Source organism: Bos grunniens, chromosome 4, assembly GCF_055505025.1.
Source record: "Bos grunniens cultivar Pamir isolate PY7600 chromosome 4, Bosgru_T2T1.0, whole genome shotgun sequence".
Classification (NCBI taxonomy): domain Eukaryota; kingdom Metazoa; phylum Chordata; class Mammalia; order Artiodactyla; family Bovidae; genus Bos; species Bos grunniens.
This window is the reverse complement of record NC_141168.1, coordinates 79456122-80609554: the sequence shown is the minus strand read 5'-3', so window position 1 is coordinate 80609554 and position 1153433 is coordinate 79456122. Positions and strand designations below refer to the sequence as shown.

The 1153433-nt window shown below is 37.5% G+C and overlaps 4 protein-coding genes, 3 long non-coding RNA genes and 2 pseudogenes across 79 annotated transcripts; 6 read left to right on the top strand and 3 right to left on the bottom strand.

Annotated features, from left to right (window-relative positions):
- Positions 1 to 71667: 71667 nt before the first annotated feature.
- Positions 71668 to 72735, top strand: LOC147374438 (syncytin-1-like; annotated as a pseudogene).
- Positions 72736 to 230182: 157447 nt separating this feature from the next.
- Positions 230183 to 437815, top strand: SEMA3C (semaphorin 3C). 2 transcript variants are annotated; one of them, XM_086397157.1, is made up of 18 exons: positions 230183 to 230402; positions 232432 to 232544; positions 339466 to 339626; positions 342288 to 342350; positions 351076 to 351195; positions 359875 to 359965; positions 364204 to 364323; positions 365714 to 365856; positions 367600 to 367714; positions 370248 to 370317; positions 372377 to 372521; positions 385252 to 385474; positions 412486 to 412574; positions 416068 to 416109; positions 419312 to 419469; positions 428342 to 428409; positions 431123 to 431253; positions 434988 to 437815. In XM_086397157.1, exons 2-18 carry the CDS (start codon positions 232442 to 232444, stop codon positions 435399 to 435401), a joined length of 2256 nt encoding a protein of 751 aa, XP_086253283.1. In that variant the 5' UTR covers positions 230183 to 230402; positions 232432 to 232441; the 3' UTR covers positions 435402 to 437815. The 2 variants fall into 2 exon arrangements, with proteins under 2 accessions (XP_086253283.1, XP_086253284.1); XM_086397158.1 differs by having other exon boundaries at positions 232404 to 232544.
- LOC147374437 (uncharacterized) lies at positions 338770 to 351133 on the bottom strand. Its single transcript, XR_015162768.1, has 2 exons — positions 351052 to 351133; positions 338770 to 341464 (listed from the first exon to the last, which is right to left on the bottom strand). It is a non-coding gene; the product is annotated as an uncharacterized LOC147374437 (long non-coding RNA).
- A 10532-nt stretch (positions 437816 to 448347) lies between the features above and the next one.
- Positions 448348 to 736475, top strand: LOC147374434 (uncharacterized). Of its 13 annotated transcripts, XR_015163240.1 has the most exons (8): positions 448348 to 448456; positions 448564 to 448636; positions 455321 to 455390; positions 456544 to 456668; positions 519044 to 519117; positions 543995 to 544114; positions 609656 to 609727; positions 609890 to 610594. It is a non-coding gene; the product is annotated as an uncharacterized LOC147374434 (long non-coding RNA). The 13 variants fall into 13 exon arrangements; XR_015163242.1 differs by lacking the exon at positions 519044 to 519117; XR_015163239.1 differs by lacking the exon at positions 543995 to 544114.
- On the bottom strand, positions 609083 to 649936 carry LOC147374435 (platelet glycoprotein 4-like). Of its 4 annotated transcripts, XM_086398555.1 has the most exons (15): positions 649815 to 649878; positions 641672 to 641794; positions 639942 to 640099; positions 632861 to 633021; positions 629762 to 629909; positions 629172 to 629351; positions 625154 to 625245; positions 622641 to 622687; positions 617901 to 617970; positions 615986 to 616173; positions 614872 to 614990; positions 613618 to 613691; positions 612968 to 613022; positions 611889 to 612053; positions 609083 to 609709 (listed from the first exon to the last, which is right to left on the bottom strand). In XM_086398555.1, exons 3-14 carry the CDS (start codon positions 640059 to 640061, stop codon positions 611889 to 611891), a joined length of 1419 nt encoding a protein of 472 aa, XP_086254681.1. In that variant the 5' UTR covers positions 640062 to 640099; positions 641672 to 641794; positions 649815 to 649878; the 3' UTR covers positions 609083 to 609709. The 4 variants fall into 4 exon arrangements, with proteins under 4 accessions (XP_086254681.1, XP_086254679.1, XP_086254680.1 ...); XM_086398553.1 differs by lacking the exon at positions 641672 to 641794 and having other exon boundaries at positions 649815 to 649936; XM_086398554.1 differs by lacking the exons at positions 641672 to 641794; positions 649815 to 649878 and adding an exon at positions 646755 to 646897.
- On the bottom strand, positions 670523 to 1052312 carry LOC147374431 (platelet glycoprotein 4). 50 transcript variants are annotated; one of them, XM_086398539.1, is made up of 18 exons: positions 730980 to 731071; positions 730228 to 730331; positions 729428 to 729721; positions 706331 to 706435; positions 705103 to 705188; positions 703489 to 703696; positions 692938 to 693098; positions 688160 to 688307; positions 687145 to 687324; positions 685803 to 685894; positions 683794 to 683840; positions 679983 to 680052; positions 678747 to 678934; positions 677603 to 677721; positions 676636 to 676709; positions 675667 to 675721; positions 674661 to 674825; positions 670523 to 673070 (listed from the first exon to the last, which is right to left on the bottom strand). In XM_086398539.1, the coding sequence occupies exons 6-17, from the start codon at positions 703606 to 703608 to the stop codon at positions 674661 to 674663; spliced, it is 1419 nt and encodes a 472-aa protein (XP_086254665.1). In that variant the 5' UTR covers positions 703609 to 703696; positions 705103 to 705188; positions 706331 to 706435; positions 729428 to 729721; positions 730228 to 730331; positions 730980 to 731071; the 3' UTR covers positions 670523 to 673070. The 50 variants fall into 50 exon arrangements, with proteins under 50 accessions (XP_086254665.1, XP_086254632.1, XP_086254671.1 ...); XM_086398506.1 differs by having other exon boundaries at positions 670523 to 671440; XM_086398545.1 differs by having other exon boundaries at positions 706335 to 706435.
- On the top strand, positions 739772 to 760913 carry LOC147374433 (uncharacterized). 4 transcript variants are annotated; one of them, XR_015163253.1, is made up of 5 exons: positions 739772 to 746543; positions 753170 to 753274; positions 753352 to 753462; positions 758130 to 758259; positions 758937 to 760913. It is a non-coding gene; the product is annotated as an uncharacterized LOC147374433 (long non-coding RNA). The 4 variants fall into 4 exon arrangements; XR_015163252.1 differs by lacking the exon at positions 753170 to 753274 and having other exon boundaries at positions 739778 to 746543; XR_015163251.1 differs by lacking the exon at positions 739772 to 746543 and having other exon boundaries at positions 747409 to 753489.
- Positions 862103 to 919414, top strand: GNAT3 (G protein subunit alpha transducin 3). Of its 2 annotated transcripts, XM_086398558.1 has the most exons (8): positions 862103 to 862363; positions 884668 to 884710; positions 888427 to 888568; positions 893964 to 894121; positions 900518 to 900646; positions 914102 to 914231; positions 914419 to 914572; positions 917079 to 919414. In XM_086398558.1, exons 1-8 carry the CDS (start codon positions 862246 to 862248, stop codon positions 917267 to 917269), a joined length of 1065 nt encoding a protein of 354 aa, XP_086254684.1. In that variant the 5' UTR covers positions 862103 to 862245; the 3' UTR covers positions 917270 to 919414. The 2 variants fall into 2 exon arrangements, with proteins under 2 accessions (XP_086254684.1, XP_086254685.1); XM_086398559.1 differs by lacking the exon at positions 884668 to 884710 and having other exon boundaries at positions 862282 to 862363.
- A 43066-nt stretch (positions 1052313 to 1095378) lies between the features above and the next one.
- On the top strand, positions 1095379 to 1152080 carry LOC147374430 (cullin-1 pseudogene; annotated as a pseudogene). Of its 3 annotated transcripts, none has more exons than XR_015162765.1 (3): positions 1095379 to 1095533; positions 1108381 to 1108482; positions 1149180 to 1152080. The product of XR_015162765.1 is annotated as a cullin-1 pseudogene, transcript variant X1 (transcript). The 3 variants fall into 3 exon arrangements; XR_015162766.1 differs by lacking the exon at positions 1095379 to 1095533 and adding an exon at positions 1095556 to 1095575; XR_015162767.1 differs by lacking the exon at positions 1108381 to 1108482 and having other exon boundaries at positions 1095439 to 1095533.
- Positions 1152081 to 1153433: the final 1353 nt, after the last annotated feature.

The following is a 1153433-nucleotide window of genomic DNA, read 5'->3' as shown; positions in this document are numbered from 1 at the left end:
CCCCTCAAATATGCTGGTTTCAGACAGTTAATACTAGTCTGGCTACAATACATCTATAATGAGAAAAGTTAAAAAAAAAAAAAAAAGCACAGTACAGAATGAGGCAAAATACACACTGCAATGAAAAGTTCACACTTTTTCAAATAAGATGTGTAGAATGTCAAGATCAATCTGAAGCTGAAAGAATAAAAATGAGGCAGTTCTTTAAATTGTGTAGCCTTTATCATAATAGTAGTAATTAATGTAATTACTCCCAAATTAATGCAGTTTTTAAAATTCACTTTAAAATGGACGAGGCTTTTATTATTATTTTATATTTGGGTGAAAAACTGCATGTTTTAGCTTCTGAAGAAAAGAGTGACAAAATTCTCACACCTTTGAATGATTTTGGCCAATCGTTTTTCTAACTTTCAAGTTGGTTTGACTGGAAGATAAAAAGTTTTTACTTATTTCACAAGAATTTACTGTGATTGTAAACACTGTTCTTCCTACTTGTTTCGTATTAGGAAATGTTTGTATTCAAACTATTTATTTATTTACATGTGTATGTATATATACATGTGTGGATGCTACTAGACTTAATCTAGTATTATAGGTAAGCTCTTTTTTTGAAATAAGAAGTTAATCATGGTGGTAGACTAAGATGATATAAACTTTGAACTTCTTTCCTCCTCATCTCACTCTTCTTTTTTACCTCTGTTTTCGCTTTGCTTTATTTATTTTTAAAGGCTAAAACAAATTTGACTTGTCATGGAAGAAATCAGAGCCAATGCCCAAATTAGAAATATTTGCCACGGGCTTTTGAGAAATCTCCTTTCATAAGACAGGCAGGTTTTCCTTAACAGAATGACTGTTTAAGACAAAATAAATAAATCAATTGTTAGCAAATAAATTATATGGAAAATGTTTTAGAGTAAGATGAAAGAATACTACTAAATCCATGAGGCATTAAGGTGTCAGGTTATTGTTCATATAGTGCTTACTTCTAATATTATCTTGGGCAGTGATGAAAGGAAAAAATAAGAGGAAGTTAAAGTATGCTTTTGACTCTCCTACAGTGTTTATCTTAGCCTCAAGTACATTTGCTCCTACATTTGGTAATAAGAAGATTTCATTCTACTTAACCTGTTACTTTATGTGAGAGCATGACCTGTTGCAACTTGCAGTACTTTTTTCCTTAACATTTCATATAAAGAAAATATCAAGAAACTAGATTCCAAAGTAAAAACAAAATTATTTTCCTAATTTTGGGTGACACTAGCAAATTAAAATCACAAAGAATGCAAGTGACTTCATAGATTGTTAGATCATTCAAGATAAAAAAAAAAGCTCACATATTAATAAGGAAATCTAATTTCTCAGTTCATGGGCTTGGTCTCTATTCTGTCTGCCCTTAGACTTCTACACAGAGGGATTTAAATGAAAATTCTGTTGAGAATGGGAATTGTAAAATGAAATTTTAATATATATTTTTCATAAGTATATTCTGGCTTATAAAAACTATAGTACAGAGTTTAGTGTAATGTCTAAGCAAGGAAATAGATCAAACAAGCAACCAAAATTTAAAGAGTGGTTTAGCAGTCTTCTCAGTTTTCAAAGTAACTAAAATAGCAATAGCTTTTTAAAAAGAAGAAAACCAAATCATATCTGTAAATATAAACATGACAGTCACTTCTTAGCAAGCTTCATGATTCATCCTGTTTAAGTATGTAAATTAACTTGAGAGTCTACATAGTCAAAAATTAGTGATTTAGCAGATTAAAGTTAAAGATCAATTTAAGAAAACAAAAAGCAAATTCTAATTGAAATTATTTTCAGAACCTGACTTATACATTCAATAAATATTTGCTGTAGTTTGATGAATGAATTAAAGGATAAATAGATAAAGCAAGTCAAACAATAAAAATTGAGAATTCTTTGCTTATCTCAGAGAAACTTACAAAGATCAACCACATCTGTATAAGATGATTGTCATTTTTTTGCATGCTGTATGATAATTAAAAACTAAATAATGATTAAATATGGCAAGGTAGCCAGGAATTGAAAATATACACAGTAAATTCTAAAAATTAAGTGATGTCAAGTCACACATATGGGTTACATATAAAAATAAGTGGAAGCAACTGGTCTGCTCTTGGAATTATTCTGTATTCTGATTTTAAAAATACCCTAGGGGTCTTAACTGAAAGGGGTAGGGGGAAGGTCGCCAACAAACGGCTGAGCTCACAATCCGTCCTGGGACCAGGCCGGGACATCCCCCTCCCCCAGAAAAAAAAAAAAAATACCCTAAAAAGTACTTAGAAATGCAAAGATTTTATTATAATATGTATATTTCTTTTACCTTTGTTCCTATCAAATATATCATTCCATATATCTTCAATCTTTTATCATGTTGATAGAGACCATTAACACTTGTCTGCAGATATTTCTTTCCAAGTTTGTCCACACCTACTAATGGAACCAAATTGTAAAAAACAATAGAAAAGTTATTCCATGTCTGTTACTAATTTTTGATAAAGGCAATTGTGTGATTTTGAATAGAATTATATTAATCAGTTAAAACATCATTCCTGTAAAAAAAATCATGACGTAACATTTGCTACATATACTCAACAAATGTGGAGTAGGTCACACTTATGACATATATTTAGTTTTTTTTCAACATCAACTTTGCCCAAAAGGTTACTATAATTTAAATAAAAACGCTTATTTTTACAACTTTAATATTATTTAGGAGTAAAAAGAGACTATACTCATACTAAGAAAATAACCGTGAAGAGAGTAAAATTAAATCAATAATGTATTTACTTCTAAATATTTAAGGATCTGAAATAATGAAGTCTAAAATGATTAATTTTAGCATTCTATCATAAATCTTGATATATTGCTGCTGGCTTCCTGCCATTTTACAAAATGCTTCTGAAAAGCATATCCATAAAGTGTCAAAAATGATGTTGAGATTATATTGTTATAGTCTGAAAATTATTCTAAATGTACTTTTTCAGACATAAACTGTACTTATACCTGTAAAGCATAAGCACACACATGTATGTACACACATATACATGTATGTCATAAAAATCAAAAAATGACTTAAATGGCAGAAGGAAAGAAACAGATATTAAGGATATGAATAACACAGGAAAACTAATTTAAATCATACACAATTTATTATGGAAAATAAGTAGCTGCCTGATCTGATACTTGTTTATCAATTAGAAAAATAAGGAAAACTACATTACCTAACATTTAAAAAAACAGCATTTAATACTTTCTAAAATTTCTTCATATACATTTGATACTCAAAACATATTAATAGTTTAGAAGTAAATGTCTTTAATTTTTGTTACCTTACATGCAGAAAATTTTTGTTTCAAATTTTAAGTGAAAAGAATACCCATTAACTCTTTAAAGTATTTGGGTCTATCAAATAGCATATCATTCAAAAATCTCATAAAAGAGGTTGTTTTTCATTGTGTTAAAATATGCATTAATACTGATTGATAAGGTAAGACAACATGGTACATTCATCCTTTATTTTGAAAGTTTAGGATTATTATGAATAATTAAGAGTATGAAGAAATATTTTATTAAAAATTTACCACTCTACTTCCCATTTAAAAACTCTACTTCCCATTTAAAATATAACTGTTTCTCAGTTATATTTTAGCGTCCTTCACTTTCCACATTGAACAAAAACTCTTCCAAACAACTTTGTTTTTACCCATGTGATTTCGGGTATATTCTCTGCTGATAGCACCAAAATTTTGCAATTTTCCTTTTCATTGCTATTTCTGGAAGCAAACTCTTTTGGTTTTTGATTAAGCAAACTCTTAATCCAGAAGGTTGGAAGAGTTAAAAATAGAAATATCATTGAAAAAAAGATGATACCAACATATGGAACAAACACCAGTAGTTTGATTTTAAAACAAGTTTAATGTATATTTTTGTATCCCTTTTTATTTATTATATTACTACTCTTTCCTCTAATAAAAATATGAATATTTGATATGCTTATACTGTTGGGTTGGTTACCCCCCTCCTTTATATATAAGCATATGTATCTATATAACCTTTCTATCTCAAACTAATAGGTTCATATAGAAATACCTTTCTTTCTTTCCTTTCTCCCTACTTTCCTTCCTTTCTCCTTCCTTCCCCCTTATTTCTATTTCTTTCTTTTGTTCAGACTCCATCCTTGTTGATTAATGTATTAATTTCATAAGCCCATTCACTGAAACATGTATTCTTGAAAGGCAGCATGGTATAAATGGCTTTTTATTAACTGTTAAGATCAGACAGTTTACTCTCTCACTAGTCAGGCACTTCCCTTTCAATTTATACTGTCTGAGTCTCAGTTTTCTTATCTTTAAATAATAGTATCTATGTTATTATATTATCTTTATATTCTCTAATATTTTCTTATCTTTAAGCAATAAAAAATATCTATGTTGTGGCCTTCCCATCTGCCTGCCAATACAGGAGACTTAAGAGACCTAGGTTTGATCCCTGGGTTGGGAAGATCCCCTGGAGTAGGAAATGGCAACCCACTCGAGTAATCTTGCCTGGGAAATCCTATGGACAGAGGTGCCTGGAGGTCTACAGTCCATGTGATTGCAAAAAGTTGGACCTTTAATAAGTGACACATATCTATGTTATAACTTCACTGGGAAATGAAAACTATTCTATGTAAAGTATTTATATATAAGTATATATAGAGATAGGTAGCTGTTAAAATTAGTTAAAATTATTATAAAGGATAAAAAGTAATTAGAAAACACTTTCCTTTGTATGGGAAATACGGCTGATTAAGGAGGAGGAGATGGTTGGATGACATCCCTGATTCAATGGACATGAGTTTCAGCAAACTCCAGGATATAGTGAAGGATAGGGAAGCCTGGTATGCTGCAGTCCATGGGGTTGCAAAGAGTCAGAAATGATTTAGTAACTGAATAACAAGGATAAAATATAAAGCTATAATATAAAATATACACCTTGAGGAAAACCAATAAAAATATTGTACTCAATATATCTCTTTGCTGTCTTATTTTATCAATATAACATTTTTGTTACTCTTCTTCTATCATAGCCCTTGGTTATGGAGTTTTTAAGCATATCAAATTCTATATCTCTAAGACCAAGCTTATTTCAAGGTATAGCTATGCTTGCTTTTTGTACCTAACCTGAAGGAATTAGATCTGTCTTCAAGTTATACATGATTAAGAAAAAATTATTCAAACTTATTTTAAAAACCGCAGGAAATTCTTGAATTCTTGAAATATATGAACCAATGGTTTGTGATATTGATTATTTTAGTAAAAGTAAAGGAGAATAAACATTTTTTAGTTAGCATAATACAACAAAGTTGAATTCAGTAAAATAATTCACCCTCTAGGTATTTCCATCCTGAAAGAATTATTGAAGGTTTTGATGTCAAACATTCATGTCCAACTCTGGATCAAATTTTAACCTTCATCAGTCTTTCCTAGTCAACAGTTATTTTTTCTTTCCTTTCATTCTTATTATTCCCTTTTAATCCTGAAGGATATTTATAGCCCTTGCCCAGGGCAGGTGAGAAACCATTAGGTAGTTTAAGTGAGCATTTAGAAATCTGTTAAAGCTTTACTTTTATCTTAAAGAGCAATGCAACAAAAAAGTATATGCTTCTTTGTATGTTGCTGCTGCTAAGTCACTTCAGTCATGTCTGACTCTGTGCGACTCCATAGACGGCAGCCCATCAGGCTTCCCGTCCCTGAGATTCTCCAGGCCAAGAATACTGGAGTGGGTTGCCATTTCCTTCTCCAATTCATGAAAGTGAAAAGTGAAAGTGAAGTCGCTCAGTCGTGCCTGACTCTTAGCGACCCCATGGACTGCAGCCTACTAGGCTCCTCCGTCCATGGGATTTTCCAGGCAAGAGAACTGGAGTGGGTTGCCATTGCCTTCTCCGTCTTTGTATGTTACTAGGATATATATGGGGCTTCCCAGGTGGCTCAGTGGGAAAGAATCCACCCGCCAATGCAGGAGACGTAGAAGACCTGTGTTCAATACTTGGGAAGATCACATGGAAAAGTAAGTGGAAACCTACTCCAGTATTCTTGCCTGGAAAATTTTATGGACAGAGAAGCCTGGCAAACTACAGTCCCTGAGGTTGCAAAGAGCTGGACACAGCCAAGCATGTGTGTGTACACATACACACACACAACATATATGATATATTTTTTTTCAAATCAGATTAGGCTATTATCCCCCTATAGATACTGGGGGGAGGGCTTGGCAGAAGAGAGACAAGTGACATATCTAGATTCCACTCCCATCAGCTTTTATTTTTATCTCTTATTTACTTTACTTTAGACTGTATATGTGGCAGCAGTAGGTGGCTGGGGGAGAAGATCGAAATTTTTGGCAACCAAAATCTCTCTCACATCATAAAACCCCTAGACTTTAACTTCTACCACAGTGAACCTTCTTTAGAAAAGAAATTCTGCATGTTTAGCATGTTGTATCATAAAAAGACATTCTTCACCATGTCAGAATTAAAATGTCTTTTTTTCTTATAACTAATTTGGTGGAGCTGAATCATTTACAGTTTGTCAAGATTATTTCTCAGCCACTTTCTCATTTTTACAGACACAAATGTGGAGCACTCCTTATCTGCTGTCCTTTCCTCTTTAGCTGAAATATTTGTTGAAAAGATGAGAAAGGAAGGCATAATTTAGACAATAACTTAAGAATGTTCAATGTCCCCTTTTCTGCAATTGTATCTAAAAAAATAATTTCTATATGAAAAAGAATACATTCCTATTAGTTTCAAATAGAAAGCACATATGCATGTGTGCTAAGTCACTTCAGTCACTATTTCCACTTTTTCCCCATCTATTTGCCATGAGGTGATGGGACTGGATTCCATGATCTTAGTTTTTTGGATGTTGTGTTTTAAGGCAGCTTTTTCAGTCTCCTTTTTCACCCTGTCAAGAGGCTCTTTAGTTCCTCTTTGCTTTCTGCCATTAGAGTGGTATCATCTGCGTATATGAGGTTGCTGATATTTCTCCCGGCAATCTTGATTCCAGCTTGTGACTTATCCAGCCTGGCATTTCACATGATATACTCTGCATATAAGTTAAATAAGCAGGGTGATAATATACAGCCTTGACATACTCCTTTCCCAGTATTGAACCAGTCTGTTGTTCCATGTCCAGTTCTAACTCTTGCTTCTTGACCTGCATACAGGTTTCTTAGGAGGCAGGTAAAGTTGTCTGGTAGTCCCATCTCTTTAAGAATTTCCCACTTTATTGTGATCCACAGAGTCAAAGGCTTCCTCATAGTCAATAAAGCAGAAGTAGATTTTTTTTTTAATTGACTTGCTTTTCTATGATCCAGTGGATGCTGGCAATTTGATCTCCAGTTCCTCTATTTTTTCTAAATCCAGCTTGTATGTATGGGTAACCAAAACCATCCCAAAGAAAAATAAATGCAAAAAAGGCAAAATGGTTGATTGAAGAGGACTTACAAATAGCTGGGAAAAGAAGAGAAGTGAAAGGCAAAGGAGAAAGGGAAAGACATACCCAAGTGAATGCAGAGTTCCAGAGAATAACAAGGAGAGATAGGAAAGCCTTCTTAAGTGAATAACACAAAGAAATAGAGGAAAACAATAGAACAGGAAAGACTAGAGATCTCTTCAAGAAAATTGGAGATACCAAGGGAACATTTCATTTAAAGACGGGCACAAGAAAGGACAGAAATGGCAAGGATCTAACAGAAGCAGAAGACTCTAAGAAAAGGTGGCAAGATTAGACAGAAGAACTGTGCTGTAAAGGTCTAACCACTATGGTGTGATCACTCACGTAGAGCCAGACATCCTGGGTGTGAAATCAAGTGGGCCTTAGAAAGCATTAGTGTGAACAAAACTAGTGGAGGTAAGGGACTTTAAAATCCTGAAAGATCTTCCTGTGAAAGTGCCATAGTCAATATACCAGCAAATTCGGATGTCAGCAGTGGTCACAAGGCTGGGAAAGCTCAGTTTTCATTCCGATCTCAAGTAAAAGCAATGCCAGAGAATGTTCAGACTATCATACACTTGTGCTCATTTCACATGCTAGCAAGGTAATGCTCAAAATCCTTCAAGCTAGACTTCAGCAGTACATGAACCAGGATTTCATTATCTCACTAGTGGAATTTATTTAATACTTTGGGAACTGTTAGGCTGGATGTACACTGAAGGTCCTTTTCAGTCCTGTGGTTGAAAGATGATGACCTTCATCACATCATTTATTTTTATGTTCAGAAATAATGCAGTGTCAAGCAGCCCTATTTATAAATGTGAGGAAGATGCTAGTTTAATTGAGTTTGAGCAGATTGGGCTCACCAATTCTGAAAGGTACCCTTATGTGTGTATCTGAATGTTCTGTTCACTCCCAGTCTTCCTAGGAACTACAGGCCCTTCAGAGCCATAGCTGGGGCTTGGAGATCTGTCTCAGAGAATCACTTCAGTTCAGTTCAGTTCAGTCGCTCGGTCGTGTCCGACTCTTTGCAACCCAATGAACTGCAGCACGCCACGCCTCCCTGTCCATCACCAACTCCTGGACTTCACTCAGACTCATGTCCATCGAGTCGGTGATGCCATCCAGCCATCTCATCCACTGTCATCCCCTTATCCTCCTGCCCCCAATCCCTCCCAGCATCAGAGTCTTTTTCCAATGAGTCAACTCTTCACATGAGGTGGCCAAAGTATTGCAGTTTCAGCTTTAGCATCAGTCCTTCCAACGAACACCCAGGGCTGATCTCCTTCAGAATGGAGTGGTTGGATCTCCTTGCAGTCCAAGGGACTCTCAAGAGTCTTCTCCAACACCACAGTTCAAAAGCATCAATTCTTCGGTGTTCAGCTTTCTTTATAGTCCAACTCTCACATCCATACATGACCACTGGAAAAACCATAGCCTTGACTAGACGGACCTTTGTTGGCAAAGTAATGTCTCTGCTTTTCAATATGCTATCTAGGTTGGTCGTAACTTTCCTTCCAAGGAGTAAGCGTCTTTTAATTTCATGGCTGCAGTCACCATCTGCAGTGATTTTGAAGCCCCCAAAAATCAAGTCTGACACTGTTTCCACTGTTTCCCCATCTGTTTCCCATGAAGTAATGGGGCCAGATGCCATAATCTTCGTTTTCTGAATGTTGAGCTTTAAGCCAACTTTTTCAGTCTCCTCTTTCACTTTCATCAAGAGGCTTTCTGCCATAAGGGTGGTGTTATCTGCATATCTGAGGTTATTGATATTTCTCCCAGCAATCTTGATTCCAGCTTGTGTTTCTTCCAGTCCAGCATTTCTCATGATGTACTCTACATATAAGTTAAATAAGCAGGGTGACAATATACAGCCTTGACATGCTCCTTTTCCTTTTTGGAACCAGTCTGTTGTTCCATGTCCAGTTCTAACTGTTGCTTCCTGACCTGCATATAGGTTTCTCAAGAGGCAGGTCAGGTGCTCTGGTATTCCCATCTCTTTCAGAATTGTCCATAGTTTATTGTGATTCACACAGTCAAAGCCTTTGGCATAGTCAATAAAGCAGAAATAGATGTTTTTCTGGAACTCTCTTGCTTTTTCCATGATCCAGCGGATGTTGGCAATTTGATCTCTGGTTCCTCTGCCTTTTCTAAAACCAGCTTGAACGTCTGGAAGTTCACAGTTCACGTATTACTGAAGCCTGGCTTGGAGAATTTTGAGCATGACTTTACTAGTGTGTGAGATGAGTGCAATTGTGTGGTAGTTGAGCATTCTTTGGCGTTGCGTTCACTGGTGCATCTTAAAATCCTTCTTTTTTAATGCATTTCTTTTCAGTTTCAGTGTTGAGATACAATGTGCAAAACTTTTTTTTTGGAATATTACATTTTCCTTTATAAAAATTATGACAGCTCAGCTAAAAAGGTGCTGAACAACTATAGTTTTCCTACCCTAGAGTATGTGGTCACAGAGCCATGGAAATAGGGAACTTTGCTTTTTCAGATATTTGTTTTATTTCTCAAACCTATAATTCAGAAGACATTAAAGTTCATAACAGATTATCATTCAGGAAACTCTTTTCCTAAATTAAGAGAATAATTATATTTTCATGTTCTGTGCCACCAAATAAAATAAACAGACTACACTCACAAAATTCTACAATTTCAGTTCATTGCTAATACCAAAACCTTTCTTTTGGGGAATTCATCTGTACTTTGTTTCACAGGTTAACCTCTAAAATTTTGTTCTTTAAATTTAAATGTTATTTTTACACTGAAAGTTTTTGTAAATTAAAGATTGAATAAATGTTTCTTCCACATATTTTTGTCGTAAGTATTAAATATAATATAGTCACCATTTGTTTAAATGACTTAATACCAGTTAAATGACTGTAATGAACTTAACCTCTCATAATTTGTGACATGACAAAAGTTTAAATTGAAATTTCAGTGGCACATTGATTCTTTGCTTTGAATTCTGGCTTTACTGTGGTAATTCATACTGTTATTAAACTCCAGAAGTTTGCCTTCATGGGTCCATATTTTTTAAGGGCAAAATTCATGTATGCTCTCAACTTGTACACTATATACCTTTTCTCCTGAGAATGGAAAGTACATTACCAAAACTTAGTGTGTGTGTCCTAGGTCACTTTAGTCATGTCCGACTCTGCGACCCCATGGACTGTAGCCCACCAGGCTCCTCTGTCCATGAGATTCTTCAGTCAAGAATACTGGAGTAGGTTACCATGCCCTCCTCCAAGGGATATTCCCAAGCCAGGCATCAAACCTGCATCTCTTATGTCTCCTGAGTTGGCAGGTGGATTCTGTACCACTAGCACCACCTGCGAAGCCCCAAATTTAGTAGTATAAATAATAAATCACATTGATAAAAATCTTAATTGCCTGGAAATAAAACTATATATTCCTAATGGCCTAATTTAAGTGAAGAATCTCAACTTTGAAGAGACTGAAACCCAACTTTTAGATACTCTTCAATAATTTGTTAATATTTATATACTCCTATCACGTCCATGAAATAGAAGTAAGCTTTTAGGAAATGAAGCAAAAAATATGTCTTGCTCTCTAGGTGCTTACAGTTTAGCAAAAGCCAGATGATAGAAGAAACCAAAATGAATAAATTGTGCTTCATGGTTTATAAAAATTCTGATCCATAAAAAATAGTATTGGAAAAAAATTAGAAAACACTTTTCATGACTATCCCAAATATCCTAGAGTTTTTAAAAAGTCTCTGTAATATTTCAGCTCAGTTCAGTTCAGTTCAGTCGCTCAGTCGTGTCCAACTGTTTGCGACCCCATGAATTGTAGCACGCCAGGCCTCCCTGTCCATCACCAACTCCCGGAGTTCACTCACACTCACGTCCATCAAGTCGGTGATGCCATCCAGCCATCTCATCCTCTGTCGTCCCCTTCTCCTCCTGCCCCCAATCCCTCCCAGCATCAGGGTCTTTTCCAATGAGTTCTTCGCATGAGGTGGCCATAGTACTGGAGTTTCAGCTTTAGCATCATTCCTTCCAAAGAAATCCCAGGGCTGATCTCCTTCAGAATGGAGTGGTTGGATCTCCTTGCAGTCCAAGGGACTCTCAAGAGTCTTCTCCAACACCACAGCTCAAAAGCATCAGTTCTTTGGCACTCAGCTTTCTTCACAGTCCAACTGTCACATCCATACCTGACCACTGGAAAAACCATAGCCTTGACTAGACGGACCTTTGTTGGCAAAGTAATGTCTCTGTTTTTCAATATGCTATCTAGGTTGCAATATTTGGGATGTTATTTATTTTCTGTCTATGTGCTAAAAATAATAATGTTTCTGTTTTCTTCAAAATGTCATGGCAAAGACAATTCCTGCTTAAATGAAATTTCATATTATAATGCACACAGGAAGAACAAGATGGCACAGGAGTAGGTGGACATGGAGTACATCTCTCTCCATGGTTACATCAGGAGTACACCTTCAGACACAGAAGTACATGCAAAACACCAGCTGAGAGTGGACAGAAGGACCTGACCAGTGCTAAGTATATACAGAACCACACAAAACTCAGTAGGACAAAGAAACAAGGGGAAAAACAGGAGTGTTACTAGGATTGGACCTGCCCTTGGCAGGTGGGGGAACTGAAGCAGGGGTCTGATCCCTACATCGGGGCAATTGTCTGAGTCAGAGGAGAAACGTTTAAGGCTGAGAGTGAAACTGCTGATCTGTGGAAGCCTAAATGGAAAGAGAATCAGACAGTCCTTGCCTCAGCCATACATACCCCGGACAGGAACACAGGTCCCCTGGAAGGAGCAGCAGCTGAGAGCGGAAGTTTAGGCATTGTGGAGCAATCCCAGGGCGAGGGCTGCTGTTGACTGCGGAGAGACTGATCGAGGGGATGTGAGGGAGGAGATCGTGGTGGGAAATGCCTGTGAAGGAAAGCCTGCAGCCATGGAAGCAAGGCAATACTGCTGAGTCAGACATAAGGGGTGGAGCCATCACCATAGCCTCCCTCTCCCCACATGCCTGCATCGGCAGCTGAACAATACAGAGGCTGGCCCATCAAACGCACAACAGCCGACTACAGAGCAGGACCCCAATCCAGGGTGCCCCTTTAAGTGCCTGAATGGGCGAAGCTACGAGAAGGACTGGCCAAAGAGCCCTTCTGATCGCCAGCTACAAGAGACTCGAAAAAAGACTCTAGTATCTGATAGGTCCAAAACTCCTGAGGCAGAGTCAGTCCATGTCCCTGCACACTTGGTGCCACCAGGGTACCCACAAGCCAAGCAACCATGCCACCTTCATGATTAACTCTCACTGAGGCAGAGATGCCGCAGGCAGAAAAAAGTCTTGTGTCTATGCGAACAGTGTCACTTCAGTAGTGTCTGACTCTTTGTGACCCTGTAGACTGTGGCCTGCCAGGCCTGTCTGTCGGGGAGGGGGATTCTCCAGGCAAGAATACTGGAGCATATTGGCCAATACTGGTTGCCATTCCCTTCTAGAGCACTATATTTCCGGCTGCCCTAGCCACCAACTCTCCTGAGTACCAGGTGCTGTCAGAACCCCTACCACCCAAGCAGCTGTACCACTTCCACACCTGGTCCTCACAGGGGCAAACCCAAGCCCTCCAGGGCAGCCTCAGGAGCAAGCCCCAGTGGATGACCCACATGCAAGGTGGGAATAAAACCACAGTTAAAACACAGGGGCAGTGTGGCTAAGGAAGAAGACCCAAAAACCTTCCACCAGCTATACAAGTTGCAGGTTAAGTCCACAAGATCAAATAGGCAGACTCTGTCTCTGTGGAATATATAAATGGTGATTGAGAGCGCCCACTAAAGAAAATGCACTAGTTCTGATAGCTGTGAACATTGGAGGTAAGAACACACAGAAGTAGGACCAGATTAGAATCTGAGCTATCCCCACAGCAGGTCCAGAGATCAATGCAGTGTTGTAGGGCATCCTAGAGAGGTGAGGAGGACTGTGACTCCCACCAAGGGAAAGGACTCTGACAGCAGTGACACAGATTAACATTTATACTTACGTTTTGACTTCTTCTGTAGATTCTTTTGGAATATTTTTCTTTTTCTCTCCTATTATTCCCCCTTCCATTGTTGTCATTGATTTTATTGGCACTATGAAATCTAATTAAGATTTTGAACTTTTTTTTTCCTCAGTCACATTTTTTATTGTTATTATAAACCCCTGCCTCACCGTTGACATCTTGCAGTTCTGAGGCATTTTCCTCTTTTTTTATTTTAATTTTTAATTTTTTATACCTATTGCTACTTTTTCTACATTTATTCCTTTGTTTGCTTTTCTTACTGTTCTTTTCCCCTTGCAGTTAATCTTTAATGTATACAAATCTTCTTTATCTACTTCTATTTAACTTTGCATATCTATTCTTTCTTTCTTTGATTTCCTCTCAAGATATTTGTTAGTTTTATTTTCATCACTTTATTCCCCAGTTGACACCTTTCTTTAGTTTTCTTTTCCAGCTTGTGCTCTAGTTAGTTTTGTTCTGATAGATATAATATTTGGTTTCCTTTGTTCACCTGGTCAATCTATTGTACTTTGTTTTTGTTGGACTGTTTTGATTTTGCTTAAGGGTGTATATGTATATGTGTATATGCAGTCACACTTTTTATTGTTGTTATATACCTCTGCCTCTACATTGTGCTTTTGCGGCCCTGTGCAGTTTTCCTTGTTTTTCCCTATTTTCTTTTTTCTTCCTTTTTTTTTTTTTTTCTTTTCTCTTTTTTCACTAGACCATTCAGGTATGACCTAAATGAGATCCATTGTGATTATACAGTGGAAGTGAGAAATATATTTAAGGGACTAGGTCTAATAGACAGAGTGCCTGATGAACTATGGACACAGGTTCATGACATTGTACAGGAGACAGGGATCAAGACCAGCCCCAAGAAAAATGAAAACAGCAAAATGGCTGTCTGAGGAGGCCTTACAGATAGCTGTGAAAAGAGAAGTGAAAAGAAAAGGAGAAAATGAAAGATATATCCATCTGAATGCACAATTCCAAAGAATAGCAAGGAGAGATAAGAAAGCCTTCCTCAGTGATCAGTGCAAAGAAATAGAGGAAAATAATAGAATGGGAAAGACTAGAGGTCTCTTCAAGAAAATTAGAGATACTAAGGGAATATTTCATGCAACGATGAGCTCAATAAAGGACAGAAAAGGTATGGACCTAACAAAAGCAGAAAATATTAAGAAGAGGCAGCAAGAATATACAGAAGAACTGTACAAAAAAGACCTTCATGACCCAGATAATCAGGATGGTGTGATCACTCACCTGGAGCCAGACATCCTGGAATGTGAAGTCAAGTGAGCCTTAGGAAGCATCACTACAAACAGAGCTACCAGTCCATCCTAAAGGAAATCAGTCCTCAGTGTTCATTGGAAGGACTAATGTTGAAGCTGACACTCCAATACTTTGACCACCTGATATGAAGAGCTGACTCATTTGAAAAGACTCTGATGCTGAGAAAGATTGAAGGCAGGAGAAGAAGGGGACAACAGAGGATGGGGTGGTTGGATGTTATCACTGACTCAATGGACATGAGTTTGGGTAAACTCCAGGAGTTGGTGATGGACAGGGAGGCCTGGCGTTCTGCAGTCCACAGGGTCACAGTCAGACGTGACTGAGTGACTGAACTGAACTGAACTTTCTCTTTTATAATTTTAAATTTTAATTTGTTAAATCTATTATGTTTTTTCCACATTTATTTCTTTGTTTGCCTTTCCTACTGTTCTTTTCCCCTTGAAGTTAATCATTAATGTATGTAAATCTTCTCCATCTACCTGTATTTAACTTTGCATATCTACTCTTTCTTTCTTTCTTTCCTTTCCTCTCAACATGTTTGTTAGTCTTGTTTTCATAGCTTTATTCCCCACTTGGCACTTTGCTTTAGTTTTGTTTTCCAGTTTCTGCTTTAGTTAGTTTTGTTCTTAACTGATAAATATAATTTTTGATTTCCTTTGTTCACTTGGTCAATCTACTGTACTTTATTTTTTGTTGAGCTATTTTGATTTTGCTTGTGGGTATATCTGTATATGTGTATATTCCATTATTTTAATTATTATTTGCCTTATTTTGTAACTGCCATTTGTATAGGGTTCTTCTTTCTTTTCTCCTTTTTGGATATTTGTTTTAATCTCGGTTAATGTCATAAAAAATCACTTGTGCAATCTGCATTACTTATAAGAGATCAAGCCCTGAGCCTTTGGAGTGGGAGCACTGACTCCAATACCCTAGACTACCAGAGAACTAACCCTAAAGAATATCAAATAGTGAGAACTCACACAGAGGAAATCACTTAAATTTGAGACCCAGAATCACCCAACCACCAGTAGGACACCTCATCTAAACAACAAACAAAACAAAAATACAAACTCATTCATCAGCAGACAGGATTACCACCTCACTCACCCTTTCCCATCGGAGAAAAAACAAACAAATAAACAAAAAATTCAGCATAAATCTTACCCTATACCACGCTTCCAGAAACCAGTGGACCAACCTTAGAAGGGCAGAAACAAAAAGGAAGAAAGTATTCAACCTTGAAGCCTTGGAGAAGGAGACTTCAAACACAGTAAGTTAAAAAAAAATAATGAAAAGGCAGAGAAATACTACACAAATGAAGAAACACACTAGAAACACAGAAGTCCAAACAAATGAAAAGGAAATAGGCAAACAACTTGGAAAAGAATTCAGAATAATGATAGTAAAGATGATCAAAAACCTTGAAAACAAAATGGAGAAAACGCAAGACTCAATTAACAAAGACCCTGATGTTGGGAAAGATTGAAGGTGGAAGGAGAAGGGGACAATGAGGATGAGATGGTTGGATGGCATCACCAACTCAATAGACATGAGTTTGAGTAACCCCCCGGGAGTTGGTGATGGACAGGGAGGCCCGGTGTGCTGCCGTCCATGGGGTAGTAGAGTCAGATACGACTGAGCGACTGAACTGAACTGAACTGAGAAGAATTAAAACAATAAACTTAAAAACATCAGAATTACTGAAATTAAAAACTACTGTTGAAAGAATCAGTAGCAGAATACCTGAAGCAGAAGCATGAATCAGTGAGCTGGAAGATAAAATGGTGGAAATAACTTCTGAAAAACAGAAAATGTAAAAAAATGAAAGAACAGAGGATAGTCTCTGAGATCTCTGGGACAATATCAGACGCACCAACTTTCAAAATATAAGGTTCGCAGAAGAAGAGGAAATGGTATGAGAAAATTTTTGAAGAGATTACTGTTGAAAATTTCACCAGCATGGAAAAGGAATTAGTCAATCAAATGCCAAGAGTCACGAAGAGTCCCATACAGGATAAACCCAAGGAGAAACACACCAAGACACATACTAATCAAATTAACAAAGACCAAACACGAAGAAGGAATATTAAAAGCAGCAAGGGAGAAGCAACAAGTAACATACAAGGGAAACCCCATTTGCTTAACAGCTGATCTCTCAGCAGAAACTCTGCAGGCTAGAAGGCAATGGCAGGATATATTTAAAGTAATGAAAGGGAAAAATCTAAAACCGAAGATTATTGTTCCCAGCATAGATCTCATTCAAAACTGATGGAGAAATAAAAAGCTTTTCAGACAAGCAAAAGTTAAGAGAATTCAGTACCACCAAATCAGCTTTACAACAAGTGCTACACAGACTTATATAGTCAAGAAATATGAGAGAAGAAAAAAGAACTACAAAATCAACCCCAAACAATTAAGAAAATGGCAATAGGAACATGTGTATCAATAGTTACTTTAAGTGTAAATGGATTAAATGCTCCAACCAAAAGACACAGACTGGCTGAAAGGATACAAAAACAAGACCTATGTATATGCTGTCTATAAGAAATCCACTTCAGACCTAAAGACACATATAGACTGAAAGTGAGATGATGGAAAAGTATTTCCATGAAAATGGGAAGCAAAAGAAAGCTGGAGTAGCAATCCTCATATCAGACAAAATAGACCTTAAAATAAAGAAGATTACAAAAGATGAGGAAGGACACTACATAATGATCAAATGATCAATCCAAGAGGAAACTGTAGCAAATAAATACCTATGCACCCCACATAGGAGCACCTCAATACAGAAGACAAACACTAACAGACATAAAAGGAGAAATTGACAGTAATACAATAAGAGTAGGAGGCTTTAACACCCTACTCACACCAATGGACAGATCATCAAAACAGAAAATTAAAAAGGAAACTCAGGTCCTAAATGGTAACTTAGATGGATCTCATAGATATCTTTAGGACATTCCATCCAAATGCAGAAGAGTACACTTTCTTCTCAAGTGCACAAGGAACATTCTCCCAGATAGACCACATCTTGGGTCACAAATCAAACCTCAGTATAATTAAGAAAATTGAAATCATATCAAGCATCTTCTCCAACCACAACGCTATGAGACTAGATATCAATTACAAGAAAAAAAAACTGTAAAAATACAAACACATGGAGATTAAACACATTTTTAAATAACCAACAGCTTACTGAAGAAATCAAAAAGGAAAACAAAAAATTCATGGAAGCAAATGACAATGAAAATATAACCACTCAAATGCATGCAGCAAAAGCAGTTCTAGGAAGGAAGTCTATAGCAATACCTCAAGAAATAAGAAAAACAGCAAACAGACAACCTAACTTTACAACTAAAACAACTGGAAAAAGAAGAACAACAACAACAATTAAAAAAAAATAGTAGAAAGAAAGAAATCATAAAGACCTGAGCAGAAATAAATGAAAAATAAATGAAAGAATAGCAAAGATTAATAAAATTAGACGCTAGTTCTTTGAGAAGATAAACAAAATTCACAAACCTTTACCCATACTCATCAAGAACAAAGAGAGAAGAATCAAATCAACAAAATTACAAATGAAAAAGGAGAGATTACAACAGACAATGCAGGAGTACAAAGGATTATAAGAGAGTATTATGAGTAACTATGGCAATAAAAATGCATAACCTGCAAGAAATGGACAGATTGTTAGAAAAGTTCTATCTTCCAAGCCTGAACCAGGAAGAAATAGAATTTATGGACAACCCAATTACAAGCACTGAAATTGAAACTGTGATCAAAAGTCTCCCCCAAAAAACAAAAGCTCAGGACGAGATGGCTTCACAGGAGAATTCTACCAAACATTTAGAGAAGAGCTAATGCCTATCTTTCTAAAACTCTTTCAATAAATCACAGATGAAAAAACACTTCCAAACTCATTCTCTGAAGCCACCATCACCCTGATACCAAAACCAAAGACAGTACAAAAAAAAAAAAAAAAAAGAAAACTATAGGCCTATCACTGATGAACATAGATGCAAAAACCCTCAACAGAATTTTAGCCAACAGAATTCAGCAACACATCAAATGCTCAAACACCATGATCAAGTTGTGTTTATTCCAGGGATGCAAGGATTCTTCAATATACACAAATCAGTCAATGTGATACACCATATTAACAAATTGAAAGATAAAATCCATATGTTCATCTCATTATAGAGAAAAAACCTTTGAAAATTTTAAGCATCCATTTATGATTAAAACTCTTCAAAAAATGGGCAAAGAAGGAACCTACCTCAACATACTAAAGGTGATAGATATATGATAATGTTATTCTCAATGGTGAAAAACTGAAAGCATTCCCCCTAAAATCAGGAACAAGACAACGGTGTTCACTATCACCACTGTTACTCAACATAGTTCTGGAAGTCCTAGCTACAGCAATCAGAGAAGAAAAAGAAAGGAAAGCATTTTGGAAAGGAAGAAGTAAAGGTCTCACTGTTTGCAGATGACATGATACTCTACCTAGAAAACCCTAAAGATAGTGTCAGAAAATTACTAGAATTAATCAGTGAATTTAGCAAAATTGCAGGATACAAAATCAATATGCAGAAATTACCTGCATTTCTACATACTAACAATGAAAAATCTGAAAGAGGAATTAAGGAATCAAACTCATTCACCAATGCAACAAAAAATAATTAAATATCTGGAAATAAACTTACCTATTCCAATCCCAAAGAAAGGCAATGCCAAAGAATGCTCAAACTACCACAAAATTGCACTCATCTCACACGCTAGTAAAGTAATGCTCAAAATTCTCCAAGCCAGGCTTCAGCAATACGTGAACCGTGAACTTCCAGATGTTCAAGCTGGTTTTAGAAAAGGCAGAGGAACCAGAGATCAAAATGCCAACATCTGCTGGATGATGGAAAAAGCAAGAGAGTTCCAGAAAAACATCTATTTCTGCTTTATTGACTATGCCAAAGCCTTTGACTGTTGTGGATCACAATAAACTGTGGAAAATTCTGAAAGAGATGGGAATACCAGACCATCTGATCTGCCTCTTGAGAAACCTATATGCAGGTCAGGAAGCAACAGTTAGAACTGGACATGGAATAACAGACTGGTTCCAAATAGGAAAAGGAGTACGTCAAGTCTGTATATTGTCACCCTGCTTATTTAGCTTAAATGCAGAGTACATCATGAGAAACGCTGGGCTGGAAGAAGCACAAGCTGGAATCAAGATTGCCGGGAGAAATATCAATAAGCTCAGATATGCAGATGACACCACCCTTATGGCAGAAAGAGAAGAGGAACTAAAAAGCCTCCTGATGAAAGTGAAAGTGGAGAGTGAAAAAGTTGGCTTAAAGCTCAGCATTTAGAAAACGAAGATCATGGCATCTGGTCCCACCACTTCATGGGAAATAGATGGGTAAACAGTGGAAACAGTGTCAGACTTTATTTTGGGGGGCTCCAAAATCACTGCAGATGGTGACTTCAACCATGAAATTAAAAGACGCTTACTCCTTGGAAAAAAGTTATGACCAACCTAGATAGCATATTGAAAAGCAGAGACATTACTTTGCCAACAAAGGTCCATCTAGTCAAGGCTATGGTTTTTCCAGTGGTCATGTATGGGTGTGAGAGTTGGACTGTGAAGAAGGCTGAGCGCCGAAGAATTGATGCTTTTGAACTGTGGTGTTGGAGAAGACTCTTGAAAGTCCCTTGGACTGCAAGTACATCCAACCAGTCCATTGTGAAGGAGATCAGCCCTGGGATTTCTTTGGAAGGAATGATGCTAAAGCTGAAACTCCAATACTTTGGCCACCTCATGTGAAGAGTTGACTCATTGGAAAAGACTCTGATGCTGGGAGGGATTGGAGGCAGGAGGAGAAGGGGATGACAGAGGATGAGATGGCTGGATGGCATCACTGACTTGATGGACGTGAGTCTGGGTGAACTCCAGGAGTTGGTGATGGACAGGGAGGCCTGGCGTGCTGAGATTCATGGGTTCGCAAAGAGTTGGACATGACTGAGTGACTGAACTGAACTGAAGGAGACAAAAGAACTACACAGAAAAGTATAAGACACTAATGAAAGAAATCAAAGATGACATTAACAGATGGAGAGAAATTCCATGTTCCTTGGTAGGAAGAATCAATATTGTGAAAATGACTACACTACCAAATGCAGTCTACAGATTCAATGTGATCTCCATCAAAATACCAATTGCATTTTTCATAGAACTAGAACAAAAAATTTCACAATTCATATGGAAACACAAAATACCTTGAGTAGCCAAAGCAGTCTTGAGAAAGAATAATGGAGCTGAAGGAATCAACCTTCATGAATTCAGATTATACTACAAAGCTACAGTCCTCAAGACAGTATGGTACTGGCACAAAAACAGAAATATAGACCAATGGAAAAAGATAGAAAGCCCAGAAATAAACCCATGCACCTTCGGGTACCCCTTTTGTGACAAAGGAGGCAAGAATATACAATGGGATATTGAAGACAGCCTCTTCAATAAATGGTGCTGGGAAAACTGGACACCTACATGTGAAATAATTAATTTAGAACAATTCCTAACACCATACGCAAAGATAAACTCAAAATGGATTAAAGACCTAAATGTAAGACCAGAAACCATAAAACTCTTAGAGGAAAACATAGGCAGAACACTCGCTGACATAAATCAAAGCAAGATCCTCTGTGACCCACCTTCTAGAGTAATGGAAATAAAAACAAAAGTAAACAAGTGAGACCTGGTTAAACTTAAAAGCTTTTGCACAGCAAAAGAAACTAGAAGCAAGGTAGAAACACAGCCCTAAGAATGGGAGAAAATAATAGCAAATGAAACAACTGATGAAGGATTAATTTCCAAAATATACAAGCAGCTCATACAACTCAATACCAGAAAACAAACCACGCATTCAAAAAGTGGGTAAAAGACCTAAACAGACATTTCTCCGAAGAAGACATACAAGTGGCTAACAAACACATGAAGAGATGCTCAACATTGCTCATTATTAGAGAAATGCAAATCAAAACTACAATGAGATATCACCTCACACCAGTCAGAATGGCCATCATCAAAAAGTCTACAAACAATAAATGCTGGAAAGGATGTGGAGAAAAGGGAATGCTCTTGCACTGTTGGTGGGAATGTAAATGGATACAGCCACTATGGAAGATGGTATGGAGATTCCTTAAAAAACTAGGAATAAAGCTACCATATGACCCAGCAATCCACTCCTAGTCATATACTCTGAGCAAACCAAAATTGAAAGAGACACATGTATCCCATTGTCCAGTGCAGCACAGTTTACAATCACTAGAACATGGCAGCAACCTAGATGTCCATTGAGAATGAATGGATAAAGAAATTTCACATATACACAGTGGAACATGACTCAGCCATAAAAACGAACACATTGAGTCAGTTCTGAGGTGCATTAACCTAGAACCTATTAAACAGAGTGAAGCGAGTCAGAAAGAGAATGATAAATATCATATTTTAATGCATATATACAGAGTCTATAAAAATATTACTGAAGAATTTATTTACAGGGCAGTAATGGAGAAACTGACCTAGAGAATCGACTTAGGGACATGGGGAGAGGGGAGGAGAGGATGAGATGTATGGAAAGAGTAACATGAAACTTATATTACCATATGTAAAATAGATAGCCAACAGGAATTTTCTATATGGCTCAGGGAACTAAAACAGGGGCTCTGCATCAATCTAGAGGGGATGGGATGGGGAGGGAGATGGGAAGGAGTTTCAAAGGGAGGGGATATATGTATTCTTATTGCTGATTCCAGAGAAGGCAATGGCACCCCACTCCAGTACCTTGCCTGGAAAATCCCATGGACGGAGGAGCCTGGTGGGCTGCAGTCCATGGGGTCGCGAAGAGTCGGACACGAGTGAGCGACTTCACTTTCACTTTTCACTTTCATGCATTGAAGAAGGAAATGGCAACCCACTCCAGTGTTCTTGCCTGGAGAATCCCAGGGACGGGGTAGCCTAGTGGGCTGCCGTCTATGGGGTCACACAGAGTCGGACATGACTGAAGTGACTTAGCATTAGCATTGCTGATTCATGTTGAGGTTTGGCATAAAACAACAAAATTCTGTAAAGGAATTATCCTTCAATAAAAAAGTAAATTAAATGAAAAAGATGCACACAGACTTTGTAAATAGTCCAATAGATAGGTTCCTGTGTAAAATTTGGTTACCTCAGCAGATATTGTTAGAGACCTTTACTTTCAAGTAACCCTTCTCAGTGTGATTTAAAACACAGGACTAGTACTTGTATGGACACATTTATGAAATGAGGTGGTAAGAAGAGTGATTCCACAAATAGTAGCAAAATCTTTCAGATGTTAGGATATGTTAAATTGGAAGGTAAGGGGTAGAGATAACATATGTGATAATACATACCAGGTAGCTTAGGTATATAAGCTTGAGATCACTACAAACAAATAATAAATAATATAGCTATATAACTATACAATTTTATTGTATTTTTTTCAAGGAGAAGGATACAATTTTCACTGGGAAATTCACCCAAAGATTGCTTCTTTCTTTGTTCTGATTTTACGTTTCAATATTCATAGTGTTTATTTGTGTTTGTTTATTTATTATTTTTTTTCCTCTCTTGCTGGATTGTAAAATTATTGAGTATGAGGATTAAGTTGTACTTGTATTTCCATCCTTTCAGTAAGTCAAGTTTAAAATTTTCAGTTTTATCCTCATTTCTCAAACTGAAGAAGAGTCAAATTAGGCCAACTGCTGACTACAGCTTAACAAAAGCCTTTCTTAGAAATAAGTTTAAAATGAAAACAAACTTTTAAAATGAGAAATGTCTTCATCCCATTTATTGAATTTTATTGTCTACAGCCTGGCAAGTGTGTATTGGATATGGAAACTCAAGTTACTAAGCAAAGATTGTTTGAGTAAACAAATCTTATTTACTTAAACTTCATTTCACCTAAAGAACATATTATATGTCTTCAGGGGACCTAAAATACAGAACATAAGAATCTAGAATATTACTACTGATGTGCTATTGGAAATCTCTTAATCTTGAATCTCAAAGCAAAAGAAAAAATTACTTTACCAGTTCCTCTGACATGTTCTTTACCTTGAAACTATTCCATAAATCATTAATTATCAGAGTCAAGAATCAATTAATAGTATTTCAACAATAAATGTTTTATTCCTGTATCTAACACATCTAGTAAAAATGCTAACTGTGAAGTGTCAGGGTTAAATTAGAATGATATTAATGTTTTCATTCATATTACAGTCTTCAGTACACAAACTGATTTAATATATATCTTTCTTTTAGTGTTTACTTTTAGTCTTCTGGAGACTCTGTGCTAGTCTTCTGGAGTATAGAAAAATAAGATGTTTTCTTCCTTAAAGAGCTTCGATCTTTAGAGGTTCACAGACTTATGAAAAGTGAAAACTGACTAAATCTAATAGGCTGTAAAATAAAAGTGCTAACAGCATGCCTCAGGAGCTCAGAAGACAGCAAAACAGTATTGGCTTAAAATTGCTCTCATCAGCATCAGAGCTTAAATAAACAAAGTAACAAATGAATATCATTCTTTGTATTTTCTTTGTAAGTCCTCTTTGGACTGCCTTATAACATAAAATGAATGCATGTGTTTATATTATCCCAATTAGTCTTAACTCCGTAAAAGTTTTCCTGGAGATGTTATTATTCTGTTTGTAATATTTAAGAGGCATATTTTCAATGTTAGATCATTTAATTTGGAGTTTTTTGTAAAGAAGTTAAAGTCTTTAAAAATCTTTTTAAAAGATTCCTTTATCATTTATTGTTTGTAGCCAATTGGACACTTTAACTGCCCATCTGGTACTAGAATTTTTAAATCTGAAACTTGCTTTTAGCTTTTTTGTTATCACCCTGCCCTGCAATGTTAGACATCAGATTTTATTCTCTAGCAAATAAAAGACTATACAGAGCAATGCTTCTTGCTTTCTCTTGTTTATCTCATGTATAAATTGTCTTATCTAAAGTCTGTTGTTTTTAGGCTAGTGAGTCTAAATGGTGTACAAAATAATACTGCCACTAAAGTTATACTACTCTGACTTGTGTTTACTTTGTTGTTACTAAGTGCACAGATGTTATCTTATTATCTGTGAATTTGTCATGACTTTAAAATCCATTGGGGGTATATAAAAATAAAATATTTTTGGCAACAAATATATAATGTGCTCTTTTAAAAGTTAAAAGAGTTTGGGGGAATGGAGCAGAAACAGAGAGGGAGAAAGAGAAAGAAAGAAATGTAGATACCTAACTGTGGGCTGGTCCTTTTTCCTTCAATATTCTTTAATCTCACTTTATACCTTCTTCCAACATGTGTCCTTATTGCCCTTCAACTAAGTGTCTCGTTCTCATTCTTAAGAAAAATAGACTGTGAGTGGAATACTTTAACCCAGTTTCAAGATCGAAATACCCAGGAAAAATCCCAGACTTATCTCTCTTTCTCTCTCTCACTTTGTATACCCAGTCACCAGGTCAGGGAAATTCTGCCTTCTAAACAGCTCTTCTGTCTTCTACTCTACTCCATACACAGGACCTGTCCTGTCCAGGGCAGTAACATCTCTTACTTGAGGCCATCAGAAAATTAACTGTACCACCTGCTCCAAGGTGTTACAGTTGTTGTTCCCCACTCCAAGTTACATCAATTACAAAATACAAATCTGATTTTATCATTCCTTTTAATGGATGTCATTGCTCTTAGTAAAAGTAGGTAAAATGGCTTTCAAAACTTTCTCCCATTCTCTCTCCATCCTTCTACCATCCTCTAAAACCAACACCATCCCTTGCACTGGATTGTGTTAATTCTAGGACCTATATAAATTTTTGTTCCATCTCTCTACTAGCACTTTCCTGGCACCCTTTCATGAGTTTAACTTTTATTTCATTATAAAGACACATTTTTGTTATGAGAAGTGTGTTTTTATTTTTCTAGAATGCAGATGCTAAAGAAAATTCCTCATCAATACTCCAGGATTGCAGAGGAAATTTTAGTATGGCTATCTTGTGGATGAATCTTCATTATCTGTATACATACTGCCTAGAACAGTACTTCTCAATGGGGGGAAGTTCAGACTTCAGAGAACGTTTTGGAAATTTATGGGGGTATCTTTTGCTTTCATAGTGATTAAGCAGCACCCCTGCCAGGGGTAATAGACATCCTGCAGAATGTGAACAAAACTACCAAAAATTGTCCCATTTTATTTGCAATTTGTAATAGTCATATAGTAGTTTGTGTACATTGAAAGCCTATTTATAATTAGTCAAGTGAAAGCATCAGTGGCTTAGTCATGTCCAATTCTTTGCGACCCCATGGACTGTAGCCTGCCAGGCTCCTCTGTCCATGGAATTCTCTAAAGCAAAAATACTGGAGTGGGTTGCCATTTCCTTCTCCAGAGGATCTTCCCAAACCAGGGATCGAACCCAAGTCTCCTGCATTGCTGGCAGATTCTTTACCATCTGAGCCACCAGAGAAACTTATGGTTCTTTGAAACAAGAAATCAAAAGCAGGTTAATAAGGAGGATATAATAATGTAGATGCATGGATCTAAGACATTGTCTGCAAACAAAATAGTTGAGAAAGTTACAATATGATGAGGTTCAATTAGGTCACAGAAGAGGAAGGTGACGTGGTATGGGGAGAAATAATGAATTAGTGGTCCCAGTGAATTAATATGTAATGTTATCGGTCACTGAACCTTGGAAATTTGGGGAAGAGCTGACTTGATGTGTGGGGAGATGTTTATTGGGCACTCCAAAACATAAGTATGGAGCTCTAGAAAGAATGAATCAAGAATAAGAATTTATTATTGGGAAAATTATCATTTAATTTTTTAATTTGGTAATTGATATTTGATGAAATTATCTAGAAAGAGAGTAGCTATAGAAATATGCTCATTCAGAGAAAGCAATATCAGCATTTTCTGTGAGCCATCTTCAAATTATTGTATTTATTAATTCACAAGATCCAGAGTAAAATGAAATGTATTAAAAGTTGTACTGTGGTGATAAAGATCATTAAATTAACTGTGAGGACCTTCTAAGCATAGGGTTCTATATAATTATATAGGTCTTATGCCCATGAAACCAGCTCTGTGCACATGTGTTCATGTACTCAAAAATTTTTATATACTATAAGACAATGGTTTTCAAACCTATGAAACTCAATATACTTTCTATGTGACAAGTATATTCTCTTTACTACTCATAAATGAAATTATAGATAAAAATGATTTTATACTGTATGTACACAGTTTAGAAATAATTACCATCAAATGTCAACTAAAATAAAATGAAAAATGAAAAAAGTAACTTATAATTTGTGTATTATTTAAATACATAAATGCATGTTTACATATATTAGAATATATAATAAATTAATCATATGCTCATACTCCTTTTAAGTAAGTTTAAAGAGCAGAAAGAGAAAGCCATTCCATAGCAAAGATATTGATGGTCAAGAAAGCTGTGTAATAGGTGGAGGAACACTAGAGTAAAAACAAATGATAAGTTAAAATGAGACTTATTTATACATAGAAGATAAATATTATCTTAGTTGAAACAGATATCACATGAATAAATTGCTAGCTATTAAAATGAGACAATAAAGTATCATCACAATCAAAATCTAGCTTAGAAATGTAGTGTCAAAATAATCGCCTATCTTACAACATTTGATAGAATGGACTATCCTATATTAAGTATATATTCCTATATGTGCCCCATGCCAAAATATATATTTTATCGCTAGTGCCCAGAACTCAATTGAATAGCTTATATTTCACATATAAGTTGGTATAGGGAATGGACTGGAGAAAGAAATAGTAATATAGGGTATTTTGAATCTCTGTTGCTTAATGCACATACATTTAAATTTTTATGTCTGCATAGTGAATAGGAACTTTTGAGGCATGGTACAGTGAGGCCTCCGGCACATGCATGCCCATGATGTTAAAGTTACATATGTTAAAGTGCTGCAGTCAATATGCCAGCAAATTTGGAAGACTCAGCAGTGGCCATAGGACTGGAAAAGGTCAGTTTTCATTCCAATCCCAAAGAAAGGCAATGCCAAAGAATCTTCAGACTACCATAGCACAATTGCACTCATCTCACACGCTAGCAAACTAATGCTCAAAATTCTCCAAGCCAAGCTTCAACAGTACATAAACTGTAAACTTCCAATGTTGAAGCTGGATTTAGAAAAGGCAGAGGAGCCAGAAATCAGATTGCCAACATCTGTTGGATCATTGAAAAAGCAAGAGAGTTCCAGAAAAAACATCTGCTTTATTGACTACACCAAAGCCTTTGACTGTGTGGATCACAATAAACTATGGAAAATTCTTAAAGAGATGGGGACACCAGACCACCTGACCTGCTTCCTGAGAAATCTGTATGCAGGTCAAGAGGCAACAGTTAGAACTGGACATGGAAGAACTGACTGGTTCCAAATAGGAAAAGGAGTACATCAAGGCTGCATATTGTCACCCTGCTTATTTAACTTATATGCAGAGTACATCATGAGAAATGCCGGGCTGAATGAAGCACAAGCTGGAATCAAGATTGCCAGAAGAAATATCAATAACCTATAGGTTATTGGTTATATCCAATAACATATAGGAATATATACTTAATATGCAGATATGCAGATGACACCACCCTTATGGCAGAAAATGAAGAAGAACTAAAGAGCCTCTTGATGAAAGTGAAAGAGGAGAGTGAAAAAGCAGGCTTAAAACTCAACATTCAGAAAACTAAGATCATGACATCCAGTCTCATCACTTCATGGCAAATAGATGGGGAAACGATGGAAACAGTGACAGACTTTATTTTGGGGGGCTCCAAAATCACTGCAGATGGTGACTGCAGCCATGAAATTAAAAGATACCTACTCCTTGGAAGAAAAGCTATGACCAACCTAGACAGCACATTAAAAAGCAGGGACATTACTTTGCCAACAAAGGTCCATCTAGTGAAAGCTATGGATTTTCCAGTAGTCATATATGGATGTGAGAGTTGGACTATAAGGAAAGCTGAGCACTGAAGAATTGATGGTTTTGAACTGTGGTGTTGGGTAAGTCACTTGAGAGTCCCTTGGACTGCAAGGACATACAACCAGTCAATCCTAAAGGAAATCAGTCCTGAGTGTTCATTGGAAGGACTGCTGCTGAAGCATAAACTTCAATACTTTGGCCACCTGATGCAAAGAACTGACTCACGGGAAAAGACCCTGATGCTGTGAAAGATTGAGGGCAGGAGGAGAAGGGGATGACAGAGGATGAGATGGTTGGATGGCATTCCCGACTGGATGGACATGAGTTTGAGCAAGCTTCAGGAGTTGGTGATGGACAGGGAGGCCTGGCATGCAGCAGTCCATGGGGTCAAAAAGAGTCGGACACAACTTAGCGACTGGACTAAACTGAACTGAACTGAATTTAGGATATGTATGGTATACCTCTAGGACTAGTTTCACATATCAGAATGCTGAAAAAGTACAAATAATCCAATTATAAATTTATTTTTAATATAAATATTTTTCAACATAGCTATAATCATTGTTACATATTTTATGCAATACTACAAAATAGTTTTCAGTTCAGTTCAGTCACTCAGTTCAGTCCTGAATATTCATTGGAAGGTCTGATACTGAAGCTGAAACTCCAGTATGCTCTCTTTACAAAATATTTTTAAATGATACTTATTGGCAAAAGTAGATGAGATCACTGAATTTAATGTTCTATTTGGTTTAATAATAATATTTTCCCTAAGTCTGATGAAAGTTGCTTCAGGTCTCCCCTGTTATACATTTGCTGTAGATTATTCTGAGTTTACAGTTACTGTCCTACTGCATTGGATATCCTTTTTTTCCCACTGGAAGATTTTAAGCATCCCTGGCTCCAACTTTAGCAGCTATGGTTGTCCTTCCTATTCTCAACCTTTGTTCAGGCATTTTGCTTCCAAGAATTTCCAGGATGCCTCTTAAAGAGTCTATTCTAAAAGTTCCATAGTTTTATGATTCATTATTAGAGATGTGAGGTTTTTTCCTATCACTCAGATATTTAACACCAACAAATAAGTTAAAAAATCAGTCTGTGGAATGCCAAAGGGGCCAAACAGAGACCTGTGTGCTTAGTCACTCAGTCGTATCCAGCTTTTGTGACCCCATGGACTGTAGCTCGCCAAGCTCCTCTGTCCACAGATATGCTCCAGGCAAGAATACTGGAGTGGGTTGCCATGTTCTCCTCCAAGGAATCTTCCCAACCCAGGGATCGAACCCAGGACTACCTTGTCAGGGGGATTCTTTACCATCTGAGCCACCAGGGAAGCCCAAGAGTACTGGAGTGGGTAGTCTATCCCTTCTCCAGGGGATCTTCCTGACCTTGGCATCAAACCGGAATCTTCTGCATTGCAGGTGGATTCTTTACCAGCTGAGCTATCAGGGAAGCCCAACCAGTCATGAATATTGAAGAAGCAAATAAACAAGCTGGAATTAAAGTAAGCTGGAACAGTCAGAGTTAGGGAATAGGTATTAGAATAGTGTTTTACCATTTAGTGATTTTTCTGTTTTTATCAAAAACTGAAAAGTCATAATAGAAGGAATGAATTAATTAATAGCCATTTCCATACACTGGAAGAGGATAGAAAAAAATCATTTTGAGACCCAGAGTTTCTTATCAATATTGGATGACTTCCAACTTATGACTGTGATTAATGATTTAATACTTTGAAATAGACTTTTTCAAGAGATGGATACACATAGAGGAACATAGATCTTGAATTTTTTATTTAAAATGTTAACCCTACAATGATGGGCATTAAACAAAAAGAATATTGAGATAAATTGTAGATTACACATCATAAACAATCATCTAAATGTGCTCTCATTATAAAAATATGTTGGTATCAAAGACAATATTTAAAATTCATCACTCTAGGATATTTTAAATCTGTAAACAGTGAATCAATATCCATCATAATTAAATTTAATACGCTAAATAGTTTCTTTTCAATCCTCTAAAATATGGACATCCAATAAATTTATTTCTATTACAAAGATTTTTTTTTGACTTTTGTTTCTTCAGTTATGATTAATAATCTTCAGAGATAAAGAATGGAACAAACTGGACTAACTAACTTAAGATCAAAGTTAGAATCTTCATAATTATTTTAAGGGCTATAAGTTTACATAGACTAAATTCTTAAACAGGACAAGGAAAAAATGATCATCTCCAAATGCAACCATTTCTGTCTTTATGAATGTTAACATTTCTGTCTCTATAGTTATGATCAAATGAAAGGGAAGGAAGCAATTTTCAGGAAAAAAAAAAAAAGTTTGTGAGGAAGGAGTAGTTGAAAATAGGGCCAATAACTAATAGGCCCACAATGAGGTCTATTAGTATAAAAATATAAAGAGTATAAGATAAGTAATTGTCTGCCAACTCTATATTTCAAAAACAATAGAAGAATGGACCAATATCAGATTGGGACAATCTGGAAAAAGACCAAAAAAAAAAAATCTTATTTTCAGAGAGCAAGTTAGGGACAGTAGCTTATAAGTATGGAGAAGGAAATGACAACCCACTCCAGTGTTCTTGCCTGGAGAATCAAACCCATGGACGGAGAAGCCTGGTAGGCTGCAGTCCATGGGGTCGCACAGAGTCAGACACGACTGAAGCAACTTAGTAGCTTATAAGTTAACTGGCAGAACTGAGAATCAAAAACATATCAAATAACATAGCAATACAGACTAACTTAGTTAAATGTAATACAGTTTACCCTTGAACAGCATGTTGGAACTGTACAGGTCTGTGTGTATGTGAATTTCTCTCAGTAAATACATACTACAGTACCGCATGACTGCAGTTGGTTGAATTTGAAACTATGGAAACAGAGGGCCCACAGTAAAGTTACACAGATTTTCGAGTGCTAGGAGGATTGGCAACCCTAACCCCTACATTGTTTAAAGTTTAACTGTGTATATAAATGTACATCCTGAAATCAAGATTAGAAGTGTAGACAAATGAGTATAGTATTATAAGTCAGCACCGAAAGGTGAAAAAAATTCTGAGCTGGCTTCTCAAGCTTGCAAGGAAAAGGACTGTAATTAATGGCCAGTGTCTTTTATAGGGGCTATGTTTTCATCCTTTCTGATTTTAAAAGTAAAGGATGTGCAAAAATTAACTTAATAGTTTAAAAACAAAACAAAACTGAAAGCCAAACATACAAGCAAGAACAACTACAACAATAGAAATTATTTTAACCACAAGAATAGTGAATCTTAATAGTCTGCTGAGACTCACTAAATAAAATCTTGACTTTCATTAATAGAAACATAACCCCACAGTGTATTTCAGTGGTTTCATTTGCACTTAGGCTGTTGCATTGTGTGTGTTATATTTGAAGAAAATAAAAATCTGAATGTAATGAATATCCTTTGTGAAATAGTTTTTGCCCTGGGGAAAATTATTTGTTGATGTGTCTATGCTGAAAAAGTAGACTTGGAAGCTCAAAACAGCTACATTCAAGTATTACAGAGTAGGGGATGGGACTGATTTTATGTAGTTACAGAAGGAGAACTAGGATTAATTGATGAAAGTTAAGAATTATGTGGCTTTTACACTATGGAGAACAGTGTGGAGATTCCTTAAAAAACTGGAAATAGAACTGCCATATGACCCATAAATCCCACTATTTGGCATACACACCGAGGAAAGCAGAATTGAAAGAGACACGTGTACCCCAATGTTCATTGCAGCACTGTTTATAATAGCCAGGACATGGAAGCAACCTAGATGTCCATCAGCAGATGAATGGATAAGAAAGCTGTGGTACATATACACAATGGAATATTCCATATACACAATGGAATATTACTCAGCCATTGAAAAGAATACATTTGAATCATTTCTAATGAGGTGGATGAAACTGGAGCCTATTATACAGAGTGAAGTAAGCCAGAAAGAAAAACACCAATACAGTATACTAACACATATATATGGAATTTAGAAAGAAAGTAAAGATAACCCTATATGCAAGACAGCAAAAGAGACACAGATGTATAGAACAGTCTTTTGGACTCTGTGGGAGGGGGCAAGGGTGGCATGCTTTGGGGGAATGGCATTGAAACATGTATATTATCATATGTGAAACGAATCGCCAGTCCAGGTTCGATGCATGATACAGGGTGCTTGGAGCTGGTGCCCTGGGATGACCAAGAGGGATGGGATGGGGAGGGAGGTGGAAGGGGGGTTCAGGATGGGGAACACATGTACACCTGTGGCAGATTCATGTCCATGTATGGCAAAACCACTACAATATTGTAAAGTAATTAGCCTCCAATTAAGATAAATAAATTTATATTAAAAAAAGAATTATGTGGCTTTCAATTTGTAAATTCATTATACATTTGCTGGGAAACAACTATATGCGAGGACAGAATATTTAATGAATATAGCAAGTCAGTTGTTCAACAATGAATGAAATTGCTTAAAGAAGTTAAGTCCCTGTCCCATTCAAAAAACATCATAAGACCTCTTTCAGAGAATCTCTTTACTAAATAGAAGTTGACTTTAAAGATCATGTTCAAACCTAAAGTTCATTTAAATATAAATTTATTAAGTATAAACATATTACATAATATAATATGTAGGTATGAATATATAGGTATATATCATGATACATAGGAGAAGGTAATGGCACCCCACTCCAGTACTCTTGCCTGGAAAATCCCATGGATGGAGGAGCCTGGAGGGCTTCAGTCCATGGGGTCACTGAGGGTCGGACACGATTGAGCGACTTCATTTTCACTTTTCACTTTCCGGCATTGGAGAAGGAAATGGCAACCCACTCCAGTGTTCTTGCCTGGAGAATCCCAGGGATGGCAAAGCCTGTTGGGCTGCTGTCTATGGGGTCGCACAGAGTCGGACAAGACTGAAATGACTTAGCAGCAGCAGCAGCATGATACATATGTGTTAAGATACTGTGACATTTTATGTGTTGTAAAATAATATAGGAAATGACTTTTAATTTTACTATTAATCATTTACAAAATCTTAACAGTGTTGCAGATCTGACATCCCTAAATTCTTATGTTTGTATTAAATATTCAACTTTATATGGATTCATATATCATAGTCACAGCAGATATATTCTCTTGGCTCTATTTCTAAAACACAGTGAGGAATAAGATTGATCTAATATTTAAAAAGATATTTTAAAAATAAAACTATAGTTTCTGGGAAAAAACCTAGTTTCTAGGATTTTACTATCAAGGACAGGGAAAATAAAATTTTTTAAATTTCTACATAATTAAGTATCTGGATAGTCTACAAAAAAGTGATTTTGGATTTATTTGTGAGTTTTCAGCCTGAAATACCATCTCATTTCAATACTCTTTCTCATTTAGACTATCAGGATAGAATTTGAGGTTTATTTTCATGATGTTAAACCACTTTTTAGATTAGCAATGTAAACTTCAGTGAATATATCCTAAACTAATTTTTTGGCTGAAATTAACACATATTGGAATAAAACAGTTCAATTTTTCAATACAGTTCAATTCTATTTGAATTATTATATTAAGGATCAGTTTTGCTAATAAAGTGGGATCAAATCATCTTTAAAGTTGTACCTTTAAAGTCATTTATAATATTTCACCAGTTTTTAAATTCATATTAAGCATCTTAAACCAAAATAATCTGGAAGATTAATTTTTTGTGGAGGAGGTCTTTGAAAGGACATTATAACTGGTTGACATATGAATTAGACCTCCAGGGCAATCAGAGGCCCATCACCCCCTTGCTTGTCCTTGAGATATGCACTCTGGTTGCCTTCCCTGTGCTATAAGCTGCCCAGAACATAGCTGTCAGAGAGTAATGTGGTGTTGAATCCATCTGAACAGTATACACAACTGAGCCTGGTTAAGGCCTCTAATAAATTTTTAACATTCTATTGGTGGACACTTAGGTTGCTCCCATACCTTAGCTATTGTAAATAATGGTAGTATGAACATTGGCTGCACATAGCTTTTCATTTAATGTTTTCATCTTTTTTGGATGTATACCCAGGAGTGGAATAGGTGAGTCATATCATAGTTGATTTTAGTTTTGTTGAGGAACCTCCATATTGTTTTCCATAGTTCAGTTCAGTTCCATTCAGTCACTCAGTCATGTCCGACTCTTTGCGACCCCATGGACTGCAGCATGCCAGGCCTTCCTGTCCATCACCAACTCCCAGGGTTTACCCAGACTCATGTCCATTGAGTCAGTGATGGCATCCAAACATCTCATCCTCTGTAATTCTGTAATCCCCTTCTCCTCTCACCTTCAATCTCTCCCAGCACCAGGTCTGTTCCAATGAGTCAGTTCTTTGTATAAGGTGGCCAAAGTGTTGGAGTTTCAGCATCAGTCCTTCCAATGATCACTCAGGACTGATCTCCTTTAGGATAGACTGGTTGAATCTCCTTTCACTACAAGGGACTCTCAAGAGTCTTCTCCAACACCACAGTTCAAAAGCATCAATTCTTCAGCGCTCAGCTTTCCTTATAGTCCAACTCTCACATGCATGACTAGTGGAAAAACAATAGTCTTGACTAGATGGACTTTTGTTGGCAAAGTAATGTCTCTGATTTTTAATATGCTGTTTAGGTTGGTTAGAACTTTTCTTCAAAGGAGTAAGCATCTTTTAATTTCATGGCTGCAGTCACCATCTGCAGTGATTCTGGGGCCCCCAAAAATAAAGTCTGCCACTGTTGCCCCATCTATTTGCCATGAAGTGTAGGGACCAGATGCCATGATCTTAGTTTTCTGAATGTTGAGCTATTGCCTTTCTTTGGGATTGGAATGAAAACTGACCTTTTCCAGTCCTGTGGCCACTGCTGGGTTTTCCATATTTGCTAGCATATTGAGTGCAACACTTTCACAGCATCATCTTTCAGGATTTGAAATAGCTCAACTGGAATTCCATCATCTCTATTAGCTTTGTTCATAGTGAAGCTTCCCAAGGCCCACTTGACTTCACATTCCAGGATGTCTGGCTGTAGGTGAGTGATCACACCATCATGATTATCTGGGTCATGAAGATCTTTTTTGTACAGTTCTGTGTATTCTTGCCACCTCTTCTTAATATCTTCTGCTTCTGTTAGGTCCATAAAATTTCTGTCCTTTATTGAGTCCATCTTTGCATGAAATGTTCTCTGGTATCTCTAATTTTCTTGAAGAGATCTCTAGTTATTCCCATTCTATTGTTTTCCTCTATTTCTTTGCACTGATCACTGAGGAAGGCTTTCTTATCTCTCGTTGCTATTCTTTGGAACTCTGCATTCAAATGGGCATATCTTTCCTTTTCTCCTTTGCTTTTCGCTTCTCTTCTTTTCACAGCTACTTATAAGGCCTCCTCATACAGCCATTTTGCTTTTTAGCATTTCTTTTTCTTGGGGATGGTCTTGACCCCTGTCTCCTGTACAGTGTCACCAACCTCCATCCGTAGTTCATCAGGCACTCTGTCTATCAGATCTAGTCCCTTAAATCTATTTCTCACTTCCACTGTATAATTGTAAGGGATTCGATTTTGGTCACACCTGAATGATCTAGTGGTTTTCCCTACTTTCTTCAATTTTAGTCTGAATTTGGCAATAAGGAGTTCATGATCTGAGCCACAGTCAGCTGCTGGTCTTGTTCGATTCCAGCTTGTGTTTCTTCCAGTCCAGCGTTTCTCATGATATACTCTGCATAGAAGTTAATTAAGCAGGGTGACAATATACAGCCTTGACATACTCCTTTTCCTATTTGGAACCAGTCTGTTGTTCCATGTCCAGTTCTAACTGTTGCCTCTTGACCTGCATGCAGATTTCTCAGAAGGTTGGTAAGTTGTTCTAGTGTTCTCATCTGTTTAAGAATTTTCCACAGTTTGTTGTGATACACTCAGTCGAAGGCTTTGGCATAGTCAGTAAAGCAGAAGTAGATATTTTTCTGGAACTCTCTTGTTTTTTTGATGATCCAGCAGATGTTGGCAATTTGATCTCTGGTTCCTCTCCCTTTTCTAAAACCAGCTTGAACATCTGGAATTTTACAGTTCATGTACTGTTGAAGCCTGGCTTGGAGAATTTGGGGCATTACTTTGCTAGCCTGTGAGAAGAGGGCAATCGTGCAGTAGTTTGAAGATTCTTTGGCTTTGCCTTTCTTTGGGATTGGAATGAAAACTGACCTTTTCCAGTCCTGTGGCCACTGCTGAGTGTTTCAAATTTGCTGGCATATTGAGTGCAGCACTTTCACAGCATCATCTTTTGGGATTTGATATAGTTCTACTAGAATTCCATCACCTCCACTAGCTTTGTTCATAGTGATGCTTCCTAAGTCCTACTTGACTTCTCATTCCATGATGTCTGGCTCTAGGTGAGTGATCACACCATTGTGGTTATCTGGGTCATTAAGGTCTTTTTTGTATAGTTCTTCTGTATATTGTTTCCACCTCTTAATATCTTCTGCTTCCGTTAGGTCCATACCATTTCTGCAAGTAATGTTGGTAGCCACCAAAACTTGAAAGAAGCCAGGAACGTATTCTCCCCTAGAGCCTCTGGAGGGAGTTCCACCTGGCCAATGTCTTGATTTCAACGCAGTGACTCTGACTTTGGGCCTTTGGTCTCCAGAATTTTGAGAAATAGTTTTCTGTTACTTTTAGCCACCCAGTTGTGGTAATTTGTTACAGCAACCATATTAAGTTAATACATAAACCATATTTTTCTGCCTCATTGATTTTGGATGTTGTCATACAATTTTCTTTGGCTGGTGTTGTACAAATCAGATGTTTATAGGTATCATGCTGAAGCAGAAATTTTAAACTCACTCTTTAAGCAGTTCATATCATTCATATCATCCTTCATAACATATTCTCAAAACTCCTTCAGCCTATGTTCCAAAAAAAGACATAAATAGAGTCAATCCCAACAAAGCATAGTGAAGCACAGGGCCCAATCAAGTCAAGTCAAGCTTAGCCACACCCAGCAGAACTGCAGCCAACCTGTAGTTCTTATACAATGTGAACAAAAATAAATGGTGTGAAAAACTATTGATATTTTGGGGTTGGTTGATATTTTGGGGTTACTTGTTGTTAAGCCAAAAGTGAATGATAACGCACATAGGGAATTGATGAGTATTTTATCTACTCGTGCTTTTTTCTTTAGATTTTTTAATTACTATTGTTTATTTTATTGCCTTTAAACTACAGAGAGGTTATTTCTTATAATTAAATATTGTTTTTCTGTTCTCTAGGAAGATGATTATTCAGGATTCTTGGGTTAGTATGCACTTAGATGCCTGAAGATTAATAAAAATTTATTAGTCTTCCCCTCTTTATCACAAGTAATTTCAACTTTTTAAACATTTCCTAATTCCAACAGTGTTCTATTTTTCTGATATTCTGGGAAGGTAATATTCTTTTGGAGATGCACAGACTAATTTTTTGCATTTATGAACATAATCAGACAGCTTAGTTCATATTCATTTTTGGTACAATTTTTACTGTTTTTCTTCAGCTCCCCACATTCAAATCTTGCCTCTTCCTATTTTAAGTTGATTTTTGAGTATAGTTGCTTTACAGTTTTATGTTAGTTTCTCCTCTCCTGCAAAGTGAATCAGCTATGTTAAAATGTTAATCACTTAGTCACGTCCAAATCTTTGTGACTCCAAGAACTGTTGCCCGCCAGGCTCCTCTGTCCACAGAATTCTCCAGGCAAGAATAGTGGGTAGCAGGAGATCTTCCCAACTCAGGGATCATACTCAGGTCTCTTGCAGTACAGGTGGATTCAATACCATCTGAGCCACCAGGGAAGCTATCTGCATCCATATACCCTCTCTTTTTTGGATTTCTTTCCAATTTAGGTCACCACAGAGCCTTGAGTAGATTTCTCTGTGCTATATGATACATTCTTGTTAGTTATCTATTTTATACATGATAGTACTAGTGGTGAGAAACCTGCCTGTCAGTGCTGGAGATGTAAGAGATGTGAGTTCAATCCCTGGGTCAGGAAGATCCCCTGGAGGAGGGCACAGCAACCCACTCCAGTATTCTTACCCAGAGAATCTTCATGGACAGGATCCTGGCAGGCTACAGTCCATAGGGTCACAAAGAGTCAGACACAACTGAAGTGACATAGCACACACACTGTATATATATCACCCCCAAACTCTCAATTCATCCGACCCCCACTTACCCCATTGGTATACATACCTTTGTTCTGTATGTCTGTGTCTCTGTTTCTGCTTTGCAAATAAGTTCATCTCTATAAGATTCCACATATAAATGATACTGTACAATATTTGTTTTTAACTTTCTGACTTACTTAACTCTGTGTGACAATCTCTAGGCCCATCAATGTCTCTATAAATGGCACAATTTTGTTCCTTTTTATGGCTGAGTGATATTTCATTGTGTATATATACCACATCTTTTCCATTCCACTGTTGATGGACGTTTAGGTTACTTCTATAACCTTGATATTGTAAATAGAGCTGTAGTGAACATTAGGGTGCATAGATCTTTTTTTTTTTTAGTTTAAATTTATTTATTTTAATTGGAGGCTAATTACTTTACAATATTGTATTGGTTTTGAATTATGGCTTTATTCAAGTATATGCCCAAGAATGAGATTCCTGAGTCATATGGTGGATCTATCTTTGTTTCTTTAGGAATCTCCATACTGTTATCCATAGTAGCTTTATCAGTTTATAGTCCTGCCAACAATGTAAGAGGGTCCTCTTTTCTCTCTATTCTCTCCAACATTTATTATTTGTAGTTTTTTTTTTTTTTTTAATGATTGCCTTTTTTACTGGTGTGATGTAATACCTCATTACAGTTTTGACTTGTTTTCTTTAATAATTAGTGACATTGAACATCTTTTCATGTGCCTCTTGGCTCTCTGTATGTCTTCTTTGGTGAAATGTCCATTTAGGTTTCCATCTATTTTTTGATTGGGTTGTTTTTTGTTGCAGTTTTTTTTTTTTTTCTTTTATAGTGAGCTTTATGAGCTGTTTGTATATTTTGAAACTTAATTGAGTTGTTAGTTGTTTCATTTGTAAACATTTTTTCCAATTCTAAGGTTGTTGTTTTTTTTTTATCTAGTTATGGTTTCCTTTCTCTTGCAAAAGCTTTTAAGTTTTATAAAACCACATGTGTTTATTTTTTATTTTATTTTCATTACTCTAGGAGGTGGGTCAAAAAGAAAGATATTGCTTCAATTTATGTCAGAGTGTTCTGCCTATGTTTTCCTCTAAGAGTTTTATAGTATCCAGGCTTAGACTTAATTCTTCAATTCATTTTGAGTTTATTTTTGTGTATGGTGTTTGAGAGTGTTCTAATTTCATTCTTTTACATGTAGCTCTCCAGTTTTCCCAGTACCAGTTATTGAAGAGACTCTCTTTTTTCCATACTGGAGTATTCTTGCCTCCTTTCTCCCAGGTGATTATAGGTCCATGGGTTTATCTCTGGGCTTTCTGCCCTATTCCATTGATCTGTATTTTTGTTTTTGTGCCAGTACCATCCTGTCTTGATTACTGAATGTTCCGTAATAGTGGTGAAAGTGGATATCCCTGTCTTGTTTTTGATCTTAGAGGAAATGCCTTCAGTTTTCATGATTGAAATGATGTTTGCTGTGGTTTTGTCATATATGGCCTATATTATGTTGAAGCAGTTCCTTATATTCTCACTTTTTAGAGAGGTTTTTTTTTTTTTAAGTCATAAATAGATGTTAAATTTTGTCAAAAGTTTTTCCTTCATCTATTGAGTTGATCATATGGTTTTTATTCTTGAATTTCTTAATATTGTGTATCACAATGATTGGTTTGCATATATGGAAAAATTGTTACATCCCTGGGATAAATCCCACTTGATCATGATATATAATCCTTTTAATGTGTTGTTGAATTCTGTTTGCTAGTATTTTGTTTAGGTTTTTTGTGTCTATCTTCATCAGTGATATTGGCATGTAACTGTCTCTTTTGTGACATTTTTGGTTTTGCTATCAGTGTGATATTGGCCTTGTAGACTGAACTTGGGAGTGTGCCTCCCTCTTCAGTTTTTTGGAAGAGTTTGAGAAGGATGTGTGTTAGCTCTTCTCTAAATGATAGAATTCACCTGTGAAGCCATCTGGTACTGGACTTTTCTCTGTGGGAGTCTTTAAATTACTGACTCAATTTCAGTACTGGTAATTGATCATATTGTCTATTTCTTCCTGGTTCAGTCATGAAAGGTTGCCCCTTTCTAAGAATTTGCACACTTCTTGTTTGTTGTTCAGTTTATTTGGCATATACTTATTTGCATGTAGTAGTTTCTAATGATCCTTTGTGTTTCTGCAGTGTCAGTTGTAACTTCTCCTTTTTCATTTCTAATTTTGTTGATTTGAGCCCTCTCCCTTTCTTCCTTGTGCTTTATCAACATTGTTGATAGATCTCAAAGAAATGCTTTTAGTTTCATTGATCTTTGCTATTGTTTTATTTCTATTTTTTTTTCTGTTCTGATTTTTATGAATTATTTCCTTCTACAAATTTTGAGTTTTGTTTGTTCTTCTTTCTCTAGGTGTTTTAGGTATAAGATTAGGTTGTTTACTTGGGATTTTTCTTGTTTCTTGATGTAGGGTTATACTGTTATAAACTTCCCCCTTAGAAATGCTTTTGTTGCATCCTTAGGTTTTGAGTCATTGAGTTTCATCCTTAATTTTTTCTAGGTATTTTTAAATTTTCTCAATGATCCATTAGTTAGATTTGGTAGCATATTGTTTAGCCTCCCTGTGTTTGTATTTTTACAGTTTTTTTCCCCTGCAATTGATTTCTAACTTCATAGCTTTGTGGTTAGAAAAAAAATGCTTGATATATTCTTAGTTTTCTTAAATTTACCAAGGCTTGATTTGTATCCAAGATGTGATCTATCCTGGAGAATGTTCCATTTGCACTTGAGAATAAAGTGTATTCTGCTGCTTTCATATGAAATGCCACATAAATTAATTATATTGGCTCTAATGTGTCACTTAAGGTTTGTATTTCCTTATTAATTTTCTGTTTGGATGATCTATTCATTTGTATATGTGGAGTGTTAAAGTTCCCCACTATTATTGTGTTCTTCTTCATTTACCCCTTAATGGATGTTAGCATTTGCTTTATGTATTGAGTTGCTCCTATATTGGGTGCATAATTTGTTCTTTAATCACTAAGTCATGTTAGACTCTTTTGTGACCCCATGGACTATAGCCTGTGAGGCTCCTTCTGTCCATGGGATTTCCCAGGCAAGAATGGAGTAGGTTGCCATTTCCTTCTCCAGGGGATCTTCTCGACCCAGAGATCAAACCCTCATCTCCTGCATTGGCAGTTAGATTCTTTACCAATGAGCCACCAGGGAAGCCCCCATATAAATATTTACAATTGGTATATCTTCTTCTTGAATTGTTCCCTTGGTCATTATGTATTGTCCTTTCTTGTCTCTTATAATAGTCTTTAAAGTCAATTTTTTTCTGATATGTGTATCACTACTACAGCTTTCTTTTGATTTCCATTTTCATGGAATATTATTTTGCATCCCTTCACTTTCAATATGTATGTGTCCCTACAAATGAAGTAGGTCTCTTGCAGACAGTGAACATATGAGTCTTGCTTTTGGGTATGTTGGGAGAGTGCATAATTTCCTCAGTTCTGTCTTGCCACAACAAAGATTTGAAATGGAGGACCAGTGTTACACTTCAGTTACAGCTCTGAGTTTTATTCAGTAAACAAAGGATGTGAAGGTGGGCTGACCCCAAAGGAGAGGCCTCAACCAGTCTTGGCTCCCTCTTTTCATACTTTTTGTCTCCTCCCTCCCACAATACCCCCCCACCCCCCCGCCAAGCCTGCACAGTGCAAATTAGGGCTAGAACCTGTCACCAATCAGGAAGGGGGCATTTCTGTTTCATCTGAGGTTCCCACTCTGGTCTGCAAATTTTTCCTTTGTTGCCTTTTTTTCAGGCTTTTTCCCTCTTTTTGTCTTCTTTTAGCCACCTCCATTTTGGACTCCTTTTTGTATTCTAAGTAACTGACATAACTATTCAGCCGTTCTGTGTCTTTTAGTTGGAACATTTAATCCATTTATACTTAAGGTAAGTATTAATATGTATGTATCTATTACCATTTTCTTTTTTTTAATTTAAATGTATTTATTTTAATTGGAGGTTAATTACTTTACAATATTGTATTGGTTCTGCCACACATCAACATGAAGTTGTTTTGGATTTGTCTTTGTAGATCTTTTTCTTCTCTTTTGTTTCCCAACTTAAGAAGTTCTTTTAGCATTTGTTGTAAATCTGGTTTGGTGGTGCTAAATTCTTTTAACTTTTGCATGTCTGTAAAGCTTTTTATTCTCCTTAAAATCTGAATTAAGTCTCTGCTGTGTAGAGTGATCTTGGTTGTAGGCTTCTCTGTTTTATCACTTTAAATGTATCCTGCCAGTCTCCTCTAGTTTGCAGTTTTGTTGAAAATTGCACAATAACTTTATGGGAACCCCCTTTTATGTTATTTGTTGCCTTTCTCTTGCTGCTTTTAGTATTTTTTATTTTTATTTATTTATTTTAGTTTGAGTAATATGTGTCTATGCACGTTTCTTCTTGGGTTTATCCTAAATGGGGCTCTCTGCACCTCCTGGATTTGAGTGGCTATTTCCTTTCCCATGTTAGGGAAATTTTCAACTATAATCTCTTCAAATATTTTCTCTGACCCTTTCTCTTCCACTTATTCTTCTGGGACCCCTGTAATTTGAGTGTTGTTGCATTTAATGTTGTCCCAGAGGTCCCTGAGACTGTCCTCTTTCCCTTACATCCTTTTATTTTTCTTTATTCTGTTCTGTGGCATTTATTTCTGCCATTCTGTTTCCCAGCACAGTTTTCCATTCTTCTGCCTCAGTTATTCTGCTATTGATTCCTTCTAGAGTTGTTTTTTTATTTTATTTCAATTATTATGTTGTTCATCACTGTTTGTCCTTTAGTTCTTCTAGTTCCTTGTGAAGCATTTCTTGTCTTTTCTTGACTCATGTCTCCATTCTGTTTCCAAGATCTTGGCATCATCTTTACTATCATTACTCCAAATTCTTTTTCAGGTAGATTGTCTGTTTGATTTTCATTTATTTTGTCTTGTAGGTTTTTACCTTGTTACTTTTATCTGCAAAATATTTCTGTGTCATCTCATTTTGTCTAATTTTCTATGTTTGTGGTCTCCTTTCTGCAGGCTGCAGGATTATAGTTCTTCTTTCTGGTGTCTGCCCCCAGGTGGGTGAGGTTGGTCCAGGGGCTTGTGTTGGCTTGCTGCTGGGAGGGACTGGTGCCTGAACTCTGGTGGGTTTAGCTGAATCTTGTTCCTCTGATGGGCAGGGTCACGTCAGGTGGTGTGTTTTGGGTGTAAATGAACTTGGTCTGACTTCAGACAGCTGGTCTGCTGTGTTCCTCTCTTGTTGGCTGTTTGGCATGAGGCATCCAGCACTGAAGTTCAGCTATGTGAAGATTGTCTTGCCTTGTTGGAAGCCTAAGGTCTTCTGCAAGTGTTCAGTGGATATTCTGTGAGAGTTGTTCCACATATAGATGTATTTTTGATGTATCTGTCACTTAGAGACATATTTAAATTTTCTGAAACCCTTTCACAAGAAGGTGCTGTCACAGCTCAGGGTTCCAAACCCCAAAACTAAGTGGATAGCACCCAGGATCCATCCTCCTGGCATTGTTGCCAAATCCTTTGTCATCCTCCACAGTACCACCATCCTGTCTTCCTACTGTCTGCGTTCTTTTCTATAAAAATTTGTTTTTCTACTCCTAAGGTTAATTGCAAGAACACAATTCTATTTTTATTCTTAAATTTTCACAGTAAAACCATTCGTAATGTGTTGATGAATATGCCTTGTGAAATATATGTAAGTGACTCTTAGTGCATTGAACTAATTTTCCACTGCTCATATATGTATTTTGATACTTTAAAAGAGGAATTATAGGTAAGTGAGAACTTTTTTTAAAATTATTGAAAAGGTTTATTGATTTCTATCCAAGAATCACTAGTTTCAGAAAGCTGAACAAGGAATTAGGGCTACCAAACAGGGTTGTGCAGTTTATGTCCTGAATATAAGAGTATCCAGCCAGAAGGGGAAACTGGTAGCTGAAATTCAGCTTGCCTGCTGCTTACCAACCCCCTAAAACTTTACCATTAGGTTACAGCCACATAGTAAGAGAAAGGGTATAATTTTCTATTTTGCACAGAGGTTCCATGCCATCACCAAGATGTGTGTCTGTGGATTGTATCCACCTTGAAAGAGATGCCATAGAGGACAGTTAAGCAAGACTTTGTAAGCTGGGTCAGACAGACTTTCCTCTGAATTCATCATGTGGAATGTAGAAAACCAACAGTGCTGAATTGCTTGGTCGACTTAGAATAGCTGATATCCGACTTGTGCTTTATATTTCCTGCCTGGTGCAGGTATTCTGCACTCACACGTGCTCATTACAGAGTGACTTCATAGAAACCCATTACTGAGTTTTGCTTCAGATGGAGGCAGAAACAGTAATTCTCGAATAATCTCTCAAGTCTTTCTAAAGTACATGGGGGTGAAGACATAAATGGGTCAGGGACATGGATCCATGAAACAAATGAAATCATAAGTCAAGTTATATCAGTGAGTATCTTTTATGGTTAGGGAAAACTTGTGAACTTACCTTCCAGCCCCAATAGCAGCTCATGTGTACAGCCTTCTTACCCATTCTTTGTCACACACAAGAATCTTATGGTTTTGGCTCAAGCTAAAGAAAGTGGGGGAGAAAATGTCTGATTTCGGTTCCTGCTGCTCACTGTCACCACAATTGCTCCTCATGTTTATTTAGTCAAGCATTGTTCTCTGGTCAGAGATTAGCTTACAGTGTCCCTCTTTACTGACTGCCTCAAGGACCTCAAGGCTAGAGCTCTCAGAGACGAACCTGTCAACTCCCTTTCCAGCATTCTCAGGAACCTGTAGGGGTGGCTTAGTTAATGCATGACCATCTCAATAGCCACCAAGGATCAGGTAAGTCTCTTCCCTCCCTGAAGTTCAAACAAGGATTATCCAGTAGTTCAACTTCAAAAGCTTGTTCAGTCATGTTCAACTTAGTCATGTTCAACTTGTTCTGACCCCCTGGACTATAGCACACCAGGCTTCCCTGTCCCTCACCATCTCCCAGAGTTTGCTCAAACTCATGTCTATTGAATCAGTGATGCCTTCCAACCATCTCATCCTCTTTCATCCCTTTCTCCTCCTGCCCTCAATCTTTCCCAGCATCAGTGTCCTTTCTAGTGAGTCAGCTCTTTGCATCAGGTGACCAAACTACTGGAACTTCAGCTTCAGCATCAGTCCTTCCAATGAATATTCAGAGTTGATTTCCTTTAGGACGGACTGGTTTGATCTCCTTGCAGCCCAAGGGATTCTCAAGAGTGTTCTCCAACACCACAGTTCAAAAACATCAATTCTTCAGCATGCAGCCTTTTTTATTGTCAAACTCTCACATCCATATGTGACTATAGGAAAAACCATAGCTTTGACGTTTTTAGGCAAAGTAATGTCTCTGCTTATTAATACACTGTCTAGGTTTGTTTTTCTAGGTTATGTTTTTCATAGCTTTTCTTCCAAGGAGCAAATGTCTTTTAATTTCATGGCTTCAGTCACTGTCCACAGTGATTTTGAAGGCTAAGAAAATAAAATGTATCACTGTTTCCATTGTTTCCCCATCTAATTGCCATGAAGTGATGGGACTGGATGCAAAAGCTTACTTAGATATTCCAAGTTAGAGACCAGAAAAGGATGCCTTCAAGAAGCTCTTCCATGATTTAGCCACAAAAACAAACAATTTCTACCTAAGAGAAGAAAGTCCAGAACTCAAGTACATGGAGTCTGGTGTAACAAGTACATTTTAATTTTCTTTGCTGATAAGAAAACATTCAATCATAATTTCTATGTAATAGTAATAATACTATGTGATACTGTAATTATGTAATAATAATAAATAGTATTAAATAACAAAACGACTAAAGAATGGGTGAACAGAATACCACTTGAAGTAGGTTTTGCTAATGAAGTATGTATGTGTATGTTTGAGTTTGGAAAACATTGTGTCTATAATTGGGATTTTGAATTTTCTGAGTCTGTCAAACAAGTCCAGTTCTATGACACAACTCAGCATAAACTCCAAATTACATTTGAAAGCAACCACATGAGAATATACTAGGCATATTAATAAAATTAGCTTATTTTTATTCCTTTACTATGCTAAGTCATGACAATTTATCTCACAGTTTCCACTTTGACATTGTGGAAGCTTAAAGTGAGTTCATAAGTTATCTAGAAAAAGGAGGATATCTGAAGTGAAGAAATTTCAAACAAAGCACTCATACTGAATTTCACTGGAATATGTGTTGAATTTATCACTGTTTTTTGCTAAATTCAAAAATTTGTTCACCCAGTAAACCAGTGATGGAACCTTGAGTCAGGGAGCTAGCCAGACTGGGAGTGGCCAGGTTCTGGATATTAATAGATCACTTGGGAGCTGATGTTGGATACAGGTGGTCAGGACAGGTTTCACTGGCAGCAAGTACAAGGAAATTCAACAAGAAAAGCCTGTTCTGTCAAAGAGATCCACACATTGGTGACAGGCAGGATCTTCGAGAGTGAGGACAAAGATAATAGAAGTGTCAGATGATAGAAGGCTTTAGCAAAGAGTTTTAGAAACCCAGATAAAATGCTTTCATGACTGTCAGAATAATAACAATTTATCATATATGCAAGGTAGTCTGAAATTATTGAGAAACAGTGAAGTTGATATGATGATTACCATTTTATAGATGAGGAAACTGAGACTCAGGCAAGTCAAGCAGCTTGCTTAATGCACTGAGGTAGTCAGTAAATGACCTTATGCTTCTAACTTAATCGGATCCTTTGGAAGATGGTGAGTTGAAGAGTCAAATGGCCTGAGATAGGAGACATGAATTCAACTAATAGATTTTGTATAAGATTATGGATGTGGTTATCACATATACCCAGTATGGGGGAAATTTCATAAACCCCCAGACCCTTTATACTAAACATTTTTAAAATTTTCCATCTAAATAGCCTCATTGGTCCTTTACTCCCTGGTCACAGGTTTCAGAATCTCCATTATATATAAAGTTGACATCTTTGCTCATTAGTGCAGTCACTCAAATTACAAATATGAACAAGACTGACTCAACTTCTGCCTTTAAGTAGGTGATTTTCTGACAGGGTACCCCACACTAATTGCAGTGAGAGATTTTCCTCAGCTCTTCCCTCCTCTCCCCTTTCTTCCAACAGAGTATTTTACTTTTAGACAAGCGTATAGCCCCCTTCCATTTTAGACTTTTACTGTTACAGAAACAGATGGAGTAGCAATCCTGGCCAAGTTAAACATACTGTGGAGTTCTTAAATTCTGTATATTTTCTGAGTGTGTTTTTATAAGGTGCATGTGAGCATCTTACATACTGTTCTTATGGCAGCCTCTCCTCACTTCCTGGTCTGAGAGCAAATCAACATGTAATTGAAGAGTCAGGTTCACGCATAGCACATTGACATCACTGAGAATGTCCAGCCCAGGGTTAGCAGGGAATAACCCTTCACATGGCCTCTATGCCCATCGACCCTACACACATTTCCTCACCCCAGTGGAAGGGACCAACAGAAACATGAATCTGTCCTTATTTGTTTTTATAGCATAGAATGACCTGAGGTAGGAATAAACCTTCAGGTAGAATTCAGGCACCCTTCTAATGTGAAGGCTGAAGGGCTGGTGGAACAGGGGGCTAGATTGGTCATTGTATTTCTGATCTCAGAGTTTTCCAGTGTAAAGTCTGAGTTAGTAAGGATTTCCTCCCAAATTAATACATGAAGTTTAAAAAATGCTATCAGTTCTAATGAGGTGGATGAAACTGGAGCCTATTATACAGAGTGAAGTAAGCCAGAAAGAAAAACACCAATACAGTATACTAACGCATATATATGGAATTTAGAAAGATGGTAACAATAACCCTGTGTATGAGACAGCAAAAGAGGCACTGATGTATAGAACAGTCTTATGGACTCTGTGGGAGAGGGAGAGGGTGGGAAGATTTGGGAGAATGGCATTGAAACATGTAAAATATCATGTATGAAACGAGTTGCCAGTCCAGGTTCCATGCACGATACTGGATGCTTGGGGCTAGTGCACTGGGATGACCCAGAGGGATGGTATGGGGAGGGAGGAGGGAGGGGGGTTCAGGATGGGGAACACATGTGTACCTATGGCGGATTCATTTCGATATTTGGCAAAACTAATACAATTATGTAAAGTTTAAAAATAAAATTAAAAAAAAATCTAATAAAAAAATAAAATAAAATAAAAAAGAAACAAGCAAACCTCACACAATTGGGCTTAGTTGTGCAGAAATATAGGCTGAAGTATTCAGTAGTACTGAAGCACTATATTGTTTTATTACTTACAAGGAAGTATATGAAAGGGGAACGTGTTTCGTGAACCTAACTTTAAACAAATAATGTATACATAAATGTGTACTTTGGGAATCTTCTGGCTGTCCAGTGGTTAGGACTCTGTGCTTTCACTGCTGAGGGCCCAGGTTCAATCCTTGGTCAAGGAACTCAGATCCCAGAAGTTATGTGGCTCACTGAAAAAAAGAAGTGTATTCTTACAGCCTTTGTGGGAGGCTATAATTGCTCCAGAGCTGTTTGAAACGCCTCTTTAAATGCCTCAGAACTAGTTTGAGCTGCTGAATAAAATCAGTGACTATTTGTACCTGGAAAAAATAAATAAATAAATAAATGCTATTTGCTGATAGTCATTTATATTTTTAAATAAAATTTTTTAGAAAGCACATTTAAGGAAAGTTTTAAGGTGATACTTTTCTTTAGGCCTAAGTAAAAGCATGAGTCTAATGACAGTACAAATTTATCCTCTTAAGCTTTTCAAAGAAAGAGTTACCTTTATTCCTGTCTATTGATGTAACTTTTCAGGTGTTGTCCCCATTTCAGTGCAGTTCAGTTCAGTTCAGTTGCTCAGTCATGTCTGACTCTTTGCGATCCCATGAACTGCAGCACACCAGGCTTCCTTGTCCATCACTAACTCCCGGAGTTCACGCAAACTCACATCCATCAAGTCGGTGATGCCATCTAGCCATCTCATCCTCTGTCGTCCCCTTCTCCTCCTGCCCTAAATCTTTCCCAGAATCAGGGTATTTTCAAATGAGTCAGCTCTTTGCATCAGGTGGCCAAACTATTGGAGTTTCAGCTTCAACATCAACACCCAGGACTGATCTCCTTTAGGATGCACTGGTTGGATCTCCTTGCAGTCCAAGAGACTCTCAGGAGTCTTCTTCAACACCACAGTTCAAAAGCATCAATTCTTCAGTGCTCAGCTTTCTTTATAGTCCAACTCTCACATCCATACATGACTACTGGAAAAACCATAGCCTTGACTAGACAGACCTTTGTTGGCAAAGTAATGTCTCTGCTTTTTAATATGTTGTCTAGTTTAGTCATAACTTTCCTTCCAGTGAGTAAATGTCTTTTAATTTCATTTGAACACTTTTTTTAATATAAATTTATTTATTTTAATTGGAGGTTAATTACTTTACTATATTGTATTGGTTTTGCCATGCATCAACATGAATCCACCACAGGTATACACGTGTTCCCCATCCTGAACCCCCCTCCCTCCACCCTCCCCATACCATCGCTCTGGGTCATCCCAGTGCACCAACTCCAAGCATCCAGTATCATGCATCGAACCTGGACTGGTGATTCATTTCGTATATGATATTATACATGTTTCGATGCCATTCTTCCAAATCATCCCCCCGTTCTCCCACAGAGTCCAAAAGACTGTTCTATACATCTGTGTCTCTTTTGCTGTCTTGCATACAGGGTTATCGTTACCATCTTTCTAAATTCCATATATATGCGTTAGTATACTGTATTGGTGTTTTTCTTTCTGGCTTACTTCACTCTGTAAAATAGGCTCCAGTTTCATCCATCTCATTAGAAATGATTCAAATGTATTCTTTTTAATGACTGAGTAATACTCCATTGTGTATATGTACCATAGCTTTCTTATCCATTCATCTGCTGATGGACATCTAGGTTGCTTCCATGTCCTGGCTATTATAAACAGTGCTGCGATGAACATTGGGGTACACGTGTCTCTTTCAATTCTGGTTTCCTCAGTGTGTATGCCCAGCAGTGGGATTGCTGGGTCATAAGGCAATTCTATTTCCAGTTTTTTAAGGAGTCTCCACACTGTTCTCCATAGTGGCTGTACTAGTTTGCATTCCCAGCAACAGTGTAAGAGGGTTCCCTTTTCTCCACACCCTCTCCAGCATTTATTGCTTGCAGACTTTTGGATCACAGCCATTCTGACTGGCGTGAAATTGTACCTCATAGTGGTTTTGATTTGCATTTCTCTGATAATGAGTGATGTTGAGCCTCTTTTCATGTGTTTGTTAGCCATCTGTATGTCTTCTTTGGAGAAATGTCTATTTAGTTCTTTGGCCCATTTTTTGATTGGGTCATTTATTTTTCTGATATTGAGCTGCAGGAGTTGCTTGTATATTTTTGAGATTAGTTGTTTGTCAGTTGCTTCATTTGCTATTATTTTCTCCCATTCCAAAGGCTGTCTTTTCACCTTGCTTATAGTTTCCTTTGTTGTGCAGAAGCTTTTAAGTTTAATTAGGTCCCATTTGTTTATTTTTGCTTTTATTTCCAATATTCTGGGAGGTGGGTCATAGAGGATCCTGCTGTGATTTATGTCGCAGAGTGTTTTGCCTATGTTCTCCTCTAGGAGTTTTATAGTTTCTGGTCTTATATTTAGATCTTTAATCCATTTTGAGTTTATTTTTGTGTATGGTGTTAATTTCATTTGAACACTGTTATTTCTCATATTGTTCATATTGTTGTAGACCATAAGGTTATTTTTCTTTACATTTTTGTAGTACTTAGTTATTTTGAAACTTTTCAGAATAAGCATTTTTAAACTCAGGTTGATGAAGTGGGTGAATGTTATTAACAACTTAAGAAAATAAATTTTGCAAAATCTTGTATTTTTATAGCATTGTAGACTTCAAACTCCCAAAACATTGTTTTTTGGTTAGGGCTTATAGTTCATTTTCTTCTGAGTAAAGTAACAAAGAAGATTGACATTTGTGTATATTTATTTGTGCTACATCATTTGTAACATTTGTGGATTAAAATTAGAATTTTTAGAAAATGCTGGCATCGTATAGTAAACCAGTATCCAAAAGTGAGTGGACTTGTTTTCATGAAATACTTTAACTTATTCACACATAAATAGTTTAAGCCTCACAACCACTGAGCTTTATCCTGGTTAAAAGATTTATAACATGGACTGATATCACAACTGGAGTTCAAAGGCAGATTTTTCTGAGTTTGTGCCTGTTTATTTCAACATAAGCATTTTTAAAGCTACCTACTTACAAGGCCCCAGAAACAAAATAATGTGAACATGATTGTGCTTGAGTGCAATAGAAGGGAGTGAGAAGAAAACAATCATCCCATGGATTGATGTGCCAATCATAGAATTTCCTGATGATGCAAAAGCTCTCGTGACACATTATGCTTTGAAGGCATTAGAAGCCTATACTTTCTGCTTCTCTCACTGGGATAAGTTCTACTCCTTGAGTATTCCACTAAGTTCCAGAGGACAAGAAGTGCTATAGGATAGAAGTTAGTGAAGGGCATAAGTAAACATTTTATCAAGAAAGATATGTTGTCCTTTAGTCGATCAGTCATGTCTGACTCTTTGTGACCCCATGAACTACAACACACCAGGCTTCCCTGTCCTTCACTCTCCCCTGGGGTTGGTCAAACTCATGTCCATTGAGTTGGTGATGCCATCCAACCATCTTATCCTCTGTTGCCCCCTTCTGCTCCTGTCCTCAGTCTCTCCCAACATCAGGGTCTTTTCCAATAAGTCAACTCTTTGCATCAGGGAACCAAAGTAGTGAAGCTTCAGTATCAGTCCTTCCAATGTATATTCCGGGCTGATTTCCTTTAAGATTGACTGTTTTGACCTTCTTGCTGTCCAAGAGACTGTCAAGAGTCTTCTCCAGCACCACTGTTGGAAAACATTAATTATTCAGTGCTCAGCCTTCTTTATGGTCCAACTCACATCCATACATGACTACTGGAAAAGCCATACCTTTGACTATATGGACCTTTGTCAGCAAAGTGATGTTGCTGCTTTTTAATACTTTATCTAAGTTTGTAAGTGTCTTTTAATTTCATGGCTGCAGTCTCTGTCCACAGTAATTATGGAGCCCATGAAAATTAAGTCTGTCTCTGTTTCCATATTTTTTCCCATCTATTTGCTGTGGAGTAATGGAACCAGATACTATGATGATTTTTAAATATCTCAAATGTTACTCAATCACACCCATATTTAAGAAAACACGTAGTAATAATGAAGTGTCATTGTTTGCTTATCAGATTGGGAATGCTAAAATTTTTCCAATGCAGTATTGATTATAATATAATGAAACCATATACAGTTTATACAACATCTTTGAAAAGAAAAAAAACTGGCTATATATATCAGAAGATTAAGAGCACTATCTGAATTCTGCTTCTGGGAAGTTATCCCATAATATATGAGCACAAGCACAATGATCTAAATAGAAAGATGGTAAGGGAGGGAGGTGGGAGGAAGATTCAGAATGGGGAACACGTGTACACCCATGGCGGATTCATGTTGATGTATGGCAAAACCAATACAATATTGTAAAGTAAAAAAAAATAAAAGATCTAAATAGAAAAATATGCATAATGATAAAAGATTAAATATATTTATATTAATACAGGACTAGTTAAATAATTTGTGGTTCATATATGCAATGAAATATTACATGTATATATATACATATGTATGTGGTAGATGTATATGTGCTGCTATTGATATATTTTGGAGATTATTAGGTGAAAAAAAGCAATGTGAAAATTAGTTCTAAATGCATAGAACATTCTACAAGCATATATAAGAATATTTAAAATATGATTTCCCACACGAAGAGAAGGAGACCAGAAGTCATTGATGATACCTAGACTTATAGACATGTGATTTTAATAAAACACAACAACCAGTGCAGAAACAAAGAAATTCAAAACAAGCAAATACATATCGCTGTGGTAGCCAGGATTCTAAAATGGGTTCCTAGTAATTTTATTAGTAGTGACATTTTATGTTAACTGATTGTTTTATAAATTTTTCAGTTGAGTATATTGGATTTGGTCAAGGTACAATTATACAAGCAAAAAATAAAATAAAATAAATAAAATAAAATGGGCTCCAAGATTTCTGTCCCCTGATGTACATACTTGCATAATTCCCAACCCATGCAAGTGTAGGCAGGGCTTATTAGTATGATGCATTTCACTTCTGTAATTACGTTACATTATATGATAAAGATAAAAGGCTTTTGTAAATAGAAAGTCCCTAAACAACTGACTTTTAGTTAATGAAAAGTGAGATTTCCTGGGGGAGTCTGACCTAATCAAGTGTGCCCTTTAAAAAAGAGTTTAGTGATCATAAGAATATTCCTCTGGCCTTGAAGAAGTAAGCTGTATGTTGTGGGGGATGGGGGAGGCCTATGTGGCAGGACCTTGAAGGCAACTTTTATTTTCTGAGGGTGCTTCTGGGATGACATGTTGATTGCAACCTTCTGAGGCTCTATGCAGAGGACCAAGTTAAGCTATTCTGGAGTCTAGGATCACAAATAAGAAGAAAATACATTTGTATTGTTTTGAGTTGCTAAATCTTTGGTAATTTTATATGTACTTATAAAAAATTAAATGCAGTTGAATACTGTCTATGCCCCAACAAATAGGTTTAAGCACAACATGGTAAAGAAATTTTTTCTTATTACCAAATAAGGAGAATTGAATCCCATAAATTAAATTCTCACAATACAGCCCCCATGTGTGGGAATATAGTGACCACCACAGCATTTGCCAAAATAAAAAATGGACAGTGGGAGAGCAACTTTGTCCTGCATATTTCAATACAGACTGATGAATTTAACCTCTCAGAGAACGTCTGTATTTATATTTTCTGCTTATCTATTACTGCAGAGAATATATCCCTTCTAAAAGAGTCTGTCTTGATGGAGACAGACTTTAAGGGACTGGTGTTAGTCTTACTTTAACAAAAGTCATGACCTGGGAAAATAAGGATTACAATTAATCAATTACAATTGATTAAATTACAATTAATTATAAAATAAGGATTATAGGTGATAGCTACTATAAACAAGTAAAACAGTGTAAGAATGAAACCACAGAATCGTGGTTCTGAAAATTATGTCTCCATCACCTGATACACTCGCAGAAGCATTGTTTTTTCAGCTTCAAAAAGCCCAGTCAGTATAATTAAGAAGGTCTTGGATGAGACACCAGGACTAGCAATTTTAACAAGAATGTCAGATGACTCTGATGCAGGGGTATAGGACCAAAATTTTATCAGCACTGTGTAAGAACTATTGGTCTAATCCATTGGTAGCAATCTGTCAATAATGTACCCAGATAGAATGAGATAGAACTGACCTGAAGAAAGGATGTAAGCCTAAGGGTGCTTTGGAAAAGGAAGTGTTGCCTAGTTTGAGCTCATACTGCTTACCACACAACAGGCCAAAAATCAAGAGACAAGTTATCGGGGCAAGAAAAAAAGAGACTTTACTGGCAACGTCAGCAGAGAATGGTGGATTAGTGGCCCAAATAACCATCTTGCCTGGGTTTGAATGCTAGTTTCTTTTATAGAAGTGAGGGGTGGGGGATGGAGGGGTAAGGTAAAAAAAGGTGATGAGTTACTGCAGATATTTCCTTGTCTGAGTGTTAGTCGCTCAGTCATGTCCAACACTCTCTGAGCACATGGAGTGTAGCCTGCCAAGCTCCTCTGTCCATGGAATTCTCCAGGCAAGAATACTGGAGTGAATTGCTGTTTCCTTTTCCAGGGTCCTTGTCTAAGGGAATGTGCTAATTTATTCTTTCCTGCAACCATTCATAGGTTGACCTGGTTAGGATGTTTCCCGCAAGCCAAACAAAGGTACTGGCATGAGAGCCAGGGATTCCAGAGATGGACAATTATGTATACTTTAAACTATAGGCAACATGCATTTAGTGATTAACCTGTAGAAAAAGTATTGAAATGCAAAGTTTAAAGGATTAACTTACCCAAAGGATTGAACTACCTAGAGCCTCTGTAATAGAAAAGAAACAAAATCCAATATGGAGTCAGATTTATTCTTTCCTATTACAGAGGCTCTAGGTGGTTCAATCCTTTGGGTAAGTTAATTAACCTCTCTATAACTAAGGGGCTTTTACCTGGAAGATGTATGTAAAATTATACTCTCCCCTACATTTAAAGGTACTGTAAAGAACAAAATGCAACTATATATATGAAGAGCTTTGAAGGGCAAAGGTTTTTTTAACCAATATAAGATGTTATAACAAAATCATTTACTAATATCAAAACTCTTAAAAATATGATTTATTTTTCCCCTGTGGCTTTGGTGTTTTATGGTTAAATAACACTTATTTACATATAGAACTGTCATTTATCTTCATCAACAAAAATAATTTGCTTATTATGTATATGAAGGTCAGACCTGAAACTCTATGTGCCTAAAGAAATTGATTAATTGCAGTAGTTACTAATTTTTTTATGTGTTGTTCACATACACATGGCAAGAACAAAATAGGTGCCAAGCACACAAAGAAGCAGGTTTCCTTGTTGGCTCAAACTGATCCGCCTGCGATGCAAGAGGCACAAGTTCAATCCCTGGGTCAGGAAGATCCCCTGGAGGAGGGACTAGCAACCCATTCCAGTATTCTTGCCTGGAGAATTCTATGGACCAAGGAGCCTGTTGCAGTCCATGGGACCACAAAGAGTCGGACACAGCTGAACAACTAGCACTTTCACACAAAGAAGTGTCTTGGGTTTCTCAGCAAAAGATTGCTACCTTAATGGCAAAAAGGGAAGGTGAATCTAAGAGGTGGGAATTAAAGGAAGACTTCACAGAGGACATGGATATAAGCTAAGGTACGGTATGTATTACCAAAGATATGTGTCTTGGGAGCTATGGGAATTTGTATCAGGATGCTTTTGATGGCAAAGAACAGAAGACTTATCTAAAAGTGGCTTAAATAATGTGAAAATTTTCATCTCTTATAACAAGATTGAAAGTTTAGTCCAGGGTTAATCTAGTGGCTTAAGGACATAATTAAGGAACTAAGTTTCTTTTCCTTTTCTTCTCTGCCATTCTCAGAGTCAGTTTTTTCCCTGAATTTTTCCCCCAGAAGTATTTAGAGTTACCATATCCTCCCCAAACTCTAACTGGTAGAAACATAGTAAATTTCCTATCTTGTCCCTGCTTTCAGAGTGAGGGGAACTTCACTGGGAGCCTCCAGAACACAGTCCCTCTGGCTCAGAGACTCACATGTTTATGCTGAAAGTGGCCACTGGCAAGAGAAGGGAGAAGAGAGAAATACTATGATGGATGTAGGCTAATCATGATTCATTCCTGGGAGCTGTGGAGGGGCCTATTGGCCCCTGCTCAGTTTCTAGTATGTAAATACTGTATACAGGAAACCAACAATTCAGTTGCTGTTTGTGTTTTGTTTTACAAGGGAAAGGGGATGAGGATGTCTATTGAAGACAAAAAGAAATTTCAGACAGTGTGTAAATGAGTGGAACCATTAGTAGGCATGTGTATTTAGGAAACTGCAATTCACATAATAGGGTCATAGCGAACAAGAAAAACGGGAAAGAATATGGATCATAGAATCTCATGTTTTCCCTCCAGTGAAACTGTGTTCTAGAAAGATCATTTTAGAAAGACTACTGTGATTTTAGAAGCAAACTGACCAACAAGAGAACATTAAGTTCAGGTGAACGATTTTGCCCTAATGTCTGTTTCCAGAGGTATATAAGATATAAAATTAATTGGATTACTTACCAATTATGTGATGGGAAGGGTAATTAACACCAATTTTAAGTAAAATTAATTTTTAAATGTACAATAAAAGGTAAAAACAACATTCTGCCATGTAGAACTGACAGCATACTGATTTAATTAAGGGAAATAGTTTCAAAGATGGAAATGGATAAATGCATTTAAAGTTTGTCACATAAATAAGTCCCACATTTCTAAAATTTACCACAGATGAATATAATTTTAAAACACTTCTAAAAAATAAATAAATAAATAAAACACTCTTCTAAAATGATTGATTCTTTGTTAAGCATCCCAACTTTAATGTCTTAGACCAGAAATAGGTTACTTATTTTTACCCCCCAAAAGTCGTCAACTTTTTAAAAACACAACTTTAAAAAAACATGTGAAAGTCGCTCAGACATGTCTAGCTCTTTCCAACCCCATGAACTACATAGCCTGTCAGACTCCTCTGTCCATGGGGATTCTCCAGGTAGGAATACAGGAGTGGGTTGCTATGCCCTCCTCCAGGGGATCTTCCCAACTCAGGAATCGAACCCAGGTGTCCTGCATCACAGTCAGATTCCTTACCCTCAGAGCCACAAAGGAAGCCAAAGAATACTGGAGTGGGTAACCTATCCCTTCTCCAGGGAATCTTCCCGACCCAGGAATAGAACTGGTGTCTCCTGAATTGCAGGTGGATTCTTTACCAGCCAAACTGCCAGGGAAACTCTTAAAAATACATATAGTAGTTAAAATTTTGGAGATTATTTTTTCAATGTTGATTTGCATTAATATTGTTTTTTCATATATCAAAATAAAAGGTCATATCCTATTGTCCTTATGGATGGCTGTTTTTACATTTTGGCAGATTTTTTTTTTTTTTAATATGGAAGAGCATCCATGTGTTGTTCCCTGGGGTACCCATAAGCCTGGTCCCTCTTATGGGAATAGCCTCACACTTGGAACTCAGCTGGCACTGGCAAGAATAAACCTGTAATCTGTGTCTTTGTTACAAAGCTTTCTCTCTGTGAGACAAAGTGATCTGTTCAAGTATCAAATTCATGACCTTTGGCTCACTGGCAGCAAACTCCAACCAACTAGCAGCTGAGAGTAGAGTGGAAGAATTCACTCATAAATGTCGGCTTTAGCTCAATCCAACAGAAAATAGACTATAGCCTCCAGAGCTAGAGCACACTCCTTGTGAGAGATCAATTAAATCACAAGAACTGTTTTTGTGAAAATCTGCCTTTCTGAATTTTAAGAAATAAAAATCCTTTCCACAGTTAAGCGAGCCAGCCAAGCAAGACCTACACGTCGAAATCCAGTCATTTATCATAACAGTTATCTAAAGTGGTTTTATTTAAAGGTTCTTCAGCTTAAACCATTGCTGCTGCAGCCCCTTTTTTTCTCTTCTTGAAATGTTAGAGACAACTCACTTTTCATTCTTTGAGTTGTTGCAGATATTTTTAAAGCTACCTACTTAACAAGGCCCTGGATTCAAAATGGGATACAAAATGACCTGTACATGATTGTGCTTGGGTGAAATATGCTGAATTTTATAAAAGGTTTAGTTCCTGTGTAAACATCATGGCGGACTATTTAGATTACTCAAAACATAGTTCTGTATCAGATTCATTGACTCAGTGCTCTCTGAGATTACTGAAAGTGAGTATTTTGCAGGGAAGACGGGCTTCATTAACAATTCTATGTTTTTTTCCCAGACTTCTCTCCACCCCCCATATAACATGGCACATTTATGCAATAGTTTTGTCTAATTGTTCCTTGAGACCTCAGTATATCTAAAAGAAGCTAAAGAGAAAAAGCCTTAGACAACAGCTAAAAGTTTAGAAAGAGACAAAAAGATATTTGTATTAAATACCCAAGCGTAACAGCTTCTATATTTTTATCTCAAGAGTTTGCTAAAGTGACTCCTGGAGACCAAGACAATAGCTCAGCTGTTATCTCACATGTTTATAGTTACCGTGTACAACATTGTGTGTCATATAGCTCTTAACTTTGCTGAGAAGCTGACATGACAAAAGAGAACCTGTTATGCCTCTAACTTTAAATAATATTTCTAAAGGATTTCCCCCTCCCCCGAAATAGAGACCTAAATTGTGTCAGCTTATTAGCAACATCTAATTCTGTATATTCTACATTAATCAGTTTTACTTTCCCAACACAGATTGACCCATTTCCCCACATTTGAATTCGAATATATCTAATTGTCATGCTGACAGTAATAATACCTATATGTGTTATTCTTAAATTTGACCCTCTAATATGCAATGCAAAACCATTCAGTGGATAAAAACAAAGTCCTTATTTTATGGCTTTGCTATTTCTTTGTGCTGTAAGAGGAACCCTTGCTTTAAATAATAAAAAAAACTTGGAAGTTTACATTAGTACATAGCTTTATAGAATACAATTTCACATTTTATAACAATATAGCTCCTAAGTTATAAAAATATATGAATATCATTTGAGATCTACAAAATTTTAAACTTTCTATTTTGATGTGTTTTGTTTACACTGTTTTTAAGATCATTTCCATTTTGCCAGCATTACCCTTTAGCTTTTATAATTAGATAAATTCTCTCTTCTCTAAAAGGTCTGATTTGAAGTTTAGAGGATAAGGTTTTGTATATAAGCTGAGATATAAAGATGCACAGAACTTATAATATTGCTTTAAAATTATTTTCACACTCAAGGAAACACAAAGAAGGATAGATGTTTGCAATCATAGTTTGGTGTCAGATGCAGTTCAAAGCCAGGCTGTAATTGACTTAATTGGTGAAGATTATTTAAGATCCCTGAGCATTGTTTCTCCATCAGTAAATGAAAAAAAATGTCTTACCTCACAACCTCATAGATGTGCAAAATGGCAAAGAGAGTTTGTTTTGTTTTTACAAAATAACGATTATGTAAATAGTATCAGATGACTTAGCACCTATTAAGATGTGGTAACTCTATTTGCATGCACTATTGTACACAGTAAAAGTTTTAAACCTCAATGCTATCCAGATCTAACGTTTAGACAGTTGGATGTTCTCAAGGACAATTATGTGATTGTTTATTCGGATCGCAATAAACTGTGGAAAATTCTGAAAGAGATGGGAATACCAGACCACCTGACCTGCCTCTTGAGAAACCTATATGCAGGTCAGGAAGCAACAGTTAGAACTGGACATGGAACAACAGACTGGTTCCAAATAGGAAAAGGAGTACGTCAAGGCTATATATTGTCACCCTGCTTATTTAACTTATATGCAGAGCACATCATGAGAAACACTGGGCTGGAAGAAGCACAAGCTGGAATCAAGATTGCTGGGAGAAATATCAATAACCTCAGATGCGCAGATGACACCACCCTTATAGCAGAAAGTGAAGAGGAACTAAAAAGCCTCTTGATGAGAGTGAAAGAGGAAAGTGAAAAAGTTGACTTAAAGCTCAACATTCAGAAAATGAAGATCATGGTATCTGGTCCCATCACTTCATGGCAAATAGATGGGGAAACAGTGGAAACAGTGTCAGATTTTATTTCTCTGGGCTCCAAAATCACTGCAGATGGTGATTGCAGCCATGAAATTAAAAGATGCTTACTCCTTGGGAGGAAAATTTCTTCTGCCACATCTTTAAGTAGCTGGCTTTTGTTTGAAGATTCCTCTGAAATGCCTGCCTTTTATGCTTCTATAGGAAAAGTGATCTTCCTGTAATTGATTTTTATACCTATTTCAAAATTGTCTTATTCTGTCTTACATGATTTTCTGTTGCATATATAAATGTATATATACGTGTGTGTGTGTGTGTGTGTACTATATTTTAGGTTAAAAAATATTATTTTCTAAAAAAAAAAAAAAAAATTTTAAAAACCTAAGATCAGCAAGCACATTTCCCAACACTGCACAATAGAGTCAAGCTGTGCCCAATCCAAAAAAAAAAAAATATTATTTTACAGTGCTTCCCAGCAATTTTAATGTATTTTAATTTCTACAAGAATTTTAAAAAACTTTCCAAGCTTCATTTATTTTTCATTAAAATTACACCCTCTTTGATCTTTACTTCTTAACTGATTTTATTAATTGCCATTTGTTCTATAAGAAATTCCTGCCATCAGATGCTTTGCTACAAGAGAAATTCACATAATAAAAATGTTAATTGTTAATTTTTAATTTTATAAACACTAAAATGAAATATGATTACCATAAAGTATGGAAGACATTTTAATGGTAATTGAAAACATCAGATTTAATATTACTTAGAAAAAAATATAATAATTTGTCATCCCTAAACTTCAAACACTTTAATGGCTCTTAGAATGAATCTTAAACGTCTGCATGAGTCACAAATCTCGTATCTTCAGAACATTGCTCATCTCTAGTGTCATACCTTCTTATTCTTGGTTGAATCCTGTGACTATTGAATTGTTATTTGTGCTTCCTGGAAGGGTTTGCTCTCAGGGCTTAGCATAGCTGACTTCTTATCTCAGCTTAAGTATCACCTCTTCAGAAAGACAGTCCTTGACCAGCTAGTCTGAAGCAGTACCTACACTATCCTCTGTTCCTATGACTTCTTTTCTAATACATATATCAAACATTTCTCTGGTTTCATGTATAGTGGTTTCAGATTAGTAATAGAAATTAAGAGTTAAATTGATTTAACTGTGGTCACTGATGTAACCGAACATCAAGGTAGAAATCAACATCATTCAACTAGAGACTGATTGCTCGGTTTCTCTAAGATTCCATCTTGGACTCATTAGGGATATGGCAGTGGCAGCACCAGCTATAGGAATCCCAACCATAGAAAGAAAGAAGCCTTTTTTTTTTTTTTTCATTTCTCTTCATTTCTCTTAAGAGTAAAGCAACTTTTTCCCTAGAAGTTAAGCACAATATTCCCCTCATGTTTCATCAGCTATGATTGTGTTATATTACTATTCCTGAAATGACATAAAGTCGGGTGAATGCAAAAACTGCTTTAATTAGGTTTGGGTTGCTTAACCAACCCCTTGCAAAGAAATGAAATTACTTTTAGAATTACTGTGTTCATACCTTTTACTGAGTGAGATGTCAGCTTTCCCAGAAGTTTATGAGCTGTATGATAAAAGAGTAAACACCCCCGCTCCCCCACACACACACACACAAAAATCAGAGCAAATAGATGCTGAGGAAGCAAACAATTTGCATTACTACCCAATTTTCATTCTTCATATCACTCTGCTGCTGCTGCTAAGTCGCTTCAGTCGTGTCCGACTCTGTGCTACCCCATAGACGGCAGCCCACTAGGCTCCTCTGTCCCTGGGATTCTTCAGGCAAGAATACTGGAGTGGGTTGCCATTTCCTTCTCCAATCAATGCATGAGACTGAAAAGTGAAAGTGAAGTTGCTCAGTTGTGCCCGACTCTTAGCGACCCCATGGACTGCAGCCTACCAGGCTCCTCCGTCCATGGAATTTTCCAGGCAAGAGTACTGGAGTGGAGTGCCATTGCCTTCTCCGTCATATCACTCTAGCCATCTCAAATAATTTACTTATATGTTTTTAAGTTGATTTTCTTTGTCTCCTCAAAAATAATGCAAATCCATGAGAATAAGGATGTGGTATGTTTGGCTTACTGCTGTGTCCTCAGAGGCTAAGTTTGACACATGGCATATAAAAGAATACCTGTTGTAAAAAAAAAAAAAAAAAGCTATTCCACCACTCCACTTGTTCTTTTCTCTAGTGAAATTCTACTCATTCTCTTTGTTTTAATTTTGATACATCACTTTCTCTATTAAAATTCTACTGACCTACCAAACTCAGTATCATAAACATCACAGAATAGTTGTGTATTTAATCATCTGTGTCTGGCCATGAGAATATAAACTCCAAGAAGCTGGTCTTTCTTTCTGATTTTGTCAGTGTTGAGCATTATTTCTACAACTCAACATATATTCTCTATATATTTGCTAAATAAAGGAATAAATGAAGGAAACACTATATATAGGTTGTTTGAAAATGTCCTTTCTTTCAACTAATGTTACACTTGGGGCAGAAAAAGTATAGGAAGCATCAGTTTAGATATAGATATGGCAGCCCTGCTGTTATAGTCTAAGGTGGTAAAAGCCTATAATCACAGTAAATAATACATATAAGTTAAAAAATGTGTAACAAACAAGCAAACGGATGTCAATACTGGTGTTCATAGTGTAAGGAGGTCCCTGGTTCAATCCCGGGTATCGGCACCTCCCACAAGTGCTCAGCCTGGTCGTTAGACTGACTGTCGCTCCTCCTTGCCTGAATAAAGGTAACCTGTCTCCCTTGAGGTTGTTTTCCTTTCATCATTGTCTCCTCTCGATCTATACCTTACATTTTTGGTGCCGAAACCTGGGAGAGGGCAAGCCACTTGCCTCTCTCTCCCTCCTCTCTCTCTCCCTCTCTCCCTCTCTCATTGTTTTCCCTTATCCCAGAATCTGGGAGCGTGGCCACCTGCCAAGCTTACTTTCTGCCAGGGCTTATAAGCTCCCTTTGGGGACACCCTGTGCCTTGTAAGCAGTGCAAATCTTGTCCTAAGGTTTTATTGGTGACTCATGTACCCCAGGCCTCCGGCTCTATCCCCCTCTTCTCTCTCTCTCTGATGACCTCTGCAACAGGGAACCCTTGCCATTTGATCACTCTGCATCCAACATTCCACTCACTCCGGCCCCTAGATTAAGGTAAGATCTGTATAGTGTTCTAGAGGTACCCTAGAATACTGTCCTCTCCGGGTCCTGGGGACCCCCGGCATGAGGTCACTCTGTAAGCAACAGTGGGGGATGCTCCACCTCGATACAGAGCTCTCTTCTCATAACTCCTATTGTGACTATGGGTGACAACCCAAACTCAAAATAGGAGCCTCTGCTTGCCTCCCAATCATGGGGTCCGGCCTATCTATCCCAAAAGATTCCCTTCTGGCCTGCATCCTCAAAAATCTCAAACCACTCTTACTCAAAGCTAGCTGCTTGAAACGGCTCTGCATACAGATCTGGCCTCAGTACCAATTCGACAATCAAAACCACTGGCCTGAATTTGGTACATTTGACTTCTACATCCTTCAAAATCTTACCAACTTCCTCAAATGGAATGGCAAGGGTCGGATATCCCATATGCCCAGGCCTTTTGGGCCCTTCGGAACAGGCCCTCCCTATGCAAGGCCTGCTCCACCTATAAGGTCCTTTTATACACCTTGCCTCCCAAACAAAAGGGCTCTTCTTCTTCAACTAACAGCCAACCATGACCTTCTGCACCCCCAGAGTTCAACCCTGTGATTGAGCCCCTCCCTACTAGTCACATCATCAAACCCCGCCTTTCCCCTCACCGAACTCACATACTGACTCTGAAACGTCTCCTGAGTCTCCCCCAACCCCACTACCACATTCCTCCAATTCCCCCTCCCCGCTTCCCTCCCCCCTACCACGCAATCACATACCCAGCACTTGTTTCCCCTGAGAGAGGTGACAGGACCAGAGGGCCCCACCCGAGTCCATGTGCCACTTTCATTGTCAGACACGAGCCAGATTGAAGAAAAGTTAGGATCATTTTCTGAAAACCCTACCAAATACAGAAAAGAATTCCTGAGGCTCACCCAGGCCTATAACCTCACATGGAGTAACATATATTATATTCTAAATGCCACTCTCACTCCAGATGAAAAAAGAACATATCTGGCAAGTGGCAAAAGCCCATGCTGATCACTTACATAACCAAGACCATGCTAACCCAGTTGCTGATGAGATGGTGCCTCAATTAGGACCTCACTGGACATACCAGCCCGGTGACCCAGGCATTAGGAAACTCAATCACATGATCATCTGCCTCCAGAAGTGAAGTGAAGTCACTCAGTCATGTCCGACTCTTTGCGACCCCATGGACTGTAGCCCACCAGGCTCCTTGGTCCATGGAATTTTCCAGGCATGAATGGAGTGGGTTGCCATTTCCTTCTCCAGGGGATCTTCCCAACCCAGGGGTCGAACCCAGGTCTCCCGCATTGTAAGCAGACACTTTACTGTCTGAGCTATCATGGAAGCAAATGCTCATATCCATGTCAATTATGAAGTCAGGGAAGTCACCCAAGGGGTGGATGAAAATCCAGCCTTATTCTTGGCACGCCTCACCGAGGTTGTCCAGAAGTATACCAACCTAGATATCACCACCCCTGCTGGGTTACTGTACCTTCATGTTCAGTTCATCAGCCAGTCTGTCCCTGACATTAGACACAAGCTTCAACAACTAGAGAAGGGCCCCGAGACCCCCCCACCCCCAAAGGAACTCCTAGAAGTAGCCTTCAAAGTGTTCAATAATAGAGAAGAGGAGGCTAAAAGAGAGAAAGACCGTGAGAGAAAAGCTAAATATGCCTTTTTGGCAGCAGCAACTAAGGGATGAGATTCAGCCCAGCACAAGTCATCACAGACCTGAGCTTAAGATTCCGCCCCCTGACCTTGCTTCTGATGCAACCAGCTGGGACATTAGGCAAAGGCATGCCCAAACCCACAGCCCCCCTCAAAAGCATGCCCGACCTGTGGCCAATGGGGACACTGGAAGATGGATTGTCCCCAGGGATACCCTGGTGCCCCTGGGGAGGTCCCTAACTCCCAGACTTGGAGGGTGGAATGTCCACAGGGACACTCTGGTGCCCCTGGGGAGGTTCCCACATCTCCCAGACTCCCAGCCCAACCCTATGAGAGTTGTTCCAATGATGGGACCTGGGTTCCAGCCCCCTGGCCCGTGTCGCAGACATGAGTTCGGAATTCAGGATTGATGGGATAGTGGCTGGGAGAAAGATCTCCTTCATAGTAGACACAGGAGCTGCCTTCTCTCTCTTAACCTCCTACTCTGGCCCAACCCAAAACTCAGAGATCACAATCATGGGGGTCTCTGGAGTCCCCCTGAGTCCAAGAATCAGCCTTCCATTACTCTGTCAACTTGGAAACTTGACCCTCGTATACTCATTCTTCATAATGCCTCAGTGCCCAGTGGTGCTCCTAGGGGGAGATTTGTTATCCAAATTAGTGGTTTCTATTACAATTTCCCCTCTTGATGCAGTCTCTGTGTTCTGCATGCAGATGGCACCTGGACCATCCCTGTCCCCTATCCCTGATCTCCCCTTAGACCTACCCGCCATAGACCGCCAAGTCTGGGATACTGATCACCCATCCATAGCCAAACATCATCCCCCCAGTCCACATCACCCTAAAAGACCCCTTGACTATAATCATCCAACAACAGTACTCTCTCATCCCAGAGGCCCACAAGAGGCTTAAGCCTATCATTGGCTATCTTCTTCAAGCCTCCGTCTTAATTCCTACCCATTCACCACACAACACCCCCATCCTGGCAGTATGGAAGGGACCAAACTCCGGGAGACTGGTCCAAGACCTATGAAAAAATCAATGAGGCCATCATACCAACATTCCCAGTAGTCCCTAATCCTTATACCCTTCTGTCCACCATTCACCTGACTACAACCTTCTTCATGGTATTAGACCTCAAAGATGCTTTCATCATCCCCCTTCACCCCCTCTCCCAACCCCTCTTCACCTTTACCTGGCAGGACCCCAAGACACATGTCTCCCAACAACTAACATGGACAGTTCTCCCCTAAGGGTTCAGAGACAGCCCCCACTTTTTTGGACAGGCTTTACAAAAGGACCTACAGACACTCGACCTGGCCCCTAGTTACCTCCTCCAATACCTAGATGACCTCCTCCTTCGTAGCCCCACCTTACAACTCTGCCTCCAACACACTGCCAAACTCCTTGGGGCCCTGGGGTTATTGGGTATCCTGATCCAAGGCCCAAATAGCCCAGGCAAAAGTCACCTACCTGGGACTTTCCCTATCCCACCAACAAAGAACCATTCCTCCAGAAAGAATCCAGGCCTTAATTGACTGTCCTCCAAAAACAAAACAGGAATTCCTGTCTCTCCTCGGCCTCCTAAACATTTTCTGTATCTGGATCCCTAATGTCTCCCTCATTTTAAAGCTGCTCTATGAGGCAACTAAAGGATCCCTAGATGAACCCCTCCTTAACCCCTCCTCGCTAGCCTGTCCTATTCACCAGCTCACTCAGAGCTTCCTCCAAGTGCCAACTCTCCACCTGCCAGATTACACCAGGCCATTTCAAAAGCCTCTTGATGAAAGTGAAAGTGGAGAGTGAAAAAGTTGGCTTAAAGCTCAACATTCAGAAAACGAAGATCATGGCATCTGGTCCCACCACTTCATGGGAAATAGATGGGGAAACAGTGGAAACAGTGTCAGACTTTATTTTTCTGGGCTCCAAAATCGCTACAGATGGTGACTGCAGCCATGAAATTAAAAGACGCTTACTCCTTGGAAGGAAAGTTATGACCAACCTAGATAGAATATTGAAAAGCAAAGACATTACTTTGCCAACAAAGGTTCGTCTAGTCAAGGCTATGGTTTTTCCTGTGGTCACGTATGGATGTGAGAGTTGGACTGTGAAGAAGGCTCAGCGCCAAAGAATTGATGCTTTTGAACTGTGGTGTTGGAGAAGACTCTTGAGAGTCCCTTGGACTGCAAGGAGATCCAACCAGTCCATTTTGAAGGAGATCAGCCCTGGGATTTCTTTGGAAGGAATGATGCTAAAGCTGAAACTCCAGTACTTTGGCCACCTCATGCGAAGAGTTGACTCATTGGAAAAGACTCTGATGCGGGGAGGGATTGAAGGCAGGAGGAGAAGGGGACGACAGAGGATGAGATGGCTGGATGGCATCACTGACTCGATGGACGTGAGTCTGAGTGGACTCTGGGAGTTTATGATGGACAGGGAGGCCTGGAGTGCTGCGATTCATGGGGTCGCAAAGAGTCGGACACAACTGAGTGACTGATCTGATCTAATTTTTCTCTTTGGCCATTCCAACCAAGGACAGGCCCTGGGACTTCTATGCCAGAGACACCTGGGCTCCCATAGCTTATTTATCAAAACAACTTGACATGGTGACCAAGGGGTGGCCTCCCTGTATATAAGCCATGGCTTCCATCGCAGCCCTGGTACCTGAAGCAAACAAATTCCCTAGGCATGGCCCCTTAACAGTCTGTTCTCCACACACCCTCTAAGACCTACTATCACACCTGGCTTTTCTCTCCCTTCCCACTTTCAGGATACAGATTCTACATGCCTTTTTCCACAATCCCCAACTCACGTTCTCTCCCTTTGCCCTGCTTAACCCTGCCAGTGTATTACCCACACCTTCTACAGCAGGCCTTCCCCTGCATAACTGTAGTCTAACAGTGGATCTTACCCAAAGTCCCTTCCAACACTTGACAGATCAGCCCATCTTAGACCCTAACACCCCATACTGGTTCATTGATGGCGGCTCTTAAAATCCCCACCCTTTGCAGCACAATATGCCATCATCCAGGGAGACCTTCATCACAACCATGGGACACAGATAATTGAAGCCTCACCTCTGCCACCTCATCGCCACCTCCCAACAGGCAGAACTAATAGTCCTCACCTCTCAGGTGAGCTTTGACCCTGGCTAAAAATCTCAGAGTTAACATCTACACAGACTCCGAATATGCCTGTACCATCCTTCACTCAAACATCCTAATACAGAGGGAAACAGTTCCTCACATAAAAGGGATCCCCCATTATTAATTCTGATATGACCCCAAACTTCTAGAGGTTGCACTCTTGCCAGACAGAGCTGCCATCCTCCACTGTAGGGGACATCAAAGGGGAGTCTCATAGCATCCTGCAACAATACAACAGACCAAAAAGCAAAGGAGGTAGCCCTGTCCCATCCCACCCTCCAGTCCCCATCATCTTAGCCCTGATCCCATCTGATCCTCCCACCACCAGAGAAATTCTCTCCTATCTATACTCACTCTTCCATCCTTTGTCCAAGGTACTCCAACAGTTCATCCACAACCACTTCCCCACATTGACAGCTGGCCAAAAATATTTGGATGACCTTACCTGTTCCTGTCAGACATGCCAACAAACTAATCCCAATTCCAACCTTAAACCTACATCCTTTCCAACCCATCAAATGCAAGGCAGTCTCCCAGCACAAGATTGGCAGATAGACTTTACTTATATGCCCCAGTTCAGAGAGCCATATCTCCTGGTCCTTGTAGACACATTTTCGGGATGGGTAGAAGCATTTCCCACCACAAACAAAAGAGCCCAAATTGTGGCCCAGGTTCTCCTCACAGAAATCAACCCCTTGGGCTAAGCCCCTTTGAAGTTACATTTGGAAGACCCATAATCCCTCTCAGACTTCCCCCTAAACCTCCTCCCATACCAAACTCCCTATACTCCCCTCTGCTAGCAGAATCCCACAGTGTCCTCTGGGAATACGTCAATCACAACTTGCCTGCTCTTGACCCCCATCCCCTTCACCCCTTCTACAAATTGGAGACATGGTCTATCTGTTTAAAAATCCCCAGGGTGACCTAACCCTAAAGTGGCAGGGACTATTCAAAATCATCCTCCTTACCCCAACTGCAGCTAAGCTCGAAAAAGTTGCTTCCTGGGTACACCCTCTCTCACCTAAAAAGGGTTACCTCCAATTCTGTGCTGCTCCCCTTAACGGACACGTATCAGGTCTCCCTCACAGAGCCCACCTCCTTAAAAATCACCCAGTGACAACCTCTGTCGACCATCTAAGAAGATACTGAATGACCTGGACACTCTTCAAACTACAGTTGTGCCTGACCCAACTACTTGGTGTCATGTGCATATCTGAGGTCATTGGTATTTCTCCCAGCAATCTTGATTCCAGCTTGTGTTTCTTCCAGCCCAGCATTTCTCATGATGTACTCTGCATAGAAGTTAAATAAGCAGGGTAACAGTATACAGCCTTGACATACTCCTTTTCCTATTTGGAACCAGTCTGTTGTTCCATGTCCAGTTCTAGCTGTTGTTTCCTGACTTGCATATAGGTTTCTCAAGAGGCAGGTCAGGTGCTCTGGTATTCCTATCACTTTCAGAATGTTCCACAGTTTATTGTGATCCACACAGTCAAAGGCTTTGGCATAGTCAATAAAGCAGAAATAGATGTTTTTCTGGAACTCTCTTGCTTTTTCGATGATCCAGCAGATGTTGGCAATTTGATCTCTGGTTCCTCTACCTTTTCTAAACCAGCTTGAACATCTGGAAGTTCACAGTTCACATATTGCTGAAGCCTGGCTTGGGGAATTTTGAGCATTACTTTACTAGCGTGTGAGATGAATGCAATTGTGCGGTAGTTTGAGCATTCTTTGGCACTGCCTTTCTTTGGGATTGGAATGAAAACTGACCTTTTCCAGTCCTGTGGCCACTGCTGAGTTTTCCAAATTTGCTGGCATATTGAGTGCAGCACTTCCACAGCATCATCTTTCAGGATTTGAAAGAGCTCAACTGGAATTCCATCACCTCCACTAGCTTTGTTCATAGTGATGCTTTCTAAGGCCCACTTGACTTCACCTTCCAGGATGTCTCGCTCTAGGTGAGTGATCACACCATCGTAATTATCTTGGTTATGAAGAACTTTTCTGTACAGTTCTTCTGTGTATTCTTGCCACCTCTTCTTAATATCATCTACTTCTGTTAGTTTGATACCATTTCTGTCCTTTATCGAGCCCATCTTTGCATGAAATGTTCCCTTGGTATCTCTAATTTTCTTGAAGAGATCTCTAGTCTTTCCCAACTATGGCCTCTCCTAAATCCTCCCTCTGACAACTGACACCTGACCCACCTTCTTAACTCCTCCTTCCAATTCTTCCAACACACACAACACACATCCCAATTCTGGATATGCATATCACTGTCTCCATCACCACACAAACCAATCCCTTTACCCTCCACGTGGTTGTCACAGGGCAACTATACCTCCCCTCCCTAACAAAACACCACACAACTCATTGGGCCAGTTTCTGACAAAATCCTTCTTTCAGCCCCTTCAAACCTAAAACCTGTATCAACTACTCTAGCTCCAAGTACACTGGTCTTACAAACTCCGCTCTGTCCTTCTGTTCCACTTGGGTGCTCTGGAACAGCACAAATAATTGCACCAACCCAGGAATCTTCAATCTCTGCAGGACTTACTCATATTCATGTCTTCCCCCTGACCCCCCCACCCCACCCCCAGACCTTGCATCTTGGTCTTCCTGACCCTGGGTCTAACAATCCTCAAAGAATAAGGGATACAACAGATAGTTGACCCCCAAGTGGAACATTCCCACAGGAAAAAACGAGCTATCGTGGCCCCCCTCCTGATTGGGACCAGCATTGCGGCAGCCCTGGGCACAGGGATTGGGGGCATCTCGACCTCAGCCCATTTCTACTACAAGCTATCCCAAGAACTTAATGAGGATATGGAACAGGTGGTGGAATCCTGTGTTCCAGCCCAAAGACAAATTAACTCATTAGCTTCTGTGGCCCTACAAAACAGACAAGCCCTGGACCTTCTCACCATGGAAAAGAGAGGAACCTGCCTTTTCCTAGGAGAGGACAGCTGCTATTTTGTTAAGGAAACAGGCCTAGTCCAGGAAAGGGTCAGAGAACTTAGGGACAGAATCAAACGCCACAAAAAAGAGTTATAAAATCTTTCCACTCCCCAAAGTCTGTTCCAACTGGCCCTCCCTTGGGTTGCTCCCTTTCTTGGGACCATTAGTACTTATTATCTTACTTATTTGGTCCGTGTTTCTTCAATCTCTTCTGAAGGTTTCTCTAAGATCAGATTTGGGCCATCTCTCGAGATCAAGTCAAGACCATTCTCCTTCTTGAGAGCCTCACCTCAACACCAGAAAAAGGGGACCCTGGGCCCTAGGACAGTCCTTCATTCCAGATCCAGAGCTGTCACCCCGACCCAGCAGGAAGTAGCCAGAGAGATACAGCGCCCTTTTTCCCCATCTTTTTTAAGATTTCACGGTCTGGAATGAAGGAGTCCTCGGGCCTAGAAAAGAAGATAAAGACCTCAAAGGCCTTGGGCCTGGAAAAAGAAGATAATGACCTCAAGGGCCCTTGCTGAACCACCTGATTTCAGGGATGACAAAACTGAACTTTAGGTCCCACTCCGATACTCCAGGCAGATTGCATCAGCCCGGGACCCTACACCGTGGCCCGGGAACACCCACCCTGGTTCATCCGCAAACTGCCATCTCAGCAAAAGATTACCCAGAATGCCCTGCCTGACTAAATCTTCCCGTATTGCTTCCCCAAAACCTTCCCATAAATATGAAGCCCTCCTGATCCCGCAAACGCTCAGCCTGGTTGTTAGACCAACTGTCGCCCCTCCTTGCCTGAATAAAGGTAACCTGTCTCCATTGAGGTCATCTTCCTTTCTTCATTGCCTGGTCTAGAACTGTACCTTACACATAGGAAGACTGCTGAAGTCTGACTGGGCCTAACTACATAAAACTGATTATACACTCTGGCCCTGCGCCTTAAAACAAACAAACAACAACAACAACAAAAACAGCTTTCAGTGCTCAGAAATAAAGAGGCCTTCAGATAACTGACACAAGGGTAAGTTTTTTAATTTATGATGAGAGAGCTGTGACGTGAATCATAGTAATTGAAGTCCAAATTGTCACAGCATTCATTTCTTGGGTTATACTATATGAAAAGTCAAACATCCAAAGTATGCTTTTGTAAGTGTAAAAAAAAAGACAAAAACCCATCTACCTATGAATGTGTGTATGCATGTGTCTATATCTATCATCTATACTGTGTAGTTAAGACATATTAAAATTCTTTCCCATGATATAAATAACTGCCAATTATAAGAAGATGAAAGTCAGTTGATCAAAACAATTTTAGCCAAAATAATTTGAGAAAACTTCTCACAGAGTTTGGCCAATTCAACCAAAATATTTAAATACTTAACTAAAATATTATAAAATTCTGCTTTAATATCCTCTTGCTTTGTTTTATTTTTTCTTATGATCCTAAGCTTATATTTCACTTTATGCTCTTACATATGAATACCACTTTTCTATTACAGATTTAACTACCAATTAGATTGTTTCTACAACAGTTTCCACAACCTGTTTCTACAACACCTTCCTTCTTATAAAATTTGCCTCACATTCACACTTTTTGTTTTTCTTAGTCATTTGGAGCAAGCTGGGTTTTCATTAAGTGTGAATTTTGTGGTTGAAACTTCTGTGTAAACTTTAAAATATACTTCATTTGAGTTCGAAAGAAGGAACAATGTGATATACTATTTCATTTTTTGTTCTACACTTTCTTGTCAAGAAATTTACTCAAGCTTGGAATTTCATAAAACGTTTGATGTCAACTCATGTTACCAACCACTTTTTCTATTGCTTTTTTCAGCTGGACTCCTTATTGACTAGGGCTTCTGACAACTGTGAAAACACTTTTTTGGTTTTTTTGAGTCATTTTAAAAGAGGTTGGTTAATTTTGCTTTGTAGTTCTTGGTATATTATAAGGCATCCTCAATATGTCATTGCTCTGGAAATGCATATATTTTCATAGAGTAAGTGCGTGTTGTTTTCTTTTTTAAAAAAATTTATTTTTGATGGTCATCTTGATGTAATGAGAGAGGGTAAGTTCATTTCTAAATAAACCAATGTTGTATAACCAAAATAATACTGACTGCACATAGGAGAGAGTTATGGATGTGTTTGTCATTGAACATTTTTCATAGAAACTTAAGATGTTCATATTTTACTTGAGGGTAGAACATTTCTATTTTAAATAAGATAATATCTTCTCAATTATACCTAAAAAATCTTAGTAAACGTTTTTAAATGAGTTAAAAAAAAAAAAAAAACATTGGCAGGAGATGGCATGACTAGATTATGTAACAGTTGGTACTAGCATATGGAAAACAGGGAATTTCCTTCATTCCTTTCTTAGGCTTGCCAGGAGCAAATTAGGATGGTCTTCAAAACTATAGCAGGATTAATCAGAGCAATTTTCTTATCCATGCTAGCCAGTGGTAATTACCTGAGTAAGGAAGACTTATAGATTGATATCAGAACCTAGTACACACGCACACACACACGCACACACACACCCAGGTGGACCAGGTCCTATGTGATTATTTCTATAAACATATAATGCTCCTTGTAAGAGAACTGAGTCATTAGCACTACTTAAGGAACTCAGTGTTAAAATATACTTATTTTTATCTGCATTTGCTGCATTGACACATCACTGAGGAATGAATGAGCCATTGTTTCTCTTGCTGCTGCCACATGGACCCTGCTGCCACTAAGAGTGCCACTTCTTTCCCCTGTGTTTCATCAGTTTTAGACTTCTTGACACCACTGTCATCTCCAAAATGTTGAATGAAGGATAATCTTAAAATGTCACACTACTCTCCAGTCATCAAGGACAGGAAGAGCATATCAGGAGGAAGGTTAAAAGGGAGAAAGTAAATTTAAAAAGTTAAATATAACCTGATAATCCAGCCAAACAAAACTGTGGGTACAAATTGTGGTCACAGTAACATTATTTCTAAACCTTGCCAGTTTGTCCTTTTAGCTGGATGACCTCATCACCCCCCTCCCAATTCTCCTCACTGTATGTCATCTTCTTTCATCTGTAGTCCTTAGTTCTAAAACGTGAAGAGACCCCACCATTGCCATTGTATCAGTACCTCCTAGAAGGTCTTTATTCTGCTGGTGCCTCAAAAACTGCAAATCACTCATGGTGACAGTGACCATATGTTATATTTTTAATTTTCTGAGTTGACAAAACAGTCTAAATTCCTCAGATTGACTGCTAGAGATAGCTATAAACATGATACTGAGGAAAGTATATTTAACTCCCACCCCTTTCCTTTTGCCTTAGAATTTGACAGATATCTGCCAGGTCTAGCTATGCTCAGAGCAAGCAATTTAATTTACTTAGCATTCTTCTATCTCTGAAACATTTGTGTACTTGTCTCAATTGGAGCCTTCTCCTTAATGATGAAGAATACATCCTCTGTCCTTCTAGAGGCTCAGTGATGTGAAGGGCCACAGGACTCTGTAGCCAGTTACTGTCTCATGACAGATATTCATTTTTGCTTCAGTGCTTGCTTTACTGAGTGAAGTGAAGTGAATTGGCTCAGTCGTGTCCGACTCTTTGCGACCCCATGGACTGCAGCCTACCAGGCTCCTCTGTCCATGAGATTTTCCAGGGAATAGTACTGGAGTGGACTGCCATTTCCTTCTCCAGGGGATCTTCCCAACCCAGGGATTGAACCCAGGTCTCCTGCATTGTAGACAGACGCTTTACTGTCTGAGCCACCGGGGAAGTCTTTACTGAGTATAACCCAGCAATTAACAACCACTGCCACTAAGAGTCGGACACGACTGAGGGACTTCACTTTAACTTTTCACTTTCATGCACTGGAGGAGGAAATGGCAGCCCACTCCAGTGTTCTTATCTGGAGAATCCCAGGGACGTCGGGGCCTGGTGGGCTGCCATCTATGGGGTCGCACAGAGTCGGACACGACTGAAGCAACTTAGCAGCAGCAGCAGCAGCAGCAGCAGCAGCCACCCCCCAGACCATGTATTTGGCAAAAGACATAATCAACAAACAGTTACCTACCACATCTGCCTCTCTATACCACATCTGCCACATCTCTCAGTTTCCCTTTGAACCACCACATACTTAGCAACCAGGTCAGTACCTGAGACTTCTTAATATCTGCCACCTTCTATGAACAGCAGTTAAAGGTGGGAGAAGGTTTCCTCTGCGTATATCCAGCCCCATCGTTTTTTCTCTGGCTTCTTTATGGCTTAGTTCAATATGGGAGGGAAGAAGTAGGAAGTCCCATTTGCCTCCACATTCAAGTCACAGTCTCCATATCAGTTTTACTGTTAATATGTTGATTTTATCTCATCCCTGTATCAATTTCTCAATTAGTTTACAATCTAAATAGTAGAAATAAACATTCCTCCAAACTACAATACATTCTTTTTTGTGAAACTGCTGCTCTCTCTATCCCATCCTGTCTCTTCTCTACTATGAGGCTATATCCCATTTTAATTCATTTTCTAAGCAGAATAGTTTAAAACTTTTCTTTTTTCTTATCAGAGGCTTTCACTCTAAATGTTTTAACAGTGTATTTTGCTAAACAAAAAAAGCTCCCATCTAAAGAAATTTTTATTTCAACCATGACTATTTTATCTTTTCATTGTTAATGGATCTTAGTCTTGCCTTGTCCATTTGCTTGATGCATAACTTTTAAGTGTTGACGCGTCCTTCCTTGTCACTTATGAAGCAGTAAATAATCATTCTATATAATTAGCAAAATGTTGCTTGAACTTGTAGTACTTCAGCTTTTTATTCTCTGAGAGTTTTGTGTGTACATTCTGAGTGGAAGACTAATGAACAAGAAAATTTTAAAAATCAAAACAACACAGAAGAGCTCTCCCACTTTTTCTCATTTCTGCCTCAGCTCATTAGTTGGGAAAGTTTTAGTTGTGTATAGGTGTCTACCTTTGATCCACTTATCATTAATTCTTCCACATAGAAGGAGAAGGGACATTTTTAGAGTGGGAAACTGGGAAGAGTTTCAGCGTAGATATATCTGAGGCTACCTTAGACACTCTCTTGAACGAGCTTACCCACAGGCTACACTTGTTCTTCTCCATGCTACTTCTATGCTGTGATCTCACCCAGGCAGCTCTGCCCTTGTTGTGGGATATGGCCATTGTCCGGAAACTCAACCTGTGAATGCGTGGTTTGGTTCCATTCAGGAAGAAAAAAGCAGAAATCCAGTTGAACTTTAAATTCAGTCCTGAAATCTAGCTTTACATACCATGATTTTGTTAATAGTCTCCTTATCTAGCTCCTGTATCTATTTCCAAATTGTTACAGAATCTAAACGCAAGAACTGATGAGAAATAAGGATATTTCAAGCTATTATGCGTTATTTATGTAGGGTTTGATACTCTTTCCTTGTGGGATTATGAAAGGTATTTATTTAACTGGATTCTTGTTTGGTTAAACAAATAATTGAAAATTGACATTTAAGTATTTCTATGTGTGGAAACAATGGTAATTCTTGCTTAGCAGTAGTTATCATAAGAGACCAAGAATAGCTTGAAATTGATAAAGTTTAGTGCTAGAGACTGTACTCTATTCTGCGCAAAATTCATATGTTGATGTTCTAACCCTCAATATATTGGTATTTAGAGATAGTGCCCTTGAGAGATAGGTTTAGATAAGATCAGGAGGGTAGGGCCCTCATAAGGGATCAGTGCCCTTAAAAGAAGAGATATTCAGTTCAGTTCAGTCACTCAGTCGTGTCCGACTCTTTGCGATCCCATGAATTGCAGTACACCAGGCCTCCCTGTCCATCACCAACTCCCAGAGTTCACTCGATTGGAGAACTTTACTTTTATTTTCTGCCATGTGAGGAAGGTGGTTTTATAAGCCAGGAAGAGAGCTCTCACCAGAACTCGGTCATGTTGACATCCTGGTCTGACTTCTAGCCTCTGGAACTGTGGAAAAAGAAACCTCAGTCATCTAAGCCATCCAGTGTGTAGTATTTTGTTATGGCAGCTGATGCTTAGTTACTACATTAGCAAAATTAGCAAAACTTTCTAGTGGCGTGGTAGGGAACAAGGAGCGTGAAGCTTTCATTCACGCTCCTTGTGCTTACATTCTCTGAGATTTTATGGAACAAATGGTTTATTTTATGCCTAATGAAGAAATCTTGGTTTTTACCTACATATCACAGAAAGCCTGTAGATGTTTTCCAGAAGTAAAGGAATATGTTTGGATATGGTTTCAGTTCAGTTCAGTTGCTCAGTCATGTCCAACTCTTTGTGACCCCGTGAATTGCAGAACGCCAGGCCTCCCTGTCCATCACCAACTCCCAGAGTTCACTCAGACTCATGTCCATCAAGTCGGTGATGCCATCCAGCCATCTCATCCTCTGTCGTCCCCTTCTCCTCCTGCCCCCAATCCCTCCCAGCATCAGGGTCTTTTCCAATGAGTCAACTCTTCGCATGAGGTGGCCAAAGTACTGGAGTTTCAGCTTTAGCATCAGTCCTTCCAATGAACACCCAGAACTGATCTCCTTTAGAATGGACTGGTTGGATCTCCTTGCAGTCCAAGGGACTCTCAAGAGTCTTTGCCAACACCACAGTTCAAAAGCATCAATTCTTTGGTGCTCAGCTTTCTTCACAGTCCAACTCTCACATCTATAAATGACTACTGGAAAAACCATAGCCTTGACTAGATGGACCTTTGTTGGCAAAGTAATGTCTCTGCTTTTCAATATGCTATCTAGGTTGGTCATAACTTTCCTTCCAAGGAGAAAACATCTTTTAATTTCATGGCTGCAAGAGGAATGTAACTGATGGTGATAGTATTTGGTGATGTGAAGAACAAAAAGGAAGACAGAGGTGTAAAAGATATAGTCAAATAAGTGACTGCTTCATTGAGCAGTAGTCACCTGGGGGTGAAGTATATCAACATAAGTGGGGATAGAGAAAAAGTCAGATCCTAAAATAATTTCTGAGAAAGTATCAATAGAATTTCTTTAATAATGTAATACATCAATCTGAATTAAAAGTAATTCACCCTTTTTATTTCTATGCCTCTACATTGATGAATACAATCAAGTTCAATTATTAAGGCCAATGATCTTCTCAAGAAAACAGGTAAACAGGACCATGGATGACTTCTGTCCTTTCTTAAGTACCCTTTGTCCAGAGAGCACTGAAAGTGTCTGGAGTAGGATTCCTTTTCTTATAATTTTGATTACTCCTATTTGGAAGGAATGATGCTAAAGCTGAAACTCCAGTACTTTGGCCACCTCATGTGAAGAGTTGACTCATTGGAAAAGACTCTGATGCTGGGAGGGATTGGGGGCAGGAGGAGAAGGGGACAACAGAGGATGAGATGGCTGGATGGCATCACCAACTCAATGGACATGAGTCTGGGTGAACTCCGGGAGTTGGTGATGGACAGGGAGGCCTGGCGTTCTGAAATTCATGTGGTCACAAAGAGTCAGACACGACTGAGTGACTGAACTGAACTAAACTGATGATACATATGTTATCCTAATATAGCATGTTTTGTATATCTATATTGTAAAGTTGAGAAAAGCTCACCTTACTGCTCTTTTTTTTTCTCTCTACTTTCTAATATAGAGATGTTCATATCTAATAGTAAGAACCTGTAAGTCATAGTGTAGCTTTAAGAAGATGTGTTACTAGAGATAAAAAACACTAGTTGGAATCAAGACACCTCACTTAAATTCCCTTTTTCAGTCACTCGCTATGTAATTGAAGAATAGTCATAATATGAATATGTCTTATTAGACTGAGAGTGAAATCCTTAAGGAATCCTCATATGCCATTCAAATCCAGTTTTTTTTCCTCTTCTAGCAAAATTAGGAGCTACAGTATTAAATGTAAAATGTTAAAATATTGTTTGATGAATGAGTATTCATGCCAAGTCTGTGTTCCATTCATTACATACAATATCACTGTTTAATCCTTATATGATTATATCTAATTTGCCTATTTATTCCCAAGACTTACCCTGGGGCTAAAGATATGACAGATGTTCAACAAATGTTTCTTTAACTGAAAATTCAAACCTTCCTGGTTTCAGATTCTTCATTTGTAAAATGAGAGTGCTGGAACACTTGATTTCTAAGATCCCTTTGAACTTTGAACGTTCTATAACTGAGCACAGGGTGGAGTTGATTAGTCTTAATCTCATCTCAGAGGATAATATTAAACTCATAACCAATATAAAAAAGATGGCTGGAAAATAAGAGATTTAATATGAGTACATGTTGAACATATGAAATGCCTCATTAATTCATCTCTACAGATTTCCTCAACAATATAGTACAGATAGGACTTCCCAGGTGGTACTAGTGTTAAAGAAGCTGCCTGCTAATGAAGGAGATATGAGACTCGGGTTCCATCCTGGGGTTGGGAAGACCCCCTGAAGAAGGTCACTGGCAACCCACTCCAGTATTTTCGCCTGGAGAATTCCATGGATAGAGGAGCCTGGCAGGTTACACTTCATAGGTTCGCACAGAGTTGAACACAACTGAGGTGACTTAGCATGCATACAGAGTACAGATATCACCAAGGGAATAGGAGAGACCTTAACAACTTTCTTTGTTAACAAAATGGCACAGACATACTTTATTCATACATATGCCTAGGTCATATATGCCAGGCAAAGATAATGTGTTTATACTGATTATAAATCAAAAATTCTCAACAGCAATTCTATACGACCTTGTACGTTCTGAAAGAAACTTGTCCCTGCTCTTAAGAGATGCTGTCTGGTTAGAAAGATGAAGCATAAGTACATTAAAAGTTTCAAAACATTCAGTAAATTATAATATTTCAATATATGCTGAGGTATACGACAAGTCTTTGCTAGGTCTAGGAGATCAGCCCAAGAACTGTGCCAAACCAAAGGTGGAGGGGCCCACCTGTAGGCATCCCTAAACCCATTTTGAATAGGCCAGGTTGCCAGGGCACAAATTGGTTGGTTCTTTGGAATAAAAACCTTCTCTAAATGTCCAAATATTGTAAAATAAATTTATTTAATCATTGAAAATTGGTATTGTAGACTGGAATATTTCCCAGAGCTTTTCCTCTTCAATGACTGTAGTTCCTGATGTATATCTAAAAAGGCCAGGATTTAGAAGAAGGAAAAAAGCCTATTTTATGGGACAAATTTCCTTTGGTTTGATGGCTGTGGGGTCAGAGTCTGTAAATACTTGACCATTTTTGTTCTAATCAAAGTGAAACCATGCATATAGTATTAAACATATAATATATGCATGTATAGAATCATCCATCAGATCAGATCAGTCGCTCAGTCGTGTCTGACTATTTGCGACCCCATGAATCGCAGCATGTCAGGCCTCCTTGTCCATCACCAACTCCCGGAGTTCACTCAAACTCACGTCCATAGAGTCGGTGATGCCATCCAGCCATCTCATCCTCTGTCATCCCCTTCTCCTCTTGCCCCCAGTCCCTCCCAGCATCAGAGTCTTTTCCAATGAGTCAACTCTTTGCATGAGGTGGCCAAAGTACTGGAGTTTCTTCTGTAATTAATAGTTTTTTTTTCATTTAATAAATTCATTGTGAGCTTTTCCTCTAAATTGTTAGTTTAAATGACTGCATATTTAATTACATGGTGTTCCCAAATTTGTTTATCCCTTCCTATGAAGCTAAGTTTTTAATTTCAATTTTTGACTGACCAACAGGCCCATCTTTACTAATGTCCCTATCTTTGTCATCCTTTGTTCTTAGAAATGGGACTCTGAATGAAAAGATAGTATTTTTAATTTTCATATATGCAGTTTTCCCTGCAAAAATGTAACCAGTTTTCAATTTCTAATAATGTAGGAGAGGATTATTTTCCCTATAATATTAGGTATCAATGATAAATCTATTTTTATATTTTCTTGCATCTATTTACTTATTTATCAAACTGATAGGATTAAGCATGATCTCTCATTTTAATTTACATTCATTTGACTATTAGCTGTTACCTTCACTATTAAATGTTAAAAATATGATTCCTATAAAAGCCTCAGTTACTTGCTATGTAATCCTAGTTCTTGTCTTTCTGAAATATTTCCTAGAAATTCTATTAATATTATATGATTCTACCCCTCACTACTCTGTGTTTTTATGTTAATAGGTTAGTTGAATTTCATGTTGTTCATCATTTAAAAAAAAAACAAATTATTAAATCCAGTTAAATGTGATGTTGTTCTGAGAGATCACAAACACAACTGAATTTAAGCTTAAAATCCCATGAAAGATTTTTCTGCCAAAGTAAGATGTGGAGGAGTGTTCTGCATTCCTCAGCTTGTTATGGTGAAAGCACTAGCATGACAAGTTCAAGCACAAGTGGAAACTTTGCACAGATAAAGCTGGTTATAGAAAATACCAAACAGTTACAATTAAAGCTTATTCCTAAGAACAGCCCCCATGCTACAGCATAACATTTGCACCATAATGATTACACTGAATTATTGAGAAATGTACTTATGCAAAAGACATGAAGGCCAGAATTTGTGTGGCAGTGCAATACTCATTTTAAAACATAAATATCATTGAATAGCAAAAACATTGAATATTTTTGTTTGTTTGTTTGACTTTGTAACGCATGATTTTCAAATCTTAGTCTTTTACCATTTCCCTTTTGATTTTTAAAATGTTCCCTGAACTTTCTCATCTGGTTGTTATCCTTTTGCCCCAATTCATCACACCTGAAAACAAGTCCACAATTCTTGCCCTCCACCTCTGAGCTACACCTCCTACCACACTTGCCAGTTCCTATTTAGCATTGTTGTCCCTTTTCTGGCTCAAAGGCTCTCATTTCTCCCACATTGTTTGTTTTCTATGTTCTTGTGATATATTGTTGTTTGCTAGTATCTGTCCCTCTATCCTTTCTTATCCATCCCAATGATAATAACCCTATCTTAATTATCACTATCCTACTTCTTTAACCAAAAAAGAAAGAGAAAGATAAAAGAAAGAAAAAGAATAAGTTCTTGAAACTGGTTTCCCTGCCCCAGTACATAACCTGCAAATTCTTTTCCCGTGGCTGCTTTGCTTGTTTCTTAAAAACAAAGTTGTTTTCATATCATCTTTTAAAAAGATCAGGGAAAGGAAAATTATTAGTCTCCCTCCTGCCAATGATTGTACTTACCAAACAAAGTACAAATCTACAGAGCATGACATAATCTGTTACCATATTCTGTTACTGCAGCCTCCCAGGCTCCTCCGTCCATGGGATTTTCCAGGCAAGAGTACTGGAGTGGGTTGCCACTGCCCTCTCCAGGGGATCTTCCCAACTCAGGGATTGAACCCGGGTCTCCCGCGTTGCAGACGGATGCTTTACTCTCTAAGCCACCAGAGAAGCCTTGTTACCATATTAGCTTTTTATATATTAATAGATGGAAAGAGAAGCCTGGCATGTGTGCTGCAGTCCATGGGGTCGCAAAGAGTCAGACACAATTGAGCGACTGAACTGACTGATTGATATATTAATAGCTACGCACTAGGTATCTTCATCTACATTAAGCTAACCTGAAGTGAAGTCGCTCAGTTGTGTTAGACTCTTTGCGACCCCATGGACTTAGCCTACCAGGTTCCACCATCCATGGGGGTTTCCAGGCAAGGATACTGGAGTGGGTTGCCATTTCCTTCTCCAGGAGATCTTCCTGATCCAGGGATTGAACCCAGGCCTCCCACATGGTAGGCGTTGTAGGCAGACGCTTTACCATCTGAGCCACCTGGGAAGATCAAGCTAACCTGAAATACTATCCAAATATTTAATGTTACAAAGTTCTTCACCTTTAAGCATACAATTCTTCCTGCCTATACTAGCCTCCCCATAACCATTCTTTTTGTATTTTTGTTTGTTTGTTTGTTTTTAAAGCTAAATTCAAAAGCAGTGTCACCTAAAATAATGGATACCCTCACTGGGCAAGATAGGATTATTATAGTGACCTCTCCAGTAACCATGTTTCTCTCTATTTGGCCACATACTGACATTCTACCCTGCCTTAAGATTCAGGTATATCATACACCTTTTTAAGAAAGTGGTATTCATATCCCCATGATATCACAGTAAGCATTATTCATCCAATCTTAGGACCGCAGGCCCATATTTCTAAGACTGGAATTCCTACCTGAGGCTATTTCCACAAAGGCTGGCAACTGAAAGCACATTAAAGCAGGTTGTCTTTGAATACATCTCCCATTTAAGAAAGTCAAAGAAGCAAATGTTTAACTTAAATGCCTCCTACTCTTTTATGTTACATACAGATTTTAAAAAAGGATTGATTTTTGAAAAATATTTGTTGGTAAATAGTAGCTACTTATCAGATAACCAGGAGGGTTGGTGTTGCAGAAATTCTGGAAGCAAGAAATATGTCCTAAGGTTTCAGAGTTACTTAAGTATCTACAATATATAAATTATTATCAAAATGACTTTTTTAAGAAGAAAAATGTACTTTCAACAAAGATGTTTATTTTTAATCCTAGGGAATAACATGATATTTAACTTTTGTCCAGACTTATGTATCAATTCCAAAGAGAATGTCCAAAGTAGTACATAGTCAAGTAAAAATTAACTTAGCTACAGCTCAGTTCAGTTCAGTTGCTCAGTCTTGTCCAACTCTTTGCAACCCCATGGACTATACCATGCCAGGCTTCCCTGTCCATCACAGGCTCCCAGAGCTTGCTCAAACTCATGTCCATCGAGTCAGTGATGCCATCCAACTATCTCATCCTGTATCCTTTATAGTTTAATCATTACAGCTAATAGACTATAAAACATTCAATATTTCACACAAAATGTTAGATAAGACTGATAAAATGAATGAAAACAGAAACATTTGCATTCAAGATTGTTAGACCAATTAATCAGTTTACTAAAACATTTCTAGGCAAAATATCATTATAGAATAGTATTAATTATGTGAATGAAACTCAAGCTACAATAAACATAATAGTAAATTTAACTAAGTGTTAATTAAATAACTTGTTATTATTCCTTTGTAATATGCCTTTGGAGCCTGAATTTATTTACATTAGTAAACATCTCATGAACTTGAAGTGGCAGGGTTTCACATGAAAAATAATATAGGATTACAGTTTTGAGGAGTCTTTCTGTTTGGCAATAGAATAAAAAGACTAATTTTATGATGCAGAAATTTTCTGAGAGAACATAAGGCAGCCAGATACTAAGTATTTAGTTTATTCTCAGGAAGAATCAAATAAATCTTGCATTTGTTATACCAAGAGGAATTAAAATATATTAACAACAACACATGTAAAAGTGATACAGTTTATTTGACATATAATTTATTAGTCTTAGAATGATACTTCACAATTCTGTGGGTTCATCTGCAAAATTATGGTTAACCAAGATGTCAATATCCTGTCTTGAAATGAGATATCAGAGAGTTCTGATGTTTTTGGTTTAAAAGAAAAAGTCCTATGGAAAAGTCTGAACCAAATCATACTGGAACATAGAACAGATACGTGCTGTGTCTTCTCCAAACTCTTCCCCAATTTTCTTCAATAATAAATACAACTTGCCTGACCCAGGCTACTCAATGCCTTGCTGTAGGCAAGGTCTACCTCTTGAATCATTGTGATCTGGACACTGATTAAAAAGGTTCTTTCCCTATAAAATGCAGCCTTCTCTCTTTTTTGATAATGATATTGGAAGTATATGACTTATCATACAATGTTTTCTTCTGTATAAATGTTCAGTTCAGTCATTCAGTCATGTCTGATTCTTTGCAACCCCATGGACTGCAGCTTGCCAGGCTTCCCTGTTCATCACCAACTCCCAGAGTTTATTCAACTTCATGTCCATCAAGTCAGTGATGCCATTCACTATCTCATTCCTGTCCTCCCCTTCTCATACCTTCAATTTTTCCCAGAATTAGGGTCTTTTCCAGTGTTCTTCAAATGAGATGGCCAAAGTATTGGAGCTTCAGCTTCAGCATTAGTCCTTCCAATGAATATTCAGGACTGATTTCCTTTAGGATTAATTGGTTGGATTTCCTTGCAATCCAAGGGACTCTCCAGAGTCTTCTTCAACACCACAGTTCAAAGCATCAGTTCTTTGGTGCTCAGCTTTTTTATGGTCCAACTCTCACATTCATACATGATTACTGAAAAAACCATAGCTTTGACTAAATGGACCTTTGTTGTCAAAGTAATGTCTCTGCTTTTCAATATGCTGTATGTGTTGGTTATAGCTTTTTTCCCAAGGAGCAAGCATCTTTTAATTTCAATTTTAATTTTAATTTTAGGGTCTACAGTCACCATCTGCAATGATTTTGGAGCCCAAGAAAATAAAGTCTGCCACTGTTTCCATTGTTTCCCCATCTATTTGCCATCAAGTGATGGGACCAGATGCCATGATCTTAGTGTTTTGAATGTTGAGTTTTAAGCCAATTTCTTCACTCTCCATTTCCACTGTCATTCAGAGACTCTTCAGTTCCTCTTCACTTTCTGCCATAAGGGTGGTCACATTTGCATATCTGAGGTTATTGATATTTCTTCTGGCAATCTTGATTCCAGCTTGTGCTTCATCCAACCCCCACATTTTGCATGATGTACTCTGCATAAAAGTTAAATAAGCAAGGTGTTGTACAGCCTTGATGTACTCCTTTCTCAGTTTGGAACCAGTCCATTGTTAAATGCTAACATCACATATATAAATATTTTCATTAATTATGGACTTAGTGTTGATTTAGCATAACTTTTGGATAATTTAAAGAAACTGTCATCAGGTTAAATTGAGAAAAAAAAAAGTAAATAAAAAGAAAAAGTTTCTAGAGTTCTTGCCAAACCCTTCTTTCTACCCTCTGTCTTAGATGCACACATCTTGACCCCTAAAAGAGGTTAGCTATTTCTAAACCCCCTACCTCCCAAAAAAGAGGAAAATTAAAGGTTTGTAGAAAATAAGGAAAAATAGAAGAGAAACTTGGGGAACAACTACAAGCCCAAGTGTCAGCAAAGACAAGGAAGAAAATAGAAGTTGGGAGGACAGTAATAAAAAAATTTTTTTTTGTGTGTGTGTATAAAATTTTTCTAAAAAAAATAAAAAAAATAAAAAAAAATTTTTTAAATAGCATCATAAAGCCAGAAATGAAAGGGCTGATTCCAAAAGCTATCAAAAATTTGAAAATAAGCCATACAGAAAATGGACTGCAAAGAAAACCATTGGAAGACCATAGATGACTTTCAAGTAAATTTCAGAAAAATGGTATAATAGAATAAGGAGTGTTAAGTTTAACGATGTATTTGTTGATCAGTAAATGAAAATTTTATAGTTATGAATCTTACTAAGAAATTGAAAAGTAACAGCAAGGCAGGAGATAGGACAGTAAATAGGGAGAGATTGTTTGTTTGTTTTTTTGTTTTTGTTTCTCAGTGTACTTCTTTATATGCATAGGGAAACAAATCCATGGAAAGTGTAAGCCTGGTGATGCAAGTGGGATAGAACGTAATTGGTAGTGGAGATGGTAGTAAGTGCCTGGAGGGGGACATTACTCACATTTCTGGCTCAGAACAAAAGTGGATAAAATGGTTTTTAAATTAATGAGCACAGTGGGAGAGGCTAGACCAAAACTAGACGCTTTCAAACCATGGAAAATGATAACATCATGGGCAAACTTGTAAAAACAATCTGGAGGTTAAGAGAGATTGAGGGTATAAAGGAATTTCAGAGTATAGAAATTCTCAACCAAGTAGGAAACAGGTGGTTTTGGGAGAGTGAGTAATGGGGATAATTGTGGGACAGTGATTAGAGTAGAAACTTTTGACATAAACCTTGTGGAAAACTAAACAGTTCTAGAAAAGCCAGTTCTAAGATGCACTGGCTGTTCCAAATGAAATATAAAACTTCAGTTAATATAACTCAGGGTAAACTACTTATGGTCTTGACAAATCTTTATAATTACATCATTTTCTTCTCAAAATCACTTTGGGCTTAATCATTAATATTTGATTTGGTTTATATTCTTTTGGAGAAATATTTCTATCACTTAAGACTTATTTAACATAGCTGCTAAAAATTTTCTGGAATTTGGAAATATAATACCCAATTGCTGTTACTCTTGTAGTAAATAGCTTTGTGTTCCTAGAAAGTGAAGATTATTAATAAATAATATTCCATTAATATACAGTCTTATTCTGCTAGTCTTTTTAAGTTACACTGTAATTTAAATAAAATGAAAGAAGATAATTCTATTTCCATATCTAATTTTGGATCAACTTTTAGTTGAGTGGTAACAAGAATAGTTTTCCTATTTCCAGCACTAGGTTGGACCTAACAGCAATAGATCAAAGCTATTAGTCTGTCCAGAAGATCAGTTAATGTAGGAAGCCTATCATCATAATCCTTGCAACAGCTGTCTTTAAATTCCTGCTGCCACATGAAAGGTCAGAACAGCTGGAAATGGAGAAAAGCAGTTGGGAAAACAGCTGTTTTTGTTTGTTTGTTTGTTTTCTTCTTTCCATCAGAAATGTTGCCTTACTTGTGTCTACTGTCCTGTGATAAGGAGTATTGCTGTGCACACACTGTGTCTAGACTACTAATCATTGACACTCTTCTCAACTGTATTCTTTGAAATTAAATGAATATGCTCTAAAGAAAGGTGATGGCACTGATCTGAATTTGAGAACAACTTCTAGCTGTGTGGTTAAAAATCTGTCTTAGCTCTTCTCTACCTGAACTCCTGAACAGCCTATTTATAATTGGCAATAATTTGAGATAGCATGATGGGGTTGATATAGGATGGATTCTGGATGAAAACAGAATTTTTTTCCCCAGACTTGGCTACTATCTTAAGTGTATGAGTTGAAGAAAGGTATTTAATCTGATGTCATAATTCATCAGTCCTTCAAATTCAGGTAACACTAGGTACATCATAGGGTTGATGAGAGAAGGAAATACAAGCAAATATTCTGACTTGGTATCTGACACACTATAGGCACTTAATAGTTGTATGTTTCAAGAATTTCATCTTACATTCATATTTAGAGAGGATATCATATTAAATTTGTTAAATATAGGTTTTTCTGATTTCCTTGATGTATTTATTGCCCAGCATATAAAGACTGTTTTAAAATGTTCCACTTTCAGTTTTTTAAGGAACCTCCATACTATTCTCCATGGTGGCTGTATCAATTTACATCCCTACCAACAGTGCAAGAGGGTTCCCTTTTCTCTACACCCTCTCCAAAATTTACTGTTTGTGGATATTTTAATGATGGTCATTCTCACTGATGTGAGATCATACCTCATTTTAGTTTTGATTCGCATTTCTCTAATAATTAATGATGTTGAGCATCTTCTCATGTGTTTTTTGGCCATCTGCATGTCTTCTTTAGATAGATGCCTATTTAGATCTTCTGCCCATTTTTTGCTTGGGTTGTTTGTTTTTTGATTTTGGGCTTCATGAGCTGTTTGTATATTTTGAAATTAATCCTTTGTCAGTTGCTTCATTTGCAAATATTTTCTCCAGGATTGCTTTTTTGACTTGATTATGGTCTCCTTTGCTGTGCAAAAGCTTTTAAGTTTTATTATGTTCCATTTATTTATTTTTGTTCTTATTTTCATTACTCTAAGAGGTGGGTCAAAAATATCTTGCTGTAATTTATGTCAAAGAATGTTCTATGTTTATCTCTTAGAGTTTTATAGTGTCTGGTCTTACATTCAGGTCATCATCCATTTTGAGTTTATTTTTGTGTATGGTATTGGGGAATGTTCTAATTTCATTCTTTTACATGAAACTGTCAAATTTTACCAACACCACTTATTAAAGAGGCTGTCTTTTCTGCATTGCATTGATATATTCTTGCCTCCTTTTTCATAGATTAGGTGACCATAAGTGCATTGGACCATATCGCTAGGCTTGCTATCCTGATCCATTGATCTAAATTTCTGGTTTTGTGCCAGTATCATACTGTATTGATTACTGTAGCTTTGTAGTATAGTTTGAAGTCAGGGAGCCTGATTCCTCCAGCTGTTTTTTTTTTCCTCAAGAATGATTTGACTATTCAGGATTGGGAGAACAAGATGATGGAGGAGTAGGTGGATATGGAGTACATCTCTCTCCACGGATACAACAGGAATATACCTTCAGACACAGTAGTGCATGCAGAACATCAGATGAGAGAGGACAGGAGGAGCTAACCAGTGGAAAAGAATATATAGAACCATGCAAAACTTAGTATGATGAAGGAACTAGGGGGAAAACAGGAGTATTAGTAGGACTGGACTTGCCCTCCGCAGGTGGGGGAACTGAAGCAGAGGTCCAATCCCCACAGTTGGGCAATTGTCTGACTCACAGGAGAAACATTTAAGGCTGAGAGCGAAACAGCTGATCTGTGGCAGCCTAAATGGAATAAAAATCAGACAGTCCTTGCCACAGCCATACATGTGGAGGGCAGGGACATGAGTCTCCTGCACAGGGCAGCTGTGAGGAGCTGGAATTTAGGAATTATGGAACAATCCCAGTGCAAGGGCTGCTGTTGACTGTGGAGAGACAGATCGAGGGGATATGAGAGAGGAGATTGTGGTGGGAAATGCCTCTGGAGGAAAGCCGGGCAGCCATGGAAGCAGACGATACTGCTGAATCACACGTATGGCGCCATGCATAGCCTCCCTCTCCCCACATACCAGCGTCGGCAGCTGAACAATAGAGAAGCTGGCCCATCAAACACATGATGCACTGAACCACAGAGCAGGACCCCACCTAGGGTGCTCCTTTAAGTGACTGATGGGCCGATCTACAGAGTAGGACCCCAGTCAGGAGGGCCCCTCTATGTGCCTGACGTGCGGAACAACAGAGAGGGACCCCAGGCAAGGGATCCCTCTCAGTGCCTGAACTGACGGAGCTACAAGAAAGACTGGCCAAAGAGGCCTTCTGATTACCAGCTGCAACAGGCTTGAAAAAAGACTCCGATAGGGCCATAACTCCTGCCATGAAGGTGGTTTGTGGTTCTGAACAATTGGCACTACCAGAGTCCCTGCAAGCCAAGCAGCTGCACCACCTTCATACTCAACTCTCACTGGGACAGAGCTGCCACAGGCAAAAGAAAAAAAAAGTCTTGTGTTTATGAATGCAGGGTCACTTCGGTCCTGACTGACTCTTTGTGACCCTGTAGACTGTGGCCTGCCAGGCTTCTCTGTCAGGGAGGGAGTTTCTCCAGGCAAGAATACTGGAGTGTATTGGCCAATACTGGTTGCCATACCCTTCTAGAACACTATGTTCCTTGCTGCCCTAGTCGCAACCCCCCTGAGTACCTACTGCTGCCAGAACCCCTGCGAACCAAGCAGCTGCACCACTTCCACACCTGGCCCTCACAGAGGCAAACCCAAGCCCTCCAAGGCAGTCTCAGGAGCCAAACCGTAGTGGACGATGCACATGTAGAGGTGGAAATAAAACCACAATTGAAACACAGGGGCAGTGTGGCTAAGGAAGAAGACCCAAAACCTTCCCCCCAGCTGTACAAGTTGCAGATTGAATCCACATGATCAACTAGGCAGACTCTGTGTTTATGAAATGTATAAAAGGCCATTGAGAGCTCCCACAAAAGAAAACGCACTAGCTTTGATGGCTGTGGATATTGGAGGCAAGAACACACAGGAGTAGGACCAGATTAGAATCTGAGCAGCCCCACAGCAGGTTCAGAGATCAGTACAGTGTTGGAGGGCATCCTAGGGAGGTAAGGTGGACTGTGATTACAAACCCGAGAAAGGACTCTGACAGCAATTATTCTTATTTTTTAACTTGTTCTGTAGATTCTTTTGGAATTTTTTCTCCGCCCCCCCCGCCCTGCCGTTGTAGTTGTCGATTTTACTGGCACTAACAAATCCAATTAAGCTTTTGAGCTTTAATTTTTTTTCCCTCAATCACATTTTTTATTGTTGTCATAATAAAACAACAAAATTGTTGTCTCTGCCTCTACATTGGGCTTTTGCAGTTCTGTGGAGTTTTCCTCTTTTTTTTTTTTTTATCTTTTTATATTTAAAATTTTTAAGCCAATTATTATTTTTCCTACATTTATTCCTTTGTTTTCTTTTCCTACTGTTCTTTCCCCCTTGCAGTTAATCTTTAATGCATATAAATCTTCTTTATCTACTTCTATTTAACTTTGCATATCTATCATTTCTTTCTTTTCTTTCTCTCCTTTCCTCTCAACATATTTGTTAGTTTTATTTTTATTGCTTTATTCCCCAATTGGCACATTGCTTTAGCTTTGTTTTCCAGTTTGTGCTTTAATTAGTTTCGTTTCAGTAGATATAATTATTGGCTTCCTTTGTTCACCAGGTTAATCTGTTGTGCTTAATTTTTGTTGGACTGTTTTGATTTTGCTTATGGTTGTATATGTATAAGTGTGTATTCAGTCACACTTTCTATTGTTGTTATAAACCTCGGCATCTACATTGGGCTTTTGCAGTTCTGTGGAGTTTTCCTTTTTTTTTTCTCCCCTTTTTTCTTTCTTCTTTTTTTTTTTTTCTCTTTTCTCTCTTTTATAATTTTAATTTTTATTTTTTAAACCTATCATATTTTTTCTACATTAATACCTTCGTTTGCCTTTCCTACTGTTCTTTTCCCCTTGCAGTTAATCTTTAATGTATATAAGTCTTCTTCGTCTATCCCCATTTAACTTTGCATATCTATTCTTTCTTTTTTTTCTGTCTTTCATTTCCTCTCAACATATTTGCTGGTTTTGTTTTCATTGATTTATTCCCCCACTTGGAACTTTACTTTGGTTTTGTTTTCCAGTTTATGATTAAGTTAGTTTTGTTCTTAACTTGTAAATATAATTTTTTATTTCCTTTCTCTACCGGCTCAATCTACTGTACTTTATTTTTGTTGGACTGTCTTCGCTTTGCTCATGGGTGTATATGTATATATTCCATTATTTTAATTATGATATGCCTGATTTTGTAACTGCCATTTGTCTGGGGTTCATCTTTGGTTTCTCTTTTGGGGATATTTTTTTACTCTGCCTTAATGCCATAAGATTGAAAAGCAGAGACATTACTTTGCTAACAAAGGTCTGTCTAGTCAAGGCTGTGGTTTTTCCAGTGGTCATGTATGGATGTGAGAGTTGGACTGTGAAGAAGGCTGAGCGCTGAAGAATTGATGCTTTTGAACTGTGGTATTGGAGAAGACTCTTGAGAGTCCCTTGGACTGCAAGGAGATCCAACCAGTCCATTCTGAAGGAGATCAGGCCTGGGATTTCTTTGGAAGGAATGATGCAAAAGCTGAAACTCCAGTACTTTGGCCACCTCATGCGAAGAGTTGACTCATTGGAAAAGACTCTGATGCTGGGAGGGATTGGGGGCAGGAGGAGAAGGGGACAACAGAGGATGAGATGGCTGGATGGCATCACTGACTCGATGGACATGAGTCTGAGTGAACTCCGGGAGTTGGTGATGGACAGGGAGGCCTGGCGTGCTGCGATTCATGGGGTCGCAAAGAGTCGGACACGACTGAGAGACTGAACTGAACTAAACTGAATGCCATAAGAAACCACTTGTGGAATCTTCGTTCCTGACCAGAGATCAAACCTTGACCCTTTGGAGTGGGAGCACTGACTCCCAAGACCCTAGACTACCAGAGAACTAACCCTAGGGAGTATTAAATAGTGAGAACTCACACAAAGGAAACCACTTGAATACAAGACCCAGCATCACCCAACCACCAGTAGTACCCTGTGAGGGACGCGTCATGTAGACAACAAACAAAACGAAAATACAAACCCAGTCATCAGCAGACAGAAGTACCACCTCACTCAGCCTTGCCCATCAGAGGAAAAACAAACAAACAAACAAAAACTCAGCACAAATCTCACCCTATATGAAGCTCACACAAGACACTGGACCGACCTTAGGAGGGCAGAAACCAAAAGGAAGAAAGAATTCAACCTTCCTCAAGGAAAGAATTCAACTATCCTTGAAGCCTGGGAAAAAGGACCTCAAACACAATAACTAAAATATATTATATATATATATATATATATATATATGCAGAGAAATACTGCACAAATGAAGGAACAAACTAGAAACACAGAAGTCCAAATAAATGAAGAGGAAAGAGGAAAATTACCTGAAAATAATTTAGAATAATAATAGTAAAGATGACCAAAAACCTTGAAAACAAAATGGAGAAAATGCAAGAATCAATTAACAAAGACCTAGAAGAATTAAAGAATAAGCATACAGAGACAAACAACACAATTACTGAAACTAAAAATACTCTAGAAAAAATCAATAGCAGAATATCTGAAGCAGAAGAATCCATCAATGAGCTGGAAGATCAAATGGAAATAATTTCAGCTGGAAGATAAAATGGAAATAATTTCTGAAGAGCAGAATAAGTTAAAAAAAATGAAAAGAGCTGAAGACCGTCTCAGAGACATCTGAGACCATATCAAATGCACCAAGATTTGAATTATAGGTGTCCCAGATGAAGAACGGAAAAGGCAATAGCACCCCATTCTAGTACTGTTGCCTGGAAAATCCCATGGATGGAGGAGCCTGGAAGGCTGCAGTCCATGGTGTCGCTGAGGATTGGACATGAGTGACTTCACTTTCACTTTTCACTTTCATGCATTGGAGAAGGAAATGGCAACCCACTCCAGTGTTTTTGCCTGGAGAATCCCAGGGATGGGGGATCCTGGTGAGCTGCCGTCTATGGGGTCGCACAGAGTCAGACACGACTGAAGTGACTCAGCAGCAGCAGATGAAGAAGAGAGAAAGAAAGGTTGAGAAAATTTTTGAAGAGATTACTGTTGAAAATTTCCCCAACATGGAAAAGGAAATAGTCAATCAAGTGCAAGAGGCACAAAGAGTCTCATACAGGATAAACCCAAGGAGAAACATGTCAAGACACATACTAATCAAACTAACAAAGACCAAACACAAAGAAGGAATATTAAAAGCTGCAAGGGAGAAGCAACAAGTAACATACAAGGGAAACCCCATTTGCTTAACAGCTGATCTTTGAGCAGAAACTCTGAAGGCCAGAAGGGAATGGCAGGATGTATTTAAAGTAATGAAAGGAAAAAATCTAAAACCAAGCTTACTGTACACAACATAGATCTCATTCAAAACTGATGGAGAAATAAAAAGGTTTTCAGACAAGCAAAGGGTAAGAGAATTCAGTACCACCAAACCAGCTTTACAACAAATGCTACATGGACTTATATAGTCAAGAAATATAAGAGAATAAAAAAGATCTACAAAATTGACCCCAAACAATTAAGAAAAGGTAATAGAAACACATATATCAATAATTACTTAATGTAAATGGATTAAATACTCCAACCAAAAGACACAGACTGGCTGAATGGATACAAAACAAGACCCAAATATTTACTGTCTGCTAGAAACCCACTTCAGGCCTAAAGACATATAGACTGAAAGTGAGATGATGGAAAAACATGCTCCATACAAATGGGAAGCAAAAGAAAGTTGAAGTAGCAATCTGCATTTCAGATAAAACAGACCTTAAAATAAAGAAGATTACAAGAGATAAGGAAGGACACTACATAATGATCAAAGGATCAATTCAAGAGGAAGACATAACAATTGTAAATATCTATGCACCCCACAGAGGAGCACCTCAATACATAAGACAAACACGAACAAAAATAAAAGGAGAAATTGACAGTAGGAGTCTTTAACACCCCACTCACAACAATGGACAGATCATCAAAACAGAAAATTCATAAGAAACACAAGTCTAAAGTGATACATTAGATGAAACGGATCCCACTGATATCTTCAGGACATTCCATCCAAATGCAGAAGAATACACCTTCTTCTCAAGTGCACATGGAACATTCTCCAGGATAGAGCACATCTTGGCTCACAAACCAAACCTCAGTAAATTGAATAAAATTGAAATCATATCAAGCATCTTCTCTGACCACAATGCTATGAGACTAGATATCAATTGCAAGATAAAAACTGTAATAAACACAAGCACATGGAGATTAAACAACACGTTTCTAAATAACAAACAGGTTACTGAAATAATCAAAAGGGAAATAAAAAAATTTCTAGAAAAAAATGACAATGAAAACACTACAACTCAAAACCTATGGGATGCAGCAAAAGCAGTCCTAAGAGGGAAGTTTATAGCAATATATCCAAACATCAAGAAAAACATCAAATAGACAAACTAACTTTACACCTAAAGCAGCTGGAAAAAGAAGAAGGAAAAAAAAAAAAAACAATTAGTAGAAGGAAATAAATCATAAAGATCTGAGCAGACATAAATGAAAAAGACATGAAAGAAACAATAGTAAAGATTACTAAAACTAAAAGCTGGTTCTTTGAGAAGATGAACAAAATTGAAAAACCCTTAGCTAGATTCATGAAGAAAAAAAGATAGAAGAATCAATTCGACAAAATTAGTAATGAAAAAGGAGAGGTTATTTCAGACAATGCAGAAATACAAAGGATTATAAGAGACTATTATGAACAGCTATATGGCAATAAAATAGATAACCAGAAAGAAATGGACAGAATTCAATCTTCCAAGACTGAGGCAGGAAGAAATAGAATTTATGAACAACCCAATTACAAGCACTGAAATTGAAGCTGTGATCAAAATTCTCCCAAAAAATGAAAGCTGAAGACCAGGTGGCTTCATAGGAGAATTCTACCAAACATTCAGAGAAGATTTAATGCCTATGCTTCTAAAACTCTTTCAAAAAATTGCAGAGGAAGAAACACTTCCAAACTCATTCTACGAGGCCACCATCACTCTGATACCAAAACCAGATAAAGACAACACACAAAAAAGAAAACTACAGGCCAATTTCACTGATGAACATAGGTGCAAAAATCCTCAACAAAATTTTAAAAAACAGAATTCAGCAACACATCAAAAAGCTAATACACCATGATGAAATTGGGTTTATTCCAGGGATGCAAGGATTCTTCAGTATATGCAAAGCAATCAGTGTGATACACCATATTAACAAATTGAAAGGTAAAAACCATATGATCATCTCAATAGATGCCAAAAAAGCCTTTGACAAAATTCAGCACCTATTTATGTTTAAACTCTTCAATAAATGGGCATATAAAGAATCTACTTCAAAAAAGTAAAGGCGATATATGATAAGCCTACAGCAAACATTATTCTCAATGGTAAAAAACTGAAAGCATTCCCCCTAAGATCAGGAATAGGACAAGGGTATCTACTATCATCACTGTTTTTCAAGATAGTTCTGAAAGTTCTAGCTACAGCCATCAAAAAAGAAAAAGAAATAAAAGGAATACAGATCAGAAAAGAAGAAGTAAAGCTCTCCCTGTTTGCAGATGACATGATAGTGTACATAGAAAACCCTAGAGATATTATCAGAAAATTACTAGAGCTCATTGGTGAATTTAGCAAAGTTGCAGGATACAAAATCAATACACAGAAATCACTTGCATTTCTATATACTAACAATGAAAAATCATTAAGAGCAATTAAGGAATCAATCCCACTCACTGTTGCAACAAAAAGAATTAAATATCTAGGAATAAAGTTACCTAAGGAGACAAAAGAACTGTATACAGAAAATTATAAGATGATGATGAAAGAAATCAAAGATGACTTAAACATATGGAGAGATATTCCATGTTCCTAGGTAGGAAGAATCAATATTGTGAAAATGAATATACTATCAAATGCAATCTACAGATTCAATGTGATCCCTATCAAATTTCCAATGGCATTTTCATAGAACCAGAACAAAAAAAATCACAATTCATATGGAAACACAAAAGACCCCAAATAACCAAAGCAGTCTTCAGAAAGAAGAATGGAGCTGGAGGAATCAAGCTTCCTGACTTCAGGTTATACTACAAAGTTACAGTCATCAAGACAGTATGGTACTGGCACAAAAACAGAAATAGAGACCAATGGAACAAGATAGAAACCCCAGAAATAAACCCAAGCACCTAGGGCTACCTCTTTTTTGACAAAGGAGGCAAGAATATACAATGGAGCAAAGACAGCCTCTTCAATAAATGGTGTTGGGAAAACTGGACAGCTACGTGTAAAAGAATAAAATTAGAACACTTCCTAACCCATACACAAAGATAAACTCGATGTGGATTAAAGACCCAAATGTAAGATCATAAACTATAAAACTTTTAGAGGAAAACATAGGCAGAAGACTGGATAACATAAATGAAAGCAAGATCCTCTATGACCCACCTCCTAGAGTAATGGAAATGAAAACAGAAGTAAACAAGTTGGAACTGATTAAACTTAAAAGCTTTTGCACAGCAAAGGAAACTCTAAGCACAGTGAAAAGACAACCCTCAGAATGGGAGAAAATAATAGCAAATGAAACAACTGACAAAGGATTAATTTCCAAAATATACAAGCAGCTCACACAACACAATACCAGAAAAACAAAGAACCCAATCAACAAGTGGGAAAAAGAGCTAAACAGACATTTCTCCAAAGAAGACATACAAGTGGCTAACAAACACATGAAGAGATGCTCAACATCGCTAATTATTTAGTTCAGTTCAGTTCAGTTGCTCAGTCGTGTCCGACTCTTTGCAACCCATGAATCGCAGCAGGCCAGGCCTCCCTGTCCATTACCAACTCCCGGAGTTTACCCAAACTCATGTCCATCGAATCCATGATGCCATCCAGCCATCTCATGCTCTGTCGTCCCCTTCTCCTCCTGCCCCCTATCCTTTCCAGCATCAGAGTCTTTTCCAGTGAGTCAACTCTTCACATGAGGTGGCCAAAGTATTGAAATGCAAGTCAAAACCACAGTGAGATATCACCTCACACCATTCAGAATGGCCATCATCAAGAAGTCTACAAACAATAAATGCTGGAAAGGGTGTGGAGAAAAGGGAATGCTCTTGCACTATTGGTGGGAATGTAAATGGATACAGCCACTATGGAAGACACTATGGAGATTCCTTTAAAAACTATGAATCAAACCATCATATGACCCAGCAATCCCACTCCTAGTCATATGCCTTGAGGAAACCAAATTTGAAAGAGACACATGTATCCCATTGTTCACTGCACTATTTACAATCATTAAAACATGGAAGCAACCCTGATGTCCATTGACAGATGAACGGATAAAGAAGTTGTGGTATATACTCACAACAGAATATTACTCAGCCATGAAAATGAATGCATTTGAGTCAGTTCTAATGAGATGGATGAACCTAGAACCTATTATACAGAATGAAGTGAGTCAGAAAGGGAAAGATAAATACCATATTCTAACACATATATCGAAGAAGGCAATGGCACCCCACTCCAGTACTCTTGCTTGGAAAATCCCATGGATGGAGGAACCTGGTGGGCTACAGTCCATGGGGTCGCTAGGAGTCAGACACAACTGAGCGACTTCACTTTCATTTTTCACTCTCATGCATTGGAGAAGGAAATGGCAACCCACTCCAGTGTTCTTGCCTTGAGAATCCCAGGGACGGGGGAGCCTGGTGGGCTGCCGTCTATGGGGTCACACAGAGTCGGACACGACTGAAGTGACTTAGCAGCAGCAGCAGCAGCAGCAACACATATATATGCAATCTAGAAAATTGGTAATGAAGAACTTACAGTGCAACAGTGGAGAAACAGACCTAGGGAATAGACTTATGATCATGAGGAGAGGGGAGAAGAGAGTGAGATGTACGGAAAGAGTAACATGGAAACTTACATTACCATGTATAACATAGATAGCCATCGGGAATTTTCTGTATGGCTCAGGAAACTCAAAGAGGTGCTCTGTATCAACCTAGAGGGATGGGATGGAGAGGAAGATGGGAATGAGCTTGAAAACGGAAGAGATATATTTATACCTATGGCTGATTCATGTTGAAGTTTGACAGAAAACAGCAAAATTCTGTAAAGCAATTATCCTTCAATAAAAAATAAATTAATTTAAAAAAACCTCAACATTCAGAAAACTAAAAAAAAAATTTAATTAAAAAAAGAATGATTTGGCTATTGTGTTTTCATACAAATTGTAAAATTCATTATGCTAATTCTGAGAAAAATGCCATTGGCAATTTATACTTTATCTGTACATTGCTTTGGGTAGTATAGTCATTTTCACAATACTGATCCTTACAATTCAAGAACATTCTATATTTCTCCATTTACCATATGATGCAACGATCTGACTCCTGGGCATATACCCAGAGCAAACCCTAATTTAAAAATATACATGTACCCCAATGTTCATTGCAGCACTATTTACAATAACCAGGACATGGAAGCAACTTAAATGTTCATCAGCAGAGGAATGGAAAAAGAAGAGATACATATATACTATGGACTATTACTCAGCCATAAATAGGAATGAAACTGTGTCATTTGTAGATATGTAGATGGACCTAGAGTCTGTCATACTGGGTTAAGTAAGTAAGAAAAACAAGTATCATATATTTATATATATATATATATATATATATAAATGTGAAATCTAGAAAAATAGAATAAATTATCTTATTTGCAAAGCAGAAATATAGATGGATACATAAAGAACAAACATATGTATACCAAGGAGGAGAAGAAGGAGTGGGATGAATTGGGAGATTGGGATTGACATATATACGCTATTAATATACTATGTATAAAATATATAACTAATGAGAGCCTACTGTGTAGCTGAGAGAATTCTACTCAGTGCTCTGTGCTGACCTAAATGGGAAGGAATCCACAAACAAGAAATATGTGTATACATACAGCTGATCCACTTTGCTCTACAGTGGACACTAATACAACATTGTAAAACAACTATACTCTAACAAAAGTTACTTTTTAAAAAAGGAAAGTGTTGTTAGTTTTCTTTGAAGAATGACAGAAATGATCATCAAATCTCTTTTTGCACAATAATTCACTTCCAAATTCTTTCAGTTAGCTTAATAGAAATCCATTTATTTAAATCCCTCATCTTCTTTGGGTAAGATATTTTCTTTTGATGCCATGTTTTGTTCTTCACAAAACTGAATAGTGTACATCCTGTTGTCCTTATCTGAAAGTATTCAGAGAATTAAAAAAGCTAGTTTATGAAAAAGCTCACAAATTTTGTCTTATGAAAGGATTGTTTTCTTCAGAGTAAGTTTTCCTATTTCATTCAGTAAAGAAAGACAGTTAGCACTAAATAATATTAATTACCTTAAAGGCTAATATGCATGAGAGTTTGGCTCTTTTGTAATTTCACAAGCAAGTTCCACTAGGAAATATTGTACTGAGTTTTAAAAATATCCCAATGGATACCAAGTGTCTTCAATTAGGTTTCAGTGAGTAGAGCATACTGTTTCTTAATAGATAGTTTGAAAAGAATTACAAACACATTCTGCAAATGTTTTCTCTTAAGGTCAGAAAGGTTTTGGGGAAATATAGTCTTAAGTTTTAAATCATTGGTAGAGGATGACTGCAGCCATGAAATTAAAAGACACTTACTCCTTGGAAGAAAAGTTATGACCAATCTAGATCAGATCAGATCAGTCGCTCAGGCGTGTCCGACTCTTTGGGACCCCATGAATCACAGCACGCCAGGCCTCCCTGTCCCTCACCAACTCCCGGAGTTCGCTCAGACTCACGTCCATTGAGTCATTGATGCCATCCAGCCATCTCATCCTCTGTCGTCCCCTTCTCCTCCCTCCCCCAATCCCTCCCAGCATCAGAGTCTTTTCCATGAGTCAACTCTTCACATGAGGTGGCCAAAGTACTGGAGTTTCAGCTTTAGCATCATTCCTTCCAAAGAACATCCAGGACTGATCTCCTTTAGTGTGGGCTGGTTGGATCTCCTTGCAGTCCAAGGGACTCTCAAGAGTCTTCTCCAATACCACAGTTCAAAAGCATCAATTCTTTGGCGCTCAGCCTTCTTCACAGTCCAACTCTCATATTTATACATGACCACAGTAAAAACCATAGCCTTGACTAGACGGACCTTTGTCGGCAAAGTAACGTCTCTGCTTTTGAATATGCTATCTAGGTTGGTCATAACTTTCCTTCCAAGGAGTAAGCGTCTTTTAATTTCATGGCTGCAGTCACCATCTGTAGTGATTTTGGAACCCAGAAAAATAAAGTCTGACACTGTTTGCACTGTTTTCCCATCTATTTCCTATGAAGTGGTGGGACCGGATGCCATGATCTTCGTTTTTTGAATGTTGAGCTTTAAGCCAACTTTTTCACTCTCCACTTTCACTTTCATCAAGAGGCTTTTGAGTTCCTCTTCACTTTCTGCCATAAGGGTGGTGTCATCTGCATATCTGAGGTTATTGATCTTTCTCCCGGCAATCTTGATTCCAGCTTGTGTTTCTTCCAGTCCAGCATTTCTCACGATGTACTCTGCATATAAGTTAAATAAACAGGGTGACAATATACATCCTTGACGAACTCCTTTTCCTATTTGGAACCAGTCTGTTGTTCCATGTCCAGTTCTAACTGTTGCTTCCTGACCTGCATACAAATTTCTCAAGAGGCAGATCAGGTGGTCCAGTATTCCCATCTCTTGAAGAATTTTCCACAGTTTATTGTGATCCACACAGTCAAAGGCCAACCTAGATAGCATATTCAAAAGCAGAGACATTACTTTGCCAACAAAGGTTTGTCTAGTCAAGGCTATGGTTTTTCCTGTGGTCATGTATGAATGTGAGAGTTGGACTGTGAGGAAGGCTGAGCGATGAAGAATTGATGCTTTTGAACTGTGGTGTTGGAGAAGACTCTTGAGAGTCCCTTGGACTGCAAGGAGATCCAACCAGTCCATTCTGAAGAAGATCAGCCCTGGGATTTCTTTGGAAGGAATGATGCTAAAACTGAAACTCCAGTACTTTGTCCACCTCATGTGAAGAGTTGACTCATTGGAAAAGACTCTGATGCTGGGAGGGATTGGGGGCAGGAGGAAAAGGGGACGACAGAGGATGAGATGGCTGGATGGCATCACTGACTCAATGGACGTGAGTCTGAGTGAACTCCGGGAGTTGGTGATGGACAGGGAGGCCTGGCGTGCTGCAATTCATGGGGTCCCAAAGAGTCGGACACTACTGAGCGATTGAACTGAACTGAACTGAAACTCATTTTTAAAACCGAATTAGTTTACTTCTGGAAAAATAAAAAAAAATCAGTTAAGTATTTAAAAATCATCATAAATGGAAATTATTGTCACAATTTATCAAGAAAGATTTCAGTTTATTTTAGCACTAATCTTAAAGGTTAATCATGTTCATTTTTTTCAACCATATCAGCTTTTCATAATAATGAACACATTACAATTTTCATAAGTTTTTATTTCTTTTAATTATTATCTTTCCAGTTCTAAAATGTTTTCTTTGGTAGCTTCTATTTCTGTGTTCAGTTCAGTTCAGTTCAGTCTCTCAGTCATGTCTGACTCTTTGGGACCCCATGAATCGCAGCACGCCTGGCCTCCCTGTCCATCACCAACTCCCGGAGTTCACTCAGACTCACGTCCATTGAGTCATTGATGCCATCCAGCCATCTCATCCTCTATCGTCCCCTTCTCCTCCCTCCCCCAATCCCTCCCAGCATCAGAGTCTTTTCCAATGAGTCAACTCTTCACATGAGGTGGCCAAAGTACTGGAGTTTCAGCTTCAGCATCATTCCTTCCAAAGAACACCCAGGACTGATCTCCTTTAGTGTGGGCGGGTTGGATCTCCTTGCAGTCCAAGGGACTCTCAAGAGTCTTCTCCAACACCACAGTTCAAAAGCATCAATTCTTCGGCGCTCAGCCTTCTTCACAGTCCAACACTCACAACCATACATGACCACAGGAAAAACCATAGCCTTGACTAGATTAACCTTTGTTGGCAAAGTAATGTCTCTGCTTTTGAATATGCTATCTAGGTTGGTCATAACTTTCCTTCCAAGGAGTAAGTGTCTTTTAATTTCATGGCTGCAGTCACCATCTGTAGTGATTTTGGAGCCCAGAAAAATAAAGTCTGACACTGTTTCCCCATCTATTGTAATTTCTTGTTGAAGCATTTTTGTGATGAGTGCTTTAAAATCTTTGTCAGGTAATCCTAACATGATTGTCATCTTGATTTAACATCTGTTGAATGATAGGATATTCATTTGGAGAGGAGGAGAAAGTAATCTACCTCAACCACCTTTTTGTTACTAGTTTGAGAGTCAAGAAATGCTGGCCATAGGATATGATTTTCTGTTAGGTGTGGGGCTCGTAAACAACTCCTGCCACCATATTGTTCTTGCAGCCTTGGGGTCTTTAATTAACACTGTCTTCCTCATTAAATTTTAAAAAGTTTTATTTTGCTTTTTTCAGAATTCTCCTTTGATGCTTCTTGTGTTATTTCCAAGGTTTTTTATTGTCATACTCAGCATAGAAAAATGAATTTATATGTCTTTTTTGGCTGGAATTCCTGAACTTACTGTTTAAAGGATTGAATATCTGTCCTAATTTCAAAACACTTTGAAAAATAAGTATACAATACCAAATCACTTTAAAAAAATTTTATAATCTAGATTGTATTCAATGGATATCATAAAATGAGACTGTCTATAATAATATTTGCTTAAAGTAATGTTTTTAAATAATTAAAGATGACAATGTAAAGACTGTTTGCCTACAACAGTTTTAAAAAGCTTAAAACCTAAAATACTAGTGCTAATAGGAAAAATTATCTAAAAATGGAAGCAAAACAAAAGCATAGACAATTAAAATGAAATGCAGAATCTTCATCTCATTTTTATTTACAGTTGTTATACATGTTTCAGTTTTCCTCCGTTTCTGTTTTCTTGTTCGTGGACTTCAGATCATGGCATCAGAAAACTAATTTTAAAGTGGGAAATTAGGAAGTGGCCTTCAATATGGCTGGATTACTGAAGAGTTTTAGGAATGAAATAAAGTGATTGTGAAAGTGAAGTAATGAATTTGTTCATTTTATCAGGGTATTTGGAGGTTTAGAGCAAAGACTTGGCTTATTTACAAGGATAAAAAATTTAAATATCTTTCTCACTTCCTCCACTTTCTAATCTCTGAAATCACTCTATGTTATGTGGAAACAAAAAGATTATGTTTTATAAAGTTGACTTTTGGTATACTGACATATTGCAATATATTTATTTACAACTTTTAAATTAATGTATATCAGAGTTCCCAAGTAACTCTTGTTAAGTAACAGATTGTTTTTACCTTTGAGAAAATCTTCAGGATGTCATGCTCTTCTTTTCAAAACAGACCTAATCACACATCATTTCCATAACGTGCTTAAACTTGAACTTCTAATGAATGCTGGAACTGAATGTGTTTTGCTCAAACTTTGAGACTATGACTAACAAGAGAAAATAGCCAGAATAGATTTTTTTGTTTTAAATCTTAATACTCCCTTATGGGGTAAGTTGGCTAAATTTTAATATTTGCTCTTATTATAAATTGAATATCCCATTTATTATGATATTACTTGTGAGGTGCCCTAAAGTATAATGAACTTGTGAGGTTCATTATATCAGAAATAAAATAAGGAGTAAAACAGTGAGTCATTTCAGTTTAACTTTTGGCAAAGCTTTTTGGGGAAATGATTTTGCTTAATAAAATTCCTATTAAACTCGACGTTTGCCCATGAGGAAATATCAATATATAATCAGAGGACTACAGCTTTTATCAAAAAATATTTTAAGAGACACATTGTATTTAGATTGCTGAAGAGTTGTAATGAACCCCTACTTTCAACTTAGGGGAAAAGGAAGTCCATCATTAAGCAATCTGTTGGGCAATGCCATGTTTAACTATTCTCATTGTTCGATTTTAATTACAGGTTTGTATCAGGAAACTGATTCACATCCTCTGAATCTAAAATTACATCTAAAATTACAACCTAAAATCTAAGTGTATTTGTTGTCAAACACTAAGTACCATTTAGGAAAAAAAGGAAAGGTGCCTACCCACCAATATCTTTGTCATTGCTTTAAATAACCCTTTTACTTTTCTTGTGAGGAATTTCAAATGTCACCAGCTCTAGCCGCAGTCAAAAAGTTTACTTGTCATGTTGACCTCTGAATATTTCTGAAATTTCTATTTCAGAAGCTGACATTAATCTATCAGGAAAGATATTAGATTCTGAGAAAACCGAATATCTGAAACATTTCTCATTTTGCTTTGGGGGACATGCCTAATGTTTATCTTTAAACTAGTGTTTCTATAGATTAAAACTTCAATAGATCTGCTCTTAATTTATTGAATAAGTTATACTTCTTAAAAAATGTGTAGTTACTTTGATTCTTGTCATTCTAGCCAATGAAGAGAGGATAACATCAGATGTCCAGAGAGAGTTTCCCTTTTAATTTAGGAAGGCAGAAGTTGTACATGTCACTTCTGCTTATACTTCAGTGCCAAGAGCTTAGTCATATATCTGCAACTACTACAGGGTCTTAGGGACATGTGCTTCCTGGGTGGGCACCCATGATCCAAATCAAATTCTATTACCATGGAGGTAGAGAAAAATGATATTAATGGACATCTGGTGGCCTTCAACTATCAGAGAATACCTATTCCCAAGTTTCTGTATGATTTCAAAGTCTATGCTCTTTACATTTCATATCCAGATGTACTGGCAAGAAATTTATTTCACTGTGTCATCTTTATAAATATACTCTCTTCCCAATAGCCCTTCACTAATTCAGGATTTAAAGAAAAAAATTACCTGTTTTTAGTATACACCATTTATTACTTTTGGAATACTGATTTCCCTTCCACTAAGTTATTGTAGACACAAATTTTAGGTAGCAATCATATAATAATTTCTTTGTTGGATATAGCCTGATTTAAATGTACTTTTTTAATTAAACAAAAGTCTTCTTCCAATTAATGTTTACTCAATAGCTTTAGTTTATGCCTTCTAGAGCTTCACTCTTCTATATGACTGCCACTAGACTTCTGTGACTATATAAATGTTAATTAAAATAAGCTAAAATTAAATAAAATTGAGAATTCTACAGCCACAGTTACTGGCATATTTAAAGTCTCAATAGCCCTATGTGGCTAATGGTGACAATACTAGATAATGTAGAGAACATCCCTAATACTGGACACTGTAGAGGACATAAAAGTTCTATTGGACAGTACTGTATCCAGAGCGGAAGAAACTAAATCTATTACAGTATTAAATGGCCTCCCAACATTAAAGTGTTATGTATTTTTTTTCTTTATTTGAAAGATCAGCTTACAAATCACTTGAGTTCAACTAAAAATTTCAACATCTTATTTGTTTCATGCTCTATTTTGAGACTCCAGGATAGAGTAGTAAACAAAACAAGGATTCTTGTCCCCAGTGAATTTTCATTTTAACAGAGAAAGGTAACCAAAAAGAGTTCAGTGGCTCAGTCCTGTCCGACTCTTTGCGACTCCACGAATCACAGCATGCCAGGCCTCCCTATCCATCACCAACTCCCGGAGTTCACTCAGACTCACGTCCATCGAGTTGGTGATGCCATCCAGCCATCTCTTCCTCTGTCGTCCCCTTCTCCTCCTGCCCCCAATCCCTCCCAGCATCAGAGTCTTTTCCAATGAGTCAACTCTTCGCATGAGGTGGCCAAAGTACTGGAGTTTCAGCTTTAGCATCAGTCCTTCCAATGAACACCCAGGACTGATCTCCTTTAGGATGGACTGGTTGGACCTCCTTGCAGTCCAAGGGACTCTCAAGAGTCTTCTCCAACACCACAGTTCAAAAGCACTAATTCTTCGGTGCTCAGCTTTCTTCACAGTCCAACTCTCACATCCATACATGACCACTGGAAAAACCATAGCCTTGACTACACAGACCTTTGTTGGCAAAGTAATGTTTCTGCTTTTTAATATGCCATCTAGTTTGGACATAACTTTCCTTCCAAGGAGTAAGCGTCTTTTAATTTCATGTTGCAATCACCATCTGCAGTGATTTTGGAGCCCAAAAAAATAGTCTGACACTGTTTCCACTGTTTGCCATCTATTTCCCATGAAGTGATGGGACCAGATGCCATGATCTGCATTTTCTGAATGTTGAGCTTTAAGCCAACTTTTTCAGTCTCCTCTTTCACTTTCATCAAGAGGGTTTTTAGTTCCTCTTCACTTTCTGCCATAAGCATGGTATCATCTGCATATCTGAGGTTATTGATATTTCTCCCAGCAATCTTGATTCCAGCTTGTGCTTCTTCCAGCCCAGCGTTTCTCATGATCTATTCTGCATATAAGTTAAACAAGCAGGGTGACAATATACAGCCTTGACATACTCCTTTTCCTATTTGGAACCAGTCTGTTGTCCCACATCCAGTTCTAACTGTTGCTTCCTGACCTGCATATAGGTTTCTCAAGAGGCAGGTCAGGTGCTCTGGTATTCCTATCACTTTCAGAATGTTCCACAGTTTATTGTGATCCACACAGTCAAAGGCTTTGGCATAGTCAATAAAGCAGAAGTAAATGTTTTTCTGGAACTCTCTTGCTTTTTCGATGATCCAGCAGATGTTGGCAATTTGATCTCTGGTTCCTCTGCCTTTTCTAAAACCAGCTTGAACATCTGGAAGTTCACAGTTCACGTATTGCTGAAGCCTGGCTTGGAGAATTTTGAGCATTACTTTACTAGTGTGTGAGATGAATGCAATTGTGCAATAGTTTGAGCATTCTTTTGCAATGCCTTTCTTTGGGATTGGAATGAAAACTGACCTTTTCCAGTCCTGTGGTCACTGCTGAGTTTTCCAAAATCACTGGCATATTGAGTGCAGCACTTCCACAGCATCATCTTTCTGGATTTGAAATAGCTCAATTGGAATTCCATCACCTCCACTAACTTTGTTCGTAGTGATGCTTTCTAAGGCCCACTTGACTTCACATTCCAGGATGTCTGGCTCTAGGTCAGTGATCACATCATTGTGATTATCTGGGTTGCGAAGTTCTTTTTTTTTTTTTTTTTTACGATTTTTCTGTGTATTCTTGCCACCTCTTCTTACTATCATCTGCTCTGCAGGTCCATACCATTTCTGTCCTTTGTCAAGCCCATCTTTGCATGAAATGTTTTTGGTATCTCTAATTTTCTTGAAGAGATCTCTAGTCTTTCCCATTCTGTTGTTTTCCTCTATTTCTTTGCATTGATCACTGAGGAAGGCTTTCTAATCTCTCCTTCCTATTCTTTGGAACTCTGCATTCAGATGCTTATATCTTTACTTTTCTCCTTTGCATTGGCTTCTCTTCTTTTCACATCAATTTGTAAGGCTTCCTCAGACAGCCATTTTGCTTTTTTGCATTTATTTTCTATGGGGATGATCTTGATTCCTGTCTCCTGTACAATGTCAGGAACCTCAGTCCATAGTTCATCAGGCACTCTATCTATCAGATCTAGGCCCTTAAATCTATTTCTCACTTCCACTGTATAATCATAAGGGATTTGATTTAGGTCATATCTGAATCGTCTAGTAGTTTTCCTCACTTCCTTCAATTTAATTCTGAATTAAATTCTGAATTTGGCAATAAGGAGTTCATGATCTGAATCACAGTCAGCTCCCGGTCTTGTTTTTGCTGACTGTATAGAGCTTCTCCATCTTTGGCTGCAAAGAATACAATCAATCTGATTTCAGTGTTGACCATCTGGTGATGTCCATGTGTACAGTCTTCTTGTTGGAAGAGGGTGTTTGATATGACCAATGTGTTCTCTTGGCAAAACTCTATTAACCTTTGCCCTGCTTCATTCTGTACTCCAAGGCCAAATTTGTGTGTTTCTCCAGGTGTTTCTTGACTTTCTACTTTTGCATTCCAGTCCCCTATAATGAAAAGGACATCTTTTTTGGGTGTTAGTTCCAAAAGGTCTTGTAGGTCTTCATAAAACTGTTCAACTTCAGCTTCTTCAGCGTTACTGGTTGGGGCATAGGCTTGGATTAACGTGATTTTTAATGGTTTGCCTTGGAAATGAACAGAGATCATTCTGTCGATATTGCATCCAAATACTGCATTTCGGACTCCTTTGTTGACCATGATGGCTACTCCCTTTCTTCTAAGGGATTCCTGCCCGCAGTAGTAGATATAATGGTCATCTGAGTTCAATTCACCCATTCCAGTCCATTTGAGTTCGCTGATTCCTAGAATGTCAACGTTCACTCTTGCCATCTCCTGTTTGACCACTTCCAATTTGCCTTGATTCATGGACCTGACATTCCAGGTTCCTATGCAATATTGCTCTTTACAGCATTGAACCTTTCTTCTATCACCAGTCACATCCACAACTGGGTATTGTTTTTGCTTTGGCTCCATCCCTTCATTCTTTCTGGAGTTATTTCTCCACTGATCTCCAGTAGCATATTGGGCACCTACTGACCTGGGGAGTTCTTCTTTCAGTATCCTATCATTTTGCCTTTTCATACTTTTCATGGGGTTTCAAGGCAAGAATACTGAAGTGGTTTGCCATTCCCTTCTCCAGTGGACCACATTCTGTCAGACCTCTCCACCATGACCCGCCCGTCTTGGGTGGCCCCACATGACATGGCTTAGTTTCATTGAGTTAGACAAGGCTGGGGTCCGTGTGATCAGATTGGCTAGTTTTCTGTGATTATGGTTTCAGTTGTCTGCCCTCTGATGCCCTCTCACAACACCTACCATCTTACTTGGGTTTCTCTTACCGTTGACATGGAGTATCTCTTCACAGCTGCTCCAGCAAAGTGCAGCCGCTGCTCCTTATCTTGGACGAGGTTACCCCTCCTGAGCTTGAATGTGGAGTTGCTCCTCTGGCCCTCTTGTTCCTTTGCAGCCGCCGCTCTTTGGACTTGGGGTTGCTCCTCTCCACCGTCACCCCTGACCTCAGATGTGGGGTAGCTCCTCTCAGCCGCTGCCCCTGACCTCGGATGAGGGATAGCTCCTCTCGGCTGCTCCTGCACCATCACAGCCTGGTGCTCTTGGTCGCAGCCCCTGACCTTGGGCGTGGGGTAGCTCCTCTCGGCCACGGGCACCTGCCAAAAACTGACAAATCAAATAAACAAAACACCAGCCATAATAAATGAGTAAAATATGTAGTTTGTAAGCACTGATAGTGCTATGGAAATAAGAAATGTGGGGGAAGTGGAGGGAGGCACTGAAATAGATGTAATTTTCAATCTTAAATAGTTATCAGAGCAGCCTTCACCTAAGTGGTATTGAGCAAGGATTTGAAAGAGGTAAGAAAATTACCTCTGTGACAGTTTGGGAGAACAGTGTTCCAGGTAGAAAGAAGAACCAAGGCAAAGAGCACAGCAAAGCAGCCAGTGTGACTGGAGCAGGGTGGACAAACAGGAGCATAGTAGCAGATAGGGACATCAGAGTGGTGTATGAGAGAGGACTGTACACAGCTTTGTAGACCCTTATAAGCACTTAGTGGAGGCACTATAGATTTTTGAGAAGTGGAATCTTTTGACAATTTTTTGTTTAAGGCTAAATTCTGCAATGATGTTGGGAATAAGCCTACAGCAGGGGATGGGTAAATAAAAAATCATAAAGTGTATGTTTTATGCATATGCTTATGGGTAAATAAAAAAGCATGTGCTTTATGCCTATGCATATGGGTAAATAAAAAGCAAAAAGTTATGTTTATTACTTTGCAAGGTTTGTAAAATTATTTCCCAACCCCTTATCATCATAATTGCCATTGTATTCTTTAGTTGGCATGATTTAGTTTACTAGAGTATTTCTTCAAATGTGACTCCAAGAATAGAAAACAATTCCCTAAATAATATGCCAGGACAATATAATATAATTATATTTAGTGAAGTTAAGTTGAAGTGTTAATCACTCAGTCATGTCCGACTCTTTGCAATCCCATGGACAGTAGCCCACCAGATGAACTATTCTAATTCTACATTTAAAGATTTTTTTAGATGTCTTAAATTAGTCATATCTCTTGAAGACTTTGATTAAATTAAATCCTTGATGATATTTTTGGATTTATTAACAGAAGTTTCCTAAACTATGCAGTTTATTATTTTGACACTAAATGCAAATATCATGTTTATGCATATAAAGTTTGTCTGTCTGTATTTTCCCTTACCCAGTGTATCCTAATCCTTTTAGTAGTGTTTCATATTAGCCTTTGTATAGCTTTATTTTAACTTTAAATATAATATAAGTACTAGTTCTGTGCTTTCACTCAAATTTGTTATTGTTTTAAGTTGATCAGTCCTGTCCAATTCTTTGTGACCCCATGGACTGCAGCTCACAAGATTTTCCTGTCTATGCCGGAGATTGCTATCTAATCATCTCATCCTCTGCTACCCCCTTCTCCTTTTGCCTTCAATCTTCCCCAGCATTAGAGTCTTTTCCAATGAGTTGGTTCTTTGTACCCATTGGCCCAAGTATTGGAGCTTCAGCTTCAGCATCAGTCCTTCCAATGCATATTCAGGGTTGATTTTCTTTAGGATTGACTGACTTGGTCTCCTTCCTGCCCAAGGGACTCTCAAGAGTCTTCTCCAGCACTACAATCTAAAAAACATCAATTCTTCGGCAATCAGCTCTTTATGGTCCAACTCTCACGTGTATACATGACTACTGGGAAAAGCATAGCTTTGACTGTATGGAACTTTGTTGACAAAGTGGTGTCTCTGCTTTAATATGCTGCCTTGTTTTGTCACAGCTTTCCTCCCAAGGAACAAATGTTTTCTAATTTATGGTTGCAGTCACTATCCACAGTGATTTTGGAGCCCAGAAAATAAAACCTGTCACTGCTTCCACTTTTTCCCGTTCTATTTGCTGTGAAATAATGAGGCTGGATGCCAAGGTCTTAGTGTTTTGAATGTTGAGTTGTAAGTCAGCTCTTTCACTCTCCTCTTCTTCCTTCATCAAGAGGCTCTTTAGTTTCTCTTTGCTTTCTACCATTAGACTGATATAATCTACATATCTGAGGTTGTTGATATTCCCCCCAGCAATCTTGATTCCAGCTTGTGATTCATCCAGCCTAGCATTTCTCATGATGTACTCTGCATATAAGTTAAATAAGCAGGGTGACAATATACAACATTTCTGAATTTTGTTCAAAAATGAAACCAAAAACAATTCCTTTCTGAATTTTGAACCAGTCCAGTGTTCCATGTCCAATTGTAACTGTTGCTTCTTGACCTGCAGGTTTCTCAGGAGACAGGGAAGGTGGTCTGGTATTCCCATCTCTTTCAGAATTTTCCACAGTTTGTTGTTACTCACACAGTCAAAGGCTTTAGTGTAGTCAATGATGTAGAAGTAGATGTTTTTCTGGAATCCCCTTACTTACTGTATGATCCAATGAATGTTGGCAATTTGATCTCTGGTTCCACTGCCTTTTTAAACTAGCTTGTACATCTGGAAGTTTTTAGTTCATGTACTGCTGAAGCCTAACTTGAAGGATTTTGAGCATAACTCTGCTAACATGTGAAATTAACTCAATCGTATGGTAGTTTGAACATTCTTTGACTTTGTCTTTCTTTGGGATTGGAATAAAAACTGACCTTTTCCAGTCCTGTGGCCACTGCTGAGGTTTCCAAATCTGCTGACATATTGAGTGCAGCACTTCTATAGCATCATCATTTTAGGATTTGAAATAGCTCAGCTAGTATTTCATCACTTCCACTTGCTTGTTCATAGTAATGCTTCCTAGGGCCCTCTTGACTTCATACTCCAGAATGCTTGGTGTATGAGGTCAAGGGATCCTTAGCATTTGAGAATGAAAAGGTCAATTGGTAAGTCAAAATATTTCAGTAAATTGAAGCCACACAAGCTTTTTAGGTACACGCACAGTTTTGGTCTTCGGAGAATTACAGCTACTTCCAATAAAAATATATCAGTCCCATTCATAAATTCCAAATTTGGTTAAAAAAATGATTTGGACAAAAATAGATGATTTGGTACAAGTTAATCCTTCCTCTTTTGAACTTCAGACACTGGGAACTAAAAGCCATTGTTTAATGGTTTCTGTACTTATTTTATTAGTGAAAAAGTTTCTGCTCTAAATCTGTTTTTACTGATGTTGAGTGGATATCTCCTATATCCACTTATCACCTATTGTTAATCCAGAAGTACATAAATATGTCCAAAATTTAGGAAGCCTTAACTAAAGTTAAAATGCTGGCATAGGGATTACTTATTTTATACATAGTTGTTTATGCATCTTAATCCCATAGCTCTATCTCGGTGTCCCCACTTTTCCTCTCCTCATTGGCAACTGCTAGTTTGTGGCTATTTCTGCTTTTTATATATATTCATTTTAGTTCTTAGATTTCACATATAAGTGATAACACAGACTTTATCTTTCTCTGACTTATTTCACTAAGCATAATACCCTCTAGATTCATCCATGTTTTTGCAGATAGCAGAATTTCATAATTTTATTCTTTTTAGGACTGAACGATATTCTGTTGCATATGTATACTATTTCTTGCTTATCCATTTATCTGTTGATGGGCACTTAGTTTAGTTCAATATCTTGGCTCTTGTAAATAGCACTACTTGGTATATTAAGGTGCCTGTATCTTTCTGAATCAGTGTTTTCATTTTCTTCACGTATATACTGGGAGTAGAATTGCTAGATTATATGGTATTTTTTTATGCAGTATTATATTCTAACGTATTTTATATGGTATTCTATTTATTTATTTGAGGGATCTCCATGCTATTTTCCATCGTGGCTGCACTAATTTACATCCCATCTACACTACACTAGGTTTCCCTTTCTGCACCTTCTCATCAATAGTTATTTGCAGACATTTTGATGATAGCCATTTTGACAAAGGTGAGGTAGTACCTCATAGTGGTTTTGATTTATATTTCTCTGAGGATTAGCAATGCCGAGCATTTTTTCATGTGCCTGTTGGACATTTGAACATCTTCTTTGTAAAAATATAGATTCAGGACTTCTGCCCATTTTTTTAAATTTCTTTATTGGCTTTTTTGATATTGAGTTGTGTGAACTGTTTATATATCTTGGATATTGACCACTTATTGGTCATATAATTTGCAAATATTTTCTTCAAGAGGTTGCCTTTTCATTTTGTTGCTGGTTTCCTTCATTATGCATAATCTTTTAATTTTTGTTAGGTCACATTTGTTAATTTGGGTTTGTTTCCTTATCCTTAAGTGCAGGTGCAAAGAAAATATCGTGCTGATTTATGTCAAAGTGTGTTCTAGAAATCTATGAGTTCTGGTTTTACATTAAAGGTTTTAACCCATTTTTTTTGGTTTTTCCTATTGTATACGGTATGAGAATATGTTCAGATTTCATTCTTTACTTGTAGCTGTTCCAGGTTTCCCAGCACCATTTATTGAAGATTCTATCTTTCCTGCATTGTATATGTTTGCCTCTTTTGTCAGACATTGATCTAGGTGTATGGGTTTATTTCTGATCCCTTTATTCTGTTCCATTGATCTATGTGTCTGTTTTTGTGCTCATCCCATACTATTTTGCTTACTATAGCTTAGTAGTATAATCTGGTGTAAGAGAGTATGTTACTTCCAACTCTGTTCTTTTTCAGTAGATTGCTTTGACACTTTGGAGTCTTTGGTGGTTCCATATAAGGATTATTTCTTCTAGTTCTGTGAAAAGTATCATGAGTATTTTGATAGGGATTACATTAAATCTGTAGATTGATTTGAGTACTGCTGCTGCTGCTAAGTCGCTTCAGTCATGTCCAACTCTGTGCGACCCCAGAGACGGCAGCCCACCAGGCTCCCCTGTCCCTGGGATTCTCCAGGCAAGAACACTAGAGTGGGTTGCCATTTCCTTCTCCAATGCATGAAAGTGAAAAGTGAAAGTGAAGTCGCTCAGTCGTGTCCGACTCCTAGCGACCCCATGGACTGCAGCCTACCAGGCTCCTCTGTCCATGGGATTTTCCAGGCAAGGGTACTGGAGAGGGGTGCCATTGCCTTCTCCAATTTGAGTACTACTATCACTTTAACTATATTAATTCACCCAATCCACAAACATGAAATACATTTCTGTTTATTTGCATCATCTTCAGTTTCCATCACACAGAGTTGGACATGACTGAAGCGACTTAGCAGCAGAAGCAGCAGTTTCCTTCATGAGTGTCTTATAATTGTCAGAGTGTAGGTCTTTCATATCTTTGGTTATCAGTTCAGTTCAGTTCAGTCGCTCAGTCGTGTCAGACTCTTTGCGACCCCATGAATCGAAGCACGCCAGGCCTCCCTGTCCATCACCAACTCCCAGAGTTCACTCAAACTCATGTCCATCGAGTCAGTGATGCCGTCTAGCCTTCTCATCCTCTGTCGTCCCCTTCTCCTCCTACCCCCAATCCCTCCCAGCATCAGGGTCTTTTCCAATGAGTCAACTCTTTGCATAGGTGGCCAAAGTATTGGAATTTCAGCTTTAGCATCAGTCCTTCCAAAGAACACCCAGGACTGACCTCCTTTAGAATGGACTGGTTGGGTCTCCTTGCAGTCCAAGGGACTCTCAAGAGTCTTCTCCAATACCACACTTCAAAAGCATCAATTCTTCAGTGCTCAGCTTTCTTCATAGTCCAACACTCACATCCATACATGACAACTGGAAAAACCATAACCTTGACTAGATGGAGCTCTGTTGGCAAAGTAATATCTCTGCTTTTGAATATGCTATCTAGGTTGGTCATAACTTTCCTTCCAAGGAACAAGCATATTTTAATTTCACAGCTGCAGTCACCCTCTGTAGTGATTTTTTGCTAAGTCACTTCAGTCCTGTCTGGCTCTGTGAGATCCCATAGATGGCAGCCCACCAGGCTTCCCCATCCCTGGGATTCTCCAGGCAAGAACACCAGAGTGGGTTGCCATTTCCTTCTCCAATGCAGGAAAGTGAAAAGTGAAAGTGAAGTCGCTCAGTCGTGTCCGACTCTCAGCGACCCTATGGACTGCAGCCTTTCAGGCTTCTCTATCCATGGGATTTTCCAGGCAAAAGTACTGGAGAGGGGTGCCATTGCCTTCTCCGCTCTAGTGATTTTGGAGCCCCCCAAAATTAAGTCTGACACTGTTTCCACTGTTTCCCCATCTATTTCCCATAAACTGATGGGACCAGAGGCCATGATCTTAGTTTTCTGAATGTTGAGCTTTAAGCCAACTTTTTCACTCTCCTCTTTCACTTTCATCAAGAGGCTCTTTAGTTCCTCTTCACTTTCTGCTATAAGGGTGGTGTCATCTGCATATCTGAGGTTATTGATATTTCTCCTGGCAATCTTGATTCCAGCTAGTGCTTCTTCCAGCCCAGCATTTCTCATTATGTACTCTGCATATAAGTTAAATAAGCAGGGTGACAATATACAGCCTTGGCATACTCCTTTTCCTATTTGGAACCAGTCTGTTGTTCCATGTCCAGTTCTAACTGTTGCTTCTTGACCTGCCTATAGGTTTCTCAGGAGGCAGGTCAGGTGGTCTGGTATTCCCATCTCTTTCAGAATTTTCCACAGTTTATTGTGATCCACACAGTCAAAGGCTTTGACATAGTCAATAAAACAGAAATAGATGTTTTTCTGGAACTCTCTTGCTTTTTTGATGATCCAGCGGATGGTTATATATACTCCTAAATATTTAGTTGCTGATTTTAAGAGTAGGGAATTGGTGTCAGGTTACTTCCAGTTGTGTACAGTGAGCTTCTTTACCCCTTCCTCTTAATTTTACTTTTTTTGTTTTTCTTTCACATATTCTTTCTCTACACTATTAATTCAGTATACAGTTTTGATGTGCTTTGTACAATTACCATTAATAATTCTTTTTGATGTTCAGATTACCCGGTATTTGGAAAATATGAGCTCTTTTATATTGAACTCCATGTTGTTCTCACAAAATAACAATTGATAAATACTTCATGACTCGCTGAAATTCTCAAGGTTCATTGTGCGTTTTCTGTTTCATGGCTGAAATCAGTATTTTTTGCAAAATCCATGGTTGTGTTTAATGGGGAGTAATATTTGAGGGCCAAATCATGTATGAATAATGTTTAGTCCTTTTGGGATGCCATTGCTTGTAGACATTTTTCAGTGACCAGATTTTGGAAATAATAGCAATAATAGTAGTTATTAATTATCTATTATATCATAATTATTATTATCCTAGTGCTAATTTTAAAAATTTAAATGTTGCTTTTATTGAAATAATATTCATATATAATTAAATAACATTAAATAAATACACATGTGAAAACACTGCTTCACTTAATATGGATATCCAAGGGCACAGGTGACCCACTGTAAAAATTGTATAAAAATGTTAAATTCTCCCAAGAACCAGCAAGAAATTAAGAATTCAGGCCAAAATTAAAAGGACACTAAATTTGCCTTTTCCTGGGGAATTTTTTATTAATTCATTGAATTTGGGCATCCGCTTTTGCAAACTTGTGGAACTTAGATGCTACAAAAACTCAACTTCAGAACCTGAGGTGATGGATAGAGTTGAAGACTGCTTTAAAGCCCACCCACCAAAAATCTTTACTTGTTTTGTAAGGATGGACTAGAAATCCCCTTCCCCAAACTGAGTGCTACTAGGAAGCACACTGTCCTAAAACTTGGCACAAAAGATTTTTTAAAAATCACTTGATTTCTAACCATAAGTCAGATATTGTACAGGTTGACAGCCTGAGTTCATCAGTTCAGTTCAGTTCAGTCTCTCAGTCATATCCTACTCTGTGCAACCCCATGAACCACACCACGCCAGGCCTCTTTGTCCATCACCAACTCTCGGAGTCCACCCAAACCCATGTCCATTGAGTTGGTGATGCCATCCAACCATCTCATCCTCAGTCGTCCCCTTCTCCTCCTGCCCTCAATCTTTCCCAGCATCAGGGTCTTTTCCAATGAGTTCATAACATAGTCCAATAAGGTGATCTGAAAACCCCTTAAGCCAAGAATTTACTTTAAAATCCCCTAGACTCAGTGCCTCCAGATAACTGATGGTAACACGGAAACTTAACTACCATATGTAAAACAGATATCCAGTGGATTTGCTATATGTCTCAGGGAACTCAGACAGGGGTTCTGTATCAACCTAGAGGGGTGGAGAGGGGAGGGAGATGGGAGAGAGGTTCACAAGGGAGGGTACATATGTACACTTATGGCTGATTCATGTTGATGTTTGACAGAAAACAACAAAATTCTATAAAGCAATTATCCTTCAATTTAAAAAAATAAATTTTTAAAAAGTCAATATAAATTCTCTCTGAAAGAACCCATCTTCATCCTAGGCTTCAAGTGTTTTCATAGACAAGATTCTGTCTATTCAAAAGTAACAATACATACAAAGATCATCATGAGCAACAATCAGAAAAATATATGAACCTGAATTATACTAATGTGTTTGTGTGTATGTATATATATACATATATATATATAATATATATAATTTAAAATAGGTAAACAAATATCAAGGACCTAGAATTAGACTTAACAAAATATGGGCACAATATGTGTGCATATTGTGTAAAGCTATTAATATAATAAAATAATGAGAGACTTATCTAATGGAGAAATATACCTTGTTCATGAGTTGGAAGATTTAATATTTTAACAATCTCATTTTCCCCACTTCAATCTATGAGTCAGTGTAATCCTGATCAAGACCAAAAAAGTATTTTTGGTAGAACTTATTTGTAAATTCTAAAATATATATGGAAGTTCAAAGGGTTGAGAAAAGACAATACTGTAACAGGAGAAAACTATGGCTGAATTTGCTTTGCCAGATATCAAGACTTAATTTGAAACTGTAATAATTAAGAAAATGAATAATGTGAACAATATAATAGAATATTGTACCCTGAAACAGATGGATACAAATATAAACTAAATTTTCGGCAAAGCTGAAGTTACAAATCAATGCAGAAAGACTTCTGAATAAATGATGCTTGGGCAATTGGTCATCCATATGTTAGTAAAATCTTTGACAGTATGTTTTCTTTAAAAATGTTTTTTTTTTCTTTTATTGCATAATCAGCTCACCTGAAATACACATGGGAGACAAAGTCAATCACAATGTCCAAAGCTATAAAATAACTAATCAGATATCCTGAGAGTCTGGAGTCTAATAGTTTTAGATATAAAGAAAAGTTCAGTGAAATAAATGTTTAACTCTATCCAGTTGAGAATAATGTAAGTTATAATGTACTGCTACTGCTGCTAAGTCACTTCAGTCGTGTCCGACTCTTTGCGACCCCATAGACGGCAGCCCACCAGGCTCCCCTGTCCCTGAGATTCTCCAGGCAAGAACACTGGAGTGGGTTGCCATTTCCTTCTCCAATGCATGAAAGTGAAAAGTGAAAGGGAAGTCGCTCAGTCGTGTCTGACCCTCAGCGACCCCATGGACTGCAGCCTTCCAGGCTCCTCCATCCATGGGATTTTCCAGGCAAGAGTACTGGAGTGGGGTGCCATTGCCTTCTCCAAGTTATAATGTAAGGTTAGTCTAAATGAAAGGGGAAAAGATGGAGTCAAATCATATAATTTGAATTAGAACTCAGAGACCATATATAAAAAATTACTTCATTCTAAAAACAACTCAAAAACTACAAGGTGTCTTACCTAACCCAAATCAGTCAGTAGTTGGACAACAAGGATTAGATTTTGCGTTTTCTAATTCTCATATAAATTCTTCACACCACAACACAACATTCATAGGAAGTTAAATCATAAAAGAACAGAGAGAAATGAGTTTGGCACATTAGAAAGTGTCTAATTAGATACAGGAAACAAATATACAGAGTTTATAAAAGTACAGATTTACATTCATGAAAAATGAAGAAGTGTTTATAAATTATGTAAAATAATGAATTAAATAATACCAAATTATAAACAAGGGTGAGTAAGAAATGGAATAACTGAGTCGTAATTTTACTCTGTCATGAGTATGTAAGTCACCAATGAGTCAGCAGCCTCTACATTTACAAATCATGATAGTAAAGGGGTTTCATGTCTGGAAATAAAATCATTTCTCTCATTGGCTTTCCCAATTGTTGCTGTTTGTATATGTAATGCTTTTATTTATGTTTATAAATTTCTACAATGTCTCTAAAATATATAGGAATTTATGGTTAACATCCAATTATTAGAGCATGAATAGATGCATTCTTCGTAATAAAAATATTGTAGCAATATGACTTTCTATATATAGATTTTTTTCAGACTTAAAATATATATTTCACAACTTTAAAATAGTGTTTCTCCAAATTTTTAAAAATTTGAACACTATTTTTAGGAAAATACAACTCTATTGCATAAAATAGAAGCATAGATATTTTCTCCTCCCCTCTAAAACATTTGAATATTGTCCTAACTCTGAAAAGGAATGAGTGGTTTGATTTACATTTAATTTGGTATTAGATCTAGTCCTGAAAGAATTAATATAGCAAATAGAGAATACAGGATTTTTGAATTTGCATCCTAAATATAATTTCAGCCAAAAGTGATTTACAAGATTTTAAAGTTATTTTAATAAGTTTGTTTTCATTGTCCTAATCTTGTTGGCAATAGCCAGCTCTTTAATAATGCCCCTTTGGCAGAATAAAATTGAAGTAGTCTGTCCAACAGTAACAGTTCCTGAACCTCATGATAAGCAACATCTCAACGTCTGTAAAATTGTTACTTCTTGTCATTGAAGCTTTCACTCACTATACATTTCATTACAGCACAATCCTATTTCTTGGCTCTGTTCTAGTCAGAAAACTAAGGAGTAGTAGTATTTCAGGACTTCCACTGATTGCAAAAGAAGTTCCTCTATGCTGCAATCAGTATATCCTTTCCATTTTAAATCCAAGCAACTATATATTGATAAGGTGGGGGATTTTTACCATTTTATATCATATGTGATCTATTCTCAGACTCTGAAAAACTTGATTTTTTTTTATTCTGTTTCAATTATGTTTCAGAAATGAGAACCATTCCATTGGTGTAGTGCTTTTGGGTTGCCTATTTAAGGATTTCACACATATAGCAATTTTTTTCTTGTTTTTTGTGGATTTTATTAAAACTTATGCAATACTTGTTAAATCACTCCGTTCTGACACTCAAAACAATGTGTAACTCTTGAATGATCAAAACCAGTTTGCCAGGAATTTCCCAATAGCTTTGGCTGACTAACATTCCTAGAGAGAAGGGCTAGAACAGACAGCTAAAACTACAAAGGCAGGAAGGGATTTGTTTGAAGTCACTGGAGAGTTGCTAAAGCTATTAGGACTTAAGGGGCCAGAATCTCAGAGAAGTGGACCGCAATGTGATGAGCTGACTTTCTGGGAGAAGCTTTCATTCTCTGAGCAGTGTCTCTGTCAGGTGGTGACTGTAGCCATGAAATTAAGACACTCATTCCTTGGAAGAAAAGCTATGACAAATCTAAGCAGCATATTAAAAAGCAGAGACATCACTTTGCTGAAAAAGGTCCATGTAGTCAAAGCTATGGTTATCCTGTAGTCAAGTACAGATGTGAGAGCGGGACCACAAAGAAGGCTGAACTCTGGTACTTTCAAATTGCAGACTCCTGAGAATCCTTTGACAGCAAGAGATCAAACCAGTTAATTCTAAAGGAAATGAACCCTGAATATACACTGGAAGGACAGATGCTGAAGCTGAAGCTCCAGTACTTTGGCCACCTGATGTGAACAGCCAACTCATTGGAAAAGACCCTGATACTGGGAAAGATTTCAGGCAGGAGGAGAAGGGGGCAACAGAAAATGAGATGGTTGGATGGCATCACTGCCTCAATGGACATGAATTTGAGCAAACCACAGGGTGTAATGAAGGACAGAGAAGCCTGGTGTGCTGCAGTCCATGGAGTCACAAAGAGTTGGACATGACTTAGTGACAGAACAACAACATTAAAAAAATAATTCTGTTTATCAGGAGATAACATTATGACAATGAAAAAGTAAGTCTTAGAGTTGAAGATATTTGCAATGTATCAACAGGACAAAGAATCTTTATTTAGTGTGTATATTAAAAACAAACAAAAACATACAAGCAAAATACCTACAATCATGAAAGGAAAGGCAGAGTCCTAGTTACAAAAATAAAAGATTAAAAATTATATGTGGAGGGTGATCAAGATCGTAGAGTAAGAAAATATGGAGCTCACTACCTCCCACAAATACATCAAAAATACATATACATGTATAACATTTCTTACAGAAAACCAACTGGGAACTGGCAGAAGATCTCCTAGACAACTAAGTTCAGTTCAGTTCAGCTCAGTCACTGAAAAAAACCATAGCTTTGACTAGACAGACTTTTATCGGCAAAGTAATCTCTCTGCTTTTTAACATGCTGTTTAGTTTTGTCACAGCTTTTCTTCCAAGGAACAAGTGTCTTTTAATTTCATGGCTGTAGTCACCATCTGCAGTGATTTTGGAGCCCAAGAGAAGAAAAACTGACTGTTTCCATTATTTCACAATCTATTTCCATGAAGTGATGGGACTGGATATTATTATCTTTGTTTTCGAATGATGAGTTTTAAGCCAACTTTTTAACTCTCCTCTTTCACTTTCATCAAGAGTTCTTCTTTGCTTTCTGCCATAAGGGTGGTGTCATCTGCATATCTGAGGTTGTTGATATTTCTCCCTCCCATCTTGATTCCAGCTTGTGTTTCATCCAATCTGGCATTTCGCATGATATACACTGCATATAAGTTAAATAAGCAGGGTGACAATATACAGCCTTGATCCACTCCTTTCCAGGTTTGGAACCAGCAGTTGTTCCATGTCCTGATCTAACTGTTGCTTCTTGACCTGAATACAGATTTATCAGGAGGCAGGTCAGGTGGTCTGGTATTCCCACCTCCTGAAGAATTTTCCAAAATTTGTTGTCATCCACACAGTCAAAGGATTTGGCTTAGTCAATAAAGCAGAGGTAGATGTTTTTCTAGAATTATTTTGCTTTTTCTGTGATCAAACGGATGTTGGCAATTTGATGTCTAGTTCCTCTGCCTTTTCTAAACCCAGCTTGAAGATCTGAAAGTTCTTGGTTCGCGTACTGTTGAAACCTCACTTGGAGAATTTTGAGCATTACTTTGCTAGCATGTGAGATAAGTGCAATTGTGCAGTAGTTAGAACATTCTTTGGCATTACCTTTCTTTGAGATTGGAATGAAAACTGACCTTTTCCAGTCCTATGGCCACTGCTGACTTTTCCACATTTGCTGGTATATTAAGTGCAGCACTTTCACAGCATCATCTTTTAGGATTTGAAATATCTCACCTGGATTCCCATCACCTCCACTAGCTTTGTTCGTAGTGATGCTTCCTGAGTCCCACTTGACTTTGCATCCAGGATGTCTGGCTCTAGGTGAGTGATCACACCATCGTGATTATCTGCATCATGAAGATCTTTTTTGTATAGTTTTTCTGTGTATTGTTGCCATGTCTTCTTAATTTCTTCTGCTTCTGTCCTTTATTGTGCCCATCTTTGCATGAAATGTTCCCTTGGTTTTTCTAATTTTCTTGAAGAGATCCCTAGTCTTTCCCATTCTTTTGTTTTCATCTATTTCTTTGCATTGATCACTGAGGAAGGTATTCTTATCTCTCCTTGCTGTTCTTTGGAACTGTGCATTCAGATGGAAATATCTTTCCTTTTCTCCTTTGCCTTTTACTTCTCTTCTTTTCTCAGATATTTGTAAGGCCTCCTCAGACAACCATTTTGCCTTTTTGCATTTCTTCTTCTTGGGAATGGTTTTTATCACTGCCTCTGGTACAATTTCACAAACCTCCATCCATAGTTCTTCAGGTGCTCTGTCTATCAGATCCACTCCCTTCAATCTATTTGTCACTTCCACTGTATAATTGTAAGGGATTTGATTTAGGTCATACCTGAATGGTCCACTGGTTTTCCCTACTTTCTTCTATTTAAACCTGAATCTGGCAATAAGGAGTTTATCATCTGAGCCACAGTCAGTTCCCAGTCTTGTTTTGCTGACTGTATAGAGCTTCTCCATCTTTGACCGCAAAAAATATAATCAATCTGATATTGGTATTGACCATCTGGTGATGTACATGGTAAGTCATCTCTTGTGTTATTGGAAGAGCGTGTTAACTATGACCAGGGGGCTCTCTTGGCAAAACTCTCTAATCCTTTGCCCTGCTTCATTTTGTGTTCTGAGGCCAAATTTCCTGTTGCTCCAGGTATCTCTTGACTGTCTACTTTTGCATTCCAAACCCCTCTGATGAAAAGGACATATTTTTTGGTGTTAGTTTTAGAAGGTCTTGTAGGTCTTCATAGAACCATTCAACTTCAGCTTCTTCAGCATCAGTGGTTGGGGCATAGACTTGGATTACTGTGATGTTGAATGGTTTTCCTTGGAAACGAACAGAGATCATTCTGTCATTTTTGAGATTGCACCCAAGTTTGCCTTTCAGACACTTTTGTTGACTACAAGGGCTACTTTATTTTTCTAAGGGATTCTTGCCCACAGTAGTAGATATAATGATCATCTGAATTAAATTTACCCATTTCAGTCCATTTTAATTCACTGATTCCTAAAAGGTCAATGTTCACTCTTACCATTTCTTGTTTGACCACTTCCAGTTTAAGTTGATAAATGGACCTAACATTCCAAATTCCTATGCAATATTGTTCTTTACAGCATTGGACTTTACTTCCATCCCCAGTCACATCCTCAACTGGGCGTTGTTTTTGCTTTGGCTCTATCTCTTCATTCTTTCTGGAGTTATTTCTCCATTCTTCTCCAGCAGCATTTTGTGCACCCACTGACCTTGGGAGTTTGTCTTTCAGTGCCCTATATTTTGCCTGATTTTTCTGCAGCATTCTTGCATATCACAAGGAAGTGGCATGACATATCAAAGTTTGAAAAGGAAAAACCTGCAAATCAGGATGCTCTAGTCAGTAGGAATATCATTTAGAATAAGAGAGATAAAGAATTTCTCAGAAAAGCAAAAACTAAAAAGACTCATCAATACTAAACCTAATGTAAAAGAAATATTGGGCTTCCCTGGGGAATAAGACTAAAGAATCCGCCTGCAATGAGGGAGACCTGGGTTCGATTCCTGGGTTGGAAAGAGCCCCTGGAGAATGGCATGGCTACCCAATCCAGTGTTCTTGTCTGGAATGTCCCCATGGACAGAGGAGCCTGCCAGGCTACAGTCCATGGGATCGCAAAGAGTTGAACATGACTCAGTGCCTAAGAACAGCACATAGCCTAAAAGAAATATGAAAAGGTCTCTAAATAGAAAAGAAGCAAGAATCTATAGCAAAGGAAAAAAACAAATCTGAAAGGCAAATATATAAAAGGATTGAATAGCATTTAAATAAGCCAATACATAGATTTTTAAACAATTTAAAATTTTTGTAATAGTTATTATAACTACTGATAGCAGCAGAAGGTTAAGCATGAAGATGTAAAACAGAACATCAAAAATCACAAAATGGGGAACACAATATAAAAATATAGATCTTTTAGGATGCTTGAACTTATATGACTATCAGTTTAAATCAAGTGGATATAGGTATGGGTCAACGTACTTGAACTCCAGAGTAGCTACAAGTTAAAAAACATACAAAAGATTCAAAAAAAAAACAAAACAAAAGGAATTCAAGCATGCTATTGATACAAAAAACCCCATCAAGCCACAAAAGGGCCAACAAAAGAAAGAAATGAATAAAGAACTACAAAAGCAAATAGGAAAAGGAAAATTAACATCTAAAATATACAAGCAGCTATTACAACTCAATATAAAAAATACAAAGAACCCAATCAAAAATGAAGAGAAGACCTAAGTAGAAATTTCACGAAAGAAGACATACAGATGGCCAATGGCCACATGAGAAGATGCTCAACATTACTAATTATTAGATAAATGCAAATCAAAACCACAGTGTGATATCACCCCACATCTTTCAGAATGTCTGTCATTAAGTCTATAAATTAAATATGCTGGATAGAGTGTGCAAAAAATAGAACCCTCCTACACTATTGGTGGGAATATAAACTAGTGCAGTCCCTATGCAAAACAGTTTGCAGTTACCTCACAAAAAATAAAAAGTAGAGATACCATGTGATCCAGCAGTCCCTCTCCTGGGTGTATATCTAAAAAAGATGAAAACTCTAACTCAAAAAGAAATGCATGCCAGTGTTCCTAGCAACACTATCTACAATAGCCAAGACATGGAAACAACCCAAGTGCCTATCAACAAACAAATGACTTAAGAAGATGTTTTGTAAATACAATGGAATATTACTCAGTCATAGAAAATAATGAAATATTGCCATTTGCAGCAACATGGATGGACCTAGAGAATACTATAGTTATTGAAGTAAGTCAGACAAAGACAAATTTTACATATCATTTATATGTGAAATCAAAAATAATACAAATGAATCTATGTACAAAACATAAACAGACTCACAGACATAGAAAATACACTTGTGGTTACCAAAGAAGAAAGGGGTTGGAGGGCTAAATTAGGAATATTCACAATCTGTTATACATAAAATAAATAAGCTAATGCTTGAACATTTACTATATTGCACAGAAAACGATATTCAGTATCTTTTAATAACCAGTAGTGGAAAATAGGGCTTCCCAGGTGGCTCAGTGGGTAAAGAATCTGCTTGCAACGAAGGAGACACCAGAGATCTGGGTTTGATTCCTGAATTGGAAAGATTCCCCTGGAGGAGGGCATGACAACGCATTCCACTATTCTTGCCTGGACAATCCCATAGACAGAAGAGACTGGCGGGCTACAGTCCATAGGTCAAAGAGTTGGACACCACCGAAGCAAGTGAGTACAGCACAGCATGGTGGAAAATAATTACATATGCATATGCATATATGTGTATAGTAAAGAATCTGCCTGCCAAGCAGGAAAGGCAAGAGATGCAGGTTTGATCCCTAGATTGAGAAGATGCCCCTGATATTGCAACCCACTCCAGTTTTCTTGCCTGGGAAATCCCATGGACAGTGGAGCCAAGCAGGCTACAGTCCATGGAGTCACACAGTCGGACATGACTTAGCAACTAAACCACCACATATGTATGTATCTCTCTCTCTCTCTCTCTCTCTCTATATATATATATATATATACACATGACTGAGTCACTGCTGTATACTCATAAGTAACACCATATGAGTACTTCAGGAAGGATACTAAATTCACATTTTAAAATATTTAGTATTTTTTAACATCTTTGCCAATGAGATAAACAATTAAAATTTAAAGTGCATTTCACCCATAAACACCTGTAAGAATAGGTACAGTTAAAAGACCATACAAAGTGTTGGTGCAAATTCAATAGTGTAGGACTTTTTATACACTGCCAATGGGCAAATAAAGGAAAACAATTACTCTGTCAATTGTTTGGCAATCTTTTGTAATATTAGACTTATACATAGCTAACGATTCCATTCCTAGATGTATACCTGACAGAACTGCATTCAGATGTGCACCACAAGACGAGTTCAAGGATGTTAATAGAATCATTATTCCCAAGAGTCCCAGACTGGGGAGGGAAATGTTCATTGATACTGAAATTGACAAATTGTGGTAAGTGCTTAAAATGGAATACTATAAAATAAACTTTAAAAAAGACAAAGCTCCTCAGGAGGTGGGGTATAGAGATAGAGATAGATAGATATAGATATTATAGATAGATAGAATTATGACTGATTTGTATTGTTGTACAGCAGAAACCAACACAAAGTTGTAAAGCAATTTTCCTTCAATTAAAAACTGAATTTAAAAAAGGCAAAACTCATGTTCCATAGAAGAACAGGGCAAAATCTAATATATTATTGAGTGAAATAAGCCTGGATCACTTTAATAATATTCTCACTTGCCTCCCAGTTTCCTGGACTCGTGATACCATTTACGTATCTACTTTTAATTGTCAATTATACCAATATTTTATATTAAATATTAATATGTCTAATATGGTTAACAAAATATTGATGCCATCCATATGTTCTTTGTGATTCATCTGACCAAATGAATTTGTAGTCTAATATCTGTGCATCTGTCACCAGAGCAAAGAAGCACTGGCTCTTTATCTATGACTGCTACTGCTACTGCTACTGCTGCTAAGTAGCTTCAGTTGTGTCCGACTCTGTGCGACCCCGTAGACAGTAGCCCACCAGGCTTCCCCGTCCCTGGGATTCTCCAGGCAACAACACTGGAGTGGGTTGCCATTTCCTTCTCCAATGCATGAAAGTGAAAAGTGAAAGTGAAGTCGCTCAGTCGTGTCCGACTCTTCGCAACCCCATGGACTGCAGCCTACCAGGCTCCTCTGTCCATGGGATTTTCCAGGCAAGAGTACAGCTACTGTCTTACAAATTGAAGGCTAGAACAGATTTCAAGAGTACTGTAGATAGCTGCCACTTGTCCCTGCAAAGAAGTGAAACAAAAAGATTTGCCACTCTGGAAAAAGCTAACATTCCCCAGTCTGAAAATACCTAAACAAATTAATTTCAATTCTGAAAGCTTGAATCTATCATTTACTTAAGGGAGGCCTAAATACTGAATGTTACTCTAGAAAGTTGACAATCTTGCTTTCTTAAAAGGAGGTAGCTAACAAACCATTAAACTGGCAGCATTTGGCATTCTTGACATTTTAACTATAAGAGAGAGAAAACCACCAAATATTTTCTTTCTTAGCAAAAGTAAGAGCTCCTGCATATATCTATGACTAGCATGTACTTTCTCTTGGATAAGAGAGGAGAATCCTGAAATCATCTGATTCTTTTGCAGATACTGAGCCTCTACTATGACACTGCCTCTGAACCCTTGAATTGCTGTATAAATTGTCAGCCTGTCTAAACTTACATACTGGTTTCACTATTTTAAATTATAGATCAATTCAGTAGTTCAATTCAGTAACTGTATACTGAACATCCATTATGTAAAAGACATTCCAGTCTAAAGAAATAGACAGCAAAACTCTGTGGTGCCCAATACTGCCACCTCCAAAAGAGAGTCTGGCTTTTCAACAAATTGAGTTGAATTTGTGCCATAGGAAAAGAAGTTTATCTATGCACATACTAATTAAAATATTACAAAAGAAAAATACTTAAAGCAAATGCTATTTGACTGATTAAATTAGTCAAAACTACTAAAACAATCTGAACTTGGAGAAATCACCTCAATTATTTTTAATGTCTTGGAAGAAGCAGAGTGACACTTGTAGTCACTCATCTATACTGAAATGCTGATGTTTTCAAACTAAATTCCACATCCTTAGATTTGATTAGAAACATCAGGCTATTGTAGGTTAGACGGGTGAACACATTCTTATGGTGGAAAATAAGGGAGTGGCTCCAGTCTTGGTTAGGTCAGCCAAGAGCTAAAGGGAGGAAAGAGAAGGGAGCAAGAATCAAAAGTTATTAAACCATATTGTATGCATTTAAAAAGCATATTTTATAGTATTTTTTCCAGGTAGAAAGAAGAAAAATCTGGTAACAATTTACACTGATATTTAGATCCATTCATGAGAGTGTTAGTTAATTTGAAGTAATAATAAGTGTACCAAGTTTGTAGTTATTTTATAAAATTTTATGAGTATATAATTTTAAGTTTTGAACTGTAACATGAGCCTCAGTTTTTTAACCCCTGTGGAACATGGACTGAGGCCTTACTCTCCAACCTCTGCAAACATTCAGTAATAATACACAAATCTCCATGCTCACAGAATCACCTTGCCTACCTGCAAGAACATTGCTGCCTGTGAGTCACTCTAAATTGTAATTTGCCCCAGGAGCAGCAGAGCTGAATTTGAGTTGCCAAGTCTGCCAGAGATCCACAGATACAGTACTAATATTTCTATGAGGTCATTCCCAAGAGGACACTGGATGTTGGTAAATCTCAGGCATCATCTTATACCTTTATTCTGCTCTTCCAAAATAAAAAGGAGCACTTTTCCCCATGTTATGCCCATTTAGGACATCCAACAAAAGCTTGCTTAAGACAAAGTACATTACAGAAATTATCAAAACTGTTCTGCCAATGCTTCTTAGAAAGCGAGTCAGAAGAGTGCAGCTGGTCCAGTTTTCCAAACCACAGTGCTTATGGTTTCCAGTTCACCTTCTGAGGACATCACTGTTAGCTAGGACCTGGTGAAATCAGAAGTGTGCCACTCTGGAATAGATTTGGAAAACTACCTTTGGACCCTGTAGCAGATGTACAACATGTCTACTCTGATAAAGTAAGGAAACACTCATATGCAACATTAAACTTGGTAAATTGGCAGCATACTAAACCAAATTTGCCTCTATTTTAAAAGATTATACCTTGAGCAGATTCTTCAAATTATGCAAAGAGCCTCCATCTTCTAGCACTGAAATACAATGCCAAGGCACCTGGGTTAGAATTAATATAACTCATGAACCTACGCTTGAACTTCCTTTGCTCTACCAGCTGTCTCTGTGTCTGCATCTGGCTCACTATCATAATTCCTTCCTTTGGTTGACTTTTCTCTAGGAAACCCTTTTCTTGCTCCACGCAATCAACTTCACATATGTAAACCAGTTCTTGAAATCATTTTAGTATGTTTGTATCATAGTAGTTACGTTAACTCACATTATTTATTCATTAGTTCCAATACAAATTAGTGGATATAGATAGTTACAGTCAGGGACGGTATATCACCTGTGTGTGTGCTTAGTAGCTCAGCCATGTCCAACTCTTTGTGGCCCCATGGGCTGTAGCCCACCAGGTTCCTCTGTCCATTGGGATTCTTCAGGCAAGAATACTGGTGTGGGTTGTCATTTCCTTCTCCAGGGGATCTTTCCAACCCAGAGATCAAACCCAGGTCTCCATCATTGCAGGTGGATTCTTTACCATCTGAGCCACCATTATATCACCTAGTTCCATTCATTAGAGAATATTGATATGAATGTGGTGGTCAGGAAAATTGAAGAGGTGTAGTTACAGTGCCAGGAGTAGATAATAAGAAATCACAGAAGCTGAAGGTGATACATTCAAATGTGTGGCAGCCAAGAAAAAGATGTCTTGGTACAGAAACAAATGAAAAAACAACATATTGTGAAATTTTATTATGTCATGTACAAAATATAGAATATTGCTATTATATAATGTATAAATATAGGAACTATTTTTTAACTGCAATATAATTGCTTTACAGTGTTGTGTTGGTTTCTGCCCTTCAACACGAATCAGTCATAATTGTATATATACATACATATATCTGCCTGCATGATCAGTTACTTCAGTTGTGACCGATTCTTGACAACTCTATGGACCATATCCCAGCACACTCTTCTGTCCATTGGATTCTCAAGGCAAGAACACTGGAGTAGGTTGCCATTTCCTTCTCCAATATATAACACATCCATATAGGTGTATATATATATATATATATATATACATATATATATCTCCTATATCTATCTATCTATCTATATATACCCGTCCCTACTGAGCCTCCCTTCCCCTCCCATTCCACCCCTCTAGGTCATCACAGAGTACTCTAGGTCATCGCAGAGTACTGGGCTGGGCTCCCTGTGTTATACAGCAGCTTCTCATTAGTTATCTGTTTTACACATGATAATGTATATATGCCAATACTACTTTCTCAGTTTGTCCTACCCTCTCCTTCCCCGCTGTGTCCACAGGTCCATTCTCCATGTGTATGTCTCCATTCTTTCCCTGCAAATAGAGTCATTGGTACTATTTTTCTGGATTCCATATATATGTGTTAATAAATAATATTTGTTTTTCTTTTTTCTAACTTCACTCTGTATGACAGTCTCTAGGTCCATCCACATATCTACCAATGGCCCAGTTTCATTCCTTTTTATGGATGAGTAATAGTTCATTGTCTATATGTGTCACATCTTCTTTTTCCGTTCCTCCGTTGATGGACATTTAGGTTGCTTTCGTGTCTTCACTACTGTAAACAGTGGTGCAGTAAACATTGGAGTGCATGTGTCTTTTTGAATTATGGTTTTTCTCTGAGTATGCCCAGGAGTCGGATTGCTGGATCATATGGTAGTTTTATACCTAGTTTTTAAAGGAATTGCCTTACTGTTCTCCATAGTGCCTGTATCAATTTACATTCCCACCAGCAGGACAGTAAGATTCCCTTTTCTCCACATCCTCTCCAGCATTTGTTGTTTGTAGCTTTTTTGATGATGGCCATTCTGATTGGTGTGACTCACTGTAGTTTTGATTTGCATTTCTCTAATAATGACTGACATTGAGCATATTATCATGTGTTTATTGGCCATCTGCATGTCTTCTTAGGAGAAATGTCTGTTTAGCTCTTCTGCCCATTTTTTTAATTGGGCTGTTTGTTTTTTCTGATACTGAGCTGTATGAGCTGCTTATGTATTTTGGAGATTAATCCTTTGTCAGTTGCTTTGTTTGTAGTTATTTTTTACCATTCTGATGATTCTCTTTTCCTCTTTTTTATAATTTCCTTTGCTGTGCAAAAGCTTTTAAGTTTAATTAGGTCCCATTTGTTTATTTTTGTTTTTATTTCCATTACCCTAGAAGGTGGGCCAAAGAGGATTTTGTTGTGATTTATGTCACGGAGTCTTCTGCCTATGTTTTCCTCTAAGAGTTTCATAGTTTCTGTCCTTACCTTTAAGTCTTTGGTCCATTTTGAGTTTATTTTTGTATATGGTATTAAGAAGTGTTCTAATGTCATTCTTTTACACATAGCTGTCCAGTTTTCCCAGCACCACTTATTGAAGAAGCTGCCTTTTCTCCACTGTATAGTCTTGTCTCCTTTGTCAAAGATAAGGTGCTTATAGGTGAGTGGGAGGAAGTGTTTTGATACAACTTACCAAGAAGTCTATTGACAGTTTAACAGAAATGTTTGGCTTCTTTGACTTGTGATTAATTTTCAGAAGATGCCTCTTCATTTATTTTTGTGTATTTATGTTCTACTTCTTTTCAGCAAAGGTTATTATATTATTTGATAGAAACATCAGCCTCCTCAGAGTAAAATGAAATCAAGTGGAATATTGAGGAGAAAGAAAATACATCTTCAGAGTATTTAGATTCATTTGAAATTTTTCCTGGCATTCTTTTTTTTCTTTTAGAATGTTTCCATGTCAGATAATTCCAGTTTTTACTATTTTTTATTTATTTACTTATAAATCAACACAAGTACTCTTAGAGTCCAAAAATTTTAAAGTCTAGACAAGGTTAGTCTCTTCTAGAGCCTCTAGGGGAAATCTGCTTCCTGACTTTTACGTTAGAGCCACCTGTATTCCTTGCCTCTTGCCCTCTATCTCTGTCTTCAAAGCCAGCAACAATAGCATCTTCCAGTCTCTTTGTTTTGTTTTGTTTTTCCTCTCCCTTTCTAGGTCACTTTTCATTCATTTATACTTTGATGTCACATTAACTAAAATGCTCTTGCCTTTAATTAGTTAATGAAAAATCAAGAAAATTGCATCTTTTCACGGTATTATACTAATAATAATTAGAATTTGCTCAGTCCTTTCTATGTTAAGTATGTGTACTAAGTTGAATCACATGAAATTGCCTTTGCATAGATCAAATGAGTGGAAGATTTGGGATTAAAACTCAAATATTTTTAACCACATGGTATTTTCAGCATCCTTTTCAATAGGCTAATCAATCCTTAATACTAGAACATGGCAAAGTACACATGTATAACTAGAATGCTCAGAACGAAAGACTATGTATTATTTTTATAGAAATTTAACAAATATAACCTGGGAATTGTTAATTACAAAATCATATGTTAGGATAGAGGCAATTATTCAAAAATTCTTCAGGTCAAAATATGCATAATGTTAATAAGAAAAAGAATACCATGGTTTGAATTTTTTAAGTCTTTAATATAGTGGGTAACTATTTACATTTAAAACATTATGTAGGTATAAAAATGCTCTCTCCATATTCATCTTCCCATTACAAAAAAAAAAAGAATTCATTAGATTAATCATGGAATTTTGAATCAAACTCTCTTCTACTTGAATGCATACGTTGTGTTTCTTTGCTTAGTTAATTTCCCTAGGCTGGTTAGTTAATTTCTCCATTTCCCTCTGACATGGAGAGGATAATACGTATGTAATTTATAATAGTAGTGGTAACTTATATAACCCTCATGATATGTTGGCAAAGTTCAAGAGATTCTGTATATACTAACACATGAAAACACAAGAGCACTATGAAACAGATTATTTAACCAAAACCCCACTGGTAATAAGTAATAGCTAGGACTGAACAAAGGTAATTGAACTTCAAGTCTGTACTCATAAATAATGTACTCACCTGCCTCATTGTGTGTTTTCCCAGTAAAATGAAATAATGTAGGTAAAATGCTGACATGCTGCAAGTAGTAAAAGCTCAGTAAATGTTATTCAGTGTTAAATTTGAAGATTAAGGCATTTATCTAATTTTTTGACCTATTGAAAACCAAGCACTGTGGCAGCTTTTGGCCTTGCATGCTTGCTAAGGCACTTCAGTCGTGTCCGACTTTGTATGACTCAATGGACAGCAGCCCACCAGGCTCCTCTGTCTACGGGATTCTCTAGGTAAGAACACTGGAGTGGGTTGCCATTTCCTTCTCCATGTTTTCTAATAAGCATCACTAAAACTATAAACCCAGACAGAGTTCAATTCTCTGTGTTAAAATGATCTTGTCTTATAAGCATGTTCGATTGCAAGAATAACCACAATATCTACATTTCCTTTCACTGGAATTCTGGATGCCCACATGCTCTGATTCTGGGCTTAGCCATGTGACTTATTTGTGCCAATAAGGCAATAGCAGACATGAGAAGAGCAGAGAATTAGAAAATATTTATGCATTGAGCCTTGTCCTTTTCTTGCTGCTCATGAAACTCTGCAATCACCAAGTAAGTGAGCCCAGGCTAGCCTACTGAATGAAGAGAAATCCAAGACCCAGCCGCCTCTGTTGTTCCAGCCACCCACCAGCCATCTACCAATGTATTGATTGAGGTCATTCCAGATCAACCAGTGCCCATCAATCTCTAGGTGAGTCCTTCATGAATGAAATTAGCTGAGACCTGTGGGAAAGCTGCCCACCAAATTCAGCCCATTTTTTCAACCTAACAAATTGTGAGCTAACTCAATAGCTCTTATTTTAAACCACCAAGTTTCAAGGGTGACATATTCAGTTCAGTTCAGTTCAGTTGCTCAGTCATGTCTGACTCTTTGCGACCCCATGGACTGCAGTACGCCAGGCCTCCCTGTCCATCACCAATTCCCAGAGTTTACTCAAACTCAAGTCCATTGAGTCGGTGATGCCATCCTACCGTCTCATTCTCTGTCATCCCCTTCTCCTCCTGCCTTCAATCTTTCCCAGGATCAGGGTCTTTTCCAATAAGTCAGTTCTTCACATCAGGTGGGCAAAGTATTAGAGTTTCAGCTTCAGCATCAGTCTGCTGAAAAAATTATTATAATTATATAAATAATTAGTCCTCTGAAATAACAATAGAAAATGAAATCTCAATGATTCATTCTTGATACTAGGCTATGACTCGGATAGAAGGGAAATTATGTAGAAATGAGGCAATTATTAGATTACTATGATGACATGGATAGACAAATTGAGGAACTCATTTCTGAGTTCTGCTCTTCATTATGTATCTTGGCTCCAAATAGGAGCATGTCATATGCAAATTATTAATGCTCAGGTGATTGCTCATTTCTGGTTATTTAAGGTCATCTGGCTTTGTATTCAGTCTCATTTTTGAGGCTGGCATAGCTAACCTTTAATGTAAATTAGCAACTGAAAACCATTAGCTTCCAAGTTGCAGCAAGATTGTATCTGGCCAAACTTCTCAGTTCTGTTCTCAGAGTGAATGAGAAAAAATGCCATAGGAAATCCTGCTGATCTGGAGGAGTGGGTGCTTTTCATTATGACCAGTATCAATTGTGGGCATAGGATGTGTCACCTTTCTTTGTATATATCTCCATTTTCAGAGGAATTGTTAGAGACTAACATGTGACTTCCATGTAATACAAAAGTTGAAATACAGAGAGATTTTTGGATTGAACTAACCACCACTGTCAGCATTTCTAGTCTGTTGTTACATATTTGAAGACCTCCTAATGATCATACTTTTCTAAGTGAACAGGTAATCCTTTTCCTTTTAGCAAATTAGAATAAAGAATTATATAAGTGTAACATAGCAGTATCAACACAAAACACAGTAACTTTCATTTCAACTGATATAATTTATACAAATCTGGAGAAACTCTAGACCAAATAATTTTTTCTAAAACATCAGTTGCACACAGAAAAGCTTGAAATAAAAATTTCTCTTTAGACAGTTTTAGTCATTTCCCTAATTCCAGTACCCATAAAAGCATGTAACTTGGCAAAACATTTTTGAATGATTTTCCATTTTAGTTTCCATTGTGGGAAAACATTTTTTCAAAAGACTGAAGACTTGGTACTCTACAATACTTAAAATACATTCCAGAATAGTGTAGCACAGTATGAATGATCAAATAGATTTTTCAATACCTTAACTTTTTAAACAATTATTTATATTTTCATTATATGAAACATACATAGTATGATACATAATAACTCAAAACATTTGTGTTTTAAAGATAATTACAGGTATCTGTTGACCCAGGTGTAGAATGAAGACTCCTTGACCTGGGAACTGCACGGTATAGGAAGTGTGTGACCATGGGAATTGCAGTTGTCAGTTGGCAAGGATATATTTGCCGTCTGTCATCTACCATGTTTCTGTTTGGTGCTGCCCGCTGGAACATTCAGAGTGGCTTTTCACATTAAAATCCTCCCCCAGTTGTGATCTCCCCAACTCATTGTTTTTCAGCTATTACAGTGCCTATCTGTTAAATAAATCATTCCTACTACCATAGGTTTGATTGATGGGAAAGTGTGCTGTGTTAGTCACTCAGTCATGTCTGACTCTGTGACCCTATTGCCAGGTTCCTCTGTCCATGGAATTCTCCAAACAAGAATACTGGAGTGGGTAACCACTGTCTTCTCCAAGGGATCTTCCCGACCCAGGGATCGAACCTGGGAAAGCACTTCGAGTGATTTCTACAAAGCAGAAGACGTGCAAACAGCAAATAGAGTCATTATTGCTGGTACATTTTTTAAGAAATGGTAGATTTCTTTTTCAATATTTGGAGGAAGAGAGCAGTTTGATACCAGTTTTCCATCCACTGAACTATGAACTGTTGAGTGTATCATAATAATAGAAGCCAGTGTATTTTTTCCAATAATCTTTATATGCTCACTTCTCTTTATTTACAGAGATTAGTTTCTTACCAAATTATATTAAATAGCCATATATCTGTATCATGCTCTAGCTTGTAGCTCTACTGAATTTTCTTCATAAGACATTGTCTAAATATTAATATTTTGTTGATGTTCAGTCTCTAAGTCATGTCAAACTCTTTGTGATCCCATGGACTATAGCACACCAGGCTCCTCTTCCTCCACTATCTTCCAGAGTTTGCTCAAATTCATGTCCACTGAGTTGGTGATATATCCAGCCATTTCATCCTCTGTCACCTCCTTCTCTTCTTGCCCTCAGTCTTTCCCAGTTCAGTGTCTTTTCCAATGAATCAGCTCTTCACATCACATAGCCGGAGTATCAGAGCTTCAGCTTCAGCAACAGTCCTTCCAGTGAATAATCAGGGTTGATTTCCTTTAGGATTGACTGGTTTGATCTTGCCATCCAAGGGACTCTCAATAGTCTTCTCCAGCATCACAATTTGAAAGCGTCAATTCTTCAGTGCTCAGCCTTCCTCTATAGTCTGATTCTCACATCTGTACATGACTATCAGAAAAACCATGGCTTTGACTATATGGAATTTTATCAACAAGGTGATGTCTCTGCTTTTCAATGTGCTGTCTATATTTGTCATAGCTTCCCTTCCAAGGAGCTAGCATCTCTTAATTTCCTAACTGAAGTCAACATCCACAGTGATTTTGAAGCCCAAATAAAATCTATAGCTGTTTCCACTTTTCCTCCATTAATTTGTCATGAGGTGCGGGAACTAGATGCCATGATCTCAGTTTTGTTTTTTAATGTATGGAAGGGAAGTCCTACCTAAGTATAATTTAGAATTCAGAATGTAAGTGTCTACTCAACCAAAGGGCCTCATCACCCAGGAATGTCTGCACTATTTGGTATTTGTGGAAGTTTGTTTTATGTGTGATATTAAATAAAGCTGTAGCTGAAAGATAGAAATGCATAAGAGGATTTACTCATTGAAAATTACTGATTAATCTCTACCATGTTTTATTAATGCTGGAAATCAGGACCTTTGCTACCCAATTTCAGAGAATCCAATGTGAATAGCGTTCACTGGACTCGTACAGTGGTAGCCCTGGTAAGGAACACTATGCTATATAAACATACAAAGATTCTGCCCTTATAAATAAAGAGTTTAGAGGGGGAAGACAGACAAGAAGCTAGGGAAAATGAAATTACTAACTACCATGATAGAAGTATAGAGAATTATGAGCTCATAAATATTCTCATGTTCTAGCACATTCTACAAGTCAGGAAATGCTTCCCTGGGAAAGCAATGTTTATCCTCATTCCTGAATGTTTCTTATTGATAAACCAAAACTAGAGGGAGCTGCATCCAGGTGGGGCTCCAGGCACTAACTGTGCTATGTCAGAGCACAAACAACAGGACACAACAGAGGAAAGAGACATCATTCCCATAGGTAACTCTGGAGCCTAAATCTTTCCTTTTAAAAAGCTCTGGGAAAATGCCAGTGACCAGGTGCCTCCCCTTAAGATATTGCCTGACAGTATTCATTAACAAGAGGCTAGAGGAAAGGGAACAGAACTGAGACAGAGGGCTCCAAGAAGTAACCAGCCAACATTTTCAGATATTTCACACTAGGAGGGAAAGTGGTATCTTGCCATTGAGAGACAGCTCATGGGATTTGGGCATTAATATTAATGAATCCTTGTCTGAACCCACAGGCTTGTGAGGTCAGCATACATTCTGGGTAGATTGCTATAACAAAGAGGGTGTATTCCTAAGGCACTTTAACTTAGGAAATCCTTTCATATAAAATAGAATAAACACACCTTAATTTGGGGGTGCTTTTAACATATAGATTTCTTTGTGGCTGCTCAATTCTAGTCTTTCAGGGAATTGCTAATCTCCAGATCACCTGGAAACTGCAACGCTATAACCTCTTCTTTGCTTAAGAGAGGCACAGAGATCCCTCTAAATCATTTTCAGTTCAGGAGCCCAGGTAACACTTTCACAACTTTGAAGTTACATGGATTATGAAACCCAGGAATATAAATCCCCTTCATGCATTTATTCTGTGTTGTGTCCTTTTCTTCCTTGTCCACCACATGCCCAGGCCAATCAAAGAGAAAACCTGAAATTCTCCTAGTCTCTACTACACAAAGATTGATTTTGCTAAAGTAGTATAACTTTATTTGCAAATGAAATGCCAATCAAGATATCACTAGAATATGGTTTTAATAAGATGTTTTTAAAGTAGATTTTTTTTTTTAAATCGTGTGTGACTTTGAGTGTCACCTCTTAGTAGCCCATTCAGTCTTTATAAAGACATACCAAAGCTATGCTAACATGAGGATAATACATAAAACAAAGAGTGGTTGTCATAATTGGCAGCATGGACAGCACTCTTCAATGGATTCAGTTCATTTAATTAATATTTATCAAGAGCCCAGACGGAGCCTGGCAGTCTATGAAGTGCCAGCCATTCCCACCCTCACTGCCTTTTTGCCATCTGCTACACATGGAAATGGCAGGCAACCAGTCACCTCAGAATGAGAAAATGTTTTCTGGGTTGTTTCTCTTCTGCTTCTAATTCCTTGGCAGTCTCTAATTTCTCACATGGTTTGAGCTTACATATACATTATACTCAAAGGTAGAAGATTTGAATTTCTAAATATATTTGTCTATAGAATAGTTTTAGGGTTTTCTTTTTTCCTTTGGAGTCTAGTGAATCCTAGATTTACTATTAATGGGTTTGCATGTCTCTAATGATTTCTGAAAATGAGCTATGAAATGGTTTCCTCACAGCATCATGGTAGTCAAGAAATACATTATATACAGTTTAATGGTAGAGAGTAAAGTTCTTCACCTGACATTTCACTAAGACATCAAAACCAAAACCTTCACAACTTTTCAAGTTGTATGAGCAGTCACAAAATTTATTCTAAATCAGAGCTCATGTTTGATTCCCCTGCCATCCTTCTTTTGTTACTCTATAGATTTCTCCAACACAGAAACAGAACATGCACAGTCTTTAGTATCCCAAGCATTGAATAGTTCATCCTTCAAGTGAGCATCATAGGACTGCATATAGCCCGGCATTGTCATTGCCCAAATAATGGCCTTCCATATCCTTGTTTTCTCTCACTTGTAATTCATCTGCTGAATACTACTTTGAAGCCTAGTCTGTTCTAACTCTAAAACCCTGAATTAGATGCTCTGTTTGCTTACAGTGATGGCTTTTTCCATCATTCCTAATGATGTTTCCCCACAGTTCTGCAGCACCCCTGGGTACTGTCATCTGCTGAAGGACTGAGATTCTGCTTTTGCATTATTACACCCCTCCTCCTCATTGGCAGATTCATTTTGTTCTCTAGTTTTATGATGGTGCTCTTCAAGGCTGTCTCACTTTGGCCATACAGCTCCTGTGCCATGCTTTTTCCAAGAGTTTTACTTACTTTTCTGATGAATTGTGCTTAATGGGAATACAGCTTTCACTTGTTCCTGATGTTCTCAGAGAAGAGGGTCTGAATTAATTAAAATAACACAATCATCATGGGATATATCTGACTCTCTATGTTTCAGAGAGAGGGGGATTTCCAAGGTCAAGTGAATCAAAGATTGAGTGTAACACAGATTCCCTTTCCCACCCTTAGTTTTACCATCAACTACTGGACAGAGGAGCCTGACAGGCCACAGTCCATGGGGTCGCAGGAGTCAGACACAACTTCACCACCACCACAACTAAACCACCCCCACCACGATTCTCAGGACTGCAGTTAAATTAATCATTACATTTGAGGGAGTGAGGAACACTGTCTTAAATTTTTCATAGGAAAGGAATACACAGAATATTCTATCTGTATTTTATTCTGCCACTAGTGACAGATTGTCTTTTAGCTTATTCTGACCCTTTGAATCACTCAATTTTCTGTGCAAATTCTCTCACCAAATCAGTCTTATTCTGGCTTCTAAGAACTTATGTAATGGTTTGTATAATCTGCTATCTTCCCTGGCCTCTTGCTCTTGAGTCACAATTTCTGGGCACTTGAAAAACAAGTTTTCACAAAATCTTAATTTTCATTTTTATACTCATTACTTAAATGGTGAGTAACATTTATTTCACTACTGTGGCCAATGTAGTATCAGTTCAGTTGCTCAGTCGTGTCCAACTCTTTGCAACCCCATGGAGTGTAGCACGCCAGACTTCCCTGTCCATCACCAACTCCCAGAGCTTACACAAATTCATGTCCATCTAGTGGGTGATGCCATCCAACCATCTCCTCTGCCATCCCCTTCTCCTCCCAATTTCAATCATTCCCAGCATCAGGGACTTTTGGAATGAGTCAGTTCTTTGCATCAGGTGGCCAAAGTATTGGCGTTTCAGCTTCAACAGGAGTCTTTCCAATGAACATTCAAGTCTGATTTCCTTTAGGATGAACTGTTTGGATCTCCTTGCAGTCCAAGGGACTCTCAGGAGTCTTCCCCAACACCACAGTTCAAAAGCATCAATTCTTCAACACTCAGCTTTCTTTGTAGTCCAACTCTCACATCCATACATGATCACTGGAAAAACCACAGCCTTCACTAGACAGACCTTTGTTGGCAAAATAATATGTCTCTGTTTTTTAATATGCTGTCTAGGTTGGTCCTAGCTTTTCCTCCAAGGAGTAAGTGTCTTTTAATTTCATGGCTGAGGTAACCATCTACAGTGGTTTTGGAGCCCCCCAAATAAAATCTGTCACTGTTTCCATTCTTGCCCCATCTATTTGCCATGATGGCATCATCAGATGCCATGATCTTAGTTTTCTGAATGTTGAGCTTTAAGCCAACTTTTTCACTCTCCTCTTTCACTTTCATCAAGAAGCTTTTTAGTTCTTCTTTGCTTTCTGCCATAAGGGTGGTGTCATCTGCATATCTGAGGTTACTGATATTTCTCCTGGCAATCTTGACTCCATAAGCTGGATGAAGCTTATGCTTCATCCAGCCCGGCATTTTGCATGATGTATTCTGCATATAAGTTAAATAAGCAGAGTGACAATGTATAGCCTTGGCATACTCCTTTCCTGATTTGCAACCAGTCTGTTGTTCCATGTCCAGTTCTAACTCTGCTTGTTAACCTGCATACAGATTTCTCAGACACAGGTCAGGTGCTCTGGTATTGCCATATCTTGAAGAATTTTCCACAGTTTGTTGTGATCCACACAGTCAAAGGATTTGGTATAGTCAATAAAGCAGAAATAGATGTTTTTCTGGAACTCTCTTGCTTTTTCGGTAATACAATGGATGTTGGCAAATTGATCTCTGGTTCCTCTGCCTTTTCTAAATTCAGCTTGAGCATCTGGAATTTCACGATTCACATACTATTGAAGCCTAGCTTGGAGAATTAACCTGTGAGATGAGTGCAATTGTGTGGTAGTTTGAGCATTCTTTGACATTGCCTTTCTTTGGGATTAGAATGAAAATTGACCTTTTCCAAGCCAGTGGACACTGCTGAGTTTTCCAAATTTGCTGGCATATTGAGTGCAGCACTTTCACAGCATCATCTTTTAGGATTTGAAATAGCTCAACTGGAATTCCATCACCTCCACTAGTTTTGTTCATAGTGATGCTTTCTAAGGCCCACTTGACTTCACCTTCCAGGATGTCTGGCTCTAGGTGAGTGATCACACCATCGTGGTTATCTGGGTCATGCGATCTTTTTTGTACAGTTCTTCTGTGTATTTTTGCCACTTCTTCTTAATATCTTCTGCTTCTGTTAGGTCCATACCATTTCTGTCCTTTATTGTGCTCATCTTTGCACTAAATGCAGTATCAGTCCCTGTGAATAATTCCTCCAAGTGTATCAATGTGGGAGAAAAGAGGTTGATTGCTTATTCATCAACACTTAAAGTAGAAAAAGTATTTACAGCTAAAGTGAAAGTTGTCATTAAACTTTTGTAAATATTTTGAAAGAAAAGCCTACTTAAGAGAATTAGTATGATGATTATCATACAATCACTTTGATGACTAAATACCTGAAAGATTACAATATGCTTATGTAGATCTTATTCAACCCCAAAGTGCAGAATTAACATGACATATTTAAATTGGAATAAAATGACTATATCTCTAAAATTTTCTGAAAACTGATGCAGATATGCAAGCTATTAAAATATATACTGAAAATAATAAGATTTTGTTCTTCATTTTTTCAATCTAATTTTTCTCATAAAATGATATTTTTACACATAAAAGAAAAATGATTCTTAACCATCAGTGTGAATAGAAAGTAGTTTTAAGAATCATATGACTTATTGGAATGGATGAGTGTTTCTCAACCTGGGCAGTTTTGCCCACTGTGGAATATTTGCAAAACTTGAACTCATATTTGGTTGTCACACTGGAGAGAAACTCTTGGCTTCTAGAATCTGGAGGTCAAGAACACTGTTAAGCATACTAAAATGTACAGGACAAGGTGGAAAAGCTCTGTAATAGGTAAACTTTAATATCATGTTAAAACTGAGGTAAATAAATATGTATATGAATGATCAGTTTCAGTGTCAAAAAATTAGTTTAATCAGTTACTAAATAAGTATTATCTGTGTTGTACCAGTTCATTTGAATTGATGATAAAACTCATGGATTAAAAAAAAATAACAACTCATGGTCTTTAAACTGATACTTTGAAATTTCCCAAAATATTAATATTAATGGTTATCTTGAGAAAAGTGCTAAGCATAAGATATAACAGAATTTTCTCTTGGTGCTGAGAGAAATCATATTAACTAGATATATTGAGGTTTTTCATACTTTATTTATTTGGACCATTTTATTTTCTTGTTGAGAAAAAAAAGTTAAATAGTAAAATAGTAATGAAAGAATCTGAAAATATTTGGTCCAAAAGAGGCAAAAACAATGTACATTAAAAGCAAGAAAAATACAAATTTTATTTTTCTTGTACTTTTAAAGTTTATTTTTATCCCAGTTTTACTGTGATATAACTAATCCAGTTCAGTTCGGTTCAGTTGCTTAGTTGTATCTAACTCTTTGCAACCCCATGCACTGCAGCACACCAGGCTTCCCTGTCCATCAACAACTCCCAGAGCTTACTCAAACTCACGTCCATCTGGGTGATGCCACCCAACCATCTTATCCTCTGTCTCCCCTTGTCTTCCTGCCTTCAATCTTTCCCAGCATCAGGGTCTTTTTGAATGAGTCAGTTCTTCATATTTCACCAAAGTATTGGAGTTTCAGCTTCAGCATCAGTCCTCTAATGAATATTCAGGACTGATTTCCCTTAGGACGAACTGGTTGGATCTCCTTGCAGTCCAAGGGACTCTCAAGAATCTTCTCCAACACCACACTTCAAAAGCATCAATTCTTCGGCACTCAGCTTCCTTTATGGTCCAACCCTCACATCCACACATGACTAGTGGTAAAACCATAGCCTTCACTAGATGGACCTTTGTTGGCAAAGTAATGTCTCTGCTTTTTAATATGCTATCTACGTATGTCATAGCTTTTCTTCCAAGGAGCAAGCATCTTTTAATTTCATGGCTGCAGTCACCATCTGCAGTGATTTTGGATTTTGGATACCCAAAATAGTATCTCTCACTGCTTCCATTGTTCCCCATCTATTTGCCATGAAGTGATGGGACTAGATGCCACGATCTTACTTTTTTGAATGTTGAGTTTTAAACCAGCTTTTTCATTCTCCTCTTTCACCTTCATCAAGAGGCTCTTTAGTTTCTCTTCTCTTTCTGCCATAAGGGTGGTGTCATCTGCATATCTGAGATTATTGATATTTCTCCCAGCAATCTTGATTCTAGCTTGTGCTTCATCCAGCCTGGCATTTCTCATGATGTACACTCCATATAAGTTCAATAAGCAGGGTGATAATATACAGCCTTGACGTACTCCTTTTCCAATTTGTAACCAGTCTGTTGTTTCGTGTCCAGTTCTTTCCGTTGCTTCTTAAGCTGCATAATGACTCTCAGGTGACAATGAAAGTGGTCTGGTATTCCTATCTCTTGAATTTTCCAGTTTATTTTGACCCACACAGTCAAAGGCTTTGTCATGGTCAATAAAGCAGAAGTAGATATTTTTCTGGGACTCTCTTCCTTTTTTGATGATCCAACGGATGTTTGCAATTTGATCTCTGGTTCCTCTGCCTTTTCTAAATACAGCATTGCTTAAATTTAAGGTTTATCCCATAATTTTTTAATGTAAATATATTATGAAATGATTACCATAATAAGCATAGTGAGTATTCATAAACTCAAATAGATACAATGAAATATAATTTTTCTTTCTCATGAGAGCTCTTAGTATTTACATACACTCTTAATATCTTTCATAATGATATACATGTCTTACTTTTAATAATCATGTTGTGTAGTACATCCCTAGTACTTATTTATGTTGTAACTGGAACTTTGTACCTTTTGAGCACCTTTGTCCCCAAAGATATTACATTATTATAGATTCTGTTCCCAATGCTTTATATTTCACCCCCATTTCTCATTTATTTTATAACTGCAAGTTTATATCTCTTAATTTCCCTCAACTAGTTCACTCATCCCTCTACCCTTCTCTCCTCTGACAACAGTTTGTCCTCTGTATCTATGATTCTGTTTCTCTTTTGTTATATTGGTCATTTTTTTTCATTTTTAGATTTTATATATATATGAAATCGTATGGTATGGGTCTTTACCTGTCTGACTTACTTTACTTAGCATAAAACCCTCTGTCCCCATCCATGTTGTCCTAGACGGCAAGATTTTATTCCGTTTTATGGCAGAGTAATGTTGCATTCCATATATTCCAATATATATTATATTATATTCATCTGTGCATGGGCACTTAGGTTGCTTCCATATCTTGGCTATTGTGGATAATGCTGCAGTGAACCTAGTGGGGACATATATCTGTTTGAATTAGTGTTTTTGTTTCCTTGGAAAACTACCCAGAAGTGGGCTTCCTGGTGGTTTTCTATTCTTCATTTTTTGAGGAATTCCATACTGTTTTCCATAGCATTTCCATCAATTTGCATTCTTATCAGCAGTGCACAGGGATTCTCCTTGCTCCACATCCTCACCAGCCCTTATTATTTGTTGTCTTTTTGATAATAGCCATTCTGATAGGTCTGAGGTGATATCTCACAGTGATTTTGATTTTGATTCCCCAAAGTATTTTTAATAATTATTCTTCATGCATTTCTCAAGAATTTGGATGATATATATTCAGAAAACAACCCAAGTACACAGATATATTATACAAGAATATTTGATCAGCGCACACACACAGAACCATTTAGGTTTTTCTGAGTTTTTCCTTTATTTTGAACTGGACTTAATATAGATTTCATTATTTGAATTGTAAAATTAAAAATATTTATTAGCAGAATGGTTATGTTTATTTGTTTTGCTTAGTCCACATTTAACTATGATTCTTAAAAATCTAAACAAACAAACAAAAGCTAAATTAAAAATGTATACATAAGTTAGATATGCAAAAGAAACTAAGGGTAAGAAATAGAGAAATACTGCCTAACTGTCTTTTAGTTTGGCATTAAATTAAACCCATAAATCAAAAATACATCTTTCTTTTTACTGTGTGTGTGTGTGTGTGTGTGTGTGTGTGTGTGTGCGTGTGCTCAGGCACTCAGTCGTGTCCAACTCTTTGCAACCACATGGACTGTAGCCCACTAGGCTCTTCTTGTCCATGGAATTTTCTAAGCAAGAATACTGGAGTGGGTTGTCATTTCTTTTTACTACTTCTATGAGTAATCCCAAATTGGTTTGACCCTAAATTCTCATTCTCAGATGAACCCTTTTGTCAGGGGAGTGTGTAATTTCCTTGGTTCTGTCTCATCACAACAAAAATTTGAAGCAACAGACCAGTGTTACAGCCCTCTGACATGTCACAGCTCTCGGACAGATCAGTGTTACAGCTCCGTGTTACAGCTCAGTTTTATTTAGAAAATAAAGGAAAATATATCCTCAAGGCGTGAGGGCATGCCAACCCAAAAGATATGAACAGGGGAGAAAGAAAGGGAGAGGGAGAGGGGGCAAGAAAATGGGAGAGAGGGAGAGAGGCCCCCGGCCCTTGGGCTCCTCTTTTTATACGCTTTTTTCCTCCCCCTGGGCCTGCCCTACATAAATTGGGCTAGCTGTGTGTACTGTTTGTTCTACCTGAGGTCCTCATTCTGGGCCTCAGACCTTCCTTTGTTCTATTTTCGCGGGCTTTTCCCTTCCTTGTTTTTTAGCCACCGCTATTCTGGACTCCTTTTTCTATTCTAACTACCTAACATCTTCCCTGTTGTTTGCTCAACAGAGATAATTAAAGAAGTGGGTTGAGAGCCAAAGCTTCGAAGTCTAAAAATGTAAAACACTTAAGTTGCCTTAAATATGCTAAAATATATGTTTAATGGAAATACTTGAGTTATATTAGGTATCTGAGACTTACAGAGTAATGAGCTTTTTTGTTGTTTAATCAGTCATGTCTGAATCTTTGCAACTCCATGCACTTCACCACACTGTCTTCCTGTCCTTCACTACCTCCTGAAGTTTACTCGAACTCATGTTCATGTTCATTGAGTCGATGATGCCATCCACCCATCTTATCCTCTGTTGCCCCCTTCTCCTCCTGTCCTCAGTCTTTCCCAGCATCAGGGTCTTTTCCAATGAGTTGGCTCTTCACATCAGGTGGCCAGATTCCTGGAGCTTTACCTTCAGCATCCGTCCCTCCAATGAATATTCAGGATTGATTTCCTTTAGGATTGACTGATTTGATCTCCTTGCAGTCCAAGGGACTCTCAAGAGTCTTCTCCAGCACCACAGTTTGAAAGCATAGAATTTGTAACTACTTAAAGTCATAACTTCATGGGAAATAGATGGGAAACAGTGGAAACAGTGTCAGACTTTATTTTTCTGGGCTCCAAAATCACTGCAGATGGTGACTGCAGCCACTAAATTAAAAGACGCTTACTCCTTGGAAGGAAAGTTATGACCAACCTAGATAGCATATTCAAAAGCAGAGACATTACTTTGCCAACAAAGGTTCATCTAGTCAAGGCTATGGTTTTTCCTGTGGTCATGTATGGATGTGAGAGTTGGACTGTGAAGAAGGCTGAGCGCTGAAGAATTGATGCTTTTGAACTGTGGTACTGGAGAAGACTCTTGAGAGTCCCTTGGACTGCAAGGAGATCCAACCAGTCCATTCTGAAGGAGATCAGCCCTGGGATTTCTTTGGAAGGAATGATGCTAAAGCTGACACTCCAGTACTTTGGCCACCTCATGCGAAGAGTTGACTCATTGGAAAAGACTCTGATACTGGGAGGGATTGGGGGCAAGAGGAGAAGGGGACGACAGAGGATGAGATGGCTGGATGGCATCACTGACTTGATGGACCTGAGTCTGAGTGAACTTCAGGAGTTGGTGATAGACAGGGAGGCCTGGCGTGCTGTGATTCATGGGGTCGCAAAGAGTTGGACACGACTGAGTGACCGATCTGATCTGATCTGAAAGTCATAAAAATTATGATATATTAATTATTGGAACTGGGCTTGCCTGATGGCTCAGCAGAAAAGAATCTGCCTGCAATGCAGGAGACTACCTCAATGCAAGAGACGTGGGTTCGATACTGGGTTGGAACAATCTGCTGGAGAAGAAAATGGCAACCCACTCCACTATACTTGCTTGGAAAATCCCATGGACAGAAGAACCTGCCAGGCTACATACAGTCCATGGGGTCACAAGGGTCAGACAAAACTTAGTGACTAAATGCCACCAATTATTGAAACATAACAAAAATGAATTAGTTAATGAATAATATCAGTTTCAGCTCTATAAATGTTATTCTGAAGGCAATTTATCTGCATGTGCAAATTGTATATACAATTGTCCCTTAGTATCCAAGATGATTCAGCACCATAGTTGGCCTTCCCAATAGGGATTTCCTATTGGGGTCTTTGCCCTCATGAACTCAGCCAACCACAGGTAGAAATTTTTATCTGTGTCTCAGATGCAAATAAGTAGACCCTTGCAGTTCAAGGGCCAAATATAACATAGATTAGAATTTTAGTTTAATATTTTAGGAAAAAGCAAAAGTGATATTTATTCATGAGAAAAGATAATAACTGATAAGAATAGATAGTAATTGGCAAGACCAGTGTATTTTTTAGCAGTTAATTTATCCCAAGAGGATATACATTCATGTATTTTATGAAATTTCAATATCTCATACATTTCAAAATATTGCATTTTCAAAGAATCATCAACAATAACAACACATATATGTAGAGAATATTTAAATAAGTGTATCTAGTGAAATCATTTTCACTCATTTCCTAAGAACCTAAAAAATTAGATTCTTATGAGATAAAATAAATATAGGATATTTCTCTTACTATTTTTACATACTGGTGGTTCTACAACCATTAATAGTAGTTCAAAACAGATGCTTTTATGTATTGTATTGATCATTTGGCAACGTTTATTCTCCCTCTCACTGCACAATTGTATTTCTTGGGTTTTACATTTGTATCATTGCAGAAACCCCTAAAGAATCTGTCTACGAAGACATATCTACTCTATGTACCCCACCCAGTGAAGGAATTTTTAATATCATGGCTTTAATGCTTCTCACTGACTGTCTTCACTTCATATTGCTGATATATAAAATTTGGTATGTTTTTCTTTTGAAGAGCTATAAGAAATCATCCAGAATAGTGGGTAAGCATCAGTTCTCAGCATCCTCTGGAAAATATGGCTGTTGTCACAATTACTTTTTTCCCCTCTCATCTTTAAAAACATGATGGTGCAAACCTTATCAATTCTTGGACCATCCAGTGTGGTAACTTGTAATGAGTTGTTTTGATGATACTTGATATATAGTGAAAAGAAAATAGCATTTAAATAACTCTATTTATGTGATAAAACCCCTAATTACCTTGGCCTTCTTGCTGCTGCTGCTAAGTCGCTTCAGTCGTGTCTGACTCTGTGCGACCCCATAGACAGCAGCCCACCAGGCTCCCCCGTCCCTGGGATTCTCCAGGTGAGAACACTGGAGTGGGTTGCCATTTCCTTCTCCATTGGCCTCCTTATTCATAGGCAATTGGAAAAATTAGACTCATAAAGGAGTGAAAGGAAGATACCTCAGGAAATATTGCAAAGATTACATCTCCAAATTAGGTCAGCATAAAACAAATGGATTCATTGTTTTCTACTACTTCCCAGGGATAAGAAGAAAGATTGTAATGGATAATAATCATTCCCAAATTTAACTAGTGAGAAGGGAATCATCCATTTGTTTGTTTCTTTTCCTTTTCCTTTGCCTCTAAATAGTCTGGTTGCTTACATTGAACTCTAAACTTCAGTGTTTCTTAAAAAAAGAGAGGGAGCTTATGGAGAATGTGGCTTAATTACTGAGACACCACATTCTAATTGCTTTTATGGATTTTTATGGCAGGGCCCAAAATAATCATTTGGAAGAGAAATTCCAGATTGAAAAAAAAAGTCAACATGAGTCTAAGAAAAGCTTTCCAATCCCATAGTTAGGGATTTCAGTGAAGAGATGGCAAGAACATGAGATTTGTTATATGCTGCTGCTAAGTCGCTTCAGTCATGTCCGACTCTGTGCAACCCCAGGGATGACAGCCCACCAGGCTCCCCCGTCCCTGGGATTCTCCAGGCAAGAACACTGGAGTGGGTTGCCATTTCCTTCTCCAATGCATGGAAGTGAAAAGTGAAAGTGAAGTCTGGGTAGCAAATAAGGCCTACTCAGAAACAAAGAAACACTTGGTAGTAAGTGAAAAAGACACTATTGCTTCTCTGTCTTAAATTGGAATTTACTAATGTGCAGATCAAATCCATGTATAGTAGCATGACTTTTCATTTTTTGGTAAACATCAATACCTTCCATTGCGCTTCAGCTGATTGTGTCTAATGGCATTGAGGGAATTGTTACAGACATACAACATACATGCTTTTAAAGTCCTTTCAAAAAAACTCGTAGAATATTTAGTAGTAAATGGCAATGGAGTTGTAACTGTGTATCATGTTTCTGTGAATCTGCATACATTTTATTTTAGGCACTTTTTTTTTGTATAAATTTAAGCACATTTGGGGGACGGCAATGGCAACCCACTCCAGTACTCTTGCCTGGAAAATCCCATGGGCGGAGGAGCCTGGTGGGCTGCAGTCCATGGGGTCGCTAAGAGTCGGACACTGAGCGACTTCACTTTCACTTTTCACTTTCATGCATTGGAGAAGGAAATGGCAACCCACTCCAGTACTCTTCCCTGGAGAATCCCAGGGACAGGGGAGCCTGGTGGGCTGCCGTCTTATCAGGTCTCACAGAGTCAGACATGACTGAAGCGACTTAGCAGCAGCAGCAGCAAGCATATTTAATGATATGTGCACCTGTGTGTGCATGCTAAGTCGCCTAAGTTATTTGGGACTCTTTATGACCCGATGGACTGTAGCCTGCCAGCTCTTCTGTCCATGGAATTCTCCAGGCAAGAATACTAGAGTGGAGAAACTACTATTTCCTTTGCAGTATGTGTGCCTACTTGCCGTCATGTCTTAGAAATGATCCAAGTATTTTGTTAAAGTCTAAAAAGATATATTGATATCCTTACATAACAGTAAGAAAACTACTTAAAAGGTGCATAATATTTTTAAATATTATTATTAAAACATGTATTATTAGTTTAAATAGAGGAAAACAATAGAATGAGTAAGACTAGAGATCTCTTCAAGAACATTGGAGATATCAAGGGAATATTTCATGCAAGGATGGACACAATAAAGGACAGAAATGGTAAGGACTTAGAAACAGAAGAGACTGAGAGTGGCAAGAATACACAGAAATAAACAAAAAAGGTCTTAATGATCCGAATAGCCATGAAAATATGGTCATTCACCTAGAACCAGACATCCTGAAGTGTGAAGCCAAATGGGCCTTAGGAAGTATTACTATGAACAAAGCTAGGGGAGGTGATGGGAATCCAGCTGAGATATTTCAAATCCTAAAAGATGATGCTGTTGACGTGCTGCACTAAATATGCCAGCAAATTTGGAAAACTCAGCAGTGGCCACAGGACTGGAAAACATCAGTTTTCATTCCAATCCCAAAGAAAGGCAATGTTGAAGAATGTTCAAACTGTCAAATAATTAGGCTCATTTTACATGCTAGCAAGGTTATGCACAAAATCCTTCAAGCTAGGCTTCAACAGTGTGTGAACCTAGAACTTCCAGATGTACAAGGTAGCTTTAGAAAAGGTAGAGGAACCAGAGATCAAATTGCCAAGATTTGTTGGATCATAGAAAAAGCAAGGAAATTCCAGGAAAACACCTGGACTAGGCTAAAGCCTTTGACTGGATCACAACAAGCTGTGGCAAATTCTTAAAAAGATAGGAGTACAAGACCACCTTACCTGTCTCCTAAGAAACCTGTATGCAGCTCAAGAAGCAACAGTTAGAACTGGACATGGAACAACAAACAGGTTCCAAATTGGGAAAAGAGTACAACAAGGCTGTATATGGTCACCCTGTTTATATAACTTATATGCTTATATGCAGAGTACATCATGCAAAATGTCAGGCTGGATGCATCACAAACTGGAATCAAGATTTCCTGGAGAAATACCAATAACCTCAGATATGCAGATGATACCACTCTAATGGTAGAAAGTGAAGAGAGACTAAGCATCTCTTGATCAAGGTGAAAGCAGAGAATGAAAAAGCTGGGTTTAACTCAACATTCAAAAAACTAAAATCATGGCATATGGTCCCATTACTTCATAGCAAACAGAAGGGCAAAGAGTGGAAGAAGTTACAGCTTTTATATTAGGCTCCAAAATCACTGTGGATGGTGACTGCAATCATGAAATTAGATGATGTTTGCTTCCTTGGAAGGAAAGCTGTGATAAACCTAGACAGTGTTTTAGAAAGCCAGAGACATCACTTTTCTAACAAAGGTCTGTATAGTAATGCTATGGTTTTTCCAGTATTCATTCCTGGATGGGAGAGTTGGACCATAAAGAAGGCTGAGCACTGAAGAACTGATGCTTTCAAATTGTGGTGCTGGAAAGAGAGTCCCCTGGACAGTAAGGAAATCAAATCAGTGAATCCTAAAGGAGATCAACCCTGAATATATTTTGGAAGGATTGATGCTGAAGTTTAATCTCCAATACTTTGGCCACCTGTTGCAAAGAGCCAAGTTATTGGAAAAGACCCTGATTTGGGGAAAGATTGAAGGCACAAGGTGAAGGGGGTGGCAGAGAATGAGATGGTTAGATAGCATCACTGACTCAATGGTCATGAATTTGAGCAAACTCCAGAAGATGGTGAAGGACAGGGAACCCTCACATGCTGCAGTCCGTGGGATCACGAAGAATCAGACAAGACTTAACAACTGAGCAACAACAATTATTATTATTACTACTAGATACTTGCATCATCACTTGTATGTTGTTATTACAAACACTAGTGCAATAAACATTTTCTACCATACACTTCTCTCCTTATTTTAAAGGTTTCTTTCATAGATACATTTCTGAAAAGAAGCATATTGTTATCAAATGGCATGTACAGTTTGATGCTATGGATATCATAATGATCAAATTTCTTTTCACAAGGCTCTTTCAGTTTTAAGTTTTATCTTCAGTTTTATTTCATATATCAAAATGCCCATTTCAGTTCATCCTCATTGGGAAGAGTATATTGGACAGTAAAGTAATTGGCTTAAATTTACTGAAAACACAATTCAGAATGCAAGATTCGTATTACATTCTTTTGAAAGAGTATGTGGCTTTCCACATAATTAGTTTTTGTAAATGATAGTGAGAGTTGACAATTTTTTTTTATTTTGTTTTTTAACTTTACAATATTGTATTGGTTTTGCCATATATCAACATGCATCTGCCACAGGTATACCCGTGTTCCCCATCCTGAACCCTCCTCCCTCCTCCCTCCCCATACCATCCCTCTGGGACAGTTGACAATTTTTAAATGTAAGACTTTTCAGTTTTTATCTGGTGGCAAATATCAGTCTTGAGATATATATATATATATATATATATATATATATACACATATATATATGGAACCTGGACCTGAATTCTAAAGCTTAGCTCTGTGATTCCTAAAAGACTAACTCTAAGTTGATAAGTAAGTGGGCATTTTTATAGTCATACACATAGATGTGAAATAGTTCTTGACCAGAATTTTAATGTTAAAATTACAGAAGCACCTCTACTCCTCCAGGGCCAACTCCTCTATTTCCATCCCAACTCATCTGTCATCACACTCTAGGAAATTGTCCTACAGTTACAGCATTTTGTCCTAGTTCATAGATTTCTGTATCAAGATTGGATCTTTTCTGATACTTAGATATTCCTTTAAATTATCCTTTTAAAAATAAAGCATTGTCTTGGACAAAATTACCCTACAACATCTCCAAAGGGTTGCCTAGTCTTACTCTAGTGCCTTCAGTGCCTTCACTTTATAACCCCCTCTTTTCCTGACTCTCTCTGGTCATGCTTTTGTTTCAACACCTAACAATAATATTTCATGTAAAAACCATTGAAGACTTACATAATGGGAAAACTTGAAAATTCTATTTCTCATCTTTTCAAACTCTCAGTGGAATTGACAAGTTAAATACACACACATGTACACTATGCTGATAATCTGTCTCCCACTATCAAGCTGTTCTCCATGTCTCTTTAACCACACAGCAGACAGTGATTGTTTAAATTCACAAATGAGAACATATTGTTTATTTGCTTAAAACAATCCTGTTGGCTTAATTTTGAAATTAGAAAAATATCCGAAATCTCTGAAGAACTCTAGGTACTGGTCTACAACATTATCTCCTAATTTCCCCAGCTGACTCAGCCTCCCCTCCAAGTTAGTCTGGATTCCTCCTGATCTTCATCCTACCATCTTGTAGCAGAGGCCACTGTAACTACACTGCCTGGTGTTCACCCAGCCTTTCACACAAGGTCTCTGGTACCTCCAGCAGGTGCCTACATAGGCCAGGGAAGGTAAGACGGTAATCCCCATGTGGCAGAACCTGATAAATGAAAGACAAAATGTGGAAGGAAATAGATTTGTCATCTTCCATCTACCCTAAAGGACTGTCGTGGTGTTCTGTATGGGCCCTTCAGAGATGCCTTTCATAACTGAGCAACAATTTGTGGTTAGCTTGGTAAAGCCCTACTTGTATTTGCTTTTACTCCTTTCCTGCCTTATTTTCCTTTCCCAGTCACATTTGTTACCCCAAGATTATCCTCTTCCCAATACAGTGTTATCATATAAGTGTACCTCAGGGTCTGTTTTCTAAGGAAACCTGTCTGTGACAATGTGCAAGGCCAGTGTGATTGATCAAAATCTACCTGTCCTTTCTTATGTCACCGGTCAACCTGATCCTTTGTATTCTAGCTACACTGGCTTCTTTCTTTTCTGAAATTTGTCTTCCTCCTCTACTACTCTTCTCCACTTCTTCATTGGTTTCCTACTGCTCCTCACTTATGCCTTAGCTCAAATATGATCTCAAAGAGGTTTTGTCTGTCCACACCGCCTGAAGAAAAACCCTGCTCCCATTCCAGCACTTTTCATATCTCATTTTATTTTTTAATCACTTGATTAATTTTAAGAAAGTGTTAGTCACTCAGTCGTGTCTAACGCTTTGTGACCCTATGGACTGTAGCCTACTAGGCGCCTATCTCCATGGAATTGTTTAGGCAAGAATACTGGAGTGGGTAGCCATATCCTTCTCAACGGAATCTTACCAACCCAGGGGTCAAACCCGGGTCTCCTTCATTGCCTGCAGATTCTTTACCATCTGAGCCACCAGGAAGCAATTTTGAGAGAGGGTATCAAATTTTCCTCTACCAATAGTGAAACATACTACTCTCAATCCTCCCAAATGGTTCTTATATTTCTTCTAGTCATAGTCTTTGCCTGAAATAGACTTAGCAGCCCTTCCTTTGCTTTATTCTACATGAACTCAATCATGGGATATTCTCCTTACAAATCTCAAATTATATTTGCACAGGAGCATTTTTTATAAAAAAATTCTTACTGAAAAGTCAGGAGTAAAGGTTGAAGTATGTGGAGCAGTGGAGCATTACTTTCAAGGGCACAGAACATAGTATAGCATAACTATTAGGTTGGTACAAAAGTAATTGTGATTTTTGCACTGTTGAAATCTGCTATTTGATATTGGAATACATTCTTAAATAAATGTGGTTACGTTATACATCATTTTAATGCATATTTATCACTTTATTTATTTATTTATATTTTTGCTAATGACATTACTTGTTGCTTATTTTATATTTATTTTAGACTATGGAAATTGTTAGACAAAAAGCAAGTTAAAACAGTTTTCTTATTTGAGTTCAAAATAAGTCATAAAGCGGTAGAGACAACTCACAACATTAACAATGCATTTGGCCCAGGACCTGCGAATGAACTTACAGTGCAGTGGTGGTTCAAGAGGTGTTACAAAGGAGACAAGAGCCTTGGCGATGAGGAGCATAGTGACTGGCCATCAGAAATTGACAACTACCAATTGAGAGCAATCATTGAAGCTGATCCTCTTACAACTACATGAAAAATTCCCAAATAATTCAGAGTTGACCATTCTACAATCATAGCACATTTGAAGCAAATTATAAAGGTGAAAAAGCTCGGTAAGTGGGTGCCTAATGAGCTGACCACAAATCAAGAAAATTATCATTTTGAAGTGTCATCTTCTCTTATTTTATGCAACAGCAACAAATCATTTCTTGATCAGATTGTGACATGTGATGAAAGGTGGGTTTTATATGAAATTAGTGATGATCAGCCCAGTGGTTAGACCAAGAAGAAGCTCCAAAGCACTTCCCAAAGCCAGACTTTCACCAAGGAAAGGTCATAGTTACTGTTGCGTGTCTGCTGCCAGTCTGTTCCACTGCTGCTGCTGCTGCTGCTGCTTAGTCGCTTCATTCGTGTTTGACTCTGTGCGCCCCCATAGATGGCAGCCCACCAGGTTCCCCCGTCCCTAGGATTCTCCAGGCAAGAACACTGGAGTGGGTTGCCATTTCCTTCTCCAATGCATGAAAGTAAAAAATGAAAGTGAAGTCGCTCAGTCGTGTCCGACTCTTAGCGACCCCATGGACTGCAGCCTACCAGGCTCCTCCGTCCATGGGATTTTCCAGGCAAGAGTACTGCCACTACAGTTTTCTAAATCCCCATGAAACCATTGCATCTTGGAAGTATGCTCAGCAAATTGATGACGTGCACCAAAAACTGCAATGCCTGCAGCGGACATTGATCAACAGAAAGGGACCTATTCTTCTCCATGACAATCCTCGACCACGTGTTGCCCAACCAGTGCTTCAAAAGTTGAACAAATTGGGTTACAAAGTTTTGTCTCATCCACCATGTTCACCTGACCTCTCGACTACCACTTCTTCAAGCTTCCCAACAGCTTTTTGCAGGGAAAACACTTCCACAATCAGCAGAATGTAGAAAATGCTTTCCAAGAGTACATCAAATCCCAAAGCATGGATTTTTATGTTACAGGAATAAGCAAATGCATGTCTCATTGGCAAAGATGTATTGATTGTAATGGTTCTTATTTTGATTAATAAAGATGTGTTTGAGCCTAGTTATAATGAATTAAAATTCATGGTCTGAAACCTCAATTAGGCTTGCACCAACCTAATACCTACCATTCTTACATTCAAAATTTGGCATGCATGTCCAGAATATTTGTACCATACTCAAAGCTGAAAGTATCTCATAGTTGACTCTTTCATGGCTCCATATTTCTATAGTCTTGTTGGCCTTTTCCTTACCTGCTCTCTTCATCAACTCCAGCTGCTTCAGAATCCCAGGCAATATACTTCTCTTTATGAGCAGCTTTGGAAAGCTGTAGGTTATTCTAAATTTATTATGTAGAGAAACTTAGTTTTACTATAACAATCTGCAACACACCTCATTCTTGTAAGAGGGCCGAGGTCTATCTTTGCCTAACTAAACATGGCTTATAGAAGTATGCTCAGGAAAAGACAAATCCCTGCCTGAGTAATTCCGTCACTAGTCCTTAAACTGACAGTTTGTTTTTCACAGCTACCACTACAAGCATTCTTTTTTTGTCATTGATGTTTACGAGATAAAAATTGGTTCAAATAAAAGATGAAGCAAGAATTGCCTTGTATAATAAACACTATGTTCCAAAAGAAAGTACTATTTGTTTACGGAATTTAGAGTCAATTTGTTTTCCCAGGCCACATCAGCACAAAAGCATAAGTTATACAAAAGAAGTCATGCTTACAGCTGATCCAAAGACAAATTTACTTCATCTTCTACTCCTGTCTCCTTTCCCTAGATGGTGATTAGACATAGAAGAATCTTTCAGTGCTTTGGGGATTGAATTTGTGCTGGCAGTTTTTCTTCCTTGCCTTTGTTCAAAATTTAGCTCACTTGCCTGTATGTGTAACAAGTTCCAGACCTGGGATCTGGCAGAAGTTTCTAAAACACATTCAGGAATGATATTACTATGAGACAGTCTCAGATTTACAGTCTATAGAACGTGTGGTTTTTCTTTTAATCTAGGTGTGTGCTCTGAGTAATTCTGCACCATTATGAATCCTTTAGGGGAAGCAATTACAGAATTTAAAGTTGGAAAAATATATGTGTTTAAGTATGCATTGATATAAGGTTAAATGAATATATATTCATTGCTTTTCATGATATAGCACTGTACAAATATAGTTCTTGTTTTAATGCTCAGTTCAGTTCACTCAGTCGTGTTCACCTCTTTGCAACACCACGGACTGCAGCACGCCAGGCTTCCCTGTCCATCACCAACTCCCAGAGCTTGCTCAAATTCATGTCCATGAGTTGGCGATGCCATCCAACCATCTCATCCTCTGTTTCAATGCTGAATAAGCACGATAAGAACAAAATGAAGAGGGATAAGATACTGTTCCTTGAAAGGATAATTCCAAGGGAAATTGGTAAATGTTCCTCAACATTTGATCTCTCAATTTTGTAATTTCCTGTTAGTGTGTTGCTTTAATTATTTAATATTTTTGATAGTTAAATTCACCACCAGCCAACTACACTGAAAATTCTCCTTCAGCCTCATTTAGACAATTGTGATATATTTTCCATTAACAAAAAATTTGTAGTCAGCATAGGCGTATATTTAATTTTTGTAAAATAGTGTATTTAAGCAAAATCAAGTTGAGTTACTTACTTTGCAAAACAACTTGATGAAAAAAAGTTTCAAAAATATGCTTCCCAGCATTCCTTAAAAGATAAGTTTTTTTCTAATGATGGTAAATTTTTTTTCATATTTTTCTTCCTCAGCTAAAATGCAAAATTCACTTCCTCTCACCCAAGCAAGTGTTATTAAATTGACATTCAAATTTAATTACAACACACTGTTTATTTGTATATTAACTGAAAATTTTAAACCCCATTTATTTAGAAATGAACTTTATATTTTTCATTTAGATAGAGACTCTTTCCTGATTTAAAAAAAAAAAAAAAGGTATTGGAGTAGTCTGTCTCAAAACAAGAACATTATACTGCCTGGTCAAATATTTAGAAAGAAACAATAGTTAAGTAATTAGATATATGTGTCACTGTTTAAATTTAAATAGCAAAATTTTCTATATAATGTTTACTGTCATCTTATATAACTATGCTTATGTTGATTATATAATAAATTATTTATTGGCCTTATTCATAGTGACTTTATCATAATTGTTTCTTTTGTTGTATGATTAGGAGATTCAAAAGAGTTATCCCTATTATTAGAAATCTGGAATAGGAAGACTCTAACAATTTAGGTCAAGAAATGTGATGGCCTAAAACTTACATATAAAATATACACCTTAGTAAAATGTGAAATAAAAGTTCTGTTGTTTTTTTTTATTTTCTACCTGGAAGTGATACTCATTTCAGTATCTGTAGACATATGAATAATAAGTATTAGGCATACAAAAATGGAATATATTATATTACTAAAAATTTTGCTATAAACTTTATCATCAGTTATTAACTGAAATTAAAATTCAAAGTCTATTACAGCACATGTCATGATTTTATTTAAAATTTGTTGAATAAATGATGGGCCTAGTGATTTTTCCAATTTACTCTCAGCAGATTTTATTTTCTAAACAAAATCTTACAAGGAACAACAATGATGAATAAAATGAAACATAAATTAGTGATCATCTGTTTCTCAAGTAGCAATAGAAAGATGAGGCTCTCTATGCACCTAACTTTTCCTTCACCATCTGTAGCTATTCATGAACAATATCAGGGACCCAGTAGGTCTTCAAGGAATACAATTCCAAAAATCACTTGCCAGTTTTACTGATGTTATAGTGGCTTTATAAAACTAATATTCCTAAAAACAACAAATATGGACAAAGTACATTTTTTTTAAGTAAATGAAGGCACTAGAAAATGGCACAAAGCACACAGAAATTTGATGGAATTTGGTGCTTCAGAAAATGAACCTCTCTGGGTGAGGTCTACAGTTACATTTTTTTTTTCCTGGGCATTACTCAGTCCAGCTTGTTCAGGGGAAACATTAAAGATCAAGTTAAAACTGTGGTATAATTGATTGGCGGTCTAGTGCCAGAGGACAGAGTTTGGGGTTGCCAGATGGCTACAAATTGAGGAGATGAACTCAGAAAATTAGGAAGCCCAAATGTAGAAGCCTGTAAATTTGCATTTAAGTCCCCTCATATCCTTGGCTGACCTTTTGACTAGCAAGAAAGACTACAAGAAATCCAGCAGGTACAAAAAGTAGTACAAAAAGTAGAAAGCATATGTTGAATGAGATTTCAGTTCCCAGTCACTGCAGGGAACTGGTATATACATAGTTTGAAATTTGAAATGTGCTAGGTTAGATGGGTTTCCTTTGAAACCAAGAGAGCACACACTCTCACACAGTTTTTAAAGAATTTTCCTAAAGACTAAGGCCAAAATTCAAACACTTTAACAAAGTATTAAGCCCAGCTTTTACAAGTTAATGGCATCAGTTGATAATTCAACTAAATGCCAAAAGATAAATGACTACTTCTCAGATCAATATAACAGAATCCAATATCTGTATAATATATCATTCACAGTGGTTAGTGTATACAGTTTAAAAGGATATTAAATGTACAAAGAATAGGAAAAAATGGATCTATAATTAAGATAAGAGGTGTTCAGTATACCCATAACATGAGACTACCTAGATAACAGAATTATCAGACTTGGAGTTTAAAACAGCTAGTACATATATTCAATGACTGGCTTAAAGGAAATTATTATTATAGTAAGTGAATCAGAGATCATTCTGTCATTTTTGAGACTGCACACAATTACTGCATTTCAGACTTTTGTTGACTATAAAGGCTACTCCATTTCTTCTAAGGGTTTCATGCTCACGGTAGTAGATATGATGGTCATCTGAATTAAATTTGCCCATTCTAGTCCATTTAGTTCACTGATTCCTAAAATGTCTATGTTTACTCTTGTCATCTCCTGTTTGACCACTTCCAATTTACCTTGATTCATGGACCTAACATTCCAGGTTCCTATGCAGTATTGTTCTTTACAGCATGGGGCTTTATTTACATCACCAGTCATATCCACAACTGGGCATTGTTTTCACTTTGGTTCTGTCTCTTCATTCTTTCTGAAGTTATTTCTCCACTCTTCTCCAATAGCATATTGGGCACCTACTGACCAAGGGGGTTCATCTTTCAGTGTCCTATCTTTTTGCCTTTTCACACTGTTCATGGGGTTTTCAAGGCAAGAATTCTGAAGTGGTTTGCCATTGCCTTCTCCAGTGCACCACCTTTTGTCAGAACTCTCCACTATGACCACGTTGGGTGGCCCTACATGGCATGGCTCATAGTTTCATTGAGTTAGACATGATGTAGTCCATGTGATCAGTTTGATTAGTTTTCTGTGATTGTGGTTTTCATTCTGTCTGCCTTCTGGAAAAGGATAAGAGGCTTATGGAAGGTTCTTGATGCGAGAGACTGACTGTGGGGGAAACTGGGTCTTGTTCTGATGGGCAGGGCCATGCTCAGTAAATCTCCAATTCAATTTTCTGTTGATGGGCAGGGCTGGGTTCCTTCCCTGTTGTTTGACCTGAGACCAAACTATGGTGGAGGTAATGAAGATAATGGCGACCTCCTTCAAAATGTCCTGTGCATGCACTGCCACACTCAGTGCCCCAGCCCTGCAGCAGGCCACTGCCAACCCATGCCTCAGCCGGAGACTCCTGGACACTCACAAACTCCACAACCCCTCACTGTTGGCTCACCTTTCCCCTCGCCCTGTTTGCATGCCTCAGCAACAGCACCCTGTTGAATCATGTCCTTGGATGGAGCTGCCTGAAGTGGCAACCCTGCAAGGCAGGTTGAGCTATTTCAAATCCTAAAAGATGATACTATTAAAGTACTTCACTCAATATGCTACCAAATTTGGAAAGCTCAGCAGTGGCCACAGGACTGGAAAAGGTCAGTTTTCATTCCAATCCCAAAGAAGGCCAATGCCAAAGAATGTTCAAATGACCACACGATTGCACTCATCTCACACACCAGCAAAGGAATGCTCAAAATTCTCCAAGCCAGGCTTCAACAGTACGTGAACCGTGAACTTCCAGATGTTAAAGCTGCATTTAGAAAAGGCAGAAGAACCAGAGATCAAATTGCCAACATCCGTTGCATCATCGAAAAAGCAAGAAAATTCCAGAAAAACATCTACTTCTGCTTTATTGACTATGCCAAAGCCTTTGACAGTGTAGATCACAATAAACTGGAAAATTCTTCAAGAGATGGGAATACCAATCCACCTTACCAGCCTCCTGGGAAATCTGGATGCAAGTCAAAATGGAACAGTTAGAACTGGACATGAAATAACAGACTGATTCCAAATTTGGAAAAGAGTATATCAAGGCTGTATACTCTCACCCTGATTATTGAACTTATATGCAGAGTACATTATGCAAAATGCCAGGCTGGATGAAGCACAAGCTGGAATCAAGACTGCCGGGAGAAATATCAATAACCTCATATACACAGATGACACCACCCTTATGGCAGAAAGTAAAAAGGAAACTAAAGAGCGTCTTGATGAAAGTGAAAGAGGAGAGTGAAAAAGTTGGCTTAAAACTCAACTTTCAGAAAACTAAAGTCATGGCATACAGTCTCATCACTTCATGACAAATAGATGGGGAAACAATGGAAACAGTGACACACTTTCTTTTCTTGGGCTCAAAAATCACTGCCTATGGTGACTGCAGCCATGAAATTAAAAGATTCTTGCTCCTTGGAAGCAAAGCTATGACCAACCTAGACAGCATATTAAAAAGCAGACATTGCTTTGCTGACAAATGTCCATCTAGTCAAAGCTATGGTTTTTCGTACATCCATGTACAGATGTGAGAGTTGAACTATAAAGAAAGCTGAGTGCCGAAGAAATGATGCTTTTGAACTGTGTTGTTGGAGAAGATTCTTGAGAGTCCCTTGGACTGTAAGGAGATCCAACGAGTCAATCCTGACTGAATATTCGCAGAAGGTATGATGCTGAAGCTGAAATTCCAATACTTTGGCCACCTGATGTGAAGAACTTACTCATTGGAAAAGACCCTGATGCTGGGAAAGATTGAAGGCAGGAGGAGAAGAGGATGACAGAGGATGACATGGTTGAATGGCATCACTGACATGATGAATATGAGTTTGAGCAAGTTCCAGGAGTTTGATGGACAGGGAAGCGTGGTGAGCTATAGTCATGGGTCACAAAGCGGCGGACACGACTGAGCGACTAAACTAAAGTGAATCAGAGAGGAATTTCAGAGAAAGAATGGAAATTATTTTTAAAAGAATCAAATGGAATTTCTATAACTAAAAATTATACTATCTGAAATTTAAGTCTATCACATGATCTTAATATTATATTGGAGATAGTAGAAGGTAATATTAATAAACTCGAGGAAGAATCAGTAGCTGCTATTTAATATGAAGAACAGAAAGGGGGAAAACATTTGAAAATTAAATAAACTGATGTGACAACACAAGATAATATCAATTCACCCAGTATATTTATACTTGAAGTAAAAACAAGAGCATGAAGAGACTCAGACAAATATTTGAAAAATAATTGAAACTCTCTTAAATGTGGTGCAAAACACTAACAAGAAGCTCATCTAAATTAAATACAAATAGATATAAAGAAAATTACACATAGCACACCACAATCAAATTTCTAAAAATAAAAAAAAAAAAAGATATTTCAGTCAGTCAGAGGTAGAGGAAGGCAAAGGACATGTAGAGAAGCAATTATAAGAGTGCTGGAAATGGCAGAGGCCAGAAGGTAAAAGAAGAGCATTACTAAAATGTTGAGGAAAAAAGCCTACCCTCAGTTCTACAGCCAATGAAAACGTCCTTCAAAAATGAAGGCTAGAGTACTGAGTGTAATAGAAGCCCCGGCTCACAACTGGCTCTGGCTTTAGTTATCCCATCTCTGTCCTACCTTCCATCAAGGTGACAGCCACCAACAAGACCTAGGGGAAGGCATGATCCATGCCCACCTCAGATCCAGCTCTCTCATCAAAGCCGCTGGGCACATTCAGACTGCAAAGGGACACTCCCACACAAGGACACCCCTTTGAGGCTGGATAGGTAACTGTTTCACCTAATTACATAAAGTCAGAGACATTTAAAAAAAATAAGAAGACAAAGGAATTTGTTTCAAATGAAATAACAAGAAAAAAAAAAAAAAACTGTGAAAGAAACCAATAAAACAGATAATAATGTACCAAACAAAGAGTTTAAAACGTTTGTAATAAGAATGCTAACTGAACTTAGAAAAAGCAATAGATGAACACAGTAAGAATTTAGCAAGGAGCTAGAAAATATTAAAACAGAATAGTGAGAGCTGAAGAATAAAATAACTGAAAGGAAAAGCACACTAGAGGGAACAAATGGCAGACTAGGTGATTTAGAAGACATAAGTGATCTGAAGGATAGAATAATGAAAATCACCCAGTCAAAACAGCAAAATATAAAGCAAACAGGCAAAAATGAGGAAAGTTTAAGAGACCATAGCATTATAGGGGTCCCAAGGAGAAGAGACAAAGGGATGGAAATGTATTTATGAAATTGTGACTGAAAACCTCCTAAGTCCAAATGAAGGAAATAGATGCCCGGGTACAGGAAACAGAGTCCCAAACAAGATGATCCCAAAGAGACCCACACCAAGAAATATCACAATTAATGTGACAAAGATTAAGAAAAACAGAGAGTGCTAAAGGCAGCAGAGAAAAACAAAGAGGGAATGCAAGGGACCCCCCATAAGGCTATGAGCTGATATTTCTGCAAATCTTTGCAGACCAGGGGTAAGTGGCATGATATATTTCAAGTGCTGAAAGGAGCGGGTGTGGGGGGGAGGGGGGGCGGGAATTACACCTAGTATGCTCTACCAGCCACAGTTATTCAGAATTGAAGAAAAGATAATAAACTTCTCAGACAAGCAAATCACCAATAGTAAATCATCCTTAAAAAGATGTTACAGGTTCTTCACTAAGTGGAAAAGTATAGGCTACAATAAGTAAGAATTTGTAGGAAAGGAAAAATCCCACCAGTAAAGGCAAATATACAGTAAAGACTATGCATTAAACACTTAAATAAGCTATTTAAAACTTGAGAGGGGGAAGGAGAGACCATTACTTTTACTGGATGCTTAGAGACGGGGATGGGGGCAGAGGGGTTGGGGGGACGGGGTCAGATCTTGTTTCCAGACGAGCCTGAGGCTTGGTTCAGGCAGTGACCACAGAGGAACAGTGGTGCCATCATGTAAGGGCAGAGGAGGAGTAGTCAGAGTGTCCACCTGAATTAACAGCAAGTCATTCTCCTTTCTATTAAAATCAGACGAAACTGGTTTTTTTGCCTTACTTTCCTATTAGACCATGATCTGACATTTTCTTTGAACAGATCTATTCTGACACAACAACATAAAAGACTACATAAGGTATTTCATCCCGTTTTATTTCCATTTACAAAATAATTGATTGTAAAATTGTGATATAAGGATCCATTTCTCAGGTCATTTTGCTGTAAAGGACATTGTGGCCATGCAGTGTTAAAAAATACTATATTTTCTTTTCCACACATTTATAACTGAAAGTCACCCAATGTTTGCCCTCTAGGCATTTCACTCGTCAAACAGATAACGAGATTGATTCATTTGCTCTACATGCTGTGGAAGATACATTTTGGTAGAATCATACTGATAACACCTAAATCAAAATAAGAATTATATAGAGTTTTTATATTATGGCAAGGTTATAAAACCGTATGAATTTTTCTATTAATAGTCTTCCTTCTGTTAATAGAGATTTTTAGAAGGATAATACTGTAAGACCCATGATTTAAACAAGAAAAAGGACTCAGCTATATTCTGTGTATAAAACATGTACTTAAAAATAAAGATAGATTGAATTGTAAGATAATGAGTTCATTCTTTACAAAGATAAAAGCTAAATTTGACAGAAAAAGGTGGAAAATAACAAATCCAGAATTGTATTTGGATATTTCAGCACTCATCTCTGTGTAAATGATTGATCAAATTAATTAATTTAACATTACTATCAACCATTTTGACCCTACCCCTAAATTGTAGGAGAAATATTCTTCTAAGTGTACATGAAATATTTCTTAAAATAGACAATATATTCAATATAAAGGGTTTCATTAAAAAGGATGCTAATCTCATAAAGTATCTTCTTCTACCACAATAAAATTAAATAACTTACAATAGGATAAATATAAAACCACACAGAGCTTTCTAAACTAATCTTTCAATACAAATATGAAATAAGAGTTTTGAATATATTTGAGGAATGGGATTAACAATTTTAAAAATCAGGACGTGTATTATATGAGGAAATTTAAAATATGTAATTTTTTTCAGTGATCTTTTGACATCTGCTTTTTAATAATTTGAGTAGAATGGCCTCTTTAGGTAAATTGGTTATTTGAAAATTCAAACTATAATAAATAGTTTTGAGTTTCTCTTCAGCCACATGATTGCATGGATTAGGTTGCTGAACAGAGTTGTGCTTGCAGTTAATTTTACTGCTTAATATTGTAAGATCTTATTAGGGCAGGGACAATTCCCCTCTGATATTTAGCAGTTAGTTTTGTGGCTTGAAGGTGTTTCAGTAACTATTTGTAGAATGAATACTGTTATCATTAGTGCAGAAAATGAAACAATAAACACATAAAGAAATTTAGAACTAAATTCAGATGAGCGAGAACTACAGTAGCCAGAATAAAGGCAGCTTTTGACATACCTCTTATCAAGCAAAATCATAGGCTTTAGTCAAGTTCTTTATCCTGTTTGAAATTCCAGTCTGCAGCATTTTGGATGGTATTAGAAAAATGTTTATGATAAAATAGGAATATTTACTTTATTTATGTTTTACAGTTCACATTTATAGTCAGGTTTTGGACAGTATCCATGAAATTACATTTTTAGTGTTCACATTTGTTGGGGTTTTTTTTGTACCATTAGACTCATAGAATAATGTTTTATTTTCCCTGAATTGGATGAAAATCAATGACCTTTACTACCAATGCTGCTGCTGCTGCTACTGCTAAGTTACTTCAGTCGTGTCCGACTCTGTGCGACCCCATAGATGGCAACCCACTAGGCTCCTCTGTTCCTGGGATTCTCCAGGCAAGAATAGTAGAGTGGGTTGCCATTTCCTTCTCCAATGCATGAAAGTGAAAAGTGAAAGTGAAGTCACTCAGTCGTGCCGGACTCTTGGCGACCCCGTGGACTGTAGCCTACCAGGCTCCTCCATCCATGGGATTTTCCAGGCAAGAGTACTGGAGTGGGTTGCCGTTGCCTTACTACTAATGGCTACAGCAAAACAGGAAAAAGAGGTTTATACCATAAGCCTTTAGGGGAGAGAAAATATCCTACATGTTCTATTAATCCCCACTCTCCTTTTACCTCTCTTCTCCACTAAATCTCTCACTCAAACATGCTCAACCACTATTTAGCCTGTTTCTCTCAAATTATGCAGCAGAAAAAATCTATTTAAGATTTTTATCTCATACTACTTTGTCTTTCCAACAACCACTCTCCTGAACTTTTATTTATCTGCACCCCACTGTGATTAGATGGCGAACAAAGGCAGAGTTATTAGTGCTGAAACAGAAGCACAAAGAACAAAGCAATTGTCAAGAGCATGTTCATTATCAACAACAAAGCAAATAGCCCAGATATGCACTTTCTCAATTTCTGGACTCTCTTGGTCTTCTGCTGAAAATTGAAAATTACATTAGAAACAAAAGTAGTCTTTTGGGCATATCAAATAAACTGCTTAATCTAATAAAGAATATAGCATATATTTACTATGAATGTCTTAATTTTTGCCTAGTAATTTGTTTAGGCTCAAGTAAAGAAAGTTCATTTAAAATGAATTACATAACATGATTTTTAATTAACTCAAAGTTATTCTGTCTCTGGTACTAATATTTTGTTGTTTAGCATTAAACAGAAATACATAAATCTAGATTATTGCCTACTGAAATACTGTTCAACCTTGGGAAAGTGATTTCAGTTTCCTTAGACACAGTTTGTTTATCTTTAAAATGAAACTGTAAGACTGCTGAAGGTGAAGTCGTTCAGTCATGTCCAACTCATTGCGACCCCGTGGACTGTAGCCCACCAGGCCTCTCCGTCCATGGGATTCTCCAGGCAAGAATACTGAAGTGGGTTACCATTTCCTTCTCCAGGGGATCTTCCCGACCCAGGGATCAAACCCCGGTCTCCCGCATTGGAGGCAGACACTTTAACCTCTGAGCCAAGCCACCAGGGAAGCCCAAGCAAGTAAGACTGCTATTGGGTATAAAATTCTGAGTTCGTTACTCTCTAGGTGGCAGCTAAGTTATTTGAATTGGAGATATATGCTTATGTTGTCACTCTGGACCTAAGGAGAAAAAGTAAAAGAATAATATAGTATGTTTGGTATGTAGATGAATAAGCAGAACCAAGTTTCCTTTTGTTCTTATTTCTATTGTTGTTGTTTGATGTGTTATTGTGACAAATCTGCACCTAAAACAAAATAAACTCTTATTTTTCTGGATCCTTCTGAATGAGAAGCCCATGTTATTATGAGCAGGGAAAGATGGTATAGATACATAACTGCAGATAATGTCTGCTAATCAGAGGGAATCTTTTTGAAATTCTTAGGTTGCTGATTATTGGTCCTTCTCTAGTTAGAAACATATTTATCCTCTATTAATCATATAGATTTTCCATGAGAGCAAAGTGATTTGGAAAAAGAAGTAGATGCCTATAGAAATATAGAACAATCATAACTCTTAACCCAAAGACCAAGGACCGAAAGTGGATTTGTGCCAATTACCAATTATTCTAATTATATATTCAGGGTTCTGGCTAATAACTGTTCTATCGTTTCCATTGACACCAGTGACTCTAGTTCTATAATAACTTATCTTTCAGTCATCCCTGGCTTAGAGAGCCATCACCAAAGCCTTCTACTGGTAAAGGTTTATCTTCCAGCCCCTCCAACAGTGGATCTTCTTTCAACACAACCACTTCTCTGAGTTCAGTATGTTTCTCAACCTTAGCAATATTGGCATTTTGGCCAAATAATTGTGTGAGTGTGTGTGTGTGTGTGTGTATTATTGTGTGTTTTGTAGGATGTTTAACAGCATCCTGAACTCTACCCAATAGATACCCAGTAGCACCTCTGAACTCTACCCAGTAGATATCACTAGCACTTCTCTAGCTATAACAACCTTAAATGTCTCCTGACAGTGACAGTCCTGGAGAAAGCATGGGGATAAAATTGTCCCTGGTTAGAAACTACTATGCTATGGGAATTCTAGACCTGCAAACTGCATTAGCATGAGCCATAACTCTATTTTACTTCCACAAATATCCTACTCTCAAGTTTGCACTGTGCTAGTAACAAATGCTGGAGGAATGTGGGTAGAAATTAATTTTGAGGGAGCTAGAATAAATATGGAAGATTCTAACTGTAAGTTGGACCAGAATTTATTGATGTGGGGGGTCCTTAGCAGAAATACAATTCAGTGTGCTAATATGTAGAATTTGGAGTTATTTAAATTATTCATTTACCAGTTCTCAGCCTTTTGGCCAAGGTCAAGTGTAAATTATTTACTTACTTAGTTGAGTTAAAGAAGAACCCACTGGGAGCCCACTCTAAATAAAACTGAAATCCTAAAATCATGAGACTCAGAGCAAGAGACAATTCTCCAGGTGAACCAGTCTGAAGTTTGAGTAGTTTTATTCCCAACTGCTTATGATCTAGTAAATTCAAATGAATTTAAATCATCTAAAGCAGGTTAGGGTCCTCCCAAAGGACAGTACTCTGAGAAGTTCACCCTGTCTTCCACTTTGTAAGAAACAAGGAGTGACTATGGATTAGAATATGCTTGAAATCAACAGCAGGGACAAAGGCTTGCCTGGCTGATCAGGGTCTTAGAAGGACAAAGAAGTTCTGGAATAGAGACATGTGAATGTGCATATAGAAGTAGGAATGAAGTATGAACTCTGTCACACATTCATATGCATCAGAGAGCATCTACCAGAGAAGAGGCACTAAACACCTCAACAGACAAAATTATTCGTCTAGTTGTAGTTAGTCAAGCCTTTCTCATTAATCACTCTGGTGCTGGCACTATGGGCACCTGAGTAAAGCAGCCGTGGAAGTAGAGATAGAGTTTATGCATGGGCCTCAGAAATCAATCTTCTAGAAACAGAGACTAATGTTGAATTGTTTATATAAGACAAGGGTCAAACTGACTACATTGGACCTCTTCTAACATGGAAGGGACAACCAGAAATTCATGCTGATAAGAACAAACAGATATCCTGGTACATTTTTGTCTTTCCTGTAGAATTCACTTTTGTGAGACCCCACATGAATATGACATCAGAACAAGGGTCACAGTTTAGACCAAAGGAAATTTCAGAGTTGGACCACAGGCAATTATCATTTCATACACCTCAAAATCTAAAATCTATTGGCCTAACAGATCAGTAGAATAGCATGTTAAAGTTCCGTTAAAAAGGTATATGAAGATGACACATTATAATAATGTATGATAATGGGGTACTATCTTCTAGAATGCAGTAGAAGAGTATAAACTCTTCATAAATATTTTTACATAGCACTTTACTCCTCATAGAAATAATAATCCAGGAACAAAATGATAGCAGCAAAAATAGTTCCACTTATCATCGTTACCAGTGATCCACTTGGGAGTCTGTGCTATCTGTCCTTGCAATTCTATGCTTTATTAAAGTTTCAGAAATCCTGGTTCTCAAAGTGGGAGAAATTTTCACCTGAGGATAGAACAAGAATTCCATTGCATTGTATAATAAATCATAGTGTTAATGATAATAATAACAACATGAATTAAAAATAGATTTCTCAAACACCATTATATGCAAGAACCTGCCTGTTTTTACCCTACTTGGGCAACTATATCCAAGACAGATCAATGTAGGGATATAAAGGACCAGCTGTCTCAACTGAAATTTGGACAGACCCAAAGGACCACTCTAACTCCATTTTGATTCACTGAATGAGGTTTTCTTTTTTTTTTTTTTTGTATATTTATATATTTTTTAAATTTTATTTAATTTTTAAACTTTACATAATTGTATTAGTTTTGCCAAATATCAAAATGAATCCACCACAGGTATACATGGGTTCCCCATCCTGAACCCTCCTCCCTCCTCCCTCCCCATACCATCCCTCTGGGTCATCCCAGTGCACTAGCCCCAAGCATCCAGTTACTCAGCCATTAAAAAGAATACATTTGATTCAGTTCTAATGAGGTGGATGAAACTGGAGCCTATTACACAGAGTGAAGTAAGCCAGAAGGAAAAACACCAATACAGTATACTAACGCATATATATGGAATTTAGAAAGATGGTAACAATAACCCTGTGTACGAGACCGCAAAAGAGACACTAATGTATAGATCAGTCTTATGGACTCTGTGGGAGAGGGAGAGGGTGGGAAGATTGGAGAGAATGGCATTGAAACATGTAAAATATCATGTATGAAACGAGATGCCAGTCCAGGTTCAATGAATGAGGTTTTAAAACTGTGTGTCCCAGCACTGTTTATAATAGCCAGGACATGGAAGCAACCTAGATGTCCATCAGCAGATGAATGGATAAGAAAGCTGTGCTACATATACACAACGGAATATTACTCAGCCACTGAAAAGAACACATTTGAATCAGTTCTAATGAGGTGGATGTAACTGGAGCCTATTACACAGAGTGAAGTAAGCCAGAAGGAAAAACACCAATACAGTATAATAATGCATATATATGGAATTTAGGAAGATGGTAATGATAACCCTATATACGAGACAGCAAAAGAGACACAGATGTATAGAACAGTTTTTTGGACTCTGTAGGAGAAAGCGAGGGTGGGATGATTTTAGAGAATAGCATTGATACATGTATATTATCATGTGTGAACCAAATCACCAGTCCAGGTTTAATGCATGAGACAGAGTGCTCAGGGATGGTGCTCTGGGATGACCCAGAGGGATGGGATGGGAAGGGAGGTGGGAGGGGGATTCAGGATGGGGAACACATGTACACCCATGGCTGATTCATGTCAATGTATGGCAAAACCACTACAATATTTATTGTAAAGTAATTAGCTTCCAATTAAAATAAATAAATTTTTTTAAAAAGTCTGTTACATTAACTTAAATAGAAACATCCAAATATCAGAGTCAACAATTGAACATAGATGTATATTGCTTTTAGATCCAAATCCAAATTTCATTACCTACTCTGCAAAAACATAGATGGCCCCTTTAGAATTTACTGTTATCCTCTGGCCCGATGTTAAGCTTTGTGGAGGGAGCTGAAAAGATACTGGGGGTGGGAGTTTTCTAGTGTGCTCTCCTGGAAGATTTAGACAGTGACAGCTTCTCCAGTGCTTGGTTCCAACGATAAAGGCAGCTTCTCCACCATCTAATTCTAACAGTGCATGAAGCATTCCTAGTGCCCAGATTCTACACTGGGGGTTTGTGTATTAACCATGCCTTTTATTTTCTATACTGAAGATTTTACATACTGGAACCTTGCTGACCCTGAAAAGACTGCTTCTCCCAGGGTTAGCTGATTTCCAAAGTCAGCAAACAATTCACCTTCAATAACTTATTTCATATATATATATATATATATATATATATATATATATATATATATATACATACTAACCAGTCCAGAGCCCATATCCCCAAATATCTTCTTCATCAGTCTCACACTCTGGGCCACTCTCCCCCTGCTCTAATATTCCCAGGATCAAGTACCAGACAACTCAGGATAGATCCTGTGTCCAGAGCCTGATCAAATTATTCAAACTAACCAATCATGAGTTTGCTTACACTGCCTTACCTTTTCCTTCCCATGGAGTCTCTTTCCCCTATTTTCTCCTAATTTTTTGCCTCTTCACTGATACTGGTACCTCGGCATGCTCTCTCCTCTTGGGATGTGTGAGTAAAATAAACTATCTTTTCAAAGGCAGTAGTCTCCTGATTTGTTGGTATTACCAATCCTGAGTAACAAAACCTATATTTTGAAACTGGTGGCTTCCCCTGCACTAAGCTTCCGCAAACAGTTATCAGCAGCGCTCGGGGACCAGCAGCTTCCCCTGGCACACCCCATGGGTGATTTCATAGTGGAGTGCCTCTGGTATGAAATCTCCCCATTAGAAACTTTCTCCAGATACCAAGATACTGGCAAGTAACTTTCCCCAGATACCAGAACTGGCAAGTTCTGAAGGACAGATTCCTACAAGATCCACCGTAATAACTCCTCTGTCTTCCAGTGAGCTGAGATCTCAGGCCTGGGTTGGGGAAAAGGAGACTCTTCTTTGGATACCTTACCTCAGCCCTAGGCTACTAACTATACCCATATGTTTCATTTCCAAATTCATTAGAGTTCTCTTTCTTACTAGCCAATACCTTGTTTTTTCAATCCCCTGTTACAGTTAACAAGTGTTTACAGTAAACTTTTCTTGCTCAGATAACTGCGTGGTTTTATCTCCTAATTGGATTTGGATTTATACAATATTTTATTTGATTCACCTTATAGTAGTTATTTAACCAGTTTTCACAAGAGTAATAACAATTGTTGTTGCTTAGTCACTAAGTCATGTTCAACTATTTTGCAACCACATGAACTGCAGCCCACCCACCAGGCTCCTTTGTCCATGGAATTTCCCAGGCAAGAATACTGGGGTGAGTTTCCATTTCCTTCTCCAATAATAACAATACTTTGTGAATAAATAATCACATTTTTATTCCTCCTTCATTAGATATAACTATTATTTTTAATTTTACTAAAAATTATTCTGAACCAAGGAATTTTTCAATCTATGTGTGTGTATAGAAAATCAAACATGGAGGAAAAGTAACATGAAATCTTCATGAACTATGTGAGGGTGGGATAGCATTAAGGTGGGCCGCATTAAGACACGATGCTCCCAGTAATGCAAGCCAAGCAATACATGTTACTAAAGATTTTCTATCACAAAGAACAACCTAATTCTTTAAACTATTTTTGACATACTTTCTAGTTAACTTAAGATTTAGACAACCTACTGTTTCTATTGATTAACTCAAAGTCTGCCCTCCAAACATTTCATTTTTAAAACAGATCAAGAGGTCAATTCATTCACCAGGTACTCTGTGGAGGATAAATTTTGGTAGAGTCATACTGGTAACATCTAAATCAAAATAGGAATTATACAGACTTTCTACATCATGGCATGGTAGTAAAGTCATCTGACTTTTTCTATTAATTTTCTCCCAACAAGTGAACACTAGAGAATCCTAAAGATCTGTGAACAATTTCTACAGGGAAAGTATTGGTTCTTAAATGTCTTCTTTCTCCTTTTTATGGACAGTTCACAATATCTGTTTAGAATTATTATTAGACTCTATAAAGAAGTTAAAAGATAAAGATCAGGGATCGAGCTCATGAGTTTTGTAAATTTTCCACAGTACTTCTGCCTTTGACATTGTTTCCCCATAGCCAATTAGCAGTAAAAATCCTTTACACAAAAAGGAAAATAAAGGAGTTTATGGAAGCCAGATATATCAAAATCTGGAAAAATCAGGTGTTAGATGAACTTAAGATTGTTTTTCCATGTGCGAAACAGCAAACTGTTAAATACTTTGCCCATCAACACAGGTTTCCCCCTCCTTATTTCTACACCCATTACTTCAAGATTTCTTTGTTGTAGCTCAGAATCATTTCACTGGCTTTCATGTATGATAGAAAACCTACCATAAAAGAAAAATCTTAACCAAAGATAAAAGGGAAATAAGAAGTCTTTGGAAGATAAGATCCCTGAATCTAATTCTAGATTTGCTTCTTACTACACTACTGAAGTTCAGTTCCCTACATTGTAAAATAAGAATTCTTATGATGTCATATTATAAGAACATGAGAATACCTTTAAAAGTTATTTTCTCATAATGTAGAAAAGACCTGTTGTTGTTGTTGTTGTTCAGTCACCCAGTCGTGTTCAACTCTGTGACACCATGGACTGCAACACAGCAGGCCTCCCTGTCCCTCACCATCTCCTGGGGTTTGCCCACGTTCATGTCCATTGCATCGGTAATACATCCAGTCATCTCATCCTCTGACACCCTCTTCTCTGTCTGCCCTCCGTCTTTCCCAGCATCAAGGACTTTTCCAATGAGTTGGCTGTTTGCATCAGGTAACCAATATACTGAAGCTTCAGCTTCAGCATCAGTCCTCTCAATGAGTATTCAGGGTTGATTTCCTTTAAGATTGACTGGTTTGATCTCCTTGCTGTCCAAGGGACTCTCAGGAGTCTTCTCCAACACCACAGTTCGAAGGCATCAGTTCTTGGGTACTCTGCGTTCTTTATGGTTCAGCTCTCACAACCGTATGTAACCACTGGGAAGACCGCAGCCTTGGCTTATACCGACTTTTGTTGGCAGAGTGATGTCTCTGCTTTTCAACATACATCTATGTTTGTCATAGCTTTCCTGTCAAGAAGTAAACGTCTCCTGATTACATGGCTGCAGTCACCATCCACAGTGATTTTATAACCCAAGAAGAGGAAATTTGTCACTGCTTCCACCTTTTCCCCTTCTATTTGCCATAAAGTGATTAAACCTACTCTTAATGAATAGAAATGCTTTTTTTCTGGTAATTTCAAATACATCTTGTCTTAGTCCGTTTGGAGGGGATTCTCAGGCTCAGTGGTAAAGAATCTTCCTTCCAATGCAGGAGACATAGGAGATGAAGGTTTGAATCCTGCATTGGGAAGATACCCTAGAGAAAGAAATGGCAACCCATTACAGTATTCTTGCCTGGAGAATTCCATGGACAGAGGAGCCTGGTGGGCTACAGTCCATGGGATCACAAAGTGTCAGACATGACTGAGCACACACACACACACACACACACACACACATCCATTTGGGCTGCTATAACAAAATATCATAGAGTGAGTGGCTTATAAACAACACGTTTATTTCTAATAGTTCTAGAGTCTGGGCTGTCCAACATCAGTACACATTGGTGCATGTGATGTCCTTTTCCTGACTCACAGACAACTGTCTTCTTCCTGTATCTTCACATGGTGAATGGGAAAGAGAAGGGAGGTCTTCAGGATCTCTTTTTACAAGTGTGCTAATCCCATTCATGAGTGCTCTGATCTCATGACCTAATAACCACCTAAAGCCCCTACTTCCAAATGCTGCCATCAGACTGGGAGTTAGAATTTAACATATGAATTATGGGGAAAGACACAAAGAGTCAGTCTGCAGCACATCTGATAACCTCTTTCAACAGTACCTACCCACTAACACATTGTAAAGTGTGCTTATTGAAAATGAACATGTTACGGTCATATGCATTTTACTCAGCCTCAAAAATAAAGCAAACAGAATATTCCTGATCACAGATTCCCATTTTGCTTTCCAACCTTTAATGTATTTTATATTTGTTTAGAATTCATAATGATTTTCTTTCTTGGCCAATATTTGATTGTCATGTCATAGTTACTGTGTTATGGATAGTTCACAGTTACTACAGTTCCTCCCTTCTGATAAATTGTATTTCCATATACAAGGACCACCCACTGAGGTAATTAGGCAGTTCATTTCTCCAGTTCATTTCTTCTTCATGACTTAAGTGAGCCTCCCTGTTTACTGTCTGAATCCTGGGAATACAGAGAAAAAGCAGGAATTCTCTAATATGTTTACTAAGGAAGCAAAGACATGGATAACTAGAGGTAAGGAGAGCAGACTAGAGGCTTTATGAAAGAAGCAAAGAATTCATAAAATTTAATACATTTAAATCAGACTAGGCAAAATATTTAAGGATAAAGGCTGGAAAGCAGGGTTGTTGTTGTCCCAAGGGATGAGGAAAAATAATCCAAGTGCTGTCTTCCACTTCTTATTGATGTGATTAAACAACTTGATCCCGGCCTTTTTAGTGACTCTGTTGAAGAAGAAACCAATTGGTGGCAGCTAGAAGGTTGGCTTTACTACATGGACATCTGCTCTAGGAGCTAAGCCTAGAATTGATTAATTTCAAATATGTCAGCAGCTGTCAAGAGGTAACAATTTCAAGTCATTTCTAACCTAAGCCAGAAGCAAACCAGTAACATAGAAGTAAAATTGCTTACGAATCCATGGATACATCAAAATCTTATTACATAAACATTTTAGTCACTTCTTTAGTTCCAGCATTTTAATTTAAAAACATTGAGCCAGCCCTAGACTTTAATTAATGGATTATTTATAAAAGACTCTGGTTTGCCATTTTATTGGATATATCATACAGTCTCCAAATGTCAGCACAAACAATGTGCTTTTGTATTGTAACTTAAGTGTTTAATATAAACAAAATAGCATAGCATTTAATGTGCTTTTTAACAGTTCCCAAGTGTTTACTCTTACTGTGAATGCTTAAACCCTACAAATCCTATATTCTTATTCACTAGTTAGTAATGAGTCTTTTTTCTGCATATATCATTTGCCCTGTTTAAAGCCCCTCTTTGGCTTCCCTATGCTTTTAGGATGATAAGAAATCTGATTATAAGATATTATCACCAAACTGGGTCTGGCCTGCATCTCTTTCCCCAGCCTCAAATTCCAGCACTTTGCCTCCTCACTTTCCCTTTTTAAACCTTTCTGCTCTTCTTTCAGGTCCAGAACCAGTCCTGTTCCCTTCTACTGCAAGGTCTCTAACAATGCTGTATCCTCTGCTGGAATACTTCTCCCTGCCTTCTTTAACAAATTAATGTCTGTCTGTTTCTGCTCTGAGTTCAGTGCAAGCATTCCCTCAGGGAAAGTGCCCTGGGATCCCTCCTTAGGTCAAAGCCCTACTGTAAGCTCTTACAGTGCCTCTTTATCCCCAGTCATATCCACTTGAACTATCTTGGATTATTGCCTTTCTTCCAGGCTAGAATCTAAACTCTAAAGAGGTAGGGAGCTGTCTCTTCTTTGTCCACCTTTATATCATTAGCACCTTGAACAGTACACAACGCATCTTTGTTGAACAAATGAATTACAGGGAAGTAATTGAACATCACTAAAAAATCATATAGCACGTGTGAGTAAATTGCAATTGGGTCTAGTATTTACAAGGCTAATCACTGTAGGAGAGTTTAAACCAACATTACCAACATCAATTTCTCTCACATCGTTTGGCTAATGTCCTATTATTGTTGTGTATGGCAAGTGTATTTCCTATATTGTGAAATAAAAGTGCACAAGTTTGCCAAAAAAAAAAAAAAATCCCACAGGGAAGTAAAATCAATGAAGCAAGAGCTACATCTCAGGTGAAATTACCATATCCTCAAAAGAAGAAATAAAATCAGAATAAATAGAATATAAAATTATATTAATACAGTGAAATGAAAATCCTTCATTACTGTTAAGAATATGAAAATTCTATTGAAATGAGGAAGAATACATCTTTTTAAACCTTAAGATAAACTTGGAATTTTTAAATAAGAGAAAAAGGTGAAACACTAAGGAGACTGGAATATATGCAGCACTGTGTTTAAGAATGTTCGTAGATTAGACTGGAAAACTGTGTATGTGTGTAAATGTTATGAATGTCACACTGAGTGAGTTGTTTGGAAATAATCATAGGAGGAATGTGGGATTTCTCTATTATTTTTGTTAAAGAAATTGACAATAAAATCATTTTCATATTGATTAACCTAGAGAACTAGAGAAAAGAGGCAGAATTTTGGGAGGCACAGAGACCATATTTTTTGTTGGAATACAGACAGGTAGCCAGGCCTACAATGAGAATGAGATAGGAAGCAGATATATAAGATATTCTGAAGGCATAATTGGTAGGTTAATCACTTATACATAGTTAGAGGAAAATAAAAAGATCAAAATAATACCTGGTCAAAGACCTGTTGAAAGATTTTCTTTATAAACACATCCAAAAACAAGATTCTTTTAGTCTTGGCCTTTCTACTTATTTTCAAACCTTCTCAATGCTTTTAGTTTTGAACTGTGCAAACCTCCACTGATATTCTTTGTACCCACATATATACAAGAAGACAAACAATTTTTAGAAATGAAAAAAAAAGGTATTTTTGCATTGGTGTAAGCACTTTGGACTCAGAATGAGTTTGGATCACCATAGAAATTGGTTATGTAACCAATTTTTTCCATATTATTTCAAATTTTACTACATAAAAATTCAACAATATAGCATGAGAGGAACAAAGCTTAAATATGGAACTTATTTTTCTACATGTTTCCTTTACAAAGAAAAGTCTTACAGAAAATAAGCAAAACACATCTGTCAAGGGGATTCTCAGGCAGCGCTAGTGGTCAAGAACACACCTGCCAGTGCAGGAGATGTAAGATACACGGGTTCAGTCCCTGGGTTGGGAAGATCCCTGGAGGAGGGCATGGCCACCCACTCCAGTATTCTTGCCTGGAGAATGCCATGGACAGAGGAGCCTGGTGGGCTATGGTACCTAGGGTCGCAAGGAGCTGGTCATGACTGCAGTGACTTCTGTCAAAATATCTGCCATAATAAAGCAATCCAGCAACAAATTTATTAACCAATAATATATATTTTTAATTTTTTAGAATTCCGTAATTGTAAATCACATAAATGCTGGACAATGTTGTTTAGTTGAATGGCTTTAAAAATACAAAAAGTTCTGTTGTGGCATTTGGGAGGGCTCTACAATTAATTAATTAGAATTTAAATTTTGAAAAGTGTATTTTAACTCTTTGAAACTTGGAATGGGAGACAACATCCACAGTGAATGTATTTTATGTTAAATGGCCACCCTGTAGTACCATTAACACATTAACTTTCTCTTCAGAGTTAACTCATCTTGTGCAGATCTCACCGTGTCTCCAGTAATCTTCGTGCGTGTACTTGAACTTTTTATAAATGTTGTTATCAATTAAGAAAGTGAAGTTCAGCACTATGTTTCTTGATTTTTTTAATACAAAATTCAGTCCTGAGCATATTCATTAATGCAAATTAGTACAAGTGATTCTGTTACTCAGGGATATGTATCTGAATCAAGCCCTATTAATAAGACTCAGGTGCATTGGCTCAGCAGTGAAATTAACCTTTTACTGCATATAAACAACAACATCCAAAAAATGGAAAACCACTGATCTAGTATAATCGCTAGTCTGCAGAAAAAATAAAAGAGGCTCACAAAAATATAATGGTTTACCTGAGGTCACACAAATTGTGAGGGAAAGCACACACACACACATACGCACACACACACACACACACAATCTGATCCCCAGATCTTTGTTTTTGCCAATATATGATGTCAGCTTTGAAAATACTAGATTCATCTTTTAATGTGATTATAAAGTTGAAGAGTTCTAGAGGACTATTTGGAGAAGGCGATGGCACCCCACTCCAGTACTCTTGCCTGGAAAATCCCATGGACGGAGGAGCCTGGTGGGCTGCAGTCCATGGGGTCGCTGAGAGTCGGACACGACTGAGCGTCTTCACTTTCACTTTTCACTTTCCTGCATTGGAGAAGGAAATGGCAACCCACTCCAGTGTTCTTGCCTGGAGAATCCCAGGGACGGGGGAGCCTGGTGGGCTGCCGTCTCTGAGGTCGCACAGATTCGGACACGACTGAAGTGCCTAAGCAGCAGCAGCAGCAGCAGCAGCAGAGGACTATTTGTGAGAGTGACAAGCATTTGGAAGTCCTAAGAATTTACGTTTTTCATTGATGTGAACCTTTAAAAATATATATTTGTCATATCTTCATTTTTTTAGTCTTTGATGTACTTGGGAAACCGTGTTATGGAGGTAAAATGAAAATCAGTTGCTTTCCTTGTCTTTTTCTGTAGAACAAGATATCTGGGTGACAATGGATTTGGCAACTATTAATTATCGTTTCAGGGAATACTGTTTTAGAGCAATTACTTTATGAATACTCTATTCCATCCAAAGGATATTTCCAAGGCTTTACCAAAGGCCTGTAAAATTTGTCCTATTATTTGAAATGTCATGTCAACAGCTGTTTCTTTTGAATATGTGAAACTTGTAACTAGATTATGAAGATCCCACTTCAAATTGGTCATTGAACTTTTTAATCTATCAGTTCCACTTGTACATTATTTTTCTCTCACAGGGGCAGTTAACACTGCAGAATTTCATTAAATAGTTCAGACACATGTTGGCTTACTACATTTTAAAGACAGGAGATGTTTATCTTTTGGTTTCATATTGGAAACCAGTGAGTATTCCAAAAACTGTCAACCATGTGATTTCAAGCCATACATTGCATTTTGCTACTAATACCCATTGGAAAAAAAAAAAAACTCAGTGCTTTATATTTTCTACTTTGGATATGTAGTAAACAACTTTTTCCCTCTTAGACTTGCATAGAATTTTAGTTTTTTTTTTAATTGTTTTCTTTTGAATTTTAAGTTATGACTCAAATCACATTCTGACCCATTATTCTTGGAAGTCATTGGCACATAAGTTTGAAGCATAACAATAGGCCTTACAAACATTTCTTTTACACCCAACTTGTTATCCCATCTATAACCTTTTTTTAAAAATCTCTGATTTATCATTAATAATTCAGCTTGAAGTACATATGTGAATTATTGGAGCAGAATGTCTTCTTGTCATAGGCTTAAATTTTAATGCATTTTCAAAATGCCAGATATTTTTTGACTTAACACTTTATCTCATAGATATGTTATATATGTATATACATTTACTCATATACACAACATTTTAAGGCATTAAATTTTCTATTGTACTTTTCAAAAATGATATTTAATAGTTATAGAAATATGAAATATGGAAAAGATGTATAGGTGAAAGTTAAAAACAAAACAGATTATTGGCAACAATTCCACAGTAAGCAAACACTGTGTGCTCAGTTGCTCGTTTGTGTCTGACTCTGTACCAGCATGAACTGCAGCCCACCAGGCTCCTTTGACCATGATATTCTCCCTGCAAGAATACTGGAGTGGGTTACCATATCCTTCTCTAGAAACAAACACTATTTTAAGTAAAAAATGATCTTTGTTCCTACTCCAGGGGTCTTCCTGACCCAGAGATCAAGCCTGTGTTTCTTGTGTCTCCTGCAAGAGGAGGCAGATTCTTTACCACTGCACCACCTGGAAAGTCCCTAAAAAATTATTTACTGGGTGCATGATATACACAGATATATTACTGAAAAAATAAACTACTCTACCTTGAAGTGTGCAAAATCTAATAGAATAGATCTATTATCTGATATTTTAAAGTAAGTAGACTGCAGAAGGGCTTCCCAGGTGGCTCAGTGGGTAGAGAATCCACCTCCAATGCAGGAGACACAGACAGATGCCAGTTGGATCCCCAGGTCAGGAAGCTTCCCTGGAAGAAGGCATGGCGACCCATTCCAATATTCTTGCCTGGAGAATTCCATGGACAGAGGAGCCTGGTGGGCTACAGTCCATAGGATCACAAAGAGTCAGACATAACTGAAGTGATTGAGCAAGCACACAGATGACAAAAATTCAATATATTATCACTTTAATTAAAACCAGATACAAATAAATAATAAGCAAAATGTAAGAAAGTAATCGACTGGGATTAGTTTGGATAGTCAAAACACACATGGATGGCTTCTCAGAGGGCAAGTGGGAAGGAAGAAACAAAGTCATGTTTTTAGAATAAAAAATGATGAATGAAGAATTGCAAACATTATTACACAAACAAGATCATTCAAGGGATGGTACAGTACAGCCAGGAGTGCAGAATTCTGGCAATTTCCCCAGTACACCATGCACTTTTTCTGCATTCTGTTCATTCATATTTATATCAATCCCGTACTCATTTTCCCCAGGAGTCCTTAGCAAACTTGTCTTCCAAATATTAAGTCAAGAATAACCTTTTCTGTAAAACCCTGTCTAACCCTTCTGGAAGACTGGGGGATTGATTTCTCTAAATTTTGACTGGTTCCAATTATAATCACTATTCTAAATCACTGGTTCTTTATCTTGGTTACGTACTGGAATCATCTAGGGTGTTTTAAATGTGTTGAAGCCTTGATCCCACCCTCAGAGATGCATATTCAAATGGTTTAGGAGTACTGTGGGCATTGGGATTTTTTTTTTAAAAAGGAAAAAAAAAATAAACCCAAAGTGATTCTGCTGCTGCTGCTGCTGCTAAGTCGCTTCAGTCATGTCCAACTCTGTGCGACCCCATGGACTGCAGCTTACCAGGCTTTTCCATCCATGGGATTTTCCAGGCAAGAGTACTGGAGTGGGGTGCCATTGCCTTCTCCCAGTGATTCTACAGTTCAGCAAAGTTTGAGCACTGCTGGCATGTGTGTTAGCAGTTGTGATATTTGAGTTGTCTGTATAAGGCTTCTCCTATGCCATGTCTGAATCTGTAATTTTATACAGAAGATACCCCTGTCCTTTGGTGCTGGTTGGGAACATGAACTGTATGCTGCTAAAGAGCAGAGGTTTTACCATGAGACCAAAAGAGTTGGAATTGCAATTCCCTCGCTTACTAAGAATGTGCCTTTGGGCAAGTAATTTAATCTCTACAAGTTTCAACTTTCTTGTGAATTTATTGGGATGACTAAATGAAATGTAGTATATGTATATATATATACATGTATAAACATTATATATATAATAAGTGTGGTATATATATGTAGTATTTGTATATATGTATGTAGTATATACATATACTATATAAATATATATATAAACATTAACAATAAAATACAACACAAAGGTGACCTATTTCAAACAACTACTGTTGTTATCTACTTACAAATAATTGAGCGTGTTTTATGTGCCAGAAAGTGTTCTAAGAGATAATATATTTCATTAACTTTTAGAAAACACTCTAAAATTTTAAGTAAATTATAAATATTATTAACATTATTTTACATATGATGGAATTGTGGTACAGAGAGATCAGACAATTTGCACTAGAAACCTGCTGAAGGTCACACATATAGTTAAGAAACAGAGCTTAGAATTGAAACCAGTTAGTCTAATTTCTCACCCTGTGACTGATATCACTATACTTTGCTAAAAAGGAATGAAAAGAAAAATATTCATAAAAGTAAATTGTATTTAATTGTATGCGGTAAGTCTGTGTGAGTGTTGGAAACAAAATATTGTAGAAGTTTCCAAGGGAAGAATTATTTATATATAAGTGGGAAAGAGAAGCTTCATGGAGGAAGTGAAATTTGAGCTATATTCCATGGTTGTCACCAACGTTGTACATGGTAGCTCATAAATACACACACACATAGCAACTCACTTTAATTAAAATGTGATAATAGTTACACGTGAGTTGAAGTGTTTTAAGTGAGATACAGCATTTCTTGGAAATGTATAAAAAGCAACAGTTGAATAAGAATGAATGTAACTATCTTCAGTTCAGTTCAGTTCAGTCACTCAGTCGTGTCCAGCTCTTTGCCACCCCATGAATTGCAGCACCCCAGGCCTCCCTGTCCATCACCAACTCCCCGAGTTCACTCAGACTCACATCCATCGAGTCGGTGATGCCATCCAGCCATCTCATCCTCTGTCATCCCCTTCTCCTCCTGCCCCCAATCCCTCCCAGCATCAGAGTCTTTTCCAATGAGTCAACTCTTCGCATGAGGTGGCCAAAGTACTGGAGTTTCAGCTTTAGCATCATTCCTTCCAAAGAAATCCCAGGGCTGATCTCCTTCAGAATAGACTGGTTGGATCTCCTTGCAGTCCAAGGGACTCTCAAGAGTCTTCTCCAACACCACAGTTCAAAAGCATCAATTCTTCGGTGCTCAGCTTTCTTCATAGTCCAACTCTCACATCCATACATGACCACTGGAAAAACCATAGCCTTGACTAGATGGACCTTTGTTGGCAAAGTAATGTCTCTGCTTTTCAATATGATATCTAGGTTGGTCATATCTTAGGAGTTGTTAAATACATTGGAATCATATAAAAGATAACAGGATGGGAGGGCTCACTGGCAAAGAATCCTACTGCCCATACAGAAGACATACGTTTGATCCCTAATCCAGAAAGATCCCACATACTACGGGCCAACTAAGCTCATGTGCCACAAATGATGAGCCCAGGAGCTGCAACTACTGAACCCATGTACCACAGGTACTGAAGCCTGCTTGCCCTAGAGCCTGTGATCTGCAACAAGGAAGCCACTGCAGTGAGAAGCCCAACTAGAGAGTAGCCCCTGCTCTCCCAACCTAGAGAAAAGCCCAGGCAGAAATGAAGACCCAGCACAGCCATAAACAAGTAAATAAAATTATTAAAACAAAACAAAAAACTAAAGATTACAGGGTGGGAATCTACATTATTGTTCAGTTGGTCAGTCATGTAGATTCTGCGACCTCATGGACTGCGGCACACCAGGCTTCCCTCTCCTTCACCATCTCCCAGAGCTTGCTCAAATTCTTGTCCATTGAGTTGGTGATGCCATCCAACCATTTCATACTCTGTCATCCCCTTCATCTCCTGCCCCTATCTTTCCCAGCATCAGGGTCTTTTCTAATGAGTCAGCTCTTCACATTAGGTGGCCAAAGTATTGGAGTTTCAGCTTCAGCATCAGTCCTTACAATGAACATTCGGGTCTGATTTCCTTTAGGATGGACTGGTTGGATCTCCTTGAAGTCCAAGGGACTCTCAAGAGTCTTCCCCAATTCAATTCTTTGGCACTCAGCCTTCTTTATGGTCCAGTTCTCACATCCATACATGACTACTGGAAAAACCATAGCTTTGACTAGATGGACCTTTTTGGCAAATCAGTGTCTCTGCTTTTTAATATACTGCCTATGTTTGTCATAGCTTTCCTTCCAAGGAGCAAGTGTCTTTTAATTCCATGGCTGCAGTCACCGTCTGCAGTGATTTTGGAGCCAAAGAAAATAAAATCTGTCATTGTTTCCATTGTTTCCCCATCTTCTTGCCAAGAAATGATGGGACTAGATGCCACAATCTTAGTTTTTTGAATGTTGAGTTTTAAACTGACCTTTTCACTCTCCTCTTTCACCTTCATCAAGAGGCTCTTCAGTTCCTCTTCACTTTCTGCCATGAGGGCGGTGTCATCTGCATATCTGAGGTTATTGATATTTCTCCTAGCAATCTTGATTCCAGCTTGTGCTTCGTCCAGCCCAGCATTTCACATGATGTACTCTGCATAGAAGTTAAATAAGCAGGGTAACAATATGCAGCCTTAATATAATCCTTTCCCAATTTTGAACCAGTCCAGTGTTCCATGACTGATTCTAACTGTTACTTGTTGTCTTGACCTGCATACAAGTTTTACAAGATAAGAATGAGAATCTATAGTGGAATGAATATTTTAATATTGAGAATAGACACAGATTGTTAGACGATCCTAAAGAAAAATGTGCCCTCTCCCGGGAATATCATTTTCCTTAAGCACAAGTAGATTATTCACCATTATTCAAATATTCACTAGTGGCAGAAAGCAAAGAGGAACTAAAAAGCCTCTTTTTAGAGGCAAAAGAGGAAAGTGAAAAAGCTGGCTTAAAACTCAGCATTCAAAAATCAAAGATCGTGGCATCCGGTCCCCCATCACTTCATGGCAAATAGATGAGGAAACAATGGAAACAGAGACAGACTTTATCTTCTTGGGCTCCAAAATCACTGTGGACAGTGACTGCAGCCATGAAATTAAAAGACGCTATTTCCTTGGAAGAAAAGCTATGACAGATCTAGACAATGCATTAAAAAGCAGAGACATTACTTTGCTGACAAAGTCCATGTAATCAAAGCTATGTTTTTCCCAGTAATCATGCATGGATGTGAGAGGTGGACCATAAATAAAGGTGAGCACCCATGAACTGATGCTTTCAAACTGTGGTGTTGGAGAAGACTCCCATTGGACTGCAAGGAGATCAAACCAATCAATCCCAAAGAAAATCAATCCTGAATATTCATGGAAGAACTGATGCCGAACCTGAAGCTCCAATACTTTGGCCACCTGATGTGAAGAGCTGACTCATTAGAAAAGACCAGGATGCTGGGAAGGCAGGAGAAGGGTATGACAGGATGAGATGGCTGGATGGCATCACCGACTCAATGGACAAGAGTTTGAGCAAGCTCCTGGAGATGGTGAAGGACAGGGAAGCATGGCGTGCTAAAGTCCATGGGGTCGCAAAGAGTTGAACACGATTAACTGACTGAACAACAATAACAGCAATTCATACAGTTATTATTTCCTTTATAATCAGAATAAAGGCAAATATGTCCACTGTCACTAGCACTATTAATATTACACTGGGATTTCTAGAAAATATAGTAAGATAAAAATTAAAGCAAACAGATTTAGATATATATATAATTTGCATTTGAATTATTTGTATATTATATAAAAAATAATTAACTTTATATCTTTTAGAATGAACTTGTTAGAGTGATCATCAAGAAAAACTGCATTTGTGATAGCATCTAAAATCTACAAAGTTAGAAATAACTTGAACAATAAATACACAGACTATGTAAGAAATACAAGTATACGTGTATGAGTGTGTGTGTCTGTGTGTGTGTATGTGAAAGCTAGGTCACTGAATGAAGTCTGATTTTGTAGAGTAATTAGTTTTCTTGATGACTTTATAGATAAAAGATCTCCAAATCACTATCTCAGTGGAGTGTTTTTGGTAACTAGATAGAACAGTTTTAAGGTATACATTAAAAAAAAGAAAATATAAAAAAAGAATTAGATCAGCTGTGCAAGTTCAGTATGAAACTCTAAGACTTAAAATATCAAAGAGGTTGTTCTAAAGAGCAGCATACAGATTAAAAGATAATTATGAAGAGCCCTAAAATAAACCTTATAACATATGGGAACATAGTACATAACAAATGATGCCTTGCAAATTGATGATGAGGACATTTATTATTCTACAAATAATATAGGATAAAACCAGTATTTGCCTTATACTATATACCAAATTAAACCATATGTATTTCAGTCATTAAATTTCACATTAAGCCACAAAACAATGAGAAGAAAATACAGATAAATATTTAACTGAAGATAGTTAAGTTAGTCCATTTTTCTGACATTTTTGACAATCCTATTATTTTAAGCTCAGACTTATTTGAAAATTAAGTGACTAGCTATGAAGCCTCTCTTTGTTGGGGGGGAGGGAAACATATATGCATACATAAACATCTTGCTTATAATTATATTTAATATGTAAATATTGGAGAGGGGATAAATGAGTAGAGGATAAAGAAAAGTATTAACAGTAAATAATGTAGACTACTCTCATTCCTTCCCCAGAAATCAGTTTCTTTTAGGTTATCCCAATGGATTCCTGAATTAAACTGAATCCTGCTTAAATTTCAGAATAATAGAAAATGAGAAGGTTATGGGTATGAGGCAGCGTGGGGTGGAGGGTAGGGGAGTTTATAAGTTTAAGTGTATTCTCAGTATACACTCAGTCATATATATTTTCAGTATACACTCAGTTTAAATGTAGTCTCTTCACTTCTCTTTATAAATGAATCCCCTCAACAGCCATATTCTCCAGAATATTCAAAAAGTGGTGCTATAAACTGAATGTTTATGTTCACCCATAATTTATATGATTAATCCTAACTCTCAGTATGATCGCTTTAGAAGTTGGGATTTGGGGAAGTTGATTACATCATGAACATATAGCCCTTATGAATGGTGTTAGTGCCCTTATAAAAGAAGACTCCAGAGAGTTCCTTTTCTTCTTCCCCCATGTAAGGATATGCCTGCCCCATGTAAGAAGACTGCCTGTCTATGAACCAGGAAGCAGGCCCTCACCACACACACCCAGCCCTGCATCTTGGTCTTGAACTTCTCAGCCTCTAGAATGGTGAAAACTAAATGTTTGTTGATCATAAACCATGTGGTATTTTGTTATAGTAGCTTAAACAGACTAAGACAAGTGATAAGAGGACAATAGTATAAAATATGAGTGAGAAAGAGGGATGCTTGTAAACCACTAATGCTGACCCCTTTCTTTGGTTAATTAACACCTTTGATTCCTTCCAACATGAAACATCATTTCCTCCGCAAAGCATCCCCTAACTCCTTCAAAGTATGTTGAGTCCTGTGTTATGGAGTACCACCTTACCTTATGCTTCTTGTAACACTTACTATGCACTTCTAATTATTCTCTAGTGCCTGTCTTCTCCACAACACTCCATAGTACCTGAGAACAAGAAATATGTCTCTCTTTTTAAAAAATCACTGCTCTCTAGAGTCTATTCAATATCCAGCACACTCTAAGTACATGAATGATAGATATTGAATAAATAAGATGGCACAAAATTTAATCATTAATTTTCATGATTTTGCATAGTTTTTACTTTATCACTCAAAATCATTTCAACGACTAAGCTAAGCTCTGGCTCTTGGTCCTTAAAATAGAATATAATCTCAAAAATGGGGAAAATTCTAAAATCATGTGAAATATATACAATATATAAATCATATCCAGTTTGTCATTGAAATAAATTTAGTGAGTCTTCTAGGTGATAAAATATAGCTTTGCTCTCTTTTATAATTCTTCATGCCATGTCATACAAACTGAATGCCAAACTATGGGGCCCCCTGGTTCTATCCTGGGAACATCATCTGGGCAGGCATTGGATTAGTAGATATACAAAATCAAAGACGGTTCCGTGATGTGAGAGACCCTCTGGAATCTGAGGATAAAGTTTCAAAAGCCTTAGGAATGTTCTGGCAATGATGCACCGTACTCAAAATAGGAAAGACAAAACCGGTTATACTAGAGATTTTAAAAGATAAACTACTAGAGTCCTGATGACCTTCTGTATTATCAAACTGTTTCTCCTCTTAAAGATATTCTAAGAGGGATTCTCCAAAAGTCTAAAAATATACCTACAGATATTTTTTTTGGTAAATGGTATTTTTTATTAGCTAGTTTATGATCAGATAAGTTAAAGCTAATTGGACTTGGTATTTCTAAGATAACTTATTTTAACATTTTCAGTGTTATAAATGAAGTAGTAATTAAAGAAAGATAAGTTAGTTTTCATCTCTCAGCTGGTAATGAGTGAATATTTAGATCTCTAAAAATTAGAAATTCATTAGTTAATCACCCAAGCCAAACACAACCAAGAAAAAACTTATAGCAACCAATTTATGAATACTTGCTTTCAAAATTATTTTCTAGAATTTGACCCTCAGAATATATATTGGAATGTAAGTAGTTCTATTTCAAATTCTGTAAAACGTAGATTTCATAGTAGTGTCTAGAAAACTGAATACAAAGCATTTTACTTTGTCTTTTTATTCCTCTTAAGAAAGTTACCTACTGACTGAAACCATTAACAAGACAAAATAAATTCCAATATGTTTTCAGGTGCCTAGTAGGAGACAGAATTCAAATGAAATAAATGATAGAGGAATGCAGAGAATAACATTGAAACAACAGAAAAAAAAAAATATATATATATATAATTGTATTATATACATGTGTTGTGGCAATAAATGATTTTACTGTTTTTTATAGGTTCAGTTTTTAAATTGTTTTGATTGAATATAGCTGATTAACAGTGTTGTGTTAGTTCCAGGTGTAAAGCAAAATGATTCAATTAATCATATTATTTTTCAAATTCTTTTCCCTTATAGGTTATTGCAAAATATTAAGTATAATTCCCTGTGCTTTACACCAGGACCTTGCTGTTTATTTTATGTATAGCAGTGCGTATATGTTAATTCCAAACTCCTAGTTTATCCCTCTAGAAAGAGCCCTTGTGCATGATGATTGCTTACCAATAGTTGCATTAAACTCTAATGTGCCCAACTCTATGCTAACTCAAGTAGTGTCCTGGTAAATGCTTAAGAAACAACTTGGGAAAGAAGACACTATTCTGTAGTGTATACTTCCATTCTGGCTCATTTAAGACTACCAAAGTGCTGTCAGTGAGCAGTGTTGAAGAGTGGTGATGTGCAATAGCATACCACTAAATAACATTTCACCATACAAATACAATTGATGTAAATAGCCACACCAGAATAAATAATATTATGTAGTAAAAATAATTAGGAAGTGGTGGGTTTAGGGGCTTATTACCTTGCTTACAATATAATTTAATTGTAAATTCATGTAATTTAATTTTCAGTAATGACTGTGTTTGACAACTGGCTTTACAAAACTGAGAATTTAACAATCAGTTCTGCAAGGCCAGTACCAGTCTACATAGCATGCCGTATTTACCAACCACCCATCTTCCCACCAATTATATGACAACAATGAAAACATTTGGACTCACACACCAAACTAAGAGACCTCTACACAGAAGCCAAAGGGTCACAGCATGAATCTACGAAAACTTGTACTCAAGGTCACTATCAGAATATCTCATGACAATTTTCTATCCCTTTCTATAAACAATAGCAACAAGACTGTGATCATCTGTCATTTTAGGCCCAGAGATGTCATCAAGTTTAAAACCAGAAGCAGTGATATTGGATATAGGAATAAGGATGCAAGCCAAGACCAGACACAACAGATACATTCTGCTCTCTCTTCTCTCTCCATTTCCTGAAAACACCTGCTGACAAATTCTAGTCTTGTGAACAGAGCCCAAGATTCAGATTACTGAATGTTCTAATGATTGGCAGCTAATTGGTAGCAGATTGCTATTTCCTGAGTTAAGATTTTGCTTTGCTTCAGGCACTATGATAGGTTCATAAAGTAGATGGTCTCGTTTAATCTCACTGCCTTTTTAATTTAAGCCTTATATTTCCATTTTTAATAAGAAGAAACCAAAGCTTAAAAAAATTATGTAACTAGTCATTACCCACAGGCCATAACTAGCAAAGTAAGATTTGAGCTCAGGCTTCAAAAACTGTGCTCCTAATGATTTCACTATTCTGCCTAGCATAATTCATGATGATATTTATTGACAATAATAACTGACATTTGTTGAATGATAGTTATATACTTAGTACTATTCAGTGCCTTACATGTACTAACTCATTTAATTCTCATGACAACTAGACATTAATTAGCACATTTCCTCAATTCTAAGATATTATTGGTTGTAGGGAGTATTGATTTGATAACAGCATTCAAAGAAAAATAGGAGCATGATGTGTATCATTTTAAATGTGATATCGATAATACATTTGACCACCCCCCCCCAATATGGGGGTTAGGGACTTCCACTCTCCTTGAAGTGTAAAATTTGAGTATTGACTTTACAGTTCGCCATTCCTATCTGCAGTTCCACATCTTTGAATTTAATCAACCTGGGTGCCTATAACACTGTGGTATGCATTTAGTGAAAAAAATCCATGTAAAAATGGACCATTTCAGTTCAAAACCATGTTGTTCAAGGGTCCATGGTACTATGCATCCCAAACTAATAAATATTTTAAGATATAAAGCTTAAGTCAGAGGACCAAGAAAATATGGTACCTAACCCTGTATTAACAAGGACACCAAAGGAAGAAAATGTGCTCAAGGACACACAAAATATAAGGGAGAATGGGATAGTGAAATTTTAAATTACCTGAAGACCTTACAGTTTCTCAAGGCTCCCAAATAAACTGGTATTTATTATTCTGACTTCTTTTGTGTATCAAAAAGCAGAGACATTATACTTTGCTGACAAAGGGCCATATAGTCAAAGCTATGGTTTTTCCAGCAATCATGTACGGATGTGAGAGCTGGGTCATAAGAAAAGCTGAATGCCAAAAAATTGATGCTTTCAAACTGTTATGCTGGAAAAGACTTTTTAGAGTTCCTTGGACTTCAAGGAGATCAAACCAGTCAATCCTAGAGCAAATGAGTCCTGAATATTCATTGGAAGGACTAATTCTGAAGCTGAAACTCCAATACTTTGGCCACCTGATACAAAGAACTGACTCATTTGAAAAGACCCTGATGCTGGAAGATAGAAGGCAGGAGGAGAAGGGAATGACAGAGAACAAGATGGTTGGATGGCATCACTGACTCAATAGACAGGAGTTTGAGCAAGCTTCAGGAGATGGTGAAGGACAAAGAAGCCTGGTGTGCTGCAGTCCATGGGATCACAAAGAGTCGGACATGGCTGTGTGACTGAACAACTTCTTCCTTCCTTTTCCCCCTTTAAAGACTTGGTGATTACACTTAGCTCTACTGGATACTTCAGGATAATCTCCCTTTTTTATTTTTATTTTTTAAGCTAATTTATTTTAATTGGAGGCTAATTACTTTGCAATATTATAGTAGTTTTTGCCATCCATTGACATGAATCAGCCATGGATGTACATGTGTCCCCCATCCTGAATGCGCCTCCTTCTCCCTCCCCATCCCATCAGCATATTAGTAACCTTTACTCCATCTGCAACCTTAATTTCCCTTTGCAATATAACTGAACATACCTATAGGCTCCATGAATTAGAACACAGATATCTTGGAGGGTTACTATTCTTCAAACTGTAGAAAAGACAAACATGTAGCTTCACTTTGTTTCAACTAAAAAATAAAATCCTAGAGAAGAATTCCAGTCAACCTGGCAAGAGCCACCTCTCTATTCTAGCGATATCAATGGGATTGGGAGACAGGCAATATATCATAATTGACAACCCCAAGTAGAATCATGTATTTTTGAATTAGATGAGGAGCAGATGATTGAGAGAGGAGACAACTTTTCTCAGAATAAGGGAGACCAAATAATGTCTGTCTAGTGTCCTTCCATTTCACCCTAACCTCTTGGTACCTTTTAGGCACCCAGTGCTCTGCTGGGTCGTGTCCGACTCTGTGCGACCCCATAGACGGCAGCCCACCAGGCTCCCCCATCCCTGGGATTCTCCAGGCAAGAACACTGGAGTGGGTTGCCATTTCCTTCTCCAATGCATGAAAGTGAAAAGTGAAAGTGAAGTCGCTCGGTCGTGTCTGATTCCGCGACCTGCATAATACCATCTGGTTCCTCCAACATCTTTTCACTTTCGCATACCCTTCATATCTTCTCTCAGATAGTACAGCCTTCTTGTCATTCTCTGCCATAGAAACCCTCATTCTTCTAAATATAACTCACAAGTTACTTCTTCTAGAAGAGAAGTAGATTTCTGGAACTGTCTAGTTCTCAAATATTCAAACCACTTACTACTAAATGAAAGTTTTAACAATCATGTTGTCATGATTCCAAGAGCAAATATTGTTCTTTCTCATTGCTTGAATAGTTCAGAAACCCTCTTGACTTGGAAGATTTGTTTGTATTTGTCTATCCTATTTCTGAATTGTCTCCCATTTCAAGAGTTACTTCAAGTGCTTTCCAAAAATCCAGGATATTTGGTTTTGCTTTAGAGAAATTTGTGAATGCAACGTTTACTTTCTAGTTTAAGTCTATCTATGGCACTAATAGACAATAGTGACATTGTCTCTGGGTCATTTTACTTGCTTTTTTGCAAAGGAAAATTTAATCCTCAGAAGATTTTTTTATTATAAAGGCAGTCAGTGGATCAAATATTAGATTTTATTAAGAATTACTTTCTAAACTACATGATTAAATTCCAACATAAAAATCTACAAACGGTATTCTGACATATGCTTAATCATGTTATTATTTTTTTTAACAAAATGAAATTTTGTACACAAATTTTCTACACATATCAACATTAGTTCACCGTTCCAGCATGGACTTCTTTGAAGTCCAGCAGAGACATTTAAGGACATTACTATGGTCTCAGAAAAGATGCCATCTCATCATAGACTGCTGCTGCTGCTGCTAAGTCGCTTCAGTCGTGTCCGACTCTGTGCAACCCCATAGATGGTAGCCCACCAGGCTCCCCCGTCCCTGGGATTCTCCAGGCAAGAACACTGGAGTGGGTTGCCATTTCCTTCTCCAATGCATGAAAGTAAAAAATGAAAGTGAAGTCGCTCAGTTGTGTCCGACTCTTTGTGATATCTTGGACTGTAGCCTACCAGGCTCCTCCGTCCATGGGATTTTCCAGGCAAGAGTACTGGAGTGGGGTGCCATTGCCTTCTCCTCATCATAGGCAGGTAGATTTAAAACCAACTCACTGTTCCATCAGGAACTTCTAAGAACATTACCATGTTCTCAGAAAAAGATGCCATCTCATCATAGGGAGGTAAATTTAAAAAAACAACTTCATGTTTAAATAAATGCAATGATCTATGAAGTCAATATTTGGTAAAGACAAAATTAATTAAACAATTGAGAATGTCAAAATGGTGACATATAACATAAAACTTTGATTTTTAGCTTACAGATTTTTATCTGTGGGATGAAATACTTCATTTCTTCCCAAGACTAACATTTTAAACTTTTTTTTTTAATTGTAATAGTTATAGGCACTTATAGGGCTTCCCTAGTATCTCAGCTGGTAAAGAATTCTCCTGCAATGCAAGAGACCCCAGTTCGATTCCTGGGTTGGGAAGTTCCCCTGGAGAAGGGATAGGCTACCCACTCCAGTATTCATGGGCTTCCCTGGTGGCTCAGACAGTAAAGAATCCATCTGCAATGTGGAATACCTGAGTTCTATCCCTGGGTTGGGAAGATCCCCTGGAGGAGGGCATGGCAACCCACTCCAGTATTCTTTCCTGGAGAATCCCCATGGACAGAGGAGCCTGGCAGGCTACAGGCCATGGTGTTGCAAAGAGTTGCACACGACTGAGCGACTAAACACAGCACACAGGCATTTATAATGCTTTTCTAATAACATACTGTTGGGAGTCATATAACTAATTTGCTAGAAAAGTAATTTCTCTTTTCTTCAGAAAAAAAATCATAATAAAACACCATTAAGTCTTTTGTATGCTCTTTGTAAAAGTGCTCTGTCCTCTTAAATTGGTATCTGGCTAATAGTTGGTAAAATACTTCCTATATACTTTCAGTCTGATAACTGACACCTCTTTCTTTATTAAACTTTTAAAAGCTGAAGTTCCTCAGGGCTCTTTCTTTGGCCTTCTTCCTTTATCACTCCACACTTTTCCCAGGGCTTCGTTATCTTCACCAATGAGTTTATTTTTCCACTGTAGGTAGAAGAGTCTAAAATAGAAATCTGAATCCTATAATGTCATCTGACTTCACTCTACCATTAACCATTTGCCTACTGGTAGCCCCATCCAGCAGAGAAGGCAATGGCACCCCACTCCAGTTCTCTTGCCTGGAAACTCCCATGGACGGAGGAGCCTGGTGGGCTGCAGTCCATGGGGTCACTAAGGGTCAGACACGACTGAGCGATTTCACTTTCACTTTCACTTTCCTGCATTGGAGAAGGAAATGGCAACCCACTCCAGTGTTCTTGCCTAGAGAATCCCAGGGACTGGGGAGCTTGGTAGGCTGCCATCTATGGGGTCTCACAGAGTCGGACACGACTGAAGCAACTTAGCAGCAGCAGCAGCAGCCCCATCCAGATGTACTATAGCTACCTCATGTCCAGTGTATCCAGAATTAAACATACAATCTACTCATAGCCAGCAGGCTCCCTCCTATTGTTCCATTGGCAAAAAGTAACTTGGACTTCCACCTAATTGCTTAAGCCAGGAAGCAAATAATCATCTTTGATACTTCTCTCTCCTTTAAACTTTATGTCCAGTCTAACATCATGTCCTATAAATTCTATATCAAATGCACTTCAAGTGTTTTCACTTCTTACATGCTACCTAGACTCCTCATGTCAACATTATCTAAGTCTGAGCTATAATTCTTTAGCCAGAAAATCTGATGAGATCAGTGTTCTATTCAAATCACTTCCTCTTAGAGGTAAGAGAAAATGCCTACTCTTTGCTTTTATAGTGAAATTCAAACTTCTGAATATGATCCTCCGAAATTTGATTACTCTCTACACCCAAGCTTAACGCATGTTCTCCCTAGGTTTTTTCCAACTGTATCTGCCTTCATATCCTTTAAATGCATTCTATACTATTAAACTGTGAGCATTTGCATAGATGATTCCCTCAGCCTGGAATGTTCTGTCATTCCCTCTTCATCTAACAAAGTCCCACCATTCCTCACATCATGGCTTAGATATCAGGTCTTCATAGAAAAGTTGTCTGACTACAAGGTTAGATTGCATTATTCTGTTCTATTCTTTCTTTACCTATGTCTCAAAATTACAATGATTTGTCTCCCATGTAGGTTATTATAGAATAGAGAGTAGAGTTCCCCTGTGTGGTATAGTAGTAGGTCCTTGTTGATTATATATAGTAGTATGTACGGGTGTATATATATATATATATATATATATATATATATGAATCACTTTGCTGTACACGTGAAACTAACACTAATTTGTAAACCAACTATGAAAGAAAAAAGTGAAAGTGTTATTCGCTCAGTCGTGTTTGACTCTTTGTGACTGCATAGACTGTAGCCTGCCAGGCTCCTCTGTCCATGGAATTCTCCAGGCAAGAATACTGGAATGGGTATCCATTTCCTTCTCCAGAGGATCTTCCCGATACAGGGGTTGAACCTGGATCTCCTGGATGGTGGATAGATTCTTTACCACCTGAGCTATATTGATTATACTCCAATATAAAATAGAAATTAAATGAAAAAATAAACAAAAATAAAATTACAATGAAATAGTTAACTGATTATTTATAGTAGTGCACATTAGTTCTTTATTGTCTTTGCCCTCAGAATATAAACTCCATAGGAGATTATATCTATCTGCTATATGAACTCTAACACTTTCTTTTACACAGAGGAAGAGCATCAATATAAATTTTTTGAAAAGATAATAAATGCATATAAAGATACTCTTTAATGTGTTACCTCTTCAAAGGAAATTTTCTTTATTAAGGGAGTAAATATAATGCCTTGGCTTTCTTCTAAAATGATAACCATAATCCACTTTCTTTAACTGCCTACTGTTCTCAGTCCTATTCTAATTCTGTTTGAAAGATAATTAATAGCAAGCTTATTCTCAGGTAGATCTGCAGTTGTTGCTCCACTTAAATAATTTTAAAACCTGATGCTTTTTTGGAAAGTTGGAAATGTTTATCTTTAATTAATGCATTGGCCTATACTCAACTAGTAATGGGAAGATCCTGTAATGCTCTTTCTTACATGTGCATTCTGCCTCTCAAAACCAATGTGCTATGCCTCCAGTGATTTCTGCCTAAGACGTCACATTCAGTGTTGACAAACAGTTCTTTAAAGAGCTCAGAGGTTAGGGAGGACTATCAAAAAAAAAAAAAGTAAAAACAGAGCAAAAACAAAAGTTATAATTGGACTGCCTTCACAGATCCAAGTACTTTATGATCTTTCAAAGGACAGCAATCATGTCTTATGCTTAGTACAACAACCTAAGACAGTTTAGACACTCAGTGTTTTTGTTGGCTTCTGAAGAACAGAGTAGGTAAATAATTATCTCTTTCTGGGAGATTCAGGCAAGATTTCACATTTGTGATAGCATTCAAGCCAAATCCTAAAACTGACAAAAAGTGGTATTGTGAGAGAGGAAGTTATTTCAGCTAAAGGGAAGAGCAAATGCAAAGACATAGAGACTTGAAAGGGAACCACATGTTATAACAATGAGTGATTTAGAGCACTCTGAGCTTGGAACCCACTATATGGCAAGCAAAGAAAAGGCTGGTTAAGGTCACCCTGGAAAGCTCTTTTACCATGCCAGAGTGTATATTTTATATTCTGGGAAATGGTATGCCATTTAAGGTTTAAACAGAGAAGTGGAAGGCTCAGGGCTTCCCAGGTGGCGCTAGTGGTAAAGAACCCAACTGCCAATGTAGGACATAAAACACTTGGGTTCCATCCCTGGGTTGGGAAGATCCCATGGAGGAGGGCATGGCAACCTACTCCAGTGTTCTTACCTGGAGAATCTCAGGGATAGAGCAGCCTGGTGGGCTACAGTCCATAGGGTTAAATAATCATACATGACTAAAGCAACTTAGCACACACGTATGCACGTGGAATACTCATATATATTAAAAAACAAAAAACTTGGTGGCATTTCGAAGCATGGACTAAAAGGATAAATGGCTACAATTACTCAAGCAAGTAGATTTTATCTGTAAATTAAGGGTGAAGTTCAGGAGGGAGCAGTTCTAGCAGCTCTAGAACATTTGAGGGGAGGCGGAAGTGGGGGGCACCAAATGAAGTGCTCAAATTAGAGATAGTTTAGAAATTAACATCGTCTGGCATGTTGAAAAAGATAATTAGGGAACAGTGATATGAAGCAGTTATGAGTCTGAAAGAAAATTTGTTCATTTCTATCTTTTGGTTTTCATGCAGATATGACTATTAGGAAAATAGGGGAGAAAAGAAGAGTTATTGGTGCATTCTCTCTACAATTCACTGTCTCCAACATCTTTTTATTACATTTTATACTTTCTATTCTCAGATGACTATCTTTCCAGATTGGCAGTATCAATTTTCTTTTGGAGGCTTTTGTGGGATAAAGGTAGAATATTGGTTCCAGGGAAAGAATATAGTATTTTCAGAACTTAACTAATACACTTTATACATGAATCATAATGTTATTTCTTAAATCAGAAAATGTTCATTCAGTAACTATTTTGAATCAATTTGTTTAATAATCAAAATCAGCAAACATTTATTTACTGATTATATTATCTGAGTAAATACTCAATGCCCCAAGAGGGAAAAAGGAAAAGAAATAGCATAATTCCTCCCCTAGAAAAGGGTGTTTTCCATATTTTCAAAGTAAAATTAACTACCTAGAGTTATTCTACTCCCCAGCTTTCCAAGCCAATCTAATAACCACTACTTGCTCATAGGAAGGAAGTGGTTCCATTTAGGGCTAGCAGCCAAGAATTTGCATTCCATTCTATTCACTGCTTCAGTAACTGATTTATTGAGTAATATTCAGTAGCTATTCTGCAAACTTTCCTTTTATCCTCTGGAGTGGGCATTTCACTGGAAATGCCACCATTGTGGACATGGCCTAGGGCATGACAGAGAAATGGGTGGAGACTAGAAATACATCTCTGACACATTTCAGGAATGTCCCTAGAGATGGCTCATTACTGAGTAGTTGAGCAGAGACATGACTCAGCCAGAGTTTCTGCAACTGGCTGTCTGAAGCAGCTATGAGAGTCCTGGCAAGAGTCATGGATCAGGCAGTGTTTCTTGGATGTAGAAGAGAAAACTGAGCCTTTTATTCAGAATCAGAGTTCTTTAATAACAATCTGATTATAGAAACTTACTTTTTGTCAGCACTACAGTATTAAGAAGTCTTCTGCTTACAATAACTTAGTCAAATATCATCAATTTATTTGAAACACATTGAAAACAATTATTTAATCAGTGGACTTTAGAATTTCTCTTTAGAATGAATTCATTAGGAAAATACCTTAATTTTTGCAGTTGAAAAGTGAGATATCTCTGGTGGCAAAGAGGTAACTAAAGGATATATAAACTTGTTTCCTAAACAATAAACACTAACTTGGACAGGGAGGGAAAGGGAGAGGAAAGAGAAGAGAGAAAAGGAAAGTGACGAAACAGCACAGCAGAGAGAATGAAATAAGTATGTCATAAATGACACTTGTCTATCAATTGTCATTGTATTGTCATATCAACTGTATCAATTGTCATTGTATCAAATGACATTGTATCACTTGTCAAGGATATCAATTGTATAAGTTTTTCTTGTAAGTGATACAGTATGCCAGAGAATATGTATTTTGCATTGGGGTTTTGATGGTTTGATATTTATTTCAGGATTGTGTTCACAGTCTTGCATGTGAAGAAGTTAAAAAATGTGTCTCTCAGTTGTGTATCATGGTATTATTCAGTGCCTGTTTCTTATTACAGAAACTGGACAGTTAAGGCCAAATACAGTCATTCTGTTTTATTGGGCAATAGTTGCATGATCTTCAGTAGGTAGGAATTTGTATGTCAAGGCTCGTGTGACAAGTTCTTTATGGCTCTGAAATAAAACAGTAATTGGCTTTGCTGTGGCCTTTCTGCCTATTCCTGGTACACTCCTTATAACAATGAATTCCTATTTATGAATCAAAAGATGATCAGTTTCTAGCTGTAAAATTAAATTTAGTTCCCCATGAAAGTTCCAGCTGTCCCTAAGTAAAGGAATTATCATTTTCCTCAAGCTAAAAATTCCAGTTCTGCCTAAGACAAAGCCTTGAGATGGGAGTTCCCACGAGGCTGCTTTTGGTCCAGGGACCTCTTATTAGAGTGCCAGTGAATTTCCACACACGTAAATAAACTCAGTTTTTTGTGTGTGTATGTGATAAAGATATAGTTCTATGTATTGAATCTTCATATCAAAAGATTCTCAGAGGAGACAATCCTAGAACTCCTGGTTCCAGAACAATTGCTCACAGCTAGCTTAAGTGTTCCTGGTTTATTAACCAGGACCTAGTAGAGTGGTAGGGGACTTCCCTGGTAGCTCAGATGGTTAAGAATCCACCTGCAATGCAGGAGACCATGGATTGATTTCTGGGTCAGGAAGACCCACTGGAGAATAGATAGGCTCCCCATTCTAATATTCTTGGGCATCCCTGGTGGCTCAGATGGTAAAGAATCTGCCTGCAGTGCAGGAGCCCTGGGTTTGATCCCTGGGTTGGGAAGATCCCCTGGAGGAGGGCATGGCAACCCACTCCAGTATTTTGCCTGGAGAACCCCATGGACAGAAGAGCCTGGCAGGCTACAGTCCATGAAGTCACAAAGAGTCAGACACGACTGAGCAATGAAGCACAGCACAGCACAGCAGAGTAGTAACAGCAACAGAGGACACTAAGCAGATGGTAAATTTTAGCACAGAGTTGACTCAATACCTGAGAAGTATGTAGTCATCAGTGTGGGGGCTCTTCACACATTCATTTGGATCCTTTTTACTTTTTCTGTGTGGAAGTGGTGGTGTGTTAATTACTTTTGTGTATTCAACAGCCTATCTTCTACCTCCTTCACAATGACAGAAGACTGACAGATGCTGTGAAAACCAGCTTTCTTGCCTTCAGTCGGGGTACCTCTAAGGCATAATGTATATAACTCCAGACTCCCTGCATGATCAGGCTGACATTAACTTCTGCAGGACTTATGCCTTAGACTGAGTCTGCACTGTTGCTTGGCTTCCTTCCCTTCTCTCTCCTGCTTCTTCCAACTCTTTAACTAGTATCCCTCATGGTCATTTCCTTAATAAATCAGTTACACATATGTCCTTGGCTCATGGTCTGCTTCTTTGGAACTTGACCAAAACAGAGAGAGAGGTGAGTGAAAAGGAAGAGACAGAGAGAATAGGAATCTCCCGAGTACAAAATAGCAAAATATATTACTAGAAGGAGGATGGGAGAGAACAGGATAATCTGACAAAAAAGAGTAGAAGTAGGGTGAAGGAAAGGATCAAAATGTAAGATACTGTAGTCTGGGACCAGACTTTATGGGACCTTCATTTAGGGATCCTGAAACATGGTGGTTAAACACAAAGTCCTGAACTCATGCTGATTGGGGATAAAGTTCCAACTTTGCCACTTCATAAGTGTTACCATTGGCAAGATATTTTACTCTCTAAGCCTCTACATTTCCACCTACAAAACATATCGACCTGTTAACCCTTAAAAATACTTTTACATATGGAAAAAAGTTTTATGCCTAAAGGTATTTGTTGCAGCCTAATTTAGAGATATGTTTCCCATCTAGAGGCGATTTGGCCATATCTGTATACACTATTGTATGCACAGCTTGGAGATGGAGAAGCTACTAGTTACTACTGAGTAAAGATCAAAGTAAAAATTCTACAATGCAAGAGATAGTATCCTACCTTTATACCCAACAAAAAATTATTTGGGCCAAAATGTCAATAATTGCCAAGGTTGAGAAACTTTAATCTACACACACACCCACAAAAAGGACATGAAATTAAATAATTTTTTAAAAATAAGAATAAGTAAATTATGATGCATATCTTAGGTGAAATAGTGTATATTAAAATACATTATTTTAAAATATATATCATTAACTCCTTCGATGAAATTATAACAACAAAAAATGCTGAGAGTCTGTAAATATAGGTTCATTGATTCATTCAAGTCATAAACTTTGAGAGCTACCCCATGCCAGGCATTGGACTAAGTAATTGTTGTAAAGGAGACAAATGTATTACTTTCATGAATTTACAGTCTACTGAAATGTCTAAAAAGGGCTATAGAAAGAAAGAAATAGAAAACGAGAGAGAGGGAAGGAATGAAGGGAGAAAAGAAGTAAAAAAGGAAGATACATAAAAAGTTATGGAAAATTTAATCATAACAAGTAAGATTATAAAGTAAAATGTCTGAGTCATTTTAAAAACGAATAACTAAAATATGATAAATAAATGAACAAGAAACAAATCTCTGAAAAACTGACATTTCAACTGAGATCTGAGTGACTGAAAGTTGGGAACTATGCAAGGATAAAGCAGAAAGCATCCCATCAGAGGGACCCATTACACTGAAGACCCTAAAGTGAGAGCAACGTCAGCAGTTTTGCAGAATTAAGTCAGTTCAATTCAGTTCAGTCGCTCAGTCATGTCGGACTCTTTGCGACGCCAAGAATTGCAGCATGCCAGGGCTCACTGTCCATCATCAACTCCTGGAGTTCACTCAAACTCACATCCATCGAGTCGGTGATGCCATCCAGCCATCTCATCCTCTGTCATCCCCTTCTCCTCCTGCCCCCAATCCCTCCCAGTATCAGAGTCTTTTCCAATGAGTCAACTCTTCTCATGAGGTGGACAAAGTATTGGAGTTTCAGCTTTAGCATCAGTCCTTCCAAAGAACACCAGGACTGATCTCCTTTAGAATGGACTGGTTGGATCTCCTTGCAGTCCAAGGGACTCTCAAGAGTCTTCTCCAACACCACAGTTCAAAAGCATCAATTCTTCAGTGCTCAGCTTTCTTCACAGTCCAACTCTCACATCCATACATGACTACTGGAAAAATCATAGCCCTGACTAGACAGACCTTTGTTGGCAAAGTAATGTCTCTGCTTTTGAATATGCTATCTAGGTTGGTCATAACTTTCCCTCCAAGGAGTCAGTGTCTTTTAATTTCATGGGTGCAATCACCATCTGTAGTGATTTCGGAGCCCAAAAAATCAAAGTCTGACACTGTTTAAACTGTTTCCCCATCTATTTCCCAGGAAGTGATGGGACCAGATGCCATGATCTTACTTTTCTGAATGTTGAGCTTTAAGCCAACTTCTTTCAGTCTTCTCTTTCACTTTCATCAAGAGGCTTTTTAGTTGCTCTTCACTTTCTGCCATAAGGGTGGTGTCATCTGCATATTTGAGGTTATTGATAGTTCTCCCGGCAATCTTGATTCCAGCTTGTGCTTCTTCCAGCCCAGCATTTCTCATGATGTACTTTGCATATAAGTTAAATGAGCAGGGTGACAATATACAGCCTTGACGTACTCCTTTTCCTATTTGGAACTAGTCTGTTATTCCATGTCCAGTTCTAACTGTTGCTTCCTGACCTGCATATAGGTTTCTCAAGAGGAAGGTCAGGTGGTCTGGTATTCCCGTCTCTTTCAGAATTTTCCACAGTTTATTGTGATCCACACAGTCAAAGGCTTTGGCATAGTCAATAAAGCAGAAATAGATATTTTTCTGGAACTCTCTTGCTTTTTTGATGATCCAGCAGATGTTGGCAATTTGATCTCTGGTTCTTCTGCCTTTTCTAAAGCCAGCTTGAACATCTGGAAGTTCAAGGTTCATGTATTGCTGAAGCCTGACTTGGAGAATTTTGAGCATTACTTTACTAGCGTGTGAGATGAGTGCAATTGTGTGGTAGTTTGAGCATTCTTTGGCATTGCCTTTCTTTGGGATTGGAAAGAAAACTGACCTTTTTCAGTCCTGTGGCCACTGCTGAGTTTTCCAAATTTGCTGACATATTGAGTGCAGCACTTTCATAGCATCACCTTTCAGGATTTGAAAGAGCTCAACTGGAATTCCATCACCTCCACTAGCTTTGTTCACAGTGATGCTTTCTAAGGCCCACTTGACTTCACATTCCAGGATGTCTGGCTCTAGGTCAGTAATCACACCATCGTGATTATCTGGGTCATGAAGATCTTTTTTGTACAGTTGTTCTGTGTATTCTTGCTACCTCTTCTTAATATCTTCTGCTTCTGTTAGGTCCATACCATTTCTGTCGTTTATCAAGCCCATCTTTGCATGAAATGTCCCCTTGGTATCTCTAATTTTCTTGAAGAGATCTCTAGTCTTTACCATTCTGTTGTTTTCCTCTATTTCTTTGTATTGATTGCTGAGGAAGGCTTTCTTATCTCTCCTTGCTGTTCTTTGGAACTCTACATTCAATGGGTATATCTTTCCTTTTCTCCTTTGCTTTTCACTTCTCTTCTTTTCACAGCTATTTATAAGGCCTCTCCAGACAGCCACTTTGCTTTTTTGCATTTCTTTTCCATGGGGATGGTTGATGCCTGTCTCCTGTATAATGTCACGAACCTCAGTCCATAGTTCATCAGGCATCTATCTATCAGGTCTAGTCCCTTAAATCTATTTCTCACTTCCACTGTACAATCATAAGGGATTTGATTTAGGTCATACCTGAATGGTCTAGTGGTTTTCCCTACTTTCTTCAATTTAAGTCTGAATTTGGCAATAAGGAGTTCATGGTCTGAGCCACAGTCAGCTCCCGGTCTTGTTTTTGATGACTGTATAGAGCTTCTCCATCTTTGGCTGCAAAGAATATAATCAATCTGATTTCAGTGTTGGCCATCTGCTGATGTCCATGTGTAGAGTCTTCTCTTGTGTTGTTGGAAGAGGGTGTTTGCTATGACCAGTGCATTCTCTTGGCAAGTCTATTAACGTTTGCCCTGCTTCATTCCATACTCCAAAGTCAAATTTGCCTGTTACTCCAGGTGTTTCTTGACTTCCTACTTTTGCATTCCAGTCCCCTATAATGAAAAAGACATCTTTTTTGGGTGTTAGTTCTAAAAGGTCTTGTAGGTCTTCATAGAGCCGTTCAACTTCAGCTTCTTCAGCATTACTGGTTGGGGCATAGACTTGGATTACTCTGATATTGAATGGTTTGCCTTGGAAACGAACAGAGATCATTCTGTCGTTTTTGAGATTGCATCCAAGTACTGCATTTCAGACTCTTTTGTTGACCATGATGGCCACTCCATTTCTTCTAAGGGATTCCTGCCTGCAGTAGTAGATATAATGATCATCTGAGTTAAATTCACCCATTCCAGTCCATTTGAGTTCACTGATTCCTAGAATGTCGACGTTCACTCTTGCCATCTCCTGTTTGACCACTTCCAATGTGCCTTGATTCATGGACCTAACATTCCAGGTTCCTATGCAATATTGCTCTTTAGAGCATCGGACCTTGCTTCTATCACCAGTCACATCCACACTGGGTATTGTTTTTGCTTTGGCTCCAGCTCTTCATTCTTTCTGGAGTTATTTCTCCACTGATCTCCAGTAGCATATTGGGCACCTACTGACCTGGGGAATTCCTCTTTCAGTATCCTATCTTTTTGCCTTTTCATACTGTTCATGGGGCTCTCAAGGCAAGAATACTGAAGTGGTTTGCCGTTCCCTTCTCTAGTGGACCACATTCTGTCAGACCTCTCCACCATGACCCGCTCGTCTTGGGTGGCCCCACGGGCATGGCTTAGTTTCATTGATTTAGATGAGGCTGTTGTCTATATGATTAGATTGACTAGTTTTCTGTGATTATGGTTTCAGTGTGTCTGCCCTCTGATGCCCTCTCGCAGCACCTACCATCTTACTTGGGTTTCTCTTACCTTGGACGTGGGGTATCTCTTCATGGCTGCTCCAGCAAAGTGCAGCCGCTCCTCCTTACCTTGGACAAGGGGTATCTCCTCACCACCACCCGTCCTGACCTTGAACCTTATATGTGTTACTGTGGTCTGCGCCAGAGCAACTTCAGCAGTTTGGGCAGTGGCACAAAGGCTGCCAACCACCCGGGTTCTGTGGATTGAAAATTTGACTTTGCCTCGTATTGGTTTTTGTGTTTTGTTTTGACTTTTTTGGAATTTTCCCATGGCTGCTCGGCAGCTGAGCCACGTGTGCATGTATTCCCAGTCCACCCTGGGGCTTGGCCAGTGACCCTGCACCCCGGTGGCCTCGCAGGAAAATTCTGACGAATCTTGTGCTGGTGGGGCAGAACTAAGTATGAGGCACCAAAGAACAGTGTGGCTAATGATACAGACCATGAAGAAAGATAGACTTGACTTTGATTTCCTGCTCTGTGAGATATGAAGTGGGATGTTCAGTCTCTCAAAGACAGTTCCTTCAGCATTGCTCCCCTTTCTGTAATTGGTAATAAGACAATTTTTCAGGGTGATTGTGAAAATTAAATTAGATGATATGTAAAGTGCTAAGCATTGTATCGCTTACATAGAACTCAGTGTGTGTGTGTGTTCAGTCACATCCATGTCTAAATCTTTGAAACGCCATGAATTGTAGCCTGCCAGGCTCCTCTGTCCATGGGATTTTCTTGGCAGGAATACTGGAGTGGGTTGCCATTTCCTGCTCCAGGGGATGCAGTTTTAATTGAATAACAAAATCAAGATTTAAATGTATACATAGGATACAAAATTAATACAAAAATAATATATCAATATTAAGCCTATACAATATGATATATAACACACACTCCTAGGGTACAGAAGGTATAATGTAATCTAACATGATATAGCATGACCTCTAAGATCTTTCTTATCCTGTGATACCAGGACTCTATGAATTCTGGTACAATGATAAATGACAAATAGCCTTTGACATATTAATGCATTTATTTCAGTTCTCTGGGCCAATGGAGAGCGTATACCTTTTTTACTGGGATGTGGGAGTATGGTGGAAGCAAAACATCTGTTGATAATTTAACTTTACATACAAAAATAAAGATGACCAGGGTTTTACAATAAGTAGTTCAGAGACTGGGCAGCCCATAAAGGAACTTTTAAATACCCCTAGTGGAGAAAGACAAGGTGGTGTAGCCCTTACTAAAATGTCCATACATTAGATAGAGGCTATTCCTGACACTGGAAATATCATCAAATGGAATTTCAGCTCAAATGTACTGATCCAAAATTGGCTCACCAATATTCTTTTTATGCCATAATTTAAAATAACTATCTAATTTTATCAGTAATTCACCATTTGTATAAAAGCCATTTACAAATATTATTTCATCACATTGACAAAATAAATGAATCACAAGTGATGAATGTACCAGCTTTGCTTAACACAATTTAATTGAATAAAGGATGTAGGCCTAATGGTTTACAGAAAGTCACACGCAAATAAGATAAGTTCAGGGTCAAGATCCACTTATAATCCATTAAAATGCCATTGAAATCATAGCCCTGCTCTACATGAGAAGGTAATTGTACTATCTAGTGATTTAAAAAGTCATTATAAGAAGATGTAGAGAACTACGTAGTCTTCAAGATTAGAGAATGCATGATAAATCTTATATGAATGTATTTAGTACTTATATTCTTACCTTATTAATTTAACAAGTTAGAAAGCATAGTGTATAATAAAGCTGTATTTAAGTTCACATGTGGAATTAAATAGGAAGACTTACGTGGACAATTCCAAGATATGTTTTCCTTTCATATTTCAAAACTGCTTCTGTGAGCTCCTTAAAACTGTTGAAAAATATTGTTTGATTATACTATTGAGATGTTATTTAAAATTATGAGAACAATCTCTAATGGAGAGTTTATGTATGAAATTAAAATAAAATCAATTTAGAAGAGAACTCAGAGATTTTTTTTTTTTTTTTAATTCAGTAGGTGAGGATCTGGGGCCCAGAGTTGAATGAGAGAAGATAGTCTTCTTTATACCACATATACTGTATTTCAAAATGGACGGGTTCAAAATTGAGAAAGGAGTACATCAAGGCTGTATATTGTCACTCTGCTTCTTTAACTTATATACTGAGTACAACATGCAGATGCTGGGCTGGATGAAGCACAGGCTGGAATCAAGATTGCCAGGAGAAATACCAATAATCTCAGATACACAGATGACACCACCCTGATGGCAGAAAGTGAAGAAGAATGAAAGAGCCTCTTGGTGAAAGTGAAAGAGGCGAGTGAAAAAGCTTATTTAACACTTAACATTCAAAAACTAAGATCGTGGCATCTAGTCCCATCACTTCATGGCAAATAGATGAGGAAAAAATGGAAACAGTGACAGACTTTATTTTCTTGGGTTTCAAAATCACTGAAGATGGTGACTGCAGTCATACACTTAAAAGACACTTGCCCCTTGGAAGAAAAGCTATGATGAACATAGACAGTGTGTTTAAAAGCAGAGCCATCAGTTTGCTGACAAAGGTCCATCTAGTCAAAGCTATTGTTTTTCCAATAGTCATGTATCATCTATGGATGTGAGAGTTGGACCGTAGAGAAGGCGGAATGCCGAAGAATTTATGCTTTCAAACTGTGGTGCTGGAGAATACTCTTGAGAGTCCAGTGGGCAGCAAGAAGATCCAACCGGTCAATCCTAATGGAAATCAACCCTGAATATTCACTGGAAGGAATGATGCTGAAGATGAAGATGAAGATGATACTTGGCCGCCTGGTGGGAAGAGCTGACTCACTGGAAAGATCCTGAGGCTGGGAAAGTTTGAAGGCAGGAGGAGAAGGGGATGACAGATGATGAGATGATTGGATGGCATCATCAACTCAATGGACATGAGTTTGGGCAAACTCCAGGAGATAGTGAAAGACAGAGACCTGGCATGCTGCAATCCATGGGATCACAAAGAGTAGTCATGACTGAGTGACTGAACAATGAGTATCTTATATATTAAGCCCTTAAAACAACCAGCATCTAATAAGCAAGGCCTACAGAAAGCAATTTTATGAGCATTCCATTTTTCTTAATAAATTTTGCCAGTGTGAAACAATTTTTACCAGTATTGAGGTGAGATGGAAGAACAGTAATTCCAAACAGAAAGCAAGTTGGGAGTAGGGAAGCTTTGTTTACAATGGTAGATGGACTATTTTTATTTATATTATTCCCCACTGAACTTTACCTTAAAATTGATATATAACAACAAAACAATCAGAATGGGGCTACCCATAAGCTTTTGACAAATTTCTAGAAGACAGAAAGCAGATGGTAAAGTGGTACTATTGAAGAAGGATAGAAAAATCTGTGGCCTAAATAATATGAGGAAAAAGTAACAGTAATTAGGAAAGAGTCAATATATGCTACAAACCTACAGGATGTTTTGGAACTGGATTTTCCAGTTACCATAAAAGGTGATGAGTAATTTATGGCAGATGGAATAGTTAATCTACTCTAGTTCTCACAATTGAATACAGAACACTTGACAGCTATCTTTTTAACTATGAGATCAAAAATTAACCTTTTAAAGTTCTTACATGTGTGGAAGTAGCCACCCTATAATAAGACCATCTATATTCTGATTTAAGGATCCAAATATGTAACAATTCAGCTTTCTGACCTTATCCTAAGCAAGCTGACAATGAGCAAATACCTCACACATCAGAAAAACTCATAGTCATGAGTCCACATAAATGGATAACCAAAGTTGACAAGAAAGTTTAGAAAAGTATGAACTATAAGAAAGCCAAGTGAACAGATGAATAAATGACCCTAAGGAAATGGATAATTAACAAAAGAGAATAAAATATCCAAGAATTTAATAGGGTCATTAGATTTTTATAAACAATATACTGCTTTCATAATATAAGATTCTATAACAAAGAAGTAGTCAGAGAACAGAAGATAGTACTTAGCAGTTAATAATTTATTGCACCTAAAATAATTAAGAAGCTTAATAGATAAAGTCAAAGAAATTTCCCAAGAAGATAAAGGAGATAAAAGACAGAGAAGATCAATCCTTGGGACTGAACATCAAGCTAGTAAAAATCTCTAGAAAGCATAAAGAGAGAATATACAAGGAAAGGGATTAAAAAGAAATTAACAGATACTTCTGAAAGCTGTAGGTGTAAGTCTACAGATTAAGAGGACTAATTAATTGTTTAGCAGAGTATGTGAAAAAGATACACATTTAGAAAAGTGTTATAGAAGCTCAGTATAGCAAGGACAAAAAGGAGTTCTTAAAAGGTCAAACTGCTTAAACTACAAAGAAATAATATTCAAACTACCATCAGACTTCTTAACAGCAAAATTGAAATCTGGAATAAAGTGATATATGCCTTCAAATTTGGTCAGTTTTCATCCTGGACCACATGGAGAGAATGGTGAACAGAATAAAGTCACTGCCACACAATTAAGCTATCAGGAGGTTACTTCCCATATAGCCCTTTTTTAGGTGGTTCCTTAAGTGTGTGTTCCAGAAAAAAAAGAGAAATAAATGAATAAACTAATATCAAAAAAATGAAAACAAACATATGGAATATAGAAATAAAGAGTTCAATCATCGAGTCATATAGATATGGACCAAAATGTTTTATAGATAAATCAGCCCATATTGGAGAAGAAGAACAAGTTAGAGAAGGAAATTACTTCATGAGGTAAAAAAAGAAGATTTCATAGGTTTGATATTTTGAGAATTTTAAAGAACAGAAAATGTAAAAGTTACAAAAAAGAAAGTCACCTAAACTACAGGAAAAATATAAATGATGGTATGAAAGAATGAATGAAACTAGGTAGAAAAGAAAATGTTCTCACAGTATGACATAGTTCCATGGTAAACACTATTTAGATGAAAATGAATTCAAAAAAAATACCTCATATTGCCTTTCGATTTTAAAACTAAGCTATAGGTGGAGACCAGAAGGGTCACTTATTGCTATGGAACAGAATATATTATAACCAACCTTGACAATAAATAAGAAAATGCTCAAGTGACTGAAGAGAGGAAGTTGGAGAAGAGCTGGAGGAGAGGCTGTGGGTGGTAATAACATACAAACTTTAAACAATGATTCAGGAGATACTGGCTATTGTTGATGGAATAAGGAGTGAAAGTATAAGAATATAGTTTATAATAAAAATGTTACTAAAAGAGTAACAAAAAGTGATAGCAGTTTCTCTTTTAAGGGATAGAAGATTGAAAGTAAATTAAATATTGTCTGAGATCTCTGCTTCCACCAATCAGTCATTCCATGAACACAAAAGATAATCTCTAAAATTAAGAAATATTAACATAGGCCTTTATACGTGTTTAAAATGGGACTAAACAAAGAGAGTACTTGGGCAGAGAATTGTAAGTCCATCTCTACTATTTTCTTTTAAAATTGTTACTACTTTTAAAAAAATACTTCCCTGGTGGCTCAGACAGTAAAGCATCTGCCTACAATGCAGGAGACCTGGGTTCAATCCCTGGGTCAGGAAGATCTCCTGGAGAAGGAAATGGCACCCCACTCCAGTATTCTTGCCTGGAAAATCCCATCGACAGAGGAGCCTGGTAGGCTACAGTCCATGGGGTCCCAAAGAGTCGGACACGACTGAGTGACTTCACTTTCACTTTTAAAAAATAAACTTTCTATTTTGTAATAACTTTAGATTTACAGAAAAGGGGCAAAAAGTAGACAGAGTTCATATACACTTGACCAGTTTCCCCCATTAATAATTTACATTACTATGATACATTTATCAAAACTAAAAAACTGACATCAGTGCATTGCTGTTAACTGAACTCTAGACTTTATTTGGATTTCACCAAGATTTTCATAAACATCATCTTTATATTTCAGATTCAAGGTAGCACATTGCATTTAGTTGTCAGGCCTCCCCAGTCTTCTTTGGTTTGTGGCAGTTTCCCTGTCTTTGTTTTTATAACTTTGACGGTCTTTAAGAGCACTGGTCAGGTATTCTGCATAATGTCTTCTCATCTTGGTTTATCTGTTGTTTAATGACAATTCGACTGAGGCTAAAGGTTTTAGAAAGATACAACAGAGATGAAGAGTCCCTGTCTTCACACCATATCAGAAGTACATGCTATCTAGATTACATCATTCATGGCATTATTCTTTTAGGGTTAAGGTAGTGTTTTCTATGTTTCTCCACTGTACACTCTATTTCTCCTTTTGATGTTCTGTTCTTTGAAAGTAAACTATTAGGTCTCAGTTCAGTTCAGTCGTTCAGTCATGTCCAACCTTTTGCAACTTCATGAATCGCAGCACGCCAGGCCTCCCTGTCCATCACCAACTCCCAGAGTTCACTCAAACTCACGTCCATCGAGTCGGTGATGCCATCCAGCCATCTCATCCTCTGTTGTCCCCTTTTCCTCCTGCCCCCAATCCCTCCCAACATCAGAGTCTTTTCCAATGAATCAACTCTTCACATGAGGTGGCCAAAGTACTGGAGTTTCAGCTTTAGCATCATTCCTTCCAAAGAACACCCAGGACTGATCTCCTTTAGGGTAGACTGGTTGGATCTCCTTGCAATCCAAAGGACTCTCAAGAGTCTTCTCCAACACCACAGTTTAAAAGCATCAACTTCGGCACTCAGCTTTCTTCGCAGTCCAACTTTCACATCCATACATGACTACTGGAAAAACCATAGCCTTGACTAGATGGACCATTGTCAGCAAAGTAATGTCTCTGCTTTTGAATATGCTATCTAGGTTAGTCATAACTTTCCGTCCAAGGAGTATGCGTCTTTTAGTTTCATGGCTGCAATCACCATCTGCAGTGATTTTGGAGCACAAAAAAATAAAGTCTGACACTGTTTCCACTGTTTCCCCTTCTATTTCCCATGAATTGATGGAACCAGATGCCATGATCTTCATTTTCTGAATGTTGGTTGGGCTTTAAGCCAACTTTTTCACTCTTCTCTTTCACTTTCATCAAGAGGCTTTTTAGTTCCTCTTCACTTTCTGCCATAAGGGTGGTGTCATCTGCGTATCTGAGGTTATTGATATTTCTCCAGCAATCTTGATTCCAGCTTGTACTTCTTCCAGCCCAGCATTTCTCATGATTGACTCTGCATATAAGTTAAATAAGCAGGGTGACAATATACAGCCTTGATGTGCTCCTTTTCTTATTTAGTCCAGCCTTAACTTAGGATAGGGACAGGAATTAGTTTACCTCTTGTAGCATGGAGTATCTACACATATTATTTGGAATTCTTCTGGGAAGAAACATTTATTTATTTATTCAGTCATTTATTTATATCAGCATGAACTCATGTATACTTATTTTATAGTTTAGTTTATAACCCAGCTATTTGGACTTCCCAGGTGGCGCTAGTGGTAAAGAATCTATCTGCCTATGCAGGAGATGTGGGTTCGATTCCTGGATCAGGAACATCCTCGAGTAGGAAATAGCACGTCACTCCAGTATTCTTGCCTGGAAAATTCCATGGGCAGAGGAGCCTGGCAGGCTATCGTCCATGAGGCCGCAAAGAGTGGGACATGACTGAATGACTGAGTACACACACACCATGTTATTAATTTTATTGCTCAAATTATTCTAGTTTAAGCCATTGGGAACTCTTTTAAGTTAGTCATGTCTCTTTGAAGTATCTCCATCCTTTCATTTTTGAACATTTCCTTTTCTTTGGAACTATAAGATGATTTGGGTTTATTTATTTTTTTAACCCTGATCCTAGAATCAGCTATTTCTCCAAGGATCCATGGTACCATTTTATTGGAAAATAATGTTTTGAAGCCAAGATCTAGGTCTTGGATGTGCTTGCAGTTACTGTGTGTTATTGCTTATCAATGTATATAGCTAGGTGATACACACACACGCACACACACACACACACATATATATATATACCAACTATAACCCTTGAGGATATATACATTAGGGATCTCCAGAAAAATAGAACTAGTAGCGTGTGTGTATCATAGAAAGAGATTTACTTTAAAGAATTGGCTCATGCAGTTAATGTGGACTGACAAATACAAAATCTGCAAGATGGCCCAGCAGGCAGAAGACTCAGAGAAGAACCAGTGTTGCAGTTTACTAGCAGTGGTCATCTGCTGCAGAGTTCTTTCTTGCTCAAAGGATGACAGTCTTTGTTCTATTCAGGCTTTCAACTGATTGGATGAGTCCCACCCATTTTATGGAGAGCAATCAGCTTTACTCACAGTCCACTGATTTAAATATTAATTTCATCCAAAAACATTCTCAGAGAAACATCCAGAATAATATCTGGCCAAATATCTAAGCACAGTTGTCCAGTCACGTTGACCTATAAAGTTAGTCATCTTGCATATGTATCTATAACTGCTTCTGTTTCCATACATATTTTTATGTATTTATATGACTGGTGCGTTACCATCCATGGGGTTACAAAGAGTCAGACAAGACTTAGCTACTCAACAACAACAACAAATATAAGTTTGTTGTGATAGTTCTGACTCTTAGCCAGTCTCAATGATATTTTTGTAAATATGTCTTAATTTTTTAGCTAAATATTTAAGACATGAAACATCTTGACTTTCATTAATAAATGTGAAATTGAGAATTTTATGTTATATGTAATTAGAAAATGTTTGAAATTAGTGAAGCAGAGAAATAATCAATGACTCCTAATACATGTTAGATATTTAATATTTTTTTATTTTGCTTAAACTATACAATTATGGGAGGGAAACATCATTGATAGAATTGTTAAAGTCAGAAATCTTCAGCTCAGGGAGAAGAGAACTTGTCTAAATCCTCACAGAATGTTAATTTATAACAAACAGTATAATTCAGAGGAAAGAAGATGGAACGGTGCAAGGAGCAGGAACCAAAAATTAGTTAACATTAAATTTCTGCTATAACAAAGTGCCTCAAACTGGACCATTTAAAAATGACAGAAATTATTCTGTCACAGTTGTGAGGTTATGAGTCCAAAATCAAGGTGTTGAGAGTTCCACGTTTCCTCTGGACTCTCTATACGAAAATCCTTCCTTGTTCCTTTCAGTTTCTGGTAGCTCCAGGTGCTCCTTGGTTTGTGGTAATGTAACTCCAATCTGTCACCATAATTCATATGACCTTCTTTTTTTAAAGACACTAGTCATATTGGATTAAGGACCCACTCCAATGACCTCCTTCCAACTTATCTTTGCAAGGACCCTATTTCCAAATAAGATCACATTCACAAGTATGAGGGTTAATACCAGCATATCATTTTGAGGGGTACAGTTCAATCCACAGTTCCTCCCAAGTAATGCTGACATAATTTAAAAAAGCACTGAAACTATAGTCAGGACAATGTGATCATGACTTACATAGAGAAAAGATGTCCAACAGGATGTAGCAGGGCCAGACAGTGATGACCTAAGGGAGGTGGAAAGGAATGTAGATTCCTGAGTACTACATAGTGTTACTCCTGTTTTCATTCAGATTTATTCCCTTGCTTAGCTTTCCTTGTTTTTAAATCTTAGGTAAAGATTATAAAGTAAGATATGCTGAAGTAACACGCTGTAAATGCTAACAGAGCTATTCCTTGCAAAATGCAAACTTACTTCATACAGCTTTCTGTTAGAAAGTATCACCATTTACCTGGACTTCCAACCTTCTTTGGCATTGTGCACAGCAACACTTTGTTTCCTTAGAGACATCCATATATAATAGCAGACAGGGAGGTTTTGACTCAAAAGTAGAAGAGAAAAGAGACAAGGTACCTGACTGTAAGAGCGTTAAACATTTCAAGAAATGCTTTTATACTAGTGGAGGACCTTCTTTGGGTTAAACTATTATATAAATTGACAAGTTGAGTAAAATATGGATCATCTACGTGACTCGATTAATTACCAGGTTGAAATCTGAGAAAAGTAGATTTATACTTAAATCTATGCCAATCTGTGATTTTGTATCATAACTTAAAAATAGTGAAACTGAGCAGTGAACGGGTTATTTTTTCTAAGTCTAAATATGAGGAAAATGCTAAACTTTAAAAGTAAAGCACATTTGTTTGCCCTTCAAAATCTGAAAAGATAAAATCATAACACATGCAAAAACTTCGCTGAATATTAGCCAGTGAATTGTTGAAGCAGTCAGTGTTTAAAATATTGCTAAAGGCTACTTTCTCTCCTATAAGTAAATTATTGTGTTTCAATTTGCAGATACTCTCATCATGTTTTGGTTTCACTCAAATAATAATCCTAAAATAATTTAAAAAATCTGATAAGGGAGGAAATGCAAAAAAAAAAAAAAATAATGGAACATTTTGGAGTTAAGAGTGCCTTAAATGAAAATGAAAGACTATAAGAATCAAACATTCATATTTCGTATAAAAGTGATATACAACCAAATCATACCCCAGGGTATCAGGGTATGTATGTGCATATCATGTTAAAGTATATACAGAACATAAAGTCCATGGAGAAATAATATATTGTGACCAAGAGCTTATGCACACTCAAGAGACTTAGAGTGAAAGTGAAAGTCTCTCAGTCATGTCTGACTCTTTGTAACCCCATGCGTAGTCCATGGAATTCTCCAGACCAGAATACTGGAGTAGGTAGTTGTTCCCTTCTCCAGGGGATGTTTCTGACCCAGGAATCGAACCAGGGTCTCCTGTATTACAGGTGGGTTCTTTACCAGCTGTGTTACCAGGGGAGCTCCCAAGAGAGACTTAAATGGAAGTCAAATAATGAAATATTTCCTAATATCAAAAATTGTTGCCTTTTAGAAACCTTAACAGTTGGTCTATATATTAAATAATGAAATATTTCTTATGTTAAAAATTGTTGCCTTTTAGAAACCTTTATATTTGGTCTAGTCGGACATGACTGAAGCGACTTAGCAGCAGCAGCAGCAGCATACATACATCCATAGACAAAAGACAGCATCAATAATTGGATGAAAGTTCTAATTTGTATTTTCAAAACTGAGGTGATACCTTCAGTATACCTATGTACTAATAGAATTATATTATCTTTTAGTGTTTATTCTTAAACTGTAGATCCAGAGTCAGAATATTCCTAGAAACTTTTAATATTTCTTCAAAATATATGGGTATGTATGGGGATAGGGGAGGTGGTATTTTTAACTCCAGGAAAATAAATAGTTCATTCTGAAAAGAAAAGTTCTCCATATAAAAATCTTACAATGTAATGAATTTTCTGGGGTTACAGGTGCATATTTATACTTTCTAAGGGATCGATAGAAAAATATCCAACACTAGCACTTAATTCTATGGCTGGAGTTCAATGTCTCTCAATAAGATTTTATAAAAAGAAACTTTTGTACATTTTATAACATTTTATAAAAGTTTTATAAAATCTTTGAAGTTTATAAAATTTATCTTTTATAAAAATTTCATATTTTCTATTATGAAAAATACAGGAAGTACAAATGCTTTTTTTTTCCTAGCTGATATGAATTTGCTGTAGATAAATAAAAATAATATACCATGTGTTCCTGAAATAATATGCTTATAATTATAAATGTTTTACATTAGTTTACTCATCATAGAATTTTATTTTTAATTAATTAATTATGGGTGTGCTGGGTCTTTGTTGCTGCATGCAGGCTTTCTTTAATTGTGGTGCATGCACTTCTCATTATGGTGACTTCAGCAATTTGTGGCTCACAGATTATAGAGGGAGGGCTTAGCAGTTGTGCTGCGAAGGCTTAGTTGCCTTGCAGCATGTGGAATCTTCCCAGAGCAGGAATCAAACCTGTGTCCCTACGTTGGCAAGTGGATTCTTAAGCACTACACTATCAGGAAGACCCTTCACAGAATTTTAAAACTGAATTGGTATTATTGGTGTTATTTTTTATAGCTCTTAATTTAAACCATAGATATTTTCTGAAAATATATATGCTTTTAACATGAATGCCAACTAAATAAAATTTTTGAATAGATTGAAGAACCCTTTGATAAAGTAAGTTTTTAAAACTCATGCTACTATTACAGCATTAGATAATCCAAGATATTTAATATATATTTTGTTAAATGATATATATTTAAAAGTAATGAAATTGGGATGAAATCTACAGAATATGAAAATAAAATTTGTAGGAAGTTTAAATCTTAAAATATTGTATTCTTGTTGCTTCAAATTAAGACCTTGGTAGAAGAAAGCTTAAATGAAACAACTCTAGAGTAAAACATGAGAAAAAACAAAATTATATTCAGTTATTGGAAATAGATATTTTTTTCCCTTTCTATGTCAAGAATTGCTGCTACTAAGTTCTTTTTAATCACGTATGCTGTTATTTTTATGTTTAATGTGATAGGAGTTTCCCAGAACCTTGTTTTAAATTTTAAACAGAGAACTCAAAACATGTTTTCTGAATTTTAATTTTAAACCTCAAAGTTTAAAATTTGAATTAATTCATAGCACATGTTCTTATAGCAGTTGATTATCAAGAATGAAGCCAACTCAAATGTTCTCACAGATTTTACAAACTCAAATTAAAATTCAAATACAGCCTGAAGAGGAAAATACAAACATAATTACCTTTGGGAGTAAAGTTATGAACCTTGGAAAGTAGTTACTTAAAAAGTCAGTAAGAAACTCTATGTATTGAAATGAAACACTATTAGTAACAATAAAATATATTGTTTAGGCTTCTTCAGGTCCACAAAACATTACTGAAAGAAAAGTTTGATGGATGGTATGGGGAGGGAGGAGGGAGGTGGGTTCAGGATGGGGAACACATGTATACCTGTGGCGGATTCATTTTGATATTTGGCAAAACTAATACAATTATGTAAAGTTTAAAAATAAAATAAAATTAAAAAAAAAAGAAAAGTTTGATGTAGTTAATTGAGCAACCATTTATCAAGCAGTCACTGTGTGCCGACTTGGCTTTGCTCCCGGCTACAAAAGGTCTAGAGGTCTATGTCCTGTCCTGTGGCAGTGGAGTTAGTGGAGAAAATTTTCACGTGATGGTAACATAAAATATACAGCAGAGACTTCCCTGGTCGCCCAATAGTTAAGAATCTGCCTGCCAGTGCCAGGGACACGGGTTCGATATCTGGTCTGGGACGATCCCACATGCTGCAGAGCAACTCAGCCCCTGCGCCACAACTACCGAAGCCCACGCCCATAGAGCCTACGCCCATAGAGCCCGTGCTTCACAGAAAGAGAAGCCACTGCAGTGAGAAGCTTCCACACCGCAAGGAAGAGCAGCCCGCTCTCACCCCAACTAGAAGAAAGGCAGCACCGCAACAGAGACTCAGCACAGTCCAAAAAACAAATACATATTTTTTTAAAGTATACAGCAGAGGGATAAACAAATTTATGGTAATAATGAGAGAGAAGGTGTTATCATACATTATAATATCTAATTAACCATCAAGCTAACAGTAGTTGGTATAATTCTCATTTTAAAAATAATAAAAATAAAACTGGAAATCACACAATACTCAAAATAGTAAGTTAATGTATCAATAATATAAATAAAAATCTCTTTGACATCAAAATTGATATTGTTATCATTTTATGTATAATATCCAAGGCTTCACTAATGTTTGCCTAGGATTGTAGGAGTGTTCTATGGAGAGGATTTGAGGTAAGTCTCAATGAATGAGAAAGAATTTGCCAAGTGGGTGAGATGGAGGAGAACAGAGGAAATGGCATGTGAAAACCAGAAAAGGTGACGAGGTACAGTATGGCCAAATAATTGTAAGGCGAGGCATTTGATACATAGAAGTTTAAGGAGCAAGGGGAAGGAATAGGTGAGAGGGGAATGCAGGATTATCTTGGACCAGTCAGTGAAAGGGAATGTCTGAGCCATGAAAATAAGCTGGAACATTATCCCCAGTGAATGAACAAAAGACTATTCAGAAACCCTGGTGACAACTGGCGTAACAGGTAACCTGTAACTTGCTTGCCATTTAAAAATCAGGTTTGACCTTCCTTATATCACTGAACCTCATGTTACTTAGGCTTGAATTCACTGTGCAGATTTGTTTCTGGATTGGCTTTTACTGTATTTACACAAGTAACAAACTAGACTTAAAGGAAGAGAACTAATTTGTTAATATATAACTATAAATGTGTTTGGAGAGATGATAAATTATTCAGGAATTTTGTTTCATAATTGTGTGGTCCTTTACCTAGTCAATTTATTATTAATTCCTTCTTCTACCTATATTTCCTGAAATACTTCTCCATTTATATTTCAAGGCTGTTCATTAATCATCACAGTTCTAGCTATTCTATAAATGCACAGGAGAAATACATAGTGATTTTGCTTGGAAACTTCCTATAATTTCATGGTGATAATAAAACATCTGAATTTATAATTCAGATGTGTGAGATAAAGTGTTTAGTATCCAAGAAAAACAAAAAACTTCTTCAGGACCTAAATAGCCTAGGAGGAAAGGTAAAGTTTTCCACTTCTTACTGCTTACTGGACTGAACCAATATACTAACAGTAGTGAGAAGTGGACTCTGAAACAGGAAGATCTGAATTCACTGCATAGAGACAGGCCCCAAGTAAGAGCAGCTGACTCAGTTTTTTGCACTGGCTTTCTGTTTGCGTAATGTAAGCACTTATATTTTCTTTTTACGACCATTAAGGAGTTTAAAAGAACTAGTCTTTGTAAAATATCTATTAAATAACATGTGCGTATGTGCTAAGTTGCTTCAGTCGTGTCTGATTCTTTGTGACCCCCGGGACTGTAGTCTGCTAAGCTTCTCTGTCCACTGAATTCTCCAGGCAAGTATACTGGAGTGGGTTACTATGCCCTCCTCCAGGGAGTCTTCCCAAACCAGGGATTGAACCCACATCTCTTATATCTCCTGCATTAGCAGGCCGGTTCTTTGCCACTAGGACCACCCGGGAAGCTCATTAAATAACATATTCTCTTCTAAATCATACTCCTTTTTCTGGTCTAAAATTCAACAAGCCCATTGCAATGGATACAATCCATCAAAGAAAAGCTATTTTGCTGAAATGTACCCCAAAGTTGCATATCTTATGTCACATTTTTTTTTAAAAAATGAAAATTCTTTATCTGCTTTAAAGTTTTTAAATGCCACTTGAAATGTCAAAGCACTAAGTACCATGACTAAAATTAATAAGTAGTTGATGCTTTTTAAATTTATTGCACAGCCTTCTCTATCTCCCAGAGATCAGTGGTAGAGAAGATGACTTTGTCATGTAATTTTCATTATGAAACTGCCTTTGTTAGGATGTAAAAGTTGTTTATACAATTTAATATTCTACTTTCTAATCAACCACTTAAGGTTCATGAAGAATAGAAAAGTAGTAAAATTAGAAGATAACGTGGAAAAGGCCTTTGACTAGGTTAAAAAACTGTAGATGGGAATCAGCTATAACTAACAATCCTGAACTCATTGCTCCAGTTGGTAATTATTTTTGAGCCTTGTTACACACATCCGACAATCAGAGGTACTCACATAGGCCTCTTGTAGCTCTCCTGTGAGAACATGTGGGAAAGAGTTTTATACTGCCAGATAGAGAAACAGAGCTCAGGATACAATAGATCTAGCAAAGCGGTTTGCCTTTCTTAAGCAAAGTCTGATGGTGTGTGTGTGTGTGTGCATATATTCAATTAGCAAACTATTTATTAAGGAACTATCATTTACTTTGCAACTGCAGTTGTTGTTGTTGCTCAGTCGCTAAGTCCTGTCTGACTCTTTGCAACCCCATGAACTGCATCTTGTCAGGCTTCCTGGTCCATCACCAACTCCCAGAGCTTGCTCAAACTCATGTCCATTGAGTCAGTGATGCCATCCAACCATCTCATCCTCTGTCGTCCCCTTGTCCTCCTGCCCGCAATCTTTCCCAGCATCAGGGTCTTTTTCAGGGAGTCAGCTCTTTGCATCAGGTGGCCAAAATTTTGGAGCTTCATCTTCACCATCAGTCCTTCCAATAAATATTCAGTATTGATTTCCTTCAGGATTGACTGGTTTGATCTCCTTGCTGTCCAAGGGACTCTCAACAGTCTTCTCCAGCACCACAGTTTGAAAGCATCAGTTCTTTGGCACTCAGCCTTCTTTACAGTCCAACTCACATCCATACATGACTACTGGAAAAAGCATAGCTTTGACTAGACAGAACTTTGTTAGCAAAGTGATATCTCTGCTTTTTAATACACTATCTAGGTTTTTCATAACTTCTTCCAAGGAGCAACCGTCTTTTAATTTCGTGGCTGCAATCACCATCTACAGTGATTTTGGAGTCCAAGAAAATGAAATCTGTCACTGTTTCCACTTTTTTCCCATCTATTGTCATGAAGTGATGGGACCAGATGTCATGATCTTAGTTTTTTGAATGTTGAATTTTAAGCCAGCTTTTTAACTTTCCTCTTTCACCTTCCTCAAGAGACTCTTTAGTTTCTCTTCACTTTCTGCCATGAACAGAATGAAAACGCAACTGCAGTTGTTTATAGTTGATCCTGAAGACAGATACTACTCCCCTCATGAAGTTTCCCATGAAATATTCCTATAAGGACAAAACAAATGCAGAATTCACATTTTACCCCTGTGATGATAATATGAGTGACCACAGTACTCTTTTACAAGCTTGTCATGTGCACATAAAAAATAAAATCACTAACAGACTCTTACTACTGAAATTCCTTACCATTCTACTTCTGTTTGAAATACAGTAATATATAGACAGGGACATTCCCTGGTGGCTTAGAGGGTAAAGCATCTGCCTGCAATGCAGGAGACCTGGGTTTGATCCCTGGATCGGGAAGATCCCCTGGAGAAGGAAATGGCAACCCACTCCAGTATTCTTGCTTGGAAAATCCCACGGACAGAGGAGCCTGGTAGGCTACAGTCCAAGACATTAGAGAGAACATACTTTATTTTGGCTGAGTTGGGAAATATAGAACTTTATTGTGTATGAACAATTTAAAAGTATTTAAAGTAATGCTGAACTAGATTTCACATTTTACAAAATCTTATACATCCACCTGCTATAAAATTACACAGGCAAAAAGGTGCAAAAAAGCAGCAATTTCTTTCTGGCAGTTTCTCTCTCCAGAGCAAACCACTATCACCAGTTTATTTTATTTAATGCCAGGAACTTTACAAGTTGAGAAGCCTAGGGTTTAGAACACATCAAAAGAGAAAGAGATCAAGGGTCAGGGATATAGATTAGCAATGGGTTAAGAATGAAAGTAGAGATACACTCATTGTATTGAAAAATAAGGAATGATTTTAATGGAGGAAATACTAAAGCCTATTAACCATGCAGATAGCAATTCCGCACACCTATTTCTAGACCAAACCTGTTTGACTGGCTTGGTCTCAGAACAACTAAGGCAACCAAAAGAGAATGCTGATGTGAACAAAGTCAATAACCGTTTGCAGTACAAACGTTCTAAAGATATGGTTCGGGAGATTTAAAATGCTATCATCTAGAATTTGAGCAAATGAGGAAGTTAGGAGGCAGGAAAGTCAAAGAGGAGAAGAGAATTAGAGAAGGGAGGAAACATACAATAATAACTCACATTGAAAAAAATTAGACAAGTCATTCATGCCAGAGTTTCTCTTTCTAGTCCAGTGTTTACTATCCATGAGACTTTGGGCTAACCTTCTCTGTTCTCATGTGTAAAATAGTAATTTCATTCAGGAATGCTGTTCATATAGTATGCAAAATTACTAGAATATACATGATCCATCTTCTCCTGTGACAAATATTAAATATAATTAATAAGAGGAGAACTTTCAATCTCTTAAGGATTGAGATTCCTGAAGTAAAGTTTATTCATATAGTTCATCTGTATGGTGGGGAAAACCTGAAAATAATCTTTCTTTAAATTTAAAATAATGGATTTCATAGCTATACAGCTAATAAAGAAAATATGGGTACATTACTCAAAATCAGTCCAAGAATTTAAATTTAGGACCACCAAAAATATAAAAAATAAACAAAGGTCACTATACTTTATTAGGAAAACTTCAGTGTACAGGTGTCTATAACATCATTCCTTTAACATCTCAATGAGAGCAATTTTAGTATTTTAACTTGGATTTTTTTTTCCCAAAAACATTTTGATGAGGGTAAACTTTGTAATTAGTAGCCTAGGAATTTAATAGTGTCATTACTCCTGTAAATCCTTGTAGTGTTCACCTTTCTGAAACTAGCTTAATTGATTGTGTTAAAGTATTTGTCACTGAGTCACGTCCGACTCTTTGTGATCCCATGAACTGTAGCCTACCAGGTCCCTCTCTCCATGGAATTCTCCAGGCAAGAATACTGGAGTCAGTAGCCATTCCTTTCTTCCGGGGTCTTCCCCTCCCAAGGACAAAACTAGGGTCTCCTGCATTGCAGGCAGATACTTTACCATCTGAGACATGAGGGAAGGCCCTCAATTAGCTCAAGTTATTTCCCACCTATGAGGACAGGGTCAAAAACTGCATCCAAGAAAAGTGGCACTGGCCAGCAGTGTTTCTTATATAAGTCCTGTCAAGGTTTTTTAGGCTTCTAAGTAGTTTGGGAAAAGAGGGGCAGAGATAAATCTTATTATGGTCACCTATTGACCCTCTTAAAATTTCACTATATGGCCCAAGTTTCAGTCAAACATGAGAAGTAATTGTGTCCTTGTGCTTGAATCTGACTTGACTAATGCCTATCAATATTTTCATGACTCATTTTGAGGTGTGGTCAATGGTAAATGTCTGAGTCCTGCGCAAATACTATTAATGTCTCAGTACTGGGCAAATACTGTTCAGTTAAATACACTGAAAGAAGTTTATTCAGCAAAGAAAGAGAGAATCATAGAACAAGTTTCATAGACTGGTTAAATATAAGCTATTTGTCATACCCTCTTAAAGCCTTTTGAAAAATTGAGATGATTCTTGCAGCTTTGGTAAAGTGAGTTTGGTAGTAAATTTGGCATGCATTCCACCTTGCATTTCTTTATCTTGGTTCCCTGTGTAAATATATTCTACTTTGCATAGGTTTACAGATTGCTACTGCTAAGTCGCTTCAGTCGTGTCTGACTCTGTGCAACCCCATAGACGGCAGCCCACCAGGCTTCCCCGTCCCTGGGTTTACAGATTAATCAGTGTCTAATGGGGCTTCTCTGGTGGCTCAGCGGTAAAGAATCTGCCTGTAATATAGGAGATCTGGGTTTGATCCCTGGAGGAGGGCGTGGCAACCCACTGCAGTATTCTTGTCTGGAGAATCCCGAGGACAGAGGAGCCTGGTGAGCTGTAGTCCATAGCGTCACACATAGTCCGACACGACTAAAGCGACTAAGCAACTGCAGCAGCAAGTGTCTAATGACTCCACATTTTGAAATTAAGGATTATACAGTTTGTTAATGCTCACTGCATTCTTCTTGCTAATGATTTATTCTTTCCCTCCCTGATTTACAAATGCTGAAGGATATATACAAATGCATCAGTAGGAAAGTAATAGTGATCACTATAACTCGGATCTTAATCAGTTTCAGAAGTATTTCAGAGAAAACCACGCATAGTGTTTACTCATGTTTACATCTGGTTTCTAATACTGTCAGATGTTTTGTCAGTTAAATTCATTATTACAGACATGTCAAGGAGCTGCTCACATTTTTATTTCACTAATTATCGCAAAAATTATTTAATTGTATTAGATTTTTTTAAAAGAACAGATCTACTTAATTTGAAATTTATTTCATAAACATAGTTTGTGTCTGAAGATAATATTGGCCATGGTATATAATTTTTGAATACAAGTTTGCATTCTTTTTTTTTATTTTTTTTTATTTATTTATTTTTTTGCCATGAAGATTTGTACCTATATTTTCTTTTTTTTTTATTTTTTTATTCTTCCAATTTTATTTTATTTTTAAACTTTACATAATTGTATTAGTTTTGCCAAATATCAAAATGAATCCGCCACAGGTATACATGTGTTCCCCATCCCGAACCCTCCTCCCTCCTCCCTCCCCATACCATCCCTCTGGGCCGTCCCAGTGCACCAGCCCCAAGCATCCAGCATCATGCATTGAACCTGGACTGGCAACTCGTTTCCTACATGATATTTTACATGTTTCATTGCCATTCTCCCAAATCTTCCCACCCTCTCCCTCTCCCACAGAGTCCATAAGACTGTTCTATACATCAGTGTCTCTTTGGCATAATCCCTTCGTATCTCACTGCACAGAAAAAGTTAGCGCCATAACATGTCTACATAAGAAGCGGTGCTTAGATACATGAAAGATGTGTCTTAATCGCTTCTTCTCTTCCTCCTAGTGAGATTTAGCTCAGCTGTCCCACTCCATCAAAGATTTTTCACTCTCAGAAGTATTTTCTATGATAGTTTATAAGAATTTAGTGATCTAACTTACTTCATAAAGAAAATTATGAGAAACACGGGTGGAGAAATTACACTCCATGTTCTCTCTGTATAGTGACATCTACTGGGCTGTAGCTCACAGTGATTTTTAAGCAAGTACCTGCTCATTTTATGGAGGTGGAAGCTCATTTCTCCCCAAGTACAAATATCTAATTAATTGTGATCCAGAGAAATAATTCTCACTTAAACATCAACGTTAGTTCCAGAATTTAACAAGGTTACCTGAAGGTAGTGCTGGAAATATATACCCTTGATGTCTAGATTCATAAACCTCTGTTGGCATAATTCAAAACAGGCTTCCTCTACACAACTGTGAAATAATTTCTTATAACTATGTTTTGGGAGTATCCCGGAAAGTAGGGTATTGTATATGAGTGACCGTGGAGAGGTCGACAAAGTTACTACTTTGGGGACATTAAGGAAGCACAGTAGGAAACAATACCCATTAAAAGGATAAACTTCTGCGATGAGACTGTTTTATGTAGACCGGTTTTAGAAAACGTTCCACAGGGAAAGGACGAGACTCATGCCTTTTAAAAACCCATCTATTTGCCTTAAAAGGATGCTGTGATCCTTTTCTAGCAAAAACTGCTTTGCACTTTGATAGTTAAGGCCAAGCTTAATCCTGAATGCCTTCCCAGAGCAGCCGGTAACAAACAAAAACCTTGGAACACACCCTGTAAGTTGCTCACTCCACCGCGGAGTGAGAAAGGAGCAGAGTTGTTTAGTTGGCCCCCTAGCCTGCTGCAGCACATTCCTGTATCTCGAGGGCAGCCTGTCCTGGGGTCGGCCCCGCCCTGGCGGCTCCCTGCCACCCTCTCGCGGGCGCGCTCTGGGTGGGGCCTCGCGGCCGGTGGAGATGCGGCGGAGTTTGTTGGGCGGGTGATGTGAGCTGGCTGGGCGGCGCGCCGGGGCAGCCGGAGCCGTGCGCCGCGTAGCTGTAATCGGACACCCGAGCGCTCGCCCCTTGCGCCGGCCACTTTCCATTCACTCCCGAGTGCTTGATTGAGCGACGCGGAGCAGGGCTCCGGGTGCCGCGCCGCTGCAACGCTGAGGATTCCTTTACAAAGGAACTCAGAAGGCAGGAAAGAAAGAATTTCATCGCTGGGACGCCCTAGAAATTACGGTCTTTGGGGGAAAGGGCTAGAAACGAGGATCCAAACCTGTAGCACATTGACGACTTTTCCGCGCTGATCTCTTTCCACCTCGGTAAGCTGGATTCGTTGTTTTCAGCATTACAAATTTAGCAAAATACAACTTTGGATCTGTGTATAGACTTTTCACACATCCGTGTTCTCAAATATGGATATTTTCTTAAGAGCGCATGTAGTTTGTCATGGAAGTGTTTCCCTTGCAGAGAGCCTGGCTGGAATTGCTTTTTTAGGTTATGACACCTGCGGAGAGTTTAAAGTTGAGTATCCCTGCCTTCTAAGGCAAAATTACTGGAGAGAATTTTATAAGAGGACTTTTATTACATGTTATTAGTGTTCAATCACAAGTGAAAACAGTAAGCATCGTGTCTTAAGTGTTTGAGTTAAAGGGAAGAAGTCATAAAATATGAGGGGCGGGGGCATGTATAAGATACTTGACTTTCCCTCACTTCTCATCTCTGGATGGCTTGAAATCACGTTGCTCTTTATACTCACTACACTTGACCTGTCATTTCATCTCCAATGTTATTTTTTGCAATTTGTGGCATATGTTGCTTTCATGGGGACATATCAAATAAGATATTGATAATAGCAGTATGTAAAAATGTGTAATTATTATCCTGCTTAATACAGAGGCAAAGTTTAGGCATATTTATATATTTGAGGGGGGGTGGTGGTGGTGGAATTTAACTATAAAGTCAACAAAACCAGGGAGCAAATTACGAAGGGAAAGTCACCCTATAAAATCGGTTTTCTTTCAAGTTAATTTAGGGATGACAAGGTGAAGAGGTTGTGGAAGCAGAAAGAAAGTGTTTCTTTTGAAAATTACGAACAGAAACATCTCTAGGGTTTCCTCCATCTGTGTGGTAAAAGAAGCATAGAATCTTTTTTTTTCCTACCTCTTATTTGTACCATCTAAGAAATCAATATAAGTTTTGTTTACATTTTGTTTACAGTGGCATGTTCAGTTTAATTGTTCCTTTGCTTCTGTATTACTGAAGTTTCTCTATTGCTTCTGTACTGTATTGTCAAATTTTAGTGGCATTTCTTTATAGCCACATACTATTGAAGATCAGTATTGTTGTAACCTGTAAAAATAAATTTATAGATTAAACTCTGTTGTGTCATCTCATTGTATAATTGTGTTAGACTCAAAATGATTTTTTTTTAATGGTCCTGAGTTTATTTTGCATATTGTGGCTACTGGAGCTCCTATAGATTTGATATTACACATTATGTGATCTCTGGTGTTCAGACATTAGTTAATAGCATGTATCAATTATATAGATATGGTTTTAAACAGTAGTACCTGTCTCTCTGATTTATCGTTTGAAATTTTGACAGCCCACTTTCTAGTTGATTTATTTTAAAAAACATTGAGGGATACATGGTTCACTGGATTGCTCACCACTAAGTCATTGGTTTGTATTTGGCACAAATTCATGATTACTTCATCTACATCATTTAACAGCTGTATGGTCATCTGTATAAACTGGCAGATAACTAATTCCAGTGATATAAGTGATCAGGAATTGAGCCCTGGTAGATTTTTGTGTAGAAATATCATTTCAGAGATGGTTACTCCAAAGAGCTAATGAGTGTGTGGAAGTGAAATTTTATGTGAGATTTTTCTACTGCTACTATTTTATGGTAGAAAGAGAAGTTTCCATCTGTTAATACCTATTGGCACCATTCTCAAGTCTTTTCAGTGTAATGTGTTTTTGTTGTTGTTGTTTAAAGAGAATAACAAGTTTAAATATTGGTTTTTCCTTTGGAAATTGACAACATTTTCCTGGCTGCTTTGTTTAATAGTCACATTATTTTGCTGGATGATGAAATAATTTCACTTTTAACAAAGACTTCCAGACACAAATGAAATCAAATCCAAATTTTCACATGTAAGACAGAAAGTCACAGCACCTCCTACTGTTTGCATGACTCTAAAAGTTCAGATAAGTGAATAAGGTGCTGTCTAGATCGCAGGTTTTGCGTGTTTGGTGGGTGTGTGCTCCTAAAATGTGAAGTAAAATATAACAAACTTATGATCTTTATTGTAAAGGTATTTTCCCTTGGATATTAACTTGCAGATCTGAAGAAATGGCATTCCAGGCAGTTTGCATCTTGGTTGGAGTATTTGTTTGTTCTACCTATGTGAAAGGATCGCCTCAGCCCCAAGCAAGAGTTTACTTAACATTTGATGGTAAGAAAGTTGATAAACAATCTGAGAAAAATGTTGAAGTCTTTTTTTTTTCTTAATGCAGATAAAAAAATTAGTAAAGAGAGTAAAATAATAATTGAGTATTGATTAGCATTAAAAAATGTCTACTGGATTGCTTTTTGGATGATGTGGCTGTTTTAAATTATTGATCAATAGACAAAACCCTCTATTTCATTTGTTTATGAAAACGTTTGAAATGGATTCTGCCCTTTTTGAAGTTTCTTCTGTGTTTACATGTACATGCATGAGGAGATGGTGAAGAATCCAAAGCCTAAGATCTTTAAGCTTAGTAGTCATTTAACTTTGATGAGGAACTGTGCAGGTTTAGTTATTGAAATTTTTTCTAATACATTTTGAGCCTTAAATTCAAGACTGGGTCTCTCCATATATTGTTCTAATGGTGTTCTTCTATTTCCATGAGGAGATCCTGAGGTTGGCAAACTCTCCTAATTAATTGAAAAGGACCTAAAATAATATGCTTTTGATTGCTGTTGTTTGCAAATTCTCTCTTCCAAATCTTAGGAAAATGAGTGTGATTTCAAATATTCACGAACATGAAAGGCTTATTAAGGTCCTCCAAGGGAATGGTTTGCCAAATGTGTGCATGAGCTTTAATGTATATAATTCAGAAGACTTGGAGATGGATGATTTTGGTTGTCACGTAACCCAAAATAATTGGACAGATGGAATAAGAGATGGATCAGGAAGAACATCTTGCCAGTCAGAGTCATTTATACTTTTATTGCTCCTTTCAGCTTTATCTCTGCATAAACGTTAGTGTCACTGGGCATATTTTCATTCATTTGAGAAATGGTATACTCTCAGGCCTTATATACCTGTGTGCCTTTGAAACTCTGTTATCTTGAATTTCAAACAGCAGTATGACTGACACTTATGAGTCAAATTTCCATCTATTTTCTTGTTTCTTAAATCACCAGTACTTTCCCCAGGGTCATCACAAGCACTGAAGGAGCCTTATATGGAACTTAGAGTGTATGAGCTTCTAATTGTTTCCTTAGCTTCTGAATTAGCCATTCCCCTCAAGAACCCATGGCTATCAAGTTTAGTTGGGAAGAAAAAAGACCTTTTGAAGTGTCTTGCTGGCTGCTTTCACCTCTTCTTCCAGGATGAAAACTGTGAATTGTTGTTTACTCACTAAGTTGTTTCTGACTTTTTGCAACCCCGTGGACTATAGCCCACAGGCTCCTCTGTCTGTGAGATTTCCCAGGCAAGAAGGCTGAAGTGGGTTGCCATTTCCTTCTTCAGGGAATCTTCCAGACCCAGGGATCGAACCTGCATCTCCTGCATTGCAGGTGGATTCTTTACCACTGAGCCACCAGGGAAGCCCTAGAGCTATGAATTATCCAATCAAGTAAAAAAATAAAGGCATTAAGGAGCAGTGCAATTCCCTCCCTGTTTTCTGTATTTCTCTCAGTGTGTAGGAAGATGACATGGCAACCCACTCCAGTATTCTTGCCTAGAGAATTCCGTGGACAGAAGAGCCTGGTGGGCTGCTGTCCACTGGGCCGCACAGAGTCGGACACAACTGAAGCGACTTAGCATGCATGCATGCATAGGAAGATGAAGTGATCACATAGATTAGGTATCTAAACCTGCTTTCTGTTACACTGAAACCAATTAAAAAATTTTAAACTGAAACTTAAGCTTGAACATATAACTGTTAAAAACAAGTGTGTCACTAGAGATAGTTCATCAAGTCTGTTTTTGAAAAGACAGTTGCATTTTATCTTTTAAAGAGGAAATTAAGTAATACAGTCTTTTAAAACCAGACTTCAGTATCTTATAGGATAATGACTACTGTTTACAACATGACTGGAAATTATGATGAACTTTTTAAAATAATGCGTATCTAAAATTTTAAGTGCTCTGAAATTTAAAAAAATCTTACAGAATAATACTTAATTTATAATATATGCAGAATACAGCATGATTAGATAAGCTAACTATCTGAAAATCTTATAATTCCTATTTTATTCTTCCCAAGAGTCTTAACTTGGAAATAACTAGATAGAATTCACTTAATTTGGATACTGTTTTAAAAAGATATATCAACAAGGATAATGAAATCCTGCAATTTCTAAATTAATAACAAAAAAAAAACCCTCCAAAAATTAACTATGTAATAGGAAAAGTATCTTGAGCAAAACCAGTTGTTTAAAATGTATAAATTTTAATCATTAGGTCATAGTAATTTTCTTAACTGATTTGACTATACCTGTTTGAAATCCTGTTCCAAATTTCTTATTACTTAAAGTGTCTCAGTGATCTTATTATGATTTGTCTGAGTATCACACTGAATAGGTTACTAAAGATATAGAATTTTTGTACAGGGTTGACATATATACTTTCTTTCATTTATTAATATTTTAAAATTTCTGAGTGACCCATTAGAAGAATCCTTTCAGTTTTGTCTTACTGTCCAGTTAAGAATCACAGGCAGTTTAAAGGTGTGTGAAATAAGAGATCTCTTCTCCCATACACATTCTATCCCTTCTTGTGGTGGTGGAGTGATGGAGTGATAGCATTTGGGAAACAGTGACCTTCAAATTTGCCTTCCCTGTTATCTAGCACAAGGTCACCTAGATGGTTATCACTCCTAGGGGAGAATATACTTCAGGTGTTATTAAGTAATTATGTGTGCTGGATACATCTTGAATGTTAAAAGAACTGTTATTCCTATTAGATACTGTGTTTCATAAAATTTTATGCCAAATAGCTTTTCAAATGAATAAAAAGTTCATGCAAATTATTTCTGTTTGAATTGAATTTTTCTTGAAAAAAACCAGTAGTTTATGGATTCATATTTCATAACATTATTGTCATATTCTTTCCAGAAAATCTTTAGGACCAATAAGGTTCATAAGGAAAAGCAAGGCTATGTATATAAATAGACAGAACTTGTTTTGATTGCTAATATTACGTTGAAGTTGTTAATGTTCAACCAGTCAGTCATGTCTGACTCTTTGCAACCCCATGGACTGCAGCTCGCAAGGTTCCCTGTCCTTCACTATGTCCCAGAGCTTGCTCAAACTCATGTCCATTGAGTCAATGATGCCGTCCAACCATCTTGTCCTCTGTTGTCCCCTTCTCTTCCTGCCTTCAATTGTTCCCAGCATCAGGGTCTTTTCCAATGAGTCAGCTCTTCACATCAGGTGGACAAAGTAGTAGAGTTTCATGTCTAGCATCAGGACTCTCAAGAGCCTTCTCCAACACCACAGTTCGAAACCATCAATTCTTTGGCACGCAGCTTTCTTTATGGTCCAACTCTCACATCCACACATGACTACTGGAAAAACAATAGCTTTGACTCTACGGACCTTTGTTTACAAGGTAACGTCTCTGCTTTTTAATATGCTATCTAGGTTTGTCATAGCTTTTCTTCCAAGGAGCAAGCATATTGAAGGATGTTCCCTCTATTCCCACATTTAATATTTCTTGTAAATGAATGTTGAATTTTGTCAAATACTTTTTGTGCGTCTATTTGAGACAATCAGTTTTTCTGGTTCTTCCCCTTCATTTTGATACTGTGGTATATCATGATGATTGTTTTGCAGGTATTGAACCATTCTTACATCCCTAGAATAACTCCCAATTGATTATGGCGTATGCTTCTGTTAATGAATTGTTGAATTCTGTCTGCTGATATTTTATTGAGGATTTTTGCACCTATGTTCATCTGGGATATTGGCCTATAATTTATGTGTGTGTTTGGTGTCCTTTATGATAGATTTTCATGGCAACCCACTCCAGTATTTTTGTCTGGAGAATCCCTTGGACAGAGGAGCCTGGTGGGCTACAGTCCATGGGGTTACAAAGAGTCAGACACGACTGAAGAGACTTAGTATAGCATAGCATAGCATGATAGATTTTGTATTTCCATTTGTTGTATTTCCATTTTCATGTGTCCCAAGATATTTTCTTAATTTTTCTTTTGATTTCTTCATTGACCAATTGGTTGTTTAGTTGTTGTTGTTTAACTGCTAAGTTGTATTCAAGTTGTTCAGTAACATGTTTAATCTCCACCTATTTGCAGAGTTTTGGTTTTGTTTTCCGATTTTCCTTGTAATTGATTTCCAATCTTATACCATTGTGATCAGAAAGATACTTGATTTGATTTCAGTCTTCTTAAATGCATATGACCTAAAATACTATCTATCCTGAAAAAATATTCCGTGTGCCCTTGAGAAGAATGATTATGATGCTTTTAGATCGAATGTTCTATATGCATCTGTTAAGTCTTTGTGGTTTAATGTTTTGTTCAAGACTGGTTTCTGTTGATTTTCTGTTGGGATGATCTATTCATTGATTTAAGGGATATATTAAAATTCTCTCCTATTATATTGCTGTCATTTTCTCCCTTTAGGACTGTTAATATTTGCTTTATATATTTAAGTACTCCTATTTTGGATGAATAAATATTACAAATATTATATCTTCTTGTTGGTTTAACAACTTTATCATATAATGACTATCTTTGTTTTATTTTTTACATTCTTGGTTTAAAGTCTATTTGTCTGATGTGAATATATCTACTCCAACTTTCTTTTGGTTTCTGTTTGCATAGAACATCTTTTTTTTCATCCCTTAATATTTAGTGTATGTATGCCTTGCATCTGAAGTCAACCTTTTGTAAGAAACATGTAGTTGGGTCTTGTTTTTAATCCATTCAGCCATTCTGTGTGTTTTGATTGTAGAATTTATTCCATTTATGTTTAAAGTAATATTAAGTAAGTATGTATGATTTTTCTGTTAACTGTTTTCTTGCTATTCTCTCTTTTCTTCTCTCATTTTCTTCCCTTGTGCATTTGTTGTTGTTGTTGTTGTTTTCTTTCTTTTTTTATTGCTTGATAGCTCTTTTTTCCAATTTTTATTGGAATATAGCTGATTTACAGGGCTTCCCAGGTGACTCAGTGTTGGAAAATCCATCTGTCAATGCAGGAGACACAGGATATGCAGGTTTGATACCTGGGTCAGAAATATTCCCTGGAGGAGGGAATGGCAACCCACTCCAGTATTCTTGCCTGAAGAATCACATGGACAGAGGAGCCTGGCAGGCTACAGTCCATGGGGAAACAAAGAGTTGAAATGACTGAGCCATTCAGCACACACATGACAGTTGATTTACAGTATTGTGTTAGTTTCTGTTGTATAGTGCATTAAATCAGGGATATGTATACATATATCTACTCCTTTTTTTCCCCTTAGATTCTTTTCCCATATAGGCCATTACAGAGTATCTTCCTTTGTGTTTTGATGACTTTCTTTACAGTTATGCTCAGATTTTTTTCTTATCTTTTATGTACCAGTGAGATTTTTATTTTCATATGTTTTCTTGTTACCTGTTGGTTCCCTTTCTTTTCAGCTTAATGAAGTCCCATTAACTTTTCTTATAAGGCCAGTTTATTGGTTGTGAATTTTGTTTTTTTCATGACTGGAAAACTTTTATCTTTCCTTTGGTTCAGGATGATAACCTTGTGGGGTATAGTATTTTTGGTTGGACGTTTTTTTTTTTTCCTTTCAGCACCTTGAATATACCATGCTACTCTCTTTTGTGCTTGAAAGTTTTTGCTGAAAATTCTGCTGATAAGTCCTTTAGGGATCCCATTATATGTAACAAGTTGCTCTTTTTTTTTTTTTTTTTTTTCCTTTCTTGCTGTTTTTAAGATTCTTTTGTGATCTTTAAATTTGACCTTATAATTACAGTGTGTCATTGTGTGGATATCTTGGGTTCTTTTTATTTGAAACTTGCAGGGATTCTTGGATCTGGATGTCTGTTTCCAAAATTAGGGAAGTTTTCAACCATTATTTCTTTGAATAAATTTCCTGCCTTTTCTCTCCTTCTTGTACTTGTGGGACCCTGGTTAAGCAAATGTTACTCCTTTTCATGTTGTCATACAGGTACTGTAAGCTATCGTAACTTTTTAGAATTCTTTTCTTTTTTTTTTTTTTTTTATTTTGTTTTGTTTTGTTTCCCTGTTTGGGTGAATTCCACTGCCCTGTCACCAGGTTACTGATTCTTTCTTCTGTTTCATCTTGTCTGCTGTTGAACCCTTCTACTGTATTTTTCAGTTCAGTTTTTATATTCTTTAATTCTGAGACTTCTCTTTTGTACTTTCTTATCTTTTCTGTATTGTTCAGGGTTCTCATTGTCTTCATCAGTCTTCTTCTAAATTCAATGAGCATCTTTATGACTTGTGCTTTCATCAGATAAATTTCTTGTCTCCATGTAATTCAGATTTTTTTTTCTGAGGTTTTATTTTGTTCTTTGTTTGGAGCATATTCTTGTTTCCTCATTTTGCTTGACTCTTTGTTTCTGTGTATTATATGAAATAGCTACCTCCCTCAGTATTGAAGGAATGGTCTTTTGTAGATGAACCTTAATTGTTCAACGTTGAACTAACATTTGCTTGTCTTTCAAACCTTTGTGATTGTCTGAAAGTGTGAAAGTGTTTAGCTCAGTCGTGTCTGACTCTGTGACCCAATGGACTCTAACCTCTGTCCATGAAACTCTCCAGGCCAGAATACTGGAGTGGGTTGCCATTCCCTTCTCCAGAGGATCTTCCCAAAGCAGGGATCAAACCCCACTCTCCCACATCGCAGGCAGATTCTGCAAGCCTTTTGATCATCTAAGGAAGCTTTGTGATTGTCTAGGCAGTCTGATTCATTCTTGACGGGTCACAGATGATGTAACAATGACTGTGAGAGTTTCATAGCAAGAGATTTCAGGAAGAACCTAGTTTCAGGCTGATTGGAAGACTTTCCTCATATAGCAGCTTTTGAAATATGCAAATATATACAGCTCTGTGGGACAACAATTTTAAGCCCTGCTGTCCTCTAGACCAGGTGATATGAAGGTGTCCCCTGAAACTCAGGGCTACAAACAAGTGTATGAACTATTTTCTGGTAGGTACTAGTGAGCTGCATTGAGGCCAGAGGAGAGTACAACCATGGCATTCTCTGGCCTACATTCCCTGAGAGCACTTCCCATAGCCTCTAGTGTGTGGCAAATGTTAAGTCTCCCCCTAAGACTGAAGCTCAACAAAATAGGTATCTCTCTCTTTTTTTTCCCACAGAAAGTCGGGTTGTGTTTCATTATGCTGTGTCTGTTCAATGTCCTGGGTGTGGTAGCCTCCCAAGAACTGACTCTGTTCTAGTCCAAAAAGTTCACCAGGCCACCAAGCCAGATAATCAGGGTGCACCTTCTGTGTGGACTGGGCATACCTGCTGGCTTTAGTGATCCAGCAGGAGAGCTCAGGGTCATGATGAATCTGCAGACTTTAACAGTAGTGATGAAGCAGAAGAGTGCAGTAATGCAACTTCCAGCTTTAGTAAAGCAGCAGGAGAGCACAGGGCAAGTCACGAATGCCAGAGATATTGCAGAGCAACAGGAGACTGCTGTGACTGTTTGTGCCTACTGGCACTAGCCAGGTAGTGGGGAGAACACAAAAAATGTCACTCACCAACACCTCAATCCCCAGAGAGAGTCCCAGCATCCACTACTCCTCCCCCACACTGCCCCTTCGCCCCACCCCCGACCCCAGCAGATGCTTTAAGACTGGCAAATGAATTACCTTCATGTATAGACTAGGAACTTTTTAGGCTGCTACTTTTCTGCTGAGTCCCAAGGTGAGTTGTCTGTAAGTCTTTAAATAGCAAAATCTAGGCTCCAACAGCCTTTTGGAACCTGAACATAAGCCCCTGGAAATAAGTCCCTTGATTTCAAAGGCAGACATTATGGGAGCTCATGTCTCCTGTGCAAGTCCCAAGGGTTGGGGTACTTGATATGGGGCACAAACCACTCACTCCTCAAGGAGATGTTCCATATTTGTGAGCTGATTGTGGGTTGCTGTACAAGAGATGGATTTTCTGGCAAGAAAACATCTCTACCTGTCCTGCCCCTTTTATCCTTTGAGCTGTTTAGTTTCCAGCTCATTTTTTTTTTTTAGAGGGAATCATTCCTTTTGTAGTAGAAGATTTGGTTGTGTTCATGTGAGATGGTGAGTTCAGGATCTTCCTATGTTTCTTAGCTTGAACTGAACAAATTCAATTCAGGTCAGTTGCTCAGTCATGTTGAACTCTTTGTGACTCCATGGACTGCAGTACGCCAGGCTTTCCTGTCCATCACCAACTCCTGGAGCTTGCTCAACTCATGTCCATTGAATTGGTGATCCCATCCAATCATCTCATCCTCTGTTGTCCCCTTCTCCTCCTGCCTTCAATCTTTGCCAGCATCAGGGATTTTTCTAATGAGTCAGTTCTTCAAATCAGGTGGCCAAAGTCTTGGAGCTTCAGCTTCAGCATCAGTCCTTCCAATGAATATGCAGGACTGATTTTATTAGGATTGAATGGTTTGATCTTCTTGAAGTCCAAAGGACTCTCAAGAGTCTTCTTCAACACCACAGTTCAAAAGCATCAGTTCTTCGGAGCTCAGCTTTCTTTATGGTCCAACCTTCATATCCAAATATGAGCAGGAAAAACGTAGCATTGACTAGACAGACCTTTGTCAGTAAAGTAGTGTCTCTGCTTTTTAATATGCTATCTAGGTTTGTCACAGATTTTCTTGCAAGGAGAAAGCATCTTTTAATTTCATGGCTGAAGTCACCATCTGCAGTGATTTTATAGTCATGTTTTTAATTTCTGTTATTAAGTACTGACTTATTTAGGAGCGTTACGCTTCTTGATAAATTTACCTCTTTTCCATTATGAAACATCTCTGATTATTCCTGGTAGTAATTTTTGTTCTGAAATGTATTTTGTCTGAATGTAACAATTTCATTTTTCTGGTAGAATGAAAAATATTAACAAAAAATTAATTATAATTTAGTGGGGGAAATATTGGTTATGATTTCAGTGTCCTTGAGGAAATTTTTAATAAAATATTGTGAAATGTATTTAAACAAATATTTTTATGTACATAAATGTATGAATATTAGATTGACATTGTGGTATAATGAGAATAGTGTTTACATGGAAATAAATATTTCAGGGGTTTCAATCCTTACTTCTTCTGTAATTAACTCTGAAACTGTCAGGACCTCGATTTCCTCAATCAGGTACAAAAAAATTTGGACTAAATTGTTTCTAAGACCCCTTGCTATATCCGTTGGTAAAATTATATGATATTTGAGCTTAGTATTATTTTATAAATATGACCTCCTTTGAGTAAATCTTTCACAATAATACCCTTAGTATTTTTAAGAACATTTTGTGTGAAGAACCTAGGCAAGTGGAAGAAAAGAAACCTAAACAATTTTTTAAAAATTCATAGGTTTTATTACTGGTTTTAAATCATAGTTGTTTGCTTCTTCCTGGGTAGTCTATAACATGATGATACTGCTTCATAAAATCAGTTTGAAAATTAAATGAGTTAAGTTTGTAAAGTGTTTTATGTTGTATGTAGTGTTCATTCTATTATAATACATGAAGGCTTTCATGAGTTATTATTTGTAAATATGATCTTCATTTGGCCTCCTCTGGTGGCTCAAATGTTAAAGAATCTGCTCCAATGCAGGAGACCTGGGTTCGATCCCTGGGTCAGGAAGATCTCTGGAGAAGGAATGCTAACCACTCCAGTATTCTTGCCTGGAGACTTCCATGAACAGAGAAGCTTGGCAGGCTACACTCCATGGGGTCGCAAAGAGTCAGACACAACTAACTAACACAACAGCATGATCTTCATTTGTACTGTATTTAATTCCACTCCACTTAGCATAGAGACTGCTATTTGTTATTGCTCAATAAATGATGAGTTAACATAAGTTGATACCCATTTACCACTACACCTCCACAGCCAATAAAGCTTTGATACAGTACAATCACTCTTCAGTGAATTTTATTTTTTTTTTAAATTGATGGATACCAGGTAAAATGCAATAGATACTCATTTCTTCATCATAGCACTAGAATAGGAACAGCATGAGAGAGGAATTTTTGTTACTTTTTACACTAATGAATTTAGATCCATCCCCTGCTATGCAGGTGATGGTCAGGTGTTTTCTGGTGGTGGTTTAGTCGCTAAGTTGTGTCTGACTCTTGTGACCCTGTGGACTGTAACCTGGTGGGCTCCTCTCTCCATGGAATTCTCCAGGCAAGAATACTGGAGTGGGTTGCCATTTCCTTCTCCAGGGGATCTTCCTGACCCAGGAATCAAACCCAGGTCTCCTGCATTGCAGGCAGATTCTTTACCAACTGAGCTACGAGGGAAGCCTCTATTTATTTCCAAACTCTCCACATTATATGCTAAAGATTCAGTGTGGTCTGGGAATTCACCTTTGTATGTTAACCCTTTTCAGTTAATTCTCAAACTTCCTTCTAATTATTCTGTGTCCTTCCCCATCGACATCTAACCTCTGTAAACTTCAGACATTTTCTACCAGAGAACCTTCTGTGCATTTTGATTAGAAGCCTGGTTTCCAGTGTTAAATGAAAGATACTGCATATAGGTCCTTGATAGGTAACCTGCCAATAGTATTGTCTTACTCCTCAGTGTCGTTGGCATTTATGTATGCTAGCATGTTTGGCATATCTAGATATGTCTACAACTTGGAAGTATTGACCCAAATGAATAATTTTTTTTAAGATTCTGTTTTTCTAAAGTTCAATTTTTCATGATGAGCTTAAATTTAATAAGAATATAATCTACTTTTTGACTGTCATGGCACATAGTATGTGGCTTGAAATTGTAGACAACAATTTGTCACTCTTGGTGCATTTAAGAGTATTATAAAACTTCAGAAAGGAGAGCATGTGGGATGATTCCTGATCCATTTCTGCACTATGATATAAAATTTATGTGTATAAAAATATCCATAAAAAGATGCTAATAAAATCAATATCACAAATATAAATATACCCATGTAAATAACAAATATGGGCATACACTCAAAGCAATGGCTGTTAGTTTATTTGTTTTTTTTCATATTTTTGATGTACTTGAAATTGATTCAGGAATATTTGCATTGTATATGAACATTTAATATACCTTAAGTCTGATATTTTAATTGAGAATTACTGGATTTGCTAATTTTATATGAACCAATGAAGATATATATTATTAAATTGCTGAAAGAGTACAGTATCTTGGATTGTGTGTGTGTGTGTGTGTGTTTTAAGATTGGATTGTTGTTGTTGTTTAGTCACTAAGTAGTGTCTGACTCTTTTGTGACCCCATGGACTATAGCCCACCGGGCTCCCTGTCCATGGCATTTCCCAGGCAAGAATACTGGAATGGGTTGTCCGTTTCCTTCTCCAGGGGATCTTCCCGACCCAGGGATTGAACCCACATCTTGTATACTGCAGTCAGATTCTTTACCACTGAGCCACCAGGAAGGCCCCTAAGATCAGGTTTCAGCTGCAATTCAGAAGTTAACTTATCATAAATCACACAGTAGCTTTCACCTCAGTTACCAAAGAAGTAATAATTCAATCATGTGGATTCTTTTTTAGTACAATCCTCTAAGTTATCAGACTTGATTTTTTAAGTAATCCTAAAAAATACTGGATTATCATTTTTATTAAATGTTTTTAAATCTAGAAAGATAATATTCTGAAATAAAGAAGTAGGATAAAACTAAAGTGTGCTCAATTAATACACAGGGTTCAAAAAGTCTAAATATCATTTTACTAAACAGGCAGCTGTCTGGCTCTACTTCAGGTTTTCTTTTGGCTAAAAACTCTTATGAGTTATCATGGTACCTATGGAAATATTTTAAAATGCTTTATAAAACTGTCAATGCTCACAAATAAATTCACTGATAGTAAAATGCATGACAGAAAAGTCAATTATTTGTGATTGCTAGTAATTTTTTGCTTATGTTCACCAAAATAGTTATGACTTCCCACTGCTAAAGTGTTCTACTCCCACTTAAGCCTGTGACTAATTTTCTAAAGCTCAAAAGAAAAATGACAATTAAAAGATTAAAACTCAATAAAGATTTTTACTATTTGGATGCATAGCTATTATTGGCTAGTTTTCCAGTCCAAAGTTGAGTTTTACAGTTAGATTTACATATGTATGAGAGCAGTTTAAAAACATAAAATGTCAGTGTGAGTTGTATTGGGAAACAAGTGTATTAACTGTAGAGACTAGGGTTGCATAAGAGTATAAGCTCTTTCAGTTATTTACCTTGTGATTCTTTCTGCCTTCTATCAGTGCTATATTTTAATCAATAAGTTGTTAAAATCTCCAGGTCATTGGTAATATATAAATGAAAGATAATGGAAGTTTACAGAACCTCTTTTCTCTTTTAATATCTGTCTTATTTGACAAGAAGCTTAGTTAATTAGACAATAAACGAAAGGACCCCTGTGAACTCATAGGCTAAATCTAAAAGCTGATGAATTGTTCCTGAACAATAAACTCAAAATGATAAATCACCTCTTTATGAACTCTGGTAGCATTAACATTGCAAGGCACATTTGTTGAAAACTGTTTGTCTAATGGCTGCCCAAGATATAAAAATAAAGTCAATTGTTCTTGGTTTCTCCATTAATCTTAGAGAATGCTCACTCTGATTGTATGGAATCTTCTGAAATATTTAGTTCTTGGGAAAACTTATGCTTCTTCAGTTTCCTTTAATTTCCCTTCCAGTCATCTCAGTTAAATATCAGTTAAACATGTTAAATAACACCTGCGTGTTTTAATAAACTTAACTCAACAAGGGGTGCTGTGTGAATAAGAAGCTATTAGCATTCTTCTCCTCTGAGAGAATCAATGAACTCAGGAAGGGGCTGATGAATACAAGTGTGAGTTGGACATTACCTAAAGCATAAAGATTTTTAAGTAGAGTAACAGTAAGTTTGTTATGTAAAGAGCAAGTTAAAATAGTTGTAAAATACTATAGAGATAGAAAATGAGAAGAAATTGTCAAAAAATTTAAATGTGTATTTTGCTGTAAGGAATATATTGACACGAGACTCTAGTAGTCAAATAAGACCAAATATGTTTCATAGCCTTGAATTGTGACAAGTTTTAATTATTGCAAAGGATGTCTCTTGGGAAATATTATAAATTATTACAGAATTGTATTGATTAATTAATTGTATTAATTAGTACAGAAATGTATTACAGTGATATGCTGTGGATCTCTTTCTAAATGATTTTTAGAAAAAAGTTGGAAACCTGTAAATTGCTGTCAATTCTTGTACTAGGTAAGCTTTCTCAGAATCTAATAAGCTTAATTATGTTGCTAAAGGATGATGCTGTGATGTTAAGCCATTCCTAGAGGTACAAGGTTTCTGCAGTTGGAAACAAAGAGGGTTGCTTCAGTGAAATGAAATCAGAAGAGTGAGCTTATGTTATCTGGTTAGTCAACCATCTATAGCAATTCCATGGAAAAAAGATGTTATATTCCATGATTATCCATAGGTACATGTGAATATTAGTGGTTGAACTATCAAATGAAGACAGCTCAAGTGATGCTAGATAATTTTAATACGTTTGCATGTTGATCAGGACTTCCCTGGTGTCTCAGATAGTAAAGAATCTGCCTTCAGTGAGGGAGACCCAGGTTTTATCCCTGGGTCAGGAAGATCCCCTGGAGAAGGGAATGGCTACCCACTCCAGTATTCTTTCCTGGAGAATTCCATGGACAGAGGAACATGGTGGATTACATCCCATGAGGTCACAAAGAGTTGGACACGACTAAGTGGCTAACATTTTCACTTTTTTTATATTGATCAAATATGTGAATATGTTCTTCACAAGAGTGAATAATGGTGTATGTTACATAGACTTTCTCTACAGTTTTGATTTAGATAATTATACCTAGAACTAAATATATGCATTTTTCCATCCTTCATAGATGTGTGCTACCATTTTGCCTTCTATGTTTCTAAAATATTTTGATAATTTATTCATCACTTCATGGGAAATAGATGGGGAAACAGTGGAAACAGTGTCAGACTTTATTTTTCTGGGCTCCAAAATCACTGCAGATGGTGATTGCAGCCATGAAATTAAAAGACACTTACTCCTTGGAAGGAGAGTTATGACCAACTAGATAGCATATTCAAAAGCAGAGACATTACTTTGCCAACAAAGGTCCGTCTAGTCAAGGCTATGGTTTTTCCAGTGGTCATGTATGGATGTGAGAGTTGGCCTGTGAAGAAAGCTGAGCGCTGAAGAATTGATGTTTTTGAACTGTGGTGTTGAAGAAGACTCTTGAGAGTCCCTTGGACTGCAAGGAGATCCAACCAGTCCATCCTAAAGGAGATCAGTCCTGGGTGTTCATTGGAAGGACTGATGCTAAAGCTGAAACTCCAGTACTTTGGCCACCTCATGCGAAGAGTTGACTCACTGGAAAAGACTCTGATGCTGGGAGGGATTGGGGACAGGAGGAGAAGGGGACGACAGAGGATGAGATGGCTGGATGGCATCACTGACTTGATGGACATGAGTTTGAGTGAGCTCCGGGAGCTGGTGATGGACAGGGAGGCCTGGCGTGCTGCGATTCATGGGGTCGCAAAGAGTCGGACACAACTGAGCTACTGAACTGTACTGAACTGATTCATTATAATAGTAATCACTAACATTAATATTGCTTTTGTGCCAGGCACTATTTATACACTTCATGTTATTTAATTCTCTAACAACACTGTGAATAGGCACTATTTTTATCCTCATAAAATAAGTACAGAGAAAGTAACTTGTCTAAGGTCACAGGAATGGAAAGGAACATGATAAAGCACGAGCAATCAGAGTGTGGAACCATTTCTGGAAATACTGCTAGAATTAGTTTTAAGCTCCACAAAAAAATCACAATGAAAAGAAAAAAACATTTTCTGAGGAAGTCACATATAACTCCCTTTATCACATTAAAGGTGTCAGTATATTTTTGCTTTCCTGTTGAAACAGCAAACCTTCATGAACATAATGGATATAAAACTCATTCTCTACACCATTCCTAATTCCCTCTTCAATTTCAGAGTCATCAAGGTGACGATGAGGGAATTACCCCTCTGGACCAAGTTTATTTTTTTGCTATAGCTGAGGTCTCCTTTTGTGGCTCTGAAAGTTAAGAGCGAACTCAGAAATGATAGGAAAGCTAATTATTCACTCTCCTCACCTCACTATGCAGGTTTATCAGGGTGTGTCTACATAAGTTCAATATAGCCTTCAATATTTTCTTTTAAAGAAAAAGAAAATCATGTGTTCTTTTTTATGAATACCATTACAGTGTCAAGTGACTGTAGCAGTGAGAGACAGTGTTTTCATTTCCCAAATATCTTTTATATAATGAGGTAGAAAAAAATCCAATCATCTTGATTTAGTTCCATTACTGTCAAAAATAAAAGTATTGAGAAAGAGAGCTGCAAATTTTGGGCAAATTCCCGTACTCTCTTTTGCCTTCTATTTTTTCATTTGTGTGTTACTTAGAACCTCTGTTGTTAATGAAAACAAAGTTAAAAGCGAGGAACAGAAAGGTTAGACGTTTTCTAAGGCAGAGTATGAGTTGGCAAGAAGGGCACATAAAAGGCAGAGCTCAGTGCTGAGCCATGTGCTATTTTAGGGCAGCGCTAACTATGAAACAATGTGCTGAGCTGTAAAAGATGGCAAGTACATACTGCGTTTCCAAGGTACATGCTCAGAAACAATCATTTCAACCTTCCCTCCTTGTTTACGAAGAATGAACTGCCTTTGGGCCCTCAGTAGTAATATGTTACTTCTACAAGGTGCTTTTTAACTTTTCAGAGAATTTCCACGTTATCTCATTTATTACAGAATTCCTAGGAAACGGGTGGGCATGGAGTCCTTGAGGGACTACAGGTCTTGGCTAAGGACCTACGAATCAGAGGCATTCTGCAAATGCATATTACAAAATCTGAAGAAATGCCAGGCCATTAATTTGAATATTAGCAAATTTGTCTCCTGCTGTTTGCTTTCCCAAATTATACACAACACTGTAGCTTTAACTTACCTTAAATTGTTAATTACTGATTTGTAGCAATAATTTGAAGTTTCCCAGGTGTTTCAGTGGTAAACAATCTGCCTGCCAGTGCAAGAGATGCAAGAGACCTGGGTTCAATAATGCCTGGGTCAGAAAGGTCCCCTTTAGAAGGAAATGGCAACCCACTACAGGATTCTTGCCGGGGTTGTCCCACAGACAAAAGAGCCTGGTAGGCTACAGTAATAATTTATGGATTATTATATGTCAGGTTGCAAATATATTGAATAGTATATCAGAAATGTCTCTAAATTTTCTTTGAAAAGATTGAGGCAATACATAAATACTAAAACTTCATATTTTTATTTCTAATTTATGTAAGTTAATGAACATACTTTCTTTGTCTTGCCTTCTCTGAGTTACTGCTCTTGTAGTCAGGAGTTTCACTTGCTGTACTGTGTACATCAGGATTATATTTTCTCCTTTGTCAATCCCTAGAAGAGAGTATTCTATGTATTATCTTAGAAGGAAGCAATCATTTAAATAATCTTAAGATCTGACTTGAAGTGACGCCAATGAGAGTGCCAAATATTCTTGCCTTTCTCAACTTTAATGTTTTCTAGCACTTAAGGTTCTTGATAATAAAAATGTAAAATATTCTATGTAATTAATTCCTAAATTACTACTTTGCTGAAACTGTTTTCTTATAAAAAATTACCAGGTACCAGACTTTGAATGTGATTGCTTATATTGAATCGTATATATAATGTAATAACTAATGTCAAGTCTCTAGCCAATATGGAATTGCTAGACCAAAGGAGTCAAAGCAATATAGTTTTGCAAAAGGTAATTGATATTTCTTCTAAGAAGAGGATCAGACTGCTGATCATGCAAAATGAAAATCATAAGTCTCTTTAGGAATAATAATGTTAAAGAAACGAATGTTAAATTCTTTCTTGAAAAACTTCCTATTCCCTTGTTATAGCCTTACACTTTCTTTTTCCTTTTGTAAAAATTTTAAATTAATTAATTTTTTTGGCGGCATTGTGTCTTTGTTGCTGCACACAGGCTTTCTTTAGTTGTGGAGAGGTGGGGCTCCTCTTCCCAGTGATGCACAGACTTCTTGTGGTAGTAACGTGGAGAAGTCTCCTGGAGGGGCATGGGCTCTAGGGCACGGGCTCAGTAGTTGTGGACTGGAACTCAATTGCCCTGACGGCACGTGGGATCTTCCCTTCCAGCATCGAACCCATGTCCCCTGCATTGGCAGGCAGATTCTTAACCACTGGACTACCAGGGAAGTCCAGCTTTTTACTTTCTAAAGATAAATTATTTATGGAGAGGTGAAATATATCTGAGTTAAGATAAATGCACAGTCTTTACATACACATAGGTGTATACACGTAGGCTTCCCCGGTGGCTAAGCAGTAAAGAATCAGCCTACAATGCAGAAGACACAGGAGCGTGGTTCGATCCCTGGGTCAGGAAGATCCCCTGGAGAAGGAAATGGCAACCCGCTCCAGTATTCTTACCTGGAAAATGCCATGGACAGAGAAGCCTGGCAGACTACAGTTCTTGGGGTCTCAGAGTCAGACACGACTGACTGACTGAGCACATACATATACATACTCTGTGGGTAAAGATCTAGTTAGGGGCTTTCCTGGTACCTCAGCTGGTAAAGAATTGCCTGCAATGCAGGAGACCCCTGTTTGATTACTGGGTCGGGAAGATTCCCTAGAGAAGGGATAGACTATCCACTCCAGTATTCTTGGGCTTCCCTGGTGGCTCAGCTGGTAAAGAATCTGCCTGCAGTGTCTGAGACCCGGGTTCGATCCTGGGTTGGGAAAATCCTCTGGAGAAGGGAAAGTCTACCCAGTCCAGTATTCTGGCCTAAAGAATCCCATGGGCTGTACAGTCCATGGAGTTGCAGAGAGTGGCACACAACTGAACGACTTTCACTTTCACAGGTCAGTTATATTTCAGTATCATTTCAGACTTTCCTTAGTGTGCATTCTAAGTGCATATAACAAAACCTGAGAAGTAATAACAACAACAGAAAGAGTTGTATTCCTGATACCATTTTTATTATGAATTACTTATATGTTTTCTTATTTTAAAGTTGCGATTACCACAAATTTGTCATTTAATAATCAGATAATCAGCTTGGCAAACACTTTAGTACTCTAAATATTAATGTAATAGTTATACAGTAATAGCTAGTACAGTTGGGCTGAAGAACAGGACAAGAAATTGGTGGCTTATATATTTGAGCATTTCCTCCCTCACATTATTGATGGCTAGTAATGGTGGGAACAAAATGACCTGCTACCAGAACAAAGTAATCCATCCTTAGCATAGATAACAGGAACTTAAAGGGAGTGAATGGAACAAAAATAATATGTAAAGCAACTATAAAGTAAATACCTAAATTTGTTTACAACCTTTGCTTCTTTTATAGCAATTTAAGTCTTCCAACCTAAGTTGCTAGTGTTACCTATGGTTAGCATCAATTACCAAGGACTTAGCAGAGTCCCAATTATAGCATATGAAACATAATCTTTCATTATGAGCTTCTCTTTCTAAAATCTTTGCAAAATTCGTATTAGAAAATCTTTTTTTTTTCTTTTCTAAATAAACATAACTTTATACAAACAGATGTGAAGCACACCAAGCTTGGGCTTCATTCATTACTGAAATTTTATGATGGATACAAGGATCTGAAGCTTTTCTCTAATTACTAACATAATTAGAAGCTAAGCATAAGGGGAATAGAACAGAACATCCTAATACTCTTTTCTTTGCTTATTTGGGTCAGATAGAAGTTGTGTATGTGGCCGCACCTTGTTTTAAGTGGTAGAGACTATTACAGTTCTACACAACTGTAATTCTTAACACAAGACCTCTTTTTTTAATGAAGTGATTATAAATTTGGCTTGTATAAAAAAGCATTCCATTGAATTTCATAATGGAATTAAGAGTTATATCTATATGTATCAAATCATTCAGTGGACTGAATTTTAAATATTTTGTATTTATTTATATAAAATTTATATTTATTTATATAAAATACACTGAAGATGATGACAAGGCATGCAGAAGCTTTGATAATATGATGTGGTGAATATTTCAAAGCACTTTTTATAAGTTTACCAGCCTCTTAAATACACAGTCCACGGAATTCTCCAGACCCAGAATACTGGAATGGGTAGCCATTCCCTTCTCCAGGGGATATTCCCAATCCAGGGATCGAACCCAGGTCTCCTTCAATGCAGGTGGATTCTTTACCAGCTAAGCCACCAGGGAAGCCCTAAATACACACCAGTTGTCAATAATTCAAGCGAAAACAAGACCTCATGCCTTAAATTGTCTCTTGATTTGAAAGATTCTCTGGATAATTAATTGTGTCAGTTGTCAATAAGAACCTTAAGCTTTCTCTAAAAATTATCAAACTGGTTCTGTATTCATATCTAAATGTTATTGTGTAATAATGATGTAGACAATGGGAAAAGATTGGAATCTCATTGCTGTTATTTACAAGTCTTAAAGGTTTAAATAGAGCCATAGCTTTTAGAGGCCGTTTTTCTGGCATCAAAAGTTTCCAACTTTTGTTGGTTCATCCAGCCAGACTGTCACTCCATAAATTCACATTCATGGATTTTTTTTTTCTTTCCCCTGAATGGTAATACTCAGAACATTCCAGGAGACCAGAACATTAAGCTGGAATAAAACAATGAAGGTATTATCATCACCAAAAGAGCATTTTGAATTTTATTAGAAGAAACCAATTAGGATGTTATTTTCAAGCAAAGGGCTTGGCAAGGCTTCAGAAAGTTACTTTCCGGAGGCGGGTAGGGGTTTAGCTGGCACAGAGAGCAGATCTTTAGCTTAGCGTCTTGACAGCTTTAATGCACATGCAATTGGGATTTTTTTTTTTTTCCTTTAAGCTGATTCTCCTAAAAGCCATGCTTCCTGCCACTGTTCAAAATAATTGCATCAATTCCATTTTCCATTAGTACTCAAAACCTGCTGATATGACTGGATTTTTAAAACCTTTGTGTGAAAATCTAATTATACATATTTTTCCAGGGGAATTTGATAATGCATATGTTCCAGAAACTTATATTTTTTATTATGATATCTAGCATAGATCTTGATGCTAGTCATATACCTTGGTTATTCATTTAATTATATTCACTAGAGTGGTATAAGCAATTTTCTATTATGGGAGGAAAAGAACATTCAATAGGTTCTATTTTGTTGAAGGACAAAGAATCACATATCGGTTTGCTACAGATAATAAAATATTCTGACTTCAGGTGGAAGGAAATGACTATCTCTCTTTTTATCATGTCTGTAATATCTATGTCCTTTTTATAATGTGCTTATTTTCAGCAGTTTGTCTTTATAGATATTTTATAATGATCTTCACTGATTTACTTCATCTTATATATTTCTACTTTTTTGATACTTATTTGAAACTTTTCTATACTTATAGTTATGTATAGACATTTCAGATATTACATTAGAAATTTTCTAATTTTTTCCTCACATTCCTTCTTTGTTTTTTTTCCTTTTTTAATTGAATTAAGAAAAAGATCATGAAGCTTAGCCTGGACTTACTCACAGAATGATGAAAGCCTCAGAGCCAGTGTTCTGATGGAACATGTAGCAGGAATTGAGTTAAAGATGGCCTGGAGTTAAGATGCATCATTCATATGTGCTTTGGAAATGAAATGTAGCGCCATAGACACTTAGATGAAATTATTTTTAAAGCAATACCATCTTTGGTTTCTAAATTTTACAATAAATATTTGATGCTAAAGCAGAATTTTAACGTCTTTTCTAAAATTGCTTCTGGGTTAAGAGAAAGAAAACTAGAATTTCAATAACTGAAGATAAGTTTGCTGAGGTCCATTAATAATAAAGCATGGATATTTTTCAAGATATATAAGTATCTGTATTAAGTTCCAATAGCATACATTATATTTACCTTAAACTAGAAGCTTGAAAATCTGGTTAGAATTGATTGTTGGCAAATTATGAGTCCATCTAAGAAAATAGCTTTCAGGCTTTTATAAAGAATGTTATATCCACCTGTCTCTTACCTCTTTACTCCCCACTCATCCACCCTACTTTGGAGAGATTCCACTAAAAATACATTGCTCAGTTTTTTAAAGAGACCCGAAGAATTTCATTGAATTCCATGAATATTTTAGAGAACCTACCTTGTACAATGTGATTGCTACATATAGAGGTACAAAGAGAAGTATGGCACAAATCCGGTCCTCACTGACCACCTGTTTCAGTCAACAAGATAAGCCAACTATATAAATATTACACCAGGCACTACCTAATGTGTGCCACGAAAGAGACACAAACAACTGAGAGAAGATGCCAGTTTTGAAATAAAAACATTACGTTTAAGTTGGTTTTGAAAATTGGCTTTAAACCCATTGTGGTTATTAATCATTCTGCAAGCAGGGTTACAGTTTTATCATGGTTATAAACCGGATTGAGGGGGAGTTCAGTTGGAATGCAAAGGGAGAGGTTATTACACTTCACCAAGGTTCTCTAAGCCTCTGGTACAACACACTTTTGCAAGGCTTTGTTTTGTCTTGTTATTCACCTCCAAATCTCCAGCAGTGCCTGTGCAATGAAGAATTGTTACAAGTGATATACTGACAAATAGATTAGCACCATTTGCCAAACTGTCCTCAAAGGCCCAGGGCATTTAAAAATCCCCTAGACTCTCTATAGAGGTGGTAGGGGTCGGGGACTATGTTCAGTCTTCTCCATTTCTCGGTTTCCAGGTCTCTCTCATTCTCTTATTTGATCTCTCTCTCTCTCTCCCCCTCCTTCTCTCCCTCTCTCCCTCTCTCACACACATACACACAATGTTGGCCATATTTGAAGGATGGAATAAAGACATAAAGCAGCCTGTCTTAAACATCTAACTAAATAGATTCAAACTAAATAGCTCTCCACAAATATCTTCTGTTATGCACAAAAATGAATTCCATATTAGAGGTCAGAAGTTCTTTTCTCTGAGCTTTCATGCCATCAGCAGTTTGCCATCTCATCATAAGAACTACAAGACAGAAGAAATTAGACCAGGGGAAAAAAAATCTATAAGTCTACACGTTTGAAAACACTGACTAAGTTAAACCCGAGAATTTGTGACAGTGATTCTCCATGTTGGCTACACATTTGAGTCACCTGGGAGCTTTAAAATTCTGATTTCAAGGCCACACCCAGACCAATTAAGTCAGTATCTCTAGGGATGGGGTGTAGCCACTATTGTCTTTAAACTACTCCAGGTGGCTCCGATCTGCAGTCATGTTTAGAGACCACTGCCTCCAAATCCCCCCAAATTCAGTGTCTGTTAGAGAATGTGTAATCTCCAAGGAGCTTTTAACGATAAAAGATAATTCTATTCAGTCTGTTGCTCTAATGGTTTCCAAAATAAAGTCTTTGCTAAACATTGAAATATAGTCACTTTACTCAACAATGGAGATTTTCATTGCCAGAGAAATCATCATTAGTGTAGCCACAGTGCTGCTTGAGTGTTCACCACCTGTTGAGTCAGCAGATGCCCTTCGCTTACTTCTGTGTAAGATGTGAAAGTCATGTCAAAGTCATGACTTAGAAAATTATGTTCTGTTTTCTATTTCCTTTATACTTTGAAATGTAGTAACATCTCAGTGAGATTCTTGAAAGTCTAAGCTAGTCTTGACTTAGGTTATGGTCTAACCTAGAGCCTGATGCCAAGAGAATTCAGTAAAGATCTGTACTGTTTCACAGACAATTTCATTTGTACACATTTGTGTCTAAATGTGGGATAGCAGATTCTCTAAGGCAAAGAGGCCATCTATAATGGCAGTTGTAGGCAGAGTGGGAGTGGGAGATAGGGAGGGTTTCTTCTCAGAATAAAAATCACCTATGGCAGAAGTCCTGATCTTTTTCTGTATAGCATTCTTTTTCCAGTCTCTTTAATGATGTCTAGTAGATGCTTAATTAATTCTTAAAAGTAAAAGAATGAATGAATGTCTGCATTAGCAGTTTTAGAGAACTGGAAAGGAGCAAAAGTAGGTCAGGAAACAAAAATAGTGAATAAAACCCTTTCCAACTTTATGTTTCAGGATTATAAATAGCCAATAATTCAAAGAGAAATTTCTTAATATGCTTTAACCTTCAATACCAAGTTATTATGGTAGAAATAAACTAAGCAATATTATGGGCCAGTCAAGAGTAAACAGAACACAAGCTGAGAACTTTAGATCTTTGAAAATGTCAGTATTGGGTATGAAGGACATGCCAGGTTTACCTGTTCTTATTAAAATGACATGGGTTTAAAAATTTACTTGGCCATTGTCAGGAGCATTGTAGTATATGTTTACTTACCAATATGATGTCTTTCATTAAAGGTGAGATCAAGAAATACTCTTTTTATGGACACTGTAAGTTCAACACTTTAAAATGTATAGCGTACCTCAAATGGGCAAGTTCAGAAAATATGTTTTGCTCTTGGATGCAGTTTAGGAAAGAAAAAAAAAAGGGGGGGCAGCCATCTTATTAAATGAAACAACAAATTACATTCTAGGACAGTGTGGGATTTTAGAATTCTAGTCATATCAACCTAAGATGTCATTCTTTCCATGCTTCCACCTATAACTTTATTGATTGATGTTTAATGGAAAGGTATGCATCTTGCCTTTGAAAGAATTAGATTTAGTGTGCTCCTATTATTTAGGACTTTGTGGCAGGTCTTGCAAAGTACGTAGGCAAAGCAAAGTAAGTGGAAACTGACATGTAAGAAATAAATGCTTCAAATATTTCCAGGAATAAATATCAACATCTGTAAGAATACAACTCCATGTGCATCAAAATGTAGGTTTCCCAACTGTATTTCTCTGAAAGTTATGAAAAATCACTTTGCTAAGTGGAAATTACTTCTGTTAAATACTAAAATAGCCATATTGCTAAATCGTGGGGTCATGTACTCAAAGGTAGGTTTTAATTTTTCCTGGAGTATTTTGGTTTTTTTTTTTGTTAGCTTTGGAATATTGCTGTTAAATTATCATTTAATTCTAATGATAGTTGAAAAAATTGCTTCACTATCTTATAACATCAGGTTATTAATTCATTTCTGGAGTTCATCCACCAAAGTGAAGTGTGGTAATTCTTTGTACCACCCTCTTCAGCAGGCAAACCTATGACTCATTTCTACCACCCAATTATGCCAGAAGTGTTTAGTGCACTGTTATGAAATGAAATGTAATAATTCAGTATTTCACAATTTATTTTTGAGCCATTTGAACAATGTCTGTGCAACATTTTTTGCTTTTTCATACTGTTCATGGGGTTCTCAAGGCAAAAATACTGAAGTGATTTGCCATTCCCTTCTCCAGCGGACCACTTTTGGTCAGACCTCTCCACCATGACCTGTCCATCTTGGGTGGCCCTAAATGGCATGGTTCATAGTTTCAGTGAGTTAGATAAGGCTGTGATCTATGTGATCAGTTTGGTTAGTTTTCTGTGATTATGGTTTTTATTCTGTCTACCCTCTGATGGATAAGGATAAGAGACCTGTAGAAGCTCCCTGATGGGAGAGACTGACTCTGGAATCTGGGTCTTGTTCTGATGGGTGGGGCCATGCTCAGTAAATTTTCAATCCAATTTTCTGTTGATGGGTGGAGCTGTGTTCCCTCTCTGTTGTTTGGCCTGAGGCCAAACTATGATCAGGGGTAATGAAGATAAAGAAAACCTCCTTCAGAAGGAATTATGACCACACTGTTGTGTTCAGTGCCCCTGACCCTGCAGCAGGCCTCTACCGACCCATGCTTCTGCTGGAGACTCCTGGACACTCACAGGCAAGTCTGGCTCAGTCTCTTGTGAGAACACTGCTCTTTTTTCCTGGATCCTGGTGAGCACAAGCTTTTGTTTGTGCCCTCCTAGTCTGTTTCCCCAGTCCTGTGGAAGTTCTATAATCAAATCCCACTGGCCTCAAAAGTCAAATTCCCTGGGGGTTCTCAGTCCCTTCACCAGATCCCCAGGGTGGGAAATCTGTTGTGAATCCTAGGACTTAACAGTGCAAGAACTTCTTTGGTATAATTGTTCTGCAGTTTGTGGGTCGTCTGCTCAGGGACTGTATGGTGGGGCTAATGGTGACCTCCTCCAAGAGGGCTTATGCCACAGGCTGCTTGTCCCAGGTCTGCTGCAGCCAGAGGCAATGTCCCTGTGGCAGGCCACTGTTGACCCATGCCTCTGCAGGAGACACTCAAACACTCAAAGGCAGGTCTGGCTCAGTCTCTGTGTGGTCTCTGGGTCCTGGTGGACACAAGGTTTTGTCTGAGTGTCTTCTGAGCATCTCTGGCAGGTATGGGGTTTGATTATAAATGCAGTTTTGTCCTTACTACAATTTTGTTGGGTCTTCTCCTTTGTTCTTGGATGTCACATATCTTTTTTTGGTGAGATTCAACATATTCCTGTCAATGGGTGTTCAGCAGTGAGTAGCAATTTTGGAGTCCTCGCAGGAAAACATTAGTGCACATCCTTTTACTCTGCCATCATGTACATACTTTTCATATTGTTTAAGGAAAACAATAGAATGGGAAAGACTAGGGATGTTTCAAGAAAATTAGAGATACCATGGGAACATTTCATGCAAAGATGGGCACAAGAAAGGACAGAAATGGTATGGACCTGACAGAAGCAAAGAATATTAAGAACAGGTGTGAAGAATACACAGAACTATACCAAAAAGAAGAACTATACAAAAAAGATCTTAATGACCCAGATAAGCACAATGGTGTGATCACCATGTCTGGAGCCAGACATCCTGGAATGTGAAGTCAAGTGGGCCTCAAGAAGCATCACTATGATCAAAACTAGTGGAAGTGATGGAATTCCAGTTGAGCTATTTCAAATCCTGAAAGATGATGCTGTGAAAGTGCAGCACTCAATATGCCAGATATTTGGAAAATTCAGCAGTGGCCACAAGACTTGAAATGGTCAGTTTTCATTTCAATCCCAAAGGAAGGCAATGCCAAAGAATGCTCATACTATCACACAATTGCACTCATCTCACAGGCTAGCAAAGTAATGTTCAAAATTCTCCAAGCCAGACTTCAACAGTACGTGAACTGAGAAGTTCCAGATGCTCAAGCTGGATTTAGAAAATGCAACAGAAGCAGAGATCGAATTGCGAACATGTTTTGGATCATGGAAAAAGCAAGGGAATTTCAGAAAAGCATCTACTTCTGCTTTATTGACTAGGCAAAGCCTTTGACTGTGTGGATCACAAGAAGCTGTGAAAAATCCTTAAACAGATGGGAATACCAGACCACCTTACCAGCCTCCTGAGAAATCTGTATGCAGGTCAAGAAGGAACATTTAGGACTGGACATGGAACAATAGATTCGTTCCAGATGGGAAAAGGAGTTTCCAAGGCTATATATACAAGGCTGTATATTGTCACCCTGCTTATTTAACTTATATGCAGAGTACATCCTGTGAAATTCCAGGCTGGATGACGCACAAACTGAAATCAAGATTACTAGGAGAAATATCAGTAACCTCAGATATGCAGATGACACCACCCTAATGGTAGAAAGCAAAGAGGAACTAAAGAGCCTCCTGATGAAAGTGAAAGAGGACAGTGAAAAAGTTGGCTTAAAACTCAACATTCAGAAAACAAAGATCATGGCATCCGGTCCCATCACTTTGTGGCAAATAGATGGGGAAACAATGGAAACAGTAAGAGACTTTATTTTTGCGGGCTCCAGAAGTACTGCAGATGGTGACTGCAGCCATGAAATTAAAAGACATTGGTTCCTTGGAAGAAAAGCTGTGACAAACCTAGACAGCATATTAAAAAGCAGAGATGTTACTTTACAAAGAGACAAAGGTCCATCTAGTCAAAGCTATGGTTTTTAAGAGTCCCTTGGACTTCAAGGAGATCAAACCAGTCAATCCTAAAGGAAATCAGGAATATTCAGGACTGAATATTCATTGGAAGAACTAATGCTGAAGCTGAAACTCCAATACTTTGGCCGCCTGATGCAAAAAACTGACTCATTAGAAAAGACTCTGATGCTGGGAAAGATTGAAGGCAAGAAGAGAAGGGGACTACAGAGGATGAGATGGCTTGATGGCATCACTGACTCAATAAACATGACTTTGAGCAGGCTCCAGGTGTTGGTGATGGACACCTGAAGCCTAGCATACTGTTGTCCATGTTGTCGCAAAGGGTTAGACACAACTGAGTGATGAACTGAACAGTGAGCTGCAAGAGTGATATGATTTTGGGTCACAAAAAACTGTACAAAATTCTTAGAGATGGAGATATCAGCCCACCTTACCTGCCTCCTGAGAAACCTGTATGCAGGTCAAGAAGCAACAGTTAAAACTGGACATGGAACAATGGACTGGTTCAAAATTGAGAAAGGAGTACATCAAGGCTGTATATTGTCACTCTGCTTATTTAACTTATATGCAGAGTACATCATGTGAAACGCCAAGCTGGATGAAGCACAAGCTGTAATCAAGATTACCAGGAGAAATATCAATAACCTCAGATACACAGATGACACAACCCTTATGGCAGAAAGCAAAGAGGAACTTAAGAGCCTCTTGATGAAGGTGAAAGAGGAGAGTGAAAAAATTGGCTTAAAACTCAACATTCAAAAGTTAAGATCATGGCATCTGGTCCCATCACTTCATGGCAAATAATGGGGAAACAATGGAAACAGTGAGAGACTTTATTTTCTTGGGCTCGAAAATCACTGCAGATGGTGACTACAGCCCTGAAATTAAAAGACGCTTGTTCCTTGGAAGAAAAACTATGACAAATCTAAACAGTGTATTAAAAGGCAGAGACATCACTTTGTCAACAAAGGAAGCTGTGGTTTTTCTAGTAATCATGTACGGATATGAGATTTAGACTATAAAGAAGGCTGCATGCCGAAGAATTGATGCTTTTGAATTGTGGAGTTGGAGAAGACTTGAGAGTCCCTTTGACAGCAAGGAGATCAAACCAGTCAATCCTAAAGGAAATCAACTCTGAATATTCATTGGAAGGACTGATGCTGAAGCAGAAACTTCAATATTTTGGCCACCTGATGCAAAGAGTTGACTCACTGGGAAAGACCCTAATGCTGGGTAAGATTGCAGGCAGAAGGAGAAGGGGGTGACAGAGAATGAGATGGCTGGAATGCATCATGAACTCAATGGACATGAGTTTGAGCAAACTCCAGGAGATAGTGAAGGACAGGGAAGCCTTTGGTGCTGCGGTCCATGGGATCGCAAAGAGTCAGACACAACTGAATGACTCAACAACAGTTATTTTGCTAAATATTACCAGACAAAATAACACTTCCTGGAGCGTATGTATCTTAATGTGTACATAAATTTTTGTTTTATTATTATTAAGTATTATGACATCTTTATCTTTGTTTCTATTCATATACGTGGAGCTCAGTGTTACTCGTCTTTAACAAAAATTATTTCACGTTTAGCATTTGGGTTTATATATTTTTCCTTTTTTAATCTTGGAGATTATCTAGAAAAAGTAAATCTTTTGGAAATGGTCAACATAAACTGTATCTAAATGCTCCCTTGTTATTCTTTATGACAGTTGGCAGGAGTTTTAGCAAGGTATGTTAAGCTGTACAAAGAAAAATAATACAATTTCTGAGTTCATGAAGAGTTTAGAAACTTTCATTATGTATTCATTCAAACGTAATTTATGTACTGTCTGACTGTACTATCAATAAGTAAAGGTACTGCATAGCAAACTAAAAAAATCTTAATTTAAAAAGTCATAGTCAAAGTTTCACATAAGTTTAATCTTTAAACTGTAAATGCAGCCGTCTTGTTCTCTCAGCCTGAATTTCTATTCAACTCTTTGTTTTCCTTAGTATCAAATCTTACAACCAATTAATTAGCTTCACACTATTTTCCAGCATTTTTCCTTAGCTAGTTATCTTTCTTCTCTTTGAGTTTCCTGATTCTCATTCGTCCCTTCTTTACCTCTGAACACCCTTTTCCATCTGTGCGCTCTGTCATGTGCTCACCCGCTCATTTTCACGTACCTTCAGTTTTCTTCTCTGGTGTTCTTGCAGGGAGACTGAAATTGACCTAGACATGCAGCTAAGTCTGAAGACTGTGGTTTAAAACTTACCTAAGCAACCATTTTACCACTAAATCTTCTACAGCCCCCAATCCCCCCCCTCCCAAGGAGAAACTTCCTTCCCTCTGGGTATCTCCTTATTCCTCAAAGAACAAAAGAAAAAAATGTTGACTTTTAATGAACTTTTTGTCTTTTATGTTTTGGTGAAAATTCATAAGTTTAATATTGCCATTCAGTGCCCTATATCCCCATACACTGTTGGACAAGCCAGGAATCAAAAGTGAATAATTCGTCTACCTCTAATTCATTTTAGATCTTTATTTTTTTAAGGGAAATTTCCCTTCTAGTAGGTATTAAAAAATAAAGATCTAAAATGAATTGTGCAAGAGTGAATAAGTTGGCTTAAAATTCAACATTCAGAAAACTAAGATCATGGCATCTGGTCCCATCACTTTATGACAAATAGATGGGCAAACAATGGAAACACTAAGAGACTTTATTTTTTTGGGCTCCAAAATCACTGCGGATGGTGACTGCAGCCATGAAATTAAAAGATGCTTGCTCCTTGGTAGAAAAGCTATGATCAACCTAGAGAGCATATTAGAAAGCAGAGACATTACTTTGCTGATAAAGGCCCATCTAATCAAAGTTATGGTTTTTGAAGTAGTCATGTATGGATATGAGAGTTGGATTATAAAGAAAGCTGAGCACTGAAGAATTGATGCTTTTGAACTGTGATGGAGAAGACTCTTGAGAGACCCTTGGACTTCAAGGAGATCCAACCAGTCCATCTTAAAGGAGATCAGTCCTGAATATTCATTGGAAGTGCTAATGCTGAAGCTGAAACTCCTATACTTTGGCCACCTAATGTGAAGAATTGACTCCGTTGAAAAGACCCTGATGCTGGGAAATATTGAAGGCAAGAGGAGAAGGGGACAACAGAGGATGAGATGGTTAGGTGGCATCACAAACTCAATGGACATGAGTTTGAGCAAGCTTCAGGAGTTGGTGATGGACAGGGAAGCCTGGCGTGCTGCAGTCCATGAGGTTGCAAAGAGTTGGACAAGACTGAGCAACTGAACTGAAAAGGGAAATTAGAAGGCGAAGGGAAGAGAATTACCTATTTTCAGAGCATATAGGCCAGTGGATTAGTTGGGCCATGCAAGCTGTTGGATGGTTGCATAGCCCCATGCTGCCATATGGGGTCTGTGTGACTCTGTGTCTTTCTCACCCCCATCTCTCCCCAAAGGCCATGTTCTTCTCAAGCCTTGCTGCCTTACCACAGAGTCTTATCACGTCTCCATTTTTGAGAGGTTAATTCAGGAAGAAGCGTAATAGAAAATAAAAGTTCGCATAAAAGGAAAAGAAGCCAAGATGCAGGCTAGCTGTGTTGCAAGATGACAATACTAGAGTAGACAACACAGAAGTAATGGCACTTCTAAAGGAACAGCTAACGACTAGGGTTGAAAGAGGACATCCATTCAGCTGTTAGAGCTACTAGTGTACTCCAGTTGAGGTCCAGTTCACTATTGGGCTGATCCAGGTGGCTGTAAGATGACTTTTTATTTTTCCCTTTCTAGCTTTCCTATATATTTTTCTATTTAGATCCTTGTACAAAAGGTAAACTGAGATATACCTGTTTTTGACATTAGGTATGTGACTATGTGCTTAGCCACTCAGTTGTGTCTGACTCTTTGCAACTCCGTGGACAGTAGCCTGCCAGACGACTCTACCCTCTGAGCCACCAGGACTTAGCAACTGAACAACACAGCAGACTTTGTTTATATAATAGTATCATATGCCTAAAGATCAGTTAATTTAAGAGTGAATTGTATAAGAAAACTTTTTAAATGACAGTAATTGAAATAATTGATTTCTGTAGGATAAACTTTGCTTTAGATAGCCCTAGATTGAATCATCCTTCCTTTTTCCAGTTTACAGAAATATTTTAGAAAATGAGGTAACTGTTTGGATATTTAATAGGAAACTTTTTTAGGCATTCTGCTCTGTGCTTTTTAGTGTTCCTCATTTTTCTAGATCTAGGTAATTAAAAGATTGCATGTATTACTAGACCCCTTTTTGTTTAAACTTAATCTCTACAATTTTCTAATCATTCTTTGCTAATGTATAGCTTTATGAGCATGTTAGAAATTTGGATTTGTTTTATTTATCAGTGATTAGAATTTCTGTATATTTTTATTTAACACCTTTATAAAAGTTTGCCACTTTATGAGCAAAGAGATACATTTTTAAAATTAAAAGATTGCTGTATCTGAACACTGGATGCAGGGAACACTGCCCTGCTTTGTCAGTTTACATAGGGAAAACTAATGAGGCTATAAAGAAATACTATCTGTTTTATTAGAACTTTTTTACTAGTGAAACAGCTGGAAAAACAGAGTTAGTCGGCTGGCTTCCATTTTCCATTGCTTTCTGCCCTTTAAATTCAGGTTTCCTCTTGTTCATGACCACATGCTCACCACACACAGACTCCTTAGTTTGTTACTTTAAGCCAATGGAGATTAAGCACCATTAGTAAAGACTAGTTTAGGAAAGGTTTTAACTAAAATAAATGGCACTTTCAAAGAGAATCTTGATTTATGGAGTTTGTGTGTGTGTGTGTGTCTGGGTAAATCAGTAAGGAAAAAATCAGATCATAGTGGTTGGGTTGAGTGCCATTAGTCATTGAGACATGTTTTCTGTTGCAGTCTTATTTGTAGTAAAAATGTACAGTTTAATTGTAGTAAAAATGCAGCTTTGCACAGCGGCAGTATTGTAGCCAATGACATTTATCTAAGGCAAGACTATTGCTAATTGAAACTAACTATAGTGAAAATGCTTAGTAGCAGCCTAGTGACCAGAAAGAATATGTATCACTTTACTATATTTAGAATTAGAATTTTATTGCTGAAAGAGAAATTAGATATAACTTAATCTGGCCTTTTATATTATAACTGAGACTAATAAAAGAGATTAGAAGTCTTGGTTAGTAGGCAGAATAAGTAGAGTTTGGGTATACTTGTTAATTGCAGATAGCATTCCCACATCATCATCACTCTCTTTTCTACCTATCCTCTAAAGGGGTATATGGAGAAATTGGAAATTCAGTGTGAAGGAAGATGAGAGAAGATAAGAGTGGAGCCTCTCAGGCTTTAAAAATACATAATTGTGAAAGGTAAACTGACATCAATTAACTAGGAACTTTTGGAGTAAAAACAAATGAAAATTATTTGATTTAAAAAAAAATACCTATTATTTGCAATTAGATCTCAAGAAAGATGAAATTAAAGCATTTGTAGTCATCTGCCTCCAAAAATCCATTAAGTGCTAATTAGCTGGTATCTGAGAAGGTCCAAATCTCTCTACATTGGAAACTTTCTCTTTAGTGAAACATATGACTTAAAAAAACACACACACAAAACATCTGTTGGTAGAAACATACATCCATGATCTCTACCTTTCTGGAAAATTCACATATTTATTGTAGGGGAAAAGAATCAGAAAAAAACAAGTCGTGTAAGTTTAATTCTAACAAACATACTACTACAATAATAATGTGAAATAACTATAAAGCATATGAAATAAAGTTTATATTCTACTTTCTTTGGGAGACACAAAGAATTTATCTTTATTTTACATATATGTAAATTTAATTCACTATGCTTTTTAAAATATTCTTTACCAATAGATGTCAACACATTAAATTAGAAAAATCAATATATTCTAATGCACTCTGTTATACAGCTGCCACAAGAAAATTGTAATTCACAACATTCAGAAACCAGTCTGAAGTATTTGTACTGTCTACCAAGGGAAAAATTATCTCATTGTTGTACTATAAATTGCATATTTATTTCATAACAGTGACAAAAATGGGTTATCTTTGAGAGGTAGGATTAGTTTTCTCAGCATTCATGTGTGACAAAGGCTAAAACTCAAATGAATCATAGCAGTAGTATTCAAAGAACAGAAATGTCTTCAGTTACCTTTCAGTCATGGTACAGCATTAAAAGTCTTCTAACTTTTAAGGATTTGTTTACATTAAAAGTGCTTGGCTGTTTCATAATGACTAACTGGCAGTTTAAGTTAATTTTTTGATAGAGTGGTCTTTCTTTAGTTTTTAGGAATTAGCAGATATATTCTGGAAATTATGTTAATATAATTACCTAAATTATTCATGATATCTCAGAACAAGAGACTACATCAATACAGGATGAAAACTAACACAGTTCATAATGGTACATATGAATCTGACATGTCCCTTAGCCTTTCAATATATTTTCTAATTTAAAATATTCTGATTGAGAACCTACCACATTTAAGGCATTATCTCCACTGTTGTGTAGAATATCAGTAAATGACTGATTCCTTGCTTTCCAGGAATTCACAATCCCATTAAGAAGTTGAAGAGAATAATAACTATAGGGCAGATGACATTGTTTATGATTAGTATTGGAGGCTAAAGAGATAAGGAAAAAAACAAAGTGGGGATATAAAATCTGAGCTTTACCTGAAGCCTGAAGAAACAATACAGTTTAAGACTATATAGCCAAGAAAGATGGTAGAGAGTGCATCTGATAGACAGTGGTATAGAAATCAATTTCTCAACTCAATCTGTTTGAGTCTAGGACATCATGTGATGAATTTGAACAATGTTGACTATAGGCATTAGGATGAAATGGGACCAGAGAAACTAACCTGGCTAATATGTGGTCCTAATGATGAGGCTGGTTGCCATAGCAAGGCAGTTGTGTGGAATTCAAGGTACAACAAAAGGAGAATGAAGGACTAGGCAAGAAATCAATGTAAATTGAACTAGTGAAAGGGATCATTATGGTTTTTAAAAAGTAGAATCTCTGGATATCACATTTTCTGCCTCTTCCTCATGAATTATCTAATGAAAGAGTTTAGGTACAAAAGATTTCATAAGGTTTGGTACAACTTCAGACTGTCCAATGCAGCACCATTCCTAGCTTCCAGCCTTTTCTGGAGAATGGTAGAATAATCCATAGTCAATGTCAAAATACTCCTTCAGAATAAAATTACAAGAAATATAATATTTTTCTTGTTAGAAAAATAAAAAGTGGAGAAGAAGATGATAGATAATATAGCCACACATTCCAAACTTTAACAGTGGAGGTAGTTATTCAGAGTAGGAGTTTTGTTGGGAACCTGAGCAGATAAAGAGCAAAGTACTTAATGCCTGAATCATTAGAAATGCCTGTTTTTAAAAATGCATGTTAGCTAGCATGTTTTTCAGTAGTCTATATTTATGAAAAATGATTTAGTGGCTAGTACACCTCAACTCAAAAAAGATCACTGTCCCTATAGAATCTATTAGGTGTGGGATATTATCTTGCTCTTTTTTCCCTTCTGTTTCACAGTGTTTTAGTGTATCATTTTCCTATCATGTCTAGGACCTACTTCTATCTCCCTTTTAGACAGTGTACACACTGAACTTAATCACAGTTAGGTCTATAATAAGCACAGAATTGTATGGAAAGAAGAAAACATCATGACTGTCTGAAATATTGTGCATATACCCCCAAGGAAAGAATCCATGTAAGTGAAGGATATAAATTATTTCGGTATTATAATGATTAAAAAAGACCCACATTAACTGGTAAAATTAAAACTGATTTATAAATACAGTTCAATAATCTGTCCTGTCTCCTATAAAAACACTGATATGTAATTAACTTTAACTATGAAATATCACAGAGAACTGCAAGATAAATTAAATGTCAAAGTGGTCTTAGTGAATTTGTACAGTGATAGTTTATTGTCTCCTGTAAATATATTACCTACACAAGCCAGTTATTTTATATGTGAGTCTAAAGTAGTACCATTATACTGAGTGTTTATATGTTTAAATGAAACAGCCTACTTTGGGTTCCCTGCTGGCTCAAATGGTAAAGAATCTGTCCGCAATGCATGAAACCCAGTTCAATCCCAGGGTCAGGAAGATCCCTGGAGAAGGAAATGGCTACCCACTCCAGTATTCTTGCCTGGAGAATTCCATGGACAGAGGAGCCTGGTGGGCTGCAGTCCGTAGGCTCACAAAGAGATAGAAACAACTGAGTAACTAACACTTTTCACTTTGATTACCAATAGAAAAATAAATGGAGGAATATATGTACTTTAAAAATATGAACTGTTTCAGACTTTTGATAATGTTATTATCCTAACCATATATTACTTTTAGAAAGACCAGAGAAAAAATAAGTTTTCATAGTTGATCACTGTTGCTTGAATTCCACAACTACAATTTCTAATGCTTTTTACATTCAAGAGTAAATGTAATAGTAATACCATTTACTAGTTAACATGGGGGAAATATTCTTCATATAGGGAAAGTGTAATAGTTCAATTATCTGGAGAATGTTTTTTATATAAGAAGGCAAAATTACTAGTCTTTGTCACTTTGTAATTTCTAGTTTGATTTTGAGTATTATATTTAGCAGAAAAGTTAGGACATTTTTTTCCCAGAACTTAAGAAAATAGTTTGCATAATTTTGTTTGTTCTTTAAGGAAATTTGGCACTTCCTTCTTTGAATATAGTTTTATCAATTTATCTTACTCATGAACTTTATTTAAAACAAGGGGAAAAGCATGAAAAGGAAGCATATTTATGCCTTCTTGTTTTCTTTGCTTTTTTTGTTCTCTTTTCCTCATTCCCATTCCGTTCTTTGTATCCCAAATTATTTGAAGATTTCATGTGTGTAATGTGATGGATGAAGTCCATGAAGATAAGCTGGTCCTATAGGCTATTACTATTGCAGAAGTAGTTGAGATATAATAAGGAGGAGGGAAAGTGGGGAGATTCATTTTGCAACAGGTTGTGCATGGTGAAGAGGGACAGTTATCAGGAGTTTGGACTCAAAAGGGATACAGAGAAAATATGGCCGAGGGTTTCAATGATTGATGAGACCCCTCCTATATCACTCATAGACTATTTGTAAATTTGCTAAGCATCACAGGTGCTGAATGTGTCCAGAATTTCAGTGGAAGCCAACAAAAAGTTGAAATTCCCAAGCCTTAATTTACATAGTGTAGATGCATGCTGATTGTTCTGAACCAACAGGTGAAAGAGAAAAAACACAAGAGAATTTGTTGTAGAATTCCTAGGAGATTTATAACTGTATCAACCCCGGAAACATGGGGTCTGAAGTAAGATTCACCACATGTTGTAAGTGCAGAGAAGCCTCAGGTAATATATAGATTGCATGTTTATATACCTCCCAAAGAAACATTGACATCCAGTACTACAATGATCATAAAATAATAGCATTGCACCTAAATAATGCATACATTTGCTGCATTAGGCATTTGACTGTAGCTTTGGAGTTTGGAGAAAGTAATAATATGCTAGTAATATCATATGGCCTTTGATAGTATTTGTCTAAAGCCTTGTCAGAATCTATACTTTCTCTATGGAGACATTTCTCTGATACTGAGCTTTTGGTTCTTCTTTGATGTTTTTGGAACTCCATGAATTTTGTAGTGTGCCAGACTAGCTGGTGAAGGTTCACTTACTACTGAACATGTATATTTCAGCCTTCAAACCAACAGATTAAAAAAGTAGAAAGTACATATAATAAAATAACTCAGCCAAACCTCAAATGAAGAGCAACTTTGGTCATTTTTGAGTCTTTAGATTTAGTTGTTTAAAAGTGGTTTCCAAAGTTTATTTTACCAAGTGCCATTTCAAGATTTTAAGTTTTCTGAACTTACTTTCATTTCTTTATATACTCTTAAACTTAACATTCATTTTTATTGAGCTTTATGGTTTATATAGAAAAGGGTGCTACCAGTAAAGGGAAAGATACTTTGTAACTTTGGAAGACCCTTCCTTAAGAAAGCATTTGCCCCTATCAACCAGGGAGGAGATAAAAATTCTAAAAAAAGCTTTCTTTTTTTCTTTGCCTTGCTTGAGACATTGTAAAATTTTATCCAAAAGTGATAGCAACAGATATTAAAAATGTATCTATTGAAAATGGGATAGATTAAATTGAACAAGTGCCCAGATTGTCAAAGACAACAGACATGTTAACCACAATGTAAATGCCTTCAATATGCCAAACTTCTAAAAACAAATGGTTTCCCCTAACACACATCTAATCTGATTCATTTCTGCACATTTTAATTACTTTTCCCAATTATGAGGACAATAGAAAAATGTCCTTTTTTAAAAATGAAGAATATGCCTTCTAATTTTACATAAAGTTGCCAAAGTTATGATATGAATGATTGTTCACCCACTCTCAACTCCACACGGTTGTCTTCACTTAATTAGTTATTTGTGATTGTGCTATTTAAAATTGTCATAAATGAAAAAATATTTGTATCATTGGGCATTATTTAGGAGGGTGCTGCAAATAAATCATTTTTTCTTTTTACAATATATTAATAGAATGTGTCCTCATTTTTGTCATCATATTTACGCTTAAGATAAATATAGCTCAGCCTTTAAAACACTGTGCTCTATTTGGAAATGTATATAATTATTTTGATTTGATTATTTTATTTAATCTAAAATAATACGGAAAAAGTGGCAGACTTTATTTTTTTGGCCTCCAAAATCAATGCAGATGGTGACTGCAGCCATGAAATAAAAACACGCTTACTCCTTAGAAGAAAAGTTATGGCCAACTTAGACAGCATATTCAAAAGCAGAGACATTACTTTGCCAACAAAGGTCCATCTAGTCAAGGCTATGGTTTTTCCAGTGGTCATGTGTGAATGTGAGAGTTGGACCATAAAGACTGAGCACTGAAGAATTGATGCTTTTGAACTGTGGTGTTGGAGAAGACCCTTGAGAGTCCTTAGGACTGCAAGGAGATCCAACCAGTCCATCCTAAAGGAGATCAGTCCTGGGTGTTCACTGGAAGGACTGATGTTAAAGCTGAAACTCCAATACTTTGGCCACCTGATGTGAAGAACTGACTCATTGGAAAAGACTCTGATGCTGGGAAAGATTGAAGGCAGGAGGAGAAGGGGATGACAGAGGATAAGATGATTGGGTGGCATCAACGACTCAATGGACATGAGTTTGGGTAGACTCCAGGAGTTGGTGATGGACAGGGAGGCCTGGTGTATAGCAGTCCATGGGATCGCAAAGAGTCGGACATGACTGAGTTACTGAACTGAACTGAATATTTATTATAACTAATAATGCATAATATATTTGTAACCATGATTCCTTAATAAGGATACATTTTGCAGGTTAGACTAAATTATCAGTTCAAGCCAATATAACAGATGCCTGATCTGTAACAGGAATGTGAGGTAATATAAGAAAGAGGAAATTCATATGTTCTGTACTAAAAGATGGCAAATAGATGGGGAAAGCTTGTCAGACTTTATTTTTCTGGGCTCCAAAATCACTGCAGATGGTGATTGCATCCATGAAATTAAAACACGCTTACTCCTTGGAAGGAAAGTTATGACCAACCTACATAGCATATGAAAAATCAGAGACATTACTTTGCCAAGAAAGGTCCGTCTAGTCAAGGCTATGGTTTTTCCAGTGGTCATGTATGGATGTGAGAGTTGGACTTTGAAGAAAGCTGAGTGCCTGAAGAATTGATGCTTTTGAACTGTGGTGTTGGAGAAGACTCTTGAGACTCCTTGGACTGCAAGGAGATCCAACCAGTCCATTCTAAAGGAGATCAGTCCTGGGTGTTCTTTGGAAGGACTGATGCTAAAGCTGAAACTCCAGTACTTTGGCCACCTCATGCAGAGTTGACTCATTGGAAAAGACCCTGATGCTGGGAGGGATTGGGGGCAGGAGGAGAAGGGGACGATAGAGGATGAGATGGCTGGATGGCATCACCGACTAGATGGACATGAGTTTGAGTGAATTCGGGGAGTTGGTGATGGACAGGGAGGCCTGGCGTGCTGCGATTCATGGGGTCACAAAGAGTCGGACATGATTGAGCAACTCAACTAGAACTGGTACTAAAAGAAAATCATGAATAATAATTATTTCCAAATTTATTTATAACACATAAGGTGATTGATTATATGTAACACAGGATATAAAGAATTAAGATATTGAGACCTAATTCTACTTTTAATTTTACTGTGTCTTACTCCTTTAAACTTCACAAACTTTCCTTTTCTCATATTGAGATTAAAATAATTATAACTACCCTTTTTCAAGCAGGGCTACTGGGAGATTAAATGGGACATAAAATTCAAAACATAAGTGTAATTCTGTTCAGTCACTCAGTCGTGTCCAACTATTTGCAACCCCATGGACTACAGTATGTCAGGCTTCCCTGTCCATCACCAACTCCCAGAGCTTATTCAAACTCATGTCCATTGAGTCAGTGATTCCATCCTACCATCTCATCCTCTGTCATCCTCTTCATCTCCTGCCTTCAATTGTTCCCAGCATCAGGGTCTTTTCCAATGAGTCAGTTCTTCACATCAGGCGGCCAATGTATTGGAGTTTCAACTTCCACATCAGTCCTTCCAATGAATATTAAGGCTTGATTTCATTTAGGATGGTTGATTGGATCTCCTTGAAGTCCAAGGGACTCTCAAAAGTCTTCTCCAACACCACAGTTCAAAAGCATCTATTCTTCAGCGCTCAGCTTTCTTTATAGTCCAACTCTAACACCCCACTCCAGTACTATTGCCTGGAAAATCCCACGGGCAGAGGAGCCTGGTAGGCTGCAGTCCATGGGGTCGCTAAGAGTCGGACATGACTGAGCGACTTCACTTTCACTTTTCACTTTCATACATTGGAGAAGGAAATGGCAACCCACTCCAGTGTTCTTGCCTGGAGAATCCCAGGGACGGGGGAGCCTGGTGGGCTGCTGTCTATGGGGTCGCACAGAGTCAGACACGACTGAAGTGACTTAGCAGTAGCAGTAACATCCTTCCATGACTGCTGGAAAAACAAAAGCTTTGACTAGACGGACCTTTCGTGACTAAGTAATGTCTCTGCTTTTGAATATGCTGGCTAGGTTGGTCATAACTTTTGTTCCAAGGAACAAGTGTCGTTTAATTTCATGGCTGTAGTCACCATCTGCAGTAATTTTGGAGCCCCAAACAATAAAGTCTCTCACTGTTTCCATTTTTTCCCATCTATTTCCCATGAAGTGATGGGACCAGATGCCATGATCTTAGTTTTCTAAATGTTGAGTTCTGGGGCAACTTTTTAACTCTCCTCTTTCACTTTCATCAAGAGGCTCTTTAGTTCTTCTTCACTTTCTTCCATCAGGGTGGTGTCATCTGCATATCTGAGGTAATGGCTGTTTTTCCTGGCAGTCTTGATTCCAGCTTCTGCTTCATCCACTCTAGCATTTCTCGTGTTATACTCTGCATATAAGTTAAATAAGCAGGGTTATAATATACAGTCTTGACGTACTCCTTTCCAAATTTGCAACCATTCTGTTGTTCCATGTCCAGTTCTAACTGTTGCTTCCTGATCTGCATACAGGTTTCTCAGGAGGCAGGTTAAGATAGTCTGGTATTCCCATCTTTTTAAGAATTTTGCACAGTTTGTTGTGATCCTCACAGTCTAAGGCTTTGGCATAGTCAATAAAGCAGAAGTAGATGTTTTCCTGGAACTCTCACACTTTTTTGATGATCCATGGGTGTTGGCAATTTGATCTCTGGTTCCTCTGCCTTTTCTAAATCCAGCTTGAACATCTGGAAGTTCACGGTTCACATACTGTTGAAGCCTGGCTTGGAGTTTTGAGCATTACTTTCCTAGCGTGTGAGATGAGTGCAATTGTGCGGTAGTTTGAGCATTCTTTGGCTTTGCCTTTCTTTGGGACTGGAATGAAAACTGACCTTTTCCATTCCTGTGGCCGCTGTTGAGTTTTCCATATTTGCTGGCATACTGAGTGCAGCACTTTCACAGCATCATCTTTTAGGATTTGATATAGCTCAGTTGGAGGAGGAAATGGCAACCCACTCCAGTGTTCTTGCCTGGAGAATCCCAAGGACGGCAGGGCGTGGTGGGCTGCCGTCTATAGGGTCGCACAGAGTTGGACACGACTGAAGCGACTTAGCAGTAGCAGCAGCATAGCTCAATTGGAATTCCATCACCTCCACTAACTTTGTTTATAGTGATGCTTCCTAAGGCCCACTTGACTTCACATTCCAGGATGTCTGGCTCTAGGTGAGTGGTCACACCATCGTGATTATCTGGGTCATGAAGATCTTTTTTGTACAGTTCTGTGTATTCTTGCCACCTCTTCTTAATATCTTCTGCTTCTGTTAGGTCCATACCATTTCTGTCCTTTATTGTGCCCATCTTTGCATGAAATGTTCCCTTGGTATCTCTCATTTTCTTGAAGAGATCTCTCATCTTTCCCATTCTATTGTTTTCTTCTATTTCTTTGCATTTGTATTTCAAGTATAAGGTCTAATCAAAATATGTTTTCACCCTAAACTATGAGACAAAATACAGCATACTGTATTTCATTAATTAAATGTAATAAATTTATTTAATATAAATAATTGTCATTATAAATACTTAAAATGTGGTTTCCATCTAAGGATAATCAAAATCAATTTAAGGGTCATTATACTTTTGAGACATGGAACAGAATTAGTGATGTAGCCAAAAAATCAAACACCTAAGAATGGTATCAGACCTTCCTCATTCTTTGTTAATAACAGGGTAAATAAATATTTAGTGTATACCTCCTTCCTTTCAGATATCTCTTCACTACTTTATCTATAGTGTGTGTAATGTGTGTAAGGAGTGCGTGCTCAGTTGTGTCCCACTCTATGCAACCCCATGGACTATAGCCCACTTGGCTTCTCAGTTCATGGAATTTTCCAGGCAAGAATACTGAAGTAGGTTGCCATTTCCTATTCCAGGGGATCTCCCTGACCCAGGGATTGAACCAACAGCCCTTGTGTGTCCTGCATTTGCAGGTGGCTTCTTTCCCATAGGCACCACCTGGAGGCTACATTAGTGTTACCAACTTACTCTTTATGTCAATATCTCATCAGACTCCTCAGAGTTCTTTCATTTTATGTTTCCTAGAGGCCACCTACGCAATCATCCATTAAGTGGTTTAAGGGGGAGAATTGCCAGTAAACATCTTTCTAAAATGTTTCGTTCATGTTATAATATATAAATTCATTTATCTTTAAAACCTATAGAGACTTCTTTAGACAAATAGTGTTAGTCTACATTGTTGTCCTCCAAACTACATTCTGTATATAGACTATTTACTATTGATGAACTAAAATTCAAATTATAGGCTTTGGAATGTCTAAGATGACATAAAAATCAATATTCATGAAGCTTCTCTACTGGATTATGTTAAATGTTTGAATATTTCTGTAGAGAGGTGAATATCTTTGGAGTCTTAAGATTATTTTCCACGATAGATATGTAATAGCATGAAATACAATCTCAGTTACTCTTTATATTTCGGATAGGCAGCGCTTTCAAATCTGTGTTATAATTAACTCAGAAGTGTGAAACCTGTAACCAGCATCTCATAACTGGTTTGAAAGATTGAAGATAATAATCTAACCTTTGCCTCAAGGCTACTGTAGTTTTCATTACTGTAATTTGTTAGACATACTACCAGTGCTTTGATTTGGTGATTTGACTCATCCATTTAATCTTGGTTTAGGGAGTTGAACCATTGTTTTAATCCTTCTGCTTATTATAAATTCAGTATATTTCCTGAAGATAGAACTTTAGTGAGAGGCACTCAAAAACTCAGTTATAAAATGTCAGAGGGTCACTCTTTTTTATTTATTAACATTAGTTCTTCAACCTGTCTGTTTCTGTTATACGAAATTGAAATAATTGTTTGGGCACCAACTAAAAATTGCTAGGTTCAGTCTGTTTAGATATTCAATACCTCTGTCCATTTAAAACTGTGGTTACTTTAAATAAATATTTTAAATAGTTAAATAAATTTAAATAAATATTTCAGGTGAAAATGTAAATTTACTTGATATGCTTTAAATTGTATCTGCTCTATAAAATTACATAGCTCCATTAAAATATAAACCTTTTCATGGGACATTTTAACTTAACTATCCAATAACTGTGAGTATAAACTAAACACTGAGTGAATGACAATGCATATGCCATAGTTTTATTAACATAACCTATTATTGATTTTACACATAGATGTACACATTTAAAAAACCCTAGTGGTCAATGTTGGAATGAGAGAAAAATCCATCAATGTTTGTTACCTAGAAATATTCTAATAACTTTCGTACTGGTCTTGTTATAAGAACATATTGACTTAGTGAAATTTTTAAATACTTATATAAATTCAACTATATTTTCAGCATTAAAAGCAAGGCTGAATTCTGGTGACTTTTTAGCACAAAGCTGGCTCAATAAATTTTAACATATTACATTTAACTAACTCCTAGAATTCTGAATCTTTGCTCACTGAGCAATTTCTAAAAGTTGTTTGCAATGGGAAAGCCTGAGAATGCAAGTAATCCTTTAAGAAGTTTAATTTCTGACGGTAAGTATTAACACACTCAGCTGAGCCTTATACGTGAACATATCAATACATATTGCATAGACAGTATAAGTTTATTGCAAAAATGCCAACTTAGAAACACTTTACCAGCTGTTAGAAATAAATTCACAAAAGTAAAAATAGACAATATGTGCAATGCTATAATTAATTAATTTGCTGCTTGGCATTTACCTTTAGATGGCATCTTCAACAGGACATGCATTCAGTAGTGATTAACTGTCCCTCAATTTGAATTAGTTTGAATGGGTAATGTGAGTATGCTCTGGACTGAGTGGGCTCTTAAAAAAGCACAGCTGGTCTATAATCCTGAAGGGGAACAACTGAAACTTAAAAAAAAAAATCAATATGTCACCAGCAGGTTTGCTGTAATAGATGCTTAGCACAGCAGGTTTGTATAAGCTAATGGCTTATTAGGCATGACAAGACAGTTATATTAAATGACTGCATAGGCAGAATCACTGGGGCAGCAAGACGTGCAACTGTATAAATGCAGTATTTTTTTGGCAGAAAGCGGGCCGGGCAGAAGTGTGGGTCAGAGTTCATAGGTACCTGTGTTGGAAAATAGTACTAAAAACATTTTAAACATAACAAATTTACATGGATGTAACACTCACTTTGAATTTACTCATGCATTTAAAACTCATTATCAAAGAGCTGTTAATTTTTATTTTAAACGATTATAATTTTATATGAATTTACCAATGTACCATTTTCTTTTAAAGGCAAAAGATATTCTTTACACAATTAATCTAAGGATCAAATAGGGGGAAAAGCTATGTTCCGAATGTCTGAAAAAATAAAAAGGAAGTCTATGTATACTTAAGATATCAGGTAATAGTCTGCTTCAGAAACAATATAGAGGGGAAAATCCCAAGTTGTAAAACATTTAACAAGTTAAATTCAATCATAATAATTATCTTCTTTGTCTCATTCTAAAGTGAAATATTATCACCATATTGTAATCTTATGAAAGCTTGCAAATGAAATGATTTCATAAAAAGAATGACTTCAACTCAACAGTAAATTATTTTACATATACTTCCTCATGGGAACCAGAGATTTCCTTAGAAGACTTTTATACAGTCACTAAAGCTATGTTTTTTAATTCATACACTGGCCTTAATGTTTATTATTCTCTAGTTCATTTCACAGTTTTTCTCTACAGTCAACATATTATTACAACCTGAATTGTGATGTTTCAACACAGTCTTGTGACCTTTCAGCAGAAATTTATGGTATACATCGAAGCAGTAATATACACATAAAGAAATTCTTCTACAAAGAAACAGTTACTCCAGTATTTCTGCTGAACATGTGGCTAGAGTTTACATCTTGGCTACCTTGCACAAGCCTCCATGAAAAACAGTTCCATTATCTGTAAGGATAGACTGCTGATGTTCTCCCATCAACACTTTCCTCAGAGGTTGAAGTTTCTGCTAGGGCTTTCTGTTTAGATTGCTGGGAGACACTTGCTGCTCCTCTTCACTGTAGAATTGTCCATGCAAAAGGCTGTAAAAACACAGGTTTTTATTCATTTCTTTGCCATATTATAGCATAGTTGTATTTTTTAAAATCAGATATTCTTACAATGCCTCTCATGTTTGAAAAGTTAATTTACCTTGATTCTTTCTGTAACAGCCTTTTGATCTTGGACTAGTCTCAAATTTCCCACCTGTAAAGTGTTTCTTACTTGTAAAATTCAAATGGATCCTTATATCTAAAATATTTCAAAGGTTTTAAGGGAAACAAGTTTATGAAATATATGAAATTTTACTTATATATGTCAGAATATAAAATTAGGGGTACATTTCTTTTTCTTACAACTTTTTTATGACTATAAAAGGAAAATAAGTCTACCATGAATTAAAATTTAAATTTGAAGCTAATAAAATTCAAATGAAGAGCATTAACATAGTAGATGTTTTTTACTGAAATGCCAGTTTTGCTCACAAAGTAACCATGACACTGACTGACCCTAGAGATTAGGGTATAATTCCTTGCATTTATCATAGTGCCTCACACTTAATGTGGACTAGAAACATTTCTTATAGGAAATAATGACTACCAAGTGAAAATGAAAGATGAGTGATGATTCTTGCAAATTATGGGTTATGGTGGTATGAGGTAATTTTGTTGACATCTTGGGTCTTTTCCTCATGATTTAAAGATATGCTTTGATACTGTGAAGGGCTACAGAGCAGTGAATCACTGCAAAGCTGCTTGTGAAGTATGTCTTAGGAAAAATTGTGAGCTTTTATTTGTGTCCGGGGTGGAAGGAGCAGCAAGAAGCATGCATGAGTCATAGGACAAAAACACAAAATGCCATTCCAAAGAGAGTGGTGACCTTATGTCTGAGGATGCAGAAACCAAAATGGGAAATAAGCTGTCTTGTCTCTAAAGTTCATGTAATGAGGATAAAATCAATTTTTTTTTCCCTTAGAAGGTTATACCATTGAATTATAGAATTACTTTTATTTGATATTCCAAGTGAGTTACCTCTGCTTCAGTTTGAAACTACCCCAGATCAGGCAGAGTCCAAACATAGACCTTTCTTAGCCTAGTACTGCTGTTTGTAATTTGGAACAAGGGATGCTGTTAAAGGTGTATGCTTCTGCCCCCTGAGAGTTGGAACAATTTCTAAATTCCGTGTTTCCTGTGATGTACTTAGGTAGGATCTACTTTTCTAGGACCCTTTTAATTTTAGAAAGAGGCTAAATGTTCGGATTAGCAATTTGTACATTTTTTTTTTTACTGATTGCTAAATATAAAAAGAGGTACATACAGAAGATTGTGGCATATTAGCAAATACTCAGGAAAAAAAATGTATTATAATAGTAAAATATGAGAGAAGTCGTTACTTGGTGGAAGAGAACTTCTTGTTTTCTGAATGCCCAGTGTCATGGAATGTGAGGCCATGGAATCCTCATTCTTTTATTTCAAGTGTGCTTACTATCATTCCTCCTTTTTCAAAAATGAGTTTAAATGCATTTCACTTATTGATATGACCCTTCCATTCAGGATCTTTTTCTTTTTAAAATTTTCATAAGTGTAGATCCATTTTTATGTGGAAACTGTCCAACTTAAACATTTGTGTATAAAAGTTTTCCAGAGAACTCTCAAAGAAGTCTATTGGATGTCTTTACTGTATTATAGGACTTATACCAAGAAAAGGGAACAAAGACCATATCCAATTAAAACAAGGAAAGAACTCTTGAACCCAGCCATGCATACAAGAAAAATAAATTGTTTGAAGTGAGACATGAGGTAATCGTGACTCCTCAGGGGAGAAGCCAGTACTAATCTGGCTTCTAATGTGCTGGTTGGAGATGAAATGTTTCATTGACATTAGCGCTTAACAAATCACCAAATGTTCAATGAATACTTACTATTTCAGGAGCTCTGTTAAATGCTTTTTCTTCATATGCTCGCACTTCAGCAAATATGTAAATTATATGAGACACAGTTGACAATGTCAAATACCAGGAAAAAAAATGCATTTCCTAAAAATTCCAGAATGTATTTTGAGATTTTACTCAGTGCTATACAGTGATTCAAAGTTCTTGCTGCAGTCTAGGCTGTGAGAAAATAAAAATACTAGAAGGCATATTGCAGTTTAGGCCGTGAAAATACTTCCCAGTAAATGAGGACTGTGTTCATAGACATGACTAACACATCTCATTTCATATATTGAGATTATTTGAGATAGGATAGGAACATTTTAGCGCTCTAAGCCTTACAGTATTGAATCATAGTGTTTGGGCAACTAGATGTAGTAATGTATACAATCACTTATAATGACTAATGTCAACTGTGAATGTGGTTCTTTTTCACATGATCACAGCAAATTTAAAAAATGATCAGGACATTTAAAAGAATACAGTCATTTCCTAGGTACCCAAAGTTTCTGTATGCTATGATTTTTCCCTCTTACAGTTATATTTAGGTTTTACTTAAATATAATGTATTCCAAAATATTTATTATTATATTAAATCAACAGAATCACTGAGTAGTTTATTTCATTATTTTCAGCCGGTAACAATATTTGTATTCATTTATGGCCAAACTTTTTCAGCCTTTTATGATTTTCAGCACTCTTTCTTTGTCACTGCAAATTTTATGTGGCTTGACATTTTCTCCTCACACTGTCTTTATGATAGTGCACTGGCTCAGTTCAAGTTCGGTTCAGTCACTCCGTCATGTCCAACTCTTAGCAACTCCATGAACTTGCAGCACACCAGGGGGTTTCACTGTCCATAACCAACTCCAGGAGCTTGCTCAAACTCAGGTCCGTCGATCGGTGATGCCATCCAACCATCACATCCTCTGTCGTCCCCTTGGTTCCTGCCTTCAATCTTTCCCAGCATCAGAGATTTTTCCAATGAATCAGTTCTTCAATTCAGGTGGCCAAAGTATTGGAATTACAGCTTCAGGATCAGTCCTTCCACTGAATATTCAGAACTGATCTCCTTTAGGATTGACTGGTTTGATCTCCTTGAAGTCCAAGGGACCCTCAAGAGTCTTCTCCAACAAAACAGTTCAGAAGAATCAATACTTCGGCTCTCAGCTTTATTTATATTCCAACTCTCACATCCATACATGACTATTGGAAAAACCATAGCTTTGACTAGATGGACATTTGTCAGTAAAGTAATGTCTCTGCTTTTTTAATATGCTGTCTAAGTTGGTCATAGCTTTTCTTCCAAGGAGCAAGTGTCTTTTAATTTCATGACTTCAGTGATTTTGGAGCCCCTCAAAATAAAGTCTCTCACTGTTTCCATTGTTTCCCTGTTTGCATGAGGCGATGGGACCAGATGCCATGATCTTAGTTTTTTGAATGTTGAGCTTTAAGCCAACTTTTTCACTCTCCTCTTTTACTTTCATCAAGAAGCTTTTTAGTTCTTCTTCACTTTCTGCCATAAGGTAGTGTCATCTGCATATCTGAAGTTATTGATATTTCTCCTGGCAACCTTGATTTCAGCTTGTGCTTCATCCAGCCTGGCATTTCGCTTGATATACTCTGCATATAAGTTAAATAAGCAGGGTGACAATATACAGCCTTGACAAACTCCTTTCCCAATTTGCAACCAGTCTGTTGTTCCATGTCCAGTTCTAACTGTTGCTTCCTGATCTGCATACAGATTTGTCAGGAGACAGGTTAAGATAGTCTGGTATTCCCATCTCTTGAAGAATTTTCCACAGTTTGTTGTGATCCACATAGTCAAAGGCTTTGGCATAGTCAATAAAGCAGAAGTAGATGTTTTTCTGGAACTCTCCTGCTTTTTCAGTGATCCATTGAATGTTGGCAATTTGATTTCTGGTTCCTCTGCCTTTTCTAAATCCAACTTGAACTTCTGGAAGCACACGGTTCATGTACTGTTGAAGCCTGGCTTGGAGAATTTTGAGCATTACTTTCCTAGCATGGAAGATGAGTGCAATTGTATGGTAGTTTGAGCATTGTTTGGCATTGCCTTTCTTTGGGATTGGAATGAAAACTGATCTTTTCCAGTTGTGTGGTCACTGCTGAGTCTTCCAAATTTGCTGACATATTGAGTGCAACACTTTAGCAGCATCATGTTTTAGGATTTGAAATAGCTCAATTAGAATTCCATCACCTCCATTAGCTTTGTTTGTATTGATGCTTCCTAAGGCCCACTTGACTTCGCATTCCAGGAAGTCTGGCTCAGGTGAGTGATCACACCTCCGTGGTTATCTGGATCATGAATATTTTTTTTGTGTAGATCTTCTGTGTATTCTTGCCACCTCTTCTTAATATCTTCTGCTTCTGTTAGGTCCATACCATTTCTGTCCTTTATTGTGCCCATCTTTACATGAAATGTACCCTTGATATCTCTAATTTTCTTGAAGATATGTCTAGTCTTTCCCATTCTATTGTTTTCCTCTATTTAGTTACATTTATTACTGAGGAAGGCTTTCTTATCTCTCCTTGCTATTCTTTGGAACTCTGCGTTCAAATGGGTATGTCTTTCCTTTTCTGCTTTGCCTTTTGCTTCTCTTCTTTTCTCAGCTATTTTTAAGGCCTCCTCAGACAACCATTTTGCCTTTTTGCATTTCTTTTTCTGGGGGATGGTCTTGATCACTGCCTCCTATACAGTTTCATAAACCTCCATCCATAGTTCTTCCGGCACTCTGTCATATCTGATCTCTTGAATCTGTTTGTCACTTCTACTGTATAATCATAAGGGATTTGATTTAGGTCATACCTGAAAGGTCAAGTGGTTTACCCCACTTTCTTCAGTTTTAGTCTGAATTTTTCAATAATGAGTTCATGATCTGAGCCACAGTCAGCTTCCAGTCTTGTTTTTGCTGACTGTATAGAGCTTCTCCATCTTTGGCTGCAAAGAATGTAATCAATCTGATTTTTGATATTGAGCATCTGGTGATGTCCATGTGTACAGTCTTCTCTTGTGTTGTTGGAAGAGGGTATTTGCTATGACTGGTGCATTCTCTTGGCAAAACTCTGTTAGCTTTTACCCTGCTTCATTTTGTACTCCAAGGCCAAACTTGCCTGTTACTCCATGTATCTCTTGACTTCCTACTTTTGCATTCTAGTCCCCTGTGATGAAAAGGACATCTTTTTGGGGGGTGTTAATTCTAGAAGGTCTTGTAGGTCTTCATAGAACCATTCAGCTTCAGCTTCTTCAGCATTAGTGGTTGGGGCATAGACTTGGATTACTGTGATATTGAATGGTTTGCCTTGGAAATGAACAGAGATCATTCTATTGTTTTTGAGATCACACCCAAGTACTGCATTTTGAACTCTTTTGTTGACTATGAGGGCTACTCCATTTCTTCCATGAGATTCTTGCCCACAATAGTAGATATAATGGTCATATGAGTTAAATTCATCCATTCCAATCCATTTTAGTCCACTGATTTCTAAAATGTTGATGTTCAGTCTTTCCATCTCCTATTTGACCACTTTCAATTTACTTTGATTCATGGACCTGACATTCCAGGTTCCTAATATTGTTTTTTATAGCATTAAACTTACTTCCATCATAAGTCACATCCACAACTGGGTGTTGTTTTCATGTTGGCTCCATTTCTTCATTGTTTCTGGAGTTATTTCTCCACTTTTCTCTAGTAGCATATTGGGGGAGTTCATCTTTTGGTGTCATATATTTTGCCTTTTCCTACTGTTCATGGGGTTCTCAAGGCAAGAATACTGAAGTGGTTTGCCATTCCCTCCTCTGGGGGACCATGTTTTGTCAGAACTCTCCACTATGACCCATCCATCTTGGGTGGCCCTACACAGCATGGCTCATGTTTTCATTGAGTTAGACAAGGCTGTGGTCCATGTGATCAGTTTGATTAGTTTTCTGTGATTGTGGTTTTCATTGTCTGCGCTCTGAAGGATAACAATAAGAGGCTTATGGAAGCTTCCTGATGGGAGAGACTGACTGTGGAGGATACTGGGTCTTGTTTTGATGGGCGAGGCCATGCCCAGCAAAACCTTAGGAGGGGCAATATTGCCTCTAGAATCAAACCCCATACCCATCAGAGATGCTTGAAGGGCTCAAAGAAAACCTTGTATGCACCAGGACCCAGAGACCCCGTATAGACTGTGTCAGATCTGCCTTTGAGTGTTTGAGTGTCTCCAAAGGTACAGGTCATCACTGGCCTACCGCAGGGGTAGGGCCTCTGGGTGCAGGGGTCACACAGTGTGTGGCATAAGCCCTCTTGGAGGAAGTCGCCATTAACCCCACCAGAGAGCCTTGAAGCAGTAGACCTACAAACTGCAGAAGAATTAAACCAAATAAATTATCTCACTGTTAAGAACATTCTAGGACCCACAACAGATATCCCAACCTGGGGATCTGGCAAAGGGACTGAACCCCCAGGGAATTTGACTTTGGAGGCTGTTGGGATTTAAATTCTGTAAATTACAGAATTTACACATGACTGGGGAAACAGACTCTTGGAGGATGCAAAAAAAACCTTGGGCACACCAGGACCCAGGAAAAAGGAGCTTGTGACCCCACAAGAGACTGACCCAAACTCGCCTGTGAGTGTCCAGGAGTCTCCAGCTACAGGGTCGGGGGCACTGAGTGCAGCAGTGCACGGCACCCTTTGAAGGAGGTCACTGTTATCTTCATTACCTCCACCATAGTTTGGTCTCAGGTCAAAAAACAGGGCAGGAACATAGCCCCGCCCATCCACAGAAAATTGGATTAAAGATTTACTGAGCAAGGCCCTGCCCTTTAGTCCTATTCATTGGTTATCTCCACAGGGAACAATACCAGTCCAGTTCTCTAACTTTATTTCAACTCACTGCTGCTGCTCCTGCTGCTGTTATGAAACCAATTATAGATGCAAATAATTCTTTCCATGATTACTAAGATAAATACCACATGTAAGAGAGGATTGATTTTTTTCATACTACAAAAGATCAACTCTGGGGGATGTAACAGCGATTGTAGCATTCTGTTTCCTAATCAATTACACATGCAGAACTCTTCCAATGGTGCTATAACTCGTCCATTATTTCTTGTAAGCAATGTGTAAAACTTAGAGTGTACTCAGAGAAAGTTTTTAATCTGTTTTCTTAGAAGCTAGTGCTGCTACGTTAATGTTAAAAATCGACATCATAAACCACATCTTACCAGTTGTTTTTTAATATGACACAAGATTGGCTAAGAACTATAGATAGAAGGAGATGGCAACCCACTCCAGTACTCTTGCCTAGAAAATCCCATGGATGGAGGAGCCTGGTAGGCTATAGTCCATGGGGTCGCAAGGAGTCGGACACAACTGAGTGACTTCACTTCACTATAGATAGAATAATATTTGAGTTTCTGTTGGAAGAATAATAGTGTCGGTCTTGATGAGTTCTTGGGTAAAATGATTGATAAACATGAGACTCTTGTGTGTCTCTGTGTCCCCAGGCAATAAAAAATAACAGGCTTAAAACTTTTTGGTAGAAGATCATTCTTTAAAGGAGCACCACTGTACATCCCAGCAATCAAAAAGTTACAATTGCATAAGAATGATTATTATTGAATATTTACAATGCAAGGGACATGCTGATTTATTTCTTACTGTAGTATGGTCTACATTTGGGTAAGGTTATTGTTTTAAATGGAGATAAGAGTAAACATTTCAAAACCCTAAAAGGCACAGATCTTTTGAAAGATTTCAATCAATTATATAGCATGTATTTCTAAGATAAGCAACCACTGTGATTTTTAAACATAGTGAATCTCCAGGGCATCATTCAAATGCATTCATTTAATTAACAAGTGTGTATTATTTAGCACTATTATCCACTTAGAACACATCAGTGAACACAACAGATCCCCCTTCTGTTATGGACCTTATGTTCTTGGGGAAGGGGACAGATTAAAAAAAAAGGACAAATAAGTAAATTTGTATCTTAGACAGTAGTAAGTACTATGGAAAAGAAAAAAGGAAAGGTTAATGGTGTTTTGCAGGGATGGGGGAGGTCAGGTGGTAGTTTTAAAATGGTAGTCAGGGTAGGCCTCTTTAAGACTGTGAGATTTACTGAGACTTGAAGAAGATGTGGAGTAACCAAGGGAATATCTGTGGGAAGAGCATTCCAGACAGAGGAAGAGAGCCAGAGTAAAGGTCCAGTGGTGTGAGTGAGCACACTCCTGCAATATGCTAAGAAGAAGGCCAGTGTGACTGAAGCAGAGTGAGAGATAAGCGATGTTCATGCGTGCATGTGTGCTCAGTCATGTCCAACCCCTGGAGACCCAGTGGACTGTAGCCGCCAGGCTTCACTGTCTATGGAATTTTCCAGGCAATACATCCTGGAGGGGGTTGCCATTTCTTTCTCGAGGGGATCTTCCCAATCCATGGATCAAACCAGTATCTCTTGCATCTCCTGCATGGGCAGGCAGATTCTTTACTAGCTGAGCCACCTCAAAGTAAAAATGCCTTGAAGGGACAGGTTGCTGCAGATACTTTTAAGACAGTACCGTGATGACTGCCTTTCAGAGAAGAGCACTGGATTTTCTGAAAACTGGATAGAGAAACTTTTTAAATCTCTTGGCTCAAGATTATCTGGAATTAGGTTTGGTACGGTGTCCAAATTCATTTTAAACACCAACTTATCTTTTCATGATTTATCTTCTTTTATTCTTATATTCGGAGAAGGCAATGGCAACCCATTCCAGTACTCTTGCCTGGAAAAATCCCATGGACAGAGGAGCCTGGTAGGCTGCAGTCCATGGGGTTGCAGAGTCGGACACGACTGAGCAACTTCACTTTCACTTTTCACTTTCCTGCATTGGAGAAGGAAATGGCAACCCACTCCAGTGTTCTTGCCTGGAAAATCCCAGGGACGGGGGAGCCTGGTGGGCTGCCATCTGTGGGGTCGCACAGAGTCGGACACAACTGAAGCGACTTAGTAGTAGTAGTATTCTTATATTTGTACTCCATGCTGGTGTGGCTTTAGCGAATGCACACATGTGCATACGCATTTGTTGTTGTTCAGTCATTCAGTCATGTCTGACTCTTTTTGACTCCATGGACTGCAGCACGCCAGGCTTCCCTGTCCTTCACCATCTCACAGAGCTTGCTCAAACTCAGGTCCATTGAGTCCGTGATGCCATCCAACCATCTCGTCCTCTGTCATCCCCTTGTCTTCCTGCCTTCAGTCTTTCCCAGCATCAGGGTCATTTCCAATGAGTCGGCTCTCTCTGCATCAGGTGGCCAAAGTATTGGAGCTTCACCTTCAGCACCAGTCTTTCCAATGGATATTCAGGATTGATTTCATTTAGGATGGACTGATTGGATCTACTTGCAGTCCAAGGGATTCTCAAGAGTCTTCTCCAACACCTGTTTGAAAGCATCAATTCTTTGGTGCTCAGCCTTCTTTATGGTCCAACTCTCACATCTATACATGACTACTGGAAAAACCATAGCTTTGACTAGATGGACCTTTTTCGGCAAAGTAATGTCTCTGCTTTTTAATATGCTGTCTAGGTTTATCATAGCTTTCCTTTCAAGGAGCAAGAGTCTTTTAAAAATTTCGTAGCTGCAGTCACCATCTGCAGTGATTTTGGAGCCCAAGAAAAGAAAGTCGGTTACTGTTTCCATTGTTTCCCCATCTATTTGCCATGAAGTGATGGGGTCAGATGCCATGATCTTAGTTTTTTGAATAGTGAGTTTTAAGCCAGCTTTTCATTCTCCTCTTTCACCTTCATCAAGAGGCTCTTTCTTTCCTCTTTGCTTTGCGTCATGCAAGTGGTGTCATCTTCATATCTGAGGTCGTTGATATTTCTCCCAGCAACCTTGATTCCAGCTTGTGCTTCATCCAGTCTGGCGTTTCACATGATGTACTCTGCATGTAAGTTAAATAAGCAAGGTGACAATATACAGCGTTGACGTCCTCCTTTCCCAGTCTGCAACCAGTCCTTTGTTCCATGTCGGGTTCTAACTATCCTTGACCTGCATACAGGTTTCTCAGGAGACAGGTCAGGTAGTGTGGTATTCCCATCTCTTGAATTTTCCACAGTTTATTGTCATCCACATTGTCAAAGGCTTTAACATAGTCAGTGAAGCAGCAGTAGATGTTTTTCTGGAATTCTCTTGCTTTTTCTATGATCCAACGGATGTTAGCAATTTGATCTCTGGTCCCTTTGTCTTTTCTAAATCCAGCTTGAACATATGAAGTTCTTACTTCACGTATTGTTGAAGCCTAGCTTGGAAAATTTTGAGCATTAGTTTACTAGCCTGTGAAGTGGGTACAATTGTGCAGTAGTTTGAACATTCTTTGGCATTGCCTTTCTTTGGGATTGGAATAAAAACTGACCTCAGGCCAAACTACAGGGAGGGAACACATCCCCACTCATCAGCAGAAAATTGGATTAAAGATTTACAGAGCATTGTCTGGCCCATCAGAGCAAGACCTAGTTTACCCCATAGCCAGTCTCTCCCATCAGGAAGCTTCCACAAGCCTGTTTTCTTCATCCATCAGAGGGCAGACAGAATGAAAACCACAATCACAGAAAACTAAGTAACTGGTCACATGGATCACAACCTTGTCTAAGTGAATGAAACTACGAGCCATGCAGTGTAGGGCCATCCAAGATGAGTGGGTCGTGGTGGAGAGTTCTGACAAAATGTGGTCCACTGGAGAAGGGAATGGCAAACCAGTTCAACATTCTTACCTTGAGAACTCCGTGAATAGTATGAAAAGACTAAAAGGTAAGACACTGAATGATGAACTCCCCAGGTCAGAAGGTGCCCAATACGGTACTGGAGAAGAGCGGAGGTATAGCTCCAGAAAGCATGAAGAGGCTGAGCCAAAGTGGAAGCAATGCCCAGGTGTGGATGTGTCTGGTGGTGAAAGTAAAGTGCATACACATACATGCACACAAAACTAGATGGATGGGTGGATGACTAGAAAAAAAACTTTTCTAGGACCAATTATATTCATGTATATAAATAAATATTCATGAATAAATGCATATATTTATGGTTCATAACATTTCGTGAATAATTTAATACATGTCCTGAAAGAGTGTTATATGTGTTTGGAATCTGTGCACCTTGGCCCCCCCTTCCTTCTGCAGCATCTTGTGAGTATTATCAGGTGGCTGCAGTCTTGCTGCCTTTATATCTCTGTCTCTTGCCCCCTGACTGAAAAGAATCAAGTGCTACTCTTTCTAGTACTATTAGATTCCCTGTTCTTTGAAATTCTACAGCCTTTGTCTGTGAAGGGATTTTGTTCTGTCACTTTTTGTCCCTTGTATCCAACATATTCTCTGTTTTTATATAGATTTTTTTATATGGACCTTTTTTTTAAAAAAATCTTTATTGAATTTCTTGCAGTATTGTTTCTGTTTTACATTTTTACTTTTATCTGCAATTCCCATGGGATTTTAGTTTCCTGACTAGGGATCAAACCTGCACCCCCCAGCATTGGAGGGTGAAATCTTAACCACTGGACCTCCTGGGAAGTCCCCCAACAAATCCTGCTTAAATGACATGCTCAGATGTCTCCAGTCATTAAGCTATTGCTTTGTAGGTCCAGTTTTCTAGCAGTGTCTAACTGTTTTCTCCTGTTCAATACCATGCTCTTTATGTGCATTTCTGTGTGTGCTGTTTGCACATCAAATCCTTCCCTTTCATCTTCAGGCCTCTGCAGTTGGGATTCTTCCCCTGTTATCTCACCGATGAGTCTCCTACCTCTTTACTGCTATGTTAGTGTTCTTTTCATTCCTTATCTGATTTGATCTCTTTATAACATTCGAGGCAATGGACCCCATTTCTCCTTGAAAATATTCTTTTCTTTGGCTTCAATGACAATATTATTTCAAGTTATTTTCTACCTTTAAGGTAACGCAACTTATTTCCAATCTTTTCAAATCCCTCCTTTGTACCAACTTCATAAATACCAGTGTCTGTAGGGCCACCTTCCACACTCTGGACAGTCTCAACTCCTGGCAAACCTTCCATCAGTACCTTCATGATACTGATGATGAAGTATCATGAAGATACTTCATGATACATCCTTCCCAGATGTATCTCCAGTTGAGTTCTCTCCACAGTTATGTAGAACTGTGTCCTAGATACCAGTGTGAAAATCCATATCCCATAGGCACCCTCAAATTCAAGATGTCAAACTCTAAACATCTTCCAAACATCTTTCTCTCCTTTGCCCTATATTTAGTGAATGGCAGCCCTAAATACCCCAATGTTCAAGTTAAGAACCTGAGCACCATTTTTAAGAGCAATTTTAAATTCATAGGAGAATTGAGAGTCAGGTACAGAGATTTCCTATATACTCTTCAGCATGCACAGCCTTCCTCATTATTAATACCCCCACCAGGGAGGTATATTTATTACAATGAGTGAACCTACTATGACACAATATTATCACCCAAAGTCCATATTTACATTATTCTGTGGGTTTGGATAAGTATATAATGAGATATCCATACTATAGTATCATACAGAATATATTCTCTTTGAGCACTATTCTTAATTCTTTTTTCACTGCCCCTATATGATCAATTACTTTGATTTTTATAGTTTATAACACAAAACTTCCTAAATTGCCTGTGTCCCAATGTAAACTTTTGTGAAATTATGTTTATTTTTATTCTATAAAACTTGAAATAGATACAATAAATTCCATCATGAAAATAAAATTCACATTAATGGAAGAGGCTCTAATCATCAAAAGTTATTAAATTTGAACAAATAATGTATAAATGTTAACCTTGTCATTGCAAAAGCAAAAGTGTGATTTAGGTTGAAAGAAATAATTCCACTTCTGGTGATAATTCATTACATAAGATCTATTGAGAAAAACTTTGCTTTTTTGAGTCATATTGCTTCCAGTTGCACTACATCCAACCTCACATGTCATAAACTATATTTTACATTTCAATGTCCATGAGTTAATTTGGAGAAACAATTTTAAATACAAAATACTTTGTTAAATCTGTTTTCTTAATGCAGAACAAAAGACTAGGATGGGGAAATATTTAAAGTACATAATTCTAAAACTGTAAAAATGAAATTTAATTTTAAGAAAAGAGCGAAAAATCAATGTGAATATATAGATATGTGTGTATGTGTATATATATATATATATATATATATATATATATATTTTGTTTTTAGTTCCATCTGTCAACTAATAAGTGTATTTAAAGAAAAATGTAGTAAAAATACTGTTTGAAACATCAGTGGCCATTATCACCAATGGCCAAAGATAACATTGAGATAAGATTAGATGGTGGAGTATATGGTAATTAAAATTACACTTTAGATCACTCTTTAAATGAATTTTAAAAATAATAATCATTTAGTATAAAGGAAAGTGTTTCTGCCAAAGTTAAAGAATCTCAGGATACAAAGAACTTAACAGTTGTAGGAGAATGAGGCAAACATTCCAAATTTGAAAAAAAATTCAGTAGGACATGACTAACAAATATTATAACTGGGAATGCATAGTAAGCTAGAACGGTTGTTAGAAATATATGGTAGCCTCTGCAGAGAAAGTTTATCATTAAGAATGATTTACACATTTCCTGTGATATTGTGCTCAGATTTTGTATATGATCAACATATATTCATAATCTTATCATTATCTTTTTCCAGGATAACTATAATTGCTTTGGACTTTACAGGGTTGGCTCAGAAGCAAACTGTTGTATATCAGAAATGTAATCTCCACAACTTACAGCTAGCTAGTGGCCCTCTAACATGACAGATGGCGCCCTGCCTGTCTTAAGCAGCTTGTGGGACAAAGCTGAATGTCAACACCACTGGGATGTAATTATTGCAATCTCTTGGGTCCAGTTTGGCGTGACTGAAAGCAGTTCCCCAGAAACTGCTGGAAGCAATGCAGTGATAGAAAGAGCAAAGAAATGGGAGCTTTTTGAGACCAGTAGCATTTTCATTTTACTGACAAGTGTTTTCACGCAGCCTGAGAATAAGTATTTTTCATGTGACAAATCAAACTGACAAGAAAATTGAAAAAAAAGTCAATTTCCTGTGTAACCTAATTTAAATATTATCAGAGTGTCTTTTATTTATATTGCAGAAAGAGCTGAATAGCTCAAAACAGTTTTGAAAAAAAAATGCTTTTAATGATTAAAAAGCAATATCAATTATATTTAAATTGTTTGCTAAATAACTTGATAATGCTTTATTATATTTTAAGACATACACTGTAAATTACTCATTTAATTTAATCTTTAGAACAACCCTATAAGTTAGATATTATCATTAGCTCCAATTTATAGGTGGTGAATGAGGCACAGAAAAGTCATTTATGACACAAAACCAGCGGTAGATCAAGGGCCCTAGCCAAGACACCTAGTTTCGGAGTCTTTGTTCTTAATCATTTTACTTCTCCGTATGCTGTCTTGTATGTTTCTTTAAAATGCTCAACCCACCTGTGTAGCATAGTATTACCTATGAAGATTATGGGGCTTGATACTGAAAACATAATGGAAGATAATCTAAAATTCCAAAGATACTAAAAAATAGATCATTAGAGAAAGTATTAATATATGAATTGATTACTCATAAATTTCTCTCCAGAAAAGTGCCTTTAAGTTATATATATAGAACTTAAAGGCACTTTAAGTGCCCATATATATATATATATATATATAAATATGCATGCTGAGTCATTTCAGTTGTGTCTGACTCTTGGCAACTCTGTGGACCGTAGCCCGAGAGGCTCCTCTATCCATGGAGCCTCAAGAAAGAATCCTGGAGTGGGTTGCCAGGAGATCTTCCTGACACAGGGATTGAACCCAAGACTCTTATATCTTCTGCATTGTGTGTGTGTGTGTATATATAAATGTATATATACTAAGGATGCTGAAAATGCTTTTTATTAGTAAAAAATTAACATCCCCAAACAGATATGCTTCCATATGCCTTTTAGTGGGGTGGGGGGACTTTATATAAATGTCACAACTCCTTTTCTGATTTATAAATGGCACAGACATTTCTCTTATACATGAAAACAGGCATCTAAAAGTCATACTGCTGATCGTAGTTAACAAAATCTGGGCACTGTGTATGTATTATCTCATTTAATCTTCACAATAGCCCATGAGAAAAGTGTTGTTTATTATAAATTCATTTTAGAGATGAAGAAGCTAGAGAGAGAAGTAACTTGCCCACAGCATTTTAAATAATGCATAGAACAAGGTGATACATCTGTGGTAAAAGCAATTGCATACTGTGTAGATATAATTCATTTGCCTATTGTATCAACCAGCCACTAAGCAAGAGATGGTGAGAGCCTAAACAGTGTGAGGAAAATACCTGAGGAACTGTAACTGCTATTTGAGGAACTGTAACTGCTATTGTGACTTTTTCTTGTAGGCGTTGGTTGGAACAGTCTATTCTAACTAGTAGAAGCAGTAGACAGGCCCTTAAGGAATTTGCAGTCTAACTGTTGAAATTACTCATACTGTGAAAAATTGTAAGATGATGGATTATAAATTCTTAGTGTAAATAAGGAGTAGCATAAGAGTCTCAGAGGGGCAGTCGTGGTTTAAGAATACCTCCCACAACATCTCCACTCTGAGAAAGGGGCTCTGAGGTGGATCTTGGAGGAAGAAAAGGTAAAGTAAGGTGTAGGTGGGAGGAAGGGCTTTATCATTGGGAAAGGCAAAAGCAAAGACCAAATTCATGATGCACTTGTGCACTTAAGAGCTGAAAGGGGTGGAGCCTGGTGAACATTGCTTTGAAACTTCTGCTCTTGCCCCTTATGATCTACTTTCCACAAAACAACTGGTTGTCGTTTTAAAACAAATGAGAAAGTGTTTCTCCCTGTATACTACAATTCAATAATTTTATACTTCACAGAGAATCAAGAACCAAATCCTGCAAAATGAGTCCCTGCTGAGAAGTCTCACCCACACAGTGTGTGTGGGAAGAGAAAGGTGACTTTAACCAGTGAATCAGGCCAGAACAGATAGCACTGGGGAGGGCATCAGTCTTGAAGAAGCCATGAGAATTGGTGGAGCCTGTGGCTTCCTCAAATGCTATATTAAGTTCTACTCCACTTCAGCTGCCCCATGTAGAAATAGCTTTTCTTTTGCTTGGTATTCTGGTCCATTTAAGAGCATCCAGAAATCCAGATTTTTATGTGAAATCCCTTTTTGAAAATATTTGGCTCAATAAGAATAGTGGAAGAAAAAGAAAGAAAGAAAGAAAAAAAAAAGCACTGTGCAGACAAAATACATCTGTAAGACAGATGTCTAGACCAGAACCCCAGGCCACTAGTGTCTGACCTCTGCTCTGCTCAGTCTGGCTCTGTCTTGCTCCTCAACCTCCGTTCCTACTACACTTTCTCCTGCTCACAGCATTCTCACCGCAGTGGCTTCCTTTCACATTATAAAAATTTTTTATCTCTTCCATACTCTGGGTCCTTCATGCTTCTTCTTTTCTCTGTCTTCAGTTGTTTGGGGTCCTTCTCATTCTTCAGACCTCAGCAAGACTTTCACTCCCTTAGAATAGTAGTTCCTGACTCCTGTCTAACACTGTTACCTGACCCCTTGCCCTTTGTTTCCCTCCTTTCTTCCACTGGTTCTCAAAAGTGTGGTCTGGGGATCCCTGGAGACCCCCATGATCCTTTTAAGAGGGCCCACAAAGTAAAAACTAGTTCCATTGTAGTAGTAAGATGTGTTGTTTTTGCTTTCTATTTTCTATTACATTCTATTTCTATTTCTGTTTTCACTTACATTCTTTCATGATTGAATAGTGGAATTTTCTAGAAGCCATATGACAAGTGATACTGTAACACACTGAATGCAGAAGCAGATATGAAAATTCTACTCTCTATTCAGACAGAGAGATCTGAAAAATATGTAAAATACCACTACTCTTCTCATTAAACTTTTGCTTTGAAAATATAGTTATTTTCATAAAATCACATTACTAACATTAATATGCAATGGGCTTTATGGTTGTTCTTAATACATTAATACATATTATAACTTTTTCAATTTTAATTTCTGTTACAGTAAATATCACTTAACATAGACCCAAAACAAGTTCTTTGACGTACATAATAATTTTTAAGGATGAAAGGGGTCTTGAGACCAAAATTTTGAGAATTGTTGCTTTATAGATATTGTATATATCAAACACAAAAATTGCCTTTTATTTACTTGTTTCTTCCACTAAAATACAGGTGCAGTGTGGGTAGGTACTTTGTTGTATTCACCACTTCAACCATCTTCAGCATCTAGAACAGTGCCTGAAGCATAACTCAGCAAACATGGGGAATAAGTGAATTAGTAAATGAACGTAAGATGTCCAAATGGGAATTCTGTTTAGAAGGATAAGTTTGAGCAAGCTCTGTAAAAAGTCTAGCATACGAGGAAGGGCTGTGAAACTGATCATGCACTTAATGCAGAAAATTAAAGGTCTGCAAATGAGGAAGTAACAGTTGTAAGTGGTATATTTAAGAAATTATTTTATAGTAGAAGTTAAATGAAGTCAAATCATCCTTAATTTTTTTTTCTTTTTCCCACACATCTTTATCAACTCTTCAACCCACTCTTCCTTTGGCTTTTTGAGGAGGAAGTTTTTGAAACCCATGTACATTTCTTACAGCTGTAAATACATTATGTCCTAATGAATGAGGTCATATCAATTTAAATGGAACACTGACAGAAAACACAATTTAGTTCATTAGTAAGGCATGACAAATTTATAGTCAGAAACTCATGTTGACTTTTATAGAGGAACATAAATTAAATGTGGACAGTATTAAAGTCTGAACTCACTGGAGCAAAAATACACATATTCCTCCAAGGCAAGCTGCTAATATAAAGCAAGGAGATGTATCTGTGGTGTAATTTGAAGGGCTCCAGGGGAGGTCTTTCTCCCTCCACCCAGGGGGCACAAGTGTTTAAACTCTACCATTAGAGAGACCTTCTTTGAAGTGACTCTTTCTGCTGTGCTCTTTTAAAATACAAATCCCATAGAGAACGTTAAGAATTTGGTACCAAGCTGCTGTATTTAATTCTGCCTCTATGTTATATTAGCTGCATGATCTTGGGCAACTAATTAAACATTTCTATGCTTCAGTTTATGCATTGTAAAATAGAGACACCAATAGAGTTGTTGTGAGAACTGAATAACACGTGTAAAGATAATTGGTACGGTCCCTACATGTGGTGTGTCCTCTGGCAGTGTTCGTGTTTATCGTTATGGCATTGTGGGTAGCAGAGGAGACTGGGTGTTAAGGAGAACTACCTTTGGAACTAAATGACCAAGAAATTGTGATTAAGTAATTTAGCATATCTAATTTAGATTAATAAAAATAAGAGACAGCTGACTTTAGTTCAAAGGAAGAAAATGTTTCTAACAAATGGATGTGCTGAGTGAAAGGAATAAATAATAACTTTCTTAAAAAAATTAATGATGGGGAAAGAACTAATATAATATACCCTCTGTAGAGCACTTTAATGGAGGCATCTACAAGATGCTGTGGAATCATGGAAAAGGAAGACAGCAGTTTTGATTACTGTCATCAGACAAAACATGAAAGAGAAAGGAGTTTTTCAGATGGACTTTGGACATATTAGAAAGGTTTTATGCAATTCAAGTGGGATAGGGTAATTGCAGGTAGGAAAGGTTCTGATTGAACCTCTTTCTATAAGGAGGAGTGCACAGTACTTAGCACACAATAGGAGGTGACTTAGTGGAAACTTCATATAGGGGGAAAAAGAGTTCAGAAATACCGTGGAGAACATGGAAGCTTATGAGTTATAGACTGGGCTTGCACTCTTCAAGAAAAAGAGAGACTTTGAAAATGTATGGACATGAGAGGTTTTGACCATCTGTGATCATCTGTTCTATAAAAAAATAAACTATGCTAACAAGGCAAGGGAAGAAATGGTGAGAAGTGAGAGTAAAGTCTAAAAAAGTAACCGGAAGAAAGAGGGACCTGAAATCAGAGTTACAGATGAGGAGATTCTTGACATGAAACCGTTGGACATGAGGCTCTTTTTTGATTTGAGAAATGAAGGAATGAGGGTCAAGGATGATACTGGGGTCTGCATCCCAGAAACTGGAAAGATGCGTTTAAGTAAATAGTGTTTAAAAGAAAGGACAAGCTGGTTTGGGGGAAGAAAATAATACTTCTAGCAATAGATTCTCTGATTCTAAATACCAGGAGAAGGAAAACATATTAGTCAAAAGCATATGTGAGATGCTCACGGCTCCTCTGATTCCCTGCCCTCATGCCACAGTGCCTGGCATGGAGAGTATCATAAACATGAATCCAGCTCTGGTGCAAGGGCTCTGGTGTGGGGTCTGGAAAGGCAAAGGCAAAGAATGTAGAACGAGGGATGAAGCTCTGTAGAAAAACATCATATATTGCACATTTTTACTTCTTCTCTGAGAGTTTTTATGAGACTATAAATGTTAAAAGTAACACAGAAAATTTGTGCTCTTAACATTTAAGAATTGATCTATGAACAAGTAGGTTTATATATCAAGTGGTTTCTGCTTCTCTTGTAATGAGATGCTGATTTTCTTTGCTGCTAAAAACCACACTTACATTAGCATCTTGGTAGCTAATTACAGTTAATTATAACATTAAATTCATATGTGATTACTTACAAGCTTGCCAAATCTGTGTGTGTATGGGGGCATTCTAGTTCATTCATCTAAATTACTAAAAATTTTACTGAGTTATAATAATACCAGGATTTTATATAAAAATACCCTTTTGAAAAATCTCCTGTATCCTCATTGTAGTTAAAATTTTAGTTACTCATAATTTATCCATTTGACATATACCAGGCATTTTATGCTCTTAAATATACATTTAACATAGGTTTTATGAATAGTAAATAGTCTATCATAATTTTAAATGTATATTTTAGTGTTATAGCTTCTGCTTTGACAAAACAAGCTTGTAATGCATTTAATATGGGTAATTCCCAATTTACTAATAAATTATTTTCCATGATGTTGTTAGTTGTTTGTTCTAGTTCCCTTTATGACACCTGGAATAGCCACAATAGCAACTATAGAATCACATAGACATCAGCTATGGAGTCCTGCAGTCTGCTACTTGTGGAGTTTCTCCAGCCTACTACAATAAACTCTCCTCCTCCTACTCCAAACAACACATTTTGACATCATCATATAAATTTCATAAATAATCTTTGCTTCCTGTGAAAGGAAAGCATATGGTCATCAGCTGGTTACAAATATATGACTAATGAATATCTATATTAGTAATCAGTATCCCATTTTAAATTATTAGGAGAGATCTAGAGAGAAAGGAAGTGATTGCCATTTCTGATGCTGCATCAGTCTGTCATTTGTTTTGTTTGTTTTAACTGGAAGACAGAAGTTCAGCATCCTCTCTTCTAGAAGTTACAATTTGCTACCTGCAGGTCAGTTTGACCCACAGATCTACACAGCATTAAAAAAAATCTGCAAAATTAAACAAAAATGATACAGATAAACTTATTTACAAGACAGAAACAGACTCACAAACTTAGAGAAGAATTTATGGTTACTAGGGGGCAAATGGCAGGGAGGAACGGATAGATTGGGAGTTTGGAATTGACGTGTACACACTGCTATATTTAAACTAGATTACCAAATAACTAACAAGGATGTACTACATAGCACAAGGAACACTGCTCAATATTCTGTAATAACCTAAATGGGAAAAGAATTTGAAAAAGTTTCTATTTATCATCAGTTTATAGTATCTCCTGGCCTTTTTGACTCATTTGCATTACATATATGGTCTCTAAAGATATAGAATGCTTCCCTCTCATGATATTCTCTTCAGGGAGAAGGTTAACTAGTGTGTGTGTGGGGTGTGTGTGTATGTGTATACATGTGAATATATAAAGAATTGATAAATATGCACTCAGCACTATAATGCCACTTTATACCCTCATTTTCTTCCCTGGTTTCAAATTTATCACATTCACAAAGCACCTGGGACAAGAAAGGGAAACACAGGGAGGTCAATGGACTCAACGCTGTATACAAAAGACAGTAGAATTAATTTCACAATATTTTTATGTATTAGTGATTTCTAAACTGTAATACTTTCAAATACTGCCATTTTCATTAGGATATTTTCCCAATATGAAAATAGTTGCCTTATGTATATACCGTCATAAATATATTTCTCTTTGCTTGAAAGGACATATTTTGATTATTTCAATATATTCTCCTGCAACCATTAACATAAAATATTACTAATTCTCACAGTAGCATGTTAAATTGGTAATTTATTGTTTATCTCATATATTAACAAATACTTCCCAAATAAGTATTCCTCAAACAGGCATTCCAGGAGGACCCGTTCCCTGGAATTCTCTCAGTTTGTTTTGCTTATCAGAAACCTACTCATTTTTGTTGGTTCACAAGCATCATTGTTTCCACATCTTCAGTGTCACATTACTCTCTGTGTTCTCTCTAAGCACATCTAGTTAAGCAAATATGTCTTATTTAATTTTTATACCATAGAAATATTATGTTAAAATGCAGTGTCTCTAAATGCATATAATGTTCTATATATTTTAAATTTTTTATATGTTGAGTGATTATTTTAGATTGTTTTAGAGTTACAAAAAATTATAAGAATGAGCCCCCTTCAACATTAAGTTACTGTTTCTTCAGAATGCCTAGTTTTCAGTCAAAACAAACACCTTATCTGGCTGCCCTAGCACCTTGCAGGAGTGCTGATTATAATTATGCATAGCCATCAACATGGAATTTACTGATAAAGTAGACTTTAACCAGGTGGCATGACTGCTTCTTAAAGAACTATGAAAAGAAGTAGAAGTAAAAATAATTGTGTTGTAAAGATATTATTAAAGTGAGGTTTTAACTGTTCAAATACATTTCTTTTCATTTGAATTTTGACCATAATATTATGGAAAAAAACACTGAACTCCTCAGAAAAGAGTCTTTCTTTTAACCTCAGGCATCAGTTTCACCATTGCTAGTTTCTATAATCACCAGTTATATAATCTTGACAAAAAACTTAACCTAAGAATCAACTTCCTTATACATAAATTAAATCTGTAGGTTTTATGCACATTAATTGAGGAAATATCAGAAAGCAGTTTTGGAATCATTACCTATAATTTCCAACTATTAGATAACTATTGATAAATGTCATGAAACAGATATTTATTCAACATTATATGCAAAATACTGAATTAGACACTCAGGGATAGAAAAGCAAAATATAGTGCTTCCTCTTAATATATTTATAGTTAGGTACTATAATGTCAAGCAGAGTAAAAGCACTATAAATTAAGTGCTATGGACAATGGAAATAGAGAGACCAGGAAAATCTAGATCTTTGGTTTGCATCTTTAAAGATATAAAAATGAATTTCGAGAAAGAACATTCCAGATAAAAGAGACAACAAAATTCAAGACATGGAGATCTAGTGATTGGGATGTGTTTGTGGCATGTTAATAGGAGGCTTCCCAGGTGGTTCAGTTGGTAAAGAATCCACCTTGTAATATAGGAGATGCAAGACACACGGGTTTGATCCCTGAGTCGGGAAGATCCCCTCAAGAAGGAAATGGCAACCTACTCCAGAATTTTTGTCTGGGAAATCCCATGGACAGAGGATCTTGGCAGGCTACAGGACCAGAGGAGCCTGGTTGACTACAGCCCATGGGATCACAAAGAGTTAGACATGACTGAGCACACACACACGTACTATGTTAAATAGACCAGTAGGCCAGAGTGACGGAGAAGGCAATGGCCCCCCACTCCAGTACCCTTGCCTGGAAAATCCATAGATGGAGGAGCCTGGTAGGCTGCAGTCCATGCGGTCGCTAAGAGTTGGACACAACTGAGCGACTTCCCTTTCACTTTTCACTTTCATGCATTGGAGAAGGAAATGGCAACCCACTCCAGTGTTCTTGCCTAGAGAATCCCAGGGACAGGGGAGCCTGGTGGGCTGCCGTCTATGGGGTCGCACAGAGTCGGACACAACTGAAGTGACTTAGCAGCAGCAGGCCAGAGTGAAAGATAAGTTTAGAGGTTATCATGAATGATATGGCTAAGGAGGTTAATTAAGTATTATTGTCTGAGTATATACACAGCTAACCCTTGACCTACACAGGGGTTAGGGGTGCTGACCCTCCACACAGAGGAAAAACTACATATAACTTAAAGTCAGCCTTCTGTATATGCAATTCCTTCATGTCCACAGATTAAACCAGTGGTGGATTGTATAGTACTGTAGAATTTACTATTGAAAGAAAATTCAAGTGTAATATAAGTGGACCCTCATTTCAAACCCATGTTGCTCAAAGGTCAACTGTATTTTGGAGGCTTTAAGGTGTTAGTGGGAGTTTTGTTTGTTTTGCTTTATTATTTTTTAAATCTCCTATATTATATCCAATCTTTCTCAATATTTTCTCTAATCAGTGGATAATTGAAGATTTCTTTAGTAACTGCATAATAATTCTTACAGAAATAAATTAAACATTAAATAAAAACTCTATGAGGAGAGAAATATGGTGTTTAATTCAACATTGTATTGTCAGAGCCTAGTAGTTGGCAGATAATATGCACTCAAGAATATTCTTTGAAATAATTAACGTTGCATGGTAGTAATAACTACATTTTTTAAACTTTAAGACTATCTTTCTAAAGGCTTTAACCATTTAATTTCACTTGATATATTTTCCAAATAATTCTTATAAAATGTGATATAGCCATAAAATGGCATAATTTATAAAATCGGGGTATTTTATTGTATAGTTAAAGCAGACCCATAATATTGAAAACCATTGCAAATAAATAGGTGACTGTGACATCATGCTACTCAGTGAATTCAACTGCATATTACATTGTTACAAATGGCTGAATTATTTCTAATATATTTATAAAAAATTTTCAAAACTAACTCATCTGGAAACAGTGCTCACTGAAAACACTTTATGATATATATCTTTTTTCTTGTAAGTATAGGCATTTTTATGGCCTAGGGGTAATGGATGTATGAACAAATTAAAAATCAAAGTTTTCCTGAATATAGGAGAAACTAACTCTTTTTCATATGTCCTATACTTAAAATCTGTTCTAAAGTGCTGTTGTCAGGAAATAAATGACAGAGAATGCTCATATTACTATGATCTCATTTTCTCATGTTTGTTCAACTGGATAAAGGTCTTTGTTAATTAAGTGAAAATCCATATTATTTCATCTTGTTTGCCTTTGATTTAAAGTCACACAATAAAGCTATGTCAACACTACTGACATTAAATAAACAAACATCAATTAAAGAAGAAATGCAAAACTGTGCTTTGGAGGTACCTACAGAAGCAAACGCACACACCAAGAAGTAGTTCTCCCCAAACAGAATTTTTCAAGCCCTACAGCATCTGTCTTCATGTTATTCTGTGGAAAGATGCAAGCAAGCAAGCAAAGGCTTGTGTGGGTGGCCTTCTACTCACTGTCCATCCCCTTGATTAAATGTGCTCCTGGTTCTGTCTCTGCCACTGCTGGAAGAATATTGACAGTGGGCCCTTGACCTCTGCAAGGTTTGGATCTCAAACCTACACTTGTGTTTCTACCAGTTAAACCTACATCTTGTTCCCTGACTCAGATTATTTTGTTATTATCAAATAGAAACAGGTTAATGTCTCTGTAACACTCAGGCTTTTGATCAGAGCTCAAGCTACGTACAGGTTTTACCAAGTTAGATCAATTTTCTCTGTCGTGTTGTAGCAGTGTTTCAGGGAACACATTTGGAACATCGTAGGTCCAGAGCCTCATATTAGCAGAAATATGACAGTGTTCCACTCTGAAAAGTGGCTGTAATAGAGATGGTGAAATATCTTGGCGAAGCAATAACAGTATTCATGCATTTCTAAAATCTTAATGAAGAAGCCAGAAAATAGTTGGCAATCATAGACGATTCATAACCTTTTTTAAAAGGTTAGTTTTATGATTATAAACTTAAGCTGTTAGACTTTAGTTACAGTTTACTGTATTCAGTAAAAGAAAGACACTAGTTCATATCTCCTAAAAAATAGTAGTATTGCTGAAACATGAGTGTGATAAAAAACATTAGCCTATAGTCATTTACTGGCCATACATTTAACCACAAGGACTATTTCAATGGAATTAAGACTTATTTTAATAAAAGTTAAGTGGATTTTGTATAAATAGCCTTTTATATTTTTTTACGTCTTCATTAAAATAGTTTTCCCAAGTTTAAATATAAGTTTATAGCCCAATAGATGAGACGTTCTTGAAAACTGATTGTTTAAAAAATAAGTTGTATCTGGCAGATTTACAAAGGGACTCCCTAAGCCAAAACATATGCAAAAGGTGTTAGAGATTTCTAAATTTCAGTTCAGTTCAGAAACATTTTCTGTGCCAGCCGCTGAGCTGGGAGCTGAGCTATCAGCACCAAATAAGGCCTCATGCCTTGTCTCAGAGAGGAGCTTACCATGCAGTGAACAGAAGTGTGCTGATACTCAAAATGTATGCTCCTGAACAAATTAACATAGAAAATACACATGACAAAGATCATGTCTTCGTTTTCAACATAAGGAATTCACTTCATGCAGGAGTGTAGCCAGGAATGAGATGACTAGTTGTTCCCCTGACTTAGAGAGGCCCTTGCAAACATTTGTGAACTCATTAGACCCACCTGAGGCTTGACATAAATCTTTAGGATGAATTTGGAAATGACAGAGTAGAAGATCAGTTATCCTTTCTGGAGAGGGTACTTTCCTGAAACAACCAAAACTCTAAGACAAACATACCTAAACTTAGCAGTACACTTGTTATAAAAACCAAAGGAAGTGACTTCTAGACCCATAAACATTAAGGGGCAAAAAAGTTATCTAAATATGCATGTCTAAGCATGTAATTAGGCCAAATTATGACAGTGCCTCATCTACATAGATAATATAAATGTACTTATTTTCACATACAAGAAAAATGGGGAATTAAGAGTTTTCAGCTCTATTTTATCTTGTAATTTTTGGTCTAAGAATTAAAGTGTGATGGAGGTCTGTTTCAGGAGGGAATTTTAGGCAGAATTTTCAAATGATAAAAGTTTCAAAAGATGAAAGAGAGGGAAAATGCCTAAAAAAATCACAAGGTCCTATAAAGTCTGAGTGTTGCAGGGAAGGAGACAAAATATACAGCTCTTAAGTCAGGAGCCCAAACGTCATCCTCTTTAGATACCATTAAGTTCTATATGTCTTGGGGTCAGTTATATTCAAACTGAAGTTGTATTGGAAAAATTTGTTTTCTCCCTAAACTGCTGCTGCTGCTGCTGCTGCTAAGTCACTTCAGTCATGTCCAACTCCGCGTGACCCCATAGACGGCAGCCCACCAAGCTCCCTCATCCCTGGAATTCTCCAGGCAAGAACACTGGAGTGGGTTGCCATTTTCTTCTCCAATGCATGAAAGTGAAAGTGCAGTCACTCAGTCATCTCTGACTCTTAGCTAAGCCTCCTAAAATAAGAGAGGAATGAAGAGTTACCTCTAATTCATACTTGTTCTACATAAAACTGGACCCAGTCTCAGGTAAAATGCATCTGGTTTAATTAAACTTTGCAGGGCAGTTTGAGAGGATTTAAAAAGGGTGGGCTCTGATCTACACCTAGCAAATTCATGAATTGGATGGCTCAACTTGATGTATCTCAAGCTTCTTACTTAATTTTGTGGAAGTGAAAGTCACTCAGTCACGTCCAACTCTTTGTGACCCCATGGACTATACAGTCCATGGAATTCTCCAGGCCAGAATACTGGAGTGGATAGCCTTTCCCTTCTCCAGGGTATCTTGCCAACCCAGGGATCAAACCCAGGTCTGCACACTGCAGGCAGATACTTTACCAGCTGAGCCACAAGGGAAGCCCAAGAATACTGAAATGGGTAGCCTAGCCCTTCTCCAGGGGATTTTTCCTGACCCAGAATCGAACCGGGGTCTCCTGCATTGCAGGCAGATTCTTTACCAACTGAACTATCATGCATTAATTTATTTTTATTCATTTTATATAGTTCATTTGAGCATGTTTGATTTGTAAACACCAATACTTAATGTAGGGTTTACTTTATTTGATGGTTTCATTGTTTGTAAAAATAGGGACTGAAATTTTTCCTCCAAAAAGCTTTTTTGTTTTTATGACTACAGCATAAAACTCTAATCTCAAAGTCTCTTGAGAGTAGTACCTTAGTTTGCTGTAGAGTATTCCCAGAGGTTTTTCACTTTGGAAAATATCTGGGTATCTGCATAACTAAAACTTTTCCTCTGGGACTTAGTGTCAAGTCATCAGTTAAACCAGATGGAAGCCCTGCAGGCAAATATCTTCATTCTTTCATAATATAGATTGTGTGTGTGCTCAGTTATGTCCAACTCTTTGGGACCCCAGGAACCGCAGCCTGCCAGGCTCCTCTGTCCATGGGATTTCTCCTGCAAGAATGCTGGAGTGGGTTGCCATCTCCTCCTCCGTGGAGTCTTTCTGACCCAGGGACTAAACCCGCATCTTCTTCATCCCCTGCATTTCAGGCGGATTCTTTACCGCCAAGCCACTTGGGAAGCCCATAATATAGATTGGTGAGTCTCAAACCTGCTTGAACTTCAGTATTCTCAGGAAGACTTATTTATAGCATACATTTTGTCCAACTCTTTGCGACCCTATGGATGATAGCCCACCAGGCTCCTCTGACCATGGAATTCTCCAGGGAAGAATACTGGAATGGGTTGCCATTTCCTTCCCTTAGGGAATCTTCCCAACCCAGGGATCGAACCCATTGATTTGATCCTGCATTGAAGGCAAATTCTTGACCATCTGAGGCACCGAGAGGCTGGCACATTTTTGAGCCCCACCTAAAGGAATTGTCATCCAGTGGTTTACAGTAGAGTCCAGGATACATATTCTTATATGACTCTCCTTAAAGCCTTCCTTATATATAGATATAGGAGCCTGCAGAATCTAGGATCACAGCTGCCTAAGGGTATTTTCAGTTTGTCAATGCTGTAAGTGTGGTTGAGTCCTTTAGATGCTTAACAAAATAAAGTGAAATTAAGGCAATACCTTAGATAACACAACAGAACTCCCCATATCAAGGTCTAATATGGAAACATTGTAGAAGTTTTAAGGGGAGAAGAAAACCTTATCAGGCTATTTGATTCACTTTCCAACTTTGTGAACATAGACTATCCTTAGTCATATTTAGAAATATCACGATTGATAACAAGATATTAACAGGCATGTCATATGGTAAATGTTTAGCTGGTAAAAATGTTTGAGCTGGTAGAAATTTTTAGTGTGTTTAGTTAGCAAAGAATCTTTAGTTCCTATAAAATATTCATCATGCTAACTCTAAGCTAGTTGGTCTAATCAAAATATTCCCTTAATATTGTTGTCAAGTGGCCAGAACTATGGAGAAAGGGAAGTACTGGCCATCCTCATTAGAAAATGTTTTTAATAGATTTAAATACTCACAAATATATCATTTTAATTTTTTATGATGTATTGTTGGATGGAGAAAAAAGTTGATATCAGTAATAATTGTTATGGGCTTCCCTGGTGGCTCAGATGGTAAAGAATCTGCATAATTTTTTAAACTGAATATACCCTAATCAAATATTTTATCTAGTGATAAGTAATTCTAATTTAGCAATTAGTCATGAAATTAAGACATTGTTTTGTTTTTCATTTTTGGTCTTTTCTTGCCTTGTCCTTTCCTTTCTTTGAACTGCTGGACATCTATGAAAGTATTGTTTTGTTGATTTAAGAATATATGGCACATGAGCACATCCTTAAAAATTCAAATTCCCTTTGGTAAAGGACCCCTACATCACTGTCACCAAAGATTACATCATTTGAAGTATTTATATCCTCTTCTTGGAAGTTAGGAATTTGACTTGAATTTAAGGAATACATATACAGTACATATATAAGCAAAAAAGAAAATGGATTAAATTCAAGAATCAATTTAATGAAAGGCTTATTAGGTGAAGGTGAAGAGAGACTTTCTTTTTCTTTAAAAGACATTGATGATGAAATTTGTGAGCTCAGTGACTGCTCATCCTGATACCATTATCCAGTGGCATGTGATTGTTAGAATGAAATACGAGGGAGGAAGAGGGGAGGAAGGGGAGGATGGAGCTAATGTTGATTTTTACTTCAGGCTCAACCCCAGACCCCAGAGGCTTTAATTTTCATCCCAAAGCACAGGGGAGGCAAATGGAGTGACCTTTTAAGTTGATTAACACTTTGAATTTCCTCCATATGAGGCATGTGTTGCGGTAGGGTGTGTTTCATTGGTGGGGGCCATAGGACCCAGTAAAGAATCAGATCTATTTCTTTTCAGTTTTAGCTCCTTCAGCATTAGAGACATGTTGTTGTCTAGTTGCCAAGTCATGTCCAACTCCTTGTGACCCCAGGGACTGCAGCATGCAAGGCCTCCCTTTCCTTCCCTGTCTCCTGGAGTTTGCTCAAATTCATGACCATTGAGTCAGTGATGCTATTTAACCGTCTCATCCTCTGCCATGCCTTTCTCCTTTTACCTTCAATCTTTTCTCTGTGAGTTTTACTCAGCCAGAAAAGTATAAGATAATAAGATAATATTTTTTCCAGAAAATAATTTATATCCACATTGTTCCTTTGTTTATGAATCCTTAAATTCTAAGATTAAAGCACAGTTTATGTTGGCATAAATTCTTCTTCTAACCTACTTTACCCAACCATTGTAGGATTGTGTGTCCTTTGAAAATCTCTGGTCAGGGTGGCACCGTTATTTTGAATGCAGTGCAGTACCAATAGTGCCAGCCTCCCCTTGCTTATGCTAATTCTTATTTCTTCCAGATTATCATTTTGTTAGTTCATGGTGAATTCAAATTCTTGTTCTTTTTTTGTTTGACATGCTTTACCTGTAATACATAGGAAAAATGGGCCAAAAAAACAAAAAAATGCAGCCTCGAAGGGGTCACTTTTTAAGTTTAGATCATCTATCAAATTCATTGTTATCCTGACATGCTTATGAAATTGGAAGAACAGTATATTTTATCTGCATATTTATGGATAGTCTTTTAAGAAGTAATTATAATTTTAAAACTAAAAATTCGTAACAATAATTAGAAATTCATTTTCTAATTTACGAAAAACTATTTTAAACTATGTTAACTGAATATATTTAATCCAGATATCCCCCCACACACAAACCATTTTTAAAGAAGCAAGAAATAAATTCATAAAGGCTTATCTTTTATGTAAATACATTTAAATAAGACTGCTAAAAACGTACCAAATCTAGTTAAAACAATATGGGCGCAGGAGCCTGGTGGGCCGCAGTCCATAGGGTCGCTAAGAGTCGGACATGACTGAGCGACTTCCTTTCACTTTTCACTTTCATGCACTGGAGAAGGAAATGGCTTCCCACTCCAGTGTTCTTGCCTGGAGAATCCCAGGGACAGGGGAGCCTGGTGGGCTGCCGTCTATGTGGTCGCACAGAGTCGGACATGACTGAATCGACTTAGTAGTAGTAGTAGTAAGTGACAGAAAAGAAAGCTCTTTTTTAAAAAGAGCTTCATGATGAAGTGAAATCTAAACACAAATAAAAAAAGTTTTCTCCTCATCAAACTGGTGTTACAACTGACTATTTCAAAGGGAAATTGTTAACGTTATAATCTTTTATCTCTATCAGTTCCTTAGAGCTTACCTTGTGTTGATGCTACTACAGTCCTCCAGGATTTCAATTAAGATCAAGGACCCTGGAGGCAGGCTACCCAAGGAGCCAGGCCTGATTCTGCCACTTAGTAAATACTATAAACGTGGGCATATTATTGAAATATCTGTTTCAATACTGAAAAACTGAAATGCCAGTTTCTTCCACTGTGTAAGGATAAAAATAATTCTCATATATATGGTAGCATCCATATTAGTTTGCCAGGGACAGTTGCCATTTATGCCAGTTGTCCTGAAATAATTATTACTAACTCTCCATTTCACGCTCAAAAATGTCCTATTTTAATTGATAAATTATAGAGTTTCTTTTCTTAAATTGCTATAGTAAATATTCAGAACAATTATGTAAATGGCTTAGAGAAATGTTACCTGTAAATGTAAGATCATTGTATTTCTTGTAAGATTATTATAATTTTTGTCTATTATAATTTCAATGTATTTCCAGTATTAAAAAAATCAGAATTGACAAGGGAAATCCAGGCCTTGTACATGCCCTGGGCAATAACATGAAGAGTGGAGTAGCATGGGTGTCCAAAATACTCTTATTTTCAAAGAATCTGGTTGTGTCTTGTCTTATATAGAAGTATAGAAACAAAGTGGTTGTATTGGTAGGTCTACATTGTGAAATTTCATTGTGATTAATAAAATGCAAATATGAAAAATAATGTTACTGGTAGAAAACATGTATGGAAGTTGTCTTGGTCTTTCAAGCAGATGTTATTTTAGGCAAACAATATATTATACATTAACCATAATACAGCTGGGCTTAATTTTTGGATAAACATCCTCTCCATAAAGATGTAAAAGAGCACAGATGGCCACTCAGTACAATGGATACAAGTCTGAAGTTCACCTGATAAGTATCAGTATACCTACGCTGGTATTAAAATATCAAAAAACCCTAAGTGTCCCTTTCTCAGTTTGGTTGCCTAAGCCCTGCCCAAGAACCTTTGTCTCACCCAGGATCCAAGAACAAAGAGGATTATTTCTGCCCAGCTGTGGATCGCCATAACTTGGCTGTAGCATAAGGCTGCTGCTGCTCCTGCTAAGTCACTTCAGTCGTGTCCGACTCTGTGCGACCCCATAGACGGCAGCCCACCAGGCTCCCGCGTCCCTGGGATTCTCCAGGCAAGAACACTGGAGTGGGTTGCCATTTCCTTCTAACCTTTCTAATGGGAGGTATCTGCACTATACCTTTAATAGCCCCACCGGAAAAGAATGGCATAAGAAAACTGTTCCAAAGCATAATCAGGTAAAGGAGAATGTGTCTGCCCTTTCCATGTAAATTCATAAGCTTGTGTAGGTTCATATGGAGTCTGCTCTGTAGATCTACTCAAGCAAAGGACAGATGGAAGCCCTTGGAAAGGCTTTTAGTCATTGTCTTTGACAGCATTAGGGGTAGGGGTGCAGAATTAAAAGAATATATTTCAATAACCTCACTTAAAATTATGTAACCTATTTTTAAAGATCATTTTAATGCCTAATTTATAACTGAACTATATTAGAGTAAAATAAATTTTAATTGTGTAGTAACTGTAGTTTTCAATTATGGCAAAAAAATTATTATTTTTTTCTTTGTAAGGATGTCACAAAAGAAAATCTCCTTTTGTTTTGAAGAAATTTGTGGATAGTATAGTGACACCAACTACTGTCCTGAAGGAACAGACCTGCATTTCAAACCAATGACATCAGTAAAGGCCAGGGATTAAACTGCAATTCTAACAATAACGTGAGGAGCAGACGTATGAGAGTGTCTTGATTTTCCAGAGGGATTGCTTTCAGAGACCCAACTAGGGATTGTAGTGAGAGGGTTCTTCTGCTTTCAAACTGTGTCTGAGTCGTGTTGCAGTGCCAGGGTGATGATGAAATACTTCATCTGTAGCAACACTCTCTCATTTTGTTTGCGTTAGCAACCTAAGTAACTCTGCTTAACTGTAATGAGCACAGGCCTGTAAAAAAGGCAAAGGTTTCAGAAGTGTAGAAAACAAACCAAAATGAAAATTGTTGATGATATTCACATTTAATCATATTTTATCATATTAAAAGTACTTTTGTCACATTAAAATGTGCTCATATTAAATTTTTCACTGGTATAAATTCTGATATGAAAACATAGCTAAAATTAATATTCTCTCAGTTCATGAAAATATACCATGTTTTAGGCACGTGTTTTTATTTTTTTTACTAATAATGGACTACATTAAACTTTGTTTTTCTTTATCACTTGGCATCCTTTGTGGCCATTTTTTTGAACTGTGATGGCCTGTTTTTCTCTACATGTTCCAATACCATTATTCATGAAAGTGTAGTTTCCCTGCTTCTGTTTTATGAGGTATTTCAGCTTATTCTAGTATTTGGTTATTTTCCCCCCTCTGAACTCATAGTGATTAGTGTCAATAGCACTAGGTATGGTAGGCTGAGTAGTGGGTCGCTGAAAGATAACTACATCTGAATCCTTGAAACCCAAGAATGTCACCTTATATATTAATAGCAAAATCGACTTCACAGATGTGAATAAATTTAAGTAAGCTCTTGAGACCTGGAGACTATCTTGGATTATCAAGTGAGCCCTAAATACTGTCACATGTTTGCTTTTAAGAGAGATTTGACACAGAAGAAAAGGAGAAGGCAATGTGATTACAGAGGAAGAAAGCAGAATGAGGTGGTTTCTAGTCAAGAGAAACTAGAAGAGGTGAAGAACAGATTCTCCCCTCAAGTATCCGGAGGGAATGTGGTCCTTCCAACACCTCCATGTTAGCCCAGTAATACTGATTTTGGACTTCTGGTGTCCAAAGCTGTGAGCGAATACATTTGTTTCCTTACGCCAGAAAGCTCATCATAATTTGCTATAGCAATGAGGAAACTAACACACTTTGATTCAGAAACTATCATGAGTAAATTTAAATACATTTTCTTTTCAAAAATATAATTTTCCACAAATCATAGATACAGAAAAATTATAAAAACCTTCTTTAAAAGTCAGTTATCACATGAGTTAGAACATACTTGTTTAATTACCACCCAGCTTGAAAAATATATGTAATTCCTTTTTGTCCATCTAAATAAATATATTTTCCCTTCCCCTTGGATGTATCTGCTGTCCCAGTTTCTGACACCATAGATGAATTTAGCCTGATTTTGAACTTTATATAAATGAAATTGTATAGTACATTTTCCCTTTTGTCAGACTTATTTCGCTTCATATTTTGTTTGAGAGATTCATTGGCACTGTTAAGACTGAAAGTAGTTGGCTCATTTTTATTCCAGAGTATCAGCCATTGTAGGAAATGCCACAGTGTGTTTATCTGCTCTCTTGTTTGTAGACATTTGTGTCACTTCCCATTCGAGGCGATGGTGGATAAAGCCGCTCTGAACTCTTGTACGTACCTGGGAATTGAATTGCTGCGTCATATAGGACACATATGTTGAAACTGAACAGATAAACCCAATTTATTTTTCTAAGTAGTTATACAAAATTATATTTCTTCTAACAGTGTATGAAGTTGTTCCACATCCTTGCAACACGTGAAAATGACCATACTTTATTCTCTGTATACTGAGGTATATTTGACGTACATTATATTAGTTTCAGGTGTATGACATGATGATTTAATATTTGCATGTATAATTGAAGAGTGGTCACCACAATAAGCCTAGTTGGTATCTATCATCACACAGTTACACAATTTTTTTCTTGTTCTTAAAAAGAACTTTTAAGATTTATTCTCTTAACTTTCAAATATGCAATACAGTATTATTAACTATAGTTGCCATGCTGTATATTACATCCCCATGGTTTATTTATTTTATACCTGGAAGTATGTACCTTTTGACCTATTTTTCCCACCCACCTCAACCCTCTACCTCTGGCAAGCAACCATCAATGTGTTCTGTCTGTCTTTGATTTTGGGTTGGTTTGCTTGCTTTTATATACTATATATAAATGTGATCATGAGTATTTGTCTTTCTTTGTCTGACTTATTTCACTTAGCATAATGCCCTCAAGGTTCACCTTTGTTGTTGTCAATGGCAGGATTTCACTCTTTCTGAATGAAATAATGAGTGAATAATATTCCACTGGGTGTGTGTGTATAGATATAGATATAGATATAGATATGTATCTTCCCCAGTGGCACTAGAAGTGAAGAACCCACCTGCCAATGCAGGAGACATAAGAGAAGATTTGATCCTGGGTTGAGAAGATCCCCTAAAGGAGGACATGACAACCCACTCCAGTATTTTTGCCTGGATAATCCCATGGGCAGAGAAGTCTGGCAGGCTTCAGTCCATAGGGTCGCAGAGTTGGACATGACCGAAGCAACTTAGCATGCACATATTTATCATATATATATATATATATATATATATATATATATATCTCACATTTTATTTATCCATTTATCTACCAGTGGATACTTAGGTTGTTTCAGTATCTTGGCTATTGTAAATAATGTTGCAATGAACTTAGAGGTGCATATATCTTTGTGAGTTACTGTTTTCATTTTCTTCAGAAATAGAATTGCTGAATCATGATAGTTCTGTTTTTAACTTTTCATGGAACTTCCATAATGTTTTCTATAATGACTGGACCAATGTCTATTCTTATGAACAGTACACAAGAGTTCTCTTTTCTTCATATTTTCACCAATACTTGTTGTCTTTTGTCTTTTGGATAATAGTCACTCTAACAGATGTGAAGTTATCTCTCTTTTTGGCTCTAATTTGCATTTATTTCCCTGATAATTGATGTTGACCATCTTTTCAGGTACCCAGGTGCCTGTTGGCCTGTATGTCTTTTTTGGAAAATATCTATTCCTCTGCTCATTTTTTAATTGGATTGTTTGCCCCTCCTTTTTTTTTCACTGTTCAGTTGTATGAGCTCTTTGTATATTTTGGATATTAGTTTCTTATCAGATATATAATTTGCAAATATTTTATCTTATTCAATTTATTGACTTTTCATTTTGTTAATGGTTTCCTTTGCTGTGCAGAAGCTTTTTAGTTTGATGTAGCCCTACTTGTTTATTTATTTTTATTTTTGTTGTCATTTATTTTGGGTGGAAAAAATGGAAATGGTCATCTTTATTTTTTATTTTTATTAAAACAAAAATTTTAATGAATCTGATAGCAATATAGTAGTATCTCACTGTAGTTTTAATTGATATTCTCTGGATTACTAATGCATTTGAACACTTTTTACAAATGTTTATTGGTAATGTAGATATCTTGCAGGGTAAAAGACATTGCCTATTTTGTTTAGTTTATATTTTTCTTCTTTGTTTTTAGGAGTTCTTTTACATTTTGGATATCAGCCTTTTATAGTTTATATGTGTGAGTTTACGAATCTATTATTTGGCTTGCTTTTCACACACTTGATGCTTTTGTATAAATGAAAATACCAAATTTAGTTTATTACAATTCATCATTCTTTTCTTTAAGACTTACATGGTTTTTGCTCTATTTAAGAAATTTTTATCTATCCCAGACTTCTCTGGTGGTCCAATGGTTAAGACTGCGCTTCCAATTCAGGGGGCGTGGGTTCAACCCCTGATCAGTGAACTAAGATCCCACATGCTGACAAAAGAAAAGAAAAAGAAAGAAAGAAATTTGACCTATCCCAAGGCCATAATAATAGTATTTTATTTTGTTCTCTAGGGGATTTGTTCACCAACTGAGATTAAGAGTACCCTCCCCTATAGTGTTTATTTTCTTTTTTCTTTGAAAAATTATTATGAAAAGGTACATTATTATCTAATACATTCAGTAGCACTTCCCCCTTTAAAAATGTATTTTTAAAAAAAATATTATTTTTGTTTGCACTGAGTATTCGTTGCTGCACACGGGCTTTCTCTAGTTGTGGCAACTAGGGGTTACTCTGTTGTGGTGCTTGGGCTTCTCTTTGCAATGGCTTCTTTTGTCGTGGAGAACAAGAGAAGCTCTAGGCACCTGGGTTTCGTTAGCTGCAGCACATGGGCTCGGTAGCTGTGGCTCGTGGGCCCTAGAGCTTGGGCTTAGTATTTGTGGCTCATGGGCTTTAGTTGTTCCAAGGCATGTGGAATCTTCCAGGATCAGGGATCGAACCCCTGTCCCTTGGATTGGCAGATGGGTTATTCTTAAATACTGTACCACCAAGGGAGTCCATAAAATATACTTTTATGCCTATGGATCTTCTTATTATGCATGGAATAGAGACCATGGTAAAAATAGCATATGGTTTATCAGTGTAAAAGGTATATTAAGGCTTTAAAATCAGGAAAAGATTTTATATCAGCAATGGTAATTTTTCCTTTTACATATCTACTCTACAAAAGCATCAACATTCTTTAATTGTTACTATTACTATGACTTAAGTCTTGCTACTTCCCCTCTGGTTTGAAACTCTAGGTGGAAAAACTGTTTATAAGTGATACAAATGAAGGCTAAATAAATATTCTTGTGTGATCTTTAATGCAGAACAGTAACTGTAGAAAATGAAGCAATTATCTACTCTTGGTGGAATTAGACACACTTAAAGCTAACTTTAGAAACTTAGGTACAGAATGATGTTCTATATAACATTAAAAAGCTGGATGAAAAAGATCATGAAGTCTCTTGCATTCAGAAACGCGTTCCTGTGAAACATGATAAGAAGAAGGGTGCAAAGTGAATTTAAGAGCAATCTTCTTATCATCTCCCCAAGTAAGAGACTATGGTCAATTGCAAGAGAGGGATTCTAGAGTTAGAAAAAGGCAGAATTCTATAACAAAAATTGTCACAAATAGACCCATCATAGATTGAAAAATGAAAAGAGAATATCAGTTAATAACAAGGAACTCTTCTCGATGTTATGTGGCATCCTAGATGGGAGGGGAGTTTGGGGGAGAATCAGTATTCAGTTAAGTTCAGTTGCTCAGTCATGTCTGATTCTTTATGACACCATGGACTGCAGCACGCCAGGCTTCCCTGTCCATCACCACCTCCCAGAGTTTACTCAAATTCATGTCCATTAAGTCGGTGATGCCATCCAACCATCTCATCCTCTGTCATCCCTTTTTTCTCCCGCCTTCTATCTTTCCCAGCATCAGGGTCTCTTCAAATGAGTCAGTTCTTCGCATGAGGTGGCCAAAATATTGGCATTTTAGCTTCAGCATCAGTCCTTCCAGTGAATATTCACTGATTTCCTTTAGGATGAACTGGTTGGATCGCCTTTGTATGGCTGAGTTCCTTCGTTCCTTCATTGTTCACCTGAAACTGTCACAGCGTTGTTAACTGGCTATTCCCCAATACAAAACAAAAAGGTTTCTTAAAAAATTTTTAAGAGAAAATATGGATGAAAATGACAATGTTCTATAAAATACAAAGGCTGAGTAAATTATATGTAAGAAAGAAAGAACGTCATTAAAATAGGATAAATGAAGGTTGATGAAAAAGAATGCTCAGTTTGAAGAAATTTTTGAACTCAGAATATTTTGCCTATGTTTTCTAAATATACTTAACAGAGGAATAGACAGAGTATAAATCCTTTGAGAAATAAAAACATCAAAAACTATAAAAAGGATGAGACTAAGATGTTGTTTTAGACTTCTCTAAAGAAGACTACCTCTTTTCCCCCAGATGTAGTAAGGGAAGAAATATTTACCCATGCTCCATGACCTGACCTTGGCCATATTCTATGTTCAGGATATGGAGGTATGAAAGTGGCAAAGTTGTCATCCAAAATATAATAATGTTTAGATTGCCCGGTTTATACGTAGTGTATGCTTACTGTTTAGTAGTTACACTCACAAACTTTCATGCTTGCTGCCACAGTCAACTTCAGACACTATTTAGTTTTGGAAGACTTGTTGACTGCATTGCTGACTCATCTGAAATGCTTCATAAGCAAAATGAGAATGCCAAGCAAATTTGCTTTTAATTTTGGAAAAAGAAAAAACTACTCTGTACTAGTACTGTTCAGATTCAGTCTTCCAGAAATGGCAGAGAAGGCTCACAGTTGTTATGCCCACAAAGAGGTAAATACAGAAATTAAGAGTACAACCTCTTGACAGAGTACTATAATGTCAACTGAACCTAATGTTAAGAAATTTGGGATTGAATTTTGTATTATTGAGTTGTTGTTTAATTTTCATTTACCTAGACATTCACTTTTCCTGTATGTTACAAACATAAACAAAACACTTGTCCATTAATCATTTGAAAAGGATTAGCCTGTAGAACTCTAGCTTCAAATTCCCTCCCTAGTGAATGGCAAATAGTTGAAGTTAGGCAACACCACCTGATTGGATGGAGAGGGAAATGGCAACCTGCTCCAGTATTCTTGTCTGGGCAATCCCATGGACGGGGGAGTCTGGTGGACTATAGTCCATGGGGTTGCAAAGAGTTGGAAGTGACCGAGTGAGCACTCAGTCTTACCCGGGCTTCCTGGGTAGTTCAGTGGTAAAGAATCCACCTGCCAGTGCTGGAGATGTGGGTTTGATCCCTGGGTTGGGAAGATCCCCTGGAGGAGGATGTGGCAGCCCACTCCAGTATTCTTGCCTGGGAAATCCCATGGGCTACAGTCCATGGGGTTGCGAAGAATCGGACTCGACTGAGCACATGCACACACACCTGCTTGGACAAATAATTCTTTCTCTTCTCTTTCTCCTCCCTCTCCCAGAAACTGGGTTGAAAATTGAAGGCCAGTTTAAGCAATTTTTATTGAACAAGCACGGTCTTCCTATCTCGCTAAAGCTTCTTAAGATTTCTAAAAAATAATAACATTTTTTAAAAGTATCCCTAGTTACGAGACAGATGCATCCAGTATGGTCTAATATGTGTAAGAATGGATGTATATTCACTATGTTACAATGGAAAAAACTTTAAAATCCGGCTTTCCTGGATTCTAATCAAGACTCTACCACTCCCCAGCTATAATCCATCATCACATTTAACTCCTCTAAGCATTATTTCTTTATGTATAGAACATGAAGTACAAAATGTACACTTCATAGTGCAAAGATTAAATGTATACAATTAAAGCACATATCTCAGTGCCAGTAAAATAGTATGTTATTAAAAAGGTAAGTCATTATTTAAATTTTATCACAAGAGAAAATGGGAATTGGCTAAGACTTTATATAAAGTGTAGTATTGGCTAAACCTTAAAGAATAAGGAAAATTTATCAAGGCAAAGAGACTAATATGAACATAGCTGAGAAGCATGAGTTAAGAGGATCATTCTTAAGACATTACAGGCAGATCTACTGGCAGGAACATAAAGATCAAGGAGGAAAAGCCAAGTGTGCTGAGGAAGTAAGCAAGGGTCAGGTCACGGAGTGTCTTGCTTAGTATATTTGGAGGTTACAAAGTTTCTCTTTAGGTGGGACTTCGATAATCTGAGCGTACCCCTCCCTCTTATGTACGCTTCCTCCATGGAATATGGAGGGATACTTGAAGGAATTGCAGCATATAACTGACACCCTGAAGTTTTGCACATTTTATGATTTATGAAACTTTTGAGAAAAAAGTACCCCATGGCTTCTAACAAACTAGCTCATGACTAGTGTTTTAGAAAATAGGAAGTCACTGACAATAAAGTGGGACAGGAGCACTGTGTGTAAAAGACACTATCACATTTAGATTTTGGACGGCACTTACTTCAGATAGAAACATGAAGCTGGTATGAAAACCCCACTTGACTTATAGCCTGGTGTCTGAGTCTTTTATCCCTAGCTCTCAGCACACAGACTGCCCCATGGTGCCCATCATTTCTCCAACATTCAATAAATATTTAAACAAGGATAAAACTAAAGGCAGGAAGAGCAGTTAGAAGGTTCATGCAATTGTCTAGTCAGGGACGACATGATAAGTGTCTAGAATTAAAGAGTGATAATTGGGATGGGACAAGAAATGTCAGATCTGTGTACATTTTAGAGGTAAATCAGTACAACTCAGCAACTGACTGACTGGCTGTGAGGGAAGAATTACGAATGACTTCCTGGTTTATAGGTTGAATAAATGATGCTGGTATCTGTGCCTCTCTTTAAAGGCAGTTATCTTTTACTACCTTATATTACTTTGAACATACCACATCTTTTCTAGAAGATTATAAGTGTCTAGAATTTTTTTTTTAATTTTTATGGTAATTAGCAGTTGGTTTAGCAATGTGCAGCTAAGAAGTACTCAAGAAATGTATGTTTAAAAAAAAGATACCATAGAGGGTATAGTTCAGTTTCTAGTGCCCACAAGAGCGATTACTTTTGTATCCTATTTTCAGACTTTTTGTCATTTTTTGCCTCACAAAACTGTTTTGACTTTGTGTGAGGGAACAGAAACTTCTTATGGAATGGAAGTGAAAAGCTGAGCAGTATGACTGTGCTTTGTAAATAGTGAAGTAGGAGAGGTCAGATGGAGAAGGCAATGGCAACCCACTCCAGTATTCTTGCCTAGAGAATCCCCTGGACAGAGGAGTCTGGTAGGCTGCTGTCCATGGGGTCACACAGAGTCGAATATGACTGAAGCAACTTAGCATGCATGCATGAATTGGAGAAGGAAATGGCAATCCACTCCAGTATTCTTGCCTGGAGAATCCCAGGGACGGAGGAGCCTGGTGGGCTGCCGTCTATGGGGTCACACAGTGTCGGACACGACTGAAGCGACTTAGCAGCAGCAGCAGCAGCAGGAGAGGTTGGATAGGTAGGCTTTAGGAGTTCCTACTAGAGACTCAAGAAGAGTTATTTCTTGCTGATCTATTTTATATTTTGACTTTCTGATTTCATTTGGCATGTTCTGCTCCTCAAGCAGGTAGGGAATGAAACTTTTGGACAAAGAGATAGGTTTTCTCAGAACAGATGCAGAGAATTTAAAGGGATATATTCAATACGGCTGTGTTATATATCTTGAAAATGATTGCAATGATGTACTAAATTAGCATATTTCATGAATTTCCTCAAAAGACACAGTTCATTGATGATTGGGTAGAGTTCAAAGGTTAGTGCTGTAATAGTATAGAAATGTCACCCCATTCCAGTCTTCTTGCCTGGAAAATCCCATGGACGGAGGAGCCTGGTGGGCTGCAGTCCATGGGGTCGCTAAGAGTCGGGCACGACTGAACGACTTCACTTTCATGCATTGGAGAGGGAAATGGCAACCCACTCCAGTGTTCTTGCCTGGAGAATCCCAGGGACAGGGGAGCCTACTGGGCTGCCGTCTGTGGGGTCTCACAGAGTCGGACACGACTGAAGCGACTTAGCAGCAGCAGTATAGAAATATGGTATGATGAATTGGAAAGGACAGTGTTTCTAGTGCCAGGAAGACCTAATTTCAGTTTCCTTCCATTGGCTGTTTTCGATTGTGTGATCTTGAAAAAGGTATCTGATCTTTCTGAGAAATATTAACCGTTAGTTCCTGAAAATAGGAGTAACAATAACAGTTACTATATTATGAGCAATATAATGTGATAGTAACTATTCTTACTGCTTTATTAACTTAATTTACCCTAATAACAAATCCGGGCTTCCCTGGTGGCTCAGAGGTTAAAGCATCTGCCTGCAATGCGGGAGACCCAGGTTTGAACCCTGGGTTGGGAAGATCCCCTGGAGAAGGAAATGGCAACCCACTCCAGTATTCTGGCCTGGAGAATCATATGGACAGAGGAGCCTGGTGGGCTACAGTCCATGGGGTTGCAAAGAGTCAGACACAACTGAGTGACTTCACTCACTCAATAACAAATCCATGAGATGGATGATATCATTATCCCCATTTTACAGATACTAAACAGAGGCTTCAAGGCATTAAGTAACTTTGCTAGATAACACAAGAAGTGTCAAGGAGATCATTTACTCTGGCACTCTGCACTTAGGGCCTCACTGTGTACCACTATAAACCTTGTAGGACTGTAATGAAGAGAAGTAATTTATGAAAAATCTTAGACAAACTTTTGATTCAGTATTTTTGTTAGTAATACTACTACAACAATTAGGTTTTCAGGAAAAACTATGGACCTCAGTACAACTTATAACATTGGGTTTTTCAAAGGAAGATTTAGTTTTGGATCTCAAATGATTGGCTTGCTCATTCACTTTTGGATCATATTTGTATAAAAGATTGGGATTTGTGGTACCAAGAGTTGCGGGAAAAGCTTTTCTGCACAGGCTTTCCGTAGTTGCACACAAGACTTCAATCCCTTTTGCCGGTTTCCTTCTCACATAATTTTCAGATTCTTTCCAAATTCTTTGAGAATTGGGCAATCTGATCTTTACAAAGTCTTCTGAAGAAAAGTGAGCTCATCTTTTAAAGGATCTTGAATTCTTTGTTCAGTTCAGAATTCTTTGTTAGATGGCTTCAAATAAATTGTCAAAAATTAGCACATAAATGCATAGACTCAAAAGCCAGTCTAGTCACACATTGTTATTAATTCTACAATCATCCATATAATATTTAAAACAAATCTGAATCTTAAGGCCAGAAATAATTTTAAGGTCTTGAAGATAATAAAAACAGAACAAATCCCTAAATAACAAAATGGAAGCAGGTTCCTTAGATAAAGTGAAAAGGGTTATCCCTCCAGATTTGGTGTCATTTCAGATTGGAATCAGAAGAAGGATGCAATCTTTGGAAGATCAGATTAGTCTGCTTAACAAGAGCCCTGGACTGTGTTCAACAGATGAATCTGTGAAGACCTTCTGAATAAATGATTCTGGAAGGAAATAATTTTATTCCTGTAATTTTTTACTTTTAGTAAGCATTTCATATATCTCTCATGTATGTTGAAATTTGAAAACCACCACTGTACTCAGGGAAAAGTGAAAAAGACCAGGTTCTTCAGCTGGGTATTCTTATCCTTCTTGAATTTGAGAACATGGACTTTGGGTCCTACAGACTTAAATTGAAAACTTGGGAAAGTTACCCAAAATTCATCAACCATTTTTTCTGTATGTCTAATGCAGAAAACAATAGGGCAAGTTAATAGGATTGTTGTGAAGATTAGGTGAAATGGTATAAACTTTTCTTAGTAAATTAGGTACTTTGTATGTTCTCAATAGATAGTAGGTAGTGTTGAGTGATAATTTAATAGAGGCAGACTGGATAAAGATTAAGGAAAATTGTATTCTACAAAAATCATTTACTTTTGTGCTGGAATTTGAGAATCAATTTTGCTAGAATTTTTACACATTGTAACATTTTTATTGGTACACAGATTGCACTTCAATGTGAATTAAATGTTAAGTTAACAAACTTTATTTAGTAGGATTGGTTCAGAATACAACTGAAGAATAATGCTCTGAAGTTATGACAGTGTACAAATACCCTGTTTAAACCTGAAACTCTTGTCTTGGCATGGAAACTAACAGCTGAGTGATAGCGCCTATGCTCCAGGTGCTTCACACTTATTTTCTCTTTCAATTAGTGCAATTGTCCCCTGAGATAGATACTATTATTTCCATCATTTAGGTGGGGACACTTAGTGACTAATAATTTAAGTTAGTTGCCTCAGGCCACATAATTAGTTAGATGCAGTGCCCAAAAGACCAATTTTTACTCCAGAAAACTGCATTTAAAAAAGAAGTGAATTACCTGTATATAGTGGGTTGGGCTTCACTGGTGGCTCAGTGGTAAAGAATCTGCCTGCCAATGCAAGAGATGTGGACTCAGTCCCTGGGTTGGAAATATCCACTGTAAAAGGAAACGGTAACCCGTGCCAAGCAGCCTGCTGCAGTGTTCTTGCCTGGAAATCCCATGAACAGAGCAGTGTGGCGGGCTGCAGTCCATCGGGTTGCAAAAGACGCAACTGAGCGACTAAACAACATACAGTGGGATAAAACACTTTTGGGGTGTGAATTGTACTGGCTTAATTTTCCACTTGGATGTTAAAAGACAATCTTGGTTGCTTTCATGTTTATTATGAGTAATCATGCTTGTAGAGTTTTCCAATTAGGGAAGTACAACTTGTATATATTTGGTGAATATAAGCCAAAGGTAAATGCCTACCTAAAACCTGTTTATCCACTCTTCTGGTTTTAGGACATTAAGTGGCTTGTTTGACTTAGTTTTGCTAAGTCACTTGAATGTGTAAGGTGAAATCCCTCAAATAACACTATTCCAACTATCTACACCTGTCATTTTGCCTAATAAAAGTATGTTGTGCTTTCTGAGATTCAGGGATAAAAATGGTTATCAATCAGGTGAATCAGACTTCCGTCCACATTAAAAAGGCGACAGTGAGCTGTTAATATTCAGGTCAAACTTTTGCCTTTAATAGCTTGTTACTTCCTCTTTTAAGTGTGCCTTATTTCCTCCAAAAGATTTTACTTGTACCCTGAAAAATAAAGAGACAGCCTTGGCTAATGCTTACCTCATGGAAGCAACAGCATTTTGTAAAATAAATAAGCTTTGAGTCTATAATCTGCTCTTATCCTTGAAGTGCGTGCAGGAATGATAAATATTTTGTCCCAGAGCAAAAGCAGAAAAGTGCAACACTGATCTTTTATTTTGAAAGATTGAGTAAGGCTGCATCCACTGCATCTCAAAATCGGATCATGTGAGATTTGGAAACAAAAGGTTTCCCAATATAGGATGAAGTAAAGAGAAACCTCTTATATATACATTGAAAAGCCATTGTATATATGATGAGTCTTGGGCTTTTCAAAGTTGCAGGAAACTTGGTCAGATCCTTTGTGCTTCTCCTGAAAAGAATCACCGGGTAGCTCTTTTACTATGTAGGGGCACACTCCCAAGGACTGTTTAACTCTCCTCTCCAGCAGCTGAGTGCTGCAGTCGCTGACCTTGTATTTTAGACAGTGTCAGGAGATAGAGATACAAGAGAAAAAGAGAAAAGGGGGCTTCTGCTTTGAATGACTGATGAATGTGTTTAAAGTGAAATGAACATGTCTCCTCTGTCCTCTACATTTTTCCAAAGTTGTTTCTTTGTTTTTAAGCCAAATGTAGTAACTTGGCTAAACAATGAGTCATGTTGAATTAAATAGTGTTTAGATAAAATAGCTGTCTCTTTAGGAAAACATCTCAGTATTCTTTGTTCATAAAGTCTGGTTCTTTAGATTTGAGACTTTGTGGTATACAGTTTATTATATTTTTTTCCTGTGTGCAAAGGAAAATGGGTTTAAAGATGCATCAAGTGAAAATAGAGTTCAAGAATTTTGATAAGTTGGAGGAAGTGGGTGGTTAATTTCCAGATTGTCTGCTGAAATTTGTGGGTGGTCTTCCATCATGCTCTAAGAATCTAGAGATTGAAAAATTTTGGCAATATATAGCTGTTTTCCAGTTAGTGATAACTGGTATTTCTTTGCTTGTCTAGTTCAGCGTTTTGTTATATGCAGTGCAACCAGAGTCCATTATGAGAATGTATTTAAATTACAAATGTCTGTAGAGAAAGTTTGTGCTGCTTGGTTCTTGATTAAGGAGTAATTACAGTTCTTTAAACTGACAGAATGTTGAATTGATCCATCAGTATTATCAGTCTCTTATTTCTAACTCAACATATCATGAAGAAGAATGTTAATAAGTTGAATTTTTTCCAAGACTTCTGTCCATGCATATTTATTTCTATGCAGGCATCTTATAGTTTAGTTATACAAAAGGTTTTATTCTACTTTATTTACTTAATATTGCATTATAAAATAATCTCACTCCTGACAATTCTTTACTAGTAGAATGATCTTTATATATCTTGTAAGTTATCATGTAATGAGCTTTCTTAGATTTTTTTCATTGGTTTCTCAAGCAACTCTGAAAAAATTCAATCACTTTAGTTTGACATAGGAGGAATTTGTATCTTTAAATGTTACTTGCGTGACATTCAAGAATTTTGCAGTTTTGCTTCCTGGTTGTTTCCTTGCTTGTGCCCACCCAAATCCTCTGTTTTATCAACTCTATAAAATTCTAAATATATTTGAAGTTCCCACCTCAGTGTTTCAACATAAGCTTTTTCTTCTCCCTGGAAAATACTCATCTCTTTATTAACATGTTTATCGTTCAGATCACTGCTTATGTTACTCTCACAGAAGCTTTTTCTGATCCCTGATGTAAAGCAACTGCCCTTGCCTTAAATATTTATCCTGTCTTTTACCATACTGTGTGGCTTCCCTGATGGCTCAGTGGTAAAGAATCTGCCTGCAAGGCAGGAGCTGCAGGAGACGTGGGTTCCATCACTGGGGTCAGAAGATCCCTTGGAGGAGAGCATGGCAACCCACTCCAGTATTCTTGCCTGGAGAATCCTATGGACAGAGGAGCCTGGCAGGCTGCAGTCCATAGGGACACACAGCGTTGGAAACGACCGAGCAATTTAGCATGCACACACATGCATTTATTACTATGGTTATTAATTTAATAGAGTAGCTCAACTAATATTTGTTGAATGAAGAAATAAGGTCAGGCATGTCCTTCTGTTTAAGATTTGCTTGTTATTTCCAGAAAGCTCTAATCTTCCTTCCTCAATGCTCCCTTAACTTCATGAGTCATCTTGCACTACAGTTATTTGTGTACCTCCATCACCAAGAATTTTCATCTTTTACTGACCCCTTTCTCACATACTGTCTCTTGAATGATTGAATAAATATGTACCTCAAAAATGTTTGAATTTTGTGAACAACCTGTTATGTGTGAGTGTGTATATATATATTTTTTAAAGTAAGCTTTACATCATCTTTTTAATGTAGGCTTCCCTGGTGGCTCAGAGGTTAAAGCATCTGCCTGCAATGTGGGAGACCTGGGTTTGATCCCTGGGTCGGGAAGATCCCCTGGAGAAGGAAATGGCAACCCACTCCAGTATCCTTGCCTGGAGAATCCCATGGACAGAGGAGCCTGGTGGGCCACAGTCCATGGGGTTGCAACTTCACTTTCTTCCACTTTCACTTTACTTCATAGGGAACTGTAGCATGAAGGGTCAAAGAACTTTATGGGGGTGAGACAGGAAAAGAGACTTCATTAACACATAGAATCGCCTGCTGTTCTTGCTCTAATCAAGTATGCTAACTAGAAATTCCCACTGGAGGGCTTCAAGGTATCCAAAGAATGTTTTATTGAGAGTGATTAAATGTTGTGGTAGACAAGTATTAAATGTCTATCAAGTATTAAGTGCTACTGTAAAAACCTTTCCATGTGATGCTTTGCGTAGGCAGTGGTTCACTTGGGGGTTAGAGTTGAGGAACGCAGGGTCTGTTGTATTCTCTCTGCCCTGGAATTTTGCTGGCTTGATTTAAAGTGTGAGTTCTTCACCCCTTCCCACTGCAAACATCTGAATCTGAGCTGTTGTCTCCCTACCTACTGTTCTCACCTTGGACCAACTGTTTTGTTTTGTTTTAATAACTTTCCCCAAAGAAGCTTTTCCAAAAGTGTCAAGAGCTCTAGAAAGAAGGTGTCAGATGAAGTGTTTCCTCCTCCACATGTTTATCTCCCTTGTTTACATCTTAAGTGGGCACTCTAAAGCCTTCCTGATAGTTGAAATGTCAAAGATAAAGACATTTCAGCTCATCAGTGCTGTCCTCTACAGCTTAGCAGTAGATTTGGTTCTACTTTCCAGACTAGTTTAAAGACTCTCAAGACATCTCAGCCATTCCCAAATTGTATATTTTCCTTATTCTGAGATAGACTCCAGCCACCACTTGCCATACATTGGGCCAAAGATTGGCATCTAACGTGTTTGAAGTCAGCTTCCATGTCTCCCAAGTAAGCTTAGAGGAAGAGAAGTCAGAATTTATACGTTTCTGGCTGACTGAATCACACAACACAAGTGGAATATGCTTTAGGTGGGGGTGGGGGAAGCCTCGGTTTTTGGTTTAGCTTATTTTTCTAGAAAGGACACAGTATTACTGTGTATAAATATGTTTCTAAGATAGATATTTAAAGAGGCTCTTTCTTTTTATCAGATTTATAGTAATGAGAAGGATTACATTGGCTTTATAGATATTTTGCAATAGTAGATAATACTTGTAACCACATAAAAAGGAATTAGTTTCATGGACATTTTTATTGCCACAGGGAACACTGGAGATCATTCTGGTTAATAAATACTCTCATTCTTCCTTCTATTTTGTGGATGCATAATGTAAGGCGGGGAAGTAGAAAGAGGGGTAATTGGGTGAAGGGGGGCAAACCAAGCCCTGTGTCAACAAATGGTGAAGCTAGAAATTCAGCTCCACTTGGTTCATTTAAACATTGTGCCTTTTCTCCTACCCCCACACTATAAATTTTCATAGTAATAAAGTATTATCATGAAAACATTAATTTTTAAAAATTCAATAACAGTTTTTCTCATTTTATTGGTTCATGCTCCTAATTTAGCAAGATTCAGTTCAGTTCAGTTCAGTTCAGTTGCTCAATCGTATCCGACTCCTTGCAGCCCCATGAACTGAAGCACGCCAGGCCTCCCTGTCTATCACCAGCTCCCGAAGTTCACCCAAACTCGTGTCCATCGAGTTGGTGATGCCATCCAGCCATCTCCTCCTCTGTCGTCCCCTTCTCCTCCTGCCCCCAATCCCTCCCGGCATCAGAGTCTTTTCTAATGAGTCAACTCTTCTCATGAGGTGACCAAAGTATTGGAGTTTCAGCTTCAGCATCAGTCCTTCCAGTGAACACTCAGGGCTGATCTCCTTCAGAATGGACTGGTTGGATCTCCTTGCAGTCCAAGGGACTCTCAAGAGTCTTCTCCAACACCACAGTTCCAAAGCATCAATTCTTCGGTGCTCAACTTTCTTCACAGTCCAACTTTCACATCCACCCATGACCACTGGAAAAACCATAGCCTTGACTAGATGGACCTTTGTTGGCAAAGTAATGTCTCTGCTTTTGAATATGCTATCTATGTTGGTCATAACTTTCCTTCCAAGAAGTAAGCGTCTTTTAATTTCATGGCTGCAGTCACCATCTGCAGTGATTTTGGAGCCCAAACAAATAAAGTCTGACACTGTTTCCACTGTTTCCCCATCTATTTCCCATGAAGTGATGGGACCAGATGCCATGATCTTTGTTTTCTGAATGTTGGTTGAGCTCTAAGCCAACTTTTTCACTCTCCACTTTCACTTTCATCAAGAGGCTTTTTAGTTCCTCTTCACTTTCTGCCATAAGGGTGGTGTCATCTGCATATCTGAGGCTATTGATATTTCTCCCGGTAATCTTGATTCCACCTTGTGCTTCTTTCAGCCCAGCGTTTCTCATGATGTACTCTGCATATAAGTTAAATAAACAGGGTGACAATATACAGCCTTGATGTACTCCTTTTCCTATTTGGAACCAGTCTGGTGTTCCATGTCCAGTTCTAACTGTTGCTTCCTGACCTGCATACAAATTTCTCAAGAGGCAGGTCAGGTGGTCTGGTATTCCCATCTCTTTCAGAATTTTCCACAGTTTATTGTGATCCACACAGTCAAGGCTTTGGCATAGTCAATAAAGCAGAAACATATGTTTTTCTGGAACTCTCTTGCTTTTTCCATGATCCAGCAGATGTTGGCAATTTGATCTCTGGTTCCTCTGCATTTTCTAAAACCAGCTTGAACATCTGTAAGTTCACATTTCATGTATTTCTGAAGCCTGGCTTGGAGAATTTTGAGCATTACTTTACTAGCATGTGAGATTAAAAGGTCATAAAACTCAACATAACAGTAAAAGAAGGTAGAATGTGAATAAATGAAGAATTCTGTCTGTTAGTTAGAGGCAGTTTCATCTGCAAAACTACACAGAAGACAGAGTGGGTCTTAGCAAGTCATACAGTGTAGTCCTCCAACCCCTAATCCATGACATCTAAACTATTTCAAATGATCTTCCAGGCAGCCTTTAAGAGAAGAGAAAATTCTAAGGGAAATAAAGCAACTATCAGCAGATCTGAGACCTGACATCATCTAGAGGGTCAGGAAAACCTTTATGAAGCAGTCCAATTTAAATTACATAGAAATTACTGCTTTAGTTATGAGTAGGAGCTAGTAAAAGGCAGGCAAAATCCTGTCAGCAGGATGAATAGCATGTATTAATACAAAGGCCCTGAGGCAGAAAGGAGGAAGGCAAGTTTGAAGATGTGAAAAGATCAGAAGGAGAACAAAAGGAAGTGAACAAATAGTGATGACTGAGATTTTCTGGTGAGATAGTCTTGAACCAGATTACATCAGGCCTCAAAAGCCATGTTAAAAATTATTGATTTTGTTCTAAAAGTAATAGAAAGCCATTCAAGACAGGAAAAGAGAACATACAATTAAAATGATCATTTAAACATGAATTTCTTGAGAGTCTAAAGAGGGCACTATTGATCATTATACTGATAAACAGCCCCAAACTAGGCTGTTTGGGGCAAGTTAGATGAGATTCATCCTTATATTGATTAATTTTCCCTCTGATGCAATGCCTGGGAGATACATTCTGTGTTTACCTTTGCCCTTCCTTGGCCAGACTCACAGAATAGACGTCTATCACTTACTCTTTCTCTCATCCCTTTTGCAATTTGCTTCCACTTGGCCAATCATGCCCATCCATCAAAAACAGAAAAGTGGAACCTTTTACCTCTTACAGAAATCTATGTCTGACTGCTCTCACTTTTATTCCTCTCAGACTTGCTATAATGATTTAATGAGAATAGCATCACTGAGAATTTGACTGTTCTCAATTGTTTGGAGAATGTGCTCCTCCCCTCATCCCATGTAGCCCCCTCACTCATCAAACTGGCAAATAATGAAAATTTGAGAGACTAAGACATTTGTTATACTATATTTGACACTGAACATGTTGCAGGAAAGATCCAATTCTGACTCCATGATGGATCTCTTTCTTTGACTTTAACCTTTGTTTTCAGTTGCTTTTGTTATTATGTTGATATTGTTCAGTAGCTAAGTCATGTCCCACCCTTTGCAACCCCATGGACTGCAGAATACCAGACTCCTTTGTCCTACACTCTCTCAGAATTTGCTCAAATTCATGTCCACTGAGTTGGTCATGATATCTAACCATCTCATCCTCTGCTACCCTCTTCTCTTGCCTTCAAACTTCCCTAGCATTAGGGTCGTCTTCAGTGAGTCGGCTCTTCCCATAAGGTGACCAAAGTATTGGAGCTCTGGCATCAGTCCTTCCAGTGAATATTCAGGATTGATTTCCTTTAGCATTGAATCGTTTGATCTCCTTGCTGTCCAAGGTATTCTGAAGAGTCTTCTCCAGCAGTACAACTCGAAGACATCACTTCTTCAGCACTCTGCTTTCTTTATGGTCCAACTCTCAAACTGGTACATAACTACTGGAAAAACCATAGCTTTGACTATATGGACCTTTAGTGGTAAAGTGGTCTTTGCTTTTATAATACGCTAAGTTCGTCATATCTTGTCTTCCAAGGAGCAAGCATCTTGTAATTCCATGGCTGCGGTCACTGTCTGCAGTGATTTTGGAACCCAGGAAAATAAAATTTGTTACTGTTTTCCACTTTTTCCCCATCTATTTACCATGAAGCGTTGAGACCAGATGCCATGATTTTAGTTTTATGAATACTGAGATTTAAGCTGACTTTTTCACTCTCCTCATTCATCCTCGTCAAGAGGCTTTTTAGTTCCTCTTCACTTTCTGCCATTAGAGTGGTATCATCTGCATATCTGGGGCTTCCCTGGTGGCTCAGATGGCAAAGAATCTGCATGCAATGCAGGAGACCTGGGTTCAATCCCTGGGTTGCAAAGATCCCCTGCAGAAAAAATGACTACCCACTCCAGTATTCTGGCCTGGAGAATCCATGGACAGAGGATCCTGGCAGGCTGCAGTCCATGAAGTCGCAGAGAGTTGGACACGACTGAACGACTTTCACTTCATTTCATCTGTTTATCTGAGGCTGTTGATATTTCTCCCAGCAATCTTGATTCCAGCTTGTGATTCATTCCAGCTTGGCATTTCTCATAATATAGTCTGCATAGAAGTTAAATAAGCAGGGTTATAATATACAGCCTTGACCTACTCCTTACCCAGTATTCAACCAGTCTGTTGTTTTATGTCTGGTTCTAACTGTTGCTTCTTGACCTGCATACAGGTTTCTTACAAGGCAGGTAAAGTGGTCTGGCATTCCCATCTCATTAAGGATTTTCACAGTTTGTTGTGATCCACAAAGTCAAATGCTTTAGCATAGTCAATGAGGCAGAAGTAGATGTTTTTCTGGAATTCCCTTACTTTCTCAATGATCCAACAGATGTTGACAATTTGATTCCTGGTTCCTCTGCCTTTTCTAAATCCAGCTTGAACATCTGGAAATTCTCAGTTCATATACTGTTGAATCCTAGCTTGAAGGATTTTAATTATTACCTTGCTGACATGTGAAATGAATGCAGTTGTGCAGTAGTTTGAACATTCTTTGGCATTTCCTTTCTTTTGGATTGGAATGAAAACTGACCTTTTCCAGTCCTGTGGCCACTGCTGAGTTTTCCAAATTTGCTGGCATATTGAGTGCAGCACTTTCACAGCATCATCATTTAGAATTTTTAAGTAGCTCAGTTGTAATTCTATCACCTTCACTAGCTTTGTTTGTAGTTATGCTTCCTGTGGCCCACTTGACTTCACACTCCAGGATGTCTGGCTCTAGGTGAATGATCATACCATTGTGGTTATCTGGGTCATTAGGTCTTTTTTGTACAGTTCTGTGTATTCTTGCTACCTCTTCTTAATATCTTCTGCTTCTGTTAGCTCCTTGTCATTTCTGTCCTTTCTTATGCCCATCTTTGCATGAAATGTTCCTTTGGTATCTCCAGTATTCTTGAAGAGATCTGTAGTCTTTCCCATTCTATTGTTTTCCTCTATTTCTTTGCATCATTCACCTAAGAATTCTTTCTTGTCTCTGCCTGCTATTCTCTGGAACTCTGCAATTCAATTGAGTATATCTTTCCCCTGTGAGATGATTATTTTGCGACGTTAGTCTGCCATCTTCTTGTTCACCCAACTTTCTGAATAAAGTCATATTCCTTGCCTCAACACTTCATCTCTCATTAGTTGGCCTGTCATGGTGCAAGCAGACCAAGCTTGGACTAGGTAACACACAGACTCATGTGAGGGTCAAAAGTTATGATTGGATAAAAACCCAATAAATAAGTGTTTAAGTTGTCAGTCTCATTTGAAAAGCAAAGGGGTGTCTGACTGACTTCACAGATGAAGGAACCCACAAGCTTTGATTCCTGGCTCTGGCCTCTTCTATCAGTATTCATTACTATATGGCCTTGGTTAGATTGCTCAAATTAACTGAAGTTGAAAGTGAAAGTGAAGTGTCCAACTCTTTGCAACCCCATGGACCGTGGCCAACCAGGCTCCTCCATCCTTGGGATTCTCCAGGCAAGAGTACTGGAGTGGGTTGCCATTTCTTTCTCCAGGAGATCTCCCCAACCCAGGGATCAAACCCAGGTCTCCCGCATTGCAGGCAGATGCTTTACCATCTGAGCCACCAGGGAAGCTCTCTAAAGTTTCCTTAAATATGGAGTAGGAATAGTATTAAAGCCTAACACAAAGGTTTTAAATGGGAATAAGCTTTTTAAGTACCCAGAATAGTTAATTACTCCTACTGTTAATCCCACAAATGGTAGCTATTTGGGACTATTATTTTTGAATAAATGCACTTTTACTACATTCCTTCTGGTCTCTCTTTGTCTTAGAAATTGCGAACTATAGTGTCAGCCTGCTGAAGTTTCAGTGCTCTTATCTTTATCTGCCTGTTTGTCCTAAAGGGGTAGGTGAAGTTCAATTTCTATCCTAGTTTCAAGATAGTAAGCCTCCAGGAGAGAATGGGTCACTTAAGAGCACGCTACTTAAAATTCTTCTGAGATAAGACAATTAGGAGAGGAAATTGTTTCCTGGGTAGCAATGTCCAAAGTAAAAGATATGCTAAGGATTTTCTTTAAAATCTGTTGGTGTGCATTCTGCAGATAGGTGAGGTGAGGTTTATGGTAAGGAAACTGTCATGATGGACTTAACCAAACAAAATTAACAGAGAAGAGTGAAAAAGCTGGCTTAAAACTCAACATTAAAAAAAAAAAAAAAAACCTGAGATCGTGGCATCCAGTCCCATCACTTCAAGGTAAACAGAAGGGGGAAAAGTGGAAGAGGTGACATAATGTATGTCCTGGTTTTCCAGAATCACTGTGGATGGTGACTGCAGCCATGAAATTAAAAGATGCTTGCTCTTTGGGAGGAAGGAAGGAAAGCTGTGACAAACTTAGATAGTATATTAAAAAGCAGAGACATCACTTTGCCAAAAAAAGGTCCATGTAGTCAAAGCTATGGTTTTTCCAATAGTCATGTGTGGATGTGAGAGTTGTACTATAAGGACAGCTGAGTGGGCTGAAGAATTTATGCTTTCAAACTGTGGTGTTGAAGAAGACTCTTGAGAATCCCTTGGACTGCAAGGAGATCAAGCCAGTCAGTGCTAAATTTCCTTTATTTAACCCTAAATATTCATTGGAAGGACTAATCCTGAAGCTGAAGCTCCAATACTTTGGCCACCTGATGGAAAGAGCTGACTCATTGGGAAAGACCCTGATGCTGGGAAAAATTGAATGTCAAAGAAGACATGGGTGACAGAGGATGAGATGGTTGGAGAACATGACTGACTCAATGGACATTAATTTGAGCAAACTCAGGGAGATAGTGAAGGACAGGGGAGCCTGGCATACTGCAATTCATGGAGCTGCAAAGAGTCATAACCCATTTAGTGACTGAAAAACAAGAACAAAGCAAGATTTATAATTGTCATAGAGGCTTGATATTTTCATATTAGTGTCCTCTTTTGTGAGCAGATATGTAGTTGCCATGATAGTTCAGTTCAGTTCAGTCGCTCAGTCGTGTCCGACTCTTTGCGACACCGTGGACTGCAGCACTCCAGGCCTCCCTGTCCATCACCAACTCCCAGAGTTTACCCAGACTCGTGTCCATCAAGTCGGTGATGCCATCCAGCCATCTCATCCTCTATCGTCCCCTTCTCCTCCTGTCCCCAATCCCTCCCAGCATCAGAGTCTTTTCCAATGAGTCAACTCTTTGCATGAGGTGGCCAAAGTACTGGAGTTTCAGCTTTAGCATCATTCCTTCCAAAGAAATCCCAGGGCTGATCTCCTTCAGAATGGACTGGTTGGATCTCCTTGCAGTCCAAGGGACTCTCAAGAGGCTTCTCCAACACCACAGTTCAAAAGCATCAATTCTTTGGTGCTCAGCTTTCTTCACAGTTCAACTCTCACATCCATACATGACCACTGGAAAAACCATAGCCTTGACTAGACAGACCTTTGTTGGCAAAGTAATGTCTCTGCTTTTGAATATGCTATCTAGGTTGGTCATAACTTTCCTTCCAAGGAGTAAGCATGTGCCGTGATAAGGGCTCAATAAATATGCATTGAATATATAAATTAATAACACATCATGAGATATTAAACTTAATATAATTTTAAACGACAGTTGCATATGCTTTTCATAAAGAGACTCCTAGGAGTTGATTTTTCAATCAAGCACTCTTTTGTTTGTTTTGAAATTTATAATAGCCTGAAAGATAAGATAGTATTCTGAGGGAACAAGTTCCTCTACTTAGTAGTTTAACAGATATATATTATTCATAGAAGAGAATCCGAGACTTTCCCATCTTTCCTCCACCAAGATCACATTCTGCATCACAGGAATACGTTCTTATTGACTTAGTCACCTTGGAATTGTTAAGATCACTAACAGTACAAAGTGAAAGTCACTCTGTCATGTCCGACTCTTTGCGACCCCATGTACTGTATAGTCCATGGAATTCTCCAGGTCAGAATACTGGAGTGGGTAGCCTTTCCCTTCTCCAGGGTATCTTCCCAACCCAAGGATCAAACAGAGGTCTCCCGCATTGCCTGCGGATTGCTTACCAGCTGAGCCACAAGAGAAGCCCAAGTATACAAAGGTTAATTCTTAATATCGTTAGGGAAAGAGTGTTGTTAACAGAGAGAATACATTCTGTATATTAAACTATGTTTTAATTGCTGTATTAAGATGTTGACAATATTCAAGTGGTTCTAGAAATTTATATTGCTAGAGTTTATATTTTGGGGAAACGTCTTGTTCTCCCAGCCTTGGTTAAATTCTTAAGGCTCACAGTGGTTTCCATATCAAAACAGGAATTCCAGGTAAGCATATAATGCTACAAATTTTCCCTCGCTGGCATGGAAGACATTACAATAATTTTCTACCCTTGAACTCTACAATAATGTGGATTTCAAACTAGAAACGTGCAGGTTTTGTTGTGGTTGTTTGTTTGTTTTAATACTGTTTCCCAGGAATTCTTCCCAGGCACTTAGAGACCTATACTGCCCTTTGTGGGGCCACTGCATTTTCTAATACCACTTACTCTCAAAGTTCCTTCTCAATCAGTTGAATGTGTCCTGAGAAACAGTTCAACTGAATATACTTTCAATGCTGTAAAAAGGATGACATAATTATTAAGATATAAAGAGACAGATGCAGGACAGTGCTATTCTTTGACTTGTTTAGATGAGAGACTAGTAATTGTGATTTCCTTCTCTCACTGTTGCCAAATCATTGTATCAGTTATTTTCTGTAATTGTGGTCAAATTATTGAATCATTCGTTGACTTAAGTTGGATCTGTGTTAAGTCAAAATGATGAATTCTTTGTTCTTTTTATAGATAAAAATTCTGGATGCTTTGAACTCCTCTCTTTATTCTTTAAGGGGAAAAAAAAAATGTTTGTTTATATTTTTTTTAGTTTTTCCCAGGCACCAAAGTTCAATATTGGCTAACTAACAGCAATTTAAATAGAGTTTAAAAAAATAACCTCAGCTTTTAGGCTTCTAACAGAGGTACTTTTAAAGTAAATCTTCCTTGGTTAACAGCTGTCAACTGTCAATGAGCTACAGGTAATTAAATTTGAAGATAGCTTTATGGCCCACAAAAAGAGATAAAATCCTTGGACCAGAAAGGTCTTAAGTTAATGCAGTTATTTCTCCCTCTGGTATTTGAATTTAATGCAAGAAATTGATTATTTTCTAATGAAATAGGTAAAGAGAACTGCCATTGTTTGTTACTTGCAAATAAAATTTGGTTGAGGCTGTTTTCCCAGCTCAGTTTTATAAACAGTCTTGGTTTTATTTCAATATAGATTAGGAAAATAAGGCAAAAAGAAAGAAAAAATTAAGAATATTTTGAGAAGAAAAAAAAAATGCCCAAACTCAACAAACCATGGTAGGAAGAGTGAGAAGGTGTTAGGGGCTGTGAACACTGGAAACCCAAGGTGCCTTAAAAAATTCAAGGATTTTTTTTTTCTTTAATCATATGTAACAGAAGTAGTCCTTAGACTTCCCTGGTCCAGTGGTTGAGACTCAGAGCCTCCACTGCATGGGGGATGGTTTCTATCCCTGATTGGGGAATAAAATCCTTCATGCCATGCAGTATGGCCAAAAAAAGAGAGAAGTAGTCCTGAAATAGAGCAGTTCCAGGGGTAGTTAGGGCATTAAATGATTTCTTAGAGAACTCAAGTTTTTTTTTTTTTTTTTTTTTTAATTTCTGCATTCTCAGAAAACAGTCTTTTTGGTAGCAGCAACTGCTGAAAAATCTTGCTAACATGCCAATGTCCAGAGACAGAAAAAGAAGTCTCCTCTTTTTTTGTGTCAGTTTTAAGACCCAAGACCCTCTTCCAGTAACCTTGCAGAAGACTTTCTCTATGTCTGTTGGGTCAGAACTAGTCATGTGGCCACATTTTAGACACTAGCTTTCTAGGGGATCCACTGTAGTTGGCACAGACCAGTTCTGCCAACAGGAAAGAAAAAGAAAATGTCTGGTAGACAGAGGGTCACTGATCTTTCCTGCTGAAACCAGCACACTGATCTCCTACCGTGTGCTAGTGCAACATCCTTTGAGCTGTGTACTGACATAACCAGTATGTAGATGAGAACATCGAAACCTGGAAGAAAAGAGGTAATTTGTTTTTTGATTTTTTTTTTAACAGATTAGTAAGTGATGCAACTGGGATTTCACCTCAGAACTGTTTGACTCCAGTTCTGTACTTTCTCCACAATATCACATTGCTTTAGGACTTCAAGACACACTTTGAATTTTGATTACAAAGCTACTCTTTTTGGATCCAACAATCAATGTGTCTCTGTTCTTTGCTTTTCGCTTATAGTTGCTCTTCTTCAGAGCTTCTACCCAGAACTTCTTCAGATCTGCATACTCTCAGAATTTCATATCATCCATGAGAGGAACTGGAGGTCTCTCCCTGAAGATTTTATATTTCTGATGGGAAACTAGTTATCTAAATTTTACATGCTTGTGGAATATTTCTGCTTTGGTTTGAATTGAATCTATGAACACTCAATCTCTTTACCAAAGAAATTTCCATTTCAAATCCCTCAAAAGCAGTAAAGGCCATGTTCAATTCATCCTGTTCTTAGTTTACAACTTTGGAAGATGATTGCCTCTTCCTTATACCTAAAGGCCAGCTTCATATAAAATCATTCCAAATCCTTCAGGTATCCCTCACATCTATTTCTGGCATGTCAGATCTTTATTAACATCATAGCTTGAACAGCATCTCCTAGTTTTCCAGTCTCACGTGCCCCCAAATTATCCTATATGCTCAAATTATTATTCTTAAAGATAGTTTATTATTTTACAGTCCTGCTCAAATAAGTTGAGTAGATTCTACATGTGAAAAGCATAAATCTTTTATATATATATTAATAAATATAAATCAGACAGTGTGGTCCCTCCATATTTGCTCCCTGTGTAACAAATTGTCCTTCTTACTTGTCTGGCTGAAGCTTGATGTCTTGTCCCAAGTCATAATAATACGTAACCCATGTAACCCACGTCACCATAAGACAGGTACTCTTTTAAGCACTTGATGCATATTAACAATTTAAACCTCACAATACCCCTGTGATGTAGGAACTATTATTATCTTGACTTAACAGGTGAAAACACTGGAGTTTAGAGGGATAAAGGCACTTGCCAAGTACATCCATACATGAAATGGCAGGGCCAACATTCAGATTCTGGTGGTTAGATCCCAGATGTGATGAACTCAGTTGCGTTTTACTTAGTCCATGTATTTCACTGGAGAGTTACTTATTCATGAGGTGTTTGTTGAAAATCTATCCTGCTGCTGCTGCTAAGTCGCTTCAGTCGTGTCCGACTCTGTGCGACCCCATAGACGGCAGCCCACCAGGCTCCTCCGTCAATGGGATTCTCCAGGCAAGAGTACTGGAGTGGGATGCCATTGCCTTCTCCGATCCTGCACCCAACTGGAACCCTACAAATCATGTTTTAACAGGGAAATTGCGAAATCATGAATCTCTTCCATAGGGTGAAAAGCAAGCTTTATTAAACACTCTGGATTTTAGGCAAATTTAAGCAGAATGTGTCTTCTCCAACCTTTGAGTGACATTTGTTGCATTTTATATTCTCCCATGTTCTGAAGTCTTGGATATTTTCTTTTCCCTATTTCAACAATAACCTCTCATCTACCAAGGACTGACTTTTTTCCTGAATGACATCTCTCCACTCTTTTTTAGTCTGCTCATGAAAGAAGGTGTTTCAGTTTCCATGCCTGTTACACCAGGACTACCAGCTGCATCACTTGGCTGCCTGTGATATCTAGTGAGGCTCAGTAACTAGGTTAGCATGCTGCACCCTCATGTCTGTTATTTCCAAAGGTCTGTCATCTGAGTCTCTTATTTAAATGGTCTTTCAATACCTTTTGTTCTTGTCTTCTCTCATGATTTACTTCTTAAAATTCTTCTGAAATACTTTACTAAGTTGTTAATGGTTCTTTCCACATAAAAAAATCTTGCACTTTACTGTCACTGAGTGGACAGAATGTCAGAGACAATGATTTAAGAGAATGTGTTAGTAATTTTAGGAATCTAGCTTTTTAAATTAAAAAAGAAAGAAAAAGAAAAAAATAGGAAAATTTGCATCTTTTTTTTCTAATTTCATGCTTTCCTATAACTAGTAATTCAGATTATTCAGACCAACAGTAAAGATTATTATAATTGAATAGCTTGTCACTCATTTCAGATATATATTTACATGTATCAATTCTATTGATTTTCATATAGACTCTCAGTAGAGCATACCATTATTGTTGTTTTTTCCCCATGAAGAAATTAAGGCACAGTGAGGTACAGTAAATTGCTCAATGTCACAGGAAGTTTGGTGCCACAGTCTGGCTTCATAATCACTATTCTGCTCCCATAGTATTTTTAGATCATTGGCTAGATATAAAACCACTTGAAAGACATTATGACAGACATTCTGAACTGGTGTGCCCAATAAACAGGTTAAATTTGTTGTTCTCTGTCTTCACACATGAGCTTGGATGTTCACAGAATGAAGTTCATGGCTGCCTATAAGAATTCGTAGAATTTTTAATTTGGTTTTAAATGAAATCACAGCCCTGTGAGAATTTCTCGAAATGTATTTGCTGTTCAGTGACTAAAATTTAGAAATAGTTCAACATTGAAAGAGTAATGCCTGAAAGCAGACTGTTTTGTAGAGTTAACTTTCTTAAGATCATAATCAAAAGAACAAACAACTCTTGAACCATTTGAGAGGAAAAGTCTTTAATTGTGCAAAGGAGCTTTTTGACTGGAAAGAAAATTGAACCTACTACAATGATTATTGATTTTTTTAACTGTCACGCACATTCAGTGTATTGAAAGTTAAGCTATACAGACACATATTTAATGTACAAGAATTTAAATGAACATATGTCACTGACCATTGAGATACTGAAAACCTAAAAATTCAGAACATTTGAAAATTCATATTTTTCTCTTGATACATATGTATATGATAAATATTTAAAGTTGGAAATAGCAGTCCTAAAAAGATGAACATATTGAATCCAACAATAAAACATTAAGAGAAGCTAGGAAGACATTTACACTGTCGTTGCTTTTGTTTCTGTTCAGTCTACTCAATTGTTTTTGGTTGATTTACCTGAACTAGTTTTGAGCTGATGAGAAACTAAAAACCATCTTATGAAATGTGTATAATTTTATAATCAAGTAATACTACTATAAACTTTAACATTGCATTTATTGATTTATGTTTTAATTCAGCATAAAGGCAATAAATAAAAACATCCAATAAGATAACTGTTTTAAAATTAATTTGTTGTAAGAGGAAAATATATCTTGACTTTTTTTGGTAAGTATTTCAGTAAGATAATTTTCATTAAAATAATAAGATCAAGATTCTCAATTTTCACTTGTGGTATTCACCATTTCAGAGCTTCGAGAAACCAAGACATCTGAATACTTCAGCCTGTCCCAATACCCTTTAGACTACAGGATATTATTAATGGATGAAGATCAGGACCGGATGTACGTGGGCAGCAAAGATCACATTCTCTCCTTGAATATTAACAACATAAGTCAAGAACCTTTGAGTGTAAGTTTATCATCTTCATGAGGGCAGTGCTGAATTCCTAGATGCCTTGTTCTTTAAAACTTTCAAATATGACAAAAAAATTATGGATTTCATTAGAATAGGCCACATGTCAATAAATAGTTGAAAGTTAGTACTTATTTCAAGGACTGAAAATATAATAAATTCAGTTCACCACGTCTACTTTCATAGTTTTAACCATCTAAAACTGGAAACTAAGTGAGAAAATACTTCCCATGTATACATACGTCAAATGCAAAAAAGAGAAGCGTGGAGTATAGCATGAAAAATGGTTAGTTTAAAGGATAACCTACCTTGTCATCTGTATGTAGTCCAAGACAGCCTTGAAAGGAACACAATTATTAAATTCACTGTTCTGTGAACAAGTGTGGCCTGTACAGCAGGGATTAGAACTGCATGGGTCCAATTACATGCAGATTGTTGAGGGCTATAAATACTATATATTACATGGTTGACTGAATCTTTAGATGTGGAATTGGAATATAACGTCAGTGTCCCTAACCAGCAAGTTGTTCAAGGGTTAACTATTTCATTGTACTAGGTTGGCGCAAATGTAATTATGTTTTCAGACTATGAATTTTAAATCATTAAAACTAGGTTCCAACACATCTTTATTAATCAAAATAGGAACCATTACAATCAACACATTTTTGCCAACAAGAAGTAAATTTGTTTATTTTTGTAGCATAAAAACCTCTGCTTCAGGATTTAACAAACTCTTTGAAAACATTTTCTGCCTTCTGCTGGGTGTGGAAGCATTTTCCATACAAAAAGTTGTCTAGATGCTTGAAGAAGTTGTAGTCAGTTGATGAGAGATCAGGTAACGGCAGATGAAGCAAAACTTTGCAGCCCAATTCATTCAACTTTTGAAGCATTGGTTGTGTGACGTGGTCAGGCATTGTCGTGGAGAAGAATCGGGCCTTTTCTTTGACCAATGTCGGCTGCAGGAGTTGCGGTTTTCAGTGCATCTCATCGATTTGCTGAGCATATTTCTCACATTTATTGGTTTTGCCAGGATTCAGAAAGCTGTAGTGGTTCAGACCAGCAGCAGACTACCAAACAGTGACCATGACCTTTTTTTTTTTTTTTTTTTTTTGGTGCAAGTTTGGCTTTGGGAAGTGCTTTGGAGCTTCTTCTTGGTCTGACTGCTGAGCTAGTCATCAGTGGTTGTCATATAAAACCCACTTTTCATCACATGTTGCAATCTAATCAAGAAATGATTTGTTGTTGCACTGAAAAGAGAAGACGACACTTCAAGACAATGATTTTTTGATTTGTGGTGAGTTCATGAGGCACCCTGAAGCTTTTTCACCTTTCCAGTTTGCTTCAAATGCCAGACAACCTTAGAACAATCGACACTGAGTTCTTCAGCAATTTCTTATGTAGTTGTAAGAAGATCACCTTCAATGATGGATCTCAATTGGTCACTGTCAGTTTGCAGTGATGACTGTCAATTGGTAGTTGTCAACTTGCGATGGCCAGGCACCATGCTCATCTTCAAGCCTCTCGTCTCCTTTGCAGAAATTCTTGAGCCACCACTGCACTGTATGACCATTAGTAGTTCCTGGGCCAAATGCATTGTTGATGTTGCAAGTTGTTTCTGCTGCTTTACAACTGATTTTGAAATTTAATAAGAAAATCACTCAAATTTGCTTTGTGTCTAATATTATTTCCGTAGTCTGTTGCTGCTGCTAAGTCACTTCAGTCATGTCCAACTCTGTGCAACCCCATAGGCAGCAGCCCACCAGGCTCCTCTGTCCCTGGGATTCTCCAGACAAGAATACTGGAGTAGGTTGCCATTTCCTTCTCCATTCCATAGTCTAAAATACGTATAAAATTAAAAGTAAGTAATAAGTCATTAGAAGAAGAACATAAAACAAAAAATTTGCATTAAATTGTACAATATATCCATATTTATTTATGAATATATTCTGATGTTAAACAGCAAATTTCAATAGTGCAAAACTGCAATTACTTCTGCACCAACCTAAATACTTCACAGCAAGGAAATAAAATGAGGTTCATTGGAGTAAAGAAATAAAAGTAGATTAATTATAAATTTGTTACAACAAGGAGACTTCTGAATTTATTATTTTAACATGACAATTAAAAAAATAATCATCCCCACAAGCCCTAGTCCAAGGCTAAAACAACTTAGAATGCTGTCACAGGATGTCAGAGAGAGTCCTTATTCGAGTCATTTTAGCTGTTGAAGTACCTAATTTCAGGTAAATCTACTGGCCTAGCTCTGTAGTTTACTGAAAAAAATGAGAGGGCAATATGAACATGAATTCACTGTGGTATGACCCGTTGTGAAAAGTGTACTGTAAATCAGAAGGAGGGAAATACACATTATACTGTGCGTATTGATAATTTCCTTATTTGAAAAATTGTACTATTAGTAAATGGGCACTTACCATAGAAAGACTTGTTAAAGGAAAAATTCTGGAAGAAACAAAAACATAATTGCCAGAATAAAGTAATAAAACCTTCATTAACTTGAATTCATAAATGAAAGAAGAATTCTGAAATATAAATATAGAAATAACTTTTAAATATCTGTTAGCATAAAGCAAATGAAGAACATTGGGCTGTCATATGTATAAATGAGATTATGCAACCTTTGTTTTCCTCTCTGAGCAGGTTTTCTGGCCAGCATCTGCAATCAAAGTCGAAGAGTGCAAAATGGCTGGCAAAGATCCCACAGTGAGTGCTTAAAAAAAATCCAAAACTTAAATATTTGGTCTTTGAATTCATGTACTTTGAGTGCAGCCAAAAGTGAGACAAAGGGTGTTGGTGTTCTGAATCCTCTGCAGGACATATGGTAAAAAATGTAAATGCAAAATGATCGGAACTCTTAAACACTGTAATTTAGGAATTCCTGACTGGGTAAAAATTTCCTGCTTTGCTTTTATTATTGCACCCTGACACTTTTCATGATGGATTTTAGTAATAACCCCTGTTCAAAGTGGATCCAACCTTCAGAATTCTCAGCATGCTGCTAAAATAATGATAATTCAAGTGTCTGGAGTAGCTCCCAGATACGATGTGGGCTTTTCCAAAGAAAGATTCTCGGCAAAGGGTTATGGTTAGCCAGCACATTCCAGAGGTATAAATCACCAGTAATGACTGGTATCTTTGTAATTAAAAATAACCACAGAAAGAAAAATCAAGAGGGATATAAGAATAAGTAAGTGTTCAGTGTGCAACACTTTTACAAAATGTATTCCTTTAGGTGAGATTTCATATAGAGAGTCAAGGAATAAATCTATATTTATTTCTACAAATAGCTTGCTGAAATGGACACATTAAATTATTCTTGAATATTATTTTCAAAATGGAGCAACTCTTTACGTGCACAAGTCATTTAATGGTTTTTGTTGGTTTTTTTTTGTTTATTTTTGCCATGCTTGCAGCATGTAAGATCTATTTGCCACATTTAACGTTTATAATGAAGCTTATATTCATTTCACCTCTTGTCTTAGACTTCTTCCTTATGGAAGAAGTGTGGAACTTAAACTTTTATATTTATTGATTCAGTTTGGGTATCAATACAAGGTTCTGAAAAAGCCTGCCATAAGGCAGGGCCACAGAAGATCTTCAGGTATCACTAGATGATGTTTTGGCAAGAGTACTTATCAGGAGTGACTCAGCTCAGGGTTTTATTGTTTCAGTTTCATAATTCACCTCTAAGAGAAAATTCAAAATGGACAGGAGCTCACTGGAGCATATTTGCTACCCACAAGATTTGTGGACCAAAATCGAAAAGGAAAAAATCCAGAAAAATGTGAAAGAAACATTCAAAAGAGTATATTGCAGTTGCCTTCTAGGAAACCAATAATAGAATGAAGCTTAATGTTGTGAAAAAAGAACTTTTTTTTTGGTTCCCTGAAGCTATTGTTCCAATAATTTTGCATGAAGTAAACTATTTTCTTTTAATTCTCTAATGTAGAGATTTTTCCCATGGATGCATATATGAACATGTCTCACCTTTTGTCACAATAATATCCCGTGGCTACAGTTACTATATTTAATTGTTCTTTGTTCAATTTTTTTTCCCATTCATACAAACTTCCACAAGCAGAATATATAGAATTTATATTCCTTTGCACATTCTCTTTCCAAAAAATGTTGTTGATTTTCATAAGGATATTAGCCAAGTCATTTGATTCCTTTCTCCCTTTGGCAAGGAAGAAATGCTTTGCTATTTGCTTTCTTATAATTAAAGGTCTTTAGATGAAGCCATTAATACATGCTTATGTTTTTACATAGTTTTATCATGGTGTGATATCATCCATGAGTATCTTTATATTTTGCCAAACAGCCAATTAATATATATAGCAGAGGTAACTGTAGAGAGTTATAGTAGAGCCAACATTGTTGGGTCCTAGGAAATAAAAATCAAGCTAAATTTCAAATGTATGTTCTGTTTTTTGCAAGAGAGGAGAATGTTGACAAATTCGTCTCACTTAATACATGTGAGGTTCTTATAAACAATTTTTTTTAGTCAAGATACTAGTGGTAGAAGAATGATAGTTAAATGGAAGTTCTGAAGAACAAACAACGTGTTTTAATTATACTTCTCATGAGACCAAATATTTAAGAGTCTTTTGGATCTCTTGAAATAAATATCACCTAATTACTTAATATTTCATTTTTTTAAAAGCAGGAATTGTTTATTTTACTTTGTACAAATCAGTTAGATATTGTGAAGAAACCAGAGATGATTAAAGTGGAATTCCTACCTTTAAGAGTAGATATATATACTAAAGATGATGAGACATATATACAGTAATTATCAACTAATATTAGCCAATACCTGATAGAATGGGCCGGGTGCTATTCTAAGTTTTTTATTTTAATCCTTGTGACGGTGCTACAAGATGGACCTTGTCATCATCCTTATTTTTAAGATAGATAAACTGAGTCACTGAGAGAGTGAGGAATTTACCCCAAGCTGCACTACTAACAGGTGAGAGGCCTCTGTCTGGCTCAAGCACATATGGCTCTAGATCTTTTGCTCTCAGTTGATGAAACATGCCACCTCTCTAGGGAGATTATGATAAATGCTAAGCATACACACAAAAGACAAAGACAAATTTATTGCAGGTGGGGTATTTATGAAAAATTTGATAGATTTGGCGGCAGCTATGTTAGGTCTTATGTTAACTTTTCCCCCTTTTATTTCAGTGATACTGAGATTCAAACAAGTTGTACCCTTTCCCTCTTTCAGCCCTTGGTACAGGCTTCAGGTGATTCCCTTCTTGTTTGATTTGTTGTTGTTCAGTCACTGAGTCATGTACAGTGCTTTGTGACCCCATGGACTGCATCACGCCAGGCTTCCCTGTCCTTCACCATCTCCAGAACTTGCCCAGACTCATGTCCTTTGAGTCAGTGATGCCATCCAACCATCTCATCCTCTGTCATCCCCTTCTGCCTTCAGTCTTTCCCAGCATCAGGGTTCTTTCTGACGAGTCAGCTCTTCACATCAGGTGGCCTAAGGATTGGAACTTGAGCTTCAGTATCAGTCCTACCCTCAGGATTGATTTCCTTTAGGATTGACTGTTTTGATCTCCTTGCAGTCCAAGGGTCTCTCAATTGTCTTATTCAGCACCAAAGTTCAAAAGCATCAATTCTTCAGCTCTTAGCCTTCTTTATAGTCCAACTCACATTCAAACATGACTACTGCAAAAACCATAGCTTTGACTATACGGACCTTTGTCAGCAAAGTAATATCTCTGCTTTTTAATATTCTGTCTAGGTTTGTCATAGCTTTTCTTCCAAGGAGAAATTACCTTCCCATCTTTTTAGCCTTGGAATTATCTGCACACCCTTTCAAATGACAGTTCAGATGTCACTTCTCTGGAGAATCTTCTGTTGCCACTGAGAACTAGGCTAGCTGCCCCTCCCTGTATGTGCACTTGAAACCCTCTAGAGCTTATTTCACTGCATTTTTAGTGGTTGGAAATGCCAGGTAGTAAATGTCATTATCTCTAGTGCCCAGATCTGTATCTAGGCACTTCATAAAATGTAAACAAGATCTGGAAAAAACAGAAATGGAAGCAGTAAGCATGGGAATCTATTCCAAGTCATTGTCTCATGTTGGGAGTAGGACATAGTGGATAATGAGTTATTAATGCCTTTAGCTTACTAAATTTATAAATTCATTATGTATAATTTTAAAGATATATGGTGGTTAAATTAATGTTTTACTTTAAAATATTATATTAGTTGTCTACTAATAAAAGCATAACCTAGTAACAGATTTCCTACTTCTATAGCAATCAAAAAGTATACAAACATCCTTTACTTCTTTATATTTTTACTTGTATCTAATTTTAATTAAAGTTATAAAAATAATGCTCATTCATTAGAAAAGAATTCAGTATAATTTGAAATTTAACCCAAGGTAATATCACAATAATACTATATAATAAACTAATGTCTATAAATAAAATAAAATATCATGGTAGCAATATAGCTTATTTTCTACCTCAGCTAAAGAGAGTATAACTTACCTCCCAATTTCCCTTTCTGCCCCTATTTATTTACATTCCTACATGCTCCATTTATTTCCAAATGTTGATATTTTATTAATACTATAAATAAATTGAGCCCTAAACAATAGCACATGCTGTCAAACATATCCAATGAGATAGGATATAATGAATGTGCTAAGTAAATACTGTAAGAGATCATTAAAAAAAATTAAGCAGGGTTACATATATTTAGACCTATATACATTACATATGCACAATGTCAAACTTGATTTATTAATTGTAGAATATCAATTTCCATGTTTCTGTGACCACAGGACCCTAAACTACTTGAAAATGTATTTTCTTTAGGAATACATATATCAAAATACCTTGATACAGTCCCCAGACCAAGAAGAAAAAATGTAGTATGGACCATGAAGAGTCATATTTTTAAAGCCCTATTAATCTGAGCTCCAAGACGTATTTTTTTTAAAACATCTATTTTAAAGTTATACAACTAATACCTGTTCAACACAGAAATCTTTGAAGGCCCAGAAGAGCTCATGCTGCTGCTGCTGCTAAGTCGCTTCAGTCGTGTCCGACTCTGTGCGACCCCATAGACGGCAGCCCACCAGGCTCCCCCGTCCCTGGGATTCTCCAGGCAAGAACACTCGAGTGGGTTGCCATTTCCTTCTCCAGTGCATGAAAGTGAAAAGTGAAAGTGAAGTCGCTCAGTCGTGCCTGACTCTTAGCGACCCCATGGACTGCAGCCCACCAGGCTCCTCCGTCCATGGGATTTTCCAGGCAAGAGTACTGGAGTGGGGTGCCATTGCCTTCTCCAAGAAGAGTTCTAAGCTCTCTGCAAATGTTAATTCACTAATTCCCTTAGTAACTCAATAAGCTAGGTTGATGGATACACACATAAAACCTAGCTTATTGAGTTACTAAAGGAATTAATGAATTAACATTTGCAGAGAGCTTAGAACAGTACATAGCACATAGTTAGCACACACTGTTAAATAAAATAAATTATACTACCCAAACTTAGTAACTTAAAAATTTGAGATATAGTCTTCCAGCATTTTAGTATAGGTCATGTGTGTATGTATACATATATATATACATACACACATGTATATGTGCGTGTGTGTGTGTGTATGTGTGTATATATATATATATATATATAATGGAATTATATTCTCCATAATGTTAGAAGCTTCATTTTTCATTTAGCTTTATACCTTGAAATAGTTTTGAAAGAGAATTAAGCAATAAAAAGAAAGCATCCACAGTATTGAATTTTCCTAATGTCTCATGCCACTAACCTTTTATGGATGTCTATTGTGGTCAGGACCTGTACTAAACTTTATGCAGGACAATTTCTGTCCACTACACAGGGTTTGTACTGACAGTTGGAACTGAAAGTATATATGAAAACATCTGATACCTAACGTTGGGTATATTTATTATGCGCCACACACTGTTCCAAGGGCTTTAGTGGTAAATGCTTTCAACAAATATTATCATCACCATTTACAGAGCAGAAGATTGAAGCACAGAGGAGCAAGTACATATCTCAAGCTCAAACAGCTAGTAAAAGATAAAATCAGAGTTTGCACCTAAGTCATCTGGCTCTGAGAATTCACACTCTGCTGCCCATCATCCTGCAGCATGACGATAGTCCAGTTCTAATTGCCTCTCTAGTTTCATCACGTAGTAATCCTCTATACCCTCTAGGCACTATTCTCTAACTAAAGCCTGCACTCTCATGCCTTCAGTTTTTTTTGTTCATGCTGTTTTCTGTTGGAATGTCCCTTTCTTCTGCTTTTGCCTGTGAAAATCTGTAGCTTATTCTGCAAATTACAGCTCAGATGACATTCACTCTCAAACCTTTATACCCAGTTCAGTATTACTCATTTTCTCTTCTTTCCTTGTATAGCACATTTTGAAAAAAAATAACCTTATTATAACATCTGCTACAGCTTGATGTATATGCTCTCCTTGCCCTGAAAATGGGAATTGAATCTGTTTATTTCAGTGTTGCTAGCACCATATACAATGCTTGCACAGAATGAGTTCAGTAAACATTTTCTGGATGAAATTGACACGACTGCAGTGGTCTAGTTCAGAAATAATGTGGATAGAAACTAAGTACAATGGAAACGGAAAGGACCTAGAAAATGATTTTCAATAATTAAAGCGACTGATTTATTTTTCCTTTTATGTTTTTCCCTTTGAAGAGGGTTTGGAAGAGCACAGTAAAACATCATCAGATAGTATACAAATTTGCCTTCATGGTTGAAGTTTAGTCGCTCAATCATGTCCGGACCCCATAGACTGTAGCCCACCAGGCTCCTCTGTCCATGGAATTCTCCAAGCAAGGATAATGGAGTGGGTAGCCATTTCCTTCTCCAGGGTATCTTTCTGACGTAGGGATCATACCTGGGTCTTCTGCACTGCAGGAAGATTCTTTACCATATGAGCCACCAGAGAAGCCACCAGAGAAGCCACAACCATATTTAAGACATATTTAAATTCATACCTGAGTTACTTATTAAACCTAGAGCACTTCATTTAACCTTTTGATGGACTCAATTTCCTCATCACTAAAATGGGACTAAATATTTTAATAGGAACATTGCTGGGAAGATTAAAAACATCAAAAGATTAAGAGCTTTGTAAATATTAGTAACTGTTATAAAAACTTCCATCTAACAACTGTGGAGTTCTTACCAAATGGCAAATTATAAAGTGGTTAAAAGGACAAGATTCTATATTAAACACATCTGTGCTTGAAAATCTGCTTTACCTATTTCTAGCTATATGACCTTACTGCTAAGTCGCTTCAGTCGTGTCTGACTCTGTGTTACCCCATAGACAGCAGCCTACCAGGCTGCCCCGTCCCTGGGATTCTCAAGGCAAGAACATTGGAGTGGGTTGCCATTTCCTTCTCCAACTCATTAAAGTGAAGTCGCTCAGTTGTGTCCGACTCTTAGCGACCCCATGGACTGCAGCCTACCAGGCACCTGCGTCCATGGGATTTTCCAGGCAAGAGTACTGGAGTGGGGTGCCATTGCCTTCTCCGATATGACCTTAGGCAAGTTAACTAAACAAGATCTAAACTTTGTGCTTCTAAAACCCGAGTTGAAAACCTGAGTGAATATACATAGTTTGCTCAATAAATGTGATCTCTAAAGGTTAAGAAATCAATCTTCTGGAGGTTAAGTATATAAAATGATTGTTCTTGTGTCTAATGCATAATAAATTTTCAAAAATAGTAGCCATAATAAAGACATATATATAATATATATGTATACATGAACATATACATGAAACAAGTATAATCTGTATTTGAGGTGTAAAAGAGATATTAGTGACTTCTTCCTTTATCCCAATACCAATAATTCATAATGGAAAAATCTGCAAACCTCAAGATGAAACAGACATAACCTCTTATTAATAGAATTGAATCAAATTCATGTTTTGCAGGAAAATATTATGTACAGAATCCCAGAATGACTGAACTTGGATATGAAAAAAAATAAACACAAGTCTCATTGCTCACATATACCTTTAAACATAGACATACTGTATATACACCATACTTCATCTATGATTTTTCTACAGAGAAACACATTTCAGCTGCAGTATGTAGTCAGTTTCTAGGCACCTCTATAAACAGGTGTCAAGATACAGTGACACTATATATGACAAAAACTCTTAATGTCTTAAAATAAAAATAAAGAATATAGTCTGCTCTGTAAGGTTAAATTTATATAACAGCAGAGTTGGTGATTGATTATTTAATAATAAAAATGCATAACAGAAACATATATATGTATACAGTTACTACATATGAAAATAAGCATATATTTGCTGGCAAGTAATAATGAGTATAAAAGGAGAAAATGATGAGAAAATATAAAATAATATTGACTTTAAATTTTGGCAATTTTTTTAAACTTTTTAATAATATAATAAACGTGCATTATAAAATATTAATAAAGTATGTGGTACCTAGAAGAGAAAAAAATACACTGTATGAACACCCATCTGAAAACCACTGAGTCTGACATATTTTTTTATAAAAATGTTTGTCTCTAATGTGTAATATTATTAAACATTGCTAGAACAATGACTTTGTGAAGGGAACAATATTCAGCCTCAGGCTTGATTAATGTGTACTCAGCAAGGTAGTGACCCTGTAAGTATAGAACATGCAATGGTTAATTCAGTCACTGAGCTCTGCATTTGGTGCCGACCATATTTGTGTATTTCTTCAAGGTCATAATCAGCTTATAATCACCATAATCATTTTTCATTTCATTGAGTGAATAAATGTCAGCCTTTCCAATGGTTGGACTGGGAGCAGGTGAGAAAGGAGTCTGGGGAAAGAGGAAAGTATTTTAGGGGACCAAGAGCAGAGAGATCATGATTCCGTTATTTTTCATAGAAAGCGACAATGCTGGCATTTGTGTAACATTTGTATTATTCGCCCCATTATGAAGGCTAATAGTGTTTGCCACTGTAACTAATGATAACATATGGACCTTCTATGAGCACAATTAATTCACAACATGTTTTATATAACACGGATGAGTGTGTGTGTGTGTGTGTAATGTTTTGAGGAAAAATTGAGAAACAGTTTGGTATACTTTTCAATTTCTAAGCATTCTCAGATAAAGAGTAAGTTCATAAAATTTCAGAACATAAAAACATACCCATTATAAAAAATACTGAAATATGAGAGAGACATATCATTTTGCTCATTATCTGTTAGACAACCTTCCTCCTAAAATACACCATGGAATAAACCATGTTCTCTTGTTATCTCCTAACTAATTAAAAAGTTAGGGCATAAAGAAAAATGCATAGCAAAGTGTCACAGTAATACTTAGAAACAGCAATAAAAGTCATGGGTTACTAACCGCTCAGTTTTCCTTTTCTTTTAGCATGGCTGCGGGAACTTTGTCCGTGTGATTCAGGCTTTCAACCGCACGCATTTGTACGTCTGTGGGAGTGGCGCTTTCAGCCCAGTCTGTGCTTATTTGAACAGAGGGAGGAGATCAGAGGTAAGTGTAACAATAATTCATTCTTATTTTGATGTCAGTGTCAAAGATTTCTTAAAACAGTAAAAACGTGGAAATATAATTAGTGGACATAAAAAATTTCAAGCCCTTTAAACACAAAATATGCTTGGTTCCTATTTGCAAGTTTAAAGTGTAGCCTTTTTTCCTTCAACTAAATGTACAAGCTGCAGAAAATAAAGAAAGGAGATGGTGTGATTTCACAATTACTTAAAGTGTAAGGTATTGATAATATTTGATCCCAAAGTGGGATGTTTACAAGTGGTTCAAGATGATATGAAATATTAAAATTCTTAAAGAAAAGTGAAGCTATGCTTCTTAGAAGAGTACAGTTGTCTGCATTGAGCTTGTCATTAGAACCACAGGTCTGTGATCAACTGATTAAATAAACTACTTCCCCAGACATCTGCAGTCTGTCAGAAACTCCACTGAGAAGGGTGTGCAGTCATGGCATAGGCCAGTGATAGCATAGCACTTTTCAGAGCACGGATTTTTAAGTAAAATCATTTTCCCATGTACAAATTGCCCAACATACACTTCAAGCCTTAATAGGAAAGTCGGTCCAAAAAGTAATCTCCTTTGGAAAACCAGCATGAAACAAATTTTAATCACTTTACTAAATAAGAACTACTTCAGTCTCACTTCAAAAGATATGTTTCAAAGGGAAAGCATTTCCATTAATTAATCTCTTTAAATATCTTAAGAGCATATTTAAGTGTGAAAAGGGTTATAAAATTTTAAGCTTTATATGTTTTACTTAATAGTCAACTTAAGTCAGTGTTTTTCCACATCATATTTACATATCTATAATATGTAATTAATAATACAAATACAAAATGCACAGTTTTATCAAACACCTAATGTATTTATTTTATTTAGTTTAAAATAAAAGGCCACGATGCAGAACATTGTATTTTGAGAGAGTTCTATTTATTCATCACTAACATTGTATTTTGTAGTGATCAGAGGCAGTACTTACTGCTAACATCCTGTTTGTACTAAGATACGGCATGTTTCTTGTACTTGAAGCCACTTTGAAAATGAAGATTAGGGTGGCACATTCATTAAATATTACATTTTATTTCTGAGACACTGTCCACCACCTTTTTACCTGTCTGTCTAATAGCAATTCGTTGGTTCTCAAAGGATATTATATAACCCTGCTTGATGTTTGGAACATCACATACTTTTATTAGACTCTATGGCCCTTCCATTATATTGTGACTGAGTCAGTGCTTTCCTAGAGCCTTCAGTGATGCTTCTCAAAGAGTCTACAGTTCTTGCTGCATAGATTCCTAACATGGTTCTTCTCTTTTATCCCCTGTCTTCTGGTCCTGGAAAAAAAATAAAGTGACACAAGTAAATGATGACTTTAAATAATGAATAAAACATTAATAAGAAACAATTATTGGTTAATTTTGCCGTGCAGTCTTAGAATGTTACATCTCATCTCTGATTGGTTTTATCAGATGCATCTATAACATCAGTTCCCATAAGTGAATAAATACGTTTAAGCTCCTGATGCTGCAACTCATTAATCAGATAACTTTGACTAATCAAGAATATCACAGGCATTCAATTTATTCCTTGTGCTTTTTAAAGCAAATTAATCACCAAACTTTTCTTTTTCTTCATTTTATTGTAGTTTTTCTCATGTCAGAAGAAAAGCTGTGCATTTTTCTTACTAATAAAGTTATTTAATCTTTAGCCTTCATCACTGTTTTACATCTTCTTTCCTTTCCCCTGCATTTACTCTTTTTTTCTTCTCTAACGGTAGGTTTCCCTTCCTGTGACTTTTTTCCAACCCTCTCCTTTCACTCTCTTTTACTTTATCACAAAACTTCTCAGACTAATAAACTATTTTTTAGCTTTTATATTCCTATTTTCCCTATCTTGCATTAAACCTTCCTAATCTGAATTTAATTTTCACCTACTAATTAAAACTCTTTCCTAACAACCAGGACTCTCAGTGATCATACTGACTCCCCTAATCAGCATGTTTTCTCCTAGACCAAGCTACAACATGTAATGCCCTCTATTTTTCAGCACCTTTATGGACATCTTTGGCCATGGGATATTTTGCTATGCCTTTTTTCCTCATCTTTCACCATGTACTGTCTTTCTGGTCCTATTTTTTCCTCCTGTCGATTCAGTCTACAAAGATATATTCATTTAATGGCAGAAAAAAATCATGTCAGAACTTGTAAGCTACCTTTTGGATACTGATCTCTGTCTTGTGTCAAAGGAGAAGCAACTCAAGCAATCTCAAGCAGGAAGTGTCATGAACAGATTTGTGCTGTCACTTTTATTTTGTGTTACATTGACTCTTCTGTTGTTCATTTTGTTTGTTAGCCTGGATATGATTCTTCTGAGTCTGAGATACTATTGAAAGATACAAGTAGAAATATCAAGTAGGCAGCTGAGTATAAAGTTGGCTATATAAATATTTGAGTAATTATCTTACAGGAATAACTGAAGCCCAAACAAAGTGTAAGTTATTCATGTAGGAAGAATACAGCGTGAAAAGAGAGGAGTGACTATGATTGAGACTTGAGGATCTTCTAAATTTAAATAGCCATATGGAGGAAAAGGAATCTCCAAAAAAAGACTAAGAAACTAGAGAAGGAGAGAAAAAAAAAAAAAAAAACAAGCATGTGTTGGTGCTGTGAATAAAGACAAGTCATTATAAAAAGATACAAGTGAGCAACAATCCCAAATACCATTGAGATCCAAGAAAGAAGTCTAAAAATATAAGTGCTGAATTGTATACATGATAGGCATCAGGGATCTTGTCAAAATAACTTTCAATAGAGCAACTGAGGTTCGATGCCCAACTGAAACGAATTGAGAAGAAAGTAAGAAGTCAGAAATGATGACAAATGTATGTTAATGTTAGTCTCTAAGAAATGTAATTCTCAAGGAGAGTAATGTTTAAGAACTGAAGGAGTTGTTGATATTGTAAAGGATCCAGTTAATAAAATTAAAGAAAGAGTAAGGATAATGGAAAGTATACCTACGTATGTCTAAGAAGACTGAATAAGAGGATCTAAAACATTGGTGAAAGGATTGGCCTTACAGTAAGAGAAATATTTCCTCTCGTGTATTAGTGGATACATTAATTTGTAGTTTCTAGTAGTGTATGTATTTGGTAGTGATGAACTCAAGACGTCTCATTTAAGGACTTCACTTTCTCAGCAACATGTCAGTCATATGAGCTGGGAATAAAGTAGGAGATTTGACAATGGTGGCATTGGTTTGAAGTTATTAATGGAAGAACCGGTTGGCATAGTACCTTTGGAAGATACAAGAAGTGTAGAGGATTCATTTTAAGTTGATGATCACAAATCTATACTATGTTGAATGTACCTTGTTTGATCACCTTTGGCAAAATGCTTAGAAGTTTGGAGGCAAGTATGAAGAAAGTAGATAGACATGTGTTTACAGGTTGTGGTTGCAATGAAAAATCACAGAATGAAGGAAATTAACACTTTTGCCAAAAAAAAAAATTAAGATTAAAAAACATGAACCATAAACTGGTTATGAGAAAGCAAGAAGGGAGAAGAAAGATGAATTGTAAAAAAAAAGAGTTCTTAGGAGATGAGTTTGAAGAATTGTTGCAATATGCTTGAATTAGTGACTATTTGGGTCTACCACATACTTTCCTGGTGATGACAAGATTTAAACTCTACTGTATGAGCCCAAGGAGGCTGTGCAATGGAGAAAGTAGTCAGTGGAGAACAAGTGATAACTACGGAATCTCCTCAATTCCTGCAGTGACAACTATCACTATTACTGTCAAATCGGTATATGACTCTGGCTACACATACAGGTTTACTAAATTTTATTTTTTCCAGCAAGTTTATCATTATTTGTTTAAAGAGTAATCCAAGTCTATGCCCCAACCACTAATGATGAAGAAGTTGAAGCTGAACAGTTTTATGAAGATGTACAAAACCTTCTAAAACTAGCACCAAAAAAAGATGTCCTTTTCCTCATAGGGGATTAGAATTCAAAAGTAGGACGTCAAAGATACCTGGAGTAATAGGCAAGTTTGGCCTTGGAGTACAAAATGAAGCAGGGCAAAGGTTAACAGAGTTTTGCCAAGAGAACACACCGGTCATAGCAAACAACCTCTTTCAGCAACACAAGAGATTACTGTATATGTGGATGTCACCAGATGGTCAACAGTGAAATCAGATTGATTATATTCTTTGCAGCCAAAGATGGAGAAGCTCTATACAGTCAACAAAAATTAGACCAGAGGCTGACTGGCTCTGATCATGAATACCTTATTGGAAAATTCAGCCTTAAGTAGAAGAAAGTAGGAAAAACCACTAGACCATTCAGGTATGACCTGAATCAAATCCCTTATGATTATACAGTGGAAGGAACAAACAGATTCAAGGGTTTAGATCAGATAGAGTGCCTGAAGAACTGTGGACAGAGGTTTGTAATATTGTATAGTAGATGATGACTAAAACCATTCCCAAGAAAGAGAAATGCAAGAAGGAAAATTGGTTGTCTGAGTAGGCCTTATAAATAGCTGAGAAAAGAAGAGAAGCTAAAGGCAAAAGAGGAAAGCAAAGATATACCCAACTGAGTGCAGGGCTCCAGAGAACAGCAGGGAGAGATAAGAAAGCCTTCTTAAGTGAGCAATGCAGAGAAATAGAGGAAAACAATAGAATGGTAAAGACTAGAGATCTCTTCAAGAAAATTAGAGATACTAAGGGAACATTTCATGCAAAGATGGGCACAATAAAGGAGATAAATGTTATGAAGATGCAGAAGATATTAAGAAGAGGTGGCAAGAATACACAGAAGAACTATACAAAAAAGATCATATTGACCCATATAACCACAGTGGTGTGATCACTCACCTAGAGCCAGACCTCCTGGAGTGCAAAGTCAAATAGGCCTTAGGAAGCATCACTATGACCCAAGCTAGTGGAGGTGATGGAATTCCAGCTAAGCTACTTAAAATTCTAAAAGGTGAGGTTGTAAAAGTACTGCATTCAATATGCCAGCAAATTTGGAAAACTCAGCAGTGGCCACAGGACTGGAAAAGGTTGGTTTTCATTCCAATCCCAAAGAAAGTCAATGCCAAAGATTGTTCAGACTACTATATAGTTGTGCTCATTTCACATGCTAGCAAAATAATGCTCAAAATCCTTCAAGCTAGGCTTCAACATTATGTGAACTGAGAAGCTCCAGATACACAAACTGGATTTAGAAAAGGCAGAAGAACCTGAGAGCAAATGGTCAACATCTGCTGAATCATAAAAAAAGCAAGGGCATTCCAAAAAGACATCTATTTCTCCTTCATTGACTGCACTAAATCCTCTGACTGTCAGATCAGATCAGGTCAGTCGATCAGTCATGTCTAACTCTTTGCCACCCCTGGACTGCAGAACACCAGGCTTCCCTGTCCATCACCAACTCCTGGAGCTCACTCAAACTCATCTCCATCGTGTCGATGATGCCATCCAACGATCTCACCCTCTGTCGTCCCCGAGACTCCCGCCTTCAATCTTTCCCAGCATCAGGGTCTTTTCCAGTGAGTCAGTTCTTTGCATCAGGTGGCCAAAGTATTGGAGTTTCAGCTTCAACATCAATCCTTCCAATGAATATTCAGGACTGATCTCCTTTAGGATTGACTGGTTGGATCTCCTTGCAGTCCAAGGGTTTCTCAAGAGTCTTCTCCAACACCACAGTTCAAAAGCATCAGTTCTTTGGCACTCAGCTTTCTTTATAATCCAATTCTCACGTTCATACATAAGTGTGGATCACAACAAACTGGAAAATTTTTAAAGAGATGGGAATCCCCAACCACCTTACCTGCCTCCTAAAAAATCTGTGTGTAGGTCAAGAAGCAACAATTAGAACCTGACATGGAACAAGAAACTGATTCAAAATTGGGAAAGGAGTACATCTAACCTGTATATTGTCACTCTGCTTATTTAGCTTCTTTGCAGAGTGAATCATGAAAAATGCTGGGCTGGATGACTTACAAACTGGAATCCACTTTGCTGGCAGAAACTTCAACAACTTCAGGTATGCAGACGATACCACTCTAATGACAGAGAGTGAAGAGAAACTAAAGAGCCTGTTGATGGGGGTGAAAGAAGAGAGTGAAAAAGCTGGCTTAAAACCTAACATTCAAAATAACGAATATCAAGACATCTGGTCCCATCACTTCATGGTGAAATAGTGACAGACTTTATTTTCTTGAGCTCCAAAATCACTGCAGACTGTGACTACAGCCACGAACTTAAGACACTTGCTCATTGGAAGAAAAGCTTTGACAAACCTAGACAGCTTGTTAAAAGGCAGAGACATCACTTTGCTGACAAAGTTCCTTATAGTCAAAGCTATGGTTTTCCCAGTAGTCATGTGCAGATGTGAGAGCTGGACCATAAAGAAGACTGAGCACCAGAGAATTGATGCTTTCTAATTGTCAGGCTGGAGAAGATTCTTGAGAGTTGCTTGTACAGCACAGAGATCAAACAAGTCAATTCTAAAGGAAATCAACCCTGACTATTCATTGGAAGGACTGATGCTGAAGCTGAAGCTCTAATGTTTTGGCCATCTGATACAAAGAGCCAATTCATTGGAAAAGACCCTGATGCTGGAAAAGATTGAGGGCAAAAGGAGAAGGGGGTGCAGAGAATGAGATGGTTGGATGGCATCACCAACTCAGTGGACATGAGTTTGAGCAAACTCAGTGAGATAGTGAAGGACAGGGAAGCCTTTTGTGCTGGAGTTCATGGGGTTGCAAAGAGTCAGATGTGACTTAGCAACTGAAAAACAACATTATACAAACGACACCCTCTTGGAAAGCAGACATGACTGAATTTTGCTTTTGTCACTATTTATCTGTGTGTGATCTTGGAAAAGCCATGTTTTCCTCATCTTTGGAGTCAATCCATAAAGAGCATTGAGTTGTAGGACCTTTCTAGGCTAGAGCACTGTGATTCTTTTGAAGCAGTATGATTTCCCATTACCTCAAGAGATTTCTTGCAATACATTAAGCTCAGTATAACAAAAATGAAATAGTTTTTCTTTAAAGAGTCAAAACTTCAGAATCAACTTTATTTTCTTCATCTTCTTGAACTATATTCAATTAGTTATTGATTGTCAAGCTCTATCTATTTTCACTTTACAGATCTTCTTGTATCTTTACCACTCTTACCCTAACCAAGAGATCCTAGCATGTCAGATTATTATTCCCTAATTCCTGGACTACTGAGTTGAAAACAAATTTATTTTCTTGAATTCAGTGTCTGTTTTTATAACCACCATTCTCAGTCTTCTTAAAGAATAAGATAAGGTCCAATCTTCTTAAAGCAATGTTTTGATCCTTTTATTCCATACTCAAAAATGTTGAGCTTGCATTTTCTTTGGGCTAATTTTAGAAAACACCTTAATAATTAAGGTCTTCCATCATCCAATACAATCAACAATGTGATCATTTTTTCTTTGAATTTTAGTAGTAGCTTTTACTAACTTTATTTAAATAAAAAGATAAATATACCAACAAAATGCTCCCTCTCAGTGAAGCTACACTGACCATTATATTTCTAATTGAACCCACTGCCCCCATTCCCTGCTTAAATTTTCTCCAAAGCACTGAGTACCATCTAACATATTCAATATTTTGCATGTTTATTCTTTTTATATTCTCTATTTCCATTCTCTATCTTTGGTTTATAAATTACCTACAGGTAAGAATTTTTGACTGTTTTGTTACTCTGTCCCCAATGTTTTTTCAGTGTTGGGCACATAGTAGATGCTTGTCAAATTTTTGTTAAGTAAATGAATGAGTAAATGAAGCATTTTTAACTAAATTATGAATTATTTTGTTAAATCTAGTACAATGCTTTCTATAACAAAGTGGTAACATAAAATTTTATATTTAAAAAAGATCTTGATTATTTTGAAAGTAATCATAATCCTTATACACATTGTTTCTCTGAACAGTTTTCTTCTTTTGGCCAATGTTCAACATATCTAGTTCAGGTTTATGATGATCCTTGATTTCCAAGTGTTGATTTTTTTTTTTTTTTTTTGAGTATAGTTGCTTCACAGTGTTAGCTTCTGCTGTACAATAAGTGAATCGGCTATAAGTAGACATACATCCCCTCCCTGTTGCGTCTCCCTCCCACTCCACCCCCATCTCACCCCCTAGGTCATCACCGAGCACCAAGCTGAGCTTCTAGAGCAGGTTCTCACTAGCTTTCTCTTTTACACGTGGTAATTTATATATGTCAATCCTAAGCTCCCAATTTGTCTCACCCTCCCCTTCCCCCTGTGTCTGCATGTCCATTCTCCACATCTGCGTCTATGTTCTTACTCTGGAATAGGTTTATCTGTACCATTTTTCTAAGCCAAGTGTTTTTATTGATGTTGATTTGAGAACTTGTTAGATTAACTTTATGGGGAGTGTAATAGGATGAGAACTTGACCTGCTAAGGTTAGTTTATAACTTACAGATGTATTCTTCATATAGGCCAAGAAAACTTTAACATAGTAAAATTGGGAAGGCATAAGCAACTGAGTAGAAGGCGTGTTATTCATGATGATGCTTTGTTTTACTAAAGAACAATTGGTTAACTAAGATAAAGTAATTTCTTTTTTTTTACATTTTCAATTTTATATATAATAAAGGACCAAGTTTTCATGATTGACTCCAAGTGTGAATCTGGAAAAGGACGCTGCTCTTTCAACCCCAATGTGAACACAGTGTCTGTTATGATCAGTAAGTGGAAAATAAAAGGGGAAGTTTAAAAAAGGAAATTAAAGAAAAAAAATACATTATACCATATGTCCATTTTGAATAGTTGTGTGGATGATAGTACATGAGTAAAATAATAGAAAGCAAGTTGTGGGAAATTCTAATTTCTTATTTCCAAGAATATTCATGAGTAAATGATAGCCGTGTGTTTTTTCATCTAATATGACTACTGTCATTCATAGAGTAAGTCAACCATTTGAAAAGTGTATGTATGTATACATATGTTAATAAATATTGTATGCATACATATATCAATATATATTAGGAAGTAAATTTCAGTGTAGTTGTTATTTTGTGTATTCTGTTTTTCTGATGTTTTAGTTATCTTTTACAAACAATTAAAACTGGTATTTCTTCCATGTGAAGAAATAGCAAAGTGCATATGTTAGCCAAGTACATTCTCTATGAAATGTCTAAAAGTTCTCATACAAAAAAACAGGTGCTAGTAAAGTCACTTTTTTATTTCCTCATATTTTGTAAATTATATCAGTTAAGAATCAGGCCCAATTGCTCCCTGCCACACACATAAACAAATCGATGTACTTGAGTCGCAGTCATCAGTGCCTATCTATAGCTCACTTGAAAGACATTCTAGAATATGTCTTAAGACATTATAAGATGTAATTAGGACACTTCTGGAATACGTCTGACATAACATTAGTTAACTATAAGACAAATCTTAAATTTCAGTATGCCAATTATATAGTAAAAACTTTTTCCTTTTTGTTTCTCTATGTTTTGCCAGTGGTAAAATCTCATCATTTAACAAAAGAACAGGTGGGAAAATAATTATTGTGTTCAACAGACTTTGCTTTGATTCATTTTAAAAGGCAATTCATCTTTCTTTCTCAGATCTGGAAACTAAATTAAGATAAGTACTCCAGCATTGACTAAAATGTGAACTTGGAAATTATCCAGTAAATTATTTCCATGTAGTCATTCAGAATGGTCAGGGAGGAAATGAAAGTGTATCATTAGAACAAAAAATTAGAAAGCTTTGAAACTACAGGATATATAATTAAGTCCGATGCAGAGTATTTTCAAATAAGTTTCTAAATATTATTTAATAGAAGCAATGTCTCAGAAAGTATTTGCCTTTAGAAACTATGATTTGTATAGTTCTAGATAAATATAAAACGGAGAAGGCAATGGCACCCCACTCCAGTACTCTTGCCTGGAAAATCCCATGGATGGAGGAGCCTGGTAGGCTGCAGTCCATGGGCTCTATAGGAGTCGGACGCGACTGAGCGACTTCACTTTCACTTTTCACTTTCATGCATTGGAGAAGGAAATGGCAACCCACTCCAGTGTTCTTGCCTGGAGAATCCCAGGGACGGCAGAGCCTGGTGGGTTGCCCTCTCTGGGGTCGCACAGAGTTGGACACGACTGAAGTGACTTACCAGCAGCAGCAGCAGATAAATATAAGAAGTTTTCACTTATTTCAAGTTAAATGCTATGAATTTCTAAACTTAGAAATTCAACATTATTGTTAACACTGATACTAGAATTTTATCTTCTCAAGTATTATTTAGGACAAAAAAGAGTTAAAACAAGACATTATAAATTTTTCTGTTAAACTATGATAAGTCATGTAATAGTTTTGCCCTTAAAGAGTTGGATTCATTTACAAAATGAAGATAATAATTAGTCTTCATTTTTCAAAGACCTGAGGCTTTGATTCCTAGGCTCATGTTCTTGTACTATACTTTTTAATATTTTGATTAACAAGATTTTTACTATCAAAGAAAATCATTAAACAATTTGCTTAACTTAGCTGAAACTAAAAAGAGCATGAAATTTTATAACCTTGTATTTATCATTTTATTTATTCCATTGATTATCTCTGTAATATTGTCTCCAATATTGTGCATTTCATTTGTGTAGCCATCTCACTTTGCCATTTGATGTTTTACCATTTCTGTTCAATTGCAATCCACTATATAACTTGGTTAAAATATTAAAGTGCCAAGAAATGTTGAGAATTAGAAGAATTTCAAATTTCACAATATAGCACGGCATCTGGCCCAACGCGCTAGTGTTCTTTTGCTATTTTTAGTAATTGTTGTAGCACATCGAAGTCAGATGACATCTCTTATTAAGGAACCTATCCAAAACCTCTTGAGATATTTTTTAGTCAGTGGAAGTACAACTGGAAATCAAAGTATTTTTGGATTAAAGTTTAAAAGGAGCAAGTAAAAAAATTTTCCACTCTTAAAATTATTTCCAAAGTGACGTTAATTAACTATTAATTAACTATTTAATAAAGCAGAAACTTTATTATTTTAACTTGCTGTTAAACTTACTGAGAATTTATGACAGGAAATGAAGCCAATTAACCATCTAACTCTTTTTAAATAATCTTATTTTCATTTCTTTATTTTTAATTGGAGGAAAATTGCTTTACAATGTTGTTTTGGTTTCCGCCATACAACACAGATCAGCCATCTAATTCTTTTGTAATGTTTATTGTTTAGTCACTTAGTCATGTCCGACTCTTTTGTGACCCCATTGATTGTAATCCTTGAGGCTCCTCTGTCAATGGGATTTCCCACACAAGAATGCTGCTGTAGGTTGCCACTTCCTTTTCCAGGAAATCTTCCCAACCCAGGGATCAAACCCAATTCTCCTGTATTGGCAGGTAGATTCTTTACCTCTGAGCCACCAAGGAAGCCCTTTGTTTAAGACAAAGCTAAAAGAGTGGTATGCAGTAGGATTAGAAGCAGTCCTCTCCACAATAAACCATCCTCTGAGTGTCCTTTTTTTTTTCTTCCTGTAAACAGATAGGAGATTATAATTCAGAGCTGTGCTAATAAATCTATTGAATATCAGAAATGTATAATCTACTTTTTGGGGGCATAATTGGATATAACAAAGCTGTGAAATAATTAATTACAAAGTTATCTCAATTTAACAATCATTGTATCTACAGAATACTTGCATAGATGCTACACAAATGTTCACAAAATTATAAAGAAACCTAATTGCTCAAAATCCTTTCATACACCTTTTTTCGTTGTCTCCCTATAATCTGTTCCCATGGACTTCAGCTCTCTACTAGGAAGCAAAAAGGCAGCACAATGCCTGACGTACCCACTTGCTAACTGGTAGGGGTCCAGTCTGTGACCTGGTGAGCACATACTGAAAACATTCCATTCTTCATTCTATCCTAATCCAACTGGTATTGCTTATTACTAAACAGTGAGCTTAGAATGCTTTAAAATGTTTCAGTTCTGTCAAAATGACCACAATCTGAAGTGGCCAGGGGAGTAATTCTAGAACATCAGATGCTTGGTAGGTCAGTGGGCCAGACCTGATAAACTTTATTATTTTTTCAACTTAACTATTGTTTTGTACAAAAAAGTCACACATACCAATTTGCTATTTACTCTCCTTACTAGACTAAAAATTAATGTCAGTCAGTTAACAAAGAAACAAAATGTCGAATGTTATGCACATACAAGTTAGGGTATCTTATTTTTGTCAATAAAAATGATAAATTAATTCAATCTTAAAATATCTCTTTTCTTGTCTTTAAATTTTATTTTATATGAGTTAATGTGTTAAGCTGTAGATGGCTTATTAAAATTGTATTATATTATTAACATAATGTTAATATGTTATGTGTCACAATTGATAAAGTAGCACTTTGTTTACCTTATAGAAACCTTCTAGCATCAAAGAACAAAACATATACTTTTAATCATGAAATTGTGTAATCATAGAGTTTTTAATATACAGCAAGAATTATCTGATCATAATCCAGTTCCCATAGAAGATTGAGATTCAGGGTGCTAAATGATTTATCCCCGATTTCCAGTTTGTTAATTCCTGCCAGAATTGGAAATCAAGTTTTCTGATTCTTAGAGTATGTTTTTACTTATTAAACAAGTAATCAGTAAGTCATTTCTTTTTTTATTTATGTATTATTTCTGCCATTACTGATACACACTATATGAACATAGGTATTTAGTGTAGCTAAGTCAGGCAGAGGAATTCATCTCTATATAGGAAACATTGTTTTGGTCATTATATATGAGACCAGATTAAACTTTATCCAGTTTTTTTTATTTGGTGGACAATGGAAAGCAATTAGTAACTTAAACACTCTGTAATATATGTCATGATCTAATAAGTAGATTTTTAAAATACCATTTAAAACATTTGATTTGCTTTTAATTTTGTTAACATTTGCTTTTTCATAGATGAAGAGCTTTTCTCTGGAATGTATATAGATTTCATGGGGACAGATGCAGCTATTTTTCGAAGTTTAACCAAGAGGAATGCAGTCAGAACTGATCAACACAATTCCAAATGGCTAAGTGGTAAAATAACACTTTATTCATTTTTTGAGAATCAGACTTTAAACTACTTTGTTTAATTTCATAATGAAAATTACATTAAAATTGTTAAAAAATTATGAGTGACAACAGTTTTGTACTCTGTGGTTTTAAATATTTAGGCTAAATATATGAATGAAATGATCCAGCTTTCACATTGTAACTTTTTATTAACAATTATAGAATTATCATAGGATATATTAATAATAAAATGACAGTGATGCTCATCATATGTACCTATAGATAAGAATCTTCTCCAGTTGTTTAATTGTAACATATTACAATGAAGTGTCATTTATTCATTTGGTCTGCTTTTATATTTTAATGCCAAATCTAAATTTTTTCCTAAATTTATGACAGATATAATGAGTAGGGCTTATTTAGAAGCTCTTCCTAATTGTTTTATGCTTAGATTCTAAAGCTATAAAAGTAGTATATACTATTTTTCTCACAAATTAACCAATAATTTGTGGAAACCATAAGTATGATAATTTTATTATATTCAGTATTCAGATGTTTCTAATTTGAGGGTCACATGGAATTCACATGATGAAAAGTGCTCATTTGACTTTAATGAACAATTCCAAAAAGTTGCTATTGTTTAGAAGAGGAAGAAACTGCTAAGATCTTTGTCGTTTCACCCTGGGGATAGTTTAAACTGACCTTAAATTTGGCAATTCACTCAACCTTGCACAGTTAAGCATGAATCACTATAGTTGAGCATCCTATTCCACTCATAGACCAGCATAAGAAGGCATTGATTGTCCATTTACTTCTTCAAATTTTTCCTCCAGTACATCTGGAAATAGAGTATTCTAAAGGTCGTTTTGTTCTTGAAATAAGGAATCCTTCTATGCTTTCAAATGACTGCATTTTTTGTCTTGAAAAGTTTCTCCTTCATTTCATATGCTGTATTTTAAGAAAAATGTGTTTTTCAGATCTTGGACTCTGAACTCTTCATTCTGCTCTGTGAATTTGAATTTATATGCACTAGATTGAAAGCCACACATTTAAAAACAAACTTTTTTTTCTGTGAAATGGCTATCAGATCCCATGGGAAATGGCTGGTAGAAAACTTCAATTTTTTAAAACTCATCAAGGCACGAATTTTGCAATTACTGTACTTTCAGAATGTATTGCAAACAGAGGAAAATAGTTTAAGCTATAATATTATAGCTGTACTTTGTGGCACTTGACATTCCAAATGCAGTATGTTTAGGGAATATAATTAATTGCTTTTAGATTTTTCGCCTGTGAATGTTGAATTGTTCCTTTATACCAAAGATGGAGAAAGCACGTGTCTGTGGTCTACATGGATGGAGAGTAGAAGGGTTTTCATCATGACTATATATATCATCTTTGTATTTTTTTCTAGAACCTATGTTTGTGGATGCACATGTCATACCAGATGGGACTGATCCAAATGATGCTAAGGTGTATTTCTTCTTCAAAGAGAAACTGACTGACAATAGCAGAAGTACAAAACAGATTCATTCCATGATTGCTAGAATATGTCCTGTAAGTATTAAAGTTGTTCTAATTTGAAGAGTAAGAAATTAATATTTCATAAACACATTTTCTTTTTCCAAAAGTTTATCTTCCTATTTTTATTATCTACTATTACCAATTAATAAAATCTTAAAAGGATACATTTAGACTTAATGTTTTTTCACATTAGTCATATGAGATAAGCATACTATTTCAATAAAAAATCAATACAAGGAAATAGCTTGGCCATGATTTTATAAAAATTATTAGTTTTTATTAATTTTGCTTTTGCATTTAATGTATTAATATTTTAAAAAATTGCTAAATTGTATACTATAGAAAGAAATAGAGCAGTTCTTCTGAATACAGCAAAACAACAGTAAAAGACAAATATTGAGGAATTGTCTACAATAGTGAACTTAAGAAATGCTTAATTAAATGCTTAATTAAAATACAGTTCTAATTACAAACTGTGATCAAAATGTTCTTGTTAATCAACAGTAAGTATACATGTTGTTGTTGTTGTTTAGTTGCTAAGTCATGTCCAACTCTTTTGCGACCCAATGGACTATAGCTAGACTCCTCTGTAACTGGAATTTCCCAGGCAAGAATATGGGAGTGGATAGCCATTCCCTTCTCCAGGGGATCTAACCCCACCCAGGGATCAAACCCTCGTCTCCTGCATTGGAGGACAGGTTCTTTACCACTGAGACATCTGGGGAGCCCGCAACTCAAAAAAAACTCATGATGTCTTCTCACATAGGAGTATTAAAGGCTTGTCCTGATGTATTTATGATTAGCATCTTTTGTACACAAGCATTTCTTAAAGCATTTAATGTTTAAAGTAGTATAATTTAAAGTGCTGCAATATTCCACTGATTGTGGAGCTCATCTCCTTTTCAGTCATCTGGAACAAGGCGGTAAGACCACCTGCTGACGTAAAAGGTTTTAGGGTGTACAGAAAAAAATATTATAGATAGAGACTATTTGTGAATGATCCAAATACCGTTTTCTCTGCCCTAAGCAGAGAAATATGCATATAAATCATCTGATTTGAAATACTAAGAATTAAATAATAATGCAAAGAAATGAAGGCAGGAAAATAGAAGTAATGGGAACTACTTGGCATAAGTATAAACCCACTCTCCTGACCACTGTAGAATCAGCCAGATTCCCTGTATACATTAATTTATGTTTGTGTTGAAGACAGTGAGATATTTAGAAAGCTTTGAGATATATGTGTTTATTCAATTCATTTTGATACATTTTCAGTTGAACTGAAAATAGAAGAATAACAGTATAACTATTTTTTAAGACTTACTATATATCAACTTGGAGAAGGCAATGGCACCCCACTCCAGTACTCTTGCCTGGAAAATCCCATGGATGGAGGAGCCTGGTAGGCTGCAGTCCATGAGGTCGCTGAGGGTCGGACATGACTGAGCGACTTCACTTTCACTTTTCACTTTCATGCATTGGAGAAGGAAATGGCAACCCACTCCAGTGTTCTTGCCTGGAGAATCCAGAGAAGGGGGAGCCTGGTGGGCTGCTGTCTATGGGGTCGCACAGAGTTGGACACGACTGAAGCGACTTCGCAGCAGCAGCAGCAGCAGCATATAACAACTATTCCTCTTTATTGACATGCAGATTTGGTTAACATTTTCATCCTTCAGATGATAACAAATCCCCAAATAATAAGAATCTAAATTAAATTTTAAATACATTTCAGTGTCTATTTAAGCGGTCTGAAATATGTTTTCAAAATGATTTCAGAATGACACGGGTGGACTGCGCAGCCTTGTCAACAAGTGGACGACTTTCTTAAAAGCGAGGCTGGTGTGCTCGGTAACTGATGAAGATGGCCCAGAGACACACTTTGATGAATTAGGTACATAAATGTGAGATTTAAAATGATTTTGAAAGAGAGTTTGTACAGTCTACAATTCTGAATTAATGATCTGGGTACTACTCATGAATCTCCTGAAGTAGTTTTTAAATCTTTCTTACCCCTAAGTGCACTGCTGAAACATATAGTTCATTGAATCCACCATGATATATAGATCAGTGTGTTCTGGATGTGTGTTTGTATATGTTTCATAGAGACCGACAGAGAGAAGAACTTGTATAATTTATATATAAGTAATAATATGCTTGTGGTTTTTTAAAATGGTTGTGTATTTCATACATGTTTGAATTCTGATATTCTAGTTTAAAATCAATTTTCATGAAAATATAGCTATACGTTTTTACTACAGTTAATGAATAGAATTAAAGGTTAGAGAAGTGTCAGAGTGGAAATTAGACTTATTCTCCAGTTTTAGTTCTTCTTAGTGACACTGGGACTAAATATTCTTAGTGTGTGCGACATGAGAAGGGTTATATATTCCAAGTCAAATAAGGACAATCTGATTCCTTTCTACCAAGGAACAGTTCTCTTTTTAACCAGAATAACTTGGTACATATCATAGTATCATGTTGACCAAGTTATGTTTAGAAATGATTTTTATTTTGCTTTAATTCATTAATGTATAAAATGGTCGATGAGGTAAGTAATAAAAAGGTGTTACAATATGATTCTGTTGTTGTTTAGTCACTAAATCAAGTCCAACTCTTTGCTCCTTCATGGACTGCAGCACACCAGGCTTCTCTGCCCTCCACTATCTCCCTGAGTTTGCTCAAATTCATGTGCAAATATGGTTCTAGCAGTTACAACAACTGAAATAGACATTTGGTCTCCTGAAAAGCCATTATGTGGATCATAGAAACACAAATTTCTACTTCAGTTTTTCTAGAAAAAAGGCTTTAAGTACGATTTTGTGTTATAACCTAGTCACTATTTCCTCCAGAATTCTTTACCAGTATTGTATGTTTATGTTTCACTGACTTGGAATGTTTCAGTTTCTCCTTATTTTAGGGGGAGCTACAGTGCCAACCTTTGTTCACATATAGAGAGACTAGTGGTTATCACTTTATTACTTAAGATGTCCTAACTTTATTGTGAATAAAAATACATCTTTCTTTGTATTGGTCAGCAAGAATGTTATTTGCAAAAAGGTCCCTAAATCCAGATATTTCTTGTATTTATAACAATTGGTTATTATTGAGATTTGCTATCAGAAATCTACTCCCAGATTCTGTCATTTGTTGCACTTGCACCTCACCATCTGTAATTTTCCTTTTGCCTCCATATAGTTTAAAATAATTATAGCAATTTTGACTGAAAGACAAAAGATCTTACTTTATAAAGTCATTGTGAAAAACTTTTCTTCCATGTTCAAATTCTAACCCTAGGTTAAAAAGAAATTGAGATTTGTAATACTTTTTGAATTAAAAAAGTAGTATTTTATCATTAAAGGATATTTAGAAATTTCAGGAAAAAAAGAAGAAAGATAAAAATTTCTGTAGGTTTGTCAACCAGAAATACTCACTGGTCATCTTCTTGTATTTTGATGTATAGTTTAAAGGTTTACATGGTTCTAGCTCATATTAAATACTGTTATGTCTCTTCTACTTAATATTATTTTATTAACATGTTTCCATAAGGTAATAGTCCTCAAAAATTCTTTTTGTATTTATTCAAAAAACTAAAATCATGGCATTCAGTCCCATCCCTTCGTGGCAAATAGATGGGGAAACAATGGAAACGGTGACAGACTTTATTTTCTTGGGCTCCAAAATCACTGCAGATGGTGACTGCAGCCATGAAATTAGAAGATGCTTGCTCCTTGGAAGAAAAGCTATGACCAACCTAGACAGCATATTAAAAAGCAGAAACATTACTTTGCCCACAAAGGTCCATCTAGTCAAACCTGTGGTTTTTCCAGTAGTCATATATGGATGTGAGAGTTGGACTATGAAGAAAGCTGAGCACTGAAGAATTAATGCTTTTGAACTGTGGTGTTGGGGAAGACTCTTGAGAGTCCCTTGGACAGCAAGAACATCAACCAGTCAATCCTGAAGGAAATCAATCCTGAATATTCACTGGAAGGATGGATGCTGAAGCTGAAACTCCAATACTTCAGCCACCTGATGTGACGGACTGACTCCTTGGAAAAGACCCTGATGCTGGGAAAGATTGAAGGCAGGAGGAGAAGGGGACAACAGAGGATGAGATGGATGAGATTGTTGGATGGCATCACTGACTCAATGAACATGAATTTGAGTAAGCTCTGGGAGTTGGTGATGGACAGGGAAGCCTGGCGTGCTGCAGTCCATGAGATTGCAAAAGTCGGACACGACTGAGTGACTGAACTGAATATTTTATTTATTTTACCAAGTGCTTATCTTTTAGTTCCTGTCAAATTATAATAATGCTGCAGGAATATCTTTCTGAATAATACTTTTCATAGTTGAAATTGTTCTCTTAGGGTAAATTTTTTAAATATTTGGAAACTTTAAAAAATTATTTTTCCCTCTTACAGAGGATGTGTTTCTGCTGGAAATGGATAACCCAAGGACAACGCTAGTGTATGGCATTTTTACAACATCAAGGTAATTATTAAACAAATAAATTTTATGAGTTAAACAATAACCTTTATTGAGTAATAGTAATTATAAAAACATTCTTTCAACTCTTTAATTTTATGTAGAACTTAGGAGGCAACCCTCTCATTTTATTAATTTTGTTTAATTACTAAATGTATTTAAGTGGAACTCACACTTTCGAAATAGTTTTATATGGAGTATTTGTAGTAATTATATAATTTTTTCCTCAAAGAAAGGAAGATATGAGCTACAATGCAGAGATAATGTATATAAGTTACATTGTTTTAAGGAAATAACTTGAAGACTCATGATCCAAATAGAACTTGGCATTTCAATTTTAATTTTTATTTCAGGAGTAATCTAAAGTGTGGACTATCAACACACTGAAACAGTTTTCATCTTCCATGTGACAGTATTTCATATTTTTGAAAATAGCTTGTTTTCTAATATATCAGAAATACCAATCTCAGTTATCACAGACTTCAAGACTGTCCAGCATATGCTCATCCTTTCCTGTATGTTTTCCTGTGTACTATTTTATGCCAGAAATATTAACCAGCATTCAGTACCATACTCCATTTGTCTTATGACCAATTTAGAATGTACTTTTCCTTAGACAATCAACCACAAAATGAAAATCTAAACATTTTACTGTTCTTCTCTAGTGGAGGAAACATGGTATAATTTTCAACTTTGATGAACCATTCAAAGTAAAATTGATTATAAATCATATTTACTTTGCCCTATAAGATATCTAAAAACATGTCCTTTGGGGTGGTGAGTTTAAAAGGGAAAAAAATTAACAGGAAAAAAAATTCTTGATTTAAATCCCTAAGAATTAACAAAGCAAAATAACTAAATTCTTAAGAAAAAAAAATTTGAATCAAAAAAGTTATTTCCCAACACCAATAACTAACAGGGGAAAATTTTAATTGTCATTTCTATTGATGCTAACGATTAATAATATATCTTGGTTCTTTCAATGGGCACATAAGTTTCCCATGAGGCATCTAATTTAAGAAAAACATGTGAGTCAGAAAAATGTTGGTTTCAGTCCATCTGCCCAATGACAATGGAAATAGTTTTCAGTAAGGATACAAATAAATTTTCTGAGTTTTTCTGACTTAGGGTAATTTAATGAAACTTTTTTGACCCCTGTTGTTTTCTTCTGTGACTAATAGGGAACATTTACAACAATTTCTCTAACTACCACTTAGGACATTATAAGAGCACTTTTACATTAAAATAATCTTAAGACAAGGAGATAGAGTGTTCCCTTATCAGTAAGATTTATTTTGTGAGTTAAATTATGATAGGCTGTATCAATAGTGACAGAATTCAAATCATATTTTTTAATAAATCATCAATTCTTTTTTTGGTGCCAAGACAAACCACTTAGAAATTATTTTGATTTGTTCTATATTTTGGGCCAGATTCATTGAGTACTTTTTTATAACTTAATGTCTACTGTATTCATGGATGACTATAAATAAATGTCTTAATGCTTTTTATATCAATGGCTATTTCAAAAGTTTTTTTGCTTAACTTGTGTAGCATAACATTCAACTTTTTATCATTGATTTTGCCATTTATTTTTAAGTTGTATTTACATTTATTTATTTATTAATTAATTTATTTATTTTTTTACTATTAAAGATTTTTTTTTAATTTTATTTTATTTTTAAAATTTTACATAATTGTATTAGTTAACTATTTATTTTACATTGCAATTGGGCTTTCCCGGTGGCTCAGTGGTAAAGAATCTACCTGCAAAATGGGAGACTAAGGAGACATGGGCTCAATTCCTGGGTTGGAAGATCCCCTGGAGGGAAGAAATGGCAACCCACTCCAATATTCTTGCTTGGAGAACCCTATGGACAGAAGAGCCTGGTGGGCTATGGTCCATGGGGTCACAAGGAAGCAGACGCTACTGAAGCCGCTGAGCACGCATAGTTGGTTGACAATGTTGTGATGATTTCAGGCGCACAACATTATGACCAATACAATCACTTTTAAATTTAGGAAATAGTAAAATTAATATTTTTCTGTTTTCTTTTTTTTTCAGCTCAGTTTTTAAAGGATCAGCAGTATGTGTGTATCATTTCTCTGATATACAGACTGTGTTTAATGGGCCTTTTGCACACAAAGAAGGGCCCAATCATCAGCTGATTTCCTACCAGGGGAGAATTCCGTATCCTCGCCCTGGAACTGTAAGTATCCAGCAAATTTTTTTTGTTACTTTACTTTTTAAAAAGATATAGCTTATTGAGAAATGAATATCATGTTGATGTTAATTAAATACAAACATAGACCTACTGGTATAATGTTTCACTGGATGAGTTCTTATACTTGGGATTTTACAAATATGCATGTTATAGAATTCTATACAATTTTTTCCTAAATGCTCTTGATATTAATAATAAAATCTCATTTATATTTTAAGACAGCTGGATATGTTAGATAGGGAAGAGATATTTTCCTAATTTTAATGGCATAGAAACCATAGCTTGGAAAATGGTAACATTTTGGAGGCGGTCTACTAATTTGAATTCAAGTTGCTTTTCTCAATTTTTCTTATATTAAGAAATCTCATCTATTTTAATAAAATTATCCTCATGTGAGAATTAATTTAGTAATCAATCTGCAAAGCTATTTCAATTTTAGGAATATATTTAGTTAAAAATTATGTATTGTATATTTCTCAAGGAAATAAAATGGTATTTGTGAGCAAATAATGACAATGAAAGTGAGGTTATAATTCAAATAAAAAGTTTTGAGTTATTCAAATATAACCATGTCTTGAAGCATTGTTCTATTAAGGGGTAGATTGAAAACTACCTTTTCCAGCTCAAGGTACAGGCAGATTGGAACTGAGTTTTTCCAGGACATTGGTCATAGTCTTACTGTGTGTGTGTGTGTGTGTGTGTCTGTGTACACGCACATGCATGTGGTAAGTCATGTCTGACTCTGTGATCCCACGGACTGCAGTCCACCGGACTCCTCTGGCCATGGAATTCTTCAGGCAAGAATACTGATGTGGGTTGCCGTTTCCTTCTCCAGAGGATCCACCTGGGAAGACCATGGTGGCTCAGACAGTAAAGAATCTGCCTGCAATGCAGGAGATGTAGGTTCAATCCCTGGGTCCGGAAGATCCCCTGGAGAAGGGAATGGCTACCCTCTCCAGCATTCTTGCCTGGAGAATTCCATGGACAGAGGAGCCTCATGGACTACAGTCCATGGGGTTTCAAAGAGGCAGACATGACTGAGGAACTAACACAGTCTTACTAATTTTTTTTAATTTGAATTATAATACTGCTGTGTTGCAGACTAGAATATTGACTGGTTTCTGTCTCTGTAAAATGTTGTACATCACTCTCACTGAGAGGAGATGTTACACAATTGACCGTCAAGGGAATATAATTCTCTTATATTCTTGTATTTCATAAAATAAGTTTATATTTATAAAATGGGTTGGATACAAGTAAAGAATGATTTTATTTTAAAAAATCAAAGGAAAGTTATTAAAATAATATTTACTTGAACAAAATACTTTTCATTCTTATTTAAATATGAAATTCCCTTTGTTAGTATGCTTTCAGACATTTGTCACTTATAAGTTTTACTTACTACTGATTCACTTTATTTTTGTATTATTATTAGATTTTATTTGCAATATAATATTTATTTCTTTGTTTTCTAATCATGTTCAATTATACTGCTGTCAATTTTTTGACAAGAAAAATAATGTGCTAATAAGCCTTTAAAGAAGATGTTTATTCAAAATTAAAAGAGCTCAGGTTTGGTTCCCTGGCTAGGAAGCTCAAATGTGTATTACTAACTTCTAATTAACTTTGGAAAGACTCAAAATTGCTACTTATCCATGAAAGTACTTTGTTTTAAAAAGCTAGTTAACCATAACTGGCAAAAAAATCTTACCATAGAATGTATAGTCCCCTTTTAAATGATCTCTCTTTGATGCTTATAGCTCAACAGAAGATGGAAGAAACATTTAACTATTTGGTATCACACAAGGAAAAGAAATCAAGAGCCATATCCATCTTAGGTATTAGAGTATATTAGATAAGAAACAGGTGGTTGGTGGTTTATAAACGTCTCTAAGTCATGTCCGACTCTTGCGACCCTATGGACTGTAGCCTGCCAGGCTCCTCTGTCCATGGGATTCTCCAGGCCAGAATACTGGAGTGGGTTGCCATTTCCTTCTCCAGGGGATCTTCCCAACCCAGGAATTGAACCCAGTCTCCCGCACTGCAGGCAGATTCTTTACCAACTGAGCGAATTATATAAAAGAAGGGGAAGCTGAATAACTTTCAAAATCCATCATGACTCAAGGCTCGCATTATTTCATTGACTGTAGTTCATGTATTTTTAAATTATTCACTGATAATGTGTCCAAAGATATGTCATATTTTTGAGAATGACTTGCTATTTGAATTGGATCAAGTCACTGTTTCATCTTAAGTCAGAAAATTCAGAGATGGCTGTGATTGGATTTGTTTTCATCAGTTATTCTATTGAACAAAATACATGTGGGATTAATACAGGAGCAATTGATTTGTAAACTGAATAAAATCCCATTTTCTCCCATAAATCCTTAAGATAAACACCTCAGATACACATAAAGGAGAGCCATGCCAAGTAAATAATGGTTTGAGTCAGCTTGTACCTGACTGACAAGAAGAGATTGCATTCACCTCATCTCAGTCAAAGGGATCACAGTGGCAATTTGAAATCAGTCATGGATGGAGTCCTACATCATGAAAACTGATGATGTTACTAATTAGGATTTTTTTTTTCCCCTGAAGAAAACCACCCACCTTGGTCCCACAGTGCCTCATAAGACTCTTCACCCAATGGCAGCTCAAAAAGACTCTGAGAATGACAGTGAGGAAAACATTCATGTCAAACTTTTATTGTACATAAAATGTGAGAGTAGATAATTCCTTTTAGTAAAGCAAGTAAACCACTGCCAAATTAGAAAATTCTGCTAACAGTCCCACTTTGCATTATTTCTGAGCTCCTAAGCATAAGCATTTTTCCTTTTCCAAAGCAGTGTGAAATAAGCCAGGGCTTAGTGACACATCTGGAGCAGACTCCGTGAAAAAAGGGAGTGAGTTGTCAGTGCTTGAGACATATTTCTATAATGTGGTTGCTTACATCTGGTGTTGAGATCACAGAAGCTCCTTTAAAAAAAAAAAATGTTGTCAGATGAGTGATCCTTAGAGAATAAAAAAGGCTGGGTGGAGGAATAACCTCTGGAACTCCTCCTGGAAAAGCATACCTTCCTGAAGATTCAGTCCCTCCACCCTTTACTGAGCAAAACACCATGAAGTCAGCTCTCTGACTCAGAGCAGTCTGCATATGTCTCTTTCCTAGGTTTTTAAGGTTTAATATCCATTCATGTAGCCAGAAGACTCACAGCCAAGTGACCCAAAACATTCCTTTTTCTCTAGGGTTAAGAATGTTGCCTCTGAAGTCCTCCCAATGTAAGATCAACTACGATCTTCATACTTTAATTCCCTATGTAGTCCAGTTGCTGGGTCAACCTCATAACTGTATGACTGGATTCTTAAGGAAATGACACTAGCAGAAATCTGATACCCTCATTCTAATGTTCCCTGTAGGTGTTTCTTGTAAAGCAGGGTTGATAGCTGTGTTAGCAAACTGTCCCAACCAGCAAGCCCAAGTCAGTAGGAAGAAGCCTGCCAATTGTGTCATAATGTTTTTCCATAAGTAATACAAGTTTGTGGAAGAAACAGGACACCTTTGGTATGTTTCAAAGGGCAGCCAAAGACTGCAGATTCTCTCTGTGGCTGAGCTAACATATAACATTATTCTGATGCAGCGTGTATAAGCTTCTGTAGAAGACTGTGACTGTGTTTGCTTACCCCGTACTGTTAAAGCAGAACCTCATGAAAATGATCAGTTTTATCCATTCATCTGCTGATGGACATCTAGGTTGCTTCCATGTCCTGGCTATTATAAACAGTGCTGCGATGAACATTGGGGTACACGTGTCTCTTCCCTTTCTGGTTTCCTCAGTGTGTATGCCCAGCAGTGCAATTGCTGGATCATAAGGCAGTTCTATTTCCAGTTTTTTAAGGAATCTCCACACTGTTCTCCATAGTGGCTGTACTAGTTTGCATTCCCACCAACAGTGTAAGAGGGTTCCCTTTTCTCCACACCCTCTCCAGCATTTATTGCTTGTAGACTTTTGCATCGCAGCCATTCTGACTGGTGTGAAATGGTACCTCATAGTGGTTTTGATTTGCATTTCTCTGATAATGAGTGATGTTGAGCATCTTTTCATGTGTTTGTTAGCCATCTGTATGTCTTCTTTGGAGAAATGTCTATTTAGTTCTTTGGCCCATTTTTTGATTGGGTCATTTATTTTTCTGGAGTTGAGCTGTAGGAGTTGCTTATGTATTTTTGAGATTAGTTGTTTGTCAGTTGCTTCATTTGCTATTATTTTCTCCCATTCTGAAGGCTGCCTTTTCACCTTGCTAATAGTTTCCTTTGTTGTGCAGAAGCTTTTAAGTTTAATTAGGTCCCATTTGTTTATTTTTGCTTTTATTTCCAATATTCTTGGAGGTGGGTCATAGAGGATCCTGCTCTGATGTATGTCAGGGAGTGTTTTGCCTATGTTCTCCTCTAGGAGTTTTATAGTTTCTGGTCTTACATCTTTAATCCATTTTGAGTTTATTTTTGTGTATGGTGTTAGAAAGTGTTCTAGTTTCATTCTTTTACAAGTGGTTGACCAGTTTTCCCAGCACCACTTATTAAAGAGATTGTCTTTAATCCATTGTATGTTCTGGCCTCCTTTGTCAAAGATAAGGTGTCCATATGTGCGTGGATTTATCTCTGGGCTTTCTATTTTGTTCCATTGATCTATATTTCTGTCTTTGTGCCAGTACCATACTGTCTTGATGACTGTGGCTTTGTAGTAGAGCCTGAAGTCAGGTAGGTTGATTCCTCCAGTTCCATTCTTCTTTCTCAACATAGCTTTGGCTATTCGAGGTTTTTTGTATTTACATACAAATCGTGAAATTATTTGTTCTAGCTCTGTGAAGAATACCTTTGGTAGCTTGATAGGGATTGCATTGAATCTATAAATTGCTTTGGGTAGTATACTCATTTTCACTATATTGATTCTTCCAATCCATGAACATGGTATACTTCTCCATCTATTAGTGTCCTCTTTGATTTCCTTCACCAGTGTTTTATAGTTTTCTATATATAGGTCTTTAGTTTCTTTAGGTAGATATATTCCTAAATATTTTATTCTTTCCGTTGCAATGGTGAATGGAATTGTTTCCTTAATTTCTCTTTCTGTTTTCTCATTATTAGTGTATAGGAATGCAAGGGATTTCTGTGTATTGATTTTGTATCCTGCAACTTTACTATAGTCATTGATTAGTTCTAGTAATTTTCTGGTGGAGTCTTTAGGGTTTTCTATGTAGAGGATCATGTCATCTGCAAATAGTGAGAGTTTTACTTCTTCTTTTCCAATTTGGATTCCTTTTATTTCTTTTTCTGCTCTGATTGCTGTGGCCAGAACTTCCAAAACTATGTTGAATAGTAATGGTGAAAGTGGGCACCCTTGTCTTGTTCCTGACTTTGGGGGAAATGCTTTCAATTTTTCACCATTGAGGATAATGTTTGCTGTGGGTTTGTCATATATAGCTTTTATTATGTTGAGGTATGTTCCTTCTATTCCTGCTTTCTGGAGAGTTTTTGTCATAAATGGATGTTGAATTTTGTCAAAGGCTTTCTCTGCATCTATTGAGATAATCATATGGCTTTTATTTTTCAATTTGTTAATGTGGTATATTACATTGATTGATTTGCGGATATTGAAGAATCCTTGCATCCCTGGGATAAAGCCCACTTGGTCATGGTGTATGATCTTTTTAATGTGTTGTTGGATTCTGATTGCTAGAATTTTGTTAAGGATTTTTGCATCTATGTTCATCAGTGATATTGGCCTGTAGTTTTCTTTTTTTGTGAGATCTTTGTCAGGTTTTGGTATTAGGGTGATGGTGGCCTCATAGAATGAGTTTGGAAGTTTACCTTCCTCTGCAATTTTCTGGAAGAGTTTGAGTAGGATAGGTGTTAGCTCTTCTCTAAATTTTTGGTAGAATTCAGCTATACACAATGGAGTATTACTCAGCCATTAAAAAGAATACATTTGAATCAGTTCTAATGAGGTGGATGAAACTGGAGCCTATTATACAGAGTGAAGTAAGCCAGAAAGAAAAACACCAATACAGTATACTAACGCATATATATGGAATTTGGAAAGATGGTAACAATAACCCTGTGTACGAGACAGCAAAAGAGACACTGATGTATAGAACAGTCTTATGGACTCTGTGGGAGAGGGAGAGGGTGGGAAGATTTGGGAGAATGGCATTGAAACATGTATAATATCATGTATGAAACGAGTCGCCAGTCCACGTTTGATGCACGATACTGGATGCTTAGGGCTGGTGCACTGGGACGACCCAGAGGGAGGGTTTGGGGAGGGAGGAGGGAGGAGGGTTCAGGATGGGGAACACATGTATACCTGTGGCAAATTCATTTCAATATTTGGCAAAACTAATACAATATTGTAAAGTTTAAAAAAAAAAAAAAAAAGATCAGTTTTAACATCTGTTTATAAGTGGACCAGAACCATCTGCTTCATTCACTGTGCTTTGACTAGGTATACAACCTGGTGCAGCAAAAGAACACAGAAAATGTATGATCTACATAGTTAATAGAAGAAAAAGAGAAACTTTTTTGCTGATACTTTTGTCAATTGTGTGCATCTTCTGGTTGTTTTTACAGTAGAAGCATTTCAGTTCCTCATAGACATTTTAAAACATTGTTAGCATAGTTTACAATCAAATTCAACACATAAGGCATATAGACATGAAAAGTTAATTACATATTGTTTCACATAAGTATTCAAGGCATGTGAATAAAGCAGATGATAAATATTATTGAAATCTAGAGAAAAAAGAGATTGTCATGGGACAGTCTAGTTTGGAAAGGCATGTAAAAATATGTGAGATTGACCCGGCCCTGAAGGGTAGTTGATGTGGATAATTTGAGTAAGTAAGGAAGGATGTTTCAGGCAAAGGTTACTGTGTACATTACAAGGCAAAGATAGAAATTAATCAGTGAGTCCTAGAAGCTCTGCATGGGCTAGTAGGACTGGAACAAAGGGCTCTTTTAAGTCATGGAGGATAAATACCAGAAAAATGAGGGCCAGCTGGTGCATAAATTCAAGTCTTCAGCTATTTAATTCTTTGGACTTTAAGTAAAGGGCCCAGATTACCAAGGGTTTAAACATAAGATCAATTTCTTTCAGAACACAAGTTTCAAAGACTAATCTAGAAACTAGCCCAGATTCTAGAATATCATTTATTTATGTCCATTTATTTATCCATATGCCATATGTCCTTCAAGTGTTAGGTCAAGCTCCTTTTGAATGTGCTGGTTACTCCTTCTGTAATTCGTTTTACCCTTGTTTTCTGTTGCTTGTCTTTAGTGTCAACTCCTACTTCTTCCCTTCATTTTGTGATTCATGATTTAGGATTGCTCCAGGCATTATAGTTGCCAGAATATTCCAAACTATTTTTGAAATCTCTAAACCTCTTCACTAACTCTGGCAGCCTTAAGTTTCTCTAATAAATTCATTTTAAAAATATTGGTTCTTATTGATTGTGAGTGAAACTCTGTTTTTATTTTATATTTATCTTAAATTATATGTCACAATTGTTATGTTACTTTGAATATGTCCATCTTTCTTAGTAGAACACTTGTGTCTAGAAGACAGTGGTTGCTTCCTATCCTTAATTCCCCTGCTGAGCGCTTCAAAATGCATTTTGAATAAAAGCTATCCAAAAAATTGACATATGAATTGATATGTGAACACATTAATGCTGAAAACCAGTATAATAGAAATACCTGAGAATAGGAAGGAAATTAGAGATACTTCCTGATAAGATACATGGTATCCTCATTATTCCTAGCATTTCACTTTAGCACTTTAGTAATCCAAACACTTAAAATGTCTTTACACAAAGAAAGGAATGCTTATCATCACTTAATAAACAGAAAGCTAAAACTAGAGGAAAACAAATACCTGAAGGGGAAGTTTAACCAAAATTACTTAATGACTATTTGTAGAGCAAAATTATCCTTCCTATGAATGAGACAGCCGCCCAGTTAATGGACAAAGGCTTCCACCAGGCTCCCCCGTCCCTGGGATTCTCCAGGCAAGAACACTGGAGTGGGTTGCCATTTCCTTCTCTATTACTTTATAGTAGCATGTGGGTATTAACATTTTCTTGAGGTTTCAATACACATGCTTTCATATATCACAAGGTGAGGGATATGTTAATTGCATCTTATTTATACTTGACAGTTTTATACTGAGCAAACTCACAAGTCCAGATAGTCTACAAAGGGTAATCAATTTCGTTCTTGTCACATAACTGTCATTCATTCTTTGTCTTATCTGCAAGATTTAGGCCATGAATCAATGGAAAAAATCAATTATTGACTAAAGGAATTCTTCTGTAATTTTGAAAATAAACTTTTACTAGGAGACATTGTTTCCAAGTAAAAAGTTTGTTTATTGTGAATATAACATAAAAGTCCCACATGGAGAACATTTGAATGAATATAAAATAATTGATTTCAGTTGATTTATTTGGGTTACCTATTTAATAACTGGCCTTCCTGGATGGTTCAGTGGTAAAGAATTTGTCTGACAATGCTGGAGACCCAGGATACCGAGATGCAGGTTCAATCCCTGGGTCGAGATGTTCCCCTCGAGGAGGAAATACCCACTCCAGTATTCTTGCCTGGAAAAATCCCATGGACAGAGGAACCTGGAGGGCTACAATCCATAGAGATCACCAAGAGTCAGACACAACTGAGCAACTGAGCACACACAACATTTAGTAACTATAGTTGTGAGTAACTGAAACATAATTTTTAGCTTAATTTCAATTATCATTAAGTAAAACCAGGAAACTAGACACGTGTAATTTAATAAAAGCTTATGAAAGTGATTGCTAGCTGGAGATTATAGAAATTGCCTAGTAATCTACGCTACTTTTGGATAATCCTTGAATTTATGAAAACAATACTTGCAAATATTTAAGGAGACAGCTCAGGAAACCATCCTTTAAGTGGTGCTTTTTGAAGGGCTGGAGCTATGTAAATTGCCCGTGCACTTGTACTTTCCATGTTTACATTCAGTGAAAATTCATGATCCTCATGCATCTTCTGGTTGTTGTGTTTCCCTTTCTCCACTTTGTGTGACAAATGACAGTAGGAAATACCCGTAGCACTACGTTTTTCAGAAGTATGGAACACATTCATCAGTTTAGAATATACTCACATGGAATTGTTTGTCCTTGTTTGGTCTTTTATTGTAGTTAATTTATAAATATGCATATTTAAATACAATACTTTTACCTAAAAGACAAGCATATGAACCCTAGATGAAAGTCTCGTTAATGGGATAATGAATGAGAAGCTTAGTTTTATTACTTGTCTCATTATCTCTCTTTAGTGAAGTCATTTAATTGCTCCTTATGCCTTTCTACAAAAAGAGAACTATATTTACTGGTCCTATAAAATATTCTAGTAATGTTAACTGGTTAAAGCTAGTCTAAAAATTGCATTAGGGTGATACAATTCAAATGAGGGAGAGCACATTCAGTTTGTGGAGACTTAATTTGCAAATGTAGGACTGCCTGGGCAGTAATGGCCCAGAAGCACTGACATTGTAGGATAGCCATTGCATGAATTTAACCCAGAGGTTGCCATGTTTTGTTTGGTCCCTAAAGTTGTTTTTCTTTTTGCACTGGGATAACATTAAAATTTTGGCAGTTGTTCAGTCACTCAGTCTTGTCCAACTCTTTGTGACCCCATGGATTGCAGGACGCCAGCCTTCCCTGTCCTTCACTATCTCCCGGAGTTTGCTCAAATTCATGTCCATTGAGTCAGCAATGCCATCCAACCATCTCATCCTCTGTTGTCCCCTTCTCTTCTTGCCTTCTGTCTTTCCCAGCATCAGAGTCTTTCCCAGTGAGTTGGCTCTTTACATCAGATGGCCAGAGTTTTGGAGTTTCAGCATCCATCCTTCCAATGAAAATTCAGGATTGATTTCCTTTAGGATTGACTGGTTTGATCTCCTTTCAGTCCAAACGACTCTTAAGAATCTTCTCCAACACCACAGTTCAAAAGCATCAGTTCTTCAGTGCTCAGCCTTCTTTAGGGTCCAACACTCACATCCTTTCATGACCACTGGAAAAACTATATCTTTGACTAGATGGGCCTTTGTTGGCGAAGTAATGTGTCTGCTTTTTAACATGCTGTCTATTTTGATCATAGCTTTTCTTCCAAGGAGCAAGCGTCTTTTAACTTTGTGGCTGCAGTCGTGGTCCACAGTGATCTTGGAGGCCAAGAAAATAAAATCTGTCACTATTTCCATTTTTTCCAGTTTTTTGAAAAGTTGGGTTTAGGCCAGCTTTTTCACTCTCCTCGTTCACCTTCATCAAGAGGCTCTTTAGCTCCTCTTTGCGTTCTGCCATTAGGGTGATGTTATCTGCATATCTGAGGTAATTGCTATTTCTCTTGGCAATCTTGATTCCAGCTTGTGCTGCATCCACTCCGGCATTTCACATGATGTACTCTGCATAGAAGTTACATAAGCAGGGTGACAGTATACAGCCTTGACATACTCCTTTCGAATATGGAACCAGTCTGTTGTTCCATATCTGATTCTAACTGTTGCTTCTTGACCTGCATACAGGTTTCTCAGGAGGCAGGTAAGGTAGTCTGGTATTCCCATTATATAAAATTCCACATTTCTGTTTTCTGTTGAAATTTGACCACACTGTTTATATTCCTGCATAGGAGCAGTCACCTAGAAATAAGTCTTCACTGCCACATTTGAATAAACTGTAGTTTTCATTTCTTACTGACTGTATCACATCTTGCTATTTACCACAGATGCTATACCCATTTCTGTTGATCAGGAAGCTTGATTTGTTGCTTTCCTTTCAATGTGTACCTCTCTAAAGAGGATAATTGAAAACTAGAGCAGTAGTGCTTTTGTTTAAAAAAATATATAACCAAGTATTTTTGTTTCTGAAAGTAGAGATATTGACAGTGTTTGATAGGGTTAGACAAATAATGTTTTATGTGTTAAAAGAGATTATACGTTGTTCATATAACTTGATACTCAGCTCCTATTAGTGCATGTGTTCAAGTTTCAAGCTTCAGCACCTCCCAGTCTGCCCTTGAGTTTGTCCTCAGGTGACTTGTAAATGGAATCCTCTTCTTGGAAATCCTTGTCATGCTAGAACTGCTGAAACTGTCCTGCAGTCATTTTTAGGTCTCATTATTGCTTTCTCTCTATCTCTTTATACCTGATGCTCTGAATCTTTCCCTTCCTCACCAGAATTAATGCCCCTGTTCCATATAACCCCTACACCAAAATTGGATGACAGATATAATAAAGTATTTCACTCATCCAACTACTCTGTCAAATATCTAATATTTGTCAGCTTTATTATAGGTCTGAGGGTAAAATAATGAACAAAACATACCCAGTTGAGAATAATTCACAGCTTACCTTCTAGAGGAAGAAACAGACAATAAAGATACAAACAACAAATATATTACACACAGGTATATAGAGCTGTAGTCCATGGGGTCGCTAAGAGTCAGACACGACTAGGCGACTTCACTTTCACTTTTCACTTTCATGCATTGGAGAAGGAAATGGCAACCCACTCCAGTGTTCTTGCCTGGAGAATCCCAGGGACGGGGGAGCCTGGTAAGCTACTGTCTATGGGGTCACACAGAGTCAGACACGACTGAAGTGACTTAGCATAGCATAGCATAGCATAGTATATAGAGCTGTGAAAAAAATAAAGCAAGCTAAGGAAATAAGAGGGTAGAATTGGTGATGGGGAGCTATTTTTATATATCATCACCTTAAAGGAAGTTACTTTTGAGCTGAGAACTGATTGAGGCAATGGAGAAAACCATGGAGTTGTCTGGAGAAGAGTAATCCAGGTAGGGAACAGCAAGTGCTAAGATCCTGGATGGGGAGCTGACTTGAAGCTCAGGAAGAGCAAGAACCATGGCCGTGGTAGACTCGATGCAGCCCAAACATTTAGGAGCTTATAGTCATGCTTAGTTGTTGGGATTTTATTCTGAGAGTAGTGGAAGTTACTGGAGTTTTCCAGAGGGAAATTACCAGGTGTATTGACCATATCCAATCCAAGCTCCAACTTCAGAGAGTCCTCTTTGGTAGGGAGGGGATCAGATGGAATGAAATTCTTGCCTTAGAATTCTGATTGAATTTGATAATGATAATCTAATTTATTCTAGCCAGTAGTAGCATTCATTGGTGGAGAAGGAAATGTGACTTACTTCAGTATTCTTGCCTGGAGAATTCTATGGACAGAGGAGCCTGGTGGGCTACAGTCCATGGGGTGGCAAAGAGTCAGACACAACTGAGCAACTAACACATAGCAGCATTAGATTGTATCCGCAAGAGCCTTTTTTTCCTAGCAACACTGAATCTGGCCCAGGATAAATATAAAAGTGATGGATGAGAAAGGTGATAAGTTTTATCATGAACCGAATGACATCAGCTTCACTCTGAAAACAAACAGGACAGGCTATGTGGACTTGGCCTATTTAAATGATCAAGTTACATATATTGTATGTTTATTTTCTACAGATCGTGCTATGTATAATCATGCTGTTTTTTTCTCAATAGGTAGCAGATACACTTAAAACAACTTGAGCTTCTAAGTATTTTGAAAAATAGAGGTCTTTTGATTATTATTAACATAAAGTTACAATTGCATTAACTTAGTCCTTTTAAAAATATTTTTTTAGTGCCCAGGAGGAGCATTTACACCCAATATGCGAACCACGAAGGAGTTCCCAGATGACGTTGTCACTTTTATTCGGAACCACCCCCTCATGTACAATTCCATCTACCCAGTACATAGAAGGCCTTTGATTGTTCGTATAGGCACTGACTATAAGTACACAAAAATAGCTGTGGATCGAGTGAATGCTGCTGATGGTACATACAATGTCCTGTTTCTTGGAACAGGTAAGTATTTTAGCTAAAACTACTCTTAATATGTAGTAAAAGAACATGGTTGTTGAGGGCATGATATTGAAATCAGAAAAACTCCAGTGTTTGCTTCTGTCTGACTCTTAGGTGTTAAATGTCCCTGTGTTTCAGTTTCTGCATCTGCAAAATGGAGTTAAAATAAATTACTTTATGGGATTGTTGGGAGGATCCAATGGCTTAATATTACCATATGTAAAGCACCTTAAACAATTCCTGGCACCTAATACAGTGAAATAAGATAATGAAATAAATGAAGGGATGGGAATTTTTAAGCATGAGTATCCTCTCAGCTAAAACAAATTCTGTGACCTCTTCATAAACACATGAAGATATCTATGCTTTCCTGCCATCTCTATGACTTTTATCAATTAAAATTTTTTGTTTTACTTTTTTAAAATGTGTTTATTTTTTAATTGAAGGATAATTGCTTTATGGAATTTTGTTGTTTTCTGTCAGACATCAACATGAATCAGCCATAGATATGCATTTGTAATATCAATATAATATCAATTACATTATTACAAACTTTATTCTTCCATTTCATCCTCCCCTGAAACCTTGGCTTAGCAAACTTATGCCAGCATATGAAATCAGGCCTGTACTTCTGCTGTACTGCTGATTTTGCCAAGGTCTTCAGTTTTCTCGTGATAAGAAAGTCCAATATCCTTTAACCATTAAAATGCCTCCGTGCCCTTGTATCATTTGATATTGTAGAATCACTCTTTACTTGTTACTTCAGCCATAAGTCACATAATTTTCCTTTATCTTCAACAGTTCCTTCTCAGTCCCTTCATTAGTCTGGCTTCCATCTCCCCATGAGTGTACGTGTTTACTGAGGTTCTGTCCATAGTCTTCTTTTTACATATTCCTTGGCCATCTCATTCACTCATTTGGTTTTAATTAGTCTGTGCAAACAAATCCCAAATGTGTATCTCTAGTCGTTGCAATTTCATGAGTTCAGTGTTAGTATTTACAATTTATTATTAGGTAACAGAAGTTGTATGACCCATTAACATTTCAAACAGCATGCTTCAAACTCAGTTTATTCACTTATAAGACTGCTTAATCAATGCTTAATCTAGTTCCCCGTGTTTGTATTCATTGCTACACATTCCTCTCAAGGTTCTATTTCTCCTTGATATGTCATTCTTTCTAGATATATTACAGTTCTTGGTAAACTCAGTAAATATTTGTCAAGATGAATTGAAAATCATAACTATATCCATTGCTTCTCATACAATGAAATGAATTCATAACTGATTGCAGAAACTAATTTTTGTTTGCTTAAAAACTGTTTTCAAAAGATGTTGTCTTCATATAAATAACTACAGTCTTTTAGCCTTGATTCAGATCATCTACTGTGGAGTTTGCATTTTTTAAAAAAACTTTTTTTCCTGAATTGGTCGTTTAGAGTTACACCTGTCCTTAATGTTTCATAATACTTAGGAAAAAATGACTGTTTTCTTATTTTCCTTTTGAAGCCAGTCTTAAAGGTGGACCCTTTTCCCAGTTTTATTGAGATATAATTGACATACATCACTGTATAAATTTAAGGTGCACAACATAATGGCTTGACTTATATATATATATTGTGAAATGATAATTGCAGTAATTTTAAGTATCCATCATATCATATAGATACAGTAAAAAGAAAGAAAAAATACATTTTTCCTTCTGATGAGAACTCTTAGGATTTACTCTCTTAACAACTTTCATATGTATCATACAGCAGTATAACTATAGTGCATCCCCTAACTGCTCACGTGTACCTTATATCCCAAGTACTTATGTATCTTATAACTGGAAGTTTGTACCTTTTGATTGCCTTCATTTAATTCTTCCTCTCCCCACCTCTGGTAATGAATGTGGTTTTTCATTTTGTTTTTGCTTTTTTGTTCCATATATAAGTGAGAGCTTAGCATAATGCCCTCAACTTCCATCCATGTTGTCACAAACAGCAAGATTTAATTCTTTTTATGGCAAAATAATATTCTGTTGTGTTTTAAACCACACTTATTTTTCCTTTTTTAAAAATGAATTTTGAATGAAGTTAAGTTGCTTTACTTTATAGTGTTGTTAATTTCTACTGTATAGCAAAATAACTCAGCCATACATACACATGTATCTCCTCGCTTTTGGATTTCTTTCCCATTCAGGTCACCACAGTTAGTACGTTAAGTAGAGTTCCCCAAGAAGAATGGGAAATTGAGATTACGGCGTATACCCTATTGATACTATTCTGTAGAAACCATGTAGCTGTAGACGGACACTTAGGCTGTTTCCATGTCTTGTCTCTTGTGGATACTGCTGCAGGGAACATGCGGGTGCAGATATATTCTACTGTTAGTGTTTTTGTTTCTTAAAGTTGGACTCTGATGCCACATTCAGGTTGTTTTTTCATAAAAGTCTACATAAGATATACAGGTTTCATGGGTGGAATTTTCTAGTCTTTAAAAATTGTCCAACAATGTTCATTTAGATAGAAAGCAGTAAGAAACATGCCTTTGCACAAGTTCTTTGACTTTTTTTACTACATAAAAAGTGTCTGGCATCTTTACTCGGACATTTTTATATTGGTATTTAAACACTTGTGTCATTTTCAAAAACAGTATTTAGGCATATGTTTTTAATTGTAGTGGGAAGCTCCACTAATCACTGCTTACAAAGCCACATAAGTCTCTTGAAGATTGTATTCTAATAGGAAAATTCATGCTGTGAAATGCCTCTGCCAAGAGCGTCTTTCTGGATAGATGGTAACTCACTTAACCATTGAACCTAATCCTCATGGTTATATCAGATCACATTGTAATTGATTTCAACTTACTTGAAACTCTAACAAACACTATATTGTTATGAAATATATTTTCTACCTGAGTAGATCTTGAATTTCTGGTGAAATTTCTTCAAAAGAAAGTTCTCTATGTTTGTTTGCTACTGAAAGCGAATAAAATAGCCTTTTCTGAAATAGAAGTTGGGAGAATCATGGTTCACTATTCCCAGAATTTCTTAACTTTCTGTATCTAAATGTCTTAGGAAGGATTATAGTATGTCTTTTGTGTTGTCAAATCCCCAGGTACCAAATAGCCCTTTAGTTGTTATTAATAAGTAATGATGCTTCAATTATTGCCACAATTAAGCAAGCTTCTCTCATGGCTTCCCTTTTCTCCGGATCTTCATGAAGAATTAAAGGGAATTTGATGAAGATATTGGTTGTCAAAAAAGTTGCCATAGGAAAAACTTATGGGACACGTCATTGGAATGCAAACAGGATATCTTATAACTGTATCCACTTTGAATAATAGGAATGATTTGTAGTTCACAGAACTTTTATGGTAGTTGTGCAGGCTGAATGCTCAGTAACTTGCTGCTGCAGCTGCTGCTGCTAAGTCGCTTCAGTCATTCCCGACTCTGTGTGACCCCATAGACGGCAGCCCACCAGGCTCCCCCCTCCCTGGGATTCTCCAGGCAAGAACACTACTGGAGTGGGTTGCCATTTCCTTCTCCAATGCATGAAAGTGAAAAGTGAAAGTGAAGTCGCTCAGTCGTGTCCAACTCCTAGCGACCCCATGGGCTGCAGCCTACCAGGCCCCTCCGTCCATGGGATTTTCCAGGCAAGAGTACTGGAGTGGGGCGCCATTGCCTTCTCTGTCGATAACTGTTACACTTAGTCTACTATAGTTTACTATTCTGGCTGAGGTTGAGAGGCTGGTATTCTGGCCTTCTACTTTTCTGGGACTGCCTGATTATTTTTTGTGTACTGTGAGCTGCCACAATAAACAAACACATACATACATAGGTACATGTACAAGTCAATAAATGCAATGAAGGGAAGAGGAAGGGAGGGAGAAATAAAAGTAAATTTTGTCCTGTCGTCTTTTATTTCTTAGTTTGCATTATCAACGTCTAGTCTGTGGGTGAGATAGCCCACAGCCTGCTACAAATATGGTCTATAAGCTAAGAATGATTTGCATTTTTTAATGACTGAAAGAAAAATGGCAAGAAGAATATTACATTAGCAGTGAAAATTGTAAGATTTTTCGATTTCAGCGCCCACAAATAAAGTTTTATTAGAACACAGCCACATTCATTCATTTACATTTATCTGCGGCTAAGTTTGTGCCACAAAAGAGTTAAATACTTGCCAAAGAGACCACTCAGCCCATAAAGCCTAAATTTATTGTTATTTGACCTTTAACAGACAAGGTTTGATGACTTTTGTTTAATAACTGTATAATTGTAGAAAAATTAAGACTTCTGAAAGAAGCTATTGTCTAGGATGTAGCTATAATACAATAATCTATAATGATGCTTCGTATAAAAACATCTTCTTTAATCTTGAGTAAAAAATGTCTTGTTATATCTATTAAAATTTAAACTAGAAACCATGTTACTTGATTATTTTGCAATTCATTACTGCTACTATGCTCCTAACAAGGAACACAGGTTGAAACAATGTATTTTAAAATCAGTGCTTTTTAAAATCTGGTAGTATTATTTGATATTTTGTAGAATTTGGGGTTTGGGATTTTTTTTGTTTTTGAGATTAATTTTTACTGTTAAGTTGATGGGTATTTTTATGCTCCTTAGTCTCTTTTTTCAGTCTTTAGGAAAGACTATAAAATAGCAGGCAAGTATTCTCATAGGATTAACATTTCTGTTTTAATTTTGCCACCTACTGCTTATATCCAGGCTATTTGTTCAAAGTTGATGATAAAGTACAGTGAAGAGATTTGCCTGTTTTCTTTTTGCCTCTGGAGTTATGAAAATAGTTAAGTGTCTGGGCCAAGTTTAGACACATTTTGTCAAATTTACATTTTGAGCACTAAATGTGAATCAGAATGACATGTGGTTTCTGATGAAAGAGAGAGTATTCTTGTGAATGGATGTTAGAGGTTTAGGATGATTTAATGCCATTATGATTTTTTAATGTATAGTCGATACATGTAGTGCTTTGCCAAAATTCTTGTATAGTATGTACTGTTTCATGCTTCGTACTAGCTTCCGTTTAACTGGATGATTACTAAGTTTGACTGTTGGCTCCAGTAGGTCCTTTGAAAATGTGGAGATTTGAAGTGTGTGCCACATATGTGACTAAAGCCTTAATATGTTTGCCTTGCAGCATTACAGGATCGCTGCCTTTATGGTAACTAATCTGTTCTGACAGTCACATCTTTTGAAATGTATACCTAATGAACTGCAGAACTAGGCATTTTGATTTTTACAGAACTACCTAAACTAAAAACACCCAAGATGTAAAATGTGATAGCTGGAGCCATGCATTTGACTTCAGAAAAGACGACTATCAGTTGTAAACTGTGCGTGTCAGTCACTCTGAGGATAATGTCTAGACTTCCCCTTTGCTTAGAAGTAAGGAACAAACCCCTTTGTAAGTCACTGGTTTTTAATAACATTGTGGTTCACTGCTTTCCAAATCAGAATCTAGAAACATCTGAGAGTTTACCAAGGATTCTACAGGGATTGTCACAGCAGGAAATAGTAACAGAACAGAGTGGAATGATGACTGAATTGAAAGGGGAAAGATGATAAATTATGGTGTGATGATTGCTTGATCATGTAGAAGAGTAGCAAAGGCAATATGTGAAGAGAAAAATATGCAAGAGAGCCCAGACAGTGGTTGTTAATCTAGAGACAAATGTTCTTATTTAAAGTTTATTTTAAAAAGACAGTTTACTAAGAATAAATATATGATAATTGCTGAAAATATTTTTCAAAAAGCATAAGTCTTTTCCTTTAAGCTACTCTTCAGACATACATTTTATTAAAGATTGTGTGAAATCTCACATAATCATTATATAAATTTTGGTGTTGCTAGTTTGCCCAAATTACTCATTTATCTCTTTAATATGCTACTTCTTATGCAAATAAGTACACTTTTTCAAGTTTTTGAACTATTTTATTACTAGTTTAGTGATGCTAATTAAGGTTATTTACAATGCTTATCTTTTGCCAGGGATGTTATTGAATCTCATCCAAAACTTGTAGTCACCCTGTGAGGAACTGTGAGAATGTAGACCCCATTGAGAGCAAGGATATTTGTCTGATTTATTCATTGGTACATCCTCAGAATAGCACATCACTCGAAGCTGTCGTGTTCTTGCCTGAAGAATCCCAGGGACGGGGTTGCCTGATGGGTTGCCGTCTATGGGGTCGCACAGAGTCAGACGCGACTGAAGCAACTTAGCAGCAGCAGCAGCAAAGTTGTCACTCAGTAGATATTCTTTGAATGAATGAGTGGATGAGTTGCACTTATCCTCCACCAGGTTTAAACTAAAGCTCAGATAACTGAAGATCACATTGATATTGAGTGTATGATACAACCAGAATATAACCTTTTGATATCTGATTTCACATCATGAGCATTTATCCTCTTCAAGTTAATTACCTCATCTACCATCACCACTTTATTTACCTTTTATGAAGTTAAGGTAATTTCATTTTGTTGTTGTTTGGTCACTAGGTCGTGTCCAACTCTTTTGCAACACCAGTGGACTGTAGCCCGCCAGGCGCCTCTGTCCATGCGATTTCCCAGGCAAGAATCCTGGAGTGGGTAGCCATTCCCTTCTCCAGGGATCTTCCCAACCCAGGGATCAAACTCGCATCTCCTGCATTTCAGGCAGATTCTCTTACTGCTGAGCCACCAGGGAAGCCCCCATGGTCTCACTTTACTGTGAATTAAATGTTTCCTTCACATATGTCAGGAGATATGGCTGATGTGTTGACATTCAGCATTAGCTCAGCACTGCTTTGTTAGAATAACATCACTCACTTTTGCCCATCCACACATTGTCACCAAGTCGTACGTGTGAAAGAGATACATCTTACAATGTGACAGAGAAAACCTGGAACAGACTGGATTTGTATGTGAATTAACCAGTTAACCTGTGAATCTCGTATCTTTTTATGTCAGCCGCCACGTATGTAGGGTTGAAGGAGGTAATACTTTGTGGGGAGAGGGGAGTACTAAAACGGAAGAGTAATTCATCTCACTTTTCGACGTATTACTAACTCTTTGTGCATTTTAAAACTTGTGCCTTTCAGCAGGTGCAATGGCCGTGATATGCTCTTTATTATGGTGCTTTTACTATGTATTCACTGATATAAAACATGTGCTGCTGCTGCTAAGTCGCTTCAGTCGTGCCCGACTCTGTGTGACCCCATAGACGGCAGCCCACCAGGCTTCCCTGTCCCTGGGATTCTCCAGGCAAGAACACTGGAGTGGGTTGCCATTTCCTTGTCCATGTGCAAGCAAACCTAAATCCTGTATGTTGCCTTCATTTTAACCCTCACTTTTTCATGAATGTAAGAAAAATTTCTAACCCAAAGACATTAACTTATAAAGTCTTTTGTCTGTGTTTTAATAAGAAATAATCACACTATGTTCTTGTTCTTGATGCACTGCTGAGTTTCCCTGAAGCAGACTTAGCAGCCTTTGTCCCTTGGAGAAAGTCTCATAGCCCATTACTCAGCCTGGCCAGCCCTCTCTATGTGACTACCTGAGGAGGTACATATCCAAGTGTCAGTTGTGGGGGTGGTCTTTGTTGAAAGCCAGTTTTGTTTTATCTTGTTTTTAAGTTTTATGGAACGGAGAAAAGTTTTCAAATTGTTGAAAATGAAAAGAGAGATTTAATTTAGAATATGAAGTGTAGTGTGAATTGAACAAAAAAGGCTTGAAAGTGGATTTTCTGAGGTGAGTCTGTTATTAGTGTCATAAATGTTTTCCTTAGTTGTGTGCGTATTTTCTCTTTCACTAATGTAGTGAGCACAATAATAGGCCCCCAAAGGTTATTTCCTAATCCGTGGGAACTGCTCTGTCTGCTCAGGGTCCCACAAAGCCACAAAGTGTAAACCAGACTGCATTCCTTTCTGGAGTTCAAAATCTTTTCCAAACTCACACAGTATTTGGAAAAATTAAGTTCCTTCCTGAAGCAGGGATGAGGTACTGCCTTTCCCTGCCATTGTCCATTCAAAAAACACCTGTTTGCTCCTTCTGTCTACTAAAACAGAGTCTCATACAATGTAGCATAATTGTGGGATTGACATACTACCGATTTAGCATTATTCTGTGGTTTTAGAAGCAAGTCACACATCTACTCTTATTCAAGGGGAGAAGTTATACAAAGGAGTGACTTAGTAAGGCTCTTCTTGGAGTAGGTCAGTCACTTCCCAGATACATTTATGTAGCTAGCTCCCTTTGGCATTGATAGGGAGGATACATTACAGACAGAGAAAAAAGGCCGGTTAGGAGACTTGGTTTTTTTATAGGCAAGAAATGATGAGAGCCTAAATTAAAACAGGTGCTAGAAGTCAGAGATTGAGAGGGATTATCAAGAGATATTCAGGAATAGGAAAGGACCTGATAATAACTAACTTGATTTGGGAAGAGCAGGCAGATGAAAAAAAAGTGCCTAGGGTGTTTTGTAAATATATGGTCTGTCACAAGGATGAAAAGAAGTACCATTCATTGAACAAGGGAACATAGAATCAGCAATCAGATTTGGAAAGTAGTGGATTCCTTTTGAAGGGCACACCTGTCCTTTCCTATGACCTGTTATGATTAGAAGTTGAATTTACCACCTAAAATACATTATCTCATCAAAATCTCATAGCAACCGAATGAGAGAGAATCATTATCCCCATTTTAGAACCGTGTAAACTGAGGCTTTGGTAATTAAATGGCTAGCTTATGGTTGTGAAGCTATTAGAAACAGTAACTAAATTCCAACCCAGGTCTGTCTCCCACTGAGTTAGAGATTCTGTGGACCGCTCAGATGGATAAGTCAAAGAGGGTGTTGTTGTGGATACACTTCAGCAGAGAGGGCTGTGCTAGAGATGCAGATACAGAAGTCATTAGCAATATAGGTGTCAGCGGAATCCTTGACAGTTCTTGAGGTCACTCTAGGAACTATGCAGATAAGGATTTAACTCTGGGGAGCTCATTTAAAAGGTAGGAAAAGTAAAGATCATCTACTAAGAAAATGGAGAAAAAGTGATCATAAAGTAACAGGAAAATAACAATTAGTATCATTGTGACCTCGAGAAAAGAGAATAGCAGGCAGGAAAAAAAGCCGTGGCCAGGATCATCAGATGTGACAGTTCTGTCCGAGGGCCCTTGTAAGATGTTCCTTTCCTCGTTAGCCTGTCTTCTTGAGGACCAGTGAAGCTTGAGAGGAGAATAACCATTTCAGTGGAAAGAATGGGTTGTGAACAGGAGGAAGTAAGAATGGGTTAGCATGAGCAAGTGTATTGAGAGATGACTAAATGAAGAGGGAAACCTCCTCTTTTTACATGAGCACCCAAAAACGTAGGCAAATGTTCCAGGCCACCTTCTCTATGTGCTTTAGTCTTTGCAAACTATTGTAGAAACACCCATCTTATGGTAAAACTGGTGCAGAAAATAAACTAATTAATAGTGACCATAAAATCCATTAATCTCAGATGAGTAATTCTTTCCGCAAATTTTAAAGGATTAAATAGAAAGAGTTAGCTCCTTGCATCATTGGAAATTTAGTTGTTTCATCCTGTGTCAGTTCTATAAAACCTGGCATATGACATACACTTCTCCATTGTCAGAGAAGGCAATGGCACCCCACTCCAGTACTCTTGCCTGGAAAATCCCATGGATGGAGGAGCCTGGTGGGCTGCAGTCCATGGGGTTGCTAAGAGTCACACACGACTGAGCAACTTCACTTTCACCTTTCACTTTCATGCATTGGAGAAGGAAATGGCACCCCACTCCAGTGTTCTTGCCTGGAGAATCCCAGGGACGGGGGAGCCTGGTGGGCTGCCGTCTATGGGGTCACACAGAGTCGGACACGACTGAAATGACTTAGCAGCAGCAGCAGCAGCATGACATACACCTGCATGGAAGTCCATTTATTTAAAATTGATATTGTAAATAAAACATCCATAATACAGTACAACAAAGGACACTGAAATGTAATTTGTACATTTTGGTAATTTACACAATCCTAAAACATTAATGTTAGTGATTCCTGAGACTCTATTTGAGTATTCTTTTTAGCTGTGTCTCCAGGAAATAATTATAATAAGCCATATTTTAATGGAATATCACTTGGTCTAATATTAGATTTTTTTTCTAAATCATTATAGGGAAAATTAGCTTCTAGAACCAGAACATATTATACTGTAACTTATTAAACACATTTTGTTACATCAGATATATCATTAACAGATATTTTGCATGAGGACAGAAACTTTAGTTGAAAAAATAATCAAATCAAAAATTTTGAACACGTGTACACCTGTGGCAGATGCATGTTGATATATTGCAAAACCAATACAATATCGTAAAGTAAAAAAAGTAATAATAATAAAATTAATAAAAAACTAAAAAAAATTAAATGGCACATTTTCCTGTATTCTATTTCTTGGTAAGTCTCAACTAAATCAAAGCTTATAATTTAGTCACTCCTTATAAAATTGTCAGTTCAGTAAAATCATTGGTCTTAAAAGTTTGCCCTAGAAATCTACTTCTCCATTAACTTATCTAAATATGTACCTCCCAAAGCTTTCCACAGCAGTAATGGATGCAAAGCATGTGTAAAATCCTAGCTCCTACACATCCTAGCTCCTACACATGGTCGTGTGAAATGGGAAATTAAAATTCCCAAAGATATTCCTACAATAACCAATTCCAATTATGTTTGGGATTTCTCCTAAACTTTGTTGAAAACAGAATAACTTTTTAGACTAGGCTAAGGATTAGGCAACATTCTTTAACTTCAAAAGACCTATGTTTCAATCCTGCTATGTACCATCTGCCAGTTTTATGCCTGGGAGCAAATTATATAACATCTCTAAGCCTGCTTTTCTTAATTGCACTACTTTATGGATGTATTTTAAAGATTAAATGATGATGTGTACAAAACTTGGAGTGTACTGCCTAACAATTGGTAAGCATTTGACAGGTACATATATGTATGTATCTATACAGTATATATATATATATATATATATAAATTGACATCAATCATACTATCTATGAATATAAATATACATATATATATATTTGTGAATACACAAGTATTTTTTAATTCTGTTGCAAATTCTGATGCCATTAACTAAAATAAGCAGTGAACAAAATACACAAATGTCTCTTTAAAGTTTGTATTCTTGTGGAAGGAAACAGGCTATGAATAATATGTGCATAATTATTTTACAGCATTACTTAAATTTGAGTACACTGTATTAGGAAAAGTAGAAAGGAAGCAAAACCTTTAATGACAGATCATAGATGAATCTGCCTGGTATAAAAGAACAGTAGGTAATTTATGTAACAGAAAAAGACTCACAATAAGGAAGGACAATTTCAGGACACTAAGAATAAAAGTGTACTCTTTGTAAAGTTCATAAGGAAGGTTTGTATAGGATTTTGCCTTTGATCTTGAACAGCCTTGTCAGATTTGTAAAGCAAATACTGTATCCACATTTTATAGAAAAACACAAAGGATTACCGGAGGTGGGTTTGTTCAAGTTTACACCATTTTCAAGTTTAAGACCAGAATAAGAATAGTGGACACTATTGCAGGTTTGGGGAAACAGGTATATGTTCTTTTCAGTAGTAGTGTGGAGATTGCCATTAACTGGGCTGTTAATGGGCGATGTTTATCTACTCCTGAAAGCTAACTGCAAAAAGAGAACCATCATAGAGCACAGTTACACTTGTACTAAGCATTCAGCATATGGTAAAACGGTACTAATTTATTGTATTCCTTCTAATGTAAATGGCGTTAGGCAGACTCAACAGCAGTGTCTTGAATTATATAGTAGCTTTAGTAGGTCTAATTTTAAATACTTACATTCTACTTTATCTTTTTTAGTAATAACCAGAACATGATTTCAATCTATAGCTTGACTTAATTACATCTCAAATTATTTTTTTATTGCTTGAGCTAAATGTTAATTTTTTAATCAAGAAAATAATAGGTGAACAAAAAGAAAAAGGAAGAAAAAGCAAGCCTAGTTTATATTCCCTAATATGAAACTAAATGTATTTCAGTGTTCAGAAGTATGTGAATAGGAAAAGGTAATATACACATATATTAATATATTAGGTAAAATGGCTTGCACAACCTTGGATCACAGTGAAGTCCGTAGTACTGTTGCTATAGTGAAACATAGAAATCCTCAAACCAAGTATAACAAATACAGGTTATAAGTAGCCTTAGGTAAGTGCAGGTCAGATTTTGTGACTAAAGTAGTTCAAGTTAGGACAGATTTTACCATCAAAGCAATTAAAAAAAAAAAAAAACTTGAAATTTAGAGCTGCAGAAAAAAGATTATAAGCCCACATTAAAAATACAGTGTAACCCCCTACTTATATAGAGGGATTATAATATAAATATTTTATTTTTTTTACTCTGTAAGATATCACAAATATCTTTGCTTGACATATTTGGGGGAGAAGGGAGGAGTATTTTATTTTAGTATCACGATTCTCAGAAATATTGTTATTTACATTTTCTTAAAGATTTATTGGATCACAAAATTGGAAAACACAATTGTAGATTGATTTTACATGTGGTTTGACCAGGGCCCCAGCTTCTTTTTTTTGGAGTTTTTGGCTCTGTCCTCCTTAGCTGGGGGCAGAGTTAAGCTTTGTTCTTAGGTCAACTTTCTCATTTTTTCAAATGGCTGCAGAAATTCCAAAACATATCTACAGACCAATCAACCCTGATGGATAGAGGTCATATTGGATTCTCTTTAATCTTCCTATGAACCTGTGTTTCTATTTTTTATTATTTCCATTCAGACTAAAAGACATCCTTTAGCGTTTCTTCAAATGTAGGGAGTCTGCAGGCAAAAAAACTTGCAAGCTTTCATTTATCTAAAAATGATTGATTTAATCTTATATTTTTAAAGAATATTTTCACTGGATATAAAATTATGGGTTAACTTTTTTTCTTTCAGAAATTAAAAAATGATTATTTCTTTATCTTCTGGTTCCATTGTTTGTGATAAAAACACAATGCCTTTTTTCTCTGGCTGCATTCAGAGATTTATTTCTGTAAATTTTATTTTCAGCAATTTAAATATGATGTGACTTTTATATCTGTTTAGCTAAGATCTCATGGAATTCCTAATCTACAACATATTATTCTTCATTAAATTTGGGAGATTTTCAGCCATTCTTTTTTCATATAGTTTTTTCTTCCCCAGTCTTCCCTTATTCTCCTGTCAGAACTCTAATTACATGTACATAAGACCATTTGATGATGTCAGCCATGCCCAAAAGACTGTTTTAATTTTTTTCTCTATGTTCTTGCAACTGGACAATTTATATTGATCTGGCTTCAAGTTCACTGACTTTCTACCCCAAACTGCTATTGAGTCTATAAAACTGATATTTTATTTTAGCTATCATAATTAAGTTCTAAAATATCCATTTGACTTTTTATAGTTTTTATTTCATTGCTGAGTTTTTCATATCTTTTCATTTATTAAGACCATGTCTTCTTTTCATTATTGTTTTGCTTTTAATTTTTTAAACATAGTTATGATAATCTATAATAGCTGCTTTAAAGTTGTTGCTTACTAAGTTCAGCATCTTGGATAATTTTACTTCTTTTTCTTCCTGAAGACCATCCCCTGTTTCATCCATTTTTTTCTCTTCCTCTCTCTCTCTCTCTCTCTCTCTCTCTCTCTCTTCATGTACAATACTTTTTGTTGTTCTTTATCCTGGACATTGTAGACAATACCTTGGCTTTAGGTTCAAGCATTCAGTTATCAGCTGATCACCTTGAATTTGTTAAGACTTGATTTACTCTGTTAAAATTCTAGTGCTCAAGTAAGTCACTCTAATTTAGCAGGACACAAACTCCAAATTCTCTCCCTTGTATGTGTTTTCAGATCTTGGTTACAAGTAGTGTCAGGACAGACTTAAAGTACATCTTAACTCTAGAACATGGCACTTATTCTTATAGCATCATCTTTTTTGTGTATCAGCTGGATACCAGAAGTTCTAACAAGGTGTCAGTGTGATCTGTATACTCTGATAGAGCCAGAACTACAGTTTAATGCAGCATTGCCTTTCTCCAGAGCTGCTGCACCCATAATTTGTCTGTTCCATACTCCTAATAGAAGCTGCAATCCATTAAGCCTTGGGAGTGTCATCCTGCAAATATATAGCCCAGGAATCAACTATAGACCCAAAGGAGATTTCCACGTGGCCTTCTAGAAGCACTTTTCTGGACAGCTTCCTCTCTTGATACTGTGTGCCCTAAATTCTCGTACCTGCCTTCTCATCTCAGTGAGATGGCTCTGCTCTACTTGGATGCCTGCTCTCTGCACCTCTGTTGAAAAATTGTTCCCAGGTAGAAGGTGGAGTAATCATGAAGACTACCTTGTGAATTTTTTTCTTCTTTTAGTCTTTTGCTGTCAGTTATTCATTACCTAGAAAGTATTAGCTCTATAATTCATCCAGTTTTATAGTTATTTCTTGCAAGAAGGATATTCTAGTCATTGCATCATGACCAACCACCATATTGCCCCCCAGAAAGATTTTTCAAAATGCATTTCTACCAAAAGTGTATGAAAATACCTGTTTATATCCATACCAGCTCTAGGTTTAATATTATTTTAATGTGTGGAGATTAAGTAATTTTTTAAAATATCATGTATATAGATCTATGTACTTTTAGACATATGTACTTTTTCATATATGTATACTTTATATACTATATATATACTTTGATTTCCAAAATACCTGAAACTTTTTATTATAATTTTGCCTGGGGACTCTCCCAGAATATTTAAGTATATTCCAAATTAGTCATTAGTTTTACATATTCATAGAAAATGTTATTTTAGCTGAAATTAGGTAGAAAAAAAAAATCCATAGATATTTGAAAATTAATTTAGCAGCATTTTTGGCAATTACAGACAGCTACCAAAAAATAAAATATGTTAGAAAGAATTACATTGTCCATCTTCTGTGATTTTCAAATGTTTGAGCAGATATATATTTATTTTTAAAGCTTATTTAAATTAGCACTAAATTTAGATTATTTAAAATTAGCTTATTTAAAATTTAGCACTAAAATTCGCTTATTTAAAATTAGCACATTTTATCTAAAAATGATAAATCTGTGATCTGACATGTAAATAAACATCTAAATTTTTTTGAAACTAATTTTTTGAGTGAGGTGGACTGAATACCAACCACACTTTGAGAAACTATTTGTAAAATAGGACCTGATTTCTAAAAGAACATGAGTGGTAGGTGCTTGGGAGACAAATGAAGTTATAGTATAAACAAATAAACTTGAAAGTCACTGAATACTATATTTTCTTCACAATGAAGAAAGGTATTTGAACAATTCTGAAAGGTCCTGGTGTAAAGAGCAAAGAAGCCTATTTAACTTAGATTAATCTAGTACTAAGGATTTCCCAGATGGTGCAGTGGTAAAGAATCCACCTGTCAGTGCAGGAGACACAAGAGACACTGGTTCCATCCCTGGGTCAGGAAGATCCCCTGGAGTAGGAAATGGCAACCCACTCCAGTATTCTTACCTGGAAAATTCCATGGACAGTGGAACCCCGTGGGCTACAGTCTATGGGGTCACAGAGTCCGACACCACTGAGCACACTGCACACAATTACTGTCCAAGTTTATTTACTCTACAAACTTTTTAACATTATCACACTCTGGGAGATGCAAAATAGAGAACATTTGTTGATACAGTCTCTCCAAGGACTTCCCATCAAATAAAGATATTTGAGATGACTTTGATGATTAAGTAGGGCTCTAACTACCCAAGAGCTGAAGCTACATGTGTCACCATCACAGCATTTAAATTGCCTATTGAGTGAGAAAAGCTCTGCTAAATGTGAGAAAATGTGCTAGATGACCTAGTTTAAGAATATATACATATATGCTGCTGCTAAGTCATTTCAGTCATGTCCGACTCTATGCGACCCCATAGACAGCAGCCCACTAGACTCCTCTCTCCCTGGGATTCTCCAGGCAAGAATACTGGGGTGGGTTGCCATTTCCTTCTCCAATGCATGAAAGTGAAAAGTGAAAGGGAAGTCCCCCAGTCATGCCCGAGTCTTAGTGACCCCATGGACTGCAGCCCACCAGGCTCCTCCGTCCATGGGACTTTCCAGGCAAGAGTACTGGAGTGGGGTGCCATTGCCTTCTCCGATCTCCCGATTTACTACATATAAAGGTAGTAAATTGGGGGCATACATGAATAGAATCACCACATCTTAAAGATGTATTCACTAAACTCCTAATAGAAATTTTATAAACTTATGGTTCAACTTTATTCTCAAGTTTTAAAAATATATTAATACTATAAATACTAAAAATACTATTTTAAAAATACTATTAAAAGCATATAGCAGCAGGTTGATAACCTAATTGGAAAAAGAAATCTTTTATGAGTTTATACTGTAACTAATATGAACTAAAGGAGCCAATCTGTAAGATCTAATTTAGAGATTAACAATGCAAGATTTCTCATCATCATATTATCTATAGAGGGTTCATTTACTAAACCGAGCTTTTGAAGTTCTTTTTTGGGGGGAGCTTTAAAATATATTTCTTAAATTCAGTATACAAATTGATGCAGAAAACTATAAATAAATAAAATAAAAAGTATTTATCAAATATAGCAATTTTTATCTTTAATAATACTAATTTTAATTAATAAATATTAGAATTGATTTCCCGGCAGTAATTTACCTCTGAAGTCATGCAGAGGGCTACTTGACATTTAGGGACACTATGGTGAAGATTGAGAAAAAGCAGGAAAGAATTAAGTATTTGACTTTGGAATTTATATGTTTGTCTTTACTAAATTGAGTGAGGTCCGTCCTTACCTGGTACAAACTGCTAGTAATTCTGAACACCTAGAATCAGATTGGCTATGTAATTTGCAGGGTATGGTACAACATGAAAATCCAGGGCTCCTTATTTAAAATTATTAAGAATTTCAAGGAGGTGACAACAGAGCATTAAACTGAGTATGAATCCTTCTGACCACAGAAATATGTGTGACTGAACAAGTCTAACAACCATGAAACCAAACCTGATTGGAATATTTTTACAGAATAACAACCAGGTATACGAAACTGACTAAATCTGATTAAGGAGGCAGAGTTCTCCTAAATCCCCAGGCAACCAGAAGCCCGGTGGCAAGCACGCAGTTTGGCAGAACAATTTCTAGGGAAACCTCTAAGGACCAGTTTAGATGAGACTCAGTAGATAGATACACACAGGACTGTTCATAACCTGCTGGTAATGAGTTTTTTTATACTATGCTATAAATACAAGCTGTTCTCTTATCTGGAGACTGTGGTAATTTTAAAGATAATATTGCCATCATCTCTTGCACTATAAAGAAAAAAAAAGCTGTAGATGGTATGCAATATATAATACAGGAAATAAGTTTATAATACAGGAAAAAAAATTGGGAAATTTTCTTAAAAGATTTAATGAAATAAAAGAAAATTAAGAGCACTAATATGGGTTGATGGATCTACTGTGGTATCTTTGTATATAAGTTTATATTATGCAGCTCTCCTATGTGTCTTGCTTGATTCATGTCACAGTGCTTTATTGTTTTGAAGGCATGCCTATTATGTATATCTCATAGATAAGACAGTTGGTCTTCAGAAAAAGTTGTGACTCCAATAATGTAAAAAGTTTAGTTAGTGGTCGAGCTAAAAATATCTTGCCCTTATTGAGGGTATACTATGTACTAGACATCTGATATAAACATCTGAATGCAGAGTTCCAAAGAACAGCAAGGAGAGATAAGAAAGCCTTCTTCAGCGATCAATGCAAAGAAATAGAGGAAAACAACAGAATGGGAAAGACTAGAGATCTCTTCAAGAAAATCAGAGATACCAAAGGAACATTTCATGCAAAGATGGGCTTGATAAAGGACAGAAATGGTATGGACCTAACAGAAGCAGAAGATATTAAGAAGACATGGCAAGAATACACAGAAGAACTGTACAAAAAAGATCTTCATGACCCAGATAATCACGATGGTGTGATCACTCACCTAGAGCCAGACATCCTGGAATGTGAAGTCAAGTGGGCCTTAGAAAGCATCACTAAGAACAAAGCTAGTGTAAGTGATAGAATTCCAGTTGAGCTATTCCAAATCCTGAAAGATGATGCTGTGAAAGTGCTGCACTCAATATGCCAGCAAATTTGGAAAACTCAGCAGTGGCCACAGGACTGGAAAAGGTCAGTTTTCATTCCAATCCCAAAGAAAGGCAATGCCAAAGAATGTTCAAACTACCGCACAATTGCACTCATCTCACACGCTAGTAAAGTAATGCTCAAAATTCTCCAAGCCAGGCTTCAGCAGTATGTGAACTGTGAACTTCCTGATGTTCAAGCTGGTTTTAGGAAAGGCAGAGGAACCAGAGATCAAATTTCCAACATCTGCTGGATCATGGAAAAATCAAGAGAGTTCCAGAAAAACATCTATTTCTGCTTTATTGACTATGCCAAAGCCTTTGACTGTGTGGATCACAATAAACTGTGGAAAATTCTGAAAGAGATGGGAATACCAGACCACCTGATCTGCCTCTTGAGAAATTTGTATGCAGGTCGGGAAGCAACAGTTAGAACTGGACATGGAACAACAGACTGGTTCCAAATAGGAAAAGGAGTACATCAAAGCTGTATATTGTCACCCTGTTTATTTAACTTCTATGCAGAGTACATCATGAGAAACGCTGGGCTGGAAGAAACACAAGCTGGAATCAAGATTGCCGGGAGAAATATCAATAACCTCAGATATGCAGATGACACCACCCTTATGGCAGAAAGTGAAGAGGAATTAAAAAGTCTCTTGATGAAAGTGAAAGAGGAGAGTGAAAAAGTTGGCTTAAAGCTCAACATTCAGAAAATGAAGATCATGGCATCCGGTCCCATCACTTCATGGGAAATAGATGGGGAAACAGTGTCAGACTTTATTTTTCTGGGCTCCAAAATCACTGCATATAGTGACTGCAGCCATGAAATTAAAAGACGCTCACTCCTTGGAAGGAAAGTTATGACCAACCTAGGTAGCATATTCAAAAGCAGAGACGTTACTTTGCCAACAAAGGTTCATCTAGTCAAGGCTATGGTTTTTCCTATGGTCATGTATGGATGTGAGAGTTGGACTGTGAAGAAGGCTGAACGCCGAAGAATTGATGCTTTTGAACTGTGGTATTGGAGAAGACTCTTGAGAGTCCCTTGGAATGCAAGGAGATCCAACCAGTCCATTCTGAAGGAGATCAGCCCTGAGATTTCTTTGGAAGGAATGATGCTAAAGCTGAAACTCCAGTACTTTGGCCACCTCATGCGAAGAGTTGACTCATTGGAAAAGACACTGATGCTGGGAGGGATTGGGGGTAAGAGGAGAAGGGGACAACAGAGGATGAGATGGCTGGATGGCATCACTGACTCAATGGACGTGAGTCTGAGTGAACTCCGGGAGTTGGTGATGGACAGGGAGGCCTGGCGTGCTGTGGTTCATGGGGTTGCAAAAAGTCAGACATGACTGAGCGACTGATCTGATCTAATCTGATGTACTAGACATCATACTAAGCAGTTTCCATGTGTTATTCATTTAGATTTGTTAGAACTTTTTCAACAGAGAGTGACTTTGTTTACACTTTACTTGAACTAGCTAAAAATAGTAAATTTTTGTGTGCTCCACTGGGAAATGTAGGAGGCAGCCTCAGATATAGCTGAGTTTGTGCTGAAGTGATGTCTTCAGGAATTTATCTCACCATCTTTCAGCTCTGCCTTCCTCCTTATTGTTTGTTCTCAGATGGAGTCTGTGCCTGTGGTGGCAGGAATGACCTCCAGATTTACAAGCCTTTACTAGTCCTGATCTCAGATGGAAAGAGGCTCCCACCTATCTAATTCTCAAGAAGGGCTAAGCCTTGACTTGTTTCTATGCCCACTCCTGCATGAATCATAGGGGCAAAGACATGTTCTAATTGCACAGACCTAAGTCGTGCATCTCCCTGGGGCTGAGAGATACTCCACTCCTTAACTGTGCAGATGGAGAATGAGAGAGGTGTTGTTTCCAAAAGTTGTCTCAGGGTGCTATTTCCAAGAAAGGGAAAGTGATTCTGGATAGACCATAGTAACAGATACCCATTACAAAATTTATCATTGTAATTTATATTTACACACAAGCAAACTGAGGCTTAAGGAGAAAAGAAAGATACTCTGCTTCACTGTAACTACATTGCAGGCATGATGCTTTTCACGAGGAAATATAAGGTATTGTATATCCCAGTCCTTCAGAACAATAAAAAAATTTATGTTGTATATGTTCAAGGAATGACTACCTCCAGATGGAAGACATTTGTTAATTGTATTATCATCTTCAAGCTAATAGATTCAGAGATGACTTTATGTAGACATAAGTAATTGGGAATTTTATAGATATTCTGGAATGCATATTTTCTAAATGACTAACATTTAGTGGGAACCCACTATTAAAGAATCATTATTTTAAAAAGCAAATTTTAGACTTTGAGCTCTTGAGACATCAGTAATATTTTTCATAAGCCGATGAGTAAAAATTGGTGGAAGACAACCTAAATCCATTTATTTACTTAGTAGTGAATGATTTAGCCCAAGGATACCTCAAAAGTATCTTCTGTATATGGAACTGAGGTTTTGTGAATAAGTTTGGAAAAGAAACTAGAACTGTCTACCATACATTTTGAGAGAAATTATCCAGTTAACCTGGGCCAGCTTAGAGAGTAGCCGTGAGGAATTTCATGTATATTGGCTTGGTTCCACAACTGATTGAAATGACATATGAGCACTCGACCGCTGATATGTCCACCAAGCAATGGTTTATGGTGTGCCTTCATCATGACTACGTTGAACCAAATTAAATCTGTCTCTTGAAAATCTGAACTGGAGACTATAGGAGTCAGGTAGTTTGTAAGAGGAGCAGAAATACAAACACATCTAGAGTGGAGCCTTGTCAATGTGTACACCCTGGAGCTGAGATCTCTGTTTCTGAGATTACAAGTGCTAGAGATCCTGACCAGTCACCTACGTTTGTTGGTCAACTAGGAAAACTACTGCTGTGTCTTTTAAATAGTCCCATCTCAGCAAGGTCTGCATAGTGGTGAAACAACTGAATAGTCACATATAATTCTAAGCATCACAGTTTAAATAGGATAATCCAAAACTGCAGGGTGTTCAGAGAATGGCAGGTAAGAAGATCTGATTTTTGAGTTTGAAAAAGACCTACTTGAACGTAGTGTTCATGCTTAGACCAGAGTGTGGAGGGTATAAAGATATACTCAGAGAGATCTGAGAAAATGATTGAGTACTGTATATTCTTGGCAGCTGTAGAAGAAAGGCAAGCAGACTCTTTACCATCTAAGCCCTGCAGAAAAAAGGCCAATGAATAAAACAGACAGGCGGTAGAGCTATTTACACTCAACTTTGATGGACGTGAGTCTGAGTGAACTCCGGGAGTTGGTGATGGACAGGGAGGCCTGGAGTGCTGCAATTCATGGGGTTGCAGAGTCGGACACGACTGAGTGACTGAACTGAACTGAATGAAGACATTTTCCAACCTTTTGCTGACATGTGAAAACTGATCTTGGATGATAAAATTGTAGTGGTAAGAGATTGTAGGCAAGGTTTCATTGGATAATTAGATATTCTTCAATTTAAAGAAACTATTATTGTCCAGTTTTATAAAAACTTTCTTTTTTAGAAAACTAGACTAATTGTCAGAGCTGAACTTACCATAAACTTTAGAGTTCCTCATTTGTAACTGGCTTCCCTGGTGGCTGAGAAGGTAAAGAATCTGCCTCCAATTCAGGAGACATGGGTTCTATCCCTGCGTCGGGAAGATCCCCTAGAGAAGGGAATGGCAACCCACTCCAGTATTCTTGCCTGGAAAGTCCCGTGAACAGAGGAGCCTGGCAGGCTACAGTTCATGGGGTCGCAAATAGTCAGAGAGGACTGAGTGACTTAACACTTTCACTTTCACGTTTTAAGTGTTTGGGAAAAATCCAAACAGCCCTCTTTTTGTATTTATGTATTATCTTACTTAAAATAGGGCTTCCCTGGTGGCTTAGAGGGTAAAGCGTCCGCCTGCAATGCGGGAGACCCGGGTTCAATCCCTGAGTTGGGAAGATCCCCTGGAGAAGGAAATGGCAACCCACTCCAGTACTCTTACCTGGAAAATCCCATGGATGGAGGAGCCTGAGAGGCTGCAGTCCATGGGGTTGCAAAGAGTCAGACAGGACTGAGCGACTTCACTTTCACTTTCTTAAAATAGTCCCCCTATTATAAAAGTTCAAAGTCTCATAAAATCTGAATTGTTAATAGTGATGATTCTCACAGGATTTAAAACTATTCCATTCATATTTGAATCCACAATTTGAATGACTATTCTAATTTATGTATATGAAAGCTTTATTATGTAGAATGAGAACAAATGTGTTCATTTGTGACACACTAATGAAAAAGGAACCAGTATAATGAACTCTGGAGCTATGCTACCTCATAAAGTGTCAATTCAAGTATAAATATGCAATAGTACAGGAATTAAAATGCATATTTATTTCCTGGAACAATGTATTTTTATCATAGATCCAGGCACACAGTAGGCATCCATTAAATATTTGTTTCTCTATAGGGATCTTGCATTTCTATGATTTTTTTTAAACTTAATTTTGCAATAGAAACTGATATTTATATTACTGATATTTAATATTTAAATTAACTGATTTTTTGGTAAGAATTTCAGATAAGTTGATGCTTTACTAGGTAGAAAATGTATTTTTATCTTTTAATAGTCTCTCAAGGGAAATCTACTCACATTAACAGTAAAACAAAAAAGAACTAAAATAGGAAAGCAAACAATAAATAAAAGTAATGTTCTACCTTTCATCACAAATGAGTCAAAAGTAAGTTTTTGCTTCTCATTAGCCCATTTTTATAGCTGTTCATTGTGCTATATTTTGTAAATGGCTGGAATAAAATATGTTTGTTATAGGTTGTTTTTTTTTTTTTTTCAGAAGAAATGATTGTTTCTGTAAAATAATGTTCTCATACCCTGAAGAAGGGGATGGCTACCCACTCCAGTATTCTTGCCTGGAGAATTCCATGGTCAGAGGAGCCTGGCAGGTTACAGTTCAAGGGGTCAAAATGAGTCGGACACGACTGAGCAAATAACACACTTACACAGTTACTTAAAACATTAGATAAAAAAAGTAGTCAGTTCTCTCATTTGAGAATACTTAATAAAATTATTTTCAAAGCTGATAGCTTTGGCTTTAATCAAGATTCCCTTTCATGCAGCTTTATTTGGGATTGTGCTCAGTTTCCACTCATAGCTTCTGCTCAGTCTCCACTCAAGAAGTGGTCATTGCTGTCATGTGATGGACAGGGAGGCCTGGCATGCTGCGATTCATGGGGTCACAAAGAGTCGGACACAACTGAGCAACTCAACTGAACTGAATTGAGGATGACACTGGTCCTTGCAAGCTTCAGCCGGAAACCATAAAACTCTGTTGTGACTTAAAAAAATAAAAGTATGATCTTTATGATAACATGACCTAAAACAAAGATAGTTTTACACCCTAATTTTTCACCTACCCAGTCACACAGACACCACACACACACACACAATATCACACAAATCCTTCCCTAGGTGTTATAATTTCAAGGCTTTAATTTTAGGGTTTTTGGTATATACTATTCCCATAGAAGTTTGCACTGTTCTTTGTGCCGAATTGTTAACAGAAACTAGGGAATACCTCAAAGCGCCTTCATCTATTTTCAGTTGTGGTGTGTCTCTGAACCATATGCCTAAATGTTGTTCCACTTCCAGTTTATACCTGCAGTAATTATCTTCCAAGAAACTAGTACAAATTGGTACAGAACTAATTCTAAAGAAGTTAATCGATGAAACAGAGAAAAGTCCAGGTTTCTTAATTATATCTAGAGCCTACAAATCTTTAGGATTTTTATGTATTTTTAAGTATGGCTTAAGAAGTGAATTTTGTATTGTAGAGTGTAGTTTGAAACTTTAACAGGTGCTTAAACTTTGTATACTTGTAAAGGTCCAAGGATTGTTTGGACAAAATCTCTTAAGCCTTATTTTTCTGTATAAACATCATTATTTTTATTTAGTAGGTTTTAATTTTTTTAGTTGGTAAAATCTTAGAGTTTACTTTTTATTAAGAATTATTTTATTGTACAGTTAGATTCATAAAGTAGAAATTATAAATAATAAATGGAATTTTTATGTCAGAGTAATGCTTAGATGTGAGGTTTGGGACCTGTAGTATTGGTTTCAAGTTTTTTCTTTTAAGTGAAAGTCACTCAGTCATCTGACTCTGCGACCCCATGGACTATACAGTCCATGGAATTCTCCAGGCAAGAATACAGGAGTGGGTAGCCTTTCCCTTCTCCAGGGGATCTTCCCGACCCAAGGATCGAACCCAGGCCTCCCGCATTGCAGGTGGATTCTTTACCAGCTAAGCCACAACGGAAGTTCATCACTAATAGATTCCTAATTGTTAAGTCCTGTACGACTCTGTTCAAGTATCTCTTCTTAGTGACATTTCTCAACAGAATTAAAAGATGCTTTAGTGTCTGTTGATGATAATGCACCTGTCAAAATTACAAATTCACAGTGACATGCTCATACTTTAAGAGAGTCATGACTTGATATTCACAAAGCAACTCATTAGTTATTTTAACAGGAACATATTTTGGTAAGGAAATATATTTTTACTTTCTCAAAGGACTCACAAATTTACTTTAACCTCACATTACCAAGTTGCAACTAGTTTTTTTTAAACCTAAAATTTAAGTGATTGGTAGAATAACATAATTATATGTTTAGAAAATGCTTACGTTACAGATGAAATTTTCTTAACTAAATTTTTTGACATAAGTAACATTTCTGTATATATTATATTTACTTAGACATCTTCGTTTTGGCAGTCTCTAATTGAGAAATTAGAGACCTGGGTCTCCTGCATTGTAGACAGACGCTTTACAGTCTGAGCCACCAGGGAAGTCCCAATTGAGAAATTCAGGTACTTTCTTAAGATTTAGTAACATTTATTTTTGGCTGCCCTGGGTCTTAACTGATGCACTGGTACTTTCTGAAGTAGTGGCAAGCCGGGGTTGCCTTTTGTTGCAGTGCTCAGGCTTCTCATTGCTCTGGCTTCTCTCGCTGCGGAGCATGACCTCTAGGGTGTGCGGCTGTCAGCAGTTGCCTCAGTAGCTGTGGCCTGAGGGCTTAGTTGCTCCATGGCATGTGGGATCTTCCTGGACCAGGGATCAAACCTGTGTTATCTATAGTTGCAAGCAGATTCTTAACTTCTAGACCACCAAGGAAGACCCGAATACAAGTACCTTTTTATTTACTTAAGTTTATTTGACCCATCTAATTTGAAACTTTCACTATAGTTTAAATATTCTAAAGAAACATGCCCAACTGAAAACAATAATTGTGAAAATCATAGAATTGTTCTATGAATCAGTTCACTCACTCAGTCGTGTCCGACTCTTTGTGACCGGACTTCCCTATCCATCACCAACTCCCGGAGCTTGCTCAAGTTCATGTCCATCAAGTCGGTGATGCCACCCAACCATCTCATCCTCTGTCGTTCTCTTCTCCTCCCGCCTTCAATCTTTCCCAGCATCAGGGTCTTTTCCAATGAGTCAGTTCTTCAGTTCAGGTGGCCACAGTTTTGGAGCTTCAGTTTTAGCACCAGTCCTTCCAGTTAATATTCAGGACTTACTTCCTTTGGGATTGACTGGTTGGATCTCCTTGCAGTCCAAGGGACTCTCAAAAGAGTCTTCAACACAACAGTTCGAAAACATCAATTCTTTGGTGCTCAGCTTTCTTTATGGTCCAACTCTCACATCCATACATGACTACTGGAAAAACCATAGCTTTGACTAGACAGACCTTTTTCGGCAAAGTAATGTCTCTTCTTTTTAATATGCTGTCTAGGTTTCTCATAGCTTTTGATCCCCACATCTAAAATAAAGCCACAGCTATGTTTCTGCTTTTAAAATTATTTTGAATTGTGAGTGAAACATTTTACTTTGTCTAAACTCTCTGCAGCTACAGATCAAATGCCAATTTCTAGTACTAGTGATTTACAAGACAATTATTATAAAAATGCATTCATAATATTTTTTCTATAATAATATTTTTTAAATAATAATTTTTTCTCATAATCAAATCATTATATGTCAATGTTAACAGAAATATGAGACTGTCACTTTATATTGTTGTTTAGGAGGAGTAATATTCTTAAGGGCTAAACTTAAAGTTAAGACTATTTCACATACTTGGTTTAGAAACAGAACTTTTGACTTCATAAAACATTTGGACATTCTTTTCTTCTCTCATAGTTAAATGGCTTTACTGCATACGTGCAAAATGTAATAAAATGTTCCTATTAATTCCTTTTGAACTGATCTCAATTTAAACATATGAGACTTACAGTGAAACAAGAATATCACAAATGGTAATAGCTCAATGTATACAATCTCATTTTTGATGGCTAAGTAATTATATAGCTTCCCTTGTGGCCCAGCTGGTAAAGGCAATGGCATCCCACTCCAGTACTCTTGCCTGGAAAATCCCATGGATGGAGGAACCTGGTAGGCTGCAGTCCATGGGGTCGCTCAGAGTGGGACACGACTGAGCGACTTCACTTTCACTTCTCACTTTCATGCATTGGAGAAGGAAATGGCAACCCACTCCAGTGTTCTTGCCTGGAGAATCCCAGGGACGGGGGAGCCTGGTGGGCTGCCATCTATGGGGTCGCACAGAGTCGGACACGACTGAAGCGACTTAGCAGCAGCAGCAGCAGCAAGTAATTATATAAATAATATTGTAAATTGTTAAGCCAGTAGTCTTATGTCTAAATGCCTTTGTTTCCTACATCTCATTGTTTCTTTCTCTTAGATCGGGGTACTGTGCAGAAGGTGGTTGTTCTTCCTACTAACAGCTCTGCTCGCAGTGAGCTCATTCTGGAGGAGTTGGAAGTCTTTAAGGTTTGAACGTCTATTCTGTTATCCTCAGCACATGCATGATAAATGGAATTCTGTAAGCTTATGACAGCTTGGGAGGAAAAAAAATGGATAAAAGATCAAATAAATGAATGTTATAAATTTTTGAGAGTAGAAAATACCAGACAAAATGAGAACTATAGAACAAATATTTTTCTGAAGTCATTTTTTACATTTCAAGTTATCTCAAAATAAAAAAAAATAGTATTTTAGCTATCATCACAACTTGAAGAATTTTGATGTTATCATTATTTTTTTTAAATATGGTCAAGGTCTAGACTATCTGCCCTAAAAGGGCTTTTATCATTTGCCTCACAAGCCACTGAGACCCACATAATTCCACATTATTGTTTGTTAGAAAAACTTTCTCATATTTTTTTTGCCAGGAACTTCAAGAAAAACTGCTTTGTTTTCTCTTGTTTTATTGCTTTCAATTCAAATGTCACTCTAGTTAAGTAAAATAAACATTGTTGTCTCTTTAAACTTAGAACTTCATGTTCTGTCTTGAAATTGCATTGTTTATTCTCTTTGTCCTTGAATTTGGGATAAAAAGAAATGAAAACACAACAAAAAAAGGCACGTAGAGGAAAATTCAGGCCAGGTGACGCTAGTGGTAAAGAACCCTTTGCCAATGCAGGAGACATGGAGACGAAGGTTTGATCCCTGGGTCGAGAAGATCCCCTGAGGAGGTCACGGCCACCCATTCCAGTATTCTTGCCTGGAGAATCCCGTGGGAGCCTGGTGGGCTACATAAGGTCACAAAGAGTCAGACATGGCTAAGCAACTTAGCACACAGGCACACATGCGTGAGCCTGGAAAATGGTACATGGTGTCCTGAAAGCCCTTCTCTCCGTATTGATAGTTCAAACCATCCCTCTTACCTGCATTTGGAAAAATGAGTAAAGCACAGCCAGAGTTTGAAGAAACTTTGGTATGGAATTAATTCTACTGCAAACTTCTATTTCTGACTAAACTCACTAAGAAACAATGGTCATGGACACTAAAAGACCAGAGTGAGCTTGTACTGGAGTAAAAACAGCATTTCAAAACCCCTCAGTGCAAACTATTGCTAATCCAGAAAGTTGCCTTGCTCAGTTGACTGAACTCAGAATGTATTAATATATGTTCCCACAGTCACCAAAGATACTGGATTTTAAGCACATAAGTAACTAGGATACAATGATGTTAGATTATGCTAATACATTTTAAATATGAAGAAATATTTTTTAAAAAGCAAATACAGAATCTGAGTAATTCTGGCAATTTCCCATTATGTTATTAAAGTTAAAATTTTTAATGTTAGACTAACTTTGGCATCAGGTTCCTTGTGACTAATGGATTAATATTGTGCTCACAAAATATTAACCATGTGCATTCAAGTGCCATTTCTATGCCTTGCTTTGTAAAAAATGTCACTGGATTAACCAAAATCACATTTTACCGAACAATGCATTTCTCATTCAATTCAATAGGGGCAACATGAATGGCCAAAATAATATGAAGTGTCTTATTCAGTAGTTTTCTTGAAGATAGCACAAAGATTGTATTTTAGCACTTCATTTTTAATTCTGAAATATTTTTTTTTGATAATCAGAAAATGTTAATTGAGTTTAACACAAACCCAAACATACAGTCTATGGAAAGGTCTTAAAAATGTGAGGTATTCTGATCATGTGCTAACTACTTATGATCTGTTATATGAGTTATGCTGGTGTTATCATCATAAAGAATAAACTCTCAGTGGAAAAACAGAGTCAGTCAAAATGCATGTCGGGGGAAATCAACCCAAGAGAGACTAAGGATGCTTGAGCTTTCTTCCGGATGTGTGTGGCAGTGATTGATATGGCTAAACTGAGAGAGACAGTTACCAAATAAAGTTACTGTCTTCAGCATGGTGTTTGTGTCACATTTTTTGAGGTGAGGTAAAAATAATTGAGTGTGTATGATACACTGTGATGGGTACTTGAGGAAATAATACATTTAAATTGGAAAAAAATCCTTAGCTAAGTGTCACACTGATATACTGCAGAAAACTCAGTGTAACTTTTAAAAACCAGGCACTTTGTTTTTAAAGAGCACAGAACCATAATATCTTCTTTAATCCTCTTTTCAGAACTTTTTCTGAAAATATGTCCAACTTCCCTAAACTTAACTTGAATTCGAAGTACAACTATTAATATTTCCCTAGGTGGATATAAATGCAAATCTTGCCCTGTATGTGTGTGCATTTCTAATGAATGTCATGATTTGTTGCAATTGAGTATTTAGAGATATCACTATATTCTCTTTTAAATGTTTGTATGAACACATAACTCCAGAAAGTGAAATAATTATGGGTAAAGTTGATTTTGGCAGCATGTGCACGCTTGAGTTACTCAGATGAAGCGTCATAAAACTTTATCACATTAGCACAAATCTAATCCTTAATCTTTAAAAGGAACTAAAGATATGTAAGAAGTAAAGTTAAGAACAGAGGAATTTTACAAAAGGATAACTATTTCAGATAACTTTTAGGTTCTTTTACTAATTCACACTTATCAAAAGAAAACCTTATCTAACAATATTCTTTTGTTTTCAGCTAAGAGGATTAATAAGTGTACAGTTCAGTCACTCAGTTGTGTCAAACTCTTAGCAACCCCATGGACTGCAGCATGCTAGGCCTTCCTGTCATTCACCAACTCCCAGGAGTTTACCCAAACTCATGTCCATTGAATCAGTGATGCCATCCAACCATCTCATCCTCTGTCATCCCCTTCTCCTGCCCTCAATCTTTCCCAGCATCAAAGTCTTTTCAAATGAGTCAGCTCTTCGTATCAGGTGGCCAAATATTGGAGTTTCAGCGTCAACATCAGTCCTTCCAATGAACACTCAGGACTTATCTCCTTTAGGGTTGGATCTCCTTTCAAGTCCAAGGGACTCTCAAGAGTCTTATCCAACACCAGAGTTCAAAAGCATCAGTTCTTCAGCACTCAGCTTTCTTTATAGTCCAACTCTCACACCCATACATGTCTAGTTCAGGCAAATACTTCTTTTCATAGCAGCATTTGACAGGTGAACTATAGTGTCTTATGCAAAATGCTTTTGTTGTGGAGGAATAAAATGGGGTACCATTCCACTGCCCCCCACCCAAGCACCCAGATCCAATCATGAATCATTCATTGCCTTCAATATTTCATGTACAATTTTTTCAATTATCTCAAGTTTTGCTAATTTTCATTTATTTCTAATGACTATCTTGATAGATGTGTTATAATTTCTACTTATTTTTTTAGTTTAGGCATATATTTGTGTAACTAATCTGTCCTTATTTTTAACAGAAAAAATGAAGTTTATAGATAATTATTGCTAAACTTTGAAAATATATGTGCAAATAGAGGGAAATGATGATGTCTTGAATTTTAGCATAAAAAGTATTTTCATATAAAATCCTTTTTAAGGATTATTTGAGCAACTAACAATTTTTTTTTTTATTTTTTAGAATCATGCTCCTATAACAACAATGAAGATTTCATCCAAAAAGGTAAAAACAAGACCATGTTTATTTTCTTTGTATGTAAAAATTTTACTATTGTAGAAGAATGTATTTTATAATTTTGAAAATTTAATTTTAGTATTAGCAAAATAATTATACTGTTCATAATATACCACACATTTAATTTCGATATGGAATTTACTAGCTTTAGTGGAAGACAAAATAGGTTTATTTTTGTACAGAAATTAATTAGAGTAGAATATATATGTGTGTGTGTGTGTGTGTGTATGCAGCAAGATATTCCAATTTTTTTATATCCTCTATTCTTAAATATTATGGTGTGTGAAGCCAACCAAAATAAAAATAATCTTTCTGAAGGAAGAATTTAGCACAATATTTGGGCTACTATAACATCACAAGCATTCTCAGGGACTTGAAATGCGTAATCAATCCTCTTTTCCTCTTCTGAGTTCCTGCTACTGTCAAATGTTTGAAATGTGCAGTGCATTCTTTTATGCTTATTTCTAAGAAAGTACTATTTTATAAGGTTTACATGTCACTTAAAAATCTGAATGTCTCAAATCTAAGCCATATCAGGCTTCAAGGTTTGGGGAATAAATGTTTTACTTTGATTTTATCAGAAATGTTTGATCTAATTTGCACCTGCAGATACACAATGATCATGGAAAGAAAAAGCCCAATTCCAGGCTCTGCATTTGCAAAACATGCACCTCTCCAGACCCCAAAGGCACTATCTCCTAAAGCAAAAGTTCTAAGGGGCAGAGCAGTTTAGTCAAAAATGGGATAGGCTTCAGAATGATACTGATGTGCATTTGAATACCAACTTGACCCTAAATTATAAATAAATTATTAACTTCACTGACCTACATCTGCCTCTGCAAGGTAATGCTTTTCTCACAAATGAATTAACTTATATAAATTGCCTAAGATAAAGTAACTCTTGTTGTAAGAGCCTAAGACTTATTTTTCTTGGAATATGGAATAAAGTTTTTATGTGTTAGCATAACTAATGATATAACTTTGGTGTTCTTCACCATATTTGGTCTGTTATAGATAAAGAAGTTTTCCAATCAGTCTTGTACTATTTTCACTTGATGAAATTTTATGAAGAAAAATAAATAGGGTACAAGGAAGCTAAAGATCTCATCTGTCAAAATGTTTGCATGGTGCATAACAAACATTTTCCCAAGTAGCAAGAAGCCATTTGTCATTTTCCCCAATTTCCTAGGGAGCTGATCTCAAGTCAGAAAATCTTTGAAGTCAGCAGGGAATCCTTTTGTTGAAAGTAGTTTAATGGAAAGAGAAAGTATCAGAGCAAAATTCAAAATGGACACAAAGCCATTTGTATGACACAGTAGCCCAGTATACAATTATAGATTCCAGCTCCTAATTCAACTGGTAAACTTGTAATACACAGTCCCCTCCATTAAATTACAATGTACAACACACACATACACAGGAGAAACTGAGTATTAACTATGTCTCAGCTTCTTATATTACAGATAATTAAAAATCTTCCGTTAAATCAGTTATATTCAAGGCAAGGTAACTGATTTGGGGGAAATTCGTTTTAACAACTACATATTGCACTCTTTTTTAAGTGTGAAAGAACTGCAAATTGCCAGTGGTATTTTTATATATACTTAAATTCCATGAATTTAGTACCTTCTCTAATGCTCAAACTAAAAAATTTACTGTTCATTTTATACTCTTCTATTTTCTAATTTATCCTTGCATTCCGTGACAGAAAATAGATTAATAAAAAAGGTTATTTACAGAATGAAATTACCTGGATCCTTTCCTCAAATAAATACATTTCCTTGGAATATGTTAATGAAGCTGATGAACTATTTGTTAATGTATTCACTAAGCATTTATTTAAAATATTTCTAGGGAAATGGTTATTATTGAAACATACAATTGTTTTCTTATAGCTTGAACGTCTCAAATGGAGATCAGTAATTTTCAGCCTATTTTCTGAAAAATTTATTGATCTGAATAAAATATTTTATATTAGGCACAGTAAACTAAGATGTGATTCAAATGATTAATTAGGATTGAAAATGTATAAATTGCTGGCTTGTTCACTGGTAGTTTACTCTATTACAACTACTATTACTTAATATTCATTAAACACTTAGGTGCCAGAAACAATTTTAAGCAATTTATATGGAATTATTCCTTATATTGTTCTTACAAAACATCTATGGAGTAAGTGCTGCATAGTCCCAATCTTACCAAAGAGGAAGCTGAGATTTAGAAAAGTTACCCAGCAAAATTTTGGAAGCTGGGATCTGAATCTCAGAGACATGCCTCCAGAATCTGTTAGACCAATGATGCCCTCACTGATTTAATTGTGAATCTATATATACTTTGCAAATGTGTGTGTGCATATACACACATATGTTTGTGTACATGTGCATATATTCAAGTTCCAACTTAGAAATTCTGTGTTAACTTGAGTTACACATCATTAGTCCTTTGTAAAATAAGGACTCTAGTTAGAAACCTATCCCTTCAACTCCTGAGAACCACTTTATGCATAGTCAAGAGAACTGGGGCAGTATCATGATAAGCTCTTGACACCACACAAATGAAGGAAGATGGAATCTTTATAACTTAGGTTCTTGAAGATCTGTGGATCATACAGAATATTTAAAACATGTCTAAATATAAACACAGTCTTCTGAATAGTTTTAAAATTGCTCTAATGAGTAATAATTCACTTTCAAAAGCAGGTGAAAATTGTTTTAAAAGTTTTATCTAATGCTTACTATTTTTTCTCAACTTAAAAATGTCCTAGACTTGACTTTTTCAAATTTGCAAGGTGATGAGTTGCCAAACTTGAAGAATAAGAACACTCCCTTGTGCTTTGCCAAGAGACAGCATTCAAAGAACAAACCAAGCATCACAATTTAAATCTGTAATACATCTGCTCAAACCTGAGAGAACAACGAATCTCGTCTAAAACACATTACATGGTGCTCAGAGTACATGGTGCTCTGAGTTTTTCGTGGTTTTTTTTTCAAACAAGTCAAGTAATGGTATAGGCGTATTAACATAGGGAAATTCTATTTATTTTGGCATTATACCCTTCTGTACTTGGCTTCTTGTTTTCAGTCTGTTTCAAAATGCATCCAAGGGTCTGTGGGCATATATTATGGGTTCCTGCTGAAAGTTCTCTTTTAACTTCCACATCTGAAATAAATCACCGTCATTCTTCTGATAGCAACAGCTGTATGTGAGCTCCAATGAAGGACTTGCCCAAGTGTCTCTGCATCGCTGCCACATCTACGGGTCAGCCTGTGCTGACTGCTGCCTGGCAAGGGATCCTTACTGTGCCTGGGATGGCCATTCTTGCTCTAGGTTCTATCCAACAGGAAAGCGGTGAGTACTCAATATTCAACTGAAAATCAAAATCAGTATCATCAGACGGTTAAGCAATGCTCCACATTATTGGAATCAGTTCTATTGCAGTATCCTGGAAAAATGACACTAAAAGTAGTAGCTATGTTCAGCGCCATATGTAGTCTTCAAATAAAGAAAACGGCCACTCATAAAAAACAAACTTGTGGCTACCAAAGGATACAGAGGGCTGGGGGTCAGGGGAGGGGATACATTTTAACTTGCGGTTCTCACAGGAATATTAGAGTGCAGTAGTTTGGAAAAATTCCTTTTTCATTTTAAAGTTCCTCTGCAACACAATCCTCCACCTGCAACCCCTAAAATATGTCAAGCAGCATTTTAACTTTCACATTTATCCAATGTTTATCTTTTTTGTTTTATATGCTTCAGATATCCTTAACTCTAACTTTCCTAGGGTTTCCTTGTGCCATTTAATTCCTCTGTAATCAAGTGCTTGTCCCAGTTCAGGCAAAAGGAGCTCGCTCCAGAATGGATACCCTGAATACTTCCAAAACCTAGATAACCATGCTTTACCCCCTACAATGGTGTGTGTATGATTATTGGTTAGATTAAGAGGTTCAGGTAGTCTGAGGCACAGTGCCTTTTAGCCAAGAGAAGACTTAGGAAGGAAACTCTGAACCAACTTTCACCAAGTTGGAAGGAAACACCAGTAATGAAATTATAAAGCAAAGAGTATGCAGAATTTGGGATCAAAGTCACAGCTATTTTCACTCAAAGTTTATTATGGGTCATCATGAGTGACAAGGGGTCATCAGGAGACAGCAAATAGACTAGCCTTGAGCACCAGTGATCTTTCAAGTAAAGTCACTGGAGTGATGATGTTTTATAACTCCTTTTTCTCTGTTATAGATATAGGTATTTAAGGACTTGACAGATTAAAACAACCTAGCACTTCTGCATATCAAGATTATTCTGATCCTTTTATGCATTACTTCAAAATATTTGTATTATGGGGAAACTATTTGCCAGGTAGTATTCTGGAGCTAGGCATATAACATAAAAAAAGAAAAAAAAAACTTACAAAAAGACAAAAATCCCTTCCTTTAGGGAGAATAAGTTTTAGAGGGGGAATACAGACAATTATCAAGGAAACCCTAGGTATATCAAATAATAACTTTTTGAAGGGCAGGGAAGAGAGAGAGGGGCTGTGAAGTGGGGGACTGCAGTATTAAATGGGTGGTCAAAGGAGGCTTACTCAAGGTATATTTGAACAAAAGCTTGAATGTGAGGATGTGTGATGAGGATGAATGTGTTATGCCATTATTTGGGAGAACAGCATTTTAGAGAGAGGCACCAGAATCCTTAGAGCTGGAGCGTGCCAAGATTGTCCAAAAAACACCAAGACCAATGAGGCTATCTGTACTGGAATGAGCAGGGGGAAACGTAGGAAGAAATGGGATCAAAATGCCAGATGACACAGGATTTAGTAAATCAGCAAAGGATTTTCATTTAGAGTTAAGTGGAAAACTGCTGAAGGGTTTTTGACCACAGGAGTAGTAGTGTTTGAATTTTGTTTTAAAAAGTTCATCTGGTGGGTTTGGCTGGGATCAAAGCCCTGGGATAGAAAGAAAATGTGAGGAGAGGAAATAGAAGGTGCAAGACAGTTAGACTACTAACTGATGATCAAAGTGAGAGAAAATGGTGACTTGGTAGAGCTGGAGGTGGTCAAAAGTCTTCTGATTCTGGATAGGGCTCACAGAATCTGCTAACATATTACATGCTGGGATGTTATAGAAATGGAGGACTCAGAAATAAGCCAGTTTTTCAGAACTGAGCGTTGGAAATATGTGCATGTCATTTCCTGGGAAAGAGAAGACTGTGAAAGGCACAGGTTTGTGGGGAAAATGAGATGTTAAGTTAATGATGACTATAAGGTATTCAAGTGGAGATGTCATATAGGCAGACATCTGAATCTGGAGTAGGGAAAAGTGGCCCAGATAATTTCAAAGTCTTCTGTATTAAAGGCATAAGGTATGATGAAAAGTCCCACTCTTTACCCAGAAGATTTTAGTATCTGTTTTCAAAGACCCATATTCCACCATCTTTATTTTAAGATTTAATCAGGAGGCCTATGGCCTCTTTTCATTTCCACATAGAATTTCTGGACCTCGTTATCCTGAGATGTGTCTATACTGTGCTGAAGTTCTGCACCCGGACACAAAGTATGAGGAAAGCAAATTCTAAATAATCTCAGATAAAAAATGATTTTTGTGCTCACTTGTGGTATTTTTGACTATATATTCACTCACAATTATGATAGCAGCAATATTTTTAAACTATTTTCATAACTACTACTAAGGCAATAATTAATTTTTCTTGGTAAGAAGTTCTAAAAATTGGCATATCTAACACCCAGAAGGCTTCCCAGGTGGTAAAGAATACATCTGCCAATGCAAGAAAAGTGGGTTTGATCCCTGTTTTGGGAAGATCCCCTGGAGAAGGAAATGGCAACTCATTCCAGTAGTCTGCTTTAGGAAATCCCATGGACAGAGGAGCCTGGCAGGCTACAGTCTTTGGGGGTCACAAAAGAATCAGATACAACTTAGGGACTAAAGAACAACAAAACACTTGAAAAACAATCTTCAATCTGTTATTAAACAAATTTAGTGCTCAAGGGAACTGAAGCACTACACTTTCTAAGAAAGAAAGTGATATAGGGACCACACAGTGAATCGTACCATAGTCCTATACACAAATCAGCCTTCTCTATGACGTGAAGAAATTGAAAATGAGTACTCCTTCCCTGCAAAATTTTCAGACATTGACTTTAGCACTTTTATTTAACAAACAAGAACTATTTAACAATTAAAATTCCATACTTTATTTAAAAACTATCATTGAATATTTGAGATATTTTTTACATTATAGAAGTTTCTGCTGAGATATGAGTTAACTCATTTGTTCTAATATTCTCCCACTAATCTTTTCTAAAATGTGTACTTAAGCATAGATTCCACATTGTCATCCTAATGCAACAAATTGTTATTTTAATCATATGCTCTTAATAAGCAAAGAACTGAAATATTCTTGAAATTATTAATGTTGTAATATAATGTGCATTATTAAACCTTGTATCATGGGTTTTCTGCTAGAACTAATAAAATAATTTAGTAAAGTTACAGGAAACAAAAATCTATTGTGTTTCTGTACACTAAATTGCCAACATTCACTGGATCATCGAAAAAGCAAGAGAGTTCCAGAAAAACATCTATTTCTGCTTTCTTGACTATGCCAAAGCCTTTGACTGTGTGGATCACAATAAACTGTGGAAAATTCTGAAAAAGATGGAATACCAGACCACCTGACCCGCCTCTTCAGACACCTGTATACAAGTCAGGAAGCAACAGTTAGAACTGGACATGGAACATCAGACTGGTTCCAAATAGAAAAAGGAGTACGTCAAAGCTGTATATTGTCACCCTGCTTATTTAACTTATATGCAGAGTACATCATGAGAAACACTGGGCTGGAAGAAGCACAAGCTGGAATCAAGATTACCAGGAGAAATATCAATAACCTCAGATATGCAGATGACACCACCCTTATGGCAGAGTGAAGAAGAACTAAACAGCCTCTTGATGAAAGTGAAAGAGGAGAGTGAAAAAGTGGGCTTAATGCTCAACATTCAGAAAACTAAGATCATGGCATCCGGTCCCATCACTTCATGGCAAATAGATGGGGAAACAGTGGAAAGAGTGGCTGACTTTGTATTTTTGGGCTCCAAAATCACTGCAGATGGTGATTGCAGCTATGAAATGAAAAGATGCTTGCTCCTTGGAAGAAAAGTTATGACCATCCTAGACAGCATATTAAAAAGCAGAAATATTACTTTGTCAACAAAGGTCCATCTAGTCAAGGCTATGTTTTTTCCAGTAGTCATGTATGGATGTGAGAGTTGTACTATAAAGAAAGCTGAGTGCCAAAGAATTGATGCTTTTGAACTGTGGTGTTGGAGAAGACTCTTGAGAGTCCCTTGGACTGCAAGGAGATCCAACCAGTCCATCCTAAAGGAGATCAGTCCTGGGTGTTCATTGGAAGGACTGATGCTAAAGCTGAAACTCCAATACTTTGGCCACCTGGTACCAAGCACTGACTCACTTCAAAAGACCCTGGTGTTGGGAAAGATTGAAGGCAGGAGGAGAAGGGGATGACAGAGGATGAGATGGTTAAATGGCATCACCGACTCAAAGGACATGAATTTGGGTGAACTCCGGGAGCTGGTGATGGACAGGGAGGCCTGCTGTGCTGCAGTTCATGGGGTCGCAAAGAGTCGGACACGACTGAGAACTGAACTGAACTGAACTGAGTAACAAACCAGCAGAATGAAAAATTAAGGGAGAATAATCCCATTTATAGCTGCATCAAAAAGAATTGAATATTTAGGAATAAATTTAATGAAGGAGATAAAAGATTGAAACTGTAAGTCATTGATGGAAAAAAATTTGAAGAAGACACAAATAAATGGAAAGTTTTTCTATACTCTTGGGTTAGAATATTTAATACTGCTAAAGTGTTCAGTGCTTGAGGACCAAAGTTTCTTTTTTCTAGATTTGGTAAAGGAATTATGAACAACAACATTAATTCTCCTGTAATAAATTGAAAGGAATTGGACCCTAATAGTACTCTTGCCTGGAAAATCCCATGGACAGAGGAGCCTCGTAGGTTGCAGTCCATGGGGTCGCTACGAGTCGGACACAACTGAGTGACTTCACTTTAACTTTTCACTTTCATGCATTGGAGAAGGAAATGGCAACCCACTCCAGTGTTCTTGCCTGGAGAATCCCAGGGATGGGGGAGCCTGGTGGGCTGCTGTCTATGGGGTCACACAGAGTCAGACACGACTGAAGCGACTTAGCAGTAGCAGCAAAGTGTTTATACTACCCAAAACAATAAACAGATTAAAGATGATCCCTATCAAAATTCCAATGACATTTTTCACAGAAATAGAAAAAAGAATCCTAAAATTTGTATGGAACCACAAAAGTCCCTGGCTATCTGAAGCAATCTTAGAAAGAAGAAATATGCTGGTTGAATCATGCTCCCTGACTTCAGATTGTACTACAAAGCTATAGTAATCAGGAGAGCATGGGATTGGCATAAAAACAGGTACATAGATCAATAGAAGAAACTTGAGAGCCAGAAATAAACCTAGGCATTTATGGTCAATTAATTTGCAACAAAGGAGCCAAAAAAATACACAGTGGAAATCAGTCGCTTCAGTAGATGGGATTGAGAAAACTTGACCTTCACATGCAAAAAAGAATGAAACTAGACTACTGCCATACGCCACATCCAAGTATTTACTGAAAATGAATTGAAGAGTTGAACATAAGACATGAAACTACAAAACTCCTGAAAGAAAATGTAGACAGTAAGAGAACGCCCACTCTTTAGACCATTCTAATAGGTATGAAGTGATATCTCATTATGGTTTTGACCTGTGTGTGTGTGTGTGTGTGTGTGTATACACACATATATAAGGTATTACTTGGTCTACCCTGACCTGTCTTTGGCTAGCATACTGGAATTTTCATTAAAACTATCTATACTATTTAAATTATCCATATTATTCCCAAGTTTTTAAAAGCATACAGTTTTAGTGAATGCAAAACATGTTTGCTGTATGAATTATTTCCTAAATTCCCATATATACTAGTCATTTTCTTTGGAGATTAAATAGTAATAATGTAAAGGATCATTTGGAGTATTTTTATCTTATCTTATAGTGTTAACTAACTTTAGTTTTATTTTCGATTGCACTCTAACTGGAAGACAAAGATCATGCAGAGGAATTCATAGGCATAAAAATCAAAAGCATGTCCCTTTATATGGAAACAAAGAAGTACAGCTATACTTGGAAATCAATGGAGGGTGTACTTTGACATAATAAGGTTATTAATGTCATTGGCTCATTAGTTTCTCTTTTTAAAAACACATGGTTTTCATAGTAACATTTTACTGTTTTTCATAGTAAACAACGTTAAGCATTTTTCCTCTTTATCCTCAAGCACATTAAATATTTGTGCATTTGTATCAGTTCAGTTTAGTCACTCAGTTGTGTCCGCCTCTTTGTGACCCCATGGACTGCAGCACACCAGGCTTCCCTGTCTATCACCAATTCCCAGAGCCTATTCAAACTTTATGTTCATCACATCAGTGATGCCATCCAACCACCTTATCCTCTGTTGTCCCCTTCTCCTCCCACCTTCAATCTTTCCCAGCATCAGGGTCTTTTCCGATGAGTCAGTTCTTTGCATCAGGTGGCCAAAGTATTGGAGTTTCAGCTTCAGCATCAGTCCTTCCAATGAATATTCAGGACTGATTTCCCTTAGGATTGACTGGTTGGATTTCCTTGCAGTCCAAGGGACTCTCAAGAGTCTTCTCAAACACCCCAGTTCAAAAGCATCAATTCTTTGGCACGCAGCTTTCTTTATAGTCCAACTCTCGCATCCATACATAATTACATACAATTTAATCTCAAATGTTATTTATTCTGGATATAGACATGTAGTTGGAAATGTTAAAATGAGAATCAATTTACCCTTCAAGTAAATATCTGCTTTTTACACAGTAAGAAAATAATTTCATTGTTTATCTAAAAGAATAGACTATAATGAAGGAAACTTTGACATCTTGAGCCAAATCCCCAGTCCCGCATGCAGTGTAATATGACTGTCTACCATCATGCTTTCACGATGTTCTACAAATACCTTAAAGGGAATCTACACATATAGAAGGGGCTTCCCTCGTGGCTCAGACTTTAAAGAATCTGCCTGCAGTACAGGAGACCCAGGTTTGATCCCTGGGTGACAGATATAGAGGACTCAGATGGCTGCCTTATTGTTCTCATCATTAAAGCAAAGCCATAACAATGTTTTTCTATATTTGAAAGTCTGGAAGGTATGTGATACTGCAAATTCAGATTGCTAAGCATAAAGGTCCATGTACTTGAGTAAACCATAACATAGTGCTGATCATACGACAATACATTAAACTATTGTGAACAATATTGCTTACTTGCTGCTACTGCAGCTAAGTCGCTTCAGTCGTGTCCAACTCTGTGCGACCCCATAGACGGCAGCCCACCAGGCTCCCCCGTCCCTGGGATTCTCCAGGCAAGAACACTGCAGTGAGTTGCCATTTCCTTCTTAGATGGCTGAAAATGACCAGTTCAACTATAAGAACTTTCACATGGTCCTCATACAATATATACTCACAAGTTGGCTGTTAGTAAATAATTGTGTGACTTCATAATATACCACATACAATGCAGTAAAAACCTGACTGAGGACCTATTCTAAAGTACAGTGTTAATCATAATTCCTGAGACAAGAGTGACTTCCACTAGTTTGTGTTTGTAATTGTAGAGAAGTATACAACTGAATAAGGATCATGTGGCTTTGGGGGGAAGAGAATCCTTAAATGACACAAAGTTTATATTTCATAAATAGATTTATATAATCCTTTGATTATATAAACTGTTATCTGTTTGCCATAACTTTTTTTTTCATTATTATTGACCTTGAGGTTAATTATGATTTGCAAATTTTATAAGCCCAGTGTAATATTTTCCTTCTCTTACTGAATATTTTAATTTATCATTAAGGATAAAAATATTAAGAGAAACTTAGCCAGTTAAATGATATGCTCATCCATATATACTTTGCAGAATTGATAACAGACAATCAGTTTACCCCTGTTAATCACAATAAAGAACACTCTGTTCCTTCTCCTGTATAACAAGGTTCATGTCCATAATTCACTGCTAAGGTCTTTCAATCACTCTGTTTTGATTTGTTGTATTATGTAATACAATTGACACTAATGGATAAGTGAATCTAAGACAAGAAATTCAAGAGTTTGCAAATAATTTTAAACTTCTATTTAAATAGTGGACAATTTTAAAAGGATGAACTAAAATTTTGAAATGCTTAAGTTGATGATATGCAATGAGTGAACCTTGTTTGGATCCTGAATAAACTTTTAAAAATGCATAAGGAATATTTTGAGTATCACAACTAGTGAAATTTCAATATAGAATGTACTTTATATGATCTCATTAAATAAGCATTGATATGGTTAGTATAATTGTTATGTAGAGAAATTAGTCATTCTTAGATGGTACATACATTTAAGGGTATAAAATTATCATGTCTGCAACTTATTTTCTGAAGACTGTCATATATGTGCATATGTAGTATATATATCACATCTACTTGGATATGAGAGAACAAAAATATGGCACAACACAACAATTTATGAGTGTAGGTTACCACCATTCATTGTATTTGTATATCCACTTTTCTATAGTCTTGAAAATTTTCACAATAAAAACATGAAGGAAAATGCTTAGTTTAGTAAATGAAATGTTTTGCTTAACTTTATATAAATACCCATTTTCTTTGTCTCTCTGGTTCTGGACACTTTTTAATGTTTCTGGAGATGGTTTGAAAGTAAGAAAAAATTATAAAGTGGAAGATGCTAGTAAGTTTATACTTTGGAGGTTATTGTATTAGAAAATTTTCTAGGACTGTCTCTAAAATAAAAATTTACCCTACTAATTTGGAATCTAGCATCTATGCAGGAAGTACATATAATAGGAGGTTCATCTATCATGAGTGATAGATGGGGAAACTGAATTCATTCAAATTGAGAACAAAGTGCCCACATGATATTTGAAGCACTGAACAAAAAATATGGATAATCAGATCCTTTTTCTTTATGAAACCTTAGCCAATCATAAGATTGAATAATTTAAAATGAAATCTTTTAAATACATCATAATTGGCAATGTTAATTCTAAGTCGCTCATGTATATTTCTGCACTTCATAGGAGGAGCCGAAGACAAGATGTGAGACATGGAAACCCACTGACTCAATGCAGAGGATTTAACCTAAAAGGTAATTAAAAGTGGTCAAACTTGGTAAAGAGTAGCAGTGCTCCATATCATATTTTAGTAAGGGAAATCTGTGATAAATCAAAATGTGTCATTTTAAATAAAGATTCACTATACAAATTAGAGGCATTCATGTATAATCATTAAAAATTAAATATTATTTGTACGTATACTAAGATTTATGTAAAGAAGTCCAGGAACACAGATATCCTTGGATATGTTATTTGGTAAGTCTTTCACAAAGATAGTTATTATAGATTTTTCTAGCCATTATTTTTTTTCTGAAGAAAAAATGTACTTTATTTTTGTTTACCACTGAAGAAAAAACATCTTGTTTGTTTTTTCCTGTGATAAATGGCATACGGAATTTACTATTTTAACCACTTTAGAGTGTAAAGTTCTGTGGCATAAAGTATATTGATGATGATGTAAAACGAGCACGACCATCCATCACTGAAATTTTTTCATCATCCCAAAGTTAAGCTCCATACCCATTAAACACTAACTTCTTATTCTCCCTTCTCCAGCTTGTGGCAACTACTGTTCTAATTTCTGTCTCTATGAATCTAAATATTCTAAATATCTCATATAAGTGGAATCATACAATATTTGTCCTTTTATAACTGGCTTATTGGAGAAGGCAATGGCACCCCACTCCAGTACTCTTGCTTGGAGAATCCCGTGGATGGAGGAGCCTGGTGGGCTGCAGTCCATGGGATCACTGTGAGTCAGACACAACTGAGAGACTTCTCTTTCGCTTTTCACTTTCATGCATTGCAGAAGGAAATGGCAACCCACTCCAGTGTTCTTGCCTGGAGAATCCCAGGGGCAGGGTAGCCTGGTGGGCTGTCGTCTATGGGGTCACACAGAGTCAGACACGACTGAAGCGACTTAGCAGCAGCAGCAGTATTAGCCTAATGTCTTCTTCGAGACTTCTTGGGTGGTTCAGTAGTAAAGAATCTGCCTGAAATTTAGGAGACACAGGTTCAGTCCCTGGATTGGGAAGATCCCTGGGAGAAGGAGATGGCAACCCACCTAGAATTCTTGTGTGGGAAATCCCACGGACAGAAGGAGCCCAGCAGGCTACAGTACCTGGGGTCCCAAAAGAGCCAGACACAACTTAGTGGACTAGACAACAGCAGTGTCTTATTTAGGGTTCATTCACGTTGTAACGTGTGTCAGAATATTTTTCCTGCTTAAGGCAAAAATGTAACCCATTGTGTGTGTGTGTGTGTGTGTGTGTGTGTGTGTGTATCCATCAAGGAACACTTGCACTGCTTCCAATTTTTAGCTATTATGAATTATCCTGCTCTGAATTTTACAGTTTACAACCATACCATATACTTTCAGCAGTCTGGCCATGTGTCTTAAGATTAATCTAATTCCTTTCTTCCCATCCTGACATGGAGACACTATGTTATAATTTTTCCACTGAACCCCTCCCTCCACCTCCTCCCCACCAGCAGAGAGACCTTCCTCGAGGCTTACCAAGGTGCTATAGAGGTTCTGTAGTTCACTGTTAGCACAGACTCCTGTCGCTAACCTTTGTGAGCATGGGCCTTTTTGTTTTTATTTAAATAATGAAATTCTTGTCACTAACTACACAAACCACAAGAAGAAAATTAAGACACATTTTGCCTAATTGTTTCATACATCTAACTGAGGGAATAAATCCAGATTACTATTTCTCTGATTGCTGAATATTTTATAAATCTGTACGTCAGTTCCCACTTATAGTAGCAGTAGTCATAGTGGTAAGAGTATTGGCAACAGAGGAACAAATATGATGAACAAATATCAGTGTTGATTTTTGTGTCAAAACCTGAGCTAAGTGCTTTTATAAATAGATTATGTCACTTACTGCTCAAGAAATTATTCTGAAGTAGGATCTATTCCTATTCACACTTTGCGAATGAGATTTCTGCCCATGTCTAAGCTACCACATAACTATACTGAATACTCTTCCTAATTTAAGAATTTCAGTATAAGAATGTCTGAAAATATCTGCTTTGGAACCAAGTAAAACTGAAGCACAGAGATGTTAAATCACTTCTCTAAGGTTATACAGCCAGTAGTGATGAAGTCAAGCTTTTACCTCAGGTATCTCTGAGGTCAAAGATTATTTTCTCAACCATTACATCCCACTGTGACTGCACCTTGCTTTCTGCCTTTTCCCAGTGTTTCTGATTTTCATCTAAACCACACTGAATGTGGAGTTTAGAGGTGGGATGAACCTGGCCTTGGTATTGCCTGGCACTTACTAACTCTTTGCCTAGAACATGTTTTTTAATAACTCACAGCCTATGAAAGCTGAGAAAATGTAATTCAGAAAGATATTGTAATAATTAAATGTTCAAGGTGATATTAAGTGCATTCCTTGTTGTAAAGTAATTCTTGAATAAATGTTGATGCGCTGGTATCTTTCTCTCCTTCCTTTTAGGTTAAACACACCAAACAATGTATCAACTTATTAAGTAATTAAGACTGCTTTTGGGCTTTTGCTTCCAGTTCAGTTCAGTCGCTGAGTTGGACTGTCTGACTCTTTGCGACCCCATGAATCGCAGCACTCCAGGCCTCCCTGTCCATCACCAACTCCCGGAGTTCACTCAAATTAGTTGCTCACAATTTTATAGAGAAATAAACTCTCATATAAGGGAATATGATCCAAATTCCACTGCTTCTCTCTCATTCTCTCTCATTTTATTTTTGCTCTTCAGCATACAGAAATGCAGCTGAAATTGTTCAGTATGGAGTAAAAAATAACACCACTTTTCTTGAGTGTGCCCCCAAGTCTCCACAGGCATCTATCAAGTGGCTGTTACAGAAAGACAAAGACAGGAGGAAAGAGGTGAGTAATGCAGGAGAGCAGCAATCAATCAGGGCTTTGAAAGAGCATTAAATCACCATCCCTCAGTGAGGCACAGATCAAAAAAAAGGAAGGACATATGAACATCCTTTAATGTCTTTGGGATGACAAGTGCCACCTTCTTTAAAATCCTTTGTCTGTGGAGTTGATGGATTAATTAGAAATCCTATCTGCCTGCTTACCTCTACAACACAGTGATTAAAGCAAGAGCTTGCACACTCAGACTGGGGTACTGATGTGAGGAAGCATTTGTAAAAGAAACAAGATGTGCACAAATCCAGAAGCCAAGTTCTCACACAACAGCACCTTTGTGTGATTCACAAGATAAAAGGGGCTTTGGAAAAAGCTCAATTTTCCTCAACAAGAAATTCCACTTAACTATAACCTTTATGGTAAAGAGCATTTTTCTGCTGTGTGGTAATCTGCTTCCATTGCTTTATTATTCATAACTCTTGGGGTTTTGTTATAGGTAATGTGTGGAATCATTATTTATGGGACCATTGCCTTTATTAAGTGATAGGTTAAAAAAAAAAAAAAACCTCAACTTTCAAATGAAAGGACACTTGTATTAACCTTTCACTGATATAAAGAGCTGTTTTAAAAGGAAAACATTGTAAAACAGCATAGAGTGAAATATAAATAATGAATTCCGTAATATTGATGTCACATTGTCCTTACTAATGAGGGGATAATAAGAAAAATAAATATGTATATATAAAGCCTTAAAGTAGCCTAAACTGCAGTGGTATTAACAGTACATCACAAAGTGTGATGGAGTGAAAGGAAAAATAGAGCCTTCGGCACTTGGGTGTTTTCTGTTGCGCAGTTTCCATACTACATATTAGGTTAATGAGAGCTACATAGAATGGGTACAGTCCTGAGCAAAGTATTGCATCAGAATTACTAACGTAGATGTTGGCTCTTTTTGAGGAAATTCTTTCCAACTCTCAGGCCTGCCTATCCAAAGATGTTATGAGCTGTTTAGGAAATTTTGTGTTCCCTGTCACAGGAATATTAAACCATAAGCTGATGACCACTTGCATAAGATGAGACTTAAATATCTGGGGAGAAGATGGGCTCAGTGGACTTCAGGGCCCCTTCTTGCTGTAGAATTTCATAAAATTTTTAAAATTTTTTCATTAACAAAAAATATTGAGTCTTGTTTTGTTGCTATCAAGTCTGTCATCAAATTAGTCCTGAAATATCTGCAGTCTGATTAATTTTAAATTGTTTTGAATGGGTGTGGAGCATAAGAATGATTGCCTTACAAACTACTCTGGGGCAGAAGTCATAATGTATGATGATGATGATTATCATACAGAAATGGAATTCTTAGGCTTGAACATGTCGTGTGGACATGAACCATCCTTCCAAAGAAAATCTGTATATGTGTATGTGAGTTGGAAAGCCACAACACAAACAGGGGCTTACCTAACATAGATAAAATGCTGTTCTTTTATTCAGTAGAAAGTTCAATGGAAAAATATATAATGGATGAATGTAATTTCTATTGTGTAAAATTAAAATACATGAATATATACAGGCTTGAATACATGTCACAGAAATTAACAAATGAAATTTAAAAAGGAATGTATCTTGTATTTTATCTCTTTCATGATATTTATAATGTTTTACTTCAGAAGTTTCAAAAATGTGGAGACACATAAGGCTATCTTGATTTTTATCCCAATCTCAAAAACAGAAGAATACTATAATTTAAGATAATGAAAAACCTTAACCCTAATTATGAAAATCTGGTCTGTCCAGAATTTAAGCAGAGCACATTTCCACTCACTATCACTTTATTTGAATAAGCTATTAATATTTAATTAAATTTATCCTAATTCTTCCTCAGTAGTTTAGGCAAACATACACATATTTCTCACATTTACGATGTGTAAATACTGAATTTTTTTTTTTAGTAAGACAAGTGGTCAAAACTTTCAGAGAAAACTGCAGATAGTTCATATTGAATAGCGTAAAGACTAAAAGCCCTCCTCTCCTCCACTTCAGTACTCATTCCCACTTCTAAGTATAGACTGCTAAGAATTATATAGTCCTCCAACTAGTCTCCATAATTTTCTTATTTTCCTCTCTTTCCTTCTTTGTATCTCTCTGTGACACACACACACACACACATTTCAGTATTAGTACCTATGGAGCTACCTTATTTTTCTTGGCTGCATAGTATTCCACTATAGGACCATACTTCGCCTTTACTAAAGCTATCTACTGATTACATTATTTCTTGTTTTTCCTCTTGTCAAAAGTATCAGGTAGGGACTTCCCTGGCAATCCTGTGGTTAAGACTCCATGCTTCCACTGTAGGGGGCATGGATTCAATTGGAGAACAAAGATCCTGCATGCTGTATGGTGTGGCCAAAAAATAATTTAAAATTTTTAAAAATTCATGTGGTGAATATCTGCATGTTAGTTAGACCACATATTCTATATAAATTCCTATAAATAAAATATCTGCACTGAATCTTATATATAAATATTAATGAATATTATCAAATTAGCCTCCAAAATTTTTCTCAATATCATGCAAATAGAAAAAACTTTCTTTTTTATTTATGAATGCATTTATACATTATTTAAACTATTTCTAAGGCATTTTAAAGCTTTAAAAATTGAATGAACATAAAAGATTTGCTTTATAAGTTTCAGTCCTTTTTCTTAATCTCTCTTTTCTACTTCTGTTCTGTTCATATTTCAGCACTATATTTTTCCTTTTTTGTGCTTTTGTATGTGAGTTACTTTTTATCTAAAACAACCTATTTTTGGTTTGTATTTCATTAATGATAAACTATGTATTTATATAGAAATTTATCATTTAGAAAAACATTTCACATTCATTCTTATTTTTCTTTGGGTCAAATTTCTTTCCCTCAATGAAAGAGCATTCCTGAGTATATATATGAAGGAACTACTTACCACTCAGGTTTTTGTGTGTTCACTGATAATACTATAGCTGGCCCTGTAAGGAAATGGATTTCTGAATTTAGCTTACATCCAGAAAATAATAGTTTTTCCAGCATATGCCTGTAAAATAATTAAACATTCACCTCCTAGATTCTTATTACTTTTCCTTGGAAAGTAAAATCACTTGGAGTACTTATAATAAGTTCCAGCTTATTTTTAGTCATTCTTTATGTTACATAATTGGGAAAAAAACCCTTGATAATGTTCAGAACTCTGCCTCAGCTTATACAATTATTAGTTAGGAGAATATTCATTCATTCATTGAAAAAAAGGTAAAATTCAATGATTTAATTATGGCTTCATGTTCTTACTCAATGAGTGAGTATTTTTGTTACAATAAAAGGCAACAACTACAGGATAAAATAGTTTAAACGGTGAATTTCATGTATATATGTTGTCTGTAATTTACATTCTAGAGACATTCAAAACTCTCACTTAGATGTGAATAAACTGTTTCTACCCAAAGGGAACGCACTTTACGCTATTTGGGCCAATACGGGTGATACCTTTACTTTCTCTTTAATACACTCAGTGCCCCTGAAACCAGATCTCTTGTGCAAAAATAAATAAGTAATAAAGAGGCAATGGAATTTGCCAAAAATGTGTCTCCACTAAGATGGAAGTTAATTAGTACTCAGTACTTTTGTAAAACTTATGAAATCCTTTTTACAAGTCATACCTTTTTAGCATGTATAGAGCTGGATTTCAGAACTTTGATATCTCTGTTTTAGGTCAAACTGAATGAACGAATCATAGCCACTTCACAAGGACTCCTTATCCGCTCTGTTCAGGATTCTGACCAAGGATTGTATCACTGCATTGCAACAGAAAACAGCTTCAAGCAGACCATAGCCAAAATCAACTTTAAAGTTTTAGATTCCGAAATGGTGGCAGTTGTTACAGACAAATGGTCTCCATGGACCTGGGCCAGCTCTGTAAGGGCTTTACCCTTCCATCCGAAGGACATCATGGGGGCTTTCAGCCACTCAGAAATGCAGATGATTAATCAGTACTGCAAAGACACTCGGCAGCAGCATCAACAGGGAGAAGAATCTCAGAAGATGAGAGGGGACTATGGCAAGTTAAAGGCGCTCATCAATAGCCGAAAAAGTAGAAATAGGAGGAATCAGCTGCCAGAGTCTTAATGTTGTCTTAAATGGGGCTTATGCTTCCATTAATAAAGGTCTGTCTTCAATGATCAAATTTTTAGCAAAGAATCTTGTGCTTTACCCGTGGGCAATTCCTGAAGAAGGTGGTTACTCACTGAGAAAGGTGAATGTTACATGAACTGAAATGAGTATGCATTTTCTTGTATGATATTGACAACCCTAGACATGTCATGGTCCTCATGGTGCATAGAAAGATTTAACTTAACCTAGATTTTATTTATATCTTTATGTACCTTTTCTTCAAAATCAATATGGCGGCTATGAAACTAGAATTCTTAAATCCCTAATTGAATGAGGGCTATAACCTGAGATCTTCCATCCTTGCTTTAAGGATTTAGATTTCTAATTGACAGTCATCTGTATACAAAAACAAATGCCAAGTTCACAATTTTTACATAGTAAAAGTGAAGTAAATGCTTGTAACAGAGTCAAAAGAAACGTAGAATAAAAAATAAAGACAAGGAAGAGGGAATCTAAAAGTTGAATAAAACACTGGCAGTTCATTAAAAGATAATATGGAGTTTATATGCTTCCAGTGAAATATGGTATTAGTTATTGTTATGATGGCAAAAATTGTCAGTTGCTGATATCCATCACTGATCTCTGTTCCCTTGTTTCAGGAAGATAAAAGAAACCCTCACCATTAATATCTGACTGGAGTTATGTCAGTGAAGCTTTTAAGTTTATATTGTTACATAGTCATCTTCCAAACAAAAGCACTTTCCTTTTTGGAAGATATTTAAGTTATTTTAGACTCAGAGAATATAATCTTACACAGTTTAATCGATTAATATGTTAATTCTAATTTTGTAGTTTGCATGGCAAGTTAAAAAATATAAGAAGAAAAATTTTTTGAAATGCCAAACTTGTGTATGAGGTCTCTAACCATCAAAATGGGAGAAAAAAGAAAGACAAGGTAAAAAAATCAATTTTGTTGACAGAAGTTTATTAAAAATACTACTAATTTTTAACTTCAGGAATTAATTTCATTGATTAGCTTACTTTTGTTTACCAACCTCAGATACCATTATGGAATTTTAAGTCACCAATTCTTTTTTTTTTAATGCTCTTTTGTATATGCTGGAGAGACAGTCATCTTATGAAGTGAAAAAATTTCTAATTTGAACAAAAATAGACATACTTTATTTTAAAAGAATGTTGGTACATCATATTCACTGGTATATAAATACAAATGTGGTAAGTCTGTGATGAATGAAATAACTATCTTCTTATTATATACTTGGATCCTGTGTTTAGAGTAATTTAATATTCATTTTTTGTATTCCAAATACCAATTAGATGAGAGAAGTATAAAATTTTCTTCATATCCTCATATTTCTTTTAAAAATACAACTTTTGCTGTTTCATTTTACATTTAACAATTTCCATGTTTCCAGGTGCAAAGAGAAATTATATAATATACCTAATCAAAATCTAATACAAAAGTTTTATTTGTAGTTACCAATCCATAAATAAAGTAATCAAGATAAATATATTACTTTTCTAAGCACTATAGTATAAAGTGTCAAGAACTAAAATCATTGTCAAAATGAATCTAATCGCTTATCAGAATCTAAGAATATAAGTTACTTATTTAAATGGTAAATTATGATATTACAAGGGGAAGCCTCAATGGAGCAAAAGTAGCAGTAACAAACACAACATAAATAATGTTTCTTCAAAAATAAAGGTATTAATAAAAGCTATTGTTCCAAATGTGTATATGATTCTAAAGTAGCGTCTAAAGAAGTTTGTTATACAAATAGTTCTCTATTTCCACTCTACACGCACAAATAGAAATGTGTATAAAGCTGAAACCATCTTCGGTGTTCATGGTCAATCTATTCTATGTACAGAGTTAAAAATAAAATTGTTTTAGACTCAGAGGCTAGATAAAGTAAACTATACTGGTCCCCTTGCTTCATGTAAACGCAAACTGATAGACAATAAGGGTGTTTAGTTTTGTAACATTATTTGTGCTATTTAATGCCTTCTGCTTTAAACATTATTACGTTGTATATACTTTTATCACTTTACTTTTAAAATTATAGAGACCCTTCTTGAACAAAACTGCCAAATGTAAAGAAAATTTTATTTCTCAAAAATACTGTTAACACATACTAAATGTTGGTGGTTGATTGGTTGATTTTACTTTGTGTAGTTTGACAATTCAATGACTTGATATGTTTTTCATTTGTATTGTACATAAAATTTCCTAGAAATGCACTTTTTTTCAAAGTGTAGGTTTGTGAATAGATTTTAGCATGATGAAACTGTCATTACAGTGAATGTTCACTCTGTGTAAGGAAATGTAGTTAGCACAGTAATATTTAATTGGATATTGAAGAAATCATGTGCCTGGCGAAATAAAACATATTGAATTCCCCAAAGATGTCTTTAATTTTCCTTTTTAATGTTGAGTTTATAATTTCTTGTTGATATGATAGAATCTGCTGACTCTTACAATTGTTCTTATTTTCCCATTTATTTATTTGTGTGTGTGTGAAAGTAATGCATCTGAATCTTTCAAAATCTCCAGTAGGATATACTTGAAAACTTTCCTTGTACCTCTGTCTCTCGTTTAGGTAAGTCCTGCCCCAGAAACACCCAGCATTGTCAGTTTCTGTGTATATTTCCATGATACGTTATACACAGCAAGCAAATTCATATTTGTTTTCTCTTTAAGAGAGATTTTATATCCACTCACATCTGTGGACAGTTATTCAGACTTGTGTCTACAGTTGGGGGAAAAAAAAGTATAGTTTATAAATGCTTGGGTTTGAAGCCAGACTGCTAGAATTTGAAGTCTTATCACGGGAGAATTGCCGAATCTCTTTCGTCCTCTGCCCAAATTAATACCCGTAAAGTGTTAGGGCAGAACTTATAAGTGTTCAATAAATATCTTAATATTTTATTTATTTTGAAAGTACCCTATTGCTGCAACAGGAAGGAATATTTCAGTTGTGTCCTTTGACAAGTTAGATGCCAGTGGTCTAGGCCCGGGAGCCTGCGGTCGTAGATCAGACGACACCTTACCAGGGTAAGACTTTGAGCCTTTATAAAAGTGAGGGGAAGGAAGCCACAGGGAAAAGAACAACTGTAAATAAAAGTAATCTCCACAAATCTTTCAACCCAATGATTTTGAACTGCTCCCTAATTGCTTCATTTCTCAGTATCTTGCTTATATTTGAATTTAAAATTGATTTTTTAAATCAATGCATTTCTTATAAATTTAGTATTTTTCTGATGCTTTATATTTCATACCCAAGTTTTAAGAAAATAAGAGAATCACCATTTCCTGTATTTACTCTTCTGGCTAAAAAGAGAGACTTGTCACAGCTTTGTTTTGCAGCACAGTCAAGTCCATTGAAAGCTTTAATCTAGACAAGTAAATAAACAGACTAAGTAAGATGGTTACTTACCAAGTGGCATTGAGAACTTCTTTGAATTTTATGCATGGTATCAAAACTCTGGAAGACTGTTGTGAAAAATAACTTCCTTATAGGTGTTTATCCCCCTGTCATTTTATCCAGTCACCTTTTGCATGGGAATACAAGCCCCTCTGCAAAGTTGAAACCAGTTGCAACAAATTTGGTGTACGTGCCATTGAGTGAACTTTGTCATTGAATTGTTTTTCCTAGCGGGCCTCTGGTATATGTTTCAATTTTTATAATTCCATAACTTTACTTTCTTGGTGCACTGATACTGAGAATTGGAAGAACTAGCTCCCAAATAAGAAAATGCCATCTTCACTCTACTGACTAATGCATTTGTCCATTTACCTCATAATACTTTCCTCCCAGGTTGAATTGTGTATTTCTCAGGGCTATTATGTTGCCATGCCTGAGTGTTACTTAGATAAAGTGCTATTGAAGAATGAGATTATAACAAACACATTAAAACTCTTCATTCTTTATAAGGTTACCTCTCAAACGTCAAGTGCACAAGTGGGGTGAATTATATTCCTTAAGTGATTTTTTCCTCTGAATTATTTATATAAAAATGTCATCCAAACATTTTATGAAATCAAAAGCATAATGACTTCTGCATGGCCAAATGGATATGTGATGGAATTATTATAAAAAAGCCATTTCTCTGAATATTTTTCAATATACATACAGTCTTTGGCTCATAAGGGGGTACAGTAAGATGAAAGTAATTTCCTACTTTCTTAGATCTTTTCAAAATGTCATTTTTACAATTCTATGTAGGAAAAGATATTATAACCTCTTGTTTTATTATTTCCCCCTTTACTCATGTTTGTGGCTTGAGGGGTGGAGAGGGTATGATTTATAATCAACTTCCCATCTCTGCTGTACCATAGCTCATCAAACAAAGAACTTAGGACCTTCATAGTACCTTTGAGTTGAGAATTCACAGTTGTAAGCTGTGGTTTGATGTTGAGAGTCAGCTTGACCCATGAATAGGAAAAGCAACCATTGGAAACAAAATAACTGAGGAGGTACTATCCAAGCCACATCTGCCTGAGACACTCACTGAATTCCCAGTGATATTTGTACAGATGCAGATGTATGTGTGTTGTATCCGCAGATTACGCACGTCGAGATCCACGAACCAGCTATAATAGTTTTTTATTATTTCAAAAGGAATCTCAATTTCTGCTTCAAGTTACCATTCCAACTCCTCCACTAAAAATGATATAGCCTGGGAAGTTTATGTCTTTCTTGATGAATTGCTGCTTTCTCTAAAATTGGTATTATAGTAATACCTTTCACATCCTGTACTTGTGATAATTAAATGAGTTAATACATGAGGAATTCTTACGGTCTGACACACAGTAAAAGCTCAAGAAGTGTATGCTATTATTTTTTTCCATCAGGAGAGCAAAACTATTTTAAGTATTTGAACTTTTGTCCCTCTTTTACCTCAGATTATATCTAAATGGTTCAACTGATATTTGATGCCGTTTATCTGTAGTAGCGTCTGTGGTGGCATCATTTTTCTTTTCTTTTTTAAATCTTTATGGGAGTATAGTTGTTGTTTTATAATGTTGTGTTAGTTCCTGCTGTACAGCAAGGTGAATCAGCTCTACGTATACACATATCCCCTCTTTTTTAGATATCCTTCCCCTTTAGGTCACCATGGAGCACTGAGCAGAGTTCCCTGTGCTATACAGCAAGTTCTCTTTAGTTACCTATTTTACACAGAGTAGGGTGTATATGTCAACTGCAGTCTCCCAATTCATCCCATCCTCTTCTTCCCACCTTAAGTTTGTATCCATAAGTATCCATAAAGTTGTTCTCTACATCTGTCTCTATTTCTGCTTTGCAAATAAGTTCATATGCATCATTTTTGTAGATTTCAATATTATACATTTAAGCAATATTTTTAATATAATATTGTAATATAAATAATATTATAGATTTGTGTTTCTCTTTCTGACTTATTTCACTCTTTATGAAAGTCTCTAGGTCTATCCGGGCTTCCCTGGTGGCTCAGCTGGCAAAGAATCCACCTGCAATGCGGGAGACCTGGGTTCAATCCCTGTGTTGAGAATATCCCCCCTGGAAAAGGGAAAGGCTACCCACTCCAGTATTCTGGCCTGGAGAATTCCATGGACTGTATAGTCCATGTGGTTGCAAAGAGTTGGAGATGACCGAGCAACTTTCATTTTCTAAGTCTATATCCACATCTCTGCAAATGGTACCATTTTGTTCCTTTTAAAAAAATGTGGAACACTTCATAAATTTGCATGTCATTTTCTACTTAACTTTTGCCAACAGTTCATAGCTGTCCTCTGCTTTGTCTCTTGCTGCTGACACAGTCTTTCAGAGCAGGTGAGCTTTCCACCACATCCAAACACACAGAGAAATAGGAATTTTTCAGCTCTTCTTGCACTATTCTGGGAGCTGAGCCAAAGTCCACTTACACTAAAATCACTAGGAACTGTGTGTGTGTGCGTGTTACCTTCCCTTACAGGATATTGTTCCTTCTCAGGACACAAACCTAGGTGCAAGGTAGAAATGCAGAACTCATAGCTCTGTTTGCTCACCATCTCTTCCCCTCAGCTCACCCTTCACTGCCGTGGCCACTGGCAACAAAGATGAATCATTAAATATCTTGACGATATTTAATGAGCTTGACGAGGAGATTTCACCCTTTGATACCCAAGTACCCTCATAGAAGCTTGAAAAGCTATGTAGCCCAGAGTACATTTCTACATTAACATCTCAATTGTTATTTTAAGTAGCTGAAAGGATATGATTTCCAGTAAGATATGAATTTTGACATTTTAAAATAAAATTTATATTACTTTTATTATTGTCTAAAATGACAAAAATAAAATCAAAACATAGAATTTGGTACCCACCATTTTATTTTTAAGTCATAAAGAACAAGCTCTTTTTTAACAGTAAGAAATTTTAAATGATTCCTATTTTCCATATTCATATTTCTATTCTATTTGCTTCACACAATTTTATGCTACTATAACAAGTTTTGTATTTTCAAAACTATTAATTACTGTTATCTAAAATCTTATTTCAAGTATCACATGACCCTAAAACTCTTAAGTAATAATATTCTTCTTTTAGATTAAGTTAAAATTATAAACTGTCAAATTTGATCAAAGAACACAAACCTACTCCAAATTTTGAAAATCACTAAACATACAAATAACTAAAAAAATCTTGAATGAAGATATATATGAGGTGAATGTAGCAGCTTTTTCTTTCTGAATCATGTCTGAATTCATATTGGCAAAGAAGGCAAACTATGTGTTAGGCAACTCCCAGCATCAGCACCATGAAACTATCACAAGTATATCCTCTTAAAGATAACTATTTACTGAGCATTTTTCTGGGAGAATTCCTATGAGCCGAAATGTGCACACTATACATAATTATCTGCTTTATTCATAGGATCTGCTGAAGGTATTAGTCTGTTTTATAAATAGGCAAAACTGAGAATCTAGTGCATTTAGTTACTTGCCTTGAGTTAAATAATTTTCTAAAGAACACAAAGTATGAAATATAAAGCGTTTAGATCCAAACTTAAAGTATCTTCCACGTCTCATTACCTAGAATCTCACAAAGAAGTCTTTCCACTACAAAAACAATCATATACAACAGCCTTCATAGTATAACATAGGACACTAGGTAACACAGCCCAGGCCATGGTGTCAGAATGCCTAGATTAGATATTCTAACTTACTACTACCTAATTTTACAGGTCTGAGATCATTATGATAATGCCAATCTCATAAGAAAATCAAGATCAAGATACTTTAAGTAAAGTGCTCAAAACTGACTTGATGTAACGTGAATACAGGTAGTATTAACCATTTTACTACTGTGTTTTGATACTGGGAATATCATTTATTAATTCTTTCACCAAATATTTATTGAGCACTTACTATATGTCTGGCAGTATTTTAGGCTTTGAAGGTATCAGTCAGTCGGTTCAGAAGCTCAGTCGTGTCCGACTCTGCGACACCATGGACTGCAGCATGCCAGGCTTCCCAGTCCATTGCCAATTCCCTGAGCTTGCTCAAACTCATGTCCATCAAGTCACTGATGCCATCCAACCATCCCATACTCTGTCGTCCGCTTCTCCTCCTGTCTTCAGTCTTTCACAGCATCAGGTCTTTTCCAATGAGTCAGTTCTTCACATCAGGTGGCCAAAGTATTGGAGCTTCAGCTTCAGCATCAGTCCTTCCAGTGAATATTCAGGACTGATTTCCTTAGGATGGACTGGTTGCATCTCCTTGCTGTCCAAGGGACTGTCAAAAGAGTTTTCTCCAATACTTTCAGAAGCATCAATTCTTCAGCACTCAGCTTTCTTTATAGATCAACTCTCACATCCATATGTGACTACTGGAATAACCATAGCTTTAACTGGACGGACCTTTGTTGGCAAAGTAACGTCTCTGCTTTTTAATATGTTGTCTAGGTTGGTCATAACTTTTCTTCCAAGGAGCAAGTGTATTTTAATTTCATGGCTGCAATCACCATCTGCAGTGATTTTGGAGCCCAAGAAAGTAGTCTTTTATTGTTTCCGTTGTTTCTGCATCTGTTTGCCATGAAGTGATGGAACTGGATGCTATGATATTAGTTTTTTGAAGGTTGAGTTTTAAGCCAGCTTTTTCACTCTCCTCTTTCACTTTCATCAAGAGGCTCTTTAGTTCTTCTTTGCTTTCTGCCATAAGTGTGGCGTCATCTGAGGTTATTGATATTTCTCCCAACAATCTTGATTCTAGCTTGTGCTTCATCCAGCCTGGCATTTCACATGATATACTCTGCATGTAAGTTAAATAAGCAGGGTGACAATATGCAGCCTTGACGTACTCCTTTCCCAATTTGGAACCAGTCTGTTGACAAAGCAACATCCTTGTTGTTGTGAAATTGACTTCCTGGAATGAAAAGACACAACAGACACAAAAATAATTATGTAAAACTTAGGCTGAGATAAGTTCTATGAAGGAAATTAACTGTGAAAAATTCACACAAAGATCAGGGGAAAGGAATATGTCAGGCTGAGCAAGAAGCCAGTAGGGCAAAAACAATTCTGGCAGATTTGAGGAAGAAAATAAAACCTGAATAGCTCGATCCAAGTGAAAGAAGAGGAGTCAAATATTAGACTGTATCCCAAAGGCAGAGAAACCCAGTCACATGGGGCCTGATGACCATAGGGAGAAGTTTAGGTTTATCATAAATACAAAAGTCATGAAGGCAAGATGTTACATGAGGGATTTACATTCAATACAAAACATCTCTGGCTGTATTTCAGAGGACTTTTCAGAGCAAGGAATGCAAACAAAGAAAACAGAAAGACCAATAGGAGCCAAAGACATAAAAGAGCACATAACTGGTAGATTTAAATATTGACTTTCACTCAAAGAGATGTATAAACAACTGGTAATAATTCCTCCTGGAGTGTACTTTTGAAAAAGAAGGCGAGGGTGATATGAGAGTATTCATGCTCTGAGGTTGAGGAAGAATTGCTGGGATGGTATGTCTCCAAATGGAAAACGGAACACTGAAAAAAGTCAAAGGTGGCTTGTAGAGAGCCCTACATTTGGTCCTGGAGGTAGAAAATGCAGAAACTGACAGAAAGAGGGGTTTATTACTCAGTAATATCCAGAAGAGGAAGTGGCTTAGATCTCAATACTTAGAATTAAAACAGTCATGGATAAAAATCCAAGAGCCATTAATGACAATGCTGTGTGAATGTTTTAAGATCAGCTGGGGTCACATGGTCAGTGGCTGTAAAGAGCAGAAGATGCAAACAACCTTTATGGATGAGAGTCCATAAATAAATAACCTTCCTGAAGATACAGTGCAACATGACTGAGAGACCAACAGTCTGTAAAGACCAGCTGCCTTAATAACCCAGTTACTTAATACTGATTTTATTTACCTGGCAAGTGATACAGTTTCATCCCGCATTTAGAAACAAGCTGTCTAAGTGAGAGAGGACCATTTCAAGAAAGGAGTGTGTGGTAAAATATCCTTTTTTAGAAGGGTGAAATTACAATGCAATGTATGTAGATACTCAAATCTTTAATTAAGGCACCAGGGTCAGCATTGAAGCAATGATTCTGGAAATGTTACACCTCCTCATAATCGACCCTTCCCCACCTCAGATGACTGCTTTCCTCTGCCATGTTAGAAAGGGAAATTAAGTGTTGTTAGAAAGATGGGTTCTGGACTGACTCCTTTGAACGGCTTCTTTGGAAGCTGGCATTGAGGCTTTGAAAATGGACAGGATTCAGGTATGTTCTCAGGAACAGAAAAATTATGGACATTTGAGGATAAAAATATCTATGGAAGATGAATTTGAGGAAAGAAAGAAGTAATAAGAGACATTTGTTTCTGAATAAAGAGCATTACCCTGCACCAGTGGGGCACCATCCCTTACTGCCACCACTCAAACTACTAGCTGGGTCACAAAAAAAATATTTATAGCCAGAGAACAGTAGAGGAAGTACTTAGCATTTTCTGAGATTACCAGAATTTGTTTTACTTTTTTTTTAATTATCAAGAGAAGTCATAAAACCTTTTCTGGAGACTTTCTTATAACACTTTTATTCAGGAAAAAAAAAAATTGCAATTCTGTGAGGCTTTCTTCCACTTTCCAAGGTTGACTTATCCCTCTGTGCTGTTCCCCGTGACTTATCCATCTGTATTACAGCATTTACCACATTTATTAACCTCTAATGTCTTATTTTTATCTCTTTCCAGCTAATTGTGGGCTTTTATTTAATCATTTCTTGTTCTTAGTATCTAGGACATTGTTAACTACATAGTAGGTGCTTATTAAACACAAAAGGTCATCCTTTTTGGATAGTACATAGTAAATCATTTTGAAGTCTAATATATAATGAAGAGAGGATCAATTCTATATGCTGTAATACAGGTTTCAGAATATGAAATTACTGGTTTGAAAATCCACTATGGTAACTAAACACGTAAACTTATGATCAATAATTTGGAATATACCATCTACCTCCATGTGAGAAATAAATAACCCCATCTCAATCCTAGAAGAGAAAGCTAAGACAAATTTTAAATATGTAGTAATAAAAGATGACACACAACAGTCAAATAATTTATATCACAGGGGCAACAAGAGGACATGATTAAAATAATCTACTTTGTTTTTGTTCAATTAGTGTTCCATTGGCCATGAGTCCAATGTTTTCAGTAGTTCATCTAATTTCCACAGCAGTAATGATTTGGTAGGCATTGTTATATGAATTTTATGGATGAAAAAGCAAGCCCAGAGGTTCCACAGCTGGCAAGCATCTAGACTGGGGTTGAAAATGACCTTTACTTTTTGTCCCATACCACCCAAGGAAAAGCACTGGAGAGAACAGAGACTTCACTATATTAACCAGGGGCGGCTCCAGGCTGCAGATAGATCTTCAAATGGACTGTGGTGAATAGAATTCACATGGATTAATGTGGAGGAAGAAGGACATTTCTGGAGGTTCAGAAGTGGGAAACCAAATAGATATGCAAAAAAGAATCCATTGATTGATTTTGAGAGTCAAAGGTATGGAAGAACAAAGAGAAAGTTAGACATGTACACAAGTGGGGTAAATGATGAAATAAACATGGTTTGCTCTTTGTTTTTGAGGATATATTTAAGAAGGAAGAAATGAGGGGCAGACATTTACTTTGCTTGATGGATGGATGCCCTGGCTGCTTCTCAAGGCAATTTGAAGTGAGAGGATACCATTAGAGATGGATAAGCTTAACCTTCTAGAAGAATAATTAGTATTTATCATTTCTCAATAACTCAGTGGGCAAACTTAGGTTTATATTGCATAAGTGTGTCAAAATTAAGAAAGCCCTTGATATTAATATTTAGATGTGGATTAATTGAATAACTGCTGAATGAATTAGCATATTTCCTACCTTGTGCTTTATTTAGTTTTTTTTATATAAGAGAAATATTCTGCTGCTGCTACTACCACTGCTATTTATAATGACAATATAGCTAATGTCAATGGGATGCTCACTAACTTCCAGGTAGTATTGCTTGTATACATTATTTTCTTTAATTCTCATCATCAAACCCAGGAATTATATACTATTATTTATCTTCTAACAGATGATGAAACCAAGGCATAAAAATATTTAGAAATTTAACATTAATAAGAGACTAAATAGGGTATTCTAAACTATGAGACCCTGTTATAATGTCATTCATGGGTACTCTGTCACACTCAAAGTGATCTTTAATGTTGGTAACAAATTCTAATAGGAATTATTAGACCAATATCTATTAATGAGGACTTCCAGCTTTATCTTCCTGTTTTTAGATATTTGTCTCTTTAGATAATATGGCTTCAGCATACCAGAATTTCTAGTAACTACCAATTGCACCAACAACAATTGTAGTGTCTCAGAACATCACTTTATCACAAGAAAACTCAGTGATTAAAATTATGTTAAAATAACACTCATATGTAGAATTATTTACAATATTTCTGCACATTTTAGTTGATAAAATCTTTCTGTCAAATTTGACAAATGTATGGCTCAAGAATTCAAAAAATCTAGGGCAAGGGGAACACACTATCAGGACACACTGAAACAGAGCTACAGAATGGATGTTCTTAGTGAATGGCTCTTTCAGCGGAGAATACTCTGGGGGGAAATGCGTGAGGACAAGTGGAAAGGCCAAGGTGGGCCCAAGAGTTGTCACATACAACCATTTTACAGATGGTAAAACTGAGATCTATAAAGAGGTCACATACATTGTTACTAAGGCAGGTCTTTTATTTCTCAGTGTAGGGTTTTCTCCCTATTTATATGTGACCTAGTGATGTGGCTGTATAGTGCAGAAAAGTGGACATGAGACCAAAAAATTATTATTTTTGGCTGTCCGCATCAAATAAGTAAAAACTTGAGTTTCTGGAATTCCAAATGATTGTCTGGATGCTGTTCAGTTGTGCTAACTAGACCAGATTTTTTGGGGTCAGTCTCATTTGGCTTTGTTCAGCTACACATGGCTTCAGTATAAAACAGGGCCAAAATGAAAGAATACGCTTTTCCTTAGTCCACATTTTTTACTTGGTGAAAAAATGAAGAGCTTCACCCTCAGGGTTACAATGACAACTTTCTCCACTTTTCTCAGAAGTAGTTGAAAAGTATCTTGTCAGCATCATTGCCTGCTTTAACAGGTGCTGGGAGGGGGACAAGCAACCACAGGTGTAGGGCATAGAAAAGTCATCTGAAAAAATGTCCTTAAAAAGTCCAAGTTTCTCGTCTGTTGTGTCTGTCCTTTGTAGACAAATCAGTGTGCTATGAACTGACAACCCAACTGATATGCCTCTGGCCTAAACCAACATCACCAGCCCAAGCTCCTTTCTCTTACAACCTCTCATACACTTCCATCCCCTTGATTCCAGTGCTTCTCAAGCATTAATGAGTGTATGAATCACCTGAACCTTGTTAAGAGGTAGATTTTTCATTCAATAGGATTGTGCTGGAGGGCCGCATTTCTTACCCATTGGTAGGAGAAGCCAGTGGCTACCGGTCTGCAGATCACACTTTTGAGTGGTAAGGCTCTATTTCTTTTATAATTGATAGTTGAGAGGATGAAGGTAGATTTTGGAGGAAGAGAAGAGACAATTGATTTCTTTCTCCTTTTCCCACACGCTTCACAGTGAAACAATTGCTTCATTTCTTTGCCAACCACAAGAAACAATTTTCAACTGGGACACTGAAGCAGACTCGAAGGTATACAATTTATCTTTGCATACAGTTACCTGTCTCTTTTGTATAATATAGGGAGAACTTTTCTCCAAGAAACTTTATTTTTCATAGCAATAACTCATGAAATTAATGTGATTTTGTATGTTTATTTTAAAAACAAATGGGGGCAAAGTTATTTTCACCAAGGCTTAATCTGAATTAGGATAGAATTAAAATTAGTGATGTTCTAGTCAAAGTTTTAACTAGCTCTCCAGAAGGAAAAAAAAAAAGAAAACAAAGCCCTTGTGCTGTGCTTAGTCGCTCAGTCATGTCCGACTCTTTGCGACTCCATGGACTGTAGCCCTCCAGGCTCCTCTGTCCATGGGATTCTCCAGGCAAGAATACTGGAGTGGGTTGCCATGTCCTCCTCCAAGGGATCTTCCCAACCCAGGAATCCAAGCCAGGCCTCCCACATTGCAAGTGGATTCTTTACTGTCTGAGCCATCAGGGAAACCCAACAAAGCCCCTGCTGCTGCTGCTGCTAAGTCACTTCAGTCATATCCGACTCTGTGTGACCCCATAGATGGCAGCCCACCAGGCTCCCCTGTCCTGGGATTCTCCAGGCAAGAACACTGGAGAGGGTTGCCATTTCCTTCTCCAATGCATGAAAATGAAAAGTGAAAGTGAAGACGCTCAGTCGTGTCTGACTTTTAGGGACCCCATGAACTGCAGCCTACCAGGCTCCTCAGTCCACGGGATTGTCCAGGCAAGAGTATTGGAGTGGGGTGCCATTGCCTTCTCTGAACAAAGCCCCTAATGTGTAGCATTTACCCATTTCTGTGGTATAAATACCACCACCATGGTTACCAATATGAGGTCATCAGATACAAGACCAGGAGGACATTCATACAAAAGCCTTCAGAACTGGCACAGGAGTCACTAAGAGGCTCTCTAGAAGCAGAGAGTTGAAGCTACAAGGAAGGATGGCATAACTCAAGGAAAATTACAAAGGATAAAGAATGCTGATGATCATCTTCTGTAGAATTTTGTATCTATATTAAGTCTTATGTTGAATTTATCTTTGTCTCATAGCTAATTTTGTATTTGTTCCCCAGATATTCGATCATAAGTCATGTTCTAAATGTCTTTGGTCCTTTATAGTAAATGGTTTGTAAAAATAGATGTTGAACTACAAAAGAAAGGGAGCATAAAAATTGACTCCATTAAACTTTTTTTGAAGAAAGAAAAAGACCAAGTTTACAGATATAATTTTTACTGAAAAAAAAGAAAATAAGAGGATTGATAGAGTAAATCTCTAAGGTGATCATCTGTGACTTTCAGGGAGAATAGACAGTATTTCCTAGGTTGTGGCTATTGTAAGGAAATTTCTGAAACTAAATATAATTTGATCTAAAGTCGTGAAGCAACCTTCCAGATTTAAGTTGGAAGAAAGGCGAATGACAGAATCCTGAGAGAGGCACGAGGTGGTTAAGTGTTTGCTTATGAGAAGAGAGATTAAATTTAGTTGAGGAAGCAGAATACAGGCAATGGAGCCCACGCTGGAAGCTAAGAAATAGAATTATACAAGGATCTCTCTTCACATAATTTAAACTCTTAGACAATTAAAACAAAGAATCAAGAAAGTGTGAAGAATTATTAAACAAAGTGGTATGTAAGTAGAACTCAGAGACATGCATACCTAAAAATATGGAAATAAATAGAAAGCTTCTGGATAGAATAGTTTTAAAATGAAAGAACAAAATTATATATTACACTTTTTAAAGCTGAATGTCTTATTGAACTGTAGACTTGTCATTGATCTACCTATATATGTTTCCTAACTTCTCTCTCTCACACACACACACACACACACACACACACAGACACTCTAATGCCTTATAATTTTAAGTGACTTCTTGAGAATGTTGAGGCTTGGCTGATTTATTACAAAAGATAACTGGAAATGTTATCTAATGTTAAGGTCAAGGCTATGATTAAAGAGCCTATTTGGTAATAAGCCTGGTTGTTTTATCACAATATCCAAGCAGACGCAGATGTCATTATTTTAGAATGTAAATTATAGCTTTGAATAATCTATTTTCTCTCATATTCAGAAACTCACTGATCAGCACAGGATACAAATGGAAAAATAAGTATGTGACATTTTTTAGAAGTAAAAGTATTTGCACTGTTATTATCATTGTACTACACTTACAATTATATAGTTTAAAGTATCTAACATCTGCTTCTCTAATAATAGTTATGCAGAGGTACAGGTTTAGATCTGTCTTAAGAAAAGTGACTAAAATATTTTCTTAGCTAATGAATGGATAACGATACTCTCGATTTTATCGCTTGTGCAAATTTATCTTTGGACACTGTATTCAGATTACCCTCAAAAGTGCATTTAAGTATCAGATACCACCTAAATGTCACAGGGAGAAAAACTAGACGACTCTTGGCAGTCTGGAAGAGCAGTGTTGTCAAAGGTCATCAACAAGTCTGACAAAACAGCCCTCATTAACAGTGTCTGTCAGCACCTCCATTTGGAAGTAATTTGGATATTTGCAGTGACCCCATCAGTTCTGATTGGCTGGGCAGTGACCTCGGCCAGGGTAAAACCTGCTCAGTGTGGCTCAGATAATGCGCTGTAGGTGGAATCGGGATGACAGATGGCAGCAGGGTCGGTGAGGAGGAACTTGTACGTCACTGCCATTGAAGACGAAGCCACTCAGCAGAGTAGTTCAACGGACACAGGAGCTGTGGTTTGCATGTGCCACAAGAGAATTGCCCAATTCCTTTATTTTTAAAGAAATGCTATCGTCTCATGATCTTGAGTACATGAGTCTGATGAATAAGTAGGCAAGAAAGCCTAGCTGTTGGAGTTTAGCAATACACCAGACATTTCAAAACTTGGTCTTTGACTCAGTAACCAAGGTCTGAAAAGTCTTGCTGGCTGTATCTCTATTGTGAATAACTTTCTGACCAAAAACTAGTTCCTATGATATTTTTTTTCATTCTTAGTAACAAACTTGGTTAGTGAAGAGTAGTAACCTTATCCTTCTAGTGGACCCATCCCTTCCTTTTACCTCCCTTACATGCCACAGAATCAATATGAAATATAACTTTGATAATAGAATATATTAAGCATTCCAAGTGTTAGACTAATGAGGCTATAAAAGCAATTATATCCTGGCAATAATTAACCTTTGAAAAAACAATTTGGATCTCTTTTTGTAGTTTCAGTGGCATTTTTTGAAAAACTAGGAATGGATATGCTATTGAGTGACATGTAGCACAACATTTTGATTCTGGGCTCTGACTATCACTCAAAAAATGCAAGACCCAAGATTGATAGGCAAAGGCCCTAATAGAAGCACATGAACATCCAGGCAGTATGACATGATGAATCGGTAAGAAAACGCACCCAACTTTCAACCATTCATGGACATTTAACAATCTTGAAGAAAATCTTTTAAAGCCCTTTTCTATACACTGACTGCTGACTTTGGGCGTTTTTACTAAATCTTCATCATTGGCTTCTTCCTTGTAATGTTTTTGGACCAAACAGCTAACCAGTCAGCTCCAACCAAAAATGAATAAAAAACAAAAAGTAAATTTATTTCAAATTATAATAAAGTATTAAAACTCTAATAAAACTGATAGATACTATAGTTAAATTTATTTCCTGCCTTGTGGGTTACTCAACGTCCATATCTAGTATGTAGACGTGCTTCCCTGAATCCTGCTTGATAATTAGACATCATGTCCCCTGTTTATCCTAGTTTAAAAAGGAGCTTGCTGTCAGGCAAAATACTATCCTGCCCACCCAGACCCTAATATATAGACATTTATGCTGTTGTTATCAATTTAATTTTTTCATTTGGTCATTTCATATATAACAGATAAAATCATCCACATGGCTTTTAAGATAATGCATTATTTTCACTGAAATACTTTGCCTAACTGAATTTGAGATCCTCCCATTTGGGTAGAACAGCTTTTATAAAAATTGCCTCCACCAGGCTCATTGCAGCTGAATTTATGCCACCTGTTTTAATGTGCTATTGTCATGACTGATAGAGACTGCATTAAGTAATTAAGAAGCAGGCCACATAGTGTCATTTGCTGTAACCAAATCTGCAAATTCAATCAATAACCACCTGGCAGTGCCTAGGACTACAGGATTAGGCAAAACCTGCTGAGGCAAGTCTTGGGTGGACCAAATGGGCGGTGAATTAATTTGAGACACCATTATGCAGTTTTCAGTCTCATTTTAATTAGTCATAAAACATAGTATAACCCACATTGTTAAAAAAACCATCCAAGACAGATTCTGCTTTGCCTTAGAAAAGATTCAAAGCAGAGCTCAAGATAGAATCAAATAGCCAGTTGAGCCAAAGAAGAAAAGACGTTAATCTTATTTGCTTTTCTAAGGCGTGGTTTATCTCCTGAAGAAGAGCTGAACCTTGTGATTGCTGCAAGCTTTCTTATTTTCTGCAGACTAAAGAAGAAAAGAAATAAAAAATAGCCATTATTTAATAAGTGTAAACACAATTTATTTTATTTGTGTTTTTATAGGTCTACTAGTGAAAGGGCCGGGCAGCTGTTGTTTGCTAAATTGTCATTTGTTGGGTTAAAAGTTCGTCCTACTTGTCCAGAGTATGGTCACTGCTCAGGAATCAGATAACACACCAGAGCTACATGTTATATGGATCATAGAATTTGTTTTGGATAAGTTTCCTTCCAGATGCTAAAATCTGGTGTATTTGTTAAGAATTGGCTTAAGCCTTGCTTCACTTGAGTTCAGCTAAAATAGACTAATTGAATGGGCCCCATCCCAACACACATGTCTCCTCCAAACTGAAGTGAGTTAGAGTTTTGATGGCAGTTGATGACCACTGGGTGGGTTTGTATTCATTCTAGGCAGTTAGCAAGCAACCGTGTTTCCACCCTACAAGGAAACTTGAGGTGAATATTTCCCAGATGGCTTTTTCAGACAGAGGTCTGTTACAAAAGAAGAAACACTTTGACAAAGTCCAAAGGGCAGCTCATATTTAAGAATTTTTGATGGACAAATTCAGGGGCCTTTTCAAACTCTACAGGGTGCTTTTGGAACATGTTTAGAATGTAAACACATACTTGAATTGCCCAGCTGCCACCTGGCTTAGAGTGTGACCTCTCATAGACTTTTAGTATTTTCAAGTAAAAAGGAGTCTTGGTGGTCATTGGGGTCAGAGTCTTCCTTTATAGAAAGGAAGAAAATGGGGACTAAGGTAAATTAAGTCATTAGCTCACGTGAACTTGTTTTCCATCCAAGCCTCCACATTCTGTCCTATTCCCGAGGGCATCCCGGGACCTGTGGCTTAGATGCACCTCAGCAGAAAGGCTCTTACTCATGACATTCTCTCTCTTCCTTGTATATTCACTTCTGTCCCTTTCACTTCCCCTTCTTTTTCTTGCTTTCCCCTACATTACTCCTGTTCTCCACTCCTTATTTTGCCATTTCTCTTTTTAAAACATCTCTGAATTCTAAACCTCAGTTTAAATTACAGTACAATAAGAATAACCTTTTGAAATAAAACAGTAAAAGACCTACAGAATAACTGCTCATGTGATTTCTAATTTCTCACAAGTTTCAACTGAATACTGTCTATAGCATGTGTCTGAAAAAAGGTACTATTTTTGACATTTGGCTTGCTTGTTATATATTTAATTTAACTTTTCATGTATGTATACAAAGCAAAGGCTTCAGATTATTTTGAATTCTTCCCAGGACCTAGTACAGAGCAGACAATCTGATTATTCAAAGAGGTTGGTTTTCTGTCTGGATCTTTTAGGTCAGTGCTTTTGATGTATGAAATGTGTCTAATCAATCAAATGGTTGCTTACAACTAGTTTTTTTCAGGGAGAACTTCCAAAATGCAGATTTATCTGTGTACCTTGAATAGGACTGGAATTTGAATGCCCCATTTCATAGTGGGATAATCCTGGTATTTAATTTAGGCATTATAGAGTTTGAAGTATTTAACTTCCTTTCATAAATGAGAAGTTGTTTCAAAATTTTCATTAATTCTTTGTTTCCACTACACACACAGCCCAAAACCACTATAGCTGGAGGACTAATGTACAAAAGAAATGAGTTCATTTTAATCATAAAAGTTTATTAACCTAATCTTTAGTGCTATACATTTGGAATTTCTGCAATAGCCACAACAAAGTGAGCGTTAGAAATACTATGTTAGAAGTATAAAAATATGTCGTAATTCTGATCATTAACCATAACAGAGTCTATAAGGAAATAGAGTAACCAAGACAAAAAAAATTCCTTGTGAAAGAGCAACAGAAAATTTTACAGAAGACGCAAACAGGGAAATGTGGCACAAGAAATCCAAAGTTGACTCTCAGAAGGAATGGTGGCCCGGAAAGACAGGAGGCTAGAGTGAAGCCGAGGCCCCGTGGAAGGCGGAACAGGGTGTACTGCACAAGGCGTGGCGGCTTAGGAAGATGCAGTGACTGAGCGACAAGACAAAGGAGGGAGCGGGCAGGGTCAAACAGTCATCTCGGATAGCTAATGCGGGTCACAGGGACATGAGGCCAATGAGTGGCATATCCGATGATACACTTCTTACCATAGAACTACATGAGTACGGGAAATGAACTATTAAAAGTGTGTGTGTATTCAACTATGGCAAGATAGATTAAGGAGATACTTTATTTTGTTCTCAGGGTGCTGTTCCACTCTTAGAAGCAGAAGAGTATGAAGGCCCTCATACTCCAAAGCAAGTAACCAGGCATGGTACTCTCTTTCCCCTACAGAGATTTGTGTGACTTGTTTGGAAATCAAAATTGCCTTGGAAATTTTAGCTCTTTATGATTCATTACATGCTCTAGTGGGCTTCCCAGTGACTCAAAGGTAAAGAGTCTGCCTATAACACAGGAGTCGCAGGAGACACAGGTTTGATCCCTGGATGGGGAAGATCCCCCTGGAGGAGAGCATTGCAATACACTCCAGTATTCCTGCCTTGGAGAATCCCATGGCTAGCAGAGCCTGGCAGGCTATTGTCCATACAGTCATACAAAGTCAGACTTGACTGAAGCAACTTAGTACACTCGCACATGCTCTAATATTATGTTAATTACCTATATAAATTGGAGTAGGAAATGGCAACCCACCCCAGTATTCTTGGCTGGAAATTTTCATGGAGAGAGGAGCCTAGCAGGCTGCAGTCCATGGGGTCACAAAGAGTTGGACATGACTGAGCATACACACACAATTATATAAATTAACTTTCTTTCCTAAATAATTACATTTAAAAGTATGTTTAAGGTTTGTATTTCTGTTAATTTACTTTTTTCCAGTTTTATTGAGACTTAATTGATCTACGTGTGTGTGTTAGTCACTCAGTCATGTCCAACTCTTTGCAACCCCATGGAGTATAGCCCTCCAGGCTCTTCTGTCCATGGAATTCTCTAGGCAAGAATACAGGAGTGGGTTCCCTTTCCCTTTTCCAGAGAATCTTCCCTAGCCAGGGACTGAACCCGGGTCTCCTGCATTGCAGGCAGATTCTTTATAGTCTGAGCCACCAGGGAAGCCCTTAATTGATCTATACTATTGTATAATTGCTTATATGCTATATGCTGTAAGGTGTACAACATAATTATTTGACTTGTGTATATTGTGAAACGATTACCAAAATAAGTTTAACATCCATCATCTCATATATTTTTAAAATGTGTTTTTTTACCCTTATGATGGGAACTTTTAATATTTACTTCAACTTTTATATAGAATACAGCAATATATATATATTTTTGTAGTCATGTTGCACATTATGTCTCCAGTACTTATCTATCTTATAACTAGAAATTTGTACCTTTGACCACCATCAGCCAATTTCCGCTCCTCAACACCTGCTTCTAGTAAACACAGATCTGATCTTTCTTCACAGGTATTTTGTTTTTCTATTTTTCTTTTTGGATGGAAAGTAGGCAAAGGAAGGAGTTACCATTGTCATTGAACGTGGTCTTGAATACCTTAAAGAGGGGCTGCTGCAACACAGTGTGGGAAGATGGGGTATGTATATATTGATGCGGTTCCTTGGATCATCTTCTGGTATTTTCTTGAGAGCTGAGGAGTCTTATTGCAGTAAACCCACTGGCAATATTAAAGCATATGAGAGTTCCAAACCTTAAGAAGCAAGTGACCTAGAGTGAAGTCCTAGCTAACGGTGAGAAAGTATAGGAATGGTGACAGAAGAAGAGGAAAATAACTATTGCCTCTACATTTTAAACTAGGAAATTGTCTCAATAACTTTGCATATTAAGTCATTTTATGTATCCTAGAAAAAAAATTTTTAATAAATATATTATGGAGTGGTCAGCCAATATGAACATTCATACATAAAGTTATAGTGAGTGGGAGTGAGAGTTATTAAAGAGTAAAACATTGTTAAAATTAATTAGGTAATGTGCTGTGCTGTGCTTAGTCACTCAGTCATGTCCAACTCTTTGCAATCCTATGGATTGCAGCCCTCCAGGCTCTTCTATATATGGGATTCTCCAGGTAAGAATACTGGAGTGGGTTACCATGCCCTCCTCCAGCCGATCTATCCAAACTTAGAGATTAATGAACAGAAGAGAAATCACAGAAATAGATTTTGAAGAAATGAAGTCACTTAGTCATGTCCGACTCTTTGAGACCCCATGGACTGTAGCCTACCAGGCTACTCAGTCCATGGAATTTTCCAGGCAAGAGTACTGGAGTGGGTTGCCATTTCCTCCTCCAGGGGATCTTCCCAACCCAGGGATCGAACCCGGGTCTCCCGCACTACAGGCAGACGCTTTACCATCTGAGCCACAAATTATGTCAATTTACCATTGACAGAGGATGACATTGAAGGGGATGCCAGAGGATGAGATGCTTGATGGCATCACCAACTCAATGGACATGAGTTTGAGTAAGCTCTGGGAGTTGGTGATGGCAGGGAAGCCTGGCATCCTGAAGTCCATGGGGTTGCAAAGAGTCACACATGACTGAGTGACTGAACTGAACTGAATTTATCATAGGATAAAGGCATGGAAAAAGCAAGAGAGTTCCAGAAAAACATCTATTGCTGCTTTATTGACTATGCCAAAGCCTTTGACTGTGTGGATCACAATAAACTGTGGAAAATTCTTCAAGAGATGGGAATACCAGACCACTTGATCTGCCTCTTGAGAAATCTGTATGCAGGTCAGGAAGCAATAGTTAGAACTGGACATGGAACAACAGACTGGTTCCAAATAGGAAAAGGAGCACATCAAGGCTGTATATTGTCACCCTGCTTATTTAACTTATATGCAGAGTACATCATGAGAAACACTGGGCTGTAAGAAGCACAAGCTGGAATCAAGATTACCAGGAGAAATATCAATAACCTCAGATATGCAGATGACACCACCCTTATGGCAGAAAGTAAAGAGGAACTCAAAAGCCTCTTGATGAAAGTGAAAGTGGAGAGTGAAAAAGGTGGCTTGAAACTCAACATTCAGAAAATGAAGATCATGGCATCCGGTCCCATTACTTTATGGGAAATAGATGGGAAAACAGTGGAAACAGGGTCAGACTTTATTTTTCTGGGCTCCAAAATCACTTCAGATGATGACTGCAGCCATGAAATTAAGACGCTTACTTCTTGGAAGGAACATTATGACCAACCTAGATAGCATATTCAAGGCCAGAGACATTACTTTGCCAACAAAGGTTCGTCTAGTCAAGGCTATGGTTTTTCCAGTGGTCATGTATGGATGTGAGAGTTGGACTGTGAAGAAGGCTGAGCACTGAAGAACTGATGCTTTTGAACTGTGGTGTTGGAGAAGACTCCTGAGAATCCCTTGGACTGCAAGGAGATGCAACCAGTCCATTCTGAAGGAGATCAGCCCTGGGTGTTCTTTGAAAGGAATGATGCTAAAGCTGAAACATCGATACTTTGGCCACCTCATGTGAAGAGTTGACTCATTGGAAAAGACTCTGATGCTGGGAGGGATTGGGGGCAGGAGGAGAAGGGGACGACAGAGGATGAGATGGCTGGATGGCATTACTGACTTGATGGACGTGAGTCTGGGTGAACTCCGGGAGTTGGTGATGGACAGGGAGGCCTGGCATGCTGCTATTCATGGGGTCCCAAAGAATCGGACACGACTGAGCGACTGAACTGAACTGAAAGGCACTTTATATAATTGAGGAAGAGATAGATTTTTCAGTAAGTGATGGTTTAACAACTAAAAAGTATCCATCCAATCTGCTTTTATATTTTTAAAATGCTGCTTCTAAGTCGCTTCAGTCGTGTCCGACTCTGTGTGACCCCATAGACAGCAGCCCACCAGGCTCTGCCATCCCTGGGACTCTCCAGGCAAGAACACTGGAGTGGGTTGCCATTTCTTTCTCCACTGCGTGAAAGTGAAAAGCGAAAGTGAAGTCGCTCAGTCACGACCGACTCCTAGCGACCCCATAGACTGCAGCCCACCAGGCTCCTCCATCCATGGGATTTTCTAGGCAAGATTACTGGAGTGGCTTGGCATTGCCTTCTCCATTTAAAATGCTAAAGAGATGTAAATGTAGGATATGAAATGATAAAATACTAAAGTAAAATATGAGTTTATGTGAGTCTAGCAAAAAGGGCACAGACATCATAAATAAAAACATAAAAGGTAAATTTATACAACAAAAATTATAACACAAATTATAAAATAAAGTAAAAGAGCCACTAAACAGAGAAAAAATCTATAAACCAATTAAAATAAGCAAATGATATTAACCAATCATCCACCAAAGATGGAAATATGTCTTTCACATATGAAGAGATGCTTACTCTCACTCAAAAATTGAAATGCCATAATATTTAAATCTTAATTCATCTGTCAAAACTTAAATTGTGTCATATCTATTACAATGCTGTTTTCATAACAAAAGATTGAAACAACCTAAATGTCCACCAATAAATTATAGTGATCTATATATACAATGACCGCTCTCACTCTATATACAATGATAGCTCTATATAATCAATGAAATCACTTCTCTAAGCTATGATAAATTTTTAAAACTAAGGTTATGAACAAAGTATTTAAAAATCTGTAGATAAAATGGTCACGTGTGTATAGTATATGTGTATGTGCGTGTATATGCATAGATTTTCTAGAGATATATGTGCTATCTACAATCATGTTTATCTTTCAGGGGGAAGTAAAATGGAGACTGAGGGGAGATGATTACTTTTCACTATAATCCCTTTCATATTGTGGGAAATTTTCAGGGCTGGCCACCTGATGGGCAGAGCCCTTATTGGTGGGCCTGATCAGTCAATTTGTGTGGAAAGATGTGGCCTGAGATGGGTGCCTCTTGAGCGTTGCACCCCACATGCCTCTCTTGCTTCACACTATCCTGGCCTTGCCCACAATCAAGGGATCTGCAGGGCCTATCACTTTATTGAACAACTCAGAACCAAGCAGCCTGATGGAGATGGATTGGCCTCTTAAAAGCATAAGCCGAGGTGCCAGCTTGCGGGTAAGGGGGCACCCAGAGAGGATGTAACCACCTTCCAGGGTATCATCTACACCTTCCAGGGTGTCATCTACAACCTTAATCAACTAGTATTCCATGGAGCTGTGTCCACAGTAGGGAGAATTCTGGAGCCTGGGAACCAAAGGGTTAAAGTACGAGTGGCTCTGATTACAACAACTCAAAATGATCCACTTTGAAGGAATCTGTGTTTTCCACCCATATAGTTGTAGATTCCACAGATCTAGAGGCTCTCATTCCCGGTAACAGTAGCAGGGACTCCTGCTGCCACCTAAGATCCTCTAGCAGCGAAAGAAAGGAGCCACCCTCCCAGCAGTGGGGATGGATCCCATCTTCAGGGGGAGGCAGGACAGCTGTTACCCAGTGCGGGAGGAATGAACATGTTTAGCCCTCAGTTGATCCACTGGGATGCCTGTGGCACCGCCACGCCTGGTGTCAATGGCGTGTGGAGAAGCAGCCATCGCCTGGAGATGGCATAGTAACCAGGAGCTTCAGCCTCCAGGAATGATGGTGTAGCTCACATCCAGCCAGGCAAACTGCCTGGACCAGCAGAGGTGTTGGCTAAGGGAAGAGGGAGTCTAGAATGGGGGTAGAGAGAGAGATGGTGAGTATCAGTTTTAGTTCTGAGATCAGACTCAGCTGATCTGAGGGGCTGTAGTTCATCTTACCAGCCCTTCTCTCATAATTTTCCCTCTAGGAAATCAGGCCAATCAGACCACTGGCAAACTTTTTCCCTGATAGGGAGAAATTACCTAGAGAGCTAGTGGTTGTGAGTCCCTGGAGCAATGATGGAGCAGATACTGTGGTTCACCCAGGTCCCTGCTGTAGGACCAGTCACTCCATTCTCAGCCAAGAGTCTCCATCTGCATTGGCAGCTGTCCTCAGTTGCAGGGCACCACCACACGTAAGGCAGCCCAGCCCAGCAACTGTCTGATGTGGGGGCTTAAAGGCCTAGCACCCTTGCTTCACTTGGAGGGATTCCAAGTGAGGGATCCCCCACAGGATCAACTGGGGCCTCAGCAGGAACTATTAATACACTGTAGGTTGCTTTCTCCCTCTGCTCAATCCTGCCCCTTCAATTCTTTACTAGTGCGTCTCCTGAGACAACGTCCTCAAACCCCTTTAGTCCAGAATCTGTTTCCAGAGACCAGTGGGAGTCCTGGGGTCTGAAGGCAGGCTGCTGCAGGAGGGGGAGCCAGAGGGGAAGAAGCACAGACAGTAACAGTGGCAACTCTTTCCATCAAGGAAACCAATATGGTGGTAGCTCCAAGAAGCAGGTGGGGTGGAGAGCTTTTCTTCTGTTGTTACTAGCTGTTTAAGATGGGAAAGACAAGTATGCTTCATTCTTGACAGAACAGAAAGGGAGAGGAGGAACCTATAGTAAAGATGAGGAAAATCAACAATGAATTTGCGGAAGTGAAAAGAAGGACGGGAATTAAAGGATTCAGTAGTAAGTGAAGAGTTAACCTTATAGTGTACGATATGACTTATAAATCTGACAGTTTTGTAAATGCTTAGAAAGGCAATGCCAAAGAATGCTCAAACTGCTGCACAACTGCACTCATCTCACACGCTAGTAAAGTAATGCTCAAAATCCTCCAAGCCAGGCTTCAGCAATACATAAACTGTGAACTTCCAGATGTTCAAGCTGGTTTTAGAAAAGGCAGAGGAACCAGAGATCAAATTGCCAACATCTGCTGGATCACCAAAAAAGCAAGAGAGTTCCAGAAAAAACATCTATTTCTGCTTTATTGACTATGCCAAAACCTTTGACTGTGTGGATCACAATAAACTGTGGAAAATTCTGAAAGAGATAGGAATACCAGACCACCTGACCTGCCTCTTGAGAAACCTATATGCAGATCAGGAAGCAACAGTTAGAACTGGACATGAAACAACAGACTGGTTCCAAATAAGAAAAGGAGTACATCAAGGCTGTATATTGTCACCCTGCTTACTTAACTTATATGCAGAGTACATCATGAAAAACACTGGGCTGGAAGAAGCACAAGCTGGAATCAAGATTACCGGGAGAAATATCAATAACCTCAGATATGCAGATGACACCACCCTGATGGCAGAAAGTGAAGAGGAACTAAAAAGCCTCTTGATGAAAGTGAAAGTGGAGAGTGAAAAAGGTGGCTTAAAGCTCAACATTCAGAAAATGAAGATCATGGCATCTGGTCCCATCACTTCATGGGAAATAGATGGGTAAACAGTGGAAACAGTGTCAGACTTTATTTTGGGGGGCTCCAAAATCACTGCAGATGGTGATTGCAGCCATGAAACTAAAAGACGCTTACTCCTTGGAAGGAAAGTTATGACCAACCTAGATAGTATATTCAAAAGCAGAGACATTACTTTGCCAACAAAGGTCCATCTAGTCAAGGCTATGGTTTTTCCAGTGGTCATGTATGGATGTGAGAGTTGGACTGTCAAGAAAGCTGAGCGCGGAAGAATTGATGCTTTTGAACTGTGGTGTTGGAGAAGACCCTTGAGAGTCCCTTGGACTGCAAGGAGATCAACCAGTCCATCCTAAAGGAGACCAGTCCTGGGTGTTCATTGGAAAGACTGATGCTGAGGCTGAAACTCCAATACTTTGGCCACCTCATGTGAAGAGTTGACTCATTGGAAAAGACCCTGATGCTGGGAGGGATCGTGGGCAGGAGGAGAAGGGGACGACAGAGGATGAGCTGGCTGCATGGCATCACCACCTCAATGGACATGAGTTTGGGTGAACTCCGGGAGTTGGTGACGGACAGGGAGGCCTGGCATTGTGATTCATGGGGTTGCAAAGAGTTGGACACGACTGAGCGACTGAACTGAACTGAACTGAACTGAGTCACTCATTTCCAATGCTGTTGTTAGACTAGTTCATTCTTTCCCCACTTGTAAATGTTGCAACTTTTATCACAAATTAAATCCTCATACATTCATGAGCACGTTTTAGACTCTTGTTTGATAATTGTATCTATTCCTCATCCAATATTGATAAAATTACTGTATTTTGATAACTGGTAGGACAAAACATTCCTCCTCATTGGAATAAATTTCAAAATTTATTTCATGTACATCATGTGCTTTATATTACTTTTCAGAATTATATCTAGGCTGATAAATCATTTTGTTGTTACCCAGAATTTTGCCATTACATTTTCAGTTTCTCTTTGTTGAGACGGGAAGAGCCTTAGATTTTATTGTATTGCTCTTTTAGATTTTAATAGATTTTTGTTCCTTTTTTTATTTTAATAAAAATAGATTTTATTCCTTTATTGATCCTCTCATGGAATTTTTATGAGTTTTCGCATTTATTCATTTTTTTTAGTTTTTTTCCCCAGGTAGAAATTTTTTCTTAATAATTTGTATCTAATTTCATTTGTGCTTTTCTTATTAATAGAACATGCTATGTGATCATCTAAATGGAGATTTGAGTGCAGGAATATTTGGGGGTCATTCTCTTAAAGGGTGAATGAAGAGAAGGTAATGCAATTAAGCAGACAGGACTTCCCTGATGATCCAGTGATTAAAAATTTTCCTGTCAATGCAGGGGACATGTGTTTTAGCCGTGGTCTGGGAAGATCCTACTTGCCACAGGGCAAGTAAGCACGGTTACCACAACTACTGAGTCTGTGCTCTAGAGCCCACGAGTTGCAGCCTCTGAGCCTGCTTGCCTAGAGCCTGAGCTCTGCAACAAGAGAAGCCAATGCAATGAGAAGCCTGAGCATGCCAACTGGAGAGCAACCCCTACCGGCCACAACTAGAAAAAGCCTGTGCATAGCAAGGAATACCCAGAGCAGCCAAAAATAAGTAAATAAATAAGATTGGGAAGATAGAGAAGGTAGGTTTTATGCAATCACAATAAAGCCCTTGGCAACCTACATAGACCGCTAAAGTTTACAAGATCATTCAGTTTTGGCAAGGACCCCAGATGTCCAGTCACTGGATACTGGCTATTCCTGAAGTGGAGCAGGGTCTGAGGACAGTGACTCACATCAAATGTGTAATTCCTGAAGAGAGCTGAGGGCTGCTGACTGGGCATCACTCCCAGCAACCCCCTGCTGCTGCTACTGCTAAGTCACTTCAGTCGTGTCCAACCCTAGGAGGGAGGAAGTAAGTGTGCTGTCCTGAGGGGTAACTGGGTAGCATGTAGTAACATTCACTACACAAGTTCAATGAAAAACGAGGTAATTTGTGTGTGTGTGTTGACCCACACTTTGTGTTATTATTATTTAAAAAAAATATATTTATTTATTTGACTAAGCGTGGTCTTAGCCGCCACTGGCCGGATCTTCTATCTTCCTTGCTGCATTCCGGATCTTCATTTGCAGCTGTGAGCTCTAGTTGCCACATGTGAGATCTAGTTCCCTGACCAGGGGTTGAATAGGGCATGCCAATTGTATGCCAACTCCCCTGCATTGGGACCCGGGAGTCTTAGTCACTGGACCATCGGGGAAGTCCCCGTGTTGTTTCCAATATGATCACTGAGTTAACTAATTTGGGGACAAACTACTAATAAAACCTACCCGCCTATTTGTGTTACCTTTCATTTTGGCGGTTAGCAGGATTTCCCCTCTCCTGTTTCCCACCCCTAGCCCCTCTCCACTCTGGCCGTGCTCCCCCATCTCGCCCCAGAGGCCTGGGAACTCCATGGGACAGAATCTAGCCCAGGAGGTTAGCGTTCAGGTTTCAGGAACTGGAAACACCTGTTCCAGGCTTGGAAAAAGGCTGCGGCCGCCATTTTCATGTTCTTCAGGCAGCAGGAGCAGAGGCCCTGGTTTCAGCAGAGAAACTGCAGCGGCTTCTGGGCATTTTCCTGTGAATCTTCTGCCTCAGTTTGCAGAGCACAGTTCAGCCCAGAGTTTCGCAAGGTATCAACATCACCTGGGAGCCTGAAACAGTGCAGATTCTCAGAATTACTGCAGACCGACCCATCCAGAAGCTCTGGCTGCTGCTGCTGCTAAGTCGGTTCAGTCGTGTCCGACTCTGTGCGACCCCATAGACGGTAGCCCACCAGGCTCCCCCGTCCCTGGGATTCTCCAGGCAAGAACACTGGAGTGGGTTGCCATTTCCTTCTCCAATGCATGAAAGTGAAAAGTGAAAGTGAAGTCGCTCAGTCATGTCCGACTCTTCGTGACCCCATGGACTGCAGCCCACCAGGCTTCTCCGTCCATGGGATTTTCCAGGCAAGAGTACTGGAATGGGGTGCCATTGCCTTCTCCGAGAAGCTCTGGAGGTAAGCGTTTTCCTGAGTCCTCTGGTTGATTCTATAACCAGAGTTTAGAACTGCTGGAGCCTGTTTTAACACAACAGATCATGGTGTATTTTTCAACCTGGGTTGGTTTTCAGAATTACCAGGGAAGACTCTGAAAACTACAGATTCCTGGGTCCCATCACATATCTCCCTGTAAATAACACTCTACAGGAAAAGGCCCAGTGAATCTGTAGTCTCACGAGGATCCCAGGTAGTTCTCATGTGTAGAAACTGTGGTCTCCCAGTTTCTTGATTAAACAAGCATTCCCTTTTCCTTAGAGTTGCAAAGGTAAGGAAAAGCCATTATAGTTTAATGAAAAAGCTGTGACTTGTTTGGAAAAGTGTGCTCACTCAACATAAAATCCCTTTTAAAAACGTGCCAGTCTGCAGTTGTGTATTTCTCAGCACTAACCTGGGTTGACTTCATCACAGTCACTTGAAATTGCATCTACCTGCACTCAATTCAGACTTATTGGACTTGATGTCTGGGCGTGGGTCCTGTCCAACAAACACACCAGCACATGAAGGTTTCAGAGGCACCAGGCAAGTTTTCCCTAGTTTATTCTAGACCACATGAAAAAGTATCAACTAGATGTGCTATTTATACTACACGCAAATATGAGAAAGGGATACCTACCAAGAGGGCTGCTCTTAGCTCTGAGTTTTAATTTCTTCATGGGGAGATGAGATTGTGGAAATAGATTATCTCTAGTTCCTCTTTCTTGTTCTAAAGTGTTTTGATACAATTGTGTATTTATCAACCTGTACACCTAGGCACTTCCAGGAACCATAAATCATGTTACATAGTTTTCCTTGAGCTTCCTGCTTGACCACATTATTTACTGTATTGAATAGAGTCAAGTATTTCAAATCTGTCACTGTTCTTGGTGCAAAACAAAGGGGAAAGAAACAGGAGTGCTATATATATTTAATTCGTACTTTGATCCATTTCTTACATATTTATTGTTTCTTTTTTCTCAAGATATTCAAAATGATCATATTCTTGTACAGTCTTACAAAATAACTGAATTAGATTTTACTTCCAAATGAAAATATTAAAACATCAAAAAGTCAATAATATGCCAAGCTTTCTATTTTATCTCAGTATCTGATTTTAGTCAAATACTCCTTATTATAAAAATACAATTTATACTAATGTTCTTTTAATGGTTAATGGAACTATATGTTTAACCATGCAGACATTTTATGATTGTTTTTTACCTAAATGTGACTCCTTAGCTTATGAATAAATAATGATAAGCAATCTTTACCCTTAAAGAGAAACTACACTTTTATTGAGAAGTGTTAATACCATGTCTTGCATTGGTGTTAGTAAATGTTTCTTAAATGGTTATAAGTTACTCCACAAATTATTTCTGACAAAACAATGATTTTTCAAAATGCCTTTGCACTATGTGAACTATAAACAGTAAATCCAACTATGGGCTTACAGATGCTTCATCTTCAGGTCTTTTTGTCTACAGTTTTAATGTATCTTAAAATAATTTCCCGTTGCCATGAAATGCTGGAATTGTTCTGGATAAATTAAGAGTTCTAAAGAGCGTGAAAGTAACAACTGTGAGATTGCAGTAGAAACCACAGTTTCTTTTGTAGTGGAGTTTTGGTGTGTGCAGAGGCCATCTTACTGAATGCAGGTGTATAAGGTACAGTCAAGCAGGCATCCAAAATTGATTAAGAGTTCTCATGTTCTGTGGTTTAATCTGGAATAAGTTAATAAAAAGTGTGGTTTGTTGGCTTTTCCTGCCAGTTTTTAAGATTCTCCCCAAAGCTAATTTAACAGCCACTTACTTCTAGAATATTCCAGCCTGGTAAAGTGTTCTGAGTTAATGACAAGAAAAGTCCAGAGCTATGGGTCACGGGCCAATAAAGCCGAGTCTGTCTGCCTTCAGTGCTCAGTTCAGAATCTGTTTGTTGAGCCAGATTTTTTTTATCCTAATTGGGAAAAAACCAGGCCGTTCCTTCATTTCAAAACAGCATCATTTCATTTTGATGGTTTTATTTTTATATTCATAGTTTTGGTGATGTTTGATACTGGTACATTTTTAGAAATAAAAGTCTGTGGTGGTATGTTTTGGCTTTTGAGTATATTTCATTTTGTTATTGTTGAAAATAATACTGTTGTATAGTTTGTACAAAACATGCCAAGCATTTTAAAACATGTGATTTTTTAAAAATTATTCAATATGAAAATTCCTTGCTATCCATAAGACTTGATTCACCAGTTGACATAAGAAAGGTTAATGTGCTAAGCAGAAAAAGTATTAAGAATAAGAATTTTGACATTGTGGAAGTCATTTTTTTTAAATACTGAAAGTTATTTTATATGAAGAGCCATTAAATTCCTGACCTAAGTTATATTTGATTATACAGTTAAAGTAAAGGTAGAGTTTAACTTTTAATAAGAGCTTTGAAATGATTTGTGTACATTCGAGAAACACATCAGACTTGACTAAAATCAAAATTTCTTCGGTAATATTTTTCCAGAGAAAAACAATCTTTTTTAAACTAACAAAGGTTCCTAAAGAATTGAAAAAACAATAGTATCACAAAAATAATAATGAATCAACATGATTAGAGTTTGACTGAGTTATGAGATAGCTGACCAACCCCAGATGCTGGGTTTGTCATAAGTTGCAGACTCATTTTAGACAGAAACATTGGTCAGTCATGATTACGGTGGGCAAGCTTTTTCTAAATCATGAACAATAGTGAACCATCATATTATTATATATTCTCTCATTCTAAATTATTTTTAAAAACCATAAGAGTCAGTATAGATTGTATTTTGAGGAAATCCTTCAAGGCTCTATTTACGTCTCACATCTGTGATAAAATCCTACCATAGTTTCTTCATTTTTGTTTCCATTTTGATGTTTTTACAGTATACAAGGTGTGAAACTAAAAAGATTCTACGTATCTAAAGTAATGAAAGAATAAGAAAAGTCAGTTCCTCCAGTAAAAAAAAAAATCATTTTTAAAGTTCTCATTTCCAAATTGATTACCTTAGGCTAGTGGTTCTCGAAGTCTGGTTTTTGGACCAGCAGCAGCGCCTTAGTACCTGTTATACATGTAAGTTTTCAGGTCCCACACAGGCCTCCTGAATCAGCAGCTCTGAGAATTGGGGCCATCAGAGCCTTGACAAACTCTCCATGGACTTCTGAAGCCTACTAAAATTTGAGATCATCTGCCTTTGGCTGTGAAGCGTAAATTAACAAGCTGAAATAGATAGGCCTGAAGTTTGGGGTAGACTCATTGGTTCTTGTTGGATCTCAGCCCTCCCTGCTGATCCCTCATGGGGATGTTTCCAGGATCCCAACTCAGATAAGTTAAATCAGTATCTCTGTCTTAGCATCAGCATTTTGAAAGTTCTCTGGTGGTTCTGATGAGCTTCAGGATGGAGAGATGCTGTTGTAGGTCAGCCACTTACTGCAGATTCAGACAGACTAACCTGTGGTTGTTCCTGTTGCCTTTTCTGTTGACCCCGCTTTTCTGTGTTACCCCACTGACTGAAATACACAGAGCCAAAGATGGTGTGATTTAGCTGCCAGAATAGCTTAGATATGACTTACTCTGATTTGGAAAATTTTACATTCAGTTTAAAAATCAACCCACTATCCCTTGGATCATCTACTACTGACATTTTTTCCTCTTCACCTTATCCCTTTCTAATTCATTTCCACATTGTGTAGTCAATGTTATCTTCTTTTAAAAAAATTTAGTGAAGTATAGTTGATTTAGTGTGTTAATTTCTGCTGTATAGCAAAGTGATTCATTTATATATGTGCCTTTTCATATTCTTTTCCATTATGATTCATCACAGAATATTGATTATAGTTCTCTGTGCTATGCAATGAAGGGAACTGTAACACATGTAACTATAATCAATATTCTGTGATGAATCAATAGGCCTTGTTTTATTCTATTCTCTGTATAATAGTTTGCACCTGCTAATCCCAAACACCCAGTCCTTCCTTCCCCTGCCTCTGTTCCCTTATGGCAACTGCAAGTCTGTTCTCTGTCTGTGAGTCTGCTTCTGTTTGATAGATATGTTAATTTGTGTATTGAGATTCTATCTGTAAGAAATATCATATGGTATTTGCCTTTCTCTTTCTTACTGACTTGCCTTAATATGGTAATCTCTAGATCCATCCATGCTGCAAGTGGTGTTATTTCATTAGCTCCCATTCCCATGGCTAAGTAATATGCCATGAGTGTGTGTGTGTGTGTGTGTATACACATATGTATACACCATGTATTCTTTATCCATTCCTCTGTTGATGAAGATTTACACTGTTTTTAAAATCTTGTCGATTGTAAATAGTGTGGCTATGAATATAGGGATGCAGTTTTTGAATTGCAGTTATGTCTGGGTATATGCCCAGGAGTGGGATTGCTGGATCCTGTGGCAACTTTATTTTTATCTTAAAAAAAGAAAAAAATTATAATGCCGTATTTAAACTCATAACCACTTAACCTCAATAACATTCCTAAACTTTACACTTTCACTCCCTTCCCCCTTTACAATTTAGGTTACTGATGTTACAGTTTACATAATTTTAATATCCAACCAATGACAGATTATTGTAGCTATGGTTATTTTTGCTGTCTTTGTTTTTTAATTTTAAAAAAAGTTGTAACTGATTTATACACCATCAGGACCATATTTAAGAATTTAAATGTGACTATATATTTAGTATTGCTAATACGTTTTCTGCTGTCTTCTATGTTTTATGATGTCAGTAAGCCTTCTTTTGTTTCCACTCAGAGAATCTTTAGCATTTCTTGTAATGGTCTCTTTCAGCTTTTGTTTGTTAAGTAAAGTCATTGTCTTTCTTTGTTTCTGAAGAACAACTTTTCTGGGAATGGAATTCTTGGTTGGCAGGGTTTTGTGTGCTTTTTTCCACATTTTAAATATGTCATCCCCTTTTCTCCTGACTTGAAAAGTTCCTGTTGAGAAATCTGCTGACTGTCTTACATTGGTTCCCTTGTACATTCTCTCTAATCTCTTGTTGCTTTGAAAATCCTTTCTTTGTTTGTACTTTGGATAATTCAGTTATAATGTTTCTCAGCACACCCTTGTCTAGGTTCAAACTCTTTGGGAATCTTACAGGACTTTTTTATTTGGATGTCCATTTCTCTTTCCAAGTGTAGGAAGTTTTCAGTCATTAATAGTTTAAATAATACTTTCCCCCCTCACCTCCTTCTGAAATTCCCACAGTACAGCTAGTTAGTTTTGTTCTGTTCTGTTTTTTCCTGTTCCTTAAGTCCTTTAGGCTTTCTTCATTCTTTTCTCATCCTTTTTTCCTTTTGCTTTTCTGACTCTGTAATATCAAATGTCTTGTCCTTGAGATTACTAATTCTTTTTCCTGCATGGTTGGGTCTGCTTGTGAAGCTCTTTATTGAGGTCTTCAATTTAGTCATTGTAATTTTCAGCTTTAGGATTTCTGATTTTTTTAATGGTTTCTGTTTGCTGAACTTCATGTTTTGGTCATACACTGTTTTTCTAATTTTGCTCACTGGCTGTGTATTGTTTTAGTTCACTAGACTCCTTTAAGAGGATTATTCCGTGTTGTTCATCTAATAGTTTCTAGATGTCCGTGGCTTTAGGGTCAGTTATTGGAGCTTTATTAGTTTCCTTTGATAACGTCACATTTACCTGATTTATTATAATTTTTCACATTTATTTCTGCTGTGAGAGTCTCGTTGCTTTCTCTAGGTGCCGAGTGTCGGGGCTCTACCTTGCAGTGCGCCTGCTTCTCACTGTGGTGGTTTCTCTTGTGGAGCACGGGCTTGGGGTGTGTGGGCTGCGTGGTTGTGACAGTTGAGACACATGGGCTTAGTTGCTCCACAGCACGTGGGGTCTTGCCAGACCAAGGATCGAACTGGTGTCCCAAGCATTTCAAGGCAGATTCTCAACCGTGGGACCACCAGGGAAGCCCTTATTATAATTCTTGATTCCTTACTTTGGTATCTGTTCATGTGAGTCATCCATCTTCTTTTGCAGATTTTATGATTTGGTTTTCCGGACATGTCTGATGATAATGCCCTTGGACAGATGGGGCTAACTATTGAGGTTTACTTTTGAGCAAGGCTGTTGCCTAAGCCCTAAGCTCATGGGCTGAGGTGGGGGATGCTGTTTGTTGAGAATAGTTGGATAGGTCTGCTGACTTGGTTTCCAGTCCAGGTAATGCTATAGAATGGTCATCATGGTTGCTTGCTTCTCTAGATAATTAGATTTTTTTCTAGGTTGTCTAGGCTTACTAGATATTCAGACTTGGTACTGTCCTAAACCATAGGTAGGCCTATAAATTATAAGTTCTGCCCAGGGCATGGTGGGGGTTACTCAACATAATGAACCCCGGAGTGTGTTTATGTGGCTCACTGTTTGGGGCACTCAAGTCAAGCAAGATTATGAACTGAGTTCCCTGGCCAGACAGGTCAAGGATTTTGTCCTGTAAACAGGGAAAGTGATGGGCTGTACTCTGTTCAGGTGCCTCTGTGAGCAGGGCTATTGGATGGTCTATGCAATTTCCCATGTGCTCATCAGAGGAGTTGAAAACTGTGTTTAGTGATAGCTGTGGCTATGCATTAGTTTCCCTGACTGGTCAGAATGGAGAAGCCAGCTTCAAGCTCAACAAGACTCCTTGTGGTCTTGACTCAAGCCAAACCACTCCCCAAGTTCCTTGGCTGATGGGTGCACTGACTTTGCTTCAAGAACAATCAGCTCTGCCTACAGACTCTGCCACTCAAGTCTTGCAGGGTAGGTGGTTTCCATGTGTCCCCAGTCATGCTTTCTGGTCAACAGGGGCTGGGAGCTAAACTCAGCAGTTGGTTGGACTAAGATTCAGCTCCCCTGCCTGGGAAGGGGCAGGTCAGGATTGGCAAAGTTCTTTATTTGAGGACCTGAGTCAGGCAGACCTTCACCCTGCTGAGTTCCCTGGTCAGACTGTACCGTTGTCTTGGCTCCACAGATGAATACAGCTTCTGGTTGGGACTACACCAAGGGCCCTGGCGGTAGGAACTTGATCTGCCACCATCCAAGTGCTAGTTACTGCAAGCCTGTCATGGCTTCTCCATAACAACCAAATTTCTAGTGGTCAAGTTCTGGCAATTCCCCCACAATTCTTAAGGGGCAAGACAGGAGTGAAAGCTCCAAGGAAGCAACTTATAATTCTGGGGGAGCTGATGTCCACCCTAGGCTCTCATTTCCAACTGGAGGAGCCGTAGGTTTAGGGTAGCTCTCTTCTCAACGTGCCGTTCCAGCCTGGGGGAGGGGCAGTGTGGTCAGTGGGTAGCCGTTCCTCTTTCTCTTCTGATGTGGTCTGTGTGTGTGATGGTTACCTCAGCCTCATGTTCTAGGATTCTCTCAGTGGTGTCTTGTAAGTGATTAGTTATTAGTTCTTTTTATGAGGGGAAATAAAGTCAGGAAGAATTTATGTCATACTCATGGTGACATATGGCATATTTTATCATATTTTAAAAAATTTTTCTCATAAATATAGTGCATATAATAATTTATTATATATTAAATTGTGTATTATATGTAATACTTATATTGTGTAAATTGTGTATGTTATATAGTGAATAAATTATATGGATATATTTATATTATATGAGTTATATAAAGGATCTGTCAAATAGATTAATTTTAGTATATTATTATAGCTAATAATATTCACATCCTTGCTTCCATCAATTGTCTGGATAAGAAAACCACCCTCCATGATGGCTGAGTCTGAGAGCTTTCATTTCTTATCTCTTTGATATTATATCCTTTAAGTTTGAAATGAGAAAATTAGACCCTTTGCTTGCTGGGTTCTAAGAAACTATTGATGCTTTTGTCAGTCTGTAGCAGGAGATGCTGTTTTGAGGCACATTGTTAAATAACCCCAGTGCTCAGAGTGTAACAGCTCATTAGTATATGGATACCATCATGATGAGTACATCATGAGAAACGCTGGGCTGGATGAAGCACAAGCTGGAATCAAGATTGCCGGGAAAAATATCAGTAACCTCAGATATGCAGATGACACCACCCTGATGGCAGAAAGTGAAGAGGAACTAAAAAGCCTCTTGATGAGAGTGAAAGAGGAGACTGAAAAAGTTGGCTTAAAGCTCAACATTCAGAAAACTAAGCTCATGGCATCTGGTCCCATCACTTCATGGGAAATAGAGGGGGAAACAGTGGAAACAGTGTCAGACTTTATTTTTTTGGGCTCCAGATGGTGACTGCAGCCATGAAATTAAAAGACGCTTACTCCTTGGAAGGAAAGCTATGACCAACCTAGATAGCATATTCAAAAGCAGAGACATTACTTTGCCAACAAAGGTCCGTCTAATCAAGGCTATGGTTTTTCCTGTGGTCATGTATGGATGTGAGAGTTGGACTGTGAAGAAAGCTGAGCACCGAAGAATTAATGCTTTTGAACTGTGGTATTAGAGAAGACTCCTGAGAGTTCCTTGGACTGCAAGGAGATCCAACCAGTCCATTCTAAAGGAGATCAGCCCTGGGTGTTCTTTGAAAGGAATGATGTTAAAGCTGAAGCTCCAGTACTTTGGCCACCTCATGTGAAGAGTTGATTCACTGGAAAAGACTCTGATGCTGGGAGGGATTGGGGGCAGGAGGAGAAGGGGACGACAGAGGATGAGATGGCTGGATGGCATCACTGACATGATGGACATGAGTCTGAGTGAACTCCGGGAGATGGTGATGAACAGGGAGGCCTGGCGTGCTGCGATTCATGGGGTCACAAAGAATTGGACACGACTGAGCAACTGAACTGAGTGACTGACCATGTCCTCAAGTAGGGCAAACTGTTAAGTCCCAAGAGAACAATGTTCCTCAAATATGAGATGAGTAGAACACTCTCAAAATTATTTTTGAAAATTTTTGGCTAATAAGATACCCTTCTTTCTAAGAATTCAAAACCTCTCCACACATAGAAGAACCTGATATTCTGTTTCAGGACACAGCACACCACTGGGAGACAGGAAGGGCAGATTCTTCCTCAGCTTCTATCCTGCCACCGCTCAGCCCCTTACCATAAGAATGGCAGTAGAATCTATTCAACTTTTGTGGCTCTCTAAGATGAGTCATACTCAACTATGTTACCAAAAGAATATAGTTTACCATGATCTCATACTGTGCTTTCAGCATACCTATTGTTTCTTGAAATACATACAGAAAATCTGGTCACTAGGTAGGGAATATCAATTTTTTGCTTTTATTTGTTAAAGGATATTATACCTCATTGAACATAACTTCTTTGTCAAATTCCCTGTTTATGTGGACTCATGATGGGCAATAAGTTGCTAAAGTGTGAGGTAGGGCCAAGGAGATGATAAACTTTGCTCTACTTTCAATTTGGATAGAAACTGCAAGTGGAAATTGATATGTGTATGATTAGGTGATGATGCCTTTGGTACCCACGATGTAATGCAGTCAGTAAACTACAGTTAACCCTTGAACAATGCAGCACTTAGGGCTACCAATTCCCTGCACAGTGAAAAGTCTGTGACTTTACAGTCAGCCCTCCACATCTGCAATTCCACATCAGTGTATTCAACCAACCAAGCTTGGATCATGTAGTACTGTTGTATGTATTTTTTAAAATGTGTGTATAAATGAATGTGCCCAGTTCGAACCTGTGTTCAAGGGTCAAGTGTACTTAGTTTGTCCATTCTACAAGAAAAAACAAGAGCGCCAGAGAGCAGTTCAGGTGACAGTCCTCACCGGTGTTGGAGCTAAAGCAAATTCAAAGCTGTGGATGAATTGGTAGCCCATGTGTGTGTATGGCCTGTGTGAGCCTGTCAGTATTGATGCCCTTATAGGAGCATCTCTTCTTAGTTGTGCTCTGTGGAACGCGAATCCTCCCCCTGCAAGCAGCTCCAGTGGGCACCGCTGCACATTGTATTCCTGTCTTCTTAGGTGTTCACACTGCACTAATATTTACTAATAGCTGAAGGGTTCTGCAATAAAGCAACCTGATTAATTTTGTGCGCTCCAACAGCTTTGCTCCGAGTTACTCTCGCAGTCTGTTACTCGTTTTTATTTTTATTTTTCCCTTTGAGTACATAGCATTAACATTTTTAGGGAACAATATTCCAGGGTCATGTTTTGGAGGACACTGCTCTTGACCATTTAAAAGTGAGTCATGTCCAAAGAAAAATAGGCCTTGCGAAAGTAGAAAGCTTCTATATTGCTTTCCAATGATTTTACCTTGGCTTTTAATCCTCTAATAAGACAAAATTCTGTAAGTTATATTAAACATTTTTAACTTCGTTGTGCAGTGGAATAAAGAAGAAAATGGGAGTGTCCTAGTGCAATCAAATGAGGATAAAAATTAAGAAATCTAAATCTTGGCTGTGTACCGAAGAAGGTTTAACCTTTGCCTGGGGATTAAGACTTGGTCAGCTGTCGTGCTGGACATGCTTAGTTCACTGCACTCCCCAGTTCATAGAAGCTGAAAGCATGGTTAGGCTAACCCAGATGTTAATCCCAGTTGGCAGTAGGAGATATCCAGGAATTCTGGGCCTGCCTCCCAATTCTCCAAGTCCCTGGGCCAGATGCAAGACCACAGGGGAGTAGTGACTCACAAGATGAGGAAGAAGTTGGCAGTATCACATGTAAGTCAGGAGGAGAAAGGGTTCCGGGTGGGTGTGCCTGACAGTGAAATGTGCAGTGTGCTATGTGTGAAGGACTTCGTGTGAGCAGAGAGCCAAAGGGTACCCCCGGGACTCTGAGAGGCCAAACTGAGTCAATTACATATACAAGAAGAGGACAGCTGGGTAACAGGGAGTTTTCAATTGTAGACTGGAGTTGCTAGGGAATAATAAATACAAATTTATAACAGACATGACAGCAGTATTTATCACACTTCCAGCATTTGGAAATGCCTGCGAAAATGCATAAAAATTACAGCTCTGACCAGAAATAACCATTATTTTCATGTGGTGCAGTTATTATGGAGAAGGCAATGGCAACCTACTCCAGTACTTTTTGCCTGGAAAATCCCATGGACGGAGGAGCCTGGAAGGCTGCAGTCCATGGGGTTGTGAAGAGTCGGACACAACTGAGCGACTTCACTTTCACTTTTCACTTTCATGCATTGGAGAAGGAAATGGCAACCCACTCCAGTGTTCTTGCCTGGAGAATCCCAGGGACGGGGGAGCCTGGTGGGCTGCCATCTATGGGGTCACACAGAGTCGGACACAACTGAAGTGACTTAGCAGCAGCAGCAGCAGTTATTGAAGTTGTAGCATCATGTAAAACTTCCCATTTTATTGTCATCTTCTTGGCATGCAGTTAGAAAACTTCCACATTCTAATTCTCCAGAATTATCTAGGCACCGAAGCTAAGTGATCACTTGTAAATACCACCTTACCCCAGTCAATGCAGGGTCTAACCTCTGACTGAGCATGGGTGGAAGAGAAAGAAGAAGGGTTTAGTAACAGCAGCCTCAGTTGGGTGAACATGAGAGAGACACATACAGAAGCGTGTACCTCTGTATTAGGGCTGAGTTGGACTTGATAAGTTTTGTAAAACTCATCAAGACAGTCTGCTTGCAGAGAAGAGAACATGCTCACTGGGTAATAGAGGGACAATTATGCATTTTATACATGTCACACATACTCCAGTATTCTTGCCTGGAGAATGCTCATGGACAGACGAGCCTGGCGGGCTACAGTCCATGGGTTGCAAAGAGTCAGCCACGACTGAGTGACAAAATACACACATACATGTCACGACATTCTTGCTACCTTTTTTAAGTTTTTTGATTACTGTACATTCTGAGGTTAAGTTGCTGACCTCTTTTTCTCATCTAGAAGTCTTGAAAGAGTTACATACAGCTTTGTTCTACTTCTAACACTTCATTCACTCTTGGGTAGTCTGGTTTCCAGCACCACCCTCTGCCCCTGCTACCATCCAGGGTTCAGCTTAAGCATGGATGCTGCTAATCACTGATGCTTCCTTCCCTTCCTAAAGCAGAGTCTTATCCTGGCTTCCATGGTGGTTCTCCTTCAGTGGTTCCTGGCGTCCCTGTTAGTGTCTTTGGAAAGGCCTTCTCTCCTAGCCAATCCTTTAAAATTAGTGTTTCTTGGGACTTAATTTAAGCTTTTCTATTTACTTTATGCACTTCTGTTCAATGAATTCATTCACTTCCATGGCTTTAATTAGAGCTCTGACTCCATCTCTTGAGTTCCACTTACACATTCCATATGCAGCTGTGAAAATCTCAGCACATCTACGGCTAAGCACATCACTTCACCCCACCAGCTTTTGTGTTGCCTGTGTCAGAGACTGGCGTATCATGTTACCCAACCACTTAAGGTAAGTCATCTTATAGCCCACAGTTTAATCATCAGATCCTGCCAATTCCATCCCCTTAGTATGTCTTGACTACCTTCCACATTCATTTCAAACTTGAACTAGCTTTGTTCAGATCACTAATATCTTTCACTGAGTTTGTTATAACATCCTTCAATTTATTCTCTCCTCAGTAGCTAGAATGATCTTCCTAAAATACTGTCTGGTCAAGTCAATTTCTTACCTAAAACCTTCGGTATCTCTAATTTGCCCTCAGAATGTCCAGTACTCCTTAGCCTGCTTCACAGATTCTTAACTGTTCATCTCTCAGCCCTAGTCTTGCCAGTCCCTAACTTGCACTTTAAAAAAGCAGAGACATTAATTTACCAACAAAGGTCTGTCTAGTCAAAGCTATGGATTTTTTTTAAATTTATTTTTAAACTTTGCAATATTGTATTGGTTTTGCCAAACTCGAAATGAATCTGCCACAGGTAGTCGTGAATGGATGTGAGAGTTAGACTATAAGGAAAGCTGAGTGCCAAAGAATTGATACTTTTGAACTGCGTTGTTGGAGAAGGCTCTTGAGGGTCCCTTGGACTGCAAGGAGATCCAACTAGTCCATCCTAAAGGAGATCAGTCCTGGGGGTTCATTGGAAGGATTGATGCTGAAGCTGAAACTCCAATACTTCAGCCACCTCATGCAAAGAACTGATTCATTGGATTCATTGGAATCCCTCATGCTGGGGAAGATTGAAGGCGGGAGGAGAAGGGGACGACAGAGGATGAGATGGATGGATGGCATCACCGATATGATGGACATGAGTCTGAGTGAGCTCCAGTAGTTGGTGATGGACAGGGAACCCTGGCGTGTTGCATCCGTGGTGTCACAAAGAGTTGGACACGACTGAGCAACTGAACTGTATTGAACTTGCACTTGAAACTGTGGGCACATGAAACTTGTTTTTGCTTCTCCCTTCTCTCTAAATGTTTTCTTATAATATTAATCCTGCTTAGAATTCTCCCTGTTTTGATTTCGTTAACAATTTGTTTTCTGATCCTTCCTGTTTTGTTTTGTTTTTTTCCATTTCTCTCAGTCTGATTGACCATACATAGCCTACTGTCTTAACCTGATTATAACAATAAACATTGTATTACAGTTTCCTATTTACCTATTTCATGGACTGTAGCCTACCAGGCTCCAGGCTCCAGTCCATGGGATCGCAAAGAGTTGGACATGACTGAGTGACTTCACATCACATCACATTTACCTATTCGTATCCCCACTTAATTGAAAGCTACTTACGTTGACCTTTACAGTGGGATAAATGATGGACTCATTCACTACTATGGAGAATAAAAGGAAGGGATGGGATGGAAAAGGGTAATTTAACATATTTCTATTTGCTTTCTCTAATCTCTTCATTTTGCATCTAGTGTATTTTTTTCTGATTTTGCATTTATGTTAACTTCTCATTATATATAAAACTAAAAACTGCAATTTTTGTTGAAAAAATTATGAAATTGAGCCTCAAAGCCTACAAAAATAAGTAATAAGTGTTTGGAATTGGATTTAAGAATTTCAAGGAGAAAGACAACAAGAACTTTTCTGTATTGTGTGATGGCCTGAATTAAATTTGGTTTAGCATTTTTCCGTAAGTCACAAGAAAAATTTTAAAATTATCTAGGCCTCATAACAGCAGGGAAAAATCTGTAAATATCCTTTAGAAACAAATTTAAAAGAGAAAAATCAGTCAGTGAGTGTATTGATTGTTAGATCCCAAAGGATACCACTTCTGTTTTTCTTAATTAGGAAATTAAATAGAGTTCTTAATTTTTATAATTGTGCTATTAGTAAAATGTATAAGTCATTCCTCTTATTTTTCAGCTCAGTGTAACTCATATTCTTAAATCTTAAATGTCATAGCCTTGAAAAATATTTTTGAACAAAGCATTGGTCACTTATTTACATGAGTAATTTCCTGCTGGATTGCATTGGATCTTAATACGCTCAACTAAGCCATTTATCTCCTCAGACATTAAATTTCTTTTGTGTTTACATCTTATCTCACTAATTAGATAATTACTTCCTTGAAGGCTTCCTTATAATTCTCTCATTTTTCTCATAGCAAATAAGAACATAGCAGATGTTCAATAAATATGCTTTAATTGAGTACATTTGGATCTTTTTCTGTTCAATGTTTGCAATGTTAATCACCATCTGTGGCTGCATGTAATCATTTGTATATAATTATATCAAAAACAAGCATGCTACCTCTGATGATGCTCTCCTCTAGGACGGTGCCTCTTTAAAATTCACCCAGATTCGTAGATCACCTTGGGTAAGAATGACACCCTTATGTCTGTACGCGTGCACACACACACACACACACACACGTTCTTGGGCGGGGATGAAGTTGGTGGGAATACTGATGATGTTTTCTTTAGGAGCAATAGATTGCTCCTTCCCCATCTGGTGGTGTCCTTAATTCCTCTCTTCCTACAAGCTTGTTTTCAAGGTTACCTTACACGCATGGGTTTAAATGTTTATCCTTTCAACAAACTTTTTTAAAATCTAAATTTTATATTGTCTACCCTCAGAGACTCTCATAGGGGACACAGACAGTTACACTCATTTGCGATAAATGGCATATTTAAATGAAATATAAGAGTCTGGAAAGCACATAGAAATAGCCACCTTAAACCTGAGTGGGAGAAATGGGCTAGGAAACTACTGAAAATTCTTTTCTGCAGAAATAACTGGCAGAAGCCTGTAAGATGAATAAGAATCACCAGTGTTCTGGTTTTCTATTACTGAATGTCAAATTATACCTAATTTAGTGGCATAAAACAGCACTAATGAGTTGTTATTATCATGGTTCTGGTGTGAGCCAGCCTGAGGCATTAGAATAGGATTTCTGTTGCCGACTGATTCTTGTGTCCCCTGAAAATTCATATATTGGAGCCTTACCTGACAATGTGGTAAGATTTGGATATGGGGCCTTTGGGAGGTAATTAGGGCCAGATAAGGCCATGAGGAGAGAGCTCTCGTTGTGAGGTGAGTGCCCTTATACCAAAGAGACACCAGACAGCTTGCTCTGTCTCTCCCCGCACCAGCAGGAAGGTAGCTGTCTACTAACAAGAAATGGTTCTCTCACCAAAACCCAGTGATGCCGATAGCCCAGTCTCAGACGTCCATCCTCCAGATTGCAAACAAATAAATTTCTTCCTTTAAGTCACCTAGTCTGTGGTATTTAGTTTCAGTGGCCTGAGCTAATTGATCCAGGTCTGTTTTATTGTTATTATCAAATGGTGTTTGAAGCCCGGCTCATCCCCAAAGACTCCTCTCTCCTGTGTTGGAGGGGGCTGAGGAGAGTCACACAGCTCAAGACTGGAAGCACTGGGGCTTCACAGACATTTCTCTGTCCCTCTTTTCTCATTCTGATCTCTCCAGTATTGTGGTTTCAGAGTAGCCAGCCTTAGTGTTACTACATCGTGGGCTAGTGCTCCAAAGGGATGTGCTGGAATAGACAAAGCTAGGAAGAAGCTGCATCAATGTGTAGGACTTGATCCTCCACAGCCATGCAGCATTGCTTCTGCCACATTCTACTGGTTAGAAGTGAGTCCCTGAAGCCCAAACCACTCACTGGGAAGAGAATTTGATTCTGCCTCTTGATATCCAAGAATTTGTGGGTAAGTTAAAGTCACCATGCCCAGTGAAGAAGTATTTGTGTGCTTTGTGTGAATGCTGGGTAGATTCGTATGTATGTGTGCTGATTAGAAGAGAAGAGGGAAGAGGAGGCTTGTTTGGTGAGGAAAAGCATAATGCAAGAGTGATCTTGGAGTATGTGTAGAGTTTTATCAAATTTATTCTCAGAGTTCTTCATGCCACCATATCCAACGGAATACATTGTCGTCTTTATCTTCTTTGATAATCCTGACTGTTTCCCACTCTCCAGGAAGAGTTCATCCTTTGCCTCTCGTTATGTCCTCACTTCCCTGGCTTTTTTGTTTGCCCCTTCTCCTATGATGGCTCTTTCTCCACTCACAGGCCATATCCAGTTACTCACCGATCCTGGCATTTCTGTCTCCTGTGTGTTGCTCAAATCTATCTACTCTTCTCCATGCTAACTACCAACTCTCTTAGTCCATACCAGTATGGTAGTTTCTTTTGTTCAACATGTATTTCCTGAGCAAAAATGAAGGAACCGAGAGTGGCGTGCAAAATGAAATGTGTGATTAGGGGAGACCTCTTGGAAAGGTGATTTGAAAGCAACAAGGTTTAATGGGTGAGGGGTTGAGTCATTGAGTCTAGACTCACTACTTCTAGAACTGAGCGATGCAGGGAGAGAAAGAACAGAAGGTAAGGTCGAGAGTTAAAGGTGAATGGTAGAGTGATCACCTGGGATCTGGAAGGATAGGTCTTGAATTTCAGTTTATGCTCTATAAGAGGGTTTTAGGCAGAGGAAGGACATGAATCAACATTTTAACAGGAACACTCTGACTCCTTGGTTGAAAATACACCAGGTGGGGAGTGGGGAAAATGGCAGGGAGGGAAATGTCCTTCAGTTGGGAAAGCCAATGATTGCTTTGACCAGCTAAAATACTGCAGTAGCAAAGGGATTTTTGTTGGTTTATTTCAGTTTAATGATAGGAAGTATTTTAGCATGCTTATATGCTCAGGTGGAAGAATTAGCCTTAGATAGGAAAAGAGAATGCTTCCTGCACTAACACGGAAATGAAAAAAGATTTATGGCAATACCTGAAAATGATCATTTTGCTGGGTAAAAAGTTTAGTGATACAGTAGACTGTTTGCTGTGTGAGTTAGGGGTGAAATGATGGGCAGTTTAAGCAAGACATGGTAAGACGACAGCTGGTCCTAAATTTCCATCTAATACCTTTAAGGGGTTTAAATAGAGAGTATGTCAAGGTTGGCAACTTATCAAAAATTATTCTACATTTCTTTAGACTCTGCTACAGGTACTAATATGCTAACATTTTCTTGATAATAGCATAATAATAAATAAGGTTATTAATAGAATATGTATTTATCACCATTCCTCCATTGTGTTGCTCAGTCTGTGTAAATAATTCTGCCACACATTCTGGAGTTCCTTAAGAGAAAAGCATATATTAGCACCTGATTTTGGATGATCTGTTCTTGCCACTCTCAGCTTAGGGGGCTTCAGGTAAAAGCACTGTGTTTTCTCTATATAAGATATCCTAATTTTTCTGATGCTCCTTGGCCCACTGGAAGTCACAAGGGCCTTCATTTCTAAAACCCAGTGCACTTTGCTCTGGAGGCTGCCTGCTTGTGTCTTTGAAAAGTGCTCCTTGGGCAATTCAAGGTCATTTTACATCAGTCAGTTCAGTTCAGTCACGCAGTCCTGTCTGACTCTTTGCAACCCCATGGACTGTGGCACACCAGGCCTCCCTGTCCATCATCAACTCCCACAGTTTACCAAAACTCATGTCGATTGAGGTGGTGATACCATCCAACCATCTCATCCTCTGTCATCCCCTTCTCCTCCTGCCTTCAATCTTTCACAGCATCAGGGTCTTTTCAAATGAGTCAGTTCTTCACATCAGGTAGCCAAAGTATTGGAGTTTCAGCTTCAACATCAGTCCTTCCAGTGAACACTCAGGACTGATCTCCGTTAAGATGGACTGGTTGGATCTCCTTGCATTCCAAGGGACTCTCAAGAGTCTTCTCCAACACCACAGTTCAAAAGCATCGGTTCTTTGGCACTCAGCTTTATTTATAGTCCAACTCTCACATCCATGCATGACTACTGGAAAAACCATAGCCCTGACTAGACAGACCTTTGTTGGCAAAGTAATGTCTCTGCTTTTTAATATGCTATCTAGGTTGGTCATAAATTTTCTTCCAAGGAGTAAACACCTATTTATTTCATGGGGGCAGTCGCCATCTGCCGTGAATTTGGAGCCCAAAGAAAATACAGTCTGCCACTGATTCCACTGTTTCCCCGTCTATTTGCCATGAAGTGATGGGACAGGATGCCATGATCTTAGTTTTCTGAATGCTGAGCTTTAAGCCACCTTTTCCCACTTCTTCTTTCACTTTCATCAAGAGGCTCTTTAGTTCTTCTTTACTTTCTGCCATAAGGGTGGTGTCATCTGCATATCTGAGGTTATTGATATTTCTCCCGGCAATCTCGATTCCAGCTTGTGCTTCATCCAGCCCAGCCTTTCTCACGATGTACTCTGCATAGAAGTTAAATAAGCAGGATGACAATATACAGCCTTTATGTACTCCTTTCCCAAATTGGAACCAGTCTGTTGTTCCATGTCCAGTTCTAACTGTTGCTTCCTGACCTGCATACAGGTTTCTAAGGAGGCAGGTCAGGTGGTCTGGTATTCCCATCTCTTTCAGAATTTTCCACAGTTTGTTGTGATCCACACAGTCAAAGGCTTTGGCATAGTCAATAAAGTAGAAATAGATGTTCTTCTGTCTCTTGCTTTTTTGATGATCCAGTGGATGTTGGCAATTTGATCTGTGGTTCCTCTGACTTCTCTAAAACCAGCTTAAACATCTGGAAGTTCACAGTTCACGTATTGCTGAGGACTGGTTTGGAGAATTTTGAGCATTACTTTACTACCATGTGAAATGAGTACAATTGTACAGTAGTTTGAGCATTCTTTGGCTTTGCCTTTTTGGGATTGGAATGAAAACTGAAATTTTCCAGTCCTGTGGCCACTGCTGAGTTTTCCAAATTTGGTGGCATATTGAGTGTAGCACTTTCACAGCATTATCTTTTAGGATTTGAAATAGCTCAACTGGAATTCTATCACCTCCACTAGCTTTGTTCGTAGTGATGTTTCCTAAGGCCCACTTGACTTCACATTCCAGGATGTCTGGCCCTAGGTGAGTGAGCACACCATCATGATTATCTGAGTTGTGAAGATCTTTTTATATGGTTTTCTGTGTATTCTTGCCACTTCTTCTTAATATCTTCTGCTACTGTTAGGTCCATACCATTTCTGTCCTTCATTGAGCCCATCTTTGCATGAAATAGTCCCTTGGTATCTCTAATTTTCTTGAAGAGATCTCTAGTGTTTCCCATTCTATTGTTTTTCTCTATTTCTTTGCACTTATCACTGAGGAAGGCTTTCTTATCTCTCCTTGCTATTCTTTAGAACTCTACATTCAAATGGGTATATCTTTCCTTTTCTCCTTTGCTTTTTGCTTCACTTCTTTTCACAGCTATTTGTAAGGCCTCCTCAGACAGCCATTTTGCTTCTTTGAATTTCTTTTCCTTGGGGATGGTCTTGATCCCTGTCTCCTGTACAATGTCACGAACCTCAGACCATAGTTCATTAGGCACTCTATTTATCAGATCTAGTCACTTAAAACTATTTCTCACTTCCACTGTATAATCATAAGGGATTTGATATAGGTCATACCTGAATGGTCTAGTGGTTTTCCGTATTTTATTCAATTTAAGTCTGAATTTGGCAATAAAGAGTTCATGATCTGAGTCACAGTCAGCTCCCAGTCTTGTTTTTGCTGACTGTATAGAGCTTCTCCATCTTTGGCTGCAAAGGATATAATCAATCTGATTTCAGTGTTGACCCTCTGGTGATGTTCATGTGTAGAGTCTTCTCTTGTGTTGTTGGAAGAGGCTGTTTGCTATGAACAGTGCGTTCTCTTGGCAGAACTCTATTAGCCTTTGCCCTGCTTCATTCTGTACTCCAAGGCCAAATTTGCCTGTTACTCCAGGTGTTTCTTGACTTCCTACTTTTGCATTCCAGTCCCCTATAATGAAAAGGACATCTTTTTTGGGTGTTAGTTCAAGAAGGCCTTGTAGGTCTTCATAGAACCATTCAACTTCAGCTTCTTCAGCATTACTGGTTGGGGCATAGACTTGGATTACTCTGATATTGAATAGTTTACCTTGAAAACGAACAGAGATCATTATGTTGTTTTTGAGATTGCATCCAATTACTGCATTTTGGACTCTTTTGTTGACTATGATGGCTACTCCATTTCTTTTGAGGGATTCCTGCCTGCAGTAGTAGATATAATGGTCATCTGAGTTAAATTCACCCATTCCAGTCCATTTTAATTCACTGATTCCTAGATGTCAATGTTCACTCTTGCCATCTCCAGTTTGACCACTTCCAATTTGCCTTGGTTCATGGATCTAACATTCTAGGTTCCTATGCAATATTGCTCTTTACAGCATCAGACCTTGCTTCTATCACCAGTCACATCCACAACTGGGTGTTGTTTTTGCTTTGGCTCCATCCCTTCATTCTTTCTGGAGTTTATTCTCCACTGATCTCCAATAGCATATTGGGCACCTACCCACCTGGGGAGTTCCTCTTTCAGTATCCTATCTTTTTGCCTTTTCATACTGTTCATGGGGTTCTCAAGGCAAGAATGCTGAAGTGGTTTGCCATTCCCTTCTCCAGTGGACCACATTCCATCAGGCCTCTCCACCATGACTCACCCGTCTTGGGTGGCCCCACAGGGCATGGGTTAATTTCATTGAGTTAGACAAGGCTGTGATCCGTGTGATCAGATTGGCTAGTTTTCTGTGATTGTGGTTTGAGTGTGTCTGCCCCCTGATGTCCTCTCGCAACACCTACCATCTTACTTGGGTTTCTCTTACCTTGGACGAGGGGTATCTCCTCTTGGCCACCCCTTCCTGACCTTGGACGTGGAGTATCTCCTCTCGGCTGCTCCCCACTCCAGCGCCACACAGCCGCCCCTTTCCGCCCCATATGTTGACTGATAGAAATGAACCATCTAAAAAATGAGTATAATATTTTATTAAGCAGACATATTGAGGAAAAACAGCCTCTCTGATGCTCTGAGGGACTGTTCTGAAGAGGTAAGGAAGGAGCTGGTATGCATAGGAGTTTTTGCAACAAAAACCAGGTGGTTGAATATCAAAAGATTATTGTTAATTAAAGAAAAAAGAGACGTCTGAGGTTAACGAATTTAGCACTTCTCTACGTGTGGAAGATGTAAGAGTCTGAGCTCATTGAAATCTATGCTCTGATGTGCACCTTAACTATTTAAGGCTAATACCCTGAATCCCCTCAGGGTGCACTGTCCGCGGGCAGCTGTAGTAGCTGATGATTTGATGGTGACAACATTCTTTGTTGACTGATATGGCAGGTGACATTCTTTGTCAGCAGTGTATCCTCTTGGTTGTAAAATCAACTAACATTTGAGAGTCATTCCATGACCAGTTTTGGCCTATAGCATGTAGAGGGCTAATTCCTAGATGATGCAGAGATTCTTTTGATAGGCCACTCAATGTGTTAATTTTTGCATTAGGCCCTGTTGATAATCTAAAATCCCTGTTTCACCTGTTTGATTATTCTGTGATAATCCAGGAGATGCTTCCCCTTATTGCTTCTTCCCATAATTAGAATTGGAATATTACAATTATTCTAAATGGAGTGATTTTTTATATATGTGCAAGTATATAGAATATGCATATATATGTATATAAATATATAAGTGAATATATATAAATTTACATATATGTAAATATATCAAATGCCTCAAGAATTTTGGTCTTCATTCATTTTGTTGGAGACCTATTTACACACTGGATAATGCAAGAGACAATCTTACAAAATAGACAATATAAGTCATACAGCTAGTAACATTAGTAAGATCGTACTGTACTGGAGAAAGACAGAAAGCATAAACAATTTCATAACAAAGAGAACAAATCAAAACAATGATTAGTATAACTGGTTGAATCCACACGGGAGCCAGCTGGAGAAGCCAAATTTTGGAAGGATCATGGAGAGAGAAAAAGGCTAGATACAGCCTTTGTTTACAAAGTATACTTTATCAACTTTTTGATACATAACTTGTTGATAAAAAATTATGTATCAACCTGTACATACTCATGTGCATTCATGTAGCCTTTTTCAACTCAAATCATCCAAGCATAATCTTCCAATTTGTTGCTACTCTGTCTAGTCATTTTGTCTCAATTTCATAGCAAAAAGGCAGAAAGATAATGCATTTGTGTAGACCAGTAAAAGATGCTAGGATAGCTCAGTCTAATGTTTTGTTTTGTTTTGCTTTAGGGACCTTAGAAATCATTTAAAATCTCAACCATTCTTCCTGATTCATCGTGTTGTAATTCCTTTAAGAAGTGAAAAGCTTTGGAAGGAATGTTTAATATAATCTAAATTTACCAGGCATTTACCATTCAGTGTAAATGCAGATCTGAAAGGTTGAATTTGACAGGTATGAAAAGAAAAAGCTTGAGTTTAGGGACATTACTAGAAATTGAGAGAGGCATGTGATCAGAGAGCAATCACAATGGATCCACTCCACCTCCTTCACAAGGGAGGACAAGAGCTTATCCTGATGACATTAACAGCTGAGAAGTTAAAGCCTTATTGTGAAAAACTATGAACAGAAAGGACAGAGAAAAGTTTTCATGATAGAACACACATTTCAAAGAGCCTGTAAATTCCAGATAAATATTTCATTATTTGAAACTTAGAGTTTATTACTCAGACTGTACAGGGAAACCCACTCTTCTTACATAGAATAGAGAGGTCACTTCCCAGTTCATGCACTTGGGTCACACTTCACTGGACTTAGCCACAATATTTGTTGGAGGGTATTCTGGAACATTGTGCTAACTTGCTACAGATCTGATAAGCATTCACGCTCACATATGGGATATCACCGTTGTCTTCATGTATTGCCTGCTGCGGTGAGACATTTGTTTCATGGTCCATGTAACCTCATACTGTGGTAATTGAGTCACATCTGAACTCAGCTTTATTGTAAGGATGTGTGGTTTGCTTACCAGAAGTGTGGGAAGGTTTCCCCTTCCCTAGGCCTTTGGCAATATTTATTGTTGCTGAGGATTATAGTATATATAGTAGGAATATAGTAGGTAATTCAGTTTATGTGTCAAATTAATGATTGTTTTATTTGGAATATGGTCCATTCGCAATGTTGTGTTTGTAGGTGTACTCAGACATGATTCAGCTGTGCCTGCGTGCTCAGTCATGTCTGACTCTTGAGACTCCATGAACTGTAACCCACCAGGCTTCTCTGTCCATGGGAGTTTTCAAAGAATACTGGTGTGGGTTTGCTATTTCCTCCTCCAGGGGACCTTCCCGACCCAGGGATTGAACCTGCGTCTCCTGCATTGCCAGGCGGATTCTTTAGCACCGAGCAACCTGGGAATACCTTGATTCAGGTATACGTAGACCTATATCTAGTGTTTTTCACTATATTTTATTTCAGAGTGCTGAATAGGGTTCCCTGTTGTATACAGTAGGTTCTTGTGGGTGATCTCATTTTCAGTACCTGAGAGTGCATATGTTAATCCCAACGTACTGGTTTATTCCTCCCCCCAGTTTTTCTTCTTTGCTATAACTAAGTTGGTTTTATGTGTCTGGGAGTCTGTTGCTATTTTGTAAATGTGTACATTTGTATCCGTTTTTAGATTCTACCTGTACCTTATACTAAATGGTATTTGTCTTCCTCTATCTGACTTCCTTTACTTAGAAGGACCTAGTGATCATCATACTATGTTGTAGCAGATGGCATTATTCCAATCTTTTTTTTTTTTTTTTGTGGCCGAGTAACATTCCCTTGTCTGTATATAAATGTACCACAACTTCTTTATCCATTCATCTATAAATAGACATGATAGTTTTTTCCTATCTTGGCTGCTCTAAACAGTGCTGCAAGGAATTCTGGAATCATTTACAGGCCATCAGGCCTTATAAGTAAGTGCAGCCTTGAGTCCCAAGACTGCTCATTCTTCAGAATAGTGACCTTAGCCTAGGTCACGCTGGGCTGAATATAGTAGGCATTTTATTTTATTTGTCAAGTTAATCATTATTTATGTTGGAGTGTAGTTCATTTTTGGTGTTGGAGAAGATTCTTGAGAGTCCCTTGGACTGCAAGGAGATCCAACCAGCCCATACTAAAGGAGATCAGTCCTGGGTGTTCTTTGGTAGGAATGATGCTGAAGCTGAAACTCCAGTACTTTGGCCACCTCATGCGACGAGTTGACTTATTGGAAAAGACTCTGATGCTGGGAGGGATTGGGGGCAGGAGGAGAAGGGGACAACAGAGGATGAGATGGCTGGATGGCATCACTGACTCGATGGACGTGAGTCTGAGTGAACTCTGGGAGTTGGTGATGGACAGGGAGGCCTGGCGTGCTGCAATTCATGGGGTTGCAGAGTCGGACACGACTGAGCGACTGAACTGAACTGATAGTTCATTTTTAATGTGTTTGTTGAACTTGTGTAGCAACGAGGTTCAGGCATCCATACACCTATGTCTAGCCGTTTTCATAGGCTTTACCCTCATAGGTTTTCGGATGGTTGAGTAGGGTTCCCTGTTGTACACGGTGAGCCTTGTGGATGATCTGTTTTTGTATAATACGTGTGTGTATGTTAACCCCAACCTTCTTACTCGTTCCTCACCCACCAGTGTTTCTCTATCAGTATGGCTAAGTTGGTTTTCAAAGTGGTAAGTTTCGAACTTATCACTAAGTTGTTTTTCTCTTTCAGCTTTGTAAATAGTTCATTTGTATCAATTTTTAGATTGTACCTATAAGTGACACCATATAATTTCTATCTTCCTTTTCTGACTTCCTTCGGTTAGAAGGATCTAGTGATCATCCTACTGTGTTGCTGCAAATGGCATTTTCAATCTTTTTTTTTTTTTGGTCTGAACAACGTTCTCTTTTTTCTGAATATAAATGTACCACAGCGTGTTTATCTATTCATCTGTGGATGGGCATTATGGTTGCTACTATCAATAGTGATGGGTTGAACATTGGGGTGCGTGGGACTTCTCTGAATTAGTTTTCTCTGGGTAGGAGCCCAAGAGTGAGACTGCCAGATCATATGGTATCTCTGTCTTTAGGTTTTTTAAGGAATCCACTGTGATGTTCTTTATAGTGGCTGTTACTAATTTGCATTCCACCAGTAGCCTGGAATGGTTTCCTTTTCTGCAGACCCTCTTTAGCATTTATTGTTGTAAATTTTGATGATGGCCATTCTGACCAGTGGGAGGTAATACTTTGATGGGTTTTTGATTTCCATCTCTCTGATATTGAGGGGTACTGAGAATTTCTATACGTGTGTTTTCTGTAAGCCATTGATAAAAAAATTTGCCGGTTGAAAAGAGCTTCTTGAAAGCTTTGCCCTGTTTCCAGTTCTTATGCAAATACCTACCCCAGACCGTTTCTTGAGTACAGGAGTCTTTTTCAGGCCCTCAGGCCTTGTGAGTGCCCATCAGCACCAGTTGTAAAGGTGTTGTTACAGGAAATGGCCACGGGGTGGCAGAATTTCTTCATTCCTCACTCTGGTTATTGGAGCGCCAGAGGCTTAGTGAAAATGTGTCTGGTGTGTAAGTGAGAGTGGAATATGCCAGAACACACACCCTGGGGCTTGTGTCTCATTATTACTACCCTACTAGTCTCCCCCAGATGGGATCAGTCCCACCGTCTTCAAATCTACCCTGCTGAGAATGAAGCAGCCTGAAAGTGGGGTGACACTAAGGAAGAAGGCTGGAGGTGGGAACCCCAGTACCTAGAGACAAAGAGAGATCAATTTTCAAAGTTCTTTTAGCCTGGAGGGTTGAGCATTTTTTGAGTGCATTAGTCTTTGGTGAGGGCTAGTGAGGGGCTACCTGGTCTGGAGATTGTGGTTTCATCCAGAGGAAACAAGTAAGACAAGTCTGTCTGGGGCTCGCTTGCTGCTACATCCTTTTTAGCTCCAGCAGCCCAGGGCAGTGCAGCCATGCGACCCAAGGCTACTCAGTCCTCAGAGAAGTCACCTTCACCCAGGCCACCTTCACTGAGGGGAGGACAGTAGGCATTTCATTTTACTTGTCACATTAACCATTAATCACATTGGAGAGCAGTACATATCTAATGGTGGGTTTGTTGATGGTGTACAGCCATAAAGTTCAGGTATACATAGACCGATGTCTAGGCTTTCTTGGAGGCATTAACCCTACAGCTTATTTCAAAGTGTTGAGTAGGTTTCCCCATTCTAAACAGTAGACCCTGGTGGATCGTCTTTTTCTATAATGAGTGTGTATGTGTTAATCCCAATCTACTCATTTATTCTTCACATTCTGTCTTTCCCCATCAGTTTTCCAAGTCTGTGAGTCTCTTTCAATTTTGTGAAGTGAGTTCATTTGTATCAATTTTTAGATTCTCCCTGTAAGTGATTCCATGCGATATTTGTCTTTTTCTGACTTCCTTCACTTAGAAGGACCTAGTGATCTTCCTACTATGTTGTTGCAAATGACATTATTTCAAACTTTTTTTTATGGCTAAGTAACCTTACCTTGTCTGTATATGAATGTATCAAAATTGTGTATCCATTCATCTGTGGATGCACATCGTGGTTGCTTTTGTGTCTGCATCCTGTGAACAGTGCTGCATTGAACATTGGGGTCCATGTGTCTTTTTCAAGTTATAGTTCTTTCTGAGTAGAGAACCACGAATGGAAGTACCAGATCATATGGTATCTCTGTCTTTAGGTTTTTAAGGAACATCCATGCTGTTCTCCACAGGGGCTGTTAGTAACCTAGATCCTCAGCAGTGTCAGGAGGTTTACATTTCTTCAGTCCCTGTCCAGCACTTACTGTTTGTAGATTTCTGGTGATGGGCGTTCTGACCACTGGGAGGTGATACCTGTCTGTATTTTTTATTTTCATGCCTTTAATATTGAGTGATATTGACAGTTTTTACACATGTGTTTGTGTGTTTTAAAGCTATTTCAGTAAAAGTTACATGTTGAAATTGGCTTTTTACATCATGCCCTGTCTTGAATTCTTATGCAGTTACCTACCACAGCCATTTTTTGAGAGCAGGAATTATTTACAGGCACACAACCTTATGAATAATATCTAGCCTAGGACATTAAGGGCAGGAGTCATTTATACAGGCCCACAGGCCTTGTGAGTACTAAGTGCCCATCAGAGCTAGTTCTGGTGGAGTTGTTAAAAGAAACGGCCACAAGGTGGCGGGATTTCTTCATTCCCCTCTCGGGTTACTGGAGCACCAGGCTTCCCCGGTAGCTCAGCTGGTAAAGAATCCGCCTGCAATGTGGGACACCTGGGTTCGATCCCTGGGTTGGGAAGATCCCCTGGAGAAGGGAAATGCTACAATGCTACCCACTCCAGTATTCTGGCCTGGAGAATTCCTTGAACTGTGTAGTCCATGGAGTCGCAGAGTCGGACGTGACTGAGCGACTTCCACAAAAGAGCACAAAGAGAGCCTTAGTGGTGGTTTGTCCTGCTGCTGGTTTGTAAATGAGAGTGGAATGTGCCAGAACACATTGAAGGGCCGTGTCTCACTACTTCTATTCCGTTAGTCTCCCCCAGACTGCCAGGATCAGGCCCACCCACTTCTACCTGCTGAGGAGGATGATGTCTGGAAGTGAGTCACACTAAGAAAGGAGGCTGGAGTTGGGAATGCCAACACCAGGAGATAAAGAGTGGAGATTGTTTTTCAAAGCTCTTTTAGGCCAAAGGAAGTACCATTCTTTGGGTGCATTAATCTTGGTTTAACTGGTGAGGGCCAGACCTGTTCTGGAGATTGTGGTTTTGTCAAGAGGAAATAGGACAGGGCCATCTGGGGCTCATTTGCTGGGACATTTCCTTCTCAGCTTCATGAGCCTGGGTTAGTGCAGCCTTGGCTCTCAAGGCTGCTCAGTCCTCAAAGAAGTGACCTTAGCCCAGGTCACGGAGGGCTTAGAAGAATAAAACAGGCATTTCATTTTACTTGTAAAATTAATCAGTAATTCTACTGGACTACAGTTCATTTCCAGTGTTCTGTTTGTGGAAGGTTTATAGCAGTGAGGTTCAGGTATACATAGACCAATGTCTAGGCTTTTTCAGACTGTTTACTCTATAGCTTATTTCAGAGAGCTCAGTAGATTTCCCCATTTTATACAGTAGGCCCTTGTGGATGATTGATTTTCTATATTAAGTGTGCATGTGTTAATCCCATCTTACTGATTTATTCCTCACCTCCAGAGATTCCCCATCAGTGTTGCTGTGTTGGTTTTCTAAGTCTGTGATTCTCGTTCAGTTTTGTAAATGAGTTCATTTATATTAATATCAATGTATAGATTCTGCCTATGCGTTCGTGATAAATCGATTCAGTCGTGTCCGACTTTGCAATCCCGTCGACTGTAGCCTGTCAGGCTTCTCTGTCCATGGGATTCTCCAGGCAAGAATACTGGAGTGGGGTGTCATGCCCTCCTGCAGGGGATCTTCCTGACCCAGGGATGATTGAATGCAAATCTTTTATATCTCCTGCTTTGGCAGGTGGGTTCTTTACCACTAATGCCACCAATGTCTTCCCAGACCCTATTCTACCCATAAATAATAATATAGGATATTTGTCTTTTTCTGTCTGCCTTCCTTCACTTAGAAGGACCTAGTGATCATCCTACTGTGTTACAGCAAATGACATTATTTCAGGTTTTTTAAAATGGCTGAGTAACATTTCCTTGCCTGTGTACCAGGCAAGAATGTACCAGAATTTCTTATCAGTTTGTGGTTGGACATTACTGTTGCTTCTGTGACTGGCATCCTGTGAGCAGTGCTATGCTGAACAATGGGGTGCCTGTGTCTTTTCCAAATTACAGTTCGTTCCAAGTAGAGGCCCAGGAGTGGAAGTGCCAGATCATATGGTCTCTGTCTAGGTTTTGAAGGAACCTCCGTGCTGTTCTGCACAAGGGCTATTACTCATTTACATTCTCACCAGTGTCTTTCGAGGGCTCCCTTTTCTCCAGGCGCTACTCAGCACTGACTGTTTGTAGACTTCTGATGATGGGCATTCTGACCAGTTGGAGGTGATCCTTCCCTCTATTTTTGATTTGCATTCCTTTATTATTGAGTGATATTTAGAATTTTTACATGGGTGTGTTTTTTTCAATGGTTTGAGTAAAACTTTCCCATTGAAATTGGCTTTTTAAAATCCTGCCCTGTTTCTAATTCTTATGCAGTTTTCTGCCCTAGACCATTTCTTGATGGCTGGGCTCATTTATAGGTCCACAGGTCATGTGAGCAGTAAGTGCCCATCAACATCAGCGCTAAAGCTGTTGTTACAAGGCGGCAGGATGTCTTCCTTCCCACTCTGGTTATTGGAGCACCAGAGGCTGAGCATAAGTTTCTGGGTTGTAAGTGAGAGTGGAAAATGCTACAACACGCTCAAGGGCTTATGTGTCATTACTTCTTCACCATTAGTCTCCTGCCAGCTCCCAAGACAAATCTCAACATCTTTAACGATGCTGTGGTCTGAAAACAGGCCAGCACTGAGTAACAAGGGGTAAGTGGGTATCCCACTACCCAATGACGAGGAGACAAGATCAGTTTTAAAGTTCTTTTAGGACCAAGGTCTACTTTCTTTGGGTGCATTAGACTTTGTTAAGCTATAGGGGACCAACCTGGATCTGAAGGTTGTGGTTTCATTCTGAGTGGGTAAAAATCACAGGTCCATCTGGAGCTCATTTGATGGCACATCCTTCTCAGCTCCATTAACCCAGGACCGTGCATCCTTGGTCCCAAGGCTGCTCAGTCCTCAGAGAAGTGGTGTTAGCCCAGGTCACCCAGGACTGGAAGGGAATAAAGTAGTCATTTCATTTTACTTGTGCAAGTAATCCTTAATTGTATTGGAGTATAGTTCATTTCCAAACTTATGCTTGTGCAAAGTGTACAGCAAGGTTCGGGTATACGTAGACCAATGTCTAGGCTTGTTCCAAGGCCTTGACACTAGGGCTTATTTTGGGGAGTTGAGTAAGCTTCCCAACTTTATACAGTAGTCCCTTGTGGATGATCTGTTTTTCTAGAATGAGTGTGTATGTGTTAACCTTCTAATTTACTACTGAACTCTGTGTTTCACTGCCCAGTGTCATTAACTTGGTCTTTGAAGTCTATGAATCTCTTTCAGTTTTGTAAATGAGTTCATTTGTATCAGGTTTTTGACTCTGTGTATAAGTGATACCAGGTGATATTTGCCTCTATCTGAATTCTTTCACTGAAAGTACCTGGTGATCATCCTACTATGTGCAGCAAATGCCATTACTTCAGACCTTGTAATGGTCCCTCAGTTGTGTCTGACTCTTTGTGACCCCATGAAATTCATACATTCCATGAAATTTTCTAGGCCTGAATACTGGAGTGGGTAGCCTTTCCCCTCTCCAGGGGATCTTCTCAACCCAGGTCTCCTGCATTGCAGGCGGATTCTTTACCAACTGAGCTATCAGGGAAGCCCATCATTTCCTTGTCTTTATGTAAATTTTCCAAAATTTCTTACATTGTGGTTGGACATTATCATTACTTCTGTGTCTTTTGTCCTATAACAGTGCTGTGTTGAACACTGGGATGCACGTGTCTTTATCACCTTATAGTTCTTTCTGGGTAGAGGCCCAAGAGAGAAAGGACTAGATCATATGGTATCTCTGTCTTAGGTTTTTAGGAACCTCCATGCTGTTCTCCACACTGGATGTTACTGATTTAAATTCTCACCAGTGTCTTTGTGGGTTCGCTTTTTTCAAGTCCCTGTCCAACACTTACTGTTTGTAGACTTTTGATGATGGCAAAAGTCTACAAACTTTTCTAATCACTTGAGGTGATATTTCTGTGTATTTCTGGTTTTCCTTTAACACAGTGATATTGAGAATTTTTATGTGTATATGTGTGTTTTAAATCACTTTGTGAAAAATTGACCCATTGAAATTGACTATTTAAATCCTTTCCTGTTTCAAATTCTTATGCAGTTACCTCCCCCACGACAATTCTTGAGGGCAGGAATCATTTACAGGCCCTCAGGCCTTGCAAGGTAGTAAGTGCCCATCAGTATCAGTTCTTAGCTGTTGTTTCCAGAATTGGCCACAGGCGGGGAGGGTGTCTTTATTGCCTCTCTGGGCATTGGAACACCAGAAGTGGAGGGAAAGTCATGTTTCTGGCTTGTAATGGAGAGTAGAAAATGTCAGAACATGCAGTCAGGGGTCGTGTGTCATTATTTCTTCACCATTAGTCTCCCACAGACCTCAGGACAAACCCCTTCACATCTACCTTGCTAGTGATGCAATGGTTTGCAAGCGGGCCAACACTAAGTACAGTAAAACTCAGTGTCTATACGGTAAGATCAGTTTAGAAGCTCTTTTAGTCTCAACATAAAGACATCTTTGGGTGCATTAGTCTTTGTTTTAGCTATGGAGGACCAACCCTAGTCTGCAGATTATAGTTTCATTCAGTATGGACAAATACATTGGGGACATCTGGGGTGCATTTGCTGGAACATCCCTCTCCCGACAGTGCATCCTTGGATCCCAAAGATGCTCAGTCCTCAGAGATGTGACCTTTGCCCAGGTTACCCAGGACTGAAGGGAATATACTAGACATTTCATTTTACTTCTGCAGTCGTTTGTTAATTGCACTGAGAGACTGGGAGTGTTCATTAGTTTCACACTCGCGTCTGATTCTTTACAGCTCCATGGATCGCAGCACTGGATGGAACATGGTACGTGACCTCAGTGAACAGATATGTTAACAGGGAAGAGTGGAGACAATTATATTCAAATAAATTAAACCATACATTTGGCCAGATAGTCTTTTTCTATGTGACTTCCTTCACTTAGAAAGAGCTAGTGATCTCCCTACTGTGTTGTAGCAAACAGCATTTTCTCAGACATTTTTTTATGGGTTAGTAAGATTTCCTTCTCTGTATATGCTGCTAAGTCACTTCAGTCGTGTCCAACTCTGTGCAACCCCAGAGACGGCAGCCCACCAGGCTCCCCGTCCCTGGGATTCTCCAGGCAAGAACACTGGAGTGGGTTGCCATTTCCTTCTCCAATGCAGGAAAGTGAAAAGTGAAAGTGAAGTTGCTCAGTCGTGTCCAACTGTTAGCGACCCCATGGACTGCAGCCCACCAGGCTCCTCCGTCCATGGGATTTTCCAGGCAAGAGTACTGGAGTAGGGTGCCATTGCCTTCTCCTCTCTATATATAAATGTACCAAAATGTATTATCGATTTCTACATGGATGGACATTATGTCAGTTCTGTATCTGTGAACTGTAAATAGTGCTGCATAAACGTTGGGGTGCATGCATCTTTTCCAAGTTGTACTTCTTTCCAGATAGAGGCCCAAGAGTGTAAGTGCCAGATCGTATGGTATCTCTGTCTTTAGGTTTCTACAGAACCTCCATGCTGTTCTTCACAGTGGCTGTTACTAATTTCCATTCTCACCAGTGTGTTAGGAGGTTTCCTTTTTCTCTAGTCCCTCTCCAGCACTTCCTGTTTGTAGACTTTTGATATGGCCATTCTGACCAGTTAAAGTTGATACTTCTATGAATTTTTGATTTGCATTCCTTTAATATTGAGTATATTGAGAAATTTTACATGTAGATTTTTTTTAAGCGTTTGAGTAAAATTTACTTTTTAAATTTGCTTTAAATTAATTTAAATTTTCTTTTAATTAAAAAGCAAATTAAAATTTGCTTTTTATAATCCTACCCTATTTTGAATTCCTACCCGCTTACCTACCCCAGGCCATTACTTGAGGACAGAGTCATTTCCAGGCTCGCAGGGCTTGGGAGTAATAAGTGCCCATCAGTTATCAGCAGTAAAACTGTTATTATAAGAATGGCCACAAGGTGGCAGGATATATTCATTCCCCACTGGTTATTATCGCCCCATCGTCTAAGCGTTTGTTGCGTTTCTGGATTGTAAGAGAGTGGAAAATGACAGAACCCCAAGGGCTTCTATCTCACTACTTCTTCGCCATTAGTCTCCTGCCGACCCCCAGGTCATATCCCAACCCCTTTAAATCTACATTGCTAATGATTAGTTGGTCTGAAGATGGGCTGACACTTAAGGAAGCAAGGTGTAAGGAGGTAACCCACTCGCCGTGGTTAGGAGATGAGATCAATTTTAAAAGCTCCTTTAGCCCCAAGATGTAGCATTTTTGGGTGCTTTAGTCTTTGTTTAGCTATGGAGGACTGACCCTGGTCTGGAGATTGTGGTTTCATTCAGAGTGGACAAACACCACACGTCCATCTGGGCTCATTTGCTGGCACATCCTTCTCAGCTCTGTCGGCCAAGGACAGTGTATCCTTATGTCCCAAGAGTCCTCATTTCTCAGATAATTGATCTTAGTCCAGCTCACCCAGGGTTGAGGGGAATATAGTACAGATTTTAGTTGTAAATTACTTGTTAATTCCACGGGAGTATAGTTCATTTCCAATGTTGTGTTTGTTGAAGGTACACAGCGAGTTTCAGGTGTACATAGACTAACATCAGGCTTTTTCTGAGGCCTTGATCCTAGAGCTTATTTAATTGTGTTGAGTATGTTTCCCCGTTTAATGCAGGTGGCCCTTGTGGATGATTTTTTGTATAATGAGTGTATATGTGTTAATCTCAAGCTGTTGATTTATTCCTCACCTCCAGTGTTCCCCAGCAGTGCCACTAAGATACACTAAGAAGTCTATGAATCTTTTGATGTTGTAATTGAGTTCATTTTTATCAATCTTTAAATTCTCCCTATAAGTGATGATACCATATGGTATATATGCTTTTTCTACCTGACATCCTTCACTTAGAAAGACCTAGTGATCATCCTATTGTTGTAGCCACGCGTTCCGGGAAACAAACTCACTCAGAAGGACAATGCAGACAGTGGAGTGCAGTTTATTACACCGGCGGGCCCAAGGCAGAGTCTCCTCTCAGCCAAGGACCCCGACCAGCATTTGTGAAAATCTTTTATACACCATGTGTACGTGTCTGAAGCCACCACTCCAAATTCCTTGAGACTTACAAAAACCAAGGAAAATACAGTCCCAATAACCCCATCATTCCCATGCTATGTGCTCATGTGCTCAAACAAACGGTTAGCCAATAATCAATAAACCCGAGGTTACACTCCGATAGATACAGAAAAATTTATGGCCTGTCTGGAGGAAGGGGTGGTTAGTGTATGTTTTCTCTTAGGCAATAAGTAACCTAGAGACGATCTTCAAGGTTCCCCGGTCTGGAGGGGGTCTTATCCTTCCTTCTGTAGTTGTTTTCATAGGCACTAAACACAGAGTTCAGAGTCCATTGGAAAGGTGGCCGAGCACGATCAGCATGAACAGGCCTAAGATGGAGTCCAGGCCCTATGAATTCCTTCTTCACTATGGTGTTTCATCAAATGGCTTTATTTCGAACATGTTTTATGGCTGAGTAAGATTTCCTTGTCTGTATATAAATGTAGCAAAATGTCTCATCCATTTATTGTGGTTAGACATTATGTTTGCTTCTGTGTCTTGCAGACTGTAAATAGGGCACTGTTGAACATTGGGGTGTATGTGTCTTACCCAAATTATAGTTCTTTTCAGGTAGAGGCCTGAGAGTTGGAATGCCAGGTCATATATTGTTTTTGTCTTTAGGTTTTTAAGGAAACTCCCTGCTGTTCTCCACAGTGGCTGTTACTAATTTACATTCTCACTAGTGTCTTATGAGGTTCCCTTTGCTCAGGATCTCTCCAGCATTTATTTGTAGACTTTTGACGATTGCCGTTTTGACCAGTTGGAGGTGATGCTTCTGTGTATTTTTGATTTGTATTCCTTTAATATTGTGTGATAGTGAGAATTTTTACATGGGTGTTTTTTTTTTTTTAACTATTGAGTAAAACTTTCCCATTGAAGTTGGCTTTTTAAAATCCTGCCTGGTTTTGAAATCGTACTCCGTTACCTGCCCCAAGCCATTTCTTCAGGGCTGGACTCATTTACAAGCCCACAAGTCGTGTGAGTAGTAAGGGCCCAACAGCATCAGCATAAAGTTGTTGTTACCAGAAATGGCCACAAGGTGACAGGATAGCTTCCTTCTCACGCTGGTTATTGGAGCACCTGAGGCTGAGTGTAAGTAGTTTCTGGCTTGTATTAGCGAGTGCAAAATGCCAGAACACATAACCAAGGGCTTTTCATTACTTCTTCTCCATTATCTCCCAGTGACCCCCAGGATAAATCCAAACCTCTTCAAATCAACCTTAATGCTGCTGTGGTCTGAAATTGGGCCAACACTGAGGAACAGGGTTAAGTGGATACCCCACTACTTGGGGATGATGGAGTGAAGTATATTTTTAAAGCTCTTTTAGCCATGAGGTCTAGCATACTTTGAGTGCATTGGTCTTTGTTTAGTTTGGAGAATCGACCTTGGTCTGGAGATTGTAGTTTCATTCAGAGTGGACAAAATACCACACGTCCATCTGGGCTCATTTGCTGGCACATCCTTCTCAGCTCTGTCAGCCCAGGACAGTACAGCCTCGGGTTCCAACATTGTTCAGGCCTCAGAGTGACCTTAGCTCAGGTCACCCAAGGCTGAGGGGAATATAGTGGACATTTCACTTGAGCAATTAATCATTAATTATATTGGCGTATAGTTCATTTCCAAGTTGTGTATGTTTTTTGATACAAGCAACAAATTTCGAGTACGTGTAGACCAGTATCAAGGCTTTTTTGTACACCCTGACTCTCTAGCTTATTTCAGAGTGTTGAGTAGTTTTCCCCATTTTATACAGTAGGCCCTTGTGGATGTTCTGTTTTTCTGTATGAGTGTGTTATATGTTAATTGGAGGAGAAAATGGCTACCCACCCCATGGAGAATCCCATGGACAGAGGAGCTGGCAGGCTGCAGTCTATGGGGTTGCAGAGTTGAACACGACTAAGTGAGCTCTCATGCACTTATACCTGTTAAGACCAACTTTCTGATTTATTCCTCACTTCTAGTGTTATCCCATCAGTGTCACTAAGTTGGGTTTTGAAGTCTGTGAGTCTCTTTCAGTTTTGTATCAATTTAACATTTTCTGCATAGGTGATACCATAAGATACTTGTCTTTTTCTCTCTGACTTCCTTCAGTTAGAATGACCTAGTGGTCTTCCTAATATGTTGTAACAAGTGGCATTATTTCAAATCTTTTTTATGACTGAGTAGCATTTCCTTGGTGTGGTTTGGAACTGTGGTGTTGGAGAAGACTCTTGAGAGTCCCTTGAACTGCAAGGAGATCCAACCAGTCTACCCTAAAGGAAATCAGTCCTGAATATTCATTGGAAGGACTGATGCTAAAGCTGAAACTCCAATACTTTGGCCACCTGAAGCGAAGAACTGACTCATTGGAAAAGACCCTGATGCTGGGCAAGATTGAAGACAGGAGGAGAAGGGGATGACAGAGGATGAGATGGTTAGGTGGCGTCACCATCCTGATGAACATGAGTTTGAGCAAGCTCCAGGAATTGGTGATGGACAGGGAAGCCTGGCATGCTGCGGTCCATGGTGTCGCAAAGACTCAGACACGGCTGAGTGATTAAACTGACTAAGTGTTTCCTTGTCTTATATAAATGTATAAAATTTCTTATCCATGCATCTGTGGATGTACAGTATGTTTTTTCTGTATCTGTGTACTGTAAATAGTGCTGTGTAAACATTTCCAAATTACAGTTCTTTCCAGGTAAAGGCCCACAGTGCAGGTACTGGACCTTACGGTATCTCTGTCCTTGGGTTTTTAAGGAATCTCCGTGCTGTTCTCCACAGTGGCTGTTACTAATTTACAGTCTCACCAGTGTCTTAGGAATGTTCTTTTTTCTCCAGTTCCTCTCCAGCATTTATTGTTCGTAAAGTTTTGAAATTGACCATTATGACTGGTGGGAGGTTATACCTCCATGTATTTTTGATTTTCATTTCTTTAGTAATGATTGATACTGAGAGTTTCTACTTTTTTTTTTTTAACATGTTTGAGTAAAATTTTCCCACTTAAACTGGCTTTTTAAAGTCCTGCCTTGTTTGGAATTCTTACGGGATTACCTACTACAGGCCATTAATGAGGGCAGGTGTTGTTTACACACCCACAGTCCTTGTGAGTAATGAGTGCCATTCAGCATCAATTCTAAAGCTGTTGTTACATGAAATGGCGAGAAGGCAGCAGCGTGTCTTCATTCCACACTCTGGTTATATGAGGCTTAGTAACAGTCATGTTTCTGACTTGTAGAGAGTGATAAGAGCCAAATCACACACCCAAGGGCTTGTTTCTCATTCCTTCCCCACTATTAGTCTCCCACTGACCCCCAGGACAAATCCCAACCCCTTCAAATTCACCCTGCTGATGGGGCGATCTGAAAGTTGGATGACAGAGGAAGGATGGTGCCAGCGGCTACCTGGAGAGGAGGCGACCACATCAATTTTCAAAGCTCTTGTAGCCCAAGGTCAGGCATTCTTTGGGTTCGTTTGTTTATTCTTCCCTGATGGCTCAGTGGTAAAAGATTCCATGGGCAGTGCAGGAGACGCAGGATGCACAGGTTTGATCCCTGAGTCTGGAGGATCCCCTGGAGAAGGAAATGGCAACCCACTCCAGTATTCTCCCTGGAGAATCCCATGGATAGAGGAGCCTGGCGGACTACAGTCCATGGGGTCTCAAAGAGTCGGACATGACTGAGTGACTACTCGGGCAAATCCTTGTTTACCCGTGGAGGCTAACTCTGATCTCTAGACTGTGATTTCATTCAGAGTGGACAAATACCACATGTCCATTTGGGGTCATTTACTGCCACCTCCTCCTCAGCTCTGTCTGGAGAGGCACAGTGCTGTCTTGGATCCCTCAAGGGATGCCTCAAAGAGCTGACCTTAACCCAGAACACCCAGGCCTGAGGGAAGTACAGTAGCCATTTCGCATGTGAAATTAATCATTATTTCTATTGGAATATACATCATTTCCAATGTTGTATTTTTTGAAGGTGCTCAGTAACGAGCTTCAGGTATACATTGGCCAATTTCTAGCCTTTTTCTGAGTCCTTGACTCTGTTGGCTCTATCAGGGATTTGAGTGGGATTCCCCTTTGTGTAGTGTAGCCCATTGTAAATGATGCGCTTTTGTGTAGGTGAATGCGTATGTGTTAATCCCTACATCCTGATTTGTTCCTTGTCCCCAATATTCCCCTCAATTTTCCAAGTATGTGAATCTCTTTCGTCTGTGTATATGATTTCATTTTTATAAATTTTTAGATTCTCCATATAATTGGTGCCGTATGATACCTTTCTTCCTCTGAGGTTTTTCGTTCTCCCATTAGAGGGATCTAGTGGTCATCCTACTATGTTGCCACAAATGGCATTATTTCAGTCTCCTTTTGTGGTTTAGTAACAGTCCCTCATCTGTATAAAAATACCACAATTTCTTCATCCATTTATCTATGGATGGACATTGTGGTTGCTTCTGTGTCTTTTGTACTGTAAATAGTGCTTTGTTGAACATTGGGTTGCATGTGATTTTTTGAAATTGCAGTTCTCTCTTGTAGAGTCCCCGAAGTGTAAATGCTGGACCATATTCTATCTCTATTTGAACCCTGAGAGGGTTTCCTTGTCTTCAGGATCTCCCCAGCTTTTACTGTTTGTAGACTTAAATGATGGTAATTCTCATCCATGAGCGGTGATAGTGTAAGTGAAAGTCACTCAGTTGCGTCCAACTCTTTGTGACCCCATGATACAGTCCATGAAATTCTCCAGGCCAGAATACTGGAATGGTAGCCTTTCCCTTCTTCAGGGGATCTTCCCAACCCAGGTATCGAAACCCAAGTCTCCTGCATTGCAGGCAGATTCTTTACCAGCTGAGCCACAAGGGAAGCCCAAGAATACTGAAGTATAGTAGCCTATCCCTTTTCTAGCAGATCTTCCTGACCCAGGAATCGAACCATGGTCTCCTGCATTGCAGCAGATTCTTTAGCAAGCTGTTAGGGAAGCGGTGATACCTTCTTGTATTTTTGATTTGTATTTCTCTAATAGTAGGCTTCCCAGATGGCACTAATGGTAAAGAATTTCCTAACCAGTACAGGAGATGTAAGAGATAAAGGTTTGATCCTTGAGTCAGGAAGATCCCCTGGAGGAGGCAATGGCAACTCACTCTTTTATTCTTGCCTGGAGAATCAATCCATGGACAGAGGAACCTGGAGAGCTGTGGGCCATAGGATCACAGAGTCGGGAAACATCTGAGGCAACTTAGCCCACCTGCATGCAATATTGAGTGATACTGAGGATCTTTACATGTGTGATTTTTAAAAAAAATCCGTTGGAATAAAACTTACCCAGTGAAATTGCCTTCTTGAAAGCCTGCCCTGTTTCAAATTTTATGGTATTACCTACCCCAAACCTTTTCTTGATGGCAGCAGTCATTTCTAGGCCCTCAGGCCTTCTGAGGGATAAGCTCCCATCAGCACAGGTTGTAAAGGTGTTGTTAGAGAAATGACCACAAGGTGGCAGGATTTTTCCATTCCTCAGCTCTGGTTATTAGAGCACCAGAGCCTTAGTGAATGTCCTGTTTCTGGTTTGTCAATGAGAGTGCCATGTGGCAGAACACATATACAAGCATTTGTATCTCATTATTTCCTCTGCATTAGCCCTCCCACCCCCGATGCCCAGGACAAATCCCAGCCCCTTCAAACCTTTGTTGTTCAGCTGCATCTGACTCTTTGCAACCCAGAGTTGACTGTGGCACGCTGGGCCTCCCTGTCCTTCACCATCTCCTGGAGCTTGCTCAAACTCATGTCCATTGAGTCGGTGATGCCATCCAACCATCTCATCCTCTGTCATCCCTTGTCCCTCCTGCCTCCAATCTCTCACAGCATCAGGGTTTTTCTAATGAGTTGGCTCTTGGCATCTGGTGGCCAAGGTGTTGGAGCTTCAGCTTCAGTCCTTCCAATGAATATTTCAGTGAATATTGTGGGTTGATTTCCTTTAGGATTGAAACCTTCAAACCTACTGTGCTGCTGATGTGGTGGTCTCTGATTCAGTTCAGTTCATCGCTCAGTCCTGTCCAACTCTTTGTGACCCCATGAACCGCAGCACGCCCTGATTGGGGCGACTCTAAAGAGACTAGAGGTGGGAAGCCAACCACTGCGAGTTGTGGAGTGTAGATAAATTTTCAAAGCTCAAAATTTTAGCCCAACGGTCCCAACATCCTTTGGGTGCATTATTCTTGTCTTGTGTGTTCAGGGCTGACCCTGGAGTGGAGATTGTCTGTTCGTACAGAGGGACAAACATGAAGGTCCATGAGGGGCTCATGTGCTGTCACGTCCTTCTCAGCTCCCTCAGCCCAAGGACAGGCCCCAGGGATGTGGACCCCAGATCAGGTCCCCAAGGACTGAGGGTGACGTAGTTGGAATTTCATTTTATTTACCAGATTAGTAAATAATTTGTATTGGAGTATAGTTCATTTCCAATGTTGGTTTTGTAGGTGTACAGCAGTGAGCTGCAGATATTCATAGACCGGATATGTCTTTAGACCTAACATGTAGTCTTTTTCGGAGGCTTTGCCCCTATAGGTGATTTCATAGTGTTTAATAGGTTCCCCATTATATACGGTCAGCCTTTGTGGATGATCTGTTTCTGTACATGGATGTATATGTGTTAATCCGAATCTCCTGATTTTCTTTTCACCCCGACATTTCCACTTCAGTGCCTCTAAACTGGGTTTTCTAAGTCTGTGAGTCTGCTTCAGTTTTGTAAATGAGTTCATTTGTGTCAAATTTGAGATTTTAAGTGATAACATATGACATTTATCTTTTTCTCTCTTACCTGCATCACTTAGAAGGACTTAGCAATCATAATACGATGTGGCTGAGAGTCATTATTCCGTTCTTTTTCTCCGGTTGAGTAACATTCCCTTGTCTGTATATAAACCTACCACAACTTCTTTATCCATTCATCTCTGTGTGGACATTACGGTTACTTCCTGGTGTTGGCTCTGGTGGACAGTGCTGCGGTGCACCTTGGCCTGCACGTGTTTCGTTTCGTTTCCAGATTACAGTTATTTTCAGGGCAGAGTTCTGAGAATCGGTGTGCTGCATCATACGGTATCTCTGTCTTTAGGTTTTTATGGAACTTCAATGCTGTTCCCCACAGCACTATTACCAATGTACATTCCCCCAGTGGCCTAGAGGCTTCCCTTTTCCCAGGCTCTCTCCAGAATTTGTTTGTAGTCTTCTGATAACAGCCATCTTGTCCATTGGGAGGTGATATCTCTTTGTAGTGTTGATACGCATTTCCCTAATTATGTGTGATGCTGATCATGTTTTCATTTGGTGTTTGGAAGTGCAGAGCCTTAATCATTAGCCTGATGGGGAAGCCCTTGCCAATGTATGTTAGCTGACTATATCACAGGCATGCCTTTCCTCCCTGTGTTGTTTAGTCTTTTTTAAAAATAAATCTCTAGTTCTGTAAGATCCTTTCTTATAGGTTCTGATCTTCTCACTGATGGTTTTTCTACAAACATTTGTGATTTTGGTTTTTTCTAGGGGCTATGAGCTCAGGGACCTTCTACTTTCTTAGCTTTTCTCTACTGAATAATTTCAGTCAAATTATTTTCAAATATTATCAGTGTGATTCTTGTTTACCAACTTTTTTAGTATATTTATGTAACAGTGTACGGTAAGTTATATACTCTTGTTTTTTAAAGAATTAGTGTTTTCAAGATAAATAGCACTTAGTTTAGCTCCGTTGCTTCAGTTTATAGAGGAAGCAAATGAAATCCACTCAGAGAGTCGTTGCCAGGACTGTTTCTGGGCTGGTCTATTGTTCTTCAGCCAGTTGCTCCTTCCCATTTACAATATGGGTCACAATTTGTCTGGATGACCATTTCCTAGAACTGCGTTCTACACAGTAGATTGTTCTTCAAAAATATTTTTTTAGAAATGCTGCATAACATAGCTTGTTCTTGGTAATTCTTGGGAAATCCTTATTTAAAAAGTGAGACAACCTATGTTGAGAAATCTAACTTCTCACCTCTGGACATGAAGCTGCACAAACTCGAGGAGATAGTGAAGGAAATGGGGAGGCTGGTATGCTGTGGTTCATGGGGTCCAGTGTTTCTTAATGTAACCAAAGGATACATTAAAATATTCCATTAAAATACTGAGGGTAACAGCACAGAAGTCTAATGTGGGAAAGCTCACATAAAGAAATGTCCAGTACTTCTATTCAATAGGGCTGCTAAGTTACAGAGGGATTATGCATATTTCAGAGCTCCAGACAAATGTGTACAATCTAAAGGAATAAAGAAGAAACATGTTGACTCAAGAAAGAAGCCGCTTTACTCCTAAGTAACTGAAGGGAAGTAAATGAGGATGACACTCAAGCTCCAGTGAATAGATTATGTAAGTAGGTGCCTAAAGCCCCTGAACCTTAACCTCTCAGTCATGAGAAAAATTTCCTGTTATATATAAAACTTTGAAGCAGATAAGCTAAGAGAAGTACAAGTGCACACACACAGAAATACATGTGTGTGTATGTGTGTCTGTTTACATATGTCTGTGTACATATGTGAGAACAGAAGAATTGTCTTGTTCACAGAATGGTTTCTCAAACAAGGATATATCCTGAATTTTATAAACAAAGAGTTTAGAAAACCTAGTGGCTTAAAATTTGGCCAGAAAATATTTACAGAACACCTACAAAGTACCAAATATTATTCATCAGATTCTAGTTCTCATTTCTTATTAAGCTTACATTACACTATGTGATAAAACACTTTTTGAAAAAAGTATGCATAATGAATTAAGGTGATGTGATAAAGTGGCTGAGTACTTCCTTTATATGGTGTAATCAGGGAAGACCTCTATGAGGACAGCATTTGCAATAAGCAGTGCGGCCCTCCAAAACTGCCTATGCCCTAGTCCTGATAATCTGGGAATATCCTTCTCATACCACATGCTTCAGACTTGACAGCTGATAGGGCTGTGTTCCACAAGGTCACCCAGGAAGTCAGGTGATGGGAGCCACCATCTCTCTGCATGTTGTCAGGTATAGCAGCAGGTGAGTGCTCTGTAGCCTCTGAGGAAGTCTTGCATAGCACTTCCATCCAGTCTGCTAGAATTTATTGTATAACCACTCCTAATTATAGGTGTCTGAGAGATTCAGGGGAGAGGACAGAATATTTGGAGCCACCACTATCTGTGCCACAGGTAATAACACCCTTTTTAAAGCAAAATATCCATGGCATTAACAGATAGATTCATCTATCGTACAATTCAGGGGACACAAGCTATAGTTGGATGGTGAATAGAATTTGCACAGAATGTGAGTATATTGAATATAAAGAAGTATTCAATTAATAATAAGGTATCTCACATGTAAGAGTAAGCAAAGAATTTTAGAAAGTTACAGCAGGGAGTTAGGAATGTTAGCACTTATGTAAGTAGCTCTGTAGTCCAGGAATGTGTCATGTGGTACAAAAACTTAAAACAGTGTAGTTACTACCATAATCAGATGATTAAGGTTAGCATGTCAGTGAAAGCCACAGAATAGGGAAAACAACCATTTCAAATACTGAGCACTTTATACATGTCTCTTTTTGCACTGAGTACTTTATATTCATGTGTGTGCTGTGCTGTGCATAGTCACTCAGTTGTGTCTGACCCTTTGTACCCCCATGGACTGTTGCCCGCCAGGCTCCTCTGGGAGCCACATCCCAGGCAAGAATATTGGAGTGGGTTGCCATGCCCTCCTTCAGGGGATCTTCCCAACCCAGGTATTGAACCCAGGTCTCCAGCATTGCAGTCAGATTCGTTACCCTCTGAGCCACTAAGGAAGCCCAAGGGATAGGCTACTGGAGCAGGTAGCCTATCCCTTCTCCAGGGGATCTTCCCAGCCCAGGAACCAAACCAGGGTTTCCTATATTGCAGGCATATTCTTCACCAGCTGAGCTACCAGGGAAGCCCATATTCATGCATAGATTAAGTATAGTACAGTGTTTTTTAAAGACAAAGAAATGAATTATGAGAGGCAAGCAAAATAGTAATAGCCAACAGTACTTTTTAAAAAATGTACTCGGCATTTGTTATTCATAAGTAGAATGAATTCATGGTCATTAAATTTAAAGGAAACACTGAATAGTAATTTTTCCTATTGTATATTTTCTGTCACATTAACAGCTCTGAGAAGCCTTCCAGAAGAAACCAGGTAGTGTCTTTTACCCAAGTTTACCAAGCTTTTTATCATATAGGTAAAAAGAATAGAGAAAAATTAACCTGCCATACCCTGCTCAGCCTGGCATACAACCGAAAAAAAACAAAAGAGGCTTTTCTGCCAGTTGGCTTTCAAAGTGGTCGATTCCTGAAATTCAGCCTTCCTCAGCTGTGATGTAAACCTATCATGTGCATAGTCTGTTTGAATTTGTTGCATTTCCACTGTGAGGTTTGAGATCAGGGGAAACTGACAGCAGATAGGCTGATACGCATGCTCTTTACTGAGCGCTAACAAAGTCTTTTGTCTCTGTCCCAGGAGTTTTATGTGTCTCCTGCCAACATATTAGCTTGTAAGTAACGTAAAGTCTGAAATATAATAGTGCAGCATCAGATCAGATCAGTCGCTCAGTCGTGTCCGACTCTTTGCAACCCCATGAATCGCAGCACGCCAGGCCTCCCTGTCCATCACCAACTCCTGGAGTTCACCCAGACTCATGTCCATCGAGTCAGTGATGCCATCCAGCCATCTCATCCTCTGTCGTCCCCTTCTCCTCCTGCCCCCAATCCCTCCCAGCATCAGAGTCTTTTCCAATGAGTCAACTCTTCGCATGAGGTGGCCAAAGTACTGGAGTTTCAGCTTTAGCATCATTCCTTCCAAAGAAATCCCAGGGCTGATCTCCTTCAGAATGGACTGGTTGGATCTCCTTGCAGTCCAAAGGACTCTCAAGAGTCTTCTCCAACACCACAGTTCAAAAGCATCTATTCTTCAGCCCTCAGCCTTCTTCACAGTCCAACTCTCACATCCATACATGACCACAGGAAAAACCATAGCCTTGACTAGACGAACCTTTGTTGGCAAAGTAATGTCTCTGCTTTTGAATATGCTATCTAGGTTGGTCATAACTTTCCTTCCAAGGAGTAAGCGTCTTTTAATTTCATGGCTGTAGTCACCATCTGTAGTGATTTTGGAGCCCAGAAAAATAAAGTTTGACACTGTTTCCACTGTTTCCCCATCTATTTCCCATGAAGTGATGGGACCGGATGCCATGATCTTCGTTTTCTGAATGTTGAGCTTTAAGCCAACTTTTTCACTCTCCACTTTCACTTCCATCAAGAGGCTTTTGAGTTCCTCTTCACTTTCTGCCATAAGGGTGGTGTCATCTGCATATCTGAGGTTATTGATCTTTCTTCTTGCAATCTTGATTCCAGCTTGTGTTTCTTCCAGTTCAGAGTTTCTCATGATGTACTCTGCATATAAATTAAATAAACAGGGTGATAATATACAGCCTTGACATACTCCTTTTCCTATTTGGAACCAGTCTGTTGTTCCATGTCCAGTTCTAACTGTTGCTTCCTGACCTGCATACAAATTTCTCAAGAGGCAGATCAGGTGGTCTGGTATTCCCATCTCTCTCAGAACCCTCCAGAGTTTATTGTGATCCACACAGTCAAAGGCTTTGGCATAGTCAATAAAGCAGAAATAGATGTTTTTCTGGAACTCTCTTGCTTTTTCCATGATCCAGCGGATGTTGGCAATTTGATCTCTGGTTCCTCTGCCATTTCTAAAACCAGCTTGAACATCAGGAGGTTCACGGTTCACATATTGCTGAAGCCTGGCTTGGAGAATTTTGAGCATTACTTTACTAGCATGTGAGATTAGTGCAATTGTGCGGTAGTTTGAGCATTCTTTGGCATTGCCTTTCTTTGGGATTGGAATGAAAACTGACCTTTTCCAGTCCTGTGGCCACTGCTGAGTTTTCCAAATTTTCTGGCATATTGAGTGCAACACTTTCACAGCATCATCTTTCAGGATTTGGAATAGCTCAACTAGAATTCCATCACCTCCACTAGCTTTGTTCGTAGTGATGCTTTCTAAGGCCCACTTGACTTCACATTCCAGGATGTCTGGCTCTAGGTCAGTGATCACACCATCATGATTATCTGGGTCGTGAAGATCTTTTTTGTACAGTTCTTCTGTGTATTCTTGCCACCTCTTCTTAATATCTTCTGCTTCTGTTAGGTCCATACCATTTCTGTCCTTTATCGAGCCCATCTTTGCGTGAAATGTTCCTTTGGTATCTCTGATTTTCTTGAAGATATCCCTAGTCTTTCCCATTGTGTTGTTTTCCTCTATTTCTTTGCATTGATCGCTGAAGAAGGCTTTCTTATCTCTTCTTGCTATTCTTTGGAACTCTGCATTCAGATGTTTATATGTTTATATCTTTCCTTTTCTCCTTTGCTTTTCGCTTGTCTTCTTTTCACAGCTATTTATAAGGCCTCCCCAGACAGCCATTTTTCTTTTTTGCATTTCTTTTCCATGGGGATGGTCTTGATCCCTGTCTCTTGTACAATATCACGAACCTCATTCCATAGTTCATCAGGCACTCTATCTATCAGATCTAGGCCCTTAAATCTATTTCTCACTTCCACTGTATAATCATAAGGGATTTGATTTAGGTCATACCTGAATGGTCTAGTGGTTTTCCCTACTTTCTTCAATTTCAGTCTGAATTTGGCAATAAGGAGTTCATGGTCTGAGCCACAGTCAGCTCCTGGTCTTGTTTTTGCTGACTGTATAGAGCTTTTCCATCTTTGGCTGCAAAGAATATAATCAGTCTGATTTCGGTGTTGACCATCTGGTGATGTCCATGTATAGAGTCTTCTCTTGTGTTGTTGGAAGAGGGTGTTTGTTATGACCAGTGTGTTTTCTTGGTAAAACTCTATTAGTCTTTGCCCTGCTTCATTCCGTATTCCAAGGCCAAATTTGCCTGTTACTCCAGGTGTTTCTTGACTTCCTACTTTTGCATTCCAGTCCCCTATAATGAAAAGGACATCTTTTTTGGGTGTTAGTTCTAAAAGGTCTTGTAGGTCTTCATAGAACCGTTCAACTTCAGCTTCTTCAGCGTTACTGGTTGGGGCATAGACTTGGATTACTGTGATATTGAACGGTTTGCCTTGGAAATGAACAGAGATCATCTGTCGTTTTTGAGATTGCATCCAAGTACTGCATTTCGGACTCTCTTGTTGACCATGATGGCCACTCCATTTCTTTTGAGGGATTCCTGCCCGCAGTAGTAGATATAATGGTCATCTGAGTTAAATTCACCCATTCCAGTCCATTTCAGTTCGCTGATTCCTAGAATGTCGACATTCACTCTTGCCATCTCTTGTTTGACCACTTCCAATTTGCCTTGATTCATGGACCTGACATTCCAGGTTCCTATGCAATATTGCTCTTTACAGCATCGGACCTTGCTTCTATCACCAGTCACATCCACAGCTGGGTATTCTTTTTGCTTTGGCTCCATCCCTTCATTCTTTCTGGAGTTATTTCTCCACTGATCTCCAGTAGCATATTGGGCACCTACTGACCTGGGGAGTTCCCCTTTCAGTATCCTATCATTTTGCCTTTTCATACTGTTCATGGGGTTCTCAAGGCAAGAATACTGAAGTGGTTTGCCATTCCCTTCTCCAGTGGACCACATTCTGTCAGATCTCTCCACCATGACCCGCCCATCTTGGGTTGCCCCAGGGGCATGGCTTAGTTTCATTGAGTTAGACAAGGCTGTGGTCCTAGTGTGATTAGATTGACTAGTTTTCTGTGAGTATGGTTTCAGTGTGTTTGCCCTCTGATGCCCTCTTGCAACACCTACCGTCTTACTTGGGTTTCTCTTACCTTGGGCGTGGGGTATCTCTTCACGGCTGCTCCAGCAAAGCGCAGCCATTGCTCCTTACCTTGGACAAGGGTTATCTCCTCACTGCCGCCCTTCCTGACCTTCAACGTGGGATAGCTCCTCTAGGCCCTCCTGCGCCCATGCAGCCACATCTCCCTGGACACGGGGTTGGTCCTCCCGGCCACCACCCTTGGCCTCGGGCGTGGGGGCATGGGGGCGTGGGGTAGCTCCTCCCGCCAGCCACCCCTGGCCTCGGGCTTAGGGGCATGGCGTAGCTCCTCCCGCCCACGGCCCCTGGCCTTGGGCTTGGGGCATGGGGTATCTCCTCCCTTTGCTATTTCCATGTTAAGGTAATTTTTCCTGGGCTACTAGTTTTGACAGAGGAGAAATAAGAGTTACTGGGCAGTCAATTCACAGATGCTATGATCTACCAAAGTGGCAAGGTCTTTTTTTGTGTGTGTGTCAGTATTACAATTTATTTTTAGCTTTTTATTTTTAATTGGAGTGTAGGTGATTAGCAACATGTTAGTTTCAAGTGTACAGCATAATGATTCAGTTATAAATATAGATACATTTATTACTCAGCCATTAAAAAGAATACATTTGAATCAGTTCTAATGAGGTGGATGAAACTGGAGCCTCTTATACAGAGTGAAGTAAGCCAGAAAGAAAAACACCAATACAGTATACTAACGCATATATATGAAATTTAGAAAGATGGAAACAATAACCCTGTATGCGAGACAGCAAAAGAGACAGAGATGTATAGAACAGTCTTTTGGACTCTGTGGGAGAGGGAGAGGGTGGGATGATTTGAGAGAATGGCATTGAAACATGTATAATATCATAAGAAATGAATAACCAGTCCAGGTTTGATGAAGGATACAGGATGCTCGGGGCTGGTGCACTGGGATGATCCAGAGGGATGGTATGGGGAGGGAGGTGGGAGGGGGGTTCAGGATGGGGAACACATGTACACTCATGGCAGATTCATGTCAATGTATGCCAAAACCAATACAATGTTGTAAAGTAATTAGCCTGCAATTTAAATAAATTTATATTAAAAATAAAAAGATTCTTTTCCTAAATGAACGGTTACAGAATGAGTAGAGTTCCCTGCACTGAACTGTAAGTCTCTGTTAGTTATTTATATACAGTAGTATGTATATGTTAATCCCAAACTCCTAATTTATCCTTCCCCCATCTTTCCCTTTGGTAACCATAAATGTGTTTTTGCAATCTGTGAGTCTATTTCTATTTTGCAAAGAAGTTCATTTGTATCATTTTTTTTAAGATTCCGTCTATGTGATACCATATGACACCTTTCTGTGACTTACTTCACTAGTATAGAAATCTCTAGGTCCGTCCATGTTGCTGCAAATGCCATTATTTCATGCTTTTTTCATTGCTTTGTGTATATGTACCACATCTTGTCTGTGCAGTCCTCCATCACTGGATTGTTTAGGTTGTTTCCATGTCTTAGCTAAACAGTGCTGCAGTGAACAGTCGGGTGTGTGTATCTTTTCAGATTGTGCTTTTCTCTGGGTACATGCTCAGGAATGGGATTGCTGGGATCATATGGTAGCTCTGTTTCTAGTGTTTAATTAACCTTCATACTGTTGTCCAGAATGGCTGTATCAATATACATTCTCATCAACCGTGTGGGAGGGTTCCCTTTTCTCAGCACTAACTCCAGCATTTCCTGTTTATAGATTTTTTGATGATGGCCATTTTGACGATGTGAGGTGATACCTCAGTGTAGTTTTGATTTGCATTTCTCCAGTAATTAGAGATGTTGCGCATCATATCGTGTGCTTTGTTGGCCATCTGTATGTCTTCTTCAGAGAAGTATCTGTTTAGATGTTCTGCCCATATTTGATTGGATTGTTTGTTTTTTGATGTTGAGCTGCTGCTGCTGGTAAGTCACTTCAGTATATGCTGTTTGTACATTTTGGATATTAATTCCTTGATAATTGCTTCATTTGCAAATATTTTCTCTCATTTTGTGAGTTGTCTTTTTATTTATGGTTTTCTTTGCTGTGAAAAGTCTTCAAATTTAATTAGGTCCCTCTTTTTTTTCATTATTCTAGGAGGTGAATCCAAGAACATAATGCTGTGATTTATGTCAAAGAGTGTTCTGCCTGTGTTTTCCTCTAAGAGTTTTATAGTATTTGGTCTTACATTTAGGTCTTTTAGCCATTTTGAATATCTTTTTGTGTGTAGTGTTAGAGAATGATATAATTTCATTCTTTTACATGTAGCTGTCCAGTTTTCCCAGCACCACTTATTGAAGAGACTGTCTTTTCTCCATTGCATATTCTTTCTTCCTTTGTCATAGATTAATTGACCATAGGTTCATGGGTTTATTTCTGGGCATTCTGACCTCTTTCATTGATCGATATTTTTTGTTTTGTGCCAGTACCACACTGATGTGTTACTGTAGCTTAGGAAAATATCTTTTAAACCCTCCCAGTTAAAAGACATTTTGTCAGTATGTTTTGAGTAACTTTGGATTTTTCAAAGATCCTTCAGAAACGGTGATATCTCAGTTTGTGGTTTTCAGTGTTTACTGTGGCACCTAATGTGAGGACACTGAATTGCTTTTGGATTTTAGTAGGCAAACAAAGCAATTAAAGTTTGTTAATCAGCCAGTTGTGTCCGATTCTTTGTGAGTCCCAGGGCTTCCCTGTCCTCCACCATCTCCTGGAGTTTGCTCAAACTCATGTCCATCAATTTGGTGGACTTGATGCCGTCCAACCATCTCATCCTTTGTTGTCCCCTTCTCCTCCTGCCCTCAATCTTTCTCAGCTCAGAGGCTTTTCCAATGGGTCAGCTCTTCGCATCAGGTGGCCAAAGTATCGGAGCTTCAGCATCAGTCCTTCCAATGATCATTCAGGGCCGATTTCCTTTAGGATTGACTGGTTTGATCTCCTGGCAGTCCAAGGGACCCTCAAGAGTCTTCTGCAACACCATAATTTGAAAGCATCAATTCTTTGACGCTCAACCTTCTTTATGGTCCAACTCTCTCATCTGTACAAGACTATTGAAAAAAAAAAAACACACACACACACACAAAAACGTAGCTTTGACTGTACAGACTTTGTTGGTAAAGTAATGTCTCTGCTTTTTAATACACTGTCTAGGTTTGTCATAGCTTCTCTGCAAAGGATCAAGCATCTTCTCATTTCATGGCTACAGTCACCATCTGCAGTGATTTTGGAGTCCAAGAAAATAAAGTCAGTCACTGTTTCCACTGTTTCCCGGTGTATTTGCTATGGAGTGTTGGGACCCACTGCCATGATCTTCATTTTTTGAATGTAGAGTTTTAAACCAGCTTTTTCACTCTCTGCTTTAACCTTCATCAAGAGGCTCTTTAGTTCCTCTTTGCTTTCCGCCATAAAGGTGGTGGCATCTGCATATCTGAGGTTATTGACATTTCTCCCACTAGTGTTGATTCTAGCTTGTGCTTCATCCATCCCAGCATTTTGCATGATATACTCAGCATATTAGTTAAGTAAGTGGTGACAATATGCAGCCTTGACGTACTCCTTTCCCAATTTGGAACCAGTCCATTGTTCATGTCTGGTTCTAACTGTTGCTTCTTGACCTGCATACAGGTTTCTCAGGAGGCAGGCAGGGTGCTCTGGTATCCCCATCTGTTGAAGAATTTTCCACAATTTGTGTGATTCACTCAAAGGCTTTAAGCATTGTCAATGAAACAGAAGTAAATGTTTTTCTGAAATTCTCTTTTTCTTTGATCCAAAGGATGTTGGCAATTTGATCTCTGGCTCCTCTGCCTTTTCTAAATCTAGCTTGTACATCTGGAAGTTCTCAGTTCACATGCTGTTGAAGCCTAGCTTGAAGTATTTTGAACATTACCTTGCTGCTGCTGCTGCTAAGTCGCTTTAGTCGTGTCCGACTCTGTGCGACCCCATGGACGGCAGCCCACCAGGCTCCTCTGTCCCTGGGATTCTCCAGGCAAGAACACTGGAGTGGGTTGCCATTTCCTTCTCCAATGCATGAAAGTGAAAAGTGAAAGTGAAGTCGCTCAGTCGTGTCGGACTCCCAGCGACCCCATGGACTGCAGTCCACCAGGCTCCTCCATCCACGGGATTTTCCAGGCAAGAGTACTGGAGTGGGGTGCCATTGCCTTCTCCAATTACCTTGCTAGCATGTGAAATGAATGCAACTGTGCAGTAGTTTGAACATTTTTTGGCATTGCCTTTCTTTGGGGTAGGAATAAAAACTGACCTTTTCCAGTCCTGTGGCCACTGCTGAGTTATCCAAATTTGCTGGCATATTGAATGCAGCAGTTTAAGAAATGCATTTTAAAAAGGAAAAGAAAATGAAAAACCTTATAAAAAATTTAGGAAAATGTGGTCAAGATTGAATTTAAAAAGAATGTTTCAGAAAGAAAGACAGATGCATAAAGAAATAAAAATTCAAGTAGACTACTTCACACAGAACATTAGACTGAATGTTTTGTGATACAACAGGAACTAGGCAAAGCACAGGGATACAAAAGGGCATCTTTTAATGAATGAAACCAGTCTTTCTGCAGTGACTGTGAAAGCAAGAAATATTACAGGAAGTAACCATTAATGCCCATTCTACTCATTGTACCCTTTCACCCAAAACTTTTTATTTTCATTTACATCTCTTAACACTAGCACAGAACTCTTTTTATTTTTATTTATTTATTTTCTGGCTGTGCTGGGTCTTCATTGCTATGTGCAGGCTTTCTCTAGTCGTGGTAAGCAGGGGCTACTTGTTGTGATACATGGGCTTCTTGTGGCTTCTCTTGTTGCAGAGCGTGGTCTTTAGGTGCATGGGCGTCAGTAATTGTAGCACTTGGGCTTAGCTGTCTTGCTGTATGTGGAATCTTCCTGGACCAGAGTTCAAACCTGGGTCTCCTGCATTGGCTGGTAGATTCTTAACCATTGGACCACCAGAGAATTCCTAGCATAGCATTCTGAAATTGCCAAGCATAAGTTGTATGCAGCTGAGTGAAAAGATCAAAATGTATTCAGTTTTCCAGAAGAGCTGATGAACATGGAAAATGACAAAATCCTTTTACATACCCATTTATATAATCATTGACAAAAATATAAGCATATATTGTTAAAGAGAGCATGATTAAAAATAATTCCATAAAGAAGGAAACTGAAGTAATGGATAATAAATTGTTCAGAGGCCAAGCGTTTGGTTACCATTCTTAAATGCCTTTCAAAATAGTTGATCCTCGTGAAATGCAATGTACCAACAGTCTTGGGGTTTGTGTTGTTTCAGGGACATTGATAAGAGTAATGATATTTCCTCTTTGGGGAAGACAAGTGTTCAAGATCCAGGATTTGTGTAGGTTGTCCAGTTCTCTGCCATATTTACCACCAGGGAACCAATTAGTAAATCAATATCCAATAAAAATACTTGTATCATGAATAAGTGAGATCTGTAGAAACTTAATTCAAGTTGTTGTGTGTATGTTAAATTTTAAAAGGTACCTATTTTTGTTCCAAGTGTGGATGGCATCTTAGTAATTCTTTAGAAATGTGCTTATGCTCAGTGCAAAACAAAAACAAAAAAATGCCGCTAGTTCTTCAACTCTAAGATAAGGTGTGCTTGCAAAGATAAAGCACATCAAATCTTCATTTTGTAGGTCGATATTAAGAATGGTCCTGACGTAGCCGATGCATGAATGTGAAGACTCATTTGCTCCCTGGAAAGCAGAAAGTAAGTACTTAGTGCTTATCAAAAAGTTGTGGAAAAAATAGGTAATTCTGACATTCTTTAGATTGAAGATGTCACATTTTCTAGTAATTAGCCCAGCTTCTCAAGCTGGAGAGAAAGATTCTCTGATGCACTTCATGGATGAGACAATTATTTTCCCATTCCAGGGAGCATGAAGCCTCCTTCCCAGCTCTCAAGAGCTGCACGCAGTCAGATGAGGAGGGTCACTCATTAAATCTGCTCTGAATGAGCATTTCCACTCCTTGCTGTCCCTTCAGACCATCCTCCATTTAGTGGTGTATGTACTGCTACTTTCAGAAAGACTACTGGTTTATTCTCTCTGTGAATAAAACCACACCTTAGCTCTACCATCTTTGCTTTATTCCCTCCTGTACATCCATCTTCTTATTTTTCAATTGTTTATAAATCTGCCCACAGGCATAATTATTAAATATTCAACATGAGGCCTGTTTAAGGAAATCTATATCTGTGATTCTTCTAAATCTAGTAAATCAAGTAATCTATAGAGAACAGTGTTCTCTGTTTGTAAAGGAAAAAAAAAGAACATTGTGTAAAGAGCAGTAGCTTTCCACTGCAACAATCAGATGTTTAAGAAAAATCAATATACTTGTTGACAGTGACACGTTAGAGAGTTCTCCATCTTTTACCTTAATTTAGCCACATAGAGCCCCAAGATACTGGGTATTCAGGGTTCATTTAGCATTGATGAAATATATCACATAACAGTTACAAGGAAGAATACAGAAAAATTTACAATTATTACACTTCATTTTGAAAAGCATATTTTCCCACCAGAACAAGTTTTTGTTGTAATATGGCTTTTAAGTGGATAATCTTTTCTGTTGTATAAATGGTCATGTGCATTACTTTGTTTAATCATAACTTATTTGTTACTTGACTAATGATAGGTCTTAAAGGTGATACAATATTTCCTTCATTACAATGTGAATATATTAGATTAGCATTTTGAATATTCTGTTCAGATGGATTGTAGGCAGAAGTATTCAGTCTTTTTAGTGAATAAATATAGGCAGAAAGCATCAGAACAAAAGATTGAGTGGTCTTCCTAAGCCCAAGTTCTCATTCTTACATACAGAAAATACTGTTGTATGTCCTGTTTTACTTTTTTTTAATAATTCAGTTTGACTGATGTCACACTTAGAAAATGAACAGATTTGCACTGTTAAAATTTTCTGTAATGTCTCAAACAGATAGATAGAATGAATGCTGGTGAATCCCTGGCTACTGGAAGTATAAAATTTTCATAGAGATTAGTTGTGATAATTCATGTAAAATGGTTATCATAATTTTGGTGCACAATAGAAGGTCAGTCATTATCAGTGGCAGCTCCAGAATTTCTGTATAAGACATCATGCAGTCAACAATCTGATTGAAAGTAGAGTAAGAAGACTTATTTTGAAGTTGTAATTTTTCATAGCAAGTATATTTGCTTTTATTTTGATTGTATATATTTTTTGATTTTCCTGGGAAGAAGGGTGGATGGAACCTAATGTAAGTGGAAAATCCTCCCCACACCCTACCAGGCCACACCAATGCCACAAATGATTATTAAAGGCTTCATTTAGGGAAGATTGAGTCAGATGTTCCTCTATTTACAAGGGGGCATAGGCACTAATAACTAAAACACAGAGACCTGAGCCACGTCTTCAATTTTGCTTAAACTCCTACTGTCCACATTTACCTGATTTTTCCTGTAAACTCTGAGTAATTTGGTTTTACTGTATTGACTTGTTTTTCTTCTATTCTTTATACTATTGTATTCAATTTTAGTTCATGAATTGTAATAATTCATCAAGACTTCAACATTAAACAGGTAGGGTACACACTGATTTTGTACTGTGATTGTAGCATATTTTTATGCTACAATCCTTTATATTAATATGTTATCTTCATCTTAAAATAGCATATTTATCCTGTTTTCTTACCATCATTTATTGAGTTTCTATTTCTCCTTAATTTCTAGCTTATTTAATAAACCTTTCTATTTTCTTTTCTCTTGTAAATTTCAGTCTCCCCAAATATCTACCGTTTTCATTTATATATAAACTTTCCTAGTCTGTGATTTTATTAATTTGTGATTTTAAAATAATTAGCTAGAAATAATCAAGAAATGAAAAGTTAGAACACATTTAGCTTTTGTGCAACATTTTAACTTTTCAAAAGTGATGACTTCATATTTTAGTGCATTCCTCTCAGAAGAAAGATGTAATGTAGTGATCTGCTTGGTATTACTAGGGCTTATTATTCATTCAGCCTTCATTTATGTTTTAATTTACATTCAGTTCAGTTCAGTTCTCAGTCATGTCCGACTCTTTTCGACCGCATGAATCGCAGCCAGCACGCCAGGCCTCTCTATCCATCACCAACTCCCGGAGTTCACCCAAACTCACGTGCATCGAATCGGTGATGCCATCCAGCCATCTCATCCTCTGTCGTCCCCTTCTCCTCCTGCCCCCAATCCCTCCCAGCATCAGAGTCTTTTCCAATGAGTCAACTCTTTGCATGAGGTGGCCAAAGTATTGGAGTTTCAGCTTCAGCATCAGTCCTTCCAATGAACACCCAGAACTGGTCTGCTTTAGGATGGACTGGTTGTATCTCCTTGCAGTCCAAGGGACTCTCAAGAGTCTTCTCCAACACCACAGTTCAAAAGCATCAATTCTTTGGCACTCAGCTTTCTTCACAGTCCAACTCTCACATCCATACATGAGCACTGGAAAAACATCTCAAAACTTCAAAGATACATTAAAAACAATTGTTGACTAGACAGATCCAGAAATATTTGTAGCCTAATTTATAACCTCTTTTTGATAAAATGAAAACAAGCAATATATAATGTTATAGCAGCTGTATATAATTTTTATTATATACTTACTTATTTAACACTCCACTCGGCATGCACAGTATGAAATCATAAAAGCAACAAACATCACTGTACCAATACTCCATAAGATTATTTGTACCAGGCGAAGGAGGTTTATTTTTCCAGTTACTTGATCTATGAACATTGCTGCCTTCTCATCACCAATGGTGGCAGTCTGTAATAAAGTTAATAGTGTTTTTGGGGTAGTTTAGTGAAGCAAAATACTCAAAACCTTCAATTTATGTATCAGTTTTTTTTTTTTCAAAACACTGCATAAATTTTAGTTATTTTTTTCTGTAAAACAAGCTAATGGAAGTCTCTTTGCATGTCAGAGAAGGTAATAAATGCCAAGGTGGAATATTTAGAGAAATACAATCATTTCCCTTTAAACATGTTATATAGCATTCTTCAGTACACTGACTTCTTTGTTCAATACACTGGTCTTACAGAAATATTTTCCAGTTTCCCAAAGAATGTTTCTTAGTGACAGAGGGAAATATCAAGGGTCAGCAGTTTTCTTCCTCTAAAGGCTTATACAATGCATTTCCTAATTCTGTGGCTAATCCATTCCATGATTTTTACACTAAAAATGTCTCATCAGGAGATAAACTGCCTACATTTACTATAAACTCATCTTTATAAACTTGGTTGGCTTTTATTAACACTACAATATTCACACTGAGTTATTTGGAATGTCATGTTTGCATGACTTTTCCCCATGCCAAGCACTATGACAAGAGATAGTGTTTAATATACGCATTATGGAAATAATCTTAAATGATAGGAAGTACTTTGTCTTTCTAAAATAAAAACACTGAAATCTAACATAATCCTGATATTTCTGCATGGCTTGGTTCTCTCAAAATAATTAATTCTATAATTAATAATGTATAAACTTGCCCACATGAGTAATGGAAACTCATACAACTTCAAATACTATGCACACTTACTCAATTTTCAATCATCCAAGATTTATTCTATATACAAAGATGTTTGCTATTTCAGTGACTAATAGATAAAAATACTAACCTCATTAAGCCAAAGAATAGGCACCAAATAGTTCTGCTCCAAATGCTTTAATGCTCTGTAATATACATTGAAAATAATTATAAAATATTAAATAATTATGGAAATAAATATATATTATACACGCATAAGAGAAGTGTTAGTAATTATCTCTATACATGAATGTTCAGAAACTAGTTGCTGTTGTGTCTTGGTTAAATTCCTTGATTTTTGTTCCACGTGATGAATCATTTAAATTTTAAGGTCTGTTTCTGAGTTTTATAATCACTTTATGAATCTTTCTAATATATATTTCTAATTAGATTCACTTTTTCTAATCATTTATTTTCCCTTTCAACAAGTGATGCCCAGGAAACTGAGAGAGTAAATTCCTAGGCAGGTTGATAAGAAGTCTGGGATCCCCAAGGACAGAGGGGTCTGGAACTCTTGAGGAGGAGAGGACAAACTTTTTTATCCTCTATATTCCTTAGGATTATATAGCAAAAATGTAACCTGCTTGAGGACAGTTTCTGGAAAAAAAAACCTTCTGGCTAATCCTGTTATCATAAAATGTAAATTATGGGAGTGGGTCTAGTAAGGTCTTTACAACCTCCAGACATTGTTTTGATTCGCTTATTATTAATTTGACTAATAATAAAATTCAATAAAAATTTGATAATTATTATAAAATAATAATTATCAAATTATAATAATATTTTGAGAATTATAATTTGATTATTATAATATTTGGTAATTATAATTATCAAATATTATTATCATCATCATCAAATAGCTAACACTAGCAATGGGGTACTCTTTCTGCCCCCTTCTGATGTCTATGTCAGAAGCTTTCTCTACCTCTTTTATACTTTAATAAAACTTTATTACACAAAAGCTCTGAGCGATTAAGCTGCGTCTCTGGCCATGGATTGAATTCTTCTCCTCCGGCGGCCAAGAATCCCAGTCTTTTTTGGTTTGGCAACAACCTTTCAAAACTAAACTTTGAATTCTGGAAACTACTGTCATAGAAATATTTGGACAGCTAGTGTGGAATGAGCAATACCACTATACACTCATTCCAAAATGTGTGTAAATACCACACATTCAATACAAACTAGATATAATTCTAAATTGCAAATGAAAGTTATTAGCATTTTATGATTTAATGAATTAAGCCAAAAAAGTTGAAATTTTATTTTATATATGTTTTTTCATCATATTGGATTATTACTGCATGAGTTTATTCAAGAAAACTAAGAAGAAGTGGCAAGAATACACAGAAGAACTATACAAAAAAGATCTTCACAACCCAGATAATCACGATGGTTTGATCACTCACCTAGAGCCAGACATCCTGGAATGTGAAATCAAGTGGGCCTTAGGAAGCATCACTATGAACAAAGCTGGTGGAGGTGACGGAATTCCAGTTGAGCTATTTCAAATCCTAAAAGATATGCTGTGAAAGTGCTGCCCTCAATATACCAGCAAATTGGAAAACTCAGCAGTGACCACAGGACTGGAAAAGGTCAGTTTTCATTCCAATCCCAAAGAAAGGCAATGCCAAAGAATACTCACACTACCACACAATTGTACTCATCTCACATGCTAGTAAAGTAATGTCCAAAATTCTCCAAGCCAGGCTTCAGCAATACGTGAACCGTGAACTTCCAGATGTTCAAGCTGGTTTTAAAGATCAAATTGCCAACATCCTTTGGATCATCAAAAAAGCAAGAAAATTCCAGAAAAATTTCTGCATTATTAACTAAACCAAAGCCTTTGACTGTGTTGATTACAACAAACTGTGGAGTATTCCTCAAGAGATGGGAATACCAGACCACCTGACCTGCCTCCTGAGAAACCTGTATGCAGGTCAAGAAGCAACAGTTAGAACTGGACATGGACCAACAAACTGGCTCCAAACTGGAAAAGGAGTACGTCAAGGCTGTATATTGTCACCCTGCTTATTTAACTTCTATGCAGAGTACATCATGAGAAACGCTGGGCTAGAGGAAGCACAAGCTAGAATCAAGAGTGCTAGGAGAAATATTAATAACCTCAGATATCCAGATGACTCTCTTATGGCAGAAAGCAAAGAACTAAAGAGACTCTTGATGAAAGTGAAGGAGGAAAGTGAAAAAGTTGGCTTAAAGCTCAACATTCAGAAAACTAAGATTATGGCATCTGGTCCTATCACTTCATAGCAAATTGATGGGTGAACTGTGGAAATAGTGACAGACTTTATTTTTTTAGGTTTCAAAATCACTGCAGATGGTGATTGCAGCCATGAGATTAAAAGACACTTGCTCCTTGGAAGAAAAGTTATGACCAACCTAGATAGCATATTAAAAAGCAGAGACATTATTTTGCCAACAAAAGTCCATCTAATCAAAGCTATGGTTTTTCCAGTAGTCATGTATAGATGTGAGAGTAGGACTATAAAGAAAGCTGAGCGCCAAAGAATTTATACTTTTGAACTGTGGTGTTGGAGAAGACTGTGGTGTTGAGAGTCCCTTGGACTGTAAGGAGATCCAACCAGTCCATCCTCAAGGAAACCAGTCTTGAATATTCATTGGAAGGACTGATTCTGAAGCTGAAACTCCAATACTTTGGCAACCTGATGTGAAGAACTGACTCATTTGAAAAAACCCTGATGCTGAGAAAGATTGAAGGTGGGAGAAGGGGAAGACAGAGGATGAGTAGGCTGGATGGCATCACCGACTCGATGGACGTGAGTTTGAGTGAACGAACTCTGGGAGTTGGTGATGGACAGGGAGGCCTGGCATGCTGCAGTCCATGGGGTTGCAAAGAGTTGGACACAACTGAGCAACTGAACTGAACTGAACTGATGGTGACAAAGAATACTTTAATCCACAGCTTACAGTTTCTTCAGTCAGAAATTCTTGGACATAGGTTTTCAAATCATTTAATGGTCATGCTTTTCTTTAGTAGCCTGTTTTGACATTCCTAAAGGGGCAGATATTCTAAATTTATGTAGAAATTAGAAAAAAATCTTATCTCTAAATCTTTTAAGAGTATCAGTAATAAAGCTGGTAGAAAGAATTGAGCTGCAAATCTCTTACAGTGCTAACATGGAAGGATATAACCATGCTTATACAATTTTTCATATCTCCTTTTGCATTTTTTTCTGTGCATATATATTTTCCTCATACAAATTTGTTTATGCAGTCCATTCACTGTCTGTCTTCCTAGTCCAGCTACCTAAATTTCCGTAGACTTTCTTTTATTTCTATTTACCAACATTTTGTTTTATAGAGGTACAGGTAGATTTTTACTTTCATGACTCATTATTATCTGTGGTCAGTGCCTTGGGCTAAATAACTCTGATCATCTACATTACTTTAAAAAACAGATTTTTTTTTTTTACATTGGAGTATAATTGCTTTGCAGTGTTGTGTTTCTTCTGTACAACAGCGTGAATCAGTTAAAAGTATGCATAAATCCCCTTCATCTTCAGCCTCCCTGCCACCCCTCTACATCATCACAAAGCTCTGAGCTGAGCTCCCTGTGCTATACAGCAGCTCCCCACTACCTGTTTAACACATGGTCATGTGTTTATGTCAGGGCTGCTCTCTCAATTCATTCTACCCTCTCCTTCCCTCGCTGTGTCCACGCATCCTTTCTTACATCCTCATCTCTATTCCAGCCCTGCCAATAGGTTCATCAGTGTCCCTTTTCTAGATTGCATATATATGTGTTAATATATGATATTTTTCTGACTTAGAGAAGTTGAATTTTATATTCTTTCCCCTTCTTTTCATAGATATACTCTCATTCTTACAAGAAAATACTAAAAATCATAATGAAACTTGTTCAAGAGACTCACTCAATTTTTCTTGCTGGTTTAACCAGTATATTGATCTGCAGTTGTTTTGCAAACTGTAGAGTGAATCCAGTTATCTAAAGACAGAACAAACTAAATTAATTATCAACTTCCTTAAAAAAAAAGATTTTATAAATCCAAAATTTATTTTTACTGTTACATAAAACCTAAAGTGAAACTCTACTACTTGAAATTTATTAAATAACTAATTGGACATATTGCTTCATGCACACATAATTCTCCATAATTAAATTTTGTGTGTGCATGAATAGGTGTATACAGATGTATATACCCATGCATATATATGCACACAAAATTCCTTTGCCCATCCTAATGCCTAGGCTTTATTTAAATTTAAGATATTTATTTGAACTGGTTTTGAGGGATCCACAACAATAGTACTGAAACCCAATACTATTTATACTGTCTATAAATCCTGAACTTTGCATGATTAAGTATATATCAGTCAGAACCCATGTATCATCCATATAATTATAATACTACTTATTATTCCTTAAACTGACATGTGACTCCTAAAATGCTGGCATAGCATTTAAACTTTGAATAGGAGAATATTAAAATAAATGAAAAGTTGAAAACTGTTACTCTATAGGAAATTTAATAGATGTTTCCCTGCACTGAGTATAATCAATCTTACCTCAAATGCATATATATCTGTAAAATCTTTCAATTGCTTGTAATCTACAATGTCCCTTCATGTGAGCAGTACTTGCAGTTGTTATAAAATGAGCATAAAATTGTACTTTATACCAAATTGTTTTAAGTAGAATCATGTCTATCATTGCTTTCCCTGACCTATGAAGAATTAAAAAGATCTATAAAATTTCACATGCTATAAACTAAAACAGAATTATTTCATCTCATAAGCAACAATGGGAAAAAAGAGTTATTTTCATTGATATAAAAGTAAGTAATTTATCAAGATTGTGATGCAATAAATATAATCAATAAATGTGAGAAAATGGAGAGAATTTAATTTTTCTTTCATTAAAAAATAATGTTAAACCAAACAGGTCAATAATGTAGTTGCTTACAGGTTCAACATCTAAGTACGTGCTATGTTCTTCTTCATTTGGACTTACGCCTTCAATAGGTTCTGCAATTTCTGGACTTGCATATAGAAAATGAGGAAGTGAAATGTACACAGGTTTTCTTGCAAGCAAGTTTTAAAAGACAAATGATATAAATACTTTTTCTTATTATACATCCCTTTCAGAAAAGATTTCCTTGAAGATAAAGCTTTTTAAGTTAAAAATGAAATGCAAAGTTTGCTTTGACTACTAACTGGATGGTGAGGGTTAGAGACAATTATAGCATCTAATCACTTTTGAACAATAACAAAAAAGAAATGTAACCAGTTATCCCTTAGGTGTTTATTTCCTATAAGTAAGCCTTAACTGGCCTTCCCTGGTAGCTCAGTGGTAAAGAATCAGCCTGCCAATACAGGAGATAAGGTTTGATCGCTGGGTCAGGAAGATCCCCTGGAGGAGGAAATGGCAACCACTCCATTTTCTTGACTGGGAAATTCCATGAAAAGAGGAGTCTGGTGGGCTATATAGTCTATGAGGTCAAAAAGAGTCAGATACGACTTAGCAACTAAGCAACAACAGCAAAGCTTAGCTGCTGAACACAAAGTTACAACCATATACCTTCATGTTTCAGGTAGTAATGTGCCTATGGACTGATAATTTTTTAAAGAGATTCTTTCTTTCTTCACACCTACACCAATATGAAATAGGTGAGCAAAATATGATAAACTCCATATTTTGAGTCAATTCTTGTTTTGGAGACTTCCTGAAATACACTTATTTTTATTTACCATTTTCTAGGGTAGAAAAGTTAGAAAAATGCTAGATAAGTTGGGATGTTTAAAGTATTCTGATAACTATTTTAATTTTATCCTAAATCTAAAAAGAGCACAGAGATTCTGCACAGCAGAGGACACCATCAAAAATGAAAAGGCTACCTATGGGATGGGAAAAAATATTTTCAGAACTTATATCCCATAAGTAAGTAATATCCAAAATATACAAGGTATTCACACAACTCAAAAAAATAATCCGTTAAAAAATGAGCAAAGAACCTTAAGATTTATTTTCCAAAGTAGCACAGAAAAATATCAGGGTGGTTTTACCTAATAACAACTAACTTTTGAAACAGTGAAAATCAGAACAAAAACAGCCTACCACTTTCTGCCATTGTTGCCTTCTCACTTTAAATTTCTTGTGGAAAGAAACCCTGGGTGAAGTTTATATTTTAAAGAATAATGCAAATTATGCCATGGATTGTAACATTGAGAACCTGTAAACTTAACCTTCTTTGCATTTGCCAATGTCTAGCACACCATATAAGGTACAGTTTTTTGAGAAGTTTTTCTGTGCAGAAACAGTGGTTGTCTGGATTTTGAAGTGGAGATGCAAAAGCCAAGGATGGAAGAATGAGTCTGTACACAGGGATTCCTTTCAGATTCGTTTCAGCTGTGAACACAACATAGCTAGGCCTGAACACAGATACGAAAAAGCTTCATCCTGGGAAACTGAACTTCCTTCTGGAGATCCATTTTCTCCTATTTTAAAATTTATATTATTGCTTTAACTTAGGAAAATTATGTAATCTTGCTAGAATTCCTGCTTAATTCTTAGGAAAAAAATCTTGAGAGATTTTAAGCTATAACAGAACTCAGTACTTGGATATTCTTACCTTTGTTTTCAAAAGCTTCTGAGATTAATTGTTGTTTGTGAACTGCAATAGAGTATTTATCCCTTGAGATGGGAATGGCAGCCACTCTAGTTTTGTCGCCTGGAGAATCGCACAGATAATGGAGCCTGGTGGGCTACAGGGCTACAGTCCACAGAGTTGGACATGACTGAGCGACTAACCACATAGAGTATTTATACAGCAGACATTTCTCATAGTTCATTTCTTCTGTGTATTAATTATTGATGACTCTCTCAAATCCTTAATTTGTGCCCAATTTAAGTGAGATAAAAATAAAGTTTCAATCTTCCAAAACTTAATCATGGAGAGAAGTTCAGCTTGAGTGTGTGCATGCTGGTGTTTAATATTTGCCTTCTACATGCCCATCATTTACAGCTATTCACCATAACCAGGCTTCCCTGGTGGCTCAGAGGATAAAGCGTCTGCCTATAATGCCGGAGACCTGGGTTCGATCCCTGGATCAGGAAGATCCCCTGAAGAAGGAAATGGCAACCCAGTCCAGTACTCTTGCCTAGAAAATCCCATAGACTGAGAAGCCTGGTAGGCTACAGCCATGTGGTCGCAAAGAGTCAGACACGACTGAGTGACTTCACTTCACTTCACTTTACCATAACCGCGACAATGTACTGGATCCCACTATATACTTTTTTTTTTTTTTTTTGATACCCAGATGACCTTATTTGAAGAAATTCTGCTCTCTTCAATTTTACAGATAAGAAAAGTTTCAGAGATCTTCAAAGCTTTCTCACACCACAAAGAATTTAGAAACTAAAGGATTCAAGCATACCCAATGCCCAGTGTGGGTGCTGATGCTTGTGTGATAGCTACTGCACCCTGCCAATTTGAATGGATGTCGTAATGCCAGTAGAGCACATTAACATAGATCTGTGCCTGGAATCTCATCATTTTAGACAATTTAAGGAAGATCGGGCATGTCTTTCTTGACTGTTATTAAGCATACTACCACTTCAGTAAAAGAGAGGAACAAATAGCTCTTGCTTAGAAATGACAAAGAAGAAAATGATTTGTGTTATGCAGAGTGCCCTTCTACATCTTTTAGTTTACAGAAATAAACACATTATGAATTCTATATTGTATTTATTAATATATCAAAAAACTTCCTTAAATTTGTTTTATTTTTCTAATGTACTATTATTGAGTGTGGTCTTCTTGATTTATCTCTTGTCACTTGGGGAAATAATTCTGACTTAGAGAAATACATCAATGTCTTTGTCTTACCTGAAAATGTCCAAGGAGAAGAATTGTAATACCTGGGTCTTCTCAATAAAAGGTGGAAATGAAGCTGCATCTGTTTAAAAGTTGAGCCAGTGGCAAGGGATTAGATGCAGTTTGTGTCTTAAATCAAGAAATCTTGATTCCAACATGCTTGATAGAAATATGAACTGTAGCAATTCTACATGTAATTTTTTAAACAGAAATTTATTTTTCTCATTCCTTTCTCTTTTATTAAATTTTCTGTTGGATCAGTTGATTAACCATGTTTTGTTAGTTTCAGGAGTATAGCAAAATGATTCAGTTATACATACACATGTATCTATTCTTTTTCTTTTCCCATCTAGGTGAAAAAAAGAATATTGAGTAACGCTCTTTGTGCTATACAGTAAGCCCTTGTGGGTTATCTGTTTTAAACATTAATAGTGTATGTATGTCAATCCCAAACTCCAAATCCATCTCCTCCTCCAACTTCTTCCCTCAGTCACTATACTTCATTGTCTGAAGTCTGTGAGTCTGTGTGGTAAGTTCATTTGTATCACTTTTTTAAGAGTCTGCAAAAAAGCAATATCACATGATCCATGTCTTTCTCTGATTTACTTCACTTAGTATGATAATCTCCAGGTCCATTCATATTGCTGCAAATGGCATTATTTCATCCTTTTTAATAGCTGAGTAATATTCTGTTTCACATATGCACCACATTTTCTTTATCTGTTGATGGACATTTAGGTTGCTTCCATCTCTTGGCTATGGTAAGCAGTACCGCAATGAATCCTGGTCTGCATATAACCTTTTGAACTACATTTTTATCCAGATACATGCCCAGGAGTGGGATTGCTATATCATATGGTAGCTTTATTTTTAGTTTCTTAAGAAACCTCCATACTGTTATCCATTGTGACTGTTACCAGTTTAAATTCCTACCAACAGTATAGGAAAATTTCCTTTTCTGCACATCCTCTCCAGCCTTTATTGTTAGTGAATTTTGGGGTGATGGAGTCTGACCATTGCGAAGTGATACCTCATTGTAGTTTTGATTTTCATTTTTCTAGTAAATAGTGATTTTGAACACATTTTAATGTACTTCTTGGCCATCTGTATGTCTTCTTTGGAGAAATGTCAACTTAGGTCTTTTGCCCATTTTTTGATTTTTTTTTATATGTAATATAGAGAATATGAGCTGTTGAAAACTTTGGAAATTAATCCCTCATTGGTTGCATTGTTTGAAAATATTTTCTCCCATTGTGAGTTGTCTTTTAATTTTGTTTATGGTTTACTTTGCTGTACAAAAGGCTTTGAGTTCAATTATGTCCTATTTGTTTATATTTCTTCTTATTTCTATTTCTCTAAGAGGTGGCTCAGAAAAGATACTGCAGTGATTTATGTCAGAGAGTGTTCTGCCTATGTATTCCTCTAAGAGTTTCATAGCATTCAGTCTTTAGTTACTTAATCCATGTTGAGTTTATTTGTGTATGGTGTTAATGTTCAATTTCATTTTTTTACATGTACTTGTCCCATTTTCTCAGCACCATTTATTATACAGTCTTACCTACTTTGCTGTACATTAATTGGCCATATATGTGTGCGCTGTTTCTGGGCTTTCTACCCTGTCCCAGGGATCTACATTTCTGTTTTGGTGACACTGCCATACTGTTTTGGTGACTGTAACTTTGTAGTACAGTCTGAAGTCAGGGAGCCGTGATTCCTCCAACTTTGTTTTCCTTCTCGAGATGGCTTTGACTATTCAAGGTCTTTTATGTCTCCATACACATTTAAAAATTTTTGTTCTAATTCTGTGAAAAATGCCATTGGTAATTTGATAGGGATTTCATTGAGTCTTTAGATTGCACTGGGTAATATAGTCATTTTAACAGTGTTGATCTTTGAATACCAGAATGTGATACATCTTTCCATCTGTTTGTGTCATCTTTGATTTCTTTCATCATCATATAGTTTCAGAGTATAGGTTTTTTGTTTCCTTAGGCAATTTTATTTCTAGGTGTTTTATTCTTTTTGATACAATGGCAAATGGGATTGTTTCTTTATCTTTCTGATCTTCATTGTTAGTGTACAGAAATGGATTACATTTCTGTGTAATAATTTTGTAATAATAATAATTACACACTTAGTTATCCTGCAACTTTACTGTGCTCAGACACTCAGTTGTGTCTGATTCTTTGTGACCCCATGGACTGTAGACCACCAGGCTTCTCTGTCCATGGGATTCTCCTGGCAAGAATACTGGAGTGGGTTGCCATTTCCTTCTCCAGAAACTATATTACAGCTCTTCAAAAATGAATTCAAGGGTTTTCTGATAGCATCTTTAGGATTCTTTGTGTAGAGTATCATGTCATCCACAAGCAATGACAGTTTTACTTCTTTTCCAATGTGGATTCCTTTTATTTCTTTTTCTTCTCTGATTTCCATGACTAGTACTTCCAAAACTATGTTAAATGATAGTGATGAGAGTCAATATCCTTTCTTGTTCCTGGTCTTAGAGGAAATGCTTTTATCTTTTAAATGTTTAATATGATGCTAACTATATTTTTGTCATATATGGCCTTTATTATGTTCAGATAGGTCTCCTCTGTACCCACTTTCTAGAGATTTTTTTTAAATCTCAATGGATATTGAGTTTTGTTAAAAGCTCTTTCTACCATCTATTGAGATGGTCATGTAATTTTATTCTTTAATATTCTTTGATATCATATATCACACAGATTGATGTCCAGATATTGCAAAATGCTTGTATCCATGGTATAAATCCCACCTTATCATGTTGTGTGATCCTTTAATGTATTATTTGATTTGGTTTGCTAGTAGTTTGTTGAAATTTTTCACATCTGTATTCATCAGTGATACTGACCCATGGTTTCCTTCTTTGCAGTATCTATGTCTGGTTTTGGTATCAGGGTGATGGTATCCTCATAGGATGAGTTTGAGAATATTCCTTCTTCTGCAAATTTTTCAGTAGTCTCAGAAGGATAGGTTTAACCCTTCTGTAAGGTTTTAGTAGAATACACCTGTGAAGCCATCTGGTCCTGGACATTTTTTGTTAGACGTTTTTAAAGCGCAGTTTCAATTCCATTACTTGTGATTGGTATGTTCATATTTTCTATTTCTTCTTAGTTCATTCATGGGAGCGTATACCTTTCTAAGAATTTGTACATTTCTTCCAGGTTTTCCATTGCATTGACATACAGTTGCTTGCAGTTGTCTCTTATGATCCTTTGTATTTCTGTGGTGTTTGTTTTAAATTATGTTCTTTTTCATTCTAATTTTATTGATTTGAACTCTCTCCCTTTTTCTTTCCTTGATGAGTTTGGCTAAAGGTTTATCCATTTTGATTCTTTTTAAAGAACAAGCTTTTAGTTTTATTGATCTTTTCTATTTTTTTTTCCTTTTTGATTATGATTTGTTTTCTTCTACTAACTTTGGTGTTGTTTGTTCTTCTTTTTCTATTGCTTTAGGTGTAAGGTTAGGTTGTTTATTTGAAAATTTTCTTGCTTCCTGAGATAAGATTGTATTGCTATAAACTTCGTTCTTACAACTGCTTTTGCTTCTTCCCATAAGTTTTGGATCATCATGCTTTTATTTTCATTTATCTCTACGTGTTTTCTTTTATTATTATGCTTTGATTTATTCAGTGATCTATTGGTTTCTTGATAACATGTTGTTTACCTTCAACCCATTTGTGTTTTTTCAGTGTTTTTCTTGAAGTTGAATTCTAATCTCATAGCATTGTGGTCAGAAAAGATGCTTGATATGATTTCAGTTTTCCTAAACTTATCAAGGCTCACTTTGTGGCCCAGCCTGTGATCAGTCCTGGAGAATGTTCCATGTGAACTTGAAAGGAATGTATATTCTGCTTCTTTTGGATGCGGTGCACTATAAATTAAGTCCATCTGGTCTTTCTTTTAAGGCTTGTGTTTCCTTTGGTCTTCTGTCTGGATGATCTGTCCATTGCTGAAAGTGGGATGTTAAAGTCCCCCAGTATTATTGTGTTACTGTTGATTTCTCTTTTTATGGCTGTTAGTATTTGATTTATATATTAGGATGCTCCTATTTTAGGTGCAAGTACATTTGTAGCTATTACATCTTCCTTTTGGATTGATCCCTTGATCATTATGTAGTGTCCTTCTCTGTCTATTGTGAAAGTCTTTATTTAAAGTCTATTTTGTCTGATGAATGTTGCTACTGCGGCTTTCTTCTGACTTCCGTTTGCATGGAATACCTTTTTCCATCCTCTGACTTTCATTGTGTATGTGTACTTAGATATGATGTGGATCTCCTGTAGACAGTATACATACAAGTCTGGCTTTTGTATCTATTTAGCTAGTCTATGTCTTTGGTTGGAGCATTTAATCCATTTACATTTAAGCTAGTTAGCAATGTCTCTTCCTAGTTCTATATTCTTTATTGTTTTGGATTTGTTTCTGTAGGTCTTTTTTCTTCCCTTTCTCTTTTGTTCTGTTTTCTTGTGATTTGATGACTAGCTTCAGTGTTGAATTTGTTTTTCTTTTTTGTGTGTGTATCTACTGTAGATTTTCAGTTTGCTGTTACCATGAGGATTTGATATAGCAGTCCATACATAAACAAGGTTAAGTTGCTGATGTTTTAATTTCAAGTGCATTTCCAATATCTTGTATTTGTGCTCCCTTATTCTCACAGTTACTGGTTTTGATAGCATATTTTGCATATTTTTGTGCAGATGATTTCCTTTCTTACTTTTTTTGCCTTTACTGGTAAGCTTTTCCATTCTTAATTTCTTTGTTTCTAGTAGTGAATTTCAGTTAGGATTTGTTGCAGATCTGGTCTGGTGGTAATGAGTTCTCTGTAAAGCTTTTGATTTATCTGTTGCAACTGAATGATAGTCTTCTTGGACAGGGTATTCTTGGTTGTAGGTCCTTCCCTTTCATCACTTTGGATACATCATGCCACTCCCTTCTGGCCTGCTGAATTTCTGCTGAGAAATCAGGTGATAATCTTATGGGAGTTGTGTATGTTATCTGTTGTTTTCCCCTAGTTGCTTTTAATGTTTTTCTTTGTCTTAAATATTTGTCCATTTAATTCCTGTGTGTCTTGGTATATTCCTCCTTGGGTTTATCTTGCCTGAGACTCTTTGCACTTCCTGTACTGTACTCACTGTCTTCTTTCCCATGTTAGGGAAATTTGGGGCAATTTATATTCATTTTCTCTCTCTTTTCCTTCAGAAACTCATATAAATGTCAATATTGGTGCATTTAACTTTGTCCCAGACTTTTAGACTCTCTTCATTTCTTTTTATTATTTTTTTTCTTTATTCTGTTCTGCAGCAGTGGTTTCCACTGTTCTTCTAGTTCACTTAGCCATTCTTCTGCCTCAGTTACTCTGCTGTTGCTTGCTTCTAGTGGATTTTTCATTTCAGTTACTGAATTGTTCCTCTCTTTTTGTTCTTTTGTTTTTCTAGGTCTCTTAAACATTTCTTACATCATCTTGATCTTTTTATGACATCTTGTATCATCTTCACTTTCATTACTCTGAATTCCTTTTTGGGTAGATCACCTATCTCATTTCAATAAGATGTTCTTCTAAGTTTTATCTTGTTCCATCATCTGGGACATATTCTTCTGCAACCTCATTTTGTCTAATTTTCTGTGATTGTAATTTCTTTTCTGTAGGCTTTAGGATTGTAGTTCTCTTTGCCTCTGCTGTCTGTCCCCTGGGATAAGACTATCTGAGTCTGAGAGGTTTGCACAGGCTTCCTGGTGGGAGGATTTTTTTCCTGCCCACTGGCAGGTAGAGCTGGGTCTAGTCCTTTTGGTGGGCAGAGCTGTACTCAGAAAGTCTGTGTGCTGATGGATGGGGCTGTGTTCCTGCCTTGGTGGTTGTTTTGGATGAGGTATCCCAGCACTGGAGCCTACAGGATGTTGTGTGGGGCTAGATCTTGGGGAGGAAATGGTATTCACCAGAACTTCCACTACGAGTTTTTTTTTTTTTTTTTTTTTTTCCAGTTTGTGGAAAATAATTATACAACCTGGCAAGTACGGAATTTGGTTTCATTGTGATCGTGACTTTGCCCCTCCTTCTGTCTTGTTGTGGTTTTTTCTTTGTCTTTGGATGTAGAATATTTTTTTTTAGATGATTCTAGCATTTTGCTGATGTTGTGGATGGTTGTTGAGCAATTAGTTGTGATTTGGATGTTTTTGAAAGAAGGGGTGAACTCACACTTTTCTGCCTTGCCATCTTACTGCCAGTTGATTCAGAAATTTGAATACACGTAATTTTTAAATCCTCCAATAGCCACCTTTTAAAATGATAAAAGTATCAGTTATATTTAACCCAGTATATCCAAAATCACATAATTTTACACATAATCAATATAAAATTAACAAAATACCATGTGTACTTAGGCACATTTTGGTTTGTACTAACCCTATTTCAAGTACTTAATATGGACAGGTGACTAGCTGCTACCTTATTCAACAAGTCTGTATACTGTCCACATTCATTGGTATTCAATTTTGTATCAGATTTTCCCACTGTTTAAACATAAATGAGTTTTTTTTTTTTAATGGCCAAATCACCTGTTGTTAAAACTATGATTGTTTTCCTACCCTATCAGTAGAGTGGCAGTTTCCTTACTTTGAGGTTCCTTTACATGTCCTTTTGGTGAATGTTGTTCTTACTTTTGATTGTGATTCATTCACCTACACTTACGGCTGATTAACATTTTTAAAATCATTTTTTGAAGTTCTTTCTCTAAGCAGGATTTCATGCAAATAGTTTGAAATTGTATACATCAAAACAAAAAAAGCATTTGTTGAGTTTATTGAATCCCTACAATGGTTATTATCCATGGCACACATTGAATATAAGAAGAAATAACTAGATAATTTCCTCCATTTACTCCACAAATGAGTATCAGCAAAATGAGCCACTGCTGAATGTGTTTGTTCAAACAGTAAGACCTAGCCTTCAATTATGAATACCACATTCTTTTTCTAGTAACAGCACCAACTTTGGAATCTTCTTACATTTCACTTATAACAGAAAATCAGTAAACTTGATCCTGCCTTTAAGATAATGGGCTATTGAAGATTAGCTTAAATGCCCAGATGGATCTCTGAATGGGCATTGCCTACAACTGCCTTCCCAACACCTTAAACATTAAAGGAAAAGAATACATTGAAAAGCTTTAAATATCATCAAAGATTCTGTCATAATGATACCAGCAATTACCATGTGTCATAACCCTAGGATTGTGCATACTAGCAGGACCCTTTTTTTTAAAATACATTCAAGTGTAAATCAGTATTTTAATTTTATACCTCTTTAAGCTTATTGGTGAAGGTATAGTAAGTACTTCTTTCATGCTAACAACATTGGAATCCTTTCCGTTTCTTTACACTCTTTTCCTAGTGTGTAACCAACAATCTGTCTCAAAGAGATTCCATCAGAATCCTTGGTCTGCCCAATATACCTCTATTCCTAGTATTTTTACTTCTGTTTTTCTCTTAGATACTTTTAACTTCATGATTTCTTCCCAACTTTAGTTTAGAATGTTCATTTTTGCATGTTTTTTCATGGTTGGTAACAATATCCAGTACAGGTATGTATTGGTTAACACATATATAACCCTATTTTTGTTGCTACTGTTGTTCTTTTCTCCATAATTATGATCATCGTATTCAAAATAGATGGCTCCCCTTGCAAGGTTACTGATTCTTCTTCATATTGAAACCTCCACTCGGAAAAATGTTTTACCTTTTATAATTATGTTGATTGTTAAATTCTTTCAGTTTTAAGTTATTATCTACACAGTATGTACAATAGATGTGAACAGTAACTACTAACCTCTTTACTTCTGTGACCAGTAAGTCAGTTAATTAGTCTTTACAAAGCAGTAGTAAAGATGCTTTGTAAAGCATTATTACAAAGCATTAGTCTTTACAAAACATTTCCCTAGGAATGCAGTAATGGTTTATCCTTAGTGATTAATCTTGAGACATTTCATCAAATTAGATAGTTACTATTACTTTGCCAACAAAGGTCCATCTAGTCAAGGCTATGGTGTTTCCAGTGGTCATGTATGGATGTGAGAGTTGGACTGTGAAGAAGGCTGAGTGCCGAAGAATTGACGCTTTTGAACTGTGGTGTTGGAGAAGACTCTTGAGAGTCCCTTGGAATGCAAGGAGATCCTACCAGTCCATTCTGAAGGAGATCAGCCCTGGGATTTCTTTGGAAGGAATGATGTTAAAGCTGAAACTCCAGTACTTTGGCCACCTCATGCGAAGAGTTGACTCATTGGAAAAGACTCTGATGCTGGGAGGGATTGGGGGCAGGAGGAGAAGGGGACAACAGAGGATGAGATGGCTGGATGGCATCACCGACTTGATGGACATGAGTTTGAGTGAACTCCAGGAGTTGGTGGTGGACAGGGAGGCCTTGCGTGCTGCGATTCATGGGGTTGCAAAGAGTCGGACACGACTGAGCAACTGAACTGAACTGAACTGAACTGAAGCCTGTTTTGGAATTGAGACTCTGAATTATGTTGTAGGGATACAAAGATAGGTAAAAGCATCCCTATCAAGAACATCGTCGGCATGATGGTAGATTTGTGGGAAAAAGGAGGGGGTTTCATTGTGGTATTATTACAAAACAAATACCCTTACCTGTACCATTAATCATGTCACAATAACTTGCCTGATAGGAGAGATGCCTTAGGGGGAAAAAAAAAAAGGAAAGGAAATGAACATTTGCATTCCAAGAGCACATCTCACATTAATTTTTCTTTTATGGTTCAAGTGGTGGGGGTGGTGGTTTAGTTGCTAAGTTGTGTCTGACTCTTACAGGAGTCTGTAGCTCACCAGGCTCTTTTGTCCATGGGATTTTCCAGGCAGGAATACTTGAGTGAGTTGCCATTTCCTTCTCCTGGCAATCTTCCTGACCCAGGGCTTGAACTTGGGTCTCCTGCGTTGCAGAGAGTTTCCTACATTACAGGTGGATTCTTTACCGACTGAGCCACCAGGAAAGCCCTACTTCTGCTAACGTAATAAACATTGATTAGACTAGTTGTGACAAATGCTAAATTTAAGAAATACTCTAAATCATTTGGTCTATGTTTTGTTAGAAGTTTTCATCTTGCTGAGGTGAATGAAGTGCCTGATACCATTAAGTGGCCAGATTATAAAATAAAAACTGATAAATTTTGTTAGGAACAACTTGGAACAGACCGAGTTTTTAAACATTTTTTGACAAATATTTATCAGAAATTTAGATCTCTGTTTAGGATTAAATTTCTGTGTTCTGGTGGGAGAAGTGGATTATTACATAGTATATTGAGTGTTCAACTGAATAGGAGAAAAATACTAAGTAGGTAACTGATGTAAACTCAGTATGAGGGAAAAGAGGGGAGTGTGGAGGAGCAAAGAAGCAGATGTTTGATCAGAAGTGACTGGAAATGTAGATAATCAATTTATACTTTTCCCCTCTTTTAACTTTGCATGAACTGACATTAAAATAGAATGGAGTTTATTAATTTATACTCTGGTATTTTCATGAAATATACATATACATATAACTGGAAACAGTACAAACAATGATGGTGATTGTTTCTCTGCAGTCTCAGCCACTTTTTGGTGATAGAAAATGGGTTTTTCACCCTCCAAATATATCATACCGTAAGATGTCGAGGCAAGCTGTTGCTTCTATTTGAAACACAATAAGCCGTCAATAATGCTCAGTCTTGCCGTGGTCAGTTAAATTAACCTTATCTTAACCTTAACGGAGAAGGCAATGGCACCCCACTCCAGTACTCTTGCTTGGAAAATCCCATGGATGGAGGAACCTGGTAGGCCGCAGTCCATGGGGTCGCTAAGAGTCAGACACGACTGAGCGACTTCACTTTCACTTTTCACTTTCCTGCATTGGAGAAGGAAATGGCAACCCACTCCAGTGTTCTTGCCTGGAGAATCCCAGGGACGGCGGAGCCTGGCAGGCTGCTGTCTATGGGGTTGCGCAGAGTTGGACACGACTGAAGCGACTTAGCAGCAGCAGCAGTAGTAACCTTAAACTCATGTGAAATTCTTATTCCAATTAGGAGCACTCAGTAACTCCTCAGAACCTCTCTGTAATACTGAAATTAAAGAAATGCTCACTGTACTCAATATATGAACACTGATATGATATCCCATAAAATGAGCATTTAGATGTGTTTTATCCCTCCATTAGATTTTCCTGTAAAAAAAAATGTGAGTATGAACTCTGTAGATGAAAAAGGAATATGAGTAACTATTTAACTGTTTTATGCAAATTTTAGATAGGAACTCAGTGTGAGGTAATGCTTGCTTAATTAATAAAAATGTTCCATCTCTTGATTTTGATTATTCTTTGTCATAAAATCACTGATCTAAAACTCATTTTAACTTTGAGGAGAAAAGTCTTTTTCTCCTTGGTATTTATTGGGGTTCTTCCTATTTTAGACATATGACAGATTAGATGTACTCCAGATAAGCAGGCAGAAGTTAGAGAAAAGTAGGAAATTGTGGCTAGTGAACATATCTCATTCTACTACTGCTTCACAGAATATGTGCTTTTTATTTTCAAGTTCAGTATGTCAGTTTTAAACAGGAAATAATAATTCCATTTTTATAATGATAGGCTTTTTAAAAAAGCTGAGTTATTTTAAGAACATTTGGAAGGGGAAAGTCATAAAAGTTGTAGCATGGATTCATTAAGCTTCCATCGTTATAGACATGTTTAGTCATGTCACTGGAATGAACAATAATTTTATTTCATGCTCAGTAAAAAAAAAAAAAAACAGTATATTTTCCTAGCTCCTGGATGATGAGTTGACATATTGATATTCTTCCTTTTAATTTGCTATTATGTAATTGAAGTGTGCATGAAAACTCTGGTTATGCAACACAGATTAAAGTGGCCCCTTTAGATTTCTGTATATAAGAGACCTGTTCATAAAGGTGAACCCTCCAGTGGGGCTGATACTCAGCAGCTATGTACCAGTGTGACCAGTCATCACAACTAAAAGGTTAATGCCTGATAGACCAGGAGTTTCTAAGGGCCGAGATACAGGCAACTCTGTGCCATAGGTTGGTGCCTGTGCCTTACCAGTTGGTAAGTAAGTTTCTTGCCTGCCTTAAAGCATCCTAGTGACACATACACACACACACACACACACACACACACATACAACTTTGCCTGTATACTTACTTTTTGCCTTTATATGTGTCTATTCTGGCAACTTTGCTTATGTCATCTTTCCCATTGAAAACTTTATAAACTCCATCTGCAGTGTTGTTGTACTGAAGAAATACATGCAAGAAAAAATTACTTCTAAAACAAGCCATGCTTTCCAAATTATAAAGTATGTAATTAACTCACTTTTGCATTTCTCAGACACTGGCTGTTCACAATTATTTTATATGATTTGAAATGTATAAGTGATGAATTTTTAAAATTACTTATTTTTAATATTTTATAAAAACAAGATATAAAAAGTGCCTAGAAATAAGTGCTAGATGCTGAGATAAAGGAAGAAAACAACTATCAGAAGCTGACATGATCCAACTCCAGTACTCTTGTAATTAAGCCAGAAAGGCCATTTTGATCACTAGTCCTGTTATATTGAGGTGAAGGAATAGTTAACAAAACCTATGAGAAATATGACAGCTTTCCTGAAGTTTTCTCAATATTATGATCTCTAATATGTGGTTACTAAAATTTAGGTACACAAAATTAAAAACAGAATTAGCGAAGGAAAGAATTGAGTATTTTAGGTAAATAATAATAACTGAATTTATTATCCTTTAAGGCTTCTATACTTAAATTTAATTGATATATAACCTTGCAATCCTAAAAATCATCTCAAGTAAGATAATTAAAGAATACAACAGATATATAATAAAGTGCCAAATGAATTCATATTCAATTTTTAAATGCAGTAATCAACTGGTTCTTTTCATGGTTCAAAACATTAAACTATAACTAAGTACATCACCAAGTTCACATCTTCTTAAATTTCCTATATGTCACTTCATGACATTTGTAGATGTTTTTATCAACTAACTATGAAAATATGACATTGCTGATTTATCCTTCTTGTTGTGTAGAATTTAAGGTAACTTTTAAATTTACATTAAAACAAACTTGTAGGTCTAGAGAAGGAAGAATGGTATGATGAATACATTTCGTATAAAAACTGGGCATTCAATTTGATTGTGCATAGATAGAAAACCAAAGTCGAAAGTGTTCAAAGTTTTTCCACCCTACAACTTAATTTTAGACAACTTATATGTTTGTCAAAGAATGGAAACTTGATTAAATGTTAGTTTAATTTTGATTAGTAAATTCAGACAAGTAAATTTCCCCAGCTAGGACAGATAAAACTATGTGACATAGACTTTGAAATAGTGAGAATATTTATTAGGGTTAATACACTAATAGGGTTAAGAAATAGGGTTGCTGCTGCTGCTGCTGCTAAGTCACTTCAGTTGTGTCCGACTCTGTGCGACCCCAGAGACAGCAGCCCACCAGGCTCCCCCATCCCTGGGATTCTCCAGGCAAGAACGCTGGAGTGGGTTGCCATTTCCTTCTCCAATGCATGAAAGTGAAAAGTGAAAGGGAAGTCGCTCAGTCGTGTCTGACTCCTAGCGACCCCATGGACTACAGTCTACCAGGCTCCTCCGTCCATGGGATTTCCCAGGCAAGAATACTGGGGTGGGGTGCCATTGCCTTCTCCGAAGAAATAGGGTTAACACACTAAATAATAAAACTGTGAATTGCCAATGCCATTATATTTATCTGGTGAAAGTCCAATAATATTGACATTTGTATTGTTACTCACAGGATAAAATGAACCAACTGTAGTAGTAGGGTATGGAACCAAATGCAAGAATGGATCCTTACAGGCCCACTAGTATATATAGTTTTTTTAAAGTTCTCTTTTGAAACATGAGAATTTGACTTTTTGATAAGTGAGTTGAGTATTCAATTCACTTTTTAAACTTTTAAAAGTGACTTTTAAGAACTTAGAGTATGTACTCTGAGATCAGAAATACGGTTGACACACTAAATGATAAACTTATGAATTGTCAATGTGATTATATTTATCCAGTTAAAAGTCTAACAGTATCAAGATTTATAATTGTTACTTACAGGATAAAACACATCAACTTCGGTAGGAATAGAGTATGGAATCAAGTTCAAGAATGGATCTGTATATCCCCACAATAGTTCTTTCAAAGTTCTCTTTTGAAACAGAAGAATTTGACTTTTTGGTAAGTGAACTAAGTATTCCTTAAATGTATCTGGATAGAGACGTGATACAGCCTGAAAAAAAAAAAAAATCATGGTTTAAGACACCAACTGCAGTATCACTTTCTTAACAAATACATATAAATACAAGAATTAAACTGAATAAAACAATTTCTAGCTATCTTTAAAATGACTGCCAAATCTAGCCAGGACTAAAAGTATATTATTTCTTCATCTCTTAATGATTACATTTCTCTGTGGTTGTGTGGGCCACAGGAAGAAGAGTTTCAAAGTTAAGTCCTACTTTTTGACAAATTTTACTTATTTATTTCATTAGTGATTTATTTTGGCTGTGCTGAGTCTTCATTGCTGTGCACGCTTCTCTCTAGTTGCCTTGAGCAGGGCCAGTCTCTAGTTGTGGTGCACGGGCTTCTCATTGTGGTGGCTTCTCTTGGTGCAGAGCATGGGCTCTCGGGTGTGCAGACTTCAGTAGCTGAGGCATGTGTGCTCAGTGGTTGTGGCTCCCCAGCTCTAGAACACATGCTCAACAGTTGCAGTGCACAGGCTTAGCAGCTTTGAGGCATGTGGGATCTTCCTGGACCAGGGATTGAACTCATGTCTCCTGCATTATCAGGTGGATTCTTTATCACTGAGCCACCAGGGAAGCCCCATAAATCCTTTTTAAAATGATACACTCTAAGTGGTCTTCTAATCAGTCTTCAGTTGTTTATTCTATCATCTTGTCATCTTTCCAAATGATCATAATTCAAAATAATAGCACAAGAAAGCATTTTTATAAAAATGAAAACAAAAGATATCTAATTGTAGTTTTAATCATGGGTTCTAGAGGATTTCAAAATCAGTAATTTTGCTGTTGTCTACTAACTGCTACTTCACTGGAATGTGAAGTCAAGTGGGCCTTAGAAAGCATCACTACGAACAAAGCTAGTGGAGGTGATGGAATGAATTCCAGTTGAGCTATTTCAAATCCTGAAAGATGATGCTGTGAAAGTGCTGCACTCAATATGCCAGAAAACTTGGAAAACTCAGCAGTGGCCACAGGACTGGAAAAGGTCAGTTTTCATTCCAATCCCAAAGAAAGGCAATGCCAAAGAATGCTCAAACTCCCACGCAATTGCACTCATCTCACATGCTAGTAAGGTAATGCTCAAAATTCTCCAAGACAGGCTTCAGCAATACGTGAACTGTGAACTTCCTGATGTGCAAGCTGGTTTTAGAAAAGGCAGAGGAACCAGAGATCAAATTTCTAACAGCCGCTGGATCATGGAAAAAGCAAGAGAGTTCCAGAAAAACATCTATTTCTGTTTTATTGACTACGCCAAAGCCTTTGACTGTGTGGATCATAATAAACTGTGGAAAATTCTGAAAGAGATGGGAATACCAGACCACCTGACCTGCCTCTTGAGAAATCTGTATGCAGGTCATGAAGCAACAGTTAGAAGTGGACATGGAACAACAGACTGGTTCCAAATAGGAAAAGGAGTACATCAAGGCTGTATATTGTCACCCTGCTTATTTAACTTATATGCAGAGTACATCATGAGAAACGCTGGGCTGGAAGAAGCACAAGCTGGAATCAAGATTGACAGGAGAAATATCAATAACCTCAGATATGCAGATGACACCACCCTTATGGCAGAAAGTGAAGAGGAACTAAAAATCCTCCTAATGAAAGTGAAAGTCCTAGTGAAAAAGTTGGCTTAAAGCTCAACATTCAGAAAACTAAGATCATGGCATCCAGTCCCATCACTTCATGGGAAATAGATGGGGAAACAGTGGAAACAGTGTCAGACTCTATTTTCTTGGGCTCCAAAATCACTGCAGATGGTGACTGCAGCCATGAAATTAAAAGACACTCCTTGGAACGAAAGTTATGACCAACCTAGATAGCATATTCAAAAGCAGAGACGTTACTTTGCCAACAAAGGTCCGTCTAGTCAAGGCTATGGTTTTTCCTGTGGTCATGTATGGATGTGAGAGTTGGACTGTGAAGAAGGCTGAGCGTCAAAGAATTGATGCTTTTGAACTGTGGTGTTGGAGAAGACTCTTGAGAGTCCCTTGGACTGCAAGGAGATCCAACCAGTCCATTCTGAAGGAGATCAGCCCTGCGATTTCTTTGGAAGGAATGATGCTGAAGCTGAAATTCCAGTACTTTGGCCACCTCATGCGAAGAGTTGACTCATTGGAAAAGACTCTGATGCTGGGAGGGATTGGGAGCAGGAGGAGAAGGGGATGACAGAGGATGAGATGGCTGGATGGCATCACTGACTCGATGGACGTGAGTCTCAGTGAACTCCGGGAGTTGGTGATGGACAGGGAAGCCTGGTGTGCTGCGATTCATGGGGTTGCAAAGAGTCAGACACAACTGAGTGACTGAACTGAGCTCACTGCTACAGCCAGGTTGAGAATGGTGAACGTGTCATCCTCAGTTCCAACTGATAGCGAGGGTTCAAAGATGGCGCCATTGGGCTGCAGGAAAGAGACCATGTGGCTCTCAGAGTCCTGGTTTATATTTTCCTTGGTGAGATAATGAACTCTGAAAAACAGGAGGAACTAAAACTCAAAACTGTTGTTTCAAATGAATGTCATTCATTTTAACAGAAGTTAAAATTCACAATAGTTATTCAAATGAAAATTAATTCTCAAATGCCATTCATTTAAGCAGCGATTATTGAGTACATAAATTATGTCAGAAATTAGGGTAAACAAGCAGATTAAAATGATAAATAAGCCAATGCTGAGCCTCCAGCAAATTAGAGAAGAGGAATCTTAGGTGTGCATAGCAGAGGAGAAGGAATATGTGTCTTTATAGGAGTTTACACAGGTTCTGTGAGAAAACATGGAACAGGTACAAACTTGGGCTATGGATTATGGTGGGGATAATGGACAGGATACAATTCCATATTAAGTGTTCTGAGTGAGAAAAATAAGCTTAGGTAAGATGAGATAGAAAATATCATGTGTTAGGTAAATGTGTTATTTTAGTAATTCAGATGTTTCAATATGGTTGGTTTAAGGAGTAAGGAGAGTGGTGGAAATAAAGTGATTAAAATAGGTAAGATCTGGACCATAAAAGGGTTGCATCCCATAATGAAATGTTTAGCTTTTATCCTGAGGGTGAGGAGAAGAAAGAGAGTTTTAAACAAGGGAATAGTAAGAGCATGTTTTCATATAAGAGAAAGACTGTTCAAAGTGCACAGACTTTCCTGTATTGGCTTTTCCATATTTTCCAATGTTTTAATGAGAATTAAAGATGCTAAGTGAAATATACTTTCTACTTTACAGATCGTTTCCCCTCAATCCCTGCCCCATATGTTGTTAAACTTATTACATCTAAGCTTCTCGCTCTAACACCTCTAGGCAAAGTACCATCTACCCTTAGGAAAGAGATCAAGGGTGGTTTTAGGGGGAAAACTCTTTTGCAAGTACAAGATATTTAGAGAGATGAAATAAGGTATACATTATTCATTGCTCTATCATAGAATATCTATTATGTGAGGTTATAGTAGATCTCTGTTGTTATCTGACTAAGGTAAACACTGAAAAAACAGGAAACTGAAGTGTGGAAACAAAAATAAACCAGAGAAAACCTGACGTAATTTCAATCAGGTATATTATGTGTGTTTTATATGCCCAAGCAGTATCTGGTAAATGGTAATTTCTTGGTAAATATTTAAGAATGAATAAATAACGGTTCATATTCTTTAAAAAGTGAATTAACAAAAATATAGAAATATATCTTATTTCTAATATAATTTAATTAAAGCTTTATTGTTCACTATTCTTGGAGTACTGCAGACACAGAATACAAAAATCTAAAACAGCAGCCAGGATAGTCTATTACTACTCAATTATTATTTCCTCTTAGAAAATTATATTTTAAACTTAGATTACGTATTATTAACATTTTACTGTTAAAATACTTTAATTTTCAGGAAGATTTATATATGTATAATATTTGAAATAATAGCAAAATAGTTTTGACCCAAATTGTTTTCTTAGTTGTAGTTATAACACTATACCAGTAGATGGCAATCACTAAGAGAAAAATCCTTTAAACTGAGGTCTGTGTTTAAAATGTACTTTTTTTTAATATAAATTTATTCATTTTAATTGGAGGCTAATTACTTTACAATATTGTATTGGTTTTGCCATACATCAACATGAATCTGCCACGGGTGTACACGTGTTCCCCATCCTGACCCCCTCTCCCACCTCCCTCCCCATACTCTGGGTCGTCCCAGTGCACCAGCCCCAAGCATCCTGTATCATGCATCGAACCTGGACTGGCGATTCATTTCTTATATGATTTTATACATGTTTCAATGCCATTCTCCCAAATCATCCCACTCTCTCCCTCTCCCACAGAGTCCAAAAGGCTGTTCTATACATCTGTGTCTCTTTTGCTGTCTCACATACAGGGTTATCGTTACCATCTTTCTAAATTCCATATATATGCATTAGTATACTGTATTGGTGTTTTTCTTTCTGGCTTACTTCACTCTGTATAAGAGGCTCCAGTTTCATCCACCTCATTAGAACTGATTCAAATGTATTCTTTTTAATGGCTGAGTAATACTCCATTGTGTAAGAGAACATGATCACTCAATTTTGGTGTAAAAATTAGACTACATACAGGTTCTAGAAAGTGTTGGTTAATGAGATCAAAGGGAGGAGTTCCTCTCTACTTTAGCCCAAGATTGGTTTCTGTGTACTCCTACTAAAGCAGAGGAACTTAAAAAAAAAAAAAAATTATATTGGATCTGAGAATATTCTGAAGGAATTAACCAGGTCTTCAAAGAATTGGTGTAGATCGGAATAGACATAAGTAAGATCTCAAAGTAGATAATTTTATTCTTTGACCCATGTCACATCCTGCCAGAGTTTCATCAACTTCACATTAGCAGCCAAAGCTAAATAAGCCTGTGCTTCTGTTTGAGGAGGGAGATCCTTCTCCACTGGAAAAGGTTGGTTTCCATTCCAATCCCAAAGAAGGGCAATGCCAGAGAATGTTCAAACTACTGCACAATTGCACTCATTTCACATGCTAGCAAGATAATTCTCAAAATCCTTTAATCTAGGCTTCAACAGTGCATAAACCAAGAACTTACAGGTGTACAAACTGGATTTAGGAAAGGCAGAGGAATGAGACGTCAAATTGCCAACATCCGTTGGATCATACAAAAAGCAAGGGAATTCCAGGAAAACATCTACTTTTGCTTCGTTGACTACACTAAAGCCTTTGGCTGTGGATCACAACTAATTGTGGAAAATTCTTAAAAAGATGGGAATACCAAACCACCTTACTTGCCTCCTGAGAAATCTGTAAGCAGGTCAAGAAGCAACATAAAAACTCAGCATGGAAAAACTGACTGGTTTAAAATTGGGAAAGGAGTACATCAAGGCTGTATATCATCACCCTGCTTATTTAACTTACATCACAGCACATCATGCAAAATTCTAGGCTGGATGAATCACAAGCTAGAATCAAGATTGCTGGGAGAAATATCAATAACCTCAGATATACAGATGACACCACCCTAATGGCAGAAAGCAAAGCGAAACTAAAGAGCCTCTTTATGAAGGTGAAAGAGGAGAGTGAAAAAAAGCTGGCTTAAAATTCAACATTCAGAAAAACTAAGATCATGGCATCTGGTCCCATCACTTCATGGTGAAATAGATAGGGAAAAAATGGAAACAGTGACAGACTATTTTCTTGGGCTCCAAAATCACTGCAGAAGTTGACTGCACCATGACAGTGACACTTGCTCCTTGGAAGAAAAGCTATGACAAACCTAGACAGCATATTAAAAAGCAGACATATTACTTTGCCACCGAAGGTCCTCCTATGGTTTTACCAGTAGTCATGTTCAGATGTGAGAGCTGGACCCATAAAGAAGGCCAAGTGCTGAAGAATTGATGCTTTTGAACAGTGGTGCTGGAAGACTCCTGAGAGTCCCTTGGACAGCAAGGAGATCAAACCAGTCAATCCTAAAGTAAATCAACCCTGAATACCCATTGAAAGGCCTGATGCTAAAGCTCCAATACTTTGGCCACCTGATGTGAACAGCTGACTCATTGGAAAAGACCCTGATGCTGGGAAAGATTGAGGGCAGGAGGAGAAGGGGGCGACAGAGAATGTGATGGTGGGATGGCATCATTGACTCAATGGACTTGAGTTTGAGCAAACTCTGGGAGATAGTGAAGGACAGGGAAGCCTGGCTTGCTGCAGTTCATGGGGTCGCAAAGAGTTGGACATAACTGAGTGACTAAACAACACTTTTCCTCCACTTCCAGTTTCAACTGTATTCAGGATTTAATTGATGGGAAAAGCTATTAGCTTTTCCTGAAATGTAACCAGTCATTTTCCTATTATTTAAGGCATATAAACAGACACTATGGAGAAGGCAGTGGCACCCCAATCCAATACTCTTGCCTGGAAAATCCCATGGATGGAGGGGCCTGGTAGGCTGCGGTCCATGGGGTCGATAAGAGTCAGACACGATGGAGTGACTTCACTTTCATTTTTCACTTTCATGCATTGGAGAAAGAAATGACAACCCACTCCAGTGTTCTTGCCTGGAGAATCCCAGGGATGGGGGAGCCTGGTGGGCTGACGTCTAAGGGGTCACACAGAGTCGGACACAACTGAAGCGACTTAGCAGCAAACAGACACTGAGAACTGTTTTATTGACCTATTGAGACAAAATGACTCATAGTTAATCATAAATTCCTTTAATATTGTTCAGTTCAGTCACTCAGTCATGTCCGACTCTTTGCGACCCCATGAGTCACAGCACGCCAGGCCTCCCTGTCCATCACCAACTCCCAGAGTTCACTCAACTCACGTCCATCGAGTCGGTGATGCCATCCAGCCATCTCATCCTCTGTCGTCCCCTTCTTCTCCTGCCCCCAATCCCTCCCAGCATCAGAGTCTTTTCCAATGAGTCAACTCTTCACATGAGGTGGCCAAAGTACTGGAGTTTCAGCTTTAGCATCATTCCTTCCAAAGGAACACCCAGGACTGATCTCCTTTAGAATGGACTGGTTGGATCTGCTGGCAGTCCAAGGGACTCTCAAGAGTCTTCCCTAACACCACAATTCAAAAACATCAATTCTTTGGCACTTAGCTTTCTTCACAGTCCAACTCTCACATCTATACATGACCACTGGAAAAACCATAGCCTTGACTAGATGGACCTTTGTTGGCAAAGTAACGTCTCTGCTTTTGAATATGCTATCTAGGTTGGTCATAACTTTCCTTCAAAGGAGTAAGCATCTTAATTTCATGGCTGCAGTCACCATCTGCAATGATTTTGGAGTCCAAAAAAATAAAGTCTGACACTGTTTCCCCATCTATTTCCCATGAAGTGATGGGACCGGATGCCATGATCTTAGTTTTTTGAATGTTGAGCTTTAAGCCAACTTTTTTACTCTCCTCTTTCACTTTCATCAAGAGGCCTTTTAGTTCCTCTTCACTTTCTGCCATAAGGGTGGTGTCATCTGCATATCTGAGGTTATTGATATTTCTCCTGTCAATCTTGATTCCAGCTTGTGTTTCTTCCGGTCCAGCGTTTCTCATGATGTACTCTGCATATAAGTTAAATAAGAAAGGTAACAATATATAGCCTTGACGAACTCCTTTTCCTATTTGGAACCAGTTTGTTTTTCCATGTCCAGTTCTAACTGTTGCTTCCTGACCTGCATATAGGTCTCTCAAGAGGCAGGTCAGGTGGTCTGCTATGCCCATCTCTCAGAATTTTCCATCGTTTATTGTGATCCACACAGTCAAAGGCTTTGGCATAGTCAATAAAGCAGAAATAGATGTTTTTCTGGAACTCTCTTGCTTTTTCGATGATCCAGCAGATGTTGGCAATTTAATCTTTGGTTCCTCTGCCTTTTCTAAAACCAGGTTGAACATCTGGAAGTTCATGGTTCACATATTGCTGAAGCCTAGCTTGGAGAATTTTGAGCATTACTTTAGTAGCGTGTGAGATGAGTGCAATTGTGCAGTAGTTTGAGCATTCTTTGGCATTGCCTTTCTTTGGGATTGGAATGAAAACTGACCTTTTCCAGTCCTGTGGCCACTGCTGAGTTTTCCAAATTTGCTGGCATATTGAGTGCAGCACTTTCACAGCATCATCTTTCAGGATTTGAAATAGCTCAACTGGAAGTCTATCACCTACACTAGCTTTGTTCATAGTGATGTTTCCTAAGGCCCACTTGACTTCACATTCCAGGATGTCTGGCTCTAGGTGAGTGATCATACCATCGTGATTATCTTGGTCATGAGGATATATTTTGTACAGTTCTTCTGTGTATTCTTGCCACCTCTTCTTAATATCTTCTGCTTCTGTTAGGTCCTTACCATTTCTGTCTTTTATCGAGCCCATCTTTGCATGAAATGTCCCCTTGGTATCTCTAATTTTCTTGAAGAGATCTCTAGTCTTTCCCATTCTGTTGTTTTCCTCTTTCTTTGCATTGATTGCTGAGGAAGGCATTCTCATGTCTTCTTGCTATTCTTTGGAACTCTGCATTCAGATGCTTATATCTTTCCTTGTCTCCTTTGCTTTTCACTTCTCTTCTTTTCACAGCTATTTGTAAGGCCTCCCCAGACAGCCATTTTGCTTTTTTGCATTTCTTTTCCATGTTATATATATACAAATTTATTTGTGTACTTTAGTTGCAAACTAACACAAAACACAAAAATTGTTTGTGTACTTTAGTTGCAAACTAACTTCTCTTTCCAACCCTCACCTCTTTGCTTCTCCAAGTAAATCAATTACATCTTACTCTTTTCACTTTTATCCCTTAAAGAGAGAAGTGCACAGCTCTAAGAATAAAATATATATTAACTGTCACCTATCAGAGCAGGACTAGGAGAGGGGTCAGTATTGTGTTTGTTTTTCTATACCACAATTAGTATCCTTTAAAGTCAAAGCATAACCTCTCCAGACAAACAAAAAATTAAACAAAAATCATGGTAGGTTCTCAAATTCTAACAACTATTATCTTTTATTACATGCCATCAGTTCACTCAGTTCTGATTTTTAAAGTTATGCTTAGATGCTTATTAAGTTATATGTGAATTCTAGATTTTCAAATGCACATATCATAGCTACATCATTTTTTTTTGAAACAAGATATTTACATAGGCTTTTGATAATGACATAAGAACTGTAAGACTCTGAAAAAAAATTTTTTTTTGAAGGTAATATTTTTTTCTGTAACAAAGAAAACCAGGTAATCTGTGAGAGAGTTGTGAATAGTCATGGGCATATGCCTGGAGCTAGGACACATGGGGATAATTGCTGGACAGAGTGACACTCCGGCACTCCACAGCTTACATTATGTGTTGTAGCAGCAGGCATCCCCTCCCAGCTGCTCTTACTTCATTATATTTGAGTGTGAGTTTTTGATATAGTTGTTGATATAGAAATATATTAATGCACAGAAAGGAAAGAAATTATGTAATTACAGACTACCTAAAACAAGTAAGTAAAACTATAAATTAGAGGAAACTATTGAAAATATGATATTTTGTACCTAACCATGGCATATAACTAGTTGAAATTATTCTTGAGGAACAATAAAAATTTTTATAACAAATGATACAGCAGGACTTAACTCTGTCCCCATATGGGCACCATAAATAGATTCCTAATATCACAATAAAATTAGTGTTTTGGGCACCTCTGGCCCCCCTTTTCTTTGATAGTTAGAAAAAACAGTCTAGATAGGAGAAATTTACTCAATAGTATTAGAGTTACTAATTCTCAAGTTTATATAAATCGCAACATATCCCCTGGTTTCAGTTTATTTAATTTAAAATTGAAATGTTCTGGCTAATTATTTTCCCCTAGTTCTAATAGTCTAATGTTTGGTTCAGAAGTATGTTGAATTATTAAGGCATATAAAATATTTAGTCTCAATAGTGGGTAAATTATAAGAATGAAACTATTAAATAAGTAAAAACACCCTTAAGAGCTGGAAAATAGTTTGAATAGAAATCCTTAGCAGGTTTTGTGGTTATGTAAAAACTGTAGTGTTGGAGAAGACTCTTGAGAGTCCCTTGGTCTGCAAAGAGATCCAGCCAGTCCATCCTAAAGGAGATCAGTCCTGGGTGTTCATTGGAAGGACTGATGTTGAAGCTGAAACTCCAATACTTTGGCCACCTGATGCGAAGTGTTGACTCATTGGAAAAGACCCTGATGCTGGGAGAGATTGGGGGCGGGAGGAGAAGGGGACGACAGAGGATGAGATGGCTGGATGGCATCACCGACTCGATGGACATGAGTTTGAGTGAACTCCGGGAGTTGGTGATGGACAGGGAGGCCTGACGTGCTGTGATTCATGGGGTCACAAAGAGTCGGAAACGATTGAGCGACTGTACTGAACTGAAAATCAGTTTAATGTTGAGGTTCTCAAAATTGAGTATGTGTTGAAATCCTCCAGGATATTTTTTGAATTCATTACTGGTGCCAAAACTTGGAGTATCTGATATGTTTGGTAAGGTGGGACCTGAGAATTTGCATTTCTCCATAGTTCCCAGGAGATGCTGATGTTACTGGTCCAGCAGTCACACTTTGAGAACACTCTTATAACCCACACTTTCAATTTTAGGATTTAAAAATACTCTGGTTTTACATTTTTTGGATAGATTTTTTTTCCTATTTAACATGCAGATTTTAGAATTATTTAGAATATACGTCACAAGTAAAACTCCTATAGCTTTTTAAATGTATGGCAGTTAATTGATGCTGGTAAACTCATAATAAAATATGTATTTCTTATCATCATTGTATCTTTAGGGTTTTAAATAGGCAGAAACAAATATTTCAATGTATATTAATGGCAAGAAAATGACGAGTATGTTTCAATAAAACAGCATTTGTCAAATGAAAGCTTTTTCAGAAATACATATGATCAAGTGCCACTTTTTGTGGGGACTCACTCACCTGTATGTGTAAGGACTCCTTTGCTTGACTTTAATTTTGCTGCTATGAACTGCCACTTCCTTTGGATTCTATACATCGAATATCCAGAATTGTCTATAAACATCTGTGTCTGTTTTAAACCAATTTTTAAAAGCAATTGTACCTTCTTCAAGGACAGCTTCCTGTGAAACAGAAAACAACTTTGGGTTATTTCTTTGTGGTCAGTATGGGCATTTGTGGGCGTTGCAAACCTTTAATTATCCAGTGAAAAGACTAAACTCAAGTATCTTTTCATGAGAACCTTGGCAACCTGCCACATGCTTGCAACAGAAATGTTTTCAGCACTTGAGATAGCAGTCTCTTTTAGTCAACATTTTAAAAAGAGAATCATGTGATATTGTAGACATGTCTGGTGATTGTAAGGCCAACCATTGGCAAGCTTTAAAGTGACCTTATGACAGTATTGTGAAAGCTTATAATACAATTATTAAGAAAATTTCATCAAAACTTTTCCAGAAAGTTCTTATCTGGTCAAACATTAACTTTTTTGCCCTCTGTGAGTTGCATTGAGGAAGGAAAGGGAAAAAATCTGATGGTATTGAAGCTTTTTCACTTTTCTTCAGAAGCTTCAAAATCCTGCTCAGTGTGGCTTCCCTAATTCTCAGTATGTTTATAGAAACATGTTAGTACATATTTCCAGAAACTTCAACAGTCTAATTCATTACATTTAGGCTACTACATTTTAGATAAAAGGGGGAATGAAGGTTTCTTATTATTCTTTGTGAAATCCATTAAGAATGTTAAGAATCATGGATGTTCCTTGTAGTAACGATATACAAATAGAGAAAATATCAGTGACAGAATCAGAAAACCCTGCTTTAGAAATCTCTCCTGTGCTACAGGAGTTGAAACTATAAAGAGTCACCAAACTCTCATGGGTCAATTTCATTATGTGTCAATGGAGGGAATTATCATAGATGCTCTCCCAGGTTCCTTCCAAGGCTTTGACTCTCTGAGAAGGAAGCCCAGGAAGCTCTAGAAGCTAATGCATACGAAGGTGACTTTGTAGCAGACAGTGTTTCCAATTAAGTACCTTGGGAGGAATATGTACCCAGATGTAATGCTTCAGTTTATCTTAGTGCTGGAGGAAGAGGGAGAACAATGTTTCACAGAAAATTGAGCCTAAAATCCTCATGAACACAGGACAATCTGACCTTTCATTCACCAGGAAGCATCAGTTCATAGAAGGAGGGATCAGGAAAGGACATTGAACATTGGCCCATTTTCTGGGAGAGCATGCCGAGGCTCTGAGAAGCCTGGTGTCTGGCCAAGGGTCACCGGGTCAAATACGTAGAGGTAGAATCATGACAAGGCTCCTAGGCTCTGGCCCTTTGTTAACTCCACTTTTACTCTGTGCTTTTACTAGTTTTTTTTGTTTCTGTCATCTCTGCACTTGGTTGATAGTAGTCAAATTAAGTTTCATATCTTCAGGATACTTTACTTATTGCTTAATGGAGAGAATAAGGGAATTTCTTAGAGATGAACAGAGTATCAGCTAAAATGCCAGTACAAACGCCTGTGATGTCATAATCCTTTTACACAGGGTGCATTGCAGCTGCTAAAGCTTTGTGAGACTGTCTTACTTTTTACAAGCAATTATCCTTGAAGAAATTTTTCTTTGCTCCTAAAAAGTCTTTATTTCCATAGCAAACCCAAAATTGAGACAAAATTACTGCTATTCTAAATGTAAAGATGTTTACCCTAAATGATCAGGATGTTATAGCTGGAACCTATATGGAAACTGAAAGCTATGTTAGTTTACCCATTTTGAGAGACTTTATAAAGAAAAAAACATACACCAACATACACACATACATATGATTACTTTCACATTATAGAATCTTCAGATCAGATCAGATCAGTCGCTCAGTCGTTTCCGACTCTTTGCGACCCCATGAATCGCAGCACGCCAGGCCTCCCTGTCCATCACCAACTCCCGGAGTTCACTGAGACTCACGTCCATCGAGTCAGTGATGCCATCCAGCCAGCTCATCCTCTGTCGTCCCCTTCTCCCCCTGCTCCCAATCCCTCCCAGCATCACAGTCTTTTCCAGTGAGTCAACTCTTCACATGAAGTGGCCAAAGTACTGGAGTTTCAGCTTTAGCATCATTCCTTCCAAAGGAACACCCAGGACTGATCTCCTTCAGAATGGACTGGTTGGATCTCCTTGCAGTCCAAGGGACTCTCAAGAGTCTTCTCCAACACCACAGTTCAAAAGCATCAATTCTTCGGCGGTCAGCCTTCTTCACAGTCCAACTCTCAGATCCATATATGACCACAGGAAAAACCATAGCCTTGACTAGACGAACCTTTGTTGGCAAAGTTCTCTGCTTTTGAATATGCTATCGAGGTTGGTCATAACTTTCCTTCCAAGGAGTAAGCGTCTTTTAATTTCATGGCTGCGGTCACCATCTGCAGTGATTTTGGAGCCCAAAAAGATAAAGTCTGACACTGTTTCCACTGTTTCCCCATCTATTTCCCATGAAGTGATGGGACCGGATGCCATGATCTTAGTTTTTTGAATGTTGAGCTTTAAGCCAACTTTTTCACTCTCCACTTTCACTTTCATCAAGAGGCTTTTTAGTTCCTCTTCACTTTCTGCCATAAGGGTGGTGTCATCTGCATATCTGAGGTGATTGATATTTCTCCCGGCAATCTTGATTCCAGCTTGTGTTTCTTCCAGTCCAGCATTTCTCATGATGTACTCTGCATAGAAGTTAAATAAACAGGGTGACAATATACAGCCTTGACGAACTCCTTTTCCTATTTGGAACCAGTCTGTTGTTCCATGCCCAGTTCTAACTGTTGCTTCCTGACCTGCATACAAATTTCTCAAGAGGTAGATCAGGTGGTCTGGTATTCCCATCTCTAGAAGAATTTTCCACAGTTTATTGTAATCCACACAGTCAAAGGCTTTGGCATGGTTAATAAAGCAGAAATAGATGTTTTTCTGGAACTCTCTTGCTTTTTCGATGATCCAGCGGATGTTGGCAATTTGATCTCTGGTTCCTCTGCCTTTTCTAAGACCAGTTTGAACATCAGGAAGTTCACGGTTCACATATTGCTGAAGCCTGGCTTGGAGAATTTTGAGCATTACTTTACTAGCGTGTGAGATGAGTGCAATTGTGTGATAGTTTAAGCATTCTTTGGCATTGCCTTTCTTTGGGATTGGAATGAAAACTGACCTTTTCCAGTCCTGTGGCCACTGCTGAGTTTTCCAAATTTGCTGGCATATTGAGTGCAGCACTTTCACAGCATCATCTTTCAGGATTTGGAATAGTTCAACTGGAATTCTGTCACCTCCACCAGCTTTGTTCGTAGTGATGCTTTCTAAGGCCCACTTGACTTCACAATCCAGGATGTCTGGCTCTAGGTGAGTGATCACACCATTGTGATTATCTGGGTCGTGAAGATCTTTTTTGTACAGTTCTTCTGTGTATTCTTGCCATCTCTTCTTAATATCTTATGCTTCTTTTAGGTCCATACCATTTCTGTCCTTTATCGAGCTCATCTTTGCATGAAATGTTCCTTTGGTATTCTGATTTTCTTGAAGAGATCCCTAGTCTTTCCCATTCTGTTGTTTTCCTCTATTTCTTTGCATTGATCGCTGAAGAAGGCTTTCTTATCTCTTCTTGCTATTCTTTGGAACTCTGCATTCAGATGCTTATATCTTTCCTTTTCTCCTTTGCTTTTCACTTCTCTTCTTTTCACAGCTATTTGTAAGGCCTCCCCAGACAGCCATTTTGCTTTTTTGCATTTCTTTTCTATGGGAATGGTCTTGATCCGTCTCCTGTACAATGTCACGAACCTCATTCCATAATTCATCAGGTACTCTATCTATCAGATCTAGGCCCTTAAATCTATTTCTCACTTCCACTGTATAATCATAAGGGATTTGATTTAGGTCATACCTGAATGGTCTAGTGGTTTTCCCTACTTTCTTCAATTTCAGTCTGAATTTGGCAATAAGGAGTTCATGGTCTGAGCCACAGTCAGCTCCTGGTCTTGTTTTTGCTGACTGTATAGAATCTTAATGACTAATAAATTTAGTATTTATCATGTAGCTCTCAAGACATATATTTATTTCAGTTCTTAATGAGAGGAAACCAGTATATATTTATGGAACTCAATATATATTCATGGAACTGAAAAGGCACTGTGATAGAATGTACTTGGCAGGACAGAAAAATCCCTCACTATCATGTTTGTGCTTTTCATATCGAAACACATTGTAAGTGTATCATGCTTTTATTCTAAACTCCATGAATCATCTTGTCTTATTTGTTCATCTGGAGATACTTAATTTTTCTTTAATGAGAAAGTTGAAACACAAAGAGTTGAAATGAATGCATTGAATTATCAGCTGTGAGAGTTAGGGTTATCTAACCCCATCCATGTTTTTTAGAGGTAGAAGTGAGTCCTAGAGAAACAGATGTCTTCTTCAATATTGTATGACAATTTATTGGTGGATAATGGAATCAGGTATTTTAGTCCAGTCTTATGTAATTTCTAAACCACCACAGTTTCTTCAGAGAGCAAAAGAAAAAATTTTGAAGCAGTCAGAATAGGAATGCCTTCTGATCCTAACACTACCACATGTACTAGAAAATTGTATTGGCTTACTTGAGTACTAAGACTGATTTTATCATAAGTTCCTTTAATTTTAAATCAGCAAAAGTTTGTACATCTTTTGTGAATTTAAGAGATTTTGTTTTTATTTTATTTTTTAAATTGTTAATTGGAGAGTAATTGATAGACCTGGAATATCTGGTCTATTTTGCAAATGTTTCATTAAATTTAAAGTACAAAGGTGGTAATTATATGTACAGCAAAAGTAATATAAGATCCTCTCCCTTGGCCAATACGTACATCAGTATCTTTCCCTTAATTTAAGTATTGAGATTATCCCAGCCTGGTAAGGAGATCAAACCTGTCAGTCCTTAAGAAAATCAATCCTGAATATTCACTGGAAGGACTGATGCTGAAGCTGAACTTCCAGTACTTTGGCCAACCTGATTTGAAGAGCCAGCTCATTGGCAAAGACTCTGATACTGGGAAAGATTGAACACAGGAGAAGGGGACAACAGAGGATAAGATGGTTGGATGGTATCACCAACTCAATAGTCATGAGTTTGATCAAACTCCAGGAGCTACTGAAGGACAGGGAAGCTTGGTGTGCTGCAGTCCATGGTGTTTCAAAGAGTTGGACATGACTGAGCCACTGAACAGCACCAACAAAACCCTAGTAATGGGTAGATTCCAGCCAGATGACTCTTACATGGCATGGTCTCCAGCTAAGTTGAAAGCCATTTACCTTGAAACTTCTTTTTGCTCCATTAGATTGAAAGCTGATTTATGAGAGAATAGTATCTTCTATCTAGTCACATGGTCACTTGATTATTGCTTTTATGGGAAAATGGTACTCATCCACATGATAGGCAACTTTAGTTTAACTGTTAAAATGTCTTTGATATCTTCCTATGCGTTAAGTATATAGAATACTTACATAAAATATGTATAGTCCCTTTTTTCAAGGATATTACACAGTAATGAGGGATAGAATCATATACAGCAGATTTTAATCCATGAGTAGATATCCTTAGCCTACTCTCAGCCTGACCAAGTACATTGACTTTATTACTCAAGCCTTGATTAAAGTGGTTAATAAAGAAATAGATGCTATGAGTTTGATCCCTGATTTGGTCACATTCTAAGCATTTAACTTAGGCAGGTTACTTAATTTCTTTGTACCTCAGTTTCCTTATCTGTAAAATGGCTGTAATAATATTAATATAATAAATTACTAATAATTATCAATTAATATAAATAATATAATAATAATATAATATTAATATTAGGTTGAACTAATACAACTAGCATTTTCAAAAGTCAAAATCAGTGCAATATGGTGAAATTAAATATTTATCCTCATATGTTGTTATAAGAATTAATAAATGTTAGCACTTAGTATAGTCTTAGCATATAGCAAACATTCAATAAACCTTGGCTGCTATTATTATAGAAATCCTATCCACCTTTAGAGGGAGCATTCTCATCTCATTTACTTCCCAGATTGCTCTAACTACTTTGTTCTTAGCATTACTGTATAAACCACTCATGTGGCAATAACTCATATAAAATCCTATGACATTTCTTTCTTTTCTTAAAAAAATTATTTTTGGCTGCACTGAGTCTATGTTGCTGCATGTGGGCTTTCTCTAGTTGCAGTGTATGGGCTACTCATTGTGGTGGCTTTTCTTGTTGCAGAGGGCTCAAGGGCTCTCAGGCTTAGTCGTGGCTCATGGATTTAGTTGCCCCAGGGCATGTAGGTCTTTCCAGACAAGGTACTGAACACCTGTCCTCTGCACTGGCAGGCAGATTCTTAACTACTGGACCACCAGGAAAGCCCCTGTGAAACTTCTTTTTCTGCTATTTAATCTGCTGCTTTTTTCTGCTGTCATTTTATTTTATTTTATTTTTAATTTTATTTTATTTTTAAACTTTACATAATTGTATTAGTTTTGCCAAATATCAAAATGAATCTGCCACAGGTATACATGTGTTCCCCATCCTGAACCCTCCTCCCTCCTCCCTCCCCATACCATCCCTCTGGGTCATCCCAGTGCTCTAGCCCCAAGCATCCAGTATTGTGCATCAAACCTGGACTGGCATCTCGTTTCATACATGATATTTTACATGTTTCAATGCCATTCTCCCAAATCTTCCCACCCTCTCCCTCTCCCACAGAGTCCATAAGATTGTTCTATACATCAGTGTCTCTTTTGCTGTCTGCTGTCATTTTAATATTGACTCGCCATCCAGTGAAATCAAAGCTTCCTTGAAAAGTAGAATCATACAGAAAACAATTTTCATTATCTCTGCTCACTACTAAAATTTGTTTTGTTAGGACTAGTTACAAGCAGTTTTTACATGTTCAAAAATGTTTCTCATATGTGTGGGCATTATGTACATGTGTGACTGTGCATTGCTGAAAAAGAGAAGTATTTAATTCCCTTCTTGGTGTTCAACAGTATCAAATTTATTTTAAATTGCCTATTTTATACAGTATTCACTAAATATTAATCAAGTGACATTAACAAAATCAAGGTGATGAATTATTCTTTGAAAATATTGATAAAACTTTGTCCTCTTTCTTAAGTCTTTTGGTGGTTTTTACTTTCCACACTCATGGCAGCTCATGTCCTTGACTTTATCTAGCAAAATTGCATAAACCTGCTGGACCTACACAAACATAATAGGAAACATAGTCTAAAATACTGGTAAATAAATTTTCAGATACAATGCATAAAAAGCATGAAGTCCCTAAAAATTTACATTGGAAATAAAGAGTAAATAAATACATATATATGAAATAAAATGTATTGATTATTTTAGGCTATTTCAAATGCTCATGTCAGGGTGATTTCTTATGGTGAACGATGTTGGATTTGTGATTTCTGAAGAAGATTTAGCTTAGGAACAAGGGACCAGGCTTCAGACACTCAGAATTTTGTGTGGCAGAAGTTTATTACAATGAAAAAGGACAGAGGAAGCTTCTGACATAGACATCAGAAGGGGGCCGGAGACTGCCCCTCTTGCTAGTCTTGTCAAGGCCTTATATACTTTTTCAGTTGGTTACTAACAATAGAATGATCTTACCAGACCCACTCCCACCATATCCATCTTAAGATAATAGGACTAACAATAGTACTGGAGTAGGGTGCCATTGCCTTCTCCGAGAAAGGTCTTACCAGACCCCAAAGAAGATGTCCTTTTCATCATAGGGGACTAGAATGCAAAAGTAGGAAGTCAAGAGATAACTGGACTAACAGGCAAGTTTGGCCTTGGAATACAACATGAAGCAGGGCAAAGACTAATAGAGTTTTCCCAAGAGAACACACTGGTCATAGCAAACACCCTCTTGGAACGACACAAGAGAAGACTACACATGGACATCACCAGATGGTCATACCAAAATCAGATTGATTATATTCTTTGCAACGGAGATGGAGAAGCTCTATACAATCAGCAAAAACAAGATTGGGAGCTGACTGTGGCTCAGATCATGAACTCCTTATTGCCAAATTCAGACTTAAATTGAAGAAAGTAGCAAAACCACTAGGCCATTCACGAATGACCTAAATCAAATCCATTACAATTATACAGTGGAAGTAACAAATAGATTCAAGGGATAAGATCTGATAGAGTACCTGAGGAACTATGGACAGAGGTTCGTGCCATTGTACAGGAGGCAGTGATCAAGACCATCTCCAAGAAAAAGAAATGCAAAAAAGCAAAATAGTTGTCTAAGGAGGCCTTACAAATAGCTGAGAAAAGAGGAGAAGCTAAAGGCAAAGGTGAAAAGACATACCCATTTAAATGCAAAGTTCCAAATAATAGCAAGGAGAGATAAGAAACCTTTCCTCATTGATCAATGCAAAGAAATAGAGGAAAACAATAGAATTGGAAAGACTAGAGATCTCTTCAAGAAAATTAGAGATACCAAGAGAACATTTCATGCAAAGATGGGCCTGATAAAGGACAGAAAAGTACGAACCTAACAGAAGCAGAAGATATTAAGAAGAGGTGGCAAGAATACATTGATGAACTATACAACAGATATTTTCATGATCCAGATAACCATGATGTTGTGATCACTCACCTATAGCCAGACATCCTGGAATGCGAAGTCAAGTGGGCCTTAGGAAGCATTACTATGAACAAAGGTAGTGGAGGTGATGGAATTCAATTGAATTGTTTCAAAGCATAAAAGATGATGCTGTTAAAGTACTGCATTCAGTATGCCAGCAATTTTGGAAAACTCAACAGTGGCCACAGCACTGGACAAGATCAGTTTTCATTCCAGTCCCAAAGAAAGGTAATGCCAAAGACTACCACACAATTTCACTCATCTCACACACTAGCAAAGTAATGCTCAAAATTCTCCAAGCCAGGCTTCAACAGTACGTGAACTGTGAGTTTCCAGATATTCAAGCTGGATTTGGAAAAGGCAGAAGAACCAGAGATCAAATTGCCAACATCCTCTGGATCATTGAAAAATCAAGAGAGTTCCAGAAAAACATCTACTTCTGCTTTATTGACTACACAAAGGCCTTTGACTGTGTGGATCACATCAGTGTGGAAAATTCTTCAAGGGATTGGAATACCAGACCACCTTACCTGCCTTCTGAGAAATCTGTATGCAGGTCAAGAAGCAACAGTTAGAACTGGTCATGGAACAATAGACTGGTTCCAAATTGGAAAAGGAATATGTCAAGGTTGTATATTGACACCGTGCTTATTTAACTTGTATACAGAGTACATTATGAGAAATGCTGAGCTGGATGAAGCACAAGCTGGAATCAAGATTGCTGGGAGAAATATCAATAACATCAGATACACAGATGATACCACCCTTATGGCAGAAAGTGAGGAGGAACTAAAGAGCCTCTTGATTAAAGTGAAAGAGGAGAGCAAAAATGCTGGCTTAAAACTAAAACCAATACAATATTGTAAATTAAAAAAAAAAAAAAAAAGACTTTGAACTTAAAAAAAAAAACCTCAACACCCAAAAAACAATGATCACGGCATCCGGTCCCATCACTTCATGGTAAATAGATGGGGAAACAATGGAAACAGTGACAGACTTTATTTTTTTGGACTCCAAAATCACTGCAGATGGTGACTGCAGCCATGAAATTAAAAGATGCTTGTTCCTTGGAAAAAAAGCTATGATCAACCTAGACAGCATATTAAAAAGCAGAGACATTAATTTGCTGACAAAAGTCCATATAATCAAAGCTATGATTTTTCCAGTAATCAATATGGATGTGAGAATTGGACTGTAAAGAAAGCTGAGCACAGAAGAATTGATGCTTTTGAACTGTGGTGTTGGAGAAGACTCTTGAGAGTCCCTTGGAGAGCAAGATCAAATCAGTCAATCCTAAAGGAAATCTGTCCTGAATATTCACTGGAAGGACTAATGCTGAAGGTGAAGCTCCAGTACTTTGGCCACCCGATGCAAAGAACTGACTCATTGGAAAAGACCCTAATGGGAAAGATTAAAGGCAGGAGGAGAAGGGGAAGACACAGGATGAGATGATTGGATGGCATCATCAACTTGATGGACATGAGCTTGAACAAGCTCCAGAAGTGGACAGGGAAGGTACAGGGAAACCGGACTTGCTGCAGTCCATCGGTTGCAAAGAGTCCACAGGACTACGCTCCTGAACTGAACTGAACCAGACCCACTCCCACATAAGGTAACAGGATTAGTTCTTGTTAAGAAGGAGAAACACATCCTTGAGCAAGATACATTGTTGTTATATAATCATTTTTACAGAGCTTAAGGAAAAATATACCCTTGAGCAAGATGAGTTGTTTTGTTGTATAATCATTATCTCTGGGCTTAAAGAAAATAAAGTCTTATGTGACTAAGAAAAAGAAATATAGAAAAAAGTCTGTCTTTTTCTCCTCCTTGAGAGCCCTGGACCCCTTTCTCCTCCTTGAGGGCCCCAGACTCATTATCAACCTCTGTAAGAATTAACTCCTCAAGGGTACCATCTTTTAGAATCAAAAGATAACATAGAATCTCAACTCTGTACTTTAAAAATTAGATAACAACATGAGATTATTTTCTAATCTTTTATAATTAAGCACTTTAATTCTTTTTTAAAAATGGCTGTTATATACAGGTAATAACTTTCAATTTGGTATTTCTTAAATGAAGCAAGTAATCTGCAGTGGCTTCAATAGTAAATAAAAGTTGACAAGTTCTAAACTGTATGTATTTTTAAAATAACAGAATTAATCTAAGTGCTCCTAAGGCAGGGGTAAGGCACTTTGTGCTCTGGGATTATACAGAATTCACAGGTGCAACCCCTACTGTTGACCAATTTGCCTGTTCTTTTGTCTCTGCATTCAGATTCTCTGTAAAGCAAATTTACTGTTTAATCTGTAATCTCTATTGTAAAGATTAAATCTCTCTGAGCTCTGACCTTTGGAAGTATTTGTCCTGTGCTTGTCACCCAGTTGTATCTGACTCTTTGCGACCCCATGGACTGTAGTCTACCAGGCTCCTTTGTCCATGGGATTCTCCAGGCAAGAATACTGGAGTGCCTAATTCAAATCGCTTATAAAACCTTGGAACTTTTTTCTCCTAAGGTATACATTTCTATCAGTAACACAATTGGCCATCTTGCAGTCTGCTATTTTTACTCTTCTCTCTCTCTCCCCTTTTAGTCCCTTTATCCTATTGCATCTCATCAACCATTAGTTCTAAAATATCCACCACTCTAGACAGAGTGCATTTTGTTATGTACACACTGTGCAAAGATCTTTATAAAAGGGAATCTTAAATTCTCCTTGAAAGTGATCATGTCCTACCTAACTTTTGTTGGTTTTCTTGTTTTTAATCTCCTCAATTTCCAACACTTTATATTTCAGAATTATACAGTTCGAGACTATGGAAAGTATCTAGTCTCTCCAGATTGCCTACGTTTGGAAATTGGCTCATCCTCTTTTTGGCTAGGTGAGAGTGCAAGTCAGTTTAAGCTCTTGTGACTGTAAAATGGGAAAAATAATAATATGTTCTCATAGGTATTTGTGAAGACTAGATGAATATTTGTGCATATTGCTTGCTTGCTAAATCTCTTCAGTCATGTCCGACTCTTTGTGACCCCATGGCCAGTAGCCCACCAGTCTGCGCTGTCAATGGAATTCTCCAGGCAAGAATACTGGAGTGAGTAGCCATTCTGTTCTCTGGATGAAGCTGTTAGTAGTAGAAATAGCATGTCTGTGAGGGACGTGGCATGCTGCAGTCCATGAAGTCACAAAGAGTTGAACATGACTTAGCGACTGAAAAACAAAATATACTAAATGCAAAGTAATTTAGGGTTATTTAATGAAGCTCTTTTGTTGTTGTTCAACTCTTTGCTACCCCATGGACTGCAGCATGCCAGGCTTCCCTATCCTTCAAGGTCTCCTAGAATTTTCTTAAACTCATGTCCGTTGAGTTGTTAATGTTATCCAACCATCTCATCCTGTGTCACTCCCTTCTCCTTCTGCCTTTCTGCCATTAGTTCCTCTTTGCTTTCTGCCATTAGAGTGGTATCATCTGCTTGTCTCAGGTTGTTGATATTTCTCCCGGCAATCTTGAGTCCAACTTCTGATTCATCCAGCCCAGCATTTTGCAGGATATACACTGCATAGAAGTTAAATGAGCAGGGTGATGATATACAGCCTTGTCGTACTCCTTTCCCAATTTTGAACCAGTCTGTTGTTTCATGTCCTGTTCTAACTATTGCTTCTTGACCTGTGTATGAGTTTCTCAGGAGGAAGGTAAGGTGGTCTGGTATTTCCATCTCTTGAAAAAATTTCCAGTTTGTTGTAAACCACAGTCAAAAGGTTTAACATAGTCAGAGAAGGCAGAGGTAGAAGGTTTTTTTTCTGAAATTCTCTTGCTTTTTCTGTGATTCAATGGATGCTGGCAATTTGATCTCTGGTTCCTCTGCCTTTTCTAAACTCAGCTTGTACATTAGGAAGTTCTTAGTTCATGTAGTGTTGAGGCTTAGCTTGAGGGATTTTGAGCATTATCTTGCTAGCATGTGAAAGGAGCATAATTGTATGGTAGTTTGAAGTTTTTTGGCATTGCCCTTCTTTGGAATTGGAATGAAAACTGACCTTTCCCAATCCTGTGGCCACTGTTGAGTTTTCCAAATTTGCTGGCATATTAAGTGCAGCACATTAACAGCATCATCTTTTAGCATTTGAAATAGCTTAGCTAGAATTCTGTCACCTCCATTAGATTTGTTTGTAGTAATAGTTCCTTAAGGTCCACTTGACTTCACACTCTAAGATGTCTGGTTTTAGATGAGTGATCACACTTCTGTGGTTATCTGGGTCATAAGGTATTTTTTGTGTAGTTCTGTGTATTCTTGCCACCAGTTCTTAATCTCGTCTACTTCTGTTGAGTCCTAGCCATTTCTGTCCTTTATTGTGCCCATTTTTGCATGAAATGTTCCCTTGGTATCTCTGATTTTCTTGAAGAGATCTCTAGTCTTTCTAGTTCTATTGTTTTCCTCTACTTTGCATTGTTCACTTTAGGATGGCTTTCCTGTTCTCCTTTCTGTTCTCTGTAGCTCTGCATTCAGACGGATATATCTTTCTCTTTCCCCTTTGCCTTTTGCTTCTCTTTTCTTCTCAGCTATTTTAAGGCTTCCTCTTGCAATCATTTGCCTTGTTACATTTCTTTTTCTTGGGGATGGTTTTGGTAATCACCTCCGGTATAATGTTATGGGCCTCCATCCATAGTTCCTCAGACACTCTTGTCTACCAAATCTAATCTCTTGAATCTATTTGTCACACTCCACTGTGTAATCATAAGGCATGTGATTTAGGTCATACATGAATGGCCTAGTGGTTTTCCCTAGTTTCTCCCATTTAAGCCTGAATTTTGCAATAAGGAGCTAATTATCTGAGCCATAGTCAGATCCAGGTCTTGTTTTTGCTGACTACATAGAGCTTCTCTCTTTTTGGCTGCAAAGAATATAATCGTTCTAATTTTGGTATTGACCATTTTGAGATGTCCGTGTGTAGCGTCATCTCTTGTATTGTTGGTAAAGTGTGTTTGCTATGGCCAGTGTGTTCTCTTGAGGTAACTATGCCTGCTGCTAAGTTGCTTCAGTCGTGTCCGACTCTGTGCGACCCCATAGATGGCAGCCCACCAGGCTCCCCCGTCCCTTGATATCAATCTCTAAATGCAGATTTTTATATCCAATATATAATGGAAAATAAACACCAACTACTATTGTCTGTCCCATCATTAATTAAATATTCTGATACTCAGTTCAGTTCAGTCTCTCAGTCATGTCCAACTTTTTGCAAACCCATGGACTGCAGGACACCAGGCTTCCCTGTCCATCACCAACTCCAGGAGCCTACCCACACTCATGTCCGCCGCATCAGTGATGCCTTCCAATCATCTCATCCTCTGTCATCCCCTTCTCCTGCCTTCAATCTTTCTCAGCATCAGGGAGTTTTCCAGTGAGTCGATTCTTTGCGTCAGGTTGCCAAAATATTGGGGTTTCAGTTTCACCTATTCTGATATTCAGAGCATCCTAAATCTTACCCTCATTGTTCTCTTTTTAATCTTCTCTCTTCTTAAGCCTATATTTTTGGCACATTTTCTACACTTGTCCTTCCCTTCTCACAACGTTTAGTTACATTTGCACTACTTTATCCATTATATTAGCCTGTTCTTTGACCCCTTTATTTGCAGCCCTCTTTGGATGTTCAAAGTTTTATACTTCAAAATTAAACTCAAGTCTCACATTTTTACTGAAGTTATTTATTGCTCTGAGAAAGTTCTCTTTCTAAATTACATTTATATAGCCTCCAATTAAAATAAATTTATATTAAGCAAATAAATTACATTTATGTTTCCATATTATATACTTTAGAATTCAATGGTAAAATTTCACAGGTCTCCTTTTTTTTTTTTAACTAATACACTTTTCCCCCAATTGAAAGATATTTCTTGAAGTAAATATTTATTTTATTCTGTCTTAGTCTCTATGCAAAAGCAAATTTCTAATGTCTGAAAACTCCTATTTCCTCAGGATTAGCATTGTGAATTTAGAGGGAAAATATTAAATAAACACTAAAGAAATCAGAGGGCTTCCCTGGTGACTCAGCAGGTAAAGAATCTGCCTGCAGTGTGGAGGACCTGGGTTTGATCCCTGGGTTGAGAAGATCCCCTGAAGGAGGAAAAGGCAACCCACTGTAGTATTCTGGCCTGGAGAATTCCATGGACTTTATAGTCCATGGGGTTGCAAAGAGTCAGACATGACTGAGCGGCTAACTTAGAACTAGAAAATTGATAGTACACCTTTCTTGTCATCTAATGAGAATCTATGTCTATACTATCTTGAATAATAAAAGAATAGATTACCACTGTTGAAATATTGATCATCAATTATATATTGGAAAAGTAATCTTAATATAAAATATGATGCACTGGAAGATTATTGTGACTTTTCTACTCTGAAGACTTTCCATAATATGAGTTATAGACTCTGTGTTAGAACTGACTCTGTTTTCTCTAAAGAAAATGTTGTTGTACAAAGTCTGTATATCAAGTCACTGTATTTTTAGTTAAAACTATAGCCTTTTTGTTAAGTATATGATGGGATATGTCCTACATTTCATTTCTGAAAGTATTTTCTGGGAGTCAAGTTTAAAGCTTCATCAAAAGGAAATAAGACAGTCATATATTACACGTATTTTAAAAAGCAGTATGGTAAGTACAAGGTTTTTACCAGTTTTTCCAGATATTCATGTGTTAATATTAACTATAATTATGCTTAAGTTATATATAAGAAATGTGATTTTACTTTTTTCAGTATTAACCAGAGTACAGCTACTTTTCTAAATGTACTGTCACAAAATACAGTTACTTGTTTCTTATTCAAAAACATATCAGTATATTCTGTGGACATAATTAAAAGCAATTAATAATCAGTTAAGAGATACAGAAAATAAGTAGATCTAAAATATATCAAAAAGTCATTGTGAGAGGAGGAGAATACAAATGCAGGATTTTGAAAATGCATTTGAAAATGAGATCAACAACCTAAGACAATAGTGCATATGTAAATAGACTACTATACAATTACCACATGGTAATCACAAACCAAAGATCTAAAACACATATACATATGAAAAAGAAAAAGGAGGAAATCATAACAATAAAAAGTCAGAAAGTCAGAAAGTGAAGTCACTCAGTCGTGTCCGACTCCTTGTGACCCCATGGACTGTAGCCCACCAGGCTCCTCCATCCATGGGATTTTCCAGGAAGAATACTGGAGTGGGTTGTCATGCCCTTCTCCAGGGGATCTTCCCAACCCAGGGAACGAACCCAGTTCTTCTGCACTGTAGGCATACGCTTTACCATCTGAGCCACCAGGGAAGTCCCATAACAGTAAAGATAGGCATCAAATCATAAGAGAAGAGAGCAAAAGAAGAAAGAGAAAAATATAGTCCTACAAAAACATATCCATAATATTAACAAATGGCAACAAGAACTTAGATATCAATAATTACATTAAATATATATGGACTTAATGTTTCAAACAAAAAATAGAATGTCTAAATGGATACTAAAACAGACCCATATACATGTTGTGATATGAGATTCACTTCAGATCTAAAGATACACAGACTAAAACGAGGGATGGAAAAGGGTATTCCATGCAAATGAAATGCAAAAGAAAGCCAGAATAGCAATACTTATATCAGACAAAATGGATTTAAAAATATAGACTGTTATAAGACACAGAGAAAGATACTCCATAATGATCTAGGGAACAATCCAAGAAGATATAATATTTGTAAATATATATTTGCCCAACATCAGTTTCAGTTCAGTCGCTCAGTTGTGTCCGACTCTTTGCGACCCCATGAATCGCAGCACGCCAGGCCTCCCTGTCCATCACCAACTCCCGGAGTTCACTCAGACTCACGTCCTTCAAGTCTGTGATGCCATCTAGCCATCTCATCCTCTGTCGTCCCCTTCTCCTCCTGCCCCCAATCCCTCATAGGAGCACACAAACATATAAGGCACATATAAATGGACATAAAAGGAGAAATCAACAATAACACAACAATAATAGAGGACTTTAACGACCCTCTTACATCATACACATCATCCATATAGAAAATCAATCCTAAAACATTGGCCTTAAATGATACATTAGACCAAATGGGCTTACTTGATATATTATGTGTGTATCAGATCAGATCAGATCAGATCAAATCAGTCGCTTAGCCGTGTCTGACTCTTTGTGACCCCATGAATCTCAGCAGGCAAGGCCTCCCTGTCCATCACCAACTCCCGGAGTTCACTCAGACTCACGTCCATCAAGTCAGTGATGCCATCCATCCATCTCATCCTCTGTCGTCCCCTTCTCCTCTTGCCCCCAATCCCTCCCAGCATCAGAGTCTTTTCCAACGAGTCAACTCTTCACATGAGGTGGCCAAAGTACTGGAGTTTCAGCTTTAGCATCATTCCTTCCAAAGAAATCCTAGGGCTGATCTCCTTCAGAATGGACTGGTTGGATCTCCTTGCAGTCCAAGGGACTCTCAAGAGTCTTTTCCAACACCACAGTTCAAAAGCATCAATTCTTCAGCGCTCAGCCTTCTTCACAGTCCAACTCTCACATCCATACATGACCACAGGAAAAACCATAGCATTGACTAGACGTACATATATGTATATACATATATGAACATTCCACTCAAAAACAGAATATATTTTCATTTCAGTTGCATGTGGAACACTGTCCAGGAAAAATTCCATACTAGGTTACAAAAGAAACCTTGATAAATGTAAGAAAATTTAAATACTTTTAAGCACCTTTCCCAACAATGTGATGAGACTTGAAATAAACTGAAAGAAGAAAAAAAAACTGCAGAAATTTTCTTAAAAAATCACAGAGAAGCTAAACAGTATGATACTAAACAACCAATGGATTACTGAAGAAATCAAAGAGGAAATAAAAAATTACCTAGAGACAAATGAAAATGAAAACATGATCCAAAATCAGTGGTTTGCAGCAAAGGCAGTTTTAAGAGGAAAGTTTACAAATTTACCTCAGGAAACAAGAAAAAAATCTCAAACAACCTAAACTTACACCTAAAGAAACTAAAGAAATAAGAACAAAAAGTAGAAGGGAAGGAATCATAAACATCAGAAATAGAAACTTAAAAAATACAGAAGATCAATGGAACTAAAAGCTGACTCTTTGAAAAGATAAAGTTGATAATCCTTTAGCCAGACTCATCAAGGAAAAAACAGGAATGATCTAAATCAGTAAAATTAGAAATGTAAAAGTGGAAGTTATCACTGACACCATAGAAGTACAAAAGATCATAAGAGGCTACTGTGAACAACTGTGCCAATAAAATGGACAGCCTAATCTAAGAAAAGACAAATTCTAGATACAGTATCTCAAGACTAAACCAAGAAGAAATAAAAAATATGAAAAGACCAATTACCAGTAATGAATTGAATCAGCAAATTAAAAACTCCCAACAAATAAAAGTATAGGATCTGATGGCCTTGCAGTTGAACTCTGCTAAACACTTACAGCCATGGTAACTACCTCTCCTTCTGAGACTAGTCCCAAAAATTTCAGAGGAAGGAATACTTCTGAACTCATTCTATGAGGCCAGCATCACCCTGATACCAAAACCAGAGAAACCAAGTAAAAGAAAAAAAAAGGGAACCAAAAGTCAATAACACTGATGAACATAAATGTAAACACCCTTAATAATATAGTAATGGAATGTAACAATACATTAAAAGGATCATCCGTATGATCAGGTGGCATTTATTCTGGTGATGGAAGGATTTTCACTATCTTCAAATCAACCAATGTGATATACCATATTAACTAATGAAGAATGACAACTGTATGATAATCTCAATAGTTGCAGGAAACTTTTTAGATAAAATTTGACATCCATTTATGATAAAAATTTTCCAGGAGGTAGGCACAGAGGTAACCTCCTCAACATAATAAAGGCGTGATCCATCATAGCTAACATCATACTCAATGAAGAGAAGCTGAAAGTATTTCCTCTAAGATGAGGAACAAGACAAAGATGAACACTATTTCCACTTCTGTTCAATGTAGTTTTGGAAGTCCTAGCTGTACCAATCAGAGAAGAAAGGAAAGAAAAGGAAATTGGAAAGGAAGAAGTAAAACTGTTACTTTTACAGATGACATATATTATGCATAGAAAATCTTAAACATGCCATCTAGAAAACTACTAGAGTTCCTCAGTGAATTCAGTAAACATTCAGGATAGAAAATTAATATACAGAAATCTGTTGCATTTCTATACACTTAACAGTGAACTATCAGAAAGGGAAATTAAGGAAACAGTCCTATTTACCATTGCATCAAAAAAAGATATAATACCTAGAAATAAATCTACCTCAGGAGATAACAGACCTATACTTGGAAAGCTGAGAGACAGATAAAGAACATACAAGCAGATACAAAGATACTGTGTTCTTGGATTGGATGAAATAACATTATTAAAATGACCATACTACCCAAGGCAGACTAGAGATTCAGTGTAATCCTTACTAAGTAGCAATGGCATTTTTCAGAGTAGTACAACAAATAATTTGAAAATCTGTATAGAAACAAGAAGTTCCCAAATAGCCAAAACAGTATTGAGAAAAAAAAAATGGAGCTGGAATTATCAAGCTTCCTGAGTTCAGAGAATTATACAAAGCTGCAATAATGAAAATAGTATTGTACTGTCACAAAAAACAGACATATAGATGAAAGGAGCAGAATAGAGAACCCAGAAATAAATCCACACATGTATGATCAATCAGTCTTCAACAGAGGAGGCAAGAACTTACAATGAAAGTGAAAGTGTTAGTCACTCAGTCATGTCCAACTCTTTGTGATCCCATGGACTGTAATCCTCTAAGATCCTCTGTCCATGGGATTTCCCAGACAAGAATACTGGAGTGGGTAGCCATTCCTTTCTCCAGGGGATCTTCCTAACCCAGGGACCAATGCGGGGTTGCTTGTTTTGCGGGCAATTTCTTTAGCATCTGATCACCAGGAAAAGAAGACCGTTTCTTCACCAATTGGTGCTGGGAAAGCTGAATAGTCTCATTATAAATTAATGAAATTAGAATACTCCTTCATATCATATACAAAAATAAGCTCAAAATGGATTAAAGACCTAAACTTAAAGCTGTATACCCATGAAACTTTTAGAAGGAAAGGTAGATAGGACACTGTGACATAAATCCCTTTCTTTCTGTCTCCAAAAGCAAAGGGAATAAAAATGAATATTAAAAAAATGAGACCCAGTTTTCTTAAAAGCTTTGGTACAGCAGAGGAAAGATTGCTGAAGTGAAGACAGCTTACTGAAGGGGAGAAACTGTTTAAAAATGATAAGACCATGGGTAAGAGGTTAATGTCAAAAATATATAGATATCTCATGCAACTCAATATAAAAAAAGAAAAAACAGAACAATCCATTTTAAAAATAGGCAAAAGAACTTAGTATATTTTTTAATTTTTATTTATTTTTACTGAAGTATAATTGATTTATAATGTTCTTAATTTCTATATAGAGCATGTGTGTGTTAGTCACTCATTTGTGTCTGATTCTCCGCAATATCATGGACTACAGCCCTCCAGGTTCCTCTGTCCATGGGATTCTCCAGGCAAGAATACGAAGTGGATTGCCATTTCCTTCTCCATATAGAGCATAGTGATTCAGTTATACCTAAATATACATTCTTTTTAAATAGTCTTTTCCATCTATCATGGGATATATTTTAAAATTGGAGGACACTCGCCTTAGAATGTTGCATTAGTTTCTGCTGTACAGTGCTAATCAGCTATATACATCTGTCCTCTCCCTCCCGCTGCCTCCCGCATCCCACCCCTCTAGATCATCACTGAGCACCATACTGAGTTCCCTGTGTTACACAGCAGCTTCCTACTAGCTATCTGTTTTATACATGATTTTATATATATATATAAATATAAATATATATCTTTATACATATATATATATAAATGCTACTCTCTCAATTTGTCCTGCCTTCTTCCTCCACTATATCCACAAGTCTCCCCTACATCTGCATCTTTATTCCTGCCGTGAAAATAGATTCATCAGTACCATTTGTCTAGATTCCATATATATATGTGTGTATGTGTGTTCATATTAGTTTTCTCTTTCTGACTTACTTCACTCTGAATGACAGACTCTAGATTCATCCACATCACTGCAAATGACCCAGTTTCACTTCTTTATGCTAATGCTATGCTATGCTAAGTCACTTCAGTCGTGTCCAACTCTGTGCGACCCCATAGACGGCAGCCCACCAGGCTCCCCCATCCCTGGGATTCTCCAGGCAAGAACACTGGAGTGGGTTGCCATTTCCTTCTCCAATGCATGAAAGTGAAAAGTGAAAGTGAAGTCGCTCAGTCGTGTCCAACTCTTAGCGACCCCATGGACTGCAGCCTACCAGGCTCCTCCATCCATGGGATTTTCCAAGCAAGAGTACTGGAGTGGGGTGCCATTGCCTTCTCTGCACTTCTTTATATGGCTATATAATATTCCATAGTATATGTGTACCTTAATTTCTTTATCCATTAATCTCTCAATGGATATCTAGGTTGTTTCCATGTCCTGGCTATTGTAAATAGTGCTGCAGTGAACATTGGTGCCAGACATCCTAGAATGTGAAGTCAAGTGGGTCTTAGGAAACATCACTACAAACAAAGCTAGTGGAGGTGATGGAATTCCAGTTGAGCTATTTCAAATCCTGAAAGTTGATGCTGTGAAAGTGCTGCACTCAATATGCCAGCCAATTTGGAAAACTCAGCAATGGCCACAGGACTGGAAAAGGTCAGTTTTCATTCCAATCCCAAAGAAAGGCAATGCCAAAGAATGTTAAAACTACTGCACAATTGCACTCATCTCACATGGTAGCAAGGTAATGCTCAAAATTCTCCAAGCCAGGCTTCAGCAATACGTGAACCATGAACTTCCAGGTGTTCAAGCTGGTTTTAGGAAAGGCAGAGGAATCAGAGATCAAATTGCCAACATCTGCTGGATCATCAAAAAAGCAAGAGAGTTCCAGAAAAACATCTATTTCTGCCTTATTAACTATGCCAAAGCCTTTGACTATGTGATTCACAATAAATGGTGGAATATTCTGAAAGAGATGGGAATACCAGAGTACCTGATCTGCCTCTTGAGAAATTTGTATGCAGGCCAGGAAGCAACAGTTAGAACTGGACATGGTAAAACCGACTGGTTCCAAATAGGAAAAGGAGTATGTCAGGCTGTATATTGTCACCCTGCTTATTTAACTTATATGCAGAGTACATCATGAGAAGTGCTGGGCTGGAAGAAGCACAGGCTGGAATTAAGATTCCCAGGAGAAATATCAATAACCTCAGATATGCAGATGACACCACCCTTATGGCAGAAAGTGAAGAAGAGCTAAAGAGCCTCTTGATGAAAGTGAAAGAGGAGAGTGAAAAAGTTGACTTAAAGCTCAACATTCAGAAAACTTAGATCATGGCATCTGGTCCCATCACTTCATGGCAAATAAATGGGGAAACAGTGGAAACAGTGGCTGACTTTTTATTTTTCTGGGCTCCAAAATCACTGCAGATGGTGATTGCAGCCATGAAATTAAAAGATGCTTACTCCTTGGAAGGAAGATTATGACCAACCTAGATAGCATATTCAAAAGCAGAGACATTACTTTGCCAACAAAGGTCCGTCTAGTCAAGGCTGTGGTTTTTCCAGTAGTCATGTATGGATGTGAGAGTTGGAGTATAGAGAAAGCTGAGTGCTGAAGAATTGATGCTTTTGAACTGTGGTGTTGGAGAAGACTCTTGAGAGTCCCTTGGACTGCAAGGAGATCCAACCAGTCAATGCTAAAGGAAATCAATCCTGAATATTCATTGGAAGGATTGATGCTGAAGCTGAAGTTGCAATATCTTGGCCACCTCATGTGAAGAGCTGACTCATTTGAAAAGAGCCTGATTCTGGGAAAGATTGTTGGATGGCATCACGACTCAATGGACATGAGTTTGGGTAAACTCCTGGAGTTGGTGATTGATAGGGAGGCGTGGCATGCTGCGGTTCATGGGGTTGCAAAGAATCGAACACGACTGAGTGACTGAACTGAATGTTGGTGTACTTGTGTCTTTTTTTTTAATTTATTTTTAATTGGAGAATAACTGCTTTACAGTGTTGGGTTGGTTTCTGCCATATATCAACATGAATCAGCTACAGGTATACATGTTTCCTCCCTCTTCAACCTCCCTCCCACCTTTTACCCATCTATTTATCACAGAGCAGCAGGTGGAGCTCCCTGCATTATACCACGACTTCACATTAACTATCTGTTTTGCATATGGTAATATATATATTTCAGTACTCTTCTCTGTTTGTCCCATATTCTCCTTCCACCTCTGTGTCCATAAGTCTAGTCTCTATGTCTGAGTTTCTGTTCCTGCCTTGCAAATAGGTTGATCAGTACCATTTTTCTAGATTCTATATATATGCATTAATATACAATATTTGGTTTTCTCTTTCTGACTTACTTCACTCTGTGTAGCAGGCTCTAGATTCATCCACCTCACTAGAACTGACTCAAATCTGTTGCTTTTTATGGCTGAGTAATATTTCATTGTATATATGTATCACAACTTCTTTATCTATTCATCTTGTCAACGAGCATCTAGGTTGTTTCCATGTCCTGGCTATTGTAAATAGTGCTTCAGTGAACACTGGGGTACATGTGTCTATTTCATTTATGGTTTTCTCAGGACATATGCCCAGTAGTGGGATTGCTGGATCGTGTGGTAGTTTTATTCCTAGTTTTTTAAAGAAATGTCTGTACTGTTTGCCATAGTAGCTGAATCAATTTACATTCTCACCAGCAGTGCTAGAGGGTTCCCTTTTCTCCACATTCTCTCCAGCGTTTATTGTTTGGAGAGGAAATACAGATGGCCAACATCATGTAACATGCTCAACCTTATTAATAGTCAGATCAGATCAGATCACATCAGTCACTCAGTCGTGTCTGACTCTTTGAGACCCCATGAATCGCAGCACGCCAGGCCTCCCTGTCTATCACCAACTCCCGGAGTTCACTCAGACTCACATCCATCGAGTCAGTGATGCCATCCAGCCATCTCATCCTCTGTCGTCCCCTTCTCCTCCTGCCCCTAATCCCTCCCAGCATCAGAGTCTTTTCCAATGAGTCAACTCTTCACGTGAGGTGGCCAAAGTACTGGAGTTTCAGCTTTAGCATCATTCCTTCCAAAGAAATCCCAGGGCTGATCTCCTTCAGAATGGACTGGTTGGATCTCCTTGCAGTCCAAGGGACTCTCAAGAGTCTTCTCCAACACCACAGTTCAAAAGCATCTATTCTTCGGTGCTCAGCCTTCTTCATAGTCCAACTCTCACATCCATACATGACCACAGGAAAAAACATAGCCTTGACTAGACAAACCTTTGTTGGCAAAGTAATGTCTCTGCTTTTGAATATGCTATCTAGGTTGGTCATAACTTTCCTTCCAAGGAGTAAGCATCTTTTAATTTCATGGCTGCAGTCACCATCTGTAGTGATTTTGGAGCCCAGAAAAATAAAGTCTGACACTGTTTCCACTGTTTCCCCATCTATTTCCCATGAAGTGGTGGGACTGGATGCCATGATCTTCATTTTCTGAATGTTGAGCTTTAAGCCAACTTTTTCACTCTCCACTTTCACTTTCGTCAAGAGGCTTTTTAGTTCCTCTTAATAGTCAGGAAAATATAAATCAAAACCACAATGATATATCACCTCACACCTGTCAAAATGGCTATCAGTAAAAAAGCACAAATAACATAATGTTGGTGAGAAAAGGTAACCCTAATTCATTATCACTGATAATGTAAATTTGTTCAGCCACTGTAGAAAACAGTGTGGAGATTTCTTACAAAACTGAAAATAGAACTGTCATATGACTCAGAAATTACACTTCTGGATACATAGATGAAAAACCCGCTAATCTGAGAGCATACATGTACCCTAATATTCAAAATTGCATTATTTTCAGCTGCCAAGACGTGGAAGCATGTTCAGTTCCATCAACAGATAAATGGATGAAGAAAATGTGGTATATATGCACAAAGGAATAGTTCTCAATTATAAAAAAAGCAGTTTAACCATGTTCAATGCAGATGGACTTGGAGGGCCTTAACCTAACTGAAATAAGACAGAAAAAGACAAATATTGTATGATGTCACTTATATGTGGAGTGTAAAAAAATACAGCAAACTGGTGGGGGGGGGTGGGGAACAGGAAAAAAAAAAAAAAGGGGAGAAGACTCACAGACACAGAAAACAAATTAGTGGTTACCAGTGAGGAGAAGGAAGGAGAGGAACAATACAGAAATAGGGGGAAAATGGTTATTATGAGATTATATGAAATCATGTATGTGAAACTTGAAAATTTCAAAGCACAATAGAGTTTAAGAATCTTTCAATAAAAATGGTATATGTGTATACAAAAAAAGCATATAACATATTCTTTGGACATACTTAAAAGCAATGACATGTTCTAGATACTACTTGTACCTTTTTAACTGTCTTCTGAATAAGCATGTCTCCAACTGGCACTAGAATACCACCAAACACAGCCAGGACTGCACCGATGGCAGCACCAGTGATGAGCCCACAGTTTCGATCACAGCCCATTTCTTGTTTAGGGGAAAAGCTAAGATTCAGCACCTGTTTCTTTCAAACTCTCGGGTCTGATGAAGGTGGTTTCCAAGTGGTCTGGTTCTATCATTGGAAGGAGATCATAAAACAGAAGCATAAATATCAGTACAATTATCAAAGTACAAGAAAAACATACAACTGAAACAGATCATTTTGCCAGTTATAAATACATAATTTTTTTAAAGAAAACTTTCTAGGTCTTACCCTTTTCTTGATTTGAGCTACCTACCAGTGATAGAAATAATAAATATTGTCACATAGAGCATTTCTTTAAATTCTACTTTTTAAAATGTTCTTCTTTGAATGATTCACATACTGAAATCTTACCTAAGGAAATCGTGCTTACTGTACTCTCACCTTTTGCCTTCTTTTGTCAGCCTGAGACACTTATAGGTAACCTCACCCTTTATCCGGAGAAGGCAATGGCACCCCACTCCAGTACTCTTGCCTGGAAAATCCCATGGGTGGAGGAGCCTGGTAGGCGGCAGTCCATGGGGTCGCTAAGAGTCGGACACGACTGAGCGACTTCACTTTCCCTTTTCCCTCTCATGCATTGGAGAAGGAAATGGCAACCCACTCCAGTGATCTTGCCTGGAGAATCCCAGGGACGGGGGAGGCTGGTGGGCTGCCGTCTCTGGGGTCGCACAGAGTCGGACACGACTGAAGCGACTTAGCAGCAGCACCCTTTGTCTTGCTTCCACACCCTACCTGGAGTTCTCCTGCAAACTGAATGCGAGTGTACAGATGTGTTTTCCTTCTAAATGCTAAGCGAGTGTGGTGACAGGTGTTTTCTTTTACTATACATTCTTCACAGGTAGAAAGATACAGATTTTACAGGCAATGATATGATGAGTCTCAGAAGGAATCAATTCTTCTAATAATTGTAAGCTATCAGTTAAAACAAAAATGCATCTGTGAACTGGGAAAATACATTGTCCATAAAATTAATACTAGATTGCTCTCTACTGTCCTCAAAATTGTAAACATTATTTAAAGAAAATTTCATTTTCACGAGTACTTAGTTCATGCTTAAATTCTTTCTTACATTTGAAAATATTGCAGTTTTAAGAAGACTATTTTCAATTTCATTTTTAATAATGCCTTTTAGATAATGGTGAAAAGAATTTCAAGAAATATTTAAGGTAGTTGTTGACTAGCTTCTGTGACAGGCCTTGTTTTCTTACAAATCTCGTGTGTAGTGTGTGTGTATACACATATATATAAAAAACACATTGAGTGGAATACAGTTCTTTTTGCCATGGGCAACTGATTTGTGCCAATTCTGTTAAAATCAACTACATGGTGTGAGTATGTGTTTTATCTAGTCAGTCTCATCTTTGGTATATTTATATGAGACATGCATATTTCATAAAAATTGCAAGAAAATACTTAGTGGAATGAATAGGTCCTATTGTAACACATAATTTATTATTCTAACATTTGAAAACATACTCATTTGAGCTATTTTGGTTACAGAAGAATTTTTTTTAAATCGAGTTGACCTGACATTGATAAACAAGGTGTGCTTTGTAACTTTTAATCAAATATTCCCTACTTCAGAATGCCCCAGCCAAGAAAAACAAAAATGCCAACAGAATGAAGGCTATAGACAAAAAAGACATACATATAGTATTTTTGTCAAGCTTATAAGTATAATATTAATTATATTTTTGTTGTGGTCTTACATTTTCCCTTCCACAGCTTTGTTGTGGTAGTATCATTCTTATGAATTTATTAGTATTCTTTCCACTTTAGTAATCATTTTTTTTCATAATTATTACATATGTGGCTAAGAAAATAAGGGAAATTAGACTTTCCACAAAATTTGGACAGAAAAAATGTTAGAAAATTTTTCATGGTAATGTGTTAATTTTTTGCTTTTATCTGTTAAGATCTTCCTGTACCTGTCTTAGGATCAGTTCAGTTCAGTCACTCAGTCGTGTCCAACTCTGCGACCCCATGAATCACAGCACACCAGGCCTCCCTGCCCATCACCAACACCCAGAGTTCACTCAAACTCATGTCCATTAAGTTGGTGATGCCATCCAGCCATCTCATGCTCTGTCGTCCCCTTCTCCTCCTGCCCCCAATCCCTCCCAGCATCAGGGTCTTTTCCAATGAGTCAGCTCTTCGCATAAGGTGGCCAAAGTATTGGAGTTTCAGCTTCAGCATCAGTCCTTCCAATGAACACCCAGGACTAATCTCCTTTAGGATGGACTGGTTGGATCTGCTGGCAGTCCAAGGGACTCTCAAGAGTCTTCTCCAACACCACAGTTCAAAAGCATCAGTTCTTCGGTGCTCAGCTTTCTTCACAGTCCAACTCTCACATCCATACATGACCACTGGAAAAACCATAGCCTTGATTAAACGGACCTTTGTTGGCAAAGTAATGTCTCTGCTTTTGAATATGCTATCTAGGTTGGTCATAACTTTCCTTCCAAGGAGTAAGTGTCTTTTAACTTCATGGCTACAATCACCATTTGCAGTGATTTTGGAGCCCCCCAAAATAAAATCTGATACTGTTTCCACTGTTTCCCCATCTATCTGCCATGAAGTGATGGGACTGGATGCCATGATCTTAGTTTTCTGAATGTTGAGCTTGAAGCCAACTTTTTCACTCTGCTCTTTCACTTTCATCAAGAGGCTTTTTAGTTCCTCTTTACTTTCTGCCATAAGGGTGGTGTCATCTGCATATCTGAGGTTATTGATCTTTCTCCCGGCAATCTTGATTCCAGCTTGTGCTTCTTGTCTTAGGATACTTCCACTGTAAATCAGGATGAACAGACTGATTCACACTGATGTCCTGGTGGCTAAGAAGCTTAAATGGTCATTAGTGTCTTTTTTTTTTTTCCCAAGTGTAAATGAAAAACTCACAAGCCTAAACAAGTGACTTATTTTATCCTGCGGAAATTATGTGTCACTGAGCAAGTAGGGTGGGCTTTTTACTAACTTTAGGGGTGAAAGATGAAGAGCAACATGCTACCTCCTGTGACTTTGGCCAGGGTTATCATAATGCAATGGAATGAGTTAGGTAAACCTGATAATAATGACTATATATTCTCAGGTAGAATCTTCTTTGTGAAGTCTAATTTTACAGCCACTTAAAGTGTTCATGGAACATAATCTCGTAAACAGTCATTGTCATTGCTAAGTAGAGAAAGTCATCCAGATATTCTGTGCAGATACAAATGGGATCATATTCAGGGGGGTTATTAAATAATATTTTATTGAATACCCATTTCATAGACTATTCCCCATTTCTCAAATACATGTTATACCTTAAGTAGTCATCAAAATACAAGGATTTTATATTTTGTGTGATTGAGACTGGTGGCCTGACAATGAAACCAGAGGCTGATTTGCCACCACTTAATCTCTCTATGCCTCTTAATTCCTTATGTGTAACATAAGATGCTAACATAATATCTGGAGTTTTTAATATAAACAGCTTAACTGGTTCTTCACTCAAATTCTTACACGGAAGACCAGGCAAAGTGATTTTGATTACAGCAGTGGTGGGAACCCAAGACCTCCATGTTCTTTGCAGGTCTGACAGATGGAATACAAGTGATTTAAAAATTTTAATTATGTCACTGCTAAAAATGGATGTATGTGTGTATATTTGCCCCTTTTCAGATTTTATGCCATCACCTAGTTGAGAATCTATTTTTCCTAGAATCATTCTCCTTTATTCACGCAGCCCATGGACTACAGGGAAGGGTCCCAAGGGGAAAAAAGATCCCAAGAAAGTCCACTGGATGACACAGGGGGCACATGTTCTTCATTGCCCCCCTCTCTAAACCTAAAAACTCATTACTAGATATCCAAGGACCCTGAGTCCAGAGATGTCAAGTCATGGGCAGACCTGGGTACTGCTTAGCCTCTGTCTGCTTTGAACTTAAAATTGAAGTGAGATAGTGCACACAGCCCACTACTGTTGAGTCAAGTTCATCAGAAAAGAGAAGTGTCAATAATTTATTATTTCGAATTGCATAGTTAGTTACTAGTCTAATACTGGTCTGGATGATATATAAGCTAAGATATAATATTAATATAATTAGATATAATCTAATATTCCTGCATAGTCTTCATCACTCAGTCGTGTCCAACTCGAGACCCCATGGACTGTAGTCCACCAGGCTCCTGTGTCCATGGGATTTTCCAGGCAAGAATGCTGGAGTGGGTTGCCACTCCCTTCTGCAGGGGATCTTCCTGACCCAGAAGTTGAACCCGGGTCTCCTGCATTGCAGGCAGATTCTTTACTGTGTGAGCCACCAGGGAAGCCCAATATTCCTGAATACATGTGCTGGTATTTTTGACAGAAATTGAGTTTATGTACTTTTTCAGATTTTGAGTTGCCTGACTCACTCTTGTCACCTTGATGTAAGTTTTCCATTTTTTTTCTCCCTCTAAGAAAATGCAGGGTATTTCACATAAGTGTGTTCCTCCTTTATCACATCAGCAGCTTTGCTTTCTGTTGTTTCAGGTACCCACACTTAAATAAGGTCAACTGAGGGTAACTGAAACTGTGCAAAGCAAAATCTTGAATAATGGGGGACTACTTAGGGTTTGGTGCTATCCGTGGTTTCAGGCACAAGCTGAAGGTGATGGAATGTATCCCCCACACCCGTCGGTAAAGGAGGGATTACTGTACTTGGGTTCATTTATTGTGCTTCAGTGCCTTGTCACCATGAGTAAATATTCCTGTCATTGTCATACTTGTGTTCATACTATAAATTCCAAATAGAGTTGATTGACCCTTGAATATCACAGAGGGGTTACAGGCACGGATCCTGTGCACAGTAGAAAATCTAGGTTGTAACTATACAATCAGTCCTACTTATCTGTGTCCTGTATGCATGGATTCAACCAATCAGCCATTGTGGTTTGGGCAGTAATTTAGCTTTTATTGAAAAAAATCTGCATAAAATTGGAACCATGAAGTTTAAATCTTCCCCCCCTCCCAAAGGTCAATTGTAGTTTTACTCATTCAAGCAGTGCAGGAACGAGGCATTATGTCAGACATGCACTGGATACATAAGAGAAAAGTTCAGGTTACTCAGCACATTCTATCCAACAGCTCTTTCACTTATGTTCATCTTCAAAAAAATGTGGTTTGACCCCACTCTTCTCTCAAATGTAGCTATTTGTAGCAGGTAAAAAGTTTTTCTTGCTTACCTGATTTTCTTAATAATGCAGTTTCTTTTTAGAAACCATATGTATCATTTCACATACAAATTTTACTATAATTCCTCTGTGGAAAGTTTATAATCATTTCATAGATACATGTCTTAGAGTATTTACAAGATAGTTACCAGTAATGAGGTTACAATAGATGAAAATATCTGGTGTTTTGTGAAGATGGCTTATTAAAAGAAGAAAGAATAATAGTTGCTAAATAGAATGATATTCAACATAGGAGCCAAAATGTATATTCTATTCTGTTAATGTTTTATTTTGTGTGTTAGTCGCTTAGTCCTGTCCAACTCTTTGTGACCCTATGGACTGTAGCCCGCCAGGCTGTTCTGCCCATGGAATTCTCCAGGGAAATTACTGGAGTGGGTAGCCATTCTCTTCTCCAGAGAATCTTCCCAACCCAGGGATCAAACCCAGGTCTCCCAAATTGCAGGCAGATTCTTTACCATCTGAGTTTCCAGGGAAGCCCTATTATTTTATTTTACATATTATTAAAATGAAAAAGAAGAGAGAAATACATATATACTTGAAGATGGTTTGGAGATAAACAAATGAGGAAAATGAGGTCCTGAGAGGGATAATAGTTGTGCAGTGTATTACACAACTATTCTAGAACAACAAAAAAATATTTTTTTGTTTTTTTCTATCTTGTTTATGAGATAGAAATTATTTATACATACAAACATATCAACAGTGTTAATAACAGAATATTGCAGCTTCTTACATGTTAAAATTTTATTTGCTAATTTTAGATTAAACTTCATTCTTTATTGTTTCATCTTAAGAAATAGACAAAACATCCATGTCTCTAGTAATTTATTGCTTGCTTAAAGTACTGACGTTTAGAGAACAAAAGGGCAGGAAAGAAGACTAATTATTGGGACTTAACATCAAGAACAGAAAATAAAAAATGTGTTTTAAGATATCACTAATCACATACTTCTCTTGAATCTGTAGGGAGATCAGCTGTATCCTGTCAGTTCATAGATCATAAATTCTATTCCTTTTGTAGAAATCAGAATGTATCTATACGTGGGCTTTCTTTGAAAAAAAGAAGAATATAATTTTTCTGTTTCTTCCTTGCTGTCGTATCTACAGAGTGTTTCTAGAATGAATGTATAAGCACTATGCCTTTGCACAGTGTTGGCAACATGGTGGTAGGAACTAAGGCTGAGCTACATGAAGTGTCTCCAATAAGTAGTTCAGAAAATCAGAGAAAGTTCCCAAAGAATCTGTAATTATTCCCATGTGTGAATAGAGCTACAGTCCCTGGGAGACTCCACCTAGAAAAGGCATGGCCCAGAGGTAAAATCTCCTGGGATGTGAGCTATGAAACTTTAAAACAGTTTCAGATTGCAGGAGTGCATGCTTGTCCCACAATGAATTTATCTTATAGTTTATCCCATGTGTCACTGGATCTCTACACAAAAGATTTTTAAAAATGTATTTGTTGGTTAACTTAAGGATGAGTATTTAAAACAAATGTTTCTTTTACTAGTTTATATAATAAACAATTGAAAAAAGTACATGCAAAGATTTTAATAACATCTTTCAGTATGTTACTTGACAATTCCAGAAATTGTTTGAAATTTTCTCTAGAGAATTTATTGTTTACAATATGTATGAATATACTTACTATAAGTAAATTAAAACTTTTTCTACAGAATGATTTGTCTTTATTTAAACTTGGTATCATCATTCAAGAAAGTAATTTGTTTTTGTCTGTAATTAGCTTCCTAAATATCCAAAAATATAAAATTTGGTTTATTTTTATTCTACCAAATTGTGTATAATTTATATAATTTATTTAAATCAGAATCATTATTTTGAATTAATAAATTCACTATCTCCAGTAGAAATTCAAGTGCCCTTGTTCATTAAGAAATGCTTAATAAGAGAATATCCAAAATAGACATTGCATTACTGTGTGGACAAAGTCAAGTTCACCAAAATCTGTGCAATTAAGATAGAAGATTAAACAAACTAATAGACTCTCTAAAATAATAATTAGTTAATGATTACATATTGCAAAGCATATTGGTATAAGTATGGCAAGTTGTTTAATAGGAACTAATTCTACTATAATGATTTTTGTTTTCATTATGGTTGTTTTCATTCATAATTTAAATTAAATATCATGTTCAAATAGCCTAATAGACAATGAAAATTCCCCAGTAGTAAAAATGGATACTAGATCATATTAAATGTTAACAAATGTTTACAGATAAACGTAGGACTTTAAACATCAAGCAAAATGACATTAACTGTTGGACAAAGTTTCAATATTTTTAAACATAAAAGGTAAGATTGAGAACTTGGAAAACACAAAACCTAATTTTTTAAAAAAGCCTAATAACTTCAAGACAACATGTCCTGCTTGCTGCTGCTGTTCTATAACTCATTAAGAGTATTTATATAGTAGTGTCATCTCCTATTATTTGGGAAGCAGAAATCTTTTTATTTAAAAACAATCATTATGACTTACTTTTAAAAAGGCTAAGAAGGATTTTTCAAACAAATGCTCCAGTATTTAAATAGACAGTTATTCTTAGGACCAAATGTTATTTTGTAGAAAAACTCTACACTGAAGTCCTTATTACAAAAAAAAAAAAAAAAAGTGAGTTTAAATACGCTTAAAAAAATATGTCGGGCCTCAGTGAGTGATCTGTTGCAAGAGAAATTTAAAAGGAGAGGAAGAAAGAAACTTGCATCCTTTTACTGACATTCTTCTTCAAAGTCTGTTTTTCTGTTCTGGTGATGACCCATTACCTCCATCTGAGATCCTTCTGCAGCACTTTTATTTTTTAAACCATTTTCCCAAATAAGTCAGAGGCCAGAGAGACATAAGGAAATAACTTGCCGAGTGGGCTCTAATATGCTCTGTTTTACTGCACAGTCATTATTCCAGATGATAAACTGGGTCCGTGATGATGGGAAAGATTGAAGGCAGAGGAGAAGATGGTTGGATGGCGTCACTGACTTAATGGACATGAGTTTGAGCACGCTTCAGGAGATGGTGAAGGACAGGGAAGCTTGGCATACTGCAGTCCATGGGGTCGCAAAGAGTTGGACACAACTAAGCAACTGAACAAAAACAACACAATTAGGTCCAAGGGATCAGAAGTACAGATTAGGGAGACTTAGCACAGTCTCACTTCCCTGTATGATTTAGCTTCCAGAACTCATTTCATGAAGTTTAAATAAAATGCACTTTTCCATACAGCATTAATCTAAAATGTTGTGCGTAACACTTGTGAAAATAATTGGAGACTGTCAGTCATAAAGGAAATAACCTATTTTTCTAACTGGATTTTTTCCACCATTTGTCACTTCCTATTAGTTTTACAGAAGTTTCATGACCACAGCAAAATTCTTCTATGAAAACCAAAAATACTATTTCTCTCAGATTTTTAGATAAAAAAACAACTATTAAATAACATTTAAATAGAATTACTGTTTAGGATGATATTTTAATATAAAAAGTATTTTCTTAAGTTAACTTGAAAAGGCATTGCACTTGGGGAGAAATAAAAGACCCTCCATATGAAAAACACATTTTTTACAAAGAAATTCTCAATCATACAAGCAAAATAAAAATCTTCAGAGGTTAAGCTTTCATCTGATAGACAGACCAGCTGAATAAATGCTTCTCAATCAGCCTTGAAAGACAACCTGACAATAGTAGGCAGAAATGCATTTAGTTCTTTAGATCATATTTAAACCGTGTGTAGGCTCCTTGCATTTGCTAGCTGTGCAACACAGCTGGGAAGGAACCCAAAGCACTTTTTTTCTGGAGAATTGCTTTCTTTTTCCAGGGTATTTTGACTGACAGCTTTATGTAAAAGTAAGTTATAAGAAAAATTATGTTTATTGGGATTGTTTTTTCCAATGTCAGACCACTTAAACTAGAAGTGGGCTGTGTAAGCTCATTATACTTTTCATTTAAGAATAACTTACAGAAAGTTTACATATTTTAAAAAGATAATTTCCTTACAACTGAGACCTTGTATCTTTGTTGTATTAGTAAGATGGTAGTATAAAGGCTAATTTAACAATTATTTTGATTAAGAATATCTATTTTATTGTATTTAAGCTGCTTTGATACATTTCCTTCTCAGCCTTAATTCTCACAGATACACCATACACACCAATACACACCATACACACACAATATTAGCCCACTAACACAAAATTTCAGCTGCTATTTTAAAATGGCATATCTTAGGTATATTGAAAGGTTAGTTAAACTATAATGAAAATATGAACACTAATAGAGGAAGATAATTCAGAAAAATACACATAAATAGATGCTTGAATTGACACTGAAGTTCCTTGAATCACTATTTAATCAGTAGCCTGTGCATGCTAAGTCTCTTCAGTCGTGTTGTGTCCCACTCTATGACCCCATGGTTCCTTTGTCCAAGGGATTCTCCAGGCAAGAATACTGGGGCTGCCATGCCCTTCTCCAGGGGATCTTCCAGACCCAGGGACTGAACTGGTATCTCTTAGGTCTCTTGCATTGGCAGGCTGGTTCTTTTCTGCAAGCGCCACCTGGGAAGCCCAATCAGTAGCCTAATACCATCCAAATTCTCTGTCTCTGGAAAGAAAAATGTCACATGCTTCTGTGAGTAACCCAAAGAGTTATATTTCCATTTCCAGAGACAGCTGTTAAGTGTTCAGTCCCATAAACAATGTTCTTGAATAGCTTAGCGTACAAGACCTGGAAAATGCAGAGCTATGTAAAATCTGCAACCGTATATTTATATTTTAAGCAAAATACTCATCTGAAACAGTAAGTCATAAAATTGCCATATCATTTCTGAGTAATTTATGTTGAGGTTTCCATTTTAAAAAGATTATGTACGTACAATATTTTGAAGGGTATGTGTCAGCAGATAATAGGGAGAGTCTAAGAGGACCCATCCTCACAGGCCTCGATTCTTGATGAAGACACAAAAAAGAATCTGAGGTCTTACCCATAGCAGAAATAAGTTTATTGAAGAAAACAGAAAGAACACCTCAAAGGAGAAGTGGGCAAACCAATAAAGGCGCTGCCCTGAAATGATGAGGAATAGGGTTTTTCAAGTCAGGGCTTTTGTGTATTCATCTAGGTAGGCGGGGATTGACGTTTTTGATTGACAGTTGCGAGTTACATAACAGGCTCTATTGTGCATGTCTTCCCCATACTTGAGGACACAGCTGTGCATTAAGGAAGCATGTGGTGGGGTAGGAAAAGTCCCTGTGGTTAGTTTGTGTCCACTGTGCCCTGGGGCACATAGGCTGGGTGGAGTTGGAAAAGTTTCTGTGGGTATTTTGTAGAGTATCTGTGAACTCTTCCTCAGCCTTACCAGGCCTGTCAGGTGGGGTTTAGAGTTTAGCTTGAAACTTTTACAGCTATGCCACCCCTCTTTTGCTCATGCCTAACTTTCTACCTAACAGTACGTTTTATATGAGGATAAACCTTAACCTTATGTAAATCCACTGCTGCTGCTGCAGCTAAATCGCTTCAGTCATGTCCGACTCTGTGCGACCCCATAGACAGCAGCCCACCAAGCTCCCCTGTCCCTGGGATTCACCAGGAAAGAACACTGGAGTGGGTTGCCATTTCCTTCTCCAATGCATGAAAGTGAAAAGTGAAAGTGAAGTCGCTCAGTCGTGTCTGACTCTTAGCGACCCCATGGACTGCAGCCTACCAGGCTCCTCTGTCCATGGGATTCTCCAGGCAAGAGTACTGGAGTGGGGTGCCATTGCCTTCTCCGAAATCCACTGCAGGGGTCCCCAACCCTTAGGCCACCTACAGGTGCGGCACCTGTTAGGAATGGGGTGTGCAGCAGGAGGTAAGTGGCAGGGGACGAAAAGGTTGGGGACCACTGCAGAGCGCTAGACAAATTTAGTAGAATGAAAAACTAAAATTGTCTATATGCCAAAGACAGCTTAGGAACAATGCTTTGGGAATGCTTTTTTATATTTTTTTGGAGGACCACTCAGAATTTGGAATCAGAAAGACATAACTGACTCCTGGTATTACCACCACTAGCTTTATTCACTGGGGGTTTGCAGGTAAATAACTTTTTTTCTTAATCAAAAAAATGGAGGAAACTCAATTCAAGAATCATAATAAGAACTAATTGAGTAAAGTTGTGTGTAGCACTTGACAGGTGCCTGATTACAAGCCAGCAAAATGCTTCCCTTTCCATTTTTGCCCCTGGCCATTTTCTCCTCTTCTCTGTTTCCTGGAGATTACATATCTCCATCAGATTTACATTTGATTGTTTTTTTTTTTTTTCTTTTTTGCATCTCTAACTGCATCTGTTAGAATGTTAGCTCTATTGTGAGGGGAAGGGGGAACTTGTCTGTTTAGTGCGCTGCTAAAGTGTGGTCATGTATGGATGTGAGAGTTGGACTGTGAAGAAGGCTGAGTGCCGAAGAATTGATGCTTTTGAACTGTGGTGTTGGAAAAGACTCTTGAGAGTCCCTTGGACTGCAAGGAGATCCAACCAGTCCATTCTGAAGGAGATCAGCCCTGAGATTTCTTTGGAAGGAATGATGCTAAAGCTGAAACTCCAGTACTTTGGCCACCTCATGCGAAGAGTTGACTCATTGGAAAAGACTCTGATGTGGGGAGGGATTGGGGGCAGGAGAAGAAGGGGACGACAGAGGATGACATGGCTAGATGGCATCACTGACTCGATGGACTTGAGTCTGGGTGAACTCCGGGAGTTGGTGATGGACAGGGAGGCCTGACGTGCTGCAATTCATGTGGTTGCAAAGAGTCGGACACGACTGAGTGACTGAACTGAACTGAACTGAGGGTAACTTCAAATCCAGGATGTACTATATATAAGGCAGTAATAATAAACTTTCAACTCTTTGCATAAGTCAGTTAATTTGAGTAGCTTTTCCAGGGCTACCAATTTTGACAAAAGAGAAATATGAGTTACCTGACAATCAACTCACATTTACTACCTACCAAGGTTACAGCTTTCCAGGGTGTGCAGTGATAAAGAATCTGCCTGCCAATGCATGAGATGTAAGAGACACAGTTTTAATCTTTGGGTTGGAAAGATCCCCTGGAGTAGGAAATGGCAACCCATTCCAGTATTCTTGCCTGGTAAATTCTGTGGACAGAGGAGCCTGGCAGGGTACAGTCCATGGGGTCAGAAAGAGTCAACACGACTGAACAAGTGGGCACCAAAGTTACAGGGTCTTATTTAACATTTACCTACTCTGTTTCATTCACTGTGGAAAACACTTGACATACATTATTTATTAAATTAATCAAAGATACTCCATGGTTTAGGTATCAGAATTTTCATTTTACATGTAAGGGAATTAACACACTGGGCTTAATTAATTTTTGTAAGGTCATGAAAGTGGTAGGCCTTACCTACCAAAGTAGGGGGTAGGTCTTTAATTCAAATCCCAGGCACCAAAACCAAATTTCTATCCATCACATTTAGAGAAAGAAGGTTATAGGAATTTTAAATTTATTCACAATAGAAAAAAATGTTTTCATAAAAATCAGATCAGATCAGATCGGTCGCTCAGTCGTGTCCGACTCTTTGCGACCCCATGAATCACAGTACGCCAGGCCTCCCTGTCCATCACCAACTCCTGGAGTTCACCCAGACTCACGTCCATCAAGTCAGTGATGCCATCCAGCCATCTCATCCCCTGTCATCCCCTTCTCCTCCTGCCCCCAATCCCTCCCAGCATCAGAGTCTTTTCCAATGAGTCAACTCTTCGCATGAGGTGGCCAAAGTACTGGAGTTTCAGCTTTAGCATCATTCCTTCCAAAGAAATCTCAGGGCTGATCTCCTTCAGAATGGACTGGTTGGATCTCCTTGCAGTCCAAGGGACTGTCAAGAGTCTTCTCCAACACCACAGTTCAAAAGCATCAATTCTTTGGCGCTCAGCCTTCTTCACAGTCCAACTCTCACATCCATACATGACCACAGGAAAAACCATAGCCTTGACTAGACGAAACTTCGTTGGCAAAGTAATGTCTCTGCTTTTGAATATGCTATCTAGGTTGGTCATCACTTTCCTTCCAAGGAGTAAGTGTCTTTTAATTTCATGGCTGCAGTCACCATCTGTAGTGATTTTGGAGCCCAGAAAAATAAAGTCTGACACTGTTTCCACTGTTTCCCCATCTATTCACAAAAATAGTAGAAACTAAATTGAAGATTTTTTTTAAATATTAAAAGCCCAAGTTTTCAAATTTTTACCATAAAAAGAAAAGCAAAATAAAATGTTATTGTCCAATAAATATAAATAATATATGAGAAGAGAGCAAAGGAGTTTTGAAGTCACTTTAGTCATGTCTGACTCTTTACAACCCTATGGACTATATGGGATTCTCCAGGCAAGAATACTGGAGTGAATTTCCATTTCCTCCTCCAGAGGATCTTCCCAACCTAAGGATCAAACCCTCGCCTCTTACACCTCGTGCATTGACAGGCGGGTTCATTACCACTAGCACCACCTGGGGAGTCCTCACAAGCACTCTCCTGATATCTAATGAGTCATTCTAACTTCCACACTTGGTTTCATATGTCCCTGTTATTTATTCTCTATTAGCTGAGGTAAATACACCTAAGAATATTGTATAGTTGACACATAGCCGTGTCTTCATATCCTTGGGTTCCCTAACCGCAGGTTTTACCAAACTTGGAATTCAGTTTGTGCTTGAATCTGGAGATGTGAAGAGCAGATGCTTCGTTGAATCTGAAGATGTGAATGGCAGATATGGAGGACCAATTGCACTATGCCGTTTTATGTAAGAAACTTGAGCCTCCTTGGATTTTGGTATTCATGGAGGTCCTGGACCAATTCTGTGCAGATACCTAGGGCTGACAGTATAACATTACCTTCGTTTCAGGTGCACAGCAAAGATTTGGTTTATAGGCACTGTGAAATAATCACTAAAGTAAGTCTAGTTAAGAACTATCACTGTAAATAGTTACAGTTCTTTATTCTTGTGATCAACACGTTTACTCTCTTAGCAGCTGTCTAATGTGCAATACAAGATTACTTACTGAGTTGTCATATTGTACAATATATCCCAAGGACTTAATTACTAGAAGTTTGTATCATTTTGACACATTTTGCTGACTCATCTACCCCCACTCCTTGTTTCTGGCAACCACCAATTTGTTTTGTGTATATCTGAGCTTGACTTTTTTTTCTTTTTTCTTTTGGATTCCACATATAAATGAAATCATACTGCGTTTGTCTTTTTCTGTTTGACTTATTTTACTTACGGTCCTCAAGGACCATCCATGGTGTCACGAAGGTCAAGATTTTACTTTATGGCTGCATGATAGTCTGTTCTAGATTTTACTTTTTATGGCTGCATGATAGTCTGTTGTAGATAGATAAATCAATCGATTAATTAATTGATCGATTGATCTTGGTTATTGTTAGTTCAAGATTTTACTTTTTATGCTGCATGATAGTCTGTTCAAGATTTTACTTTTTATGGCTGCATGATAGTCTGTTGTAGATAGATAAATCAATCAATTAATTGATCAATTGATCTTAGTTATTGTTAGTTCAAGATTTTACTTTTTATGGCTGCATGATAGTCTGTTCTAGATAGACAGATAAATCAATCAATCAATCAATTGATCGATTGATCTTGGTTATTGATAGTAATGCTGAAGCAATATCGGGAATGAAGAAATCTTTCAAAATCAATATTCTTGTTTTCTTCTAATAAATACCCAGAAGTGGAATTGCTTGATCTTATTGCATTTTTCCCCATCTATTTCCCATGAAGTGATGGGACCGGATGCCATGATCTTCATTTTCTAATTGTTCAGCTTTAAGCCAACTTTTTCACTCTCCATTTTCACTTTCATCAAGAGGCTTTTTAGTTCCTCTTCACTTTCTGCCATCAGGGTGGTGTCATCTGCATATCTGAGGTTATTGATATTTCTCCCGGCAATCCTGATTCCAGCTTGTGTTTCTTCCAGTCCAGCATTTCTCATGATGTACTCTGCATATAAGTTAAATAAGCAGGGTGACAATATACAGCCTTGACGTTCTCCTTTTCCTATTTGGAACCAGTCTGTTGTTCCATGTCCACTTCTAACTGTTGCTTCCTGACCTGCATACAGGTTTCTAAGCAGGCAGGTCAGGTGGTCTGGTATTCCCATCTCTTTCAGAATTCTCCACAGTTTATTGTGATCCATACAGTCAAAGGCTTTGGCATAGTCAATAAAACAGAAATAGATGTTTTTCTGGAACTCTCTTGCTTTTTTGATGATCCAGCGGATGTTGGCAATTTGATCTCTGGTTCCTCTGCCTTTTTTAAAACCAGCTTGCACATCAGGAAGTTCACAGTTCATGTATTGCTGAAGCCTGGCTTGGAGAATTTTGAGCATGACTTTACTAGTGTGTGAGATGAGTGCAACTGTGCGGTAGTTTGAGCATTCTTTGGCATTGCCTTTCTTTGGGATTGGAATGAAAACTGACCTTTTCCAGTCCTGTGGCCATTGCTGAGTTTTCCAAATTTGCTGGCATATTGAGTGCAGCACTTTTACAGCATCATCTTTCAGGATTTGAAATAGCTCAACTGGAATTCCATCACCTCCACTAGCTTTGTTCATAGTGATGCTTTCTAAGGCCCACTTGACTTCACATTCCAGGATGTCTGGCTCTAGGTCATGCTCCGATTCATGGGGTCGTAAAGAGTCAGACACGACTGAGCGACTGAACTGAACTGATTGCATTTTTAATTTTTTGAGAAACCTCCACATGTTTTCCATCATGGCTGTTGTTCAGTGGCTCAGTCATTTCCAACTCTTTGTGACCGCATAGACTGCAGCATGTCAGGCTTCCCTGTCTTTCACTATCTCCTGGAGTTTGGTCAAACTTCATGTCCATTGAGTTGTGATACCATTCAGTCATTTCATCCTCTGTTGCCCCCTTCTCCTCCTGCCATCAGTCTTTCCCAGCATCAGGTTCTTTTCCAGTGAGTCAGCTCTTCACATCAGGTGGCCAAAGAATTGGAACTTCAGCTTCAGCATCAGTCCTTCCAATGAATATTCACAGTTAATTTCCTTTAGGATCAACTAGTTTGATCTCTTTGCTGTCCAAGGGACTCTCAAGAGTCTTCTCTAGCACCACAGTTCAAAAGTATCAATTCTTGGGTGCTCAGCCATCCTTATGGTCCAACTCTCACATTCATACACAACTACTGGAAAAGCCATAGCTTTGACTATACAGACCTTTATTGACAAAGTGAGTTCTCTGCTGTCTAGGTTTGTCCTACCTTTTCGTCCAGAAGCAAGCGCCTTTTAAATTCATGGCTGCAGTCACTGTCCACAGTGATTTTGGAGCCCAAGAAAATAAAATCTGTCACTGCTTGCATTTTCTCCACCTCTGTTTGCCATGAAGTGATGGGACCATATGTCATGATCTTAATTTTTTGACTGTTGAGTTTTAAGCTAGCTTTTTCACTCCTCTTTTCACCGCCATCAAGAGGCTCTTTAGTTCCTCTTTGCTTTTTCTGCCATTTAGGGTGGTATCATCTGCATATCTGAGGTTATTGATATTTCTCTGGGCAGTCTTGATTCCAGGTTGAGCTTCATCTAGCCCGGCGTTTCACATGGTGTACTCTGCATGTAACTTAAATAAGCAGGGTGAAAATAGACAGCCTTGACATACTCCTTTCCCAATTTTGATCCAGTCCGTTATTCCATGTTGTTCCATGGTAGGTATGCCAACGTATATTCTCAACAACAGTACACAAAAGTTTCCTTTTCTCCATATCTTTGCCAGAAGTTGTTACTACTTTACTTTTGATGACAGTCATTCTAACAAAGTGTGCAGCAGTGAGATATCATTGTGGTTTTGATTTACTTTCACCAGATGATTAGTGATATTAAATATCTTTGCACGTTCCTGGTAGGCCATTCATATGTCTTCTTTGAAAATGTTTTTTGTTCATATCTGCCAAAATTTTAATCAGATTTTTTAAGCTATTCAGTTTGAGTTCTATATTCTTTATATGTTTTTCATATGAATCCCTTGTCATATATATGATTTGCATGTATTTTCTTCTACTTCACATTTTGCCTTTTTATTGTTTTCCTTTGCTCTGCAGAAGCTTTCAAATTTGATGTAGTTCTATATATTTGTTTTTGCTTTTGTTGTAAAACTTAAAAAATTATCATCAAGGTTAATATCAAGAAACTTACTGAATATGTTTTATTCCAAAAGTTATATGTTTTGAGGCCTAATGTTCAAGGCTTTAATGCCTTTTGAGTTAATTTTTGTGTATGATGTAAGATTGTGGTCTAGTTTCATTCATTTGCATGTGACTCTCCAGTTTTTGCAGCAACATTTATTGAAGAGACTGTTGTTTTGCTGTTATATAGTCTCCACTACTTTGTTGTAAATTAATTGATCACATAGGTTTATTGCTCCTCTCTCTATTCTTTTCCATTAATATGTGTCTTTTTATGCTAATAACATCCTGTTTTGTTCACGGTATGATACAGTTTGGAATCAGTAAGTATGAGGCCTCCAGTATTGTTCTTCCTCCTCAAAATTCCTTTAGCTATTTCAGAGTCTTTTATAGTTTGGTAGGGGTTTTAGGATGATTTGCTCTATTTATGTGAAAAATGCCATTGGAATTTTGATAGAGATTGGAATGAACCTGTAGTTTGCTGAGTAGTATGAACATTTTAACAATATTAATTCTTTCAATTCATGATCATGGAAGATCTTTGTGACTTATTTATTTCATCAATGTTTCATATTTTTTAGTGTGCAGAATTTAGGAGAAAGAATTTACCTTTCACCACCTCAGTTAAGTTATTCCTGTGTACATGGTTCATCTTGAACCAGTTGCAAATGGGATTGTTTTCTTAGTTTTTGTGTCTGGGAGTTTATGATTAGTGTATAGAAAGGCAGCATTTTTGTACTTTGGTTTTGTATCATGCCACTTGATGGAATTTGTTTACTAGTTCTAACTGTGTTTTTTTTTTTTTTTTTCTTTTTTGGTAGAATCTTTAGGACTTTTTCCATATAATATCAAGTCATCTGCAGAGACAGTTTTACCTCTTCCTTTCCAATTTAGATATCTTTCATTTATTTTTCTTATCTGATGGATGCAGCTCAGACTTCCAGTACTATGTGGAATAAAAATTGTGAGTGGTCACTCTTGTCTTGTTACTGATCTTAGAAGAAAGTTTTTCAGCTTTTCACCATGGAATATGATGTTAGCTGTGGGTTTGTCATAAATGGCCTTTATTATGTTGAGCTACATTTCCTGTAATTCTGTTGGGAGTTTTTATGATAAATAAGTGTTGAATTTTGTCAGATGCTTTTTGTGTATCTATTGAGATAACCATGATTTTTATTTTTCATTTTGTTAATGTGGTGTATAACATGGAATGATTTGCACATGTTGAACCATCCTTGTGTCCTTGGAATAAGTTCCACATGATCACAGTGTATAATCATTTTAACGTGTTGTTGAATTTGCCTTGTTAATATTTTGTAGAGAATTTTGCAAATGTGTCTACCACGGATATTGATCTGTAATTTTCTTATGCCTTTCTTATGTGGTGTTGGTACAATGGTTTTGCTGGGCTTGTAATATGAGTTTGGCATGTTTCCTCTTCTGTTTTTGGGAAGAGTTGAGAAGAATTTATATCAATTCTTGTTTAAATGTTTTGTAGAAATCACCGATGACGTTGTCAGATCCTGAACTTTTGTTTGGTGAAAGGTTTTAGATTTCTTAATTCAAGCTGTTTAATAGTAATTGGTGTATTCAGTGTTTCTGTTTCTTTATGATTTAGTCTTGGTAGGTTGTTTCTAGAAATTTATCTCATTTCTTTTAGGTGATCAACTATATTGACATATAATTGTCAATATTAGTATCTAATTAACCTTAGTTTTTCTCTGATATCAGTTGTAATATTTCCTCTTTCACTTGTGATTTTATCTGAATTCTTTCATTTATTTGAATTTGTTTTGGTGCATGTAGCCAAGGTTTTTTTTGTTTTGTTTGTATTTTCATAGAATCAGCTTTCAGTTTTGCTGATCTTATCTACTGTCTTTTAGTCCCCATTTATTTCTGCTCTGTTTTTATTTCTTTCCTTCTGCTAACTTTGAACCTCATTTTTTTCCTTTTCTAGTTCCTCTTGGATGGGAGAAACATTGGCTTTCAGATCTAGTTGTATTGTGTGCTCATCTCTCAAGGGCAGTTACTAAATGTTAGTATGCCTGATGTGGGGTTTAGACTTTTTCCTTCTTAGGCGGATGCTCCAGGTTAGATTTAACCTTGACTGTTTCTTGACAATGGCAGGATTGTTTTGCAGCCTCTTCTACCTGCCCTGATGTGGAATTTTTCTCACTCATTCTAGGTGTTGGAAAACTTGCTCAGCTAGTTTTTAGTTTTTTCAGAGAAAATTGTTCTTTATGTTGCTGTAGGTTTGAAGTGTCTGTGGGAGAAGGTGAGTTCAGGAATTTCCTGTGTTGCCAGCTTCAGCTGGAACCAGAGTTAAATATTCTGATAACATAAATAATGAAACAAAATAACAGATTTCGGCAGGAAATTATTTGTAGAAAAATTTCTGAATCCTTGTCACTCAGCTGTCCATCCAGTTGATTACTCCATTGATTCCCCTCCTTGTACTTGTACTTCTCTAAACATGCTGCTCACGTGCTGGTGGCAGGGCTAGGGTGGGAGGGGATTGGGGATAAGCAAAAGGAAGTTAACTGCTAATACAGATAAGTTTCACAATCTTATGGGGCCTTTAATTTAAAAGGGTCATTAAGATATCTGTGGAAAATATACAACATAACAGATGTTAATATTTCAAAAAAGTTTCCGAAATAAAGAAAAGTTTTAGAATCCTGCTCCCTGATCTCTATCAGAAAGTGAAAATATTTAATAATTTATCACAATCCAAATTTCCATTTTAAGAAGTCTTCTTAGAAGAAGATTCCTATGAAGGTTCCTATGAAGTCTCAAGCTGTTAAATTCTCCTCTTTAATACTTAGGAAGTGGAGTTATACTAACTACTTATTTCCAATCGTTCACATAGGCCTGTCTTTCCATAATAAAACATAGTCCTCAACTGTGTAGAATGAATGTAGTATTAGCAGTAGAACAGTAGCTGTAACCATGGCTCTATGAGCCTAGGTAGGTCCAAGCTCAGTTCTCTCCTTTGCACTGGCCTTATTTATGCTTCTATTACTGTATAGATGCTCATTCTTCCCTAGAAATAAGCCTTTGTCTTTGTATTCTCCTCTCTTGCCCCTGATGCTTCTCCCTCTCTAGACATCTTCTATGCAGGCAATCCAGCCTATTGTTTTTCCCAGAGTAAAGTTCTGTTCAGTTCAGTTCAGTCACTCAGTAGTGTCTGATTCTTTGCGACCCCATGGGCTGCAGCACGACACGGCACCCTGTTCATCGCCAACTCCCGGAGTTTACTCAGACTCATTTCCATTGAGTCAGTGATGCCATCCAACCATCTCATCCTCTGTCGTCCCCTTCTCCTCCAGCCTTCAATCTTCCCAAGCATCAGGGTCTTTTCCAATGAGTCAGTTCTTTGCATCAGGTGGCCTAAATACTGGAGTTTCAGCTTCAGCATCAGTCCTTGCAATGAATATTCAGGACTGATTTCCTTTAGCATTCACTGGTTGGATCTCCTTGCTGTCCAAGGGACTCTCAAGAGTCTTCTCCAACACCACAGTTCAAAAGCATCAATTCTTTGGCACTCAGCTTACTTTATAGTCCAAAACTCACATCCATACATGACTACTGGAAAAACCATAGCTTTGACTAGATGGACCTTTGTTGGCAAAGTAATGTCTCTGCTTTTTAATATGCTGTCTAGGTTGGTCATAACTTTCCTTCAAAGGGGCAAGCATCTTTTAATTTCATGGCTGCAGTCACCATCTGCAGTGATTATGGAGCCCAAAAAAATAAAGTCTGTCACTGTCTCCACTGTTTCCTCATCTATTTGCCATGAAGTGGTGGGACCAGATGCCATGGTCTTCATTTTCTGAATGTTGAGCTTTAAGCCAACTTTTTCACTCTCCTCTTTCACTTTCATCAAGAGGCTCTTTAGTTCTTCTTCACTTTCTGCCATAAGGGTGGTGTCATCTGCATATCTGAGGTTATTTATATTTCTCCTGGAAATCTTGATTCCAGCTTGTGCTTCTTCCAGCCCAGCATTTCTCATGATGTACTATACATATAAGTTAAATAAGCAGGGTGACAATATACAGCCTTGACATAATGCACTCGTTTCCCTATTTGGAACCAGTCTGCTGTTCCGTATCCAGTTCTAACTGTTGCTTCCTGACCTCCAACAGATTTCTCAAGGGGCAGGTCAATGGTCTGGTATTCTCATCTCTTGAAGAATTTTCCACAGTTTGTTGTGATCCACACAGTCAAAGGCTTTGGTGTAGTCAATAAAGTAGATGTTTTTCTGGAATTGTCTTACTTTTTCAATTATCCAACAGATGTTGGCAATTTGATCTCTAATTCCTCTACCTTTTCTAAATCCAGCTTGAACATCTGGAAGTTCATAGTTTACGTATTGCTGAAGCCTGGCTTGGAGAATTTTGAGCATTACTTTACTAGTGTGTGAGATGAGTGCAATTGTGCAGTAGTTTGAACATTCTTTGGCATTGCCTTTTTTTGGGACTGGAATGAAAACTGACCTTTTCCAGTCCTGTGGCCACTGCTGAGTTTTCCAAATTTGCTGTATATTGAGTGCAGCACTTTGACAACATCATCTTTTAGGATTTGAAATAGCTCAACTGGACTTCCATCACCTGTGATAGCTTTGTTTGCAGTGATGCTTCCTAAGGCCCACTTGACTTCGCATTCCAGGATGTCTGGCTCTAGGTGAGTGATCATACAGTCGTGAAGATCTTTTTTTGTATAGTTCTACTGTGTATTCTCTCCACCTCTTCTTAATATCTTTTGCTTCTGTCAGGTCCATACCATTTCTGTCCTGTATTGTGCCCATCTTTGCATGAAATATTCCCTTGGTATCTAGAGACTAGAAGACTAGAGAAGAGATCTCTAGTCTTTCCCATCCTATTGTTTTCCTCTATTTCTTTGCATTGAATGCTGAGGAAGGCTTTCTTATCTCTCCTTGCTATTATTTGGAACTCTACATTCAAATGGATATATCTTTTTTTTTCTCCTTTGCCTTTCACTTCTTTTCTTTTCACAGCTATTTGTAAGGCCTCCTCAGACAGTGGTTTTGCCTTTTTGCATTTCTTTTCCTTGGGGATGGTCTTTATCCCTGCCTCCTTTGCAGTGTCACAAACCTCCATCCATAGTTCTTCAAGCACTCTGTCTATCAGATCTAATCCATTGAATCTATTTCTCACTTCCACTGTATAATTGTAAGGGATTCAGTTTAGGTCATACCTGAATGTTCTAGTGGTTTTCCCTACTTTCTTCAATTTAAGTCTGAATTTGGCAATAAGGAGTTCATGATCTGAGCCACAGTCAGCTCCCAGTCTTGTTTTTGCTGACTGTATAGAACTTCTCCATCTTTGGCTGCAAAGAATGTAATCACTCTGATTTCAGTATTGACTATCTGGTGATGTCCATGTGTAGAGTCATCTCTTGTGTTGTTGGAAGAGGATGTTTGTTATGACCAGTGCATTCACTTGGCAAAATTCTATTAGCTTTTGCCCTGCTTCATTCTGTACTCCAAAGCAAAATTTGCCGCTTACTCAAGGTATTTCTTGACTTCATACTTTTGCATTCCAGTCCTCTATAATGAAAAGGGCATCTTTTTTGGGTGTTAATTCTAGAAGGTCTTGTAGGTCTTCATAGAGCCGTTCAACTTCAGCTTCTTCAGCATTACTGGTCGGGGCACAGACTTGGCTTACCGTGATATTGAATGGTTTGCCTTGGAAATGAACAGATATCATTCTGTCATTTTTGAGATTGCATCCAAGTACTGCATTTTAGACTATGTTGTTGACTTTGTTGACTATGATGGCTACTCCATTTCTTCTAAAGGATTCTTGCCTACAATAGTAGAAATAATGATCATATGAGTTAAATTCACCCATTCCAGTCCATTTTATTTCACTGATTCCTAAAATGTTGACGTTCACTCTTGCCATCTCTTGTTTGACCACTTCCAATTTGCCTTGATTCATGGACCCAACATTCCAGGTTCCTATGCAATATTTCTCTTTACAGCATTGGACTTTACTTCCATCACCAGTCATATCCACAACTGGCTGTTGTTTTTGCTTTGGTTCCATCACTTCATTCTTTCTGCAGTTATTTGTCTACTCTTCTCTAGTAGCATGTTGGGCACCTACCGACCTGGGGAGTTCATCTTTCAGTGTCCTGTCTTTTTGCCTTTTCCTACTGTTCATGGGTTCTCAAGGCAAGCATACTGAAGTGGTTTGCCATTCCCTTCTCCAGTGGACCACATTTTGTCATAACTCTCCACTATGACCCCTCCATCCTGGGTGGCCCTACACAGCATGGCTCATAGTTTCATTGAGTTAGACAAGGTTGTGGTCCACGTGATCAGATTGGTTAGTTTTCTGTGATTGTGGTTTTCATTCTGTCTGCCCTCCAATGGAGAAGGATAAGAGGCTTATGGAAGCTTCCTAATGGGAGAGACTGACTGAGGGGGAAACTGGGTCTTGTTCCTATGGGCAGGACCATGCTCAGTAAATCTTTAATCCAATTTTCCTTTGATGGGTGGGGCTGTTTTCCCTCCCTGTTATTTACCTGGAGCCTAACTATGGTGGAGGTAATGAAGATAATGGGGATCTCGTTCAAAAGGTCCCATGCAGGCACTGCTACACTCAGTGCCCCCAACTGTGCAGCAGGCCACTGCCAACCCACACCTCCACAGGAGATTCCTGGACACTCACGGGCAAGTCTAGGTCAGGCTCTTGTGGGGTCACTGCTCCTTTCTCCTGGGTCCTGGTGTATGCAAGGTTCTGTTTGAGCCCTCCAAGAGTCTATTTCCCAGGTCTGTGTAAGTTCTGGCAGCTGTTAATATATTCCTTAGAGTTTATGTGATATATAAAACTCCAGGGTCCTGAAGACTGCCTTTATCCCAATGCATAATTTCCATCTCAGATAAACTCTGGTGAGTATCTCCAGAGTTTAGTATATCTTCCCTACCCGTAACCTATCTCCTACTTTACATACAGAAAACATGAATATTTGCCATGTATATTGTAAAGCAAAGCAAATAACACATTTCAGAAATCTTGAGAGTACAAAGTTACTGCCACCTCACCCTCTACTCTGCCGTATAGAACCTACAGATGCCTGTTACCATCTGAATATGCTCAAAGAATGCTCAAACTACTGCACAATTGTACTGATCTCACATGCTAGTAAAGTAACGCTCAAAATTCTCCAAGCCAGCCTTCAGCAATACAGGAACCATGAACTTCCAGATGTTCAAACTGGTTTTAGAAAAGGCAGAGGAACCGGAGATCAAACTGCCAGTATTTGCAGGATCATCGAAAAAGCAAGAGAGTTCCAGAAAAACATCTATTTCTGCTTTATTAACCATGCCAAAGCCTTTGACTATTTGGATCACAATAAACTGGAAAATTCTGAAAGAGATGGGAATACCAGACCACCTGACCTGTCTCTTGACAAATCTGTATGCAGGTCCGGAAGTAACAGAGCTGAACATAATAGCTGAAAACAGCTGACAGGAAGTAACAGCTGACAACAGACTGGTTCCAAATACAAAAAGGAGTACGTCAAGGCTGTATATTGTCACCCTACTTATTTAACTTATATGCAGACTACATCATGAGAAACACTGGGCTTGATGAAGTGCAAGCCGGAATCAAGAGTGCCAGGAGAAATATCAATAACCTCAGATATGCAGATGACACCACCCTTATGGCAGAAAGTGAAGAAGAACTAAAGAGCCTCTTGATAAAAGTGAAAGAGGAGAGTGAAAAAGTTGGCTTAACGCTCAACATTCAGAAAACTAAGATCATGGCATCTTATCCCATCACTTCATGGCAAGTAGATGAGGAAACAGAGGAGACAGTGACAGACTTTATTTTTTGGGGCTCCAAAATCACTGCAGATGGTGATTGCACCCATGAAATTAAAAGGTGTTTACTCCTTGGAAGTAAAGTTATGACCAACCTAGCCAGCATATTAAAAAGCAGAGACGTTACTTTGCCAACAAAGGTCCGTCTCGTCAAGGCTATGGTTCTTCCAGTAGCCATGTATGGATGTGAGAGTTGGACTATAAAGAAAGCTGAGTGCCAAAGAATTGATGCTTTTGAACTGTGGTGTTGGAGAAGACTCTTGAGAGTCCCTTGGACTGCAAGGAGATCCAACCAGTCCATCCTAAAGGAGATTAGTCCTGAGTGTTCATTGGAAGGACTGATGTTGAAGCTGAAACTCCAATATATTGGCCACCTGATGCGAAAAGCTGACTCATTTGAAAAGACCCTGTTGCTGGAAAGACTGAAGGAAGGAGGAGAAGGGGATGACAGAGGATGTGATGGTTGGACAGCATCATCAACTCAATGACCTGAGTTTGGGTAAACTCCAGGAGTTGGCAATGAACAGGGTGGTGTGTCATGTTGCAGTCCATGGGGTCACAAAGAGTCAGACATGACTGAACGACCGAACTGAACTGAATTGAACCATCTGGAAACAGCATTTACAAGCTCAACATGCAATGGGCAAAACTTAGTGAAATATTTATAGCCAATTTTAAAGTCTGCTGGATTTCCCCTCATCTCATTACACTTCTGTAGTTTTGCTCTCTTTATCTTTTTAGTCAGTCTGGTGATAAATCAAACTATTACCAGGAACAGGTCAAATAAAGCTGTTACAGGTAATTCAATTTCAATCCTTCTTAAATCAGGACTCTTTCAATTTCTTATATATATAAAGCTCGTTGGGATCCTTTGAAACTATAGGTTCTGATTCAGTAGGTCTGAGTTGGCAACTGAGATTCTGCATTTTTAGCAAGTTTATAGGTAATGCTAACACACCTGACTTAGATTTCACACAGTTAAAAAACAAGACTTTAAAACATTTATGTCTGTCCTAACTATGTCACAGTTCTCTTCTTGAGAGTGTAGAATGGAGCATTTCTGAAATATGTGCATATAAGCTTAATAGCATCTGAGAACAGTTGGGAAAAGAAATAGGAGTTAATATGTCAAAACTGATATATAGACAGAACAGCAAATATACGATTATAGTAGCATATCAAACAGTATTGAAGTAAAGCACATTTAAAATTATAAATGGAAATCAAATCTTTTTCTAATAAAGGGAGTTTTTATTTTCACAAATATTTAAAACTGTAGCTGCCTTTGAGACAGGAAAGGAAAAAGCAGTGTATGCCTGTATATATTTGATACCAGTATTCAACACTAACTCCTTATTAGTTCATTAGCTAAGCTTGCTGCAAATAATTCAGAAAAGCAATCATAGGTAATCCCATTTGTATATGCAGAAATATGTAATGGACAGTGATTATTTAAGTGGAGTGGTTATTTAGAGTTGTAGATGGGCCTGAAGAGGCAGACAAAGAGATAGCAGTCGCAGTGTATCTGATACATTGGACTTCAACCTGAAACACTGAACTGACAGTTGAAACACACCTGCAAGAAACTCCAGCTTTAAATATGGTCAGTGTGTAGTTCAGGCATTGACAGTGGGTTAAGATACATTATTGAATGTGTAAAATTCCAAATGCAAATATCCAGCATTTTCACAAGAACAAATTTTCATGGATAACCAGTTTTCCTTATTACTACACCTTTTTTTCCCTGAAATTATACTTCTTTTCCTGAAAACTGAAAGTTGTATAGGTTGTTCTCTTTCTTCACATTCTTTTCAGCACACACCCATTTTAAGATGCTATAGATTCCTAACTTAGGTTAACTCCTTTGCACATGCTATTCATTTTCAGACTTCATTTTGAACAACTATAGTTTAATAGAGATGGAGAGTCGGACACGACTGAGCGACTTCACTTTCACTTTTCACTTTCATGCATTGGAGGAGGAAATGGCAACCCACTCCAGTGTTCTTGCCTGGAAAATCCCAGGGACGGGGGAGCCTGGTGGGCTGCCGTCTATGGGGTCGCACAGAGTCGGACACGACTGAAGCAATTTAGCAGCAGCAGCAGCAGCAAGCATACTTTAGAATGAAAATGTGCCACTTTACAAAATAGTATGGATTTTCTATGGAATAAAGAATGAAGATTCATCCATGTGTACAGTTACACTTTGCCTTGGTCAAACAAGTCACATGTTTAATGCATTTTCAAAAATGCCACTCCCAACTCAGCACACGCACATTCACACAGAAACATACACACATCCAAATCCATTTTTCATGTAGAAAATCTATGTCTCACATATTAAAGGAAGTATATTTTCTATTGGGTATTTTTAATGTATTTTACTAATGTTTGAGTATGAGTTATTGTTCCTTTTATAAATAATATATAGAATTTAGAGAAAACATGGTGAGGAATGATAGAGTTTAGAATATGCATGTATTTACCTATAGACATATAAGTGAAAATCATTTTCCCGATACCGACACACGATGAGATGCATTTCTGTATGAAAATTTAAAAGTGAATCGTTGATTGGTTATGCAGTTCTGCCATGAGGTAGATATGTAATTTTCATCCACTTCTATTGAAGAGTTTCTGCTTTACAGCATCCAGTCCTACTTAGTTTAAGAAGTAAAGTTTCCTTTGTATTTCTCTTAGACTAGAATGTCCACAGATATCCTAATGCAAAGAGAGTAGACTTTTAAGTATCTGAAGAGAATATCTCAGATGGTACATTTCCATACATTGGGAGGTTACTTTTTCCCTCCCAATTAAATGCAAGGACATTACATCAATATGTTTTGAGTATCTTCAGATTTTCAAAATATCATTCTGAATTGGTGGTATCTCAGTGTGAGGTTTTCAGGGTTTAGCCTGGCAGCTAACATGAGGAAATTATTCTGGATTTTATTATCCAAGCAAACTAGCTACCAACAGTTTATGCTATAAACCTGTGTTTAAAACACAGAGGAGAATGTGGTCTATCTTCCTTTCTATGGGGACTTGTAGTCCTCCTAAAGTCCTCCACAAGTCCTCCACAACCAGTAGTGAACCCCTGCTGAGGAAAGCAGGGTTTCCTACCAACATGTCGTCTAATGAAAAGGAAAGATCCTTCATAATCTAGATTTTTAAGTCCTGCAATTCTAAAGCATGGCCAAGTATCTTTTTATTTCCTTTTCCCCCAACTGGTTCAAAAATTAGCTAAGGAAAAATCTTGTTAAGGTTGAATTTAGAAATAATATTTCAGAAGGAAATAGAGATTCATAAAGAAATAAAAATTCGGATAGAATAATCAGATAGAAACCTAACGTAAATGTTCTGTGACACAACAGGAATTGCACAAAGCACAGGATTTTGAGGAACAGCATCTTTTAATGTTTGAAACCAGTCTTTCTGAGGTGACTAAGAAAGCAAGAAATATTACAACAAATAACTATGAATGCATATTATATACTTGATGATCTTCCACACATTAATATCTGCATTATCATTTACACTTCTTAGTACTAGCACAGCATTCTGAAGTTGCCAAGCATAAGCTGTATGCACCTGAGCAGAAAGATGAAAATTAGCTCAGATTTCCAGAAGAGCTGGGCTTTCCTGGTGGCTCAGCTGGTAAAGAATCCACCTGCAATGCAGGAGACCTGGGTTTGATCCCTGGGTTGGGAAGATCCCATGGAGAAATAAAAATACTAGATCGTACCCAAGCCACATCTGTAGAAACTGAAATCCATTCCATTGTGAACATGTTGAATTTTAAAAGATGCTTTTGTTGTTGTTCAAAGTATGGATTTTAATGACATTTTAATAATACTTTGAAATGTGCTACTTCTCAGTGCAAAAAAAAAAAAAGTGAGTGACACAAGTTCTTCAACTATAGGGTATATTTTGCAAAAATAAAGCATATTAAATCTTCATTTTGTAGGTCGATATTAATAATGGTCCTGATGTAACTGGTGCATAACGACTCATTTGCTTCCTGGAAAGGAAAAGAAGGGTAAGTACTTACCAGAAAGCCATGGAAAAAATGAAACAGGTAATGTTTAAATTCTGTATACTGAAGGTATCATATTTTCTAGTAATTAGCCCAATTTCTCAAGCTGGAGAGAAAAGTTCTGTGATGCACTTCATGGATAAAGCAATTATTTTCCCATTCCAGGGAACATGGAAGGCTCCTTCCCAGCTCACAAGAGCTGCACGCAGTCAGATAAGGAGGATCACTCATTAAATCTGCTCTGCATGAGCATTTCCTCTCCTTGCTGTCCCTTCAGACCATCCTCCATTTAGTTGTGTGTGTACTACTACTTAAGAAAAGACTGTTGGCTTATTCTCTTTGTGATCCATTGAGTAAAACCACACCTTCACTCTACCATCTTTGCTTTATTCCCTCTAGTACATCCATCTCCTTATTTTTCAATTATCTATAAATCTTCCGAAAGGCATAATTATTGTGATATTCAAAACTGAGATTTGTTTAAGAAAATCTGTTATCTGGGATTCTTCTAAATCTAGTAAATAAATTAATCTACATAGAAAAATTTTCTTCTCTATCTGTAAAGAAAAAAAAAAGATATGTCGTTGTGTAAAGAGCATTAATTTTCCTTGTAACAATCAGATGTTAAGGCAAACCAGTATGTTAATACATGGTGAGAAAGGAACTCTGGGAAGTTTTCAGTCTTTCCTCTTCATATAGCCAGGTACAGAACCATGATAACTGATGTTCAGGGCTCATTAAGCACTGATGAAATTGTTCATGTAATTTCAATAGAGAACAATATAGAAAAAAATTTACCACTACTGCACTTCATTTTGAAAAGCATGTTTTTCCACTTGAACAAACTTTTATTATATTTTAATTTTTCAGGGGACGATCTTTTTGTTTATTATATAAATTGGATTACTTTGTTTAATCATAACTCATTTGTTATTAGACTGATGACAGGTCTTAAAGGTGATGCAATATATCCTTTTTGTGTTACGATGTGAGTGTGTTAGTTTAGCATTTTGAATACATTCTTATCAAATGGATTGTAGGCAGAATTGTTCCATCTTCTTTTTAGTAAGTAGTGCCAGAAATCAGAAAGAAAGATTGAGGTGCCTTCCTAGGCTCAAACTCAAAATCTCATAATCCAAAAAAAAAAATATTGGTCCAAATTTTCCACTTCATTTTTCTTGACATTCACTTTGACTGATATCACAGTTTGAAAATGGACATACTAAAAGCTCAGTAATTATCAATAGCAGCTCCAGAATTTCTGCGTAAGACAACTTAAAATCCACAGTTGGATTGGAAGTATATAGCAAGAAGACTTGTTTTAAGTTATGGTTTTTCATAGCAAATATATTTCTTTTACTTTGATTGTATATATTTTTGATGTTCCTGGAAAGATGGCAGATAGAAACTATGGGTCACACCTATGCCATGTATGATTATTAAAGAAATGCTTTTGGAAGATACACTCAGGCATTCATTCCTCTATGTACAAGAGGGCATGTACAGTAGTATCTGAAACACAGAGGCTTAAAACACCTCTGTAGTTTTTGCCAAAACTCAAATCTGTCTGTATTTATCTGATTTTTCCTGTAAACTCTGAGTAACTTAATTTTACTGTGTCGAACATTGTTTGTCTTCTGTTTTCTTGTACTGTTATATTCAATTTAAGCTCATGTATTGTAATCATTCATTAGGGCTTCCACATTACACATTTGTGGTGCACATTGTGATTTTGGATAGCATGTATATATGCAAAAATCCTGTTTATATTAATATGCTATTTTCATTTTAAAGTGGCATATTTTATCTTATTGTATCTCTATCATTTATTGTTTTCATTTCTCATTAATTTTTAGCTTATTTACTTTTCCTTTTTATTTTCTTTACCCTTGTAAATTCCAGTCTCCCCAAATATCCACCATTTTCAATTTTACATAAATTTCCTTAGTGATCTGTTAATTAGCTGTAATTTTAATATAATTAACTAGCTAGAAATAGAAAAAGTAAGCTTCAAAACTTCAAGGATGTATCAGAAATGAAAGCTGGCCAGACATGTGCAGAAATATTTACAGCCTAACTTGTAACCCCTTTTTGATGAAATAGCAAGTAATATATAAGTGAATGTTACTAAAGCCATATATATATTGTAATATATTTTACTTACTTATTTTGCATTCTTCAATCTACATGCACAGTATGATATTGTAAAAGCAATAAACATCACTGCACCAACACTCATTAAGATCATTTCTATCAGGCCAAGGAGGTTTATTTTTCCAGTCACTTGATTTCTGAATATTTCTGCCTTCTCATCACCAATAGTGGCAGTCTGCAATCAAGATAACTATTAGCATTGTTTCATTTCATTAGCTTAACAAGTTACTCAAAACTCTCCACTTTTGTATCAATCCTTTATGAAAACACTGTGTTAGTTATCTTTATAAGACAAGCCAATGAAAGTCCTTTTGGATATCAAAGATGGTATGGGGAGGGAGGAAGGAGGAGGGTTCAGGATGGGGAACACGTGTATACCTGTGGCAGATTCATGTTGATATATGGCAAAACCAATACAATATTGTAAAGTTAAAAAATAAAATAAAATAAAAAGAGAAATACAATTTTCCTCCCTTGAACATGTTATATGCACTGACTTTATTGATCTATACAACAGTCTCATGGAAATATCTTTACGTTTTCCAAAAGATGTTTCTTAAATGGCAAAGGTCAACAGTTTCTTTCCTCTAAAGATTTCTGCAATGCTTTTCCTAATTCTGTGGTCAATGGACTCAATGATTTGTATTAAAAATATCTTGTCAGGTACTTGGGTAGACTGCTGACACCTATTCTTACTTGCTCATTATAAGCTGGACTTGCTTTTATTAGCACTATAATATTCACAGTGAGTTCTTGGAGTTATATATATCCATGCCTCTTTCCTAGCACAAGCAGTATGACAAGAAAAATGTTTTCTAGTCGTATTATGAAAATAATCTAAAATTTTGGGAAGTACTTCATCTTCCAGAAATAAAAGCACTGGAAACTAATGTAAATCTTGATATTTCTGTGTAGCTTGGGTCTCTGAAAATATTTATATATTTAATAATATATAAACTCGCTCGTATAAGTAATGGAAACATATACAACTTCAAATTCTATACATGTATATTCTATTTTCTAACATTGAAATCTTTTTATATGTAGGAAGTTTATCATTTTTAGTGACTAATAGATAAAAATACTAACCTCATTAAGCCAAAGAATAGGCACCAAATAGTTGTGCTTCAGATCCTTTAATGCTCTGTAATAAACATTGAAAATAATTATGAAAATATATACTAATATAATACAAATATTTAATACAAATGTTAGTAACTGCTAGTGTAAATAAGTGTTCAGAAATTTCTGAACATTTTTAAAAACTCTAAAAAATTACATTCTAAAAAATAACAAATTACTGTTTCTTGATTTTTTTGTTCCCTGTAATGAATCATTTAAATTTTAATATGTCTGTTTCTCAGACATCTTTCATTTTTATAAATCTTTCTAAAACAGATTTCTAACTAGATTGACTTATAAGTATATATATTCCCTTTTGATAATTTATACCCAGTAAACTTGAATTTTAAAAACAATTGTTAATGGAAACATTTTGACAACTAGCAAAATGAGCAGTGTCACCAAATACTAATTACAGAATATGTATAAATACCATTTCAATATGTACTAGATATAATTCTAAATTATAGATAAAAGTTATAAGCATTTAGTAATTATTTCATGATATTAAGCCAAAGAAGTTTTAATTTTGTACTATTTCCACTTAATTTCATACGTATACTCAGTTTCTGACAAGAAAATACTAAAAATTTAATGAACCTGTTTAAGAGACTCACACAATATTTTTTGCTGGCTTAACTAGTATATTGATCTGCATCCGTTGTGCAAATTGTAAAGTGAATCCAGTTATCTAAAAAGAAAGAAACTAAAATAATCACCAACTTCTTTTAAATAATTCATTTATAATATCCAAAAGGTTATTGTTATAGAAACTAAGGTGAAACTGTAGTACTTAAAAGTTATGAAATTTATTTATTAATTGAGCATTTTAAATATTATGTACATAAAACTTCATAATTACATTTTATGTGTATATGCACGAGTGTATACACACATGTGTATATATGCACACACACACACAATTTCTTTGCCCAAACTACTATCAAGGTTTTAGTTAGATTTGTGATAGTTATCTGAATTGGTTTTGGGAAATCAACAATAGTAGTGAAACCTAGAACTCATATAGTCAGTTTAAATCCTCAACTATATATGGTCAAAAATATATTCAGTCGGAACCTATGTATCATCAGTATAATTATAGCATTACTTCTAGTATTATTTAAAATGAAATGTGGCTACTAAAATTCTGGCATGCCATTTAACTTTTGAAAAGAATATTTGAAATAAATTAAAAGTTGAAACTGTTACAGTACAGGAAACTTAATAGATTTTTCTTGATACTAAGTATATCTTGCTTTAAATGTACATATACCCATAAAATCTTTTAGTTCCTTGTAATCTACAATGTCCCTTCATATAAGCAATATTCACAGATAAGTATAAAATGAGCATAAAATTGTAATTTATACTAAATTGTTTTAATTCAATTAGAATCATATCCATAATTTCTATTCATGAATTATGAACAATTAAAAATGCTTATAAAACTTTATATGTTGAAAAAGTAAAATAGAATTACTTTGGTATTTCATAAGCAACAATAGGAAGACAACCAACATTATTTTCCCTGAAGTAAAAGTAAGTAAATATACACACATCACTCTATGCAGACTAGATAACCAACAAGAATCTACCATATACCACAGGGAACTACACTCAGTATTTTTTAATAAGAGAAAAGCATCTGAAATATATATGTATATATACATATATATAAAAATATGACTAAACCACTTTGCTATACACCTGCAATTATATAGCATTGTAAATCAACTATAATTCACTACAAAATTAATTTATCTAGATTGTGATGTAATAAATATGATCATAAATGTGATTAACAGAAAGAAGAGAATTTTTCTTTCAGTAAAAAGTACTAAACCAATCAGATCAATAATATATTTGCTTACAGGTTCAACATCTAAGTATGTGCTATGTTCCTCTTCATTTGGACTTAAGCCTTCAATAAGTTCTGCAATTTCAGGACTTGCATGTAGAAAATGAGGAAGTGAAATGTACACAGGTTTTCCTGAAAACAGTGTTTAAGAAACATTTGGGATAAATTGTTTTCCTCATTTCACATAGCACTCAGAAAAGATTTCCTTGAAAATAAAGCATTTTAACTTAAAAAAAAGAAAAAGAAACAGAGTTGCTTTGAATAGAAATTGAGGGATAAGGGTGAGGGAAAAGTATCACATCTGATCACTTTTGATCAGAAATAAAACATAAACTTCTATTGTGCATCCCTTAAGTGTTTATTTTCAGTATATAAAGCTTAGCTACTGAACACATAGTTATTAATACAACCATATACCTTCATGTTTCAGGTAGTAATATGTCTTTGAGAATTTATTTAAGAGGCTTTTCTTTGTTTATTATCACCTACTAGGCTTTTCTTTCTTTATTCTCACCTACTCCAACATGAAGAAGATGAGCAAAATGAGACTCCCAATTTATTGATTGAATCAACTTTTGTTTCAGAGACATCTTGAAATATGCTTACTTTTATTTACCATTTCCTAGGGTAAAAAAGTTAGAAAAATGTCAGATAGATAAGTTGGGATGCTCAGAGTATTCTGGGAATTATTTTCATTTTGCTCTATATCTAAAAGGAGCAGAGATTCTGCACAGAAAAGGAAACCGTCAAAAATGAAAGGCTGCCTATGGAGTGGGAGAAAATATTCACAAAACACATGATTAACATCCAAAATATACAAGGAATTCACACAACTGAAAAAATCACGCAATTAAAAAATGAGCAGAGGACCTAAAGAGACATTTTCCAAAGTAGCTCAGGGAAGTATCAGTGTGGTTTTATCTAAATGAAATTTTGCAACACAGAAACAACTGGGGCCTTGAAAGTGGGACAAAAATGAAAACAAAATCCTACTATTATCCTTACTTTCTGCCCTTACTGCTTTCTCACTTTAGATTTCTTGTAGAAAAGGAATCCTGAGTGAAGTTTACATTTTAAAGAGTATTGCAGATTAGGCCATGAATTGTGACATGAGAACTTTTGCATACCTTCTTTGCATTTGCTAATATCTAGCACACCATATAAGGTGCAACCCTTGGAGATAATTTTTTCTGTGCAGAAACAATGGTTGTCTGGATTTTGAAGTGGAGATGCAAAAATCCTGGATGGAAGAACAAATCTATACACAGGGATTCCTTTTAGATTAATTTCGGCTCCAAACACAGCGTAAAATGACCTAAACACAGATAAGAAAGAGCTTCATTTGGGGAACCTCAACTTCATTCTGGAGATTCTTTTTTGTTTTCTTATTTTAAAATTTATAGTATTGCTTTAAATTAGAAAATATGGATATAATCTTGTTAGAATTCTTGCTTAATTCCCTAGAAAACAGTTCTTGTGATCCTCTGTCCATGGAATTCTTTCAGGCCAAAATACTGTAGTGGGTAGCTATTCCTTTCTCCAGGGCATCTTCCCAACCCAGGGATCGAACCCAAGTCTCCTGCATTGCAGGCAGATGCTTTACTGTCTGAGCCACCAGGGAAGCCCATTTTATAACACACTGGGGCTCAATACCTGGGTATGAAATATTTTTACTTTTGTTTTCAAACTCTTCTGAAAATAATTTTTGTTTCAAAATTACTATGGAGCAGTTATATTGAAGTCATTTTCAGAGCTACTTTCTTCTATAGATTAAATATTTATGTGATTGGGCTTCCCTTGTGGCTCAGGTGGTAAAAAAATCTAAGAAAATGTTGCTGCTATTTATGTCAGAGAATATTTTGCCTAGGTCCTTTTCTAGGAGTTTTATGGTGTTGTTCCTTGTATTAGATTTTTAAGGCCATTTTGCATCTATTTTTGTGTATATGGTGTGAGTGTGTTCTAGATAAGTTACTTTGTTTCAGATTTTTCTTATTTTTGAGGAAGACCTGTATTGCTATAAACATCCCTCTTATGACTGCAGTTGCTGCATCTCATAGATTTTGTTTGGTTATATTTTCATTGTCATTAGTCTCAAGGTATTTTTAATTTCCTCTTTGATTTCATCATAGATTTTTTTTTTTTTAGTAGCATGTTGTTTAGTCTCCATGTAATCATTTTTTCTCATTTCTCTTTTTTGTGGTTGATTTCTAGTTTCATGCCTTTGTCGTCATAAAAGATGCTTAATTTCTAAGCATTTTAGAAATTGTTACATTTGTTTGGGCTTATTATATGTCTTAGTTTGTGGTCTACCCTTGAGAATGTTCCATGTGCGCTTGAAACGAATTCACAGTAGTCTGGTTGTCTTAGGATGTAATGGTCTAAAAATATCAATTAAGTCTAATTGCTCTGTTGTGTCATTTAGTATCTCTGTTGCCTTACTAATTTTCTGTAAGAACAATCTGTTCCTTGATGTCTGTGAGGATGCTGTGAACACACTGAGAATGAGGCTGCTATGGTGGGGCCATGCCCTACCATCTTACTAGTTTAGCAAAAGAAACAGAATGTCTTGCTTAGAAATGAAAAAGAAGAAAATGATTTGCATTATGCAAAATATTCTTCTACAACTTTCAATTTTTTAAAAAGCTTAATAACATTATGAATTCTATATTTATTGTTTTTTATACTTTACAATACTGTATTGGTTTTGCCATACATCAACATGAATCCGCCACGGGTGTACACGTGTTCCCAATCCTGAACCCCACTCCCACCTCCCTCTCCATACCATCCCTCTGGGTCATCCCAGTGCACCAGCCCCAAGCATCCTGTATCCTGCATTGAACCTGGACTGGCGATTCGTTTCTTATATGATATTATACATGTTTCAATGTATTTATTTCTAATACATCAAGAAAAACTTCCTACAGAATGTATTTTATTTTTATCAAATACTATGATTATTAAGTATGAACTTCTGGGTCTGTCTTTTGTCACTTGGTGAAAGAATTCTGACTTACAGCACTATATCAGTGACTGTCTTACCTGCAAATGTCAGCAGAAAAGAATTGGAGTACCCGATTCTTCTCAATGAAAGGTGGAAATGTGGCTCCGTCTGTTTAGAAATCAAGCCAATGGCAAGGGATTAGGTGGAGTATGTGTCCTAGAAAAATCTAGAAATCTTGATTTCAGCTTGGTTAAGAGAAATATAATGCAAACTGTACATATAACATTGATATTCTCAAGTAGCCACATTTTAAAAATAAAGCAAGTATCAGGTATATTTTATCTCACCCACCATATCCAAAATATAATTTTAACTTGTAATCAACATAATAATTAACAAAACTCCAGATCTAATATTTACTTACAGCCTATCTCCATTTGTTCTGGCTGCTTAAGTGTGAATATGGCTAGTAGCTACCATGTTCAACAAGTCTATATACTATACATATTCACTGGTATCCATTCATATTAACTTTCCCTGCGCCTTAAAAATAAAGTTTAAAATGTGTACAATGGCAAAACCACTAGTTGTTAAAACTGTGATTGTGTTTATATTTTGAAATCCCTACCATATATGTAGAGTAACATTGTTCTTACCTTGAGGTTCATTTGGAACTCCTGTTTGGTAAATGTTCTTACTTTAAATAGTGATTCATTCATCTGCCCTAATAGCAGATTAATATTTTAAAGTCATTTATTGAATTCTCTCACTAAATAGAATTTCCTGAATATGGTTGGGAAAAGCACATATGAAACTAAAAAGGACATTTGTTGAGTTTATTGAATCTCTGCTATGGTTATGAGGGCTTCCCAGGTGGCTCAGTGGTAAAGAATCTGTCTGCCAACCAAGATATGTGGGTCTGATCCCTAGGTCAGGAAGACCCCGTGGAGGAAAGAAATGGTAACCCACTACAGTATTCTTGCCTGGGAAATCCCATGGACAGAGGAGCCTGGCAGGCTACAGTTCATAGGATTGCAAAGAGTTGGACACAACTTAACAAGTGAACACTATAGTTATAATCCATGGCATACAGTGGATATAAGAAGAAATAGCTAGATAATTCCTCCATTTACTCCACAAATGAATATCACCAAAATGAGCCACCACTGAATGTGTTTGTTCAAAACAGTAAAACCTATCCTTCAATTATGAATACATGCTTTTTTTTGGTAAATGCACTAACCTTGTAATCTTTATTGCATTACCCTTATACTCTTGTGATAAGTGAAATACAACAGATGATCACAGTGAATTAGATCATGATATTGAGAGCATGGAATATTGAAAAGTAGCTTAAATTCCCAAGATTGTTCCTGAATGGGCATTGTCTATGACTGCCTTCCCAACACCTTAGTCATAAAAGAAAAGAATGCATTGAAAATCTTTAAAAAAAATCATATGAAATATCATTGAAGATTATGTCATAGAGACCAGCAATACAGTGGGTCATGGTCATAAGATAACTGATGTTAGCCAGGCTCTCTTTCTGTAATACAATAAAATGTAAATCAACATTATCAGTTTATATCTCTTTAAGTTTGTTGAAGAAGGTAGAGGAAGTACTTCAAAATCATGATTAAAACTCCTTAGAGCCTTTTCATTTCATTAGTCTCTTTTCCTAGTGCCGTAACCAAGAATCTCTTTCACAGGGTTTCATTAGAGACCCTGGCCTGTCTAATCAACCTTTGCTCCTAGTTTATTTTACTGCTATTTTCTTCTTTTAACTTTGTGCCTGATGCTCATGTATTTATGTTATTATCATTTATAAGTGGAGAAGGCAGTGGCACCCCACTCCAGTACTCTTGCCTGGAAAATAGCATGGGCAGAGGAGCCTGGTAGGCTGCAGTCCATGGGGTCACTAAGAGTCAGACACGACTGAGCGACTTCACTTTCACTTTTCACTTTCATGCATTGGAGAAGGAAATGGCAACCCACTCCAATGTTCTTGCCTGGAGAATCCCAGGGACAGAGGAGCCTGGTGGGCTGCCGTCTCTGGGGTCACACAGAGTCGGACACGACTGAAGTGATGCAGCAGCAGCAGCATTTATAAATCCTCTACCTGCTTTTAAAAAAAAATGTCTTTGTTTCTTAGTTTTGGACAAAAAATGTTTAATATTTTTCTCTTTTTTAATGTTTATTTTTTAATTTATTTAAAAATTTTTTTATTATTATTATTTTTTTACTTTACAATATTGTATTGGATTTGCCATACATCAACATTCATCCACCACAGGTGTACATGTGTTCCCCATCTTGAACCCCCATCCCACCTCCCTCCCCATACCATCCCTCTGGGTCATCCCAGTGCACCAGCCCCAAGATTCCTGTATCCTGCATCGAACCTGGACTGGCGATTCATTTCTTATATGATATTATACATGTTTCAATGCCATTCTCCCATAAGGACCCTTTTACTATTTAGGAGAAGCACAGTATATTTCAACTTCCCAGGTGGCTCAGTGGTAAAGAATCTGCCTGCTATCCAGGAGACACAGGTTTGATCCCGGGGTCAGGAAGATCCCCTGGAGAAGGAAATGGCAACCCACTCCAGTATTCTAGCCTGGGAAATCCCATAAACAGAGGAACCTGGTAGGCTACAGTCCATGGGGTCACAAGAGAGTCAGATAGAACTTAGTGACTAAACAACAGTATATTTCTGTGTCTGAGGGTACAATATGAAGTTTATGCTTATGAAATTACTAAAGTTAGTGGTACTGGTACACTTGACAATTTATTGGCAGAAAGAACTACTTAGAAAGGAATTTCTTCATACACTTCATGACTCAAAGCGCAGTACAAAGCAAAGTTAACAACGGTTTTGCTGTTTTTCTCTACGGGTATTAAAAATTAAGTAAAGTAGAAAATTAAGTAAACATGCAAAACTCATCAGCACATTTGGAAAAGTAAACATTCCGCACGTTTGCCTTTTATTCCCTACCTTTTATCTAACTGTGTATTTAACTTTTTTCATCTTTATTATATTACTTTCCTATAAAGTATTGCCTAACTGACTTTATAAACATTATACTGTTCTTTGGGGCTTCCCTAATAGCTCAGTTGGTAAAGAATCCGCCTGCAATGCAGGAGACCCTGGTCCGATTCTTGGGTTGGGAAGATCCCTCAGAGAAGGGATAGACTACCCACTGCAGTAGTCTTGGGCTTCCCTGGTGACTCAGCTGGCAAAGAATGTGCCTGCAATATGGGAGACCTGGGTTCAATCCCTGGGTTGGGAAGATCTGCTGGAGAAGGGAACAGCTACCCATTTCAGTATTCTGGCCTGGAGAATTCCATAGACTGTATAGTCTATGGGGTCACAAAGAGTCAGATGTGACTGAGTGACTATTACTTTCTGCTTCTTAGCAACTGAAAGCTCACTTCATGGCATTTGATTCACATAGCTTTTTATAATTGTACTTCTTCAACTAGTAGGCATATATTTGCTTTACTTTAAGGAGAGTAATAAACTGGATCTAACCATACTCTTGGAGAAGGCAATGGCACCCCACTCCAGTACTCTTGCCTGGAAAATCCCATGGACAGAGGAGCCTGGTAGGCTGCAGTCCATGGGGTCGCTGAGGGTCAGACACAACTGAGCGACTTCACTTTCACTTTTCACTTTCATGCATTGGAGAAGGAAATGGCAACCCACTCCAGTGTTCTTGCCTGGAGAATCCCAGGGGCGGGGGAGCCTGGTGGGCTGCCTGCCGTCTATGGCGTCGCACAGAGTCAGACACGACTGAAGCGACTTAGCAGCAGCAGCAGCAACCATACTCTAAATCTAAGTACATAGTACTTTTTCCTAACTCTAATTCAGAATGTTCATTTTTGCATACATTTCTCATGGTTAGGGTACAGGTTGATGGGCGTGAGTCTGAGTGAACTCCAGGAGTTGGTGATGGACAGGGAGGCCTGGCGTGCTGTGATTCATGGGGTCGCAAAGAGTCAGACACGACTGAGTGACTGAACTGAACTGAAGTGACTGAACCTTATTTCTGTTGCTGCTGTTCTTTTCTCTCTCTTTCTGACCACCTTATTCAAAATAGAGTTCTGCTTGAAAGTTCACTGATTCTACTTCAGCTTGAAGTCTTTGGAGGCATAACTTTCCTTTTATAATTATGTTAATATTTTAATTCTTTCAATTTTAAATGATTATCTATACAGTATTTACAGGTATAAATCACTATATTACAGATATAATGTAAATACTACACAGTATAGTAGTATACACCTATAAAGGTGTAATCGCTACTCTAAACTTCTCTAATGTTTTACCTCTGTGGTCAGGAAGGAGTTCATTACATGTATACAAAGAAAACATTTCCCCAGAATACAGTAAAGGCTCATCCTTGATGGCTAATTTTGAGAAATTTCATCCCATTACACGTACATTTACTAAGCCTACATAAAAATACAGAGACTCTGAATTACGTTGTAGGGATACAGAGATATGTAAATACATACCATCAACTCCCAGAACATTGTAGATATGGAAGTGGATTTTTGGGGGAAAGCGGTTGGTTTCACTGTGATTATTACCACAAACCGTATGCTCTTTGGGGCTACCCTGGTGGCTCATACTGTAAATAATCTACCTGCGATGTAGGCGACCTGGATTCAATCCCTGGGTCAGGGATATCACCTGTAGAAGGCAATGGTTACCCATTCCAGTATTCTTGCCTGGAGAATTCTTTGGACAGAGGTTGCAGTCCATGGGGTTGCAAAGAGTTGGACTGGACTGAGTGACTAATACTTTCTTTTTCACTTGCATATCCTCTTACCTGTACCATTAATCATGCCACAATAACTTGGCCAATAGGAGAGATGCCTTAGGAATAAAAAGAAAAAATGAAAAGGATCATTTGAAGAGCACGTTTCTCACATTACTTTTTCTATTACGATTCAGTAAGTCTGCTAAAATAATAACTATTGATTAGCCTAGATGTGACAAATGCTAAAGTTTAAGAAATGTTTTAAGCCATTTGGCCTGTGTTTTGCTTGAAGTCTGCATCTTGTTGAGATAAAGGAAAATACAATTACGTAAAGTTTAAAAATAAAATAAAATTTAAAAAAAAAAAGGAAGTGCCTGAAACCATTAAGTGACCAGATTATAAACAAAAACTGCCAAATGTTATTAATTAGAAACCACATGGACAGAAACAGTTCTGCAAAAAGAAAATTGAGAAATATTTGTCCAAAATTTTGACCTTTTAGGAGAAAGTTCCCCACCTAGGGAGAAATGGATTATTTGATAGTATGTTTTATTCACACTGAATAGGATGAAGATATTAAATGGTTAACTGATATAAACTCAGTATGAAGGATAAGAAGGGAGTGTGGAGGAGGAAAGAAAGAGAAGCAGATGTTGGATCAATAAAGATTAGAAACACAGATAAGCAATTTATACTTTCCACTTCTTTTAACTCTTATGTGAACTGGCATTTAAATAGGGCAAAGTTTATTAATTCATACTATGGTACCTACATAAATTATATATATTTATATATAATTATATATAAAATTATATATATTATATATATAAATATATATATATATTTATCGGAGAAGGCAATGGCACCCCACTCCAGTACTCTTGCCTGGAAAATCCCATGGACGGAGGAGCCTGGTAGGCTGCAGTCCATGGGGTCGCTGAGGGTCAGACACGACTGAGTGACTTCACTTTCACTTTTCACTTTCCTGCATTGGAGAAGGCAATGGCAACCCACTCCAGTGTTCTTGCCTGGAGAATCCCAGGGGCGGGGGCGCCTGGTGGGCTGTTGTCTCTGGGGTCGCACAGAGTCGGACACGACTGAGCGCCTTAGCAGCAGCAGCAGATATATTTATATATGGAAACAATGAGAACAATAGTGGTGATAGCTTCTCTGCATACTCAGACACTTTTTGGTGATAGAAAATGAGTTGTTCACACTCCTAACATGTCATCCAGTAAGATGTCAAGGCAAGTTGTTGCTTCTTTTTTTAAACAGAATAAGCTGCACAGTCTGCCATGTTTAGTCTTGCCATGGTCAGTTAAATTAACCTTGCCCTAATCTCAAGCTCTTGTGAAATTCTTACTCCAATTAGGAGCACTTAGTAATTCTCCTCAAAACCTCTCTAAAATATTGAAATGGAAGCAATGCTCACTTTCCTCCGTATACAGACACTGATGTGATTCCCCTAAAATGAGCATTTAGAAGTGTTTTTTTTTTTTCCCTCCATTAGACTTTTCTATTAAAAAAAAATATGTGATTATGGTCTCTGTAGAAGAAAAAGGATTACATGAGTATTTAACTGTTTTAGATAAGAACTTAGTGTCACATAATGATTAATCTATAAAAATATTTCATCTGTTTTGATTTTGATTACTTTATTCTTTGTCAGGAAATCACTGATCTAAAACTCATTTTAACTTTGAAGAGAAAATTATGTCTCCCTTGATATTTATTGAGGTTCTTCCTATTTTAGACATATGATGAATTAGGTGTACTACAGATAAATAGGCAGGAGTTAGGGAAAAGTAGGAAATCATGGCCGTATGAACATATCTCATTCTACTACTGCTTCACAGGAGTGTGTGCTTTTAATTTTTCAAGTTTAATATGTCAGTTTTAGAACAGGAAATAATAATTCCATTTTGTGTTGATAAATATTTTAAAAAGCTGAGTTATCAATAAAATCATTTCAAGAAAATTTTGAAAGGGAAAATCATGAAAGCATTGGCATGGATTCATTAAGCTGCCATATTTACAGACATACTTTGTCATATCCTGGGAATGAGCAGTTTTTATATTTCATGCTCAGTAAAAAAAATAAAACATCAGTAAGATATACTGGATGCTAAAATAATGAGTTGACATATTGATTTTCTTCCTTTTCATTTGCAGTTATGTAATTTTAGGGTGTATGATAATACCAGTTATGCAGCAGAGATGGAAGTAGTCCCTTTAGATTTCTTTATGTAAGGAAACTTGTTTATCAAGATCAATCCTCCAGTGGGGCTGATGCTCAGCAGCTATGTACTAGTGTGATCAGCTGTCACAACTAAAGGGTTAATGCCTGATAGACCAGGAGTTTCTAGGGCTGAGATACAGGCAGCTCTGTTCCATAGGTTGGTGCCTGTGCCTTACCAGTTGGTAAATAAGTTTCTTGTCTGCCTTAGAGTATCCTAGTCTCTCTCGCGAGCACGCTCTCTCCCTCCCTCCCTCCCTCCCTCCCTCCCTCCCTCCCTCCCTCCCTCTCTCTCTCTCTCTCTCTCTCTCTCACACACACACACACACTTTGCTTGAATACTTACTTTTTGCCTTTATATGTGTCAATTCTGGCAACTTTGCTTATGTCATCTTTTCCATTGAAAACTTTATAAACTCCATCTGCAGTGTTGTTGTACTGAAGAGATCCATACAAGAAAAAATTATTTCTAAAACAAGCCATGCTTTCCAAATTATAAAATATGTAATTAACTCACTTTTGCATTTCTCAGACACTGGTTGTTCACAACTATTTTATGTGATTTGAAATATATAAGCAAATAAATTTTTACAATTACTGATTTTTAGTATTTTTATAAAAACAAGATATAAAAGGTGCCTAGAAACAAGTACTAGATGCTGAGACAAAGGAAGAAAAAATATCGGAAGCTGACATGATCCAACTCCACTATTCTTTCTTGTGATTAAGCCAGAAAGGCCATTTTGATCACTAGTCCTGTTATACTGAGGTGAGGGGATAGGGAACAAATCCTATGAGACCATGCCGTATTTCTAGAAATTTTCTCTATGTTATGATCATTAAAAGTGGTTACTAAAGATTAGATGGGCTTCCCAGGTAGCACTAGTGGTAAAGAACCTGCCTGCCAATGCAGGAGATGTAAAGAGAGGTGGGTTTGATCCCTGGGTCAGGAAGATCCCCTGGAGAAAGGAATGGCAACCCACTCCAGTATTCTTGTCTGGAGAATCCCATGGACAGAGGAGCCTGGTGGGCTACAGTCCATGGGATCACAAAGTCAAACATGACAGAAGTGACTTAGCATGCATGCAAGCACACAAAGATAAAATTGTTGTTGTTGTTCAGCCACCCAATTGTGTCCAACCCTTTGTGCACATGGACTGCAGCACGCCAAGCCTCCTTGTCCCTCACTCATCTCCAGAAGTTTGCCCAAGTTCATGTCCATTGCATTGGTGATGCCATCCAGCCATCTCATCCTCTGGTGCCCTCTTCTCCTTCTGCCCTCAACTGTTCCCAGAATCAGGGACTTTTCCAATGAGTCAGCTGTTTGCATCAGATGACCAAAATATTGGAGTTCCAGCTTCAGCGTCCATCCTTCCAAAGAGTATTCAGGGTTGATTTCCCTTAAAATTCACTGGTTTGATCTCTTTGCTGTTCAGTGGACTTTCAGGAGTCTTCTCCAGCACCACAGTTCAAAGGCATCAATTCTTTGGTGTTCTGCCTTCTTTACAATCCATCTCTCACAACTGTACATGACTACTGGGAAGATCATAGCCTTGACTCTATGGACCTTTGTCACCAGAGTAATGAATGTCTCTGCTTTTCACACACTGTCTGTCTTTGTCATAGCGTTCCTGCCAAGAAGCAGTCACCTTCTGGTTTCATGGCTGCAGTCACTGTCTGCATTGATTTTAGAGTCCAAGAAGAGGAAATCTGTCACCACTTCCACTTTTCCCCCTTCTGTTGCCAGGGAGGAATGGGGCTGGATGTCATGATCTTAGTTTTTTTTTTTTTAATATTTAGTTTTAAGCCGGCTCTTTCACTCTTTCACCCTCATCAAAAGGATCTTAGTTCCTATTCGCTTTCTGCCATTTAGAGTGGTATCATCCATATATCTGAGGTTGTTGATGTTTCTCCGTCTTATCTTGATTCCAGCTTGTGGAATCCAGCCTGGCATTTCTCATGATGTGCTCAGTGTATAGGTTAAACAAACAGGGTAACAGCAGACAGCCCCATCATATTCCTTTTTCAATCTTGAACCAATCAGTTGTTCTATACAGAGTTTTAACTGTTGCTTCTTGACCCCTATTCAGGTTTCTCAGGACAGGTAAGATTGTCTAGTATTGCCATCTGTTTAAGAATTTTCCACAGTTTATTGTGATCCACACAGTCAAAGGCTATAGCACAGTCAGTGAAGCAGAAGAAGAAGTTTTTCTGGAATTCCCTAGCTTTCTCTAGGTTCTAGTGAATGTTGGCAATTTGATCTCTGGTTCCCTTCCTTTTCTAAACCTATCTTGGACATCTGGAAGTTCTTGGTTCACATAATGCTGAAGCCTAGCATGCAAGATTTTAAGCATGGGAGATGAGTGCAATAGTCTGATAGTTAGCATGTTCTTTAGTTAGCTCCTTTTTGGGAATTGGGATGAGGATTGACCTTTTCCAACCCTTTGGCCACTGCTAGGCCTTCCAGATTTGCTGACATATTGAATGCAACAATGTCAGACTTTATTTTTTGGGGCTCCAAAATCACTACAGATGGTGACTGCAGCCATGAAATTAAAAGACACTTACTCCTTGGAATGAAAGTGATGACCAACCTAGATAGCATATTCAAAAGCAGAGACATTACTTTGCCAACAAAGGTCTGTCTAGTCAAGGCTATGGTTTTTCCTGTGGTCCTGTGTGGATGTGAGAGTTGGACTGTGAAGAAAGCTGAGCACCGAAGAATTGATGCTTTTGAACTGTGGTGTTGGAGAAGACTCTTGAGAGTCCCTTGGACTGCAAGGAGATCCAACCAGTCCATTCTGAAGGAGATCAGCCCTGGGATTTATTTGGAGGAAATGATGCTGAAGCTGAAACTCCAGTACTTTGGCCACCTCATGTGAAGCGTTGACTCATTGGAAAAGACTCTGATGCTGGGAGAGATTAGGGGCAGGAGGAGAAGGGGATGACAGAGGATGAGATGGCTGGATGGCATCACTGACTCGATGGACGTGAGCCTGAGTGAACTCTGGGAGTTGGTGATGGACAGGGAAGCCTGGCGTGCTGCAATTCATGGGGTTGCGAAGAGTGGGACATGACTGAGTGACTGAACTGAACTGAATTGAACTGAATGCAACACCTTGATGGCATAATCTTTTAGGGTTTTGAATAGTTCTGCTAGCATCCATCACATCCACTAGCTTTATTAACAGCAGTGCTTCCTAAGGCCCACTTGACTTAAAGATTGGATACACAGGATTAAAAACAGGATTAGCCAAGGAAAGAATTAAAAATATTTGAGTTAAATATTAGTAACTGAATTTATTATCTCTTAATGCCTTCTTAATTGATATATAACCTTGCATTTCTAAAAACTGTAGTAAAATAGCAACAATGAACTGGAGACTATAACTATTTTGTATAGTGACAAGCGCCATCATAGTCAAAATTTCAATTCAGTAGTCAGATTAGCCTATTTATAACTCAAAACATTAAGGAACAACTAAGTTCATCACCAAATTCACATTTTTTCTTAATTTCCATACTGTCATTTCATCACTTTAGTAGATTACTAATCAGCTATTAATAATTCTATGAAAATATGACGTTGCTGATATATCAGGCTCACTGTGCTCGATTTTGGCTAAGTTTTAAATATTCATTTAAACAAATTTATAAGAAGTCTAGAGGAGGAAGAATGACATGATGAATATATTCAACAGAAATAAATAAAAATGTGGCATTACACTTGATTTTTTTAAGATGGAAAGTCAAAACTGAAAGATTGCTCAAAGCCTTAGCAGCTTGCAATCTAATTTTAGACAGCTGCATATTTAATGGAGTAGAAACTTGATTAGATGTAGGTTTCTTAATTTTAAATTTAGTTGTTAAAAATTAATTTGTTTCATGCAGATAAGTTAATTTTCCCAACTGCTGCTGCTGCTGCTAAGTTGCTTCAGTCTTGTCTGACTCTGTGCGACCCCACAGACGGCAGCCCACCAGGCTCCCCTGTCCCTGGAATTCTCCAGGCAAGAACACTGGAGTGGGTTGCCATTTCTTTCTCCGATGCAGGAAAGTGAAAAGTGAAAGGGAAGTCCTCAGTCGTGTCCAACTCTTCGCGACCCCATGGACTGCAGACCACCAGGCTCCTCCGTCCATGGGATTTTCCAGGCAAGAGTGCTGGAGTGGGGTGCCATTGCCTTCTCCGAATTTTCCCAACTAGGAAAGCTAAATCCATGTGAATAGAGATTTTAAAAACTTACAGTTATGTATTCCCAGATCATAAATAGGGTTAACATACTAAGTTATAAAATTATGAATTGCCAATGCCATTATATTTATACAGTTAGAGTCTAGCAATATTGATGTTCATATTTGTTACTCACAGGATAAAACACACCAACTGTGGTAGGAATAGAGTATGGAACCGAACTCAAGAATGGATCCTTATAGCCCCACAATAGTTCTTTCAGAGTTCTCTTTTGAAACATAAAAGAGTTTGAGTTTTTGATAAATACATTGAGTATTATCTGAACAAATGTGCTTGGATAGAGGTGAGGTGTAGCCTATAAGAAAAAAAAAGCACTGTGTAAGACACCAGTTGCAGTATAGATTTTTTACAAGAAATGGATAAATAGTACATCTAAGTTTAATAAAACTTTTAATTGTATCTCTAAAATTACTGCCAAATCCTTGCAAGATTAAAAGTGTAATGTTTCTTCTATTACCTTTCTGTCTTGGTGTGAGCCACAGGAAGAAGACTTTCAAATCCTACTTTTTTAAATGATACACTTTAAATGATCTTCTCAATTCAGTTGATTATTCTATGATCTTGTCATATTTCCAAATGATTGTAATTCAGAATGTCATGAGAATACATTTTCATCAAAATTACAAATGATATCTGATAGTTCTAATCATGAAATTAAAGAGGATTCTAAAGTATTACACAGTCCATAATTTTGTGTTTACTCACTGCTACAGCCAGGTTGAGAACAGTGAATGTGTCATTCTCTGTTCCAACTGATAGCGAGGGTTCAAAGATGGCGCCTTTGGGCCGTTGGAAAGAGACTGTGTGGGTCTTAGAGTCTTGGCTTATTATATCCTTAGCTAGATAACGGACTCTGAAAAACAGAAGTGAAAAGAAAATTCAGAAAAAAACATTGTCACAAATGCATTCACTCATGCAGTAAATAATTTTTTTGAGTATATAGATGGTCAGAAATTAGGCTAAACAAGTAAGTTAAAAAGATATACATGCCAAATGCTGAGTCTTGCAAATCAGTCAAGGTCGGGGAGAGGTGTCTTAGTTGTGCATAGCAGGGAAGAAAGAATGTGTGTCATTATAGGAGTTTACATAGATTCTTGGGAAAACACAGAACAGGTACAGACCCAGGCTAGGCATGGTTATGCTGGGGAGAATGGCCAGGATACAATTCCACATAAGTAGGCTGAGGGACAAATAGAAGTGTAGTTAAGCAAAATAGTGTTGAAAATAGCATGTATAAGAAGAACATGGTGTAATTTTGCATATGCAGAGGTTTCAATATATTTGGTTTACAGAGTCAGAGTAAGGAGAGTGGTGGAAATAAAATTACTAAAGTAAACAAGATCTCAAACATAAAAGGTGGTACCCCATACTCAAATGTTTAGTTTTTTATCCTGAGGTTCAGGAGGAGACAGTAGAGAAGTTGAAGGAAGGGACAGTAAGAGCACGTTTCCTTATTAGATAGTCTGTTCATAGTGAACAGACTTTCCTGCGCTGACTTTTTCATAATTTCCAGCATTTTAATGAAAACTAAAGATACCTAATGGAATATAATTTCCACTTTACAGGTCAATTTCCTTCCATCCCTTCCTCATATATTGTATACTTATTAGTTCTGAGCTCCTGGCTCTAACATCTCTAGGCAAAGTACCAACCACTTTTTTAGGAATGTGGTGAAGGGTTGTTATTATAGAAACAAAATCTTTTGCAATTACAAGATATTTACTGAGATGAAATAAGGTATACATTGCACTATCCTATATTTGATTGTCTATTATTTGAGGTTAAAATAGGTATCTATTATTATCTAAGATAAAGACTGAAAAAAAATCATGGGACTGAAATGTTTAAAATATAACAAATTAAAAAATCACACATTTCAATCAGGTATAATAAAAATGTGAAATTCATGTAGGGTAGGTATTATGAGTGTTTTTTATCCCCAACCACAGTGCCTGATACTTGGTAAGTTTTCAACAAAAACTTTTTGAACAAATAATTAATGTTTCACATTATCTCAAAAAAGAATTCAGAAAAGATAGAAATATATTTTACTGTTAATATACTTTCTTCAAGGTTTTATTATTTACTTTTCTCTGAGTCCTATAGACATGCAAAGAATATAAAAATCTGAAACAGCATCCAGGACAATCTATTATCAGTCAATTACTGTTTTCTCTTAGATAGGTGTATTTTAAATTTAGATTATCTATTATTAACATTTAAAATTAAAATGCTCTAATTTTCAGGAATATTTATGTTTATAATAATTGAGATGATAGTAAAACAACTGTGAGCAAATTCTAGTTTTACTTAGTTGTACTTACAGCACTGCACTAGGATATGGCACTCACCAAGAGAAAAATCCTTTAAACTGAGGCCTGTGTTTACAATGTACTTTTAGAAAGAGAACATAATCACTCAATTTTTGGTTTAAAAGTTAGAATACAGGGAATTCCCTGAAAGTCCTTTGGTTAGCACTTAGCAGTTCTACTTCAGGGAAGCACAGGTTTGATCCCTAGTCAGGGAACTAAAGTCCTAATTCTTGGCTAAGTTTAGTCTCCTTTCTTACTTTCATAGTTAGAAAAGTCAGTCTTGTAATTTATATAGGAGAAAATGTACACAAAAATCTTAGAGTTACCAGTTCCTAAGTCTGTGTGAGCATGGTAAATCATTTCACAGCTCCTGGAAGGAGTTTTTTAAGTTTACAAGATGAAACTTTCTGGCAAATTATTTCCCATTAGTTCTGATGCCTAAGGTTCTTTTTAAAAGTGTGTTAAACTGTTAAGGCAGGCAAAAAAAAAAAAAAAGGTACAGCTTATTCAGTCTCAGTACTGGACAAAACAAAACTACTAACAGAATAAAAGTACCCTTAAGACCTGGAAAATAGTTTGAATAGAAATCTTTAGCAAGTATTGTAGTTATGTAAAATCAGTTTAATGCTGTGATTCTCAAATTTGAGTATGTATTGAAATCCCCAGAATATTTATCAAACTCATTACTAGGTTCAAAACCAAGTATATCTGATACATTTGATCTAAGGTGAGGCCTGAGAATTTGCATGTCTACCTAGTTCCCAGATGATGTTGATGTTGCTGGTCCAGAAACCACATTTTGAGAACCACTCATATAACCTACGTTTTAAGTTTTAGGATTATAGAATACTCTAGTTTTTAAATTTTTGATAGATTTTTAAAATTTAGCTTGCATATTTTAGAGCTGTTTTTAAAATTTTATATTTTACTTTATTTTTTAATTTTTATTTTATATAGGAGTATAATTGATTAACAATGTTGTACTAGTTTCAGTTTTACAGCAGTGATTCAGTTATATATGTACACACACACACATATAATATATACACGTCTATACATATTATTCTCTTTTCAAATTCCTTCCCCATGTAGGTTATTACATAATATTGAGCCGAGTTACCTGTGCTATATGGTAGGTCCTTGTTTGTTATCTATTTTAGATATAGCAGTGTGGATAGTTTGGGAGCTTGGAATTGACATGCAGACGCTGCTAGAGTTGAGAACAAATGTCACAAGGGTAAAACACTGTAACTTCTTAAATATAGATCTGTAAATTGATGCTGGTAAATTCATAATAAAATCTGTATTTATTATACTCATTAAATCCTTAGATTAGGGTTTTATTAATACATAGGCAGAAATAAATATTTCAGTGTATGTTAATGGCAAGAAAGTAATAAATACAGTTCAGTACAGTGACATTTATCAAGTGGAAGCTTTTTCAGAAATACATGTATTCAAGGAAAGAGTGCCACGTATTTGGGGGACTCACCTGTACGTGTAAGGACCTCTTTGCTTAACTTTAATTTTGCTGCTATTGACTGCCACTTCCTCTGGATTCTGCACATCAAATATCCAAAATTGTCTGTAAACGTTAGCACCTGCTTTAACCCAATTTTTAAAAGCAATTGTACCTTCTTCAAGGACTGATTCCTGTGAAAAAGAAAACAAGTTTGGGTTACTTCTTTGTAGTCAATAAGGGCACTAGTGGGAGTTGCAAACCTTCATTAGTCAATGAAAGGACTAGGCTCAAGTACTTGCGTATGAGAACTTCTGCAACCTACCACATGAAACAGAAATGTTTTCAACACATGATGGTTGGCAGTCTCTTTTAGTTGATCTTTTACAAAGAGAATCCGTGTGTAATATTGTACATATGTCTGGTGATTGTAAGGCCAACCACTGGCAAGGTTTAGAGTGATCTTATTTTAATACGGCAATAGTTTATAACAATTTATTAAGCGAATTTTATTAAACCTTTTCCAAAAGGTTATTACCAGGTTGAACATTAGCTTTTCTACCCTCAGCAAGTTGAACTGAGGAGGCAAAACAGAACTGAGAGAAAAATCTAGTAAAAACTGGAAGTATTTTCATTTTTCATGCTGGAGCTCCTACAGCGAGTGAGACTCTCTTATGTTTTACAACCAGTTTTCCTTGAAAAATGCTCAATTGTATCTTGATGTCTCATTTCTATAGTAAGCCCAAAATAAAGACAAAATTATGTATAGAAAAAGTATTATGGCTTGTTTAAATGTAAAGGTGTTGTGAGGATGTTGAAGCTGAAATTAGTCCTAAAGAAGAATTAGATGTTAATTCCCATTTCAAGGAAGCACACAGACATATACATTATTATTTTCACATTGTAAGAATCTTAAAGACTAATAACAATTGTTTATCATGTACCCCCAAGGCACATATCTTATTAAATGTTCTTAATTAAAGGAACTTCTAAGTATTTACAGAATTGAAAAGGAATTGTGGTAGAATATACCTGGTGGGACAGAAAATATATTCATTCTAATGCTTATACATTGAATATCAAAACACAGTATAAGCATATCATGTTTTTCTTCTAAATGCTATGAATCATTTTTCCTTAATAGTTCATTTGTAGATTTTTTTTCAATTGGAAAGTGGAAATAAAAAACTGAAATGAATGCATTGAATTATCAGATGTTAGAGTTAGGGTCACCTAATCCCATCCATTTTTTTAGGGTTCTATAGAAAACAGATGTCTGATTCAATGCTGTATGACAATTTACTAGTAGATAATGGAGAATGTAAAGAATGGAGGGAAACAATAGAATGGAAAATGCTAGAGATCTCTTCAAGAAAATGAGAGATACCAAGGGAACATTTCATGCAATGATGGCCACAATAAAGGACAGAAATGGTATGGATCTAACAGACAGAAAATATTAACAAGAAGTGGCAAGAATACACAGAAAAATTATACAATAAAGATCTTAATGACCCAGATAACCACAACGGTTATCTAGAGCCAGACATCCTGGAGTGCTAAGTCAAGTGGGCCTTAGGAAGCATCACTATGAATAAAAGCCCGTGGAGGTACTCAATATGCCAGCAAATTTGAAAAGCTTAGCAGTGGCCACAGAACAGAAAAAGGTACATTTTCATTCCAATCCCAAAGAAAGGCAATGCCAAAAAATGTTCAAACTATGCACAGTTGCACACATCTCACATGCTAGCAAAATAATGCTCTAAATTCTCCAAGCTAGGCTTCAACAGTACATGAACCGAGAATTTCCAGATGTTCAAGCTGGATTTAGGAAAGGCATATGCACCAGAGATCAAATTGCCAACATCTGTTGGATCATAGACAAAGCAGAGAGTTCCAGAAAAACATCTACTTTATTGACTATGCCAAAGCCTTTGACTGTGTGGATCACAACAAACTGTGGAAAATCCCTAAAGAGATGAGAATACAAGACCACCTTCTGTGCCTCCTGAGAAATCTGTGTGCATGTTAAGAAGCAACAGTTAGAACTGGACATGGAACAACAGAATGGTTCCAAATTGAGAAAGGAAAGGAGTACATCAAGACTGTATAGTGTCATCCTGCTTATATAACTTCTATGCAGAGTACATCATGTGAAGTGCTAGGCTGGATGAAGCACAAGCTGGAATTAAGATTCCCAGGAGAAATATCAATAATCTCAGATATGCAGGAGACACTGACCCTTATCGCGGAAAGTAAAGAGGAATTAAAGAGCCTCTTGATGAAAGTAAAAGAGGAGAGTAAAAGAGCTGGCTTAAAATTCAACATTCAAAAAAAAAAAAAAATTCAGCATTCAAGAAACTAAGATCAGGGCATCTGGTCCCATCACTTCATGGCAAATCGATGGGAAACAGTGAGAGACTTTATTTTCTTGGGCTCCAAAATCACTTCAAATGTTGACTGCAGCCATGAAATTAAACAATGCTTGCTCCTTGGAAGAAAAGCTATGACAAACATAGACAGCATATTAAGAAGCAAAGACATTACTTTGGCAACAAAAGTCCGTCTAGTCAAAGCTATGGTTTTTCCAATAGTCATATATGGATGTGAGAGTTGGACCATAAAGAAGTTTGAATGCTTTTATAAAGAATTGATGCTTTTGAACTGTGGTGTTGGAGAAGATTCTTGAGAGTCACTTGGACCTCAGGGACATCAAATCAGTCAATCCTAAAGGAAATCAACCCTGAATATTCATTGGAAGGACTGATGCTGAAGCTCCAATACTTTCACCATTGATGCGAAGAACTGACTCCTTGGAAAAGACCCTGACGCTGGGAAAGATTGAAGGCATGAGGAGAAGGGGACGACAGAGGACGAGATGGTTGGAGGGCATAACTGCCTCAATGGACATGAGTCTGAGCAAGCTCCGGGAGTTGGTGATGAACAGGGAAGCCTGGAGTGCTGCAGTCGATGAGGTCCCAAAGAGTCAGACACGACTGAGCGACTGAACTAGATGGAGAATCAGATCTTTCACTCCAGTGTCGTGTTGTTTACACCAGTAAACTTTGACTACTATTATTATACAAATTCTGTCCACCCTTTAGAGGGGAGACCTCTAGTCTTATTTACTGTCTTAGATTGCTTTAACTACTTTGTTCTTAGCATTCCTGTACAAACCAATTATGTGGCAATAACTCGTAAAATTATAACAATTCTTTTCTTGCTGTTTTATCATTTTTATGTTTATTCTTGAGGGAAATTAAAGCTTCTTAAAAAGCAGAAATATACTGAAAATACTTTTCATCTCCTCTCCTCAGTACCAAAATCAACTGTTTGCAATCAGTTGCAAGCAGTCTCTGTGTTCATAAAATTTTCTTATATGTGTATGTATTATGAACATGTATGTGTGTGCATGCTGAGAGAAAGAAATCTTTAATTCCTTTCTTTGTGTTCTATAGTTAATATCATAGGGAAATTTAAAAAATTATGTAAAATTACTTTTGTTATACAATAATCTCTAAACATTTATCAAACGATGTGAACAATGTCAAGGTAATGAATTATCCTTCATAAAAACTGGCAAAACTTTGTCCTTTTTCTAAAGTCCTTTGGCAGTTTCTGCTTTCCACATTCATGGCAACTCATACCATTGACTTTTAGTTTATCTAGCAAGATTGTATAAGCCTGCTGTCTCCACATAAATTTGCTAGGAATCATAGTCTAAAATATTGTTAGAAAAAAGTTTCTACCATGCAGTCCTTAAAAAGTTGCTTAGAAATAAAGTAATATATATATATATTTATATATAAATTAGTCTATTGTTTTAGGCCATTTCAAATGCTAGAGTCAGGCTGTTGTCTTTTAGAATTAAAAGGTATCATAGTCCCAGATCTATACTTTAAAAGTTAGGTAACATCATGAGATGATATTCTGATCTGTTAAAATTAGGCACTTTAATTCTACTTCCTTTGTTTTTAAATGGTGTTTGTATGCAGATTATAACTTTCCCAAATTGGTATTAGTCCATTAAATGAAGCTAGTAATGGTAATGATTTCAATGGTAAACAAAAACTGACCAGTACTAAAACTTGTATATATTTGTAAAATAAACAGCATTAAACTAAGTACTCTTGAGGTAGAGGTAAGGCACTTGGCTCACTGTGGTGGTGATGGTTTAGTTGCTAAGTCATGTCCAACTCTTGTGACCCCATGGGCTCTAGTCTGCCAGACTCCTCTGTCCATGGGATTTCCCGGACAAGAATACTGGAGAAAGTAGCCATTTCCTTCTTCAGGGATCTTCCTGACCCAGGGATCAAACCCGTGTCTCCAGAATTACAAGTGGAATCTTTACTGCTGGGTTTACATATAATTCAGAAATGCAACTCCTACTGTTGGCCAGTTTTTCTGACCTTTTGTTTCTACATTCAAACTCTCTAGAAAGCAAACCTGCTGTTCAGTTTTATATGTAATCTCTATAGTAATGATAAAACCTGTCTGAGCACCGACCTTTGAAATACATACTGATGTTCATATCAAATTACTTGTAAAACCTCTGTCTTGTATTCTTCCAGGGAATACGTTTCCTTCAGTAACTCAACTGGATATCTTACCGTTTGCAACTTTTACTCCTCTCTTTCCCTATTTAATCCTTTTATCCCAGTGCATCCCATCACCCATCAGTTCTGTGTATTCTACCACACTAGGCCAGAGTGCCTTTTGTTAGTACAGACTGAGCAGTAATCTTTCTAAAAGGGAGTCTTAAATGGCATGAAAAAGAGCCACAAAAACAAGCCATGTGGAGGCTAAATAATATGCTTCTTAACGACTAATGGATCTCTGAGGAAATATAAAGTCACCTGAAGACAAATGAAAATGAAAACATGACAATTCAAAACTTAAGGGATGCAGCAAAGCAGTTCTAACAGAAATTTATAGCTATACAGGTTTATATCAGGAAACAAACAAAAAAATCTCAGTTAAACAACCTAACCAGACACCTAAAGGAATTAGAAAGAGAGGAATAAACAAAACCCAAAGATAGTAGAAGGAAAGAAATCATAAAGATAAGAGCAGAAATAAATGAAATAGATAGTAAAAAAACCCCAATGAAACTAAAAACTAGCTCTTGAAAACGATAAGTAAAAATGATAAGCCTAAAGCCTAAAGGCTAGACTCATCAGAAAAAAAGAGAAATGGCCCAAATTAATAAAATCAGAAATGAAAAAGGAGTTACAACCAACACCACAGAAATACCCAAAATCATAAGAGATTACTATGAACAACTGTATACCAATAAAATGGATAATCTAGACTAAAAAATGGAAAAATTCTTAGAAAGATACATTCTCCCAAGACTGAGCCAGGAAGAAATAGGAAGTATGAACAGACCAATTACCAATAATGAAATTAAATCAGTAATTTAAAAACTTACAACAAAATTTGAGGATCAGATGGCTTTACAGGTGAACTCTACTAAACATTTAGAAAATAATTGAAACCTATCCTTCTCATACTATTCCACAAAATTGCAGAGGAAGAAGTACTTCCAAACTCATTCTGTGGCCAGCATCACCCTGATACCAGAACCAGACAAATATATTGCAAAAAAAGAAAACTGAAGGCCAGTATCTCTGATGAACACAAATAATAAATGTTGGTGAGGATGTAGAGAAAAGGGAACCCTCATACATTGTTGGTGAGAATGTAAATTGATTCAGCAAGGGTGGAGGTGTCCACAAAATCTAAATAAAGAACTCTGTATGACCCAGCATTTCCATCCCTGGGTATGTATTCAACAAAAACAGTAATTTGAAAAGATGCATGCTCCCCAGTGCTCATAGTTGCATTATTTACAGTTGCCAAAGTATGGAAGCAACCTACGTGGCCACCAATAGATGAATGGATAAAGAAGATTTGGTATCTATATGCAGTGGAATATTACTCAGACATAGAGAAAGAATGAAATTTTGCCAATTGAAGCAACATAGATGAATGTGGTTGCCATTATGCTAAGTGAAATTAATCAGACAGAGGAAAACAAATACTATATGATATTAGGAAAAGTAAAAGCGTTAGTCATGAGTCATGTCTGACTCTTTGCAGCTCCATGGACTGTCACCCACAGGGCTCCTCTATCCATAGAATTCTCCAGGCAAGAATACTGGAATGGGTTGCCATTCCCGTCTGCAGGGTGTCTTCCCAACCCAGGGATCAAACCCGGGTCTCCTGCATTGCAGGCAAATTCTTTACCATCTGAACCACCAGGGAAGCTCGTGATATTACTTATAGTGGAATCGAAAAAAATACAGCAAACTAATGAGTAAAACAAAAAAGAAACAGATTCGTGAATATAGAGAACAAGTGGTTACCAGTGAGGAGATAAGTTGGGGCAACATAAAAATAAAGGAAAATGTTTATTATGGAATTATATAAAGTCATGGGTGTTCTTTGGAAGGACTGATGCTAAAGCTGAAACTCCAATACTTTGGCCACCTCATGCAAAGAGTAGACTCATTGGAAAAGACTCTGATGCTGGGAGGAATTGGGGGCAGGAGGAGAAGGGGACAACAGAGGATGAGATGGCTGGATGGCATCACCAACTCGATGGACATGAGTTGGAGTGAACTCTGGGAGTTGGTGGTGGACAGGGAGGCCTGGTGTGCTGCAGTCCATGGGGTCGCAAAGAGTCGGATACGACTGAGCGACTGAACTGAACTGAACTGATGAAATCATGTATGTGAAACTTTAGAAAATTTTAAAGTACTGTAGAATTTAAAGAATATTTCTTTCAATAAAAATGGTATATATGTGTACAAAAAAGCATATCAACATAATCTTTGAACATAATTAAAAGCCGCTACTTCTACTTACCTGCATACCTGTAATAGTTTTTTAATCAAAAATTGGATATTTAGATTTAATATGACAGTGCATTAGTATAGAATATGAATCATACTATGACCATTTCTCTATAATATAGAGTTTCAGTGGTTTATTATGTTGGAGACCAAAAATTGCCAGTTAAAGTGAAATACAAAAGAGGCACCCTAAGCAAAATGGGGATTAAAATGGAACGAATCAAAATGACAAGAAGTATTCTTGATAGTACTTGTACCTTTTTAATTGTCTTCTCGATAAGCATGTCTCCAACTGGCATTAGAATCCCTCCGAACACAGCCAGGACTGCACCAATGACAGCACCAGTGACGAGCCCACAGTTTCGATCGCAGCCCATGTTTCTTGCAAGGAAATTCTAAGTAGAATGAGTAGATCCTATTGTAACAAAGAATAGATTATTCTAATATTTGAAAACATGTTCATCTGAGATATTTTGGTTGCAACAGCATTTTTCAAAATGAGGTTGACCTAATATTGAGAAATGGAATGCGTTTTGTAGCTTACAAACAAAATTTCCCTACTTCAGAATGCCCTGACAAAGGAAAATAAAAATGCCAACAGAATGGATGCTACAGACAAAAAAGAAAAAAAAAACATTTTTTTCAATCTTGTGAAGATAATAAAAATTATAATTTGTTATGATCTCAGGTTTTCCCTCCCTAGCTTTGTTGTGGTAGAAATACCACTATGATGATTTTATTACTATTTCTGTCCACTTGAAGAGCCATTTAGTTTTTTTAAAGAATTAATTGCATAGGTAAGGAAATAAGAAAAATTAGATTTTCCCCAAAATGTAGAAAGACTGAATTATAGGCACTTTTTCCTGGCAATTTATTTATTTTTTATCCGTTATGATTTCCCTCGCCTGTGCCTAATACCAAAGATTCTTCCACTGTGTATTGGGATGGACAAATGGACTCACACGATGAATGTGATGAAATGTATATCATCATTAGTGTCACATGATTTTTCCAATGTAAACAAACACCGTACAAGGTGAAACAAATGATTCATTTTTCCTGTGGAATTTTATGTGTTCCTAAGCAAGTAGAGTGGGGTTTTTTATTAATTTCTTGGGGATGGAGGGTTACCTTTTATGGCTTTGGCCAGGGTGGTCATAATGCGATGAAACATTATGCGAGGAAATGTTATGTAAACCTGATAGTAATGACTAGATAATTCTCAGGTAGAATCCCCTTTGCTAAATATAATTGTACACCCCCTTACAGTTTTCATGGAACCATAAAATTAATCAATATTAATGTCCTTTGCGATTCTGACAGATGGAATATGAATTGTTCTAAACATTACTGAACTACTGTTTCTAAAATGGCATATATGTGAATATATGCCTGTTTTTGGACTATATGCTGTCATAGTCGAGAATATACCAGACCTATCCCTGAATCATTTCCCTTTATTCAAGCAGCCCCATGGCCTACAGGGAAGGGTCCCAAGAACGTCCACTGGATGATCCAGGGAATAACAGGCTCTTCAGTGTCTTCCTCTCAAAACCTTAAAACTCATTATTTATGACTTTCAAGGACCCTGAGCCCAGAGATATCAAATAATGGGCAGACTGGGTACTGCCTAGGTTCTGTCTGCTTTGTCCTAAAATTGAAGTGAAATAGTTCACACAGCACACTGCTAATAAGTCAAGTGCAAGAAAACAGTCAGTAATTTATTCTGTTGAATTGCATGGTTAGACAGTTACTACTCTAACACTGGTCTGAATCATATAAACAAAGAAAGAAGTTTTGCTGTAGCATTCCTGCGTACATGTACTGAAAGGTGAGATTGAATTTGTCTACTTTTTCAAATTTTGAACTCCCTGACTCACTTTTGTTACCTTGATATAACTTTACATTTTTTTAAGAATAGACAAGGTATTTCACGTGAGTTTTGTCCTGCTCTATCGGCAGCTTTGCTCTCTATGGTTTCACTTACCCATGGTCAAATAAGGTCAACTGAGTGTAACTGAAACCATAGAATAAGGGGGAGTTCTACTTATGGCTTGGTGCTATCTGTGATTTCAGCCACACGCAGGTTTTAGAAGGTATCTGCCCACACCTGTGGAAAAAAGAGGGACTGCTGTACTTGTGTTCATTTATTATGCTTCAGTATCTTGTCACCATGAGTGAATGTTGCCATTCTAATCGTACTTTAACCTTATACTTCATACTACAAAATTCCAAATAGAGTTGACCCTTGAACAACACAGAAGGGTGACAGACATGGACCCTGTACACAGTGGACAATCCCTGTATAACAAACAGTGTAGCCCTTCTTATCTGTGGCTCTGCATCCATGGATCCAGCCAGCTACATATTGTGGGTCAGGCAGTACCGTGATATTTACTGAAAAAATTCTGTGTAAAGTACACCCACAAAGTTTAAACCTATTATGTTCAAGGGTTACCTGTAGTTTTATTCACCTGCAGCAAAAGAGGGACAAACACATTATGCAAGACATACACTGAGTACATAAGAGAAAAGTTCAAGTTACTCAGCACATTCTACTCAGCTGCTTTCCCATTAATGTTTATATTCAAAAAGCAGTGTTGTTTGTATCCGCTCTTCTCTCAAATGCAGCTATGTAGAGCATATAATATTTCTGCCTTATATGTTTGGTTGTCTTAATAATGTAGCTTCTTACATATTGAAATTTATTTTACCTGCTAACTTTAAATTAAGTTTTGTTTGTTATTTCTTTGTCATAAGAAACAGTAAGATATAGATATCTGTAGCAATTTATTTGGAGAAGGCAATGGCAAGCCACTCCAGTACTCTTGCCTAGAAAATCCCATGGATGGAGGAGCCTGGTGGGCTGCAGTCCACGGGGTCGCGAAGAGTCGGACACGACTGAGTGACTTCACTTTCACTTCTCACTTTCATGCATTGGAGAAGGAAATGGCAACCCACTCCAGTGTTCTTGCCTGGAGAATCCCAGGGACGGGGGAGCCTGGTGGGCTACCGTCTGTGGGGTCGCACAGAGTCGGACATGAAGCGACTTAGCAGCAGCAGCAGCAGCAATTTATTGCTTGCTTAAAGTGCTTAAATTTAGGAAAAGAAGAATAATCACAGGTTTAGGAAAGAAAACTAATTATTTGGACTTAGGTCAGGAAGGAAATGGCAACACACTCCAGTATTCTCCCTTGGAGAATCCATGGACAATGGAGCCTGGCGGGCTACAGCCCGTGGGTTTGCAAAAGTCGGACACGACTTAGCAACTAAACCACCACCACCAGGTCAAGAAGAGAAAATAAAAAGGCAGATTTGATTTATAAGGTAGAACTATCTTATACCTTTCTTGAGTCTGTAGGGAGATTAGCTCTACCATTTCAGAGATTATACATTTTATTCCTTTTGTAGAATTCACGAATATATCTACATGTGAGCTATCTTTGAAAGAACTAAGAGTTTCTCTGGTTTTTCTTTTCTGTCAAATCAATGGAGTGTTTCTGGAATGAACTTACGAGCATTATGCCTTTCCACTAGGTTAGAAATCTGGTGGCAGAAACTGAGACTGAGCTATAAGAAGCCTCTCCAATGAATAGGTCAGAATATTAGAGAAAGTTGCCTGAAAATCTGTAATAACTCAGATATGTGGATAATGCTATGTTCCCTGGGAAATGCCACCAAGGAAAAGCTTGAAGTGAGTGTTAATCGCTCAGTCATGTCCAACTCTTTGTGTGACCCCATGGTCTGTTCATGGGCTTCTCCAGGCAAGGATACTGGAAGATCCCCTTCTCCAGGGGATCTTTCCAACCCAGGGATCAAACCCAGGTCTCCTACATTGCAGGCAGATTCTTTAGCATCCAAACTACCAGGGAAGCCCAAGGAAAGTCTTGGCCAGAGGTAAAATTTCCTGGGTTGTAAACTACAATACTTTAAAACAATTTCGGGTTACAGAAGTACATACTTGTGCCATCAATGAATGCCAGGACCTAGATGACCCAGTTTTAGAATTTTGGTTATGATTACTGCAACAAGCAGGTGGAATATGAATGATGAAAGTTCCTTTTTACACTCTTACATGATTTCTAGGTGTGTTTACAAAGCTATGATTCCCCAGCCATGAATAAGATGTAGATTCATATCCAGCTAGTTAAATCAGTCATTTAAATCTTGTGTTTCATCATAAGGAAACACAAGGTCATTAGACTAATACTAATTTTACACACAATCCCACTGTATAAAGATAGTTAAAAGAAAAGCTATTCTGGTCAAAGTATGGACTCTTGAGTCATCCCCAAAGAACCCAAGGGCTCTGTGGAAAATGTTTAAATAATTAGGTCAGGGGATCTCCAACACCTTTTCTCATTGAAATTACCACAAACCTTCCAATTTACTTGTGCATTTCCATCCTATCAGAATATATGGACCTAAAATATATAATAGAAAAAAAAAATAGACATAAAATAATATACTTCACTAAATGATACCTCTCACATGTTAGAACTTATAACTGTTTTGGTGACAGTTTTAAAAAATTAAAACAATAAATGCATTGGACTTCATGTAGTATACTAAAGATTCTTTTAGAAACAAACTTATCTTTTAGAGTACTTTTGGAATACTTGATTACTGGGGCTGCTATAAGGTTGAGGTGATTCCCTTAAAGTCATATTGGTTTAAATAGAACTATCTGAAGCCATTTTTGATATATCCAAGATGGAAATACTATTATCTTTTTTTTTTTTCTACCTCAAGTTTTTTTACCTCAAGTTGTAAGATACTATACAGTCTACAGGAATTATACTGATTCTGGGCTTTGAAGTCAAGTAATTTAGGTCACTTCTGGGTCTTAATATTATATCATTTCTCTGTGGATCAATTTTCTCTAACTGGATATGATATATATCATGTAAGCTTTCAAATGTCAGTTCAGCTCAGTCATGTCCAACTCTTTGTGACCCCATGGACTGCGGCACACCAGGCTTCCCTGTCTATCACCAACTCCCAGAGCTTACTCAAACTCATGTCCATTGAGTCGGTGATGCCATCCAACCATCTCATCTTCTGTCATCCCCTTTTCCTCCCACCTTCAATCTTTCCCAGCATCAGGGTCTCTACAAATTTCAAATGTCAAATCAGGTTAAATGAGATAAAAATTCCTATCATACCATGTTGTTTTTATTTCAAATGTTATTGTGACATGTTATTTTAAGCGATCATAACGGTAAAATATTATTGCATATTGACCAAGTATTATTTTTTTAAATCTAATAAACATATTTTACACAAGTAGGAATGATTATTTGCAAAACACTTGAGACTACCATAAAATCTGATGAGATGATTTGTCCTTTATAGAGAAACTAAGACTATCATAGAAATAAAATTGCAGCTTCTAGCTTAGAACAGTGCTCTTTGGAACTTTCAGGTATGACTTGGGGCAGTGAACCAAAAAAAGAAAAAGAAAAACACCTTGTGATTAAATCAGAAAACAGAGAACCAATTCTTCAGGACCAAAGAATCCATAACTCAAATATATTTGAATAAACTTTGCCAAATATTTTCATGAAATACATAGGTAGCAACTATAACTTCCAAGGTAAATTACAAATTTTTCAGTACACTCTGTCCTAATACCTCTCTGGTTATAATTTTGAGATCCTTCCAGGCTACTCTGCTCTCTGGTGATTATGTTTTGGATTTATCTTTCTGGTCTTATAATGATTCTGGTAAATGAAAAAAAAAATTATGTATTTTTCTTCTCAAAGTCCAGTTAACCACTGGACCTTCCAGATGACGAAATTTTTTGATCATTTTTTGAACCGATATTAAAAGCAATGTTTCTTTTACTATTTTAATACCACATAGTGAAGAAAAGACTGAAAAGTACTTGCAAAGATTTTTGAAAATACCTTTCAATATATAACTTGATAATTCTAGAAACTGAGATACAGAAAATTTATGCCATTACAGTTATGTATGAATTCCATTACTAATTAAATTATAACTTTAAATTTCTTCAAAATGATTTATCTTATTTAAATTTGGTATCATCACTCAGGAAAATAATGCACTGGTATTTGTCATAGCTTCCTAAAAAGCTAAAATCATTCATTCTGATTTGTTTTTATCATGTTACCAAGTTTTATATAATTTATACAAAATTATTAAATTTAGAATCATTATTTGAAATTAATATAATTTACCATTCCCAGTACAATTATAATAGCTTTGTTCACTTAAAAATAACATATCCAAGAACACATTGCATTTCGCCATGTAGACAAATGTCAGATTCACCAAAAATTGGGTAATTCAGATAGAAAGTTAAACCAATAACTCTAAAATAATAAATAGTTAATAATTGCATAGAAGAAAGCATGTTGCTATAAGAGTAACAAATCATTTATAGGAAATAATTCTATATTTATTTTTATTAATGCTGATTTTCATTCATAATTTAAATGAAAAATCATGTATAAATAGCTTAAGTAGACTATGAAAGTTCTGCAGTTAATCACATTGGATAGTACATTATTTTAAATATTCACAAATATGTACAGATAAACATAAGATTTTAAACAAGAAGCAAAATGCCATAGACTAGTGGACAAGGTTTTAATATTTTTTTTTACAAATAAAAGTTAAGAAGATTGATAAGTTATTAAACAATACAAACCTAATTTTTTTAAAAAAGCCTGATGACCTCAAGAAAATTCCTGCTTGCTATTGTTGTTCTGTAACTTCTTAAGGGTTTTTATATAGTAGTGTCATTTCCTACCATTTGGAAGATAGAAATCTTTTATTAAAAAATGAAAAAAAAATTGACTCACCTTTAAAAAAGGTTAAAAAGAATTTTTCAGTCAAATGCTCCAACATTTGAACAGTTAATTCTTAGTAGGATCAAATGATATTCCCTAGAAAACCCTACACTGAAATCCTGATTTCAGTTTATGATTACATAAAGTTTGAAAGTTTATGCTTTAAGGAAAAAAAAGAGAGAGAAAGATAATGCCACATCTCAGTGAGTGTTTTGTTGCAAGAGAAATTTAAAGAAAAAGAAAGAAACCTACATTCATCTCAATACTGATATGGATCCTTAGAGTCTGTTTTTGTATTCTGGTGAAGATCCATCGCCCACATCTGAGATCCTCTGCAGCTCTTTGTGTGCGTGCATCACACACCGTTTTCCATCCAAGCATATCAGATGCCCGAGAGACTAAAGGAACTAAACTTGCTGAGTGACCTTTAATACACTCAGTTTTATACACAATCATTATTTCAGATGATAAACTAAGACCTGGGGATGGATAGGAAGTGCAGATGAAAGAATTTTCAGTCTGACTTTCCTGTATGATATAACTTGAAAAACTCATTTCTTGAAGTTTAAATAAAGTACACTTTCCCATACAGCATTAATCTAAAGGGTGTTGAGGCTAATAACTGCAAAACAAAACTGGAGACTGTCAGTCGACAAGGATGACAAACAAACTTTAAAAAAGGAAATAGCCTATTGTTCTAACTGGAAGTTCTTCACTATCATTTCTGTTAGTTTTACAGAAGTTTCGTGACCACAGAAAAATTCTTCTATGCAAACTAAAAATCATTAAATTTATCTTTAATCTCTTCAGATAAAAAGACAATCATCACATAACACTTAAATAATTCTATTTAGGATGAACTTTTAATGTAAAAAAAAAAGTGTATACATAAGTTACTTTAAAATAAAGTCATTATTTTAAAATCTAACCAAATAAAAGGCCTTGCACTTTGAGAGAAAGACCCTCCCAGGCGGTGCTAGTGGTAAAGAACCTGCCTGCAAATACAGGAAACGTAAGAGATGATGGTTCGATCCCCTGGAGGAGAAAATGGCAACCCACTCCAGTATTCTTGCCTGGAGAATCCTATGGATGGAGGAACCTGGCAAGCTACAGTCCGTGGGGTTGCAAAGATTTTGCCCACAAATTTATATCCATATGTATATGGACTAGTGCATGCAGTGAATCATAACGTCTGCTACTTGCCTCTTTTAATATTCAGGTACCTTGGAGATATTCTCATATTATGAATAGTGTTAACTGTTTTTTTTTTTCAATTATTGAAAAATAGTTTGTAATAAAAGTGTATTGTGTTTTAAATAACCCATATCATATTTAATGGAACTTTAAAAACAATGCTAAAAATTCATATGTGTGGTTTTATTTATGTACTTAGGCCTACTAAACAGCAAAAGTGAAATTTCTGGATCAATAATACATACTTTCTTTTGGTAGAAAGAGTATTAGCAAATTCCTTTTTATACATGTACCCAGCAGTGTTTGCGAATGCCTGTCTCAATATATCACACACACTGGTTCATACTGAACTTTATTTTTAACAAGTGCTTATTTTATTGGTAAATAATTTAGTGAAGTTTAACCTATTAATTATATGGGCATTTGTATTTTAAAGTAATTCTGCTAATATACTTGTTCATCTTTTTTTTTTTCCTTGGGGTTTGTTTGTCCTTATTAATTAACAATGAAATAGCTACTCTTTTAACATTTGACCCTTTAAAAAAGATTTTTTAAATATTTTAAACTTTATTTTTAAGATTATTTAAAATTTCAATTTTATGAAATTTAATAAATAAACTTTCTTTTATAAACGTTAATAAACTTTCTTCTAGCTTTTGCATGGTTTCAGAAAATCCTTTAGGACGGTTTTTCTCAGTCAGCTGAATCATGGACTTTATCCCTTGTGAAGTGAAAGAGGAAGAGTAAAGTCCATTGTGTAATTGTAAATATTACAACATATTTAGGAAGCAGATGACAGGTGCATAAAAAAGAGTTCTAGATGGGGGATCACAGAGTCCAATTTCTGACCACAGCTCTATTAATAATAATAGGTTTGTGAACTGAGCTTCATACAGTCATCATATTCCTGATTTTCTTTCTTGTTAAAGAAACTAACTCTAAGCCTACCTACAGTCTCAAGCTGAAGATTAAATCATATGGTAGATTTAAATTTAGGATGTAAAGATGAATGCAGATTTTATATAGTAGATAAAAATGTTTAAGTGATTCATTCTTTTTTTGTAGTCTAACAAATGAAAAGAATTTTATTATATGCTTTGCAATTCTAGATTGTATGGGCAGTCAAAGACCTATACATTTTAATGATGATATGGTCCCAGAGTTAACATGTATTGGGAGCTTACTATCTGTCAGTTATTGAAAAAAGTGTTTCACAAATGTTATCTCATTGACCTTGTATGTTCTTTAGACAACTAGTTGAGGTCACACAACTAATTTATGCCAAAACAAGGATTAAAACCCCAGTCATCTGACTGAAGAGCCCATATACTTTTCTGAAAGAAAAAATATATATACATATATAAATGAGTTCTTGGTCAATACCTAACTTTACATATTCTTTTTAAGACATTTGTACAAACTGAATAGCGGTTTTAAATAACCTGATGTTAGAAAGTTATAGCTAAATTCAACAGACAAGAAATGAAAATGAGTATATTCTGTATGTGGCAAGTAATAAAATTATTTTGAGGTTAAATAAAACAAATTTTATCCTAAAGACCTGTAAAGTACACAGTACACATACACTGTAAAGTATTTCACAGTATTAGTTACCAGTATAAAACAATAAGGTAAAATTTGTGTCATCACTTTTATCCTTGGGATAACTAATCATGGATATTTACACACACATATTTGTGCATATGTGTGTATAGCACACATAATTATGTGTGTATCTATATATACATGAACACCTATATTTTCAATCACTGCCTTGTTCATTTACAGAAGTATTAAGCCAGCAGTAGGCTCTACCTGATTTATATGGTGAGTAGGGGCTTCACATGCAGGAATAAAAATAAATATATATGTATACAGTTTAAAAAGAGAATATTAAATACACAAAGCATATTAAGTACACAGTAATGCCAGTGAAAGCTTGAGAGATTAAAATTGAGGTTTCTATACAACTTTTAAAAGAAAATTTCAAGGACACTGCTAAAGATAAAATGCATAATATCAAGGTCTTTAAAGTTTAGACTTAAGCCACGTAGTCTAATGAATAAAAACACAGGATGAAAGTAAACCTACTTCATCAAAGATATAAAATAAACTTACCCGTATATTTCATAGGAGCTGTGGTGGGAGCTGTGTGTAAAAGACAGATTAAAGCGAGAGAGCCTCAGTATATGTGGATAGCTCTCATGTGGACAGAGTTAGATCAATATGTAATTTCAAAGGCTACCTAAAAATCTTGGCAGACATCATCTTTACTTGTTTGCACAGCTGACTCAACTCTCTAAGGAGAGGGAAAAAGTCATTTTTATGTTCTTATCTATATATACATACATATGTGTGTGCACACATATATCCACACATGTGCACACACAGGCAAGCTTATGTGTGTATATACCTTGTACTTCCCTTTGTTTATCTGCCTCAAATTGTATATGTAACAGGAAAATTATTTTGTCTTTTAAACTTTTTATTTTGTATTGGGGTGTAGACCATTAAGAAACAATGTTAATTGTTTGATAGTTTCAGGTGAACAGGGAAGGAACTCAGCCATACAGGTACATGTATCTATTCTCCCCCAAACTCCCCTCCCATCCAGGCTGTCACATAACACTGAGTGGAGTTTCATGTGCTTTACAGTAGGTCCTTGTTGGTTATCTATTTTAAATATAGCAGTGTGTACATGTGTACATGTCCATCCCAAACTCCCTAACTATCCCTTCCCCCCATCCTTCCCCCAGTTTCTCTGTTGGTCTCTTTCTGTTTTGTAAGTACACTCATTTGTATAATTTATTTTTATGTTCTACATACAAGGAATGTCATATGATATTTCTCCTTCTCTGTCTGACTTCACCTATTATGACAATCTTCAGGTCCATCCATGTTGCTGGAAATGACATTATCTCACTCTTTTTAATGGCTGAGTAATATTCCACTGCATATATGTACCATTTCTTCTTTATCCATTCCTCTGTTGATGGACATCTAGGTTATTTCCATATCTTGGCTATTACAAACAGTGCTGCAATGAACATTGTATCCTTTCAGATCGTATTTTTCTCTGGATATATGCCCAGGAGTGGCATTGCAGGGTTCTATGGTAGATCTATTATTTTTGGTTTTTAAGGAACCTCCATACTCTTCTCCATAGTGCCTATACCAATTTACATTCCCACCAAAGTATAGGAGGGCTCCCTTGTCTCCACATCCTCTCTGCATTTATGTAACAGAAAATTTTTGTCAGGACTGAGAAGTTAAGGTTCAAATGCTTTAGGCACTCACTCAAATAAATGATTCCAGTTTGGAGCTCGAATGCTGCCAGCTGAAGCTGAGGGTTGTCCTTGTTTGTGTTCATCCAAGCACTTCATTAGGAGTAAAGAGGCTTCTTTTTTGAGCCAACATATAACCTCTTTATCTTCCTTATATTGTGCCCATTTATCTGAAGCTCTTGAAGTATATGAAATACACATAATCCCTCTATCACTTAGCAGCCCTATTGAAAAGAAGTACTAAACTTTTCCCAATGTTAGCTTTCCAAAGTTAGAATTCTGTAAGTTGCTACCCTAAGATATTGAATGGAAAAACTGTGTTCCATGCTTATGTTTAGAAAACTGGATTAAAGGAATATTGGTGGAACATATGTCATGCTTATATGTTTGGTGACTCCTCAGAAGAGCTATTTATTTTGCAACATTTCCCAAATATTTACCCAGGGGACCAAATTTTCCCATATAGTATCTGTTATCATACCCCAGAACTAGTGTTCTAAGTTATACCATTTAGTAAATGTTACTACAGGATATTTTAGTCCTTAAATATAAGGTTCTTCAAGGTTTCCAGATTATTACACAGGTAATATGTACGCTGTTGATGACTTCAAAGAGAACTCTAAAAACTTTGCCTTTGGGAGGGCCTTTTATTATTTAAAGGTTTTTTTTTTTTTTTTTTTTTAATGATAATACAACTTAGCAAACTCTCCATGGCTTAACATGACAGTAATTTCTTTCTTTCTCATAATACTTGCTGGTGAGGCTGTGCTCCACACCATCACCCAGGAAGTCATGCTGATGGGAATCTCTGCATATTGTCAGGTGTAGCAGCAGATGATAAGAACCTGAGGGCTCTGCAGTGCTTCCTAGAGAGCATTGTGTGGCACTTCCTAGGAAGCATTGCATGGAACTTCCATCCATAGACTCTCAGCCAGAATTTATTGCGTAACTGCTCTAATTGTAGGGATCTGAGAGATGCAGGAGAGTGGACAAAATATTTGGGGCCACCTCTGCCTCTGCCACAGCTGACAATAATCCTTATCTCCTTTTTTATGAATAAAATTGCCATGGCATTAACAGATTGATATCTTCTGAATTTCATAATAATCTAGATATTGTACAATGGTGAATAGAGTTTCCCACAGAATGAGGATGTATTCAATGTAAAGGAAGATTAAATCATTAGTAAGATATTTCACATTTAAGGGAAGTTTCAGAAGGTTACATAAGGAAATTGAAGTCATGTTTAGAATTCACTTAAACGGCAGCTATGTAGTTAACAGGAAAGTGTCATGTGGTACAAAAAGTTAATAAAATAGTGCTGTTACTACTACAATCAGATGATAAAAGTTAGCATGTCAGTGCAAGACAAAGAACATAGAAAACAACTATTTCAAATATTGAGAACATTTTGTGTACCTTATTCTGCTCTTGTGTTATTCAGTCACTCAGATCAGATCAGTCGCTCAGTCATGTCCAACTCTTTGCAACCGCATGAATCGCAGCACGCCAGGCCTCCCTGTCCATCACCAAGTCCCAGGTTCACTGACACTCACGTCCATCGAGTCAGTGATGCCATCCAGCCATCTCATCCTCTGTCGTCCCCTTCTCCTCCTGCCCCCAATCCCTCCCAGCATCAGAGTCTTTTCCAATGAGTCAACTCTTCGCATGAGGTGGCCAAAGTATTGGAGTTTCAGCTTTAGCATCATTCCTTCCAAAAAAATCCCAGGGCTGATCTCCTTCAGAATGGACTAATTGGATCTCCTTGCAGTCCAAGGGACTCTCAAGAGTCTTCTCCAACACCACAGTTCAAAAGCATCAATTCTTAAGCGCTCAGCCTTCTTCACAGTCCAACTCTCACATCCATATGTGACCACAGGAAAAACCATAGCCTTGACTAGACAGACCTTTGTTGGCAAAGTAATGTCTCTGCTTTTGAATATGCTATCTAGGTTGGTCATCACTTTCCTTCCAAGGAGTAAGCATCTTTTAATTTCATGGCTGCAGTCACCATCTGCAGTGATTTTGGAGCCCAGAAAAACAAAGTCTGACACTGTTTCCACTGTTTCCCCATCTATTTCCCAAAAAGTGATGGGACCTGATGCCATGATCTTCGTTTTCTGAATGTTGAGCTTTAAGCCAACTTTTTCACTCTCCACTTTCACTTTCATCAAGAGGCTTTTTATTTCCTCTTCCTTTCTGCCATAAGGGTGGTGTCATCTCCATATCTGAGGTTATTGATATTTCTCCCAGCAATCTTGATTCCAGCTTGTGCTTCTTCCAGCCCAGCGTTTCTCGTGATATACTCTGCATATAAGTTGAATAAGCAGGATGACAATATACAGCCTTGACGTACTCCTTTTCCTATTTGGAACCAGTCTGTTGTTCCATATCCAGTTCTAACTGTTGCTTCCTGACCTGTATATAGGTTTCTCAAGAGGCAAGTCAGGTGGTCTGGTATTTCCATCTCTTTCAGAACCCTCCAGAGTTTATTGTGATCCACACAGTCAAAGGCTTTGGCATAGTCAATAAAGCAGAAATAGATGTTTTTCTGGAACTCTCTTGCTTTTTCCATGATCCAGCAGATGTTGGCAATTTGATGTCTGGTTCCTCTGCCTTTTCTAAAACCAGCTTGAACATCAGGAAGTTCACGGTTCACATATTGCTGAAGCCTGGCTTGGAGAATTTTGAGCATTACTTTACTAGTGTGTGAGATGAGTGCAATTGTGCAGTAGTTTGAGCATTCTTTGGCATTGACTTTTTTGGCATTGGAATGAAAACTGACCTTTTCAGTCCTGTGGCCACTGCTGAGTTTTCCAAATTTGCTGGCATATTGAGTGCAGCACTTTCACAGCATCATCTTTCAGGATTTAAAATAGCTCAACTAGAATTTCATCACCTCCACTAGCTTTGTTCGTAGTGATACTTTCTAAGGCCCACATGACTTCACGTTCCAGGATGTCTGGCTCTAGGTCAGTGATTACACCATCATGATTATTTGGTCGTGAAGATCTTTTTTGTACAGTTCTTCTGTGTACTCTTGCCACCTCTTCTTAATATCTTATATTTCTGTTAGGTCCATACCATTTCTATCCTTTGTTGAGCCCATGTTTGCATGAAATGTTCCCTTGGTATCTCTAATTTTCTTCAAGAGATCTCTAGTCTTTCCCATTCTGTTTTCCTCTATTTCTTTGCATTCATCGCCGAGGAAGGCTTTCTTATCTCTTCTTGCTATTCTTTGGAACTCTGCATTCAGATGCTTATATATTTCCTTTTCTCCTTTGCTTTTTGCTTCTCTTCTTTTCACAGCTATTTGTAAGTCCTCCTTAGACAGCCATTTTGTTTTTTTGCATTTCTTTTCCATGGGGATGGTCTTGATCCCTGTCTCCTGTACAATGTCACAAACCTCATTCCATAGTTCATCAGGCAGTCTATCTATCAGATCTAGGCCCTTAAATCTATTTCTCACTTCCACTGTATAATCATAAGGAATTTGATTTAGGTCATACCTGAATGGTCTAGTGATTTTCCCTACTTTCTTCAATTTAAGTCTGAATTTGGCAATAAGGAGTTCATGGTCTGAGCCACAGTCAGCTCCTGGTCTTGTTTTTGCTGACTGTATAGAGCTTCTCCATCTTTGGCTGCAAAGAATATAATCAATCTGATTTCGGTGTTGACCATCTGGTGATGTCCATGTGTAGAGTCTTCTCTTGTGTTGTTAGAAGAGGGTTTTTGCTATGACCAGTGTGTTTTCTTGGCAAAACTCTATTAGTCTTTGCCCTGCTTCATTCTGTATTTGAAGGCCAAATTTGCCTGTTACTCCAGGTGTTTCTTGACTTCCTACTTTTGCATTCCAGTCCCCTATAATGAAAAGGACATCTTTTTTGGGTGTTAGTTCTAAAAGGTCTTGTAGGTCTTCATAGAACCGTTCAACTTCAGCTTCTTCAGTGTTACTGGTTGGGGCATAGACTTGGATTACTGTGATATTAAATGGTTTGCTTGGAAACGAACAGAGATCATTCTCTTGTTTTTGAGATTGCATCCAATTACTGCATTTTGGACTCTTTTGTTGACCATGATGGCTACTCCATTTCTTCTAAGGGATTCCTGCCCGCAGTAGTAGATATAATGGTCATCTGAATTAAATTCACCTATTCCAGTCCATTTTAGTTCGCTGATTCCTAGAATGTTGATGCTCACTCTTGCCATCTCCTGTATGACCACTTCCAATCTGCCTTGATTCATGGACCTGACATTCCGGGTTCCTATGCAATATTGTTCTTTATAGCACCGGACCTTGCTTCTATCACCAGTCACATCCACAGCTGGGTATTGTTTTTGCTTTGGCTCCATCCCTTCATTCTTTCTGGAGTTATTTCTCCACTGGTCTCCAGTAGCATACTGGGCACCTACCGACCTGGGGAGTTCCTCTTTCAGTAGCCTATCATTTTGCCTTTTCATACTGTTCACTGTTGATTGTCTTAGCAGATTTCAAATGTGCAATACAGTATTATTAACTAGAGTCATCATGTCATACATGTTCAAGGCTTATTTTATAACTGAAGGTTTGTACTTTTTGACTTCCTTTCCTGACTTCACCTATGCCCACCCCTTGCCTCTGGCAACCACCAATGTATTTTCTGTATTTATGAGCTTGATTTTTTTTTTTTTTTTTGGATTCTGTATATGAATGAGATCGTACCATGTTTGTCTTTCTCTCTTTGACTTATTTCACTTAGCACAATGCTCTCAGGATTTGTTCATGTCATCACAAATGGTAATATGTCACTTTTTATGGCTGAATAATATTCCATTGTGTTTGTCTATCTATCATAATTTCTCTGTCCTTCCATTCCTCAGTGAACACTTGAGTTGTTTCCAGATCTTGGCTTTCATCTGTAATGCTGCAACAATATGGGGAATGCATATATCTTTCAAAATTAGTGTTTATGTTTTCTTCAAAAAATGCCCAGAAGTAGAATTCCTGAATCTTATGATATTTTTAATTTTTTGAAGAACTTCTGCTGTTTTTCCATGTTGTGTGCTCCAATTTACATTCCCAACAACAGTGCACAAGGGTTTCCTTTTCTCCATATCTTTTCCAACACTTGCTATTTCTTGTCTTTTTAATGACAGCCATTCTAGTAAGTGTACAGTGGTATCTCATTGTGGTTGTGATTTGCAGTTCAACTACCTGTTAGGCCATTTGTATATATTTATTTCAAAAATATCTATCCAGATCTTCTTTCAATTGTTTAACCAGATTGTTTTTTTTTTTCTATTCGTTAAGAATTTTTTATTCTTTATGTATTTCACACATTAGCCTCTTATCAAATACATGATTTATAAATATTTTCTCCTATTCTATAGTTAGTCTTTTTATTTCATTGGTTTCCTTTACTCTGCTGAAACTTCTGAATTTGATGTAGACCTATTTGTTTTCCTGTTGTTGCAAAATTTGAAAAAAAAAATCAAGATTGTTGTCAAAGAGCTTACTGCATATGTTTTCTTCCAAGAGTTGTATGGTTTCAGGCCTAACATTCAAGTCTTCAGTGCATTTTGTGTTAATTTTTGTGTATGGTATAAGATGGTGGTCTAGTGTCAATTATTTACATGTGGCTGTCCAGTTTTTGCACCAACATTTATTGAAGAGATTATTCTTTCCCTGTTATATATTCTGAACTACTTTGTTGTAAATTATCGACCATATATGCATAGGTTTATTGCTGCAGTCTCTAGTCTGTTCCATTAATATGTGTCTGTTTTTATGCTAATAAAATCCTGTTTTGCTTTGTAATATAGTTTGGAATATGATGTATGATGCCTCCAGCTTTGTTCTTCTTTCTCAAAATTGTTCAAAATTCAGAATTTTTATGGTTCAACAGAAGTTACAATATTAAAGCAAAAGATTCAAACACACATACATTATATTTCAGATTCATTGCCATTGTAGGTTATTATAAGATATTGAATATAGTTCCCTGTGCTATAGAGTAGGTACTTTTTGTTAATTTTATGTATAGCATCATGTATCTATTAATCCCAGATTCCCAGTTTATTCCTCCCCTCTTTCTCCTTTGGTAACCATAAGTTGTTTTTTTCTCTGTGAGTCTATATTACAATTCTCTTTCTCTGACTTACTTCTCTTAGTATGATAATCTCTAGGTCCATCCATGTGGCTGCAAATGGAATTATTTCACTCTTTTTGTATGCCTGATTATATATTCTGGTATAAATTGTGCACATTTATATTATCTAGTGTGATCATAGTTTTATGCCCTTTTGGCCTGCAAAGCCAAGTGTTCTAGACGTGTGCCTTGGGTGGCACTGGCAAAAATCAGGGCTCCAGAAAAGGAAAATAGTTCTTTCCTGAAGGATACTGGTGAGGTATAATAAGGCAGAATGAGAGATGGTATTTGCTATGTTCCACAGGCCTCTAGATAAATGCTAATCCTGAAGTCTGACCCTGAGATCAAAGCTCCAGATCAGGCAAAGAGGTCTCTTCAATAGAAAGAATGGGAGTGTTTCAATTTGTTGAATGTGCAGTGTCCTTGGCATGGCAGTCTGCCAGGAGCTGTCAGTTCAAATGTTATAGTCACATGAGAGAAACAGAAGCCACTGGCCTCTAGAGCCAGGCAATCAAGAGCTATCCACTGGGAAGCACTCTCCAAATCCAGAGCACCAGATGTAAAAATCAAATCACCAAATCTATGTAAAAGCTCACTCTGAGAGACTTTGCCAACAAAAGTCCATCTAGTCAAAGCTATGGTTTTTCCCAGTGGTTATGTATGGATGTGAGAGTTGGACTATAAAGAAAGCTGAGCGCCAAAGAATTGATGGTTTTGAACTGTGGTGTTGGAGAAGACTCTTGAGAGTCCCTTGGACTGCCGGGGATCCAACCAATCCATCCTAAAGGAAATCAGTCCTGAATATTCATTGGAAGGACTGATGCTGAAGCTGAAACTCCAATACTATGGCCACCTGATGCAAAGAACTGACTTATTGGAAAAGATTCTGATGCTGTGAGATTGAAAGCGGGAGGAGAAGGGGATGACAGATATTGGATGGCATCACCAACTCAATGGACATGAGTTTGAGTAAGCTCCGGGAGTTGGTGATAGACAGGGAAGCCTGGTGTGCTGCAGTCCATGGGGTCGCAAAGAGTTGGACACGACTGAGTGACTGAACTGAACTAAGAGATACTGGTTCTCCATAGCACTGCAGAGGGAGAATGTGAAATTGGCACCCACTGGCTGGAGTGAGGCAGAGGGGGAGCAAAGCATGGTGTCCAAGGTGGGGCAGGGGAGATGGCTGCTGCCTGCTAGAACAAAGCAGAACAAGAGTGTGAAGATGGTGTTGCAACCCTCTCTCCTCAGCAGGTCTCTGTGTGTGTGAAATGAGATGCCTGCCACACAGTCTGACATTTTAAGGTTAGCAATTGAGCCTCTTACATATGCATTCTGGGCGCGTCTTGTTCTGCTGCTTTTGTACCTGGCCCTGGGGCAGGTTAATCTACATATGTGAGCCCTTTAAAAGTCATGTCTCAGTTTGTTATACCTTTGTGGGTCTTGTGGATGCAAGAAAGCTGTATGTTCAGGGGGTTCATCGCTGAGCTGTAGATCTTAAAACTCAGGGTGCCCAATTGTAGAGTCATACTCTTTGCTCCTTAGGAAAGCTGTGAATTTTACATTTCTTCCTGAATGTTGATAGCTGTGCTAGGTGTTGGGTTTATGGCAAAATTATGTCTCAGCCTTTGCTACCTGCTTATTGTTGGATTTTTCTCATTTGCTCTATGCATCAGTTCAGTTCAGTCGCTCAGTCATTTCTGACTCGTTGTGAACCCATGGACTGCAGCACGCCAGGCTTCCATGCCCATCATCAATTCCCAGAGCTTACTCAAACTCATGTCCATTGACTGGATGATACCATCCACCCATCTCATTCTCTGTCATCCCTTTCTCCTCCTGCCTTCAATCTTTCCCAGCATCACAGTCTTTTCCAAGGAATCAGTTCTTCATATTAGGTGGCCAAACTACTGGAGCTTCAGCATCAATCTTACCAATGAATATTCAGGATGGATTTCTTTAGAATTGACTGGTTTGATATCCTTGCAGTCCAAAGGACTCTCAAGAGGCTTCTCCAACACCACAGTTCAAAAGCATCAATTCTTTGGCACTCACTTTCTTTATGGTCCAACTCTCACATTCATATATAACTCCTGGAAAAACCATAGCTTTGACTAGATGGACCTTTTCTCTGCCTTTTGTCTAGGTTGATCATAGCTTTTCTTCCAAGGAGCAAACATCTTTTAAATTTCATGGCTGTAGTCACCATCTGAAGTGACTTTGGAGCCCCCCAAAAATAAAGTCTCCCACTATTTCCATTGTTTCCCCATCTATTTGCCATGAAGTAATGGGACCAGATGCCATGATCTTCATGTTTTGAATGTTGAGTTTTAAGCCAGCTTTTTCACTCTCTTCTTTCACTTTCATCAAGAGGCTCTTTATTTCGTCTTCTTTTTCTGTCATGAGGGTGGTGTCATCTGCATACCTGAGATTATTGATATTTCTCCCAGCAAACTTGATTCCAGCTTGTGCTTCATCCAGCTTGGCATTTCACATGATGTACTCTGCATATAAGTTAAATAAGCAGGGTGACAATATACACCCTTGACGTACTCCTTTCCCATTTTGGAACCAGTCTGTTGTTCCATGTCTGATTCTAACTGTTGCTTCTTGACTTGCATACAGATTTCACAGGAGGCAGGTAAGGTGATCTGGTATTCCCATCAACTGACGACTTTTCCACAGCTTGTTGTGACCCTCACAGTCAAAACTTTGGTGTAGTCAACAAATCAGAAGTAGATGTTTTTCTGGTTTTCTCTTGCTTTTTCGATGATCCAGTGGATGTTGGCAATTCGATCTCTGGTTCCTCTGCCTTTTCTAAATCCAACTTGAACATCTGGAAATTCACGGTTCATGTACTGTTGAAGCCTGGCTTCGTGTGAGATGAGTGCAACTGTGCAGTAGTTTGAGCATTCTTTGGCATTGCCTTTCTTTGGGATTGGAATGAAAACTGACCTTTTCCAGTCCTGTGGCCACTGCTGAGTTTTCCAAATTTGTGGACATATTGAGTGCAACACTTTCACAGTGTCATCTTTAAGGTTTGAAATAGCTCAACTGGAAATTCCATCACCTCCACTAACTTTGTTTGTAGTGATGCTTCCTAAGGCCCACTTGACTTCACATTCCAGGATGTCTGTGTCTAGTGCATGATCACACCATCGTGGTTATCTGGGTCATTAAGGTCTTTTTTGTTTAGTTCTTCTGTGTATTCTTGCCACCTCTTCTTTATCTGTTCTACTTCTGTTAGGTCCATACCATTTCTGCTCTTTGTTGAGCCCATCTTTGCATGAAAATTTCCCTTGGTATTTCTAATTTTCTCTAAGAGATCTCTGATCTTTCCCATTCTATTGTTTTCCTCTGTTTCTTTGCACTGATCCCTTAGGACAGCTGCCTTATCGCTCTTGCTGTTGTTTGGAATTCTGCAATCAAATGGGTATATCTATCCTTTTCTTCTTTGTCTTTAGCTTCTCTTCTTTTCTCAGCTATTTTTAAGGCCTCCTTAGACAACCATTTTGCCTTTTTGCATTTCTTTTTCTTGGGTATGGTTTTGATCCCTGCCTCCTGTACAATGTCACGAACTCCATCCATAGTTCTTCAGTGACTCTATCAGATCCCATCCCTTGAATCTATTTGTCACTTCCACTGTATAATTGTAAGGGAATTGATTTAGGTCATACCTGAATGGTCTAGTGGTTTCCCCTTCTTTATTCTATAAGTCTAAATTTTGCAATAAGGAGTTTATGATCTGATCCACAGTCAGCTCCCTGTCTTGTTTTTACTGACTGTATAGAGCTTCTCCATCTCTGGCTGCAAAGAACATAATCAAACTGATTTAAGTATTGACCATCTGGTGATGTCCATGTGTAGAGTCTTCTCTTGTGTTGTTAGAAGAGTGTGTTTGCTATGACCAGTGCATTCTCTTGGCATAACTGTTAGCCTTTGCCCTGCTTCATTTTGTACTCCAAGGCCTAACTTGTCTGTTACTCCAGGTATCTCTTGACTTCCTGTTTGCATTCCAGTCCCCTATGATGAAAAGGACATCTTTTTTGGGTGTTAGTTCTAGGAGGTCTTGTAGGTCTTCATAGAACTGTTGAACTTCAATTTCTTCAGCATCACTAGTTGGGATATAGACTTGCATTACTGAGATATTGAATAGCTTGCCTTGGTAATGAACAGAGATCATTCTGTCTTTTTTGAGACTGCACCCAATTACTGCATATCAGACTGTTTTGTTGACTATGAGGGCTACTCCATTTCTTTAAGAGATTCTTGCCCACAGTAGTAGATTTAATGGTTATCTGAATTAAATTTGCCCATTCCAGTCCATTTTAATTCACTGATTCCTAAAATCTTGCTGTTTACTGGTGTCATCTCTTGTTTGACCTCTTCCAGTTTGCCTTGATTCATGAACTTAACATTCCAGGTTCCTATGCAATATTGCTCTTTACAGCATCGGACTTTACCTCCGTCACCAGTCACATCCACAACTGGGATTTGTTTTTGTTTTGTTCCATCTCTTCATTCTTTATGAAGTTATTTCTCCATTCTTATCCAGTAGGATATTGGGCACCTACCAACCTGGGGAGTTCATCTTTCTGTGTCCTATCTTTTTGCCTTTTCATACTGTTAATGGAATTCTCAAGGCATGAATACTGAGGCGGTTTGCCATTCCCTTTTCCAGTTGATCACATTTTGTCAGAACTCTCCACCATGACCTATCTGTCTTGGGTGGCCCTACACGTCATGGCTCATATTTTCATTGAGTTAGACAAGGCTGTGGTCCATGTGATCAGTTTGATTAGTTTCCTGTGAAAAAGTCAGTCACTGTTTCCATTGCTCTATGTACAGGAACTCCATAGATAGTTTTTAGGTGTTTTGTTTTAAGACGAAATTGCTCCATATGTAGCTGTAGATATGGCTTGTTGGGAAAAAGTGATTTCAGAATCTTCCTATGTTGCATCTTCACCTAGAACCAGAGATAAATATTATTAACAGAGCAAATACAAATAATATAGCAAAATAACACATTTCAGCAAGAAATTATTTGTAGGAGATATTTATGAATCATAGTGACTCAGCTGTCCATCAGTTGGTTACTCCACTCATACCCCCTCATATAAGCATACTACCTGTGTGATGGTTTCAGGGCTGCAGTGGGAAGACAATGAGGGAGGGACTATGCCAAAGCCTTTGACTATGTGGATCACAATAGACTGTGGAAAATTCTGAAAGAGATGGGAATACCAGACCACCTGACCTGCCTCTTGAGAAACCTATATGCAGGTTAGGAAGCAACAGTTAGAACTGGACATGGAACAACAGACTGGTTCCAAATAGGAAAAGGAGTACGTCAAGGCTATATATTGTCACCCCGCTTATTTAACTTATATGCAGAGTACATCATGAGAAATGCTGGGCTGGAAGAAGCACAAGCTGGAATCAAGATTTCTGGGCAAAATATCAATAACCTCAGATCTGCAGATGACACCACCCTTATGGCAGAAAGTGAAGAGGAACTCAAAAGCCTCTTGATGAAAGTGAAAGTGGAGAGTGAAAAAGTTGGCTTAAAGCTCAACATTCAGAAAACCGATATCATGGCATCTGGTCCCATGACTTCATGTGAAATAGATGGGAAACAGTGGAAACAGTGTCAGACTTTATTTTTTTGAGCTCCAAAATCACGGTAGATGGTGATTGCAGCCATGAAATTAACAGATGCTTACTCCTTGGAAGGAAAGTTATGACCAACCTAGATAGCGTATTGAAAAGCAGAGACATTACTTTGCCAACAAAGGTTCATCTAGTCAAGGCTATGGTTTTTCCAGTGGTCATGTATGGATGTGAGAGTTGGACTGTGAAGAAAGCTGAGCACCGAAGAATTGATGCTTTTGAACTGTGGTGTTGGAGAAGACTCTTGAGAGTCCCTTGGACTGCAAGGAGATCCAACCAGTCCATTCTAAAGATCAGTCCTGGGTGTTCATTGGAAGGAATGATGCTAAAGCTGAAACTCCAATACTTTGGCCACCTCACGCGAAGAGTTGACTCATTGGAAAATATTCTGATGCTGGGAGGGATTGGGGGCAGGAGGAGAAGGGGACGACAGAGGATGAGATGGCTGGATGGCATCGCTGACTCGATGGACGTGAGTCTGAGTGAACTCCGGGAGTTGGTGATGGACAGGGAGGCCTGGCGTGCTGCAATTCATGGGGTTGCAAAGAGTCGGACACGACTGAGCGACTGAGCTGAACTGAACTGAAAGGAAAAGTTGCTACTTAATAGTCAATACATATATCTCTCACACTCTTATCAGACCTTTAATTTTAAATGATTATTCAGATATCTTAGTGGAAATATGCAACATTAATATGTGTTGATATTTCAAACAAGTTCCAGAAAAGAGAAAATTTTTAGAATCTTGCTCTGTAGTCTATATCAAAAGCTTCAGATACTTAACACTTTCTCATTAACCATACTTATTTTAAGATGCTTCCTTCAGTTCATTTCAGGCATACAGTGGTGTCCGACTCTTTACAACCCCATGGAATGCAGCACGCCGGGTTTCCCTGTCAATCACCAACACCCAGAGCTTGCACAAAGTCATATCCATTGAATTGGTGATGCCATCCAACCAGCTCCTCCTCTGCCATCCCCTTCTCCTCCTGGCTTCAATCTTTCCCAGTTTCAGGGTCTTTTCCTAGGAGTCAGTTCTTCACATCAGGTGGCCAATCTATGGGAGCTTCAGCATTAGTCTTTCCAGTGAATATTCAGGACTGATTTCCTTTAGGATTGACTGATTTGATCTCCATGCAATCTAAGAGACTCTCAAGGGTCTTCTCCAACACCACAGTTCAAAAGCATTAATTCTTCAGCTCTCAGCTTTCTTTATGATCCAACTCTCACCATACATGACTACTGAAAAAACCATAGCTTTGACTAGATGGAACTTTGTGGGCAAAGTAATGACTCTGATTTTTTAATATGCTATCTAGGTTGGTCATAACTTTTCAACCAAGGAGCAAGTGTCTTTTAATTTCATGGCTGCAGTGATTTTGAAACCTAAGGAAATAAAGTCTGTCACTGTCCCCATTTATTTGCAATGAAGTGATGGGACTGGATGCCATGATCTTAGTATTATGGATGTTGAATTTCAAGCCTACTTTTTCACTCTCCTCTTTCACTTTCATCAAAAGGCTCTTTAATTCATCTTCAGTTTCTTCCATAGGAAGGTGTCATCTGCATATCTGAGATTATTGATATTTCTCCCTGCAATCTAGACTCCAGCTTGTGCTTCATTCAGTCCAGCATTTCAAATGATGTACTCTGCATATAAGTTAAATAAGCAGGGTGACAATATATAGCCTTGACATACTTCTTTCCGAATTTGGAATCAGTCGATTATTCATGTCCAGTTCTCACTGTTCCTTCTTGACCTACATACACATTTCTCAGGAGGCTAGTAAGATGGTCTGGTATTCCCATCTATTTATTATTCACAGCTTGTTGTGATCCATAGAGTCAAAGGCTTTGGTGTAGTCAACAAAGCAGAAGTAGATGTTTTTCTGGAATTGGCTTGCTTCTTCTGTGATCCAAAGGATGGTGGCAATTTGATCTCTGGTGCCTCTGCCTCTTATAAATCTAATTTGAACATCTGGAAGTTCTCAGTTCACGTGGTGTTGATGTCTAGTTTGAAGAATTTGAGCATTACCTTGCTAGAGTGTGAGATGACTGCAATTGTGTGATAATTTGAACATTCTTTCGCATTGTCCTTCTTCGGGATTGGAACGGAAACTGACCTTTTCCAGTCCTGTGGCCACTGTTGAGTTTTCCAAATTTGTGGGCATATTGAGTGCAGCACTTTCACAGTATCATCTTTTAGGATTTGAAATACCTCAGCTGGAAATCTATCTCTTCATATAGTTTTGTTCATAGTCATGCTTCCTAAGGCCCACTTGACTTCACATTCCATGATATCTGACTCTAGATGAGTTACCACAGCATCATGGTTATCTGGGTCCTCAAGAACTTTTTTGTATAGTTCTTCTGTATATTCTTTCCACCTCTTCTTAATATCTTCTGCTTCTGTTAGGTCCATACAGTTTCTGTCCTTTATTGTACACATAGCAGAGACATTACTTTGCCAACAAAGGTTTGTCTAGTCAAGGCTATGGTTTTTCCTCTGGTCATGTATGGATATGAGAGTTGGACTATGAAGAAGGCTGAGCGCCTAAGAATTGATGCTTTTGAACTGTGGTGTTGGATAAGACTCTTGAGAGTCCCTTGGACTGCAAGGAGATCCAACCAGTCCATTCTGAAGATCAGCCCTGGGATTTCTTTGGAAGGAATGATGCTAAAGCTGAAACTCCAGTACTTTGGCCACTCCTGCGAAGAGTTGACTCATTGGAAAAGACTCTGATGCTGGGAGGGATTGGGGGCAGGAGGAGAAGGATGAGAGGATGAGATGGCTGGATGGCATCACTGACTCGATGGACGTGAGTCTCAGTGAACTCCGGGAGTTGGTGATGGACAGGGAGGCCTGGCGTGCTGCGATTCATGGGGTCACAAAGAGTCGGACACGACTAAGCAACTGAACTGAACTTGCATGAAATGTTCCCTTGGTTTCTCTAATTTTCTTGAAGAGATCTCTAGTCTTTCATACTCTTGTTTTCCTCTATTTCTTTGCATTGATCACTGAAGAAGGCTTTCTTATCTCTCATTGCTATTCTTTGGAGCTCTGCATTCAGATGGCTGTATCATTCCTTTTCTTCTTTGCCTTTCACTTCTTTTCTTTTCTCAGCTATCTGTAAGGCCTCCTCAGACAATCATTTTGGCTTTTTGCATTTCTTTTTTGGTGAATGATTTTGATTACCACCTCCTGTACAATGTCATGAACCTCCATCCATAGTTCTTCAGGCACTCTGTCTATCAGGTCTAAACCTTTGAATCTGTTTGTCCCTTCTACTGTATAATCATAAGGAATTTGATTTAGGTCATACCTGAATGTTCTAGTGGTTTCCCCTAGTTTCTTCAATTAAAGACTGAATTACGTAATAAAGAGTTTATGATCAGAGCCACAGTCAGCTCCCAGTCTTGTCTTGCTGACAATATAGAGCTTCTCCATCTTTGGCTGCAAATAATATAATCAATCTGATTATGGTATTGACCATCTGATGATGTTCATATGTGGAGTCATGTCTTGTGCTGTTGGAGGAGTGTGTTTGCCGTGACTAGTGTGTATTCTTGGCAAAACCATCTAAAGGTGTTTCCTTAGATGTCTCCAATAACTAAATTATCTTCTTTAATGCTTAGAAAATGGGGTTTGTAAAACTATATTCCACTAATTACCTATCCTGTCATATATAGTACCATCTTTCCATAATGACCATAGTCCTCACCTGTGTAGACTGAATGTAGTGTTAGGGCAGAACAGTAGCTGTAGCCTTGACTTCTGGACCCGAGATCAGTCCAAGTTCAGTTCTCTCCTCCACACTGGCCTTATTTATGCTTATATTACTGTTTAGACACTCATTCTTTTCCAGAAATAAGCCCTTGTCTTTGTATTCTCCTCCCTTGCTCATGCTTATCCCTCTCAAGACATCCTCCAGGGAAGAAATCTTTACATGCAGTAAATATGAATATTTGTCATGAATACTGTCAAACAGATCAAAGAACTCCTTCCATAAGATTTAGAGAGTCAAGTTACTATTGCTTCACCCTCTACCCTGCCAAGCTGATTAGCTCTATAACCATCTGAAAATAGCATTTTCAGATTTCACAGAGCAAACGACAAAGCTAAGTGAAATGCTGTTGCCGCTTCTAAGTTGCTTCAGTCAAGTCTGACTCTGTGTGAACCCATAGATGGCAGCCCAGCAGGCTTCTCCATCCCTGGGATTCTCCAGGCAAGAATACTGGAGTGGGTTGCCATGTCCTTCTCCAATGCGTGCATGCATACTAAGTTGCTTTAGTCGTGTCCAACTCTGTGTGATGCTACAGACAGCAGCCCACCAGGCTTCTCTGTCCACAGGATTTTCTAGGCAAGAATACTGGAGTGGGTTGTCATTTCCTTCTGCTAAGTGAAATATTTATAGTAGCAAATTGTCAAGCACGATGAACTTTCCTCTCATAGCAGTATGCTTTTATAGCTTTACCCTTTTAAGTCATTCTGTAATAAATCTACCTAATACCAAGAACAAGACAAATAAAACTGTTACACAGGTAGTCTAATTTCACTGTGATTTAATGTGGGCATGTTTACTTCCTCGTGACTAGAAAACACTTTGGTATCCTACCAAACTACAGATTCTGATTCAGTAGGTCTAGGATAGAACCTGAGATTCTGCATTTTTAAGAAGTTCACAGGTGATGCTGAGGCACCTGAGTCAGATTTAACACAATGAAGTAAACAAGAGTTTAAACCGTTTGTCCTTAGCTATGTCACTCATGAAGCACTAGTTCCTTCATGAGTGTATAGACTGGAGCATTTCAGAAATATGTACATATAAGCTTACTAGCATCTGAGAACAGTTGGGAAAAGAGAATAGGAGTTAATATGTAAAAATGTTAGATAAGGTCAACAATAGCTAATATATAGTTATAGTAGTAATATCAAATATCATTCAAATCATACACATTCAAAACTAAATAAATGAAAAGCAAATCATTTTTCTACTAAAGGAAGTTTTTATTTTCACAAATATTTAATAATGCAGCTACCTTTGAGCCAAGAAAAGAAAAAGCAGAGTATGCCTGTATTTTTTTGATGCCAGTATTTGGCACTAATTCATCTTTAGTTCATCAACTCAACTAGCTGTAAATAACTCAGAAAAACAAATATAGGCAATTCTGTTAGTATATGCAGAAAATCATAATGAATAGTGATTAATTAAGTGGAGTGGTTATTTATAGTTGTAGGTGACCATGAAGAGGCAGATAGAGAGAAAACAGCCACAGTGTCTCTAATACATTGAACTTCAACCAGAACACTGAACTGACAGAACACACCTGCAGCAAACTCCAGCTAGAAAGATCCTCTGTAATTCAGACCAGACATTGATAATGGGTTAATAAGATCAACAGCTTATCAAACATGTAAAAATCTAACATACAGCTATGTTTCCCCTAAGATGACACCCCCTTTAACCTCTTTTTCTGAGTACTGAAAGATCTACACATTTTCTTTTCTTCATGTGCTCGTCAGCAACAGTAAGCCTCAACCCACTTTAGGATGCCACAGATTCTCCAGTTTATGTTAACCCCTTTGCAGATGATACAGATTTTCAAACTTTAAGTTTTAAACACCTGGGTTTTTGGGGGTGATTTAACAATGTTGAATAAAAATGTGCCTCTTTAAAATATGGGGCAATTTTTCAATGAAAAAAAGCAGACTAATCCATCCATGTGTACAATTATACTTGCTCTGGGGCAATTAAGTCAACATGAAGCATACTCCCCAAAGTGCCGAACTCCCGCCTCAGCACACGCATGTGGAAGCACACACACACACACACACACATCCAAACTCATTGTCATATAAAAATAACTGTCTCCCGCTTTTAAAACAGGGTATTATACTTTCTACTAGGTATTTTTAATGTATTTCATTTGTCTTTATGTATGGATTGTTTTTCCTTTTGTATATTTAAAGAATTTAAAGAAAATATGGTAAGTAATGATAAAAATTAGAATATAGTGAGTACTATGAGCTCATAAGTCAGAACCTTTCTCCCCGCCTACCAATGCAGAAGACATAAGAGGGGCAAGTTCCATCCCTGGGTCAGGAAGACCCTCTGGAGAAGGGCATGGCAACCCACTGCAAGTATTCTTGCCTGGAGAATCCCATGGACAGAGGAGCCTGGCGAGCTACAGTCCATAGGGTTGCAGAGTCAGAAATGACTGAAGCGACTTAGCACACAAATAATATGAGGTGCATTTCTTATTTTTTTTAATTTTTAAAAATTTCATATTTTTAAATATGAAGATTTAAAATCTGTGTCATTGATTGTTTATACAGTTCTATCTACCCTTAGGTGGGTATGTAATTTTTTACTCAATTCTTCTGAACTATTTCTGCTTTACATCATTCAACCCTATTTAGTTTAAGACTTAAAGAAGTATCCTTTGTATTCTTCCTAAATCAACATGTCCACAGGTATCCTAATGTAGTGAAAGTAGACTCAGTATATGAAGACAGATGGCTAGGATCTCACATGTTGTTTTGCCAAAAGTTTTACTTTCCTTTACGTTTGATGAATTCGTTAACAAAAGAAACCACTCCTTACTCACAAATAAACAATTTCAATTTTTTTGAGTTAATTTCAATATACAGTCATTTTAAAAAAAGAAATACAAGCGATGAAGAAGTCACAGTTTATACATCACCAGATTGGGCCTATCTATATCCAGACTTGAGCAGCACTGAGAAGTCCCTCCTTAATCTGGAGCCCCAACAGGGAAAGGGTCCTGGGAAGTACATCCACCCCATGGGTGAGACTTCAGATTGAAGTTTTGGGATCTCCCATTTAGAATCCCAGGCCAGCCACATGCAAACTGATAGCAAAATTGCAGTTTTGGTTTTTAACTTTTACAGTGCTGTTTGTTTCACCTCATGACTCATCAACATTTCTTAGAACCCCTTGGGGGCTCGTAAGCCCTTCAGGGGTTTAGTAGATTCCAAGATCTACTCTCTTTCCCATATAAAATACTGTCTGACTGGTGGGGCTCACAGGTAGACACAGAATTCAGGCAGTGTCCAGGCAGGTCAGAAACCTGCTCTCCTGCTCCTGAAGCCTGAACTACACTTTGTTCATTTTAATTTCTGTAACACATCCCCATATTTTAGGAGGATACTTTTTCTATTCCCAGGAAATGAAAGGATATTACATCAGTATGTTTTGAATATCTTCAAGATTTTTCCAAAGATCCTTCCAAACTGGTGTTATCTCGGTTTGCAGTTTTGGGTATTTATTTACCCTGGCAACTGACATGACAAGATTATTCTTGATTTTAGTATCTAAACAAAGCAGTTACCAATAATTTATCCTATAAAACACAAGGCAGAATGTGGTCCATCGTCCCCTTCTGTGGGGAGCCTTTTTAGGAGGACTCGTGGTCTCTGCCGTAAGTGAACTTCTGCTTAAGAAAGCAGGACTACCTAGCAATACATCTTCTGGTAAAAAGGAAAGGTCTTTCATAATCTAGAATTTAAGTTCTGCACCTTTAAAGCATGACCAACTATCTTTTTATTTCCTTATCCCCCAACTGGCTCAAAAATTAGTTAAGGAAAAAGTTGTAAAGATTGAATTTAGAAATAATATTTCAAAAGGAAATATTAGATTCATACAGAAACAAAAATTCAGATAGAACAATTAGAAAACTAGAGTAAATATTTTGTGACCCAACAGGAACTAGACAAAGTACAAGATTTTAAGGAACATCTTTTAATGTTCAAAACCAGTCTTTCTGAGGTGACAATGAAAGCAAGAAATTTTACAACAAATGACTATGAATACACATTCTACAGCTAGTAATCTTCCACATAATTTCTGTATTATCATTTACATCTCTTAGTACTAGCACAGCATTCTGAAGGTGCCAAGTGTAAGTTGTATGCAACTGAGTAGAAAGATGAAAATTTGCTCAGATTTCCAGAAGAGCTGTAGAACGTGGAAGATAGCAAAGTTCTCAAACATGTCCAAATGCATAACCATTGACAAAAATATAAGCACATATTGTTATAAATACCATGGTTATAATGCCTTGCTGATTCCGTAGAGGAAAAAAACCTTGAGAAATGTATAATAAATGGTTCATAGGCTAGTCATTTAGTTTACATTTTCAAATATCTTTCAAAATATTTGCTCTTCAGAGGCAATGTACTGACAGTACTGGGTCTGTGTTTTGCAGGGACACTGATGAGGGTAGTGATGTTTTCCTTTTGATGAGGAAGGCTAGTGTTCAGGGTCCAGGATTTGTGTAGAATGACCATCTCTCTGCTGAATTTAGCATTGGGAATAAATCAGTGAATCAGTACCAAGTAAAAATAAGTGGATCACGCTCAAGCCACATCTGTAGAAACTGAAGTCCATTCCATTGTGAACATGTTGAATTTTTAAAAGTGCTGGTTTTTTGTTCGAAGTGTGGAATTTAATGATGTCTTAATAATCCTTTTGAAATGTTCTGCTGCTTATGGGGGCAGGTGGGAGGGAGTGTCACCAGTTCTTGAACTATAAGATAAGGTGTGTTTTGCAAAAATAAAGCATGAAAATCTTGACTTTTGTAAGGTGATATTAAGAAAGGTCCTGACATAGCTGGTGCATAAATGTAGAGACTCTTTTACTCCCTGGAAAGAAGAAAGATAAGGTACATATCAGAAATTCATGGGAAAATAGTTAAGACTCAAATTCTATATATTAAAAATGTTGTATTTTCTAGAAATTAGCCCAATTTCTCCAGCTGTAGAGAAAATTTCTCTGATGTGCTTCATGGATAAGGCAGTTATTTTCTCATTCCAGGGTTCATGGAAGACGCCTTCCCAGCTCTCAAGAGCTGCACGCAGTCAGATAAGGAGGGTCACTCATTAAATCTGCTCTGCATGAGCATTTCCACTCCTTGCTGTCCCTTCAGACCATCCTCTGTTTAGTGGTGTATGTACTGCTTCTTTTGAAAAGACTATTGGCTTATTCTCTTCGTGATCCATTGAATAAGTCCACACCTTCACTCTCCCATCTTTACTTTATTCCCTCTGCACAGCGTCTCCTTATTTTTCAGTTGTTATAAATCTTCCCAAAGGCATAATTAATTACAATATTCAACATGAGGCCTGTTTAAGGAAATCTATATCTGTGATTCTTCTAAATCTAGTAAATCAAGTAATCAACCTAGAAAATTTTTCTTCTCTATTTGTAAAGAAAAAAAGACATACTGTTGTATAAAGAGCAGTTACTTTCCTTGTAACAGTCAGAAGTTTAAGCCAAACCAATATACTTGTTGATAAAGACACTCTGGAAAGTTTTCAGTCTTTTACTTTCAGCTGCATAGCTCTGCTGAATCGCTCAGTTGTGTCCAACTCATTGTGACCACATAGACTCTAGCCCTCCAGGCTCCTCTATCCATGGGGATTCTCCAGGCAAGAATACTGAAGTAGATTGCCATGTCCTCCTCCAGGGGATCTTCCCAACCCAGGAATCAAACCAGGGTCTCCTGCATTGCAGGTGGATTCTTTACCTGCTGAGCTACCAGGGAAGCCCAAGCTACATAGAGACCCAAGATGTTGGACATTCAGGGCTCATTAAGCACTGATGAAATAGGGTATGTAATTTCAATAGAGAATAATACCAAAAAATTTACAACTACTATAGTTCATTTTGAAAAGCTTATCTTCCCACTAGAACAAGTTTTGTTTTAACTTGGCTTTCAGTAGATGATATTTTGGTCTATTATATAAATGGTCATATGAATTACTGTGTTTAAACATAACTTGTTACTGGATTGATGACAGGTTTTAAAGGTGATGCCATATTTCCTTTATTATAACATGAATGTATTAGCATTTTGAATACATTCTGTTCAAATAGCCCATAGGCAGAATTGTTCAGTCTCCTCTTAAGGAAATATATATAGGCAGAAAGCATCAGAACAAAAGATCGAGTTGCCTTCCTCAGTCTAAGCTTTCAATCTCACGAACACACACAAAAAAATTGGTCCAAAAAGGCCAGTTTGTTTTTTAAATCTTCAATTTAACTGATTCACACTTTGAAAATAGTTTTATACTGTTAAAATGTACTTTTCTGTAATGTCTCCAAAAAACAGAAGGGATGCTGATAGATCCATGGCTACTGGAAAATCATAAATTTTTATTAGGGATTAGCTGTGAAATTCATGTAAAATAGCATGATTTGAGCACATGAAGGTCAATAATTGTCAGTGGCAGCTCCAGAAATTTCTATACAGGGCAGCTTACTGTCAGCAATCTGAAAGTGGAATGAGAAGACTTGTTTTAAAATTGTGATTGGTTTTCTTCAGAGCAATTTGCTGCTGCTGTTGTTCACTTGATAAATTATGTCCAACTCTTTGCAACCCCATGAACTGGAGCATGCCAGGCTACCCTGTGCTTCACTATCTCCCTGAGTTTGCTCAAACTCATGTCCATTGAATCAGTGATGCCATCTAGCTATCTCATCCTCTGTCACCCTCTTTTCTTCATTCCCTCAGTCTTTTCCAGTGAGTCGGCTCTTCACATCAGGTGGCCAAAGTACTGGAGCTTCGGCATCAGTCCTTGCTTTAATTTAGATTCTCTCTCTCTCTCTCTCTCTCTCTCTCTATATATATATATATATATATATATTTATTTTCTTGTTCTTCTTCTGGGCTTCCCTCGTGGCTTAGACGGTAAAGAATCTGCCTGCAATGCAGGAGACCCGGGTTCAATCCCTGGGTCAGGAAGGTCCTTTGGAGAAGGGAATGGCAACTCATTCCAGAATTCTGGCCTGGAGAATTCCATAGACACAGAAGCCTGGCGAGCTATAGTTCATGAGGTGGAAAGCAGTAGGATACTACTAAGTGACTTTCACTTCGCTTCATTTTTTTTCTTTGATATCCCAGGGAAGGAACGGTGGATAGAACCTATGGGTTAGTAGAGAATCCACTCCCCTCAGGCCATATCAATGCCATGTATGATTATTAAAGAAAGGCTTCCATTTAGAGAAAATAGGGTCTGGTATACACTCCTCTGTGTACAAGGGGACACGGGTACTAATATTTAAAATACAGAGGCCTGAACTCCCTCTTTAGTTTTGCTAAAACTCATCCATCCATATTTATCTGATTTTTCCTTTAAACTCTAATTATTTGGTTTTAGTGAGTTCAACTTTATTCTCTTTTCTTGTACTCATTTAATTCTAGTTCCTAAATTATAATCATTCATCAGGGCTTCCACATGGAACATCTAGGGTGCATGTCATGATTTTGGACAGCATGTCTATATGCAGCAGCTCTGTTTTTATATTAATATGCTATTTGCATTTAAAAATAGCATATTTTTATCTGATTTTATCTCTACCATTTAGTGACTCTTTAATTCTCATTATTTTATAGCTTATCTAATTTTACTTTTTATTTTCTTTTCCCTTATAAATTTCAGTCTTCCCAAATAGCTGCCATTTTCAGTTTCACATAACGTTTCCTAGTCAGATATATTAAATTATTTGTGATTTTTAAAATAACTATCTAGAAATAATTAAGAAATAAAAATTGAGTACATGTATAGCTTTGGTGCAGCATTCTAACTTTTCAAAGGTAACACCTTCACAGTTTAGCCCATTTCCTCCCAAAATAAAGATGAAATATAGTGATCTGTTTAATATTGATAAGCCTAAGTACTCATTCAGTCTTCATTTTAACTTGCATTAAGTGTCTCAAAGTTTCAAGAATATATTAAAAATGATAGTTGACTAGACATGTTCATTAATATTTGCAGCCTAGTTTATAACTGTTTTGATAAAATGAAAACAAGTAATATTTAATGTTACTGAAGTAATATATGGTTTCTGTTATATACTTACTTAATTTACTCTCTTTGATCTGCATGCACAATATGAAATCATGAAAGCAATAAACATCACCACACCAACACTGAGCAAGACGATTTCTACCAGGCCCAGGAGGTTTATTTTCCCAGTCACTTGATTTCTGAACATTTCCGCCTTCTCATCACCAATGGTACCAGTCTGTAATCAAGTTAATAAATGATGTTATTTGAGTAGGTTTGAGAGCAGAATACTCAAAACTCTCCACTTATGTGTATCACTTTTATCGAAACAGCACACGAATGTCAGTCATCTTTATCTGCAAGACAAGCCTGTTGGAATTCTCTTTGTATGTCAAAGAACACAGTAAATGCCCAGGTAGAATATTTAGAGAGAGAGAGAGAGAGAATATTCCTTCCTTTAAACATGTTATCTAGTGTTATTGAATATACTGATTTCATTGATCGGTATAGCAGTCTTACTGAAATATTCTCCAGTTTCCCAGAGGTTGCTTCTTAGTGACAGAAGGAAATGGCAAAACTCAACTGTTTCTATCCTCTAAAGGCTTATGCAATGCATTTCCTAATTCTGTGGTTTATCGGTTCCATGATTTATATTTAAAATATCTTGTCAGGCACTAGATAGACAGCCTACATCTACTCTTAATTTGCCCATTATAAGCTTGGGTGGTTTTATTAGCACTACAAGGCTCATATTGAGTTATTTGGAGTTTAATATTTTCATGACTCTTTCCTAACACATGTACTATGACAAGAAAAATTATCTAATAAATGTATTATGAAGTATTTTTATTTTCATAAAAGTTAGACTTAAGTCTAACATAATCCTGATACTTCTGTATGACTTGTTTTAAAAAATAATTAATTATATAATTAATAATATATAAACTCACCCATAGATACAATGGAAAAACAAGTTCAAATACTGTGTGTGTGTGTGTGTATTTAATTTTCAAACATCAAAAACTTTTTCTGTGTATTAAGCTTACTGTTTTTAGTGACTAATAGATAAAAATACTAACCTCATTAAGCCAAAGAATAGGGACAATATAGTTGTGCTTCAGATTCTTTAATGCTCTGTAATAAACATTGAAAATAAGTATGAAAATATATACTAATATGCTATACACATATGACAGATATTAGTAATTACTAGTGAAAATAAATGTTCAGAAATTAGTTGCTTTTACAACCTGGTTAAGTTACGTGCTTTGTTTCCCCTGTAATGAAATGCATTTAAATTTTAATATTGCTGTTTCTCAGACATCTTTCCTACATACACATCTTTTTAATACAGATTTTTAAAAATATTTATTTATTTGTGGCTGCACTGGGTCTTCGTTGCCATACGTGGGCCTTTTCTAGCTGCGGCCAGCAGGGGCTACTCTGTAGTTGCTGTGCACGGGCTTATCATTGGAGTGGTTTCTCTTGTTGTGGAGCACAGGCTCCAGGAGCGCAGGCTTCAGTAGCTGCTGCATATGGGCTCAGTGGTTACGACTCAACAGCTCCAGAGCACAGGCTCAGTTGTTGTGGCGCAGGGGTTAGTTTCCCAGAGGCCTGTGGGATCTTCCCGTATCAGGTATCAAACCAGCGTCCCTTGCAGTGCAAGGTGGACTCTTAAGCACTGAACCATAGGAAAGCCATCTAATTTTAATTAGAGTGACTTTTTCTAAGTATGTATTTTTCCTTTAAACAAATTCTACCCAGGAAACTAAAATATGAATGCTGAAACTATTGTCATAAAAATATTTGGACAGTTAGCAAAGAGAGAAATACCAGAAATACTCATTCCAAAATATGGGTAAGTACCATTTCACTACACATTAGATGTAATTCTAAATTACAAATGACAGTTATAAGCATTTGATAATTATTTAATGACATTAAGCCAAACAGAAGTTGAAATTTTATTTCCATCTCCTTTGATAGATATATCCGCATCTTACAAGAAAATTTGAAAAATCGAAATAAAACTTGTTTAAGAAACTCACTCAATTTTTTTTGCTGGCTTGACCAGCATGTTGACCTGCAGCCGTTTTGCAAACCGTAAAGTAAATCCAGTTATCTAAAAAGAGAACAAACTAATTACCAACTTATTTTAAAAACATTCTTTTATAATATCCAGACCTTATTTTTGTTATGTAGAGCCTAAGGTGAAAGTGTACTACTTGAACCTGTGAAATTTGTTATTTATTAATTGGACTTAATCAGACATATTGAATATTACTATGAGTATATGCCTATGTGTATACAGATATATCCTTGCCCAACCTAATGTCAAGGTTTAGTTAGATTTGTGATGTTTACTTGAATTGCTTTTTGGGAATTAGTAATGACATCAATAGTAGTGAAATCTAAAACTCATTTGACAAAATATATCCTGGAATTTAAATACATACTCAGTCAGAATCCATGTATCATCAGTATAATTTTAATGTTACTTCTGTCATCATTTAAACTAAAATATGACTACTAAAGTCCTGACATTTCATTTAGCTGTTGAAAAGGGGAATATTAATATAAATGAAAAATTGAAACTATTAAACTATAGGGACTTAATAGATTTTTCTTGACAGTAAGAAATATATTTGATCTTGCCTCAAGTGCATGTATACCCATAAAAAATTTTTAATCCCTCATGATCTACAGGGTCCCTTCATATAAGCAATATTTGCAGTTAAGAATAAAGTACATTTGAAAGAGTAACATATAAAATCATTTTAATCCAAATAGAATGATTTTCATTATTCCTGACCTTTACTGAAAAACTAAAATTATCTTGACATTTCATAAGCAACAACAGGAAGAAATCACTGTAATTTTCCTTGAAGTAAAAATAAGTAATTTATTAAGAATGGAGTACAATAAATGTGACTAAATGTGACTGATAGAAAGGAGATAATTTAATTTTTTCTTCATTTTTATAAAATAAATCCGATCAATAAAGTATTTGCTTACAGGTTCAACATCTAAGTACGTGCTATGTTCTTCTTCATTTGGACTTAAGCTTTCAATAGGTTCTGCAAGTTCAGGACTTCCATGTAGAAAATGAGGAAGTGAAATGTACACAGGTTTTCCTGAAAGCAAGTTTTAAGAGACAGTTGGGATAAATCATTTTCCTCATTTCATATACCACCTAGGAAAGATTTCCTTGAAAACAAAGCTTTATAATTTAAAAAAAGAAATGCAAATTTGGCTTTGAAATCTAATCAGGGGATGAGAGTGAGGGAAAATTATAGTATCTGATCACTTTTGAACAAAAATAAAATGTAAACTTCTACATCATCCTACTGACTATTTAGTTAATGTCTGTTGTTCATCCCTTAAGGTGTTTATTTTCACCTTAGGTGTTTTCAATATGTAAAGCTTAGCTACTGAACACAAAGTTACAACCATATACCCTCATGTTTCAGGCTGTAAAATGTCTTTGGACTGAGAATTTATTTAAAGAGGCTTTTCTTTCTTTATTCTCACCCACTCTAACATGAAGAAGGTAAGCAAAATAAGATAGACTCCAGATGCCATGTTTGAATCAATTTTTGTTTCAGAGACATCCTAAAATATACTTATTTTATTTACAGATTCTAGATTAGAATAAGAAAAATGTCAGATGGACAAGTTGGGATGCTCAAAGTATTCTGCAAACTATTTTCATTTTACCCTACATCTAAAAGGAGCACAGCCATTCTGCACAGCAAAAGAAATGGTCAGAAATGAAACGGGTAGGAGAAAATACTTCCAAAACACGTATCCCATAAGTGATTAACATCCAAAATATACAAGAATTCACGCAACTCAAAAAACATAAATAAACCATTTAAAAATGAGCAAAAGACCTAAAGAGACATTTTCCAAGTAGCACGGGAAGTATCGATAAGCATGATTATACCTAATAAAAACTAACTTTTGGAACACGAAAATAACTGAGACCCTGAAGCAAGACAAACATCAAAACAAAAATATCCTACCATCACTCTTACTTTCTGCCCTTATTGCTTTCTCACTTTATATTTCTGGTGGAAAGGAATCCTGGGTGAAGTTTACATTTTAAAGGATAATGCAAATTATGCCATGGATTGTGACACTGAGAACTTGTACTCACCTTCTTTGCATTTGCCAATGTCTAGCACACCATATAAGGTACAATTTTTTGAGACGATTTTTTCTGTGCAGAAACAGTGGTTGTCTGGATTTTGAAATGGAGATGCAAAAGCAAAGGATGGAAGAATAAATCTATACACAGGGATTCCTTTCAGATTTATTTCAGCTCCAAACACAGCATAGATGGACCTGAATACAGATAAGAAAGAGCTTCATTCTGGGAATCTACACTTCGTTGTGGAAATTTGTTTTATCTTATATTTAAATTAATACTATTGCTGCCTTAAATTAGAAAAATTAGATATAATCTTATTAGAATCCTTACCTTTTAGGAAAAAAAAAACTTGCAAAATTTTAAGACACACTAGAACTTAATACTTGAGTATGAGCTATTCTTATCTTTGTTTTCAAACGCTTCTGAGAAATATTTTTGCTTGTGAATTACCGTGGAGTATTTACAATTAAGGCATTCCTCACAGTTAGTTTCATTTATGGATTAAATATTTTCTAATCTCCAGTTGACTATTTGAAGAAATGCTGTTCTCTTCAATTTTACAGATAAGGAAAAAGATTCAGAGATATTATGCTTGCTTTACGAAACAGTGTTAAGAAACCAGGTGAGCATTCAAGGATAGACGCCAGCGCTTGCGTGATGGCTACTGGGCCCCCATCAATTTGAAAATATGCTGTATGGTCAGTGGGGCACATGGACATGGTTCTGTGTTTGTGGTATCCTCTTCTTTACAAAGACTGGGCATGCCTTTCTAGATTTGACTGTTATCACTCTTACTGCTAATTTAGAAAAAGAATGAAAAAAGTAGTTCTTAAAAATAATAAAAAGAAACTGATTTGCATTATACACAACGTCCTTCTACATCAAATTTTAAAGACTCATAAATACATTGTGTGTGTGTGTGTGTGTGTGTGTATGTATGTATTGGTGGCTCAGTTGTGTCCAACTCTTTGCAACCCCATGGGCTGTAGCCCACCATGGTCCTCTGTCCATGGGATTCTCTAGGCAAGAATACTGGAGTGGTTTGCCGTTACCTTCTGCAGGGCATAAATACATCATGAATTTCACATTGTATTTATTCTTAATAGATCAGGAAAAAAGTCCCTAAAAGTATTTTCTTTTTCTCAAATAACATGATTAATAAGCATGAGTTTCTTGGTCTGTGTTTTATCACTTAGAGAAAGAATTCTGACTTGGAAAAATACATCATTGTCTTTCTCTTACCTGCAAATATCAGAGGAGAAAAATTGCAATACCCTTGTCTTCTCAACAAAAGGTGGAAATGAGGCTGCATCTGTTTAAAAACCAAACCAGTGGCAAGGGATTAGATGGAAAGAGTGCATCTTAGACAAATCTAGAAATCTTGATTCCAGCATGGTTAAGAGAGATATAATGCAAACTGTATATATAAAATTAAAATTCTCCAGTAACTGCATTTTAAAGATGAAAAAAGAAATGTATCAAGTATATGTTGTTTAACCCCATATATCAAAAATACCATCATTTTAACATAGAAAAATTAACAAATTTCTGAAAATCCAGTGTTTATACTTACCGTATTTCAGTTTGTACTAGCTGTGTTTCAAGTGCTGCTGAATTGTGACCTGTAGCTGCTGCTGCTGCTGCTGCTAAGTTGCTTCAGTCGTGTCCGACTCTGTGCGACCCCATAGACGGCAGCCCACCAGGCTCCCCCGTCCCTGGGATTCTCCAGGCAAGAATACTGGAGTGGGTTGCCATTTCCTTCTCCAATGCATGAAAGTGAAAAGTGAAAGTGAAGTCGCTCAGTTGTTTCCGACTCTTAGCAACCCCATGGACTGCAGCCAGCAGGCTCCTCCATCCATGGGATTTTCCAGGCAAGAGTACTGGAGTGGGGTGCCATTGCCTTCTCCGATGTAGCTAGCAGCTACCATATCTAATAAGACTGTATACTATACGTAGTCATTGGTATTCTGTTTCATATTAAATTTTCCCATTCCATAAGTACAGATGAAAGTTTTTAAAAATGTCAAAATTACGTTGTTAAAACTGCAATTTTATGTTTTTAAATCTTCCATCTATCAGTAGAATAGCAATTTTTTAATCTTGAGATTCCTTTAAAACTCATTTTTGTAAATGTTGTTTGTACTTTTAATAGCGATCCATTCACCTACCCTTATGGCTGATCAATATTTTTTAAATCACTAAACAATTTCACACAAATGGTTGGAAAATGTACACATCAAACTAAAAAGGGCATTTTTTGAGCTTAGTAAATCTTTACTACGGTTGTGCTCCATAGTACACACTGGATGTAAGAAAAAATAGCTAGATAATTCCTCCGTTTGCTCCACAAATGAATATCACCAATCATGAGCCACCACTGAATGTGTTTGTTCAAAACAGTAAGACCTACCCTTCAGTTATGAATACCATACTCTTTTTCTGGTAACGGCTCTGACCTTGTGATTTTATTACATTTCACTTACATTTTTGTGATAGGTGAAATATAACAGAGGATCTCAGTGAACCTGATAGAGACATTGAGAGAATGGGATACTGAAGGTTAAATTCCCCAAATAGGTCCCTGAATGGGCCTTGCCTACAACTGCTGTCCCAACACCTTAGCCATTAATGGAAAAGAGTACATTGAAAATCTTTAAAAACCATCGGAAATATCATCAAAGATTATGTTGTAATGACACCAGTAACTACCAAGAGCCATGACCATAACATAGCTGATACTAGCAGGGCTCTCTTTTTTTAAAATACATTCAAATATAAATAAATATTTTCATTTTATGTCTTTAAACTTAATGAAGAAGATAGAGGAAGTACTTCTAAATCATGATTTAAAAATCAACTTGGATCCATTTACATTTCATTAGTCTTTTTCTCAGAGAAGGCAATGGCACCCCACTCCAGTACTCTTGCCTGGAAAAATCCCATGGACGGAGAAACCTGGTGGGCTGCAGTCCATGGGGTCGCTAAGAGCCGGACACGCCTGAGCAACTTCACTTTCACTTTTCACTTTCATGCATTGGAGAAGGAAATGGCAACCCACTCCAGTGTTCTTGCCTGGAGAATCCCAGGGACGGGGGTGCCTGGTGGGCTGCTGTCTATGGGGTCGTACAGAGTCAGACACAACTGAAGTGACTTAGCAGCAGCAGCAGCAGTCTCTTTTTCTAGTACTGTGACCAAGAATCTCCCATCAGAGTCCCTGGTCTACCCAGTCAATCTTTGCTCCTAGTTTGTTTTACTGTTATTTTCTTCTCAGATACTTTTAATTTCATGCTTGATTCTATGTATATGTTACTGTCATTAATGGATCCTCTTATTACTGTTTTAAAACTGCTCTATTTTTTTGTTTTAGACTAAGATTTAAGCCCATAAGCAATAGTTTACTATTTAGGAGAAGCACACTATATTTTTCTCTTAAGGACTGAAGTGTATGCTTATGAAATTAAAGTTAGTGGTATTGGGACAGTTGACTATTTACAGAAATGAGCTACTTGGAAAGGATTTCTTCACCCATCAGCATGACTCTAAAGTGTTGCGAAGCAAATTCAGCGGTGGTTTTACTGGTGTTTTTTTTGTTTGTTTGTTGTTTTAGCAGAGTGTAAACAAAATTAAATAAACCTGTGAAACTCAGCAATACCTTTGTGAAAATGAATGTTCTCTATGTTTCCTTCTTATTTTCTTTTATGTACTTTATGTATAATATTTTTTTCTTCATTGTGTTACATTCTTCTAAAGTGTTACCTTATCAACTTTACATGCACAATATTCTGCTTCTGCTTCTTAGTAGCTGGAAGATCACCTTTGATTTTAAATACCTAATGGTATTTTATTCCTATTACTTTTTAAAATTTTAATGCTTAAACTAATAGGCATATGTGTACTTTGCTTTTCCTTAAGGAGAATAATAAACTGGATCTATCACACTCTGAATCTAAAGTCCTAGTACCTTCTTTCTTCCCAGCTCTAATTCACAGTTATTTTTGCATACATTTCTCATGGTTAGTACAGATGCAGCTGTGTTTTATTGTTGTTGTTTTCTTTCTCATTTTAATCATCTCATTCAAAATCTGTGTTCAGCCTTGAACGTCTCTGATTCTGCCTCATATCGAAACCTGCACTTGGACACAAGTTTTACTTTTGTATTTATCTTGATTTTTTAATTCTTTAAGTTTTAAACTATTCAGTTCAGTTTTGTCCGACTCTTTGTGATCCCATGGACTGCAGCATGCCAGACTTCCCTGTCTATCACCAACTCCCAGAGCTTGCTCAAACTTGTGTCCATCAAGTTGGTGATGCCGTCCAACCATCTCATCCTCAGCCGTCCGCTTCTCCTCCTGCCTTCAAACTTTCCCATCATCAGAATCTTTTCTAAGGAGTCAGTTCTTTGCATCAGGTGGTCAAAGTATTGGAGTTTCATCTTCAGCATCAGTCCTTCCAATGAATATTCAGGACTGATTTCCTTTAGGATTGACTGGTTTGATCTCCTTGCAGTCCTTGGGACTCTCAAAAAGAGTCTACTCCGACACCACAGTTCAAAAGTATCAATTCTGCACTCAGCTTTCTTTATGGTCCAACTCTCACACTCATACATGACTAATGGAAAAACCATAGGTTTGACTAGACGGACCTTTGTCGGCAAAGTCATGTCTCTGCTTTTGAATATGCTGTCTTGGTTTGTCATAGCTTATATAGTATTTCCAAAACGTGCAAACAGTAACTACTACTCTAAAATATTCTACCCCCTTACTTCTGTGGCCAGGAAGGAAGTTCACTTAAGTAAAGCTTTTACGAAGCAAACATTTCCCAAGGAATGCAGTAAAGGCTTATCTTCAATGGTTAATATTCAGAAATCCCATCACATTAGACTGATATTTAATAAGCCTATATATAAGTATAGAGACTCTGAATTATGTTGTAGGGATACAAAGATAAGTAAATGCATATCCTCAACCCCCAGAACATTGTAGATATGATGGAAGATTTGTGGGAGAAAGAAGGTGGTTTCATTGTGATATTACCACAAAACAGATGTCCTTACCTGTACCATTAATCAGGTCACAATAACTTGACCAATAGGAGAGATTCCTTAGGAATTAAAAAAAGAAAAAGAAAATGATCAGTCTCATTTCAGGAGCACCTTCTCATATTACATTGTCTATTATGAGTCAGTATTTCTGCAGAAATAATAACAATTAATTAGACTAGATGTGACAGGTGCTAAGTTTAAGAAATGTTCTAAGTCATTTGGTCTATGTATTGTTTGAAGCCGGCATCTTGTTGAGATAAAGGAAGAGCTTGATAACACTAAGTAGCTAGATTATAAAATAAAAGCTGCCAAAATTTGGTAGTTAGGAACAACTTGGAAAAGATAAAGTTCTGCAAAAAGAAAATTTAAAAACACATATCAGACATTTAGATGTCTACTTCAAGAAAGTTTTTTGTTGGTGCTCCAGTGGGAGAAATGGAGTATTTCATATTATGTTGAAGTGTCCAGCTGAGGAGGAAGATACTAAATGGTTAACTGATATAAACTCATTATGAGAGAAAAGAGTAGAATGTGGAAAAGGAAAGAGATGTTTGATTAATAGAGATTTAGAAACATGTAGAAAATCAATATATACTTTTCCTCTCAACTCTTGCATGAGCTGGCATTAAAGCAGGATGAAGTTTATTAATTTATATTCTGGTATCTACATAAAATATACATGTGTGTGTATATTTATATATGGAAATAATGAAAACAACAGTAGTTATAGTTTCTCTGTATGCTCAACCACTTTTTGGTGATGGAAAAATGGTTTTGTGACTCTAACATACCATCCAGTAAGATGTCAAGGCAAGCTATTGCTTCTTTTTTAAACAGAATAAGCTGTCAGTCATGTTCAGTTGGTTAAGTTAACCTTATCATAATCTTAAATGAAATTCTTACTCCAATTTGGAGCATTTAGTAACTCTCCTTAAAAACTGGTAATATTGAAATGCAAGAAATTCTCACTTTCCTCAATATACAGAGATGTGATTTCCCTAAAATGAACATTTAGAAGTGTTTGTTTTCCTCCATTAGAATTTTCAAAATGATAAAAGACTGTGAACTCTGTAGATGAAAAGTCTACATGAGTGCGTATTTAACTGTTTTAGGCAATTTTTAGGGACACACTCAGTGTGAAGTAATGGTTACTTAATCATAAAAATATTTCATCTCTTTTGATTTTGATCACTTTATTCTTTGTCAGGAATTACTGATCTTAAAACTGTAATTTCAACTTTGAGGAGAAAAGCTTTTCCCCATTGATGTTTATTGGGCTTCTTTGTATTTTAGCTAGATGACAGATTAGGTGTACTGCACATAAACAGGCAGGAACTTGGGAGAAGTAGGAAATCATGGGTATGTGAACATATCTCATTCTACTACTAGTTCATAGGAAGTGTACACTTTATTTTCAGGTTTAATATGTCAGTTTTGGAACAGGAAATAATAATTCCATTTTTTGCATTACAATGGTTTAAAAAGCTGAATTATCAATATAGAAAATTATTTCAGGAAAATTTTTAAGGGACAAGTCATGAAAATGTTCACATGGATTCATTGAACATTCATCTTTATAGGTACATTTAATCATCTCCCTGGAATGAATGATGTTTTTTGACATGCTCAGTTAAAAAAGAAACAGTAAGATGTCTGTATTCTGACTTGCTAGATGATGAGTTGATATATTGATTTTCCTCATTTTCATTTATGTCATTGTTGCGTGTAAGATAATACCGGTTATGCAGCAGAGATGGAAGTAGTCCCTTTAGATTTCTTTATGTAAGAGAACTTGTTCATAAAGGTGAACCCTCCAGTGGGGCTGATACTCAGCAAAAATGCACTAGTGTGACCAGTCATTACAACTAAAGGATTAATGCCTGGTAGACCTAGGGAGTTTCTAGGGCTGAGATACAAACAGCTCTGTCCCACAGGTTGTGCCTGTGCTTTACCAGCTGGTAAATAAATTTCTTGCCTGCCTTAGAGTATCCTAGTGACACACACTTTGCCTGGATACTTACTTTCTGCCTTTGTATGTGTCAATTATAGCAACTTTGCTTATGTCGTCCTTTCCATTGAAAACTTTGTAAATTCCATCCGCAGTATTATTGTACTGAAGAGATACAAGAAACAATTACTTCTACAACAAACCATACTTTCCAAGTTATTAAATATGTAATTAACTCACATTTCTCAGTGGTTGTTCATAATTATTTCATACGATTTTAAATATACATGCAATAGTTTCAAAATTATTGGTCTTTAATATTTTAAAAAGACAGAATACAAAAGGTGACTAAAAATAAGTGCTAGATGCCGAGACAAAGTAAGATAACAAATGCCAAAGCTGTCGTGATCAAATTCTAGCGCTCTCTGTTTTATTTAATCCAGAAAGGCCATTTTGATCACTACTCCTGATATATTGAGGTGAGGCGAGAGTGAACAAAACCTATGAGAAAAATGACCAATGTCTGGACATTGTCCAATGTTATGATCTCTAAGTAGTTACTAAGACGAAGTGCACAAAATTAACAACAGAATTAGCTGAGGAAAGAAATAAGAATATGTGAGTGAAATAATAGTAACTGAATTTATCTCCCTTAAGGCTTTCTGTATTCATATTTGATTGATATATGAACTTGCAACGCTAAAAACCATCTAAAGTAAAATAACAATGAACTGCAAAATATAATTAATATCTCATATAGTGCCAAAAGGAATCACAGTAAAATTTTCCATGCAATAGTCACCTTGTCCTATTTGTAATTCAGAACATTCTGCCATAACTAAGTACATCACCAAATTCACTTTTTATCTCCAAACTGCCATTTCATGAGTTTGTAGATAGAAGTTCTTATCAGCTCTGAGCACTGCACTCACTCACAGAAGTTCTTACCAACTAAATCCGAGAGAATACAACATGCTGATGTATCAATCTTGTGTACAATTTAAGGTGACTTTTAAATTTACACTGAAACAATTTTTAAAGAATGATATGATGAATATAATTAACAAAAATAAAATACAGCTTAAACTTTTTTTTTTTTAGACAGGAAACCAAAACCAAAAACAGTATTCAAACTCTTAGCACCTTATAACAATTAAGTTTAAGATTAAGAAGTGGCCATTTAATCAAGTTTCCACTTCTTAATCTTAAACTTAATTGTCAAATTCAGATAAGTAAATTTTCCCAACTAGGAAAGCTAAATCCATGTGAGGTAGAGATTTTTTAAAACTTATGGTATGTATTCTGAGATCTGAAATAGGGTTTAACACACTGAATGATAAACTTATGAATTGCCAATGTGATTATATTTATCCAGTTAAAGTCAAACAGTATCAACATTTATAATTGTTACTCACAGGATAAAACACACCAATTGTAGTAGTAATAGGATATGGAACCAAATTCAAGAATGGATCCGTATAGCCCCACAATAGTTCTTTCAAAGTTCTGTTTTGAAACATAGAAGATTTGGACTTTTTGATAAATGAATTGAGTATTCCTTGCATAAATGTATTTGGATACAGCTGTGGTGCAGCCTGCAAAAAAAAAAAAAAAAAAAATCATGGTTTAAGACACCAACTGCAATATCACTTTCTTAACAAATAAATATAAATACAAGAATTAAACTGAATAAAACAATTTCCAGCTATCTTTAAAATGACTGCCAAATCTAGCCAGGACTAAAGTATATTATTTCTTCATCTCTTAATGATTACATTTTTCTGTGGTTGTGTGGGCCACAGGAAGAGGAGTTTCAAAGTTAAGTCCTACTTTTTGACAAATTTTACTTATTTATTTCATTAGTGATTTATTTTGGCTGTGCTGAGTCTTCATTGCTGTGCACGCTTCTCTCTAGTTGCCTTGAGCAGGGCCAGTCTCTAGTTGTGGTGCACGGGCTTCTCATTGTGGTGGCTTCTCTTGGTGCAGAGCATGGGCTCTCGGGTGTGCAGACTTTAGTAGCTGAGGCATGTGGGCTCAGTGGTTGCGGCTCCCCAGCTCTAGAACACGTGCTCAACAGTTGCGGTGCGCAGGCTTAGCAGCTCTGAGGCATGTGGGATCTTCCTGGACCAGGGATTGAACTCATGTCTCCTGCATTATCAAGTGGATTCTTTATCACTGAGCCACCAGGGAAGCCCCATAAATCCTTTTTAAAATGATACACTCTAAGTGGTCTTCTAATCAGTCTTCAGTTGTTTATTCTATCATCTTGTCATCTTTCCAAATGATCGTAATTCAAAATAATAACATAAGAAAGCATTTTTATAAAAATGAAAAAAAAAAAGATATCTAATTGCAGTTTTAATCATGAGATTATTTACAGTTGGGTTCTAGAGGATTTCAAAATCAGTAATTTTGCTGTTGTCTACTCACTGCTACAGCCAGGTTGAGAATGGTGAATGTGTCATCCTCAGTTCCAACTGATAGCGAGGGTTCAAAGATGGCGCCATTGGGCTGCAGGAAAGAGACCGTGTGGGTCTCAGGGTCCTGGGTTATATTTTCCTTGGCTAGATAACGAACTCTGAAAAACAGGAGGAACTAAAACTCAAAAGCATTGTTTCAAATGAATGTCATTCATTCTTGCAACAAATAATTTTAAGTACATAGACTAGACTGTGTCAGAAATTATGCTAAACAAGTAGACAAAAAGGATAAGCAAGCTGATGGTGAGACTCTAGCAAATTAGAGAAGGAAGGTCTTAGATGTACATACCAGGGGAGAAGGAATACATGTTATTATAGGAGGTTACACAGATTCTGTGAGAAGACAGAATAGGTACAAACCCAGGCTTGGGATGGTTATGGTGGGATAATGGACAGGATACAATTCCATATAAGTGGTTTGAGTGAAAGATAGAACTTTAACTTGGTAAAATATGGTAGAACATATAGGATAAGTAAGAACATGGTAAATAACATGTTTCAACATGGTTGGTTTACAGTGTCTGAGGAAGGGGGTGGTAGAAAACACAGCCACTGAAATGAGCAATATTTCAAAGACTAAAGGATTGCATTCTACATTCAGATGTTCACCTTTTATCTTGAGGGTGAGGGGAAAATACAGAAGTTGAAGCAGGGGAATATTATGAGCCCATTTTCTTATATTAGAAGGACTGTTCAAAGTAAATAGCCTTTCTATCACTGGCTTGGCTATAATTTTCATTATTTTAATGAAAGTTAAAGATGGCAATGGCACCCCACTCCAGCACTCTTGCCTGGAAAATCCCATGGACGGAGGAGCCTGGTGGGCCGCAGTCCATGGGGTCACTAAGAGTCAGACAAGACTCAGCGACTTCACTTTCACTTTTCACTTTCCTGCATTGGAGAAGGAAATGGCAACCCACTCCAGTGTTCTTGCCTGGAGAATCCCAGGGATGGGGGAGCCTGGTGGGCTGCCGTCTATGGCGTCACACAGAGTCGGACACGACTGAAGCGACTTAGCAGTATCAGCAGCAAAGATAACTAACAATATATTTCCACATCACAGATCAATTCCTCTCCAACCCTACCCCATGTATGGAATAGTTACTAGTTCTGAGCTCCTGGCTGTAATCTCTAGGCAGAGTACCAACTACTTTCTAGGAATGTGGTGAAGGGTAATATCATGGGAAAAAAATATTTTGTACATACAAGATATTTACTGAGATGAAATAAGGTGTACATTATTCACTGCTCTATCATATATCCGAATGTCTCTATCATGTGATCTAATAGTTATTTGTTGTTATCTAAGATAAAAATTGACAAAATATGGGACTGAAATAGAAAAAACAAAACCAACCAGAAAAGCCTGACCTGATTTCAATCAAGTATAATAAAAATGTAGGTTCCTATGCCATAGGTATTATGAGTATTTTGTATCCCCAAGCAGTGTCTGGTACATGGATAAGTTCTTGGTAAATAGTTTTGAATGAAGAAATTATTTTTTACATTCTTTAAAAAGAGAATTCACAAAAATATGGAAATATATATTATTTCTAATACAATTTCATCAAGCTCTTTATTGTTTATTCTCCTTGGAGTAGTGTAGACATACAAAGAATATAAATATGTGAGACATCATCCTGGAGAATCTATTACTAATCAGTTACTCTTTTATATTAGATAGTTATATGTTAAAATGATATTACATATTCATATTTAAAATTAAAATAATTTTCAGGAACATTTATATTTATATAATTGAAATAATAGCAATATAAGTAAGTGTAAGTAACTGAAAGTCACTCATTGGTGTCTGACTCTTTGCGACCCGATGGACTATACAGTCCATGGAATTCTCCAGGCCAGAATATTGGAGTGGGTAGCCTTTCCCTTCTCCAGGGTATCTTCCCAGCCCAGGGATCGAACCCAGGTCTCCCGCATTGCAGGTGGCTTCTTTACCACCTGAGCCATAATTGTGACCCAAATTGTAGTTTACTTAGTTGTACTTACATTATACCAGCAGATGGCACTCACTAACAGAAAAAAAATCCTTCTAACTGAGGTCTGTGTTTACAATGTACTTGAAAAAGAGATTATAAGTACTCAAGTTTTTGTTTAAAAATTAGAATGTACACAGGTTTTACAGAGTGTTGGTTAATAAGGTTAAAGGGAGGAAATTGCTTCATATTTTGTTTTCCATGTACTCCTGGCAAAGCAAAGTAATTAAAAAATTAATGTTCTATCTGAGAATATTCTGAAGGAGTTACCAGGTCTTCATAGAGATGATATACATAACTAACATCTCAATCCAGGAAGTTTCATGCTTTGACTCATGTCACACCCTGTCAAAGTTTCATCAAGCTCACTTCAGCAGCTAAAAGGCAAATAAGCCTGTGTGGTTCTGTTGAGGAGGGACATCCTCTTCCACTTCCAATTTCAACTGAATTCAGGGTGTAATTGATAGGAAGTAAATTCACCTCAGCACATGGAAGACTCTCAAACTATTAACTTTTTCTGAAAGGTAACCATTGTTTTTCCCATTATTTAGGGCATCTAGGTAGACAGTAAGGATTCCTTTGGCAACATCATAAAACATCATGAGATTCCTTTAGAATTGTTATATAAATTTGAGTTTGTTTACATACTTTAGCTGAAAATCCAACTTCTCCAACCCTCACCTCATTGCTTCTCCAAGTAAATGAATTATATCTAATCCACTCTATTTTTATCATGAAGGTTTTAGCCTCCAAGAATAAGATATGTATCTTATCACCTATCCAGAGCAGGACTGGGACAGGATTCTACATTATGATTGTTTTTTACATTCCACAATGAATACCCTTAAAAGTAAAAACATACCCCCCGACACACAAACAAGCAAAAAAATTAAGCAAAACCTGTGATGAGACAGATCTCAAATACCACCTATTTTCTCTTATCACATGTATTCAATTCTCTCAGGGTATGATTTTTAATCAGTTATGGTTTGGCGGTTTAGTCGCTAAGTCATGTCTGGCTCTTGAGACCTCATGGACTGTAGTCCGCCAGGCTCCTCTGTCCATGGGGTTTCCTGGGCAAGAATACTAGAGTGGGTTGCCATTTCCTTCTCCAGGGGATCTTCCCAACTCAGGAATTGAACCCAGGTCTCCTGCACTGCAGGCGGATTCTTTAACAACTGAGCTATAACGAAGTTTAGTCAGTTATACTTAGATTGTATTAGGTCATACGTGAGTTCTAGATTTTCAGAGTACATGTTTTTTTGGAATAAGATATTCAGATATCTTATTATATCAGGTTTTTGATAGTTATCTAAGAAGTATAAGACTGAAAAAAAATTTTTTTAATATTTCTGAAAGTAAGATTATTTTCTGTAACAATGAAAACCAAGACTTCTTTGACCGAGTTGTGAATAGTCATAGACATATGTCTGAAGACAGGAGATGGGGATAATTATTAGGATGGAATAGTACCATGGCACTCTACAGCTTATATATTATGTTACAGCAGCAGGCATCACCCTCCCAACTACTGTTACTTCATTATATTTGAGCAAGAGTTGCTGATATAGAAATAAATTAATGCATGGAGAGGAAAGAAATTATATAATTATAGACTACCTAAAACAAGTAAGAAAGTAAAACTATGAATTATAAATCTTTACAAATATGAACTTTTGTGATAATACTTGATTATTGTCTATAACTAGTTGTAATTATCCTTGAAAAATCATATTTATATAGCAAATGATACAATAGGACTTAATTCTGTTCCCATATGGGGTCTATAAATGTCCTAATACCTGGCTAAGGTTAGTGTTTTTAGCACTTCAATCTATAATTTTGATAGGGGGAAAATGTATGCAAATATCTAGGAGTTACCAGTTTCCAGGATTTTGTCATTGTGGACAAACCATTTAACTTACCTGGTGTCAGTCTGATTTTTAAATTTACAAAATGAAAAGTTCTGGCTAATTATTTCCCCCTACATCTGATGGATCTTAGATTCTATTCAAAATGTGTTAAACGGTTAAGGCATGTAGATAAAGGTATTTTTTATTCAGTCTTTGTACTGGAGAAAATATAAGAATGAAACTACTGCATAAATACACTCTTAAGACCTGAAAAATAGTTTGAATAGAAATCCTAAGCAGGTATTTTACTTACATAGAAGTTTAATGCTGTGGTTAGCAAGACTGACTATGTACTACAATCACCCAGAGTATTTGTAAAACTCATTACCAGTCTCAAACCAAGGGTCTCTGATTCACTTGGTCTAAGGTAGGGCCTGAGAATTTGCATTTCTGCCTAGTTCCCAGGTGATGCTGATACTGCTGGTCCAGGAGCCATACTTTTAAAACTACTCATGTACCTACACTTTTCAATTTTAAGATTTTAAAATACTCATTTTTTAAATTTTTGATAGATTTTTTTCTATTTAGATGCATATTTCAGAGTTTTTAAAACATATATGCCACAAGTATAAAACACATGTGACTTGTTACATGTAGGGTAGTTAACTGATGCTGGTAAATTCATAATAAAACCTGTTTTTTAATTACCATTAAATCCTTAGATTAGGATTTTATGTAGGCAGAAACAAAATATTTCCATATATATTAATGGTAAGAAAATAATAAGTACATTTCAGTACAATGACATTTGTCAAGTGGAAGCTTTTTCAGAAATACCTGTGTTCAAGGAAAGAGTGCCACGTATTTTGGCGACTCACCTGTATGTGTAAGGACCTCTTTGCTTAACTTTAATTTTGCTGCTGTTAACTGTCACTTCATCTGGATTCTGCACATCAAATATCCAAAACTGTCTGTAAACATCTGTGCCTGTTTTAACCCAATTTTTAAAAGCAATTGTGCCTTCTTCAAGGACAACTTCCTATGAAAAAGAAAATGTTTGGGTTATTTTTTTGTAGCCAATATGGGCACCTGTTGGGAGTTTAAAATTTTTCGTTAGTCAGTGAAAGACCAAGCTGAAGTATCCTGCTCATGAAAACCTTTGCAACCTGCCACATGCTTGCAACAGAAATGTTTTCAACACATTATGGTAACAATCTCTTTCAGTTAGGCTTTTACAAGGAAAATCAGTGTGTAATATTGCAAACATGTCTGGTGATTGTAAGCCAACCATTGGCAAGCTTTAGAGTGACCCTATTTCAATATTGCAATAATTTGTAACTATTTATTAAGCAAGATTAAAGCATTTCAAAAAAGTACTTATCAGGTTGAATATAAATTTCTAATGTACCATCAATGATTCAGACTGAAGAGGCAAAATGGAAAAACAGAAAAATCTAGTGGAATTAGAAGTTTTCTCATTTTCTTCAGAATTTGGATACTTCAGGGGAAAGTCAGTTAACATTTGTTAAGAAAAACACAGCTTTGATTTCTCCCTTTCAAAACCCTGATCAATGAGGCTTTCCTCTCAGTACATTTGCATAAACCTATTAGTACATGTTTCCAAGATTACAGTAGTCTAATTCATTATTATTAGGTTAATACTTTAAAAATAAAAGATGAAATACAGAAGTTTTCTTTTCTTTTTTTGTGAAATCAGAAAATCCAACATTAGAAGTATCTACTAGTTTAGGTATCTTTTAGTATGGATATATAAGTATCTATTAATAGTTTAGGAGCTGAGACAGAATAGAGAGTCACCAAACCCTTTAAGGTCAATTTTATTATCTGTAAAGTGAGGGAGTTACCATAGATGCTCTCCCAGGTTCCTTCCAAGGCTTTTACTCTCTGAGCAAGAAGCCTATGGCGCTCTAGCAGCTAATGGAGACAAAGGTGACTTTGTGGCAGGCAATGTTTCCAATTAACTACCTTGGAAGGAACACATACTCAGGTGTAAAGCTCCAGCTTACCCTTTTACTGCTAGAGGAAGAGGAAGGAAAGCATTTCACAGAAAATAAGCCTTAAAAAACCCACAAGAACAATGTCACCTGTTTGTTTAGTTCACCAGGAAGCATCAATTCATAGAATGATGGATCAGAAAAGGACAGTGAACATTAGCACATTTCTAGGAGAGCATGCTGACACTCTGAGAAACCAGGTATCTGGCCCGAGGGTCACTGAGGCAAATGCCTAGTGGCAGAATCACCATGAAGATCCTAATCTTGACCCTTAGGCTAGTCCTCTTTTACACCGAGTTGCTATTTTTTGTTCCTGTCACCTCTGCACTTAGTTGGTAGAAGTCAAAGTGAATTAGCAATCTTCAGGATACTTGACTTATTGCTTAATGGAGAGAAAGAGAGAATTCCTTAGAGAAGAACAGGGCATCAACTAAAATGTCATTACAAAATCCTGTGCTGTCACAATCCTTTTACACTGGGTACATTGCGACTGTTAAAGCAGTGTGAGACCTTAGTACTTTTAACAAGCAATTGTCCTTGAAGATTGCCTTATTACTCCTAAAAAGTCTTAATTCCATAGCAAACCCAAATCAAGACAAAATTATGTATAGATAAGTATTATGGCTATTCTAAATGTAAAGGTGTTTACTGTAAATGAGCAGGGTTTTGAAGCTGAAATCTACATGGAAGCTGCAAGCTATTTTCATTTACCCGTTTCAGGAGACATTATGAGAGGAGAACACACATGAACGTATACACATGCACATTATTGCTTTCGCACTGTAGAATCTTAAAGACTAGTATAATATCAATTGTTTATCATTACTTCTCAATACACATATTTTATTTCAATAATGTACTTGCTGCTGCTGCTGCTGCTAAGTCACTTCAGTCGTGTCTGACTCTGTGCGACCCCAGAGACGGCAGCCCACCAGGCTCCCCCGTCCCTGGGATTCTCCAGGCAAGAACACTGGAATGGGTTGCCATTTCCTTCTCCAATGCATGAAAGTGAAAAGTGAAAGTGACGTCGCTCAGTCGTGTCCGACGCTTAGCGACCCCATGGACTGCAGCCCACCAGGCTCCTCCATCCATGGGATTTTCCAGGCAAGAGTACTGGAGTGGGATGCCATTACGTTCTCCAAATAATGTACTTGGTGGGACAGAAATCTCCCTAAGGCTTGTGCATTTTATATAAAGAAACATTGTAACTGTATCATGTCTTTCTTCTAAGGGCCATGAGTTACTTTGTCTTATTTGTCAATCTGGAGATAACTTTTTTAAATGGGGAAGTTGAAACACAAAGAGTTGAAATGACTGCATTGAATTTCTAGCTTTAGAGTTAGGGTCATCAGTGTCAGACTTTATTTTTCTGGGCTCCAAAATCACTGCAGATGGTGACTGCAGCCATGAAATTAAAAGACGCTTACTCCTTGGAAGGAAAATAATGACCAACCTAGATAGAATATTCAAAAGCAGAGACATTACTTTGCCAACAAAGGTTCGTCTAGTCAAGGCTATGGTTTTTCCTGTGGTCACGTATGGATGTGAGAGTTGGACTGTGAAGAAGGCAGAGCGCCGAAGAGTTGATGCTTTTGAACTGTGGTGTTGGAGAAGACTCTTGAGAGTCCCCTGGACTGCAAGGAGATCCAACCAATCCATTCTGAAGGAGATCAGCCCTGGGATTTCTTTGGAAGGAATGATGCTGAAGCTGAAACTCCAGTACTTTGCCCACCTCATGCAAAGAGTTGATTCATTGGAAAAGACTCTGATGCTGGGAGGGATTGGGGGCAAGAGGAGAAGGGGACGACAGAGGATGAGATGGCTGGATGGCATCACTGACTCGATGGACGTGAGTCTGAGTGAACTCCGGGAGTTGGTGATGGACAGGGAGGCCTGGCGTGCTGCAGTTCATGGGGTCGCAAAGAGTCAGACACGACTGAGCGACTGATCTGATCTGATCTGAACACCATCCATTTTTTTTTAGTAGTGGAAGTGGGTCCTAGAAAAACAGATATCTAATTCAATGTTGCACAATAATTTGGTAGTAGGTAATGGTGAATCCGGCATTTCACGCCAATCTTGTTTGGTTTTTATAAACCACAATTTGTACAGAGACAGAGAAAAATATTGAATCAGTCATAATAGGAATGAATTTCTTCTGATCCTAAGACTACGTAGGTACTAGAAATTTGTATAGACCTCTTTGACTATCAAGACTAAATATATCATAAGGTCCTCTTAAAAAGGAGCTTAAGTTCTTTGTGACTTTAAAAGGCCTTGATTTTAAATTGACTTTGGACTGTCTGGCCTATTTTGTGGATCTTTCAGTAAATTTGAAATACAAAGGTGAAATTATATGTACAAAAAAAAGTAATATAATTGAAGATCCTCTCCCTTGGCTGATACATACATCAGTATCTATCCCTGACTTTAAGTGTTCAGAGTATTTAGCCCTGGATTTAAGCTTAATGACTCTAGTCTGGCATGGTCTTCAGCTGAGTTGAAAGCCATTTACTTTGAAAGTTCTGTTTTGCTACATTAATTTGAAGGCAGATGTCTGGGACTGTAATACCCTCTATCTAGTCCTGTGGTCACTTGGGAAAGCAGTACTCATCCACATGATGGGCAACTTTAGTCTAACTATGTTCCTTTGAATGAACTATATAGAATACATATGCAGAAAATAATATTGTCCCACTTCTCAAGGTTCTTATATAGTACTGAAAGATGGAATCATATAAAGCAGATTTTAATCTATGAATAGATTTCCTTACTCTACTACCAACCTGACTAAGTATATTGGCTTCTTTACTCAAAGCCTAGAGTGAAAAGTGAAAGTGTTAATCGCTCAGTTGTGTCCGACTCTTTGTGACTGGATGGATTGTAGCCCATCAGGATCTTTTGTTCATGGAATTCTCCAGGGAAGAATGTAAGAGTGGGTTGCCGTTCCCTTCTCCAGGGGATTTTCCTGATCCAGGGGTCGAACCTGGGTCTCATGCATTGCAGGCAGATTCTTTACTGTTTGAGCCTCCTGGGAAGCCCAGAGTGAAGTGGTTAACAATAAAATAGATGCTATGAGTTTGATTCCCAGTTTGATCATATGCTAACCATTTAAACTTGGGCAGGTTATTTGATTTCTTTTACCTCAGCTTCCTTATTTATAAAATAGGGATAATAATAATATTGGAAATAATATGAGGTTGAATTATATGAAATTAATATTTCTGAAAGTCAATATAGGTGGAATATGGTATAATTGTATTATTTATTTCATTCATAGCATTCCTGCCTGAACCAGTCATGTGGCAATAACTCATGTAAAATCCTGTGACACTTCTGCTATTTAATCATTTCTATATTTATTCTCCATCCAGTGAAATCAAAACTTCCCTAAAAAGCAGAAACATACTGAAAAGAGTCTTTATCTTCTTCACTCACTACCACAATTTGTTCCGTTTAGAACCAGTTACAAGCAGTCTTCCTATGATCAAAACATTTTCTCCTATGTGTATACATGCTGAGAGAAAGAGAAAGCAAGGATTAGAATATTAAAGCCAGTTGTGCTAACAGTCAAAAAATGGTTTTGGTCTCAGGTTATTATCAAGTCATCACTTAAGCCTCAGACTAACAACTGGTGGAATTGATTACATATAATGTGTTTCTGAAACTCAGGAAATCAGCCTCCAAGTGTTTATGTAAGAACCTAAAATGGGAGAGTTTTTATTTGGCATGAAAAGTATACTATGTTGATATTAAATTGGGCTGGAGGAAGAAAAGTACACATGCTGACTTGCTGTTTCTTAAAACATTTTTAAGTGATTTTATTATTGGAGTTAATATGCAAATACATGTTTAATCCATGTTTTACTATTTAAATTTAGAATTTATTTTATATTATTTCATGTTCTCATATATTAATATTAAATTTAGAGCAAATTCTATCTTTAACAACCTATATATGTCTGGTACTTTTTTGAGCTTTTAGATACTATAATAAGGTAAAAATTATTTTATCATATCTAGAAATAGTCTAAGCATACATCATGAAATTAATATATATGTGTATAAAGTTTACTGTCAAATATTGACTATTGCTTTGAAATTATAGTCATTTTAATAAGTCAAAATAATAATCATTTATGTTTATTTTATCTGGAAGCATGTTTTGGCTATGAGAAGATCATTTGTTTCAAGAATAGGGAAAGGAAATGGTGTAATTAAATGATGGTATGATTGAACATTAGTCTTTTAATTGAAAAAGATATCTTGATTTTCTATCTTGATGTTCCACGGTTAATATAATAGGTGAATTCAAACTATTTAAAATTGCCTGTTATATAATATTCAGCAATATTAATCAAGTGGTATTTTATGGTGTCAGGTGATAAATTATCCTTTGTGAGTGGTGCCAGAACTTTGACCTTTTTCTGAAGTCCTTTGATAATTTCTGCTTTCCACATTTGTGGCAGCTCATGCCATTGACTTTTAGTCTATCTAGCAAGATTGCATAAATCTGCTGGTCCCACTCAATTCCACTAGGAATCATGATCTGAAACACTGGTATAAAAGCATTCAGCTATAATGCATAAAACCCTACATAATGTGTAATTATCTATAATGCATAAAAACCCTACAAAATTTCCTTTGGAAATAGTGAATAAAGAAATATAATGGTAAAATGTATCGACTGTTTTATGCCATTTCAGATATTGGTATCAGGTGTCATCTTTGAGAACCACAAAGTATCAGAGTCCCAACTCTAGAGAACAAAATGAGATGGTTTTCTTATCTTTTTAAATTAAGCACTTTAATTTTTTATGGTGCTTATATATAGGTAATAACTTTGCCAATTTGCTGTTAGTCCATTAAATAATGCAAGTTACATGCAATGAGTTTTAATTGTAGAGAAAAACTGGTAATATAACATATATATATATATATATACACACACATATATATATATACACATATACATACGTATATATATACTGCCACTACTGCTGCTGCTGCTAAGTTGCTTCAGTCATGTCCGACTCTGTGCGACCCCATAGACAGCAGCTCACCAGGCTCCCCCGTCCCTGGAATTCTCCAGGCAAGAACACTGGAGTGGGTTGCCATTTCCTTCTCCAATGCATGAAAGTGAAAAGAGAAAGTGAAGTCGCTCAGTTGTGTCCAACTCTTAGCGACCCCGTGGACTGCAGCCTACCAGGCTCCTCCATCCATGGGATTTTCCAGGCAAGAGTACTGGAGTGGGGTGCCATTGCCTTCTCCGATATATATATATATGTGTATTTGTAAAATAGCAGCATTAACCTAAGTGCTCTTGAGGCAGGGGCAAGACACTTGGCTCTTTGTGCTTACACATAATTCAAAGATCTGACCTCTACATGTATGCCAAACAGATACATATGCTAATCTCATATTTAAAATAATTTTGTAAACTAAATTTAAAAGAAACAGTTTTATTTAAATGAAAAAGTCCCAACATCTTTACATAATTAAAATAAGCAAGGTCAACACCGCTATATGATAATCTGAGAGCAAAAGCAGGCTGTCTTAACTATACTACACAGCTCCTGACCATTGAAGGGCTTCTGATGATGTCTTGAAGAGTGAAAGTGAAGTCGTTTAGTCGTGTCCAACTCTTTGCGACCCATGGACTGTAACCTATCAAGTTCTTCTGACCGTGGGATTTTCCAGGCAAGAGTACTGGAATGGGTTGCCATTTCCTTCTCCAGGGGATCTTCCTGACCCAGGGATTGAACCCACCTCTCCTGCATTGCAGGCAGATGCTTTACCATCTGAGCCACTTAATCTTAACCAAAAGGCCAAGAGGTGATGTCTTAGAGATGATGTCTTAGTCTGTGAATATTGAGCTGGGTTACAGTGTGACCCAAAGATTGCAGGTAAGCCTCATTTCAAAAATAAGAAGGGAAAGCACTCTATTTCTTTATTTTATCCCACTTTATTACTCAGCACTACTGAAAATATAATTTTAAAGTTATTAGTGGCTGTGTTTTAACTACTATTTCCTTAATTTTCATCTATCTGAAATAATTTTACTTTTTCCTTAAAAATTGGCTTCAAAATAACTTCTAAAAAAATTAGTCTATTATTTTCATTGCTTCATATAAAATAATTTTTCTGTTTTCTGTTGTCTTCCTACTTACCTCTGAATGCACAAATAGTGTAATAATTTCTCTGCTCTTTTGTCTCTATATTCAAACTCTCCTTAAACATATCTATTGTTTAGTTTTATCTGTATTCTCTATAATAATGCACAAATCTCTGAACCTTCCCTTTGAAATATACACTGATGTTCTTTTCAAATCATTTATAAAACCTCTGTGCTTTATTCTTCTAAGGTATGCATGCTTCTGTCAAGAACACAACTGGACATCTTGTAGTTTGAAATTTTTACTCCTCTTTTCCCTATTTGTTTGGTTCCTCTATCCATTGCATTCCATCACACATCAGTTCTACATACTCCATCACACTAGACCAGAGAGCCTTTTGTTTTGTGCAAACTGTGCAAAGATCTGTTTAAAAGTGAGTGTTAAATTCTCCTTGAAAGTGGTCATGTCCTACATAACATTTCCTGTTTTTGGTCTCCTCACTTTCCAACACTTTCTGTTGTAGAATTAGAGAGTGCAAAATGTATAAATCATCTCATCTCTGCCTTCAGATTGCCTAGGTTTAGAAACTAACTCATATTCCTTTTGGCTGGGTGAGTTGTCAGGTTGATTTAAGGTCTTGTGATGGTAGTATGTTCTCATTGATATTTGTGAAGATTAAATGAATTAGTATATATGAAGCTCTTAGTAGGACTAAAAAATGCTTTATTTAGTATATAGTATAATATATTAGTATGTGTCGCATATAACTTACTAGTATATTGTATTGCCGTTTCCTTCTTCAGTATATTTGATACCCGTCTCTAAATGCAGATTTTGTTATATCTAACAACTACAGGTAAATATACAGTACTATTGCCTGTCATGTCATTAATTAGTCTTCTGCCTGATGCTCAAAAGTTTCCTAAATTTTACCCCATGTTAGTATCTTTCCAATCATCTTTGCTGTTATCTCTTTGGTTTGACACATTAAAAAAAATTTTTTTCCTTCTATCGTCACAATATTTAGTTGCATGTCCACAACTTTTCCCCATGGCATCAAGCAGTCCCTTGACACTTTTATTGGAACTCTCTTTGGACTTTCAAAATTTTATACTTCAAAATCCAATCCAAGTCTCACCTTCTTCCTGAAGTTACTGAATACTCTGTGAAAGTTCTCTTTCTAAATAGTGTATGCTTTAGAATTCAAGTACAGAGTTTCACAAGTCTCTGTAGTTTTTTTTACAATATGCTTTTTCCCAGTTAAAATTTATATTTCTTGAGATAAATATTTATTCTCTCTTAGCCTCTATACAAATTTTTGATGTCTCAAAACTCTTATTTCCTGAAGATTAGGCATATGAACTTAGAGATAAATATTAAACAATTAAAATAGATGTTAGTGCCTCTCATGACGTCTAACAGAGACTCTGTATGTATAATATTGTTGAATAATAAGAAGAAACAATAGATGATCACTGTTCGCTACTGATTATCAAGTATGAATAAAACAAATCTTAGTCTAAGATGATGTAACTGGAAGATTATTGTGGCTTTTCTCTTCTGAAGATTAAATAAAAAATTATAGTCTGTGTGTCAAAATTTATCCTGTTCTCACTCCACAGATACAGAAGGGAAACGAGTTTATAGAGTAGAAAGGATATAGGACAGTAGCAGTTCTCTCTAACACGTTAGACACTCCACACCTCACCATCTCCTGTCTGTCTCTATTCAGCTATATTAATATCAAGAAAACTGGGAATTCCAAGGAAGCAGATGGTATTTAATGTATAATATTTCCAGTTAAATCCATGAGGTTACAATTTTGCTGTCAGTTAGCAAGAGAAAAGATAGAAATGCCTGTGTGGTTATTAAGCAAATATAGCATACAAGTATAGAAACTGTACCAACAATGTCCTATTTCTTAATCTGTTGTACTAAGACAATAGCTATAATAATACAGTCAGAAAAGTTTTTTAATTTATAGACTAAGCATTTAGCTGAACAAAAACAAACCAAAAAAGCTTTGGAAAATAGTAACTTCTTGTCCTGGATAACTAGATTTGAAATTAAATCTTCATATTGAGTCAGGCAGTGCTTTAGTGAAAAATAATTGTAATTATTTAAACTCCTAGTAAGAGTAGGATGTCAAACATGGGTGAATGGATGAGACAGATAAAGGTCTTGACAAGAACAGAAACTCCAGTATGTTGTTGATCTCCTCTGTACATCGTGCTTACTGACATCTAGACCACTGGCATCTGAACCAGGATGACAGCTGAGGCTAGCACTCAGATAAGTTTATTTGGCCAGCATTATATTTTAAAAATAAACATACATGCCTCTGAGCAGGGCACACACTTGTAACTTCACAGTAGTCATTGTCTTGTTTTTATATTGTCCTTGGTAGCTTTTTTAAAGGCTTGTCACCAAACCCTGAAGTTATTTGAATTTGCTATCCCTGGTTTAGGACTCCAGCAGATCTACATCTCCTTATGTCTAGTCTTCCTTTACTTTATCAGTTAAAGTTGGTGAGTATAAAGCTGAATTAGAAGGAACTAGGATGAGAGACAGATTCTCGTTTGTTGTGCAAAGCCTATGTATTGTCACTTTATTTTTAGTTAAATCTGTAGTGAACTTGTTTGTATACGTACATATATATATATATGCACACACACATATATATACACACATATACGTACATATATATACTGGGATATGTTCTGCATAACATTTCTGAAAATATTTTCTAAAAGTCCCTTATCAACCTTCATCAGTAGGAAATGTTTATAAGAATCATATTAATATTATACACATATATAACAGTTTACCAAACAAAAATAAAATTTACCAGTTTTACCAAATATTCCTAAGTCAATATTAAACACAGTTTTAAGTTATATACAATTTTTCTTTAATCAACTGTAACCAAAGGGCAACTACTTTTATAAATGTACCCTCACAAAATAACACTCATTTCTCATTCAAAAGCATATGAAAAGCATATCAGCATACTCTTTGGACATAATTTAATGGAATAACTTCTACTTATCTGCATACCTATAATAGTTTTTATCAGAAATTAAATATTTAGACTTAAGATGACAGTGCATTCATACAGAGTATACATCATACTTTGATTACTTCTCTATCATGTAGAGTTTCAGTTGTTCAAAATCACCTTTGTGTTAGACACAAAATTGCTGGTTATAATGAAATATAAAACAGGAACCCTAAGCCAAACACAAATCAAGGTAGACTGAATCAGGATGAAAAGAAATATTCTTGATACCACTTGTACCTTTTTAATTGTCTTCTCAATAAGCATGTCTCCAACTGGCATTAGAATCCCTCCGAACAGAGCCAGGACTGCACCAATGACAGCACCAGCAACGAGCCCACAGTTTCGATCGCAGCCCATGTTTCTTGTTCAAGGAAAAACTGAGGTTCAGCACCTGCTTCTTTCCAATTCCCGGGTCTGATGAAAGTGGTTGCCAAGAGGTCTGGTTCTGTCATTAAAAGGAGATCATAAAACAGAAGCATAAATATCAGTACAAAAAGATCAAAGTACAAGGAAAACGCAACTGAAACAAATCATTTTGCCAGGTATAAACAGATTTTTTTTTTTTTTAGAAAAATTTCTAGATCTTTTTTTTTTTTTTTAAACTAAACCTACCTACCGGTGGTAGAAACAATAAATATCATCACATAGAGCATTTCCTCAAAATTCTCCTCTTTAATTTTTTTTCTGTGGATGATTAACATACTGAAATCTTATCTATGTAGAATATGCTTATGTACTCTTGCCCTATGCCTACTTTCTGTCAGCCTGGGACACTCATGGATATTTTTGCCCTCTATCTGGCTTTTCCACCTAAACACAGCCATTTGCACAGCACTACATAGGGAACAACAGACTGGTTCCAAATAGGAAAAGGAGTACATCAAGGCTGTATATTGTCAGCCTGCTTATTTAACTTATATGCAGAGTACATCATGAGAAATGCTGGAAGAAGCACAAGCTGGAATCAAGATTGCCAGGAGAAATATCAATAACCTCAGATATGTAGATGACACCAGCCTTATGGCAGAAAGTGAAGAAGAACAAAAAGCCTCTTGATGAAAGTGAAAGAGGAGAGTGAAAAAGTTGACTTAAAGCTCAACATTCAGAAAACGAAGATCATGGCATCTGGTCCTATCACTTCATGGCAAATAGATGGGAAAACAGTGACTGACTTTATTTTGGGGGGCTCCAAAATCACTGCAGATGGTGATTGCAGCCATGAAATTAAAAGACACTCCTTGGAAGGAAAGTTACGACCAACCTAGCCAGCATATTAAAAAGCAGAGACATATTACTTTGTCAACAAAGCTTCGTCTAGTCAAGGCTATGGTTTTTCCAGTGGTCATGTATGGATGTGAGAGTTGGACTATAAAGAAAGCTGAGTGCCGAAGAATTGATGCTTTTGAACTGTGTGTGGTGTTGGAGAAGACTCTTGAGAGTCCCTTGGACTGCAAGGAGATCCAACCAGTCCATCCTAAAGGAGATCAGTCCTGGGTGTTTAGTGGAAGGACTGATTCTGAAGCTGAAACTCCAATACTTTGGCCACCTGATGCAGAGAGCTGACTCATTTGAAAAGACCCTGATGCTGGGAAAGATTGAGAACAGGAGAAGAGGATGACAGAGGATGAGATGGTTGGATGGCATCACCAATTCAATGGACATGAGTTTGGGTAGACTCCGGGAGTTGGTGATGGACAGGGAGACCTGGCTTGCTGTGGTCCATGGGGTCACAAAAAGTTGGATGAAATTGAACTGAACTGAACCTGGTATTCTCCTGCAAATTGAATGTGGGTTGACTGGAGTCTATTCCATCTAAATGCCAAACAAGAACGGTAAAAATTTTTTCTTTACCTTTTTCACAATTAGAAAGATACAGTTTTTACAGTAAACGATCTGATGAGTCTTAGAAGGAGTCAGTTCTTCTAATCAGTGGTAACCTATCAGTTAAAACAAAAAAACACGAGTAAATTAGGGAAATACATTGTCAGAAAATTAATACTACACTACTTTCTAATATCACCAAAATTATAATCACTGTTAAAAGAAAATTCCATTCTCATGGATATTGATTTCATGCTTGAATTCTTTCTTATCAACTGTGTTGAAAACGTTGAAATATTTTACATAATATTTTCACTTATTTTTAATAACTGATTTTTATATCTTCTAAAGGTGAACAGAACTTGAAGAAAATATGTACTGTAGAGTATATCTAGATTCTGTAATAGGTATTGCTTTCTTACTACCCTGAAATACATATATTTTAACATATTCAAGAGCAATAGTGTTCCTTTTGTTGTAGGGAGCTGATTCATAGGGCTTCCCTGGTGACTCAGTGGTAAAGAATCTGGCTGCCAATACAGGAGATGTGGGTTGAGTCCCTGGGTTGGGACAATCCCCTGGAGAAGCAAATGGCAATCCACTCCAGTATTTTTGCCTGGGAAATCCCATGGACAGAGGAGCCTGGTGGGCTACAGTTAATGAGGGTGCCAAAGAATCAGACATGCTTAGAGACTAAACAGCAACAACAATAAACTGATTCATAACAATTCTGTTAAAATCAACTAGATTGTGTCAGTATGTATTTCACTTAGTCTTATCTTTGGAAAACAATTCTTAGCGTAATAAGTAGATCCTGTGGTAACAAGACTTTATCATTCAAATACCTAAAACATACTCTTTGAGCAGTTTGATTGCAGTAGGAAATCTATACTAGGGTTGACCTGACATTGATAAACAGAATGTGCTTTGTAGCTTGGAAACAAATACTCCCTACTTCAGAATGCCCTTGCCCAAGGAAGACAAAAATTGCAACAGATTGGAGGGACACACAATATTTTTGTCAGTCTTGTAAGGATAATAGTAAAAATCATACTTTGTTATGGTTTCAGATTTTTCCCTCCATGGCTTGGTTGTGGTTACAGTACCATTCTGATGGTTTTAATAGTATTTCTTTCCACTTGAGTAAGCATTTAATTTTTTAAAAGTACTAATTGCATAGCTAAGAAAATGTTAAGAATAATGTTAAGAAAATAAAGGAATAAGACTTTCCCTAAAAATGGAAAAAGGCAAATCTTACAAACTTTTTTCACTCTTCAGGATTTCCACTCGCTTATACCAAATACCTAGGATGATCCACTGTAAATCAGGATGAACGAACCGATTCACACTGAGGTCCTGGTGGCTAAGAAGTTTGAATAGTCATTAATGTCACATGTTTTTTCCCAATGTAAACAAAACACACAAGCCTAAACAAGTGATTTACTTTTCCTGTGGAATTTTATGTCTCTGAGCAAGTTGAGTTGTTGTTGTTTAGTTGCGAAATCATTAGCAACTCTTAGCAACTCATGGGCTGCAGCACACCAGGCTCCACTGTCCTCCGCTATCTCCTGGAGTTTGCTCAAATTCATATCCATTGAGTCCATGATGCTATCCAACTATCTCATCCTCTGCTACCCCTTTCTCCTATTGCCTTCAGTCTTTCCCAGCATCAGGGTCTTTTCTAATTAGTCAGCTCTTCACATCAGGTGGCCAAAGTATTGGAACTTCAACCCATCCTTCCAATGAATATTCAGGGTTGATTTCCTTTGGGATTGACTGGTTTGATCTCCTTGTAGCCCAAGGGACTCTCAAGAGTCTTCTCCAGCCCCCTAATTTGAAAGCATCAATTTGTTGGCATTTGGCCTTCTTTATGGTTCGACTGTCTCATCTGTACATGACTACTGTAAAAACCATAGCTTTGGCTATATGGACCTTTGTAGGAAAAGTGATATCTTTGCTTTTCAGTACACTAAGTTTGGCATAGCTTTCCTTTCTTTATTAATTGCTTGGGGGTAGAACCTGCCTGCCAGTGCAGGAGATGTAAGAGACACAGGTTAGTTTCCTGGAAGTCAGGAAGATCCCCTAGAAAAGGGAATGGCCACCCACTCCAGTATTCTAGACTAGAGAATTCCATGGACAGAGGAGCCTGGCGGGCTACATTCCATAGGGTCACATTGGTCATGACTGAAATGATTCAACACAAAGAATGAAGAATAACATGCTCCCTCCTATGGCTTTGGGTAGGATTGTCATAATACAGTGGAATAAATTATTTAAACTTGATAATAATGACTAGATATTCTCAAGTAGAATCTCTTTTCTACTTGTGAATATCATTCAAGTGTGCTCTACTGTATGTAAGAGACCATATTCAGGGGAGCTTATCAAGCACTATTTTACTGAATGCCCATCTTATAGACCATTCCCCAGCTCTCATCTGTAAGTTATATTTGAGGTAGACATCAAAATACAGGGTTCCAAACTGCTGTAATTAAGGGTGGGAGACTCAAGATGAAACCAAAGTGTGATTGGCCATTTTCTTGCCAGATGACCATGGGCAAGCTATTTAATTGCTCTGTTCCTCAATTTCTTCATGTGTAAAGTAAGATTATAAGATGAGACTCCCATTTTTTCATTTAAGCAGCTGAACTGGTTCTTCACTCAAATCCCTACATGGAAGACCAAGCCAAGTGACTTAGATTACAGCCTTTGTGGGACCACCAAGACCCTGATTCCTAACTAGGTTTCCTGCATCCCACCTAGCACTATTTTGTCCCATGTTTAGGATGCTTGAGGAGCATCTCTGTAGAAACCTGTGGATTGCAATTCATTAAAAAATTGGACAGGAAATCCTGAGGGTCAAATTCTAGTTTCATTTATATAACATCAGGAATACAACTCAATCATCTCTTTTGGAAAGGTATTTTCTACATAAATGCCACAAAATTATTCAATATTAATGTCCTTTGCAGTTTTATGTCAGATGGAATATAAAATGATTTTAAAATTACAGATCTTTTATTTCTGAAATGGATATAGGTGTGTGTTATTTGTCTGTTCCCAGATTCTGTGCCATCACCTAGTTGAGAATCTATCTGACCTTTCCCAGAATCATTACCCTTTCTTTAAGCAGTCCCATGGACTATAGGGAAGAGTCCCGAGGGGCAAAAAGTCCCCCAAAATCTGCTGGATGACCCAATGTGTTCTTTAGCGCCTTCCTCTCTAAACATGCTACTACTACTAAGTCACTTCAGTCATGTCCGACTCTGTGCGACCCCACGGATGGCAGCCCACCAGGCTCCCCCATCCCTGGGATTCTCCAGGCAAGAATACTGGAGTGGGTTGCCATCTCCTTCTCCAATACATGAAAGTGAAAGTGAAGTCGCTCATGAAAGCTCATTATTATGCCATCCAAGGACCCTGTGCCCAGAGATGTCAAGTTATCGGTAGACCTGGGTACTGCCTAGACTCTGTCTGCTTTGAACTCAAAACTGAAGTGAGATAGTGCACACAGCCCAGTGCTGTTGAATCAAGTTCATCAGAAAACAGAAGTGTCAATGATTTATTCTGCTAAATTGCATGCTTAGACAGTTACTAGTCTAACACTGGTCTGGATGATATCTAAGCAAAGATAGTAGTGTGACTCACATTCCTGCATACATGTACTGATATTTTTGACAGAAAGAGATTGACTTTATGAACTTTTTGACCAGCTTATTTCGTTATCTTGATGCAAGTTTTTTTTTTCCCCCTCTAAAAATAGGCAAGATATTTTATATAAATGTAATCCTTCTTTGGAGAAGGCAATGGCACCCCACTCCAGTACTCTTGCCTGGAAAATCCAATGGACTGAGGAGCCTGGTAGGCTGCAGTCCATTGGGTTGCTAAGAGTCGGACACAACTGAGCGACTTCACTTTCACTTTTCACTTTCATGCATTGGAGAAGGAAATGGCAACCCACTCCAGTGTTCTTGCCTGGAGAATCCCATGGACAGAGGAGCCTGGTGGGCTGCCGTCTATGGGGTTGCACAGAGTTGGACACGACTGAAGTGACTTAGCAGCAATCCTTCTTTATCAATGGCTTTGCTTTCCATGGTTTCACTTATCCACAGTCAAAAGCGGTCAACTGAAGCTAACTGAATCCTAGAAAGTAAAATCTTAGATTTTACTACTTAGGGTTTGGTGCTATCTCTAGGTTCAGGCACCCACTGAGGGTCTTGGGTTTATCACGCTTCAGTGCCTTGTCACCATGAGTAAGTATTGTTATTGTAATCATACTTCAAGCTTATGCTTCATACTGCTGCTGCTGCTGCTATGTCGCTTCAGTCGTGTTCAACTCTGTGCGACCCCATAGACGGCAGCCCACCAGGCTTCACCGACCCTGGGATTCTCCAGGCAATAACACTGGAGTGGGTTGCCATTTCCTTCTCCAATGCATGAAAGTGAAAAGTGAAAGTGAAGTTACTCAGTCGTGTCTGACTCTTAGCGACCCCATGGACTGCAGCCTACCAGGCTCCCGCATCCCTGGGATTTTCCAGGCAAGAGTACTGGAGTGGGGTGCCATTGCCTTCTCACCGCAAAATTACAAATACAAGTTGACCCTTGAACAACGTAGAGAGGTTATGGACAATGCAGGCGTGGAAAATCCACATATAACTATACCATCAGCTTACCTGTGGTATCCAACCAACTGCATATATTGGATCAGGTTGTACTGTAGTATTTATTCAAAAGATACTCCATAAAAGTGGACTGACAAAGTTCAAACCTATTGTGTCCAAGGGTCAGCTGTAATTTGTGCTTTCCCAGGAGGCTCAGTAGTAGAGAATCTGCCTGCCAATGCAGGAGGTGTGGATTTAATCCCAGGGTCATGAAAATCCCATGGAGAAGGAAATGGCAACCTACTCCAATATTCTTGCCTGAAAAATCCCATTGGACAGAGGAGCCTAGCGGGCTACAGTACATGGGGTTGTTGCAAAGAGTCAGACAGGACTTAGCGACCGAGCATACGTGCCACTGTAGTTTTATTCACCTGAAGCAAAGGAGGAACCAACAAATTAAATAGGATGTGCACTGAATACATGAGAAAAGTTCAGGTTACTCAGCATGCTGTACTCAATAACAGCTTTATAAAGTGTAGTCTGTCTCCACTGTTCTCTCAGATGTAGCTATTTAGAGCAGATAAAATTTGCATTTTGCACACTTGGTTTTCTTAGTTATATAGATTCTTTCATAATAAAATGTATTTTATTTGCTAATTTTAGGTTAAATTTTATTCTTACCCTTATTTCTTCATTAGAAATAATAATTTACTGCTTGCTTCAGTCCAGTTCAGTTCAGTTGCTCAGTCATGTCCGACTCTTTGCGACCCCATGAATCGCAGCACGCCAGGCCTCCCTGTCCATCACCAACTCCCAGAGTTCACCCAAACCCATGTCCATCGAGTCAGTGATGCCATCCAGCCATCTCATCCTCTGTCGTCCCCTTCTCCTCCTGCCTCCAATCCCTCCCAGCATCAGAGTCTTTTCCAATGAGTCAACTCTTTGCATGAGGCAACCAAAGTATTGGAGTTTCAGCTTTAGCATCAGTCCTTCCAATGAACACTGAGGACTGATCTTCTTTAGAATGGACTGGTTGGATCTCCTTGCAGTCCAAGGGACTCTGAAGAGTCTTCTCTGACACCACAGTTCAAAAGCATCAATTCTTCGGCACTCAGCTTTCTTCACAGTCCAACTCTCGCATCCATACATGACCACTGGAAAAACCATAGCCTTGACTAGACGGACCTTTGTTGGCAAAGTAATGTCTCTGCTTTTGAATATGCTATCTAGGTTGGTCATAACTTTCCTTCCAAGGAGTAAGCTGCTTGCTTAAAGTACTTCAATTTAGAAAACAAAAAATTCACATATACAGGAAAGAAAACTTATTTTTGAGACTTACAAGAAGAAAGATGAGAAAATAAAGACATTGTAAGATCCCACTAATCCCATACCTTTCTTGTCTGTGTCCTGTCAGTTCACAGACCATAAATCCTACTCTTTTTGTAGAGTTTGTGAACGTAACTACATGTGGGCTGTTTATTTTCTTGCTGTCAAGTCAACAGTGTGTTTCTAGATGAACTTATGAGTGTTATGCCTTTCCATTATGTTGGAAACCTGGTGGTCGGAACTGAGACTAAGCTTTAAGTGTCCACATAAGTAGGTCAGAATAGCCGAGAAACTTCCCAGAGAATTTGTGACTATTTTCATCTGTGTATAGAGCTGTGTTTACTTGGAAACTCCACCCAGAAAAAGGCATGGCCAAGAGGTATGGTTTCCTAGGATGAGAACTGTGAAACTTTAAAACAGATTCATATTACATACTTGTGCTATGAATGAATGCCAGGACTTGGATGACATTTTCTGACTCATGAGTGAATATCTCAAATTTCCTATTCTATCCATAAGCCTTCCTTCTGCTTTTCATCAGAATAGGAAACCAGATCACATCTCTGTTTTCTACTGGACACACAAGTAATTCTTTTAATACACAACCTTTTCCTCACCAAATACAGTATTTGCCAAAAAAACCCAGGTTTGGAGTTTGGGGGCGATTAATTCAACAACAGGTTGAATGTGAAAATTAGCTTTCCAAATTAAGTTCCTTTTCACACTCTTAATTTACACGATATCTAGGTGTGTTTTCAAAGCCACGATTCCCTAGACATGAGCAAGATGCAGATTCATATCAAGCTGGTTAAATCAGTTATTTAGATCTGGTTGTGTTTCATCAAGTGAATACAGAAGGTCACTAGATTAGTACTTACTTTACCTGCAATCGCAGCATATGAAGGTAGTTAAAAGAAGAACTATTCTGATCAAAGTGGGCAGGAACTGTGGCCCTTTCCCTTTCTAGTCACATCTCAGTTGGGCTCTGAGTCATCCCCACAGAACCCTAGGGCTCTGTGGAAAATGTTTAAATAACTACATTCGGAAATCGTCATCATCTTCTCTTATTGAAGTTACCATAATCTTTTTAATGTATATGGGCATTTCCATCCTATCAGAATATATGGAGGTAAATATATATAATAGAAAATGTATAGATATCATAATATAATACACTTCACTAAATTATGCCTTTCAAATATAACAACTTTTATTTTTGTGGTAATCTTAAAATACTTAAAACAGTGATTACATTGACTTCAGTATCACATTAAATGTTCTTCTAGAAACACACCAGTCTTTTGGAGTAAGTTTTAGAGTACTTGATTATAGAGATTACTGTAGATTTGAAATGATTCTTTTAGAGTCTTATCAGTTTAAATAGAATCATCTAGAACCATTCTTGATTTTTGAATCCTGATAGAAACACTATTGTTTCTTTTTCCCCAACCCAACTCTTACTATGAACAGAAAGATAGTATAAGATTTTCAATAGTTATTATTCTGGGCTTTGAATTCAAGTAATTTAGGTTTTATTCTCAGGCTAACATTATAGTTTCTCTGTGGCTCAGTTTTCTCTAAAATGGATATATATACAGCATATATGGTTATAAATGTCAAGTAAAATTCAGTGAGAATGAATAAAATTTCCTATCATAGCACCTGTTATGTTATTTGAAATATAGGAAATATATTGAACTATAACATAACAGTAAAATATTATTGTGAATTGGCCAAGTATTTTTAAAAATTCTACTAAATGTGTCTTTTTCATAAATAATAAATGATCATTTCCAAAACTCTTAGAATACAATAAAATCTGCTGAGATGGCTTATTCTTAAGTATACAGGGGTTTAGAATATTATGTAAATGAAAAATCAACTCCTAGGTTAGAATAATTCCTCAAAACTTTCAGCCATGACTTGGGCCACTGAATTAAAAAATACCTTGTGATTAAAATCAGAAAATAGTTACAGAATCAGTTCTTTAAGGAAGAAAGAATCCACAAGATTTTTGCCTATAGTGTTGCAACTATAACTCCCAAGATAAATTCCAAAATTTTCAGTGCATTCTGTCTAGTACCTCTCTAGTTATATTTTATTCCTCTCAGTTTACTTCTATCTGATATTTGTGTATTTAATTTATTGTTCTGGTCTTGTAATGATTCTGGTAAATGAAACAAATTTCTGTGTATTTTTTTTCTCTCATGAAATCCAGTGGACCACTGGACTCTCTATGTAACAAAAGTTTTGAAAAAAATTATTTTGGTTATTTTTTGATTGAATATTAAGAGCACTGTTTTTTCTTAACTAATTTAAAACTACACACTAAAGAACTGAAAAGTGCATGCAAAGATTTTAAAAACATTTTTCAATATGTTACTTGATGATTCTAGAAACTGTTTGAAATTTACTTTAGAGAATTTATGCCATTTACAGTTATGTATGAGTTCACTTACTATAATTAATTTATAACTTTTAATTTCTCCAGAATGATTTGTAATTTATTATTATCATTCAAGAAAATAATTTGTTGGTATTTGTAATAAGTTTCCTAAAAACACAAAAACTTCAATTAAAAAAATTATATTACCAAATTTTATATAATTTATACAGTTATATAAATAAAAATCATTTGGAATTAATATAATTTACCATTCCCAGCAGCAAGTAAAATTCAGTGAGAATGAATTTTTTAAAAATGCTGAAGAGGAATATACCCAAAATATACACTGCTGTTAACCATGTAGACAAAGTCAGGTTCACCAAAATATTGTGACATTAAAAACTAGAAGATTGAATAAATCAAAGGCTCTCTAAAATAGTAAGTACTGAAGAATTGCATATTAGAAAGCATGTTGGCATAAGAGTGTCAAGTGAATTTTAAGAACTAATCTTACTAAACTGATTGTTATTTATGTTGATTTTCATTCATAATTTAAATTAAAAACCATGCATAAATACCCTGAGTAGACAATAAAAGTTCTAAAGTAACAAAATTGGATAGTACATCATTTTAACAAAAGCTGTTTATGCATAAACATAAGGTTTTAAACATCAAGAAGCAACATGATACTGATTATTGGACAAAGTTTTAGTATTTCTTAAACATAAAAGGTAAGGTTGATAACTTTGGAAACAGCACAAACCTAGCTTTTAGGAAAAGCCTAATGATTTCAAAAAACAGTTCCTGCTTACTGCTGCTGTTCTATAACTTTAAGGGTGTGTATATAGTAGTGTCATCTCCTGTCATTTAGGAGACAGAAATTTAAAAAAAATCAGTATGACTTACCTTTAAAAAGACTAAGAAGTATTTTCCGATCAAATGTTCCAACATTTGAACAGTCAGTTCTTAGTAGGACCAAATGGTGTCCTGCAGAAAACCCTACACCGAAATCCTCATTAGAAAAAGTGTGTGAGTTTAAATATGCTTTAAGAAAAAAAAAAAGAGAGAAAGGCAACGTCAGTCAGATCCCAGTGAGTGGTTTGTTCCAAAAGGAGTTTAAAAAAAAAAAAGGAAACTGCACACTTCCCACTTAGATTGTGTGCGAGGGGTGTGATAGATCTTAAGGGTCTGTTTTTATATTATCGTGTGGACCTAGTACCTATATCTGAGATCCTCTGCTGTCTTTTTTTTTTTTTTTTTTCTTTTGGCCATTTTCCCATCCAAGTAAGTCAGAGGCCAGAGACAAAAGGAGCTAACTTGCTGAGCAGCCTTTCATATACTCTTTTATTATATTAATACAGTCATTATTCCAGATGATAAAATGGGCTCGGGGATGGAAAATGTAAATTGGGAAGAATTACCGGACTCACTTTCCTGCTTGAAACACCTATTTCAGGAAGTTTAAATAAAATGTACTTTCTATGCATCATTTATCCAAAGTGTGTCAAGCCTAATGATTTTGAAAACAGTTGGACTTTGTCAATTAACAGGGATGACAAACAGACTTTAAAAAAGGAAATAGCCTACTGTTCTAACTGGAGGGTCTTCACTATTTATTATTTTCTGTTAGTCTTACAGAAATTTCATGAGCAGAGCAAAAATCCTTCTATGAAAACCAAGAAGTTGTATTTCTCTTAGATCTCTTTAGATAAAAAGACAATTTTAAATAATATTTAAATAAAATTTCATATTAAAAGCCATCCTAAATAGTAAAAGTATATAATGAAGTTACTTTTAAAAGAAGGCATTATTTTAAAATTTCGTCAAAAAAGAAGGCCTTAAACTTCTGGGGAGAAAAGACCCGCATGTTAAAATCCCATTCTTAGAAAGAAATTCTCAGAATCCTATAGGGAAAATAAAAATCTTCAGGTTAAACTGTTATCTGTCAGACAGACCAGATGAATAAATGCCTCTAACTCAGCGTTGAAAGACAGCAGCATAACAATAACAGGCAGAAATACATTTACTTCATTAGATCATGTTTAAGCCAGTGCTCGCTGGGCTGTTTGTGGTGTTGTGTCTAGGCATGTGTTGTATTCTTTCATTTGCTAGCTGTACAATACAACTGGAAAGGAACCCAAAGCAATGTTTTACCTTGAGCATTGCTTTCTTTTTCCAGGATATTTTTATAGACAAATTTATTTAAAAATTAATGTTATAGAGGTCTTTCGTTATATTGGGATTTTGTTTTTCCAAGTATCACTTAATTAGGATAAAGTAGAAATGGCCTTGTGTAATCTCATTATGATTTATGCTTTTCATTTAAAAAGAATAAAGATTTTAGATAATTTAAAAAGATGATTCCCTTATCGCTGTGACATTTTATCTTTGTTATACTATGAAAAAGGTAATATAAAGGCTAGTTTAATAATTATTTTGATTATGAATATCTATTTTATTGTATTTAAGCTGCTTTGATAACATTTCCTTCTCAGCCTTAATTCTCACAAATATACACAAGTACACATGTACACAAATACCCTCCAATGTGACAATTCAGAAATAGCCCACCAACACAGAAGTTCAGATGCTATTTTAAACAGCCTATCTTAAATGCACTGAAAGGATAATTAAATTATATAAAAAATGAACATTGTTAGAGTTAGATATTTCAGAAAAAATACCTGTAAAATTGATACCTAAGCTGACACTGAATTTACTTGAATTACTATTTAATCAGTAGTCTAATGACATCTAAATTCTTTGTCTTTGGAGAGGAAAATGTCACACTTTCCCATGAGCAGCCCAAAGGATCAAATTTGCATTCCCAGAGGCAGCTGTTAACTGTTTTAATACTGTGCACAACTGTTCCTGATACAGGAAGACACAGGAAACCCAGAGCCAAGTAAAATCTGTAATCATATGTCTGTATTTTGAGCAAAATGTTCACCTTGAACAACAAGGCAGAAAACTGCTACACCCATTTCTCAGTAATGCATGCTGGGGTTTTCATTTTTACAAGATTATGTATATGCAATAATTTTAAGGGGTATTTTTATACGAGCGTATACCTTACCTTCTCTAAGTCCACTAGAACACTAGACAGATGTAGCAGAATGAAAGCTCAAACTGTCGGTATGCCAAGTCAGCTTAGACACAGTGCTTTGCAAACTTTTTACCTGGAAGATCACTTAGAATTTGGAATCAGACAGACTACAGTGACTTGCGATGTACTACCACTAGCTATATTGACTGGGGATTAGGAGTTAACTAACAATTTATTCTTACTTTCTTAATCAAAAAATGGAGAAAACTAAGAGATCATAATACGGACTAACTGAGATGGACTGTGTGCAGCACTTGACAGCCGCCTGACTGTGAGGCAACGAAGTGCTTCCCTTCTCCTCAAGTCATCGTCCCTTTCTCCCTTCTGCTCTGATTACTGGAGATCACACAGCACCATCAGACAAGCATTTGACTTTTTTTTTTTTTGGTCCTTTCTCTGCATTTGCTAGAATGTTGACTCCATGGAATGAGAGACCCTCGTCTGTTTATTGCACTGCTGAAGCCCCAGGAGCACAGAGCAGGCTCATAGCTGGTAATCGGTTGAATGACTAGACACACATGATTGTCATAACCACAATAATATTTTTGAAAGAAATGAGAATGGCCAGAAATAAGAGGTTATTATATATTTGTTCATACCACAGATATACAGTGCTTTGAGATGAAGGGCATGTGCTATGGAAGTAAATGGACCTAACTCAGAATTTGGAATTCATCCCTTCCTACAGTGTGTGACTTGTTACTACTACTTTACCTAAGTCATAGTGGAAATAGCTCCCTCTCAGAATTGTTGCAAAGGTGAGAGTAGTAATGTGACGAACTCAGTGCAGTTCTTGACATATATAGTATTTGTTTGATAAATAATTGGTATGGTGATCATTTTCTATTAAGCAAATTTTTATTTTAGGGAATTCATTAAGGTAATATGGACAAGTAAAAAATATTGAATATTATAAAAAGGTATAAAATGAGAAGTCTCATTCAAGCATCAATTTTATTCCTCAGAAGTGACCAATGTTAGGTATGTCACTACCACCTAGGAATTTTATAAATTTTAAACTTATATATATATATATATATATAAACTTATATGTATACACTTCTGTATGTTATAAACTTATAAGTATAAACACACAGCATACAGTCATCATTTTACTGATTTCCTAAGTATAAACTTAAAAGTTTATAACACACACATACACACACACACACATATGGACTAAACCATATATACTGAATCACACTTTCTACAACTTGTCTCTTTAATAGGGACTTGGAGATCTTTTCATATCATTGATAGTGTTAACTCTCTTTTTTCTTTCTCAATTATTGAAAAAATAGTCCTAAAAATGTACCATTGTCTTTTAAATGACCAATATCATATGTAATAGAACTTTCGATTTTTCTTTTTCCATTCTGTTACACCTTTCTTCCCTGGTGGCTCAGAGTAAAGAATCTGCCTGCCAATGTAGGAGACATAGGAGACACGGATTCAATCCCTGTGTCAGGAAGGTCCCCTGGAGGGGGAAATAGCAACCCAATCCAGTGTTCTTGCATGGAGAATCCCATGGACAGAAGCGCCTGGCAGGCTACAGTCCATGGGGTCTCAAAGAGTTGGACATGACTGAACATACACATGTGATGGAAGAACCTAAACAAACTTTTGGCTAACCAAATTGTTCTTTGATCTTACAAAAGCAATGCTAAAAATGTATGTACATATATAATTTTGTTTACTGTGCTAGGACACTAATAAAGGGCAGAAAGTGAAATTTCTGGGTGAGAAGTATGTACTTGTTTTGGCAAGGGGAGTTTTACCAAATTTCTGTTCATACATGTATACAACAATATGTGAAAAGGCCCATCTTCATACATCGGTCACACTGCTGCTACTGCTAAGTCACTTCAGTCGTGTCTGACTCTGTGCGACCCCATAGACGGCAGCCCACCAGGCTCCCCCATCCCTGGGATTCTCCAGGCAAGAACACTGGAGTGGGTTGCCATTTCCCTCTCAAATGCATGAAAGTGAAAAGTGAAAGTGAAGTCGCTCAGTCGTGCCTGACTCTTAGCGACCCCATGGACTGCAGCCCACCAGGCTCCTCCGTCTATGGGATTTTCCAGGCAAGAGTACTGGAGTGGGGTGCCATTGCCTTCTCCGTCGGTCACACTGGCTCATAGTAAACTTTCTTTATAATAAGTACTTATTTTATTGCTAAATATTTGAGTGAAGTTTCACCAATTGTCTAAAGCATACTAGCATTTATATTTTTAAACATTTGTGATAGCTTTTCCTTATTAGCTAGTAAGGAAATAACCAGTCTTCTGACATTTGACAATTTTTTTTTTAAGTTTTTTGACTAAACTTTATTGAATTTTTAAATTACTGAAAATTTCCATTTTTATGCCGTTAACTTTCACAGTAATTCCCTTTTAAGTATTATGTCATGCTTTGAAATGCTTTCTCCAAAAATAGGAAAAATAATGGACTTTATTCTAGCATTTCTATGGTTTCAAAAATCCTTTAGAACATATTTCTAGATTAGCTGATTCATGGCATGTAACACTTGTGAAGTAAAAGAGGAAGAGTGAAGTACATTGAGTAACTATAAATATTGCAACATATCTGAGAGGCATACAATGGATGCATAGCAGAAGAGGAATTGCATGGCATGGCCCAAGTTCTGACCACAGCTCTGTTAATAACAACAATAATAGGTTTTGTGAATGAGCAGCCCACAGTCATATTTCTCATTTCCTTTCTTGTCAAAGAGAGTAACTCCAGAACCTACCTACAGCCTCAAGCTGACAAGTCATACGGCAGATTTGTAAAGCTTTATACAGGTTCTATGTAGTAGATAAAAACTTTTAACTGACCCTCTTTTTTTTTTAACAGTTCAGCAAATGAAAAGAATTTTAGTATCATGTGTGTTACAATTCTAGATTATATGGTTAAGCAAAGACTTATAAATTATGATGATATGCAATAACAGAGTTAACATGTATTGAGGGCTTATCTGCCAGTTGTTGAAATAAGTGTCTCATATAAGTTATCTTATTGACCTATGATACAACCTTGCTATGTTTTTAGACAACTAGTTGAGGTCACACAGCTACTATATGCCATAATAATTAAAACCCATATAGACTGACTAAAGCGCCTATAGTCTTTTCTGAAAGAAAAATGTGTGTGTGTGTGTGTGTATATATGAGTTCTTGATCAATACCTAATTTGCATATTCTTTTCAGCACATTTGTTCAAGCTGAATAACAATTTTAAATAGCTAATATAAAAAAATGATATCTAAGTACAATAAATAAGGAGTGAACAGTGAAAGTATTCTGTAATTAACAGTTAACAGAATTATTTTGAAATTAACTCAAAAAATAAAATTCATTCTGAAGACCTATAACACATAATACTGCACAGATACACTGTAAAGTATCTTAAAACTTTAGTTACCAGTGTAAAACCATAAGGCAAAATTTGATTTATCACTTTAATCCTTGGGATAGCTAACCATGGAGATTTACACACACACATATTTATGTACATGTATAGCACCACATGGTTATGTGTGCTACACAAATAGATATCTATTTTGCCAATTGCTGCCCTGGTCATTATGGAAGTATTAAACCAATGACAGGTTCTATCTGTTTTATACGATGAGGTGGGGCTTCACATACAGGAATGAAATACGTATGTTCATAATTTAAAGAGACTATTACATGCATAAGACATAGACATGATAATGCCAGTGAAAGCTTAAGAGATTAAAATGGAAGTTTTTAATATCACATTTAAAGGAAAATTTCAAAGGACAACATTAAGGATAATGTGGAATATCTGGGTCATTAAAGTTTAGACTTAAGCTACATCATCTGATGAATCAAAGCACACGATCAAAGTATTGACAAACCTACTGCATTCATGATGTAAATTTTCCCCTATGTTTCCTAGAAGCCATGGTAGGAGCCGTGTATAAAGAGAGAACACCTCTCTATATCTGGATAGTTCTCATATGGGCAGGGCCATATAAATATGTAAATTCCACAGGCCTAAAAATGTTGGCAGATCTAATCTTTATTTGAACTGTTTGCAAAGCTGACTTAACTCTCTGAGGAAGTGGAGAAATGTCAACATTTAAACAATACTAAGAAACTTAAAGTGTTAAGATTTGCATAGTTGTCAGTACAATTTGTGTTCACACAGTGGAAGGGAAATAATTAGGAGGGAACAGCAGAAATCTTCAAGTAAGAGGATAGCTTGGCCTCAAAACTTGGTGTTATGAAATAGTAGGGGGAAAAAATCAATAATCAATAACAAAATATAGTATTTAGTTAAACAGTGTCAGATTGAAAAAATTATATGAGCAATTAATTTGTAATTTCAAGTGGCAGAAATACTAAATTCTTTGAATTAAGGGTACAACAAAGTTTTCTTTTGAGAAATGTCTTCTACATTATAAATAGTCCCTGTAGGATCTTAAAAAGAAAATAAAATAATTTTAAGAAGAGTTAGAGAATCAATTTACATATTCACAGTGGCTGATGGCTTGATCAAAATGATATGCTTTAAAATGCTAAAGGGTTTTTTTCACTCTTTTTAACTACCAGCAGAAAAAAAAAAGTTGAAGAGCCATGATGAATGTTTAAAACCAGGAAAGAAATTAGATGGATAATGAGAACAGTAATTTTGTTCCATTTACTAAAAACGAGACAACCATACTCTAGTCCGTCTTTTTAACAATTTTGTTAATGTCTGTGCCAACTGATAATCTGTTAAATTTGGAGATATACAACACTTGGGTGTCAGACTCCTGAAAGAGTTAAACTCATACATGAATACACTTATGCGCACACACGCACACACACATTTTCCAGGGACAGGGAAGCATAATCAAATTCCTTCTTAAAGCTGAGAAAATACTTTCTAAGAAGCATGTCATATAATAATAATTTTAGAAATCACCACATAGAAAATAGTACATTCCTAATGCCTTTGTTTTTCTGTTCGCTTGAAATGGAAAAGTTTGACCCTTCTGCCCTGACACTTCGAAAAAACATTTAGTACAAACCTTGCATTCAAGTGGCACAGCAGTATTAAACAGTCTATCAAACCCTAAAGTGAAAGTGTTAGTCACTCAGTCATGTCTAACTCTTTGTGACCCCTAGACTGTAGCCTGCCAGACTCCTCCACCATGGGATACTCCAGGCAAGAATACTGAAGTGGGTGGCCATTCCCTTCTCCAGGGGATTTTCCCAACCCAGGTCTCCAGAATAGCAGGCAGATTCTTTACCATTTGAGCCACCAGGGGAGCCCATCACAGTCAAATCAAATCATCATTTTCCCAGATTTGTTCTCAGAGACTTAAGGAGAAGATCTGCTTGTGGTAAAGCCTGAGTTTTCTGTCTTTCAAGAGACCAAAGAGTTTGGATTAGAGTGCTACTTCTCAAATAAACTTCTTCGGAGAACTTGAAATGTATTAAGATTTTGAAGAATCCATAAGTATTCAAAGTTGGAACATCTTACTCTAATAGTATTATTCATTTTGAACAAAGCTTCGTATAATAGTTTGTAAAAACAAACCAATTCCTGTAACATACATGCACACCCAAATATAGAGTGTATATCTATCTAATATATGTAATAAAACTTCTGGAAGCAAATATTTTCCTGGAAATGTTATAAATCATTTAAAATTATTTCTATATATTTTATTTTCATGACTGTATTCTGTAAATTATAAACATGAAAACCTAAACATAATAAAAATGGAAGACTAGTACTGTTTAATGCATAAGGTAAATTTCATAAAAATCCAGAATTCTAAATTAGCAGAACCCTGCAATTGTCCTGCATGTTTCTCTGTGACACATTTGATTAGCTGCTTAAATGAAGCAAATGACAACTAGTCAGGGATACAGTAACACTTTCCCCTTAGTATCTGCACAAAATTTAATAAATTTTAAGTAAAAGAGAAGTTCAACTTACCTATTAAACTTCATTTTAGCACTCACGTGTGAGTAACCACATTAAAGTTTGCTTCACATTAAGGGGCATTGACGATGGCTTGGATAAAGGAATTTACCTTAGGTTAAGTAGAAACAAATCTTCCAGTTCTTAAGTAGGTTTAGGTAACATCAGCCTTGTCTTTATGAAAGTGTCTGTCATCCTCAGTGTTCTCCAAAAGGCAACCAAGGACTCAAATCGTGCATCCTCTTAACAGATTCCCGAACGTCACTTTGTTAGGAGGTTGTGATTTAAGTAAACAGCAAGTTACGGAATCTGAATTGCTGTGGAATGTCACCCTCAAATGACTCTACTGGCCCTGCTAGTTCTGCACTGCTTGGTACATGTAGCCTCAGAGATTGTTCTAACAACTCTTTTCCTGGCTTTCAGGGCATTCAGTCGTGGTATTTAGTAAGCAAACTCTGCTACTCCACAATGCCTCCTGTTCATGGATAAAGATAAAAATGTGAATCGAGATCCTATCCCAGTGTGTTTCATTGTATTCTGTAATATTCCTTTTGTTAATGGCACACAAAAAAATTCCTGTTCAGAGTGAATACACTGGGATTATCATTGTTTTCCAATCTGTGTTACAAGGTTTGGAGCACCGTCCTTCAAGTAGTCTAAGGACTAAAAACACCTTCTGGACAGGTTCCAAGACTGCTGCAGGCCTGTTTTTCCTCTCATTTTCTGCAACCCCTCAGGGAAAACTGGATAATCACAGTAGGTTGTAGAAAAGAGGACTACATTAAAAGTAATATTTGGAGGTGAAATAAGCCCATGGAAACCATACCATTTCATGCAACTCAAAATTAAAAACCACTAAATATTTCCCATGTTATAAAGAAACCTGTCCCCAAATACTATTTTTATAAGTTTCAGGATAGACTTCTCTCTTCCCAGTTTTCATTGTTTCCCTTTTTTTCTTCCTTGGTTACCTTGCGTTTACCTATCCTAGTTGATTTTTATTTGACATCTCATTTTTTATCTAATAGTTTTGCAAAATTCAGTGGGGTTTTATGTATATAAATTTGGAATTGCATGCAAATTAACTTACTGCAATTATAAAATCACAGCTATTCCTAAATTACCAGAAACCATAAATTCATTTGGCCCTTCACACCTTTTATTGATATGTTCACGTTACCCACTTAACTGGTAGTTTTGTTGTGAAAAACATCCACCCTCCAGTGGTAGTTCAGTACACAATCACAGATTTCCATCTATTACCAAAAACATTTTGGTTATAACTGAACCATATTCTGCCATTTATTTTTTAAATCTCATACTCCCATCTTGTTGGAGTAGGAAATGGCAACCCACTCCAGTTTTCCTGCCTGGGAAATTCCATGGACAGAGGAGCCTGGCGGGCTACAGTCCATGGGGTTGCAAAGACACAATTGTGCACACACACCTTACCATCCTGTATAGTAGAAAACATTTAAATTCTTTATGCTAGGAAACTAAAACCAAATAAAGATTGAACTAAATTTGTGCTATTTACTGAAATTTCTCTGGCTCATTTACCATGTCACGTAGGTTAGGGGAAAAAAATACTGTAGTGATTTTCTTTTTAAGTCTTTTGGTGCAAACTAATTACAGGGAAACCTTTTCTTTTTATGATAAACTATTCCACCATTGAAAATGTCATCCTTTCAGACAATCTTCATCCAATATTAGGTGACTAAAATTAAAATTGAAAATAGACAACATAGTTTTTTTAAATTCCAATGCATATGTGTTGAGATATGTTTCAGGGAACTGGCTTCAGTTTTTAAAGATGAAACATAATGAATAAATATAACTAAATTCAGCCTTTTTGATTAAATCATAACCTTTAAGGGACATTTCCACATGTTTAAGAATTTCCCAGAGGAAAGGAAGATCATAATGTTTCTTCAAGAACTTATCCTAGCCTAACAGATCATTAGTATATCCTATGTAGTTAGAAGTAACTTGTGTTGCAGAAACCATGAGCAACTGACTTCGCTTTCAGAGATGACTCACAACACTGAGTACAGAAGAAAAGATTCAAAAGTTTATTACCGTGGTACTAACATGATATTTCCATGGAGTCGCAAAGAGTTGGACATGACTGAGTGACTGAACTGAACATGATATTGCCTCTAAAAATGTCAATGTTCTATTTAATATTTTTTTTATTAAATCCCTATTTAATTGTTGTAAGTTAAAATGTTATAAGAACTTCAGTGTTATAAAAACATACATCTCCTCAGGACTCACAAAAGCTTTGCTCTTTTGTTCAGTGTGGGTGGGAATGATCTTTTCACTATTATCTCTCCCCATCTTCATATTTATTTGTAATAAGTAAACATGTACGAATGCTGCCAGGAACCATCTTAGAACTTCAAGGAAACTAGGGTGAAAGCCAACGCCCAAATAACAGGCAAGAGCAGATAAGTTCAGAAGAACAAACAGTTTGATCTAACTGTGCCTACAGAGTGCTAACTCTGAAGTTTTTCAGTTAAGTGAGTGAGTGAAGTTGCTCAGTCATGTCCGACTCTTTGCGACCCTGTGGACTCTAGCCCACCAGGCTCCTCCATCCATGGAATTCTCCAGGCAACAGTACTGGAGTGGGTTGCCATTTCCTTCTCCAGGGGATCTTCCCAACCAAGGGATCGAACCCAGGTCTCCCACACTGCAGGCAGAAACTTTAACCTCTGAGCCACCAGGGAAGCCCAGATTATAGGCCCCAAATCCCTAAATTGATACAATGGTTTGAGTTGAAAACACTCAAACTCATATCCTGAGATTCTATGTAAAATGTGAACTGTAGATCACACACATTTTAAATAACTAAACATCTAACCAAATTTCTCGCTCGTTAACTATCATCAAGAAATGTGATTTAATCAATAGGTCCCTTAAAAAAAAGGAAATAAACAGTCCCTACAACATGGTTTTGTATACCATGTGCAACAAGCAGAGGTCTTAATATTAAGCACATACAAAAAGCCACGTGACTCTATTTATTCATCTTTATATCTCCAGAATGCTCTAGTGTCGTACTCATACAAAGTATAACAAAAAAGCTCAGTTCATTATATACTCATTTATGACTTCCAAGGGAGAAGGTCACAGTGGAACTCTCCATAATATATTCACTGAGAACTGTGTTGGGAATATCTACTTTCATATGCCAGATTTTAAAATAGTTCCTGACACATAATAGGCATTCAGATATTCATCAAATAAAGGCCGAAAAACCTATACTACAAGTATCACAACATACATTAAAGAGACATGGGTATGTTAAATACTTTGGCAGAAGAATATATTTACTTTTCCAAGCTATCCAACATAGAATTTAAAAGGACTGGTTATTTGAATTATTAAACAGTCTGGTTCCTCCACACTGAAAAATATTTATTCTCAAGGAGGGCTTCTATTGTTCCACAGATATGTATTGAGTAGCTACAGTACGAGGACAAATGACTTACCACTACACGATAAGCTTTTCTCAAATATTATAAATGGTCAGGTGGACCAATTATGTTTATATTTTCATTTCCAGGAATAGACATATTGATTAAAGATTTCAAAAATTTATGAAAATAATTCAATCATAGGCCAAAAATAATGGTTAAATATAGATCATTCCTTGTATTGGGTTTTTTGCCCATCAAAAATTCTAAGTCTCCTGAATATTATACTCTACCATCTAATTGTACATGCCAATCTACTATCTCTTTATAAGCTAACGTGTGATCCCTTGCTAATAGTTTGATCCCTTTGGGTTATTTAGTGCATTTGTACTGGACTGCTCACTTATTTTGTTAAAAAATAGGCCTTTATCCAGTTGCACAAATGCACCTCTGTTGAAGGTGCCATGGTAGCCCAGTCATTGGACCCTTAAACAAGGGCCCCTGAGAATTGGCTTTTCTGTTCTGATGGCAGTTAATTTAATGCAAATAGCCCACTTTTTGTCTTCCTACTTGTTTCCATCTGTGAGATGAGATATATCATCATATCATTACCATGGGCACTACCCAGGTAAACTGACATACTAGAGGGGTCAAAAATTTTATCAGTTGCACAATTCTGTAGAAATGATGTGTAAAGAAAAGTTGAAAGTAGCAAATGCATCCTTATCGCATAAAAACCTAAGTCACACTGACTCTTTCATTCTCAAGAGAATTTTTAATATGACAAACTCTTATTAAATATCAAAACAAAATGCATAAATGCCAAAACCCAGGAGAAAAGGACAGTAACTAAAACCTTATAGGACTCTAGGCTCAGGAAAGGCTGCTGGGTCCACCTGTGCTGTTGGCTGTGATAAACATGAGAGTCGAAATCAGTAAGGAGATAAGATAAATACAATTCCCACATATGAAGAGGTACCGAGGAGATTGCTGTTCTTGAACAACAATGTAAAAAACTGATAAACTGAAAGATACTATTAAAATCTCAAACCATGCCTTGAATCAAAGGAGGCAAAGAGTTGAAAATATACTACAAAGAGCAAATACTTAGACTGACGATGAGATTACATTCCCCAGTCTTTTCCGTTATTGGAAAAATGTGCTTTTCAAGTAAATTAATTTTCTAATATATTTGTGTATACAAATTACAAATATAAGATTTTAAAGAGAAATAATGTGGTAAATAATTTTAAAGAAATATATGTTAAAAGGGGGTTTATAATGTAAAATATCATTGAAATACACTACATATACATGTATGGATAAATTTATGGATTTATAAATATTAATAGAAGTCATTTGTAGAGCCTTTTTATTATCACATAGATGATACACCATACTAGCCCAACTTTCCCATGCTTCTAATTTAGTGCAAATCTTAATGTATGTATAATCAAATTTAGGCAATGGGATAATAACCAGGTGACATAACACATTTCAAGTAACTAAAATTACATAGTGAGCTTAAGCTTAATTTTCTTGTATTTGCTAACTATTATAAGTTATTCTTTTCAAAATTTGGTAAACTGTAGTATTATTTAGCTTGATTGTGTGACTAATAAACAGTCATGTGATGGAAAGGCTGATCGGAATATTCATACTAGAAAAATATGCAGATTTGGCAAAATGCCAGGTAAGTTAGTTTTGCGTTCACTGATAAGTTGGGTTGCTATAGCAAGCCCATAGTCACCAGGTTTCTAAGCAACCTAAGACTCCACAGACTTGAGATACTTAGGAGTCCACTGATCTTTCATCATCCTTAAGGGAAAAATCTGAGAAACTGTGGTACCAATCTCAGTGGAAGTTTCCCCAGTTATCCAGTAGAGCAGTGACCCTTATACAACATCCCCTGTAGTGATAGATTTAATTTATTAAATAATGATGTTCATACTAGAGAATTAATTGATTACCCAAAGTGTAAAGTGGATGAAATTAGGAATGGGAAATGATCAATACCTAGTTTGTTGTGGGCAAACAAATGTGTGTTGAATGAATAAACAAGATTCAACACATAATCCAACTCTCCAAAGTGATTTACATAATGCTGGCATTCATAAAGTCCTTAACTTTATATATATATATATATATATAATCTGTTTAGTAGCATTACTATAAGGCATGCCTCTCAGTTTTTTTGTTTTATAATCATTTACATTTAGGTAACACACATAATTGTAAGTCTGCAATTATTTGTGAGTTTAATTCAAAATATGGATTGTCTGGAATACTTATGTAACAATATTAACTACCAAAATGTCAGTTAGAATTGTATGTGTCTAAGATGCAAGCAAAGTTGTGAATTAGCCCTTGAATAAGCTTTTATTAACATTTCTGCTGTCTTGACACAGTACTCACTGAGGCAAACCACTGCATCTAATTTTAATTTACAGTTTTCAGCTCTTTAAGATAATCACAATGAAATAAAATTAAGGTAAGCCTTACAAAACACTGTATAATAATATAGGCTGAAATAAATGTCATTAATAGAAATGATTATATGTGACCAATAAAATGATTAAGTGTGGAATCTGTAAAATTTTACATAATTCTTATACCTGGTTTTCTCTGCCTCCCATTGTCATTTTATGTAGCTTGTTCTTGCCATGAAAAACCTCGTGACAATGATTTGCAAAGAGAAAATTGGCTTTAATTTAATGGCAAATTTTATAATGTTACTGCTTGTATCCTGCTAGCTATTGCATTAAAGATTCAGTAGCCCAAGTCAGGTGTACAGTATGATGACTGAGTTTCCCTACCTTGAGGATAAAATAAAATTCCAAAGTCACCTGTCTAGCAAGTCACAGTAACCCCTAATGGACTAGATCCATTCCAGGAATGTCTCGGTACAAAGTGCCTGTGACCTCTACTGGTTCTCTTTGCTAACCCATGGACTGCAGCACACCAGGCTTCCCTGTCCATGGACGATGATAGATTCTTCTTGCTCCAAGACTGGAAAGAACAACTGCTCTGCCTTACAATCTTAATATGAGAGTCCCAAACATATACAATAACACTCATTATAATTGCCTCTTCAGGTAAAAGTGGCCGTCTGTAATTTAAGTCTTCCTGGGCATGTATTTTCTTTAGAATAAAAGATAGTTTTTGATCTTTTAATATATTGCTCTACTAAGATATTCCTCTATTGTAGCATGTATACAAGCACAGGTGTGCTGGAAGGTTTAGACAATTTCAAATATTTTTGAATGTCCTCTTATCATCTAATATTTAGTTATTACTGACAACATCATAGCAAAATTACAAAACCTGACCAACTCCTTCTGTTTCCTTTTAGACACAATTTCTTATCTAAAAGCTTGGGACAGGCTTTCTTAATGTCTATACTATCTCATATACTCTATTCATTAGGAGAAGAGAAAAAATGCACGTACAACTTAAACTGGACAAGAACAATGCAAAAATCAGATCAAAGTAAGAGACTTTAGTATTACAGGCACTGGTTTTGAGTCCTACTTTGTTAGGTTAGATAACTTCACAGTGATAATATAGGTGTAATTACCAGTTGGAAGTCCGATGAAAAAGTGCAAGGCCACCAGTGTCAACGCACTTTCAGAATGCTGGTTGGAGGACAACGAAATTAACACTGATGACTCTTGTTGTGTCTGCCTCAAGTGCTGGGTCAAATCACCGCTGTACATCCGTCAGCCCCACCTCCAAGTATCCAAGAATGGCTGTGGAATTTTGATTGACACTCCAGTGAGGCAGTGGGATTCCTAAACCAAAGTAAACCCTGCAGCTTGTGTTTGCCAAGCTCTCTAGCTTGAAAATGAGCTTCTCTTCTCCTGGTTCTTTCCTTAAAAAAGAAACAATTACTCTGTGATGCTTAAAGGAACACAGAAGCAACTCCCTCTCCAGAGATATCCCTACTTATTTTCTTATAGCAATTCCCTTGACTGTTTTCATCCTTTGTCTTTGTGTAGGACTTTATAGTCTTCCTAGGAACCACATAACAACATTGCACACTGGCCTTCAGGATAAGAAACAAGGCATCAGTGAATGCGGAAAGCTGGAGATGATAGCAGCATTGGGCAGGGTTTTGCAAAATGGACAAGCTCAAGTTTATGCTAGTTACGACATTCTTTTGCCATGTAAGATTAGCAATGTTTGCTGACTATGCTATTATATATGCAACTCATAAGAAGAAACTAAGATAAATATATTCTAAAAGCAAATCAAGCCATTACAGTATATGCTAAATTAGACAAAAATATGTGATTTTCCTGATAGTACTTAAGGCATTAATTCTCTAAGGATTAATGTTGATGACATGTAGCCTCATACACACACCCACACACATACTTAATGAAAATCTGTTATGTGTCCACTGTGTTCTTAGAATCCTGTCATCAAGAAGAAGAAAGCCTGATCCTTCCAGTGAGATTTTCTGGAATGTACTTCAAAACCTTGAAAATAAAATGCAATGATGGAGTATTGAATACTTTTAGTCTAAGTGGACAGCTAACCTAGTTGAGAATATTCATTCTAGAACTGTTTACTTAGCATGTAATCAAAATATGTATTTTAGTTGCCTTTTCTCCTAAACTCTGGAAATTTTCACAATAAATATAACAGAGAGGTTTTCACTGGTGAAATTAATGGTTTCAAAGATTTATGAACTGACCAGAAAAATTACTGGCTAACTCTCTATCCTTATATCACAGGCTATAAGAACCCACCAAGTTTATTGCCTAGCTCTTGATTTCAGGGCATTCCTGGCTGCCTGAGTGGGATTGGACAGTTAGCTGAATTCTATAGTTAGCATGCTGTGTGTGCCCCCGATGAAACTTCCAGGCAAGAACTATTGGGACACTTAGAAGGACAGAGAGTGGGTACTTCACAAATCCCATGGAGCAGGCTGGGGAAACTTGCTATTTAACTGCTTCTTTACTGCTTCTGTTAGAAGCCAGTACTGAGAGGGCTTTCTTTGTACCTGTTTTGAGAAAGATCTGTAGCTCTCCCCACTGTTATTTATTGAAAGCTACCAACATGTACCAAGATAACCCAGTAACAATGTGTGCCCAAATTGGCTTGGATAGGTTAGCAACACTTACCTTAAGGAGCTCATCTTCTAGAGATGTAGCTTAGACACAGAGGACAGTTACACATGAAGATTCTAGAGTAGACAACCACAAGGCTCTGGGCTCACGGGACATCCACATTTACTCATTTATAAATAGCTGTGACTCTTAGTTCAAAGACCTTTCACCCACTTCCATGTATGACACACTTTTTCTCTCTTGCTCGTGACTTTTTATTACAAAATGTGAAGAAATTTTAAGAGTCATCTAATCTTGGTCATTTAACAGATAAAGTTTCAGGGATCTGAGGAAATGCTCGTCTTACATTGCCCTAAGAGCAGTTAAAAAAACAAAGCCCCTCAGCTAAAATATTGCTCTCTTTTTCTCCTGATGTTTCTTTTTGTTTATTTTTATTTTGTATATTTCACCTCTTTTCACATATCTTCTCCCAGGATCTGGCCTGATATTTGCTAGTGTATTACTTTAATATTTTTTGTATGTCATTATACTTTCAGAAGTGCTAGTCAATTTAATATTAATTTCCTGGGTAATTGGAATAGTTTACACCTCTTTGATTCCCAAATACTGTACCCTGTTACTAGAGTGAGGTTAGTTTTTTTTCTAAATTATTCTGGTTCCAGTGCTCTTGCCTTTTTAAATTTTATTTTATTTTAAATATGCTTTTTAAATTATCTAAATTAAATTATTAAATATAAAAACAGAATACTATTTATTCCTCCTTATAAGGACAACTTGAAAAATTCTACGAAAGGATAAGGGGGAGGACAAGTATTTGTTGATATATTATTATGGATCAGTTGTCAGGCTAAATACTTCCATGTTATTATTTAAATCTATAGAAAATTCTGTAATTAGGTATGGTTAGCCTACATTCCTACAGAGGAGACAACTGACAGAGAAAATTTTAAAAATTAGATAAATGCTAAGATTTCCAGCATTTTCATGAAATGCATCACCTTAGGTTTATGCATCCAGGTGGCAAGTAATATCAAAGATTAGTCAGAAGACATAAGGATGCATGATCATGAAAGGCAGTTTTTGCCCGTATCTAAATCCTTACCTTGTGTCAGTATAAATCTCTCAGCAGATGCATTGTGCTATGCTACTTTGATGTTTCCAAATTATTTATTATTTTCATATACAAATTATAGTTAAAAACTCATTGGTTCACAGAATTACTTAATTTAAGAAACTATTCCTCCTTGGCACCAGATATTCCTGGGTCCAAAAATTATAAAACTCTAGCTTCATGGAATGGCAGACACATAGAAAAATTATTATGAAATCATACAATAGATGGTCTAATAGAAGGTCTATGGTACTGTGAGAAACCTACAGAGGGGGTAGCTTTCAGAAGGGGAAGCTTCATAGAGAACCTAACATCGTAGCTTCTTCCTCAAGCATGAGTCAGAGACCAGTTACCAAGTACTGACTAACACAAAGAACACGTTGTCTAACATAAAGGCAGAGAGTATTTCTCCATCCTTCGTAAGATATGGCAGTTTCTGCCAGAAGATAGTGACTTCAAGGAAGAAAATATGAAAAGCTGCTGTGGCAACAAACATATAAGATTAAAGAAATTAATTTCAAATTAATTGAGTGTCCACTTTTTCTAGGCACTGTTAGGGAACAATATGTATGTTCACCTTAGAATTTAAAATAAATTTTTATTTAAACTGCCAAAAGTTACAACTTCTATTGCACAAGAACTAAAAATTCTGCTTCAAAACATAAAAATTTTTACTTAATATTGAGAAAAGAAAACCATACTGGATGCCTTTTACAAGTAGTTTGTTATGTTACTATTTGGTACCTGTATAGCTTTTAGAAAGCTAATTTAAATTTATTTAAGTTTGTAAGATATATATATATATATATATATATCTTTGGAAGGATTTCAGTGATTTTTTAAATGAATATTAGACTAAGTATCAAGGGGCAAGTGTTTAAGATACAGATTTCTTGCTGCATAAGGAATATAAATTTTAAAAAATATATTGGTATATTTCTGTGTCTCTTACCAGATCCAAGGGAACATTTCATGAACAGATGGGCACAATAAGCGATAGAAACAGCAAGGATCTAACAGAAGCAGAAGAGATTAAGAAGAGGTGGCAAGAATACACAGAAGAACTGTACAAAAACGTTTCTAATGACCTGGATAATCACAATGGTGTGGTCACTCACCTAGAGCCAGACATCCTAGAGTGTGAAGTTGAGTGGGCCTTAAAAAGAATCACTACAAACAAAGCTAGAGAAGGTGATAGCATTCCAGCTGAACTATTTCAAATCCTAAGGGATGATGCTATTAAAGTGCTGCACTCAATATGCCAGCAAATCTGCAGAACTCAGCAGTGGCCACAGGACTGGAAAAGTTCAGTTTTTATTCCAGTTCCAAAGAAAGGCAATGCCAAAGAATGTTCAAATTACCGTATAATTGCACTCATTTCACATGCTAGCAAGATTATGCTCAAAATCCTTCAAGCTAGGCTTCAGCAGTACATCAATCAAGAACTTCCAGATGTACAAGCTGGGTTTAGAAGAGGCAGAGGAACCAGAAATCAAATTGCCAACATCTGCTGAATCACAGAAAAAGGGAATTCCAAAAAAAAAAATCTGCTTCATTGTGACTAAAGTCTTTGACTGGGTGGACAACAACAAAGTGTGGAAAATTCTTAAAGGGATGGGAATACCTGACCACCTTACCTGCCTCCTGAGAAACCTGTATGCAGGACAAGAAACAACAGTTAGTACTGGACATGGGACAATGAACTGGTTCAAAATTGGGAAAGGAGTACATAAAGGCTGTATATTGTCACCCTGCTTAGTTAACATATATGCACAGTACATCATGAGAAATGCTGGGCTGGATAAATCACAAGCTGGAATCAAGACTGCCAGGAGAATATCAACAACCTCAGATATGCAGATGATACCACTCTAATGGCAGAAAGTGAATAGGAACTAAAGAGCCTCTTGATGAAGGTGAAAAAGGTGAGTGAAAAAGCTGGCTTAAAACTCAACTTTTTAAAAACTAAGATCGTGGCATTTGGTCACATCACATCAAATCGATGAAGAAAAAGTGGAAACAGTGATAGATTTTATTTTCTTGGACTCCAAAATCACTCCAGACGGTGACTGCAGCCATGAAATTAAAAGATGCTTGCTCCTTGGATTAAAAACCTGTGACAAACCTAGACAGTGTATTAAAACACAGGAATATCGCTTTACCAACATAGATCTGTGTAGTCAAAGCTATGGTTTTTTCAATAGTTAGGTATGGATGTGAGAGTTGGACCATAAAGAAGGCTGAGTGCCAACAAATTGATGCTTTCAAACTGTGGTGTTAGAGAAGACTCTTGAGAGTCCCTTGGACTGCAAAGAGATCAACCTGCTGCTGCTGCTAAGTCACTTCAGTTGTGTCCGACTCTGTGCGACCCCATAGATGGCAGCCCACCAGGCTTCCCTGTCCCTGGGATTCTCCAAGCAAGAACACTGGAGTGGGTTGCCATTTCCTTCTCCAATGCATGAAAGTGAAAAGTGAAAGGGAAGTCGCTCAGTCGTGTCCGACTCTTAGCGACCCCATGGACTGCAGCCTACTAGGCTCCTGAGGAGATCAACCTAGTCAATCCTAAAGGGTATCAACCCTGAATATAAATTGGAAGGACTGATGCTAAAGCTGAAGCTCCAGTACTTTGGCCACCTGATACGAAGAGCCAATTCACTGGAAAAACCCCTGATTCTGGGAAGGATTAAGGGCAGGAGGAGAAGGGGATGACAGAGGATAAGATGGTTGGATGGCATCACTGATTCAATGGACATGAGTTTGGGCAAACTCAGGTAGATAGTGAAGGACAAGAAAGCCTGGCATGCTGCAATTCATGGGGTCGCAGAGTCAGACACAACTTAGCAACTGAACAACAACAAATATCTCTTACTACAGGTAAAGCATATCATCTTACTGGGAATGTTAAGGGTTAGAGAAAGCAAACATTTATATTTAAGGCTAAGGAAATAAGAAACCTGAGGTTGTATAAATGCTAACTCATAATAAGAAACAATAATGCAATTGTATTTTTAAAAGGTAATAAACATGGGGAGAATTTATTTCCATTTGAAAGCACAGAGGAAAAATATTTTGAATTAAAACTTTGTTGGCTCAATAATTTTTACCATAAAACATTCTTACAATATGAATAGTCTATATTGTAGCACTATGTCATAGAAGTTGACTTTTTAGAAATATGGATTTTCCTCTAATCTCTTTTGTTCCTCTCACTTTAAAAGTTTTTTCATACTCCAATACAAACAAAACAAAACTGAGCCCAGTATATAAGAGGACCCAGAATATTTAAATTCAAAGTCATATTCAACAGTTTCCTTACTTCATGATTTCTCAGTCTTACTATTCTCATAACACAGCTCCAAGAGAAGGTCCTGGTATGCCTTATTTCCCAAACTTATTTGACCATGTGTCACCCTAGGATATCTTTATTAACATCTACTGGAACAGTGTTTCATAAAGACAGTTAGGGAAGTGCTGAATTAAATTAGAAGGACAATTAACATTTTCTAAGAAAAGGCAAAAGGGAGTATATAGGTGGTATATCTGACTTGAAAGGTTAAGTCTACAAATTATCTTACAATATTTGGTAGGGCTTCCCAAGTGGCACTGGGGGTAAAGAACCTGCCTGCCAATGCAGGAGACATAAGAGACAGGGGTTCAATTCCTGGGTCGGAAAGATTCCCTGAGCAGGAAATGGCAACCCACTCCAGTATTCTTGCCTGAAGAACCCCACGGACAGAGGAGCCTGGCGGGCTACAGTTCATGGGGCCGCCCAGAGTCAGACACTAGTGAAGCGACTTAGCACACGCACATAACCTTTTGTGACCAGTATTTTTTATCTTTGTAAACAGGAAGAATGAAGAAGAGAGGACAGGAAAGACAGAGAGACAGAGAGACTTGAGATAGGGAAAGGGGCAGTCCTTTGGGCTGCAGGAAAAAAGGGAATTCAGACTGCTCTGGGTCTGGCAAGCAAATAAGTTGGTAACTATCGACTTCTTGTGAAGCCCAAATATAGCTATTGTCCACAAAGGGGTTTTATCTTGTAAAAGCTTGCCTGGCTTGATGTCTATTGATCAATTGCCTCTGGCCACACAGGACAGGATCCGTGATGGTTGGTTGGATCTTTTCTTTTTTCATGTGCTCTGGGACACACATTGATAGCCTGGGTTCTGCAGAGGAACTTTGGGACAGAGAGTGAGTGGGTAAGATTGCAGATTGTGGAGACAAGTTGCTGGGTTGATAATATCCCAAATGGTCTTGGACCTATTGCTTGACTTCTCTGTGTTTAAGTTTCCTCCTCTAAAAGATGAGGATGATAACAATATTTATTTCATAATACCATGGAGATCAAGTAAGATGAAATATATGCATTTATTAAAACAACTAGTTGTAATTACTGGTATCATTGATAATGGTAATAAAGATGCTATCTCTGTGAAAAAAGTTTTTCTTCTTCACAATCTCAGGTCATTCATTTTAAAATCTACTTTACTGGTGCCAGCCAGTTATAATGCTTTCTGATCATATTCAATTCTAAGCTGTACTAACCTTTCCAGACCCAGAGGCAGTACGAGGGCAGCACGTTCTTTCTCTGTGTAACCCTCCCTCTGGCCTCTGTCCGGCGGTGTGTCCTGGACTCCTTCCCTCTTCTCTGTTGCTCAACTGAATTTAGGTAATAAGAAGCAGAGTCTTCACAAACTTAGAAAATGAGCTCGTGGTTGCTGGGGGGAAGGGATAGTTAAGGACTTTGGGAAAGTCATGTACACACTGCTGTATTTAAAATGGATAACCAACAAAACCTATTGCATACGCATGAAACTTGTGCTCAATGTTAATTGCCAGCCTGGATGGGAGTGGGGTTAGGGGGAGAATGGATGTGCTCAGCCACTCAGTCATATCTGACTCTTTGTGACCCCCATGGACTGTAGCATGCCAGGCTCCTCTATCCATGGGATTCTCCAGGCAAAAACACTGGAGTGGGTTGCCATTTCCTTCTCCAGGGAGAATGGACACGTGTATATGTATGGCCGAATCCCTTCACTGCTCACCTGAAATTTCACAACATTGTTAATTGGCTATACCCCATTACAAAATGTTTTTGGTGTTGAAAAAAAAAAAAAAAAGCAGAGTCTTGCTCTCCTCTATCCAATAGGTAACTCCCAAAGTCCTTGGAGACAGGGACTGGACTCTTATTACCCTGAAATTTACAGAGCTTCAATGTTTAAAACCACGAATAAACATTCAGGTATATGGGAAACCTTGTAGAATGAGATTACAGGCCAAATAATTATTTAGGTCTAATTGAAAATACCACCTAAATGGTGTCTAATGTCCTGTCGTCCTTTGACTATATACAACCAAAGCTATTTCTGATGAGTACTTTTATATTTTTTAAATATTGAGCTTATTTGAGCAAAAATCATTTTGAATCTGGCAGCATCCAATCCAGCAGATAGAAAGGAGCTCCAAATATTATGTATAAAATAGTAAGTAATGAGACCCTGGGTGTTCATTGGAAGGACTGATGCTGAAGCTGAAACTCCAATACTTTGGCCACCTCATGTGAAGAATTGACTCGTTGGAAAAGACTTTAATTCTTGGAGGGATTGGGGGCAGGAGGAGAAGAGGACGACAGAGGATGAGATGGCTGGATGGCATCACCGACTCAATGGACATGAGACTGAGTGAACTCTGGGAGTTGGTGATGGACAGGGAGGCCTGGCATGCTGTGATTCATGGGGTCACAAAGAGTCAGACACGACTGAGTGACTGAACTGAACTATGCAGCACAGGGAACTCTATACTCAGTTTTCTGTGGTGACCTAAATGGGAAGGGTATCAAAAAAAAGAGGGCATATATGTATACATATGGAGAGTGCTTTTAAAAGTCATTGAACTTATCTCTGGAATCTTATTGGAGGGCAGCAGACAAATTCTTATTGGGTGTTGACTGACTTTTAAAATAATCACATCACCATTTTTTATTCCTTGGAAAACCACTTGGTGTTTAATGTGTGAAATGATAAAACTTATCAGAAGCACAATTTTTAAAAGCCCAAAGTGTGTCATGTAAGACAAATGGCTCACATCAAGGGCACTTACTGCAGGCAAACACCTTTCAAAGGACTCTATATGGATTATCTAAATTAATCTTCATAACCATAATTTGAAGTAAGAATTGTTGGTTTCCTTAATTTACAAATAGTAGAAGTACCATGCAGTCCATGCGGTCTCAAAGAGTCGGACACAACTGAGTGACTGAACTGAACTGAAAAGTACCAAAGTACTGAGAGGCAAAAGGACTGAGAGGTCAAGTAAACTGCTCAAGGTCAAAGAATGCCAAGCTATGGTTGTATCACCTAGGACACTTGTCTGCAAGTAAGAGAATGCTCCAATAAAAGTAGATCAGAATATGGGGGGAACTTTACTTGTCAAATAATAAATATTAGGAAAACTATCAGCTTCCAAAATTCTAACTCTTCTCTAAAGCAGCCATTTTTAAATATTGGGCTGTCATACCATCTTGATAATACAATTATTTGCTTAAATTGCATATACACGTGTATGTATATACAATCAACTCAAAATCAAGACCATCTCCTGTCCCCTGCTGCTGCTGCTAAGTCACTTCAGTCGTGTCCGACTCTGTGCGACCCCGTAGACGGCAGCCCACCAGGCTCCCCCATCCCTGGGATTCTCCAGGCAAGAATACTGGAGTGGGTTAAGGAGAAAATATTACATGTTAAGTTTTCAAAATCAAAGTTCAAAATAAAAATTAAGTCCAAGTTTCTATCGCTCTGGGAAACAAAACTGTTTAACCTGACAAAGGGAACATGAAACATAAAATTAATCTAAAACAAAGAAAAGTAATCATGGTTACCTGGAAAAGGTTTTCTTTTTTGTTTGTTTTTTGTGAGAAAGAAACTTTGGGAATGGCTGCATACTGTATATTACTGAAATGGAAATGAGTTTTACAATCACAGACTCGGGTGTGCAAAAACAAAATTTTGTTGCACTAAATTTCATTTTATCTCAAACCTCCATTCTGTCTGATACAGCATATTTAGTCACTTTTAAGAAATTTCATTTTTGCTGTTCCTCAGTCATTTCAAGTTTAAAACTCTTGTTACATCTTTCTCAGTACAGGCTATTTTCAGAGAAGGAGATGAGAACACAGAGCATGCCCTCTCAAAATTTGCAGCTATGACTTTCCCTGGTTCTGGCCTTGAGCACTTTGCAGGTGGTGCCTTTCTTTTTCTCAGCTAACTTGCATAACCTTCAGGGGCCTTGAGCTCAGTGTTAGGGTCCAAGGGGCTCCATGAATCTGCTTCTAAACAGCGGCCTACGTACCACACACAGCCCTGGATACTTCACTGCCATAGTCTCTGGGGCAGTGTTTTCTGACATTTGTTCTCTCTGATAACACTTGTGTTCTGAGGTCCTCCCACTTGAGAGTTGAAAGGGAGAAGAGAACTTGCCTTTAGGAGTGAGTAGGCTGCGGAACGGATCACAACAGCTCTTTGGGATTCGTTCATGTCTAAAGTCTGTGTTTCCACTTTTATCCATGCTTCAGTTCTGTTCAGTTCAGTCACTCAGTCGTGTCCGACTCTTTGTGACCCCATGAATCGCAGCACGCCAGGCCTCCCTGTCCATCACCAACTCCCGGAGTTCACTCAAACTCATGTCCATCTAGTCGGTGATGCCATCCAGCTATCTCATCCTCTGTCGTCCCCTTCTCCTCCTGCCCCCAACCCCTCCCAGCATCAGAGTCTTTTCCAATGAGTCAACTCTTCGCATCAGGTGGCCAAAGTATTAGAGTTTCAGCTTCAGCATCAGTCCTTCCAATGAACACCCAGGACTGATCTCCTTTAGGATGGACTGGTTGGATCTCCTTTCAGTCCAAGGGACTCTCAAGAGTCTTCTCCAACACCACAGTTCAAAAGCATCAATTCTTTGGCACTCAGCTTACTTTATAGTCCAAAACTCACATCCATACATGACCACTGGAAAAACCATAGTCTTGACTAGACGGACCTTTGTTGGCAAAGTAATGTCTCTGCTTTTTAATATGCTATCTAGGTTGGTCATAACTTTCCTTCTAAGAATTAAGCGTCTTTTAATTTCATGGCTGCAGTCACCATCTGCAGTGATTTTGGAGCCCAAAAAAATAAAGTCTGACACTGTTTCCACTGTTTCCCCATCTATTTGCCATGAAGTGATGGGATCAGATGCCATGATCTTCGTTTTCTGAACGTTGAGCTTTAAGCCAACTTTTTCACTCTCCTCTTTCACTTTCATTGATCAAGAGGCTTTTTAGTTTCTCTTCACTTTCTGCCATAAGGGTGGTGTCATCTGCATATCTGAGGTTATTGATATTTCTCCCTGCAATCTTGATTGCATCTTGTGCTTCTTCCAGCCCAGCCTTTCTCATGATGTACTCTGCATGTAAGTTAAATAAGCAGGGTGACAATATACAGCCTTGAAGTACTCCTTTTCCTATTTGGAACCAGTCTGCTGTTCCATATCCAGTTCTAACTATTGCTTCCTGACCTGCATACAGGTTTCTCAAGAGGCAGATCAGGTGGTCTTGTATGCCCATCTCTTTCAGAATTCTCCACAGTTTATTGTGATCCACACAGTCAAAGGCTTTGGCATAGTCAATAAAGCAGAAATCGATGTTTTTCTGGAACTCTCTTGCTTTTTCGATGATCCAGCGGATGTTGGCAATTTGATCTCTGGTTCCTCTGCCTTTTCTAAAACCAGCTTGAACACCTGGAAGTTCATGGTTCACATACTGCTGAAGCCTGGCTTGGAGAATTTTGAGCATTACTTTACTAGCGTGTGAGATGAATTCATACTTAGGGCACAACTATTTTCCTAGTCTTTAATAAGACTGAATAGTAACCGAATGTCAGTTCCTTAGGTCCACTAAAAGTTCTCCCTCAATATGCAGCTTCATATCTTGCAGTTAGAAAAGAGAATGAAGTGGGCAGAATAAAACCATGTGGATTAATACCTCACAGTATAATTTATCACAGTATAAAAAACTATAAATTGTGGGAAACACACACATGATAGAAGTTTAGCTAAGAAAGAGATCAATGGGGACTGAATTCCTAAGAATATGTTCATAGAATTCTTACATCCTTAATCTTCCCTAGAAGATGAGTTAAATGTAAAAAAGTAGGAGGAAGTGGGATTCATGGGAAATAAAATTAGATAAATCACGTAAATCATTTGGAAATGTAATTGGTATGGTTGGAAAAAGGCATGTGCACAAGCTAAGCCTGGCTTGCCATAAAGGTTCCTATCTACAGAGAGATGGACATATTAGAGCAGTTTATAGGAGACTTAAGTACCTGAACATAATCTGACAGAAAAGATAGAAGGGAAGAACAAGATATTAAGATTTAAAATTATGACCTCTGGTTAAATGTGGCAGGTAGAATACATTTTCACTTGCATCTGAAATCTCATTAAAATGAAAGTTGTAGGTAGAATTTATAAAAATAGGAACACACATGTTCAGCTCAAAGATTTAGATTAGTGAAGACAAGAAATCGGTCAACATACAGAAAGCATAATGGACTAATGGTAATTGCTCAAACATCCTACAACCCAATTCTAAACATGTAGAATCTAGTCTGTCAGCAAAAAGAATCTACTCTATAAGTCCACATAGGACCATGGGGTGCATGGAAAGCAGAGTCTGAACTTGACTGAATATCTCAGGAAGTCCTAAACCTAAAGCTTCTCTCCATATGTTTTACACAGCCTGCTCTCCTTCCTCCTCATCTGTCAGAAGATGGGGTGTTTCCTCTTTTGAAACATGGAGTAAGAGATTTCTGGACCTAAGACAAGGAAGCCCAGCTAGGGATATGAGGGAGATCCATGTCGAAATAAGTTTAAGCCCTCACACTAATTTCTCTTCCACTGCCAATTCCAGAATTCTATCAAGCAAAACATTACAGAATTCCTTTCTAAGGAAACTGGCACAAGATAAAACACTTGACACTATTAGCTGAAGTGGAGAGGAGGTCAGGGAGCACAGTGAAATGGTCAGGACCTTCTGCTCAATCCAGAGTAGTACTGTCTGGGGCAAGTATGATACAAGCCTCATGCTAAATATTCCTTTAAAATATCCAGTAGCCACATTGAAAATGTAGGTAACTAGGTAATATTACTTTTAATATTATATATTGCTTACTACAACATCATAAATACTATCATTTAAATAAACATAAATTATTAATGAGATTTTTTTGCAGGGGCACAAAGTGTTAAAAGTCTGGTTTTTACTTTACTCTTAGAACACATTTCAATCTGGGTTAACTATGTTTCAAGTTCTCAATAGTCTCTAAGTTGCTTCAGTCATGTCCGACTCTGTGCGACCCGAGATAGCAGCCCACCAGGCTCTCCCGTCCCTGGGATTCTCCAGGCAAGAACACTGGAGTGGGTTGCCATTTCCTTCTCCAGTGCATGAAAGTGAAAAGTGAAAATGAAGTCGCTCAGTTGTGTCTGACCCTCAGCGACCCCATGGACTGCAGCCTTCCAGGGATTCCAGCCATTCGTCCATGGGATTTTCCAGGCAAGAGTACTGGTATGGGGTGCCATGGCTACCATATTGGACAGTGCAACTCTAGAATGAAATCTGTATTCATTTTGCCACAGTCTTAAATATAAATGGACAACCACCAGACATTTGAGGAATACTTCTGACTTGCATGAAAAAAGTCAAATACAAATAAACAATAAGGTTGAATACAAGAAAAGGGAATAAAAAACAAAATATTTTTGTGATTACTATCATCAGACAACTAAGAGACAGTTTTGTATCACGAAACTAGTAAAAAACCATGGGGCTTTCCTGGTGGCTCAGTGATAAAGAATCCACCAGCCAACGCAGTCCCTGGTCCAGGAAGATAACTACATGCCGTGGAGCAACTAAGCCTGTGCATCACAACTACCGAACCTGTGCTGTAGAGCCTAGGAGCCCTAACCACTGGACCCCATGCACCTAGAGCCTATGTACCGCAACAAAAGAAGCCACCGCAAAAAGAGAGCAGTCCCCACTCACCACAACTAGAGAAAAGCCTGTGCAGAAATGAAGACCCAGCACAGCCAAAACTTTAAAAATTAATATAAAAATTCTAATCATAATTTTAAAAAATAAATAGGAAAGAATCACTTTAAAAAGAAAACCATGAAATCCTAAAATCCACATAAATAAAAGGCAGCAATCTGGAAAAAGAAAACCATGATAGTAGAAGTAACACAGTGGAGCAAGCATTTGGAATATCTGAGTACAGAGGAGCCACGGAGCAGCATTAGAGTAGCTAGCTATAGAACAGACCCAACATCCACATAATGGGGTTTCCAGAGGAAACAAAACCAGACAAAGTGGAAATAGGATAGAATGCATAAATATTTTTCAGAATCAAAGGACATTAAATCCCCAGAGTGCAGAAAGTCGCCCGTCTACAGCAGAGCGGATATAAAGGACCACAGGCTATGACCTAGCTGCATGTTTTCACATCACAGGTACCAAAAATAAAGAGAAATTCTTAAAAACCTCTGGTGGGCTTGAGAGTAATGTCACATACAAATCGAAGAGACAACAGACAGCAGCACTGGGGATTTACAAGTCAAATAGCAATCTCTTCAAAAATGTCCAAAAATTATCTCCAGCTGTTAATCTCTGTGCAAATATATTTTCAAGAAAGAGGATATAGACATTTTAATATACACACGGTCCTAAATTTTACTTCTCTTTTACTGTTTTATAAGGAGCCCAAGAAATCTCAGAATATAAATTTTACTGAAACAAGGAAGTAAAAGTAGACGGGGAATTAAGGAAATAACTCATACAACAAATGAGAGGCATAGGGAATTTCCAGGAACAGCAGAAGGGAAGTTTCACAGTAAGAATTATGTCACAGGTCAAGGGGAAAAAAACAAAAACCAATTAATATTGGACCAAGAGGACAGAGGATATAAGGATGCAATTATTACCAGGAAAACATAAATTGCACCAGAAAGAAAGCACTCATTGTTTATTTCTTGGCTCTGCTGCTCAGAAAATTTCTAATGATTTACACAGTCAATACTATTAGAAAAATACCTACACTATTAGATGGAAGGTGAGAAGTATGTATATAGATGTGATGGATGGAGTGGTATTGTATTTAATACACAAAAGTTAGATCCTTCTCTTCTACAGGAGGAAATTGTATTAAAAAAAAAAAAAACCAGCTTTTTTTTTTTTTTTTTTAAACATCAAGAACACTTTAAGTATGTCATCTAAAAATAGTTCAGTATTCTAAAATTTAACATGGGGAGTGAGACAGGGTGGAGCAAATAAGGCAATTGTCTATTTTTCTTTAAGTTTAAAAATATCATTTGTCCTTTTAAAAAACTAACAAACATTCATTTGATATCTATATACATTTTAAAAACAAGATTGTAAGTGAATTGAGCTGTGCTAAGCAGTCCTTTACTTTTTTCCTATCTTGTGACTCTTGCCTTCACTCTCTTGGTTTTGTTGTGGCATCTTCATTTTCCTAAGTATTTCCCTGGAAACCTATCTTCTCAGGATAAAGTTTTATTTCCTGCTTTAAAAAGTTTGAGGCCATCCATTATGTATCTCTTAAAATCTCTTCAAAATACAGTACCTCCTTGACCCAGGTACTGTCATCCCTTACTTGGAATCCTGAGTTTCTGTGAAGGTATTTTTGGGCATGGAGAGTTAAGTTCATGTTTCTGTTAAGAGATTTGTGTAGAAATTTCAGTAACCATTCTACCTGCGTCATTTCTGTTTAGCTGGAAAATTTTATTGAAATCTTTACAAACATTTGCTATATAATTCTACAATCAGAAAATCAACACAAAAAGTGTAATTCTTTGTTTAGAATTTGACCAATTGCTCTATGAATATGAGTGAACTCCGGGAGTTGGTGATAGACAGGGAGGCCTGACGTGCTGCGATTCATGGGGTTGCAAAGAGTCGGACATGACTGAGCGACCGAACTGATGTGGAATCTAGAAAAATGGTACAGATAAACCTGTCTTCAGGGCAAGAATAGACATAAAGAATGGGCATGTGGACACAGGAGAGGAAGAAGAGAGTGGGAAGAATTGAGAGAGTAGTATTGACATATAATATGACCATGTGTAAAGTGGATGACTGGTGGGAAGCTGCTGTATTGCACAAATTCAAGATAGGAGTGAGTGATATATTTGTAAAATAACAAAAATTGATTTTTAAAGGAAGAGAAAAAGTGAGAAGAAGGGGTGAAGGCCAGATGTTGAAGCTCCTTGTATAATATTTCAAGGAGATTGAACGTTATTCTGGAAGCAGAATAGAACTGTTAAGTAATTGTAAATAGGGAAAGGGACGGGTAAGTGTTTTCATTTTTAAAGGGCCAAGTCAAAAGCAGTACATTGGGATGAGAATCTACATAGAAAACTAAGCAAATACTGGGAAGATAGATAGCTCTGCACTAAGACTTGTGTTCAGTCTAATGAGGAGAAGGTGGACTCATTCCTGACAGCGTTTGGATTAGTGGGAGAATGGTGCAGTTCATGGCAGCAGCTGTGGCAAAGGGTTGTAAAACGAAAGCATGCCCTTACAGCCATCATCATGAGTGGGAGAGAGATTCTGGTTAAGCTTTTATTTTATTTTTTTGATGGTGCTCTGGAGCATAACAGCAAGGGTAGAAAGAAAATTAATGAAAACTGGGTAAGAACTGAGTAACAGTCCTGGTAAAAGCAGAGACAATACACTAAAGGTCAAAGGAAATGAGGGACTTGACACTTCTTTTATATTGGCTCAGGCTGAAGTGACATAGTATTTGCTCTACAAATAGCAGAGCAGATAATATGAGCCTGCACAGACTTCAGTTGATATTAACATTAGGAAGTATTTAATCCCCTAATTTCTCACTTTCCCAATTCACATTCCAGGCTGAGGTTGGTGGACTTAGGGCCATGCTCAGCCTCATGGGAGCTGGGGAAGAGATGTGGGGATGAGGGTGAGGAACAAAGATCAACTGCAAACAGCCATGGAAGAGTAAGCAGGAGACATCGATCCTTTGATTTACTTAGTCTAGAGTCAATAATGACCTTGTCGGAAAGAAACAATGGAAAAAATTATTATATGAGCCTGCTTTTTGTTGAACATGTAATCTTTCTTGTTTGGCCAGTAGATGTGTAAAATGTAGATGCATTATGACAGTTCAAAAAGGATAGGATGGAAGAGAGGAGAATCTAAGCCTAATGACAGTGGGGGAAAAGGAGACTCTGGAAGAAATCATCTGGATAGTTTTTGCAGTTGAAAACCATTGCCACTGTTTGCTGCCAAGCCTGATATGCTCCGAGAAGAAAGGAATATATGTAAACAAGAATAAGAAAGCTACCTTTTTATTCTGGCATCAGTCACAACAACGGTTTTGAGGATACCTGTGATGTGTTAAAGAGTTTTCAGAAGCACATCATGTGCAGGAATATTTCAGGTAAGAAAACGGATTGGCTTGAATCCTTTTCATTTCAGATTGTACCTGCTGCTTAAATGGGTACTCAAAATACTTCTTTTGACAAAAAGCAGTAATGTAACTCCATCTGTAGTAAACTTCTAGACAATAATATTAAAGAACACACATATCCAAAAGCACATTATACTAATTTGACCCCGCATAAAACAGACTCCAAGAATAGACTACGTTCCCAAGTAGCCAATGGATATTTATTGTATTATTTCCCTTTTTTTACTGTTAACAAAGAATTAAATCAGTTATCAGGAGTCTTCTGTAATGTAATTATTGAACCATTCAGATTTAAGGATCCAAAGTGCTGCCTTCGATTGTACTAAAGAGTGAATAAACCCACCTCTAGGCCCATGACAAGTATCTATAGTCTTTAAAATGACTTAAGCCTTATTGTCTAATTAAAAGTTAAATATTTAACTTGAATTTTAACTTTTTAACTTCCATTTCCTGTTGTAAATTATTATTTCTGGTTCACATAAAAAAAAGCTACACATCTTACTTGAAAACAGGAAAGATGAAATAGAATCATACAGAAGAGTAAACCGTAAAGAGACAATGAAAAATGAGCATCTTTCTTGGTTTAGATCGTATCTTCAAGGGTAACTAAAGGCCAAATTTCATGAAGCTCAATCAAAACATCCTATCCTCACTAATAAGATAATATGATAAATAAAGCAGAGTTGGAAAATAAATAACTATTTCTTCTTTATTGCTTTTATTCTATTCTAAAACCAATCAAGAAACTCAAAGATGAAGAAACTTAATCTTACATATGAAACTGGTAATCTTGAGCCTATTAAATAGCTCATGTTTAAAGATCATATATGTATAAGTCAAAGAAAGTGTTATATTTAGCAATATTACAAATACATTAAATATTACATTGTGAGATATTTTTTCATGTGTGACTTATAGAATAAGCCTGATTTATATAAACTTATCTCCTTCTCTCTTCAGAGCCTTCCACCTGCAACACTTTCTGTACATATCTGTAACAAGTTACAAAGCAAATTATTAGCATGGGACATTTGTCAGTTTCTACTCATTTAAAATCCATACATTGCTTAAAGATTATTCAATCATGAACTTAAATCACTTAATTAGATGTTCTTTTCTTTAAGCAAAACTGATGATAATGACAGTCCATTATGTAAAAGAAAAAGATTATCTCACTTTTTTTAGTAGGCATCTAGAATGTCTAAGTAGTAAGTTTTTAAACCACATTTATGTGTTTAGCCTAGATATATATTTCCAGAGATATTTTGATTCATCATCATTCCCAACTCCAAAATTCCAGTCTCTGATTATTAAATTCTTTTCTATATAGTAAGTGGAAAGACCCTTTAAAATCTTCACAAGTAACTTTCACTAAATAAAATTAAAATTTTATTCCATTTATTTCCTATATGCCAATGGTTTATATTTACATAAAAGATTAGTGTTTATGGTATAAGTACAAAAAATAATCAGTTCCCTAACAATCTGTGCCCTTTGTAGTTATTATACATAGATCAATCTACTTTTGTGGTCCTTATTGATCATCATCATATTGCTAGCTTAAGAGGAATCAAATTTTGTATTAAAATACGCAATGGGTTGAGCATACCATAGGGCTTAGGGAGGAAATTACAAAGAACTGTTAGAATCTTATCACCAAGTACAGGAAAGTGGATTTCATGGAAGTAAGTTTAATTACTGAAGTAGCAAAGAATTTTATCATGAGAGAGAAAACAGCCCCTGACATCCAGGACCTGGCCCGGTGCTATCACTTAGGTCTTGTTGTCTCTGGACACTGCCCTGGCTCTCACACCTGGCTGTGGTATCCTCGTGTTGAACAGAACCAATTTCACAGAACATCAACTTTAGGCAAGGACACTCTGTGACCATGAAGAGTCAAGACAAAAACAAAACGCTCTGTAATTATGTCTGAATACAGACCTCTTATGAACACTGTCTAAGCCACAGGCATCATGTGTCCCCCTTTCCCAGCTAATCTGGGTCACTGCTGCTGCATTACCAAGATAGGCTTATCTTCCCTCTTCCTAGATAAGACTTTTTAAGGCACCAAATTGTAAAATTACCCTGCTTCCTGACAACGTTCAATTCAGAGTAATGCTCTACTTCCTTAAACCCTCTCCCCAGATCACTCAACCGAAGTTCAGCTTTTATCAGAGGTTCTTTTCAACGGCTTCTGACCCCATGGTACACTTTTTCCTCTTGGCAATAAGTAGTGAACTCAACTTTTTCAACTACAGGTGTCTTCTTGGTAGTCTCTGGCTTAAGGCAAGGACAGTAATAAGTCAGCTAAAAAGTTTGACCCCTCATGCCTGTGTTATCAGGTAGTTCTGATGCATTTGGTTATATAATTTCCCAGAATTTTGGAGAAGAGTAAATAGAACATCAGGCTTCCCTGGTGGCTCAGCAGTAAAAAATCCACCTGCCAGTGCAGAAGATGTGGGTTCAGTCTCTGAGCAGGGAAGATCCCCTGGAAAAGGAAATGGCAACCCACTCCAGTACTCTTGCCTGGGAAATACAATGGACAGAGGAACCTGGCAGGCATACAGTCCATGGGATCTCAAAGAGTTGGACACAACTTAGCAACTAAAACAACAACAACAAATAGAACTTCACAGAAGGAACATTAGTAGATGACACAGTGATGAGGAACAGGAGAGATTATTAAGGGGTATGCAAAACGACACTAGACAAAGATTCTGAGGCTAAAGCTACTGTTTCAAGTATGGAGTGAAATATCCCACTGAGATGAAGAACATGATTCAGGGCACAAGGAGAGGCAGATCATGAGCCAAAGAACCATGAAACACCAAAGAGGCTTATAACCCTGTTTCACAACTAGAAACAGGGTTATAAGAAGAAAATTTTAAGTCTGAATACCAAGTCTTAGCCACTATGTTGAAAATATTATACTATTCTTATATGTATATTATATTGTATCTATAAGAAGCATGGCTTCCCTGGTAACTCAGCTGTAAAGAATCTGCCTGCCAAGCAGGAGATGTGAGTTTGATTCCTGGGCTGGGAAGACCCCCTGGAGAAGGAAATGGTGACCCTACTCCAATATTCTTGCCTGGGAAATCCCATGGAAAGAGGAGCACAAAAGAAAAGCTAAATATCACTAGGAAACTAATAACCCTCCCAGTAAAGGGTTATCAAGATAATTGTAGGTTAATTTTAATAATTTAGAAGAGATTAAGATAAAGTGTGTATTTAGAAGGGATTAAAATGTTAGGTAATCAGCAAGATGGGAAGATCAGGGTACGAATGTAAAAAATAAGAGTAACGATGACAATGATGATGATGACAGTTATAAAATTATAACAACAATATGACACATAACATGAGTTGCTTAGAAGCAGGCATTATGGCTACACTTGGGCTGCACACTCTGTGCTTGCCCAGCCATAAGACTGAATAAAGAGCTCAAAGTCAGTGGCAGACACATCAGTGGTGTAATGAATGGGGGATCTTACATGTCAGAAGCAAGTTCCTGAATTGACACTCTACCATGTGTGGCAGACAATGGGCAAGACATGGCAGCAGTCTGCTGGCAGAGGGCCAGAGGATGTGGAGAGGGAAGTTAGCAGTTGATATCAGGTTGAGTCATCAGTTACCAGAGAAACCAATAGAGGGGTGCATCCCTCATTCCCCTTTGATAAGCTATCTTGGTGGAGATGTTTTGATCAGGAGATTAGGACAGCAGTGCCCACTAGCTATTTTACTCAGCTCCTGGACTGTGATGAACTAGATGGGTGGGATGGGGGTGGGGCAGAGGACAGTCCAAGAGGGAGGGGATATGTGTATACATATAACTGATTCAGTTCCTTGTACAGCAGAAACTAACACAATGTGGTAAAGCCAAAAAAAAAAAAAAAAAAAGCAAAGGAAAGGAAGAGAAAGATTGGAAGAATCACTAGCTGGGGCCAGGGACAAGTTTGTAGGCATTTATTGATTAGATTCAGTGATTAACAAGGAAGGTCAGTAGGATGTGAGTAGGGTGTAGGTGGGCAGGGAATGGTTGAGCAAGGGATGTACAGAGAGCAAGAGAATAGCCTAAGCATGGCCTAAGCATTCTTAGTTACTCTCATGCATGCCAATATTTTGAGATCTAATGTGTTAAAGCTAGTCTGATTTAAACAACTATTAAAATTGAGCCTAGTGCTATGAGATAATACTTCATACTCTGTAGTTTCCAGCACTCACCTAGTAGTCCTTATTTTCCAAAAGAAGGAAGAATTTAAAACTATGTAAGACTCTGAACCGGAGAAGGCAATGGCACCCCACTCCAGTACTCTTGCCTGGAAAATCCCTTGGACAGAGGAGCCTGGTAGGCTGCAGTCCATGGGGTCGCAAACAGTCCGACACGACTGAGCGACTTCACTTTCACTTTTCACTTTCATGCATTAGAGAAGGAAATGGCAACCCACTCCAGTGTTCTTGCCTGGAGAATCCCAGGGACGGCGGAGCCTGGTGGGCTGCCATCTCTGGGGTCGCACAGAGTCGGACACGACTGAAGCGACTTAGCCGCAGCAGCAAGACTCTGAACTTGGCTTACCCATGATGGTACATGTCCTCACCTAATCTTATCTTGCCCTCGAACTCTTGCCTACATGGCAAGCACTTGCCAGGCAGTCACGCCTGCAACCTGAACCAACTTCTTCTGATCTGGTCCTTCACCACTGGATCACAACCCAGAAGATACACAAATTCTGGCTCCATTCTTTTTGCAATGATTTTTACTGGTTCTCATATTGGATCATTTCCCCTATCAAGCTTTTTGCATTTTTTTAAACTATTAGATTACTTTTGAAGCTACTTTCCTATAATAGTTTGCATCATTCACTTTGTTTCTCATTTATTTATGCTTTTATTCTTCCATTGACACTGGTAAATGTTTCATTGACCTGTAGCCACTGAAACAGTAAAATAAAATAAATTCCTTAAGCATTCTTAGCCTGGGCTTCTAATTGGGATGAAATGAGGGAATCAACAGAACAAAAACCTGGTATTTTCATGCAAGGAGCTCACAGCATCCCTAGGAAGACAGCTTTGTAAACAGACAATTATAATATTAATTTACTGTGACACTTACACCCAGGTGGGAAGAAAAATGGTGGTTCATGTAAGAAAGTGAAAGGACTGCTGGTGGAAGAAGTGATAGCTTACTGCATATAGTATACAGGGTCCAGGTAAGGAATGGGGAGACAGCAAAGGGATTAGGGGCATGCCCCTAAAATGCAGATGCATAAGAAATTGTACAACTGGGGAAATACAGTTTGGTAAGGCTTTGGTACATGGTACGAGTTTTGGAAAAGAAAGGACACTGAAGAGGTGGGCACAAATGACATCATGAAGCCCTAATGTAATGCATAATATACCAGGCTGAGGGTTTGGCCTGAATACCTAGGAATTCATTCTCTCAGAAATTTCTCTTGAATGCAATACAGAGTCACTTGGGGATTTTAGAAGGTAGCGTGAACAGGCAAGATTGGTTAGTAATGAGCTAGGTAGAGGGCTTAAAAAACAAAATGAATTCTAGGTTTTAGGCTCAGAGCAACAAGATAAAAAGAATGGAGAGGAAATAAGAGATCTGGGGTGGGACAGGATAGCTCTATCTAGCGTTCTCACTAACTGCAGGACCCGAAGCCAGTATCTTAATCTCTGTGAGCATGTTTACTCACACTGCCTATTTAAAACTATTTGAGAATTAAATAATGACAGTTAACCCTTCTTCAGAACTTATGTGCAAGGCACTTACATATTTTACATAGTCACTTGCTTATTTTGAGCAACTGGTCCATAAAGGCAGTACTTTGATTAATCTTATTTAACAGACAAGGAAGCAGAGATACAAAGAGGTTTAATATGTTCCCCAAGGTCACAGAGCTGGAAAGTGGCAGATTCCAGGTTTCAAATCTTTTCAATCCAGCTACAGAGAGTATTTCAACCAGTGATTCCCAGTGCCTCTCATTAGATACTAGGCATTTTTCATAATTATTATGAATGCCCTGAACATACCAGTAGGTTATAATTGGCTATTATAATTTAATCCAGCCTGTTAGTTTAAAAGTATTTGCAGAGTACATATATATGCATGTTTTACTGAACTTTAGAAGATACTCAGCAGAGTAGGAAACAAAACTCTATCGGGTTTGTTTGCAATTTTGAGCATAAATGCACCTCATAAATCAAAGCACAGTAACAAGATAATGTGTTGAAAGAGGTTAGACACTTTCAACTCACGAGTAATGCATCCATGTCTAGAACTTGAGCAGCAGGCACGTAAATGGGTGAGTCTAATGATCAGGGAAGAGATTGGGGTGGTGAAAAGATTTGGGTCTCTTCAACAGCTAGGTTATAGTTGAAACCATAAGAAAATAGATGTTGGTGTTGATGGGAAGGGGGAGCCTAGAAAAACTGCAGAAAGGGCAATCCAAAGGCTAAGCCCAGACAGGAAAGCTCACTTCACTTCTTTGGGCCTCAGAGTCCTCACTTGTTTAAAAAAAAAAAAAAAAATTTAGTGAATCATGGTTTAAGAGTGTGCCAGGAACTATTCTCACTTGCAATGTTTGCAGCTTTTGTTGTGAACAAATGTGAACGTTGGAAGACCTGCTGAAAGGTGACTTCTAGCCTTAAACCGGAGGGAAGAAGTTCAACTTCATAGCTGCTGCTCTGCCATGGTAAATTATTATTAAACAAGTTTTCTTCTCACAAAAGCCCATTCAAATGGTTTCAATCGCTTTTATTTATTCTACAGGATTTCAGCTCCACAAATGCTCCTGCTGTTACTATGTACAGAGTTCTGCATGGGAGATGTGAGGAAGAAAACAAAATGGCATCTTTCATACGCAGGAGGAATATTAATGAGGTAGAGAAGAGGGAAGGGATCATTATGGTAAACTTCCTTTCTGTTTGCCCCCTAAGATTAGAATTTACTTTTTCCTTGCCTAATCCTGGTTTTCCTGACTTCATCCGGTAAAACATAGAATTTTGCTGAACTGCTATAACTGAACGATATAGTATGCGAAACAAAGTTTGGATAACAGGAGACAAACTCTTAATGAGGTCAGGACGCAACTCTGACCAATGAATTGAGAAAGAAAATAGAGAATGATGTCTGTATCTCTCCATTTGCTGTGGCCATTACATCCGCCTCAAGGGAGGGCTTTGGAGGTATGTGTGGTTAGGCTAACAAAGAACATCTACTATGCTATGGTTTCCCATGAAGTAGGAAGTGGAGAAATCAAAACCTGTACTTTCCCTGTTCAGTTCAGTTCAGTTCAGCACTCAGTCGTGTCCGACTCTTTGTGATCCCATGAATTGCAGCACGCCAGGCCTCCCTGTCCATCACCAACTCCCAGAGTTTACCCAAACTCTTGGCCATCGAGTCGGTGATGCCATCCAGCCATCTCTTAGCAAATCTTAAAAATGACCATTGGACCCAGAGTGGAACTGGCTTTATCTAAAAACTTTGGTAAATGTACTGTAGACACCTAAGAAACTGAACACAGAAGCAAACATATCTAAGCTCTGCACATAGAATGGGAAATAGGATAAGATTTTCATGGCACTGGGTGAGATGAATGAGCTTCATGGATTTGGTTCATTGAGGAATTATCAGTGTCTGTGAATTTGCATACTTAGCATAGCATGAAACATAGAATATTTCTGTTAAATTTTATAATTTTAATAGATGATCTACCCTACACAGAGAGAGAGAGAGTAAAAAACAAAACAAAAGAGACATGCTGAGAAAGGTGAGGGTGGTACTGGTGATGGTAATATTCCGTGAAACTGCTTACCTGAGAATTTCTCACTCACAAAACTGCACACATCTATGTATTACTTTATGGTAGAGATTTATGTCAAGTTGGATATTTTTTAAAAAGTGCTAAGCATAAGAAATGGAGATAAAAGATTTTAAATTGTTTTACATGACTAAAAATTCTTAAGATCTAGTTTAGACCTCATTGGAAGGTGAACCTTTTGGGTTATAAAAGATTTACACCTATTTTTGAATAAATATGTACTATCTGTTTATTAAGTGCTTACTATGTATCCAGCACTAGATATTGCTGATACTAAGTCACAAATGAAACCCAGCCTTCATGGAGTTCACAGCCCAGCAAGAAGTGCAGACTCCACATAATAGCAAAGGTCTGTAAACAGAAGCCTTATATCAAAGAACAGAGCTGGTATCTCTGAGCACTGGCCTTATCACAGCTCATGGCAATGCATTGGAATTCCCTGTCTACGTGTCTGCTTGGATGTAACTTTTGACCAAGCAGCTCTTAAAGACTGGGCTCATAAAAACTAGATATTTCCATGCAAACTAGAGTCTTTCTGCCAAGAGACCCAACTACAATTTAGATTATATTTGTCCCTCACTGCAGACAAAAACACTTCAATCAGAAATAAATTTAGGAAGCTAAGCTAAAATGGATGGGAATGGGCAAATTTAATTCAGGTAACCATTGTATCTACTACTGTGGGCAAGAATTCCTTAGAAGAAATGGAGTAGACCTCAGAGTCAACAAAAGAGTCTGAAATGCAGTAATTAGGTGTAGACTCAAAAGTGACAAAATGATCCTGGTTTGTTTCCAAGGCAAACCACTCAACATCACAGTAATCTAAGTCTACGCCCCAACCACTGATGCCAAAGAAGCTGAAGTTGAACAATTATACGAAGACCTACAAGGCCTTCTAGAACTAACACTAACAAAAGATGTCCTTTCATGATGGGGGACTGGAATGCAAAAGTAGAAAGTCAAGAGATACCTGGAGCAACAGGCAAGTTTGGCCTTGGAGTACAAAGAAGAAGCAGGACAAAGGCTAACAGAGTTTTGCCAAGACAATGTACTGATCATGCAAAGACCTCTTCCAGCAACACAAGAGATGAATCTACATGTGGACATCACCAGATGGTCAATACCAAAATCAGATTGATTATATCATTTGTAGCTGAAGATGGAAAAGTTCTATATAGTTAGTGAAAACAAGACCTGGAGCTGACTGTGACTCAGAACATCAGTTTCTCATCACAAAATTCAGGCTTAAATTGAGTAAAGTAACAAAAAACACTAGGCCATTTGGGTATGACCTAAATCAAATCCCTTATGATTTTGCAGTGGAGATGACAGATAGATTCAAGGGATTAGATCTGATAGACAGAGTGCCTAAAGAACTATGGACAGAGGTTCATAACCCTATACAGAGATGTTGACCAAAACTATCCCCCCAGAAAAAGAAATGCAAGAAGGCAAAAGGTTGTCTGAGATAAGACAGCTGAGATAAATAGCCGAGAAAAGAAGAGGAGTGAGAGGTAAAGGAGAAAGGGAAAAATATACCCAGTTGATGGAGAATTCCAAAGAATAGCTTTGGAATTCCAAATATTTCAAAGATTATCTCTCCAAAGGGGACATAAGAAAGCCTTCTTAAGTGAACAATGAAAAGAAATAGAGAAAAACAATAGACTAGGAAAGACTAGGGATCTCTAGATTAGAGATGTCAAGGGAATTAGAGATGTCAAGGGAACATTTCATGCAAAGATGGGCATAATAAAGGACAGAAACAGGAAGGGCCCACAGAAGCAAAAGGGATTAAGAATAAGTGGCAAGAATACACAAAAGAACTATACAAAAAAAGATCTTAATGACCCAGATAACCATGATGGTGTGGTCATTCACCTAGAGCCAGATATCCTGCAGTGTGAAGTCAAGTGGGCCTTAGGAAGCATTACTATGAATAAAACTAGTAGAGGTGATGGAATTCCAGTTGAACTATTTAAAATCCTAAAAGATGATACTGTTAAAGTGCTGCACTCAATATGCCAGCAAATTTGGAAAACTAAGCAGTGGCCACAGAACTGGAAAATGTCACTTTTCATTCCAATACCAAAGAAAGGCAATGCCAAAGAATGTTCAAACTACCACATAATTGCACTCATTTCACATGCTAGCGAGGTAATACTCAAAATCCTTCAAGTTAGACTTCAACAGTATGTGAACTGAGAACTTCCAAAGATACAAGTTGTATTTAGACAATGCAGAGGAACAAGAGATCAAATTGCCAACATCTGTTAAATCATAGAAAAAGCAAAAGAATTCCAGAAAACCATTTACTTTTGCTTCATTGATTATGCTAAATCCTTTGACTGTGTGGATCACAACAAACTGTGGAAAATTCTGAAAGAGATGGGAATACTAGAGCACCTTACTTGCCTCCTGAGAAACCCTTATGCCAGTCAAGAAGCAACAGTTAGAACCAGACATGGAACATGGACTGGTTCCAAATTGGGAAATGAGTACATCAAGACTGTATATCGTCACCCTACTTATTTAACTTATATGCAGAGTACCTCATGAGAAATGTTGGGCTGGATGAAGCACAAGCTGGATCAAGATTGTCAGGAGAAATATCAGTAACCTCAGATATGCAGAGGACACCACCCTAATGGCAGGAAGTGAGGAGAAATTAAAGTGCCTCTTGATGAAGGTAAAATAGGAGAGAGAAAACGCTGGCTTAAAACTCAACATTCAAAAAGCTAAGATCATAGCATCAAGTCCATCACTTCATGGCAAATAGATGGGGAAAAATGGAAACAGTGACAGACTTTATTTTCTTGGGCTCCAAAAACACTGCAGACTGCAACCATGAAATTAAAAGGTGCTTACTTCTTGGAAGAAAAGCTATGACAAATCTAGCCAGTGTACTAAAAAGCAGAGACATCATTTTTCTGACCAAGGTCTATCTAGTTAAAACTACGGTTTTTCCAGTAGTCATGTATGGATGTGAGAGTTGGACCATAAAGAAGGCTGAGCACCAAAGTATTGATGCTTTTCAACTGTAGTGCTGGAGAAGATTCTTGAGAGTTCCTTGGATAGCAAGGAGATCAAACCAGTCAATCCTAAAAGTTACCAACCCCGAATACTCACTGGAAGGACTGATGCTGATGCTGAAGCTCCAATACTTGGGCCACCTGATACAAAGAGCCGACTCATTGCAAAATACCCTGATGCTTGGAAAGATTGAGGACAGGAGGATAAGGGGGCGACAAAGGATGACATGGTTGAATGGTATCATCCTCTCAGAGGATATGAGTTTGAGCAAATTCAGGGAGATAGTGAAGGACAGGGAAGCCTGGCATGCTACAGTTCGTGGGGTCGCAAAGAGTCAGACACAACTGAGCAACTGAGCAATAACAACAACAAGCCTTAGAGCACACAGTACTCTATATATAATACACAGTTATTATATTTTGGAGGTATTTCCATGGGTTATATATGTTAGTTACTAGAATTTTAAGAGTCAATTATGCATTTATAATGGCAACAGCAAGATGCTGACTCTGGTATCTTCCTTCTATTCCTCCAGTAACTATAGTATTATTTTTAAGTCACTTGTTTGGCCTATTTTCTCTTGATAGGTCCTTAAGGGGTCTGTTTGTGTGCAGTGGTGGCAAAGTATCCACAGAATTCAACTTGTGTCTTCATCATTTACTAACTTAAGTTTTTCTTTTTTCACTTTCATCAATAGGTTTCATTCCATAGAAACAAAATTTAGAGCCACCACCTGAAAATAAAAAGATCCTGGATCCTTGTCAGTGTTCAGCACAATAAGATGTCTAATAATGTTTTCTGTAGCTTACAACAATGTCTGACACACAGTAAGTGCTCAAATATTTTTCAACAAATGCATCGAGAAATAAGTTTATCTGAAAGAGGATGACTATTATGTATTCAACCAAAACAGGTTTCTGCTGTTTTACAGTCCCATCAAAGTAAGAATTGGAGAAGGCGATGGCACCCCACTCCAGTACTCTTGCCTGGAAAATTCCAGGGACGGAGGAGCCTGGTGGGCTGCAGTCCATGGGGTCGCTAAGAGTCGGACACGACTGAGTGACTTCACTTTCTCTTTTCACTTTCATGCACTGGAGAAGGAAATGGCAACCCACTCCAGTGTTCTTGCCTGGAGAATCCCAGGGACGGGGGAGCCTGGTGGGCTGCCATCTATGGGGTCGCACAGAGTTGGACACGACTGAAATGACTTAGCAGCAAAGTAAGAATACTTGTAGGAAAGATGCCACTTACTAAAGTGTATACCTACTCTGAGAAGACACTGTATTTAGGGTCCATGAGATGGGACCACTGTACTGAATAACCTTTTATTTCTTTATTTCCAAAGCTTCCTAGAGTGAGATACAAGAAAGACCCCTTATAACAGCACCTGTTACATTTCAAATAGAGTAATAATGAAGTTCTACATAGAATGAAGTGAGCCTCCAAATGAATTTCAATTAGACTGTGTTCTCATGAGTACTAATATCCCTCCCTTTTGATTTAGGCGAAATGGAAGAAATTTGGGGAAATTAAGATGGGAGGAATGTAAGATTGAAGTTTGGAAGATTTAATAAGAGAAACAACACTGAGATCAAACTCATCACTTTTAAAACTGTCCTCACTCGACTTTTAAAGTTCACAAGCACTGAAGGATGCATGGTGCTCTTCTATTTGCGCTCACTGTGGAGTCGTTGGTGAAGGCAGCCAAGCTGTCTGCTATGTCGCCTCCAGAACGTTTGCCAATTTTCTCTCATTTCCTCCTTGAGATGACAGTGTGTGACAAAGGTCTCTGGGTATATTTCAAAACATCTTAAACTATTTAACAATGTAATATCAAGCCCTAATTTTAAAGTGTTATTTATTCTCCAGAAGACTAAATTTGTCAGAAGACACAAAGCTCAATTCACCTTGCCCTGATCCATAAAGAAATGACTAGAAAGTGCACTGTGGAACCAATGGCATACTTATTACTTGCCAGATGTAATGGAGAGAAAGTTTCCAGTGGCTTAGTCAATATGTATACTTCAACATGCAACACACGAAACAGTAAAACTATTTACTAAACTATATTTCTTTTTATATCCCCAGCACACTTACCTAGTTTAGACTGTTTCCTTTTCCTGGCAAACAATTCATTGTTTGTGATTTGAGAGAATCATTTTGGATTAGGCATGATTTCAGATTCCAGGAACCTGGTGTAGACACAGCATCACTCCTCCAGCAGCACCTCCCTCCTCCCCACTCCAGATCTCTGCTTTTAGGTTATAGTAAAGTGGAGAAGGAAATGGCAACCCACTCCAGTGTTCTTGCCTGGAGAATCCCAGGGACGGGGGAGCCTGGCGGGCTTCCGTCTATGGGGTCTCACAGAGTCGGACACGACTGAAGCGACTCAGCAGTAGCAGCAGTAAAGTGATGGCACGCTTTTCAATTTTCATCCAAAGAGCAATCAACAATGTATAAACAACTGACCAATTAAAAGTACTTCTCATCTAAAAGCCCTTCTTTTTCATTTTAAAATTTTGTGAATTTTTCCTTAAAAAATTCAACTGTGAAGTTTAGTTTGTAAATACTAAGAATATTAAATTCCTTAGCTAGTGATCTCAACCAACAATCTATGCTAAAAGCAAAATTAGCCCTAATCACTTCAAGGGCAGTACATTATTATGTATTTCTTCATTCCAAGAAAAAAAATATTCTTTCATTTGATTGGTCCACTCTGCAGTCTTATATGGTCTTTGCCACTGATTTGTTAGCATTTTAAAGCCTTTTTTCCTTTTTTGTTTTTCCTCTTTTGCCTAACAATGATTCTTCTGGGTTTGGGAGCTTACCATTTTTCCCCAGGTGAAAATCTTTTTATTATTCTCAGGTGTTTGCTTTCTTTCTGTAACTCTCAGAATAATTCATTGCAAAGTCGTCATTGTCCTTTACAAAAGGATCAAATTCCAAATAATTACAGTTTGTATTGTACATCCTTTGAAAATATTTCTCCTTTCCCCTTGCCAGGATTGCAGGAGTCTCATATATTGTCCCACAAACCCTACTGCTTTTTCTTAGTCAGGTATACCTGAGAACAGGACAGGTTGCTTGTTTCTCTCCATCTGATCCAGATCCTACCTGAGTTCTTGCATAGGAAGTGAACAGAAGTTAATACTTTTAAAAGTATCAGTCCAGAGTGCTTTCCCCTGTATTCAACACGGCTCCAAGAGACCATTCTCCAAAGAATTATGGAAGGTGACTCTTTTAAAAGGTAAAGAAGCCTGTTTATTTCATTCTCAAGACTTTGTAACAAAGCATAGAGTCAGATGGAACTGCTTTTTTGGTATCAGCAGTTGTCTCTAAAGAAGTATATCATTATATACTTATTTGTCTCTAAGCATATCCTTAAGTTTCCTGTCTGAATAAGTCTTATATAGCCATAGTATGAAATACACCATATAACAAAAATTCTGCCATGAAACAAAATTCCCTCCCCTCAAATATCTGGTGCCAATAGTCAGTATAATTTCTATGATCACTAGTGATCAGTAATTTTATTTATGGAAATATTTTTTTCTTCTAAGACTTTGTTAAGAGGATTGAGTCTTTTAGATTATTTCTTAAATATACTTGTCAGTCTTGACAAAACACCAAAAAACATTTTTAGGTCCCATGAACAAAGGTCATTCAAATTCTAATCTCATTAAAACATGTTTTTTCAACTTGTAAGCAGAAAATTGAATTTGAGAGCATCCTTTTCAAAAGAGTAACATTTTTAAAACAAGGCACACAAAAGTTTAAATAAAATAAGAAATCAGTTTAGAACAGGACATGACAGATCAACTTAAGAATCTTAAGGAAGAAAAAGTTCCACCAAAATTGTACTTTTAAAAATACTTAAAGTTTTCTGATACTTTGAAAATAAAAGATATGAGAATGTATAAATGGAAATTTCATAGGATCAGTTGAGAGACTAGTGGAAATGAAAATTTTGTCTTAAAAGTCTATCCATTTAGTTAAAAGCTTATAACTCTGTTGAAACAATATCATAAACTAAATTATTACACCAGTTAGTATTTAGCTTCTTAAGGAGTTTGAAATAACAAGTATTAATGTTTACTTGATCATAGTCCATCAACTACAAAGACATTTATAGCCACACCCCTACACAAAAATAATTGTGCTCACCAACTTTTAGAGAAGCTTGCTTGCCCAGATGTAGGATCTTAAAACTGGCTTCAGAGTGACTGTTGTAGGAGGAGATGCAGAAAATAAACACATGATTTCCACAGCTGAGAACTCAGAAATGAGGCTCAGGGTGTTGACCATTCGTCTGTCGTTAAGGTTTTCCTGACATGTGAAGCCATTGACATCCTGAGACTTCCAGCACTTCAGATGCCTAAACCAAGATAAATATAGATCCCTGACACCTGAGCCAGATGAAGTGAACTGTTAACTTGAAAAATCTTGCTCATTTCAGCCCTCCATTGAGGAAAATAAAACCTTTAATCCTTTTCCTGTTAAAACCTGTTACGCCTTAACAGATAATTCCTTTGCTTATGAAGCACAGGAATTCAGATCAATCATACACAATCAATCTGCTTCTGTCTATTTGTTGTCATAGTATAGATACAGGTTTGAATTTCTCTTGCTTGATTAAGTTGAAAGAAAACAGTAATGATTATTAAATATTTATTTACAAACTTTTGTCAGGAAGTTTTCCAAGTGAGTCACTGAAATGTAAATATGTATTTGGTAAACTTTCTAGTATGTTTTTCTCGTACATGGTTTAAGTAGTAATGTGGTCCTTTTTGGTTTGCCTCATTTAATGATGTGGAAAGTGTCACGCACTGCCAAGGTACTCTGGCTTAAATTAATCTTTTGGTATAGTTGTATCACATGATAGATTTAAATCGAATTGTGCTTAGTACTGTTGTTAAGCATAAGAATAAGGATCTACCCTCAGTCTGATGAAAGATGTTACTCTGAAGCTATAATTGCAAAATTTCTAACAATAAGTCCCTTCCTGGGATTCATATTATTTATTAAGAATCTATAATACTATATCAAAACAAAGTGGATAAAGAAATTAGAAAAGTCATGCTGCTTTCCTGAGATTTTGAGGTATTAATTATTTTCAGTTAATACAGTCTTTACAGAATGGCACTCGAGAAAAACGATGGCTTTTGGAGTTACCACTTTCTAAATGAAGCTGAACTATAACCAGTATTACCTATCATTCCAGGCAGGAGAGTGACTTTTTTCAAATGGCCAAAACTAGTATTTTAATATCTAGTATTTTATTTAGTAGATGCTGTGCACTGAGCACTGTCTACCTTCTTGGCACTTTGCTAAGTACATATCATATACTCTCATTCTCTTTTCTTAACCCTGAAACATCCTTTCAAATCTAGTTAATATTTTTAGGTCCAAATATTTACAGGAAAGAAAGCAGACTCAAGAGGATAAATACTGACAATGGACATGTGGCTAATAAGTGGTTCATATGAGAGTCTAACACCCAATTTTGACTGAAAGCGTGTTTCTTTCCCACCCTAAAATATAGTTAGAGGTTAAAAATGTTTCATCCACACATTATCTGTGTCAAAGTAATCAACCTATAAGTAATTCCAAAACTGTTTTAATTTATTGCAAACAATGTTAGGGAAAGTACAGAAGTGGTCCCTGTGGAGTATTGCTATGACACTAGAAAGTCTCCCCAGAAGCATTGTCCTTAACACAAGGAAAAGATAGACAATCTGTAAGTACAACACAATCCTAGCCAGAGATAGCTCTCATCTCTTGCATTTACTTTTTTTTGAATTGTCCTATCAGTTTGTGTAAGCAAAGTTTGACCTACCAGAGCCTGGAGGGCCAGTCCAATGGCCGCTTCTCAGCCATTAATATCATGTTTGGCAGTCTGAGGTGGATACCTAGCACAAAGAAGTGACATCCAGGTGACACAGAGTCACCTGGCAAGGTCAGGTGGTCAATACCAGAGAGATTTGGCAGGGGAAGGTCAGATTCTTATCTATCGTAGAAGGTGACACATTTCTTTATAGAAAAAAAGGTTCTATGTGTATAAAATGCTTTTCTTTTACTTAAACTAAGAATCTGTTAAACAAAATGTTTTATCAAAGAAGTCAGAAGACAAACTACAAATTGAGTGAACTCAGGATCACATATGTCTTCTATGAATCACAATAAGTATCAGAGAATGCCCACACCCTAAGCACCCGTTATCTTTGAATATGGATTCAGTTCAGTTCAGTTCAGTCGCTCAGTCGTGTCCGACTCTTTGCGACCCCATGAATCGCAGCACACCAGGCCTCCTTGTCCATCACCAACTCCCAGAGTTCACTCAGACTCACGTCCATCGAGTCAAGTGATGCCATCCAGCCATCTCATCCTCTGTCGTCCCCTTCTCCTCCTGCCCCCAATCCCTCCCAGCATCAGAGTCTTTTCCAATGAGTCAACTCTTTGCATGAGGTGGCCAAAGTGCTGGAGTTTCAGCTTTAGCATCAGTCCTTCCAAAGAAATCCCAGGGCTGATCTCCTAGGCCTTTTAAATAAGAATAGGGAATGTGGAATATCCTTTCTATGAATTATATATTCATTATCACTGAATTTTTCACTCCCTGGTGACACTGACTTCTGAAGGGTGAATGTTGAGGGAGAGGGAAGATAGTGATGGACTGAGGTACAAGTTATTAGGCTCTGAGGTAACTCAGACAAGACCTCTGACCCTCTTCAACCAGAGCATTTTCATTCTTAAGCAGTTATCTTCAGAATTAAATATTTCATCACAGGATATTACTTAAACCTAGGACTTTTTCACCCCAAACTGTTGCCTTTTAAGTATTAAACTAGGCAAAATCAAAACCTCTCCTGGATTTTGTTGCACAAGTGCCATAAACTGTAAGGAATTAAAGTTGAACCAACAACCCAGCCACTAACAGCAGCTGTTGCCAGCTGTTAATAGCATGTTCTTCACAAGACATTATTGTGAAATGTCCAATTTCTGTGTGAAAATGTTTTTCTCAGAACAGCAGTCAAATTAATCTGCCCATATGCATCACCGTCACGGATACAGTGGCAGAAGTAGTCACACTCGTATTTCTGTCCTTCCCAGTTTCTATCCCACCCCTCAAATCCTATTTTCCTGATGCCCTCAGAGGGTCATCTTTTCAGATCCCTCTTCTCTACCTGACCAGCACCATCTAAGGTGCTCCATCAAGTATTATTAGCAGCACTGACTAGAAGTCACCCTTCTTAGCACTTCACCCTTAAGTACTATGTCCTGCTGAATAGGTTTAGGCCTTTTCAATTAATAATATGATGCGTTTTTAAAAATCCCCTTCAGAAAAATTCGAATTTTAAATCAAAGATTCGCCCCTTTGTTTATATTCCTATTCACTGTATAAGTGTTAACAGTAATCTGTGCTTGAATCCTTGACTCTGTAACATAACAGGGAAGGAACAGTTTGTGGCCTTATCAGGAAATGTTGGCTTAAACCTCTGTACGCACTTGAAAACAATGAGAATATTCACCAAGATACTTAAACATGTGAACCTTACTAAATTTGGGGGAAAGCACATTTGAAAAACATCCTTGAATTATTATCAGCTTGCTTAACGTGTATATTCAGTATTTGAAAGACATTTTGGGGACTAATTTGTCATCGATTCCAGTAACACACCCTTCTTTCCAGGCTTTTTTATTTGTCTGTTTTCCCGTGTTAGTGTGGAATAAATAATTTCACTCAGACATTCTTCATAAGGAGCATTTTCCTACAGGAAAGCTGGGGACAAGTCAATAATAATCTTCTCTGCTTAACTTGCTCTCCTCAAATCTATAAATGTGTGAAATGCCTTTATTCCAAACATCAGCTTGAGGTAAAGATTTTACCACCATTTCCTCACAAAGTTGACTTCAGAGGTGAGTGCTGGCTGTGTTTGTTATTCAAAAGTAATGAGGATTGATGGAAATCTCTACTACTAAAAATAATCTAACGGAGCAGTGCTCTTAAGTCTTGGAAGCCTAAAATTATTGCTCACCTGTGTATTTATTTTGCTTTCTGCCTTCCAGAGTCATCCTCATTAGTTGTAAAAGCCTTATCGATAATTTGCAACCAAATATTATAGCTCCAAAGCAATATTCTTTCCTTTTAAGGTTGATGGGTTTTCGTTTAATCTCTTATCCATCCAATAGCAGGACCCACTGAAATGTGTTTTGGTATTGTGTATGGTATTCTGCTACTCCTGTGGGGAAAATGGTGAATAAAAGGTCAAAGCTGTGCTCTCAATGTCTTCTTATTTTGTGAAGGGAGACAAGCACTATTTAATAAATCATATTATAATGAAGTAGGATAAATAATGAAGGAAAGTTTTATTGTGATAAGCTAGGCTGAAAGGTCAGAGACGTTTCCCTAATATACATATGCATTTAAATCTATAGATAGTGTGCATATATATATGTATACACACACACATTGTATGTATTTATATTAACATATTTATGTATATATATAAATGCATATGGGTATACATCTATATAATGTATGCATTTGTTTATATGCATATGTAGGTATAAATGGATATATGCAGATTTTGTTTATGTATATGTGTGTTGGTCGCTCAGTCATATCTGACTCTTAGCAACCCCAAGGGCTGAGCCCTCTGTCCATGGAATTCAGTCCATGCAAGGCCCGTTTGTCCTTGAAATTCTCCAGGCAAGAATACTGGAGTGGATAGTCACTGCCTTTTCCTAGGGATCTGCCCAACCCAGGAATTGAAACTGGGTCTCCTGCATTGCAGGCAGATTCTTTACCATCTGAGCCAACACGAAAGCCTTGATCACAAACTGTGATCAATGAGGATAAATTTTAAAGGTATTTACACTATGATAAGGTAAGAGGTCCCATCACTTCATGGGAAATAGATGGGGAAACAGTGGAAACAGTGTCAGACTTTATTTTTTTGGGCTCCAAAATCACTGCAGATGGTGACTGCAGCCATGAAATTAAAAGACGTTTAATTCTTAGAAGGAAAGTTATGACCAACCTAGATAGCATATTGAAAAGCAGAGACATTACTTTGCCAACAAAGGTCAGTCTAGTCAAGGCTATGGTTTTCCCAGTGGTCATGTATGGATGTGAAAGTTGGACTGTGAAGAAAGCTGAGCACCAAAGAATTGATGCTTTTGAACTGTGGTGTTGGAGAAGACTCTTGAGAGTCCCTTGGACTGCAAGGAGATCCAACCAGTCCATTCTAAAGGAGATCAGTCCTGGGTGTTCTTTGGAAGGACTGATGCTAAAGCTGAAACTCCAGTACTTTGGCCACCTCATGCAAAGAGTTGATTCATTGGAAAAGACTCTGATGCTGGGAGGGATTGGGGGCAGGAGGAGAAGGGGACAACAGAGGATGAGATGGCTGGATGGCATCACCGATTCGATGGACATGAATTTGGGTGAACTCCAGGAGTTGGTGATGGACAAGGAGGCCTGGCGTGCTGTGATTCATGGGGCCGCAAAGAGTCAAACACAACTGAGTGACTGAACTGAACTGAAGGTGAGAGGTCAGAGAGTTTTCCCTAAAATTTTTGTATGTACTCTTCCCTATATAATATGTATATTATCAAGATGTCTTAAAATAGTACCTGTCTGCCTTCACTAAACAGTAAGATTCTTGAGAGTGCTTTGTTTACCATTTAGTTCTACTACACCTAAATATATATGTACATATATGTATGTATATATATACATATAATATAGAGCACACACAAATACCTAAAAATGAATTGCTTTTAATTGGCAAAGAATTAAGAAAGCATTCAAAGGTAAGGATCCACCACTATAAGGAAGTGGCACGGACAGGAAGGAGCACAGTGGAAGCCCACTGTGACTGGATGAGAGAGGTTAAGGAAGAGTAATATGAGAAGACAGAAGGGTTGGGGGAGACTGGAGTGTTACAGGGATTTGTAGCGATTTATCCTAAGAACAATGGGAAGCCTTTGAAAAATTTTAATCAAGAGAGACACATAGGTGAATCTGAATTATATTTAAGAACAAGCTCTCTGATAGTTTCATTATTAATGGATTAAAGAGAGATAAGGATAGATGTGGGGAAACCAGCAAGGCAATTAATAGTGACTTTAATGATAAGATCCTAAAATGGATGGTAAATGGAGGAAAAAACATGGTTTTGTAAAATGTGTAGGTAAAATCAACAGATTTTGGTGGTGGTTGTATATGAGGAAAAGGGAAGAAGAATAATTGAGAAACTATTTAAACTGAAGCTGTCTAGGAATTATTCTACCCCCTAACATGAACATTTATTTTTCAGATAACATATGAGAACACATCTAGCTCAATGATTGGCATATTTCAGCTGGTGCTGGAAAATTTCTTGAATAACAGATTATATAAATGGATGAGTGACAGTGAAGTTGGGTAGAATGTTAATAGGAGTGAATGCTTGTTGCAATGTATCTTCTTTTGTTTGGGTCATCATACAGAGTTTCCACAAGGCTGTGGCAAGGAGAGTCACAACACACTAAGTGATACCTTAAGAGACTAGAAATACAGGGAAATGATGAATTTTCATGCAGACAGGTCCAAAGAAAAATGAATGAACCTAGTATTAAAAGGAAAAATTTTTCAGTGACTTAGAAATTGTTCAAGTGTCTCGCACACATCTGGCTCTGTGTATAGAAGCTTGTAATCTAATGGAAATTTTAGTCCCCCTGGACCAAGAGCAAATAATATCCACAGGACATGAAGTCCTTCTAGCACAACAAAACAACAGGCTAGTAGCCAATTATGGTAGCAGCCAAGCAGATGTCTCACTGGTTTTTAAATAAGGCACAGCTTTGTTATAATTATTACCTAACATGTTGTAGCATTATCTGTTTATGAAATTTTGTTTTGATGTTATCACATGATAATTAGCTAATAATCAGATAATTCTTATGTACTTTCTTGATGAATGATTGTACAAAACAGTATTTAGTGTCTTGTAGCTCTGTTTTCTTTAGGATAGGGGAAGATTAAGCAGGATGATACTGAGGCTAATCAAAATGTTCTAACAAAGCTCTAGAACCAAAGTGTCCAGACTTTAGATCATACTTCAAATAGGATTCCTCTGTGCATACATTTTTCATGTAAAGATCAAATATCCATCTTCTTGATTGTCCTTTCCCTGTCCGTCTTTGTGTCTCTCTTGCTCTATCTGCGTTCTAAATATAGGAGTCCTCTATATTCCTGTCCTGTCCATTCTTTTTTCTTCCTGTCTTCTCTTTCTTGGCAATATATGCTACTGTCTGGGCTCAATTTATCACTTTTGCACAGTTAATCCCCAAATCTATTTTTTACCCCTAAATTCTACCCTAATGATAAATTTACTTAGCATTTTTGAGAATTCTCTATACCCTAGTAACATATATTAACTCATTTAATTTTTTTTAACTCTGGATATAAAACTAACATTTACCATTTTACAAGTTTAAATGAATGTTTAGTAAAATTAAGTAACTTAAGTCACAGTGACAATGCTCTGAGTAGCCAGATTTGGACTCAGATGACTCCAGATTTGGGCTCAGATGATTTGGGTCCAGATGGCTTAAGGCCCTTAAACACTGTGCTGTGACTGACTCACTGTGATATAACTGTTGATCAACCTTCCGTGGACATGTCTACCCTGCTGCCTTAACACACCTCCCCTTCCCTATCTTTACATCTCTACCTCCTGCCACCCAGGATGAAACTGGTCCCCTTACACTGAATCATCTTCAAATTCCTAACAACTCTAATTTCATCATGGATTTTCCATTTGTTTCCCATGTTTTGTTTTCACTGCCTCTACTTAAGTCAGATTTCCATCACCACCTACCTTTAATCATTGCCATGGTCCCCTAATTGGTTTTCCGGCATGCAGAATTACTCCCCTCTCATTTATGCTTCCCACTAATTTTAGGGTAAGCTTTCTAAAACACAAATTTGATTTTATGGTTTATTTATTTAAAATAAAACATTAATAGTACCCATTTCCATTAACAGTACAGAATGGACTTTAAACTCCTCAGACCAGCACTGAAGATTTTTAACTATTATTTCTGTTCCTGCATGAAGTCTATTCTTCAATAAAATGGTCTCTGCATTTTTATCTTGCATTTTACACTGCTTTAAATATTTCCTCTATCTATAATTTTCAATTGTCTATATAAATGCCACTCTCCAAATTCAATGATCCTTAGTGTGGTGTGTACACTGAAAACTCTAAAAAATATATTCGTCTTCATCCTAGACTATTTAATTGAAATTAATGAATACTTTCATGTTTAAAAATTACTGTTAGTGCTACTATTGGTCTATGTGGTTAATTTGTACAAATGAAAGGAACTGCTTGTTCAAAATACTGTGATGTACTTTACCAGAAAATTGTCATTATATATCTGTGTATATTTTATATTACATTATATATAATATTATCAAATATACAATGTGAATGACATTTATTGTCATTGTTTATTGTACAAGTATTACCATATTGTTTATTGTACAAGTATTACCATATTCAGCAGTGGTCTTCCTTTAAGATTCAATGAACAAATCTCTCTTCTCTCTGTGGTTTATTCAATTCTCCTTTAGCCAACAAAACCTCTTTCTAAACTGACCTCCCATATTATTATATATGATTTACTTCCCTGTAAATTTAAATCTTGTTTTATCAAACTTAGTATATATATTTGGAGAAGGCAATGGCACCCCACTCCAGTACTCTTGCCTGGAATATCCCATGGACGGAGGAGCCTGGAAGGTTCCGGTCCATGGGGTCGCTGATGGTCGGACATGACTGAGCGACTTCACTTTCACATTTCACTTTTCTGCCTTGGAGAAGGAAATGGCAACCCACTCCAGTGTTCTTGCCTGGAGAATCCCAGGGACGGGGGAGCCTGGTGGGCTGCCATCTATGGGGTCGCACAGAGTCGGACACGACTGAAGCAACTTAGCAGCAGCAGCAGTATATATATTTAATCTCTGATTGAATTCAGGGTTTATTCATTTAATCTAGTCCACTGTTTCTATATACTAACCAATCATTTAATAAATGGATTTCATATGAATCATAGTTTAGAAAGAAAGATCTCTGATATACAGATTTGGTAGTTTTATTGATTTATTTCATTATATCTATTTCTAGAAGGTACTTAAAGCAACAATACACAACAGAAAATGAGTGAAGTTGTGAAACTAACAACGAGAAAAAATAAAGGAGGGGAGATGAATTTGGCCTAAAACCTTAGCTGAAGAACATCGGGTCACTCAAACCAAGCCCAAGCTTGGTGTCTCCCGGCAGCCACAACCACAAGGGAACTGTGATGTGTTTTAAAACACTCATCATAAATGAAAACTTAGCAGTCCTTCAGCAGGCATCGGATTTCTTCATGAACCAAATCTTAAGATAACTTTATTTCTGGATCTTTAAAAGAGATAGACATTAAAATGAACAGTGTCTTCAAAGAGTTCTAACAACTGGTTCAGAAGTAGAAAACAGTCTTTAAATATGGGGAATCTAAAAAACCTCATCCGGTTAGCGGTTAATCTCTCCTCTCTCTTTAACTCTTACTGTGTTGTAGTTCATTCACTCTGTTCGTACTATACTGGCCCTCCTGGAACATGCCAGACTACATCCTACCTCTGGACTTTCCCTTGACCTCAAACCCTCTTCTCCCAGGTATTTTTGTGCAGGTTCTGCTCCCCTCTTTATTCAGCTTCTCTGCTCAAATATTCTCTCTAGGGCCCAATGTATTTAAGAAACAATCTCTCTTCATATTCTATCTTCTAACTCCACACTACTGCATTTATTATGCTACCTTATTTTATCATATATTTGTTTGGTATTTTTTAAATCTTTAACATACACCATATGAAGATGTAAAGTCCTTGGGGCCAGGGAATTTTCACTCTCCTGTTCACTTCTATATTCCACATTGCTAAGAAGAGTACCCAACACACAGAAAGCATGCCAGAAATATTTGTGGGCTAGCTGAATATACTATTTTTATATATTTATTTATGGCATTAACCTGCAACTAAAATGTTTAAGGGAGCTTCCCTGGTGGCTCAGTGGTAGAGAATCCACCTGCCAAGCAGGCAGGAGATGCAGGTTTGATCCCTGGTCAGGAAGAGCCCCTGGAGAAAGAAATGGCAACCTGTTCTAGTATTCTTGCCTGGGAAATCCTATGAACAGAGGAGCCTGGCTGGCTACAGTCCATAGATGGGGGTTGCAAGAGTTGGACACGACTTAGCGACTGAAACAACAACAAAATGTTTAAGATTTAACATTCAACCCTTAATTCCATGAAAGAATTTCTGTGGGGAATGAAAAGTCTTAGTCTAAGAAATAGCTTTCTGGTTATTTGTTTTGATATAGGAAACAATGTGAATTAATGGAACAAAAAAATATACCAAAAGAATCCAAAAACCCTACCATATTGACATCCCATTTCACAACTCAGTGTGAAAGATGCAACTGAATTTGGATATATGAGGATTACACAGAGGAAAGCTGGGAAGAAATACTAACTTCTAAGATTTGTATCTTTCTCCTGAACATTTCAACACAGGTTGAAACCACATGTATACTACATACAGGCTGAAACTACACTCAAAGTAGAGCAAGTAGAGAATGGTATGAAAACTTTGCATAAGGACTACTGCATTGGTAGGTATGTTAGTGACACTATCATACCTATTATTTTTATAATTAACTTGTGCTCAAAGACTTTTGGTGGAATGTCTTTCTTAAGGGCCTATACCTAATAAGTGGCAGTTTTAAAAAATTCAAACCAAGTCTGTCTGGTTTTACAGTTAGTTTCTTCTCTAACAGATTTTGCTCACCCCTCCTCCTTTCAACTCATGTATTTATTCATCTACTGATTTATTTATACAACAAATTTCTGAGTGAATGTAAATATTAATTTATTGCATTCAGTTTAAAATTGTTTTTCATCAACTAACATTTCCAAAACTTTTGAAACCTGTGACCCATTTTAATAATTATGTACCTACAGCCTGTCATGTTAAAATTGTATTCATTTTTAATAATATGAGGTAGAGTCAGATTTCATACTATATTAGGAAATTATTAAGGATTGTGTATTCTTTAATATAGCCATATAGAAAAATAAATTTGATTTTTTTTCTACTAACAAGGAAATTTTACTTCCAGATAATTAATAAGAAGCTTAATTTGTTCATGAATAAATTAAAATTTTAATGTGTTGTGTTTCACTACTGTTAGGTAGGTAGAATAGGGAAAAGGAGTCCAAAATGGCGGTGGCGAAAAGACAAGGAAGGTCAAAGAAAGGTCCGACGACCAGAGTGAAAACTTCAGGCAGAACAAACAGCACTCCTGGCTAAGCCCAATTTGCATAGGGCAGGCCCAGGTGGAGGAAAAAACATATAAAAGGAGGAGCCAAAGCGCTTTCTTTCGGACTCTCTCCCGCGTGCGTGTGCTCTTTTCTTTCTCTCTCTCTCTCTCTCTCTTTCTCTCTCTCTTTCTTGCTCCCTCCCCACGCACTCCTCCACTCTCTTCTCTTCGAGTCTTGGATTCTCCTGCTATCTTCTAAATAAAATGGAGCTGTAACACTGATTTGCCTAAGAGCTGTAACACGGTTTGTCCAAGACCTGAGAGCTGTGATGCACCGAGGGCTTTAATGTCCGTTGCTCCAAATCTTTGTTGTGACGAGACAAAGAACCGAGGAACATACACTCGCGCGACACTACCAAATACATAGTGAACAGTGTTTTGAAAGTTAACAATTTCTCTATCAGCAAACATGGACAAAAAATCCTTTCCTTCACTGTTACTTGAATTTTGCATTTCACAATTTTAAACTATGTATTTTTTTTATATTTATAATGTTTAATTTCTTAATTATGGGAGAAGAAAGAAGGTTAGAGGCCACTTTTTAAAAACACTTCTCCATCAATAACACTATTTGCATGTGACTTGTTTTTGTACCTAACAAAAGATTAAATTTAATATATGTGACACTATATATTCTTTTTGGATACTGACCTTGAATTTCCAGATACAACTCTTTCTGCTTTATTGAAATGTAAAATACCTGAATGCAATTTTCAAATCTGATAAAGATGATCTTGGTGCAAATTTATACATATACAAGTTTCTTTACTTCTACTTTCACCTATGATTTTTAATACCCTTAATTCTCTCAATATCTTTAGTCAATGCTTTATAAAATAGTTCTAAAAATAAGAATAATGGTAGTATACAATTGAATAAAGCTTTTCCTGTAACTGGCAGTGTTCATCTTTGATAAATTGAATGCATATCATTTGATAGCCTTTAAGACTTCAAATGTTTTTTTTTCTCTTTTAAGCAGTTTTATTTCAAACTGATTTTTAAAGTTGAAATTGAAACACATATTTACTATTTTTATTGTTGTTAATCCTTGAAGATTTTAAATCAGTGGTTAGAAAAACTGCTTTATAGAAATAATGGCTAGTTATAAAATAATAAAATATGCATAAACAATTTGCTTTGAGATCTGAGAGAGAGATGAGGAAATGCAGAGGTAGCAGGTTATTAAGCTTTGAAAAATGAGTAGGATTTGAAAAAGTGGAAAAAGAGGAAAAAGGGCTTCTAGATAGAGCACACAATGTTAATAAAAATTCTGAGGCCCTTAAAGGTGTGGGATATGTACAGAAATAGAAAGGCAATCAATGTGCCTGAAGTTCTGCCAACTCAGCAAATAGGAAATAATTTTTAAATGGGGAAGAAAGAAAAGAAAGCCTGTATGTTTGCCGATCACAGAAATATCAATAGTTGAATGCTTGATTAAAATATGCATTCAGTAAGGACTGTGGTGATATGGAAGATTTATGAAATAGGCCAGCAGAATTTAATCTCTGCATTATCTTGTCTCATACTTTCCCTTTGCTTTGCTATTTTTTGTTTTGCTTTGCTATTTTTAACTCTCCTTACTTGCTTTGAAAATTTTAAGTATCTCAGGATAGTAATAACATAGAATGATATTCAAGACATCTGTACTACATGCCCTGATATTACTATTATTATTATCCTAAATTTTGCATCCCTGGTAGCTCAGATGGTAAAGTGTCTGCCTGCAATGCGGGAGACCCGGGTTCAATCCCTGGATTGGGAAGATCCCCTGGAGAAGGAAATGGCAACCCACTCCAGTACTCATGCCTGGAAAATTCCATGGATGAAGAAGCCTGGTGGGCTACAGTCCATGGGGTTGCAAAGAGTCGGACACAACTGAGCGACTTCCCACTCTCCATGAACTTCTATTTTCTTATTTATATATTGGCCTTCAATTGCCAAATTTCTGTTTTGTTGTTGTTGTTGTTGTTTTTACCTTAGAACTTGTCAACTACAAATTGGCACTTGCCCATCAACTACAAATGGACCCTTGCCAATAGCATTTGCCAGCAACTGAACAACAAGGGCATTTGCTATCTACCTGTGCTGCTGCAGCTGCTTTGACACTCCCAGAAGGGAATTCAGGGTGGAGAATGAGGCACTCTGTGCTCTAGGGAAACTGGTGGAATAGATCTTTAGATAGTTTGATGTTTTCAGGAACTGATTTCATGATCCCAATCCTTGCATCTCCTCTTATCTAGAAAAGCACTAAATCCCTTCGTGGTGACATCAGCTCCTTGAGACTGGCAGAACACCTTCTGTAAAACGAGTACTTGATTGCATTGAACTCCTCCTTCACCAAAGTCTTATATATTGACTTTTCCCCACTGCTTTGGAGGACTGTTTCAGCGCTATCTGAGGTGCTGTCTTCTGGGCTGCAGTCTTCATTTTGCCCCAAATAAAACTTAACTTTCAACTTTCATGTTGTCCATCTTTTTAGCGGACAAACTCTAAGCATATCAACTGATTATTCTTTGCCACCTCATTTTCTGGTATCACCTAGGTACATGTAAACAGCATTTTTATTTTAGTAAGTAGCTTATAACAATTTACTACTAGAGGAAGATAAGAGATAGCCATATCAAGTCCATGCACCTTATTACTGAGTTCAGATTATGTCACTGATCCTGTCCATGATTCAGCTGGCTCAGCATGTAGCCAGAAATCAGTCATAATTGTAAGTGTATAAGAAGGAGAAACAGTTGTCATAAACCCTAAAGATTTAATAACAATATTATATAAAAGGATGTTTTTATATTTTTGTGTGAGGTAAAGTTTAAATTCAGTTCAGTTCAGTTGCTCAGTCGTGTCCGACTCCTTTTCAAATTAACTGTTTAGTAATTGCATAACATATCACAATAGTCTATTTTATTAAAACAATAATGAAAACCTGTTTGCTTTCATTTATTATCTCATACATTATAAAAGTATGTTTGCTGATCATAATATCAAATTTTGGCACTTTAGTAATAAATTCCTGAAAGATGTGAGCTAACTTCGGTTTTAACTTTTGCCTTTTCATTTGTATGTAAGTTACCTAGATGACACTGATAACAGCTTTCTGTTTTTTATTTCATGTATCTCTGATGATGTTTTTATTTTACTTTTTTCCTAGAAGTTATGTGCTTTATTTTTGCTTTTTCAAGCACAATGGGTAGATTGACTAAATTACACACAGTACTCAAAGCAGACCACTCTCCACACTTGTTTATGCTGTTAAAATGGCATAATGCAGCAGTAATCATTCTGCCTGAATGGAGGCCAGGTCAAATTATATTTGAAAGTACACAGATACAAATGGGAAATTTTAAGGAACAGCTGTAGATTTACTACATGGCTGTTAGTTCAAAGAGATAAAATATAAAAACCAAAGCATAGAAGACTAACTGGGTCATTGTTTGAGCAATGGAAACTAAATGGAGCCACCCACAGATGTATGGGACTGGGGAAGCTTTTTGTTTTGTGATCCAACCAGTTTTATTAATGTATCCTTTCCACAATAGCTCATTCAGCTGTGCATCTGATGTAAATCAGTAGTATGTTCTTTAACCCCAGATCCCCTGCAACCAATCCTTGGGTGGCTTTTTGTTTTGAGACTCATCATGACTATGGACCTTGAGAATAGTTTTTCTTTAATGTTCTCCTCAGTATTTCAACAGCTAGCACAGAGAGTGGTGACACACCCAGTGGGGACCTATCCTGCATTTCTCAGTGAATGAAGACATCAGAAATTAAAAACTTTATGTGGTCTGCCAAGTGTAAGTGTCACAAACCTGCCAGTAAGTAGCTGCTGAGAAAATGCTGAACGTGCAGTAATGTAATTTATTTCCTTTTAAGTACCTTGCTCAGTCATGTCTGACTCTTTGTGACCTGTGGACTGTAGTTTGCCAGGCTCCTCTGTCCATGGGATTTCCCAGGCAAGAATACTGGAGTGGGTTGCCATTTCCTACTCCAGGGAATCTTCCCGACCCAGGGATCAAATCCATGTCTCTTGCATCTCCTGCACTGACAGTTTAAAATAATCTGATTTGTGTGTGGGTGGAGGTGGAGGGTTGTTGGAGGGTCTGAGGCCTTCATTGAGGACATAGGTTATTATTCCCAATGGAATTAAAAAAAAAAAAAAAGTCCAGTAGAAAGCAAAAAGAATTTTGCTAAGTCACTGTATCTAATTACTAGCATAGATTTAAATTTAGAATATGTGAGAAATTAGCCTATATTGCTGGCATCTGAACTCTGCTGCTCAGCTAAGACAGTCTGTGAAACTCAGTCCTATTTGCTCATTTCCAATCTGTGTTCATGATATTCTCTCATCCCACTCTGAAAACGTCTTTGACTTTAGCCTTAAACTTCATCACCTGATGCAGTGTACGTATAGGTGTTTTGCCTGGAATATTGAGCTCATCTTTTTCGTAGGATTTTTGCTTAGGCTCATGCCATCGGCAAATAGGGCTTTCTAGATTTTTGAGTGGGAAACTTTCAGTGAGCTCTTTAAGTGAAAGTCGCTCAGTCGTGTACAATTCTTTGCGACCCCATGGACTATACAGCCCAAGGAATTCTCTATGGCAGAATTCTAGAGTGGGTAGGCTTTCCCTTCTCTCGGTCTTCTCCCTTAACAGTCAGATGGTACTTCAAATGATCAGCCTGTGTACAGTTTGGTTTTAAAAATACAGTCTAGATAGATCCCTAAATTCATTTATCACCTATTAAAATGCATTTCAAAAGAGATATAAGTATTTAAAAACATTTTAAGAATTTGTTTACAACTGGTGTGTATGTCTATAAAGTTACTTGATGGCAAAACAAATCAGATCAGTTTCCTCTGAGTTGTGAATTGGCACTTATGTGTAAAAAGCAATATTTAACAACTGTTTCCCCATTGACATGATTCCTTAACATAGTTTCACTTAGACTTCAAAGACGTTAGCCTTCATCCCTAAAATACAGCATCTACTTAAAAATAAAAAAAAGATATTATCTTGTCATTTTTTTTCTTTTGGAAATGTTCTAAGTCTAGAAAGTTCTTAATAAATAATGTAGTTTTTTAGACAAAAACATTGTGTAACCACTTGCAATGAGATTTAGATAAAATATAAGACTCAAGCATTCAACACATTTGAAAATTAAATGACAACTCTATTGAGATTTATTGACATCTTCTGTAGGACACTTTTGAAAAGCTGGGCAGGGTGAGGGGCGGGGGGTGGGGGCGGTGGACAGAATATATACTCGTAAATGTTATTTTATTGTCAAAAAACCAAAAGTGCTTTCCATGTAATGGGAGCCCTTGACAATGAAACAGTTCTGAATCAGGAGGTTTGAGCATGTTTATAATGGGAATGTGACTCTCCCACTTGAAGATGTCTGAGCATAGGCCACTTACACTCTCTGATGGTTAATTTTATCAATTGTAAAACACAGCAGAAAGATGATAACTTATAGGACCTGAGGAATTTGGCTTTTATAGCAGCTAATATAATCCCGACTACATTTTGATGGTGCATATATTTGATCACATCTATCAAAATTTACATCAAAGAAGCATAGTGAATGACACTGTCCATAGTTTTTTTTCCCATTAAATGATATATTTAATATATATCATTTAAATATAAAGGATATATTTAATATATTCATTAAATATTAAGCTGTGAAAATAGTCATATCCTAAAAAAAAGTATTAAAAGTTATTAAAAGTGGTATTCACCTAAGAATACAAACTGGAATATTTCCCTATATTTTTTTTCCCTTCTACATTAAGATTACAGTTAAACAAGTTGTAAGACTGTTGTCTATTTTTTTCTTAGTCTCATCTGTTATAGCCATACACTCTGCTTATTTCTTCTTTTTTTTTCTTTCCTTTCCTTTTCCATCACACTTTTCTCTTAGAGCTTCCTTCCTTGTCCCTGAGACACTATTTCGAGCTTCTAGCTCAAGTACTCTATACTGCAATGTCTCTAAAATAACCTCATGGAAGGTGTATATTATAAGAGAAACAGTTCAGTTCAGTCACTCAGTCATGCCTGACTCTTTGCGACCCCATGGACTGCAGCATGCCAGGCCTCCCTGTCCATCACCAACAAAAATAACTAATACCAAATAACAGAAACAAGGGAAGCAAATAAGCCCTACCCAGATCTAGAGGAAACACCTGGCATCTAATGTTAGAGATATGTTAAAAAAGAAACCCAGACCTGTGAGATTTTAAATTTAACAATAATGATCACAGCCTAGGAATTTGTGAATTTAGCAGTAAGATTTCAAGGTCTGTTAATCAAGAGTTATATGGTATCACCCCTTCAAGGAAACTTATAAATCACTAGAGATTGATAGTCTTCCATATAAAAACTTAATTGCACACAAAGTTCTTAAAGCAGAGAACCCTTGTGTTGTTTTTTCCTTCTGATGGCCTGTGAGTCTTTCTCTAAACTTCTCTCTTCCTGTAAAATTAAACAGTTTCATACCCATCTGATTCCCATGCACAATATAGGAAAGTGGCTTTGTCTTTTGACCTTCTCTTGAACTTTTCAGAAGTGGAAATAAAGGTATAATGACCCTGTATGACCATCCCCCAGCTTCAGTAGTTATCAGATTTTGCTACTTGAACAGCAATGACTTTTAGATCTTCAGTCCAAAAGGCCTTCATGAAAAGAAAGAGAAACGTGGAGGAAACATACAAAATAAACAGATATGTAAATATTGGGAACCGGAAGCTAGGTCAGAGATTAGATTAAAGTCACAAGGATCAAGATCTGGAGTAACCAGGAAAAAACAGTTATGAATTGTATGTTGGTTTTGTATTCACACCAGTCCACAAGTCAGAAGAAATTAATCAGACTTATTTCATGATAGTATGGTAGTTACAATGTTAATAAATCTGCAGGATCAAAGAGATAATATAGCCTTGATATCAAATAGGGGTTTGTCACATTTTAATATAAATTCCCTTGGAGGTTTGGCTCAGTTTTTTTGCCAGCATTAATGAGTTTACCCTCATTTAGCACAGAGCCTTTCACTCTTGAAAGCTTTCTATCAAAATTCACTGGACAAATTAGTTCAATGAGCCATGTAAGAAAACATGTTCCTGGGTACCAAAATAGGAAATTGAGAGATTAATGTGCTATCAAGATGAAAAAGCCATTAAAGGGAGGGCTGGTTATACTCCGAGGACAAAAGTCACCCAATAATATTTTTGAGCCATGGCTCTATGAGTAAACTAGCTGAGCTTACCAGATGGCATTGGAAATCCTCCCAAACACCAATGAGCACCAAACAAACCTTAAGAACAAAAAGTGCATGTGACCAGTGACTCTCCATCTTCTTTTCAAATCAGATCAGTCGCTCAGTCGTGTCCGACTCTGCGACCTCATAAATCACAGCACGCCAGGCCTCCCTGTCCATCACCAACTCCCGGAGTTCACTCAGACTCAGGTCCATCGAGTCCGTGATGCCATCCAGCCATCTCATCTTCTGTCGTCCCCTTCTCCTCCTGCTCCCAATCCCTCCCAGCATCAGAGTCTTTTCCAGTGAGTCAACTCTTCACATGAGGTGGCCAAAGTACTGGAGTTTCAGCTTTAGCATCAGTCCTTCCAAAGAAATCCCAGGGCTGATCTCCTTCAGAATGGACTGGTTGGATCTCCTTGCAGTCCAAGGGATTCTCAAGAGTCTTCTCCAACACCACAGTTCAAAGGCACCAATTCTTCAGCGCTCAGCCTTCTTCACAGTCCAACTCTCACATTCGTACATGACCACTGGAAAAACCATAGCCTTGACTAGACGGACCTTTGTTGGCAAAGTAATGTCTCTGCTTTTGAATATGCTATCTAGGTTGGTCATAACTTTCCTTCCAAGGAGTAAGCATCTTTTAATTTCATGCCTGCAGTCACCATCTGCAGTGATTTTGGAGCCCAGAAAAATAAAGTCTGACACCGTTTCCACTGTTTCCCCATCTATTTTCCATGAAGTGATGGGACCGGATGCCATGATCTTCGTTTTCTGAACGTTGAGCTTTAAGCCAACTTTTTCACTCTCCACTTTCACCTTCATCAAGAGGCTTTTTAGTTCCTCTTCACTTTCTGCCATAAGGGTGGTGTCATCTGCATATCTGAGGTTATTGATATTTCTCCCGGCAATCTTGATTCCAGCTTGTGTTCGATCTTCTTTTACTCCTACTTAAACCCATCTTCCCTTCCCCATCTTTGAAAATCTTTCCAGGCCATACAACTAAATCAGATTTCCAGATCCCCTTCCTCCTTTTCCCATGCTGAGTATTTCATTCCTAAATTCATAGGAAAAAGCTAGAGAAAATAAGTAACTTGTTCAGAAGCCTAATCTGTAAGGAGCTTGAAAATATCCTGAGGAAAGTCTCAACACTAGTGTAATTTTTCTTGAATTACTAAGCAATACTTAGATATTCTTGAGAATTGCTAAGCAGCATTATTTAGATAGGGTACATAAAAATTAGAAAAGATATTTACATCTCTACATTATGTGAGGTAGCTCAGTGTATGCCTTTGAATAATTTCATGGAGCTAATGAAAATTGTCATGATCATCTAACTTCCCATTGATCATTCTATGAATTCACAAACTTTCTTTTGCAGTTCTTTCATAACTGCTTTACAAACAGCATGAGACATGGGTTTTTCTATTAACTGTTTTGGTGGCTTAATAAAACCTTTAAAGGTGTTTATACAACTGCAATATAAGAGAATTATAAAGATATATTATCAAAGCAATTACTTTTTTCTATCACCAAAAACCTACATCCTAGAAAAACTTTCACTTGTTTTAGGTTATCAATAGGATTGCTGTTGTTCTATATTTCTTAGGAGATGTCGGAGTTTCCTTTTTAAGAAAAATTTTCACATTTACACAGAGGAGTAATAGAAACTTCCACCTTCATGGATTGCAGCCTTGTGGTGGTGAAGGGGCTTGCCTAACTCAGTGAAGCTATGAGCCATGCTGTGCAGGCCCACCCAAGACAGACAGGTCATACTGAAGAGTTCTGACAAAATGTGGCCCACTGGAGGAGGGAATGGCAACCCATTCCTGTATTGCCTGGAGAAGCCATAGACAGTGTGAAAAGGCAAAGAAATATGACACTGCAAGATGAGTATCCAGGTTAGAAGGTGTCCAGTATGCTACTGTGGAAGAGCAGAGGGCAATTACTAGTAGCTCCAGTAAAGAGTGAAGTGGCTGGGCCACAGTGTAGTCCACACTCAGTTGTAGATGTGTCCGGTAGTGAAAGGTAAGTCTGATACTGTAGGAACAATATTGCCAAGGAACCTGAAATATTAAGTCCATGAATCAAGATAAATTGGACATGATTAAGTCGGAGATGGCAAGAGTGTATATCAACATCTTAGGAAATCAAAGAACTAAAATGAATGAGAATGAGTGAATTTAATTCAGATGACCATTATATCACTACTGTGGGGGGAAAAATCACTTAGAAGAATTGGAATAGCTCTCACAGTCAACAAGAGTCTGAAATGCAGTACTTGAGTGCAACCTCAAAAGTGACCGAATGATCTGTTTGTTTCTAAGGCAAACCATTCAACATCACAGTAATCCAAGTCTATGCTGAAACCACTGATGCCAAAGAAGCTGAAGTAAACTGGTTCTATGAAGACCTACAACACCTTCTAGAACTAACACCAAAAAAGATGTCCTTTTCATCACTGGGGATTAAAATGAAGTAGTAGGAAGTCCAGAGATACCTGGAGTAACAGGCAAGTTTGGCCTTGGAGTACAAATGAAGCAGGGCAGAGGCTAATAGTTTTGTGAAGAGAACATGCTGGTCATAGCAAACACCCTCTTCCCATAACCCAAGATACAACTCTATACATGGACAGCACCAAATGCTCAATACTGAAATCAGACTAAGTTCTTTGCAGCTAAAGAGAGAAGTTCTACATAGTCAGAAAAAACAAGATCTGGAGCTGACTGTGGCTCAGATCATGACCTCTTTATTACAAAAATCAGACTTAAATTGAATAAAGAAAGGAAAACCCCTAGGCCATTAAAGTATTACCCAAATCAAATCCTTTATGATTATGCAGTGGAAGTGACAAACAGATTCAAGGGATCAGATCTGATAGACAGAGTGCCTGAAGAACTATGGATGGAGGTTTATAACACTGTACAGGAGTCAGTGACCTAAACCATTCCAAAGAAAAAGAAATGCAAGAAGGTAAAGTATTTATCTGAGGAGGCTCTCAGACAAAGAGCTGAGGAAAGAAGAGAAGTGAAAGGCAAAGGAGAAAGGGAAAGATACACCCAACTGAATGTAGAGATCCGGAGTACAGCAAGGAGAGATAGAAGACTTTCTTAAATGAACAATGCAAAGAAATAGAGGAAAACAGTAGAATGGGTAAGACTAGAGATCTCTTCAAGTAACTTGAAGATATCAAAGGAACACATCATGCATGGATGGGAATGATAAAGGACAGAAACAGTAAGGACCTAACAGAAGCAGAAGAGATTAAGAAGACATGGCAAAAATACACAGAAGAACTGTATAATAAAGGTCTTCATGACCTGGATAACCACGATGGTGTCGTCACTTACCTAGAGCCAGACATCCTGGAACATGAAGTCAAGTAGGACTTAGAACCATTACTATAAACAGAGCTAGCGGCAGTGACAGAATTCCAGCTGAGCTATTTAAAGTCCTAAAAGATGATGCTGATAAATTGCTGCACTGCACATGCTACAAACTTGGAAAACTCAGCAGTGGCCACAGCACTGCAAAAGATCAGTTTTCATTCCTGTCCCAAAGAGCAATGCCAAAGAATGTTCAAACTTTGTACATTTGGTATGAAAAATTGTGCTCATTTCACATTCTACCAAGGTTATGCTTAAAATTCTTCAAGTATGGTTTCAGCAGTACATGAACCAGGAACTTCCAGATATACAAGCTGGATTTAGAAAAAAGGCAGAGGAACCAAAGATCAAATTGACATTTGTTGGATCATGCAGAAAGTAAGGAGTTCAAGAAAAACATCTACTTCTCTGTTTCTTTGACTAAAGCCTTTAATTGTGTGGATCACAACAAACTGTGGAAAAATCTTAAAGATAGGGGAATACCAGACCACCTTACCTGCCTCCTGAAAAACCTGTATGTGGGTCAAGAAACAACACTTAGAGCCAGACATGGAACCAGACTGATTCAAAATTGGGAAAGGAGTACAACAAGGCTATATATTGTCACCTTGCTGATTTAACTTCTGTGCAGAGTACATCATGCAAAATGCCAGGCTAGATGAATCACAAGCTCAAATCAAGACTCCTGGGAGAAATATCAACAACCTCAGATATGCAGATGATACTACTCTAATGACAGAAAGTGAAGAGGAACTGAAAAGCCTGTTGATGAGGGTGAAAGAGGAGAGTGTTAGGCTGGCTTAAAACTCAACATTCAAAAAACTAAGGTCACAGCACCCAGTCCCATCACTTCAGGGCAACTGGAGAAAAATTCCAAGTAGTGACAGATTTTATTTTCTTGATCTCCAAAAATATTTATACATGATGACTTCAGCCATAAAGTTAAAAGATACTTGCTCCTTGGAAGGAAAGCTATGACAAAACTAGACAGTGTATTAAAAAGCAGTAACATCACTTTGCTGACAAAGGTCCATATAGTCAAAGCTATGTTTTTTCCAGTAGTCATGTGTGGATATGAGAGTCGGACCATAAAGTAAGCAGCCAAAGAAGGCTGAAAGCCAGTGCTTTCATATTGTGGTGCTGGAGAAGACTCTTGAGAGTCCCTTGGACTTCAAAGAGATCAATCCAGTCCAGTCAACCCTAAAGGAAATCAACTCTGAATGTTCGTTGAAGAACTGATGTTCAAGCTGCAATACTTTGGCCCTCTGATGCAAAGAGCTGATTCATTGGTAAAGACCCTGATGCTGGGAAAGATTGAAAGCCAAAGGAGAAGGGGGCAGCAGAGGATGAGATGGTTAAATAGCATCATTGACTCAATGGACATGAATTTGAGCAAACTCAGGGAGATAGTAAAGGACAGAGGAGGCTTGCATGCCACAGTCCATGGGGTCACAAAGAGTGGGACATGACTTCATGACTGAGCAGCAACAATAGAAACTTCTAGTAATTTCGCATTGTGGCTTAAAAGGTATGTTTTTTAAAGATGTAAATGAAATGTGCTCAGAGAATATTACTAATGTCTGCATTTGTCTGTTGCTGCTCCCAGCCATGTTACAGATCAAAAATAACCAGTTGCTAATGATAATAGTAAAGCCAAAAGAAATTCTATATAAACAGCTGCTGCTTCTCCTTGGGGAAGAATTACATTAAGTTGAATGTTCATTTTCCCATGAAGCTGGACAAAATACCACCAGGAAGCAGAGAGAATTTATGAGTCTCTCTATTCAGAGATTGTTTCTTCTGATGAACTCCTGGAGAATTTCCTGTCAAGTGACACTCATTTGAAAACTAATAAATGCTGTGTTGTGTTATTACTTATAATTTTCCACTAAATTATAAGCCTCTGGAACAATGTGATCGTGGCCTTGTGCTGATCACTGTTCTATAACATTTGTTGTTTTTTAGTTGCTCAGTCATGCCCGACTCTTTGCAACCCCATGGACTGCAGCACGCCAGGCTCCCATGTCCTTCTCCTCCTGCCTTCACTTTCTCCCAGCATCAGAGTCTTTTCCAACAAGTTGCCTCTTCACATCTAGACCATAGTGGGTGCACAATAATATTTTTGCATGCAGGGATTCATCAATACTTTAAGGGAATAAACAATTATAAATCAATAGTTTGATTGTATCCTGATCCTCTGTTCTATCAGAATCATGAACAATGGGTCTCTTTCATATATAAGAATTTCCTCTTTCCCAATTAAGCAATCTTAAAGTTTAGTTTTAAGATCAAACTAAACTCTTTCCCTTGGATCTCAGAATTCTCTCCAATGTCAAGCAATTCTTTAAAAAAAAAAAAAAAAAAAACTATTTATTTATCTTCCTTTTCTTCGTGCTGGGTCTTCATTGCTGCCTGTGGTTGTGGTGACTGGGGCTTACTCTTAGTTACGGTATATGGGGTTCTCATTGTGGTGACTTCTCTTGTGAAGCATAGATTCTCAGTAAATGGGCTTCAGTATTTGCAGCCCGTGGGTTGGTAGTTGTAGCACACCTGCTTAGCTGCTCTGCAGCATGTGAAATGTTCCCGGACAGGGATGGAAGCCATGCCCCTGCATTGCCAGGCAGATTCTTATCTACTGTGTCACCAGGAGAGTCCCAAGCAATTCTTTAGTGACTTCCTAAGTTTGCAGTTTCCTGAGGAAGGCAGACCTTTAAGAAAAGTTCTTCTGATGACTTTGACCATAAAATCCAGGCTGGCTGATACATATACATAAAGCAATTCATTCATGGTGGATGCACCTGAATAGTGAAAATTCAATTCTGTGGTGTTGGAATGGAATTGCCTATATCTGTCAGTCTCTCTCTCTATTTACTTGTGTAGCTATGGAAATGTCCACTAAGAGGGCCTGAAAACAGCAACTCTTCATAAGCAATGAGCACACCCAGTATCCAGATGTTGGTTTCTAAATAACAGTTCTCCACTGAAAAGAACCAAAGCTCTTTGGAGAAGTGTTTGACTCCAGGGTTCGGGCGGGGAATAAGGACAGGATGAGCCTGGAAGATCTTGTGTAAGAGAGGAAAAGACTATTCAAGTAATCATATAAAATCAAATGGACACAAAAGTTGACTTGAATGGGCTTCCACTGGTCAAATCTGGGACAGTTTGACTATTATGATAAAGTGATAACAGTAGATTATAATGAATAAAACAGGAAACCATGAGCCCATATGACTTAATAAACAGGTGAGGGAGATTAAGAGGTACAGATGTCCAGCTTCAAAAATAAATGAGTCATGGGTATGAAAGGTACAGTGTGGAGAAATAGTCAATAATTATATAATGTCTTTGAATGGTAACATCATACCAGACTTATTACGGTATTCATTTTGAAATGCACAGTCATACCTCATTATTATGTTGGGTAAAACAAACTAACATTATATTATAGGCCAGTTATACTTCAAAAACAAACAAAATTATTGTAAGAAGAGGTCAGATCTGGGGTTACCAGAGAGTGGAGGGAGCATTTTGTGGGGTGACAGGGTGGGGAATTGGTTCAAGGTATTCAAAATGGACAAACTTCCAGTTATAAGTACTAGGAATGTAATGTACAACATGATAAATATAATACTGCTGCGTGTTATATACGCAAGTTGTTGAGGAAATCCTAAGAGTTCTCATCACAAAGAAAAAATTTTTTTTATTTCTTTGCGGTGATGGATGTTCATTAAACTCATTGTGATAACAACAAAAAATAGTGCAAATTCCAGTCACACGTATGGTTTAAAATGCCTTCCTCAAGATTCCATAACTGTAAGTTGAAGCACTGCGGCAACTCTACACTCCACTGAGTTATGTCCTAAGTGTGACTTAGGCCGGGTGTTCCTTCACTGTGCGGTTTATAACTACTCGTTTACCACCCCTGCTCCTGCTGCTACACTCCGCCTTGAAGCCTCTTAGCAGTCAGAGAACTAACGAATTAACCATCATATTTAGGTCTTATGAAATGTCCCTTGTAAAGAACACCATAGTGCAGATAACCTACTAGGTGACAAAACTAGCCTATATGTTATCCATATAGGATAAAATTTAAAATTTTAATTATAACATTCTTCCTTATCCTGGTAGCCACTTCTTGTTTTTATACTTACAGCCACAGTTCTGAATGAGAAATCAATGTTTAACGGATCACCCATGAAACTATATTTCCAAACACTGTCACTTGGATGACTTTTCCAACACTCAACTGCCCCAACTAACCTTCTTTTAAAACCAAGGACCTCTTTTTCTCAGCTATGAATAAGAGCTGTGAATCCTGGGCCCTTGAAGGTTAGATCGTGCATTGCATGAATTCTACATTTGTCCTTGGGCTTATCACTGTTTACACTTAAAATTGAGATGTGTAAAGAGCCTAAAATCAGAATCAAGGGCTTTTATTTTTTGCCTTTTACTGTGCTCTATAAATATTTGCTGTCATAATATCTAGAAATAGTTGTCAAAATACACCATAATAACTGATATTTAGAATATCAGGAAATATTCCAACCAGGTTAAAAAGTAAATCCAATAGAAGCAAAGCCTAAATGAATGAGGACTGAGTTGTCATGATAAATTTAGCAAGTGTAAGTTGATCTTGCAAATGAAGATTCCTTAAGGACTTTTACAGGCAATAGCATGCCTAATTATTGCCTTTTAGCCTGTGTAGCCTTTTATCTATCTTGTACCTTTTTCTCCAAAATCATTTACATCCTCCATACATACATACAGCCTTAGGGGAAAAAATCATTTTTAAGTCCAAGAACTTTGATTGAAAGAGAAGGCAGAAGGACTTAAGAAAAACCATCTTCACTTGGGAGATCTTGTAAGTAAAAAGGGAAGATGTTTCCTCTCAAATCAAGCCATAAATAAACAGAATGAGCTCAGATCCTAAATTTTCTGACATCCAGACATTTCTAATATACCTGCTCCAGAATGTTTCTTTTTGTAATGTTAAAGCTATTTAGAAAATCTGGGGTACAGATAAATGGTGACATTAAGTTTTCTAACAGGAAGGGTTAAACAAGACGATTTGAGAAAATACCATCTTAAGGCTCTTTCATAGGGACAAGTAGAGATATTAGTGGCTTCCCCAGGGACCCCTTACCACAATCATTTTCTCATCTTTGCTGTATATAGAGTGTACTGGTTATCTATTTTTTTAGCCAAATATGCAAAAGCACTAGAAAACAATCATTTGAGGGTAAGTAGAAAATGATAGTGCCTCAAATAGGGAAATGCGCTACGAAGTGAATTCCCTTTCCTTTCAAAATTTGAAAACAAATGACATTTCACAGATTGCCTGAAAATACATTCTAAAACTTTTCCTTTCTCCTATAATCCCTCAGAACAAGATGTGTAACAAATTTCAGAGAAAAATGAAATACAAACTGTGAGCAAACCAGGCCTCCGCCACAGCTTTACTAGGGAGACTACAAGCTCTCTGGTGCAAAGAAAATGTCTACTTCTTGTCTTTGATCATCAATCAAGTGGCCCAATAACTTTCATACTTAGACTCCGGATTTTATTTAAACTTCTCTTTATCAGTAAACTCTCTGACACCATGGCTGCAGAAGGATACGACAGGCTCCCCTGCTTCTAGTGCACTGTGGCAGCAGCTCTGTGGTTTTCTCCTTTCCCCTTGACTTTGTCTTACTTCTTTGGCTCCCCTGCTCACTTTGTCCCATGTCACAGTATCTGATTACATGATCCAGGCACTTATGCAATGTGCTGGCCCACCTCCTGACACCCTGGCACCTTAGCCAACGTATTATGGCAGAGATGATCATGAGAAACTCTGACTGGGTCTATTGAAAACATGATGAAACATACTCAGCATCAAGGCCAAGGGAGAAGAGGTGCTTAGAAAACAGAGGAAAGGACAGAGAAAAATGGAGAACATGACTGCAAGTAAAGTGAAAGAGAAATGGGTGCATTTATTTTAGGCAGATTTCTTAAGTGCATTCTATATTCCAGACATGCAAGATGTAATACATGTATTCCAGGCCCTTAAGAAGTTCAAAGTCTGGTAAGGAAGATAAGAATTGAGATAGGGCAGCATTACTATAAGATGGTATGAAAAGTAGAGAGTTAGACATGTGCACAGGGTGCTCTAAGGATCAGAATAAACTGTTTTAGGAAGCACGGAGGGCTTCTTTTAGGAAGTAACATTGAGTTGAGTCTACCAGGGTGAACAGGATTATATCTAGGAAACTAAAAAATCTTTTGCAGATTAAAGTATTATTGGTAGAGAACAGTAAGTCAGCAAGCATCTTTGCGTTCTTTTTTAAAAATATTTTTAATGTTATTGATTTCAAGTCTCTTCATACAACGAATATTCATTGCTGGTCATTATATTCAATAAACTAAAATATAATGAATTAAGTCTTCCAAATTAGAACTGTTAAGACGTAAATTACTTTTTTGGAAAACAGAGGGCCTCTGGAATTCAATTCTATAAACTTAGTCATAATTATATACAATACCCAATATAATTATAGAGTAATTGACATTAAAAGAAACATAGAAGAAGCAATAAAGTGCATTAAGAGTAATTTAAATCTACCTTATGGATTTTAAGTTCTTTGTTTAATAAATCCCATCCTAGCCCTTTCTTTCATCTTACCATGTTTTTAGCCTTTAAATATATCACATATTTCAAATATGTGATACCGTACATCATGTATTTCACATATCAAATAAAGGACAGAAATGGTATGGACCTAATGGAAGCAGAAGATATTAAGAAGAGGTGGCAAGAATAAACAGAAGAACTGTACAAAAAAGATCTTCATGATCCAGGTAACCACGATGGTGTGATCACTGACCTAGAGCCAGACATCGGGAATGCGAAATCAAGTGGTCCTTAGGAAGCAGCACTACAAACGAAACTAGTGGAGGTGATGAAATTCCAGTTGGGCTATTTCAAATCCTAAAAGATAATGCTGTAAAAGTGTTACACTCAATATTCCATCTAATCTGGAAAACTCAGCAGTGGCCACAGGACTGGAAAATGTCAGATTTCATTCCAATCCCAAATAAGGCAATGACAAAGAATGTTCAAACTACACACAATTGTGCTCATCTCACATGCTAGCAAAGTAATGCTCAAAATTCTCCAAGCCAGGCTTCAACAGTACGTGAATGATGAACTTCCAGATGTGCAAGCTTGATTTAGAAAAGGCAGAGGAATCAGAGAATTAAATTGCCAACATCCATTAGATCATTGAAAAAGAGAATTCCAGAAAAACATCTACTTGTGCTTTACTGTTTATACCAAAGTCTTTGACTGTGTAGATCACAAAAAACTGTGGAAAATTCTTAAAGAGATGAGAATACCAGACCAACTTGTCTGCCTCCTGAGAAATCTGTATGCAAGTCAAGGAGCAACAGTTAGAACTGAACATGGAACAACAGACTGGTTCCAAATTGGGAAAGGAGTACATCAAGGCTGTGTATTGTCACCCTGGTTATTTAACTTATATGCAGAGTATATCATGTGGAATGCTGGGCTGGATGAAGCATAAGCTGGAATCAAGATTTCTAGGAGAAATATCAATAACCTCAGATATGCAGACCCCACCACCCTTATGGCAGAAAGTGAAGAAGAACTAAAGAGCCCCTGATGAAAGTGAAATAGGAGAGTGAAAAAGTTGGCTTAAAACTCAACATCCAAAAAACTAAGATCATGGCATCTGGTCCCATCACTTCATGGCAAATAGATGGGGAAACAGTGGAAACAGTGACAGACTTTATTTTGGGGGGATCCAAAATCACTGTAGATGGTGATTGCAGCCATGAAATTAAAAGATATTTGCTCCTTGGAAGAAAAGTTATGACCAACCTAGATAGCATATTAAAAAGCAGAGACATTACTTTACCGACAAAGGTACATCTAGTCAAAGCTATGGTTTGTCCAGTAGTCATGTATGGATGTGAGCATTGGACTATAAAAAAATCTGAGTGCCAAAGAATTGATGCTTTTGAACTGTAGTGTTGGAGAAGACTCTTGAGAGTTTCTTGGACAGCAAGGAGATCCAATCAGTCAATCCTAAAGGAAATCAGTCCTGAATATTCACTGGAATGACTGATGCTGAAGCTGAAGCTCCAGTACTTTGGCCACCTGATGCGAAGAACTGACTCATTAGAAAAGACGCTGATGCTGGGAAAGATTGAAGGCAGGAGGAGAAGGGGACAACAGAGGGTGAGATAGTTGGCATCACCAACTCAATGGACATGAGTTTGAGCAAGGTCCAGAATTTGGTGATGGACAAGGAAGGCTGGCATGCTGTAGTCCATGGGGTTGCAAAGGGTTGGACACCACTGAGAAACTGAGCTGACCTGCTGATATATCACTATATGGACCTCTTCTTGGCTTCAGGATTAGTTCTTTGTGGTTTTTTTCGTACATTCTGAAAATATCTTATATCTCCTATTTGCTAGTTTGTATATCTCATTGTCCAAAATTCTCACCATAATTCATATTTTATAGAAGCTATTCTGAATTGTGGATCAATCCTCCAACACTTCATATTAGAAAGAAAGAGCAATAAAAGCAAATCATAACTCTTCATAGAAATTCCCAATGAAAATTACATTCAATAACAGTCATATAAACACCATGAATTTAGGAATAACAAATTTTATAAAAATCTGACCTGAATGAAATGACACAAAAGAGACCATGCTAGAGATTATAGTGAGCCTGTATTTAAAAATTCCAAATCTTAATTACTACAAAAAGAAAAATATAGCAAGCTTTGCTTGTTAATTCTTTGAATATGTGGGTTGCAGCAAGACGGTTCTGTTTTAAAGAGTAATGTTATCACCTTCCTGTTTCAGTTCAGCTCAGTGCAGTCGCTCAGTCGTGTCCAACTCTTTGCAACCCCATGAATCGCAGCACACCAGGCCTCCCTGTCCATCACCAACTCCCGGAGTTCACTCAAACTCATGTCCATCGAGTTGGCGATGCCATCCAGCCATCTCATCCTCTGTTGTCCCCTTCTCCTCCTGCCCCCAATCCCTCCCAGCATCATGGTCTTTTCCAGTGAGTCAACTCTTTGCATGAGGTGGCCAAAATACTGGAGTTTCAGCTTTAGCATCATTCCTTCCAAAGAACACCCGGGACTGATCTCCTCTAGAATGGACTGGTTGGATCTCCTTGCAGTCCAAGGGACTCTCAAGAGTCTTCTCCAACACTACAGTTCAAAAACATCAATTTTTCAGCACTCAGCTTTCTTCACAGTCCAATGCTCACATCCATACATGACTACTGGAAAAACCATAGCCTTGATTAGACAGACCTTTGTTGGCAAAGTAATGTCTCTGTTTTTTAATGTGCTGTCTAGGTTGGTCATAACTTTCCTTCCAAGGAGTAAATGTCTTTTAATTTCATGGCTGCAGTCACCATCTGAAGTGATTTTGGAGCCCCAAAATATAAAGTCTGACACTGTTCCCACTGTTTCCCCATCTATTTCCCATGAAGTGATGGGACCAGATGCCATGATCTTAGCTTTCTGAATGTTGAGCTTTAAGCCAACAATTTCACTCTCCTATTAGATAGGAACAAAAAATCTTTTAAGGAATTGTTAACAGAAGCAGACCTGTCACAGTTGTGTGTGTGTGTGTGTGTGTGTGTGTTTCTGTTTGGTGTCAAGTTGTTATGATTAGTAATGAAAATCACAGTCCTTTTTGGCTTCCGCTGGATTATCGAAAAAGAAAGAGAGTTCCAGAAAAACACCTATTTCTGCTTTCTTGACTATGGGGAAAACCACTAGACCATTCAGGTATGACCTAAATCAAATCCCTTATGATTATACAGTGGAAGTGAGAAATAGATTTAAGGGCCTAGATCTGATAGATAGAGTGCCTGATGAGCTATGGAATGAAGTTCATGACATTGTACAGGAGACAGGGATCAAGACCATTCCCATAGAATAGAAATGCAAAAAAGCAAAATGGCTGTCTGGGAGGCCTTAACAAATAGCTGTGAAAAGAAGAGAAGTGAAAAGCAAAGGAGAAAAGGGAAGATATAACCATCTGAATGCAGAGTTCCAAAGAATAGCAAGAAGAGATAAGAAAGCCTTCTTCAGCGATCAATGCAAAGAAATAGAGGAAAACAACAGAATGGGAAAGACAAGGGATCTCTTCAAGAAAATCAGAGATACCAAAGGAAAATTTCATGCAAAGATGAGCTCGATAAAGGATAGAAATGGTATGAACCTAACAGAAGCAGAAGATATTAAGAAGAGATGGCAAGAATACACAGAAGAACTGTACAAAAAAGATCTTCACGACCCAGATAATCACGATGGTGTGATCACTGACCTAGAGCCAGACATCCTGGAATGTGAAGTCAAGTGGGACTTAGAAAGCATCACTACGAACAAAGCTAGTGGAGGTGATGGAATTCCAGTTGAGCTATTCCAAATCCTGAAAGATGACGCTGTGAAAGTGCTGCAATCAATATGCCAGCAAATTTCGAAAACTCAGCAGTGGCCACAGGACTGGAAAAGGTCAGTTTTCATTCCAATCCCAAAGAAAGGCAATGCCAAAGAATGCTCAAACTACCGCACAATTGCACTCATCTCACATGCCAGTAAAGTAATGCTCAAAATTCTCCAAGCCAGGCTTCAGCAATATGTGAACTGTGAACTTCCTGATGTTCAAGCTGGTTTTAGAAAAGGCAGAGGAACCAGAGATCAAATTGCCAACATCCACTGGATCATTGAAAAAGCAAGAGAGTTCCAGAAAAACATCTATTTCTGCTTTCTTGACTATGCCAAAGCCTTTGACTGTGTGGATCACAATAAACTGGGAAATTCTTCAAGAGATGGGAATACCAGACCACCTGATCTACCTCTTGAGAAATTTGTATGCAGGTCAGGAAGCAACAGTTAGAACTAGACATGGAACAACAGACTGGTTCCAAATAGGAAAAGGAGTTCGTCAAGGCTGTATATTGTCACCCTGTTTATTTAACTTCTATGCAGAGTACATCATGAGAAACGCTGGACTGGAAGAAACACAAGCGGGAATCAAGATTGCCGGGAGAAATATCAATAACCTCAGATATGCAGATGACACCACCCTTATGGCAGAGAGTGAAGAGGAACTCAAAATCCTCTTGATGAAAGTGAAAGTGGAGAGTAAAAAACTTGGCTTAAAGCTCAACATTCAGAAAACGAAGATCATGGCATCCGGTCCCACCACTTCATGGGAAATAGATGGGGAAACAGAGGAAACAGTGTCAGACTTTATTTTTCTGGGCTCCAAAATCACTAGAGATGGTGACTGCAGCCATGAAATTAAAGACACTTACTGCTTGGAAGGAAAGTTATGACCAACCTAGATAGCATGTTCAAAAGCAGAGACATTACTTTGCCAACAAAGGTTCATCTAGTCAAGGCTATGGTTTTTCCTGTGGTCATGTATGGATGTGAGAGTTGGACTGTGAAGAAAGCTGAGCACCGAAGAATTGATGCTTTTGAACTGTGGTGCTGGAGAAGACTCTTGAGAGTCCCTTGGACTGCAAGGAGATCCAACCAGTCCATTCTGAAGGAGAGCAGCCCTGAGATTTCTTTGGAAGGAATGATGCTAAAACTTAAACTCCAGTACTTTGGCCACCTCATGCGAAGAGTTGACTCATTGGAAAAGACTCTGATGCTGGGAGGGATTGGGGGCAGGAGGAGAAGGGGACGACAGAGGATGAGATGGCTGGATTGCATCACTGACTTGATGAACGTGAGTCTGGGTGAACTCCGGGAGTTGGTGATGGACAAGGAGGCCTGGCGTGCTGCAATTCATGGGGTCGCAAAGAGTAGGACACGACTGAGCAACTGATCTGATCTGATCTGATCTGACTACACCAAAGCCTTTGACTCTGTGGATCACAATAAACAAACCCTGTTTATTTAACTTCTATGCAGAGTACATCATGAGAAACGCTGGACTGGAAGAAACACAAACTGGAATCAAGATTGCCGGGAGAAATATCAATAACCTCAGATATGCAGATGACACCACCCTTATGGCAGAAAGTGAAGAGGAACTAAAAAGCCTCTTGATGAAAGTGAAAGAGGAGAGTGAAAAAGTTGGCTTAAAGCTCAACATTCAGATAACTAAGATTATGGCATCCAGTCCCATCACTTCATGGCAAATAGATGGGGAAACAGTGGCAGACTTTATGTTCTTTGGGCTCCAAAGCCATGGCACAGGTGACTGCAACCATGAAATAAATAGGTGCTTACTCCTTGGAAGAAAATTTATGACCTAGACAGCATATTAAAAAGCAGAGACATTACTTTGCCAACAAAGGTTCGTCTAGTCAAGGCTATGGTTTTTCCTGTGGTCATGTATGGATGTGAGAGTTGGACTGTGAAGAAGGCTGAGCACCGAAGAATTGAAGCTTTTGAACTGTGGTGTCGGAGAAGACTCTTGAGAGTCCCCTTGGACTGCAAGGAGTTCCAACCAGTCCATTCTGAAGGAGATCAGCCCTGGGATTTCTTTGGAAGGAATGATGCTAAAGCTTAAACTCCAGTACTTTGGCCACCTCATGCGAAGAGTTGACTCACTGGAAAAGACTCTGATGCTGGGGAGGGATTGGGGGCAGGAGGAGAAGGGGATGACAGAGGATGAGATGGCTGGATGGCATCACTGACTCGATGGATATGAGTTTGGGTAAACTCCAGGAGTTGGTGATGGATAGGGAGGCCTGGCGTGCTGAGATTCATGGGATCACAAAGAGTCGGACATGACTGAGTGACTGAACTGAACTGATGCTTGGTATAAAACAAATCTATTTTTAAATTGGCATCTTGGCACTTGAGGTTCCAGTGGTGCTCTCTATCCTCTGTGACTATATTAGTTCCTTTGGCTCTCAGATCCCATATTCCTCCAGCACTTGTACTTGGAGCCACTCACCTCACCACTCACCTTGCCACTTTCAAGGCACAGGACTGGGCTCCTGACTCTGACATAGGAGTTTCCCCAGTTTTAGATCACTTAGCACACTGGCTTTGTAGTAGGCCTTGTTGCCCTTATACTGGGCGGGGAGGGGCAGCTCCCTGCTTCTTTAATAATTGAAGCCACAATTTTATCTTCCAGGGATTAAATTTTTAACCAGAAAAATCACTTTCAATGAACTAAAGTCCCTAGACTTATTGTGTCCTAACTGGGTCTTGGGCAGCTGCTATGGATATCCTGTAATATATTCCTGTACCTAAGATAAGAATATTGATTATCTATTTGTGCCAGACATGAAAGTGCTTACACAGTGCTTTCCACTTTAGAAAACTTGGTATCATCCACTGAATACCATTCTAAGCCCAGACGAGCACTTCTTGTAGCCTTTAGTGGTGGGGTAGGGTCAGTGTTACACCCACACAGGAGCCAGCAAGCCTAAAAGTGAAAGTGTAGTCACTCAGTCGTGTCTGACTCTTTGCAACCCCATGAACTATAGCCCACCAGGCTCCTCTGTCCATGGAGTTCTCCAGGAAAGTATACTGGAATGGATTGTCATTCCTTTCTCCAGAGGATCTTCCCAACCCAGGAACTAAACCTGGATTCCCACATTGCAGGCAGATTCTTTACCATCTGAGTCACCAGGGAAGCCCACAAAGGAGCCAGGAAGCCTAGAGACTGATATTTACCAGTCAGATCTCCTTTCCTCTTTGACATGGCCCATCTAGGAACTTAGAGCTTCATTAGCATCTAAATGGTATATACTCTCTGTTTCAACTCCAAATTATCTCATCAGCACTAAGTATATCTAGAATATTCTTATTCTTGGGCTTCTTTTGTGTGATAAAAATGAAAGAATGAGGATTGGTATCTTCATCAGGATTGTTGTGGTGAATCGGGAAGTTTTTAAGTATCTAGACTTGACCGTTAACTGACATCTCTGGAATTATTCTGATCCACCCAGCCATCCTATTCTGTCCATATTCTAACCTCATTTGACTTCATTCCTCAACTCCAATTTATTTATTTATTTTTTCTTACAAGCCCTAGGTTTAATCTTTAAGAGTCAGACACACCTAATACCTTGGCTTTGTGAAACACCTTGACTGAGTTTCTGATATTTGCCCTCTGGCACCATGCACAGTGGTGTGAAAGATACTCTTAAAACTCTCTGCACTACCCTTCAGACCTGAGAAGTGGTGTTGCTGCGGGATTGGGCTTCCCACTGGTTAGAAAACAAAGCATTTTGTCCTTTCATGCCCCTCTCAAAGAGGAAATACCCCCAAGGGCAACTGAAAGGAGCTTTTACAAACATAACACAACTCTTTGTTGGAAAAGAGAACATTTTGGGGTGAACCACACCCACCCAACCAAAGCAACACTCCGTAGCTATTGATGGCATAAAGTCATATCGTTTGGAGCAGCTAATATTTTTTGGTAAGCTAGAGTGAGAGCATTCTAGTGCTAAGCAATTATGCTCCCCAAATTCTCATTCTTCTCTCATTCTGGAAAGCCTGGACCTCAAATGAGTGAGGTCAAGAGGCCAAGCTTGTTTAATCTAGGAAAACATCAGCAGGAGATCATGATACAGGTATGATGGAAGAAAGGGGAAAATTAGGAAGATGACAAGGTATTGCTGGAGAGTAAGATTCAATGCTATAATTGCCAATAATCATAAATTTTATATAACTGCGTTTAGGTCAGATGTGCTTATATTTAGAACAAATACCACTGAGAATAAGCGGGGCCCTAGAATGCTTCTGAGACTGAGACTCTGGATGGGATGGAGTTGCTGGTGGGAGAAAAAAGCTCCTGTAAGGGGTCATCAAACATTGTCCTCTAACCCAGGCTCACCTCCCTAGGTCTTGAGATGTCGGCAGGCACTCTTTTGTGTACATGTCACGCTATGTGGGGGTGGCATCTCCATATGGGATAACAGGAAACATAAATGTTTCCGCTTTCTGGAGGTAGTAGAGATGGTGACTATGATAATGGTATGCAGTTACACAGGAATAGGAAACAAGTGTTCTTTGAGAGGACATAAGTTTACTACTGGAGGAAAATGACCAGACAAATTATTGAGTTACGTATATGTGACTGACCTCCATTTTTCCTTCCTTTATTTCCAAGCATATTGTGCCACTTGAATGTTCTTACCATAAAGATTTTTGTAAGCTGTAGTTAATAGAAGGCATGTGAAGTTAACTCCATGTTACACCTTTTTTTAAGTGTTCAAACACATGTAAAGAGATTATGCTTGATATCACGGAGAAGTGACTTTGGGAGAGGATGGAAAAAGTCAGGAGCACCTCCTTGTATCTCCAGGAATCCCAATTTCCATAAAGGTTTTTTTGTGCCCAAAACAAAACAGAAGCAACAGAGTCCCAGAAACCCAGGGTACCCTGAAGACTTAGTCATTGGACATTTTAGTAATAACCAGTGAGAATAAAGGACATGAGCTCTCTGGGGCTCTCATGCAGATTAATCCTCTAGGATTTATCCATGACTTAGACAGGAAGAAAGAGAACCTCCATAATAACAACAAAATTCTCTTGACGGATTGGGTTCTCAGACTCTACTTTAAGTATAAGAATAAGAGTATATGACATATTTCCCACTCTTCAGTTTGTGGCTAACAAAGCCATATCCACTATAAAGCATACCTACAAATATTGACGGTACCTACCCAGAGCCCTATTTCTTGTAGCCCTAATTCCTATCAGGTGGTTAGGTGATAAGAATTCAAAAAGTGAACTTGCCAGGGAGTGATGAAACATTCACCAGTCACTCATAACTTAAATACTTCTGCACTCTTACCCACTGAACTCAGCTCCTTTCCTTAGTGAAATAAAGGCTCCCCCTCACATCGGTCCCTGGCCCTACCTCTTGTGATGCGGTCCCGGCTCCTGAACTTCATGTGTCTAAGATCTACTCCTCTTCTTCGTCCTTTCCTGAATTTTACTATTTTCTTCCATCTCTACCTTGTTCTGGTCTTTCTAAAATTTCTGACCACTTAATCCAATCAGCTGCCAGGATTTTCATTCACATATCTTGATTTAGACCTACAAAGGTCACTAATTCTAATCTACAATTTCTCTGGTGTTTTCTACTGTTTTGTTCCTGACTCACGCTGATTTCCTTAATACTGACCTACAGTGTACACTATCTTCTTTTCTAAACTTTGGAACTACAACTCTTCTTGACATTATGGTACTGCCTATTACTCAGTGTGACATGAGGAAGTTTTCAACTTAATAGGTGACTCTATATAATCAAAACACTTGAAAGATATAAAAATAATGGTGGTATGGGTTTTGTTTTTGTTACTTTGGGCCCTGTCTTGTTTTCTGTTTTCTCATTTTGTTTTAAAGCAAACTACATGCCCCTAATTATTATATGCTGCCAATCTCACATCCATTTCTGCCTACTAATAAACTCCTGGTAGAGGTCACATTGATTTACACCACCAATGTTTTGTTATTTCTAAAAAATTTTAGATGGTTTTAAAATGCATGTGAGCAGAATATTTATATATTGTCAAGGAACTCCTTTATGGCCTCTACTAATGATATTCATTGTCCTGCCTTTGCAATTTGGGTCTACATTAAGTAAAATTTGAAGAACATAAAGTAGTTCAAGAGAAAGACCTAAAAATGACTAGAAGAATAGAAACACAGAAAGAAGTCAGAAAAAATTTGGAATACAGAACCGATATATTTCCCTGATGGCTTAGCAGGTAAAGAACTGTCTGCGATTCAGGAGACACGAGTTTGATCCCTGGATTGGGAAGAGTCCCTGGAGAAGGAGATGGTAACCCAGTTCAGTATTCTTGCCTGAAAAATCCTATGGAGAGATGAGCCTGGTGGGCTACAGTCCAAAGGATCACAAAGAGTCAGACATGACTGAGCATACATGCATGAATATAGTACATAAGAGGATATAATTGAGTGGAAACCATCACTGAACATATGATTTGTTAATCTAAAAACAGATTTGTTTACCTTTACTCATTGGTAAGTAATACTGTGAAGCACTGAACATGATTTTTAGAATTTTTTAGAGTATTTTTTTTTTTTTTTAATTCAGAGAAAACCATCTGCCTTAAGTCATCATAATCTAATAGGCAAATAAACCCAAGGTCAGAAATTTGCCTAATTGAAGAGGCTCAATTTTTGTTTTATATACAAACAGCACAACAGAATTAAACTCATCTTGCAGTAATACTAAAGTATGCCTGTATGGTTAATTACTCATCTACTTTTTTATGGAAAGCCAGTATTCTTGATATGACATAAAACATATGGTAGGACTAGAACAACAGCTTTTTGGAGAGCGTGTACATCATTCTTTTTGGCTTATAGACAAAGAAGATGGAATACCCTGGGATTCAGTGACTTGCATAAATACATACTTATTTAATAGAGTTGGAGATGTCCTCATTTCTAATAGAGTATGTCCAATTGCTATCACATAGAGGGACATTGATAGATTCAAGGAACCTATGTGGGACAGATTTAAAAATCACAAATACTTGCAAAGTGACCATCATAAATAAAATCTGAATACATTTACATTTATTATCATTTTAAAATTATTCAAAGAACCCATCTGCCTAGAAATGCCCTAAAGCCAATATTTTATCATAATTTTTAGAATGGTTCATATAAATGTCTTAGGGAGCAGTTTCCAAATAAGATTCACCACTGAATTCAGAAAATATTATTTTTTGTCTTTTTAACACCACTATGTTTTGCCAAGTACAGAAGCAGAAGATATTAAGAAGAGATGGCAAGAATACACAGAAGAACTGTACAAAAAGATCTTCACGACCCAGATAATCACGATGGTGTGATCACTGACCTAGAGCCAGACATCCTGGAATGTGAAGTCAAGTGGGCCTTAGAAAGCATCACTACGAACAAAGCTAGTGGAGGTGATGGAATTCCAGTTGAGCTATTCCAAATCCTGAAAGATGACGCTGTGAAAGTGCTGCAATCAATATGCCAGCAAATTTGGAAAACTCAGCAGTGGCCACAGGACTGGAAAAGATCAGTTTTCATTCCAATCCCAAAAAAAGGCAATGCCAAAGAATGCTCAAACTACCGCACAATTGCACTCATCTCACATGCCAGTAAAGTAATGCTCAAAATTCTCCAAGCCAGGCTTCAGCAATATGTGAACTGTGAACTTCCTGATGTTCAAGCTGGTTTTAGAAAAGGCAGAGGAACCAGAGATCAAATTGCCAACATCTGCTGGATCATCAAAAAAAGCAAGAGAGTTCCAGAAAAACATCTATTTCTGCTTTCTTGACTATGCCAAAGCCTTTGACTGTGTGGATCACAATAAACTGGGAAATTCTTCAAGAGATGGGAATACCAGACCACCTGATCTGCCTCTTGAGAAATTTGTATGCAGGTCAGGAAGCAACAGTTAGAACTGGACATGGAACAACAGACTGGTTCCAAATAGGAAAAGGAGTTCGTCAAGGCTGTATATTGTCACCCTGTTTATTTAACTTCTATGCAGAGTACATCATGAGAAACGCTGGACTGGAAAAAACACAAGCGGGAATCAAGATTGCCGGGAGAAATATCAATAACCTCAGATAGCAGATAACACCACCCTTATGGCAGAAAGTGAAGAGGAACTCAAAAGCCTCTTGATGAAAGTGAAAGTGGAGAGTAAAAAAGTTGGCTTAAAGCTCAACATTCAGAAAACGAAGATCATGGCATCAGGTCTCACCACTTCATGGGAAATAGATGGGGAAACAGTGGGAACAGTGTCAGACTTTATTTTTCTGGGCTCTAAAATCACTACAGATGGTGGCTGCAGCCATAAAATTAAAAGACTCTTACTCCTTGGAAGGAAAGTTATGACCAACCTAGATAGCATGTTCAAAAGCAGAGACATTACTTTGCCAACAAAGGTTCGTCTAGTCAAGGCTATGGTTTTTCCTGTGGTCATGTATGGATGTGAGAGTTGGACTGTGAAGAAGGCTGAGCGCCGAAGAATTGATGCTTTTGAACTGTGGTGTTGGAGAAGACTCTTGAGAGTCCCTTGGACTGCAAGGAGATCCAACCAGTCCATTCTGAAGGCATCAGCCCTGGGATTTTTTTGGAAGGAATGATGCTAAAGCTGAAAGTCCAGTACTTTGGCCACCTCATGCGAAGAGTTGACTCATTGGAAAAGACTCTGATGCTGGGAGGGATTGGGGGCAGGAGGAGTAGGGGACGACAGAGGATGAGATGGCTGGATGGCATCACTGACTCGATGGACGTGAGTCTGGGTGAACTCCGGGAGTTGCTGATGGACAGGGAGGCCTGGCGTGCTGCGATTCATGGGGTCGCAAAGAGTCGGACACGACTGAGTGACTGATCTGATCTGATCTGATCTCGTCAGTGCATGTGTGCTATGTGCTAAGTCACTTCAACTGTGTCCAGTTCTTTGCAACCCTTATGGACCACAACCCACCAGGCTCCTCTGTCCAAGGGATTGTCCAGGCATTAATAGGTTGCCCCACCCTCCTGCATGGGGTCTTCTGGATTCAGAGATGGAACCCACATATCTCACATCTCCTGCATTGTCCAGTGGGTTCTTTACCACTAGTGCCACCTAGAAAGCCCACTCAAGTCAGTACTGGGGATAAAATGGTCATGTTTCCTCTCTGCAATTACTTAAAGACTAGTGAGGATTTGAAGCAATTAAACAAGCAGTTAGAATTCAATGTAAAATCTTTTTGTTTTAAATTGAAATACAGTTAACACTATTAGTTTCAGGTGTATAACATAGTGATTCAATATTTCTGTAAACAGTACTCCATATAGTATAAAGTGTTGACTATACTCCCTGTGCTGTACATTACATGCTTATATTTTATTTATTTTATACTCATAGTTTGCCTTTTCACCTATCTTGTCCCTCTCCTGTCTCCCTCCCCACTGATAACTAGTTTATTCTCTGTATCTGTAAGTTGTTTTATTTGATTTTTGTTTGCTTTATATTTTAGATTGCACAAATTAGTTAAAAACTTCAGTATTTGTCTTTCTCTGACTTACTTCACTGAACATAATATCCTCCAGGTCCATCCACATTGTTGCAAATGGTAATATTCCTTTTATGGCTGCTGCTGCTGCTGCTAAGTTGCTTCAGTCGTGTCTGACTCTGTGCGACCCCAGAGACGGCAGCCCACCAGGCTCCCCTGTCTCTGAGATTCTCCAGGCAAGAACACTGGAGTGGGTTGCCATTTCCTTCTCCAATGCATGAAAGTGAAAAGTGAAAGGGAAGTCGCTCAGTCGTGTCTGACTCTTAGCGGCCCCATGGACTGCAGCCTACCAGGCTCCTCTATATATTAATTAAAAATAGAACAACCATATGATTCACAGAATATCTTTTTCTATTGCCTCTCTTTCAATCTATGTTTTTAGCTGAGTCTCTTGTGAGCAACATTTAGATCTGTCTTGTTTTCTTATCGAACCACCTACCCTATGTCTTTTGTTTGGGACGTTTAGTTCTTTGACGTGTAAAGTGATTATTGATCATTACATACTCACTGACATTTTGTTACTTGTTTTGTGGGTATTTTTGTAGTCTTTTTTTTTTGTTTGTTTGTCTCTTGTTATGGTTAGATGATTTTCTTTAGTTTTATGTTTGGGTTCCTTTCTTTCCAATTTTTGTGTATCTCTTGTAGATTTTGGATTTGTGGTACCATGAAGTTCATATTTGTTTATCTATATCTGTGTGTTTTAAACTGATAGTCATTTAAGTTCAAACACATTCTAAAAGATTTACATTTTTAACTCATCTCTCCCCCATGTTTTTTTGGGTTTGATGCCATACTTTACATCTTCATGTCTGTCCCTTAACTGTTAATTGTAGTTACAGTTGACTTTACAATTTTTAACATTTATCCTCCATGCTAGCTTATTTAAGTGATTGATCCACTGCCTTTACTATATATTTTCTCTATACATAACCATATGTCTTCTCACCTCCTACTAGACTTCATTTGATTCTTTCTTTACAGTCTTATTTATAGAAGAGTGCTTCTGCTAGTTCAGGTGATTCTCAGTGAGAGTTTCTCAGTATTTAGTTGTAGTTTTGATGTGTTCAAAGGAGAATATGAGCTCAGAGTCTTCCTAGTCTACCATCTTGACTCTGCCTCCTCTCAAAAGAATCACATTTTTAAGCTCGTTATTTTTTCAGCACTATTGCATGTACTAGAAAAAGCTATACGTCAGAGAAGGGAAGCTGCCAAAACCTTTGCCTTACCCTTCTATGAAAGAGAAGAGGAGGAAGAGAGATTGATGGAGATAAAGAGAAGTAAAATATAAATGAATACATATTCATAAATAATTCATGTGCTACCACAAAATGATAAAGGCATGAAAAGAATAAATTTGGACAAAGAGAACAGAGTACCTAGACCTGAACAACAAACTTGGCTCTTTTGGAAGTCCTTTCTGAGGTGATGAATTGGAACAAAGAAGCAAATGGAAAAGAGATAAGCCATAGAAGGATCTGAGAGACCATTCTAGTCAGAGGATACCGCAAATGCCATGACCACAAGATGCAAAGGGTTTGACAGTAAGATAAACACCAGAATCAGTATCATGGGAATGGAGCAAAAGACGGGGAGAGAGATGAATAGAAGATGAGGTGTGAAGAAACCAGGCCAGATTAAGAAAGTATTATAGGTCATGGAAGGAGTTTTGATTTCTTTCTATGTGTGTTGGGAAACCATTTCAAAATAGTGTGCTGCTGCTGCTGCTGCTAAGTCACTTCAGTCGTGTCCGACTCTATGCAACCCCATAGACGGCAGCCCACCAGGCTCCCCCGTCCCTGGGATTCTCCAGGCAAGCACACTGGAGTGGGTTGCCATTTCCTTCTCCAATGCATGAAAGTGAAAAGTCAAAGTGAAGTCGCCCAGTCGTGTCCGACTCTTTGCAACCCCATGGACTGCAGCCTACCAGGCTCCTCCATCCATGGGATATTCCAGGCAAGAGTACTGGAGTGGGGTGCCATCGCCTCCTCCACAAAATAGTGTAATGTAGATCAAAAGAGTGAAAACAATGGAACCAGTTAGAAGACTAGGGCAGGAGGCTAGAGGTAGAGAAGTTACAGAGGGTAGTATAGGTATTGATGTCAAGAAAAGACTGGATAAATATACATTAGTAGTAAAGCATATTTGCCAATGAATTGACTGGATGTTGAATATGGAGAAACAGGAAAAACCATGGTGAATCCTGGATGTTTGCTTTTGAAGGAATATCAAACTCAGCTGTGGATAATAAGTAAACATTTCTGAAGAAAGTAATATTCTGCCAGTTTTATTAGGTCGAATTATGCATATATTCCCCAAATACATTAACTAAAAAGATCATTGCTGAACCTAATCTTCAATAAGAATTAAGATAAAAGGCTTATAAGTTCTTTCCTTTTTATTAATAATTGGAGAACCTTGGGCGAATAATTGCTAACCTTGGGAGAAATGTGATCATTTTTGAAGACTGATAAATGTTTCTATGAGATCTTTTAAATTTCATGTGCCATCATGAACATAGTGGGCATACAAAGAGAAAGCAGTATGTGTAGATTATGTTTTACTGAAACAGATTAAGCCAGCATAATTCAGTAGAAAGGAAGGTAGAGATTTGTAGGGAAAATAAAATCAATATAAGGATAAAATATTCAAGTTGAAAATAACTTAGAAGTCATCTTATTCATCCACATTATTTTCCAGATGGGAAATTAAGTATCAGAAATATTAGGTAACTCAAAATAATTTCGCAAAAATCCCTGTCTTTCTTGTTTCCATGAGAGTATGTATCATTTAGCGTTCTTCTAGCTCCCTCTTGATTTCTTCATATATGTGATTTTAAATTGAACAAGCTGTCTATTCTTACAATATGATAAACTAAGCTCATATTGTTTACTTCCTTCCCTCCAAAACTCCACTCAAATAATAGTAAACACATAATAAATGTATAAACCTGATGAAACTACCTGGAGGAGAAACTTCAGAGTACAGGAGATTCCAACACATTTCTGGAAAAGGCTAAAGGGATTTTTAAAAAAATTACTGAAAGGTGAAGTAAAAACGAGGAAGTCATTGCCTAAAATACACACAGAAATGGCTGTAGAGGAGTGTCCAGATGATCTTCATCTCATCAATAGAAAATATTTCAAATTAATGATTCAAAAAAGAGTGATCTAACTATAGTGTTTAGAAACTGGGAGGTATTAAGAAGATCTGCTGCTGCTGCTAAGTCGCTTCAGTCGTGTCCGACTCTGTGCGACCCCGTAGACGGAAGCCCACCAGGCTCCCCGGTCCCTGGGATTCTCCAGGCAAGAACACTGGAGTGGGTTGCCATTTCCTTCTCCAATGCATGAAGGTGAAAAGTGAAAGTGAAGTTGCTCAGTTGTGTCCGACTCCTAGCAACCCCATGGACTGCAGCCCACCAGGCCCCTCCGTCCATGGGACTTTCCAGGCAAGAGTACTGGAGTGGGGTGCCATTATATTACATGGCAAATACTATTCTAAAATATTTTAATGTATTACAATCTATAAAGTTGATACTTCCATCTCTATTTTACAGAGTTACAAAAGGTTAATAAGCCAAAGGTCATTAAGCTAATAAGAAGTGAAGCCGGGATTTGAACGCAGACTCCACACTTTAGCCACCTCATTATGCTAAGTGCACATACATTTGTGGAAGAACTATAAGAACTAAAAATAGAAAAGGCAAAAGAAATGGGACAGAGATTGTACTTTTTCTTTTTGGAGGTTCTGTATTTTTAAAATTTTGCAAATATTACTAATAAGTAAACAAACAAAATTGTTTAAAAAAAAATAAGCAAAACCAGTTGTGCTAAAAGCATGAAATGATATTGAGTAATGTGAATATCTTCAGATTGGCCTAACACAGAGTACATACAGAGCTTTCTTTGTTTTTCAGTTTCCATGCTAGGATCCTAAGATTAACAACAACTTTGTATGTTAAGAGACTCACATTTTCAAACTTCAAACAGTTCTATGACCATCCTGTAATATTTAAAAGTGTACAAGGAAGGAAAATCCTAAGCCTAAAGAACGATACCTTTAAAATCACAGACTTGATATAATCCAAATCCTCTGTAAGATTTATTTCTTTTCCCATATGAACTTAGATTCTAAGAATGAAATTGAGAAAGAAGTCCATTTCATAAATAACCAGCACCAGAAACTGATGATCTTACTGTTTGAAGGCCACCGAGTTCTAGAAAAAGAGACTATAGTTATATAATAATAAGAATTAGTTAATTGAGATTTATATTATTTTCTTAGGCCCTAGGCTATCATCTTAACATGTATCTCATGAGTATGAGTGAAGCAAGAAAATATTATCAAAATAGAACTTTGAAAGTGATGGTTTAAGACAAAGAGAAACAATTAACTCTAATAGTTTTCAACCTAATAGAATAAGAATCAGCTAAGGAGTTTGCCGGAAGTTCAGATGACTAGACTAATGCTTGGAAATTCTGTTTACTTGGGTAAATGGACAGCAGAGATACTAAAAAAAAAAAGTGTCCACAGTCAGATTTTAAAAGCCCTGAGCTACATAATAGAATACCTATGTTTAGGACAGATTATTTCCATTTTAAATAATCTTGTGATTCAGCTGGAAACAATGTATCCTAAATATAGAAAAAATGGATTACCCAGACAAAAAAAGCTAAGGATAATCAGGGCCATGAATTCTCTTATTTTTGTTGTTCCCATCACTTCTAAGAGAAATAAAGCACCAAGAGGACAAATGTATAAGCATTAAAGAGTGTCTTTGGAATATTTCCTCAAACAGAACAAAAATATGTAGTTAACGTGGTCTTTTTCTATCATACATGATAGGCCTATTTTGTAAAAACTATATGGAGGACAATGGAATACCATAGACTCAACAAAGTGACTCCATTTACAGCTGTAACGTAGATGTGTTATTTTCATTCAAACACGTCAACACAACATAAAACACAGAGATCTACTGATCTCTCAAACATATTTTTGCCATCCCTACAAATAAATATAATTTTAAAAATAAGTCTGCCTTTACATGGCAATCAAAAAGCATTCACATTCATGGTCCAAGGCTTTGTTAACTGCTTGCTCTCTGTCATAATATAGTATACAGGATGCTTCATATTCTGCACACTGTCGCTCTGGTTCTATGTAGAGAGAATTTGAAATACAAATTGGAACCAATAAGTATAAAGCACAAGTACTCTGGATGGCCTCACCAGACACTTTTAAACTAGAGGGTGGAAGATAAACCTCCCAACATTTATAGGCCAGATCATCAGAGAGGGTCTTAAGAGCCAGTGATTTTTAGGATATCCCAGTTAAGGTAAAGAGCAGGTTATTATATCTGGTATATGCTGCCACTAAGAAAGGAGTGCAACAGTTTGGTTAGTCTGTTTCAATTTTGGAAGCAGCATATGTGACACTTGAGAATACTGCTGCAACAAATTTATCAGGTGACTCAGAAGACGGGCAGCATTGAGTCTAGGACTTGAGAGAACCCTGGAGAATGTCCAGGCTAACAGCTGAGAAATCTGCTAAGAGGATGCAGACTAAAGACTTACACAGAGGCAAAACTATGATTTCAAACCAATAAAAAGAGTAGAGGCAAAAAATAATTCCAATGTCATAATTTATATAATAATACATTGTGTTCTCTATATTAGATTGGTGCAAAAGCAGTTGTAGTTTTGCATTGTTGAACTTCACCATTTGATACTGACATACATTCTTAAATAAATGCGGTATGTTATTCATCAATTTAAGGCACATTTCTTGCATTTTTTTTTTTTTTTTGCTAATGACTTATTACATGCTGTTTATTTTATATTTCTCATTCAAGTTAAAAATGGATCATAAGCCAGTGGAGACAACTCAGAACATCAACAACACATTTGGCCCAGGAACTGCTAATGAATGTACAGTGCAGTGATGATTCAAGAGGTTTTGCAAAGGAGACGAAAGCCTTGAAGATGAGGAGTGCAATGGTTGGTCATTGAAAGTTGACAACCAATTGAGAGCAATCATCAAAACTGACCCTCTTAAAACTACATGAGAAGTTGCCAAACAACTCAACATCAACCATTCTACAGTCATTCAGCATTTGGAGCAAACTGGAAAGATGAAAACCTCAATGAGAGGGTGCTTCATGAGCTCATCGAAATAAAAAAAAAAAATCATTGCTTTAAAGTGACGTATTCTCTTATTCTACTCAAAAACAGCAAATCACTTCTTGATTGGATTGTGACATGCAACAAAAAGTGGATTTTATAAAACCACCAGCAATGGCCAGCTCAATGGTTGGACTGAGAAGAAGCTCCAAAGAACTTGTCCAAACTAAACTTGCACCAAAAAGAAGTCATGGTCCCTGTCTAGGTGGTCTGCTACCCATTTGATCCACTACAGTTTTCTGAATCCTGGCAAAACCATTACATTTGAGAAGTATGCTCAGCAAATTGATAGATGCACCAAAAACTGCAATGCCTACAGCCAGCATTGGTCAACAGAAAGGCTCCAATTCTTCTGCAGGACAATGCCTGACTGCACATCGCACAACCAGTGCTTCAAAAGTGGAATGATTGAGTTTTGCCTCATCCGTCATATTCACCTTACCTCTTGTCAACTGACTATCACCAGTTCAAGCATCTCAACAACTTTTTGCAGTGAAAATGCTTGCACAACAGCAGGAGGTAGAAAATGCTTTCCAAGAGTGTGTTGAATCCTGATGCTCAGATTTTTACACTACAGAAATAAACAACAAACATTTCTTATTGGCAAAAATGTGTTGATTTTAATGGTTCCTATTTTGATTAGTAAAAGATGTGTTTGAGCCTAGTTATAATGATTTAAAATTCAACGTCCAAAACTGCAATTATGTTTGCACCAACCTAATAATTTTCTGTTTTGTGCTTGTATAGATGTAGGTAATGAATACCACTAGGAATCAGATTTCTGTTTTACTGAGCAAGAGAGCAAGTAATAATATAGTTTACTGTGAACACACAGGTCGTTTCATTGGTGCACTTGATCATTTTTGTATATTATATTAAAAACAAGATAATGATCCCACTGGGATAGCATTTTCTTTATTCTGTGCATGTGTATGTGACTGCATACAAAAGTGAAGAGATTGTTAAGCATTTTATTAGCAAATTATACTTTGGTTCATGAAAAAGAGTCTGTAGAAACATACAATCCACAGATTGGGAGATAATATTTGCAAATGATATGACCGACAAGGAATCAGTCTCCAAAATTTACAAACAGTTCTTGAAGCTTAATATCATCACAACAAACAACACAGTTAAAAAATGGGCAGAAAACCCAAATAGACATTTCTCCAAAGACATACAGATGGCCAAGAGGCACACGAAAAGATGTAGAACATCGCTAATTATGAGAGAAATGTAAATCAAAACTACAATGAAATATCATTTCATACCAGTCAAAAAATCTATCATTGAAAAATCCATCCACAAATGATAAATCCTGGAGAGGGTGTGGAGAGTAGGAAACCCTCCTACACCCATGTTGGGAATGTAAATTGGTACAACCACCACGGAGAGCAGCATGGAAGTTCCTTAAAAATCTAAAAATAGAGCTGCCGTATGACTCTGTAATCCACTCCTGGGCATACATCTGGAGAAAAACATGCTCTGAAAGTATACATGCACCCCAAAGGATACATGACATCCCTTATATGTGGAATCTAAGAAGAAATAATACAAACAAACTTATTTGCAAATCATAAAAAGACTCACAGACTTAGAGAATGAACTTGTTGTTGCCAAGGGGAAGGACAGGGAAAGGGATAGTCAGGGAGGTTGGAGTGGATAAACACACTGCTATTTTTTAAATGAATAACCAGTAAGGACCTACTGTATAGCACATGGAACTCTGCTCAGTGTTATGTGGCAGCCTGGATGAGAGGGGAATCTGGGGGAAACGGGGACATGTATATGTATAGCTGAGTCCCTTTGCTGTTCACCTACAACTATCACAGCATTGTTAATTGGCTATACCTCAATACAAAATTAAAAGTTTTAAAAAATTTTAACATATGTTAACTATGACTATCATTACTGTTTTTATCTTATATATACATATAAATACATGTTTTATATACCATATTTGCATACATATGACATATAAATGTATATATACCTCCATTATCTCTTTACATATAGTTGTAATAAACACCGAAACCTTTTTATATTACAACCATTATGTAACACAGATAACAGTCTGAATGCTACCTCCAAGTCCACCAAGTGCCACATTCAAAGGAATATACTCTAGTAATTCAAATAAGTAAAGCTATATCTTCAACTGCATCTCCCAAAACATCAAGGTAGATCCAATCCATAATTCCCGGGACTGAGGTGCCATTCCTTAATAACTCATTGCCCTTCCTGTTTTTGTGCTTTAACTCTTCTTCCTTACACCAAAATTCTCCCTGAATTCCAGATTACATAGACCATTCTTCAATTATTTATCTTATATTATACACATCCGGAGAAGGCAATGGCACCCCACTCCAGTACTGTTGCCTGGAAAATCCCATGGATGGAGGAGCCTGGTAGGCTGCAGTCCATGGGGTCGCTAAGAGACGGGCACGACTGAGCGACTTCACTTTCACTTTTCACTTTCATGCATTGGAGAAGGAAATGGCAACCCACTCCAGTGTTCTTGCCTGGAGAATCCCAGGGACGGCGGAGCCTGGTGGGCTGCCGTCTATGGGGTCGCACAGAGTCAGACACGATTGAAGCAACTTAGCAGCAGCAGCATACACATCAGTTATTAGGGAAGTAATTTGAAACAAGCCAAAGCCCCATAAGGACTATATAGATGCTTAACAGTGCATTCTGAAGAGACACATATGCTCTTAAGGTTCCCAAGTTGTCTTGAAACCAAACATGGTCATGAGATAACCAAAGATGCTCCATATAAAACTCATGACTGATTCTAGAAACATTTTTTTCATTGAAGTTTTTCCAAATATTATCATATTTATCCATTTATTGGTAACAGTATATAGTTGATAATAATTATATCAACAATTCTAATATTAGCATCTTTAGCTCAAAATGCTGCCACTAAAATGTGATACACCATCATAAATTTATATAAAGAGTTTACCAGAATTCAACTAAGAATCTGAATTAACTGACAATATATGTTATGAACAGAGGAGGACACAGCAACCTACTCCAGGATTCTTGCCTGGAAAATCCCGTGGACAGAGGAGCTTGGCGGGCTACAGTCTATGGGGTCACACTGAGTTGGATATGACTGAAGCAACTTAGCATGCATGCATGCATCCATGTATTACGAAAATCAAATGTTCACATTACTTCTGTATTACCAAGATACTCTCTGGGCTTCCCTGGTGGCTCAGTAGTAAAGAATCCACCCACCAATGTGTGAGACGTGAGTTAGTCCCTGCTTTGCGAAGGTCCCCTGGAGAAGGAAATGGCAACCCACTCCAGTATTCTTTCCTGGAAAATACCATAGACTGAGGAGCCTGGCAGGCTACAGTCCATGGGACTGAAAAAAACTTGGAGTCAATGTAACAACTAAATAACAATAGCTAATATACAGCAAAGGTGAGATTTACCCCTAAATCATATCTGACTTCTAAGTTCATTCCTGCTACACAAAATGTTTTCACAGAAGAAGGAAATATTAATATTATGAAATAATATTATGAATATAAGAAGTCATAATAATATTATGAAAATAAGAAGTCAACTCATATAACATGGTGAATGAGAATAACATATAAAGAAATCTATCTAACAGCACACATATGCTAGTAAGGTTATGCTCAAAAAGCTAGGCTTCAGCAGTATATGAACTGAGAACTTCCAGATGTACAAGCTGGATTTAGAAAAGACAGAGGAGCCAGAGATTAAATTGCTAACATTCAGTGGATCATAGAAAATATAGAAAAAATCTGCTTCACTGACTACACTAAAGCCTATGATTGTGTGGATCACAACAAACAATGGAAAATTCTTAAAGAGATGGGAATACCAGACCACCTTACCTGTGGTGGGTCTGATAAACCTGTAAGTGGGTCAAGAAGCAACAGTTAGAACCAGACATGGAAAACATGACTGTTTCAAAACTTGGAAAGGAGTATGACAAGGCTGTATATTGTCACCCTGCTTATTTTACTTATATGCAGAGTTCACAATGCAAAATATCAGGATGGATGAATCACAAGCTGGAATCAAGAATGCTGGGAAAAATATAAACAACTTCAGATATGCAGATGATACCACTCTAATGGCAGAAAGTGAAGAGGAACATGAAGAGGAAATAAAGAGCCTCTTGATGAGGGTCAAAGAGGAGAGTGGAAAAAGTTGGGTTAAAATTAAGCATTAAAAAAAGAAAGAAAACTAAGATCATGGCATCCAGTCTCATAACTTTATGGCAAATAGAACAGGAAAAAGTGGAAGCACTGATAGATTTTCTTTTCTTGGGCTCCAAGATCACTGCAGACAGTGACTGAGACCATGAAGTTAAAAGAAGTCTTCCTTCCTTGGAAGGAGAGCCATGACAAGCCTAGACAGTGTATTAAAAAGCAGAGACTTCACTTTGCTGACAAAGGTCTATATAGTCAAAGCTATGGTTTTTCCAGTAGTCATGTATAAATGTGAGAGTTGGACCATAAAGAGGGCTGAGTGCCAAAGAATTGATGCTTCTGAACTGTGGTGCTGGAGAAAACTTTTGAGAGTTTTGAGAGTCTCCCTTGGAGAGCAAGGAGATCAAACAAGTCAGTCCTAAAGGAAATCAACCCTGAATATTCATTGGAAGGACTGATGCTGAAGCTGAAGCTTCAGTACTTTGGCTACTTGATGCAAAGAACTGACTCATTGGAAAAGAAACTGATGCTGGGAAAGACTAAATTCAGAAGAAGAAGGGAAGCAGAGGATAAGATACTTAGATAGTATCACTGACTCAATGGACATGAATTTGAGCAAACTGGGAGATAATGAAGTACAGAGGAACCTGGCATGCTGCAAGCCATGGGGTCCCAAAGAGTTGGACAGGACTTAGCCACTGAGCAAAAACCAAAACAGCATATACAAAAATAAAATCAAAGTGGATTAAAGACCTAAAGGTAAGACTGGACACTATACAACTCAGAGGAAAACATAGGAAAAACACTCTTTGACATAAACCAAAGCGAGATTTTTTCTCATCCACCTCCTAGAATAATGAAAATAAAAACAAAATAAACAGAATTTAATATTACAAGCTTTTGCACTGCAAAGGGAAACAGAAGGAAGACAAAATGACAACCCTCTGAATGGCAAAAAATATTTGCAAATGAAGCAATGGGAAAAGGATGAATCTCCCAAATATATGAACAGCTTATGGAGCTCACAAAGCTTAATAACCTGGATAACCATGATGGTATGGGCACTTACCTAAAGATAGACATCCTGGAGGGTGAATTCAACTGGGCTTTTGGAAGCATTACTACAAACAAAGCTAGGGGAAGTGACGGAATTCCATCTGAGCTATTTAAAATCCTAAAAGATGATGCTGTTAAAGTGCTGTACTCAGTATGTCAGCAAGTTTGGAAAACTCAGCAGTGGCCACAGTACTGGAAAAGATTAGTTTTCATTTCAATCCGAAAGAAGGAAATGCCAAAGAATGTTCAAACTACCACCCAATCATGCTCTTTTCACATGCTAGTAGAATGTTAGTCACTCAGTGTGAGTCAGCTCTTTGTGACCCCACGGACTACAGCCCATGCAGCTCCTCTATCTGTGTAACTCTCCAGGGAAGAATACTGGAGCAGGTATCCATTCCCTTCTCCAGGGGATCTTCCCAACCCAGGGATCAAACCCAGGTCTCTGGCACTGAATGAAGGTTCTTTACCATCTGATCCACCAGGGAAGCCACATGCTTGTAAGGTTATGCTCAAAATCCTTCAAGTTAGGCTACAGCAGTATGTGAACCCACAGATTCCAGATGCACAAGCTGGGTTTAGATAAGGCAAAGGAACCAGAGATCAAATTCCCAACATCTGTGGGATCATGGAGAAAGCAAGGGAATTTCAGAAAAATATCTATTTGTGCTTCACTGACTATGCTAAAGCCTTTGACTGTGTGGATCACAATTGGAAAAATACTTAAAGAGATGGGAGTACCAGACCACCATACCTGTCTCCTGAGAAACCTGTATGTGGGTCAAGAAACAACATTTAGAACCAGACATGGAACTATAAACTGGTTCAAAATTGAAAAAGGGGTATGAGAAAGCTATATATTGCCACTTTGCTTATTTAACTTATATGCAGAGTACATCTTTGAAATGTTGGGCTTGATGAATTCAAGTTGGAATCAAGACTTCCAGGAGAAATAACAACCTCAGATATGCAAATGATACCACTGTAATGGCAGAAAGTGAAGAGGAACTAAAGAACCTCTGGATGATAGATCATGATGGACCAAACTCTGGATGGTCAAAGAGAGTGAAAAAGCTGTCTTGAGACTCAACATGCTAAAACTAAGATCATGGCATCTGGTCCCATCACTTCATGGGAAATAGAAAGGAAAAAAGTGGAAGCACTGACAGATTTTATTTTCTTGGGCTCCAAAATCACTGCAGAGGGTGACCACAGCCATGAAATTAAATGACACTTGCTCCTTGGAAGGAAAGCTATTTAAAAAAAAAACAAAACAAATAAACAAACAAAAAACCCTAAACAGCATATTAAAAAAGCAGAGACACTTTGCTGACAAAAGTCTATTTGGTCAAATCTATGGTTTAACCAGTAGTCATGTACAGATGTGAGAGTTGGACCATAAAAAGGCTGCACACCAAGGAATTGATGCTTTTGAATTGTGGTGCTGGAGAAGACTCTTTAGAGTCCCTTTGACTGCAAAGAAATCAAATCAGTCAATCCTAAAGGAAATCAACCCTGAATATTCATTGGAAGGACTGATGTTGAAGCTGAAACTCCAATACTTTGGCCACTTGATGTAAAGCACTGACTTATTGAGACCCTGATGCTGGGAAAGGTTGAAGACAGAAGGAGAAGGAGGTAGCAGAGGATTTGATAGATAGCATCACCGACTCAATGGACATGAATTTTAGCAAACTCCAAGAGACAGTAAGGACAGGGAAACCTGGTGTGTTGCAGTCCATGAGATCCAAAAGAGTTGAACAGGACTTAGCAACTGAACAACAACACAGAGCTCAATATCAAAAAAACAAATAACCCACACCAAAAATTGGTGGAAGACTTCAACAGACATCTCTCCAAAGCAGACATGCAGATGCCCAACAGGCACGTGAAAAAATGCTCAACATCACTAATTATTAGAGAAATGCAAGTCAAAACTACAATGAGGTATCACCTCACATTGGTCAGAATGGCCATTGTCAAAAAATCTACAGACAACAAATGCTGGAGATAGTGTAGAGATAGGGAACCCCTCTTGCACTGTTGGTAGGAATACAAATTGATACAGCCACTGTGGAGAACAATATGGAGTTTCCTTACAAAATGAAAAACAGAACTACCATGACCCGCCAATCCCTCTCCTGTGTGTGTGTGTGTGTGTGTGTTTGTGTGTGTGTGTATTAGTCTCTCAGTTGTGTCCAACTCTTTGTGATCCCATATACAGTAGCCTGCCAAGCTCCTCTGTCCTTGGAATCCTCCAGGCAAGAACACTGGAGTGGGTTGCTATGCCCTTCTCCAGGAGATCTTCCTGACCCAGGGACTGAATCCAGGTCTCCTTATTGCAGGTGAATTATTTACCACCTAAGCTACTGGTGAAACAATTATACTTAAAAAAAAAAAAAGTATAGACATTTATACACTGAAGGTACTTATTACTTTAGCAAAGTAGGAAAAAAAAGAAGGAGGCAATGTAAGAGAAATAAAAATCAGTATGTTTGTATTTGGTAGGACAATTATGGTTTTTACATGGGAAAAAATTCTAGAGTAATCATAATTCAGACAAGTTTATTCTCTCATTTTTGCAGTGGCAGGGATCCAGGCTACTTCTATCTCATTATTGTTTGGTTTGTTCCGGTCTCATGATGCAAACCATAAATCTTTCAGCATTCCAGCTGAAGCTTCAGCCATGGCCCCTCCTTCCATGTATCAGGGTGAAGGGGTGGAAGAGGAGCACGAGTTTATTCCTTAATGACATTTCTTGGAAATGGAACTTAGCATTTCACCTACTTCTTACTGGTCAGAATTTTGTCACATTTCAGTACCCATTTGCAAGAGAAGCTGGAAACTATTGTTTATTCTGGTTACAACCAGAATTGTTTACAACAAGGTAACCAGATAAAACTGGAAGAAAACTGTAGAAGAGAACAGGCATGGCAGCCAGAGTTTCTGCTTCAGCATCCAAACCAAACTCATTATCATTCGCCATGGTTAGTTTTTCCTCCTGTCATTTTTAATAGCATAATCCCTTTCTCCTTCACTAAAACTCAAATTCTCCTTGTAAATGCATTTTAGGGAGGCAGTGTAGAAAAATGAGAGCCTGTAGAATCAAACTACAGGTCTGGACTTCCAAGATAGTCTTCTACTTACAAATTCTTTTTATCCATAAAAGTGTTCTAATTTCTTCCTGCCTCAACTTCTTCTTTTTAAGAATAGGAAAACCAATGGCATTTGACTTTGAAAGTCACATGAAAAATAACTTAACTATTTAGCATTGTGTTTGACACAGAGTAAGTTTTCACTGAATACTAGCTTATTATTATTATCCCTTTTCATTTTCCCTCCTCCTTCCCTTCATGATCCGCACAGTCAGTTGCCATATCTTTGAAAGTTAACTAAAATTGTATTGGCAGATGTGCTCCTTGTCGTTTGCTCAGCTTTATTCCATTAGCACTCATGTAGCTGTCATACCTAGTCCACTAAACTGACCTCCATGATTTCATTCTATCTTCCCTGAAATCCATTCAACCCAGCATGCTAGGAATTCTTTCTAAACAGCACCTCTGAAGAGGGGAAAAACAAACAAACAAACAAAAAAAACACACCTATTATCTATAGAAAAACTTCAGAACATCTTATATGAGATAATACAGATGCAAACACACAACATAATGCATTATACACAAAAAAGTGTCCTTCTAGCCCCATCATCTCTTTACATAGATGTGTTCTTGAGCTTGATGTTCATATGATCCAGACATGTTATATGACAATCTTGGTTTCTCTTTTGTCTCCTATCCTCTTATGCCTTGTCCTAAGCCATCTCTGAATGCCTTCACTCCAGTGCCTTCCTTTATTGTTTCTTTTAAATGAAATATCTATCTTGACTTTCCAACATCAAACTAATTTTTAAAAGCAAATGTGGCAAAATGTTAATAATAGTTGAATCTACAGGATTGGGTATTTAGGTTTTATTATGCTATTCTTTCTTAATTCCATATTTTTGAAATTTTGATAATAAATACTGAAAATTTGTTAAAGAAATCTAGCTTGTTCCTTAATGGTAAAACAATTCCTCAAGATGGAAATATTATTTCTTTTTATTTTCTTCTTTATATGGCAGATGGGATGTGACTCTCATGCTGTCTCTTAATTTTCAGCTTCTATCACAGCAGCTGGTGTATGTATTGCGATTTCTGCTCCAGATTGTATGCTCCATGTGGGCCTAGTGCACACCTTACTCATCTGTACATACAACATAAACAACTCAAAAAAGAACATTCAGATGATAAACTCTAATATCTTAGTTGATAATTCTATAAAAAATACCATAAACTGAGTGGATAAAACAACAGTTATTTCTCATGGTTCTGGGAGGCTGGAAGTCAAGATCAGCATGGTTGGGCTCTTGGTGAAGACTCCCTTCCTGTTTATAGAAGCTCCCTTCTTACAGAGAAACAAGCTCTGGTTCCTCTACCTTCTTATAAGTGTATTAATCCCATCTTGGGGCTCTTCCCAGATGACCTCTTCTAAACCTAATTACCCCATTGCTAAATACCATCACAGTGGGAATTAATGCTTCAACATATTGAATTTGGGGAGGACACATTCCATCCATAGCACCTAATATCTGGCATACTTTAATTGACTTAAGAGAGATACCCATCTAGTACATGTATGTGGTGAGTAGAATTGGCTTCCTAAAATTTAGTGAAGAAAAATAAAATAAATAGACAACAACAAAAGCAAACAGAAAGCATTGTATTTTCAACATGATAAACTAGTGAAAAATTTGGAAAAGAAAATTAAAATTCCCCATAAATTATTGACAATGTTGCAGATGTTTGAAAGAATTCTGATTATTAGGATCATTCCCTACCAGATCATTTTTTATGTCCAAGAGGTATCTATTAAGACTTGAACCTGAGTTTCACCTGAGTAAAACCAATATTTATCTATCCTCACACTCCATATCCACACATATGACACATTTAAACTTGTGTATGTCATAAGATGCTGAGTCATAAGAAAAGAATTAAAGGTCATAACATATGATAAACTGAGCAAAATAGGAAATGTTTATTATAGATGTGGAAATTGGCTAAATAGAAGAGACACTGATTCATCAAAAAATGAGTGAATTACTAAGTGTATAAGAATATATTTAGTCTCATAAACAAATGTTATCATTGAGAGATAAGCATTTGAAAGTTGTTAGAAAGTTTCAGTTTCTCAGTATGCATGTAAAGCATTCCTAAGTTAGTTCTCAAATATCTTAATTCACACTAAATGTTCGGTCATTGTCAATAGATAATGTGACTGTCAGTTATTCTCAAGTTAGATATGCTGCGTAAGCTACTTTCATTTACGATTTATGACGCAGAGATAGTAAAAGCAAGAAAAACAGAATCCTTACTTTATTATGGAGCAGGGTGAATTTCTGGAAGTGTTATAAATTATAAATATAAGCTCTATGTCCTGATAAATTACTTAGCATCATTAAAGCATAAACCCGTAAGTAACCATTTTAGAGTACTATCTCGAGAAATGTCTTTATAAGTAGCCTCAATTTCCACAGAAACTCTGCAGGAGACATTAAAATTGATTTATTCTTGCTGGAAAAACTTGTTATTAGGAAGAGTTACTTCTGGGTCATTAGGATGAAGGCTATCACAGAGACAGGAACAGTAGCGGAAGCTCTGCCTATATTCCTGACTGAAAGGCAGGAAGTCAAAGGGTGACTTTTCCTCTTGATTTTTATCCCAGTAATAACATGTTTATAAGACACTAATTAAAGAAGCACAACAGTCTTCTGACCTACATAAGCAGGTGTATGTATAATAGCAAAGGTGAAAATGAAATCTCGAGGTAGTTTTTCTCCCAATTTCTTCCTGATTTATGCATTTTGCCTAAAACATCTATTTCTTTCCATCTGGTTTTACTTTTACAGAGCTCATGTAATACATTAAGAAGTGAAATTCTTTTATGTCAGCCACAGTGGGGGAAGGAGAGAGTGGTATGAACGGATAAAAAAGCATCAACATATATACACTATCATGTGTAAAACAGATGGCTGGTGAGAAGTCACTATATAATACAGGGAGCCAAGCCTGTCTCTCTGTGATGACCTAGAGGGGAGGGATGGAGGGGAGAGGAAGGCTCAGGAGAGAAGGGATATATGTATAATTATGGCTGATTTGCATTGTTGTACAGCAGAAACCAACAACATTATAAAGCAGTTTTCCTCCAATTAAAAAATAAATTGAAAAAAAAAAAAAAAGTGAAATGAAATTCTTTTCTGCCAGCCCCGCCCGCCACCTTTTTTTTTACAGACAGAAAAGATTTCCTCCCTCAACAGCAAACACATTGTTTGATTCTAGCGCCATGTTCACCAAAAAAATGCACTGGTGTTTCACTTTTTCAACACAAATTCACACAGTCGCTTAAGAGAGCCTCTCTTAACCATTTAAGAGCCATTTGAAGTACTTCTGCTGCTGATGCTGCTGCAGCTAAGTCACTTCAGTGTGTCCGACTCTGTGCGACCCCATAGACGGCAGCCCACCAGGCTCCCCCGTCCCTGGAATTCTCCAGGCAAGAACACTGGAGTGGGTTGCCATTTCCTTCTCCGATTGAAGTACTTCTAGCCAGCCTTAAAAACTGCAAACTGAAATTAAGAAAGTCTCTTGGGACGTAATTAAATTGACAGGTGGTGTGCCACGCCTACTGACTACTGAGACGCTGCAGGGGAAAAACTTTCTAATTTGCACTAGGAAAGATTGGATGGCTTTACTTTAAACCAGAGTAAACTTCCCCCTCTTAGCATGGAGATGAAAGATGGAACCATAGAGAGAATGGGTAGGAGAGCCAGAAAGCAACAAACCTAAGACAATAATAGGACTTGCAACAAGGAGTAGCAGCCAGGAAAGGCAAAATGGAATGAAAGATCCCATGCATAGAGCATAATTCAGGCAAGTGCTTCTTCTGTCAGCACGATAGTCATCCTATAACTGCACATGTGTGCTAAGGCCCAGCCTTCCCTCATTCATATCCTATACAGTGGAAGACTCCGTGTCGGGTGCGGAACACTGGATCGCTTCAGGAGAGGCAGCTTACAAACTTGGACTTTGGAGTTCCAGACTGACTTCTCTACTTCCTTCATAAAATTGGGCCAGTTAGTTACATAAACTCCAAAATTTCAATTTTCTCAACATTTAAGTATGCGACAATTTTTATGCGACAATATTTATGCGACAATTCCTTTGTTGTTTAGTCACTAAGTCGTGTCTGACTCTTTGCAAGCCCATGGACTGTAGCCCACCAGGCTCCTCTGTCTATGAAATTTCCCAGGCAAGAATACTGGAGTGAGTTGCCTTTTCCTTCTCCAGGACATCTTCCAAAGCCAGGGATTGAATCCATGTCTCCTGCACTGACAGGCAGATTTTTTTTTATAACTGAGCCACCTGGGAAGCCCTTAACACGAGCTATTTTACTCCAACTTTGAGTTATAAGTCCTCTGAACAGTTTTGGATTACTATTTGGCTTAAAACTTAAAACTTAAAAACAACTTAAAAACAGTTGACCTCCACTTGGTAAAAATACATGCCAAATTGCTCTTTGGAGTAAACTTGATTAAAATTTACAAGTTAAGGCAGCCATCTGGAAGCTGATTATCATTGGGGAAATGGAGGAGGATATCATTCCCATCATACAATGGAGACGAAAAGTGTTTATTTCCTCTCATGCTGGCTTAATTTTAAAGGGAAAGGTTAAAATGGAGAATATGAAAAACAGAACTTTGTTCCCATATATTCTCATTGCCTTCTCATGTAAATCTGAAGGCATTGTATGAAAACTGGAAGCTCCTAAGACCACCAATAGCAGGAACTGAAACAATCTAAAATTAGATATTAATGGGGAAAGTCTCTGGGGATGTTCAAAAATGTTCTTTTGTTTGTTTTCTTTTGTGTCATTAAGTAAATGTTGTAAATCATAGGTCAAAGTTTCTGGAATGCTTCCAAAAAGCCAACTCCCTTTTGCACTGAGTACAAATACCAAAAGAATTACATTAAACTAATAGGAATTCACTATGAAAAACATTCATAATATAAAAATAAAGTTAAGCAAAAGGCGTGACTATTAATTAAAGAAAAACATGAGTTCTCAAACTATGGTAAGGAGTAGATAGTAATAAACAACAGGTGCAAAAGTAATGAAAAAATACTTATGTGCCATTTTGAGGAAGCACGATCTAGAGAGAGAGAGAACCAAGATTCCCAGTCAGTCCTTGCCTATGGAGAAAATCCCTTCAGTCAAACTCAACCCTGACTCGTCATCAGTTTAATGAACCCATTCCTAAAACTACTCCCCAGACCCAGGAGAAATAATAAACCCACCCACAGCAGTCCCATTGCATAGAAGATACAGCTGTATTTCATATTTATATCATTATGCTTATACTATAGGAAAGTGTACACATGCCATTCACTATTAATATTACAAATATGTATTGACCATATTCAATTTACCAGAAAAATGTACCAGAGTCTTAGTAAATTCTGGTGAGTGATCCTGCCACTGGGGATTTTACTGGCTACTGAGGGAGACAGATAACAAACAACGAAGTAAATCTATAGAGAAATGGCTGAGAAACATAATTTGACAGATTCAGCATTTTAGGTAGCTGCTGCTGCTAAGTCGCGTCAGTCGTGTCCGACTGTGCGACCCCATAGATGGCAGCCCACCAGGCTCCCCGGTCCCTGGGATTCTCCAGGCAACAACACTGGAGTGGGTTGCCATTTCCTGCTCCAATGCATGAAAGTGAAAAGTGAAAGTGAAGTCACTCAGTCGTGTCCGACTCTTAGTGACCCCATGGACTGCAGCCTACCAGGCTCCTCCACCCTTGGGATTTTCCAGGCAAGAGTACTGGAGTAGGGTGCCATTGTAGAGCAGACACAAATACACACATGACTGAGAGTGAAGTGGGTAGAATGAACACCACACCAAAGCCACGACCTGATACAAAAGGCCTCAAATGCCAAGCTGAGAAGTTTAGACTTGATTTTTATGTCTAGTATTTCAACTGGTAGGGGATTCAAAAATATACATTTTAACAAGCTTCCAGGATGATTCTGACTAAATCATCCAGTTTAATCAGATTAAAGTAACCTTTTTGCCATTATCAGAGATCATCAGCATAGTTGATACATTATTTTTCCAGCATTACATACAATTACTATTTTTTCATAGTCTTAGAATGATACATTTTTAAATTTATATCAGTGATTTTTCAGTGGAAACATGGAGTTGCTGTTTTTATAGGTGAAAGATGTTCCAATGTCAGTAGTTACATATAATCCAATTCATTTACCTAAAGTTCATGAGTACTTAAGAAAATAATATCAAATATTTTAGGGCTTCTATATTTGGACCTTATTATTAACACAGAAGCTTAGAAACAAAGAAGCTTCAAAAACTGTCTTAATAAATCAATGTATCCAGTACACACTCATGTATCCCACAAATATTAGTTGAATGCCTAATATGGACCAGCATTGTTTTTGACCCTAGGGACACCACAATGAAGGCAAAATTCTTTGTTCTCAGAGTTTATATTATGAATAATTTTTGTTTATATTTACATATATTTATATTACTTATTTAAATAAATATAAACTTAATATATATAAATAATATAAATATATAATATACATTCTTTATTTAAATAATATAAATATAAACATTATTTAATAAAGAATGTGTATTATATATTTATATTATTTATATATATATATATATTTTTTAAGTTTATATTATTGTTGCAGGAAGGGGGACCCCTTCCAGGGCCCATAACTGGGCTCTTGTCTAACACTTGGAAATGCATTGTCCGAGGAGACACATGTGCTGACAAAGCAAGAAATTTTACTGGGAAAGGACACCCGGGTGGAGAGCAGTAGGGTAAGGGAACCCAGGAGAACTGCTCTGCCACGTGGCTCGCAGTCTTGGGTTTTATGGTGATGGGATTAGTTTCTGGGTGGTCTTTGGCCAATCATTCTAATTCAGAGTCTTTCCTTGTGGCGCACACATCGCTCAGCCAAGATGGATGCTAGCGAGAGGGATTCTGGGAAGTGGATGGACACGCGGTGTCTCCTTTCGACCTTTCCTGAACTCTTCCAGTTGATGGTAGCTTATTAGTTCCATATTCCTTATCAGGATCTCCTGTCCTAAAACAACTCATGAAAATGGTTACTATGGTGCCTGGCCAAGGTGGGCGGTTTCAATCAGTGTTATCGATGTTGGTAACAGTGTAACTCTAGATATGGGAAGAAGCAACAAGAGGGAATATTTTCCTGGACCAAGAGGCTAGTAAGACAGGTGGTCCAGAGAATTTTGGATACTGTTTTATGGCCTAGTCCAGTAACAATGCACATTAAGTGGCCTGTCAACAAAATCTTCGCCAAACCTGAGAATGGACTTTCTCAGCACCATGGGATAAAATGGTCATGAAATGCCCCCCTCAAAATCATGGTCAAGTTTATAAGCAAAAAGGGGCTCTGCCAACTGAAGACTGACACTTGCCATCTATATCTACAAAGATTAAATCATGGCTGCTGCAACTGCTGACTTTCAATGCCCCTGAAAGATGTTCAGGGTGAAAATCAAGAATGAGGCACTCTGTGCTCTAGGAAAAACTGGCAGAACAGGCCTTCAGATAGTTAGATCTTTTCAGGAGAAGATTTTATGAGTCCCAATTCTTGCATCTTCTCATGCCTAGAGAAACACTGACGTTGTTAATGGTGAAATCTGCTTTGGCTATTAAGGAAAAGTTTACAATTAAAAGTCAAAATAGAGTAGCTATGGTTCAGATATCCTGGGAAATAACTAGGTGATCTATGGGAGTACTTTCAGATTAGACCTTGTATTGCTAAACACTTGAGTTTTCTGAGTCGTGTCAGGCTTGGATGCCACCATTCTCAAAACAATGTGTGCTGGAAGCTAGTAATTGCAACCTTACTTTTTATAAAACTAGACAACAGGCTACCTGGCTACAAGTCTCCCTGAAGTGCAAGGTCCAGACTGGGTTTCAGGCCTATTCTTCTAAAAAGAAATGAGATTTATTTTGTCTACTAAATTCCAGTTATCATTCCCCCAACTACTTCTAAGTGGGTCTGTTACACCAAAATGGCAGACCAAGGGATTGAGATTTTAATCATGCAAGACTCAGATCTAGAACTTGGAACTCAGAAATACTTCCAATTCAGTGTCTATACTCCAAGCTGAGGCAGTCCTATGCTCCATTTTGACAGGGAGTTATCACAGTCATAGCTGCCTGCTGCTACTGCTGCTAAGTCACTTCAGTCATGTCCGACTCTGTGCGACCCCAGAGATGGCAGCCCACCAGGCTCCCCCGTCCCTGGATTCTCCAGGCAAGAACACTGGAGTGGGTTGCCATTTCCTTCTCCAATGCAGGAAAGTGAAAAGTGAAAGGGAAGTCGCTCAGTCGTGTCCGACTCTTAGCGACCCCATGGACTGCAGCCTACCAGGCTCCTCTGTCCATGGGATTTTACAGGCAAGAGTACTGGAGTGGAGTGCCATGGCCCTCTCCACATAGCTGCCTAGTTCCCTAAATTAAAACTGAGTAGAACTCTGTGGGGCTCTGGAGTATATCTGGAGTATAGATCAGTTCTGTGTTCTCCATTGTCTGTAGGATATAGGCTTCATTCAGCCTCCTTGACCTTCCCTGAGTTCCAAAGGGTGGATTCAAACAATTGCTAATCGGGGAAGGGAGGGGATATAGAAACAGGAGAAACAATCAAAGGTTGGTACAGCCTCCAGACAGAGTCCTGGTTCCTACTCAAATATGGATAACGATGTCTTTGAGCCCCCACCCAGGTGGAGGATGGTAACTTCAGACCGAACACAAGATTCCTGGAGCACAGCTCTGTTGCCTCACCACCAACCGATCAAAAAGGGTCACAAACCCTGCAACCCTCACCCCAAATGTTGCCTTCTGTTTCCGGGGACCAGAGATGACCATCCTGTTAGGTCCCCTGTTTGGCCCTTGTCTATTTCATCTCTGAGAGGGGCCAACAGTTTCAAACTAAATTGCTGTTACTACAAGGGTGGAAGCTGGTTTCAGATGTGGAACACCCCAACTTAGATCAGGTAGAGAGAGACTTCTGCTCTGCTAGGCAGGCCTATGCCCATGCACAGCAGGAAGAAGTTACAGAAGAAAGAGACCACTGCCCCAATTCCCAAGAAGTATCTTGAGTGTGAAGTCTCTCAGGGGGGAGTTGTTAGGGGAAGCACACTGATTGAAACCACCCACCCTGGCCAGGAACCATAGTAACCATTTGCATGAGTTGTTTCATGACAGGAGATCCTGATGAGGAATATGGAACTAATAAGTCACCACCAACCGGAAGACTTCAGGATAGGTCGAAAGGAGACACCGCGTGTCCGTCCACTTCCCAGAATCCCTTTCGCTAGCATCCATCTTGGCTGAGTGATGTGTGTGCCACAAGGAAAGACTCTGAATTAGAATGATTGGCCAAAGACCACCCAGAAACTAATCCCATCACCATAAAATCCAAGACTGCGCCACGCGGCAGAGCAGTTCTCCTGGGTTCCCTTACCCTACTGCTCTCCACCCGGGTGTCCTTTCCCAGTAAAATCTCTTGCTTTGTCAGCACATGTGTCTCCTCGGACAATGCATTTCTAAGTGTTAGACAAGAGCCCAGTTTCGGGCCCTGAAAGGGGTCCCCCTTCCTGCAACATTATGAATAAATTTTTAAGACTTCATCTAGAAAAACCTGAGCTTAATTTTGTCCTGGCCCTGAACTGGCTGAATTTCTTTGAGAAAAATATCCAGGTCTCTAATTCATGACACAAAAAAATTTTAATATATAATCTGTACACATCACTTGCCATTAAATTTCAAGTTTCTGTTTTCACCCAGATTTCATAAACTCCCAAGCTTTTCTCAGATTTTTATGTCAACAATTTATTAATATCTTACTTCATAATACTCTTTAGTTTGATTTTGCTGTCTTTATAGTAAGAGTTCCATTTTTTAATTACTTTTTTCACTTTTTTATTATTGTACTTCTGACAGGTATATTTTCACTTCTTTAATTTCTTATCAGAGTCATAGAACTGATATGAGACATCAGGCAAAATAAAGTGCTTGCCCAATTGTCATTAAGGCCAACATATTCTTGACGTTACTTCTTGAAAGCCTTATAGGAAAGGATAAAGAACCATAGGAAAGCAGACTATATTCCCTCTGAGATATACCTCCTTTACTTGAACAAACTGTGCTTTCTTCGGGCTTGATGATTCCAAAATACAAAGAAAAGGAGAGAAAACAAGAAAAAGATAACAAAAATGTTGTTTCAAATATTTATAAAGGCATACTGGTTTTATGTTTTGTTTTCTTTTTAAATTTGCGGCCTTTAAAATAACAAGTAGGCTATAAATCAAAACACTGTTAAGAATTATTTTAAAATGTAAACTATAATGAAGAATAAGCTAATTACAGTGACCTCTTAAAATAACTTGGAAGAATAGGGGTGGGGAGGCAAGGTACGAAAGTATCTATATTAATAACTATGATTATTTGCTGCTACTTCTTTCAAGTATGTAGACATTTAATCAGAAAAGAAGTCAGAAAATCAATAAATAAGTTTTAAGGGTCTTTTAAGACTCAGGGACAATAGGAGAGACAAAAATAAAAAAGATAAATAAAATATGTTCCTTGCTCAGAAAGATCTTCCGGCTTGTTCTTCAGGAAATTGAAAAGGAAACAGTGAATTTCTGGTGTCTGGGGAGACAGGAGGAGCAGTAGCAGGGGAGTTATTGATGAGGATTAGAGCCTCAGGACAACATAAAGTTTCCAAATATTTAAAATCCCCTAATTTTTTTTTAAATCCACTAAATCCTCCATATTTTTATAGATGAGACTATTAGCTAAAAAGAAACAAGAATACATTTGTTCATGGAAATACTTTCTCAGGAGTGCAGAAAAAGCTGAATGAGCCTTTTCACTCTGTAGGTTGTGCCTAGAAATTCCTTTTGGCTGGTTGTCAAGATGAGTCAATAGGTAGAAAGCCTTAAAACCAGGCTATAGGCAAATTGCAGATGTAATCAAGGAGATAAATTCTTTTAGAGATTCTTATTAGTCTTGTGACACCTAGACTTCTCCTCTGCACTTAAATTACCTCCAAGAGAGTAAAATGCAAGAAAATTTCTTTCTAGGAGTATTTTAAAGAATATAAATAAACATGTAGAATTTCTTTGCCAAACTTTCTAAACTCCTTATATTACTGGCAAAGGGGCTTCCCAGGTGGTGCTAGTGGTAAAGAACTTGCCTACTAATGAGGAGACTCAGGTTCGATCCCTGGGTTGGGAAGATCCCCTGGAAGAGGGCATGGCAACTAACTCCAATATTCTTGCCTGGAGAATCCCAAGAATTGTGAAGCCTGGTGAGCTACAGTCCATGGGGTCACAAAGAGTCGGATGCAACTGAAATGCTTTGACATGCACACTCAGCATAACATACAAATGACAGCAAAAATGGAAATGTTGTCACTTATTTGTCCATGACAAGTCATGTAATAACGAGAGAATAACTGACTGAAGGTAAATTTGTGTTAGGCTTTGGATTCTTTTGATGTCCTAGATCTGAATTCCAAACAGTTAATATTCTTTCCTGGGATTCCTTTGTGTTTCTTTCAGATAGGCCTGATACTAGTCTGCATAGGAAGGAATTTTTAGTTTTAATACCAGTTTTCGTAAAAATGCTTTTTTTTTATCCTTTTGAAGAAAGACTAAAAAGTATGTTTATGAGTATTCTGTATTTACAAAGACAATCTCATCCTTGTTTAAGACCCCCAAGGTTGATTAGCCCAGTATAATTAATACTACATAAAGTCATACTTGGACTTCCCTGGTGGCTTAGACAGTAAAGCGTCTGTCTACAATGCAGGAGACCTGGGTTTGGTCCCTGGGTCAAGAAGATTCCCTGGAGAAGGAAATGGCAACCCACTCTAGTACTCTTGCCTAGAAAATCCCATGGACTGAGGAGCCTGGTGTCCAAGGGGTAGCAAAGAGTCGGACACTACTGAGCGACTTCACTCACTTCTAAAGTCATATTTAAGAAACAAAATAGAGGCAGACACAAATTAAATAACATAAAAAATTCCAGGTGCATTCAGTGGAAATGTCATGAGATTCTCAGGCTACTATGATTCTCTTCAAAATGAAGCACAAAATTAACCTTATAATAATAAACAGTATTCCATACATAGTGCAGTTAATATCAATGAGATACTGTCTATTCCAATCATTACCTATGCAGATGATGCCACATTTATGGCAGAAAGCAAAGAAGAACTAAAAAGCCTCTTGATGAAAGTGAAAGACAAGAGTGAAAAAGTTGGCTTAAAGCTCAACATTCAGAAAATGAAGATCATGGCATCTGGACCCATCACTTCATGGCAAATAGATAGGGAAACAGTGGAAACAGTGACAGACTGTATTTTGGGAGGCTCCAAAATCACTGCAGATGGTAACTGCAGCCATGAAATTAAAAGACACTTGCTCCTTGGAAGAAAAGTTATGATCTACCTAGACAGCATATTAAAAAGCACAGATATTACTTTGCCAACAACAATCCATCTAGTCAAAGCTATAGTTTTTCCAGTAGTCATGTATGGATGTGAGATTTGAACCATAAAGAAAGCTGATAACCAAAGAATTGATGCTTTTGAACTGTGGTGTTGGAGAAAACTCTTGAGAATCCCTTGGACTACAAGGAGATCCAGCCAGTCCATCCCAAAGGAAATCAGTCCTGAATATTCATTAGAAGGACTGATGTTGAAGCTGAAACTCCAATATTTGGCCACCTTATGTGAAGAACTGACTTATTTGAAAGACCCTGATGCTGGGAAAGATTGAAGGCAGGAGGAGAAGGGGACGATAGAGGATGAGATGGTTGGCTGTCATTACCAACTCAATAGACACGAGTTTGAATATACTCTGAGAGTTGGTGATGGACAGGGAGGCCTGGCGTGCTGCAGTCCATGGGGTCACAAAAAGTTGGACATGACTGAGTGACTGAACTGAACTAAATAGAGGGAATGATATATGGTTTGCTTGATGAAAGTGGACAGCAGATTGCTGCTGCTAAGTCACTTCAGTCGTGTCCGACTCTGTGTGACCCCATAGACGGCAGCCTATTAGGCTCCCCCGTCCCTGGGATTCTCCAGGTAAAAACACTGGAGTGGGTTGCCATTTCCTTCGCCAATGCATCAAAGTGAAGTCATTCAGTCATGTCCGACTCTTAGCGACCCCATGGACTGCAGCCTACCAGGCTCCTCCATCCATGGGATTTTCCAGGCAAGAGATTGGAGTGGGGTGCCATTGCCTTCTCTGGGACAGCAGATTACATGTCTTTAATGGTTGGTACATTGTGGCTTAATAAAAGCTCCTTCGGAAACATGTTTTTTAAAAGATGAAGTCATTTAGAATACATTTCCTTCCAAACACATTTGTATCATGCCTGCCTGTAGTATTTATCTACCTACAAACAGTATCAAGTAAAGTTTGATGCACAAAAACAAATAAACAAATAAAAGAATAAAAAAAAAAGTGAACTCATTTGTTAAGCACATTGTGTCTTTCACGGCAGGATACTTGACCCACACTATTTATTACTCACACCCATCTTGAGAATTCACCTGAGTATTTTAAGTGATCTGCTTACTGGAAAATCAATTTTAAATCTACTTTAAAACTACTCTAAAGAATAGACTTTCTAGTCTTTTATTCCAGAAATCTCTTCAATAATTGAATAATGTTTTGAAGTACATCCATCAATTCATTTATTCACTCATTATTCTAATGAGATTAATTGAAGGTCTAGGTACCTCAGGTACCATTGAAATTAAAAGGAAAAATGGAATCACTCTCCCCAGGAGGTCCTCAAGCCAAGGACATATAATTAAATAAGCAAGACTGGAATAAAACAGAATTTGGTGGCTTCCAAATAAGTTGAAATACTTTCAACTTAGAGAAAGTATTGGAAGATTTTGAAATAAGTGAAATAAAATTTAAGAAATATATATATTTATACATTTTTATATATTTTATATGTTATATATAAATTATATATGAATTTATTTATATATTGTTATATATATTAAATTTATATATATATATAAATATATATATTCATTTATATATATTTATATATAATATATTTACATATTTTCCTTCACAGAAGAAAAAGTGTATTCCTAACTCATGGAGACAAATAGTTTTTCTTAACCCTTTATGATCTCCTCTTAATAATTCTTATGGAACAAGAAAGGAAATCATTGCTTTGAGCTGTGCTGATCACATCTGGCCTGTGAATGAAGTCTCTTTCTTACCTTCCTTATTATTTACATTTCTAAAATAACTCACCATTTAAGATTGCTCTTTAAAATACCAAGAAATAAAATGTGAAAACAAGAAAAGACAGAGAGAAGAGTTAACACACCAGTTTAAGCTGACATTATTTATGAACCAGAATAGCTACTCTTCAAAAGCCTGGCCAATGTGGGGATGTGTGACACTGGACATGATTGGTGGGGGAATTTGAAACCACTCAAGTTAGATCATACATATATCAATATATCTAGTCAACATTTGGGCAGAGTTGGTCCTTTCTTGAAAATATTGCCTACAGAAGGAAGTGATAAGCTAGAAGAAATTGGGCGACAGTAGGAAGTGATATATATTATCATTTAATAAAGTGCCATAGTCTGTTCTCTCAGTAGCAAAAGACATAAAATATAAAATTCTTAAAGTAAGACATTCTCTCTATCTGTGGGAAATAAGCTAGAGAATGCTAGCACCTCATTAGGAAAAAAAAAAAAAAACATTCCCCAAACAACTGGAAAAATTACTAAAAACCAAGTATTTCAAAGAAATGATAAACATAATAAGGTTTTGGAAGTTGATTAGAACTAATCTAAATCATAAAATCTGGAAAAATATAGCAACATGCAAACAAGTTACAAATTGTCATTAAGGTCTTTTGTGAGAAGTTTTTCATCCTTGCTAATCCATGTATCTAATGGAAATACCCTTCCATGTGTATTTATTCTGGAATATTATTGGAAAACTTTAAAGAAACTAATTACTTTTTTAGAGAAAGATAGTGATATTCAAATTAAAAATGCCTCACTTTTATAAGAAAATTTAGTGAATTGGCTAGCTTGGATATTTAAATATTATGACTCAAATATAAACTTTATTTTTCCTCACATAGGTATGCATAAATGCAGTAGAAACTGGTACAATAGAAATAATTATTTTCATGTATAAAGCTTAAATGCAAAAAATTTTCTTCTTTATTTTACTGTAGAATAATTCCACTGGTCTATGCCCTGACCAGTAATGCTGAAGAAGCTGAACAGTTCTATGAAGACCTATAAGACTTTCTATGATGTCCAAAAAAGATGTCCTTTCCATTATAGCGGACTGGAATGCAAAAGTAGAAAGTCCAGACACACCTGGAATAACAGGCAAATTTGGCCTTGGAGTACAGAATGAAGCAGGGCAAAGGGTAATAGAGTTCTGCCAAGAGAACACACTGGTCATAGCAAACACTCTCTTCTAACAATACAAGAGAAGACTCTACACATGGACATCACCAGATGGTCAACACCGAAATCAGACTGATGATATTCTTTGCAGCCAAAGATGGAGAAGCTCTATACAGTCAGCAAAAACAAGACCGGGAGCAGACTGTGGCTCAGATCATGAACTCCTTACTGCCAAATTCAGACTGAAATTGAAGAAAGTAAGGGAAACCACTAGACCATTCAGGTATGACCTAAACCAAATCCCTTATGATTATACAATGGAAGTGAGAAATAGATTTAAGGGAGTAGATCTGATAGACAGAGTGCCTGATGAACTATGGACCAAGGTTCATGACATTGTACAGGAGACAGGGATCAAGACCATCCCCATGGAAAAGAAATGCAAAAAAGCAAAATGGCAGTCTGGGAGGCCTTACAAATAGCTGTGAAAAGAAAAGTGAAAAGCAAAGGAGAAAAGGAAAGATATACCCATTTGAATGCAGAGTTCCAAAGAATAGCAAAGAGAGATAAGAAAGCCTTCCTCAACGATCAATGCAAAGATAGAAGAAAACAACAGAATGGGAAAGACTAGAGGTCTCAAGAAAATAGAGATACCAAGGGAACATTTCATGCAAAGATGGGCTCAATAAAGGACAGAAATGGTATGGACCCAACAGAAGGAGAGATATTAAGAAGCGGTGGCAAGAATACAGAGAAGGACTATACAAAAAAGATCTTCACGACCCAGATAATCACTATGGTGTGATCACTGACCTAGAGCCAGACATCCTGGAATGTGAAGTCAAGTGGACCTTAGAAAGCATCACTACACACAAAGCTAGTGGAGGTGATGGAATTCCAGTTGAGCTATTCCAAATCCTGAAAGATGATGCTGTGAGAGTGCTGCAGTCAATATGCCAGCAAATTTGGAAATCTCAGCAGTGGTCCCAGGACTGGAAAAGGTCAGTTTTCATTCCAATCCCAAAGAAAGGCAATGCCAAAGAATACTCAAACTACCACACAATTGCACTCATCTCACACGTTAGTAAAATAATGCTCAAAATTCTCCAAGCCAGACTTCAGCAATACATGAACTGTGAACTTCCAGATGTTCAAGCTGGTTTTAGAAAAGGCAGAGGAACCAGAGATCAAATTGCCAACATACACTGGATCATCAAAAAAGCGAGAGAGTTCCAGAAAAACATCTATTTCTGCTTTATTGACTATACCAAAGCCTTTGACTGTGTGGATTACAATAAACTGCAAAATTCTTCAAGAGATGGGCATAGCAGACCACTTGACCTGCCTCTTGAGAAACCTATATGCAGGTCAGGAAGCATCAGTTAGAACTGGACATGAAACAACAGACTGATTCCAAATAGGAAAAGGAGTACATCAAGGCTGTATATTGTCACCCTGCTTATTTAACTTATATGCAGAGTACATCAGGGGAAACGCTGGGCTGGAGGAAGCACAAGCTGGAATCAAGATTGCCAGGAGAAATATCAATAACCTCAGATATGCAGATGACACCACCCTTATGGTAGAAAGCAAAGAAGAATTAAAGAGCCTCCTGATGAAAGTGAAAGAGGAGAGTGAAAAAGTTGGCTTAAAGCTCAACATTCAGAAAACTAAGATCATGGCATCTGGTCCCATCACTTCATGGCAAATAGATGGGGAAACAGTGGAAACAGCGATTGACTTTATTTTTCTGGGTTCCCAAATCACGGCAGATGGTGAATGCAGCTTTGAAATTAAAAGATGCTTACTCCTTGGAAGGAAACTTATGACCAACCTAGGCAGCATATTAAAAAGCAGAGACATTACTTTGTCAACAAAGGTCTATCTAGTCAAGGCTATGATTTTTCCAGTAGTCATGTATAGATGTGAGAGTTGGACTATAAAGAAAGCTGAGCAGTGAAGAATTGATGCTTTTGAACTGTGGTGTTGGAAAAACTCTTGAGAGTCCCTTGGATTGCCAGGAGATCCAACCAGTCCATCTTAAAGGAGATCATTCCTGGATGTTCATTGGTAGGACTGATGTTGAAGCTGAAATTCCAGTACTTTGGCCACCTGATGCGAAGAGCTGACTCATTTGAAAAGACCCTGATGCTGGGAAAGATTGAGGGCAGGAGGAGAAAGGGACGACAGAGGATGAGATGGTTGGATGGCATCACCAACTCAATGGACATGGATTTGGGTGGACTCCGGGAGTTGGTGATGGACAGGGAGGCCTGGACAGGGAGAACTGGCCTGCAGTTCATGGGGTCGCAAAGAGTCGGACAGAACTGAGTGACTGAACTGAACTGAATTCCACTGTACTCTATGCTCAGAATTCTGGTTTACTCATTCCATGAATACCATCCCCATGTTTTTTCTCTCATGTAGTATAAACACTATATGAAATTATTGTTATTCCAAGTTTCTGAGATCTTGGCATTGTTTGTTCATACAACATATCTTGTTCTAGTTTGATTAATGCTGAGACTTAATATTATATCAATACCTGTAAGAGAAAAAAATTTCCCACCAAATATCCATAGCTTAGAACTATGCCTAACCACATTCAGAACAATTTGATTCTGTCAAGTTAGCCAAAAGAATGGTCATTCTAACACAGAAATCACTCATTCTGTCAACAAATTTTGAATGCCTACCACCAATCAGGTAGTATGTCAAGATCTGAGACTAGAATAGTTAAATAATACTTATCATCTCCCCTAGTTATTTTGGAACTGCATTTGAGGAATTAAAAATGGAATGATTAAGTTTCATGTGTTGCAGAATACTATGAGCTAGAGAAGCCAAGAGTGGCAGGAAGAATACCTAGCCTCATATACTGGAATAGAAGGTATTTGGTTTTCACTTTTAAGAGGATAAGATATTAAATTTAACACTTGAAGGATTAAAGGAGCTATCCAAATTGGAGAAGTTTAAAGTAGTAAGAAAATTCAAGACAGAGGAATACATTTGTGCAAAATCTCTGAAATCCAGAGAAAGAAGGTCACATCAGTGGAGGTTAAGATGCTTAGTATGACGAGGGGTGTGGTGTGGTAACAAGAAAAGTGCCTGGAGTTCAAGGAGACGCTGCATCTTGAAGTGTCCTGTACACTGTGGAAGACTGACTGCTGCATGTTGAACTGAGTAGCCAAGTCAAGCAGGCTGTTTATCTGGCAGCCTAAATGAATGAGTGAGTGAGTGAGTGTGTGTGTTCATATTCCCTACGGTAACATATGTTGTACCTGTTACAGTTAATTTATTTCCCACCTATGATTTTCTTAGAATAATTATTATGCCAGGAAAAATCATGTATTTATTGTTCTCAAAGAATACTCAGAATGTTCCAGGTGAAGGCAGATGATAAAAAGAGTGATAATAAGGTCAAGTATGCTCAGGAACAGATGAACTTAGGAAGTCCACTCCTCACTAAACTGGAAATTTACTGTTGTCATTTGGGCTTCAAGTTTATTTATTCTGTCCAATTTCTCCCATTTGCTGTCATCCTTTCCAGACCCATCCTACACATCCAAGTCCTCATGACCTTCTACCCTAATTCGCAGCAAGATCTGGTTTAAGGAACAATCTTCAGCTCATTCCCTGCAAAGCAAAAGAGTAATACCAACCTAAATAACTTTGGTTTATGGTAATATAATCATCCTTCAAAAAAGCTAAAGTCATTTAAAAGTTTTATATTTCTGGATAATTTTATTTTGTGAAAGACCCTTTGAACAAACAATTTAAGAATCTTCTGTCTTCATATAAGTCACAAGTGTGTCCTTGTGGGACCTAGGGAAATTTATGGAATATTAAATTCATGGAATATTAAAACTCTGCACATGGATCTATACTAATACATTTAAAATGCACTGAAGAAGAATATGAGAAAAATATGGCACCAATTACTGTGCTATTACAATAAGTCAGAGAAGAGATAAGAAACAAAAGCAGAGGAAATATGAATGGAAAGGAGTCACAAGTCTGTGAGAGATTTCAGTTAAAAATGCAGATTCAACTTTCAATTTCTGGTTCTAATGTAGGGAGCTTGGAAGTCACCACTGAATCCTAACAAGTAAAAAGCTAAACAAACTGTAAAATCAACACTCTTTTTAGAACCCTAATAGAAGGAAGGTCACAGAGAAAATTGCTATCTCATCCCCAAATTGTAGAGACATAAAGACAAATACAGAGAATCACAACTTACCAGAGCAAAAACCTCTGTGGGAACCAGAGCCAGGGTAGAAATCCTGAACTGTAATTGACAAATTACCAGAGGCTCAATGTGGACAAGTCTGAGTGTTTAAAATTCCAAGGGGACTTGATCAGAGGTGGGCTCCCATACTTTAACAACTTTTATCTCCTGGAGTTCAAGCAGGTTCTCACAGTGAAGATAAGCAAAAAATTTGCTCATGCTTCTGGCAGAGGGAAGGGAAAAGGAACTATTTTGAAACATGCCAGAGTACTCTATTGTTCTTAACAGGGTCTGCCCTCAGCAGAAACCCTTTTTTTTTTTTTTGCTGTGCACAACTTATGGGGGTCCCCTGACCAGTAATGGAGCCCTTGCCCATGCAGTGGAAGCCCAGAATCTTAACCAGAGGACCACCAGGAAAGTCCTTACCCGAAACCATTTAACCACAGCCTAATCTGCTGGGAATATATCAGAGCCTAACTGAAGTGGGAGAAGAGAAAATACCCAGCTCCAGCCCACTAGAGACATCCTGTTCCAACCTGGTGGAGGAGAGAGGACTGAGAAGCACTTGTGAAGTTCAGTCCAGAAGCACAGACTCACTAAACTGGGACCTACCTGCAGGAATGTAGAATGCTTCTCTTCCCCCAGCACACCTTATCATCACATTAGTAAAAGCCCATTACAGCAGTTCCTTTTACTTGGTAAAATTACAAGGCATACTTAGAGGTAAAAAGCCCAGTTTGAAGAGATAGAGCAAGCACCAGAAACCAGACTCAAGTATAGCAAGAATGTTATCCTACTGGGAACTGAAAGCAGCCATGATTAAGATCCTGAGGTAATGAAGTAGAAAGCATGCAAAAACAGATGGGTAACACATACAGAGATATATAAATTCTAAGAAAGAACCAAAAAGAAGTGCCAGAGGACAAAAATACTGTAACAGAAATGAACAGTGTCTTTGATGACTTAGTAGACTATACAGAGCTGAGGAAAACATTTCTGAGCTTGAAGATATAGAAACAGAAATCTTAAAAAACTGAAAAAGGAGAAAAACAATGAATAAAAGCAGAAAAGAACATTCCAGAACTGTGGGACAAGTACAAAAGGCATAATATGTGTGTGGTGGAGTGCCAGAAAGAGAAGGAACAGAAGCAATATTTGAGAAAATAATGACTGAGAATTTCCCCCAGTCAATGTCTGAAGCCAAGCCACAGATCCAGAAAGCTTGGAGACTACCAGGCAGGATAAATACAAATAGAACAAAACAAATCAAAGCAAAACAAACCTAAAAATACTGTATTCAAAGTCCAGAAAATCAGAGATAAAGGATAGATCCTGAAAAAAAGCCAGAAGTGAATAACTCTTTACCTACTAAGAGAAAAAAAAAAAAAAAAACAACCTAGAATTCTGTTCTCAGAGAAATTATTAAAAATTGAAGGAAATTATTAAAAATTGAAGGAAATTATTAAAAATTGAAGGAAAAATAATAATAAAGAGACATTACATGATGATAAAGACATCAGCTCTCCCCAAAGACAATAATCCTTAAGTGGCATTTACTCAACAGTGAAATGGTGGGGCTGGGGGACTGATAAAACTCTAAGAACAAATAGATGAATCCACTATCATAGTTGGAGACTTCAATACCTCTCTATAAAAAATAGATGGAGCAGGCAGAAAATCAATAAGGATGTAGTTGAACCAATACCACCCATCAACTGGCTGTAATAGATATCTATAGGCTACTTCATCCAACAATAGCAGAATGCACAATCTTCTCATGTCGACATGGAATATTTGCCAAAATAGGCCACATTCTGTGCCATAAAACATCCCTTCATGAATATAAAAGAGTAGAAATCACACAGTATCTTCTCTCAGACCCCAATGGAATTAAAATAGAAATCAATAACAAAATGATAGTGGAAATTAGGCCAAATACTTGTATATTAAATAGCATACTTGTAAGTAACACATGGGTAATAGAGGAAAACTCAAGAGAAATTTTAAAAAATATTTTAACTAAATAAACATGAAGACACAGCTTATCAAAATGTGTGGAATGCAGTGGAAGTAGTGCTCAGAGGACAATTTGTAGCATTGAATGCATGTGTTAGAAAAAAGATATAAAATCAGTCATCTAAACTTCCACCCTGGGAAACCAGAAAAAGAAGAGAAAAATAAATACAAATAAGCAGTAGGAAATAAATTATAAAAATCATAGCATAAATCAATGCTATTGAAAATAAGAAATCAAATAGAGAAAAATCAAAAGAACTGTAAGCTGGTTCTTTCTTTAAAAACATCAGTAAAATCAATAGGCCTCTAGATAGGCTAACTAAGAAAAAAGTATACACAAATTACTAACGTTAGAAATAAAAAAAGAACATCATTACAGTTCCCCCATTGATATTAGAAGGAATAGCTCTGTGACCACGAATGTGATAACTTAGATAAAACTGAGAATCTAGACCTAATTCAAAATGATACATGCATCCTAATGTTCCTTGGAGCACTGTTTATAATTCCAAGACATGGAAGCAACCTAAACGCCTATCAACAGAGGAATGGATAAAGAAATGCATACATATACAATGGAATATTACTAATACACAAAAAAGAACAAAATAGTGCCATTTACAGCAAAATGGATGGACCTAGAGATTGTAATAATGAGTGAGGTAAGTCAGATAGAGAAGGACAAATACTGTAAGACATTGCTTATAAGTGGAATTTTTTAAAGTGGCACCAATGAACTTATTTACAAAACAGAAATAGAGTTATAGATACAGAACTCAATCCTATGATTACTGGGGCAGGGAGAAGGGATAAACTGGAGACTGATATTGACATATCAGTTCAGTTCAGTCGCTCAGTCGTGTCCAGTTCTTTGCGACCCCATGAATCACAGCACACCAGGCCTCCCTGTCCATCACCAACTCCCGGAGTTCACTCAGACTCACGTCCATCGAGTCAGTGATGCCATCCAGCCATCTCATCCTCTGTCGTCCCCTTCTCCTGCCCCCAATCCCTCCCAGCATCAGAGTCTTTTCCAATGAGTCAACTCTTCTCATGAGGCAGCCAAAGTAGTGGAGTTTCAGCTTTAGCATCAGTCCTTCCAAAGAAATCCCAGGGCTGATCTCCTTCAGAATGGACTGGTTGGATCTCCTTGCAGTCCAAGGGACTCTCAAGAGTCTTCTCCAACACCACAGTTCAAAAGTATCAATTCTTCGGCACTCAGCCTTCTTCACAGTCCAACTCTCACATCCATACATGACCACAGGAAAAACCATAGCCTTGACTAGACGAACCTTTGTTGACAAAGTAATGTCTCTGCTTTTAAATATGCTATCTAGGTTGGTCATAACTTTTCTTCCAAGGAGTAAGCGTCTTTTAATTTCATGGCTGCAGTCACCATCTGCAGTGATTTTGGAGCCCCAAAAAATAAAGTCTGACACTGTTTCCACTGTTTCCCCATCTATTTCCCATGAAGTGATGGGACCAGATGCCATGATCTTAGTTTTTTGAATGACATATATACACTACCATATATAAAACAGGTAACTAATAAGTAGCTACTATATAACACAGGTATCTCTATTCAATACTATGTATTGACCTATATGGGAAAAAAATCTAAAGAAGAGTGGATATACTTATATACATGTAATTGATTTACTGTGCTATACAGAAGAAAGTAACACAACACTGTAAATCAACTATATTCTAGTTTATGAAAGGATATACAGATGGCTTCCCTTGTGGCTCAGCTGGTAAAGAATCTGCCCTCAGTGCAGGAGACCTGGGTTCAATCCCTGGGTTGGGAAGATCCCCTGGAGAAGGGTAAGGCTACCTGCTCCAGTATTCTGACCTGGAGAATTTCAGGGACTGTATAGTTCATGGGATCACAAAGAGTTGGACACAACTGAGCAACTTTCACTTTCTTTCTCTACAGATGGTAAACAAGTATATGAAAAGATGCTCTACATAACATGTCATCTGGCAAAGGCAAATTAAAACAATGAGATTCCATTACACACATATGAGAACAATCACAAAATCTGGAACTGACAAAACCAGATGCTAGCAAGGATATGGAGCAACAGCAACTCTCATCCATTGGTGGTGGGAATGAAAAATGGTACAGCCATTTTGGAAGACATTTTGCTGATTTCTAAAAAACTAAACATACTCATACCATATAAACCAGCAGTCATGTTCCTTGGTATTTATTCAAAGGAGTTCACAATATATGTCCACATAAAAACCAGGCATAAATGTTTATTGCAGCTTTATTTATAATTGCCACAATTTGAAAGCAACCAAGATGTCCTTCAGTGAGTGACAGAAAAGGAAACTGTGGTATAAGACAATGAGATATTTTTCAGTGCTAAAAAGCAATGCACTATTAGGCCATAAAAGACATGGAAGAAGCTTAAATATATATTGCTAAGTAAAACAAGCCAGTCTACAAAGGCTACATACTATATGATTTCAACTATACAATATTCTGGAAAAAGCAAAACTGTGGAAATAGTAAAAAGCTCAGTGGTTGCCAAGGGTTAGTGGGGAGGAAGGGATGTATAGGTGGAACACAGGATTTTCAGGGCAGTGAAACTACTCTAATATCATCAAAGCATGATGGGATACACGTCCTTATACAATTGTCCAACACCAACAATGGACCCTAATGTGAAAAATGGACTTTGGGTAACAGTGGTGTGTCAATCTAGGTTCACCAAACTATAACAAATCCTCCACTCTGGTGGGGCATGCTGATGATAATGGGTGTGGGGAGGAGGGGATAAGGAAAACATCTGTACCTTCTGTTCAATTTTGCTGCAAACCCTGAAACTTCTCTAAAAATAAAGTATATGTTTAAAAAATGAAGTGTCTGTGTTTCCTTGGATGTAGGAATAAAGTGAAATGAGTGATAACAATGCCTTCCTTGATGAAACTGAAATGGTGCTATTCTGCACACAAACTACAGTATGAATCACAGACCTGCTGGAAGGTGGGGTGGTGGTGATAGCCTGTTTTATCTTGGAAAATATTATTTGGTGTGTTTCCCTGGGAGCTAACTCTGAAACAGACTATTGTAAAAAAAGCTCATTAGGGAGTGCTCCCAAGATCAACACTGGTGAGGGAAGTGAAAATAGCAGAATTAGGCAGAGAGAGAAGTTGGACTGCAGTAAATTAATAATAAGGCCTCAGATAACCCTAAAGGGATCCCGGGAAAGAACAAGGTCCTTTGGATTTGTGCTGATTTGAGGCACCAGTCATTGAATTCAGATCAGTTGTCTTGGAGCATGTGGACTTACCTGTTGTTGTTATTCAGTCGCTCAGTTGTGTCCAACTCTTTGTGACCTCATGGACTGAAGCACACCGGGCTTCCCTGTCCATCACCATCTCTAGGAGCTTGGTCAAACTCATGTCCATTGAGTCGGTGATGCCATCCAACCATTTCATGCTCTGTTGTCCTCTTCTCCTCTTACCCATCAGGGTCTTTTCCAATGAGTCAGCTCTTTGAATCAGGTGGCCAAAATATTGGAGCTTCAGCTTTTTCAGCATCAATCTTTCCAATGAATATTCAGGACTGATTTCCTTTAGGATTAACTGGTTTGATGTCCTAGCAGTCCAAGAGGCTCTCAAGAGTCTTCTCCAATACTGCAGTTCAAAAACATCAATTCTTCAGCACTCAGCCTTCTTTATGGTCCTACTCTCATATCCATATACGATGACTACTGGAAAAGCCATAGCTTTGACTATATGAACCTTTGTCAGCAAAGTGATGCCTCTGCTTTTTAATACACTGTCGAGGTTTGTCATAACTTTACATCCAAGGAGCAAGTGTTTTTTAATTTCATGACTGCAGTCACCATCTGCAGTGATTTTTAGAGCCCAAGAAAATAAAGTCTGTCACTGTTTGCATTGTTTCCCCATCTATTTGTCATGAAGTGATGAGACCAGATGCCATGATCTTAGTTTTTTGAATGGTAAGTTTTAAGCCAGCTTTTTCACTCGCCTCTTTCACTTTCACCAAGAGACTCTTTAGTTCCTTTTCGCTTTCTGCCATCAGGGTGGTGTCACCTGCATATCTGAGATTATCAATATTTCTCCCTGCAATCCTGATTCCAGCGCGTGCTTCATCCAGCCCAGTGTTTCTCATGATGTACTCTGCATATAAGTTAAATAACCAGGGTGACAATACACTGCCTTGATGTACTCCTTTCCCAATTTGGAACCAGTCTGTTGTTCCATTCCGGTTCTAACTGTTGCTTCTTGACCTGAATATAGGTTTCGCAGGAGGCAGGTAATGTGGTGTGGTACTCCCATCTCTTGAAGACTCTCCACAGTTTGTTGTGAGCCACACAGTCAAAGGCTTTTGTGTAGTCAATATAGCAGAAGTAGATGTTTTTCTGGAATCCTCTTGCTTTTTCTATGATCCAGTGGATGTTGGCAATTTGATCTCTGATTCCTCTGCCTTTTCTAAATCCAGTTTGAACATCTGAAAGTTCTCGGTTCGTATACTGTTAAAGCCTAGCTTGGAGAATTTCAAGCATTACTTTGCTAGTGTGTAAAATGAATGCAATTGTGCGGTATCTTGAACATTGTTTGGCATTGCCTTTCTTACCTGAGGTAGGTATTTTCAGCTGAGGGAAATTTTTGGAGAACTGAGAGCACTCAGTTATCAGGCAGCAATGTTCTAGTAAGTGGGAATCAGTCTGAAGGAGGGTGTAGGCGGCACCCACAGAGAATCCACAGGAGTATCTGTTACAGCCCTAGCAAACATGACCATTAGGCTGCCCACAGGATAAAAAATTATGCTAGAGATATTATCATTACTGGTTACTTAGGTGAATGCTATCCCAACACCACTTTTTGGCTCAGGACCTAGAAAAATATAATTTTTTAACTGTCATATGCAAGGCACTGTTGTAATATTCTCTCATGTGTTCTTAGTTCATTCACTTGTGACAACAGATTTTAATGTCTTCATTTTTAGATAAGAAGATTTAAGCTCATTGAGTTGCTCAACTCTCTGTTTCCCTGCACTGCTTACTAAGATAGCTTTCACAACTTGCTCTTCAGAGGATAGAATAGGCCTGAATTACGATATTTTCTTTACTGGGTGGTTTTGAAGGAAATGTGACATTCGAAAAATGGGAAGTGCTGGGCAGCCTCTGAGCTTTAAAGGAAGAATGTACCAAAAGACAGAAGAAGAGAAAACTCTGAGGGGAGGTAGGATGGTGCAAATAATGTTTTCACTCACTTCAAACTAAGGCAACTCTCTTTAAAAGGACTGGCCTCAGATCAAATAAAAATAAGTTAATGATTATTCAGTAATGTCAGCTGCCCATTCTAGGTTAATACTATGGTGAGTTTAAAAAGCCTTTTCTATACTCTGTCATGGAGAAAGCAATGTCACCCCACTCCAGTACTCTTGCCTGGAAAATCCCATGGACAGAGGAGCCTGGTAGGCTGCAGTCCATGGGGTTGCTAAGAGTCGGACACGACTGAGTGACTTCACTTTGACTTTTCACTTTCATTCATTGGAGGAGGAAATGGCAACCTACTCCAGTGTTCTTGCCTGGAGAATCCCATGGACAGAGGAGCCTGGTGGGCTGCCGTCTATGGGGTCGCACAGAGTCGGACACGACTGAAGCGACTTAGCAGCAGCAGCATACTCTGTCAATTATCCATTGCTGCCCTTAATGGGAAATGTTTGGATCTGCATTATTTTTAAAGCTAAGAAAAAGGAAGGACAGCATGATTCTCACTTATTTTCACCTGACCCAAACTGTTTGAGTCAGCACATAGCAATATAAGTCCAATACCCTAACAACTAGATCTACACGCACCTTTAAGAAATTTTCTAATTTACACAGACCATATTTTGTGTTTTAAAATGAGTACAACTTTGATATCCTGGACATGTATGGGATTCATGATAACATTTCGCATAGAAAAATCTTTAGTGCACAGAGAGATAGAGCAAAGAGTTTGTTGTGAGGAAGGCTGAAAAGTCCTGGGAGACTTTACCTTGAACAACAAAGCACTTATGGCAAGGTGGTAAGAGCTGAGACTAACTGGTTACAATGGACCCGCACAGCAGAGAGTAAAAACGTCAAGTCCCCCAAATCAGGGGAGATTTTCAAAGTGGGTTTAGGAGAATATATTTAACCATATTGTGGAAACTAGGAGAGGCAAGAGCACAGACTAGGAAAACTTTTCATGCTCATGCTCAATCAGTAAGTCATGTCCAAGAATTTTATGACCCCATGGACTTTTAGCCCACCAGGCTCCTCTGTCCATGGGATTTCCCAAGCAAAAATATAAAAGTGGGTAGCCATTTCCTCAGAGAAGGTAATGCCACCCTACTCCAGTACTCTTGCCTAGAAAATCCCATGGACAGAGCGCCTGGTAGGCTGTGGTCCATGGGGTCGCTAAGAGTCAGACATGACTGAGCGACTTCACTTTCACTTTTCACTTTCATGCATTGGAGAAGGAAATGGCAACCCACTCCAGTGTTCTTGCCTGGAGAATCCCAGGAACGGGGGAGCCTGGTGGGCTGCCATCTATCGGGTCGCACAGAGTCGGACACAACTGAAGCGACTTAGCAGCAGCAGCAGCAGCAGCAGCAGCAGCAGCAGCAGCAGCAGCAGCCATTTCCTTCCTCAGAGGATCTTCGTGACCCAGGGACTGAACCCATGTCTCCTGCATTGGCAGGCAGATTCTTTACCAGTGAGCCACTGGAGAAGCCTATTACTACAGTCTAAATAAGATTTCATCATGATCTGAACTCAGGAATGGACAACTGTATGTTCAAAAACCTCACAAGATGGTGTCATATCAGGCCTAGATTTCTTTTCCATATTTCTAAAATATCCTCCATTTTCAAAATAAAGTCTCTTTCTTGAGTACTAATCATGAATTTTCAAATGCCTATTATATGTTCTCTAAAGGAAACCTGATTTTGGAGCAAATTAGACAAATAAAATATTAGTCTTCTTATTTTCTACTGAAAATATGTTGTCCTTTTTTGTAAATATGTTGTTCTTATTTTCTATGTCAAATCCTGTTTATACATTCTATCATAATCTCAATTCATAATTTAAAATGCTTTAGTCTCCCATCACACTAAAACTGCACAGCAAAATCACTGGTATCATTATTCTTATTTTACAGATGGACTAACTGAGGCTCAGGAAGATTGGGTATATGATTAAATTCACAAAAAGAGTGAAGGCAGGATTTTGAGCCTGACTCTGACTCCAAAAAAGGTGTTCGTTTCACTGCATCAAATTTTCATTTTTTGTTCCTCTTTTCATCAAGCACCTATTACTTTTTTCTAGGTCCTAGTTCTTGTGTTTGTACATTATTTTAAAAATTACTTTTCTACATTTAATACCCTAATTCTCATCCTTATTTTCTAATATTTTAAGTACTATAATAGACTGATTTGATAATTTATTTCTATTTCCTTTTCTTCCAAGCCAGCTGACATCATCCTACTGGGTTTCTATTCTTAAGACGTCACCTCTACTTGGCTACTCCCTTACTCAAAAATATTTGTTGGCCCCCTCCTATCTATATAGTAAGCTGTCTACCTTGAAATACAACGCCCTTCACAATCTTGTTTCAATCTATTTTTCTAAATATATCTCCCATTGTTCCTAAATACACACAATCCTTGAGCCAAACTGATCTGTTGGTGTTAACTCACCACACTGTATCTTAAACTTTTCTGTGTCTACAGAGATTCCTGCTTTTGGCTCTCAGGATATGCAGTTTCCTTCATCTGGAAAAGCCATAAAGCTAGTTTGTATTGAATTTCTCTGATCCTCCAGGAACGATGCTAGGAGTTTTACAGGTAGTATTTCTAAACTTAAAAAAACAAAAACAAATTGAGAACAAACAAACAAAAAAAAGAGAAACAACCCAAATGAAAAATAGGCCAAAGATAAAAAAAAAAAAACTCCAAAGAAGAAATATAGATGGCCAATAGGCATATGAAAAATGCTCAACATTGCTAATAATTAGAGAAAGGCAACTAAAAATCTCCATGAGGTACCACCTCACACCAGTCAGAATGGCCATCATCAAAGAATCTGCAAGTAGCAAATGCTAGAGAGGGTGTGGAGAAAGGGGAACCCTCCTACAACTGTTGGTGGAAAGGTAAGTTGATGCAGCCATTGTGGGCGACAGTGTTCCTCATAAAACTGTGGGAGGTTCCTCATAAAACTAAAAGACGAATTACCATATGATCCAGCAATCCCACTCCAGGGCATATCTCCAGACAAAACTACAATTCAAAAGATGAATGCACCTGCAACCCTATGTTCACAGCAGCACCATTCACAATAGCCCAAACCTGAAAACGACTTAAATGTCCATCAACAGATGAATGGATAAACAAGTGGTACATACGTACAATGGAATACTAGTGCAAGTTGCTCAGTCATGTCTGACTCTTTGTGATCCCATGGACTGTGACCTGCCAGGCCCCTCTGTCCATGGAATTCACCAGGCAATAATACTGGAGTGGGTTGCCATGCCCTCCTCCAGGAGATCTTCTCAACCCAGGGATAGAACCCAGGTCTCCCACATTGCAGGCAGATTCTTTACTGTCTGAGCCACTAGGGAAGCCCAAGAATACTGGAGTGGATAGCATATCTCTTCTCCAGGGTATCTTCCTGACCCAGGAATTGAACCAGGGTATCCTACATTGCAGGTGGCTTCTTTACCAGCTGAGCTACCAGGGGAGTCCAATTGAATACTACTCAGTCATAAAAAAGAATGAAATAATGCCACTTACAGCAATGTGAATGCAACTACAGATGATCATACTAAGTTATGTCAGAAAGAGAAAGACAAATACCATGTGGAATCTAAAATATGGCACAAATAAACCTACCTATGAAACAGTCTCACGAACACAGAGAACAGACTGGTGGTTTCCAAGGAGGAGGGAGTCAGAAGAGGGATGTGAGTAGGAGGTTGGGGGTAGCAGATTTAAGCTTTTATATAGGAAATGAATTAACGAGGCCCCACTGTATTCAATATCCTATGATAAATCATAATAGAAAGAATATTAAAGAATGTATATATATGTATAACTGAATCTTTTACAGAAGAAATTAATACAACATTGTAAATCAACTATACTTCAATTAAAAATATTAAAACTGAAAAAAGAAAGTTGTAAATCTCTTAGTCCTTTAATATTAAGAAGTTTGTACAAGATGACACAACTACCAAGAGAATGGCATGACTGTCTACAAATTACATGTACTTTCATTTTTCTACACTGTGTTCTGATGTCTTTTATTTAAAATCTTATCTATAACTGAATGGACAACTAAAATCATAACTTTTTCATATCACATTTCTTATATATAAAAGCATGTAAAAGCCATAGTTCTCTCCTCTGAGCTCCTTAAATCCTGTGTGTGGGTGTGTGTGCACACACGCAATTCTTTTGAAATTAACCATAAACCTTGTGTCCCATAGTGCTTTTTTTGTATACTTGTAGTATTGCCCTAACTATATTTTACATTCTTCAAGAGTATCATTTTCCAGTTCAGAACTTTGCTAGAAATTTAAGTAGGGTTGAATAGGCAGAGAAATCATTTAACAACTTGGCAGGGAAAGGATAATTCAGGGAAGATGCGAAACGGTTCTTTAGCTAGCACAATGAAAAGTGAGAAGAATGCACCGTCACTGAAATGAATTCATTTCTCTTCCTGTTCCCCTCAAGCAGTCAGTCATGTCCCTCTAACCCATTTGTATGTAGAAACCAGAAACGGCGACAAACAAGAGTGACAATAAAGGAACAGGGGTTAATGTTGGGAAAGTAATGGCTCTGTGACTGTTTTCAGCTTTTACGTGCTTTGGGTGGTACGGGGGAAGGAGGAAATAGCCAGATTAAGATTCATGTTGCGTGAGTCACAGAAAGGGGGCCAAAGTTGATACACACAGTGAAGTTCTACCATGGCTCGGTGAGGACTGAATCTGGAAGCAGCATTTACGCAAGGGTTTGTGTGGGTTGAGATGAACGGATTCTGAAGAAGGAGGTGACCCAGGAAATTTTAGTCTTCATAAGTAGACCAAATGTGTAATGTCAAAAAGCCACTTGTGGTAATTTAAATAAAAGTGATTAAAATTTAAAGTGTAGTTCCTCGGTTGTATTAAGACTAGCCATATTTTAAGTGCTCACTGGCCATATGCAGCTAGGAGAGGCTGAATAGGGCTGTGCAGATTCAGAGCATTTCCATTCACTACGGAAGGGTTCTGACTAAAATACCGAAAACACACAGTATTCTTCCAGCTTTGTCTCCAAAGCCTATAGAGTGTCAGTTAGCATGTGTAGTAAGCTGGATATATAATTTAAATTAATTGCAATAAATTCAATTAGTATTTTAAATGTGGCCAGAGTAAAATTTTCTATTTTTCAGAGAATATTACTTTCAAGTTAGGATGGAGTTGAAAGTACTCAATATAGTGACATTTGAATTGGGCATTAACAAGTTTTCTAAGTTGAAAAGGACACTGTGGCAACAAGAATAGCCCAAGGTTAGAGATGAAAGACATGAAATCTCACAAAATGTGTGGGAAATAGTAAATCATTTTGATTGCGATTTAGAATAAATATAGGAGAGAAATGTAAAATTTAGGAAAAATATAAAATTTAGAAATTGAGATCAACTAATGTAGGCTTAAAAGTTTGTCTTAAACAATGGATCTTACGAGTTGCCATTTGCTCCTTGGGAAGATAAATCTTCAGCCCCATGATGCCAGATTGAATAAATGTGCAATTAAAGAAAAGAGGAAGTGAGCTTCTTTAAGAGATTGCCCTAATAATCAGGAAGAGAGAGGAAATTATGTGCTTGGATAAGGGAGTTGGCAAAGGAAGCCTAAAGAGAGGAAAGGATTTGAAAACACTTTTGCATGCTATTAAATATATAAATACAGGGAGAAAGGAAGAATCAGAAAAGGCTCAGATTTCAAGTGAGGGATAAATACAATTATGCTGTTGCTCAAAGATAGTTGAGGGTTCATGAGGAGCTATCTTGAGTTCAGTTTCAAACACTGTCACTTTGAAGTGCTGTGGGACTTGCCACAGGCTTCCCGGGTGGCTCAGTGGTAAAGAATCCATCTGCCAGTGTAGGAGATGCAGGTTCGATCCCTGGGTAATCCCCTGGAGAAGGAAATGGCAACCCACTTCAGTACTCTTGCCTGGGAAATCCCACTACAGAGGAGCCTGGTAGGGCTACAGTCCACAGGGTTGCAAAGAGTTTGACACAACTTAGCTACTGAGCAACAAGACTCGCCACAAATTGAAGAGGATGGGGTGGTTCAGGCGGATGTAAACATTTGGGTTTACAGGGTTCATCTCCTGATCACTGAACCCTAAAAAGAAAACTAGATTGCCTGGAATAGAAGCAGGGAATTTAAAAGACAGAAACATAAAACAATCTGGCTTAAAAAAAGAGTAACAGAGAAAGAATTTAGTGAAGACAAGGTGTGAAGTCAGAAAAGGATAATAGTCACAGTGTGAAAGCCACAGTGAGAGAGGCTTCGGAGGAATGAGTGGTTAGCAATTTCCAAATTTGCAAAGAATTTAAGGACAACTCCTAAAAGCTTTCTGGTAATCTGGAGCACATGAATGGCTACTGAGACCTCTTTAATAGAGGTGGAGGGTGGCATTGCATGACTGATATAAGGGGTTATTTAGATAAGAGCTGTTAAGTAGGTCACTTCTATTTTATTCTTTTTTTCTCATATCTCCAACACATGTTCCACTCTTGATTGCTATTTCTCTGAGAAATAGAAACAACCAGAAGATACATTTAAACTCTATCACCATCACACCTAACCTCAATCTGCTTCTATATTTACTTGCTTTTCCTTCTCTCTCGTTCCTGTGAATGAACTGTCTGTTTAATAGAAAGCAACCATCCACTTATGCACTACATCCCATTTCTCTCTACCTACTCAAGGATATCATTTCAACAGTACTGTCCCTTTTCTATTATGCACTATCAAATTTTACCATTGTTCTCCACTGTAGCCTTCTCATCAGTACATACAAAAGCATTCTCTTTTGATCAGCTTCCCCTACCAATTACGATGCTAGTCCTCTCCTCTCCTTTATAAAAAGACACCAAACAGATTATATGGCATTAAAAGATTTCCTAAAAACACTGCTTATTTATACTAAACAAAATGTTGAAGGCAATCCTTTCACTCACTGTTAAATATATATTAAACAATATAGTTTAGTATATATTTTTGAGCAGCAGGAGGACATCAGAGCAGAAACTGAGCTTCTGGTGAAAAGATTTTCAAAAAGTCAGTAGAATATTATTTCAAAGTCTTTTATTTATAGTTGAACTACATCAATACAAGCTATTAATTGTATGATATTATACCAAATAAATGGAGAAGGAAATGGCAACCCACTCCAATATTCTTGCCTGGAAAATCCCATGGTTGGAGGAGCCTGATGGGTTACAGTCCATGGGGTCATAAAGAATTGGACACGACTAAGTGACTTACTTTTACCTTCATGCCAAATAAAAGTTGCTTTTAGGGGGAAAAAAAGGAAAGTAATGTCCAGCACAGTTTCTAATTTCTCTTCCCAACCACACATTCCCCCCACCCCCGCCACTCTTAACACTGCTTTGAAATCAATATTATCAAGATCAATATTTCTAAATCTTGTACCACCTCCAGATTCAGCCAACAGGGGACTCTTCCCTGGACCCCATGACTTGGAAATTCTTGCTCTGGCCCTTCATATTCTGAGCTTCTCCCCAGTGGAGCAAGGAGTTGAGGAGGCCAAGGGGAAATGCCCACTTGGCGTCTATGCTCTTCATCCAGCCCATACTCCAGGGAACCAGCACTGTGTAACTTCCTTTTAGTATCACTTAAACCCACTTCAGGATCTTCACGGGCCTCTTCTGTGAGTCTGATGACTCAAGAGTAGATCACACCACTGAATTTACTTATCCCTAGGTCAGAGAGATTGCCAAAAGTCAGCTGTTTGTCAGATGTTGCAAGAGTTCTCACACAGCAGAGCACTGAGTGGATAGTGGGAAGAGTAGGGGGCTAGGATTCTTACACTCCCACATTTCCATATTTAAAAGAAAGCAAATTGTGCTAAATTTGGACACATCTTTTTGTATCACTACAAAGTTACTTTTTTTTTTAATGTAAGAGGGAAGAATTTTTCTTGTAAGTTTGTAAGCTTGATTTATAACATAAATATTTAGATGTGTAGCATGTATGCTTTGAATGATACTCTGGCCATGGAAGTGTTAGCTGTAGGTCTGACTGGATTCAGTGATTAATTCTCAGTACATTTTTTTTTACTTGACCAGTCAGTAGCATGTGACAAAGTAAATCATTCCATTCTCTTAAGACCCTTTCTTTTCTTGGCTTCTAGGAAGACAGTGTATTCTCCAGATTCTCCTCTTTCCATGTTAGCAGCAACTTCTCAGATTTCTTTAAATGAGCTTAGACAGTCCCTGAACCTCTTTTCTCTCTTTCCATATCCCCCTCATTATTTCATCTACTTTTATAACTTTAAATGTCATTATCTGCTGATGACTCTCAAATTATATTCTAGCCTGTGTTACATGTGGAATCTGGAAAAAAAAAAAAAGATACAAATGAACTTATTTACAAAACAGAAAAACATTCACAGATAGAAAACAAACTTATGGTTAACAAAGGGGATAGCAGTGGAGGGTCAGGGAAGGAGATAAATTAGGAGTTTGGGACTAACATAAACACACTGCTGTATGTAAAATAAGAAAACAGAAAAGACCTATTGTATACCACAGGAAACGAAGCCCAGTATCTTCTAATAGCCTATAATGGGAAAGAATCTGAACAAGAGTATCTATGTATGTATAACTGAATCACATTGCTATACACTTGAAACTAATACATTATGTATTAACTATGCTGCTGCTAAGTCACTTCAGTCGTGTCCGACTCTGTGTGACCCCATAGACAGCAGCCCACCAGGCTCTGCTGTCCCTGGGATTCTCCAGGCAAGAACACCAGAGTGGATTGCCATTTCCTTCTCCAATGCATGAACGTGAAAAGTGAAAGTGAAGTTGCTCAGTCGTGTCAGACTCTGAGCGACCCCATGGACTGCAGCCTACTGGGCTCCTCCGTCCATGGGATTTTCCAGGCAAGAGTACTGGAGTGGGGTGCCACTGCCTTCTCCGATATATTAACTATACATCAATTTAAATAAAAGACAGAAACAACATTCTAGCCAGAATTCTGACATTGAAACTCATATTGATAGCCTGCTTGAACACTTGATTTGGCTAATAATTTTTCAAGTATATGATATTCAATTGAGCTCCTGATCTTTCTCCCCTAACTCTCCTTACTCCACAGTATTTCTCATCTCAGCATGTAGAAACTCCGTTCCTACAACTACTCAATTTCTTTCTTTCTCTTAAGTACTGCATCTCAATCCCTGCCAGTTCTAACCGTAAGATGTATCCAAAAATCTGTCCATGTGTTACCATAGCAACAATCCAGCCTAAATCATGTTGCCTTTCACCTGGATTATTGCAAAATTTTCCTCATTTCTTGAAAATGTTATCCAGAATTCTCAGTTAACATGTTGGTTCCATCAATTTATTTCACTGCTTAAATCCCTGTATTGTTGTCCAGTCTCTCACAGGGCTGAGTCCGGAGCTGATTCAGGAGTTCCTCATTCAGCTGAAGGAGCACCCCCATGCTCACCCATTCTGCCCTCTACTACTCCTTTCCCTGCACTCACTCGACTCCAGCCACGCTGGTTCCCTGTGATTCTTCAATCACACTAGGCAAGTGCCTGCCTCAAAACCTTCACAATTACTATTCCCTTTGCTCAGATTTATCTTTCTCTAGATGTCTGTGTTTTTCTTTCCTCATTTCTTTGATGTCTTTGCCCAAATGTTACTGAAGTGAACATTCTGCTGTACCATTAAGATCTCCTTTCATGCCTGATTCACTCATTCTTTCAGCTCTTGGCTGTGTTGGCAGATGAGTGCCTCTGCAGGGCAGGGTCCTGGACCAAAAGGACCTGCCTTGTCCAAGGTTGTAACTCCCCCCTGAAGGCAGCCCTCATGCAATGACTGGGCAACTTGGGAGTATAAAGGTTAATCTCCCTTCTCAAGACAACTTTGAAGAATCAGTCCAGTTACAGACCTCCAAAGGATCATCTGTGACCCCTATTACAACAGCATTGTGGTTCACCCTTGCCTATGGCCAAGTTCTGCCTCCCTCCTTCCATCTAGATTTATCTGCCAAAGGTGTTCCTCGCTCCTTTTTAAGCAGATCTGCCTCAGATTCTGTTTCCAGGGAAACAATCTGAGAGAGTTGATATCAAGAGTGGTCCCAAGAAGCAGACTCTAAATGGGATATTGGGACTAGATTACCAATCCCCAACCTTCAACCTTCAGCCAGCTAAGCAAATAGGGCCCAATTATTGCTGTTAGTTTTATGACCCATTGCATTCGGCTTGCAAAAGCAGGTACGTTTTTAAAATTTTCACTGGTAGTAATCTGAAATTGGATATCAGTGAAATATAATATACATGTAAGAAAAATCTCAGTATTCAGAAGAGTTAAATTTAGCAAGGAAAAATTATAAGGACTACAGCAATATGGCTGTTGCTGGGAGTTATCAATTCACTGAAGAAAAGACAATGGAAGGCCAAGGGTGATTAATTACAAATTTAATGCAAAGCACAAAATTCAAAGGATAGCCTATATAGATGAAGGTGAAGAAAGTGATGATCAGGCAGAGGACTTAATTATAAGGTACAAGAGTTCAACAGAAGATTGAATATTCAACCATGACAAGACTATTACACCAAAGTCAAGGTCTTCATGGAAAGAAATGGGACCTAGAGAATTAAAATAGTAATGCCTGGGTTGATGCATCAAAAAATCTTGAATCCTTAGACTCTACTTGGGTCCTCTGGGCTGGCAAAAGTGTTACATTCTTCCTTTTTAAAAAGTAGCACCCCCTCTTGCATGAAGACAATGCAGAATCCTTTGTCTTGTAAGATAGCTTTCAGTCTAATGCGAATCTATACCTACTGCTTCAGGAAACACAGTAACTATAGTCGACTTATGACATAACCTGACCAAGGAAGTTCTGGACCTGTAAGCAGAAGAAAGAGCCCACATAACAAAAGAGCTCCAGAAGCTAACCAACATGTACTTGCAGGAGCTATAAGTGTGTGTGTGTACACACACAAATATATTTAGATTTTAAGGGTGCTAGATCAAAGGAAAGTGGAACATAAAACTGGATAAAGGAGAGGTATCATACAGAAGCCCTCTCCTACGATACAGGATGCCAATACCCTAGGAGACAGTATTAATATGTTTCACAGGATGGCTCTTGGAAGCCTGGATAAAGTTCTGTCCCATGGCAAATGGTAGAGGAAGGCAACAAAAGGCTCAGAGAATTTTGCAACCTATATGGAAAAAATAATCAGACTTTAGGAAATGATCAAATAGATTTCCATGTATTGAAATAGTAAGGAATGCACTAGTGGAGGGAACGATTTCAGCATTATTGAGACAGTTCTTTATAGGCAGGGGTTGATGACAGAAAATACAATTGTAGACCTGGGCTTCCTCAAAGCAATGGAAATTATAAGACCCCCAAATAAAGAGACCAGGTGCGAGCATTTAATTATGAAAGTCAACACAGCTGTAATATTATAAAGAGAGTAAAGGTCAGAGTAGCAGCTGGGGGAGCCAGATATGTATAGACCTATGGAAATAATTAATAGATTAGACCATCCTTAAAACCAAAGTAAATGAACAGGCCTTCTGAGTACTGCTGAATTTAAACAACCCAAAGAGTCAAGGATAATCATTAGAAGGATAATGTCATGATCCCTTATCCTATTTCTAGAACTGAGCTATTTCTCAGAGCCTGATTCTAATTACTTAGAGATCCTCATGAAGGAGAAGTCTGCAACATCATGACAAGTATGTAGAATGAAGAGTCACTAAGCAGATTCTAGTTGCTTGGGCTTTTCTCTAGTTGTGGAGAGCAGGGGCTACTTTTTAGTTGTAGTGTGCAGGAGTCTCATTGAGGGAGCTTTTCTCATTGCGGAGCATGGGCTGTAGGGAGCACAGGCTCAGTAGTTGTGGCTCCTTGTGGGTTGTGGCGCACAGGCTCCAAGTTGTGGCATACAGTCTCAGTTGCTTTGCATCACGTGGAACCAGCGATAGAATGCATGTCCTCTGTATTGCTAGGTGGATCCCTATCCACTATACCACCAGCAAAGTCCTTTTTTTTTTTTTAACACTTGTCACCATCTATAATTCTGTATACTCAAAATATTTAGTGTGTTTATTGTCTGTGTGAATCCCTCTACACCCTCAGACAGTAGAATTTAAGCTCTGTGAGAAAGGCATCTAATTTGATTTACTGCTGAATCGCTCATGCCTGGTACACACGTAACAATTGTTAAATATATCAATTGCTGAATAAATGAATTCCTGCAATTCTAGAGGTAATATTTCACATTTGCAATCACTTGGGAAAAGGAGAATCATGCATGTTCATGATGGAACAGGACCCTTCAAACACTGTATATCTACTGATCACTCACTATTCTCTAGTGTTTTCAATAAACAAGGTTTTTTTTCTATGTACTCTGTTGAGAGCCTGCAAACAGAAGAGAAGAACTGGAGGGCATGGTCACTGCAAAATATCCCCACCTAGTTAAAGAGGATGGACCAATTGATTGGCTGCAGATTCCTCTTAGGAATTTCAAAAGTAATGAAGCATCTAACAGGAGGTAGTAGATGTGAATCATAACGGAGAATGTACAGATGAGGTTCACTCTTAAAGGATGAGAACTATGAGGAAAAGTTAGCTATGGAAGAGCAAGAAAATCCTAGTGAGGCAAAAAAGCCTGAGTGAAAGCTAAGTTGGGATACTAGCATAAAATTTTGTGAAAGTTGAACAAAATCTGTACTTTAATAATCCTATAGATACATTTGTTTTTTTAAAGACAGACATTGGGACAGGAAGAGGCCCCTTAGGAAATAATTATCTCCTTTGTCATTTAGGCTTGTAATATTTTTGTTTCCAATAATCATCACATATAATTATATCCTAATCCATAGAAAAGTAAAAGATAGAAATTAGAAAAATAAAGATAGACATTAACTTCAATGTTTGCATTACCTCCAAAGACATAAGAGCTGCTTAATGCTGGTAGTGTAAACTTATTGCACCATCTGAATGTGCTAACTTGAAACAGCAACTTTTGCCCTACTCCCTCAAGATGGAAAGACTGCTCTCAAGGAGTCCCCAAAGACATGAACTCTCAAAAGGCAATACCATGCACAGGGCTCCCAGAAGTACACATTTGAGTACCATTAGTAAAGAAGGGATAGTTTGTCTCAAATTTCATGGGAATATACAAAGATAAAGGTCATTGCTAAGGGAGCTAAGACTCAAAACACTCAGGGATCCAAAGCCTAAAGTCAACACCTCCTATAAGATATGGAAACAAATTAAAGAATAATACAGACGGCAGCTGTTTTGACAATTTCCAGAAGGGGCTGAGCCACTGAAGCCACTTATGGAAGTCAGCCATGGGTCACAGTGTCAGGGGATATCCAGCTTGATGACTCTACATGTGCTGCATGCTAAGCTGCTTCAGTCGTATCTGACACTTTATCACCCCATGAACTGTAGCCCACCAGGCTCCTCTGTCCATGGGATTCTCCAGGCAAGAATACTGGAATGGGTTGCCATTTCCCCTTCCAGGGGATCGTCCCAACCCAGGGTTTGAACACCTATCTTTTATGTCCCCTGCATTGGCAGGAAAGTTCTTTACCTCTAGCACCACCTGTAAAAACCCAACTATATAAGACTCAGTAATACTGGCAAAAGAGACCTCTCCAGAAATGTAGGTTGGAATCTCAATATTAAAAGCAAATGGGAAATAATCCCAGGATATCTCAAGCTACATGTTAAACATAAATTTAAAACAGCAATGTAAATCTAATATGCCAGTCTGAAGATTCAACAGAGAACTTGACCAAAAAGCAAGAAGAAAAATCACCACATCACTCAAGCTTGTGGTCTGTCAATGACTTTTAAAGCTGAGGACTCATTCTCTGTATTTTACACCTCCTCAGTTTTCTTTATTGCACAGCCTGTTCCCACAGAAGATATTCCTGATCAGGTTGATACTGTGATTTTTTTTAAAAGGCAACAATGTCCTTAGAAGTTATTTTGCAATGATTATTTGAAAAGACCACGATTCTCCAATACAATGTCTCTTTCTTTCTCTCTGTGTGTGGGTTGTGCACACAATGTATGTATATCTGTGTGTGTGTATATGTATATGTACAGCAATCTACCTTTTTTAGTTGGTCACTATGTAAAACTCTAATATGATAGGATACTTTGGCCACCTGATGCTAAGAGCTGACTCATTTGCAAAGACCCTGGTGCTGGCATGCTGCAGTTCATGGGGTCGCAAAGAGTCAGACACGACTGAGCGACTGAACTGAACTGAACTGGACAGCTTTATGTTTCTTCTTTTAAAGAAGAAACAAAATTTATGGCCACATAGTTCCTTAAACAAAAACATCTAATTTAGTTACCTTTTCCTGTTGTCATCTTTTATCAATTTTCCCTCACTACAGAGCAAAGCTCTGTAGAAAGGGAGTATGCTGTGTTATTTTTAAGGCTGATTAAACAAAAAAAAAAAATGTACTTATGGGGCTAACAGTTGTAATCTAGAAATGAACACTATTTTAGACTAAAACTGGGCTTCACAGGTGGCACTAGTGGTAAAGAACCCGCCTGCCAATGCAGATAGACGTAAGAGACATGGGTTCCATCCTGGGGTTGGGATGATCCCCTGGAGGAGGGCATGGTGACCCACTCCAGTGTTCTTGCCTGGAGAATCCCAGGGACAGAGGAGCCTGACAGGCTGCAGTCCATAGTGTTGCACAGAGTCGGACATGGCTGACACGACATAGTACACATACACAGACTAAAATTGGTCTTTTTGTTGATTTTTTGAGTCACTTTAAAATTTCAAGGATGTTGAGACAGATCCATCATGACACTGAACCTTGGAAATATTCAACCATGTTGTCACCTCAACAGAGCACACACAAAAAAGGTCCCAGGTCTCTATCAATGCACTAACAAAAAATAATTTTTGAATATTTCTAATAGTTAGCACTATGTCAAATAAAATGGAGGATACCTAAGCTAATAAAATACTGTATTCACTCTAACAAAATTTACTATTTTATTTCCATAATTTTCTTAGGTCCAGAAAAGCATAGTGAGTGATAAGTGAAGCAACATGGATTAATAGCTATATTAACAACCACAGCTCATTAGTGAAGCTGAGTTTCAGGCACCCAAGGGAGAGGAATGAGAAGCCTTTCTCTTCTCTCTGGCTATCCCCAGCTTCCCTCCCCTAAATATAGATATACCTTGAATTTAATGTCAAGATTATTTTAGCGACTAATGAAAAAATCACATAACAATCTCATAAAGTTGAAGTTGCTGCTGAGTCACGCAGCAAAGTAGAATTTTGTAATTGTATACAGTGCAGAAAATATACAATTACTTCCCGGAAGAGCTTTTCATCAGTAGCCCACTTAGAAGTCTTAGTAAATTGCATACCCTTTCAAAGCCATGGAATGTCCCCAACAAAAAAAATAGGGAGTATATTTACTTGAATGCTGTTATAGGAAGTACCTTATCTATTCATAATTGCTATGGAACACATAAGAGTCTTCTATATTCAAGGTACTCTATATTCAATTTTGTAAAATTGAATATAAAACAAAATGTAAAAACAAAAAGGAAAAGATTTTAATGTTTGTGTTCTTTTGCATTGCTGTTAGTGTGGATGGACTCTGTGTTCATGAGTGAGTATAAATAAACCAGCTGGTGCAAATCTTGTTCCTTTGGGGCAGGCCCTTTGCATTTTAAAAGCAACATCACATGCTTTGCATACCTACCTTTCCACATCTTTATACTATCATAACATGGCTTGGGCAGATGAAATCCAGAAAGTTTTGACTATGCTTATGTATTGACAGTCTAATATTCTATGTGAAAAAGTAAACACAGCAGGACTATGTATTGAATTTGGCAGCCTATTTCCTTGTTCCATGAATATGCAAAAATACACCTGTTCAGAGTTTGTCCACGATCCCACAAGAACAGCACTAACATGCTGATGGACTGACTGTATTCTAATATTTCCCTGTTAGGCACGTCCACAAATCCCAAAATGTGTACTGAGAGATTTGCCTGCTGCCACAGGTAGCCAACTCTGCTTAAAAGGAAAACATCACTTGACTATCTAAGTGCTTTATGCTTCATATAAACAAACAAGCGAAAAAATTGTATAACAAAATCTCTGTCCCCAAACTTGCAGATTATCGAGAAGGACATGATGGCTGTTGGGGTAGTTGAAAGGCATGAAACATATTTAGGTATATTTACTATTCTTACCTTGCAGGAAAAACCAAATGACCTACTGTTACAAAGAATATTGCTTTTTATTCCCTCAGTACCAAATCAATAAAAGTCCTTCCAGCACAACAGCTGTTCCTTAATGGCCCCAAAGAGTTAATGCCCTGCCTGAATCAAACACATTCCAGTGTCTCCACCAAGCAGACCCTCAATTAATGGTGATGGATTAACTTTCTCACAAGCAGTAAAAGCTCAATTTATAGAAATTGATCCTATGAGACAAAAATAAATAATTTAAGAGCACTCTGTGTTGAATTCTATGTTTGGCAGCATAGCAATGTGTATAGATTTAAGAACTATGTATATATTTTTTTTAATGAAAAGGTTTTCTAGTTAGATGACAGATACTAAGAGTGTCTCAATCATTTTGAGTCATAATCTAATCATAGCAGAACTATAAATCTGGGTGATTCAATATAAATATTCTGATAGTGATATCACAGTGATTATGAAGAATCTGAAGACTCACGTACCTAAAGATAAGACACACGTTTGTTCGTTAATAATTATAACTTTAAATCTTGCAATAAAGATTGCCTATTAGTGATAAACACTATTTGAATTGCCCATTTCAGATCTTTAGTGTACAGATTTTCATAACTTTCTACATTATTGTATGCTATTCTTTAAGGAAGATGAACAGGTTTGAAGGAGTGCCAGAAGTAACCACTTAATTTGAAAGTATAATGAATTTTCTCTTTAGCTGCCATAGAACTGTGTGGTTTTACCCTTTGTCAGGTGACAGCATCTCTTTAGTCAAAGCAGAGTCTTCAAAAATGAGGGAATGGGCTGTTGGGTACTTCAGCAGAGCATTGCTCTTACATCCTATGTCCAAACCAGAGCACCAGCTGCACTCTACATTCCAAAAAGTTTGAGCAAATAAACTGACAAGCATCTAACACTACAAGATGGGAATTGGAATTAGTTCAGAGAGCAAGGAGTCAGCCAAAAGATCAAAAGAATTGGAGAAAAAGCTTCAGGAAGATGCTGAGCGAGATGCAAGAACTGTAAAGTTGCTGTTGTTAGGTAATATCCTTTTTTCCTTTTGCCTTTAAAACCCTGCTATTTTTTCAACTGTGATGTATTTACTTTTCTCAAACTTTAATTTCAAGGGTATTACCATATGGGAGATTTATTACGAAAATGTGTTTCAAAATTGATTGTATGTGTACTCTGTAAATATTTACTTTTTTGCTTAGGATTTTATTGCATGTCTTTTATTAACCAGAGAGACAAATATTTACTAGATGACTCAATTTCTCTATGTCAGTAATCTTTTATTATTAAAAAAACTCATGGACATTTATTATTTTATTGTAATCGTCATTTTCTGCATATCAACTTTTTAATATGGAAGAAATCCTTTAATTACATGTTACAAAGATTTATGTCATTTTGTTTGGAAATATTTTGTTTGGTATCAACACTAATATGTTATTTAATTACTTATACTGTTAAAACCAATTAGTCAAGTTATTTAGAGAGTAATGATAAAGTACTTTAAAAGATACTAATATTATTCAGGCTTCTGAATACTGTCTATATAATTGAAAAATACTCCATTTAAATCCTTTTAGGATATTTAAATATTCATTGAGGTCAGGAATTACATCTCTTCTATTTTTTATTCCCTCAAAATTCAGCACACTATTTAACCACAGCTATGAATTTAATAAATGTTCAATGAACTGAAAGAATGAATATAATTCATACATCATGCATTTTTCTAAACATGTCACAGTGCCTAGAAGATAAATATGATTTTGAAACAAAATAAAGACCTATGAAAAGAATATAAAACAAGAACTTCAATTTAATCGTAGTTATATGTTCCTCCTGCTCTTCATTATACACAAAAGCAGTCCATTTTATTTCAGAATTGTGACTCTTTCACACAACAAAATATTCTCATTCGTGTCTATGTGTGCTTTTACCATGTCTGATTTGCTCCCAGTGGCAGGAGTATCTCAGAAGCCAGCTAGAAGATTCCCACCACTTGCTCTTCCAAGGAAGGAAATGTTTTCTCTCTTTATGCCCAATTCCTGAGGTCTCACACCCACAGCACTTACAAGTAACTACCAAGAGAGGTTGGTAAGTTAGAAAGATGTAGGGGTCAGCTCTTATGAAACCACCAAATGCAACTTCCCTAATGCTCCAGAGTTTTCTGAGACTTTGATCAAGAGGGAAAGTAATAAGTGGACACAGAGAAAACAAATAAAAGATGAGAGGGAACACCAAACATTCCAGCAAGTACGTTCTGTGTCCCTGTTGTACTAAGAACCATGGCACAGGACTAGTAACACAATACACAGAGAATCCCTGTGTTTGAATAAAATTTCAAAAGAATAGATATTTTCAATATACAAATTATTTTTAGATTAAAGTGACTGGCTACATAAAGAGGAAAGGGTAACGTCATAAAAGATATACAAAGAACTTTAGTGGTACTACTACAGCTTTTAATATCCTAAGACAATCACAATTGCATAAACTCATCTCCAGTGTTATCATACATTTGGATTCATTTGGTTCCAACAATATGTCACTGAACTTCTCTATCACATCTTATTTACACAGATGAATAAAATTCTCTGTAGCTTTCCCTGTTCAGTGATATTTCAAACCCTTGACTCAGTTTCCCCCTCTGGACTCTATATAAGTTCTATTTGGTAGTTTAGTCACTAAGCTGTGTCCGACTCTTGTGACCCCATGGACTATAGCCCACCAAGTTCCTCTGTCCATCGGATTTTCCAGGCAATAATACTGGAGTGGAATCTTGCGGAAACAGGGATTGAACCTGGGTCTCCTGCACTGCAGGCAGATTCTTTACTCACTGAGCTAACAAGAAAGTCATATGAGTTTTATATCTAATGATGAAGTTGTCAAAGTTCAAAACAATAAAATCTTATAATAACTCTGCTTCAATTCTCATGTTTTGAACTGAAATTATCTAACCTATTATCTTTATATTCAATTTGGCCTCATTAATATATAAAAGCATTCAGTAGAACCAAAGTAAACCTTCCCACCCTCAAATCTCCTCACTAATGAGATCTAATTTCTCCCATCATTGAAACAATGATTCTCATTCATCAGTCTTGTCTGAACAACTGTTTTTAAGCAATGAGTGTATGTCCTGTGGGACCAACCAGGAGAGCCTTGGTAGAAATCAGAACTTGAGTCTGGCTCTACTTTTATAAAAACAGAAATCTTAAATTTATAGAAATCTGAAAAAAAATTTTTTTCAACAGAATTCATTATTTATGTTGATCCTCTTGTTATTCAGTGAATTTTTTAAACACAGCACAACTTTCCAAGTTAACATGTGCTGTGGAGTAGATGTACTATTCGGTATCACTGGACATAAGATTTCACTGAATTTGAAGAGCTATCTATATCACAGTGCACTTTACAACTAAAGGATCACCTTGAAGACAGACTCCCTTTTATTCTACCTTTCAGACATTCAGTAAAATTATACAAGAGATGCCAAATCTGCTTCTATAACAAAAAGCAGCCTTCTATAAACACTGGAGATGACATACATTTCTGGCTTATTTGATAAAACTGCTATCAAGACAATAATGCCATGGAATGTATTGTTTTTTTAATTAGCCTGTAAAGGTGCCCCAGAAAGAGTGCATTTTAGTAAGAAAAAACAAATGCTAATGTATAAGCTGTTCTTTTTTGTAGATTTCCTATGTTACTTTATTTTTTAATTTTATTTAAATTAGAAAAAAAGAATCTTAATTTATAGATGTTTGATTACACTTCAATTCCATTCAAAAGAAATACCTGTCTTTTCATTGTGAGATCATTGTGGTTGATGTTTCTGTTTTTCCTATATCTCCTTTCTTTATATTTATTATTTCAAATTTTAGTTCAAATTTACTTATTTAACACATTACTTCTTTTTTTTACTTGTACAAATTTTCATCACATGAGCTGGATAGATTCAGAGCTCTAAAGTATAGGGGAAAAAATAGCTTTATTTTTTCATCATATCTGAAACCTTGCCTCATTCATTCTATAATGTTCAGTTATGATATTGTAATGAGCTTTTAGCCAGTGATTTCCAGCACTGTCATGGACTACTCAATACTGGCGCTCTACTCTTTTAATTCTAAACCATTTATTCTTTATTTTTCTATGTGCTATCTTGTAAACATCACAGTATCATTTTTAATGTATATGTGTATATACATTAATTTTATGTAATTATCGAGTAATGCAATGTACATACACATATGTATATCCTTTTATGTATATCAAGAGGAAAGAGGACATAAGACTCATGCTATGTCAAAGTTCTTACTTGTATTCTGTTTAAATAGGTCTTTTTATTTTTAAAAGCATTTCTATATATGAGTGGGAAAGGATGCAGAAAACTGGAGGTGTTCCTCAGTCACTGGCTAGAGTATAAATTCATCAAGTGTAGAAGCTCTATTTTATGTTTCTAATACACCAGTATAGTCAATGCTTGTCTGTGGATGTGATCACTTACACAGGTCCCCTGGAATAATTATGTTACAATTAAAACTTGCAAAGCATAATTAGAAAAAAAAAAACTTCTTTCGGATAACCAGTGATATGAATCTTGTGAACAACATGTAGAAGCAATTCCTGAGTAATGTTTCCAATTTTTTTAAATTAAAATCATTCTTTGTTATATTAATATATTTTGTTTAAAATATTTTACAATATTTTATTTTTATAAAGATATCAATCTTTTGGGTGTACAATATTTTTACTATTTGTACAAATATTGTACAAATATTTAAAATTGTTTTTCAGTAAAGTGGAAAGAAACAGTCTACTTGGAGAGTTTCAAATTGTCTCCAAAGCAACTATTTGCACCATAGCAATCTGAAGCCTTCAGAGGAAAAGTCAAATATTTACAGTTATATTTTTTATAACTAATGGCATTTGGCAGCATCAAATAGCTCTCTACAGTGTCCCTTTTCTCTAACCGGCAAAAAGCACTTAGACAAACATTTTGCACTGATTTGTTTGTTTTAGATTAATATATATCTAATAATCAGGACACATTAACAGACTCATAAGTCCCTCACATGAAATATATAAACCATTCATTAAGGCATTCCATATTTAGCCAACTTATGGTATTTGTTAATGAGATTAAATATCCTGTCTTGCTGAAAATAACTCTCATTAACTGTAATATAACAGAACATCTCATGTTATATCACAGAGCATTTTTATATTCATTTTCTATATTCAAACCTTAATTATTGATTTAAGAGCAATGCTGTACTTTTAAAAATATTCAGATAAGCAACATGAGTTAACACAATTTATTTACCCCTCCATTAATTAAAAAGGAAAAAGGGTAGTGAAACATTTGATGGTGTAAAGTCTCTGTGATAAATTTTACATAAATTTTACATAAACACAATTTATTTACCCCTCCATTAATTAAAAAGGAAAGAGGGTAGTGAAACATATGATGGTATAAAGTCTCTGTGACAAATTTTACATAAAATATACTTCCAGTTAAGATTTACACTCAAATTCAGAATCCATCTCCTTATTTAACTTTCCTACAAATATATCAATGTAGAATTTGCCTCTAATGAAGTGGGATTCAAGCTGAAATTGAAGGTAATACTCATCAAGATATAAAAATATTGATTTTGTGTATTAGACTCCGATCCTAATAAACTAGAGTCAGTTCAGTGGCTTAGTCATGTCTGACTGTTTGAGACCCCATGGACTACAGCACACCAGGCTTCCCCGTGCATTACTGACTTGTGGAGCTCACTCAAACTCATGTCTATCGAGTCAGAGATGCCATCCAACCATCTCATCCTCTGTTGTCCTGTTCTCCTCCTGACTTCAATCTTTCCCAGCATCAGGGTCTTTTCCAATAAGTCATTTTTCACATCAGGTGGCCAAAGTATTGGAGTTTCAGCTTCAGCATCAGTCCTTCCAGTGAATATTTAGGACTGATTTCCTTTAGGATGGACTGGTTAGATCTCCTGGCAATCCAAGGGACTCTCAAGAGTCTTCTCCAACACCACAGTTCAAAAAAACCCAATTCTTTGGCACTCAGATTTTTTTGTAGTCCAACTCTCACATCCATACATGACTACTGGAAAAACCACAGCCTGACTAGACAGACCTTTGTTTGCAAAGTAACGTCTCTACTTTTTAGTATACTATCTAGGTTGGTCATAGCTTTTCTTCCAAGGAGCAAGCATCTTTTAATTTCATGGCTGCAGTCACCATCTGCAGTGATTTTGGAGCTCTAGAAAAGAAAGTCTATCACTGTGTCCATTATTGCCCCCTCTGTGTGCCATGAAGTGATGGGACCAGATGCCATGATCTTATTTTTTTGAATGTTGAGTTCTAAGCCAGAGTTTTCACTCTCTTCTTTCACTTTCATTAAGAGGCTCTTTAGTTCTTCTTTGCTTTCTGCCATAAGAGTGGTGTCATCTTGCATATCTGATGTTATTGATATTTTTCCCAGAAATCTTGATTCCAGCTTGTGCTTCATCCAGCCTGGCATTTCGCATGACATACTCTGCACATAAGCTAATTAAACAGGATGACAATATACAGTCTTGACCTACTCTTTTCCCAACTTGGAACCAGTCTGTTGTTCCATGTCCAATTCTAATTGTTGCTTCTTGACTTGCATACAGATTTCTCAGGAGGCAGGTCAGGTGCTCTGTTATTCCCATCTCTTTAAGACTTGTCCACCGTTTGATGTGACCCACTCAGTCAAAGTCTTTGGCATAGACAATAGAGCAAAAGTAGATGTTTTTCTGGAACTCTCTTGCTTTCTCAATGATCTTGGCAATTTGATCTCTGGTTCCTCTACCTTTTCTAAATCCAGCTTAAACATCTGGAATATTTCACAGTTCACATACTGTAGAAGCCTGGCATGGGGAATTTTGAGCCTTGCTTTGCTAAGTGTGTGAGATGAGTGCAATTGTTCAGTAGTTTGAACATTCTTTGACACTGCCTTTCTTTGGGATTGGAATGAAAACTGACCTTTTGCAGTCCTGTGGCCACTGCTGAGTTTCCCAAATTTGCAGGCATATTGAGTGCAGCACTTTCACAGCATCATCTTTTAGGATCTGAAATATCTCAACTGGAATTCCATCACCTCCACTAGCTTTGCTCGTAGTGATGCTTCTTAAGGCTCACTTGATTTCGCATTCTGGAATGTCAGGCTCTAGGTGACTGATCACACCATCATGGTTATCTGGGTCATGAAGATCTTTTTTGTATAGTTCTTCTGTGTGTTCTTGCCACCACTTCTTAATATCTTCTGCTTCTGTTAGGTCCCTACCATTTCTGTCCTTTATTGTGCCCATCTTTGCATAAAATGTTCCCTTGGTATAGAGATTTTCTTGAGGAGATCTCTAGTCTTTCCTATTCTATTGTTTTCCTCTATTTCTTTGCACCAATCACTGAAGAAGGCTTTCTTATCTCTCCTTGCTATTCTTTGGAACTCTCCATTCAAATGGGTGTATCTTTCCTTTTCTCCTTTGTCTTTAGCTTCTCTTCTTTTCACAGCTATTTGAAAGGGCTCCTCAGACAACTATTTTGCCTTTTTTGCATTTCTTTTTCTTGGGAATGGTCCTGATCACTGCCTCCTGTACAATGTCACAAGCCTTTGTCAGTAGTTCTTTATGCACTGTTCTTTATGTCAGTAGATCTTTGTGCCTATCAGATCTAATCTCTTAAATATATTTGTCATTTCCTCAGTATAATCATAGGGGTTTGATTTAGGTCAAACCTGAATGATCTAGTGGTTTTCCCTAATTTCTTCAAGTTAAGCCTGAATTTGGCAATAAGGAGTTCATGATCTGAGCCACAGTCAGCTCCTGGTCTTGTGTTTGCTGACTGTATAGAGTTTCTCCATCTTTGGCTGCAAAGAATATAATCTATGAGCCATTCCGTGTAGTACCACCCAAGACGGATGGGTCATGGTGGAGAGTTCTGACAAAATGTATTCCACTGAAGAAGGAAATGGCAAACCACTTCAGGATGCTTGCCTTAAAAACCCCATGAACAGTATAAAAAGGCAAAATTATACAACACTGAAAGATGAACTCCCCAGGTTAGTAGGTGCCCAGTATGCTACTAGAGAACAGTGGAGAAATAATTCCAGAAAGAATGAAGAGATGGAGCCAAAGCAAAAACAACACCCAGTTGTGGATGTGACTGTTGATGGAAGTAAAGTCTGATGATGTAAAGAGTTATGTTGCATAGGAACCTGGAATGTTAGGTCCATGAATCAAGGCAAATTGGAAGTGGTCAAACAGGAGATGGCAAGAGTGAACATCGACATTTTAGGAATCAGCAAACTAAAATGGACTGGAATGGGTGAATTTAACACAGATGACCATTATATCTACTACTGTGGGCAAGAATCCCTTAGAAGAAATGGAGTAGCCCTCACAGTCAACACAAAGTCCAAAGTTCAGTACTTGGATGCAATCTCAAAAACAACAGAATGATCTCTGTTCGTTTCCAAGGCAAACCATTCAATATCACAGTAATCCAAGTCTTTGCCCCAACCAGTAATGCTGAAGAAGCTGGTTGAATGGTTTTATGAAGCCCCACAAGACTTTCTAGAACTAACACTCCAAAGAGATGTCCTTATCATTTTAGAGGACTGGAATGCAAAAGTAGGAAGTCAAGAGATACCTGGAGTAACAGGCTAATTTGGCCTTGGAAATGAAGGCCAAAATGAAGCAGGCAAAGGCTAACAGTTTTGCCAAAAGAACACACTGGTCATAGCAAACACACTCTTCCAACAACCAAAGAGAAGAATCTACACGTGGACATCACCAGATGGTCAATAAACTAGAACTCAAAGGTTTAATTCCTGCCTCAATATTTTATATTCAAATATAATTTGCTACTTAAAATTGTTTTCTTTTAAGATATCTAGAAATGTCACTCCCTGACCAGCGTATGATTCTTTACCATCTCATACTTGTTCATACTTACTGAATTCTATCTTTGATTTCATATTGCTTCCTTTCAACGTTGACCATTTTACCTGTGTCCCTCTTAAAGTCTAAAATATTCTTTACCCTAATCCTCTATCTTAGTTGACATTCACAACTTCAAACCTGGAAAACTCCTCAAAGTTTCCACTTATTATTGTTCTAATAACACTACTCCCAACTGATTTATTCCAAAGTAACATTATTTAACATCTTTTCAACCTTTAGTGCTGATCCTGGTCCCATGTAAATACCTAATTTCCTTCGTTCCCAGGTGCTGTAGAATGAAATGATGTATCATTCTGTTTCCCGGTTGACAATTTCCTGTTTTTAACTTTCAGTCAGTCGTGTCTGACTCTTTGTGACCCCATGGACTGCAGCACGCCAGGCCTCCCTGTCCATCAACAACTCTTGGAGTTTACTCAAACTCATGTCTATTGAGTCGGTGATGCCATCCAACCACCTCATCCTCTGTCGTCCCCTTCTCCTGCCTTCAATCTTTGCCAGCATCAGGGTCTTTCAAATGAGTCAGTTTTCTCATCAGGTGGCCAAAGTATTGGAGTTTCAGCTTCAGCATCAGTCCTTCCAATGAATATTCAGGACTGATTTCCTTTAGGATGGACTGGTTGGATCTCCTTGCAGTCCAAGGGACTCTCAAGAGTCTTCTCCAAAACCACAGTTCAAAAGCATAAATTCTTCAGTGCTAAGTTTTCTTTATAGTCCAAATTTTACATCCATACATGATTACTGGAAAAACCATAGCTTTGACTAGATGGACCATTGTTGGCAAAGTAATGTCTCTGCTTTTTAATATGCTGTCTAGGTTGGTCATAATTTTTCTTCCAAGGAGCAAGTGTCTTTTAATTTCATGGCTGCACTCACCATCTTCAGTGATTTTGGAACCCCCCAAAATAAAGTCTGTCACTGTTTCCACTGTTTCCCCATCTATTTGCCATGAAGTGATGGGACCAGACACCATGATCTTATTTTTTTGCATGTTGAACTTTAAGCCAACATTTTCACTCTCCTCTTTCACTTTTATCAAGAGGCTCTTTAGTTCTTCACTTTCTGCCATAAGGGTATTGTCATCTGCATATCTGATGTTATTGATATTTCTTCCAGCAATCTTGATTCCAGCTTGTGCTTCATCCTGCCTGGCAGTTTGCATGATGTACTCTGCTGCTGCTGCTAAGTCGCTTCAGTCGTGTCCAACTCTGTGCGACCCCATAGAAGGCAGCCCACCAGGCTCCCCTGTCCCTGGGATTCTCTAAGCAAGAACACTGGAGTGGGTTGCCATTTCTTTCTCCAATGCATGAAAGTGAAAAAATAAAGTGAAGTTGCTCAGTCGTACCCGACTCCTAGCGACCCCATGGACTGCAGCCTACCAGGCTCCTCCATCCATGGAATTTTCCAGGCAAGAGTACTGGAGTGGGGTGCCATTGCCTTCTCCGGATGTACTCTGCATATAAGTTAAATAAGCAGGGTGACAATATACAGCCTTGATGTACTCCTTTCCTGATTTGGAACCAGTCTGTTGTTCCAGGTCCAGTTCTGACTGTTGCTTCTTGACCTGCCTACAGAGTCTCAGGAGGCAGGTCAGGTACTCTGGTATTTCCATCTGTTGAAGTATTTTCCACATTTGTGATAGACGCAGTCAAAGGCTTTGGCATAGTCAATAGAGCAGAAGTAGATGATTTTCTAGAACTCATTTGCTTTTTCGATGATCCAACGGATGTTGGCAATTTGATCTCTGGTTCTTCTGCCTTTTCTAAATCCAGTTTAAACATCTGGAATTTCACAGTTCACAGACTGTAGAAGCCTGGCTTAGAGGAGTTTGAGCCTTCTTTGCTAGCCTGTGAGATGAGTGCAATTGTTTGGTAGCTTAAGCATTCTTTGGCATTACCTTTCTTTGGGATTGGAATGAAAACTGACCTCTTCCAGTCCTGTGGGCACTGCTGAATTTTCCAAATTAGCTGGCATATTGACTGGAGCATTCTCACAGCATCATCTTTTACGACTTGAAAGAGCTCAACTGGAATTCCATCACCTCCACTAGCTTCGTTCATAGTGTTGCTTCCTAAGGCCCACTTGACCTCGGATGTCTGGCTCTAGGTGAGAGATCACACCACACTGTGTTCTTGTCACCTCTTCTTAGTATCTTCTGCTTCTGTTTGGTCCATATCATTTCTGTCCTTTATTGTGCCCATATTCGCATGAAATGTTCCCTTGGTGTCTCTAATTTTCTTGAAGAAATCTCTAGCGTTTCTCATTCTATTGTTTTCTTGTATTTCTTTGCACGGATCACTGAGGAAGGCTGTCTTATCTCTCCTTGCAATTCTTTGAACTCTGCATTCAAATGGGAGTTTTTAACCTTATCCAGGCTAATAATTATTTTACTTATTTGTAGTTTATTACTAAAATATTCCAAAAGGCAGCTATTTCTACATTTCCAACATCACTTTCAACTACAGTCTCCTCTCCTTCCACCTCACCCTAGATGACCACTGCTCATAAGACCGTCATCAAACATCATCTCCAAAGCTTTCTCCAAAGCATCTCTTCACTAAGCTTTCCTTCATTCTCTTCCACTTTAACTAGTTTTAAGGAGTTTGTGGTATTCCATTCTCATTTAAGGGTAACTTCAGCCTTTGTGCTATAAATTGTATCCCCTTCTATATTTTAAGAATTTTGCTTTATGAATTATCCCATTTGTCACTTTCAAACTTCTTCTCTGCTAGCTCCTTCCTCTTGGCAGATAATGATATTTCTTCCCAGTCACCTAGAGATTTTTCTTTGATTCCATAAAGCTCATTTGATTCACCGTATATAGTTATCTTTTAAAATGTGTTTATACTAAAATACTTCTCCAACTAGTCTATGGTCACTTCTTCTATTGCTATACTGTTTCCATTCTCTTCAGTTAATTGAGATCTCATTTGTATATTCATTCTCTTTACCAAAAATGATCTCTCACAGATCCCTGAAAATCTGCAATTCACAAAGCTGAGACCTCAATAACTGAATTTTTCTTAACTCCTGTTACACTGCAATACTTTCTAATTTTTTATATCCCTCTACTCCTCACTTCATTCAAGCTTGCTTCTTTTTTCTCCATTTATAAGTAGTTTCATTCACCAAAATTTGTCCTTGAGCCTTTGTGTTTTTCAGTCTGTACTGTATCAGGGACCTCATATCAGGACGTAGCTATCACTTGTAGAAGAATGACTCTAACATCCTTTCTTTTGCCCGATTTCTGGATCCATATTTGTGTCAACTACAAATTAGCAGTTGCCGTGGTTACTTGCCATCTATCACTGCAAGGATTAAATCATGTGCTGCTATAGCTGCTGATCTTCAACATCCCCTTAAAGAAGTTCAGGGTAGAAAACAGAAATGAGGCACTCTGTCCTTTAGGAAAAACTGACAGAACAGGTCTTCAGATAGATGTTTTGGGGAGCCAATTTTATAAGTTCAATTCTTGTATTTCCTTATATCTAGAAAAGCACTAAAATCACTAACATCTACTCCTTATGACTAGGTGTAACCTTCGTGACACTAGAAGAAACTTTTTACAAAAAATGTGTGCTTGATTGCATGTACTCCCCCTTCTCCAAAATTACATATATAATGATCCTCCCCCTACCTCTTTGGAGCAGTTTCTCAATGCTATTTGAAATGTTATCTTCTGGGTTATAGTCTTCATTTTGCCCCCAAATAAAACTTAACTCAAACTCTCATCGTATGTTTTTTTTTTAAGTCAACAATTGTTATTTATCAATAATCTGATTATACTTTGGGGCACCTGGCAATCATCCTCCAAGTTTATCTTGCTGTCCATTCATCCTCAAACTTCATCTTTTTAATGAGGCCCTTCATTATATTCTTTTCCATTATATTCACTCTAGTATTTCAATCTTCTTTAATTCCTTTCTTTGTAATCATTCTCTATTCATTGTCCAAAGATCGATCTTTGTTACAAAGCTTAGTTCTAGCCTTATCTCTGCTAGAACGGGTCTCATGTTTCTCTTTTATTCCACTACTCTGTTATGGTTTTCAATCTACAAGGAAATGCTATGAAATAGTATTTTCATTATATAGAGAAGAAAATGAGAATTTACTGAGGTAATTCAATTTTTAAGATCACACATTAGTTTACAGGAGAACAAAGGCTTTAATGTTTATTTGTGTCATTTTTAACTTAGTATCCACATTCTAAGTTCTATAAAAACAGTGGATATGTCTGCTTTTGTCTTCACTGATATCCTAGTACAGAAAAGCATGCCTGCATAATGCATGGAAGAATGATGGAGCTGGGAACATAAAACATTTCTGTAGGCTGGTTACGGTGACTAAAGCATAGATATACATTTGGCACTTGCAAAGAACTGGGGAAAAAAAAAACATGTATGTCATATAATAAGGTATTTTTTTAAGTCAATGAAGATTTTGATAGATTTTTAGAAATGTAAATGAGAAGAATAATACTTGGATTTTTTTGTCTAAGACTATCCAAGCTATGCTATAAGATAAAGACTTTATGCAGGTGCTTGAGGTAGGTAGGCCAACTAGGAAATTGTTACTACTCTGCAAACACTTGATGAGATTGTAAATTAAGGCAGAAATTACAAGTTTGAAAGTGAGATTTGAGGGATCTTATGAGACAAAATAATAGAACTTGGTGACTTGACTGCCTGTGGCTGTTAAGTCAGAGGAATGATTAAGGGCAGAATAAGGAATAGTGATTATTTTATTCATCAGTATGTGAAATACAGGACAAAGTTTAGGTTGGTGAAAAAACAAAAAGAGTAGTCGTTTGAGACATTCAAATTTGTGTTGTTTGGAGAACAACCAAGTGGAGATATCTATTGAACAGATAAACATGGGTCTGGAAATCAGGAGGGGTAACTCAAGTGAGAGCTGTTAATTTGATGTATTTAATTCCTGTTCTCTTTTTCCCAGATATACAGTATATAAAGGCCAATTGTATAATTAACCAAGGTCTTAGTTTGAAGAATTCATACAAAATGCATAACTGTTCCCCAACTAAGGAACACTTAGATAAATTCTATCAATCCATCCTTCTATCATCTACATTTCTATCTAAAGCAAGCTTGTGTGGGAAATATCACATAATTATATATTTCATTGGTCTACCCACTTTTTAGCCTAAGAAGTACATTAAAAAGATAAGAAAAGAAAGAAAGAAAGTGAAGTCGCTCAGTCATGTCCGACTCTTTGCGACCCCATGGACTGTGGCCTACCAGTTTCCTCCGTCCATGGGATTTTCCAGGCAAGAATACTGGAGTCGGTGCCATTTCCTTCTCCAGGAGATCTTCCCTACTTAGGGATTGAACCCCGGTTTCCCGCATTGTAGGCAGACGTTTTACTGTCTGAGACACCAGAAGGACACCATCTGAGCCACCAAAAGGATTTTGAAGTTAAAATACTTCAAAATCCTAGAAGGCATATATATATATATATATATGATGTTTTAAATATTATCAACTATTTTAAATTAAGTATAAAACTGGAAGTATTTAAATAAATTTTCATTAGGAAGGAAAGAGTACATAGCCACAATATTCTCACAAATGAAATACGCTTGTTTGGCTGATGACTTTTTACAGTTTCAGAATGCTCATCATTACTACATCATAGAAATAGGTACTTGATGTTACACTAGTAATTTAAATATATCTGACACCATATGACTACTAATGTGATTCACTACAAAAAGCCCTACAAAATTACTTATATTTATGCTAAGATATTTACACCACACTGGATCTAATCACCACACAAATACAGAATATTGGACATTGTATAATAAACTGTCCTAGACTTTGGAAAAATGCCAGTTATGAAAACATAATAACAACAGCAGTATAACATGGGAAACAGTCTAAATTAAGAGTTTAAATAGCATAACATACAAAGGAAATGTGTAAGACTTGATTGGATCCTGGGTCCAAGAAATAGAAAAGGTCTGAAAAACAATTTGGAACAATCAAATAAATATGAATATGGAGTATATTTTATATAACATTTTGAATTTGTATAGATATTCTTAAGCATGAAAATAGTGTTATGATTTTCTGGAACAATGACCTATTCTTAGAATGCATCTTAGAAGATGCATTCTGAATTATATACGGGTGAAGTGTGTGATTGCTTTCAAGAGGTTCAGCAAAACAAAGCATAAATATAAAGACAGATATACATGTATATATGTATGTATACACATGTATATATATGTGTGTATATGAATTTATATATATGAAAAAATGCAAAGGACAAAGTGCTAATAATTGGTAAGGTGAAGGAATAAAATATAGGTATCTAATGTACTATTTTCTCAAAATTCCATAGTTTATGAGATTATTAAAATTAAAAGTTTGAGGAAAATAAGTGTAAATTGGGATATTATTTTTCTGATAAAAGAAAATAGGCGAATATATCTGCAAATTCATCCATATTATTTTGCAAATGGATTCTTTGAAATACTTCATGAGCAGATCACTTTAAAATCATAAAAACTTTTAAAGGAAATCCTTCTCAATAGATTATTTGATAAACTTAACAATAAAATTTGACAAAAACAGGCCAACTCCTTCATGAATGCAGATCCAAACACCAAACCAAAATATCACCAAACTGATTCCAACAACGTAAAAATGTATATTAAAAGAAAAAAGCCAGAGGTAAGAGAGAACTCAAGAATGACCTGTTGAAATACTATTGGAACATTAATATTATTCACATTATCAGAGGAGAAAGAACATCATGATTATGACAGGAGATGCACACACATGTGCATGAACATACACATACACACTAAACAAACTTTTACACATTCTTGATAAAAACTTTTATCACACTAGAAATAAAGAGTAGGTACAAAAACCTGTAGTAATGGTCATACTTAATGGGGAATATTTAGCATCATTAACTACAGGTTGTGAACAAGGACTTACGATGATGAATGGACTGACAGTTTCCTGTCTTTGACCTTCTCCTTTTCAATGTTCTCATCAGGGATTTGAGTGAAAGTGGATAAGGCAAAATTTCCCACTTGAGTAAGATTCAGAATTTGGAAGAATACAGTTTAAGGTAAAGTCAGTATTCCAAGTGATCTGAACTAGCAGAAATGCTTGGCCCAAATGAACAGAATTTAGCAGATATCTTTAATTGAAGTTCAAAATCAGCTATACACATGTAGTATACCCATATAGTATGTAGGAAAATCAGTTTGCTAAGTGATGATGTAAAAAAGTAGAAACAGATTAACTGCTAAAAGTTCAATATAGGTTAAAAAAATACAGCTACCAAAAAAAAAAAAAAAATAGAAGAAGAGGTAAACTAATCATAATGTCTATTAAGAAAAGTGTTCTATTTAGAAATAAGTACTAGGATTGAGGCAGATCTATTTTGTACCCCTATCTTACTAAATCAGAAAATCAGTACCCTTAATAAAATCACCTATATCTATGGCAAAATTTTAAGTCAGACAGTGTTTCAGAAGGACATTGGCTGTCTCATGGAGTGTGATTCAGAGGGTAAGGAATCTAAAAATCATGTTCCAGAAGAAAGGATGAAAGGAGTCAAACATATTATAATTGAAATATCTCTTGGAAAAGAGGTGGAGAATGTTTCAAATAATACAGAATGTTGAGAACTCATTGTAAGTTAGACTTTGTACCAACTATTTCAATCTACCCAAACCTAGGAGATAGATATCAGTAAGTCAATTTTATAAAGGAGGAAACTCTCAGAGATTAACTTCCATCAAGACACCCACATTCAGCAATGAGTACAACCTTACATTTATTCCAAAACATGAGTTTGCTTATTACATTTCACTACCCACTATCTAGGCTATATGATGGGTTGTAACATGGAAGAGACAGAGAAGTTTGTTGTTGCTCAATGAGAAAGAATAGTGAATGAAATAGAATTGCTTCTAAACAAGAAACAAAGCTAAAAATCTTTTATGTCAATAGTCTACCAAAAGATTACAACCATAAACTCATAAACTGCATACCCATATGTCTATGAAAGTTCACATCTTCCATATTAATTTTTTAAAAGTGATTTTAAATTTATGTCTTGACATCATATTGGTATTGACATTACCAGTTAATAATTTAAAATAAGGCATCATTATAAGATTAGTATTAGGCTGTATATTGTCACCCTGCTTATGTAACTTATATCTTGTGAAATGTTGGGCTGGATGAAGCATAAGCTGGAATCAAGAGTGCTGGGGAAAATATCAATAACCTCAGATATACAAATACCACTACCCTTATGGCAGAAAGTGAAGAAGAACTAAAGAGCCTCTTGATGAAAGTAAAAGAGGAGAATGAAAAGCTGGCTTAAAACTCAAGATTCAAAAAACTAAGATCACGGCACCCAGTCCCATCACTTCATGGCAAATAGATGGGGAAACAATGCAGTGACAGAGTTGATTTTTTGGGGCTCCAAAATCACTGCAGATGGTGACTGCAGCCATGAAATTAAAAGACACTGGCTCCTTGGAAGAAAAGCTATGATCAACCTAGACAACATATTAAAAAGTAGAGACATTATTTTGCCAAGCAACGTCCATCTAGGCAAAGCTATGATTTTTCCAGTAGTCATGTATGGATGTGAGAGTTGGACTATAAAGAAGGTTGAGTGCTGAGGAATTGATGCTTTTGAACTGTGGTGTTGGAGAAGACTCTTGAGAGTCCCTTGGACTGCAAGGAGATCCAACCAGTCCATTCTGAAGGAGATCAGCCCTGGATGTTCACTGGAAGGACTGATGCTGAAGCTGAAACTCCAATACTTTGGGCACCTGATGCAAAAAACTGATTTATTGGAAAAGACCCTTATGCTGAGAAAGATTGAAGGCAGGAGGAGAAGGGGGCAACAGAAGATGAGATGGTTTGATGGCATCGCCAACTCAATGGACATGAGTTTGAGCAAGCTCTGGGAGTTGTTGATGGACAGGGAGGCCTGGTGTGCTGCAGTCCACGGGGTCACAAACCGTTAGACACAACTGTGGGAGTGAAATGGCAACCCACTCCAGTGTTCTTGCCTGGAGAATCCCAGGGACGGGGGAGCCTGGAGGGCTGCTGTCTATGGGGTCGCACAGAGTCAGACATGACTGAAGAGACTTAGCAGCAGCAGTAGCAGCAGGAGCTTAATTTCATTGTTTTAAGTTAGGTCTAGGACTTTAGATGAGTATCATAATTTCTACTAGATTCAGTATTCTCATGTATAGAAAGAAGATGCATGCACAGCTGGTTGGCTTCTAAGGTTTCAGTGTTCTGCACAGTTATGTGATTTTAAGAGTACCTACAAAAGAGCTTCTGCAGGATTATAAATCAGGGTTTATTTTCATTTTGCCTATTTTAACAAGTTATGAAATGAGTGAGCAGGATTTGAAAGTGTTTAGGTGAAATTTAGTTACTGGTATAGATCTATAATGGCTTCTCTGGTGGCTCAGACAGTAAAGAACTCACCTGCAAAGCAGGAGACCTGGGTTCAATCCCTGGGTGTGGAAGATACCCTGGAGAAGGGAATGGCAACACACTCCAGTATTCTTGCCTGGAGAATTCCATGGACAGGAGCCTGGTGAGTTATGGGGTCCTGGTGACTCATGGGGTCTCAAAGAGTAGGACACGTCTGTGTCACTAACACTTTTCACTTCACACTTCATAGACTTCACAGACATCGTGTAGCCTTAAAAATTTTTGAATATATTTGCAAAGAAAAATGTGGAATAAAACCTCTAATTTATACTTATTAAGAATAAAACAATTTATGAGCATTAAAATATGAATTAAGTATAAACTTAAATATTTAATTATTTGAAACATTTTCTTCTTCGAAGAAATAAATAGCTTGTTAAAATTCCCTCATTACACTTTGACCCAGATAATGATATTAGTCACCATCACAATTAGGAAGGAACAGATTATTCCAGGATGCCCTTGGGTTGTGTAAACACACTATTTTGATGTCTATATTTGGCCATGTAGCATGATCTAATCTTACAGGAATGGAATGATTATTGTGAACTAAGACCTAGAAACATTGTGAGCATGGGACTCAATAATTTATTCCTAAAAAAACTTTGCAGCAGGGCAAATAATAAATTAGATTTTAGACAGATGGGCTTTTCTTCAGGAATTTTCATCTTATTCCTATAGCTGCCTATACTGGGCCTTCATATAGAAGCCTGAAGTCACCACATAGAGTAGGAAATTATTCAGGTAGCTATTTTAAAATCTTTCAAAGGAAAATAGTTTTCATACAGAATTTCATTAAAGAGTAATGCTGTTTTTTCAAAAGTGATTATTCTGCCTATCTGACACACATCTGAATGACCGGTTATCAACAATCCTTGTATAATAACATACCCTTTGGCATCAGAAATAGTTCTGGAAACTTGCCAGATCTTAATGAAATATAGTTGTGATTATTTAAAAAATTTTTATGTGTTCAACAGTGGTTCAAATGTATATCTGTCCATGATACATATGCTGATACAATTCTGGAAAAGTCTTTACACAGATTATTATTCTCAAGATAGATAACTGAAATTAAATGAAAATTATCTAAATTATTTTCACTTCATTTTAGAAATTATAGATATTATACCATTATGTAACTGATAGTTAAAAATGAGACATTCTCAATCTCTCAAATTTTCTCGAAAATTTTTTCATTCAGTGCTTCCACTCTAGTTGAAGAAAATGCAACATAAACTATTTCTGAATGGATAAGTCCTGGGGTTTCTATGGGGCCAATTGGTTTTCCTCCCATATCCCCAGAACCCTGCAATTTTCCATCTAGCAAAACTGAAAACATATTTAGAGAAGTAAGATATACTACAAATCTTTTAGTTGTGTAGGATGATGCTGCGATTTCTAATGTCTACGTCTACTGTTGGAGTTTTTTCAAAAACTACCAAGAACAGTTTTATAATCTTATTGAATAACTTTTCTTTCAAAGTGATGCAGTCTGGAGCAAAATAGCAAATTACATAAAGCCAGTAAACCAAGATACTGTGCAAAGCTCATTGATTTACTCTTGCCATCCTCACAAACATAACACTTAGCCATGGAAAATAATATAGCCAGTTGTCTTCTAAAAACAAGTGAGGTGATATTTTATTGTGATTTTCACTATCTCAAATTTCTCATTCTTACACATGGAAGCCTCTATTAAATGATTGTGCCCCATCTGTGAATTTTGTTTGATTAGATTTAAAATCTATGAAAAAAGATTAGCAAATTTGCTGAGGCTGATTTTGTATTTATCAACTTCGTTGTATAATTTCACAATGAGTGGTGTGGAAAAGACTAGCATTAAACCATAAAGCAAAGTATGCTGGAGGTTTATCCAAGAGGAATAATCTATAAATCATCACCAGCAATAAAATTATTTACCATAGCTTTACTACTTTGATTCCTCAGTATCCTGTAAGGTGGGCAGTTCTTTCAGATGGCTACAGATACGTAATTTTCTTAGAAAAACATAAGAAAATTTCCTCTGAGTAAGAAAAAACCAATTTTCTGTGAAGTAGAATTAAACTGAGGTGTAGTTGTATTTGCTCATCAGAGTTTAAGAAAACATTGAGTCAGGGAGAAATTCAATGTGAAGAAACATATAAAACACAAGGACAAAATGTTACTTTTGAAGTACTGTCTGAGTTTAAATAATGCATTTGTTTCATTGAGATTCTACTATTAAGCACTCTTCTATGTGCTTTCAATATGTAAGTGAACAAAACAGACTAATTCCCTTGCCCTTGTGGAATTTACTCTGTAGTGCTTGCAGACAGACAGGAAAATTTAAAAACTATATGTGAATAATGTGTTACTTTCTAGAATGAGGTAAGTGCTAGGGAAAAAAGTGAGGCAAGGAAAGGACAATAGTGGGCAACAGTGGGTTTAGAAATTTAGATAGTGTAGTCAAGATCTTCTGATTCAATATAGATTTTCATATAATTTGAATAAAATTCTTAGATTCAGGGTTGCCAGAAGTCATGACTTTTGTTCCATAAAATTATACTAGTTTTGGTAAAACAAGGCAGTTGATTACCATGCTGGTAAGGGATATGTTTACATCTATTAATCAAGTTTCCTAACTTTGGGTTTTTCCTGGATATTTAAATTGTCTTAGTAGTGCTGCTTTGAAATTTGTCCAGAGTTAACAAGCACACAGACTTTAAAGATGTCCTATGACTCAATTTCATAATAACATATCAAAGCCTTTGCTTCTCTTAAGGATATAGAAATTAGTGTAAGGTTAAATATTCACTCATTGATCTTTTTTTATAGGCCCTTCATCAATATTATATTTCAATGTCACATTTTTATTGATAAATGTTAATTATAACCTGAGGAACATTGAGTTTTCCTCAATTTATTAAAGTTTAGTGATTCTATATAAAAACTTTATGAACAGATTTGTATTATTCAGGTTTTATCAACTCTTGATGACCCCCTGCTTTTCTCCCATGTATAAACCCAGAATTACCAAATTTCAAGAAGTTGCCTGATATCACTAAAATGTCTGCAAGTTACAAATGCTGGAGAGGATATGTGGAGAAGAGGGAACCCTCCTGCAGTGTTGGTGGTGACATAAGTTGGTGCAAGCACTATGGAAAATAGTACAGAAGTTCCTCAGAAAGCTAAAAATGGAACTGCCATACGATCTAGCAATCCCACTCTTGGGCATATATCCAGACAAAACTATAATTTGAAAAGATACACCCACCCTAATGTCCATAGCAGCACTACTCACAATAACCAAGACATAGAAACAACCTAAGTGTCCACAAACAGATGAAAGGATAAAGAAGATGTGGTGCATATACACAATGGAATACTACTCAGCCATTAAAAATGAAATAATGTCATTTGCAGCAACAGAAAAGCAACCAGAGATTATCATAAGTGAAGTTAGTCAGAAAGAGAAGGACAAACACCATATGATATCACTTATATGTGGACTCTAAAATATGACACAAACGAACCTATCTATGAAATAGAAAGAGATCAGGGACCTAGAAAATAGATTGGTGGTTGCCAGGGGAGGGAGGGGCAGGAGAAGGGTGAATTGGGAGTTTTGGATAAGCAGATATAAACTGGTATATATAGAAGGGTAAACAACAAAGTTCTTCTGTATAGCACAGAAAATTATATTTTTTTCATTAAAAGTTTATGTTTTAAAATTTTTAAATCATGTGAATTTTGTAGCTTTTTACATGTTTGCCAACAATACCAAAATACAGTTGTATATTGTATATCATCAACTAAATAGATGCCCCCAGATAAATGCAATTGGTTCTCTATGATATTACTGCCACTCCTTTCCCCTCTCTCCGGAATGTGTAATCCATTGTGAGACATTCATTCCTTTGTTATTGTTATCCCGACGGCTCTTTAGGTTTGCTTAGTATTATAGGCAGCTTTCTATTTTAAACATAAAATTTCTATGTAACAAGATAAACATGATGATGAAAACAAAAGCTCATCCTTCAATCAGAATAGGCTTTGAATAGTTCTGGAAATAAATTATTGTCTTTTTTTCCTTGCTATTTAATCACATAGGATATAGGAAGACACATTCTGGAGTGATCTAGAGACTAGTAGCTCAGACAGTAAAGCATCCTGCTGCAATGCCGGAGACCCGAGTTCGATCCCTGGGTTGGGAAGATCCCCTGGAGAAGGAAATAGCAACCCACTCCAGTGTCCTTGCCTGGAAAATCCCGTGGACAGAAGAGCCCGGCGGGCTGTACAGTCCATGGGGTCACAAAGAGTTGGACACGACTAAACAACTAACACACACAGAGAAACTATAAAGTTGGAACCATTTGAGGGGAGAGTTGAAAACTTAGGAGAGAAAAGCTTTTGTAAAGTCATGTTTAAATGCAATAATATATAGATATGTCATCACCAACTCAATGGACATGAGTTTGCGTAAACTCCGGGAGCTGGTGATGGACAGGTAAGCCTAGTGTGCTGCAGTCCATGGGGTTGCAAAGAGCTGGACATGACTGAGTGACTGAACTGAACTGATGTTTTCCTGATGGTATACACTTCTTGGTTTACAAAACACATTCTACCTTGGAACCAGAACTATATCTGACTCTAGTATCAAAATAGAGGGGTTGCTACTATCTTAGAAAGTAGACAGCCAATAATACCTTTCAAGTCCTGATTGATTACTCTCCTTCTTTACATAAGAGGTGGTCTGTAAAAGATTAACCCACAAGAGAGTCACAGGTTTTAATGTCTATGAGAACTTGGTATATCAGTTGATAACACTCCCATATTTCTATTGCAGGAGCAGGAGAATCTGGAAAAAGTACCATTGTGAAACAAATGAAGTAGGTGCCCACTATTTTAAACATTTATTGTTCAGTGTCTCCATGTGGGCTTCCCCTGTGGCTCAGCTGGTAAAGAATCCACCTGCAACACGAGAGACCATGTATTTGACTATGACTTAAATAATACTTTCGGAAAAACTAATTGATAGTCTCTAAACCACAGATAGTGGCAGAGCTGTCACATTTCCTGTGCAAATATTCCTCCAATCCTTTATCTGTAAGCATAACAGATGAGTAATATTATAATTTCCATTTTTCTTTCAAATTTTGCCTCTCAACAAGATGACTACTAAAAGCAATTATGTTTTAAATATATTAATATAGGTATGATTCAGGGTCTTAATATCATGAACATAAGCCATAAACATTTCAACATATGTCAGTGATCCATTTGAAATTAGGAGGGAACAATATTTTTAACTTAATTGGCATTCCTCATGCATGGGAATGAAATGAATATTTAAAGTTTTTATCATCACGGATTTCAATTTATTTTTGTATTTTTTCTCTATGTTTTTTTCTCTTTACAATAAAATAAATAGACCTGAATTCTGAATAAGGATATTATGAGCACAAAAATGCTATAATTTAAGAATGCAATATCTAAATGAGTAAATGAAATACTAAGGGGAGATGAAAACATGAAATCTCATGACTATGTCACTGCTGGAGAATTTTAAAGGACCATCATTGCTATAGGAGAAGAAGATAATCATTTTTTTGAACTTATTTTTTACTATGCTTGAGGATCTTTTTCTTTGGAATGTATCCTGGTGATGGAATGATCCCAACTAATGATGAAATTATCTATTTGTAGTCTAATGTTGTTTGGTCACTATATCCAACTCTTGTGACCCCATGGACTGTAGCCCACCAGGCCCCTCTGTCCATGGGATTTTCCAGGCAAGAATACTGGAGTGGGTTGCCATGCCCTTCTCCAGGGGATATTCCCAACCCAGGGATCAAACCTGGGTTCCCCGCATTGGCAGGTGGCTTCTTTACCTCTGAGCCACCAGGGAAGCCCACACTTCGAGCTAGGGAAGCATATAATATCTGCCTCTATATTCTACGGATAGGTCTAAATCAGAATAAACAACACTAAACTTATCTTCCCATGTGCCCTTTTGTCCCCTGCAATGAGTTATAGCAACAGCAGCCTCTACAGAAATAAATCTATGTGTAGTTACAGTGACCCCTCACTCTCTCAACCACGTTATGCAACATCTACACAAGTTATGTCTCCAAACACGTCACCTAACTCTACTGTCACTGCCTCAGTTCAGAACCTTGGCATTGCTAACCTGGATTACAGTGGTATCACACTATGTCATTTCTCCTTCTCCTCTTCTTTCCACTGTTAGCCACACTGCCACCAGCTATCTCTGCAGAAACTATTTTATCTCTTTCATGAATTGAACTCTTCACCTGTATTAACAAGATCAAACTCCTAGAACTCTTAAACACTTCAGAATTCAACTCTTGCCTATCTCTTCATCCTAATACCCCGTAGTCCCTCCCCCTCCTCCTTTCTCCTCAGAAATGCTGAACTTACACAGTGCTATGGACTAGCATACCATGGGTGGCAATATAGCCTAGTGGCTAAGATCACAGGCTCTGAAATCAGGCTGTGTGTGTTGACCAGCTGTACCATCCATTAATGGAATAAGTCAGGGACAGCGTCTTTATGTATTAATGCCTTTGTTTCTACCTTTAAATGTAGGTGATACTTTTATAGATACCTACTTTTAAGTCAGGACTTATTGCAAGAAACAAGATGACACATAAGCACTTAAAACGTTTGGCACATACTGAAAGCTTGATAATTGTAAGCATCTGTTTGGTCACACTGATTCTCCTGCTCAAAGTGTTCTTTTTCCTTTTGACTCTCTGGAAATAACCATTTATCCCTGAAAAATTAACTGATCATCACTGCTGATGATCCTCCCTGATCCCTTACCACCTCTCCCGGTTGGGTTGATCACTTTTTCTAGTTCATTCCACCTGCCAGTATTTTTGCTATACATTATCATACTGTACAAAAATAGGATTTCATGCCCTACCTTCCTGTAATCTAGTACTCTCCAATAGCACATTCTGTGATGACAGGAATATTATTACATCTGTACTCTCCATATGTGGCTAATGTGATTGAGGAGCTAACTTTTAAATTTTATTTAATTTTAATTAACATGTCGTGTGGCTACTGTATGGGACAATAGAGCACTGGTCTATGTTTTTAGGGAAGAAGGATATTTATACTTTATTCATTCTCTTCAGTGTTTGAAATACGTTGCCGAAAATGCCTAGTAAACGCTTATTAATTTGAGCAGATCTAGGAATGAACTTGCAGACGGAGAGTTCTATCTCACAGTAATTGCAGTAATCGCAGCCCCTAGAAAAGCAGTGTTGCTCACGTCCCACTACAGCCGATTTTGTTAACTTTGCTGTTAATTTGCTTGGTGACAGGTAGTTCTCATTCCATGGAAAAAGGACAGAGATAAGAACTTGTTCCAGGAAGAAAACCTAAATGCCCCCAGGTTTATTTATAATTGCCATTTAAATTTAATAATTAAAGTAATATTCTAATTTTAATTTTTGACAGAGAACTGGGATTTCTTTCCTGAACTTATTCTTAATGTATCCATAAAAACGTTTTACTGTTTTTTCACTATATAGTCTTTAATTGACTATCTTATTCACCTAGTCAGTTGTTTAATACAGTAGGACAAATATGGCCATTTGAAGTACTGAATATAAATACAGCCAGTATTGGCAATCCAATATTAAAAACAATAAATAATAGATATAGGTACTGCCTTTACTCTTTTCACTAAGAGTATTTGCATTTGGAGGTTTTAATGTCTTTGGAGGCATTTGTGTTCTTTTTACTCCCTATACTAAAGCCTCTGTGTGTATGGATGCAACACAAATCCCTAGTAATCTCTCATCTAAATGATGCCTAATGAACACGCAGTTCATTTTAAAAGCAATTAAAAAAAAAAAACAAGAATATATTATGCAATAGAAATGTAATAAAGTGATTAGCATACACAAAGAACCTTTTAATAGGTGTGTATTCCAAAACTAGTAATAAAATTGAGTTCTGATTGAATGAGTGGAAGGGAAAGAAGAGTTCAGCCAAGTTAAATGTCTAGGCATTTCAGCTTTGAGAACTCAGTGGCACGTACACACACGGAACAGTGACAAGGGATTTAACAGAAGGTGGTTACCACCATTTAAAAGGATGCCTTTGTTACTGTTATAAATAGAAAGCAGGCACTCCTATTTTTCCTGTGTGTCTTAAGTGATAGGAAAAGATGTGGATGCTATAGTAAATTACTTCATTTCCTCTAGACATCATGTTACAAACACTAAAAAACGTTTCAGAACTCTGTGTATATCTTTGTCCTGGGAATCTGGAAAGTCTTTCTCTCAGAAAGAAATAATCTTGCTCAGTAAAAAGCTCATGATTTACCCATTTTAAATTGTAGTTTATCTAGAGCAAATCATTAAGTCCTCTTTGTATTTAGCTTAGGAGCTCAGAAAGAAAATACTACATTAAATCCCAATGAAAATAAAAATTCAAACCCATAAAATGGTCTTCTGTTTTTAACAAAAATGTATACTATAATTTTATGCAAATTATTATTGATGTGTTTAATAGTAGAAAAAATCAACTATTCAACTGACAAAAGCTTTTCATGTTTAAATTATAGGATCATCCATAAGAACGGTTACAGTGAGCAAGAATGCATGGAGTTCAAAGCAGTAATTTACAGTAATACATTGCAATCCATCCTAGCTATTGTGAAAGCCATGGCAACCCTGGAGATTGATTATGTAAATCCTAGAAGTGCAGTAAGTATGCAAATAATGACAGCTGTATTGGAGTCTGAACCATAAACAGTGGGACCTAATAGATCTGTAGTATTAATCTACACCAAAATATAAGAATATAAAACATGAATTTGAAAGTATGAATTCTGTTTAGTGTAAGATTTCCTATTTTCCTTTAAATGGAACTTTCCTTTTGACTGTGCGCTCTCATCTTACTCAACAATAACTGTTTTCCTAGGACTCAATCGGCCACCAGGGAAGCCCAGTATCAAATAATACACTATATCAAATATAAATACTTATATTTGCTAAATACAAGAGTCTAGTCCATAAAATCAAACTGTAATATCTCTATATTAAGTTTAATTATGAGCCATTTCATGGAGAGTTTATTTTTAAGAACAATACTACAACTATCAATAATGTTCAATAATAATTACAAAAAATATGTGGCACAAGGAAGTGATTATTTTATAAAGTTAATTTTTTTAAAAAAATTCAAAATTGTATGAGAAAATGTTTGCATAATAAATATACTCAGTCATTATTTGTTTACAAGGTAGCAGATAGTTTCGTCTTTTTTTATATAATATATAAGATTTTATGTTAAAATGTATAAAAATTTTACCTACTTGAAAACAATTTATGTGCCAACATATAAAACTATTTTAGTTAGCAAATTAAACCTATAGTATTATGCAAAGAGTGGTATAGTTAATCATAGCTTGAAACAGATTGTGTACAATCTATAGGAAGAACTCACCCATTTCCCTTTATTCTCTCTGGGAGCATCTGATTGCCTCTGGATAATGTCAACTAAACTGTTCCCAGTATAATTTTTAGGTACCTTGTTATACTAAAAAGTGGATCAGCTAGTAAAGAATCCGCCTGTAATGTGGGAGACCCGGGTTCGATCCCTGGGTTGGGAAAATCCCCTGGAGAAGGGAAAGGCTACTCAGCCCAGTATTCTGGCCTGGAAAATTCCATGGACTGTATAGTCCATGGGGTCACAAAGAGTCAGATACAACTGAACGAATTTCACTTTCACATACTAACAATGAATATAGAGAGGAATGATATAGTAGGTATAGAGAAGACAATGATACTTGTGCTCTCCCCTCCTCTTGAGAAGTTAAAGGTTAAACCATGTAAATGACTCTTGGCACTCATTAGGATGAAGAGAAAAATACCTTTCATGTCCCTAAATCCCCTTTGGTTCTGCCACTTTCCAGCAGAGAGCACAGAAATGCTCCGCGTGTCCTTGGGGCAGATTGTAAAGCAGAGTCAGGATTTCTGCTGGGTGTGCCTTCCATTTTTAGCTTCCCCACAACTTGGCTCCACTAAGTTAAAGATAATATTTCTCTAGGTTACCGTTTCCCTCACATGTGAAGGGCGAACTTGAAGGAGCTGAATGCTAATATCCTTTTGGTCTTTATTATTCTATGATTTAGTGTTCATTTATAGTTCAGACCCTGGCTTTTCTAAGAACCTAGGATTTTAAACTGACTATTAAGAGACAACTTGAAATAATCCCTTATTTAAAAAAATAGTAATAACAAGGGGCAAAGAGGATTAGCAATTTGGCCTGAATTAAATAACTAGAGTTTAGGGCAAAACTCAATTCTCCTGGCTTCTGTTATAGAGCTTTTCCCTATGCAAGGAGTTTTGTAAAAATATTTTTAAGAATTAGGACTATTTCTTTTCTTTTATTTCTTTTAAACAATAACAGTTCTTAGAACAGGTGTTCCTTCAACATTCCTCTGAGAATGATTTAGCAAGTTTGCATGTGTAATATTCCATATATTTGTGTCACAACCTTGCCTACTGATACTTAGTTAAATATATTTTTTGCTTCATGAAGCCCAATGTTTGCAAATCAGATAGCAGTCATCACTAAAGACCTGGAATGTGTTGGTTAAAACTCGTAAAGATCTAGCATGAAGGTGGAGTGAAAACAGACTCTGTATATTGCTGCCATTATGCTAACTACAAAATAAAAAGAAAGGTCATTTATTCAAACCATACATTAAATGGGGTAAATAGACTAACTTAAGCACCACTAAACAACTGACATAACTTCTTAGGAGGACCTATGTCCTCAAGTATCAAGCATCACAGTTGTCAGGTACTACATGGCTCATACTTTTATTTCAATTAATGTAGATTATAGCAATTTCAATCACATTCTTCTTTAGTATTTGATTTTGAGATTAATATACTCCCTACCTGACTCAGGCTATTTGTTTGACAGATTAATTGTTAAGCACTTAAGTGTGGCTTTCACAGTTCTGGTGTCCTGTGACTCTCAATAACTTAGATACACAGTATATATATTTTTACATAACCATTTATACCTCACCACACAGATTGCCATTCAAAAAGAAAAAGATTTCTAACAGAAAATATACATGAGCTTTACTGGTCACTGGTTCTGCAAGTTTGGACAAGATACTTAAGTTTCAGGTTTTTCATCCACAAAGTGTTAGCTTTCATCATTAAATTACAATGATTATTACAAGAGGAAGCAAGAATAATAAATTCATACAAACACTAATTATGAAAAAATATAAGCTCCCAGTATTAGATATTATTACTTTCTAATAATCTCAGTGAATATAGGCTCGTTACCATTTATGTATTGAAGTATACATCCAATATCATTTGAAAAGTTGTTATTCTAAACTAAACTATTATTTATTTGTGCTTCCCTTGTGGCTCAGCTGGTAAAGAATCCACCTGCAACATGGGAGACCTGGGTTCGATCCCTGGGTTGGGAAGATCCCCTGGAGAAGGGAAAGGCTACCCACTCCAGTATTCTGGCTTGGAGAATTCCAGGGACTGTATAGTCCATGGGGTCGCAAAGAGTCGGACATGACTGAGTGACTTTAGGGGCTTCCCTAGACAACTAACTGGATACTAGGAATACCCTGAAGAATCAGCCATAAATGAGATAGAAATAGTATTTGCCCTCTAGAGAAGAAAAATGGTGTTGACCAAGTAGTTATAAAGCATCAGCTATTTCAAAAGCTTTTAAAGATGGTAAAGTTGAAGAAACAAAACAGGGAAATAATAAAGGCATTTACTAATTCTCTCTCAATATTACTATATTCTATTTTAGAAATCTAAAACAGTCATTAGACTGACTAAAAGAATGCTGAAAAGTGCAACACACATTGTAGGTGTTGCGACCATCTTTGACAAAGCACCCTATGAAGTGAATCCTATAATTTGAAGTAAAGAACACTGATTACTCAAGATGTTCTATGACAAAAGTTCTATAATCAAATAAGTTTGGGATACATATGCACTGTAACAATTTTTAGGAAATTCACAAACAATATTTATAAGCAAAGCTTCTGAAAATCCTGTAATTAAAACTTGGCATTTCAAACCTGACATTTCTGCAAATTATTAGGCTATGATATCTTTTCCTTCCTTGATGTATTTTTTTCCATAATCTTTCAAAATATGATTCTAGGGTTCAGAATGAGTTACACAAGGTTCGAGATTCATCTGAGGTTCCTAATATTGATGAAGAAAGTCTGGAAAACTTATGAGCTAACCAACGTAAAGAAAATGAGTTATTCTAGAACCACCATAATTCCCAAACTTTTCCAAATATATGATAGGGAAATAAAATTTATTTAGGATGCCACTCAAACCTGCAGTGAATTAATATTTGGAAAATGATTAAACATCCCTTAAATTTATCTAGGATATGACAGTTTCCTGTCATATCCAACTATTCTGGAGGAAGGATTTTAAAGTTCATCTTGTGTTGACACAATAAAATGACAGGTCAAAGCCTTTGATTTGGGCCAGTTAAAATTTGTGGCCTAACAGTCATCTAATCAGTTTGGCTTAGCAGTAAAATTGGATTGTGAAGAAAGATAAAATGGACTTTTTAGTCTTAACAGAGCCTTTCTTTAACAGTGTCACAGACACCCTTCATTTTTTATACAAAGAGCAGATTTTTAGAAAAAATGGTGGCACAAGCCTATCATCAATTTCAAGTAATAAATTGAGTTGTATCAGAAAGGCATCAGGATCTTGTTGGACATACTTCACTGGTAGCCACCTAATTTTGCAGAAAATGTGTTTAGGCTTGATTCTTTTTCTGATACTTACATCTTTATTGATTTGGCAAATTTACCTCCAAGTTTTAGTTTCCTCATTTGTAAGATAGAGAAAATATAGTGTCTTGTAAGGACTGTGTGAGATATCACATGTGCTAAATGTCATGTGAGTTGTTATGAAAAATAGTCAGCAAAAAGAATATGGGCTTTGGAATCTGACAACTAAGATTTGAGCCTAGATTTCTCCATTTGCCTGCTCTAGCATCATGGCCAATAATTGAATTATTCTGAAACGCACATTCTTAATGAAATTTTTTTAGTCATAAACCAGTTTGGATCATTAGTTTAAGTAAACTGTGGACTGTGTTATTTATTCAAACTTCCTTTTGCCCTTGTCACCTCCAAATATTCCATCAGGAATAACACAATACTTGGTTTTCTTTTCTCCTTTTCCTCTTTTTTTTCTTTCCTTTACTTTCTTCCCTTCTTTTCCTAATGAAATCTCACCTCTGCCCTATTAATTTGCCCTAAAATAATGCTCATGACAACACCTACAGTGATGTTCAAAAACTTTATGTGGATCAAAATGTTTACCATTGGTAATTTTTATGATTACAAAGAGGTATGTGATGGTAAATAATGACAATATATTTTTAAACTATAATTTTAGAGTATTGAATTTTAATTTCCATTTGTACTCTAATTCTTACTTGGTATTTTTATTTCCTGGAAAATACATGGCCATGATCAAAGGAATACAATGTGCTCGATTAGATTAGATTTGTTGCTCTTTGATACTAGCGTTCTGGTCCTCTAGAAGCTCAGTGGCCTTACACCAAAATACTGTTATCCCTTTTTCCATCATATTTAGAAGTCAGTGATAAATACCAAATACCTTAATTTCTTCATGTAATATTTCACAGTTTTTGCAATGAAGGACTTTTGTGGACATAAGCCAGAAGTTGCATTATAAGATACTTGTGTTCTATTAACCTAAAGATACAGTGGGCTTCCCTTGTGGCTCAGCTGGTAAAGAATCTGCCTGCAATGCTGGAGACCTGGGTTTGATCCCTGGGTTGGGAGAATCCCCTGGAGAAGGAAAGGGCTATCCACTACAGTATTCCGTCCTGGAGAATTCCATGGACTGTACTAGTCCACGGGGTCGCAAAGAATCCAACATGACTGAGCTACTTTCACTTCACTTCATAGTGAATAGATTTTCAATGAAATTGTTACTAAAGTAAAAATCATCAAATTGAAGTGATCTTTTGGAAAACAGAAGAATAAGTGAGTTTAAGTAACAACACATTTTTATCCTTCTGACAAAAACAATGCTGCAGGAAGACCAACGACAGCTTTGTGCGATGGCAAATACCCTGGAAGATGGCAGCATGACACCGGAATTGGCTGAGATAATAAAACGACTGTGGAGAGATCCAGGAGTTCAGGCCTGCTTTGAAAGGGCATCTGAATATCAGCTCAACGACTCAGCTGCATAGTAAGTAAATGCATTTTAAAAGGAACTGTAGTTGAAACATTTACATTTAAAAACTGCAACTCTGTATACTCTGCATTTGTAATCACAAATGAAAAGTAAATAGGTTTACATTTTTATCATGCTAAATAACAAGTAAATGAAAGGAAAGAAAAAAGAGCAAGATTATATAAATAAGATGTAAAAGACATAACCATGGAAGCATTATAAATAACTAATTTTGAAACTATTAATATATGTCTGAAAAGATATATATGTTGTAAATATTTTCTCCCAATTAAAAAGATTTAATCATTATATGGGCTTCTCAGGTGGCTCAGTGATAAAGAATCTGCCTGCTAAGCAGGAAATGCGGGTTTGATATCTGGGTCAGGAATGTCCCCTGGAGGAGGAAATGGCAACCCCCTCCAGGATTCTTGCCTGGAAAATCCTATGGAGAGGAGCCTGGCTAAAGTCCATGAGGTTGCAAAGGGTCAGACATGACTTAGTAACTGAGCATACATGTGCACCCATGCACAAACACACACATAATCATTATGCACCAAGCTCAGTTCAGTTCAGTTCAGTCCAGTCACTCAGTTGTGTCTGGCTCTTTGCAACCCCATGAACTGCAAGCACGCCAGGCCTCCCTGTCCATCAACAACTCCTAGAGTTTACTCAAACTCATGTCCATTGAGTCGGTGATGCCATCATACTACCTCATGCTCTGTCGTTCCCTTCTCTCACCTTCAATCTTTCCCAGCATCAGGGTTTTTCAAATAAGTCAGCTCTTTGCATCAGGTAGCCAAGGTATTGGAGTTTCAGTTTCAGCATCAGTCCTTCCGATGAATATTCAGGACTGATTTACTTTAGGATGGACTGGTTGGATCTCCTTGCAGTCCAAGGGACTCTCAAGAGTCTTCTCCAACACCACAGCTCAAAAGCATCAATTCTTCAGCACTCAGCTTCCTTTATATTCCAACTCTCAAATCCATACATGACTACTGGAAAAACCATAGCCTTGACTAGACAGACCTTTGTTGACAAAGTAATGTCTCTGCTTTTTAATATGCTATCTAGGTTGGTCATAATTTTTCTTCCAAGGAGCAAGCGTCTTTTAATTTCATGGCTGCAATCACCATCTGCAGTGATTTTGGAGCCCAAAAAAATAAGTCTACCACTTTTTCCCCATCTATTTGCCATGAAGTGATGGGACCAGATGCCATGATCTTAGTTTTTTGAATATTGAGTTTTAAGCCAACTTCTTCACTCTCCTCTTTCATTAAGAGGCTCTTTAGTTCTTCTTCACTTTCTGCCATAAGGGTGGTGTCATCTGCATATCTGAGGTTATTGATATTTCTCCCGGCAATCTTGATTCCAGCTTGTGTTTTATCCAACCCAGCGTTTCTCATGATGTATTCTGCATAGAAGTTAAATAAGCATGGTGACAATATACAGCCTTGACGTACTCCTTTTCCTATTTGGAACCAGTCTGTTATTCCATGTCCAGTTCTAACTGTTGCTTCCTGACCTGCATACAGATTTCTCAAGAGGCAGGTCAGGTGGTCTGGTATTCCCAAAAGGCTTTGGCATAGTCAATAAAGCAGAAATATATGTTTTTCTGGAACTCTCTTACTTTTTTGATTATCCAATAAATGTTGGCAATTTGATCTCTGGTTCCTCTGCCTTTTCTAAAACCAGCTTGAACATCTGGAAGTTCATGGTTCACATATTGTTGAAGTCTGGCTTGGAGAATTTGGAGCATTACTTTACTAGCATGTGAGATGAGTACAATTGTGCAGTAGTTTGAGCATTCTTTGGCATTGCCTTTCTTTGGGATTGGAATGAAAACTGACCTTTTCCAGTCCTGTGGCCACTGCTGAGTTTTCCAAATTTGCTGGCATACTGAGTGCAGCACTTTCACAGCGTCATCTTTTAGGATTTGAAATAGCTCAACTGGAATTCCATCACCTCCACTAGCTTTGTTCGTAGTGATGCTTTCTAAGGCCCACTTGACTTCACATTCCAGGATGTCTGGCTCTAGGTGAGTGATCACACCATTGTGATTATCTGGGTCATGAAGATCTTTTTTGTATAGTTCTTTTGAGTATTCTTGCCACCAGGCTCTAGATGAACACAAACTGGTGACATGCATGTTGAAGTGTGGACTATTCATTTCTAATCAAGTTACCAAAATCTTCTTCTAAAATAATCTTATTAATGACATGTGCTTTGGCTCCCCTGGTTTGATAGGCATGATATAGAATTTCAGAAGAAAGTAATGTATTGATTTGAGGAATGTTTATATATAGTGGGATTCTTTTGGAATCTCAAGCAAGATTATCTAATTTTCACAATAATATCAACCAGTTAGAAATTTTTAGCCATAAGCAATAGGAGGTTGTAACAGTATTTATAACTTCATTATTAAAATGATTTGAAATATCCATTTTAGTAAATGGTTCCTGACCTGTCCCACAGTCACATGTCCGTAAGCATGTGTGCACATGCATACAAATATAATGTAAGTACTTATTCTATATTTCTGTCCCTGCAAATGACTGTGTGAATGGGTATATATGCAGTTCTTCTGATGGACTCCCAACAGAACATACTAGATGTACTTAAAAAATAAAACAGTAAAGATTAAACAAATGAAAAATTATTTCAGGACAGAATTAAAAAAAAACTTGCATGATACTTCAGATTTTAAGCATAATAAGAAGAAGGATTATGGAGAGAAAACAAACCATATAAATTCTAGGAAAACATAACAGAAACAAAAGTCCTCTGTGATTGCTCATTCATGTCAATTTAAAATTCCAAAATCCAATGGACATATTGCCCTTGGAGGAAAGTCCTGTTCTTATCTCTCTGATGATGTAGAGAATGGGTATCACCCTTTGATTACATAAACAATGGTTTAATATTACTTTATGGTATAGAAAACATTGCTTTTGATATGAATCATTGAAAAAGGCAGTCACAATTAATCAGAAACTGAATTGTGGGATATTCCTATAAAATGTTGCTTAGCAAAGTTGTGGAGAAGGAGGAAGAGAAAGATATGTCGATACTTGTAATTTCAATATATTTCATTTTAGATACACATTATTGGTTAGACATTTCCCTTAAAATAACGTAAGAAATATGTTTGCAATTATATTATATTATGTTTACCAAATTCTTTGCTCTTTGATATCAAAAATAATTATGTACTGCATACCACAAATGGGCAAAAAAATGACATTTTACTGTTTTTCTTAGACTTCCCTTCTAGTTTTTTTTCTTTGTTTTGACAAAATATATTTTATAGTGAGACTATCACATTTCAGATTCATATTAAAAATATTTGTCCGTTCTTCAAGTTAAACAAATCTATAAATCTCTGCACCAATTTTGTGAATGTTGCCAGTAATGCAGTGATTTTTAACTACCCAGATCAATTTGCAAAGAGCAGTAGAAAATAAGAAGAAAGTTGACTTCCTCCCTTTGTGTCTAAGAAAGTTTTCTTACAACATTTTTTAAAAACAAATCAATTTGCAAAGAGCAGTAGAAAATAAGAAGAAAGTTGACTTCCTCCCTTTGTGTCTAAGAAAGTTTTCTTACAACATTTTTTAAAAACAATGTAAATGTTAACTTTTTTGCCATTATGGATTCTTAAAGTGAAAATTAAGTGACACCTTACTAAATTAGCTGAACCTCCATTGCTTTCTTCCAAAATTTAACAGGTTTTTTTAAAAAAAAAAAACTTAATTACATTAACATTTTAAACTAAAATTAATGTCAGATTGATACCACATCCAGTTTACTTCATATACATTCTGTAATGCAATGGTGGAGAAGGCAATGGCACCCCACTCCAGTACTCTTGCCTGGAAAATCCCATGGACAGAGGAGCCTGGTAGGCTGCAGTCCATGGGGCCGCTAAGAGTCAGGCACAACTGAGCGACTTCATTTTCACTTTTCACTTTCATGCATTGGAGAAGGAAATGGCAACCCACTCCAGTGTTCTTGCCTGGAGAATCCCAGGGACGGCAGAGCCTGGTGGGCTGCCGTCTATGGGGTCGCACAGATTCGGACACGACTGAAGCGACTTAGCAGCAGCAGCAGCAGCAGCAGTGCAATGGTATTTCTTTTCATTCTTCTCTCTTTCTCTTTCTTCCCCCTCTCTTCCTTTCCTTCCTTCATTCCATCTATCCATTCATGTACCTGTCTATTAATCTATTCATCCAATTTTTCTGGAAATGAGATATTTGATTTTCTCTCAAACCTAAAGACTCTTTAATTTGAGGTCAATAAAGAGATGAGTCCTAATCAGGGAATGTTGGGACCTCACCCTCCACAATCAGTACTAGCAAACTTACAGAAAAGCATCACGAGAGCAGGCAAGATTTTTATCAATATTTTGCAGTTTGCTGATTGGGGCTGTCTAGTTTGCAACAAACTCCACATACTTTAAGATTCAACATGGACTTCACTGAAAAAGATACTATTTTTACATAATTAGAAAAAGAATAATATTTTTTAAGTGATTTGAACTATAGGTATTTTAGGCCTCTGGCTTGTTTTAAGTTTTAGACCACAGGCTTGAGCACCAAAATTCTATATTTGTTTATTAAAATGAGTATTTTAGATGCAAATTTGTCACTCTGCCAATGCTTCTGCTTTGTTTGACATCATTTATTTATGCAAATAAAAAGTACATTAAAGCGTGTCTTTACCAAAGCATTCATTTACCCATAACGAAAATGGATTTAATCTCTGTCACAGCAGGTATGTTTCTGTTTGGATTGCTTTTAGTTTTGCTCCTGCATGAACCAACTGACCAACAGTATACTACCACATATGCAGCCTGAGTTAAGAAATTCACCAAAGACCTTGCTTCAGAAATAGAAAATAGATAAAACAAAATATCTTCTAACATTTTTTTCTGATGTATTTATACCCTGATTTGTCTTTTTATCATAAAATTAAACTATTATAAAAAACATGATGATCAATTTTCACATTATACACATATGTTTTTCTGAAGACTGACTATCTATTTGTCCTTGACCAAAATCCCTTTGGGACACTTGACCATTCTTAGTTTATTTCAGCTTAAAATCAGAAATACCCTTCAAGAATAATTATCTACATTGCTACTGAATTTATTTTCAAAAACAAACAGCATTAACTTTTAAAGCATTGTGCTAGACTTTGAGGTATAACAGCTCTTCAACTTAGTCTCTGAAAAATTGAACTGTTGAACAATAACTAATACTCAGTTATATTCTACCTCTCAAATTCTGTCTAGATGAATGCATGTCCATTATAATCTTTTTATTTAGGTTGTAAGTATAAACTTGGTTCAATATAAAGGCCAATTTGAGCATAAAAACTTTACTAGGCTATTGGTATCTCTATTTAATATTTTTATAGAAATAGCCATATTGCTAAGCTCCTAAAACCTTAGTATCAAAAGTATAGAACAGGTGATTTTCAACTGTTTTTAAAGCAATAAAGCACTTTGTTTTACTCCAGCGACATGATCTGGCTTGAAGGATGAAGCTAAAAGCGGTTTATTTCCTCTAATCTAATAGACTCTTCCAGAGCACACAGCTTAATCATGCTCATTCCAGCCTCCCACCACCCCTAGATCCTGTGGGCAGAAAGAGGACAGTACTTTGGCTGATGATAGTAGGCTTTTTAAATGTGGCCTCTGGAGAAGAGCAGAGGACATGCTGAGGCACTCTTGGAAGAGAAGAGGAGGCAGGAAAGTATACAGTGTATAAATTCAGCTTTCTGTCCTCAGGAGCACTGACTCAGGAGTGGGTCAGCAACGTAACTAAGTAGTTCCAGCATGAACCAGAAAGAAAGTGAAAAGCTTCTTCTATTACTGACCTAACTGGATAAAATCATGGCACTTAATAAAGACAGTTCCAATTCCTAAACTAGATGATCCAGGAGAAACAACACAAAACCGACAGACCACAATACTAAAACAAGTCACTCTCTTAAAATTCCAACTGCCTAAATACAAACTACAGCATTTTGAGACTAGTCTAGTGACCATCATTACAAGAAAGCATTTTTGGCGGAGGGATGATCTAAGTCCTGTAAGGAGAGCTTTCCTCTCAAATGCCTATTCAGACACCAGTGAATCCATCATATCAGCCTTGTAAGATAAAGCTAAGGCAGCATTCACCCAGCTGCCTTTACAAAAGGACCCGCAGGTCAGTTGTGCATCACACCCAGCACTCTGCCACATCCTAGCCACTGAGCTCTTATAATTTTGAGAAGCAGAGTTTGAAAAGCATCAGTCTGGAGGTTAATCAGTTTAATGGACTCTAAACGAAAAATTCATTTGTACTGAATCCTGGTATCTTCTAACACAAAATTAAAACTATATATTCTTTTTTTTATTATTATTATTAGCTACCTTAATGATTTGGACAGAATAGCAGCGCCTGACTATGTCCCGAATGAACAAGATGTTCTACATTCTCGAGTGAAAACAACTGGAATCATTGAAACTCAATTCTCCTTTAAAGACTTGCATTTCAGGTATGAGCAAATGTCTTTTTAAACTCTCAACAGAAATATGCATCAAGCACATATTCTTTATGGAGAAGAGCTCTAACCCATGATCAAGTACAATGAGTCCTTGGGCATGTTCATGAGGCCTTGTTTACTTCAGTTCCATGATCTTTCACTGCCCTCCTGTAGCTCTCAATGCCAATCCTGATCCTGAGCCTCATCCTCCTCTTCAAGAAAAAAATACCTCTTCTTGAGCAGGTGGGAGCTAGATTTTAGTTTCCTCATACTTGAAACTGATATCCTACTTTGAAAAAAACAAAAAGAAATACATTTAAATAACACTGAAGCAACAGGTGCCAAGGATCTTATTTCTGTACCTTCCTACTCTCCCATTTGCTTGAAATGTTATTTTGTTTCCTTAATTTAAAAATGCAAATAATTTAGAAGAGAATTATTTGAATGTGATGCTATCTACTGGAATAACAAGACCTATTTCATAAGCATAATTTGGGTATGAGTCGATTATTTTCATTGCTGTTGCATTATCAAGACCCTCCTAGCAATTCTGTTGTAAAATTACCCATTTACTATACCAAGAAATAGAAATCCATACTATAGTGTTAGAAAATGTCCCTTGACACTTAAGTACCTCTCCCTACGATTGTGGATGAGATAGAATGCTGCTGCTGCTGCTGCTGCTAAGTCATGTCAGTCGTGTCCAACTCTGTGCAACCCCATAGACGGCAGCACACCAGACTCCCCCGTCCCTGGGATTCTCCAGGCAACAATACTGGAGTGGGTTGCCATTTCCTTCTCCAATGCATGAAACTGAAAAGTGAAAGTGAAGTCGCTCAGTCATGTACGACTCTTTGTGACCTCGTGAACTGCAGCCTACCAGGCTCCTCCACCCTTGGGATTTTCCAGGCAAGAGTACTGGAGTGGGCCGCCATTGCCTTCTCCCTGAGATAGAATATTAGATATTAAAACCATGTTCTAGATGTACCCTTAAAGCATAATTAAGGGTATATAACATAAACATAATTATTTAATTAATAAAAACATAATTAAATCATTCATGCATTCAATAATGGGAATCTTTTAAAAGTAGAAAAAAATGGGAAAAGGTGACATGAATTGTTTGTATCCATTGAGGAAAGATTGTTTCAGTGGGATCAAAGTTTAATTGCTTTAAAACTATTGTAATTACTGACATATAGTATTTAATTAGAATATTATTACACAGATGGCCAAGATACTTTCAATTAATATGGAAGAAAGCCCTGAAAACTGCCCATTAATGTCAAGCACACAAATAATTAATTTTCTGAAAGATGAATGAAAGCCCAAACAGGATAAGGAACTGCAAAGGTTGGGATCAACATCTCTTGGCAAACATAAGCAGCTCGTCTTCAGGCCTGTCATCACTGTGGTACAGTTCCTCTTTGGCAACTACTTTCTCCAGACTCCTGATCATTGATCCAGTTTTCAGGGTTGTACTTTGAGAGCCCAAATCCAATTGCTCCTCTGTTCTACCCCTCCTAAGCCTCTCAAAGCAATTTTGGCACACTCACATTTCTTTGACTCTTTCTCCTCTCCAAATTTTTCCCTGAAACAGGCTAGAAGCTGACTACAGGCCTTGGGGCTAATCCTACCAAGGTTCCAATCAGAGTCTCCATTAATTAGCAGTAACTGTTGAGAAATAAAATTATCTCTTCTTTGCTTGTCTAATGTGGCTGTTGTAAAAAATTAGTTGAAGTCCCAGCAGAGAATTATAACTTGGTGTTAGCTTATCTTACATAAAGCTAATGGAATTTTCTGGATCCTAGACTGTCTTATTATTAAAACTGGCTGATAAGCCAGTTTTAAAAATTAATGTCACATCTTGAACATCTAGAAACTTCCAAGCCTGGTCTTTCTTTACCCCATCAAACAATCAAGTATCTTGTCAGAAACGCTCACTAGCATAAATTATCTTTTTTATATCTCTGTTCCTTGAACGTCTAAGTCTGAGTCTTTGCACTTACTGTTCTTCTTAACTAAAATGCTCTGACACTAGATCTCTGCAAGAACTGGCCCCTTCTTATTAAGTTTCCCAATCAAACACTGTCCCCTCATAGAGTCTTGACCACCTTACCTATTAACCATCCCTAAATGTCCCTGTTAAAACTATATCCTGCAGAGTGTGGGTAAATATGTAACAACAAGCCCCCAGGGATGGAGGGGGGTCAGACTGATTTTTGGCCCTTGAGGATTTCTTGAGTGTCAATACCCTAACAATAGCCATTTTCAACTTACAAACATGATGACACTAAATGTAGAACTGGGAAGATATACAAACAGTTCTTTCCAGCCACACCAACGTGAGCCAGTATCATTACACAATTGATGTTACAGCATTTTTCTCTTTTTGAAATTACCACTACATGAAACTGCCTTGTTTCTTTATCAGTTTGCTCCTTTTGTTTCATGTGATCTGAGGTCCAGAAGGCCAGGGGCCACGTTTGCTTACAGCTCTATCTCCTGTGATCACCACAGTGACTAACTCCGAGCAGGCACTCAGTCAGCCTTAATCCTGCCTGGAGGAGTGAATGTACTGTGCCAAGCAGCTAGGAACACGGTCTTTACACCCCTACTGTGATATGATGATTGGGTGTTGCTGTCCTTACGTAAGACAAAGAGTCAAAAGTGAAGGCTGAAAACAGGTAGAAGCTTTCTGCAAGATCACACACAGAAATGCTAGAAATGTGATTAAAATGGCTATCTTTCTAACTTCGAAAACCACACTTCTTACACTGCTCAACCCTGATGGGCCATAAGGTAAACTGGGCTGGAAACCACTCTTGTCCTGTAGAGTAAGTGCTTCTTCCAATGTTGTTGGTCATCCATAATTCCCTTCAGAGAGAAGAGGGAAGAGGGATAAAAAGACAGCCTACTGGGGAGAGAAAGTCCTGTTGTTAGGGCTCTTTGGCACCTCACAAGTCTGTGCTCCTAAAAGGAGGGTATGTGTAAAACTGCCAACAAACACACAAAAGCTCAGGAAATCATCATCATTTCCTGAAACATCAAGTTCACTCAGTAGTGAACTTCATATCATTATCCATAATTTTGTAATATCATTATCCATACATTTTAAAAAACCAAGTAGAATACAGCATTTGCACTAGGACACTAGACTCATTGGTGCATCGTCATTTTCCTTTCCTTTTCTAATTCTGTGGTTAGTTCTGTAAAGCATTTTAAGTTGTATAAGTAATCTTTCGTGTATATATACATATGTACATATATGAAAATATACTTTCTTATATTGTTGGCTCATATGAAGGAACGAGAAAGGTCTTGCTAATTCTTTATACAGTAGCAATGCTAAAATGTAAGATAATTGTGAATTGGACTGAAGCTCAGTTAAGACTCATTTTGACATAACATTTTCTATAGTATGTAACCACTACCTCTTTCCCACCCACTAAAACTAGGTTTCGAGCTCTTTTGTTTTCTTAACTTTAAAAAACTAGCTTTTGCTTTCTCTCTGGCTCAAGAGGGTGTGTGATTAAGAACATCATTTATGAGGAAGAGCATGTAGGAAATTCCTCTAGAAACAATATTTAAGCAATGAAATTTTGAAAATACTCAATTTTTACTATAAAGTGTAAAAAACACAGTTATACATGCTTGTAAGGAACTATTTCAAATCATTAAAAAAAAATTTCAAATCTTTTAAATAGTCACAGCAATTGAGATAATTAATCCCTTAATAAATTCTCACAGCTAAATCACTTTTTTTTTGAAGTACTAAATAGGATTATCCAAAAGTACACTGGCATTCACAATGTAAAATTTCATAGTATTTAAAATAGGAAGTATAAAAATAAGGTACCTTCCAACTTCATTTCAGTAAGTGCCGAGGTACTTACATTAGTACTGATTTGTATTCACATAGCATAAATCATCCTAAAACTTTTAAAGATAAAGTCAATTTACATATTAAATTCAAGACTGTAGAATTTTAAACAGGAACATCAAAATGAAAAAATTCTGTCGATGCACTGTATCATCTTCATGTATCACCTGCTGCTGCTGCTGCTAAGTCCCTTCAGTCGTGTCCGACTTTAATGCAAATTACCTTGGAGTTTCTTTTATCATACCAGAACCTTCAACTGTCAAACTGGTAAAATTATTTCTCTTTACAGAAGTTACTATGTAAATAGAAAATGCAATGCAAATGTTAACCCTTTTATTATTATAAAATAATTCCTCAGGGCAAACAACTTACAGATCATAAGAGTTATCAGTTATAGAGAAGTCCTTTCTTCCTAGAGCTCTATGATTAAAATAATTGAAAGGAGATAAAACTATATGGAAGCTAGGGAAAAGAGGTCAGCAACTATTACAATGTAGAGCTTTAGATTTTGTAATTGTAATGTAACTATTTTCAACAGTATCATAGATTTACCCAATCTATGATACAAAATAAATTATAATTGTTTTGAATTTGAAGTTAAATCATGCCTACTATGTTCATTTCTGTTGGAACATGAGACAGCTTAGGAGTGTCTGGTTCTTATTCTCTATTAGATCTCACAGAGCAATAAATCATGTATAACTATACTTTTGTTACAGGTATGTTCATGGTTAATGTTTTCAAAATTATAAGTTATATAACATGATATTTGGGCTACAGTCCATGGGGTCGCTGAGAGTTGGATATGACTGAGTGACTTCCCTTTCACTTTTCACTCTTATGCATTGGAGAAGGAATTGGCAACCTACTCCAGTGTTCTTGCCTTGAGAATCCCAGGGACAGGGGAGCCTGGAGGACTGCCACCTATGGGGTCGCACAGTGTTGGACACGACTGAAGCAACTTAGCAGCAGCAGCAGAACATGATATCTAATTTATTCTCATGATAGAATTTACTTTAATGACTTTAAGCATTATATTATTCAATAATCAAATAACTCTTCCGTAGGCATTTTAAGTTACACACAAATTTAGTAGAAAATATATAATGATATTAACAATTACAGGAGTTTAGCAACCCCAGGCTACCTTATGATGGTTAATCCTTTTGATTCTGTTTTTTAATAACAGTCAAGGGATTTAGAATGACCTCGGTGCATATTCTTTCTATCTGCAGCATCTGCCCTAATTTATTTTCAGAACTGGGCACAGGGAAAGACTTAGTGAAGCTACTTTGCTAAGACTGTGCAGTGGTAACACAGATACACACGTTGGCCCTGACACAGGCAGCCACCTTAGGACCTTATACCTAGCTTTTTTGTGGGGATCAATTTACAACATATATAAATGTCAAATCACTAGGTTGTAAATTGCAATAATATAATTTTGTATATCAACTATATGTCAATAAAAAGATAAAATTCTAAAAAGTTATACCAATTCTGATATAGTCAAATATGTTGAATACATCCCATTCAACACAAGAGCTTAAAATAAATTTCTACTCAGATTAGATCTTATTTTTCTGTGGTCAAATACATAAAGGATGTCAGAAATTGTTATTTTTCCAAGACAGTCACATGCTTATAGGATGAGCAAAGACATCTTACAAAAAATTAGCTGCAATAGCACTATTTTTAGCTATCCTAGACTATGCAACGACTTTGAAAGTATATAAAGGGCCTATTATTTCATAATAACCTATTCTAATATGAAGTATGAATAATCTTATGTGGTTAAATATTTGTGTGTTTAAGTCCCTTCAGTCATGTCCAACTCTTTGCAATTCTATGGACTGTAGCCCACCTCTATCCATGGGATTCTCCACGCAAAAACACTGGAGTGGGTTGCCATGCCCTCCTCCATATTTAGCCAATTGTTTAACATAAATTAGTAAAATTTAATACCTTTTCCAACTGTTTAAAATGGACTATAAAACTCAACTGCTTAGTCAACTGTTTAACATAAAGCCATAAAACTTTGATGGCTTGCCCTATATTAATACCATGGGCAGTTTAACAAATAATTGATGTTCAATTGTTGCTTAAAAGCCTGACCTGTGAATTTTTAGTTACATCATACCTGTCAGGCATTTAAACACATTTTAATATTTAAGAATCCTTTCTTAAATATCACAGTTAAGGAAACATGCATTAAGTCAATCAAGCAATCAAAAAAAAGAAAAAAACACTTTTCAAAATGAGAACTGAAAGTTCCATCTAATGTCATTAAAGCTCTAATTATCTTAACTATTCAGGCAATTAAGGATATTCGAGCCACATCGCATATCCATTCACCTCATTAATTGTCCCAGTATATTTAACCAATCCAGATATTCAGTCAGCAAAAAACAGGTTGTGCTCTGATTTCTATTATTGTTTTTCTCAGAAAAGTGATGATGAAGTGTGTATTTATATTTCTTACATGTTCCACTTTGGGAATCTCCACATTTTTTTCAATGATTATAATGCTTTAGTGTTATCTGCTCAGTCATGTTTGACTCTTTGCAGCCCCATGTAGTATAGCCCACCAGGCTCCTCTGTCCATGAAATTCTCCAGGCCAAGAACACTGGAATGGGTAGCCATTCCCTTCTCTAAAGTAAGCCCCAATTAAAATTTAGAGGAGATAAACATGAAAAGACATGTAAAAAATAAATTACTACAACAGCAGCAAAATAAAATGTAATATCCAAGAGAATCAACATAAAAGCAAAACTGCAGCCACTGATCTGCTTTGCCAATGAGCATTTCAGTTCAGTAATAGCAGATGGCATTAGAAAAAAGGTCAATGCTCCCTGGACCTGTGTCTCTAACATCACTCTGCATAGGGAGAAAAAAAAAAAAAAAACTGTTTATCAAGTGAGTCATAAAATGAGAGGATTATTAGCATGCAATCTAAGATTTTTCAGAAGCCATTTTATCAATATGAATAAAACCTTAAGACTAAGTAATCTTTGTCCTCCCTTCCCTGGGAGGCTGTAAGATATGCTGAGAGAGAGAACAGTGGGCTAAGGATCACTTACATAACTTATACCTCGTATCAGAAAAGGAAAGATATAAGCATCTGAATGCAAAGTTCCAAAGAATAGCAAGAAGAGATAAGAAGGCCTTCCTCAATGATCAGTGCAAAGAAATAGAGGAAAACAACAGAATGGGAAAGACTAGAGATCTCTTCAAGAAAATTAGAGATACCAAGGTAACATTTCATGCAAAGATGGGCTCGATAAAGGACAGAAATGGTATGGACCTAATAGAAGCAGTAGATATTAAGAAGAGGTGGCAGGAATACACAAAACACCTGTACAAAAAAGATCTTCATGACTAAGATAATCACGATGGTGTGATCATTCACCTAGAGCCAGACATACTGGAATGTGAAGTTAAGTGGGCCTTAGAAAGCATCACTACGAACAAAGCTAGTGGAGGTGATGGAATTCCAGTTGAGCTATTTCAAATCCTGAAAGATGATGCTGTGAAAGTGCTGCACTCAGTATGCCAGCAAATTTGGAAAACTCAGCAGTGGCCACAGGACTGGAAAAGGTCAGTTTTCATTCCAGTCCCAAAGAAAGGCAATGCCAAAGAATGCTCAAACTACCACACAATTGCACTCATCTCACATGCTAGTAAAGTAATGTTCAAAAGTCTCCAAGCCAGGCTTTCAGCAATACATGAATCATGTACTTCCGGATGTTCCAGCTGGTTTTAGAAAAGGCAGAGGAACCAGAGATCAAATTGCCAACATCCGCTGGATCATGGAAAAAGCAAGAGAGTTCCAGAAAAACATCTTTTTCCGCTTTATTGACTATGCCAAAGCCTTTGACTGTGTGGATCACAATAAACTGTGGAAAATTCTTCAAGAGAGGGGAATACTAGATCACCTGACCTGTCTCTTGAGAAATCTGTATGCAAGTCAGGAAGCAACAGTTAGAACTGGACATGGAACAACAGACTGGTTCCAAATAGGAAAAGGAGTACGTCAAGGCTGTATATTGTCACCCTGCTTATTTAACTTATAGGCAGAGTATACATCATAAAAAACACTGGGCTGGAAGAAGCACAAGCTGGAATCAAGATTGTCGGGAGAAATATCAATAACCTCAGATATGCAAATGACACCACCCTTATGGCAGAAAGTGAAGAGGAACTAAAAAGCCTCTTGACTGATGAGAGTAAACGAGGAGAGTGAAAAAGTTGGCTTAAAGCTCAGCATTCAGAAAACAAATATCATGGCATCTGACCCCATCACTTCATGGGAAATAGATGGGGAAACAGTGTCAGACTTTATCTTTTTGGCCTCCAAAATCACTGCAGATGGTGAATGCAGCCATGAAATTAAAAGACGCTTACTCCTTGGAAGGAAAGTTATGACCAACCTAGATAGTGTATTCAAGAGCAGAGACTTTACTTTGCCAACAAAGGTTCATCTAGTCAAGGCTGTGGTTTTTTCAGTGGTCATGTATGGATGTGAAAGTTGGACTGTGAAGAAAGCTGAGCACTGAAGAATTGATTCTTTTGAACTGTGGTGTTGGAGAAGACTCTTGAGAGTCCCTTGGACTGCAAGGAGATCCAACTAGTCCATTCTGAAGGAGATCAGTCCTGGGTGTTCTTTGGAAGGACTGATGCTAAAGCTGAAACTCCAGTACTTTGGCCACCTCATGCAAAGAGTTGACTCATGGAAAAGACTGATGCTGGGAGGGATTGGGGGCAGGAGGAGAAGGAGACAACAGAGGACGAGATGGCTGGATGACATCACTGACTCGATGGACATCTGAGTGAACTCCGGGAGTTGGTGATGGACAGGGAGGCCTGGCGTGCTGCGATTCATGGGGTCACAAAGAGTCGGACATGACTGAGCGACTGAACTGAACTGAACTGAACGTTTTATCAATTAAATATTTGACTAAAAAGGAGAATAGTTACTTTTCACACATATGTGTTAATATCAATAGCAGAGTTCAGAGAAGATAAGTGATCAAAGTCAGGACATAACCACATGGCCCATTAAAAGAATGCAATACAACCCTTGGGAAGGGGAAAGTTTTAAAGTTTTACACAGTTATTGGTTTGACAACACAAAAAGCTATTTTCTGACCTGGGGAAAGAAGGCTCCACAACAAATATGCTTCTACTCTACTTGGTGAGGATTTGACAACTAACAGTAGATAGATGTACTTGTTAGGACCTGTAGTCTAAGGAAGCAAACCTAATGAACTTTGCAACAAAGCTTAACATTCACAACACAGCTGTCATACATAAAGAACCTAACATGGCACCTGCTACACAGCAGCCTCAAGTATCAACTGGATTAATGAGCCTTGTTTAGAGAGATAATTGTATCTATCTGATAACTTTATGGTGGAGTTTAAATAACTGTTGACTAAAAGTTTTAAAGTCTGAATGCATATTTATCATCCTTGCTTCCATAAGGATGTTTACTAAATTTTAAAAATTAAATTTGTTGGCTAATTTTTACATATTATAACCTTTAAGTCAAAACTGTCCTCTTCCTCCATTTATATTGCAAGTCTGAAACTGTAGAGGGTTTGGTAATTAGCAGCACTTAGAATAGTCTTTGAAAGTGAAACTGAAAGTCCCTCAGTCGTGTCCAACTCTTTGCGACCCCATGGACTGTATAGTCCATGGAATTCTCCAGGCCAGAATACTAGTGGGTAGCCGTCCCCTTCTCCAGGGGATCTTCCCAACCCAGGAATTGAATCAGGGTCTCCTGCATTGCAGGAGGATAGGATTCTTTAATAATCCTAAAGAATAATAGGATTCTTTACCAACTGAGCTACCAGGGAACCCCATAATAGTCTTTATTGACACCAAATTTGAATTTCTAAACCACACAACTATCGAACTCCTAAACATCATCTTCAATAATATGAGCAACTTCTCTTTCAATATACTACTAAATGGAGTGATTTTGCATTGGTACACATATTTGAGGAATTTTAGTTCTATATGTCTGTTCTTTACTGGATTAATATGTGAAATATTAAGCACTAGAGAAGTACAATGTGTGGTACTTCTGATTATCTTCAATAAGTCTGCTGACTGATATTTAATACTCCAATATTGTTATTACCTTTGAAATATCTGTACAGGTTGGGTGTTCCTTGGTATTGAATATTTAATATTTTGGGATCAAGATATTATAAAAGCCCTGTAATTTTTCCTTTGCCTCTAATCTCTTCCTCATCAAATCTGTCTTCAGATTTGAACTCAGATCAAAGTGACCTAACAATAAGCACACAAGCAAATGTTAATACCCCAGTTCAAAATCACCTATGGATTGCCATTGACCACGATATAAAAACTGGTCTTCTCATGTAATAGAAAAGACAGAAAATCTATTTCTGGTCTAACACCTCAGGCTTACTCTTGGGTGCTCAAATCCTTTGCTCTTGCTTTTGCTCTTATTGCCTCTATCTGGAACATTCTTTTTACACACTGTCTTCTCTGCAGTTTCTGATACACACACAGACCACACACACAACTACCACCACTACAACCAGATCAGAAGATTCTTAAGACTGAAACTCTGACACTTAGAATGTAATAAATGCTCAATAAATATTTGCTGACTCAGGCCATAAATTTCAATATTTTACCGTAATCTTTACATCCTCCAAAATATAACTATTTGTCCCAAGCATGCCGTGTTCTCTCATTCCTTGATGACTTTGGGTAAAAATCCTCCTTCCATTTCATTTAACATGGAAACTATTCATTTATTTGCAAGTATTTACTGCGTGTTTATTATGTTATAGGCACAGTGCCTGGCACGGGGAATATAACCATCTCCAGTGTAGATAAGGTCCCTGCCCTCATGAGACCACTATTCTATTAGGGAGATGATAACTACTAAACATATGAAAAAAACACAGTTATTGATTGTGACAATTACTATAAAAGAAATGGAGTGATACAACAGAAAATAAATGGGCAGCAGAAAGAGTTAACAATTTACAAAGGATGCTCTAGGTGGCTATCTGCAAAGTCTCGATATTGATATTAAAACCTGAACATTGAGGGAAAAAACAGTCTTATGGAAGGAAGAACTGAACCATGTTGCCTGGAAGGGAGATGCACTGTGCAAAAGTCCTAAAATAGCAAAAAGTTAGATTTATATTAAAGGAACTGAATGAATAGCATTGTGATTGGATTGCATTGAAAAGAAGAATGGTAGGAAAATAGCATCTGGTCCCATCATTTCATGGGAAATAGATGGGGAAACAGTGGAAACAGTGTCAGACTTTATTTTTTGGGGCTCCAAAATCACTGCAGATGGTGACTGCAGCCATGAAATTAAAAGACACTTATTCCTTGGAAGGAAAGTTATGACCACCTATTCAAGCATATTCAAGAGCAGAGACATTACTTTGCCAACAAAGGTCCGTCTAGTCAAGGCTATGGTTTTTCCAGTGGTCATGAATGGATGTGGGAGTTGGACTGTGAAGAAGGCTGAGTGCCAAAGAATTGATGCTTTTGAACTGTGGTGTTGGAGAAAACTCTTGAGAGTCCCTTGGACTGCAAGGAAATCCAACCAATCCATTCTGAAGGAGATCAGCCCTGGGATTTCTTTGGAAGGACTGATGCTAAAGCTGAAACTCCAGTACTTTGGCCACCTCATGCGAAGAGTTGACTCATTGGAAAAGACTCTGATGCTGGGAGGGATTGGGGGCAGGAGGAGAAGGGGACGACAGAGGATGAGATGGCTGGATGGCATCACTGACTCGATGGACGTGAGTTTGGGTGAACTGCGGGAGTTGGTGATGGACACCGAGGCCTGGCGTGCTGCAACTCATGGGGTCGCAAAGAGTCGGACATGACTGAGTGAACTGAACTGAACTGAACTGAAGCTTGCAAAGGTAGGAATGAACAAAAACAACTAGAACCTTAGAGGTCATCAAAAAAAAAAAAAATTTGTGTTTGATTCTAAGGGCTTCCCTGGTGGCTCAGTAGTAAAGAATTTGCCTGTAATGCAGGAAATCCAGGAGACTTGGATTCAATCCCTGGGTCAGAAGATTCTCTGGTAGAGGGCATGGCAACCCACTTTAGTATTCTTGTCAAGAAAGTCCTATGGACAGAAGAGTCTGGTGAGTTACAATCCATAGGGTCACAAAGAGTCAGACATGACTGAAGTGACTGAGCATACATTAACGGGAAAAGAAGCCTTTGAAAAATTGTAAGCAGGAAAGTGGTATAATAAGATTTACTTTAGGATAAAATTCTGAGTGCTGTGAGAATTTGTTTTTAGAGCTTTTAGAAACAGGGAGACCAATTAGAACATTTCTATAGTGTCCCTGGTGAGAAACTGTAGTGGCTTGTACAAGAGAGGAGTTTCAAAGGAGTGGATGAATTAGAAACTGCATTTCACATGTGCACTATATGTAAGATAAGGGAAAGAGGGGGATTACAAAGGATTCCTAGCTTCTTTATTGAGTTTCTCTGTCCACATTGGTGCTTTTTACCAAAATACAAAACCAGAGGGAGGGCCAAATTTTCAAACATCTCTTTTAAGTTTCATGATCACTCAGGGTGACTTAAATCTTCCTCTGGGCTCATATTTTACCTTCTATGTTAGAATATATATATATATATATTGAATCTGAGCAAACTCCGAGACAGTGAAGGACTGGGGAGCCTGGCATGCTGCAGTCTGCAGGGTCACAAAGAGTCAGACTTGACTTAAAGACTGAATAACAACAACAAATTAGAATATTTATTATAAAATATTATAATAATTTATTTTTCTCTTTACAAGACAGCAAGCTCATTGAAGACAGTGACTATATCTTTTTATCTTTGTGTCAGTAGGTTTAGCACAGTGTTGAGTACATAGTAGGCAGATGATAACTGTTCAAATGAATGAATGAATGAATGAATGTAGGAGGAGCTCAGTGAACAAGCAAGACTTGTAGCATCAGAATTATGACAACTTTCAATCTTCTCTGGGCTCTAGTAATTTAAGAATACAGATAGTCTTTGATCAAAATCTCTAAGGCCAACAGGTATCTTACTAAAACTTCAAACTACTGTAAATTTCCCAGTTGCTCAAAGTCAGTATGTGAATTATTTTACTCTACCCCGTGTAAATACATGTTAAGTTGCCTCAGTCTGACTCTCTGCGACACTATGGACTGTAGCCCTTCAGGCTCCTCTGTCCAAGGGGATTCTCCAGGCAAGAATGCTGGAATGGGTTGTCATTCCCTCCTCCAGGGGATCTTTCCAACCCAGGGGTCAAACCCACGTCTCTTACGTCTCCAGCATTGACAGGTGGGTTCTTTACCACTAGCGCCACCTGGGACGCCTGCATGAAAACCAAAAAATAAATAAAAGTTCTCTTTTTCTATAGTCCTTGAGCTGCAAGTTGCCCAAATAAGTCTTACTTCATAATCAGTAAAAATTAAAAGACTACCTTTAAACAAACATTCATTTATAATTCCAAATGTTCATCTTCATGTAAATTTTGGTGGATATTTGTAAGATTCATTTTTCTGTTATCCTTACTTTTTTAAAGAATGTTTGATGTAGGTGGACAGAGATCTGAAAGAAAGAAATGGATTCACTGCTTTGAAGGAGTTACATGCATTATATTTTGTGCTGCACTCAGTGCCTATGACATGGTTCTGGTGGAAGATGAAGAAGTGGTAAGTCTAAAAGGAAGACAAGATCGAGGTAAAAAATAAGCATTTGTGATTTCCAATATGACTACCCCATTCCCCAACTCAATTAAGAACTTCCAAAGACAGATGCTATTTCTAGATCCTTGTTCATAATCCCCACCATTAATATCTTGCAACAATCCTACACATTTTCATCTTTTATATCTAACAGAACAGAATGCATGAAAGCCTTCACCTGTTCAACAGTATCTGTAATCACAAGTACTTTGCAACCACCTCCATTGTCCTGTTTCTCAATAAAAAAGATCTCTTTCAAGAAAAAGTTACCAAAGTGCATCTTAGTATCTGCTTTCCAGAGTATACTGGTAAGATTCTTTTCCTTTAATTCCAAAGTAGTAAATTCTTGTATAGAGATACACTTTTCTATCTGGACCTTGATGTATAATATTTAGGAAGTTTGAGGCTATGATACTTCTTGAGTCATGTGTATGATCCACATTGGAAAGAATTTTACAAATAAAAGAGGAAACCCTCTCTACACTGCCTGCAATAAAACAAAGCTCTAATGAATAAAGGGGATGTGGTTAGACCAAACAGGGCTGAGACTCCATATAATGTATCAAATGGCATTGCAAACTACATTATCTTAAAAATTATGATGAGTATAAATTTTATTTCAAATTGGCATTTTTTAGATATTTCCCAATGAAACCTTGTAACGCTGTACTAGATCTTAGTGACTCTTCAAAGTTAGAATTAACTTTCCAGAGGACGATCTTGAATCAATTTGAGAATAGTGTCAGCTTTTTTCCAGTTTTCCTACCTCCTAGAGTTTTAGTAGGAGAAGGCAATGGCACCCCACTCCAGTACTCTTGCCTGGAGAGTCCCATGGACGGAGGAGCCTGGTAGGCTGCAGTCCATGGTGTCGCTAAGAGTTGGACACGACTGAGCGACTTCACTTTCACTTTTCACTTTCATGCATTGGAGAAGGAAGTGGCAACCCACTCCAGTGTTCTTGCCTGGAGATTCCCAGGGACGGGGGAGCCTGGTGGGCTGCCATCTATGGGATTGCACAGAGTCGGATATGACTGAAGTGACTTAGTAGCAGCAGCAGCAGCAGAGTTTTAGTACTGACACTGTTTGCTATTGACTATAAATGTCAGGTTCTCTAGAAGAGTTGTATTTCTTTTGGAGACTGTTGTTTTTTGTAAATAGTTATATGCTCTGTTGTTAATGAAACTGTGTTAGATGGAGAAATTTATGGTTTAAACATAAATATGGACTTCCCTGGTGGCTCAGTTGGTAAAGAATCTGCCTGCAATGCAAGAGACCTGAGTTTGATCCCTGGGTTGGGAAGATCCCTTGGAGGAAGACATGGCAACCCATTCAGTATTCTTGCCCGGAGAATCCCCAAGGACAGAGGAACCTGATGGGTTACAGTCCATGGGGTTGCAAAGAATTGGACACAACTGAGCAACTTAGCTCAAGCATAAATATAAACCTAGTTTACCACTTAGATATGTGGGTAGCCCAAATGTGCTAGGGTTGTGGCACTTTGTCAAAATAGCTACTTAGGCTAATCTATAATGACTGCTTATAGCTTTTTTATTTATAAATATTAATTATATGCTTATACATTTGTCATGTAATTAAGTATAGTTACACGGATGTTATATTGAATGTTACAAATTAAATACAGAATCATAATTAAGCACTTTATGTGTTCCAATAAGTTATAATCTTTATTTCTTAGAGCAATTTTTAGTTGATATAAAAAGTGAACAGAAAATAGAGAGTTTTCATATATTTCCTCTCTGGTCAGCTCCCACCGTTTGCCCTATTATTAACATCTTGACTTGGTGTCATTCATTTATTTTGTTACAACTGATGAGCAGATATTGATACATTATTAACCAAAGTCCATGATGATATTTTATATCAGAATAAACTCTGTGTTACACAGTCTGATGGGTAATACCAAACGCATGTCAGGTACCCAGCTTTCTAGTGTTACACAGAATAGTGTCACTACACTAAAACTCCCTGTGATCTACCTATTCATGTCTTTTGCCTCACCTCCAACCCTTACAACTACTGTTCTTTTTACTATTACTATACTTTTGCCCTCCCCAGAATGTCATATAGCTGGAATCTTACAGTACATGCCTATCACTTTTTAGCTTTCCTTCACACAGATTTTTTTCTCTCTCCTACCTACCCTCAAAGTCCAGCTCAAACACTACCTCATTATGTATTCCACTCATCTTCAATTTCCATTCTTTTCTTTTAGTTTATATTAACACGCATGCACACAAGCATGCACATATTTACAAGCATAGTCTTTGACATACATCCAGGCTTTCTTACTCACTCTGTTGTATAAATACATTAGTTGTTGCTGTTGTTTAGTCACTATGTTATGTCTGACACTTTTGCAACCACAGGAACTATAGCCTGCCGATCTCCTCTGTCCTTGGGAATTCCCAGGCAAGAATTCTGGAGTGGGTTGCCATTTCCTTCTCTAGAGGATCTTCTCAACTCAGGGATCAAAGCCATGTCTTCTGTATTGGTGGGTGGGTTCTTTTTCACTGAGCCATCAGGGGAGCCCCAAATATGTTAGTAGTTCTACTATATTTTGATGTTTTCATGCAGAGATTACATTTTAACCACTTGAAATCCCCAGTAGGGTAAGCATAGTTTCCAACACAAAGTAGATGTTATATAAATCCCTGATAATTAACTATTGCCATTTTGATTTTTTAATCCTGAGCACATCAAACAGCACACAAAGTAAAATTCTAAAGATTATTTATAATTGTATGCTTTTTAAATGCAATTACGGTTTACTTCTTTAACTTTTTTTTTAACAAGGTCCAAATACATTTGAAGATGCAGGGAATTACATCAAGAACCAGTTTCTAGACCTGAATTTAAAAAAAGAAGATAAGGAAATTTATTCCCACATGACCTGTGCCACAGATACTCAAAATGTCAAGTTCGTGTTTGATGCAGTTACAGATATAATAATCAAAGAGAATCTGAAAGACTGTGGGCTTTTCTAACAGATGCTTTTTTTCTTCCACTCTTGCTCATGTATACTTTTCAAGATATAAAAGGTCCTGTGTGATGTATTCAGTTTTAATAGATACTAACTTGTATAACCAGTGTTGTAAGGCAAAATTTTTCACACAAACATTTTAATGTATTATCACCTTTCTTTGGTAAGCTTTGATTTATTTGAATTAGCAAGGATTGGGGTGTCTTATGTCTTCAGTTCTGAAAACTGATACATTTTGGTAGTGCTCTTACTGTACATATCAGTGACACTGAATTTTCTTGGAAGTAAATTCTGCATTGTGGCCTATTTTAAAATCATAGAACAATGGGGAAAAAAACAATGTATTCTATATTATTTCCATTGGCCAGAATTTGAGAGGCATTCATTTTTGCTGATAATATATCTGTGCTTATACCATAGAAACATTCAAAGATGATACATGTGGCATTTTATTGGTCAATTACTCCTTTTCAGCCAGTGCAAATGAAATGTTCACTATACATGTGCCTGTTGATGGAAATTACACATGCCAAAGAAATGCATACAATTTTATCTGCTACTTTTCCATAGGAAGAAAAAAGTATTAATGCTGAATTTACCTTTAGAATTGAGGATTTCAATAATGTATTTTTGTACCAATCCAACTGAAAACTGGGGACCATGTGTGATCAAGACAGTGTAAGACTGCTCAGGCTGAAGAGTCATCCTCAATGGAGTACTCCTTTCCCCCATTTTATTTCGGAGCAGTGTGGAACATTATTACAATTAATGGTTTGAGGACAATACATCGTGACCGCAAGAGAAAAAAAAATAATTAAATATCTTAGCACTAGTGTGTTTTAGCTTTGTGAATAAGAAGTAGGAAGTAAGAGTAAATAATTAGGAGATTTTTTTAGAAGAGAAACATTGAGCTTCTTGTTTGTAGCATATGCTCCTTTCTAATGTTATATGGTATGCTAATGGTCAAAGCCTACTCTTTAAAAGATTATTTGGTGCATTACCAACACAATCATTATTTATGAACAGAAAAGATGACTTTTTTTCCTTTTTTAAAGTGCCATCACTTACAACATTTATTTTTAAAACATGTCTGATATCATTTAACTTATCCACTTGTCGAAGGTGATATATAGGTCAGAATAGGAGATCAGTGCATAAGATCTATAATTACTCTGAAAAGAGAGCTAATTAGATTAGATAATTAGATGAGATGAAAGGAATATAAATTAAGCAATTTGCCAATCGGTAGCTCTGGTGGATTTAGGTAGCCCTGTCTCAGTGTCACGGCTTCACTGTTCTGTAATACATTTCCAGCCTAAGCACGTAAGAATGATCCCCATTCAGTGAGTAACCTTGACAAGAGCATTTCTGGCTTTATTTTCAAAAACACAAGGAGTTATCAATAAATAGGATCGAATAAAAATGTTATATTAAGAGCAATTAATTTGAAATTTCTTTGCGAAATACAAGTTATTAAGGAGCCTAAGATAACAAAGACAAACGATGCACAAGAAATCATTCAGTTCAGGCGCTCAATACATTTTTCTGGCTGAAAACCATTATCTATTAAACAAGTCCACATTTTACTAGGAGCTATATAATGCTTTGAGATTTTAAATTAAGATTACAAATACTATCATTTTATCCATTACTTTGTCTTTTTGTTCTCCTATTCTACTTTAATCTATTTTTCTCTATCAGTGTGAAGAGAATGTTCCAGAAAGTAATTTTTTGAAATAGTATTACTATTATAATTTATATTTTGACTCTGATTTACGCTTAGAGTTCCTATTTTAGATAACATAGGTAGAAAGGGTAAGGTCAGAAATGGTCTTTTAAAAATATATAACTCATTTTGATCTTAGCAAAAAATTAATAGACATCATTTATTTATGAAATCTTGTTCTGAGAACTTTAAAAATATATGTTAAACTACCAAACTAAAATTAAAGGTCAGTTGGGATTATCTTTTTAAAAACTGTTCGATTCCTTCCAATTCTGTAATTAAATTTTAAAAAAACTTTTCTTCACAATCAAGAACAATTACTATGCTAAACAATTTTAATTAAGAGAAATTTTTAGTAGGGAAATATAAATGTTTGTATTATTTCTTCAATGATTGTACACATTAAAACTGAATTTATGATTTTACTTTTTAAATTTTTCAATTAAAAAAAAGGTTGGAGTGGATACAAAGAATTTGAGATTAAACAAAGTAACAGAATGGGAAACATAGGAAGTTATACTTCAGCTAGAAGAAACTCACCTTGAGACTAGAAATGTTACAACTGATAAGACTCAAAACTTCTATTTCAACTGAAAATTCAATCTTTTAGTAATATTTGTCATTCAAAAATTCAAAAGTGATTATAATGATATTTTCCTTTTCTGTTATTTGAGGCTTTTCTTCCTGACTCAGAATGTTTTATAACCCTCTTGTCTTAGATTTTTAATATCCCCAACTCATAACTGTCTAACATATGTCCAATTGTAGACACACTGTGCTGCCTCAGAAATCTGGTGTGGGCTTACATCTAACAGGGTCACTAATAACCAGTTCTTGCAGAGTTCTTTCGGAAGCATGAGCTGAGCAACAAATAAGTTTTGCCTCTTGGAACTAGTGACTGGAGAGTTAAATGAAGAAGAGTATTAATTGGGTAATATCTTTGTGTCAAAATGCAAAAGTTGACAACTTTATGAAGAAGGTCTATGGAAAGGGGGTTTCAAATTCTGTTGAATCTACAACATAACTTATAGATATCCAATATCCTACTGATTAACAACATTTATAAATAATTAACAATTTTCATGTATATCACAAAAATAGGCTCACTACTTTTATAGGCCGTGAGCCTGTCCTAATACACATTTTCTTACTCAATCCAATATCCTATTTTAAACACAAAAGGTATTTTTAAATACTTGACAGAGAATTACTCAGACTTAAAATAATCAAACACTATGTATACGAGGGAAAAAAATATTTTCTGTTGTCTTAATATGTTTTCACAGTGCTACACCACATGTAGAAAGGTGATTAATGTGTATCTACTAAAAACAAAATAGTTGTAAAAACTATAGGAGAATTATACATTCTCTAACTTGGAATAACTTTACAAATAGGAGAGAGAACAATCTGCCTAAGCGGAGGCTTATAACCATCACTCCTCTGCCTAAGGTGGAGCCAGGATTTACTGGAGAATATAACCAGCTAAGGCCCTCATTCAAAACATTTAGGTATTTTTCTATATTTTTACAAACTAGCCTATAGCCACTTGGGGGCACACTTATATCATGTGTTTTTCTACTCAAATGTTGCAAACATAATGAATTTGGATTATTGGTAACGTTAATGACACAGATAATAAAATCCTATTAGGAATCACGGATCATTTTGTGTTTCCAGCTCAGTAGTACATCATAATTTTCTGATAATCATAATATGCACGATCTTAATCAAATTTTTGAGTAATGGCTATTAAAACAGCTTGAAATTTGTTTGATATTAAACAGATATTTAGTTTCTTTGCATGCTTTTATTTTCTGCAATTTTCAAACTATTATTAAATCTAAGTAACCATTAATTTTGCAAAGTGTATTTTTCCATTAATTTGAATTGTTTCTAAAATCTTGATTAGCTTATAGTGAAAGAATAATTTGAAGCCTAACAATTATGTTTTGTGAATAGTTATTAATTAGATGCTTATTAGTGTGTTATCTTTTCAATAAATCAAAGTAAAATTCCACTCTTCTAATAATATTAGCCATTCCATTATTCTTTTTATTACAACTTTTTCTGTAACCACCACTGCACTAAATCAAGAGGAAAATGAGTGCTCTGTGACATTTTTCTATCAACAACACTGCCACTAACAGCACATTTTTCACTAGTAATAGTACAATTGTTATTTTAAACCACATTTGTCACACTAATTAAGAAATAAATAGAGTCACAAGAAAGAAAAAAGGAAGAAAAAGACCCTAATTTACTTCACAAGGACAGTAATAATCCTCTAATTATTATACCTTTCAGGTAAAGAATAATATGTGACACACAAATATAGTGATTGTTTGAAAGACATTCACATTTTCTAAATTGGTCAGATTAAAACAAACAGCACACATATGGAATGGAAAATCTTTTTTTCAATGCATATTGCTGTGAGTTTTCTGAAAAACAAAAGTGGTCAAATATGAAATGCCAGTATAATATCAAAACCAATGCAAACTGTCTTTTAACATATTAAAAGTCTTACACTGGAGAAAATTCTGGATGACTGTACATATAGTTAGCACATGAAAGTTCAACACGAAAAGCACCCCATGTAAAACACCAAAGAAAAAGATGATCTATGCTGTAATGATCTTACTCAGTTAAAATCTGAATATTTAATGACATTTTTGAAATACTGATGGACAAGTGTACATTTGGGGCTTCCCTGGTAGCTCAGCTGGTAAAGAATCTGCCTGCAGTGTAGGAGACCTGGGTTCAATCTCTGGGTTGGGAAGATCCCCTGGAGAAGGGAAAGGCACCCACTCCAGTATTCTGGCCTGGAGAATTCCATGGACTGTATGGTCCATGGGGTCACAAAGAGTCTGACACAAATGAGCGACTTTCAGTTTCTTTCAAGTGTACATTTATATACAGCACAAATTAGGGAAGACAATTCACCAACAAATGAAGTGCTTTGATTTCCCTTGGAGTTAAACTCAAAGTCATTCATCACAGTGAGTCCACTAGTGTTTACTTTCTAGCGTATCTGAGAAAGAACAACAAAGAGTAACTTTGTGTTGTTACTCACACATACCATGTGCTCCCCTATAATACCTTCATAATCATCTGTACCTTTTGAACCAAAAGGTAGAAAATTTTATAAAAAACATACAAACCACACGGATTACATCTAAAACAGACAAAAGTGCATGTTCATTTTGATAATTCTGTTTTTTTGGTAAATATAAAAAGAAGCATTGCTTCATCATCTAAAGCAGCAGCCACACTGTTTTGCTCGAAAGCAGGAGAGGAAGTATCTGGGCAGTTATATTCTAGACCACCACACATGAAGGCTCATTAAACTCAGATTTCATGAGCAAGTTACTCATCAGGCATTTTATCCTGAATCTGAGGCAAGAAGTCCTCTTGAACTACATTTTTCCCTCAAGGACAGGTGATATGGTCACGGTAGGAAACTCTTGGCTGTGCTTGAGAATTGGCATTTAAATCTCAGTTTTGTCACCAATCATGCCCCTGTGAGACATTGAACACAGTCTTTTTCCACGTGGCTGCTTTTCTTATCTACAGATGAACAGAATACATTAAACAATCACCACAAACCAATACACTCTGAGCTCCTGAATCAGCAACATCTTTGAACACTGATACCAGAGTAAGACTGTCTTAATTGTGTATTGAAAGAAAACAACAGCAGGAAGAGGAATGATATGTAAAGAGTCTTTAATTAGCACTTAAAATGTGACTTAATAAAATATGTGACTTTCTCCTCTTTTCACTGCTCAGTTGAGCACTAGACATGTTATTTCTTCCTGGAAAGAATAGTCTAGCACCTGGCATTGCCCCTAGTTAAGACTTCACCAGGAGGACAACTCATAGTTCAGCCAGGTATAATAGAGCATCCATTACCATCCAAAGAAGTAAAACTGCACTGATTCATGTTTAAAAAAAATGTTAAAGACCAATGTAACAACTTATGTTGCCAAACACTCAATTATATGCTTAAAATGAATGAACATATAAGTTATACCTCAAAACAATAATAATGATAACTTAAAAAGAATAATATGGCACCCGTTCTCCCCCATAGTATCTCATATATGTAATGGCATTAATACGTTTTTAACAAATTAATAAACAATAAGGTCATATCCCCCATAATGACCTCTCTAACTGAAACAGATGAGTACTAAACTCCAATATCTACCCTAGGATATAGGTCTGCCCTCCCCACAAACTGGGTTGCCCAAGAGTAATAAATCAGTTCTACTTTTTTAAAATTCCTGAAAGCTTAGATCACTCTCATGCTAAAATATAGTTTCAGGTTAAATCTAGTAGTCAGGGCACAGGCCCTGGTCCTTCACACAGTAGGTCCTTAGCTCTTGCTGTTTTATTGTCAGGACTGCCCGCTCCCACTCCAGGCCTTATGGGCTCCTGCTTATTCTTCAGATTTTAAATCAGTGTTGACATCTTGAGACGGCGGTTCCCAGACCTCACAGATACAAGTTCACCTGCTTCATACTTTTATAGCTTTTTATAACAAATTTACTCTTTATACCTTGCTAACATTTACAATGAAATATTTATGTGTAGGTTTGATATTTGTACACAGATACGGATGCGTATTTGTTTCTCCACTTTACTGTTAGTTTCCTGAGGGTGGAGCCAATATGTGGGTTTTCCACAGTTGTGTTTGAGGCAAGCAGTAGTTGTTCAGTCGTGTCCAATTCTGCGGGACCCCGTGGATTGTAGCCTGCCGGTCTCCTCTGTCCATGAAATTTTCCAGGCAAGAATGCTGGAGTGGGTTGCCATTTCCTCCTCCAGAGGGTCTTCCCAAGGCACAGATCAAACCCGGGTATCCTGCATTGCAGGCAGAGTCTTTACCATCTGAGCCACTGTCTTAAAGAATATTTGTGAATTACTCAACCAAAAACCAATGATTGTTCACCAGTTCTCCTTGAAAGCTGCTTTTCATTTAGCTTCCAGAATGCCACACTTTCCTGAATTTTCTCCTGTCTCTCTGCTTCTTTCTCAAACTCCTGACTATCCTGTAAATGTTACTATTACTGAAAATACTTACCTAGACTGGGTTTTCCGCAGTTGTGTTTGATGCAAATGGTAGCTGTTCAGTCGTGTCCAACTCTGCGCGACCCCGTGGATTGTAGCCTGCCGGTCTCCTCTGTCCATGAAGACAGACAAATTTACTATAAAAAGCTATAAAAGTATGAAGCAGGTGAACTTGTATCTGTAAGATCTGGGAACCCCTGTCTCGAGATGTCAACACTGATTTAAAATCTGAAGAATAAGCAGGAGCCCATAAGGCCTGGAGTGGGAGCGGGCAGTCCTGACAATAAAACAGCAAGAGCTATTCTTATCTAGAAATCAGAAGTACTTTTACACCTTTATTTTTCTTTAACTAAGATCAGTTTCCTGATCCTTGGATGTATATTTTAACTGCCTTTGGGGACATGATCAGACAAGTAAAATGCAACACTTAAAAAATTAAACTCAGGATTTAGTAAGTTTAATTAATCTCAAAAATCTATCCCTCCTCCTGTGATCTCTCAGTTGATTATTCCAGACCTCAGGTTCTACCCTACTTTCTCTCATCTGTTACCTATCTTAAATTATTCAACAAGTTCTATTATTGCTCTACACCTTAAATATTTCTTTATTTGCTTTTTTTCTATCATCACCACCCCTGTCTAGTTCAAGTCTCTCTCTTGCAGAGATTCCTGGCACAGTTCCTTAAACTCTCTGCCCAACATCCATTCTTGCCACTCCCTGTCTATTCTCCACCCAGCTGACAGGATGGACTTTCTGAAGTGCAGAACAATTACATTACAGGGCTTCAGATGCTTCCATGGCTCTCCATTGTCATAAAGTCCAGCTGCCATAACATCTAGATAGTCTCCCTGACCTGGTACCTTTTTTCCTCTCTAGCCTATCTTTTGCCATTCTTCAGTCTAAATCCACTTGCAAATGTGTTCCCTCCTAAAACACTGTCCTTCTCATCCATTGATTAATTAACGCAACCTGTAGGTTTTGACTTTTTTCAGTTCTCTCCTCACCTGCCAGGTCTTGGCTAACTACCGTTCTATGTGCTTGTTCACCCTGTATCTCCTTCTCTGTGAGCCTTATCGTGATAAGGAAGGCAAGTAAATTCATGCTCTATTACTCTGTGTGTGTATTTTACAGTTTTTAACTCTATCTTAATGTTCCTGGTGGGGCAGAAAGAAATAAAAATGTCTAAAGAAAATGATGTATCATAGTAAAAGAACATCATTTGTTTCTCCTCAATTCAGACTTACAAAAAGTCTTGAATGCATTTGGCAAAATTTCCAATTGGTAAATCAATATACCAATTTAATATTCTAAACAAGTTTACATAAATATGTCAGTAATCTGTTTCCCAAAGCCATTTACCACATCCTATTGGTATCAGTAGGAAGAGACAAGTTTATAGAGAAGTCAAACACATTACTGTTGAGAGAAGTTTTAGCTAATCCTATACTAAAGACAACTGAAAGAAAACAATACCAGTCTTGCTTTTCCTGCCAGTCTGACACCTCTATAAACAGAGATACATCTAAACGTCCCAGAGATTTGAAATGAGATTTTTGATCCAGAGAAGCCATATAAGACATATAGATTTTTTTTTCTTTTTGAAGTTTTGGGTAATGAATAGCTGAACATTACAAAATCCTTAATAATTAGTCCATTTATATAAAAAAATAAGCTTTAAAGTGTGAGCATTGCCTTAATTGTTCACAAAGGGAGAATTACATCACATAAAGCACAATCTTAGAACAGCAAAGTCTGTATTAGTTGTTCAGTCATGTCCAACTCTTTCGACCCCTTGGACTGTAGCCCACTAGGTTCCTCTGTCCATGGGATTCTCCAGGCAAGCATACTGGAGTGGGTTGCCATTCCCTTCTCCAAGGGATCTTCCCAACCCAGGGATTGAACCTGGGTCTCCTGCATTGCAGGCAGATTCTTTACCGACTGAGTCACCAGGGAAGTCTAAAAATAGCAAAACCCAACAATAAAAGAATTAATGTTTAGAATTTTTAAACATTTGTTTCATAACTTTTTATGATATTTTTTATATAATTAGAAGATTTAAATTTACTGCTAATATTTTTCTATTCTTTTTGTTTTTGTTGTTAAGTCTCCTCAAGTCTTTCAAAAGCAACTTTTATCTCCTTAGCAGGACTGAACTTGCTCTGTACACAACCACCTTACAAACAAATTGTATTTTCATCAAAGTATCAGTCCCTTTTAAAGTTAGTTCTCTCTATACTATAAATAACCCTTACCTGGAACATTCCAGAAGATTATCAAACATACTTGATCAAAGTTCTATTACAGCTTTTCAGAAAATGCTTACACTTCAAAACTTGCAATGTAACTTGGAGAATTTATAAACAGATCAATGACCCTTTAATATCTATAAATATAAGTAGATAATCTCTGTTAGTCATCAGTCGTGTCCAACTCTTTGCAACACCTTGGAATGTAGCCTACCAGGCTCCTCTGTCCATGGAATTCTCCAGGCAAGAATACTGGAGTGGATTGCCATTCCCTTCTTCCAGGGATCTTCCTGACCCAGGGATTGAACCTGGGTCTCCTGCTTTGATTCTTTACCAACTGAGCCACCAGGGAAACCAATAAGTAGATAATAGTGGAACTCTTATTAGTGTGTTTTCCATAACTTGAATCTATTATTTTCCTTAAAATTTCTCACATTTAAAAATATTACATAAAAGATACTTCCTTCACTGAGATGCATAAGAATGTTGGTGATAGATTTCAATGGGAAGTCAATAAAAACTTAATCTTGATGAGGTTAGTAACTGTGAGCTTTAGGTTTAGGTGTTTGGTAATTTCCATTAATCATATGAGTGTGTATGTGTGTATGTTTAACAGGAAGAAAGACCATAGGCCTCTCATGGAGTAATAATTGATTTAACTTACGGGGGAAAAAAAAGACTTTCAAAGTGAAAATATTACTTTTTAGATTTCTTCTAATGTCCTTTCTTAAATTTTTAAATCTATCAAATCTAGTAAATCTTAATATTTTTTTTTTTGCTGTAAATTAATAGAGCCAAGTTGCTAAATACAATTGCCTTCATCACCTCATGCTTCATGAAGACCTAACATACCTTTGCTAAACATTGTTTTTAAAATGTGTTTTAAACTATTGAAACCTACCTGTCCTTCTTGAACTCACAATTTAAGCCAACCAGTTGGGAATTTTAAATTTTTCCGATATAATTCATGAGACTTTTTAAATGATTACATAGAAAAAAAGCTTAAAGAATCGATAAATTTCTACTGTCTATGGACTGTGCTATCTCTCAGTTGTATTTCAATTCTAAAAATGTAACCTTTGAAATTTAAAGAGATTTGAAAAAGCAAATTCTCCTTCATGCATGATCAGACAAAATGACAAGCAGCTTGCCATCTATTAAACTCACACAATGTGGATGGTGAGTGCAGGCAATTTGACTTTCTGATGATCAGGTAGCAGTGTAAAAAATGTGTTGTGATATTTACCTTCTGAAAGTAATATTTTCACTTTGAAAGTCTTTTTTTTCCCCCGTAAGTTAAATCAAGGCCTCCATGAGAGGCCTATCTTCAAACCCCATCTCAGCAGAGGCCCATCAGATTATTTATATTACATTTGTGAGCTCGGGCCACAAAAAGCCCAGCTGAGCCCACAGCATTTTACAAGTGTTCTAAACCCAGGAGGCAGGCATATCAAACATCCACATACTAATTGTGACATTAATCTCTAGCCATCAGCTGACTAAGGATATTAGAGCTGTAATAAAAACATGCTGCAGTTTTAAATCACTTCACCGAGTAACCCATGTGGTGCCATATCTTATTTCCATACCAACAAGGAGTGGCAAGAAGCAGGAATAGTATAGCTGAGCACAAATTTTGAAAGAGAATCTTATGTTTAGATGTGTAAGTTGTATAAGCAGGGTATGAAAAACTGCCAATCTAGAGTTCAAACAGCGTTTAATTTTGATCACCTGTCTGTACAGGAAACTTCCTACTAAACATGATATTTTCAGATCAGTAGAGGATTTGCTCCTTTCAAATTCTGGTATCTTAAACCATAACGAATAATTCAACTATATTATAAATTATTCTGTCTTCTGAGATTGAATATATTCAATATATTTTACCCTTTCCTTAAAGTTCCATAATTAATATGATACATAATTACTATATTGTACTGCAATAATACTCAGTTACAATTTCGGCATGTGGATTTCTTTTTATTCATTGTCACAGGGACTCATATGTGTGAGAAGATGCTATGAGTCACCAAGAGAAAAGGCGCTTGCTTTTAAAGGCAAACACCCAAACGAAACCTGCTCTCTAGTGTGGACAGAATATAATAGACAATAATAGTGCCTGAGGGTTCTTTGTCATCTGGGCTGATAACTTAGTTTTGTCCCTGATGACTTGCATAGTCTGGAATAAGGTTCTTAACTACTTAGTATCCACATTCACACAATGAGGGAAATAATAACAGTTATAGGTCAGAGCCCAGGAATAAATGAGATAATACCTGTGAAGTGCTTAGAAGAGATGATTGTTTATTAGTAGAAGGGGTAGAAAGCTTAACATGGAGTTGTGAAGTTGCATAGTGATCTATAAAGATGACTCATGGCATAACAGAGCCCTTGGCTGAGAGGGAGGAAGGGATTTGAGGGAGGTGGAAGTTTAGAAAATATTTAGAAGTGTATCCTGTGAAATGAAAATATCTCCTGCCATATCGATAAGCAAGAAATGTCATAGTCGTCAGCAGTTTCTGCCCCTCAAATGTGAACAAGGGCTCCGGAAACTGTAGCACAGCAGATGCTGCCACCTCCACGAGGTGACTGCTGAAAAGCTAGGGGAATGTGAGTAGCAACCATCTGCCACTCCTTAAGGTCAACAAGGAAACAGGATTTGGCCCCAGATAGCTGAGCGAAGGGAAAGTCACTCAGTCCTGTCTGACTCTTTGCAACCCCATGGATTATACAGTCCGTGGAATTCTCCAGGCCAGAATACTGGAATGGATAACCTTTTCCTTCTCCAAGGGATCTTCCTAACCCAGGAATTGAACTCAAGTCTCTGACATTGCAGGCTGATTCTTTACCACCTGAGCCACAAGGGAAGCCCAAGAATAATGGAGTGGGTAGCCTATTCCTTCTCCAGGGAATCTTCCTAACCCAGGAATCACCCCAGGGTCGCATTCTTTACCAACTGAGCTATGAGGGAGATAGCTCAGATAGCTGAGATGCATATGAAAGGAATGAATTCAGTGAGGCCAGAGGCTTGCACCTTCCTATCTATACAATGCTAAATTCCTTAATTTGAAACCTGATCTTTGATGTTCAGACTTCCTGCTCCCTTTGCTGCAAACTTGTGTATAGCCTGACTACCCCTCCTGCTTCCCTGGAGCCGTTTTCTCAGAGCTACAGAGATGCTGTCCCCTGGGCCCTGAGTCCTAAATATTCTGTCAACTACGAACTGGCACTTGCCAAGAGCACTGCCAAAGACTGAACGAAAAGGACATTTGCCATCTGCCTCTGAGGAGATTGAACCCTGTGCTGTTGCAGCTGCTGACATTCAACACCCCTTGAGGGAGTTCAGGGTGGAGCGAGGCACTCTGTGCTCCAGGCAATCTGGTGAGACAGTTCTTTAGATAGTTAGATGTTTTTAGGAACTGATTTTATGATCTCAACCCCCTGTATCTCCTCATATCTAGAAAAGCACTAAATCCCTTCATGGTGACATCAGATCCTCAGAACTAGCAGAAAACCTTTTGTAAAATGAATGCTTAATGGTATTGAACTTCCTCCTTTCACCAAAATCTTGTATATTGACCTTCCCCTGCTTCCTCTCTGGAGCAGTGTCTCAGAGCTCTCTGGGGTGCTGCCTCCTGGGCTGCAGTCCTCATTTTGCCCCAAATAAAATTTAACTCACAACTGTCAAGTTGTGTATCTTTTTTTAGTTGACACCACCCAATAAAATAACTCTCTATTTTCAGGTTGTGACTCTATTTTTTAGTCGACAGGATTAAAAGGATGATATTAGGATTTTTTCTTTATCTTTTGCAAATGTTTTCTTTATCTTTTTCAAATGTTTTCTTTATCTTTTGCAAATATTTTCTTTATCTTTTGCAAAGATAGTAACTTCCCTGGTGGCTCAGAGGTAAAGCATCTGCCTGCAATGTGGGAGACCCGGGTTTGAACACTGGGTTGGGAAGATTCCCTGGAGAAGGAAATGGCAATCCACTCCAGTACTCTTGCTTGGAAAATTCCATGGATGGAGGAGCCTGGTTAGGTGATAGTCCATGGGGCCACAAAGAGTCGGACACGACTGAGTGGCTTCACTCTCTCTCTTTGCAAGTATTGGTTCATCTGACTGATATCACCTGACATGTCATCTTAAATTTAACTATAATAATTATATCCATTGTGTTAGACCTAAGAATTATTGTTACTTCTTTGCTTGTTCATTCTTCCATCTATATATCCATCCCTACACTAAACTATGCATTCAGTTTTTCAACAAGGAACCATCATGAAAAGGTACTTTGAAAGTTACTGTGAAATCCTTAAAGTTCAATTTGAGGTCTCTATCATCAAGACACTTTCAAATTAACAGAACAGAATTTCCTACATTAAACAGCTTCAAAAATAAGTGTTGAGGGATTAGCTTTGTCAAACACACTTTTGTGTTAACAAAAAGAACAGTGTCACTCACCATCCAGTTACACAAGGGTTAAGTGGTAACCACTGCAGCTGCCCACCCTGAGAAGGACTAAGGATGAAGAAAACTGAGATCCTCCAGTTATCTTTTTTATATATAGTAGTGTATATATGTTAATCCCAATATCCCAGTTCATAACCTACTGTTTAGCACAGAAAACTACTCAATGTCTGTGGTAAAAATGAGGGGTTTTATATACACGTATAACTGATTCACTTTATTGTATAGCAGAAACTAGCTCAGCTGGTAAAGAATCCACCTGCAATGCAGGAGACCCAGTTTGATTCCTGGGTTGGAAAGTTCCCCTGGAGAAGAGATAGGCTACCCACTCCAGTATTCTTGGGCTTCCCCAATGGCTTAGATGATAAAGAATCCACCTGCAATGTGGGAGACCTGGGTTCGATCCCTGGATAGGGAAGATCCCCTGGAAGACAGTATGGCAACCCACTCTAGTATTCTTGGCTGGATAATCCCCTTGGACAGAGGAGCCTGGTGGGCTACAGTCCATGTGGTTGCAAAGCATCCAGTACAACTGAGTGACTAAGCACAGCCTAAATTAACAACATTGTAAAGCAACTAAACTCCAATTTTAAAAAAGAAAACCAGGATTAAAGGGCCCTCCAGATAGCTAAGATGCATGTCTCCAGAACTATTTCAATGAACCCAGATTCATGCATCTTCCCATACATCACAGAAAAACACTAAAATCATTAAGTTGAGATCTCTGGTCTTTGTGCTTGGCAGTAATATATTTAACCAAGATGTATGCTTGACTACATGTATTTCCTAGTCAAAAATTTAACTAGGTATTGGTTCCTCTCTTATCTCTTCAGAGCAGTTCCTCAGAGCTGTCTGAGAGGCTGTTTTCCCAGCTATGGTCCTTAGTAAGATCCCTGAATAAAACTGAAACTCAAAACACGACTCTGACATTGTGTATTTTCCTTTCAGTTGACAAGTTAAATAAAGTTAAAAGTTTCTTTAACACTGTGCATCTTTGAGAAGGAGACACAGTGTAAGAACTCTTTTTTGGAACCATTATTTTTACAGCTAATATTTTGAGAAATACTGTGTGTGTGTTAATCATTCAGTCGTGTCCAATTCTTTATGACCCCATGGATTGCAGTCCACCAGGCTCCTCTGTTCATGGAATTCTCCAGGCAAGAATACTAGAGTGGGTTGCCATCTCCTTCTCCAGGGAATCTTCCGGACCCAGGGATCGAACCTGGGTCTCCTGCATTGCAGATGGATGATTTACCGTCTGAACTACCAGAGAAGCCCCTTGGGAAATATTAGGTAATAAATATAGCAATAGCTTTATCGCAAAGACTTTGTGATAGGTCCTTGGGACAAAAGTCTTCTCTACTTACTTTCTAGTTTTCAATTCTGTTCAGCATATCATGCTGTGTTCACACAGTTTCAATGAAATAAGGGTGCTGTTTGTATTCCTTTAGATCATGGACACAGGGAACAGACTCCAGCACCATAAAGGGCAGTTTTAATAACTGACAGTGTGAAGATTGCAGGAGAGAGAGCAATGAACCGAGCCTGGTGAGGCCATATTGTGGATGATGGTTTTATGCCAGGAGCCAGTGCTGCTGCTTTTTTTCTGAATGAGACTATTTGGTACAGTAGTTTGCTTTTTATTTTTATTTTTTTTTAAAAAGGGCCTGAATAAAGAGAAGTCCTGGGAGTTCTCCAGATATCTGGCTTTCATCCTGAGTATCTGAAGTGAATTGAACACCATTTTTAAGTTATGAAATTGTAATGCCGAAACACAAATCCTACCCTGACAGAAATCTTAATTGTTCCAAAACTGGAACCATCAGAATGTCATTTATCTGATTTCTCATCATTGTAAAATGCTGAACCAAACACAAGATTCTCTGTTTCTCTAAGAAATCATTTGTTCCTTTGCATAAAATCAATATGAGGTCACTCATCTGCATACAAATCTTCCTTGAAACTAATTTTTCATGAAAACACTGTTGAAATAATCTCAATGTGGCTTTCTCAGCCTAGCTATTTTCCAGATGATTTAACCTCCAGAGTTGAACCTAGAAAAATGTTATTGCTCAGGTTGAGACTTCCCAAAAAATAGGCAATAAAATGTATGAGACATCATTAGGATATAATACACATCATTAGGTACAAACACACATTCAGCATCTAATTTTAACTAGTGAATCACTGACCTCAAGTCACAAGTAACAATTTCTTTATCACACAGTACAAAGGTGTTTCTGCCCTTAGCAAAAATTGGTCAGATGAAATCCAAAGTGTACTTATGAATCAGGGGATGAGAAAGGCAAGATTTGTAAGTCTACTGTAAATAAACTTGACTCTGATTTGGGGCTATATCAATATTAACACATGGATGAAGAAAGAAGGAAAGTAAGAAGACTGTAAGAAAGATTTATTTTTTCCTTAGACATGTGTGCATGATGTCATTGGTTTTTCCTTATCACTATATCTATTGTAAATATAGACATATCACTGCAGATGGTGATTGCAACCACGAAATTAAAAGACGCTTACTCCTTGGAAGGAAAGTTATGACCAACCTAGATAGCATTTTTTTTTTCTAGATAGCATATTAAAAAGCAGATATTACTTTGCCAACAAAGGTCCGTCTAGTCAAGGCTATGGTTTTTCCAGTCGTCATGTATGGATGTGAGAGTTGGACTGTGAAGAAAGCTGAGCGCCGAAGAATTGATGCTTTTGAACTGTGGTGTTGGAGAAGACTCTTGAGAGTCCCTTGGACTGCAAGGAGATCCAACCAATCCATTCTAAAGGAGATCAGTCCTGGGTGTTCATTGGAAGGACTGATGCTGAGGCTGAAACTCCAATACTTTGGCCACCTCATGCTAAGAGTTGACTCACTGGAAAAGACTCTGATGCTGGGAGGGATTGGGGGCAGGAGGAGAAGGGGACGACAGAGGATGAGATGGCTTGATGGTATTACTGACTCAATGCACATGAGTTTGGATGAACTCCAGGAGCTGGTGATGCCTGGCGTGCTGCAATTCATGGGGTCACAAAGAGTCAGACACAACTGAGTGACTGAACTGAACTGAACTGCATTAAATTGATGTTTCATAAACTTTTCTTGCTAACACCAATGGCAATTGTTTAAAAACATAGATTAACGGATTCCTATTCCAATTCTGTTGGTTTGAAGAACACCAAAGAATTTCTGATATCTATGAGTAGGCAGTAGGAGAAACATGGCTTAAAACACCAAAACTAAAACACTGATTTGAATTAAGTTTTATTTTCACTTGTATTTTTTTCAGTTTCAATGTTAATGAAGCTTACTTACTATATATTAGTTATTATATTCCAACTTAGACAGTTGAGAAAATTGTGAGTGGGTAAGATTAGTGTCCACGTTCAAAACAGACTATTCTAGTAAGGTAGATAAGCTATGTATATCCAAAAGAATTATATAACAAAGGTAGGATTGCCAATCTTAAATTTATTAAACCATTCACTTATTAATTTACTTAGTAAACGTATATATATCATCCACCTATTAACGAATGGCATTCTATCAAATTAGACAGCTCCAATGATGAGCAAAAACAAGCACAAGTCCTGTCTTCTTGGAACTTCTAGTTTAGGAGGGGGAAATTCGCTACACAAATTAATAACATTGCAAGTATAAAATGCAGCATATGTTATGAAAACAGTGAATAAGACACAATTAGCCAATAGCATGCCAATAGTGATCTAGTCAGAGGGGCTAAGAAGATTTTTCTTAGTAAATAAACTTGAACTGAGGATGAGGAATCAGTAACAAGATGAAGGGAGGAAAGGAATGCTTCCAGGCCACAGTAAGTGCATGAACCAAGGCCCTGAGGTAAAAGAAATTCTGTGCATGTAAAAGGCTCTGGTGGCTAGAGCTCTAAGAGGAAGAGGGGGAAAGGCTAAAAAGATCAGATCGCATAGGGTCTTTTAAGATTTCTGTCTATATTTTAAAAACAAGTGTTCAAAAATAGAATGGTATAAGATTTGCAATTTGAAAAGATGACCTTGGGTGTGGTATGGAAAAATGACTAGAGGAAGGAAGGCTAGGTTAGTACAATAGGTGGGCAGCTACTCAAAATATTCCAAAAGGAGATTAACAACAACCTAAACTAGGACAATGGAAATGGAGAATAAAAGGGCAGACAGACTTCTAATGTAGTCCGGAGGCCAAACCAAAGAACTTGGTGATGAAGTCACTGCTGGCAGATAACGGTAGGGCCTAGTGGGCAGTCAGGGGGAGGAAATTTCAGGGGTGGTGGAGACATACTGAGGTAGGAGATGGTAGAAGAAGAACAGATCTGAGGCAGGAAGAGGGAATAGATGAAAATGATTTTAAAATAAAATGAATTTGAGATGTTTTGTATATATCCCCTTTGAACTGAGTAGGTAATTAGAAATTCTTACCCAGAGGTTAGAGAAGTATCAACTGCAGACAGACATTTGTGAAGCATCAGGAAAAATAGAAAATATAGGTTCAAGCAAGATTAAGGACATACAGTAGAAAGAAAAAAGAGCTTGGGATACAGCCTATAAGAACTGTAGAAGTTGTTTGTTTGTTTGTTTGTTTTTGGCCAGGAAGAGAAGATTGCAAAGTACACTGAAAAGGAAAGGAAAATAAAAGAAGTAGGATTCAGACCAGGGAGTGTGCAAGAGCAAGACAACGTGGGAGAAATTTTCAAAAATGGAGAAAAAGTATCAATACTTTTACATGTTGTTGTTTAGTCACTAAGTCACATCCAACCCTTTTGTGACCTCATGGAGGAGACTAGACTCCTCTGTCCATGGGATTTTCCAGGCAAGAATACTGGACCAGGTTGCCATGCCTTCCTCTGGGGGGTTCTTCCCAACCCAGGGATCAAACCTGTATTTCCTTCTTTGGCAGGTGGGTTCTTTACCACTGAGTCACTAGGGAAGTCTCAGTTTTAATGTATACCAAAAAAAAGTAATCTGGGAAGGAATGTCTGAAACATGAAGAATGATTAAATAAATGATAAACATGGGTAAATCTAAATTATTTTAAAAATTAGTTTTATGTATATATCCATTGGATTTAGGGACACTGGTGTCACTGACAACATTTTGGCAAAGTGACATTTGACAAAGTCAGATAGTCATGACTCAAGGAATGAAAGGATAATGGTGACAGTAAGTAATGAATTGGTTTTTTTTTTTTTTTTTAGAAGTCTGACCATAAAGAGGACAGGTAAGGTAGCATTGATTTCAGTTTTTCCTAATAAAAACATCATCTTTATTTTATTACTCACCCTTTTAATATCCTTTCATATTTCTCTTCTATGAAATATGCCACTGAAGCATGTAAGTCTGTTCTAACACACACCATCTAACAAGCCTTCAGTGGTCATGTCTCATTCTTCTGTAAGTTTAAAAGATCTCTAGTACCCTGAACTCTTTTCCCTCTACTCGAATGAACATGTGGCTTAATTTCATGAGCAGATCCACCCTAGTTCTATTATTTAGCTAACCTAAGCTTCAGTAAATGATATAACATTTTTAGAACTTAGTTTGCTTGACTAAAAGGGCAGAATCATCTGCATATCATGGTGTCCATGAAAGTAGAATGAGATAGTGAGTCCAAATTGCTTATTACATTTTCCGGTCCCTGTAGATCTCAGTGATTACCAGTTGAATTTGAATTTGATTCATCTGTGCATGATGTCTTTTATTCAGTACTAAAAAGAAGAGAACAAGCTTAAAACGGAGTCACTTATGTTAAAGTCCCATTTCACCAAACTGAGACTTGACTTAGTTACAGTTTTGGCTTTCTCAGAAACGGAAACTGAAACCAGTCAAACAGTAATCACCTGGTAAGCACTGGTGAGGTCATTTGTCTGATAGACCCTCAGCATCCTCTAAAGGAAAGAAACCTTGCTATAGGCAACCTGCTTTTTTGCCTAATACAACTTACTTGTTTCTGCTCCTTTCTTCCTGTAAAGGTCCTTCAAAGCTCCTCAGAGCCCCTTTCTCTCTGCTAGAATGAATACCGCCTGATTCATGAATCACTGAATAAAGCCAATAAGATCTTTAAAATTTACTCAGTTGAATTTTGTTTGTAACATGATTTTCACTCGTGTTTCACACGAGTTTTCACACGAGTTTCCAGTAACTACATGTAAAAATGAACAAGAATCATATAAAATGTTGTTGAGAAAATTAACATTTAAATAGCAATTCAGATTAGGTTGACTCATGAAGACACACTCCTCTAAAGTTTATTATTATCACATTACTTTAAAATAGTTACTTAATGTGCTATGCTGCTGCTGCTGCAGCTGCTAAGTCACTTCAGTTGTGTCCAACTCTGTGTGACCCCCTAGACGGCAGCCCACCAGGCTCCCCTGTCCTTGGGATTCTCCAGGCAAGAATACTGGAGTGGGTTGCCATTTCCTTCTCCAGTGCATGAAAGTGAAAAGTCAAAGTGAAGTCGCTCAGTCTACTTGGATCCAAGTATTTAAAAAAACTATAAAGTGAAGGTAGGTTAGTTCAAGTCATGAGCAAGAACATTCATATCATTCCTCCTTACTCTCTCAGGCCGCAGCCTTTCAAGGCAATGATGCCATGTGACTGTAGTCTAATGCTTAGAACAGTAAGAACTCAAGTTCAAATGTAAGATTCAGACTCTGAGTTCAAACCCCAGCTTTGCTATGTGAGTTCAACTATGGTCTTCAGATTCTCTGTCCTTAATGTCTATTCAGGTTGCTATAAGAGAATACCACAGATCAAGTGGCTTATAAGAAACAGAATTTTATTTCTCATGGTTGTGGAGGCTAGGACATCCAGGATCAAGGTGCCAGCAAATCTGATGTCTCATGAGAACAAATTCCTAGTTCATAGAAGCTTGTCTCCTCACAAGTTCTCACACAGTAAAAGGAAGAAAGGGCACTAATCTGATTCTTCAGTGCTCCACCCTCATATAATCACCTACCAAACACTTCACCACCTAATACCATCACACTGAGGGTTAAGATTTCAACATGTGGATTTACGGGGGCACAAGCATTCAGTCTGTAACAGTGGTGATGATAATGGTTTCCTAATTCAATGAGTTAATGTAAGAAGTAAGTAATGTATATAAAGCACACAGCATAGTGTATGTGGAGTATTAAACAGATAAAGGCTAGCTGTTACTATTGTGATTGTAGCCTTCTAAGAAATACAGAAGTGACGAGATATAAATTTCACTTTGTTAAAATACAATATCTAAGTTTTATCAGAGGCTACGAGGACCTGTATCCACTTCAGCTAATTCACAAAGAAAATATAAAATTTTATCATATATCAATACACAAGCACAATGGACATGGCCTAGAGGATTTATACATAAAACTGCATTGATCAGTCTCTGAAATAGCACAGGAAGCCAGAAGGGACTCAGTATACATGCAGCACAATGAGAAATGACAGGAATTGATATGGGTAATAAGCTGGAGTCAATGGGATGCTACTAGAGAAAAAGTGAAAGAATGTGCCAGTTGGGGTGTAACAAAGGACAGTGGTGGGGAGTCATGGGGATAGTAGGTGAGAAGATGAATATCATGAGCAAGTCATCTGGGCAAGAGTCAGGGAAGTCAGGGAGGCAAGGTGGAGAGGCCTGGGGTTGACGTTATGAGGAATTCTTTTTCCTCATTTTGCTAAAGATTTTACAATGTTGCTATTGCTCTTATAGTTTAAGTTGTACTTTAAAGTAATTATCTGGATTAGCATGTCTATAATCAATATGATTTTCAGTGAATGAAAATAGGTAGTTCTTTGGCAATTTTTATTCAACATCTTAAGACATTTCAAATTCATGTGAAAAATAAGGCAATTATCCTTAACATTCATGTAACTTGTTGAAATGCTTACGTGCTTATTTTTAAATTGTTTGTCCTCTACTTCATTTTAAACATTGATCTACTGACCCAAGTATTGTACCTATAGAATACATTATTTTATGTCTCAAAGTTAGCTCAGTGTAGTAGGTAGAAATATAAAATGACCCCAAGATTTCTCTCTCTGGTGTACACATCTTATAAAATGTGGGCATTTGAGTGTGGGCAGGGCTATGAATATGATGGGATATAACTCCTGTGATTAGGCAGAGTTAATCAAAAGAGGCAGATCCTGTGTGGGCCTGTCCTAGTCAGGTGAGCCCTTTAAAAGATGATTGGCAGAGAGATGCTCTCCTGCGTTGTGAGAGGACCTATGTGTGGGTTGGGGACCTATGGTCTCTAGGAGCTGACAGCCAGCAAGAAATCAGGGGTCTCAGTCACACAACCATTAGCCTTACAGGAAATTGGACTCCTGATCCAGAGAAAATATAAGATAACAAATTTGTATTGTTTCAAGTCACTAAGTCTGTTGTTATTCATAGGAATAAAGAACTTATACAATGAGAAAAGTAAAATAAAAAAACTCTGTAATATTCAAAGATGTGAAATGTAAATACATAAGGTATAATATGTCAAGATGGGTGAATGGATAAAAAAAGATGTGGTACAACTTATGCAATGGGATCTTAGCCATAAAAAAGAATAAAATAATGCCATTTTCAGCGACATGAATGGACACAGAGATTGTCATACTGAGCGAAGTCAGACAGAGACAGACAAATATCATATAATATCACTTATATGTGGATTCTAAAAAAATTGTACAAATGAACTGATTTACAAAACATAAGTAGTCACAGGGTTAGCAAACAAACTTTTTGTTACCAAGGGGGACAGGAGAGGGAAGGGATAAATTGGGAGATCAGGACTGGCATACACACACTACTATATGTAGAGTAGATAATAAGGGTCTACCCTACAGCACAGGGAACACTGCTCAGTGCTCCGCAATGACCTATATGGGGAAAGAACCTAAAAACGAGTGAATATATATATAATTCACTTTGCTGTATGGCAGAAACTACGCAACACAGTAAGTCAACTATACTCCAATAAAAATTAATTAAAAAACCAAAAATAAGTTAAGAATTCTTATCAGCTGTTAATTCAACAACAATTAGAAATAACTTCTCATGCTTAATATGAGCATAGTAAAATGTGCTAGTATAAAGGCTGGAAGGCTGTATTTACGCATTTAGGAGATCTGGTAAGGTGCTTCAATTTCTACACCAGATGAAATCTCACTAATGTCATTATAGTATTAGTTATTTAATAAATAAAATGTTAAGGAATCAGTATTTTTGGAACCATCTGACATTTGATTCACATTTTGGGAAAAAGCAGGAAAATGGCAGACTGAATCTGGTGGCCTTGAGATTTGACTAATTAAATGTACAAAGTTCCTACAAACTAGCTTAATATTATAATCACTTACCAGCAATTCTACCTTTGAGCATTTACATTTTAGGTGAACAGCTGTTAAATCCCACTATCTGCTAACACTGCTAACGCTGACATTGACATCAGTGGCTGCATATCACCTCCCCGCACATCTCTTGGCCTCCTCTCTTACTTCAGCCAGTGTTTCAACATCACCACACAAGTAAATTTCTGCAGAGCCTTGTCTGGTTCATGCAGCATCCTTTCCCTGAGCGGAGGCTCCTCCAATCCTATGGTGAAGGGATACCCTCAGAAACCCACTGGGCATTCAGACAAGTGCAACCAGTAAGTAGGGGTAGTTAACACACCCATAGAGCCAAGTATCAGAGGAGATCAGAAGCTTATCGATAATGCTTTCTGATTTTGTCCTCTCTGGATAGATGAAACAGATGTAAAGTGTTTAGTCTGCAGTACATCTGATTTGATCACAGATATTTTAAAACTTAATTATGTTTTGAATTCTAAGTCACAATTTTGTGAGAGTACCTTTTGTTTGAACAAAAGTAAATAAGTATAAATCAGATGAAAAGTGTTTATAATATTAAAAAGAATTCAGGATATAATTAAATTCCTATCAACTGGAAAGTTTGTGGTGCTATTTTCCTTCTACTTTTAGTAAAAATTTCACAGGTACTAACATATTTCAGTTTGTGACAGGTAAAGGCTGATCGTCTTTATGAATCATTTGTCTTCTCTAAGTCTGGATGAAGATTCTGATCCTCTTATCTAGGAGTCTTTCCCCTACCACGTGTTGGTATAGCTGATCCTAGTAGAAGATGCCTTTCAATTAATATGATGGTGTCTTCCTTTGCAAGAGAAGAGAGTGAAAACAATTACAAAACTGGAGAAAAGAAAAATGTAGATACTGGCATGTAGGCTGCATGCAAATGTAACAAATCAATATGAAGGAAAGTGATCCTGGCCAGGGTCATGTCTAGAGATATGGGATTCATCGAATATGCACCACTCTATCAGCTTGAGAGAGAAGCATATGCTTTGTCTATTAGAACAAAGCAAGAAGAAATTTAACAGAAAAGGAAGTGAAAGGGTAAAGAAAAAACTAAGCTTTTTGCAATGGCTCTAACTAAAAACCTGAGAGAGGAGCAGAGGATTGATCTTAAGAAGAACAAATAAATGTCCATTGCACATGAGCCAATTGGAAGCCTCTAGACAACCAGACCATACCAAAATCCACATGAAGAATAAGAATTTTTTTAATAATAACATGGAAAGCAGCCACTTGATTCAGTATGAATAATATAAAGAGAATTTATGGCTGAACACAATGTCTGAGGTTATCAAACAAGAAGAACTTTATGAAGGGACAACAAACTATAAAGTAAATTAGGCTATGGGGAAGTAAGAGTCTTAAAAGGAGTAAAGTGGTTTTGCTAATCTTTTATGGCCCCATGGACTGTAGCCCACCAGGCTCCTCTGCCCATGGAATTTTCCCGGCAAGAATACTGGAGTGGGTTGCCATTTCATCCTCTGGGAGTCATCCAACCCAGGGATTGAACCAGGTCTCCTGTGTCTCCTGCATTGGTCAGCAGATTCTTTACCACTAGCTCCACCTGGGAAGCCCGTTGATGAGGAAGTAAAATCTTAAAAGGGATAGAGTGGTTTAGTTAATCTCTTACATAAAGAGTGGAATAAATCTGAAGTAATACTACTTAAATAAAATGTACCCTTGCTCTCAGGATTTTGCTGGGTCTTCACCTGAGCCTTGAAAATTCAAGTAGATCTAAATGCTACAGAGACTTTGCTTATATGTCTCTCATTTCTCACAAACCTATGTCTTTTCATAGGTTGTTGGGGGAGGACTTTAAAATATTTTCACACTGTTAATATCTGGAGCTAACTCTGCCTGAGAAAATCTGAGGCTATGTAGTCTGACTAAAAATATGTTATGTTGCATGCATGTTAAGTCTTTTCAGTCATATCTGACTATTTGGGACCCTATGGATTATAGCCTGCCAGGCTCCTCTGTCCATGGGATTCTCCAAGCAAGAATACTGGGGTGGGTTGCCATGCCCTCCTCCAAGGGATCTCCCAACCCATGGATCAAAGCCACCTCTCTTATGTCTCCTGCATTAGCAGGAGAGTTCTTTACCAATTGTACCACAAGCAAGTTCAATACTATCATGTTTGAAATTCCCCAAAAGAAGGGACACAGGGAAAGGGGTTGCAAACAATCTAAATTAGGGGAGCTATCTCAGGAAGACATTTTGGGGTGGGGAAAGTCTTCAAATGATTAAATTAAAGCCAGATCTCTCTTCTCTCTTCTTCTCTTTTACTGAGAATCCCTCAAAGGCAGACAGTGGCTCTAAACATGTGATCCCATGTAAATGCCATGTTGTTTCATGTATCAATAGTTCACTCTTTTTGGCTGAGTGATATTCCATATTTTGTTTTTCTACTCACATAGTGAGGGTTATTGGAGTGGTTTTTCAAGTTTGAGGTTGTTACAAATAAAACTGATCTGAGCGTCTATGTACAAATCCTGGTATCAGTTCTCCTGGGTAGATACATAGAGGTAGAATGGCTGGATCATATAGTTCAAACTCTAAAAAACTGCCAAGCTGCTTTTCCAATGTAGTTGTACCATTTTACATCCCTGGGCCAGAGTAAATAGTTGTAGTTTCTTACTCGAATAAGTCAGTTTTCTTCACGAGCTAAATAAATATGTATCAATACCTCAGTGAAGTTTTCATTTACTTTTATCATACTTTTACTGATCATTCATATAGTATCTACAACAGCATGATTCCATTCATATAAATTTAAGATTTCGTAAACAAATATCTATTAACCAAAAGTAGATTAATGGTTGCTGGGGGACAGGAATGGAGTAACAGATGGATTGCAAGGGAATAAAAATCAACTCCTGTTTTCTGTCTACCACTATTACTATTCTCAATATGTCACTTCTGACACCAGATATGTTTTTGCCACATCAAGCAATTCTCTGGTTCGCTGGATACCAACTGAGTGTCATATAACTTAATTCAATTCTGACAATACTTACCTAGAAAAAGCATCAGAGAGATGCCACAGGTTAAGGGCTCAGTCGGAGAAGGCAATGGCACCCCACCCTAGTACTCTTGCCTGGAAAATCCCATGGATGGAGGAGCCTGGTAGGCTTCAGTCCATAGGGTCGCTAAGAGTCAGACACGACTCAGCAACTTCACTTTCCCTTTTCACTTTCATGCATTGGAGAAGGAAATGGCAACCCACTCCAGTGTTCTTGCCTGGAGAATCCCAGGGATGGGGGAGCCTGGTGGGCTGCCGTCTCTGGGGTCGCACAGAGTCGGACATGACTGAAGCAACTTAGCAAGGGCTCAGTCCCTTAAGACTGCCCTTGCTTCAGATGCCAACTGAAACTCAGGCTGTGACCTGGGCTTCTGACCAACCCAGCATAAATCAGAGATTCCTGATCCTCTTTCTCCAGTTCCATCAATTGTTAGAATGCCTCACATAGTTCAGGAAAACACTTATTGGATTATCAGGTTATCACAAAAGAATACAACTCAAGAATAGTCATATGGAAGAGATGCCTAGGGTGAGAGGTGTGGGAAGGCGTGCAGTCTCCAGACACACTACGGCCCCCATACCTCTCCCCATACATGTTCACAACCCCAGAATCTCTCTTGCTCTCATCCTTTTGGCTTTTTATAAAGGCTTTATTACATAGGAATAATTGACTGAATCATTGATCATTGGTGATTCATTCAACCTCTAGTCCCTCTCCTCAATCTGAAGGTAGGGACAGGGCTGAAAGTTTCAACCCTCTAATTACATGGTTGGTTCCCTTGATAACCAGCTTCTATCCTGTAGTTATCTAGAGGCTTTATAAAAAATCATTTTATTTATTTATTTTTGTCTGTGCTGAGTCTTTGCAGCTGTGTGGGCTTTTCTCTAGTGGCGGAGAACAGGGGCTACTCTCTAACTGTGGTGCACAGGCATCTCTGGTGGCTTCTCTTATTGTGGAGCACGGGCTCTAGGATGTGTGGGCTTCAGTCGTCGTGGCTCCCAGGCTCTAGAGCACAGGTTTAATAGTTATGGAGCATGGGCTCAGTTGTTCCTTGGCGTGTGGAACCTTCCCAGAGCACATATCGACCCCTTGTCTCCTGCATTGGCAGGCAGACTCTTTACCACTGAGCCATCAGGGAAGCCCCATCTAGAGGCTTTTGAGAAAAATCACTCAGTGACAAATTCAAGTGACTGGAATGGCTTTTTATGAAAAAACAAAAGACATCTTTATCACTCTTATTATTTAGTAAATTCCAAGGATTTTAGAAAGGGAAAGATATACCCAACTGAATGCAGAGTTTCAGAGACGAGCAAGGAGAGATAAGAAGGCCTTCTTCAATGAACAATGCAAAGAAATAGAGGAAACAATAGAGTGGGGAAAGCTAGAGATGTCTTCAAGAAAATTGGAGATATCAAGGGAACATTTCATGAAAGGATGGGCTTGATAAAGGACAGAAATGGCAGAAGAGATTAAGAAGAGGTGGCAAGAATACACAGAAGAATTATACTATAAACTCTTAAAGACCTGGATAATCATAATGGTGTGGTTTCTCACCTACAGCCAGACATCCTGGAGTGTGAAGTCAAGTGGGCCTTAGGAAGCATTACTATGAACAAAGATAGTGGAGGTGATGGAATTTCAGCTGAGCTATTTCAAATCCTAAAAGATGATGCTACTAAAGTGTGCACTCAGTATGTCAGCAAATTTGGAAAACTCAGTGGCCGCAGGACTGGAAAAGGACAGTTTTCATACTAATTGCAAAGAAAGGAATGCCAAAGAATATTCAAGCTACAGACAAATGTGCTCATTTTCCATGCTAGTAAGGTTATGCTCAAGATCCTTCAAGCTAGGCTTCAGCAGTACATGAACCAAGAACTTCCAGATGTACAAACTGGGTTTAGAAAAGGCAGAGGAGAAAATTGTCAACATTCATCAGATCATAGCCAAAGCAAGGAAATTCCAGAGGAACATCTACTTCTGCTTCATTGACTACGAGAAAGCCTTTGATTGTGTGGCTCACAACAAACTGGAAAATTCTTAAAGAGACAGAAATACCAAACCACATTACCTGCCTCCAGAGAAACCTGTATGTGGGTCAAGAAGTAACAGTTAGAAACTGTTTGACTGGTTCCAAATGGAATCAAAATTGAAACAAATGACTGGTTCAAAATTGGGAAAGGAGTACAACAAGACTGTACATTGTCACCCTGCTTATTTAACTTATATGCAGAGTACATCATGTGAAATGCCGGACTGGATGAAACACAAGCTGGAATCAAGATTGCTGGGAGAAATATCAACAACCTTAGATATGCAGATGATACCACTCTAATGGCAGAAAGTGAAGAAGAACTAAAGAGCCTCTTGATGAAAGAGGAGAGGGAAAAAGTTGGCTTAAAACTCAACATTCAAAAAACTAAGATCATGGCATCCAGTCCCTTCATTTCATGGCAAATAGATAGGGAAAATGTGGTAACAGTGACAGATTTTATTTTCTGGGGCTCCAAAATCACTGCTGATGGTGAATGCAGCCATGAAATTAGAAGACACTTGCTCCTTGGAAGGGAAGCTATGACAAACCTAGGCAGCATATTAAAAAAGCAGAGACATCACTTTGCTGAGAAAGGTCAGTACAGTCAAAGCTATGGTTTTACCAGTAGTCATGTACAGATGTGAGAGTAAGGACCATAAGGAAAGCTGAGCACCAAAGAATTGATGCTTTTGAACGGTGGTGTTGGAGAAGACTCTTGAGAGTCCCTTGGGCTGCAAGGAGATCAAACCAGTCAATCCTGAAGGAAACCAACCTGAAATATTGATTGGAAGGACTGATGTTGAAGCTGAAGCTCCAATATTTTGGCCATCTGATGGGAAGGACCAATCCATTGGAAAAGACCCTGATGCTTGGAAAGATTGAAGGCAAAAGGAGAAGAGGGCAGCAGAGGATAACATGTTTAGATAGCACCACTGAATCACTGGACAGGAACTTGAGCAAGCTGCAGGAGATAATGGAGGACAGGGAAGCCTGGCTTGCTGCAGTCCTTAGGGTGGCAAATAGTTGGACACAATTTAGCAACTGAACAACAAGGATTTTAGGAGCTCTGTAACAGAAATAGGACGAAAGCCAAGTATTTATTACTTACTATAAATCACAATATCACAAAGCGGCATAAGGAAACATTTTGGATTTATGGAAGTATTTGTTATGTGTTTCTTGGTGGCTCAGAGGATAAAGCATCTGCCTGCCATGCGGGAGACTCGGGTTCGATCCCTGGGTTGGGAAGATCTCCTGGAGAAGGAAATGGCAATCCACTCCAGTATTCTTGCCTGGAGAATCCCATGGACAGAGGAGCCTGGCGGGCTTCAGTCCACGGGGTTGCAAAGAGTCAGACACGACAGTGAGTTCACTTCTTATGCCCATTAAAGTGATGGTGTTAGAGGTATACATAAATGTCAAAGCTAACCAAACTGTATACGTTAAATATGTACAGCTGACTGTATGCAATTAAGCTTCAATTAGGTTGTTAAAAAAAAAAAAAGAAATGCAAAAACTCGATTACAAAGTATGCTGCTGCTAAGTTGCTTCAGTTGTGACCAACTCTGTGCGACCCCATAGACGGCAGCCCACCAGGCTCCCTCGTCCCTGAGATTCTCCAGGCAAGAACACTGGAGTGGGTTGCCATTTCCTTCTCCAGTGCATGAAAGTGAAAAGTAAAAGTGAAATCGCTCAGTCGTGTCTTACTCTTAGCGACCCCATGGACTGCAGTCCACCAGGCTCCTCCATCCGTGGGATTTTCCAGGCAAGAGTACCGGAGTGGGGTGCCATTGCCTTCTCCTTTACAAAGTATAGCCATTATTAAATATACTTCCCAGATTGATTCTTAGCCTGCCTTGCAGAACCTTGTATTTTGATGGTATGTAGTTGGTCTAAAAGGTTAGGAATGGACTATGGGAAAGAAAAGGAAGCCGAGCCCAGCCCGTCAAAGGCAGTGTGATCCAGAAGAAGAGAATGGAAGGAAACTGCCCACAGCAGCAGCAGCAGCAGGAAGAGGAGAGACACAGGAATTAAGAGAGGAGGCTGTTCCTTCAGGACAGGGCCAGTGTAACATCTTTCTGAATGATAGATACTGTCTGTATGTAGAGCTCCTCCTACTCTGGCCTTGTGTGTAGATTTGAGGAATGTCTTCTACAGTAAGGGCTTCCTAGGTGGCTCAGTGGTTAAGAATGTGGGCAGCAGATGTGGATTTGATCCCCTGGAGGAGGGCATAGCAACCCACTCCAGTATTCTTGCTGGAGCCACAAAGATTTACTCCATGGGGTCACAAAGAATAGACATGATTTAGCATCCACACCACTTACATTTCTGAAGTAGAGTCATACAAGAGTAGAAAAGGAAGCTGGGAAGGCAATCTACTTTGTTACCACTTGTTCTGAGCCATCTTGGTATAAATTCTTTTTATGATTCCTAACTCATGAGAAATCATTCTTTATGGTAGATTCAAATACTTTTATTTGTGGAATCAGGGGAATGGGGTGTTGTAGTTTGGGGAAAGATCATGAGATCTAGGGTTAGGCCTACATAGGCCTGTGTTTGAAGTCCAGCTTTACCAGTTATGTGACACTTGATAAAGTGCATAATCTATTAAAGACTCTTTTTCCTTCAACTGTAAAATCATACTAATTAAATGATATAATACACACAAAGTTCCTGCTAGACTAAGTAGAGAAATTTAGCTTATTTCCTATTAGTAGCTCTGAACACTCAAAAGCTAGAATTAATGTGTTCTAGATTTTTATGTTTGTGTTTATTAAGGTAACTATAAAAGATTGCCTTGAAACATAATATTTCTTTTTTCTTTAACCATAAAGCTTAGTTACTAGGCGGTTTGAATTAAGCTTCTATTTCTAAAATTCCTGTCTGTGTCCTTAACAAACAATGATTTTTCTTCTTTACATTTAATAATTATACTAAACTCACAAAACAACTTTTTAAAACAAAGCATCTCATGAAATAGCAGTGATTTGAACCCAATTAATAGCAAACAAAGGATATGTCATAGACAGAAACCCAACTATTTAAGTGGCCTTTTAAATATAGAAATTAATTTCATCTTATAGTAGCATCATGCTCACTTTTATGTAAGTAATAACTGATATTACTTTCTTACTCATACCCCACAATTTTAGGTACTGGAAAACCTAAAATTCATCAATTTCTAAGCATTGATTTTGTAAAAATTCCTATGATTCTGAGTTTTAAGGATTCATTTATGTTTGATATTAAACTTTATTTGGTCTAGAGATTAATTTATAATCTGTTCAGTTTCTAAGAAGCTTCCTCATGACTCTCAAACAGAATTGACAATACAGCTCTTTTAACTAATGAATATATACTATAATAAGTAGCAAAACTGTAATCTATGTACTTCCCAAACTGCTTTCTGAAGGTAGGACCCTATTGGAGTAGGTCCAGCTTTTCACTGCCTTTATGCAATGGACTCTCCAGAATTCTTTCTTGCACTGTTTTCAGGGACAGTGAGTGGCAGTGTGCACTGGTGTGTGCTGCTCCCTACTGGACGAGCGTAAAGCTATGTATTCAAGCTTTACCCTTGAACGGTGTGAGAGCTGGGCCATAGAGAAGGCAGAGCTTCAAAGAACTGATGCTTTCAAACTGTGGTACTGGAGAAGACTCTTGTGAGTCCCTAGACAGCAAGGAGATCAAACCAGTCAATCCTAAAGGAAACCAACCCTGAATATTTATTGGAAGGACTGATACTGAAGCTGAAACTCCAATACTTTGGCTAGTGATATGAAGAGCCTACTGACTGGAAAATACCCTGATGCTGGGAAAGATTGAGGGCAAGAGGGGGCGGGGGTGACAGAGGATGAGATGGTTGGATAGCTTCACCGACTGAACAGACATCAATTTGAGCAAACTCTGGGAGACAGAGAAGGACAGGGAAGCCTGGCGTGCTACAGTCCATGGGGTCGCAAAGAGTTGGACACAATTTAGCAACTGAACAACAGTAAATATATTCAGGAGTGGGGCACTGCCTCAAGAAGCCTACATATCATTTTTTTCCTGAGCTCTGATAAAGATAATGAAAGCAGATTTTTTGCCCCTTTCCTTTTTGGTCATTTCTATTCCCCTCTAACCGTAAAAGAACCTAATTGTAGGAATGAGGTCACTAAGTAATTGAAACTAACTCTTGACTTATGTTCCCTTGAAAGCACACACTTTGCCTGTTGTGTTGCTTCTTTTCCTGGGTGAAAAGAAGAATGAATAATTATCAATTAAAAGACGTGCGTCTCTCTACTACCAACAGCCCCCTTAGCAACCCTACAGGCAGATCACATAGTCAATTTAATGTCTAAAGACAGAGTCAGCTTGTCTGTACTCAGTAGAGAATGATGCAGACAGACCCCAACTTCCTGCCTTGATGATTCACTTGCATCTCTGCACTCTTTTTTTCCCTTTAAAAATTGTCGTAGTTGAGAAGAATCTTTGGAGTTGGTCCTTGGACATGAGTTTACCTAATCCCAGGTTACCAATTTTCCTAATCAAAGCACGTTTTTTTTCTACTGACACTTGCCTCTCCAATTATTGGCTTGTGAACAATAGTCAATCCTGGGTTCAATAAAAATAGAAATTTAGGAATCAAATGCTTAATTTAGGCTTTCATGTTTTATGTCCCCTCTAGATTTACATTCTAGTCATTAAAAAATTTAAAGTCGCTCAGTCATGTCCGACTCTTTGCGACCCCGTGGACTGTAGCCTACCAGGCTCCTCAATCCACTGAATTCTCCTGGCAAGAACAATGGAGTGGGTTGCCACTTCCTTCTCCAAAACAGGTCACACATCTAGTCAAACATAGATCACACTCCAAACATCAACAATTGACAGCCTCTTCTAATTTATGGAAATGATTATGGTTAACATAATAGAAAAACTGATACTTGTTAAAAGCAAAGTTATACAAGCCTGGGTCTAAATCATACCTTCATTGTTCTGCCTGATCCTACATGTTAAGCCTCAGTTTTGTCATCTGTTAATTGTGATTAATAATGTTACCCCAACAATTCCTTGAAATTTTGCCCTTGTATCTGAATATCTATTAGCTACTTGGCACAGATGACCCTAAGTTTCTGATCTACAGGTCTAATTATCATTAAAATAATTGTGAATTTAAATGCTTAATGTCTAATTGTCATAGAAATTCATTGTAGTAAAATATTCCTTTAAGAACATTGTAATGTATCAAATATACTGTAGTGTAAGGACTTTAAAAAATAATAATAATGTTACCCCATAAAATCACTGTGAGAATTAAATTCCATACACAAAGCACCTAACAAAGTTTCTGAAAAAAAATACATGCTCAATAAATGTTAAAAATGATTATGATTTTTAACATTTATTGAGCTATTCATTTTTTTGCAATTAAAATAAATATTTATCCTAAAGCAGCTTCCTTCCCTACCTCAAATTCTTTTAGAAAAGTGTTTCCTTCTCACAGAGGTTCCAGCCTATGCTTGTATTCTGTGTCTTATGCTCTATCACCTCACTTGCTACTTTTCTCCATTAACCATTCCCTCACAATTAGGGTTTCTTTTCTTTGTACTGACTTTTTTTCTCCAATTATAAACACACTTTCCTACTTTGACCTATAGCCTTACCACAGTCTTCCCTTTCAAAATTAAAATTGCTAAACATTGTTTTACACTGGCTACCTCCCTGTCTCTTACTCCTTAAACCTTTTTGTATAGTACCACTCTTCTCAGTCTACCAAAACTCTTTTCTGCAAGGTCACCAATGTTTGATCTGCGTTTCTCCACATTTAGTATCCAAGTATCCATGTCCCTATTCTTGCTCTGCATGAACTATTTATAGCATTGACATAGTTTCTTCTTCAGTTCCAGAACACAGCTCTCTTTTACTCCCTTCAATTTAACCTTCCCATCAACTGCTTAAACGTGGCCATCCCCTGAAATTCACGTTTTGTCTCTTTCCTTCATCACATGTACCATATAACTCTATGATTCCACCCTTAGTTGTATACCCAAGAGAAAACATGCTTCCACACAAAAATTGGAACATAAATGGTCACAGCAGCATTATTCATAATAGCCAAAAAGTATAAGCAACCCAAATATCCAACAACTGATGAATTGATAAATAAAATACGGTACATTCATACAATGAAGTATTACTTTACAATAGAAAGAACTGAAGTTATTGATACATGCAACAACATAGACAAACATTGAAAACATTATGCTAAATGCAAGAAGCCAGTCACAAAAACCACATGTTATATGATTCCTTATATATGACAGATTTAGACTTAGAAAATCTATGGAGACAGAATGCAGATTAACTGTTGATCAGAGCTGGAGAATTAGAGAGTTGATTAACTGCTAATGAGTCCATAGTTTTGGATGTCTATGACTATATACTTATGACAGAGTATCCATATGTCTTCCAGCAGGGTGATGTATCTAGTAGTTGAGGAAATGATGATATCAAGGGTTGATTTATTTTTAGCTGTGGATGCCAATTATTCTGCAGAAAACTTGTCCTCTAGGGAAGCAATGTCAGGTTTGTGTGTTTGTGGGGTTTTTTCCAATTTTATGCCATATATGACCTTTGTTTCACCAACCTTCTAACTCCTGCAAAAAAATGAAGGTAACTGACAGGAAAATGGGACCCCTTTTTTCGGAGTGAATTATCTGTCAAACACAGTGAAGCTGCTCAACATCAAACTTAACTTGTTCTTAATATCTTACTATAACCACTGCTAAAATTAATTCAGCATCATTCAAAATATAGAGAACACGCTTGGGGATTTTTGGCTTTTTTAATGTGCATATTATTTTTCATTGGCAAATCCAGAGTATTGTTTTCTGTCAATAGGTCCTACTGAACCTGATGAAGAGCCACTGATCTTGACTAATCTCATTTGATCAGATCTAACAATGTTAGCTCTATTTTCTGAAATATACACTGAAAAACTTAAAAGCAGAGAAATTCAAAAGGAGAAAGATAAGCTTAGCAGACAGAGAATAACTGAATACTGCCATAAATAAAGATAAGAAGCGTATCACTGGAGACATGTGACATCTCAGAACAGTAAAGTGCTCTTTGTTCCCAAATATGGTTGTTGATGGGAATGGTTTCAATTTTCACTCCTTTTCGAATGACTGAATAACTTAAAAAAAAAAAAAAAGCATCTTTGTATATTACTAATTCTCAAAGTTCCATGTCTGGACATTTTTATTTTTTCTTATCCAGAAATATGTTTTCTTAACGTATTTAATTGACAAAGTTATGATATACTGTATATATGAAAAGTGTCTTTATGGTTTCTGAAAGATTTCCTGTTTTATCTGTTTACACACTACCAATATTTCCATAGGCAAATATTGCTATACATAATTTACAAATGAAGGGATTGAAGTTTAGAAAGTTTGAGTAAGCAGAATGCTTGCCTAAGGTATGTGCTTAAAAACTAACATAATCAGGAAAAGTATCAATCCTTTTGATCCTAAACTACAGCATTCCTCCTAAAATTTTAATTTCAATTTACTTTTTAAATGAGTATCTTTTTATTTTTTCACATCAGAATAACACAAAAACATTAGAAAATAGTTATATAATGTACATATTTATATAGTGAAAAGTGGGAAGCCCTGAATTTTAAATTTCAGTGCTAGCTACTGTTAAGTATTTGCTGCCTTCCATTTGCTTCTTCCATTTTCTTCCCTTATACACAAATTAGGATTTTTAACAAAGTAGGTTTATATAACTGTTTTAGCTCAGGATGCCATAACAAAATACCATCGACTAGGTGGCTTAAACAATATAAATTTATTTCTCACATGTTTGGTGGATGGAGAGTCTAAGATTAAGATGCCTGCAAGTCAGGTTTGTTCTGAGGTCTCCTGTCTTGATTTATAGGCAGCCACCATCTCCCTATGAGCTCCTCGTGACCTCTTCTTCCAAAACCCATGGGGGGAGAGAGCAAGCTCTCTCATGTCTCCTCTTATTAGGGCACTAATTCCACCGTAAGGACCCCACCTTCATAAACTTCTCTAACCCTGATTCAGAGAAGGCAATGGCACCCCGCTCCAGTATTCTTGCCTGGAAAATTCCATGGATGGAGGAGCCTGTTAGGCTGCAGTCCATGGGTTCGCTAGGAGTCGGACATGACTGAGCGACTTCAATTTCACTTTTCACTTTCATGCACTGGAGAAGGAAATGGCAACCCACTCCAGTGTTCTTACTTGGAGAATCCCAGGGATGGGGGAGTCTGGTGGGCTGCCGTCTCTGGGGTCCCACAGAGTCGGACACGACTGAAGCAACTTAGCAGCAGCAGCAGCAGCAGCAACCCTGATTACCTAGCAAAGGCCCCATCTTCAAGTACTACCACGTTGGGGGTTAGGTCTTCAACATATGAATTTTGGGGAGACACATTCAGTCCATAACAACAACATATACTTTTATGCAAACTATTTTCACAAACTGTATTTGTAAAATACTCCTTGTTAGTATAAGCACACTATTACATTAACAGAATAGCTCTATATTAATCTATGAAATAGATTCAGTAAGTCATTGAGTCAATGACTTATTGAATTATTACTAAATTTATTACTAAAATGAATATTCTTATATATATCATTTGTGCTTGAGTTGGCAGTTGCTATTGCTATAGAAAACCATATGTCAAGTATGAACATTTATCAGTTCCAGTATTATTGTTATTAATATTTGTCTCATGAAAGACATTCTATTAAGAAATGACAACGTTGGCCTGAAACAAGTTAATAGCATAAAGAAACTTAATATCTACTGTGCTACTTGATTTTTTCAAAGACCATGTAAAATCAAGAGTAGACATATTTAATTCTATTTTTATACACTTGGAAATCAAGGCACAGAGAGTTAGAAATTACTCATCCAAATTCACATTTGACTAAGGACCAGAATTAGAACCCAGGCCCAGGTCTGTAGGAGTCGGTGGTTAGTCTTCAGTGATTGCTTGGATGCATTCACAGGAACAAGAAGGGCCCATGTAGGAAAAGTGTACTATTTACCTCAGGCCTAGAGCTCTCTGCTGCTGGGATTCTCCTCAGACTGCTTCCATCATCTTTGCCCACTCTCACTTTTCCTCTAGAGGATTCTTTTTCCTAGATGCATTTCAAACTCAGAAAATGGCAACTTTCCAATTTTTTTCCCTTTCCTTGCACTTGACACTCTAGATTGTGCTTTAGAGACACAAGAGAAACTTGGAGAATGAGAAATATCAGTGAAAAATATCCAAAGCTCTGTATCACAGTGGTGCTACCTACACAGTTTCTTCATAGCTTAGTGGGAGATGTTCAAGTTTACGGAAAAGTCGATGGATAAATACGTGTATTAGATACCTGTATGTCTAACCTTTAGTTAAGTGAAGATATATAAGCAAACCTCTTTCTGACTACACTGACAGCTCTGTTAATTTTTTGTCATTGCTTTATCTACAGAGGTCACTTTGCCTCTGTTTATAGTATCTTTTCAACAAAACAGAACGTGTTCTACCAAAAATAAAAATTCACTACTCTAATGAACAGAAATTCAATTATCATGGCCTGGAAAGAAACTGGAGCATGACAAGGATTATGCTTATAAATGTGTGCTGCCAACAAACACCAGAAATTTCATCAAGGAAATAACCAAGATAAATCTTGTGCCTAAAACACTATATGAATTAATATATGCAAAAGTGAAAACAATCACAGAAAACGTGATCAGGCACTAATTAGCAAATACCAGTGTTTCACAATGGTCATGCACTTTATGCCCAAATTCCAAATTATATCGTGAGACTTATAGAAGTCATTAAATATGCTCCTCCTGCCCAAAGCTTCTCACAGTCCCATTTCCTTCCTTTTTCACTTTCTCATGGTGACTGAATTATCATCAACTGAATATTTATTAGGGTTAAAGTGTCTTATTTTAAAATGTAAATTCTTCTCAAAGGATTTAGAAGTGGGTGTGGGGTTATCAGCTATTCATACTTTGGGTAACAATTAGTATAATCTAATTGCTTTCTTTTCAGATTCAGCTGCCATCAGATTCAACATAAGATTGCCAATCTGAATGCAGCTAAAAGGTTCAGTACAGAGTACTTTAAAGGGAGCTAAGAAGGTGGTTGTACATGGGTTCTTGGTGCATCAGGAGGTGTTGGATAGTACAAAGATGCTGAGCCAAGAGCAGGGAGAGTATGCCCCCAGCTAGCCTGAGACAAGGGAGAACAGACAGGGAGGAACCCAAAGCCAAACTCTGTCCTCACGGATGTTTAAGGGGCTTGTCTTTGAGGGGACACGTAAGGTATAAAATACGTATCTTAATCCACAATCTTTTTACTTCTTAGGACAATATTAAAGTTTCCCAATGACACTACCCAGATCTACGTATCTCATCTTTCAGGCATCTTCTCATCCGTTGCCCTTCATAAGAGTCCAGAGCTGCTTCCCATGTGCCTCAACCCACTATTCCCTTTCCTGTCTCTCCTCTGGTTTCAACTCTATTTTGTATGGACAATCTCATGTAGGCATCACTAGGACTAAGTTCAGTTCAGTTCAGTCGCTCAGTCGTGTCCAACTCTTTGCGACCCCATGAACCGCAGCACGCCAGGCCTCCCTGTCCATCACCATCTCCCGGAGTTTACTCAGACTCATGTCCATCGAGTCGGTGATGCAATCCAGCCATCTCATCCTCTGTCGTCCCCTTTTCTTCCTGCCCCCAATCCCTCCCAGCATCAGAGTCTTTTCCAATGAGTCAACTCTTCGCATGAGGTGGCCAAAGTACTGGAGTTTCAGCTTTAGCATCATTCTTTCCAAAGAACACCCAGGGCTGATCTCCTTTAGAATGGACTGGTTGGATCTCCTTGCAGTCCAAGGGACTCTCAAGAGTCTTCTCCAACACTAGGACTCACAGCCTGATTATACACTGCCTCAGGGTACTTTGCCACATCATCCTTTACTAGTGAACTACAAACAAAAGGAAGGCTAAATACGGGATTCAAAAATTACCAAGCAAGTCTATTTATTCTTCATGAAGAAGAGTATCACATCAGTATCAATACCAAACAGACTTTAAAAGGCCATCTCTTAAAATCACTCATCTGTCTGACTCAGAGTTCATTATTTTGTTTCTTAAATATTATCCTTGGATTCCAAAGCAGATTCACAAAGAAACATGCCCAACCTAACAGCCTATCTTGACATGAATAATCATACATATGTACTTCAGTTTTTATAATAAAATGGAAATGTTTTCCTTTCACCTAGCAGAAAAGTTCATAAAGTGTCTTCTGTGTAGTCCGAAATGCTCATCTCTAAAATATAGACTTGTAAGTGTATTGTGATAGGTGTAGGCTAGTTTCTTTTAACATAGGCTTATTAATTTCTGCTATGAATAACTTTTGACTGCCATATTAAACTCATGCCATTCATATCAGAACATCGGCAAAGCTTCATGTTTTGCTGGAATTTAGGTCAATATCTTGATATCTTTTTAGTCATTGTCTTGATTTATGATGTTTTTGTACAACTTTTAAATTTTATTATCTCATTGTCTAATCATTGTTAGGGCCTCTCTTGTAGCTCAGTTGATAAAGAATCTGCCTGCAATGCAGGATACCCTGGTTTGATCCCTGGGTCACAAAAATCCCCTGGAGAAAGGATAGGCTACCTATTCTAGTATTCTTGGGCTTCCCTTGTGGCTCAGCTGGTAAAGAATCTGCCTGCAATGCAGGAGACCTGTGTTCAATCCCTGGGTTGGGAAGATCCCCTGGAGAAGGAAGGGCTACCCACTCCAGTATTCTGGCCTGGAGAATTCCATGGACTTATAGTCCATGTTTTTCTTGATTGTCTTCATTGTCCTAATTTCTGTATTGTAAACTACACTCAATATCTTTAGGTCTTTTTACTCTCACTCTACAATCCAAAATATTTGTATGTTTATAACATTTTATGTGATGTTTCATGTACGTTTTTATACAGGATAAATGTTTATCTTCCAACATTATTTATACTGCATTAATGTATCTCTATCTTTACAAATTAATTTTTCTGATTTCATTTCTTTTATTTTTAAAGCACATATTTCTTTGTGTGTTAGCTGCTCAGTCATGTCTGATTCTTTTTGACCCCATGGGCTGTATCCTGCCAGACTCCTCTGTCCATGGAATTCTCCAGGCAAGAATGCTGGAGTGGATTGCCATTCCCTTTTCAGGAGATCTTTCCAACCCAGGGATCAAACCCAGGTCTCCCACACTGCAGCCAGAGGCTTTTCTATCTGAACCATCTGGGAAGCCCTATTGCTTCTTTAAGTACTTTTATTATTTGTACCTATTTCAGTTTTAGTCACTTGGTACTATCTGCTTTCCATTTGTTAATTTAGTTCGATTTTCCATATTTAATTTTTCTTCAAGTTTTTTGAATAAATTTTTTTCTGATAGTGACAATGATTATGGCCGCGGGTTAGGTAAATAGATAAAATACACACTGCAAGTAAGGAAATTGGGAGCCTCCTCTGACTCACCTGTCCACACAGCTACGCTCTAAATCTCTAAATGGATTTCCTATCCTCTCAAGGAATGCTTTCCCCAAGTCCTTATCATAACCAGCCTTTACTATCACAGGTTATTTCTCACAGGAAAACTCATTCCGTTGATGTAGATGTTTTATTATCAGACGTCATACATCTGTTTTGTTACATGACAAGCTTTTATTTGTTTAATGCCAGTTTTGTGACACACCCAAATATTAAACTTTGAGAAATGTAACAGCCTGTTTTGCTGAAGAAACTGATATCTGGCTACAAAAGGACTCGGTGGTATTGGTCCTCCCAGTAGACATTAGACATTTATGGCAAGAAGCACAGGAAGGTGCTACCATTTCAGCCTTGGCTTCTTGCTACTATATTATTAACAAGTTGACCCTCCTTCCTTTTTGTCAGGTCCATGGGGAAATTTTCTAAGCACATGAGCCATTTCCATCCCTTCATTTTGATGGTCTAGGGAAAGCTGGATAGATAGGAAATTATCCCAATAAACATTTGTATACATCATTGGTGTGCCTTTTGGTGGTTTCCATCAGTTTTCAGAAACTTTCTTTGGGCCTGGATCAATGGAGAAAGAGAAGCTGAGGTTAAAAAATATATGATTCATTCTGTATATTTCTTGAAGTAGGGAGAGGCAGATGGATCTCTCCCTGTTTTTTTGTTGTTTTTGGGATAGGGTGGGCACATTTTTTTTTTTTTTTTTCTTTATATGTAGGGATAAGAATCGGAGAAGGTCAATGGCAACCCACTCCAGTACTCTTGCTTGGAAAATCCCATGGACGGAGGAGCCTGGTAGGCTACAGTCCATGGGGTCGCTAAGAGTCGGGCACAACTGAGCGATTTCACTTTCACTTTTCATTTTCATGCACTGGAGAAGGAAATGGCAACCCACTCCAGTATTATTGCCTGGATAATCCCAGGGACAGAGGAGCCTAGTGGGCTGCCATCTATGGGGTCGCACAGAGTTGGACATGACTGAAGAGACTTAGCAGCAGCAGCAGCAAAGATAAGAATAAGGTACTTTCAAAACTGAAATTATGGATACTGTCAGGAATACATTAGACGGATTCAACATGTAAAAAATGTTTAGCCTTTTCCAAGAGATGACAAGAGCTCAATCAAACTAATTCTGAGTAAGCTCAAGGATACAAGACTGAAAAGTGATTATAAATGGAAAAGCTCTTATCTTGGTAAACTCTTTTTTTCTCTGAAGAAGTGTGTTGATGAAAGAAAATTTTTCTAAAAAACATCTACAAAAAGAGAAAGAAAAGTGGCATGATACAGCCAGCATTTTTCAGGGGTGCCTTGTCCCATAGACACATATCCCATATGGCAAGTGTGTGTGTGTGTGTGTGTGTGTGTGTGTGTGTGTGGTGAAAGTGCAGCACTGGGTACCATGGTTTAATGAAGCATTAACACCATCCAATGAAACCCCTGTGTTCTCATTATTTACATGCCTGTGGTCAATTTCATCATCTGTGAAATGGGAAAAGTAACAGTATCTACCCTATACTGTGAAGTTTAAATGATGTAATATAACTACATCTCTTGTAACATAATAAATGCTCAATAAACAGAAGATCTCTTTAGTATTATTATATATAGTCAAACTTAAGGATTTGTAACCACTGTTACAAGTACTACAAGATTCCTGTAGACAAACATATAGTAAGTGTAGTATTTTACAGCCTTTATTAAATATAGCCATGACATTATAGAAGATTTTTTGGTTCTATAATTCCAAGAAAAAGTTTTGATTTTTGTCTGAGACTATTGTCCAATTAAATCCATAAGTAATCAGTTTCTTTTAAAATGTGTGGTGCAGTTTGTTCAACATGCCAGCAGACCTCCTATCAGCTCATTAATTGTAAACTGTTGTATTAGTCAGCTTAGGCTACCTAAACAAAATACGGATTGTGTAGTTAAAACAGACACTTACTTTCTCACAGAGAGGCTGGAAAGCCAAGATCAAGGTGTTCAGCTTCTGATGAGAGAGGTCTTTCTGGTTTGCAGAGAGCCACCTTCTAAGGCCACTGTCCTATTGGATAAGGGCCCCACTCTTATGACCTCAGTGTGGGTGCTCAGTTGCTTCAGTCATGTCTGACTCTTTGCAACCTTATGGACTGTAGCCTGCCAGGCTCCTCTGTCTCTGGGATTTTCCAGGCAAGAATACTGGAGTGGGTTACCATGCCCTCCTCCAGGGGATCTTCCCCACCCAGGGATCAAACCTCAGTCTCCAACATTGCAGGTGGATCCTTTACTGCTGAGCCACTGGAGAAGTTCCTCTTATGAGCTCATTTAACCTTAATTATGTCCTAAAGACTGAGTCTTTAATATAGTCATACTCAGTGTTAGGGCTTTAGCATAAGAATTTTTCAGGTATAGTTCATAGCAACTGTCCAGTCCAATTGAGAAGATTTGTCATCATATTTGGAAGACTATACATCACACTTTCAGAGTGCTCAAGTGAGCAGAAGTCTAGGAATAATACATATGGAAACTTTATTTATGAAAATAGTTATATCCTTAAATTAACATGAGAAAACATCCAATTTCATAGACAAAGATCTTTGTTTTCAAACTATGAAAGGAACAGATTGGAGGAGGAGGGCTATCTGTTATGCTGGGATGTTTACTATTGGGGATCTACTTAAAAGATTTATAAGGAAAGTTTCTTCATTTTTAATAATTGTAGTAAGTACAATCTGCTTATAAATAGTGGGTTGGCCAAAACATTCATTTGGGTTTTTCCATAAGATGTCACAGTAAAACCTAAATGAACTGTTTGGCAAACCCAACACTATTCCCAAGGACAGGCAACCAGGAAGGTGAGTAAAATGTATTTCATCATAGAAGGATGATGCTAATCCTTTTATAAAGTAACCTTATCTCCATTTTACCTGGGATCTTTATGTCTAAGATGAGATGTGTTAATTGAAGTTAAGTTCTCATTTGGTCACTGAATATGTGAAAACCCATGTTAAATTCCTTATTCATTTGCTGATCAATGTTGATCATTACAGGTAATTACTTATACAGTATTCCTCTCATATCAACACAGAAGCCAATATAAACAGTTGCTTCATCTGTAATGTAGTCATTTCACACTCATGGAGTAATTTATCAAGTCATAAAATCTAATACATAGTCAATATGAGATACTGTGTAAGAAAATGTACATAACATATATAAAACATGCATGAACTCTGTGGACAAAAAGCAAGCAGAAATCCTTTTGGGAAATCCAGGCCTTTCTAATATTATTTTCTATGTAAGGGAAGATTTTGTATTAGTATACATTAGGAAGGATTTAATAATAATACAAAATTTAGACAGAATTAGCGAGCTATCCTGATCACGTTACCTGTAAATTCTGTTTTTAAGAAAAAGGTTAATGTTCCAAATAGTGAGGGTCAGTATTTTACTGGATGAGAGATGTGCTGTTACTGCAAGTAAGGAATGACACTCCAGATCAGTGTAATGTATATCGAAATGAAGCACTAATCACGTAGCAAATACATTTTCCTTCAAGTCTGAGAAACAGTGCTGGGTTTTGACCTTTTATCTGAGTGTCTCTAGGGTGTTATTAAACATTAACTTAAAGGCTAATTGATTTTATTAGTGTCACATATAACAGACATTTAAAAATAAAGCTTATAAACAACAATCTTTTTTTTTCTGGGACTGCTGCTCATTGTTATATTGCATGACTTATGTTTTTCCTTTACATATTCTTAATTCAATCATACTGTATAATACTTTGCCCTTATTTTTTTAAGAATTTGGAAAATAATTCATAAAAGAATTGCTCTTAAACAACTTATTTAACTAATGACCAAAGTTATAATGATTTGTGGAATTTTATAGATTGGTCTGCATCTTGCCTCCATTCTATGTAAAGGATGACTGACCATGAAGGTAAAATAGTAACTTTGCACTGGGTGTCATTTTTGGTTACAATGAAACAGTCATTTAAAAAATCTTAACAACTCAACTCTTTCAGAACATAATGCTAAACATTTTTTATAAGTGAAAAATAAGCAAATCTGATGCCAAAACTTGGATCTCTTGATTTAGAAGCAATTTTAGAGATGCGAAAAATAATTTGCCTAGTTACAGATGTCTAGCACAATTGAATCTTTCTATATTAAAAAGTGAATAAAACTATACATCCCACAAGTTTTTCTGGAAGTGAGTAGAACATTCCAGAATCAGTCATAAGGCACAGCTTGAACTAATAATGGACACTTAGGATTATCTGACTAAGCAGCTCATTTGGGACTAAGACAAGCAGTTCCTATTTCTATTCTCCTGGGCCGTCATTCAAATGCATTATTATTCAAATAGCTAATGAGACAGGAAGAGCTGGAACCATAATTGACTTGCATCCTCTTGGGAAGTCAGCTCTGAGAGTAGATTTAAATAAATTACCCAAGTGTGCTACAGACAGAAAATATTGTAATTAATTTACTAGTCAGGCCCAAAGCATTGTGACTGAAAGGATTACCCAGTTCTTCCTTTACCAACTCCTAGATTCCAAACTCTCTAAAAAGAAAAAAAAAAAAAAAAATTTAAAACCTACTTCCACATATTCTGAAATACAATGTGATTTGAAACATGAAATGTGATATAATGTACATATGTCTCTACTTTTCCAAAGAATATGGTGCAAAGAAAAATAAAAGCACTCATATATAGTACAGGACAGTTCTGGATATCACAGAAGTTCCATTATATCAAGTATAGCATATTTATATTACTATCAGTTCAGTTCACTCACTCAGTCGTGTCCGACTCTTCCCAACCCCATGAACTGCAGCACGTCAGGCCTCCCTGTCCATCACCAACTCCTGGAGTTCAAACTCATGTCCATCGAGTTGGTGACGCCATCCAACCATCTCATCCTCTGTCATCCCCTTCTCCTGACCTCAATCTTTCCCAGCATCAGGGTTTTTCCAAATGAATCAGCTCTTCACATCAGGTGGCCAAAATATTGGAGTTTCAGCTTCAACATCAGTCCTTCCAATGAACACCCAGGACTGATCTCCTTTAGGATGGACTGGTTGGATCTCCTTGCAGTCCAAGGGACTCTCAAGAGTCTTCAACAACACAGTTCAAAAGCATCAATTCTTTGGCGCTCAGCTTTCTTTATAGTCCAACTCTCACATCCATACATGACCACTGGAAAAACCATAGCCTTGACTAGACAGACCTTTGTTGACAAAGTAATGTCTCTGGTTTTCAATATGCTGTCTAGGTAGATCATAACTTTCCTTCCAAGGAGTAAGCGTCTTTTAATTTCATAGCTGCAATCACCATCTGCAGTGATTTTGTAGCCCAGAAAAATAAACAATCATTATTACTGTTACATATGTTCTAAAAATAATTTATTTTCTTTAAATTTTATGGTTTTAAACATAACCCCTTTATGGGTCACAGCCTTGTCCTGGCAAAGGAACTTGTGTAACTCAATGAAGCTATGAGCCATGCTGTGCAGGGCCATCCAAGATGGATGGGTCATAGTGAAGAGTTCTGGCAAAACGTGGTCCACTGGAGGAGGGAATGGAAAAGCACTTCAGTATTCTTGCTGCAAGAACCCCATGAACAATATAAAAAGGCAGAAAGATATGATGCTGGGAGATGAGCCCCTCAGGCCTGAAAATGTCCAATATGCTACTGGGAAAGAGAGAGGGGCAATTACTAATAGCTCCAGAAAGAATGAAGCAGCTGGGCCAAAGCAGAAATGACACTTCGTTGTGGATGTGTCTGGTGGTTAAAGTCCAATGCTGTAAAGAATGATATTGCATAGAAGCCTGGAATGTTAGGTCCATAAATTAAGGTAAATTGAACGTGGTCAAGCAGGAGATGACAAGAGTGAACACTGACATCTTAGGAATCAGTGAATGAAAATGGATGGGAGTGGAAAAGTTCAGTTTTCATTTCAATCCCAAAGAAGGGAATGCCAAAAAATGTACAAACTACTGTACAGCTCTGCTCATTTTGCATGCTAGTAAGGTTATGCTCAAAATTCTTTAAGCTAGGATTCAACAGTATGTGAACCGAGAACTTCCAGATGTATAAACTGGGTTTAGAAAAGGCAAAGGAACCAGAGATCAAGTTGCCAGCATCCATTGGATCATAGAGAAAGCCAGGGAATTCCAGAAAAACATCTGCTTCATTGACTACACTAAAGCCTTTGACTGTCTGGATCACAATAAACTGTGGAAAATTCTGAAAGAGATAGGAATACCAGACCACCTTGCCTGTCTCCTGAGAAATCTGTATGCAAGTCAAGAAGCAACAGAACATTACATGGAACAACTAACTAGTTCAAAATTGGGAAAGGAGTAAGACAAGGCTGTACACGGTCATCCAGTTGATTTAACTTACATGTGGAGTACATCATGTGAAATGCTGGGCTGGATGAAACACAGGCTGGAATCAAGATTGCCAGAAGAAATATCAATAACCTCAGATATGCAGGTGACACCACCCTAATGGCAGAAAGCAAAAAGAAACTAAAGAACCTCTTGATGCAGGTAAAAGAGGAGAGTGAAAAACCTGGCTTAAAATCAACATTCAAAAAACTAAGATCATAGCATCTGGTCTCATCACTTAATGGCAAATAGGAGAGGAAAAATGGGAGCAGTGACATATTTTATTTTGGGGGGCTCCAAAGTCACTGCTGATGGTGACTGCAGCCATGAAATTAGAAGACTCTTGCTTCTTGGAAGGAAAGCTATGACAAACCTACACAGTGTATTATAAAAGCAGAGACATCACTTTGTCGACAAAGGTCCATCTAGTCAAAGCTATGTTTTTCCAGTAGTCATGCACGGATGTGAGAGTTGTGTGTGTGTGTGTCTGTGTGTGTCTGTGTGTATGTATGTATGTATGTATGTATAAACACAGCAATCACAGAAAGAAAGGCTGAGTGTGAAAGAACTTATGCTTTTGAATTGTGGTGCTGGAGAAGACTCTTGAGAGTCCCTTGGATAGCAAGGAGATCAGCCAGTCAATCCTAAAGGAAATCAACCCTGAATGTTCATTGGAAGGACTGATGCTGAAGCTCCAATACCTTGGCCACCTGACGCAAAGAGCTGACTCATTAGAAAATATCCTGATACTGGGAAAGACTGAAGGCAAGAGAAGAGGAGGATGAGATGGTTAGATTGCATCACTGACTCAATGAATCCAAGTTTAAGCAAACTCAGGGAGATAGTGAAGTACACTGAAGGACAGGGAAGCCTGCATGCTGCAGTCTATGTGGTCGCAGAGTTGGACATAACTTAGCGACTGAACAACAGCAACAAAACATGGCTAAAACAATTTCTTCCCAAACTCTAGTAAAATAAGTGTAAAAACATAAAATATTTGTGTGTGTGTGTTTATAAACACAACATTCACAAAGAGGAAAGAAAAGGAAGCAGAGATGAGAAATTCAACCCATTTTGGAAGACTGAAAGCATGCACTTGAGTCAGAAACTGACATTTTAGAGTAGAGAAAGATAAAACCAGGCACTTTTAGAGAAATGTCCTGGTGAAAAGTATAATTTTTTCACAGAGCTTAGGAGTGTAAAATATTGAAAAAAGGTAATGTGAAAAATATGGATAGATACAAAGGGATTTATTGAAAGTTCATATTAATGTAGTTAGTCTCTAAATCTGGTCCTCAAATGACTACCTGCCTTCAATGACCCTAAACAAGTTTAAAGTTTCATTGTTCAGAGAAAGTGAATCAGACATTTTCTATACTAATGTAGGAGAAATGGGGGAGTAGCAGGAGGTAAGAGCTTAAAATTAGGAGAACTAATTGAATGGTGAAACTCTTAGGGCTCCAGCAAAGTAGATACTTCCTGAACCTCTTCTACAGGCAGGGGATCATAGCTTCTTCTCTAGGAAAATGAGATGGCCCCAGAAAACATAATATATGAATATTAGGATTAGATAGTACCTGAATAGCAACATTATCTAATAAGTCCAGAAGTCAGCAAACATTAATAACGCAAATGTAGCTTCAGATTCACTAAATATAAATAGATGGCTAAGGATCACCAGGAATTTGAAGACTACTTTCAACACACATGAAAAAAAGGATCAAACTGATGCTAAAGCTGAAACTCCAATACTTTGGCCACCTCATGAGAAGAGTTGACTCATTGGAAAAGACTCTGATGCTAGGAGGGATTGGGGGCAGGAGGAGAAGGGGATGACAGAGGATGAGATGGCTGGATGGCATCACCGACTCGACAGACATGAGTTTGAGTGAACTCCGGGAGTTGGTGATGGACAGGGAGGCCTGGCGTGCTGTGATTCATGGGGTTGCAAAGAGTCGGACATGACTGAGCGACCGAACTGAACTGAACTGAAACAAGTGAAGAAAAGGAACTGAAGAACCCAGAGAGAATTTTAAAGCTCCAAAACTTCCAAAACTATGTTGAATAGTAGTGGTGGAAGTGGGCACCCTTGTCTTGTTCCTGACTTTAGGGGAAGTGCTTTCTATTTTTTATCATTGAGGATAATGTTTGCTGTGGGTTTGTCATATATAGCTTTTATTATGTTGAGGTATGTTCCTTCTATTCCTGCTTTCTGGAGAGTTTTTATCATAAATGGATGTTGAATTTTGTCAAAGGCTTTTTCTGCATCTATTGAGATAATCATATGGCTTTTATTTTTCAATTTGTTAAAGTGGTATATTACATAGATTGATTTGCAGATGTTGAAGAATGCTTGCATCCCTGGGATAAAGCCCACTTCGTCGTGGTGTATGATCTTTTTAATGTGTTGTTGGATTCTGATTGCTAGAATTTTGTTAAGGATTTTTGCATCTATGTTCATCAGTGATATTGGCCTGTAGTTTTCTTTTTTTGTGGCATCTTTGTCAGGTTTTGGTATTAGGGTGATGGTGGCCTCATAGAATGAGTTTGGAAGTTTACCTTCCTCTGCAATTTTCTGGAAGAGTTTGAGTAGGATAGGTGTTAGCTCTTCTCTAAATTTTTGGTAGAATTCAGCTGTGAAGCCATCTGGACCTGGGCTTTTGTTTGCTGGAAGATTTCTGATTATAGTTTCAATTTCCATGCTTGTGATGGGTCTGTTAAGATTTTCTATTTCTTCCTGGTTCAGTTTTGGAAAGTTGTACTTTTCTAAGAATTTGTCCATTTCTTCCACATTGTCCATTTTATTGGCATACAGTTGCTGATAGTAGTCTCTTATGATCCTTTGTATTTGTGTGTTGTCTGTTGTGATCTCTCCATGTTCATTTCTAATTTTATTGATTTGATTTTTCTCCCTTTGTTTCTTGATGAGTCTGGCTAATGGTTTGTCAATTTTATTTATCCTTTTAAAGAACCAGCTTTGGGCTTTGTTGATTTTTGCTATGGTCTCCTTTGTTTCTTTTGTATTTATTTCTGCCCTAATTTTTAAGATTTCTTTCCTTCTACTAACCTGTACTACACTGTTGGTGGGAATGCAAACTAGTATAGCCACTATGGAGAACAGTGTGGAGATTCCTTAAAAAACTGGAAATAGAACTGCCATACGACCCAGCAATCCCACTGCTGGGCATACACACTGAGGAAACCAGAATTGAAAGAGACACGTGTACCCCAATATTCATCACAGCACTGTTTATAATAGCCAGGACATGGAAGCAACCTAGATGTCCATCAGCAGATGAATGGATAAGAAAGCTGTGGTACATATACACAATGGAGTATTATGCAGCCATTAAAAAGAATATATTTGAATTAGTTCTAATGGGGTGGATGAAACTGGAGCCGATTATACAGAGTGAAGTAAGCCAGAAAGAAAAACACCAATACAGTATACTAACGCATATATATGGAATTTAGAAAAATGGTAATGATAACCCTGTATGCGAGATAGCAAAAGAAACACAGATGTATAGAACAGTCTTTTGGACTCTGTGAGAGAGTGGGGGGGGGATGATTTGGGAGAATGGCATTGAAACATGTATAATAGCATATAAGAAATGAATCACCAGTCCAGGTTTGATGCAGGATACAGGATGCTTGGGGCTGGTGCACTGGGATGACCCAGAGGGATAGTATGGGGAGGGAAGGAGTTCAGGATTGGGAACACGTGTACACCCGTGGTGGATTCATGTTGATGTATGGCAAAACCAATACAATATTGTAAAGTAATTAGCCTCTAATTAAGATAATAAATTTAAATTAAAAAAAATAAATAAAATAAAAATAAAGCTCCATAATTAGTATTCTCAAAGTAGGAATGTAAAATAGTATATGAATGCAAAAAAAAAAAAGAAGAACACAGGATATAGTAAATAGGCAGCAGAGAACAGGAATAAAAGGTTTTTGCAAATTAATGACAGAATAGCAGATACTTTTAAAATTCAACAAAAGTTTGGAAAGTGTAAGGAAAATATTCCCCCTACACACACACACACACACACAGAGGAAAGAATAGACGCCACCAAAAAGAAAAGACAAAGCAACGTATTATGGGCGGGGGGAATGGTAAGAAAATTAGATCGTCATTTTAGGTGGGGCAACATCCAACCAAAATTAGTTTCAGAAGGAGAGAAGAAAGGCAAGAAACTTTTATTCTCCAGAAATGAAAGGCTTGTGTTTTGGTTACTATTGCCAACAAGATACCCTAGAATTTAACTACTTTAAATTATCATTTAATCATGTTTATGGCTTTAAAGATTATAAATTTGGACAGGAAGCTGTGAGAATGTCTTCTCTCTGTTCCACAGTTTCTAGACCCTCACCTGGGGAGCATTTGACAGCTTGTGGTGATTGAATGAGGGGGTCCTGAAATCATTTGGAGCCATTTTCATGGATATATCCGGTGACTAGTGTGGCTTACAGCCGAGACCTCAGCTGGGACTTCAGCTGAGTCCATATGAACTATGTCTGGCCTCTCCATGTGGTCTGCCTCCTACACAGAACAGAAGTTACATGGTACTTGGATTTCCTATAGAGCGGCTCAAGCTGGCCAGTCTGAGTGCTTCAGCATGCAGTACAGAAGACGCATCACCTTTTGCAACACATTCTTGGAAGGTCACACAGCATCATTTCCAATCCATCCATTGGTTATAAACAAGTGACTAAATCGAGTCCAGATTCAACTAGAGGAGACATAGACCCCACCTCTCTCTTAGATGAGAGTCAAAGATTTGCAGATAAAACTACCATATGCTTGAATGTCAGAATAAAGGCCTACCATAAGGAGTATAAAATGTCTTGCACCAAAGCACTGATGGTAAAATCTCTAAACATTTAATGTTAATATAGATTTTAGAAGTTTCTGGAAGGTGAAAGATAACTAAATATTAAAGAATATAAAAGTGATGTGGGATTTCTGAAGCTTTACACTAGAGTCTAGAACCTTTTATCAATGACTCCAAAATTATTATAGACTCAATTTCTGACAATGAGGACAAAAAAATTAAATGAGAAAAAATAATCTTTTTAACAAATGGTGTGAGGACAATGATATAGCCAAAAGAATAAAGTGGTATACCTCTGACACATCACATGTAAAATATTAACTCAAAAAGGATCAACAGTCTAAATACAAGAATGCTTCTTACACATTCTAAACTCTTAGAAGAAAACATAGATATGAAATCTTTGTGAATTTAGCTTAGGCAATAGTTTCTTAAAATGACACCTACAGCACAAATGACCAAAAAATAAAATAAAATGAATTTCAAAACTTTTATGAATCAAAAGAAACTATTAAGTAAAACCAAAAGCCACAAAATGAAAGAAAATACCTATATATCATATATACAATGTGGGCCTAGTATATAGTATACATAAATTTCTTATAACCCAACAACAGGACAAATAATTTTTTAAATAAGCAAATTAATTGAATAGCTATTGCTTTAAAGAAGATCTAGAAATAGCCAATAAGCCTGTACAAAAAAAAATGTTCATTGTCATTATAGATACACGAAGCAAAATTATAAGATTCCACTTTAAATCCACCAATATGACTAAAATCCAAACAGAAAATGCCATGCATTAGCAATGATGTGGAGAAATAACGACTCACGTGCACTGCTGACAGGAATGCAATATGGTACAGTCATTGTGAAAAGCACTTTGGTGATTCTTTGAAAAGTTAAACATGGATTTCCCTATGACCCAGTTATTCCATTCCCAAGAGAACTGAAAATATTTTCCCACACAGAAACTTGAACATAACTATTCATAGCAGCATTATTCATAATAGCCAAAAAGTAGAAACAACCTGAATTCCATCAACTGTTGAACAAGTAAACAAAGTATGGTATAGTCATACTGTGGAATGTTATGTGGCTCTAAAAGAGAATAAAGTACTGATACAGGTCACAACATGGATGAACCTTGAAAACATTCTAAGCTAAAGAAGCCAGACACAAAAGGTTACATATTGCATGCTTCCGTGTATCTGAAAGGTCTAGAACAGGTAAATTGAAAGTACAGTAGCAGCTGCCAGGGGCTGGTGGGAGAGGGAGGTAACTGCTTAATGGGTTTGGGATTCGGGGAGGTGGGTGATGAAAATGTCCCAGAATTAGATAATTGTGATGGTTTCATTTTGTGATAGATTTGAGAATAAACTACAACTCCTAAATTATACAGTTTAAATTAGTGAACTCTGTGGTATGTGAATTATATTTTAAGAATATGTATATGTGTTTTAAGATTAAATTTTTTATTTTAGCTTTACCTGTATCATCTCATTAGTTGCTCCAGGAAAATGATACTGAATGGTGGGGAGCATGGCAGGGCTATTATTCATGGTAAGTTTTTGAGAACTATGAATTTTAAAATTACATGCATACTTGTTATTTTAACATTCACTGAACTTTCTCATAATTGTTTTTCATAATAATTATTATGATTTTAAAACTATATGATTTTTATATATAAACCTTTTATATGGAGTCCAAAATATTAGTTTCCAAAGTACATCATTCTATTTAATATGAGCAATTAGATAATTATTTCTACTTTGTTTTAATTATATCATTTCAATGAGTTTGAAATATAGTTATGAAGTACTTTCTACTTCAAGTTTTGTTATTTTGTAATTCCAATCATAAATTCAAGTATGTACTCATTTACTATGGATTAAATCATTTGCTATTGGCACTCAGAATGCCTCAATATACCATCTACTGTGCCTTTAAGCCAGTAATGATCAGATTTTTTCCTGAGGCCATATATGAGCACCACCCTAATCCAATAATTTCTTCAAGGCACTTAAAAGTAGGTCCTTTAAAATGTTGAATAAACCTAGTTCTGCTTACTGTGCTTCATTTCTCCTAATCTAATAAAATTATCAAGAAAAACACTTGTGGCTTATACATCCAAAGAATTGTTGGTATACCAAACAAGCAAGTAAATCAGCTAATCACAGAAACCCAACTGTGAAACCCAAAGAAACTGCTTTCCAAGGGACAGACATGATCGGTAAGATAATACTGTTAACTAAAATCAATAATTTTATATTTGGTTCCATCCCATTTACTGCTTGTTTGGTTTTGTCATTGTTATTGCTGCTTGTTTCTTCAGAAACAGACAAAATTTGTTTTCAGGCTACGATGACATGCATTTTCCCTTTTTCTTATTTCCGCTCCCTCCTCACTGAACTCTCTCACAAAGAACCTCATAGAATCCATCTGTTTAGCTACAGAGGCTAGACATTGACTCTAGCACCTAAAGTGAGACAAAGTGCATATATTTCCATCCAGAACTTGTAAACAATACACAGTATAATAGAAAAGGAATAAACATGGTACACAAACATAGCACTATTAATGACAGGAAAGGTGGATTCAGCAGATGAGCTTACAAAGACAGAGAGGAGAGAAAACAGGAAAAGGTGTTAGCCATTGAAGCAGAGGAGGGAACCTCCGCCTAAAACACTCTATGTGGGAGCTGCAATTGGAGAGTGAAATTTGGATCCCAAAGAGCAGAAAATGAAAACAAACAAACAAACAAAGAGTGAGGGCTAGAGCATCACAAATTTAACTGGAGTCTGTGAGGAAGCCCCTTTCCTCCAGTAATGGGGCTTCCCTAGTGGCTCAGATAGTAAAAAACCTGCCTGCAATGCAGGAGACCTGAGTTCAATCCCTGGGTCGGGAAGATCCCCTGGAGAAGAGAATGCCTACCCCTTCAGTATTCTTGCCTGGAAAATCCCATGAACGGAGGAGCCTGGTGGGTTGCAGTCCATGGGGTCGCTAGGAGTCAGACATGACTGAGCGACTTCACTCTGACTTTTCACTTTCATGCATTGGAGGAGGAAATGGCAACCCATTCCAGTGTTCTTGCCTGGAGAATCCCACGGACAGAGGAGCCTGGTGGGCTGCTGTCTATGGGGTCACACAGAGTCGGACACGACTGAAGCGACTTAGCAGCAGCAGCAGATACACCATCAGAACTCCTGGCTCTGTACCATTCACTCCAAACAAGTTGTTAGTAATCCTCAACGACTTTCCAGAGCTCCCAATCACACTTCTCATTGTCAAATACAACAAACGACCAAGGGTCATAAGACATTTAAAAAAAATATACTTTGTTATCAAAGAAAAGGCACAGAGGAAAAGGAGAAATATTTATTTTGGAGGAAACTTAAACATTATTTAAAAATAATAAGAAGTTTAAGTATTCCATAATATCCTCATATATGTGTGAATACATTACATTCATAAAATTCAAATAAAAATCTATGACAAATAGAATAATATGAGCTTTTGTACCTTAAATATATATTTGTAAGCTTTTTTTTAAAGACAGGAGAAATAGTAAAGAAAATCTTTCATCACATAGAATAAGAAAGCAAAAAGAATAGATGAAATACAAGCAGCAGCAAAAGACAAATGCAACAAGACTAGTAACAAATTAGTGAAAATTTTAAAAAGTGGGAATGGCAAATACGGAAGGAAAGAAATTTCCAAAGAAATAATTCAAGAAAAATTTCTGCTATAGTACTGAAGAGAGTCATGGGTCTTCAATATGAAAAGGTCCACAAGGGCTGAGTGGCTAAATAATGACCCACGTCTAAGTATGTTAGACATTTTGTAACAGAATGAACCAACTCCTTATACCATGTCTCTTCTTTGTTTTTTGGTAATATTTCAACTTTGTACATTTTCTTAAAATCTGCTTCTGTACTATGAATCAGCTTATGAGATTATGACAGATTCTGACCACTTTCATGTCGGGACTTTGGGCTATGGTCTGTCCCCAACTCTGCTGAGGTGAGAATCCAAGGTTATCACACATCAGGTAGTTATGTGGCCTTCCATCCCCACTAACTGAATACTGACATCTGTATTCAGTCTGTACACTGCCCATTAGTGAATTTCCCCCCTTGCTCCACTGATGATTCCCAATATCTTTTTGTGACTTTTTCCAAGAAACAGTTTATCTAGTGTGTGGAAAAAGAAAATATGTTTGAGTTTCTAAAGAGCTGGGGCCTTTTGAGTGAATTTTGCTAAAACGGGATAGCTAACTAAAAGTAAGACTTGGGAAGTTGGTTGAAAACTACAGAAACTGAGAGAACGCCAGAGATACTGATCTAATTCTCAGGGTACATATTTACATTTCAAGGGAAAATGAGTCCTAGAACCTTGGAGACATCTTTAGTCATAAAATCCAGGGACACTGGATCTTATCTGGCCTTTGGAGAGATGTATTTACATTCCAAAAGACTACAGTGAGAATACAGAATCCTTTTCATCCATCTCCAAGAAGCAAAAAAAATTTTTTCCCCTTTTGAGAGGGTAGGAGGAGGCAGTTGCCCCTTTCTCCTATATATAAACAGAGAAAATACATTTTTCTGTTTCTCTCCTATGACTCAAATTTTATAATCTGCATTTATAAGACATTATATCTAACTTTTCTCTCATTGTCCATGAAAAAAAATTAGAGTGTGGAGGATCACACAATCATTATGTTTCCATCCACATAGTAAACAGGCCCAACCCTGCTTAGCTTCAGAAATCAGATGAGATCAGGCATGTTCAGGGTGGTATGGCCATAGACATCATTATTTTTATGCGAATAATGATAACCTTTATCTTTGATTTAGAAGACTTCATGTGCATATTTAGGATTAAATTAATACAGATGCATATTTTAAAACCCAACATTTATTCTGCCTTTACTCAAGAATGAACATTAGTCCTCACAACAGTAACATAGGTCACAAATCAAAACCCTGAAATGTTAGTTTTTGAAGGAGAAAAAAGAAAAATGGATACTAGTTTTCTATTTGTAATTTATGATGATGGCATAAGACATTTCATGAGAATGTGAAATAATTAAGAAGGGATTTTTTTCCTCACTCAACAAAAGATAGATAATAACGAACCTACTTGGTGCAATTAATTTATAAATAGCATTGAACTGTGAGCATAAATGAATGGCTGAGACTAGAAAGTAATATTTCCAGCTGGATTTTGGCTACATTCAAGACTGAAGAAAGTTGAATATTTTAAAGATAATTTTATCTTACATTTCTCTTCCTCTCCCAAAGAATTATCTACTATGGAAAAATAAAATTCAAGTACCATTTTGTATTTTGAACCAAGACTAACTTTAGCTTTTGTATTTGGGGTAGGGGGAAGTAGGATTTAGACTCTGTACTTTTTAATAAAGTTTCACTTTAATTTCATCAAGCTTTGCATCCCTGTTGTGAATATCTATGTAATGGAATTCCTTTGGAATCATTACTCTACATCAACCATTTATATAGACTAGCAAAAGTTTTGAACTATTGATGTCATTTTGAACTTGGTATTTTTCCATTCTCTTTGGTCTATGAACAGAAAACAAATATTTAGAGTTGAAGTTTTTGAGATCAAATCATTTGACTAAGAACTGATGTAAATTTTGACAGAGGTAAACCTACACCAGAAAACATCCTGACTTAATCTTTACTTTGAGATCCCAGTACTTGCAGTTTCATTCAAATTGTCCCAAAGACTTCTTTCTCTAGTTTAATAATAATTCCTCAGTCTTTCTGTCTTTTCACAATATCCTGATTATCCCATCTCTGGAGCAATCTAACCATCTCTTTTCTCCAGTCCAAATCTTAGGCTGCCTAGGGAGAATCAGATGCAGCTAGGCATTATTAAAAACAAATACTTTTCTTTTGAATGAAGCCACAATCTGTCCAGAATCCTATTTTTTAACTCTAACTTACCCCAACTCCTCCCCCCCTTTTTTTTGTGAAAGCATTTATTCACCGTTTTGAGTACTATCTGCAAATCTTTAATCCTTACCCCAAATACCTTCATCTAATAGTTAATTTGACAAGATAATCCTTCAAAAAAAACTTTCCCTCTGCTCTCATACTTTTTATATCTAGCCATCCCTTCCCCTCCCCCCTTCAAACTTTAATGGGAGAAGTGCCTTCTATCTTCCAAGGTTAGCTCTTTCATTTGTGATCTTGATTGATCCTATTCCACTTCCCCAGGGCTTGTTCTAAGTATCTTCTCTGCCTTTTGGAGAAGATACCTGAACACAACTCACTTTTTAAGACAAAAAGTATTTTCTGCTCTTAGGTCCTAAGTCTCCATCAAACAATTTCCTATCTTTCTCTTGAACTTCTTTGAAGACTAGGAAATTTCCCATGTAGTATTAAATGCATGGCAATCTGTCCTTGTCTGCCAAAGACAAGATTAATAACAGCATCCCAATTGCCTAAATAATAGCTAGTTCGGTTCAGTTCAGTCGCTAAGTCGTGTCCGACTCTTTGAGACCCCATGGATTGCAGCACGCCAGGCCTCCCTGTCCATCACCAACTCCGTGAGTTCACTCAGACTCACATCCATCGAGTCGGTGATGCCATCCAGCCATCTCATCCTCTGTCGTCCCCTTCTCCTCTTGCCCCCAATCCCTCCCAGCGTCAGAGTCTTTTCCAATGAGTCAACTCTTCGCGTGAGGTGGCCAAAGTATTGGAGTTCCAGCTTTAGCATCAGTCCTTTCAAAGAACACCCAGGACTGATCTCCTTTAGAATGGACTGGTTGGATCTCCTTGCAGTCCAAGGGACTCTCAAGAGTCTTCTCCAACACCACAGTTCAAAAGCATCAATTCTTCGGCGCTCAGCCTTCTTCACAGTCCAACTCTCACATCCATACATGACCACTGGAAAAACCATAGCCTTGACTAGATGGACCTTTATTGGCAAAGTAATGTCTCTGCTTTTCAATATGCTATCTAGGTTGGTCATAACTTTCCTTCCAAGGAGTAAGTGTCTTTTAATTTCATGGCTGCAATCACCATATACAGTGATTTTAGAGCCCCCAAAAGTAAAGTCTGGCACTGTTTCCCCATGAAGTGATGGGACCAGATGCCATGATCTTAGTTTTCTGAATGTTGAGCTTTAAGCCAACTTTTTCACTCTCCTCTTTCACTTTCATCAAGAGGCTTTTTAGTTCCTCTTCACTTTCTGCCATAAGGGTGGTGTCATCTGCATATCTGAGGTTATTGATATTTCTCCCAGCAATCTTGATTCCAGCTTGTGCTTCTTCCAGCCCAGTGTGTCTTATGATAATAATAATATCATGATAATAGCTAACCTTCTGTTTAATCCTCTGGTTTTTTTTTTTTTTTTTTTTTTTAGGCCAATCCATCCTTGAAATACTTTTCACTCATGGCTACCAAGGAATGATTTCCGTCTGGTATTCATGTTGCCAAATGACTTCTGGCCTCTTCTAAGTACCCTTCACCTGTTACATTTTGGGTCCATTCCATGTTTTCTTTGAATAATTGTATCAAATTCAGTTCTAATAGTACCTACAAATCAATAGCCATCAATTCTTTATCTCCACCTCTCTCCTCTACTTGGCTCACATTTTAGTAGAGATGGAGTAACTTTTGTGTAGAAATTCACCCTTGTTAGAGATTTAATTTCCCTAAGAAGTCAATTCTTCAAAATTTTTTGCAGCAACCTATGGCTGCTCTTACCTGGCAACTAGAGAAAACAGCTGCACCCTAAGTACTAGTTGGAGAGAAAAAATAAAATATACCACTATTTAATACATTTTCAATATTAAATATTTGCTCAGTTGAGCAAAACAGTATTTAAAGAGTATCCCCAATGGATATGTGGTATTCCTATAGATGCTCAAAAATGTATCCTCGGATTATGTCAGACCATTAAGGATTCTGATAGATTCCTGAATTGCGTTATTGACCCTCTTTCCAAAGTTACTTTTAGGGAACTGTCTTTGACATAATTAGTTCATCTGTATTGAGAGTGTAAGAACAGCTCCAAGATTCTTATCACTGTGTATACTTAAAACGATATTGAGGATGAGAAGTAAATGGTTTTAAGTATTGGGACAGAGTGATGTCAGCAGCGTGGTGGTGTGAGTAGTTCTTTTTTTCTCACTTCTTTGATTTATAACTAACCAGCTATCCATAAGGGGGGTGGAGGGGCAGGGGAGCAACTGAGCAATACATCCATGTGCATTGAATGTGGATGAATCGGACATCTGGGGTCACTGTGAATGAGGGGAGTCATGGTGGGTCCAGCAGGGATCCTGTACAAGACTTCTGGCATGAGTGAAGGAGGTGAGTGGGTGCTGACCTAGTGCTACAGCTGGAAAGGCTTTGTGGGTGTGGAGAGAATGGCAGTGACTCAGTGACTCGGAAAGGAAAGGGAAGGGAAGATGACAGACAAAGATCTAAGGAAGGCATTTCCTGCTGACTGTCCCTGGATTCTGTTAAAAGAACCACCCACAAACCTCTGTTGCCCTCCAATTCAAGGATTCCTCTACCAGGCCATGGCACACCCAGAGCCTCAAATACTAACCACACATCTCCTTCACCGCTCTATTGCCAGCCTTTTCTTCTTTTTTTCCCCTCTGCCAAGTTTTTGTTTGTTTGTTTGTTTACATGCACAAGCTCCCCAGCTTAGCAGCCTGTCCCTGTTGAGAAGAGAAACAAAAATCTTGTGCTATGGTGCCACCTTCTGGGACAAAAAAGGAAGGCTCCTAATCACTAATCTGTTGGATTATTGGAATCAAAGCCTTACCTAAATACGATGTTCACTACTTCAAACGTGGCAACACAGTTTTGCATCAAACACTATGAAAAATCACCATAATACAGTATCACAAAAAGAAAATGACCGTTTTTCAGCAGCAGAACCCAAAGACATGGAATAGTGCAATCTACCTGATAAAGAATTCAAAATAACTATAAAGAAATTTAATGTGTTACAAGAAAACCCAGAAAGGCAATATCATAATTTCAGGAATAAAATTAACAAGCAGAAGGAGTGCTCTACCTCAGACACTGAAATTTTAAAACAGAACCAGGTAAATTCTGGAGCTGGAGAACTCAATGAAGGAGATGAAGAATGCTTTCAAAAACATGCAGAGCAAGAAGATCAGATGGAAGTGAGAATAAGTGAGCTTGAGGATAGGAATATAGAGATGACTCAAGTGAAGAGAGATGACTCAAGAGTAGAGAGAACTAAGAACTAAGATATTTTAAAAGTGAAGAAACCCTACAAGAGGAAAGGCAAGATTAATCAGTGTAACAGAAGGGGAAGCGAGGAGAAAGCGTATTTAAAGAAATATAGCTGAGAACTTCCCAAACCTGCTGAAGAACTAGATATATAAGTCCATGAAGCTAATAGAGCACCTCATTATCTGAACAGAAAAAGAACTTCTCCAAGACACATTATATTAAATGCGTCAGAAGTCAAAGATAAAGAAATATAAAGGCAACCAGAGAAAAAAGACAAAATCCTACAAAGGAACCCCCATCAGGTAAGGATTTTTCAGCAGAAACTTTATAGGTCAAGAGAGTAGAAGGACATTCAAAATATTGAAAGCCAAGAAGACTCTACTCATCAAAGTTATCCTTCTGATATAAAAAAGAAATAAAGGCTTTTCTAAAGAAACAAAAGCTGAGAGAGTTCACCACCTCTAGACCTGCCTCCCAAGAAATATTGAAAGGAACTCTTCAGGCTGAAATGAAAAGACAAAAGTACATAAATTTTTAAGGTGATAAATAGAATTAGAAAACTGACTCTTTTTACAATAGTATATTAAACACTTAATTATAGCATAAAGATTAAAGGAGAAGAGCACTAAAATTAACCATAGTCATACCTGGTGGCTCAAACGGTAAAAAATCTGCCTGCAATACAGGAGACCTGAGTTCAACCCCTGGGTCGGGAAGATCCCCTGAAGAAGGAATTGGCAACCCACTTCAATACCCTTGCCTGGAGAATTCCATGGACTGAGAAGCCTGGCAGGCTGCAGTTCATGGGATCACAAAGAGTCAGACTTGACTGAGTGACTAACTTTCGCTTTTCACTACAACTTAGTAATGAAATCACAGCATAGAAAGATAATTGATGACCTTAATACAAAAGGAGAAGAGCAAAAGGATAAAACTTTTGCTTTTTATAGGTGAGTGAAAATGAATTGCTATCAGCACAAACAGGACTGTTTTACCTATGAAATGTTTTATGTAAAACTCATTGTAACCACAAAGCAAAAAAATTTAGAATAGAGACAACAAGTATAAAGAAAGGGAAGCTGAGCAAATCACCATGGAAAACCACCAACTTATAAAGGTAGACAGAAAGAGGAGGAAAAAAAAAACAATGGGGAGAAAAAAATAACCAGAAGGCAGAAGATAAAATAGCAGTAGTAAATCCCTATATATCAATAATCACCCTAAGTGAAAATGGATTGAACTCATTAATCAAAAGTTACAGAGTGGCTGGATGAATAAAAAAAGAATAAACCACTTGCTACCTACCAGAAACTCATCTCATCTCTAAAGAAACATACAGGCTCATGTAAAAGGATGGAAGACAATATTCCAAGCAAATAGAAACCAAAAGAAAGCAGGCAGAGCCACGCTTAGATCAGACAAAACATATTTCAAGTCAAATAAGGTGACAGGGTATACATCATACACTTTAAATTTATACATTATATACCAAATGTATTCAATAAAAGGAAAGAAGTATAAATGCCTCAATAATTTTTATTGATTACATATTGATTTTTGATTGAATATAATTTAAAAATTTACAAACAGATTGGGACAAATTACAAAAGCATCATAGATTACTCAAGTTACCGAGAAATATATGATTTTTTAAAAAACTACAAATGTCTAGTCCATATTTTTAATTTAAAATCCCATTAAACATATCTCCATTCAATGTCTCTGGTTAATATATATAAATTAATGCCTAAGATCCATGAATATAGTTTTAAATATTCTATCATCTGAGCTTGTTAAATCACATATGTTTATATCAGAGGAAATTTGTAATTCACTTGGCATATCAGTTTACAGTAGAGATTGTTAAAACATTATACTCCATCAAAGTGATCCAAACTAGAACAGGTTCATTAGGACTCCTTTTTAATGCAATGAGTGCATTTGCATTTACATTTGTAATGTCTTCATTAGAAGACTTAAAATAAATTATTAATAAAATACTTTCAAGCAAATATGAAAAACGTAGACTGATCAGAGGCAATGTTAGAAAGTATAAAGAATATTGACATGGAAGTTATTAAATATGAATGGAATCTAGTCTTAATTTTGCTACTGATCAGCTGGAAAAGTTGTTTCATATAAGCCTTAGTTTTCATTTACTTATCTGTAAAAAAGACGCTTACTCCTTGGAAGAAAAGTTATGACCAACCTAGACAGCATATTTGGAGAAGACAATGTCACCCCACTCCAGTACTCTTGCCTGGAAAATCCCATGGACGGAGGAGCCTGGTAAGCTGCAGTCCATGGGGTTGATAAGAGTCAGACATGACTGAGCGACTTCACTTTCACTTTTCACTTTCATGCATTGGAGAAGGACATGGCAACCCACTCCAGTGTTCTTGCCTGGAGAATCCCAGGGACCGGGGAGCCTGGTGGGCTGCCATCTGTGGGGTCGCACAGAGTCGGACACGACTGAAGCGACTTAGCAGCAGCAGACAGCATATTAAAAGGCAGAGACATTACTTTGCCAACAAAGGTCCATCTAGTCAAGGCTATGGTTTTTGCATTGGTCATGTATGGATATGAGATTTGGACTATAAAGAAAGCTGAGCACCGAAGAATTGATGGCTTTGAACTGTGGTGCTGGAGAAGACTCTTGAGAGTCCCTTGGACTGCAAGGACATCCAACCAGTCCATCCTAAAGGAGATCAGTCCTGGGTGTTCTTTGGAAGGATTGATGTTGAAGGTGAAACTCCAATACTCTGGCCACCTGATGCAAAGAGCTGACTCATTGGAAAAGACCCTGATGCTGGGAAAGATTGAGGGCAGGAGGAGAAGGGGACCACAGAGGATGAGATGGCTGGATGGCATCACTGACTGAATGGACATGGGTTTGGGTGAACTCCAGGAGTTGGTTATGGACAGGGAGGCCTGGTGCGCTGTAGTTTTGGGGTCGCAAAGAGTTGGACACAACTGAGCGACTGAACTGAAAGAAGACTTTAGAAGGTAATTTATGTCCTAGTTTTATCATTCTCAATCATTGCTTGATTATACTTCATCTAACTTTGCAGCCAAATCCAAATTTAATTGCTTTTGTCACTAAGCCCTCTTTATTAGAAAATGATGCCAGTCTTGACAGTGCTAACAAGAGCAATGGGCATGTCTTATGTAGAAAATGTATACTGAAAGTACAAACTGTGTGATTCACTAGGCAACTAAGGGAAATAAAATGGCTACATTTTTGAGCCATCAGAATGAATGAGATGTCTCTTTTCTTCCTTTCTCTGTTAACTTGACTAGTAATCAATGCTCATGCTTATTTCAAGAGTAACTGATAAAAGATAGAGAGAAACTGTCATATTTTTCCATTTGATAAATTCAGTACCAACTTGCCATATTTTTAATCAAAAATTATATTATGATAGTACACATAAATTATAAAAATTTTTCAGCCAATATATGAAGCAGGAAGAAAAGCTAAGATCTTAACTGCATATCAAGAGATTGGTGGTGGTTTAGTCACTCAGTTGTGTCTGCTGCTGCTGCTAAGTCGCTTCAGTCGTGTCCAACTCTGTGCGACCCCATAGATGGCAGCCCACCAGGCTCGACTGTCCCTGGGATTCTCCAGGCAAGAACACTGGAGTGGTTGCCATTTCCTTCTCCAATGCAGGAAAGTGAAAGTGAAGCCACTCAGTCGTGTCCGACTCTGAGCGACCCCATGGACTGCAGCCTACCAGGCTCCTCCGTCCATGGGATTTTCCAGGCAGAAGTACTGGAGTGGGGTGCCATCTTGCTATACCATGGCCTGTAGCCCACCCGCTCTCTGTCCATGGGATTTTCCAGGCAAGAATACTGGAGTGGTTTACCGTTTCCTTCTCCAGGCAATCTTCCCAACCCAGAGATTGACCCTGGGTCTCCTGCACTGCAGGCAGATTCTTTACCAACTGAGCTTGACTTGCCAGGAAGGTAGTGTTGGTAGTGGGTGTGTGCTAAGTTACTACAGTCGCATCCAGCTCTTTGCGAACTATGGACTGTAGCCCTCCAGGCTCCTCTGCCCATGGGATTCTCCAGGCAAGATTACTGGCGTGGGTTGCCATGCCCTCTTCCAGGGGATCTTCCCAATCCAGGGATCAAACCCACATCTCTCATGTCTCCTGCACTGGCATGTGGATTCTTTACCATTAGCACTATCTGGGAAGCCTGGCTAGTAGCTAAGAGTATCCCTAAAGCCAGGTTGTCTGCTAAATCCCAGCTTTACAAAAATGCTATTTCAGGCTCTTTCTTTTGTGATGTAGTGTCTGTAATAGATATTATTTATATATTTATACATATATTTTACAAGTTTCAGAATGATATCATTATTATACTTCCTCTTTAATGCTGAGAATTTTCCCCAAAACTATTAAAGTCAGTCATTTAATAATATTTTAAAACTAGGACAGATTATAAAGGTATTACAGAATCTTTAAGAAAAATGTCTTTTTTCAAAAACCATAAATGACTATTCTACATAATAATGATAAATTTGTTTATTTTTATATATTATGAAACATGTTCTCAGCATTGTCTCAATTGAAAGGTTTAAATATTAATATACTGCAACTAATGAACTTACCTTAATTGATTTAGCAATTCCACTATTGAGTATTTAGCTTGGCTTTAGTACTTGGAGCTTCCTAGGTGCCTCAGTGGTAAAGGATCCCCCTGCCAATGCACGAAGCACAAGAGACATAGGTTTGATCCCTGGGTCTGGAAGATCCCCTGGAGTAGGAAATGGCAACCCATTCCAGTGTTGCTGCCTAGAAAATCCATGGACAAAGGAGCTTGGCAGGCTACCTTCCATGCAGTTGCAAAGAGTTCGACATGACTGAGCAGATGAGCACTGCACTTAGTATTTTAGTATGATAACTAATTCTTTTTTTAATAAAATTCACTGACTTCAGTCCAAGTACACACATTGTTCATTCTTCTTTACGAAATAAGATGTATAACTATTTGATAGTACAACTTGGAAAATCTTTATTGATCATATTCTCCATATTCATCTAAATAAAATTCTAAAAAAATACTCCTAAACATTTTGAAACACTAAAGAATTCACATGTTCTCATACAAGAAAAATCAAATTTTATAGTGATATAGCTTGATGAGAGAAGATTCTCAGTTCCCCATGTTTCCATAGCATTCAATCACATTCTTGCATATGCATGTCCCAGTTATAATTTACTGATGTTTTAAAATATTGATTCCAACTACATAGTCAAAATGTTTGATGATTTTCTTAGCTATTATTCCAGTGAGGGAAGAAAGAAATCTAAGTGGGCCATTAGACATACAATGTCATGTTAGTCAATTTTTATTCTTTTGTAATCTATCATTTAAATATTAGTTTATGTCATATATAGTTCTTACGTATATCAGCCCCTTTATCCAGAATGCTATTTCTTAGTCACATCTCATCATGCTATGCTATGCTATGCTAAGTTGCTTCAGTCGTGTCTGACTGTGCGACCCCATAGACGGCAGCCCACCAGGCTCCGCCGTCCCTGGGATTCTCCAGGCAAGAATACTGGAGTGGGTTGCCATTTCCTTCTCCAATGCATGAAAGAGAAAAGTGAAACTGAAGTCGCTCAGTCGTGTCCGACTCTTAGCGACCCCATGGACTACAGCCTACCAGGCTCCTCCGTCCATGGGATTTTCCAGGCAAGAGTACTGGAGTGGGGTGCCATTGCCTTCTCCAATCATAGTATTTAATAAAAGGTCTACTGTCATCACTGAAGATTCAGCTCCTTTTTTGGACCTATTCTGTACAGCCTTTCTTCATTCTTATTATCAAGAAGAGTTTGTCGTTCTCCCTGATTGCACCTTGCATTTCAAGTATCTGTCATATTGTTCTTTTCATGCCACATAAACTCTCTTCTTTCATACTCCTCTGTAATATTTGAGGTCCTTAAAGGCAGGATTCATTTTGAGTGAATCATCCAAGGACTTAGCACTTTATCATCTTTGTATACTTAGCATTAAGCCAGTGCTTGTGCTGGGTGCTAACAATGAATGAAGAGACGAATAGATGTTCTGTAGGCATTTAATTAAGGAGCATTATTAAAATGTCTCATACCATTTTAATTTCAAGCTCTAAAGGAAAATGTTACTACAGAGAGTATTGTTTAAAAGTAGTTGTTTTATTCTTTTTTATTTTATAGACATAGTTCTCAAAAATATATTAAGAAAGGAATATAAAATGATGATTGGCCATCTTGCAAGAATGGAATTTTTATAAATTCATCCCTGGCACAGAGAAAATTGTGATCACAACCTGTCACCATTCTAAACATCATTTTTGCGGTTTTGAAGAAAATATATCTGGTGGGGATTAATTTTAGAAAGAACAAAACCACCCTGATTTCTTAAATGGGAATGGAAAATTCCCTGAGCTATCACCACCACATCAAGGTGAGCCACAGAAATGTTCTTAAATGCATCGCATGTGCTAGAGATATTTGTATTTGTAAAGTTACCACAGCAATAACTACACACAGTACAAATTCAAGATGTTTCCAAATCAAACGCAGGCCTAGAGGAAACCTAAAAACACTGAAGGAAAACAAACTTGAATATTTATATCCTTGGTGAATGTTTATTTTAATTGTGGTTTAGTGAAGCCACATTTTTTTTTTTTTAATCACACAAAAGTCCATAGGAAGCTAAAGGTGAATGTGGGGGAGCGGGTGTCCCTCCTCATTCTCCCCGCACACACGGCTTGGCCTCTTGCCAGTGAAATTCTGCTCTGTTTCAGGCAAGATTCGTTTGATGACTGATAATGATGGAGCCCTGTCAAGTGTTTTCTTTTTGGTATGGACTTGTGGAAGAGGTGTCATCAAGATCTAAAAGAAATGCATCTTTAATTGAAAATTTTCAAGTTAATTCTGGCAGTAGTACATGGTGATAGCTTTTTAGGAGGACCTCATTCATAACTGAAATCACGTTCTGCTGCTCCTAATATATTTATGCTATGCCATAAACTGACTCTCTGTAAACAAAACAAAACCAAAAAAACTTGCTCTCTCTCAAGCAATATTTTCTTTCTGTTAGATATTATTTCCTTCTCTCTCTTTTTTTTTTGAGCTGGCTAGAACCATGGATAGAAGGAAGCAAATTGAATGGGAGAAATGTAACATAATAATGCTACAGTTTTATAGTGGTATATTTTTATGAATTCTCTCATGGACAGTATTGATCACCAAAAAAAATTTTGGTGTAAGTAAGGTATACGTTGTCATCATCCTAATTTTCAGGTGAATCTAATGAATCACTAAAATCTTTCAGTGAAATCAACTAACAGAACCAGACATGGAATCCAATAGTTTGGAGAAGGCAATGGCACCCCACTCCAGTACTCTTGCCTGGAAAACCCCATGGATGGAGGAGCCTGGTAGGCTACAGTCCATGAGGTCGCTAAGAGTCGGACACGACTGAGTGACTTCACTTTCAGTTTTCACTTTCATGCACTGGAGAAGGAAATGGCAACCCACTCCAGTGTTCTTGCCTGGAGAATCCCAGGGATGGGGGAGCCTGGTGGGCTGCCGTCTGTGGGGTCGCACAGAGTCGGACACGACTGAATCGACTTAGCAGCAGCAGCCATGGAATCCAACAGTTTGTAATTCTACATCCTTAGTCCATCAAAAAAACAAACAAACTCAGACTTCAAAAAGGACAGCAAATAAAATCAGTTAATACTGAAACATTCTTATCTATGCTGAACCAGTCCTCTTAACCACACAGCTGTAAAGACTTAAACAGAGAAGCCACATAGGATGAACTCCATTCAAAGAGGAAGAGCTTCCCACAGTGTTGAAGGTCCTCTTTCATAGGCACAGGACAGTGATGGTAAGATAATTAGTCATGTTTTAAGAATAGTCCCGAACCCAGAGTCAAGGTCTTAAAAGATGTAAACAACTAAGTGTAACCCTGAGTCTAGGGAGAAGGGTCTTTTTAACTACATAGCCTGGGATATCTCATATTCATTTCCTCTGAAACAACAGCAATGTTGTATCTTTCCCACCCCCACTTCTTCGTTACACTCAATTCCTGCTACATTACGTTCTTTGCATGATTAGGTGTGCTAAATCGCTTCAGTCACGTCTGACTGTGTGCAACCCTATGGACTATATAGCCCACCAAGCTCCTCTGTTTATGGGATTCTCCAGGCAAGAATACTGAAGAGGGTAGCCATGCCCTCCTCCAGGGGATCTTCCTGACCCAGGGATCAAACCCATGTCTTTTTTGTCTCCTGCATTGGCAGGCAGGTTCTTTACCACTAGCTCCATTTGGGAAGCCCCATGATTAGGAAGGCATACTATAAATCAGGCTTTTATTTGTGAGCATTTGTTCCTTCATTTCTGCAATCTAATGGCTATTTGTCTTCAACTCCACTGATAACTACACTTTGCTTTTACAATTTGCATTCAGTTTTGCTTGCTCATTATTGCAGACATTTACCAAATTAATAATATATTCTATAGCCACCAAAAATCCCTGGACATTCTAAAAATGTACTGATGGAACAAAGATATGAAAAATACTTTAGAGCATGCTAAAAGAATGCTCTTCATCCCAAAACAATGCCACTTATAGGATTCAACAGAGTAAAACATTTGTGTGTAAATAATTTTATAAGTATGTCATAAATTTTGAAGAATTCAGAAAAGGAAAATATATTCCATTCTTTCCACGTTCAGTACACTGAAATGTATGCCAGTTTCAGTTATGACACGTTACTCTGTGGGAGGCAATGTATATTCATATGTATATATAAAGAATTAATAGTTTTATAGACTGCAAGAATGTCAACACTTTCAACCACCAGATGGCAGAAATAAAGCTACAGAACTTTAGAATCTGAAGATTCAGAAAAATATAACAGCAGTATCCATCTTAGTTTTTTTCAGTTGAACAGACATAAAACACTTTGGTGCAAAATTCCATGTGTGAAGCAGAAAAAAATTTTGATTAACAACTTTCCATTTAAATGGGTTGCCAACTCATTAGACTTTTTTCATTTAGATTGTGGAGGCTTTTAAAAGAACCATTTTTAAAGACAAAATACAATCAACCCTAGATGATAAAAGAGTTGCCCATTCCATCAGCATCTCCTTTTGGAAGTCATTCTAAATCAATCCGACCTGTTTTGAACCATGGACTCTCCTTGTTTCACTTTTTCAACCACCTAGCCTTCTCATTTTTCCAAAATGGATCAGTTGTCTATGTATCTGCAATGCTCTAGATGGCTGGATTTGCTTAATCATTCTGCCATACATGATAGCATGTTTTCTTGTGATTTCCAGTACTGACAGTATGGGTTTTTTGATTTGTTGTACTAATTTTTATGTATTAGATAGTTGTAATAACCATAAATGGAGAAGGAAATGGCAACCCACTCCAGTATTCTTGCCTGGGAAATCCCGTGGACAGAGGAGCCTAGCAGGATAGAGTCCACAGGGTCACAGAAAGTCAGACAAGACCTAACAACTAAACAACAACAAAAAAACCCTTAAAAACAATAATAAAGAGGAAATATTGCTATACCATATATAAACTTTGATTCTAAGAGTCCAGAGTTCTCATTCCAGTGGTATAAGTTTTAATATTTCAATATTTCTATTATCTTCTATAAGAGAAACAATGAAAGAGATACTGAGCTGATCAAATTAAATGGCTGCTATGAGCTCTGATAACTTGACTTCCTTAGATTAGCTAGAATTTTAAATATCTTCAGTGTAACATTATATTAACATAAATTAACAGTAGCAATGATGTGAAGTGTTGACTGGGTACTAGAAAGTTTTCCAAGCATTTTAAAGGATTCAAAAATTTAACTTTATAACAACCCATGAAATAAACACAATGAAATGACCCTATTTTATATTTTAACATGCTGAGGCATATTTAAAATACATTATTTGTAGTTTTTATTCAGTCACTAAGTCATGTCCAACTCTTTGTGACCCTGTGGACTGTAGCCCACCAGGCTCCTCTGTCCACAGGATTCTCCAGGCAAGAATACTGGAGTGGGTTGACATTTCCTTCTCCAGGGGGGTCTTCCTGGACCAGGAATTGAACTCATATCTCCTGCATTGTCAAGCAGATTCTTTACCACTGAGCAACCAGGGAAGCCCCAAATCCCAAAAGTAATATGTAGTCTAGTCTCTACTTATACCTAGGGTCATTTATTCTCCACTTTCTGCCCTTAACCATTGCTCCATTCACCTGAACTACTCTATTAAAAATCAGGTGTTTATCTGAAACTTTATTCAAATATTTATTAAATGCCTTTTTGATACCAAGGATTGAATATTCATAGAAAAGATTTAACATGGACTCCATCTTGTAAGGCATACAGTCTGGTAGGGAACTGAGAGATGTGATTAGTAAGGCAATAAGGCTTTATGTGTGTCATGACAGTTTTGTATAACGTATAAGAACAACAATAAAAAAGACTAGATACATTTCCCATAAGGTACTTTGTCCAAGTGTCTTCTGACAGGTGACAAGAGAAGTGTTTTAACACAAAGGAGAAAAAGCATACACATGTGCAGAAGTACTGAAGAGCTGCACATATAAGCAGTTCATTATTTTAGGAGTTTAAGTTTAAAAACTGTGTACTATGGGCATACATATTTAATCAAAATACATTGAATGGTACTTAATGACTGTGCATTTCACTATATATAAATATTTCAAGTTTTAAAAAAATTGGTTGCTAATTTTAAAAAGATGAGTTTGGAGGGTCAGGAAGAGGCCTTAGTATAGTTGGTTCTGCAGAATATCCTAAGGGGAATGCATTGGAGTATGCACATTGGGGAACTTCCAAAGGATTTTAAATAAGGAAATCACATGACCAAAAATGTTCTAGGAAATCATCGTGGTGGCAGAGTGAGGATGACTGGAGCGACATAAGGCCAGAGATAAACAGACCACATAGGAGACTACTGTAATAGTGAAGCACAGAATGATGAGGACAGCTGCAAATGAAATAAAGAGTTTCAAATAAAATGAAATAAAAATGAGTGTGAAGTTATTTGGATATGCAGTTTACTAATGTGCTGAAGAACGCAATCTGGTGCACATGAGGTAAAATTATAATGAACCAGATATGAACAAGCTTGCCTACTTGGACTAGAGAGAACGTGGTGAGGATGATAACAGATTATATTAGTTCCTTTGCTGATCACCTTGATTTTCTGTATATGGTAATGTGAGAGTCATCTCTAGAGAGAGAAGGTTATAACCATAAGTACCGTGTGTCCACATTCTGCTACTGCTAAGTCGCTTCAGTTGTGTCCGACTCTGTGCAACCCCATAGACGGCAGCCCACCAGGCTCCCCCGTCCCTGGGATTCTCCAGGCAAGAACACTGGAGTGGGTTGCCATTTCCTTCTCCAGTGTCCACATTCAGTCTCGTCCAACTCTTTGCAACACCCTCATGGACAGTAGCCCACCAGGCTCCTTTGTCAATGGAATTTCCCAGACAAGAATACTGGAGTGGGCTGCCATTTCCTATTCCAGGATAACTTCCTGATGCAGGGATCAAATTGGCACCTCTTAAGTCTCCGGAATTGGCAAGCAGATTCTTTACCTGGGAAGCTTCTATAAAACATGCAGGGAGACAATTTTAGACAACAGCGAGAATTTTTAACAACAGCTACAGAGAATAAAAAAAGTGCATTGACCAGAAACAAGTAAAATATGTCCACTTCTGACAGGGAGTTTAGGGATTAAGTAGTGATGGTTACAGAGAAAACTAAGAGGGTGAGGTGAGAGAGAAAATGAATCATTAACTAATATTTAATTTTCCAGTGAAGAGGTATCATAAAAAAAACACACACACACACACACAAGTGTAGTATATCACATACTCAGCTGTGAGTAATAATCAGTAATATAAATACTAAATCTTGAAGGGAGACAGTATAAGTAGGGAGATGGGCATATGTGAGTAATAAAGATTCTTCCTGGGAAGAAGTTAATAGCAAGTACCTCAGCTCAGTTCAGTCACCCAGTCTTTTCTGACTCTTTGCAACCCCAAGGATTGCAGCATGCCACGTCTCACTGTCCATCACCAAATCCCAGAGTTTACTGAAATTCATGTCCATTGAATCAGTGATGCAATCCAACCATCTCATCCTCTGTCGTTCCCTTCTTCTCCCATCTTCAATCTTTCCCAGCATCAGGGTCTTTTCAAATGAGTCAGCTCTTAACATCAGGTAGTGAAAGTACTGGAGTTTCAGCTTCAACATCAGTCCTTCCAATGAACACCCAGGACTGATCTCCTTTAGGATGGACTGGTTGAATCTCCTAGGAGACCAAGGAACTCTCAGAAGTCTTCTCCAACACCACAGTTCAAAAGCACCAATTCTTTGGCTCACAGCTTTCTTTATAGTCCAACTCTCACATCCATACATGACTACTGCAAAAACTATAGCCTTGACTAGATAGACCTTTGTTGGAAAAGTTATGTCTTTGCTTTTTAATATGCTGCCTAGGTTGGTCATAATTTTTCTTCCAAGGAGCAAGTGTCTTTTAATTTCATGGCTGCAATCACCATCTGCAGTGATTTTGGAGCCCCCCAAAATAAAGTCTGTCACTGTTTCTACTATTTCCCCATCTATTTGCCATGAAGTGATGGGACCAGATGCCATGATCTTAGTTTTCTGAATGTTGAGATTTAAGCCAACTTTTTCACTCTCCTCTTTCACTTTCATTGAGAGGCTCTTCAGTTATTCTTTGCCTTCAGCCATAAGAATGGTGTCATCTGCATATCTGAAGTTACTGATATTTCTCCTGGAAATCTTGATTTGAGCTTGTCCTTCATCCAGCCAAGCATTTCTCATGATGTACTCTGCATATAAGTATAATAAGCAGGGTGACAATATACAGCCTTGACATACTCCTTTTCCTATTTAAAACCAGTCTGTTGTTCCATGTCCAGTTCTAACTGTTGCTTCCTGACCTGCATACAGATTTCTCAAGAGGCAGAAAAGGTGGTGTGGTATACCCATCTCTTTCAGAATTTTCCACAGTTTATTGTGATCCACACAGTCAAAGGCTTTGGCATAGTCAGTAAAGCAGAAGTAGTTGATTTTCTGCAACTCTTTTTGCTTTTTTGATAATCCAACAGATGTTGGCAATTTGACCTCTGCTTTTTTCCAAATCCAGTTTGAACACCTGAAATTTCATGGTTCAGGCACTGTTGAAGCCTGACTTGGAGAATTTTGAGATTTACTTTGCTAGCATGTGAGATGAGTGCAATTGTGCAGTAGTTTGAAGATTCTTTGGCATTGCCTTTCTTTGGGATTGGAATGAGAAATGACCCTTTCCAGTCCTTTGGCCACTGCTGAGTTTTCCAGATCTGCTGGCATATTGAGTGCAGCACTTTCACAGCATCATCTTATACAACTTGAAGTAGCTCAACTGGAATTCCATCACCTCCACTAGCTTTGCTCATAGTGATGCTTCCCAAGGCCCACGTGACTTCGCATTCCAGGATGTCTGGCTCTAGGTGAGTGATCACACCATTGTGATTATCTGGGTCATGAAGATCTTTTTTGTATAGTTCTTCTGTGTATTCTTGCCACCTCTTCTAAATATCTTCTACATCTGTTAGGTCGATAATATTTCTGTCCTTTGTTGAGCCCATCCTTGCATGAAATGGTCCCTTAGTATCTCTCATTTTCTTGACGAGATCTCTAGTCTTTCCCATTCTATTGTTTTCCTCTATTTCTTTGCACTGATCACTGAGGAAGGCTTTCTTATCTCTCATTCTTTGGAACTCAGCATTCAAATGGGTATATCTTTCCTTTTCTCCTTTGCTTTTCACTTCTCTTCTTTTCACAGCTATTTGTATAGGCCTCCTCAGACAGCCATTTTTCTTTTTTGCATTTCTCTTTCTTGGGGATCATCTTGATCCCTATCTCCTGTACAATGTCATGAACCTCCGTTCATAGTTGTCAGGCACTGTGTCTATCAGATCTAATCCCTTGAATCTATTTCTCACTTCTGCTATATAATCATAAGGGATTCGATTTAGGTCATACCTGAATGGTCTAGTATTTTCCATACTTTCTTCAATTTATGTCTGAATTTGGCAATAAGGAGTTCATGATCTGACCCACAGTCAGCTCCTGGTCTTCTTTTTTCCTGACTGTATAGAGCTTCTCTATCTTTGCTTTCAAAGAATATAATCAATCTGATTTTGGTATTGACCATCTGGTGATGTCCGTGTCTAGAGCCTTCTCTTGTGTTGTTGGAAGAGGGTGTTTGCTATGACCAGTGAGTTCCTTTGGCAAAACTCCATTAGCGTTTGCCCTGTTTCATTCTGTACTCCAAGGCCAAGTTTGCCTGTCACTCCAGGTATTTCTTGCCTTCCTACTTTTGCATTCCAGTTCCCTATAATGAAAAGGACATCTTTTTTGGGTCTTCATTCTACAAGGTCTTGTAGGTCTTCATAGAACCATTCAACTTCAGCTTCTTCAGCATTACTGGTCGGGGCATAGACTTGGATTATTGTGGTACTGAATGGTTTGTCTTGGAACCAAACAGAGATCATTCTGTCATTTTTGAGACTGAATCAAAGTACTGCATTTAGGACTCTTTTGTTGACTATGATGGCTACTCCAAGTCTTCTAAGGGATTCTTGCCCACAATGGTAGATATAATGGTCATCTGAGTTAAATTCACACATTCCAGTCCATTTTAGTTCTCTGATTTCTAAAATGTCGATGTTCACCCTTGCCATCTCCTATTTGATCACTTCCAAAATGGCACCCCACTCCAGTACTCTTGCCTGGAAAATCCCATGAATGGAGGAGCCTGGTAGGCTGCAGTCCATGGGGTCGCTAAGAGTCGGACACGACTGAGCGACTTCACTTTCACTTTTCACTTTCATGCATTGGAGAAGGAAATGGCAACCCACTCCAGTGTTCTGGCCTGGAGAATCCCAGGGACGGGGGACCCTGGTGGGCTGCCCTCTATGGGGTCGCACAGAGTCGGACATGACTGAAGTGACTTAGCACCAGCAGCAGCAGCAGCAATTTGCCTTCATTCATGGACCTAACATTCCAGGTGCCTATGCAATACTGCTCTTTACAGCATTGTAATTTGCATCTATCACCAGTCACATCCACAACTGGGTGTTGTTTTTGCTTTGGCTCTGTCTCTTCATTCTTTCTGAAATTGTTCTTCACTGATCTCCAGCAGCATATTGGGCACCTACCGACCTGGGGAGTTCATCTTTCAGTGTCCTATCTTTTTGCCTTTCCTACTGTTCATGAGGTTCTCAAGGCAAGAATACTGAAGCGGTTTGCCATTCCCTTCTCCTGTGAACTACATTTTGTCAGAACTCTCCACCATGACCTGTCCATCTTGGTGGCCCTACACAGCATGGCTCATAGTTTCATTGAGTTAGACAAGGCTGTGGTCCATGTGATCAGATTGGTTAGTTTTCTGTGATTGTGGTTTTCAGTCTGTCTGCCCTTTGATGGAGAAGGATAAGAGGCTTATGGAAGCTTCCTGACGGGAGAGACTGACTGAGGGGGAAACTGGGTCTTGTTCTGATGGGTGGGGCCATGCTCAGTAAATCTTTAATCCAATTTTCTGTTTATGGTTGGAGCTGTGTTCCCTCCCTGCTATTTACCTGGGGCCAAACTATGATGGAAGTAATATGTCTATGTACATATACATATGTATATATACACACAAGTTATTTAAAAATCTGGGAGCAAATTCTAAAAGAAATAGCTAAGAACTGAAAGTGTTGCCTCTAGGGCAGGAGATGAGGCTTGGCATTTTGGAGACTAGATTTCTCTAGTAAGCTATGCAGAAATTTTTACATTTTTAGTATATATCCACGTATCACTTCAATAAAAATATGAATTAAATGTAAAAAAAAGTTTTTAAAGAAATCAAGTAGTGGATTGGAAATCATCTTAGGGATTTAGGATATGCCACGTTTGCTTTGAGACTCTGTGGCACATAGGATGTGGGCAGATTGTTCTCCACAAGCTGTGAGTCTGTGGAGCTGGTGTGATCAAGAGCAAGAGGAGCTGTGCTTAACGCGTGGAGGTGTAAAGTACCTGAGGATGTAGGGAAGTTTGCTTAAAAAAAAGAAAGAAAGAAAGAGAACAAAATCAGGTTTCTGGCGTGTAAAATGAGGAAAATCTGGAAGACTCACACAATATATATATAATACATGTAATATAGTCCTCTTAAGTAGGATTAAGAACAGTTATAATAATAGAGCAATAAAAATTAACAGATAAATGGGATTTTTTAGCAAATGAATGATGTGGCAGAAAAAATAAATTCCTTGGTACAGTTCAAGAACTGTATTTTGATGTTGACCTTTGAGACATTAAGTCCAAAGCTTAGTGACTCCCCTACCCATGATGTTAAACTTAGTAATAGATACTTACTAAAGACAAAAGGAAGAAGAGAAAAATATTAAACACACACACAAACACACAGGATTCCTTACCTTAGACAGTGATGTTGTTAACATAACAGCCCAGAAGGCTGCTGAACAATTTAGAACAGTTCCGGAACCGTTCTGTCCTAACATGCCATACAAGTTGACAATTCAACCAACAAAATTCATGCCTCAAAGTCAGAATAAAACATGCAAATGTTAATAGGATCGCATTTGCCTAGCCAAGGGGGTGGGGGAATACTAAGGCAGAGCACAGAGCTGAGGGTCAGGAGTGAAGTTGACAATTCAACCAACAAAATTCATGCCTCAAAGTCAGAATAAAACATGCAAATGTTAATAGGATCGCATTTGCCTAGCCAAGGGGGTGGGGGAATACTAAGGCAGAGCACAGAGCTGAGGGTCAGGAGTGCAGAGGCAGTTCTTTGCCTCGAGGCAATCATGAATTTGCTGGGTGAAGTCAAGCGGAGCACTCCACTGAAAAACATTCTTTCATTTGCCCGTGGTGCTTGTTTGTGGTTTCTTTTCTTCTTCTTCTGACCTTCCAATAATTCATTCAAGAAAGGAATACCTCAAAAGTAGGTCAGCTCCAATCCACACAGTTTGGAACACTTATAAATATTTAACATTTACAAATGTTTAAGTGACTGAGAGAACTAGATTACGTTTTAAAGAATTTACACCTGTTGTAAGTGATGGACATTCAACTTCATCTTTTCCTTGATCTCACTTCGTTTAGGGATTTAAGAATCCTAAAACCTTGAGAACAGAGATTCCCTCACCTCACCCCAAGGTTTCTATTATTCTATTAGGTAGGAAGTTAGGCATGAGCAAGGAGGGATGGCCTTGCTGAAAATGATGCAAGTTGACCTCAAAATCTCACCCCAGAGACACCCAAGAGAGCCCACAGATATGCTACAATAATCACAGAGGCTTTTCCAACTCCTGCACATGTGCCGTCTGCACACAGTGTATACAAACAAACCATAAGGGCTTCTCCAACTCCTGCACATGCACCCTTATGCACAGCTGTGTCCTCAAGTAACCTTAGGCAGCCAGGAGGCTGTTAAGGGTTCATAAATACTCTATACATACACACAGCTTGTTATAGCAGACTGAATTATGGGAAAGACATGTGCAATAGAGTCTGTTATATAATTTACAGCCATCAATCAAAACTCAGTCCATGCCTGCCTAGATGAATATGTAACAACCCTATTTTGTATGTGCCCAGACATGCCCCCTTCCCTGATTGCATTTCATTTCCTGATTGGGGGTATAAGCCCTATTTTGCACAGAGCAGAACCAAGAGGAGGAAATGGGAAGTATAAAAAGGGAATCCAAGAGGAATAATGGCCCCTTCTTTGGGGTTGGTCTGCTCCCATGTCTCAAAAGTGTACTATCTGCAGTCTGTTTAAAGAAAAATCTGTCTGCTTGAATTGTAACTGATCTGTAACCAGTCTGTTGTTTCAAATCCTTGCTACCACAAGAGGAGAGCCAAGAAATCCTACCTGAGTTATAATTAGTCTGTCATTCCAAATCTTTCTTACAATGAAACAAGAACTGGAGGAGAGAAATAAACCAATTTGACAATTCTCTCTTGATGATGTGGTTCCAGTACTAAGCCATCAGCTGCTGGAAATTTTATGGTGAAACAAAAATCTGACTTGATATTTTAAATAATTTTATGTTGCAGTTTGGAAACACAGAAATTTTTTTAACTGAATAAATTCCCTGTCTCTCCTGTCCTAAACAACTTCTAGTTCCCTAAGTGTGACATGGTGACATAAGTCCCATTCTCAACTTGTTCTCCAGGGCAAAATCTCCTAATTTTTCCAAACTAAGCTTACCTATCTATTTTGAATTGCCTCTCATATTCATGATAAATTACCAGCTCAAAAGTACTGGTTATCTCAAATTTTCCACAACCATAGAAGATATAATCATTCTCTGCTGCTTCGCATAATTGTAGCCTACGGTTTTTCATTGATTCATACTTTGCCTAATTGGTTCTCTGAAAGCATCAGGCTTAAGGATTACCTGAAGGTCTAGTTAAAACACACAGATATCTGAGCTCTATCCACAGGGTTCCCAATGCAGTACAAGTGGAGTGGGACCCAAGATTTGACATTTCTAACATGCTACAGTTAGGGACTGTGATTTATACTGCTAGCGTTTTGCCTCTCTTTATATTACAAGTCTTTATCCATATGTTTGATGCATGTTCTAAGTGCATCATATTTAATGCCCATTTTACACTTGACAGAAGCTAAGAGAGAATAAGTAATATACCCAAAGGTCACGGATACATAGGAGGCATAATACCAATTCAAGCTAAATTCAGTTAAATACCTGCTATTTGACAGTCACATCATTAAATAGCAAGACATTTCTATTTTTTTTAAAGATTGATACAGAAGATGAGAAAAGGTCAATGTTTCCTTCTCTATTCCTGTTATTTTTGTTCTTTACTCCAAGCTACAGACAACTAGCATTGCCTCCTCAGATTAATAAAATTTTATCAGCTTAGAAGTAGCTAAGAAATAACTGTCCAGAAATTTCCAGGAATGTGAAAATATTGTGTTTTTTATCTAAAAGTGCTCTTGCAGGGCAGCAAATTGCTTGGAGAAAGAGTAAAAGCAGAGAGGAGTCAGTATTTACTTCCAGCTAATGACAGCTTCTACTACTGTGTGTAATTAAGCCAAAGAGGACTTGAAGTCAGGTTATCTACAATGAATATAATTCATCTGTTGATATTCAGGAATTAAACATTTTGATTACTATTTCATAGGCAAGCAAACAACAAAAGGCAGACTTCCCCATGAGAGTACAATAGGTCAGGAGCAGGTTAAAAAAAACAGTTCTGATTCCCCTCGAGTTAGTGAATTAAACATTGTAAGCAGATGGGAACATTACTACAGAAAACCTAAAAGGCTAATAGTCTACTCCGCCTATTTTTTGGAAAAAAATTTGCATCAGGTGAAAGTCCATTCAAATGTCCATCTTACTCTCAAGTCATACTGGCTGAATTCAATGAACGTTTTTCTGGGAAGCTTAATAGGGCATTGATGATACATGAAAAAAATAAACACCATCATTTTGAAGAGGGCTATGAAAATCAGGGTCAGGATTTGAAAGCACCTAGTTGAAGATGCTTTAGCAAGATAGAAATGTTACCAGAACTGTAATATTGGTAAAAGGCTGACTAAATGGCTGTATGGGGAGGCCTTACAAATAGCTGTGAAAAGAAGAGAAGCGAAAAGCAAAGGAGAAAAGGAAAGATATAAACATCTGATGCAGAGTTCCAAAGAATAGCAAGAAGAGATAAGAAAGCCTTCTTTAGCGATCAATGCAAAGAAATAGAGGAAAACAACAGAATGGGAAAGACTAGAGATCTCTTCAAGAAAATCAGAGATACCAAAGGAAAATTTCATGCAAAGATGGGCTCGATAAAGGACAGAAATGATACGGACCTAACAGAAGTAGAAGATATTAAGAAGAGATGGCAAGAATACACAGAAGAACTGTACAAAAAAGATCTTCACGACCCAGATAATCATGATGGTGTGATCACTGACCTACAGCCAGACATCCTGGAATGTGAAGTCAAGTGGGCCTTAGAAAGCATCACTATGAGCAAAGCTAGTGGAGGTGATGGAATTCCAGTTGAGCTATTCCAAATCCTGAAAGATGATGCTGTGAAAGTGCTGCACTCAATATGCCAGCAAATTTGGAAAACTCAGCAGTGGCCACAGGACTGGAAAAGGTCAGTTTTCATTCCAATCCCAAAGAAAAGCAATACCAAAGAATGCTCAAACTACCGCACAATTGCACTCATCTCACACGCTAGTAAAGTAATGCTCAAAATTCTCCAAGCCAGGCTTCAGCAATATGTGAACCATAAACTTCCTGATGTTCAAGCTGGTTTTAGAAAAGGCAGAGGAACCAGAGGTCAAATTGCCAACATCTGCTGGATCATAGGAAAAGCAAGAGAGTTCCAGAAAAACATCTATTTCTGCTTTATTGACTATGCCAAAGCCTTTGACTGTGTGGATCACAATAAACTGTGGAAAATTCTGAAAGAGATGGGAATACCAGACCACCTGACCTGCCTCTTGAGAAATTTGTATGCAGGTCAGGAAGCAACAGTTAGAACTGGACATGGAACAACAGACTGGTTCCAAATAGGAAAAGGAGTTCGTCAAGGCTGTATATTGTCACCCTGTTTATTTAACTTATATGCAGAGTACATCATCAGAAATGCTGGACTGGAAGAAACACAAGCAGGAATCAAGATTGCGGGGAGAAATATCAATAACCTCAGATATGCAGATGACACCACGCTTATGGCAGAAAGTGAAAAGGAACTCAAAAGCCTCTTGATGAAAGTGAAAGTGGAGAGTGAAAAAGTTGGCTTAAAGCTCAACACTCAGAAAACGAAGATCATGGCATCGGGTCCCATCACTTCCTGGGAAATAGATGGGGCAATAGTGGAAACAATGTCAGACTTTATTTTTCTGGGCTCCAAAATCACTACAGATGGTGACTGCAGCCATGAAATTAAAAGACGCTTACTCCTTGGAAGGAAAGTTATGACCAACCTAGATAGCATATTCAAGCAGAGACATGACTTTGCCAACAAAGGTTCGTCTAGTCAAGGCTATGATTTTTCCTGTGGTCATGTATGGATGTGAGAATTGGACTGTGAAGAAGGCTGAGCACCGAAGAATTAATGCTTTTGAACTGTGGTGTTGGAGAAGACTCTTGAGAGTCCTTTGGACTGCAAGGAGATCCAACCAGTCCATTCTGAAGGAGATCAGCCCTGGGATTTCTTTGGAAGGACTGATGCTAAAGCTGAAACTCCAGTACTTTGGCCACCTTATGCAAAGAGTTGACTCATTGGAAAAGACTCTCATGCTGGGAGGGATTGGGGGCAGGAGGAGAAGGGGACGACAGAGGATGAGATGGCTGGATGGCATCACTGACTCGATGGACGTAAGTCTGAGTGAACTCCGGGAGTTGGTGATGGACAGGGAGGCCTGGCGTGCTGCGATTCATGGGGTCGCAAAGAGTCGGACACGACTGAGTGACTGATCTGATCTGATAAATATATAAAACATATTATTTATATAAATACTTATATTTATATAAGTATATATAAATTAATATTCATATAAGTATATAATAAATATAAATATATAATATGTATTTTATATTTTTAAAGTATATATATGCACTTTATATTTTAAAGTATATATATACTTTACAGTATATATATATAAATATAATATATATAATATAAATATAAATAAATATATAAATATATATATATATAAAACATGTGAGGTTGTCTGTGTAAGGAACAGAAATAATATAAAAACCACATTTAAATCTTGGTAGAGATATTAGGGATTGAAAAGGAGAAACAGACAGGGAAACATCTTTGCATCTTGTGTATCTTTGGACTTCTTATCCAAAGGTGATGCAATGGCTGTTTGTTTACTGTCCATCAATGCAGAGCATATGTCATACTCATCTTTGTATCTTTTTCAGTGTCTAGATGTGTACCTTTATAACACTAAATTTTTCTTCCAGGTTTGAAAGTGAGAAGTCAAAATGATTTCAAAGTGTTGAGGCTGGTAACTGGGAGAGGGATACTGGGATTCATGTATATATGTGAATGTTAAGGAAGGAGGAGAGAAAGTAGGCTGGATCTTGGATCCACCTGATTCAATAATGCTCATGTATCTCACAGGCAGTGGAATGTGGGAATAGAGTTTCAAAGAAAGAATTCACTGATAAAAAGAAACATAGTGGCAGAAGCTGCAATGAGAGGAAAATGGGAATTCCTAGAGGAGAAAGCGTAAAGAAGTAGGGCCAAGAACAGATACTGTATGTAAGAAACAGGAGAATGAAGACCTAGGAAGAAGGGAGAGAAAGAACTTCCAGGGGCACAAAGAGAGGAGGACCAGGTAACCATAGGAGACAAGACAGGAGGTAGTTTCCCACAGACATGTATACCTCCTATCAGGATTTTCATCTGTGATGTATTTTAGGTCATTTGAACATGTTGATAACAAAGCTGAGTTTTTTTTATTATTATTATAATCACTGCAACAGAATACAACGTATCATATTTTGTTTGAAAATGTGTCTTTCCATGCTTGCTTCTGTAAGATTCTTTGGAGAAATTAACTAGGGTTCACTATAAACTAAATGAAGCTAGATCAGGGGAAAAGATAAGGCTATTCAATATTTACAATTTTATTAAGTATTGTCCTCAGACATCTAGCCAACACAGGAAGGTAATTAAAAGAAATTAAGTATCAGAATGTATGAACCAAAACTGATATTATTTATGGATGATGTTATTGCTTATATTTTTTAAAAAGAGCTAAAATAGATAAATATTAGTAATGAAACAGCTCAGCAATGTGCTTATTATAAGAAAAAAACAGTACAAATTTCTACTCACCATAGCAAAAAGCTTACCTCCCTAGTCCTGAACTGGGTTGTACATAGTGATTTACCTCCAAAAGTACAGAATGGGAATGGAACAAATTAAATAGAATAACTTACAGTGGTGGAGTATCTGGATAAATACTACTTCAGCTAAGATATCAAGGTGAAAGTCAACAGTCTTAAATCACATAGCTAGTAAATGTCCTTTATAAAACTGCTGTTTTACCTCTGTGGTCTTTCTCCCTAAAATTCATAACCCCAGTCTAATCATGAGGGAAAAAAAAAAAGCAGACTGTTCTGCCAAATACCTGAACAGTAAGTAACTGTCACAATGGTCAACATTATCAAAATCAGTCTGGAAGACATACAGGTGGCCAAAAAGCACATGAAAAGATGCTCAGCACCACTAATCATTAGAGAAATGCAAATCAAAACTACAATGAGGTATCACCTCAAATCAGTTAGAATGGCCATCATCAAACCATCTACAAAAAATAAATGCTGAAGAGAATGTGGAGAAAAGGGAATCCTCCTGAACTATTGGTGGCGATGTAAATGGGCACAGGCATTATGGAGAACAGTATGGAGGTTCCTTTAAAAACCTAAAAATACAACTACCATATGACCCAACAATCCCACTCCTGGGCATATACCCAGAGAAAACCATAATTCAAAAGAGATATATGCATCCCAGTGTTCATTGCAGCACTATTTACAATAGCCAGTACAAGGAAGCAAACTAAATGTCCATAAGCAAAGGAATGAATGAAGAAGATGTGGTACATATATACAGTGGACTATCAGTCAGGCAGTAAATGGAACAAAATTAATGCCAGTGTAGCAACATGGATGGACCTAGAGATCGTCATAGGAAGTGAAGCACAATAAGCCAGACACAGGAAGACAAATGTCATATGATATCACTGACATACGGAATCTAAAAACTGAGTACAAATGAATTTATTTGCAAAACAGAAGCAGAGTCATGAATGTAGAAAATAAACTTATGGTTATCAGGGGATACGTTGAGAGATTGGGATTGACATATACAAACTACTAGATGTAAACAGGTAACAAATACAAACCTGCCATATAGAACAGGCAACTCTACTCAGTACTCTGTAACGATTAGTTTTGTAATAGTTTTAGAATTTCAGAACAAAGTTTATTAATTTAAAAATGTAATGTTTTGAAGATGTTACTTATAATATCATTGAAATAGAAAGTTCACAATAAAAATTTAACCAAAAACATGAGATCTTTATAGACATATAATCTACTGGCAGACCTAAATATAGAAAATATACCATGAATAGTGAATCAAGAGTCCCAATATTATATGGATATCAATTATTCCCAGGTTGATCAGCAGTTTAATCAATATCAGTTAACATTTCAAACTCTCATTTTTTTGGAATTTAAAAAGCTAAGTGAAAAAAGTAAATAAAAGTACAAAGACCCAAGAATAGGTAAGACACTCTTGAGAAAGACAAAAATGTGGGAAGAATTACCTTACCAAATGGCAAGAAGTATTAGAAAGTTATAATAATTAAAATAATCTGGTATTGTTTAAAGAATACTGAACAGCACTCTCATCCCCCTCACCTGCCCCAAACAAAAGCCCACACATAATTGAGAATTTGATTTATATAGAATTAGATTTGAGTTATATAGAATTATACTGAATATAGAATTAGATTTATAATAGGTCAATGGAGAAAAGATAGAGCTTAATAAATGTTACTGAGACTACTGTTTAATGTTAGGAAATTGTGGCACTGAGCTACTCCCTCACATCCTACACAAATAAATTAGTTGGTTAAAATATAAAGATCAAATAAACCTATCAGGTAATATAGAAGGTTATCATTATGTTGTCAATTAGGGAAGTGTATCTTAAGACAAAGTTACATATGCAAAGGAAATGGTTAATAAAGTCTTATGATATCACAACCCAGAAACTGGGAAAAGATGGGTTAGAACACAAAATATACAAAGAGATCCTGTAAGGTCTATTAAAAACACACACAACTCAGCAGAAAAAGTGGTTTTAAATATTCACATAAAAGCATGTCATAGAAGATTCACCATAAGCAGCAAATAAACAAAATTATGTTTGACCACAGAATTAATCAGGCAAATAAAAGTAAAATCTTGAAACAATTTTTTTGTACCCACAGAAATAGGCAAATGAAACATTTATAAAATGATGTCATGAGTGCCAAGGGCTTCAATCATTTTGGAAAACAAAGTGATATTCTCTCACAAAGCTAAACCTGAAACCCAACAATTCAACAGGTGAATATTTACCTTAAAGAACTCTAACACAGGCATACTTGGACAAAAGTACTCATAATGAGACTGAATATTTATGGGGACAATCTAAATGTATATTAGCAAAGGAATCAATAAATTGTGACATTATACTGTAATGTCATACTTTTACTGTATGAGACAACAGTAAGCATAATGAATTGCATCCTTAAACAACAATAAGAATGAATTTCTGAACATAATGTCCAATTTAAAGACAAATTATAAAGACAGTTCTGTACAATATAATTCCTATTTAGAACCATAAAAACATTAAACATTACATTGTTTTGGCATATAAAGATATGCAGCAAAAGTCAAAAAGCAAAGCAAAAGTTAAGTGCAAAGTGTATTAATTAATTTCACTTGAGCAGAGAGTAAAGGGAACGACATTCAGGAGGATTACAAGGCAAATTCCAAAGGGAATGATTACCATTTTCTTAGACAAAGAGTCAGTGGGATGTGCACTTGAATCATCATTCCTTATACCTTACACATATTTTATATTTTTAGTTTACTCAATATTTAAGAACATTATTTTAAAACATAAAGCAATACTAGCATGTCACAACCCCCAAACAGTTGAAACAGTCATTTCTCCATAATAACTATAAAACATTCCAGTTGTTGTTGTTGTTGTTGTGTTCAGTGGCTAAGTCATGTCCGACTCTGCCACTCCATGAACTACAGCATGCCAGGCTTCCCTGTCCTTCACTATCTCCCAGAGTTTGCTCAAACTCATGTCCATTGAGTTGATGATGCCATCCAACCATCTCATCCTCTGTCGTCCCCCTCTCCTTATGCTCTCAATCTTTTCCAGCACCAGGGTCTTTTTCAATAAGTCGGCTCTTTGCATCAGGTGGCCAAAGTATTGGAGATTCAGTTTCAGCATCAGTCCTTCTAACGAATATTCAGGGTTGATTTCCTTTAGGATTGAGTGGTTGGATCTCCTTGCCATCCAAGGGCCTCATAAGAGTCTTCTCCAGCACCGGAGTTCGAAGGTATAAATTCTTCAGTGCTCAGCCATCCGTATGGTCCAACTCTAGCATCCATACGTGACTACTGGAAAAACCATAGCTTTGACTACACGGACCTTTGTTTGCAAAGTGATGCCTCCACTTTTTAATGCACTATCTAGGTTTGTCATAGCTTTTCTTCCAAGGAGCAAGTGTCTTTTAATTTTATGGCTGCAATCACCATCTACAGTGATTTTGGAGCCCAAGAAAGTAAAGTCTGTCACCATTTCCACATTTTCCCCATATATTTGCCAGGAAGTGATGGGACTGGATGCCATGATCTTAGTTTTTTGAATGTTGAGTTGTAAGCCAGCTTTTTCACTCTCCTATTTCACCTTCATCAAGGGGTTCTTTAGTTCCTCTTCATCTTCTGCCACTGGAGTGGTGTCATCTGCATATCTGGGGCTATTGATATTTCTCCTGGCAATCTTGATTCCAGCTTGTGATCTCAGGGTAAACTTAAATAGACTGGATTATCTGTATACATTTGCCCATTTTTCTGACAGCATGACAGGAACACAATAATAAAAATACTAAATCCCAACTGTTGAAAATCTGAATTATTTCTGCTCTGTTTCTGAACCTTAGGATGGTAGGCAAGACCAGAGAACTCAGGTGGATATAAGAGGGAATGTAAAATAAAGAAGCGTTTTTGCAGACATTGCTGACAAGGTTTGTTGTCAGATAGTACTCATTGACATCACTTGATCAGCTGCAGTGCTCACCAAATTGCGGTTCTGATTATTTTTCCTACTAGCTAATTAAGATTAAGCCTCCATTGATTAGCAAGTCCTCTTTGCTTTTAAAAGAAGTCTAAAGATAGCAGAAGTGGTTTGACACTAGAAATTTAAGATGATAAACAAGGGCCAGTACAGACGTGGCCCAACCTCTCATACAGAAACTATTACAGGTCTTCAGAGCTCAAAGTTCCTTAGAGATGTTCTGTTTCTACCTCTCATTTTGCAGTGGTCACACTGAATCTGAATATGTTCTTTAGGAACAGGATGATACTGTCAAAGACTACTACTAACTTGATATGTAAGACCATAAGTGGACCTTATGGTAAAGCTTCAAAGCACACTGTGATGATTGACCAAGGACACATTACTCTGCCTTTCAGAGGAAAGTACACTGACTGGTATATCTTAAAAGATATTTTAACAATGGCAAAAACAAAAGGATTGTCTGCTGTATAAAAGCTAAATGGTTCTTGCTAGGACCAGTAAATAATGGTACAGTCATGGTTTTCCAAAGAGAGCATTGCCATTTCAATTCGGCATTAGAGTAAATAATTACTATTATAAACACATTGTTCTTTAAGGACCTATAGTGCTATTCTACCAAAAGCACTGAGAGCTGCATTCTGAACCATGTAAATGTTCCAGAGTGCTTATTATTATCAGTGAGGTGTTGGCCAAAAAGCGAGGGATATCAACAAGCAGAAACTGGTAATGATCATTACAGACTTTAGCTTTAGCTTTTATTTTAATGCATGGTTCTTTGGATTTCAAAACAAATGTAAGGTATTATATGGGTCCTCGGTCATGATTTATGATTCATGTAATGGTTTCTCTAGTTAAATCTATTGACTTGGCAAGAATTTAGCATCATTATGAGTTTGCAGCAGCAGCCTAGGAAGTGATTGCTCATGTTTTAGGAGGGTTGCATTATGGGACGAGTGAGTATATTTTTCAAACAAAATGCTGCATTACAATGTCATTTGAAAATCCAGCTTATAAAACCACAAAGATGAACGTTGAAGAAAAATATCATGTTGGGTTTCTCAGAGGAATATGGAAAGTAAATTATAAAATGCATATTATTGACAGTAATATGCCTTGCTCTTGTCAAACATATACATTTATTAACATCACCTCAATTTATGACAGCAATCTCAAGCAAACATAATTTACTCAGAACCTGGTCTAACAACATCTAAGAAGCAGAAAAGTTTATTCCTAGTCAACACCCATTATACTGAAATCACAGAAACTCATACAGTTTCCATTCTTTTAAATAATCCCTGGAGTTCTTTTATAGCACTATTTGGGGAAGTCACTTTGCCTCCCATGGTCTGCTTCAGTTTTCTATAAACTGGAGGGAATGAGTTTATTCTTCCCAAACCGGCTCCCATCAGCACCAGCAACAACTAAAAAATTTTCTAAAAACTCCGATCCTCAGGTTTATATCAGTTTGCGATAAGTCCTAGAAATCTGTATTCTTTTTAATTGCTCCCCCAAGTGAGATAAGCAAACTTATAAATTAATAAGCTACATTATTTCAAAGGTTCTTTTTGACTCTGATCAAAAGACACAGACTTGTTGGTAGAGGTTTCAATTCAGAGTTCACTGGTGTAAGATTTGTGAAATATTTTGATTGCAATTAAATTTAACTTTGAAGATATGCTGAAGAGAATGCTTTGAAAATCTAGGAATATCCAGTCCTATTAGACGACTCTAGGTTATTAGTATTATGTAGTGTAGGTACTCACATAGGGCCAATTAATAGAGTGGTTTTAAAAAGACAATCCACATAGAAACTAAAGAAAGAAAACCATATTTTATATAATTCTTACAGAATCAGTCTCATTTTGTAAAGACAAAATTTAGAGATATGCATTTCTACAACTTTTTCTAAAGTGTAAGATTCTCAATGACTATATAGTTTGTAATCAAAAAGTGGCTTTCCTGTGCCCCATCCTACCCCAGCTCCTACAAATTTGCTATAAAATTTATCTTCAAATTTTTAAACTAATTTTCTGTATAGCGTTATTTGGCATAAATAAACTGATAATACTGGAAACTGTCTAAGAAAGTAATTTGAGAATAACTAATAAGCCTTTCTTAATGATGAAATTGATGATAATTAGGCCACCGAGCCAACTGTCTGTTGAGATGGGTCCTAGTTACATTATGAAGAGCAAGTTTCCCATTCACAATGGCCAGGCATAGTCGTTGAGTTCTTCTAAATGTAGTGTCATGTTAGTCCCATACAGGCATACCCTGGAGATATTTCAGGCTTTGTTCTAGACCACTGCAATAAAGTGAATATTGCAATAACACAAATGCTGCAATAAAGTGAGTCAGATGAACAGTTTGGTTTTCTAGTGCATATAAAAGTTCTGTTTATGCTATACTGTAGTCTATTAAATGTACAATAATAGCTATGTCTTAAAAAACAACAAACATACCTTCCAATACTTTATTGCTAAACAATGCTAATTATCATCTGAGCCTTCAGTGAATTGTAGTAGTAATAAAGATCACTGATATCACAGATCATTAACAAATATAATGAAAAAGTTTGAAATACTGTAAGAGTTTCCAAACATGGCACAGAGACACTAAATGAGCAGTGCTGTTGGAAAGATGACGTCAACAGACTTGCTCGACATGGGTTTGCTAGAAATCTTCTATTTGTTTAAAAAAAAAAAAAAAACAGTATCTGCAAAGTGCATTAAAGTGAAACAATAAAATGAGGTATGCCTGTATTACACTTTATAGGAAAGTTTCAACGTAACTTGCACATCATCAAGATTATTCTGCCAGGATAGCGCCAGCCAACCCTGGATTTTTAGATGTGGATCACACCCCCGTAATGATGGCAGTCCACATTCAAGTGCTGCCAGATGCTGGCATCAGCACCTGCACAGACAGAGGGCAATGGAAACAGCAGAGCTACATCGCTCCTGACTTGTTTATTCACGGGGCAGCAGAGCAGGGCTAATGCTTTATGAGAAGCCTACTTTTCTTTCACATAAAATGCTGGCCTAAAAGGTCCAGATTTAAAGCTTGTTTAAAAGCAAAGAAGACAGCAAGATTTGAAATAACAAAACAGTAAATCTTTACCTTTGTTATTTTCCTTGCTGACTTTTTGTTCTCCATAAAGCTTTCATAAATATATTTGATAACATTTAGTCATAATTTTATTTAGACTTAAACACTCTTTGAATACTGTGTAGAAGAGAATGGATCTTATCTGGGACCACGATTTAACTAAGAAGAGGTATGTCCAGGACCTAACACTTTGGTAGCAGTAGTGACTCTGAGACCCCCTGCAGCAAAGGTGAAACTGCAGAAGTGCCAGACCTGGGTGCTTTTCTGGAGATCCTCAGTACCGTACAAAGACCTTGGAGATTCTGTGTGTTATTTTAACAAGAAACATAATTATTTAAGCAGTGGTTACTTTAAGAAGTGAGAGAAACTACCAGAGAGCTTGAGGAGAAAAGTTAAAAATAAAGGAAATACAAAAGGAAACAGAATGATATAGTTGATCTAAATTTCAGAAAGATTACCCTAGAGGCAGTGTGAAGAATGAATTGAAAACAGTGAAAATTAAAAGGTTAGAGACTGTGATGAAGTTTACTCTTTCACTAAACCAATGCTGGTGGAGGTGGAAACATGGACTGGAGGAATTCTTAGGATCTCAGAGTCATTGCTAAACCAAACATATTTGGAGAGCTTTCTAAACTTCTCGTTTGAGGAAATTAATGCACAGTGGTGCAACTGACCAGAAAAAATATACTGAAGTAGCAGAAGGAAGGGGGTTTGGCGAGATGATCAGTTTGTATTAAAGCTAAGTTTGAAATGCCTATAGCACATCCTGATGGAAACATTTAATAATCAGTTACATATGCAGTCAGTTGTGTATGTCGTATCTATCAGAGAGACCTGGGGCAGAAACAGATTTAGGAGTGATCAGCATATGTTGTCCACTAGAGTTACCTATTTAACCAAGAAAAAGATGGACTGTAAAGAGTCTTCTAGAATTGACAATGATAATCATTGACAATAGTAATTGGAGATCTTGGTAAAAGATATACCCAGTTAATAGTGAGGGGAAATGCTGAATTTCAGGGTTGAAGAGTAAATTATAAGTGAGAATTAGAGAGAGCAAATGGAGGGCATTCTTTTAGAAAATTTGTAAAAGTGACAGAAAGATAGAATCAAACAGGGAATTGAAATAACTCTTACATATATTAAGGAAAATAATAGAGAAGGTATGTTTTAAGACTGGAAAAGAGCAAATATGAAGCAATGTCTAAGATGAGATAGGAGTGAAGAACACTCAGACTCTAAAGAATACGTTACTCTTGGGTGAGAGAAGAGATCTTTTTCAGTGAAAAGATGAGAATAGAAACAGATGAAAACAAACTCATTTGAAGATGAGGATAGAAACAACAGGTTTCAAATATTGCAAAGATACCATGATTCTTTTAGAATAAAAATATAATTTGGATTATTAAAGTAACATATATTCATTGTAAGATACTAAACATTTTAAAAGAAAATATTAAGAGTTCTTGTGCACATAAATTCACCCCTTCCCCATTTCTTCTCTAGCAAATAGGTACATGCTGCTATATTCTATCATGCTTCATACACTAAGAAGATCACAAATATTAATTATGCTTTAGGTCTCAGCTCAATCCTTCCTTCCTTTAAATCTGAACTGTTTAACTTTCCGGTGTTCTTCAGATTACTCATCATCTGCATCACTGATTTTTTTTTTTTTTTTTTACATTTTCCCAAACACTTCCCCAAATATCTATTTCTTCACTACACTTAAGTTACATGAAGCAAGAGCCACATTCCACTTAACTTCAGAATTCCACAACACAAATAAAGCTTTAAACATTGTAAATCAGCACAGCCCAACAGAACATTCTGTGATGATAGAAGTATTTGTTCTCTGCACCGATATAGTTAGCCACTTGCTACTGTGGCTATCATGCACTTTAAATGTGAAACTAAAGAACTGGATTCTTAATTTTAATTAAAATTAAATATGGATAGTGACTACCTATTGATCAATACATTGCAGGCTATTGGTATAGTGATTAAACTATTTTAAGCTTTTTGTGTGTTTGGTTTTTAATTCTTTTTCCTTCTTGGGGTTAAAAAAAAAAGATTCCCCAAAGCTCACAAAAGATTAAAGGGAACAAATTGGAGGAGAGATGACTAGGAATGAGAAATAATCTTAATCTCTCATCTGATGTTTGCTATAAAGATCCTGAACCATCCCAGGAATGGATGAGTGCTAGTATCCTTGTATAAGCTCAAACTTAATTTTTAAGATAATTTCAGAAAATATATAACATTACCCTTATATATCAGTTTTAAAAGTTTCCAAAATTCAAGCAACTTCCAAAAACAACAGAAAGAAGAGATGTTAGGTGATAGAACTAAAATTCTATCCACGATGAAGAACAAAGCCCACAAGCTTTAATATGATGCCTAATGCCTAACTTGTCTTCATCATACTCTTTACTCTTATATGCACACACAAAATATTTTGGAAAAAAATTTCACTAAAGATAGTTAAAACCCAAAGCAAATCATTGTAGCACATAAAGGGATAAATCTTCACCTAATTAAAAAGAGCTATTTGTTTTCCAAATGACTCATAGTCTAGTGAATCCAGATAGATGATACTATATTCATTTTAGTAAGTCTGTACAGATGTAATAAAATATGCAAACCTTAAAAATGTTTATATGACATATTCTTTTGAACCTTTTTATCAAATAAACTTGCTACATTCAAGTTGTAAGAAAAAAATCAATGCATTACAGAGATAGATTCTTTTCATTACTTTCAAACAATAAAGTTATAGAACTTACTCTTACCTTGTTTGTTGTAAATGTGTGGTATTTCCTATTGTCCTTCACACTTCTCTATAATTCCTTCAGTTTTTTAGGTCCCAAATGATACTATACATATTTTGTAAGTATATTTTCAAAGCATTCTTTAGTCTTTAAAGAAATACATTGAAACTATCTTCAATGTCTCTTAAAACTCAAACATGACTTTTAAAGACATGGTGTCTATGGTCAAAATGATACACTTACTGCCTCTCAATGTCTATAAATAAGCTATGGTTTCTTAAAAAGGCCCATAAAATAAAAGTTTGTTTGTTATTAGTTATCTTATTTCTTAATTAAAGATTATGCTTGTTAGGAATGGAACCTAACTATTTACTGATTTAAGTAATTTTCAAATAGTATCTTATGATAATATATTTTTATACTAGAATTTTTAGTTGCCTTTCTTATTCTTTTTACTTTTATTCCATATTTTCCTGCTGAATTATAATCGTGTGTTCTATTCTGGATGAAATACTCTCATTTTCCTCTAAAATGCAGCTGGTAAACAAAAGCATGTAAGACTATACATAAGAGGGAAGCATCATCTCTTTCATCTGTGACTTTTCTTTTAAAGTTATCCTTGGCTTTACTAAACTGTGGGTTGTTGTGGCTGTTATTGTCTCGCTAAACATAGACCCTAATTTAGATAATCACAGGATAAAACCCAAACTGACGTACGGTTTCAAATAAAATACTGATACCCCTTCATATAAACCAGGGTGGCAGAGACACACTGCATTTAACATTCCACCAGGCATCTCAGTGCTGGACTCTGCTATTTCAGATGTCAGTGTAAACATAGCCACAGAGAAGCAAACAGGAGGAGAAAAACAAAAACTTCTGCTTTTGTATTACCTCTAACAAAAATGCCTTGGCGGGTGGTGTGGGGGGGGGTGGGGAGGATGTTGAGGGGGTGGATCCTTTATTAAATGCATCAATGTAATCAAGAATGTGTGACATGTATTTCATCTAAGAGAACCAGGCTGTAAAATTTAGCATTCTTTATTCCAACCCATCAGATTTGATTCAATTCACAGTTATTGAATGTTTTCTTCAGATAAAAGGTTTGTGTAAATGATTATAATAAAGCGTGCGGTATACTGGGCCTCATTTTTGCTTCAGTGACAGAGAACAAAAGAAAATGGCAAAAGAATCTAACACACCATGAGCTTGAAGCAACGTTTTTCAGATGGAAAAATACCTAGATGATTGCCCACATTTCCTGATAATGCCATAATGCCAAACCACAGAATAATTAGGGGTAAACAGTCATAAAAAATAGTTTACATAGGCTTCATTGTTGCTATTATATATGCAGCATTTTCATAGTAAGTTTACACTGAAGGACTGAACATGAAGGCACTGGGTGTAATTCCAAGTAAGCCACTGACCAATCAGTCAAAAACCAACCTTTATCTTTCTACAAAATAGGCTTTTCTGGCTCACTAGTTATTGAGCCTCTAGGTAATTTGATATTGAGTCATTAGCAATCACTACAAGCTCGCAATGGCCTTGGGAGATACACAAATGTGAATTCAAAGAAATTCAGCACAGCATTATAAGGCGAAGGTGCTCTAAAATACAAATACACAGCGGATGGTGGAGGCCCCGTGCAGAACCTGTTTGCCTGCTGGAGCACCATCTCAGCTGCTCTGAGAACTGGCTGTCAGCGCCTCACAGCTGCCACTTCCTTGGAAAACTGCCCTTCCTAAAGATGGACTGGAATGGGGGACAAAAGCCTGCCCCCTGGCTTCAAGGATGGACTAACTTTGGTGCTATTTATACTCCTGACAGTCTCCCTGCAATCACAGTGCTGTAAGACTCCAGCAGAGATGCCATCCTTGCTCAGCCTTTTTCTTTAGTTCTTTCTTGCTTTCCTCACTCCTGTGAACCTGAGGTTACTTTCCAAATAAATCACATTCAATACTTCATGTCCTGCTTTCAAGAAACACTCACTTAGGATATACAGTTATCATTAAAACTATGCTGCGGCTGCTGTGTCGCTTCAGTCGTGTCCGACTCTGTGCGACCCCACAGACGGCAGCCCACCAGACTTCCCGTCCCTGGGATTCTCCAGGCAAGAACACTGGAGTGGGGTGCCATTTCCTTCTGCAATGCATGAAAGTGAAAAGGGAAAGTGAAGTCGCTCAGTCGTGTCTGACTCTAGCGACCCCATGAATTGCAGCCTACCGGGTTCTCCGTCCATGGGATTTTCCAGGCAAGAGTACTGGAGTGGGGTGCCATTGCCTTCTCTGTTAAAACTATAGCCCAGTTTAAAGAAGAAAAAAAGCAAACCGAAGAGATGGTATAAAGAAGAATGGAATGAGATTTCTATTATCAAGATTTTATTGGAGGAAGTTACAACGTTGAGCATAATCCACAATTTTGACTAACTACTTATTTTCTACAGGTTTGAGAATCCATTTCTTTATCTTTAAAATGGAAATTATGTCTCACAATCCAGTTTATAGCTGCAGTGTTGTATTCACAAGTGGAAGAGTTGGAAAAAAGTGTTATTTCCCCTATCCTCTATAAGTTAACTTTCTAACAGAAAAAACAAAGCATAAAAACAAAAAGAACTTTATGATAAGCAGGTCTGCCAGTTGAGATTTTCCTCCTTTTTTCTTCTTCCCAACATAGAAATACAGAAAAAAATCATTTTTGAAAATATAAATTAATCTCAAAAATATAATAGCTGGTGTTTTAAACCAATATTTTACTCAAAACACTTTCATTGGGGTGTTCCATGACTGTTCAAATCAAACATTTCAAAGTCAGGAACCTTTGTTTCCTAGTATCCTTCTCAATGACTGGCACATATTCAGTGCAAATAATTCAGTTCAGTTGGTCAGTACATCCAACTCTTTGTGACCCCATGGACTACAGCATGGAAGGCTTCCCTGTCCATCACCAACTGCCAGAGCCTACTCAAACTCATGTCCATTGTGTTGGTGATGCCATCCAACTATCTCATCCATTGTTGTCCCCTTCTCCTCCCACCTTCAATCTTTCCCAGCATCAGGGTCTTTTCCAATGAGTCGGTTCTTTGCATCAGGTGGCCAAAGTATTGGAGTTTCAGCTTCAGCATCAGTCCTTCCAATGAATATTCAGGATTTATTTCCTTTAGGATGGACTGGTTGGATCTCCTTGCAGTCCAAGGGACTCTCAAGAGTCTTCTCTGACAACACAGTTCAAAAGCATCAATTCTTCAGTGCTTAGCTTTCTCTATAGTTCAACTTTCACATCCATATGTGACTACTGGAAAAACCATAGCTCTGACAAGACAGAATTTTGTCAGCAAAGTAATGTCTTTGTTTTTTAACATGCTGTCTAGTTTGGTCGTAACTTTACTTCCAAGGAGTAAGTGTCTTTTTATTTCATGGCTGCAGTTCACCATCTGCAGAGATTTTGGAGCTCAAAAAAATAAAGTCTCTCACTGTTTCCATTGTTTCCCCATCTATTTGCCATGAAGTGATGGGACCGGATGCCATGACTTTAGTTTTCTGAATGTTGAGTTTTAAGCCAACTTTTTCACTCTCCTCTTTCACTTTCATCAAGAGGCTCTTTTCACCAAGTGAAGTTCTTCTTCGCTTTCTGCCATAAGGATGGTGTCATCTGCATATCTGAGGTTATTGATATTTCTTCCAGCAATCTTGATTCCAGATTGTGCTTCATTCAGCCCAGCATTACCCATTATGTGCTCTGCATATAAGTTAAATAAGCAGGGTGACAATATACAGCCTTGACGTACTCCTTTCCTGATTTGGAACCAGTCTGTTGTTCCATGTCTAATTCTAACTGTTGCTTCTTGACCTGCATACAGATTTCTCAGGAAGCAGGTAAGGTGGTCTTGTACTCCCATCTCTAAGAATTTTCCACATTTTGTTGTGATCCACACAGTCAAAGGCTTTGGGGTAGTCGATTAGGCGAAAGTAGATGTCTTTCTGGAACTCTGTTTTTTTTTTTTTGATGATCAAGCAGATGTTGGCAATTGGATCTCTGGTTCTTCTGCCTTTTCTAAATCCAGCTTGAACACCTGGAATTTCACAGTTCATGTACGATTGAAGCCTGGCTTGGAGAATTCTGAGCCTTACTTCGCTAGCATGCGAGATGAGTGCAATCATGGGGGTAGTTTGGACATTCTTCGGCATTGCCTTTCTTTGAGACTGTAATGAAAACTGACCTTTTCCAGTTCTGTGGCCACTGCTGAGTTTTCCAGATTTGCTGGCATATTGAGTGCAGCACTTCCACAGCATCAACTTTTAGGATTTGAATTAGCTCAGCTGGAATCCCATCACCTCCACTAGCTTTGTTCTCACTGATGCTTCCTAAGGCCCACGTGACTTCACATTTGATCACACCATAGTGGTTATCTGGCAAAACCACTGTTTTTTGTATAGTTCGTCTATGTATTCTTTCCACCTCTTCTTAATATCTCTCCTTCTGTTAGGTCTATACCATTTCTGTCCTTTATTGTACCCATCTTTGCATGAAATGGTCCCTTGGTATCTCTAATCTTTTTGAAGAGATCTCTAGTCTTTCCCATTGTATTGTTTTTCCCTATTTCTTTGCACTGATCACTGAGGAAGGCTTTCTTATCTCTCCTTGCTATTCTTTGGAACTCTGCATTCAAATGGGTATATCTTTCCATTTCTCCTTTAGCTTCTCTTCTTTTCTCAGCTATTTGTAAGGCCTCCTCAGACAACCATTTTGTCTTTTTGCATTTCTTTTTCTTGAAGATGGTCTTGATCACTGCCTCCTATGCAATGTCACAAACCTCTGTCCATAGTTCTTCAGGCACTCTGTCTATCAGATCGAATCCCTTGAATCTATTTGTCACTTCCACTGTGTAACTGTAAGGGATTTGGTTTAGGTCATACTTAAATGGTCTAGTGGTTTTCCCTACTTTCTTCAATTTAAGTCTGAATTTGGCAGTAAGAAGTTCATGATCTGAGCCACAGTCAGCTCCTGGTCTTGTTTTTGCTAACTATATAGAGTTTCTCCATCTGCAAAAAATATAATCAATCTGATTCCAGTATTGACCATCTGGTGATGTCCATATGTAGAGTCCAGCAGAGCTTATGAGATGAATAATATTACATTGATTTTTAAAGATTAGGAAAATGAGATTTCAAAAAATTAGGCAACATATTTACATCTCCACTAAGAGATAGATGAATAGATTCCCTGTTGAACCAACAGATTTTTTTTTTAGGCACAGAATTAGCATAAAATAAATACCTGTTGGTTCAACAGAGAGTCTATTCCTCCATCTCTTAGCAGAGATTAAATTTGTTACCCAATTTTTTGAAACCTCATTTTCCTAATCTTTAAAAATCAACATAATATTATTCATCTCATAAACTCTACAAGAATCTAATAGCTAGTTAGTTGAAATAGTAGCATTACAGTCAAACTTAGATTCCAAAACCTATGGACAAGTGTTGCTAATTATGAAATTATGGTCAGTTAAAAACTCTTGCCTGGAAAACCCCATGGATGGAGGAGCCTGGTAGGCTTCAGTCCATGGGATCACTAAGAGTCGGACACGACTGAACGAATTCCTTTTCACTTTTCACTTTCATGTATTGGAGAAGGAAATGGCAACCCACTCCAGTGTTCTTGCCTGGAGAATCCCAGGGACAGGGGAGCCTGATGGGCTGCCATCTATGGGGTCACACACAGTCGGACACGACTGAAGTGACTTAGTAGTAGTGGTAAAAATACATTTTAAATAGCATATGTATAACTGTTATTGTTGCCATTATTATTACAATAATCATGGGCTGATCATCAGTAGACAGTTTTTGGCATTATAAAGACAAAAAAAATTTTCTACGAATTTCCAAAGAATAATCTATGGTAAATTGATGGCTATAAAAGGACAGTCAATAGCCAGCATTAATGCCATCTCATCTGATTATCTAAGAAACTTAAGATTCAACAACAATAACTGGTTCCCAAGTAAAGAATTTGATCAAAGGAAAGATCATAAATTTGACCAATATAGAAATAAATATCTGCCAGTTTTAGACATTGTACTATGTACAGCTATTTAACCATACTTACATCATGTTCTTTTCAATGGAAATTTTACCTCATGTCTTTCATTCAAATAAAAAATTGTAATTATTACAATGACACCTTTGTAAAAATGACAATTTCTTAAATATCTCTAAAGAGAACTGACATGAGAGAGACAAGTTTAGCACTTGAATATAAAAAACTGATTATTCATTTTTAAACTATAAGGTGAATGTGTCATGTGTTCAGTTGTGTCTGACTCTTTGCAACCCCATGAATTATACCCTACTAGGCTCCTCTTTCCATGGCATTTTCCAGGCAAAAATACTGGAGTGGGTTGCCATTTCCCCATCCAAGATAAGGTGTATAGTTGAAGTTAAAATATAGCACTGGCAAATAATAATAAAAACTGTAGGGAATGAACGAAATGAAGGAAGAAAAATAAAACACACCAAAAAAACAGCCCTCAAACTACTACCCCACCCCAATACAAACACAAAACACCAGTACCTGAAGAGCTATGCCAGACCACTGAAAATAGAAACTGTTAATACTATTTCCATTGCAAGATAATCAGGTATAATTTTAGATAACCTTCATAAAATTTCTTGGCCATTTTAAAGTGGATATTACACATCTACCCCTTTAGATATCCTATTTCTGTCTTGTACCGACTTGTCTTGTATTGTTGGAAGAGGGAGTTTGCTATGATCAGAGCATTCTCTTGGCCAAACTATGAGCCTTTGCCCTGTTTCATTCCGTACTCCAAGGTCAAATTTGCCTATTACTCCAGGTATTTCTTGACTTCCTACTTTTGCATTCCAGTCCCCTATAATGAAAAGGACATCTTTGGGGGGGTATTAGTTCTAGAAGGTCTTGTAGGTCTTCACTGAACCATTCAACTTCAGCTTCTTCAGCATTACTGGTCGGGGCATAGACTTGGATTACCGTGATATTAAATGGTTTGCCTTGGAAAGGAAGAGATCATTCTCTCCTTTTTGAAATTTCATCCAAGTACTGCATTTCAGACTCTTTTGTTGACTATGATTGTTACTCCATTTCTTCTAAGGGATTCTTGCCCACAGTAGTAGATATAATGGTCATCTGAATTAAATTTACCCATTCTGGTCCATTTTGGTTCGCTGATTCCTAAAATGTCGATGTTCACCCTTGTCATCTCCTGTTTGACCACTTCCAATTTGCCTTGATTCATGGACCTAACATTCCAGGTTCCTATGCAACATTGCTCTTTACAGAATCAAAATTTGCATCTATGACCAGTCACATCCACAACTGGGTGTTGTTTTTGCTTTGGGTCCATCCCTTCATTCTTTCTGGAGTAATTTCTCCACTGATCTCCAGTAGGATATTGGGCACCTAACAACCTGGGGAGTTCATCTTTTAGTACCCTATCTTTTTGCCTTTTCCTACTATTCATGGGGTTCTCAAGGCAAGAATACTGAAGTGGCTTGCCATTCCCTGCTCCAGTGGACCACATTTTGTCAGAATTCTCCACTATGATCCATCTGTCTTGGGTGGTCTTACATAACATGGCTCTACACATGGACATCACCAGATAGTCAACACTGAAATCAAATTGATTCCATACTTTACAGCCAAAGATGGAGAAGCTCTATACAGTCAGCAAAAACAAGACTGGGAGCTGACTGTGGCTCAGATCATGAACTCCTTATTGCCAAATTGAGATTTAAATTGAAGAAAGTAGGGAAAACCACTAGACTATTCAGGTATGACCTAAATAAAATCCCTTATGACTATACAGTGGAAGTGAGAAATAGATTTAAGGGAGTAGATCTGATAGAGTGCCTGATGAACTACGGACAGAGGTTCATGACACTGTATAGGAGACAGGGAGAAAGACCATCCCCAAGAAAAAGAAATGAAAAAAGCAAAATGGCTGCCTGAGGAGATCTATACAAATAGCTGTGAAAAGAAAAGAAGCCAAAAGCAAAGGAGAAAAGGAAAGATATACCCATTTGAATGCAGAGTTCCAAAGAATAGCAAGAAGAGATAAGAAAGCCTTCCTGAGCGATCAGTGCAAAGAAATAGGGGAAAACAATACAATGGGAAAGACTAGAGATCTCTTCAAAAAAATTAGAGATACCAAGGGATCATTTCATGCAAAGATGGGCACAATAAAAGACAGAAATGGTATGGACCTAACATAAGGAGAGATATTAAGGAGAGGTGGCAAGAATACACAGAAGAACTATACAAAAAAGATCTTCACCACCCAGCTGATCACAATGGTGTGATCACTCACCTAGAGCCACATATCCTGGACTGTGAAGTCACATGGGCCTTAGGAAGCATCAGTAAGAACAAAGCCAGTGGAGGTGATGAAATTCCAGTTGAGCTATTTCAAATCCTGAAAGATGATGCTGTGACAGTGCTGTATTCAATATGCCAGCAAATCTGGAAAACTCAGCAGTGGCCATAGGACTGGAAAAGGTCAGTTTTCATTCCAATCCCAAAGAAAATCAATGCCAGAGAATGTTCAAACTAATGCACAATTGCACCCATCTCACATGCTAGTAAAGTAATGCTCAAAATTCTCCAAGCCAGGCTTCAAAAATATATGAACCACAAACTTCCAGATTTCAAGCTGGATTTAGAAAAGGCAGAAAAACCAGAGATCCAATTGCCAACATCCGCTTGATCATCAAAAAAGCAAGAGAGTTCCAGAAAAACATCTATTTATGCTTTATTGACTATGCCAAAGCCTTTGACTGTGTGGATCACAATAAACTGTGGAAAATTCTGAAAGAGGTGGGAATACCAGACCACCTGACCTGCCTCTTGAGAAATCTGTATGCAGGTCAGAAAGCAACAGTTAGAACTGGACATGGAACAACAGACTGGTTCCAAATAGGAAATGGAGTACATCAAAGCTGTGTACTGTCACCCTGCTTATTTAACTTATATGCAGAGCACATCATGGGTAATGCTGGCTGAATGAAGCACAATCTGGAATCAAGATTGCTGGGAGAAATATAAATGACCTCAGATAAGCAGATGACACCACCCTTATGGCAGAAAGCAAAGAAGAACTAAAGAGCCTCTTGATGAAAGTGAAAGAGGAGAGTGAAAAAGTTGGCTTAAAACTCAACATTCAGAAAACTAAGGTCATGGCATCCAGTCCCATTACTTCATGGCAAATAGATGGGGTAACAGTAGAAACAGTGGCAGACTTTATTTTTTGGGCTCCAAAATTACTGCAGATGGTGACTGCAGCCATGAAATAAAAAGACGCTTACTCCTTGGAAGGAAAGTTATGACCAACCTAAACATATTAAAAAGCAGAAACATGACTTTGCCAACAAAGGTCCGTCTAGTCAAGGCTACAGTTTTTCCAGTGGTCACATATGGATGTGAGAGTTGGAGTGTGAAGAAAGCTGAGAGCCGAAGAATTGATGCTTTTGAACTGTGGTGTTGGAGAAGACTCTTGAGAGTCCCTTGGATTGCAAGGATATCCAACAAGTCCATCCTAAAGGAGATCAGTTGAGTGTTCATTGGAAGCACTTATGTGGAAGCTGAAACTCCAACACTTTGGCCACCTGATGCGAAGAACTGACTCATTGGAAAAGACCCAGGATGTGGAAGCAACCTAGATGTCCATCACCAGATGAATGGATAAGAAAGCTGTGGTACATATACACAATGGAGTATTACTCAGCCATTAAAAAGGATACATTTGAATCAGTTCTAATGAGGTGGATGAAACTGGAGCCTATTATACAGAGTGAAGTAAGCCAGAAAGAAAAACACCAACACAGTATACTAACTCATATATATGGAATTTAGAAAGATAGTAATGACAACCCTGTATGCGAGACAGCAAAAGAGACACAGATGTATAGAACAGTCTTTTGGACTCTGTGTATGTGGGGCGGGGGGTGATTTGGGAGCATGGCGTTAAAACATGTATAACATCATATAATAAATGAATCACCAGTCTAGGTTTGATGCAGGATACAGGAAGCTTGGGGCTGGTTCACTGGGATGACCAGAGGGATGGTATGGGGAGGGAGGTGGGAGAGGGGGTTCAGGATGGGGAACAAGTGTACACCCGTGGTGGATGCATGTTGATGTTTGGCAAAACCAATACAATATTGTAAAGTAAAAAAAATAATAATACTAATTTTAAAAATTAAAAAAAAAAAGAAAGAAAAGACCCTGATGATGGAAAAGATTGAAGGCAGGAGGAGAAGGGGTTGATAGAGGATGAGATGGTTGGATGGCATCATTGACTCAATGGACATGAATTTGAGTAAATTCCAGGAGTTGGTGACAGAGAGGACAGGAAGGACAGGGAGGCCTAGCATGCTGCCGTCCATGGGGTTGCAAAAAAGTTGGAAGCCAGGAGGACCCCATGCCCAAAGGGCGGCGGCCAAGAGGAGTTACCCCATGTCTGAGGTCAGGGGCAGTGGCCGAGAGTGCCAGACTGCGACAGTGCAGGAACGGCCAGAGGAGCTACCCCACATCCGAGGTCGGGGGGTGGTGGTGGGGGGTGGCCGAGAGGAGATACCCAGTGTTCGAGGTCAGGGGCAGGAGGAGACACCCCACGCCCTTAAGCCCGAGGCCAGGGGCAGCGGGTGGGAGGAGCTACCCCACGCCTGAGGCCAGGAGCGGTGGCTGGGAGGACCAACCCCACACGTGGCTGCGCAGGTACAGGAGGGCCTAGAGGAGTTATCCCACGTTGAAGGTCAGGAAGGGCGGCGTTGAGGAGATACCCCTCGTCCAAAGTAAGGAGCATTGGCTGCGCTTTGCTGGAGCAGCCGTGAAGAGATACCCCATGCCCAAGGTAAGAGAAACCCAAGTAAGATGGTAGGTGTTGCAAGAGGGCATCAGAGGGCAGACACACTGAAACCATACTCACAGAAAACTAGTCAATCTAATCACACTAGGACCACAGCCTTGTCTAACTCAATGAAACTAAGACATGCCCATGGGACAACCCAAGATGGGCGGGTCATGGTGGAGAGATCGGACAGAATGTGGTCCACTGGAGAAGGGAATGGCAAACCACTTCAGTATTCTTGCCTTGAGAATCCCATCAACAGTATGAAAAGGCAAAATGATAGGATACTGAAAGAGAAATTCCCCAGGTCAGTAGGTGCCCAGTATGCTACTAGAGATCAGTGGAGAAATAACTCCAGAAAGGATGAAGGGATGGAGCCAAAGCAAAAAGAATACCCAGCTGTGGATGTGACTGGTGATAGAAGCAAGGTCCAATGCTGTAAAGAGCAATACTGCATAGGAACCTGGAATGTCAGGTCCATGAATCAAGGCAAATTGGAAGTGGTCAAACAAGAGATGGCAAGAGTGAATGTCGACATTCTAGGAATCAGCGAACTGAAATGGACTGGAATGGGTGAATTTAACTCAGATGACCATTATATCTACTACTGCGGGCAGGAATGCCTCAGAAGAAATGGAGTGGCCATCATGGTCAACAAAAGAGTCCGAAATGCAGTACTTGGATGCAATCTCAAAACGACAGAATGATCTCTGTTCGTTTCCAAGGCAAACCATTCAATATCAAAGTAATCCAAGTCTATGCCCCAACCAATAACGCTGAAGAAGCTGAAGTTGAACAGTTCTATGAAGACCTACAAGACCTTTTAGAACTAACACCCAAAAAAGATGTCTTTTTCATTATAGGGGACTGGAATGCAAAAGTAGGAAGTCAAGAAACACCTGGAGTAACAGGCAAATTTGGCCTTGGAATACTGAATGAAGCAGGGCAAAGACTAATAGAGTTTTACCAAGAAAATGCACTGGTCATAGCAAACACCCTCTTCCAACAACACAAGAGAAGACTCTACACATGGACATCACCAGATGGTCAACACTGAAATCAGACTGATTATATTCTTTGCAGCCAAAGATGGAGAAGCTCTATACAGTCAGCAAAAACAAGACCAGGAGCTGACTGTGGCTCAGACCATCAACTCCTTATTGCCAAATTCAGACTTAAATTGAAGAAAGTAGGGAAAACCACTAGACCATTCAGGTATGACTTAAATCAAATCCCTATGATTATACAGTGGAAGTGAGAAATAGATTTAAGGGCCTAGATCTGATAGATAGAGTGCCTGATGAGCTATGGAATGAGGTTCATGACATTGTACAGGAGACGGGATCAAGACCATCCCCATGGAAAAGAAATGCAAAAAAGCAAAATGGCTGTCTGGGGAGGCCTTACAAATAGCTGTGAAAAGAAGAGAAGTGGAAAGCAAAGGAGAAAAGCAAAGACATAAACATCTGAATGCAGAGTTCCAAAGAATAGCAAGAAGAGATAAGAAAGCCTTCCTCAATGATCAATGCAAAGAAATAGAGGAAAACAACAGAATGGGAAAGACTAGAGAGCTCTTCAAGAAAATCAGAGATACCAAAGGAACATTTCATGCAAAGATGGGCTCAATAAAGGGCAGAAATGGTATGGACCTAACAGAAGCAGAAGATATTAAGAAGAGATGGCAAGAATACACAGAAGAACTATACAAAGAAGATCTTCACGACCCAGATAATCACGATGGTTTGATCACTCACCTAGAGCCAGACATCCTGCAATGTGAAGTCAAGTGGGCCTTAGAAAGCATCACTATGCACAAAGCTAGTGGAGGTGATAGAATTCCAGTTGAGCTATTCCAAATCCTGAAAGATGATGCTGTGAAAGTGCTACACTCAATATGCCAGCAAATTTTGAAAACTAAAACTCAGCAGTGGCCACAGGACTGGAAAAGGTCAGTTTTCATTCCAATCCCAAAGAAAGGCAATACCAAAGAATGTTCAAACTACCACACAATTGCACTCATCTGACATGCTAGTAAAGTAATGCTCAAAATTCTCCAAGCCAGGCTTCAGCAATATGTGAACCGTGAACTTCCTGATGTTCAAGCTGGTCTTAGAAAAGGCAGAGGAACCAGAGATCAAATTGTGAACATCCACTGGATCATCAAAAAAGCAAGAGAGTTCCAGAAATACATCTATTTCTGCTTTATTGACTATGCCAAAGCCTTTGACTGTGTGGATCACAATAAACTGTGGAAAATTCTTCAAGAGATGGGAATACCAGACCACCTGATCTGCCTCTTGAGAAATTTGTATGCAGGTCAGGAAGCAACAGTTAGAACTGGACATGGAACAACAGAATGGTTCCAAATAGGAAAAGGAGTACGTCAAGGCTGTACATCGTCACCCTGTTTATTTAACTTCTACTCAGGGTACATCATGAGAAACGTTGGGCTGGAAGAAACACAAGCTGGAATCAAGATTGACAGGAGAAATACCAATAAGTTCAGATATGCAGATGACACCACCCTTATGGCAGAAAGTGAAGAGGAACTAAAAATCCTCTTGATGAAGGTGAAAGAGGAGAGTGAAAAAGTTGGCTTAAAGCTCAACATTCAGAAAATGAAGACCATGGCATCCAGTCCCATTACTTCATGGCAAATAGATGGGGAAACAGTGGAAACAGAGTCCGACTTTGTTTTTCTGGGCTCCAAAATCACTACAGATGGTGACTGCAGCCATGAAATTAAAAGACACTTACTCCTTGGAAGGAAAGTTATGACCAACCTAGATAGCATATTCAAAAGCAGAGACATTACTTTGCCAACAAAGGTTCGTCTAGTTAAGGCTTTGGTTTTTCCTGTGGTCATGTATGGATGTGAGAGTTGGACTGTGAAGAAGGCTGCACGCTGAAGAATTGATGCTTTTCAACTGTGGTGCTGGAGAAGACTCTTGAGAGTGCCTTGGACTGCAAGGAGATCCAACCAGTCCATTCTAAAGGAGATCAGCCCTGGGATTTCTTTGGAAGGAATGATGCTAAAGCTGAAACTCCAGTACTTTGGCCACCTCATGCGAAGAGTTGACTCATTGGAAAAGACTCTGATGCTGGGAGGGATTGGGGGCAGGAGGAGAAGGGGACGATAGAGGATGAGATGGCTGGATGGCACCACTGACTCGATGGACATGAGTCTGAGTGAACTCCGGAGTTGGTGATGGACAGGGAGGCCTGACGTGCTGCGATTCATGGGGTCTCACAGAGTCGGACACAACCGAGCAACTGATCTGATCTGAGTGACTGAACTGAACTGAACCAACTTATCTAACCCCAAAGCCACAATCATACTCACCGTTTTAACTACCTGAACATCTTCAGTTAGACACATTTTAATGTCATAATTTATTATATTGGAGTGTAATTATTTAAATGAAGAAATGTTCTGTATCTTATGTTAAAAAAATCAGTTATATTTCTTAATGAAAGTCAATATTCCTCATAAAATAATTTCCTTCTAGCTACTATTATCCACAAAACCACCTTATTCTCCTGATGAACTAAAATTCCCTTTCATCAAAGAACATACTATGCATTCCATCACACCAAAAAAAAAAAAATACCATGATGACAGGAAAAAAAGTTTTGGCTCGATAATGAGATAGTTTCATATTCCTAAACATATAGCAATGTGATCTCTCTGAATCTCAGTTTCCTCAAAGTTCAAGTGTATGAACCCTACTAGGTTTCAAGGTCTATGAATAATCCTTTATGGCTCGTGGACCCTCTGAGCATGAGGTTCTGAAAATAATTTAAAGATGAATACAAAATCAATGTAGGCCATTGGACTTCCAAGATTCTACACGCTGGAAACAAACTGATAAATGTAGTCAGCAGCTAACCCATGTTTCAAAGAATAAGCTAACAGTTGAGGATGAAAACACAACAATGACAAAAATAGATACTACAGTGGACAATTTTCAGCTAAATGAAAGAATGAGATATCAATACACACAACATCAGTGAATCTCAAATGCACTATGTCAAATGAAAGGAGCCACCCACATGGAAATGCATATGTTATGAGTCCATTTTACGATTAGGCAATGCAAATATATTATGAGCAAAAGAGGAAAAAAAATCGGTATTTGCCAGGGATCAGTGATTGGAGTAAGGAGATTGAAGGCAAAAGAAATCAAGCGGACATTTTGCAGTGACAGAAATGTTTTATATCCTGATTATGATAGTAGTTAAATGCCTATATATCTTTGTCATAACGCATGGAATTTTAATCACTAAAATTGCTGAGTTTAATCACACTTCAATGATTAAAAACTTCAAATTAACATCAACCATTTATTGTAGTTTTCTGGGTAGTAACATGGTTAGTAGCTTGAACACTGATTTTCTCCTTTAAAGGGAGGGAAAGAAATGAATTATACCTAGAATGTCCATAATTGCCCCTCAAAATCTGGGGAGGATCATTTTAATATTTTCCTCACCTGAGTACTGTATCTATTTCCATGATACAGGGAGGGAGACTAGTCACAGAGTTATTGTAATAGGCAAATGAGAGATTATGAGGGTCTTATATAGCGCAGGGTTGATATGGAAAGAAATGCTTTCATTCAAAAAAATATATACTGAAGTAAAATTGACAGAAAATTTTGTATTCTTGGGCAGAAGTGTGGTACAGTAAGAAGTGTGAGATAAATTGCTCATTTCTGCCTTCATCTACTTTGTAGGAAGTGATAATGTCTACCAAGTTGGAGGAGGGGAAAAAGAGAATTTGAAGAGTAAGATTGTTTTATTTTAGCTTTACTGAGGATTAAGGGGTTGTATGGAACTTTCCAGTAACAACTTCCATGTATCAGTCTGAATGTCACAGTAAAGGTCAAAGATAAGAACAGAAATTTCAGATTATATGAGTAAGGTTTAATCTTCAGAGTGATGTAGAGAACATGTAGAGAGAAAAAAAGATGACAAAGATGGATCTCTGGGTAAGACCAATATAAGCCAGGCAGAAAGAGAAAGTAGGCTTCATAAAGACAAAGAAGAAATTGTTGATGAGGTAAGAATGCACCAGGAGAAGTTGATGTCCAGGGGATAGAGATTTTGACCATATTAGGTGAAATTGGGCAAGATGGCAGAGTAGAAACATCCTGAGTTCATCTCCTCTCATGGGCACACCAAAATTACAACTATTTCTAGAACACCTATAGATGAGAAAAAAACAGAACCTACCAGAAAAAAATGTTCTACAACAAAAGATATAAAGAAGGAACCACAATGAGATGGGTAGGAGGGGCAGAATGGCAGTATAATCAAGACCTATACCCATGGGTAATGTGTATGCTTTGTCGCTCAGTTGTGTCTGACTCTGTGGCCCCATAGAGTGTCGTCCATGGGCAAGCAACCCACAAACAGGAGAATAATGACAATTTCAGAGGTTTTCTTCAACCAGCAGGGGTCTAAGGGCAACTTGAGTTTTCCCAGACCAGGGGTCCTTCCAGGAAAGACCAGTTCCTGGACTATTTGGCTTTGAAAGCCAGCAGGACTTTCTTTCAGGAGGTCCAGATGTTTTGTCGGCAATAGAGACTCTACTCTTAAAAGGCACACACAGATCTCACATGCTCCAGGTCCCAGGGCAGGGGCAGCAATTTGAAAGAAGCCTGGGTCAGACCTACCTGCTAACCATGGAGAGTCTACTGCAGAGGCAGGAGACAATTGGAGCTCACCATTGAGGACAAAGACATTTTAGGAGCTTACTCTACCACGCGGACACTAGTGCTGGAAATCACCATTTTGGAATCCTCCCTCTAGCTTGTTAATTAGCCTCAAGACCCAGCCCCACTCATGCCACTAGCCTGTGGGCACCAGGACAAGGATGCTTCAGGCCAAGCAAATAATGGGATGGAGACATATCCCTATCCATTAATAAACAAGCTGCCCTAAAATTCCCAAACTCACAGCTTACCCTGGAGATAGCCCCACCCACTGAAACACCAGGATCAGGTCTCACATGCCAGTGTACAGGCACTAGATCTGGGACCCCCAGGGCCCTGCATCTAGAGACCAGGGGACCCAGCTCCATCCATCAGCGGGCAGAGATCAGTACCAGAATCTCTGACCCAACTCACAAGTGACTTGCTCTAGCTTCAGGACCAGCCTTACCCACAAACAAGCAGATACCAGTCCCAGAAAAGACTTACTTTATAAACTTTTACCCAGACTCATAAAACAAAAAAGAGACCAAATCAATAAAATCGAAAGTGAAAAAAGGAAGTTACAACTGAACACAGAAATACTGAGGATTGTAAGACATTACTACAAATAACTGTACATCAATATAATTGACAACCTAGAAGAAACGGACAATTTCCCAACAATGTACAGTCTCCAAAGACTGAGCCAGGAAGGAATAAAAATATAAACAGATCAATTACCAATAATGAAACTGAATTAAAAAAAAAAAACAACTCCCAACAAACAAAAGTCCAGGACCAGATGGCTTCATGGGTGAATCCTATCAAACATTTAGAGAAGAGTTAACACCTATCTGGAGAAGGAAATGGCAACCCACTCCAGTGTTCTTGCCTGGAGAATCCCAGGGATGGGGGAGCCTGGTGGGCTGCTGTCTATGGGGTCGCACAGAGTCGGACACGACTGAAGTGACTTAGCAGCAGCAGCAGCAGCTAACACCTATCTTCTCAAACTATCCCAAAAAATTTCAGAGGAAGCAATGCTTTCAAACTTATTCTATGATGCCAGCATCACCCTGATACAAAATCAGACAAATATATAAGAAAAGAAAATTATAGGCCAATATCACTGATAAACACACTTGCAAAAATCCTTAATGAAGTATTATTAATCCAAACTGAGCAACACTTTAAAAATAAGTCATACACCATGATCAAGCAGAATTTATCCCAGGAATGCAAGTATGGCTTAGCATACACACACACACACATACACACACACACACACAAATCAATGAATGTGATACACCTCATTAACAATTTGAAGAATAAAAACCATATGATCATCTCAATAGATGCAGAAAAAGCTTCTGACAAAACTCAAGTTCCATTTATGATAAAATCTCTCCATAAAGCAGGTATAGAGTGCACACACCCCAACATAATAAAGGTCATATATGATAACCCAACAGCTAATATCATACTCAACAGTGAAAAGCTGAAAGCATTTTCTCCAAGAACAGAAATAAGAAAAGGAGCACCACTCTTGCCATTTTTATTCAACATAGTATTTGAAGTGCTAGCCACAACATTCAGACAAGAAAAAAGGAATCCAAGTTGCAAAGGAAGAAATAAAACTGGTACTGTTACAGACAAAATATATTATACATATGAAATCCTGAACATGCCACCAGAAAACTACTAGGTTTCATTAATGAATTCAGTAAATTTGCAAGATACAAAATTAATATAGAGTAGTATGTTGCATTTCTATACACAAACTACTACAAAGAGAAATTAAGGAAACAACTCCATTTATAACTGTATCAAAAAATAAAATACTTAGGTATAAACCTTGCTTAAGTGGTAAAAAATCTATATGCCAAAAAGTAGAAGATACTGATGAAAGAAATTGAATACAACACAAATAGATGGTACATTGTAGTCATGAATTGGAAGACTTAATATTGTTACAGTGACCATACTACCCAACACAATCTGTATATTCAATACAATTCTTAATCAAAACACCAATGGCATTTTTCACAGAACTGGAACAAATAATTTAAAAATTTTTATGAAAATACAGAAGACTCTGAATAGCCACAATAATCTTGAAGGCTGAAGGTATCACACTCCCTGACTTCAGTCTACGTGACAAAGCTACAGGAATCAAAACAGTATTGTACTGGCACAAAAACAGAGACACGCAGATCACAGAACAGAAGAGAGAGCTCAGAAATAAACCCATGTCCTTAAGGTCAGTTAGTGTACAACAAAGAAGGCAAGAATAGACAGTGGAGTAAAGACAGTCTCTTCATAAGTGGTGTTGGGAAAACTGGACAGCTACATGTAAAAAAAGTGTGGTTTTTTCCCCCTTCACTCCATGTACAAAAATAGACTCAAAATGGATTAAATGCCTAAATGTAAGATCAGAAACCATAAAACTCCTAGAAGACAACATATGCATAACAGTCTGCCATAAATAGTAGCAACATTTTTTCACTGTTTCCTAAGGCAAATGGGGGAAAAAGCAAAAAAAAAAAAAAAAAAATTAAATAAACAAATTAAACAGACATAATTAAACTGAAAAGTTTTGGCACAGTGAAGGAAACCACTGACAAAATAACAAGATAACCTATTGAATAGGGAAAAATGTTTGCAAATCATAGACCAGTAAGGGGCTAATATCCAAAATATAGAGAGCTCATACAACTTTTCATACATGAACCGTATGAAAAGGCAAAACAAAGGATACTGAAAGATGAACTCCCCAGGTCAGTAGGTGCCCAATATGCTACTGGAGATCACTGCAGAAATAACACCAGAAAGAATAAAGAGATGGAGCCAATGCAAAACCAGTACCCATTGTGGATGTGACAGGTGATAGAAGTAAAGTCTAATGCTGTAAAGAGCAGTGCTGCAGAGGAACATGGAATGTTAGGTTCATGAATCAAGGCAAATTGAAAATGGTCAAACAGGAAATGGCAAGAGTGAAAACTGACATTTTAGGAATCAGCAAACTAAACTAGGCTGGAATGCGTGAATTTAACTCAGATGACCATTATATCTACTACTGTGGGCAAGAATCCCTTAGAAATGGAGTGGCCATTGTCAACAAAAGACTCCGAATGCAGTAGTTAGATGTAATCTCAGAAACGACAGAATGGTCACTGTTCATTTCCAAGACAAACCATTCAATATCACGGTAATCCAAGTCTATGCCCTGACCAGTAATGCTGAAGAAGCTGAAGTTGAACGGTTCTGTGAAGACCTACAAGACCTTCTAGAACCAACACCCAAAAAAGATGTCCTTTTCATTATAGGGGACTGGAATGCAAAAGTAGGAAGCCAAGAGATACCTGGAGTAACAGGCCAATTTGGCCTTGGAGTACAGAATGAAGCAGGGAAAGGCTAATAGAGTTTTGCCAAGAAAACGCACTGGTCATAGCAAACACCCTCTTCCAGCAACACAAGAGAAGACTCTACACATGGACATCACCAGATGGTCAACACCGAAACCAGACTGAGTCTATTCTTTGCAGCCAAAGATGGAGAAGCTCTATACAGTCAGCAAAAACAAGACTGGGAGCTGACTGGCTCAGATCATGAACTCCTTATTGCCAAATTCAGATTTAAATTGAAGAAAGTAGGGAAAACCACTAGACCATTCAGGTATGACCTAAATCAAACCCTTACGACTATACAGTGGAAGTGAGAAATAGATTCAAGGGATTAGATCTGATAGAGTGCCTGAAGAACTTCGGACAGAGGTTCACGACATTGTACTGAAGGCAGTGATCAAGACAATCCCCAAGAAAAATAAATGCAAAAAGGCAAAATGGTTGTCTGAGGAGGACTTATAAATAGCTGAGAAGAGAAGAGAAGCTAAAGGAGTAAAGGAAAGATATACCCATTTGAATGCCGAGTTCCAAAGAACCGCAAGGAGAGATAAGAAAGCCTTCCTCAATGATCAGTGCAAAGAAATAGAGGAAAACAATAGAATGGGAAAGACTACAGATCTCTTCAAGAAAATTAGAGATACCAAGGGACTATTTCATGCAAAGATGGGAACAATAAAGGACAGAGAAATGGTATGGACCTAACAGAAGCAGAAGATGTTAAGAAGAGGTGGCAAGAATACATACAAGAACTATACAAAAAAGATCTTCATGACCCAGATGATCACGATGGGGTGATCACTCACCTAGAGCCAGACATCCTGGAAGGTGAAGTCAAGTGTGCCTGAGAAGCATCACTATGAGCAAAGCTAGTGGAAGTGATGGAATTCCAGCTGAGCTATTTCAAATTCTAAAAGATGATGCCGTTACAGTGCTGCACTTAATATGCCAGCAAACTTGGAAAACTTAGCAGTGGCCACAGGACTGGAAAACGTTAGTTTTCATTCCAATCCCAAAGAAAGGCAATGCCAAAGAATGCTCAAACTACCACACAATTGCACTCATCTCACACACAGAGGAACCAGAGGTCAAATTGCAACATCTGTTGGATCATCGAAAAAGCAAGAGAGTTCCAGAAAAACATCTATTTCTGCTTTATTGACTTCCAAAGCCTTTCACTGTGTGGATCACAATAAAGTGCGGAAAATTCTTTAACAGAGGTGAACACCAGACCACCTTACCTGCCTCCTGAGAAATCTGTATGCAGGTCAAGAAGCAACAGTTAGAACTGGACATGGAACCGCAGACTGGTTCCAAACTGGGAAAGGAGTACGTCAAGGCTGTATATTGTCACCCTACTTATTTAATTTATATGCAGAGTACATCATGGGAAATGCCAGGCTGGAGGAAGCACAAGCTGGAATCAAGATTGCCGGGAGAAATATCAATAATCTCAGATGATACCATACTTATGGCAGAAAGTGAAGAAGAACTAAAGAGCTTCTTGATGAAAGTGAAAACTCAATATTCAGAAAACTAACATCATGGCATCCGGTCCCATCACTTCATGGCAAACAGATAGGGAAACAATGAAAACAGCGACATTTTTTTTTTTTTTTGGCCTCCAAAATCACTGCAGATGGTGATTGCAGTCATGAAATTAAAAGAGACTTACTCCTTGGAAGAAAAGTTATAATAATCCCAGACAGCGTATTAAAAGCACAGACATTACTTTCCTAACAAAAGTCTATCTAGTCAAAGCTATGGTTTTTCTAGTAGTCATGTACGGATGTGAGAGTTGAACTATAAAGAAAACTGAGCACCAAAGAATTGATTCTTTTTAATTGTGGTGTTGGAGAAGACTTGAGATTTCCTTGGATAGCAAGGAGATCCAACTGGTCCATCCTATAGGAAATCAGTCCTGAGTGTTCATTGGAAGGACTGATGCTGAAACTCCAGTACTTTGGCCACCTCATGCGAAAAGTTGACTCATTGGAAAAGACCCTGATGCTGGGAAAGATTGAAGGCAGGAGAAAGGGATAACAGGATCAGGTGGTTGGATGGCATCACTGATTCAATGGACATGTGTTTGAGTAAACTCTGGGAGTTGGTGATAGACAGGGAAGCCTGGTGTGCTACAGTCCATGGGGTTGCACAGAGCTGGACACAACTGAGTGACTGAACTACTATACTACTACTACATACAACTCAGTATGTAAAAACAAAACAAAACAGATTAAGAAGTGGGCAGATGACCTGAATAGATATTTTTCCAAAGAAATAAATACAGGTACCCAATATGCATATCAAAAAATGCTCAACATCACTAATCAGAAAAATGCAAATCAAAACTACAATGAGATACCACCTCACACCTGTCAGAATGTCTTTCATCAAAAAGAACACAAATAACAAATATTGGTGAAGATGTGGAGTAAAGAAAATCCTTGTACACTGCTGGTGGGAATATACATCCGTGTAGCGTCTTTTGTAAATAGTATGACTTTTCCTCAAAAACCTAAAAATAGAACTACCATATTACCCAGAAATTCTAATCCTGGATATCTATCTGAATTGAGTGAAATCATTAATCTGAAAAAATACATACCTCCCAGGGTTCATAGCAGCATTATTTAAAATTGCAAAGGTAAGGAAGCATGCTAAGTGTCCATGAACAGATGAATGGGACTTCCCTGGTTGGCATAATGAATGGAAATCCACTTTCTAGTGCAGGAGACACGATCCCTAGTCCAGGAAGATTCCACATGTTGTGGAGCAACTAAGCTCGTGTACCACAACTATTGAGCCTGCACTCTAGGGCCTGAAAGCTGCAACCACTGAGCCTGTGTGCCACAGCTCCTAAGGCCTGCATGCCTAGAGATTGCGCTCCACAACAGGAGAAGCTACCACAATGAGAAATCCACGCAATGTAATGAAGAGTAGCCCTTGTCCATTGCAACTAGAGAAAGCCCATGCAAAGCAACAAAGATTGAGTGCAGCCAAAAATAAATAATAAAATTTAAATAATTATAAAAGAAAGTTAAAATAATAAATGGTTAAAAAAGTTGTGGTATATACATGGAATATTATTCAGCCAAAAAAAGAATGTAATTTTGCCATTTGCAACAAAGTGGATGGAACTGGAGAGGGTTATACTTAGTAAATCAGAGAAAGACAAATACTCTATTTTAGAACATATATGTGGAATCTAAAAAACAAAACAAACTGATGATTATACCAAAAAGAAACAGCCTCACAATAGAGAACAAACTCATCAGAGAGGAGAGAGACAGTGTAAGGGACAAGATAGGGCTAACAGCTTAAGAGATACAAACTATTATGTATAAAATAAGCTATAAGGATCCATGTTGATGTATGGCAAAACCAATACAATATTGTAAAGTAATTAGGTCCAATTAAAATAAATAAATTTAAATTTAAAAAAAGAATATATCATACAGCTAGGGAATATAGCTAATATTTTACCATAACTATAAATAGAGAATAATCTATAAAAATTTCAATCACTATGTTGTTTACTTGAAATAATTTAATATTATAATCAACTATTCTTCATTTTTACAAAATGTATTAGGTCAACTCCTATAACAAACATATTTCAATCCCAGTTGTTTGTGTTCATATCACAATTTTTTTTTTCTGGGTCATGTAAGGAACATGATGATCTGTAGCAGTAATTCAAGGATCAAGGCATCTTCCATCTTATAGTTCTATTTTCCTTTAGGACACTCAGAAGACACACAGAAACAAGATCATGTAAAATGCCATGTCTTTAATAATCTTGCCCAGGAAATGACACATATATCTCCTATCACATTTATTGGGGTGTGTTAGTCAAAGTAACCTCACCTAGAAGCAAGGGAGATGGGAAATTTAGTCTAGCTCTCTGACAGATAAAGGTGAACACTAAAATTTTCTATCTAAAGCAACCAGAGTTCAATACTTAACTAGTGTAGCAGATATACACAGTGAGAAGACTTGAAAAAGGAATTATAGGAAAAACAGAGACAGAAAGATACAGAAGTTCAGAGAGACATCAGTTATAAAACATTACATGAAGGCCATGGGTGGGAATGAGATCAAGTGTAAAAATGGAGAAAGTGCCACTTAGATAAGTCTCCCCAAAGTAATGAAATCGTTTTAAGAACATTCTTTACATCCATCCTGGGAAGATGGCTAAAAAGGGGAATAGGTTTTCTACTTTTTTATCTTCCTGGTTTCTTTTTCCCAGAATGCTGGAATCATACCACCTCATGATTTGAGATGAAAATAAACTGCTTCTAAGACAGGGCCAGTGGAAACCACAGACCCATATCCCCATAGCCTTTTGACATTTTCCCCTCAGCAACACATTCTCTTCTATGAAACCATAAGATTAATAAGATCAAGGACAGGACAATTATGCTTAAAATGCAAAAGAAAAAATTCATGTCCAAACTGATGCTGTCCTGTCCCACCAGAAGTTATTTAAACCAATTATTTACCCAAATTGATACCAACAGCAGAGTAAACAAGCTATTAGAGACAGAAATCTCCACAGGCTTCTTATAGCATTTCACAAAGATGAGCATTTACTGGGACCTTCTGGACCACATTGGATTGTTGTTTTATAGGTAAAAAGGTCAAATAGCATTACTTTCATATGATGCAAAAGAGGAGCTACATAGAGGAAGTTGTTTTGCCTACGAAGTTTTAATAGGATAGACCCTGGATGGGAATTCCTGGCAAGCATAACTCCTTAAAACTTTTCTGTGGTAGTTAAAGCTAAACCAAGATTGAATGGACAGGTGTGCATCAAACAACAAGCCCTTAACAGATGGTCTTTCTATCTCCCTGAAGACTATTGGGTGAGCTTGAGTAAGATTTTACTCTGGTCTAGTCCCAGGGAAAATAGTTTTGTACAAACATTAAGTTTATCATAATTAAAATTTTTTTCTGACGTATTCCTTTAGCCAATCTAAACTAACTTTAATATAATTAAAACCATACTGACAAAATGCAACACCCATTTATGATTAAAAAAAAAATTCTCCAGAAAGCAGGCATAGAAAGAACATACCTCAACAAAATAAAAGCCATATACAACAAACCCACAACAAACATTATCCTCAATGGCAAAAAGTTGAAAGCATTTCCTCTAAAATCAGTAACAAGACAAGGTCGACCACTTTCACCACTACTATTCGACATGGTTTTGGAAGTCCTAGACTCAGCAATCAGAGAAGAAAAACAAATAAAAGGAATCCAGATTGGAGAAGAAGAAGTAAAACTCTATTTGCAGATGACATGATCCTCCACATAGAAAACCCTAAAGATACTGCCAGAAAATTACTAGAGCTAATCAATGAATATAGTAAAGTTGCAGGATATAAAATTGATACACAGAAATTCCTTGCATTCCTAGACATTAACAATGAAAAAAGAGAAATAAAGGAAACAGTTCCACTCACCATTGCAATGAAAAGAATAAAATACTTAAGAATAAATTAACCTAAAGAAACAAAAGACCTATGTACAGCAAACTATAAAACACTGATGAAAGAAATCAAAGACGACACAAACAGTTGGAGAAATATACCAAGTTTGTGGATTAGAGGAATCAAAATAGTGAAAATGAGTATACTACCCAAAAAAGTTTATAAATTCAATGCAATCCCTATCTAGCCACCAATGGTACTTTTTTTTTTTTTTTTTTACAGAACTGTAACAAATAATTTCACACACACAAAAAAAACCACAAAGCAATCTTGAGAAAGAAGAATGGAACTGGAGGAATCAACCTGCCTGACTTCAGACTATACTGCAAAGCTGCAGTCATCAAGACAATATGACACTGGCACAGAGACAGAAATATAGATCAATGGAACAAAATAGAAAGCCCAGAGATAAATCCATGCACCTATGGACACCTTATCTTTGACAAAGGAGGCAAAAATATACAATGGAGGAAAGACAATCTCTTTAATGGAGGAAAGACAATCTCTTTAACAAGTGGTGATGGGAGACCTGGTCAACCACCTGTAAAAGAATGAAACTAGAATACTTTCTAACACCATATACAAAAACAAACTTAAAACGGATTAAAGATCTACATATAAGACCAGAGACTAAAAAACTCTTACAGGAAAACACATACAAAACACTCTCTAACATAAATCACAGCAAGATTCTCTATGACCCACCTCCCAGAGTAATGGAAATAAAAACAAAAATAAACAAATGGGATCTAACTAAACTTAAAAAATAAAAGTCACTCAGTCGTGTCCAACTCTTTGCAACCCCATGGACTATATAGTCCATGGAATTCTCCAGGCCAAAATACTGGAGTTGGTAGCCTTTCCCTTCTCAAGGGGATCTTCCCAACCCAGGGGTCAAATCCAGGTCTCCAACATTGCAGGTGGATTCCTTACCAGCTGAGCCACAAGGGAAGCCCAATTAAACTTAAAAGCTCTTGCACAATTAAGAAACTATAAGCAAAGTGAAACTGCAGATGGTGATTGCAGCCATGAAATTAAAAGACGCTTACCCCTTGGAAGGAAAGTTATGACCAACCTAGATAGCATATTCAAAAGCAGAGACATTATTTTGCCAACAAAGGTCCGTCTAGTCAAGGCTATGGTTTTCCAGTGGTATATATGGATGTGAGAGTTGGACTATAAAGAAAGCTGAGTGCCAAAGAATTGATGCTTTTGAACTGTGGCGTTGGAGAAGACTCTTGAGAGTCCCTTGGACTGCAAAGAGATCCAACCAGTCCGTTCTGAAGGAGATCAGTCCTGGGTGTTCTTTGGCCACCTCATGCAAAGAGTTGACTCATTGGAAAAGACTCTGATGCTGGGAGGGATTGGGGGCAGGAGGAGAAGGGGACGACAGAGGATGAGATGGCTATATGGCATCACCTACTCGATGGACATGAGTTTGGGTGAACTCCAGGAGTTGGTGATGGACAGGGAGGCCTGGTGTGCTGCAGTCCATGCGGTTGCAAAGAGTCAGACAGGATTGAGCAACTGAACTGAAGGAAGGTGAAAAGACAGCCTTCAGAATGGGAGAAAATAATGCAAATGAAATACTAACAAAGAATTAATCTCCAAAATATACAAATAGCCCATGCCACTCAATACCAAAAGAATGAACAACCCAGTCAAAAAGTGGGCAAAAGAACTAAACATATTTCTCCAAAGAAGACTACAGATGGCTAATAAACATATGGAAAAATGCTCAACATCACTCATTATTAGAGAAATGCAAATCAAAACCACATTGAGGTATCATCTCATGCCGGTCAGAATGGACACCATCAAAAAGTCTACAAATAATAAGTGCTGGGGAGGGTGCAGAGAAAAGGGAATCCTTTTACACTGTTGGTGGGGATGCAAACTGGTATAGCCATTATGGAGAACAGTGTGGAGATTCCTTAAAAACCTGGAAACAGAACTGGGATATGACCCAGCAATCCCATTGCTGGGCATACACACCAAGTAAACCAGAATTGAAAGAGACATGTACCCCAGTGTTCATTGCAGCACTGTCTACAATAACTAGGACATGGAAGCAACCTAGATGTCCAGTGGCAGATGAATGACTAAAGAAATTGTGGTAAATATACACAATGGAATATTACTCATCTATACAAAGGAATGCATTTGAGTTAGTTCTAATGAGGTGGATGAAACTGGAGCCTATTACACAGAGTGAAGTAAGTCAGAAAGATAAACACCAATATGGTATATTAACACATATATATGGAATTTAGAAACACAATAATGATGATCCTATATGCAAGGCAGCAAAAGAGACACAGATGTAAAGAAAAGACTTTCGGACTGTGTGGAAGAAAGCGAGGGTGGGATGATTTGAGAGAATATCATTGAAACATGTATATTATGATATGTAAAGCAGGTGACCAGTGCAAGTTCAAAGCATGAAGCAGGGCACTCAAAGCTGGTGCTCTGGGAAAACCCAGAGGGATAGGGTGGGGAGGGAGGTGGGAAGGGGTTTCAGGATAGGAGGACACATGTGCACCCATGGCTGATTCATGTTGACGTATGGCAAAAACCACCACAATATTGTAAAGTAATTATCCTCAAATTAAGATAAATTAATTAAAAAACATACTGAGGCAATTGTTTTAATATTTATAAAAATGTTTAATTACATATGTTGCCTGTCAGAATCCCTTTTTACTTGCCTTCCTATACAGACAAGACTAATATTTACCCTTAGCATATATCTTGCAGAGTCAGTCTACCTAAGTTATGTGGCCAAATGACATACTTTAGACATTCATAATAGTTATATTAAATTTTAAAATGTTCTTTTGAATCAGAGTGACACAAAAAACCAATATTACCAGCATTTGGTGAAATTTAACAGATTGCTGTCAGTTGGACTTGTATGATTCTATTTCTGTTCCCTTCAGTTTGCTTAAAAAATTCAAATATATTTTAGAATAACAGAACCTACATTTCAGGGGAAAATGACATAAAATCAACTCATGTTCTGCTCCCTTACCCAGAGCAGGTAACAGTGATCTGAACTAGGAAATGGGCGGGGCGGGGGAAGAAAGGATTATAGAGGGATTCCAATAGCTTTCAGAAAGCTTTCAGAAAAGCATCCAAGCAATTAAACTAAAAAAAAAATTTTTAATGGCTTCTTTCTTGTCAATAACTTTATAGTTCTCCAAAGCTTAAAAGCCTACCAAGATTTACTCACTTGAAATTCAAGTAACACTCATTCTTTATCAAAAAAAAAAGCAAAGAGAAGCACAAAAATGCTTAGCAAATTTGCATGCAATCTGTTTGCTGCCCTCAGAGAAAAGTAAATATTTGCAGCGTTGTATACTTGCTACAGAATCCTGTAACCAAAAGAAGAGACTCTGAATGGCATCTTTTTTCTATCTACATAAACAGCTGGCTCTTAGATGCAAGTTTGGCTGAAATATTTTACCTCCCTGGATACCATGTTTACTTTGACTAATGCAAGGAATTTTCACAGTGTTCAGTAACATCTGTTACCGAGGTATGTGGAATGCATCTACTCCAATCACTCTTCTAGTAAGGGAACAGGCCATTTTTTAAAAAACAGTAGAAAAACACAATTTTGAAAAATTATACTATTTCTGGACATAATGCTATTTTTTGTAAGAATAACACAACAGGCTAGTGAGCTAATTATTGGCTTATAGTTGTTGGTCAGAAAGCTAACAGCAACTTAACTAAGAGCTTTGTGGTATCAGGTGGAGAAGGCAATGGCAACCCCCTCCAGTATTCATGCCTGGAGAATCCCAGGGACAGAGGACCCTAGTGGGCTGCCGTCTATGGGGTCGCACAGAGTCGGACACGACTGAAGTGACTTAACAGCAGCAGTATTAGGAACAAAGATGGAAATATGAACTGGCCAAAAAGTTTGTTCTGGTTTTCAGAACAACAAAAAGTTGTTTCCAGTTTTCCATAAGATGTTATGAAAAAACTTGAACAAACCTTTTTGGCCAACCCAATATTTAAGTCAAAATTTGTCTTATTAACACTTATTAATGCCAACACTATAAAACATCTGCTCTAGTGAACCCAGATGGAGATAACTGGGATCATTATGCCTCTTCAAGTTCCACACAGAGATTTAATGTGATCTGAACTCAAGTTGCCGGAGAAGGCAATGGCACCCCACTCCAGTACTCTTGCCTGGAAAATCCTATGGACGGAGGAGCCTGGTGGGCTGCAGTCCATGGGGTCGCTAAGAGTCAGATACGACTGAGCAACTTCACTTTCACTTTTCACTTTCATGCATTGAAGAAGGAAATGGCAACCCACTCCAGTGTTCTTGCCTGGAGAATCCGAGGGATGGTGGAGCCTGGTAGGCTGCTGTCCATTGGGTCATACAGAGTCGGACACGACTGAAGCGGCTTAGCAGCAGCAGCAGCAGAACTCAAGTTGCAATTACTTCATGAAGAGTTTGTCTCCTTTTTCCAGTAGCCTTCTCTATTTTTTGGCCACGTGTTAATGCATTTATGTTCTGTAGGTTCTCCCTAGACCTAGAGCTGGAGTACTGGGGGCTCCATTCCTGCCTATTATACTCCCAATAATTTCTGAATTCATTCAGATTTCTCAAACATGTATCTGGACCAATAAATTAATATGCCTTAACCAAATCAAGGAATGGAAGTAGAGAGAGAAGTAACTAGAAAAGCATGGTGTACCTAGAGAATTTGAGAGCTTATAATGGTACTCAGAGTGAGAAAGAAAGTAGAGGAAAAGGTAAGATGAAGGAGATTATGGAGAAATTGGACAGGATCTGGTAAAATATGTTAAGCAGGGGGTTATCAAAAACCGACCTTCAGTTTAGAAAGATCGTTCTGGCAGCTACGTGAAGAATGGTTTGAACTGAGGCAACAACAAGGTTTTTCCAGTGGTCATGTATGGATGTGAGAGTTGGACTGTGAAGAAGGCTGAGTGCCGAAGAATTGATGCTTTTGAGCTGTGGTGTTGGAGAAGACTCTTGAGAGTCCCTTGGGCTGCAAGGAGTTCAAACCAGTCAATCCTGAAGGAAACTAACCTGGAATATTGATTGGAAGGACTGATGATGAAGCTGAAGCTCCAATATTTTGGCCATCTGATGGGAAGGACCAATCCATTGGAAAAGACCCTGATGCTTGGAAAGATTGAAGGCAAAAGGAAAAGAGGGCAGCAGAGGATGACATGTTTAGATAGCACCACTGAACCACTGGACAGGAACTTGGCTGGGAGGGATTGGGGGCAGGAGGAAAAGGGGACAACAGAGGATTAGATGGCTGGATGGCATCACCGACTCGATGGACGTGAGTCTCAGTGAACTCCGGGAGATGGTGATGGACAGGGAGGCCTGGTGTGCTGCGATTCACGGGGTCGCAAAGAGTCGGACACAACTGAGCGACTGAACTGAACTGAACAATAAAAGGGAGAAAAAGAGGATTTTGTAGCATTGATTAATGTAAAAAATCATAAGAACTAAATTGGCATTGGCAATGGTGATAAGAAAAATAAAGGATTCAAAGACAGTAGAGTTAATAGTTCATGCCATTAATTAGAAACAATATTACTGTAACAAAATTATCTGTAGGAAATAAAATTGAATGAAATCATTATTTCCTTTACCCAAATAATTACCAAAGGACTGGGAAATCAATTTTCTAAAGAAAAAGTTAAGCAAGTCCTTGTCAATTTGTTTGTATACAGATCCAAATTTGAATTATAAAGGTTATTACGTAAACTGTGTCCTTACAAGCAAATTTGAGCTCAGAGATATGACTCTGGGTTATATTCCTGTATATTTTCTCTTCAATTGGGTCAAAAAAGCCTGTTAAACCCATGTATTGATTTCTTAGTTTCATCCTCACAATCTTAAGTTCTTGAATTTCATTTGCTTACTTAATAGAATTGAATAAATACAGCAACATAGTTTTATCTTTTTATATTTGGTAACTGCTTTATAGGACTTAGGTCCAACTTTAAGGGTGATTTTCATGACTTTCATAGGGTTCGCTGAAACCTCTAGAATTCAAAGAATGTAGGGCCATAGAGACCCAGATGAGACTCCATCAGGAGTGAAACTACCGCACAATTGCACTCATCTCACATGCTAGTAAAGTAATGCTCAAAATTCTTCAAGCCAGGCTTCAGCAATACGTGAACCATGAACTTCCAGATGTTCAAGCTGGTTTTAGAAAAGGCAGAGGAAAAAGAGATCAAATTGCCAACATCTGCTGGATCATGGTAAAAGCAAGAGAGTTCCAGAAAAACATCTATTTCTGCTTTATTGACTATGCCAAAGCCTTTGACTGTGTGGATCACAATAAACTGTGGAAAATTCTTCAAGAGATGGGAATACCAGACCACCTGACCTGCCTCTTGAGAAACCTGTATGCAGGTCAGGCAGCAACAGTTGGAACTGGACATGGAACAGACTGGTTCCAAATAGGAAAAGGAGTCCATCAAGGCTGTATATTGTCACCCTGCTTGTTTAACTTATATGCAGAGTACATCATGAGAAACTCTGGGCTGGAAGAAGCACAAGCTGGAATCAAGATTGCCAGGAGAAATATCAATCACCTCAGATATGCAGATAACACCACCCTTATGGCAGAAAGTAAAGAAGAACTAAAGAGCCTCTTGATGAAAGTGAAAGAAGAGAGTGAAAAAGTTGGCTTAAAGCTCAACATTCAGAAGACTAAGATCATGGCATGCAGTCCCATCACTTCATGGCAAATAGATGGGGAAACAGTGGAAACAGTGGCTGACTTTATTTTTGGGGGCTCCCAAATCACTGCAGATGGTGACTGCAGCCATGAAATTAAAAGACGCTTACTCCTTGGAAGGAAAGATATGACCAACCTAGACAGCATATTCAAAAGCAGGGACATTACTTTGTCAACAAAGGTCCGTCTCGTCAAGGCTATGGTTTTTCCAGTGGTCATGTATGGATGTGAGAGTTGGACTGTGAAGAAAGCTGAGCGCTGAAGAATTGATCCTTTTGAACTGTGGTGTTGGAGAAGCCTCTTGAGAGTCCCTTGGACTGCAAGGACATCCAACCAGTCCATCCTAAAGGAGATCAGTCCTGGGTGTTCATTGGAAGGATTGATGTTGAAGCTGAAACTCCAATACTTTGGCCACCTGATGTGAAGAGCTGACTCGTTTGAAAAGACCCTGATGCTGGGAAAGATTGAGGACAGGAGGAGAAGGGGACGACACAGGATGAGATGGTTAGATGGCATGACCAACTCAATGGACATGGGTTTGGGTGGACTCGGGCTGTTGGTGATGGACAGGGAGGCCTGGCGTGCTGCAGTTCATGGGGTCGCAAACAGCTGGACATGACTGAGCAACTGAACTGACTGAGAGACCCAGACGAGACTCCATCAGGAGTGAAAAGTATTGGGCAATTGTAGTTTGACAAAGAGGCTGCTAGTTCGATAGTGAAGAGAGTAATCGAAAGTCTAAGTATAACCGTAGACTACCTGCTACCAGGAAAAATTGGGGTAGGTTTGTAGGCAGAGGTTAAAGAGGCTGGAAAGTTGACATGGGTGCCCCTTAAAAGATAGTAAAGTTGAAGATAGATGAATTTACATAGATACCCATTAGTTACGAAAGGATGTGAAAGAAAGCAATCCAAAATTGATAACTGAATATAATAATGTCAGAACAGCTAGATCTTCATGGTGTGGCTTCCTTTCCTGAACACCATGAGTTAATGCTTTTACATATCCCAAAAGAGAGTCATCTGAGATCTCTAAGCTATCTCATTAATGAAGACCAGAGCATCAAATGTTAATTACTGCATCAAAAGATAGAATTGAGCACTGGTTTTCACTCTTTTGTTTCTGGTAAATTCTACACAAGACACGTACCCACTTTATGTTAAAATGTTATCTCTGATGAGGATACGAGGATAATAAAAGACAAGGCACTTTTAAAAAAGAAACCGACACTGGCAAAGACAAGTAAAAAATTCAAGTCCATTTATCTTCATAAATTGCCATGGAGTTAAGTTCAGTGAGTAAGAAACAGAATCAATGATTTCAAAGTACTATCCCTATTATAAGCACATTACAATTTTGGCCATTTATCACATGCTAACTGAGACACCAGTATTTTTTTCCCTGATTTCAGCATGTTACAGTTTATTATCCATAAAGCAGAAAGACCCTTTTAGAAGTAAATAAGGTCATGTGGGATCTTGGCTCAAAATCATTTTTAACTTCCCATCACAATTATAATGAAATAGGAACAATTCATTAAAGCCTAAACAGATCTTCCATTGTGTGACTCTTGCCTACTTCTACCATGCAGCATCTCAGTCTACTTTCTTTCCTTGTGCATATTTCTGTCTTAGAATCTGGATCCTGTTGGTCCTTCAGCCTCAAAAGCTCTTCCCCAGATGGAGATGTGGTTTGAGATTTTCAGAGAGGCTTTCTCTGACCACATCATTTCAAATAACTTCCATCCCTATTCCTGCTTCCACGGTCAGTCTCTAAACCCTTGCCCTGGTTTTATTTTTCTTTATAGCACTTATCGCCACCAGAACTTGTGTTTTATTTGTTAATTTCTTTCCTTTATCTGTTAAGAACTGTATGAGCAGGAAAGTTGTTATATCTACTGCCTTCTCCTAGAGGCATAAAAGATTGCTTAAAAAATAAAAGTATTACATATATTTGTTTGTGTGTGTGTGTATAACATGTTGAATTATATATGTGTGTGTATACACACATACACACACACACACACAGAATTAATGAGTGATGCATGAACCCGATCCAGTTCAAGGAGGGAGAGCTGGAGGACCCCGGCCAGATACTGCTGCTGCTGCTAAGTCGCTTCAGTCATGTCCGACTCTGTGCGACCCCATAGACGGCCTCCTACCAGGCTCCCCCGTCCCTGGTATTCCCCAGGCAAGAACACTGGAGTGGGTTGCCATTTCCTTCTCCAATGCATGAAAGTGAAAAGTGAAAGTGAAGTCTCTCAGTTGTGTCTGACGCTTAGCAAGCTCATGGACTGCAGCCTAGCAGGCTCCTCCGTCCATGGAATTTTCCAGGCAAGAGTACTGGAGTGGGGTGCCATTGCCTTCTCCGCAGCCAAATACTACAACCTCTATATGAGCTAATTTCAGAGCACTAAAGGGAAGCAAGTCTGAAAGTGAGCCCTGTGGTTGTTACCAAGCTGTGGAATCGTGACTTCATTCCAATTCATAGACAGATGTTGGAGCTGAAGCCACTTGCTTTGACATACTTGCTTTATAGGTCATGGTTCCTAAGGCTGAGGGGCAGGCTTGGGCCTCCAAGCTGTCAGGGTGAGCTGGGTGTTTGAGTAAGGGGGAAGATATATAAATTGCTGAAATTAGCTGTGAGAAAATGCTGAGGGCAGAAACAGATGAGCAAGGAGAAGCCTTTGTTAAAGAAGTAGATTCTTGTCCATTTTCTCGGCATTATTCCCTCTCATTAGTATTCTAGAGGTTTTCAGAACTTCGTTAATGACAAAGAAGCTCTTCCAACAATTCTGTCATTCCTGGAGAGTAAGAGCACATCCAAAGGAAAATAGACTATTGTGTTCTGGAAATAGTTGAGCTACGCAATAAACTTGTGAAACCATAGGCTGGGGCTACACAGTGAAGCCAGTCAGCTGAAGGGAAGTATAGTCTCTTTATTCAAATTAACAGGGGAAATGATTGAAAATTTACATTACTCAGAACACATATAGTAGATGTTTCGGCCTACATTTATTCCCAGTTTTTAGTTTTTGTTTTTTCCTAATCTCAAGAAGTGACTAATAATTGCTTATCATACAAAAGTACAATTTCAATCTTTAAGAGATAGTATTAGTTGCACTACTATTGGAAATGATCCACAGTTGGGAGGACTATCATATGCAAAGTCAGCTTAAAAGTAAGTTAGAAACCTGCTTGCAAATCATATTCGACTACAAGCTGCATCATAAAATTACTCAAGCCTGACTCATGCAAGTACATAAGCCTTAATGAAGGCAGTGAAGCTTAAGATGGTTTTCTTCCCCCCTTGTCAAAATCATTATTTTTAAATCTGATTCTGTCCATAAACATTGACAAAATATAAATGTATTTTACTCTTTGCTCTAGGTATTACTTCTATACAGAAAACAACTTAAGAAATACAAGGTCTCATGGTGGTAAGACAATTGTCTACCACAAATCACAGAAAATTAAAACATAAATATAGGCATAAAAAAAAAAGAACAGAGGGAAGGTTAAAGGGAAGAAGGGAAACAAAATAGTGTAATATTATGGGCTAAACGGGCTTCCCTGGTAGCTCAGACAGAAAAGAGTCTGACTGCAGTGCTGGAGACCGGTTCAATCCCTGAGTCGGGAAGATACCTTGGAGAAGGAAATGGCAACCCACTCCAGTATTCTTGCCTGGAAAATCCCATGGATGGATTTTGTAACCTGACAGGCTAGAGTCCATGGGGTAGGAAAGAGTTGGACACAACTGAGCGACTTCACTTAACTTCATGGGCTAAATAAAAATTCCATGGGCTCTGCCATCTTATTTGCTAAGAACATTTTTAGAAATATAAAATTCCTAGGAATTTCTCATAGTTTAGAAACACAAGTGCAGAATATAATGTGAGGAAATTGTAAGAAAGTAGAACTAGGAAACAGTGGATTTGCTGAGGACTAGAAGGAATGTCAGAGAAGGCAATGGTACCCCACTCCAGTACTCTTGCCTAGAAAATCCCCTGGATGGAGGAGCCTGGTAGGCTGCAGTCCATGGGATTGCTAAGAGTCAGACACTACTGAGCGACTTCACTTTCACTTTTCACTTTCATGCATTGGAGAAGGAAATGGCAACCCACTCCAGTGTTCTTGCCTGGAGAATCCCAGGGATGGGGGAGCCTGGTGGGCTGCCATCTGTGGGGTCGCACAGAGTCGGACACAACCGAAGCGACTTAGCAGCAGCAGCAGGAATGTAGAGACACCATTTTACTTATCCCCAGCTTCTGCAACATTACTTCACAAACCTTTTCAAAGATTAGTTTTGTTTCACTTCTTTTTGGTTAGTTCTCTATATTTTATCTTTATTTTAAAAATATTATTTGACATTATTTTTTAATTTCCTTTCTTACTTCTAAACACCAGTGAAATTTTTCCAGTCTCCGATACTGAATTTTTGTTTTACTCGTTAACAGAAAAACATGTTTAAAACTAAGAAGTTCCCTCTGAGCACTGACTCAGCTTTGTCTCTCAAATTTTGACAAATATTGGCTTAGGTATTAAGTTAAATATTTTTGTAGTAACTGAAACTTTCAATTGCAAAGATTCTCAGCATCTCCACTTAAAATTTATTTTTTTTTAATCTATCCCCTTCTGAGAAGTGTATGTTGAAAGCTTCAGCCTTCATTGTTAGTTTACACTTATGTTTTGGCAATTCTGTTAGTTGCTTTATATAATACGTTCATAGTGTTTATATATCCTGGTAATTTTTTTTTCTCTTTAGCATTGTATGACATGTTTTTGGGGAGCAGGGTAGAATATAAAATAGTAAATAGAAGCATAGGATTTTAAAGCTATACACCACAGTTAAATCCTGGTCCTATAACCAACTTTTAATTAGCATATTTTTATGAGAGTAATTGGTGTGGGTTTTTTGCCCAGTTAATATGATTAATTTTGCATATAATAAGGTGCTTTGTGATAATGGCAACTTATTTAACTTCTGGATTTCTATGTTCTATACATGTAAAATGGAACATAAATGTGGCAAAAATTAAATGAGGTATCAAAGATATCAGTTTTATCATGGTGGTTATTAAGTACTATTATTTCTATTCATGTAATCTATTCACCTGAAACACCATGACCCACTGTATGACTTACAATTTATTTTCCAAACTCATTTGGATGGAAACTTCTCTCCCCCAGGCTAACAGCCCAACTTTCTTTTGAAATATATGCCTTGACCATGCTTTAATGATAATTCTGTGACTGTATTTATGTTCCTTGCTCTCCTTAAGAGACTAGAAGATCTACAAAGAAAAATCCCATTTCTTCCCCATATAAATTTTTATCTCTAAAGCCTAGCAAAATATTTGCAGCAAATTCTCTCGATGGCATACATTTTTTTTTTCATTTTTTAGGATTAATGTCTAATCAGTACGATTAATCTGGAATAGCATTATCCAAGAACTTTCTCCAATAATGGAAATGTTCTATTCTGTGCTGCTCAATAAGATAGTCAGTTTAAGTCTATTCAGAATTGAAATGTGTTAGTGATGGATTATACTTATTTTTAATTAATTTCCACTTAAATCACCATATGTGGCTAGAGGCTGCTTTATTAAACAGCTTAGGTTTTCAAAATTTATGTTGCAAATTGTGTAGGTTAGTAAACTTTCCAACAGCATCTCATCTCGGGGTAAAACTCAAAGTCTTTACAATAACCTCCAAGGATCTATGCAATACAGCCTTCCATCCATAATTCCAGTCTGACTCCACTCCCTGCTTCCTACACCGCAGCCTTATTGGCCTTCTTGCTGGCACACTCTCACTCCCAATATCTTCCAATAGTTGCTCCTTTGCTCAAAAAGGCTTCTGTCAGACATGTCTATGGTTCTCTCCCTCAATTCCTTCAGCTCTGTTTTAGGTGACAGTTTATATAATATATAAAACGCTTTGTGGCAATTCTATCAAAAATTTCATCTTCTCCCCATAAGCTATCTGTCTTTCCTGTTTAGTTTTTTCTCCAAAGAATATATCAGAGAGTAAAATGTCCTACTTACCTTGTTTACTGTCTGTGACGAACTATTAGAATTATGCTCCAGAGAAGAGAGACCATTTCTGTGTTTTATTCATCACAATATACCCAGCTGCTATTATAGAATACTGCTTTACAAGGGAGGGTTCAATTAACCCTTGCGGAATGAATAGGCATACTGACGAGATCGTGAAGAACTTTTAGAATCAGACAGAAAACGGTACCTTAATACTGCTTGCACCTTGAGTAAGTCCAAATTTGCTGTCCAAATTCAATGAGTTGAGCTTGTATGATCTCGGAGTTCCAACATCACAAAAAACCCTACAAAACATGAACAAATTGAAACAGCAGTGAGACTGGTTTATAACCCTCTAACCTGCTGTACTTAAAGACTGTAGCTACTAAAAATTTTCTCCAGCCTTATGGAAATACAAGAGAGGAATTGAAATAAATTTCATTTTTGTAGATAGCTCACATAAATGAGCAACAATTTAGGGTCTTTGTGCTCTTTAATTTTATAGTCACTGCCTGCATGTTTTTACACATGGTGTAAGCTGTTTTGTATCACTGTAAATACATTTTGAGTTCCATGGCATACTGTGGTCAGTTTTCATGGCATAAAGTGTTTCTTTACAGCTGAAGTAGTACTTTTTGTTTGGTCTCGTCCCTACCCTTCCTCCTGAAACCTACTCCAAATTCAGGCTCATCAAGCATGCAAAAAACATTAAGAACAGTAAGATACATCCACTTCCCCTGCTATTATTCTTATCCAAGTGTCTAAGAAAAGCTCAGATATCCAGCTGGTTCAGGAGCTGTGTTATTCACAGTTTTGGCTGATTCAGGCCTGAACAAATATCGCTTCTGTTACTGTCCTGGAACTCTAACACCCAACTTGACTCCTTAAAAGAAAACACCTGAGTTAGAGACTATATAGACCTTTCCTGAAATGTATGCATGGAAGAAAAAAAAAAAAAGCAAGCATTTACATTATCCAGATCTTATAGATATTCAACCAAAGAGAACATCAATAAGAAAAGATATGAGAGTGGTTATATACCCCATATTCTTACCAATGGTTTAAGAATATGTTTGCAAAGGAATTCTTTCCAGTGTCCAAATGGAACTATCGAAAACTTTAAAGGGGTAAAATCCTAAAGACATGCCCATTTAAAACAAAGGAACAAAAAGTCATCATCAACAGAAACAGGTTCATAGACACAGAGAACAAACTTGTGGCTGCCAAAGGTAGGTGGAGGAGTTGGGGAGGGAAAGGTTGGGAGGTGGTATCAGCAGATGCAAACTATTATAGAAAGAATGCATTCATAAGGTTCCACTGTGCAGTGCAAGGAACTGTATTCCATATCCTGTGATAACCCATAATGCAAAAGAATGTGTCACTGAATTATTTTGCTGTACAGCAGAATACATTAGAAATCAACTAGACTTATATAGAAAAAAAATATTTTAAGTCACTGTATGGCCACTCCATATTGAGGTCATTATATTACTATTACTGTTCAGAATTCCAGGGGCATAGTTTTAAGAGGGTAGAGTGGGCAGAGCCTTTGTGAAACTCTACATGCTGAATTCAGTGCAGCATTTTGGAAAAAGAATCTCAGGCGTCAAGACACAGAGTTCTCGTCCTTTCTCTGCCACTGTGAACTACTCCGCTTTAGGTAAATTTGTTTACATGCTTCTTGCTCTCAGTTTTGCTATCTCGAAAATAAAGGAATTAGAGATTTCTAAACTTTTGAATGCTGAATACATTTACATGGCATAAAAATCTCAAATGCCCCAACAGGATTTTAATTGAAATAGTAACATTTGCTTGTTAATAAAACACATAAAGAGGAAAGGGGCTAATAATGCTTTTGATGGTATTTTTATTTTATTAATTCCAACAGCAACAACATACATTTGAAATACACATGCATGCATATACTAAAAATATGCCACCCCCAATAGGCCACTTTTGGCATATGATTATTTTGAGTAAATGCAGGGAGAGGCTGTCTCTGAATGCCCTTCTGTGTATACGTATATTTCCAAAATACGTAGCTTTTTATTCAGACTATGCTTCCCAGTTGGCTCAGCGGTAAAGAACCTGCTTGTCAAACAGGAGGCACAGGTTTGATCCCTGGGTAGGGAAGATCCTCTAGAGAAGCAAATGGCAGCCCACTCCAGTATTCTTGCCTGGGAAATCCCATGGACAGAGGAGCTTGGCTAAAGTTCATGGGGTTGCAAAGAGTTAGACATGACTCAGCAAATAAACCACCACCAATTTTCAGTACCTAAATCTCTAGGTACACCTGTTGGCCCCTTCTCAATATCTATTCCCTCTTAGTAGGTACTGTGGCCTTAAATACAAACACCTGTCTTCAGTGAGCTCTTAAAATCACATCTGATCCACAGTCTGTGAGTCACTGAGAAGGAAAAAACTCTAGCTGTATCTTTTCTCCAGACTGTTTGCAAAGTGCAGTCACACGTTAATTTCTACCTCTGCTATATCAAATTATCATCATTGTAGTGACTTAATCAAAGGAAACTTGTTGTTAGTTCTGGAAGGCGGAAGTCCAACTTGCTTTGCTGGAAAAACACCTTGCTGTTGTTGTTAGTCACTCAGTCATGTCCGACTCTTTGTGACCCCATGGACGTAGCTCGCTAGGCTCCTCTTTCGGATTTCCCAGGCAAGAATACTGGAGTGGGTTGCCATTTCCTTCCCCAGTAAGAAACCTTAGATCAAGGTGTCTGCGAGACTAGGTTCTTTTCTTGAGATTCTAGGGGCAAATACATTTCCCCATCTTTTTTAGCTTCTAAAGGCCCACATACTTTGGCTCATGACTGTCTTTGTCCCTCTTCAAAGCCAGCAACAACAAGCTGAGTCCTCTTCATGCGGCCATCTGCCTGATTCTCTCTGCCCTGCCTCCCTCTTCCATTTTTAAAAGCTTTGATGATTAGATTGGGCCCACCTGGATAATCCTCAAGGTCAGCTGATTAGCTATAAACTTAATTCCCCTTCGCTACCTAGTCGAAATACTGATAAGTTCTGGATGTAGGACATGCACAACTTTCAAATTGGCTATTTTGCCTACCGCAGGACAGAGAAAACTCATCTTAGAGAACTAATAGAAATGCCAATGCAAATGTCCTGATAAAAATACCAATGTGACAGTAATAACCCTATTTCCAGTGTATGTTTCTTTTAAAGCTAGATTTGATTGCTTATAATTTTAAGACTATCTAAGGGCTGCAGAAACTCCAGTACTTTGGCCGCCTCATGCGAAGAGTTGACTCATTGGAAAAGACTCTGATGCTGGGAGGGATTGAGGGCAAGAGGAGAAGGGGACGACAGAGGATGAGATGGCTGGATGGCATCACCAACTCGATGGATGTGAGTCTCTGTGAACTCCGGGAGTTGGTGATGGACAGGGAGGCCTGGCGTGCTGCGATACATGGGGTCGCAAAGAGTCGGACACGACTGAGCGACTGATCTGATCTGATCTGACCTGAAGGGCTGCAGGTTATGGAAAGGTGAGGGAGGAAGAGAAGAAAAAGAAGAAGCAGGAGAATGCAAAAGTAGAGAAACTAATATAGTGAGAGAAGCAGAGAAAATCAAGATAGATATGGAGGAATACTGTTCACCTGGAAGGGGAAAAAAGAGACAAGAGAAATCTCCATGAAAAAAAGAACACCTGAAACAAAAGGGTAATTCACCATCTCTGTTCTCAATTTTTTCTTAAATCAAATTCAATTAGTGACCCAAGACTCATTTATTGAATTCAAATTAAGTCTTTAAAAAAAGAAAAATAATTTCAATTTTTTTTCTTTTTTACATGTTTTTCCTTTAATCCTTCCCTAAGAAATGGTACTATTTTATATATATTTTGTAATATACATAGGAAGAAAGATACTATGAATAGAAATGGTACTATTTACTATGTATTTTGTAATATATATAGGAAGAAAGACCTCAGCTAGGCTGAGTTATTCAGAGTTCTCCTACTGCCATGACTGAATTGCTTACTATGTGTCCCCACCAGCGGTTGGTTTCCTGAGGGCAGGGGCTGTGTTTATCAACCACTATAAACCAGCAGCTGACATGGTTCCTGGCATGTAATCACCTCAAAATATTAATTAATAAAATCAGTAAAGTGATCAGTTGCTTTCCTCAAATTTTCTAGCCTCTCATCTAAAATTCCAAACCTATCAGTCAAACCAAACAGCACAATTCCATTTAGAATGGAAAAAGGAGAGAAGGAGGGATGATGATATAAGGCATGATATCTCCCGCTTCCCATTGGATTTCAGATGCTTTTTTAACTCACAATTTGCTTCAAGAAAGCTAGAAATTTTTTTCTTTCGGAATATTTCAGTTTAGAAATGGGATTTTTTTTAAGCTAAATATTTATTTTAACAAAATAACTCTGCAGCACTTGTCTGGCTTGGACACTGTACAGCTTATAATGAGGGGATTTTACGTGGCAATGGTAATAGATAATGTTGTTGAGAACCCTATTTCCTTCTGTTTCTACACAACGATAACATTTGGAGGAACTCTCCTTTTGCCAGCTCTAACACTCTTTGCTCTCGGGATCCTGCATTCCACTTGATGAAGTCTTCTTGGTAAGATTAGCCTAAAGCAAGATTGTGACATAGAGAGAGTAAAGGCTCTTTGGCTTCAACTCTGTGCGGTCTCAAACTTGGGGCCTCATGCGTTCCCAGAATGCACCGCACCTAAGGCCCCTCCTGCCACTCCTGATACAGCACTGCCCTTTTCGCCTTCCCACAAAAACATATGTGCTCTCGTGCACCATGTATGCACATGCACAGACGTGCACACGCGCACACACACAGGTGTGAGATTCTGAGGGTGATCTTAATGTCTAAATCTTTTCCCAGAGTTAATTTACGCTTTCTTTTTTAGCAAAAGCATATATGCAGATGGTTAAAAATCAAGTAATTTAGAGGAATTTATAATGAAAATCATGTTTCTTATTTGAATTCCTCTTTTCTGAAAAAAAAAAAAGGAGTTACTCTTTTTAGAAGTTGACTTTTAAAATTTCTGACTTTTGGCTGCTTACTGTGACTGCTTTTCATTCTTTAAATTATTTCTATTCATTATCAATTTATTTTGTTGTAATCTATAAAAATTTATTTTATACAACTTCTTACCACACTCCTTCCTCTCCCCAATATAGTCCTGTCACATCTCTTTTACTTCTATAAATGACATCATACATTTTAAAAGTAGAAGGCTCAAAATATTGTACAGCTATGATAATGATGATGATGATGTCATGAAGAGTCATGTTCTGAAGATGAGGTAATGGCATAGGAAAAGAGTCACCACTTAAAATTAAATGAAAACCAAAAAAGACATATTTATTAATATGGGTGGGTTGGGAAGATACCCTGGGGAAGGGAAAGGCTACACACTCCAGTATTCTGGCCTGGAGAATTCCATGGACTGTATAGACCATGGAGTCACAAAGAGTTCAATGTGACTGAGTGACTTTCAATTCAAATCCTGTGGATATAGACTGTATATAATAAAATTATAGAAATAAAACATACAATAGAATTAATAATGTTTATCTCAAAGAAACAGGCTTATAGATCATTCTTATTTCCTTTTTTCTAAAATCTCTATAATAAATACATAGACTTTTATAGTAAAAGAATATTCAGAGTAAAAAATACTTCCTTTCAAGTAAAATGAATGACTACCTAATAGTAGAATCTTAGGCCAGTGGAACAGCTAATAGTAGGCCTTGACCTTCAATTATATGAACTTTGGAATGCCTATTCCACCCAAAGCCTCTTTTCTCACTTAAAATATGCAAACTGGTAGCTGTTCAGAGATCTAAATTACTATAAAAATGCAGGACATCATCAGAACTTTTTAAAATAAAAATTCAACAGTTTTAATTAAGTGCATAATACATATGTATGAGTGTATTGTCTTTTGTAGTAGAAGACAGCTGCTTGCTATGAGTTTGAAAATCCCATTTAAAATTTGTTAATCCTATGCTAATGATGTAAAGAGAAAAGGAAATGGCAGGCAATAACATTTTACTTTAACATTAATTATTTTCAATGCTAGCAGAATCCTCACTATTTCAGTATTAATTAAAAACATTTTCTCTTACAGTAGCATATTTGCTTTTGGTAGTGACTCCCATCTCTAAAAGTACACCAAATTACTTTTAATGAAGAACTCTTTGTACAAGACATCGCAAATTAAAGAAATTCTGTCTTCCTCAATAATCAAGATTATATAATCTAATGAACATTGTTGGGAATATTTTGCACAAAGTAAAGAGAGAGTGGGACTGGCTGAGTTATGTTGTCTCCAGCCCCCAAGACTTTACAGCTGACCCGGTCACACACTGTTCTGCCCACAAATGCCTCCTCCTCCATCTGGGCATAGACATCTTAAACAGAATTTCTCAGATCTCCTTCCTTCAGCCTACCTCTTTCCATTTAACTTCTGACGGCCTGGCTAACTGCCTCAGGGTCATCCTGGTTCTTTGCTGCTCGCAGAAAGCAGACCAATGGCAGAACTCTCTGCCAGTGTCTGCTTCAGACACTGAGTCTGCCTGAGATTGACATCTGCTTCTCAAAATGGGCAATTTGTGACTTGCTCCTTATTTTGCCTGTCCCATGCTCCCCTTGCTTTTCTGCTCACCACCCAGAGAAGCCAGGACAGGCTCCATGTCCCTCTTTGCTTCACTGACAAATCACCGTTAGGTCATTGTGAAAGCCAGAGAACCTCATCTTCCCAAGCCCTAATTAGAGGCCCCTGCTCTCCAGTTTTCTGCCAAGCCTGTCCTCTCATCCTTCCAACAAGTCAGGTGCCATGTCAACTAATTCACTATTGCAGTTTATCTTAGCACCTCTATTGCCTGGGTTCAAACCATTTTAGCTTTATGGCCTTAATCAAGGAACTTAGTTCTGTTCCTCAGTTTCTTTATCTGTAAAACAAATAATCATAGTGTCTAAATCATGGTTACAGAAAGGATGAAATCAGATCATAGATATAAAGTGCTAAGAGCAGTGCCTTGGACACAGTAAGCTCACTATAAATGTAGCTATTGCTATTGCTGTAGAAGACACACACAGAATCCCCTCTCACATGCATAATGCACACCACACACAAAAAGATATACTTTTAAAAATCCTGGTCTAATTCAGACAGTAGATAACAAGAGTTATTTAATAGGGGAGCAAGTCTTAGCAAGGGGAACTGTTCCTTGAGTAACTGTCCTTAAGCCCCAGCAGACCTCAGTGACAAGCAACGTGTTGCTAAATAACAGCAACTGTATGAAGGTATGAGAAACACTGGGCTGGATGAAGCACAAGCTGGAATCAAGATTGCTGGGAGAAATATCAGTCACCTCAGGTATCAGATGACACGACCCTTACGGCAGAAAGTGAAGAAGAACTAAAGAGCCTCTTGATGAAAGTGAAAGGGGAAGAGTGAAAAAGTTGGCTTAAAGCTCAACATTCAGAAAACAAAGATCATGGCATCTGGTCCCATCACTTCATGGCAAATAGATGGGGAAACAGTGGAAACAGTGTCAGACTTTATTTCGGGGGGCTCCAAAATCACTGAAGATGGTGACTGCAGCCATGAAATTAAAAGATGCTTACTCATTGGAAGAAAAATTATGACCAAACTAGACAGCATATTAAAAAGAAGAGATACTACTTTGCCAACAAAGGTCCATCTAGTCAAGGCTATGGTTTTTCCACTAGTCATGTATGGATGTGAGAGTCGGACTATAAAGAAAGCTGAGCCCCGAAGAACTGATGCTTTTGTGGTGTTGGAGAAGACTCTTCGGTCCCTTGGACTGTAAGGAGATCCAACCAGTCCATCCTAAAGGAAATCAGTCCTGAATATTTATTGGAAGGACTGATGTTGAAGCTGAAACTCCAATCCTTTGGCTACCTGATGCGAAGAACTGATTCATTGGAAAAGACCCTAATGCTGGAAAAGATTGGGGGAAGGAGGAGAAGGGGACGACAGAGGATGAGCTGGTTGGATGTCATTACCGACTCAATGGACATGAGTTTGAGTAAATTCCGAGAGTTGTTGATGGACAGGGAGGCCTGGCATGCTGCAGTCCATGGGGTCACGAAGAGTCGGACATGACTGAGCGACTGAATTGAACTGATATGAATGTGGCACTAGAGGTCAAGAACCCACCCGGCCAATATAGGAGACATAAGAGATGTGGGTTTGATCCCTGGGTCAGGAAGATCCCCTGGAGGAGGAAATGGAAACCCACTCCAGTATTCTTGCTTGGAAGAATCTCACAGACAGAGGAGCCTGGTGGGCTATAGTCCAAAGGGTTACAGAGTCGGGACACAACTAAAGTGAGTTACACACAGCACATTTGAAGATACATCTCCCAGCTCTTTCTGAGTCAAAAGGAACTTGAGACTAGTAATTGCTCAACTTTTAGTACTAGAAATACTTAGCTGCAAAATCAAATCAGCATCTAAGAAAAAGAGTTAGAGCTCCTTCTGTCCTCATGTATAAGGATGCCCAAGACCACAGAGATGCAGAAAAAATTCCAGGACTGACTCTGAACAAAACCTGCATTAGGTGAAGTGTTCCTTTGGCAGAAAGCCTTTATCTCTAGGACTTCAGCCTACAAGCAAGGGTCAGGCTCAAACAAGGTGCATTTGAAAAGAAATAGCCAGATTTAAGTCTTTGAGATGAAGACCTGATGATTCATTACTCTTCACCCTTTCCTCTGACTCAATTCTGAAGACGTGTGTATACTACAGGTGGTGATCAGCCACTGGAAATGGCTGGAGTCTTGGCTTTATTTCAGTAGCAGTACTATAATTTCATGCCTACAGCAAACCTGTCTCCAAATTACACCCACACTATAATCAGCTGCAGAGGCCTTTTGTGATTATTTATAAAGGGTACCCTTTAATTCACCCTTATAATTTAGCTGGTAGCATGTGCTGGAAGTTTTAACAGCTATGCAGTGCCAAACCCCTTCCACTAAGTGCCTGGTCTCTTTTCTAAGTGTATAGTATACTACATAGCCACAACATGGTCATTAATACAGTTACCATCAAATTCTGGTGTGAAATTATAACACTCTTAACTTTGGGGCAATTATAGACATTTTAGAAGTGCCACAGAAAGAGTCTGGAAATGTTGGTCTGTGTCCACCCCAAAACAAACAGCATCGAAAAATTTGCAACCTGAAAGCTGTACCCAGAGATTCCCCATTGATGAGTACAGTTTCTCATCAGAGAGGTACATAAGGCTCACCAATGACGCTCTAGAACAACTTTCAGGTGTGTGCCAGTGACCTGGAGATATGTTAAAGTGCAGTTTTGGGGTCACTAGGCCTGGAATAGCCATGCGATTCTGCCTATTAATAAAATCCTAGGTCGTGTCAGTGCAGATCACACTTTGAGAGGTAACAGTGTTGGTGGCCAGGTTGGGAAGAATCAGGGAGAACAGTGGGTTCAGTTGACACATGTATGAAGATCATGTCATTGAATCTTTTGGGTGGTTATTTACCCAGTTATTGAGATCAGTGAAGCTGTGTTCTCATATTGTCAGCCTTTGCTGCCTTCTCATTTTTACTATCATCATCATCCCAAATAGAGAAATAATAACCATAAATGGATTCCTAAAAATAGATCCATGAGTAAGCAGAGGATTTGATGTTGCACTGATGACATAAATGTATGTATTTTTGGAGCTCTTGACTATATTAAGAACCAAAAGACTACTCTTCACTCAAATTTAAAATAAAGGAGACCAGCTTTCGGTCTTTGGGAAAATCAATCTTTCATTCCCCAAGTTGCTCATTAATAAAGGAAAATAATTTAATTTACTGATACATAAATTCTAAGTCTAAAATATTACAATTTAATAAATTATTTTTAAAATTCATATATGATATCTGTCACACTTAAAACCAAATAATGTATGCCATACTACATGCAAAAAAACTGAAGCAAATAATGACAAGTATCTTATCACTCACCTATAACAATGTTATAGAATAAGTAATCTCAAATATTTAAAGGGGAAAAGTGCCTGAAATCAAAGGAATTATCTGTCTACTAATGGAGTTATTGGTTTATTTGTGTTATTATTTTCAAATTTTCATATGAAAGCTCTATTTTCAAACTGCCTTTATTGTGTATCAATGATAATGTTTAATTGAAATGATCTTTAAAAAATCAAGACCATTTTTATGAACATTCCACTAATTGCTTCAGCAGAAGAATATATATGATAAAACATCAATGTCATGAGCATGGCTAAGTCGCTTCAGTCGTGTCCGACTCTGTGTGACCCCATAGACGTTAGCCCACCAGGCTCCCCCGTCCCTGGGATTCTCCAGGCAAGAACACTGGAGTGGGTTGCCATTTCCTTCTCCAATGCATGAAAGTGAAAAGTGAAAGTGAAGTTGCTCAGTTGTGTCCGACTCTCCGCGACCCCATGGACTGCAGCCCACCAGACTCCTCCATCCATGGGGTTTTCCAGGCAAGAGTACTGGAGTGGGATGCCATCGCCTTCTTCAGTCATGAGCATAACCTCCCAAAATACTGCTTGTGCGTAAAATTCTCTCTAATAGTTTTCTTTTATATGCTAAGAAACCCTCCAGTTTAAGGAATACTACTCCAGACACAGAGGGTAAATTAGCATGAAAGATTCTTTTTATTATTATTATTTTAATTATTATTATTTTTACTTTACAATATTGTATTGGATTTACCATACATCAACATGCATCCACCACGGGTGTACATGTGTTCCCCATCCTGAACCCCCCTCCCACCTCCCTCCCCATACCATCCCTCTGGGTCATCCCAGTGCACCAGCCCCAAGCTTCCTGTACCTGCATCGAACCTGGACTAGCGATTCATTTCTTATATGATATTATACATGTTTTAATGCCATTCTCCCAAATCATCCCCCCTCCCTCTCCCACAGAGTCCAAAAGACTGTTCTATACATCTGTGTCTCTTTTGCTGTCTCACATACAGGGTTGTTGTTACCATCTTTCTAAATGACATATATATGCGTTAGTATACTGTATTGGTGTTTTTCTTTCTGGCTTACTTCACTCTGTATAATAGGCTCCAGTTTCATCCACCTCATTAGAACTGATTCAAATGCATTCTTTTTAATGGCTGAGTAATACTCCATTGTGTATATGTACCACTGCTTTCTTATCCATTCGTCTGCTGATGGACATCTAGGTTGCTTCCATGTCCTGGCTATTACAAACAGTGCTGCGATGAACACTGGGGTATACGTGTCTCTTTCAATTCTAATTTCCTCAGTGTATATGCCCAGCAGTGAGATTGCTGGGTTGTATGGCAGTTCTATTTCCAGTTTTTTAAGGAATCTCCAGACTGTTCTCCTTAGTGGCTGTACTAGTTTGCATTCCCATCAACAGTGTAAGAGGGTTGCCTTTTCTCCACATCCTCTCCAGCATTTATTGCTTGTAGACTTTTGGATCGCAGCCATTCTGACTGGTGTGAAATGGTACCTCATTGTGGTTTTGATTTGCATTTCTCTGATAATGAGTGATGTTGAGCATCTTTTCATGTGTTTGTTAGCCATCTGCATGTCTTCTTTGGAGAAATGTCTATTTAGTTCTTTGGCCCATTTTTTGATTGGGTTGTTTATTTTTCTGGAATTGAGCTGTAGGAGTTGCTTGTATATTTTTGAAATTAGTTGTTTGTCAGTTGCTTCATTTGCTATTATTTTCTCCCATTCTGAAGGCTATCTTTTCACCTTGCTTATAGTTTCTTTTGTTGTGCAGAAGCGTTTAATTTTAATTAGACCCATTTGTTTATTTTTGCTTTTATTTCCAATATTCTGGGAGGTGGGTCATAGGGGATCCTGCTGTGATGTATGGCGGAGAGTGTTTTGCCCATGTTCTCCTCTAGGAGTTTTATAGTTTCTGGTCTTATGTTTAGATCTTTAATCCATTTTGAGTTTATTTTTGTGTATGGTGTTAGAAAGTGTTCTAGTTTCATTCTTTTACAAGTGATTGACCAGAACACTTTCTAACACCATACACAAAAATAAACTCAAAATGCATTAAGGATCTAAGCATAAAAGATTCTATGTAGTCGACTTTTCATTACTTAATTCTATCTAACATATATTTTCAAGGATTCTATCCTCAATTATTTTGCCTGAGTAGTTAACTACCTGGGGCTTCCCCAGTGGCTCAGTGGTAAAGAATCCACCTGCAATACAGGAGCCTTGGGAGACACAGGTTTGATCCCTGGGTCGAGAAGGACCCCTGGAGGAGGGGAGGACAACCCACTCCAGTATTCTTGCCTGGAGAATTCCATGGACAGAGGAGCCTGGTGGACTACAGTCCATGGGGTCACAAAGAGTCAGACAGGACTGAAGTGACTTGGCACTCATGCAGCGAACTACCTATTTATTTCCAAAGTGGGAAAAGACAGAATCTGCACTTTACTATCAATAGCGCTTTTGTGTTTATACTGTCTGAGAGCATGTTAGGAATATTAAACACAACAATCAAGGATTGTTATATTTACTTGAACAAATTTTGCTTATTTTGAATTTTTCCTAGTGATATTTTCACTGTGACAAAGGAGACTTTTTATAATAATAAATGGAGACAGACTGTAATAATGAGCAATTATAGGCCATTTTAATTCTCTAAAATATTTTATGAAAGAAAAAAATTTAGTCTCCACTGGTTTATAACTTCTCCATGTCCAGACAGCTAATGTTACAAACCTGAGAAACAAAATCTGTTTTTCCTGACTCTAAAAACCACAGTTTAAAAAAAAAACAAACCCACAGTTTTTCTCTGATTTATATACATCCCTCAAATTTCTGCCCAAATAGTTGAATTAGTTCTCAGAACATATAATACAATGTAAAAGCCCCCAGTTAGTAGAAACTAGGAAATAGAAAACGCTTAAGTCTGTTCTGTGAGAGAAAATTATAAAACAAAAGCAGAAAATAAAACTATCTTTTCCATTTATTTAGTTGTTTATTTGCTTTTATTTTTTAGAAAAGTATATACTTTAGAAGGGAAGAGAAAGGAAGAACGTGAAATTCAATAGATTAAAAAAAAAAAAGGCATCATGTTATTTCCAAAATATCACTCTCCAGGAGATTAACTTCAGGGACCTTTGAGAAAACTGAAGCAAGTCTATTTGCACACACACACTGCTGCATTCCAGAACATGTTAAGGTGCCTAGACTATAACAAGGGCTCAAGAACAATTTATTGTTGATGATGGAAATGCCCATGTTATGCACATACCAAAATAAGGCTGCTCCCATCTCACAACAAGGAAATCTGAGTCATTAAATACAATGTGTTTGTGTCAATACTTTCATCATTAGTGCAATTCAGGAATGCCCACCTCATTACTCCTTTAATGTCAAAAGGATGCCTGCAATTTCTGCTTTTCTCCTCCTTTTTGTACCCTCTTTTCCTCTTCATCATATGTGTGCTTCATTTCATTTATTGACATCCAAATGGCTAGTCAGTACAGTCAGTTCAGTCACTCAATCAGGTCCTACTCTTTGTAACCCCATAGACTGCAGCACACCAGGCTTCTCTGTCCATCACCAACTCCCAGAGCTTGCTCAAACTCACATCCATCGAGTTGGTGATGCCATCCAACCATTTCATTCTCTGTCACCCCCTTCTCCTCCTGCCTTCAATCTTTCTCAGCCTCAGAATCTTTTTTAGTGAGTCAGTTCTTCACATCAGGTGGCCAGAGTATTGGGACTCCAGCTTCAGCATCAGTCTTTCTAATGACTATTCAGGACTGATTTCCTTTAGGATTGATTGATTCAATCTCCTTGCAGTCCAAGGGACTCACAAGAGTCTTCTCCAACACCACAGTTCAAAAGCATCAATTCTTCAGCACTCAGCTTTCTTTATAGTCTGACTCTCACATCCATACATGACCACTGGAAAAACCATAGCTTTGACTATACAGACCTTTGTCGGCAAAGTAATGTCTCTACTTCTTCAAATGCTGTCTAGGTTGACCATAGCTTTTCTTCCAAGGAGCGTGCCATCTGCAGCGATTTTGGAGTCCAAGAAAATAACGTCTTTCACTGTTTCCATTGTTTTCCCCATCTATTTGCATGAAGTGATAGGACCAGATGCCATGGTCTTAGTTTTTTGAATGTTGAGTTTTTTGAATGTTGACTTTTCTTAAACCAGCTTTTTCACTTTCATCTTTCAATTTCATCAAGAGACTCTGTAGTTCCTCTTTGCTTTCTGACATAAGGTTGGTGTCATCTGCATATGTGAGAAATATCGATATTTCTCCCGGCAATCTTCATTCCAGCTTGTGCTTCATCCAGCCGAGTATTTTGCATGATGTACTCTGCATATAAGTTAGACATACTCAGGCAGGCATAGCTGGTCAGGCATAGTCTTAAGCATTCAAGCAATCATAAGAGATGCAGGTTTGATCCTTGGGTCAGGATCAAGACCCCCTAGAGGAGGGCAAGGCAACCCACTCCAGTATTCTTTCCTGGAGAATCCCATGGCAAGAGAAGCCTTTTAGGAGGTGCATAGGGTTACAAAAAGTAAGAAACGACTGAAGCGACTTAGCACACATACTTTCTAAAGTTTTTGCAGAGAGTTTCATATTCCTTTCACTGTAAGAAATTCATTCTGAGCTTTTTGTATACTAAACATATGCTACACATGATGTGGTTAATCAGGCTCTACTATTGACAAACTATTAATGTCTACATTAGCCACTTTATGTTGCTCTGTTTTCTCAACATTTATTCCATAGTTCACTTCTGTAGTGTCTTAGTGTCATAAAACAAAGTCACAGCTCAAAGTACTTAGATTTAAATTTTATATACATGAAGATTTTATAGTTAATCCAGGTGGCACTTTTTAACATTAATACATTTATTTTAATTGGAGGATAATTACTTTGCAAAATTGTGATGGTTTTGCCATTTATTAACATGAATTGGCCATAGGGATACATGTGCTGCCCCCCGCCCCTTGAGCCCTTCTCCCACCTCCCTTCCCACCCTATCTCACTAGGCTATCCCAGAATACCAGCTTTGGGTCCCTGCTTCATGCATCAAACTCACACTAGTCATCTATTTTACGTATGGTAATATAAGTGTTTCAATGCTATTCCCTCAAATCATCACACCCTTGCTTTCTCCCACTGAGTCCAATACATGGCACTTTTTTGCAGGCAGAAACAAAAATATACAGGCTACACTGCCACACTCTGAAGGAACAATATATACACTGAGTTTGTATAATATAACCTCCTCACAAATTGTATTTATTTATATTTCCCACCACAAGCAGTGACCATTGACCATTGATAAATACAGTGGTGTGCAGAAGCACCTACTTAGTTCACATTTTGACAATGTACCCTAGGATCTAGTTTGTATTAATTAGGAATACAGTGGATTTCAGGAGAGAGAACTGTTGTGTGTTATCCACATTAAAATAGCTCTAGTTGTTTGATATATTTTTACCATCTAAGAATCCTCTTTGAAGTTTCGATGGAAATTTTTTTTAACAAGTTTCGCATTATATGTACACACATAAACACACACACAGATACACAATGGAGCTATAGTAACACACTTTTCCAAAACAAGTGAGAACATCACCAGATTAAACTCATCTAAGAGTCGACAGTGGGATTTCCCTGGTGGTCCAGTGGCTAAGACTCCACGCTCCCAAAAGAGGGGCCCTGGGTTCAATCATTGGTCAGGGAACTAGATTTCCATATATCCAAACTGAGACCTGGCACAGTCAAACAAATAATTTTTTAAGAGTCAATAATTTTGACTCTTACCTTCCATGATATGTTCATGGGAAACCACATATTTTTGCTTCATAAGTGATAAATAATATAACTGAAAGGATCCAAAATTGGGAAATGAGTTTAATATGCTTTCCTACAATTGCCAAATGCCATATTCATCCAGTTGAATTGAAATCAAATGTAAAACGATATATGAAAACACAGATAATCTGGAGACTATAGGCTATAGCCTACATTTCATATAGATGATATATTTATATAGAAACTAGTCTCATTGCTATAAATACCTGTTATAATGAATGATGCAGCTCAGCTGAGCTGGTGATTCAGTGAGGCAGGAGGTACCCACGCCACCTTTGCTACATACTGAACAAGGAGAATGAAATGTACTGTTTTCATTTTCTAGCCATAAATATATATTATGTTTTCCTTCCGAATGCACAGGAAAAAATCTACTGATGGAACTGAATTGCAGTTAAAAACTATAACTACACCCATCTCTGTGATTCATTTCTCACTCTCATGATATATTTGGAAATTGTTCCTTTAGGATTTCCAGCATCTTGTCAACCATTCTGCTCTTAAACTTGCCATTTCTACAAAGTATTTCTTAGTGGAGATTTGAAGTGTTGTGTTTTCACACCACTGTTTCTTAAAGAGAGCTGAAACTGACATTTTGAAAGCAAATGAAACACACACATTAATTGTATTTTAAAATTTGACAAAGCACATCAAATTATTTTTACTCAAGTAATTAATTGAGTTAGATTTTAAATACATAGTCATTTGTGCACCTGTGATAATTTCTGTTTTGTTTTTTGTTTTTTTTTTGCAAATGAAAATTCTCCACTCACTCCAAAATGGTGCATAAGAGTTATTTGTAACAATGGTAACTCCAACAAACAGAATTTAAGCACCAAGAGAGCAGCTCAACTGCAATAGCCAGAGTTCTCTGATTTTTGGCTAAGGATACTCTGAGATGAAGAACCTCCCAGATTTTCTTCACAGGAAATGCTAAATAGAAAGAGAAGCTTGATATTTGGAGCAAAATGCTTGCCATTCTTAACTCCTTCCACTTTTTCACACTCGTAAGTGTTAGTCACCAAATCTTTTGAAATATCTATGAATCCACTTACTTCTCTCCATCTTTGTACCACTATCTTAGTCCAGGCCATCAATGCATCTGAACTGAAATACTCCCACAAGTAGCCTCCTTGCATGGCATCAGGTCTACTTCTAAACCATTGTTTGAACCACATCACTGGAGTCACTTTAGAATGCATACCACATAAAATTGCAGCAACTGCCTATCAGCCTCAGTATAAAATCCAAGCACCCAAACATAAAGTTTAGCTTTAAAGTCTCATTATCAGCTACTCACTACCACATACCTACTTGCAAAAAAAGAAACACTCAGCTTGTGGGGGCTGCATGCATCATAGTGTCTAATGTAAATGTATTTTCTTATGCAGTCGCTCATGTCTAAAATGCATTGTGCACACACACACACACACAGTTCTTCAGGACGTAAGGTATATGTCACCAATACCAGGATCTATCTTTGATTTCTTGAATGACCAAGAATGTTTCAAAGATCCTAAAGCCAAGGCCACATCCTATATCAATTAAATCATGTTTCAGTATTTTTTAAAGCCACCCAAGTCAATTTCACCATATAGCCAAGAAATGCAGAAAAGCAAAATGGCTGTCTGAGGAGCCCTTACAAATAGCTGCGAAAGAAGGGAAGTGAAAAGCAAAGGAGAAAAGGAAAGATATACCCATTTGAATGCAGAGTTCCAAAGAATAGCAAGGAGAGATAAGAAAGCCTTCCTCAGTGATCAGTGCAAAGAAGTAGAGGAAAACAATAGAATGGGAAAGACTAGAGATCTCTTCAAGAAAATTTGAAATACCAAGGGAATATTTCATGCAAATATGGGCTCAATAAAGGACAGAAATGGTAGGGACCTAACAGAAGTAGAAGATATTAAGAGGAGGTGGCAAGAATACACAAAAGAAATATACAAAAAAGATCTTCACCACCCAGATGATCGTAATGTTGTGATCACTCGCCTAGAGCCAGACATCCTGGAATGTGAAGTCATGTGGGCCTTAGGAAGCATCACTATGAACAAAGCTAGTGGAGGTGATGGAATTCCAGTTGAGCTATTTCAAATCCTGAAAGATGATGCTGTCAAAGTGCTACACTCAATATGCCAGCAAATTTGGAAAACTCAGCAGTGGCCACAGGACTAGAAAAGGTCAGTTTTCATTCCAATCCCAAAGAAAGGCAATGCCAAAGAATGCTCAAACTACCGCACAATTGCACTCATCTCACATGCTACTAAAGTAATGCTCAAAATTCTTCAAGCCAGGCTTCAGCAATACGTGAACCGTGAACTTCCAGATGTTCAAGTTGGTCTTAGCAAAGGCAGAGGAACCAGAGATCAAATTGCCAACATCTGCTGGATCATTGAAAAAGTAAGAGAGTTCCAGAAAAATATCTATTTCTGCTTTATTGACTATGCCAAAGCCTTTGACTGTGTGGATCACAATAAACTGTGGAACATTCTGAAAGAGATGGGAAAACCAGACCACCTTACCTGCCTCCTGAGAAACCTATATGCAGGTCAGGAAGCAACAGTTAGAACTGGACATGGAACAACAGACTGGTTCCAAATAGGAGTATGTCAAAAGAGTACATCAAGGCTGTATGTTGTCACCCTGCTTATTTAATTTATATGCAGAGTACCTCATGAGGAATGCTGGGCTGGAAGAAGCTCAAGATGGAATGAAGACTGTGGGGAGAAATATCGGTCACCTCAGATATGCAGATGACACCACCCTTATGCCAGACAGTGAAGAAGAACTAAAGAGCCTCTTGATGAAAGTGAAAGAGGAGAATGAAAAAGTTGGCTTAAAACTCAACATTCAGAAAACTAAGGTCATGGCATCCAGTCCCATCACTTCATGGCAAATAGATGGGGAAACAGTGGAAACAGTGGCTGACTTTTTGTCGGGGGTGCTCTCAAATCACTGCAGATGGTGACTGCAGCCATGAAATTAAAAGACGCTTACTCCTTAGAAGGAAAGTTATGACCAACCTAGACAGCACATTAAAAAGCAGAGACATTACTTTGCCAAAAAAGGTCCATCCAGTCAAGGCTATGGTTTTTCCAGTGGTCATGTATGGATGTGAGAGTTGAACTATAAAGAAAGCTGAGCACTGAAGAATTGATGCTTTTGAACTGTGGCGTTGGAGAAGACTCTTGAGAGTCCCTTGGACTGCAGGAGATCCAACCAGTCCATCCTAAAGGAGATCAGTCCTGGGTGTTCACTAGAAGGACTGATGCTGAAGCTGAAACTCCAGTGCTTGGGCCACCTCATGCGAAGAGTTGACTCATTGGAAAAGACCCTGATGCTGGCAAAAATTGAGGGCAGGAGGAGAAGGGGACGACAGAGGATGAGATGGTTGGATGGCATCACCGACCTGATGGATATGGGTTTGCATGGACTCCGGGAGTTGGTGATGGACAGGGAGGCCTGGCGTGCTGTGATTCATGGGGTCGCAAAGAATCAGACACGACTGAGCAACTGAACTGAACTGAAAATCACTGCAGTAGGATTTCAGTGAACTGTTTTTCCTAACAACAATCCATCTTATGAGTTCATCCTTCATACCCCACTGTCACATGAGTCAGACCTTTCATTTGTTCTCACCTAAACTGTTTTCTCCACCGTGGCCACTGAGTCCCATGCAAGGCACTGTCAAGTGCTTTGTTGAAATCCAAGGCCTCATTTGATCATTATTTTATTAATCTGCTGGATTCTTTCAAAATAACACTTGCTAATCCTAAATTACATGAGAGTTTTCGACATTTAGCAAAACATCTATAGAAATTAAATGTTTTCTTTCAACGCAAACTATGTGGACATCTACTAAATGTTGCTTATAGACATAATATAACTTATCTGGAATGAGTTCTGGAATGAAGCCTTAAAATTAGGTTGTTTTGTGTTGTTTTGATGGACAGGGAGGCCTGGCGTGCTGCGATTCATAGGGTCACAAAGAGTCGGACATGATTGAGCGACTGATCTGATCTGATATGATGTGTAAAATATGTTCTTTCATACATACGTAAATGCATTACTTGTTCTACTCCTCATGGCATCCAGATACCCTAGAAAGCGACAGTTAACATGAAAGGTCCCAAACAATATTCACATCACATTTTAAATGATTCAGTTCACTTACAAGCTCAGTATTTCCAAAACAGGTAGATTTATTTCTTGTATTAATTTTCCTTTTGGATAATAATGAATATATTGAACAACAGCAAAGCATTTTTTCCAGATCTTCCTATGTATAGGGACACTGCTGTAGAAAGAGTCAGGACCACTAAATGTGAGCTCTGGTTCAACATAATCTGTGTCCTTAGGCAATGCTTTGAATTTCCCAGGTGTCAGGTTCTTTTTTTGTTTTTTATTTATTTATTTGCCTGCATCAAGTCTCAGGCTGCACAGCATGCAGGGTCTTTATTGCCTTATGTAGGATCTTCTGTTGCAGTGCACGAACTCTCTAGTTCTAACATGAGGGCCTAGTTGTTCCATGGCTTGGGGGATCCTAGTTTCCCAACCAGAGATGGAACCCATGTCCCCTGCATTGGACCATCAAGGACCTCACTTTTTAAACAATATAAAATGAAGACAGGGCTATAAGCTACAACTCCTAAGAATGTGGCATTACTTCAATGGGAGGACTTTCCTGGTGGTCCAGTGGTTAGGAATCCACCTGCCAGAACTGGGGACATGGGTTCTATCCCTGGTTGGGGAACTAAGATCCCACATGTCATGGAGCAACTAAGCCCCATGTGCCTCACCTGCTGAGCCTTCACTCTAAAGCCTGTGCTCTGCAACAAGAGAAACCACTGCAATGAGAAGCCTGTGAACAGCAACTAGAGAATAGCCCTCGCTTGCCTCAACTAGACAAAGTTCTCACACAGCAACAGAAACACAATGCAGCCCACAATTAATTAATTAAAAACATCAATGGGGAAGACATGTATGCTTCTTGCAGGAGACAGAGGTACAATCAAGGTGAAATTGAAGACAATTTAATAAACGGTCTATTTACAAAGGTGTGTGTAGCAGAAAGAAACTAACAAGGGATGGCGAAGCATCTGAAAACTAACTAAAATAGGAAGGAGTTATCCCCTCTAGCCCTGCGGGAACAGGGGTCGGGGTTGAGGTGAGAACCCAGTGAGAGCTCTGTCTGGGGAAGAGAGACTGCAGTTGAGCTGTGGTTGGACGAATACAACCGTTGCCACACCATAACTTGACATGGGGAAGCAGGGAATAAACCCCGCAATCTCTCTCTTCTCCCCTTCTCTGATCATCCATCTGCTGGCAACTTCCCTTGACCAAACCCAAGCCAAATTCAGAAAGGAGTCCCAGTGATGCCCTCTGTAGAGATGTAGAGCAGGATGAAGAGAAGTGAATGATATGAAGAGGCAGTTGGAGAACATTGGCCACAAAGTGAAAGCTTTTAACCAAACATTTGTTCAGTAAATCTTTTTTCAAATATTAAATAAAAACACAATATAACAGGGATGCCATTATTCTATATGATACTATAATAGTGGATACATTTCATTATACATTTGTCAAATTCCATGTATAACAATACCAGTGAACCCTAATGTGTACTATAGATTATAGTGAATAATAATGTAACAATATTGACTCACCAATTGTAACAAATAGACCATACTAATGTAAGATGTTAAAAATAGTGGAAGCTGGTGGGGGTAAGGAGTTTAAGGGAATTCTCTATATTTTTTGCTCAGTATTTTGTAAATCTAGGATGTTCCCAAAAAACAAAGTCTATTAATTTTTTTAAAGTGCCCTTTTCACTACTCATATCTTTTGAAAATGTCTCATCATTGGCCCGATTCCACCATGCTGTCACATCCATGCAAATGAGGTGACAGTGAGATAACCACCCTATGACATTGAGTAACAGGTTAATTACCAAGATTAGGGAAGTGAAATACATCTGCTGCTGCTGCTAAGACGCTTCAGTCGTGTCTGACTCTGCAACCCCATAGACGGCAGCCCACTAGGCTCCTCTGTCCTTGGGACTCTCCAGGCAAGAACACTGGAGTGGGTTGCCATTTCCTTCTCCAATGCATGAAGGAAAAAAGTGAAAGTGAAGTCGTTCAGTCCTGCCCGACTCTGAGTGACCCCATGGACTGCAGCCTACCAGGCTCCTCCGTCCATGGGATTTTCCAGGCAAGAGTACTGGAGTGGGGTGCCATTGCCTTCTCCGGGAAATACGTCTGCTGCTGCTGCTGCTGCAAATTGCAAAGAGTTAGTGGTGTCTGTTTTCTGAATTCTCCATGTCCCTATTCCTTGTTGTGCTAATTTAGACAGACAAAATTCTCCCCCCCGCCTGCTTCTCAGCAAAAGCTCTTAGTAAGGTATTCCAAATCATCATTTCTCTTGTAATGATTAACTTTTCACTTGAAGCTAAGACAACTCTGTTTTCATAATAATTTGTATGTGAAAGTTCTTTGCCCTTTGAAGAGACTGAAGACATAATTTGGAAAGGTTTTCATGGCATGATAATTACCATAGATACCTCCTGCTGATAATTCTTCACTAAGTAGAAAATAAAGGTGAAAGAGAAAATAAAATATACTTTAGGTCCACAAAGAACCTGACACACTGAAATACATTCTATTTGGAACCTTACATCAGATGTTTAAAAATCTGGTTTATTTCAGTATGATTTACCATATTCTAATAGTATGTCCTCTGAAGTGCAAGTAATATACTATAATAATGAATTTCTACACATTATACAATTAATATAACTGTTCCAGAGCCTTATATTTTTTGATGTATGAGACACAGAGCCATAGGTACTTGTGACATCCTGACAGCATTCTTTTAATAAGAGTTTATGTTTTAAGCACAAAATTATAGATGGTATTCAATATTAGATTAGAAAAAAATCTAGTAAACTGTACTTAAAAAAGGGGGGAGGGGACTCCCCTGGTGGTCCAGTGGTTAAAAATCTGCCTTGAAATACGAGGGATGCAGGTTTGACCCCTGGTTGGGATCCTATGGGCTCAGGGGGAACTAAGCCCAAGTGCTGCGACAAAGATCCCAAGATCCCATGTGCTGCCGCAACTAAGACCCAAGGCAGTTAAATCAATCAACAAATATTAAAAAAAAAAAAAAAAAAACCCACACTATCAATATTCCAAAGTCAATAGTGGATAAATGACAATAGAATTCAGAAACGATTCCTGATGCCACTTGCTGAAATCAAACAGGTATGGTTGTAAAGAATAGGTAGCCAGCTGTTTCTTCTCTAGAGCATGGAGTGGCACTGTCCTTCCCCACTTGACTTCTCCCCTCTTCACAATTGTCCCCTGATTAAACCCAAACACCCTGCATCCCTGCCTCAGAGGAGAGCTCAAATCAACAGTGTCATCCAACAGGTCTGACTCTTTTGTCCTCCAGGGTTGTAGGCACTGGAGAGCCACAGAACCCCCCTTTCTTCAAGATGCTGTGATCTAGCGATGACAGCTGAGCTGCTTGGTGCCTCAGAGAACAGCCTAAATGAGGGCGGCTCATACAGTGTTTGACTTTGATGATAAGACTAACTTATTAGTCACAGGGCAACATTTTGAATGTGTTTCCCTGCCTCCTTTTTGTTCACTCATGTGCATAAATGCAAACATTGTTAGGGTGTAAATGCCCCTCTTTCTGGTCTTATCTGCACTGTTTGTGTGCACACTCAGCCCTGGGAAGACTGAGAAATGGACTATCACACCAAGATACTGAGTGCTTTCTGGTTTGCAGTGGCAGCTGTTGTTTGCTCTGTCTGATGCCTTTCAAAAGCTTTTTTCTCCTCCATATCTATGCCGTGACTTTCCCTGAAAAATCTTACACCAAATACTGAGCTGGTGTGTCTAGCCCTGTGACTTCACAGTAATCCATAGCAGATTAAATCTTCTACAGGATTTTAACACAGAAAAGCAGTGACTCAACTATTGAAAAAAAAAATGGGGGGGGGGTAGTTTTTTCTTCCCGATACAATTAAAAATTTTTAAAGAATACTTCTCAATACTGCTCAATACAGGATTCACATCCCTTTGGCCAAAGGGAGGCTGTAGTTACACTTGAGCCTTCTAAGAATTATTTACAGAGCCCCTATCATCTAAAGGAAGTATATTTTTTGGCCAGGGATGCATGTTTTGTCAAATTAAGATGAACAACAACATCTTAGTAGGTAGTGGGTTAGCAACTACTTCACAATTTATTCTTGGCAAGATCACCAAGGTTCTGGGGCTCTGTAACACCCTACAAAAACATTTAGGGAAAGAATGCAGGATGCGACAGGAAGACAGATTACAGATCCCTCAAGTGAAGAGAAGAATGTTTCTTCCCTTGTAGCCAATGTTTGTATTTGTTCCTGTAGATCTTGAGAAATAACAAAATGACTTTCAGTGGCAGCTTTAAGAAATATATATACAACTTTATTTTCCCTTGGTAAGGGAAGAGAAAATAAAAGGGGAAAAATTAATCTGTAGATAAAAATGTTGACATAAGAAAATAAGGAAAAATACATATATCTGCTGCATGATCCCTCTTTGATACCTTATAGTAAATTATAAGGCTAACAACCAGCAACACACACACTATTTAAAAATAGTCAAGAAGGCTAAGAGGGAAAACATGATTTGGTTAATATATATAAATACATGGCACATGTGTGTACACACACACAGATTATCCTCAAAATCTTAGTGAAGTTTTGAGTTTTAATAACTTAAGAAGTATAAGTGCTACAAACTTAAAAAAATACCATTTCAAGACAATTAAGGTTCTTTTCTATTTATTTAGATTTGTGAGTGCTGAATAATATATTTTTAATTTTAACTTCATTTGCCATCATCTGTATATGCAAATAGGTTTCCCAGGTGGGACTAGCAGTGAAGAACCTGCCTGCCAATGCAGGAGACACGGAGATGCTGGCTTGATCCCTGGGTCAGGAAGATCCCTGGAGAGCGGCATGGCAACCCGCTCCAGTATTCTTGTCTAGAGAATTCCCATGAACAGAGAAGCCTGGCAGGCTACCGTCCATGGGATCACAAAGAGTTGGACACGACTGAAGCAGCTTCGCACACACATATATGTAAACAGAGCAAAGACGAGAATACACACAGCAGCAAGTCACGAGGCTACAGTAGAGCTTTGTAACTTCTTTCTTCTGCTATCTAGTTCTTGTTCCTTGTATCTCAGCTGGCATTTCTAAGCTGGTTTTGTTCTTTACCTGCTTGGGTGACCTAAATATGACTTCTGAATTATTGCTAGTAGTTACAGCAGCAGAAACAGCAATAGCAGTAATAAAAGGAAGGCCTCAGAATATACAACAGCAACCTCATCACCCCTTGACAATCAGGATCAATCATTCAGACATTAAGTTCCTGCTGTGCCCTTTAGGTCAGTGTTATGAACTCAAACTGCTTCTCAGCTTCCACTTGGATAGAATCATTTTTATGAGAACTAAACTGATTGATCCAGACAAGGTCAAAGTTGTAGTATTGGGAAACAAAATTCTTAATGAATGGATCACTGAGGTAACATGGAAAAGGTCTACCGTCACTCCCACATCCTTAAGTCCATGTCCTGGCCGTTGCAGAAACAGAATTACGTATGAGCTGCTATTGCCATCAACTGTTATCAGAATATATCCTGCATCTTGTCAGATGACACCTCAGACTTGCGAGTTTTCTTGTCTTTTTAATATTTAATCTATTTATTTGGCTGCACTGAGTCTTGGTTGTGGCACACGGGATCTTTCTTGCACACAGAACACATAAATGATGTACCCTCTTCCACAAAGGTGGGGAGAAAGGAAGAACACATTTCATGAACAACTCCAAGTGGGCTGGAGGATCCTTGCCTGCAGCCCCCACTCTATTGTTCTGCTTTTGAACCATGGGGATTTGTTCATTATTCACACATTTTAAAAGGAAGCAATGGTGCAGAAAGTGAGCCTCAAGATCGGTCATTCAAGAAAAAGCTAGAGACTTACCTGATGGTCCATTGGTTAGGACTTCATGCTCCCACTGCAGGGGGCACAGGTTTGATTCCTGGTTTGGGGACCAAGATTCTGCATGCCACAGGGCTGTCGCAAAAAATGAAAAGGTCTAGATACAGAGCAGTGGGTAAATATACTAATTGTTCAGATGGGGACAAGGAAGATGGAAAGGAAAAGGAAGGAAAGGAGAGGCAGGAAGAACGGGGGAGGGTGGGATGGAGAGTGGCAGTCCAGACACGTAGGTCCCTCAGGATCTTCCTTGCGTCAAGTGGGATTTTCCTTGCATCTGGAGGTATCTTCCTTGCATTGTGAGGGCTGAGAAGTTGTGGCACTTGGGCTCTGTTGCCATCAGGCATGTGGGGTCTTGGTTCCCAGACCAAGAATGGAACCAGAGGCTTCTGCACTGCAGGGCAATTTTTAACCGCCAGGCCACCAAGGAAGTCCCGACCTGGAAGTTTTTATTCATATACTTGGACTGTTTCTTCAGTGGATCATTGTACCATTCTGTCAGAACAGTAGCTTCTGGATGATATAGTACACAGTAAGACCAGTAACAAATGAAGAATAAAAAAGTCACTCAGTCGTGTCCAACTCTTTGGGACCCCATGGACTATATAGTCCCTGGAATTCTCCAGGCCAGAATACTGGAGTGGGTAGCATTTCCCTTAGCCAGGGGATCTTCCAAACCCAAGGATCAAACCCAGGTCTCCTGCATTGTAGGTGGATTCTTTACCAGCTGAGCCACAAGGGAAGCCCAAGAATACTGGAGTGGGTAGCCTATCACTTCTCCAGGGAATCTTCCTGACCCAGGAATCGAACCGGGGTCTCCTGCTTTGCAGGCAGATTCTTTACCAACTGAGCTATGAGGGGAAGCCCAGTAAGTCTCATGAATATGAGTCACTGCTTTTGCTGTAAGATGAACTCTTTGGTCAAAAGCCATATTATGTGGGATCCCAATATATGGAATAAGGTATTCAACAAATGCACAGGTGGTGATGCTGCAGAGACTTTGTGGGGGAGGCAATACAATTCATACCCAAAGTCAGTATATTTTTTAAAGAAAAAATCTTTCTTTCCTTCTAGGATGGCAAGGGTCCAATATAATCCTTCTGCCACTGAGCGGCTCACTAGTCTCACTAGGAAATGATGCTATATTGGGGGATGAGATTTGGTTTGTGCTGTTGGTTGGTGATCTGTTCAGCTGTCATACTTGTCATATGCATTTTGTGGGGAAAAAATCTTATGTTGTTTCAATTCCATCCTTATTACGGTGATCTTTTTCCTGGGTCCAATAACAAAACACTGGAATGACTAAGAAAAGAGAGAAACTGATCTCCACAGCAGGAGTTGTATCCAAATATTACCGAAGGCCTTCTCTGGCTTGCTCTCATGAGTACTCACATTCTCTCTGCCTAGGTCTCATTCCACCAAGTGCCCCATCTTATTCCCTTCCAGTCTGATTATCCAGCTTATCCAGTAGTCTTTGCTCAGAACTGATATCCGTCTGTACCTTTAGCCCTTGTTTTTTCAAGCTAAAGTTAATAATACAATGCATGTCTTAAAGTTCTGTCCACTGAGAGGGCTTTTTTTCCTCTTTTCCCTCATACCATCTTTCTATAACACCCTTCAACTAGGCTGTAATAAAGTTGCAGTTCACTTCGAACTGATGGCAGCCTATCATCCAGAACTCTCTCTCAACAAAACCTGAAATTTCACCTGTTTCAGATGAATGGTCATAGGGAAACATTGCCCATGAGTCCACATGTTACAGTCAAAGGAAAGCTGATAATGAAGCAGGAGACCAGGCTTGCTCTGGGAGCCTGAGTTGCCAGTGCAACTTGTTCCTATGACTTGTTAGAACATGGCTTCTTGCATATCACTGCCATTTGATGGTAAGAGCGATGATGAGCATGCTCATCTTTACGACTGAGATCAGATAACACTCAATTTGTGATGGGAAACTTAGGTAGCATGAGCAACTCATATCCTATAGTGAGTCATTCTATCACTGTCAGGGCTGAAAAGCAAGCTAGCAACAATTTCTTAAAAGGAGAACAGATCTACTGTATAGCGCATGGAACTTTGCTCAGTGTCATGTGGCAGCCTGGATGGGAGGGAAGTTTAAGGGAGAATGGGTACATTATATGTATGGCTGAGTCTCTGTATGGTTCACCTTAAGTTATTACAACTCGTTAATTGGTGATAGTCCAATACAAAGTGTACACCCGTGGCAGATGCATGTTGATGTATGGCAAAACCAATACAATAATGTAAAGTAAAAAATAATAATAATAATAAAAATTTTTTAATAAAAAAAATTTTTTTAAAGGAGAACAGTTAACTGTAAAGTATATCGCACAATTGCACTCATCTCACATGCTAGTAAAGTAGTGCTCAAAATTCTCCAAGCCAGGCTTCAGCAATACGTGAACCGTGAACTTCCAGATGTTCAAGCTTATTTTTGAAAAGGCAGAGGAACCACAGACCAAATTGCCAACATCCGCTGGATCATTGAAAAAGCAAGAGAGTTCCAGAAAACCATCTATTTCTGCTTTATTGACTATGCCAAAGCCTTTGACTATGTGGATCACAATAAACTGTGGAATATTCTGAAAGAGATGGGAATACCAGACCACCTGATCTGCCTCTTGAGAAATCTGTATGCAGGTCAGGAAGCAACAGTTAGAACTGGACATGGAACAACAGACTGGTTCCACATAGGAAAAGGAGTACGTCAAGGCTGTATATTGTCACCCTGCTTATGCAGAGTACATCATGAGAAATGCTGGGCTGGAAGAAGCACAAGCTGGAATCAAGATTGCCAGGAGAAATATCACTAACCTCAGATATGCAGATGACACCACCTTATGGCAGAAAGTGAAGAGGAACTAAAAAGCCTCTTGATAAAGGTGAAAGAGGAGAGTAAAAAGTTGGCTTAAAACTCAACAATCAGAAAACGAAGATCATGGCATCTGGGAAGATCATTCCCATCCTCTTGGGAAATAGATGGGAAAACAGTGGAAATAGTGTCAGACTTTATTTTTTGGGCTCCAAAATCACTGCAGATGGTGATTGCAGCCATGAAATTAAAAGATGCTTACTCCTTGGAAGAAAAGTTAGGACCAACCTAGATAGCATATTGAAAGCAGAGACATTACTTTGCCAACAAAGGTTCGTCTAGTCAAGGCTGTGGTTTTTCCAGTGGTCATGTATGGATGTGAGAGTTGGACTGTGAAGAAAGCTGAGCACTGAAGAATTGATGCTTTTGAACTGTGGTGTTGGAGAAGATGCTTGAGAGTCCCCTGGAGTGCAAGGAGATCCAACCAGTCCATTCTGAAGGAGATCAGCCCTGGGATTTCTTTGGAAGGAATGATGCTAAAGCTGAAACTCCAGTACTTTGGCCACCTCATGCAAAGAGTTGAGTCACTGGAAAAGACTCTGATGCTGGGAGGGATTGGGGTCAGGAGGAGAAGGGGATGACAGAGGATGAGATGGCTGGATGGCATCATTGACTCGATGGACGTGAGTCTGAGTGAACTCCGGGAGTTGGCGATAGACAGGGAGGCCTGGCGTGCTGCGATTCATGGGTTCGCAAAGAGTCAGACACGACTGAGTGACTGAACTGAACTGATAGTACTTTTTAAAAATCTTAGGAATATATACTGGGCTTCCCTGGTTGCTCACCAGTAAGAATCTGCCTGTAATGCAGGAGACACGGATTCAGTCCCTAAGTTAGGAAGACCCACTGGAGAAGGGAATGGCTACCCTCTCCAATATCCTTGCCTGGGAAATCTTGTGGAGAGAGGAGCTGGGCAGGCTATAGTCCATGTGGTTGTAGAAGCTGGACACGACTTGGCAAATAAACCACCACCACCACCAGGGATACATGCTATCACATATCTATCAGTGCTTGCCTGATGTGATATAGAGCAAACCTGTCTTCCACAGATATCCTGAACACTCATGGAATTTTCTTGCTCATAAATTCCAAATGGCTAAGCAGTTGCTCTTCAACCCAGAACAACAAGAGCACTTTCTTTTCTTTGGGGCTCTATTAAAAATTGGCAGCTTTAGGCATTACTTGTTAAGTGGATTAGAACATCCTGAAATGTGATATATGTTGTCTCTAGAACCAAAGCTCCTCCCAAGAACTATCACTCTTTTTATGGTGGTAATAGAAAGCACAGTAAAAGTTCTAGATGAGGTATCTTGATATGCCCATTGGACCCCCTAGAAAATCAACCAAGATTCCTGAATTTCCGTGAGAATTTTCTGTACCCTCTAGGACACATATGTCTTAACAAGGCAATTGGCCTGATGTCACTAATGTAGTGGACAAACGTAATATCCTATGTAATAGTTCCCTAAAGAACCTGAGACAACAGAGAGCAAAAGAGTCAATACAGCCCTGAGGAAGGATGATGACAAGACACTGCTCAATAGCTGTGTACTAAATACTAGGTGCTGAGTTGATTTACTCTAATATAGTCCAACTGGGAGAGCAATTGAAATTAGAGTCACCACCTGATTAATTTCATGAAAATCAACTAATATTCTGAAGAATCTATATATCTTCTGCATAAAAAATAGGTGAATTAAATGAGAATGTGATTTTTAAAATGTATCCTGTATCTTTCAAGTAGTTAGTGATGGCAATAAGTTTTGCAATTGCCTGTGATTTGACATGCTGCTGCTGCTGCTAAGTTGCTTCAGTTGTGTCCGACTCTATGTGACCCCATAGACGGCAGCCCACCAGGCTCCCCTGTCCCTGGGATTCTCCAGGCAAGAACACTGGAGTGGGTTGCCATTTCCTTCTCCAATGCATGAAAGTGAAAAGTGAAAGTGAAGTTGCTCAGCCGTGTCCGACTCTTAGCGACCCCATGGACTGCAGCCCACCAGGCTCCTCCGTCCTAGGGATTTTCCAGGCAAGAGTACTGGAGTGGGGTGCCATTGCCTTCTCCAGATTTGACATGAGTTTTCATCTTCTGCTACGGTGAGAGAAGTACTTCCTCGGCTTCTAAATTTTCCCATCCTACTATAGTGGTCCTCTTCTGATAGAAAGCCATCAGAAAGCCAATGTGGGGACTCTGCCAGTAGTTATGTCTATCCTAAATATGCATTCATAAAAGTAATAATATTCTGGAATAATAATCACGGGGTGTCAGAAGGACATTGGCCAAAACTATTTTCTGAACACAATGAAACCAAACTCATACTGAGATGTTTTGAAGCCTTGTGTATTGGTGGTTGTTTGGGACCAAGGTTCAAAAATATTTTATAAGTCTGAGCCATCCCCCCTACTCAGTGCATGGTCACTCTGGCAAATGTCCTCAGGTCACTCTGTGGAAGACTGAAACAAACATTTACAGTATATACTTGTGGTAATCCTGCGGGAAATTTCCATAATGGAAATTGACACCTCTATTCAAAAGCTTCTGTGAACTGGATTAAATCGGGCATGATCTAGTTATGACTCCATGGAGTCATTGAGTTATGATTCCATGGTAGTGACTCCTTTCAGATCTCTGCTTACTAAACCTTGACTTTTTATTTATTTTCAGCTGAGCTAGGTCTTCATTTCTGCTCGTGGGCTTTCTCTAGTTGTCATGAGCAGGGCTACTCTTTCTTGTGTTGCGTAGGCTTGTCACTGCAGTGACTTCTCTTGTTGCTGAGCACGGGCTCTAGGCACGTGGGCTCTTCAGCAGTTGTGGTGCACGGGCTTTAGTTGCTCTGTGGCATGTGGAATCTTTCTGGACCAGGGATCAAGCATGTGTCCCCAGCATTGGCAGGCAGATTCTTAACCACTGGACCACCAGGGAAGACCAACCTTGCATTTTTAATGAAACCAGGTCAAGTAGACATTATAAGAATCAAGTAAAATTTTAGTCGGTTGCTCAACTATTGAAACCTGGAGTATCAGAGTCAAGGTACCTTGCTCCACCCTTCACCATCTGCAGAGAGAAAAAATACCTTCTTGTCTCCGGCTTCTGCCATTCACTCTTTAAAACTGAGAAGTCCATTTCAGCCGCACTATCTTCTCACAGTCTTCCTCAGCCTGCAATGAAGAGCTAGCACTATTCTTTCTAAGATGCCGCATCAGTCAAAGCTTTGGTAAAGGGAGTATTCTCTAAACTCTCCTCAGGGATACAGTAAGGCCATAGATGTGAAAGTTTCCCATAATTAATATTCTCTGATCTTCTTATTTCCAAGCTTTTAGATATTTCGGTCAACACGATACTAAAGAAATCCTGGCACCTCATACTTATTTAATTTAGGTCATTGATATGTTCAGATTTAAGTCAACAGTCTGAGCTGCTTGTGGGAACACAGTTACTCCAGGATGTCTGATAAGGGTGCCTTTTCAATAAACCAGCTTTATACATGTATTTTTAATTGTTGTTATTGGTTCGTTGTGTCCTGCTATAAAACCCTTAGAATTATTTTTACCAACATTATGCCCTGTTTTCTGTGAATATAAATTTGGAAAACATTGCTTTTGCTTCAGCGTATGGTGCCAACTTCTCCTGGATTTGAATTTGAAATCATCCCCCACATCCTGTGCTCAGCTTCTGATTACATGTCTGGAAGCAATGAGAAGAGTGGGGGTGGGTCTTAAAGAGAGTTGGCATTGCCTTACAAGGGGATGCTTCACTGAGGTAATTCAGAATCATCAGGCAAAGTGAGGCTAACATTCCTAGATAGGGAAAGATAACACTGATTCTGATGGAAACCAAGGATCAGTGAAAGTAAGCAGTGTAAGCTCCTCTGATTCACTGGAATCCACTGGAAAATTCTTATTCCAGTTCTACTCATTCAAACCAGTACTCCAATTTTTCCAGTAGGCAAAGCAAAGTTTAAAATTCCATTTGCCTTGTAAATCTGCAATTTACAACACCAAATCTTATTTCTGGTTCTGTATTTATAGGTCTGTATCTACTAAGTTATTTAAAAACATATTTTTAAGGGTAATAATAAAAAGATCTTTCTTCTCTGATCATGCCATAAACTTGTCTTTAGTAGGCACTTTCTTTCCTGTTTACCATTTCTATGGACTCTTCTGTTTTTTGCTGATGACAAAGTCATATAACTTTCCAATGACTAATCCCAGGTTCCCACATATGACAGTCTGTGTCCTGGATCCATGTTTTTATATACTGAATCAGATAGAGTTTGCTCAGGAAAACAGAAAGCATACAAAGTATTATAAACAGGAGGTATTTAATATAGGAAATTAGACACAAAATACTTGAAAATCTAGGATGGGGAGGTTAGCAAAGAACTGCTAGATTTCAGAAATTGTGAAGTGAGGAATTGCAAGAAACTACTGTTTGTTTCCTCAGCAGCCTTTAGCATTAAAGTGGGTGATCCAACACAAAATATTGGTAAAAATACCCATCTGGTTTTTTATAATCTGACAAACCTATTTGCTGCTGCTCATTCAATAACAGTGCTTCCTTTCCCTTGTCCTGGCAGGAGATGATTCTCCATGGGTTTCCAGCATCTCTGTACATCTTGCAAATAAAGGCACTGACTGACTTTATTCTAGACCATCTTTTTAGGGATGTTTAATTGAAGAAAGTAGGGAAAACCACTAGACCATTCAGGTACGACCTGAATCAAATCCCTTATGATTATACAGTGGAAGTGAGAAATAGATTTAAGGGCCTAGATCTGATAGATAGAATGCCTGATGAGCTATGGAATGAGGTTCATGACATTGTACAGGAGACAGGGATCAAGACCATCCCCATGGAAAAGAAATGAAAAAAGCAAAATGGCTGTCTGGGGAGGCCTTACAAATAGCTGTGAAAAGAAGAGAAGCGAAAAGCAAAGGAGAAAAGGAAAGATATAAACATCTGAATGCAGAGTCCCAAAGAATAGCAAGAAGAGATAAGAAAGCCTTCTTCAGCAATCAATGCAAAGAAATAGAGGAAAACAACAGAATGGGAAAGACTAGGGATCTCTTCAAGAAAATTAGAGATACCAAAGGAACATTTCATGCAAAGATGGGCTCGATAAAGGACAGAAATGGTATGGACCTAACAGAAGCAGAAGATATTAAGAAGAGATGGCAAGAATACACAGAAAAACTGTACAAAAAAGATCTTCATGACCCAGATAATCACGATGGTGTGATCACTGACCTAGAGCCAGACATCCTGGAATGTGAAGTCCAGAGGGCCTTAGGAAGCATCACTACGAACAAAAGCTAGTGGAGGTGATGGAATTCCAGTTGAGCTATTCCAAATCCTGAAAGATGACTCTGTGAAAGTGCTACACTCAATATGCCAGCAAATTTGGAAAACTCAGCAGTGGCCACAGGACGGGAAAAGGTCAGTTTTCATTCCAATCCCAAAGAAAGGCAATGCCAAAGAATGCTCAAACTACCACACAATTGCACTCATCTCACACGCTACTAAAGTAGTGTTCAAAATTCTCCAAGCCAGGCTTCAGCAATATGTGAACCGTGAACTTCCAGATGTTCAAGCTGGTTTTAGAAAAGGCAGAGGAACCAGAGATCAAATTGCCAACATCTGCTGGATCATAGAAAAAGCAAAAGAGTTCCAGAAAAACATCTATTTCTGCTTTATTGACTATGCCAAAGCCTTTGACTGTGTGGATCACAATAAACTGTGGAAAATTCTTCAAGAGATGGGAATACCAGACCACCTGACCTGCCTCTTGAGAAATTTGTATGCAGTCAGGAAGCAACAGTTAGAACTGGACATGGAACAACAGACTGGTTCCAAATAGGAAAAGGAGTTGGTCAAGGCTGTATATTGTCACCCTGTTTATTTAACTTCTATGCAGAGTACATCATGAGAAAGGCTGGGCTGGAAGAAACACAAACTGGAATTAAGATTTCCGGGAGAAATATCAATAACTTCAGATATGCAGATGGCACCACCCTTATGGCAGAAAGTGAAGAGGAACTCAAAAGCCTCTTGATGAAAGTGAAAGTAGAGAGTGAAAAAGTTGGCTTAAAGCTCAACATTCAGAAAATGAAGATCATGGCATCCGGTCCCACCACTTCATGGGAAATAGATGGGGAAACAGTGTCAGACTTTATTTTTCTGGGCTCCGAAATCACTACAGATGGTGATTGCAGCCATGAAATTAAAAGACGCTTACTCCTTGGAAGGAAAGTTATGACCAACCTAGATAGCATATTCAAAAGCAGAGACATTACTTTGCCAACAAAGTTCGTCTAGTCAAGGCTATGGTTTTTCCTGTGGTCATGTATGGATGTGAGAGTTGGACTGTGAAGAAGGCTGAGCACTGAAGACTTGATGCTTTTGAACTGTGGTGTTGGAGAAGACTCTTGAGAGTCCCTTGGACTGCAAGGAGATCCAACCAGTCCATTCTGAAGGATATCAGCCCTGGGTGTTCTTTTGAAGGAATGACACTAAAGCTGAAACTACAGTAGTTTGGCCACCTCATGGGAAGAGTTGACTCATTGGAAAAGACTCTGATGCTGGGAGGGATTGGGGTCAGGAGGAGAAGGGGATGACAGAGGATGAGATGGCTGCATGGCATCACTGACTCGATGGATGTGAGTCTGAGTGAACTCCGGGAGTTGGTGATGGACAGGGAGGCCTGGCGTGCTGCGATTCATGGGGTTGCAAAGAGTCGGACACAACTGAGCGACTGATCTGATCTGATCTGATGTGGCAAGAGGGCTTCCAAGGTGGTTCAGTGGTAAAGAATCTACTGCCAATGCAGGAGACGCAGGTTTAATCACTGGGTCAGGAAGATCCTCTGGAGAAGCAAGTGACAACCCATTCCTGTTTTCTTGCCTGGAAAATTCCATGGACAGAGGATCCTGGTGGGTTACAGTCTGTGGGGTACCAAACAGTCAGACAGGACTGAGCGACTGAGCACTCACGTGCACACCATGAACCCACCCATATGGGAAGTAGCTTTTGAAGACAGAGATCCTGTCTCCCTTCAGGGCAAAGACCAGATAGGATTACTGCTCTAAATTCAGTTACTCTCCTTTAATCTGTTGCTGCTGCTAAGTCACTTCAGTCATGTCTGACTCTGTGCGACCCCATAGATGGCAGCCCACCAGGCTCCCCCATCCCTGGGATTCTCCAGGCAAGAACACTGGAGTGGGTTGCCATTTCCTTCTCCAGTGGATGAAAGTGAAAAGTGAAAGTGAAGTCGCTCAGTCGTGTCTGACTCTTATCGACCCCATGGACTATAGCCTACCAGGCTCCTCTGTCCATGGGATTTTCCAGACAAGAGTACTGGAGTGGGGTGCCATCGCCTTCTCTGCTCCTTTAATCTACTCCACTGTGTATGCAGGTATCACCCAGCCCTCCTTTTAGTGTCCTGTGGGCTTTGTGTCTGGCAGAACCAATGCAAATGTTTATCCTCTGACTTTTCCTGTTGTTCTAAATAATAAAGCCCTTCATCTCTGACCCAGGAGTTTGATGTCTTTTACCAGCTCCTATAAAACAGAGGCAGACTTCCCTGGTGGCTCAGTAGGTAAAGAATCTGCCTGCAATGCAAGAGATGTAAGAGACATGAATTCGATCCCTGGGTCAGAAAGATCCCCTGTGGAAAAAAGTGGTAACCCACTCCAGTATTCTTTCCTGGGAAATCCCATGGACAAAGGAGCCTGGCAGGCTACAGTCCATGGGCTCCAAGAAGTGGACATGGCTTAACAACTAAAGTACCATGCATAAAACAAAGGCAGGATAATTTGTTAACATGCAACTAGGGAAAATTTCAGATCTTTTCAGTTTTTGATACCAAAGGTCATATCTCATAGGAGGATCTTTGTTTCTACAAAATAGGGGGAAAAAAAAAAAAAAAAAAAACAAGCAAAGATAAATAAACTTGCTCAAAAAAATTATCTAAGAGCTTTTTAAAAGTTACAAATATAAAAAAGAATATTTCAGATTTTGGTTCTTTTTTTTTTTTTCATACCTCATCAATTTTGCCTGGAGAATCCCAGGGACTGGGGAGCCTGGTGGGCTGCCGTCTCTGTGGTCGCACAGAGTCGGACACAACTGAAGTGACTTAGCAGCAGCAGCAGCAGTAGCATTAATTTTATCTTTTGGTGTTGGTTTAGTCCCTAAGTCCTGTCTGATTCTTGTGACTGCATGGACTGTAGCCCACCAGGCTCCCCTGTCCATGGTATCTCCCAGGCAAGAATATTGGAGTGGGTTGCCATTTCCTTCTAGACTTAGGGATCAAGGGATCGAACCTGCCTCTCCTGCAATGCAGAAAGATTTTTTCCTGACAGAGCCACCAGAGAAGCTTATTTATCTTTCATCTTTATTAAATCCTCAGTTATATATTCTCAATCACAGTGTACAATTTATAGACGTATTGAACAACAAAATTCTTATGCTCTATTAGGCTTTGAGTTTAAAATTATGAGCAAAAATATGCATTGTCTGTATTCCACTGGAATTTTTCTTTATTGTTTTTTCCTAACTCCTTAAGTTGAATGCTTTAGATATTTTAAAACTGCTGCTGCTGCTGCTGCTAAGTTGCTTCAGTTGTGTCCGACTCTATGTGACCCCATAGACGGCAGCCCACCAGGCTCCCCCATCCCTGGGATTCTCCAGGCAAGAACACTGGAGTGGTTGGCATTTCCTTCTTGAATGCATGAAAGTGAAGTCGCTCAGTCGTGTCCAACTCCTAGCGACCCCATGGACTGCAGCCCACCAGGCTCCTCCATCCATAGGATTTTCCAAGCAAGAGTACTGGAGTGGGGTGCCATTGCCTTCTCCGATTTTAAAACTAATTATGACTTTAGTTACATTTCACATTTATTTGAAGTATCCTTATTTTCATAAGTTTCTTAGTTATTTGTCTTCTATAATTTTATTTCTTCTTCTAAGCAACATTTTTAGAAAACTGTTTTTGTGATTCTTTTATTTCTTAAATGTGAAAGATATTTGCACAAACTGCTTGTCATGCTAAATGTAAAGGAATAGGGAACAGATTCTCTGAAATAACTGAAAACTTTTTTGAGTTTGAGTAAAAATGATTTTTTTCAAAGCAGTACACATCAAAATATTCCTTGCTCTAGAGTGGTACAATTTCTTGTTTCCATTCTCCCAGCATACTTCTGATTTTAAATTCATATAGACTTTACACTGGGACATTTAGCAACATAGACAAAAAGTCAAACATTTTCACATTGTTTAATCAAGAAATTCTACTTCTAATACTATAAAGAAATAATTGTACATGTTGGCAAATATGTGTGTGTGTGTGTGTGTGTGTGTATACATATATATTCAGGAGAATGGCCACTGTTATTAGTGAAAAATCAGGCAGAACCCTAAAAATATCCATTAATAGATATTGAGTAAAAATGAATACATATACATATTGAAATTCTATGTATCATTGAGAATGAAGATAAACATGTATTAACAGGGAATGGCACAGTCTTCATGGTAGAGGATTGTTAGTAGTAGGTAGTAAAAGGAGGTTTAGTTCCAATATCCAATTAAAAATGTATATGTTTTTTGTAGTTATGTATATATATGAAGTAAGTCTTTACACCAAAATGGTATTAGTTATTTTTCTGAGTGTTTTGAAAATAGGTGATTTTTCCTCTTAGTTTATTTTCTACTTTTTTCTAAAGGTGTATATACACACATATATACCATTATATATAAAGGTATATATATATTCCTCCCATATATCTCCCAGGTGGCACTAATGGTAAAAACCCACCTGCCAATGCGGGAGATAGACATGGGTTTGATCCCTGGGTTGGGAAGATCCTCTAGAGGAGGAAATGGCAACCTATTCCAGCATTCTTACCTGGAAAATCCCATGGGCAGAGGAGCCTGGCTGGCTACAGTCCATAGGGTTACAAAGAATCAGACACAAATGAAGCGACTTTGCACACACGTGCACACATATATTATCAGTTCAGTTCAGTCACTCAGTCATGTCCAACTCTTTGTGACCCCCTGAACTGCAGCACTCCAGGCTTCCCTGCTGCTGCTAAGTCACTTCAGTCATGTCCGACTCTGTGTGACCCCATAGATGGCAGCCTACCAGGCTCCCCCGTCCCTGGGATTCTCCAGGTAAGAACCCTGGAGTGGGTTGCCATTTCCTTCTCCAGTGCATGAAAGTGAAAAGTGAAAGTGAAATCGCTTAGTCGTGTCCAACCCTCAGTGACCCCATGGATTGCAGCCTACCAGGCTCCTCCAGCCATGGGATTTTTCCAGGCAGGAGTACTGGAGTGGGGTGCCATTGCCTTCTCCCAGGCTTCCCTGCTGCTGCTGCTGCTAAGTCGCTTCAGTCGTGTCCGACTCTGTGCGACCCCAAAGACGGCAGCCCACTAGGCTCCGCCATCCCTGGGATTCTCCAGGCAAGAGTACTGGTGTGGGTTGCCATTTCCTTCTCCAATACATGAAAGTGAAAAGTGAAAGTGAAGTCGTGCAGTCGTGTCCAACTCTTCACGACCCCATGGACTGCAGCCTACCAGGCTCCTCCGTCCATGGGACTTTCCAGGCAAGAGTACTGGAGTGGGTTGCCATTGCCTTCTCCAACCATCACCAACTCCCAGAGACTGCTCAAACACATATTCATCAAGTCAGTGATACCATCCAACCATATCATCCTCTGTCGTCTCCTTATCTTACTACATTCAACCTTTCCCAGCCTCAGGGTCTTTTCAAAGTTTTCAATAAATCAGTTTGCATCAGGTGGCCAATGTATGGAGTTTCAGCTTCAGCATCAGTCCTTCCAATGAATATTCAGGACTGATTTTCTTTAGGATGGACTGGTTGGATCTCTTTGCAGTCCAAGGGACTCTCAAGAGTCTTCTCCAACACCACATTCAAAAACATCAATTCTTCAGTGCTCAGCTTTCTTTACGGTCCAACTCTCACATCCATACACAACTACTGGAAAAACCATAAATGACACTAATCATGGTGTAAAACATCACTTTTGTGCCCTGTTCTACTCCAGATTTGATAATGAAAAAGGTCAGAACACAGTAAAGACGTCTCTTTATATCTCAAAGAAGCTAAAAGATATTGCCAGAGTGTACTACAATCTTAAGTCCCAGTCATGTATATTGTTTTGCTGACCACAGGAAGCCTAAGGAAACCCTAAAAATGTCTGGCTAAAACCCTAAAGATGTCTGGCTCTAGGTGGGTAATGACACCATCATGGTTATCTGGGTCTTTAAGACTGCTTTTGTATAGTTCTTCTGTGTATTCTTGCTACTTCTTAATATCTTCTGCTTCTGTTAGGTACATACTATTTCTGTCCTTTATTGAGCCCATGTTTGCATGAAATGTTCCCTTGGTATCTCTAATTTTCTTGAAGTGTTCTCTAGTCTTTCCCATTCTGTTGCTTTCCTCTATGTCTTTGTGATGACTGAAGAAGGCTTTGTTATCTCTCCATGCTATTCTTTAGACCTCTGCATTCAAATGGGTATATCTTTCCTTTTCTCCTTTCCCTTTTGCTTCTCTTCTTTTCTCAGCTATTTGTAAGGCCTCCTCCGACCACCATTTTGCCTTTTTTACATTTATTTTTCTTGGGGATGGTCTTGATCACTGCCTCTTGTACAATGTCACAAACCTCTGTCCATTGTTCTTCAGGCACTCTATCAGACCTAATCCCTTGAATCTATTTGTCACTTCCACCGTATAATCATAAGGGATTTGATTTAGCTCATACCTGAATGGTCTGTTTGGAGAAGGAACTGGCAACCCACTCCAGTATTCTTGCCTGGAGAATCCCATGGGTGGAGGAGCCTGGTGGGCTATAGTCCACGGGGTCACAAAGAGTCAGACACGACTGAGCGACTTCACTTCACTTATTTTGAATGGTCTGTTATATATATTTATATATTATTTATATGATATAAGCAACATTAACAACAAAATTCCTCTGTATGTGCTGTGTTTTCAGTATATGTAGTACGTTCCCAGCTGTTGCACATGCGGAGGTAGTTATAGGAGATAGAGTGTACCAGTTAGTGAAAGTGAAAGTCGCTCAGTGGTGTCTGACTCTTTGCAACCCCATGGACTGTATAGTCCCTGGAATTTTCCAGGCCAGAATACTGGAGTGGGTAGCCTATCCCTTCTCCAGTAGATCTTCCTGATCCAGGAATCAAGTAGGGGTCTCCTGCATTGCAGGTGGATTCTTTACCAACTGAGCGATGAGGGAAGCCTGTAAATGCCTCACTAGATGAAGATTTTATTCTAAAAACAACAATTACACTTTGTCCAAGCAGTCTACATGATCACAAACAAGATTTTTCTTGTTTTAAGCAAGACCTACTCTCTGTGTTAAGCAAGCTAAAATTCTTTGAAGATGCTAAAACAATCGTATTAAATACTTTACTTCTAACTTAGTTAATGCTAGATTTTAAGAATGGGGGTGGTGGGAGTTGGATCATGGAACTTCTCAGTACTAAGCTTGGGGAGAAGAGTTGCACAATTTGAGAAATAGAATCTAATTCTTCTCTGCTTTCTTTTGTATGAGTTGATTTTTAAAATACAGTAATCTGAAAAGGGTTCCATTACTAAGTGAATGCTGCTGATCTAGGATAGTCAGTGTCAAAACAGCATGGGTGTTGTTCTCCCTGAAAGATAGATTTCCTGTTTTCAGAAAATTTAGGAATGAGTCTCAAGCCTCCTTTGTAGATGAGAGCGCCTAATTGTCTAAGCTTTTACCTTGTGCTTTCATCTTCCTGAAGCATCATTTCCTAGGATATTGGTCTTGATTCCTGCTGAGTCAAATTCCACTGGCACCAACCCATATATCAGGGGCATTATAAACTTTCACATGAATTCAGGATTCTCTAAATACTTCCTTCATGGGATCACTCTCATTTTCTTCATAGACTTTGGATACTGGCAAACTGCCTGTGATTTTCTTTGTAATTACATGTCCCTTTGCCACCCATTCATAAACTAGTTTCTGTGTTACAATTAATCACAGATTACTATCAATAAGATCTCTCTCAATATCATTAGCATCACACAATCTTTTATTGGCTTAGAGATTATTCTTGGCTGCTGAGAAGAAAAAACAAAAAAAAAACAAAGAAAAGAAACAAACAACAATGGCCACAGAAACCCATAATCTCTTTTCATTCTGTTTCTCCTTCATAGAATCCAGTAGTTGAATTAATTTTACAACATAATTTCAGAAATAAAAAGTTATATAATACATTTCTTTTGATGCTGACACTAGTGATCAACCAAATGTAAGACAATAGAATATGTAATAGCAATTATCTTTCTTAAAGTCAAAAGTGTAAAAAAAAAAAATTCTGAAACAGAAACTAGAGGCTTCCCACAGGCTTAACTTTTCAACAATAAAATAATTTCTTCCGAGGAGTCCTGTGGAATCTCTTTCCTTAGTTTCGGTAGACAGATGGTTCTCTTTGTCAAAGAAAAACCAGAGTCTGATAGTAGTTGAGATGATAAAAAAAAAAAAAAGATTTCACTCCAGAACTGTTGCAATAGGAGAAAAGAAACCTTAGTATAGCCTAGGCTCAATTCTGAATACAATAAAAAGTGGGACTTTCCAGCCAAAGAGAAGATGGAGGGAAGGTAGTGCGGGTGGAAACTTACTAAGAGGAAACAGGACAGGCAAAAGGGATTCTGGTTAAACCCATCTAACAGGATTCTCAATGAAGTGAGCAGCCAGGGTGACCAGACATCAACTATCGAGGGTGATCAGATTCCAAGGGTCAGGGAGTTCTGGGTAAAACTGGGCTGTTGGGCAACATGCCCAAGAATGGGACTTTGTCTAGCTCAGAAGAACCAGACTAAAGTTTGGTGAAGGAGTGAATCCTGGTCAGTCTCTCCTCTTGTTCATGGAAAGAAGAATGTCTTTTCTAACTTAAGACATTTCTCATTTGGTCAAATTTTATTCATTAAAGATCAACTGAAAAAAAAAAAAAAGAAAAGATCAACTGAAGCATCTGCTGGAATTTGTTAGCAGAGGATATTTGCTGGGTGATACTACTAGTCAAGCATCTAATGAAGGCATTTTCTATAAAAATAGAAGAAGAGCAAACACTAATAATTGGAAACCCAGTTTCTGAGTCCAGAGCACAATCAGTTGAGATTTCTAGATGCTGGACTCAGAGACAGCAGTGGCCAGCCAGTGGATCTCCTGGTTTGCAGTTTGAATGTCTTTGGTGATGGCATTGGTTATTCTGCTAAACTTTCTGAGTTGCCCACATAGTAGCAGGCCTGAGGGTTGTTCATATATGATCTGTTGTGATTTATTTGAAGTTTATATCAAGTCCTCCAGCTTCAGCCTCCAGGTTTCAGGGGAAAGGGCAGGAAAAGGGGCAATTTTTTTCTCAGTACTGCCAAGTAATGACATAGATGAAGAAATAGAAACTTTAATTTGGAAAGTCGTCACCAGATAGCAGAGAAAACTAGGAGAACTGAAAATCCACAGATGAAGGAAGGAGATGATCCAAAATTTTGAGTGGAAACACTGAGCATGTGTGTGTGATTTTTGAACTTTAAAATTTGACTAGGGGGATGAATCACAAGTATTAGAGTTGGCTTTGTAAATGTCATGAATTGCTGAGACTGTAAGTCTTAGTTCCTTTATCCCAGTTAAACTGCTTAAGATCTGCATATTTCCCTGAGATCCTTTATTGGTCATCTGAGAATATACTCCTAGAAGTATATCCCTGAGCTACCCAATTTGTATGCAGCACACCATGGGGTTCCACAAAAGGATTCTGGGTGTGCCCTGAAATACAGATCACTGAAGTTCTTTCTCCCTGAGTTTCTCAGACAATGGTCCAGGCAGAGCAAGCAAGCCAGAAAGTGTGCCCAAGGTCCCTGTGAACAGTGAACACACAAAACATCCAGTAGGTTCTGCTCTATAATAAGAATGCAAATCCCCTACCACTGGGACATCTATATCAGCAGCCACTCTGGATGTGCAGTCCATTGAGCTGCTGCATGCATGCTGCCTGTGTTCCAGGCACACAAAAGAGCATGGTGTATAGGCCAAGGTCAGGGCTAGGATCTTACACTGTCTTTACATACATTATATTCCTCTTGCAGTCCAAATGCAATTTTAGAGACATCTAAGCTAGCAGCCGGGTTACAGTCCTAGCAATGTATTTGTATTCTACAATTGAAATATTCACCTTATTTTGAAATTATTGATTTGAAAAAGTTTGAATGAATTTGAAATCTATTACAGTTATTATAAGAAAATTTATCATTAAAGTATTAATGAAGGAAATAATCTCTTTAATAGCTTTAAACATAATTTCAATAGTTTTGAATTTTTAAACAGTTTTTAAATATATTTAAATGGTATCTCATATATCTGTATGAACAAAGGTTTTCCTTGATGGTGACTATCAGTAATTTGAAAAGATCATCATTAAAAGGTCTTGATAAGGAGTTGTAGATAGCCCTTTTAAGCATAAAGAAAAATAATTTTAAGTATTTTTTTAAACAGATGTGAGCTCAAGTTTCTTGTTTAAAGTTTTCAGTGAATGTTATTTGCATGTTTCATATTCCTTCAGTATCAAAATTTACCCCCAAATGTTGTACTTATTTCCTTTCATATTAAAACTGTACTTAAGAAATAATTGTAAGTGGAAAGTAACCTTAAAATTTAAATTTTTTAAATAAAAAAATAAATGTTTTTAAAAAGAGAGTGAAACAACTCAATAAAAATCGGGCAGAAGACCTAAACAGCCATTTCTCCATACACATACAGACGGCCAATAAACATGAAAAACTACTCAACATTGTCATTATTAGAGAAATGCAAATCAAGACAACAAAGAGGTATCATCTCACACCAGTCAGAATGGCCATGATCAAAAAATCTGCAAACAAGAATGGTGGTGAGGATGTGGAAAAAAGGGAACACTCTTGCACTGTTGGCGGGGATGTAAATTGATACAGCCACTATGGAGAACAGTATGGAATTTCCTTAAAAAGCTAAGATTAAAACTAACATATGATGTAGCAAATCCACTCCCAGGCATATACCCTGAGAAAACCATAATTGAAAAAAGATATGTGTACTCCAAAGTTCATTGCAGCACTATTTACAATAGCCAGGATACCAAAGCAACCTAGACGTCCATTGACAGATGAATGGATAATGAAGATGTAGTACATATATACAACTGAATACTACTCAACCATTAAAAGGAACAAATTTGAGTCAGTCAGTATCTAGAAGTGGATAAACCCAGAGCCTGTTATACCAAGTGAAGAAAGTTCAAAAAGAGAAAAAAATATTGTATATTAATGTGTACATATGGAATCTAGAAAAAATGGTACTGATGAATCTATTTGCAGGGCAGGAATAGAGACACAGAGAACAGATTTGTGGACACAGTGGGGGAAAGAGAGGGTAGGATGAGTTGAGAGAATATCATCAAAACATATATATTACCATATGTAAAATAGATCACAGGAAGTTGCTATATAACACAGGGAGCTCAAGCTAGTGCTCTGTGATAGCCTAGACAGGTGGGATGGGGTGGGAGTGAGGTTTAAGAGGTAAGGGGACATTGTATACTTATGGCTGATTCACATCGTTCTATGATAGAAACCAATACAACACTGAAAAGCAATAATCCTCCAATTAAAATCAATTTTTAAAAAAGTGAAAAGACAACCCACATAATGAGAAAAAATATCTGCCAATCATGTACCTCAATAGGAGTTTTTGCCCAAAATATATAAAGAAATCTTGCAACTCAATAATAAAAAATAGAGAGAATCCAATTTTTAAAATGGGCAGAGAATCTAAATAGATATTTCTCCAAAGAAGATATACAAATAGCCAATTAGCACATGAAGGAAAAAAGTCTGTACTGAATTTTCACCAAGCTTCTTAGGTAATCGCTTGACTTCCTTCAGTATATCTGTGTTAGACTGGATCCCTGGAAACGCATTACAAGATGGAGAATTTCAGGCAGAATGTTTACCAAGAAAGGCCTTCAGGAGACACACCTGTAAGGAATTAAGGGTGGAGGAACCAAGAGGCAGGAGCTGACCAATCGCGCGTTTACAGCGCAGGCCTCAGCTGATCTCACTTGGCGATCTGGCGTTGTGATGGCCTTGAGAGTTGTCTATATCTGGTGGGAAGAGCTGGGCCTAAGTGTTCTCTCATCAGTCATTCGTCGCACCTGCTCTGAGGGTATATAACACTGAGTGAGAAACACTGTGAGCTGGTGGAATTTTGTTTCTCTACCAGCTTGGAGAGGGGTAAGTCAGCTCTGGGCAGAGCGCTGCAGAATTTGCCACACTGTGAGTTATCACAGATACTGACTTAAATTTCCTCAACTTCCTTGGGATTCTCCTGGGTGACATTCATTTGGGTTATTTACATTCAGCCTACTTTTCCAGGTTATTTACATTGGGCCTACTCTGTACCTCCTGAGATTTCATTAACATTGTGGATTTTGGTACTATATACTTTTTATAGCACTTACTACTATCTAATATTATAAATTACATGCAGTCACAGTCACATCTTTGTGGGCTTTCCAGGTAGCAGAGTAATAAAGAATTCACCTGCTAATGCAGGAGACACAAGAGACATGGGTTTGATCCCTGCATCAGGAAGGTCCCCTAGAACAGGAAATAGCAACCCACTGCAGTATTCTCACCTGGATAATCCTATGGACAGAGGAGGCTACAGTCCATGGGGTTGCAAAGAGTCAGACGTGATTAAACATGCCCGCACATCTTCATTGCTACCATAAAACCTGAGAGGATGACACTTCATTAATTATTGTATCACCAGCACCTAGAACACTGACTGGAATATAAGCAGGCACTCGGTAAACATTTTCTAAATTAGTGATAAAATAAATGAATGAGTGAAAGTGTTCCCGAATCCAATTCCAACATGTGTGTTTGGAGGCTTCCACACCAACAAGCAATTCTCAGATGCCAGCAGGGTGTTGGAGAACTCAGCTCTGACACTGTACTTAGAGATGGAGTCAGACTCCACACGGAGAAAGCAATGGCACCCCACTCCAGTACTCTGGCCTGGAAAATCCCATGGACGGTGAAGCCTGGTAGGCTACAGTCCATGGGGTCGCTAAGAGTCAGACACGACTGAGCGACTTCACTTTCACTTTTTACTTTCATGCATTGGAGAAGGAAATGGCAACCCACTCCAGTGTTCTTGCGTGGAGAATCCCAGGGACGGGGGAGCCTGGTGGGCTAACGTCTATGGGGTCACACAGAGTCGGACACGACTGAAGTGACTTAGCAGCAGAAGCAGCAGAAGACTCCACAGCTAGATGCCTCAATCCCACAAAACCACTCTTCACTTCAGATGCCAGTTGCAAGCCCAGGTTTTTACCTGTGCTTCTGAGCTACTGGCTCTAGGTCAGTAATCTCCTCAACCCTCTCCTCGGGTTTAATTAATTTGCTAGAATGGCTCACTCAGGAACTTATGAAAATCTGTTTATTCATACAATAACCAATTTATTATAAAAGTGTATTAAATTATACAAATCAACAACCAGATAAAGAGATACATAGGTCCCAAACAAAGAATCGTATGTCCTTGTGGAAGTTGGGGCTCAGCACAGTGGCATGTGGAAGTGTTCTGGCTCCCCAATGTGGAAACTTTCTGAAAAGGGCCAAAGAGCTGTCCTTTGGGGTTTTATAGAGGCTACATTATATAGTCACATGCATGTGCATGCTCAGTCATGTCCAACTCTTTGCAACCCATGGATTGTAGCCTGCCAGGCTCCTCTGTCCATGGAATTTTCCAGACAAGAATACTGGAATGGATTGATATTTCATACTCCAACATTATATAGTTATGACTGACTAAGTCACTGGCTAATGGTCATTGACTGAACCTCAAGCCTTGCTCTCCCCTCCTGGAAAATCAGGTGACGGGACTGAAAGTTCCAATCCTCTACTCACATGGTTGGTTCTCCTGGCAACTGGCCCACCCTGGGGTGGGATCCAAAAGTCACCTTCATTAACATACACCCAATTGTGATGGGAGAAAACCCAAGGGTTTGGGGAGCTGTGTGGCAAGAACTATGAATGAAGACCAAATATATCTGAGAAATGTATTTTGGTCATCTGATGAGTATCACAATTAATGAATTCATTAACTTCTCTTTCTCCCCCTCCCTGCCCCCTTTTCTTCTTCTTTATTTTTTGCTTCTTAGTATCTCATTCTGCTATGAAATATATTTGAATGGCAATGTCATAAGGTCATTCAATCCTGGTAACTCCTGTGGACATCAAAGGAGTTTACACATTCTTGAAATATCACCTGATGAGATGTCCTGTCTAAGAACTTACTGTTTACATTTTAAGGAACATCGTTTTCTTAATTTCAATCTTTTTTTTAAGTGCTTTCTTCTATTATAATTTATATGTAAGAACCAAATTGTCAGTTCTACAGAAAATGAAGTCCCACGTCCAAACATTTTTCAACTAATTGCTATTGTCTTTGAGTATATTTAGAACTTAGGCACATCGACTCAATAATATTTTCCATCTCTTATCTTTTTCAGGATGTTGTCTTACTCTGATAATTCTCTAACTCTCTTAGTAGAGTTATAAATTTCCCTTCTGGGTGTTGATAACTTATCTGAAAAAGCTATGGTACATTTTATACCTTCTGTGAGGACATTTGCTATTAATCTGTTCAGAGATTACTTCAACTACTTCTGTATCACTGGAGACAAATGGTCACAGCACTGTTTTTTGTTTTGTTTCTTCAGGTTTTTAATCAGGCCATACATTTAAAAATAAGTTCCACTTTTTCCATTTCTCTCCTGTAATTATCTGATTGGTTATTAACTTAGGACCTCTTTTTTCTACAGTCCATAATGCATGTTTCACTGCAAATGTTATGGAACTTGTGATACATCTTGGGGACAAATTTAATGATATAGCTTACACTTTCCCAATACAGAAAACAAATTTCTTTAGATTGAAGACATTTCTGTTGGCAAATGAATTTCTTTGTTTTTTGAACCTTTCTCTGTCTTGGTGTTCTTGGGTGTATGTCCAAAATGACCACTTCCCTATACTTTGTCTCCCTTACACACAGGGATCTTTCATATATACACCTTTTTGTTCCTGTTATTTTTAGGGCTGGCCTTTGTTTCAAACAAATGTAATCACTTACATTTCCAGTTTCAAACAGCTTAATTCAAACAAAGTTCTAGAGAGTCGAGCACCATTTACAAGAAGTCCTATCTTTTATAAGACTAAATGTTTCAATGTTGATCTTTCTATGAATGTATTAAATTCCTTTAGAAAGGATCAGTTAGATTTGTCCCTGTCCTGATTCTGTCTAGATCTGCCTTTTCTTGTCTATGAGCTGTTTTTTCTATGTTTTTATAACCCATAGCAGTGATTTCTTGATGTCCTAGTATTGCTGCTGCTACTGCTAAGTCGCTTCAGTCCTGTCTGACTCTGTGTTACCCCATTTGCTTAAAAATTTCTCATTAATTGTAACGGATAATTATTAACATTTATTAGTACTGTGTTTCAAGTGCTCCTAGTTCATAAATCATTTCATTATGTCCTTTAATCTTTTTTACATTCCTTACAAACTATTTTTTGAATGAGGAAACTAAAATCAGATTGGCTCAGGAACTGTCCATTATCCAACTACCAATACATAGGGGAATCTGGTTTCAAATCTTAGTTTATCTGTGATACTTCACTGCCTCATAAATGTGACATTTTAAAAAAAATATTGATTTCTTTCCTCCATTAAAGACCCCAAATCATAATTCCATTGGTCTCGTAATTCCTATGAGAGCATGCAGTGCCATAACTGCTAGAGATATGAGTCTTGCTTGTAACTTTGTTCAGTGCAAATCTTCTATACCATGTTAGTGTGATTGCAAGCAAATTTCCCAAGGTAAAGAAATTTCTTGCTCTTGGGGCTAAGGATACTCAAATTGAGTAATATATCTGAACTTACCAGTTAAACATTCCATGCCTTCCCAGTATAAGATATTAATTCTTTATTGCTACCACTCTTGCTTTAAAAAAAAATTCTGTATTCAATTGTCCATTTTTCAAGTTGCATGAACTCAGAACAACTTTTGCAATGTCTTTCTGGTTTTTTTTTTTAATTTTATTTTATTTTTAAACTTTTCAATATTGTATTAGTTTTGCCAAATATCGAAATGAATCCGCCACAGGTATACATGTGTTCCCCATCCTGAACCCTCCTCCCTCCTCCTTCCCCATACCATCTCTCTGGGTCGTCCCAGTTCACCAGCCCCAAGCATCCAGTATCGTGCATCGAACCTGGACTGCACTGTCTTTCTGAACTCCTGCCCAATGTTAACTCTTATTCATCCAAGGTGCTCTGTAAAAACAGTTCTATAAATTTTGAGTTCAGTATGTACTATTTCTGGCAACTTTTTACAAGTTTGAGATAAATGTTAAAAATAAGGCAGAACAAATAAAGTAAATAGAAATGAAACAGGAAAAACATTGGGAATATTGATTGAGGGTGAGGATTTATTGAGCTTATCTGGAAAAATTAAATGAGACTTGTGTCATGTTAAGGAAGGAATTATGCTATCTGATTATAAATTTTATTTTGAAGGTGCATTAGGTAATATAGTGTGGTAGTGTCCTAAGAACTGAGAGACAGATACTAGAGAAACTCTAGAATAAATACTAGAATCTCATATAGGGTGTAAAATGTCACAGATCCATAAGAAAAGGATATATTATGTTTAACATTGTGTTGGAAAAATTCTTTTGAAAACAAAAGCCAATTCTCAGTTGACATTATATCGAAAATATATTGAAATGATGAAAAGTTTAAAGGTAGCATGTAAAACTATAAAATACATGCAAATTTTTCAATGTGGAAGATAACCTTCCAAGAATGAAATCATTATAATATGTATGAAGACAAAATAGACTTATCTATTACATAAAATTTAAACCTTTAATATATCAAATATTGACATTTTCCATTCTATTAAAATGTTTAATTCCTTTTATATCTAAATCATTAATATAAATCAATAAGCAAAATGGCCAAACTCAAGACTAATTATTTTGTCATATAATTAACAGACATATAAAAATCCAACTCATTATAATCAGAGAAATACAAATAAAAGTTTCACAGTTCAGTTCAGTTCCTCAGTTGTGTCCAACTCTTTGCAACCCCAAGGACTGCAGCACGCCAGGCCTCCCTGTCCACCACCAACTCCCAGAGTTTACTCAAACTCATGTCCATTGAATCTATGATGTCATCCACCCATCTCATCCTTTCTCATCCCCTTCTCCTCCCGCCTTCAATCTTTCCCAGCATCAGGGTCTTTTCAAATGAGTCAGCTCTTTGCATCATGTGGCCAAAGGATTGGAGTTTCAGCTTCAACATCAGTCTTTCCAACACATATTCAGGATTAATTTCGCTTAGGATGGACTGGTTGGATCTCCTTGCAGTCCAAGGGACTCTCAAGAGTCTTTTCCAACACCACAGTTCAAAAGCATCAATTCTTCGGCACTCAGCTTTCTTTATAGTCCAGCTCTCACATCCATACATGATTACTGGAAAAGCCATAGCCTTGACTAGACAAACCTTTGTTGGCAAAGTAATGTCTCTGCTTTTCAATCTGCTGTCTAGGTTGGTCATAACTTTTCTTAAAAGGAGCAAACATCTTTTAATTTCATGACTGCAGTCACCATATACAATGATTTTGGAGATCAAAAAAATAAAGTCCGTCATTGTTTCCACTGTTTCCCCATCTATTTGCCATGAAGTGTTGGGACTGGATGCCAAGATCTTAGTTTTCTGAATGTTGTGCTTTAAGCCAACTTCTTCACTCTTTCTCTATCACTTTTATCAAGAGCCTCTTTAGTTCTTCTTTGCCTTCTGCCATAAGCATGGTGTCATCTGCATATCTGAGGTTATTGATATTTCTCCTGGCAATCTTGATTCCAGATTGTGCTTCAGCCAGCCCAGTGTTTCTCATGATGTACTCTGCATATAAGTTAAATATGCAGGGTGACAATATACAGCCTTGATGTACTCATATCCCTATTCAGAAACAGTCTGTTGTTCCATGTCTGGTTCTAATTATTGCTTCTTGACCTGCATACAGATTTCTCAGGAGGCAGGCAGGTGGTGTGGTATTCCCATCTCTTTCAGAATTTTCCACAGTTTGTTGAGATCCACACAGTCAAAGGCTGGAACTCTTGCTTTTTCAGTGATCCAGTGGATGTTAGCAATTTGATCTCTGGTTCCTCTGCCTTTTCTAAAACCAGCTTGAACATCTGGAATTTTACAGTTCATGTACTATTGAAGCCTGGCTTGGAGAATTTTGAGCATTACTGTACTAGCATGTGAGATGAGTGCAACTGGACGGCAGTTTGAGCATTTTTTGGCATTCCTTTCTTTGGGATTGGAATGAAAACTGACCTTTTCCAGTCTTGCGGCCACTGCTGAGTTTTCCAAATTTGCTGGCATATTGAGTGCAGCACTTTCACAGCATCATCTTTCAGGATTTGAAATAGCTCAACTGGAATTCCATCACCTCCACTAACTTTGTTCGTAGTGATGCTTCCTAAGGCCCACTTGACTTCCCAATCCAGGATATCTGGCTCTAGGTGAGTGATCACACCATAGTCATTATCTGGGTCATGAAGGCCTTTTTTGTATAGTTCTTCTGTGTATTCTTGCCACCTCTTCTAAATATATTCTGCTTCTGTTAGGTTGATAACATTTCTGTCCTTTATTGAGACCATCTTTGCATGAAATGTTCCCTTGGTATCTCTGATTTTCTTGAAGAAATCTCTAGTCTTTCCCATTCTATTGTTTTCCTGGGTTTCTTTGCACTGATCACTCAGGAAGGCTTTCTTATCTCCCCTTGCTCTTCTTTGGAACTCTGCATTCAAATGGGTATATCTTTCTTTTTCTCCTTTGCTTTTCACTTCTCTTCTTTTCACAGTTATTTGTAAGGCCTCATCAGACAGCCATTTTCCTTTTTTGCATTTATTTTTCTTGGGGATGGTCTTGATCCTTGTCTCCTGTACAGTGTCATGAACCTCTGTCCATGGTTCATCATACACTCTATCTATCAGATCTAATCCCTTGAATCTATTTTTCAGTTCCACTGTATAATCATAAAGGATTTGATTTAGGTCATACCTGAATGGTCGAGTGGTTTTCCCCCCTTTCTTCAATTTAATCTGAATTTGGCAATAAGGAGTTCATGATCTGAGCCACAGTCTTGTTTTTGCTGACTGTATAGAACTTCTCCATCTTTGGCTGCAAAGAATGTAATCAATCTGATTTTGGTTTGAGCATCTGGTGATGTCCATGAGTAGAGTCTTCTCTTCTGTTGTTGGAAGAGGGTGTTTGCTATGACCAGTGCATTCTGTTGGCAAAACTTTATTAACCTTTGCCCTGCTTCATTCTGTATGCCAAGGCCCAGTTTTCCTATTACTCTAGTGTTTCTTCACTTCCCACTTTGCATTCCAGTCCCCTATAATGAAAAGGACATCTTTTAGCCTTACTGGCCAGGGCGTAGACTTGGATTACCGTGATACTGAATGGTTTGCCTTGGAAATGAACAGAGATCATTCTGTCGTTTTTGAGATTGCATCCAGGTACTGCATTTCAGACTCTCTTGTTGACTATGAGGGCTACTCCATTTCTTCTAAGGGATTCTTGCCCACAGTAGTAGATATAATGGTCACCTGAGTTAAATTCACCCATTCCAGTCCATTTTAGTTCTCTGATTCCTAAAATGTCGACATTCACTCTTGCCATCTCCTGTTTGACCACTTCCAATTTGCCTTGATTCATGGACCTAACATTCCAGATTCCTATGCAGTATTGCTCTTTACAGCATCAGACTTTGCTTCCATCACCAGTCACATCCACAACTGGGTGTTGTTTTTGCTTTGGGTCTGTCTCTTCATTCTTTCTGGAGTTGTTTCTTCACTGATCTCAGTAGCATATTGGGCACCTACCGACCTGGAGAGTTCATCTTTCAGTGTCCTATCTTTTTGCCTTTTCATACTGTTCGTGGGGTTCTCAAGAATACTGAAGTGGTTTGCCATTCCCTTCTTCAGTGGACCACATTTTGTCAGAACTCTCCACTGTGACCAGTCCATCTTGACCCTACACAGCATGGCTCATAGATTCATTGAATTGGTCCATGTGATCAGATTGTTTAGTTTTCTGTGATTATGGTTTTCAGTCTGTCTGTCCTCTGATGGAGAATGATAAGAGGCTTATGGAAGCTTCCTGATGGGAGAGACTGACTGAGGGAGAAACTGGGTCTTGTTCTGATGGGCAGGGCCATGCTCAGTAAATCTTTAATCCAGTTTTCTGTTGATGGGTGGGGCTGGGTTCCCTCCCTGCTATTTACCTGTAGGGCTGTAAGGAGATACCCCTTGCCCAAGGGCAAAGGAGAAGCCCCAGAAAGAAGGTAGGAGGGGCGAATTTGAGTTTAGAATCAAATCCCATTCCAGAGATGCTCAGAGGGCTCTAACAGACCTTGTGGACACCAGGACCCAGGGACCCCACAGAGACTGAGATGGAACTGTGTTTGAGCATCTCCTGTGGAGGTACGGGTCAGCAGTGGACTGCCACAGGGACAGGGGCTCTGGGTGCAGCAGACTTGGGTATGGCATAAGCCCTGTTAGAGGAGGTCACCATTAACCCCACCACAGAGCTGCCAGAACTTAGCAGGACTGGGAAATAGACTCTTGGAGGGCACAAACAGAAACTTATATGCACCATGACCCAGGAGAAAGAAGCAGTGACCCCACAGGAGACTGACCCAGACTTGCCTAGGAGTGTCCAGGAGTCTCCAGCAGAGGCGTGGGTCAGTGGTGGCCTGCTGCAGGGCTGGGGCCACTGAGTGTAGCAGTACACGCATGGGATCTTTTGAAGGAGGTCGCCATTATCTTCATTACCTGCAGCATAACTTGGCCCCAGGTAAAAGCTTGACAATTTCCTATAATAGCCTATAAACTGGCACCAAGAAATACATAGTACTGACTATTTACCACTTCAACCAAAGTTGGCGTCACAAGGTAGCAAGAAAGAGGCCCAAGAAATGAGGATACAAGGGTTTGCCTGAGAGCAGTGAATGCAGGAAAAAGTAAATACTACTGGTCCATATAATTTATGGATCTACATCTCCACTAGTATGAGGGGTAGAACAGGGGCAATTTCAAAACAATTAAATCACACTTAAGACAGAGTGCTCTAGCATTCAAAACACAAATATCAAGCTTCGGAGCATGTGTAGGTGGTATCTTAGTCTTTTCAGGCTGCTATAACAATACTGTAGACTAAATGGCTTATAAATAATTGAAATTTATTTCTCATAGTTTGGGAGGCTGGGCCATTGAAGATCAAGGTGCCAGCAAATTATGTATCTGGCAAGGTCCTGCTTCCTGGTTCACTCTACAGTCTTTTCTCCTTGTCCCCATATGCTAAAAGGGGCAAGGGATCTCTCTGGGGTCTCTTCTTAACAGAATACTAATCCCATTTATGAAGGCTCCACCTTCATGACCTCACTAACTCCCAAAGGCCCCACCTTCATATACCATTACATTGGGGGTTAGATTTTAATATATGAATTCTGAGGAACACAAATACTCAATCTATAGCAGGTGGTAACTGTTTATAGATATTACAAATATTATATGCCTATATGTAATATATATTTATATTTAATAGTCTGTACAGATATAAAAGCAATGACTACTCTTTTAAGATTCATTGATGCTTATAAATGCCAGTATTTCACAAATGTATGCCAAGTTTAAAAATGCATAGCCTGGTCAGAACGCAGACATACTAAATATCTTTATATATTATTTAAATTGAAAAAAATCATACTTAAACTATTGCATGGCTTTCCTTTTCAATTTTAATATAAACATTATGGCAGCTCATTAATTTTTCTTCCATAGCTTCAATATTTTAGTTGAGGCACAGAAATACAAAATGAATACTATGCATATATTTTTAAATAGAATATTTTTTCCAGGTTGTGTTTCTACCAGAATCTTTTGTTCCAAGTCATTGAATACATTTTGTAAGAATGAGTCACTTCAAAATGAGATTTCTTGGGTTATAAGCATAATGTGCATGTGTTTGGGAAAAAATAAGAAAGAAAATTATTAAAACAAAAAAAAAGCCAGATGAGTAAGTTAGCATAGCCAAAGGGCAGCACCATCTGATGTGGTGACAAGCTTTGCATGCTTCATGTATTAATGCAGTTTCCATAGCAGCCACCGTATCACATGATAGTTCAAAATAATTTATAATTGCCAAGAATCCTTAAAGGGAAACATATCCAACTCTGACATAATTTAAAAAAATCAACTAAGTGTTTCTGAATCTAGATCCTGACTCAGGCCCCAAAATGAAACTTGATGGGTACCGTGACCTCCAAGTGCCTCCCTCTCTATCCATAAAATACAGATAAAAATATACGCCATGCCTGTCTCAAATAGGATCAGTGATTAACAGTTACAAACATGCTTTGAACAGTGAAATCTGATGGACAAATACCAGGCACAGTCACTTTGCAGAATCATAGTCTTACAACCGGTAGAAACATTAGCAGTCACCTGGTCCCAGCGCTCACTTCACAAGTGTAGTATAGGCACTGAACTTGTCTGCAAGGTCACATTCGATGGGCAGCACGGTCATCACTAGCACTTGGTAGGTCATTTGTTTCCAGGTCCAGTGCTCTTGGCCTTTGCCCCTCTGTCTCTCTGGCCAGCTACTGCTGTTTGAGATCCACCACCCCTGCCTCCCCGAGTCTGCACACTGATTACTACGGTGGAAAGTAATTTCTCTGGTCTTCAGAGGACACAGTCTTCTCAGATCTGGTCATATAGAACTTCAGTATGTATTGCGATCTTTTTGCACAGCTGAAATCTTCCTATTAATTCCACATTGAGTCCTTAGTATACTCTTATCCTAAGCTCTTTCAACTGTCTAAGTGTTTATGAATGATCTTTTGCTATAACAGGGATTTTTAATAGAACTTTGAAGATGCTAGCTAACTTTCAAGTGTCTAGGCATCATGTAAATCAGAAAGGGAAGAGACTCCATCTCCTGAAAGAGTTCTTGTCTGAGTTGTCAGCTGAAATACAGCATTCATAGCCGATTTTCATTACGTGTGGTATATTTTAGTTTGGGTATATATTTTAGTTTGTGGTATATACTTAGTTTGCAATTTCATGTACAGACCTAATTTAATACTTAAACTCTCTTGGAGGAAGATTACACCCATTTTGCTGTTGGAAAAAAACTGCTTTTCAGAGAAATTAGTTAACCTTTCTATTGTGACAGTGATATTGGAGCCAGGATTTGAACTTAGGTTTTTGTTTTGTTTTGTTTTTAATCTGATGCTTTTTCTATTTCTCAGCAGTGGGTGCTTTTGATCAGACTTGCTCACTGACTTGGTGTCATGAGCCTATAGGGCCTAGAAGGAATGAAGCCTGACACAGCGACCAAATACTTACACAGGATCTGATATTTACGAACCCATTTGAACTTGAATTCTTAGTCTATATCTTCTGCCTTAGCTGCTAGCCTTGCCTTTTCAACTTGACCCATAGTCTCTCAACTCTTGGCTGTAACACTGATTACTGATTACAACCATCTTGATTTGATCCCATAAACAATCTTCACCTACCCTGTCCAGGCCTGATAAAAACTGCTAAGGATGAATTGACATGCTAACTGATTAGCTAGTGCATGATCAAACATAAACTGCTACTGGCAGAGACTCAGCAGCTTGGCATCCCTAGACTACTAATATAATCTATTCTAATGATTTCATTTACTTTATAAATTACCTTTTCATTGTATGTCCGCATCCACAAACTATCACCACCATTCTTCTCAATCTCCCCAATCTTCCTTTACAATATACCTCTTATTTATAAACACTTAAATATTAGAAATAGAAGTCTCTTCTATAGATCATTGAACCCAACCCCACCATTATACATAATTCTGGATTTTAAATATTACAGGAAATGTAAGGTCACCCAGATTATTGGTGGTAAAGTCCCTGACAATCAACTATCAGTCTATTCTCTTTCTAAAATGTCAGTGTTTAATTTATTCATTCCTGTTGTTAGCTTCTCCCCTTTCTACAAAGAATACATCAAGAATACCATGTTGAACAAAGTTCACAGGTAAATTTTACCTTATCTAGTTAATGTGATGTCATCTTCCTGCCCAGAATGTAATCACTGAGAGAAATAGTAACAACTCTACCAATTACAAGACAGGGATAGTTACTCATATAAGTTTGGCATGTCTTGGCATACTCAAACATTAATAATAAGTTCAAGAATGCTTTGGCAGAGAGTGCAGGATTTAAATCTGCAGCTAGTCAGAATACATGGGAAAGAACGTATTATCTGATAGTCAATCTCCATGGGCTTTAAATGGTCCTAATTATTGGTGCTCCCTGGACTTCCTACTTCATGGTATCAGACAAACTCTACATCCCAAGGGGACAGTAATAACATCTCAAGGGGGAGATACCCTTCAGTTTAACTCTAAACTTCATGTGTTAGTTGCTCAGTTTTGTCCGACTCTGCGACCCTATGGACTGTAGCCACCTAGCTCCTTTGTCCATGGAATTCTCCAGGCAAGAATTGTGAAATGGATAGCCATCCGCCTCTCCAGGGGATCTTCCCAACCCAGGGATGGAACCCAGGTCTCCTGCATTGCAAGCACTCTGAGCTGAGTGTTCAATAAATATGGGTGGTTGACTAACTCACCGAATATGGAAAGTAATGGTAAAGGATATGAGCCCTGGAATCTAACTACCCAAATCCTGTGTTCCTCTTACTTTTTGAAATTTAGACAAGTTATTCGTTCTCTGATCCTCAGTTTCCTTGTCTTTAAAACGGAGCTAATAATACCTCAAAGGATTATTGCAGCCAATAGTGAGGTATTTCAGCAAAGAGCTTAAAAGTTCCCTGACACAGAGGGAGCGCTTGATAAATGTCAGCTATTACGTTTTAAATCACTGAAAATTTCTTTTTCATAGACATGAGACAAATGACAGATTCTGTTCTTTTTCAGAAAAAGGAATCCATTCATCTTCAGGAAAAAAAAGGGACTGATTTTACAAGCACAGCCTAGGTCTGAGTTCTAGCCACCACCCAGTTGTGTGATCTTAGCCAAGTAAGTTAACCTTCCTGTTTCTGTTTGTTCGTATTTAATATCAATATCATAGTACTGGCTACTTTGTGGTGTTATGAGGTTTGTATGAGTCACCACATATGAAAGACAAAATTACTAAATTGGCCTATGGTTAGCACATTGAAAACATTTGCTGTTATTCTGGATCTTATGCATAAAGAAGGATATGTTAGATTAGAATTATTCCAATCCACAGATTTACTTGAATGTAAATAGGTTTTCCAGCCATTTTCATCATTCTTTGAATCAAAATATTTTGGTTCTTATTGTACCCAATAGCTATTACTCTCTTTGACAGGAAATGGTGTGAGATGAGAATGCCTATAAATCACACTTTTTTTTTTTTTTTTTTTGAGTCTGCTGTTGAATTACTGATTTGACCTTTCAGGATTGTGTTAGATTAGTAGAATAACACCCCACTACCAACCACCACCACCACCCAATTTCCACCCAGGTTTTCTGTGGATTTGTGTGTTTGTAAGTAGAAGAGATTAATTAAATTACAGAAGAGTATAGATGCCAAAAGTGTTGTGCAAGCAGTATTTCTGCTAGGTGGAATGTATTGGGCATCCTGATGCAGAGCCTTAGAAACAAAGGTTACCATACTCTAGGCCACAAGAAGGGACAAGGAGCTATTGCTGTAATGCAGGTTAGATGAGTGAGAAAAAAACATAATGCCACCGAAAGTCTAGTTTTCCCCTCCCCTAACTGCCAGGATACCTTGATCTTTGGTGTTTTAGGCTCTATCAGATATCATATGTGTGTGTGTGTGTGTGTGTGTGTGTGTGTGAGTGTACAAAGAACAAATAATTATACACCTGTATCTTTTTTAAGAAATTTAAAAGAAAAACTTACATCTCTATCATGCAAGACATTTCTCTTTGTCTTCCTGTTTGCTTATGATACTTCATTATTGTAGTGAATGTATGTGTGCGTTTTTTATATCATGATCTTTACTGTTAAAATACTGTATTTTCACATGACATAATTTGACAAATACCAGGAATGCTGTCCCTTGCCTGTGTGTAAAGCATGGTCCTTTCCATCTATTTTATTAATTTTCTGTCATAACTATTCCCGAGAGGACGAATGAGCTATTCTTTTAAACATATTGAGTTCCTAACACCTTAGACACTATCCAAACACTTTGCTCTAAGAGTGACAGGAAATTTGGAGCCTCACATTCACACCCTTTACAAGCAGGCAAGGAAGAAAAACTAAAGGAAGAAAATAAGACTAGCAAGCAGGCAATACAAATTAGAAGTATTTCCTACTTCCATGGCTGCTTAAGCTGTGTTCTAAATAGGATATTTCTCTGGAAGTCCAAATAAGTAAGAACTTTATTTTCTCTTCCAAAATGGAAACAAAATACTTCCATAGTTTGGAATAACTAACTGTAAATTACACAGAGTCTGTACTTACCCTACTCCACTGCCTATTCATTTGCCTCTCATGGAGTGACCTAAACACATCACTGGGGCCGTTGTATTTTATAACATTGCTCTCTCTTTTTCTTAATTTAGAGAAGCATAACAAAAGAATCTTTACTTCTATGACCAATCAAGAAACCATCTCTCTATATAGTATTTCCCCTGGAGAAGGGATAGGCTACCCACTCCAGTGTTCTTGGACTTCCCTTGTGGCTCAGCTGACAAAGAATTCACCTGCAGTGTGGCAGACCTGGGTTTGATCCCTGGGTTGGGAAGATCCCCTGAAGAAGAGAAAGACTACCCACTGCAGTATTCTGGCCTGGTATATTCCATGGACTATCCATGGGGTCGCGAAAAGTCAGACATGACTGAGTGACTTTCACTCACTCATATAGTATTTCCACACATTACTCTTCGAAAAACAAGGAATCTGCTATAAAAACAGTCATGAGTTCTGCTTGGGAACACTGTGTTGCCTGTGCACTGGGCTGAATTAGTGCTAATGGAAATGAGGTCATGAGTTTTAAGTCTCATGAGCCTTCTCTTTGCTCTGTGGTTGTCCTAACCTCACCTGGTTTGCTGGCTTGCAAAACGAAAAGGAACCTCACAAGCTCCTCTCCATATGAATGGAGCTCTACTAGACCTAGACTTTTGAGAGTGTCGGGATGGAGGGAACTCATGAGTCTCCTTGGGATCCCTAAAGACCTACACATGCCTTGGCAAAGTGTAACATGTGACTTTAGGAGGTCAGAGCTGCCCAGCCCAGGGACCTGGCAAAGTTTCCCAAAGCAGAATACATCTCAGCTGCCATCCAAAAGGGGCCCTCTAGGTCAGCTTTTCCTTAAAGCTGGAGTTTGGCCACCTTTAGGAGCCCGTAAGGCTGCTGCTTCCTCTTCTCTATGAGGGGAGCATTTAGGCAGGCTCCATGGAAATAGAAACTTCTGCTTGTTTCTCTGAGTCAAAAGAGCCAGTGCATTTTGATCTTCTCTAAAGACTTTTCAAGATTCCTTTTCATTTCTTCTTTTTGACATTGGTTGCAGAAGTTTCTGGAATATGCAGACAGTCCTTTTCTCCCTGTGTCCTTGTGAGACAAAAGGACTCTTTCCAACAGGAAGGAGAGACCAGAGGCTCTCATAGAGGGAGCGCACCACACGTGGGCCCTCCTGAGGATGAGTAGGTAGTGATTTCCTCCTGTAGATGGCCCTTCCCCTCCAACAGTCTGAAATGGTTGACTCATCGTCTGAGAGCCAATAAACTGCTGGAGCACAAAAACTCCTCTCCCTCCCTACCATAGCACTCGACATCTAGACGAAGCCCATTCTGACTATAACATGGAGTGATAGTCTCTACTCTTTTCCATTGGGAGGTGGAAGGACACAGAGTCATGTACATCTTATGGGATGGAGAATTTAAAATTGATATGAAAAGTACAAATATAAATGAGGTTATATACTAACCTATGAATATGAATAGCATCATAGGAAAAAAGTTATTTATAGTTGGTCATATTCTGTGGGGGATTTTCCACTCTGGAAAAACTACCATACCAAGATTGTACATCCATTTGTTTCTGAGTAAAGAGTAGTAAATAAAATTGAGGGAAACCTCAAAAAATGTAAAACGATAGCAACAAATTGTTAAGTAATTATCACTGGACATTTTACACAGTGTGATCCAGATACTACCAGGTATTCTGGTATAGGTTTGTGAACTTACTCATATGTAGAATGAAACATGCACATGCTCTGATTAACCTCTTAAGACAGTCTGTGAAGGAGCCTTGCCTATGATACTGAGTTAAACTATCTGGTCTCTAACTTCATACATGTCCAAGGTGGGCCAGCTTTGTTCAGTGAGTGTGTGCTATGGTCATCCCTTCCTTTAAGGCTGAGAACAAGCAATGGGAAAACCTGAAATATGTGCCCTTAGACACCAAATTATCCAAAGTTTAATTATGTTTATTACAGCTGAACCAGCATGAACAAAGAATAGTTAGGTGTCCTATTTCTCTCTCTTCAAACTCACAGCAGCCTTAGATATAAATGAGAATGGCTGAGTGTTGAAAGAGAGGGTCAGGTCATGGAAGGTTTAAAATGCCCACCAGAATGTCCCATCTCCACAATCCAAATTTTACCAAGTATTACACAGCAAAGATCCCAAAGCCAGAACATATTGAACAAAATTGCTGAGAAATAAAAGTTTAGATAGCTAAAAAAAGTGATCTTGAGTAGAAGGTGTGGTGAGTAGGAGTGTTAGCTGCTGCTGCTGCTGCTGCTAAGTCACTTCAGTCCTGTCCAACTCTGTGCGACCCCATAGACGGCCTCCTACCAGGCCCCCCCGTCCCTGGGATTCTCCAGGCAAGAACACTGGAGTGGGTTCCATTTCCTTCTCCAATGCATGAAAGTGAAAAGTGAAAGTGAAGTCGCTCAGTGTCCGACTCTTAGCGACCTCATGGACTGCAGCCTACCACGCTCCTCCGTCCATGGGATTTTCCAGGCAAGAGTACTGGAGTGGGGTGCCATTGCCTTCTCCAAGGAGTGTTAAGAGGACTCTTCAAAATGTTTAGGAAAATGATAACTTGATAAATAAGGGGTTAAAAGTTAAAAGACAAATTGATAAAAGGACCGTTTTCTATCACATTTGCTTAAATTTTCAGAGCTGAAAATGACAATTCCAACCCCCTAGATAATTTAAGCAAGTGAAATCCCAAAGCTGTGAAATAATTTGTCCATGTTGACACTGCAAGCATAGCTCAACTCTTCGAACTCTTGGTCCAGTGCTCTTAAACTCATCTTAAACTCATCTCTTGAACTCTTAGTCTAGTGTTCTTTCCATCATCCTCTACTGACAGTAAAGAACAGCACTTTATCATGACTTTTGGAAAAAATCTTATGAAGTTTCCAGTATAGTACCCACAATTTCCATATTAGCCTGTCTTGAGACACAGATATTATCACAACCAGTGTGTGCTTTCTGAGGGCTCCAAAAATTCAGAGGGTGAATTTGAAGATGATATACTTCTGAAGATGATATTATCACCAGGCAATAACAAAGACATAAGTAGACTTTCCTCACTAGAATTTTGTAAAAGCTGTGACTAAGTGACTAATCTAAGTATGCATAAAACTCTGGCAAAAAAAGGTGATACATAATTTGCTAGTGAATGTTCCTTGAGATGAGAAAGGGAAATTAAAAAGAAAATTCAAATAGGTATTTAAGAGAGATGGTTTGATATAAATGCTGTATTTACATCTTTTAGGAATCCTGTTTTCATATTTCTATAAAACATGATTGATAATAGAAAAGGAACATTGCAGTGCCTAGTGAATACAGAGCCTGAAAAGAATCACTTGTTTTTTTCAAACTGGATAGGTATCTGTTGTATATCTAATTTGTTCTACTTCATGACTTGGAGCTGGGGCTAAAGCTGAGGTTCTATAAACGGGTTCTATTAGTAAGCAAGAACAGTTTTTGTATAACTTAAGATGAACACTTTTAATTTCTCATCAAAGAATTCAGCATGAGAATTATGCTTAAAACATATTTTAATATGTTTTTTAGAGTAGATTTGCATTCCATACGTACTACAAATTTCCTACATTTTTCCCTAGTCCCACTTTCATCAAATAGAGAAATGACCCACTTTCCTTCTATAGAGAGTCATTTGTCAGGCTAGGAGATGTGAGATTGCAAGAATCCTGGGGTCAGTTTCAGTCAACCATTTACTTGAATTCCCCTGGAGAATGTGAGCCATGACTTGTGGAAATTTAAGGGTCAAAATCAAAATTATATCAAGTTTCAATAATAAATTTGGAGCTGGAAATGAATTTATTGCTTAGCAAGTGTTTGGGAAGGAGTAAAAGGGGAAAAGCAAGATGAGCAGATCAGGTATAATTGCCTCAGCTGGGAGATGATTTGTCTGACAACCATCTTTAATGACCAGTGACTCACCATATATGAATAGCTGAGATTGACTTAATGGTACACCACTCCCTCTTTCCGTGTCTCACAACTAGGCACAGTTTTTCCAAGACTTCCATCAGCAACTTCTGAAAATTTACTATATCTTCTAGTGTTTTCTAGAGATAGGAAAGTAGCTCTCACACATTGTGTCTGAATACATCTTGGCTTTATGAGTAGTTTGGGTAGCTATTTTAGCACACTTAATCTGCAAAGCACGGCTAATAATACCTATTCTACACAGCTGTTTTGAAGATTAATAAGATAATATACATGCTACTACTATAGGGTTTGGCCTTGGGTAAGTGGTCAATGCGGAGAAGGCAATGGCACCCCACTCCAATACTCTTGCTTGGAAAGTCCCATGGACGGAGGAGCCTGGTAGGCTGCAGTCCATGGGGTCGATACAAGTCGGACACGACTGAATGACTTCCCTTTAACTTTTCACTTTCATGCATTGGAGAAGGAAATGGCACCCCACTCCAGTGTTCTTGCCTGGAGAATCCCAGGGACGGGGGAGCCTGGTGGGCTGCCATCTCTGGGGTCGCACAGAGTCGGACACAACTGAAGCGACTTAGCAGCAGCAGCAAGTGGTCAATGAATGATGGATGCTGTTACAAACTACTACCATTATACTTATTATACCATTATGCTGAGACTTCAGAATAAAATGTAATGGTAGTAGTTGGTAGTAGCATCTATCATCGACTGAGCACATATTCAAGGCTAAGCCCTCGGTCGTGGCCTGTATGTTATCTTAGCCACTGGACCACCAGGGAATTCCTTCCTTCTATATCTTAAAAGCTGACTTCCTCCCTGGGGTTTCTGGTAGAGATGGCAAAGGCATAAAGCAGATGTTATGCTCCCCAGGAATAAGAGGAATTATCAGAAGTCTGAGCTGATGGATGTTCACAATCTCTATGATTTTGAAGGGGGAGAAAAAGTGGCTTCCAGGTTATCCAGGGAATGTTTTAAATAGTCTGTGTCTGGAAAAAGATCACCCAAACCTTCAAAATTTACAATGTTATATTGTCACCTTATTTCATGCTTACTAGATTCTCTACCAAGAAACTTAACTACTTGATATACGGTAGAGATTCAGGAAATATTTGCTAAAGGGTAGACATTTTCAAAGAAATTAAGTTGTATTTATTTGCAGGGAAAGCAAAACCACTATAGTAAGCTGTTGTGTCTACTGTGTTTCTTCTGATGGTCCATTGCTCTCTGTGATCAAACTGACTCATAAAATTATCCTTATCATGTTTAGTTCTGGTTTGAATGTTGATTGGTGTTCTAAATGTGTCTGGAGTTGTGTAGGTCTGGTCTCAAAACAGTGCTATTACTTCTTAGTTGTCTCTAAGTAATAATGTCATTATCAAGAACATGTACACTTCTCTGACCTAATACATGCACCGAGTGTGTCTTTATTACTATGGAAAGCAAGCATAGCTGTAGAGTAGAGGCATGTATTTTATGAGCCGACTATAGCTTTCATTTGGGGAATTCTTTCATTCATCTTATCCTTTCAAATGTGTCTCAACATTTGTTTGAAATTTTGCACAACCACCATGTCCTTTGACTGCGATTACATTTATATTATGTAGAAATTTTTTTAATAATGCCAAGTATGAAAGTATCTTGAAAAAGTTTGATGCTATCATGGTCAGAACTTAACACAGTCACCTAAAAAAACATATACCACACTTCCTTTACTAAGTTATAAACTCTTATGAAGCCTGGCTTACTTCACTGTGTGGTTTCTATTGTTAAAAAGCAAAATAATTGAGTAAATTGTAAAGATCGAATTGGCTTTACTCAATGATTCATGAATAGAGCAGCATCCCACCTAGGAAATAAAAAGAACTCCAGAGAGCTCTACAAAATGACGACTTTCATAGGCAAAGGCAGGTGGGACAAGGAAATTACTAGCAAAGAGTGGATTGTTTCAGGCAAGGTCACTTTCTTTTGGGAGAACAGCAGGCTCTATCAGGCAGATTACTTCACTAGCGTTGACCAGGAAATGTCAGACTGACTGGTTAAGATTTCACTCCTGGGAGAGGCTGACACTGCTGTTAGGTTAGATATTAAGCCTGGGTTTGGTGAGGTGAGCTTAGCACAAGTGACTCACTTGAGGCCTGTTATCTATTTTTTAATGTTTAAGGAATATATTTATGAAATCATGGCATTTTATTTTGGTCGTTACTATGTGCCAACCAAAGTTACTTATTTGCTATATTTTCCCTGTGGTACTTGAATATCACTATAGTGTACATGTCTCATTGTCAAACTAAGAAAATTGGTGAGACTATGGGATTTTCATGTTCTTTGTGGTCATGATTGCAAGTATGGAATGTCCTACCTGTTCATGAATAATAGCTTGGTTTCTCTCCAGTTTGAGTTGCATAATGCACTAGAAAAATCACGTCCCAAACACCCAAGTATCTGTCTTTATAAAGATCAAATGATTCTGAGCCAACATTAATTTTCTAAAATCAAATTTATTTCAAAGATAAATTAATAGATACTGTAATCATTATAAGAAGAAGCAAGATATATTTATTTCTAGCCCTATACAGAAAGATAATATGGCATGATCCCATTTATATGTGGAATATAAAAAATTTGAATTCATATTAGTAGAGAATAGAATGATTGTTACCAGGGGGAGGGGGAATAGTGAAGGGTAGGGGAAATTAGATGTTGATTAAAGGGTACAGATTTTCAATCACAGAATAAGTAAGTTCTGAAGACATAATTTATAGCATGGGGACTATGATTAATAATAATGTACTGTATACTTGATATTTGGTAACGAAGAAGATCCCAAGTGTTCTCACCACACATACACAAAATGGTGACTATGTGCTGTGAGGAGTATGCTGATATCTTGATTGTGGTAATCATTTCACATTACATATGTTCATCAAAACATCACATTATATACCTTCAGTAAATACAATTATTGTCAGTCAGATCTTAATTAAGCTGAGGAAAGTGATATATTTATTTCTGCTGAAGTTATCCTACTTTGTCCTTCAAAATGCCCAAATAATGATGAATAAACAAAATATATCTATAATATAAATTTTTTATTAGCAAAGACCATATACATAAATTTCTACAAAACAATAACATTATCTACTGTTTCAATATTGGGCTTCCCTGATTGCCCAAATAGTAAAGAATCTGACTGCAATGCAGGAGACCTGGTTTCAATCCCTGGGTCAGGAAGATCCCCTGGAGAAGAGCATGGCAACCCACTCTAGTATTCTTACCTGCAGAATCCCATGGACAGAGGAGCCTGGCGGGCTCTAGTCCATAGGATCACAAAGAGTTGGACACGACTGAAGCAACTTAGAATGCACTCAGACACATACCCATTAGGATGAGTATCCCAGAGACATCTCAACAGCTCAGTAGTAAACTCCTTGGTGGCAGCAGCACCTACAAGCTTGAGAGTGATGTATCTGTTGGGCACCTTAGGAGGATCCCAGCTTCCATTTACTTCAGGTAATATCTAGTTTCCCTTTTTATCCAAGGCAAGAACTTAATTGATCTTATCTGGTAGAGATGATAGAGTAAAATGATAGGGGAACGACTGAGGAAAGGGGATATACAATCATGAAAACTATTTCAGAAAGCTCCTTTGACAGATCAGAGAAAGATGGAGGGATAGAAGGATGAAAGCTTCTCACTTGCCACAAGTGAAAAGACCATTGCTATTCCACTTCACATAGATATGAGTAAGGTAAAAAAAAAAAAAAAAAAAACTGTATTTGTCTTTGTTTTCTAGTTTTGTTTGTACAAACTGAGGGCACAAACTCATGGGCCCTTATGCCAATCTTTCAGGAAACCACTTTTTTTTGTTTCACAAAAGCATAGTAGTTGATATGCATAAAGAAGGAAGAAAAAATTCTCATTTGCTCCTGAAGGCAATCTGCTTGGTTCCTCATGGATGAGCCCTAGGAAAAACAACACTAAGCCCCAGGAAAAGCTCCTAAAACCCAAACTCATTCAAGACTGACTTGTGACTGAAAACTAATTGCATCATTTAAACTATAATTGCATCATTTTAAAGAAAAATTGAACACAGTTGCTCATATGATTTAGTTACACATAACTAGTAAAACTTACAAATTTCTGCTCAAAATTAAATAGTACCTCAGGAATAAAGCTTCAGTTAGATGTTAATCTCACTTGTGATAAACTGTAATCTAAGCACTTTCTATTAACCACATAAATCAGTTCAACATATCCTGCTACAAGTTGTCCCCTGCCCCTTCCTTTTAAATTAAATGCCTTATTAATAGTGGTTTGATCATGGTCTCCACTGAAATCTTTGATAGTTGTTGCCGTAAGCAGAAAGTCATGGGTCAGATGTTAATTTTAGAACTGAATATCTTTATATAGGCTTATTAATTTAATAGCCAACATGTGTTTAATGAACATCTATTATGTGTAAGAAATTGTCTGTAAATTATTTTGTCTTACTACCAGTAGGAAAGGTAAAAATTCACATTATTCTAATATTCATATATTGGGCTTACAAAATGGAGGCCACTCCACTGACCTCATGTTTAGCCCATTGTCAGAAATCTGAAACTAAATCAGTCTGCACTGACAGGAAACAGCTGTCAAAGAATCCCAATGGACATCGTTCACCATCCTCCAACTCGGCTAAGGTAGCTCACCTTCCCCGAGAAAACAGGACCTGCTAGTCTTAAAGGGAAATGCCTGAACTCTTGGCCAATCATGCCCTGTCTCCAGTCTGCCTCTTCTGAGGAATTCTTCTGTAGAATTTGCTCTTGCTCAAAATCCCCAGATAAAGCACTCCACTGCTTGTGAGGCTCTGTAGTCCTCTATCCATGGGCTGTTTTCCGTTGAATAACAGACATCAAACTCATTACTAAATGTGTTAACTTTGTCATTTGACAATCCCAAGTATCATAACTAATAAGATAGTAAATGGAATGATTCATCTATTTCATTTAAATACCTATTGTGATTAATACCCAGAGACATCTCGACAGCTCAGTAATAACATAGCCAGTAAAATTTCCAAATTTCTGATCAGAATTCCTGAGGAATTCTGTATTACCTCAGGAATAAAGCTTCAGTTAGATGTTAATCTCTTGTGATACGTATAACCTAAGCACTTGACTCTATTTACTGCATAAATCAGTTCAACATATCCTGCCACAACGTGTCCCCTGTCCTAATAAAATAGATTAATTTAAAAATCTTCAAATATTTTTTAAACTGATTGCCAACGTTTCTGTAACTGTTTCTCTTGAGTTTTCCCTATGGCTGACTTGCTAGTATTCGAGCTCTTTGTCTGTTAAGCACCCCTTTCAAGAGGAAGCCTTCTTACCTTCCTTCTTTCTCCTGATTTATTGAAGGAACTTTCTGAAACGGTTTTCATGATTGTTTATCCCCTTCCTCCATCATTCTCCTATCATTTCACTCCACCATCTCTGTCAGATATAACCAACTAAGTTTTGCCTTGGAGAAAGAGGGAAACTATCACCTGAAGTGGAAGCTGAGGTCTTCCTAAGGTGCCCAACAGATACGTCACTGTGAAGCTCGTAGGTTCTGTCGCCAATGAGGTCATTACTGAGCTGTTGAGATGTCTCTGGGATACTTATGTCCATGGATATTTAAATGTAATAGATGAATCATTTCATTTACTTTCTTAAAACCAACATTTTTACAGATAGGATACCCTAATATTGAAATAGATAATATTGTTATTGTTTTCTAGAAGTTTATATAAGTGGTTATGGTCAATATTTTGCTTCTGTATCTATTAAATGATAGCAGTTTTACTTATGAAATTTTAAGCTAGGAAAACATAGAATCTTGAAACCTGAAATACACTTGCTTTTGAACATTTCCAAAGAATGAATTATCTTATGTCTTTTTAATACTCTCTTAATATTTATTGTGATTTTAAAAGTAATCCATGCTCAGGGTAAACAAAAATAATTGATTAATAATGAGAAAAGTAAAAGGCTTCATCTCCACAACTCCTTTGTGTCTAAGAACATCCAGTGTTGACTATTCCACAGGTACCCTTAAGAAAATATCCATGAGTTGACAAGGATATACATGTGCGTATTGTAGAGGAAGATACACTGTTCAGTAGTCTTAGGATATCTTGCTGGGTCTGAAAATTAAACTGACACAAACAGACTGACAGCAGAAAAGTATACTAATTTATTTATTTTATGTGACGTGAGAGCCTGCATGAGGAAATGAAGTCCCAAAGGAATAGTTAGACCTGAGCATTTTATGCCAGGTTTGGTAAAGTGCACGGCAGTGAGTGGAGGAATCTGATAACTTACAAAACGTGAGGCTATTGCAGTAAATGGGGGGAAACAGCAAGACCTGTTGGTTAGGATTCTTCTCAGCATCCCTTTGTCTTCAGAGATAAGGATGCTGCTTCCCTCTGGGTGTAGGTAGAGTTCCTCACACATGACTGTTTCTTGGCCTGACTCAGGGAAGAAGTATGATGGACTGGAGGTCACAATGACTTTCCTGCTTCTTCCATTTTGTCAAAGTCCTTCAACTTAAGGTATTTAATATGTCAAAGTGTCATATTTTGGAGCCCTATCAATATATATGTATGTGGGTTTATCCGTCATAGTCACCTGTCCTTATTAGCACACAGACAACTACCTCATGAACTGATGTCTACAAAAATTAGCTTGACTTAACCATTCCTCTACAAATGCACATTTAGTTTGTTTTCATTGTTTTGCTAGCACCATCAATACTGCAGTAAACCACCTGGTACCTTTGAATACTTCTGCAAATTGCTAGCAGTGAATTTTCTGGGCCAAATTTTATATGCACTTAAAAATTTAATAAGATTACTAAATAAGCATCTGAAAGGTTGAAACTATTTACATGTCTACCAGGACTGTCTGAGCATGCCTGTTTATCCATACTCTCATCAACTCTGGGTATGATCAAGCTAAGTTTTGCCTCTGTCATGAATTTAAAAAAAAAAAAAAAAAGATTCTGCACTGTTGTGGTGTTCTCTTTTCCTTATATCCCACTGTTAAGGAAAGATTAAGTAGCTAAAATCAATGGTCAAATGTTGGATAAGTAAATTAGAATAGTCCTGATGCCTTTCTGTGTTGTTAATCTGAACGAGTGAAGTGAAGGGAGGAAGGAGAAACACCCAATTGCATTTGACTGTGCTAGGTTGGAAAATATTCAAGGCACATAGAATGTGGAGACAAGCTCTAAAAACTACGCTTGTCTTTTGTTCCACAAATGTACTGTAATATGCACTAGTCAAAATAAAATCTGTCTTGGAGAGCATTGAAATTTTCAGCAGCAATAATTATCTCTGTGTATTTCATTTTCTACTTTGGGAAAAGCTTATGATGCATGCAGAGTGTACATCTGAGTTTCACAGATGTGGTCTAAATTACTCAGATGCCAAGCCCTCTTATCTGGCCACTGCTGGGTCAATTGCCAGACATAGAAAAGAACAGAGTGACATGAGTTTTCAAAGAGATTGAAACTGAATTGAGCTTACCGTCTAGCTTTGCCTTTGAAGACACTATGTAATGCAGTGAAACTCTGCTCAAAGCGAAAGGGAGAGTGTTTACTACTTCCTCTTCTGTGTCTTAACCAAAGAAAAGAAACAGCAAAAATGCTCTGACAAACATTAGGCTCAGCTAATCAAAGTAACTGACCTATTGTTATTACTTAAAAAAAAAAAGAATTCTGACACAAAAATATTTGTACCTACATAACTAGAGAACAGCAACAATAAAAGAAATGTAAAAATTCTTCTTTGATGTACAATTATTGCCGTGTATAGGTACTCTACCAAAGGATACTTGAGTTAAAAGAAACAGTCATGATTCAGATTTTGTTCAAGTTTTATCAAGTGTAACTGGCATATAAAAAATTGTATTACTTTGGCCATGTAACTATTACATTAAATTATTTATCAAATAACTATAGATTTCCACAGTTTGGCATTCTAAATTTTTTCACTTACATATTATTCTGATTTTGAAAATCCAAAATTCTTGGGATAATTTTGGGGAAAATTATTATTTTTGATAAAATTGAGAAATTCAAGTTACTTTTACCACACTCTGGTAAAAGTAAAAACAGATACCTTTTTCAAGTACTTGTGTACAATTTAACAAAATTCATAGTCAATTTGCTCAAATTGTTGGTTAATTAAAGAAAAATTTGGTTGATTTATTTGAAGCCCCTTTTAATGAACATAACTTACTAGTTCATCCAAGACTGAAAAATCAACTTAAATTATACCATTCTACAGTCTCCTCCCTATGACTTCCATGACTCCAAACTGAGTCATAAACTTCAGCTTATATAATTGCAACTTTTGTTCCATTATTATCTCTTCTTTCTGAGTGTGATCTGTCTCGTGTTTAGACTTCCACTGCTTTCCACAATTATCTCCCTGATTCTTAGTCTTTTCTTACAAATTGTGTACTGCATACTGCTGCTAAGTCACTTCAGTCGTGTCCGACTCTGTGCGACCCCATAGACGGCAGCCCACCAGGCTCCCCCGTCCCTGGGATTCTCCAGGCCAGAACACTGGAGTGGGTTGCCATTTCCTCCTCCAATGCATGAAAGTGAAAAGTGAAAGTGAAGTCGCTCAGTCGTGCCTGACTCTTAGCGATCCCATGGACTGCAGCCTACTAGGCTCCTCCATCCATGGGATTTTCTAGGCAAGAGTACTGGAGTGGGGTGCCATTACCTTCTCCAGTACTGCATACTAATGCAAGATTAATATATTTTTTAAAAAGACTGTTTTTTAGAGCAGTTTTAGGTTTACAACAAAATTGAGAAGGTGATATAGAGATTTCACATATACTCCCTGCCCCACACATACACAACCTCCCTCATTATCAACATCATATAAAAAATGGTATATTTGCTATCAAAGCTGAACCTGCATTCACACATCACTATCATCCAAGTCCGTTAGGGCTCACTCTTGGTGCTGTACATTCTATGAGTTTGAGCAACTGTACATCCATCATTATGCATATTTTACAGAGTGTTTTCATTGTCCTAAAATCCTGTTTTGCCTATTCATCCCTCCCTTCCTTTATGTCAACCACCAATCTTTATTATCTCCACAGTTTCACCTCTTACAGAATGTCATATGAAATTGTATGGAATTCCATATGGAATCCATACATTGCATATGGAATCCATTCCATATGGAATCATATAATATGTAGCCTTTTCAGATAGGCCTTCTTCACTTAGTCATGCTTAAATGTCTTTTAATTTAATAGCTTGATAGCTCATTTCTTTCTAGCACTGAATAATATTTCATTATCTGGGTATAACACAGCTTATTCATCCATTCACCTACTTAAAGACACTTTGGCGTCTTTACTTCCAAGTTTTCTGGGCGTCATAGGTAGTGCACAGCGGTAAAGAATCTGCCTGCCAATGCAAGAGATACAAGAGATGTGGGTTCTATCCCCAAGTTGGGAAGATCCCCTGGAAAAGAAAGGCACCCCACTCCAGCATTTCTTGCCTGGGAAATCCCATGGACAGAGGAGCCTGTCAGGCTACAGTCCATGGGGTCACAAAAGAGTTGGACACAACTTAATGACTAAACGACAACAACATCCGAGCTCTTTACTCTGTTCTTTCATTAATCCATGCTGTTTTGAATAGAAATAGCTTTATAGAAAGTTTTAAAGGTGGATGACATCAGTTTTCCAACTTGGTTTTTCTCCTTTAATATTGAATTGGCTATCCTGGGTCTTTGCCTCTCTATATAAATCCTAGAATCAGCTTTTCAGTATCCATAAAATAAATCGCTGGAATTTTTACTGGATTTGCAACTTGATCTATAGATCAATTTGGGAAAAGCTGACATCTTGACAATATTGAGTCTTATATCCATGAACATTCTCCAATTATTTTTTATTTATCCAATAATTTCCAATTATTTAGTTCTTTGCTGATCTTAAGTTTTTCAGTTTCTCTCATCTTCTGATATAGATTTCCTTATACATATCTTCTCATATAGATCATATATGTATTTTGTTAGATATATATCTATATCAATTTTGAGGTGCTAATGTAAATGACATTGTATTTTTAATTTCAAATTCTATTTGTTTATTATTGGTATATAGGAAAGCAAATGCTGATTGTGTATTAACCTTGTATCCTACAACCTGGGTATAATTGCTTATTTCTTTCAGAAGTTTTCTGAAGATTCTTTCAGATTCTCTGAATTAGATGAGCATGTATACAGGAGCATTTTCCTTTTTTTCTTCTCACTCTATCTTGTATTTCCTTTTTTGCCCTATTTAATTAGCAAAGACTTTTAGTACAAGGTTGAAAAGCTGAATTGAGAGGAAACATTCTTGCTTTGCATCTGATCTTAGTAGGAAAGCTTTAAGTTTCCCACCATTGAGTATGATGTTCACTGTAAGATTTTTGTGGATAGTCTTTATCAAGTTGAAAAGGTTCCTCTCTGGCCCTCATTTGCTGAGAGTTTGTCATGAATGGGTATTGAGGTTTTTATTTTTTAATATTTTATTTCTGCATGATCATTATTATTAGCATGATCATGTGATTTTTTTTTTTAGTCTATTGATGTAATTGATTGCAGTAATTGATTTTGGAATGGTGAATCAGCTTTGTATACTTGGAATAAATCCTACTTGGTTATGGTATATAATATATATAATTATTTTTATGCTTTTTTAGATTTGATTTGTTAATATTTTCTTGAACATTTGCACCTACATTCATGAGAAATATTGGTTTATAGTTTTCTTGTCATGTCTTTGATTTTTCTATCATAGTAACACTTGCCTCGTAAAATGAGTTAGGACTTACTCCCTCTGCTTCTACCCTCTGAAAGAGATTATAGAGAATTAGTATAATTTCTTCCTTAAATGTTTGGTAAAATTCACCATTGAACCCATATGAGCCTGGCAATTTCTGTTTTGGAAGGTTATTATTGATTCAATTTATTTAATAGACATAAGCCTATTGAGATAATCTATTTCTCCTTGTATGTGTTTGGGCAGATTCTCTCCATTAAGAAATTGGTCCATTTTATCTAGGTTATTAAGTTTATGGGCAGAGAGTTGTTCATAGTATTCCCTTATTTTAATTTCTATGAGGTCTGTCATGGTGTCTCCTCTTTCATTTCTGATATTAGTAGTGTGTGTCTGCTTTCTTTTTATCTTAGTTAACCTGGCTAACGTCCTATTGATTTTATTGACTTTTTTCAAAGAATAGCTTTTGGTTTTGTTGATTACTCTATTGACTTTTTGTTTTCAATTTTTTTACTTTCTGCTCCTATTATTTCTTTTCTTCTGCACTAAACTTAATTTGCTCTTGTTTTTTCTAGTGTCCTACATTGGAAGCTTAGCTTGTTGATTTTAAATCTTTTTTTTTCTAATATATGCATTCAGTGTTATACATTTCCAAGAACTGCTTTTGCTGTATCCCACAAATTTTTATAAGTTATATTTTGATTTAGTTCAAAACAGTTTTAAATTTCTGTCAAGATTTGTTCTTTTGTCCATATGTCACTTATAAGTGTGTTTTTAATGTTTTGTATTGGGGGATTTTCCAGTTATCTTTCTGTTACTGACTTCTGGTTTAATTCCATTGTGGTTTGCGAGCAAACATTGATTTCTATTCTTTTAATTTTGTTAAGGTGTGTTTTATGGCCCAGAATGTGGTCTATCTCCGAAAATGTTTCACATGAGTTTGAGAAGAATGTATATTCTTCTGTTTCAGAATGCAGTAATCTATAGGTAGATATCCATTATATCCACTTGATTGATGGTGTTGAGTTCACATGTCCTTACTAAATTTTCTGACCACTAGATCTGCCCATTTCTGATAGAGAGTATTGAAGTCTCCAACCACAATAGTAGATTAAACTATTTCTTCTTGCAGCTTTATGGTGTTCTATGGTTAGGTGATACACACTGAAAATTGTTACATCTTATTGGAGAACTGAGCCCTTTGTCATAAGTAATGTACTTCTTTATCCCTGATAACTTTTGAAGTTCTGCCTGAAATTAATGTACCTAATGCTGCTTTATTTTCTTTAGGGATCAGTTCAGTTCAGTCGCTCAGTCGTGTCTGACTCTTTGCACCCCATGAATCACAGCACGCCAGGCCTCCCTGTCCATCACCAACTCCCGGAGTTCACTCAGACTCACGTCCATCGAGTCAGTGATGCCATCCAGCCATCTCATCCTCTGTCGTCCCCTTCTCCTCCTGCCCCTAATCCCTCCCAGCATCAGAGTCTTTTCCAATGAGTCAACTCTTCACATGAGGTGGCCAAAGGACTGGAGTTTCAGCTTTAGCATCATTCCTTCCAAAGAAATCCCAGGGCTGATCTCCTTCAGAATGGACTGGTTGGATCTCCTTGCAGTCCAAGGGACTCTCAAGCATCTTCTCCAACACCACAGTTCAAAAGCATCAATTCTTCAGTGCTCAGCCTTCTTCACAGTCCAACTCTCACATCCATACATGACCACAGGAAAAACCATAGCCTTGACTAGACGGACCTTTGTTGACAAAGTAATGTCTATCTTTAATCCATAATTTCTCTAATACCTGTTGTCTACAAGTAACTCACTTTAATTTCTTTATATCTAAAGTGAGTTACTTGTAGACAACAGGTATTAGAGTCAGTCCACTCTGATTTGAAAAGACCCTGATGCTGGGAAAGATTGAGGGCAGGAGGAGAAGGGGAAGACGGAGGATGAGATGGTTGGATGGCATCACCAACTCAATGGACATGGGTTTGGGTAGACTCCGACAGTCAGTGATGGACAGGGAGGCCTGGCGTGCTGCGGTTCATGGGTTCTCAAAGAGTTGGACATGACTGAGCAACTGAACTGAACCACTCTGATCTGTCTTTTAAATGATACATTTAGACAACTGACATTCTAAGTAATCATTGCTATAGTTGAATTATATCTACCGTATTTGTTACCATTTTCCATCTGATGCTCCTATTTTTTGTCCCTATATGTCTTCCACTCTTTTTCTGCCTTATTGTCTTGCATGCTGCTATGCTATTCATTAGAGTCTCTAGCATATTAATCATAGTTGTTTTAAATTCCCAATCTGATAATTCTAACATCTCTGTCATGTCTGGTCCTGATGCTCATTTTGTCTCTTCCAACTGTGTTTTTGCCTTTGGTGTGCCTTTTAATTTTTTATTTTTATTTTTTGGTGGGCAGGCCTGATGTACTGGACAAAAGCCATTTAGGAGGTAAATAGGCCTTTTTTAATGTGATACTGAGGTATGAGGAAAGGGGAAGCATTTTATTGTTTTCTGATTAAACTTCAGTCTTTTCAGTGAAAACATGCCTCTACAATGTGAACTTAACAAGTGTTTTTCAGTTTTTTCTCTTCCATCTGTCCTGTAGGAGTAGGACAAAAAGGCTAGAATTGGGTAATTTTCTTCTCCAGGTCCCTATTATCTGGCTCTGATAATACCCTAGCACGTTAGGCTATGGTTACATGGTTTCTCCTGAAGGCAGGCCTTGTTTAGAAGAACAGAGTGCTCTGATATATTTCAAAATGATTATTTTTCACTTCCTCTTCAGGAAGCAGAAGGGGATTGTTCTCAGATACTTACTGTGGGAATCTAGTCAAGCTCCAGGACATAAATCTCACAATACGGTAGCAGCCTCCCATATGCATCCCCCCGGAGTTAATAGATATCAGATTTGTCGACACTGACCCTCCAGCAATTCTTCAATGCCACAGCAGGTTTTCCTTCTCTGCCTCTGGTTGATGTAGTAGTTTCTGCCCCTGAGTCTCTGCTCTGCTAAGCTGGGACTCCCTGTATTCACTTGTCTGCCTCTCCAACCTTGGGGGCAGAAATTTTCCATGTGTTTTCCCCTCTCTTATGGTTCCTAGAAAAGCTGATTTTTCACTCTCCTAAACTTTTTACTTATTGGTAGCATGGAGTGACAATTTCCAAGCTCCTTATATGTAGAACAAGGCAAGATTAATATTCCTAAAACATTATTTTCTTCACTTCATTACTTCCCAAAAAAACATTGCACTAGATTTTTAGTAGCTATGTTCCAACTGCTTAGGTTGGCATTCAAGGCCTTTCAAAACCTGAAATAAACCTTTCTTTCATGTGTTATTTCTACCTACATGTTGATAGCTTCCTAATATCCATTTTCCCCTTCAACTTTTGTACATTTCGTATGAGCACTTTCTCACCTGATATAATTATTACCTCCCCCAGTCACTTCTGTAGCTACATGTGGCCAGGAGACTAAATTTCGTCCTGTCAGTTGTCAGCAGAAGAGTGCCATGGGGTGTCTGTGGCAGCTCCTTAAAGAACAGTTATATGCAAAAATTAGATCCAATGGATACACGTATCCCTTTTGCTCTCCTGCATTTTCCTTTTCTATACTTCCTTCCTTCATTTTGTTCTAGGCATTGTTCTATATGCTAGAGAGCAAAATAGTAAAAACCGAGCGCTCACGTTCAGCTTATATCCTAGTGCTTTTTAGAATTTAATGTGATGGTTGGAGCTGTCACATGATACCAGAAAGAAAATTTAAGGATAGAAGTCATGTGTGCGGAGAAGAAAAAAGGACAGAAATCATGGGCTTTGATGACTTCATGAAACATTAACTGGAACCATAATCCCAACCACATGTGTCACAACTTCTAAACTTCTTTCACCCTAGGCCATAAACTCTTCTGTGTTTAAGCCTCTTTGAGTCTCTAAAACTAGTAACCAAAACTCAACTTTCCTGATACTCAATTTTCAAAGAATATCTCACATTTCCCTCTGCAGTCTTTGCATTACTGGTTACCTTATCATTTGTAATTTTTAGTCCCTTGACTTTACTCTAAATAACGTAAGAAAAGGTAAAAGGGGTTTATTCAGTCTTGGGATTCCTCAAGGCAAAATGTAATAGTACCTTGTAATCAATATTTAATAAGAAAATGAAAGAACACATGATTTTGCTACATGATTACCACATAGTAGGTGAATGTTGAAGTAGGAAGATTTTTCTCTGGGTTTCTGCCTATATTTTCCATTAGACGATGTCTGGATAAGAGGGTTCTAATCTAACAGGCGTTCTTTCAGTTCAGTCAAATAAGATGCTAGTGTCTGTTTCACAGCAGGCAGGAAATAGAGTAACATAATTTATTCCCTCAATGATCTTACAGATCAAAAGGAGAAATGGATATTTAACAAATAATTATAATAAAGAATAAAAAGTATCACATTAGATGGAGTAAAGGGTTTAGTAGAACAGAGAACTGGGAAACCATATGTGTTAGGTGAGAAGAGCTCTTTGAAGACGTGATACATAAGCTGAAATCCAACAGTGAGTATTTTTAGTATTTTGATTCAGATCTGATATGCAATAACACCATATGCAACACAGTTCATGTGGCTACAGAAATCCAAAAAATGCAAGCATGTCCCCAGCCAAAGGTGATGCTGAGAAAAAAAAGTGAAAGAGAAAAAGGAGAGGAAGGAAGGAAATGTCACTAAGGATATATAAGAGGTTAAGTTGGAAATGTTTTAGATTAAGAAAGAGAAGGTGGGGAAGGAGAAAAGAACAGGAAGAAGAGAAAGATAGGAGAAACAGGAAGAGAAGAAGGGCAGGAGGAGGAGGAAGAAAAGGAGAAAAAAGGAGAAAGGGGGAGGAGGAGACCTCTCTGAGAAAGCCTTGATACAAATCAATCTGAGGACAAAGTCCAAACTTGGGAGTCTTTAATCTCTTCCAGATCTATGATTGATTGTCTAGATATTTTTACTCACAAAAATATGCTTTTTGGATTAAGAAACATTTTTAAAAACTTCATAAGGTATAGTTGATATAGTTCACATAAAATAACTTGGATACTTGTAGGTGTACAATTCGATGAGTTTTAACCTGTATATTCACCCATGAAACCATCAACACAACCAAGTGAATGAACATATGTAACGCTCAAAAGTCTTACATATGTTGCATTGACGAGCGTCCCACTGTAGTCCTTTACCCCTGCCATTCCTTACATCCCTCACCCTTGTCTGTAGTGTCCTTTCTGTAGATTCATTTGCATTTTCCAGAATATTATATGAACAGAATCATACAGTACATACTATCATATTTTTCACTTGAAATAACCATTTGGATTGTTACTCAAGTTGTTGCAGCTATCAACAACTTTTATTGCTTTTATTGCTGAGTAGTAACCAGTTGTGTAGATGTCTTATACTATGATGTGTTTATGTACTTACCTTTGAAGGCTTCTTGAGTTTCTCCAGCTTATGACTATTAAAAATAAAGCTGCTATAAACATTCTTATACAAGTATTTGTATAGATAGAAGCTTTCATTTCTCTAAGGTTAAATGCCTAGGAATGGAATGACTAGATTATATAATAGGTATATGTTAGTCATTTTAAGAAGCTGACAAACCGTTTTGCAAAGTGGTCGTGCTGTTTTACATTCCCGCTAGCAGTTCACAAGAGTTCCACTTCCTCCACACTCTCCCTAACACTTGATCTTTTAAATTTTAAACATGCTAGTAGATGGCTAGTGATAATCTCTTTGTGGTTTTAGTCTGAATTTTCTCAATGGCTGATGATATTGAGCATATTTTCATGTGCTTCTTTGATGAAGTACCTTTTCAAATATTATGATTATTTCTATTGAACTATTTTTTTTCTTATTATTGAGTTTTGAGAGCTCTTTATATATTCCAAATACAAATTGTTGATTCTTAGTAGGGTATATTTCAACAAATATTTGCCTGCCTTAAGTGGAAAGAGAAATATTTAGGAGATTTTGTGTTTATTTAAAATAATGCAAAACAGGAAAACAACAATAAATTTGAAAAGTGTTTATTAGAAATAATATATAAACATATATTTGTCTATGCATACATATATGTATTTGTGTATCTGTGTATACAAACAGACCAAAAGAAAAGTCATTGAGCCAGTAAATTAAATCTATCATTAAAATAAAAAACACCAGAGGCAAGAAGTGAGAAGCTGCTGCATTAAGAGCTGTCTTATCCTCTTGCTTGCTGCAGCTTTTCTCTCCACTCATTTCTGACTGATCATGGATAGTGGCCCACAGTTTACATCATTAGCTATTAATGACTTGGTTAAAATTTCCGGTTACTCAATCCACACAGCCTTCTAAAGATCCATTTTAAGCTCCTGTTAAAGACTGTGCAGAAAGAAGATTTACTATTTATGGAACAACCTTGAACATATTTTCTGGCAGGCATCTTCAGAGGCAAGAGTTGCATCAGCAGCAGTTCTACAATTTCAGTGCTTAATCTTACTAACTAGCCTAAATGATAACTCTTCAACAAGCAATTGATAAGCATGCTTTGCTGATGGCTAATCTAATCATTTAATGGGAAAACAAAACAAAAAAAAAACCTGAGATAGTAGTTTGTTCCCTCCCTAGGGCACAAAACAATATCAATAACTTAGTTACCAAAGGAAAACATATTCATTCAGATAGTTTTATAAATCATTTCCTTCCTAAGATAAAAATTAAAAGGTCAATAAAAGTTTTTATTACAAAAGAAATTCAATTTGGCATCCTGCTGTACAACACCCTAATAAAATCAGTAAAAGTATGTTTGCATGAGGAAATTTAAAATTTCATAAATTTAACTGAGAAAAATATGTACATTGACAAACTAGTCTGGGGTTCCCATTGTTAAATTAAAAGGTTCCAAATCTGAACTTCATGATATTATGATTCTAGTTTATATTCCACTTTGCAGCTGTGAGCATATATATTCAGAAATCCTTAAAGCAAAATTCAGACTTAAATAGAAGAAAGTAGGGAAAACCACTAAATCATTCAGGTATGACCGAAATCAAATCCCTTACTATTATACAGTGGAAGTGACAAATAGATTCAAGGGATTCAATCTGATAGGCAGAGTGCCTGAAGAACTATGAATGGAGGTTCATGACCTTGTACAGGAGGCAGGGATCAAGACCATCCCCAAGAAAAAGAAATGTAAAAAGGCAAAATGATTGAGGAGAGCTTACAAAGAGCTGAGAGAAGAAGAGAAGCTAAAAGCAAGGAGAAAAGGCAGTGAAAGTGAAAGTTGCTCAGTCGTGTTCGACTCTTTGTGATCCCATAGAAGTCCATGGCATTCTCCAGGCCAGAATACCAGAGTAAGTAGCTGTTGTATTCTCCAGGGGATTGTCCCAACCCAGAGATCAAACCCAGGTCTCCTGCATTGCAGGTGGATTCTTTACCAGCTGAGCACCAGGAAAGCCCTGGTGGGAAGCCACCAAAGAAGGCAAAGGAGAAAAGAAAAGATATACCCATTTGAATGCAGAGTTCCAAAGAATAGCAAGGAGAAATAAGAAAGGCTTCCTAGGTAATCAGTGCAAAGACGTAGAGGGGAAAAAAATAATAATAATAGAATGGAAAACTAGAGATCTCTTCAATAAAATTAGGGATACCAAGGGAACATTTCATGCAAAGATGGGCACAATAAAGGACAGAAATGATATGGACCTAACAGAAGCAGAAGATATTAAGAGGTGGCAAGAATACACACAGAAGAACTATACAAAAAAGATCTTCATGACCCAGATAAACACGATGGTGTGATCACTCACCTAGAGCCAGACATCCTGGAATGTGAAGTCAAGTGGGCCTTAGGAAACCTCATTATGGACAGAGCTAGTAAAAGTGATGGAATTCCAGCTGAGCTATTTCAAATCCTGAAAGATGATGCTGTGAAAGTGCTGCACTCAATATGCCAGCAAATTTGGAAAACTCAGCAGTGGCCACAGGACTGGAAAAAGTCAGTTTTCATTTCAATCCCAAAGAAAGGCAATGCCAAAGAATTTTCAAACTACCACCCAACTGCACTCATCTCACATGCTACCAAAGTAATGCTCAAAATTCTCCAAGCCAGGCTTCAACAGTATGAGAACAGTGAACTTCCAGATGTTCAAACTGGATTTAGAAAAGGCAGAGGAACCAGAGATCAAACTGCCAACATCCACTGGATCATCGAAAAAGCACGAGAGTTCCAGGAAAACATCTACTTCTGCTTTATTGACTATGCCAAAGCATTTGACTGTGTGTATCATAATAAACTATGGAAAAGTCAAAGAGATGGGAATACCAGACCACCTGACCTGCCTCCTGAGAAATCTGTATGCAGGCAAAGAAGCAACAGTTAGAACCGGACATGGAACAACAAACTGATTCCAAACTGGGAAAGGAGTATGTCAGGCTGTATACTGTCACCCTGCTTATTTAACTTATATGCAGAGTACATTATAGAAATGCTGGACTGGATGAAGCACAAGCTGGAATCAAGATTGCTGGGGAAAATATCAATAACCTCAGATATGCAGATACCATACCACCCTTATGGCACAAAGTGAAGAACTAAAGAGCCTCCTGATGAAAGCGAAAGAGGAGAGTGGAAAATGTTGGCTTAAAACTCAACATTCAAAAAATGAAGATCATGGCATCTGGTCCCATCAACTTCATGGCAAACAGCTGGTGAAACAATGAAAACAGTGAGAGACTTTATTTATTTATTGAGCTCTAAAACCACTGTAGGTGGTGACCGCAGCCATGACATTAAAAAGTGTTTGCTCCTTTGAAGAAAAGCTATTGCCAACCTAGACAGCATTTTAAAAAGCAGTGACATTACTTTGCTGACAAAGGTCTATGTAGTCAACACTATGATTTTTTCCAGTAGTCATGTATGGATGTGAGAGTTGGACTACAGAGAAAGCTGAGCTCCGAAGAATTGATGCTTTTGAACTGTGATGTTGGAGAAGACTCTTGAGAGTCCCTTGAACTGTAAGGAGATCAAGCCAATCAATTCTAAAGGAAATCAGTCCTGAATATTCATTGGAAGGACTGATACTGAAGCTGAAACTCCAATACTTTGGCCACCTGATGCAAAGAACTGACTCACTGGAAAAGACCCTGAGGCTAGGAAAGATTGAAGGCAGGAAGAAAAGTGGATGACAGGATGAGATGGTTGGATGGCATCATCAACTCGATGGACATGAGTTTGAGCAAGCTTTGGGAGTTGGGGATTGACAGGGAAGCCTGATGTGCTGCAGTCCGTGGGGACACAAAGAGTCGGACACAACTGAGCAACTGAACTGATCAAATAAACAAATGAAAGAGACACAGAACATGTCACAGTGCTGTTCACTCCTTCAGTGTAAGTTATTGCTAGTGTTTGATGTGTATGTTTCTGTCTAGCATTTCACTAGCCTAGATTCTGTTTTGTAGTCCTGTTTTTAGTTTTGACTATGTAAACCAAAGAAAAAATGAGCCACCTCCTGAAATATCTCTATTTACTTTTCATTAAAATCTTGATATCAAAACTTTTCACAATGTCAGTAAAATATTATCATACCAAGTAGATAAGAAGCCAAATGCACTCTTCTAAAAAAAATTACCAAATGCACACTTCTAAAGATTAATATCCATAAAAACCTGAAATTGCATTCTTGGAGCAACCTTAATGATAGTAATGTCATAATTATGATAACACATTCAGTCACTCCCCAATAATTTTTCAGAAAAGCATAGTATTTAATTTCAGAAAAACACATTTAACCTGTTTATTTTGTTGTTTGAATTTAAAAAAAAATCTGTCTCTACTTTGACAACAAAAGCATCAAATGTAAAGGCTGGATGCAAACTAGAGTTCATTAACTAGCTGTTAAATCCAGAATGTCAGCATACGGAGTTCAAACAAGAAATTAAAACCTATAGGAAGAAAACTAGAGTTCATTAACTAGCTATTGAATCCAGAATACCAGCATACGGAGTTCAAACAAGAAATTAAAACCTATAGAAGCTAACAAACATTGTTCAATATTGCAAAATCTTATTTCTTTACCTTGGAAAAACTAGAGTAAATATGAATCAGTTTTGAAAATCAGAGAATCAGACTTTAGGCCCAAATCTGGTCCTCATCTTTATAAATGAGAGTTCTATATAATAAATATCCTTGCTTCCTTTTGAAATTAATCCTTTCTGTATTGTGGCACAAGAATAACTGATCTCATACTAAAAGTTATTTTATAAGGATCATTGTGTTCTAGAATGTGTTCAGTGTACTGCTTTTTTTCAGTAAAAATCTCTTCTCATCTAGCAATTATCTTTGCAATTAAAAATTGTTCTGCGTGTCTATTTGCAGAATGTATATGCACAAATTTTAGTATTACCCTAATATAAAAGTTTTACAAGTGTGTTTTATTAAGGGAAGAAGAGCAAGTTTGTTGTTTATACTAACAGTCTGTAAATAGGCTATAAACATTTGTTGAAAGAATGAGTCACTAAGAAAAAAATTCAAGTAACAAGATGAAATGTAGATGAAAATCTACATTATTTGTTTAAGTTATTTTTAACTTATTTATCTTTAAGTTATTTATACCAGGATCAAACAAGCACATGCTAGAATTAAGTTTGAATGCACTTTGAAGGCCTAGTCATTGGATAATATAGAGTGACTTGAAAAAGTGAATAAATATCACCAAAATAAGTAAGGTCAACTTGGAAACAGAAGGACATGGGGACAGTGACAGGCACCCGGGACCCTGGGTTTCTGGCAAAGCAGTTGGGGGAGTTTGCCCCCTGAGTGATCAAGCCTTGGCCTATGACCGCTACTCCCAATATCTACTGCCTCCTTATAGCTCCCATCTTTTGCCCTATCTCCCCAAGAAAATGTATTTGTACACCACCTGTGTTGTGTCCAATTTTGTTGTTATGTAAGCGTAAAATTTGATAGCTTACTATATTAAAAGTTAATAAAATTCACCTTTAATTCAAGCTTTGGCCGTAAGTAAGAGTTGTTTATTTCTCTGGGGTAAAAAAGAACTTTAATTTATGGCCAGACTACTCCCTTGGGCCCCAAACCTCTTGCTTCATTTCTTGAGGAAACCATTTCCTTTTGCCTAAGTAACATGAACTTGGAATTCCCTGGGCTCTGCCTGCAGAATTACACTGTACTCTCTTTTCCTTTCTCTGACACTATTCCTCAGATTTCCAAGACAGCTTGGAAATCTCTCAGACAGCTTCCTTATGTTATTAACTGCTTTATCTCACATGTACCCTCATAATTTCTATAAAATCAAGTATTTTTCCACAAAATCTTCCTTTCCAGGCTCACTAGTCTCCTTAATTGACTTGAATCTCACATGCATTTGTCACTGTTATTACTAGGCCGACAGAATTATAAATTGTGTGTGTACTCTGTCTATAAAATGTTTGTACTTTGATTTGACCTAGCTGAAGGCAGCTTACTCCCAAAGCTCACAAAATTAGAAAGGTGGCTTTAAACAAATTATTTCTTTAATTGGCTCCACCAGGTCTTAGTTGCAACAAGCAGAATTTTCATTTCAGTTTGTGGGTTCTTCAGTTGCAGCATGTGTTTTTTTAGTTATGGCATGAAGGTTCTTTAGTTGCAGAGTGCAAACTCTAAGTTGCGGCATATGGAATCTAGCTTCCTACCCAAGATTGAGCCCGGACCCTGACATTGAGAGTGTGGAGTCTTAGCCGTTGGACCATCAGGGAAGTCTCTCGAGGAGTGGTTGTTTTGTTTTGTTTACACCTCTCTAAAGTTCAGATTCTAACCTAACCCAGCAGTTCCCCAAATGTAGTCTGGGGACACATCACTGTCTGAGAATTTTAGGGTATCTGCAAGACCGAAATCATACATAGGTAAAAGATTTACTCAGAGTTCTAGATAGAGTAATGGATTTTATGCTTCAGATTAAGAAATGTTTATTGAAATGGTTTCAGATTCCACATTACAACTAACCTTTAAGGAACTAACACTTGTGGAGTTTTTTAAACAGATTTATTCACAGATATAATTCACATACTATAATTCCAATATTAAAAGTGTGTACTCCAGTGGCTTTTAGTATACTAACAGATATGTGAAACTACCTCTACAGTAAATTGTAGAATGCTTCCTATCATTGCAAGAAGAAACCTCATACCCTTTATCTAGTACCACGTTTTGTTCCGTTCACCCAGACCTAAACAACCACTAATGTGTTTCTTGTCTCAATAGATTTACCTATTGTAGACATTCATATAAATTTCATATAAATGAAATCATACACATGACCCTTCATATTTGGCTTTTTTTCACTTAGAACAATATTTTCAAGGTGAATACATGTCATAGCATATATTAATACCCCATTTCCTTTTATGGTCAAATAATATTCCATTGTATGGATACGCCACGTTTTATTTATTCATTCATACATCGATGGATGTTTGAGTTATTTCTACCTCTTAGCTATTATGCTGTTATAAACATTGTTAGAAACATTTACATAACTGGATAATGTTGTTATAAACATTTATATACAAGTTTTTGTGTGAACATTTGTTTACTTTTGGGTATATCGCTAGGATTGAAATTGCTGGATCATGTGGTAACTCTAGGCTTCCTTATTTGAGGAATTGTCAGACTGTTTTCCAAAGTGGCTGTGTCATTTTAGATTTCCATGAGCAGGTTGAGGGTTCCAGTTTCTCCACATTTTGTCAGCACTCATTCTGTGTCTTTTTCATTATAGCCAGTGGATGTGAAGTAGTATCTCATTGTGATTTTGATTTGCTTCTCCCTGATGACAAATAATGTCAAGAATCTCATGTGTTTATAGGCCACTTCTATATCTTATTTGCAGACATGTCTGTCCAGATCCTTTGTCTATTTTTAAATTATGTCAATTTTCCTTTTATTTAGTTGTAAGAGTGCTTCATATATTCTAGATACCAGGTCTTATCAGATACATGATTTGTAAAAATTTTTTCCATTCTGTGGGGTACCTTGTCACTTTTTTGATAGTGTCTTTGAAGCACAAATTTTTAAAGTTTTGATGAAATCTGATTTTTCCAGTTTTCCATGTTACTCATATTTTGATGTTACATTATTCATGGCAAACCCAAAGTCATGAAGATTTACCCCTATTTTTTTTTTCCTAAGAGTTTTATACTTCAGTGCTTACATTTAGATCTTTGTTCCATTTTGACTTGATTTTCCATACATGGTATGGCAAGAGTCCAATTTCTTTCTTTTTTTTTCTTTTTTGCATGTGGCTTTTCTAGGTGCCATTTGTTGAACAGGCCATCCTCTCTCTCACGGAATGATCTTGGCAGTCTTGTTGAATGTCAGCTGACCATAAACATATGGATTGACTTCTGGACTGTCGGTTATATTCTGTTGATTTCTAGGTCTACCTTGGGCCAGTATCACTACGTCTTTATTACTGTTGCTTTGTGGGAAGTTTCGAACTCAGGAAGCACTAGTCTTCCAACTTTGTTTTTCAAGATCATTTTAGTTAGTTTGGGGTCCTTTGCAATTTCTTATGAATTTATAATCAGCTTGTCAAGTTTAACAAAGACACTAGCTGTAGTTTCTATAGGAATTAAGTGGAATCTGTAGATCAATTTGGGAAGTATTGCCATCTTAATAGTATTAAGTCCTCCCATCCAATTCTTGAGTTTTTTATGTAGTCCCAAAAAAGAATATCTGCAGTTATCTGAAGTAGTTGTGAAAAGACTAATAAGAGACTCCTTCCTTTTCCAAATATTTATGTTGTGAGGCTGAATTTTCTCCATTAATTTGGCCAAAATAAAACAGTGAATGTAGAAACATATGTGAGAATCCAGCTGTATTCCCCTAAGCTAGACATTAAAGTGAAAGTGAAAGTGAAGTCACTCAGTCGTGTCCGACTCTTTGCAACCCCATGGACTCTAGCCTACCAGGCAGCTCCATCCATGGGATTTTCCAGGCAAGAGTACTGGATTTTCCAATGGAGTGGACTGCCATTTCCTTCTCCAGGGGATATTCCCAAACCAGGGATCAAACCCAGGTCTCCTGCATTGCAGATGCTTTACTGTCTGAGCCACCAGGGAAGCCAAGCTAGACATTAAAGAGATCTGCAAAAAAGTAAAACTTACCCCACAATTTTTTTGTTTGGGAAAATATAGTTATTTTTCATAAAAATTTGTTTATGTAATATGAAATGGGCTTCTTGCTATTTTCCAATAGATTAACAAACATTTTTAAAATTCCCTCACTTGAATTCTGAAATGAAACTAGCAAAGATATATAATGCATGTAGCCAAATGTTCTTTGGAGACCTCAGTAAAGGGATCCTGAGGCCAAAATGTGAACTGTTGGCTTAATACATGATGCCCTTCATTGATGGGTCTGGTTGATTTTTCTGTCCATATTCTCCTATACTGACCAAAATACAACATACCTGTCACATCAATCATAAAAAATGACTTGCATTTCTTTTGATGTATCATGTTTTTCCAAACCTCTGTGCTTTTTCATTTGTTGATGCTTCTGCCTGGAACAAATTCCCCATTGCTGCCCCCTCCTCCCAATTCGTAATATGTCAAAACTTTCAAACTTCACTCAAGCCCCAAATTCTCCAGATCTGAGCTCTGTCCATGTGACCACTCTGCTTTGTCCTTTGGACTTCTGAGTTTTCTTTTTTTTCCTTTAAATACTGTATATACTCCTGGAATAGGAAACCCCATCGTATTCACTTCAGTACATGTTCTTAGCACACAATAAGTGATCAGTTGTATGCTGTAATGTGCTTAGTTGCTCAGTCATGTCCAGCTCTTTACGACCCTATGACCATAGCATACCAGGTTCCTCTGTCCATGGAGATTCTCCAGGCAAGAATACTAGAGTGGGTTGCCATGCCATCTACCAAAGGATCTTCCCAACCCAGGGATCAAACCTAGGTCTTCCACATTGCAGGCAGATTCTTTACCATGTGAGCCACCAGGGAAGCCCAAGAATACTGGAGTGGGTAGCCTATCCCTTCTCCAGGGGAACTTCCTGACCCAGGAATCAAACGGGGATTTCCTGCATTGCAGGTGGATTCTTGACCACCTGAGCTACCTGGGAAGCTCAAGTGATCAGTTAATATTTGGTAACAAAGTATATAATCCTATGGTACCATTAAAAAATTGTCAAACCTATTAGAAACTAGCTTCACACTATGTATTGTTGAATGTTTTATTTCCTATAAAGAATAAACTCTTAGAAGTATAATTATTTAGAATTTATAAAAATGAATGCTTCCAGAATAAAAAGTGCTACATGGAAACATTGTTACAGGATTTTTCAGTTCATGAAATATAATCCTTTGATATTGTTACCTTTGTGATGTTCAGACCCATTATCATTTCATAGGGGCTTCCCAGGCAGTGCAGTGATAAAGAACCCACTTGCCAGTGCAGCAGACACGAGAGATGCAGGTTCAGTCCCTGGGTTGGGAAGATCCAGTGGAGAAGGAAATGGCAACCCACTCCAGTATTCTTGCCTGGAAAATCCCATGGATAGAAGAGTCTGGCTGGCTATAGTCCATGGATCGCAAAGAGCTGGACATGACTGAGCACGCATGCACACATGCATAGATGCAAATAGCTTAGATAAATAGATTAGCTTAACTAAAATAATTTTTCTGAAAAGTAATTATAAAAGTACTTTAATTAATGGGTTCTAAATTATTTGCTTAGGATATGGGGATATAGTGAATTGATAGCCACTTCCCCTTTAATAAAACATATATGAATATTTTGTTACAATTTCCTGGAAAAATCATTATACTTCTTTATAGTTATAAATCTTCCTTTTCACATAAAACTTTTCAATTCCCAAATATTCAGTTACAATAAAACTGTAAATTAGCTACATGGCTACAATGTATTTTGTGAATAAGTTCAATGAAATCAAATAAGCACCAAAGATACTATTTTAACATGACTTGGAATTATATAGATTCAAATATCTTAGATTTCAATTAATAGTTGCAAAACCACAATAGGTAGTGATGTATGTAACACTGCATTTAGTCTATGATATGGGTGTTATATCTCTTTTTAGCATAATAATGAGACGATGTATTTCCTTTATAAATTCCTGAGAAGTCACTAGGTAGAGAACAGTTTGCATTTTGATGGTAAGGAGATAGCTTCAGAATACAAGCTTCGGAAAGTCAAAGTCTTCTGAAGGTCTCAGCAGCATGTTATGGGGAGACAACTAAGCACGCAGGGTGACAGATGTTAACTAGACTTGCGGTGATCATTTCAGAAGAGAAACAAGTATCGAATCATTGTGTTTCACACCTGAAAGTAAAACAATGTTGTAGGTCAATTATACCTCAGCAAAATAATAATAACCATCTGTACTCAAAGCTAACTGCAATATAACTTCTAATAAAAATATAATTGCAATGCCATTTAAATCAACCAGATCTTTTAATAAATGGAATGATTCCTAATATAACTTTACTATAATATCTTAAGATAAAAGCAATACAAACAGGAAAATCTACGAATTAACTTGACTATTGACTAAAGATGCAAACATTCTAAATTTTAATAAATTTAGGGTAAAAATATTCCATTCAGAGTAACAACAAAACTATGAGAATTCATTTTACCTGGTTTACCGCTGATCCACCTGGGTTTGGAGACAGTAAAATGTGAAAGTAATGTGCATGGCATCCTAGAATCAATGAAATATATAAAAGGACTAGAAATATACCTGGCTATGCCTAGTTTTAGAAAAACATAAATCTTAAATTAAAAAACTAAAATCTTACTGAGTACTCAAATACATCCTTAGATTTATTTACAACAGATTCTATATTGAAAGGTCCCTGATATATTCCTGCATACAGCCAAATTGGAAAAGTCTTGCATTTAAAGGTAGAAATGAAGAGGGTGGGAGGGGATATAGATTGCTGCTTCTTTATATAAGTTTATATTGAAATATGTCACTTACTAAAGCAAGCATTGTTATATTGAATTTGAAAGTAGAATTTTCTTTTTGCTTTCAATATTTTATGAAAAGAACAAAACTGGGAGGTATTATTGGGTCAGTAATTAGACACTTAAAATACAGATGAAGGGAAAGAGCAACAAGGCAAATGAAAAATGAAGCTTTAGAGAGGAAAATAGGCTTCTATATCTCAATTCTCACTCACAGAAAGGGCTTCCTTCCTCTGTACATTGCTTAATCTGCATGTTAATGAGGAACAATGGTTACCCCAAGTTTTTATTTATAAAATTTGAAGGTATAAGAATGGAGTTGCCCAGAACTTAGGTCTTAACTGTCCATTGATAGGGATAAAATATGAATTATAAGATCCTTCTTCAAAAGAGTAAATTGAGGAAATTATGTAAAAAACTTGGAGGAAAGGGATTCTAGAAGAATAAACCAGAGATAAGAGAAAAAAATGACAAAGATGCAAAAAAAAGAAAATGTGCCAGTTTTCTCCTTTAGTAATTTGCAGCTTTTAGACTATGAGTTCAATTAAGAAAGAATTCTTAAAAGCAAGCTTGATGTTACACTTAAGCAGGGTAGAGACCAGAGGACAGTCTATACGAAATTAGTTTAGGGACCTGGGAGATCTCCTCTAAATATTTCCTCTATATTTCATATCTGAAATGTTTTTAGTAGGGAAAAAACACTTCATTTTGTAATTAATTAGAGGTAAATATTGTGTACACCCCTTGGGAAAACTAAATACGGAATAAAATTCATATGTTAAAATAATATTAAATCTTCTGATAATTATAGGGAGATGAAAAGGACACGTTTGTGTGGTGGAGGGGGTTTCTGTGGTGAAGGATGATCGGAGCGATCACAGTGGAGTATAAGGTCAAAGGAGGAAATTGGTAAAATGGAAAGCTCATGATTTGTCCAGGGCAGGCCCTACCAAAAATCTTCAAGTTCAATCTACAATGTGCCAAATGCAACCAAGAAATAAGTCCACAATCTCTTTGTCTTTTTATTCTCTTATGCTTGATTAGAGTGTTTGAAAGTAATAGAAAAAAATGTTAGAGTTAGTTATGGGAAACAATGAATGGAGGCTCTCACTATGTGCTTCATAGTACTCTGACTCACAGAACACACACAACTACCTACCTTAGCAGAGTGCTGAAAAGCGCACAGGACACAGGGGAAGAAAGCCTGTCGGGTTCCTTATTGCCTGTAGTTTTGTATGCAGATCCGCTTTAGAGACAGCAGTGATACATTTTATCACTGGCTTCCAGGAGGGATACTCCTGGGAAAGGAGCATAAACTGTTTTTCACCTAGCGACTAATAACTTGGCAGGAACTTGCTGGCTGAGATACAGAAAGTATGCTTTAAAATGGTGTTTGTCAGTCCTTTTTATTTACATTTTTAGCCATTTTCCCCCTAGCCACTTCCCATGAAATTTTAACGCCACAGATATACTCTGTTTTTAATCTGTGTGTCATGGTCCGTGCGTGGGTTGGGAAAGGAATTTCCAGACATGAGGCAAAATGAGAGAAGAATGGTGTTTATTAGAGTGGGAGATGCTGTTAGAACAGTGGGTCAGCTCAAGGGAGAGCTGAATGCTTTTGCAGGCTTGCAACCAATTTTTATAGGCTCAAGACAGAAAATTCCTACTGGAATGGTGGCATTAGGTGATTGGTTAGGATGCTATAGGGTGGATAGTAGGGTGGGTATTTTACGTAAAATACGGGGTCAGGAAACTTGCTGGTTTAGATCCAGAGGCTCATGGCAACTGTTGCTAAGGGGCTTGGTCAGTTCCAGAGATTTTTATCCTGTGACCTTGGTACAGGGCTCCACACCTTTGGTATAGGACTCCATAGTGTGCATGTCTATCATTTATACACAGAGGTTTTTCCTTCCCCAAGAACTAAGTTCTGCTCCATTGAAGGAGATATTGCTTCCATTGAGAATATTTGTCTTAAAGTAGTATCTTTGAATGTTATTATTGCATGAGGCAGCTAGTATTCCCTTTTTCCTAATTTGTGAAACTACAGTAGGCCATTAAAATTTGTTTTTATCCTTTAGAAAAAGACTCAACACCATGTTCATGAAAACTGTAGAGAAATCACTTAGAGTAAGCAGTTAAGGAAGATGAGTCAATTGGAATTTTTCTGGCATTAAGTCAATTGCTGAGATACTTTCACATCTTCCCACTACTAGAATTTGAAAGAAAATGTCTCATGCCTTTAGAACTAATCTACAAATAATTAGTAAGTCATTCATGTTACAAACACTCCATAGTCTTATATACATTGTTTAGAACAAAGAATTGGGATTTTATAGAATCAAATTAAACCAAAGAGGCAATTCTGCCTCCAGAATGGGGTCACATGACTTTTACATGTTTAACTGAATTTACTTAAATGTTCTCCATGGTAATATTTATTTCACTACACATTTTGAAACTAATATCAAGAAAAATATATATGCATCTTATTTCTGCACACACACAGACACACATGTTCTTTCCTCTGTTACTAAATTATTTTATTCTTCTCTGGCATAACAGCTCTGCCTTCATTACTTTGTAATGGACTATGTCCTTTCCTAGGTAAAAGACAAGTTTTTATCCAATTTTACTTGGGAAGGGAAGAAGTAAAGTCCAAGTCCTTTACTTGGGAAGGAACCCTATACCTTCCACCAGCACTGCTCAGCCTGTTCATTTATCAAGTGTCTTCCACCTGCAGCAAGGTAGAAGCATACAGATTGATGCAGGGCCTTGAAGGTTCTGAAAACAAACTAGGTATGCAGCACGCATGCCACTGGAATTGTTTCATTAATGTTTGCATATTAAACATGGCACGTATCTTACAAAGTTTTTGAAAAATAAATGTAATTCAAATACTTCCAGTGATTGATGGTAAATGAGAGTTAAATAGTTGCCCACTTTAAAAATAAGTTAGATAATGATAGGCAAAGAATGTTTACACAGATTTATAAATAGAGGTCACCACAAATAGATTTAAAACTATATCAGCTTACTGCAAGATAAAGGTAATTCATGTCATTGGGGAAATGACAAACAACAGCTGATAACTAAAGAGGATCCCTCCCTCCTGCCTTTATTTTTAAAATGCCAAAGGGATCCAAGATATAAATGTAGGATATAGAATGATAGAAGTTGTAGAAGAAAATATGAAATAACTGGAGACTAGAAAAATGACTGACCAACTCAATTACACAAAAATAAGACATAACTACAGAGCACAAATATCCTGAATATAGTCAGGATAAATTCAAAATTGTAAAAAAAAATAATTGTAACAGATGATGATAGGAATAATTAGACTTAAAAGAGCTTCTAAAATTAACAGAAAAAATCAATAACCCAATTAAAATAAGGATATTAATAAATCATTCACCAGAAAAGGAAATATAAATGTCTTTTAAATGTGAAAAGATTTCCATCTTCAATAAATTATAGTACATCTATATAATGGTATCTCTGTATAAACTATGAAACCATTTCAAAGATGCATTGTTAAATTTTCAAAAACAAGGTTAAAAACCAAGAATTTTTAATCTATATATAAAAATGAATATGTGCATGTACTGCTTCTGTGTGTATATGCTTGTATATGCATAGATTACAGCTAGAGAAAGATAGGTGTTTGTCACTCAGTCATGTCCGACTTCGCGACCCCAAAGGCTGTAGCCTGCCAGGCTCCACTGTCCACCAAGTTCTCCAGGCAAGAATACTGGAGTGGGTTGCCATGCCCTTCTCCAGGAGAGAGAGATATATAAGTTATCTATAATCATGGTGTCCCTTGATGGGGGAGGAAATGGGTACTGAGAAGGGATGATTACTTTTCACTACAAACCCTTTCATATTTTCTGGATTTTGTACCTTATGCATTTATTAATTATTTTTTAAAGTTGGTTATATAAGTCAATTATTTTCACCATTACTATGATTTTAGATGATCGTTTACATCATTTATTATTTCTTAGAATTCCAGTATAAATGCACACACACACAATAGTTTAATCATTTCTCTCTTGGTGAACATTTTTTCTAATTTTTCTTTAAAGATTTCACAACTGTATATAGTATTTTTCTTTCATGTGCATTGTCTAGCCAAGATGGTCTCTACGTAGTCTTTTTCTTTCCATCAATTTCGTATGCCTTCACCAGCTTCTTCTCAAGAGTTTTAAATCCAGTTCATCTTTTAAACCCTATTTTCTTTTTTCACTCTGGCCCTGAATTTTTTCTTTTCTTTTATTTCCTATTATTTATTATCACTCTATACCTATTTTGCTTCATCAATAAAATAGGAATAATAATATCAATCTCAGAGTTTTTATGAACATTAATGTGGGAAACATGTATAAATGATTAAATGCTATAAAAACATAAATCATACCATTCATATTTTGTACTTTATGATAATTATTTCTTATATTATTTGCACTAGTGTCACTGTTACATTATTATCATCTTGTGTACCTACTGTCTATGTACATACTACCTTTTTTACTAGCTTTGAGTGCTTTAAAGAAGGATTTACTGTTCATCTGTGTATCTTCTACCAGCATATATAGTTGGCATCTTCACTGAGTGGTCCTCAATAATGTTGATAGTACAATAAATGCAATAAACAAAATATGATTGATTCTACTATTTGGATTTGGAGTTAACAGTTCCATAATTTTTTTAATTCCACAATTGGAGTATAAATGATAGTCCGTAATATGGCACCCCACTCCAGTACTCTTGCCTGGAAAATCCCACAGATGGAGGAGCCTGGTGGGCTGCAGTCCATGGGGTCGCTGAGGGTCGGACACGACTGAGCGACTTCCCTTTCACTTTTCACTTTCATGCATTGGAGAAGGAAATGGCAACCCACTCCAGTGTTCTTGCCTGGAGAATCCCAGGGACGGGGGAGCCTGGTGGGCTGCCATCTATGGGGTCATACAGAGTTGGACGCAACTGAAGTGACTTAGCAACAACTTATATATAATGCTGCTTTAAGAGAAATGTTCAACCAAAAGGGACACTTCTTGCCTTAATATGTCCCGATCTGCCACCAGCTCGTGTAAGATCACATCTTGAAGGAGGCTATTGAATCTACTATAGGTCCCCAGCTTCTCTAAGGGACCTATAAACCTCTCAGACATAATCACATTCCCTGACTTATTACTATGCCACCTATTTTATCTGTAGACTTTGCCTTACCTATTGTCCTGTACATTATTATTCATTTTCATGATTTTTCCCTCTATTATATGGTGACTTTTTGAGCACAGCAACCATGATTTCTCATCCTCATATTCCTAGTCCCTACCACAGTGTCTGGCACATGATATGTCTAGAAACAGTCATTAAATGTGAATTAGGCTAATTTGAGGAAATGAATCACTTCTATTGCATTGTAGCTGCAAAAATGACTTTGGAGCAGATTTGATCAGATGAAATATATGTTTTATGTAATTCTTATCATAATATCTGTGGTAAACTTAGTAATAATGAGAAAACCCAAAGATGATATATTACAATCAAGCACAGAGTTGAAAAGAAAAAGAATTGCACAGTGTCACTTAATATAGTTCAGTTAACATCTGTTTGTGGTGCCATTATTACTACCTACTGGCTAGTGTTCAACAATGATCAGTAAATTAGTAGGCTGTATTCCTGATGATACATCTATTTTCTGCCTAATGGTATATTAACTTAGCTGACCTTGGCTGTCCTGATTAGAAAAAATTCACACATCAGAACATTGTTTATTGAACATGTCAAATATTTGCCCTAACTCCTTTGCTTTCCTCTCTTAAAAAAAAAATGATGAGTTAAGAAGGCCTAGTAAGAAATTTAAATGATTCTGTTCAGAGCAAGAGCATCTTCAGTCCCAATCAAATCTGTATATTTATATATAAATTTATTCTAACTTATAGATGTTGAAAAATTAGTGAAAATTTTAACTAAGAAAAAACGTAAGTAGGGCATAGAGATTATACTATAACAGAAACATTATTTTTGGTTAACATAAGAAGTTTGCCCTCAATTATAAATTCATAGTCAATTGAACACTGTATTTTATGCACTAAAGCAGGATGTGGGAAAACTAGTCCTTAAAAGTAGTTTGATGTATTGGTTTTTCTCCATTTAACTTTTCCTCTCACCTCTGCTTTAAACTTTTCAATGGATTGTATTCCTGGGTGCACCTACTCTCTGGCTTATGATTGAATCTGATCCAACAAGGCACTGGCAGGCAATGAGAGAAAGGAGGAGTCTAGAGCATTTATTCCCTTTACCCCTTTCATCCTGAGATAGTGTTTGATTATGCCTGCACTGTTTTTTATGGTCAAGGTTCTGTCAGGGAGTTTTACTTCCATGGCTATATCTTCTGTCAAGTTCTAACAGCACTATGGGACTTCTAGTTTCAAGAAGGCGGACTGAACATTTATGTCAAAATTTCTGGCTCCTATTCAAGACTGACACTGTAGTGTAAGTTTAATACAGACACTACATAAGGTTTATAAAAGTAAATAAATATTAATATATAATTACATTGAGAGGGAGATGGGATAAAATATTTTGGTATCAGTGAAGTAATGAACAAAAGCTACTGCTGCTCCTAGACGTAAACCAACGAGATCACCAAGAAGGTGACTACTAGGAAAAGCCATGGTGTCAGCCGGTGGTCATAATCGAGGACATGGAATCAAGGCCAACCAAGAATCATCAGGCATCTGAGAAAGGCTACAAATTCTGAGGCAACAAATTCATAAGTCAAAGGATTTGTATCCAATAACATAGAGATAATGTAATAATATCAAAAGGAATTAGAATACATATAGTTCCTATTCATAAATAAAAATACACTCATGACACAAAAGTAAATAGCTATAAAATAAAAAGTTACAGTTGTGGAAAAAGAACTTAGAAATCACAGAAATGTCAACTTGGAAATTGGTAAAAAAAAAGAAAAAAGAAACTCATTAGAGTCAGGTTAAATAACAAACTGAACCTAGCTAAAGAACAAAATAGTTCACACATGTAAGATCTGCATCTTTCCCTCCAGGAACAATAGCTCAGTATTGCTAATTCAAGATTCCCGGAGACTTTATACAGTATATTACCAGGAATAACAAGAGTTGGGTGGATGGGCAGGCATGTAGGAGGAGGAGGCGGGATCTTGGTGGCAGGGCAAGCCTGGAGGCTTTGGCAGGATGGGGATTTTACTGGGGCTGGGTGCATTGACCAGGTGGAGATATCTATCACAGAAGCCACTTAGGCATCTGGGAAATGCAGTTCACATGTATTGATATTTACAATGCAGTGGATTTGTTTATGAAGACAAAAGACAATAGAAACAGAGAGCCCACTTCCAAGCAAGATGTTTCTGCTTAATCAGTTCAGTGCTGGAATCACGTTGGTGTTTGCTTTACTTGCAGGTTCCCTTCTAGGTTTGCGCTGTGGTGAGATTTCATTCTCTACATTTAAACAACATCCTTTCTGAGCTGCTGTGAATAAATTTGCAGTGATACTGTATATCTTCATCTAATGGAGAATTAGCTGTACCTTGAATAAAGACTGTGGACAACTTGATAATATTACAATGTCATCGGACTGGAGCCAGAATCCCAGTGAACTGACTCATCTTGGCATTGACGAGCTCTGGGATAACATCAGAGCGGGAATCCAGCAAGTGTATGCCAGACAAAGTATGGTGAAATCCAGATACATAGAACTCTACACTCTTCTTTATAACCACTGTTTATATGTGTCCCCTCAAGCCCAGACTCAATCAAAAAAGGGGCAGAAGCTGAGGGAAGATAAGACTGTTGGCTTCGAATTATACAAACGAATTAAAGAATTTTTGAAGAATCACTTGACAAATCTTCCTAAGGATGGAGAAGATTTAATGGATATAGGAATACTGAAGTTCTATACTCAACAATGGGAAGATTACCAGTTTTCGAGCAAAGTGCTGAATGGGATTTGTGCCCGCCTCAATAAACATTTACTTAATAGCACAAATAACGAAGGACACAATGTTTGTGAAATATATTCTCTCGCAATGGTGACTTGGAGAGATTGTCTTTTCAGGCCATTGAATAAACAAGTAACAAATGCTGTTTTAAAACTGATTGAAAAGGAAAGAAATGGTGAATCCATCAATACAAGACTGATAAGTGGTGCTATCCAGTCTTACTTGGAACTGGGGGTGAATGAAGATAATCAGTTTGAGGAGGGCCCTATGCTAACAGTGTACAAAGAAGCCTTTGAATCTCAGTTCTTGGCTGACACAGAGAGATATTATACCAGAAAGAGTACTGAATTGTTGCAGCAGAACCCAGTTACTGAATATATGAAAAAGGTGGAGGCTCTTCTGCTGGAGGAGCGGCAGAGGGCCCGAGTCTACCTTCACCAGAGCAGCAAGGGCAAGCTAGCCAGGAAATGCAGGCAGGTGCTCGTGGAGAAACACTTGGAGATTTTCCTCACAGAATTCCAGAATTTACTGAATGCCAACAAAAGTGAAGATTTGGGTCGCATGTATAGGCTCATATATAGAATCAAGAATGGCCTGGGAGAATTTAAAAAGCTCCTGGAGACACACATTCATAATCAGGGTCTTTCAGCAATTGAGGAGTGTGGAGAAGCTGCTTTAAATGACCCCAGAATGTATGTAGAGATAGTATTGAATATCCATAAAAAATACAATGCCCTGGTGATATCAGCATTCAGGAACCATGCTGACTTCGTGGCTGCACTGGACAAGGCTTGCAGTGGCTTCATAAACAACAATGCAGTTACCAAAATGGCTCAGTCATCCAGTAAATCCCCTGAGTTGCTGGCTCAATACTGTGATTCCTTGTTGAAGAAGAGTTCCAAGAACCCAGAAGAAGCAGAACTAGAAGACACACTTAACCACGTGATGACGGTCTTCAAGTATATGGATGACAAAGATGTGGTTCAGAAGTTCTACACGAAAATGCTGGCCAAAAGGCTTGTCCATCAGAACAGTGAGAGTGACGATGCTGAAGCAAGCATGGTCTCTAAGTTAAAGCAAGCTTGTGGTTTTGAGTATACCTCCAAACTTCAGCGGATGTTTCAAGACATTGGTGTAAGCAAAGCTTTGAATGCGCAGTTCAAAAAGCACCTGATGGATTCAGAGCCTTTGGACTTAGATTTCAATATTCACGTTCTGAGTTACGGATGGTGGCCCTTTGAGGAATCTTGTACAGTTCTCTTGCCATCAGAGCTGGAACCATGTTATCGGCGCTTCACTGCATTTTATGCCAGCTGTTACAGTGACAGAAAATTGTCATGGGCATATCAACTGTCTGAAGGAGAATTAGTAACAAACTACTTCAAAAACAACTACACTTTGCATGTATCTACATTCCAGATGGCCATCCTGCTCCAGTACAACACGGAAGATGCTTACACCGTTCAACAGCTGATGGACAGCACTCAGATCAAAATGGACATTGTGGCACAAGTCTTACAGATTTTATTGAAGTTTAAGTTACTGGTTTTGGAAGACAAAAGTGCAAATGTTGACGAGGTGGAATTGAAGCCAGACACCTTAATAAAATTACATTTTGGTTATAAAAGTAAGAAATTAAGGGTTAATATCAGCTTGCCAATGAAAATTGAACAGAAGCGGGAACAAGAAACCATGTACAAAAACATTGAGGAAGATCGCAAACTGCTGATCCAGGCGGCTATTGTGAGAATAATGAAAATGAGGAAGGTTGTAAAACACCAGCAGTTACTCGGAGAAGTAGCAACTCAGTTGTCCTCAGTATTCAAGCCTCAGATCTCAGTGATTAAGAAATGTATTGACATTCTGATCGAGAAAGAGTATTTGGAGCGAGTGGGTGATGAAAAGGACACCTACAGTTACCTGGCTTAACCCTCCTGGAAGGGTCTGACTGCGGGCACAGCCCCTCGTCCCCTTAGGAAGGAGGGAGACAAGCTCACAGTGGTGGCAGAGTCACTCCGACCTCCTCCTTGGCCCCAGGTCCAGGTACCCATCGCTGGCTCCGGATGGAGAACTGCTTAGAATTACCACACCTCACATCTGTAAATATGGACGCTGATGCCATTTAACCTAATTGAAGACCAGAGGAGAGGAAACTTGCCACCCTGAGGGCTGCATGCTTTTGCATCCAGATCAACCCATTGGCCACATGAATAATAGCTGCTAGCTGGGCAGCCCCTTGGAGGCTGACAGCACCTTGAGAGCAGGTCTGAATGGACCCACTTGTAATCTGTTATGAAAAACCATTTGTCTATGTGCTTCTTTTTTTTAACTGTGGAAATAAAGAAAATTAAAGGGAAAAAAATGAGTTGATTCTAGAAAGTGTCAAAGAATGTTCAGAAGCATGGAGAATAAATCCAGAAGTTCAAATTTTAATTTCAGTAGAATTTCAGAGTAAAGTAATAGAAATCAGAGAAAGTCAATATTTGAAGAAATAATGGGAAATAATTTCTCAGAATTATAGAAATGTATGATTCCACATGTTACAAAAATCCATTTAATGCAAAGCAATATCAAAACAAATTTAAAAAGCAAGAAACAAATGAAACCACACCTGAACACATGGTAGAGTAGCTTCCACATGTTAAGGATAAAGGGAAACTTTGAAAGTCATCAGAGGGGAAAAGCAGCATAATAAAGTGTAAAAATTCATTTTCATGAGCTATTTCATTAGACACGTGAGGTTTGTTAGATTCATGACATCAATAGAGCAATACTTCCAAATTACTGAGGGAGAGGTCTATTTCTGCAATTGCTCACTAATGGTTTCAAACCACTTCCAACCAATGAAAACTTTATAGACAACATTCAAAATGGAAAGGAAAGACTGAAAATTGCAGTTAAGTGTTAACCAACAGGATTGGAGTGTTCAAAACTGTCACATTCCAAAGAAAGGATTGGTTCCTGAGTGAAGTCTTTAGAATACCCTTTCTGTTAAGAGTGTATGTACATACATGAGGTCTTGGGGCATGCCAGATAGTTCTGCTAATAATGTGACATGGTGGGGTACTCGGACCATAGTTTATCAGTTTGACCTCTGGAGTTGCTGGAAACTAAGTAACCAAGGTCAGCCACTTGGACAATAAACCATGTCTACTTTACTGACTCTTAATAGAAACCTTGACACCAAGACTCCTATGAAATAGGATGTTTTACAAAAGTTCATACACCTTGACACATAAGTTGCTGGGAAATTAAATGCTATTCAATGACTCCAGGGAAAAGGACAGTTGGAAGCTTGTTCCTAATCTCTGCTTGACCCTGACATTTGCACCTTTTGCCTTGACTGGGTTTAATTTGTATCCTTTGGTGTAGCAAACTGTGGCTGAGTAAAACAGCTTTTCTGAGTTCTCTTGAGTCTTTCTAGCAAATCATCAAACCTGAGGATGGTCTTGGAGACCTTCAACATAGAATGATTTTCAAGGCAGTAGAGACAAACAAAAGAAAATTCTAAAGATGAAGCATAAGTGGGAATTTGATGTGTTTGGAAGTCGTATGACAAATTAGCAGTTGGAATGATTAATTATTATTGGCTCTAGTTCTCCACATGGACAAATATATTTAAATAGAATGCATTTATTTTATTACTTACCTCAAACACAAATTCCAGATGAAGAATAAATGTAAAAAGAGAAACATGACTTTTAACCAAGAAAAC

Coding starts and splice junctions, on each gene's coding strand:
- LOC147374435 (XM_086398553.1), bottom strand. CDS start 640,061: ATGGGCTGCGATCGAAACTGTGGGCTCGTCACTGGTGCTGTCATTGGT. Junction 629,910..632,860: donor AGAGGTCCTTACACGTACAG/GTGAGTCCCCCA, acceptor TCTGTTTTTCAG/AGTCCGTTATCTAGCTAAGG. Junction 613,023..613,617: donor AAGCCAGCAAAAAATATTGT/GTGAGTCTCTTA, acceptor TGTTTATTACAG/AGCATTAAAGGATCTGAAGC.
- SEMA3C (XM_086397157.1), top strand. CDS start 232,442: ATGGCATTCCAGGCAGTTTGCATCTTGGTTGGAGTATTTGTTTGTTCT. Junction 232,545..339,465: donor AGTTTACTTAACATTTGATG/GTAAGAAAGTTG, acceptor TCACCATTTCAG/AGCTTCGAGAAACCAAGACA. Junction 412,575..416,067: donor AGGAGTTGGAAGTCTTTAAG/GTTTGAACGTCT, acceptor TTTATTTTTTAG/AATCATGCTCCTATAACAAC.
- GNAT3 (XM_086398558.1), top strand. CDS start 862,246: ATGGGAATTGGAATTAGTTCAGAGAGCAAGGAGTCAGCCAAAAGATCA. Junction 914,232..914,418: donor TGGTGGAAGATGAAGAAGTG/GTAAGTCTAAAA, acceptor TATATCTAACAG/AACAGAATGCATGAAAGCCT. Junction 914,573..917,078: donor CTGCTTTCCAGAGTATACTG/GTAAGATTCTTT, acceptor TTTTTTAACAAG/GTCCAAATACATTTGAAGAT.
- LOC147374431 (XM_086398520.1), bottom strand. CDS start 703,608: ATGGGCTGCGATCGAAACTGTGGGCTCGTTGCTGGTGCTGTCATTGGT. Junction 687,325..688,159: donor TTCTCAACCTGGCTGTAGCA/GTGAGTAGACAA, acceptor TTTTTTTTGCAG/GCTGCACCACAGCTGTATCC. Junction 685,895..687,144: donor CAATTGGTGTGTTTTATCCT/GTGAGTAACAAT, acceptor GTATCTCTTCAG/TACAATAATACTGCGGATGG.